Consider the following 1,015,105-nt stretch of genomic DNA (forward strand, 5'->3'; position numbering starts at 1 on the left):
GGTACCTCCTGCATCGGTTGTTGTTGAATCGAACTTGCTGAAACTGACTGAAACTGAAACTGGTTTCGGTGAAATTCTGAAGAAACCAACAGTATGGATTGACGGGACGTGAACGAGTTCTATTAGATTTTTCAATTTATCATAAACCTTCACACACGGACACAGTGATACATAACAGCTCAAATCACCCTTATACACACAAAATGGCTGCATTTCACTCTTTTATACACAGACTTATTAATACGCCACTCTCAACAGAAAATTACAACAAAGAACTTAATATCATTAAACAAATTGCACTGAACAACGGCTACAATCCGTCCATTATAGATAAAATTATAAATAAAAAACTAATCCAGACAACAGTAAACTCTATTTATCCACAACTAAATTCAGAACACGAACAATTTAAAACAATTACATACATAGGAGAACCGAGTGAAAAAGTTTCAAAACATTTGTTAAAATGTGGGTTAAAAATAGCTTTCAGAACTAACAACACAATAGGAAAATTTTTAAAAAACAATAAAACGAAATGTCTAAAATCCTAAAAATGAGGTGTCTACAGATTGAAATGCGGATCTAAAATTTACATTGGACGAACAGGTAGATCCTTCAAGAAACGCATTAACAAACATAAAAGAGCGTTTAAAAACAATAGTTTAGATTCTAATTATGCTACACACTTAAACACAGAAAATCACATTTTTGACGACAATTTTGATATTTTACATTCAGCCACAAAAATTAAAAAAAAAATGAGACATTCAAATGTATTACTTAAGGATCAATTAGGTTTAAATAGCTCTCCTTTATTGAACTTAAATTCTCACAACATTAATTAAGGTTTTATGGTCATTTTTTGGTATATATAGTAGCAGGTAGTTTGTAAATATTACATTTAATAAAGACACGGACAATGGAAATTAACGTTATTATTATTATTGTTAACATTTGTCAACCGATCGCTAATAAACGCCTCATTGATTCATACTATTTTTTCTACGTACCCTTAGTTTTTGGGCATATTTCTGCAAAACAAACAGCCTTAAAGCGATATTTTGCTCAAGCTTAAGTGGTAGAGTTGAAAAATAATGTTATTGTTGAAAAAAATAAATAAAAATAAATTGGTAAATTCCACGGAACCACGTCTCCGCCTAGTGTCGAGACAGTCGGTCGTCTTCATATCTGGCACCAGCGGTGACCTTTGTCTCCCTCCGCTTGATTCACTAACCGGCATGAAAACTCTCGTGGGGTTTGCCAAAGGCTTCGCGGGACTCCGGTTGCGGTTCAAGACACACGCCGGTTCAGTTTGGTATTTGACCGACACGTGCGATAGGGCCGCGGTCCACGACGAAAACGTCGCGACGCTCGTATCTCTAAAGTTGGGGCGGTTAAGTTGGTTAAAAAAAATGTGTCGCGTGTGGGTGAATGCCTATTCAAAATAGTTCGAAGAACAAGATTGACGCATAAATAAGAAGACATTGACCTTCGCGTAGGTGCTCGTGATGAATTAAGTACACCTCGTGGTGACTAAGTGTCTGCTGCGAATAATGACGCCATTTAGTAGTCGTGACGTTCGCTCGAGAGCATTTTTTTAACGAGGAGCAAACCGGCCAAGTAAAACCTGATCCTCGAATTTCGAATTGCGAGGTAAGTAAAAAGTGGTACCCGGTAGATTCAGTTTTTTCAGTAAATGGCCCATTACTAATTCTGGTGTCGTGCTTAGGCCCAAATGCGGCTTAGCGGCTATCTCTTGACGTAATGTTTTATTTATACCTACGTACCCGAATACGAAGTAGAAAAAACGAGCGGTTGAAAGAAAAATTTATGAATCCACTTTTACTCGTCACGGATTTCGTTTTCTGTTATTTGGAAGGTTGAAACTACAGGTCTAAATAGTCTAACTTGTAACAATCCTTGAAAAGGGATAAAAGAGTACATATAGATACTAAATACAAATTACTTTTACTCGCGAATGTTGGCAATCTACTAAGAGTTGAGAATTAAACTTATTAAACGTTTCATTTATTAATAACTAAATGAGTCAAATACTTTTTAAAAGTTGCATTCTTTTCACGAATCCCACTTAAAAAATGTGTATTAGAATACAAGTTTTTGGCGATAAACGCGAGATCATGAAGAGGTATGAATATATTACCGAATTGCAATTATAGAAACTATAAAAGAAGAAAATGAAGAGAAATAAGATATAATTTAATAACAATATATTATATAGATTCAATAAAAAATGTCGTGAGTCCGCACACGTACCACAGTTATTGTAACATCTAGCCCACATAATAAGTGGGGCCCCCATGAATTGTGATGTCACATAGGCACAGGCTAGAAAAAACCTTGAAGGTTTAGGAAAATAAAATGCGGGCCTATGTCTAGCTTCTACTCTGGGACAAATACAATTTTTATTAATTATTTCGAAAGAATGAATAGAGAGTTAATTGAAATAGAAATTTACCGCGAAAAGATTTAAACAATTATTATTATTAAAATATTTCAAAATGCTAATTATAATGTAAAATATAGTTTTTACTTTTACACGAATTGATAAATCAATTTCTACCGTTTAAACAGTTTTTTAGAATACGTTTCGGTATAGGTAGATGATTTTTATTAAATAAATGTTTGGACAATGGAAGTTCAGTGTGGCAGACAGATCTTTTTTTTTCTTGGTTTGGAGAAAATTGCGAGGTTGCCAAAGTTATACAATCAAAGAACTATTTTTCGTGAAATATGTTCCATACCTACCCAAAACCTCTTTTCATGGCTTTTTCCTAGTTTTTTAAATATTGCACATCTTTTTCACATCTTTAAGGAAAAGATTGGCAACTAAAACTATTTTAGTCAAGTTTATTTTGAAAAATAAATAATTCGTCGGTGATGCACCAGCGTACACTTTTTTGTCAGCTTTACAGCAATACTTTGTTTATTCATATTTCTATAAAAACGAATATTAAGAGAATAAAAAAAAAATACTTTTGAAAGTCTTGGTCAACTTTTACCTAATTTTTCTCTGATTTTTTAAACTCTGAATCTTTATCGTGTTCAGCTTTTGCCCACCTGCCACGTTTGTTATGCTTAGATTTTTGCATTTTTAAAACTTAATTCATTAGTTTTTGGTACCCTTGTAGCTCCAAAAACTAGAAATATTAAAGAAAAAGTTTTTTACTATAGTAGGCTTGCGTTTTTAAATTTTAAATGAGATTCTGATAGCCTGCCGAATATTTTGTGAGTAACAAGGTAGTTTATTATTGAACTGGTGGCTTTTACTTGATGAAAATGCATTTATCAAAATAAATAAGAACTAAAAGTTCAGATTTTAACGAAATTATATATTATGACATGACAATTGTTTCGACAACACCGTGTCTTTATCAAATGTCTTTGCACACTTGACACTTGTTTCGACACGGTGTTGTCGAAACAATTGTCATGTCATAATATATAATTTCGTCAAAATCTGAACTTTTAGTTCTTATTTATTTTGATTTTAGGTAATTTATTAACGAAGGAAAGGTTGATAATCACTATTTTTCCATTTTATCCTCTATAATTGACACTATTTTTAGTTTGTTGATCTTTATCAAACTTTCATTTTTGCTCATTATTAGCAGTACGCGGAGTCTGTATTTACTTACACACCATTGCTATTGTGACAGAATTACTTTTTTATGGAAACTACTATAGATACTAGAATATCGTTTTTATGTAATTGACAAAAGTAAAAGTGAATGAGGCAACGTTCTTTAACGTAGTTAATCGATAGTAATTACAGGTATGGGGCAATTTGTTTTCGCCCTCATTTTAACAAACCAGCGATATGTTTGTATTCGACTACTCACATAATAATTATGGCATCGTCATAAATGAGGGGAATAAGTCGATTAGATTTAGTAAACCCGGTTTGTTCGAAGTTTATTACAAAGCGATGTTGTTAATATGAAATGAACTAATAATTGATTCAAGCTTGGATTCAAATGTCTTGTATCGTGGAAAATTTCTAGAAAAAAAATGCATTTTGTCATATTCTTCCATCCCCGCCTTTTTAAAGAGATACTGTCTATATACAAATGTAGCAATTCATTATTTTTATTAATCATATTTGATCAAAAGTTAAAAAATGTATATTGTATTGTTAAGATGTTTGGGTAAGATCTACGTCATGTCATTTTCAAAGATCAATTTTGTATTAGAATTTGATGGAATTTCTAGTCTTTTACTTCTTAGTGGTGGATGATGTGTAACTTTCCAAAATATTTAAAAACTGTCCAAAACATTAGAAGAAAACTCACAAGTTTTTTGTTTTCTTTCGAAAGGAACAATTCCTACTACACAAGTGCAAAGAAAAGAGAAAAACTTTTTGTGGGAATTTAATTTGTCTTTGTTATTCGACCCGATAATATAAGTTATTTAATCAATGAGATGTTAGGACAAATTTCTAATTGTGCATTGTGGCGTGTGTGTACAAAGGCTTTTCAACAAAAGTAAAGTAAGAGTAATTGTTGCCTATATCAACATTTTTTCCATTTGAAAACATTTCCATTTAAAAGATGAACAGCAAATTAATAGGTATCATCTCTTCCGAGCACTTGTGAACTGCTATAGGCTCTCTCAACATAATTCCCGAACAACTAATAGTAAATTGACGATATAACTAAAAACGAAATAATTCGAGTGTCAGCGATAAATATACGTGTACAGTGTCTATTTTTATCTATGGAATTGGAACACATTCGTAGAGAACTAGCTAAGCGACCAAATGGAGATTATTTTCGAAATATAGCCTTATATATGCATACAAACAAATGGAAGATTTTCTTAGCAACGAAAACTAACTAAATTATGTATGCGTGCACTATCAGTCACTCCAAGTCCCCTTTAAAGTCACCAAGGAAATATAGAATATACTTTAGAAAAAAGTTGTATTTTCTTAAGCATTTTGGAAATTTCACGACTAATTTTTTGTTCTTCTATAACCTTATATTTTTTTGATTTTTCACAACTTTATATAATACGTGACTATTAAATTAATTACTGTTTCCATAATACTATATGCTGCAAGACTCGATATTTAAAGTTTTAACTCTAGTATCAACGCCCTTGGTTCGCAATGCCATAACAAAAGTTCAGCCTATGGCCTAATATGGCTTCCACGATGAACACAAACACAAATTTGTTTTACCGTGTGGTTTCGTAAAACCCAAAATTCGCATTCAACGTGTCAATAAATTTTATCCGTCGAGGGACTCGCATTGATTTCTAATTTCCTGGATTGGAAAGCGTTCATCGCGAAACAGATTTAGCTTTTATACGCCTTTTAACCTAAAAGAAATTTTACTGGTCAATACGGCAAAAGTCTCAGTCGTTTCATCCGATTTCACTGTCTGTTGAAGGCTCGTTAAGAAACAGTTTCATTATTGCAAGGGGATTGATCCGGTTCTTTGTTCTTTTTTTTCAGTAACGCAAAATAATAACGTATTGCAGTGTATGTTAGATAATTAGGAAAATCCATTATTTATTTCCAGACATCGCCAAGACGCTGAAGTGGGCCATTAAATACGCCTTAAATTTAGAATTTTCTAAAATTAGTCCGAATTTCTTCGATAAACAGAAGGCGTAAAAGGTATCGATTTAGTGTGTACAGGATGTTGGAAAATAACGTCGAAATAAGAAAAGCAGTTCATATTAGGCCATAGGCTGAACTTTTGTTATGGCATTGCGAACCAAGGGCGTCGATACTAGAATTAAAAATATCGAGTCATGCAGCATATAATATTATAGAAACAGTAATATCGCTATTAATTTAAAAGTCGCGTATTGTATAGAGTTGCAAAAAATGAAGAAAATTTAAGGTTATAGAAGAACAAAAAATTAGTGGTGAAATTCCCAAAATGCATAAGAAAATACAACTTTTTTCTGAAGTATATTCTATATTTCCTTGGTGATTTTAAAGAGGACTTGGAGTGACTGATAGTGGACGCATGCATAAATTAACACCAAATTGCGTAAAAAGAAATTAGTTAGTTTTCGTTGGTAAGAAAAACTTCCATTTGTTTATATGCATATTTGCAATTTGCAAATTTGCCGCCAAATTGGGTTTAAATAATCTCCAATTCCATAGACAAAAATACACACGGAATAGTTCCTGTACACGTATCTTTATCGCTGACACTCGAATTATTTCGTTTTTAGTTATATCGTTAATTTACTATCAGTTGTTCGGGAATTATGTTGAGAGAGCCTATAGCAGTTGACAAGTGCTCGGAAGAGATGTTACCTTTTAATTTGCTATTCATCCTTTCCATGGAAATGTTTTCAAATGGAAAAAATGTTGATATAGGCAACAGTTACTCTTACTTTACTTTTGTTGAAAAGCCTTTGTAGACACACGCCACAATGCACGATTAGAAATTTGTCCTAACAACTCATTTATTAAATAACTTATATTATCGGGTCGAATAACAAAGACAAATTAAATTCCCAGAAAAAGTTTTTCTCTTTTCTTTGCACTTGTTTAGTAGGAATTGTTCCTTTCGAAAGAAAACAAAAAACTAGTGAGTTTTCTTCTAATGTTTTGGACAGTTTTCGAATGATATTTTGGAAAGTTACACATTATCCACCACTCCACCACTAAGAAGTAAAAGACTAGGAATTCCATCAAATTCTAATACAAAATGACATGCCCCAAACATATAACATTAAGATAGCAATAATTTTCGAATCATTAAGAGAAGTGTATACCTTTTTGGGTTAGAAAAATTTAAAATTCGGTAATTTGTTCTCAAAAATTTAATCAATTAAAATTAAATTATTTTTTATTTATCCAAGCCGAAGTCGTAAAAAAATGGGTTGGTATTTCCACCCGAATTTCAAAATTTTATGATGCACCGTTTCCTAAATTATTGCGAAAAATAATTTTCACTGTTCGATCTTCCCCTTTCTATAGAAGATAGGCGAAGACTAATATAGGTGTTTAGAACTTGAAAAACAAAATTACAGAGAATTTTTACGGGTAATTTAATGGCTTAAATATAATATTTTCAGTACTGATATTTTATTAGAATTTTTGAACTTTGAGCAAGTAGGCTCTGGACAGTGCCACCGTAATACAGAAATGGGTCGCCAAGTTCTGATTTTGGTTGTAAAGAGGCTAGGTTTTAATTCAATCTTTTATACAAATTTCAAAAAATCATTTTTTGGTACTGTATGGCATATATATATATATATATATATATATATATATATATATATATATATATATATATATATATATATATATATATATATATATATATATATATATATATATATATATATATATATATATATATATATATGATGACACTATATTCCGGGATATCATCCGTTCGCTCGTTGAACTCCGACTGGAATCCTGCATCCGACTGGAATCCTGCAAATCTTGCATCCGACTGGAATCCTGCAGACGTTTCGCCAAAATCTCACTTGGCATCTTCAATGCTCGCGCTCCGAAAACACTTCGAACACTGGTGGCTGTAAAGGTCTCCTTCCCGTAAAGGTGTATGATATTCTCACGTATTGATTCACGGATGGAAAAATGTGATGACACTATATTCCGGGATATCATCCGTTCGCTCGTTGAACTCCGACTGGAATCCTGCATCCGACTGGAATCCTGCAAATCTTGCATCCGACTGGAATCCTGCAGACGTTTCGCCAAAATCTCACTTGGCATCTTCAATGCTCGCGCTCCGAAAACACTTCGAAGTGTTTTCGGAGCGCGAGCATTGAAGATGCCAAGTGAGATTTTGGCGAAACGTCTGCAGGATTCCAGTCGGATGCAAGATTTGCAGGATTCCAGTCGGATGCAGGATTCCAGTCGGAGTTCAACGAGCGAACGGATGATATCCCGGAATATAGTGTCATCACATTTTTCCATCCGTGAATCAATACGTGAGAATATATATATATATATATATATATATATATATATATATATATATATATATATATATATATATATATATATATATATATATATATATATATATATATATATATATATATATATATATATATATATATATATATATATATATATATATATATATATATATATATATATATATATATATATATATATATATATATATATATATATATATATATATATATATATATATATATATGCGTTTTTTTAAGCTGATCTAACGTTAGTTACTCTTTAACATTTATGTTGACATACAATTGATTTTAAAGGCTCCTAAGCCATTTTTTGGCTATTAATTAAGTTGTGTTGCAATCTTTGGATGTCCATAAAAGGATTGTTTTCTTTCAGGATATTGTTCGTAACGCAAATCTTCTCGGCTTTAATGAAACAAACTATAATATTCCATTTACTTGATAACTAACCATAATTAGAAAGCAGATTCCGCTAATATCGACGCTCCGTCTCTCAAAACTCACAAAACTCAAAACTCTCGAGCAAAATATTGAGTAGGGGAGGGTGAGGCAAGGATGCCCACCTCAAAAATTAACCAAAAAATTTTGTTTTCGTTTTTTCTTGTAATAATTATAAATTCTGGTTATTTGTACATTTTTAGCACTTTTTCGTAATACCTGGTGTAAAATAAACTGCTTAAAAATTCTAAAAAAAGCTATTCCATATTATTATAATAGAATCATAATTAATTTATTGAAAATGTAATTTTCTGCTTTCGAAAATCTTATAACAACCAATAACAAAATTTTTAATAAATAGAAAAATTGGTGCTAATGGTAACGTTTTTTTTTTTATTAAATAATTTAAAAATGTTAAAGTTAGTCAAAAATAAATCGACTCTCCCCTATGCTATATATTCTCAAAGGAAATTTCAAGTAGCTTTCATTGACATAAATCTACAGGATTTCCCATATAAAAAATCAATTTAGATGATTTGGTAATGTTTTCATAGAAAGGCACACACATTACCTAATATGTATTCTATACACATAATATAGCCAGACAGTGATTTTATTTGAATTATTGGGACTACAGATAAAGACAAAGGAAAGGCACGCGTAAGTCGTAACTCAATTTATTTATATTTGGACGTCTAGAGTTGCGCTACAGGCTGGTACAATAAAACACTATGAAAAATATCTAGAAAGTTTCTAGGAATTAAAAATCCCATTAATATACAGAAAGTTGTTACTTATCCGCATAAATAAATAAATAAAACCGCAGTCGATACTGCCTATCGAGCGTATATTGAGGAAATCGAGTCTCAGATAAAGAGCGATCCATCTAGATTTTGGACATTCGTGAAAAACAAAAAGGATGCTGCTGGCGTTCCCGATTCTATGACCCATGAGGGTTGTGAATTCAACAACCCATCCGATATCGTTAATGGTTTCGCAGATTTCTTTAAACCATCGTTTATTCCTAGATCTTTGGATAACAAGTCAAATGGCTCTCTGAATTATCAAGTCATAGATGTTCGGAATCTTGCCGAAGATGAAGTGATATCTGCTTGTAAGAAATTGAAGCCCAAGTTGAACGCAGGACCAGATCTCATACCATCACTGCTTTTAAAGGACTGCGCTTATGTACTCACCAAGCCGCTTCAGCGATTATTTAATCTCTGTCTTCAGTCCAGCCACATTCCTGAGTCGTGGAAAACTTCCAGAGTTTGCCCAGTTCATAGGAAATCAGACAAGAATGTCATCAGTAATTATAGACCCATCTCGATGATATACAACTTCCTCAAGGTATTCGAAATCCTTTTCTATAATGTTATTTACTCGGCGACGAGTCAACAGCTGTGTTCGAAACAGCACGGTTTTATAAGGGGTAGATCGACAACTACAAATTTATTTCTTATCACGCAGGATATAGCTAATGCCATCGATGACCATGCACAGCTGGATGTCATTTATGTAGATTTAACAAAAGCCTTTGACAGACTAGATCACAGCATTCTGTTAAACAAATGATCTAGAATTGGATTTTCCTCCTCTTTGCTCGAGTCGACGGAATCATACTTAACTAACCGCAGGCAGTACGTTTTCGTTACTGGTTTCAGCGAATATAATGTAACTTCGGGTGTGTCACAGGGCTCCGTCCTAGGGCCTTTATTGTTCATTCTATTTATGAATGACATTAGGCTGGACCTTTCCTTCAAATACCTTCTTTATGCGGATGACTTAAAACTGTATGCTGTCATAAATCATTTTCGTGACTGCATTCGACTGCAACAACTCTTTGAAATCGTCACCTACAGCATTGGCTCGACATATCTCGCTAAACCGGAGGTGTAATGTTTGATAAAAAGTTGTCGTTTGTCGATCACATCGAGTCAATAGTGGCAAGCTCATCTAAAACTTTAGGTTTTTTCGTCAGATGCGGTAGGGATTTTGCTTCACATAACTCGATGAAGCTTTTGTTTACTGCTTTTATTCGCTCGAAGTTAGAATATGCCTCTGCCGTCTGGTCGCCTGGTTATAGCGTTCGTTCGCAGAACTTGGAGTCCATTCAAAGGCGCTTTCTAAAATATACGTATTATAGAACTCATGGATCTTATCCTGAACAGAGTGTTCCTTAGACTGAGTTGCTGAATTTGTTTCGATGGCTCTCTGCAGACCAGGCGCGAGTGTTTGTCGCAAGTTTCGTTATACAAGCTGATTCATAATTCGGTAAATTGAGCAGCTGAATTTCATGGTTCCGCGGTTAGCATCGCGATACTCTGCTACCTTTTACCTGCCTACCGCGAGGACTAATGTCTTAACGTTATCTCCCTTATGTGCAACGTTTCCAACCGTACCAGCGATTTAGACATATTTAATTGCAGTTTGAGTAGCATTAGGCTAAAATTCTGTTGTGATTAGTCTTATTGCAATTTCGTTGCCTTCGCAGTTGAGTAATTTCCTTCATTAGTATTTTTCTTATGTTCATTTTGTTGCGGATCATCTTTTTTGCAATATTAGTGTATTTTCTTGTACTTTGTAAATAATTTTGTAATTCTGATTAAATGTAGTTGGTGTTCTCCTGCTCTATAATTGGGCTTGATCCTGTTGAGCAGTGTATGTAAATAAATAAATAAATCTTGTATATATAAAAATCTAAAATTTTAAATAATAAACGCGCCGGTACGTAAGAACAGCGCCAATTAGCTCAGCAATACCCAATTCATTCACGATTTGGAATTCCACTAACCTTACTAGCAAGATGCAATATTTAGTATGTTGTTCTCATGTTGATACGACTTACTTATGCAAATGCATGGAAGGAATTCCGAAAAAAAGCAAGGTCTGGGTAAAACTCCTTTGTCGGATATACTGCGGATATAAATAAAAGAAATCAAAAAGTCTTTTAAAGGCGGCCATCGGTAAACACAATCGGGATCGAATATCCAGGAAGCGAGTTTTATTGCACCACATAGGTTGCGCTACAATACTGCAACACCGTTCCATTTCCTATTTCCGACGTTTGAAGATTGTGCGCAGATACATATCAAGTTACCCGCAGGAAATTAAGGCTCCGTGCACTCTCAACCACATCTATCTATATATCTATAATTTTTTCCAAATCTAGACAAATTGCTTTTAACATTAAAAAAAATAAAAAACCGACTTAACGCGGTGTTTTGTCGTTTAAAACAGCATATTACTTATTAGTACATTTTAATTATAACTTGGACAAGTTACAGTTACGCAATCCGAATCGAGTATGCAGACAATTTCGATTATTCCGCTAGTCTTATCGTAATTTACATGCTATTTTCTAAATTACTTCCCGTAACGATTTTTTCATAATTTCTTAATATAAAATTAAAAACATTTTTTATTTTCTAAGGCGTGGTACTCGAGCGAAATTCACTCAATAAAAAGGGGGACGTGTAACAAATGCAGGGTTTATTAAATACTCCTTTCAGAAATATAAACAAATAGCTAGAATTTGATACAATATCATATATAACATAATAATTAATAATAAAAAATTCTATTCCATTTGCGAATTTAAATTAGATTTTCAACCTCCATGAGGGCGCAATTTGCGTTTGTCATAAAGTTCGTGAAGATATTACTTTATTTAATGTCGTATTGGTCTTTATAGTTCGTGCTTTGTGTAATGTGGATCGTTATATTAGTACATCCCTGTCTTTAATGGTAATTATTAGGGTAGTTAGTTTTTATATCTATTTCGGACACCGCAAACGCAAGATGAACGAGATCTGTTTTCTGGGTCAAGTAAACGCGAACGAAGTAGATTCTCGCCATAAACGGCGTAGCGTGGGATTTGTGTATTGCGACTACATGGTCGATAAAAATTCCAATTGTTGCTCAAGTTGACTAGATTTACAATGTTCTTTTATTGGGAAAAAACGAAAAGAAAGTCGTTCGTCGCTATTTAGTGCTTGTATGTTCAAATACATTCATTCGGTTTGTCATCTCAGTCAACCAGAATATATTCATAGGATTGTTTGCATAATAAGTCATAACAGAATAAATAAGAAGTAAAAGTTCAGATTTTCACGAAATTATATATTTTTACATGACAATTCTTTTGAATTAATCAACAAAATTAAAGATATCAAAATCCCTTCTAACGCAACACTATTGTCTTTTGATGTACAAAACTTAATTCCCAGTATTCCGCTTATGGATGTGATAGATTTAGTAGATAACCATAACTCGGAAGCAGGTTGACCCATTGGTGAAACATGGACAGATGAAGAAGTGAAGAAATAGGGAAAAAAAATAGGACAAAAAAAAGGGAATGGAGAGACCTCTTAAATACCATGTCAAATAATCGGTAAATTACTATTGCAGAAGTGGAAAAAACAAACATAGCTGGTCTTCAGCATCCCAACTGCTGACGGAAACACAGCACTTAGTCCTAACGTAAGAATAAAAAGAACTACTATTCTTAAATAGGTTTTCATTTGATTCATTTCATTTTGATCTATATGGAGATTTCACTATTTATATTTTTTATATTCTATATTATTTATAAATCAAGAGGGTACTGCAGCCCTCGAGCAACTACGGCGTCGGCACTCCTATTCAATACTGTAAAATTACACATCACATTTCGCAAAAACCTGAAAAAAAATGAAATCACTACTATTTTTCAGTAAAAAATCCGCATTAAAGTCAAGGAAGATTTTAACGAAACCTATTTTAGCAAATAGGAAACGCTTTCTATTCGGCTATTAGTTTAACATGAAAAATTCGCGCATAAACATAGTTCTGTTTTCAAATAAATTATATACTTCTTTGAAAAATTGGCATTTCGAGGCTATCAAGTTGATTGCATAAAACCGAACAACACGCCATTATTGTGCTATATATTTTTAACGTAAATAAAATCTGTTCTGGAAAATTTATTCGAACGAAATATATTTTACATAATGCGTTTTTGCTAAATTGAAGAATGACTAATTCAGCAATCAATAAATTGTACAACGGTAAACCGCGTACACACCTTTCCATAAAATGTTAAGAAGCCCTTCATTTAAAAAAATGAAAGATTATATGTAGGGAAATGTGCCACACTAGAAACGAACTCTTTGCACAAGTTGTAATTTTCATTCCCATTTTCAGTTGTAAATCGTTTGATTTAATGCGAAAAGCTTAAATTTAGATTTTAAAGCGAACGCACAGCCAATCTAATATTAAATTAATATTAATTAGATGTTATTAGATATTTTCCTCAAGTATTTCTATTAGGTAGTATAAAAACTTTTATTTTGCATCAATAACCCAAAAATATCAGTGGGGTAAATTAACCCAGAAGACAACCAGTACAAATCTTCCTCTTTTCTCAGTATAGCAGTGAGTCTTTTATCTTTATAAGTGTCTGTCCCTCTAAACCGTACTTCTCTTTAAAGCTCTCTATTGGGCTCAAACATTCCCAACCAGAGAGGAAAAAATGAGATTTAGACGGAGGAAAGAGAAAGGAATAAGAAATAAAGAGAGGCTCCTCCTAGTTAGTGATTAGTCAAATATTATGAAGACCTCAATTCTATATGGCTAAGTTTCTCATCATATTCATCTCAACAATACTCATAATGAGTATGTAAAATAGAGGAGTAAGTGAACGAGTTTGTTTTTGTAAAAAATTCTCTCATTGATTTTTCAAAGAAGCTTCCATAGGCTACTGTAATGCTATTTACGAAACTTCACAAATTTCCTACAGTAACTTTTTAAACGGAGCCTGATAAAAGCTCAAATTTATACAAAATAAATAAAATATGAATTGGTGATTTACGCTGTATGGTCTATGGAAAAGTAGAAAAGAAAAGTATATTAAGTAGGATCTTTCTCTTCTTCTTCTCTGGCATTACATTTCATCGTGAGTCTTTGCCGCGTTTACGAAATATTAATTATTTTCCTTATTTTTTGTTTAAAACATTGCTTTAATAAAATGTTTAGTATTGTTATTTATCGCTAAACACACAAATAAATAAAAGTCAATTTTCTCTTTTTTTTCAATTATTTTATTAAACCATTAAAAATAAATTTAGACGATATATAACAATTCTATCCCCTTTCCGAAAGAAAAGCCTTCAAATTTTCAAACAATCCTGGAAATACAACAACAAAAACAAAACTAATCCGCAGTAAATATCTCCAATTTTATGATGAAAATTTGATGGGTGATTTTGTCATACCCAATTGCCTTGGGTATAAGGAATCGGCATCCCATCAAGTTTTAACTCGATTGAAAAGTAAGTAAAAGTAAGTAAATATATATATATATATATATTCTCACGTATTGATTCACGGATGGAAAAATGTGATGACACTATATTCCGGGATATCATCCGTTCGCTCGTTGAACTCCGACTGGAATCCTGCATCCGACTGGAATCCTGCAAATCTTGCATCCGACTGGAATCCTGCAGACGTTTCGCCAAAATCTCACTTGGCATCTTCAATGCTCGCGCGTTTAGCCATAAGAAACAAACAAACAACATCTGCTTTGTTTCAGCACCAACATCAGACAGGCCATAAAATTGATTTCGGCACTTGCAAACAAATAGCTAATATTCCTGATTTTAGGACTAGGATTATACGAGAGGCCATCGAAATAGAAAAGTCCGGACACCTCAATACGAGAGACGACGCTCTGCATTTATCCAACACGTGGAGAACGATAATCAAACAGCAGAGCGATGCGCAGCAGCCAACGGGGACATCGCAACTACGATCGGGCGAAATTAACAACGCGACAATTCAGGGGGCGGAGCCACCTCCCCCCACGCACAAGCAGCACCGTTACCATCTCCGGCGCAGAGTATAAATACCGCACGCACCGCCGATAACCTCCCAGTGTTCGAAGTGTTTTCGGAGCGCGAGCATTGAAGATGCCAAGTGAGATTTTGGCGAAACGTCTGCAGGATTCCAGTCGGATGCAAGATTTGCAGGATTCCAGTCGGATGCAGGATTCCAGTCGGAGTTCAACGAGCGAACGGATGATATCCCGGAATATAGTGTCATCATATATATATATATATATATATATATATATATATATATATATATATATATATATATATATATATATATATATATATATATATATATATATATATATATATATATAATCTTCAACTTATCTACCCTAAAGTGTAAGGTTGAATAATGTTTACAACTCGTATACAAATTTCCTCCATCTTTTCTTATCTAGTGCCATTTCAGCTGCTTGTATTGTCCCCAGTCCTCTTTCTCTTAGTATATTCCCTATGTTCTGATCTCATGTTAGTTGCGGTATTCCTCTATTTCTTCTGCTGAATCTTCTCGATTCCCAGATCAGTTTTGTTGGTCTCTTTTTGTCTATTCTTTTTAGGTGTCCGTACCTGGTTGTACTTTCAATCTCTCCCTAATCGCGCCATTTCGGATTCTGTCTCTAATTGTGATACCTAGGACCTTTCGCAGGTGCTTCATCTCCATGCTTTGATTATTTGATTATTTGAGTTATTATTATTACTATTTAATTTTATTTAGTTAACTATACCAAGAATACAGGAAATTCCATTTTTGTGTCAAGGGATAAAATCTCATTGTATGTTCCAAGCCTTTCTACACCTAACTAAGAAAAGTGACATTGGTAAACTGCGCACGAAATTGCAGTTTTCTAAGAACTCAAACACGAGAGTAATAAATATTTTATTGGTGCACTGTTTCAAACGTTTATCCCGCTATACACCGTGAATCAGCTTATATAAATGGTTTTCTTTGTATTTTCATTTGATCGTAATTGGTGTGTATTTCTAAACAAAGTAAAATTTAGCAGCATTTTTAATTTTTCGATCATTTGAATAAAAATATTGCTAGGGTACTAATTTGAATAAAATGCGGAGAGATATGCCAGGACAAGTATAGACCAAGGAATTCCTCGGAAGTCCATTTTTGCACAGGACCTTTTAAGCTATAAAAACCGCTTAAGAGGCGGCTACACCTTAGTGGGAGTAGAAGAAAACACTGAATGCAGATCCGTGCTATGCTAATGTGGCCTATCAGAGAGACGAACCTAGAGAAAGCTCTATAATTATGGAGAGAATCAAAATAGATCATTTGTGTCGCAGTGACGGATAGGCCGATTGCTAACTCTTCCAAATTCGAATCTTAAATCTTGAAAGGTGTTCAACAAGTTCAGAGTTTATTAATTTTAAGACGGTGCCTTGCCTTGCCTTGAGAAATACGAAAATCAATTTTTTTAGAGAACAATTGTTATTAACAATAATTAAGAAGATCTTTATCTAAAAGCCGTTATAAGACTAGAATATTATTCGCACTGCAAAAATCCACTTTAATTCTAGCAACTTGTACCCTGTGAATATAACCTGCTCCCAGATTTGAAAAAAAAAGTTTAACTGACGTAATTAATAGGTAATTATAAATAGGTGAATTGAGATGACAGAAAAAGGTCTTTGAGGACAGCTAAAAAAAATTGTTATTGTCGGGAGAAATGTATTCTGTTAAAAACTACATTGTAATTATTATTGATAAAAATTAATAAATTAATAAAAATTGTAGCTAAATTTTCAGTACTTCAACAATATCCCTCGTATTTTGACTGTTTTTTGTTACTTATTAAGTACGCTAATAGCACCGAAAAACGGGATTTTATTAACGGTTGATTGTATTGACCCAATTGGTCTTAATAATTATCCAGACTATCAATCGAATTTAAATGAATGGCGATCGAGATCCTTATCGACTATTAATTAGCGATGTTTTATCAGAATTTATTGATGACATCGACGGCAACCGGGCCGTATCGTAAGCCGTTATCAATATATTTTTCCGAAAGGTAACGAATCGATAAAAAAATCGACAATGACGTGTTGTGCTTCAGTAGACAATAAATCCAAGATAAGCCCAATCTTATCTTAATGGGTAAAATTCTATGCGCTCGGTCCGCTGCTCGCGAATAGTTTAGTAAGCAAACTACTGTCGTCGGAAGGCCCATAAGGTCTAGGCATTTGTTAATAATACCGATTTTATTATTATAACAAGGTAAGTTAAACATATTTTATCAAGTGTTCGTTGCGGAACGGGAAAAATAAGGTTATCAGTTATCGAGGCAGCTTGGGTCGCATTCGGCCGACATTATCGAAATTGTTTTCCAATCCTTAAAATGTTAGAAAACAAAACATTATGACCGATACAATAACGTAGACTAGCAGTTGAAAGTTACAAAAAACATCATAAATGCCGCTAAATAGCAACTGAAGCAGTACGATGTGGTTCCTAATAAGCCACGTTTTTTTTTAATAATTAACCAACAGTACACCATATTTTGTAGACGTTCTTCTGAAAAATCTCAAAATTATGCAAATCGATCCTTCACAAAAGTGAAAAAAGCTGCTAATTTTTCGTCGGCTATTTTTACGTACACAACAATTGGCGTGGAAGTAAAGGGAAGTACCCTTTTAATAAGAAAATCTGATATAATTCAGATAAGATGTAATAAAATGCAATGAAGTAATCATAATAATATATTTGTTGCCCCGATATATAGGGAAGGGTGGGGCCAGGAGGCCCACCTCAAAAATTAATCAATTTTTTTTCATTTTTTCCTCTAATAATTATAAATTCTGGTTATTTGTATATTTTTAGTCCTTTGCGTAATACCAAGGGTAAAATGGAATGCTTAAAAAAAAACTGTTCCATATTATTATAACCGAATCATAATTAATTTATTGAAAGTATTATTTTTTGGATAATTCTATGGATTCGAAAAATAAATATCAATAACAAATTTTTTAATCTAGAGAAAAATAGTTACCAATCAGTAACGTTTTTTTTTATTAAATACTACCCCAATATTTAACTAGTTTATCTTTACAACAAATATGTGTTCTGCTGTATGTCGTACATCGAAAAACCCAAATTCTTTTACTCACTGTATCGTCTACTTCTTTGGCAAATCGCTCCCCGTTCCGTGCCTCTAAGGTTAAACGAATTTATCACATTTCTCAGAAATCAGCGTTGTCTCCTGTCCTTGCTACCTTCAATTTTCTTGGCATTATGAGTCTTAGAAACTCATATCTTCCATCTGCCATCTGTTTTTCGACCTTCCACATTTATTCTTCTTAGTAATAAATAGATTCCAAGATTTTTTAATTTATTTTTTAGAATTATTCATAATTATTTGCAATGTGTTATTTATAATATAATAGTAAACCTCCAATTTCTTCTCCCTATAATTGATTTGAATATTTTTTTTTATTTTTTTTTTGTAGAATTATTCGTAATTGTTTGTAATGTATTATTTATAATATAATAATAAAACTCACGTTTTCTTTAATATTTTTAACATTTTACATGCGTTAAAAATCCATTTTATCTTGATCTAGATCCTTTTCATTTTTAGCGGTATTGGGCGACTACGGCGTTACAGGTTGTGATAATTTCAGCAAAACTGAGGCTTCGGTTCAGTTCAAAGTTAAGGATGTTTTAAGTTCAATTTCATTATTCATAGTATTGTTTAAACAGTATCATTTTTGCAATTAGCAAATAGTAAATGCTAGTAAATTGCAACAGGTGTTTTATGTTACCGTATTCTGTTGAATATTCAATAGAAAGATTTTTTTGACGAACAAACCTACAACATGTAGTAAAATGATCAAATTGTTCCAAACAGGTGGTAATTTCCCTTATTGTCAACGTATCGATTTTGGAGTCATCCAACATCGTACACTCGTAGGAGTTCTCAAGATTTTTGCTCGGTGTATGAATTTAATGAGTTTGGATTAAATTGATTGTCAATATTTTTACATTTTTTATCACTATTATAAGAAATTTACAATTATTTTGTAGAATCCTTAGCTGACGAGATAAATTTATATTTTTTTCATTTTCATTTGACAAGGAAATTAAATTTTTGTTGTCGGCCTTCTAATTCCCATCAAAAATTGCCATCTTAAACAAGTTTCAATTTATCGTTTTGTGATTGACAATCAAATGAGAAGTTTACGTGGCATACAATAATTTCATTTAAAATTTTATCAACTGATAAGATTCTCGAAATATCCGATTACAACAATGATTAAAGATTAAATGCAATTAAAGTACGTTATATAATTGCTTGCAATTGCTACAATTATTTTCTAAATCAACAGGTGGTTCTATGAGGCCCTTATTTGTACAACCATCCTGCGTTTCATTATTTTAATTACTTATGTGGAGGGTAAGGATGCCCTGAAGGTTCACAATAAATCACCGCACAGATTTGTAACGTTTAGAGAGGCAGCAGAAACGGAGATTGTATTTCTGTAAACATCCAACTTGTACGCAAAGGTCAGATTTACTTGATTGTCGATCTCAATTCCTTTTATTGACAAGAAAAATACATACAGTATAAAAAGTTTAAAAAAAACGAATAACAGGAACAACTTGTGTATCAAATTATAAACAAAAAACTTATAATCTCTGCATATTGTGTTATCGAAGGTAAGAACGAAAAATGTCTGGACTATAGCACTGCCCATATTTGCACTCCAGTTTTTATAATGTTTTTGACTTTGCTTATAATTCCATATGTTGAAAAATACAATTGAATGCAGTGTAGGAAATGAAATATATTTCTTTCTCCAGTAGAATACATTTCTCAATAAAGGTAAGAGGGGGGTCTTTCTCTACAAAATATATAAGCGATGAAGTTTTCAAGACAAAACCTCTAAACCGACATGTTTCGATAGTACAAAACTATCGTCGTCAGGTTTTCTACTAAAACTAAAAAAAAAAGAAATACAATTTATTCGATAGCGTCTATAGAAATGTTAGACCCCCTACATCTTGAATCACTTAGTTTGGCATAGTTCAATATCTTAAGAGCTTTGATTAACAATAGATGAATATACAATTCGGTAAAATGTTTTTCCCTGAAACAATTCATAATAATAACCTACCAAAGGTTACCACAACTACCAAAAATATTGCTATTATATATATGTATATCAAATGTATATAACATAAAGTAAATTTAAAAGTAGTGTTATTTTAGAAGCACCTTGTAATTGACTCGTGAGTTATACGTGAAGTTTCTTATTGGAATTAAACTTTAAGATAAATTGGAAGCCACTTTTAAACAATGCAAATTGCTCTAATCGATCGTCATTTTTATTTAAGCTCATTTGAGAGATTAAAAGTATAAATTACAGCACGATAATAATGTATATAATTGACATGTAAAATTACAAATATATTTCATTCTTCAGAATTTTGAGGCCAGTCAGATATGCTGTACTGAACAAATAAAATCAGAATTATGACGGAATTTTTGATGTTTATGAGTTCTAAAATTAGATAACAATAATTTGATAGCACTCGTTTATGACAGTGTTGCACTGATGATTAAAATGGAGATTTTGATGTTTTCGATAATTATATTAAATAAAGAAAATAAAAAATAAAATATAGATTCTGGCAAAATAAAAACGACTTACCTAATTAAAAAGACGTGTTGCAGGTAATAATTTTAATTATAGATTTGTTTGCAGATTAAGTCATGGAATCAAATCTTTTCGATAGAGATAGGGTTGGAGTTCAGGATGCAGTGCTCTTAGAAGATTATACGAACGAAGACGCCTTTGTTGACAATCTAAACAAAAGATTCAATGCGGATGTTATTTATGTAAGTTGTCATCGATAATGCTAAAAACTATTTTCAAAATTGGAAAGAAAAATATAGTATGTAATATGTTTTGAAACTTGTGACTAAAGTGTCACCTATAAAACTTATTAAATATTTTAACCTCTCGTTGCAGAGAAAATGAATCTTTATTATTATTATTTCTTTACCAGATTAAATTTAAAAGTTTTACAAAAAAATAATATTTTGAACATATAAACATATTGCTTTTTTTGCACTAACTGCACAAATAGCTATTTTTATACATTTAATTCGCTCGTTTTTCCTTTGCCTTTTTGTCAGAGTGGGTTTTGATAAATTTGATAGATTAAGGGCATTATGACTGACGTGTAAATCCGTCTGACAAAGACTGACGTAAGCAATTATATATTTTTGTTTATGTATGCCTTATATTACAGCAATTATTATTAATTAAATTAGAATTTTTGCAACACTTGATCGTGTTTCTAGCAAAGACGATAATAAATAAAATACTAAATAACTAACATAAGATTTTGTTATTGATTTAAAATTCGTACAAAATTTTGAGAAGCATTAAGTTACATCATACACTTTATGATCTAGGCGATACTTAAAAAGATTCGCCGGTCACATAACAGTCAACATAATGTTTTTAAACACATTTTACCGAAGTCGAATCTTTATATTCTGTATAATTAATATTTTGAAAAATTTAAATTTATTTTGATTGTTTTCAGATATTCATTAATCCAGAAAATTACGGCATTCATGGAAATTAACTAAATTTGCTTAGACTATTCTATTCTATACTGCCAAGTGCTACGAACTGAGGGTCGTAAATGTAAATTAAGTGTTACAAAAACTCGTATTTAGTTACTAACTATAATATCCTGATAAACGTAAATATCATATGGTTGGCCTTATAATATTGAAATAGAATATGCATAAAATAACGACATCTTGCTCTTCTAGACTTATATTGGGCCGGTACTGGTCAGCGTAAACCCCTACAAAGAACTACCCATTTACGGCCCAAAAGATGTGAAATCCTATGAAAGGAAACATTTTTTTGAAGTTCCTCCACACGTGTAAGTTTTTTTTTTTTTTTTAATAACTGTTCACCCTATTATCCGAACACTCTTGTAGCTTTTCAGTTACGGACACAGCGTATAGGTCCCTGAGAGAAGAAAACAGAGAACAATGTATTTTAATTTCAGGTAATAAGTAAGACCACTTTCACTTTCTTTTTGATGTTGATTGTTGAATTAGGAGAATCGGGTTCCGGCAAAACCGAGGCCTCCAAAAAAGTACTCCAGTACATTGCGGAAGTAACTGAGCGCAAAGGCGAAATAGAGAAGGTCAAAGACAAACTGCTGGAATCTAATCCGGTCCTGGAAGCGTTCGGGAACGCAAAGACCAACAGAAATGACAACTCCAGTCGGTTTGGAAAATTTATGGACGTGCAGTTCAATTTTGAAGTAATCGGGTATAAATTATAAATAATAATTAACTATATCAAATAAACGAATTTAGGGAAACCCAATCGGAGGGAACATATTGAACTACCTGTTGGAAAAGTCCAGAGTTATCAGTCAATCTCCAGGGGAGAGGAACTTCCATATTTTTTACCAATTTTTAGAAGGTTCCAGCGATGAAAGACTACAAGAACTGGCGTTGAAGAAAGACGTTAACTCCTACTACTATTTATCAAATGGGGTAAGAGTGTGATAAGAAGGATAGTTTTTGCCCATATTTTATAGTACTTAGGAATGCTCTGTTGCCGTATCATTCGCAAGTGATAATTGAAAAATAGCAATTTGTATATTATATTTTATTCTGATCCTGGATAACACTCATTAAAATTTGAAGTACTTAACTCTAAACTAGAGTGGATTATTATTTTTAGCAAGAAGTTAGAAAACTAAACCATTTAAAACCGTGGTGGATATTTTGCTTTTGTATTATGACTTACAACGCTTATATTTTAGGTGAAACCCCAGACTTTTACCGTTAACGACAGCAAAGATTTCAGAGAGGTAGAGAGGGCCCTCAAGATACTGGAATTTTCCGAATCCGAACAAGAAGACATGTTCGCTATTGTTGCCGCCATTTTGCATTTGGGAAATGTCGGATTCACGGAAACCGAAGGGAAAGCGGTGATCGTAAAACCAGATTTGATTGAAACTATAGCAAAGGTAGTATAAGTTATACGAAGTATATATTCTTAGATTCTACGTAAAATTCTTAAACTTTGACAAAACATATGTACTTAAATGTCACATTTCGTAAAACTTAAAATATAAATTAAGCATGAATAAAAAATGTTATAAATGTTATGACAATAAAAAGAGGGATTCATTCTTAATCTAAAAGTAATATACGATACGGTTTTTATGTAATTGACATTAATTAGATAAGGATTTAATTGTTTGGCGATGTAACGGATGAGTTATTCGTTACTGCTGACAGCGTTTGATATGGTCAATCATGACTTTTTATGCTGAATGATGTTGCTCAGAGCCTGGTGAAATCATTCATCCCTGAGCGAACTTAGCAAGTGAACTTCTTAATGAATCGCGTTCAAACAGCATCGACATTTTAAATCCGAAGTACCTTAGGGGATCCCTGGGATCTCTAGTGTATACTTTTTATACTTGTCATCGTTTCATCTTAAATATCATCTACAGGGTGTTTGGAAATTGAGTTAGGAAACTTGGAGGAAAGATTCAATAATGGTAAAATAATGGTAGTAAGCCATCTAACAAAAATCGTAATATTTTCCGATTTATGGCTTGTCAAAAATCATTTTAGAGATCACTTTACCTAGAACATTTTTTATTTTTCCTGTATTTTATTTATTTAGACCGATATTGCAAAATAGAACTGATCGATTTAAGCAGAATCACAAATCCTCAAAAATTGCTACTCTTGTTTTAAGTCGATAAGTGTTGTCGTCTAGCCACAAATCGACTTTTGTATTCTCGGCCTCTTGGAGAAATTGCAATATATTTCCTCATTAAGCGATCCGTTAACAAAAAGAGGTCCCATAAGATTATCTCCATACATTTATAGAAATGTATGATGTTTTCATTCAATTTTTGCATGTGGGATTTCAATTTTCCACTGATGCATATTTCGAAAATTTGCAGCCTCGTTTACGGTTAATTTCCTAAGATTTCATTGCATAAAATTACTGCCAATTGCTCATCACGCTCATACAACATGAAAGGACCGAAGATCATTTTCATGCAAAACTTCCCACTTCTTGAGCAGCAAGTTTTCTCGTATTCGTTGACGGGTCAGCCTCCACATTTTGAAGTATTCTTTCTTTTCTTGCAGTGGTTCTTATATACCTTGGTTTCCCTTTATTCATATCATCACCAAGTCTTCTGTGTATGTTGATGGATGTTTCTATTGGGATAAGTCTCGATATAAAGCTGTCAGTGCTTGATCTGCATTTCCAATTGCTCTTCCGTAGCAAAAATGCATATCGCGATATTCAGTATTTGAATATTCCTGATAGGCCAACACAGTAGCAGTTGGATAATAAGCTCTTTTAATAGAAATTAATTTTTAACGGATTGTGACAATGACGTTTTCCAATTTCATTAGGTCCTGTTAGGTAAAATCAAATTTATAGATAAAATTCGATTCGAGAATAAAAAATCGATTCGTGGTTAAACGAAAACACTTATCGACTTAAATCTAGAGTAATTCTGCTTAAGGCAATCCGCTCTAATTTTCAATATCAGTCCAAATCAATAAAATACAGGAAAAATTTAAAAAATGTTCTAGGTAAAGTGTCCTCTAGTGACATATTTCTGAAACACTTTTATTTTGTAACGATGACTGCGTTAAAATTGAAATTAAAAAAAAAAGAATGTTGACAAGCTATAACTCGGAAAATATTACGATTTAGAATTTGTGTTACATGACTTACCACCATTATTTTCGAACATCCTGCATAAGCCGACGACACCAATTACTTCCGATATAACTTACTTTATTATTTTACTTAAAATTAATCCCGCAAAATTGTCTGCTATAGTTTTTAAAAATTATATTCAAGTTTCAAAGGTAAAAAGAATTTTTGATTTTGATTTTTTGATTTGGAGATCATGTTTCTGTAAGCATAAAAAAGCCTATGATGCATTAAAAGTAGTACCCTGCCACAGACCATGAAAAAATTTCTCTGTAATTCCTTGTTTTCTTTCAGTTAAATCACTGCTGTGATTTTCAGCTCTTTTTCTAAACTAAACACACGGTGATGTAATATTATGGTAACGTACTATATTCCTTTTATTTATCATTGTTTTCAAAAAAGTTGTTGCAGATGGTACGTAAAGTCAAAAGATAAATTTTTAAAAACATTTTCAATTATACAGGGTGTTTCATAAAAGTATAGCAATGCAGACATTTATTTATTTTTGCATATTACGATTCCCAAAAGAAATATTTCAATGATGCCGTGATTGTTTTTTAATTTTAGTTCTACGTTACCAACTTGTTGGGGAAAAATATTTAAAAAAAAAACATGATCCCTCTGTTGTCTTATATTAGAATGTGATATTATATGATGATATAAATACGATTTTTTTTTCCATTCTGTTTATACTTCTAACAGGCCATCGAGTTTTAAGAACCCTGTATTGTCTACTTCAACCTTTCCAGATACTTAAATGCGACGCAGAACAGCTAAAGCTTGCTCTTACACGCAGAACGATTGAAACTACGAGGGATTTGGTGACGAGTCCGCTACACAGAGAACTGGCTGTTTATGCAAGAGACGCCTTAGCCAAGGCCGTGTACGACAGACTATTCACATGGTTAGTAAGACGATTGAATAGTTCCCTGCAGGCGCAGGATTCTCGCAAGAAAGCCGTCATGGGAATTTTGGATATTTACGGCTTCGAGATTTTCGAGAAGAACAGGTAACGACCGTAAAGATATTTTTAACAATTGGAAAAATGATCCTTTTACAGCTTTGAGCAGCTGTGCATTAACTTCTGCAACGAGAAGTTGCAACAGCTTTTCATCGAGCTAACTCTAAAATCTGAACAGGACGAGTACGAAAAAGAAGGAATCCAATGGGAACACGTTCAGTACTTTGACAATAAGATTATCTGTGATTTAATTGAGGAAAAACATAAAGGTAAAAGCTATGGAAATAGCGGAACGGCCCTGATCGATCCGGACTCAGTGCACGGTATTGGGCTAAAGGAGTTGCTGACCTTCTATAGGAGGGGCGGCATTCTGGACGCCCTCTAGAGCGGCCTGGGGGCACAACGGGCCCATCTGGTGGCCTAAGTGCTTGGACGCCCGCGAGGGCGCCCCCCTTTAATACCAATACCAATACCGGCTATGGAAATAGTAAAAGTAAATCTGCTGGGGTTTTAGAGTTTAGACGTAATTCCGGACATTAATATCTGCTTCAGAACTAAAATAAAGACTTAATAATTTCAACCCATCAAAATTCCCAATATAGTATGACCCCTACCCATCCAGTTCTTTTTGTAGGGCTGATCGCATTCATGGATGAAGAATGCTTACGACCCGGCGATCCGAATGACCTCACCTTACTAGCTAAATTAAATAAACAATTGGGCTATCACAATCATTATATAAGTCACATGAAAGCCGACTCCAAACTTCAGAAAATAATGGGGCGAGACGTGAGTTTTGAGAAGCTAGCAGTATACGAATAGAACATTCGTTAATCTTCCTCAGGAATTTCGTCTGATCCACTACGCCGGCGCAGTAACGTACAACGTCAGGACATTTATCGAGAAAAACAACGATCTCCTCTTTAGAGACCTGCGGGAGGCGATGTGCAGCTCGAAGAACAGCGTCCTCCAAGCTGTGTTTTTGGAGTCCGAACAGAAGAGCAAGAAACGGCCGGATACCGCGATCACGCAATTCAAAAACTCCGTGAACAATTTGATGTTGATTCTGAGGGACAAGGAACCATCCTATATTAGGTGCATCAAACCGAACGAATTTAAAAGACCGGGTACGAAGAAATTGTTTGTGGACGATATTTATGGGAAAAACGTAATAATGGGTAAATTACAGATCTTTTCGACGTCACAAAAGTCAAGCATCAAGTGACATATCTGGGATTGATGGAAAATCTTAGAGTGAGGCGAGCGGGCTTTGCTTATAGGCGGTTATACGAACTGTTCCTTAGGAGGTACAAATCGCTGTGTAAAGAGACGTGGCCCAACTTTTACGGTTCTGCAAAGGACGGAGTTCAGCATTTAGTGTGCACACTCGGTTATGAGAGAGATGAATATCAAATGGGAAGGTCAGTGACATTATGAAAAAAAGCAAATGCTGAAAATTTTTTGCTTCCCTTGTTTGGAATAGATAATAAGTGAAGCAAGTGCTTTATGTTTATACGAATATTCGAATATTCGAATATTCGAAAAACGCAATTCATGAAACGAAAAAACACAATGTATTTTTACGCAAAACAATATCTTGATAAGTCTTTGTCGTATTCAGTCGTATACAGTATTCTCTATAGGTCTGCTTTATCATTTCATTGTTGGATTTCTAACAAGAATTGAATATATATTCCTTCGGATTTCCTGGGTATCTTGATATTTTAAAAATTTTGAAAAAACATTAATACTAACTGTTTTTTGACTCGTGATAAACGCCTGTATGGCAACCAAACAATTAAAAATTATTCTTATAGTTTCTATCCAAAGTTAACTATACCAAAAGATTCTTTCCATTTAGAATTCAGCTTGACATGTTTTTGGTTTTATTTTCATCAAATTTTGAATGATAAAGAAAAATATCAATGAATTTTTTTTTAATGTAGTTAATGAAAAAATGGAAATGCCAAAAGAGAAACAATTATATAGAAATCATCACATTTCCACAAATATTTCAGAACGAAAATATTCATCAGACACCCTCAAACCCTGTTTCGTACAGAAGACCTCTTCCAAGTAAAAAAACACGATATCGCAGCGATAATTCAGGCTGCCTGGAAAGGTCTGATGCAAAGGCGAAGGTACCTGAAGATGAAGGAGTCGGCAACCATAATCCAGAAATACGTAAGACGGCACTTAGCCAAGCGAAACGCTCTCAAACGGAGAAAAGCGGCCCAAACCATTAGACGGTAAGACATTTCATCTGTTGATTATACATTATCTATTTATCTTCGTTCGAAGGTTTATTCGTGGTTACATCACAAGAAATGATCCACCTAATGACGACAATAAAGCCTTTATTCTGGCTGCAAAGATTAATTGGTTGGAGAGGTTAGCCAAGAATCTCCCTCAAAACATTCTCCATAGAACTTGGCTCCCGTGTCCTAAAGTGTGTCAGGAAGCGTCAAAGCACCTGGAGATTATGTACGAGGCGCACATGTCAAGAACTTACAGGTAATTTGCGCGAAAACCACGAAAATAAGCGAGAATTAAGATTTTCGGTTAATATTTTAGATTGGCATTGACACCAGAAAGAAAACGACTTTTAGAATTGAAAGTTTTGGCGGAGAAGCTTTTTAAAGGCAACTATATCCATTAAAAACACGCGATATTTTAATAATGGACAAATATTTCAGATAAGAAAAAGAGTTACCAAACAAGCATATCGGAGGTGTTTATTAACGACAGAGTATCTGCTGCAAGTGCAGCCTTAAAAACTAGTTACTCTTTGCAGCTTAACGGAGACAAAGAAGTGGTGAGTTATTTTAAATATTTTTTTCTGAAAATAACATTGCAGAGGGTAATTCGTAAGTATATTCACTTATTACTGAAATAAAGATTTTCAATGAACTACAAATTTATTTATTTATTATTTAAAAAATACATTTTCCGTTCTGTTCTGCAGCCAATACTAATATATGAGCTGCAAACAAAACAAAAAAGTAAAAATAAAAATTGAAATTAAAAAAAAAAGAAATAAACGATAGTTAAATAACAATAATTTCTAGAATATAAAAAAATATGAATAATCCAATCCAATCCAATGATTTTATTTAACCTGTTATAAAGATGTGCTAACATTATATGAATACGCCCCTATTATAATAAATTGCATTGATCGATGTATCCACGCTACTTTTTTTTATACGTTATTTTGGACGCCATTGGAATTCATAATTATTAGTTGAGTGACAAGTTAACGTTTTATCACAGTTAATATATTTTTTGATACCTTGTATATTAAAAGCAGACAAAGAGCCAAAAAAGCTAACCGAGCAACAGTTTATAGTGATGATGCTTGGTTGATTAGGCAAACGTCCTCTTAGTTGTCGTCGTAAACTATGAATTTTATCTTTGACCAATAGTTCCAGTTTTGAGACCCAACAAATTTTTTTTTAAATCAAGAAGAAAGTTTTAACCAAAAGTCAGTACATAATTGTTCTTGTCAACAATATTAACTTATATGAATCATCCTGTAAATACAGTCGAACTTCGGTAAGTCGAACTGCGATTTGACACATGAAAATTTCGAGTTATCAATAAAAACTACAAATGCATGTACTTTTTTGTGAATGAACATTTATTCGTTCATTTTTAAAAATCTATGATTTTTGAACAAAAAACGAAACGTTTTCAACGAAAGCTTCAATTTTATTTAAACAATCATAGAGGGAATCAGTTGTGTATTTCAAATAGGAACTCAAGACAATCAACGAATTTTCAACCAATTCATTTGAAGGTGGTTCCTCCTCCATCGTGTCACTTTCGCAGTCATCTTCGATATTTAACTGTACCGGTTCGGATCTGCAGGACTCGATAATACCTTCATCAATAGGAAACTCTGAAGTAACAATATCCTCATCCACATGTATAAAATCGTTGATGGTGCTACCTTCTGCTATACCTCTAATGTTTGTCGAGGCTTTAAACTCGATTTCTATTTGGAGTTCGTCTTCACTCTTTTCTTTCAGGCGTTCACTTAGGAAAATCAAGGGAATCTCATCTTCTTCTTCCCATTCAGAACACTGATCAAAACCGGCTTTTTTAAAACAATTGGAAATTGTTTCAGGCTTAACATCGATATTCCATACGGTAGTTACGTCGTCAACACAGTCCATTAGTGTGTGTTATTGTTTTCTTCGAAACGTTCCATTGCGGTGATGACTGAATGTTTATTTTTCAAAATTGTAGACACTGTACTTGCCGAAATCCCATACTTCATCTTTATTTTTTGAACTTCTTTTATAACCTTGAATTTTTGATCAACAGACAAAGCTTTTAAAGTACGTTTTGATGACATATCAACAAATGCAAAAATCCAAAAATGGCTTTAATATAATGTGTAAATTGAATAGGGACAGTACTTTTCACTTAGTATTAACTAGTAAGTCATACAAGTGAACTAAGCAAGCACAGAAACTGAACTGCTTGCATAGATACGTTAAAAAGACAGGTTAAGATGGGTCGTAATTAGGGGGTTGCCCGAGAAAATTCGACTTATCGAAGTTGGCACCAAATGTTTCGTTGGAGTTATCAAGATATTCGAGTAATCAAGACAAACTAACACGCATTTCCTACTTTTGACGCTATTGTCAACCAATTTGGTTCGACTTATCAAAAATTCGAGTTATCGTAGTTCGACTTATGGAAGTTCGACTGTATATGTTGATGCATAACAGGGCCCAATATAAGAGGAAACCAATCTTCTTCGAATTCAAACCAAAACTCTTGTTTTCCAGTACGCCAGTAGTGTAATGAAATATGACCGACACGGTTATAAACCAAGAGAGAGGATTATAATAGTAACCCAGAACAATCTTCATGTTTTGGATTGTAGAAATTCCGTGAAACAAAAGCACTGCTTGCCTTTAAAGAGATTGAGATTTATAGTAACGCACGAAAGTGACAAGTTAGTACTAGTTCGTATACCCGAGGATCTTCTAAAGAAAGATAAGGTGAGAAGTTCAAAATTAGCGATTACTTACTTTTACTATTACTTATTGTTAAGTCATCGAGGACTTACAATTTATTTTATAGGGCGACCTAATTTTGGAGGTTCCTCATTTAATAGAGGCGATTACAATGATCATTGATGTCACAAAAGATCCTTCACTGCTCACAATTATTGACGAGAAATCGTAAGTAATTAAACAAACTTTAATTTACAATTAGAAATAGAATATAAAATACATAATTATCACCATTTTCACAAATTGATTTAATACACACATTGCTAATATCAAAGCACATATCATAAAAATATTTTTAATAAAACAGTGTTTGATGTAAATATGTGGATATTTTTTAAATGAAGCATCCTATATATTTTGCGTCAATATTATGAGGTTTATATTGCAATGTAATGCGACGTATCTAGTAGTCACATACAGAGGGTTTAGTTAAAAAAAATCAGATGAACGTGTTAGTTGCCAAGACTTTAGAAATTCCCTGTATGAGATAATTGACCGTGAGAATTGACAAACGTCAAAATCCAATCCGGTGGGAAATATCTCCGAAAATATCCGGAGAAAAACATGTTTTTTAAATATTTTCTGAATAAATTTAAGTCGCATCAAAATGCAAAGAAATAGATATTTTTATAAAACCCTCTGCTTAATTAAAAATACTTTCGCATTGTATAGGTCTATTTTTTGGTTGTTAGCAGATGCAGAGTATAGCAAGCCAAGCATGTTCTTGTTTAGATTAATTAGATTAAATTAAAAAAAAACGGTTTAGTATTAATGTACATACACTGGCATTTCGGTTTTTTTAATCTAATCAATCGCATTTTTAGCATCGAACATAATATGAATGGAAAGCACGGAACTATTGAGATTCAAGTGGGCAATCCTGAAAGAATTCATAAGGATAAAAGCGGTCATTTATTGATTGTAAGTATTTAATTTGAATTTTTCACCAAATTTTACTTTTTTTTTTTTACTTTTAGGTCGCATCGCCTTAAAATTGTGAAAAATTTGTTACTTTATTTTACTCTGTTTCTTTTTAAAATGTTTATTTATGGTTATATTTATTTATATTTTAAAACATGATGGAATGTGGAAAGTTATTGAATTGCAAATTATAGATATTCACAATCACCTAATAACGTGCCTTAAGCAACTAGCGCCTTTTTTATTGTAGTGCCATGGAAGTATTTACCTTTTCTATAAGGAACTTGTCTGCTTTTACATATCGATGCTTAAGATATTTCCGGACATGGAACTTAAATAAATGTCGTTTTTAACGGTTGCATTTTTTACTGAATATATTATATTTAAATCCTTACCAAAACGTATCGTGTCTTACTTAGTCATAGGTTCCAATTTCAAAGGCCCATTGTTGGACTAAATTGAAGCAAATTCTTGACATTGTTCGGCTAAGATTTAAGATCTGATAGACATATAAACATGTACCATAATCTAGATACTCATGACCAGTGAATATTAAATTAACAAAATGCCATTTCGTAAAAGTCTAATAAACCCTGGTAATCATCTGTATTAATATTTTTTACAATGGACAAAAATAATTATTTTAACAAACAAATAAAATCCATTTTTCAAGTTTGTATATCAATAAATTTTTAAGAGAGCGCCTGGAACAATATTTTCAGGATAACATTAACAAAGAAAAACAGGAGTTATTGCAGCAATATGAAAATCTGCAAAAGGAACGAGCATATGATAATAAACAGGAAGAAGAAAGGCTACAGCATATTTTAGAACGACTTGAAACAGCTAAATTCTCAGATTTGAAAACCGATTGTGATGAGTTAGAAGGTGTATATTATTATATACTTCCGTTTTCGAACATTTATATTTTGCGTGTTCTTGAATAAAATTTAATAATTAACCATATAAGCAGAATATAAAAGTGTTTTAAAGACAAGGAAATTTCAACTTCTATATAATTTATACATATAAATTTACATTTAAAGTTATTTCAGAACTATTACATAATTTATATTAACTTGATAAGTGAATTCAATTTCTATACTTACCCGATTTTTTTTTTTACAACTTTATCAATTCACGATTGTTAGTAAAGCTGCCAATTTATGTTTGCGATCTTGCTTAAAAATAATTTAATCAAATTGATAATCGTCATTTTGACTTGCTTGTTGCATTAATTATTTATTTAAAAATAAAAAAAATTGAACAAAATCACAAAATTAAGTGATACGTGGTTTTAGCTTTATTGTATAAATAAATGATCACATCATCTCAAGGGCCTTCTTCACAAAATTAATTTTACCTCTTACTCTTACCTTGCTTACTCCGTCCCCTATATGATTTACTCATCTAATTGATTCTTAGTTTGTTAAATTTAAGCAATTTAAGGAATTTTTTAGACCAGTTTTGGTTAGGAAAAATGTATCTAAAAATTAATGGTACTCTTTGTACCTTTTAATGTTGTTTTATATAGAAGAAATTCGGGGGGCAGAGGAAGAACTTAAAAAAATAAAACTTGAAATAGATACCGTCACTATACGGTCCCTGTCTGAAAATGAGGCCATTAAAATTGAGTATGCGGAAAAGGCTGCTGCTGCTGAACTTCGTTTTAAGTGCCAGATAACTGAATACAATAATAAATTAGATGCTCACCGAGCGGTCTACCACCAAAAAGGTAAGTCTAAGTATACGAAATGCATTCTTTCCTGGTCTAATTTCGTAATAATAAGTAGCGCAGGACATTCAAAATACAATTACGCAATTAAAAGCAACAAAATCCAAGGAATATGAACAAACAAAAACTCGCTTGCAGAAACAAATACTAGACGCGCAACAAGCTTTGGCAAAGGTGTCAAATGAACAGAGGTGCCTTACAACAACGTTAAATAATTTAAAAAGTAAACAGGTTGGAAAAAAAAATTCATTTATATATCCGCAAAACATAAAAATTTTTACAGAAAACTATCAAAAAGCAGAAATCGGTAAGTACACCAAATGTTATGGAATTTAAGGGTGATGCCCTATTAACGGATAACGGGGATTCGAAGGCTCATTTGTCAACTGTAGATGACATTAGCATATCCAAAATGGGTGGTGTAAGAACTAACATGTTCACAAATTCAAAGCAAATAAATACAAACAATCCAAGGTTACATAGACAAGCCCCAGATTCTACAAATCAAAGACTAGAAAACTTTCTATTCGTGTCCAATTCACAGCGAAACGCAGACAATGAATACTTGCATATGCAATGTAAAAAATCTGCAGCCCGCTCTTCTACTACTGCAACGAAAGATATATATGTGGTAGATGAAGAAACTTCCTGTACTTTTTCAGGAAAACGAAATTACAATATTAATGACATTAGTGATACTGCCACTGACAATATAATAAGAAAAATCCCTAAAATGCACAGGGGACGAAGACAACTTCAATAAAAAATTAATGTGCCATTAGCTCTAAGAGCCAGTTCAAGTTTTGGTTACTATTCTGGCAATGTTATTAGAAATGATTATAGAACTTATCCAAGCAATCAGAAGTCATTTCCTTTGTAACTAGTGCTTTATTTAATAAATTGGTTCCTACAAAGTGTTTTTCGTTTTCTTTTACAAATAGTTAACAGGTATTGTTAACATTTATAATTTTTTTGTTAACATTGAAGCATCCAGTTTTAATTTTGCTCCTACCTTAATATGTGCATCGCCTCATTGTGATAACCTTTTTGTAACAAAAATGTGTAAAAAAATACCACCCCCACCATAAAAAACATTAATCATCTCTCCACTCAGTTACCACCTCATCTGTCCTATACCTCTGTGTCACAAAGGAATCTTCCCATTTCATTTTCATCCCAGCATTATACATTTCGGCGCCGGCGTGGGCGATCATAACTCCATTATCTATGCAATACCTTTCATCTGTTGCAAACAATTTACCACCTCGCTCGTTGCACATTTCATTCATCATTTCTTGAAGTCTTACATTGCAACCAACCCCTCCCACTATAAGCACTTCTTTGGAGTTGCAATGAGCCATTGCCCTTTCGGTTGTTTCAACCAACATTGCAAATATTGTCTCCTGTAGAGAAAAACACAAGTCCGCGTCTGTATAGCCTTGTTTCAGAAGACTTTTGGTATGTTCTTCCATATAACTCAATATTCCTGTCAATAACCCGATAATTTAAAACCACAACACGTAGGTGTAGCTTAAATACTAACCTGAGAAACTAACATCCATACCTTTAACACAATAAGGCAAAGGTACATATTTCTTTCCCTTTTTGGCCAATTGTTCTATGTTATATCCCGGACTTGGATCATTAGATATTTTTAAAACCCTAGCAAAGCGATCTAAACAATTGCCCACAGCTATATCAATGGTTTCTCCAAATATTCTGTAGCGACTTCTAGCGTACGCTATAATTTGAGTATTTCCACCACTTACATATAACACTGTAGGATTTTTAGCTCCCGTTATTATCCTGCCCATTTCAATGTCTGGATAAGATTTTTGTTAAAGAAATTGCGAAGACAGATTTTGCAAAAACTATATAGAGAATGCAAAAAGGATACGTCCAATGCAATGATTTACTCCAAGCAAAGGTTTATTCCAGAGCTGTGCTACAGTTCGAGCAACTAAAGCGACTGTAGCTAACGGGGCTCCCATTCCAGGACCTTTCGTATAGCAAATTACATCGATTTTTTCCGGCGTGATTTTAGCTTGTTCCAAAGCTTCCTTCAACACGACTAAGACGTTTTGTCTATGATGAATAGCCGTCTCTTTGGGCAAAAACCCTTCGCCGGGTGGAGTTATGTAAGTTCTTCGACAATTTGATAACACCACTCCATCTTGTATGATGCCGATCCCCAATTTATTTGCGCTTCCCTCAAAGCCAATGGCAATGACCATTTTATTGAAAAATACGAGACCCAAACAATATAACCTAACCAAAAGGTAACAACACTAACATAACCTATACCTTCATTCATTATGGTTGCTAAACTCAGCAAACAATATTTTAATAGCACATAAGTACTATTACTGCAGACCATCGGTACAGAAAAAATTCGGAATTGAATGTAGTTTAAAGCATGCAACGTTTGACAAAAATATTGAAACCAATAGAAAACGAATTTTGCATTCAAAATACCACACCAAAATTTGTAGATTTGAGTATGAAAATTATTTTTACTTTTTTATATCAGAACAGCACGTTTCTTTTTTTAAAATACACTAAAATAAATGGCAATATCAAACATAATTCTTATTTGAACAAAAAGCAATGCCTTAGCTTTTTTAAAAGGAAAAACACATTTTGCTCATAATTTCTATTTTTTTTATCAAATATATCAAAATATTTTTAAACATTTTTGGCAGTAGCATAGATAAAGGAAATTGGACCGAATATTTTCGAAAAAAAAAAAGTGGATATTTGTCCTATGAACATGAATTACAATGGAACTAGGGAACTAGATCTAAACTGCAATTGGCCCGACGATAGAAAAGTGAGGCAAATTTTTCAATAGAAAATAGCATATAGAAAAAGTATAGTATGCAACACGTTCGGTAAAATTTTTAACGGACGAGTTTTTAATGAACGAAATGCCTTTTACCGCACTTGTTGCATACTATATTTTTTCTACGACCGTTAGTTTTTGGGCACATTTTCGCAAAACAACACTAATACATCCACTGACCCAAAAAATTGACAAACGTCAAAATTCAAAGCGTGGAAAATATCTCCGAAAACATCCGATGGCTCCCAAACCCGTGCGGTAAAATCCCGGAAAGGTTCGAAGTGACTCGGATCCGTGGGAAACGAAACTGACGTGGTAAAGCGACGCTTCCCGAACGCTAGATCGGTGCGTAATTAGGTATTTTACAGACGGGAGTAGAAAAAAATAATTCTTACTGAAATAAAACAATCAAACCATTTCATAAAATATTTTTAACAAATAAAATTTATGGTGTTATAATAATCTTAAAACATTCACACGTTTTCTATTTCTTAAAAGGAAAAAAACTTTCATTTAAAAAAAATTACAAATTACAAGTTACAAATTACAGACATGAAAAAAGGTTTGAAAAATGCAATTGCAGTTACAAAGTTGTTTTGGCCCAAGCGCGTACATTTATGCAAAACAGTACGAATACATTCACAGAATGGACAAACGTCAAAATATCATCGCAAAAAACTACCTAAAACATCCGAACCCGTAATTAAAGTGCCAGAAAAACGAGTGGAAAAATACTTGTGATGCTAAGGCAAGTCTAAGAACCTAAATAAGTTCAAATTTAGCAACCGCTATCTACAATATAGTCACTTTACCAATGAATTACTTTGTTTTTATAAGAAATTTGCAAGACTCAAAACACAGAAGATTGAAAAAATTATGAATAATATTATCTTGGGTCACTGGGTATGTGGGCATCGAAATATTTATTTTTAAAAATATTAATCTGTTGTAACGCCTAAATTTAGTCGGGCAGGGCTATTTTTAGAAATGCAACAAGTACATAATACGTGCACGAGCTTAATCTGACATCGAATTTAAATGTAAGTAAAAAGTTGTTTCGAATTCAAGTATCTCCTATATTAAGACCGGAGAATGCAATAAAAGAGAACCACAACAAGCTTTAAATTGCTGAATATATTTAGCGTACCTTTTGCCTCTGGTCGGCACTATACCGGGCCGTCAAAAGTATCTAAAGCCTTAAAACAACCATTTGAGTTAATATAAATTAGCTGCTGGTTAAAAATAAATGACATTTTTGCACGCACTAGCACCATCTTTAGAAAATTGAAAGCCAATCTGTGAATTATTTTTTATTGGCCTGTTCCTTTTTGGAGGTAATCGTACTTTTATAAGGAAAAATAAAAAATAGGAAATGCTTCTTCTGGAATCTAAATCTACTTACATTTTAGGCAAGTAGCATGTGGGTATTAAATGAACATGACGTAATTTTTGACTTTCCTTGTATTCATCAATTACCAATTTCAGCTTAACCGTATTTCGTTAATACTAATCAATTGCATATTTCAAATAAATTAAGCTATAACGATAATCGATACGGTATTAGTGAATGAATGAAAGCTATGGCAATATTAAATGTTTTATTAAAAACGAATAAAAAACACACACACGTAATGGTACAGCTAAAATATGTATAAAACATGTAAACAATTTAAATGTTCTTTATGACTTTTTTGAATTCCATAGTAGATTGACAATTTTCTTCCATTTTTCTTATACTAATCGTGTTATATCTATTTATTTATGTACAAGTGCATTTTCTAAACAAGAAGAAACAGAAAGAATATATTTAAAGCACCCTATTGTAACAATTTCTGAGAGTACAGCACCTCGTACACTCGCAGCCTTGAAACATTTTGTTGTCGTGACCCAGGTGAACAGTAGCATATCCCGGAGATATTTATACTGTCAAAAGAATGGATATACGACCAGAAATACAAAAAAAATGCACACGGTAAAAAATGTCATCGCGGTAAATAAAGATTAAAAACACGGTCGTGAGGACATAATCCCGAATGCCGAAGAAATTAAACAAACATTAGTATTGGAGCTTATGTTTCACCTTGGAGTACGGAAATGGAGATGATTACAAATGCAGTCCTAATTTGAAACATGATTCCATATTTCATATTTTGATTTATTTTAATCTGCCTGGTGTTCAAGTGAAGTTCATCACAATCAAAAGAACTATATAACTAATTCTTTCTAATTATTTATGTATTTTGCTGTATGAAAATTATGATTTCTGTTCCCAAAGATCTTGTCCTTTGAAAGATAGAAAAAATTGGTATAAACTATTGCTAGCACTGAATTCTGAACGCTGTCATACTTTTAAAGTATTTTTTTGTTATGTACAGAGTATAGAAGATATTTGCATTTTCGTGAATTCTTTCCTTTTGCCTGTAGTTTTACCGCTTCTGACATATTTTGAATTTTGTATATTTTTTATAGTGACACTATATACTACAACTGAGAAAAAAATACACTAATACAATTACAATATTAAGTGGTAGCGCACACTGAATTGCTACTGTTGTTTTTACTGTCGATGAGAAAGTAAAAATGATGGAAACTGAAGATGAATGCGGTAGATACCACCGATCTAAGAACTCTGTAAAAATGCACCTGGACCATCGAGCGGTGTTATTTTTTAAGGTGAGAAATTCGGCTAGACCATCTCCAGGTATAGATCGGATACGAACAACTAAAGTGTTACATTACATTACATTACATTAAATTACATACATTACATTCTATTAAATATATAACTCGTGACAAAAAATGTGCATGTTATCACTTGCCCAATTCGCGTTCTCAAGTACTTTCAAAATTACTAGTGAGGAACGTCAATAATGAGGTCGATAGTTTTGTAGTTATACTATGCTCAAAGACTCCTCTTCTAGACAAACCTAACCTTTGGTACTAGAAACAGACAATAGTGCTGATGTGTGAACAGTTTACCCGGCTCAGATTTAAGAATGGTCGACTACTCACAAATGTTTGGCTGGAAGACGAACCAAAATCTAGTATATAGTATATATTTTTGCCATATCACAAAGTCTAAAAAACAATCGGTCTTGGAAAACGACCAGAAATCTCGTTAAATTACAAAGATATTGCAAAAACCGCCAAAAATCGAACACAATGCAGGTCGGTTGGCCGCAAAAATACAAAAAGGAGGCAAATCGAAGAAAATAGATTAACAGTAAATAAAAATCATAACTATTTGGTAATGTTTAATATGCATGCATGCAGAAGTCAAAAGCATTAAAAGTTTAGGTGGTATACAAATATATAAAACATCATTTTGCATGGTCGCAGGAAATAACAACAAAATTGCAGCAGGAATTGATCTAGGAAGCTAGGAAAATTTGTTGAGATCCTCAGCCTCTTGCCTACATAAGAGGGCAGCGTCAAAATTTCACGGCCTGAATATGAAAGAAACAAAGTAGAGTAACAATTTTTTATTATTTTTCAATATAATCCCCTTCACTTCAATACACTTATTACATCTCTTTATTAACAATTCAATCCCCTTAAAAAAATATTCTTTTGGTTTGTCTGCAAAATGAGTTAAAACAGCCTCTTTTAACTCAATTTCGTCGTTAAACTGCCGTCCACGTAAGTCCCTTTTCAAATATCCAAACAAATAATAGTCGCTGGGGGCCATATCTGGACTATAGGGAGGATGATCTATCTGTTGGAACCCACACTCTAAAATGGTAGCTTGTGCAAAAGACGCACGCCTCTGGTCAGTTTTCCTCGACGTTTTACACGTATGCAGTCTCGCAATTTATGTAATAATGTTACGTAATATTTACCATTGACAGTGGTATTAGTGTCTTTAAAATATATCAAAAAAATTTCTTCACAATCCCAAAAGATCGTGGCCATCACCTTTTTTGTTGACTGGCAGACTCTGAATTTCCTTGGAGGTGTTGCGCCCTTACGACGCCACTCCATTGATTCTTTTTTATAGAGGGTAATAACAGAGAACCATAGTTTCATCTCCCGTAACAATAGTTCCTATCACAGGCTTGGGTTCCGACCCACAGAGTTCCAAAAAAGACCGCACATACTCGACACGGCGTTGTTTTTGAATGGCACAAAGGTTTTTGGGAACCCGTCTTGACCTAACCTTAGACATATCTAAATGATCATGCAGGATTCGACGAACATTTGTATCGAGAAAGCTTAGTAATTTCTGAAATTTCCTTGACCTTTAAACGTCGATCACTCAATACCACCAACACGATCGCAACAATATCTTCCGTTATGACCTCGGACTCTTGTTTAAAATGCTGTCAATAAAAAACTATTTGACGCAGACTTCAAGTTTTTTTTTCGCAGCCTACTAAGATATATATTTAAAAGAAAACAAAGTTTTATCGTGATACTGAAGCTGCATCTGTCAGGCCGGGAAATTTTGGCGCTAACCTTGGCCAGACGCGCGATTCGCCCGCATTAGGAAGCTGCAGAGGGGCGCCCCTGCAAAATGTCAAGAAAATGTCATAGGATCACGGACTAAAGTGCAGTTCATTAAAGCGATTCTCGAGGCAGTTTAAAAAACCAAATCGACGTCGTGCACGAGAAGGCGCCCGGCGCCTGCCGTTGTGTCATAGGAATGCCGTTGCCACTGTATACGGCCGTAGCACTTCTAGGAGGTTGATAAAATGCGAAGTGCAACGCGAATCGTCGGGATGCCGGATGTACCTTCCAGCTTTTATTTGCGAAAACCACGCGTTTGCCAATTTATTCGACGGAAAATCGTAAGATATATCGTTACAAAATTCCTTACCTGTGACAAATTGTTTTGAAGAAACTCACACAATTTTATTGAAGAAATTATTACAGAAATAATGTACGAATACAATAAAGAAGACGTCATTAAAAATGGGTATAATTTCGACCATAATCAGTGAACTCAATCGAAACTGGCAACGACGTAATAAAAATTGAGGCAAATTTTACAATAAAAAAAGACTGCTATTAATGAAGATTGTTGTCTTTCTCTCCGTTGCTTAAATGAGGCTGTTGACTACTTTACTAACCGATATATTTTTACTGAAATTATTTACGCAATATTATGTGTTGATCGAACAACATTTTCTTTAAATATTTGTATAAAATAAAATTTATAACAAAAATCTTTCGAAAAAGCACATACATATTGACGTACGAAGAAATTGAAAATATGCAAGTATTTCTAACGTCCTTAAAAAATATTGTTGGCCTTTTTTCAGAAGTATTATATGTAGAAGTAAATATGTACATTTTACTCTTTACTTATTCATACGGGGACAAGTTTTTAGTTTTCTGGTAAAATTTTTGTAACAACCAAATCCATAAGTTGATAATACCGCAATACTTAATAATACCTGCAATCAATCAATCATCAATCAATCAAATACATCAATACAGTTCATTTATATAATCTAATTTTTGTAGTAAATCGATGAGTCATATTATTTAAAAAGATAAATTACATCAAATAATTTGTTTAAATGCTCTATTTGCTTTGTAAGAATTTACGAGTTCAAACAATGTGTATTGAATTTCACCAGCATGAAATTACACACAAAACTGTAACCGTCAAAAATGGCCATCAAAAAAGAACAGGAAGAAAGAAGACAGTGTCGCTTTTACACGTACATAGATAAAATTACCAAACTAACAGTTTATGGCCAACAAAACAATCCCCATTACTACTGGGCTCACACTGAATGAAATATACATTTAAATTTCTATATGGAGCTCACTGCCTATATTAATTTAGATGTACACCCATTGCAAAAAAAAACGAGGTTCAATCTGTAGTAAAAAGGTCTTTTCAGTAGAGAAGCAAGCAAAATCTGTCCAATGTGATAAATGGGCATAACATTAAACTTTCTGATATGAGAGGTGACACTCATGTAAACAATAGACCATTTTATACGTTCCTCATATATACATTTTGAGGACACAACCTCGACTTATTAGGCACTTGGATTACATTGTACTGTACAAATCCATTTATAAATGCTTTAAATGCTACGATACAGATCTTTTTCACTGGTTAATTTTCTTTGTATAAGTACTTACTAACGCAATAAAAAAAACTACCCAGCATTTATATTCAGACTGTGATCTTTTACACGTCTTTTATTTCGCCAAGTATTTAGAACCCAAAGCCTAAAACGAAATATATATTTTCACTTAAGCGAATTACAAAATTTAATTAATGACGTGTGATATTATGTTATAAAACAATTTTGATTGTAATTTAATTACCCCATAAATCAATTAACTGTAAAGTTATCGATAAAACAATAAATATGTTGAGGACTTGTGTGCCAGAGGCGTAGACGGCACATTTTAGAATCAATTTGTTTGAGCTGCCAACATCACGAAGTAACTGGTGATTTGATATGACTGGTTAATTGATCTTTTTCAAATTCATTTAAACTTGCTCGTAAATTGATTTATAAACATGTCTGATTTTGCATGATTTTGTATATAGACAGTCTGATATGAATACCGTCATGCAGAAAAGCGCAAATATTTAACACGGATCTCGTTTTGGTTAGTTTGGTGAATCAAATGAAATTATTTTGTAGGCCCCCGCCGTTGTGTGTGAGAATAAAGTTTACTTGGCTCCAAAAATCCCTTCCTATTTGATTTATAAGCCTCATATCTAGACGAAGGTCCACAGGTCACAGACGTTAACAAATTGTTTATTTTTTTCTCGGTTCAACTTGTTGACTCTGATAACATTGGAATTTTAGCGCCACGATTGTTGAAATTTTATTCGAAACTGTCCAACTCGATAGATGTGATTCAATCTGCTGCATTATCGTCCACTCGCTGTTGGAAGTTGTTGGTAACTTCGGTCGCTAAATTCTCTTTTTTTTTTAAGCAAATAATAAACTAAGAAATCTAATCCGCAATCACCAATTTCCGTTTGCACCGTTAGTGCGGAGCACTATGCAACTTTCGCAAAATCGATGTGATTTGATTGTGAATACACCCTGTATAAAGTGTTCTTCACAACTTCAAAGTTAATTGCAATTTAAAATTATATTTTTTCAAATATCTTGAGTCCCCTGTATTATAGACGAAACCTTAAACTCTCTCTCGATACAGTTTATGATACTCTTCATATCAGATTATCACATCTTTAAAAGTTTTTCATAATTCACTCACAAAAGCGGAAATTTCTAGGATCTATGAGAATTTTTTGTCCACAAACGAAGTACCCTGTATATGCTGGGGCAAAGCTGCATATATGTGCCAAATATGAAGACGATTGCTTCAAATTTTGGACACTTGTCGTGTTTCATAGCAATGTCCAAAAAACAGTCAAAAATCGCGAAAAAAAGATCGATACCGGCGTCGGATCACTGTAAGCTTATGTGCCTCGTGGAGAGTTAAAAAGGAAGCAAATTTCAATTTTGTAGCTCCAGCGGTTCAAAAGTTATTCAGGAAAAACGAAAAGACGAGAACGGAGAACGTAGGACGGACAAACAGACAAAAAAATTTTTTTTTTCGACGGTGATCTTTTCTGTAGCAACGGCGATCCCATAGGACTTACCGTTACCGAGATATAAAATTTTTATATGAGCGCAGATACTTTCGAAAAATTCGATTTCATCGATTTTCGAAATTAACAAGTTTGTGAGCGATCGGATGTTTTCGGTTTATTTTAAACACTGCTAGTACTTTGACGTTTGTCAGTTCTGGTGGTCACGTCATACGTCACTTATACAGTAAATGTATTCGTGGTGGGTTTACAAAAAATCGTCGTGCATAACTCTAAAAACGAAGAAGTTGTGGCCTCTGTAATCTATAGGACTGTTAACCTTCCCTTTAGACTGTTTTATGATATGGACGGTCAAATAAATCAGATATCCTTCACACATATCCGAAACAATTTATAATCTTTGCATAAATGAAAACAACCTACAAATTTTACTTCCGGCTTGATATATAGTAGATATATAAAGTGTTTGCATTTGTTTTTTCTAGCTACCTTACATTGGCAAACAGTTGAGAAATGTCTACACATTTCATGTACATTTTTAGAATTTTATTAACATAATCAGTTGTAGAGTCAGAATAATAGCCAATATTTTATTTTTTACTGTAATTCTTTGGTTTAAGGCTTTAACAAATAAAATGATACCGAGGGTCAGTTGGGACAGAATAGGTATGGTCTGTTCAAAGATATAAGAAAGCGACCAATTGCTTTTGAACGGATAATCCAAGGATGGTCATTAACATATAATGCAACAAGATTATTACATTAATTAATATTTAATAATTAATTAATTAATAATTACCTTAATCAATAATAATAATCTTGTTGCATTGTATGTTAATGACCACCCTTGGATAATCCGTTCAAAAGCAATTGGTCACTTTCTTATATCTATTAACAGACCATATATTATTATTAGTATGACGTATTTTTTCACAACACACCCACCGCATCAACAAACGCGTATTTATAAACCAAAAATGCCTACGCAACTAACGTGTTTGCGCTTTTTTTTTTCAAAATAAATCTTAATCGTTTCCTAAATGACGAATGATGGCACTAGAGAAATTCCGATGTCAAGCTTGTTAAATTATTCGGTATTTCGGCGTATAAACATAGAAGTAAATCAAAAAGTAACCGAAACGATACGCGAAATATTTTTGGATTGTCTATACCGGAGGATCTACAAATGTGACATAGATATTTCGTTACAAAAAGAAACATAGCTTTACAATATTTTTTTAGGTAAGTAAATATTGTTTATTTATTAACCAAGAGTGCCTTACCTCAGGTAGCGACGATATTAATTCTCAGCCCACCCAGCCCGATTTATTATCTGGAACAAATAAAATGCATGAACAAATAATTTCGTGGGTCCTGATAATGCAACACAGCAAATATCTACTAGACTGTTTTATTGATAATGTCTAGACGTTAGAAGCTAATTTCATAGTGTTTATGTCAATCTAGGCTCCTAGTCTAGATAAAAGGGCAATAAATATCCCAAACATCACTATAAAAAGCAAATTATCGAATTTGTTTGATCGAAACTATATAACGACAATAATCAATGTGAAAAACAAAAAATGTCCACTCTACAATTTAGGTAAATATAAACAGCATATCAACAAAATTAGAAATATTTTTTTACCCTATGTTTACTGAAATAATAGCAAACATCGTACGTATGAAGTTTATAACATGATCCTCTTCAGAAAATTAATTAATATTATAAGAGAAGATGACAGTATGACAGTATTTTGAATTAAATATATTGACGTACGTAGGACAGTCTGGATTCAGATTATATCTATTCGCGAAGTTTAGAAAAATGCATAAGAAAGTGAATGTCGTTTGGCGACGTGCATTTGAATCTATCCAGTGGAATTTTCATGTAAAAATGGGTCCCTAGTATCGTAGAACTAAAAAATAATGTCAGCCAAACGTCAAATGGGCATATTCGGTCCGGTTGCATTTAAAATATACATAAACGATATTTACAGACCAACTTTTTCGTAAACTTTTCTACGTTTCTGGGAAAAATTCTGAAGAAATAATAAATCCAGATGGAATAAGCTACAAGAGAAAAGAAGTCCACGGATTAACGGCTATCTATTAAATTTTTGAGACTAGTATTATAACTCAAAAATTGTTGGAAAGTTTTAACCATCAGAGTTGAAAGTAGTTTTACCGCGAGAAATGAATTTGATACTAATTTTGAGAATTTCACTTAGTTTTATCGCAAGAATTTATCGCATTCTTGTAACACTGCCAAAGTTAGTCATTTATTTAGTTAATTAAATTAGTTATTTGGCAAAAAATAATATCTGATTCGTTCAGATAAGTGAAGAACAAGATTAAGATTTGTTACCAAAAAATGCAAGAAATGTATAAAATAAAATAGGTTAATTATAAATAACTATGTAGTTACTAATTGCATCATTGTCTTTTATGATTTATTTGACAAGCTTAAACACTATCAATCTACATTGACAGCAAAAATGGAGATCCAGAAGGAAAAGATTTAATACAAATTATGTAATTTTAAAACTTTAACATAACGAGAAACATTAAAGCTTAACCGATCTGTGGCTATCGAAGTTATTATCAGCCGACTGATGAAGCTCAATACGGTTGCAAGCTATATCGATAACTCGCATATAGAAAGAAGTTGTTTCATTAAATGTGACCATCGGCAATATCTGACTAAAGTAGATGTCAATAAATTCTGGAAATTGTTTTAATTCTTTTAATCATAAAATAATAAAGATAATAACTTTGCATGAAAAATTTTGCCTCCATTGGCGTGTCAATCTTAGAAGTCCCCGTTCTAAATATTGTACCTTGTAAATGACAGGGTCCTCGATAGTTTCAAATAAAATTGCTAGAGGGTGCAATTTGCAATAATGTGTCATTAAAATTTAATACGGCATAACTTTCATATCGAATTCGCAAGATTTTAAGCACCGATTTTATTTTGACATCTGTCCCAAGTGACTCAGTGAAATTATTCCTGTTTTTTTCAAAAAAACATAAACTGATGATCGTATAAAAAGTACAGTATGCAACACGTTGGTACACTTCTTTAGGCACTCGTTTATTAAACTTTCGCTTAAATCTTGAATAAACAACCCCCTGACTAAAGTGGTGTTTACCAAAATTGTTGCATAATATACAATGAAAATTGCAGTATATTAGTTAGAAGTAGACCTTTCACGTTTGTGCAATTATTTTAATCAGCAAAATATTAACCAGTCCGCACTTAAAATCCGACATGACCTTCACATGTGATTAAGTTCGAAAAATACTCTTGAATACTTGATGTACACAAAAATTCATTGACGTAATTGCAATTCATTGACACCTACTCGTGAATAGCAGCATCAGCGTCATAAGCACTAAACCAAGGAATATTCATTTTGCGCGGAGATAAGAAGTGACGTCTAAATCTCGGGCGATGATGAATGGAACGCTGCACATAAAGAAATTCCTCACCGGGAATGTAAAATGGACTGAAAATATTTGAGACTAGGCTCCAGAATCGTAAACATTTGCTGAATAAATCAAATCGCATAATGCAATCTTTGTTCTGTGACAACGAAAAATGTATGGAGAAAATTATACGATTCATCACCTCATAATATCGGCTCCATGATCTGCGCCCTTTCGTCCTTTCCGATTTGAAAAGCTTCATTTTTTTCAGAGCTTTCTCGCCGTGAAATATGTGTTTCTTATGTGAATTTTAACTGCTAAAGTTAAATCGCAACAATATAGTTACCGTACTGATCCGATACAGAAATTAATTCACCCATAATTAATATGAACAAAAATAGGGCTACATTATTAACCAAAAGAAAAAATTCTCTATTACGCTTGGGGGAGTTGTTCCTTAGATCTCAAATAATGTTTTTTCTGATCCTTTAGGAATTTAATGGTTTTTTAATAGGGATAGGATATACTATATACCTTAATGCGAGAGAGTAATAAAATGTGAACAACTTAATGTTATATATAAGTTAAGATTAATTTGCATACAATAGAAACACGAGTGTAGTGAAAGTAATTTGACAGCGGCATTAAGAAGAAGAAGTAAATAAATAGTAAATAAATAGTAGTTAGTACTTCTTATATTAAACAAAAATTTATGTGCGATTTCAACCGAGATGAAGAAGATTTGGATCTTGCGCATGGAACTGTTGGGTTCTTATAAAGACCAAAAATTTTCATCCCTCCTCTTTGTTTGAACTTAATTTCGGTTTTTATGTACCGGTTCGGCCACTATTTAAAAATAAGTTGCCCGCAGAGCCAAACATGGCATTTTAAACTAATTCTAATCGCTTTACGGTCCAAAAATTGATGGAAAATTATTGCTATTTTACAAAAATTGAAATTGAATTAACCTATACCTTAAAAAATAATAATGCACTTGTTGCATAATATACTAATATTTCTCAATAATACGCACAAATATGGAACCATGTGGAATATTTACATATTTGAATTATGTAATAAACTCGATTTTCTTTCTTTTCCCTTAACGAAAATCAGATCAAATTGTCAAACTAACGAAAACTAGCCATTTAGTTCAAAGAAGGATAAACGATTAAAGTGATTTCCCAAAGTACACTCAGCAAAAGATTTACCCTCAATAACCTAAACAGGTAGAAAATTTGAAAAATAATGTAAAACAACTTCTTATTACACTTATCTGCCAATACTATTGACGTATATGACAATGAAAAAATACTCATTGCTACCCGAAACAAAATTTACCCCACAAAATTGATATTGCCTTTTTTACTAGTTAAGCAAAGTCTATGGTTCAATTACGAACTTTTGAAAAGAACTGTTTTGAAGAAGCTAGACTACCTGGATTAAGTTTCATATACGAGCAGTGACTGCATTTTTATTATTCAGAAAGTGTAGTCACTCCCTTAACGCATACTAAATTCGTTTTTTTCAAAAATTTAGTATTTTGATAATAACTGTGAAAGTAGTTCAACAATTGACGTCGACAATCGTTGAGAACATATAAAAGTTGCATATTTTTACCGATTCAAGCCTTATTTTTGCATGGCCCATTAAGAACTGAGTATTCTTTCATATTTTTCGAGCCACGCTGTTTATAATAATAATATTTTTCGAGCCACGCTGTTTATAATAATAATAATAATAATAATAATAATAATAATAATAGTGACAATAATAAATCAACTTTTATTTTAAATAATAAGAATACATACCGTGAAAAAAAAAACAAAATAAGGAAATAAGGAACAAATTCATTTTAAAATCAGGTATTATATTTCAAGAAAAATGGTAGCACATGTGCATCATATTTTTTCTTACGCATTGTTTGCAGTAAAAAGGAAATATACAGGGCGTGTCAAAAAGTTGATGCTAAGTTCCTTTTTTTTTAAATAGAACATTTTTTAAAACCTTTTTCGAATTCCAAATTCAAAATCTCTACAAAAAAAAAATATAGATGTGTTTTTATGATGGTTTTTTCTCATGCAGCGGGGATTATTTGTACTCAAGTACTTAAAATTTTGTGTATTTACCGTACCATTTATACAAAACGTGGATTCGTCATTAAGCAATATCTGACAATCAATAAATGGATTTAAGTTGCACATTTCCATCATAGTTACACAAAACTGTAGTCTGAGGTTGGGCTCATCTTTGTTCAGGTCCTGTAATAATCTAAAATTGTACGGATAAAACGCAAAGCTGTTCCTCTGCTAACATAATTATTTGAAGCTGCCTCAGAAATTATTGTCAACTTCTAATTAAATGTTTAATCTTGTATTCGGGAACCTGGCTGCAGACGAACTTTTACTATTCTTGCCTCTATAAATTTTTTCTGAATTTTACTCGCTAAAAACACTACAAAATTTTTATTGAGTTCTCGTTTTCTCCTAATCCAATAAAAATTAAAATTTCAATTCTCTGAGTTTCATTTAGATACGCCATATGCATTTTCACAGTAATTGTGACAATTTAAGAACTTTACTGATACTAGCCACTTACCTGTTCATTTCAAAATTAAATTTGTGGTTTTTATTATTTTTCTCCTAACAAGTGAGAATTCGAGAGTGGATTTTAAAAAATTGTGTTTAAAAAAAAAGAACTTGGTGCGGACATCTTCTTTTTGACCCACCCTATATATTTTCTATTCACTGCAAAAAATGCGCAAGAAATGATTCTGATGGACGTGTGCGAGCATTTTTTTTGAGATCAATATCATATTTTAGCCGTTCACTTTATTTATAATAGCAATTAACCAATTTAAATTATAAAGTTCTACACCTCAGGAGCTACCAGGAGAAAGAAAAAATGTGTCCCGTTTTTCAAATAAGCAGGCTTTTAGGCTATAAGGATTATTAGGGAAATATAATTTTAGGATTGTTTATTCCGGTTTTTAGCAAGTGAATGTTGTTAAATTTGCCATATGCACGGTCTTTACTGACAGAAATGTAATTGTGACAATTTAAGAACTTTACTCATACTAGGTACCCACCTGTTAATTTCAAAATTAAGTTTGGGGTTTTTATTATTTTGCTTCTAAAAAATGAGAATTTGAAAATGGATTTCAAAAAAAAAAAGGAACGTGCTATGGACATTTTATTTTTGACCCACCCCGTATATTTTCGATTTGCTGCAAAAAATGCCCAATAAAAGATTCTGATGGACTTGTGCGAGCATTTTTATTGAAATACTTGATTTTCAAAATAATGTGTTCTATATTTTAGCCGTTCAATAGCAATTAACAAATTTAACTATCAAGAAAGTTCTACACCTCGGGAGATAGCAGGAGAAAGAAAAAATAAAGCCGGTTTTTCAAATAAGCGGGCTAGTAGAATAATTATTATTATATTATTATATCAATATTATTCAGATACTGAATAATATTGATTAATGACAGTATAAATAAAACTTTCTTTTAAACATAACAGTATTATTGGTAAAATACAATTTTGGGCTTTGTTATTGCTGTATTTATCAAATGAATGCCATTGTTAAATTTAATTTCTATTTTGAAGATTTTTAGAAACATTGTGACGTTGCTGGAAAACAAACCATACAAAAAATTACCGAGCTAAAGGGTCCTTCCATTTGACATGTTGACAACATGTTTTTTGTATCTCTTGCATTCTGCCCGTTTCTCATTGTTTAAGGAAACAGGCCGGTATAGTTAAGATTGGAACTGAGACTCACACAGTTATTTTTTTGTTTTAAAACATAACATAATACCAGAATAGAGTAAATTTGTGAGAGAGAAATATATGACTTTAGCACAAGCTTTTAGCATGATCGACAACCTCTGAATCCAGCATAGGAGATCAAGGTTTGATTAGAATCTTAGTAAGAGGACTACTTTTTTTTCTTGTCTTTTTATGGTCTGTTCATAGATATAAGAAAGTGACCAATTGCTTTTGAATGGGATTATCCAAGGGTGGTCATTAACATACAAGGCAAGAAGATTATTACCTAAAGTTTCGGAATTTAAATTCAAGAAAAATTGTGGTCCGTAATAGAAAACAATTTTATACCTATCTGTGTTTAATATTCTTTGGTTTGGTATACTACTCAGTTTAAGTTTATTAGTAATCATTCTTATTGCGTGCGTTGAATGGTCTGCGATTTATGCAAAATATGTGCGAGTCTAGTGCATCTCAGGAGATGCTCCCGGCCAAATGTAGAAAACACTATTCTATTGAGACTAAGGAAGTTATAAACAATGTTTATTTAACTCTCATTGAGCGTGGTGCCAGCAAGCAAGCATCTTTAAAAGAAACTGCCACATTGACGAAAATTCCAACATCAAATGTATGGAAAATTGGGAATAATCCCATTTCAGCGAGGAAAAAAAGAAGCGATGCCGACATTTTCTCGAGTGTAGATGAAAATGATCAAGATATAATCCGGCGTAAAATTTACCAGTTATGCGATGAACAAGGCGTGCCTACGTTAGATATCTTAATTAGGAGGCTTGAAAAAGATGAAATCGGTGTTAAATGTGGCAGACTACCTTATGGAATCTTTTAAAATTCGGAAATGGCGACTGGAATATCTAGAAATAATTAGGATTTACAGAGAACAAGAAAGGCCAATTATTTACCTGGATGAAACTTGGTTCGACACTTATGATACCCCGGAAAAGGGTTGGGTTGACTCAACTGATAAGTGTAAAACAAACGCGCCATCGAAAAGAGGTAAAAGAATAACTATTTTGCATGCTGGCTCTAAAGATGGTTGGATTCCACATGGACTTTCTCTGTCTGTGAAAAATATTAAAGATTCTTCTCTGGATTACCATGAAGACACCAACGCTGATTTATTTGAAAGTTGGTTTAAAAACAAACTAGTTCCAACCATCCCTCCTAATGGCGTCATTGTAATGGACAATGCAAGTTATCACAGTAGACAGTTGACTAAAACTCCTTCCTAACGACATTTATTTTCACGAAGATTATACCAAAAAGCAATTAATTGAGGTTCTACGAAGCTTGGACCTACAAAAAGAATACGTCTGTGATAATTATTCAAAGAAATCTAGGGCATACAGTTTTATGGCTTCCATCTTACCACTGTATATTTAATCCCGTTGAACATGTTTGGCACCAACTGAAATCTGCCATTCGTCGTAACAATGCTTTTCCCCGTGTTAACTCCAATGTCCTCAAACTTATAGAAACCGAAGTTTTTAACATCCCTCCGCAAAGTTGTGCAAATTCTGTTAAACATATAGAAAAAGCAGAACAATCGTATATCCATATTGCAAATAATATAGAACAAATAATAATTAGAACAGGCGATGATAGCGATAGTGATACTGATATATTATGTGAATAATTTTAAGTAATTTAAGTAGGTTATAAAAATAATTTGTAATTTTTATTTTAGATTTAAACATAAATACATGCATAAATATATAAAATATTGTTTAATATCTTTCCTAACAAAACCCCAAATAATTAAATTCTAATCAAAGTACGAGCCTGTTCGGCCATATTTCATTCTTACAGCTTGCCCGGGTCTTTCCTTAATTCGTATCAGTTAGTCACTTTCTTATATTTATGAACAGACTTTACCTACTCCAGCCCTAAAGTAAGGTTCATGTTAGTATGAATATTAAAAACACATTTATAAATAAATAATAAAATTGGCGTTTCCCATAAGCAGGTTTATACCATGAAAACTTCAATGTAACATAACTTTAAAACTTTACCAAAAACTAATAGTTAGGTAAGAATCTCAACAAATTCCAGTATAACGGGGTACCGTTTGGGGATTTATGGAATAGTACACGATTAATTATCGGTTTCCCCGTCGACAATCGTCACGACCCCACAACGGGTCCCAATCGGTGCATGCATAGCGATCGCCTCAACTCGGAAGCTTCCCAGGAACGGCAGGCGCCATCGGGAACCGTTTAAGAATGTCCTCGCCGAAGGCTTCGAAGTTGTTCACCGGGTCAGTCCTCAGTTCTCGTGCAATCGTCGAATCAATCAGTCCGAACGCGAACTGCCGGGAGCTGAAAGCTCGACACCACGCGGACCGAACGCTGCCTTTCGCATTTTCGCGCGGCAGTTTCAAAGTTTAACAATTTGTTGATTTCGTTTGGCCGGCGATTTTTTATTTGGATGCTGACACACGTAGGTCCCACACTTGATTTGTTGTTGCGTGTTTTTTTTTTTTTAAGTACGACCCCAGATAATTGAATCAGAGCAGTGTGTGTTCTTCAGCGTTTTTGTTATCCGGCGAAACCTTTTTTCCAAATTTGTTTTATGAAATTCTTTTGAAACAAAGATTTGCTATATAAACTCTATCTTAAGATTACAACTTACACAAAAAAAAATATTTAGAAGGAACAGCAACTAAAACAAATATAATTTAAATAATGTAAATTTTATCTGAACGTATAAGGTAATGGATGGAATACAATCTTTGAAGGGCACTGTATTAGAACAGGAACAAACTGGTATATATATATATATATATATATATATATATATATATATATATATATATATATATATATATATATATATATATATATATATATATATATATATATATATATATATATATATATAACGATTTGAAAAGAATATCGGCTATATTATTTATTTATTTACTTTGACATTTTTTATTTCGGTTGATATTTGTGGTACAGTTGTATGTGATCAGTTTAAATGCATATTGTAATTTTATACTCGCTACTAAAGACCCTCACACAAAATGTGCAGAAAACAAAAATTACCGGTAAGCCGATTCAATAAATATTGTTTGATCACCAAACAGTGAATTATTTATAATGATTATGTTGAAATATTTTAAATGTTGATTAATGGCGTACGTAGATATTAATTTGATAAAGACACGGTGTTGCCGAAACAATTGTCATACCATAATATATAATTTCGTGAAAATCTGAACTTTTAGTTCTCATTTATTTCGATAAATGGATTTTCATCAAGTAAAAGCCACCTCAGTTCAATTATTAATTTTAAGATTAATTAAAACTTTTTTTAAAATTTAAAGTATTGTATAAGGATAAATGAAAAATTATTTAGCACCCCACCACATCCATTTTTTGCATAAAATGTAAAGCGATTAGGGTGTGATTTGAAGTTTTTCTCGTTTAAAATCAGACAGAATCAATTTAAATTTGCACGTAAATGTTCATAGTCCGGCCTAATTCAGACAAAAGTTTTTCATGTTTTTTTCGAACCTAATTTACAAAGGCATGTCTGGTTTTGAATAGACGCTCATAACTGGCATTTTGTATGATCTGTATCTACTAACTGACCAAAACAAAAATATAAGTTACATTTTAAATATAAATTTAAAAAATAACATAAAAACCTAGTTGAAGATTTTAAGTTATTCAATCTTTTCAGTCATCTCAGTGATGAAAACAAATAAGAACCAAAAGTACAGATTTTCACTAAATTATATGTGTGTGTGTGTGTCGAAACAATTGTCATGTAAAAATATATAATTTCGTGAAAATCTGAGCTTTTAGTTTTTATTTATTTTGATAAATGAATTTTCATTAGGTAACAACCAACTCAGTTCAATCTCAGTGATGGATTACTAGCTCCTTAGCAATAGTTCCACAAACACTAATTTGATATTCAAATCAACTTTTGGTTAAACATGCCGAGTTTATTATTGTCGACAATCTGGTGAATGCGCATAGTTTGCCTCGAAGTATCTATTCAAATTTGGACTAATCAGGTTTATAATTGTGATGTGACAGCAGACGGGCACACCTATTTATTATCCTTCATGTGGCAGTTTAAAAAATCAAAAAACAAGATGACAAACTGCGTTGAGGAATAAAAATTGTAGATACAGAGAGGTTCGTAAAAAACACCCACTGCTGTAGTATTCTGCCACCCACTGCTGTAGTATTCTTGATTACTATCCGATCTCAAAAACTCAAAAACCACATTAAATAATTTCAAGTGCGCAACAACTTTTCGGAACATTTTCTTGTAAAAATATCACATTTTTATTTAACTTTTATAAGGCGAATGAAATTCAAAAGGGTCGGCCACGAAACTAGAGATATTGATAAATATCACTTTATTTCTTGTGTAATTTCCCAAAATCTCCTGTTCCAAAGTTTATTCCGTTGAATCGCCTCGCTTTCAGGAAATTCATTAGCGGCGCTAGATGACCAAGCTTGGCAGAAGTATGTCTGCTTTACTCCTAACCATCGTAGGCATCTCAGCGTTTCAACAGTGTCCAGTTTGGAGGGAAATCGCACCCTGTGCCTGCCGCCGTTCGCAAGCAAAGCTCTCTTCTATTACGTGCGACAAGATGGGCTCTTACGGCCAGGTTAGTTTTGTGCTATCCTTCCTGTTCCGACTTAATCTACCCAATTTCAGGTAGTGAATTTGTTGGGAGGTCATTTCGGACCCACCGACAGGGTCTCCCTTAAATTGTCGTCGTCGAATCTGCAGGATCTCGAATATAGAGCGTTCAAAGAATTAAATGTATCTATCGAAAACCTAAAACTAAACCACGACCACATAGGGTAAGTGAATGTCGCCTGGCTTTATTCTGCACTTCGGTATCATCTCCGATAAAACAAATAAACAATTTTTTGGAGAATTTGGTATTGACATAAATTAGAATATATTATCGGGCCACATGTACAAGCTATCTACATTGTTTTCATAACGTGGTTATTAAGTAGAATCACACGCCAATGACAAATGAATAAATAATCATTTACTTTGTGTTTGTTGTTATAAGATATAAAGCTCCTCCTATATATGTGTGCCATGTTTGCAAGTAGATTCACTGGTTTTGTATACATTTTATCAATCAAAATCAATCAGTTAGCTCAATCATACCAATCACAATAGCACGAAAAGGGAATTCGGAGCAGGAATCAATACTGAAAAACAGCCATATTATTAATACTAATTACATCATCCACTCTATATCATCCACGGCAACAGAACAAAAGAAATGAAAAAAGCAGAAATAAATGATAATACTTTTTCTTGTAGAATTTATAACCCAAACGAAAATTCTTACATATATTGTTGTTCATTGGTTAATTTTAACTGTATATGTTTTTGGCTTATTGGATGATTTGTTTTGATAGCTATAAGTGTACAAGATTTTCACTTAACACCAGTTTTCTATTTAAATGTTAAATATATTTAAACTTCTGGAAAATTTTCATATAAAAATGACCACTCAGTGGCGTCATAGGATAGCAAATCAAACATCAGATATAGGATCGAGTTGCGCGGAAATTTATATTCTGTGCTGTGCGGAAAAATCGTTAAAACCAAAACTAAAAAAAAAAGATTTATGCTACCTTCTGCCAAGGGCATCTTAATATAATGTACAGTTAATTATCATATATTTAGGGGGATGGTCAATGTTATCAATTTAGTTGAAGTTACAAAAAGTCAGTTATTAAGGTTCTACATTTTTTTTTAATAAATGCGGTTTTAAAATCTAAAACACACCAAAACTATTTTCAAGCATTTAACGGCGAGCAAAAAAAACTTGTTCTGATAATTCATTATTTTATGGTCAGATTGGTTTACACTACTTGTAAATACTAGTACTTTGACAAAATTAAATATCAAGTTATCCCCAAAAGATTAAATCTTTTAGACACCTTGGTCTTCAATCAATTGGGATATTCCAACACGTTAACCGTCAATTAGATACTAATAACTCTGGCAGATACTGCCTGCCTTAATTTGTTGAGGAGTAGTAGGTATAGTTTATCTCTAAGTATACCGTGTTGGCCTTTATCGAAGTTAACTGGGGACGCCAATAAAACTTAGCACCAGCAGGCTCTAAAGGACAGAATATTAGTTACGGACTCTGAAGTATGATTTGTCCAATAACAATATGTAATAAAATTGCAAAAAAGGTTTATTGGGTACGATACCTTTAGACATTTATATTTTAAAAAATTGAAAATATTCTGACGTTTCTCAGTTCTCTGTTCAGCATTCATCATCGCGTAAACGCAACTACACTGTTTTGTCAAAATGTTACTGTCATAGAAAAAGTATAAACTTTATTACAATTACAAACTTCTACATGATTGTCATCATGACTTACATTAATGGAACTATAAAATAATAAGTCAAGAAATTTCGGTTGTGGGCTGAATATGAATTCGCACCTTAACACGCGATATGTCACTAGTAAATCGACATCAAAACACACACGCAATTTGCCAAATAACATTTCTCGTCACAGTAATGACGCTTTTCCTTATTATTGCACAAATTCGTAACGGAGAGACGCGTAATTAAACAATTTATCAATTAAAATTTAGTGTAGGTTTTTTAATTCACTAAATACTCTCTTTGCATATAACATAATATCGGGATGTTCCAGTAACGACGTTTCCCACCCGCCATTTTATTGATCGGCAAGGCCATCCCTTATGTTTGGGTTTATTTTATTAGCAAATGTTCAAAACTGTTTTATTATCGCCTCAAGTACACTAACCAAAACATGTTGTGATGTATTAAAATCTGTCTCGCGTAAACATCGGCAATAAAAAATATATTATTTTTATTTATTTGAATCTAGTGATTAAAGTGACAAGTGGGCCACCACACGGCCATATCAGGCAACGTTGGCACCAATTTTGTAATATTTATGATGATAAACATGTCGTGGATATTATAAAATCAAAAAACAATATAATGTGGCAAACTTGGATATTTCTATAGATCTCGGTAACTATAAGCGGTACAGATGGTACATGCTCGATCGTCTTTTTTGAGAGGAACTCAATGGTTCAAACAGGAATAGGTATTTTGATTAATTTCAATAGATTTCGTATTTTTCACGTTACAAAGGGATGTTTACACATTATTGAGGTACGTTTTCGAGTAGAATGGATTTGCCTTTACAGATTTTGATTCTTCTATCAACTCGTAGCTGGCTATGAACTAATTAAATAAACTAAATAGACCAACATGGCCGTTGACAGTTCGCCAATTCCACAGGTTTCAGTTTATTTGTAGCATTTTCTTGTTTTTTCTTCTACACGAAAAATGATAGCGGCATCAATTTTTATTGTTCTTACGGCCATTATATTATCTAATAGCAATTTGCAGTTAACTAACATTTTTGAGTAAGAATTAAACAGAAATGCAGATAAAAGTTAAACATTTTGGAGAAACAAATATATATATACCAAGAGAAAAAAAATGGTTGAAGAAATTGAAAATCAATAAATAATTAAAAATCGCATGAAGAGCTTTTTTATTGAGATTATATGGGTAACTTCTAAACTATTAAAAATACAGAGTCAGTTATTTTTAAAAAAATCTTTGATTTTGATATTTGCTCCCTGGCACATTGATTTGCTGTTTTACAAAATGAAGTTATGTCAGTTTTAAAATGCACAAAAATACAGCTTGTTCTATGTAAAATTTCAATGTTGATAGGAGTAGTTCATTTTCGTAAAACAACACAAATACATTCGCTGACATGACCGTCAGAATTGACAAACGTCAAAATTTAAAACATGGGAAATATCTCCGAAAACATCCGATGGCTCCTAAATCCGTGTGGTAAAATTCCGGAAATGTCTGAAGTGACTCGGATTCATGGGAAACGAAACTGACGTGGTGGGTAATTAGGTATTTTACAGACGGGAGTAGAAAATAGTATATTATGCAACAAGTGCCGTAAACGTCATTTGACTCACGAGTTTATTTGACATGAGCGGAGTGCAGCGGAGCGAGTTTTTAATAAACGAGTGAGTTAAAAAGTTTACCGAACGTGTTGTATACTATGCTTTTTCTACGACCGTTAGGTTTTGGGTCCATTTTCGCAAAACAACACGAATACATTCACTGACATGAACGTCAGAATTTACAAACGTCAAAATTCAAAGCGTAGGAAATATCTCCGAAAACATCCGATTGCTCCCAAACCCGTGCGGTAAAATCCCGGAAATGTCCGAAGTCTCTCGGATTCATGGGAAACGAAACTGACGTGGTAAAGTGACGCTTCCCGCACGCTAGATCGGTGGGTAATTAGGTATTTTACAGGCGGGAGTAGAAAAAACGAATTACTTCCCAAGAAACTGAACTTATTTTTCAAAATTGAAAATAAATATACTTAGATCAAAGAATTTGGTTCTAACCACCACAGTCCACTCTTGATACTTTATACAAAACTTTTATCCATTTAACCGACTCTATATGTAATCGTTTACTAAAAGACTGGCCGATATTAATATGTATTAGACGAAAAATATATTGCACATGTACAAAAATTGAAAAGAATATAAAGAAAGCTTTAATGAGCAGGAAGAGGACCAAAAAACAAAGACTTTTTGATGTATTTGTATTATTTTTACTTATTATTATTAATCTATAGTGTTGTAATAACATTTATTAGTTTGGTTGGGTAACGGGAATCAAAAGCCTGAATAGTAATTTAAGCTAATTTGTTTCAATTCGACCCAAAAATCTTTGGGAAACGAAAATCAATGTTGCTTATCGGTTTTCAAAAGCTGCGTATATTATTACCTTAAAAGGTAATAACAAATTATTTAGATTCTTGGAAACCATTGATTACATTTCGCAAAATGATTCGATATTTCATTATACGCGATCGGATTTATCAAAACAGCCAACCGGTTTTTGCTGCCCGTATTGCATTACGTCCATTGTAAATTATTTTAAATAATCAGAATAATATTATTATTTATTACAACTTCCACGACTATCTAGGCGCCACGTATATCGGACCGTTTTATGGCTCGTAAAAGCGATAATTTTTTCAAAAGAGACATCAAATCCAAGTTCAAATTACTGAAAGAATGTCACCTGTTTACTGCCGTGCCCGCATCCAACGCTCAGTTTCTTGTTATCAGCAGTATCGAACACGAATCCAGTTACATTGTCCCTGCAATGCTCCACTTGTTGAGTTCCTATAACTGAATTTAATTTAACTACGCCAGTGTCAGTTTCTAATGAAAATACACACGCGCTTATTTCAATATTATCTTTTCTAAAGCTATTGTCATTTCTAAATGCATGTCTGCCAGCAAAGGCAAAACGATCACGTACAGTATGTCCTATTTTTGATAGTTTTTAGACGTATCTCACTTATTAATAAGGCCTGCGGCCTTGGTAAGATTTTAAATAAATATATGGACTTGCAGTCACGAACGCCACTGATGTTAAAGTTAAAGATGTTTGCAATGTTCTTCGCCACATTAAGAAATGAAATTCAAATATATTGTGTTTTTTTCTCATTTTCTACGCGTTGCTAATATTTAAAATAACAAAAAAAAAACAAGTTTGCAAAAGACAGAAAGACATTTTTTTTCGTATTTCCAAATAATAAGGGCCCTATTTGTGTATAATACAAAAACACTTAAATACAAAAATAAATAAAACTAGAAACGTCAGAAAAAATGTGCACTAATTATAATTAAATTGCTACATACATACGGCCAAGTATTTAAAAACTGTACATAGGTTAACAATTTATTAGAAATATTGTGATTATAAACTAAAATCAGATGCTGTTTTGAAAAAAACGTGTCCCGTGTTGTCACAGGACAGAAATTTTCCGCTTGTCAAAGCGAGCTAGATTTTGTTATATAATGTTGAACAAATTTTTGAAAATGCTACAGAAATAAAGAAGTGATGCAGATTTTCCAGTAAAAAAAACTATTTAACTATTTTCGAAATAATAATAGATTATCACTCGATTTAAGCTATATTTTATTTATAAAACCAAATTAGATCATGTATTATTCAATTCAGAATGTGTAAATGCCTTACTTACCCAAAAAAATATACTTTCTATTAACAGATAAACACATTACTGCAACACAAGAATTTCCCATTTTGGAATTTAGTTCATAGAAGGATAAACGATTAAATGCAAAACATTTTTGCAAAACAGCACAAATTTCTTCACTGAGTGACGTGTGATCAGCATAGACAAACCTCCAAAGACCATGGCTAAAATCTACCGAAAACATCCGATCGTTCGCAAACCCGAGACTCATGTGACGGAAACGCCCGAAGTGACTCGCAAGAGTGTATAGTGAATAACAGTGAAGAATAAAATGACACTTTGTGCATGTTTGATCAGTGAGAGGAGGGCATTGTAATAATAAGAACTGAGACAATAATTCAACAATACATAATTACTATTTACGATGCCCAACATTTTTTTATCATCGCAATTTTTAAAATATCCAATGTGCCAATTTTGTACCTAAATAATAATTTCTTGAACTTATGTTAAATAATCCTCAATTTTTCTGCCATTTAATAAATTAGATATTATTTTGTGCTGAAGTAATTGTCAATTTAAAAAGTAGTCTTCAAAAATAAATTGGTTCCAACGAATCGGCCCAGAAATAAGCCGAAATAACGAAGAACGCATGTCACTCGCAGCGATTTCCAATCGAGTGGACTTATTGCCATTCGACAAAGATAAAATACCGAGACCATTAAATTAGCTATTTAACCGTTCTAATTGAAACTTGATGAGGTCAAAGGTTATCTGCAATTCTCCTTTCGCTCGACACTTAATTTGTCATCACCAACATTATCAATTTATGGATCTATCTCTGCATCGTGCGCGGAAATTCGGATAGCATTTATTTGTACACAGCGAGTCTGACGTGCTCCTTTGACAAGATACGTTGTTAGTTCCAGAAACCCGAAATTTGAAAAAAATCTCACCCAAAATTGAAACTTAGCCTTTTGTTGCATGTCTTTTCTATAAAGACCTTATATAGTACACTTCATTAAAAAGGTAGAGGACGATAAACGCAACAAAATATTTTTTTAATTTTCCTACTCATTAAAAAAAAGATTCTAATAATTTATATAGATTTTATCCTCAAGATGACGCTCTTTCCCAAAATTTAGATGCGCCAGTGGCGGAGATACGCATTATAGTTTATGATTGAGGAATTTTGGAAATTAATAAAGAAATGTTCTACGTTTACCTTTCCAAACCAGTTTTGTTCACTTTTGTTTATTCCCTAAGCTGCGTAGGCCGTATAAATATTGGACAATATCAATGCGCCGCAGGCGACATTGATACTTTCATACAGAAGATGATGCTTTCCAGCGCATGATCTTTTATGCACTAACCTGTACTTTGCCCATTTTCTTTTTAAACAGCGATTTCCAAACACTTAACTTGTTATCACAAAACATTTGACTAGATCTAGGCATATTTTGAGAAAATACTGTGGTACAAATGCCGCGTCCAAACTTATTGACGATCTGTCAGCGGCCATGTTAGCAGCGGCATCGTTATTGGTCATTGGAAATTTTAAATCTAATGCATGCATGTTAAATGGGCATTCAAAAGTAGCTATATGATGTTGGCGATACCTACTAGGTTGTGCACATTTTAAAGGTTTTTTATACGACTAGTGACAGTGTTCCTTTTTATAGATTTTCCTTTTTTAATGTTGTTCCATATTTGAAGTAAATTTTAATACAAAAGTAATTAAAACAAAATTAGTTATCTCAAATATGCGATAGTTAATTGTAAAACTTTTAAAATAAATTAAAAAATAGCTAAAAATAAAATACATTAAATAGGGAGTAAAATACACAGGAATTTATGATTTTGTTTTAAAAATCAACATTTTGATTTAACGCGTTTCCCGAATAATTATATAACTATTTTTTCTTGGTTACTCCAGTTTTAACAACTCAGTATAGTATAGAGGCTAACTAAACTAACCAAAACAAGTATGTTATAAAATTACGGGTGTACAGGGCGTTACTTAAGGATGAACTTAAAAAAAAACGTTTTTATTATTAAAGTTATTGTCATTTACAGTGACTTTAACTTTAGACTAACTATATGTACCAAAACTAACCAATTTCTTTGGCCTAAAAGAATGTCTGACTTGTTGAATGGCTTATTTTTTCGCACTGGGCGGCTGAAATTCTATTTCCTGATTTGTTTACATTGAATAATATTTTTGTCAATAATAGGGTGCCCAGAGGAATTTATCAATGTAACCTAGTCAACAACTCTACCAAATCTCAACAAAATCGCCAGGTTTTTACAAAATTGGATTTAAAATTTGCGAAAAAATATTTTTTTCTCCAGAATAGGTGGACATAGTGTTGGGGCTGGAACACTTCTTAATTGCCTAGTCAAATTCGATCAAAATGTTTTGGGTAATATCTTGCAATTGTGATGTCCAATTTACCCATGGCCATGTTCAAGGAATACCAGAATACGATACTGAACGATTCGGGGAATCCCAATAAAAATATCCACTTAATTTAGTTCTCAGAATGATGCGACGGCGACGTAACGCACAATATGAATAAATAAATATAAATTTCATTTTTTTATAAAGCCTTTATGAAGGCTGCGAAAATCTAAACATTTTTTATTCTAACTTAATTGTGTTCAGTTCAAATTGTACTGTATTGTATTGTATTTATAAAATTTCACAAAAAAAAATTCACAACCCTAGTTGGACATAAAACTGTACATCACTAACCACGGAGATTTGCGCAAAATAAGAAAATTACTAAAAAAAAATTGAAGTTAAAACGCAAATAATCAAAAATTCTTATATGTGCGCTAACACAATATCCCTCCATCATTCGTCTCATCAATCGTCTAATGCTAATACAGTATATTATGCAACAAGTGTGATAAATGGCATTTGAGTCACGAGTTTGTTTGGCACGAGCGGAGCGCTGCGGAGCAAGTGTTTAATCAACTGGTAATTTCAAAATGTTGCCAAACGTCATTCAATCACATGGCCGTCAAAATAGACAAACGTCAAAAGTCAAGCCGCGCTGTAATATCCCGGAAATGTCCGAAGTGGCTCGAATTTGCAGGGAACGTAAAATGGTAAAATGACAATTCCGCACGCTAGATCAGTGTATAATTAGGTATTTTACACTTTGACTTAGCTCTGTCAAAACAATAATTGTTAGATCATTTGTATTAAATACCTACTAGATTTTTGGAATCCTAGCAATATGGCCATGTTTGTACCAAATCTGACCACAGAGCATCGTTTGAATATAAAACCATTGTACCATCATATACATCGAATGGAAAATTGCGAGCCAGCTTTCTGCAACAAAGTAAAGTAACTTCTTGGAGCCGCGGTCTGCTTTCTACGTCTAGGCACGCGACAACATTAGCATCAATCTTAAGAACGGGTAAACTCGCTGACAACAACTAATTGGATGATGACAGTTTGCAGATTAGTGGATGGCGGCGACAAGTTTTTGCGCCTTGATTTATTGCCAGATGAGTCATGTCTGAGTAGGTATGCTGAAGAACGTTACGCTTTTCTGAGAGTGAGACTTAGGGAGGGGTAATAGTAGAGCCAATGTACCGATCATAAATATGTAAATATGACTTCTTTCAAATTTAAAAATTGCCTGCTGTTGGTTTTTTTATTTGGCGTAGATAACTAGTTTAGTTAGATACATATTTTTTTATTTTCTATATGTCTGTAAAAAATATGACGGTAGAAACACCTACTATTAAGTCTTAAAAATATCATCAAGTAAGGTTTGGATTTAATTCCCCCTAAGGTAAATAAAAATTAAACAAACCGTCTGATTCCTCACCAGTCGCTATTAAAGCATCAGGGACGGACTTTTAATGGGTTTCAAAAATATAAAAATTAAATACAATATTATGTTTATTTAGGTATAATATAATCACATTAATTGTAATAGAACCTTTGAAGGCGCTTTTGTCTGACAGATTTTACTAGAATTAATCCACCCATTGGATACTATATCGTGTCACATCTTGTTCACTATTGTCAAGAAGGTGAGATCGAAAATCAAAAATATCTTTTATCGAGGATACTAGCTTAACTTAACAGCAGGTCTTGTCTTGTCAGAAAGAAGAGGCATGAAGGTCGTAATTACTTTTTCGCGGACGGTCCGCCAAAAGGCAAAACGGTATATTTTGAGACACAACATACACGTTAGCAATATATTTTTTGCTATTGCGCAGTTGAATATTAAGTATAACTTAAATTTGATTATGCTTTGATTGTCACTAACCACATATCAAAAGTTCTGAAGAAATATAACGTCAAAACCAGATTTACCACTTGTCCAAAAATCTTTCAACATCTTCGTTCCGTCAAAGTCAAAATTCGGTTTGAGATAACAAGAGTTTACAACATTCCATGCATATGCGGCAAAGAATACATTGGGAGGGACCGGACGAAAAATATCCACTAGACTCAAGGAGCACAAAAGAGCCTTAAGACTAAGATAAATAATGATAATAAAACTTATCAGCAGTTGCCGAACACAATCACGAAACCGTACATAAAATTTTATTCGATAGAACTAAAATTCTTACATGTTATCAACTCTTCTACCAACGAAAAATCCTAAAATCTATAGAAATCAATAAGCGATCATATAAATCTTAACCGCGACTCAGATCTTTATCTGTCACCAATATGAGAATCAGTCATCGGAGACGATGTTTATACCCCTCATTTAGCTCCGCCCTCCTCAAACAATATATAAACAGGTGCAGAGTAAAATGCGAACCAGTTTCAGTTAAGTTCTGAAGAAGCCAACAGGATGATTGGCGCAACGTTAACAAGTTCGACTCAACAACAACCGTTGCAGGAGCAATCCAGAAGATCCTTAAATATTATTACAATGGCCTGTGGAAGTTTCATTGAAAAAAAAAGAGTGCAAAACACCTTCGAGGCAGAATGAGTTATACAAACCCTGCACATATTAAATTTCCACAAACATTAGCTGTTCCTCATACAGAAACTTTTTCCCTACCATTTTAAAGTATGACAAGTAAATAAGAGAGAATCTCATCCAAGTTTCAGTAAATAAATATGAATAGAACCCGAAACATATAACTAAATCCCGAGAAAATCTAGCCAAGGATTCATGGGAAAACTTCTGGTTTTAAAACCGTCGCTCCATCGTTGGATCTTCAGTATTGACGCAAAAATTTTAGAAGATTGACGTAAACTTCTTCTGCTGATCCACCGTCATAGCTGGAAGCAAGCAAAAACCGCCACTAATCTGCTCAACTTAATAGTTGCGACAATTTTTAATGGTCAAAGTTTCGCACACGCCAGGAAAGCAATCGAGCGAAATACGAACGTTTCGTTCTGCCCACTGGTCAATATAGCGTACTGGTCCATCAGTTGACCTTAAATAAACAGTAAATAAAATAATAAAATTATTATCTTTCAATTTCGACACTGATTGAGACATTGGAAAATTCCATTACAACTAGGCGCCGACATTATATTGATAGACCCATCATCAATGACTGCTCCGAGCGTACATAGTAATAAAATTTCAATATTCAGCGCGTAGCGTTGTTTATTTATTAATTTCTAGATTAGTGGGTTATGCTGCACCAATTTTACAGATTCGAGATTGTTTATTAAATGAATGTACATAATAGGAAACAAACGTGAGTTCCAAAACAACCGGGAGAAATTAATATCGCTCAATAAAGCAGCGCCGACAAAAATGTCAAGAGTACGGCATATAAGCAATAACCGAAAATAATTTTTAGGTGCAGTGTTACAAATAATCTGCAGAGGGCGCTAGTTAGAGTATAATCTCGCTATTTCATATCATAACTTCTTTGTGAGTGCCGCTCCGTCACTATCTTTTGAAAATTATGATAGAGTGATGATTTTTTAAATAAAAAAGTATACTACATTTATTTTGTTAAAACACCGTTTTCGAGGTATTTGTATTTGCATACGCTCGCTTTTACAGAAAATCAGCCTCTAAAAACTGGTCCCAAATGGTTTCCTCGTCAACCGTTCGTTTGATTTTGAAGCAGCAATCACAAACTTTAATAAAATGAATAAAACTGACTTGCGAAGAAGCCAATTTTGAAATTGGGACCAGTGGACGGTTTTTTGTGGCGGTGATTTTTAATTAACATAAAAATATCTCTAACATGGTGTGTTTTATCAAAACGAATGTGGTATACTTTTTGTTACTTAGAAATCACTTTAAAAGAGTAACATAACGGTACTAAAAAAAAATTAAATAAAGACATTGTACGTATTAAGTAGCACCATTTACATATTATATGAAAAAATAGAATGTAATCGTATTCGGCATCTCGAAAAACTTCTGAATCCGAATTTTCATGTCAAAAGTCTCACTAATCTCGTTTTACTACGGCATCTTTTTGGTTCGATGTCCTTATTTTTATGACGTTAATTTAGGATTTCTTTTTTGCTCATTCGTAGGGGACCACCCTGTGAATAAAGATATTATTTAATTGTCGATCATTAATTGACCAGTCGGGCTAACCTATGAAAAAGAAATTCATCTTATTCTGTAGACAGGAACTTCTTATTATGCTGGAATTTAGGATAGTTGCCTTTTGCGTAGGTGTTTTGTTTCCACAGACATAAGCATTAATATTATTAATTTATCACCGAAACTTCCACAGGTTAGGGATAGTTTTACTGCTCTGTAAACAAGAAAGTTGATAACCGATGATTTTTGGGACGGATGGTGATATGATAATGCATTAAGGAATCGGGCCGTGTGCGTAGGTTTTCTGTAAACACAATGACCCAATGTTAGGTGTGATTTTATATTGATAAGAATATCTAAGAATAGGAGGTTATTATTAGTTTCTAATTCAATGGTAAAACGTATGATAGGATGTAAATAGAGTTTAAATGTGTAAGAAAATCATATAGAGATTCTTGACCATGAAGCCACTGAACCCAGAATTAAAACAGCTTACCTTTGCTCTTCTCTCTAATAATTTACACATTAAAGATATTAAGCGTTCCATCACGAAATACACTTCACCGTAAACATCCAATAACAATGAGGTCGAAAGCAATCCCACACTTGCCACTGTTGTCCTTACATTCAAAGCAACACTGCCACATATCAAAAGTTCTAAAGAAATATGAGGTCAAAACCAGATTTACCACCTGTTCAAAAATCTCTCAACATCATCGATCCGTCAAAAACAAAATTCCATTGGAGATGCCAGGGGTTTATAGCACTCTATGCATATGCGTCAAAAAATACATTGGAGAGACCGGGCGAAAATATCAACTAGGCTCAAAGAACATAAAAGAGCCTTACGACTAAGACAAATAAACTCATCAGCAGTTGCCGAACACAATCACAAAACGAGACAAAAAATGTTATTCGACAAAACTAAAATTCCTGCATGTAATCAATTCTTCTACCAACGAAAAATCCGAGACTATAGGAATCTATAAGCAACCTAAGAATCTAACCTAATATGAGAATCAGTCAACCGACTATATATAAGCAGGTACAGTGCAAAATGCGAGCCAGTTTCAGTTAAGTTCTGAAGAAGCCAATAGGATTATCGTCGAAACGTCAGTAAGTTTCATTCAACAAAAACCCACGCAGAAGGAATCCAGAAGTTTTGTGAAAAGTTATTGGTATTGTATTTATGCTATTCAATTTCCACATTCTTTTGAGTTCAATTAGTAGATATAGATATTTTGAAAGTTTTTCCTGTCCTGTTTGTATTAGATCATGTGGAATTATCACTTCTTAAGTTCAATACTATTGTTATTCCTATTATTATTACCTATCCGAAGAATTTAGTACCAAAGCGATTTGGTTCAGTTCACATACTTGCATGTCCAAAATTACAGCTTTCTGGATGTCAGCGAAGGTAATCCAAAATGGGCCAGACTGTCGGGCAGAGTTTTAGGAATCTCAAAAGCGAGATCTGAATGCGCGGCCGTTTTCTATTGAAATTTGGTAGAAAGATTACATGTATTTGGTAAAGCTACGTCGATGAGGAGGACTGGGTTGACTTTTCTATCCACTATCTCTATATCAGTTCGGATATCCGTCACCCGTCTGTCGGTGATAATGGTTTAAAATTGTCTTTCTCAAGCACCTTCTGTGACTGATACTTGAAGTACGGTATATGGGGAGTGTTAAGGAGTCCAAACTTATTGGACAATTTTTGGTTTTGGTTACATACTTGATTGTGTCTATGTGGGTAGTCGATATTTGCTATTATGTGCGGTATAGCTTTTGATGTTTGCTGTCACTTTCTATACTTATCATATTGGGTGCTAGAATCCCCTATGACAAATTTCATGTACTTGTTTATATTAATGACCTGCTCTTGAATAGTAAAAGGAATTCGACTAGTTAAATAACTTGTTGGAAAGTACAAACATACAAATCAGAGGAAAATCTATACATTAAAAGATGTTCAAGTTGCTTATGATTTTGTTGCATGATCCGTATAAAGAAGTACAGTACAGTTGCTTCGGTGGGCTTTAATGATTAAGCCATATTTTGCGATATTAAACATCGTGTATTCACAGCGAGACAAAAATACAATGGAGTCACCTTAATAAATTCCTTTACGGATAGGTATTTCATCAGTACTTATGAAGTTTGGATCAATTTGCAGGTCAAGAGTTGTCCGCTATTGTTTCATTATTGCTATCTTTGGATGTATTTTGTACATCTGCAAGATTGATAAGCCAAGAATGTAAGTAATACATTATCGAATGCTTTCTTGTCATTTACGAAGCAGTCTGTATATTTCCGCGGTCTCTCTAAGCCGGCCTGAGTATCACAGAATCTTCCGCATCCCTTTTGTTCCCATCATAAGATGTTATTTTCTTCGATAAATTTTATTGACGATACGAGCTGTAAGGATTTTGTATAAAATGGACAAGCACGCAACTGGTCATCCGTCTGAGCCCAAAGTATAAAACGCCGAGATATTATCTGGGTTGTCTGTATGTACACATTGTTACGCTAACGCTTTGTGTAAACCGTAGAATTTTTTATATCAGATTTTGGATTTTGTCGACACCCGGTGCTCTCGAATGCTTTAGAATGTTGAATAACTGACTGACTTCCTCTAGCTTGATGTGATCATGTTCTTCAGATTCAATGCAATCAGCGCTTCTCTTCTGCAAGGTCTCCTTAGATGGTGTAGGTTGATTAGTTTATTCCAGATATAGTTCCTAGCTTCCCATAAAAAACTTTTTTGATTGGTGTAATATACCTTCATGGTGTTTCCTCTTTTCGTGCACTTGATATATCTCTTATTATTATTATTAACATTATATACATGATTATTATTGTTATTACTATTATTATTGAACCAGTCTTTATACTTAAGGCGACGTGGTAAATTGTGGCCGCATGTTTAAGCTTAACGTAAAAACATTATACGCGTTGTGCTAGAGGCCTTATAAAAACGATGTGGTTTAGGTACGGTACTTGCCAACAGACTTATCCGCCTATCTTTCGATTCAATTCCGCCGACATCGACAACTTGAGGTGGCACGCGACGGCGCCTAGTACAAGTCGGAAGTGTATGACCCGTCGTCGCCATCGTACAGTGGCGCCATCGGTCGCCACGGTGAAATCGCGAGCCGGCCATCGCTGATCTTTCATACATGCACCCCGCGTGCATAATCACCGTGCTGTCACAGAAGACGTGCTTAAAAGCCGTAATCTTCCGGTGAATGTACCTAATAAACGGTTTAGCGATGTTTTAGTTTATTGGCGGAAAATATCAATTGCTATACACACTAACAAAAATCGAATTAAAAGAATCACAAAATAATAAGGGATAAACCGTAGCAAAAGTTTTAAATAGAAAATAATGAGTCAAAAATCGAGATCAAAATTATAATATGTTTGACTAAAGAAATATCTGGCGCAATAAAGGGCAAAGATTTGGGTGTTTTAATAATAATAAACTTAAACACTGTTAAAAAATTCCATTGAGATATTATATAAGAGTTAAGTAACTAGTAACTAAGATTTGGAAAGAATTTTCGAGGTGCTCCTAATGAATTATCAAGTGCATGGAGGTTAGAAGGTCGTGTCTAGTCGAGTTCAAGAGATATGGCTTAATGATCCATAAAATTAATAGAGAAGTGCAATAAGCAACAAAAGAAAAACAAAAGACGAATCACTAATTTGGTAAGATGTCTTTGGAAAGGATCCAATCTATATTTACATTTTACAATGCAACTCCAAAAGTGTATTGGTAAAATTGCAAGACGAATTATTCATACCTATTCTAAGTTATTAATATAAAATAGTTATTCAAAATAAATAATTCATATTTCATAAAAAATCAAAGTAATTTTAACAAGTTATTCTAGTAAAAATAAATCAGCCCTTAGGAAAGGAAGAAAAATCGCTGACTCATACATACCTTTAACTTCCAGGTTAGGAAGCATCTCTGGACATACGTCTGATTATTTTAGATGTTAGAATCACTCCTTAGAATATGTGGTCCCAATATCCAACCACCTTGTGTTAATAAGGTGACTTATTTTTTTACCAAATTGCTTTATCATTTACCAAAATTTTTTTCAGCTACCTATTAAAACGGATTTTCTAACAGAGCGACTTTAGTACATCTATCATGACTTCTGTACTGGCGTCTATTCTAATATAAAAACTTGCGCATTTCTTTTAGTTATTACTTACTTATTCTTATAAAATACCTCTCTTAAATTATTTCTCTTTTCATCTCTAATTTTAAAAGGATTTACTTACATTAAAGAAAATAAAATAAGTTACTGCATATTGTACATACTTATGAGCGATTCTAGACACCAATAATAGGTATATCTAAGTAAATCTTGTTCAACAACTAGGTCAATTTTTTTAGTGTTTTCTTTTCATTCCTCTGATCTATTTAAAATGAAATAAAAATGTAGTTAAAATGAGTATTTTTTTTTTAAATTGATCTACTAAAGTATCCGATGACATCTGAGCATGTACTAAATCGTAAAACAAATACGTCTTGCGGCTAAAAGGTATAAATTTAATATTAATAGCGGTGAACGGGATCGAAAATTATAATTGGATAAAAAGCATCAATTTTCTTCATTATTTAGCTTGTCCCGAGATAGAAATTAATTATAGCAAAATAGAAATTGTAGATTGAATGGTCTTATTTATTTTGCGAATATTTCTTACTGCATACTTATGCTGGATCAAAACTCGAAAATTCCGGATATGATGTGCTCAAATGCTCAGCATAACGTATATATAGATAATTCGTAACGATTGTTGAACTATGGTCCCGAGCAATAATTTAAAAAATGGTAAGCAGGAAGTACCAAAAAACCATCTTCGGGTTAAGCATTAACCCTTTTTCTTTATTAAATTATATCTGAATTCCTAACAATGATTTTGCCGGCTTTATGCTGATCCTCCCATGTCTCAGGAAAGAAGTGCTAAAGAATTTTAAAAGAAAACAATATTATTCTTTTTCTTAGCTCTATTATTTTTAAATAGATAACAAAATAATATATACATAGTAGGTATAGGGTCCTTTTGTTTTTATAATTATTAAAAGGTCCTTTGTTATAAATGTACTATTTTTCTTATTTGTATTCTTTATGACAAATCAACTATTCGATTTGATTTGACTGAGCTCGCAGATTTATTGACAGTTGCGGCATAAAAAATGGAACCGGATCAAAGCTTGATGGGAACTGGCATGTTAAAAAAGTGAGGCAAATTTTACAATCGAAAAGAACCATTAGTAATGGCGATTCTTGTCTTTCTCTTGCTCACTGAGATAAACGGGAGAATAAAGTGTAATTATCTGTTCGATTATTATGTTTACAGGCATAACTCTTACTGAAATATTTGCATTAATAATATGTGATAATCAAAATAATATGTTCGTGATTATACAAAACTTTATTGTTCGGAACTAGCGGTATGTACATTTTCAAAAAAAAAAAACTTAAAATACCCAAGTATTTACATATACATATACATATATTTAATATTTTTCATTTAATTTAATTTTTGCGACAACTAAATACAGAAAGGATACCAAAATGGTGATTTATTTTTTATTTAAATATGATACGCACAAATATACATTATCGTTTCATACAAATTGTACAAACAAATGACAATTTTCGTTATTACTTGCAAATACTTTTTACATAATCATATTTACATATTTTATTTATATAACAACTCACAAAGTTAACATTTATTTATAATATTAAATTAAATCATGTAATTTGCAAAAAATAAACTTTCTTTTGTCGGATATCTGCAAGGGTAACTCAATCCACCATTTTTACTCTGTAAATGAAGAACGAGTCAAAAGTTCAAACCTAAATCACTAAATAGAGTCCATTTTTTGCGCAATATGTGTATCTACTCACTTTAATGGCATTTTTAATTCTAGCGAAATTAATGAACAAGCTTTCGAAGGACTAAACAAAGTGAATTATTTGAGCTTAGCCGACACGACACTTGAAAGGGTACCTGAGAAGTTGTGGAAGAAAATGCCGGCAATAAAAACGTTGGACTTGGGAAGAACGAAAATCACGGAAATAACATTGTCCAATTTTAAAGTAAGTTTTTGCAAGTGAGGTTTCTAAAATGAATTTCTAACCAAACTAACCCTATATATTTTTTAAAACTCCTTTTGCTGTAAAGTCCTACAGCAATTTGTTACTTGGATAAGGAAAAGGTGAATTATTAAAAAAAAAACTTGCCTTGCCTCTCTTTTATAGAGAATTAAATGGAAGTACTTCTGAAGTCTGTAATTATACTAACAATATTATTTTAAAAAAATGTTTTAAACGATCAAAGATATATTTCATATTGAAACAATTTGAAGAAATATTTGCGCTATTCGTTTATATGAACATTAAAATAATGACTTATTGGGTATATGTAGTTATTAAAGTATCCATCCATCTTTGGAACATTCCAAAGCAACAAGTGCGGTAAACGGTATTTGACTCACGAGTTTATTTGACACCAGCGGAGCGAGTGTTTAATAAACGAGTGACTTAAAAAGTTTACTGAACGTGTTTTGTACTATACTTTTTCTACGACCGTTAGTTTTTGGGTACATTTTCGCAAAACTGACATGACTGTCAGAACTCACAAATGTCAAAATTCAAGGCGTGCGAAATATATCGAAAAACATCCGATTGGTGCCAAACCCGTGCGGGAAAGTCCCGGAAATGTCCGAAGTGGCTCAGATCCGTGGGAAACAAAACTGACGTGGTAAAATGACGCTTGCCGCACACTAGATCGGTGCGTAATTAGGCATTTTACAGACGGAAGCAGAAAAACAATTTTACTATGGACGTCAAACAAATTTTATACAATTATTAAATTCATATTTTTTTTACATTTCATTCTGACTTTGCGTTGTGCTTAGTTGAAGTAATTTTTAGGATCTGCCCAATTTGGAATGCTTGGTTGTGCCGGGCAATCAGATCAGTCGCTTAGACAAGGGATCCATACCGGCAAGGGTCCAACGCTTACACCTCGGTAGGAACAAACTACGACACTTGAACCACACTTTGGTGGGACTAAAAGATTTAGGGTGGCTTTTCGTCAACACTAACGAACTCGAAGATTTGGAAGATCAATTGCCCAGCGAAGCGCCGGATCTGAAGCTGATACATGCTTCTCAAAATAGGTGAATAATTTAGGACCGATTAGGAAACCAATGAATTGAACGCCGACATTTCTATTCGTCGATTTGAACGATTTTTATGTTGCCATTTTTTTTTAAAGAAGTACTAAAAATTGAAAAATTCAAATTTTTGTCTAGCCTATATCCTTGCAACGATAAATTGGAATTCTAAAATATTGAAAACAAAAATTGTACATATTTTTTTTAGAATAAAACGGCTACCGCAGCAACTGAAGAATTACCCAGCGTTAGACTCTCTATTTTTTCAACACAACGCGTTAATTTCATTAGAAGGTGCGCTAACAAAATCAAAAGAGCTGGTGAGGCTGGTTTTGGAATATAATAACATTAATATGGTAAGTTTGATCAGAAAAAAGTACAAATAGATCGGCTCATACTGAACTAAAAATTGATTTCACTTCACTTCACGTCACTTTACTGTGCACGTCTTCAAAGCTCTGCGTGAAACGTTATATAGCTAAGATTGATTGCGATGTCTAAAATTCTTAAATTGATCTTGCATAACAGGAGATACACTTATCAGTTTTGTTGTACATTTTTGTTTGCCCGCGAATCGTCCATCAATATTAAGGGTATATTTCTAATTTGCCCTAGCGGTATAATTTTACACGATTATCCTTCAAATTGATTGTGAATTTACAACTCGAAGCGTGCCCTTTAGATAACCAAAGACGATTTCCAAGAACTTGAAATGCTAGAATCGCTACTCCTGGGCCACAACCACATAACGACCCTGAACAACTCGCTCATCGGCCTCCGAAATTTGAACTTCCTCAATATGACATTCAATCGACTCACAGAATTTTCTTTCCAAGACGTCGTGGGACTCCAGGAATTGAGAAGCATGGATTTGTCATTTAATCAGATAACGAACATAATTGGACCAGCTGCAGTAAGTACCTACTAGAGTAAAAAAGCCTCTACAGTATAAAGCTGTTTTCCTTTCCAGAACCTGGTGGAATGGGATATCAAACTTACGGAACTTAAGCTAGACCACAACCTATTAGAAACTTTAAACGGGGCGCTGAGCGGGTTGCCCGAATTGCTCCGTCTGAATCTCAGCTTCAACAAGTTAAGGAGGATTTCTCCCGACGATTTTATTGGACTGGATCAACTTAGATTGCTCGACATAAGTAACAACCTGCTAACGACGTTGGAAGAGACCAGTCGAGTAATTTCAGCCGTTTTTACCAGTTGAAAAAATATCTGAACTGTCAATTTGTAGACTTTTTTACCACGACTATCCGAGCTCCGTGCAAGTCACAACAACCTGACAGTCCTAGAGAAAGATTTCCACGGGCTTCCGGTACTGTGCCACGCAGATTTATCGAGTAATCAGATCGTGGCGCTAGGTAGGGACTTGGTCACGAAAACCAGATGCAAAATTGAACACGGCGTTCACGAGGGCACCTGGGACACATTGAAAATATATCTCCAAGGTAAGTTTCGATTAAATTTATAGTCACTATATATAGTCAAATCTCCGCAAATTTTTTCGACACCCTTTAAATTAAATACTATTTCAAAACCATGAACGGTTATTGCTATAGTTTATCTGAAATTGCAGATTGGGAGGGCTAGTCTTTAGCCTGCCTGTCACTGAGACCGAAAGGTTCTATTGTAACTCCCTCCATAATCGTAAACCTTTACCTAGGTTTGTTTTCGTGACTAGACTCCGTAGGTCTTTTGCCTGTTTGCCTCTGGTATGGTTACAGATAAAACGCACTCTCGATAGACTTTTACTTCACATATGTCGCATTGTCCTCCCCTTCTTGGCAGTGTTTTCTCCCACTCCCATTAGGCTTACAAGCCGTGAATAGCCTGTCAGTTTTACAGTAGTTGGGGAATTATTCCGTCTTGCGTGTCTATTCACCATTGGCAGGAGTTATCTTTCATCCATCTTTAGATGATTCTGCAATCGGTTTAACCACCTTTAACGAGCCTTGCCGAGCTACTTCGTCTTTCGTTGCCTTAGTGCTCCGGCACCCATTTTATTCTGACTTTCTATCTAGTTTAATCCCTTATGACAATCCAAAACCAACTTGGATAGCATAAGACTTATTGCAGATCTTTTTCGTCTTTCTCTTGTATGGTGCTATAGGACGGTTAACTCTGGCCGCTAGAATGGAAATTTTAACTTGCGTCCTGGGTTCATATTGCGACTTCTATTCCTTGTTAAGTTTTTCGGGTCCCAATCCTTTATGCACCTTCCTATTGCAATTGTTGCACAAAATGTGGTCCTTTGAATGTGCAATTTTCAAGTAAACTTTTCTTCAAACTCCTAGCAACTTTGCTTGTAAAAATGTAGTCTTTCACCATCTACTACTCTCGTTTTCTTCCGGTTCACTGCTAGTTGCTCATTTTAGCCCCAGTTTTCCACGATCTTAATAGCCTCTTCGCTTCTGTTTAAGAGAATATTAGTACCACAACCATTAGATCATCTGTATCAACCAGTATGACCCATAACAGAGCGGGTTGTTAAATGTTTGTTAACGTTATTTTGACTGCCTGTTTTTTATATCCAAATTCTGAAACTCAAACAAGACCTAAAAACAAAAAAGGCCCCAAACGTTCCACTTTATTCTGTTGTCGGTTTGAGAAACTTTTATAATTGCGCTGCAAAGATTCTCAATCGCGAATAAACAATTATGTTTCAGATAATCCAATTTTATGCGACGCCGCACTACCGGAAATAATGTCCGCAATGGAAATAAACCACACCCGCATTTACGGGGTCTCGCACTGCCCGCCCCTAAGCGAACAACCGGTAACTTCAAAACCGAACGGTTTCTTGGGTTACATACCCGAAACGGACGCCCAGTTGGAAACCCAAGATCACGACTTCGACGCGAAAACCCTTACAAATGTATTAGATTCTACTAATCAATTACAACCGAAATTACATCCGGAGAGTCTGGGGGTGGCAAACGTGGAATTTCACTCCAGCCAAAAGTATTCTATCGAACATTTGGAAGGCATAACACCAGAAATGAGAATACACCACGACCAACCAATAGCATTGACACTGCAACCCCTGAATATCGCGAACAGCACATCAGATAGCAACGACCTTAGAAACTCCACAAATTTCGATCCGATAACACAAGGACAGCAGATAACGAAACTGGCTTCGGAAATAGAAGAGCTGAGAAGTCGCATCGACCAACTGAGCACTCAAAATGAACTGCTTCTCAATAAAACGATTTTAGAACAAAAAGAGCTGCTGCAACGATCGCCGAAAGAGGGCGACAGTAGAAAAACTTAGTAAAATCGCGTTCTTTTTTGAGCAACGTTAACTTATTACTAGTCATTTTAATAACTGTTAGGTTCTCGACGTCGGTTTATTTAATTAACGTTTTATTAGGAAAAACCATCACAATTCAGATATTATATATGACATCATTCAAAAAATGTTAAATATCTGGATAATGAAATGATCACTAAAGTTTGAAACAGTATCTAAAATAGTGTCACGCAGTTTTAATCTGGTTAAAAGAACCTAGTTTACATTTTCCATAAAAGCACAGAATCCCTCTTCATACATATATATGGACATGTTGTAGACAACCCAAATTTGTTATTGTTGGGTACAAGTTGTCACTGCTTGATTAGTTAGTAAAAGTCACTGTATTAAATTTATATTTCAGTTAGGTTATTAACAGATGTAATTTATTGACGAGTTTGTGATAGATGCAAAAACGGACCCGAAGAAACATGCTTTTACACTAGATATGATGCGATGAGACGTTACAAATCTCTTAAACTTCCATGCTAATTCAAACTAGTAAATCCTGTAAATTTCAGAAATAAACCTACTATTATGTTTAGCGCATCGAAAAATATTTATGTGCCATTTCTGTTAATTTGCCCAAGAGAGTACCTAATTAAACTAAAGTATGATTGAATATTTTTACTCATAAAATTTTGTTTAAACGTGAATCTTTTATTTTCCACTTCCAAATTTCCAAAGACTTTTTTTTTTACCTGCTGACTGATTATAGTTGGATTAGGTAAAAAAATTTAGAGAAAGCAGTATTTAAATACCAATTAAAGTTATTGCATTTGGAGTTTAATAGTGATTAAAATTTTATAAAATGGATTTATAAAATATACTACTATATTGTCGTACAACTATATCATACACATTCAACAAAAGTTTTCTTTAACAAAAACAAAATGACAATATACTAAAAAAGAAACGTCAAAAAAAAAATTAATTTAATTAATTGCACTTAAGGATTTTCAATAATATATTTATCATAGCAACATAGAATTGTGCCAAATAAGACACAACAAATTCCAACAATACTAGCTGAAAAAAAAACAATTGCCTTTCAACTACATTTTCGGTGACTAACAACGTACCTCTCCTGGGTAAACATTCTCCCAAAAAGAAACCAGAAATTGCGGTAAAAACGAATGTCAGTGAATTTGCAACTGGCACAGACAGTGTAAGATCAATATGTTGCAGTGCTATGAAGTACAATATTGAACCCAACTGGTTAATACCCATCGGCATTAAGTACTAAAATTATAATTGTAAATACTAAATTAATAAAATATCTAACATTTACATTTAGATTAGTAACTAAGAATTTTAGTTCTGACCAAAATTGCCGAATATTTGATTCACAATTGATATCCTTTATGCCCTTGGAGTTCCTTTTTATTATAGGATTCGTTAAACCCCATAAAGCTGAAACACAAACTAGGCAAACTGAAAGACGAAATGAATTGTTTAATAATTCAGTAGTTCTGCAAAAACTTACGTGCTTCATTTAACATTCTTCAATAGAAAACTAAAAATAAAAATAGAAAAATTAAATAATCATAGATACAAGGATAGTTCGATATATTAAATATATAAATATTTAACCATGATCACATGTTGATTTTTCCTTTACATGGTGACACAGATAAAAACATATTTTGCCTGGTAAGTTAAGCTAAATGATCACATTGATCTTCTTCTTTGCTGAACTTTGACCAATGTAAAAAAAAGGCTTCTGCTCGGAGGAGCCGTGCGTCACAAATAAGCATTCACCACTAACTATTACAACTTAAGTCAAGCGAATAACAAGAAGTTTCAACTGATTACGCAATCTGTGAGAAGCGAATTAGATACAACCTGCCATGTGCAATGCTTCCCACAGATTCACATCATGAATTATATTAACTAATTTTAACTTAACACAATCGCGATCTGGGTCTTGCTTGACTTTGAAGACTGTCTGAACTGCATCTTATAGGTAACGTCATTACTTTATATTTTTGGGTAAATCGCGAAAATCCCTGTCTTAAAGGCACGTCATGAAATTTGAAATAAAATTACCATTATGATATTTAGCACTTGTTTTTTTATTGCCAACTTGGTACCAAAAGGTTGAACAATTTTTATGCTTGCACTTAATAAAAAGTCGTGATGAAAATATTGAGATAAGACAGTTATTAATAATAGTGACAAGTGTAAATGGCTAGAACTAAATATCTGGATACTATTTACAGTGAGAAAAACGAAACTTTTAAACCAGTAAAGCCTTTAAAATAATAGTTGTGCAAACGTCGCTAAATAAGTACGTTCAGAATTAATAAAAATGTATTTCTATATCGACCATTTGTTGTTTTTCGTTGTGTTAATTATTCAGCAATTATTAATAAACCACAGAACATAGAAACTTAAAACCAAATGCCTTTTAAGGTTAAACCATAATTAAACTGAGTTTTGACTTTTGACACAATTTTATGGGCAAGTGTCAAGTAGCCATTTTGATTTTAAGAGGCGTGAATCTGCGCTTCAAAGGTTTTGTGTGTATACGACAATTTCAATTCAATTCATAAAGCTGAAGATTAAGATTGTAGTTTTTCATTTGTAGCGTAATTTTATGCCCGAATAGGGGCACTTGCTATTTTTTTGCTAAAATTGGAGGTTTGGTCTACCATCATTGTAAGAAAGACACATCGATTCTAATACCATGATTGAGCTCACCGTAAAAACACTTGATTCTCAGAATCATCAATTCACTGTTGAAGATGATGTAAGAAACACCCTACTGTTTTTATAAAAGTGATGAAATATTATTCTTGTAGATTACAGTTGAACAATTCAAAGCTCAGATTGCAGAACAGGTAAACATTCCAGCTGCAACTCAGAGAATAATATACTGCGGAAGAGTATTGCAAGATGAAGCCAAATTATCAGATTACGGTAGGTTTGGATAAAATAAAATTATGATTTTCATTCATTCATTCTTTTGATAATACTTTATTAATGCCTATGTTCACCCGAGGGTGTAGAGTACTGAACACTTGGGAGAGGTCAAAAAAAAATTCCAACAACTAACTAAATAACTAAGCTAACATTTTCACCAATTTTTGTCATGAAGTTATTGCATGACTTCTGTTGCTGTTTCAGTTAAAAGAGTTTGTACATCATTTCTTATTGTCAAAGAACTTTTGCAATCTAATATATGTATATATATATATATATATATATATATATATATATATATATATATATATATATATATATATATATATATATATATATATATATAGATTTTTATATAACTTTTGCAATTGGACTGGCAATAACTATTGGTCAGTAGTTTTTCAAAACTTCCAAGTCATACTATTTAAAAACGGGTGGTGTTTTTGAACATTTTAGGAACCCTCGGTGACACATTGAGAATTTCGTTGTCGTTTTATTTTTTTAAAGAATGTATAATCTACTATTCCATTTAACACAATTTTTAGAATATTTTTATCTTTCTGTGCAACTCTGTATCAGATTTATTTCAGTTGGCAATGTTATTTAAACTATTAATGCCACTATTACTTTATAAATTGTATTTATAGTTTGATATGACTCATCACAATAATAACGCCTTATATCTTCTACGGTGTAGTTTTATACATCTTTGGTCAAATTTATACATACAGTTTCAATTTTTATGTTAGACGTGAATGGCAAAGTAGTGCATTTAGTCCAAAGAGCACCTCCAAATGCAACTTCTAGAAATCGGCCAGATACTCCACAGCCAGAGGGTGCTAATCGAGGTAGAGGCGGTTTTGTGGGATTTGACAGGGTCGGGAATGCTGTTTATATGGGCTCCATGGACTTGCCAGATGACTTCATGGTTAATTATGGCCTTTTACCTTCCCGAGCCAGTCAAAGTTTGTCTGCAAGTAGACTCAATGTTGCCAGAAGGTATGTTTGGTTGAAGTGTCTGCTATATGCCTAAATACTTATAAACAAGACTACTAGTGTTTATATTGTCAAGTAACTGGTGTATCTTTTTTGTTAGAATGTTACGTAGGGCAGAAGGTGTTATCCGCCTATTAGAGAATCCTAGATTAACTCCAGAGCAGAATCAAACAGATGAGCCACAGGAAGAGGAGATGACCCCAATTATCGAAGCTCGCGTCATTGTTCCAAACAATGCCGACCACCCTGTTGATGAAAATGCAGTGATTGATGCTGTAGAAAATTCCATTTTAAATGTGAATGCTGACACCACGTAAGTTAATGTTGTTATGTTGTTCTCGTTTTCACTTGTTGATTCCTGGCAGAGGTTTAGATAGAACTGTTCATGACAGTATAGGCAGCAGTGTTGAAAATAATATAGAGTTTGCAAATAGAGACAACACTTTTATACCAACTGTTTTCACTTCTACTCCCGTATCTTCAACAGAAGACCTTGAACCCAGTGGCACTGCTGAAACGAGCCAAACGAGTGGGTAGGTATATTTTTCTGTTACTTCTATCATAATCACATGAAATGTTCAATAATATTTCACCAAACGTACATAAGGAGCAATTTTCTGACTGTACAGCAGCATATCTATCTTGGATACTTGCCGGAATGATGAATAACAACCTTTCATGACATGACAGCAAAAACCAAACTTTTATTACAGTTCCTGACCAAAATTTCAATTTGAGATGTCTCTAGTCAATTATTTCAGATAAATCTTTTTAGATCTAAATATGCTCAATTTTTTTGTGCAAATATTAATCAATTTGCGCCTTCCAGAAGTGCTCCATCTCAAAATCTTTCCCCTAATGCCAGAAGAAATAGAAAGTAAGTGCGCCGGACTCAACAAGAATATAAATATATTTATTTAATTTACAGTAACCGCGGTGGTACCAGATGCAGAGAAATGGCGGAGCTCATAACACAGCTTAACCAACTTCAGGCCAGATTTGCCCCATTTCTAAGCAGATATCAAAGTTTTATGCAGGAGGACCCTGAAATTTCACCAGAGGTAATTTCAAGTTGACTGCCATTCTCCTCAAAAGCTTACCAAACTATTTTTCAGAATTTGAACCAAACGCGCCTGTTGCTGAGGAGGGTATCCCAAGTCCTGCATTATTTCAGCCACGCCTATCACTTATTCAGTGACATCATGGTTAGTGTTGAGAGTCCCCCACCTAGATTGCTACGGTGTCAACCTATTTTGATTCAACAATCTGCAGTTGTACAGGCAGGAATTCCTATACAGCTTGAGGTATGTAGGGGAATAAGATTGATGCAAAAAGGTTATTATTGAATTCTCTAGGCTCAAATAAATGTCTCGCCGTACAGAGCGAGCAATGTCACTTCAGCTACACCCAATGGGCAGCCCGCTCCGACAGCACCTCCAGAAAGTGGAAATTCCACTGCTGCTCCGAATCAGAATGCCCAGCCCCAACCGCCTCAACCTCCACCTACAACCGGCCAGCCAAATCTGGGATTTGTCGGTGAGAATTTTGTTTTTCAAAATAGAAAAAACGGAATGTACTTTTTTTTTTTTTCAAAAAAGGCTAGCAAAAATGCAGTGGTCCACTTTATTATTTAATAATTTAAGAAGGATTAAAAATGTATATGGCGAACCCTTGAAGAGAAAGAGGTATTTATTACTATACCAAACTTCGAGAAGTAAATCTGTTCCGTTTGGGAATTACAATATTGATCTAAAGTTGACCTAAAGCCTTTACTTGTCATCAATCCTTTCGCTCTGGTAATAAAATTTAAATGAAGAGGAGATAAATCTATATCATTCTGTAACTGATTGATTGTAATTTAATATAATGATAGCGACCAAAATACAGCAAATGACTAAAAACAAGCAAGAAAACTAAAATAAAAGCACAGGTAAATGCGAGCAAAAAAGAGATTAATGCATTAATCCAATCTTGTTGAGAAAATTCTAAAATGATGTTTTACATATTCGGCTACCCTAAAACAACTTCTATAGATATTTGGGGTATCCCTTTTCTAGTATTTTTGGCATGAAAACGATGATGCAAAAAGCATAATTACCTAATACCAGTGTCAGTGAGCAGTTTGTTTGGTTTAGGCCTTCCTTTTATGCCTTCTGGCTCGACTATGCGAGTAATCACGACGGCACCCATAGAAATCAGAACGGTACGAGCTAACGCAGCAAGACAGCGACCGTCAAACAATGGCGGTTCGACAGCACAACAGACGGCAACTCCCGCATCTGGCAACAACGAACCTCAGCAGCAAACCCCGCCTCCTCAACAAACGCAACCGCAGCATCCATTCGGCGGCAACAACGTAGAATTTTTCATGGAATTAAATCCAGATGGTAATATTTCTTGGGCGTCACTGCCCGTACCTGTTTAGTAGTTTGGCAGTCTCTATTGAAACTGTAAACAAAAAAATATATGTACCAGTGCCTTTAAAAACTGTTCAATGTGGTACAGACAGGCTGTCCGATGAAAGCAAAGCTCAGAATATCACAAAAAGACGGACAAGAAGTAGACCAGTTCAAATTATTCCTTGCAAGCAAAACCAAATAAAGAAATAAATTAGTAGTTTTTGTATGTAGTTTAAAGGCGTCAAAACTCAGAGCAAATAAGTCGTTATGTTATGGCTAGGATTGTGGAATTGACCGTTCACATTTTTTTTGTCAGTTAACCGAAATAATTTGAAAAATACCTTGAAATTTATATTTTTTTATATTGAGCGCGAAGACAAACGCATAATAATTTATTATAAAATACATATTATTAAATAATGATAGATAACATTCTACCATTGCAAGATGTTATTTAAAGCATTTTTGGACATTAAAAAAGTGGTCAATTGACAGGTCCCAACACTAGTTATAGCACGGGTACATATCAATTGGAGAGTTAGAATAGTAGTTTTGGTTATATATATATATATATATATATATATATATATATATATATATATATATATATATATATATATATATATATATATATATATATATATATATATATATATATATATATATACATATATATACATATATACTATATTTGGATTTTCTTAGGACTAATGGCTTCAATTTATGATTTGATATGATTTGTACATGCCAAACATGTTATCTGTTGTTTAGAAGTTTTTCTACCCGGTGCAGTTTTCTCTGTTTCTGATACATAAGCCTTACTGGGTAACAACTTCCATTTTCATTGGCATTATAAATCTGTTCTAACGTCAGATCCAGCCTTTCAATAGTGCTTCTCAAAGTTTCTTTAAATGGATTGACTAATTCAGGCTGGGACGACAGTTTCTCTCCACTTATTTGGAGTAGTCGTATGCCTAAACCTTTTTTGAAACTGTTTAGCCAACCATTGCTAGCATTAGATGATGAATTTACATCAATTGCTTTTTGTAAAACCTTCGCCTTTAGCTGAAGCATCAGCCCACTCGCCGGTATATTTATTTCTCTTAAATTTAGAAACTATTTCTATAAATATCTTTCCATGTTGGAATAGCTGGACACTTTTAACGTTTTTATTTTTTCTGAACATCTAAATGGTTGTGATAATCTCTTTAGTATCGGCGCCCTTTTCTTTTTTATTGCTCATACTTGGTTATTCCATATTTTTTAGCAAGTAGTCACACAATCACCTTTACTCAAGGATTCTAGGAATTCCCCTTTTTGTTTTAAATTCAAACACTTCCTTTTTTACGGCATATTTGCCGTGTAAAAGCTTACAATTAAAAGTACTACTCCGCACTGAACCTGATAGCGTTATGTATTTCACGACGTGTGCCGCAGTTCATTGTATCGCGGTTTACCGCTGTTCACTGTATCGCGAAGCACAATGATCTCCATAAATTTGGTTTTATCCAGATTAAGTTGGAGCCCAAAAGTTTCTGCCGTTCTTATAAGTTGGTGGTATTTTCCAGCTCTGTTCTACTTCTTGCCAATAATGCGACATCGTCCGCGTATGCTAGACAATTTTGGCTTTTATGGAACAATGTGCCTTGCCTCTTGATCCTACATTTTCTTATTATTTCTTCCGGCGTCAAATTGAACAATGTTGGTGTTGTTGTTGACCTTTTCCTATACTTTGTTAAAAGTCATTGGAAATAAAAATTTCTTTTGCCTTGTCAATAGGGCTGAGGGGAAACGCAAACGGTCCTCCGCAAGAATTTTTACAATCCATCATGCAGTTGGTTAATGCTCAAATGGGCGGGCGTTTATTCCACGGTAATGGCCCAGTTCAGCAGCAGCAGCAGCCTCAGACCACTACCACTGACTCCGGCGCGTCTTCCCAGCCATCTCAAGCCGCCACAGCTGGACAAAATTCGCAAGCCCGCGGCAATACACAAACTCATCCAACGACGGCCACCCACACTATGTCGACGACAAGGCCGCACATTCACATGACGCAGCAAACGGTCCAGGGTGGATTCGATCCCTTCCTGCCTTGCTATTCTCACCATACGAGACCGTCGAGGGGGGGCTGGCCTCAGCGACCCAACCCAAACCGTCAAGAGACCGCCCCACCCCAGAACACTAATCCGGGTAAATTGATTTTTTTTTTGGTAGCCTTTCTTAAATATCGCTATTTTTTGAGTGCCCGGTTATTTTACACGCCGAAGGAAACAGTTTGTTTCTGTATTGGTCTTTAATAGACTATTTATTTAGAAATAAATCAACTATAGTGAACTCCGGTTAAGTACCCTCTAGGAACCAGAAAATAAGGGGAAGTATGCTACAAAAAAAATGTAAGTACGTGCATATTTTCATTTATTATAAAAATAGAAAACTAATAAATACTAATATAGGTACTAAAAAACGAAAGAAACTAACTTATCTATATATAAACATACAAGTAAAAACACATACTTTATTGTTTTTGAGTAGAAAGATTCGTTATTTTTGTTTGTCTATTTAAATTATCATCAACAGTTGAGAAGTTATCCAGCTCAGGAAGATACATTTCAATGTTGGTTAGATCTTGGCCGCTATTGAGCAACCAATTACTTAGGGGAACCTCCCAGTCATCATCATAATTATTTTTGTTCTTCTCGAACCACTGAACCAGAGGTAAGTCATCATCTGAATCAAACATCTTCCGATTTTATCAGACCTGCTTGTTGAAAGCAGCTTGAAATAGTGGTTGAAGTAACATGATTCCAACATTATGCAAGTAATTTTATGGAGTCTAGGATAGTGATGTTTAATATTCTACTCCCAACGCAATCGGGCTTTAGAGCACATTATGGTACAAATATGCCTCTATTAAAAGTTTGTGATGATATATTTCGGGCAAATGATGTAGGCCTGAATATCTGCTTAATATTGCTTGATTATAGCAAGGCACTTGACACGCTGGACCACCGCCTGCTCTTTGCTAAACTGAAATGCTTTGGTGTGTTGCAGTTTTGCAAAAGTTACTTTTCTGATCGGTGTCAAAGGGTATTCTTCAGAAGCAATATTTTTCTATTCTGACGTTTTAGTTTTTCATCTCAATTCTTTAAATAATTATAAAAAATTGCTGAAGTCATCTACGCTCGCTGGTTTGACTTATAAATGACAGGTAGATTTTTCACATTTTTCATGCATCTCGGTCGTTTATATTGACCAATAACAAGAAGTTTGCATTTTTCGCTTCCTGTCATATTTGCACAAACCCAAAAGGTGTACCTCAACTTTGACTGCTTCCCGCCCAAACACTTTTCTCCTCTAAATTTAAGTGGTCAAACCAACCTGTAGAACAACTAAAATCCTCACCCTGTAATCTCCTAGCTAATTCTTTGGCCTTCGATTTCAGAACTGGACCATTTACTGCAATATCGTAAATCGTAAAAGAGCTTTATCTACATCTGAACGTAAAGGATTTCTAGTTTTTTAATCCTGTGCGATTTAGTCACTGGCTTTCTTGATCTTTTCGAGATTACTCCAAATTGTAAATATTGTTGTTTTTGCCAATTTCTTTTGTCTAGCAATTTCCGCCTTACCAATGCCACTCTCAATACTTCTGATAATCTCTATCTTTTCTTTTACAGTTAAAGACTTGCTCCGATCCGTCATTTTAACGATAAACTCAAAAAATCGTTCTAGCGCACCTTTCCATGAAACAATACAGTGGAAAACTTCGCAAATGATTACTGAAAAATCCCCGATTTTTTCGGGGAACCACCGCTCACTAATCCGTTTTTTTTTAGCATACGCTCGTACTTTATAACCAGAACAATAGTGAAAATAACAGTAGAAGAAGTACGTAATATCCGTCGAAAAATTAAGTATATGTTCCCATATTATAAACGGAGTTCACTGTATTGCCAAAAACCGCATAAAAAAAAATATGAAAAAACGTTCAAAAAGTAAAAAATATTTTGTTCTTTTTAGTTAACAAAAATAGTCACTGTGATCTCTCCTTTTTTTTTGCCTTTGGAAATATGTATTAAATTCCGGATAACTTTTGTTGCTTTATAGTTCCTGCAAACAAGGGAAAATGTGTTGTCAAAAACTTAACATTAAATTTATCATCTCTCGTATTGTTGAACAACTCCAAGATTTTCTGTTCTCCTTTTAAGTAGCCCATGAAACACATAAACCTGTAAAAAATGGCTTCAATCGGACTTTGGCGTCCATGTTTTTTTTTTTTTAATTTTCCACCGTTTTTTGGATATTGCTATGATACAAAATACGTGTCCGAAATTTGAAGCTATCGAATTGAAATTTAACACGCTTGGAGCTCGGGTCCTTAACGAAGCCTATTCAACGTGGGGGAGCTGGGGAGGTCGGGAAGTATTTTTAAAAATTTAAAAACCGCATTTGTAGCGGTTCGAGAAAAAAAACACCACTCAAAAACGGTGTATACGGACGAAAAAAATCTTGAACTAGAAGACGCGCGAGATTCGGACCAAAAACTTTTATTCTTGATGATTTTTTAATAATGTACGGGGTGAGTCGGCAATTTGTTAAAAATTGAAAATTGGAATCCCCTTATAAGGATAATCGACCATACCATTCAGTTGTCAGTTTCTTTCACACTACGGTATGGTCCGTATAGACAACTAAAACTTTTTATTTAAGCCCTTCAACTATTGTACAGCGCGTTCCCGATATTCCGTGCAATATTAAAAAGCATAACAAGTGTCTTAAATTTGCAGCTTTGGTAGGGTATTAGAAATCTACACTCACATTTAAACTGCTAAACTTGTGCGCAATCGAATTTCGCAAAGTATATATTTTTTTGAAATTTAATTGAAAATTCTTTTTGGGTTAAATTATTTTCTCGAAAACTATTAACACGATGAGCAAAATTTATGAACCTTAAGAAGCGGAAGATCAGGAACTATAACTTTTATTTCAGTAATTTTTTGGATTACATACAGCAGATACAAATTAAGTTTTTCCAGAGTAAATCATTTGCAGTAAATCAAAGTTCATAAAAAATATGGACAATAGGTTTAAACAGTGTTATAGGACACTACAATTTTTGTATTTACGATTTTGATCTATCACATAAACGAGAAATTTGAAAAAATCCATATGAAAATCGCTATTTCTCCCACTCAACACGCGATTACGTCAATTACTATTACGGCGCACTGCATAGTTTCAGAAATGAATTATTTTCTCGGAAACCATTAATGTCATTGCAAAAATTCATGGACCAGAAAACGTGGGAGATTCAGAGCTATAACCTCTACTTCGAATATTTTTTAAATGATATACAGGACCTGTTGTTTTGGGGCAAAAATTCTGAAAGTCCTGAAATTTTTTCATTTTTTTGGGTAAATTATTGGTCGTAAATAAAAAACGGCTCGAAAGCTACAATGTTCTACTTACGGTTTTTATCCATCATACAGGGTGCGCGAGATATTTGAAAAAATATTATTGGAAATCGCTGCTACTGGAATGAATTTTTATATTTACCAAAGTTTGCAGTACCTTTAAAGTTCGGCGAGATATGAAAGACCCCTTATACAGGGTGGACGATTTTGTGGTCCGCAGGAACACGATAGAAAAACAATGTGTGTCTCTAAGACAAGAAGACAGTTGCCTCGCGCATCGACGAGATTGCGAAAGGAACAAAACCTACATAGGAGTTTAAACAGTTTTCTATAGACGAAATAAAATTTACATTTTGAACTACTATTTGGCGTAATAATTATCATTCATTTATCTCTTTCCAGGCCCGCAGCAAACTCAACAGACCAATCGTCCGGAAGCGGCCGCCGCCAACGGAGCGAATACCCAACAGCAACCGGGTCTTCAGAACATAATGGCAAGGATGGAGGACGTTGTGCGTAGCACCCAAGATTTTTTGGAAATGATGGCGGCCCATCGGGCAGCTGAAGAGGTCGTTCGCCTCTTCACCGAACCGGGTGGCGCTGGCCGTGCGGAAGATGGCGCGCAGCGAGAGAGTCAGGCACCAACAGGTACCCCTGCAGCCGGGCAAGGTGAAGCGGCTGCGGCGGCGCCGCCATTGCCAAACGTGGTGACGTCATTATTGGGCGGTTTAGTAAGTGGGGTAAGTGTTTTCTTCGCCATAACAAAACAAGTACATCAAGTTGCAATCTTTAATTTCAAAAAATTCGTACTCTGTTACCTTCGTGCTCTGTTACCCTCAATTATCCCAATAATGGTTTTTGATGTAAGAATTCGTTGTTTCTTAATCTTTGAACCTATCTAACACACTTTTAGCAATATATTTGCAACTTACCGACAAACCAGCTTTGCAACTTACAATGTAATTAATGAATACTTGGCTTTTTACTGTAATTAATTAACCTAGGCTAGTAAAAATGTCCTGCAGTAGATCCACTTATAATTGTTTTGAATTTAATATTGTTTCATCTTCTACAAAACTCCAGCTCCTTTCTACATTACAGTTCAATTATCAAAAAAATTGAATTTTTTGTAAGATGTTCTTATGTTGTTATCAACAAAACTCGCAAAATTGTGCTTACGCGGGTAGAATGAAATGGTCAAAGGTTCAAAAAAAGTAACTTGTAAAAATTATGCAATACTTCATAAATACAAATTAAATTAGAACAAAAAATGTTCAGATTTTCACAGTTTTTATTGCTTTATGACAGCCGTCTCGGCAACACTGTGCTTGTGCTGTCCGAACATATTTTGTAGTTGATAAAGGCCGAAACAGTTGTCATAAAGCATTAACAACTGTGAAAACTGAACATTCTTTGTTCTAATTTAATTTGAGTTGAATGCATTTTCATCTAGTAAAAGCCACCTCAGTCCGATTTACTTCAAAAATAATCAATAAATAAGCGAATAGATAAAAACTCAAACTTTAAAACTATAATATATAGCAATAAAATTATAATGAATTGTTAATTATTAAGGAACAAATGTAGCATAGAGTTTTAATTCCAACTATCATATTATCAGTATTTGTTCTGTTTTGAACAAAATTTTGATTACTTATTGCCTTAATAACTGTAAATATTTTCCATTAACCTGTGGGGGCAGTTAACATAATCATTTTGTTTTAGAACATACCAGATTCTTTAGGAGGAGTCAGTCCGACATTAGATCAATTATTACAAGTGTTTCACCAGTACGATTTTGATACCCAAGAAGACAGTCTCATTTTGAATTTAGTCATGTTACTAATCAGGAATTTGCGACTGACGTATGATATATTTCAAAACATAGAGTATGTTCATTGCATGTGACTTTTAGTGACTTGATAGTGATTAACAGCGGAAACATGACACCCCTCAACCGAAACAGAAGTTTAATTCAAGAGTTCTTTGTCAGAGACGTTTGTCAAAATGACACCAGCGAACAGGGTGTGGAGCGGGCCACTGAGAGAGTAGTAAATGACTTAAGAAGTGTCGTTAACTCTATCGTAAGTACCCGTATCTGATAACAACTTGTAGGTATAATAATAGTTTCTAGGGATCTATTCAAACGAGTAACAATATAAATTTGACGAGTTCTATAGAGAAGCTTTTGCGACATCATATACCGTTAGTGATAATTTTGGCGATAAATTTAACTACTGACGATGTCCAACCGCTGGTGAATCAATTGTGGACTGCAGCAAAACAGTTGCTCAGCCTTGTCCTGAACAGTAGTTCAAATGGACAACAAGGAGTCGAGACTGTCTTTGATGAGTTAATGGTAAGTAAATCTGTATAAGTGTTCATTTTGTTCTTGCCTTTCTTGACATTGATGTGATTGACAGTGATCACTTTGTTTATCTTAAAGTATTGCACAATTTCTTAATTTTAATACCCTAAGAACAAAGGGTACCCTAGGAAACAAGGTTATTTTAGTGATGCTGGGTTACTAAAATTTTTACAAAAAGTATCCTTTCTACCCGAAATTACATTTGTTTTTAAGCTACTTATTACCAAGAAAATTCTGGTATTAGAAAAATGATTTTTGACGCGTTTATTTGAATATTCGATTGTTGTGCTTGAATACTCAATACAAATTTTCAATATTCATAAAAATGTAAATCCGATGGAATGAATTTTTGTGTCAGACACGCACTATGACCGACATCCCCGAGGATATGAGAAATTGGACGATTTCGAATAGTAGAACTGTATTACGCACCGTAATAAACAACTTAAGTGTGCCTGCCTCAGATGTAGAACAGTTCATAGTGCGGGATTCTCCAGTTGTAACTTCAGAAGACCAGCGTCCCGACAGAGTAGAGGTAAAATGCGCGGTGATACTATGTTTATTACTTATTGGTGTTATTATTCTTATTTTTTTCAAGGCAATGGATCTGGATTACGAAGTTGAAACAAGGGAATCAATTCCCGTGGAAGAAGTGGAAACCTTACCGAACGTAGTTTGGGGGTCTGAACCTTGGCACAGGCAAACCCCAGAGGTAAACATTCACAGCATAATAATGGGAATTGTTCATTATGAGCACTTGTTTTTTAGGATTGGGTTCCAATAATTACGAGGGACGTCCAGAAACAGAGAAGGCAAAATTCCCAACCTCCTTTTAGCGATGCTTATTTATCAGGAATGCCCAGCAAAAGAAGGAAACTGATTAGCAGCTCAAAACCGTCAGGGAATCTTTCAGAAGTTATAACCGGTGAGTTTAATTTGGTTGAGGTTTTAGAAATTTATAAATTGAAAATTAGATTTCTCATTTCTGAGCTGTGCTAATATTGCTTTCAGTTTTAAGGTTGCTCTCTCTAATTCTTTAGGATATTAACATTTTCTTAAATTTGAGTTTCTTAATGGGTTTACCCTTAGTTAAGATCATTACAGATTAATTTCCAACAACTTTGGATGGGTAAGTAGTGCATTATTTTTTACAGAGAGCGTTCGTCAAGCGGTCACGACTACCGGGTTGACAACAGTGGCACCATTGGAGACCGTGGCCGTAGCTGCGGGAACGTCCACAGATATCCAAAACGCTTATAGAACTTTGCTCCGGAACAGTGTGCAAGCGAATCTGAGGGATAACGAGGACTTTACCCCCGAGAGATTTCCGAACGCGTCAAATTACTTCAATGGTACATTACCAGAGTGATTTTTATTTTTCTTTAGAAATAATAATCAAAATATATACTTCATAATAATAGTGCTTATGGTTTAAATGAGAACTGGTAAATTCATAAAAGCCCCTTTATATCAAATTTAAAATATCAACCTGGATTAAACTCTCCATTTCCATAATATTTTAAGTTTCAAGCCCAAAAGTAATATCGGGAAAGCGGAAAAACTCGGTCAGTTTTTTGATTATGTTTGTGTAACTCCAACCTAAAATTGAGGGGCGGTATAAAGGGGCTTAACGACTATATGACATAATTTAAAGGATAGGGAGTGCGGACAAAAATGAAAGAATTTGGATGTTTTTTATACGTCGCTTAGTGTCATAGCTATTATTATTAGCCTGTATCAAAATTTTATGTATAGAAATGTGATTTATAGAATATGACGGTGATTAGAGGGAGCATCATTTTATTTCAACCTATTACTTCACTAGGGAGATTGGAACAAAGGAAATTAGAATGAAATATGCTTTTGGGAATAAAATTCGTTTTTTGGATATGTACGGTGCAAACTAAATGACTTGTAAAGGGATCTAATTAACACAATAATCCAATTAGGCGTGTAACAAAAACATTAATGCACATTATTTTGGAACTTTTATTTTATGAATTACAGAAAGAGTAGGATTAAAAGCTTGAACTTTTGATACTTAAAAACTAATATATACAAATAAAGTTTCTTTCCTTGTGAACATACAAAAATTCGACCAGGCGTGAGCACCTTACAAAAGTTTCTGCCGTTTTTATTTGCTTGACTAAAAAATAGCCAATGTAATGCATCTTATAATAATTATTACTTTCAAAAAGTTACAGGTTTATTTATAACAGATAACTTTCAAATAATTCCCCAGATTATCACAAGAGATTTTGCACCCCTCGTTTGAGCATTAAACTATTGGAACTTGTCCTGTCTTTAGAAACAAATAAATAAACATACTTTAAGCTTGCAAGAAAAAATAAACCATACAGAATTCTAGGCAATGGCAAAAACAACGTGTCCGCCACAAAGTACTATTAACCCTATTAATCAGTCGAAAATCAACTTAAGACTGCTCAGAAATGAGAAAAAATATATTAAAAACTTTTGTGGTAATCATAAGGATTAATCTTTAATTACATCGAGAAGAGAGAATGATAAATAGTTGATCTATAGTTCACTAGTGGTTTCTAGCATTATGACCCGAAATGTATCATTAATTTATTATGTATTATGACAGAATTGATTAAAAGAGAAAAACCACTCAGTGCACACTGAAACTATTTAGATAACGAGTTGCTTGGAAACCAAATGAAGAATTTTCTTTCCACTTAGTGATATCAATGATCATTTATAGCAGGTAACAATGAGTAATTCTACCTTATTGATATATATCTTGCCACAGACTATTACTTGTTATAAAATTACGCCATTGGACGAATTTCACACATATAAAAACGTGGATATTACTGATCAAGGAATTTGGTGTAAAAAAAATATATTGCATTGTTTTTTGCCTGCAACCCAATCTATTTCCTCCCAGAAAAGGCCAAATCAAAATGAATTACAAATATCCTTTCAACAATTTACAAACTCTCCAATTGATCAACAACAGAAACCAACTGATAATAAACTACACCAAGTCATTGGTGCTAATAAAAAAACTAAAAAAAAAATTTCAACAAATTTGTCTAAAAACTGGAGGGTCATTGGTAGAATTTATACAATTAAAAATAGTCCAATTCAGCTGAAACAGCCACTGAATTTTCCCTCTTGATAACTACTTTGGATACCTACATTATCGTTGCGGCTGGGCCTGTGGTTGTTGCTGGGCAGGTTGAAGTTGTGGCCCGGGACCCCCAGCCAATATGTTTTGCCCTGCTGAAGGAGAACTACCTGCCGATAGCTTAGAAAAAGCCAATAATGTGTCTGGAAAGTTTGGCGGTGTGGCGGGTGTGTTGCAGGGAGTCATTACCTGGAACAGCATTTTTCAAATTGCCGGACGCACCTTTTCGCTCTGACGTTGAAACAAAATAATTCAATTTTCTACATTACAAGCAAAACTTACAACACGGTTTTACTAACCTGGCCAAAGTGATTTGCATGTGGACAATTGGGTAAGGCGGCATCTTGAAAAAATATACTTAACGCAGTCTGAAAACAAAATATATTTATACCACACGCAAATCGATGCGTAACTGTATTTACACATATAATGAACAAATTTATTGTTAGGGACATTTTCGTAATATGACGGATACAGGATGTTGGGTACATTGATAAGTAGTTTTCACTGTATGAGACCTGGGACTATTTTGGACCTATATCACTGTATATACCTGTTGTTTTTATTGTTTAAAATAAAAGGATTCAACAAAGTTAAAAAATCTTAGTGCACTTTATTAAAAGAAAATTAACGAAAAATATAATACGTAAAAAAATGCAGATCAACACACAACCATTCAAAAATAACACAATTTTAGAGTCTTCATAAATCTCAACAATATCCTATTAGGGCACTTTCAACAATTAGCGTGCCCCCAAAAAAAGCTTGCTAACAATTATCATTTCTTAAGCTTAGCTACGTTAATTTTTCCGACATTTTTTTTTAGTAATCAAGGTTAGCCCTTTTCAAAAGAATGCCGAATGCGAATAAAATTATCTCTAAAACGGGAGCGGAAATTCAAATTATTAAAAAATATTTGCAATCTTTTGTTTTAGAATGGTAAATTTTTTATCCATACACGAACAGCAAAAAAAATGTAGACACAAAAATTACAGTAAATAATAATTTAATAAAAATTCTATCACCTACTGCTTAAAGAGTCACTCAGAACAAAATATTTGCCAGCTAAATAAAACGAATTGTTCAAACATTATGACTGGCGAGATCCCCAGATATAACTTCGCTTCATTTTCATGTATGGGATCGTCGTATAATCGACTATAATCACCCTTGTAAGCAATACAAACGAAGCAAAGTAACGCATTACAAAATGAATTGTATTGTATTTACAAGCCAAATATACGACTCCGTTTTGAAAATGAAATTTATGGTTGTTTTAGTTCCAATTACAGATAAAATAATGTGTCTACAAATAATTATTGTTCGTTGGTCGATACAAACTTTACCCCGCTGTGTTATGGACAAAACAATTCGAATTCCATGAAGTGGTTCTGTTTTTGAGAAAATTTTATTTGAAATAAAATAAAACGGTGAGAATATATATGCTCACATGGGTTAAAAATATTCCCAGTCAGCTATCACCCAGCGAAAACTTTCTACCGACGTAAGATTTCCTGTATGTTGTACTAACGTTCGCAATGCATAAAGCAGGGCCGCATATTACCGCTAAACGGAATAGATCCGCAACCCGCTGGTCCGCCACCAAGTATCGTCTAATGCCAAAAAAAAATTATTACAACGAAAGGTAGGTATTATTACTCCTCGATATATTCTTACCTTCACATTACGAACATTTTAGCTTCTTAAATATGTTTCTTTTAATATTTATATAATCCAAAGTTCAAACGAAAAGTAACCGACACAAAAAATTCCGTAAAATATTTCTGGATCACAACTGTCTGCTCTACTTCAAGCACTCTGAGTGAAGACCCTAATAACCGATATAACGACAAATGATCGGCAACGTCGCTTTTGTATTTTCGTCTTAATGTTTTATCGACTGTTCAATTTTGCCGTCGAAGTGCTCAAGGTCGTCAGGTTTGCGGCCCTTATTGTTTCCGGTTGTTATGGTTGTTGCCCCGGAGACCTAAACGATGGTGCCAAATATATTTTTTGTTCTATATCTGCCTTTGGACTAGTATATATATTTAGAACTCTCTTTTTAATTTTTTATCAATTTTAAATTAACCTTCAGCGGTTTCAATATTAAACTACTAACTTAAGTTATTGGTATAAATTATGCAATAAGTTGTATAAACGAAACTTTAGCCATCAGTTTCTTGAACATGAGCGCAGCGAGTGTTTAACAAACCGATGTCTGCAAGATAAAGTTATGCACGTGTTGCCATCCTACGCTTTTTCCACGAGTCATGACAAAAATTACGTGACGGTGACGTGATAAATGCAGAACTCTATAGAAAAACCAATAAATAATGTTTTTCAATCCACTAATATTTTCTACTCTGTCGAAAAACCTATTTAATAGCCAAATGACAATAAAATACCTGTATGATGGACAAATAATATCAAAAGAAAACAATTAACGGTGCTGGCATAATAAAAAAGGAAAGATGTTTTAAAATGTTATTACCTAATGTGTCAGCCGGTACTAATAGTACCCGTATGAAAAAACGTTTCATCAGACAAAATAAATTCTCTTTCGCCAGTTTCGTCAAGCAAGTTTATTTAAAAATATCCACATTTACAAAAATAAACAAATACCTCCAAACACGGCAACTCCGCAATAATATGCCACGGGAGAGGGGAAGCAGACGTCTACGTCCGCCATTTTCAACACGTTTGTTTACAATAACAGACGGATATTTTTAATTACCTCAAATTGCCAGTGAGCCGACTGTAAAATCTGCTTCGCCTGTTCCCTGGCACATCCCGCAGCCAAAACGAATTGGTTTATCATAACTTGCTCTCTTAATGGGGCATCCATTGCAAAGCAATGAAAATATAACACACTCGCAAACACAGCTCACGACCTTTCATAGATACTTTAACCACTCTGCAGCGCAGTTGCCTGTTGTGAAAATAGCGGCTACGACTTCACGGGCGAAGTTCTTTTCGATGACTAACTAGCGCTGTCTCACTCGCGTTCATTGAATCGCGCAACGGTGATGTCATTGCAGGACAAGGAAAGCGAAGAAGTGATTACCCTTCAATGAACGAAGTGCGAAGAGAGGGAAAACCAAAATAATGCCGGTCAAAACAAACAACAGGACACTGGACCGTCTGTTTTTTCCGTTATGCAATGGAATGTTTCCGAGTCGGCGAGATTTATTGTTGTTCGGCAATGTTAAATTCCTGCGTTTGTATTATGATGCTCTCAATTATGGTTATATATCCATAAATACTCAAAAAAGAGCGACCCGAATCAATAACGTAATGGCTCATTACTTATAAAGTGCCTCTGATGTATAAAGTATTTTTTTAATTTGTTAAATCTTGATAATTTTGTATGTTATTATTATTGGATTTACGACGAATAAAACGCTATCCTGAAATTAACGATGATATCAAGTTTGTATTATTTCCATAAACAAAACAACATATTTTGGTCGTAGGTTATTACACCGAATGGAATTGATTACTGGTTCGATCATCAAATCAGAATGATACATATATTTTTTTTTCACGAAAAAAGAGATATTTTTCGACCACAAAAATCAGGGGTATTTTTTATTGCTGGAAAATAGGGAGGCAGACGGAATATTCATGAATGTCAGGCTAATGTTTAAGACTTAATTATCATCCTCAAAAAAAAAATGTTCAGCTTGTTTGTGACAACTGACGTTTGATTGAATGTTAGCAAACACGAAAAAAAGAATATTTTTCGAGGACAAAAATCAGAAATATTTTTTATTGCTGGAAAACAGGGAGGCAGACGGAATATTCATGAATGTCAGGCTAATATTTAAGACATTATTATCATCCCGAAAAAAAAAATGTTCAGCTTGTTTGTGACAACTGACGTTTGATTGAATGTTAGCATACACGAAAAAAAGAATATTTTTCGAGGACAAAAATCAGGGATATTTTTTATTGCTGTAAAACAAGGAGGGAGCGGAATATTCATGAATGTCGGGCTAGTGTTTAACGCATTATTATCATCCTCAAAAAAAATTAAAATGTTCAGCTTGTTTGTGACAACTGACATTTGATTGAATTTTAACATACACGAAAAAAAAGAATATCTTTCGAGGACAAAAATCAGGGATATTTTTTATTGGTGGAAAACAGGGAGGCGCAGACGGAATATTCATGAATGTCGGGCTAATGTTTAAGGCACTATTATCATCCCTAAAAATAATTAAGATGTTCAGCTTGTTTGTGACAACTAACGTTTGACTGAAAGTTAGCACAGGGCATCTATGATTTTACTCACATTAAGCGAGGCCATTTAAATCTTACACACAAACACGCCATGAAAAAAACGGAAATGAGTTTTTTGCATTGCGGTATCATCAGCTAATTAACAGTTGACATCCATGGAATTGTGAAATTCAATTCTGGTTGCTTTGGATCTAATAATAAAAAGCAGGAGGCAGTCACACACCTTGAGTGCTATTCTTGAAATCCGAAAGACTTGGCAGTCACAATTTTCTCCACATAGAGCTTTTATACCCATTACTTACGAAACTGATCCATTTTAAAATCACAGGAACTACTCCCTATATTCTATGAGTTTATTAACTTCGCGACAGATTGCAATAGATGCCATCAATCAGCCTATTAGGTAAATTCAAAAACTTAATTGATTACTCATTGGAAAATACTCCCTGTGCAGGTTCACTTTTTTGTCTTATTTCCTGATCGACATTAGTTTATTAGACTCAATTTTTTTTGCACTTTAATTAAACTTTCAAAAAACTACGTTTCAACTTGTATATTTACAATACTCGACACATGTTAGGGAAAAATCATAACAACTAAAATCGAGACAAAACATGTTTAATCCTAGAATGAATGACATCGAAATTTTCTCCTAAAGCTACATGAAAAAATTTTATAACTTATTTCATACCGAAACATTCAAAGTTTGCTTCGAGAAATATTACAAATGTCAGTATTTTTCCCATTCGGAACTCGAACGACCCCTTATAAAGGAACCACCTTCACACTTTGGACCTCTTTTTGGCGATGGCATCTTCTACGGCCTTCAACTGTTTCAACAACTCTTCCCTTCGGGAAGTGGCCTTCTTGGACTTTGGATCGTTAGGCGGAGGAGAGTTCGCCGGCCGCTTCTTCACTACCGGCTCCAACTTCCGCGTTTCTGCTGACTCAGGCTTCCGAACGCTGACCGGATTCTTCAAGTTCAGTTTAATTTTGTTCTTCTCCAAAGCCCCTCCCTTGAGCGCGTCCATCGCCTTCACTATTTCTGCAAAAATCGAGGAGAGTTTTAAGAACGATAATTCCGAAGGGCACGGTTTCGCTGTACCGGAAGTTTTCTTGCCACCGGGTAACGGCGATGCGCTCCTGCTAGACGAACTACTGGACTCGGACGAGTCCGATTCGCTTGAACTGCCAGAAGACGATCCCGACGAGGATCTAGAAGGCTTACGCACTTGACCTTTGACTAGAGTCAAAGCCGCGGCCACCGCTAATTTACTTCTCCTTCTGCTTCCAAATGTGTCCTCCGTGGCAGGCGCGGGTGGGTTGGCCGCCCCGGTCACGCGCATCATGCCTACGTTATCCCATATTTATATATTTATTTTCTTTATTGTCTAATGCGAGGTAACATAATCATAGAAATTTTCCAACCATCCAATCCAATCAAAGTGACAAATTAAAAGCGTTAAAAATCGAAATTAAACCTATAAAACTGTTTCCGGTTGTTTTATAGCATTTTAATGGGTAGAGTTACAATTTTATGTAAAAAACATCTTTTTTATTATTAGGAATATAAACCCAATATTTAGAATGAAACAATTAGATTAACGATATAAAAAAATTACATATTTCGCATAAAATGAAACTTTAGTACATATTTTTAGTTGTTGTACATAAAGTGATTATTTTCTATTTTTCGAGCATTAGATCGTATATTTTTGACCCACTCATTAGTTTATTACACTTAATTTATTTATTATTTATTAATTTTATTAATTTACACTTATGTCAAGTGCTGTTAAGTGCAAATATTCCCCTTAATAAAGCACAGAATACTAAATTTAAACATTTTGCAACAAAAATGTACCTCATGAAAGTACATTAAGAAAAAATTATGTAAGTTCCATTTACAAAAATGTAATTCAAGACATAAGAAATCATATTAAAAATCAGCATCTTTAGATTATTGTAGACGAGAGAACAGATGCTTATGGTCGCTGTGTTGCGAATTTATTAGTTGGTGTTTTGAATAAAAATGTTTTTTAATAAGTACAAAACAGTTGGAAAAAACTAACAGTATAGGGATTGTTCGATTTGTAAATGAACGCTTAACGGCAATTTTTGCTCCAGATATACTATCAACTGATAAAATACTTCTCTTAGTCATCGACGCAGCAGCGTATATGACCAAAGCACGGTTAAATTTGAAAAATATACATAAAAATTTGATCTACGTGACTTGCTTAGCGCATGGAATAAATAGGGTTGCGGAGAAAATTAGATGTCAGTTTCCATAAGTTAATTCTTTAATTTCGAAAGTAAAAAAATATATGTTAAAGCATCTCTTCGAGTTCAAGTCTATAGAGAAACATTGCCAAATGTTGCTTTAGCTCCTCAACTTGCAATTACTCGATAGGGAACGTGGTTAGACGTCGCCTTATTTCACGCGAATCGCTTTAATCAAATAAAAAACATTTTATGAGACTTTCCAGCTGATTCAATTAAAAAAACTAAAAATTTATATGAAAAATGTGAACTTATAGATCGAAGCTTATTTTAGTTTTTTTAAGTTGGCTTTATTAAAAAATTAGAGACCGAACAAATGCCTTTGTTAAAGTCAATTTCAATAGTAGAAGTGCGCGAACATTTGTTGAAAAAAGTTCCAAGCAGAATAGGGAAAATTATTCTTGATAAATTTAATAGTGCAACAACAAAAAATGAAGGGTTTCAAAAGTTACTAAAAATTTCAGAAATTTTATCATTACCAGAACACCTTGTATTATTTAAATTCGCGCCAATTACTTCGGTCGACGTCGAAAGGACGTTCTCCAAGTACAAAAGCACATTAAGCGATAAAAGACAAAAATTAACCATAGAAAATTGAGAACGGCATTTAATTGTCAATTGGTACAATAATAATAATAGGTCTGATTGTAAAACGAAATACTTTTTACCAAAATACTTTAATATAGGTTTGGTATAAGTATAAAGATATAAATCACTAATTTATTATTAGCTAAACTGTAAATATAATACTGTAATTTTTTTCGTTGTTTAACTGTTCTTTCCTTAAATTTTAGTAAACAATATATGTAAAAAATAAAGGGCATAAAAGTACATAGATGGTAGAAAAAAGCATATATTTGTCATATTTATACGCATATTTTAAGCGTTTTCTGTGCATAAAAATCCGAACTACAGTAATGAGCCCCTTCTCGAAAAAATTGGAGCTATGAGCTGGATTTCGCGAATTTCCTGTTTCTATTATCAATGCTCGAATTTTCATATAAACTATAGCTCCTTTGAAATAATTGGGAATTTTTAAAACAATTTTAACAATACCTTTTTTCGTTAAACAAAAGATGCCGTTTTCAAAATAGTCCCTGGTTTTTTGTTTGCCATTTCACATAATCTTGAAAACAGAATTTTATGGATCTATTTATTTAGAATCCCGTGGATTATTCAGGCTTTTATTTATTTTGTTACAAAAAATACAAATACAATACAGAAAAAAAGCAAAATTGACGTTCACAAACTATATTTTTTGCATATATTACGAATTCCGCATGCGCTATTCCGAGGATAACTGTCTAGGCCCTAAAATCCTGAACTCCGTGGCGTACTCAATTTTTTTTCTACAGTTTAACAGTCCTACAGTGTTTTGTTTTTAAGATACTGTGAAAAACAGAAAACAACGGAGAATCCCGAATTCGGTAGTGTATTTTTTAATTAAGTTTGAGTCTTGACACACAAACCAAACGCAAAATACTGATGAAACACCTTTTTTTTTTAATTCTACGATATATTACAATAACAATATTTTTTAGTAGAACAAAATTAGTATTAAAGAAAATTTTCTAAAATTTTAAAATATATGTTTCTATGCAATAACATACTTCCATTATAAAGTTCTTATAGTTTCATGAGACAGTTATCTCTCAACACTCGAATTACATCACAAGTGCTGCTTAACTTTTTATGAGTCTTTCAATTGTTTTTAGGGTTAATCTAGTTGGACTCCCAAAAAACTTTCATTTTCGGCAATTTGTATTAACCCCTGATCACCCTTGAGGTACAAGAAGTAATTTTGAATGTTTCAAAAGTTAATATTTCAGTTTTTTCAGAATTCAGGTTTACATTGGCGTATTTTAGATCTGAGGTGAATTTAACTGGTCATAATGCCTTTAGACTCTATTGTGGCTACAATTGTAGCATTAATACAAGATGGTCGAGAAAAACGGCAAACTGTAAGAATTGTTTGTAGGAGTCTATGTGCTGTACAAAATGTATATCAACGCTACGAGGAGACGGGCTTGATCAGCAAAAGATCAGGATCTGGTCGAAGAAGGATCACCAACCAAAGGGATGATCGATTTTTGGTGTCCGCAAGTTTGCGGAATAGGACAGCTTCTATTGTTTCGAAATCAATTTCAAGAGTTTAGAAATTTTAATATTAGAAGAAAAAAGCATCGAATAGCAAAATTAACTTAGACTGGAATGTTTATCAATGGAGCAATGTACTGTTTTCCGATGAATCCCGTTTTTGCCCCACTGGGTCAGATGGACGTCGGAGAGTATGGAGGAGACGCGGAGAATGATATGCCCCAGGTTGTATTGATGAAAGACTTCCAAATGGTGGCGGTTTGGTTATGATTTGGGCGGGAATCAGTTCGCACGCACAGAGTTGGTCTTTATTCAGAACGACTCTCTGACAGGTCACATGTTCACTATAGACGAAGATAGCATTTTTATGCACGATAATGCTAGACTCCACACCGCCAGAATTGTCAGTCTGGATGAGGTGGAAATTAGGCGGGTTTCATTGGCCAGCACTCAGTCCATATATGAATCCCATCGAACATGTGTGGAATAATATAGGACGACATAGTCGAAGGCATACAATGGCTCCAAGAAGTGCCCAAGAGCTAATAGAGTTGTTTATGCCGGAATGGAGGAATATCGATCAGAACATAAGGTATCTAACCAAAACTAACCAAAAAATTTGCAATTTCTTGAGTGACCTATTTTTTTTGCCCGCCAGTGTAAGTTACACTTTTCACAACATTCACTTTCTCGCCAACAGCTCACCACCCGAACCCGATCAGCTGGCAACACAGAGCTACCGTCCGTAAACTGAAAAAAATAGCTCAACACCTAAGTTCCCAAAAAAATTACCTGGCGATGGTATTCTTCGTTTAGGGGCTGGAGGATTCATCAAAGCGGCCCGTTCATTTGCCGCTTTCCTCTCGGAAACTATGACCGAGGGGGACACAGCCCTACCGCGACGTGGTCTCGACCCGCGACCGCGATGTAACGATCTAGAACGGGACCTGTACGAACTCTTGGAAGTCCCGGTACTGCTTCGGGAAGAACTGAAAAATGTCAAACTAACACTCACGCGGCCGAAATACACCGGTTTTACCTGCTAGAATACGAACTAGATCCAGAACTGTACGACCTTTTCCTGTTTCTTCGACGGCTTGGCGATTTCGACCTCATCCATGGATCTGACCATTCGTCGCCTCGGTTACTCTGTCTTTCCTCCGGAGCCCTTTGGACTATAACGTAAATACTTAGTACTATCTTTAGAGAAAAATAAAAGCAACCCCCAGTACTGCCTAGGGAACACTCGCTGTTCACAAAGTTTACCCCTTGATATTATGTCTGACCAACAAAAAAAGAAAAGCAGAAATTTGCTTGAACCCATCTATTTTAAAAGTATTTTTAATTTATGGTGCGAAAAATTTTATTGCCTATAGCTGTTCTGAAAGGGTAAATCGAGATACCAATTCGTGCAAAATTTTTGAAGTTTCCTTGATCAAATTTAACAAACTCTATCTAATCTTCATCAATTTCATTGTTATGGGTTCCAGTTAAGTACAGTATTTTGGAGTAATTTTTCTTTTCTTGTAATAGAAAGAGACATTGTTTTTCTATCAGGTTCCTGGAGACCACTATGGAACTTTCGCAAAATCGATGTAATTTTATTGTGCACATACCCTGTATAAAGTGTCTTTCAAGTCTCGCCGAACTTCAAATTTACGGCAAACTTTATTAAATATTTAAATTATTACAATTTTTTTTTGCAAATATCTCGCGCGCCCTGTATAATTGAGGAAACCTGAATCTCTCTCTCTCGACACAGTTTACGATACTGTTCAAATCAAATTATCGCATCATTAGCAGTTTTTCATTAATCCCCAATAATTTTTGGATGTTTTAGAATTTTTTGGTCATAAACGACATGGTTTTCTAGACAATACTTGTTTTCTGAAAGCATGCAGTACGTGACAATAATATAGATTGAGGGCGAGAAATTGTGATTTTCGTTTGGATTTTTTTAAATGTCTCGAACAGCGTATGTGATCGACGAACACCGTAAATACAAAAATTGTAGCTTTCGCTGTGGCCCATAATACTCGTTAAACCAATTTAATATCGAAAAGAACGATTTCCAGGATCTGTTATTTTTTTTGTCTATAATTGAAAAACCTTGTATATAATGGAAAAAATGCCCGAAATAAAAGTTATAGTCTCGGATCTTCCGCATTTCCTGGTTCACAAATTTTGCCGGTCGGGTTAACAGTTTTCGAGAAAATATTTTTTTTCTGGAAGTCAAAATATACAAAAAAAAATTTCTTTTAAATACTTTGCGAGATTTGAGTAAGTCCTTTTGCAACAGATGAAATGCGGGTGCGGATTTCTACCGTTCTGCCAAATCGATAGCTGCAAATTTAATTCACCTGTTATTTTTTGAATATACCAATATCTTGAACACCCTGTACAACATGTGAAAACCTTAAATATAAAAATTTTAACTGTTTACGCGGGCTATATCGCCATGGAAAATGAACTGACATCAGACGCACAATTTTTCAGTTAGATCCAATTTTTCAGTTTTTTTGAATTTGCGGCGTACCTTGTACCTTTTTTAAAAATTTTCAGGAATAAAATTCTATGGAGCCAAAGCTTCTGCATCTCCTCGTATAGGATTTTTTTCGGTGGCGTAAAGCGTTTTCGAGAAATCATATTTTTTTCTTAGACTCTTGCAAACGCATTTTTTTTTTTTTAAATACTTCCCGACCCCAAGCCCCCCAATTTCAATGGCCTCCGTCAGGGAACCAAGCTTCACATGTAGGCCAAAAATGAAGTCGATAGCTTCAACTTTCGGATATTTATCGCGTTTCATAGCAATGTAAAAAATCAGTCGAAAATCGAAAGAAAAAGATGGCCGAAATCTCCGATCGTCGCCATTTTCAGATATCTTGTGCACCTAGTGGACAGTAAAAAAAGGATCAAAAATTGAGCCATCTAGTTCAAACGACTCGAGAGTTATTGAATTAAAACCCGCGACAAAGAGAAAAAAAGTTATTTTTTCGATGCTGATTCGATTTGTACCAATGGCGGTTCTGTAGGACCCACCGTTTCCGAAATCTAAAAAAATTACTGGAGCGTATACTTTCGAAAAATCCGATTTTATCGATTTTTCGAAAGTAATAAAAGAATTACCCAGTATTATGGTGTTATATAAAAACTATATCCAAAATAATATAGCATTATTTTCATCAAATTTTTTTTGAAGATTATGATCCCTACCCTAACCTAACCTACAATTACACAATGTAAAGTAAAGAATACAGTTTTTAGAGTCGATATATTCCTAATATATTTTAATGTTCACGTAGTGTGCGAGGACAGAGTAAGAAATTCATAAGCTTCATGTTCTAAACAAACACATACCATAACCGCGATTTAATTGTAACCTGGCACTTACCGATAACTTCCCTTTTTGTTTTGCGTCTAGCAGTTGTAGCTACATGAACTGGGGCCGGGGCGGGTTCTTCCTCATATTTAGGATTATAATATTCAGGCGGCGGACCTCTGTGCACAGGCGGCTCCCTATAGGGCCGCGGGTGTTCCCTCCTCAGTGGAGGCGCATATTCAGGTTCATAATGCACTTGTCGCCTACCATAATACTCCTCAGCTGGCGGCCTGGCGACCGGATAATCCGGAATATGTCGAACGTATCTCGGCTCTGGCGATGGAATTCTTCCATAGTAGCCGTTCTCCTTGTCAAATTCTTCTTGTGCGATACTTAAATTCATCTTTTTTTCCTCAAAATCTATGTCTTGCTCTTTACGCTTCATGGATTTTCTCAACATTTCTTTTGCTGTCCTAAGGCCCCTTTCCCAAGCAGATTCCACAACGGGGGGTTCAACTTTTCCATAAAGTCGTTCGTCCATCATTCTTCCGACACCAAATTCGCCTGGTACCATAGGCCTTATCATTTCAAACATGGTATAATTTCCTAAAAGGATGTTTTAATGTACAAACACCTAAATTTCATAAAGCTCAAAAGCGCACCTTTGTCAGTAACTCCGGGGTGAAGGAACCTGCAACTGGCGCCCCAAGTGCACTGCCCTCGCGAAAAGAACCGACATACTGGTCGCGGTTCCGTTTCTTCTGGCCTTACATCATCTTCATCTGTCACTTCTCCTTCCTCCAAATCCTCTTTTGCTTTATCAGGCTTCTTAGACCCTCCTTCCTTCTTTTCATTATCTCTGTCGTCATTTTTATCCTTTTCTTTTGGATCTAATTCTGTACATTCGCCATCCTCTGCTTCAAAGTCTAATGGCTCTTCTCCTTCCTCTTGTCTACTTGTGTCGTTTCCTGTTAAATGTGACATTTTCTTTTCGGAACTTTCCCTCTTCAGAACGTCGCCCTTATCTGGAGCCTTTTGTTGTCCACCATCTATTTCATTTGCTGTTTTCTCTTCTTTTTCATCTTCAGTATTACCACCCAGAGAATCTTCCAAGTCAGAGACATCAGATAAATCCTCATGAGAGATATTAAGTTCTGGTCTATGTGTTAAATCATCTTTCTTTAACTCTGGTTCTTCTTTTTCATTTTCTGATTCCATGTCACCTTCAGAGACATCTTCAGCTTGGGTGTCACTCGGTTTCGTAATATTTTTGTTCTTTCTAGAAGAAGAATCCACACTGCTAATACTTGAATCAGACGTGCTTCCATCTTCTGATTTTTTCCTGGACTTCCTGGAACCTCTGGAACTTGATCGACTTGAACTTCTACTTTGAGATCTCCTAGAGCTTCTGCTACTCTGAGACTTTTTAGAACTACTGCTGCCTGACTTTATAGATTGGTTATCGTCACTGTCAGAATCTGCAAATTTCTTTGGGGATGACGTTTGATTGCCTGGTGAATTACTATGGGATTTAATAGATTGATCTTTCAAGGGGCTTATGTCAGGGCTCTGTCGTTGAACACCTAGGGTCTGTTTCGGCGAATTATTAGTTTCTTGTGCTGCGGGCGACCTGTGAGGAGACATCGAACCCTCTGATGAACTTGATCTAAAAAGTTAGCAATCCGGCTTTGAAAAAGTGTTTAAGGAATAGCATATATGTATAAAAGAGTGTAACAAATTTTCATACCTACTGCGAACCGACCTAGTGTCCGGAGATTTAGAAGATGCAGCTTGATTACGCGCAATTTCTGGGGATGCGGAGCTACTGAGTGGACTGTTCGATCTAGATCTGCTAGCGTTGGAACCTCTACTTTTCGGTTGAGAATTTATGCTAGATCTCGATCGAGACCACGTGTGACTGGGGCTCTTATTTTCACTTTCACTACTCGAAGAAGAATCTCCAGAATCCATATCGGGCATGAACTCTGCCGAGAACAACGAGTTACTAAGCGCGATCTAATATTGTGAAAATTTCACTCCAGGCTGTTGTTCTTTTCGCATTCAAAGGAATAGATAGGAATAGATATTGTCCCATAATGTATTTGGATTTTACCAAGGGGTAGGTCACTCCTCGAATAGGCAAAATTGCATTTGATTAACTTGAAAATTGCAAACAATTCGAGGAGGCTTTCATGAAATGGAAGTACTGGTACCAGATGTCAACATCCACGAAGTGCATCAAGCGTAATTGGTGAAATTTTAATATTTTTTTAAACAATTTGTAATTCGCTAAGCTAAACCCCTTGAGTTGACATGTCAACCGCCTTCATACTACCTGGATATTGGAATGTTTCGCACAAGTACAATTTTTTATTTATTTCTAAGGGTTGTTTGTACAGTTATATCCACAGATTTATTACCTAACCTTTTTGAAAATTCACTTTTGTCATTGTCTTTTGATACGAAAACATTTGATACTTGCAAATTCAAAATTACAAAAAAAAATTAGGACAGGTACAAGTTTATACAGACTATTGTGTATTAATGTTAATGTGTTAAAAACACACTTAACTGGAAACTCATCCTTTAACTTTGTTATTGAATACTTGAGTCTTTTAAAATTAAATACACTGAAAAAGGATTTGAAAGGGTTTCGAACAGGTGCTTCCAGAAATCTTCTTTTACAGGGCTCTTTATACAAATTTGGTTGTCATGTTGTAAGATAAGTATGTCGTACTGCCTTGTGACTTACCATGCCCCAATAAAGCTTTTATCGAGTTTAATACTTATTGACAAGGGAAGGGTAGGCGAGATATTTCTTGATCATATTAATTCGTCTTCTGGATCATTAGCGGCTTTTTACTGTGTGTTTCAAACAAGTTCTACGCGTCGAAACGTAAAGAGTTGTTGATGAGTAAGCATCCATCGTGATCCAATGTGTGTGATAGAGATAGTCTTTTCGAACAGATCCGAGGGTTAACGTTTTGTAAATTTAAGGAGAATAAAGAGTTCCTGTTTTGTGCTACAAGTTTGAGGGCTTGTCGCGTCCATATCCATCATACAGCGCCCTGGCCAATAGAGAAGCACAAGATGCCAAATGGGTTGTGAAATATTATAGATATTTTTTTTTCTAATTACTTGAGCGATATAAATAATAATAGTTAATAGTATAGTTTTAATAATAGACAGTTTTAGTTCTTAGTAACTGTAGGTAGTTGTTATTTTGGTCCGAATAACAGATGGAACAGATGGAGTTTAATTTTAAAGTAAATTACGTTTTTAATTTATATTTTAATAAATTTGATATGTTTATTTTTGCATTTTATTTTTTATCTTCTATTTCTAGTGTAGTTGTTAACAACGTACTAGTGAATAATTTATTGTTCTAAACTTTGGTTCCTAACTGTATTTCTTAAATTTTAAAAGAACCTATACAAAAATTTTTAACATTTGCATTTTTGAATAGGTATTTAGATAGTTATGACAGGCTTAGATAAATACAACACCATGCGAAGAGGCAATTCCCCCTTTTGAATATTCTAAAAATATCCAACAAACATATATAGCTTGCTGTTTGCGTAGATTTGCTTTTTGTAAAACCAGGTTGGAGTTTACCCGAGAACATTACTACCTCTCGGAAAGTTTACCACTCCTATTTATAATCACAGTCAATTCAAAGCAATACTTAATAAACTTATAGAATATAACTGTATAAATTTTCTGGCTCTTCTTTTTCGTGCATTGGTCAAGTTCTCTGGAAATAGCCCAATGCTGCTTTGGATGGGTAAGGACCCACACCCAAAAATGGACTTCACCACAGTGATATAACAAGCAAAAAAACAACCATTCCGAAATATACTTCAAAGACTTTTAAATAAATATAATGAGGGGATATATTTTATGCCTAAAAACCCCATATATTGGTTACATGAAAAAGGACCGCAAAATTTAAGGTTTGTTGCAAGTTATTAAAAAAGTAATTTTATGAATGAATAAATTTTACAACCCGATATTTTGCATGGAACTAAATTTTTCTAATTATATACATGCAAAATAAACTTACCACATTTAAATAATAAATCCGCATACAAAATAACTAAAAATATTACCTAAAAAAAGTTTTACCAACTAAGACAATTATTATATTGAATTAGGTACATTATTAAAATTAAAAGTTTTAATTGCGCAAGGGTGTGGTAAGAATGTAATATTAACATTATTTAGGTTTTATTAAGTGACATACCCCTCAGATTTTACACAGTAAATAGTTGAGATTATTTTTTAAATCTCCAGTAGATTTAAGCCAATAATATTTAGCTAGACCGAGCCTAATGGTGGTTCAACCTCTTTGTACAAATGTCGTTATTACTTACGATTCTTTTCAATATAATCTTGGTATAGAGTTTGTGTATCAAAAATAATTTAGCTTATAAATTTATATAAAGAAACTGTATTGCAAATTCTTTTTGTGGTAATAAATTGAACAGAACGGCAGCCTGGTTTAATAAAGCCTGTGCTCAGAGCTGTAAGTTAACAAAGTCCATGTCATTGAAAGTATAGGAGTAAAGTCGAAATAAAAACACTTGGAGTTGTTTCATTCATGGGACCGTTGCTTTTCAATCTTACCTTCCGTAAGCTGCAAACTCCATTGTAACCATAAAAACACTTTGAGAAAATTGCGTGTCGCCTGTTCTCGCCGTTATACATTTTTTTCCGATAGGGGGTTAGGTACAAAACTCTTTTATACTTTAAACTTCGATATTCGTCGGTTACTCACAACACAAACTACTGGAAGTCTTTCGCGTACTTCAAAATCGAACTATACTTAAGAATAATCGGTGTACTTCAACGGTATGCATAAACGCAAACACAATCTTAGAAGATGGAAAGAACTGTTACTTGAGCACTTATCTGACACGAACTTGCAGACCTTACCTTTTTATTTCGCTATCTGGCTGGCTCAGGAATATGCTACAAGTGTGGATTATGACACCTGCTTATTTTGGGTAAATTATTATAAAATTTCGTCCGCCTCTACTCAAAGCAAATGGCGTCACTAAAAAACTTCTTCTTGGATCTTCTGGCTAACGTTACCGAAACTATTCTACCGCTCAATTAGAAGGTTGTTAGTATCAACTGCTATTATTACTTTTTTTCTTCATCTTTCTTCGCAGAAAAAGAATAAAAAATGTCTCTAATTTGAAATTGAATGTATTAATCGTGGTGTTAAAAGTTTAACACCAGCATTAAGTTTCTAGTAATGTGGCCCTAAGCAAGTTGAAGAATGAGATTAAAGAAGAAGAAATACCTTGTCTAGCCTATTTATATTATCCATCTCTCTTTATTTTAATGTCAATTGTCAACACCTTGTAAAGTGAGCTTTAATTGGTCAATAATATGAAAAGAAAGAAATAATTTCAGCAAATATCTAGTTTGACATTTAATCAAAATTTTATGAAAATGAAAAGCAGAATACTGTGATAAGTGATATACTCTTAGAATTCGATGGCTGAAATAAGTTGGTTAGTGAACTTAGTTTCGTTAACCAGAATAAATGTAGCTCCAGTTTTGTTTCCTCTAATTATTTATAGGTACCAATCGAATGGAAAATGTTTGAGCGGATTTTCGATGATGAGCGAAAAAACTATACATCTATGCTCATTGGCTGATGTCCAGCTCAGATTCTTATGTCCAGAAGACCTAGACGAAGTGCGGGCTCTGTGTCAAGACTGGTTTCCTATAGAATATCCTTTCTATTGGTATGAAGAGATCACTTCAAGTAACAGGTGTTACAAATTATTAAAAACTTGGTTTTCATCATAATTAGATTGTACAATTTTAGCCGATTTTATTCTTTAGCGGCAATTTACAGACACCAAATCATAGGCCTTATTGTGGCAGAAATCAAATCACATTCATGTTTAAATGACGAAGATGCTGGAATATTGGCCAAATGTTTCTCAGACTGTGAAGTTGCATATATATTATCATTGGGTGTCCTTAAAGAATATCGTAGAAATGGAATTGCAACCTTACTGTTAGATTCCCTGTTAAAGAATGTGACAACCCCTGAAAGGAAAAAAGTAAAGGCTGTATTTTTACATGTGTTGACAACGAATTCAGCTGCCATTATGTTTTATGAACAAAGAAAGTAAGTTATTTCTCTACCCTAATTATATGGTACAGCTTTTTTTGTTCCGCAGAAGGTCAGTATATCCCACAATAAATGCTTACCTTCAATCCAGTTAACCTTAAAAATAAAAGATGCTCCTTATTTAGGTTAATTTATTTGTAGTTTTTAATTGTCTCTAACTTAAGTGGTTGAAGGTAAGCATTTGACCTGTTTTTGAGATTTTCGCACCATCCTTAAATCAACTAGTTTAAATTGTCCAGCACTATAACGATAACCAATTTTAAATTTGTGTAGACTGCAATTTACATTTTTAGATTTAGACTACACAATTTTCTGCCTTATTACTATTCTATCAAGGGTAAATGCAAAGATGGTTTTATGTATGTATTATACATAAATGAAGGACATCCGCCATGGACTATTTAATATCCTTTTTGTTTACAAAACATATATTAAGACTTATAATAGTGGACATATGCAAACTATTTTCCTTAATGCAGTTTACTGATTACCTGAAATTTATGTGTGGAAGGGTTTTCAAGGGTGCCAGCTTCCTACCTTGGATGCTTTTCAACATGAACAAAGCATTAGGGTGGCTGTGGAAGAATAAGCATGGACCACAAATCAATGGTCGTTAAACACTAGTCGATTTATTTTAAATAGGAAGAACTTTCTTTGTTATTTATGATTAACATAAACACAGAAAAATTTTATTTTTGTTGAATCTTATAAGATTTTTAGTGCAAGATAATTTTTGGGATTCAAGAAGCCAAAGAAAAATCAAAGGATTGTATGCATTAACAATTTGGAATTTTATTGAAAGCTTTAAATAAAAGCTTTTTGTTTATTTAAGAAAATGATCATATTGGTTGGTATGAGTAAAAAGATGATTTCTTCACAATGTGGCTCTGGCAAATTTGAAATATGCAAGACTTTCATAGCGCTGGTTGCCTGAAAAATATTGATATTTCCTTAATTAATATTTATTTTGTTAAGCATCCACTAATGTTCCTAAAGATGCTGGACCATATCAGACAGTGAAAACCATATAGCTATTAGACAATATAGTGGCCATTCAGTGCAATTTGCATTTTGTGCTCTTATTTTTTAAATAATGATCTCAACTCACGGTTTAAATTTATTAGAATCGGGGCATATTTTGCGAAAATTTTGGCATAGTTAACTAAAACCTATCGGGTTCCAATTGCAAATCCTTATCGATTGAAAGCACATTTCAAACTGATTTGCAGAAGCTCATGCGCAACATAGACACGCCTTCCATATACCTAATAGCTATAAGTTGTAAAGTTAACATTAAACTATTTAAAATTTGGGCTAGGACAAAGTTTTTAAATACAGGGTCACATGAATTTAATATAATTTAGGAAACACTTATTGCCATTCAGGTAAATAATTTCATCCTCTTTGTGGTTGTTTTTTTATTTGTGTAACTAGTGCCAAAAAATTTAATGCTTTGTGCAACATGCACATGGCGCACATTACTGTTTGTTGATCGTATTAAAATTATCAGCTTTAGCACAAACTATTGACATTTTAAATCAAAATAATTACCGAGATTCTCACTTGCAGATAATGAGATTTAAATTGATCAGAATTAAAGTAAAAGAAATGTCAGTATTAAACTCCAAAATATAAGGAATACTTGATTGTTCGTTAAAGGTATACACACTCAAATTGCAAGAAAAAATGTTCTTTAGATCACACTCAATCAATCAATGTAATATCAAAGTATTTTTCGTGCAAAAAGTAAAACTTTTGTATGTGTGAAAACTTTTTGAATTAAATCGCAAAAAAATATTTTTTGTTATCTTATAAAATTATTTATAATTATTGTGCTTTTACATCACAGTGTATACCTCAGTGGCAACCATTCTGTCAAAAAAGAGATGGTGTATTGATTTTTGCTATTTGGTTTGATCTTTATATTTTCCGCTACCAAAATAACCAAAAAATTATTTTATCATTTTGTTTTGGTTACCAAGCCAGGTTTGTGATAGTGTCTAACTTTAACTTTACATAATATTAAGGTTAATCGCAATCCATTATTTCTTGAATGTTTTGTATACCTCAAATGCCCAAAAATTATGGAAATTTTTAGATTTATTTTATTTTTAATGTGGTGTTTCTTATAACAGTTATTGTTGACTGGTTTGCTCATTAAACACTCGTTCCTTTTAAAGGAAACACCATAAACAGATTGGGTGTATGAAAATTTATCTCCAGAAATGGTATGCCAAAGAAAATTTTAAAGAATTCAATTGCAATGTTTTAAACATGTTGGGTGTGTATGAAAACTGATTTTTTTCTTATGAATAGGGTTCCTACCAAAGGTGCTACTCTGCAGATGTACAAGCTTAAACCAAACGAACTTTGCATTGTCATTGTATTAAAAGCTGGTTTTTAAATTTTCATACACCGATATTTTCCCACTAGTGCATAATTGCATGAATTGTTTCTTTTCTTTTTATTTATTTTATATAGTATGTTACAACTTTACAAATATTACAGTATTACCAGTAAATCATTTTTTTTCTTTTATCCTTCTTCAAACCTCTTGTGTGCTGCTGCTCATTTTCTTCACATCGATAGTAAGTAGTCCATACGTTTAGGTTACGAAGAATTTATTTTTTAGAAATAACCTAATAACAATTAACGAAGCTCACAAATATTTTGAATTGGTACACATTTGAAATACATTGACATATGGACATTTTTTGACTAATCCATAGAAAAATAAAGTAACTTACAGAGAGCAAAATATTTGTTCTGATCAATATGTAGAAGTGTTTCTTCTAATAATTTATCTCGATTGCTCCATATCAAAATTAGATTCATTGCGTTCTCGACCATTAGAATTATTCAAATTGAAAGAACTTGAACCTTCACCCACTGTGTTATTATCCATGTAGGAGTCTAATCGTAAATTTGAAATACGCTCCACCGTCACTTGCAAATTTTCAACTGGGTTAGGAGAATCTCTTCCGCTCGTAGGGCTCTGGGGAGTGTTTGATGGTGTTATTGGTGTTAGATTATCTGCCCTGCCCTCAATGGTGGTACGGACTCCAGAAGCTTCGGAATCTGTGTGCACTGAATGTGGTAAATCTGTACGAAGACCTGCAATACCTACAAATATTTTGAATTTGGATAAAATCTTTAAATGTGAGCACTCTTATTAACCTTTTTTCGGAATAGTTGCTAAATCCCTTTTGATCAGTCTCCTTCTTGAGGGATCATTTCTTCTCAACTGGATCATGTTCTCGAAATCTATGATGTATAGGAAGCCAGCAATTAGAAGCTCTACATTTTTTTCACCTCTTTTGTAAGACGCTTCTAATTCCTTGCTCGTGCGTTCATCATACTGCCACCATCCTAAATGTGGTATAATTTGTATAATAGAGATTTAAAATGGAATGTATTATCGATTTCTAACTATATTACGAGTTGGTTTTACAGGACCTTTACTCTTAAAACTAAACATTGTTTGTGTCGTGGTTGCGGCTTTCTCGCTCTGCTGTTGGAATGTATTATCGAAAAAAGAAGTTTACATTAACACTCGAATGAGAAGGGGTAGAGAAGTATACAAAATTGTATAAACCTACATCAATTGTGTTTTTGCTGAAAGTGGGGCCTCCCAAGCACCAGTCGACGACAACTGTTGCATGAGAAGAAAAAAAGAACTAAACTTTTTAACGATCGGTAGTGTCTTAATGTCATCGACGCACGCAGTACTCCGTGAATTGACAATATATACTTGAACACCGCAAATAATAAAAGAAATTAAACACCCCATAAACAAAAATTTGCACGAAGCAATTCTAAATAAAGAACATGGTTACCATTTCTGCCTTCGTAAAACCAACCGGCCAAACCAATAGGACCCATACCAATGGGGTCAAGTAATTGAGGCTGTTCTATAAAATCTCTGGGTATTTCTTGTCTGCATATTGCGCATTTTTTATTTTGATTCGCAAATCCTTTTACACACAAATAACAGAAAATATGGCCACATGGAAGTTGTGCTGGATGAACGCAAGGTTGCAAGCATACAGCACACTCGAATGTATCCCCTGAAAAAAACTTAATAGCAATGCTGTAATTACTAAGTGTAGACAAACCTCCAACTTTAGGTACTAATCCACTAGGAGTTACCTCGGATTCTGCCATTAATTAATGATTTTCTGTTTGGTTTAGTTCAAGTAATATGCAAATTTTATGACAAAATTTAAACATTTACAATCTCTATTGCCTCAGCTGATCACCCTTACTTTTAATTTATCTATGATGACCACAGATAATTTTCAATTCAATTCAATGATGCGTTTCACAGAATACTGTTGGGCACGACTACCAGGATCATTCGCCCAATAATTATAAATTCAATTCAATTATGCGTTTCACAAAAAAATGTTGGGCTCGATTGCTAGGATCATTCGCCCATTGCCGACTTCCGTCGAGGATTTTCGCTTCTGGTCAATGACCACCACGTACAAAGAAGAAAAATAACCAATAATTTGCTCAGCTAGCAAAAAACGACGGTGCCGACGACGATTATCACTTTAAAACATGCACTGAACACTAAAAACACTAAGTCCACACAGTGGAAACCGATATCAAACTTTTGAGGACGAATACAAGGGATTCTGTCGGGAGCGAACGGAGGTTAAAACGCCGCGTGCAATGCTCCACCACAGATAATCACCACCGTTTAAAAGTCTCTTCTACGTTTTGGTCAGGCTCCACAGTACATTTTGTCGACTCGTTCACGGTCACAAATCCAGATGGCCGAAACTTCTAGAATTGGCGAGCCGGACAACGGCGAACGGATCACTTGTAGTGTCCTAGCTAACCGCATTTGGAGTGGTCATCAACTACATTAATAATAGTTATTTTTCTTATTAATCTAAGGTTGTCATCATTTTTGTCAATATAATATAGTTGTCTATGGTTGTCATAACCAATGACCTTTCCCTACCTATGGTTAGTTTACAGGTTGAGCTCAAGTTAACCGACTAAAAACCAAAAACAAACTGATATATCTGGGGTGAGTTTATATATCTGAGCAAACTTGACGGCTCAACTTTTTGAAGATCAGATTTAGTTTCCTATATTCTATCATCTACGATCTATGTAGGATCACCTGTCTAGAGGCAACCTCTAGAAACGCATTTGTTATTAAATAACCTCAGTATTTTGTTATCAATTCAAAAATGGACTATAATGAAGAACAAACCGGCGAGTTAGAAGCATTGGAATCTATTTATTATGGAGACTTTGTTGTAATCTCTAACGCCCCAATTAAATTTTCTATACCCATAAAAACCGAGGAATATGATACGGATATTAGCTCTGGCCTGAGTTGTGATTTGGTCATAACCTATACACCAAAATATCCAGAAGAGGCTCCAATAATTGAGATAGAAAATCCAACAAACTTCGACAATGGGTACAAATCCGAGCTCCTCAAATACTTGCAAGAACAAGTGCAAGAAAATTTAGGTATGGTAATGGTTTTTACACTAGTATCTTCAGCACAAGAAAGGTTGAATGTTAAGTATGATGAAATAAAAAAAGATAGGGAAGAAAAGGAAGCCAGAAAAATAAAAGAGGAAGAAGAAGCTGAAAGAAAGCGTTTCGAAGGAACCAGGGTTACTATAGAATCATTTCTTAAATGGAAGCAACAATTTGAGGAAGAAATGGGTATCGACAAAAAAAGGGAATTAGCAGAGAAAGAAGGTCGAAAACTAACAGGAAGAGAACTCTTTATGACTGATAATACCCTGAATGAATCTGACCTTAAATTCTTAGATGAAATCGATAGGGTTAAAGTAGATGAATCACTGTTTCAAGATTTGGATGATTTGGATTTAGATGATGAAGATGATGAGGATTTTGACCCAAATAACTATAAATCTGACTCATCAGACTAATTTGTTGTATTTAGTGTTGTTATAATTCCTGTTGGAAATACACCATATTTTTTAAATTTAGTCCTTGATACTTTTCTGGTAAGATAAAAGATCCTTGATCCTTGATTATTTACAGTACTTTATTAACAAAGAAACTAATTATATCACATCAAGAAGACATTTCAAACCTAATGATCATGTCTTATCTCTCCTGATTAACTTTCTTTAAACCTAAAGATTTTAGCAAAGCTTTAGGGGAAGGGTCCCGGCCTCGGAACTCTCTAAATGTCTGACTTGCCATTTGACTGCCGCCCAAAGCCAAAAATGTATCTCGAAAGCGCCGTCCTACATCTTTCAATTTTTGCTCGTCACCTTTAGCATCGTAAAATGCGCTGTAGATATCTGCCGCCAACATTTTGGACCACAAATGTGAATAATAGGCAGCTGGCCATTCGCCAGCAAATATCTCACTGAACGACAATGGCTGAGAATCAACCTTTTGCAGAGGAATACTCATATAGTAGGGCCACAATCTCTTTTGGATATCCAACCAAAAATCATTAGTGGAGTACAACTCTAAATCTAAAGCTGAAAGGTACAGCTCGTAGGAGAGATCGATGCTGACCATATGCTTTTGTGCTCGACATAAATTTTCAGACATTAAATCAGTCAGTTTTTCACCGTTATCACAGTGTGATGAAATGCTGGCAATTACCTGCCTACAAAATCAAAATCAAATTAGTTTCAAACAATTAATGACATTTAAGAAGCATACTTATTAAATAACCAATGGGACATCACATCCCCGCACACCTCCGAAACATCCCATTCAACATTGGTCAACCCGGCTAATTCACAGCTGTTGGCTCTAGTTAACACCAGTTGCATGGCCCTACCAAACTGATTAAACAGCACCTCGATCTCTAAAAAAGCACAAAGTTTACATATTCAGGGATAAAGGGGAAAATTGAAAGTATTTATAATAACACCTTTAACTGTTAATAAAGCATCGTTATATTTGTTGAACTTTTCAAAATAAAATATAAGAGCACAAATGGGATTTGAATTTGTGATTTTGCTCCTATTTTGAATTCCCACAGTCCAGCCGAAACTGTTTGAATTAAATTTATCTTCAACTCTTGAGTAAGGATCTATATAAAAACTACCAACTGGGGCGCTACTATGAGATTCAAAGACATCATAAAACCTGGAAATACGGATAATAGAAAAATAAAAATAAACGATGATCTTCAACTAACACAACATCTTTATGCCATGTAGATACTCCACTTCTGGGTTTGATGACAATATTATACAAATTTTCACAAAGTTGCATTAAACCTTGTAATACCTTCTTTAAGGGGAAATACTTTTTTAGATTATCTTCATTATAATCAAACAGATTGGAAATTTGTTTTCTCTTCCAATATGGCACATCCCACAATTCCAGCCTACAAAATAAAATATGTCATACGGCAAATGTTGGCAAACAAAGAAACTTACTTTGCGCCTTTAAACCCCTCATTATGGGCATACTCTAACAGATTTCCCAAGTCTTCTTCTTGAGCAGGTCTAGACCTTTCATAAAGCTGTGCCATGAACTGTTTAATTTCTCCCAAGCTACGAGCCATCTTTGTCTCCAATGACATATCCACATAGGAATTGTAGCCTAATATTTTTGCAATTTCCTTTCTGAGGTACCTTATCTCATCCACATTAACACCAGTTCTTAATTCTTTTTCGTTTAAAGAGCAGCCTCGTCCTACCTGTGCATGCCAAAGATTCCATCTCATTTCACGATCAGGACAATATTCCATCAATGATTTGAAAACCAAAGGTTGCAAATTAAACTTCCAAGGTCCATTCAGAGCATTGTTCGGGTCTACAGCAATTGCTTTTTGCAAACTTGATGGAAAATGTTTAACAATATTATAATCTGTGACAACATGGACAAACTTTTTGGTTGCATAGTCAATTTTCCATTTGAAGGAGTGCCTCTCTTTAGCTAATTTTGATAAATAGTAGTTCAATGCATCTCTTTTTTTATCATCCAACCCAAGCCCATTCAATTTTCCCTCAGTGGAAAATTTCTTTAACAACCTATTTTCTTCAAATGACCTGGTCTTTTCTTGAGATAATTCATTCAACACAGCATCATATATGGGTTTACTATGAAATTTACTTGCCCTAGCCTTTTGTGCCCGCTCATGGATTGGCAAAAAACTAGATGTAGGCATCAATGTATTGTTACCTACATAATTTATTTTTTGAATCACCCAATTTATATGGCACAGAAAAGACAATAGACATACCTAGATATAAAGTCCTTGCCAAACCCCATGTAGTATACAAAGGCATTCCCAATTCTTCTAAAGGATGGAACACTTCAACAGATATATCTTGGCATGGCTGAACACTCAGATGATCTTCAATTTCTTTAATGCCTTTCTCAAAGTCCAATGTCTGTTTGGCTATTGAGGCTCTGCATTTTTCAATAGTCATATTATTAAATTCTGGAAGATGATCACCATCATAAAGAGTATTCTTATCTGTCGCTTCTTCCCCTATTTCCGGTACTCTAAAACCCATGGAGTAAGTCTAAACAATCATTCTACTTATTCCAACTTCTTACAACACGACATATCCCTGCCTAATTTTAGACGTCTTTGAAAAGTGCCTTGTAAGTAAAAGTCTTGCCATTCTTTTTTAAACTAATATCAAATAGAAACACTTAATTACTTTAGATCACATTGATACGTAAAATCTACAAGAGCAAAAGTTTAAATACTTCTTTTGAGACCACAATTTTAGAGGTTATTGCTATATTTTGATCTTCTTTCTTATCTTTACTGGCTTTCGCCAAAGCATTTGCCGTGAGAAGCAGCTATGCAATACAATGGCATTTAAATAACAAAACTTGATTTAAATTGATTCACTGCCTATGATGGGATTTCATTCTTAAAATATCTAATTTTTGTATATCTTTTTCTAAACATCAATAGGTATTATTATGATTACATTAGGTATGTAAGTAGGTAAATTCAACTTTTTCACTTGCCGCTTTATGGACAAAATACTGTAGCTAAATATTAAGTCATCTTGTGTTTGCAAGCCATTGCCACAAGAAATGTATCGTTTACTTTGAGTCAATAGAAGTTTGATTCTGGCAATTTAGCTCTAGTGCAATAAAGAAAACGTTGGAAAAGAAGATATTTTAGGAGGGCAAGAAAAAAATAAGACGATTGACTGTGTGGAAAAGTGAATTGAATTAGTTTTGGACACTGCGCGGTGGGGAACACCTGGCCCGGATAGGCGTTAGGGACTCTCCTTTCTACGAGTGCGGCAAGGTGGAGAACCATATTCATATATTTTTCGAGTGCCCTATAACAAAGGTCCCGGGTGTGGATTTATACGTAGACTTTAGAAATTTCGGACTTAACTTACCACTTTGTGTTGAAAATATGTTAAGCACCCCAAATGCGGAGATCATACATATGCTTTTTAGATTATAATAGGATAAAATTTTAAGTTAGGAGTCGAGGTCGGGGACAGCCTCTCCCTAGTAACAATACGAGGGAATTTTAAATTGTATGTATTTGATTGTTGTTTTGTCTCAGATCTCACGAGCCTGGTCCCATGGTCCGTCCTAGGCCAGGAACGCCTGTTCCAAGTTCCATAGTGCTGGAAATTGTTTGTCCTTTTGCTTTTAGATGTGACAGTCTTGCTTGTTTGTGATTTTTTTGAGCTCTGAACCTGCCTATTAACTGACCCTAGCTCCTTAGCAGCTTTAGATGCCTCTCAAATAGAAACATTAGTCTGAAAAGAATGTTTTCCTTCCCCAGGAGAACATTCTCGATTATCTGCGACAGTTCTAAATAGTGCTGGCAAATTGCCTACCAGCAGCGCCAACCCCAACAGAAGAAAAGAAGAAGAATTAGTTTTGGACGGTAACCAAAACTGAAATTGCAATTGCAGCAGTGTCTAATAAAATCGAAATAAAGTAAAAAAAAAACAAAACTAAATTTTTCTAATTAAAAATAATGGATGAAATTCAGTTACAAAAAACACAAGAAGCAGTTTTGAAGGAAACTTCTGATAGCAATCTACTAAAAGAAGTTGTACAAGGTTATGATTGGAACTTGGGCTTAAATTACGAGCAAATCTTGAAAAGTTATATGCTCAGTGGATTTCAAGCAACAAATTTTGGAAATGCCGTAAACGAGATAAACAAAATGATAGCCTGCCGTCGGCTACCTATACCGAAGGATAAATATGTAGATACAGAAGATGAATTTATAAGCACTAAAAACAATTGCACTATATTTTTGGGTTATACTTCCAATATGGTTTCTAGTGGTATCAGGGAAACAATTAAGTTCTTAGTCCAACATAAAATGGTAAATAAATTGTTGAAATAAATTTGTTTTGATGCATATTATTATTCCCTCATTGGAACTAGAGGAAATGCTTTGAAAAATAGTTTTAAAGTTTTTAGATAGACTGCATTGTAACAACAGCAGGAGGCATTGAAGAAGATTTTATAAAATGTCTAGCACCCACTTTTGTAGGAGACTTTCATTTAGATGGAAAAATGTTGCGGGAGAAGGGTATTAATCGAATAGGTAATCTTTTGGTTCCAAATGACAATTATTGCTATTTTGAAAATTGGATAATGCCAATTTTTGATAAGATGTTGAGAGAACAGAGAGAAAACGGTATGTTGTGGACTCCTAGCAAAATAATTAATAGACTAGGTGATGAAATACAGAATGAAAATAGTATTTATTATTGGGCAAATAAAAATAAAATACCTGTGTTTTGTCCTGCTTTGACTGATGGTAGTATAGGAGATATGATGTTCTTACACTCTTTTAAAAATCCAGGATTAGTTGTGGATATTCTGCATGGTAAGTGGGCATGCCATATCTACTTGAAAAACAAACATATTGATTGTAGATCTAAGAAGATTAAATTTAATGGCAATGAAGTCGGTGAATACTGGTGCTATTATACTAGGTGGAGGACTTATAAAACATCATATATGCAATGCCAACCTAATGGTGAGTGGAGTATTAGAAAACCTTACCTGTCAACCAATTAACCTAACCTAAATTTAGAGAAATGGTGCAGATTTCGCGGTATACTTAAATACTGCTTCAGACTTTGATGGTAGTGATTCAGGAGCAACACCTGATGAAGCAAAATCTTGGGGAAAAATAAGACCTAACGCCACACCTGTCAAAATTTATGCGGAAGCAACATTAGTATTCCCATTATTGGTAGCCCAAACTTTTGCAAAAGACTTTTTTGGAAGTGAAAACAATAAATAAAGAGAGCATTTGAAACCCCTTTTTTTTCAAAAGGAGCAGTAGCAGGTTAGAAACATCAGATAGTTTGGCCTGCTGCAAACAAATACTACACCATAGAAAAAATATATATTGATCAATTATACAAAAATTTTTACATTTCTGCTTTTATCCATAATTTTTTAAAATAATTCTTGTGAGAACAAAGTTTAGTTATTGGAATGTGCTATGTTCCAGGAAAGTAGAAAATATTTTAAAAAATCAATAAAAATTACCAACTTAATGTCTTAAATTTTAAATAATTCAAAACTAATGATTACAGTAACCAACTACATACATAGTACATACAGAAAGTAACTTTGAGAATCGTGGAGTTTTGTTACAGTTTTCTGAATTAAACATGGTACCTGAGGAGTGCCTAATATAACTAGTAACCACAATTTTTTTCTGTTTGTGAAAATAAAAACTTTTTTATTTAATTGCTGCAGTATGATTAAGTTAATAATGGTTTCTTATATGTTTACTCAGATTATCTTTTACAAAATGTATTAGAAGATATACAACGGTAATATTAACAAAATAAAATCTCATTTCAAAATATCCTGACCTTTGATAGCTCCAGTGCTTTTGATAGGATAATCTGCACATCCATTGGTGGGAAATTCTGAAGCAATTTTAAATTGGACGGAAAATCTCCATGCAATAATTGATTTCTTAAAATTCTGTTAATAAAAATAATATAAATTTTAATTTAATTTTAAATCTAATACATACATGATCATTGCACAACACACATAAATCAGAAAGTCAAATCTGTGTTCATCAGAAAATAATGAATCCCATAATCTCAGTACATCAGGTAAGGGAAATTCTTGAGACAATAACAGAGTTATCCACCTAAAAATTTTTCGGTCTTATAAAATTAAATGAACTAACCATAACCTTTGTACCTAAAACTATAATATTGTGGCTTTAAATCTAACTGCTGGAACTTTAACCATATATCCAAATCACTATTTTTGAGCTCTACCAGCATGCGACTCATCATTTTATTGATACCATGGTCAGTTTCATCCAGGCTTTTTATAAAAAAGTCTCTTACTTCTGACATCAAATTGGTGAAACAAAAAAAACTATCAGCTTCGGCCCATTCTGTAGAAAAGAATAAAAAACAAATGTACAATAAATTTACGTTCTAATTTTATTCACCTCTGAAACTTATATCAGGATCTGAAGCAAATGCATGGTAAATGGGGCCTATAATTTCATTCATTCCTTGCACATACCCTTGGCCAGGATTCAACTTTGCATAAAGAAACAGTATTCTTTCAACCACTTCCCAATGAGCCTCCTTTCCTTCAGTCATAGGAGCATAATCCCCTGAAGCCTTTTTAACTGAAAGGGCTATCTAAAATGTCACATTTACCGAAAAGCAAATATGTTTTGATTGTAATATATAGAGACTCTAATAAAAAAAATTAAATTCATTCCTGAATAATTAAGTGCACATTTCTACTTGAAAACAAACTCTACATAGGAATTCAAATCTTATCCCAATCTGGTTCTAAGACACACTAGCTAGTACAAATTTCATACAATTGGGGTAAATTTGATGATTCTGCAGCATACCAGAATGCCATGAAACTTTGAAAATTTTATACAGTTTAATTGAGAGAAGCCTTTCCTGTGCTGTAATGTTTATAACAAAAATTAAAAAAAATATATCTCTATTTTTCAGTTTAAGAATCTAAATTGAAAAAAAAGGCAATGAGAATGTGGTTTGGGTTTAGACCTTTTTGCCAAATAAAGGCAAAAAAATAGAAAGAAAGTTTCATGCAATTTGAAAAATTACTGGTCCTCATACTTGGTGCATTATAAAAGTTTGCAGTACCACAAGTATAACACCCAAACCATACAAATATAAATTTAACAAAAAACATCAACTTGTCACTCCCTCATGCACGTCTTTTACCTGCTACTAAAGTTGAAGGGAGGCATGTAAGAATATACTTCATTTAAAAATTGTTTAATTAAAATTTAAAGGAAAACTGAAAGAGGTACCTTTGTTATTCCCAATCCTTTCCTTTCGACATTTGCACAATTTAAAACCTTTCTCTGCACTCTAGTGTGCAATCTTTTTACATCATTGCTATTGACAATTTCATAGCATGGAAATTCAGTAGGTTGTTGAAAAAATGATATATCTGGACATAAACGCCTCACATCCTTATCTATTTGTAACAGCACCTCATTATCTTTAAAAAATGTTGACCACTCGCTATCAGGATTAGCATTCAACGGATGATCTCCTAAAGTAACATCACCATTGGGTTCATTTTCCCCTGGCATTACAATTAGTTCATCTAAAAACCTACATTTTTAACAAAGAAAACACAGCTGCGGGCATTTTACATACCTATATACTGTTTATACAAAAATCTCTTTTGATTTAAATGAGTAGTCCAGTGTAATTTTTCAAGGGGTAAGTAATTTAACAAAAGTCTCCAGCATAAAGCCCTTTTACCTTGGTCATCGGGAATGCCTGTAGAATATGTATTGGAAAATTATAATAATTGTCCTCACCTAATACCATGCAAACTGTTTACCATGAAAAGATAACTCTTTAAGGGCTTTGAGATCAATAATATCTTGTTCCAGAATATTATCAAATTCCTTTAATCTAATGAAAAATTAAAAATTTAAAGAATTTTTTGGAACTTCACTAATACTTTATTTACATCTTACCTTATCTTATAAGCCATTCTTAATAATTCTAACCATAGACAGAATCTAAACATGTCCACAGATGCAGAGAATTATTTCATTCTTGTTTATGGTCAGTTGAATGAGCCTATTGAACTATGTTAATAGAAATAAAAAGTCAAAGAATCAAACTGTAATCTGAAGAAGCAAAAGAACCCAACTTCTAATCTTAGTATTGGCGACAGAAATAAGGAAGAAGAACTTCTACTCCAAAATTAGAAGAAAAGAAGAACTTCTAATCCCTCAATCAAATAAATATCAAAAATGGCACAAGGCAAATTAAAAGTAAAAACAAGACTACCAAGTAACATCAAGAAACAGTCACAAAAGAAAGGAACAGCTGCTACAAAAAGATTGAGTAAGTTGGTCTTCACTAAGGTCGCTAAGTTTTAACTTGTACTTTTATCAGATCGTCCAAATAAACCTAAAAAACAGAAGATGCGAGAAATGCAAAAGCTGAAACAAGTGGTCACGAAAGCTCTAAATAAATCAGTCGAAGAAGAGATTCGGGCCAGGGCTGATAGTACTAGGAAAAATCTTTCAAAAGCCCAAGAAGCAGTTGCTAAATTTAATCAACAAGCAGGAACCAGCTAATCCTATGCGGAAGTTTTGTTACTAAATAAAATAATACATATGTACGTGTTGTTACCAATTTTTGATTTTTAAGAATAAATCATTTGCAACTTTTCAACATATTTTTTTTTAAATTAGCTATTTTTAGAGAATTAATCTGTTGGAATTAGACAGGAGGTTCTACAAGAAATATTCAGTGCCACTAAAAGAATTGTTTACCCCCAATTACCGATATTACCTACACAGTCTTTAAAATCTAGTGTTTTTTTTTTTTTTGGTATATTTGCCAGTTTGGTTGGTTCAAGTGTTTTTACTACATAGCTACAGCCTATAATGACATTAAAATTGATTACCTATTAATTATTCTGGTAGGTAAATATTTGGAAGTTGGGAGCACCAGATCCCATATTACAGTTTTTGTAAATGTTTAATAAACAAAATAAGTTAAGAATTACAACACTTGCAAAAAAAAGAAATATGAAAATAGGTAATGTGTTACAAAACAGGGTATATTAATTTGTGAAGACAAATGAAATTATACTAAATAATGTGATTTAGTAAAAATTTATTTTATTAGGAACATATTTATACAAAATATTCCATAGCGCAATATTGCTCAGATATGACAACATAGATTATATAAATAACTAGCTTTCTAAACAGAAGCGGACCAATAATAAATAAGCGCAATAAAATTATTAAGCTGCTCACAGTGTGCTCAGAAAATCATGTCTGTAAAACAGAATTAGTGCTGCATATAGCAATCAATAACAAGTTAATACTGCACTGAATTTTTCTATTGTTATAAAAGGAAAACACTTACACATAATTCCATATACAAAAGCCAAGTCCAATGAGACTTCTTTTTCTCTAATTTCAAAATGTAACACAGGATTTGCCAAAACATTTTCCATATAAAGGAAACAGATATTGGAAAATATTGATTCAAATGTTATACAAAAAATTTAATAGTAAAAATTTGATGCATAGATTTTGATAATCAAACATTTTTTTATGCAATAAAAATTAAAGTCTCATTAGCTTTTAAAAATTATTTTCGCAACTTCCTGTTACAAATCACTTTGTTGGCGTTGTTTTCTACGATTTGGAAGTGCACTATAAAAGCTTTTGTTAATTAAGTTTCCACAACTTTATGTTAAATGGTGCGCTTGTCAGAACACAAGACTACAAATACCGACCAACAAAAAATTACATGGTAAAACCTGGGAAATGCAAGAGATTTTATATACGTTCACTGCATTCCAAAAGTTGCTGTCTTAGTTTGTATTATATAAGGGTTATTTCTTGAATTGAAATTTAGTGAAAGTTATCCAGTAATCAATCTTTTTCTCTCATTTAACATACCCAAATTATCAGAGATTTACTATGTAATTTTATGTAATGTCAGTCATGGAAATTCAATTATTTAAAAAGAGCTAGCTATGTCTAAGTTATAAATCAGTCTGTGGTTATCTCACAATAATTATTAAGATGTGCTTCAAACTAATATTTGCAATTTTATCAAATTTATTTGGTAGAGGCACATTTTTTTTCTATTTTTCTTGAAAATATAAGCAAAAGCTTTAAAATTTTTTAATTTTTCATGTTCACAAATTGAAGAGACTCAAATGGCACTTGTAATGAAGATTACAATTTTGGGCATGGTTTTAAGCTTTTTTAAATTTTGTTGTATATAAATATGTATGCCCTACACACAGGCACTTGTAGAAGATACATGTAGTATTACAACCAATGAGTTTTTCAAAATAATTTTGCCCATTTATTTTCCACGAGTTGCTAAAAATCCATATATATTTAAAAACATTACACATTTTAGGCGTCACATCAACATAATTGAGATTTGAACAATTAAAAATTGGTGCGTTCTTAGACTTTCTGACTTATTAAAATGATATGACTCCTCAATTATTTTGTGATTCGAATAAAAAGAGTTATATGATATATATTTTTGCCATAACAAGAAAAAATATATACATAAGTTTATGAATCAGAACAATTTCTATATAAATGGTCAAAGTTACTGCAACACTTAGATTAGAAAATTCTGTGTTATTTAAAACCATAATTTTTTGTAGGTATCTATACTGGAACTTTTTCACAACTCAAGTTTCACGCAAATACTTAATTTGTCATAAAAGCAGCAGATTCTGCAGTTTTGGGATTTTAGACTTAAATTAACTTTAATAGGAAGCATTTTTGAAAGCTCAACAGTTTACAATAAACACAATTAGCTCACCTACTATTATTAAAAATTATTTAAGACGTGATATGTACCTAGGCATATTTTAATGTGTATTTGTGGAATTACTGTAGTGAATAAAGCAACTATACATAAAAAAACAATACAATCATTGCTTATAAATAATTATCACAAAAATCACATAATAAAGCGAAATTTAATATACATAGGGTGTATATTACGAATATCACGAATTAATAATTATAGTGTCACTCAAACGGGTTATGCCAAATAAGTTTTATGGTACATTTATTGTTTGATGTAATATTATTTACATGTGCTCCTATACCGCTGTATAATTCTTTGATTTTTGTATTCTTTTGCATAGTTAAAAAAACTATGTGGTACCTATTCCCGTGATGAGGATAAAATAAAATTAAAAGCAAATTTTGTTTGAGGTTTTAGCTTTAAGTATATTATCAATTTGGTGCTTTTCTTTTAAATTTAGTTTATAGATGGAAATATTTAGATGGCCGCCTTAATTAAATTAAAATAATAGTCGCTCATACATTTTGCGGTTGTACCACAGAATTATTGTTAAGGCGTTGAGGATGCTCATTATTTGAATTTTCATCAGGCGCCGGCATGTTTTGTTGGTTGTCATCAAACCCAGGATTAAGAATTATGTTCGGCACTAATTCGATGATTTCTTGCTCTTCTTCCACTAAACGAAAACATTGTATAAAATGCAGAGATACATTTGCATCCATTTAAAGTAACCAAACAATTGTACTTACCCGTTGGAGTTTTACATTCTTGATACAGCAAAATGCAAGTGCCAATCCCTAGTAGCACCAAAGTACCCATGACGACTCCCACAGCTGCTGCCCATATTCTAGTGTCAAACTGGTCCGCTCCTTTTAACAAATGTCTGGCTAAATCTTTTGAGAAGAAAACAAAGAGGAAATTGAGGGGAACACCAAAAAGATGAAGAGATAGAAGCTTTTTGCAAAGTAAATAAGCACCTAGCTTAAAGCATTTACACTTTATTCCCTAAAGACTTACAGGACAAGTTTGCACATTAAGCATTAACATATAACATACATGTATTACAGGGTCAACTATTACCTGTTTCTTTGTAACTGTCCAGTGTTACTCCATACACACTTACCGATGGGCTTCTACCTAATTGATTGGTTGCCCAAATGCGAAATTCATATGTTGTGTTGGGCCTCAAATTGTACACATCAACTTGCCGCTAAAAATGATGTTATCTAATGAATTCTATTTAATTTTTGAGGTACAACACATGCAAGAACAAACCTGAGAATTCATTCAAAGTCAAATAAATTAAATCAACAATATTTGATTACAGGCAAAAGGGTGTGGATATAATGTCTTCAAAGCACAATTTCTGCTTAAGCGATTGGGTGCATGTCAATAAGGCATATTATAATATTATATTTTCGAATACTGACAACTTTTAAGTGTAATTTGCAAATAATTTCCATAACAAAGCAAAAACCAAATTGAAGAATAATCTACCAACAGACTTACCACTACTTAACTATAATCAATATATAGTAAAGTTCAAATTACACCACTGACCTTTACTGGAATGGATCCACTCATTAACACTCATTTTCTAGGTCCCAAGTAAATAAAAGGAGGATTGAGCCATTTTATATGGGAATAATCATATTGATAGGCTTTTATGGCAGTCAAGGTAATGCCAAAGGTAAAATTTGAACTCAACTATACACAAAAATATAATATAAATCAACTAAAATAACTTTCCCAATAAAACTGGAGAGATATAAAATCTAAATCCATTAAAAATTATCAAAAAAAAAAACACAAATTTATTTCCATGCCCCACTTACAGAGTTAGGTGTAATATGATTTGGTGAAATTGGTAACCAACTGTCATTTGTATAGGCAAGTCGGTACTGTGCAGTAAAGTTAATTATTGGATATCCACCATTACCTTGTACAGTCCAAAATACCACGGCTAATACCGTACTTGTTTTTATAGTTACATTTAGGGGAAGAGGTGGTGCTATAATAATTTAATTTGTCATTCCTTACACTGTTAATACTAATGCTAATGCTAATGTTTTGCAGTTCTTGCAAAATTACTTACATCTTACTCTCACTTGAACTTTGCCTTGAATAGGAGACTCGACAACGTTGGCTCGTCTACAAGAGTAAGCGCCAGAATCTTTTATATTCACATGCATTATAAATAATGTCCCATTGCTGAAAACTTTCATTCGGGCATGGTCGTCATCTGTGCGATTTTCTTTCACCCACATAACATCTGTCAAATCGACGGGACATCGCAAAGTAACGTTTTTGCCGATGTCGACCTCTAACTTCTTCAATACTATCTGGGACCCTACAAGAAATCCCAGTTAAAGAAAATTTGGCCATTTCTGAGAAAAATTGTGGGTACCTTGAATAACAGTTAAGCACAAAAACAAGAAAATACCGTGCGGCTTTTTACACATAATTCCATATTAAAATTACACGGAGTCATAAAGGAGATTAAAGTAAAGTTATAAAATACTGTACAATTTTTATCGACATTAAATTTTGACAATTATGAACCCAGAAGCACAGAATACCACCTGCAGAAGACAACACTTTACTCTTCGTTAACGTGGGGTGTCTATAGCTCCTGGGCCATGAGGAAAAGACTGGGTCAATAATTTGGACATATCGCCGTTATCGACTTTCAAATTTGATATGGGTCGGTCGTAAGATTGGTCGGATCTGTAAATTTTATTGGAAGGGACATTAATATTTCAAGTTTGTTTTGACTGATCGGAAAATTCACCCTTCACAGTTAAACATTAGTTAAAATTTTTAAGCAAAAGAAGACATATTCTTTGAATACAAGATTAGGTACATACCAAAATTTTAACTGCTGTTGTTGAAAAATCAATTTGTGTAAATTGTATGTAAATAAAATGTAAAGGAATGTTTTGTGAAATGTGAAGTTTAAATTTATGAACCACGCTATATATAAAATACGGCGTTTAAATTAAATTTAATATTTTGTTATTTCATTATTTTTGTCTTACAATTCTCTGGACTGATAAGTAAGTATGTGTTTTATGTTGTATGTAGACAATTATGTTTTTGAATTTAGTATTTATTATATCTAGCGACATAATTAAATTTCAATTTATTTAATATAATATGTGAATAATACGTGTTTTTCACACCTGTTCAATTAAAGTGTATTTAAATTTTTTGAAAAGTCAAACCAAACACGTATTCTTAAATATTTCGTGACTTTGAGGATTATTGCCTAAATTTCTTTTCCTTTGACGTCCCTCTTTACTATCGTCCGCAAATCACCCTGTATTTATCAGTTGATTCGCGTTGTTGACTCGCTTTCATGGTCGTATTGACAGTCCTGGTGAATAGGGACATTGATTACAAAAGTTATTCAATTGCTAAAAAAACGAGTTGTGTTTAATGAAAGCCTAGTGTGACATATCGGGATTATAACATGTAGAGTTTCTTCATTCGCTTATTGTCGAAAATATTCTACTTAATTTTCGTAGCGATTTTCTTAAAAAAAGTTATTTAATTTTTGGACGATCCGAATCTGAGTATAATAGAACGTTCCATTTGGAATTCCAAAGTTGCCATTGGTTTGTGAAAAACGAGTGAAATAGGTTTATCCAGTGTGAATATAATGCCTATTTTGGATTATAGACTTGGCCTACGATAAATTAGTTTGTCTGAAATCAGACTTTATTAAAGCCGGACCTGAACTTGTGCCTCCTTGGAAGCCCTGTGGCCAAACATCCGCGACGGCGCCGGTTTTATGTCCTATTCTATCCCAGTCTTTTACGCGGACCAATCTGGTTAAATGTCAAAGGTTGAATACAGATTTCCAGAAGTGTGGAAACAAACGTACATTTGCGCCGTTAAAATGTATAAAGAGCAAAGGGGTTCGTTATTCGTTAGAGCTGTTTCAAATGTCTCTTGTAGGTGTATTGAACATGACCCTATTATTATTATACGTGGGCGGGGGTTTGGAGGGAATACTTTGTTAAAAATTAAAGTTACCGCCTTTTTTTACAAAGGAAAGGATGTTGAGGACGTTGCATAGTAGGTATTGTTGATTCATACATTTCTTAGCTTAAAAAAATCATATTTGGTATTGTGATTCATTTCACCCATAGACCGTGCCTATGCTGATAATACACCGATGAAGCGATGATGAAAAAATATTGGCATCTCGTTTTGAACCAATAAGATCTAGCGGCGTTCAACAAGCAACATGGACGCTGACGCCTCCTCAATTCGGCGGGTATTTTCGTAAAATATGTCCAGATTTTGTTAAATGATTATCATAGCCTCCCGAGGGGCGTCAATGAGGGCCACTATATCATTTAATTGCTAACACCTTACAAGTGAACAGAACCAAATTCTGCTCGGAAATAGATATTGTCAGATATTACGCTGCTGGCTTTAAAATGAAACGTAAATTACTTCAATTGCTTTTATTGAAGTTGAATTGAAGTTATTCGTGAATGAAAAAAAAGTCGTAATTTTCAAGCTGCATGATCGTAAAACTATAAGTGCCAAAGCTAAGGTAAACATATCTGACTGCTAAACAGATGAAAATAAATGGAAATGATTGGCCGAATTTCAAGCTTTCAATTTCATAGTTCCATGCTATATGTTTTCTACGGGTAAATACTGGGTAATTTTTTGCAAAACAGCACGAATACAGTCACTGAAGTGTCGCGTAATAATCAGGACTGAAAAACATCAAAATACCTGCCTAAAATCAGTTGAAAAGATTTGTATCTGTAAGTATCGCAAAACTTCCGAAGCCGCTTGGGGCCGTGGGTTAACTTAGTGTAATGACGTCTTTTAGATTGCTACTCCCCCCTCTAAAAGACGGCACTACTAAACTAAAATATCCATTTTCCTTTTTAGCGCTAATGAAAAATACATATTTCAAAACAACGTTACTGTGGAAAAAATAGTTCCAATCGAAAACAAATATTTATGATTTGCTTTGTTTTCGATATCTATAATTTTGGAACTTAACAGACGAAAAAATACTTTCGCGAGCTTCAATTGACGTAAGACCCAATTATTATTATAGCGACTGTTTATCATTCGCGGTTAACATATCGCAACAGACTACGAATATCGTTACGTTGTAACTGTGAATTGTCAAATTAATGAACTGTTAGCGAGGACGTCGATTATTGGTTCGTGTAAAGTGACAATTCGTATTGGTTGAAAAAGAGATTCGAAATGACCGCGCGTGGGCGTGTTGACTGGCACGACATTTTTTTTTTCACGGTGGCTTTAAAAATTGCTGTATTATTATAATATTAATATACATATACAAACTATATATCTAGCAGCTATACCGGGTGGCACAAGAAAGTGGGAACACTCTATAACTTTTAAACGGCTTGAGATAGCGATTTGAAATTTGGAAGGGTTAATGTAGACTGAATTTCCAATTTTTTAACAAAATGTTTTATGGGAAAAATTGTAAATGAAACTTTTATTTAATTGTTTAATGGCAAATATCATTTACTGTAATCAACTATTAATTTTTTAAGATAACCTAGTTGTTTCAAATAGCACCCTAGTAGAAACAAAAACTTTTTAAAAACGATACTTTTGTGCAACATTTTGACACCAGCATTTTCAAAATCCGTTAATAAATAAGCTCACAGGAAGGAAAAAACATAAGTAAATACATTTTGATATTATAATTCCAGAAATGTTAGGAAGTGTTGTATATAAGAAGCAAGACATTTTAAAAACATTCTATGAAAGTTTCATCCCTAAATAAATTGGTTATTAAGTAAATATCTATCACACTTATTTAATTCAAATGTGTAAATACAAAAATACAGTTCCAAAATAAATGGATGTTATGTTTTGTGTCAATGTAAAACTTGTCCTACGGTAACTCACGTTGATTTTCAAAATATTGTTGTTCTTCTGAGTTTCCGGTAAAAAGTGCTTCTAGCTTATAACGTACTTATATATACAATACTTACGGTAGTTTTTGACTGTATTCCCGTCTCTCCCCTGCTGTGTTGAGCTTGTCGGAGAGTTTTTTCTGCATTTTCAATCTTACCGACTTCACAATTAATAATGAAGAAGCAAAGCCATCTATAAAAAATGTATTTTTCTACTCGCGTCTGTAAAATACCTAATTACCCACCGACCTAGCGTGCGGGAAGTGTCACTTTACCACATCAGTTTCCTTTCCCACGAATCGACGACACGAGCGACTTCGAACATTTCCGGGATTTTACCGCACAGATTTGGGAGCAATCGGATGTTTTCGGAGATATTTCCCACGCTTTGAATTTTGACGTTTGTCAATTCTGACGGTCATGTCAGTGAATGTATTCGTGTTGTTTTACCAAAATGTACCCAAAATCTAACAGTCGTAGAAAAAGTGTAGTATGCAACACGTTCGGTAAACTCTTTAACTCACTCGTTTATTAAACACTCGCTCCGCTGCGCTCCGCTTGTGTCAAATAAACTCGTGAGCCAAATGCCGTTTACCGCACTTTTGGCACAATATACTATTACTTAACTGGTTTTTTCTTTCCGGTAAGCTTATTTTATTACGGATTTTCAAAATTTTTGTGTCAAAATGTAAAAAAAGTACCGGTTTTAAAAAATTTTTGTTCCCACTAGAGTGCTATTTGAAAAAACTAGACATCCTAAAAAATTAATAGTGTCCCATGATCAGGTGATCCGGTAAATAGTATTTATGATGGTCACAGCCTCCTAGACACAATTTCCAAAATTAAGTAAAAATTAAAAAAAAAAACAAAAAGAAAATGAAAAACAAAAACGTCCTATCCTACATAGAATGATCTCCTGAATCCAAAAATGCAAAAAAATATAGGTTGTGAGTTATTTAAAATTCGAAAGTTACTGTAGTTTCCGTTCAAACCGGAAGTGCAGCCATTGACTACATATTGTCAAAAAATTGAACATTTAGCCTATATTATCCCTTGCAAATTCCAAATCGCTAACTAAAGCAGTTTAAAAGTTATAGAGTGTTCCCAGTTTCTTTTGTCACCCGGTATATGACCATACCTAGACATCTATAGTTAACAACGGGTCCAACGTCACGAAAAATCTTACATCGAAGAATGTGTATAATAAAAAAAACAAAAATCTATCGAATGATTTAAATTTTACCTTACACGTGTATGGTGCATGATGATAAAGTTAATTTTTTGTTTTAGCAGAGGCCTACAAAACGTTTTTGATTTTCATCTTCTTAAAAAATGTAACAACAAAACTATTGAAATTGAAAGGCACTCGTGTATTAAACACTTTCCGCTCGTGCTTAAAGAAACTCGTGACTAAAGTGTCGTTTATAAAACTTGTTACACAATGTACTATTATCGTTCCATTTCATGTTGCGTGACTACTGACTTCCTATCAGCGCAGCACGGTAAAACTTTAATTTCTATTTTTATTCGATCATCAAATAAATAACCTATCACGAATCCGTCTGGTGAGATTTGAAGCTCTATAATTTAAACTTCCTGCCGATAATTATATTTATACTTCAATCTACATATTATATACTTTACTATTTTTAGCTATAGCCCGGCGGTTTTACTTTCGGACGTTTGTGAAGAATGTCGGATATTTGAAAGGAAGTGATATTGACCGTAATGTGTCGTAGGTATTTGCAACATTTTTATATATAAACGGTTAATATCACCTTGCTTAATTGGATAAAGTGACGACTTCCAGCTCGGTGAACTAAGTAATCCATATTAAAGCCCGCCAAATTCCTGACTTCGTATGGTTGCCGTCTTGTTTGTCTACCCTTATTTAGGGTGTTATCAGTTGGTTTTTTACGGGCACAACAAGTAATTATTGTAAAACGCTCGGCAGGAGCCAACTCAGGCAACTTATAAACTACCACTAAGATGGGTAACATCATTTTGAGATAGTATATTATGCAACAAGTGTGGTCACAAGTTTAATAACCGAGTGACTTATAGTATATTATGCAACAAGTGCGGCAAACGGCATTAGACTCACGAGTTTATTTGACACGAGCGGAGCGAGTTTTTAATAAACGTGTGAGTTAAAAAGTTTACCGAACGTGTTGCATACTATACTTTTTCTACGACCGTTAGTTTTTGGATTCATTTTCGCAAAACAACACGAATACATTCACTGACATGACCGTCAGAATTGACAAACGTCAAAATTCAAAGCGTGGGAAATATCTCCGAAAACATCCGATTGCTCCCAAATCCGTGCGGTAAAATCCCGGAAATGTCCGAAGTGGCTCGGATTCATGGGAAACGAACCTGGCGTGGTAAAGTGGCGCTTTCCGCACGCTAGATCGCTGGGTAATTAGATATTTTACAGACGGGAGTAGAAAAAGTTTATTTTATATTTTATAATAAGCATTCGTTGTTGATACGGTGCTTCAGTCAATCGTTTATTAAGCACTCGCTCACCTCGCTCCGAAATCAAGCTCGTTACTAAAATGGCGCATAATATACTATCATCAACTTTGCAACTTTGCTTTCTCTTTCTCTTATCACTTGAGCTACCAGTGTGCTTAACGTACGCCGCCGTGTTGGCTCCCCTTGTATATTATTAATCCTGCAAAATTCGATTAAACGACCCGTCGTAAATTCAAATTTGGAATTTTCGCCCGATCAGCAGATATTATTTCCGACTTCCGTACTCGAAGCCGGAAATGTAGGTGATACGGGGCCGATACGCCAAAGACGGTTCTGGAATTCGTAACGATTGTGTGTGTGTGTGTGGATCTGGCGGCGGCAGCAGCCCGAGCCAGGACAACATTCGTGGAGGAGTTGCCTAGAAGCGCCTACGCGAAAGTCCTTCCGTCCGCCCCCGTGAAGAATAACACCAAAAAATCGAAAAAGGGGATAATGTTTTTCCACGTTTTTCGTATCGGCTAAACGCACTGGTGATTTTCAATGTGCAGTTCGGATACGACCGTGCGTCCTTGAATTTGCAGTGATAGGGCACCGTGTTTATGGATGCATTTGCAATAATTCCTGTAAGTTGAGCGACATGATAATTTATTTAATTTGGAAACTGATCGGGCGGTTAAATGAAGGTGGCCGGAGGTGGCGGAAAAAAAGTGACAATTTGACCCCGGCTTCTACCCGGAGTGTTTTCAAGATTTGTAGTTATTAACTTACGAGCGGAATCTTACAAAAACTAAAAAGCTTGTATCTTTTGGGGACATATATGGTACTAATAATAATAATCGTCTTAATTTAGCATAAAACCGTAACAGAAAACAATTACAACATTTTAAATATACGAGCCAGTAGCAAAATAGGAAAATTTAAATAAGAATAAAAGTACAAAACTACACAAACCAAAAGTCTATGACAGCAAAAACAATTATAAAAGAAAAATCAGATTAAAATTTCAGACAATACATAAGTTTTAATTAATCTTTTAAAACCTTTATTTAAAATGGCATTTAACACATTTAACATAGTTTTTTGTTGTTTGTTGATTTGTATTTTCTGAAGTTCGGTTGGTCTATAGTTAGATATACTAAACAATGAAGTTGAACAATATTGCAGATGTGGCGTCGCCAAGCTATTGTAAAGTGGCAATTTTGTATAACTTGTTAAATTTTGCCTGCTCTAGATATGAAACCCACCTTTTGTGAGAACGTTTTCATTATATAATCACAATGTGCATCAAAATTTAATTGTGGATCTAATACAATTCCCAAATATTTTATATGTTTCCCATACTGCAAATTAACGCCATTTATATTAATATTAAAACTCTCCAGATCCAAACCACTCAATCTATGTTTTTTGCGATACAAACAGAATTTCGACTTCATGACTAATACAAGGAAAAAACAGTTTTTACGTCGATACAACGCGACATTGTTTCAAAAATCTTTTTTATATTCTTCAAGTATCAGCGGATTTTTAAATGACTTATTTATTTAAAAGATAAAGGTTAAAAACTTTTTTTATATGATATGATTTGTATAAAAGACTGCGAACTTTTCTTGATTGTTTGGATGCCCTTTGGGTGATACTTCGCCTAATATCCTCCTTTTTAAAATTTGTTATAATTAAATTGTAAGGTAAAGTTTGTTGGGTAATAAACAACAACAATAAACTATTTTAAACAATTACATACATAGGAGAACCTAGTGAAAATTTTTCAAAACATTTGTCAAAAAATAGCTTTCAGAACTAACAACACAATAGGAAAATATTTAAAAAACAATAAAACGAAATGTCCAGAATCCCAAAAATCAGGTGTCTACAGGTTGAAATGCGGATCGTGTTCTAAAATTTATATTGGACAACCATTATTGAATTTAAATTCTCAACATTAATTAAGGTTTTATGGTCATTTTTCGATATATATATATATATATATATATATATATATATATATATATATATATATATATATATATATATATATATATATATATATATATATAATGAATTCAATTAATTAATTAATAATTGACAACCAAAAACAAAGGCACAAACGTGACTTTTACTTGTGCCGGGCTTTATTTTCGTTGAAAAAAAAATTATTGCATATCCGCAATGAAAATTAATAAACAGTTAAAATAAACCTAATTAAATTACCTTTACTTTGTATAAAACTTCTGGATTCTTCCTGCGTCGGTTTTTATGTACTCGAACTAGCTAACGTTTCGCCAATCATCCTGTTGGCTTCTTCAGAGCTTGAATGAAACTGATACTGGTTAGTTCAGTTGGAAACAGTTTCAGTCAAGCTCTGAAGAAGCCAACAGGATGGCGAAACGTTAGGTAGTTCGAGTAAACAAAAACCGACGCAGGAGGAATCCAGAAATTTTATAAAAAGTATTACATTAGCCTGTGGAAGTTTCTTTGAAAAAAAAAATTAACCTTTGTTCGTTGGAAGCATGTTGTAAGGAAGATTATAAAGGAACTGTCCCTGGAAGATGGTTGTTCTAGGTATTATATATTACTTTTTATTCGTTAGAATCATTAGATTGTTAAAAATGCTAAATAATAACAATAAAAAACAAGAGTACACCGCACCTTAGTTTTTGTGATTATTCAATTAGGGACTAATGGACAATGTCGAGAAATATATGAGCAACATAATGATTGTATCTTTTCTTAACTTTTCTACTTAAGTAATGCCCTGTATAATAGTTTTCTCATGAGATGTTTTAAAACGCAAATTGAAGCCACTGGACTTCATAATTCTATTCTACTTGGGATTACCACACTGTCGAGAAATATATCAACAACATAATGATTGAAATGCTAATTTGAAAAAAAGATTAACAAAAGACATTTTGACACCCTGTATCTTGAAAAATAGGCATGGTATTATAGGAACTTTTCTACTTAAGTAACGTCATGTATAATAGTTTTCTCATAAGATGTTTTAAAACGAAAATTGAAGAAACCTCGCATTTCCAATACTGCTGGATTTTTCATAGGGTGCTATTTCTTGTTATTTTGGTATTAAAAAAATTGTTGATTATTGATTTATTGTGTAGGCTCCATGAACTCACAACTTTTTGACTACGATGCAAAATAATTGATCTAACTACTCACCTATTTAATATTATCTAGCAAGTTCTATTCACTGAAATTTTTTAATATAAAATAGAACTAGAACTGGAAGTTTGATAAATGCTATTTTTTGACAAGAAGTTAATCAGCGTGTTGGTACGCTGTAATTTTTCTATGATCGTTGTAGTGGTACAAGTTTTTTGAAAATTAATATTTCTTTGAGAAGATTTAAGTATATCAAGTTTATAAATATATATTAGAAAAATATAATAATATTCAATTTTTTATTTCTATAGACGAGCAAAAAAAAATCACTGCGCTTTCTTTGTTTTTTCTACTGTTTACTCTAAAAATATACTGAATTATACGCCGAAAGTGTCACTTTGAAATCTTCGTTAGTCACTATAGCCAGTCACTTCGGACTTTTCTGGTACTTTGGCCACAAAAAAAATTATGAAATTTTTAAATCACTAGTGTATATTTTCATTTACATAGTTTGATGCCTTTTGTCACTTCATTCTGAATTTTTAGCATAGGACTAGTCGAAATTAGAGCAAAATTTTGCACTATTTTATGAATTTAAGAATTAACTATAATAAACAAAACGCTCAAAGCGTTTGAAAATAGCACGGTTTATGCTTGCCTAATTTTAGTTCTCTGGTTATATTTATTATACGTGAAATGTTAAATGGTCAACAGTTAATCAATAAATAAAATTTTTCGCCGATCGCTTCGTGAAAGTGCCAGAGATTCTGTTTAAATTTACGTAAAACGAAAAATGCCACAAATAAAATGATGCTCCGTGAAATTTTTCTAAAATATGGTAATGGTATATATCTACAAGAATATGAAGAAGCGATTTATTGCAATCAATGTGCCAGTAACTCATACCAACAAATAGCTATTATACGTGGGTGTTGCCCAGGTAACACTAATGTTAGTCCGTTATTTTTATTTTATTCGTTTTATGCGCATATATGCAATTTTGTGGCAAAGTAAGTAATAAGTTTTCTAATAAATCTAAAGACTTGAGACCATTTTCTATTATATAGGCAGCTTAGTTGTTTTTGAATCTAAATTTGACTTTGGCAACATATCTGCCAAAAATATATATGTTTAAAAGAACACGTTTTCCTATTACCACTAAATTGTTTTGGTAAACCAAAATTGAAAATTACATTAATTCTTAATTAATTAGTTAATTAGTCTACTTTTTCAATAATTTTCAAGAAACTAATTTTAAGCTTTTTATCTTTCGATTTTACCCAACATCTATTAAAACGTTTTTCAGTCCACTATCTGCGCCACGCTGTATAACATTGTGTATTATTTCGGACTTCCGATGCTTTATAGTCCAAACAACAGAGATAAGCTGTTTTTAATATCGACAGTCGTTCCAAATCTTTGTTTGGCCTATCGATCATAATGCTGCAAATAAATGAGAGTTAAAAGGCGGATAAATTGTTGACATTGCCGTCAAAGATCGAGTTATAGCAAATGGACGAGATCTAATCATTCATGCGTCTCCCTGAGCCCGTAGAAGGGCGCTTTAAGTTGACATATGGAAGGTTCATTTCGAGAGTATTTTAATTAATTTTACAAAGATCGATATGCCCTAGGGGAAATCAATAGTTGCTATTTTAGACATTTGAAAGTTTCGCTAATAAATCTATAGGTACCATAAAAAATATTTCAATGTTTTGAATTATTGTAGTATAAAATTTCGGTAAAGTTAAGATTTATTTCCTAAAAAAATAATTTGTTCGCTTCCTTTGGTTTTTTAGTTAGTTAAAATACTATTTACCACAAAAAATAAAATTATATAGAAATGGCACCGGAAAATAAATTTATTAATAACTTGATTGCGTTGTTTACTGTTGAGCCATAAGTTTAATAAGTTTAATTTTCGCTAAAAGATGCGGATATAAATTTCAAAAGTGCATTTGTTGAAATTAAAATTTTTGAAAACTCACTAAACAAATAATAAAATGTTCCCATTTAATTTTAAAAAATAGCGTTAATTGGTGCCATATAGATAAACTATATAGTAGTAAAAATTGATGCGCCGAAGGCGGCATTGATATTTTCGTAGAGAACGGAATCATTTTCCGCGCATGCCTCGACATTTCACCCATTTTGCGCCATTTTATTTCTAAACAGCAATTTACACACACTTAACTCGTTTTCATATTTAGCATATTAATAACAAATTTTGAGAACATATTGCCGTAAAAATGCCGCGTCCAAACTTATAGACCGCCATGTTAGTTGTTGAAGGCCGCTAGGTTATTGGTTAAAAAAACAGATGTTTAAATCTCGCCCATGCGCATGTTGAATGGACCTTCAAAAAAACTTTGATTCATTATTGCTTCATGCGTTCCTGTATTATCGGCATAGGTGTCGCAGCGCCAGCCTCAATGCAGACGTCATCATGGTAACTTAAAAAAACTATTATACATTTTTTTTTATTAGATCTCCAAAATTTCGGCTGGATATCTCTAATGGTACAAAAATAAAGAGAATAGGGTGACTTACTTTATACTTACAGAAATGATATTAAAATGGAACGATTGTTAAAATATTTACTAAACTTAAACAGTCTTAAACTTGTTATTTTTTCAGAAACACTTAAACCTGTGCTAAGATGGGGATTTAATTGGACCTGGCGCGGCCTAGACTTGCTAAGTTGGCCCGCCGGGTCCTGGACCAGTCATGCTTATAAAGGAGTACCGCATACCGCTTCCCCTAACAGTCGAAGAGTACCGTATAGCTCAGCTCTATATGATAGCAGTAAGTCTCAAGTGAATGTCCTATTATACAGGGTGCGGCAGCATAACTTCCTTTTTTCAAAACTCAATAAAAACTATTGTGTGCATCGGAAAGTCTTTATTTATTTTTTATAATGTAGGTACATGTCTAAAGTTTTTATTTACATTGTTTTGAAGATCAAATCTGTTAGGTGACGTCCCTCATTCTCCATACATTGCGTAAACCGATATCTGGCGTTTGTCATGACTCTTGTTAGCATAGCTGGTGTTATGTTGGCAATTTTTTCTTCGATGTTGGTCTTCAAATCTTGTAGGGTTCTTGGACGGTTCACATAAACCAGGGATTTCAAAAAACCCCATAGAAAAAAATCACAAGGGGACAGATCGAGAGAGCGTGCCGGCCATTCCAAATCGCCTCTAATTGAGATAAGGCGCTCTGGAAAGTGTTCCCTCAAAACAGCCATCGATGCTCTTGAAGTGTGTGCTGTTGCACCGTCTTGTTGGAACCAAGTGTCCCCCAAATCCAACTCTTCTAGCCGTGGGAAAAAAAAAATCTGTAGCATGTTTACATACCGGTCCGAATTCACTGTCACTGTAACCTCATTTTCCTCAAAAAACCAGGGACCAATAATTCCAGCTGAGGAAATTGCACACCACACTGTGACTTTGGGTGAATGCAAAGGCCTTTGATGCAATTGTCGAGGGTTGGTGTCAGCCCAGTAGCGCATGTTTTGTTTGTTAACCGACCCACATAAATCAAAATGGGCTTCATCGCTAAAAAAAAACAATAGCACCCTCGGGAACGACATCAAGAAGAAGCTCACACGCGTTCATCCGAGAATTGAAGTCACGTTCTGTAAGTTCCTGCACTATCGCCATCTTATAGGGATGAAAATGAAGATCATCACGAAGAATTCTTCTCACAGAACGATCGGATAGTCCAAGGGCAGATGCGTGTTTGCGCGCAGAACGCTGTGGTGATCGCAACATTGAAGCTCTCACTGCTTCAATGTTCTCAGGTGATCTAACGGGCCGAGGGACTCCAGTTCTTCGTTTTGTCGCACTTGCAGTTTGTCTGAATGTAGTGACCCATGTAACAATTGATTTGCGGTCTGGGATGGGAGCCAACGGGGCTAAATTAAAGCGATTCCGAAATGCACGCTGTGTTGCAACAACCGAACAACCGCTTGAAAAGTAGGCCTCAACGGCAAAGGCACGCTCCTCACTATTCCAACGCATGATGGCGACTGAACCGTGTCGAGACAAAACTTTACAGTACCCCCTCTTGAACGAGACCACTAGCGCCCCACTATGACATCAACTAACTGAATGGCGCGCATTTAAAAAAAGGAAGTTATGCTGCCGCACCCTGTATTATTATATATGTTTAAAATTTGATTATATTTGACAAATTTTAAAATGTAGAAAAAAAGTCGGAATGAGAGCAGTGGCGCTGGCAGTGGCGTAGAAATTCTAATTAACGAGCCTTACAAAGATGGTCCGGGAGGTCAGGGACAATACACCAAAAAACTTTACCACGTTGGAAGTCATTTACCAGGTTTATAACCATCAGTTGAAATCTGTACTATCGGTTTAATTTTATTGTATGATTTTTCATAGGTTGGATTAAGGGCATACTACCAAAAACAGCCCTGATGGTAGAGGAAGAGGCGTGGAACGCCTACCCTTATACGAAGACGAGATACACTTGTCCATTTGTTGAGAAATTTTATCTAGAAATCGAAACGTATTATTATGGAGATAATGGGCATCAGGAGAATGTTTTCGGATTGACGGGAAGCGACTTACGTAACAGAATAGTAGGTGAGGGCTTGTTTTTTTAACGGAACAAGTATTGTTTTAAACAAGTGCTCAGTAAAAAATACGTCTTATCCAGCATCTATGTGTGCTATATACGATCAATCAAATCGCCACAAGGGGGCGTAATTGACCTGATTTGCAAAATTTTCTGATATTTACCATGGTTAGAGTAAGTACGGTTTTAAAGTTGAGATAACTTCAATTTTAGTCTTTATTGCTATTTGTTCTATCTTTAAAATACAAGTGGTTCGGCATTTTCGGAAAGAAATATCGTTAATCGTGCTATGAGAGAGACATATGAGAAAGCATCATCTGACATAATTGTAAAGAAAAGTCAAACAAGAACCCAGCAACTCATTGAAATTACCAAATAAAATGCTAACTGATTATTTTAAAATTAAATAAAAACTCCCTAAATCTCAAGTCTTTTATTGAGTAAAGCAACTTAGGTTCTCCGGTTTTTCGTTGACCAGACTTGATCGACGTAGTCAAGGATCAGCTCTATGGTGCAGACTACGTACGAGAAGAAGATCCGTTATATTACGTTTCTGAAAAATCTGGAAGAGGTCCTCTAACGGATAATTGGTTGCAAGTTTACTGGGACGAAGTAAAAGGCAAATCTCAACCTTCACCTTCTGGAAAGGCCCTCATGTGTGCATACAAACTGTGCCGCGTTGAATTTAGGTACTGGGGAATGCAAACAAAAATCGAAAAATTCATTCACGACATAGGTGAGCAATAATGAATAAACGCGGGCACACAATAAAGTGATCGTTATTGTTAGCGTTGCGAAAAACGATGTTAAGAGCACACCGACAAGCGTGGGCGTGGCAGGACGAGTGGCATGGATTAACAATGTCAGATATCAGAGAAATAGAAAGACAGACGCAGCTAGCTTTAAAAAGAAAAATGGGTCAGGTGGAAGATGAATTTGGTTAGATAAATATTGTGTTCTGTTTATTGTTATTCTACTAAACGATTTATTACTTTTCGGGCAGATGAAGATGATAACTTGAACAACAGCACCTCCAAAGAAGACCCATGTAAAACTTTAGCCGCCACTTTAGGCAGTATAGAAGTTTCAGAGGATAGTCCCCTGTTAGGAAAAAACCCAAACATTCCGAATATCCAGACTACTACCAGTTCGGATGGTGATTTGTCAGCAGATGATGAAATGGGGTTGCCCTTGAAGTATGTCGCTAATTCGTGTAGGTAAATACCGCTAATTGGTACCTTTTTAGGGTGGAAGACAAACTATGGCAACAACCTCGGAGCTTGCATTCACCGAGTTCAGCATCAGTAAAGAGTTTTGATCTCCAGGTGGCAAATTGGAGAATCGAGAGCCTTGGAAGGGATTCCGAGTCGGGATCGGACGAAGAGTTTTTCGACTGCGAAGGTGAGCTTCAAGTATATTCGAACAGATTGTTCCACTAGCCGTTTTAGATTCGTCTTCCCTTGCAAAATGGAGTTCCCTCGATCTGCTAACTGAAGAGGACTTGGAGAGTGCTTCTCCCACTATCAGCAATGACAAGAATGGTAGTGAATGAAAAATTCTTAACTCTTAATTTTTTTAACATGCGTTATGTTAGATGACAGTATATTTTCGCCGACATTCCTCCAAAGAGTTGCAAGCGAACGAGGCACCAGGAAAGTTGTTCACAGAGGTAAGGTAAATTCCTTGGATACTACGCGCTCCGATTCGCCCACCACTACGCAAGCCCCGTGCAGTACTACAGTTTTAATATTGGTTCTTCATGCGGGAAGCGTTTTGGGTAAGTGTTGCCTAATTTAGTCGAGTTTATAAACTTAATGGTTACCGTTTTAGACGCCGACGTTGATTTAGCGGCGAAAAAATCGGACGTCACGACTTTTAGAGGTGCGTTCGAATCAGTAATGCGTCAGCACTACCCCTGCCTAATTGGACATATCGCCGTGAGGCTGGTCCTGTGCCCCTCTGTTTGTACAGAGAGTTTAGGTATCTTGTCAAGGTAAAATTTGTGGTGTGCGCTGATTTTTGTAATACTTTTACTTAACTTTTCAGTCTTAGTCCCTATAGTTTTGATGTTTCACCATCTAGTGTCGAATTTCCTCAAGTAACTCACGATTCCATACCCATCGGTGCGATCCCAATACTAGCAACATCGAATAGTGACTATGACGAAGCAGTGTCAAAGACAATCAATGCGGCAAATGCGACATACCAAGGTCTGTAACTCAACATTTTCATAGGGCAGCCATGATCCGTGATTTTTAGAGTTTATAAAGTCTGACGAAGGGCAAGGATTCTCGGGACAAGTGTCATTTGTGGCTGATTCCATAGGTTCAGTACTGGGGTACGACGCGCTTTGCAGATCTAGCAAGTATTGTTCGAGACATGCCAGCGAAAATAATATTCTGGACGACTGTAAAGGTATAAGCAGGACTCTGTTCTCGATAGGGTACTGAAAGGAGACTTCAGTTCTTCTAGGTGACGATTTGTCGATCGACACCAGTTATCTTTCCGCGTTGCCGCAGCGAAGAAAATCTTCGTTGGGCGACAGTACTCAAATTAAGTTGGATTTCGAAGTGTCGGATTTCTTTCTATTCGGTAGTCCCTTGGCGTTGGTACTCGCGTATAGGAAAATTTCTGCCAACGAAAAGTCAGGTAAGTAAATTTTATTTGACTATTTCACTCAACATATCTAAAATAATGTGATTAAGGAAAGCTGGTAAGAAATACCGACTTGGAGGCATACATCAAATGGTAAATAGATCTATTGTTGTAGTGTCTATCGCTCGACCATCCTGCCTTCAAGTTTACAACATGTTTCACCCTACAGATCCGGTGGCGTCTAGACTGGAACCATTAATATCCGCTAGATTTGCCATTTTGCCTCCCATTAATGTATCACGGTACGCCAAATATCCTTTGGGAAATGGTCAGCCATACCATTTGCGTAAGTTTATTGTCGAATAGCCACATTCTCGCTTAATCGATTTCTTGCAGTGGAAACTTTACAAACCAATCCCCAAATTTTTAATGATCAAGCCCCGCCCAGGCGATTATCCGAAGTTTCTATCCAGAGTACCGTTTCCGGTTTGATAGAATCTATACCACTTCACACGATAAGCACGCGTAAGCATATATTTATGAACATTCCCGGATAGCCCTGATTACTTTATTTTTGTTTCAGTGCAGCAAAAATGGTGGGGCGGCAAACGCTTAGATTACGCCCTTTATTGTCCGGAAGGTCTTTCCAATTTTCCCACTAACGCGTTGCCGCACTTGTTTCACGCGAGCTACTGGGAAAGTTGCGACGTTATCGCCTTTATCTTGAGGCAGGTGGGCGGGATAGAAGGGGGCGGGATGTCAAGCGGAATGGAAGAGAGGGAGAGCAGTTTTCGACCGGGCCAGCCCCGGGAGAAGTGGAACAAAAAAAGGACATCCGTTAAGTTGAAAGTAAGGGTGGAGTTACAGTTAATTTAGTTTTTTTAGTGCAAAGCCGGTTTTTCTAGAATGTCGCTGCCAATCACAGAGCTAACGACATAATCACACGAGAGGGCGCTTCACAGATACTAGTTGCCCGGTTCATGTATGGTCCGCTGGATATGATAACACTTGCTGGTGAAAAGGTGGATATTCACGTAATGAAAGATCCACCTTCTGGAGAGTGGACGCTGCTGTCAACGGAAGTAACTGATAAAACCGGCAGGGTAACTTATACTATTCCAGATGAAAAGTCCCTGGGTTATGGGCTATATCCATTTAAGGTGGGTAATGTAGAAAATTATCATACTTGTTACACCGCCGTGTTCTTCTAGATGATTGTAAGAGGAGACCACACTTCTGTAGATTTTTTCCTAGCAGTTGTACCACCTAAAACCGAGTGTGTGGTCTTCAGTATTGACGGGTCTTTTACCGCTAGTATGTCAGTGACTGGAAAGGATCCTAAGGTTCGGGCCGGAGCTGTCGACGTAGTTAGGTTAGATATCATTGGTTAGTCAGCAGTTAGTCATGTTCACCTACGAGCCCTTATTGTAGGCACTGGCAAGAATTGGGCTATCTTATAATCTACATAACAGGCAGGCCGGACATGCAACATCGACGAGTGGTGTCTTGGTTGTCCCAACACAATTTTCCTCACGGCTTAGTCTCTTTTGCCGACGGCCTCTCAACCGATCCTCTGGGACACAAGGCGGCTTACCTCAACAACCTCATACAGGTCAGCAAATTTATTTGGTTATGAGTGTTGCCAAAATAGTTAATTTTACTAGAAACTACCACAAAATTTGATATACCTTACAGTAAGGAGTACTCAATATATGAGACAAAAATTTAATTTAATTTGCCCCTGAGAATGTCAAATTATATGATATTATATATGATAATAATTCAGAGTTATTGTTTTAAATCAATTTTTTGTGCCATCTCGACACTTTAGAAATCAAAACACTTCTTGTTTGGCTCAAAGACGAGCAAATTATACAAAAGATTCAATGCATTAATATGCAAATCTGCAAAGTTTAAAAAAACGTGTTTTTCAGTATTACCTGTATTAATAGTTTGTACTTTAGTTTTTTGTGTAATTATGGTTAATTATATTATTAATATTGTACCTTGCTGCAAACACTATTGTAGGTACGTCCCTTTTAAGTTCCTTAAATAAATAAATAATTGACTAGGATTAAATCGCATATTTCTTGTCCTAGACTCATGGAGTTATAGTGCACGCGGCGTACGGCAGCGCCAAAGACATTAGTGTATATACAAGTATAGGATTAAAACCCAAAGAGATATACATCGTCGGTAAAGTATCTAGGAAGCAACACAGTCTGGCGACCGTGTTGAGTGAAGGTTACGCCGCCCATCTTGCCTCACTTTTGAGTCACGGCGGGTCCAGACCTGCGCAGGGCAACGCCCGGATGGTAATACCTAGAGGATATTTTGGTTTGCCCGGACAGGCTATTAGCAGAAGGCGGAGGTATGTCGTTACATTTTTTAAATTTTTGATTTAAAAAGTAAAGGGCAGCTCTAATGATTTTAGAACTGAATTCAAATTTTCCTTCGTGCATTGGAATTCGTAAAAGTTTAAGCTCATCGTGTGACCGACAAAAATATAGCTTTATGTTCGAGAGCAGTGAATTTAACATTAAAATTAAAATAACAAAAATTGTTCTTCACGATGTCAAAACCATTTTTGCTAATAACTGCCACTAATAAAACCCTCAATTCCTCCAATCAGAGAAGTTTTGTATTTTTACTGGGAACAGGATAATAATCAGTTACTTTAATGTAGAAAAGGTTGCTCTTATTTACATCTGAAATCTATTATGTGTACAGGAAAAAAAAGCTATATACATCCATCCTTCCATCACTAAATGTCACCTGTAGGATCGAATTTTAATGAAATATGAAATATATCTAGGTTTCAAAATAAATAAGAACTAAAAGTTCAGATTTTCACGAAATTATATATTATGACATGACAATTGTTTCGACAACAGATTGCTTAATAGTATCTTTAGACCAAAATTAATTTGAATTTAATGGACAAATTTATATCTCTAAAGAAGGTTTGATTATGGGAAACCCACTTAGTCCTTTGTTAGCCGAGATTTTTATGGATAATTTGGAAAATATCATACTAGAACATCCTTTAAGTAAAAGTTTGAAGATTTATGATATATTGAATGAAAAATCTAATTTGTTTTGCACTTTCGTAATCGTTAAGTCTAAAAAATTAATAGAGTTATCCTGTTCAATCCCGATAGTGAATTTTATACGATTATGTAATGAATTAATGTAATTTAAAAAATAATTCAATTGTCTGTCCGTTCCAACAAAGCAAGCAAAGATATCATCCACCTATCTATACCACCATAAAAAACTTTTACTTAAAGGATGTTCTAGTATGATATTTTCCAAATTATCCAGAAAAATCTCAGCTAACAAAGGACTAAGTGGGTTTCCCATAATCAAACCTTCTTTAGAAATATAAATCTGTCCATTAAATTCAAAATAATTTTGGTCTAAAGATACTATTAAGCAATCTAATAAATCTTGTTTCACCTATGGGAAACAATTGTCATGTCATAATATATAATTTCGTGAAAATCTGAACTTTTAGTTCTTATTTATTTTAATAAATGGATTTTCGTCAAGTAAAAGCCACCTCAGTTCAATATCTAGGTTTCCTGATTGGTTAGTTTTGGATTATTTTACTCTCTCTACGAACAGTTTAATTTTAAACATTGACAGGTTTTTTTTTTCTATATAACAAAGGCAGTAGCAAATTTCCAGTGGAAAATCATTTATGCTATAATAAACTCCCGAGACAGGTCTCCGTAAGGTCAACTACTCTTATTTTTATTCTTATTTTAATTTTATTTTTATTTGCGATACACCAAGCCTTAGTAATACTAATTTAATAAGGGCGCCCACACTGTTGATTTTTTATTTTTGAAATATTTTGTCTAAACAAAATGGCAGCGTCCCGCTACAGTCTTTAAATATGTTATTGAGAAACAGTAAAATATCATCATCATCATAGTGAAATCCTTATTTTTAGTAATGTATAGTATTAGTATAGTATAGATATGGCCACTGTTAAGTTTCGTCTCTAGATAAACCTTACTGCTGCGCTTTTTAGGTGATTAGGTTATTACAGGTAAAACTGCTATGAAATGAATGTATTTTTGCACTTTCCCGTTTTTCCGTAGAGAAATCTGAACATAGGGATGTAGGATGTTTTTAAAATAGACATGTGTTACAAGACCAACCTAATCATTTTTAAAAGAAATAGCAACATATCCCCGGTATATGTGTTTCAGCCATGATACAGTGGGCATATCGTCTCCTGGACGAGTGAGTGCTACATCAGCGGCTACCGCAGCATTTCTCAAACGCAAGGTTTTTATGTCCCATGTATAAAAACGTGTCGGTTTTGGACTAGGGTAAATATTCCACCTCAGCCAGCCCCTCGTTGCCTTTAGTGCCGTTATTTGCTTTGAAGGGTTTTCTATGGTCTTGTGCTATTCCTTCTCTTACCGTCACAGAAATATGTCGTCGGAAGGAAGTTTTTCGCTCTTGTTATCCTGGTGTTGTTATATTGACTGTTTTACCACTCCTTTACATCTCCCCCTACATGTTTTAAGTGTTTCTTCCAGTATTTTGTGTATGCGCATGCTTGAAAATTATTTCGCTAGGTGGACATACTGATTCCTCATTACTTTCACGACGATAATTGTGTTAATTTTTCGGTCTCTGTTTTCGACGCTGTCGTACTAACTTTTCTATATCCTAGTGTAAGGGGGTCGCCTAAATATCTCAAGTCGTGTTGAATTTATTTTTGGTGATTTGTTGATTTAAACACCATTTTCAGCTCTTTTATTTTCTTTCTGTTTTAAAAAATCCATAATAGGCGCAGTTGTCCTAATATCGACCAAAGCTGCATGGTATATAACTTATGTAGTGATCTTGGTAAATTTTAATTGTAGAATTTAGTCTTTAAAAAGTACAGATTTATAAAACAACTTTCAACAATTTAATAAAATTAAAATGATAAATACATTCAATAAAATATAAGCTGGACCGCTGGGCAAGTAGACAATTTTATTGGTACTCTCAGTTTGTTTGCTTCAGCTTATATTTAACGTAAACGATATATAATGAATCAAAATTATAAAAAACAATCGCATAAATGGATATTGTTAGTGGACTGCGTTAGATATTTGTGTGTAGCACAACCTGATTTAATAGCACCAGTTCAAATCTTTAGTTGTCACTTATTTGTTGTTCGTATAGCCGTAACTGCGGGATTTTTGCGGGAAAATTTACTGCTAATAATACACGTTTCAATAAGAGTCAAGGTTTAAAAAATGTTTTCTTCTGATACTTACTCCTTTAAACTGGTAACAAATACTGCAGCAACACCTTTAATATTATGTAATTCTATGTAGAGTTGGTAATTTCTGTCTGCATGTAATAGGTCAGCGAAAAGGGCAACATCATACCCGATAGCGGCAGAGTCGCCACACGTTGAAAGGGCATTAAGCAGCAAGAAACATCATTTCAACAGGCCAGTCTTCACCATTTTGCCTGTGGGCAATGCTGATTCACATTAATTAAGCTTTTAATTATTTCTGAGCACCACCATGTTTTAATCAAAGATTTACTTCATCCTCTGGAAAAAGGCAGTATTTTATTTTACTCTTACGAAGTAAAATCAGCCAGCCAATAATCTGAAGATGGAGATGTTTGTTTATTGAATGTGTATCTTTGTTAAAGACATACATAGAAATAAATTATCTTTGTCTACAAACCATAATGTAACACAATTGTCGGTTGACTTAATTTCCACCTAAGCTTGAAACTCAAATTTTAAAACATTCTTTAGCTCGAATTTAATAGTTAAATGGAAGTAAGAATTTATTTATTTAATTTTGTCGATATAGGTGACAACGCACAGCTTTCTTGAAGTATAGACTGTTTGACTTTACTGTTTCCATTTTCAAAAAAATATTTTTACTGTTTATAAACGCTGATTTTTAATTCAGAATATGATTCAACACTACTGTCACTTGGACAATCGTGATTTTCTTAAAGTTATTAACAATTTGACGAAAAGAAAAAAAAGCTACTATTTCTGAATGAGGAATACATATATTGAAGTGTCATCCTTAGACATTCTTTATTATAAACATGTAATAACTGAATAAGTCTAGAATATAACAAAATTGCTTGGCAGATGTTATTTATTGTATGTCTATGTAAATATATGTAAAAATTAACTAGAAAACAGTGAAATATTTTAAATTCATCTAAAGTAAAATGTTCTACTTTCTTGCTTATTTACTTAAGTTCTTTGCTCTCACTCTTTAAATGTATCTGATTTATTTAATGTATTAGCGACATGTGCTGTTTCTATATTCGAAATGTTATCTATGTACCTTAACAAAAATTGTACAGGATAAGTTAAATGTTCTAGGATGTTTGATAACTTTTATACATTGTTTGAATAAATTATTCAATTAATTTTATAACAATTTTAAAACTTTTTTTATGAAAACTAAAAATTTCTCAGCAGCTCTCAAAAACCTGTAACTTTATTTTATTTTCTTGTTCTGTTTACTTTTTTTGCGCTAACCCGTCAGTGCTTTATATAATCAATAGATTACTTTACTGTAATCTTTAAGTCTTGCAATTGTTACTTAAAGTAGGTTGTGATAAATGTAAATCTTGATTATAGTATTTATATAAACTTACGTGTTTGTATATATGTATTATCAAATTAATGCAATAAATGCAATTACAGTAGTTCATTTTAGTTTAAATAAACCTGTAAGAATATATGCTTAAAAAAATAAAAATTGTGTTGAGGTTTGAAGAACTAACTCCACTAAAAATTTTCTAGACTATTTTATCTGATTTATGGAACATCACAAGATATTAGTTGATAACTTATACAATTTTAAAAAATTATAATTTATTGTAAACACATAAGACAGCAATACTAACCTGGAAGTTGTTTATTAAGATTAGTCAATAACATTTAAGACATCATTTTGGGAAATTTTCTGAATATTCAATCTCAAAGCTGCTTATAATTTAACATTAAAGCTTCGTAAAGAAACTACTGGAGATATCTGAACGTTTCAACCTATTTGACTTTTTATAAGAACTTTACTCCCTTGCTTAACAGCTCGAATTCTATAACTACAATAAATTCTTAGGGTTATACTTAAAAATACAAGAAACAGTCCCAAAACTCCTAAAATGTTTACACTATGGTGATAAATAATGCAACTCAATAAAATCGATAAAGCTTGTCGAATTGTACTGATTATCACGAAAACCAGAGGTCCAAATGTTTCTATTGTATGAAAAATAAACATTTGACCTCCAGCCGAACACAGTGACAGAAGTATAACATCTATGCTAAAACTAGGAAAATTAAACATAAAACTTACAGAATTTAAAAAGCTACCTTGTTGTACAAGAGATACAATAGTGAATATACAGGAAAAAAAATTAACGAAGCACATCATTTGTACGGGTTTAATTTCATATACTTTAAATAACTTTCCTTGCCAGTTGGAAGTAAAACTGTCAAAAACTATATATAAACATAAAAGAATTACTCCACTGACTGTGGTGACAGTGGAGTCGGCTCGATCATTGCCTGTATCTATCATAAAAAATATCATTCCAATTGACAATATTATTGCAGTAATGTATTCATAAAATTCATATTTGGTTTTTGATACTACTTTCCCCATGATCATAACGGGAATTGTTTTACTAGCTTTCGCCAACACTTGGTGAGGAAACGAAACATACTTCAAAGCTTCATACTGGCACCATGAACTCATAATATTTGAAAAGGAACAGAAAACATATTTGTACAATGGGCATTTATGTCTTTGCTGTTTAACACACATTAATATAATTGCTGCCATTGTGAATGCTAATATTCGATTCATAAACACAAGAAATTGAGAATCTTTAAAGTTACTTTTTCCATTTGTCGATTCATACTGCTGGGTCATGATTTTTTCCTGTAAAACACCCCATGTGAGATAGGATACTTGAAGCCCAGTAAAATAAAAACACAACAGAAGAAGATCTTGGAGCGCTGTACGAGGTGTGCTTGTATGGTTGCTGGCGTTAAGTAGGGGCAAATCATCTTCACCAAAGCATGTCCTTATTATTCCTCCAACTGGACCTCGACCACTTTTATTTAAATAATTGGTTTTGGTCACATACTTAAATATCAAATAACCTGGCAAAAATATAGTTGCATAGCCAAGAATATTGCGTATTCCGTGAACGATCCAGGCGATATTTTCTGGGGGAGATTCCAACCACGAAATAGTTAGAAAAAGGACATTGACTATATATAAAAGAAAAGTTGTTGTAAGCACTATGAGTAAAATAAATACGTCAGTGTTGCGAGACATATTTTTTAGTTTTTTTTTTCAAATAGAAACCACAGCGGGGTCTGCAAATTGAAACTACAAAATATCAAAAAAGTTAAAAACATAACCTCAGATCCATCGATTATTTTCTTCTTTAACTTCTATTGGCCAACTTTCCTATAATTAATTAACTCTGCTTCTTATGGGTCTTGTTCTTTTTTTAAACAACCTTTAAATTTACTAAATTTAAGCGAGACAAAAATAATTTAAAACAATCATGCCATGATACGATGATAATATATTTTTCAATAATTAAAACCAACAAACTCCCAAAAAATAAAAATTTATTTGTCCCAAAGAACTGATTAATAAGGCTTAAAAACTCTAGCAGATTTCATCAAATTAACTTTTGCTTTTGCTTCCTCATAGTTTTGACGTAATTGAGCCAGGCTCTTCATTTTGTTTTCTCTTATCTGGAAAGTGTAAAAATTCTTAAGTTCTTTCTGTTTTAACTTCTTCTCTTTTTTTTCTTTAAGTTTGACAACTACACTTTCTTTCCTGGATAAACCAGGAGTACGGCCCTTCTTTGCCACAACAGTCCATCCATCCTCATCAGTATCCTTTTTATTCTTCTTTTTATTTTCGATCTTATCATAATGCCTCATGTACTCAGTAATCTCACGAGACAGACCATCTGCATTGCAAATTGAACTATTGTAATTTTGTATCCATTCATCTATTCCTGTTTTCAAGTTTGCCTTATTAAATCCTAGGATATTTACTGTCAAAGCATTTAAAAGGGCTTCCCTGTTAATAAATACAACAAAACACATTTTAAAACCACCAACTTCGAAGTCAGATTCATCTGGAAAGTTTTGGAAGCAAACCGATTTAACTGCACCAGCAAATTGAAATAGCTTTCTCATGCGATCTTCATCGATATATGGAGGAACATTGACTATAAATAATGTTCTCCCACTGGGCTTGTCTTCATCATGTTTTTGTACTAAATGTTCTTTTACGAATAATTCATGAGAACTGTGGCAGTCTTCTGTGAGTCTCAACTGAATAACTGTAAAAGCAATTGATAGTAAATGAAATAATTGCCGCTAAATCTTTTACCTTTAAAACCATGTGTTCTTTTAGCGCACATTTTATAAAAAGTTGCATAATTAAATAATCTAAAATCGAAGATTTTTTTTCTTAAATATTTATAAAAATATTTATTTACGAGGTTACGAAGTTGAGAAAAAAAAACATTTTTAGTATCAATACCTACTACATGTAACCTCAATTCAATGATGCGTTTCACAAAAATTGTTGGGCAACATGTAACCTCAAAAATATCTTCTTCTTTGGAAACATTAGATTACTTCAGGGCAAATCGACATATATGTTTGGTAAGTCTTGGAATTATAAGTTAATATCACTGGAGGATTTTACTTTTATTTTACAAGCTGTGTACTAATGTTCTTCCAATATGTACATAAATATAAAATATGAATCTATGATTTGGCTTTGCCTACGTAATGCAGCTAATTTATGAAAATGACTTTATGATTGGATATGTGAAAAATTGTTTTATAATTATTGTTTTTTTTAAGAATTTCATGAAAATATTGACTATTCAAAACAGATTCATTTAGGTTTATTTTCAATTCTTCTCCTTTACAAATATAACTCCTCGAATGACGTCACTGTAGCGGTGGGCCCTTGCGCTAAAACGGCAAAACAGATGCAGATATAATTATTTCCTCGGTATTTTACAACTGGTTGTCATTTTTCCAATTTGCGGCTCAGTTTATTATCATTTTAAACTGTGATTTTGATTGATGTGATTTTAGTTTAAGAGCTCTTAACTTACGTGCTGATCGTATTCTGTGAATCATAAAACACCAATTTGGATGTTGCGTTTGACAGCCTTCATCGGGTTGGGTGAGAGTGCTATCGGTTTTTTTTATTTCATAAAAAAAGTTGCCAATTTGCTTCATTATTGTCAACGCTGCTGCCGTTGAAAAATTTCTTACAATAAAATAGAATTTTATACAATAGTCTGCTGCCCAACGGAATAATCAAAATCCCAGTCGTTCAAATATGGCCACCCCATCTGCCGGTGTTGGTGAGTGCAGCTTTTATTATGTTTAAGATGTGATTTTGACGTTTTTGTACACGTTTTCTTGCAGTTGTTCCCAGGAACTTTCGTCTTCTCGAAGAACTAGAAGCCGGCCAAAAGGGTGTATCAGATGGTACCATCAGTTGGGGCTTGGAGAATGATGATGATATGACTCTTACACACTGGATGGGCATGATAATTGGGCCACCTCGAAGCCCATATGAAAATAGAATGTATTCTGTTAAGATTGAATGTGGTCAGAGATATCCTGATGAACCTCCGCTAGCCAAGTTTATTTCCAGAATCAATATGAATTGCATTAACAATACTACAGGAGTGGTTAGTACTTTGTTAAAAAATATTGTTTCGCCCGAAGATAAAGAATATTTATTTAATTTTAAGCTGTGTATATGATGTAATTTAATTCATTTAGGTAGACAACAGACAGGTTCCAGTTTTAGCCAGGTGGCAGCGTGATTATACAATTAAGACAGTCCTGCAAGAACTTCGCCGTTTGATGACTTTAAAAGAGAATATGAAGTTAGCTCAGCCCCCTGAGGGCAGCTGCTTTTAGCCCAGCAGTCCCAGAAACAACCTTTTAGGCTACCATAACATTGTACGGGACAGGCGGTTTCTGAATAATGCCCCACAGAGACCGTCTGCCCACATGTTTGACACCTATGGAACATCTGCTGTGGCCCAAATTGCCTGTGACATTCTGTAAGTGATCTGGATGCTTGTTGATCAGTTGAATCTTGAACATATGTCTTTAAACTTGCTGTAATAATATAGGAAAAGTTTGCTGTAAATCAGAAATAACAACTCACTACTAATCAAGAAGCACCTGGTTTCAACTTTTGTATTATCAGAGGCTTTATAGGAAGGTAGTCTGTTTGTGTTTAGGGGCACACTGCGTTTAATTTTTAAGTTCATCATAATTTAACTCAATTTACAAGTTTTTATTTAGTAAAGAGCAAATTTTATGTAATAGGTGAGATGTGTAAGGAATATAAAGTCTGCTAAATAAACTTTTATTTTAAATTTTGAGTTTATGTCTTAGATAACATTGTTTGCCTTCTTTATTTTTTAGTATCAATTGATCTATTTTCTTATCTACAAAATCCTAATTGTTCAGGAAACAGATAGGAAATGTTAATTGACCCTATCAAATCAAGTATAAAATTAACAACAAAGACTAAAACACCTATTTTAATTTACCCATTTTTTAACTGAATAACCACATTTTGAAGGTAATCCATCTTTTTAAATGAAGAATAACCAAATTGTGCCAGTAAAATGCAGATTTCATCCTTGATGCTTTCACCACTAAGCACACTTGTTTCAGCACTTTTGCTTCATGTAAGGTTTTGAGACATCCTTCCATAGAAGCAACAGTAACTCCTCTATGATCAATACTGCACACACCTTCATCAAAACCCTTGTAATTTTTATTACAAATGTGATACCAATTACCAGATTGTCAGATTGATCCCTATTTAGGTTTTCCATAATTAACTTTTCCAGAAATTTCCGATCAAAAAAGGCACTTTGAGTGATCTTACTCAAATATGTCGCAACAACTACTAATAAAAACAGACTAAACCCTCATCTTAATTTAGCACCGACTTGTTCAAAGAAGTAGCTAACCGCTATCTACATATGTGATTTTACACATATGGAACTAATAAAAATATTTTAAAGTCACATTTTAATATGACATTTTCAAAGATATATGCTTGAATTTATTTAAACTAGTATTTTGTGATATATATTAAATCTCACTCGGTTTTGAAAAATGTGAGAAATTTGAATTTTGTGGTGCTTTAAACTTTTTTCAATTAAAATAAAAGTAAATTAAATTTTGTATGTATGTATGTATCCCTTTGCTCAACATAAACGATTTTGTCATGGAAAAATCATGTTTACAACGTCAACAGCCTTATCTAATTTAAATACATTATAGATTTGGAATCACTGGGCCCTTCTTTTCGTTTTGTTCTCATCCAGCTCTCCTTATTTTATGTTTTTGTTCTAAAATCTTGTTATATTATTGTCACTTTGAGTAGCTGCGCAAAATTATATACATGAATAAAAACTTTTAAAATTTACCAAACGAGTACCGCACCAGTTCCAAACTGCAATTTATTTGCAAGACGGCTACGCACCACCTGGAAGTCGTCCCTTAAGAGCTTAATTTATTGGGCCCGAGGAATTCCATACTCCCAGTGAAAGAATAATTTATTTCTTCCACAGAATAGAATCGCCTGGTATGGGTTTGGCGTTCAACAGGGTTTTACTCACCCAAGGACTGTTTCATCATTAGGAGTAATTCACGCGACCAAAAGTCAATGGGTGCCCTCTAGCAAACATCCGGTCAATTACAAATCCAAAATCAATGTACCAAATGGAGCAAGCATAACTTAATTATACTCAATTTCACGATTTTGCTTCAATTAAAGAAAACAATGCATATTAAATATAATGTATTTGCATGAACATAAGTTGCGAACAAAGTTTAGTAAAAATCCCAGAAAACATTTTTAAATAATAATTCACAAAAATTATGAACAGTCCTCAAAATGCCTACTATATTATTTCTTCCAAATATTTCATTATTCCCTGTTTCCACATGTGTCACTCAATTTGCAGGCGTTTAATACATAACAACAACTAAATAAATAAAGTTATTATTTTATAACAAAAATTGCCCGCAAAAATTTATTTCGCCTATTAATTTACTTTGTGTTTAATCACAAAATTTATTTGCCTTGATGAGTATTTATTCCTTTTTACTTTTCAAAAAAAATAGATTGCAAAATAACTAGTACGGATTGTTTTGCACCTTCTCCGCTCTAACCATCAAGCTCTTGTTGCCAATCTTGGTCTTTGTATTTCGCACAATTCTCGATGACGATCGCCGCCAAATGCTTGACCGGCATGGGCGGTATGGGGTCTCGGATTAAATCGTGTAATAGCGCAGGACCTCCCTCTTTCTCTACCAAATGACAGTATTTGTCGGCTAAAAATAATTATCCAATAAGTATTTGCTTTTTTCTGAAGGCAGAAAACGTACGATAAACTTTTGTTAAATTAGCTAACGCCCATACTGCCCAATGTTGGCATTCCGGGGTGTGGTAAACCTTTACCAGGTATAGAATTGGTTCAAATGACCTGTAGTTGATGTTTCTTTGCGAATTTAAATCCCATCTAGTAACAAAAGAAGATAAACGTTTTTTTTTTCACAAAACTCTTATAGTTTACCTATCAATGGCCAAAACCAACTTCCGTAACACTTCTTTTCTTGACGGCTCTTGCACTGTCCACACTTCAGGACCGTCTGATGCTATAAATAATTATCTAATCTAGTAATATACGCCATCTGTCGGGTCATTAACTAATTACAGCTTTAATGCACTTCAATAATTAAATTATAAAATTCAATAAGGCACTTACCAATATGAGCTATAACCCCAGCAGCATTATAGCTTACTTCGATTCCGTCGCATCGTGAATCGAGCAGATCGGAGAAAACTGAGAGGTATTCTGTCGTTATCAAATAATGCCGTAGTTCTCTTACTTCGGCCACATTTCCCAGGAGACCCATCATGTTCCGTAGTAACTCCTCTCTATCCGGAAACCTCTGAGGGAAGTAAAAATTTGACTATTATCAATCGACAGCGCGAGACACTTACTTCCAAGCACGAAAGGAAATACTCCATACCATTACTTTCGAGAAACTTTCGACAATTGGAAGGAGTTTCGTCAGTGACATTCCACATTGTAGACCAGGCAACTTCCAACACATCATCGCAATATCTTCTTTCAAGTCTTTCAGATATCAGCCATATCATTTTCTACAAATGTCAGAAATACTTAGAGGAGTGGTGGTGGTGTATCCAAAAAGGTACGATTATTTTAATAATAATTCCTCGCCTATATATTTTCTGCCGTTGAATTAGAACATCCGACAAAAAAAGGACGGTTATATTTAAGAATGTGATAGAGTTTAGATTTTTTCAAGTTAACAATGGTTTTATCATTTTATAATTTTTTGAGATATTTCGCGATTTTGCTACATTTTAGTAAATATCGAGGTTGCTTGTATCCAGCCCCTGGTAAGGGGGTGGGGTAGTGGTGTCCACCATTAAATACATTTTATGTAAATGTTTTTAATTTTTTAATGAGATTTGCAGTTTTCCACATGTTTCACTGTTTGAACACCTCTCATATTTTTACCCTGTTTGGAAGGAATGGTAACAAAAATCTTACATTAACGGCACCAAGTTCTCCTAGTCGAACTTTTTGGTGACCATCCACTTGACATGCCAAAGAGTTTAACAAATATATTCCTATCCTTTGAACGAAGCTTTCTGCAGTCATTCCATGCACAGAGTAAAGTAAAACATCCACCAACCTCTCATATTCAAACAACTGAAGCAAAATTCAATTATTACTCTTTGAATAGTTCTATAAATATAATCACTTACAACATCTATGGGTATTTTGAACTGACAAAGGGTAAGGCAACCGTTTCTCATCATTGTTTCGTCATTCCGGTGAATGCTCATGCCATTCAGTAAAGTGGTAATAATTCTTCGCTTAACATGAACAGCATCATGGAGTTCTCTATCGGTGCCTTTGACAATGTAGAATAATGTGGCACTGAAGAGTACAATTTGATTTAGAATTTTCTTTCCCTATTTACTAGTACACCTTTGAAAAGTTTGTGTTACATAACTTATATTTCTTTTATTACCAATCTCTTGGCATGCCAATCAAACAGTAATCTTTGTAGCAATAGCTATTGTTACACGACAGGGGTTACAATTTATTATCTACTAATTCAAAGGTGTACTATAGTCGGAAATATATCCATTTGTAATGACGTCATGCTGGTTGCCAAAAATATATGTTCGCTGACTATTACAAATTACAGGTTGCTAATGACAGGATGTTGGACAAAAATATCATGTTATATCCAAAATATCAAGGCAATGTTCGGTGCGTGGTGTAAATTTGATTTTTAAAGGTGTTCAATTATACCTACTACTATCGTTTTCTCAGCATTATTTAAAACTTTCCAAAATAATTTTCCAGCATAACCTTAAAAAATATATAAAAAAAGAATAACCATCTTCAAAATTTTGTTGTCGCCGCGGTTTGGAATATATTTAAAAAAAATATATTAAAAAATGACATAATTACAAATTGCTTTCCAAGCGGTATGCTTCTCCTAGAATACAGGGCTAATTGTAAGTTAAAATGAAAATTTATAAATTACCTTCCAGAAATTTGTATATGTCTTTCATGAAGGTGTCGATTCATTGATTCTAAAACAACATTCAATGCCTGTCCTATATATCGACATGTATCGAAGCGAAAAAAATGAAATAATTCATTTAGCACCTTTTGAAGCATTTCTGTTCTATCCAAATAGGCTAGAGCTGCTATAAGAATCTGTTCTTCATTTGCATTACCTGCAATCTAATTATAAATAAGTGACTTGAGAGTTTGGTGGAAATACCATTGTTTCTGTAGTAGAACTTACTAATTTAGCAGGAATGTCATGTCTTAAGGATGCGTCATGGGAAGTTTCATATAATCCTAAGAAATGAAATGGATTATTCACTCTTGATATGAGACCTGGTATATCTGAGCCTCTAGCACTGTCTGTTTCTGCCACTCCAGTCCCAGCCAAATTTGTTCCGGAAATATCCAAAGAAGTTAAATGTGGTAGACTCTCAACTAAAGCTGTTAAAATCACCGTTGAGTTTGGAAACTTCCTATGCTCTTCTCTACTTTGAGAAAGATCTAAGTGGGTTAAATTTTTTAATTTGCAAATGGAAGGTACCAAAATTGCAATTGAAGAAACATTGTATAATACCAAACTGCGAAGATTAACTAAATGTTCAGTGTAATTTAATGTTCCCAAGTCGGTGCAATTGCTTAAATCTAAGTGAGTCAAGTTTGTCATGGGATTTAAAAGCAATGCATAAAATGACGCCGGCAAATCTTGACAGCTTTGCAAACTAAATCTTCTTAAATTTGGGGCAAGAAATATATAATTCTGATTCCATTGACCCAGATCTCCATATATTAAGGCTGGAAAAATATCTGTGCCTTCTCCAATAGTTAATGAATATAAACTTGAACCATATTTGTGTATGTGTTGTATACAATTATGAGTCAAGTCCCTACTATGTGAAATTTCTAATTCTATCAGCTGATGTGCTAGTAACACCTCCAGGTCATGATCCATAATCTTGCTTTTCCGTAAGCGCACTCTTTTTAGTCTTGTGTTTTTGGTGTCTTTAAAAATATTTATAAAGTTAGAATCTATGCTACATAAACTGTTGGAGCGAATATTTAAAAGTCTTTCACACATTTCCACTGGTAGAGATATGCCGTTCTTCAGCTTCAGATAGCCAGAGTAACCGAAGTACTCACATATTGACATCAAATTCCTATTTATATAATTAAAACAAATATCCAACAACTTTTCTGGAGCGGAAGAGTTGCAAAAACAGCACGTCCCAATGGGTAAGATGTTTGAATGTCGACATTTATTCTGCGTCATCTTAAAAAAATGGAAAAGTGAAATTAGGGAAACCATTCATCAGAGACTTTTTACCTTTATTTAAATATTTCCAACATACTCGCCGTACTTCTTCTGCTTCTTTTTACAGACCAATTATAGAACAAAGCTCCAAATTGTATCTAATATTTCACAGTGCAAGTTCTATGAATAATCATTTCCATAACAAATACAAATTTTCCAGATGTTTTGACAAGATAGAGTTCGAGATTCTTCCTTTTTGAAGCAATTAAACGAAGAAGAAAAGGATCCACATTTTCACATTTTATTGCCGAACTAGAGTTCTTGGCAGCAAAGGTTTTTTGCATTCTGATTAAAAAATAGAAAAGAAATACTACCTTTTGGTTGATTGCGAAATAAATATAAAGCTGCAGTAATAGTGACATAATGCAAGAATGAAAAGTAAAGAAGAAGTTTTAGGTTATGATTCTTCACGTGTACTTGTTATGATTTTTATTGAGTCCAAATAAAATTTAAATTTCATCATGAAGAATAAATCAACTCGTCACAAGGAACAGAACACGTTCAAGGTAATTTTTCTTTGTTCTTTTTCCAATAAGCTGTTGCTAGTACAATTGCTATTTTAGTTCCAACCATTTTCGGAAAGAATCGCTACTGTAGACGTCAATATATTCCATAAAGTTCGCCACGAGTACGAGTCCCAATCAGATGAGACAGAAAGTTGTTTTTACCAAGCTATTCAAAAATGGGATGTTTTAAATTTAACCGAGGGTTATGACAATTTTAAAAAAGAAATTCGGGTGGAGAATCATATTACTTTGCCTCAAATATTATTATCAAAAGATCATATTATTGAAATTCTTTTAAAGCATTTGCGACTGAAAAATCCGTTATGCCTTCAACCGTTGCTGGAGTAAGTATCTGTTTTTAGTATTTTTCTTCTCCTTCGATTAAATAAAACAGTTAAATGTGTTTTTCTACTCCCTTTTCTAAAATACTCAATTATAAAATCATCTGTCATGCGGGATATTACTCAAAGGTTTGGGAGCAATTGGATGTTTTCGGTGATATTACCTATGGTTTGATTTTTGGCGTTTGTCAATTCTGAGTGCCATGTCACATTTCACTCACTGAACATATGTATGCATAGTTTTGCAAAAACATACACAAAGTTGATTCCTTGCAGCCCAAGCATGATGTTTGTGTGTAAGCTGCAGGTGAGTGCTACATGTCACAAGCGACAGTAAATTTTTTCTGTCCCATAGCAATTAGCTTTAAGCTTTTCTACTACATTAGCACCTTTTTTTTTTAAATTATGACCCTATTTTCTTGTAGGCTCGTAGTCGCAGTAGCTCAGGATTTGCAAAAAGAGTTTTATAAACACTATCCCGAGTTTTTGGAAGTGCTCATCAGCTTATTGAGTACAAAGGACACTGATCAACTGGAGTGGGCATTTCATTGTTTAGCTTATTTATTTAAATTTTTATGGAGACCATTAATTAAAAACATTAATAATGTTTTTAATTCACTTTTGCCTCTTTTGTCGGACAGTCGACCTGAATATATTAATTCATTTGCTGCTGAAAGTTTTGCTTTTATTGCCAGAAAGGTCAAAGACAAGGAAGGATTTTTGGAACATTTGTTAAAAGCTGTTACAAACAAAAAAGATGTAAGTATCCACTTTTTGCAACCCTTTTCCTCTTCCCGTCCATAAAAACAGAAAAGTGGACAAAGATAATTTCTTTTCAGGGAATCTCAGGTTGTGGAAAACTACTGTTTGAAGTTATTCATGGAGTAAATGGACAATTTCATAGTTGTGCCGAAAGTTTCTTACCATTTTATTTGCAATCGCTATGTAATGACCTGTATTCTCAAGAAACATTTTTTAATATTGTTGAAGAAATTGTATCCAATATCGCCATACACATTCATCCTCAAAAGACTGATTTGTTGTGGGAGAGCTTCATAGATATATTATCAAAACTTTTGGATGACTTTCTTGCCAACAAGAATCGCATAATTGACAATAAAATTGAATTAATTTTCAAACTAATGGATCAAACGATTAAATTTAAAGATGGCAAGTTGTTACGCGAACCCACAAAGGTTTTGCGGTTGCTAGTACAATTTTTGAGCAGTCCAAAATGGACTGACCCTGTGTTGCTGACAATAATTCAAATTTCCATAACACTGTTGCTCTCAAAGAGCATTCAATTACCACAGGAGCAAGTTTCGCAATTGCTACGGAAGCTTCTTTTGCTAGAAAATGATGAATTATTCTTATATTTTGTCGATAATATTAGTATGTGCACTTCATTTGAATTACTAGTACTTCCAAATTTTCTTAGGAAGTGTGCCGAGCGGGAATTGGAAAAAAAATTCCTGTATGCTTTAACCAAATTGGTGCTTAAAAAAGCTCCCTTATGTGCTAGCGGAATATTACTGCAGAAATGGGTAAAATATCCTCTAGATTTCAGAGAATCGAGTGAAGGGATTTTTGATTTATTTATAAAGTGGTTGAATACAAGCAATCCTATGGAGGACTTAGAAACATATTTTTGTAGCATTGTATGCGTTCCACATTTGATTTTAACATCCCTTCAAAGAAATAAGATCTTAAATTGCTTAGAGCAGACCATGCAGGCATTACTACGCACATTTGTAGAGGATGTGGTAAATATTAAAGTAAAGCTATTCATATTAAATTTGCTAGTAGAATGTGCCCTGCATTTGAAAGGTAAACCAATTTTAAAGAAACATTTTATTGACTTGGTCGATGTTTTGCTGAAGTTTTCAGCTGACATAAATTTCGTCAGTGCTCTTAAAACGCTTAGCTTATTAATATCCGTCTTAGGAGATGATGAAGAGATTGCTACTATTGATTTGTTGAAGAAGATTGATAAACAGTGTGCTCTCAATTTTAACTCGCCATATCATGAGGTAATAATAGCTCCCATTACATTTAGTTTATCAAGTTAGTGCTCATTACTTTTTTTGAAATTTTCCATTTTTGCTAATCATAAATCTATTTTCAGATGCGGCTTTTTACATCTTATATTTACACATTCTTCGAACAATTGCCTTACTTCAGGATTAAACATTCTTCTGATCCAGGCATAATTCCCGAGAAATTTAAAGTGTTTTCCCTGTGTCATGCAGTTGAGTCGATAGATCCTCAAGTCTCAACATATAGAGAGCAACTTCAGTTACTTGAGAAACTGAACTTTAACAAACCTCAAATGATAATATGTAATCAAACTGACTTCAATTTACTGCCGCTTAGATTTTTATGTGGCGTGCTATATATGAATTTCCAGTTGCTTTGGGAGCCGGTATCCAAAATTATTTCCTCGCACGCGCATGGTCTTAATATTAACCATTTTTGGGATGTTTTTGGTCAAGAATTAAAAAATGTCGTTTCTACTCTGAGAGATGGGGAAAATGTTGCAATCAGTGATATTGAGTCAGAATTTGAAACACTGAAGGAGATATTTCAAACTGCTCAGCAAATATCTACCAAACCCGACTTCATTAACTACAGATTGTTGCTCTGGAAGAGTTTGATGTTATTTCCAAATGTTGCTGAAGCTAAAACAAGAGATGTGTCTGGATTGTTATTAGATTTTGTCGTGTAAGCACTTTTTTTTACTATAAAATACAAAAACCAACAAAAATTAGGATTCTTTGAAAACAGTCTGGTTTCCAACTCCATTTATCAGTTTTTTAAACATTGATTTCAGATCTGAATATACAAAATCGAACTCCGAATTAGCCACATATTGTAGCGTCAAAGAGTACTTTAAGGAAAATGATGAGCATATTGAAGAGGCGGGTGAAAACAATCCACTTGAAAAATCTGAAGGGTTCAACAAAAAGTTGTATGGTAAAATTCTCAAGAAACCTGGACGAAAAGTTATTATTAAGTAAGTTTTTTTGGAATTTTTTTTATTACGTTCTTTTTTATTCACTACAGTCTCTTTAATTGTTTACATTGTCGTGCAAACTTACCTCAGCCACCTTACCTGTTTCTTCTTGTTCTTATGTTAATGTTCACTATTTGAAGGTTCTCATTTATCAGTGACAAAAAATGTTTGTTTCATCCAATCTAGTAAGAATTTTAAGTGGCTATGACGTGATTAATTTAAATAGAAGGCCATATTTTTTTAACTTACCAGGGGTTGTAACTTTTAATTATCTATCAAATGGTTTTACTTTATTCTTTAAAATTTGGCTTAAATAACTTAAATGCTTCTTGAGTATTCAAAAAATTAAAATTAGGTTAGTTTTTAACAAAATTCTAATTAATTACAAAACCTTGATAGTTGGATACTTTGAACATTTCTCGAACAACCTTCAAAAGTCTTTGGAAACAATATTCCGTCCCGTATAATGTGAATAACCCTGTACTTTTAACTCACATACATAATAAAATAAATAATTAAATGAGACATGTATGGATGGAAAGAGTTCCTAGTATGATGGCAAGTTACGTTAATGAAAGAAGTTAACAAAGAAATTTATTATTTACAGAGTGTTACTTCACAAACTTGCAGTATTTTCACAAATTAAAAGTCCAAAATCAATGTACCGGGAACCAGAGCTTTACAAATTATACTTTGATCTCCTCAAACACAAAAATGCGGACATCCAAAAGGTCGCATTAGACTGCATTATGACTTACCGGTTTAAATACTTAGTACCTTACAAAGACAATCTTTACAATTTAGTTGACGATAAAAATTTCAAGCACGAAATAACTAATTTCCGTATCGATCAAGACAGCGATAAAGTTTTGAGTGAGCATAGAGAAAAACTCGTGCCTGTCATTTTGCAAATAGTATTCAGCAAAATGAGCGGTAAAACTGGACTTAGAACTGGTGGTAAAGCGTCCGGTCAACTACGCAGAAATTTAATTTTGAGGTTTTTGGCGGGATGTCAAGAGAGCGAAATGTTGCACTTTCTTGAGATGTCTTTTAATTTGTATGCTAAATACCTAAAGGAAAATGACGAAGAGCTAGTTAGATCAGTGGCTGAAAATATCGATTTGGAAAAGTCTTTACCTCCAAAAAAACTGCTTAGCACTGTAAATTTGCTGAATGTGATACTGGATCAGTTTGGAGGACTAATGGGTGACAGATTATTGACGTATTTATTAAAAATAGTGTTTGTTATTGGCGCCTCAATTAAAGGGACTTATGATCACATCACAGATCTACATGTGGGATATTTGGCGATATTTAGGACTCTCCGAACATCTTGCACAAAAATTTTGGAAAGTTTTTTTCGACACTTCGACAAATATCCCTGGACAAATTGTCAAATAAATGCTGTGTTTTACACATTTGTATGGCCTTATTTGGACAAATTGAATGTTGAAGGCATACATAGTCCGACTTCTATGTTGAAATTGTTTATACAATGGGGTTCAAATCCAAAATACTTCAGTCTTTTAGTGAAATACAAGCAGTGCGACACTAGTCAATACATCTTGCCACATATTTTCAACTTGTTGGTTAATAACAAGAGTCATATTTCCGTTGTTAACGCCATTTACGAAATGATTGAATGCATGCTTCGATATGTGCCAAATGATGAAGAGCAGAATCGTAAAATAACTGTGGACAATGAATTGACAATTGACACGTCTATTTTGGAAAGAGTTAAAGTTAACGAAAAGCTTAACTATGGCAGCTGCATTTTGTTGCCACATATTCCTCTTATACTTCAAAGGGTCAAACGAAAATTAGAAAGCGGAAACAGGACGTTGAACAACAGAGAGCTTTTTATCTTATCCAGAAGTTCTGAACTTGTTTGGGAGAGTGACATAAGCAACAAGATTTTGCAGTTGCTGTTACCCGTGGTTAGAAAAAGATGTTCTGCTGACGAAGACGTCCTGTTGCAGTTTTTGACCAGTGTTTTTAATTTGATCCAAAATATTGATGCGCCTGAAACACATCTAAAGCAGCTGGTTCCGATGTTTGGGGAGGTAGTTCAAGTGTCTTGCAGGAAAATGTTAATAAAAATTTTGGAACTGATTACTAAAAAATCGCAGTGTGAGCGGTTAAGTTTGGTTTCTAATTTAGTGACAGAACTGAATGCGTGGGATATTAAATGGGTAGATCAACCTGATTTTGAAAGGCGACATCATGCTTTTAAAAAGATTCAGGAAGCTGTAGAGAATAACATGATTGACGTAAATGTAGGCACCATATTAATTTATAATTTGTTCTTTATGATAAGAAATGAAAAGGACTTGGCTTTGAGAGACAACTCGTCCCACACTCTGAAAAGCCTTTCTCCATACCTTATTAAAAAATATCAGAATAGTCAAAAGGATATTGATTATATATTAAATGATTGTCTTTTTAATCTAATTAGAAATGGCTTAAGGGCGCAAAGTACCAACGACCTTCGCAACGAAAGCATCTCACTTCTAGGTCACTTAGCCAGAGAATGTGCAGAAAGTAACTTCATTTTAAGGGATCTAAACAAATATACAAATAAGGAAGATCTAGAAGTAGACTTCTTTGAGAATTTAACTCACCTACAACTTCACAGACATGCTAGAGCGTTACTAAAATTCTGTCAAGTTACAAAAGAGGACATTGTTGTAGTAAATCCACGCACGCTCACTCAATTTCTGCTTCCTCTAGCATCACACTATTTGTGTTCCGAGAAATTTGTCGGTAAAAACAGTGTGATTGATGCTGCCATTGAAATGGTTGGTACTATATGCAGAATATTACCATGGCATCAATATGAAGGAGTACTGAAATATAGCCTGTCGAGACTCAGATATAAAGTAGAGTATCAGAAGCAGTTGGTCAAATTGGTGGTGGTGATTTTGGATGGTTTTCACTTTGATTTAAGTAAAGGTCATATTGAGGTTGGCGATAATAACTTGAAAGGCAAAAGTATTCAAGATATAGTGCCCCTTGATGATATGACTAACATTATGGTTTCTCAAGAAATTGGTGAATTATTGGAAGAAACGTTCAAAGGAGACGATGAAGAAGGGGAAGGGATAGAAGTAGAAATGGAAGACAAGGCGCAAGTTCTGAAAGTGTGTGAAAAGATTACAGTTCTTTGTAAATCCAATGCAACGAGGGTTTTAAAAACAATTAAGGTGCGTAATTATTTCGTTATTCTGTAAAACTATCAGGCAATGTGATTGTTTTAGTCTGTGTTGTTACCGCAGTTGCATAAGTCACTGGCTGAGTTAACTTATTACGACTCATCTCATAAGGTTAACAGAAAAAGGACTAGTATTGAAAGAGAGGAAGAAGATTTGATAAAAGTGCCTATTTCACTGGCAGTAGTTAAGTTGCTTCAACGCTTGCCGAAAGAAATACTTGAACTGAATCTGCCAGGGTAGGGTAGGATAATTTAAGCTGCAATGTTAATTTGAAAAAAAAAATTTTTAGCGTCTTTATGAAGATTTGCACCTTCTTAAAATCCCAGTTGGAATCTGTACGACGTGTTGCAAGGGAGACGTTACAAAAAGTCATGCTCACGTTAGGACCGAAGTATTTGAAAATGTTATTAAGTGAGATGGCGCCACTACTGAATAGAGGATTTCAGGTTCACGTATTGGTTTTTACGCTACACGGAATTTTGAATTGCTTAAAGGGATTTTATGAAGCTGGCGATATTGACGAAATTGTGTTAACAGTATTAAATGTGAGTTTGAATTTATTAATCTTATCTTCCAAAAAAAAATTTAAATTAGAAAACTTTGTATCGGTCATTATTTTTAGCTATGCATGGCTGATCTCTTCGGAGTCCTTTCTGAAGAGAAGGAAATAGTAAAAATAATGAGAAAAACTTCAGAAGCTAAATCAACTAAAAGTTTTGATACATTACAAATTTTGGGGAAATATATTACGGAGAAATGTCTGTTGGACGTGATAAAACCCATAAAAGATCTATTGGAAATAAATCACTCGTTTAAAACAGTACAAAAAGCCCAAGACGCACTAAGAAACATGGCCTTGGGCCTGGTTGATAATCAATTTATATCAGTAGAGTCGTTGTTGAAGTTCGCCTACGGGGTTTCTGCTCAAAAAATCCCGCAATTGCTACCCGTCTCTAAAAATCAGTTGACTCAAAAGCTGAAGGTCGAGAGCGGAAGGGAGGATTGTTTTATCATTCCAAAAATACCGGGAAATAGGACGGCTTTCAGGGAAGCAAATGTGAAAATGTCTTCAGATACTAACGTACATGTTATGGTCGAATTTGGTTTGCGGTTATGTTACGTCTTACTAAAGAGGGAGAAGTTGAAAGATGGTGAATATTTACCATTCTTGGATCCATTTGTGTTGATTTTTAGGGATTGTTTGGCTTCCAAGCATGTTAAGGTGTGTTTGATATATTTTCAAAAATTGTCTAGGTCAGCGAGAATGTGGTGGAAGACAAAGAAGAAAAGAACATTCCTTTTATGAACGCTCTTATTTAAAAAATGAATAAAAAAAACTATTAATTAACACGAAAGTGCAAGAGTAGGCAGAATATGAAGCTTTGGCCATGGAATAAAAACAGTTGCTTAAAATCAACTTTTGAATAAATATTCAAATTATAGTTATACAGGCAGTGTAATTTGTGTTTATTTTGAACACAAGTATGGTCTTAAAGTTGTTAAAATACTTTTTATAAATGATGAGGCAATAAATGGTTTTCCGTTGAGTGGTTGAGCTATTACAGCTGTTAATTAAAAAAAGGATCTATGACACCATTTTATATTAATACATATGTCAAAAAGTGTTAAACAAAAACTACTTAAATTAAGTTTAGCTTTAAAAAGTATATATTTTTTTGGTGCATTTGCTAGATGAATTTTACTTAAAATTTAAGGAAACAGTTAACGCCTCCGCGGTCTTCTTTTGACTACTTTAGTGATAATTTTTTTTTAACGCAAGTCTCTACAGCGAAACGTTTCCAAGATGCATTAGTTTTCATCCCTGCACATACAGCCATGCCTTAATAGTCAAATTAAATTAAAAGATCTAGTGAAAACATATCATTTTTTGAAACTTTTTTGTAGTTGTGTACTTTGACACTGCAATGTTTAACGTGGATGCTGAAATACGATATACCGTCCTTGAAAACGCACATAAAAGCAATAACTAAAAACATATTTGGAATTCTTCACAAGTACGCGTCAGCAGGTTTGAGTAAAGGCGATAATTTCGATTTGGTCGCAGCAGCATTTAAGGTAGAGTTTATTGTGTAGTAAGATACTTTTCACCCACATTGTGATAAAATCTAGGCAATGGCGGTGATTGTTCGAGATATTCAGTATTACACTGTCGACCTAACACAACTGAAGACTCTTATCATATATATCGAGCAAGATATGCACGATCACGATAAACAAGCCACAGCTTTTAATTTGCTGAAGGCGATAATAGCCAGAAAATTAGCAATTGCAGAGATACAGGCTGTCATGGGTAAAGTCGCGGAGTTAAGTATAACTTCTGATATGAACCATGTTAGGGTCCAAGCCAGGGCGGTAGCTTTTCAATTTTTGATGGAATACCCATTAGGAAATTCACTGGGCGGACATTTAGGTTTTTATATGTCGCAAATGAGTTACGAGATGCAGTATGGCAGGGAATCGGCCATTGGGATGATTCAGATGCTGATAAATTCTTTTCCATTGGTAAGTCTTTTGTGTGTGTTGTAGAATTTCTTTTAGGGTGATGCCACCAGTAGCAACTCTAAACAGTTGACAGAGTACCTTTTTAAAGTCATGGTTCATATAAACATATAGCAGAAAGCTTCGTTTCTGAGACGTAGGGGTTCACTATTTTAAAAAAATTAACATAACTCTAAGCAATTAAGTGCTGATAGGCTACGTGCTCAAGTAAAACCATAGACCTTTGTATTTTTTAAGTCGTTCAGTGGTTTCGTTTTAGAAAAAATGATAATATTTGGAAACTAATTAATTTATTTTTTACTATATAACATTGCCCTACATTGTTGCGCAATGTATATTTCTGGATACTTTTAAGAACGCGTCCTAAAATAATAACAACAAAAAAACTTTGGTTTTGTTGACAACAGCGTTTTTTTTTTATGTGATACGCTTTGGATAAATGATAAGATCATACAAGAGGTTTGGTGTTGTTTTCTTTTTTCGTTTTCCTCTTTTGGTACTTCCAAAAAAAAACTTGTTCATTTTTTGCAAGTGAAAATGAACGACTCGTTATTTATGATCTAGTAATTTCTATACAAAAATTCAGGTCACCCTTAAGAAGCAGAGCGGCTCGCTATTTGTATCTCTGGGAGCGAGACTAATAAATGACGACGTACCCGAATGTAGAAAAAAGGTGGCGGATTGTATTTCTTCAATGCTAACCAGATTACCAAAAGTCGATAGAGATTCTCTTTTCGAAATCACTACGGTCTGGCTGAAAGACAACAATGTAAGCTACATTAGGAACCTATTGTTGTTTCGCTCATTAACAGGCTTTTTTGTTTAGATAAGCCATAGGCGCTTGGCAGCACAGCTTTGTGGAATATTTGTAACGGTAGAAAAAGATTCGTTTTCCGCCAGATTGCCCTCTTTGACTCCACTTTTAATGAAGCAGTTCGGTTTGACTGATACACCTGGCAAATTTGTTAAATTAAAACAAGACAAAGACATTTCTGAAGAGGAGCAACGGGTGAAAGATCACCATCATTTCCAGGTTTTGCAATTGATCTTGAAAATTTGTGCAATTTGCCCAACTTTTCTTAAAGGCAAAGAGACTGTTGAAAAGTTAGCTTATCACGCTCAAACGTTGCTAGCTTATCCGCACGATTGGGTGCGTCTGGCTTCTGCACAGTTTCTAGGCTATGTTCTGTCAGTGTTGGACGTGGATCAGTTAGGTTCGCTGCTACTAAATAACTCGTCTGAAGAATGCGGTTACTTGTTTGGTGATCCAGAAAATTGTATTAAGAGTCTAACATTAGATTTGTGTGATCAGCTACGAGCCAAAGACGTGAGGAGTGATTTAGCAGAACAAGTTATTAAGAATCTGCTTACAATTGCCAAAGTTTTAGCAAAAGTGCCAATTAATAGTGATAAAAAAATCAACTTACTCTGGTTATCCAAACTAATAAGAAAGGTAGTTAACAGAGAAGTAATAGAAAATTCTTCCAGTATCGTCCTGAGGACGGAAGTGTTTAAGTGGATTGCTGGTATTGGAACAGCGTTAGAGTTGGTGAATATAAAGCCCATCATGAACCATTTGCTTGCGCCATTAGTAAGGGAATTGATTACTACTGACGAAAAGAATGCACCTCTGCGACAGTTGGCGAAAGAAGTAGCTAACCATCTGAAGAAGAGAATCGGTTTGGAAGAATATACAACCGCGTTGCAAAAGTTAGAGCGTAATTTATCAGCGAGAAGGGCCGAGAGAAAGCGGTCGAGGAATCAGTTAGCTGTCACAGACCCCGAGGTGTATGCGAAAAAGAAGATTAAGAGACATGAAATGAAGAAAACGTTGAAGAAAAGAAAAATGGAACAAGTTAAAGGCAAGAAAAATTTTAAACGGCGAAAAGTTGTTGATTTGGAAGATAGCTCAGAAGTAATGTAATAATGTAAAATTAGGCAAGATTTGTAATTCTTTAATATATTGTAAATAAATTTATCGTGGCATTTGTTTTAGCATCCGTCCTTAAACGCTTAACTTATTGGTAGACAAAATTTAAGTGCAATTCAGATACTATTTTCTATAATTAATAGTATATAGTCAGCGTTATAATGTGGAGAAATGAAGTAATTTGAAAACATATCAATTTTTTAAAATTGTTTGTTTTTTATTTCACGCAGTTCTCAACATCAAATTTTTCCTTTCAATATAAATAAATCGCATACATATGTGTCCTAGTTTTGGCATGGTTGTTCTGGTTGGGGCTTGTAACTGGTTGCAGAATCCCAAGGTTGCTGAGTCTGCCTCTAGGCATATGATTCGGTGATGCTTGGTTAATAGAGATCTTCTCGAAGAATTCTCAGTTTTGCAGACAGTAGGTTCTTATTCACTTTTGATATAATATATATTTGTGGTTGATTTATTTTTTAATAGAAACGCCCTGTATATTGTAAGTTGGTTCGCGTTGATATTTTAAAAATAAACAAATAAACGCGGTGTTCAAATACTAACATTAACAATTTCATTGCCAGGTGTCATTCCATGATAAAGGAGCCACCCTGTAGTTCTTTGATGCATACTGTGTGTGTATAATACTCTTTTTGTAAACGATATAATTAGCGTGCCATATTTGAGTGCAATTAAATTTACACAAGTTTGGGCAAGAGGACGTTAAGTACCTGTACTAAACAGTTCGGCGACCACCTTAAGTAATCATTATTTTCAAGAACACGTCCTTTGAATTTTGGTAACAAAAATTTCGACCGAGGCGTGTCAAAATTAAAAGTTTTGAACTTGCGACTGGTTCTCATCTTAAATTTATATATCGATTAAGACATTTACGATCGGCATTTACTTTTATGGCGTTTCTGTGAAATAATTCCGATTTTATGAAGAGGTCCGTGTGCCCAAGAATTTCTCCCTGTCTCCTCATTAACACATAAATAAACAAATATTATGAAACGCGGAATAGGAAAAAAATCTCGTTCTGGCATTCTTCTCCGTTTACATGAACATTAGTCTTGGTTAAAAGATAGCCCGGGATCCATTTATTTTCCGACATCCGATTCAAACCGGAGCCGGTATGTGCAAGTGAGACAAATTAAAAAAAAAGCTAACAATAATACCGCTTTGATCCTTCGGTAATCTAAACCAGTGGCGTAGCTAACGAACCTATATTTCGTTCTTGCTGTTTTCGAGAAACAGAGATTCGGATGTTTTCTTTTCCTAGGATTTCGTTTTTAACTTTCAATTATATTTTTGATTTGGTTGGTTCTTTTTATACAAACGTCTTATTTGTGATACCGCTAGAGAGCTTTTTCGATACTATAACAAAAATTGTTGCGTCTTAATTTTGCGTAATAATTTTTCTACTCCCGCCTGTAAAATGCCTAATTACTCACCGATCTAGCATGCGGTAAGCGCCACTTTACCACTTCAGTTTCGTTTCCCATGAATAGATGCTTCCGGAGATATTTCACACGCCTTGAATTTTGACGTTTGTCAATTCTGACGGTCATGTCAGTGAATGTATTCGTGTTGTTTTGCGAAAATGTACCCAAAAACTAACGGTCGTAGAAAAAGCATAGTATAGAACACGTTCGGTAAATTGTTTAAGTCGATCGTTTATTAAACACTCGGTCCGCTACGCTCCGCTCGTGTCAAATAAACTCGTTTACCGCCCTTGTTGCATAATATACTAATATCTATTTCTATATGTTCCATCATCAAAATAGGTTAAATATGAAATCTCAGTTTTAACTATAGACCAAATACCAAATATTTAATCTATGACTTTTACCAATATATCTGTCATTTCTAACCAACCAATAATATCATGCGACCTATAACAACCAATATGGCCGCTAACAGTTCATCAAGCTGACATTTTTTTAACTTTAAATGTAGAATTTTTACGGTAGTTCAAAAGAAATGAGTTAAGTTTATGGATATCGCTGTTTAGAAAGAAAGTGGAGTATGCAGGTGAGTGTGTGAAATTTACTGATATGACCGTCAGAATTGAAAAACGTCAAAATTCAAGGCGTGTGAAATATCTCCGAAAACATCCGATTGCTCCCAAATCCGTGCTGCATACTATACGTGTTCTACGACCGTTAGTTTTTGGGTACATTTTCGCAAAACAACACGAATACATTAACTGACATGACCGTCAGAATTGACAAACGTCAAAATTCAAGGCGTGGGAAATATCTCCGAAAACATCCGATTGCTCCCAAATCCGTGCGGTAAAATCCCGGAAATATCCGAAGTGGCTCGGATTCGTGGGAAACGAAACTGACGTTGTAAAGCGACGCTTCCCGCAGGCCAGATCGGTGCGCAATTAGGTATTTTACAGACGGGAGTAGAAAAACGGCATTTGACTCACGAGTTTATTTGACACTAGCGGAGCGAGTACTTAATGAACCAGTCACTTAAAAAGTTTACCGAACGTGTTCCATACTATACTTTTTCTACGACCGTTAGTTTTTGGGTACAGTTTCGCAAAACAACACGAATACATTGACTGACATGACCGTCATACGTCAAAATGCTCCCAAATCCGTCGGGTATAATCCCGGATGTGTCTGAAGTGGCTCGGATTCATGGGAAACGAAACTGACGTGGTGAAGTGACCCTTTGCGCACACTAGATCGGTGGGTAATTAGGTATTTTACAGAGGGGAGCAGAAAAAGTATTTTACCGACGGGACTACAAAAAAGGTTTTGTTACCTCCTTCAGCTTTGTTTATATATGCAAAGTGTTAAAGAGGAAACGCAACGTAAAATATTATAATAATTTAAAAGAATATAACATTTTAACAATTCATACTGAAGATTTTATCTCAATATTATTTTAATAAAACCCAGCACAACAAGAAACGGCGGCTTCTGTAAAGTACTTTTTGTTCGCGGCTCGTTAAAAGTGATTTTTACTTAATATCATTTAAAAATTTCCGGGAATAATTAACGGAATATTCCTCTTCTTATAATATCGTCAGAATAAACGGTCGTATCTATATTTTACGATCGTCATTAATCCAACAAACATTTCTTAACATCGTTGCCCGCTTGCGATGACTAAAACCGAAAATTACCATAATTGATAGACCCTACCTTCTAAATAATACTAAGATTACAGTTATTTTTTTCAGGGTACGTGGCCTGAGTCACGTTATTTTTTCTCACAGCTGATTTTATGAAAATTTATTCAAACGCGAGTGTGGTTTACAGCTGAATGAAACTCCAATTGGGCTTTGCCTGATTTATTTGACTTTTAAGAAGATTTAAACAAAGATGGAAGAGGCTCAACAGCTGGTAGCGTCCTAATAATGTAATATATAAAAAAACCGTATTTGACATCCTTTATAAGAAAGTGCTAGTATCCGGTAACCGGTACAGAGTGGGCACTTCATTATAGGCCTATTCCTTACTGTGAAAACTTCAGAATTTTGAAATAAGTTAAACTTCAAAGCGTTTTGTTTTAAATCAGATATTTAACACGTTCAATAATTATATAACACTACGGTTTGCTCGAGTTAGTAAGTAGTTATTGCTAGTTAACAACAAAGATAGAGATGATTCTCTCTTACTATGCAGGTGTTAGTCGAAAAGACGTCATCAACGATCGTGCTGACATCTTTAGCGGGGATGTATTTACTTAATAAATGACTTTCTTATCTAGCTGCAGCTTGTAGTTTTTCATAGAACTATATATTGCAATTTAATTGTCCACTAAGATTCAAAACATTTTTTAAAGTCCATTTCTAAATGGCGCGGAATACTAAAATAGGGAATTTGAGTAGGAAAATAAAATGGTGATGGTGTGTCATCGATATCCACTCCTTTAAAAAAATTGCAATAATTTTCACTAATCAGTGAACGAGAAAGTCACTGTTTTAGTTGTATAATCTCTCTTCACTCATATGTCACTGTTTTCATTTTTTTCTCGAGCAAGTATTACTTATCTTTTATTTTATTTGTATCTTCTTCTTTATTTTATATCATAGAGATTGTTCCAACAGTGCAGACTCGATTTATACCTCAGTAGGAAAGTAAGGTTATGTTTTCTTTTATTTAATCCCCTATATATTTCCTCCTAATTGGATTTGCCTCGTTAAATCTGTTTGCTCTTTAGACAAATGTGCGATTTGTTTTTGTAGGTTTGCCAGATTTTAAAATTTGAATAGCGGGAACCCTAATTATGCCCATTTGTTACAAAAAGCATGCAAATTTTATAAATAGCAGCTATTCAATAAATTTTGACAGTATTTTTCCAGAACAAAATGAATAAGTATTAAAAAACGAAACAAAGTTTTATTAATTGAACTGAGGTGGCTTTTACTTGATGGAAATCCATTTAACAAAATAAATAAGAACTGAAAGTTCAGATTTTCCCGAAATTATATATATTCACATGACAATTGTTTCGACAACACCGTGTCTTTATCAAATGTGGTCGAAACAATTGTCATGTGAAAATATATAATTTCGTGAAAATCTGAACTTTTAGTTCTTATTTATTTTTCAAAGTTTTCTTCTTGAAACCATAAACTAAACAAAAAATGTACTTCATGCTACAAATAAGCAAAACCTGCTATCTCATATACTTACATTCTTAAAATATTATTCGTTAATTTCATTGATAAATGGGCAGGAGCCAGGAGGTTTAATAAAAAAAAACGGAAATCTCCTAGTTGTTATTACGCCGTTCGAATCTTTCATTCATCATCTTTTATATAAATGTAATTATCTGTGTGACAACGAAAATATAATACAGGGGAACGGGGTGGTTTTCCATGAAAAATCGAAAACAAATTTTAAATCAATTGCTCCTTTAATCGTGACATAAAATTACAATAGTAAAGCGTGAGTATTCGGTTAAATTCAATCGTAGTTGAATCGCCTGCCACCGTCGAAGCGAAATCCATAAGCAGCAGCGTTCCTGGCATCGACCAAAGCCGGGTTCCGATGCTTGTAGAAAGTTCCGTGGGAATGGGCTGCTCGGGACGACCCGATCTCTTCGCCTCGAGGGTAGAACGCTTCGAACGTGCCTTTTGGGGGCAAAATCGTGGCTATTTCGGCATCTTCCGGGTCGTATGCGCGCACCCAAACCGAAATCGTCAAAATCCCGAGAGTTATTGCGCAGAACCGCATATTGTGTGCGCAGCAGACGAAAAAACGACTTCGAAACCGAAAAGTTTAGCTCGTAATTGTGCTCATTGACTATAACGTTCCGCTAAAAGCCGCCGCAAAACAATACTTTCTCTTTCGCCTTGTGCAATGTCGGGCGTAAATTGTTTTATAATAGGCGATCGAGAACGGTTGTTGATCTTTTGTTTGTTTAACTTGCGTGGTTTTTTACAACAAAATTTCAGGTACAATTTTTTTCGAGAACACTGGAAGGTAGGGGCCGTCTTCTCTGAAATTTTCGACATACCTACAATAATTAAATTTCTCAAAATTAAGTGTAACCGGTTTCAGAGTAGAGTGAAGTTGATATTATTTCAAAACTTTCATACGAACCAACAATGCTTAAGATTCGTTGGACAAACAATAAATAATAAAGAAAGCAAACAAAACTCTGCATGTTTTTTTAACCAAAAGTAAGCTTTCCATAATGTATAAAGATGATAGAGTTCAAGATTCATTAAGATTTTGCAATTATTGATATGAGACAATTTCCCCAGAGTGATAAGACCAGATGCGGCGATCTATGAACACAAAGACAAGACCTTCAAGATAACTTATGACCAAAATAACTTTTTCGCCACATAGTCAACATCTATCTTCCATGTCAAGATATGTTACTGCTTCAAGTTTATCAAAATCTTGAGGTTTATAAGAACATGTAATTAATTAGTTTAATCTCATTTAAAGAGGGAGTACTGGCAGAGAACAAATTTTTACAAGATGTTCGTTCTATTTTGCAAGCATACTGCACTATTACTGAAAGCTACAGTGGTGTTTTGGCGGCAAAGAAAAAACGTCACCAAACGGAATGGGAAACAGAATATCACTTTTGAATATTAAAAACAGTGAAGTCGGAAAACACATGCAAAATAAATCCGTTTAAATAAAATTGACTTATTTCCCATAAAGGTTTGGCTGTTGCAATTATTAAATATAATTACTTACATTACAATTAATTAATGTGTGATGTAATAAAAAATTTTGGAGTACTAATATTTCATATTGCAAAAGAGGCTGTAGAGTTTTATTGTAATTTTTTTTACATATGATTACATATATAATAGGCATATAAAAGTGCAATAGAAATTCAACGGATGGTACGTATTATCTGACACTTTGTCCGGAACTTTCGCCATATTCTCTAAATGTAAGTGTACAAAGTCAAGCATCGTGTATTTTAATTACGAGTTAAGCGTTTGGCACAAAATAAAATAAAACATGCCAATATGGAGTCTCGGTCTCGGTCTGTACGCCATTCTTAAAATTAAAAATTTTAAAATTAATTTTTTTTAAGGGCGTGGTTTACCTGATTTGTGGTCTTAGTTTGGTCTATTTTTGTGATGTACATGTATAAAATATATTATAAATTATTCTACGTTCATTTTTTATAATTTCTAAACCAACAAAGTTTGGAATGCTGATAGGGTCGATTTGTCTTTGCTTCTTATTCAAGCTGTTGACTTATTCTCTATTTTCCGAAAAACAAAAAAATGCTTAGAAATGGTCGAATTTCATTTTTAATTTGATTATGAGGTTAACTAAAATCTAAAACCTATATCTAATAATAACTATTTTACTATGTGTTGAATAGTTCCCATTCTATGGCTTGTAAAGCCCTTGGCTTGAATAATTCTTCTTCTAACACTCGAGCGAAGGAAGCATTCTTGAAAATTTTTTTTGCAAATGCAGAAAACGATTTTAGAAAGACTGTTATTATCGTTATTAATTATCTTACGTGCCCTCTTATAAGAATATATGTAGATATATAGAAATTTACAACCGAATAAATATTTCCAGTTGTGCACTCCATTTGCGAATGCATTATTATGTAAGTGTTAAATGGTATAAACATATGGCGGAGATCACTGTTTGTTGCTCATTATATTAAAACTCCATGCGCGGCATTAATTGGACTCCAAAAAATATAAAACGCAGATAATTAAGGGAATCCACCTTACCAACATTTTCTCACACGAGAGTAGATTTAATTAAAAACATACCGTCGATCTTTTCTTACTCCTTCGTTTTTAAGGACCGCGCGGCCATAGATTTTTTTATTGGTCTTTTAATATTTTGTCATTTAAATTATTTGGGAAGATCCTCGTACAAGTTTCCAATTAAGAGGCGGGTAAAGTATTGCTTAATTATTTTTAAAGCGGGTCGGACATCATAGGCGGCTCCCAATTAATCATGACAAAGAAACTGTTAAATTTTGCTGAACGAATATTTAAGTACAGATCGGTGTGTAATTGGGTATTTTACAGACGGGTGTAGAAAAAAAGTTTACCGAACGTGTTGCATACTATACTTTTTCTACGACCGTTAATTTTTGAGTACATTTTCGCAAAACAACAATACATTCACTGACATGACCGTCAGAACTGACAAAAGTCAAAATTGAAGGAAATATCTTCGAAAACATCCGATTGCTCCCAAACACGTGCTTTAAATTCCCGGAAATGTCCGAAGTGACTCGGATCCGTGGGAAACGAAACTGATGTTTTAAAATGACGCCTCCCGCACGCTAGATCGGTGCGTAATTTTACAGACGGGAGTAGAAAAATATTTTTTATATTCCCTTTTGTAAAATACATAATTATACACCAATCTAGAGTGCGGAAAGTGTCATTTTACCACGTCGGTTTCGTTTCCCACGGTCCAAGCCGCTTCGGACATTTCCGGAATATTACCGTCTTTGGGAGTAATCGGATGTTTTCGGAGATATTTCCCATGCCTTGAATTTTGATGTTTGTCAGTTCTGACGGTCATATCAGTGAATGTATTGGTGTTGTTTTGCGAAAATGTACTCAAAAACTAACGGTCGTAGAAAAAGTATAGTATGCACCACATTTGGTAAACTCGTTTATTAAACACTCGCTCCGCTGCGCTCCGCTCATGTCAAATAAACTCAGAGATCAAAAGCCGTTTACCACTCTTGTTGCATAATATACTACTACCGCACTTGTTGCATAGTATACTATATATTATGAAAGAAAATGGCATAAGTGAAAACTTGGTAAGAAAAGTGGAAAAAGTATATAAAGAATCAAAAAATAGAGTGAAGGTTTTTTTGGTCAAAAATGGTTTTCGACCGAGGTGGCCACTTAGCTTCCTGCTATAGATGCTGTAGACGTAATATATTTTGCATATAATATACAACAAAATTTCAGAAATTTATAAAAAGATTAGGACTAGATAGATCAATTCATTTTTTACTAAGTAACCCCGTTTTTGTTTCATTCATTATTTAGTTTAGATAATGAAATAAAACTGTCTCATTTATTTAAATGATTTGCGTTGATTTGCTTGCTAATTAAAGCTGATTATACTAAACGCCTCTTATACTAAGCAAGTACTACTTAAAATGATCCAAGCTCTAAACAAAGCAATATATCAATATATCAATAGCACAGAAATACACTGACAAGGGTGCATTGGCGTTTCCATCAGCGACCATGAGACGACACCCCTCGAAGGTGTTACACACTTAATTTTGTAACATGATTAATGATGTTTGAAAAACCGATTTTACATATTAAACAGTTCGTTTCAAATCGACGAGCGAAGATGTTAAGACTTTGGCAGCGCTTTCATGCCATAATGTCTTCATTTTTAAATAAGAGAAGAGGTTGAAAATCTGATTGCCGGAATGAACATTTTCATTTTGTGCTGGTAGTAACGCAAATTTGGTTTGGTTAGAAGGAAAGTCTCCACATATATTTTTTGATACGTGAAGTATCAAGAACAAAGCAGCAACATAAGATTATGTTTTTAGTTTGATTCCTGGCGCTGTCGCTTACTGTCGCCAACGCAACTCCTCGTATGATTATAGCTATGATTATTTTCTAAATGATTTAAACAAATAAAGTAGCAAGCAACCTGTAACAATATACTAATTTATGAAGTGATGCTAGCAAATGATATTGTCACCAGTATGTCGGCGTCCTTACCTGTGGTTGATACTCTCTCATATTTCAATTTGGGTGTTTGGAATGTTTATTCATCCTAGCCTAAACAGTTATAATTCTGTCATTTATAATATTTTGAGGAGCTTCCGGATTCGGTTAAGTTCTAAAGAAGCCAACAGGATGATTCGTGAAACGTTAGCAAGTTCGAGTCAACAAGAACAGGAGGAAGTTTTGTAAATAGAATTCCAGTAGCTTGTGGAAGTTTCTTGGAAAAATTAGCTATTTTGTGGTTAATCTAACTGATCGCGGATCATAATAATCAATGAAGTGATTAGATTATTCGTTTGTTTTAAGCACTTTAATATGTCCTGATAAGTTTAACCCTATGTCGCCTCGATCGCCTGCATTAGTGGAGAGACATGTGTTGCTGAAAGTGATTGGTGGAAATGTAGAGGCATAGGGTTGCCTAGTTTGGTTTACCTAGTGAGAAGAATCTTACTGCAGGTGTGTTGTTTGCTAATTAGGTTTACATGAAACTAAACAGGTTGAACAGATGAGGCCTGTGACGCCGGTAATTATTCCGAAGGGGGCGTGTGTCGCCAAAGGTAGATAAATATTCCGGCAAACACTATTTTACTGGATGATGGTGGTGGTTATTGATAGCTGATGCTGATTTCAGAGGTTTGCCAAATGACATTATATTGCAAATTGCTGAATTTGGAATTGCATCGTGTTTTTTATTTTTCTTGGTTGGCCAGGATAGAAGAGTGAAGGGAAAGCTTTCGCTGCCTAGATGACCACCAGGTGTCTGAGGTGGTGCGCTAGTAAGTATGACCGTGTCGATGCACTTAGCTGTAAGTGGTAATCTGGATTTATGCCTCAAGATAAAAGTGACACTTTAGTTTTTGTGATATATGCACGGTGGACGTTATAATAATTATCTCAAGAGGTGGGTAACATTATTTTTCTGCTCCCTAATCGAAAATATCCAATTACGCACTTTTTATGCTTACGTAGTGTGTCACTTTAAGGCGTCGGCTTCATTAAATATCGTCGCGAGTTTCGGAAGTTTCCCTTACTTTAATCGCTGGTTTGTGATCGATGTTTTCGGTAGATTTTGAAGATTGACGTTATTTTCACGTTTTTCAATTATTATTATACATAATATATAATTTTATTACATACGTTTTTATTTTATATAAAATTAATATTTTTCCTAAAAAAACTTATTTTGTTCATTCATTCATTATCATCTAATATATAATATAAATTAATCGCATGCCGCCCGTAAAGATATATTTTATGCATATCTAACGTTTGTTGAATTTTAACATTAAACGAACATAAAATTAAACGATGGGTGCGTATTTCCGAACGTAGAACCTAATTTTATATCTCAAACGGGCGGGCACCGCAACGCCCACTCTAATTTAACATTTTCATTAACCGTAACTTACCCGGCAATATTCTCTTTGACGTAACAGGCATTTAAATTTTTCATCAAACATTTTTCGTCGGGGTACCGGTAATCCATTAAAATAGTTTCCGAACGAATAAATTATTACTTTGGAGTACCAAAACGCATCGGCCCAGCGAGGGGTTATTGGAACTGATTTTAACCAGTGCCGTGACAACCGACTACACAAGTGCTAAATAAGAATAAGTAAAGTATAATTATTGTTTCGAATATATCGTTTACCTTTATCAAAATTGTAAGTTTTCGAAATACTTTTTATAATTATGTAAAGTTATCAAAACGTAAGGGTTTTTACTGCATCAGGTTTGGACAGAGCGCTATATGAAACTGAGAGACTATTGCTCGCTGGTGTCCAGTTTCATGATTATGACGTAATTTGCTGAATTCTAATTCGATGTTTTTATCATGTAGTAACTGCACGATATGCTGTCCTGATGCTAATAGGGAACTTGATTTTTTTTTATTTCTTTAATATATTTGGTTATGTATAGCAATAACGCATCGCAAATATCAAAACTCAAAACCCAATATTTAAGTTGCAATAAATATTTCTAGTTGTGACACCCGGCTGGCTATTCCTTTGATCGTGACGTCATACCGCTGCTTTCGATGGATAAGCCGACATGTCGTAGTGTTATTCTAAGGTTAGAGGATTAGAATTATATTATTTACGTTTATTTTTGGCTCTTGTAAAGATGTATAGTATTTAATCTACGCCAGTTTGTCTTTGTGCTTAATGTGCTTTACATGATAATAATGGAAGCAACTCAAAAACAATATTACAAGTCGTGCCATCATATTTGAGTACAACTCGTAAAATGCCAGATAAATTTTTTATGCGTCTAACAAAAAGCCTTCGCTTTTTGTTAACATTATGTTCAAGTGTCACTTAGGCCTTAACCGTGCAAACAGTTTTAACTCTTCGAACTTGCATCCATCCTATTGCAGTCTCCATAAGAATGGCTTCCTGATCTATGTAAAATAAAGAACACTTTAATTTATCAATGCTATACTTTAAAATCAGTATTTAGGTTTCCGCTAGTTAAAAAAAAATCCTTTTTGTTTTTTCCTTTTTTGGGTGAATAATTTACGTTTTAATTGATATACCGTTTGAATTTTAATGTTATGTTGGTTTAAAACTAGCAGCTAAACTTTCCATGAACATACTACAGGATTCAGACTAAAATTAAAATTAAAATCACCAAGACGAACGCGTTGTCATTCTCTAATGGCTTCTCTATGCTATCGTCCGGCTGGAGCGTAGTTTAATGTGCGAAATGACGTCACAAGCGGTCACAGCAAATGACAGCCGGTTTCAAAGAGGATTTGAAGTTTACAATTTGTAATTGGTTATATTTGTTACATAAAACTACGAAATTAGTTTTTTTTTGTGAACTGTGGTTCTTTTAATAGTATAAACTTACTTTTAAAAGCAATATTTTGCCTAGTTCCCTATAGTGTAATAACGTGGAGAAATTTTTAAAGTTCTGTTTTCCGCGAAGCTCTGCGTGCCCTATTATATCTTTGTCCGTTAGTAGATGTTAGGAGTTTTTTGGGTAAGTAGAAAATCTGATTCTGATGCTACGTTTCTGGAGAATTGGAGAGACATGTTTCCTGAAACGCTTGTTATTAAAGTATGAATTATTTGACAGGTATATTGATAAACAAGTGATAAAATTTAATTATTCTTAAGACTCATATATGAATTTTCTATGTTTCGTAGCTGAGGCAGCCCATTAATTAAGCTTAAGAAATTTAAGAAAGAATGAATAAATGAGTTTTAAAGATAGTTAAATTATATTTTCATCAGCTTCAGCTTCATTTTGAGATTGATTTAGACATTTTAGCTTCCTGTACAATGCCAGTAAATAGGCTTTATGTCATACAAAATACATTATAAAAAAGCCTAAAAATGTACTATTAAGTCGTTAATTAATAGAAATTTATCAATGGAAAACAATATATTACATATTGTTGCAAGTTTGTTTAATATATTGTTGTGGCTTCCAACAAGAGAGAATTAATTTTTATGTTAAACATTAAACTTATTTTGCATTTTTAAAGGAGCTCAGAAATAAGGGGTCAAATATTTTAAATATATTTTTAGAATTGCTATTGACAGTATCTTTGGAGCATGCCGTTATCGTACGTAAAAAAAAAGGAATAGGCATCTAACTTTTTGCGTCCCATCTGGTTATCGCTTTCTCGCTCTTTCTCTAGGAAAGGTTTCGGAAATATTAATTTCGTCAAACAATACTCATTGTTCGATGTTCGGTACTATAATTTTTAATTTATTTAAATATTATCCGTTTGTTGTAAGAATAATAACTCTGAAAGTAAACTTGACAATAAACGTTCAATTTTTCCCATTTGGAAAATTTTAATATAGATCTAGGCGTACACCTAAAACTCCTAACGATTGAAAATTACGTAGGTGTTTCATAATCACAGGTCCCAAATAAGCTACGGTCCCAAATAAGCACGCTTGGGAAATTTTATAGCCTCTCGTAACACTATATCTCGGTATCAAACATAAATAAAATATTACTGCCACAGAAAGCCTAATCACACACGGGATGTTGCGTTTTATGTGTACCGACATCAATATTAATCCCCCTCGCTGCGACGCATATACCTTTTGCCGTATCGCACATGGACGTAACATTTTTATTCAATAAAATTAAACCCACAAAAATTAGTTTGAGTTGTGATACCAAATTTCTTTAATATGCAGACTGTCGGCATAAATATACGACAATAGACGCGATAACACTAATGACGTCACGCTCGGTTAGAATTGAATGCAGTCAGTCATCGTCAAACGTTAACACAAATAATTGATATGGGAAATGATAAATAATCGACAGGAAGGCATCTTTGGGTTAATGTGATGAGTTTAATGTGATTTAGTGTGCTTATTATATACTTAATTACGGTTGGTTGAGGGTAATTAGGACAGTATTGCCATTTATTTTAATGTTAATAGCCCCAAAAAACCCAATAAACAGCCGCAAGGAAATAAAAATCCACTTGACCGAAAAAACAAAACACAGACTCAGAACTGTAATCTCAGAAAAATATGACAGCTCTTTTCCTTAACCCTGCTGGAAATCTAGGTCATACATGGGGTATCTTGGTGAAGAATACGTCGTCTCATGTGATCTTATTGATTCTCATTTGAAGACATATAAATTACTGATGAGGTAGAGGTTTGGGAAAAAATCCTTAAAGTGGAGAAGAGCAAAGAAAGAAGGAAAATTATTATGAACTTAGTAACACTATTCAAAAAACATTTGCCCTAGTTTTTTAAACAATTAAAATAAATGCACAACGTATATCTAAGATTTGGAAAACATGTTCAAATTCAAATATTTAACGCTGAAAATATGTCCAAATTTTGTTTAAAAGCATATTTTCCATTTAGCAATATTGAAAAATGGCGTTTTCTTGTGGTAGTTGTTTCTTTCATTAATATAAGAGAATTGATTTGTTATGAAAAAAAAAAGATTTTCAAAATTTATAGTAGAGATAGCCAAAAATTAGGTAAATACACATAGTATAGATAATGCATAATAATACATAATGAAGTTTTTGAGCTACGTTTTTGATTTTTATTTTTTTGTTAAGACAGATGTTTGCTGGGACTCCAAGATATGAATCGAAGTTTCTATTGTATTGCCCACCCAGTATTTTCTTTCACTTCTTATAGTTACAAGAATTAGTTATTTTCATCACTATTTTTTGTATACCACAATTTTTAAAATACACCAGTGGCGGGCGTACGAAATTTCACCTGCCTATTTTTTGAGACATTCATGGTGCGTCACTGATTTCTCTTAAAATAAAAATTATTCTTACAATCCCCAGTCATTTCTAAAGGAATTTATTTTGTTGATTTTTATTATTATTATTATTTGCTACTAAAGTAATTGTCTATCTGTTTTATTAAAATACTTCAAAAAATCGAAGTACGAATACGAAGTATGTAAACTCTGAGGTGTATTTTTGAAATCTTTGATTGAAAGTTGTTTGACATCAGTTTTTTAATTCAGTTCTTCATGTCTTATTAATTTCGTGTTTAAAATATACGAGCATTGTTATTTTAAAGAAGAGTGGTCGAGTTTACTAATAAGGAATTGGCAGATATGCATCACTAGGAGCAGAAATTGAAGATGCATTTTTAAATTGTATTGATGAAAATCCTTAAACTTAGTACTAGAAAAATTGGAAATAATCTGAATATCTCGCACGTCTTGGTTTGGACAATTTTACACGATTTTCTATTCATTCATATTCAACGAGTCCAAGCATTACTTCTCAGAGATTTTCCCTTGCGTGTCCAGTTTTCAATGATTTTTGGACAAAATTGCGCGTTATCTCTTGTTTGACAAGAAATGCGATTTATAGAAGACGCTGTTTTCCTGAAATGCAATCAGAAATTTCCACAATAACCATTTTGGCTGATGAAGACCTCCATGAAATTAAACATGAAGAACAGTTTTCGGTAAATATTTGGGCCGGAATTGTTGGAAATTACTTAATTGGACCCTTTTTTCTGCTAGGAAGGTTATGATTTTCGCCGTTTTTTAGAAGAGGATTTGTCAATATTGCTAGAAGAGGTACCATATTTAATTAGGAAGAGAATGTGGTTCCTGCATGACGACGCACCTGCTCACTTTAGTGTCGCAGCAAGAGAATATTTAAATCACAAATTGAATAACCGATGGGTAGGTGGCGGCGGACCTCTACCGTGACCCCTTGGATTCCCAGATTTAAATAGTTTGGACTTTTTCTTATGGGGGACTCTTAAAGGTCTAATTCATCGCACCCCAGTTAACACTGTAGAATAACTGTAAAAGTAAAAAAACAGTCCTCTAATATACTTTTTTTTCTGAAGGACACTGGTTGGTAACTAAAAATATTTTACAAAAATATTTTGTTTCCTTAACCTAACCTAACCAAACCAAACCAAATTAACCAAAATATTATTTGTTCACAGTCAGTCAGTGGCAGGTCACTGATTTTATGAAAAAAAGACATTTGCATTCATTTATGAGCAGATTTGATTTTTTTTTATCCTTCTCACGGTTTTCACTTGAAAATAAAAACTAATTTCTCTGTATGCTGTTAACGATTTTGCTATGATCATTTAGAGAAGATGTTTTTTTTTTTAAACGGAAACCGTACATCGGATTTGATGTTATTTTTAAAATATCATTGCGGCTTCTGTGACGATTAAAAGTGCGGCATATTGATTGATTATCGCAATATTTATAATAAAAAAATCGAGGAGTTACTCGACAACGAGCGTAATGCTTAGTGTATCACCCTGTAACGTGGCTAAATCGGCTGCCGAGCTTTGACCAAGGGCCATCATCGGCTCGCACACGCTCTATGGAAGAAGGTCTTTTGGGGCATGTAAGCTTATATAATCATCTTCGGCGCCAAACGCGTAACATTCTTCTTCGGGTTATCTCCAATAGTGTTAGAAAAGTGTTAACTCCAGTTTTCGTAGTTGCGCAGTAGTTCTGGTTAAAATGGTGCACGAAAATCAAATTATGGTGAGCTATTTCGAGTGCTTCTAGATTGATTTCCTTTTAGGTGGCTTTAAGTTTTTGAGTCTAGTGAATTTTTACGAAAAATATATAAATTATAATTATTTACTGTTTCTACAGATTAAACAGTGCTTATTCATTCTTTAGTTTGACTATATCATTATATAAAAATCATTAAAATAACAGATTTTAAAATTTAGTTTGAAAAATGTGATTTTTGTTATCACTTTCAGTAAAAGTTTAGTGAAACTCTTTGAATTTTTCGTTTTGTTATTCGATTTATGTGAACAAAGATAATTTTACTCGAGTTTGGCGGTTTGTTAAGTGGTTATTTCGTCCTTAATTAAAACTTTGTTCTGATGCAAGTTCCAAAACGAATAAAATTATTTTAAGAAAAAACTTTTTTTTGTGATTTTTTCCGAACCTTTTCTTGCTTGGTATTGATTTTTTTTTATTTATTTAAGTTATGTTCAAAATAATGTCGCTTCATTGGTTTTGGCCCCGTTTGGTTAGCATAGCTTAAAAAATTGCTTTGGCATTACAACGGATGTACAATGTTATGTTTTTTTCAGGAAAATTTTAAACATCAAATACCAGGTAGTATACCTTAGCTATTGCAGGTCATTCCAAATTAGAGCCACCAGTTTCTTAACATTTTTAGTAAATCTTCCTTTTTTATTTGTCAAGTACCTAGCCACCGCTGGATTAATCGTTAATTTTGATTTTGTATTTTCCTTGACAAGCTTAATGAAATTCACCCCCAAAAGAAGAACCTGTTTAAATCAGTTTAATAGCAATACATACTACATATATTACAACAAATTTAAAAGTCGCAAATTATCGGGCTCTGGGCTGGCCATTTTTTATCATTTATTCGTATTTCTGCAATATACGACATTTAAAACATTGAACTCATGCCTAAAGTAGCATAGATTTACATAATTATTATTTGATGATCAAACAACGTGCCGAAAAAGCGGCATACACATATTATTACTAAAAAAAAAACTTAAAATACATTAAAATACATTAAATTACCTAAATATGTACATTTAACAAATATTTTTTATTTCTTCAATAAAGAAAAACGTGTCATACAAATGATTAAGTCCAATTAAAAATTATCGTCACTACAAAAAAATACTTTATTTATATAACTATTTTTATGTATTTTGTTTGTAGAGAATATGCTGAGTTATAATTTATTTATAAAATATGATCCAGGAGAAGGATTAAAACTATATTAACAAATAATTTGACCCCAATTAATCCAGTCAGGTTAAAAATTGAGAAATAATTTAAAACAATATCTTATTGCACTTCATTTTACTACGAATCTCAGTTGACATCGAATTCATTGCTGTAAAATGAGTTCCAGATTTCATGATAATCTTTATTCCATTCTCTATATTATTTAACGTTTCCTATAAATAATTTGATAATTTAATTTGCAACAATAGCTGATAACCTACAAGCTCTTAGAAAATTTTCAGAAAAAAAAAACATTAAATTTTATTAACACCCGAGTAAAATTCGAAAGCAATTTTGTTAAGAACTACAACACCCATAGGGAAAAACTACTACACAACGAAAACAATATAAATGAACCAAAAAACTTGAGACAGAAAATGTTTTAATTGTGGGTTGTAAATAGCAGATTGTTTAAAAAATACACTCCAAAAACACAGCTCAAATTTCCTCTGGCCTCTGTTAGCGCAAACCGAATAAAAACGGCGTAAATAATATTTTAATCAAATAATTTCGATTACCGTCCCAAGAACTACGTGAACGCGACTTGGGAGATGTTTATCTTTTGATGTAGACCGATTTAATCTTTACGTAAAACGTTCTCGAATAAACCGCTTAAAAACCACTTACGAAGCTCAAATTCTTGGTTATTGGTCTGGCTCGCTCGAGTTAAAGGAATCCCACTTGTCATCTATTGTTCCCGGGTAGAGGTTGAGATCGTTCCATCACGCTACCATTATGTTGTCTTTGATCGTTTATTTATTGACATAGTGGCGTAAATACGTGTAATTTATTTCTACGGGGTAATCGATCATTCGGTTGAAAAATTCCGTGAGAAGATATTACCCAAAATATAGGTTACACGTAAATTCGGCAATACATTTCTAAATAGATCGCCAAGAAATTAATAGAAAATTGGTTCAGCGCTTAATAATTTCAATTACCAAATTTACCATTTTTCAAAATTGAAGCTATACTATCGCTCCCCCTATAATGTCGCCCCACTTGAATAATTTTATTTTCAGAACTGAGTATTTTGTAATATCGGGTGTTGGTTAAATTAGTTAACTGCAGAAAAAGAATTGTATATTTATATCATATATTTTTAACTATAATGTTTGCAAAATCTTCCATAGAACATTAACGTAACATTAATCTTGATCTAAAATCTTTTCAACAAGTTGGTTACGATTTTATGAAAGTTTTATAAAATGGTGTCCTATTTAAAAAAATTTCGGGCATTCTAACTACACATTTTCTAGCCTCTAGATGCGATGTAATTGTTTTGTTTTTGTTTTTTGACTCTCAATGAGCATGAAAAATACACTTTGCTATTTTACCCAACATCGCATCTCTAATAATAAAAAAAAAGCAATAAAGCTCGCTTAGTTTGGTACGTTGTGTATACTTACTAAAAATACTCTATGTAGAACCAAAACTGAAAAATTGATGTATACAGGAAATACCAAAAAGTCAGTTTTTTTAACGAATCAACTAATATCTTTCACTTTAATTGTGCGTCTCATCTTATAATTTCTAAGAACAAAATTAAGTAATATTTCCTGTACCTAAATTGAGCAGTTTCTGAAATATTTGAATTTCAAACGTTCAAATATTTTCATAAAAACCCATAATAGCAACTAAATGTTTATCCAAAAAAGATCGCACCTTCACCAAGGCAAAAATGACGAGTGGCAGTGAGTTTCGGACGGGTGTCGGTACCAATAAATATATTTCAGACACAATATAAATAAATATGAATTCATGGTTTCGTGGATTTTCTATTCCATTTCATAAAAATGCCTGTTTCAATTTTTGAATTTTATGGTAACATAAAGTTAGGGTTTTGCCGTTACATTTAAAACTCTTCTATACTTTGGTGAGATTATCATGTAATTATTATTTCATTCTTTCTGGTATTTAAGGGAGATAGCTTCGATGCAAAAGCTCCAATACTTCACTTATGAGCGCTGAATTAATCCCGATTAGAGTTTAAAAAAAATGAAATAAATTTATCGTTATGTTTTCTGGCCGGTCCGTTTACTGCAATTAAAAGTGGTGTAAATATTTATATTATTTGTACAACAAGTTCTTGGAATCCTGCCATCCATCTTGTCCATAAGGGGTAAATGAATTCAAACACTCATTTTCATTTAAAACTAAATTGCCATGTGTGCCTGAAGAGGCACTATCTGAAACATGATTTCAAACTTTTATGCAAGTAAAACTGACTTGCAAAAATAATTTATTTGGAAGAGGGCAGAGGCAGAGGTTATTTTCTTTAATTCATATTCTTACAACTCCAATGTGAGAAATGTAAGTGTGCTATGAACCTAACCTCAATAAATAATATCGTTATTAAAAAAAACGCTGTTATAACAATATTTGTTTCAGTTCGGTTGCCTTTTGTTCGACCCACTTAAACCACTCGGACCTAATAAATAAACACTCGATTATTGATTGCTCCTTTTTGTTCCAGTTAACGTTGGGCGCGCTTTTGGCATTGTCATGGAATGCATCAGCGTTTTGGTTCGGCACCGAGGAACCCAAACCCTCGTAAGCTTTTTTGTTGATTAAATTGAACACAATACGTAAATTAATTACATCCGAAATTTTTAATAAGTCGCTTTAAAAGTTTTTCTATTTACATTTTCTTATCGTGGCCTCATCAATATACGTAAACACTTTTAGATATAATTACGGGCCCTGCGGTTTTGAAAGTCACGGTGACCAGTGAAGGACGCCATAAGGTTTAACCGTAGTTTCCTGTTGAGATCGACAAAAAATGAGTAGAAACGCGTTTTTAACGGGCTCCTTTTTTTATTTTAGTAGTCCCAGAGTTCTCTATTCGCCACCCTCGTATTACCAAAACTACGCACCGCCGCCTTTGCCTTATATTCCGATGCAAGTGCCGCTACCTGCAGCGATGGCGCCCGCAGCATTGCCACCCGCGACCGTCCAGAATGTCCAACTCGTTCCCTGTTTATGTCCCGTGACGCAGGAGATCCGGGAATACAGCTACGAGGGACAAGTGGTTGACGCAAACAGGAAAATGCGTCAGTTTGCTCAATCTATCGGCGAATACGGACAGAATCCCGCATCGACGGTGGTTGCTACGCAACAGAAGCGATAAACGATTTTAGACACGCCCATATAGCTACTAGGTAACGACTATACAGGCTCCAATGCGAGACAGGCGGCTATGAGATTTTTGACCAACATTTTCCGCACACTTAACTCTATGAAAATGTAACGCTCAAATCGATCATGAAAAATTTTTGGCGTTGCTGCTATCGTTTTCATCATACTTACTCAATTTATCTACTAGCTATATGGACTCGCGAAATAAGTATTTATTAAAGTCCAGAACAGATTGATATTCTCGTAAATATTATTTTTTCATTTACATTAGTATATGGTCATAGTTTTTATTATTTATTTATAATGTTCGACTAAAATTACTAACAATAATATAACTGATCCCTTTTCTCCTTGTGTCATACACTCGTTTATTTTACATATTACGTAGATGTTCGAAGAAATCCCCCATTATTGTTGTCTATGGAAAGTATATATTTTAGGTTAAATTTCGGACGCCATTGTCGCATTATTTTTGTATTTTAAATGCATTGACTGTTTGTTAAGGAAATTCAAGAATAAAGTTTTTCGTTAGATATTACATTTATTTAATCATTAATAATAAGCGCAACCGTCTAGTTTGTAATCTGAAGTGCAATGAAACACAGAGATATTTAGTATTCGAAGCATATTTTTTTATGGTCAAGTTGCAAGTAAAGTGAAAACACGAAAATATTTTTAAAAATATATTTTTCAAAACCACCCACCCGTTCAAAGTTCAAAATCTCTCTGGTTTATTATATCGCAAATATAAATTAAATGAACATAGAAGTAGAACACTGACGTTAACTGGTGTACAGGAATTGGAGACTTTTAAAGGGAAACTCCCTTTCCTTAAAGAGATAGACAAAAGCTGATGTCGGTGTCTGCTGTATATTGTTGGAAACACCTCTTGGATATCTGTTGCCGTTTCCGATTTCTACGTTGTTTTTCTAAAATGTGCATCTTTAAAGAAGTATCTTGCGAAATATATTACAAAACACTGTATATCTTTTTGCGAGAGCGAGTGTTTAATAAACGAATGACTTAAAAAGTTTACCGAACGTGTTGCATACTATACTTTTTCTACGACCTTTAGTTTTTGGTACATTTTTCTCAAAGCAACTAGAATACATTCACTGACATGACCGTCAGAATTGACAAACGTCAAAATTCAAAGCGTGGGAAATATCTCCGAAAACATCCGATTGCTCCCAACTGCGTGCGGGAAATCCCGGAAATGTGGGGCAATATGCTAATGCGTAAAATACGTATTTAAAAGTCTTGGGTATTTTTTTTATCACAAAACTGGTGATTAATTAATTAATTAAAATGTTGGCAGAAGTCTTTCTACAGTATCACGTAAACCTGACCTGACCGAACTAGACCTGAGTCGCGGTTAAGATTGTTAGGTTGTTTATAGATTTCTATAGACTCTCGGATTTTTCGTTGGTAGAAGAAATGATTACATGCAAGAATTTTTAGTTTTATCGAATAAAATTGGATTCGGCTGATGAGTTTATTTGTCTTAGTCGTAAGGCTCGTTCGTGTTTTTGTAAAAAGTAAGTTTAGGGAAAAATATATCTAAAATCAATGTTAGGAATCAGAAACATTGCTTTCAGGGTTTGAGAAAAGTGTTCTGTTGCTACAAAAAGTCATGTCTTTGACACATCACTTTTTTAGTCGATTTCGATCAAGTTTCATCAATTTCTCTGTAGAAAGTGTTTTCGCCTATAAATCTTGCAAATAATTTACAGAAACGAATACACCGAACACAAAATTAAACAAATAACAAAATGCTTCGTTATCAAATTCACTTATAATATCCAAACTTTATAACGTCATGCAGTAATCTGAAATAGGGAACTTGAATTTTTTTAAGATCTTTAATGATCGTGACGTCATACCGCTGCTTTTCGATCGATACGGCGACATATTATAGGCCGAGAATTATATTGTTTACATTCATTTCTGGCTTGTGTGTTTGTATTTAATCTACGCCAGTTAGTATTTGTGCTTAGTGTGCTTTACATGATAATAATAGGCGCGACATAAAAACCAAAAACTAAAACTTTTTATTCGTCTACCAGAAAATAAAAGCCGTCGTTTTTTGTTAACATTATGTTGAGGCGTCACTGTAGCCTTAACCGTGCAAACATTTTAACTTATCAGTGCCAATATACTTTAAAATCAATATTTAGGTTTCCACTAGTTTTAAAATATCCTGTTTTTTTTTTTGTTGATTAATTTACATTTAATTTGATATAACATTTGAATTTTAAAAACTAGAAATCCTTTAAGCTCATTTCAATATTATATTGGCTTAAAACTGGTAGTTATATTTTTTATGAACATACCTTTTAGCTTTAACATCGCGAACTTCGACAAAAGAAAATCTTTCGGTATTTTGTATGTAAGACGTCGCCATAAAGATATCCACTAAAGGTAGATTATCAGATTACCTTTTAAAAAAGCGGCTTCGGTCATTTTCAAAACTTTCTTTTTGATACTAAACACAAGATAACAAAAGCAAGCGACAGGATCAAGACTACATTTAAAATTAAAACTACGAAGATAAACGCGTCGTTCTCTATGCTACCGTCCGGCTGGCGCGTAATCTGACGAGCGAATTGACGTCACAACCAATGACAGCATGTTTCAAAGAGGATTTAAATTTTACAATTTTTAATTGCTTATATTTGCTACACAGAACTACGAAATTATTTTTTTGTGTTTTTTTTTTAATAGTTTCAACTTAAGTTTATAAGCAATATATTTCAAATTATTTTTTTTTTCAAGTTCCCTATTGTATGACAACCTGGTGAAAATTTTAAAGTTCTGTTTCCCGCAAAGCTCTGCGCGTACGGATCGTGTCCCGAGGCGCTTGTAATTTTTCATCGCTCGTGATTAAGAGGGTCTACCACAAACTTTTACATGTTGATGAAGCTTATAACCACTCAGCACATCATTTTTCTCGTTCCATTATAATTTTTGATTAATTGAGTTTATGCGTTTTAAATTGGACGGTTCTTTTGAGCCGATGATGCCCCAGTGAGGACGCATTGGTCGGGCGATCACTCTTTTTGTTTCGCTTGCGACTCCAGAATAAATTATTGCATTGGATAACGGTGAAATATTTTCCTACATTTTTAAAAGATACTCTTAAATAGTTTTTATTTCTGCCATATACAGGGCGTTCGATATAAGCTTATATGTTAATAGTATTTTTTGGATAACAACAATTCGAATAGATTTATACAAGCAAGGTCACTCAACACGAATTAGAAACAATAGGAATAATTGAAGAGTTCGGTAGAGGTACGCAACACAAAAATTTAACATAAAAACAAGATTGCTTTCCAAAAATCGTCGCTGGGCGGGGCAAGTTCGTAGCGCGTATCACGAAGCAGATTTTTATTATAAAAGGAGACAACTTCGCGGTTTCTTGTGATAAAGGGACGCATTGTTTCTTGGAACTTTCGCAAAATCGTCGTCATTTTATTGTGAATACGCCTTGCATAAAGCGTCCTTCACATCTCTTCAAACTTCAAAGTTACGGCAAACTTCGGTAAATATTAAAATTTGTACAAATAATAGCGTTTGAATTTTTTCAAATATCTCGCCCGCCCTGTATAATTGCCGAAACCTGAAACTCTCTCTCGGCGCGGTTTACGATACCGTTCGAATCAAATTATCCCATCTTTAGCAGTTTTTCATTTATCGCCAATAATTTAACCACAAAAACGGAAATTTCAAGGAACTTTTAGATTTTCTGCCGATAATCGACACACCCTGTATTAAATTCAACCAATGTTCGAAATAGGGGTGATAGCCCACGTTTCCTGGTGTATAATTTTTTCCAATAGAGTAAGTGATTTTCAAGAAAATACTTGTTTTCTGAAACCATGCAGTACACGTCTCCATTGAAGGCGAGAAATTGTGATTTTCATTTGGATTTTTTCAAATATCTCGAACAGCGTATGTGATAGACGAAAACAGTAAATACTAAAATTTTAGCTCTCGATGTGGCTTATCACACTGTTTAAACCAATTGGCCATATTTTTCACGAATTTAGATTTACGGCTAAAAATTTAATAGCGAAAAGATCGATTTTCATGGTCTTTTAGATTTTTGTCCATAATTGAAAAACCTTGTATACAATCGAAAAAATGTCTGAAATAAAAGTCATAGCCCTGGATCTCCCGCATTTTTTGGCTCTAAAATTCTGCCGATCGGTTGAATAGTTTTTGAGAAAGTCATGTTTATCTGCAAGACAAAAAAAATATTTGGTGACATTTCACTATGCTCAATTTGTACTGTTTAGATGTGCTTACGGGCTTTTACTTCGTTGCCAAATTTGAAGCCGATGACTACATATTTGAAACACCTATTACGTTTTAGAATATAGCACAGAATATTCCGAACACCCTGTACAATATATGAAAACCTTCAATACAAAAGTTTTAGCTGTCCATACGGGCTATATAGAAATGTGTCAGAAACTGACAACGGAATCACAGCCTTCTAGTTATGGTCAATTATCAATATAAAGGGGGCTCAATTGTCAGTTTCCTGCAACTTACCGACGCACCCTGTACATTTTTAAAAAATCGTCAAGAATTAAGGTTTTTGGCCCGGATCTTGCGCGCCGTTTGGTTAAAGAATTTTTTTGATCGCATGTACCATCTTGGAGAAATGATTTTTTTCTCGGTACCCTGCAAGTGAGGTTTTTAAATTTTTAAAACTACGGAGAAACGGATAACGGAGAACGGAGAACAGAAAAAAAAATTTTTTTTTCGACGCTGATCGTTTCTGTATCAATTGCGGTCCCTAGAACCTAGCGATACCGAGATATAAGTTTCATGGCCAGGCCCGTATACTTTAAAAAAATTCGATTTCATCGATTTTTCGAAAGTAACAAGGTCATAATCTCAGTGAAATGTAATAAAAATTCTGTTCGTAATAAGATTTTTAAAGGCTTGTAAATTAGTATTAATCTTTTCATCACCCCTGACAATATTAGAGGAAACCAGGAAACATAATTGATAAGGTTATTTACTATCTTATAAACGAGAAATATTAAAACACTGCCTTCTGGAATTCTATGATTGCAAGAGACAATAGTGTAAATTCTCATTATAAGAGTGAAGGTGGATTTGGCTAATGAAAACAGAAAATTAAGACCATTAATGAATTTAATTTAGAGCCTCTCGATTTGATTCAGTTAGTTGTGGTATATCGGACTTCAAACTGTTGACTAATACTTCAGAACACTCCTTAATCAGTAGCTCTTAGAATAAATCCTAAATCACGCAGGGCTTTCCCAATGATATATTGAATCGCCCCTATATTTTTAAGAACATTAACACGTACACCACAGCATATTATCAACATTTTAGGTGAGTCCGCCTTCAAATTAACTACGTCTCAAGGAGAATTAACGACAGCAGAAATTTTCAGGTCACCAACGTATAAAAAATACCTACTGTGAGAATTTAGAAAACAAGTTCCTATATCATATAAAAATAAATCAAAGAACAAGGGACTCGGCTATTAAAGGCAATATACATGGTTCTATTTTTCAAATAATTTTTGAAAAATTCTGGAGACCGAAATGTCCAAGTTTAGCAGCCAACGTGATGAACCTTCTCAAAGGATTTGGGAAAGTCGTTATAAGCAACGCAGACATCATCACGACCATTCTCCATAGGTTCTCTGAACAAAAGGGCCAGTAGTTAAATAAGAACAAACGTTCAGATTTTCATGTAAATATATTTAAATGACAGCTGTTTCGGCAACACCGTGCCTTTATCAAATGCCGCATTTGATAAAGGCACGGTGAACAACGTTTTTTCTTATTTAACTATTTTAAATGGATTTTCATCAAGTAAAAGCCACTTCAGTACAAAAGGGCCAGGATTAGTTAGAAGGGACCTTGTAAAAACCCACTTCGGTTGCTGTTAATGTTGTCTCAATTCGAGAGAACAATAGCTCAGACTCAAAAACTTGTCCAAAACGACATAGCAGAAAAATTGGAAGGTAAATCGCAACATTACTTTTGTTCCTGTTGCCTGAATAATCTATTCTTTCGAAAAAATTCTCTCTTAATAAATAATAGGGTTTATTGGTTTGGTTGGTATGGTTGACTTAAGCTAGGAGAAGCATACAAAAATATCTAAGGGATCCCGTCGGAGAAAATATGGCGTAGGATATTTTCAATAGTCAAATAGGGGGAATGGTTCATTATAAAAGAGTTCATGGGTTCGGATACATTAACCAAATACGAAATATTCGATTTCTCACAGACACGACCAAAATAATCCAGAAATAAATTTACAATTTCTTTATCGCTTGAAGGGGAAGGCCAACATTCATCCTTTTAGATAACGATTAATAAAGACCAAAAACTTTTAGTGTCATTCTTTAAATTATCAAAAAAAACTTTCAAAACTATGGGCGTTCAATAACCAACATGCCCGCTGACAATTCGTTAGTTTGAATGTGACTTTTTGAAAGCAGGATTTTTTTCAATTCAATCCATGGTCGTTAGGTAGGAATCTTTGATACTCCTGACAATAGTGAAATTTCCTGAAACTAATTCTACGGAGCAAAGTAGTTTACTTTTACAACGTATAGGACGATACTAAAGAAGCACGTAACTTGTAGATTATTCCGTAAAATTTGGTATCACCAACCACATTTTATTACAGTATTGCGTAGCTTGTTATGTCTCAAAAATGAAAACATAAAAAGTAGTTATTTATTTAAATTGTTGTTTGTCAGTCTATGGAAGTCAACAACACTCTAACATTGTTATAAAAAACGAATTTCTCAAAAGTCGTATTAATAGAATATTAACTGTGATTCGTCAATTTAAAAAGAATTTGAGAAATACTAAACGTTTGTCGATAGCTAGATATTTCAGGAAAAAAAATTGTAAAATACCTATAAAAATTAAAAACTTGTAGATTCCGTTCCTAAATGTAATCTTTCAAAATTCCGCTCATTCCGTCTATAATGAAGAAATTTTTTTCCGGCACGCATGACGAATGTTAGAGGAGCTATTAGCCACGATCAATTAAGACGATTAAGTAACCGCAACCTATAAAAAATCAAAGACATCTCTTTCGCTCGACTGACGAGCGAAATGGCTGCAATTCGTATAGTACAAAAGTGTTATATAGAAAAAGTAAAAGTGCAAAATTAATTTTACGTAAAAGGACTACCTCTCGAAAACAGTATTTAGGCTAGTCATATAATCGCGACTTGTAACATGTCGAGAAACCGCCCGCAACGAAAATCCACCAAGTGTTTCCTGTTTTGGATATAAAAGGAGGTTGATAGCGCCGTTTCAAATCACTACCGAAATCGGTTTTGACGTAAGTGTATTTATTTATGTTTTGAGTATAAGATTTCGCGAAATCCGTTGGGAACCATGCAATTTTTGAAGTGGGTAAGTCAGCGTTCGTTCGCATCTCGACCTTTGTTTCGTTACAGTGTCGTTTTTAGTTGTTCGTGTATTTTCTGTCCATGATTTCCTGGGTTTTCGTTAAAGCTGGCGGGGGCGGAGGGTAAGTATGTAAAATGCGATCAACCTGTTTTTTTGTGTACAAGATTTAATAAAACGCTTATGTGATAATATGGATTCTTACAAGAATAAGGATCGGGACACAATATTTTGCACTGTTGCAAGAAATACATTAGCATACACTTGAATAGTACATTTAATTTACTAATTTTATTTGTGTCACAATAATTTTTGCTTTTGTATTGATTAATAGACTTTTAGGAAAATAAAGGCGATCTACATCTCCAACGTTTTCGTTGTCGGTAATTTTGTTTTTCTTAGAAAATATTTGCAAAGCATTTTTTTATATTTAAAGTATAATGGTATAGGTATAATATTTTTTAAAGTAATAGTTTACCAGTTATCAATAGAATTTTGGGAAGAGAACAAGACCAAAAGAAACAGGGATCGTTCAAAGTAATTCTACAATTCTACAACAAAAACATTAACATTAAAAAAACAACAACAACATTAAAAAAAAAACATTGAAGTAGAATATCAAGTGTGCTATATTATTAATATTATTATTTCCTTAACGTAATATTCGTAAAGGTATTGAATTACCTTTCAAATAAAACTAAATTCGTAAATACATGTTTCTATGAGTAGCCATCTGCAGGTTCTACAACAATTTTTGCTATAATTAATGTTTTTTGTATAATGATAAGCAAAACGGAATACTTGCATAATTAGTACATGTAGGTAAAAATGGTCAGCGATGTTACTCACGTCGTTTTCAATAAAAAAAACATGTATTTACAAATTATACCATTTTATTTATGCTCTCCGTAAAATAAAAAAAAAAACTAGAAAAAAACATTTAGTTGGATTTAAGGAATGTTTTTCCTTGTAATTTTAGTACATTTTTGTACGGGAATATGGATGATATAGAGACAGTTAAATATTCATTAAAACATTTTATATCAAAAATAGTTATTTGCGAAGTAGTGCAAAAAGTGTGTATTTGTATAAAGTCGCAAAGAAAATATGCGCTACATTTGCAAAAAGTATATTTGTGAGCTAGTAGCTCAAATTATTAAATGTATTTGTGCATAGTTTTATCATATGGGAATTATTGATTACCAAAAAAAAAAGGCATTAATTTTACAAAACTCCTACTAAAACAATGTAATATTGAAATACAGTAAATAAAACTAAGCACTGCTCGATTTCCTGCGTTTTTGTAGTTTTTAGTAGTTCGTACTCCAAGTAGGTTTGTTTACGACTCTGCGTTTCGTTTTTGTACTCAAGAAAGCTTATATAACGATGTGGCAAAGTTACGTAAATGGTTAATTTAAGCTCTAGTTAACACCGGTGCGTTATATAATATATGTATGTTGCCTCAGTGCGCTAGTAGGTATATTTTTTGCTCTTTATGCTTAGCGAACCAAAATTGTCCTAAAGATCGAGATAGGTAGATACGGTTACACAAAAATAAAAAACGTTTCTCGCGGTTTTGAAACTTTATGTACAGAAAAGAAGTGTCGGGGGTTTTAATTATTTTCTTTCTTTTCACAGGCACCACGAACACGTGGTAATTAAGGTTCCAGAATTTCATCACGTTCACAAACACTACGAGACGGTGTACAAAACTATACACCACGGAGGTGGTGGAGGTGGGGGTCACAGTCACGGTGGAAAGCCTTTCCATTTCGGCGGCCACAATTGAGAGCAAAATCATTTTCGGGATATGTTTTAGCACTACATTTCCAATAGGTGTTTTGTAATATTGCGTGGCAGCCGTTGAAAAAATAGTGTAGTTTATTCAACTTAAATTTTCTATGCTGCATATTCTAAAGCAAGGAACCTTTGCATCTATTTGATTTTCTGATGTATTAAAATATCATGTGCAATCTGTTAATTTAAGTTAGGTTAAGGTTACTTTGACGTTGTAATTTGTGATAATAAATGTATAACTTGGTTTAATAAGAATTTCCGTTCGTCATCCGTTATGAAGAAGTCAATCCAAAGGCAATTAATGTAGATTTTTCCTTTATTTTCATGTTATATTCATTCATTTTCTTAGAAATTGTCAATAAAGAATTCCGCGATTTAATGGGGTCGTAAGAAAGTATCTACTAGACTGAGTCCATTTTTTGAGCAATTCTTGGGAATGTAGTTGTAAGATATTGTTGATAATTATTAATTAGAATAATAGCTACAATCAATTTATTCCTGACCGTAAAATTCTTGAAGGTATTAAATTTTCTTGGTTTTATGGGTCAAATATTTAATACAAAGATTTTATACCTGTAAAAATTAGCTTTTTATGTGTTACCAATAATAGAGTCACATAAAAGGGTGTTAAGTAGCTGCTAATGGACCATTAAAAGTTCGTTAAAGTTCCGTTTGAATACCTATTTCGAACACTTTCAAAGATATTTGCATTTCCGTTTGTTCTAGGTATACGTATGTTGGTTTGAATAGAATAAAATGCAATTTAAATGGCAATTAAATTATGGAGCAGTTAAATGGTGAATTCAGCAATGCTTCTCCCAAAAATCGTAATCAAAACCACAACATTTTTCAAAAGACACATATTTTCCGCATATCATCAAATATTAAAGAAACTATTCAGTTATACAAAATATGTTTAGAATTAACGGTAGAATATAAATATGAAGAAACATTTTAGGGTCGAATAAAACAATAAAACAAAATACATTCTTACACATTTTAGGTTCGGTGGACAAGGACCTGTCAAATTTTGCATTTTTTTTTCTATCGTCAACGGTTTTCAAGATATTAACCTCCAACCCACTATCTGGACACTCTATATTATAATACAAATAAATTAGGAAAGTTTCAAACAATTTTATGATAAACTTAAGGTTAGTCATGAAATCGTTTGTTAGAAATTTCAGAAAATATAAAAAGTAAAATTTAAAACACATTATTAGAAAGGGAAACAGAAATTTTTTCATTTGCTTTTGAGATACGCCATAGATATATAAATTTTCCTATGGGCGGCATATTAAATATTTTCCTTATTAGGCAGAAATTTTGGGTAATGTATCACGCATTTATCATGTTTAGGGTCACAAAAAGCAAAATTTGAAAAATTTTGACAGTCCATTGATCGCATACACTGGTTATTAAATTTATTGTTTATTCAAAATTAAAAAGTCTAATTACATTGGAATTACTTACTAATTGCAATAGAATAAATAAGCAAATGATAATTCATTAATAAATTAATGTTTTTGATATTAATAATTACAGTCCCAATTACAATAGATGTTCAAACAAAAAGGGCTAGTATTTTTGGAGATGATGTGATTCTTTGAAATCCTTCAAGATCTAGCCGACGTAATTCTTCCTTTGTTTGCAAATTACGTTGGTAGACATGGCAGTTATATTTGGGGGTCCTACATATGTTCCTATCCAGTTTATACGAAATTTGTTTGATCGGTATTCTCGAGCTATTATCGAATTATGAGTCTTTTGGAAATCAAATATCGTTGACGTCGGCTAACTCGATGACTTCTTATTTATTTAGAAAACAAAAAAAAGATTTACCCAAAAAAATAACATTTGCAACAATATGCAATACAAGAATTCATTATTTTAATACATGTTTATTAATTATTATTAGTTGCACCGAAAAATGTGCAGAATATGTCATTACCACAAAATTCGCAAAATATTCTCCAGCAGACAATTTACTTTCAAAAAAGCTAAACAGTTAGAAAGATTGATAAAAAACATCTCTAATTACACTTAGCTGCCGTGTCTTTATCACATTTGATAAAGACACGGTGTTGTCGAAACAATTGTCATGTAAAAATATATAATTTCGTGAAAATCTGAACTTTTAGTTGTTATTTATTTTGATAAATCGATTTTCATGAAGTAAAAACCACCTCAGTTTAAAGAAAAGTATCCCTATTACTACCTACTATAAATAAAATGTGCCTCACAAAATCGATATTTGGTACAGTTTAGATCAAGTCCACTGGATTTCTGTTATTTTATGTTTTACTTATTATTTAGGAAAATAATGGCAAGCATTTGAATATGTGACTTTTCCATTCATATCATCAAATCTTTCCATGGGCGAACCGCTACGATTATTTGTAATTACAAAATTCCAATGTTGCAGTTATTCCAGATGCTGGACAACGGATGGACATATAAACAAAATAAGAAATCAATGAAGAAAAGAAAACAATAAGATTTGATTCGTTGTCACGAATCGTCGATCGTGGGAATACATTTTTACGCATAGTCACTTTCGATTTTTTTCGGAAGCAGGAAACGGGTCCCGGCAAAATCAACCGCGTAAATCGCTTTTTACCGACAATTCAGCCGATTTTATACATCTAATTACTTTGAGGCGAAAACGAAAATATGCAACGAAAACCGCAAAATATTAAGGGAATTAAACTCGGAGAAAATTTTATATATAAAACGTATTATTTGTGCGGGGTCATTCATTATTAGTCGCGATCGGCATCGGCATCCGGGGTGTCTGAGATGAGTGAGGTTTAATATTTGCCGGCCCAAACATGAAACTGGATTTTTTCTTACTGTTATTCGTCGGATACTTTGTGAGGGTTTCGCGGAGTGACGGGGGTGGCGGAAAAAAACAGTAAGCTTGCACACATTTTTTTGCACACGATTATAATTTTGGCTTTTTTAGTAAATAAACTTCGTCCTTGTTCTGTAAATATTTTTTCATTAAAATTTTCAATCGAAATTTAACGTTTGCTTTATCAAAACGGACATAACACTGCTGTAGACCCAAACATAGCTGGTGCGTCACAATACTAGCGTCTACCCTAATGTTTCTGATTACGTGAACCCAGACCTAAGCAGCAAGATTTGCCGTCGCTATTTTGTCCTAAAATATCAAGTTTTTGTTAGTTGCAAGTTTTTAGTAAATAAACTATGTCCTTGTTCTGTAAATATTTTTTCATTAAAATTTTCAATCGAAATTTTACGTTTGCTTTATCAAAACGGACATAACACTGCTGTAGACCCAAATATTGCTGGTGCGTCACAATGCTAGCGTCTTCCCTAATGTTTCTGATTACGTGAACCCAGACCTAAGCAGCAAGATTTGCCGTTGCTATTTTGTCCTAAAATATCAAGTTTTTGTTAGTTGCACAAAATTATAATTTTGGCTTTTTTAGTAAATAAACTTTGTCCTTGTTCTCTAAATATTTTTTCATTTAAATTTTAAATCGAAATTTTACGTTTGCTCTATCAAAACGGAGAAAAAATACTCTAGGTAATAATACTCCCAGCTCTCGATAATAAAAAAAATAAGGAGAAAATTACATGCCACGCTGGTTTCTCTTGTAGTATGAACTGTGACAAGAATAGGCTATTTTTGAATCAATAAGAAAAACCAAAAATTTTGAAAAAGTGCGTAGCGGTAATTAAATATGTACATGATGGTTATACTTCCACCTTTATTCCATAAACTATTGGAGATTGACTTTTTTTTTAATTTTTTTGTTTAAAAGAAAGAAAATAATATATTTTTTGTAATATCAAGAAAACTCGCGAAGATTGATAACTATTAACTAATAACGAAACGATTTTTGGGCGCAAGGGTAAAAAAAACAACACAAAAGTTAGACTAAGAGATAAATGTAATTCTGCTTCTAGCTAGATCAGAATAATAATTAGAAACAATAAATCAATATTTCCATTTATTAACTCTTAATTTGCATATTGACTGCAGCATCTTGTTATATTTAACACAAGAAATTTTAATGCAATAAACCTGTAATTGATCGGAAGTATACTAGTAGTGGTTTGTCGAAGTTGCATTCCGTTATGCGAATTAAACGTTATTATTCGAAAGAAAGACATAAATATATCATCGTCAGTATATTAATTAGATTCGGTTTTAGCGTCCACGTTAAAATCCACGTACCAATTCCCATCCACCACCACAAACACACTCACACCATTTATAAAAAGCCAAAGGAAGAGAAGAAAATTGTGATCCACAAGCACGTGCATAAGCACGGTCACGGACACAAACACGGGCATAAAAACAAACATCATCACAAGCACGATCATGATCACGGCCACAAGCATGGCCACAAACACGGCCATAAGCATGATCACAAACATAAGCACGATCATCACCACAAGCACGACAAGAAACACCATCATCATCATCACGGACATCACGGTCACAAAGATCATCACGATTGGAGCCATAATCATGGTTGGGCTCACCATAGAAGTGAATCAGAGGTGAGAGTTTTTGTTTTAATAGCGTCAAAGGGATTTTTCATGTTGCGAATTCAAATATTTTAGCCGATCGTCTTCAATCCATCTCCGAAACAGGAATACGAAACGGGTTTCGTGCCCAGCCACAACGAGGTAGATTCCGGTCCTGAGTCGGGTTTCTTCGATGACGACGGCTACTACAATTCCCACAAGTCAGTGCGCAGCGAGAGTTTTCACATAGACGAAGTGAAAAACTCGGAAGCGAATGATCCGATAGGCAAGCACTACCTCACCGGAAGTTACAAAGTGCACGAGAGTAACCCACTGGATTCGCCGAAAACTGAATACCACAAATTGTTTCAAGCCCCTTTAGCAAACATTAACTTGAAGCAATCGAATTATGGTCCAACCGCATCAGGAGATGACGATGAAAGCGAGGGCGTCGAAGAGGATTACGGTGATGCGGATGATGAAGAAGAAGACGTGGAAGATTACGACTACTCAGAGGGTCAGCAGAGCGGCAGCGCTTCTGCTAACGTCGGCAATACATTTTACGAAAACGTAAAACAGTATTTTCACAACAATTTGTAAGAGGTAACGCAGGAGACGCCATAAAAAATAGATAACCAGCGTTAAGCATCCCTTATTCACGTTGAACTGTAATTTATATCTTTTTTCTCATATTGTATATACATATCTAGATATTATTTTTGTTGGACTGCCCTGCTCTAAATGTATTTTTGGTAACGTATTTTATAAATAAAATATTTTAAATATTTTGATTGTTTCATTCTATTAATTCTTGAATTATGGAGTATTAACAAAAAAAGGTGGCAGAATACGGTAAGCTTCGCTGAAATATGCACAGCATTTTTAGATGAAAATGTGTTAATGTGGAAATACAGGATGTTGAAAAAACAACATTTGATGCGGTTTATTTTTAATTCTAATTAGTGGAAAACGATATTTCAGTGATATTTGGGATACATAATAGGAGATTTTAGTAGTTTTTATGTCAATTTTATACTTTTCAATTAGTTCACTATGGGAAAAGCGGATGACGAGTACCATAATACGAGTCTGCTCAGGACTGAACGAACTAACAAAAATTAATTTTAAGCATGCAATTTTCTTGCATTTTTTTCGTATCTCTTACGGTTTTAGAGTATACAATCATTTTAATTGCTGGAGCAAAAATAACTATCACTATTTTGATAAATTATTGAAAAACTCCTACAGTGAACTAATTGAAAAGTTAAAAATTAAAAGTAACGAATTAACAAACATTAAACAAAACAACAAACATAAAAAAAATACAAATTAAAGTTCCAAAATCCCTTATTATAAGTACCAAATGTCACCGTCAATTTGATTATTTTAAATTTAACATCCTATTTATTATTTAACAACAATTAGACTGAAAATTTTAGATATATTTCATGCGTTAGCTGATTTGTTAAGTGATCTTAAGAATACCTGTTGCGTAGTCTTCCATGCCGTTGCCCTGTGTTGGCATTTTAGCCAATTAAACTTGCAAGTTAAAATAAACGTTTATTTCACAACAAATAAAAAAATCTTTATATATAGCAAAAAAAAAATGTGTGCGAGGAGCTCATTGCAATAAATGACGATCGAATTGCGCAGCCAACTTGCGCAGCACGGTATCACAGTTGCTCAGATTCGTCGTTGCGACATGACACTGCTGTAGACTCAAACATTGCTGGTGCGTCACAATGCTAGCGTCTACCCAAATGTTTCTGATTACGTGAACCCAGACCTAAGCAGCAAGATTTGCCTTTGCTATTTTGTCCTAAAATATGAAGTTTTTGTTAGTTGCTTAGTAGACTTATGAACGGTAATTCAACATACCTTCAAAAATGAATCTTTAAGAACTCGCGGCGGTGAACCGACGTATCAGGAAAGTAAGAGTTTAGTTGAAAGTATTAACGAAAGGCAACGGTTTTAAATTATAGATCGCTTGTGCGGTAAAAACAATATAGAAATAGATTTAGAATTAGATGACGAGAGGAAGGGTTTGTACAAAATTATAATTAGCAATAAAATTAAATACAGGTTAAAGAAGCTATCGCGTGTGACGAGTTAAGGCAAGGGGTAGTGAAGAATGACTGAAATAATATTTACAAAAGGCGAATAAATAATTAGAACTAGAAAAGCTACGTTTGAATACAGATGTTAGATAGATGATTTAAAGGAGGATGTCAGTGCCAGCCGTGGCCGTGACCATGACTGTAGTAAGGTTGTCCTATGTGCAAACTTCCTGACACTTTTCCGTGGCTAAAACCATCGCCGCCTTCGCCGCCGTGACTCACAACCTCACCGTCGTCCGCCGCTTCTATTTTAATGTGCTTGGTAACAATTTTCTTGTGATGGACGTTTTTGATTTTGATGGGAACGTAAATTTTCACGTGCTTGTGTCTGCAAACACAAAAAAAAAACTTAAGACCATATTAAGGAATTTATTTTGGTGTTTGATATATTTATTCACAACTGCTTCTCCATTTTTAGAAAATCTTTTCTTGGGTTCCAGGTAATTAAAACGAGGTTATATAATATGCAGGTCCACTTTTGCAGAATCACATGTGTAAGAATAGTGCAAAATTTTTAAAAAATGAAAATAGTTTTCGCATCGCATTTTGAATTGTATAAAAATATCAATCCAAACTGTAATTCCTACATATTTTTTGATAAAACAACTATTGTATCCAGGAAATTACAGAATTTTGTCCTAAGGGAAATAAGGCTTTGGTTTTGTTCCTTTAATAATGATGTTTTTAGTTGTTAGTAATTAAAGATCAAATTCCTTTATTGAAACATATATATAATTTCAAAGTTTGACATTTTGTTTGTATTAAATTTTTAATTATGTTTATAATTTCTAAATCAGAACTTCATCAACAATAATTCTAAACAACATATGCAGTGATGGGATATAAGTTGATGTCAGTTGGTGAAAAACAGTTTTTAATGTGAGTTTAGTTATAAATAAATAATTCCAAGATTGGAAGATAAATTTTGTAAAATCATAAACATTTTTGTAAAATCAGCTGCTACTGTAAGTCAAATTAATAACAATAAAATCCATTTTTCAAACTGTTTATGATTAAAGTCCCTTTAAGCCCATAAGCCGTTTTGAAGTAGATATTGAGCGAACATAATGTCAAAAACTGCCCGTTGCTCTAATAAAGGACGTCGTTGCCCTTACAGAGTATGTAATTAAACCCAACAAAAATTAGAGTTGAAGAATATGGAAAGAAAGAAGTACACTTCTTTACATACGGCAAGGGAAGTGAGGGTGTGAATACACAATAAAATTTTTATGAAAAATTAACTTAAAAGTTATACAAGTAAAAATTAGAAAATGTTCTTCTCGATTAGATATCAACGACAATGTTGAAAAAGATTCAATAATCGTTCTGGTTATTGTCAGACGGCCAAGCATGTTCAATTCGGACATTTACATAACGTCACAAAAAATAAAAATAAAATGGTTCACAAGTAACGGAAACTTATTTTAATTTCACTAAAAAAGGACCAAAAAAAACCCAAGAACCATTTCTTACGAATATATAAAATCAAAAGGATCCAAGAACTCACAAACTAGAAATATATATATATATATATATATATATATATATATATATATATATATATATATATATATATGTATATATATATATATATATATATATATATATATATATATATATATATATATATATATATATATATATATATATATATATATATATATTCTCACGTATTGATTCACGGATGGAAAAATGTGATGACACTATACTCCGAGATATCATCCGTTCGCTCGTTGAACTCCGACTGGAATCCTGCATCCGACTGGAATCCTGCAAATCCTGCATCCGACTGGAATCCTGCAGACGTTTCGCCAAAATCTCACTTGGCATCTTCAATGCTCGCGCTTGGCATCTTCAATGCTCGCGCTCCGAAAACACTTCGAACACTCGAACTTCGAAGTGTTTTCGGAGCGCGAGCATTGAAGATGCCAAGTGAGATTTTGGCGAAACGTCTGCAGGATTCCAGTCGGATGCAGGATTTGCAGGATTCCAGTCGGATGCAGGATTCCAGTCGGAGTTCAACGAGCGAACGGATGATATCCCGGAGTATAGTGTCATCATATATATATATATATATATATATATATATATATATATATATATATATATATATATATATATATATATATATATATATATATATATATATATATATATATATATATATATATATATATATATATGTATATATAATATACTGTACTTCTACTGTACTATACTGTTTTAAGTAATATTCAAAATCAAATTACCATATAAATAATGTGAAATATGTTATTGTTTGCTTTCGTCACAAATATATATAGGGTGTTTCTAAATTTAAACTTTTTCTTTTAACACATCTAAGAATAAACGAAGCACGTGATGATACAAATAATAATAATACGTTTCTATCATTGTGCAAAGAAAATAAATTGCTTTTAAATATTGCCGCATGTCCCAGATTCGAAGGCGCGCAAATTAGAGTGGTTCTCCTACAATGTTTAATTAAGTTGTACAAATTACGAAGCGTAAAATTCTGCTCTATATAATACCTAGCTATGTGGAGAAAATTACTGGTCATTCACCCTCAAGGCACAAAAAGTTAACATGAAAGTTGTACGTAAAAGTGATTTTCTCATGACAGTAGATTTGATGATATAAATGGGTTGTTGACGCCAATAGTTTGCTAATCGAATGATAGTAATTAGTTATGTAATAACATCGAGAGAATGTTTCAACGATCCCCGCCCTTACGTCTAATTGAATTAATTAAAATGGAGTTTTTGAAAAAGCACAATCTTTGAAAGAAATTGAGATTGAAATTGATATACTTATTTATTTTTTATGTACGCATGATGATTGTGGCTTCACTTAAATTAAAAGATTTTGGAGCAATTCTAATTTGAAAAATTAGCAAAAATTCTAAAAATTCTCTTTTGATATAATCACAAATTGGAAAACCTACACTAGTAGGAAAGTCGACGATATTCGAAAATTTGTTTTTAGTTAAAGTAAATAAAGGAGAAAACCATTTCAAACCATATTTCGAAAACGTTAAAATTGATAATAAACAATAAGCTGGAATAGGCTTACAAATTCTGAACAAAATAATGAATTAAAGACATCAAATCTGATTCCAAAAAACGTTAATTTCAGCTTCTACAACCAAAAAAAAAATGGTAGGTATTATTTGAAGTAAATAATTTTAACCAAAAAAAGTTGGTTAATTAATTCAATTAAGCTAAGTTGTTAAATTTGTAATACGATATCTTCTCATTTTAAAGAGGTCCCAAGAACATAGGCTATTAAATAATCTAAATACATAATACATAATTAAGGTTCGTTGGCTTCTATCTCGAAAATTGCTGCCAAACACTAACCAAAACCAGCGTTAGGAAGTTAATTTTTTAGGGTAATTTAAAATCATGCTTTTGTCGTCTGTCAAGGTGATAGTAGCATATAAATTGTAGAAAATCCACAAAATGCTTTCTTTCTCCAAGAATTTTCTTCTATTCAGAATGTGATTCTGTTTAGTTTTGCACTATAACAAATTTGACAGCTAAGGAGTTAATATTTTTGCAAATTCCCAAGTTATAATTTTAACTTGGTTGGGTGCTTTCATGCTACTTACTCTCCTCCACCTCCATGTCCACCTGCTTGGATCAGTTCGGAGAGAGCTAGGACCAAAACAAACGCAATCTAAAACAAAATACAAAATTATAACGTATTTATTTGGTGGATGGTTAGAGTAAATGCTCACCAAAAATTTAGAGGCCATATTCGAAGTGGATTTAGCGCCTGCACACGCACCAAAATTCGACAGAGTTGTGTCGATTTAAACATTATCACTTTCAATTTATATGGTTCAGCTTTAGCGTAAATGAAAGGAAAAAGATTCGTCAAGCGGCCGGTCAAGTTTACCTACATCTCATTTGCAACGACTACGGTACGTTCACCTCATTTCTTTTTATCTAATAACGAGGAAGTGAGATAAGGCTGATCAGATGGAGGAGGTTTTCGTATTTTTTAATAAACTGCGAGTGACGTAACGTTCGCAATATATCGGGGATGGTTCGGAATCGACGACGCTAATTTCATTTTAATTATTGATTTAGCAATATGTCGTTCGGTAACGCTACTAATTGGCACGCTGAAGCGCGCTCTAATATAATCCGATCAACATCGAGCAAAAGTCGTTCGGAAATTTCTGCGAATTACTAAATAATTTTGCAGGCCATTTAATTTTAACTTTTTCTAATATGGTCCAATTCAAATCATTTTTGTTCATGTGGGTTGTTTTTAGACAAAATGCAGTACATCGGGGATATCCATATATCTATTAGATCATATAGGGGCCACAAATTAGTGCAGCGAAGGCCTCTAGCACTTTTGGAACACTCATGGCCCAAAATTACGAACAATAACCTGTAATTTACTGCACTTTCTTTCCAAACAACGATCTCCACTACCCTGAAGATTTAATAAGATTTCGCTATATTTTGAGAGAATATATGCATTTATGTTGATTGTTGAAAGCTGTAACATTTTATTGGATGAAAGTGAGATTTGAAGTAACAGGTCTTACTGATTATATTGAAATGTTTCGCGCATATGCTAGCACACTGTCTTTTCTCAATATTTGTTAATGTTGTTAATGTTATATGTATATATATGTATATATATATATATATATATATATATATATATATATATATATATATATATATATATATATATATATATATATATATATATATATATATATATATATATATATATATATATATATATATATATATATATATATATATATATATATATATATATATATATATATATATATATATATATATATATATATATATATATATATATATATATATATATATATATATATATATATATATATATATATATATATATATATATATATTTGTTCACGTATTGATTCACAGATGGAAAAATATGTTGAAAGAATATTCCGGGATATCATCCGTTTGCTTGTTGAACGACTGGAATCCTGCATCCGACTGAACAGTGTTCGAAGTGTTTTTGGAGCGCGAGCATTAAAGATGCCAAGTGAGATTTTCGCGAAATATCTGCAGGATTCCAGTCGGAGTTCAACAAGCGAACGGATATCTCGGAGTATAGTGTCATCACATTTTTCCATCCGTGAATCAATACGTGAATATATGTATATATATATATATATATATATATATATATATATATATATATATATATATATATATATATATATATAAGGTTGGTGCACTAAGAGCCTCTTAGATTTGAATATTACTAAGTTTAAATATTATAGCTTGTTCCAAAAAAAAATTAGTAAAAGACTTCGGTATCACATATGACTCAGAAATGTAGTACAATGTAGGCGAACCACAACTAATAGGTATATTCCTAGAGGGACCCAGACTATAAAAAAAAATTATTATAACCTAGTTTGCTACTCAATTGTTTCAAAAATGTATATCAGTTCTATTATTCTATTCTGTAACTGGTTAAACAGATTCGAAATATTAGTATTTTTATTAATAATATTATTATTATTACTATTATTATAATTAATGATGATAATAACAATAGTAATAATATCCATTTAACAAAATTAAATTAGAATAAAAAATGTTCAACTTTATGTCAAAATTTGTATTTGATAAAGGGACGGTGGTGTCGAATTAGCTGTCGTAGATCATTGAAAACTGTGATAACAATTTTTATTCTAATTTAATTATGATAATTATTATTATCATATGAGGACATCGGAGGCTGTTATTAACTTGTACGTGTCCTCCGCCAATGTCACCCCCGACGCCACTTTCGCAGGATATCTCAAATATCCTTTAAAATAGAGAAAAGCACTTTTCGCAGTAGTGTGGTGCCTTTTGTGAAATGAAAGATGGCGTAAAAAATGGCCGATTCTATTTTTGAAATACAGTGCATTTTATGAATGCCTTTGATCTTCTTTATTTGGATAATAAATAATTAAAAGCTAATAATTCATTTTATAACTTTTTACGCAGAGTTCAGTGCCGTATTCAGAAAAAATATACGGGGTCAGCTCAAAAAGGAGTTTTTCAAAAAAATACAATTTTATGCAGTTATTTTAGAACTAAACTCAAAGTTCTCAATAATTCAAAATACTTTTAATTAGTACGTCGTTGTAGGCTATAACGCTATGATGGATATATTGTGGCCCTCATTCCATTGCCTTTATTTCAGATATGTTTATGGTTTTATTTCAAACTAAATTTTGCCCCTCATATTCTTATTCTGGGAGGCAAAATGTTATACAGTATTCCTACAACTGTGGGAAATTTTAATATAAGGGATGGCAAAATTATTTATGTGTTATACCCCTCATGCTATTTTCGTTCCAAATTTTATATGGAGCTGTAAAATATCATTAGCAATTTACATCTAAACGAAAATGTACTTGTAGGTTATCGGATATGCGGAACTGAAAACACAGAAAAGTTTTTTATGACCTCAAAATTAACTGTAGTTTTAGTTATTATGGTTCTTATGGAATTGATTCATAGTTTATGAGAAAAAAGTACGACACTTTGGCGTAATCTCTCACTGTTATCACTATCATTATCACTATTATGTGCTTTTCCCGGATTTTTATAAGTCCATTTACTACTTTTTTCCTTACAATTTATGCCGGTCTTCATGACTAGTTTTTTCAAATGGTTCGTCTAATAGTAAAAAAATGTTTGTCAGTTTTTTATTGCCTCAATGAGATATAATTAAAGCGACACAAAATTTGGGATGGGGGATTAAAAAGGCTTTAAGAATTAGCTTTTAAAGTTTTTGTTTTTTCTTTAATTGTTATTTTATGTTATGCAACTGAGATAATGGTATTTTTTAAGGAAATTTCAATAATTTTATAAGAATGAAGTTTACTTCAATATAGTAATTAAGTATTCGGCTTGTAGCTCACAATGATAATTTATTTGATTTGTGTCAATTTAGTGTCAATTAAAATTAAACCAATTAACGAAATATGCCATAATAAATTAATTTCGAAAAAAAATACTAAAAACTTTTGATTGTGTGATTTTGACAGAAGTGTGGATATTAATTGTATAACAACAAATCCACGTTAACTTAAAACCATATTCTAACTCTGTTCGATTTATATTTCATGTTCAAGTCTAAAGCAAACAACCAAAATAACTAGATACATATACTACATTCTAGTGTCAAGAGTGCTTTTGCCTTTGAGTAGGGTGCTCCAGAGAAAGGGAAGGTTGGAAACGTGAACAAGCTCAGTAAAATCATTCGAGAAGGGTTTCCGGAAAATACAAAAAATCTAATCATTTTTATAGTTTTCTTTGAAACAAAAAAAGGGAAGGTGACCACGCATTTAAATCAATCTCACTTCTATAAATTAAAACTTTTATTACAAAAGTAAAAAACGAGTCAACAACAAAAAACGTAACGACGAAAATAACGAACTAACCTTACGTACTAATTAACAAAAACGACTAGTCGGAAGAAAAACACAGGTAACAGAGCGTATAACTTAAAGTCTTTTAGAAAAGAGAAGAACTTAATCGTAACCCTTATGACCTCCATCGTCTCCACCTCCATAGCCTTCGAAACTGCTTCCTCCTAGACCACCGAAATCGTGCCCTCCTCCGATGGAGTTTCCGTAATCTGAGTGACCACCACCTATATCTCCGCCGCCGTAACTTCCGATATCGCCTCCGTGTCCTCCTCCAATGTCACCTCCGCCGTAACCGCCAATATCGCCACCTCCATGGCTCCAGTCACCTCCTCCGTAACCTCCCAAGTCACCACCGTCGCCTCCAGAACTGAAGCCACCGTGTCCGCCAGTTTCTACGCCCCCTGATTCGTGGCCACCTCCTGTAATGGAAAATTTTAGTTCAGTTAAATGAAAATTTCTATTTCTTAGGGTTAGGGAGAGAGTTAGGGCGCCCGTTACCTGTAAAATAAATGCAATATCAGAACCTGTTTGCGATTATACCTTCAAGCGTTTGGAAGAATATATTTGCGTCACAATAATATTTACCTTGAAAGCAAAGAAGATAATAGATGTAATATGTGAAAGGTTAGTAGTGATCGTGATGGTGACCGTAGTACGTGGGAAAGCTGGCTTTTTCCAGGCCGCTTCTGATACCCTGAACGGCACCCCTTACTGCTCCTTTCATCAGGGTAGTTACTCCTTCGGCAACGGACGCAACCATGGTGCCCACGGAAGAAGCAACTAACAGTGTTTCCTTTTTTTAATTTGCAGAGTTTTCTTTGGCGCGTTGGAGGTACGGGGTATCGGAGAAAGAAGGAGATATCATGCTGTTAGGGTTCGAAATTGTAAGTGTTACTCTGGTTACTATCATATTTGACAGGATTTTAAATATTGGTATTGCCAAAACTAAGCCAAGTAGCATTTCAAGTTAAAAAATATAGTAAAACATATTTTAAAAAATTTGATAGCGGAACAAGTATTAACATAAAAAAAAAGTAGCGTCATATTGAAGAGACATTTAAAACGCCATTAACATTTAATTAACTTAACTAAAGGTTATGGACGTTAAATAGTTTATGATCCTCCCTGCGTGTTGTTGAAGTTGACATACTTATAAGCGTACTCAAAGTACGAAATTTTGTTTCTTGCAAATATTAAATAAATCCCACTTGTGCCAAACTTAATGAACTACTACATAGATCCTTCGATTTATCACCTAAAATTAGAAAAAGACCCGACAAAGAGAAAAGTTAGTTATAGACAAAAATCTTATAAGTTTTCTTTGTTAAGTAAATAAATGAGATCAAATACAAAAGTGAGCTCTACGGAAAACAAGATTATTAATAGAAGAAAAAAAAGTATCGTGCACGATCGAAATACTAATTAGGGTATATTTGGTTGTAAATGTATGTTAGAGACGTTCATTAATGTGTCGGTGCAACCCCTATCCGTTGCAGATCAAGAATCATCTACCTGAGTGCCAAAATCCGTGGTCACCTCCGACGGTGAACCCACCAGCGTGGCCTCCTTCGTCTCCGTACCCACCGTGACCTATTTCTACGTCACCGTCGCCAGAGTAACCGATAACTTTAGATCCCTCCTCTTTATCACCTCCGACGTGTTTGTACACCGTGTGAGTGTGGTGGATAGTTTTTACTTTGTACGGCACATGGATGATTACTTTTTTGTGTCTGAAATTAGAAAATTTGACGATTAAGAAAACGGACATTTAAGACGGCCCTTATTTAGTCATTACGGAATATCTATGGTTAGGGAACGTATCTGGAGAACTTGTTTTGTGTCGCTCGAACTCCAATGATGACCTTAAATATATATTACGACTGGTATGGACTTAAACATTAGGAAATATACAAAGCTGGGGTCAAGACTCGATAACATTTGTACAGGGTGTTACGAAATTAATTTAAAGAAGTAAGGAATACTTTGTAAAATAAGAATTTTGTATAGGTTTGAGTTTCCAGTAAATATTGAATAAATAAGCGAATAAATTTAGAAATGAGTGAACCGGATTAGAAAAAAATCGAATTAATGACAAAAAAAGAGTGAAGAGTGAAAAAATATTTCAGCGTAATTATATGAAACTTTGTTAATATGTATATTTCCGATTTGTTTTTAAGGATATAATTACTGTAGAAGTGATTAATAATCCAATTTTGAAGCGAAGAGAACTTAACAGTAGCCTGTTTCGCTGATAAATTGTTCTCTCAATTAAAAAAATAGAAGAGTCAGATATTTTGTCAAATATGTTGGGGAAACAAGTTTAAGTAACGTTGTTGTAGACAAAGTCGTCTAATTGAGATAGGCAGTGCTTCGGGAACTGGACAAAAAAATGGTTCGACCTATCAGAACTCTTCACGCTGGTTTTATTTTTTCTAAATAAATAAATATTGCGTATTATTTAACAAATATTCTTATCAATTTTTCAAAGAAACTTCCACAGGCTACTGTAATATTTTTTACACTTCTGGATCCCTTCTGTTGAATCAAACTTGCTGATGTTTCGCCAATGATCTTGTTGGCCTCCTCAGAGCAAAGCCGAAAGTGTTTCAGTTCTGATTTTCAGTTAAGCTCTGAAGAAGCCAACGGGATGATTGGCGAAACGTCAGCAAGTTTGATTCGTCAAAAACCGACTCAGGAGAAATCCAGAAGTTTTGTGAAAAGTAGAATTCTTATCTCGAGCTGGATCAGTCAAAACAACTTTAAAAAATCTATCACTTTACCGAGTTTAAGGAGTATCTTGGTTCATAATTCATAGTAAAAAATAGGTTAATATATCTTCCCGAAATAACCGTAGTTTTTATGAGTATAATCAATTATTCATGTATATATATGTACCATATTATAGTTTAAGTCATTAAAATTTGCGTATAAGTATCACCCTAAAAAAGTTTAAATTAATTTTGAACATATTAAGTCTATTTAAATACAGAGCATTAGAAGTACATCTTCAGAGGTAAATCCTTGCTGGTAAACTGAGATGGTAAGGTTTTGGTTTTGAATGGTTAGACATTGAATAAAAGTACTGAAAATCAGTTCAGTATTAAGGTAAGCCAGTTAAAAATAATAAAATCAGAAAAACGAACAACAATCACAAGATAGGAGCTAATGTCTTTCTCCGCTTAAGCCATTGATAAAACGCTAATTAGCCGCACAAAGAAAAGCTTTCACCGACCAGGAAAAATAGTATATCTGTAACAAATCTGTACGGAATTTCTTTCACTTTCGATTCCGTTATTTATTATCAAGGTGAATGTCTTACTCGCTTATTAAAATTGCGACTTGGCGGAATGGCCAGATGGCGTTGAACTTTAAAATGAAATAACGCATTTCACTTAGTTTATTATAATTTAGATAAAAAAATTTTTCTTTCTACTATTATATTCTGGACTCCATTTTTCAAAAAAGTCCACATATGGCTATAACTCAATAATATTCGATTTTTTAATATTCCAAAGAGGACATGCATATTTTTCGTATTTTGTTGAGTAAATCCGTTATTTAAAAATTTAAAACTTTCCACATATAACATAGTTTATCTGAGGCACTTTTTTCAAACGTTTTAAAGGAATTTTTATAATGTTAAACATAGAAAATTTGGCAAATTCATGTTATATCTCGTAAAATAGTTTGCGTAAAGCAATTTGGAATAGCTCGAAAATAAGTTCAAATCAAAATGATATTTCAACTTTTTTCTCACAAATCTGACATCTTAAGTAATGTTTATTTCGGACAGTAAAATATTTATGACATATGATTGTTTACATATGTATGAAATGTGTCTTACCCTCCTCCATGATCACCGCCGGCTCGACAAACTCCAAAGAGAGTTAGGACCAATACTGAGGCAATCTGAAAGAGCAAAGTCCATAAAATAGAATCTAAAAATATATGCAATAAGATGGAATAACAAATGTATAAAACCTCGGTATATAAAAATGTTCTAACCAAATTCCCTAGACGAACAAATGTACAACGAAAATTTTTACATTGTACATAAATAGGTAAAGGTAAATATTCTATAGAAGTAGTAGAAGTATAAGTACCAGAAATTGGATTGAATGTATAGGCTTCTAGGCTTATTAAAAGGTTTTTTTTTTAAATTTCGGTTGAATGTTTCATTTTATATTGACCTAAAATAGTAAAAATGTATTTATTGCGGGATTAATTTATCTTTGTTTTAGAACTTATTGAAAAAAAAAGATTATTTTCACACACCTTACATTTAATTGTTTGAAGGTCAATTTAATATTTGACAAGTTAGCATTTACAAAAATACAAAAACCTTTAGTAGTTTTTCAACAACAACCATTATTATCAATTGACCAGCAATGATTGGCCATACGAAAATAATTCTTTATTTTTCATTTTGCCGACAATATCCAAGTATGGTAGTCCTTTTATATCACCAATCACTTTACACTACCAATATAAAACTCACCAAAAATGTGGAAGCCATTTTGCAAAAATTTTTGCCACACTAACCAATATGTCCGAAAACGAAATGTGCCGTTCCGAACGCGTAACTCTCTATTTATATGCTACAGTTATGTGTATATCGAATGAAAGGAAAAAGATATAGACGGAGGCGGGCAAAGAAAGCAGCGGAACCAAACCAAACAAAATACAGCCGATCGTTTACCTTGAGACGGTCTGTAATCTTCCGCAAGATGCAGATTAAGGGGTCACGTACCTACGTGTGTAATTAGGAAACGCACTTAGAATACTGCTATACATAGTGCGCCAAATTAAAAATTTATTTTTATTTTGTTTTGTCGTTTAAGGTGTTTGTATAGTGTAAAAATCCACAATTATTTATTAATAAATAGGTTTATTTGAAACAATTCTCTTTTCAATTATTTTGTGCAAGCGGCAGTAGCGACTCATTGCTGGAACATTTATTTAATGCAATCTTTGTTAATACTGTGCGGAATTAGTATTGTAAAAACTAAAAAAATTAACAGGAAGATATTTTGCCTAGTTTATAATTATTTTGAAAATGCTTCTTAAGCCTATTAAAATTAGTAAAAATTTCAAAACAAAGGTTAGAAGTATATCCACGGTTTCAACAAAATAAATTAAAAATTTGCAAAAACTATAATTTTATAACTATTGAAGGTAAAGGATCAGAACAAAAATTCAACGTCTAAGTTTTCTAATAAGTTTTCCCCTTATTTGTTGCTGCTTATAATTTAAGGGCTTTTTTGCAAATTTTAATAGTTTCAACAAATGACTAGTGATTGTAAAAATTATAAACATAATTTTAATTAAATGTGGCGTTTTACTACATAATATTTTTGAGTTTGAGTCTTGTAAAATTTTAAAAATAATTCAATGGATTATCCACAGTGATCTAATAAGAAAAGTTACTCGCCTATGTCATCATCGATATCTCCGATCTTTTCTTAATTTTACCTGCCTCAGGAAATAGCTGCGATGCTCGAGACTATCTAATTATAACAATCGAGCCCAGTGCCGTACGCAGGATCCAAAAATTAGAAATATTAGAGTTTTGTAAATGAATACATTTGTGTCAAAATATGTGGCTCGCCCATTATACTTGTCGATATTTTCACATATTTCACGTAAAACACTTTAGAGCTGATTAATGTTACAGTGAAAGGAAACCCGCTTCTAGGTGGAGATGCACTTGGAAGTTACTGACAAAAAATGTATTGCCATTGCACATAATGATGAGGTTGACTATCGGAGACTTCAGACTTGTTTGCATGTAGGAAAAATAGTATATTCTTTGCGAGATAGGAGTAGAATTTTTTGTATTCTAGATGAGGTATAAAGAAAAAAGATGTACTTTCATAAATTAAATTAATTAAATTGTATTTACAATCGTTAGTAAAATATGTAGATGTTAACAAAACTGCAAAAGTACATTGCAACTAATTTATAGTGGACCTGCATTCGTGGGAACAAAGTTACTAATTGACTAAGCATGAGATGTTGTGTTAGTGTATCACCCAATTGTAATCCAGTTTTGATCCAACACATCTGTTTCACTTTTTGGTTTGGTTTCTATTCCAATCCAATTTTATTTTTGGCATGTGATAACCTATTTGTGCACGTCCAATTCGCATATTTTCTCTCAAATAGAAAAGCTGTTGGAATAAGCCCAAAATTAGTAATTCTTAAGAAAAAAGTAAACACAGCTGCAAGAGCATTAACGGAGTAATTCTTTCGTGTTCGTTATAAATGGCCGATTTTATCAAGGCTGCTTTTCATTTTATCGATGCTGATGGGGTCACTTTTATCCCCACTATATTGTCAGTGCGCGATTGAACTTATTTGGCTGTTCCGAAATCTGATGTCCTGAGATTACTGGCTTTATTTTACGCAAAATATAAGTCGGAATTCAAGATTATAAAATGTCTAGCAAACACAGTAATTACCAAGCATCGACGTTGTGGCTAACCTCGTTTCAATGAAAATGAATTTCTAAAACCTGTTAAGACTGCATTAACAACGCAGGCTCCGGAACAGAGCTAGATAATCGGAAATAAAGAAATAATAGATGACTCCTCAAGTAGAAGAAAATCACATAAACCTAGTATCGCAAAGAGTTTGGTTGAATTCTTAACATCCTGAGTCTTGCGGACCGATGTTGATATACATGGTAGACTTCTATATCTAGTTTCTGATTGCTTTGGCAACAAATTCTGCAGAAAAACGTTGAAATGGGTAAAAAAAAGAACGTGATCCTTGAATCGTCAGATATTCGAAGCAGATTTGACAACTCGGATGTTAAAAAAAAATAGGAAGAACGTCAACTTGGAATATGCAATATCAAAAAGCTGTATGCTTTAACTTTATTTCTTATTCCTTCTTATTTAACGATGAAAATTAATAAATTTATGTTAAAAAACGTAATCTTGAAATTTTTAAAATTAGTGGGTACACGCCTATGAATCTCGACCGGCAAAGAGTTGTTCAAGTTTCCGGTTACTAAAACGAATATTAGAAATCAAACCGCCTCGCCCTGTTTATTATAACAAATTCAAAATATGTTTGTTACGCCTTTCTCCGTGCAATTCGTCCATCCAAAGAGAGTACCCTTCACCTTGCAATGTTGGGAGTAGTTGCCTATTAATTTTTTTTCGTCCTGGTTTTTACTTTCTATATCGGCCCGTAATCCATTTAACGAAAGTGAGAACCGAAAATATACAAAAAAGGAAATGCGATTGTAGCTTCTGGTAGATAGCTGTTATAGGTTTAGTTCATTGCAACCTTTTGCTAATGTTTTTGCGGTGCTGCGTTTCTCAGTGCTGATCGTTTCTACATTTTGTCGGAGTGTGGCGGCTGACCTGTGCAAAATTTGGAATTCACGTTAACTATATAGTAAATTTCGTATAGGTAAGACTTCCATTTGTTAAAATGTATTACGTATTATATAAGGAGAATTATAATGGATGGTGGATTAGGTGTTCTGAAAATTTGATGTGTTCTTCGAAACCGTAACATCAATTTTAATACATGTTTTTGGTTACTTTCGCATAATATTTTCCCATCTTTAGTAATTTATTTTTTGTTCAAAACTTAGCTTCCATAAAATGGCACAGAAGTTTGTCCTGTGTTATAAAGGGTGGTTTAAAATTTTTTAATTTACCGATCGATACAAAAATTTTGAAAGTAAGTTTTTAAAAAATGTATTTATACACTGATAAATGCAAAATAAAAGCAATTTGCTAGGAAAATATGATAATTTTGACACATTCAATTTAACCAACAAATATAAAATGTTGAAAAATACAATCAGTATTCATTGTGCCGTTAGAGGAACATCCTAGTTGTTTTGGTAGTACAAAAGAAAGAACTGAGTTCCGTAGATAGGGCAGTTATATTAAAATAATCAATTTTTTCACGAAAATTATTAATTACTAATTAACTAATTAAAAAATTGACCTCTTTGACCCTTCTTATTTTAGCGATACTTCTTCAACGCAATTAGCAGCTCGTTGGAGCGATTTGCATGCTTTTTTTAAAATTAAGCTCCAAATAAAATCAGTCCGAGTATTCCAATCTTAATATAAAAGATGCTGATACTTTTTTGGAAAAGCGTCAATATCGGTGAAAATATTTCAAATCGTTAGAGCAATTACCAACTTTTCAGGATATCTCGTCTCCCATAAACGTTTAACATGCCATCCGTCGTGAATAAATCTGTATAGGGTCTGACATACTCTAAGGATATCGAGGGGAACCCCACAGCGATTTTGTCTATCTCCAACACTCTTCAATATTTTTAATGACATGCCAGACTTCCTGGCAAATCTGGGCTATCCAATAATGTACGCCGATGAGAGCAATATTATAATCAGCACTAAAAACACTAAAAAATTAGTCAATAAAATTAGCGCTGCGCTGGATATTATGCAATCGTGCTGCAGATCAAACGGGACACATTTCAATACAAGCAAATCAAACGCAGTACAATTTGGAACAAAAAAACGGCCTATGGATTACAGTAACTTAATAAAAACAGAAAATAAATAGTTACAGAATAATGACGGTACTAAATTTTTAGGACAATGTATTGATCAAAGACTTTTATGGACTGATCATAATAATAATATTCTATTGAAAATGAGGGCTTATTGTTACTTAATAAAAATTATAAGGAACAGTGTTTCAGTTGAAGTGTTAAAGTTGACATACCACGGGGTTGCTCAATCAGCTTTAATTTTCTGACATGTCTTTACGTGTACTGTCTCATTATATACACTAAAAAAAAAGAACCCGAATTGTTACCGAGACATGAGATTCACAGTCACAATACAAATTATATATAAAATAATATATTACGTTGGTATTAAATGTTTAAACAAATTGTATCGACTCGACCTTAGCTTTGCAGAATCGACATGGAATAATAAAACTAAATTAAAACTCAAGCACTTAATTGTTAAAGAATCATATTATACACTGGCCGGATTTTTCAACGACCGGAGATCTCCAGGTTTGTGATGCTCTAAAAGCTCTGTGTGGTGTTCTTTTTTTGTTGCTTTAAGTGTATGTTTGTTTGTTTTTCTTAAACGTAAATTTCAAAGTATATTTGTCCGTTACATCAGTTTGTATTGTACATCACAATGTAATATCTTTTTATTTTATATTCTTGACGACCCCATAATGTATTGTATTATTTGACTTAATAAAAGTAATTAAAAAAAATTAATAAAAGAAAAACAAATGGAGTGTAATGTTTTGGTTACAAACATCGTCTTAACATAATGTACACATACATATACATTCTTAATGTCGGTGTTGCTTGAACCTCTCATTTTAAGATTCGATTTAAGCATTTGGAAATAATTCCATATTTACCATACCATATTCTATATCGTACAAATTAATTCAGCAGTATTGAGGTCATTCCGATACCAGGAAAGGTATGATAAGCGTGTTTTCTGCGTTCAGTATTATTATATTATATTAGTTTAATTGATGTCTGCCAGTCGTGGGATAAGAAATAGCAAGTGACAGTTGATACTGAAATTATTTGTTAAAATATGTCGGCGATCCGCGATCTTATGATTCCCAAATCAAGATCAAAATATAGGCAATTTTAAAATAAAAATCAGATTGTTTTTTAACAAAAACTTCATTGCTAAGTCTGCTTTCAATTTTAATAATCATTGTTGACTCCTTCGGTAATTTCCTTGGATTCGATTTTCTATTTCCTATATTTTTACTTATTCTTTCAGAGTTACTTTTTAGAGAGATTTCTCCTGTAACGATTACAATATTTACTTTTACAGAATTTTCTTTGGTGTGTTTATGCCCACGTAAAAAATCTCTGTTTACGTTCCATTGTATTATTAATCCTATCGGGCGCATCATTCCCTCTCATAAATTTCACTTTGTGCACGGCAATCCCCAAACAAAAATCGGAAAACCACAACAGAGCTCTAATCCATATACATATTTTATCCACTAATAAGAATAACTTATTATTTAAACGCATTTCTTACTACATCACCTAAATCTCTTTTTCAATGCTTAAAATATATTAGTTAAATGCCTCCATAATCTCACAGAATCTCACAAATATTTTACCTTAACCCATTATTTTCCTATCCGCCGTATTTAACGACCAACGCATTCCACCGCTCGTTGAATATCGAACCTTTCCTGCGATAAATTTAACCTCCTTAAATATGAGCGATAACTTTTTGTAATTGAATGGGTTTTAACCCATGATATAAGTTTTTTACTGATTTATTTTAGTGATTTCTTTTGGACTCATACTCACCATGACACTGTATATATTAATTATTCGCATACACGTCTGCCTCATTTTATATTATGGAGATCATAATTTTTACATAGGCATCTATCGCAAAACTGAAAGACATCGAGGGATTACCAGTAAATTAAATTCTAATGCCCCACCTTTAAGATAACCAATAACAGAGTAAAACATAACGATCTTCTCCGGATCTTGTTAAGACGTAAATGGTTAACAATTATTTGAACTAATTGTCAAAGAAATGATCAGTCTAAACGCGTTCAGCTTTCATCGCGAACATATCAATTAATAAAAAGTGATACATTTTAGCGATGACAATTCGTAGCAGGGTTTCGAATGTACTAAAATCGGAGGCTACGCAAATACTTGAACTACAAATTGTATCCTAAGGACGAATTGAACCCAAGTAATTCAGAAAATATTGTAATTAGTGAGTTCAATTGGTAGAGCTACCCAGAAACATTAAAGATTTGTCTTTGTCTTTCCTGCGGGAAAGCGCGAGTGTGTCGCTTTTCTTGTTATAATATAGACAAATAAAATATACTTTGCATCAAAATTAATTGATTTCGTTATTTTTTGCTTGAATAATTCTAGCGCAATAAAAATAAGCAATTCAAAAAAGTGGCATAAAGGCGGATGTAGAAAAACTGAACCCGTCAATAAAGAATGCTGAAATAATATAAATGAAGTAACACATTCGTTACTGAGAAAATTGGAAAAATAAATGCATGCCAAATTTGAAAAATATCGGGAAATAAATTCGATTGCACAACATGCGGATGTTGAAATCTCAATCTTTTCGTTTACAAATTGCGAAAATTACCGCATCAATTTGATATGCAAATTTATACGGTTTTAAAACGGAAATAAAATGAAAGCGAAAAAGGAAGAATCTAGTCTCATTAGACAAGCAGCGCGGCGAAGATTACTTCCATGATACATCTGGCCTCGCACTATATGCGCTCGATCAATTAAAAAATGTTTAATCCGAAGAATTATGAAAAATAATTGGCGATTTTTGCGGTAATAATATAGTATATGAACGCTCGTATTTAGCGATGTATTAAGTTTTTAGCTTTCTTCGTTTCTAAGTGTAATAAAAGAGTGCGGCGGTGGTTAAATCGGGCCAGTTTGAGTTCGTTAATTAATGCAACATGAAGACACAGTTTTTTTTGCAGGTAAGCAGGATTTTTTTTTAAATTTTGAATAATTTTGATTATATAAGTGATTTTAGTTCAATTGGCTAGGTAATTGGGTTAATTAGCACTCCTAAATGAGTTCACTTAGCTTTCTTTTGCATAATTAGTTTTTTAAATAGAATTTATTTTGGATATAGGTTTCTGTCATTATTTCCTACACAATGGCTGCCTCGTGGATTCCTGGATTTGGGTAAGTAAGTATAAGTATTTTCCAACATATCGTATCGTGTTGAATGTTCCTTGCAAACTATTTGTCGAAACGGAAAAAAATGTGCATATCAAGACAATATTTACCTGCACTCCTGTTTTGGTGAGTAATAAAGCCAAAAAACAAATTGTTTTCAATTAATTTGAAAGATTCATTCCAAAATAATATAAAGATTTCAATCTGATTTTACCGGTTAAAATGAACCTGAATAAAGAAACAAATAAATATCCTATAACTGAAATGAAAAATTTGTTTGGGGAGAATTGATATATCCGAACTTCCAGGAATTTTTCTGAGAAAAAAGTATGTCACAAATGACAGCTAATCTGTACAGACACAGTACAAGAATGAGAATATTACACCAGTTGAAGACTCTTTCTGATGAGATTTGAGGTAAAAAAGCTTAAAAATAGGTAAAAATTTAAAATGTGACAAATTGTTACCAACTTAGTGCACATTTTAAAAGTGGTAGAGGTATACAAATTTCGTTTGGTTAAGGTACAAGCTGCAAGGCATTGGACGGCTTGTGCAAACCACAAATAAAATTTAATAAATATAACATTATAGAACATCGATTTAGCACAAAACAGCGTCAGAGTTTATTGCTTCATGTTTCAAAATCTTTAGGTCCGAGTTCACTCATAAAAGTTGAATTCTGTGCTTCAATATCCAAAATTATTCAACCAACAGAAAATATTTCATCAGATTAATAACAAAGTCCTGCTCTGTTTTTAAATCGTACTTATAATTTGTCTTTAACGAACATTGGGAAAGTAGTAAGATTAACACTTTCTTTCAAAAAAAGTTTGCTCCACCACTGTGATTTTGTTGAAATTGCATCGCACAGGACTTATTATTTTCTCTGGTGCGATTATTGTGTCATGCAAGACTAGGCGGCGATCAGAACTTGAATTATGAGTTCATTAACGCTAATTCACTTTTAAACGCAACGTGCCTTTGACTGATTCTTTCACCAGTACCGCCTTTTACTTCCGTTTTTCGTTTTTTTTTTGTTTGTCCGAATTCGAGTTCAATGCTGAAAGGTGGTATTTACATAATGACGTTCTTGTTCAAATCAAATTTTATAGCTATTAGGCTCTCATTTAGTGTAAGCATAATTTAAAAAAATGGAATTTTTTGATTTATTTATATCGAGATTTGTTTAATTATTTGATGGAATAGAACCACTTTTAGGGAAATTTATAACTGACAACTCATTCATCCATAACACGATGAGTAAATTGTTATTTTCATTTTTCATAAGTGATAAGTTTAGCTTATTTTGACGTCAATTATTGTAATATTTCTGGAGGCCGACCAAATTTTAATTACGACCGCCAAACCACTGGACTATTTTGGATTAAACGAAGAATTAGCGATGAATGGATATTTGTCCACTAGTTAAGTGCATTCAGATCTTGGGTAAACCAAAAAGGTTTGCACGTTTTGTAAAATTGAAGCACGTGAAAGCAAATTAATGGCTTTTGAAAAACTATGGATCCTCCCAAAACAAATCCTCAAATTTCATATCGCTCTTGGTACGGTTGTACTGATACATAGTTTGTATTCATACACGGTGGTCAAAAACAACATAAAAATATCTTTGGATCTAATTTAATTGGCCAACACAAGAAAAATAGTTAAATTAATTTTGTAATTGCTTAGAAAAACGGTGTTTTCTAGTGAGTTACGAACACGGATTTATTTCGGATCTAAATCGAGACGGTGTGTCTCAATTTCTGTGTGCTGTTCTGTGTTTCAATTTATTTGGGAAATGGCGAATGTTTTTTTTTTCATTTTATTATACATTACAACAAATATGGTTATAATGTAATGTAATTATATATAACAATAGTTAGCCATTTCAAGTGCAACCCTCTGGTCACTAACTGGCTGACTTAACCACGCAGCTATTATCTTTTGTGTCAGCCAATTTAGTCGGCCTTAAGAAGTATATATTATCTTACTTTTACGGTGTTGCAGAGATCGATCAGAAGAACCAAGACGCATCCGGATTTACCTCGACGATGACGAACAATTGCTTGTTCCGGAGAATTCTCGCGTGGAGTACGTCAACCCGGTGGTTAATATAGATGACATTTATTTCGATAAGCAGATAGCGTTTCCCGAAATAGGCAAGAAGGAGTTTCCGCTGCTGGACCATTTCAGCAATTACGGGGGGCTTGGGCAATATGGCAACCTCGGCAGTTACGGAGCATATCCCACGACATCTCCGTATAATCCGCTCGGGGCTAGATTGAAACTTGAGGATGTTAGGGTTACGTACGGCGGATATCAAAACGGAGTAGATGTTGGTGCGAACCCAAGCGCGGTAAGTGTTATGATCAAATTAATGGTTTAGGTTTTGGTTGCATTAGATTGGTTACTGGAATAGATTGGTTAATTTGGCGCTGAAGCAAACAATACTGGGGAAAGAAATGTAGTATATTTCCTAACAAATTGGAAAAGTGAGAGCAGAAAATAGCCTTTCCGCTAGAATTAGGGACAGTATTTTTTCCACGATCGTGAGGAAAATGCAAAAAAAAACGAACAAAAAAGGGTTAATTAGCGTTTATTCATTAGTATCATAATAACGAAACAATAAAAACCGTACTACTTATTGTTCATACAATTCGTATAGCATGGTAAAAATTATTGGCAAATTTGCGTACTATTGACAAAAAGTACAATTTTCCCACATAAGTTGCAAGCGGAAAAGTAATGTTTTCAGAAAGCCAGTAGAAAAAATAATTTCAGCACTTTCCGTTACCAGGATAAACATAAATTTGTACCTACTAATTTCCATATATGAATGGACGCAACGTTGTCGATAAATTTAAATAACTAAACTTTAAATCAAGATATATTTAAATAAGCGAGAAATAAAGTAGATTTTAAATTTTGAAATCGATTAGACCATTTGTAAACCATTTGTGATTTAGACCATATAAAGAAGCCGATCAACCGTTAGATCGTTAAGACCGTTAAGACAATTTCAAAAAAGTAAATTTATTCCAAAATGAAAATTATTAATTAAAAGAATCAATCAAGAAAAACACAAATTAACAAATGTATTATTTCGAAAGGGTGGTTTGAAAAATATTTTCCGGAATAAATATAATACCAAAAATAACAATAATTTTGTTAATTTAACATTAATTACGCCACGTTACATTCAGAACATACGGTAAAAGAGACATAGAATTTTTTTTTAATTTTTTATGAAACGATTTATGGCATCTAAATGAAATTTGGTCAACCATTTTTTATGGAGATATTTTTTTGGAAAAAAGTGGTTTCTCAAAGTGAAAAAAAATACCGGTGAGAACTATTTAAATGACAGTTACACAAACGGCTTTTAAGTTAAAATATTGTAAATTATGTTAATGAAAGTTTGTCAGGAGTAACTTTCACAACCCAAGAGGCGCTTTTCTTCGCTAAAATACCCAATAGTCTACAGACACTTTAAAGCGTTAGATTCGACATCTACTGTACGGGTCTCGATGTTTCTGGTAATTTTTAGCCATTTTGACGTCTGTCAGTTCTGAAGGTTACGTCACACGTGACTCACTGAATGTGATGGGCAACCCCGAAAACTAACGCTGACTAACTTATTCACTTACTTAGTTATTAAGCACTCGCTAGTTGGTTCCATATCAAACTCGTGACCAAAGTAGCGTTTTTCACACTGGTTGCATAATATACTATTGTGCTTTAAATTTGGTTTTGACATCTAAAACCGTAACGATAATGGAATCAATTTGTCGTTATAGCATGTCGGTTTTATTCGAGCAATTCCCGTATAATATAAAACCTATAGTGAAAATGAGATAGAGCAAACTAATAAAACACATCTTTAATTTTTAGGCGAAAGATATGCCCATAGCGATGGGAAAACTACTCAGACCTGTTTTACTACTACCGAATGGCTATATTCGTGGTGTGGATGTCGCTTCCATGTCGGGAGATATAAAACCGGTCACGGAAGAAACGACCGACGATCTGAAGTATGATTTTAGGACAAAAACGCATTCGATACGAAGATGAAGATGTTGGAAACGATAAAGACATAAGGAGTTAGGCGAGGATGAGAACAAACAATGGGCACATTCACCAGAGTCAATTTTTTGCCGTAATATAACTTACTTATCAGAAAAGAAAATATTCGGTTTGTTCCACTCAAAATATTTTAAATTGTGAAGAAAAAACTGTACTCTGCGAAGAAAGATTGTTTTGCCAAGATTATGTTGCCTTTAGTTTTGTTACGTTGACTATCATTCAACCTAACTATTATGACTCGTAAATTGCGGGCATATCAATATTGTATATTTTCAACGATAAGGATCTTCTTCGGTTAAGTAGTTCAAATTCAATTCAATACACATGCCCAACTGAATTTTCAGTAATTAATACTTCATTATGATATTTAAATATGTGAATCATTATTCAGAAAAAATAACAAGTTAGTTGTGGTACAAACCAACGTAACGGTTTTATAAAATTTCGTATTGTATATTTGGACTGCAATTCCGTAAGAAGATGACGTAGGCAAAGTTGCATTGAATTGCATTGGTTGACCATTATCTTATTTAATTACTTATTATTACTTATTTGTTTACGTCTTGGTAGTAGAAATATTTATAACGTGCTGTTATTTATGCAAAACTTAATATAAGGCACCGCAGACTCTAGAAATTCCTATTTGAAAATTAATATAATCTTGCAAAAATAAAAAATTTATAAAAAAATTTTGTATATAAAAATCTTATGAAACGTAGTACTGCTATGCTCAAATTGAGATCTGTTGAACGAGCCCAAGCCGTAGGGTCGTTTACATCGATTTGCTGGAAGCACCTGCTGGGAACTTTTATATTATGTAAATTTTATAGATATAGGCCATCCAGTGAAAATGTAGTTAATTTTTTAATGTTCAGTGTAATGAAATAATCTAAAAAGGCGGTATCGGATGCCGCCCGAACCGTAATGAGCCAAATTTTGTATGAACGGCACATCTTGTGTAGAATAAGTGCATAACTATGTAGTCTGTGATTGTTATTTAAATTCGTAGTAAATAAACTTGAAGTTTTCGATAAAACCGAACGAAGTATTTTTCGTCAGGATTTTTAAGCAAACCTCAATGTTGCATGCTTGTTAAGTTGACATAATTATCTATAAAGCATAATATTACTTAGCATTAATTGAACACCCAGTATGAATAATTGTTTAAAGTATAAAGAATAAATTCACACTTGAGCGGATGTAAAGTAAATTACAAATTAAATTGCATTTCTTGGAGATATCAACATTCAATCAGGCAGGCAACCCGGGGACCACCATCAATGAAATTTTTATAACAAAGGATTTTTATTGGTTATTATTTCTAAATAAAAAAATGTTTGGTCATAAACATCTTACAGTGCGTTATTTAACGCATTAAGCAAAGTATCCCTAAAATTCATTTTTGATGACTATATCACTACTACAGAATTTTTAAAGGGTGTTCAAATAAGAATGAATCGCTGTCACATTTCAGATTGTATTGTAGATTATAGAATTTCGGGACAAAATATTTTGTAAATCTACCAAGAGGAAAGATTTTGAAAGTTGTCAGTGGCCGGCTAGTAGGCACTGCCATATTAAAACAAACATATAAAATTCTTTTTAAAAATTGAATCATTTAGGGAGGGCTTTATCAATTGGTCATATCAGTAAGAAGCAGTTTTTCCTGTCTCTATTCGTATAGGTGAGGTGAATCACCCAGCAAAGTATTTCTTGGATAAAATAATTAAAACTTGTGAGATAACTATACCGCCCAGGCCGACAGACGCTTTCCTTTCAACGCTTTCACCGGCTTTAGATCAAATGCGTTTTCTGTTATTAAAGAGGAAAGCGCAGGTACGCAATTAACTCAAAAAATAACACACGCAGAATGCCAGTTATGAAATCATCCCGGCAGTAATAATTTATGTAACTCGCATATCTATTTTAAGTATGACAATAATTAAAAAAATATTATTAAGAAATTGTAATCGTGTTCCCGCAGATCGAGAATTCGTTTACAATGATTGTGCAATTAAAGTTTTCATATATTTCATGAAACGACCATTTAAATTCATATACGTATCCAAACAAAAAAATCTCGGATGAGAGAGATACGGAAAATTAGTCATTTTTATCCATCGAACTGCAGCGACATCTGAGCTCCGATTGATGAACTTCATCCGTGCAATTTAGCGTACTGCAACTTTCGCTGAGGCACGATGGTCCTTACTAATAGAGGGCGCTAAAAGTGCTATGAAACAGTACAGCGGGTCAAATAACGACAAATGGTGGAGGACCGCGGGTTGCTTGGCTGCTTGACTGTTGACATCTCCAGAAATGGAATGTAATTTGCGTAGGTAAGATGATCTTCTAAAGTTTTAGATTACTTTAAATAATTATTCAAACTGACTGTCCATAAATTACACCTATGAATTCGATAGATAATGATAAATATAGAAAGATTATACTATTGTTTAAATGGTTCAGATGTTGTTGATCTATTTGTCTGAACAATACTCGACTGTATTTTGAAATTGCTGGTAATCAAAGAATTTCTAAAATGAAGTTTTTTTTTCTGTGGTTAGACCAATTTTAGAGTTACCTATGTGTTTTGGATATTGAAACAATAGATAGCTGTGGATTTATTTTAGGTTGTTATTTTTGAAGCTTCCGTCAATGCACTGGCTTTATTTTTTCCAAACTTTGCAGAATTTATGTTCAAGTTCGGCTTAGTCGACTGAATGATATAAATCTTTAAGTTTTTAGAGTCTTGTGCGTATCGGAGATTTCTGCACAGATATATATGAATTTAGAGATGATCGAAGACAGCGTTATGCATTGCTTCCAGTCTGTTTCTTAGATTTCAGACCACCTGTACGATATTCGGATGATAGCTAAGTAGTAGACAGTAGATAGATACATGTACTCGAGAGCTTATAAATTCATATATTCCAGAATAGAAGAATTAACTTTTGCATATTGGTTTCAAATCAGTTTGATCAAGCTTATAAAATAAGAGAAGAGATTTTAGTAACGTATGATAATAAGTATAAAATGTAATAAGATTGATGCTCTTCAGTACAAGAGCTTTATAATGTTTTGTGACCAAATCTTGCTGATATGGTGGTATTTCTGAGTCAAGAACTTCCTCAAGATGGATTTTATCACATTCTAGGTTCAATATAATATATATTTTTAAATTTTAGCATGTAAAAAATACAGATGAGAAAAATTGTGTGGTCGATTTGTAAAGTAAAAACGCAAATCTTTAATGACCAGGTGCGGTTCGCATGCGATCTCATTAACTCTCACCGAATTTAAGAGCACATTCAACTTTTTTATTTTGCAAATTCGATCACTTTTCACGAAACGGCAGTCTTGTCGATGGACCGATGCGGAGGTGCAGCAAAGTTAAGCCGGAATTATCCATTTGCGAGGAGAAAGTGAACTCGGCGCATAAATAAGGCAATGACGGCAAACAACTCACGAAGCCTGGACGTTTATTAATGCCGATACGGTCACTATTACCGCACATCACGTACGGGATATTTTGGTTAAAAGAAAGGTCGTTAACTCAAGATGTTTGCCATTGCCGTACAGAAATTTATTTAACCACCAAATCGAAATGAAGAAATATTCGGTTTTAAATTAATATCTTCCATCTCGTATCAGACATTTGCTTAATTTTACTATAAAAAAAATGACTGAATCTTTTTTTTTGACAAGAACAAAAAAACAAACACAAAATGATGATAATGTTATTCTGCACAAATCAACTCGATATTTACCTCGATCGTAAGCGTAACCTAATTTAGTATTATACATGCTACAAATTTTAAATACGTTAATATTAAAAATTGTAACTGTTTATGGCACTTTTCTTTCTCTTTGTTTAGGTATTTAGGTATTTTTCTTAGTTGTTAGCATATTTTAATTGAAGTGATAAGTGCTCGTCGATATCTCCTGGTATGACTTGTTCAGCAGCACCTAAGTTACTAAATTGCTAACTAATTAACTTCCCCTTCCACATGATGTTGACGTAAAATGTGCAATTCTTAAGGAACAATAATAAAAATAATAATAATTAATTTGATAATAAAAAATTAAGGGAATGAAAAAGAAAAAGCTCCTTAAACCAAACAAGTACGCATTAGATAGTACATTAATTAACTACCGCGATTTCCCAATATGTATAGTTCATTTGAACAAAGTAACGACTTTCTTTTATTACCTTCTGATGACCTGGGTATCTTCCCAAACAATCTCCACACAACGGAAGTATTAATGTAAATTCTTTTATGGCTTCTTCTCATGCCAATCAATTTAAACATTTAACGTTGCAAATATCTTTGTACTCCAGCAAAATATGATTTATTTTTTACATCGTTAGAGCGTCGGTTGCAACATTTTCAGAATAGAGTTGTTTCCTGCTGCCTCAAAAACTGGCGAGATGTAAGGATTTCTCTCCTTACCTTTTGAGGTTTTCTGAGAATGTCTTTTGTAAACTGTGGTTAATAAACGAATCAAAATGTTTTGCTGCACGATGATACGGATGTGCAAATTTGATTTAAATTGTAATATTCTCATGGGTAACGAGACACCGCTTCTTGATTTTGTGGTTTGTTGGCCTTATATCAAAAGAGTTTAATATCCCATAAGTTTTCTAAACAAAACTTTGGTCATGAGTTTGTATAGGCACGAACATAGCGTATTATGCTTTTTCTACGACCATTAGTTTTTGTGTACATTTTTTGCGAATCAACACGAATATATTTAGATCAAAAAATTGTAAATATTGTTATTTAGAGGCTATACTTTAAATAAATACATATTATTATTATTATTATTATTATTTACTAAAGTTGACACTGTTAACCGGGTATTTTACAATAGAGAGTACAAAAGGTCGAATTTTAGTGTATTTACAAATTAATTAAAAGAAATCAATCGTTTTTATTGCTATATTACAGATATTACCAATAAATTTCATGCTTCTGAAGATAAATAACAATATGTTATGATTTTCGTGTTGGCCGTAAACCTATTACGACTTCCTTTGGTTCTAACGTTTCCGGCATTAATGGAGAAGCCAAATGATTGCGAACAGACAAGTTGTCTATGCACATATGGGTAACTCGGTCCATTTGTCAAACACTCCAACGGCCACTTTTACTTTTATTGATCGGCATTGTATGTTTACGCCCGTAGTAATGTTTAAGGGTAATGCGCGTGCAAAAACCATTAGCATGTTGGCGGTAGTACGTTAAAGGTGTCAATATTTGGAACGTTGGTGAATGCGGTTTTACAATTAATTGATGCATGTTTGGCAATAGTTCGTTTACCACGCCATTTTTTGATTTGTTAGTTTCACTCGAGTTGTTATACAACATATTAGTAAATTTAAATATTAAAAATATACTCTATAAAAGCTGATTTATAGGAGTGCCATGACCAACGGCAGCCTAGAAAATTATTTTTTACATTGTTTAAACGTTAACGACAAAACTCAAATACAAACAAAACAAAAAAAAAACATATTATCTATTTAATGTTTCATGCCATGTCAATTTTTGATATTTTAGTTTTAAGCAAGTTGTCCATAAGTATTCGCAAAATTTATAATCTTTTTCCGGCGTTATAGAATATATATTAGATTTATTATTCCATATAATCAATGTAATGGTTTATTTTTAGATAATAATTATCATTACTATTTCTTACTTAAACAATTATTTATCAGTTTTTTTTTTAAATCGAAATACGAGTGCGAAGTACGTAAACTCTGAGGTGTATTTTTGAAACCTTTTTAATTAGTTATTATCATTATAGTAAGCTGTGTCTGGGAGAATTATTAATTCTGCTGTTAAGGCGGTTTTTTGGTTGTTGTTTTAAACTCAGTTCTTTGAGTCATATTTAGTTGGGGTTTGCAATATCTGAGCATGGTTATTTTAAAAAAGAATGGTCGAGATTACTAATAAAGAGCTCGCAGATATGCATTTTATGTATTGTTTACATGTGAATTTACTAAACAGAATTCTCTAAATTTTTATGTACACTTAAATAGCTACGAAGGATGTTTGCGTAACATGTTTTAGTGTACAGGAACTACAGGAAATCTAAGAAAACAATTAAGCTACAAGTTGAATTTTAACTAGAACAAGCATAAGAAATACCCCTTGTCAATTACTGTCAATAGGAGGTGCTTGAACAATTTTTCAATTAGATGTTTCATGTGCGATATTAACCATCTCAAACCTATGAGTTTATAAAAACTAACGCTTTGCGCCGATTTACAAAAAAAATAGCTTACATATAAAACTACATGTAGAACTTGCATCGGACTACAGGGCTTGAAGAACAAAAACAACTCTGCATTGTTTTTCCAGACCTTAACTCCATTTTTACCTGAAAATTTAATAGGATTTCGACATATTTTGAGAAAATACTGCCGTAAAAATGCCGCACCCAAACATGGACTATCTGTCAGTGGCCATTTTGTTTGTTGAAACCCTCATGGTATTATGGGTCCTACGTCAGAATTTGTCGTTAGAGCTGCCATTGGTTAATAACGAAATTTTAAATCTCGCGCATGCGCACGTCAAATGGACCTTCTCAAAAAAAATTACCGATTTCCTTAAAAAAAATTATCAAATAGGCATTCATCAATGAAAAGATTTGATCTCTTAATTTTCTTTAGTGTGTCGTACGGTTTTCATTTAAAAATAAAAACTAATTTATCTGCATTTATCTCAAAAGTTAAGACGTTTAGAACATATGTTCATGCGAAGTTTTCTTTTTAAAATGGACCCAAAAATCTCCCCCTTATTTATTGACATTCAATTAGAAAACACCCTGTATATGTCAATTATTCTTACTTACTCAAAATAAATTCATTAATTTATATATGCATTTAATTATAAATAAAATGATATCTATTAATATATACACATTTGAATAACGTAATGATGAAATTAAATATTCACTCCACTCGGAACATTTATTGTTTTGGTTTTAATGTCAAATGCGTGATGCGATTATGAAAAAGACGACCAAGTTTTAGAAATCAGTATCGAACATGTGATTCTATTTATAAAGCTTAAAGTTTAACTTTACGTGAAAGTTATTCGGACAACATAACGCCGTTGCCTATTTGAGAGTAATGAAAACGGAATAAGATGGGAAACAAATTGGCGATTATTCTTTGTAGCTTGGGGCCACGTCCGATAAATAAACAATATTTTTTCATCAATCGTGCGGCTGTAAATTATCTACGATGTATCAGGACCGGGCCATATCATTTTGGGATTTTATAACGTTCTATCGCGTCACGTTCTCAGGAACATTCCAATATTTTAATTTGCTTTTATCACTTCGCCAGGTTATAACACATAATAAGTACATATTGCATAGTATATTTTTTTACACATGCATCTATAGAATTATTTTATAAATTATAAATATACTGTTAAGTATTCATTTAACGTGAAATGCAACTCGACCACGACAATGCAACCGTTTTCTCACAACCCGTACAATACGCGGCCCGGCAGGTAACTCCGTGGATAGCCCTAGGAAAACGTACCGCATCACGGTTTACAAAAAAAGCTAAACTAAACTGCGATATAAAAAAACTCGCATATAGAACCCCCTATAATAAACTGAAACTAACACTTAACTCTAGTGGTGTTTATGTACACTTGCATTTAGATATGAGTGTCACGTTTACTGGGCGACTTGTAAACGATCTGGAGGGTTAATCTTACTACGTCTACGAAGCACACGCGCACCGTGGTCACTTGGGACTTCATTGTCGCTGGGGTTGTTTTCACTGGGTGAGATAATGTCTTCACTTTCTGAGTCCGATCTTTCGCTATCGCTAGACCTAACTGATGTTACAGTATTACTTGATCTGTTTCTTGTTACGTTGGAAGGTGGAGTCATCGATTAGTTTTTTTTATTTGGGGCTGTCATGGAGTTTTCCCTGCTGGGGAAAGACTTGTCGGTACAATGATACTTTTTTAACTGACTTGAATGTCTTTTCCATGTGACTCCACCGACCAACTCAACCACGTAAGTTCTTCGGCCAAGTATATCTCGAACTACCCCTTGACACCACCTGCTTTTATCCGTGTTTGGACGGTAGTCCCGGGTCCATACTTTCTCCCCAATTGAAAATGACAGTTCCCCTTTCTTTTTGCGCTTAAGTTCTATTTTGTTTTATTTTTCTTTTATAATATTTTCGGTCGAAGGTAAAATTAAATCAAATCTAGTGCGTAAAAAGCGACCAAAAAGCATTTTTGCTGGACATTCTTGGGTCGTAGTGTGCGGTGTATTGCGGTATTGAAAAAGAAAAGTATCTAAAATAAGTTGTAAATCGGTCACCCCATCCGCATATCCTTTGCGTAACGCTCTTTTTGCAATTTTGACGCCTGATTCGGCCAACCCGTTCGTTTCCGGATGATATGGAGCACCCGCTTTGTGAATGATCCCCAAACTTGCCAACAAATTTTGGAATTCCTCGGACATAAAAGTCTGACCATTATCGGTGGAAACTTCTTTTGGGAGACCAAAACGAGCAAATAGAGCTCTGAAGATTTTTATGGTTTGTGCAGAAGACATGTCTGAGACCATGAAACATTCTAGCCATTTTGAAGTGGCATCTTCGATTACTAAAAATGTTTTATTTAAAAATGGTCTGAAAAAGTCAGCGTGAACACGAGTCCATGGTTCTTTAGGAGTATCCCACATAATTAAAGAAGGTTTCGCGGAGTTTTCCAAATAAAGTGCACATGTTTTGTGCACCAAACATATGAAGGCGCCAAGGCTTTCATTTTAACGATTCCGTTATGAGTTAAATGTAATTCCCCCAAAATTCTGTCATAGAAGACTGGAGGCACAATTAGACGGTAACCCCACATTAAACAACCATGTTCTACAAAAATTTCATGTTTTTTAAGAAAATAAGGTTTAAAATCTGTAGAGGGGCAAGTTTGTGGCCAACCGTTTCGAACATAAAATAGAATTTTGCTCAAAACGACATCTTTTGAGGTTTGTTCTTTAGTCTTTTGGAAATTAACTGGGAATTTTGAATTTTCGATGTAATTTAAATATGAAATTTGATCTTGTTTCCCCGAGTCGAATAGTAACGGATTGCTGGCACGGTGAATCATATTTTTAGTGTTTCCCCCTAACCGAGATAGGAAATCTGAGTAGTTTTGTTTGGTATTGACATACTTAATTTCGAAACGGAATGAAGATAGAATGTATGCCCATCTTTGTAGGCGAATTGGGAATAGGAGAGTTCGTTTTTATTTAGCAACCTTGAAGCGAACGCGATGGGTCACTCAGTTCCGTCTGTGTAGGTATGACTAATTATTCCCCCAAGACCTATACTGCTGGCATCTACCAATAATTTGATTGGCAATTTTGGGTCAAAATGGGCCATATAGCACATATACAATTAACATAAATTATACATATACCACTAAGTAGCAAAGTGCCTTAAGAGGGAAAAGAGGGAAATATCAACTAAAACCAAAATAACAATATGCAAAACAATATTCATCTCAATTTTATCATTTCGATGTGATTCAAAGCACGGAGATGAAGTACCTACGAAGGTATCACAATTAGAGACAGAATCCGAATTGACGCGATTAGAGAGAGATTGAAAGTACAACCAGTTCAACTAAGATGGTACGGACACCTAAAAAGAATGGTCAAAAAGACACCAACATAACTGATCAGGGAAGCGAGAAGATTCAGCAGAAGAAATAGCGAATATACTAGGAGAGAGAGGACTGAGGATAATGGAAGCAGCTAAAATGGCACTAGGAAAATAGTTTACAAATAAAATATTGAAATTAAAAAAATGTGAATATAAATGGATGACCATAAGAACCATATGGAAAATTGAACAAGACGGGCATTTAAAAATTTGATTATGGCCTATTTTTAATATATTTGGGACAGCGCCACATCAATTTGAAGCAGACACCATCTTCCTATTTTTATGTAATGTAATGTCACATAACAAACACTTGCATAGGGTTATTATTTTCGATGTATAGAACATTAAGTTGGCATTACTGTTCAAGATGGCGACCGATTTAACAGCTGTCAAGTGATTTATTCTCAGTTTGGTTTGGCAATTCATCATGAATAGACTCACGCCTGAACAACGCTTGAAAATAGTGCAATTTTATTTCGAAAATAATGGTTTTGTGCGGAATACGTATCGCGCACTACGTCCATTTTATCGTCGACCAAATCGTGAATGAACGTTTTCGCACCACGTTTACTCTTATTGATAACTCGCATCCCCAGAGACGCCGTACGGTGCGTACAGAAGACGCTATATGCTGCTGCAGAGCGTAGCATTGAGGAAGATCCGAATGAGTTTATCCGCCATCTAGCACAGAAATTGGATCTGTGTCCATCCACTTTATGATTTTGCGAAAGGATCTTGGCTTACGTGCTTACAAAATCCAACTCGTGCAAGAATTGAAGCCAAACTATCATCAAGTAAGGCGTAGATTGGTCGAATGGGCCCAAAACGAGATTGCCCTTGTTCCCGATTATCATAAGCGAATGGAAATGTGGAAACACCGTTACATCCAGAAAAACTGACTGTTTGGTGCGCTTTATGGGCTGGTGGAATCATTGGTCCGTGCTTCTTCAACAACGATGATGGCTAGAACGTTACAGTCAATGGTGATCGGTATAGAGCTATGATTACTAACTCTTTCATTCCTGAATTGAATAACCATGATGTCCAGGAGATGTGGTTTCATCAAGACGGCGCAACATGTCACACAGCTCGTGCCACAATCGATTTATTGAAAGACACGTTTGGTGACCGCCTAATTTCACGTTTTGGACCTGTGAATTGGCCTCCAAGATCTTGTGATTTAACACCGCTAGACTACTTTATGTGGGACTATGTAAAGTCATTGGTCTATACATTGGATATACGGCCGCAAATGTTGGAAAAAGTCATCGAAAATTGGACGTCCAGATTGGACTACATCCGCGCCAGCCGTGGCGGTCATATGCCAGAAATCATATTTAAAATATAATGCCACAAGATTATCTTTCGGATAAATAAAATTCATGTCAGTCGAATAATCCATCGTTGTTTTATTGCAACTTAAAAAAAACACCCCTTAATTTATGGGATGGCGAGGGTCGAACATTAACAACCAAAAAGTGGTGCTTTATGACAAAAAGAATCATTATCAAACTAAATCAAATAAGTTTAGCAGTCATCATATTTCTTAGTGGAAGTAAATGTAATTTAAAGATAATTTTCGCCCACAAATATATTTAAAATATATTATGGGTTATATTTCTGTTAAAAAACTATAGTCAGCGAAATCTGAAACGTTAAATTTCAAAAATCGTTAAAACTCATAATTCCATATTTGTTCGAATGTATTTTGTTAGGGTACCAGTAAAGAAGAAAAAAGGACAAGAAATAATTCGTTGTATTCACGATTTTAGTGCTGATTCTGGTTTTTTAACCAAAACATATTCACAATTTTGCTGGCATCTTTTTAGTTAGTGGGTGTTTTTCTTTGAATTAATTCTAAGCTTTTGGAGTTGAAATAACTGTTATTTTATTTTCCTTATTAACCATTTAATGCACACACATATCTTCTGGCATTTAGCATTAAGAACTAGTTCTTCGTTGCGTCTGTGGATGCAATTATTAATTAAATTTATTATACATATAATCTCTAGTCCGGTCGTGTAATGGTGTTTAGGCTGGAAAGTTACCGCAATCGGTATGTCAAAGGGTTAAGAACCAAGATATCGTAAGAAATCAAGTGAAAGGCAGCATTTTACCGTATACTTTCTTCCGATGTAACAAGTCAGACACTTACCAAGAAATCACGTGTCGTAACAGATGGGTTCAAGTGATCTCCTTTCGATTATGCAACGGCTTTTGTAAGCGAATCCGTTGTCTGCAGGTTTCACTCGGAAAGGTGTGTAGCTGAACCGCTCTTGCGGACAGAAATACGACTTCATTGTTACGCATGGTGGTAGTTTACTGTTTACAATGATTTTCTGATAAGATATTGTTTCAAGTTGAGATGCAATGAAAAAGAATAGATTACGACGCCTGTATAAAGAGATCACCAAAGCCTGCACACAATGTATTGCATAAATGATAATATACCGGGCACTCCATTCTTGTTTATATACATATATATATATATATATATATATATATATATATATATATATATATATATATATATATATATATATATATATATATATATATATATATATATATATATATATATATATATATATATATATATATATATATATACGGTGTTTTAGATACAAGCTTGCTCAAACTGGGTACAGTTCCAAAACTAAAATTTTCGGATTTTGATTTTATTTTATATCACGCAATTTAAAAATTTATAAAAAATCTACACCAACATTCTCATTGATTAATGAATTATATTTTTAACGTTAGCGGGTTTTACAAGGTAGCAAAATTATTTTAAAAAGTCAAAGTCCACCAGTAACTTGAAATACTAAAAAGGGAAAACAGCAAGAATTCAATATAACGTCCTTCAAAAAAATTAACATTGATGATGGTTTCAGAAAAACGAAACGTTGCACTTGATTTTTAACTTCAGCAAAATATAACGCTCAGAAAATTCCTATAAGATGATTGTCTTTATAATTTTTTGCCAAATTTTAAAATAGAAAAAAAAAATGAAAACTGAAAATATCAGCTTTCCCTCGAGTTTTCCGGAAACTGTAGAGATGCCTAAGTATTACAAATTCATAAATTTCATTATAAAATATGTATGGTAAGATATGCCTAAAAAAAATAAAAATACTTGCACAAAGCAACACAAAATATCACGAGAGAGCCACGCACAAAATAATAAATAACTGTATTATTCCAAATGAAAGACTATATATGTTTTATACGATATCAAAACTATTTAACATGTTACCCATTGAATTTAAGTATAAACAATTTCATAAAATAAAGAATAAATTCAAGCAGTGGCCAATAAATAATAAAATAACTTGGTTCTGTGCTTAGTACGAATTGTATAATCACGATGAGTATAGTCTCTGTCTTCTCGTTCCGTTTATATCTCTTACAGTGAAAAATCCTTAAATGTATGTGCACGAACTATTGTCGGGGAATGTTTTGTTGTAATTAATGTTGTTGGAAAAAAATTGTTAAATTATTACTTTACAAAAAAAAAAAGCATCTTTACTTTACAAAATACGAGATACGAAAACTGAATTATGCCTTTGTCGAACCGACTAATTCGGTAATTGATGTACAGCGCTTGCAGTGTTATTGGCTATTTTGGCACATTTGGTGTAGCCTTGGAAGAAAGTTTTCCTGTCGCGTTATTATTGTACGTGTGAATCGGCTCTGATGAAGATCACCCTTTCACTCTCTATGATCGCAACGTTGCCGTACACGTCAGGAAGTAGTTTTTTAAAATTTATTGCAAATTTATTTTTTTACAAGCTAGAAGGATTGCATTTCTGCAGCTATTCGCAAAATTTGATTTGATTTTAAATTGCTTAAAAGTGCTTAAAATTTTAGTTTAGTTGCTTGTAATTAAATTATTAGGCATCAATCCCAGATTTAAAAGAATTTTTTTAGGAAAACTTAACAAAATTATTTTAATGTTTCATTTAGGCCAAAGGGCAGATCTTAGACTGAGAAGATTTGCAATTTTTAGCTGTAGCACAGAAAATATTGAACGAATGAAATTATCGACAGAAAAAAAAATTATAGGCTTATGAAAAGTGATCATTGTGTTGAAGAGAAATAGGGCAAGATTTGCACGCTTGTGAAAAATATCAAAATCTTAGTGTTAAGCCAACAGAATAAAATTTATTCAGTTTTGAGAAATTTTAGAAAATCGAACTGAAAAATAAAACCTCGCACCCTTACATAAAAAAAATTGTATACACTCGAAACGAGAGAAAAAAAATATTTGACGGTTCAAAAATATTTATTTCTGCAAAAGAAATGCATTGTGGTATATAAAAGTTCATTTTATCTGAAATCGTTGCAAGTGTAACATCTAACTGCAAATGTTAGTATTGGTTTTTCAAATATCAAACGGTTTTACATGCTTTCATTTTGTAGTTTTACCTAATTAATAATAATAATAGTCTTTATTGAGAATTGAGACGCATGATATACATAATACACAATACACAATACTAAATCCTCAATAGCTGACTAAATCAACTACTCAATATTAATCCAACACAATTAATCTATATATTATACACCTTTTTGACAATACAATTTGTAACAATATAACCCGTAATAAAGAAAAATAAAATAGAAACAAAAGAAAAAGAAAGTAAGTAATAATAGAAATAAATCCGCGATTAATTAAAACACGAAAAACCCAATTAGCACTTTATCTAATAACACGCCTTTACTGTTCTTCCGAAATAGACAAGCCAAAGAAGTGTCTAAACGAATTTAAATATTAGTGAAAATAAAAGCTATGATAAAACTGAATATGATAGCATTATATTACAATACAAAATTATAATAGTTAAGATATTTGCATATACTTAAATGCTGAACTAAATACAAAAAATAAATTTGTTAATAATTTTATAAATACAAGCTAAGAGATATTATTATTCAAAATTAATAAAAGGTGACAAAACAAAACAAGACGAGAGAGAGAGAGAGAGAGAGAGATTAAAAAAATTTCTACATTGATAACAATGCTACAGACCAAAAAATACGAAGTATTTATAATAGTGGGTAAAAAATGTTTAATACTGATAATTATTTATACTTTCTAAGTTTTTTTTTTTAATTTGAGGAGTAAATAAAAGTACAAAATAGTTTTATAAGGGAATTGAAGGAAACTAATTTTGAACGAAACACTGCATCACAGCATTTGATACTAATATATAACAATATTGCAAAATGTGGCGATAAATTTAAAAATGAATATTTTCTGTACCAGAATCCATGAGCCAACGAGCCGACAACATCGCATATAGAAATGGACTTACTCTCTAGGTCAGGGACGGAAACGCGGCGGTCAAAATCTCCGTCCCCATCACCGTACTCACCATCCCCCCATCTTTTTGTACGGGGTGTCTCGTTTTCGCCGCGACTCTCGAACTTTAGCATAAGATCGTCTTTCGGTATAAAATGATGGCATTGTCGTTGAATAATCGCATTCCTCCCGAGCAACAAACATCGCCGTTTAGGCGGAAGTCGTATGCATTATGGCTTCCCAAAATTTTGTAAGTATTTTGAGTAGCATAATTAGAACATATTCGTTTGTGCTATTATTAATGCGGGTGGTTTCCTTTTTTTGCATGAAGTGTTTTTTCCTTTTAGTGAGATACAGTGCCGGTGTGCGTGTGTGAAACTGGTATACAGGGTGGTTTTTATCAAGTATTCGATAGTTTAAATTGCCATTTCTTAAAAATTTAATATAGACATTGTCAAAATTTTTAGAATTTTTTTTATCATAATTTTAATATTGATTTACATTTTTTATCAAATATCAAACGACATTTTATGATGCTAACAATTTTTTTTTAATTAACAGTGACATCCGTAAGTGCTGTAGAATGATCAGTTCTTCCAAAACGAAGCATTATTATTATGAAATTTTCATTCAATTTGGTGTAAATTTTATTTTCGTACGGGGCACCTATATTAAAATAGATTGAATCTTGTTATTTTCATCAGTTTCAGCAAAACACCTTTCCGAAAAAACTGAGTACTGAGAAGCCCATGCGGTCCGTTGTTAGATTTTTCCTTTAAGTACTTGAAGAATCGCCCTGTGAAATATCGAACACTTATTGAAAAACACCCTGTATAAAAGACGTACTGTTTTCGAAATTTCACCATGCAAAAAAGTTTTGAACTGTTTTTTGTTGTTTTGTTGTTTTTGTTGTTCTTTAATACTGAGCTTATAATTTAAATTTTTATTTTGATTTTTTTGTGTTTTGTTTGTATTAAAATTTCACTTTGTATTGATTTTAGTTGTATTTATCCTTGTTGTAGAAAAAAATTTTTCTTACTGGAAATTTTAATTACTAATTTTATTAACCATTATGACTGCATTTCTGAAGATAAATGTTGGTTGGTTAATTAAAAAAGTTACGATGATACGACGATAGAAGCACGAATATTTTAAAAATATTTGCTAACGTGTATGTAAATTTCATTGACAGTAAACAAAAAAGAATAATTTATACCATAATAAAATTAAGAATGCACCAATTTGTCACCTAGTTAATGTTTCCGAAAAGTTATTTTATAAAATGGCTTGAAATTTAAATTTTGCTTTTTGTTTCAGGTTGCTCTGTTGTTTCTATGTTGCGTAGCTTTAGCTGCAGGAACTTTTGGCGGAAAAGAACAGTAAGTTTCATTGCAATTTGTAATAAAATTAAATTGAATTAAAATTATTAGAAATAACATACAGCAAAATTAGTTTCTGATTTCTCTTTCAATTTAATTAACTTAAATTCTTCTGCAAGCTCGAGAATTCGGTAATGGAACCGTGAGATATATGTTCAGAATAACTGCCGCTTTGATTACTGTTATTATTGAATTATCAAGATTGGCTTTGCTTCACAAAAATTTTCTTTAATTCTATGTAATTAGTGCGGTACGTATTTAATTAGTGGCTTGAACGCATACCCCTTCCTTGATTTTTTTAATTGATTGATGATATTGATAAGTAACTAACATAATTATTGTTCCTAGTGTACATATTAAAGTTCACGTGCCGGCCCCGACTCAAGAAAAGAAAATCATTAAAGAGGTTGTAGTACACGACCACGGCGGAGGCGGAGGCGGTTACGGAGGCGGAGGTGGTTATGGAGGCGGTGGTGGAAGTTTCGATGATCACCACGGCGGTGGAGGAGGTGGATTCGGAGGCGGATTCGGTGGTGGATTTGGCGGCGGAGGACACAGCGACCACGGTGGTGGCGGCGGCTACGGCGGCGGCGGAGGTTTTGGAGGTGGTTTTGACGATCATCACGGAGGAGGTGGTGGTGGATATGGCGGCGGAGGCGGCGGAGGTTTTGGAGGTGGTTTAGACGACCATCACGGAGGAGGCGGTGGAGGATATGGCGGCGGAGGCGGCGGAGGTTTTGGAGGTGGTTATGATGACCACCACGGCGGAGGAGGCGGCGGCGGCGGTTATGGCGGAGGTGGAGGCCACGGTGGTGGAGGTGGTGTTTCGCACACGATTATAATAAAAGATAATGGAGGCGGTGGAGGCCACCATGGCGGTGGAGGTGGCTACGGAGGCGGCGGTGGATTCGGCGGCGGATTCGGAGGTGGACACGATCACCATCACGGCGGTGGTGGCGGAGGCGGCTACGGAGGAGGCGGTGGTTTTGGAGGCGGGTTCGGAGGTGGCGGAGGACATGGAGGAGGAAGCGTAGTGAAAATCATTAAACTGCATGGAGGTGACCCATTGCCCAGTGGGGGAGGCGGTGAGTATAAGAATAATATTAAGTGCCTTTTAGTTTTTATTAATGCTTTTGAATAAATGAAATTTTTCTTTGGTGTTAACTTTGCGTAAACAGCATCTTAATTTTAATTGATAATTCTTTCAAAAAAAGCCCAAAATTGAAGGTTTTTTATTCAAAAAGGTATGTTCTTTTTGTAATTTTACAACATTGTATGGCAACCATGCAATTTTTGCAAGTAATTTTTTGCTTAAGCACTCAAACTACGAACTTTTTTTTCCTTGAATCATTTCTTTGACTTAAAAGTTCAGAAATTTTATAAATACAAAAACTAACAGTTTCAAATTTTAGATATATAGATAGATATGTCGAATTAAAAAAAAAAAAAATATTACAAAAATTACTGGAGATTTTTAATTTATTTATTCATTCAATAGTAATTGTCAAGCCACGTGATTTAACAACTTTGAGCTTGAGCTTCTTCCATTTTCTCAAAAATATTACATATGAAACAATTTTTTGTAGGGATATGTCTTGGTTATAAAAGAAAAAAAAAGGAACTTGTTTAATAAATATACTTATGGCACCATATATGTCTACAGATTCGAGAAACGTTGTAAGAGTTTGATAATTTTATCGACTAGGAAAGATTTAATATGTTTCATCCTACATAATTCCCAACTTCCTAAATCCCTACTTTCCTAAATGGCACTTTCTCTTTGTTTACAATTATATTAAATTATTTTTCTTAAATTGTTGTTGGTGTATAAGTTACTATATTTTTTTGATAAATTCCTAAGCATTACTAAATAACAATCTTGATATACTGGTGGATCCGCCAAATATTAGAGTATTATAAAATACAATTTTAAAATTGAAATTTGGCTGTAACTGAATAATTGCATAGAGTAACAGAAGTGATAAGATAAACACATGCAAGCTAAAACTTTTCCATGTTTCACATGTAGTGAACTAAATCTAATCTCAATTTACTAGAACAATTTTCTTGCATTTTAGGTGGTTACGGTGGTGGTGGAGGACACGGAGGCGGTGGAGGATATGGGGGAGGAGGTGGATATGGAGGAGGCGGTGGATATGGAGGCGGCCATGATGACCACCACGGAGGAGGCGGAGGCGGAGGTGGAGGTTACGGAGGTGGAGGTGGATTTGACGACCACCACGGTGGAGGAGGTATATAGATTTTTTAATTGTTTTATTACTTAAAATAGATAGGTGAGTCTGATTTTAAGCGACTGATCAAAGTAGGATGTCATGCAATTCGAAAATATTTCTCCAAATTAGAGATGGTGATTTGTGATCGGGGATTGAAGTTTGTAGAAAAAGCAATCGAAAATAATTTTTGTTCTTATTTGTCATCTCAGGTTATGGAGGAGGAGGTGGTGGAGGATTTGGAGGAGGCAGTTTCGACGATCACCATGGCGGCGGCGGCGGCGGAGGTGGATACGGAGGAGGCGGTGGTTATGGAGGCGGAGGAGGATTTGGTGGAGGACACCATGATCATCACGGTGGTGGTGGGGGAGGCTACGGAGGAGGAGGAGGAGGAGGTTACGGAGGAGGCGGCGGTTATGGAGGTGGCGGAGGATACGGAGGTGGCGGAGGATATGGAGGAGGCGGCGGCCATGGAGGCGGTTGGGATCGAAAGTAATCACAAATTCAAAGTATATGTTATAAGTGTGTGCCTCATTAGTCGTAATTTAATGTTTGTGAATGTGTGTTTTGTAAATATTTGTTGATGATGTTGTTATGTAATTTTAGAATGAATAAAATATTTTTATAAGCTTTTTCTTCTTTCTTTTTGTTGCTTGTTATACATCAGCATCATAAAAATACTACAACAAAATGGTTAAAGAGACCATGCTTTCTTCTATAAAAAATATCAAAAAGCAAGTACCCAAATTACAATTACTACGTAATTTAGTATTACTCTGTGACAAAAAAAAATTAATTCTAGTTTTTGGTTAGTTTGTAGTTAGTTATTATGAATGACTATATGTAATTGTTTCAAAACTGTTTTAATATTTTTTTGTTTTTTGAGGAAGCCAGTTGTTAATTATAATTGTTGTTTTGAAACAAGGAGAGGACTACGATATTTGGCACACTTAAACACTCCACTTTTTCAAGAAAAACTCCTGTCTTATGCAAACTCTGTACATTTATAGAACTATATTTGCTTCTCGCAGGACACAATACAAAAAGTAATTAAAACGAGGGAAATAAAAGAGTTACTCGTTGATTCTTTAAAATACTGAAACTCTTTGCCTTTTCTGAATATTCGTCACTTCTTTGACTTCTCAATTTTTTAAATTAATGAATAATAGTTTCACGAGTTTCACAAACATAAAATTTGTCTGTGGTACTTGATTAGCGGGGCAGGACATTTTCAAAATATTTTGGACGAAAAACTCCTTTTTATTTGTTACTGTTTTAATTAACAATTCGCTCTCTACTTTCAATTTTCTTTTTACAATTGGGGTGAATTATTGAATATATCATTATTCAATTGTAATTAAGACTGTGATTTTAATGTAATAAGTTTGTGTTAGGTATTCTTTTTCAAGAAATCTTATACAAAGTAGTATATTAGGCAACAAATGTGACCAATGACATATTTTACTGACACTACAATACACCATTTAAAAATGATAGGTAATTAGACTATACTGTATATTATCATAAAATTAAAAAAAAAATGATCACGACTTTAAACTGATTATAAGGACCACTGTAGGATATTTTTCTGTAGGGATTTTTTGAATTTAAAATTTTGAGATCCAATTTATGGGTCAGTCAAAGACATTTCCTTGACTATATGTACACACATCATATAGACATATCTTTGACTATATGCACATACGCCTTTGGGAAATTGATAATTGAAACTGATACATTTTTGTCGTGTATATAACTAGATTTTGGTGTTGTAGTTGTGGTTTGGAGTAGAGCCAATAGATTTGCAAAAGTTATTTATTATTATTATTAAATGGGCAGAAACTCACCAATGGAAGATTCGAAATATCACAGTATTTTTATATAATACGTCACATAAGAAAATTTAATAAAAGAAGTCAATATTATATAACCAATTACGCATTGACGAGTGTTCAAAGTATCACTTTATAGTCTCAGTTTTATTACGTCAAGGGTTCGGAACGATTCGATGTTTTAGGTAGATTTTATTTATGGCATTTTGACCTTTATAAGTTCTGGTGGTTAGGTTCCACGTCACTCAGTCATTGTAATAGACCTGCTAATGAAATTTAATTAAAGTTGGTACGGATCGATTCTCCGAAAGGGTTATTAAGTAAATTACAGGTTTAAATTAAATGGAATAAGTATTTTTCATTTTCAAATCCACGTGGGCAGGCGTTTACCATATGGCATTGCCCGAAGGCTTTGTTCAGTTCCTTTATTTCCTGCGGATGAAGCTGCAGCAAAATTGCTTTCACTCGTTTCACATTACGGTTTTTAAGCCAGCAAAATAAACCTTTTCGTCATTTTCCATTCAAATTTTGAACTGACAATATTTAAATATATTAAGTATATTAAAAAATAGATGTGTACACAGTACTAGATTGCAGTAACTATGCGATGAAAGTGAACGAATTTTATGGAAAAACTTCAGTCGATCCATTTAAAAAATCAGAGAGAAGGTGTAGTTTGCCCAAGCATATACCATTTTTATGACATAATGCGGTATTTAACTTTTTATCACGGTCTAACCGCAGGTCTACTTCTCTTGAGTTTCTCTTTGTAAACCTCAACAATAGATTCGCAATTCCACAATGACTTTAAAGATCGGTACTTCGTGCAAACAAATGCTGAAAGCTAACGGATTTGTGTAGAGTTTCATCGGTGAGATGCCTCGATTATTATTAGTCCATTCTTACTTTAAAAAGTTTATTATAAACATAAATGACCGAGTAAATTTAGCCATAAAACAATTTTAGAATATTTCTAAAAAAAAAGTTATTCTACATCAAAATAATCACAATCGTCATTGGACTCGTCTCCCACATTAATAATGAATTTTGGCACTAGTCGACTTCTGTAAACATTTTCTTCTTCGATGGCATGTTCTACACATTCTTCTTCATCGCAAGTGATTAACAAAATTGAATAATGTCAGTATTTGGTAAGAAATAAATTGTAATAACCTGTATATGCCACTTCAATAAAAAAGGCACACTGACTTACATTACAAGTCAATCATCTTCCTAAGATTTTGTATTAGTTTCTTAGGAAAATATTTGAGAGCCATTCTGTTAAACCCCTATATTGGAAATCAGTTTAAGCTTTCTAATGTGTTTTTAATATAACAGATCAACCTATCTAATGGGCAAATTCAACTTGAAATGGAGCTACCTCAAGTAGGGAGTATTTTAGGGAGATTTATAAAAACACATTCATATGAATTAATATAACAGTTTAATAAAAAAAAATTCCATACCCTTAAAACACAACAGTGCGCACGCCATAGTTTTTGTCTGCTAACATCTTAAATGTGGCCCTGGGTTGTCTTACACGTGCTAAAAAGAATGGGCTTTGCAAAACTGTATATCGCTAGGCTAACTTTAGTCTAAATTTCGTCAAGTGAGATAGCCACTTGGGCGTTTTACTAAACCCTTGGTAATATATTTGACTATCTTAAGGTCCATTTTTGATATTGTATATGATTACAAAGATTTTAAATATTTTATATTTTTCCCAATAAATAGGCAACACCGCATTCAACCTCAAAAATAAAGACGCTTACAAACTAACCAAAACTATTTTTAACAACAGTTAAAATATACATAAAATTGTTACAAATATTTTTGGTAATTCTTTACGTTTGAAAGTTATGATGGTGGCGTCATATATCAGTGAATATATTCTTGTCATTGAGAGAAATGTACCCAAAAACTGATGTTAGTAGGATAATTGTAGTATGCAATATATTTATCAACCTTTTCATACACTCGCTCCACTCGTGCCAGATCAAACTTGTCACTAAAGTGACTAAAACGTATTGCATAATATACTATCGCTTTAAGAATTGAAGAACATTTTAGATATTTTTGTTGTGTGGTGTTTTTTTTTGAACAAAAGAATAAATTTATTTCGAAGAAATGTAAATCCAACATTACTTTACTTAAACCGACCTCTTTTCTGTGGTGAAATAATAATTGAAGGTGGTATACTTAATAAATATTATAAATAAAGTTTCATATATATATTTGATGTTTCCGGGATGAGAATATTTGAAGTATATATGTGTGCTGCATGCCCTTACTTGTGTTTACGTGATTACGAGTTCGAGAATAAAAATTATACAGTAATTTATACCACTTTTTCTGCGTTGTTCCTCCGAATAATTGCAATAATACTGTGCCTTTCAGTACGCTAACGTATATTATTATCAAAATAAGTGTCATTGTTGCTAAAGAGAAATTTTAGAGATCGACGTTTTATGCTAGAACCTATTTTAAGATTTTGATTTTTCGGTAAATCTACTACGTAGTAGTAGTTGCAAGAGTATTTTATGAAATATTCTCTGATTTTTCACAGCATAAATGGCGTTAAATATATATATATATATATATATATATATATATATATATATATATATATATATATATATATATATATATATATATATATATATATATATATATATATATATATATATATATATATATATATATATATATATATATATATATATATATATATATATATATATATATATATATATATATATATATATATATATATATATATACATAGTATTAATTTAAAGAATTGTAATACAACTCTATGAAACTTCAGAAATCGATGTTTTATGTTATTTTCATTTTTTTAAACAATTACAAAAATTTAAATTACTCTTAGTCCAGTAATGGATCGATGCCTATTGATTTTTTACCATCTTCATTTTTCCAATATACGTCACACCATTTTTTTTAGTCCATCCAACTCAGTCATACTAAACATATCATCTAGTTCAATTTTATGTCCAAATGCATATTTAAGAAAACACCAAAATTGGAATCGGAAATCCGCATTATTACAATTGCCATTCTACCATAGAAGTCGAGTTGTTCTTCAGTTGCGAATATGGAGCTTGTAAAAAAGGAAGACCTTAAATGTCGATTAAATAACTTTTACGCCTCACTTTCCCGCAGCATATGCTTAAATAATCTGCCAGCTAAGTACATAATTCTTTTTTCTTCATGGCACGGTATTAAGAGATATCGCTTAGCTACGTTAATATTCCTGTAAAGTTGTCTTGCATCGTAAATTTTGTTTAGAAGAATGTTGGCAGGCTCCCAAACGACTTCCTCATACTGACACATACGCCTATTAAAGAGTAGTCACAACAATTTGTTAGTTTGAAACGCCAGTAAAATTTGCTTATTTGTTACTATGACTTATCGATTGATATTGTTTATTGCCGCCAAACAAATTAATGACATTTCCCGTTACCAAAAGTGTGTTAAATTAGTCTCTAAAATCAGCCGACGAAAGCAATAAGAAAATGCGCACCAATTTTATTGTTCTCTAAGGTTATGAAGTTTATAACACTTGACCATTTCAATTGTCTGTATAAAATGAGCGCAGCTTTCGAAAATTTGAATTTCGAGTAGGGATAATACGGGAGACAATACTTTAGTCAGTGGCAGCAATCAGATATTTTCAGCAGATTTTAGTCACGGTGTTCTGACAGGTCATTCAGTATTTGTGCTTTTTTGTAAAAATATACCCAGAAACAGTAAAACTATAGCATGCAATAACCTTGATAAACTTCTTCAGTATTAGTTATTAAATACTCGCTCCACTAGAGACAAATCAAACTCGTGGATAAAATGTTGTGTGGAAAAACCAAAACTTTAACCACCAGCAAATAGCAGAAGGTGAATTTAAGTGTAAAAATAGGTATAAGGTATTAATTAAAATGGACAAACACTAATTATGTAATTTAGAGTAATTAAAAGATGATGTCCTATAAATAATAATAATAATAAGAGAGCTATTATAAATTATTGCACGAGATTTCGAAAAAATGTCTTAATGCACAGCAAAATTTTCGGACAAATTTAATTAACAATAGCAATTAATAGCGATTCAAAAACATGTTTAAATATAGTAAAGATCTACCTACCAGATTTTTAAAAAGACATTTAGGGTAAATCACTACACTCCAAAGCGAATCGTGTACGGTTTACCACCATTAAGTAAAGCACCAAAGTTAATAGTCCGCGACTTCTTCCCCATACACTTTCTATATCTTAAAATGGAAAAAATGTCGATAATTTAATTCAAATCGGCAAAAATTGTATACGATTTTTTAAAATATTCATTTCCGTCCGCCGATATTTGACGCACGTGTCTTTTAGTACGCACGCAAATGTATGTGTCATAAACGAAACGAAATCAGTATTCCAACTTCCAATTGAGCCAAATCCAAGGTTTGTCGAACAATATTTATTGAACATTTTGACAATTTCTATTAAAAAATGTTTATCACACACCAGTCCAAAAAGTTATACTGTATGTAACAATCATAACAATACCGAAAATAAAATAATTTGTATATTATTTCAATTTGCTAAAAACTCAATATATCCCACACCTCTTTCCAGACATTTAATGGTCCTTCCGTCAAATTGCCGTTATACACTCTTGATTAGATCTGTAGTCATTTCCTCGCATGCTTATTATCCTTTTCAATTAATCAATGTTTTGAAAAGGTATACATACATTATTTTCAATACCAATACAGAAAAGTTTATAAAAATGAGAGATGGATAACAGAGTTTTCAATTGCGATCAACTATTCTTAATAACAATTTTTGATTATTTCGATATTTCCAAAAATATAGATACAAAAATTCATATTATTCGATAAATTTTGTATACGGTTCAACAAATTTTATATATGATGGTTATATTTAAAGTTTTGGAAGTGCAGAACTTTTTATAAAAAATAACCTTTTCTCATAAAACTAAGAATAAAAATTTTCATTGGACTACCCTGTAACATATTTTATGTATGCACGGAAATACTTAAACCGCGGTCAAAATCGTCCGTCTCATGCAGGTACAAAAGCAGTTGGACTATAACGGTTTGTTTCGGATAGTTTACCCCACTTCAACGTCTTGCTCCGAAATTATAAATGGAGGAAAGTATAAGTTGGAATTTCACCGTATACGATAGCATTTTAATAGGGTTTCCATCATCTCATTGTGTATGGGTATACTAAACATGAAGAATATGGTGTTTATTGGGGTGAGTTGTTTTCTTTTTTGGTGTTTTAATAATAACATTGAAATGTTATCGCAAATAATAACGACGTTTTAAGGAATTGGAAGTGGAAGTGGCTGCATTATAATATATAATTTTTTTTTCGCTGGCCTTGACAATCAACCACTATTAATGTTTATTATTGATTGACAAATTTTTCGCTGCAAGGTTGGTTTTAGCCTGGAAGTAATTTTTAGCAAATTTTTTTTAACAAATTTTTTTTTGGCAATTATTTGCGGTTTAAGACAATCTTTTTTTTCAATTTTTAGGTAATCATTTAAAAACTTTTCCATTTTTAGGTATTTCTCGTCTGGGTAGTATCTCTTATTGATACCATAGCATGTGAGCCCATCCCAGATTATTATCATCAGTAAGTATCTTTCGTGCTTGTTAGGTAGTGGCGGTTGTATTCGCCAAGTTTTAATACATGATGTCTCATAATTGATGGTCATAACTTAATGAGCTAAATTACAGTATTTTGCAAAGTTAGGACAAGCGAAGTCTTATTCATTACAAAGTTTATGGAAGAAATTATGAGGGAGGGTGTATACATTCATGCGAATAGAACTTTTAAAATGTTGGGCAAAAAAAAACATTTTTACTTGAAAAATTCGAAATAGTAAACAATTTTGTAGCAGGATAGCTTGTTGGGCTAGCTTACATACTGTAATTTTTTATTGGTGTCCGATATTTTATGTTTTTTATGGCTTTATTAAAAAATAAAAGCTTTGTAAAATAATGGTCCGGCTTAGTTTTCCAAAGGGTAGTTTAAAGCTGTAATGAGAAAAAAGATGATTTATCTCTGTGTGATCCCGTCCACAAAAACAAAAATATATAATGATACAGCGTACTTAAAATAAATGGAACGAACATAAAAAAAAGCAATTTTTTTGTCAGTTAGTGTATAATGGGATGTTTTTAACTAATGGTTGCTGCATATAGTGGGCAATTTTTTCATTTTTTGAACAATCTCACCGCTAGGGGAAAATCAAAATAGTGACTAAAATTGGCGAAAGCATAGAATGAAAATGATGAGGAAACACAAAAGATAAGTAATATCGATTTCTAAACGCTCATTAAATTAAGACAATAATTACTTACTGTTAAGTTGCTGAGCTTTATACATGTAATTTGCATATTGCGTTTATTGTCCCCTTTATTCAATGCCAGAAATGTGGGTTTAAAATGTCGCCAACCTGGCACCAAAATTATCGAAAGTAATAAGTAAGTCAGCGCGCAGGTTCGAATATTCCACTTTCCCCATATATTCGATACTTACTTTTGTGGCCCATAACACAATATAAATAAAATATTTATTGTTTCACAATATGTGTGAACTCTTTTAAAATTAATTTTACATAAGATAAACGAAAGAGGTGTGAAGGAATTCAAAACGCTTGTATCGGTTGCAATTTCAAATTGTTCCTAGCAGCATGATGTTAAATATTTTCAAAATTGAACTGAGGTGGCTTTTACTTGATGAAAATCCATTTAACAAGATAAATAAGAACTAAAAGCTCAGATTTTCACAAAATTATATATATATATATATATATATATATATATATATATATATATATATATATATATATATATATATATATATATATATATTTACATGATAATTGTTTCCAAAATACAGTATCTTTATCAAATGTAATATTTACAAACTGCTACTATATATACTGAAAAATTACAATAAAACCTTAATTAATGTTGTTGTGAGAATTTAAGTTTAATAATGGAGAGGTATGTAAATCTAATTGATCGTTAAGCAATATATTTGAATGTCTCATTTTGTTAATCTCCATGGCTTCCAATGAATTTAATTTTCTACTTTGTGTGGCTGTATGTAAAATATCAAAATTATCGTCAAAAATGTGTTGTTCTGTGTTTAAGTGTGTAGCATAATTAGAATCTAGACCATTGTTTTTAAACGCTCTTTTATGTTCGTTAATGCGTTTCTTGAAGGATCCGCATTTCAACCTGTAGACACCTGATTTTTGACTTCGTGTTATTTTTTTCAAAAATTTTCCTATTGTGTTGTTAGTTCTGAAAGCTATTTTTAAACCGCATTTTGACAAATGTTTTGAAAATTTGTATGTAATCGTTTTAACTTGTTCGTGTTCTGTATTAGGTTTCGGATAGAGTTTACTGTTGTCTGGATTTGTTTTTTGGTTGTAATTTTATCGATAATGGACGGATTGTAGCCGTTGTTCAGTGGAATTTGTTTATTGATATTAAGTTCTTTGTTGTAATTTTCTTTTGGGAGTGCTGTATCAAGAAGTCTGTGTATAAAAGAGTGAAATGCAGCCATTTTGTGTGTATAAGGGTGATTTGAGCTGTTATGTATGACTGTGTCCGTGTGTGAAGGTTTATGGTAAATGGAAAAATCTAATTTGTTTTGAATTTTCGTAATAGTTAAGTCTAAAAAATTAATAGAGTTATCCTGTTCAATCTCGATAGTGAATTTTATATGATTATGGAATGAGTTAATATAATTTAAAAAAATGTCTGTTCGTTCCAACAAAGCAAGCAAAGACATCATCCACGTATCTATACCACCATAGAAAACTTTCACTTAAAGGATGTTCTTGTATGGTATTTTTCAAATTATCCAGAAAAATCTCGGCTATCTAAGGACTAAGTGGGTTTCCCATAATTAAACCTTCCTTAGAGATGTAAATCTGTTCATTAAATTCAAAATAATTTTCGTCTAAAGATACTATTAAGCAATATAATAAATCTTGTTTCACCAATGGGCTAACCTGTTTTCGAGTGAGGGTGAAATCTACTAAATCTATCACATCCATGGGTGGAATACTGGGAAATAAGTTTTTTACATCAAAGGACAATAGTGTTGCGTTAGAAGGGATTTTGATGTTTTTAATTTTGTTGATTAATTCAAAAGAATATTTTATTGCAAATTTTGGTTTAAAATCTGTGTGGAACTTTAAAATATTTACTAATTTTGTTGAAAATTTAACTGCTGGAGCCGTTATATTAGACACGACTGGTCTAACGAACATATCTTGTTTATATAATTTAACTATTAGTTGCTTATATTGCTTAACGGTCAATTAGATTCAAATACCTCTCCATTATTAAACTTGAATTCTCACAACAACATTAATTAAGGTTTTATTGTCATTTTTCGGTATATATAGTAGCAGAAAGTTTGTAAATATTACATTTGATGAAGACAAGGTGTTGTCGAAACAACTGTCATTATTTATTTTGTTAAACATTTTAATTTAATATTGATGTATATTTGACAGCCTGATTTTAAGCTCAAAATTAGCAGCATCCAAACCAAAACAACCAAAAGAAATTGGAATAGAAAAGTGTTGTTTTTTGATTGGAACCCATTCCATAACAATAACTAGCGATTGTATGAAAAAAATACAAGGGTTCTTTCCACAAATATATTGAAAAAGATTTTTAGAGCGAAATACTTCACAAAAAATACAGCAAATTAAGAATAATGAGAAAGAAATCCAGTACTATTGACTTAAATATGAGGAACAGTGGCGTTTAAGAATCCAAAAAGAAAAACTTACCTATCTACTTATTTTATACTGTTGGCATTTTCAATTTCCCTGAAAGTTTTAGACATATTTTTTGTATCGCGTTCCTTGGCCAAGGATTCAGATTTATGAGATAGCTAATTTACTAACCATAATAAAGTTTTAAGACCAAAGTATGTGTGTAATTTATTCTCATATCCGATCACTTATAATTTCGATCAAGTAATTTTCTTCCAAGAAGAAAGCATTTAGTTAGTGACCATTAATGCAGTTTAAAAAAAAAATGTTTTCAAACGATGTAATAACGTATTTTATTTTATTTAGAATAAAAATTAGGGTTACTTTTTTCTAAGTTAATATTTTCATTTTTGAAATACTACCACTGTAAAAACTCAGATGCCTTTCATTTGGTTGAAAATATATAGCATAAATATATAAAACAAATAAAAAAATTACACAACGCGGGCTAGTTCAGCAGAATATTAGCAACTAAACTAAACAAAACTGTCTATCAGCTGCAGATGGTACTGCAATTGTCTCATTTTTTCAGTGAATCCATAAACATAAATTGTTCGGTCAATACGGAGCTTTTTTATTTATATTTTTCTATATAGAAGTGAGATTCATCGTTATAGAAATAATCACAGCAATAAAAATCAGATTTAAAATCTGACTCTTTACCCTTTGACACGTTTTGTTCCATTGGTATTTTGGTATTGGTTAGTTTTGTTCCATACAGCGTCGTGATTAATTTATATTAATTGTATTTAAGAGCTATAAGATTTAGTTTCTAAGACAAAGTTGCATCATTTTAAAAACAAAAATAATTCTTGTATGTTGTCCAAAGTTACATTAATTTCTCCTTTTTTTCTTTTTAAATTATTGTTTTTTTTATAAGGGGCCATTTTTGAGATATTTTTTGGTCTAGAGTCAATGTACCAACCAATCGATTGAAAATTTTTAACATATTTTAGCATGCACCACAGGATTCATGTTCCTGTCAAGGTCAAAACCGTCTATCACACAAAGATCATCAAAGTTCCGGAGCACCATCATCATTTCCACGAAAAGGAAAAGACTTACGTAATAGAAAAACCGAAACCTGTTCCGGTCGCAGTGCCCGTGCCAGTGCACCACCACCACAAGCTGCTGGAAGAAGAAAAATTCTCTGATCTCGATCATTTTGGTGGTCACGAGCATAACATATTCAAGAAACACATCGAACCTTCGGAAAGTCCAAAAAGGAAAAGTAGGAAAAATCGAAAACATCGAAGTAGTTGATAGATTGGTTTCTTCATAGCGAAGTACTTAAATTAATAAGCAGTATTAAGTATTGTTAACTCGTTTTAGGAATTTCTGTTAGTACTATAAGAGCAAAAATATTTGACTTTTAATTATTGTAGTAATTTCTTCTAGTCTGTTTGTATTGCGTACGTGTAGAGTTTAATCATAACCTTATTTCTGTTTTCAATATATTCTGTAATTAGGAATTCTTACTTAATCTGGCGGCGGATGCTTTTTAACTCAAAGCAAGACAAAATTTTTGTCAGTATGGGTTATATTTGGAAGTTATATTATCTTTCTTTATGATTGAATAGATTTTGCGTAATTGTTTCCAAAAGTTGAATACATAGATTTGAGAGTCTGCTCTATAGAACTAGAATATTGTGTATGATGTAATGTCGCCGCTTTTATTAACAGAATGTGGAAGCATCGTTAACTTAAATAACATAACCTATACCCTTATTATATTTTTAGACTACCTGCGCTCTTCTGAGTAGTTTTGCTTAATATGTCTACTTTTTAATTCAGATGGTTTTTGTACTGTTAATTATTTTCTATTTTCCTATATCCGTATCTTGAAGAAAAATAATTATTTTCTCGAAAACCGCACTAGGTAGGCATAGGAAAGTAATAAGGAAAAATAATCGGAATGAATTATAAATTTTAAATTCAACAAAATAGAGATTATACTCTTGAATATTGTCATACGTGATTGTTAAAAGCAGCAACGTTGCATGCTTCAAAATATTTGCATTCGATAAAGAAGACTCGAAATTCCAAGTACCCAAAAAATATATATTTTCAATTTATCAATAACTATTGGAGACGATAGGCGATTTACTTGACGTATTGCCAGGTAAATTTTGAAAAAGATGAGGATGACGTATAGCAAGTATATAGTAGAAAATAGAATACCGGATATCACCATTGATCATTAACAACCAATATAGAAAAACTCAATATTTAAACATAGGAGTAAATAATTGAAACGTAGTGTTAGACTGTGCTTAGCTACGGGTTTGGTTAGTTGGTTGGTTAGGATTTCGGTACTATGCTATACTATACTATACACCACAAAAATTTAGATGTTGATTAGACCAGAAACAAAAATTATTATTATAAAATTGAAACATGTAATGTAAATTACATTTTAGGAACAATCAAATATGTTGTTGAAAATTTGTAAATAAGTTTAGATGTTGTTATTTAATATCTTTATTAAAAATTGAAATGAATTACTCGACTAAAATTTTCTCAATATTTCACATTGAGCGTATTTTACTAATATGTCCCGTAAATATCTTTTTCCACTCCTTACTCTAAAGTTTTGGATGCACGCAATATCTAACTACACAAACCTATCGACGAAAAACAAAGGCCGCCATGCCGAATTCTCAGTGCAAGCTCCTGGGTGTGTGGAAGATGGTAGGTAGTTGCGCGAGTAGCTTGGAGTGAAGCGAACTAATTGCTGGTTACTAATTTTTAGGAATCTTATTAATAATTAGACAAGAAGAATTTCTCTTAAATTACTTGTTGAATGTATTTTTCTACTCTCTTCTGTAAAATACCTGATTATACACCGATCTATCGAGCGGATAGCTTTGCCATGTGTGTCCCATGGATCCGAGCCACTTCGGACATTTCCAGGATATTATTAAACACTCGCTGCGCTCGCGCCAAATAAACTAGTGACTCAAATGTCATTTGCTACACTTATTGCATAATATACAATTATGAAAATATTGCAAATAACATGAATCCATTAAGTCTACAATACACAAAGCTTTTAACGAAATTAAAGTATGTTTATATACGTAAGTATATTTACAAAGTTTACAATAAGAATGCTAGACAAAACTTAGATGTAAAATGAAATAAAAAATAAAGGAAATTACAACTACAACAGAACAGTAGCAATGAGTAGCAATAGGGTTGTTCTAATGAATCTAAAAACAATTCCACTTGCTGAAGGTGCGAAAGTCCAGAGCCCATAGAAATTTATTAGCCAGGAAAAATACCTTTTTGCTATTGAACTTCAAAGGATAGCCAAATTGAAAAATGATCGATCTAATTTTCTGCCATCGGAATATGTTATGATACATTTAATCATTGCTGTGTCGGCTTGCAGAGCCTATTCTTTTCTGTATCATCTATTTTCAAACAACACTAGTCACACAATTTGGAATAAAGCTGGTGTTATGCTAAAATTTTTTCAAAAATTTAAGTAGTTTTTTCTTATTTTACAAATGCTAAATACTTCCAGTATTAGCATGAACTGCGTTTGGACTTTACGGACAGGCGATTAAAGATATAAAGAAAAGTTAACTTGTTTGGAAATTTTGGGATTAATAATTAATTATTTTAAAGTATGCCGGATATTAATAATTATTGTCAATGCCAATGTCCTACTATAAATTTTAGATATTTAAATGCGTATATTCAAACGGAAAGTGAATTTTTGCAGAACGCATAAGTAGAAACAGCATGTTTTAAGTGGAAATTGTTAGTTCACTTCTTCCTATTCAAGAGTTTCACTTAATTGACTCGCAGCAAGCTAAATTACACCCCACTGTCGACTGTCTTGCTTGAACAAATGCACACAACTTTGGATTAAATGATCGACTGATAATATATTCAGGTACCCACATTTGGTAATTAATAGCGTTTATTGCTGCCAATCACCGATATTGATTTTTTTTCGATAAACGGTTATACGTACATGGAAGGGGATGATGCGGAAGTTCTATATAATCCATACCGCGTTGTATGTACATCACATTGCAGAGTTTTTGGTGACTTAGTTTTGTGTGGAATAGTGCCACGGGGTTCGAAATATGGTCTATATTAAAATTATGGTAAGTTTTAAGAAGTGAACTATAAAATTAATGAAGTCTACCAAAGTATGGGTGTTCTTTTCCTAAAATATATTCAAAAATGCTTCAGTCATTCGTTTATCAAAGTTGCGATGATCTTTTTTTTTGTAATATAAGTACTATTAAAAAGCATATAAAACTTCGACGTACTGTTTTATATGGGTAGGTAACTCGATAACACTAACCAAAACTTTAAAATTCAATTATTTAGAATACTTGCTTCACAATTCCAAATATCAACATGCATTGGCAATTAACAATTGTTTATAATACGAATTTATACTAATTGCAGGTGCTTCTTCTAGGACTGATAGGTTTAGTTATAGCTGCACCAGGACATAGCCATCATCATCATCATCACGGTTACAGCCATCATCACCACCATCATAGCCATGGTTACCATCATCATCATCACCAGTAATGAGGATGATAATATGATTAATTAATTATTGTTGTTAATTATTTAGTTAATGTTAATAACTAAACAACATGTCTTCAATTCATTCTCATTTTTTAGTAGTCATTTGCATCATCATCACATACCTCACCACCACCATCACCACCATCATCACATTCCGGTCCATCATCACCATCATGACAATCATCACCATCATCACGATAATCATCATCATCATCACCACGATGATCATCACCACCATCATCACGATGATCATCATGAACATCATATTGACCACCACGATCATCATATTTAGAGACAGACAGATAGTGTGGTAGATTCTACATAGAATATCTCTACAAATAGCTAGTCACCAATAACAAAGGTGTTTAAGGTTTGAGGTATGTTCTCGTAATTTAATTATCACTTTGTGTTTCAGCTTTCTACAATCAACATCGAACAAGAAAAATCGTCCCATTGTTTTTTTTTCATATAATTAAAAGTTTTGAATTTTTACTGTTAATTGTTTTTTTTATTTATGTTTTAAATTGATTTCATTAAATGAGATCGAAAATTTTAAACATATTTATGTATATTTGTAAGTTTTTTATTAGTTACCTGAACATTTCAATACCAAAAGGTCTTATTGAAATATTTTCTTTAAGTTTTATAGTATTTTGTTAAAAGCAATCTATTTTAGTGTATTTTTTTAAATAAAATAATAACAAGCGATTGTAATTTATATATTTGCATAACCAATCCTGCCAAGAGATATTAATATAGTAATTGTATGTTTTTATTACCTACTATTTGTTTTTCCAATAGGTTACTGAAGTAATAAACTTGCCGCTAGTGTAGTGAATCAATGCCTTCGATGTGACGGCGCTCATTCTAAAGAAAAAGTGTTTTCATTAAGATTTAATAAATGGTATTGACTTAAGAAGCATGAAAGATGAAAACTAATCAAAAATTTGTAATTTCTTTCATATTAATTTTAATATAAAAGGTAAGAAATTAATTAATAGCAACGACTAAACATGATCTTCGCAGAACCGTCAAGTTAGTCGGTCTGGACCTTAAATGTCCTTTTTCTTTTATTTAATTTATTAAGATTGAGTGTCATATTAGAAGTTCTGGACAACTAAACATGTCTTTTTTATTCACATTTGGGATACGCCATGATCTATCTTCATGAAATATTTACGCACCCGCAGCGTTGCCAATCCAACTCGAAGCAGACAACAACATCGAAAATATTCAAATGAAAAAGCATGTATATTAGTACTTTTTAATAAAGGGTCCCCAAAATATTACTTTTTAAAAAAAAGTAGTAACAATAAAAACCTTTTTTTAAAGAACAACTCCATATATTTGACATCATATACTAAAAGGTCAATCATTCACCCTGTACAAGCTACTTCCCATTGATCATTCAAACAAATGTATACGCTTACCTCTTTAAAAATTTAAGTTAGCTAGCTTACTTATGCAAAAAGCTATCAAGCTTTAATGAAGCGGTCGTTTCTACAAAAAAAATATGTTTTTTCTGATGTAAGGGAAACAGATAAGGAAATATTAACAAAAGTTTCTCAAAATTTTGTACAAAACCGAAAAATGTGCTACATGGCATTTCATTTGTACTTTCAAAGTCAAATAGTATGGTGCACTATGGCTATACACCAAATTAAAAAAGAACTATTTAGTTCTCTTGAATTTCTAAAAGAACGCTCAACGTGAATTACGCTTTATAGGAGTGTTTTAATCGTTTGAATTTTTTTAGACAAATCCATGTTGCATCATGAACATTAAAATACATTTGAATTTGTTAATTTCCAAATGTGGCAGAAATTACCTAATTTTTCGGTTTTTCGACTGTTTTGGAAAACTCCTGCGATTTTCGAAACCGACGCATTCATTATAATGTGATAGATGTGATAATCCGAAACCTAGTCGTGCTGGTTACTCAATAAGCGCCTTCTAAAGTCACCGATACAATTCACCATAGACACCGACCGAATATCAAATAGTAGCTTATTGATTCTTCGTTTCTATTCATCGTAGATTCGCCTGTTATTTAATTATTCAACGAATTAGGAATTAATTTTTAGGACGAATCGAAGACGTTTACGAATACGCACAAAATAGTGTCGAATTTCGCAATTTATACAGCATGGCGACTGAACCCGAAAATATTTCGACAAAAACACCTATCGAGTTTCCTCCACCTCTTTTTTTCAGTGTTTAATTAAACAATTTGATTCTTGGAAGAAATCTCAATAGTTTTAAGAGAAGGTGGATGAAGGATTCAGGCAGTTCAGGAGTTTTTAAATGGAATTCTCAATATATTCTATGATTGAATCCTTTCTAATAAATTAATCACAGTTTCTTTGCTCTTACCAATCTTACCCCATTTAAAATACGATTTAAAATAAAGATAAACAGAAAAAAGTATATAAATGTGAATGCTGTCGAATATAAAAAAAAAAGTTTTAAACAATAATAACAACAATACAAACAATTAAATAACAAAAAAAAACAAATCTAATGGTGGAAATTTAACTATTAACTATGAAGAAATCTGTGTTACATTTTAGTTTGCCTTTCAATTCAACAATAAACAGTGAAAAGTAAATGAATGAACCTTGTTTTTAAACGACATATCATTTAAGGATCTTATTTTCCAAAGCTTAGACCACTAAGTTCATTAATATGCATGACGAATAGTTATGGTTCTAAAACTGAGCTTTGTGGCACTCTAAATCGCAGGTTTTAACAGTTGTTAAATAAGCTCAATAAGCTTCGAGAATTTCATACGTTTCCATTTTGGCTTACAAAAGACACAATCAAAGACCTTGCTCTAGGCACATAAGATAACCGAGTCAGTATTGAAATTCTTATTTTTGAAACGGGAAACCTAAACGAAATTTGGTCCAAAATATTGGGTCATAAAAGTTACTGCTAACAAAATTTTAATATTTTGATAAGAGTATATAAGCGCCGCTTATCCCACCAACACACTTCCTTATAGGGAAATATTTTTAATTTTTTGGACAAAAATTACATCTCTTCAAAAATTTGTCGTAAAAAAAAATTAACCTGAAGTTGAAGTTATTTGATTATTTAGATATCTCAGAGAATAATGAATGTTTCAGAAATAGGAAGGAAGTAAAAATATTGCAAAAAGTATTTAGCCAAACTAATTTTAATTTTGTTAATATTCTCTTTACTAAAGAAATTAGCGAAACGATTTTGAAATACCCAGTATAAAAAACATTGTAAAATATTTCATTCATGGAATAAAAGCGATTCTCAACCCTTAGAGAATCGGTGCTATAGTTTTGATGAGAAAATATGATGATCTAATCTGGCTTATCTCAGTGCAAAAGATGTTTAGGAGCAACTAAGAGCAAATTCAATTTTTCACACAATGTAGCTTTAAAATCTCAAGGTAGGTCGGGTAAAATCAACATATTGTGCTCCCAAGAATTTGACGTAGCTTCTTGTCCGTATAGTTTCATCTAGATCTTTAAATTTGGGTGTGTCGTTCATCTGAGGTAGATATCAGACTTTATTACCTAAGTTTTACCGTTAACATAATTAAAAAAAGTTCTAATAAGAGCCTTCATTATTTAATTTTGAATGGATTTCTTGTGGACGGGGGCCGGAGAGGATATTTTGAATGCAAATTAATACAGGGTGAGAAAAAGTGAAGTACAAAAATTAAATAATAAAAAGCGTGAAAGACCAATTTTTTAAAATAAATAATGCTCGCTCCCTCATGGTAAAAATTGTTAATTCGTCTATAAACGTCATTTTTGAAATAAAGCGGTTAGACTTAGATATAAGACATACCAGAAAAATATCTGGAATTTCCCAGGGAATCCAAAAAAGCAATGTTATACAAATAAGAAAGCTAGTATTTACCTTAGATAAACAAAACACCTTGTAATGGGTGTTTTTTTTCAATGTATAGAACTTTAAGTTGGCATTACTGTTCAAGATGGCGACCGATTTAACAGCTGTCAAGGGATTTATTCTCAGTTTGGTTTGGCAATTCATCATGAATAGACTCACGCCTGAACAACGCTTGCAAATAATGCAATTTTATTTCGAAAATAATGGTTCTGTGCGGAATACGTATCGCCCACTACGTCCATTTTATCGTCGACAAAATCGTCCATCAGAGCAGTTACTTCGATTAACCATGGAACGTTGTCGCACCCCGTTTACTCTTATTGATAACTCGCATCCCCAGAGACGCCGTACGGTGCGTACAGAAGAAGCTATTGCTGCTGTAGAGCGTAGCATTGAGGAAGACCCGAATGAGTCCATCCGCCATCAAGCACAGAAATTGGATCTCTGTCCATCCACTTTATGGAAGATTTTGCGGAAGGATGTTGGTTTACGTGCTTACAAAATCCAACTCGTGCAAGAATTGAAGCCAAACGATCATCAAGTAAGGCGTAGATTCCTCGAATGGGCCCAAAACGAGATTGCCGTTGTTCCCGATTTGCATAAGCGAATTTTGTTTCGCGATGAAGCGCACTTCCGGTTTCCATTTCCATTTGGAGCGAAGCTAATCCTCAAGTGTATGTCGAAACACCGTTACATCCAGAAAAACTTATTGTCTGGTGCGCTTTATAGTCCGCACTTCTTCAAAAACGATGATGGCCAGAACGTTACAGTCAATAGTGATCGGTATAGAGCTATGATTACTAACTCTTTCATTCCTGAATTGAATAACCATGACGTCCAGGAGATGTGGTTTCAACAAGACGGCGCAACATGTCACACAGCTCGTACCACAATCGATTTATTGAAAGACACGTTTGGTGACCGCCTAATTTCACGTTTTGGACCTGTGAATTGGTCTCCAAGATCTTCTGATTAACACCACTAGACTAGTTTGTGTGGGGCTATGTAAGGTCATTGGTCTATGCGAATAAGCCACAAACGCTTGACCATTTGGAAGACAACATTCGCCGTGTTATTGCCGATGTACGGCCACAAATGTTGGAAAAAATCATCGAAAATTGGACGTCCAGATTGGACTACATCCGCGCCAGATTATGGGACAAGATTATCTTTCGGATAAATAAAATTCATGTCAATCGAATAATCCATCGTTGTTTTATTGCAATTTAAAGTTCTATACATCGAAAAAAACACCCCTTATATATGCAACTTTACTATTCAACTCTTTTTTCCATCGTTCGTAGTTTCTGAGTTAAGGGGGTAGGGAACCTTATTTCGGACATCCTGTACATCAATAACAAATTGACAGAATCTAGAGGGCGTCTTCTTGTCTCTTTAACCTTCTTATTTTCGATGTATTAAATGGTTCGAGATAATATTTCTCTTTGGGCACAATATTTTGCGGAAACCGATTATATTGCATCGGCCCGTTAAACCAACAAAATCGGCAGACAATAAAATTGTCAGCTTTCTTTAATTCGAACGCACGCAATCCGGTTTATATTTCGATGGCGGCAGACGATACAAATACTTGTAAAAGTAGGTATTTCTTATTACCATATTACGGCACTCTCGCTGCATCATAATTCCCGTTTGAAATTTTCAAATCAGACATAACGACGTCTGGTTTTGAATTTTTTCCACTTTTACGTAACAACGCAACACACCGCCGAGGGTTTACTGATAAACGGAGGGTGGGGCAAATGGAGGTTCCATATAAGCTTTACTTTTCATTCGAATTTGTATCATTCGCCGTTGGATTGTTATTGTTTTGGTTGACTCGTTTTTGTGGAATAGTGCCACCGGGGTTCTAGTTAAAATGGCCTACATCAAAGTCGTTGTAAGTGCGAAAGATTTAAAAGAAAAAAAAACAGAATATCGTCAGTGTACGAAGACTACAAACGGTTTTATTAATTCATATTCATTTATTTTTCTTGTAGGTGATAGCAGTGGTTGTGATGCTTGCTTTTGCTGCTGCCGCACCAGGCTACAGCCATCATCAGTAAGTAGTTATATAAGTAAAAAATTATGAACTTCGCAAACAATTATTCGTAACAGGGGTTTTGACAAATCTCAGCACAACATTTAGGGCTAGTGGAAAAATTGCTACCGACATTAAAAACAAACGAACAAACAAGCACGGTTTCCTTTGGTTTGCATTCTTCTCACAATGGAGTGTTAAGTGTTAATTAAAAAACGACCATGTCTTCTATAAACTTTTTTTTTGTCGGATGAGGACATATTTTAAATTTAATTTAAAATGTTCACAATGGCTTAACTTTCCAATGCTGCAACTATTTCCTTAAAGTATTGGTAAATTGGTATTACGTTTTAGTAAATACCCTATAAAAACTGAAGAAGCTTCCGAATTTCTTTGTTTTTTTATACTAAATTATACCCTTTCCATCAATGTTCTATTAAAAGTTCACTAAATTTAAGTTATAAATAATAATAATAATAAATAAATATTTATAAAGTTACTTTCTATAATGAGATATGATTTGCACCAAAAGGAAAACGAATCGAAAAAATTACCCGAGATTTAAATAACTTATTTTTAGTATTCTCCTGTTAAATATTTTACTGATATTTAAAAAAATAACAAAAACTTCATAATTCCTATTTTTATGTTCTTATACATATTGTTTATCACAGAATCATCTCTGTTTGCGAAGTACGATTTATTTATTTATTATTTATTACTGCTTTAATCAGTGTTTCATAAACATTTAAAAATATTCTCAATTCACAAAAGCGAAGCAAGTGAAAACAATATTTTTTAATCACAAATCAGAGAAAAATTATTTTAAATTTCGTCAAGTTGGCAAGAGTTTAGAAAACCGCCAACAAACAGGCAACATATTGCAAGATATAATAAGACATGTTTTTTAAATATTTTCAGTATGGTAATATGAAAAAATATATACTGCGTTCCATTTAAAAAGGTATCTTTTTGTATTGCCGCGCTTTTGTGAAACACCCTGTGCAACTGAAAATATTTTGAAACTGCAAATCTTTTAATTTTAAGCGACATTTTTGAGACACTTTTTAGAGGCTTTGATCAATGATGGAGATACACTATTGCACATTTTTCCAAATTTCCGGAACGAAATTCCAAATTTGTATGATTCTTAAAACTTTGGTAATTTTCACTATGTATTCGAAAAATCATAAAGTTTTTCTAAGATGTAATAAAATCGAATATCGGTTATGACATGTTTTCCTATTTTCTTATTTTCTAATTGAAAGAATTGAGGAGACCCCAATAAATATATTGAAACTTACGACTAGGTTAGAAATTGACATACATACAAATATATGCTTATATTTGTAGTTTGCTCGAATCGTATTGCTTGGAATAATGTCGCCATCTTTTCCGCGTATCCATTAACCTTTTCAGAATTGCGATATTTCGCAGTTTTATGGATCGAGCTATTGCGTAGGTATTAAGAGAAATGAGAAATGGGGTCAAAAAACAAGTTGTTTGGGTTGCGGCTCGTTATTTACAGTCTACTAGTTAGCCATTTTTGCCTTTGTGGGAAACCCCGGAAGGCTTTGGAATTTACTTTTGGAATTTTCCATCGCAATGTTAACGCAATAATAAAATGAGCATTTGTTCGAAAATATTAGCCTGTAGTGCTTGTTTATTACGATTAAAAAGGAAATTTAATAAATACTGCACAAAATCAAAAAATGTACCGGGTGTCCCATTAAGCGTTGGCCGTATCTCCAAATGTGTGACCTATTGAAAAAAAAATTCTCAAAAGAGGAGACTAGAAATCCCTGAAAAATATTTTAAACTTCGTAGAATGGCTAGAGAAGAGGTGTTATGGATAACTCTTTAGCAAATTTGCTTTTTTTTTTTGGTTAAACAGTTTTGCCCTATTTGCTAGAATAAAATGGTCTAGAGTGCTAGTAAGATCTGCAAAATTAGCAGTATGGCTTATGGAAAAAAAATTGTATTACGAAAAGAAGCTATGCGAAATTTCTGGAAATTAGTTTCCTAAAAAGCGTGTTCTTATGGCGAGTAAGAAAATGCCATATCTACCGTGCCATATATTTTTAACTAACGAAAATGTAAAACTGCTTTGCACTACCTGTTTTAATAAAGTGGTGGGGGTGGCAGTAAGAGATGTTTTTAACTATTATTAACTTTCAGTAATAGTAAAGAGAAATAAAAGTTTAAAAAGAAAGCAAAAACCCCATCGTGCGTTTTTGATTATCACGATCCTAAAATATGATAAACGATTTGTTTACTTTGGTTCCGATATTTATAATAATACTCGAACATCATAATGTCATATGGATTAATAAGTAATAATTAAGTTACCAAGAGTTACTAATACAGAACGCTTCTGAAACGACCTACATTTTGGTAAAGTTTGGTCAAGAAGTGCAAAACATTGTTTCACAAGGTTTGAAAGATGTTAAGATGCGGTTTTCGCTAGTGTTTATTCCTCTTTGCTATTACTTCACAGATGTACTTTTGCATTTAAAATTTTTGAATAAACACGGAATGTCGTTTTAGTTTATAGACAGCGACCCCTTGCGTTTGTTTATTACGTTGGACATAGAATAAGCAAAGTACAGTTAAATACAAACGGATGTAACTTTAACCAACAGTTTATTTTAACGTATAGAGAAAAAAAACCTTGTTTTACACCATCTATAATATCAACATTTAACTTGAAAATAAACAAATGAATTCAGAGTTTAGTAAAGCTTGCTTTTCCGCAATTTAAGCTATTTTGCAAAAACATCGATATTTCTTTTCGACGTGATACAATGCATCGTTTGAATTTTCCAGCGAACATGTGAAAATTATCGTACCCCATGAAGTTCACACCGTCCACCACCATCACGTGAAGAAGATACACGTACCGGTTCACATTCCAGTAGTCAAGAAAGTTTACGTTCATCACCACGACGATCATCATCATCATGACGACTGGCACGGAGGCTGGTGGTAGATTTCACAATAAGCACATTTCCATATATGTACAATACCAATCACAATGGTAAACTAATTTTATTTGTATTCTCAAAAACTAAATGGTTTTTAATGGATTCTGCAGATGTACTTTAGCAATTTAAAAATTTATTCTTCCGCCGTATGCACCAAGTTCCGTAAAACTTTTATGTAATGACATTATTGAATATCAATGAACTATCGATGCGTTCTTGTTCGGTTGCGAACATTGCCATAGCATGTTATCAAGCAAAATATTAAAATAAATGCGCTCATTAGATAATTAAATTATCAGATTTCACTTTTTCTGGGGTTCATACGAAATTTTTGCGAGTAGTATGTAGACGATAATGTACATTGATTATGGTGAAAAGTAATTGTTTCCCATTTAGTGCCACTATAAATATATCGAACAAAAAACACTAGTCGTTAGTCAGTCTTAGTGACATGTGGTCTAGTAACAGTTTGTTATCTCTAGGAATAATGTGCACACATTTTTGTTTCAGATAAGTTCAATAACAAATACGGTTTGGAAAGTTCAAAATCGTCGTCTTCTCGGACCGAATTTTGTAGTTCCCCGTGTTTTTTATATCATTATAATAATATTTTTAGTACCCAATGTTGTTCAATGACTGTTGATTTGTTGATGTGTTATCTATAAATAAATATATTTTTTAAACTTGCAGTTTTACAATGTTGAGTGCAAAGATAAAGTAAATATTTTTGTGCCGAACAGTTGGAAAGACACATTCATGATGCGTCCAGAAGTACCTAAACTATATGATTGTGAAAATCAGCACCCCAAATAAGTTCTGAATCTGATTAATTAAACAAAATGTGTAAAAAATATAAAAAGCACTGGAGTCCTTTTCGAAAGTTGTTTCACTAAATAAATGATAAAGCTTACCTACGCTACTACTGTAGTTTCTAATTTCCGTCCAATTATCCTTCTTAAACCTTTTGACTCTTTTATACCGATTTTGGGCAGTAAAACTGTTGAAGAACGCGAAGTCAAAGTATTTATTCATTAAAAAAAAAGCGAAGTCGACTGACAGCTCATGGACTTAATTTTTGAGAAATATTTAATGGTAGATACATAGAGATATTCCCACTACCGTTCGAGATGTAGATTATTCATGAAAATGTTTAATCACACAGGTCTGCATGTCTTAATCTTAGAAATGTTATTTTATGAATATACATACATATTTATTTTTATAAAATGAAATGTGATTTGGCAACGCTGTATAGTATTAGATATCTCTGCAAAGCAATAGAGTTGGCACAGAAGCGTCAATACAGCGTTGTAACCTGTTTATGCGCAGTTTGGTTGTATTGGTTGTCTTGATACTGTGTTCGCGGCTGTTGCCTTCGTTGTTGCGCATTTCTAGTGTTCTAGAACGTATACATTTGAAAAGCAGACATTGTGTGAATAATCCAAATAACGTATGTTATATCTGTGGTAGTTATGTTGTAACCAAGCAAAGGCAAAATATAACTTCCAGCAAAAAAAATTACCTCCCTAATTTTGGTGCAAAAATTGACAACTAAGACAAGTCGTGGGCTACTCATACTGCACTCATACTCCAAAACTGGCGAAAAGGTAGGAAGAAATGTTTAAGCTATGATGTTCCTATGGTATGGCTAGAGCCTAGGAATCACAGAGATGATTGTCATTTTTGTTCGTGTAATGTTCAAGGATTCAAAAGAAAAAACAAAGAAACAAATTGTGTAGCCCAATCTGGACTCTGCTATTCGACGAATTCCTTTAATCGTCTAGGTTGCAATATGAGTTTGAAAGTGCATTTCCTGTTTTCAGACTTGAACTATTTTCCTAAAAATCTTAGAACAGTTCGCAGAACAAGCAGGAAGGTTTTATATATATAAAGGAAATGGAATGCGGATAAAAAGGCAGATGGAGAATAACGATGATGGAGGACTACTGCTGGATGTTAAAAAGGCATATGCCCTTAAAAACACATACAATTAGCGAAGAACAAGGAGCTAGGATTTACCAGGACATAATGGATATGGAACAACGATAAAAAGGCAGATGGAGCGTAACCAAAACACACAGCCGAATGTCTCTCTCTCTCTCTCTGTCTCTCTCCTTTATTTCTATTCGCCACGACTGCTAGGATCACTCGGCCACTTTCAATTATAGTTCGACACTTTATAAACCTGAGGGGTGCCTTAATTAAAAGGGACTGGACAGATCCATCACCTTCCGAGGGGAACGAAAACAACAATTAAGAACATTATTCAACAGTCTTTAACCGATAGCAAAAAACGGCCTTCCCCGCTGCCTCCTCGGCACCCTGCGGACCATCCGGGCCCGTCCCGTCTCCAACCGGCGTGAACGGGAAAAAACAGCTGGGCCGACAGCGATTAGACACTTTAAAACATTCACTAAACACTAAAAAAACTAAATCCACAGCGTAGAAACCGATTTCAAGTTTTTGAGGGACGATTACAAGGGATTCCGAAAGGAGCGAACGGAGGTTAAACCTCCACGACAAAATCCTCCAGGCGAATGTCCGGACAATGCATCTTTCTTGCAAAAAGACGAAGATTTCACTCAAAAAAGTCTGAGGAACGTTTTCTTTTTCACTTTTTTTAATTGGATTCCACCTTTTCACTTAATAAAAATAAATTATTTTAGAAATATCGTTTTGTTTTGTTTAATAATTGCAAAAAAACCTTATGTGATAAAAATAAATGCATAGAATTATGAAATCAGTCTACCAAAAAGTTTAATTTTGTAGACCTAGATTTTTTTGAGTCAAAAGCATTGTGATTTTCTCTTTAATCCTCGATTTTTTCATAAATTACCAAAGATTTCTTACTTTATATTTCAATCTCAAAATTCCTTGCTTTGAAGAGCTCAGTTATCAATTATGGATTAGAACCATGCAAGTTTACTTTCAATCCAGGAATTTATGAATATTTGCGGTTAGAAATCAATTAATTAATATGTTTCTAGAGAATGAACTCTAAGCGGCTTATGGTTTAGCTATTTATTTTATTTATTATTTATGGGAGTACAAAGTCAAATATAATGGAAAGAAAAATATTACTTGGGAGACAATGATAAATTCCTTGCCTGTTATGGAAGTAGAATATACTTTTAAAGAAATTACATCTCTTGCATTTTTTTTGAACCGTTTCCGGTAGTAAAATGCAATTTAGGTGCTAATGTTAGAAGCATTATTGTACTTGTTATACGAATCGACTCCATTTTTTTAAACACTGATAACGAAACGACGTTTCAAAAAAATTGTATAACAAAATTTTCGTTCAAACTCAAGTGAGAATTCTCCTAATTAAGACAGCTATGAAAATATTACAGATGACATTCATAGAACAAGACTTTTGCAGGAATTCCTGGGCTACAATTTTTAAACTTACCATTTTGCGACAAACCAAAATTATAATAGTAATAAAAAATAGAACCTGGCGTAACCATAACCGACTCTCCAGTTCAATTATATATACTTAAAAATGTAAATAGATATGTGAATTTAGGTCAGATTTGATTTAATACTACTGACTGATACTGACCGTAATTAGGCGGGCCTGGCGACTTCACCATATTGTAGAATATTAATTGCTTATTGCATCAATTAACAATGAGTGTTTCGATAACTCCATAAATACGAAAGTGTCTTTGGACTGCCAATCAAGATAAACTATATTAATGTAGTACTTTTAAAGGCCATTTTGGTAATAAAGCCGTTTTTACTTTTTTTAAATATTTAACGCATCCACCTTTGAGTCAAGACAGCGGATTGCAGCTATAACTGAATTGTTTTAACTTTATGGTTTTCCATAAAGAAAAAAAGAAAATCAATGGGTGACCAACATCAAGAATGAGAAAATAAATTAAGCTCTCCTTTTATAGATAATAATAATAATAAAATGGTTTATTTGAAGAAATTTGTACAAGTTCAAAACATTGGTAAAATTGGGAAAATAAAATTTAAAAAGTTGCGCTCCGAAAATATCTACAAATCAAAACCGCTATCATTTTGAGATTACAACAAACAGTTTTGAAAGAAACAACATATGGAACCTTTCAAAAAATGTTTCTAAACACTTAAAATGTATCAATAAAAATTAGAATAAAATCTGTGACACTTATCGGGCTAATCTAATTACGTATATTAGAATACAATCATATCAGCAAAATTTACATAAAACAAATAAATTCTTCGAAAACACGTTTATTTAAATAAATTTTCCATTTATGTGCGTGTTCCTATGTGGCGCCAAATTCTAATTTTTATCAATATTTGTCGATAGGTGGAAGCTATAAAGAGCACACTTTCGTTCTGAATTCGAATCATCTTCTTATAGCGCCAAATGTCTCGTAATACAATTTATTTACTTGCAACTCGTGATAAGGCAACTGAACATGTTTTTGAATACTTCATTTTATTTGGAAATACAGCAAATAACTTATGACCTTTCATTTAGTCAACAATTATTAAATGTTTTGGCCTTCCATAATGATGAAACTAGAGCTAATATACACAGAAATGTTATCGTCCCTAAAAGTAATCGAGCTATGAGTCAACAATAATATATTTATGCCCAAAATTTTATAATCTGCTTCTTATATGTGAAAGAAAATTTAAAAAAAATAAGATATTTTCTGGAGAGGCCAAAAGCTATATTCTAAAAAACTCTCCCAGATTTATTTGGTATGCTTAATCATAATTGTTTAGTTAATTCTGATTTTAATTAGGATTTCATTATTATAGCTCTTGGTCAAACAGTCATTGTAATAGTAATATTGAAATATTGTGATATCGTATATTATGCTGATCAACTGGAATAATCAAAAAATATCTAAGATGGGATTTGTGAACTCTTTTCACTGAAAAAAAAAAAAACAACTGTTGTTCATTTTATAAATATACATATTTATAGGCAGGAATAGTATAGAATAGTATATTATAGTTTATTTCACACGAGCGGAGCTGGTGTTTAATGAACGAGTGGCTTAAAAAACGAAACGAAACTGACGTGGTAAAGTGACGCTTCCCGCACGCTAGATCGGTGTGTAATTAGGCATTTTACAGACGTAAGTAGAAAATATTATATTATGCAACAAGTGCGGTAAATGGCATTCGAATGACGAGTTTACTTGACACGAGCGGAGCGAGTGTTTAATAAACGAGTTAAAAAGTTTATCGAACGTGTTGCATACTATACTTTTTCTACGACCATTAGTTTTTGGGTACATTTTCGCAAAACATGAATACATTCACTGACTTAACTGTCAGAATTGACAAACGTTAAAATTCAAACAGTGGGAAATGTCTCCGAAAACATCCGATTGCTTCCAAACCCGTGCGGTAACATCCCGGAAATGTCCGAGTTGACTCGGATTCGTGAGAAACGAAACTGACTTGATAAAGTGACGCTTTCCGCACGCTAGATCAGTGTGAAATTAGGCATTTTACAGACGGAAGTAGAAAAAGAAAAGTCCTCTATGCCGAGTTTTCTATAGTTTGCATTTGTAAATGTTTTATGTAACGGCATGCGAAATAACACACTTGAGCTGTGATCGTCGCTACTTCTTTGTTAAATGCATGTAGTCTTAAGCAATCTTACGGCGTTGTGATGCTATTATAAATGTAACTTCGGGTGGATTTAAATTAATCTGGTGTGTATCTGCCTTTTCGTCGTCATACATCAGTCTACTCTTTTTCCGGTTTAATAAAAATTACAACTTTTGGTTAGTTTACTTTGTGTTAAACAACATCTTTCTGAATGATTCACAAAAGTTGCATAAGTTGACTTTAACTTAAATGTAATAAAATCCAATATAGAGGATTTGGAGACCCAAGTAAATATTCGTTTCTCCGGACTTGCGGATAAAAACCTTGAAAGGTCCAATTTGCCGGCCACTTTACTTTCGCGTCCTCCTTTAGTAAGATTTAAAATCTCGTAAACGGAGTAAACATAAGGATTCGAGAATGAATGCCTTTTGTAGCATCGATCACCTAAACACCCAATTAAACGTAGAGAAGATTCTAATATCGCACCCGCATTTCTTCACCTTAAGAAACCACTTATTGTATAAACCAACACTCTCAATAGGATTGAAAAGGAAAGGACTCGATTATTTAAACCTGGCCCTCCAAGGACCGTCTTGAGTCAGTTTTATTCTGTACCAGCTGCCCTTTACGCAGTCCTAAGAAAATTATGATCATTTGAATTTTTTGTTGATTACAGAATATACGGTTTGTCCAGAAACGTAAGACGGAAACGCATTAAACTGATAATGGACTTCTAAACGGGTAATATATTTTAGATGTAGATATCACCTCATGTCACAAGATTGATTCGTAACAAATTAAATCGCATCGTACTGGTAAAGTGAGATATTCGTCAGTCATGATGACCGACCCAGATCGTTGGTGCCGCGTGTTATCGCAAGATTTCATCTTCATCGCTATGCTGTATCACTTCGGACGTCAAGTCGTTTAGCTATAAATTTCTTCTGTAATAACACTCGCTAAAAAACATCAGATCCGTTATCTGTTAATAAAGAGAGCAACAAAAATGTCGTAGTCAGGTGCGCGCTTGGCGCTGTTTAAAACATCCGACAACAGCTCATTATTTATCCAGAAACGGTGCGCCAAATAATATTTTGAAATCACCCCCATATCTTTTTCGTAAAACAACTACAATCTTAGCTGCTTCTGAAATTTTTACCCCACTCTATCAATGCAGCTTTTAATCCGCTTTGGGTTGGGATTGTTTCCGAACGAGTTTCATAGACGCGTATATTTAAAATTATAATATATATATAATTCATAACATTTATTTCTACAAAAATTATTTATTTATTCATGAATATCTATTTTGTCCCCATGAGATATTATACACTTGTGCCAACGGTTTTTCCAATCTACGAAGCACTTCAAAAAATCTTTTTTTTTATCTTCTTCAGCTCCTCCTTCGATGCCGTCTTTACCTCGTCAAGAGAAGCGTAACGTCGTCCTTTCATGGGCCTCTTCAGTTTAGGGAACAAGAAAAAGTCACAGGGGGCCAGATCTGGGGAATACGGTGGCTGCGGCATCATTAGTTTGTTGTTTTTGGCCAAAAAGTCGCGCACAAGCAACGATGTGTGAGCAGGGGCGTTATCGTGGTGCAAAGGCCACTTTTTGTTCTTCCACAAATCCGGGCGTTTCTGGCGGATTGCTTCGCGCAAATTGCGTATAACTTGCAGGTAATATTCCTTATTGACCGTTCTTCCCTGTGGCAAGAACTCATGATGCACCACGCCCCCGCAGTCGAAGAAAACTGTCAGCAAAACTTTCACATTCGACCGAACTTGGCGCGCTTTTTTCGGTCTTGGTTCGTGCGGCAGCTTCCATTGAGATGATTGAGCTTTGGTTTCCACGCCATAACCATAAACCCACGATTCGTCACCAGTTATGACCCTCTGGAGCAAATTTGGGTCGTCGCGGACAGAGTTTAACATCTCATTAGCAATGTTCATGCGATGCTGTTTTTGGTCACAATTGAGCAATTTTGGTACGAATTTTGCGGCGACCCGTGTCATGCCCAAATCATTGATAAAAATCGAATGGCACTAGCCAATCGATATGTTTAGGTCCTCAGCAACTTCTCTAACGGTGATTCGACGATTGGCCAATACCATTTTCTCCACTTCATTAATTTTTTCGTCTGTTGTTGAAGTGCTCGGGCGTCCGGCACGCTCTTTGTCGTTCACATCTTCTCGGCCTTCTGAGAACATTTTGTACCACCGATAAACGTTGCTTCGGTCCAAGGTAGCTTCTCCGTATGCCACAGTCAACATTCGGAATGCATCCGAGCACTTAATTTCGTTTTTCGTATAAAGGTTACTAGTTAGTATATTTTATTGTCTAGTTTACCGGGTGACACAAGAAAGTGAGAAAATGAGAATAACTTTTTAAGTGCTTGAGATAGCGATTTGAACTTTGGAAGGGTTAATATAGGCCGAATGTCCAATTTTTTGACAATATGTAGTCACTTCGCATTTGCATTTTTAGGATTGGATGGTTTTTATCATTTTTTTAAATTTTTATTTAATTTCGAAAATTGTGTCTTGGAGGCTGTGGTCATCTTAAATACTATTTACCGGGTCGCCTGATCATGGGTAAAATTGTAGTGGGAACAAAAACTTCTTTAAATCGGTACTTTTCTTGCATTTTGATAAAAACAAAATATTACTTAGGTGGCTTTGTTTCTATTCATTATTAATTGTCAAGTCAGTAATATTAAAAATGCAGAAGAAACTCTCGACAAGCTCATGCACTGGAAGTAAAAAAACAGATTAGTATTTTAAGAAAAACAAAAATCAAGGGAGAGTTTCTTCTGAGGTATAACGATTAGAATTTTTTGTTAAAAGTGTTTTATTATGGTTGAGATGCTTTTGGAATAAGGGGATATAGTCAAAAACTAACGGAAGTATTTTTTTACCCGAAACTCAGCAGAACAATAGAATGGAAATATTTTTTTTTCAAATTGTCACTTTTTGTTAGAAAATAAAACCCTAACAATGTCGGTAGAATCGATTTGAAAGTGGTATATTAACGTGTGTTACTGTAAGACAAGTTTTATATTGACCCAAAACATCACATCATCGATTATGTTGTGGATTTCTCATTTTCAATTCCAGCTTTGTAAAGAAAGAATCTGCAGGAAGGCGACGTCCTGGATAGCGTACAATGCACGGGCCTGTCGAGAGTTTTTTCTGTATTTTCCGTATATCAGAAATATATCAACTTTTTCTCCATTTGTCAATTGATTATTGTTTTCCATTATTATCCTAATCGATAAAACAAAAAAAGTGCCGGTTTTAAAAAGTTTTTGTCCCACTAGGGCGCGATTTGAAAAAACTAGGTTATTTTAAAAAATTAATAATTCATTACATATTTTGCCCAGTACAGAAAAGTTTTATTTACAATTTTCCCTATGATCAGGTGACCCGGTAAATAGTATTTATGATGGTCAGAGGCTCCTAGGCATAATGTTTAAAAATAAAAAAAAAAACAGAAAAAAATAGAAAAACCATCCCATTCTACGTAGAATGATCTTGTGAGTTCAAAAATGCAAAAAAATATAGGTTGTGTTTCCGCGCAAACCGGAAGTGCAACCATTCACCACATATTGTCAAAAAATTGGACATTCGGCCTTCCAAACCCTTCCAAATTTCAAATCGCAATCTCAAGCCGTTTAAAAGTTATAGAGTGTTCCCGCTTTCTTGTGTCACCCGGTATGAATAAAATATATGGTCACAAAAACTGAAATTCAGACTAGAACAATGGAAATGTCAAAACTATTCCGAAACAGATTCGTTCGTGGACCTTCCCGTCGTCTACACGCCCATAGTATTCAAAGTGGTACGAAGTCCCTAGTAATACATTTTTTGTATGGTTGTGGTAGAGAGTAATTGCAGTTGGTGCACGAGAAGCAGCTTATTGGCTCCCACTGCATGAATTTTTAAAAATTTTGTCTAGATTGCATTACATTGCATTCATTTATTTCCGACAGTTTTATTAATCGTTACTTCCTCTTTTGACCACAATAATATGGAGGAAGCAGGAGTTCATATATCTCTTTTGAGTTAGAAATTTCAAAATATTTAAAAGGAGGTAGACAATTTTTCTGCAAACGAAGAATGGTATAACGCATCTAAAATATTGAAGATTGATTAAAAAATTTATCATCATGTTTAAATTCATGTTTATACTATCAATTATTTTTCTAAAACATTTGAAGGGAAATCAATATTTTTTTCAACTAGCAAATGCACTATTTTATTCTTGCAGGCTTATTTTTCAAAGTCTAGAATGGTATGGTGCGTTGTCCATTGCAATTGATCTTCCTCTGTAATATAAATATAAATATTCTTTGTTTTTTTTTATATTTTTTTTAGTATTTACAAAACTTCTGGATGCCTCCTGTTTCGGTTGTTGATGAGTACAACTTGCTGACGTTTCTCCAATCATCGTGTTGGCTTCTTCAGAGTTTAACTGAAATAACAACCGACGTACGACTATTGTAATAAACAATTTCTAAATCTCTTGCTTGTTATAGTTTTGAATCGAAAATTTCGTTTCAAATAGCCAACAACGGATGTCTAATAACATCCGCGCTTCCCCGATGATCATCGTAATCGAAAAGTGAAAGTTATTTCATTTTAATCTTCAATGCGGTTATTTTTTCTAATGAAATATGACCTTCCACCGAGCGAGGCATCAGCGGCTCGAGATGAGGGCACCGGTGAAAGGGCAATGTCGTTTATAGCGTTGTGCCCACACACGAAATTTCAGAGTCGTATTATTATTTTTTAGTATATTTTTGAAAATAATTGGCAAACCTGAGCCATTTTAAGCGTGGCGAACTTAGTTTTAGGAAACACACAGAACATTTTAAAGTCAACATTACCGTCAATAAGTTGCGGGAAAACAAGTCAAACTTTATGTCGTTTTGACATAAAATATCAAGTTATAGTCATTAGATAATATAGGGGAGATAAGTATCACTAAGTTGATCTTCAGCGCAGTCTTCTTTTTTAACATCCGATCTCCACACGTCGAACTATTTTTTTCACTGTTAATTTAATGGCATCTGTGGCAACTGTTAATGGCTTCATGGCAAATTCTTAGTTATTGGTATTAATAATTAAGATATGTATGATATGTTTATCTGGTAGTGGGCAATGTCCGCGTATTACATTACAGCAATTATGGTGGGATGAGACAACCGGTTCACACAACATTTTCCTAAGCTCTTCACCAAGAATGGCACAGTGATTAAATATTAATTTAAAATTAACAAAATCTTTTTCAATACAGTTGCTAACATTCCCGGAAAATCTATAAATATACTAAAATTTTATGCATGTAGTAAGAATCCCAATCTTTAGATTTATTCGTAATAGATCAATATTCCGGATTCGACTTTCTGTCCTATGAACTGTAAAATAAAACTATAAAAATAAAAAGGCAATTAACATAAACATAAACATACTGTGGAAGTTAGGATTAAACTGCGAGATAAAGTACAAAAGTTTCCAAAAATTAAAGTCATCAGAATAGTAGTAAACACCTGCATAAACGGATCCTATGTTGCTCCTCTGTCACGAAAATAATTTAAGTTTCTCACTAACATGGTAAACTCTTGCCTTCTGGAAGGTGTGTTTCCAGATAAATGAAAAGTTGAACACATTCCTTCGTTTTAGAATATGTAATGTATAGGCAAATACAGTTTTTTTGGAAATCAATTAAGAATATTGCCTTTTAACCAATCCGGATACCTGTCTGGATATAATTGTGTAACGGCGCATTTGAGTATTACAGATTGCATTATAAAATCATTAGATTCGGATAAGTTATCCACTTTGGTGCTTCTGAACTTTGAACTACTGGTAACCATTTTAAATAATGAAATGTTTTCGGATAAAGTTAATAAAAAAAGTTATCTTGATCATCGAATGCATTATGCCGAAACCTGGTAAATCAGCTAACGAAAACAACGAGGTTCAAAACTGCGGACACGTTTATTTACAATTTACTGATGACACCCAGGTATTACATTCATTTGCTGCAGTTGGTATACAGCCCAAATATTTATTAATATATATTTAAAAGAACTAACAGAATTCTCACCACGATGATTAATCCAAATAAATCACCTGTTGAATATGCAGAATAGACGTAGCATACGCTACTTTTAATAACAGTTCACCTTACTTGACTACTAAATTAACAAATAGGACAGATCTTTACACCTTACTTTTAGTGCTCTTGTCTCGCCACCACCACATAAGACGTGTATTTTTTAAAGAAAAATTTACTACAAGATTGATAAACTTGATAGTACCATTCCTCTTTGTTTAAAAGCCTTAAAAGAATGAATTAGAATAAGAGATATTTAGCCAAAAAGCAAAATGCAACTAATTTTATTTAATTATTCATGCGAACTAGAAATAGTTGTTGTATTATGTTTTATAGGAGTTGAACTTTAAACAAATTTAATAATTGTTTATTTATTTTATTTATTTAGTTTTTTATTGTTTGTATTGGTAATTGAATATTGTCTAATAAATGTATTATGAATAATTGTAGAATCAACTTATCGACCATATAAAGCTCAATACATATTGAAAGATTTTTGCTTGTTTTTTATAAGTATTGCTGATTTATTCAAGAAAAATTCACGAAAATTTGAGTCTTAGAAACCTTAGAAATAGTAAAGAAAAATAAAGTTACTGATGGTGGTCGAAAGACGAAACCTGTCCAATCTGAAAGCGTCATCCTGAAGCTGAAAGAGAGGAGTGTTTTTGGTTTTGGGAGATAATTCTCGAATATCCGCAGTTTAACGATCCTCATATTCTTCTATAGTTTCCAAGATTCCAACTGATCGCCATAGTTGCAACTTTTGTATATATCAGATACAAGCTTTTATTTTCACCGATGCTGATAGAAACGTCAAATCCATTGCCGTTCATCTGAGGCCAACTTAGGAATGTTTTTTATTTCTTTTTTTACCTTACATTTTCCTCGCACTTACTCAGACTGCTCAAACTTCTGCATTAAATAGTGCATTGAACAATTCGTTAAACGAAGATCCTGATGAAGATGATATGTAAGATGTTGAACCGCTGAAACTTTCCGAGAAATAAATCAGCACCAAAGATTTCTACTTAAATTGCATCGTAACATCTCGTAGGCTATAAAGCAAAGACCACTGGTGAATTGCGAGAGCTGATTTGTTGGATTTGAATGTAATTTATGGGTTCTTGCTTTACGCAGTGGCGCATCATACGCGCTTTGGACATTCGAGAGAATATTATACGCTTTTCACAGTGAATCCTACGTCAAAGTACGAGAGTATAAGAAATCTAGCGCAGATAATCATAAAAGTAAAAACTCTTCTTGCATTTGACTAATTATTACGTAATAGTTCATTATTAGCTGCTTGGGAAAAAAAATAAGCACTATAAGCGGTTTTCACTCTCAAACACACTATTTCCTATATATTAATTTTAATTATCGTTTAAAATTGCACAGTTACGTTAGTTATGTTAAGGAGCACGAACATATACATTGCTAATGATCGCTAGGATCAAAAATATTCTTTAATTGACTCAGTGTTTATTTTCCTGGCAATGCAACGTTAAGCCATTGTCTGTTGTTGAACAAAGTAGTTCACGTTTCCTCTTTTCTGGTGCATTGTGATTTTTAATGACAGCTTCCAAAGAAAATGTTAATAACGGATATAGTGTTCAAATCCGGCGGGCTCGGCATTCTTGAATAATAACTTGACCTATTTCAAAAATTGTTGGTTTGAAATATTTACCCAGTTCTGAAAAATTGCTTCTGATTTATAAGTAGAAAATAATTGGAGATACTTTGCAGAGAGAAAAACACATCCAAATTTCATTTTTAAGTAATTTCTATTCAAAATCTGTTAACTCTTAAAAAAAATTGTTTTCATTTAAAATATTTGTATTTTCATGGCCCTACACATTAAAGTATTTTTGAATTCTTTTTATGTTGGTTTTTATTGTTGTTACTATACTATTTTAATTGAAAAAGATCTCGCATCCATACACTGTTTTTCCAAAAAATATAAATAATGCAGAAAATCATAATAGAAATTCAGATAAAAATGAGATTTTCTTTTGTAAAATGATTCTATTAATTGCCTACTCCTGACGGCATTATATATTTAAAATTTTCTCTTATTCGCTTAACGTTGTTTGAGTTTTTGTCTGCGTGGCTATTTTTAGGTTCATATGAAAAAGTTTTTGATACAATTTGTTCTATTCTTAGCAATTACATCTATTTAAATTATATTTAAAATTTTGTATTAATAATACGTTCAACAGGCATTGCATTTTTACACGGGAAAAAAAGTTTTGCTGCTGCTAACTACAAAATTACAATTTCATTAAATTCCAAACAAGAAAAATTATAAATATGGGACGTTTCTATTTGAAATAAAATTTTTCACAATAATTTCAATTAAAATTTTAATAATCATTATCATATTTACTTTAACAATGTTAACATAGATCAGTAAAGTAGTAAAGCATATCCTTTTAAATCAGCCAAACGGTGAGACAGATATTATATGTAATATACAGCGTGTGTTCTATTTCAAATAAAAAGCTGTTACTTATTTAGAAGAATACAAAATTTCTGTGTATACATATATGTCAATATAACATTTTAAAAGCATATATGAATCAGACAGTTTTTGTCATTAAGCCTTTTAGTATCCCCACATATAACATATATCCCATAACAACTTGAATCAGTTATATAATGAAAGCTTTGCCACATATTTTAATGTTCTTCCGTATTTCTCACAGTCTTGGTTAATTTTCGGCCAAAATTTTAATTGCGCCCCAATTGTTAAAAGAAGAATCTCTCTGAGTTGAATGTAATTAAGATTAACCGAAAAAGATTTAGTCTCGATTCTCATAATCAACGGAGAATATGTTCGTGCAATGCGATATTGCGAGAAAGTTTCAGCTATTATAACAGGCCTTTTTTAATGCCGGGTTTTCAAAACCTCCGGCGATGTTTAAATTACGCAATAAGATATTAAAATTGGCACCGAAACTTTTGGGAGTTAATATTTCAATTTTGAAAAACAAAATTTCAGCCCTGTCAATTATTACCTGTAGATAATAACTTAAAGGGGATTATACTTAATTTATAATTTATTTACATTCAATTCATATTCAAATTAGCCTTAATTTCTTAATCTTGAAAAAAATTTTGAGGTCAAATACAGAATGTATCTTTGACTGTTGCACTATGATGTGTAATCTCAGGTTATATAAAAATATATTTCCTAACCTTAAAACTAATAAATGCACTTCAAGCAATAATGTCAGAAAAATGAAACATAGGATTATTTTTTTTCTTTGTAATGGATGCTTTTTCATTTTACTAATTTTTTCCCGTTTTTAGGTCGACTTTTTAGAACTTTTCGCTATGACATTGGTCACCTGACCGACGTCAAAATGTATTGTGTATTATATACAACACTATATACTGACTATAACATTAGCATACTACTGCGATTAGTCTGTATTTGTTATATTAAAGAATGTTTCCGTGAAATTAAATTGTACACCAAGAAAATGTCAAATTTAATTAAAATTTTTAGAAAATACTTAATAGTTTGAGTTACTGCTGATCATTGGCACTATTATTTTTTTATCCTTATTCGCCAGTACACACATTTTATATAAATATTTATTATCAATTTTAAGTAAGCTCTCTCTAGTCCCTATTAATTAATGATTGCTAATATGAAAGAAAAAAAATGGACACCAAAAAAATTTTTGAACCATAATAATAAATATATATATATATATATATATATATATATATATATATATATATATATATATATATATATATATATATATATATATATATATATATATATATATATATATATATATATATATATATATATATATATATATATATATATATATATATATATATATATATATATATATATATATATATATATATATATATATATAATAAATATATAATAAACTCTATAATAATTTGGATTCCTAAATCTTCTTTTATTTGAAAAATTAAACAAACAAGTACAGAAGTAAATAAGGACTTCTCTCGCTGGGTATGGGAATATTTTCAAAATAAATTACAAAAAATTGTATATAAGGGTTCATATTTCATTTAGATTGCTAAAATCTAAGTTTATCTGTCTGCATAGGGTGGTTAATTTTTTGAAAATATAATATTCTGATCTCATTTGACTCTAGAAGCCATTAATCTTCAATTAATGTGAAATATGTATTCTCAGACTAGGTAGGAATCAGCTACCATTAATTCTGTTTTTTGTTTTGTAAAATTAAATGCATAATTCAACAAAAAAACGTGCTGACACCAAAACCAAAATTCATATAGATACAATTGATAGATATTCTGAAATTGGACGAAAAATGTATAAAGTCGCAATTTTGCAAAACAAGTGCAATATTTAATAACACAATAAATAAAAACTAAACGTTCAGATTTTCACGAAATTATATATTTTCACATGACAATTGTTTCGACAACACCGTGTCTTTATCAAATGTAATATTTACAAACTACCTGCTAAATAAAACCTTAATTAATGTTGTTGTGAGAATTTAAGTTCAATATTGGAGAAGTATTTAAATCTAATTGATCGTTAAGCAATACATTTGAAAGTCTCATTTTGTTAATCTCCATGGCTTCCAATAAATTTAATTTTCTACTTTTTGTGGCTGTATGTAAAATATAAAAAATTGTCGTCAAAAATGTGTTTAAGTGTGTAGCATAATTAGAATCTGGACTATTGTTTTTAAAGGTCTTTTATGTTCGTTAATGCGTTCGTTTATCTGTTTGTCCAATATAAATTTTAGGATTGAAGATCCGCGTTTCAACCTGTAGACAACTGATTTTTGAGATTTTGGAGATTTCGTTTTATTGCTTTTTAAAAATTTTCCTATAGTGTTGTCAGTTCTGAAAGTTATTTTTAAACCACATTTTGACAAATGTTTTGAGACTTTTTCACTGGGTTCTCCTATGTAAGTAATTGTTTTAAATTGTTCGTGTTCTGTATTAGGTTTCGGATAAATAGAGTTTACTGTTGTCTGGATTTGTTTTTTATCGATAAGTACGGATTGTAGCCGTTGTTCAGTGCAATTTGATTAATGATATTAAGTTCTTTGTTGTAATTTTCTGTTGAGAGTGGCGTATGAAGAAGTCTGTGTATAAAAGTGTGAACTGCAGCCATTTTGTGTATAAGGGTGATTTGAGCTGTTATGTATGACTGTGTCCATGTGTGAAGGTTTATGGTGAATGAAAAAATCTAATTTCTTTTGTGTTCGTAAAGACATGGTGTTGTCGAAACAATTGTCATGTCAAAATATATAATTTCTTAAAAATCTGACCTTTTAGTTCTTATTTATTTTCGTAAATGGATTTTCATCAAGTAAAAGCCACCTCAGTTCAACTTTACTAACAAGATCAAAACCCGTTTTTCCATTGATGACAGCTAATTTTGACAGACGTTTTATATTTATTTATATTTACAGCGATTACGGCTTGTGCATAAAAAATGTTGCAATTAGGGAGAGTCTAAAGGTTTCCAGTTCAATAAACTTTCATCTGAAAGCTAGTATTGGGAAAACTTGTTCAAATAAATTAATTTTTTTTACACTATATGTACGTACCCCTAAAAATAGTTCATAATTTGGTAAATCCGTTTCGAGCTGTCCACCAGTTTAGAAATAATTAAATTCCTAAACGGTTTCGCAATTGGAATCGGTTTAATTGTAAATGTTTGTAAACACATCACGCTACGTCGCACAACGTTTACCTAAATAACTGAAGTGTTGCCATCTTCTTGTATATGGCAATATTTACCATTAAAGGCCGTTTGTATTTTGTACGCGGACTACCGCATACAATGTATGTGGCGGCTTCATTTTTTTACCAAGGGTGTTGCTGCAACGATGTATTTGCTGCGTAATTTACGAGAAATTCGCAGCGACCTTAATTGCTTTGAAAGTTGACAAGTCATATCAAGATCATGGCTGTTTTGAAGAGCACGATGGCTTTTAATAGACCCTAAAAAAATGTCATAATCATAAAACGAAGTCTACGCGAAAAATACTTAGCATAATTTTTATTACTTTTTTAATTTTATTGCGATCTTTAACGTGTTAATAATTTTGACCTGAATAAATTTTAGTCAAATTTCTTGAACGTTACTTTTAATTCTATAAATGTAGAATAATTAATAATAATATACTTTTGCTGTTTCATACTCAAATGGTTATTGCTTCTAAATCGAATTGAACCACACGTTTTACAAAATCATAAACCCAATTCAAGCTATTTGATCTTAAATCTGAATAACTTTTGTTTGAAAGTGTTAAAACGCAAAAGGCTTTAACTAAATTTTTCCTTAATGATCAAATTAATACTTAATAATTAATTGTCATAAAAACCATTTATATATTATTCGAAAGTAGAATGAAAATGTTTTGATTAAATATAAATTTTGCAAAGGATATAACGCAAAAAATATACAATATTGGACAGTTTTAGCAGGTTCCATCGAAAAGTCATTCAAAAAATATTTTTAAATATTATATCGAATAAACTGCTCATCAAATAAACTCTATCAAGAAAGTTTAGTTATTAACATCAGGCAATTGAACGTTTTCAAAACAAATTCTTAAAAATCTAGGAGTAATTATTATAATTTTCAAATGGTTTTCCACACTTTGCTATTTAACAACGTCAATAGTTAATAAACATTTGATTAGTGACCGAGTTATTGTTTTAATGCAAAAATCGTTGATAATACTAAATATTTGAAAACAGCAAAGCATGTAAAAATGTAAGAATGTCAGACGTCAGGAATATTTCTCCAAAATTTAACTCTTCTTTTGAACTTCAAGTACGTTTTTTCATATTTTACGTTATAATAAAGATATTTAGATGAGGTTTTTACTGGGTAGGGTCCTTATTTGACAATCTAATAACTTCAAAAAATAACATCTATGGGTTTATTCTATTATCAGAAAATTAATCTTCCACCGTTGATATCCTAGGAAATTTTATTGCAGATATAGACATTTATTTAAGAAAACATTCTAACACCATCCCCCACTTTCTTGCCGATGCATAGCAAAGATTTGAATTTTTTGAAACGAGTTTTAAAATTCCAGATAACGATAACGCCCCGCGGTGACCATTTTCTTTTGTCCGATTTACTTAATTTCTTTTCTCAATCCAAATAATAATCCTAATAAAAATATATTAAGAAAAAGGTTTTGTGTTCTCTTTTTAAAAGTATTTTGTAATTTTAAAATATGCATAAATATTAGACGAAAACGCTTTGTTTAAAAGTGTTGTCCTGCAATAAATTTATAAAACAAAATTCTGCGTAATTTTTGTTTGATTATTTAATCTCAGTTCAAGTCACCGGATGCTGATTAGAATTTTCGTATTCCTTAAATTGGTATTTTACAATCATTGAAATGACTTAATACAAAAGAATCAGTCGCGTCAGACATTTCTATATTCACGAGATATTCTTTGATAAACATCTGCAGACACCGCTTGCTTGCCTCAGTGTATTCTGTTTACTCGGACGTTAAGAAAAGTTTAATTCGTGAAATAAAGTTTGGGAGAAACTCGTTCGCTCGCGAGAACAAATTTTGTGGCTTGATCTGAAGCGTGTCAGTTATGCCGACGTATGTCAGTGTTTTGACGCCCAGCAAATACACAAACGCTCGTAATCGATCAAATCATCTAATTTCAGTTCCTCTATACCACTTCTTACTTTCGTGTTAAAGTACTCACTTCAACACTAGCAATTCATCAATATCCAGTCAACTCGAGAGAAATTTGCGAATAAATTCATTTCACCATTACGCAATTGGTTTATTTTTGTTGTGCTTCTTTGATCGCAAATATTCATATTAAGTTAATTTTGTCATGCGATGTCTTATTTATAATAAGGATGTTCAAAGAACTAATTACTTGATTTACAGCTTTCGGTTCAAAAGTTTTATGCAAGCAAAGGTATAAAAAAATGATTTTCTGTTGTTAATTAATAAGAATTGGAGCATAGGCAGATAATTTAGGTATAAGTGCCAATATGTCGCTAAATGGTGAGCGTACTGTATTGAAAATTAGGTCGATGTAAATTATTGCATTAATAAAATTGCACTCGAAAACAAATTTATTTTTATTGCCTTTGGAATTTTACGATTGCGTCGCTGTGTCCTTGTAAACTCAGACTGGGAAGCGAATTAAAAATATAGGCGTAATATAACTGGAAGGTGATGTAAAACTCATCCGTAAAACTAAGCCAAGAAAAGTGCTCAAAAGTCGCTTTCCGTTTCGGTTTTGTTGTGCTCGTTCAGTTATTAAATTATTTTAAGAAATTTTGACAATTTGTATGTCTTCTAGCGGAAATGAGAATATGTCATTTGCACATTACTTATTTTTTTCAAGCTACGAAGTAAAATTGAAAAATTGGCGATTTCAAAAATTCCAGATACCTATTGCAACTATGAATATGTGAAGTCAGAATTTTGTTTATCTTTTTTTGTTGCTTACTTTCATTAATTACTATTAATTTTTCATCGTAGCTCAGTAACAACAGGTACCATTCAAATTCAAATATAATTTATCAATTCTCAACGTTCGATGTTCTTTTAGTTGCAAGTAGTTAACGGAAGGCACGTGGACAATGACACTCTCAATGGAATGACTAAACTTTGATTATATGATATGATATTCAAATAAATAATGTTTACTAAAAGTCTAAAAACTTTTTTTGTATTGAAGAAACAATGGCCACTCTTTGTTATTTAGAACGAAATGCCTGTGACATTTCATAACTTCGGAGGGTGATTCGTTAATAATAGGAAATTTAGAAATTGTATAATCCTGAGTTCCAAATAGTAGGATTTGGAAAAAATTCAAATGCATCTCCTTACTCATTTGTAGAGTATTTTATTTAAAACTGTGAAACCTACTCTTTTGTCTTTTGGCACATAACTAACACTCTCTGCACCCTACTAAATTATTCTAAATCAACGTTTCTATTTACCATCAAAGGCATACGACGGACATATTGATTCTCCTTTTTGTAAATCACACACTCATCATATAGTTATCTTGATATATAGCTGACAATTATTTTGATGTTCTACATTTAAAAACAAATTGTGGTGCTGAAAATAACCATTTGGTTATCATAAAAGAGCAATTTTAATATAAAACAAATTGTATCGAAATTATTTGGGTTACATCGTCATATTTTGAGCTCAGGACACTACTGCTAAAATATATCCAAATATTAATGTATCACCCTGTATAAAACTTTTGTGCATAATAAATAATTTCCAATTTTAGCAAGGCTCGGGAAGAACCTTCCGCGCAAGTACTAGTAGGCGTGGAACCAAAATCGGTTAAATTGCGAAATGAATACGTCGCCTACGCCGCTGTTGTGAATCTTTAAGTGAAAGCATTCAGTCCCACCGGCGCGGCGCGGCATAAAATGCTTGTCGTCTATTCTCGTAATCTGTAATTGCATTGACCTCATGCGTCTCGGTGGCTTGATTTCCGGTTTTCCATCAAATACCTTTGTTCTTAGGTAACGGCCAAATGGGACACTAATCAACACTATTCTTTGATTCGGTCCGATGACGATTCACCAACTTAGACATGTAATAAATATTTTAACGTGATGCCAATATCTTGACGGGCTGCAGAAATGTTGGCACTATACACAGAATAACATTTTTATACATTCAAAATTTACATTGACAAAATATCTTTTCCTATTATTGGAGTGTTTTAAGCTTTGATTTTAAGTTTTGCTAAGTTGTCGTTCTGAAGTGACACTTTCCACTAAACGTGGGTATTTAAGAGAAGGGTCGAATCCGCATATATCCGTTGCAGAGTAATATCTTTTTCTTGTGTTTCGCTGAAAATAATTACAAAGCATTTTTTACTCAAAATTATTTTACGCTTAAACATAATATTATTATATTATCAACAGAAAAATCAATTTTTGATATGGGACATCCTGGGTACTTTTTGGATCATTGAGAAGAGCTTAAAATTGCCATCCCAAAAAAACTTTTCAAATATGTTTCAACAAATCAACGGGAAAGGTGTACTCGATTATCACCACTTGCACTAGTGATCATTTTTGGTACGTTGGGACATGTATGTGTTTTTCAAAGTTCATCTAATGTTCTTGTTACTTTCGAAAATCGATGTAATCGAATTTTCGAAAGTATCTGCGCTCGTATAAAAATGTTATATCTCGGTAGCGGTAAGTCCTACGGGATCGCCGTTGGTACAGAAATGATCACCGTCGAAAAAAATTTTTTTTTTGTCTGTCCGTTCTTCGTTCTCCGTTCTCGTCTTTTGGGTTTTTCCTGAATGACTTTCGAACCGTTGGAGCAACAAAATTGAAATTTGCCTGCTTAAAAGTTTGTATTTACGGTTTTTAAGTATTGTACAGGGTGTTCGCGATATTCGGTGCAATATTAAAAAACATAATAAGTACTCCAAATTTGCAGCTACCGACTTCAGACTTGGGAGAGAAGTAGAACTCTGGAACCGCATTTAGACTCTTTAAATTGGGAGCAATAAAATAACGAGAAGTATTTTTTTTAATTTTTGATTTTTTTGTGGTTATGTTGGCATCCAGAAAAACATCTTTTCCTCCAAAGCCATTCGTCCGATCGGAAAATTTTACAACCGTGATATGTGGGAGACCCGGCGGTATAACTTTTGTTTCACGCATTTTTTCGATTATATACGATCAAGGGCTACAATTTTTGTATTTACGGTTTTCGTCTATCATATGCTGTTCGAGATATTTGAAAAAATCCAAATGAAAATCACCAATTCTCGTCCTCAATCTAGACGAGATGACAAGTAGTTTTTTGAAAAACATTTACTCCATTGGAAAAATTCAGATAGCAGGAAACTAAGGAGATCCAGGGCTACATCCTCTATTTCGAACAATGTTGGAATTATATACAGGGTACGCCGTTTCTGGACAAAAAATTCTAGTAGATCGCAGAAATTTCCGCTTTTATGGGTGAATTATGAAAAACTTTTAAAGATGCCATAATTTGATATGAACAGTATCGTAAACTGTGTCGAGAGAGAGTTTCGTCTATAATGCAGGGGACGCAAGATATTTGAAAAAATATAATTTTAAATTCCAATTACCAGTACAAATTTTAATATTTACCGAAGTGTGCCGTAATTTTGAAGTTCGACGAGATGTGCACGACACTTTATACAGGGAGCACGATAGAAAAACAATGCGTCCCTCTAGGACAAGAATCCTCGAAGCGCCTTCTTTTTAAAATAAAAAGCTGATTCGCGCTATTTGCGACGAACTTGCCCCGCCCAGCGATGATTTTTCGAAAGCAATCTTGTTGGTGTGTTTCACTTTCATATTGACGTAAAATTATAATAATGGTTCCTGCAACTCATTAAGAGTTCTTGTATCACTTTTTGGCTAATCTTCCGAAAATGTTTTTATTGCATCTGCATTCTCCTCGGCTTCCATAGAATTCCTTAATATTCCATTATGTAGTTGTTTCCAGTAATATCGAGCAAAATATCAAGTATGCTTTATTCTTGATTTTGATTTAAAAATACGCCGGATGTTTCACATAAAAAATCAACTTTTTCGTTGTAAACTAATCACTTTTAAAAATCTTATATTGAAACCATTGTGTAAAAAGTTGCTTCGGAAATGTTTTTATACAAACCCACCATTTTCCATATGAAAAGAGTTACAGCGATTTTTAAAAATGCTAATTTTTCAAAAACATCCTATAACTTGTACACCGGCATTAATTTTCGTTTCTCTTTAAAAGTATTCGATTTGGCCCACCCTGTTTATGTGCAGTTTAACTAATAGGTTGAAAAACACGAGTCTGCTGAAACTGGATCAAGGCGCGGTTTAAATGGCTTAAGATCTTAACCGATTTCGACAAGTTACCGGTGCGTGCCGCGTCTAATCAAAAAAATTTATCGTTGCAATTTACCTTTCTTCCGATTAATAATTTGCTTTTATAGATCCAGTTTTTTCGCCGATGATTTAACGCCTTCCCGTTATTAGTAGGTAAACGGGTATATAACGTAATTTTGCCTACGCGTACGTCACACGTAACGTGTGATGGTAGTTTGAAAATATGAGATAGGAATGGGTTCAGATTTAGATTGTAACATACGAGGTTTGATCAAAAAGTAAGGTGACTTTTAAGTTTAACCAAAAAATATTTATTTATTCATCAAAGTTAATGTAATCTAATTGTAAGTAATCCTCCCTCCAGATATAAGACACTTGTGCCAACGTTGTTTCCAATCCTCGAAGCACCTCTGGTAAGCTCTTTCAGGTATAGTCTTGAGTTCTTCCAGCGATTTTTTCTTTATGTCATCAATCGTTGCAAACCTCCTTCCTTTCATGGGTTACTTGAGTTTTGGGAACAGGAAAAAGTTGCAGGGGTCCATATCCGGTGAATATGGTGGCTGAGGCATGATTGTGGTTTTGATATTGACCAAAAATTTAGACAGAAGCAACTATTTTTTTTGCAAAAATTTTATGCAAATTGTTTGTTCCACTTTTTTTACAACAAAAAATCACCAAGCACAGTTTCAGTCTCACGAAAAAAAGTAACCCTGCAAACTGGCTGAAACTGTGAACATATGGGGGGGACATGTGTACCGACATAACAAAAAAATATCGAATATCGAATGTGCTTAGCCCGGCCGATTACAAAAGTCGGCTTACTTTTTGAACACACCTCGTATATCGCACCAAAAGATATGTTGAAAGTTAAGGCCCTTGCTTGCAATTCATGACATAAGCGTAATAACTGAGCGAACCAACCAAAATTAAATACAAGTTGGCCAAAACCTTGTTTATGCAGACCGGATTTAATTTTGTTATTAAGTATAATAAAAAGATAATAAGAATTCGGATTCAGTGATTAAGCATGTCAAAGCTAAGAATTACTTATAAAAACAAAAGGCTCGGTGATTATCACAAATGTTCAAATCAAAGATACCGCATCAGAGTTGGGTGAGGAGTGTCGCCTAAATGTTCATAGTTGCTATGGCAAGGTGGCAGAAAACAATTTCCAATAGGGACAATGAATCGTGTGGGACTATAATTGCAACAATATGAAAATGTTCATAATTATATTATAAATAGTTGAATTAAACAAACCTGACAATTTTAGAGAGAATAAAAAAATAAGTATACTCCATCTATGAGACATTTCTTCAGAACTGAAAACGCCACTTCCAAAAAAATTAGCAAAAGCAGGGGTAGTACAAGACTCACTTGAAATCCGCTCTGAAAACTTCCCTATAAGCGCTTATTCCCTGCGAAGTTGTAACATTTATTTATTTGTTATTTTATGAATAATTTTTAAAAAAATATTAACAAAATATTTTGTTAACGTAAATTGAGCGAAATTTCTTATTGTGTGTATTGGTAAAAAACCCCGGCGAAGCCCAGCACTGGCAACATTGTCTCAGTCCACCAAAATATTTGCATGAAGTGATATCTACCTTGCTTAGATATCTATAGTAAATAGCCATTTCCGTTATCGGCCGTTTATATCCATATTTTTAGGGGCAACCTAACGTTACACCCCTAAAGTTGTCCCTAAGTCACTCTAATTGACACCTAATCTTAAGTGCGAGTTAAATGTTCTGAAGATTCGAGTGACATTTTAATATATATTGCAATTAAAATCTATGTATGTTTTTTTTTTCGATGTATTATCTTGATGACAGAATTTCCTGTATTTTTCTTTGGAGTTTGGAGTGTTGAGTGATGAAATGTTGTAGATATGGTTGCCGGTCTATATGCAAACTACCATTTTTCCAAATATTAGCTGATGTAATTATTGCAAACCCTGACTTACTAATGTTACTACGACTACGCTGGTAGACAATGATGGTGCAAAAAAAAATGGATTACCACTGACGAAACTTTAGTGACAACTTTTTATTTATTTATGAAATACGTATCTGGAATCTGTTATTCCAAATAACAACTCCGTCTTTCCGACAACAATGAATGGTCTTTTTATAGGCTTTCAATCCTCATTACTGAAGAATAATAACTAACAAGGATGCATTCCGATGTATCTCGATAATGAGCACACCAGTTTTTGTACATATAGTTAAATGAATTGATGGAATTTATGTAAAACACCTTTTCACTTAAACTTGAACGGGAAACGTCACGACCAAGAAAGTCTTCTTTGGAGGCGCCATAAAAAGTGCGTGACTGCGCTGATGGTGAATCGCAGCTTTAATGATAGGAAACGGTTATCTATGATCTTTCGGGCTTCTCTCCGTTCAAGTTAAAGTAAAAGTGAGAGTCACTGTTCAGTAAGGGGAAGAAGCAACATCCGTTTTACTGTCATTTATTGAATCCAAGTGCTATCTGGCTTTGTAGTAGACTAAAGGAGTTCATTTCCTTTATGCGACTGTCGATGATAAACACCACAAAACACAACTAGGGAGACATTCATGAAAATCTTTCATTCATGATTAAAAATTAAAATCAAAAATCGTAGTAGGTTTTTTACATTTTGCTGTTTTTTGGGTCGATGTTTTTGATATTCGTTACATTTTCGAAAAGCACGATAAGGAATAAAAATACAGAAACTAGTAATATATTTTTTAACATCAGTTCAGAGTTATTTTCGATATGCATGTAAAATTTAGTTTTTCTACTACCTATTTCAAAATATGGTCGGGAGCCATTTCCGGTACTACTTTAGTCACGGGTTTTGGAGCGATCGAATGTTTCTTATATATATATATATATATATATATATATATATATATATATATATATATATATATATATATATATATATATATATATATATTAGTCATTTTTTTATTTGATTTGATCGAGCTTGCAAAATTCGATTTAGTGAAGGTTTTCCATAAATTTTCTTTATTTTTGATGAAATAAAGAAAAAAATTATATTTAATAAATATTTATGGTTTAACATTTTATTTGATAACTAAAATTGGTCATTTTTACTCACAGCATTACATCCCTTCATATTGCATTTAGAATTTATTTCGATTGATTTGTTTACTGTGCGTGGAAAAACTATTGATTATCATATTAATCACAATTAATTATGAAATTAACTAGTTAATAACGCATTTAAAACATAGAAGATTTTATGTGGGACATAAAAACTGTAACAGCAAGGTTTGCTGTCCAATTAATATCCATGGACAAACTCATTCAAAAGCGCTTGGTCTTTCGCGTATAGTATAGTCCGCATGACCTCGTAAAAATCGTCCGTATTGTTGGACACATCCATCCAGCAATAATAAATAAAGCGTGTCGTGAACGCATTGGCATATTGATATAATTAAACTGTCGTGATTTCCCTCACGTCGGCTTTATTAACACACATAAACCCGCCATAAAATATGTTAATTGACTTAACCTGACCAAAACTTATTTGTCTTTTCTGGTTTTTGACCGGGTGGTTTCGAGTTACTAAATATAAGAGTCGGTTGCAATGTATATATGTTGTGTGTGTTTATCTAGACGAAATATAATATAATCAAAATTATCATAATCGGGATTACACTCAAACTACGAAGAAGTATAGATGTATTTAGAACGGATGTTAGATATCTGGAAATTATTTTCAGTTTGTAAAATGCAGAGTGATTCGTATATCTTATAGGGCCGTTATTTCAAACACAAATTTTTACATCTTGAGACACTTGAATGAAAAATTTGTATAATTTGTCCGCTCAACAATATTCAAATTTTGATTCCGGCATAAAGTTATTTTTCCTTTTAGAATAAAGAATAAACATGTTTTCCGACGTTTGAACACCAACTAGCCATTATCATAGTTTTCCTTAGTACCTTGGTCCGTATATAACGTTTTCAAAAGTTCGCAGATAGAGTAAATATACATAATGTACATATATTGTAATGTAATGCACATAAAAATAAATAAAATAATTAACAAAAATATGTAATAGTCCGAATATTGCTATTTTGTAATTGCGAATGGTCTTCGATTAATAAAAAGGGCATAAAAGGTGGATAAATGAAACAGAATAATATATTTCGTTATTTAAAACACAGAAAGAGAAAAAATAATATAAGCTCACTGTCAATCACAAAGTGACTTTGTTGCGTTTTGTTTTGGGAAAATGTACCCAAAATGTTTGTAGGAAAAGTACACTTATATACTATTTGCACTTACACAAAGCGTCACTTTAAAACGTCAGTTTCATTAAGCACAGAAGCGAGTCTTCTGTCAAGTTTAACTAAAGAAGAATCAAAATTTCAATGAATCGACGATAGCATTTAAGTTTTAACGGCATTTTTTTTTCAAAATGAGAGTAACGCATTATTAGCAAAATAACTTATGGTAGTAAGGTTATTGGTTTTATTTTACTTTTAAATATTTCATAATAATAGTAAGAAATAAGAAGTTGCTAAATTTATTTTCTTAAATTAAAATTAAATTATGTCGCTGTGGGAACATCTTAATCGACTTCCGGTTTTTAATCTGAACTTACGAAATTTAATTAGGTTATTTTAAAATCCCGCATGGAGCCCCCTAATGTCACCTAATTACCGAAAGCGCCTGTATGTTAATCAGTTAATTGTTTTTACTTTTTTACTTTCACCGCGCAAACATTTTTTAAAGAGTATTTGCTCAACTAATATTAATTTTGACATGTTCCTCAAATAATGCAGCAGTATTTATCGCGTTCTGAATATTGAAACGAAAATTTTAATTTAAATTTATGTCCCAAAAAATAAGGCAATATATTCTATCGCCAATTAGTTGCCAAGCCTTTTAATTAATGATAAATTATTTTGAGATTGTAAATTTCTCTCAATTAATTTCGGTGACCGTTTATTAAGTGAGGCCTTAGTCTCAGATTCGAGGACGCAGATAATGCTAAATGTTCATTTAACAAAGAGGCTCATTCTTAATTCCATTTAATTTATATTGAATGACCTGATTCGGCCACACACAGGTATTGATCAATGCTAACAAAACCAATTGAATGTATTTTTTAGGGTGTATTAGCTTAGTGGAATGAATTTGTTAGTTGAAATAAGTTTTTTAAAGTGAAATGGATTCTATAAACATAGGTCGTGGAATGCTTCATTTCTGCAGATGGTCAAAAATTTCCACAATTTTCTATAAGAATAAGTAAAAGTAGGTGTAGGTGCTTAGGTAGGTGTAGGTCAGTACTTAAATTATAAAATAAATTAAAATCTAGACGACTATTTGCTGTTATCTCAAAAGTGAAAAAAATTGCTTGTTTAAATAAATCTAGTGATGCATAGATGTACAGGTATATCAAACATTCACCATCAAAAATTTTTCCTCATTTAAATAGAATCGAACAGTTTTCAATTTTTTAACTGTTGGCGTCCGCACAGCATGCTGATCGGGTATTTTTGGAAGAACATTATGCGCGCCACTGCTGTTACTTAAAATAAAAATGATTTTTAATTTAAGAAAAGAAATCATTTTAATGCATTTAGTTTAGAGGCTCATTTCTTTAAGGTTATGATTGAACCATTTAATTGGCGAACGATGGATAGTTGAGTTAACAATGGGAAAGAAACTGTCGACAGCTCCTCTAAGTTGTTCCATAAACATAGAACAACACAAGTTTGGGCCACTCAATGTGCTCCAGACTGTTGCCGAACGCAGTTATACGTTTTTTATTTATTAATCTTCTTTTAATTAAAGTACCTACGAATTAACTTTTATTAATTGTCCCAAATGATCTGACAAAACGGGATCACGAACTATGACACTTATCCGGTCACTAGGAAAATTGGAAATTACATTTTCCAAACAGGAATCTACTGATTTAGACTTCGTGGTAGGTTCTTTTACAAAAAAATCTAAGCCAAACGAAACGAATATATTTTTTATATATAGTATAGATATAGATATTCCTGATCTTAAAGTAGTATCCTGGGACCTCTATCAGTGTGTTGCCAACAACAACTGGTGTCGTACTTTCTATTTTCCTTTTAAAACAGAATTACACGCTTACAAATTTGGTAATTTTACAAGAAAAATTAACAAAATAATACTCGCTAAATTGGCGCGTAGCGTATCCCGCTGCCGTCTTCTCTCCCCACAGTTACTCATTTCGTCGTTCTCACTCGTCTTCTTCTTAACTTCTGACAATACACTTTACCACACAACACAACTGGGACAAGGTATTGGGCGCACCACATCAGACTAATTATTCTGCAATCTTATCTTCTTTTTCTTCTCTTTTATTCGTAAGAGCTTGTTTCTAACTGCTTTTATTTTCACTTTTTCTTAACTGTAAGGAGCAAGTCCAGTTATCGCATCTGCCAGGGGATCCTTTTGCGTTGGGTTTATTTTCTTTTACCTTTTCTGTTCTCGTTCATTCTCTCTACATGATCTCTCCAGAATCGTCTTCTTACACTTCCGAACCTTACCGCATCCTGTACTTGGAGGCATGGTCTCAATCTCCCAATACTGCCCTTCGTTTTTGACATTTCTTCAATTGTTTCTATAGAGTATGAAAGCAGTGGTCTTATAGAGTCAGACCTTGCTCTCAGTGGTCATGTACCAATTTTACCTATCACTTAAATATCGCTGCAGTATTATCTTTATGTTGATAATACCAATTTCTATACATTGACGACAGTAAACTTCAGAAAATGCATAAGTCTATTAATTTTCTCTATAAGATATTTAAATGACTACGGCACTGATCTTTTTGGTTGATAATGTAAAAATAATATATTATGTAAGAATATTGATAAATTATTCTTTAGATGTTGTTTTGGGATTAGAGGATTGAAAATGAGCTCTTAAAACAATACCTAGAAACGTACGTGGTCTAAACGAGTTAAATGTAGGTCCGCTATAAATCTAAACTACTTTTCCAAAAATGTAATTCTCGATTAATTATTGAATTAATTAAGTTAATAAATAAACTTGCGGATCCATGTGGGTTCCAAAATTATCTAAGAGATTAGCTATATTCCGATATTCCAAACGGTGAAAGTGATTTAAGCATCTGTAATTTATTTTATGAGTTAAATTATCTACGGTAAGTACTCTTCAAACTCATTGGCAATAATCAAACTACTTGGTGAAGAGAAAATGTATATAGCCATAGAAATACAAAAATTTAACTAAGTACTTATAGCGTATATAATACTCGCAAGTAATGCTATACACTCGACTAATTTGAATAGGAGGAATAATATTATGCATTTAAAATGTGGTGATTACAACAGCTACAAAGGAAGATGGAAGATGTACTACTTTAGTTACCTAATATAATTAATAACGTCTCAGTAGTTAGAGATTAATTGAAATGATTTTGGTTTTTTCTAAAAATAATCATAATAATTTCAGTATATTTGATAAATAAAAAAATCATCTGCATTGTTTCGAATTGATCGAAATTTGACAAACGCCGTATAGCAATAGTGAAGAAAAAATAAATAAATAAAATAAATAAATTTGCTGCAAACATTTCATATTTAAAGCTTTTAACCCAGTTCAACATGTCGATTTCTTACTTCCTTTATATTGGTTAACAGTATCTGCTCAAGGTGGGATGTTGTTTCTATTTTTTATATTATAAGCATTATTTTTAGAATTCGAAAATTGTACTAACTTTAAAATAAATAAATAAATAAATGGATTTTAATATTAAATTAGTGTGGAGGAGGACAAAGTTGTTTCTTTTCTTTTGAGTTTACTAGTCCACTTTGAGAGATGGAATGGAATTTTCAACCTAATAAAAATGAATATAATTCATTTTTTTAAAAAATTTAATACAACGCACGATACCATCAAAATTTCGTCTCCGCTTCGTGAATCATTCGGTGCAATCGAATCCGCGTGTTTTGTTATACGATCGCCCACTAGTAAACTTCATTTTTTATTGTCCTGTTCAGAATGCGCTTAAACGCATCTGTCGAAACGAGAAAGAGACGAACATTGCGTCAAGCAGATAAAAATGCAAAAATATCGTATTTAAAGTGAAATGGTGCCGTAACTTTCAATTTTTCTCGGGCTGATTTACATATATTTAACGTGCAAAATTGGTTTTTATGCAACGTCGCCCGTATGGACGCACATTATTTAATTTATTTTCGAGTTGAATATTTATTGCCTGCTATGTATTTGTTTAAAACTGTCATGTCAAACCTTTGTATCTTATGTTTCATAGCGCGGTACAATCAGCAGTTAATTAGTAGTGCTTTCCAAAATTATGTGGGATACATAAAAGCCATTTTTGACAAGTCAATTACATAACTGCGTATGGGTAATTTGCGTATATATATATATATATATATATATATATATATATATATATATATATATATATATATATATATATATATATATATATATATATATATATATATATATATATATATATTTTACTATAATTTAAATTGATTAAATGAGCGTGTAGCTTCTGATAAAGATACATCTTGCAGGACAATTAATATGTTATGTAGACAAATTTTTTAGAAAAGTTTCTTCTTTAGCATAATTTTGGTTTTTAGCAATAAAAACCGATCGAAGACTAGGTGCAACATTATAACGATTTCTTTTAAGAAGAGTCCAACTCCTTCTTGTACTGAACTCGATATCCCTTAATACTATAATTATAAGCTATGAATTCATTGTCATTTTTAATTTAATAAATTTTTTAAGCAATAATTTAAAAATCAGTCCAATTTTTATTGGTTTATTATAGTCAACAATATGTGTTAGGCCCTTGAAATTTTCAAGTTGGACGCAATAGAGCAAAACATCCCAACTTTTAAAATATTCTAAAATATCAATTAAAACAGCAATTGAAAATTTTTTGACTTCAATAATTTATCTCCTAAAAATCTTGTAAAACAATTTTTGGAAGGGAGTATTTATTTTAGAGCTGTCAATTGACTCTAATATCTTGGCAAAAAAATTTCTATACATTTTAGCTGCTTCCATTATCCCCGGTCTGCTTTCTCTTAGTATAGGGTGTTTTTCTTCGATGTATAGAACTTTAAGTTGCAATAAAACAACGACGGATTATTCGATTGACACCACAGAAAGTAGTCTAGTAGACTAGCGGTGTTAAATCACAAGATCTTGGAGGCCAATTCACAGGTGCAAAACGTGAAATTAGGCGGTCACCAAACGTGTCTTTCAATAAATCGATTGTGGCACGAGCTGTGTGACATGTTGCGCCGTATTGTTGAAACCACATCTCCTGGACATCATGGTTATTCAATTCAGGAATAAAAGAGTTAGTAATCATAGCTCTATACCGATCACCATTGACTGTAACGTTCTGGCCCTCATCGATTTTGAAGAAGTACGGACTAATGATTCCACCAGCCCTTAAAGCACACCAAACAGTCAGTTTTTCTGGATGTAACGGTGTTTCGACATACACTTGAGGATTAACTTCGCTCCAAATGCGGCAGTTTTGTTTGTTGACGTAGCCATTCAACCAGAAGTACGCTTCATCGCTAAACAACATTCGCTTATGAAAATCGGGAACAACGGCAATCTCGTTTTGAGCCCATTTGACGAATCTACGCCTTACTTGATGATCGTTTGGCTTCAATTCTTGCACGAGTTGGATTTTGTAAGCACGTAAACCAAGATCCTTCTGCAAAATCTTCCATAAAGTGGATGGACACAGATCCAATTCATGTGCTCCATGGCGGATGGACTCATTCGGGTCTTCCTCAATGCTACGCTCCACAGCGGCAATAGCTTCTTCTTATGTACGCACCGTACGGCATCTCTGGTGATGCGAGTTATCAATAAGATTAAACGTGGTGCGAAAACGTTCCATGGTTAATCGAATTAACTGCTCTGATGGACGATTTTGTCGACGATAAAATGGACGTAGTGCGCGATATGTATTCCGCACAGAACCATTATTTTCGAAATAAAATTGCACTATTTGCAAGCGTTGTTCAGGCGTGAGTCTATTGATGATGAATTGCCAAACCAAACTGAGAATAAATCACTTGCCAGCGGTTAAATTGGTCTCCATCTTGAACAGTCATGGCAACTTAAAGTTCTATACATGAAAAAAAAACACGAAATTCTCAATATCGCCACCAACCAACCCACAACACACAACCAACTAATCAACCAACCAAAACTAAACATGAGGTACATATAGGAAAAGTCGACGAAAGTCTTAATAGCACATCAGGATCAGACATTTCAGGACTAAATGAGCTATTTTGAGCTAACCTTAACCAACGAGTCGATACTGCAGGATTTCTCTGTTAAACGATCGTTTAGCGAAGATTGTATTTATTTCTTCAGAGTTAATTTGCTTACGTATTGCAAAATGTTGCGAACCGGGTAATAATATCGTAAAAAAACTACACCATTATATCGAAGTTACCATCGGTTTACGCAACGTACACGTAATACCCAAAAACTTCTGTTTACGATCGCAATGACTTGTAATTTTGATAATTATGTCAGTTCTCTTTTTCATCAACTGTCCGTCCTTAATTCCAACACCATAATAAACTTCGTTTAGAAAGTGAAGCTGTTAACCGAGAAGATCTTTTTAATGACTACGTAGTGTAAAATGCCGCCACCAGTTTTTTTGGAAAATTCGATCTCGTGACGAAATCGTCTGCTCACTCATACAGAGTGGCATCGAAAAGGACATGAAAATGATTTCTGTAGTAGAATCAGGACTATTTTATTGGAACCAACACACACATGGGACTGTGAGCCAGCAAATGAAGCAAAGCGAGTGAGCGAAATATATATAAAAAAAAATGAGAGTGAGAAAGAATGAAATCTTGAAATCGACAGTACTTAGAACATTTTTTTATATAAACTTTATTGATGAAAATCTGTACACAGTCCTTTGATTATAACAAATACGATAATAATTCTCACCTAGAATAAGTATGTTAAGGGTAGAATTTTAAATATTATGTAATTATGTATATATGTATATGTAAGTATCTAATTAATTTTTTAGGTCCATTTTCAAAATTGAGAGATATGCAATTAAAAGATTTAACTGTAGATAGCAGAGTATTACATAAATTCTGTTCTATGCTAGTTCTACTAAAGCCAAAGTTCCAATTATTATTTCAAGTAAGTAGTAAGTATCTGTCTTATTTGTGAACGTAAGAACTGTATTTGTTTTCTGGAGAATATTCACTATTTTATGTACTAAGTTACGATGTTCTACAAGGAATATTTCATTAAATTAAAAGTGTTATGTATTAAATAACAGAGATGCATCAAAAATAACGTGTGTATTGTAAAATTAATATTTTTTCAAATATAGTAATATAATAAGACCAAGAAATTTAAAAACACAACTTTTTGAAATTCTATATAATATATGTTTATTTTATTTGTTTTTTTTTTTATTTAAACACATTACTTTTACAATACTTAGCTTTGTTTACATTTGCCTTTATTTTAATAAAGTCATTTCTTATCCGAAATCTTATTTAATTATTCCATCAATCATCAACATTTCCATCAGTGAATCAATACGTGAAATATATACATATATATATATATATATATATATATATATATATATATATATATATATATATATATATATATATATATATATATATATATATATATATATATATAAATATATATGAATTCCAAGGTAGGTTATTTTTATGCTTTTTTGTCATTATTTATATCGATTGTTTTTTGATTGTTTTTTTCGCTACCCCCGTTAGCGCAACTTTTGCCTACCATTATTAAGAATTGCATACTAAGTGTTTATCCATTTGTTTCATTATGTCGCTTCGTTCATTTACCTTAACTGTAAAGTATTGTTTTGACTAACTATGTGGTAGACTCTAATTTTGTAAGTATTTCTCAGGATTGTTGTAATTCTGTTATATAGTTTGACCTGTTGTTTTCATTAAATTTTAGTTCACCCTTGAAGAAGTCAACAAATAAATTGACGAAATATTGAGTGTTAAAGGAAAAGAAGCTTTCTATTTTCTTTGTTTTTTTTTTTAACCACGATATCCTTTGAATTCAAATAAGTTTAGTACGGTCGATATAAGAAGAAATTCCAAGTGTTTATATATATATATATATATATATATATATATATATATATATATATATATATATATATATATATATATATATATATATATATATATATATATATATTCTCACGTATTGATTCACGGATGGAAAAATGTGATGACACTATATTCCGGGATATCATCCGTTCGCTCGTTGAACTCCGACTGGAATCCTGCAAATCCTGCATCCGACTGGAATCCTGCAGACGTTTCGCCAAAATCTCACTTGGCATCTTCAATGCTCGCGCTCCGAAAACAGTGTTCGAAGTGTTTTTTTTTCTTATTTTGTAAAGCCGTATTTTCAATAATATTTTTGTCGTACCAACTTAAAATTTTGTTTTATTTTCCTCCGTTATAAATCCGACAATGTGTACTGTGATTTTTTTTATGGACAATAATATACGAGCCTTTCCTATGTTAGCCTGTCTTATTAAGTTGATAAACTGCACGCACATCATTATTTATTTTTTAATTAATGTTTCCTGTCGACTTCTTGTACAAATCTCAATAAAGAATCGTATTTTCACTTTTCGTTTGCCATTGATATTTTGAAACTGTGTCCGTTGTAGTTTCGTTTTCTTTTTTTATTTCTCCCCGTTAATCACCTCGATGGCATAAAACAATAACAAAAAACCTAAATATAATAACATTTGTACGATCTGAAATTTAATGACAGTCACATGTATTGCGGTGGAGGCGATCGGCCTAATAATACAAATTGCAAGTCACGAACTTAAAAATAAAAACGAGTCTGCTGCCCGACGTTATGTAAGTTATTGTGTGGCCATTAAAAAAGCCAATTTGTTTAAATCATGCCTTGCGTGTTAATCCCACTGATCTTTTTAACGTTCCGCTCATAGCCGATTATCAATGCAGTTCGTTGTAGGTATCTTACTTTGGCAGGTCAACCGTACAAATTATTTTTTACTTATGTTATTTATACCCATATTTTTTTTTCGGCATTTATAGCAATTGCCTTGAAGAATACCCTAACCAAAATTATTGGGTATTACGTCAACAATATAACTTTAAAATGTAAGTTTCAATTCATATTCGGGGTTTCAGAAAAGTTCTCCACAACTAAAGCCTTGATGACGGAGACATTTAATGATTTCACAGTGTTCATTTTATGGAGCACGTGGCATTCCAGTTAAACTTTTTAAGTCATATTTAACTGGGGTACTCCAAGGTTCCGTTTTGAGACCCGTCCTTTTTCCTATATGCATAAATGATATTGGTCAGTACATAATGCCGGATTCTGGAATTGCACTGAGGACACAACGTTCAAGTTCTCTTGAAACTTCGCAAAATTATCAGCTTTGAGGTATTAAAATCAAAAAATTGGTTTATTTCAGTCGCGTTTGGTTAAAAAAGTATCGATTATGCTTGCAGGCTCTGTGCATTGATGGTGATTTAATATTTGTTCTGTGCTATAAACATATGGATCTATTTCATACAATGTCATTTTAGTCAATTAACTTTATCTATCACTAGATAGGGGATTTTTGTAAATTACTAATAAAACTAAGGTCAAACCAGTCACATAAGCTTAAAAAACTGACCTGAGTAGAATAACCTAATGAAATTTTGTTGAAGTCCTTGTCATAATGTGTTATACCTTAGGAATTATACTCAAAGTTTTTCTTTAAACAAACCTAAAGGGTTATTACATAACATAAAAATACACCCCATAAAGAAAAATTGGAGTGGCATAGGTTTCCCCGATTCGAAAAAATTGCCGATTGCAAAAATTTTCCAAAATGAAAGGGTAAGTCATTCAAATGGTTGAGAGGAAAAACTCCTGAAAACATGTTCTGCGGATCGTTCAACAATTGAACATACTGACCAGCTGATGACCTGCTAGAAATTTGAGCTGAACGGACCTAGACCGAGAATGTATTCTTGCTCAATATGAATTATGATTTTAACCGCTTCCGACATAATTGTGATCAACACTTTACTGTATTTATTCGAAATATTGCAATTTATGCATCTTGAAATACGAAGTTTGCCGAGATGGCTTTTGTTCTTTTTACGTTAGGGAAGCAATTTTTTCGGCCGTCCAGCCCTGAACCCATTGATTTTTTTAATATGACGAGTTAAGAAATTCATGGTGTCAAAAATATCCTGCACACTTGTATTTTCACTTTTAACACTTGTCTAATAATAAATAATAAATTGTCGTTAACCGTTAGAACACATGCTTCATAAGTCGCGGGCTACGCTAACCAAAACCAATGCATAAAGTGAACTGTTGATAAATATCAAAATAAAAAAATTAAAACCTCCTTATTGTACCTTTGGGCAGATATTTTTTTGCTACAAATGTATAGTTAGAATGAAGTTCCAAAGATTCGCTATCAACAACAAGATATTTTTTCTTGAAAAGCAGCAGCAGCAGAAATTTTACGATTTAAGCGTTCCGAAAATTACTGCCCAATATTATCAGTATTCTGTATATTCCACTTGAAATTTGAAAAAAGAACTTCGTTTTTCATTCTGATGTGTTAAAATAAACAATTACATTGAAAAGAAGTGATTACTCTATATCCATATGGCCGGATATCGATATTAACATTCACCTGAAGTAATCTGTGTTATAATCGATTACCATTTTCATTCTGTGGTACTTTCGTTGCCTCTTAAGTAATACATTTCTTGTCATCTTTATCGCCGTTTTATAGATGTCCGAATTAGTCAACCAAGGTGAAGTTCACATTCCACCGGTCATTAATTGGTCAATTTTTATTAATTTTGTGTTAATTTATTCGTCGACACGTTTTTGGGCTTATCGGTTAGGCAATGGCGATACAGTTTTTCGGTGATATGAACCGACCGACTTTCTTTTTAAACGAATTCGGATCTCGTTAATTGAATAACATTAAATTTAATTAGTCCCGTATACGAGTTCCACTTGCTTTCTTGATTTACGGAAACGGGCAATAAACAAGGGGTGCTCGTTTAATTACGTAACAAATTGGTTCCAGAAAGATTGAGATTCTATGCGGATAAAAATGTAAAGACAGGAACTAATGATACGAATTGTAAAACGTAAGAAATGTTGAAATTTTCGATTATAACTTGAAATATTGACATAAAACACTATCGATGTCATCTGTTCTATTGTAGCTTCGTATTTTTAACCCTCAATATATTTGTTGATCTATCAATTTTTTTCCTAACAAGCAACACAACAAAGTATCTGATTATAGATTATCAAATTTTACTGTTGTCGGGGCCGATATGGCTGTTGACTTGGGGGTTACGTCTGCCAATAATAACTGCTTTAGATTAGTTTATTTCTTAGTGGTTTGTTCGAAACTATTAGCAATACATTCTCTCTCTTATGAAACTCACCTACGCTTTCGGATGGTTTGTTGGATGGTTAATATTTTATTTGACTTATTCATGTCATCTTTTATCTACTTCTGGGATGTCTTGATTGTAGTTATTATATCTAAGTATTCATACTATTACTGATTCATTATTCATTCAATCATTATTCTTTTAACTATTTTAATACGGCCGTGTTGCTTTCATTTTAATTTGTTTTAAAAGGCTTGATTACTAAATAAATAAGCATTAACCAAAAAGAGTTTTAAAAATTGCACGTTACACTTTCTCATGAATTGCAATGGGTTAAATGTCATGATATGGAGAAAATTGTAGTAAAACTTGCTTCCTAAGTTTTACGTTATTTTTTCTAAATAAATAAGCTGTAAACACTTTGAATAACAATAAAATGCCATGAAAACTCCTAGGACATGTATTTAAATACAATTTTGTGGAAGAAGGCTGTGTTTTATTTGGCATGAACTCTTTAATAAATTGCAAGCGATTAAAAAAATATAGCGAAATACAGATCAAACAAATTTATTCTTATTTATATTGATAAAGCGGTTCTCACTTAATTTTCTATTTTTTTGTAAATGGACTGACTATTAAATAAATTAATAACTAAAACTAACCTAAAAATTTTGCAAACAAAGGTTTAACCAGAGTAACCAGATTAGAACAAAAAACTCCATATGATCTTTTAACAAAGTTAGAACAATAGGCATTTTTAGAAAACTTTTACCTAAAGCATAAGTAGATACTTGCGTAGCGGAATTCTTTTCTCCTGCATGTATAACAAGATATCTCATATATGCAATAATCCCTGCCGAACATAATCTACTAAATATTTTCATTTTTATTATTTTCTCTTTTGCTCTTTGATCTTAATGTATTAATTTTAATTTCTTGTATAACGTTAAGATTGTAGCTGCTACATTTTTAACGAACCCCTAATGGCCAATGGAAACATAAAATGCGGCACAATGGTGACTGTAAATGCTATTGTCTGCATTAAACTCATTGCAATCGTTATTACGAGCCAGCAAAACTCCCTTATCTACAAGGCGATCCGCTACTTTCACTACATCCAAACCCCTTAAACCAACGGAAGAAAACTTTGAACATAAAGAGGGCAACAAGCAATTTGGTCATTAAGGTTTGTCATTATGCACGTAAATAGACAATTACCATAACATTGTGGTTGAACAGGTTGGATACCACTATATTTAGCCCTTTTTAGTGACGATAGAATACAATATATACATATATCAAGAAGAATATGTTGTATCTGCCCGTTTTGACAATATGTGATGTTAAATTGGTTATTTGCATTATCTTTCGTATCATATAATATGATATAAGTAGTAAGATTTTTAAAATGAGCATAATTTTGTCGAAAACAAACATGTAACATTTTAGCCTCGGTTATGGTTTTCAGAATTCCCTTCTAAGAAAGCTCACCCGAAATATGTTTTCTTGTTTCTGATTAAAAACTAATGATAAATGTGTAAATTGTTTCTAAGCGCACCCTGCGAAATGGTGGAACTACTAAAGCTTTTCTTTTGCCGAAATAAAATCGAAAATTACCCATCCATCACGCACGATGAGTTAACGAATTCTTAACCTAAATTGATCGTGAGATATTTAGACAGACGTCCTAGATTACTGTGTGTTTTTATACGCGCAAAATCATTATATAACCAAAATTTCTAATAAATTACATCTAATGATTTAAACAGGTTGTTGCTATTATTTTGTAAACACCGATGTGTTTTTTATACACGGACGGACTCGTGTAGGCAGAATAAAAGGTCGGTCAACATACACAACACCTTGAAATGAAAGTCTCAAATTTAATCAATGGCTTTTCGTCATCGTAATATCAAAGTTCTCGATTTCTCAATACGGTTACTTCATCAACCGTGAAGTTTTGCAAGAATCGGTATGTATACTTTGTTCCATGCTGTTAGAATATTCTGCGTTTATTTTTAGTACGCTATTACGGTTAATTCATAGTTCAAACAGTAGCAGGTGCCAACCACGAAATCACTCGCGACTACCTGTATTGATACAACAATACAATACGATCATTTTAGTTGGAAATTTTGAGTTTTTTTAAAACTTAATAAAATTTTAAATTTAAATGTTATGATGCAAATGTTATAGCAAAGTGCTTTGTGCTGAAATAATCTCCTCATCACTGAAGTTGCTTTAAAGTTGTTATTTAAAAATTCAGGGTTAACTTAAAATAAAGTACACCTACAGTTTTTCGGAGGGTAATGAGTCTAGGTATAAGAAGTGCATGAGTGTTTAAAACCTTTATTGAATGACCCTGTGCAAAAAAACAATATTGAACTTGACCCATGAAGTGAGGTATTTTGCCTCACCGAAAATTCGATCTGAAAATTTAATTTATACCACAACCGTTCTTAAGCTAATGCAAATGTCTAAATTTTAAAAAAATGTTAATTAATTAAACTTCAACCAAATAAACTTGGGTTAATTTTTGCTGCTGAATCTAAAAATGCAAAATAAGGTGCTGCGAGGACATACTCTGTGTAATGGAGACTAATTTCAGTGTGCAGGGAGCTTTCGGAGAGCAGCGCACTTGTGTATATGAAATGTGTCCGAGAAAAATCGATAACATATAATGTGTTCTATTTAAATATACTCATGTTGCATGACCCATTCCGGCATAAAACGCGCGCCATTGCAAAAATATCTATAATGTCGATTTTAATGACAAATTCGGTAGTTATTTTTTGCATTTATTTCAAGCTGCAACAGAAAATTGGCCGGTCCTGTTCATTTTTTCAACAAATTTAGCTTTTAATTTTTATTTCACCGTTTCGTTTTCGCATTAGTTATTTTAACACCGTTGGAATAAACTCCTTCGTAAAGCTTATCTGCCCATTACAAACGGCTTTTGTTGAGCAGCTCGCATTTACAGTAAAGAATGTCAAAGATTGAATTTTTTTTTAAGTTTTACACAAAAAGAACTTACTTTATAGCTGACAGTAATATTCATAAAGGTATAAAATAAATCGTTATTACTAAATTATATTATACAACAATTTTTGTTATAATTATTATAATTATACAAAGTAAATACCCTAATCATTAGCAACTTCATAATCATTCCACTAAGTATGCACTTAAGTTACTAGTTCCAAAGTCGCGAATTCGCCAGAGTGCTGTTAGTAAACAAGATCTCAAAATATACAATACTCAACATAATGTAAGGAAATTTAAACGCTTTGTTAAAAATTAATTGATTAAAATTAAAATGAATAAAAAATTGATTAAAAATTTTAATTAATAAATACATTAAATTATTTAAAAATAATTCATTAATTAATTTTATTTATACATAATGCATATTTAATTATTTTGTTATTATTATTATTATTATTAATTAACTATATTTATTTTTGAAAAATATTTATGTATTTTGTTAAATTATTTTTTTATTTCTGAAATTTGTAATGTAATGACTCATCTAATGTGGTCAAACACGGGGTATTGAGTATAATTATCCTACAATTATTATACCAACATTTTAATTATTCACGAAATTGTTGTAGAACCTGGAGGTTTAAATAAGAAGTATTAATTATATAAACGAATTGTTTAATTTGACCGATAAAACCAAGGCAATTTAATAGCGTTTTCGAAAATAACTACCTTTAAAATTGTAATAAAATACACTCAGATTTATTTGCACTAACTTATATAACGATTTCGCTCGCATTTTGTTCATTTGTCTCTTAAAATGCTTGTTTTCTGCAGTAAAAGTAGGAATGGCATATTTAAACAATGGTTAGATCGGGTAAGTGTCGTTTATCTTTACGTTTTCGGTGAATTTACTCGGATTCACCAGAACTTCATAATTCTCGGCACGGACATAGAACCCATTGTACTTTGCAACGAAGAGGATAACTAGCTGCACTCGAAGCGTAAAGTGTTGTAGGCGATTATTGTTTAGAAACTAAAAACGAATTCAGGTGCAACTGGAGCATGAAGAATCTAGACAGCGTCTGAATCCAGAAACAAACAAGTTCACAATTTCGAGATTTTTCTTTCAATTAATTCCCCGCAATTTGTTGTTTGATCTTGATTTTGATGTGCGTTGCATGCAATCTGTCTGTACATTATATTTAAATATGCAATGTTTTTGCTCCAAATGCAAATAGGAATATTTCCAGTGAAGAAACCATTATTGTTTGTTTGTTTTTTGTTCAATAGATTTATGCTTCCAGTCCATTATTTTATTATTTTAGTAGTACTCACAGTTGAAGCATTGCGAACTATTATCTCTATATAAACACCTTATTATTCATTATTATTCAATATGGCACGTTGGAATTCACACGAATTAGAAATTTATAATAATAAGTGCAATGTTTGTACTAAAACATGTATTTGTTTTTTAGATGCTTTATTTATTGTATGATATTTTTTTGCTAAACTTGTAATTAAAGTGCTTATATTTTTTAAACTATTATGGTTAAACAATTTGTTCTATACTAGTCTATAAAGAGCACATCGCCTAATTTAGTTTTGTCAAGAACAAAAAAAAAACGCTCTTCCTAGTCAATTCTATTCATTACAAATCAACTATCTATTTCTACAAGTCTCGGATTCTGCAGTAAAATTATGACGAACAATAAGCACATTATTATGTATACTACACGGTACTGTAGTAAAATTTCGAAGTGTATATTTGTATATTAGAATGTTAACGTCTTTTGAAGCACAATATTGTGTTCTCTTAATCTAAACCCTTAAGACTCCCTGGAAAATTAAACTTATGAATATGCAGAACGAAAGAAACATACTGTGTAAATATTTTTTGTATAAACAACCATGTGTAATATATTTATATTCTTTTCAGAAGTTTGAGACCTAAAGTTGCATATGTCTATTGATGATTACGCCTAGCGTTCTAGATGTTGCGGCGTTAATATTGAATATTATGTGACTATCATATTTGACTATAAGTAATTTAAGAATATAGTAAATATGTCAATTATTTGGTACAACAAATTCATATTTACACAACATCATTTCAATCATTTGTTAAATCGTAATTACCAGCCACCCTGTACATAAATTGACTTAAATGTTAGAATTTAGAACGGAAAAAATCAGTCTTTAACGTACGGCCTCAACACGCATTTACGTAAATGTTTTCCTAATCTAATGACTTGCCGATTTCAATATTTTGATAGTATTCTGCATCCTTCGTCAATTATCGCTCGGGCGCCGTATGCGTATGTCCCCGATGATGCAAAGTGGAAACCTTGGCTGGAGTAAAGCAATACCAGACGCACTTCAAACTGACCTTGACTCGCAACAAAACACTTTCTTTCAAAGGTTTGGTTTGAAATACAATTAGATTTACTATTCTGAGGTGCCCGAGGTATCCACATCCTTGCGGAATTGCTAGAAATTAAAATGAGGCTTATGGTGATGTCATCGATAGTATTTTTTATTTGCAACGTAATTGTCTTGAATTCTTAAAAAATTAATATTCTTATTAATATTTTTTAAATAAGCTCCTATCTTTACTCCTAGCACTCGTAACTCCTCCACAGTCGTAACACTTTTTATTCAAGGTGGCAAAATACAGGTGGGAAAACAGATTTTCAAATATTTTTTTGTCAAATTAGAAAAGAACTAAATTCGCAAGAGAAAATTCCTTCACCAAGACAGTGCGCGGTGGTTTGAATTGATTGATTGTGATGAGACAAAATTCACGAATCATGAATTTTGTGTAAGGAAATTTATGTAGATACATTTTTCGTCGTTTTCACATTATTGTATTTATTGACAAAAATTATAAAAAAAAACAAAGGCAAACTGCACAAAGTTGAAATAGCACCATAAATAAAATTTCGTTTTCATTTATCTATTTTTGGATCTATTTTAATTGAACACTCTATATATATTTTTTGCCAAAACGAGAAATCTTATTACCCCGATCATGAAACTATATAAAGATTGTCGCAATAGAGGGTCGGTGGTTGATAACTTGCAAACCATTGAAGAAAATAAAAACGCAAGTGCATCAGATGAATGACAAAATTATTTTCATGTTTACCGGATCTCCCATAAATATGTAAGAAATTAAGTTCGGCTTTTTTCTTATGAAATCTCCTATATATTTCTAAATATTACATTACATTCTGATATTGGGATAAGTCAGTTTTAAGTGCTTTGTGGTCAGTGGCATCCAATATATATTTCACTTAGTTGAAATTAAAGTTGAAAATTATTCCTGTGGGTCTTTTTAAATAAGTATCTAAAATATTATGACAGACTTCAAAATATTCTAGTGATTAGACAAAGAATTAAATAAAACATAAACCATTTCATTGAATAGTGGAAGAAAATAGTAGATATTTAAAAAAAGGCACTTATTTCAGTTTATATTATCATTATTGTTTGTTTATGGAGTCTATCATTATCGTTTGGTGTATTATTTTCCTTACAATTTAAGGAATTAAGTACTTAATGGTTACTTATTACAATATAAATGACAAACTACTTGAAGCTTTTCTTCCTCCTAGTAATCATTTTGCTAGCTGACTGTTTCAGATATAAAGAAAATCTGCACATTCATTCCCTGGTCAATTGAAATCAAATAGCTAAAAACCAGCTTACCCAAATGTAAAACAACAACAAGATATAGAGAGCTACATAAAAAATATACCTTACAACCATTTTTCAAACTTGGCGATGCGTTTTTGTATTTTTTTGAAGCCTTAGAAGATAATACTACAGAACCTGTACAACCTATGTATTAAAAGTTTTTCTCTGTCGCTTATAACATTCACTAAAGGTGGACATGCAAATATAAAGCTTTTGATCGCTACTATTGATCAAACACACACAATTGTATTATAATGAAATCAGGAACTGGCCACCAGAAATGTTCTGGCTGAAATGTAAATTTCTCCCTTGTCGAAACATTTGATGCGATTGCTGAATATGGGTGTTTGGGAACAAACTAGGTACTTTGACCATGACAGATAATTGGATCGTATTCCTAGGAATTCCGTCAAAACCGCACTAGACGTTGCACTCTGATAACCGCGCACGTATTTTGCGAGAAAAAAAAGCAAACAAAAATAAAATTGCAGACCGCAACAGATAAATCGAAAAACACGACAACAAAAAACCATTAGGAAGTACCGGCGGTACCAGTATTAACGTAATCATAACCCCACTTATCGGTTCGCATTTAGTCGTACCTTAGAAAGAAAGTAAAACTGATCATCAATGTACGCTCTCCTTCGGCTTTACGCGGATGGTACTCAAAAAGAGGGGAAAGTAAAAATACCAAATATCGCCCAGTATAAAGACACTGTACGTTGATAAATTCCAACAGTAAATCGACAGCGTTTACACGCCACCAACCCCCCGCATCCAATTTGGGGCGAATATGCAGTGGCTATCCCTTTTGGTTAGTGTCGCTTTTATTTTCGTTAGTTGTCTGTGGTTAAGTGAACTCGTGACCCATTTTATCTATACGGACCGATACTGCTGGTTGTGTTAAGCGGTGGAAAAGAGGACTGTAAATTTTGGTTTGAAGATTTATCACAGGATTCGATATTTTTTTAGGGTTTTATGGATTAGATTTGATCTGATTCCACTCCTTCCAATTTTTTTTTCGTGTTGGTACCGTGATAAATTGTTTCAAGCTAAGATTGGGGTGTCACAGGGGATCGTTTTAATTCATTATTCTTCGATAAACGTGTAAAAAGAAATAAAATAACGCACAAAATTTTATCAAATTGGATGCATATTTTATCGACTTTATATTATTATATCTAATAAAAACTTGAAACAGAAAAACTGAAAAGGGTAGCAATTGATGCATCTAATAGAATCAAAGAAAAAAATGCAAAATATTATTTTCTTTGATGTAGTGAAAAAGGAAGCAGAAATAAAATGAAAATGTTTATATTAGACGATTGTTTATTTAAATAATAAATTTTATAATGAAGTATGTGTTCATACTGGCAATTGAAATTCATTAATTTTGTTGGACTATTTACGTTTTTTCTTTTTAATGAAACCGGTTTCAGTAAAAGTAAATAAGAAAAATTTCTCCTCGCGGTGATGTTTAATTATTATTTTCTGGGTGAAATTTTAAGACTACAATGGTTCACAAGGAACAATTAATAGATGTTAGTTTCTATGTTTTCAAAAGCCACAGATTGTCACACTGAGTACGTTTTTTTGTTTTTTTTTTAATTAACGCACCAAATTTTCCGTCTGACAAAAGTAACAACTATTTGAAAAACATAAAACAAAATTAATTTTATTATTATTTTATGAAGCTTAGTTAAAATTATTTTCTAGCAAATTTCATCAGCAAAGAAAAATAATTTTTTTATAAGACCAACTAATAACTCAAAGAAAATATTCTGATTTGATCTAAATGGTTCAAAAACTGGAAAAAACTTTCGCAACTTTAACACCCTGTAGATCGGTCACTAAACTACACAAGTTTATTACATTTGAAAGATCTGTCGGTAAAATCTTTTTTATTAAACATCTGATACAGCATTTTATCCCCTATATTTCGGCGATCCTCCTGATGCACACTATACTATATAGACCGCCAAAGTAGGCAATTATAGGAAACAATTTATTTCCTAGATTTATGTGTTTTTTGACTTTTAACCGTTCAATTAAAGATTACCGCCATTTCATTAGTTCCGGATGAACATCTGTTGCAATTTCACTATAGCAGAGCACCGTCGCATTTCCTGTACTACTTTGAAAGGAGTCTTACATAAGTGGGACTAATTTACGTTATTGTTATTATGTATGTGTTACACTAATTGTATAGCATCTAATTTTGTTTTCACATTTTTGTTGCAATGTGTATCGAAAAGCGTTTCATTGCTATTAATAAATAAGGATGAACGTCGTTGATAAATATTGAAATGTTTTTGACTCGCCATAGCTTAACACTTATATAAATAATACATAAAAAAGACGTGGGCACACCCACATAAACGATTGGGATTGCAATTTTTTGTTGACAGTTAAAATTATTTTCATTACAGGTGCTTGGATTCGGCTTTTTAGCCGTCCCCTCGTCGTCTGGTCCTGTTAGTCTCTCGCGCAGCAAAAGGTCTTACCATGAACCAGAAGGCTACTGGAGTAAAAAGCTAACTTGGAAAACCGAATGGGTCAAAGTCTGGAAAACGGAGAAAAAGCTTATCTGGAAACCGGATTGGAAAAAAATACAAGTTCCGATTTGGAAGGAAATTCAAGTTCCAGTATGGAAGGAAATTCAAGTACCTGACTGGAAAGTAATTTCCAAACCGGTGTGGATAGAGAAGCAAGTACCCGCATGGAAGGAGATTCAAGTTCCAGACTGGGTCGAGAAACAAGTACCCGCTTGGAAAGAAATCCAAGTTCCAGACTGGAAGGAAATTCAAGTACCCGATTGGAAGGAAATTCAAGTGCCAGACTGGAAAGAAATTCAAGTTCCTGCGTGGAAGCAAATTTGGAAACCGGTCTGGGTCGAAGTTCAAGTTCCAGCGTGGAAAGAAATCCAAGTGCCAGAATGGAAAGTCAATCACGTGCCCGTATGGGTCAAGGAGGGCATTCACGGAGAACACTATCTGGGCAAAGACGAACACGGGGCAGAGTACACTGCGCATGATTTATGGAAGAAAAAACTCATTTGGAAGCCGGTGTGGAAGAAAGTGTGGCGGACCGAAAAGAAACAGATATGGGTACCACAAAAGAAGATGGAATGGAAAGCGGAGTGGGTAAAAGTGTGGAAAACGGAGAAGAAGCAGATATGGCGTACTGAAAAGAAACAAATATGGCGCACTGAAAAGAAGCAAATTTGGAGAACCGAACAGAAACAAATATGGGTACCTAAAAAAGTACAGATTTGGAGAACGGAAAAGAAACAGATATGGGTACCCAAGAAAGAGTTAATATGGAAACAAGAGAAAGTGCAAATCTGGAGAACTGAAAAGGTACAAAAGTGGCTCACCGAAAAGAAACAAATATGGAAAGACGAATGGAAAAAAATTTGGGTGCCAATTTGGAAGACCATTGAGGTACCTGCGTGGAAGAAGATCTCAAAACCGGTGTGGGAAAAAGTGTGGGTAAAAGTGCACCACCATCACGGCTGGGATAGATGAAGACTCTGTTATCCAAGTACCTGTTCAGCTTCTTTTCTGTAAATATGATCTGTTCTACGACGCTCTGTGAGTATAAATGACTGTATGTAAATAAAAGGAAAAGCCAGTGAGTTTTTTATTACGCATCTTGTGTTGTAATTATTGTTATTTTTTTATTATTGTTATAGTGTATATTAAAAAGTATTTGTATATACTTTGCTTTATTTTACCCCGGACCTATTAAGTGAAACAAAAATTGAAAAATGCTGCATTTTTTTATCAGTGCTGTGCCACCGAACGATTTCAAGCTAGCGTTTTCTATAGAAATCCATAGAAATGAAAATACTTTTACCTTTACTCCAAACTTACATCATAAAGGCGAATAATTGAACTTTTTTTATTTACATATTTTAATCAATCTGCCAAAAAATCGGAGACATTGAAAAAGTCTATGAGAGAATGTCAGATAAGATGTGACGAAAGTGAGTCCTTCTGACGCTTAATCTTGTAATTACGTAAAGATAACGACGAAATGTATAGATTGAAATTTTTATTTTGTTGGAGGTGCGATAAAATAAAGAACACAAATAACTAGGGCTTACAGACATATGTAATTCATAAAAAAAATCCGAGGACAGGTTAAATCACTTCTAGTCTCTACAAAGCACCTAAAGTAAGTAAAAAATTTTTTGATTTAATCTATATACAATCCAAAATTAATTAAACAGTTCATTGAAATTGATTTATCCTAAATAAATATTTCTTTAGGTATAAGTATTATTTAGTTGGGGTCTCAGTTTGAAATTGACTGAAGTGGGTCTTTTATTCATGGTTTTAATACTATGATTATGAATAATAATGAATTGTACACCAAGTTTAAAAAAGTTAATATTTTAAGTGATTAAGCGGTTTTGAACTTATTTAGACACTTTGTTTAATTTGCGAACTTTTTGGATTAATTTTATCGTTGAACATACGGAACAAAATAGTAAGCAATTCACGACGTCGTAGTAGGAGCTTCATTTCCGACATACCGATGGTCCTTTTAAGTCTTCTTCTATATATACTTCCTTTTATGACATGTGAAATACGTCTCTAAGTTTATTAAGTTTGTGTATGTTATTCTGATTTACGTTGATGGTTTTATTTTCTTCAGATTTTTTAAACATGTATCTTACGGATTGTATGATATTTATCTGAAAATAACAAGACGAAAGATGCTCCACCGCCATTTTTCGAAAAACAGTTTTATGAAAAAAAAAATACAAATTACAAATTGTTCTTCTGGATTCCTCCTGCGTCGGTTTTTGCTTAGTCGGAATTGCTGACGTTTCGCCAATCATCTTGTGGGCTTCTTCAGAACTTGACTGAAATTGAACCAGCAAAAACCGACGCAGGAAGAATCCAGAAGTTTTGTAAAAAGCATTAGAGTAGCCTGTGGAAGTTTCTTTGAAAAATGTGAACGTCTTTATTGAATATAATTTTCATATCAACTTTTGTATTTTATTTATCACCTTAAAACAAAATAACTTTTTTTCCTTCGTTATTTTTTTAGTTTAATACATACTTGAACAGTTCTATCGTTTTATTTTCGCAGACTATTGCTAAGGATAGAAAAAATTACTAAATTTAAATAAATTTACTTTTATAGCAAATATCCAAAAAAGATCCCAAGAATTACAAAAGTAGCTTCTATTAGTTATATTTATATTATCGTATTTGTTCAATTTCTGGTATAGATATTTTCCGCCCGTATTTGAGCATTTCAAGTGCCGCAGCTGGCAGTAAAACAGAAATTACTTTCACCCGAGTAATTTACCGGGCTTCCTTCGTAGGAAGCGAGTTAAACGGCCTCTGCAAAATCGCAAGATCAAGGATCAGTATTTCAAAGTTGTTTTAACGTTTTTATTATTTGTTGTCGGCTGGCGCTTGTCAGCTTTCTAACAAAATTTACGAGTTAGTTCTTCGCACGTAAATTGAACATTTCAATATTTGGAATTATGCGATTATTACCCGCACATTTAGTTTATTAAAAATGTAACGACGTAATATTTATTACTTGGGGAACATATGCGATATTTGAGCCTAACTCGTCGCTTGTTTTGCCCATTGTTATGTAAATGTCCGACGCAAAAAAAACTATTCTACAATAGAGAGCTCATCCTCGCGATGAGAATTTCTGCGAGTGAAAGGATTTGTAATAGATATGCAGATAACCTAAAAATTGTGAAGATCAAGCGGAGAAATTATTACCCACGGCGACTACTCCGCAGCGCCGACTTCTAATTTGCAGGAAATCTGACGTTGCGGCATCAGTACGCAACGTTTAACGATGGCTTCGTTATAAAAATAAAAACATTCTGGGGAATATCGTATTGTCTGCCTTACGCTGCATAAAAATGGTACTTTACACGAGGTGTATAACTAACTAAACTTTTGGAAAAATCTGAAACTTTTTTTAGTATTTATTTTATTTAGAACTTAAACAAGTGGGGCTACCAAGCTCGATAACAGTGGGATGCCCAATTATATACTATTGAAGGTTAGAGGAAGTAAAAATATCTCAGATATTTCTGTAACAACGGTTATTAGTTACATTTGACCTTCCTAAAACTATTGTCCTAGAACCAAAATATTGAAAGTAAAGGTTGAAAGTAGAAACCAAAAATAATTTTTTTTCTTGCTCTCTTTAAATATTGTGGTTTTGGTTGTAGAACCATAATCACAGAGTGATTTAATGTAACAGAATGTTTTGCCATATGAAGTCAGTAGATATCCCAGTGTTATCGAGATTACATATCGCCATTACTCAGTTATTGTCCTCTTAGTACATCTTTTTATTTATGTTGCATAAAGTTTCCCAATGAAAAGTTTTGAAACTCATGCACTGCACTTTTGAGCATTTAAATTCTATTTTGAAACTTTTGCTTTAAAAACTTAGTGTTTCTAGTCCCTACTCTACAATACCCATTTATGCATGGATCAAGCGTTAGGAAAATGTCACTTTAAGCATCAGTTTCGTTACACACGGTCGCTTCACCGACAGATAAAAGAAACTTGCTTTTCTTTGCACAAGGGTGCCAAGGAACCAGGAAAAAGATATACGAGTAAATAGACCTGATGGTGAAATCCATTTATCACGAGTACATAAATTTAAGCAAGCAATTTTATGCATCAGAGAGCATTTAATGCATCATAGCCTATAAAAAAGATCACCGAAGGTTTTAGAAGCAGCTAGAACCACATCTCAGGAAATTAGCCTTACCAATTAAATTGTAAAGCAAAAATAAATGCTGCTATTATTGAAACAAGACTAACATGACAAGTATAAACAATGCTGATATAAAAAATTCAGCTGCGAATCATGTGAAATTTTTAATTCATTTGAAAAGATAACTAGAGATTAACTTATATTCTTCAATTTATTTCTTACATTTTTGAAAATATTTAGCATAATTGGTACACATATAAAAAACACAATATTTGGGATATTACAACGCTTTTCAGCACGTACAGAGAGGTACATTTTTAATGTTGTGAAAATACTTGATCTTACAATAATGTTTATACGAACATTTTTTCTTATTTCAAGCTAAGCTCCTAAGTTGAAGCAATGTAATAATGAATCACCCTGTATAAAATAATGTTAAAAATAATACATTTCATTAAGTCGTCTGGTCTGAATTCGTAGAATCACAGATTGTTGATAAGACAAATGTAGTACTTAAATTTGCTTAAATACTTGGGCCAATATTAGATATTACGTTAATAAAATCATCAACGTAGATATCAGTACCATTCGGCGATCTGATATCTATATACACTTGCTATACAAAACTGAATAGTTTTTAGGTTTCAGAAACTTTTTTATGGCGGCTAATGTTACTAATTTGAGTAGGAAATCATCAAAATAAGATTATTGACTTAGTCAACCCGCATTCTTCAAGTTCAAAAACCATATCCACAGGGAAGCACATTGCACAGTGTGAGATTTTTCGTCAATAAGTGATTTTTTTAGTTTTGAGTAGCTAACATTGATTGTTAAGAATTTTGAGTAAATAGTCTTTCCGAAATGTACTACAGAACCCATTGAATATTTTCTTTTGTTTATAGGGGTCTGGCGCATTCGCCAAAAGCAAGAATGACTGTGACTGCTTTGGAAATCCGAAGATCTTCATTTTTCACTCTCAAAGTATGAAACTGTGCTAGCTAGCATTGTTGATTATTTCTAAAACTATAACAATGATGCATTTTCTACACTTTTTACATTATATTGTCAAATTGTGTTGTGTGTGTGTATAATTGTAACAAGATAGTCGAAAGAAACAAAAAGCATGAATGAAAATTGAATAGTCAAAAGCACTGGATTCAATCTTCGTGTCCATAAATGGAGGTATTACAACCAACCCAGAAAATTGGTAACAATTATAACTGGATTTGAATTTTAAATGTTGTTTAAAATTGAAATGTGTTTTAGAAGCACTAGCTGGGTAGCTAGGAAAATTTGATTGGATATCAAAACCACTTCTGAATAAAATTTATTAACGGTTCATTCGTATCTTTTTAGAAAGTAAATAACCTTGTCTAATAATCGCTATTTAAGACTTTATCTTCAAGGAAATTCACTTATTCTCGAAGTGATCCTGGCACTATGTACCAACTACCCTACAAGAAAAACCAAGCATCTGAGTATTAACCTTAAGGCACTAACTGACAACTAAATATTAAGTGCTTTTTCTTTTGACGGATAAACCCACAAAAGACACAGCAATATGGTGGAGCGCATGATGAATTAAAACGGCTAAACGAATAGCATGAAGTACTGGAACATGTACCGAAATAATTCACTCTGATGACAAAAACATCTTAGATGAAATAAAAATTCTTTAAGTAAAAAAAATAGGTCTACCTAAGCAGATTACCTTAGAAACATAAGGAAAAAATATTCAGGAATAAAGTTGCCATATTTGACATGGAATCTGCAAAAACTAATAGCAGTTACTGTTATAAACCAGCAATCCATATTTATTCCAATTCCAATTGCGAAACTACAGGACTACAAAGGCACACTTGGGAGAAGTTTAGGAAGATAGGATACAGTGAAGAATAGGAAGTAAAAGGTAAAAGGACATAGAGGAGCCGCAATTGAGGAACATACGAGAATGAACCAATAGATGCAGTGCAGACGACTGACATATATTTTGTAGTTATTAAAGTTAAAGAAAACTCAAAACTGACGAACTGTCGTACTAATCTCGACCATAACAAAATTGACTTGTGAGGCACACTAGTAACCTTGTTCACAGCGCAATTGGTGTCTATGGTGAGATCACTACCATATCGGTAGTAGTATCTTATCAAAAATCAAACCCTATATATATCGAACAAACACAAAAAAAATGAACAATTAAATCTTGGAAAGAACATAGATCATGAACTATTTTGTGCTTCTCATTATAACATGTGCATGGGGTGTTGGTTCGTCACCCGTAATCCACGGTAAGTAAAAATTTGATGAGGAAGAGTGCCTACTAATGGAAATAATTGAAAAATAAACCAATTTTAGTAAAACTTAATTTTCGGTGATACGTACCAACGATAACTCAGAAAGAGATAATTTTTACAGCAGGCTAAAAATTCGCCAAGCTTCTTTTGTAGATATAGATATAGTAGATATAGACTTTATTTAAAAGGGAACTGCTACTACTCATTTTTATTTTGTAAACGCATTTCCAAGAACTATTTAAGCAAATGAGAAGCCTACAATATTCATAGTGCTAAATCTTAAAAAAAAGTCCGCTTTTATAATTAATAAATAATTATTTTTTAACAACGAGTTAAAAGAAATTAGGCTAACCAATATTTACATTGCTGAAAAATCAGGCGATCACCCGACCCGCATGTCCGACCGTCAAATACAAAGCGCCATTCTAACTACGAGGAGTGAGTATTTAAATGAGCGAAATTATAACGCCCCAAACACGTGACTAAAGAACCGCAAACGTCCGAAGTGGCTCTCGGCAGTGTTTAAAGAAAATATTAAGAAAGGATTTTCTTACAGCTCCGCAGAATGTACCCCTACCTTACGGATGGCCTTTCGATGGCATTGCAAATGCTACGTTAGCCACTATTATTGAAAACCTGGGCGACCCACTGATCGAGGATCCAATATCGATTAATCAAAATTCGTCAACAATCAAGTAAGAGTCAGATGTTTGTTTACGCAGCCGACACATTTTCGAATATTTACAGCGGTACGGCCGATATTCTCAATTTGACAGTTACCGGACTTCATGGAGTGGCAGCTTCATTCGTTTCCGTGTCGGTAACAACCCTGGCAATCAATCTCACCTTAAATATACCGAGTATCACTATTAGCGCCAACTACGATGCGGACTTGACCTTGGCGCAAATATTGCCTTTTTTTGGGCAGGGACAATTGAGGTACATGAAAATTTATTTACTTTTCCTCTTTGAGAAATTAATTTTTGATCTTTAACATCATAGCGGATTTTACTTAAATAAAATTGTTAAGGATTGACTGAAAATAGGATTTGAGTTTTCACTAACTATTTTTACGGATTAACTGCTGCTAGATTTGGTGCAATTAGTGCACCGAAGTTTGTCAGTTCGAATCGAAACGTTTGGAGCATATTCGAAAATGCAATAAAATTGCTGTAGAAAAAATAAAAAAATTTGAAATGTTTTTAAGTGTGGCATTCATGAAAATAGAAGGAATCTATGAGCACGGAAAAATGTACGGGGCGACTTGGGTTTTCTATTTAAGCTTCTCTAAATAATAATTTATCCTAAATGTTTCACTGCATAATTTTGGTTAGTTTCTCGACGTACACCGGGTATGTCGTGAAATGTTAAATACGTATTGGACTATTCAGTATATTATAATTAAAATACCGACGCAATTTTTAGCTTAACTCTGACAGATTCCGAACTGAACGTATATGGGAAAGCAGATCTGAGCGATGGCTTACAAATTTCAAATGCAACTGTCGGATATAAACTGGGAAATTTAGCGGTGAGTTAATCGATAAAACAATTTGGCCAGTGACTTTTTTGTTTCACGTTTGACATTTTTGACGGTGGCAGGTTTGATCTTAATTAGATGACGCAAATTTGTAACTCAATGAATGCATTTTTCCTGGAACTGACAGTTTAAGCTTTGCTTTTTATTTACGTTCAGTGTTTATTTTATTATGTAGTGTTTCTAGTAATACACTTTGATATTAGTTATTTCCAACAGAGTGTCAATTGTCAATTTCAAACGAAAATATTTAGTATTGGATTTCATGGAAAGAATCAGAACCAACTTTGAAATGAAAAAGCCTCTGTCAAGAATTTTGTTGCGTGACGTCAGCATGGTACTTGCGAAAGATTATTTTAAACTAGGTAGATAAGAAACTACAATTGAATTTTTTTGTTGATTTCAAACGTTTTTATGTTAAACCTAGAATATTTATAGTAACGGAATTAGAAGCAATCGCTTTCGAAAATTAAGCACTCCTTAAAGTAGCGATAAATATGTAAATTTGTCAACGCGTAAGTAGAAATGTTGCTTACCGCATTGTGCGATATATCTGACTCTTGACTTTAATGATAAATCTTTTTTTTACGCGGCGCACTGTGGTCGGAACGTCGCAAAAGAATTCTGCAATAAAATAAGCAATATCATAAGAAGATACCAATCCTTACTAAATCATTATACAGTTCAAAGTAAAAATAAAGACAACCATAAAAATATTAATTATTCAAGTGTATGTGTATTTGTCTTAGAATTCATGCTCATTATCAGTTCCAATCAAAACTTCAACTAACCAAAACTATTACACAGGGTGAATAAAAATTGAAACCCGATATAAATAAAATGGATTTTCTCAATCAAATAAATACAGAAAATCCATATATCGTTATTATACAGAGCAAATAATCAAATACTGTGACTTTATGAATGAATAATTATGAATAATAATAATATGAATTTATATGATTAATTTAGGCCATATGCATATTCAAAAGATTTTTTAAATGGAATTATAGGATATTCTAGAAATTTATATCACTAAATATAGATATTTACGAGGAATAAGTAAATCTTTTTTAATTTAGAATATACGAAAATTTAGGCCTAAAATTGTCTTAATTAGATTAATAAAAAAATGAAGTTATAACGCAAATAATCAATAATTCTTATTTAAGCAGTAAAAGAATACTTCTCTTATTTTCATCCGTATTACAAACGAAGCACTTTAACACTCCAGTTTAAATTAAATTCTTTTGAATGGCAAACCGAAAATTATTGTCATAAAAGTATTTTCTGTTCTTTGACGTTTTTCTGTCTTACTAGATGTTTGGAGTCCCAGTGATATAAAATTACACTTTTGTGTGGAATACTTATAAAATTGGATCAGGGCCTAATTTTGTTGTACTAATGAAAAAGCGCATACAGGTTGAAAAAAAACTAGTAATAGACGAAGGCAAATTAATAGCAAAAATTAGCGGAAGGAAATTTTTATTCATTGTAACTCGCAATTTTACAATAATTGTAACATTTAACAACAGGTATTTGTTGCCTTTTTTTTGAGGTTTTTAAATATGGCTATTATTTTTTATTTGATTATTAAATATTGGGCAGAAATTAAAAGCAATTTATATGGCGCAACTATACTTTTTGCAAATATTATTATTTCATATTTAAGAATATTACAAAAGAAACAACTTTTGTTCTTAAATCACCCTCTGCTGTTAATTTAAACTTATCAAAAACTCAAATCCATCGCTCTAATTAAGTTTTAAAAAAATTATTCATGACCAATTTACATTAAATAAAATTCAAAAGGCTATTTAATATTTTTTACAATCACACGTTAATAGGTACCGAATAGACTAATCTTTATTTTAAGCTATAACAAAAAAATAACGTTTTGGTTTAACGACTTATAGGCTTACATTAATTGTATTATCTTATGGGCTATTAAAGGATTGTAAACAAAATTCAACATTTAGTTGAAATCATATATACTTTTAGTGACTGTGGAAGTCACTATTCATGAATTTTAAATAGCTTTAGTATTCTACTAATGTAGGTATAATGGAAATGACTTCAATTGTCAAATAACTTAGTATTATGTCATAACTAGGTTCAATACACTATTGGCTCAATATCTATTGTTGACTGTATATATATAGCAATCGGCATTTGCGTTTAAATTGCGTTAATTTTATCAATTAAATCATTAAAGTATAATCGACTCTATAAAAAACAACCACACTAGGAAATCTAGTATTATCTGGACCTCTTACCTGCCTCATTCCCTCAAAATTAGGTCTTAAATTGTGCAATTTAAATGTCGTCGTGCAAAATTGAAGCCTGGCAAGGCGAAACCAATGGTTTCTTCGCTGTACGTGTACTATAAATCTTTGTCAAACGGTCCTCGTACAAAGTTGCTGTTCAAGAACTTCAGCAATTATCCTTGGACACCCACGAATCTCAATGGGAAGTTCTTACAATTCTTCAATTAATCCAAAATGTAGTTTTCTTGGGTCCTCCTGGTTTTCGTATTGAAATAACACTGTGTTTTGGCAAGTCAAACTACTTGGAATGTTAGGCGTTCCTTATTCTCATTTGTCGCCTATCCGTGGTGATTGGTTTGGCTTTTCACATATTTATTTCTACAAAAATAAGGACCATGAACCTTAATGAACATTCAAAATGTTATGTTTCAATCGACCTTTATAACAAACCCCCTTTACTTGTGCCTATTGGAAGAATACCATGATCCTTTAAACTATTCGAGTTTTGGTTAGTTAGTAGTTAGTTTAGGCAATTATTTTGGTGACATGAAATAATTAAGTCTATTGTTTTCAGTTCAACGTAGAGGGCGCCTACGACGATGAAGACTTGAGTATTTTAGTTACTCAAGTTTTAAACGATAATGTCCTTCCATTTCTGAACAATAACGAGCCGTTAATTAGTCAAATAATTTCCGATATTATCACCCCCGACCGGAATGAGAGTGCGAATAATATTCAAGACCAGATGATGAGTTCATTAGTGCAGAGGATTGTACGCAATGGATTTTATCCTGATATTTTTAATAACTCACCCGGATTGTTGCCGTATCTCGGAAAATTTTAAATGCACTGTGTTTTTGACGTAATAGAATTTTTGTTTATATCGATCTTTTTTTAATTTTCATTTCAGTTTCCCATAAAATTTACAAAAACCCAAGTGGCAGCGGAAAACTCAGGCGATAGCAAATAAATTACCACTGATGCACTGGGTAATTAATAATATAAAACTGATCGAAAATCAAAAAATCAATTGTTCCCCGGGGTTTTAAAATACACATAAATAATAAATCGAAACAATGTCCGTTTACTCTACGTTTCTAAGCATTTATTTATTTGGATTATTTGATTCTTATATTACGTCAAAGGTACGACTTAGTGCAAATCTGAAGTTAATTATGTGTGTATACCCCGAATTTAGGTATTATTTATATGGTATCCCTTTACATACAAACTGGGTCTCATTTTAAGATAAAGGAGAACCCTGCAGCGGTTAAAAATAATGAAGAAAACGTAAAGTATGACTTCAACGAAGAAATTTAATTGCTATTTTCCCGAATCAGCTAAGTTTATTTATACTTATTACTCAGTAAACGTTTTTTATGATGATAGCAATGGGTGCTCAGTTTAGAAAAAGACATGTTCAAAAAATGTTATCATTAAAAAAATTGGAAACATTCTACAGAAGTTAAAAGTTTACTAAAATTGTCGAAGAAAAAAGCAAAGTAATCTTTGTGTAATTTTAGCAATTTAGAATCAGATGCATCTCCATCAAATTTACTTACTAAATTGACTCGGTCAGATGAAAAGCAGCATTAGTCCAAAATTGTACATTTCGGTAAATCAATAAAAACTAAATAGTTTGAAAACTACTGCAGTTAGCAATTTCCCTTTCACACCAAAGTTTTAAATCAGGTCATTTTTGAATGGGACAAAAAATTGTATTTTGAAAAAAAAATCAGCTTTTGAGTTATTTTTTAAAATAAGTAATGGATTTGTACTCTTTTTCAACTGAACCAACAATAAAATTTAAAAAAATATTAGAAAATATTCAAAACAAATTGAAAAAACTTTATTTACCGCAAACACTTAATACAAACATTAAAAAAAACTAAAATACTTATTGATTCTCCTCAGCCTATATAAAAACTTCAGCTTTTCTCCTGTAATATATTGCATTACTATTTTAATATCCTCCACTTTTTTCTGATGTATCGGAATTGGTTTTCTATATGCCATTTCCGTGTGCAGGGCTGATTTTTCTTTGTTCTTCTTCAGAAGTTTGGACTTGAATGTAGTTGAACGCCGTATATATTCAGAAGTTGTCACATATCCGATTGCATTACTAAGAGAAACTGGCTATAGTTTGAAATCACACGTTGCTGTTTTCTTGCTGTCGGTACAGTGAATGGCGTAATTTTCCTTGATGACCTTATCTGTCATTTCTTCTCAAAATGCGTTGTCGCAAGGTAGAAACAAATGCCCTCGTACGTGAAAGTGGTGGTAATTTTTTTTGAATCGTTTAGTTGCCTGCAGCAGGAAATACAACTCTGTAATATCAGGAGGAACATATTTTGGTATATAATTAGACAGGAAAGAACAAACTTTGTCGGGTCTCCTTTGTGCCTGCCTTTTGTGGTATGGGTAAAAATGTATTATTTGTGGACTTGTGTAACCTTAAATCTGTCACAGCAACTCGCTTGACGGTACCATTAAGACTTGGATCCTTTCTTCTAGCATTAAGTCGTTCATATTCAGAGCAAAAAAGAATCGATGTGACTTTTAATCTTCACAATTCATTTGTCACATAATGCTCGATGTCTATTATTGTGTAAACCTTTGAAATATATTTTGGTGTCTGTCCTGCGGCAAGTAATGTAATTAGACGTTGGATATGGACGTCCGAGATACATAAACATAAACTCAGAATAACATACAAAAATTTATTACTTCTTGGTTCCTCGCCCCTAAAACGATGTCGCTGGTTTGCTTTCATTTCCATCAACACCTGAGGAAAGGTGTCTTGTTCATTGTTAGGCTGGTCGTCATACAATTTTGACATTATGACATATTGACATAAGTGGTCCATGCAATGGACTTTACACCTGTAAAATTGAATTAGTTTGCTATAGCATAAATAGAATAGCATAAATAAAATAGTGTATAAATAAAATAGTATCTAACTATCTTACTTGCATGGAGGTACAAGAGTTTTTGCCTCAACTTGCTTGCCATTCCACTTCCCACATGTTTACATGTCTTTTTCTTTTCCTAATAACATTTGGCTAAGTACCCTCGGAGCTACTTTTATTAGAAGACATTTTTAAAAGCAAAATGTGGCAAACGAATAAAGCACGAGACCGATTTAAAGCAACTCTCGTCAAAGGGAACCTTTTTCATTTGAAATAAGAAAGCTCGGGATTCTGAGAGCAAGACTAAAAACCTGGCATTATTGTGGATATAATTAGATCAAGCATACTAAAAAGGTTCAGTGCATCAAATTTCAAAAAACTGTCTGTAGTCAACGTAAAAAACCCAATTTGAAAATATGACATAAGCCAGAGATTTGAATTGGGATATCCTGTACATTATTGGACTTTCAGTTCCGCCATCAATTTCTTGTTATTGCTGTATAATATATTCTTGTAAACAATTAATAATCCATTCACGATATATTATGTTCCAATAACTATAACTATAGAACTGCCCCGTTCTGAAAACTACTCTCCCGCCTTAAGTTGCAAAAACTTCAAAAACCCACACCGTACTTTATGGCATCAATGTAAACCTTATTATAAATTTGAAAATATGTTATGGCCGTATATTCCAAATCTAGTGACCATGTTTACAATTATTTCTCGCAATAAATCTCAACATCCTCATAGCAGAAACACACCATCATTATTTCAAACACTTAAATTTTAGGCCCAGTTTATTATCAATGCGCCATCCTCTGAGGGCATCAAGCTACCCTTAAAAAAAGCTCAGCGACATGAAAAAGAAGATAGAAAAAATGAAACAGCCCTGGACATCTGAAGACTACTTATTATATAAGACATATTCTTTTTTAATCCCGGACTACCGACGCCAGCTATTAATCTAAGAACATGTTTAAGGGCATAGTAATGTGATCCTGTGTGAGTGTGTAATCCCCTTTAAATTAGTCACTGTTGACCTAAGGTGAATAAATCCATGCAGAAATGGAGAAAAAAGTCTACTTGCGGAGTAATTGGTGAACGTCTTTTCAACTCTTCCACTCTTAAGAACAGGACAGACCTGTGCTATCTTCCAACATTTAGGAGACTGAACAACCAACCTGAACATTTGTAAATTGTAGTTTCTCCCTTATTTCAGATACGTATTTCATACCAATGAAGGAGTTTCGAACTTCCTCTGCATCCATCGCAATAGTGTCTTTACAGGAAGTTTTAATGTACAACCTTTTTAAGATCACAATTTCCTAGAAACTCTACTACAGAGTTATTTTTCAAATAATTAAGCATTCCGTTGATACACTTAAGGATGTGTATATTTGTCAAATAAATCCATTATTTTACATTCGTTGCGTAGGTATACGTCTGAATCTGATATCTGCAAACATAGATCTTATCAACCTCAAGTGATTTGGAACTTTGTTATTTAAAAGGATAATCAATCAATAAGTCGCAGTATTTGTTAAAGAAATTTTTTTTTGCAAAATGTCCATCACACAAACATTCGCCGTGTCGATATTCATTTGTGGGGTTGCTACAGCACTACCGGCATACCAAAGTAAGTGTTGCAAATAAGAAAGCCTTCCTACCAATTTCGTTGATTTTTAAGCAGTGAAAACCAAAAATTAGGCATCTATTACATATCTATAGTCTATATAGGTATTAATTTAAAATGAGTTTAGATTTTTGGATTTAATTATTAAACTTACATTTTTGTTTTAATAGTATAAATGTAGCTGAGTTTATTTACTACAATATTTTACCTAATATACTCTATTTTCCTTATCTTTTAATTAATGCATATTTATAATTAGATAAGAGTGTTTGGTATTGTGGCATTCGTGCACATTTGTTTGCATTTTTTCAAATTTGAAACATAATAAAAGAGATACTTACTGGATGGGCCATTATGAACCACATAGTGGGTATTTTTGATAATATTGGAGCATATTTTTTAAAACATATGATTTCTGCAATGAAGAAAATGAATTTGATGTATCAAGTTTTGACAAATTGATTTTTTTTAATTGAATCGAGCATTTTTCTCTTGATTTTAAATGTACATAAACGGATATATTGGAGGATGTGTTTTAGCCAAATATGCCTTATATGGGACAAGTTGTTGAATTTGTGTTTTCTTAGAAATTCGTCATTATAGTCGTACTAATTTGAAAATTGCCTTCTGTTGGATTAAGTGAATAACCAAAATTGTCTAATCTGAAGCAATGAAAATCCTAGATGAAGTTACAAAATCCCCATGCATTCTCAACGTGCCACAGTGCGGTTTTGGGCTGAGGATATCATTCGGAGGACGATACTCAACGATCGATGATATATTTTATGGGATGAAATAATGGACATGTCATACAGCGAGTGAAATAGTCAAATTATTGCGTACACAATTGGGAGGGAGGCTTATCTGCAGGAATGGGGAAGTAAATTGACCACCAAGGTCGTGCGACTTGACACCGCTAGATTTTTTTTGTGAGACTATCTGAAAAGCAAAGCCTACGAAAACAATCTGCAAACCATCCAAAAATTTAAAGAAATCAGGCGAACAATTCATTATATAGCTGATGAAATGTGTTCAGCAGTAATTGAAAAGTTGAACAAAAGATTTGTCTGCTGCCAGAGAAATCGTGGTTGCCATTTGGCAAATATTGTGTTCCACGTATAATTGTACACTATCCAGCTACGCACTGCCATAAATTAAATTTAGGAATATTATGAGACTTTTATTTTATTCGAAACATATTATTGGTATTTACTATTTACATTAGTATGTAGTTATTTCAAAATTTTTATGGAAATCTCGAATTAGATATATTTGGCTAAGTCAACTGCAAATGACTATGTCCTCTATGTATATGCGTATATGAACCAGTCATCCTGTTAGGGTTGTTTTTGACGAATTTTGAAGTATTTTATTTGATATTAGTAACTATTTGTTGTATATTGTAAGTTTCAATCATAAGCTAGAAAACTGGAATTTCCTTTTTCTGTATTAATAATTTTAAATTACAGTTGATGCCGAATCTCCTGATGGGTTACTGGATGGCGTTGTCAACGCCACCCTCAACACTATAATAGGCAACCTTCCAGATCCTCTGAGTTTTGCCGATATAGTTATCAATTCTGATAACGATATACTGAGGTAATCATTTAACCATACTTCGTGTTCATTTCAATGCTTCTCCTATTCCAGCGGTTATATCAATATAACCAAGGTCGAAGTGGATGGTCTGAAGGAAATCTATGCACCGTTAGTAGACGCCGGTTTAAGTTTGGCCGTGAATTTGACATTAGCTTTGCCAACCGTCGCATTAGACGTGGAATTCGATGCCGACAGCACTTTTGTGAAGTTGCTACATTTTTATTCGCAAGATAGTTCTGTCAGGTAAAGTAGCGCTGCAAAATCCAGATTCAATTATGCAAGTTCGTTAACGATCAGTGCACTTATTTCTCCGTTATAACTAAAATTGGAAATGCTGTTTTTAGGATTACTTTAAATAATGCACAAGCTTGGATTTACGGCCAGGCTGATCTCAGCAACGGATTAAGCATTAAAGATGCCACAATTGGATACGACTCAGTTGATGATATTACCGTGAGTAGCATTGTATAGCAGCAAATGGGATAATGCAATGTTTAGATAAATTTATATCAAAATTTTTGAGTCGGAAAGTCCGTTATTCTTATAAGGTGTGTATCACTTCTTTCAGTTCGAATTCAAGAATATCCTAAACGACGATGGACTATCGCAACTTTTTAGTGATATTTTAAGCGACAATGTGGCCCGATTTCTTAACGATAATAAGGAATTCATTAGTAAAGTATTGACGGACGCATTCAGAGCCATCACCGCTGGAGATTCGCCCTCGCAAGTTGTGGATAGAGTGAGTCTCTTAATAAGCGATCGCGATGTAAACAATGTACAATAAAGTAATTAGAAAAAAAGATCTAGCTCATACCAAAACGTGCTATTTCTTCTCCTCCTTCGGAGCTTACTCCCCTACATACTCACTCCTTCCTCATATTCAGCCCATTAGTGTTTTATCGTTCTGGTGATATGAAATGCGAAAAATAGTGAGCCAGTATAAAATTTCAAATATGCTACTGTATTTACAATTCGGTGTTTTAAAACAAATTGTTCAGAGGAATATTTCATTTACTTTGTTCTTTAAAAAAATTAAAAAACCATTTTTATTAGACTCTCACTTGACAAAAGTTGGAGTAGATTCGAATATCACAAGAAAGCGGAAGCTTTCAGAAAGGCTTTGAAAAATGTTAGGCTGTAAAAATATGATATTATTGTATCTTGATCTCCTTAATTAATTATCCCATAACAAGACTAAGACAAACAAACTCATCGGCAGTTGCCGAGTCTATAGAAATCTATTGACAATCTCAGGCTACTCAGGTCTTTACCTGTCACCAATATGGGAATTAGTCATCCGAAACGGTGTTTATGCCCCTCATTTAGCTCCGCCCTCTCAAACAATATATAAGCAGGTACAGAGTAAAACGCGAGCCAGTTTCATTGAAGCTCTGAAGAAGCCAACAGGATGAAAGGTTTCGACTCAGCAAAAACTGACGCAGGAGGAATCCAGAAGTTTTGTATAAAGTTAAACTGACATGTTGTTTACCTTTAGAGCGCCACGATCAGAAAATAAATTCGGGGATAATCTGTGAAAGTACTGAAAAAGCAATAATATAATAATAATCATAATATGGTTGTTGTGTAGGTAACGACAAATTTAAATTAAAAATAGTCTCGTTAATTTTGTACATATCATAAATTCACCCTACAGAACGTGTCTTTAACAAATGATTAAAGGAATTGCTATATATTTTATATAAAATAGAAAGTCTAACCTACATAATACAAAAATTTTAAATTCAATATTAAAAACAAGCAATTCTTTTATTTTAGACATTTTTTTTATTTATTCTTGTATATATATTTATATACATATATATATTTTCTCTCATTTGTCGTATTAAATTGTTTATTGCTTCAAGGCTTACAATTTTCGGAGAAATTTTGTATTTTTTTTGTTTGAAAGCACTTAATGATGTTAAAATTATGACTTTTTGCCTTAAATCCTCATCTAGGAAATTTAATTTTTTTTATACTAATTTATTATGACATTTCCTTTTTCTCTATTTCTTGTGTTGTAAGAATATATATTTTGTAGTTCGGTTTTCTTTTTGAAAATATTTCAAACCGTTGCTTTAGAAAATAACTGCTTTATCGCAACACATTTCGACCCCCCAAACAGTTGCACAGAATAATGATTTCCGGTTTTTTGGAAAACTATTTTTAGGAAATTTTTTTGAATAATTTCCAATTTTTCAAGATCTACAGTACCCCTCCCCATCCCAAAATACCTCATTGTAAACGTGACTGCACTGTTTACTACTGCTTGTAAATATTTATTCGATCTTAATTGTGTATACTTTGTTAATCCTAAATATTTTATTTCTTCTGTCGACTTCATTGAATGGTGTTCATTGTTTATTGTTTAGTGTTAAAATTTGGCAAACCCCGTTTATTGCACGAAAATGGAATAAAAACTGATTTTTCTTCATTCACCGTAATCTGTTTAAACCACCTCAAATGTTTATGGAAGTCATTTTCCACTTGCATTTTAAGATCATCCCAAGAATCATCTTCGTATAGGAAAACTTGATCGTCCGCAAAACCAAAAATAGCCCCTGACGAGTTTACATGGTACAAATTATGCAAAGAATAAATCTTATTGGCCCTAAAACGGATCGGTGGGGGACACCATAGTAAATGTTTCTTTAAACTATAAGTATTCTTAATTTTTGTTTTCTGTATTCTTCCCGTAAGATAACTTTTAAATAGTTTTCAAGGTATTCCGCGTACGCCAGAGTTCCTGCAAGATCAGTTTATGATCAACTGTGTCAAAGGTCTTGGACAGATCGATAAACACTGCAATAACTTTTTTATTGTTTTCCAGTGACCTGTAAATTTGTGAAGTTAAAGAGGCTATTGTATTCTCTGTAGACGTACCTTGCCTTAATCGATATTACCTCAAAAATTTTTGTTATGTTACTTATAAGTGATACTTGTCGATAGTTTTCTAGATTTTTGTCGCCTTTTTTAAATAGTGGTTTTACAATAGAGATTTTACATTTTTCAGGACAGTTTTCTGTTGCAAAAATTATGTTTATTAAGTAAGATAATGGTTTGCAAATTTCGTGATGAAACGGCTGTAGTGTTTCCGTTCTGATATCAAAACCTGGTGATTTTTTCATTTACGGATGTGGTTTTTTCTAATCGGAATTGTTTTACCTTTTTCAGTTTATTAAATTTAGACTTCTGCGGATTTCAAATATTTTTTGCAAACTACTATGTCCGTTTTGTATTGTAAGGTGCACATGCACAAATAATTGGTGTCTGGCGCATTCACCATTCAATTCAATTTTTCCTTTGAATTTACTAACACTATTTCTTTCGTTGTATTAGACTGAAAATTAGCTGTAAAAAGGTGTTATAGAAAATGTTTGAGAAGTCGAATTTCCAGCGCCGAATTTGGGACATTGACGTTTGCACCAATATTTTTATCAAAATTTAAAATTACAAAATTATGAAAAAGAAATGATATTAAATAACAACATTTGGGGGTAGCGGGTCGGTGACCGGGGGATATTAAAAACTACGAGGACATTTCGAAGGCCCTTGAAAGATTGCGTCAAACACGAGTTGTCGTCGAAGTTACCATGCGCATGTTAAGAATTAAGAAAGCTCTCCTCAAAAGTGGAACTCTCTATCTACAGTTGAAATTTTTAAGAATTAAAAGAAAGAGAAAACGAATAAAAAATATTGGTCAAAATTGGTGTTACCCGATAAAATTTACAAAGCTTCCTTCAAAAGCGGTGAGGAAGATATCATAAATGTGTTTTTTTAGAATTGATGGCAAAGGAAAAAAAGTCATTAACAGAAACTATCCTAATTCTCGCGTTTATTGTAGGCAATACTGCCGTTTTGAAATTTCATTGTTTTTCACACTACTTTTCGGCTAGAAATTATCACTAGCCGTTATCAAGTGTAAACTGAGCGCTATGAACGAAGCTACATGCATTATATATATATATATATATATATATATATATATATATATATATATATATATATATATATCTTATTTAACACGTACGCTGTTCAAAATATTTGAAAAAAAAAACATATGAAAATCGCTATTACTCGCACTCGATGTAGTTTCAGAAAAGAATTATTTTCTTAAAATAATAATAATAAAACCAGGAAACTTGGAAAATTCAGGGCTATAACCTCTACTTCCAATATTTAATTATATATATATATATATATATATATATATATATATGGGTTTTTAAGGGTAAATTATTGTATTGTATTGTATTAAGTGTAAAAGATGGCACAATTGCTTTAGACAGTATCGTAAATTGAATCGGGAGCTACAATTTTTTGATTTACAGTTCATTTATATTATACAGGGTGCGCGAGATATATGAATAAAAATATTATTGTAAATCGCTATTAAGTAGTGCGTCTCGCGCAACGACGAAATTGCAAAAGCAATCTTGTTTTAATTGTATTCGAGAGTGATTAGAACATAGTCATCCTAATTAGATCATATGATAGCAATGAAATAATACCCCGAATAATGTTCTTTACACTTTTACTATATTTTGCAATCATTATAACATTTATGTTGAGATACGTAATCAATGTTATAAAATAGTGTAATAAGTATCAAGAACATTAAATTTTAATTCGAACAATAAAGTCTGTCCAGACTAGGTGGCTGCTGTGATCCCTACTATGGTGGTGCATCTTTAAGCCATGCAATGGTAATCATAATAAAAAGCTCCCTGGTAAAATCATTCTATCATGCAAATAGTGTATTTTGTACACCCCACTCTAACATACTAAATTTTGTACTGATGAAGCGTGCCCGAAATAGGACGTCAGCTTCATTCGTTAATGACTGCAACAAGTCACTTCGGACTTTTCCGGTACTTTGACCACAGGATTCGATGCGATCAGATGTTTTCGATATGTTTTAGTCACTAATTTTAGTTTTGCAAAAATATACCCTAAAACTAATAGTTGCAGAATAGAGTTTGCAACACTTCCTCAGTCACAAATTAAGTCAGACTATAATTTTTGTGAATTTTGGCAAGCTTTTCTACTCCGGTATTTTTAATAATTATCAAAAATATGATTGATCTAATTAAGGATGTTATAAGACATTGTAAGATCAATTTGTTTCATATTCCCTGCATAGGCATGACTGGTTTTGTCATCTTTGTAGTGTTGGATATTATATCTCCGAACGTAGATAATTTTTTTTTGTTTCATCAAATCTTATCAATCTCAAGTGATTTCGAATTTTCTTATTTATAAGAATAAGCAACCAGTAAGTGGCAGTATTTGACGAACAAGATTTTTTTTCCAAAATGGGCATCTTATGGACTTTGGCAGTGTCGATATTCATTTTTGGGTTTGGCAAGACAGTGCCGGCCGAACAAAGTAAGTTTTTAATACGGAAAATCGTTTCAGAAATCTTCATTAAACTCTAAAGTCTAATAAAATTTTAATCATATTAACGTTAACCATTAAACATTAACAACTCCCCAAAAATAAAATCCATATTAACTTTGTATTTAAGATGTAGATATGAAACACTTTGAATGGTTGCAGGTCCGCAGTTTAGCTTTTTGGATTTGTATTTATTTAAATTGGGAAGTTATATAGTTGACTTAACATTATAAGCGCAGTATAGTTATACATATTCTTTATTTTCTAATACATGATACTGTAATACAAATACAACACTAAATGACGAATATTTTTTTATGCTTAAAATGAAAATATTAAAAAAAAACAAGTTTCTTAAATGGGGATTGTTTTCCACACGGATCATTATAGATTATTATTCATTATTCATTCATTCTATTATTATATTGATAATCTGCAATCAAAATGTTTTAAATGAGCTACGAGGTTTGCATTATTTCTCCTAAGAAATAACAGTAGACTTGTAGGTATTTTTGGTGGGACTTGTAAATACATGTAGCTATAAGATTTTGAGGTCAACCATACCAATGTTTCTGGAACTGCTTTTTTTTTGCTGTCCACAAGAATGTTAAATTTGAAGCTAAAAAATTGAAATTCACTTTTCGTCCATAAGCAATTTTTAAGTTACTGGCACAGTTGACGAAGCATCTCCTGATGGGTTGCTGGATGGAGTTGTTAACGCCACCCTCAACACTATAATAGGCAACCTTCCAGATCCTCTGAGTTTTGCCGATATAGTTATCAATTCTGATAGCGATATACTGAGGTAACCATATAATTATATTTTAAGTGCGTTCGTTCATTGTAATGCTTCTTCTATTACAGCGGTTATATCAACATAACCAAGGTCGAAGTGGATGGTCTGAAAGAAATCTATGCACCCTTAGTAGACGCTGGTTTAAGTTTGGCCGTTAATTTGACATTAGTTTTGCCAAAGGTCACATTAGACGTAGAATTTGATGCCGACAGCACTTTTGTAAAATTATTACATTTTTGGGGGCAACATAGTTCTGTCAGGTAAATTCACTTTGAAGTCCAAATGATAATGATTAATCAGTGCACTTACTTCTTTGCTCCAAAAAAAAAACCAAATACTGTATTTAGAACTAAGGTAAATTTGGCTAGTAATTGTGGATACATAGAGAGGTTTCACTGCAGCAAATATACTTCACACTCAATGGGATGCTACAAATTTTAAAAAATGACGTTATGTTGCCTATGTTTCGCTTACTTTACAAAGCAAACAATCTCGCAGAAGTGCTTTAAGTAATTGAAATAATCAAAGCTAACAATATCATAAAAGAATAGGAAAGTTGAACATTATTATTTAGGTACTTTGTGTTTATGTATAGAAACAACGCAAACCAAATATCAAAACTGAAAACCCGATATTTAAGTTGCAAGCTGCAAGTTGTTAAAACGTTTAAACGACACTAAACGCGTTGAAATGATCGTGACGTCATACCGCTGTGAAAAGGCGACATGTAATAATGTTATTCACATGACTTCCTGGTATATATAAAATAAAGAACAGCTTAAGTTATCAATCCCAATATACTTTAAAATCAGTATTTCGATTTCTAATAGTTTAAAAAAGAATCCATTTTTTTTTTTGAAAAATTTGCATTTAATTTGATATAACATTTGAATTTTAAAAACAAAAAAAACTTTAAGCGGATTACAATATTGTATTTGTTTAAAACTAGTGGCTAAATTTTTTATGAACATACCTTTTCGCTTTAAACCTCAGCAAAAAACAGCTAATGACAGCCCAATTCAAATAGGAATTAAATAATACAATTTTTAATTGCTTATATGTGCTACATCGAACTACAAAGTTATTTTTGTTGTGGACTGTGGTTCTCTTAATAGTATAAACTTACTTTTATAAGCAATATTTTTCAAATCACAAGTTACAAATTTAAAGTTCTTTCGAAAGTACATTTCCGTTTTTCTAATAAACAATCCAGACTTCGTGGTGCGGGTCGTCACATATGCTACATGGCGTTATTTATTTGTACGAAAACCAAAAGAAGTGGTCTGCCATCGATTATAAAAAGACCTCTACGCATTATTTAAAAGCAGTCAAATCTGGAATCTGGAATGTATTTCTCTCATTCTCTCCCATTGTTGTAGTTTATATGAAACTGCCATAAATCATCTAAAACCCATTTAAGCCAAATATTGAATTCCCGTCGGATTTATCAAATTTCAAACGATTCAACCGATGTAAATAATATCTCCTCATAGAGATAAAGAACATTGCGTCCCATATTGAAAAGGATATTTCCAGCGTACCTCCAAACATGTTAAGTTTTTGTCAGACTTGTATCCAAATAAAAAAAAAACATTGCTGAAAAAGACGGAATAAGGATTACCCTTTGCGCCACTTTAATATTAACATTATATATAATAATATATATATATATATATATATATATATATATATATATATATATATATATATATATATATATATATATATATATATATATATATATATATATATATATATATATATATATATATATATATATATATATATATATATATATATATATATATATATATATATATATATATATATATATATATTATTATAAATAAAAAAAAAATAAATTTAACATAGTTAAACAATGATTGAATGGTACAATTATTTTAAAGCTAAGAAAACGTTATCTATAGATAAACATTAAAAACCTAATACGCTTGCTTCCCAATTTTCACTTTCGTGAGTGTTTGGTTGTTCTGGCTTCATTTAAAGTTCCCTAAAATATCTACATGCTTGCTGTGATTGCTAAGCGATTTTTCGCAAAATAATCTGCAAACAAATCCAAAATTAGACGTCTACCTAATTGATCATTTTGAATTGCAGTCAATTTTTGAATAATCGATAGTTAGTTCATCATGAGTTTAAAAAAAATACATATTTTGCAATAATAACATTACCTATTGAACACATCTAGTTCTACATCAATACACACGCAACCTTAAGAAATTCTTAAGATACGAAGTAAATTCCTTTATAGTAATGATGAGTATTAAAATTTTTAAGTCTTGGTCTAAGTATGATTTTCATATGTCGGTTTTTAGTTGTTAGTTATGCCAGAAAATTGGCAAGTAAGTTTACTACCAAAAAATAATCTCATCTAAAGATATCAAATAAAATGATGAACGAAATGAAATAATCAAACAAGGCAAAAGGGAACGTATGGGGCCAAAGATGTACTCATATAAATTCCTCGCTCGGTAGTTCTAGGTCTCCAGAAGCCTCGTAATGTATCAACAGTCTACGGAAAAACAACAGAAGACATTATAGACTGGATAGTATAGGTTTGAAAGAGTGCGAAAACCATTGCCATAGACTTTTAACAGAAAGTAGAGATGACATCACACAACAAACAAAAGAAAGACATTAATAATGAAATCCACAATAAGATCGATGTAAATTCAACAGTGAAAGAGAAACTAAAAAAGATTAAAAATAATAAACTAATCAAGCATTCTCCTGATAGAACTATCGAAATGTTATGTGACGTCGCCGGTGGAGAGACTTTATGGATCATCATTCAAAATCGAAGAGCAGAGTTGTATTAAACCACGAGAATCGTGCATAGGCATTTTTTTTGCTCGTAATCAGATATCGGTAAAATGTATTGCTGTGGGGAAGGAACTGCACGTGATAATTATAGGTCCTAGAAATGCCTACGATTCATTCGAAGTTGTGGGAAGCATCCTTTTTAATTTTAATAATGATTGATACATTTCCTGGCTTCTTGATATTTAAAATTACCCAGCAAGAATTTATATGAGTTCAACTTTGGTGCATTGTTTTTTTGCCTTGTTTGATTTCTTATCTAATAAATATCTTTTTCTTATTTGTCATAAGTTTCATTCCACCAGAAACTATTGCTATGAGATTTTCTCTTGTTTCGCGTTCGTACAGCTTCGAAGGCTGCATCTTTAAATTTTTCTTTGAGTTTCTTATTTATTTGTAGTCTCCCTCCATAGTTTTAGTTGTCCGTTCATTCTTTATTCTATCGCTATTGAATCAAGTTTTATTCTCATTTCTTTTTCCTCAACTCTTTTTCTTAGCTTCATAGGTAAAATGGAATTTTCCCATTAGGAATTGTATGGATGAATATTGTTTTGTTATTATAAAATCAATTACAGCTGTCTGCCCTAAAGTAGGATTTGTCCAGGTATATGTATGTATGTATGTATGTATTATGTTGAAAGAATCCGTTGAGGATTTGCATTTGGAATTCTTTACAGCTTTTTGAGTCTGTGCCGATTATCATTTGCCGCAACATCGCTGTAACTTCCTACAATTTTACTTTTTTTTTCTTCATCTGAATCGCCCGTAAAGGCGCCCGCTATTATCATCTCAGAATGCTTCTTCATCTTTTCTATTTCGGCTAAGAGATCCTCACAGAATATATTTTTCAATCCTACAGAGACGTTTGGTTCACATACTTCTATGATTGTTGGACATTTATTCTTCAATATCATGTCCATGGTCATTTTTCTTTGTCAACACCATTATATGTTATTATATATTATTATATTCGTTTCGGTACATTTTTTGTTTCGGATATAACCGCTATATCTTCACAAAGTTTCTTGATTGATTTCGAATAACAATTCCAAAAAGGATAAGAAGCACGGTGTCAACACTTGCGCCTACACAAAATTTGGGGAATTTTTAATTTTCTAGTTTTACACTGGTAAATGCACAAGTATGGATTTATGGGCAGGCTGACATTAGCAACGGATTGAGTATTAAGGATGCAACAATTGGATTTCTAAATATCGACAAACTGCAAGTAAGTTGTTTCAGTAGTTAAAAGAATTATTGAGTCGTTATTTTGAATTTCAGTTTCAATTCAGTAATATCCTAAACGATGATGAGTTCTCGGATTTGCTAAATGATCTGTTGGGAAAGGATTTTTCCGACCTCTTTAACGACAACGTCGAATATATAAGCAGAATATTGACCGATATCTTCAAAATCATTTCCGGTGGAGGTTCCTCTACGGAAGTAGCGAACGAGGTCGTTTCGTTAATATGCGCAAGAATACTGGAAACCGACTCCAGTCAATACCTGAGGAAACTGATTGGAATGCAAAATTTGATGTAACAAAATTTAAAAGTGCAACAACAAATGTAATAAAAGTATGGCTTAACGCTTAGACTTTGTCCGTTTCTGTCATGTTTTGGAAATTGGCCAAAATATTTTTTTAAATGTCTAGCTGTCAAATTTCTTTCCAATCTCTCTGACTTTATGCTTTTTTTCTGCAGTCCACAATTTTTTTTTTGCCTTTATGCCCTCTTATGTCCTCTTTCCTTCAGGCACTTACACTATTGTTTTTACTGTACTCTTTTCTTCTACTCTCTAAAGCTGTCCCACCCATTGCCTTCCCTAAAAAATAAAATAACTTAGAAAGTTGCACAGATGTAACAGAAGTATATCATCCATAAATGGGTAAAAAAGTAAATTTATATTACTTCATTGTAATTATTATGATTTTTACGAACTTATATTTTTATGAACTTAGCGCTATATAAAAATTGACGAGAAATTATATACACTGGTGTATTGTAGCAGCGCGAGCTTTGAAGATGCCAAGTGGGATCTTGGCGAAACGTTTCCAGGATTCCAGTCGGGGTTCAGCGGTCGAACGGATGATATCCTGGAATATTTTTTCCATCCGTGAATCAATACGTGAAAAAAAAAATATGTTGAAAAAATATTCGATATCATCCGTTCGCCCGCTGAACCCCGAACTGAAATCCTGCATCCGACTGGAATCCTGCAGACTAATTAGCCTTCTCAAAATTAAAATTTTATGGCATAGCAAAGGAATTAAAGGACTTTTTCTGAGCAACAAAGATCAGTTTTTCTAACAGAAAAAAATCATTTAAATAAATCTTTTACCACCGTTTTTTCATTGGTTGTCTAGGTACAAGATAAAGTTAGCCAGAATATGGAAAACGGAATATATAAATGCCTGAAAAAAGAGACAACTCCTTTTTATAAAAACAAATTTATCACTATTTATTTCTATTTTTTTGAATTTATTTCGTGATTAAATCACAATATTGAGACGAGAGGTAATGTAATTCACAGCTTATTTAAATATAGATGAATTTAAAAAATATTATTACAAAAAGCTTAAATTTGGTGATTACGAATAATTATCACACAATTATTGGGATATTTTTACTGTCGTAAGTTAACTGTTTTGGAAAAAAATTTTTTGAATACTCATTTTTGTGTTTATGTTGTAGTCAATCGTTTATCCTAAACGTCAATTAGGATTAAGTAGAAATAGAAACTGTACTGACATCTTCTCGTGGCATTCGATAACTTCAAGCGTGCATTTGATTCCCGGAACGTCTGATAAATAAACCACGAAGCCGTTTGACATTATCGTGGTTTGTCAGGGGTCTCCCTGAGTCTGTCTTATTTTCCGTATTTCTTTAGGAACGCTTTGTTTCCCGAAGTCTTGCTGATGTGAATAAAAAAATACAAGCTTTAAGAGGTTATTGTGCCAAAAATAAACTTACTGTAAATACTAGTAAAAAAAATAATGATTTTATTGCAATGATACACTACTCGAAATAGTCAAATTAATGCAAGCAATCAAATGTAAGCAATCAATGGGAGCTATCATGAATCCTATGAATACAGATTAAAACTATGTCATTAACTAATAGCATAGGAATCTGAGGCTTAGGTTTTAGATCTTGGAAAGTGATCGAGAGAGTCAAAAAATTTAGTTTTTTACTTTTGAAAGAGGCACTCGGGCTTTGACAAGTGAATCGTAATGCCTAAAGAAAAAAATATGTTCTAGAAGTTCTTCAATTGAAAATGACAAAAACAGTTTAGCAAACTGTTTAGCAAAAATGTTTTTAGTTCCTGCTGAAAATGTCAGTTTAAATTACCCAAAGCAAGTGACCTTTGTCTATTTGTAACTTGCAGAAGGAGGAGGAGGGAGCATTTAAATTTTTAAATATGCTGATTGATTTCAATTCCTTGAATCGATGGGTTTGTATTTGTTTCTTTCCTTTTACAACTCCTTTCATTTTAAATGAAAAAAAAAAACATTTTTTTTACTAACATAACTCGCATTTTTTGTAAGCAACCTTACTTCTTGTCATGAAGATTTATTCTATATGCAATAAATGATGTTATTATAATTACAATTAAAATGGTTAAGTCAAGCACTTTTGAAAGGGCGTCTATTTCCTAAAAAATGTAGCTGGTTGTCAAAACCTTTTTTTGATTAACTGCGCGTCACTACATATGCTGCAATAACAATTAAACAAATATTCAGAATTGAAAGTGAAAATAGAAAATGCCTTCAATAAAAACATTCTTGCTGATAAAAGGCGTCATAGTATTTCCGTGTTTCCCGTTTCACTTTAAGCGCCTGTATCATTTATATGGCAAATTATTTATCGCGAAACTGCTTCTCACGTAGTATTTAAAGTCAAATGAAAATCGAACGCATTCGAACATAAAGTATTGCAAAATACAATTTTATATTCCCGCGGAATGGACGCGACTTTCTTTAAATGAAAGTATAATACACCCAAACAAAATAATAACACATAAGTTAACCCCATGATTGCCGAGTCATTTTGGTGTAGGTGTGCCGATCACACGTTTAAGATTCTAAGCGAAACGTTGATGTGTCGCAACCCAGTTGTGAAATATATCTCTGAGAGAAGTAAGAGATTAAATTTTTTGACAATGATCCTAGGCCAAAATCCGATCGCGTTTGATAATTTTGTTTTTCTACTCCCGTCTGTAAAATACCTAACTAACAACCAATCTAGCACGCGGGAAGCGTCACTTTACCACGTCAGTTTCGTTTCCCACGAATCCGAGCCACATCGGATGTTTTCCACGCTTTGAATTTTGACGTTTGTCAATTCGGACAGTCATGTCAGTGAATGTATTCGTGTTTTGCGAAAATGTATAAAAATAAAAAAGTATAGTATGCAACACGTTCGGTAAACTTTTTAACTCACTCGTTTATTAAAAGCTCGCTCCGCTCGTGTCAAATAAACTCGTGAGTCAAATGCCGTTTACCGCACTTGTTGCCTTAGGGTATAGTTTGGTTATAATAAAACTTTCATTATCACTGCTTTCCTTTTGGTTATTGGTTTACTGGCGTGTTTAGCGTTTACTGGAAGTTTTATTAAAAGAAAACATCTACAGAAAATAACAAATTGGCTGCGGCAGTTTTAGAGGCATTGAGGTGAGTGTTTTCTCCCAACAAATCAATAATTCATGAGTTCCATTTTCAGTATCTTATTGTGGGATATTTTGGATATAGCGTAAACTCATACGGTCGAAATTAATTAGCCATAAAGTAGCATGACCAAAATGTACTTTGTAATACCCCAGTATGCTCTTAAGAACTATGCAAACTATGTATATGTAATACTATAACATTAAAATATGGGCTTCAATTTTATTATAAATTTTCTCATCGTTATCTAGCATTTATAGCATAATAATAAAATTTGTCAGCCTTTTTGACATTCCAATTACGAATTCTAACCAAAACTTATTTCTACGTTGCGTTAGTTCCACTGCATTGTTTAGATTTTAGATAAATCGAAAAATTTTTTTTAATTGTAAAAAATCTGAAAAAATGTTCAATTTTTCAAAGGTACTCTCTCGTTTAGGCTGTCTAACTCTGTCGGTTAGTGACTCATTTGCATTTTTTTTTGTAAATAGTCAAAAGATGTTAAGATACGAGCAGCAATAAATACTTCAAATCAAATGTTGAACTTGTTTTCACAATACACTCTCTTAACTGGATTTGAATGTTACACAAAACTTCCCTATTATTACATGAGCATTTTCGTCATCCTTGGATTGATCGTGGATACAAATTTGATTGGCCACCAAGAAATTTGGATTGCCGGACGAAGTTAATTCCTTTGCAAGACATGTGGCAGAAAATACAAGGACTCACGAGTACGCTTAGAAATAATAGTATAATAATATGTATAATAATATGTATTGATGTAGATTGTTGGCAATTCTAACATTTGATTGAATTTTTTTATTTACAAAGCACTATAACCATAATTATTATTGTCAAATATGATGTTTTTATTAATCCCCGATTCATTTAATCCTTTAAGTATTTGTAGAAAAATTATCTTGAACTTTTTCTACCGAAAATTCGACATTCTTTTAGATTTTCATTATGTTTCAACCATAACTCGACAGATAAAAAAGTATCCTCTAGGAGCAACGTCTAAATAAGTTTCAAGTTCAAAAATACCTAAAATGGTCAATTTTTATTATTATACGATAAAAACTTTAATTTAAATTTAAATTTTGAACGCCCTGTATGTCGGAAATCAGAAACAATTGTATCAGGTACATTGTACTCGATCATAGTATTTTTCGTCATGTATGTCTAGTTTAGATATTGCCATTCTTTATGAATCACCCTATAAAAAGTGTAAAATGCCAAATTGTGCTTGTCTTCAATGATTTTCCAATTGTAATTCATTTTAAATTGCTCTTTGTTAGCATCATAAAATACAGTGAATTATTAACGTTTCAGTGTAACCGCCGTTTCCAAATTCTTATGTTTTGAGAATATTTCGGATATTCCAACAAGCTGTCTGCTGAAATAGGTGCGAGGGTCGAGATTGATATGAACAGCAAAATCAGGAAGAAAAATTCCAAAGAACACGCGATAATTCTCATTAATCAGCAGTTGCGTCGCGTGAAAGCTAGTTAAAACCTTATGTGAGTTACTGCACGCGTCCAATCAACCCATCGCCGGTTTAGAACCAGCGGCGTACTAATTAGGTGGTCTATAAAACAAGACTTTTAACTGAATAAATTTCCATTGTGCAGGCAATATGATGAATTAAGAACAAACTATCGTGTCAGATTTAACAGTTAAAAAAATTTGTACGAAGTCAGTGAATTAAAGTGTCACATGATATATGTAGCATTACTAGTTCTTAAGTTATTTATTTATTTCCATTGTATACATCATGATTAATGATTTGAAACCAGCGTCTGTATAAGTAATCTAATTTCATGTAAATATAAATGCTTTAAACATCTACTTTATTTATTAGGTATAATTTCGATTTACTATCAATTAATTTATTTGGTGTCAGGTAAAATTTTTTGACTTATATTTTAAAATACATATAAGGAAATATATTAATTTCTTTAATATTGCTTGGTTCTTTTTTAAAGTGCCCTACCTGGGTTCAGAATCTCTCTTTCTGCAGCTATTCTAAAGAAAGACTCTTTCTCAATACCAGTCTATTGTCTAATGATAGGGAGGTATCAACGTATCAATCAACTCTGGAGCTTCAATAAGGTCCATGATCACTGCTTCTTTGAATTTCGCAATATTAATCTTTTTTGGCAATAGTAGTTATTAGAGTCCTTCCTAGAAATGGAGCGTAAGCAGCAATCTAATCGGAAAGATATATAAAAGCTTTATTGTAGCCGACTATTACATTGGGTTTTGTTATCTCTTTGTCTTATTGTAGTGTTATAACCTTGTTTTTCCACTTAAGTACTAGAGTTTTATCTTCATTCTGCTTTCCTAGAGTTTCCCCTTTTTTCAACTTACCCTTGACTACGTCCTGAGGATTTCCCTTCCGATGTGCTCTTAATGTTAAGTGGGTTTCTCTGTCAATAAGTATTTTGGCTAATGGTACACTTGTATAATAGTTATCTGTATACAGAGTGCGGCCACTTTCTAAAATTCCTTCTATATAATTCGTTAATGTGATACGCAAAAATATTCGCATTTTTGCAGGATTAATATTCACGCATTTTGGAACCTTATTCCTCTGCCTTTGGTCAGCGGCACCGGCAGCAATTCATTGAGCAGCAAATCTGTTTGTCTCAAGCACAAATGGATCTATGATTTCATCATCAATAAAATGGTTAAAAAACTCTACAGGAGTGTTTCCTGTAAGTTTAGCCCTGATATTGGAATCAACACCAACGTTCTGAGGGCTTACATTAAATGATAATTGTGCGAGAGGTATATTGTCATCAGGATCTTCTTCAGAGCATGATGCACTAGACGAGCTTCAATTAAATTGTCTGAAAATGCTGTATGCTCATCTTCAGAAATGATTGAGTCATTGCCCGAAATATTATCCAGCTCTTCTTCTGTTAAACACTTTTTAGAAGCCATATTTGTTCAAATCTGAAACAAAAGAGAAAGACCTGCACCAAAAAATAACAAAAATTAAATAAATAATGTAGTGCCCCCTGATGGATACGCGGTCCGAGGATGTGATTTTACGTTCTGGGACCGCATGTCCACCGGTGGGTAACGACAAAAAAAAAGGGGAAAAATATAAATAAAGGTCACTAACAAACAAAGTATAAATTTGGCTTAAAATATTAAATAACAAAAAAAGGGGAAAAATATAAATAAAAGTCACTAACAAACAAAGTATAAATTTGGTTTGAAATATTAAATAACAAAAAAAGGGGAAAAATATAAATAAAAGTCACTAACAAACAAAGCATAAATTTGGTTTGAAATATTAAATATAAAAATTATATTGAAATATTAAAATTAGAGAAGAATATATTTCAAAAAGATTTCAGAAACGATAATCGGTCGGCTGAGGCTAAACGTCAAGAATCACATAGGGGTTCGATTCTTAAGACCCTAAGAACGGCCATAAGGTGGGAATCAAAATGTCCATTTGTTTACTGGCTAGCTTTGTATAAGGACAAGGGCATATATATCTATGCCTCAGTGTATTTCAAGCGGAGACTTACGCGATATTAATGTTTGTTCTCAAAACAGGTTTATTACTCAGTGAGGGTGAGCTCGTTATATAGAATTCTGTTAATCTCGTTTGGGCACTTGCTCTGGTATGCATTAAGGGCGATGAAAGGTTCGTACATAGCGTTTACCGTTAGGGAGCAAAAGATTCATTTAATAATTTGAGTTCCTAGTACTTATCTCTCGACTTTCTGGAATATAAAAAAGAAAAGTTGCGCGGAAGGGATTACAAGGATGCATGTTACGATAAGGTAGAAGCTCAAGCTCAAATTATTAATTTTTTTCGAACCAATAAGGGGTGAATGACCGGATTTCAATTTCAATGAATTGCACGCACGCCGCTGAGTTCAATCACGCTATCCTAGGAGGTAAGAAGCAATCGATTGATAACCGCGCAACTAAAAAGAAAATTGTTTTGCAACGTCGGAATGATGTTAGATTCGTGATGTAAATAAACCGTTTAGCGTACAATTTTGGCAAACTTCCTAAGTGAATAACGGATTGCGGGTTGGGAAAATTTGAATTATATAATCCAAAAGGATGTTACGAGGCGGAATTTTTGAAATTTCATTGCAGTAAATCGACTATGCGTTTTCTAATTTTGGGTCTCAGGGATAATTAGTACTCACACATATTCTGTTCAAAAGTGGGAACCACAATTAATGATACTGATAATCTACTTGTCAAGTGTAATGGTGAAGACGATATTAAATGAAAATATCGGCTAGTTGATTTTTTGAGTATCGTCTAGAGGTAGTGCTATAATAAAAAGCCCACTGGTATGTTTCTGGTAGACAAACAGCATTCGCGACCTATGCCAAAAACTAACGCCATCTCTTGTTGTAGTCTAAGCAAAGATTTGAAAATGAATCCAGCCACTCGTAGCTATGTCTCAGCTCTATTTAGCCTGTCATCTACCAAGAAATAGAGCTAAAGTGTGACTTGTTTTGTGTAAGAGTTACCCCTAGAAAACTCTTTCTAGCGGAAATCGCCATAAAATCCTTATCTCCGATCATTTCATTATAACATTATACTAGATATTCTTTGCTACTAAATTTAGATTAAGATTTGGGAAAGTTAGCAAGTCACTGCGAAGATTTACTGCGACTCTCTCTATAGCTATAGAGTTTTATCCAAGTTCGTCTCTCCTATTATGCTTCACAGCTTCGATAGTGCCTCCACGATGTAGCTGGTTTATCCTTTCTCTGCATAATCGGAGTTCGTCTTCCATTACACTTACATGCTTCCTAAGCCTGCAGTAATCGAAGAAGCCAAAACAGTATTTTTAACAAGCTTTCTTTTGTAGCTTTACAGGTGTGCTATAAATTTGCCGATGAACCTCTGAGGAATTCCTTGATGTGTCTTTATCCTGGCATGACCGTTTACCATTTCTGGGATTCTCTTTTCATCCATTTTCCGATTGCTGATTTTAGCCACCCCACAAAAGGATTCTGGTGCAACCATGACGGATGACGAGCCTTCGCGGGCTACTTCGTTGACGCTTTCGTTACCTTTGTGGTCTTGATGCCCTTGCACCGATGATAGCGTCACTTTAAAGGTTTATGGCAATCCAAAACCAACTTGGATGTAATGTTGGTGCCCATTGGAACAGAAACTTTTATTTTCCTCTTGGGTTGATATATTTCAGCTTCTACACCTTCTTGAGTTTTGAGGCGTCTGTACACCAGATTAATTCCTCTCTTGTTGGAGGGTGATTTTTTTGCAGTCTTCTCTGAACGGAATTTGAGTTCTGTAATGTTAAATTTTTATACTAAAAACCATTTATTCTAAACAAAAGATATTTAATAATATATTGACAACATTTTCTTAAACTTGAAATAATGATTAAAATCTATATACTACATGTAACTATTGATTCAATAAGAGTTTCCACATTACAATCTGGAATATTTTTGAAACGCCACTGTATGTCTTTATTATCATATGAGAATTCTAACTTCAAAAGATAAACAAAAATTAGTCATGGAGCAATATACAACTGAACAACGTGTAAAAATTGTGCAAGCCTATTAAGAAAATGGTCGATCAAGAGAAAATGCATTTCGGACTCTACGTGAACTTTTCGGCGCGCAAAATCGACCTTCCGAGAGGACAATTTGGAATGTGGTTCAAAAATTTGAGCAAACTGGATCTGTAACTAACCTCAAAGTCCCTCAACGTGCTCGTGCAGGTCGGTCAGATCAAAATATTGCCATTGTTCGCGAAAGTGTAGCCGAAGATCCAAACACATCGATTCGTCATCGATCGCAGCAAGTGGGATTTACGTATTAAACCACACGGCGAATTTTAACAAAAGACTTGCATCTACACCCATATAAAGTCCAAATAACTCAGGAGTTGAAACCTCGAGATCATCAACAGCGCCGCGTGTTTGCAGAATGAATACGAGAACAAGGGGATCATTTTTCAACGAAAATCATCTTTTGCGATCATTTTCACGTTGGTGGCTTTGTAAACAATGCTCGTATTTGGAGATTAGAAAATCCAAGAGAGATTGTTCAAAAAGCAATGCATCCTCACTGTTTGGTGCGCATTTTGATGCGGAAGAATAATTGCCCTTTTTTTTTCGAGGATAATGCGGAGAACGCTGTTACATGATATCTGATTTTTTCTAGGAGCAGTTGGAAGGTATGGAGCCACTTGTCACACATCCAGAGAAACGGTGCAATTGCTGCGGGGCCAGTTTCCTGGTCGGATTATCTCACGTAACGGCGATATCAATTGGCAGCCGCGATCATGTGATCTTGCTTCTCTAGATTTTTTTTTGGGGTATCTAAAAAGCAGAGTGTATAGAAATATCAAGATATCAAGATATAATATTTATTGATTAATTTTTTTAACTTCGTTGTCCGAAGAATGGCGTAGAATGAAAAAAATTAACCGGATAATTCGTGTTTATTTCCCAGTAGTGGGAAATGGAAGTGCAATATAACAGGAAGTGGGGGGCGAGAGGGAATGCCTCGATGACTCACTCAAAGTAGTAAGGCCAGGAAAGAACTCAGTTTATACTATAACACATTTTGGAAATTAATTTTCTCTTATATTCTGTATTTAATCCTGGTAGAAAGGCTATTGCGAAGAAATAGTCCAATTACGTCACTGCAAATGTGGCAACTACGAATTAAAGGCACATTGATAAAGCTGCGTCTGTCAGTGGGTCATAGAATAACTCAATAATTAGTGACTGCAAGTAACACAAAGTCTACGTATGAGAATAAATTAAAATGTTTTATCAGAAACGTGACTTCAATGAGCCCACTCGATATTTATAAACACAATGCTTCGATAAATATAGTTCTTTAGTAACCAAACCATATTAAACGCATTATCTGCCAACAATAAAAATTGAACCAGTCGTTACTAATAAGCGTTGAAATAATTGTTGCAACACATCGATTTAATTACAACTCGTGGCTTATATAACAACACTTAAACGGAATTGAACTCTATTTAGGCTGACAAGAGCAAAGAAAGCTGCGGCGGGAACCCTGACAGTAAACTTTCTTTTAGTTTTATTGCATGTCCTTGCTGGACGGAATAAAAGCGACTTGTATTTCCTTATTTGTGCACGTTTGCCGTAGTTTGACAGACGATTTCATTGAACTTAAGTAATGAAATTTTTAATATATTTAGAAAAATACATCGGTTTTAACTTTGCTCATTCTGATAAAAAATGAATGAACAAATGACGAGTGAAATAAGGCAAAGACAAAACCGCGTCGAAAATAATCAACTAAACAAAAGAATATAATGAAACACGGAACAGAAGTAATTAAAAGATATTGACAAACACTCACTTGCATACGTCCTGTAGACGGAGCTAGATTTCAATAAACGAGTCAATAAAAATGTTTTCAAAATAGCACGAATGCATTTACAGTGACGTGTGATTAAAGTGTTTAATAATAATAATCTTTATTGTATAACAAGTTAACATCAATTTACAAGACAATTTTAATCTAATATCTATAAACTAAACTATTCAACTATATTTTCTCCAGTAAAATAATAGTAAAAGACTATATACATTGTAACAAAAAATTTATTATTAATTTGGTGAACTGTAAAGCACTAAGCCATAAATAGTCAATATAAACACTGAAGACGTTAAATAATCTCATCAACGGATAAAGAGGACCTTTATTCAAAAAATTATGTTTTGTCTTCACTAGGTGAGATTCAATCCTTGAATATACGTAAAAATTAAGTTAAATTAACTAATTAGCCACATTTTATATTAAAACTGAAACCGAATCAATTCCTTAGAAGGATAGAAACCATTTACATTGATTCACACAGAAGTGCTGAAGTTTCTGAAGCTTTCGTAGTATCTTTATATTTGACTTCTAAAGATTTGTGTCAAACGTAAAAATCAAATGTTTAAAAGTGTCACATCTTCTTAATAATGCCTTAGTCAGGTGATTTGAAAACCTCATTGCGAAGCATTTATCTGTATTCCGAAGTAGATGATTGAAACCACTCAAGAACCAATAGCCTATATACTATTTTAAACAAGCAAGCTAGCAAGAAAATACTAGGTAGCTAGCTAAAGGATGAACGACTATCAATCTCTACATACTGCATTCTGTTAAACAAATATGATTCTATGAATGCACAAGGCCATCGCAAAATCCTAGCATCCTCAGTTTAGAGCGCAGTACAGTACCCGATATTCTAGAAGTTTGGATACTACTGGTCTTTTGTCGTCTAAAACTTTGGCAGTGAATTATGTAAAATATGGTAAGTTACTCCGTTGTTTGTGAGTTATCAAGTGTTCTCGAACGCATCGACAGGCCTATAATTGTAGATATCCGATGCTTTTCCCTTATTTAAGATGGCGGTAATTCTGGCTTACTTCTAAACAGCTGGGAAAGTGTTTGTTGTTAGGACGAGATATGAACAATCTCGCACTGAGTCCTGAGTCGGTCTCTTCCGTACCATGCGCTACGCAGTCTACAAGGATTGCTACGCAACTTTGTAATTTTTATTGTTTATTTTGTCCTATAGGGACGCACTGTTTTTTTATCGTGTTCCTGCTTACCACTATTGAACTTTCACAAAATCGATAAAACTGTATTGTGCACACGCCCTGCATAAAGCGTCTTTCACGTATTAATGAAATTCAAAGTCAAGATAAATTTTGATAAATATAAAAAATTGTACAAGTAATAATGATTTCCAGTCATGTTATTTCAACTATCTCGCGCATCCTGAATGACAGACGAAACCTGAAACTCTCTCGATACAGTTTGTTAAACCAAATTATCCCATGTTTTAAAGTTTTTCATTTACGGCTAGCAAGTTCCCCACGGAAACGGCAATTTTCAGAGTCTATCTGAAAAATGCCGGAAATAAAGGTTATTGCCCTCAATCTCACGCATTTCCTGGTCCAAGACTTTGTTTAATAGAGTAAATGGTTTCCGAGAAAATAATATTTTTCTATAATTTTACGCCGTAATAGTCAATAGTCCGAGGAATAGTGATTTTCGTACGTATTTTTTCAAATACCTCGGGCAGCGTGAATGATAGACGAAAACCATTCATACAAATATTGTAGCTCTTGATGCGGTCTATAATACTGTTCAAACCAGTTAGCCATATTTTCTACAAAATTTCTATTTACGGCAAATAATTTACTCTGGAAAACAATCTTCAGGCTCATTTACATTTTTGTCCATAATTGAAACATCCTGTACATAATCGGAAAAATGCCTGAAATAAAAGTTATACTGATAGATCTTCCTTCCGCGTCTGCTGGTTAGAAAATTTTGCACATCGGTTTTGAGAAAACAATTTTTTTCTGGAAACTAAAATAACCCAAGAAAAAGTTTCAAAAATTTTCGAAAATTGCTATACTTGATGGCGCACAGTTTTAAAAGTTTACATGTGGGTGTGGTTTTCTACTTCTGCGATAAATTTGAAGTCTACAGCTGCAAATTTGAGACACTTGCTACATTTCAAAATATAGCACGGAATATCTTAAACACCTTGTACAATAGGTAAAAACCTCAAATACAAAAGTTGTAGCTGTAAATATCGGCTATAGAGCCATATGAAAGAAACTGACAACTGAAACACAGCCTTCTAGTTATCTGCAATACTATTTTAGGAGGACCCCGATTTTCAGCTTTTTGCGAATGCCTGACACACCCTCTACATTTTTGAAAATTATCAAGATACCTTGCGAATGCGGTTTTTAAATTTTTAAAGATACTTGCCGACCACCCTGCCCCCCCACCCCCCCAATTTTAATAGGTTCCATTAGGGGACTAAACTCTATATTTGTGCCAATTTCGAAGTCGATAGCTGCAAAGTCGCACACTTATCGTGTTTCATAGCGTACGAAAAACACGAAAATCTAAAAAAAAAATATAGATGCCAATTTCCAATCGCAGCCATTTCCTATGGGCCTATTTGTGTCGTGGCAAGTTTAAAAGGAGCAAAACTTATTCGCGTTTTTATGGAGCGTCAACGGAGAACAGAGAACGCAGAACGGAGAACAGACAAAAAATTAAAACGTTTATTTTTCGATGCTGATTTCATCGGTACCAACTTCGACGATGTACGACGCTCCGTTGCCGAGATATAGGTTTCGTTGCCAAGTGCGATTTCATCGATTTTTCGAAAGTAACAAGGAACTTTATTAATCATCGTTATCATCAACTAATAGTAATAAGGTCATTAGCAAATTCATGAACCTGACTTCAAATATTTTACAAATGTAACGGTCGGTAAGCTGCATGGAAGAAAATGTTTTTTTAAATTCCATTTGAACATTAAGCGTTTGGTTCCGCTTGCTTAGGAAATATTAGATACAATGTGTAACAAAATAAGATATTGCATTGTCTTGATATGTCGTCAACGCAGCCGTTTCAAAACAAATTAAATTAATAATTATTTCAAGCACGCGTCTCAATCGTCATCGCGGTAGTGTAATAATTGAAACAGATACTTTCTTCCTAGCCTTGCGCCTTGGCCTTGCGTTGCATCATTGCCGTCTCCTGCGAGAAGACGCAGGAAGACAGCGAAAGTGATGACCCCACCTCTTCGGCGTTGACAGCGTCGAAGAGCCCGAACCTATATAACCGCGTCAAGCACGCCGTAGTAGACCAACAAGTTTGTTGTTTTTTACTAGCAAACACCCCGCAGCACGGTGTCTAGGGGTCCTAGAGCCATGAGGGTCCACCGGAACCTAGTGGTTAGTGTTACCTTTTTGTGCTTATTTCGTTAATTCTTGGATGATTTGTGAGGGGTTTGTGTAAATCAGTGTGTTGCTATTTCGGTTAAATAGGGCTTGTTGCTAAAAGACGCAGTAGATTTTTGAACAAATTTTAATGTCTTACTTATTTTAACGCAGTGGACCGAATAAAGGAAGGAGAATTGTTTTCAATGGTAACGAAAACCACGAACTTTTGTTCTTAGTCCTGTTTATATTAATTCAGAAAAAAAAAAATTTCGTATTTTTTGACCCACCCTTCCAGTTGTTTTAGTTACCGGTTTATTATTTTATTCGTCTTTTTTTTTAAACAACCTTTTGTATTTATCGAGTTAAAAACAAAGGACATGGGTTTAACCAAAGCATGTGAACAACCTTGCACAATAAAACAATTAACTTTATTAATCATCCTTATCATCAACTAATAGTAATAATGTCATTAGAAACTCGTGAAACTGACTTCAAATATTTTACAAATGTAACGGTTGGTAAGGTATGAAAATATTTTTTAAATTCCATTTGAACATTAAGCGTTTGGTTCCAATTGCTTTGTAAATACTAATACAATGTGTCCTGTTTATATTTATTCAGAAAAAAAATCATTTTTAATTTGTTTGACCCACCTTTCGGGTTACAGGTTTATTATTTTCTTCTTTTTTTCTAACCAACCTTTTGTATTTATCGAGAATCAGTTTCGAAGTATAATCAACTGAGACGACTTTTAAAAGTCCGAAAGTTTTCAGATTAGAGGGCATATTTATAATGGTGCCGTTTTTGAAACACTTAAACTAGGAAGGTTATTCTTACAAATTTTCGATATGTGGTGACACCCAAACTTCTATGTCGCGCATAGTGATTGATAGCCCCTCCTGAAAAAAGTGAAAGATTTAATTGAAATCCCTTCTTGCTAAAATATCTGCAAATCCAACAATAGAAATTAACAAAAATCTCAGAACCAGATTTTCATTACCATTGAGGTTGAAATTAAATCAAATTAAAAATTATCCACCTATTGATACTCAAGTTGGGGAAAAATCAAGTGCATAATTTTTTTCTTTTTTTTTGAAGCGAAGATACTGTCGCGATCCTTCTTTCTGCTTAAAACAAGCTACACGCCCTGATATAAAATAATGACGAACCGAAACTGCATATATTTGGAAGTAAGAAATGTTTCACTATCATTAATGAGGCAATGATATTAAAAATATGATACCAAAAAACTTTCGGCCCTTCATTTTTATAACTTTATTTTCTCGAAAGTTTTTTGGTCACAAAGTATTAACAATTGGCCAGCAGTTGAAAATCGATGAGACGAAGGTATAGCTCTACATTTCGAATAATTATAGTGTTCATTCCTTTTTTAATAACAAGTACGTTTTTGAATTAACACTCTGTAGAGAGTATTAATATTCGGCTGTGAGGCAGTATCTGTAGTTGGTTCCCCAGTTGGTGTAGTATCTAAACGTATGAACCGAAACTAAGCTTAATAACTGACCTCATATAATGTAAATAAAAGCTCCAACAGATAGCTTATCCTCATCCGCACCTTCAAAAGCAAAAATCTGAATCATATTCTCGGTCTTTATGTATTGCACGTTATTAAACATCCTGCAAAAATATTAGAAAGAAAATTTTAAAATTTTATGTCAGCTGTCCGTTGAGTTCTGTAATAATCCATTCTACCAATGTGAAACAAAGACTGACGAGGAACAGAGGTACAGAAAATTGCTTTTGAATTTATTGCCACATCTGAAATAGTATCAGCACTCGCTCTACTGTGGTCCACTCGTGTCAAATAAAATTCGTGACTGAATGACGTTTTTACACTTGCGGCATGAAAAATGTTTAACCAGATTTTTCTTTTTATGTGCCATAACACTATAAGAAGGTTTTATAAAAAATTTGATATTAAGCGCCATAATTATGAATAAATCAAAATAAGTTTTTCTGTTCGTGGTATATGCTACACAGCTATGGATTTAAAATTGCTATTCCGTATTATTTCGCAGATTAGTTTTAATTAATGCCGTGTCAACCCAAATTCTGCGATGGAATTAGTTCCAAAAGATTTGCTTCGTAATTTGGTTTTCGGTTAGTTTATCAGCCCGGAACTATGTGCAAAACAGGCGACTGGAGAAACTGGTCGATTCTTAGAACAATCAGTTCGAAATTAACCGCAAATTATATACTATTTTAACGCTTTTACTCTGCTCGGTTACATCCTTGACATCTGCACTTTTTTCTTTTGCCACTTAATAAAAGTACACATAGATACATAAATAATTTATTATGTTACGTGTGTACAGGTCGGGCAAAGTTAAACTATTCACAATATCATTTTTCATTTGAATTGCAATTCATACCTATTTTTTTATCTTCTAGTTCTAACAAATAGATAAGGGTAACGCTTCTCTTCCAAAGTGAATGCTTCCGGAAAAATTGCTATTACATAGCGTATAAATTTCGTGAATTTCAAAATTGAAGTTACCATTGCAAGTGCCTAATAACGACGTATTGAATATATAGGAATTCCCATTTAACCGCAATCGGTACCCGCTAAAGGATTGAACAAATTGTTTATATAATGGGTGTAAATATTGATCACTTTCTTTTGATTAACGTGACTTATTTAGTTAACAAACAATTGCTTTCCCGTGGCTTCGTGTAACCGATATTTACTTTTCTCGTTATCCGCAAAAAATGTTTTATGCACACATTCGAAAGCAAAAAATGATAATTTCCCTCCACACCGTCACTCCTATCCGCCTTAACTGCGTTTATCTTCCTTGACGTACGCATTTTCTTATTTATATTTTCTCACTTCTTTGTTGTTGTTAATATTCATAAATAATAAACATCTAAGCTTTTAAGGTAGACTAGAACTAGACCCGAAACATTGGCGAACGAAAAAGCTCAGACGAATTCTGCAGGAATTTCAACTAAGTTCAGAGGAATTCCAAGAAATTATCAGCCTATCAGCATTTAAATCTCCTTAAAATCGATCGAAAATTGTTCGTATATTTTCGTAAACAGATATTTTAAAATGCACTACTTACAAATCTTCTGAATTCTTCCTTCGCGAGTAGTTGATGAATCGAACTTGATGACGTTTCGCCGATCATCCTGTTGGCTTCTTCAGTCCTTAACTGAATCCGTTCGATTCGTCAACAACATTCGCAGGTGGACTTCAGAAGCTATTTTAAATGGTTCCATCCTCATTATCAGTTTATTTCGTTTTTTTTTAATTATATAATAAATTACTCTTAATTTTTTATTTTAGTTGATAGTTTTGGTGACCCATAACAAGAGTGTGAGAAATAGAGAAATATTGAAGCTCATACCAATATCACTTAAACAAAGAAAAGTAAATCATTAGGTGCTAACCTTAAATAGAACAACAAAAGAAAATAAAAGACTGATATTGTAAATCCTGCTGGTGACTTTAACTACAGATTTGACGACGAACCCACAGAAATGTTTGTAATTGCTTAAGAATTACATGGACACTAGGTATTTATATCTAAAACGCTTTAATGCTCTTAAAAATTAATCAAAATCTGCAAATTGCGTTAAGCCCAATGAAGTCGAATAAATAATTGACCTGAGGAGTGGGGGTAAATTCATAACTGAAAATTCATACAATATATTCTACGGGCTAAATAGTTTTTGAGGAATTTCTTTCTGATATATTATTGAGTAAAATTGATAATATTACAAAAAAAGTAATTATATACAATAAATCAAATTATTAGGATTGAACGGGACACCAACACAAATTGTATACTTAAGTGGTTTCCTTCATGTTTAAAGGTATTCTGAAGAATATCTGGCATAAGAAGTTTTTTTATCAGTGTTCGGTAGACAGAAAAATTAAAATTCTAAACTTCTTTGCTTTGCTGATGCCACTAACGGTGCCTGTTGATTTTGAGCTTGAATAATGTGCCAAATTTCGTAAACTTACATGTTGTTTTTAGATTTCTAGGTATTTTAAGGTAACAAAAATTCTGCTAATGTGTGTTTTCCTTCCTTTTCCGTAATATCATCTGTGGTCATTTTTCAGACTTGGTTAGTTTTATTATTTTCGCACCCTTAGACAAACGTTAAAGTACTATCATGGTTTTAAATATATCGAAAACATATATTCGCTCCAAAAACTCGTGACTAAAGTACCGGAAATGTCTGACTCACGATTTTAAGTGACGTGATCGGTGCATAATTGAGTGTTTTCGACTAGGGAGTACAGAAAATGTATTTTTAAAATACAGAGATTTTTATATTACCGTTTTCCTACATCTAACTGCGTGTCTGCCCCAGTAAAATGTTTGTACAGGGCGTATTAGGGAAATTGGACGGTCACAGAAATTTGAAAAAAAAATTATTGAGTGTTAAAACTCGGTTTCTTGAAAACATTCTAATGGTTACAATTCAAATCTTTTTTGTTTAATGTTGTTTGCAAGGAAAGTGGTGGGGAGTGCTCAACTCAACCTTAAATAAATGGTAATATCTCAAACAAAGCTTAACGCATTTTAATAAAATTGGACTCTTTAAAAAGAATTTCCCTGGCTATGTCTGACGCTGCTATGAGTGCTTGACTTGCCACCGCACAGGGCTTTCTAACAATCTCAAAAATACAAATTTCCAAAAAAAATGTTTCATGCAATGATATTTCCTTTTTCACGTTATTGGATAGTCAAATGAGGACGTGATCTCAGTATCTATATCCTAAATTAAAATATAAATAAAACAACTCGACGCTCAAAAAAAGTTGGATTTTAGGAAAAAACACAAACTTTACGATTTGTTATTAATTGCTAATTTGCTAGAATTAAATAATTATTTAGAATGCCAAATATTTAAAATTTAAATAAAATTTTTTGCTTTTCTTTTAATTTTTTTTATAATCCAGAAAATTACCCAGTAGCTCACATTACTACGTTGTGATACGCCTGCCCATTTATAATTAATTCAATAATTAATTATGTTTAGTCAACTATCAAAAGCTAAGAAATTGTTGAAAACTATTTAAGTAACTGATATAATCATATTTCGATGACATAAATAAATATTTAAAACAAAAATTTAAAAAAATTAAAGCAATTATTGTCAAAATGCAAAAATGTCAACTACAGAGTATGTAATAAAGATAAATAATTTTTATTTTGATTTTAAATGTCATTTAGCATTTTAAACAACAAACTACCGTTTTATTTAGTCAATTTCGGATAATTACACATTAATAACTGCCCGTAAAATGGCAATTTTTTCCAAAATCCAACTTTTTTTGAGTGCTAAGTGCTTTTATTCATTTCATTAATTAGGTTAGGATCAAGAAATGGACATCCGATATTCACTGGGTTGTTGGACCCTTATTTGACTAATGACAAAAAAGGCCTTAGTTGCATTTATTCTTTTTCCGGAAAATCATTTTTTAAGCGATTATATCAGGAAACCACACTTGGTAGCAAGATAAACAATTTGCAAATAGAAATCTTCACACTTGGCTTCCAGTTATAAAACAGCAATCATTTGAATTTGTCTCAGCTTTCAAAGCATGATTGGTAATTTATTTTTTTTAAGGCAAGTTTTAAATTCCAATTCAATTTTCAGCATTTTGCTTTAGGCAATTTACTTAATATTTAATTTTAGTTACTCCTACTGGGGCACGCGGTAGATTCCTAGTTTCACTCTTTTCGACCCATATAATCGGGTTTAGTCCTTTTATTGCTGTTTTTCCTGTGGTGATCTTTAATCGAATACCTTATTCTCAATTAATTGTGCTGGTTATTATCGATCCTATATACTTATACATTCTTGTTGTTATTATTGCTTCAACTTACAGTCACGGCAAACCGAGACTATTTAACAAGAAAGAGAGAAGAGAATACTATTAGCGATTTAAAAAAAAAATTGGCAACGAACCTTTATTCAGGTGTTCAAATATCCTTTGCACCTCTCTTAGGGGTGTACATTGTTGTAAAATCTTTTATTACGGTTTGATTTCGACAAATCTTTTTATTGGATAGACCTCTCAAAAAGGCACTAAAACTAAGGGACATTCATTTTATAGGATCGTCTTAAAACAACAGCATTAATAAATATTAGTATTCGAAAGATGTTAAAAAAAAATTAAAATATAAATTAACGAGTGAATTTGACTGGCGAATAGTCGCTTTTCCATGGCAAACTTGGTTTCAGAAAGGAAACAGTATGCCGACGTCAATTAATTTTGATATTTCTGTTATGTTCATTATTAGATGAGGATTAAAAATCATTTTTAATTAAAAGTTACATCGTTGTAAAGTCTGCTTAGTTCATATAGAATCCTCTCTAATCATATTTAATTTTAAGAAAATCGTTAGTGTCATTCAACAAACATTCTAAGTAATGCTTAAGCGTGGGGCCTGCGATATTTCGAACACCCTGTATTCAAAATTAGTATAGTTAGGTTTTATGTAGTCCTGAATAAGAAATCGTTGACGCTTGATTCTTTTTAAAATCCGTAATAGTACTTCTCTCTATGTTGTTAAATAGTCTCAATTAGCTAAGACTTCAAGTTGAAGCGATAAGCAAAACAGTACATTTCTAGGAGACAAAGATTTTGCAAGGGTGTACAATTCCTAAGTGGGACACACTGTAGATATCCTTGTCACTGTAACTTTTCTATAAGTTCCATGTTGCACTCATTGCCCTCAAAGCACTCCACAACTTATTGAGGAATACAGTACCGTATGCTTTTTGTAAGTCGATGAATATAATGTGGCGTTTCCAAATTATTTGCATTATGTTTTTCAAAAGATACAGCATCCGTTATAATAACTCACGCGTCATCTCGCGGAAACACGCGCGTATTTATAAATATGTATTACGAAATTTCTCTTCGACCGACGAATATTCCCAATTAGGCAATCGAAAAACGAAAGTGAAATCCCCCGTGCCCGATAAACTTCAATGTTTATATGCGTCGTACGCCGTTTTGCTCTATAATTTCACCTTTAAATTGGAACATTAGCCGTGATCGAGCACCTAAACGACGGATAATTAATTTTAAAAGCCGTTCATGTGTGCGTGTGTGGCGGAAAAAGTTCGCGCTCTTCGCTCGCGTCTGAAGTTCATTGCCGTACTTTCTCCGGTCGGATGAAACGCGTTCCGGGACCGTTTATCTATAAATCGTGAAAACGCGTGGAATCTTTCCGACGATTTCTTCCGTATATGTGCAGCCGGTATTTTCTACATACAGTGTGTTCCACTTAAGCACCGTACACCCTTGTAAAATCTTTGTTTATGGTTCGAGTTCTCTGATAAATGCACTAAAGTCTTGTTTTGCTAATTGCTTCAACTCAAAATCTAACTAACAACTAACAAAAGAGAGAGAAGAGAGAAGTACTATTAAGGATTTTTTACAAAATAAATTGGCAAAGAATTCTTATTCAGGAGTACTTAGAACCCAACTATACCAATTTTTGTAATGTTTCGATACAGGGTGTTTGAAAAATCGTTTGTGCGCAAAATGTTTGATTACCTACTAAAACCGTATGTTTCTTATTACATCAACCTGAAGGCATGGCTAACGGAGACTAATATAATTTATGGCTCAATGTTGATAATTCTTTTTTGTTGGATAGATTTCACAGCAAGACACTAACGATTTTCTTAAAATTAAATACAATTAGAGACGATTAAATATGAACTAAACAGATTTTAGAACGCTGTTTTTTTTTTTAATTAAAAAGGATTTTTCATTCTCAAAATGTATTGAGGTCGACATATTGTTCACTTTGTAAAACCCAGTTTGCCATGGAAAAGCGAATATTCAGCAGTCAAATTCACTTGCTACCTTATATTTTAATTTTGCTTACATTATGTCTTTCGAATACTAAGAATTATTAATGCTGTTGTTTTAAGATGATTATTTTTGACATTTGTATAATTAAAATTTGTTAAATCTTAAAATCACATACAAAATAATTTTTATTTACAAGGTTTACAATATTTATTTCTTTAAACATTCAAAAACTTGGTCATTGGTCTAATTACTTTTAGGTACTCTTGAACACAAATCTGTTTTCATTTTCAATATGAAGAAATCTCTAAAAGTACTTCTCGATTTTCCGCTTCAAAAAACTGTGTCAGTTAGCCATCACTTTAGAGGATGCTAATATTAATATGTATTCATCCAAAAAGAATTATCAAAATTCAACATTCTACAGAAGTAATGCTTAGGTTGATGTAATGTATCCAAAAAAAAAAAGAAATTATAAAAATCAAACCGTAATCCAACATTTTACAACGATGTAAAGCCTTAAGCGGGGCGCAAACGATATTTCAAACACCCTGTATTGTAACATTATAAAAATTGGTACAGTTGGGTTCCAAGTACTCCTGCCAATTGCCAATTTAATTTTTTTTTTAATCCCTAATAGTACTTCTATCTTCTCTCTCCTTTGTTAAATATCACTTGGCCATGATTTTAAGTTGAAGCAATAAGCAAAACAAGGTTTTAGTGCATTTTTCAGAGACCTACATTTGTGTACATTTCTTAACTCTAGATATGCCGGGTTACCCAAACCCGACGGCCTATCAAAACTAGATTTTCAAAAATCTAGTCGCGGTTCATCTCATTTTGGAACATTCGCGAATTAACTTGTTACAGATAGAGATGCCAATTTATTTATTTTTTAATCCCTAATAGTACTTCTCTCTTCTCTCTCTTTTGTTAAATCTCACGTGGCCATGATTTTAGGTTGAAGCAATAAGCAAAACAAGGATTTAGTGCATTTTTCAGAGGCCTAACCAACAAAAAAAATCTAAATCGAACCATAAACAAAGTTTTACAAGAGTGTACATTTCTTAACTCTAGATATACAGGGTTACCCAAACCCGACGGCCTATTAAAATTAGATTTTTAAAAATCTAGTCGCGGTTCATCTCATTTTGGAACATGCGAAAATTAACTTGTTACAGATAGAGATGTTAAATAATTCTAAAAAATATGTGTTTTTATTTTTATAGACCCGAAAATTAAAAATTTTACAATAATAATAAACAGTACCCGAAAAGACTCTAAAATTTGTGAAAGTCGTTCAAAATAGCAACTTAACTGGGTTGATCATGTCGAGACAGTTTGTGAGAAATTGAACTGCGATTATTATGCTCTTATAAACCTCAAACATGCTGTAGATAACAAGGCCTTTTAAGTGCCGATGTTATTCAATAGTAAGCTATAACATAAAAGAGAATCATAAGATAAATATTTTGGTTGAAATCCTTTAGAATCATTTGGGCCGACGTTAAAAAAACATGATCTCATTAATTCGCATTTACTTACTAAAGATACTGTGTATTCTGGCGTAGATATTCGTATTACACAGTAGGAGACTTAAAGATCAGACTAGAATTAGATGTCAACTAAAATTAAATGCTTATCAAAAATCACCAGAATATGCAATAATTACCCTCAGAGTTGCGAGGGACTACCAGTCCCTCCATTTATAAGAGAAAATTGGAAACTTTTCTGGTAACACAGGCATTCTATTACTATATTTATGTTTTTTACCTTGCTTCTTTGTCCAACACATGTATTTGTATCTAGTTCAATCAAGCTTGTTATTATTATTATTATTGTTATTATTATTATTGTTATTATTAATATTATTGTTATTATTAATATTATTGTTATTATTATTATTATTATTATTATTATTATTATTACTATTAATATTATTGACACATCTACTAGAATCACACACCACGCTCCTTCTCTTAATGGAGTTCCATGTATTATGTTATTATTTTTCTAGGATTGTATAAGACATTCCACAACTTTGTATGTAAAATATAATATAGCTGCCTTAAGCAATTTTGAAAATAGAAAATTAATTTTTAGAAAATTTGACGAACATCAACTATTATGAAAATATTTAGAGTTTAACCATTTCAGGTAAAAATCAGAAATTCAAATTTTTTTTCCATTAAGTATTACATTTTACAATACCTTTGGATCAAGAATGAAACATTCCTTATATTGTAGTAATTCCATTGAAAATTCCCAAACTTATATTTATATATTTAACAAAATTTCAAAGATAGTTGAAACTCAATTATTTTTATAATCGATGCTTTTCGCACCACAGACCACATTCAGTCTTTTTTTTTAATACCTTTCCATCTCAAAATTTAGAATTTTCGTACTTGATTAGTTGGCAAATCTTCTCTCAATCTATCCGAATTACTTTATTTTATTTAATTATTAATTAATTATCTTATTTAATCCACTGACTTAATCCTGTACTTTAAGGTGCAACTCGAGTACTGGTTTTCAAGTAAAAAGTCTATTGAAAATTTATTAAATTCCGCTATTGTCTGGTGTATTAAATACCTTGTTGTACAAAAACAATCCATAATAGAAAGGTAAAAAAAAGAAGGGCAAAATACTGACAAATCTCCTACCTGAAAATTAAAAATTTTGAGGTTGTTTTTTTTTATAATAACCGTCTATGACCATCTGTTATATTTTGTGTTTCGTTTTTTTGACTTTGAAATTCGAAGAGAAATAAATAAAATCGTTCATCATCTATTTAATTAACTTATTTAATAATATTAATGAAACAAAATGTATGTGCAGTTGGTCGCTAGCTTTAAAATATTGGTAGTATAGTTATCGATAATTAATAAGTTTTGAGCAATTTCAATATCTTTCTCGTATTTTCAATAATTCTGTGCCTTTTCGTTCAAGGTTGCTCTACTGGTAACGCTACATGTTACGTGGACATGCGGTAAAGCCGTGGTCAGCAAAAACGATGTTAATGAACAAACCGCCGATATAAAACAGTAAGTTAGTTGTGGTCATACATTATTTGTGTTAAAACTCATTGTTACTAAGACGCTCACACTGAGCGTCTTAGTAACAATTCGCGAAGATTTATGAAGATAACTAACCAAAACTGTGGAGGGTAGACGGTCACAATATTTTAAGTATATTTTGGAAATTGCGGTGTTGTCAGATCTACCTGAAAACAGTAGCAACTTCAAAATTTTAAACGAATTCTAAGTAATAACCTAATGATTAAATGATTAAAAAATTTAGGAAAAAGTTTTGTGGAAAAAATGTCTGGAATGATATTTTGCATCCGAATTTTGGAACGAAAATAACAAAAGCGACTGCACATAAAAAATGTATCCACTTTGTATATTTGATTTTAAAATTATGTTTCTACCACCATTCCGTTTTTTCAGAGCTGCACAAAGAAGAGTTGGATATGACTATACTCCTGCCGGTTTAAGCGACGGCTATGACGGAGGCCCAGAGATTCCTTCAGGTTCCGGCGCAGCATTCGGTGGCGATGCTTCCGCTCATATATCACTTGACGGTGGGGGGGTAGACGTGCAACACGTAGATGTTCACCAAGTAGGTATTCACACCGATGTGCAACACATTGCCGATGTTGAACATCATTATGAACATCATGATCATTACGATCATCACGATCACCACGACGTTGTCGATCATCATGATCATCACGATCATCATGACGGTTATTGGAAGAAAAAGGTAAGTGTCCATTACTCTTCCAATTTAGAATATTAGTGTATCTCAATCTCAGGTAACGTGGAAGAAAGGTTGGAAGAAAATTTGGAAACCGGCGCAGAAGAAAATTTGGAAACCACAATGGAAAAAATACTGGAAACCGATCTGGGTTCCCACACAAAAACCGGCATGGAAAGAAATTAAAGTACCCGATTGGAAGAAGATATGGAAGCCGGTTTGGAAACAAATTCAAGTCCCCGCGTGGAAAGAAATTCAAGTGCCGGACTGGAAGAAAATTTGGAAACCGGTATGGAAACCCATTCAAGTCCCCGCGTGGAAGGAAATCCAGGTTCCCGACTGGAAAAAAATATGGAAACCCGTTTGGAAAGAAATTTCTGTGCCCGCATGGAAGGACATTCAGGTGCCGGCCTGGAAGAAATACTGGTATCCCGTTTGGGTTAAAGAAGGTATTCATGGAGACCATTATTTAGGAAAGGATCATGAAGGTAATGAATATACGGCGCACGACATCTGGAAGAAGAAAATAGTTTGGAAAGCGGCTTGGAAAAAATATTGGAAACCAGCCAAAAAGCAAATCTGGGTTAAAGATAAAAAGCTTGAGTGGAAAGCCGCATGGAAACAAATATGGAGAACGGAAAAAAAGCAGATTTGGGTAGCTGACAAGAAGTTGGTATGGAAAGAAGCGTGGAAACAGATTTGGAGAACTGAGAAAAAGCAAATTTGGGTGGCTAGTAAAAAATTGGAATGGAAAGAAGCGTGGAAACAAATTTGGAGGACAGAAAAGAAGCAGATCTGGATTCCCGATAAAAAATTGGAATGGAAAGAAGCATGGAAACAAATCTGGGTGCCCGACTGGAAACAAATTTGGGTTCCCGCGTGGAAGGAGATCTGGAAACCAGTCATTATCCAAGAATGGTTCCCTAATCCGGATCATCACGACCACCACCATGAAGAACATCATGGTTGGGATAGATCGGATCAAGTGGACGAATTGAAGTTCGGTAAAGTGCCTACAAGTAGTGTCGTTAGTAATAGAAACACTAGTGACAATACCCAGAAAAGCCAAAGCAATAAGAGTTAGTGTTTGTTGACTGCTTGAAGTGAACGTCGTACCTTATATTACTGTATATACTAGTATGTAAATAATTTTACTTTTTTATTAGACTGATCGTAGGTTGTAACTAATTCAGCGCCGTCCGCTTGGATCGAGATAGAAATCAATTTCCTAATAGATCTGTCTGTAGAGTTTTAATGCCTCTTTGTCAAGAATGCTTTCATAAATTTTGAAGTATTATGAAAGATTTGAAGCTATAATGATAAGACGTAATGACCTTTAATTATAAATTATTAGGCGACCTATTTCAAAACGAAATTAAAATAGGCATGCAGACAGTTCTATTTAAGTGGGTGACACTTAACGCTTATTCTATTTGTTGAACTACTTTGTTAAATGTCGTTATTACATATTTAAATAAAACAAAATCAACTTCGTCTTATGTTTTTAAGATTCTGTGTTATTGAAAGAATTCCCAAGAACTAAAAAACTAAGAAACACAACAAATAAACTGTAAAACGATAACAACTTTATTGAAAACAACCACAATTGTAGGCAATAAGAACACAATACACATAATAAATAAAAATAATTAAATAAAATATCACTAGAGAATAAATCACATTTTGCCGAGCCAATTTGGAGCATCTGCTATGTACTACTTTTGGGGTTTCGTATTTAGAACCGAGAGCAATGCGTAAAGTGTACAGTTGTACATGGAGATGTTCCCCAGAAGAGTGGTGCTCGAGTTAATTGGGTCTAACCGAATTTCGTTGGAACTTTTGGTATAGGCAACCATTCTCGGGTTTCTACCGGAGTCCATACCTTTTTCCAAACCGGTACGTATACCTAAAAGGTCCCAAACATTATCAGTTCAGCGTTAGTTGAAAAAATTAAGTTTGTTGGAAATGGAAATCATTGAAATCTCCAATTTTCCATTTCAAAAGTGTTAGTGCTCCACGCCATGGAAAAGTGATTTTTACTATGTGAAGTCGAAGTTGAAGGGAAAATGAAACATACGGAAATTATAATACTCGTTTCCTAATTTTGAGCAATATATAAAGAGACATTTTCCATAAACTCTTATAATGTTCAATGAACAATATGTTTTAAAAGATGATCTGGATTCTTCATTTTCAAACGAACAATTATTCCATTTCTATCGAATAGAAACTGGAATAGCAAAGACGTCATAGAAAAGTGAGTGAAATTGTACAATGGAAAAAGACGGGTTAATGGCTTTTCTCTTGTCCATTTATAGACATGTTATTGTTTAATTATTTTATTTATATAATAATTCTTACTGAAACCATTTACATATGTCAATTTCAGTTTTATTATTTGATGATGAAACAAACTAAATATTTGTAAAAAATAATTGGCCCTTTTTACAAATCTGCTGGATTCTTCCTGCGTCAGTTTTTGCTAAGCCGAAATTGCCGACGTTTAGCCAATCATCCTGTTGGCTTCTTCAGTTTCAGTCAAGCTCTGAAGAAGCCAACAGGATGATTGGCGAAACGTCAGCAATTTCGACTGAGCAAAAACCGACGCAGGAGGCACCCAGAAGTTTTGTAACAAGTATTACCCTAGCCTCTGGAAATTTCTTTGAAAAATATAATTGGTGATTTTAGCCATTCAAAATTATTAATCATACGTATTTATATATTTTACTTATATAGGGCGGTTCAATGTTGGAAATAAAGGGTAGTACGTCAACCATCAGGGATATATCACGCTACAAATATCGCGGAAAAATAAAGTTTTTAAATTTTAATATTTTTGAACGGTACTTATTAGTTTATGAATTAGCGTCATAAATTTTCATTAATCAAGTATTTTCAAAACGTAATTGCAACAAAAAAAATATAACAACATCCAACTAGACCGTTTTTCTAAAATAAATTTATTTTTCTCAACATGCGTTTATTTTTTTATGTGGAAATATGTGGAAAAAACCTGGCTATCAAAATGTTTAATAAAAAATTTTATTAAAATTTAAAAAAATTTAATTAATAAGTACTCATTCTAATAAAGTCAAAAAATATACAAATAACATAAAAAAAGAGGTTATTAATCAACTAATTATTAGAACGTAGGTATTCCACATGCACTGTTACCGCTATAAACAGTCCATTTATATCACAACCACTTAGTTCAAATAAAATAGGAATAAATGGTCTTATTATAGTTATCTGCCATTGCTGTTAATGTGTATGACAAAGAAAAGAATCCCCATATCAGCCGGTCTGCCTCCAAAGGGAATTTACCTCACAAAATTGATATTGGCGCTACAGCACCTAATCCAGTTGAGATCGTGTTTATTACATTAAAAAAAGCATCAATACCTTTTTGACTTCCCAGTGCTTGACCCAATGGGCTTTCCATTGTACTTTCGATTTCCAAACACCGTCCAAACGAGGATCTTGATGCGATATTTCTGACCTGAACATAAAATGTGCCTAGTTATTTTTAGATATAAAATATTGTTTGGAATAGATCGACTATCTCATTAAAGATTACATTTCGGTAATTTGATAAACAAAATCCTAACTGCTTTTATAAAAATATTTTGAAAATATGTTAGGGATATTGAAAGAGTTTTTCGAATGAGTTCGGACTTTCATTAAAAAACAATGTTGGTACCGCGGCACTATCTACAATATAGACGTTACAAAGAAGTAAACATTTCTTATGATAATCCCAAATTTTCAGCTTTTTATCGCCAATGCGCGTAGGGCTAGAAGGCAATATTTAGAACACGCTTCTTAAGCGTAGGTATGGTCTGTTCAGAGATATAAGAAAGCGACCAATTTCCTTTGAACGGATTATCCAAGGGTGGTCATTAACATACGATGCAACAAAATTATTACCTTAATTAATAATTAATTATTTATTCAATAATTACCTTAATTAAAAATAATAATCTTGGATAATCCGTTCAAAAGCAATTAGACACTTTCTTATATTTATGAACAGATCATACCCATCATTGATTATCATTTCTATTTATATATCTACGCAATCTATTAGCAAAGTAAATGTCCAACGAAATTTGCGCTTAGTGTGCGCTTTTGAACTTTCGAGAAACTTATAGTAATACAATGAGTAAAAAAACTGCAATGAATTGCAAGTTTGCGGAAGACTGCCGCAGGCTCTCTGTTACAAGTTGATATTACGGCTTGGCAGATTATTTAACTCCCACATCTTGCTTATTCGCTCACCGTCCGCTCAAAGTTAGCTATTACATTTCAAGTTTTTTTAAATAAAGTCATCCAAAGTATTTTTTACGCCCTTCTCTAAAATAGCTCCATTATGCATTGTTCAGGCGTGTAGAAAATTACTAGCCACTTCAGGCGTTTCCGGTATTTTGGAAACGATGGTTTATTGACGTTTATCAATTCTGATGCATCCGAAAAACTAATTTTTGTAGAAAAAGTATAGTATGCAAAAGGTTGATAAATTTCTTCTTATTAAACACAAAAATAATCAAAGCCGTGATTAAAGTAGCGTTCATTAAACTTTTAACTTAATACACTATAATAATTGTTATAGAATAATCTTTTCTATTAGGAAAATACTTTTAATAAACTTATCAATGTCATAGTGTTAGAAATGTCATAGTGTTAGAAAAGATTATGAAGCTTTCCTCATTAAACTTCATTAAATACTCGCTCCTATACCAACTCATGACTAAAGTGACTTATATAAAATTAACTTGGGAATATTTTTGGTTCAAGCAAAGATTATATTTAGTTGACGTATCATACCTATACTTTCCATCTGATGACTAGAACAGATTTAGCTGGAAACCTTCCAAGTTAAAATTAAAATAGGCGTCTACATTTAAAAAAACAAAATAAAATGATTTCTCTTCAAACTTGAATACCCTGTTGCTCAAAAGTTAAGAGGTTTAGGATTTTTTGGAACTCACATCTTGTAATCACCTAACCAATAATACACTTAAAGATCTTACTATGTTTTTCACATAAAATTTGATTTTCAACTAATATGTATATAAAAATCCACCAAAACTTATCGTAGCTAAAACTAATGTTTCAAATTCAAATTCGAAATCCAAACAATTTTTTCGTCAAAATAAGCAGCACTTTTTTAACAAAATATTGTTTATAAGAAACCCTGTATTTCACTTGTAAAACACAAAAATTTGGCGTAATAAGCAAGCTTCGTACCTACCTGGAATTGGTGTAACTGCCACAAATCTCGGGCACCAGCACGAGCAAAACTGCAAGGAAAATCAACACCTAGAAGGAAATACATTCACCACCGAGATAATGCCGCCATTTCGTAATCATTTTTTTCAATCACTTACATATATTTTCATTTTTTTTAAACGAGGGTTATTTAATCGAAGACCTTGGGAGCTTGAACCATTTTACATTAATCGAATTGTTGTCTACACTTGCAGCGCAAGAAAATAACCTGTCGTTTATATATGTAGTTTGTGAAATTTTCTTCAGATTTGCATTTTGACATTGAAAGTGTTCCAAATTTTTGCTTTCTGGGTCGAGATGGGTTTGAAACTATTTAAAATTTAAGTCTCATACTGGACTGGTGCTTTATGATCTCTTAATAAGACATTCTCTGTTTGTTAGAATAATAATAAGCGGTGCGATGCACGACGACAGAATTAAAAAATAAAATATTCACTAATCGAATTTGTTGTGAAGAAACTCTATGTACCTACACATATATTGAGTATACATTATAATTTACTCAAACACGTACCTGGATTTACAAATAAACAATAACACTATAACATAAGAAGCATTGTTAGGTACGTGGTGGGCCAAACAACTTGTACGATTTTAAAAATGTTTAGTCCACATCACATAACAGCTGTTCTGTTTGCTGTGCGTCGGCCAGATAGGTGCATAAATAAACACTAATTACTGGTGCAACGAAGTATAAAATTAATTTATGTCAATATCGACAAAGAACTAAATTATTTCAACCAGCATTGCAGAGGAAAAATTCGCAAAGTTCTTTTTTTAATATCAATAACAAATTATGTTTATTAGGTGGTCAATTAAACTTAATTTGATTTCAATTTTGTCCCTTTTATGTTCGGGATTTGCTTTCTATTGATCTATTAAAATAATTGGCGTGATTTGAATATACTTTAGTTAATTTAACCCTGTAAATTAATTATGAAAATTATATGCGCTTGGTGTTTCATTGTGATTAGCGACATATCGATATTTATTTGAAAATAGAACAAATTTTTAAAAAATTAACTTGGATTCGTAATAATACAGCATGAGTTGCCACTATAGCTGACTTCTTTATAAGTGACGTTATCCTGACAGTCAATTATTTCAATTTATTTTAAAAAATCTAGTTTTTAAAAATATGACGCTATGTATATTTGCGAGCCATTTTTTTTTTCAACATAAACAACATTTTCTTCAATTTTTTTGTATGTTCGCAGTATATTAAAAAAAATAGCAACTGTATGTTTGTTCGTGCTGCATACTGATTCATATCAACACAAGAAAACACGAACTTCATTATGAATAAGAACTTTATTTCTGCTTATTTTTCTTAGTTGAGAAGTGAAGCACCAAATAGATTTCAAATTAGTTATTCTTTCGACACATCAATACTTTCTGTATCTTTTTCTTCATCATTGCAGGATAATGTAATGGGCAATAAATCTCCCCACTTAGACGATCTTGCGCAGTGGTAAGTTGTCCTAAAATTACAAATTGGAACCAAAATTCGATACAAAAAAAAATCTTGTTCTACACACTTTCCATGTCTGGCTTTAGTAAAAATTACTTCTTGCAGTTTTCCATCTGGCACACACATTCTACAAATTGTATGTCTAGGCTTTACGAGTACAGGCTTTACAATTCTCGGCCATTCTACATCGTTAGCATTCCGTTCACCTAATGAAAAGTCAACTTGGTGGTTTGTCATGAGAATTTCAAGTCAATACCTTTCTTTAAAACCACATAGGAGTACAATTCCTTTCGAGTACTAGAGGATGCTCCCACAGGCATAGAAACATAATTAACTTCAAAGTTACAGGGTGTTCCATCGCTTAGTACATATTTAGGACACACATTATCATGTGGACACTAAAAAAATACTGTCAACATCTTCAGTTAATCTGGCTTTCTAATACTTACAGGGCTAAATATGTGTCCCTTATTGCCTTCTTTTTTAATATGCAAGATAAAATCACGTGCCTCATTTACTACCTAAAACTCTTACATTAAACAGAAACTAGTGATTTTTTAATTTTAAATACTTTAAATCCTGCAGTGGTGCCTTGTTCAATTATCACCAAATACTGGTGTGTTTTATTCCACAGATTTAAAACCGTTTCTAACCTAGCACTTGTAGATGGCAATTCAAGTAATGAATAAGCAGAAACTACCAAATCATAGCTGGCCTAAAAATGTTCATTAACATAAACACTAACATTGAATAAAATATCCAGTAGCAGAAAAAATATAAAAATACATACACTCGATGCAGGCAGGAACTGCCTAAAAAAAACTCCTTTTAGAGATATGGGTGCAGTTTTTCTGCCACCTTTTAGTAGCAATTCCGCTAAATCATTCATATCCCTGGAGATGTCAACGTGAAAATACTCGAAAATATATTTTTTCCAATATCTACTTGCTGCCCTAAGACAGTAATACAGTAACACTCTAAAACTATCTATAGCTTTGGATTTTACCATGTTACAGTTCCAACTCCAGAGCCAAAATCAAATAAACTCCTGGGATTAAACTCTGGATCTCTATCAGCTATGTCGCCAAAAATCTTAGTCAAAACCGAGTATTCTGCAGCTGACCTCCCAATAAGATACACTAAGGACAGAAATGCATCATACTTGACTGCTTTCCAGTTGTTAATTTTACACCTTAAAATATTTGATACTTTGTTATTGACCATTTGACGAAATCTATGTTCATCATTTTCATCTTTTATTGGGACTTGCTTGTGTTTGAACAATACTTTCTGATGCGCCAGTCGAGTTGCCTCTTTAATATCCTGCTCTTCCATTGGAGGAATCTTTAACTTTAAGTGTTTTTGCAAATCCAGGCTTGCTTCGACTAATGATTTTACAGGATAATCTAAAACAACAACAAATGTAGCTGCATAATTGCATTGGAAAGCAAAGACCTACCCTCCATAACATTCAGAACCGCTTTAACAAAAGATTCTGGAATGTGAACGGTTCTGGTTTTCGAAACGCCAGGATGCCTTCGTGGTTTAAACACCAAATTAGTAATATCGTTTAATACGTTTTCGTCTAAGGCGACCTTCGGTTTGGTCGAATATTTAGGGTACTGAAACATATATCAGAGCAAATAGAATAACAAATACATATGAAAAACAGCATACAGTTTTTAAACAAAGGGCACAAGTGCGCCTAATGGAACTCAAAAACATTGTTTCTAGAGAGAATTTCAAGGAACTTGAATAACCAAATTTTTTAGGTTAACTTCACAGAATGTAGATTGAAATAAATTACTATACATCTAATGCGCCATTAAACAACATTAACTTATTTTTTATTACCTCAAATATTCTTTTTAGTGTTTGTTATCTTAACAATTTTGCAGTTTTAATGATTACTTGCGAAAAATACATATTGTTTTCTGCAAACCGAAATTAATTTTCAATTCCATAGTCCACGTCCGAAACAGCTGAAAAAACGACGCCCATTTTCACATGGACGTCATAAAGTTTTGACGTCTATGTGTTTATAGCTTTGAATGTAATTTATAGAGAAAGTTGAGCAAGACATTAAGCAAACAGAAAAATTTACAATGAAGTTTGCTGAACATCTTTCAGCGCATATTACTCCGGAATGGAGAAAACAATATATAAATTACGAGGTAATTAAAAATTTTAATCTTTGGAAATCCTAATTGTAATAATGAAATACTTGCTAGTATAAAAAATATTTGTAGGAAATGAAATCCATGTTATACGCGGCTGTGGAACAAGCGCCTTCGGCAGAAGTTGTAGAACCCGATATTTTAACGCGTTATTTTGCAAAATTCGATGAGCAGTTTTTTACCTATTGCGACAAGGAGTTGACTAAAATAAATACATTTTATTCCGGTACGTAGTTATTATCACATATATTTCAATAATTATATAAAATTAAACTGCATCCTAATTTTTCCAATTTTTAAAAACAGAATCCGAAGGACAATAACTGTTAGACTAAATTTGTTTTTTACAGCTCAGTTAAGTTTTTATTAATTTTTAAAAGATCAACGGTCCGTAGAGACTTTATTTTCAAAAAAATTATATTGTACCTTACGTATACATTTGTTTTCATAGAATTTATATATAAATAGTGTAGCGGGGTTTGATGGAAAACACAACACGTCACACTCCACATTCATATTTAATCAAATTTATGTCTGGAAACAAAACAAAACGGTATATGATGAAGAATCAGTAACACAAACACTTTTTGTTATTAAAATTTCAAAATCATTTGCTAATATAAATTAATTTAGTAATATTATTATAATAGGATGACAATCATACATATCTTATATTCATCTTACATACATATATTTATTACAGAAAAGTTGGCGGAAGCGACGAGAAAATTTGCGAATTTAAAAAGCGAATTGAGTGAAGCACAGGAGGTCGAATTTGAAGGAAAGAGCAATAAAAAGTCAATAAAAAATAACATTTTAAGAAAGAGAAACGTTCCTGCAAGAAAAATGCAAGAGCTCAAACTTGCTTTCAGCGAATTTTACTTGAGTCTAATTTTGTTGCAGAATTATCAGAATTTGAATTTTACCGGCTTTCGGAAAATATTGAAAAAGCACGATAAAGTGAGTAGAAAGCGTAATAAATAAATAAACACACCAGGTAAAATATAGAGTTCATGGTCAAGTAAAAACGGTGATTCATAACGGCGCAAATTTTTAAAGTTAACCCCAAAGACCTTCTCGAACCTGCCGCAAACTTTACTAAAAAAAAGTCCCCATTGCTCAACAATGCTATTCCTACCAAAATATACAAACGTCGTAAGTTTAGATATATTAAGCTAATGACTGTTTCAAAACCTATTAAGGGCGAATGAATGCAAATTCATAAAAAAAAACTTTTGAACCTCAGTAATAGAATGTAGATGAAAAATGTAAAGTGTAAAATTTGTTATTGACGTTGACTCATAAAATGAGATGAGACTCACTGAATATACATTAAAAAATAAACTAGGGTTAATTAAATTTAAAATTACTTGAAATATTGAAGTTATATGATGTGAGAGACTTATGAGATACTCTGTATAATGTATTCTATACAATACACATGTAATATACCTAGAGTGTATTTTTGCAAAAATATAATATACAAATATGAGTAGATTTCTGTGTTACACAACTGTTAATGTTTTCGTTAGTTACTTTGTTATCAATATCAGTTGAATGTTAAAAAACTAACTGAAAGAATATGAAGAGCTTAATTACCCATATCTATGGATTAAAAAAGACAAAAATACTACTGTTACTTACCTACCATCACAAATTTGTGCGAATCTAACTCAGCAGTCTATTGTTTTTAAAATTTAAAAACATTCAAATTCAAAAAATTCAATTACATTGGTTACATTTAGGGTTTTGGAAATCATCATTATTGTAAAAATAATTATAAAAAAACCAGGAAGCTTACATTTATTTAGACGTGGTCAATTGGATGGTCAATTAAGACGTGGTCAATTGACCTGTCAATATTGACTGCTCAATTGAGAAGTGGTCGATTGACCAGTCCCAACACTATTTATATTTGTACCTCACGATACTGTGGTGTGTACAAAATGCTTTATAGGTATTTATTTGTCTTTTTTTCCCGATGGGGTGGAAAACTCTTCTAATTATCAGAATTCGAGTTCAGATTAAGTCACTAATTAATGTGAAATAATCCATATTCGTTACAGTTACTCTCATTTGATGTTGGTATGCGATGGAGGATAGAGAACGTAGAGAACTCCCATTTTTATATAAACAAAGATATCGACAGGTTGATAAGAGAAACCGAAGCTACCTTCACTCAAGACTTGGAGGGCGGCGATAGACAACGGGCCATGAAACGGTTGAGGGTGCCGCCACTGGGCGAGCAGCAGAGCCCCTGGACCACTTTCAAAGTGGGTCTCTTTTCCGGGGCATTTATGGTTTTACTTATTGCTGTCGTATTATCGGGTGAGTTAGGAAAATTTCATTTAGTTATTGTATGATTTAGAATGCTACGAGTAAAAAGTCACACGAACGCTCGTTTCCGAAAATATTACATTTACAGAGCCTCTTATTTTCTCACTTGGCAACTTTTCATAGAACTGCTGCAATTTATATTTCGTGCGTGTGCATAGACAAAGCTGATGCAATTTTTATTGCGTTGCTCAATTGTGTGCGAACGCAATTCTCTAGCAACTTCTAGGTGGCCAACATTCAGAAATGTCACTAAAATAAAGACATGCACAGAATAGAAATATTACTCGGGGCCGATCGATTCCCGTTGTTTTCGCACTCTTTGTGTTTTTGATTGCTAATAAAAGGTCCTCGCATCAAATTGATTTTTTGATCATTTTTCTACTACATTTTGATATACGCAGAAAAATTCTGAGGAAGGGGTCAATTACAACTTCTGAGAAATATCAAAAAATAGGCGTATAACTACGAATAAAATGAGTATAGCCATTTAATATAAATGTCATTGAACACCCAACACAAACGCAGATGTTGATTATACCAACTCTCACCATTAATCAAAGTTGCGTGTCGATGATATATCTTTTAAATATATAAACTTCCGGAAATATCAGAGGCCACATCAAGGTCAAGTCTGTAGTTCCAGCGGACATATTCTCTAGGATTTTTTATGACTAACAGAATCATCAATTTTTGGCATCCAATAACATCAAACTTATGGAAAATTATAAAAGAGACCAATTCCATTTTTTTTATCGTCGAAGTAACCAGCTTTAGACTTTTTAAATACACATTTTTATCATTTATTTTTAATCATTATATCAACTAAGCTCCACTAACTAATTATATTGACGTTTTAGGCCATCCAAACTGATTGGCGCTTTCCACATACATCGAGAACTTGAACTCTTATAGAAAAGATAACGCTTAATCAATCAATTTCTTCCCTGCACTATCTCGATCCTTTGGAAATCAAAACTTGCGTAAAAATTCATAATTTATAGTTAATTCCACATCAGCGTTATGACTTATTTTTAGCGATAAATCCTACTAATGCTAATAGCACTAATACTGTACACTAACAATGTACAATGGATTCTTCCAAGATACGTGAATGCAGGGTTCGGATTGATTGAGTTATGACTATTGTTTTTCTAAATTTTATATAAATCAAAAGAATCAGAAACTTTATCAGCGAAAAAAGTGCATCCGTCTTTTCGTACTAATGTATTAATAAATATAGTCATTAGATTTTTGTAAATTTTTAATTATTTATTCATTTCTGGTCAAGATAATTATGGGAATATTTTTTAAGCATTTTATAGTCTTGTTTTACTCTTTTTTTTTTCATAGAAAATTCCACAAGCTACTGTAATTCCATTTACTAAACTTCTGGATTCCTCCTGCACCGGTGGTTGTTGAGTCGAACTCACTGACGTTTCGCCAATCATTCGGCTGGCTTCTTCAGAGTTTAACTGAAACTGGCTCGCATTTTACTCTGTACCTGATTATATATTGTTTGAGGATGGCGGAACTAGACGATGGGCATAAACATCGTCTGGTTCCCATAATGGTGAAAGGTAAAGACCTCAGTCGCGGTTAAGATTATATGGTTGCTTACAGATTTCTATAGATTCTCGGATTTTTCATTTGTAGAAAAATTGATTACATGGAAGAATTGTTGTTTCATCGAATAAAATTTTACGTCCGGATTCGTGATTGTGTTCGGCAACAGCTGATGAGTTTATTTGTCTTAGTCGTAAGGCTCTTTGGTGTTCTTTGAGCCTAGTTGATATTTTTTGTCCGGTCTCTCCATTGTATCCTTTGCCGCATGTGCATGGAATGCTGTAAAGTCCTGGCATCTCAAATGGAATTTTGATATGTAGTCAGTGATGCTTTTTATGTAAGGAAGGATAACATTATCAGAAGTGGGGTTGTTTTCGGATTCATTGCTTTTAGAAGGTCGTGGTGAAGTGTATTTTGATAGAACACTTAATATCTTTAATGTGGAAATTATTAGAGAAAAGAGCAGAAGTGAGGTGTTTTAATTCTGGGTTCAGTGACCCATACAATCGTCACCGCGACTCATTTAGCCCCGCCCCCTCAAGCAATATGTAGGCAGGTACAGAGTAGACTGCGAACCAGTGTCAGTTACGCCTCGAAGAAGAAGTTCGATTCAACGGCGCAGGAGGAATCCAGAACTTTCATAGCTGGCCTTACTCGACAGTTTATTAATGTCACCATTTTTCCTACTTTGTACATAGGGTGTGTCGGTTTCAGGTGTTTTCCGAGGTCACAAAGACGATTGGCGAATAATCACAAGGTTGTACCGCGGACCGTTTCTAATTATTGAATTTCTTTTCCTCTGGGGTATTAACATTTACGGCTGGCGTTCATCCGGCGTGAATCACGTGCTGATATTCGAGATGGACCCCAGGTACATTGCAACTTCGTCATCCACCGCGTAATTCGCCTACAATAAAATAGCTTCCTTTTCTTAAATTAAAGAAACCACCTATCGGAACAGCACATAATTGAGATGGCGTCCATCTTTGGCGTGATGTGGAGCGTGTCAGTGCTCTCGTTTTTGTACTCCGATCAACTCGGGGTACCCGCTTACGTCCACCCGTTGGTACTGATCGTACTAATGGTGTTATTCATTCTCAATCCAACCAAAACGTTTCGTCACGAGGCGAGATTTTGGGCGCTCAGAGTTTTGGTGTGTAGGCGTTGACGCATGCTATAAGCTTTGTATAAATTCTATTGTGGCCAATAGGTATTTTTGATTTTTTTTTCTGTATATTTTTATTTCGTTTGTTTTCGTTTTTGTCGTTGGTGTGTTTTATAACGGGCTGCTGGCCAATACTTTGGAGTAGTGCCGGATGAATCTTCTATAATAGTTAAACCTTATGGTCGAAATGAGGTAAAAAGAGAAAGTTTATTTAAAAGGAGATTGCTATCTATATTTTAACGTTCAATATTTTTTTTATATTATAGACAAATAAATATAATTTTAACGAGGTCATTATATTGTAAAGAATTTTTCATCTGTTGAATCTGGAATATTACGCAAATTTACGATTGAGAATGAATCATTGTTATCTGTGAGTAATGATTGATGGTGATATTTTTGTATAGAACAATAAGGTTATGCCACTTCTGAATTGATACAGAAGCTAGTCTCCCTTTGCAGTACAATGAATGTACGGACCCATTTCTTTACTGTCATAAATTTGTTTCTTTGGATATCGAAGCGGCTATTCCAACCTATTGCTCAACAGTTAAAAAATTTAATGTGGACTTTTCCGAACTTGTGTTTGTTTGTTTTTTGGTGCAATGTTCGGATTCTAACATTTCCAACAACTAACAATATAATCCCTTTATCTGTTATTTTAAGTAAATTGCTTAATTTAATGATTGAATCAAGTAATAAATTTGTAGTAATAAGTAATGTATTTATTTTCATTCCCGTCAAGAAATTCGTTGATTTGTAATACTAAATATGTAACTGGAAAAAATTGGATATTTTGAAAATATTTTTCAACTTAAAATGGGCAGTTTCCTTATCGTTTACCCAAAAGAAATCGACGAATACTGCGGTGGTGCATCCTGTATACGTTTCCAATGCAAAGCAAGCAAAATAAGCAAAACAATTGTCAGAAGGATGAATTTTCGTTTTTATTTCAGGGCAAAGTGTTTTTGGCGCCATTTTTCTACGTAAACTTTGCGGACTTTTGGTTGGCCGACCAGTTAAATAGTTTGGTAACACTCTTTACCGACATGCAGTATTTTGTGTGTTTTTACGCTACCAACTCCAGCTGGTACGAAGGCACAGGTGACGTGTGTTTGCTTCTACTCAATACAAATTTTATAAATGATAATTGCACCGCCTTTTTAAGTAAACCTGCGACGAAATGAATTTGGCGATAAAATAGTAGCAAGTATCTATTCTCTCGTCTATAGAGATGTGTTGGTCTAAGGTTTTTATTATATTTGTTTTGTTCCAGCCGTCGCCAGAAACCGGTTTGGAACTGTTAATTACGGTCACTCGACTGATTTTTGTCAGGCAAAAAACTTTCATCGTATCAACAAATCAGTTGAGTAACAGGAATCTACAGTTCCAAACCGGTTTCTGGTCAGCGGGTTAAGAGTTGTCAACCTCTTTTAAATTCTCACAATTTTATTGTTTGGAGTCCGGGAAGTATTCTTTGTAAAACATGTTTATATTGTTGGCTGAAGTTGAGATTTTTCATTAAAATGACAATGGTATAAATATTATAATAATAACGAAACCAAAAACACATAAATTTAGGAAATTTTAGGTCATTGAACTCTCATATTACTACTATTAAATGACGGGTTAATTTTAAGCAAATCCTAAACTAGTTCTCTTTTCCTCCAAAACTACTACGATTAAAAATTTTATCTTGCCACATTTTTATATAAGCCAACAATGAAAGTGGCTTATTTATTTCGTTCGCACGATTACTAAATGCGACGTATTTTTACTCGAAAGTTACTGTTGACGTTTCAGATGCCAATTATTGCGTGGAAAAGTACCTTTTCCTTCGAGCCTTTATGGCGTGTTTGCCTCCATGGTTTAGGTTTGCGCAGTGCATAAGGAGGTACCGGGACACCAAAGAAACTTTCCCGCACATCATCAACGCCGCAAAGTATGCGACGTCATTTTTCGTCGTTATCTTCTCGTCATTGTATAAAAGCGTATTATGTAAGTCCAACCTCCGAACATCGACAGTATAAAAAGCTACTCGAGAGAGGAAAAATACTTTGAAGCGATGTTGTTGATAAAGCTCTATAACTCAAAAATAGTTCTAGTTATGCAGTTAATCGAGTTATTCTTATTATTTCTATTTTAAATGATACTTCATTACTTAAATTTCGTTGCGGCATTTGCTGTCATTATCACATACATAAAGGGTCTATTTAATGACAAACAAGATTTATATCACAGTTAACCAAGGGTTGCTGATGTCAGTAGTGTGTTTTGTTGCTTCAACACCCTCCGTCGCCGGGAGGTGTCTTGAGATAACATAATTACAGATTTCTAATTCGATTTTTTTAGATTTATTTTCGATGCTTATCTTCAGATCGTAGCACAGGTTAAAAAAAATTTCAGATTCATAACTGGAATATATTTTCGCTCTTGATCTACAGATGCAACAAAAATATACTACTGATGTCTAGTTAATATAATTAATTAATTAATTAATTAAACAATATTATACTGAGTGTATTTCATAGTGCGCCATGACTTCATATTATATTAATTTTCTTTAAATATATCCGATTACTAAATGTTATATTTTGGTCAGGGTGTCCACTTCATGGACTTACAATGCGTTCTTTAAGTAAAGTTAACCCAAGTACTTTTTTCACACGCTTTATATGTAACTCAAAAACTGTTGGATTTTGAAAAATGTACTGTATGAAAATGCTTTCTGTTACCGCGTGCTCAGGCGGAGTAGGATCATAGAGCGACGCAAAAAAAGGCAACGGTTAGACTGTCCCTTATTACTCTGCTTATAGCTTCACAGTCCACCGAAGGTGCGCGTGATAATTATTTTTTATTGTAGACGATTCACAAAAATCTACGTCGTCGCCATTTCTTTACTTGTGGATAGCCTCTGCTGTAATCAGTTCATTTTACGCGTACATGTGGGATATCAAATTCGATTGGGGTTTGTTCGATGGAAAGGCTGGCGATAATAGATTTTTAAGGGAGGAAATTGTGTATTCTACAACAGTAAGTACTACAAGGCGAAAAATTAGTGCTTGAGAATTTAACCAGGTTCATCTGGTGGAAGCACTATTTCGGATTAATTATTATAGAATAAAATTTTTCAGGCATTGAACATTTTTTAAGTCTTTAAATTAGTAAAAATAATCGTTTATGAGATAACTTTTATGGAAAAATTTCACTTCTTCTTATTTATACCAAATATCTTGTAATTTATATATCTTTTAGCTTTAGACAGCTAACATTATCTAATATAATTTTCCTTGTAGGGTTGTTACTATTTTGCAATAGTCGAAGACTTTGTTCTTCGTTTCGGCTGGGCAGTGCTTATTGGATTGACCGAAACTGGTTTCGTGATGGAGAATTCCGTGGTCTGCTTTTTATCTGTTCTCGAAGTGTTTCGGTAAGCCCTCTATGCTTTAAAATATTACGAAATAACCGAGAGGTAAAGCAAGTGTACACCATTAATTTCTTTTATTTTTGTAATTCTTTAGAATACCTCTGGAATTTTTCTGAAATTCTTCGACATTACTATTTAATTCTTTGAACTTCTTCTGTAATTAGTTGTAATTCCTTCGTACTGTACACCATGACTCATCTGCCGAATTCTAATTGTTTGTAATACTTCTAATCGAGAAATTAAAAGTAATATTTTAACTCATTCTATAGCAAACTTGGATAACATTGGATAAAGAGATTTATAACAACGAAATTCATCTTTTTGGTGCAGCATAACTAGAAAGTTGGGGTACAAGGAGGGACAATTACTAATTTGCATATTAATAATTTACGTAAATAAATCAGGCCAATTTGAAGCGAAAACTTTCATTAACTCTTTAGTTGTAAACTTTAAACTGTAAAAAAAAAATTACTTACTTCTAAATTTGAGTATTAAATTTATGGAAATGTTTAGTAGTTTTATTTTACATTTACTGATTACGTAATACTATCATAGTTTCAGTTTTTCTACAAATATGTTTTTGTCAGCGTTTGAAATTTTTAAATTCCAGCGCACATTTCCCACATTTAGTTGTTTGGAATTTCTAGCCCTTTGGCTTAAAACAGGTAGCGATGAATTTGGCATCTGCCCTACGCTACGCCACTGTTAAATTATCGTCAGCTTATTCCTTAACGACATATTCCTCCTCGAGTTACGTCGATAGATTGATGTTAATCAGACGTTTATTTTCCCAGGAGGTTCGTTTGGAACTTTTTCCGTTTGGAAAATGAACATTTGAATAACTGCGGCAAATTCAGGGCCGTTCGAGATATTTCCGTGGCTCCCCTGGATACTTCCGACCAGATGCTCATTGTTAGAATGATGGACGAGGAAAACGGAGTAATTAACAGAAGGAAAAAAAAGAGCAAGAGAAAAGAGGATCACCGAGTATTGCTAGAAGGAGAATCCACGGACGATATGGATAATTAGACCCTTGTTGTGAACGCATTCGGTTATTTTTAAAACTCTAGTATATACATTTGTTATGAAATAATTTTACTCGTTTAAATATTCCTTAATTATACTTTCTGTCCAACAATAAACATTATTTTTGCTAAAGTAATTTTTTGAATTTATTTTGAAATAATTTTACTTGCTTCTCCATGCATGAAATGTAGTCACTGTTTTCAGCATTTCTGTAAAAAGGAGAACTGTAGAAAAAATCTGAGTACCCACTGCATTTAACTCAAAAAAATGTCCCTATAATTTGTTTATGCGAGTTAGAAATTTTCATAAAGAAGTTATTTTTAAAACAGGCAAAAATATTTTCATCATTAAATGTTCATTAAAAATCGTATGACACGTATATCCATTTTGCTCATTCTAGTTAGAATATTTTGGGTTAACATTTTTATCTCGTTATAGCATTGCTTTAGAGTTTATTTTTTATTTGGAAACGGTAAGCATTTTGAAGAAATTGAGACAAAAATTTCTAAGTAAAATATAGAATAAAAGAAATATTTTTTATGTCATTGCTTTAGTTTATCCTTAAATGTAATTCATTCTAATCTGCTCTAATTTCATCTAATTAAGTCTAATTCGATCGCTTCAACTTTTTTTAAAAAAGATAAAAAATTGGCAGAACGTGTGTTTCTATCCGAATATTTTATTGTTCAATTTTAGTTCCTAAGTTAGTGGGCTACTCATAAAAAAATACAACTAAAGATGTATGCTTTCTAATTGAAATACCTCTTTTATGTTTCATATTTTTGAAAAGTTCATTTTCATCAAAAAAAGACAATAATAATAAAAATAGGCAGTATTTGGTTTTTTGACATGACAATTAAGAATTTTTGAGAAATATTGACTTACCTTTTAAAGACATTTCATCTTATTGTTAACGTAAAAATTGAATGTTGTCAGCCTATGCTAAAGTTAAAGTCCATTACTTTTAGAAAATGCAATGTGTACCACTACTTTCACATATATCTTATAACCAGAGTTACACGTGTCGTTAACATTAAAAAAGTAACAAACACATTATTAAGATAATGGACGGCTTTCAAGACTAACTTAACAATAAAATAACTGCCTCAGCACCTAATAACTCAGCATCTAACAACTACTGACTATAGATCCTCTCACTGAAAGAGCTGAAGTAAATAAAAAAAAATTTATATAAACATAAAATATACTCACCAAGTTATGAGGGTCGGTTCGGCTTTTAAGAAGATAAGACCACACAAACTACTATCATAAACATAAAAAACTTCATTATTTAGAAACTGATAATAATGAAATATTAAAGTCATTCAGAGAGACATGTGGCCGCTCCTTTCTTTCTTGATGGAATAAAAACTAGTCCAAAATATATTAGGTAAGCTATCATTATTTGCATATGATATAGTTCTGATATTTATCGGTTGAGTGGTTCCGCATCTGAATGTGCAAAGGAAAATGTACTGCTTCAGTGATGAGAATGACCGAGCGTTGAATATGATTAAAACAGAGGAGTATTTTTATAACCTGAGACAGTCACAGTAAATTAATAAAATTCCTGGGCATAAATTTAGATTTTAACCGATCTTGGGAAAATCGTATCTTAAGTACTCTTTTTTGTTGTGGAAACTGAGAAATTCTGTAAATAGAGAGGTTTTGTAGTCCATTTATTATGCAGATGTTAATTCCACACTATCATATGCTATGGTCGCTTAAAGTGAGAGTGTGCACATTGGAGAGTGCTCAAAAAAAATCATAAGCACCGTAATAGTAAATTATGCAACGGCATTTAAATCACGAGTTTATTTACAACGAGCGGAGCGAGTGTAATAAACGAGTGACTTAAAAAGTTTACCAAACACGTGTTGCTTACTACTTTTTCTACAACCGTTAGTTATTGGGTAGATAATTGCTAAACAACACGAATACATTCACTGACATGACCGTCAGAATTGACAAACGTCAATATTCAAGCTCCGAAAACATCCGATTGCTCCCAAACCCGTGTGGTAAAATCCCGGAAATGTCCGAAGTCGCTCGGATCCGTGGAAAAAGAAACTGACGTGGAAAAGTGACGCTTCCCGCATGTTTGATCTGTGTGTAATTAGGAGTAGAAAAGGTCTTTTTAGGAACCCTTGCTTTAATTATAAGTTTTATTGGATGTTTATATAAGATAAAATTTACAGAACTTTTTAAAGTGAGCTAAAGTTTTGAGTTATACAAGTTGCGAGTTCCGCAGCATGGGCTGAGTCGAATCATGAAAACTAGTTATGAACTGCCTATTTAAATTTATAATCACTTACCAGACTCTATTAGATTTATTACCAATAATAGCAAATTTATAAACTTAATAATAAAAGTATTATTTAGTAAAGCACAATGCACCTTGGAGTAGTTTGGGTGAAGGAAATTTTACCATATTTTTTATTTTGTATATTGTATTTTGTTGTAGGTACTTTTTGAACACCTTATGTACCTTTTTTGGTTGCCAATATTGTTAATTATGAACTGGATTAAATAAATAAATTTGTAATTTTTTATTCTCGTAAGAAACCATATGCGTAATTTGAATAACCAATTAAGACAAATAAGGATTCAAAGGTTGGCAGAGGCCCTGTCAACTCCTCGCAAACCCTTAAAAATTGTCCACGTGAAGCAATACAAGAAGCAGACGACCAATGACCCAGTAAACCTCAAGTAAATCCGCCGCCGCGTCGGTTCGGCGAATTTCGTCGGGCGTCTGGAGCTTCTTCGGGCGCAGGTCCTGCCGTGTTTCGGTCGGCAACAATTTCGACAGCGTCAGTCAATGAAAACCTGCGACACTAAACGCCGGAAGACCGGTCGCTTTTCCCTGTGACGTCACCCGGCATCGACCAATGGCATGCCCGCTTTCCTATTGAACGGTGCGAAACATGGCCGCAAACCGAAAACATATGGAGTGAAAAACGGGCAATTTGGCACGATGAAAATTGCCCTATTATGCGTTGTCATCACACTCTCGCGCTGTGAATGGGTTTTCGCCGACAGGGAGCTTTACCCCGGTGAGTGATATACGTTTTCTGACCATTTTAGGGGAAACATTTTGCCGCCATAAAAAAACGTTACGCCGATAATTTACCCAACGCGTTATCGTATGCCTACCGCGGTTTGTTTTATCGCTAACACCAATAAGTCGTTAGAACTCTTTATCTTTTATTCACGGATGATATGTGTCAGCTGCTTCCGCTTTGGTTTATTTTAACAAACGTTTTAGCGCCAAAACAAGAAAGCGCCGTGGATCTGGCGAATTATGTTTCGCGGTTCTATTTTGTAATTCACGATTTCTTCTTTATTAGTGCACTTCGTGGTAGCATGAGGAAACCTTCAATTTGAGTGCCCGATGGACCCAGAATATGCAACTGAGGGGGGTTATTGAACCGAATAATATACAGGCTGGGCGAAATTGGACAGTTTTCAAGGAAAACTCCCCTTGCCAAAAGAGGCGATTTTCATAAAAAACGCAAACGTAATAATATCATATTTTTCTAATAGTTATCAATAGCAAAAATCGATTTTTTATATGGAACTTACCTTTCTAAAAATATAGCACACATCACATTATACTCCAATCTTCTTGGAAATAGATTTCAAAAAAATCTTTAAGAAGTTGTTTTCTTTAAGGATTTTGCTCTGTGAATCAAAACCTACAACCTGCACGGTTACTAAGATCTATTTCTTCTTCGAAACTCGAGGATGTATATGGTATGTTTTTGTAAATAAAGTTTCCAGTACTTTTTGAATAATTCAAATATATATAAAACGTCCTATATGAAAAATATAAAAAAAAATTATAGGAATGTTTTATTTAAACCGCTAAACTCTGAAACGGTATATATTATAAAAATTAAATTCTAGAAGTTGACATTAGTTTTCGTCCATCTTATATAGAAACGATAGTTTCTTCTAAAAAAAAATTGTGGCCCACCCTGTACAAGGTTTTATTTATATTTTGACACAAAGAGGACAGGCGAAAACTTTTTACGTCAAAGTTCAATGTGTTTTCTCTATTTTCTTCTGAATGCACCAATAAATCAAGTGATGCGTGCAAATGAAATGAATGAAAAACTTCACTTTTTTTCACTGAAAGTCCTTTTAGATTTGTAAAAGAAAACATTGTTTATAAGTTTAGATATCGCCCTGACAGATATAAATAGTGTCACGGCAAGTAGACATTTTCTAGAAATACTATTTGTTTCAAGATCGAAATCATGAAATCATTTGCTATTTTTTACAGCATACCAGATGCAGGTTGATAATTCTTGACAAGTTTAATTGAATTTTGTAGTTTTGAACATAATTAGTTTTTAATTTTATTTTCTTCATGTTTTAACTATAAAATATTATCTTATAGATTTCTACTAACTTCCATATTTTTTGTTTTCTGATATCATTATGATAAAGACAATGTATAATTACTAGCATTTTCTAGTTGTAAGTTTAAAATATTAAATCAATAATATTATTCTAAGGATATCAGAAAACAAAAAATAATAAAAACACACCTGCAGCGCATTGCAAGAAATATAAAATTAAATTTTTATTATTATTATTGTTATTATTGCTGGTATTTATATAAAACTAGTCAAGTAATCTCTGGTTAGCGTTGCAATATTTGAAAAAGTCTAATGGCACATCTTATATTTTAAAGCTAATAACGTCAACATCGATCCACTGGGAATACCTTAATTAATACTTAGCAATCAAGGAACCTTGAACAGCCTACACCCTAATTACTGAAAGTAATGTGAAGCTGAGGAGAGGTCAGTTAAAGATCGACCATATGAATATCCGTCAGAACTTTGCATATGTTCCTCTCGAGATTTTTCTACTTCCCACTCTAAAATATCTTGCGGTCACATTGTTACCCACTATTTCAATTCACATCACACAGATACAAAAATATTTTTTTTTACAGATGAAAATCAATATAATCGCTTTGGCGAGTTGTAGGCAGTCTAAAAAGTCATTTTTTTTACTTTTTATTTTTATGAATCTTCAATTAGTCAACAACAATAAGCATAAAAGTTCCTGATATGAGTATTAACAATATTCTCATTAATATAAATCATGTAGTAGTCCTTTATCAAACATTCATTTTTTTGCCAAATTGCGCAGTATAAAGATGGAAATAGGTTTTTTTAAGGTAAATATTGCAAGTTGTTAACGGTTATCATTAGCGACCAATATTCATCAGTATATCCAAGAGATTGTGAACCTCTAACAAATTTCGCAAACCTAAAATTAGTAGCAGTTCAATAATAGCGTTATTTAATACTGCAAACGAAATTTGCCACCTTGTTATTACAAATTTACTTTCTCAATTATTATGTGGAATATATAAACGCTCAAAATCGAATGTTTTTGATACGAAGTAAAACTACATTATGTTGCAGCTGCTAATTTTTTATCACTTTATTCACTTCTTTCAGTTGTGAATAGGACGCTCTATTATACAGGACGTTGTTTAAAAGTCTCTACTACATTTAGGAGCAAATGTGTGGTTGCAAAACATATTTTTTAATTAAAACAAACTATAATCAATACTAATTTAACAAAACATGATAATGATAATGCCGACCAAAATAGAGAAAACCCGTTTTTTTCTTCCAAAACTATTTTCTTTTCTCGCTGAACGCCGATTCTATACAAATTTCAATACAACCAATTATTTACACACGCAACCCACGGGCCCGTAGATTGAGAGGCGTAAGATCAATATCCTATTTTCGGAATATAGGTACGCATTTACTTTGATAACAAATGAATTTGCAAAAAACAGTTTGCAAATCAAAATCTTTAATAACGTTTAGTGGTTACCTCAATTTTTGCTTCAGCTCGAGTTCTACGCTGCTTTCTTTTCCTCTTTCTCTGAATCTCCGAAATTTATTTTGTATGGGTTACACGTCCTCCGAAAAATTCATTAAACGCAATTTTAAGTAGAAAACAGAAAAGATCGGGTTTCAAATCGATTGGTCCAGTACTTTGGTCATTACGTACCGCTTATATATTGTTTGTTTTGTTGAAGTATGGTTTAAATTATAGATAAAGATGATCATCATACATTATACACTTCATCTTTGAGTAATCTATGCTATCCGAAAACTAGAAGATCGAAAGGAATACAGACTTTTTAGGTCGTTATTCTGTGGCTGTGGCCCTTTTAATAGTGATGGTGTGTTAATTTATTTATTTAATTGCAACACACAAACACAAATCTTATTTACATTAACCGCACGTTATCGGAAAAATAGAAAAACAAGAAACTAAGTGAAATTTACAGATAACAATAAATACAATACTTTTTCTAAATGATAATTGAATGAATTAGTGGAAATGCAACCAAAAATGTTTATTTTTTTTTTAGACTGTTCTCTAAATTACACATTCGGAATAGGGGAGAGTTAACACACAACACCATCTATTTAAATAAAATATGATACTTCCATTTGAGACATAGGGGTTACCGTTGAGCTTATGGTACTTAGAAAATAAGAACAATCAATTTCATAAAGAACTAATTTAAGAAAGAACATTAATGCAGGTATGTCAAATATGTGTGTTCCATGTTTTTTATAGTATAAAAAACGTAAAAATTCTTTTATGGTAAGGGGGGGACCAGACCAACGAAGCATACTCAAGTATACTTCAAAAGTTCGTATTTGTTGCAAATTTGAACCATCCTGGAGAGTAAGTGCTTCGAAGCCTATTTTTGTGCCTAAAGTTAGGTCCAGATCTTTAATTTCCTTTTTTGTCATTAATATTATATTATTGAATCGATAATCATTATTTAATTTAAATCATTTTTGTAAATTAAAGGATATTTCGTTTTCATGAAGTAAAAGACAGTTGACCAAGATTCGACCCCTGCAGAAAGCCTCAAAATTAGACAAATTCAGCTCTTCGTCGTTAACAACAACGTACATTATTCTCTCCTTTAATTATGATGCACCTACCTTAAGAATATCGACAGAGACACCACAACCATCCCTTTTTTTTAGAAGTACGTCGTGATCAACTCTATCAAACACTTTTGAAAAATCTATAAATATAACGTCTACTTATTTATTTGTTATTTGTGAATTCATTTATTTTATGTAAAAAGCTTGTTAAGTTGGCCTCTGTCGATCTTTTCGGCATTAATGTGTCTTGGTTTAAACGTATTACTTCTGATACATGAGAAAAGATGTACGTATACAAAATGGATTCAAAAATTTTACTTGACTCAAATGATTGCCACAGCTTTTTGACTTCTCCCACTTTTATGAATTGGGCAAAACTTTTGACATCACAAGAATAAAAATTATTTTTAATGGTCGTGGAAGCTCATCGATGCACGCTTTAGTGTGGAGAGATTTCATCTGGATTTTTTTGTTTTTCATTTTTTTAGTGGCATCTAAAATGTCTTTAACCGAGATGGAATCAATTTTTAAGATGTGATTAGTTTTAGATTTTAAAATAATCTGCAAATGTATTTGCTGCCTGAGCATTTTCATCAATCTGTTCCCCTCAAAGAACATCGAGCCAGGCAGAACTTTAGGTTCCGAGCGTGACCCTTCGCGCTACATACTGATGAATAAACGGCAATAAATCCGAAACGTTGGGGCACAAGCTAATAAATATCATTGAACTCGTCTGTAAAAGTAGTATTTCAATATATAATAGTTATAGGATGTCTCCTTCAAAATAAGAAAGGTAATATGCCTGAGTACAAGGTGTCTTACCGCCGACGGTTTACAAGATATTAACCTCCGACACCTAAAAATGTTTCTATTAGAATTTTTCTAAAAGAGTATATATACTACAGTTTCCAGCAACCAGATACCAGGACATTTTCGGTATTACATTAACTTGATCTGAAAAAATATTTCTTGCAGGGCTTAACTACGACTTAGACGCGCAACAAACCAGGCCAAGTCTGTCCAACATTGACGAGTCGACATTTTACGACAACGTTTATCAACCGAGGCCTTGGCAACGCTTGTCCATCGATGAAGACGACAGCAGCGAAAGAGCGGTACCTCGAAATGATTTGAATGCCGAAAAATTAGTTAAACTCTACAGCTTACTTAAGATAGCGAGCGATGAATTGGGCAACAGGTAAGTGTGATTCTATGAGCTTTATACAAGGCTTAACAAATTCGCCCGTCATTGTTGGGATCTCAGTAAATGTATGAGATCCGAAGTGGGTTAGTCTTGGTTAGTTACGAAAATTCCTAATGGTGTCCGAGATATCCGAAAAGAAAAATAAAATCCAGTGTCTTATGTTTTTCCTTTTTCTCTTTTAAGAGATAATTTTAAACCATTGACGCTTTGTTAAGTTCAATATTTGTTTTTACATTACCACCACCGCCCGATACAATCTTTATTTTTTCAAATGCTTTTATTTCTTCTTCTTCTTGCCGCTTCTCCATTCCGAAACCGCTGCTCTGAAAAGATCCGCAGAAGATATGTTAAACCATTCTCGCAGATTCCGCAGCCAGGATATTCTTCTTCTTCCAATTGATCTTCTGTCCACAATCTTTTACTGGATTAGCAAGTGAAGCAGCTCATACTTTAGACCTCGCATTATGTGACCCAGATAGACGATCTTTCTCCTTTTTTCTTCTTTCAACACCTCTAACTCTTTGTTCATCCTGATAAGCACTTCTGCGTTGGTCGTGTGCTCCATATTCTGTGCAATCTTCTATAGGTCCACATCTTAAATGCCTCTATTTTTCTTTCGTACGCTGGGTTAAGCGTCCAAGTTTCTACCCCATAGTACAGCACTGGAAATATATAGCACCTCAGCATGCGTACACTAAGATCTAGGCTCAGGTCGCGACTACAGAGCATCTTTTTCATTTTGACAAATGCTGCACGTGCTTTCTCTATGCGGATCTTGATTTCTGAACAGTAATCGACAAATAATTATATTCTGTAACGCGCCCTAATTATACTCCAGCCCCTGGAAAATGTCTAAACTACATTTAAAATTAATTAAATTAATTTGTAATCTAATTAAATAATTTTCAAGTAATATTGTTAAAATTGACACGTATCTATGTAAAGTATTTTGAGTCTTTTCTGTCCAATAACTTTTTTATAAATGTTAGAGAAGACTTTTTGATCATCAAATAATTTATACCGATTAATAATTAAAACGGTAAATGGTAGATGGAGTAATTAAACAATTCCATTCTCTCTGCCGTTTTCTGTTGTAAATTTTACCTCACATTCGACAATGAAAAATTGTTGTGTATAAGAAAAACTAACGTTAATTTTGATTAACAAAAACTAAAGGATTTTTGATTTCGAGGAAAAGATGAAACTCATATAGATGAGATGATATTTTTTTCAATTTTAAAATAAGCTGTGAATGTTATTGGGCTCCCCTATTGGCTTTGCCTTAATATGAGTTACCCTTCATCTCTAACATTTCCGAGATTCAATGGTGAGAATCGAATAGGAAACATCCGGTATGTGGATAAATCCTTTTATCTTTTAGGCACCACACAAATCGTTACGACAAGCTTTTGCAACGGGTTGAAGATAGGTACAAACAGCTTTTAGATACCACTGATAGGATTAATTTTTTGGACCAATACTACTTTAATTCGCCAAACGGACAAAGACTGGAAGAGGCGAGGATTTTTCCGCAAGAGGACGACTTTATATTCAACGACGAAGAAGAAAACGTAAGATTACTCTTTTATTTTGGGTTTTAAGAAAAATCGCTAGACCTAAATGTTCATTACGTTGTTTCCATGTACAAATAAACCGTTAGGGACTCGAAACGGGTAAATAAAAATTGTGCAGCATTTTCAGTATTCTCCAAATAAAAAGAACCATTTAATCCCCTTTCCTACGTCCTTGAAATGCTTCTTTACATCGTAAAAGACGAGTCGATTTTTAATATTTTCACCCGTTTTGGAAATATTTTTTTTTCAAGCAATATACAGTGGATCCGAACTTGACTATTTGTATAATCATTAATTTCTATCTTTTATAAGAAATGCAAGGGCCCAATTTATATTTGGATATTTCCACAGATAACAACGACTTTTTATAGGTTTATATGTATATGTTGAATTTATAAACATACACTTTTTTTTAATTACCGTTATTGAGTTATAGCTGCAACATACCTTTCTTTAAATAACCAAGTTGTCCCATGATACACCCGAACCCATGTCTTTGTTTTTTTATTCTATAATTTGCATTTCTGTTTGGTTTTATCTGATAAAAATGGGCTGTCATGTCCTTTTGAAAAAATAATTACAACTCCCTTTTATTTCTGGATCGTTTTTTATTCTTATGGATGTCTACCGGCACACCAACGCAACCTATTAATAGTTCATTTAAATTGATTATCTTTTTCGGAAGGATTAATAACTTATTTTAAGACAACGCGAGATTATTGTTATTTACGACCCTATCACAGAAATCCGTGCCTGTATTTATTTTTGTTTCGTGGAACAGCGGCAGCATTGCGACTCCGTAAATAACACTTTTAATCCGTAACGTATATCTCTGGAAAACACCGAGTTGACTTGATCTAGTAGGTACTGGAATTTTGAACACCAATTATTATTTAATTAATAGAAATAATAATACAATGCGTTGTTTTGTTGGCTTGGTTTGCATTTTCTCAATACCTACAAAACGTAGGTAAACGGGGCTAAATAAATCCCTTAAACTTTTTTTAAGGAGTGCCAAAATGATTGAAAAGGAAAGAAACAAAATGTTTTTTAAGCAACTTTGACTTGGATAACTAAATTGACGGTCCTATATTGACTTGTACTAATAACTAATTTTTAATTAAGGTAATAGTTTCTTTAAGTAATTTTCAGATAGTTTTAAAATCTAATGTTATGTCGGCGTAAGATAAGACGAAATTACAAGTATTTTACAGAATGCCAATTATTTACAAATATACAAGGACTTCGATATTAAATCCAAGAGGTCATAAAGAAAATGTATCCACCTCGTTGGGAATCCTAAACTGCTTCTCGTTATTTCCACAATTGCCAGGTGCGAGCTTTTCGTACTGCATTATTCATTAAATCTCGAACGTTGCAGAAGGGTGGGGATTGCAGGGAAAGCTACATAAACAGAAACATTTTTACGAAGAACAAGCAATCGCCCAAAAATTTTTATAAAACTTGTTTTTGCAGATTTCTCGGTAACTATCAACGAATTACATGTACCTAATAAAGAAAGAAATGAAAACTGTATTGCTCTAGAACCAGAACTCTTAAAGGCAATTTTACTAAATAATATACGTCGTTTTTTTGGTCTTTTGGCCACTTAAATGGGAAGGTTCTCTAAATATATAATGGATTTCAATTACCTGTGCGGCGATGTAGCAGTAATAAATTATGAGGTTTAATACACCTTAAGGACTGCATTATTGCGTATGGAAACTGTTTAGATGTCACGAATATTTTAAAAATTATTGTAACGCAGGTATCACAGAAAAAATTTCCGGATAGTAATTTGGGTAAGGTTTCACACCTATACTACGTTACATATACAAAAAAAGTAAAAAATGTCCAATTATCTATCATTAAAAACTAACCTGGTCCGCCAAACATTTTTCGGATATTAACATCTGCTAAAAGTGCCTACTTTAAAAGTCATTCACTTTGCAAATACTCTTAAGTTTCAAAATTTAAAATTATTCATATTTTATTTTTGTATTTTAATTGTTTAGAAATTTAATGAAATGTATATAAAATGAATTATCTCCAAGCATCAGCACAAATCATTGACATTATTTACTTTCTTTTCAAATAAAATATATTAATGCAGTAATTAATTTGTTTCATTTATAAATGCATCATGCCATTTAACTAACTTACCAGTTTACATTTTCGCACTTATAAATAGACAATGTTCTAATTTTTGTTGGTTTGTCATAGAAGAAAGTTGCTTTTGTTTGGCTGCGTTTTGATATTACTTGACAGTTATCCTTATCCAAAGTATTCTTTTAGTATTTGACACTCAAATCTCAAAAACACAAAAATACCAAAAAATAAATGCGCTGTTAAGCCGTACAAAAAACTGTTTAAAAAGTGTTATACTTACTTTTAATTCTTTCGAGACCATTCAATCATCCGATTGGAAGCGGATCTAATATGTGATAAGTTTGAGAACATGGACTAAATATAAGCTAAATATTTTTTCCAAAGTATTAGGATGAGCATACGGAATAATTATTTAATAATAATTTATCTTTAATTTTAATGTCTCCACAATTGAAAGTTCACATACGATCAATGCAATTGTTATATAACAATTGTGTTAATTGTACGTGTAACAATTGCATTGATTGTATGTGATCTTTCAGTGGTGGAGAAATTAAAAGTAATAAGATAAAAAGTAAATTATTTTGTGCAAAATTCATGAAGGAATTACTTAGTAGATAATAGTAGATAATTCAAAGAAGTAAAAAAGCATATAAAAAAATTATGTTAAAGGTTTGCACGAAACTACCCCGAAAATATATTTTTTGAAATATATTTTTCAAGCACTTTAGTATCAAGAGAATCGTAATACATTGCTATTACTCCCTAGCAGTGCAGTTAACAAACCAAACAAGCAATATCGGAAAATGTTCGATTTGATTTCAGGATATTTATTCAAATTTGCGTAAAATTAATTGTTGATTTTTAATCGGTCAGAATTTCGAAGATCCGAGAGAAGAAGCCGCTTTGCAAGATATGAACCCGGCAACCAGTATTCGTCGCAAACTTCCAACGCCCGCACATGGAATGCATCACGATGACCAGGACTACCATTTCAAGGTCGGCGAAGAGTTTCCTAGTACTTCCTTCAAAGACATTCCCATAGTTAAAGACCCATCTGAATTTGGAGTTTCTCCGTCTGATCCCAGATTTTTTGAGAAAACTTCGGCGATAGGAACAGGTATTATGCCCGTCTTACTTTAGACTAATGGAACTTCTCCTCGTCAATACTGTGATATAAGATTTGTGGCCCCTCAAAATATAGACAGAAAAATTGTTTGTGAAAAGTAGTGGCATTGTAAAGCTGCTTGTATCATCAAATGTATTGTGAAATCCAGTAAATGGACAAAAAACATCACATGATAAATCGGTTCTCAGGTCATCCAGCGTTGCAAATTTGATTTGCGCTTTATTTTTTTTACGATTTCTTCATGTTTTAGGTAACTTCCGAGCTTTTTCAAAAAACAACTTTCATATCCTGCGATCAGTTATTTTGCTTAGTTTTGGTTACCTACAAATCATGTGATCCATAGTTTTGGGTAGTTTTTGTTACCTACATATCATGTGATCAATAGGTTTTTTTTCGCAATGCAAACTTACCATGAATGAGTAAGGTGAGAATTTTATTATGTATTGATTTTCCCAAATCTATACCCCCAATATCTGTAGTTATTAAGAAAGTTGTATACATGTATATCAGTTCTTATTGCGATTTTCCTGGGATAGTATGTATACTGACAAATGTGGAAGACTGAACAAACAACTTAGAGCTTTCTTGTCTATCTATCAAGTTACCTTAGGAACGAAAGTAATAGTTATTGTGTTTGTTGGTTACAGTCATACTTACGCACTTAATTTGCAAAACTGTGAATAATTTCCAATTAGAAATATTTATAAGCTTGAAATCCTAAAAGCAGGAATATAATAATAGTAATTACCAGAATCAATTACATTACGGCATGTGGCAATAATTTGTCTATCGAGTCAGAGGGCGCTCGGGTAGCAACTGGATGAAAATATCCAAAGCACACAAAATAGTGTTTGTGTACCTAACCCCTACTGATAAAATATATCACATGCGTTGTCAAAGTAATGCAGTAAATAAGTAATGTACCCCTTTGCTTTTTCAAATAGCAGAACAAGCAGAACTAGTTTTTTATGAGGAGTTAGAATAGATTGTTTGAAATCGAGGTAAATGAAATTGTCAAAATTACTATATTTATTGTAACTTTGACTTTGATTTGATATATTTTAGTTTGGTTTCAATTTATTTTTTGCCAGACTAGATTGAAGTGTCAAATTGGTTCTGATTATTATAAGCGGCGAAAATACGACTTCAGATAACTATATATCAAGAAAATTTTTAAAGAACTGAATTGCTGAATATTACTGTCATATTTAGGTTTCCTTCTTTTCGAAACACTTCATATTCATTGACTGCTTTATTATATTTACCCCAAAATATTAATAAAAGATAATAAACAACAATTTGGATTTTGTCTCATCCCTCTGTAATGACTAAAAGTATTTATAAACGACCTTGACCTAGAGTAACTTTAGCATGTAGTACTTTATTATAAAATAATTGCATGCCGCTATGCAAAAATATTTTTTAATGTTGAAAAAGAAAAGCAAGACAAGCTACATCAATAAAAAAGCAAATATACAAAAATATAATTTATACATACAAGAAAAATCAAAGTTTGTTTTATAGCTATACAATTTAAGATTGTTTTTGTTTTTTCTTTCTTTGATACTTTTTCAATAGTAACTTATACCGTAACGTCTATTTTTAATATCTATTGTGAATAATTTCGTGTAAATATAATAAAGCAATTAACAAGTTTTGGAAATGTGGAAAAAAGTTGGAGCTTGATGAAAGAGGTTTTAGGTAGATTTTAAAGGCAGGCTAAAAACGAAACAAATATGGTATCAAATATAGAACTCATATTCATAGTCTAAATCTGAGATTTCGAGATCTGATAACCCCACCACAACAAGCTTCTCGTACAACGTGTATAGCCTCTACAATGGACTTCTCATAATACTAAAAAAACTAAACATACAAAGATTTAAAAGGCAACTAAAGAAACTACTGCTTAGTGAAAAATAGATTTCCGTACCTCAATCGAATTGCTCCTTCTTAATCTAGTACCTGACGATTACTATTAAAAAAATATATATTGCACTTTATATTTGCCGGTATCGCACTATGGTTGAAGCTGTTGTTTTTATGTTATCATTAAACTCGTCGGTTCTCTCCTCAAAATTACAAGATTACACGGATTTTTGTTGTATTCGTGGAGGTCGAATCGGTGCGAGAATATTCTGGGGGCATATAATATGATTAGTGATTGCTAATATTTCAGCTTTTTTGTTTATATTGTTCCCAAAATTTTCAGTTAATATCTCTGACTGGGTAAATTTGTTTCATATATATAACTAAGCAAAACTAAATATGTATTTGTACAATTTGACCCTTCAAATGGCGACTGCCATCACGCACGCAGTGCACTTTAATTTTTCCGGTACCAAAACGCAAGAAATTGTCATATCTAGGGAAAAGTTTAGAATTACTACGACCAGACCCCAATACAGGAAAGTTCATACACTGTTGACCATAGAATTTAATTCACTTGAAAATGAAAAAAAATCTCTCCTCTGTGATACTATGCTTTTTAAATTGTAAGCTAGGTAAGATTTAGTGGCTGAGACTTGAACAATTTAATTGCCTCCCAGCTCCCTTTTGCATCATTTTATAAATATATAAGATGCAAATAAATGTATTATTATAATATATAATAAATATCATTGAATGTTCGTTGTTACATTTTTAATGAGAATTTGGTATCAAAAACGGAATGGAAATCTGACATTTTCAGAATCCCTATCTCCTGACACCCATTACGTCAAACCTCCGATTCAATATCCCCAACCGAAAGCTCCGACGAACCGCTTCAATAACATTCATCCAAGGAGCGAGTCCTCCAAGGATCAGAGACCGGAAGAAGAATATCTGGCGCCTGGGTTTAGGTCCAAGATGGCAGGACACGACGTGGAGGTGGTCGCCATTAAACCAGACATATCACAGCCTGACACTACGGGGGTTTACATCATCGCTATCGTGGCAGGGATAAGCGCTGCTGCGACGGTTGGTTTAATCGCCGTCGGAATTGGTTGGTACAAGTAAGTATTGCCAAAAGTATAAATGTTAAAATTTTGCAATAGCTGAATGATAAACATGGTTCGAACGACACCTACCATGATTTTCAGATTTATATAACCGATTCAAACGATTTCGTTCTCTTTTGCTCATTTGATGGAGTTCTTTTTAATATTAATTTACAACTTAATGATAACAAATTGACAATATCGGAAAGAGGCAAAATATCACTCAAAGGATGCTTTTAGGCTAAACTTGAATTTTTTATACCAAGTTAGACAAGATAACAGTTTACATGAATATTTCAAGCAAATAGCCTAAATTATTTATTTATTAGTTCAACTTACAGGCTGATTACCCAATAACAAGTTGCAATTAGAATATGCTGAAAAAGTTTCGGTCAATTAAAGTAACTCACTTTAATTAGTAACATTTGTAATAAGTTTTGTAAAAATTTTGCAAACAATGTCGTTTGGATTAGTAAATATATCTATTTACTTTCGATTATGAGACGTTATCATTGTCATTATTGGAGATTTCAATTGATAATTAATTCTAGCGGTACTTTTGATGGTTAAATTCCTCTAGCCTTTTCAAACAGAGAACTTATTTGGAAAATTGAATTGAGGTGGCTTTTACTTGATGAAAATCCATTTATCAAAATAAATAAGAAATTGTTTCGACAACACCGTGTCTTTATCAAATGACACATTTGACTCCTCTATTATGCAGTGATAATCTTTTCAGTCGTAGACTACAATAAAGAATTTTCGGGGTCTAAACAATCAATTAAAATTCGCAGTACATTATAATAATAAATCCTCTTCGTTATCAAAAATCAATGTTTTAAAACTTTTTCTTGCAATTAGGTAAAAAATATAGTTTTAAAATCCATTTTTAAATTGATCAATTTAGGAGCTTTATGTAAAAAATAATGACGTAAGAACTGTTGTTTTTTAATCTATTAGTACCATTTAGATACTTTAAAGATCTAATGTTTTTACACAAATCGTACCGAAGTTTAGAGACTCTGGTTAAAACTCCAGTTTTACTCGAAGTTTCAAATGGGGTTTAGATTTTAGATTTGTTGTTAGATGGTCGTTTTAAACTTCTTGCTTTTTCTTTAGCAGTTATTGTATTAAAACGTATATACTTGCATTTTCTTTATGTTTTATTTTCGGCTTCGCTTGCGTTTTTTTTTTTGTTAGTGTCCTATTTATGATTTATCATAATTTTCATTATTATTATACATTCCATCATAATCCATCATAAGAATTGCTTTTTGTTTTGTTCTCCTCGCATAAAGGAAGCCTCAGAATTCTCGTGGCGGACGGTTTATAGAGAGTTAATAATTAAGAAAAGAAATTAAAAAATAAAAACGAGGCCACAAACTGAACTCAATACACCAGATATAATAACAAGTAATGGGAACGATATAGAAGAAAAAGATATAGTAAAGGCAATCCAAAAATTAAAGAACAGAAAGAGCCCGAGTCATGATAACATCACAAAGAAGGTACTTAAGTACGGCTTTAATCAAGAAGATTTTCTCTCAACATAGAATAACAGATGAAGGGAGCACTAGTGTTATGCTTCTCTTATTCAAAAAGGGAGATAAAAAAACCACTACAGAGGCATACATTTATTATGTGCGACCTTGAAGTTAACTACGAAGATAATAACGAACGGAATTAATGAATATATCACACTAGCAGTAGAGCAACAGGGATTTAGATCAGCAAGATCCTGCACAGATACCACCTTTGTAATAAGACAGATAATAGAAAAATCAATCGAATACAACGAACCAGGCTTCATGTGTTTTATTGACTTGCAGAAAGCCTACGACCGAATACATTGGAAAGATATAACACACCTTTTTTACGATCGACAAATTCCATTCAACATCATCAAAATAATTGAAAATATAAACACGGAAAATAATACACAAACAAAAATAAATGGCAAATAATGGCATTCGGCAAGGGGACTCATTAAGCCCGCTTCTTTTTAACATCGTAATGGATGCAATAATAAAACAAGTTTACAAACTAAGAGGATACAAAATAGGAAATAGGGAAGTGGAAATTCTGGCTGTGTAGATGGTCTAATCAATCGCGGTATCAAATTACTAAAATATCAAAAAATATCCCTACAGCAAAAAAAATTAAAATGAGGTTATAAACAACAAAAGTGGCGTAAAAAGGAACGCGAAAATTTAGAGATTGTAGTTTAACTGGCATTCAATCCGCCAGTTGGAGTTTAATCTGAAGATTGAAGTTGATAGTATTTGTTGCATCAGGGTTGTTCGGTGGTCTGTGGTGTTCATATTCTATGGTCTTGAGAGGTTAGAATGTGGGACTCTCGGCCTGCTATCTCGCGCGCTTATGTCTGAACCTCATGACGCAGAAAAAATAAAGGACTTGTAGTGGAGTTCTCTTTTAGTATAAAAAGCTTCCAATACGACAGTATTGTAGGTACTAGTGTTCAGTTTAAGTGAGACCTTGGCAAAAATCCCCGAAGGTATATAAGTGGCCCTAAAACGGATGATTGGTTTTTAACGTTTTGTAAGTAAACTAAAGGTATGTTAAAGATTTAAGCTGTTTTTCTATATTATGACTGATCCTTTATATTAATATTGCGGCTTATAAACTTAGTCAACCATAAAAACTAGCTAGTAAAAGCTTTATGCGTTCAACAATTAACATGGCAGCTAACAGTTCCTCGATTCGATAGTTCTCACGATTCAAATGAAAAACAGCGCTAAGTGTAAGTACTGTGTAAAAGTGAAATAAAATATCCTTAATTACACGCGATGCACCTTATAAATCTGCAGCAATGATACAAAAACGATTTTAATTTTTATTCTTCTACCGACGATTTTTGACGACAAAATGAAAGATTTTTCGAAAAGTGAACTACTCGAATCTTAAGTCGGGCTGTTCTCTCAATACGGCGGCCGCCTTCTCAGCCGTTAAATCTCTTTGCGATTGCGCTAACATCTCGTACCCGACCATAAATTTCTTCACGCTCGCGGACCTCAGCAACGGAGGGTAGTACAATCCGTGAAAAGTCCAATGCGCTTGGTTTTCTTTTAACTTCTCACCGGTAGGTGCTCCGTGCCAGCCCATGGAATACGGAAAATTACATTTAAATATATTGTCATATTTCGCCACTAATGTCTGCAAAGTTTTCGCCAAAGTTTCGATTTGCGCACCGTCCGCGTCAGTAAAACGTTGGATCTGCCTTTTCGGCAGCACCATAGTTTCGAAGGGCCAGACAGCCCAGTACGGAACTACCACTATCCACTCTTCGTTTTCGATCACTATTCGTTCTTTATTTTGCAGTTCTCTTTTCACGTAATCTTGCAGCATCGGTCTGCCGTGTTTGTCGTAGTATTTTCTTAAGTTTAGCTCCTTAATCCTTGGCTCGTTAGGTAAAAAGCTGGACGCCCATATCTGGCAATGGGGATGGGGATTCGAACAGCCCATCATGGCACCCCTGTTTTCAAACAGTTGCACCCAAACGAACCTCTTACCTAACTCTCTAGTTTGGTTTATCCACTCTCTGATAATGTCTACCACTTGCCCAAGGGACAGGTTAGTGAAATAAACATCGGAGTGCGGATGGTAACAAATAACCCTGCAAGTGCCCTTGGCGGCTCGGGTTTGGAACAAAGGATCATCGGAATGTTCGGGTTCAGGGCCCTCTTCTAAGAGAGCTGGGAAATCGTTGGTGAAGACGTACGTGGACTCGTACTTGGGGGTTTGAATTCCGGAAGCCCTAATGACTCCAGGACACAAAGGATTGCTCGGATCGAATCTCGGTACTTTTTCCACGGCAGGTTTTTCGGTTTGGCCGGTCCAAGGGCGCAACGCGCGATGTGGAGATACCAGAACCCATTCATCCTTCAACGGGTTGTATCTTAAATGCTGATGCTCTGAAATGAAAAGCATGCCCCGTGGTATCTAATTCACCGCGACAACGTTATAATATAGGCTTTTTACAATGAAGATAGACATTTGGTCAAAAAAGATAAGCGAGTCGTTCTTAGATCGTTAATAAAAAATACAACAATGGACAATCTTGGATTGAGTTTAAGGAAATAAGAAATCTTCTCAATATCTCAAGGAACTTCTGGTGTGTGCTCAGATCATGAATCTTTGCATTGGATTTCGGTCAAATGTTATGAGTGGTCAGAAAGTTTATTAACAAATACTACTCTTTTGGAAATGTTGTAAGATCTGTGAATCATACATCGACATTCACCATTGTGGTCACTAACGTAGTTGAAAAATTAATATATCAAGTTATTGATATAACTCTCTTATCTCATATGATTTATATTATCTATAAGTGTTTATTAACCCCTTAATGCCCGTTTTTTTTTAAATCAATTTCGGTACAAAAAAAAATCATTTATTTTTTTTGCAAAACTTTTTTTTATTAATAGTTTAATTGTGTATGGTAAATTTTAAAAGAAAGTATTACGCTGAGTTCCAAGTCACACTATAAGGTACAGTCTTTTTCCAGTTGGAGGAATAAAGTCAGGAAAATGTCGTTCCTTTAGTCGTAATAGTCCTATATGTTTTTGTTGCCCTGCCTTGTCGACGTTTGTACTCAGGTGATATTTTTCTATCATCTCTTCTATGAGTTTTATTCTGTATTCCAAATTATCCATCCCTCCTCCATTCTTTTTGTCCAAATCCCCCGTTTTTTAGTTACATAATCATTTCTGTTGATCTAATCTATCGACGCCTCCCATGGTGTTATTGCAATCCACAAATAATTTAGGTTTCTTTATGGGATTTTTTAGGTTATTTTCGGGATTGTGAATTGTCGAGAAGAGACAAATTTCTTTCTTGTCATGCCACTTCATTACAATGACTTTTTTCTTTGAAATGCTATAGATTTTCCTTTTTTAGTTTTTTTAGTCCCAAGGGATATCCCATATCTAGTAGAGAATCTGTTAATGACAATACGACCTGTGAAGTCATATATTTTTGGGATATTTTAGTTCCTTTTCTAGTATAAATAATAAACAAATACAAAGACCCTGTTTTGTACCAACCCAATTGTCCTTTGTAAAATAACAAACTTTCAACTAGACTTATGTCTCGTTCAGATATATAAAATGTACTAAATTTTCTATTTAGAGCTTCATAAATAGGCCAAATTTTGTTTAGTTTAGGATTCGGATGAGTATGACAGTCATGCGGTTCATTATCAGAAATATGTATTTTTTTTATGTATAAATATCGACGTATAGACATTAGTTTTGGAAATATGTCTTTAGCTATCCAGTACATTCTTCTGACTTTTTTAGTATTCCTTGAATTATATTTATATAAAAAAATATTTGCATTTTCTCTGATTTTATATTCAATAAAACATAAGACGACCTTCGTGGTTGTTTTTCTGCATAGCGATTAGATTCGGTGACCAATAAGTTTCTCAATTCATTATCAAAAAAGACTGCAAAATTATCTGCATTGACTGTACAACTTGGGACGCCAATAAACTGGAAACGTGGTGGCGCCGAATATAAGATATCTGTTTGGTGATCATCCTCGCTTTCCTACAAATCCGATTCTACATCGCTATCGCCACTTCCGCTTTGATAAATTGGCATATTCAGAATCTTCTTGGACAGACATTTGACTGAACAAATTTTTCTAAATAAATTTCTAAATATTCAACAATAAAAAAAATCTTACTGAGGTAAAGCGTAAAACTTATTCTAGCAAAATGTCTTGGGTTTTCTAATATCACTTGCATATACTATACGTCCGCACATGAAAAATGTAACTTTTAGAATGATAATGTGAGTCATAAAAATCTGGCTCCAGTCTTAACACAAGAAAACGCAAATTCCGAGAATGGCAATAATCTACCACCCAACGCGACAGATACGGACTTAAAATATTTGGAAAATTATATTTCCATATTAATCAATATTTTGAGACATATGTATAAAATTACAGTGATCGTGACGTTCATGAAGCTGCAAATTTCTGCCGGTAAACGTTGCATTAAGCGGTTAACAAATGAATTTCCCAGTCTATCGGTAAGATCTTCCTGAGCAGAAGTTTATAATCTGCTTCAATTTCATTTAACTGCTGGTGTCTTATCAAAGGAAAAAATTAAACATTGTGAGAAACCGAAAATTAAATACAATCTGGTACGAAATTTTTTTACCGATTATCGCTCGAGACTGAACTAAGTAAATAATATATCTTTTATGCAAATAATGAAGAATAAGTTATTCTTTCGTTTGGTTTATTTAAAACACTAAATAAACAAATTAGAATTAGAAACATATGCATTGTATAATGGTATGTCAACACAGGAACCAGAATTATACTGACATTAAAGAATTTATCGGCACGCCACTGTCATGAGAACATTTTGTCGAGTACTAACAGAAAACATTATCAACTAAACAAATAAATAATTTGTTATCGCAGTAGCGCTTTATCGCTATAAAATATACTTAACAACCATTAGAAGGATTTAACTGGCTTCGTCAAGCATAAGCTAACCTTAAAAAACTTACCGTTCGGATTGAATGTCATGTTATTCCCTGTTTCACGAATAGTCGTCTATCCTTTGCTAAAATTGCGACCGCGTTTCCTTATGGGCCTGTCAATAAGCTAACTTCCTAGTAGTATGGCGGCAAATATAATTCTCAAACGAACTGCAGCACTGTTTGCACGTTAGTGATTGGAAGATATTCTAATCCGTTTGCTGATAAGCAGTGGCGCGGACAATCTAGGTTAATCTTTAAAGTAACCAATCACTCTCGATCGTTTAAGTAATTTCGTAATGTGAATCGGGTTATAATTTAGCTGTCAAAATGCACGTTGTGGTTTAATTATTTATTTAAAGTAAATAAAGTGAAATTCTATTAAATTTAAAACAGTATATTCCAAATAGATAAACAAACATGTTATAGGTTAGGATCCTGGCGCTAACGAAGAAGTTACCTTCCGGGAAGAAATTTCTACTAATATCATAGTCCGTCTTATTATGCGCTCAATTCCTTCTTAGATTAAGATACTTATGCCTTTTTGTTCAAGCCGTCGCCATCGATTTTCGCTATCCTGAAAGTTAATTCTACGTTAATCAACATCAACACCATATTCAAATATTACTTCATTAAATTTATTTTACCTTTGCGTATTTAATTGAAGTTGAAATAAAGTACCGCGAAGGTTTAATTTGGCGTACCTCCAAAATATGAAACCAAGGTTTTAATGCATGCTGCAGAACTCCGTGGTATTTTTTTGCTGGTTATATTTTTAAATGGTGCTGAACTTGCCTTGTCCCGCATATCAAACCGCTTTTCGTAACTTCTTAACTTTTCGGTCGATATTAAATTTGATTTATTGTGCAAACTTAATCGCACAGCTTGTCCTAAAACTTCCTTGTACGTCAAAGCCACAGAACGAAGAAGCGCGCTAACTTTTCAAACTTATTATAAGCCGATAGAAATGAAAAACAGCGAATTTGTTTGACATATCTTGGAGGGGTATAAGTCCTTTTATTTGTGCCTCTAATTATAATAATTATATTTTTGGATTTGTTAAAAAGTGTTATCTCTTTCTTGTCTTTTGTTGTCTCGTTAATATTTTGTTAAGTTTTTATTTATAAAGTTTATAAACTGTTGTTTCAATTACAGTCTATAAGGCCAATGATATTTTTCATTCCAGTATTGATGATCTATTCTCTTTATTGTACAGTAAAACAGCAATCGACAATATATGAAGACTTTAAATGCAAAGTTACAGTGTCGCAACGGGCTTCCAATGCAGTGGACGCTATAAAAAGGTGAAGAAATATTTCTGGTACCCGACATTGTTTTACTTATTTTAATCCAACAGAGGCAAGGTGCAACATTTATAACAGATAACGCTGACGTATATGATTTATCAAACTAATAAAAAATGGCATGATATCAACCAATACCGCTGAGTAAATGCAGAACTTTTGGCACTATAGTGCCCTTTGCCAAAAGAAAAACGCACAACCTAAGAGCCAAATCTTTAGGGCGACATGAATGTCGTCACCAATATATAACAAAAAATACAAAATTTGTAACAAAAAATAATGGCTTTATATTGTCTGAAAAATCTGTAAAATCTGTAAAAACAGATCTCGATAGCAATAAAGTATATTAGGAAAAAATAATTACAGCAATATCAGATACTATTTCTCTACAAATATCGTTTTAACGCTTTAAATAACAAATTTCAGCTATTCTACCCTTAAAACCGCAGTTACAGTTTTATCTTTAATTAGGTTCAGAATTCCTAGACACAAAATAGAATCAGTGAAGTGTACAGTAACTATTGTGATTCACTCAAGCCGAAAACTTTGTCACAGTTCAAAAGAGCCTTAAAAGAGTCTCTCTTATCAGAACAGTGTGTATCAACTAGAGAACAGTAATTAGAATTAGTGCACGTTCACTCTGTATAAAATGTCCTTCGCATCTCGTGGAACTTCAAAGTTACAGCAAACATCGGTAAATATGAAAATTTGCACAAATAACAGCGTTGTCGAATAATATTTTTTCAAATATGTCGCGCCCTGTACAATTGACGAAACCTGAAAGTCTCTCTCGGCACAGTTTACGATACTGTTCAAATAAAATTACCCCATCTTTAACGGTTTTTCATTAATTAATTAATTACCCCACAAAAACGGAAATTTTTAGGATCTTTTAGATTTTTTACCCATAAACGACACACCCTGTATATGATTCAAACAATGTTCGAAGTAGATAGGTGATAGTCCTTGACCTTCCACATTTCCTGGTTCAAGAATTTTTTTAAAATAGTTTATGGTTTTCGAGAAAATTAGTTTTTTCTGAAACCATGCAGTGCACCATAATAATCAATGACGTCATCTCGTCTTGACAGCCCCCGAAATAGCGGGATATGGATTTTTTCAAATATCCCGAGCAGCTTATGTGATAGACGAAAACCGCGGTTAATAATTTACTCTGTAAAAGAACAATTTTCCAATTCTTTTAGATTTTTGCCTATAATTTGAAAACCCTGTATATAATCGAAAAAATGCTTGAAATAAATGTTATTGCACTGGATCTTCCGTGTCTGTTGGTTAAAGAATTTTGCCGGTCGGGTGAACGATTATGGTGGAAAACATATTTTTCTAGAAGCTGAAATTACCAAAAAAAAATTCAAAAATTTTTAAAAAATACTTGATAAAGTTTGATTGCACCCAATTTCTTCCGTTTAAATGTGGACACTTCTCTGCTAAATTTGAAGTTGATATGTGCAAATTTAGGACACAACACATTTCTCATTTAGCAAGGAATATCGGGAACACCCTATATAATATGTGAAAACCTTAAATACAAAAGTTCTTGCTGTCTAGGCAGGCTATATCGCAATATAAAAGAAAGTGAGATCTTTCAGCTATAACCAATTTTCAATAATAGGGGTACCCATTTTCCAGTTTTTTTGCCGCACTTTTCGGACACTTATCGTGTTTCATAGCAATGCCCAAAAGACAGTCGAAAATCGCGGAACAAAGATGGATACCGGCGTCGGATCAGGGCCATTTCTTATAAGCTTATGTGCCTCGTGTAGGGTTAAAAAGGATTTTGTAGCTCCAACAGTTCAAAAGTTATTCAGGAAAAACTAAAAGACGAGAACGGAGAACGGAGAACAGACAGGCAAAAAAAAATTTTTTTTCGACGGTGATCATTTCTGTACCAATGATGATCCCATGAGACCCACCGTTACAACAAACAAATCAATATAAGTCTATAATTCAAAGCTATTTGTTTCATTAATAATTATTAAATTTTTATATTTATGTATTCTATAGATGTTTAATTTATTTGTGTTTTGTTGATTTGTACAGGAAAATAAAGACCATTTTTTTAATTAAACGAATATAGACAGTTTAATTAATGAACTGAAATAATACAAGCACAAAATTGCTAACATTTTGCTATATCAACACGGTATAGTTATTTTCAAATATCAGAAATTGGACACCTGGTACAATTTCAAGCGTAAAATATTTTTCCTAATCGATCTTTTTAGAGCACATGTGGATAAATACGGAAACAACCCCTAGTTATCGACGCGCTTGAGGGGATAATGTGTTTTTTAGGAAAAGAAGGGCAACAATAATTGAGAGGGAAATCCCCTTTTATAAGTAAAAATAATCGTTCGGTCGACATGTGGAACTCGTTGTTGCCAGGTTTAACACCGCGGGGGTATTTGTGGAATTTGCGTCATCAAATTTTAAGGTCGATTTAAAGATGGTGAACCCCGATCGTTGAAGTCTCATCCGCCGAGAATTGACAACCCTGCGTAAAAAAAGTCATAAAACTCAGTTTTAGCACGGCTCCCGCCGTCCTTTTAGGTACTTTTCCGCACTTTCCATTTTTCAACAAAGACAGGCATAAAAATGATAGCAGTCCCTAAAACTGTGCGACATTAAAAGCCGCGCGTAATTGTTTTTGTTCAGCCTGGAATACGGAAGAGCGTTTAATGTGGCAACATTGGAATATACCTTGAGTACACACACCCAACGCATTTAGCTCGGAAATAATAGTCATTTTCCCTTATAGGTTCCACTTGAAAAACTCGAAAAAAATTACTTTGACCGATTTTGACATGAGAATCCGTAAATGTTAACACTCCAAAAATTTATAAACGAGTCAGTTGTTCAATCACAGTTTAATTATTTACATTTTCCATATGCATTGATTTGGTCAAAAATTTACTGATTTGTTGATTTTGATCCCATGAGGTAGGGTGGGTAAAAAGGAACACTCTATTTTTATCAAATTTCGCAGATGGAGGTGGTTAAAACGGCAGTAGGCAGTTAATTCCCAGATTTAATGTCTGGATCATGTATAAATCCTAAAAAAAAATCGGAAATTCTGTATTAATCATCTTGTGGTCTAAAGTTTAGACTCTAAACCATCTTTCGATGTAAATATTCCACTCTTTTGGTTTTCTTTCCATTGGTCTATTACAAGACCTTCAAGTTTGTTCCCAAAACTTGAAGCATGAAACATGAAAAATCATTTAGCCAAATAATTTTTATTTTTGCCAAATAATAATAAAATCACAACAAACTTCGTTAAACGGCAAAGTTAAAGTGCTGAGTAAGTATGCATTCTGTGATTTTTCAGCACGAACTTATTTATATTGTGTTCAAATCCTACTAAATCCTAAACCACTTTCAATTCGAACAAAGACTTAGCCATCATTAATTAATTAAACTGAGCTTCATGATACCAAATTTGGTCGTATAATTAATCATTCTTGATTTCCTATTACTTTTCTTTTCTTTTTTTTTAATTATTCTATTAAAGCTGAATATAAACTTTTTCTTATTATTATCCAGGAATAGCAATAGAATAATTATGTGTATTCTGTAAATTGTAAATTTGAGCATTATGAAATAAACAAATAAATAAATAAACAACTAAATAAATGGGATTAGGCTGTGGATTTGCATTACTGACCACAAAAATCATAGATCATAAAAATCATCAATAATTAAAATATCTTTCGATGTTTTCCTATGTCAAATTTACAACTTTTTTTATATTGGACTATCGTAAGTCAGGTAAGTTGATGGCCCATTTCTTATAAATTAAATAACTTATTTAATTCTTCATTCTTATAATTTAGGAAAATATTTTGTATTTTTGCTAGATAATAATACAAATAAAATGAAGTAGCTATATATATTAAACCAGGTTGCCCAGGAAGATTTACTTTGTTTCTGCATCATATACTGAAAAATATCGATTTTCCATAATCTCTTATTGCGTACATGACTTTTCAGTTCCGGAATCGAGGACATTTTTCTTCCTCGTTCTCTTTGAAGCCCTCTTCGATAAAATCAAACGGCATTATTACCTACTTCATGGTGTTTGTCATTAAGATACTTTCATACTCATTATTGCGTAGCCACAGTTCGTGGTCCAGTCCTATCAGTATAAATTCTGGGACATAATGACTTTTACGCATATAATAATAAATGTTAATGTTTCAAACAGTTCCCCCACTTAATTTAACTTTTGCAGAAGTTGTAAATGGACTTTATTTCTCCATTGGTTTTGCAAATATTTTATTACATTTCTGGGAGCATTCTTTCTTTTCGGCCATTACAACTTATGTAAATATTAATGTAAATATAAATTAAAAACATACACTATACTTGTATGCAAAAAGTATAGATAAAGAAACCTCAGTAATTTGCGTGCGATGTAAATTTATTGTCAAATAGTAACTGACAAAATGAGTAAATCAGTCATATTGAGGACGAGATTGTATGATTCGATTTCAAGGTTGTGGAGAATAATATATATGAAAATAATATAACATACTACTTACAAATTTTGGAAAAATACACAAGTCTCTGTGTTTGGTCCAAAATAAAAATCTCAGTATGCTGACATGAAAACGGCGTTCCTTGTTATTGAAATCATTGAAATTTCTGTGCTTGAAATGAAATGAAAATTACGTGAAATCGTTTTGGGTATGTCGAAATTGATTTTGTTATTCTTTTAAGTGTAAAGTGATCTCGATTCGTTATCATAGAATTTCATATAAATCAATACAAATCATACAAAAAAAAATTATACTTATCTTGTAACATTATTACTAATGCTGTTTTCAAAGTTAATAAAAACAAAACAATTTTTTGTTAAATTATATTTGAAAATGTGTAGCTTAGGTTATGTGATTTTTGGATCAACTCTCGAGTTGTTTCTTGGTGACAAACGCATTATGCCAATAAACGTGATGTTCGATTTAGAAATATTTTTTCATTATTTTAACGTTTACAATATCCCAAAGCTGTAGATCAGTTGCTGGACTCATCGGCCAAAGCAATATTAATCCAAATGCATTGCGACCATCATAACAAAATTATTCGATCTAGATTTAATTGAATCTCAAAATCTCCCCAGGCTTCTGTTGTACTTCGGACTTTCCAAACACCGCATTATCCCTAACGGCGTGACCCGAAATCTTCATTCGAGACTAGCACAATTAAACAATCGAATCTGAAACCGATTATGGTGAAATTGTACTTAAAAAATCTGTCCCCAAAATAACTGCTTTGGTAAACTAGTTGTGCAGGTTTGGTTGTATAAATAATCGCCAAGTAAAGATGGATGAGGTAACATAACTACTTAGGTCTTCCAAGTAGTTATTGTAAATACAAATTTATAAGCACAAACATTTTTGTTTCAAATAAGTTTCATTTTGCGCTTTTTGTATATTAATGTAATCCAAAACACAGCTTCCTCGAAAGCGTATATTAACGAGCCATTTTTACAGTATAACAACCATACTTTTTTATTTTTGGGGAGACTAATAAAATAATTAATAATAATTATTATTTATCTCGTCAGAAAAGTGATTCTATGGTTTCTAAATCCTCGTTTTAATTGGATTGAAACTTAATTTGTATATGTAATACTACTTCACAATTCAATATGGGAATCAGTGATCCGAGACAATGTTCATGTCATTCCTTTATATATAAATATTATATAAACAGAGTAGAATGAGAGCCACTTACAGTTAAGGTCTGCAAGCTATAAAAATGAAATATAGGTCCGCACTTGGCTTAGAATTTAATTATTTGGCGTTTTGTTGGGAAAGATACTATACAATATTTATTTATTTATTTATGTAAATTACAAATTATTTTTATTACCTACTTAAATTACTTAAAATTATTCACATAATATATCAGTATCACTGTCGTTATCATCGCCTGTTCTAATTATTATTTGTTCTATATTATTTGCAATATGGATATACGATTGTTCTGCTTTTTCTATATGTTTAACAGAATTTGCCCAACTTTGTGGAGAGATGTTAAAATCTTCGGTTTCTATACGTTTGAGGACATTGGAGTTAATACGGGGAAAAAAATTGTTGCGACGAATGGCAGATTTCAGTTGGTGCCAAACATGTTCAATGGGATTAAATATACAGTGGTAGGTGGAAGCCTTAAAACGGTATGCCCTCGATTTTTTGCATATTTGTCACAGACGTATTCCTTTTGTAGGTTCAAGCTTTGTAGAATCTCAATTAATTGCTTTTTGGTATAATCTTCGTGAAAATAAATGTCGTTATTATACATGTAGTTTTCGATTCTTGCTTTTGTGTCACATGAGGAAGGGGTTTTAGTCAACTGTGTACTCTGATAACTTGCATTGTGAATTACAATTACGCTATTAGGAGGAATGTTTGGAACTAGTTTGTTTTTAAACCAACTTTCAAATAAATCAGCGGTGGTGTCTTCATGGTAATCCAGAAAAAAATCTTTAATATTTTTCGCAGACAGAGAAAGTCCATTTAGAATCCAACCATCTTTAGACCCAGCATGCGAAATAGTTACTCTTTTACCTCTTTTTGATGGCGCGTTTGTTTTACACTTATCAGTTGAGTCAACCCAACCCTTTTCCGGGGTATCATAAGTATTGAACCAGGTTTCATCCAAGTAAATAATTGGCTTTTGTTGTTCTCTGTAAATTATAATTTTTTCTAGATATAGCAATCGCCATTTCCAAATTCTTCTTATCCATTAAAACTTGCCTTTTGTATTTTTTTTAAATCTAAAGCCCATGTGTTGAATAGACTTCCATAAGGTAGTTCTGCCACATTTAACACCGGTTTCATCTTTTTCAAGCCTAATAATTAAGATATCTAATGTAGGCGTGCTTTGTTCCTCGTATAACTGGTAAATTTTACGCTGATCACTTTCATTTACACTCGAGAAAATGTCAGCATCGCTTCTTCAATGGCCGTTTCTTCCAAAGATGCTTGGTTGCTGGTACCACGTTCAATGAGAGTCAAATGAACATTGTTTATAACTTCCTTAGTTTCAATAGAATAGTGTTTTCTACATTTGGGCGGGAGCATCTCCTGAGATACACTAGACTCGCACATATTTTGCATAATTCGCACACGATTCAACACACACACGAAATAAGAATGATTACTAATAAACTTAAACTAAGTAGTATACCAAACCAAAGATTATTAAACACAGGTAGGTATAAAATTATTTTACATTACGGACCTCAATTTTACCTCAATTTAAATTCGGAAATTTTAGGTAATAATCTTGTTGCATTGTATGTTAATGACCACCATTGGATAATCCCATTCAAAAGTAATTGGTCAAGTTCTTATATCTATGAACAGGTCATACCATACTTGAGTTTATTACCATCTCCCTATGTTTTCTAGTAATTTTTACACACTGTCTATCCAGCATCCAAAGTATTATCAGGTCGTTTTCTATTGTGAGCATGCACATGCGATGGCATACGTATCATTCCCCATTAAATTCCCCTCTTGTGTCGTTCTCTAATAAATCCTCCACCAGTCGCCGAAGCGCAAGCACGTATTGCGAAATATCCCACGTTAATGAGTGCTATTTCCGATATAATCTCCGAAATATCCTATTTAGAGATTTTCTGCAGAAAGCGCCAAACAGTTTAGGAATAAAGATAATTAACCGCCAAACATTAACAAAATCAATAATATTTAGCCCGTTTGGAATTAATTATTTGGACAAACGCGGCTTGGTTCAAAGACCAAAATTGTAAGGGCTTCCAACTTTGACAATTAGAAAATTAAAGCGGCACTTTATTAAAAGTAAAATTCATCTCTTTTAACGCGCAATTTCCACCTGAGACTCAATTAATCGAAAGAAACACTACAAAAGTAATTAAGTGAAAACACTGAGCGGGCAGAAAACTCGATTTTAAAAAAGGTCAAAATTAATTTTAGATATTTAACTGCAGCGAGTAGTATGCAGACAAGGTATTTTGTGAATTGGATGTTTTAATCTAACAGCGTGATTTTTGGACTAATTTTAAGATGAATAGGGAATTTGAACAAAATTTTAATTTAAAAAATATTGTTTATAAAAGTAAGTTCGGTTCACAAAAAAAAATTGTGATTCTATGTAACAAATATAAGCGAGTAAAAATTGTAAAATTTAAATCCTCTTTGAAATGCGTTGTCATTGGCTATGACCGGTTGTGACGTCAATTCGCTGGTTAGACGACGCGCCAGCCGAACGGTAGCATAGAGAAGCCATTAGAGTGCGAAAACCCGTTCATCTTGGTGGTTTTATTTTTAATTTTAGTCTTGATCCTGTCGCTTGCTTTTGTTGTGTTTAGGATCAAAAAAAAATTTTGAAAATGACCGAAGCCGATTTTTTTTAGTGGGTGTATTTATGGTGACAACTTTCGTACAAAACAGCGAAAGTTTTTTTTTGCTGAGGTGCGTGGTGTTAAATGTAATAAGCTTAAAGTTTTCTAATTTCTAAAATTCAAATGGTACATCAAATAAAACGTAAATTATTCAAGGAAAAAAAAACAAAAAAATTTTTTTGAACTAGTGAAAACCTAAATACTGATAATAAAATATTATTAATAAAACATTAATAAATTAAAGTGTTCTTTATTTTATATAGATATATATTATTATCATGTAAAGCAGAAATACAAACTGGCGTAGATTAAATACAAACACACACGAGCCAAAAATAAACGCAAATAATATAATTCTCGACCTATAACCTAAGAATAACCGATCGAAAAGCAGCGGTGTGACGCCACGATCATTCCAGGGAGTTTGGTGTCGTTTAAAAGGAATGGTCGGGTGTCACAACTTGAATTATTTATTGCAACTTAAAAATTGGGTTTTGAGTTTGGACATACCATATGTCCGCGTTATTTCTATACATAAGCAAATGTATTTAAAAAAATGTTCAAGTTTCCTATTTCAGATTACTGCATGATGTTATAAAATTAGGATATTTGAAGTTAATTTCCATAGAGAGGCATTTTGTTATTTGTTTAATTTTGTGTTCGGCGTATTCCTTTCGGTAAATTCTTTGGAATAAACCTTCCAAAGAAAGGCTAAAAACTTTAAGCAGAGAAATGAACGTAATATTAACAAAAAACCACGGAGTTTTAAGGGTTGTACTCAAACACGATGGCACGATTTGTAATATTGTGTTGCTTCCATTATTATCATGAAAAGCACACTAAGCACAAATACAAACGGGCGTAGATTAAATACAAACACACAAATAATATAATTCTCGGCCTATAACCTAAGAATAACACTATAACATGTCGCCGTATCGATCGAAAAGCAGCGGTATGACGTCACGGTTAGGGAGTTTAGTGTCGGTGAAATAGCCGGGCGTCACAACTTCAATTATTTATTGCAACTTAAATATTGGCATTTGAGTTTTGATATTTGGTAACAAATGTATTAAAGAAAAAAAAGTTCAAGTTCCCTATTAGGAACGTCCTGAACGTCACATTCTAGCTCGGTAAAGTTTTTAAAACTAAATTGGTATTATTATCATTATTATTAAAAATCACTCAAAAAGCGTAAATCAATTTGTTATCCTATTAATCGTTCTTCGAACTCAATATATCTTTATAAAGCCAGTGTTTAATTAACTAGTATTCGAAGAAGCTTATAAATGCACTTCCTACTCTGAAATACCGAATTGCGCACTAATCGAGTGTAACGTCAAAACGTCAGCTTCATAAAAAATATATCGCGAGCCACTTCGAGCGTTCCTGATACTTTAATCACGGTTTAGAAACGGTCTGACTCGCTCGTGACAAATTAAATTGGCGTTTATCAAACTTGTATATCTAATATCCCGCATGCAATGCCTTAAAATAAATAAAAAACGCCATTTTATCTTGATTCCCGAAATTATAACGAATCCGGCGCTGTGGTTAAATTTGCATAGGAAAGAAATTCATAAAGTGGATTACAAAAATTTTAAAATAACAAAGAACCTCAAAAAAGAAATTTTCACATCTGATGAAAATTAAGCGTTTTACGTAATTGCCTCCAGTTGAAAAGAATTACATTGTATATTTTAAGAAAATGGTTATTCTCATGAAGCGGTCTCCTTAAGGGTACAAAATAAATCTCTAGAGTTGGCAATATTTTTCATTACAAATATCTAACGTGATTATCCATCGGATATGTTGAGTGGTGAATAAACAGTAGTTAAAGCAGTGTTTGCGTTCCATTCGAGGGTTCCGTGTGCGTCTAGTAGAGAGATTATTTAGCACGTTTAGTTACGTATAGCTTCATAAATCCTAACTGCATTTTCTGACGTACTATGATAAATAGAATTTCGCACTGTAGAAAAAAACTGCTGATATTGAAGACAGAGTTTTTCCCGCTCAAAATAACCAGCGTCATAAACTAAGGTGCCATGTTGACAGTAAGTAAACTTTTGTTACAAATCCATTCGCCCTTAAAGATAGAAACCATATACCAAAATTTAGGGAATCAATGATTTTTAACTATAATTGAGATCGCACACACACGTCTTTTAAAAGTTAATCCTGTATAGTAACTCGGACGATTGACAGAATGATGGCTAGTTGATTTAGTTTAAACCAGTTATCACATCGTCTTCTTAGCATGCCCTATGCATAGTGCGATGGCGATTATCTCAAAGACAAGGTGGCCGAAGTAGCTAATTTTACGTTTTTTAATTACATCAAAAAGCTCTCTCTCTACTCCAGCTTTTCTGAGAACACGATCCACCCATGAAATTCGGAGCATTCTCCTAAGTGATCACATTTCGAATGCCTCTATCCTATTGATTGACGATGTTTTTAGGGTACAAGTTTCCAAGCCATAAAGTAATATCGACCATCCATAACACGGATCTTGAATGAAGAAGACTGCTTACGGAGGAAGAGTTTGAACTTAGTAAATGCTTGTCTTGCCTGTTAGATTCGGCGTTTTGTTTCTCGTTCTGAATCCCATGCACCATTTATAGCAATTTCAACAAATTTAAATGATTTCACCTGCTCTATGGATTTGTCATTAATAAACATAGTTGATTTCTTTGCTGACTGTCTGCTAATGATCATATGTTAAAAAGCCTCTGCTTTTTCCAACACTGTCTGTTTTGTTCAGCATCCTTTGTAGATGTTCGCTGTTATATGTGAATATGCTTTCTACATCTTATATTGCTTCAGGACTTCCATCAAATCCAAATATTCTCGCTAGTCATCCACTCCTGCTTCTTATGATTTCTGATCTTTGGTGCACTATCTCTCTACATCTACATCACATCTACAGTTCGCTAAAAAAATATAAAAATTGGACTAAAAATTATAAAGGTTATAAGACTTCTAATTTTACCAAGTATTAACTGGTAACTAGTTTTATTGTTTTTTAAAAGTTTCCAATAGTTTCCAAATTTTCTTGCTAGGTTCTCCTATGCATTTTATTGTTTTATAAATTTTGGGTTCGGTATTTAACATGTAATAGATTATTTTAAACTGTTTTCTAGTTATATTCTTATCTATCAAGGAGGGTTCGTAACTATTGTTAAATACTATTTGTTTTATAATATTTAATTCTTCTTCAAAATTTTCTGCGGAATGTGGTATATTTTGTGTGTGTGCGGGTCGAAAAATCTAATTTGTTCTGTAATTTAGTTATAGCTAGGTCCAGAAACTATAACTAACTTACAGAACAAATTAGATTTTTGCATTTACCATAAGCCCTCACACAATAATTCATAATAACTCAAATCACCCTCACACACACAAAAAGGCTGCCTTTTATTCTTCAGACTACGTAATATATTACTTTTCACGGAAAATGATTAAAGGATTAAATATTCTAAAAAATTCTATAAAATGTTTGAGAAAAAAGCTTGAAATAATATAACCGCGAGGACCTCGTTTCCAAGGTGGCAAGATGAAAATTGTTTTTTATTATAAATTTGATGATACTTTATATTTAGGCATCAAAGGAGACTTTTCGTACAAAATATTTTATGAAATTTTTACCAGTGGCGTCCAAAACAGATTTTAAAAGGTACGCTACGGATTCCTTTAGAAATAACAATTATTTTCGAAGTTCCCATTCAATTTTCTATTGTAAAATTAAAGTAAAATCAGTAAAAGAAGTCCTGCGAAAATTAAAATTAAATACAAGAAAAATTATTTTTTACTGTTTGATCTCTCTCTCTCTCTCTCTCTCTCTCTCTCTCTCTCTCTCTCTCTCTCTCTCTCTCTTTTTGCAGACCTGTGTTTATATGAATTTTTTGTGGGGATCACGCCGTGTAATGTCACACGTTGATTAAAAATACCTTGTATACTTTTAAATTTATGGTCTTATCCGTATCAATATAAAACCTATGAATAGAAAAATTTAGTTTTGTTATAAATATAACATTATTCTCATAAAATATTTTGAGATCGAATAAAAAGTATTTTAATTTACGAAAGATTCGATCTTGCGTGTCAGAAGTCAGGAGAAATTATTAATCAAGTTAGCAAAGTCACTAAACCGAAAAAATAAGAACGCAAGCGAAAGAAAAATACTTATATTAATCCCAATCGAAACGAAAAATATAATTTTCCATTGGTTTCAACTCCCCGGTCCGTCGCGGAGCATTTCGAGTTGTGAAACGCACCACCATCGCCACGATTAACGGCGGCGGTAGTAAAACAACAACCCCTTTGGACGGCGGACGTCTGTCGGCGTCGCGGCGACTTTACTTTGGCGCCCGCATGTTTCAAAATGTGATCGACTTTTTGAACAGTGTCAAGAGCGGTATTTTTCAACTTACCAGAGATGCGTAAGAATTTTTTTTAAGTGTTGTGTTTTATTGTTTTGAACGCATTTAACGTTTAATGTAATTAAGTACAGTTTTTTGCAGTGTTTCATCAAAAAGTCTTTAAAAATTAAAATTAGTGCAGCAACAAAGGCATAAAATTAATGTTTCAAGCGATACATTTTGCTGTTATTTATATTATATTTATGTAAAGAAAAACGTAATGATATATTTAAGTTTTATTTTATGAGGAAATGATGCTTTTCGGCATAAATTCATCTTTAAAATGTATTTTTGTAACTGAATGTTGGTCGATCTGAAAATATTAAAAATCTGCTTTCGCGAAAATATTTTCCTAGTTTTGAAAAAAATTTTGTAACAGGTGTTTCTTTTTGTTGGTGACTAAAGATTTATTTTAATATAGAAGAACAGTTGAAATAATTTTCTTGGAACAAATACCAGAAATCATTTAAATCACACAAACGGGGTTGGAAATATTCTAAAATATTAAAAAATTTTACCAAGTATTTCTTATTACAATCGTCTTGGTGTCGGTATCATAACGCTTCTACAGTATATTGATTCTTCATTTTATTTCAAATAATGTTCAATTATCATTCATAATGCATTCATAGGGGCTGACCGCACTCATTGTATGACACCGGGCGTTTCATATACAATTCTCACCATTGGGATTTGATCGACGGAAGGCGATGCAGGATAGCTCAAATTGGAAATATGGAGAAAAAACTTAAATGTCCGTCTCTCCTCGACACTTTCTTTAAAATTTCTAATTTTAGAAGTTATTAAATAATTAAGCAGTAATATTTTTCATGTGTTATTAATAACTTTTCTCCTTGTAATTATGAAGCATTATTCAGTAGATGAGCTCATTTTAATTGTTTACATTTAATTTCTAATTAGTAAACTTAACTAACTGCGCTTTGGTTATTCTGATATCGTGATAGTATTGCCTTTCTGTTTTATAATTAAATAATGTATTTCCTACCTTTTCCACTACCAGTGCAATAACTTCATTAATTCATAACTCTAGTGCATTCTTGTCATTCCTAGTGGAAAGTTGAGATCATTCTTCAAACTCAAATAAATGGACTCTTAATCAGTTCTCTTAATCGGCAGCCCAGTCTTCTAAACACAACTCTCGTTCTCAACCCCAATGTGCTCTCTTTCAGGGTTCGTACTCGAACTGGGGCTCAGTCCCAGGACATTCTTTAAATAGCTTGTTCTTCATTATTTGTTATTTCATCAATCGACTCCGGTCTACGTCCTTTCGTACCTCAATATCGCTTGGTTTAACGCCATTCATTTCGTTGCGCCCAATGAATATGTATCACTCAAGTGCTCATCTTCAGCGAGCCAAAAGCTGGTGATTATCACTAGAACTTTGCATAAGCGTGGCCGAGGTTCTCTTGAGCACGAAAAGTTTTCCGAATGTTGCTAGTAACAATTTTTGGATATTTCGAAATAATTTATCAATATTTATGATTAACTAATGGCGTTTGTTTTCAGCGAGCTTGTTTTCTATTATTTACGCTTAAAGCGATTTTAATATAGCGTGGATTATTTTTCCGGTTAAACGTTCAGTTATTGCATTATTCGGTTACGTGGTCGGACATTTACTAAATTTAAATATAATGCATTTCTAACGACATTATTTCGCCATTAATCAAGCTCCGTTCAAATCATACGAAATTTTCGAATAAATTAAAAGAGAAATATGCTCAAATTGCACGACAGCCAAGAATTTAATTAACAAATAACTTCGAAATATTCTTGGCATTCTCGCCCTAAACGGTGTTGTATCGCTAAAGTAGAAGCTAATAAATAAACAAAAACGAGTTTGTATTGTCGACGTCGAGATAGAAGGAAAAGATTTAACGTGGTTGATCCTAATAATAATCCGTTAAAAAATTGAAGTTATATTTAAGTAAGGAAAAAATTGCATTTACCGAATTTCGATTTTCTTCAATTTTTAATTTTGGTATCAATTTTACAATTTTGTGAATTTTCTAAGACAACAGATAATCAAATGTATATGTGTTAAAAGTGATCATTGTAGTGTTAAAAATCGTACCTAATCAAGTAACCTACTAACTAAGTTTTAACCTATGAGCTTAACTTTCAACGACCTCACAATAAAAGACCTACGAATCCGTTAGACGTCGAGATCCCATTTATATGACCTAAACTGCAAACCAAGTCATGAGCGAGGTGAACAGCAAAAAATCGATGAGATTCCACTCATTAGGGTGTTTTAGAGATTAAAAAGAAAGGGAAGAGGCAGCGTAGTAGTATAAAACTGATAACAATAAAACAAAGAGTCATTCAAGAATCACGTACATTTTGCGAGGATTTAAATTCAGCCACTAATATTTGTTGCCTTTCACTTTTTTAGGCGATATTTTTTTTTCTGTGCTACCTGAAAATCTGATACTTTATAGAAAATAAAAAATTATGCCGCCGGGTAAAAGGCTTTAAGTTCCATAGCTCATTTAAAATTTTATTTTCCTTGTTTTTCAGTTTCTGTTGAGTCTGTGAGTTGACTCAACAGAAACTCCAACGTAACATAAAAAATTACATTTCTATATATCATTTATTTATTAATTAAAATTTATATTCGTTCACTAAATTTTAGAGCGGTCACTGGATTACAAACATGAATAGTTTCTAAATGTTTATAATTAATTATTATTTAATTATAATTAATATTTTTTTAATAACTGACTTTTAATTTTCTGTATTTGATTCCAAAATAATTTTGGAAATTAGAAACTTGAATCATATAATAACTCAAATAAAGCGTTCTTTTGTTTATAATTAATTGCAATTTAATATAAAAATAATAAAATAAATAAAAATAATAAATCCTAACTTAGATTTAATATCAATTATTATGAACATTTATTTTCACAGCTCTATAACTTAAAAGCTTTGGTCGGAGAGAATGTACGTACGTAACTTACTTTTTGTAGCAAATTTTATGCTCTACAAAAGCCTACACGCGTTTTTTTCCGAAAAAAACTTGTTCACGTCGAAAAATCAAGTGAAAACCGAAAAATAATTTTTTTTCTGTGTAATTTAAATAGAAAAATGAATTTTTAAATGAGCTAAAATGCTATTGCACTTAAAGCCTTTTACCTGGCGCCATAATTTTTTATTAGTGTGCAGTGGCTATATAATATACAATTATTTGTTTTATTGTTTGCTTTCATACGATTGTACTGCATTTTTTGCATTTTTTAATCCAATGGGACCTATGTGATTTCTATTTGTTGCTATTACCTAGGAGTAACAAAAATTCCCGGAACGTTTTTTTAATTTTTTTTCTAATTTTAATATGGTGCATGGTGAATGCATGAAGTGAAGTTCAAAACTTCCAATGACAATTTAGCGTAGAAATTTTCTAGCTTTTGAAATAAAATAATTATAATAAAATGAAATTGTTCACCTATCGCGAAATTTGCAAGCAAGCAAGCAAGCTTACTCGCATATAAGGGCTGCAGATATAATACAAAAATATGATTAACGGTCCCCATAACTCCTCACATTTTCACGTGAGGCAGAAAAATTTCCAATTATGGTGGAAACTCGAAAAATAAAGTTGCGTGTTTTTATATTGTAAATTCTCCCTTTGTGTAAAATTAAAACCTCCATTCAGTGGTCCCCAAAAATAAAGAACAAATTCATTTTTCTACCTCGTCGCTTCTTTTACCGGCGTTCGTAGCAGAAATATTTCCTAATTTAAAATTTCGTGATACGTTAATAATAAAAATTAAATAAAAATTTTAACCAACATCTTTGTCTGAATAATCTGTAATAAAACAAACAACATGGCGTTCGGACTACACTGGGTCGCACCACTATCATCCCTCTATCTCTTAAAACGCTATCATAAAAGTGAAGCGAAAGTCACTGCACATAAACTTTGTTTATGTTAGTTGTCAACTTTGTTCCTATTGTTTTGCGACACTATTTGTCAATGTGATCAAGCAACTAATATTAGTAAACAGCGAACTGTTGTTGATACTTGGGATAAAAAGTGTTGTTATGATGTTGATTGTTGATGTTGAAATGTAGGAGAAATATATCAAAAAAAGTCAAAGATATTTAACACGTCTTTCCACATTTTTTTATTGTGTTAATGGACATGGTAGAACCCAGTTAGCGATAATAAGTGAGGAAGACATCTATGGAACATATCTGTACATAAATAAGGCAAGAATTGAAAGAGTCTCACATATATGTAAACATAATTAGTCAGTTCTTCTGTCTGCAGTGGACACATAGCCTTATAAAATTTAACTTGAGCTATGGTCAAATAGAAGAGTTTTAAGTTTACATGTTATTGTTATCAAATGCTGTAATGAGTTACTACAAGCTATTTTCATGCCGCCACGACGCGACGCAAGAATATCTCCCAGCCCTATAATCCTAGGTCGTAGTTTCACACAACAAATTATTGTTCAATTTTAGGTAAAACGAATAAACAAAACACTAATTTGAGTCTCAGCAGCATTAAAATGAAAAAAATGCCTTCCGATATAGTTGATTCTTTTCATTACAAGTTATCTTCCAATACGTGTGTGTGATTGATATCTCGGTCCTATCCTTAATAGGGCAGCCTGGTCCAAGTGTCCCCTTTCACATACTCCTGTGGTTTTTTAGAAATTGACAGCCAAAAATTTGTAAAAAACGGCAATTCACTTAAAACGTAATATTACTCTAAAGTTTTCTGATTGCTTAAATTTTGCTGATGCGTACCAACATTTTAAAACAATTTACTATCGTTAACGCACTTCAAAAATATCCGCTTTTTCTATACGACGTATGCGAACGAGCTTTATGTTTACATTTAAGTTGGTAATAACACTTTTTATGGGGTTAGAGATTTTTAAACTAAGAAAATCAAACAAAATTTTGCCTACATTTTCAGTTCAAAGGAAAGCATACAGCCGAAATAATTACTGTGGAAGTTGACCAAGATATTTTTGCTTCAAAGCATTCGACGAACTTATTTACTCTTCGGCGAAGTTCTAAGTTTGTTGATAGAGAGCCGCACATCCGTAGACGATCGATGTTGGCCTAGCCAGCATTCGGTATCAAACTTTAACATTGTTTGAATTCGAAATGTGATAAAATTTTTATAGAATTTGTCGTGTTGTAAATATTTAAACGCTTCGAGTCGGTCAGAATTTTCATAAATACCTATCAGGTGTCATTATCGCTTAATTATTTACAAGTGTGGTTGTTTTTTCATAGGTTTCGGTTGGTTTACGACTCGCAGGAAACAACCGCCTCATATGTACACTGTAAAAAATATAAAACAATTAAGCAATTAAAACAATATTTTAGAAACTGTTCAACAATAATAATAATTTAGTAGAGTTCTCTAACGATATACCGTTTTGACAAACTTTTAGGTTATGAGTTTATGATCCACCTGGTGTAAAGCGGAAGGGATCATTCTTTTCAGCACGTGCACCACAAGCCAGGGCCGTATTTAATATATTAACAGACGAAAACTGTACCATTTTTAAATATCCATCTCTCATCAGTACAAACAAAACAAAATTGAAGGTTAGGACGTGTTTTTTCTTGCTTATACGAAAATTGAATCCTCTTAAAAGCTTCATCCTTGGATGATTTTCCTTCCAATTACAATCTTTTTCTTTAAATAAACTACTTATTGCTCAATTGTAAAAGTTAAATAAAAACGTTTTATTTAAAATTGTGTTTATTCCGTTGTTTACATGACATATCCAATAATACATCTCTCTCTGTCTAACGTGCACAGTTAAAAAGAGAACAATAGCAGAACTGATCGGAACGATGAATGGGACGCAATTTAGTATCCGACAGAAAAAGTATAGTATGCAACACGTTTGGTAAACTCTTTATCTCACTCGTTTATTAAGCACTCGCTCCGCGTGTGCCATATAAACTCGTGAGTCAAATGCGGTTTACCGCACTTTCTGCATAATATTCTAATATAGATAATTGACAAATAATGGATGCTTTTCCGGTTTGCTTTTGATCAATTTGTGGGGATTGGTGAAATCGGAGTATGCCAGTGTTATGAAACAGTATTTTCTTAGCCGTCGACACTTTGGAGTTATTTCTATTCAGTCTTGTGTTTGTAATTGGTAATTACCAACTTACTGTTATTCAACTGGTTTTCAAGACTCAGTGTATTACAATTTGTCTTTCCAAATACTAACATTGTTCAATTTTGTGTGTCACTTGCGATGTCCAGCGACAAAGAGGTTGAGAGTGTGATTGATGACGTAATAATGATAAACGTTAAATTTAAATGTATCAAAGACAAATTTACCTATTGTTGCCAAAATTATAATTTTAAATATGTTTCTGTTTCTGAAATCGCCATTTGGGGAAAGTAGAGCCATAAAATTAACGCCCGAGATGACTAAAACACCGTATGCCGCTGTATGTGATAGAGTTGTGAATGGTGTCCAAGAAAGAAAAACGCGAAAAGGCCTACATGAAAATTTACCAAAGTTAAATACCGGATTATGTCGTAAAAATGGTGGAGACCTCTACATCCCCTGTCTTTCCAATCAATGAAATTAAACTCGTGACTAAAGTGGCGCCTATGAAACTTGATATGTAAGAAGATAAAGAAACATTCGTGTAGAAAATAAGCTCGTGACCAAAGTGTCGTTTATAAAACTTGTTACACGATATAGTATTTATATTTTCTTCCTACAGCTTTTATCGCTAAAGCATTGGGGAAGACTACCATGAGGTCGTACCTCTGTTTTTCATCAAATCAAAATGATACTTGTTAAACCTTCATTTAATACGATGCCACAACAATGAATAAAAATCATTTGAAAAATGCAACAACAATTTTTCATTATATTGAAGGAAGCTATACTATATAATTTAGTTTCCGCGTCGTTACAATATCTTGTTTGCTTGCTTAAGTTTTGATAAGTTTTGCAAAGAATGATACGTATTCACATTTCCCTAAAATATAAGTTATAATTCAATAAACATAGTTATGGCAAAATATAATGGATAAAAAGTGCTAACATTGGTTATACGTTTAAGAATAATAACTGACAACTCCTCTTTAATGTACATATGTATCTAGTTAAACACTCTCCAGCTAGCGTTATTCATAAGAGAAACCGCGTGATGCGCCCTCTGCCGGTTACATTTCAAAAGGCATATTATACATAAATGCGTTAACAGCTCTTTAGAAAATTACTTGTTAATAATTCATCGAAAATCGGTTTCCATTCGAGTTGAGGATTTGATTTCAGCTTAAGGTTTCTCCACTGGGATAAATCCAGTAAATTAAGAAATAGTTTCCCGAATACAAACTTCGTCTCTCTTGTTTGCCTAATCACTTCGTAATAATTAATTATCCAAAATTGCGTATCTCCTATTCCATTCGTGCCGAAAAGAGACACGGATATCGTACTCTTATCTTGCTATCGAAAGTCTAATTAGGATAGCTAATTAGTTTCGATTTTATTCAAACAACTCGTACAGCCCTCGAAGGGAGGGGACATTCGTTATGGGTATTTACCCAGATTACAATTTAAATTGGCATCAATTTATTTCCATAGTGACTGAGTTTCTGTAAAATATCTTTGAGGAGATTTGAAATGGCGTATTAATTTGAAATATAATTACGGACGTAAATAAACATGAAAAAAAAATATTTTTTCAGAAATGTTTTGTGAAAGACAGTGGCTTTGTAGTACTATAGTTTTTGAATACGTTCGTTTCGACACACCAAGTTTAATTTTGACATGAAATTTATCACTTTAAATGCGTGTGAGTCAAAGGCTAATTTAAATATCATATTAAAAAAAAGAGCAAACAAAAGAAGGAAGGACGATAAGAAACTATAATCTCAGTACTGGTACCTATACTCAAATCACGATTCAATTCAATTTGGAGAACAGTGCAACTGCAAAAGAAATAAGCCAAAAATAGTGTAAGTGGATATCTCTTTGTGGAAAGATGTTTTGCTATGAAATTTGGGATGGTATTATATGAGACAATTGTCCAATTTTTTTGATGAAAATGATATTGGCATAGAGTCGGATCATTTTTTATGGAATAGTGGGTCATGTGCCAGTCTATTTTCAAGGTCTTTGTATCTCTAATTCCAATCCTGATATTGAAGACATTGAATTGGATTGGTTTTGACATCAAACTTTCTCAATTTTTATTTTTATTTATGGAGTTTGTCTAATTAGTAATTAATTTTAACTAGTTTTGTATTTTTTACTTAGCCGAAATTATTGTAACTTAAAACTAAGTCGCTTTGCAAAATTAAAAAAAAAAACACTAAAAACTAAATTAATGTAAACAAAGTTAAAGTGTCACGTGACCCACTATTCCAAAAAAAAAACGAAATTGTGCCAAGTGGTCATTTTGAGTTATGACAATTTCTTTTTTTTTTCTTTTTTTCACCAATCATCCTATTGGCTTCTTGAGAGCTTCACTCAAACTGAAGCTCTGAAGAAGCCAACAGGATGATTGGTGAAAAAAAGAAAAAAAAAAGAAATTGTCATAACTCAAAATGACCACTTGGCACAATTTCGTTTTTTTTTTGGAATAGTGGGTCACGTGACACTTTAACTTTGTTTACATTAATTTAGTTTTTAGTGTTTTTTTTTTTAATTTTGCAAAGCGACTTAGTTTTAAGTTACAATAATTTCGGCTAAGTAAAAAATACAAAACTAGTTAAAATTAATTACTAATTAGACAAACTCCATAAATAAAAATAAAAATTGAGAAAGTTTGATGTCAAAACCAATCCAATTCAATGTCTTCAATATCAGGATTGGAATTAGAGATACAAAGACCTTGAAAATAGACTGGCACATGACCCACTATTCCATAAAAAATGATCCGACTCTATGCCAATATCATTTTCATCAAAAAAATTGGACAATTGTCTCATATAATACCATCCCAAATTTCATAGCAAAACATCTTTCCACAAAGAGATATCCACTTACACTATTTTTGGCTTATTTCTTTTGCAGTTGCACTGTTCTCCAAATTGAATTGAATCGTGATTTGAGTATAGGTACCAGTACTGAGATTATAGTTTCTTATCGTCCTTCCTTCTTTTGTTTGCTCTTTTTTTTAATATGATATTTAAATTAGCCTTTGACTCACACGCATTTAAAGTGATAAATTTCATGTCAAAATTAAACTTGGTGTGTCGAAACGAACGTATTCAAAAACTATAGTACTACAAAGCCACTGTCTTTCACAAAACATTTCTGAAAAAATATTTTTTTTTCATGTTTATTTACGTCCGTAATTATATTTCAAATTAATACGCCATTTCAAATCTCCTCAAAGATATTTTACAGAAACTCAGTCACTATGGAAATAAATTGATGCCAATTTAAATTGTAATCTGGGTAAATACCCATAACGAATGTCCCCTCCCTTCGAGGGCTGTACGAGTTGTTTGAATAAAATCGAAACTAATTAGCTATCCTAATTAGACTTTCGATAGCAAGATAAGAGTACGATATCCGTGTCTCTTTTCGGCACGAATGGAATAGGAGATACGCAATTTTGGATAATTAATTATTACGAAGTGATTAGGCAAACAAGAGAGACGAAGTTTGTATTCGGGAAACTATTTCTTAATTTACTGGATTTATCCCAGTGGAGAAACCTTAAGCTGAAATCAAATCCTCAACTCGAATGGAAACCGATTTTCGATGAATTATTAACAAGTAATTTTCTAAAGAGCTGTTAACGCATTTATGTATAATATGCCTTTTGAAATGTAACCGGCAGAGGGCGCATCACGCGGTTTCTCTTATGAATAACGCTAGCTGGAGAGTGTTTAACTAGATACATATGTACATTAAAGAGGAGTTGTCAGTTATTATTCTTAAACGTATAACCAATGTTAGCACTTTTTATCCATTATATTTTGCCATAACTATGTTTATTGAATTATAACTTATATTTTAGGGAAATGTGAATACGTATCATTCTTTGCAAAACTTATCAAAACTTAAGCAAGATTGGCGAAATGTCAGCATTTTCGACTAAGCAAAAACCGACGCAGGAGGAATCCAGAAGTTTTGTAAAAAGCAATTTCATTTTCAGTAAAAAAAACAGAAAATTGTCTCATTTAATACCATCCTAACTTTCATCGCAATATAGTTTCTCATGGATCTTATCGTTCTTCCTCATCCAGTTATTTTTTGGGTAGGTTTGAATAAGTTTCGCCATGAGTGGTGTTTGCCGATAAAAATTGTCATACAACGTACTGCATAAATCAAATCAAAGGCAAGCAAGCAATTGTTTGTTTTGTTTTGTTATATATAGAAATACCAAAATCCAGTAAATTTAAATATATCGACAATATATTATTATTATTATATATTATTATAATAATAACTTTTAGAAATTAGCTTGCTAAACACTATCGGTAACGCAAGAGGGCATCCAAATATGACCCAATGAGAAAGAAATTTGTAGACGAACATGAAAGTAGTCGCAACATTTAATTTCGGTAATAACTTAGTGCTACAATACGAATATACTGCGTGACAAAAACTGGGGATAGTTTGCATGCTTGTTAAAATACACAAAAAGTTGAAATAATGTATTTTCTTGTATTTCCATATTTCCTTTTCCATCCTTTTACTGTAGAAAATTATAAGATATTAATATGGCTTCCGTACGATATCAATCTACGACTTGATTATTTCGATTCTATGCTTAAATAAAAATTTCGTCATCAATGGACAATTTTCAGAAAAAAATAAAAAAAAAAGGAGGAATAAAGGGAAACAAGCAATAGTATATGCAGAGCACGTATTTAATTTTAGCCTTGAAATAAAAAGCTTGCACGGTCTATTTTTTCAGCTTGCAGAAGCATATGAAAAATGCGGAAGACGCCGATTATCCCTCGTACGGTATCGTGGGTCCCAACAAGGATTACGAGAAAAGGGAACGAGACGACGCCGGGGATAGAAGGCTGGCGCAGTCGGCCCAAATGTATCACTATCAGCATCAGAAGCAGCAGATAATAGCCATGGGGAGGTAATATATCACCTGTTTTGCGGCTCTAAGTGAAACGTTCTCATTGACATTTGGTACGGGGCGTGGTCCACGTAAAAAGTCTTTTGCTTCGGTTAGTTGGTTATAGGTATTTAGTTTCTATGTATATAGGGTGTTTCATTTTCTCAGGCCGGGTACAAACATTCTTATTTTACATCGAACATTCATACCGATTTGAACTGACGAGTTCAATGATATTATATATACCTGTGACGTTTTATGTGCGATTTTTTTGGTTTTTTGACACAAATAAAGACTTTCATAGAGGTAATATTTTTGATTAACTTTCACAAATTTTATATGTCAAATACAATATTGAAATTTACCCGTTCTGTAAGTTTGCTCGATTTTTTTAAAGGGTACACTCTGTACAGAAACATGGTTAAACAAAACGTAAAGATTGTGTGTATTATTATAGCCGTACAAATCAAACTAAAATTATGGATAATTAAAAAAATATATTTGTAAAATTTTGAAAACAAAGGTAATCAAAATTAAAGTAAATATTGTTTAAGGGTTGTCCTAATGTTATTTAATTTTAATTTATTAATCACCATCATTATTCACTTGCAAAACAAAATATTGTTTATAAGTTTAGATGGCATCTTGACAGATATTAATAGAATTATAATTTGAAATAAATAAATCTATAATGTGAGTTATATGGAACGTGAACAACATGAAAAAATTTGCCATTTAACTCTAACTATAAATGTGTGATACAGACGGGATATCACCTGTTTGTTTGTTGAACTCCGACTGGAATCCTTCAGACGTTTCGCCAAGATCTCACTTGGCATCTTCAATGCTCGCGCTCTGAAAACACTTCGAACACTGAAAGCTTATCGGCGATGCGTGCGGTATTTATAATTTGCGCCGGAGGAGGTAACGGTGCTGCATCTGCGGGAGGGGAGATGGCTCCGCCCCCCGAATTGTCTCGTTATTTATTTCGCCCGATCGTAGTTGCGATGTCCCGTTGGCTGCTGCGTATCGCTTGCTTATCGTTTTCCACGTATTGGATAAATGCAGAGCGTCGTCTCTCGTATTTAGATGTCCGGACTTTTCTATCTCGATGGCCTCTCGTATAATCCTGTTTATGGCCTGTCTGGTGATGGTGCTGGAATAAAGCCGATGTTATTTGTTTATTTCTTATGCCTTATCTATGTTCCTGTAGCCTGGCTGAAATTGTCCTACTGGTTTGTCCACGTACATCAAGCTGCACGACCCGCAAGCCACACTATAAACTACTTGGTTTTCCAAAGTAATTTTTTTGCTTTGAGTTTTTTAATATTGCTAATATCCCGTGTTTCCGTAGTATTCGGCCGATTCTGTCTGTTAGTCTCTTGATGTATGGCAGAACAGCGATCGATCTCTGTTGGTCTTCGTCCTGCACTCTCTCTTGCGGCTGATGTTGTTTGCTTATTGCCCTGCTGATGGTGCGCCTTTGGTATCCGTTTTGCCGAAGACAAGTACTAATTTTCTTCAGTTCATCATCTCTTTTCTTCTGCCACTGCCCGTACCTATGATGGGTGTGGCATCTTCAATGCTCGCGCTCTGTGTTCGAAGTATTTTCGGAGCGCGAGCATTGAAGATGCCAAGTGATATCTTGGTGAAACGTCTGCAGGATTCCAGACCCGTACCTATGATGGGTGTGGCATCTTCAATGCTCGCGCTCTGTGTTCGAAGTATTTTCGGAGCGCGAGCATTGAAGATGCCAAGTGATATCTTGGTGAAACGTCTGCAGGATTCCAGACCCATATATATATATATATATATATATATATATATATATATATATATATATATATATATATATATATATATATATATATATATATATATATATATATATATATATAAGTTTCCATATAACGTTTTTACCTTGCCCTTTTAATAAACTCTGTAGTCAAAATATAAATAAAAAACTTGTAATAAAGTAATAAATTAATTAATTATCCAGCGAGATCCTGAGATTCTTGATTCTGCCTCATCACCGGTCCCCTGTCAAGAAGAACCATTTGCAATTTCAATGGAGACGGCATTTCGCGATATTTAAAAACGCTTACGCTTGCCTTTTAATCAAAGCTGAAGCACACTTATAATCCTTCAAGAAAATAAGCGGTGCTAGAAAGTGAAAGGGTTGAATATTTACACGTTGCGCGTGAAGTCCGTAGAGAGTTTTTTTTTAATCGGCTGATCAAAAAACGAGAATTAATACATAATTATACAGATTGGTCCGTAATAAATACACCAAAAAGCAATCCTGAATAAAACTCGCGAAAACAATGATGTTGAGCCAAATATGCCTTGGTAAAATGTCGCTTATAAATGGCATACAGGGTGTCGAAAATAGTTCATTGGGAGGTGGACTATGAATTAGAAATGGAATGGGTAACAGAACAAGAAATAATGAATATTCCAATAACGAAAATATGCGTTAGTAAAATATTATAATAAAACATTAAATTTTAGTTTTAAATGGAAGATGTCGACGGCATTCTTCTCAAAAGCGTTCATAAATACAGGATTATTCTAAAACAAAGAGCATATTGAAAACATTTAATTCTTCCAAACTACAAAGATACAAACACGATTCTAACGTTAATGGATAGAGAAAAGTGTACAATTATGGTATGCATTCAATATGAGCACCGTGCGTTACACGACAAATGTCAAAACGGTGGCTCAATTCTTGCCACACACTAACCTGATGGTCTTTAGTTATCATTAACTCGATGTCGTAGGGTGTCAGTCATAGGAGGGATAAAACCATATTCTTCTACATAACCACACAAAATCGCAAGGAAACCTGGGGGACCACCATCGATAAAGTTGATCTTCTGCTCCTCCTCTTCCAATCCAACATCATGGAATGGTGTAATTCAAGTAACGTCAAACGTCTAGATAGAAATGAGGAGGGGCACCATCTTGCATGAAAGTGAAATCATATGAATCATCTTCAGTTTGGGGAAATAACCAGTTTTGAAGCATAACTACGTGTGTTATTCCTGTCACAGTTTTCTCTATGAAGAAAAAGGGTCCATACACCTTGGTTACTTTAGTGAATCTCTTTCATGTTTAATAACTACAGTAGGATTTACTTCGCAAAAAATATGAAAAGTGGATTCAACGGAAAAAAAACAATTGTTCAGCGAAATTGTCATGTTCCATATCATCTAACATGCTACTACAAAATTCGTATCTTTTGTTGTAGTGATCAGGACGCAATGCTTGCAATAACTGCAGTGTGTATACCGTTAGTTGAGGAATGTGGATTTGTTTGAGCTCCTTTAGTAAAGTGTACGAGCACACTCGATGTTCTCGTTCGATGTGCGAGGACGTCCCGTGCTTTTTCTTTTGCATATGCATCCATCTTCTACGAATTTTCGGATGCCCCTCGTAAATTTGCTTATGACGCGGTGGTGACGAAATGCTCGCTGAACTGCAACAATGGACTCTAGTTTTGCCAATTGTAGAACGCAGAAGGCTTCTCCTGTGATGTCGCCATTTCACTACAGACTACTAACCTGCAAATAAATCAAGAACATCAGCGCCAATGCGGCCATGATTGGAAGTTTTACCGTAGTAATAATATATATTAGTTACAATTTCTAGTTTTAGTTTGGAAGAAGTAAATGTTTGAAATCTGCTCTTTCATTTTGAATAACGCTGTATATTTGCGATTACTGGTGATAATAGAGAACAACCCAAAATTAAATTAGTACAAAAAATGTTCAGATGTTCACAGTTATTTTATCACAGCTATTTCGACAACTCCGTGGCTTTGCTTTATTAAATACAAAATGTGACAATATTCCTACATCTATATATACACTCAGGTAGTAATAGATCCTTAATTACCGATGTTTGCTATACATTTAAATTTAATTTGAAAATAACGACAATTATGAATTACTGTGTCCGCGTCTGAGTGTTTCCGATAAATAGAACAGTTTAATTTGTTCTGTAATTTAGTTATAGTCCAGAAAGTTTAAATAGTTATTTAGTCCCGTCTCTATGGTAAAACTTATACGCTTATGTATGGAGTTAATATGATTCAAGGACTGCAGTTATCTTTCCGTTGCTAGTGAAACAAGCAAAAACATCGTCTATTGTTCATGAAAATTTCTGCAAGTAGTGGACTCAGTGGGCTTCCCGTAATTAATCCTTCCTTAGCAATATAAAATTGGCCATTAAATTCAAAATAATTTTGGTGTAAACAAACTGAGTAAAAATATTGTGTATTATGTTCATTACGTCAATCGGTGGAATGCCAAGAAATAGATTTTGGACGTCAAAGGAAATTAGAATTGGCTTTTGAAGAATTGTAATGTCTTTAAGCTTGTTGATTAGTTGGAACAAATTTTTGATAACATATCTAGGTTTAGCGCCATTCTATGGGGCTGTTATAAAAGAAACTAAAGGGCCTAATTTTCACATCCTATTTGTGTAATTTAATTAACGAATATAATTTCGGAAGTTGAGAATTCATAATTATTAGTTGGTATTTTTCCCTGTTATAAAAAAGTGATAAATCTATAATTACCGTTTTGATTTGTTTTTGGTATATACATGTCTGGTTTAAAAAATTGTTTGGTTTTTTATAATATACTCTAGAGATTTTATTAAATTAGCTAATAGGAAGTATTAGTTGCATTGTAAAATGTCGTATTAGTTAAATTGTGTTGTGTTGTCGAAAAAGCTGTCATAAAGTAATAAATAATTGTGAAAATCTGAACATTTTTTGTTCTAATTTAATTATGTTAAATGGTTTTGTATCAAGTAGAAGCCACCTCAGTTCAATTCTAGAACAACCCATTGCTGTTTCTGGTATTTGTTTATAAATTTTGTGGAAATTTCTTTAAAAAACATTTACATTTTACTAAGGCATATTTTACTCAATATCTATAATATTATCTACCTATGGTAATGCTAACTTTCTACATGTAAATTGGCGTTAATTTCAACTTACTCCCGCAAAAACGTCTAAAAACAAGAACGAAGACAAGATAAATCAGCCACATGTAAATAAAGGTACATTTATAACTCGCAATCTCACATATTATACGACCTGTTCTGAAATGAAAATTCGCAGCCGTCCAAATGGGATTAAACTCGAACCTTTCGAGCTAAAAGTACACACATTCATTTGTTCAAAATTTATCGTATCGCTTTACAAATACGTATTAGGTCATTTCGTTAATGAAATGAGGACATTCAGTTGTCACAACGAAACTAATTTCGTTAATAGCGGGGAATTAAATAATGACAACTTGCAGTTGTTTTTACAGCAAGTTCCATTAAACGTAAAATGGGAACAATCAGACCATCGCACGCGATTGAAGAGCGATTTAGGAATTTACTTTTGGTAATCATCAGCAATATTTCCTGTTGCCGTAAAGTACATTTTAGAAATATCGTTGTCGTTAACTGTCGTTTTTGTTAAATATGACCTAAAATATCTGGTTTGCAAAATTTTAAACCTGCATTTTCTTTTGCTCGAAAAATATCAAGAGACAAAAGGATTGTACAGGATATCCACATGATATCATCCACTCATTTTCGAGCTACCTGGTGATTATCAAAAGTATGCATTTTGGATTAGTCCTTATAACTTTTTTCATTTTTGAAAATGTTGAACTTTTTGAACGGGACCTGCATTTTTTGAATTTTTACAGTGAATAATGCATCATTTTAAATGAGATTTTATAAATAATAAAAAGTAATAAAATGAAATATCAAATCTATGTAATATCTCAAAAACTAATGGCAATTTGATCCTTGTATTTTAACTGACAATCAAAAATAAAAAAAAATTAAAAAAAAAAACAAAATTTTAGGACAACTTTTTCATATGCATTTTTCAGAATCGGCACGTAGCTCGTAGCTCATATTCGAACTTTTCTCAAAAATCGAGTCTAGTATTAGATAGAGTATAAAAAAATGATTTTGCAAAAGCAAAATTTGTTTTTTTATAGTAAACCTTGATCGCTCCCAATGGAGAATCGGAAAGACAAAAGCATTTACAACCCAATTAAAACAAAAGTTTGGACAGTCCAATTATTGCTATAAACGTAGTGGCTAAAATAATATCCTCATTGACAAATGCCTTTATTGGCAGATTAACCTCAGTGTCAATTCTGAAGTTAATTAATTAATTAAGAGTTTTAACTTTAAGTCAGTTAGTTTTAGAAGCCTGTCTATTGACAGCGATCATAGCAAATAAAAAAACTTTGCTTTTGTGATCTTAAGAATGATAATAAATAAATCATTTGTTATGGTCTATCTAATAAGGAAAATACTAATCCCAATATCATGTCTGCGTACAGAAAACAGATAACTTTTTATATTTTCTCGAATGTCTCAGAAACTATTTACTCTGGAATCATTTTGCTGGTAGATTTAAGTTTGTTATAAAATTCCGCCCTTGTCTACACTGTATATGCCAGAAAACTGCATGACCCTAAAAAATGTATTTTTTTTTAAAAGTCGGTGATATGAGAGTCTTTGTATATTGAAAACCAGACTTCATATGAAATTTATACTTAATAAATAAAATAACATCAATTTTTCAGAAATCCTCAAGGAGGTCATGGCTCCTTATCGGATACAGATGAAGAAGAAGATGAGGAGGGGAACTACACCGTGTATGAATGCCCGGGGTTGGCTTCCGTAAGTATCGAATGATTTAGGAAGCAATGGTAATAAATATAAAATCATTTAATAAATCTGTATTGTAAGTTATAGTGAATAGCTAAATTAAAATTTTATCGATTTAATATCTGCTGGTTCATTGACTACATAATTTCCAAATTTTATTAAATTTCATATTTTCTTCATATTTAGTAAATACAGTAAATAGATGTGTCAAAGGTTCTATGCGTATCCCATAGAGAAACTGGTGATACTATGGGTTTGTTCAATATATAAATAAATATAGATAAATATATAAATAAATAAAAATAAAATATATAAATAAATATCCGCAAAAGATTGATAATAATTATTATTACACTATTGCTGTGCTAGTTTGTGCTGCTGTGCTATATTTTGACATTTTTACTGTCTTTTACATTTTCTCAAGTAATTCGTTGATGCAGTTTGATCAATATCCATTATCATTTAACTCTAATTTTAAAATAAAAACGGATATTCATAAAACTTGCAAGCTTTATACCGAAAGTTGTTGCGGTAGCTTTCTAACAAGCGTCCAAATTTGTCCAAATCAAGATATGTGCTTGGAATAAATAGGCAATAATAATTTTCTGTGGTATTTCAGATCGAGGGACCCTTGGAAGTAAAGAACCCTATGTTTGACGACGATCAGTTGACTACTCCTTCCCAAACTCCATCAAAACCGACCAATTCCAGTGATGCTAAGTAAATTTTCGCAACCCAACTAATTATTTATTTAATGTCAAGCAATGAAGATTTGAAGAAATGAAAATGATTTTTTATTTTGCCGTTTGAATCCCAAAAATTTGAAACATTTTTTGGAACAGATAATACAACATATCTGATACATATAGGTACTTGCTACATAACTTCTAAACATCATTACGACTGGATAACCTATAATGAAAGTGATACGTTTCACCTAATGTTTTAATTTTTTATAGGTTTATAAAAATAATATATGTATTTTACTTCTTTTTACATTTCTTAGCTGATAGTAAAAAGAGATTAGAAAAACGCCCATTCATGTAGATATTAGTCTAATATACATTATAAACTATTCGTGTTGAGGTCTTTGTTTATTTATTTAAATAATATATTATGGGGTTAGAAACACCCAAAGCAAAATATTTAAGAATATTATTGATAATATAAAAAACCAAATGTAATATATTGATTACTTAACTCCAGAATTGTATTTATTTAATGACATGGCTAACATATTTGAATCAAAAAAATATTGTAAAATAAATGTATTGGTTTATGACGTTCGTATTCTTTTTTACGGATAATTTAATTTAACTCTATGATACCGTGTTGTCGAATTTTTCTTATAGCAATCAAGCCAATAACGCTGCCAGTTTAAAAATACGATTGGCTAAATAAGGATTATTGGACACCTATGTATCTTCTTGAGTACCAGATTCCCCAAGCACAAATGGAACTGCCAATCATGTCAAATATTTGGAGCAATTTGGATTAGATTTAGTCTTCTAGTATGCAGTCATTAAAATGTTATAGTTAATCTTTATTTTAGTTATTATTAATTGTGTATAGAATGCACAAGATGCGAATCTACAGTAAAATAAAAATCAATTACCTACTGCATTGAAAATATATCTTTTTGGATATTTAACTTTAACTATCAGATAAAATGTCAGAATAAAAACAAAACTCAGAATCTATTCTCCCTATAAAAAATGACATCTAAATAAAATATAACTTTTATTGAAAATTTTCAAAGAAACTTTCAAAGTCTACTGTAATACTATTTACAAATCTTCTGTCAGTTTCAATTAAGCTCAGAAGAAGCCAATAGGATGATTGACGTAACATCAGCATGTTTAGTTAATCGACTCAGGAAGAATTAGGTATGGAGGTATGTAGTTTTCCCTCTAACAATAAGAAATACTTCATTGACAAATTAATGTAGTTTAGGCTAAATAAGAAAAAGATTAAATTAAGACAAATTTTATTTAATTCAATAATTAACTAACAATGGAATTCTTTAATTTTAAGATATATTAGTGTTTTCACAAGTTTTGACCATAGTTGCCAAGTTATGTATCAATGACAATTATATAAGCACACAATTGAAAAAATTTATGAAAACCAGTAGCCAACATATTTTTAATGCAGATTATGTAAGTCTATGTTTATTGCATAACATTATGTCAAAACAAATCCACAAAATATAAAATATATTAGGTTGAAACATTTACACATCACAATTTATAAAAAGGACTTTTAACAAATTAACAGGTTAAATTAAACCACCAATACTGATTCTCATTAAATAAATAAATACCTGAAGTAAATTTTAATATTTTAGATACATGGATTATGGTTATTTGTTTGTAACCCAGGAGTTGGTCAGTAACCAAACATAAATGTTATTATTAAATGAGTAAATTGTAACTTGCAGCATTTTATTGTATACTATTTTTATTTATTTATTATTTCAAAAATTAGGTGTCATCATACTTAAGTGTTAAATACATAGTTTTTTTCAATGTGCCCATCGTGTTTTATGTTGGCGACTAGACATTACAACTTGAATACAAGGTCATTGCGTCGTATTTGTAATTTTGCAATATGTTATATAAAACAGCCAAATGTATATACAACATTAAGCATATAATTTTGTAAAATTATAAAATTAATAACTTTAAACATATTAATATCACAATAGTCCACCAACTCGATAGATCCCAATTCCTTAGTGTTCTGCTTTGTTAAGCAAAAACCAATATATACCAAACAAGAAACTTGGTGGACTGTTTATAACATCTTTTTGAGTAACATACTTCTTAATTTCATCAATGGTATATTCAACCACTTCAATAATTTCATCTTCTACACCTCCACCACTTGATACTTTCATGTCATCAGTAACTTCACAATAAAAGGCAGTTTGAAGGCTTGCTTGGGTTCCCACACCAGATCGGTAGCTACCTATTAGGTTGAGTGAATTTACCTGTACATTATAACCACATTCTTCCAAAACTTCTTCCCGGGCAATTTCAGCCAGTGAAAGATTTTTGTCAACGATACCTGCACACAATTCAATAGTAATTCCGTTCTCGGGTGGATATTTTTTTAAGTCAATTTGCTGGCCCAATTGTCTGTCTTCTAGAGGAATTAAGCCAATGTAAACAGCTGGCCGAAATTGTTTAACAAGTACCAGTACATTTCTGGTAATATTGAAAATTATTATAGCTACACTATCGTGAACAGCCAACAAATCCCATGTTCTTGCTGTACCGTTCTGTGTAAAATGCATAGTGTAAGGTTTCATGTAAATTGATTTTTCCAACGGTTTAACGACCACATTTGAAATGTTATCCATATTTTACTTCTTCATGAAATTAGGCTTACCGATTTAGAAAAACAGTAATAAAATTGTAAAGTGCAAGAATACCTGCCCCTGAAAAAATTCAAATATCTACTGCAGTCAATTTCATTACCATGAAGTTATGTCATTACCATAGATCAAAAGGGAAAATCCAATATGTGATCTTCTTCGTCATTTAAAATTAAAATTAACAATTCTCAACAACTCAAATCAAATCACAATTTTTCCATGTTCTCCTTGTGTGTGAAGTGACCGAATCCTCTTAGCAGATTTGCCTAACGGAAGTAAAGATGAAGAGGAAAAGAAATATATTCACAGAAAACAATAACCACACACTTTAGTGGTCTGTGATATATTATCACTGTTTTCTATCCCAAGTTATTCTGTGATTGTTTTATAGTTTGTAATACTCGTTTTCGTTTTTTAGTTTATTTGATAGCGTCCTTAATAATTCACAGCTAAAATTTGGTAAAAGTGTGAGTGAAATTTATACCGGTTGCGAATTGTAAAAGTGAATTATAGTAATTCCGATGTCCTCAACTTAATATCGAGTAGACGCCAAAGCCCTTTGGTAGACATTATTATGACATACAAACGCAGGTAAGTTTTTGCACTACTCCTTTTATGAAATATTCTGAATTTTGCGTAAATTTGAAAGATGTGACTTCTAATTTTGAAAATTTTGTTGAGGAAGGCAAGCTTGACTTGAATAAGTAATCTCTGGTAGGTAGTTGATTAGAATCGATAATTCAAAATTTTATTGACTTCGTTTTAGGCTATTAAAAATTTGCATAAGACCTCAAGAATTTTCTTGCTCCAGTTTAAGTCACAGCTAAACTTCGCTGTGCAATATATAATAAGTAACTCCTACCACTTTCGACCACACAGTGTTATGTATCTCAAACCTAAAATCTAAATAATGAGGATGCCGCTAGAAATCTTTATTTATGATAATGTACTTAAATTAGACCAGACAGATGTTAAGCGTTGACCTTCATTTAGACGAGCCATTGAACATATTTCTATAACAGCGCCCGCCAATTTTATTTTATTTATGCCGGTTTGGTCGGCCGTTTAAATTAATATGCAGAAGTATGTTGCATAAAACGCAACGCAATGAGAAACGGAAACGTTTAATTTAAATGTATTATTTAATAGGTAGGGTCGGTTATACCAGCACATTCGTAGAGTATCAATAACTACTCAATATATTCTGAAATTGACTTAATTATAGGTTTAATTAGTTTTAGAAAAATCCCTATATTTAAAAAAACCTACAAAACATTTTCATATTGAGGAACAATGCCAGTTTTCCAATGACATGCATCTTTACATCTGCTTATTGATATTAATTTGCCCTCGTATAGTTATTAAGTTCACCTACCGCCAAGTAAGTACTGTTATAAACAGCAGATGTGATGGCCATTTCTCGAATGGCAATAATCAGTCAAGGTGATGAGAAACGTCATCATATAAATCAAAATAATGATGGCATGCGTAGTATACACAATTTTAAGTAGGTATGTAATTGAGACTAAACACGTCTTGAAGTCTTATATTTGTTTCTCGGCATATGAATTTGCATTGCTTTAAAATTTAATTTTAAACCAAATATCAATGAAAACTGATCATCATTGAAAGCAAGATAATTTAAAGTTTTATATGTACCCACTTAGAGAGAAATTTTCTTCATAAACTTAACCCTTTGCACTCGTATATATGTCCTTTCGCGAGTACTTGAAACTTGAAAATCATTAAATAAAAAGTAATGGATTACACAAATAATAAATCTTGATGATAGAGGAACACAAATAAAATCTAACATTATCATTATCACTACCATTATCATAAAATAAATTTATACACAATATAAAAAAATTACATCCTATAATGTTGCAGTGTATGGTATGGTCTGTTCATAGATATACGAAAGTGACCAATTGCTTTAGAATGGACATAAAATGCAACAAGATTATTACCTAAACTTTCGAAATTTAAATTCATGTAAAATTGTGGTCCGTAATAGAAAATAATTTTATACCTACCTGTGTTTAATATTCTTTGGTTTGGTATACTACTTAGTTTAAATTTATTAGTAATCATTCTTATTTCGTGTGTAATACAGTGTGTGTTTAAACGTGTGCGAATTATGCAAAATATATGCGAGTCTAGTGCATCTCAGGAGATGCTCCCGCTCAAATGTAGAAAACACTATTCTACTGAGGCTAAGGAAGTTATAAACAATGTTTATTTGACTCCCATTGAACGTGGTCCAGCAAGCGAGCATCTTTAGAAAAAACGGCCACATTGACGAAAATTCCAACATCAACATTTCAGAGAGGAAAAAAAGAAGCGATGCTGACATTTTCTCGAGTGTAGATGAATATAATACGGCTTAAAATTTACCAGTTATACGAGGAACAAAGCGTGACTACATTAGATATCTTAATTAGGAGGCTTGAAAAAGATGAAACCGGTGTTAAATGTGGCACAACTACGTTATGGAAGTGCATTCAACACATGGGTTTTAGATTTTAAAACATTGACAAAAGGCAAGTTTTAATGGAATCTTTTAGAATTCGGAAATGGCGACTGGAATATCTAGAAAAAATTAGGATTTACAGAGAACAACAAAGGTCAATTATTTACTTCGATCAAACCTGGTTCGACACATTGATACCCCCAAAAAGGGTTGGGTTGACTCAACTGATAAGTGTATAACAAACGCGCCACCAAAAAGAGGTAAAAGAATAACTATTTTGCATGCTGGATTCCAAATGGACTTTCTTTGTCTGCGAAAAATATTAAAGATTTTTCTCTGGATTACCATGAAGACACCACCGCTGATTTATTTGAAAGTTGGTTTAAAAACAAACTAGTTCCAAACATTCCTCCTAATAGCGTCACTGTAATGCACAATGCAAGTTATCACAGTAGACAGTAGACTAAAGCCCCTTCCTCATGTGACACAAAAGCAACCAAAAGTATACCAAAAAGCAATTAATTGAGGTTCTACAAAGCTCGAACCTACAAAAGGAATACATCTGTGATAATTATGCAAAAAATCTAGGGCCTACAGTTTTAAGGCTTCCACCTTACCACTGTATATTTAATCCCATTGAACATGTTTGGCACCAACTGAAATCTGCCATTCGTCGTAACAATGTTTTTCCCAGTGTTAAATCCAATATCCTCAAACTTATAGAAACCGAAGTTTTTAACATCCCTCCACAAAGTTGAGCAAATTCTGTTAAACATAGAAAAAGCAGAACAATCGTATATCCATATTGCAAATAATATAGAACAAATAATAATTAGAACAGGCGATGATACCCATAGTGATACTGATGTATTATGTGAATAATTTTAAGTAATTTAAGTAGGTAATAAAAATAATTTGTAATTTTATTTTAGATTTAATAGATTTGATTAATAAAAGATTAGATTAATAAAAACATGGCTAAAGTCTTTGTTTAGTTTGCATATATAGACGAATCTTGGACCTTCAGTAACAAAAGCACCTACGAATGGGGCCTTTCTGTGAATTTTACCTTTACCAATTCAAACGGTTCCGTCGATCAGGAAATTAACGGACGTACGTTAAATTACTGTTCACGGGTATTTTCCTCAAATAATTACCGAATGTCCTCGGCACGGTTAATTAATAAAAGTGCATGGCGAACGGGTTCGAGGATTGGTTAATTTTTAAATCGTTGCCATCAATTAGTTTTGTTCGTATAACGTAAGTGGTGCGCGTTTTTTACTTTCTAGTTTGGCATTCCTTTACACGTCTCGAAAGTTCAAAGTTTTGATTAATATTTTATTTGGTAAAAGTTTAAAATATAGGCCTGAAAATTCAGTATTTTATAGTTTTCTAGTTTTTCGACATCGACCGAAAGTAATTCTGTGACTAGATTCTAAGATATCATGCACTCTATCCCTAAATATCGATTTTTTTAAAACTATCTTGAGAGCTATACATTTCCTGACGACTTTTTGTGATCAGCTTGTTGTGGTGTAGTATAGTGATATACCAAAAGTTTTATCTTCTTTGCACCCATTAGAACTTCTGTCAACAACATCGAAAACGCGCGAAAACTATAACGTCGAATACGTTTTTAAATCGTTCGCCGTAGAGTTTGAGTTAGCTGTTTTAGTTAAATATTAATGCTTTGCCAATTGTAATTTTAGTTTAGGCAACCTCTTGGTACCATACGAGAATGTAGGTTATAGGTGTAATTATAAAAGGTCAACCTACCTACTCCTAGTTGTTTTGTCCATCACGAAGGGTAAATCACTCATGAAATCTGGTGTACAAGCTCTGTGAAAGTTAAGGGGATAAAAAAATATTTTTTTCTGTTTTTCTTTTTTATTTGGCTTTAATTGCATTTTGTACAAGCTCTGTGAAAGTTAAGGTGATAAAAAAATATTTTTTTCCGTTTTTCTTTTTTATTTGGCTTTAATTGTATTTTTTTATCTACAGAAAATTGCTGACTAAAACTGAAACTGAAGAAAAAAATATAAACAAAATTTTCAAAAGCAGTTTTAAGTTTTTTGCTTAATAGTTGTTTAATTACGACGGAACGCATATATTTGCCGCGTAAAAAAAAATCAAAATGGGAGAAATCTGGGAAATCTTTGTAGAATTCGTAAAATCTGAAACCGGTGAAATCCGTGAATTTATGTCTGTTCAGCACATCCATGCTCCTAAAATCGTTCATCTTTTCTAACAAAACTTCCTCGATATAAATTTCACAGTTGTTTTCTATTAATCCTCGTCTACAAGTAGCTCATTGTCTGATTCAACTGATATCTCTTGACGTGGTTTTGTCTGACATAGGTTTCTCCATAAAAACATCCGCTTTGCCTCCCTGGCTAATTCCAAGTGAGAGTTTTTAAAATATATTTTTACCAGTAAGGATTGATGAATCACGTTAACGTCATTATAGGTTAAATGTGAAAAGTGAATAGTGAATAGAGGGTAGAAAAAAATAATTATAAATAAAAAACTTTTTAAGTTCTTTAATATTACACAGTACAGCTGGTCTGATTTCACCGAACTCTGCAAAGTAAACGCCAAAATGAATTATTGTTGGACCTGCGTGTGATATATAGTGGCAGCTTTTAGGTTAGGTAGATACGTGGAAACCGTGGAATCCTGCAATATGTTTCACAAAATTATTTTAATAAATTTTATCGAATCGTAATAACTTATTTATTTCTTTACTTCGACCTACCCATATTAGAAATTTTAATATCTCAATATATGGGTTAACTCAAAAACTATTGACCTAAAATTGAATTGAAATTGTTTGAGTAAACCTCGGAGGAAATAGTTTGTCCAAATATTGTGTGATGCGCTATGCATATTATCGTCCAAACGTGTTGGTATTAAACTTTTTGTCCTTTTTAAAGTGTACAAAATATTCCAGCTCACACGAGTTTCCATCATCCATCGACGTTTATTTGCTTTGCGCAACAAAATTGACATTTTTATATTTGAAAATAAAAAAGTTGTGGCATGGGACGTTAATTGTGGGACAGCCTGTATAAAGATTTGATAATTGGCAAGGATGTAGCTATTACGACTTTGAGAAGACTTTTAACAATGTTTCTTTACAAACTCCTTCTAAAATTAGATAATACTGAATCCTTCCGTTGGCAACTGTTATCCATGAACGTGTTAATACTGTAAAACAAATTTATAGTGTTTCTTAAAAAAAAAACTGTACTTCCTGGAGAATATAGCGCCCCGATAGGGGTGAGCGTGTAGATAGAAATATGGAGAATAGGTATACTTATCGTATAAGGTTTCCTCTTTTCCGGACATCATTTTTCTCTGTACGCAAAAATTACGTTAATTACTTTTTTCCTAAATGACTCATAAAATTGCTATGCTCTGACGATAATGATAACTTGCAAGTAGTGCCGGAAACCGGCTGATAATCATAAAGCTGAACGCCCGCACCCTTGATAAGAAAATTGTAATTGTAATACCAGCATATATGGAAGGTTTATCGTCGATGTTAGCGTTAAAAGGGAAGCGCACGTCTTTCAAGTAAAAAATTGGGAGCACCTTATATACAATGTAAGTCTCTACTCTAACTTGAATTAAATCCGTTAATTCAAATAGGTTTTTTTTTAGTTGTGATTTGATAAAATAGCGTCATTTCGCAAATTTGGGACACGATAATTTTTACCATTTTTGTGGTAAACGTTTAGGGACTAATTGCATATTTTAGATATATTACGCATATTTGCACATATTTACAATAATTGACCACATAAAACTAGAAAGTTATTCCACGTATAAACTACATGTGCCTAATCAACAACGACCGTAGTAACTACTTTGAAAGTCAATTGCTCGAGGTTCAACAGACAGCTTAAACAACTTACTAACAAATTTGCTGGCATGCTTTATATCTTAATATACAATAAATGAAGTAATTTTTTTAGAGATTACCGAAAAAAAACAGACGACTGAACTTGCTTTAATAAATTTAGTCGATCAAAAAAAAACATAAAGTGTGGTGCACGCTGAGTTCGGGAGTGCGCCACATCTATCTTTTTAAAATATTTACGCAGCGTTGCGAATACCCAGCACACAGAAAATTCAAATGAAACTCCATCTATATTGTTCGAGTAACTTATGTTAGCATTTCTCAAGGCCTTAATTAAAGCTTAATATCTTTTTTATTTTATTTTGTACGGGTTAGCTAATATATCTCAATAATCAATGCATTACTTCGCTGGTAAGTTGACTTATTTTTAAAAAAAATGAAAATATTTTTAAAAAAAATGTAATGATGTCAAGAAACTGGTTGGAAATTAAGGCGTATGAAAATGAGCGCTGAAAGATGTCAGTGTTATGATGTGGCATAGTTGTTTGGCATTATTTTTAATATTAGGACAGTGATCTGCAAATATCAGAAGTACAAATAAGGAAAAGCAGGAAATCCAAAAGTTAAGTATGATTTGAGACGATTAGAACCGTAATGTCGTAGTTTAGCCACTAAAAGCACTAAAACAGAACTCGTAATAAGAATACATTAGTTGAAGCTGTCGACATACCAAACGCTTTGCGAAAACCACACTTAGTATTGGGAATGATATTATTTTTTGTACACAATTTGAAAAAAAAAAGTATATTACTCTCCATAATTTTTAATATAACCCTCAACGTGAATAACCCTTTCTATGTGGACCTCAAAACAACACGATATAATCTTTTTTTTAAATTTTTTCTGTCTCAAATGAATATTATTACATAGCATGTGCGAGTTATCTAGAACATTCATGTCATGTCATTTGCACCTGTTATCAACTGATGGACGTCCACAGGGGCAAAGACGCGTTCAGGCTGAACTCCTTTTATCATAATTATCCTACCCGAAAAAGTGACTTCCTTCGCCACAAGAAACTTATATAGTATACTAAAAGCCAAAAAAATTTGTTGAATCTGTGTATAATAAACTACCATCAAATGTTAAGGCACTGAGTAATAAAAAATTAAAAAAAAAACTGTTTCTTCTCCATCTTTTTTTTCACTATTGTATTACTAATTGTATTATTGTTAAGGCAGAAAGTAGTCAATAAAGAATATATTTATCTGTCTATTATATTACAAGAACAAAATAAAAAAAAAAACGATATTTTCCAAAATAGCCTCTTTTTTAAATATTTTTTTACAGATAAATTAAATAACTTTCGTTAATTGATGTATTTATTATTTGTGAGGCAGATGCTAATCCCCAGGATGAAAATTTGGCAAAACTCATTAATAAAAAATATGATGCGATGGAACGATAAATAATAAATAAAAAAGTTATTTTCTCGATTGCGTGAATTCACAAATAAAAATGTATGTAATTTTTGAGTGTTGGGTATATAAGAGCAAACGATAACCTCTCGGCGAAGGTCGTACCCGTTAATTAAACTTTTTTTGCACGCGTTTTAAGAAATCACCAAGTTAATGCCACGATTTGGGTCAGATTAGGCCGATTTCGTACAACGCTCCGATGCGCCGGTAATTCTTTTCCCCCAATGGCTGAAATTACCGGCGAATTATATCAACAATAACGTACACTGCCTGTCTACGGTGGTTAGTATACTACCTCCACGTTCGTTTCGTCACGAACGGTAATTATTATTGTTGGTTATTTTCTATTTTGCGTCGCGATACCGTGCGGGCCGCGTCGAGCTTTTTTATCGGTCGGAGCGGAATTTTGTAATAGTCGGAACATTGCGTTAATTCGATTTTCGACGCGTTCGAATATGAAAGTGATGATAATGAGTGACAATGAGACCGGAAAACGCAAAGGAAACTGTTTGGTACAGTGTGCCCACACCATCTCGTTTTTAGTAAGTTTTCCCTTAGCCTCTGATACTCTGATATTATATCCGTTAATGATCGTAAATATATAAACTGTTATGCTAAATAATTGCAAAATCAGTCCATGGGCCAGCAGATCTGCAAAGCTACAAAAGAAAGGCTGTAATAGGTCTACTGTCGGACCACTGCCGGCTTAAGTGGCATCTAAGGCGAATGGAACTGGAAGAATACAAGAAGAGCAAGAAACGGGACACGTGTGCTATGCCAATGTGAAGGCCTGTCTAGAGCGTAATCCGGAGGGTACGATTTACACCAAGGAGGTACTATCGAAGCTGCGGAATCTAATCACAGAGACGAACCTAGATAAAGCATTGTAGTGATAGAGACACTCACAATAAATTTGAAATTGTAAACTTTTGTATTTCTAAAATTTCACATTTACCAAACATTTTAAAGATTTAAGATAAACTTTTTTATCGAGGTATTTATAATTTTTTTGCTGACCTGTGCAAAAATATTATAACGGAACACACCATCATAAGAAACCTGCAAAATCTATTCTAATAGGGAAATTTAAATCCTCTTTGACCTGTTGTGACGTCAATTCGCTCGTAATTTTAGTCTTGATCCTGTCGCTTCCTTTTGTTATCTTGTGTTTAGTATCAAAAAGAAAGTTTTGAAATTGACCGAAGCCGATTTTTTAAAAGGCCAATCTGATAATTTACCTTCAGTGAATATGTTCATGGTGACATCCTACATACAAGACACCGAAAGTTTTTTTTTGGTGACGTTCGAGGTTTTAAAGCTAAAAGGTATGTTCATATAAAAAATTTAGCCACTAGTTTTAAACCAATATAATATTGTAATCAGCCCAAAGTTAAGGCTAAAGTGACACCTCAACATAATGTTAACAAAAAACAATCGTTTTCTGGTAAACGAATAAAAAATTTAACTAGCGCGTTACGGGTTTTACTCAAACACGATGGCACGATTTGTAATATTGTTTTTGTGTTGCTTCCACTATTATCGTGTAAAGCGCACTAAGGACAAATACAAACTGGCGTAGATTAATTATAAACACACTTTTACACGAGCCGAAAATAACAGTAAATAATATAATTCTCGTCCTATAACCTGAGAATATCACAGCGGTACGACGTCACAATCAATCCCGCTTGTTTAGTTTCTTTTTAAAGGAATGGTTATTTATTGCAAATATTGGGTTTTGAGTTTTGATTTTTGGGATGCGTTATTTCTATACATAAACAAATGTATTAAAGAAATTTAAAAAAAAAATTCAATTTCCCTATTCTCAGTACCTTTTTGTTTGTAGGCTAGTTCAGAAAAGTGTAGAGTAATAAAAATTCCTCCCAGTTCCGGTCAATTTTAAATAGACTGAGTTCTCATTTTATTTAATTAGTTAATTATAACCTCAAGAGATGACATGGCGAATAATATTGTAATTTGGTTTCTGTATGTATTATTTGTATAAAAATAAGAATATCTAATACCATGTAACTGGTGATCCACTATAAATGTTGCACCCCATCACTTTGTTATTAAAATTTATAGAAAAAGTTTAATACAAAAGTTGTAGGCTTTTTAAGTTGGAATGATATTATTTCATAATAGTAAAGGCGCTTTCACACTAATTTCAAAAATATGTAACATATAACAAATAATATCTGTAATTTTTTACATTAAAGCCAGGATTCACTTTGTCGGCCGTACATCACCATGGCGTCCCACGCCACGTCTTTCGTTTAGTTATGACAGCTGTCGCATATCAGGCTGTTATTATTGTTCAAACTATGACTAAAGATAATGTTTTCACTTGACAAATAATTCTAAATATTTTCGCTGTATATAAAAAACTAAGATAAGGTTTGACGCTTAGCATTTTGTAGACATATGTTGCCATATAACGAGCTAAACTTTGGTGTGCTAGTGCTAGTGAGGATGTTTCCAAATAACTATCTAAACTTCCAAACCATCTGGTTTGAATATTGAATTCCAGTGATTCCTAGTCTAGGCTAAGCTCGCATTGCCCACGCTTTTTTCATAATATTTTATGGATTGACGGATTGACTGTCCCGGCAGATAGATAGATAGATAAGTTATAAACGGTATCGACTGTATATTCAGGAAAATGGAGAAAACATTCAAAATCTACCCCAAGAATCCTAATAAATGGATTAGTGTTTATATATTTGTATTATCTATATATTTTTTATGTAATATGTTCGCTCACCGTATTCGCCTTTTCGTCAGTTTTTTATATAACACTTTCAAATTTTTCGTCAATTGAAAATATCATTCTTCAATATATATTATCAATTATTGGTTTCCAAAATAAATGAGGGGGGTGGGGGGTAACATTTATAACGGATCACTACATGCATAATGTCTACTTTTGCCATTTGCCATTTTCATTGTCAAATTAAAACGAAAAATTTTTGGTGTTTGCGCACTCTCAGATTGGAGTCGTTCCCCATAGTACATTTATCGTTTTCCAAATAAATTCAAATATCTACGTACGACTAATATACCAGAGCCTGTATAAAAAATTACACGTTTTGTTTACAAAATGAACCACGCTTTGACGTTGAAACGTGATTCGCGAAATTGGTTCACGTTTTCATTAAATTTCTTTTCGTTTTAATCGCACTTAATACCGTTCAGTTTTAAGATACAGTTGTCGGTACAATCTTGTCGGTCTCGCGTATGTCGATTAGGTGGTAGAATGGGCGTAGTTGCCTCTAGTGATAAGTACAATGTAAGCGGCGCTGCGCTAGAGAACAAACGGAGGTATTTTCGCAAATTTGCGAGTTTTATTGTATCTGTGAGTATTTTTTTTTTAGGCTGCGTCCTATTTTTTAAAATTTTTCGGGAAAATACATATTAGAGCAATCTGAGACCGGTGAGAATTTTTGTTTTTATCTACTCACAATTTCATTTCGGGATTCAAGAATAGAGGACGTTATGAAAGTTCAAAGAAGAAAAAATTAAAGAAAAACTTTCAATACAAACTATATTTAATAAAACAAATTCAATAATGTATTTTTTTTGCTGTTGTTGACATCGTTGAATCAAACATGAAGCTTGTGATTGTCTGAAATATTATGGATCTAAGTTAATTTTTTAAATATACTTGACTTCGAACGCAAGATTAATTTTCCCAATGGCATTTTGCTGAATTTTTTGAAATAAAAATACTTTACCCCTGTACAGAACTTATTTTTGATGACTTACCGTGTATACCGTTTGACTTAGTGACTAGTGCATCTAAGAATTTTATGTTGGCGGATCTATAAGTAAAAAAAATACCATACGTTGCGCGCTTTAGTGATGACACTGTAAAAGGCGAGTGAAAGGAATTTATATCTAGTTTTTTATCTAATTCAATCACGGTTCTGATATGTCATCAAATTTTTGCACTTTTTCTTATCTTTCTAAAATACGATGACAAATGCATATTGGAATCAACGGCAAAATTCCGTTTTCTGTTTTCCAAAGAATAGTTTTTTTGAAATGATCCGCCGCGTACCCTTTTCGTATTTATTTTCAGCAATGAATGAATGTACGATAAAATTTTGTAGGTTGTTTGCAAACATGGTATTTATCTTTTATTCGGCAAAAATTCCGTTTTCTCTTTTCCAAAGAATAGTTTTTTGAAATGGTCCGCCGCCGTATCCTTTTCGTATTTATTTTCAGCAATGAATGAATGTACGATAAAATTTTGTAGGTTGTTTGCAAACATGGTATTTGTCTTTTATTTGGCAAAAATTCCGTTTTCTCTTTTCCAAAGAATAGAATTTGCTATTTGGTATATATCTGGCGAATTTGGTTTCCCTACGAACAATATAAAAAAAAGTGCGTATTACTTTCCTCTGGCTATTTTTTGTTTTTGAAAATATTGCTGCGATATTGCAAACCATTTTCACTTTTCACAAATGATATAGAACAGTCCAGTCAAAATAAATCATGTAAAATGCAAGCGGTCATACCTGATAATGTCACAATTACAGGTCAAAAGTAGGTAATGTAGTAGTTCTTGGTGGGTTTTGGTGGTTTATAAAATCACTAACATATTTAACAGTATTCATTATTTTTTGTTAAGCTCATACTTAGTTAAATCAACAATAATTGAGGATCTGTTAACCAATTCACTGGTGACATACAGAAAATTTGCAAGTCTTCGATTTTAAAATGGCTTGGGTTGACGTCATTAAGACGATATACCTTTCCAATATGTTAACACATATACCGGATGTATCTCGGGCCTTGGGAAAACTTGCGAAAAAAAGTTATCTTTAAAATATTACTCTTGAGAGTTTATGCATGACGATAACCTTAAAGGCACTGCTACTGGGGTTGAATGTTTAATACCTGCAAATACCCTTGCAGGAATTATCGCATTTGCAAGGTATTCAAAAAGTATGGCAATGATGTCAACGCCTTCTCCAACTAATTATTGTATAGTTTATTATGCAACAAGGTTTGTTTGTTATGTATATTTGTTCTGAAACCAGTAGTTTCTGAGTACATTTTTCCAAAAGGGCACGGGGTATGTTAGAATAGGAAGTAGAAAAAAACAAACGCTGCTGACACAAAGTTTTTTCTCATAATTTCTGAAAATTTTCCTATCCAAATAGTGCTACTTAAACCCTGTTTTACCGTTGCATTTTTTTTTAATATGTTTATATTTTAAACGACCCACTACATGTTATTCCGATAACCCAAGTTGATATTCAAATAAAAGCATCATTTCTTACCAGTTGTGGCGAAATAGTTTAAACAAAAAAAAAAACGAAATTCGTTAAAAGTTATGATGTAGCTATTTTAACACGAAGGGGCAGTTCTAGAAACTTGACAATAATTTCTGGCAACTTTTCATTGCCCCGGTACATAAAATTGAGGTAAAAGCGCATATTAACGTCGCATAACAAGAAATCCTAGAGCGCACAACCAACCTCTCACATTAGAAATCTATTGGTATGAGTAAAAAGGATTTAGTCTGGGGCGTGTCTTATTTAACAAATTCAATAGTTTCATAGATTTTTCTATGATAACTTGCATAATTTTCAATTTGTGTACAATTTAGGTAATTTCTATCATAATTTTCATCAAACAACGGAAAAAGCGGAGAAACAAACGACCATTGTAAGCGTTTAATAACAGCGATATTTTTGTTCCAGTTTCATCACTTGAAGTCCAACCATGACCTGAAAATGCTGCGATACTCCGAAATACCAAGGGATATTTCTGGAGATAGTCTTGCCACGCTTAAAATCTCCGAGGTATGAAATAAATATTTACGTCAGCTTTGCGATGAGAAAATGATGAAACGCAGACGTTTGACACGTTGATTACGTACTATTACGTTAATATCGAACCTTAGGATTTATTAGCAAAAGCGTTTAATCAGCGCCAGGATTAAATTGGTGTTAATGAACAATAATGAAAAATAAGGTTTAGCGTTGTGTCAATTTAAATCTAAATCTTAACGACAATTAGATCTGTACTAAACCTAGGCTGGTTATACCTTTAGTTTTTGCCGTATCTGAGATCATAAAAGATGCAGATTTTTTCATTTTGAAAGTGACACCCTGGTGTGCAGAAATCGTTATTTATTATTTTGAGGCAAATATACAGCGAAAAAAAGTTTCACAAATCGCAAAGAAAAGACAAGACATGTTAATTCAGGTCCACCTTAAACTCGCTGTATCTATAGATCTCAAACAAAATTTGGTTAGTCTATTGGTATAGTTTGTCTAGTTTGTCTTATTTCTTGAATATTTTAGTTTTACCTCATCCTACCTAATGGACAACATAAATTTTGCAAAGTCATTGGCGGAGATACTGGAATATATGTCTACCAGTCGCACCCAATGTCATATTTTTTCAATTCGATTGAACACAGGTTGGGTGCAGACTTAGCAGGGATTATTGCGTTTTCTCCTGCTATGATATAAATCATTTTCTCTAGAATAATTTATGCAAACACGCATACTGTTAAAAAATTAACACTTAAAAAATTGAATGTATTTTAACTGACACAATAAACAAGTATTCCTGTCAAACCTCTGTAACCAAAACTACGAATTTTAAAAGACGTATAATGTACCCATTGGCGTAAAAGTTGAGGCACAAGTCACATACATACTACCCAGTATCTACGGTCCTGGCTTTCCAAAAAACAACTTTTTTTCAAATAAAATACCAAGCATATGTAGCTTATGAATTTTCAGTTGGATTGGCTTAAGAAAAACTCGAATATTCAATAAAAAATATAGGCGATTTCAACCCTATATCATTGGTAAAAAGATTTTTTTTAATTTTTAAACCTTCCTTATTGCAGAATCCCGAAGATTTCAAGATCAGCTCATACTCAAAGGACTCGAATAACCTGTCTGTAATTTTTAACCCTCGTAGTACAAAAACGGCCGACAATAAATGCAGGAAGATATCGATGCCGTCGGTGTCTAGCGGCCCGGGGCCCCCCGGAACCTACGGGTAACCTCTTTAGTTCCGTTTAAAAACTTTTTCTTTCCCGTTTCCTTCTTTATCCGAAGCACCGCCACTCTTTTCTTCCAGAAACTGTCTGGCACCCGTATCCACGCACGTCAAATCTAGCAGCTTACCTAATCACGCTTCCGCTCGGTGGTGTAGCCAGAACTATAGCTGCGCCGTTTTCGATATACTCAGGATACCACCGGAGGACTTTGCCGCGCAACTCACGCTACTGGACCTGCCGGTGTTCCTCGCCATCCAACCCGACGAACTTGCCAATTGCGGATGGATCAAAAAGAACAAGCTCAGCGTGGCGCCCAATGTGGTCGCGTTTTCACGACGCTTTAATCACGTGAGTTTTTTCTTTCGAGCTTCCTGCTCCGCGTCACGGCCCTGAACCGCACTTTTCCGTTCGCAGATCAGTTTTTGGGTGGTGCAGGAGGTACTGGCTTGTTCGAATTTAAAACAGCGCTCGGAAATGTTGACTTATTTCATAAAAATCTCCAAGAAGCTGTACGATTTCAACAATCTGCATTCGCTGTTCGCCATTATTTCAGCCTTGCAAAGTGCCTCCGTTTACAGGTAACTTTTTATACTGGTGATATATGGAGAACCGGAAATATATTTTTTAGGTCATGCGGCTTTTGAAATATTAAATTTTTGTCGTTTCTTTAAAAAAGAAAATAATAAATTTTGGGTGCAAAACTCAGTAAAAAAAATAGTTAAAATAGAATAGAATGTGAATTGTTATTAGTTAACCGTAGACCAGGATTATTGCTGTTTCACGACAGATTCTAAAGTTTTAGGACTTGCATATATGATGGTCTACTTAATATTTATTTAAACGTTTTCGAGATTCCAATCGAAATTCAACAAGCGGACATGTATGAAAATATAAAGTTTAGCCTGTTTTTGTGTGTCACATGAGAAATTTTAATTTTAAACAACCCCGTATACGAGGGAATCAATTTGACTGCAGAATTCTGTCACACATCTTCTAAAATATTTTTTAGTTCGATAGAACATACTCCAATCCCAAGTACCTAAATTTAAAAAAAAAATGCATTTTCGGTTTCTGTAAACACCTAATTCAGCGCGTGGTTAAATGAGGTCCTGCGTTCAGTTTTATTTCTTAAATAAGTATTTCTCAATAAGTAAAATTATGGAAAAAATGGACCCTCAATAGGAATAAGTAAAAATAATTTATTATGCGTTGTCATTCCTAATAAAAACCACATTAAGTGTAAAAAATGTAACACGCATTAAAAAAGCAGACGTCAAAGAATAGGTTTTGTTTTTGCATAATTTTTGAACATAAATTTGAACTATTCAAAAAAAATTCAATTCACTTTTGCACACAAATTAACAAGAAGTAATTTAGGTGGGAACTCCTTATTATTCAAATCTTAACTGTTTAAATGATAATGTTATTTTGATACTCATAGGAATAATGGAAATAATAAACTGTGTTTGGAAAATTTTGTTGTATTACAAAAAAATATTTTTGGCCAGCTCTCTAAGTCTGTATAATTAAGGAAAATTTTACCCACGAAAAAAAGTTCAAAGTATGTTCACGTGAATTTTTTATGTTAGGAACTTTTAAACTCTTACGACAAAAAAAAACTGAATATTTTTCTAATATTTTTTATTAGTATAGTTGCCCGTTATTGATCGTGTTTTGTATGGGCATCTTATCTATTCCAACGTATAAATTGCAAACCTTTCTTTTAGGTTATCTAAAACGTGGGCTTGTCTGCATAAGAAAGATAAGCAAACTTTCGACAAATTAGCGGAAGTCTTCTCGGATGCGAATAATTGGGCAAATTTACGAAGTCACATTGAAAGTCTGAAGTTGCCTTGCATACCGTATTTAGGTTAGTAAATTTGACACCACAATGAAAACCTTAATTTATGTCAAATCGTATTTTAGGACTGTATTTGACTGATCTTGTATACATCGACATGGCCCACCCACATTTGGGCGGTTTAGAATCTCAACAAAGAAGTCTAAAAATGAACAACATACTCAGAATTATTTCTAATTATCAACACTCAGACTACTCACACCTTGCGAAAATTCCTCATATTATCGACTACCTAAACTCAATTAGATATATTGAAGAGTTACAGAAGTTCGTGGAAGATGACCAGTACAAGTAAATCTTCAGCAGAATTCGTAATGAATTTTTCTATTTATCCATGTAATGTCGTCAGATTGTCCTTAAAACTTGAACCTCCGTCACCAGCGCCTAGTACATCGAGTTGTAGTTCCAAGGAATCGGTGGTGGTGGACCCCACTGCCCTAGCTTCCCTGAATCTATCGCCAGCTAAAGCTTCGTCCGGTTCGTTGAGGCTTCAGGCGGCCACAACTAGCGGAAAATTTATGCCGGGCCATCGAAAATGTCGTAGTTTGGGAACAAAGTAAGTTTCCATAATTATTTTTTATTGAATGGTTGCCACCGTGGTTTTCATTTCCATACATTTTGTCACGTTATATTTAACCTCGGTGTTCAAAGAATTTAGCTTAATTACGTTTTTTCTATTAAAACAGAATAAAGTAATTTTAAAATTCTTATTAAAATAAAAACAACGAAAAATGTAATTATGTTGAAATTGTTTTTCAGTTTAAATAATTATAACATTTTCCGGCAGATTATTAAAAACCAACTCTTTCTTTAGAATTCACTAATTGATGGTAATCTTCTCAAATAAAAATACATTTTCGTAGACATACCTTTGTAATATTAACTTGAATGTTGGTTTTATATTAACCGTTCCTGAAATATTGTTTTGCTATTCTTCGATGCATTATTATTCATATTATTGTATTGCTTTTCATACAACTATAGGCACATGTGCAATTTAAGAAGTTTTGCAATTGCAAATATTGATTCGGGTTTCAATTGCAACAATAACAGAGAAACGAAAACTAGCAACGAATTAATTAACCAGCGATGTCCATTCAAAATTAAATTCGTTTCATAGATTTCGTAGCACAAGTCTTCCTAGAAATTTCCACACATCCGGGTATCTATCCACTGTTTTACCCCGGCGGTAAGTCGTGAAAAGCGTCTTGTGCTTTTAATGTCAGTAGGTTAATATCAATAAGTTGCACACGTTAAGGAAAAAGCACGAACATTTACGATCCCTTGGGATATTAGATAGTTAGATAGATCTGCCAGTTTATAATTTCCATGCATCATTTGTTTTTACTTTTAGGTTCTGCATATGTGATTTTTTTTTCTAAATTAACATTTACGGCATGCAATTTTGCTATTCATCCATTGAGAAAACAGTCGAGTATTTTGTGTCGGTTACAATGAGACACTTTTTGTTTAGTATATTTAGCAAGATGCAACAGGTTGGCAGTTTCGACCCAAAGGATTTACCAAAGACGCTACACTTGCTGGACGATTCAGAAATCGAAGACTCGAGAATGACAGCGTTGAATCAGGCGAATTTGCCTTCTCCTACAAACGAACTGCCTTTGCAGGTGTCCCACAGCACAGAAGAGAGCACAACTCTTTTGTCAAGGTAAAAATAATCAACAATTTTACTTGTTTTGTTCTTTAAGGAATCTCTTAATATTAAACATCCCAAAATTTATATCATCAAATCTGGATATTTAGACCATTTGCCTAATTTTGTCATAAGGATGGTTATTGGTTTGGATAACAAAAAAGATTTTCTGATGATTATAATAGGAATTTCCTTCTACTGAAAGTTAGGTTCAACACTTTTTAATATGAATAACTTCTCAGATGTGCCTTTTTGAAATATAAATACTATTTTTGTATGTTTTACCATGAATTAAAGTATTTGTTTATGAACTGCAATTATCAGAATCTACCTAATTTTTTTTTATTGTATGTAACTAAAACTAACCAATCTTACAAATAAGTAACACAATAAAAACATCAATTAATTTAGAACATTATGTATTAAATTACAAACAGAATTTCTGGTTATATGTTATTTTTTGAAGCTTTGATAATAAAAGGTGTTTGTGGAAGCACAAGAATTCAGAAATAATAATATTTTTTTCAGTGGCTGCTTTTTTTGAAAATAGTGATGCAATTATTTTATTAAAACAAGTGAAACAATTGAAAACAACTGTTTAGAGAAAAAGCACTAGTGTTGATGAGGCAGTTTCTTTGTTTCATAATATTGTCTAAATTTGGTTCCTAAATATGGAACTATTGTTGGCGAACCATTTATTAAATTAGAAGATGTTATTTTTAAGTAAAAAACAATTTTGTATAGAAAACAAAAAGAAAATAATTGTAAATTGTATCAGTTCCTTTATGTTATCCAAAATATCTATTTTTAGCATCTACCAATTTTTTTTAAGATTATCGGAAGATGTTACCAGTTCAAACGAAAATCTCTGTCCGATGCAAGGTTGTGTTAGAAGGAAAACCATATTGAAAGAAGGAAGAAAACCGACGGTCGCATCATGGCAGAGGTATTGGCTTCAAATTTGGGCCAATTCTTTAATTTATTTTTCTCCAAAATCATTTAAAGGGTAAAGTGTAATTATGTTCATATTTTCGGATTTAATTGCCGAAATTCTAGGCACTTGAGATCCGATTTTAAAAGTGATCCTTGCAAAATGGTGTCACTGCTGGGATGTCAAATAGTCTGCGAAGACGCTACTACAGCGTATCAAGACACTTTTCAGCTTGTTGATCATCACAAAGGTGAGTTTGTCTAACGCATAACTGAATTTAATAACTTTCATTTTTGTAGTAATTTATTTAAATTATTTAAATATTTTAATTAGAATAATTAAAGTTTCTTTGTTTTACAGGGAACGTGTACAAATTTAGGGTAGGGAACAAGACTCAGGTTGATCGGTGGCGTCATTTTTTGGAACGGGCAGTTAATGGGGAACCGACGCCTTTACCCAATAATCTTATGTCTTTTGAGTGATATGTATGTTGATATTTAATTTATAGTCATTAAGAAATCTCATTTATTTTGTACATTGCTCGCATTTACTGTTAAACGTTTTTTTACTGTTACATTTTGTATTTTATTGAGAATTAAATACCGACGATATAGCAAGGTACTGAGTGTTTTTTTGTTGATGGAAACATGCGTTCTGGATCTTTCAGCAGTGAATGGCTTCATTACCAAAGCAGTTTTTGATTTAAAAAAAAAAAGTGAATTTAGTTGAAGACTGGCTCTAACCAGAACTTATATAATTTCTTTTTTATTTCAATATTGAAGGCTTTGGAAAATTTTGTTTCAAATTAGAACTTGCTTCACCTTATTTTTTTAATAAATAGCTTATTTCACTCTGATCATTTTTTTAAATTTGTTTTTTTGGTATTTTTCAACTTTTTTAACTAATCTGTTTTATTCTAATTTTAAAAATATTCATTTCTTAATATACATTGAGTTGCAATAAAGTAGTTGGATAATCCTCTACTTAATAATTCTGCCACAAGTATCATAGAGCATATGGTGGTTTTCAGGGTAAGCCATCCAAAAATAAGCTTCGTGCCAAATTTCAGTGCTCATAATTTGTTAAATCACTCTAATGGGTGGCAACAAGTTAAATATAACAACTCGAAAATTACCTATGGTTGACTACAGAAATATTTTGATTTATATAATTGAGGAGAATAAGTAAACAGAGACTAATGTGAATCCAATAAAAATATACCTATTGCGAATGGAGAATAACAGATTGTTAGAAATTTATGCAGTGAGCTTCTGTTACTCCATTTATATTGCTCAATGAAATAAGTATTTCTCACATTAGTTGCGACTGCCTCTTTAAAGCAAAGCAAAGGAATAAAAGGAGAAACTTACAAATTTTCAGAAGTGCTGCAAAATGTTCCAAAATTGCACTACTATCATAATAACTAAAATACAATTATTGGAACAATTTAGCACATTTGACTTGGAGATTTTATTTAAGAAAGATTTTAAATGTTGCTCCCATCTTAAGTTAAAATTTTTCTCAATATTCTTGAACATTTTTTTTGTAATACATGGAGATACAAACAATTTACAATAACGAATACAAACTGAACTTATTTATTTCCTATAAATCAACCATTATTATAAGTTAAAGTTAACAAATTCATTCATACAAATGAAAAACCATTCAAGTTTTTTAAATTGGAATTATGAGTCTTTGGTTTCAAATTATGTTCGCATTGAAAGCCACAAGTGATAACATTATGTTCCTACATATAAAAATATATACACCGCAATAAATAGGGCCTACATTCTGGAAAGCACAATGATAGGCAGATAAGGGGTAGAAGTATTTCATTGAAGATCACAATTAGATTCCTTCTGTTACATATGTATGTATATACTCCCCATACATATGTTATCCATTTTCGTCTTCACAATAGGAACCCCAAAATATACAGTTCCCAATACCACTATAACAAATCAAAAATACTGTCACAAGAAACAGTAAACTGCAAACTGTACAAGGCTTTCTCTCCAAAAAGAACCCTATCAAATACAGGACCATAAACATTACGTGTGTCTGAATAAGGGCCGGGTTCGATGGTTTGGGCATCAATAACACCGGAATAAGCCACTGGAGACAGTACATAATTTTCCTAACTTCTGCTACACTGTCACATATTTAAATTTATATGCATTTTGGCAGTTTAGCACCGTTTTGGAAGAACTAGTCACACAGCTATTAGATTTCTTCATTGTTTGATCCAAAAGACATTTCTTTTTTCTAAAAATGTGTTACTTTGGTATCATACTTTCACATATCCTGAGCCTTACCTCTAATTTTAATTTGGATTTTGCTACATCAGACTAACAGCAGAGTAACAAAATAAGATATAACCATGGAAAAAATCGTAAAAAAAAAATTACATGCTGACCCACAGTTGCCTAACTCGTAAGAAGAAGGATAGAAGAGAGGTCAGTGTTATATTAATTTACGGACACAGTTATTTACTTACAATATAAGGGCGGATAGGATTTTGAAAGTGATTTCGTTGTGATTGAACTGCTGAATTCTGAAGTTTGGTGAATCGGTTCGAAGTCATATTTCTAATAACTTTGGGTACGTTGTTTCTTAGCCAAGTCAATAATAGTTTCATTTCCAGTACACAAATTCTAATTCTCTTAAGTCGAAGACCACCAAAGACACAATCTTCGCCTGTTGACGGATACTGGGCGTATGATCTTAGTAATCTTGCCTATCTAAGTGAAAATACCAATTTTTCCCTCTGTTCTCTGCCTTTACTTCTTTTGCCGGAGTTCGTGAACCACGTTGTTCTCGTTTTGATAAAGACTCCTATTTTATTTTTCAAAAATGGATAAACCTGTCGTTTTGGCTCGTGTAATCAAAGTTTTGGGACGTACTGGATCCCAGGGGCAATGTACCCAGGTAAAAGTCGAGTTTATTGCTGAACATAACCGCCAAATTATCAGAAACGTAAAGGGGCCAGTTAGGGAGGGTGACATCCTTACGCTTCTGGAATCTGAAAGAGAAGCCCGAAGGTTGCGATAGTCGATAAGGTGAGAATATAAAATTTACATTATAAACTTTAAAAATAGTACATGCATTCAGTTAGTACTTTCATCTTTTATGCATTTAGAAATGTTTTGCTGTTTGAGAAATTAGTTTAATTGTTGCTTAATTTTTTCTTTTGTTCTAGGTGTACTTTTAAAGCAACCAAATATACAGAACGAACATCTATTCCATGTATTTGACTAAATGGTTGTTACTTCTAATTTAATATAAGACATGATTTGAAATGTTCTTGTTTTTATTTTAGAAATATTCCCCATATGTGGGGAAATGAACAAGTACACAATAGTATATTATGCAACAAGTGCGGTAAACGAGTGAGTTAAAACATGTTGCATACTATACTTTTTCTACGACCGTTTTTGTTTACATTTTCGCAAAACAGCAAGAATACATTCAGACATAACCGTCAGAATTGACAAACGTCAAAATTCAAAGCGTGGGAAATATCTCCGAAAACATCCGATTGCTCCCAAATCCCAGAAATGTCCGAAGTGGCTCTGATTCATAGGAAACGTAGCTGACAGTAAAGTGACGCTTCCCGCACGCTAGATCGGTGGGTAATTAGGTATTTTACAGACGGGAGTAGAAAAAAACATTGGTCAAATTTAAGGAACACTCATTTATATACTGCATTTATTATTTCAAATTTACACTAGTTTCTGAAATATTCTTCAATTAATGCTTCGGCTTTGGGTCGGTTTGACATTTTATAAACTTTGGCCTGAAACCTGTTTCCTTTTCCTGCACCTTTACCTTCTAGTAGGTCACATATCCTAAAAAAAACTAATAGGCATTCTATTTGTTAAATAAAATTAAATTACTTTGGCCCTAAATCAGCAACTGCCTTTTCTTCACCATATAAAACCATATTCCCTATCGCCTTTTCATCTCCAGTTGACAAAAACAAAAGTATATCCTTGTCTTCTCCAACTTCCTTAATAAAAATGTTTATGAATTCCAGATCAGCCTCCTTTTTATGCAAGAAAAAGAAGCTTGGCCTTGGTAAAGTTTTTTTTAGGTTCTCAGCTTCCAAAATTGCTAATTCTCTTAGAACATTTTGTAAATTTTTTGTTAAAGTTTTTACATTTTTTTGGAGTTTATCAACTAAATCGGTGTGATCAACTGGATTATTTCTAAAAATATGAAAATCAGAACTGATTAGTTTTTAGTTGAGTTAAAAAATGATACTTCAAAAGTGCGGTAAGCCTTTGTTCTCTTTCAATACATCCACTAAGTCGTTTAAGAACCCTATTGCCTACCAAAAAATACAAAAAAGTTTTATCCTTCCTTTTACTTTTCTCAGAATGTAATAGCTTAATCACTTGTAACTGGCTCAAATTTGAAACATGTGTACCACAACACATATTTCCTTCAATATCTTCAATCCTTACAACACGAATGTCACCCTTATGATCAGCTGGTAAACCTCTAGCACTTCTAGCCTGAAAATATAAAACCTAGAAAGATTTGGTGCAATTACTATACATAAGTACTTCTTTTAGTTGTTCTTCAGGAGTATCTTCTGTATAAATTTCAACAGTAACCTTCTTAAACTCTCTTATCAAGTTATTTACAACATTTTCAGTGTAACTAATCTGATCCTCTGAAATCTGAGCAACATCTAAAATGATTGAATAGTACTGACAAATTGAATAAAATACTTAAAACTTACCTAATTCGATATATGATACCTCTTCTCCCAGCCACCAACTTACAGTTTGTATTTTAAAGTCTCTATCAATAATTGCAGTAATCAAATGCTGCCCTGAATGTTGCTGCATATGATCAAACCTTCTTTCCCAGTCGAGTACTTGTTTAACTTCTTCTCCAATTTGTAAAGGTTTGTGGGTGTAATGAACAGCCTTGTCAGTTTTGCGAACTATTTGATTGACCGGAATATCATTTAAATAACCATAATCACAAGGCTAAAACATGTTTATTGGAATATTAGATTGTTAAACTAAACTTTTGGAGATCTGTTAACTGTCCAGAAAGATTCATAACATTTTCTCACCTGTCCTCCTCCTTCTGGAAATAAAATAGTATCTTCAAGAATGACTTCGAATCCGTCACATTTTGTTTTTTTGCCGTTTATTACTTTGTTTATTTCTGTTTTTTCGCAAGAGACCACTTTTGTTACGAACTGCAATATAAAAAGTTACAGACCATCAAAATTATATTTACCGCGGTTTAAACTACCTCTCTTAAAAACGAATCATTCTGGCACTTAAAAACCATTATTAACCATTATATTCTGAAGTTTTTGTTCAGGTTGGTTTTGTGTTATGGATTGGGCTTCTGTTGGTTTACTTTGATTGGCCACAGTGCCAGGATCATTCGGACAGTCGAATAAGACGGTTGCACTAAATTATATTAATAATTTAGTGGTCATTTATCATGAAAGACGAATAAGTTGACTTAAGCTTGTTACCTGCAAATACGAAATATCAGTTCATAGTAGTTACAAACCTTGCTTAACTAGAAGACAAATCCTATATAAATATTTTATTTACAAAATAATTAAAAGATACGAGTAAAAATAAAAACATATTTTACTTAGCAAATATTAAATAGATGATTACTAAAACACTTAAACACAGAAAAACACATTTTTGACGACAATTTTGATATATTACACACAGCCACAAAAAGTAGAAAATTAAGTTTATTGGAGATTAACAAAATGAGACATTCAAATGTATTGCTTAACGATCAATTACATTTAAATACCTCTCCTTTATTGAACATAAATTCTCGCAACAACATTAATTAAGGTTTTATGGTCATTTTTCGGTATATATAGTAGCAGGTAGTTTGTAAATAGTACATTTGATAAAGACACGGTGTTGTCGAAACAATTGTCGTCATAATATATAATTTCGTGAAAATCTGAACTTTTAGTTCTTATTTATTTTGATAAATGGATTTTCAAGTACAAGCCACCTCAGTTCAATTAATAAAAAATATTATTTATTTATTTACTTATTCCTTTTTTTTGTAGATTGAATTGGGTTTATTCTTTCTAATGCAGAGTGTAGAAATCTATGCACATATTTAAAGATATATAAATGCAAATTAAATGTGAGTTTTAAATTGAACTGTAGGTACTTTGCGACAATAAATTCATTAAATCAAAAATAAAAGACATATTAATTTATACATTCTTGATCTAAAAGTATTATGACATACCATATCTATTTTGAACCGTTTTGCAGTTAAATGCAAAAATAATAATGCAGTTTTTAAGTCATGGCGAAATAGTTTGGCAGTTCGATTGGATAGTATATATCAAACAATTTATTATATTTATTAATTTATGTTATTTTGATGTGTTACCGATTTGTGAAAAGGAGTTCACGAGAATAGCGATAAGGCTTTAAAAACTATAATCTCCTATAAACTTCACGCAAATCGTCACGTTAAATTTAACTAAAGTTTTTTGAATCCAACGACTCGAATCAGATTTTGTTAGAATATCAAGAAGATCCAAACTTGCAAACTTGAACTTTGAAAATTTGTACGAACTGGCGGGTGTAAATTTTCAAAAAAATAATTTTTATAAAAATTTATTTTAATTCCAAAATATTTCGAAAGAGCTAGAATCTATGTCACATATAAAAAAAATTGAAGGTATTTAAAAATAAAATAATGTACAGGGTGGTCCGAACATTTACAACAATAGGAAAAAAATCTTTTTTCTACTCCCGTCTGTAAAATACCTAATTACTCGATCTAGCGTGCGAGAAGCGTCACTTTACCACGTCAGTTTCGTTTCCCATGATTCCGTGCCAGTTCGGACATTTCCGGGATTTTACCGCACGGATTTGGAAGCAACCGGATGTTTTCGGAGACATTTCCCACGCTATGAATTTTGACGTTTGTCAACTCTGACAGTCATGTCAGTGAATGTATTCGTGTTGTTTTTCGAAAATGTACCCAAAAACTAACTGCCGTAGAAAAAGTATAGTTTGCAACATGCAAACGTTTTAAGTCACAAGTTTATTAGAAAACTCGTGAGCCAAATGCCATTTACCGCATTTATTGCATAATATGTTATTTCCTATTAAAAATCTCTTCTAGATTTAGATTTTAAACTTTTTTTTTGTTTAACCAATCGCATTCATGTACAATTCGGTTCTTGTTTAGAATTTATCAGGGTATCTAAATTGACGTACCACTTTTTTTACATTTCTTATTTTAATTTTTATCCTGCTGATTACGCTGTATAGAGTATATGAACGTCGCAGACCAATCTGCAATGTCACAGATATTTTATAAATAGAAATATAAATCATAGTCCCCTAGGGGCGCAACCCACTTTTTAATCAATCTTTAAACTGCAGATATTAGACACCAAAATATTACGATTCAGCTCAACATGCCTCATACAAATGTCGCTGATTTCGCTGTTATTTAAATTTTATCCTGAATTTTCTCAATGATTAGTTTTTATATTATAATAATAAAAATTGACAGGTTTTATGACACGTCAATTACGAATTTGAAACCTGTTCGGACGTTGTTCTTAGAGGGCGTTAGAATTTTCCTAAATACGAATTAAAATTTCGTGTCCTTCACAAACGTCATTTGTTTTTGGTCCAAAAATCTTGTTTTACGGTTGCAAAGATTTCACAAAAGTTTTTAGATTAGATTGCCATCGATTTGGGCATGGTTGTAGATACCATGGGAACTTGGCGCCACAATTAAACCACAATTTGCTTGAATAAAAAGACAAATCATAAATCACACATCTAGGTATAGGAAAAATGATTAAGTAACGGTATTTTGTGATTACCAGCTAGACTTCTGCAAAGCTGTAAGTAACACGCACGCTAAACTAACCGTAACACATGCAAATTTGGCAAATGTTGACTCAAGCCTATTTATAAGAAAATAGCAGCACCATAAATCTGAATGTATTGTAAAATATATTGAGGTAGACAATTCCAACACACTTACATTCACTGGCATGTCCGTCAGAATTGGCAAACGTCAAAATTCAAGCCGTGCGTTAATATCTTTGAAAACATCCGATTATTCCCAGACCCGTGCGATAATATCGGTGTATAATTACGTATTTTACAGAAAAGAGTAGAAAAATAATTTTCAAAAACGTTAATTGTCATGACAAACTCAAAACTACCAATTTTTATTAATATGCTATAAAAATTTTCTGAATCAATGAGACATCAATAAGTAACTTGCAGACGGAAATATGCGTAATAGTATATTATGCAACATGTGCGGTGAACGGCATTTGACACACGAGTTTATAATAAACGAGTGAGATAAAGAGTTTACCAAACGTGTTGCATACTATACTTTTTCTACGACCGTCACGAAAAAATCATAATTTAGCAAATTGAAAATAACAGATTGGCGGATTACTAAATTTCGTACCATTCAAACAACAAACAACTAGTGGCCATTAAACCTATTCATTTAGCGTTCCGATCGGTCTTGCTATTGTTGTCTCTTTTTAACTGTCTACGTTAGACAGAGAGAGATGTATTATTGGATATGTCATATAAACAATGTAATAAATAATTTTAAAACATTATGTTGTTTATTTAAACAAAAATACTATAATTGTAAGGAAACTCATCCAAGGATAGAGCTGTTAAGAGGATTAAATCTTTAAGATCCTATAAGCAAGAAAAAGCAGGTCCTAACCTTCAATTTTGTTTTGTTTGTACTTATGAGACATGGATATTTGAAAATCGTACAATTGGTCTTGGCAAAATGTTAATACAAACACTGCAAAAATCACTAAAGTTTATGCGAACGGTATGTAAAATTTCTGTGGTAAACCGACCAGTCCACTAGATTTTATTTGTAGCTTATAGCACCTAGTATTTAAATTGTCTGATATGTGGCATACAATTTTTCTGTGTTTTAGTTTTTGGGTATATTTTAGCAAAACAACACGAATACATTTACCGACATGACCGTCAGAGTTGACAAACGTCAAAATTCAAGCCGTGCGGTAAAATCCCCGAAAACATCCGATTGTTCCTTGACCAGTACGGTAATATCCGGGAAATGTCCGAAGTAGTTCGATTTCGTGAGACAAAAAACTCACGTGGTAAAGTAACGCTTCTCGCATTTTAGATCGCTGTATAATTGAGTATTTTACAGAAGGGAGTAGAACTAGTATATTATGCAACAAGTGCGGTAAACGGCATTTGAGTAACGAGTTTATTTGGCACGAGCGGAGCGAGTGCTTAAAAAATGACTGATTTAAAAAGTTTACTAAACCTGTTGCATACTATACTTTTTCTATGACCGTTAGTTTTGTGACACATATTTTTGCAAAACACCACTCACACTTACATTCACTGACATGACAGTCAGAATTGACAAACGTCTAAATTCAAGTCGTGCGGTAAAATCCCCGAAAACATCTGATTGCTCCCAAACCCGTGCGATAATATCCCGGAAATGTAAGAGTGGCTCGGATCCGGGGGACAAGAAACTCACATGGTGCATAATTGGGTATTTTACAGAAAGGAGTAGAAAAAAATACTTTTCAAATAGGTTAATTGTCATGTCAAACACACTTAAACTGCCAATTTTTATTACTATACTATAAACATCTTCTCAATCAATGACCGTCTCTCTTAAACCAGTTATACAATTTTGGTTTCTAGTGTCTCTAGTTTTTTATGAATCATATGTTTGAATTAAAAGTTTTAACCAGAGATCCTACTCGATCAGATCGCCATACACCAAATTTTGGGTATAGTTTGACCGCAGAGGCGATTAATTTCTCCCGTGGAGAGGGCTGGAGCGCAATACTGTCTCCATAGTTTACCACGCAATCGGTAACTCTCTTTTTATTTCGTAGGTTTCTCCATGGTTCGAGCTTTTCGGTTCAGTCGACTCGCGGGGCGCACGTCGAAAGCTTGCAGGAGACCGCTGCGTTGTCATATTTACGCTGTTGGGGACATCGCGCGTTCCAAATTCGAATCTCTTTTCCGGACGGTGTCGAACGTATTATCGTTAATATTTGGTGGATTGTTTTGTGGTTTCCCGTGAAAATGTTTTGACTCGGGCCTCCCAAAGGGTCGTGCGAAACAAGATGGAGAGTTTGAAGATTTTGCTGGGAATAGTACTTTGCGTAGCTTCAGTCAGAGGTACCGTAGCCAATTATTCCTGAAGTTATGGCGCCAATGATTTGCAACGTCCTTGTTCTAATGACCTGTGTAGACCTCGCGATCTTAAAATTTTTTGAAAATTTTGTTTCGAAAAAAAAACAAGAATAAATAAATAAATTATATAAATAAAACAAATTTAAAAAACATATGATAACACCGTCAATAACAGACCACAAAACTCATTTTTGCGTTTTAAAATAAGATGCCGATCCTGTAAGATGTGAAACGTTGGTTAATTTTAAGAAGAAATGTTCAAATAAATCCTTTTATATCTTGAGCTACAAATTGCTAAAGTTTTAATAAACAAATTTTTTTAATTATAATTTTAATCACCAAATATATTTTTTCTGAAATTTGATACGAGGGCCCTAACAGCAGAAGATTTTCATTTTTCTGTAATCGGTGTTGCCCGTACAAAACGTGGATTGTGGAATATGAAATCTGAAAACTAAAACAGGCAGAAAACCAGTAAGTTCGTCAGTTCAAGTATAATTTATTTTATTTTATTTATACTGTTGGTTTTCCTAATTATGTTAAATATTTTAATTCAAGGTGATTATATTTAACCTAGTTGAACCTTAGTTTAAAAAATCGAATCTTTTTATTTGCTTAATAAAATTTTAAAAGGAGAGAATCCTAGCAGATTCGTAAACATAACATTGTCGCGCTCTGAGATCCTTCACTTATCAATAATGCCAAGGGAGTATATATAATCTTATACCTGTTGCTATAAGAGTCTTCGTGTAAAGGGCGATGTATGGCTAGATGAGCAACTATATCTACTGGATTTTGCTACCGACCCCTCTTAGATACCGTATAAAACGTTTACACTTACCGTTACCATGATATTCAGTACAAAGATATTTAGATATGAACTATAAATTAAATTAGCCTTTTCAATACCATTGGTTAGGTGAAATTATGAGCAATAAGATAAAAAAAAATTACACAATTTTTTGCCGCACGAGGTCTTGATGCGACTTCCTGCAAATATTTAGGGTAATGTCCATCGTATATAAAACAACATATTTCTCAAGTAACTTAAAGATGAACCTATTTTAGGTAGAGTGCCCCTAGGCTTTAATTAGATATTGACACTAGACCTAATTATGTTCAACAACACGAGGCCTTTATTTCCATCGGCAACAATATATTGTATAACAAAAGTTATTCTTAATACTAACCTAAAAGAAAAATCAAAAAAAGATCCAGGAGGTATGTTATAATTTGTAAATAATCTTCTACAAGGTGGGAAGTTTTTCCAATAAAAAGTTTTTTAACTTAACTTTAAAGATTTGCAGGTCTTTATTTTATTTTGCAAGCTATTAAAAGCAGGGGCCATACGTTTCGAGGAGATCCGAAAGCCAATTTTGATTTGCAAATATAATACTACTATTACTACTTTCAAATTATGTTTAAAAACAAACAGATTTCACAAAGAAACAAAAACGGTACAGTGAAAAATATTATTTTCTCAAATAATCTCTACTACGTGTTTTTGGTTTTCCAGCAAGAGAACGTATATAACTTTTTTGAGCAATAAAAACATATGTAGCGAGGGTTGACCAACCCCAGAACCAGACACCATATGTGTTGACATTCGCCACATAGACATGAATCAGCTGTTCGATGTTTAGAACTGATTTTAATTGGCTCAGAACATAATTTTGAGGATTTATTTTTGATATTAAGTATTCCCAGGGTGAGGGTTGTTTTACATAGGTTTAGGTAGAGAGCAGACATCAGGTCTACCTGAAATTTTGAGACGAAACCATATTTGCGAACGTTGTAAATAAAGTCAATTTGGTTAATAAATAAGATAAAGAATAGGATAATAAATAAGATACTATTATCGAATTGAATTATTTAATATATTTGTAATACAATTTTTAATGTTATTTTAAAAGTCAGTATTTTGAAGAGAAACGTATTGTTTCCTATTTGTTAAGAACGGTTTCGACTAATCAAAAGAGCCACCAACGAAACCATATATTTTTTATAATTATTAAACTATACAACCTTTTACGGCTTCTGATATTCCGCTGTTTCATGTTTGTTTCATCTTTACTTTTTACAGATTTTTTCTTTTTCTTAAAATATTGAAAGTTGCGTTATTAAGGGTGTTTTTTTAGAGGTATGGAACTTTAAGTTGGTAACACTTTTTTAACTGTCAGCTGTCAAGTGATTTATGTTCAGTTTGAATAGCCTGACGCCGGAACAAATGTTGTGCAAATTTATTTTGAAAATCATGGTTCTGTTAGAATTACGTATCGCCCCCTACCGCCATTTTGTCGTCAACATAATCGTGATTCAGAGCAGAACTTAACTGTTTTGTATGGTTTATTGGATAGTGAAATAATTTAATAATTTAAAAAATAAGACGGCGGAATGTCACACACCTCGTACCACAATTGACTTATTGAAGGAAATGTTTGGTATGGTCTGTTCATAGATATAAGGAAGTGACCAATTGCTTTTGAATGGGATTATCCAAGGGTGGTCATGAACATACAATGCAACAAGATTATTACCTAAAGTTTCGGAATTTAAATTCAGGTAAAATTGTGGTCTGTAATAGCAAATAATTTTATACCTGCCCATGTTTAATATTCTTTTGTTTGGTATATTATTTAGTTTAAGTTCATTAGTAATCATTCTTATTTCTTGTGTCAAACAGTGTGTGTTGAATCGTGTGCAATTATGCAAAATATGTGCGAGTCTAGTATATCTCAGGAGATGCTCCCGCCCAAATGCAGAAAACACTATTCTAAGGACTAAGGAAGTTATAAACAATGTTTATTTGATTCTCATTGAATGTGGTGCCCATCTTTAGAAGAAACGGCCACATTGTTGAAAATTCCAACGTCAACTGTATGGAAAATTGTGAATAATCTCAGCGAGGAAAACAAGAAGCGATGCTGACATTTTCTCGAGTGTGGATGGAAGTGATCAAGATATAATACGGCGTAAAATTTACCAGTTATACGAGGAAGAAACTGTGCCTACATTAGATATCTTAATTAGGAGCCTTGAAAAAGATGAAACCGGTGTTAAATGTGGCAAAACTACCTTATATTCAACACGTGGATTTTAGATTTAAAAAAATTGACAAAAGGCAAGTTTTAATGGAATCTTTTAGAATTCGGAAATGGTGACTGGAATATCTAGAAAAAAATAGGATTTACAGGGAACAACAAAGGCCAATTATTTACGTAGATGAAACCTGGTTCGACACTTATGATACCCCGGAAAAGGGTTGGGTTTTCTCAACTGATAAGTGTAAAATAAACGCGCCATCAAAAAGAAGTAAAAGAATAACTATTTTGCATGCAAGTTGGTTTAAAAACAAACTAGTTCCAAACGTTCCTTCTAATAGCGTCATTGTAATGGACGATGCAAGTTATCACAGTAGACAGTTGACCCCTTCCTCATGTGACACAAAAGCAAAAATCCAAAACTACATCTATAATAACGACATTTATTTTCACAAAGATTATACCAAAAAGCAATTAATTGAGTTTCTACTAAGCTTGAACCTACAAAAGGAATACGTTTGTGATGATTATGCAAAAAATCTGGGGCATACATACCTTACCACTGTATATTTAATCCAATTGAACATGTTTGGCACCAACTGAAATCTGCCATTCGTCGTAACAATGTTTTTCCCAGTGTTAACTCCACTGTCCTCAAACTTATAGAAACCCAAGTTTTTTACATCCCTCCACAAAGTTGGGCAAATTCTGTTAAACATATAGAAAAAGCAGAACAATCGTATATCCATATTGCAAATAATATAGAACAAATAATAATTAGAACAGATTTAAGTAGGTAATAAAAATAATTTATAATTTTATTTTAGACATAAACATAAATACATACACAAATAAATATTGTTTAGTATCTTTCCTAACAAAACCCCAAATAATTAACACACAATAACGCGTTTTACCACAAATCGAAACTCAATTTTGGGTACTCGACAAATAATTAAATTATAAGCACAGTAGGGACCTGTTCGGCCATATTTCATTCTTACAGCTTGCCCGGATCTTTCCTTAATTCGTATCAATTAGGCACTTTCTTATATCTATGAACAGACTTTAACCGTATAGACTCTTTTCTGTGAACGGGGATCTGTGAAGTCGCTAGTCTATGCCAATAAGCCCGAAACGATTGACTACTTTGAGGACGACATCCGCGTTATTGCCGATATATGGCCACAAATGTTCGAAAAATTAATTAAAAATTGGACCTCCAGATTAGACTACGTCCGAGCCAGCAGTGGCGCTTATATGCCAGAAGATTATGTTTCAAATAAAGTTAATTTCATGTCAATTTAAAAAAATCGTCTATTAGGTTATTTGCGATATATTCATTTACATTTAGGAATTAATTTAGCAGGTGAGAGATATTATTTGCGCAATTTTAAGTAAACTTAAGTAGCACACACAGAAAATAGATTTATTTGAACTTTTTTCATTAAAATTACGTAAGGAATCTGCATCTTATACCTACAACTGTATATTTGACTAAAAAGAGTCAAGGTAAATGACAACGAACATTCATTAGTCCCGCTAATATTTATTCCATGATTTTTGTGGTCCGTATTGCGACTAGGTGAGTCAACAATCTGAATATATTTGGAGATAACGGAAATACGAAAAAATCGGACTCCGAGACGTAATAAAAAAATCGGTTCGAAAATACCCTCGTGCACTACATTTATACATGGCGCGTTTCTATGAGGAAATATTAATCGGCTTCAGCTGCTCGGGCGACGATTTTATTTTCCCACAACACGGGGCTGCCTCCGTTTGATTACTTATCCGGTCGATTTGGCCGTCAAAGGAAGTCGTTTTTGTCTTTGCTTCTAGAGTTACAGTGAGATTCCGTTCCCCAATATACATACGAAACTCGATACCCCGACGGTATTTACTAAACACCAACAACAGGTCGTTTATACGGCACTTGGTTGATGGAAACATGCTTTTTGTGTTTTTTGGTGGCACTATTTATAAATTCAATTATTAAATTTATTGATAAAATTGATACTACACTATGTGGCAAAACGACCATCAAATACAAAAAAGAGCAACTTAAGTTTTTAACAATATTTCGTTGCTTTCTAAGAACATTTTTCAACAAATGCTTATTCAAACCTGTACCAATATTTATGTATACATTTATTGAATGACGAATATTGCTAAATTTTGAAATTCGTTCGTCATGATGATGATGAAATACATAGTTAACGGAACTTCCAAAATAACAAGGTCACTAACTATTTTGACACTCCTTTTCAAAAATACACACTACCTGTAATTTATATTATGTGTCTATTTGTATCAATCGACCATTTATACTTGAGCGCGCTACGGCTTCTCTTTTCGACTAACTCGCAGCGAGCGTGGTCCTCTGCGATAAGGGCGGACATTCGAGCCGTGTACCAGAGTGGTCCCACTCTGCTCTCTGCGTAAGCTCGAGTTTTTTTTTTATCACAGACGCGGCCATTCGGCTAAGCCGGTTAAATTCAAATAAAATACAAAAAAAACTGGCTTGCAATTACACAACAAATAAATCAACAACAATATAACTGCAATAATAATAAGTATGGCATTAAATTAAAAAAAAAAGATAAGAAATATATGTCATATTCAGCCTTTCAATGGTTTACAATAAATTCAACATCGACTTCAACTATATCATTAGAAACTGTGCAAATGAATAAAAAGTTATAATCAATTTAATAGAGACCATTAGATAAAAAAAAAACAATATAAAATTTGTCCCGGGGGTTAGCGTTCGGCACCTCCTCCCCTTTTATATATATGTATCTAGACGTCTCGTTTTCCTTAAATATTTATGAGGGTGAACAAGTTTCTGTGCCCGAAACTTTCCGAGCAAACCAAGCCAGTTGCCGAGAGTCGTTTAAAAACGAATTTTAAAAGTTTTTTTCGGGCATTAAAAAGCACTTTGGGTTTTGTCTTATATTCAAATTTTTCGCTCCCATTCTGTCGTCCCGCGTCCTTGTAAGGGATCCTTTAACACGCCGAATTGGGGCAAAGGGGGACAAAAAATTATCCGCCCACATACACACTTTTCATGCTTAATTTAACCACAACATAAAAGGGTGATTTGGGGGTCTTACTGGTTCTTCTACTAACACTATAAAAAGATCAGGACTCATTTCAGACACGAACTTTAATTCATTTTAATACTGCGTATCTCTTCTTGTTTGATATTTGATATTTTTGGTTAGTTTCGATGGTTATTGAATAAACTATCATTTTTTGGCGACACTTGCAGTGAAACAGTGACGATTAGAAAGAAGCGCTGTGTTTCGAAATTCGATTTCACAAATTTCATTCATCTATTCAGCATCATTTTGTGATGTCAAATGTCAAAGTTCCGTATGTATTTTTTAAAATTAACAGATTGAATTTACAATCTGACGATTTTTAAAACTATGCCTAGTGTTTCAGATTCGGTTCTCAACATCGGGTTCTCAAAAACTGTAAGAGATACAAGCTAGCTCAAATTGGGACAAAGTTGCTCCCGATGATATTCCGTTAGAACATTGCACTAGAAATATGTTCAATAAACTAAAATTTCCGGTTGTCCATTTGATTTTTTACCAGTTAATTTCGAAATTATGATGGAAGCTGCGTTTCTTACCATATCCGAGACCCCAAAGGTTTCCGAACTATTAAAAGCATAATGTTTCACTTTCCGCAGAAAAAAAAAACACTCCCGCGACGCTGTACAAACTTAAGAACGATACGACAAACCCCATTATGTTTCGGGTGTCATTTATTCAAATCCATTTAGAGGCAAGTTGAGAAAACTTGCGGGCTTTTGAATTAAGTAGGTATTTTAATTACCTCGGAAGAAAAATTATCTCTGCTTGGAAACAGTTTCAGGTTAGCAAGCGGCTCGACAACTTGCAAAACGATAGGCCCTTTGCGTGAATTTTGAATTTGAGGCAAAATATAATTCCTGCTGAAGTCTTCTTGATAATTATTTTTGGTGGAAAAATTTTTTTTTATTAAAATTAGGGGCGTGAAGTTCACCAGAGCTCATTTGACGGCACAAAAACACGACTTCTAATATCATGATGTCAGCCGGTGGGAATTGTTAAAGTGCCCTAAACTGTTTTATATAGAATCAATGGGTATATTGTCATATACTTTTTCTACTCCCGTCTGTAAAATGCCTAATTTTACACCGATCTAGCGTGCGGGAAGCGTCATTTTACCACTTCATTTTCGTTTCACACGGATCTGAGCCACTTCGGGCATTTCCGGGATTTTAATGCACGCATTTGGGAGCAATCGGATGTTTTCATAGTATATTATGCAACAAGTGCGGTAAACGGCAATTAAAAAGTTTACCGAACGTGTTGCATACTATACTTTTTCTACGACCGTTAGTTTTTGGGTACATTTTCGCAAAACAACACGAATACATGACTGTCAGAATCGACAAACGTCAAAATTCAAAGGGTGGGAAATATCTCCGAAAACATCCGATTGCTTCCAAATCCGTGCTAACGGTCGTAGAAAACGTATAGTATGCAACACGTTCGGTAAACTTTTGAAGTCACTCGTTTATTAAAAGCTCGCTCCGCTGCGCTCCGTTCGTGTCAAATAGACTCGTGAGTCAAATGCCGTTTACCGCACTTGTTGCATAATATACCATTAGCAAATAAAAAAATTAGGTGCAAGTAGCCTATTGACCTGCTGTTATGGCTGTTTGTTAAGCCAAAATATAACCCAACAAACTGAACCAAAACGTCCATTTAGCTGGACGCAAGCAAATTATTCTAATAATTGGACTTTGATGAAAAATCCGAAACTAACGAAACGTCGAAAAAATCCAAGACGCTGGCGCCGTAAATTTAGATAACTGACGTGATTGTTCGATTCGTGTTCCGTTGTTTGAAACTTTTTTTTAAATTAGTAACTACGGAAGCTGCCATTTGGAGTGAAACGCTCGAACTCGGATAACGGGGGGAGCAAACACAATTAAAAGCGTTAAATTTGGCAAGCTCGCTCGAAAAGTTATCTCAACGCCGACGATAAATACGGGGATGATCTCGTTGCTATTTGTTTGACCCCCTCCGCGATGAATGTTACATAAATTTCACGCTTCCCTACAGGTTAAATAATTAAATAAATTCAAATATTTGAAATGAATCGCGATTTTGTTACTCTTGTCAAACCGCTCTTGAGTCTACTCACATTTTTAAGGTTTTCTATGTTCGTCACTTTGGGTTCTGGTATCATAATTTATCATCAAAGAGTTAGGAACTACACATGTATTTTTTATGGTTGAACTTTAATAAAAGTATGACTACGTATTCTATCACGTTCATTAGTGTCTATTTAAATTCTTATAAATTTCATCAAACTGAATCACAATTTCTTCCAAGAATCACGTATAGAATTGAATATTCATAATATCTTTCTAAACAAACCACTTTTAATATTCTGTGCTTTAATTTTTACTTTTGCAAAGAAAATATTTGTAATAATCTAAAATTTCAAAACGCAGGGGAGTATTACGCTCACATGCCAAGACTTTTGCTGGAAGATTATCCTCAAACTGCCTTGACAGTTGCCAAACAAACTAGCGATTTGATACCAGGTTAAAACCCATGTGTAAACGGTAAAGATCAATTGCGCACACTCCAAACATACCGAACAAGTTTCAAACTAACGCCAAAACAAACCTATTATCAACATAAATTGATGATGGTGTTTAGTGGCTGAGACCCCTGGTGGAAAAAATGTTAAACTACTTGACATTGCGTAAAAAATAGCTCGTTTGGTAGTCATCCAGTCTTCAGCATTAAAACTTTTTTTCTAGAATTAGTAGTAACATACCTAATTACCCACCGATCTAGCGTGCGGGAAGCGTCATTTTACCACGTCAGTTTCCGGGATTTTACCGCACGGATTTGGCACCAATCGAATGTTTTCAGAAATATTTCCCACGCTTTGAATTTTGAGGTTTGTCAATTCTGACAGTCATGTCAGTGAATGTATTCGTGAATGCGTGTCGTGCAACACGTTCCGTCAACTTTTTAACTCACTCGTTTATTAAACACACGCTCCGCTCGTGTCAAATAAACTTGTGAGTCAAATGCCGTTTACCGGCTAATATACCCTTCTGTAAAATACCCAATTATACAGCGGTCTAAAATGCGAGAAGCGTCACTTTACCACGTGAGTTTTTTGTCTCACGAATCCGAGCCACTTCTGACATTTCCGGGATATTACCGCACTGGTCAGGGAGCAATCGGATTTTTTCGGATATTTTACCGCACGGCTTGAATTTTGACGTTTGTCTAGAGTGTGGGAAGCGTCACTTTATCACGTCAGTTTTGTTTGCCATAAATCCGAGCCACTTCGGGCATTTCCGGGATTTTACCCCACGGATGTTTTCGGAGGTAGTTCACGGTCATGTCAGTGAATGTATTCGTGCTGTTTTGCGAAAATGTACCCAAAAACTAACGGTCGTAGAAAAAGTATAGTATGCAACACTGTTGGTAAATTTTTTAACTCGCTCGTTTACCGCACTTGTTGCATAATATACTATTATCGATCCGAAATCCAAACACAACATAACACAACATAATAATAATATTCTTCACTCTCAGAGCAATCTTCTTTAGACTTAGAGCGACCAGAAAAGTTATATTTTAGAGTGAGACAGATAAAATAGGTTAAAATAACTTAATTTAATTTTTGGACCTTAATATAAAATTTTCATATGCCCCCATTAAGTCCGGTGGATTACTACATGTATTTTTATTAGATAAAATTTGCTGGTAATCTTTTGGTGGTAGTCGCGCAATTTTTTCGAGCAAATTATCTTCGAATATTTTTGTGGATTTTGGTTTTTAAAAGGTTTTTTCAATTGTTGGCACTGCATAAATGTTTTTTGTACTCCCTACGGACGTTTTCGGGAGATATTAGCCACTGATGGTATTATTTTCACGTCACACGTCACTGAGTGAATTTGAAAAACTAATGGTTTAAAAAAAAGAATATTATGATGTACTATTATTAGTCCTTTGAAAACAAAAATGGTTTTTTACAAATTTGCGATTGTCACTATTTGCGTTGTCTGTGTTTGAAGGTAATCCTCGGCGATGCCAGTCGCTTGACACAAAGCGAGGTTTTTAACCCGCATTTATCAAAGCGTGAACGCATGCAAACAAAAAGGTTCGTTTTCTACATACTAATAGCCCGTTTTCAGTTGATATATCTAACTGTTTCTCTTTGAGCTGGGTCTTACGCCCTAGTTGTTTTGCTTTTGTAAAGATTTCGATTTTTCGAGAAGTGATTTTGGACGAAAAGTCCTATACCGACCTTTGTACCGTTTCTTTTTTCAATTACTGCTAATTACTGACCTCGACTGCCAAGTTAATTCGGCTTTTATAAAAGGGCTTTTATAGAATAACCCTGATGGATAATTTCTTAATGAAAATTTTCTTAATGGACAACCAATACAAAAAACGGCTTCTGCATTGGCCGTGAATATAGGAATTTTGAAATCCTATATACATATAAACAACATCAACCTCCACGTAAATCGATTCACTAACATTTTAATTCTACAGCTATTTTTTAGAAAGATTTAACTACAAAATGTGCGATGCTTCCCCGGACAACATCAATTTTGTAGTTTATCATTTTATTTTATTATTTAAAAAAAGCAGAATTTTAAAATCGGAGTTCTTGCGTCTGGATTAATTATAGGCCCATCCGATAGGAGACTTTCGTTCGTTACTTTCACACGTCGCGCTAAAAATACATTTCAAGCACCCCAAGTTCATTTTTAGATTGCCCGTTCGTGACCTTAAACGATTGCTTATTTGTATTTGCTTCGAGAAACAACTACGACCAAAAAAAAAAAAAACAATGAAGCGGCCACCAAAAAGTCCAGACACGAACTAATTTAAAAATTCAGGGGACATTTTTAAATATACGTCACACGTATCCTCTTCAAAAAATCGTGTCAAGAATTTCGCCGTCAATATTATTTATAAATTTATATTTTTCTACGCATTTCAATTGTTGTCTCTCTTACTCGAATATTGGATATTAATAATATATATAAAAATAGAGGCTTTATTATGCACAGTTCAATTATTGGACTGTAATTACCGCTTTGCTGTTTCGTTATTATTTAATGTTTTAAAGCATTTTTTTAAAGCATATCTGCAAGAAATCGAATTCCAAAATAAAATATATTCGGAAGCAGAATAATGCAACTTAAAAGCCACGTTAATTTTAATAAAAAACTATAACGTTCTAAGAAAAACACATGTTTTTTCTATATAATAAAAAAACAGTCTGGATTAAAGTAAAATATGCATTAAGCAGTTTCCCATAAATTGTGAAAAAATGGACTTACATTGTAGGGTCAATTTTGAGACGATTTTCTACAGTGCAAATTTTTTTTAGAAATCCCGAAAACGCCCGGTACCCCGCTACTGGTACATTGCGCATATCGACCGTGAAACTAACTCTACCATGTATCCTCGCCTCGTTCTATTCCACACCCCCCGGTCGTTATCTCCATTGTTTTCTCCTTCTGGTTGTGCGGAAGCAAATTCCAATCCGGGCTGAGAAGGAAATCTCACCCACAAAGCAGACGTCTTATTTTCGCGTTTAACGACATAGAAAACTATATTTGGAAAATATCGAATATTGAAAGATTTTTATAATATAATTTCCATAAGTTATAGAATAATACGTTCAATAAATTTAAGAACATGTACGGGGATTGTTGAATTTACTTGTTATTATTTTTAAAACGGAGAATAGCGGTTGTCATAGCAACATTCTTGGCACGCTTTGTGAAATGCAGAAATGTATGGTTCTCGTACATTGATAAGATGTGCAAATGAAAATTCAAATACTCTTTATACAGTATCATCTGTAAAGTATAAACACAAATTAAAAAATTCTTTTCCATTTTTAAGAACGTTCTTATAATGATTTTTAATTATGTTTTTGTATCATTTTCAACGCCCTGGATTTATTAAATAAATTTTATTTTGATTTATATTACCAGATATCTATATATTGTAATAGTTATGGAGTATCCTGTATGATACCTAGCGGATATCATACCGGATATATCATCATATATAATAACAATAATTATTTTTACCTAGTTTGAATTTGATATCTTCTAGCGTTCCGGACATATTACATTTGTAAATATACACCGTGCATATCTATTTCAGTGAAACATTAATGCCATGAAATAAAATAAAAATAATTAAAAATCTGACTATCGATCGATTATTTAATCCTGTATTCAGTATCCTTTCACTTTGATTAAAGTTATTGAACTGCAGTGAGTTAGGTGAAATTGATTTTTCGACCACTTAATATCGTTCACTTCAATCATATCGAAGGGACATCGACGACGTTGTTTGTTTGTTGTTTAACCACAACAAACACACATCCCCTTATTTCCTATGTCATCTTCTTGTATCAAAATCATGATAAAATAGTACAACAAAATTTCGAAAGGTAATATTTAACACAACGGCTTCATATAGAATCACATATATTTCCTTTTTCTTCTGAATCGGGGTCGGACTTGACAACGCCGCGCCAAGAACACATAAAGCGCGTAGCGGTCAGAAACTGACAAATATTTGGGTATTCACGTGACGTAACGTCTTGCGCAGAGATATTACGCCCAATGTATATATTAATCGCTTCTCTAATTCGCCATGTGCACGCTTTACGGTACGCTGATTACCTAGAAAGCGAACAAAGCGAATGCCAAATAATTGAGGGTATAATTTACATGATATAACGGATCGCGTATGAAGTAAAACGATAAAACCCCGCAACAGGATGCTTCTGGGTTCGTGCCAGGGCAGTTTCCCGGCTGATAGATCTTTCATAGAAAGTTTAATGCCAAAATTCGCTGTGCGCCCGCAGTTATTACGTCATCGATCTGTTCGCCGGTTGTTGCAACGTCGCCCTTAGTCCACCATCGAAATCACGGACCATAAAAACCAATGTTGGTAAACGTACGCGGCGGTGCCACATTGTGCTAGTAAGCGGTTCACTTTTATTTAGCAACTTGATTTAAATGACGCCACAAGATGGACGCTCCCTTTTGACAGGCACGCGCGGAACGGACAGTAATAATCAGGCAACCCGTGAGACGCCAGTAGCATAAACTACACAAACGTTCAATTAAGGTTCCGGTGACGGCCCCAAAAAGCAATTAGAAACTTCGCCAAGACTGTCTAAAACAATGGCGTCGCCGGGAACGCTGTTTATAAATTTCGCTGCGGAATTAATTTAAACAAAATTATTTACGACATTTCGACTGTCTAAAAGGACGGCAAGATGCCCGTCGCGTGCTTTCAAGATGGAAATTACGATTTCGAGATGTTCTTTAATGACGATTTTGTAATTCACGTAACAAATGCGGCGTCATAATAATCCTATTGCGCAATAGAAATTTTATATTTTTTGTTGTCCCTTTTTGAAATAAGGGGCGTTTTTTATTGCCTTTCAGAAAAACCAACCAAATTATCACACCATGATACTAACGAATAAAAATTGTTGATACTATATTACAATTAAATGTAATTAACAAGTAAATTTCATATTTTTTATAAACAATAATAAAAACGGTAATAGAAATGCGTCTCAATATTTATTAAAAATAAAATAAAAACAGAGGAGCCCATGAATTAAGCTTTCAATTATAAGAGACGTAGGTTATAATTATGATTTAGCTACTAGATATACAGAAACCTGACCTAGGGTGATAATACATGCACGAACATAAAAAATGTGGAAAGGAAATATTCAATACGCGCATGCACGGGTCATTTCAAATCTTGTTTTTAACCAATAGGATCTTGTAGTGTTCAATTTACCACTTCAGTTGATTATGATTATCATGATTATGAATATGTGCAATTTGCTTTCATAAAATCAATAATAATAATTGTTAAAAAATTCATTTTTTTTAATATTTAGGTTTCGTTTATATATTTCGAAATATAAAAAATATTGTACATTATAGGAAATTATAGGAAGAAATTTCCCTAACCGTTAGCCATTATTTCCTTAAATCAACCAAGATAACTGTGGTAATCCGTTTTTCAAATTTAGAATAGATAGAAAACGTTTGTAGTAAGGAAGTACTTGCATTCTGCCGTAGACTTCCAAAGCATCGTATTGTTATAATGCTATTTAATGTCAATTTTGTCTTTCTGTGCAAATCATTTATAGTGTGGTGCCTGTATTCACATAATTTAAATTCCCGTACTAAGACAATAATCAACAAATATAGCGCCACCTTTCTTCCATCATCCAGATATTAAGATGGATTCAAAAATACACTTCATCACACTTCACACTTCAACCACTTGCACAAAGTAGGTGTATGTTCAAAACGTCACCGATCAAATATCAAAAATTCAAATAAAAAATAATTTTGAGACAGCAGACACCAGCTGTGGCAAAGAATAGATCTCTGAAACAGATAGAAAAGTATCAACCAGACTAAAAGAAAACCAGAGATCAGTCGTACCTCGAAATTAACAGAAACAAAACACCAGATTTCGTTAGGTAAGACCAAAATACTTGCATATACTATTTAAGAAAAATTCAAGAATTTATCGAAATCATCTAACACCCTAAAGACTTGATCCGCGATACAGGGTTCTACCTGTCTTATTTTGGGCTTCGGGCATCCATTTTTTACTTGCTATTTGATAAATGCACCCCTCAGTTGCAGACAGTGATTTGACAGGTTTGATAGGTGTTTGGCGAAACACCAACGACATCGAGTCAATACCACACGCAGGAGAAATCCAGACAATTTTTAAGTCAAATACAGATTTAGATCGTAGTAAAAATATAGAGTTAAACCACAGGTGGAAAGAAGAAGCGGCAACGCCGCACCACTAAAACTTTTCCAGATTGACGGAATATTTTTAGCTCTCGGCTTAACGTCATTAATGGACTCGTCCTTTACGGTTGTGGAGCGGCAAAGTCGATTTTTTCCGGGACCTTCTAACGAAAATTAATTAAAATCGAACAGTACATCCGGCTTCGTTAGCGCTCCAAGACGACATTCCGGGAAAAGCGTTTCGACAAGTCCCGTCAAACCCTCGAGCCCGGCCGTTTCAACCCTTTCGTAAAGGCTTAAGGCTTATCGCAACTGAAAATCCCTTAACGCTACGGGTCCTTTAAGAAGATGAGAAACGTATCCGGTGTCCTTGCGACAACTATTTTGGCTGCAATTAACGAAACGATTAAGATTTCCTCCAGCCAACTCAATTTCCTTGGGCCAAGTCTGAAAACGCGAAAGCTGCGAATTAAAATACAAATTATACCCTAACGTTTGCGACCAAATTAAAAAGCGAAATTTCAATTAAGCAGTCCATGTACTCCGAGAGATGCTATAAAAACGTGGGAGTGTTTTTAAACGTAAGCAATATTTGAGTGGCGAGTCTTAAGGGGTCTAAGTCCCGGAAGACACTGACTTACAGTTTCCTTCATTTACCACATTCCCTTAGTTAATTATTCATTCTGTCTTTATTAAACAGCAATCTCCCTAGCATTTGGTAGAAGAGCTTGATGGGGTAATTCATAAATCTGAAAGAAGAAATTCTATTGTCACGGCTTACTTGGCAACGATTGCAGGGGTAGCTTTTCCGAGATATTCATTTCTCGAAATAACTTGCGAACCATGCTAGTACCATGATTGGAACTTGGAGTCAAGATTAGCAGACTATGTGAGACAAGGTGGGTGCTGGAAGAACGAACTTATAAGAAGCGGAAGTCTGAAGATTTGACCAGATCTAAGATAGCAGGGACCTTCTGGCGCGATGGCTGGTAGTTGTTTTCAGACGGCATCATTTGCTTAATTTCTTCTGCACTGAACATAATTATAAACCTGTTGTTAAAATCCTTAGTTCCATATTCAAATATGGCTTCAACCATTCAAGGGTCAAAAGAACTTAATTCCTTGTTCTGTAATTGCTTTCTTGCCGAACCTTCGAAAGAGGGGTGAAACATGCTTGTTTCCTCTTGAGAGCGTTCAACAGGGTTTACCACAGGTTACTGGCTCGTGGTTTTGTGAATGGCAATAGTCTCAATGGGTGAACAAATATCTTGACGAGGGAACTCAGATTGAACATCGTTTAAACCTAGTATCTTGGATCTTTTACTTTTTAACATTTTTATAAACAACATTGCCACTTGCTTCGACTTGTTTAAATTTCTATTGTTTGCTGAATAACGCTAAAATTTCCACTATGGTGTAGCAACTGTCGTTGTAGTGTCGTCATGGACTCTTTATTTTTTTTATAACAAGGAAGGCTCTGCAAATTATGGCTTGGCTTTATAAATGGCGTAACCGATATAAAACTCAGTTAAAATTCTCGGTCGCTCCCTATGAAATGAACGTAAATTTTTCAACTGTGTTGGTTATACGACTCGACATACGATATACCCATAGAGGGTCCTGCGTTAGTGCGTTGGGTTTTCATATCGTCCTTATTTACAACAGTGGAAAAAAAAGTTTAATACAAAAGTTGTGAGATCTGGGTTGATGCTTAGTTAAAAACTGTTTTTAAATATGGTGGTCCAAAAAAGTGTCGCTTCATTAAAAACATATTTTTTAAATGACACACCCTGTATTTTTGGCACATTTAGGTTCCTTTTGGTGTTTCCTCTTATGTGTCAAAATATTTTTTTATTTGCTTCGATATTTCATTACAAGTATAGTTTATTGTATATGTATACGAGGACTACCATTTATATTTCGAGATTTGTAATAAAAAACTATAAGCTACCAACAAATATGACTATATTGTTTCTCAAATTATTCGTCCTGATGATCAATACACTTTTGCATTCGATAAAACCAATCACCAAAGCACTTTTCCCACATCGATTCGGGCGCCTCCAAAACATCCTCCATTGCTGGTATCAAAAGTTGTTGCCCATGTAATTTATTTTTAATGTATGAGAATAAAAAGAATCATTTGGTGCTAAATCAGGACTATACGGTGGATGGCTCATCAAATCAACGTTTTTAATGCTCAAAAAGTCCTTTATTTGCAGTGATCAGCGAGAGCTAGCATTGTCGTCGTGGAGAGTGATTTGGCTTCGGCGGTTGGTTTTTCTAATTTCTTCGAAGACTGTCGGCCAACAAATGGTTGTGCACCATTCAGAATTGACTGTTTTATCTGTCACCAAAGAAACAAGTTGGAACGTGGCCAGTTTTCCTGAAAAAGCAGGCTACCGTTTGTTTCGAGATTGTGGGTCTCATTCTGAAAGACCCACACGGTCGACTGCTGCTTACTTTCAGCCATTTTTTGAGCTGATGTCAAATTGTGTGGAATCCAACGCGAACAATTTTTTTAGAGGCCACTAATGCCCAAAGATGTCTCAGTCTCATGATAAGTCACATGACGATCCTGCAAAATCATTTTCTTCACTGTATCAATGTTTTCTTGGACAACCACCGATTTTGAACGACATTCACGATATTCATCTTTAAGAAAACCAGCGATAAACAGTATTCTTAGATGGTGCTCCAAACTCCAAAAGTCGAATTAAGTTCAACGATGCATTGTTGTTGAGTTAGTCCACGTCTAAAGTGGTAAAAAATTATTACACTAAAATGCTCCCGATTAAGTTCAATTTTTAACCGTCAAATTTATTTAAATTTATGACAAAAAACACAAACAACACTCTTTCGCCAAAACCCAACTGAGTAAACTTAACCTCAAAATGTCAAACTTTCCTATAAAAACGTTAGTTGCCAGATGACTGGACTAGTTTAAGAAAATGCCGAAATATAAAAGGCATCCTCATAGTATATATATAGTTCATCCTATTAAAGATTTTTTATATTCCTGTTTATATATATTTGTTGTTACTGTTTGAGGTTTTTAACATCTTCGGTGGTCTATTTTATTTGCTATCTGTAGACAGCAAACGTGCGAGAACACACAAGAAAACGTTTAGGTAGAAATAAATCTGTAGTCTGAAGAAAACCGAACGGAATGTAAAGGCGCGTCCATTTTCCCCACGCCGAAACAAAAATAAACAAGATTAATGAGATAATTAACTCGGTGCGGCAAGTTTATCAGGGCCTTTCGGCCATTCGCGACGTCAAATTTGTAATTGGAACGCGCACACAATCTTGGAAGAAGTAATCTAACAACGAAATAAAGGTGACGAAGAATTAGGTTGCATACGAATAATAGTAGTACTTTTGAAGAATTTTGGATCTAAAAAATGCACTGCACGCTACTGATCACGAGGAGGTATAGTGAAACGTTCCATACCACGCGCCCGTGCGGTTACCCCCTGCCCGTCGGTCCGTGTTTCCGCTGATTATACCCACGCCTCCGAGGTAAAGCTGATCACGTACGACCGAACTTGTAGGGAATCCCGCCTCTAGAAAGTTCAAACGGGCGAAATATACTCAGCGATATAAATGCGGAAAGTGTCGCATTTTTATGGTTTAACTCTTTGCCTGCACCATCCACTTTTTATAACGTTTTTAAAAAACAATTCTTTAAAAAAAATGCATGTTGTATTAAAAATAGAAAAGATTTGTAGTGATAATTATAATCACTTTTTAAACCAATCAAATTGATAATACTTGTGGATGTGCTAAATCTATGACCCTTAACTCATGGACACTATAAAATTCCTGTAAAAAATAACATAATCGCACTGGCTTGATCGGGAGTGCATGTGCGGCTTTATGATAAAATGTGTGCCGAATTGGAAACACCTCAAGGCGAGACGCCGCTGTCTTCACGGGCCCCAATCTATTACGTTATTTGTAATGAATAGTGCGTCGGTTAATCATCGCGGTTAAATTCGCGCTATTCGTGGGCGTGGCCAGAAGTACGAATCACATCGCATCGTGCTTCGACTGCGGAATATCAAGACTATTGAGTTGTTGCTTGGTGGACGTCGTAAGCAAAGACCGGCATTTTATGTGTTTATCTCTGAACCTGTGAAAATATTTAAAAACAAGAGATTGTTTGGTTTTACTTATTTTAATTTGAAAATATTAAATTGCTCTAATATATGCATGGTGTTTGTATTTTTGTGGGAAACTCAAAAGTTTCTTCTTTTCTTCTTTTAATTTAAATAGAGAATTTGAACTGAGGTGGCTTTTACCTGATGAAAATCCATTTATCAAAATAAATAAGAACTAAAAGTTCAGATTTTCACGAAATTATATATTTTGGCATGACAATTGTTTCGACAACAACGTCTCTTTATCACATTTATCAATTTTTATCGAATTTGCAGTTTGTTCAAGTATTAATTAACTCAACGAAGACTTTTTTGACCTTTTAAAAAACACATACTTGGTAATTTACACAAAATATCTGACTTGTTGAGAAGTCGTCGTCTATTTTCATGTTCTATTGAAAATTCAATGCCTTTATGCGTTCTTTTTGTGTTGTGTTGTGTGTTACTTATTAACATTAGTGTTAAATAAATCATGGCCTACTTATAAAATAATTAAGACTTAACTTTACGAAGTGTGATAAAAGACACTACTGAACTGGAAATGTTTTGATCTTTCCAAAAATCCAAAATTCCAATATGGCAATATACTCGTCCCAAAAAAAGTGTCCACACAATGTCACATTTTGACAGCTGGTAATTTTACCGTTTTTCGCCAATATTTTGATAGAAGTATTTGATAGAACGTATATTTGAAGCCCGCTATCAATTTTCCTCTAAAACTTTCCACATTTAACCCTTGCAATGGGTAAAAACTTAATAACCAAGAAAATTCCAACAGTAAATAGAATAAATTAAAAACTGTTTGCAACGTTCAGACAAAAAAATTACAAAAAATAGATTTTTTTATATTTGTATTATATAATTCTAATTGTATTTAAAAAAAACTTTGTATTATTGCTTGAACATTGCCTTGTGCAGGTTTCTGTACATCTGAACACTTTTCATCAAATGTTCAAATATTTTTGATAAAATTTTGGCCAATTTATATCTGTATTGCATTTTTCAAACTCTTTTTTCATTTCATTCATTTATATTTGAGAAAAAAATCTCTTAACGACTTTGTCCTTTAAATTTTTAAATGTGAACTTTTGACCACGCCCTTTTTATTTATCAACACAGACCACTATAAAGAAATTGATCTGAAATAGCATGACAAAGGCCTGAGAAATTCGTAGTTATATTGCGTTAATTTTGAAATAAATACAATTTAGTAGAATGGTGGAATAGTGTATACGAAATATGAATAGAAATTAATCAATAGAATTTATCGGAAAATCCAAAAATTTCATAATATTCAACTTTCCACGCGTGCAAACATTATGTATATAATGAGAATGTAATACTTAAAAAGTATTAAACAATTGAACCAAATTTTGTCGCTAAGTTTTTTTGTATTTTTTACAAGTTTTGAGGTAGTGTCCTCTCACACATTTAAGCAATATTTTTTATTTCTTGGAAAAGGAAAAAAAATTAAACGTTCCTTTTGTATTTTTGTGGTAACTAAATCTATAAATAAAAATACCACAATACGGATTTGTTTTTCATTTCTAAATGATTAGCACAAGTATACATTATTGTTACTCACATAAATTCACATAACTGGATAAACAACTCTTTTCACCGCGGGACGAAATATTTTTTCTTAAATTACGATAAGCACGAAAGCATTAAGAAACGATTTCCCCGTGCAAACGTCGTTTGCTTTTTTTTTTCGCTTTTGCGACGACGCCATTTCGCCGGATGAACCCCCCCCGACTCTATAAAATCTAATATAAAACGCTGATAATTCCGGCGCGTGAAGCGAACCAAAAAAAAAAAAGAAAATAATTCGAAATAAACTTTTTAATGTAACGGTGGTCGTGGCGCCTTTTGCCCTTGTAATTTGACGGTAATTGAACGACTGGGACGGGGGGTAATTTGCCCCGTGACAAACCGGTTTCGTTACGCCAGTGGGGGGCGGGGCGGTGTTGATGTCTTGCGCTTTGTTTTATTAATTTCTTTTGTGTTGTGTGTGTCCGTTTCGTTTTTTTATCGCACTCATTCGGGATTTCTGTTGTTTCCCCCTTTTTCGCGAAAACATGCAAATTACGAGCGAAATGACGTGGCGCTTTTTTATTTTTTTGTTTTCGACCCACGCGGGCGGACGAACTATTTATACACAGTTATTTTTTATTACCCCGCACGGTACCGGTTAACCCGTTTGTTATGGGACCACGTCTTATCTCAGAACCTCTAAAACATATCAAAAGTTCTCAGAGACAAAAGTTGTTTAGAGAATTGCACAGTTGATCAAAGAACAAAAAAATGCCCTTAAATAATGTCTTAAGAAATGTTTAATAATACCAAATATGATCTCCACAACAACCCCCTGGTGGGGGTCTCCATTTTTTATTACACATTCGGATGCTCCAAAAGCATCACGCCTGATTAGTGGTTATAACGGAGAACGTAAGACTAGCGCGTATAGAAAAAATATGTTAAAACGAAAGTATAATAAGAATAAATTCGAATTAATATAATGACCTGTGTCTTTCTTGACAAATAGGATAAGTAGTTTTTTCCGATTACAGCACCATCTAAAATTAAAAAAAACAACTCGGAACAAAACGTGACGCTTGTATGGCATCTATATATATATATATATATATATATATATATATATATATATATATATATATATATATATATATATATATATATATATATATATATATATATATATATATATATATATATATATATATATATATATATATATATATATATATATATATATATATATATATATATATATCGTTGCGTATCGTCTCTTGTGTTTAGATTATTTTGGTGTGTTTGTATTTCGATACCTTCGCTGACTATTCTTTTATGTTTGTGTTCTTCTCTAGCAATTGTCCTCGTGTTGTCAAAGTCTATTGTGTGTCCAGTATTCCTTCCTTACATGTTGGGCTATTGAAGAAGTTCTTTCGTCTTTGGTTACAGCGTTGCGGTGTTCCTCTCTTCGTACCTGTATCCTTCTGTTTGTCTGGCCAATGTAGCTCTTGTCACAGTCCTTGCAGGGTATTTCATACACTCCTTGGTCCTCCAGTGGAATTTTTGTTATGGCTGATGGAATTACATTGGCAATTTTCTTGTCTGAATTGAAGATTGTTGCTATTTTGTTTTTCTTAAGGACTCTGCTTATTTTGTCTTCTTCTTTTTCTTGGGTTTTAGTGGGCCGTGGTCTTAGAGCTTTCTTTATATTGTGCTCGGAGAAGCCATTCTGTCTCAAGACCGCCTGTATAGCTTTTGTTTCTTCCTCTTTGTGGTCCTCGTCTGCCAGTGTTTCTGATCTTTCTGATTGTAATTGTGCCGGGTGGTGATGTGAATTGGCGTTCAGGTAACGGTTGGTGTGAGTCGGCTTCCTGTATACTGTTTGGCCTAGGTGTCCGGTTTCCTTTTTTATTATAGTAACGTCCAGGAACGGCAGTTGGCTGTTTTCTTCAATTTCCATTGTAAATTTGATCTTCGGATGAACTTCGTTTAGGTGTTGCAGGATTCTGTGTAGTTGTTCTATCCCGTGGTTCCAGATGATGAAAGTGTCGTCTATATATCGTAGCCATAGTTTTGGTTAGTTCAATATATATATATATATATATATATATATATATATATATATATATATATATATATATATATATATATATATATATATATATATATATATATATATATATATATATATATAATGATGACACTATATTCCGGGATATCATCCGTTCGTTCGTTGAACTCCGACTGGAATCCTGCAGACGTTTCGCCAAAATCTCACTTGGCATCTTCGATGCTCGCGCTCCGAAAACACTTCGAACACTGAGAGGTTATCGGCGGTGCGTGCGGTATTTATACTCTGCACCGGAGATGGTAACGGTGCTGCTTGTGCGTGGGGGGAGGTGGCTCCGCCCCCTGAATTGTCGCGTTGTTAATTTCGCCCGATCGTAGTTGCGAAGTCCCCGTTGGCTGCTGCGCATCGCTCTGCTGTTTGATTATCGTTCTCCACGTGTTGGATAAATGCAGAGCGTCGTCTCTCGTATTGAGGTGTCCGGACTTTTCTATTTCGATGGCCTCTCGTATAATCCTAGTCCTAAAATCAGGAATATTAGCTATTTGTTTGCAAGTGCCGAAATCAATTTTATGGCCTGTCTGATGTTGGTGCTGAAACAAAGCAGATGTTGTTTGTTTGTTTCTTATGGCTAAACGATGTTCCTCGAGCCTGGCTGAAATCCTTCTGTTGGTCTGTCCCACATACGTCAGGCTGCACGACCCGCACGCTACACTGTATACTCCTTGGTTTTCCAGAGTAATTTTTTGTTTTGGGTTCCTTAGTATAGCTCCGATGGTATGGTCAGGTTTGTATGCCGTTGATATGTCGTGTTTCCGTAATATTCGGCCGATTTTGTCAGTAACCCCCTTGATGTATGGCAGGACAGCGATCGATCTTCGTTGGGTCTCGTCCTGCACTCTCTGCTGCGGCTGTTGTTGTTTATTGATTGCCTTGCTGATGGTCCGCCTTTGGTATCCGTTTTGTCGAAGACAGGTACTAATTTTCTTCAGTTCTTTATCTCTGTTCCTCTCGTTTGTGAGCCTGAAGGACCGAGCAATTAATGTATTTGCCACTGCCTGTATCTGTGATGGGTGGTGATGAGATTTAGCGTTCAGATATCTATTAGTGTGTGTTGGTTTTCTATAGACAGTGTGTTCCAAGTGCCCAGCTTCGGTCCTTGTGATGTGCACATTTAAAAAGGGCAGACTGTTATCCTCTTCAAGTTCTATTGTAAATTGAATCCTTGGGTGAATGGAATTCAGATGATCTAGGAATTTCAAAAGCTCCTCCTTGCCAAAAGGCCATACAACAAATACGTCATCAACGTATCTTGTCCATAGTTTTGGCTTCAGATTTGCCTTCTCTATTGCTTTCTTTTCGAAGTAAATCATGAAGAGGTTGGCAATCACAGGTGAGAGAGATGATCCCATTGCTGCTCCATCTATTTGTCGGTAAATTTTCCCGTTGTACATAAAGTAAGCGTTTTTCAGGCAATGTCTTGACAGATCCATTATGTATGGCGGAAGATCTTCGTTTTCTTCTATAAGTAAGAGTGCCTCTTCTACTGGAATACTCGGGTAGAGGGATTTGACATCGAAACTTGCCATAATGTCGTCCTTGTCCATCCTGAGAGAACCTAAAATCTGAGTGAAATGTTCTGAGTTTTTAACATATGAATCTGCCTTTTCCACTATAGGCAGAAGTGCACTGGCCAGATGTTTTTCCAGCTTGCATAATGGTGAGTTAAAGGCGCTTACGATTGGACGCAGGGGAACCCCGTCCTTATGGATCTTTGGGAGTCCGTAGAATTTTGGGCAACGACTCGATTTTTCCCTCGGAATAAGTTTCTTCTTTGTATCCTCGTTTATTGATGAATCGAGAATTTTGGACTTAGTTGTTTTTTCTAAATATGTCGTGGGATCTCTAGTGACTAGTTTGTATATTGGGTCGTTCAAAATATCCTCCAATTTTGCATTATAATCCGACGTATTCATGACGACAGTGGCATTTCCTTTGTCTTCTGGCATTATTAGAATGTTTTCGTTTTTGTTTAGATTCCTTAAGGCTTGCATTTCTTCTCTGCTTAAGTTTGGTTGCGGTGGTTTTGACTGTCTTAAGACTCTGGCGACATCTTGCCTAATCAACTCCGCATCTTGTTCGTCTACGGTGGAAAGACTTGCTTCGACGTTGGAAACGATCTCTTCGACGGGTACTCTTTTTGGAGCTATTGCATAGTTAAATCCTTTATTCAGTACGCTGACTTCTGTATCGGAAAGATGGTATGCTGAAATATTATGAACTGTACTGCTTCGGTTTGTATTTGGCACTTGTCCTGATTTTTTGGAATTTGACTGAAGGATTTCTAATTTCTTCCACAGTTTTTTTGACGTAATGTCCTTGTCTTTCGCAGTGCGCCATGATGTTAATAATTCTATGCGGTCCCACAGCAACTGATGGATCTTGTTGCTCAGTTTCAGGTGGAGTCTGAAAAGTTGTAGCTCAGTCTCACTAATTTCGTACCGGGTCCGCCTGATCTGGTCTTGGAGTAGGGCCTTGCTAGATTTGTCCAGGATAGCTTGTGTCTTTCTAGTGCGTGTGTGATAAGACAACCTTGTAAATGTTGGCAGCAAGTTCTGGTTGCGGCAGTTTTTAAGAAAATTCAAGTTGCACAGCGAAATAACCTTCCTTTGTCTTAGTTTTTCATAACACTTGGTGGCTGTAAAGGTCTCCTTCCCGTAAAGGTGTATGATATTCTCACGTATTGATTCACGGATGGAAAAATGTGATGACACTATATTCCGGGATATCATCCGTTCGCTCGTTGAACTCCGACTGGAATCCTGCATCCGACTGGAATCCTGCAAATCCTGCATCCGACTGGAATCCTGCGGATACCAAAGGCGCACCATCAGCAAGGCAATCAATAAACAACAACAGCCGCAGCAGAGAGTGCAGGACGAGACCCAACGAAGATCGATCGCTGTCCTGCCATACATCAAGGGGGTTACTGACAAAATCGGCCGAATATTACGGAAACACGACATATCAACGACATACAAACCTGACCATACCATCGGAGCTATACTAAGGAACCCAAAACAAAAAATTACTCTGGAAAACCAAGGAGCATACAGTGTAGCGTGCGGATCGTGCAGCCTGACGTATGTGGGACAGACCAACAGAAGGATTTCAGCCAGGCTCGAGGAACATCGTTTAGCCATAAGAAACAAACAAACAACATCTGCTTTGTTTCAGCACCAACATCAGACAGGCCATAAAATTGATTTCGGCACTTGCAAACAAATAGCTAATATTCCTGATTTTAGGACTAGGATTATACGAGAGGCCATCGAAATAGAAAAGTCCGGACACCTCAATACCAGAGACGACGCTCTGCATTTATCCAACACGTGGAGAACGATAATCAAACAGCAGAGCGATGCGCAGCAGCCAACGGGGACGTCGCAACTACGATCGGGCGAAATTAACAACGCGACAATTCAGGGGGCGGAGCCACCTCCCCCCACGCACAAGCAGCACCGTTACCATCTCCGGCGCAGAGTATAAATACCGCACGCACCGCCGATAACCTCCCAGTGTTTGAAGTGTTTTCGGAGCGCGAGCATTGAAGATGCCAAGTGAGATTTTGGCGAAACGTCTGCAGGATTCCAGTCGGGTGCAGGATTTGCAGGATTCCAGTCGGATGCAGGATTCCAGTCGGAGTTCAACGAGCGAACGGATGATATCCCGGAATATAGTGTCATCACATTTTTCCATCCGTGAATCAATACGTGAGAATATATATATATATATATATATATATATATATATATATATATATATATATATATATATATATATATATATATATATATATATATATATATATATATATATATATATATATATATATATATATATATATATATATATATATATATATATATATATATATATATATATATATATATATATATATATATATATATATATATATATATATATATATATATATATATATATATATATATATATATATATATATATATATATATATATATATATATATATATATATATATATATATATATATATATATATATATATATATATATATATAATTGGTATATATTTGTGGTTGATTTTCTTATAGAAGAGATCGATAGACTTCGGTGCCCGTGTTGGTTGTTTAAAAATAGATATACAGGCCAATCATTACCGATCTTACTTTTGATAACTTTGATGGTCAAACTGCTCCACTGCAATGTACCCTTATAAAAAATAAAAATTGATAAAATTAAATGTTAATTAAAATGTACAGGTTATATAATAATTCCAAAGTGTTAAAAAGTGTACGCGGTGGTTAAATCTATGATTAACTACTGTATCATTGTTGGAAGTGCATGAATTAAAATCATAGTTGAATAATATGTCCTTAAGTTGGTGCTAAAAAATAAGAAAAATTTTAATTTAAAAAAACGAAAAGCAAAGAGGCGTGCACAAAATAGCAAATGTATTATTCCAAATGTTAGACTAACTAAAAAATATTTCACATATCTGCTGAATTTAAGATGAAACCAATTTAAAAAATAAAAAATAAGGTCCGGAAGTGGCTAATAAATAATAAAATAACTTCATTCTCTGTTTAATATGAGTTGTATAACGCTGGCGTATGATCTACTTTTTTATTGTTACATTTATCTCATTTCGTTTGTATATTATAATTAATACCCTTTAATAGTTAATTAATGTTTAATTATACAGTCCATAATTTAGGGCACAGCCGTTTTTCTCCTGTACTGGAAATTATTAAATCACGTTGAAGTTTAAAAAATGTATTCAGTACATACAGATTCTTCGCTCCATAGTGCATAGAATTATTAAATTAGATTCTATTAAATATTGTTGGAAATAAAATCAAGAAATGAAAAAAAAATGGCATTATAATAGGTAAATATTATAAATTAATAAATAAATAAGGTTTTCGTGTAAGGTTGTCCTGTTGAGTTGGAAATATTAGAAATAAAACATTAATTATCCGATAAGGTGGCAGCGTAACAAAGAAATTATTGAAGCTGCGAATTTATTGGTATTAAAAGAAGCTTTTTATTTTAGTATCCAAATTTCCAAAATTTTATTATAATATATAATATATAATATTATTATTATAATTTCACATTGACGTCTATTTTTGTTTGCTTAATTATTTTACCGTGAGAAATAAGGCAATAAAATTATGTCCAAACTAACAAAGTCAATGTCGTGTGAATATTCCATCATTAGCGTTGAAAAGTTCTAGCGTTTTCGAATAATCGCGTAATTGCCCTCGAAGGCATTCTCTCCCTAGTGTGGAAAGGTTGCCCCTTGTTTAAGTGCGCCTTTTATATTTCCTCAGGCCTCAGAAAGCTTTAATTTCCACTTAACGGATAGGACAAAAAAATCCCGTAATAACTGCAAATCTACTTTGGGTTTTTACACGCGTTTTTTCCCCCACTTTCGCTCCGAAGGGCCCGAAACGCCATTATCCCCAGGAAACCCTTTAGCGCGGGACAGGGGGTGGGCAAGGAATCTCAGTTTAAGAGCTTTTTTTTTCTCGCGTTGGGGTGGAGCAATTTGGTTTTAGCCGCGGTTGAAGCCGTTTTTACGGCGAGAGTGCAGTCGGTCGCACCTGAAGAAAGTATCAAATTAATAAAAACTCTACTACTTTTAGGCTCAACCAAGTAACCTCGGAAGTGTGGCGTAAAATTTTCCGCGAAAATATCTAAGAGATTTATTACTGGTGTTGAAAAATTAATTTTTCTACTCCCGTCTGTAAAATACCTAATTACACACCGATCTAGTGTGCGGGAAGCTTCACTTTACCACGTCAGTTTCGTTTCCCACGGATCCGAGCCACTTCGGACATTTCCGGCATTTTACCGCAGGGGTTTGGCAGCAATGTTCTCGGAGATATTTCCCACGCCTTGAATTTTGACGTTTGTCAATTCTGACGGTCATGTCAGTGAATGTATTCGTGTTGTTTTGCAAAAACTAATACACAGAAACATGTTATGCAATATATCAGACAATTTAAATACTACGTGCTCTAAGCTACAATTAAAATCTAGTAGACTAGCCGGTAAGTGAAGTGACATTTATAATTTAAGTTTCCCATAGAAATTTTACATACTGTTCTACTGAACATTAGTGGTTTTCTTACTCAAACGGTCTTAAAAATTTAATCCTCTTAAAAACCCTATCTTTGAATGATTTTTCTACTTAATGAACAATTGCAAAAGTTACATAAACAACCTAACGTTTTAAAATTGTGTTTAATCCGTTGTTTATATGACATATACACAGTTAAAAAGAGACACTAGATCTGAATGACAAACAAATAGGTTTAATGGCAACTAGTAAATATTTTGTTTGCATGGTACGAAATTTAGTTATCCGATTAACTGTTATTATTTTTAGTTTGTTAAATTGTGTTTTTTTCGTGACGGTCTGAGAATAAGATGTCAGTCATTATGCAAGGTTAATGAAAATTTTAAAGCACCCTGTTATCAATTTTTCTTTATATACAAATTTTTTCTAACAAAAACAATAATTAATTCTGGCTATGGAACATTTCTCCAGGATTTGTATCAACTTACTAAGCACTAAAGCCATCCTCGATAAGATATATAATTATAGCTTATATGATACATCTACAGACAAGTACGGCATATTTTGTTTTAGGACATTATTTGTTTTTTATTTTCTTTACCATAGCACTTTTTTTAGTTTTTTATGACCTTCACTTCATTTGAAAGTTCTACGTAGGTTATTACCGAATAACTTATAAAAATATAAAAATTTAAAAATAGGAACAATAACACAATATTGTAATTATTGTACAGGCATTCCGAGAAAGGCTAGCAGGACGTTTTGGATTTAAACCGATATCCTTCAGTCTTCTTATTACTGTTTTGACACTTATGTCTCTTAATAAGCGACTTATTTCCTTGATGTGTTAACTATATAGTTTTTTGGGAAATATCTTTGCAAATATGTCTCGGATATGTTTTACCTCCTTGACTAACACTTTTTTTGAATTCTCCAGTCTTAATGTATCGTTTTACTATACGAGAGAGAGTCGATTGATGGATATGCAATATTGAGTCCAAATTCTTAACAGGAACCATCTTGTTACGTGGCATCTCACTCACCGAAAACTAAAAAACACTGGAAATATTATTTTTCTCACCAATAAATTAAAACATACACAAAGCCCTCTAGCGCAAGTGATCTAGAAATAAAAAAAACTCAAACATTTTTAAAGGATAAAAATTAAATAAAAGCAGTAACAACAATTATTTATTTTTATTTTGTTCACTAAATTTATTCGGTTTTTCGATTGTTTATATTAATTAGCCTTTGAAAGCGCCATTTTATTCCCGTTGTTACAAGCGGCGTCGATAAAAAATATTTATTATTATTATAAATTACCGCGTTATTTATTATAAAATAAGGAGCGGTACATTTTCACTCAACCAACTCGGCCATTTCGAAATAATATTTAATTCATTTTTCAATTTCAATTAATGCTAGTTAGAATTATCAATTTCCATCACTTTAGACATTTAATGTGTCATTAAAATAATTAAATGCAAAGGGGATCGTATTTTGCAAAATAAATAATTTAAATTTTACAAATAAATAATGCACTTACCGTCAAAACAATCACGTCGGAAATAATTTTATAAACTTTTAACATAACATTTGTTGGATTCGACCAACACAATTTTTTTAGTGAGTCCTAAAATGTTTAAGGTGGTTTCCAAACGCGATATTCGATGGTGTTTGCCCAAGTGGTTCCTGTATCTTTTTTGCTTCCTTTTGTACAATTCTACAAGATGATTTAGGGTCAATTAGTGTTTCCTTGTAGAATTTAGGGGCCAAAAATAAATATATTTGGCCGATCTAAATTACGTGCTCATCATTGGTAAATTTCTATATATATATATATATATATATATATATATATATATATATATATATATATATATATATATATATATATATATATATATATATATATATATATATACTGCCGCGCGCAGAGCTTGTATAGTACACCTTTCTGCCGCTAGGTTGAGGATAGTACAACTTATTGCGAGTTCAACGCCACCTTCGTTTTAAATTTAACTGGTTTTGTTCAGTTGCAGTGCAATTTTTTGTGAACGCTGTTTTTTTTTGTTATTTCGTTTTTTTCGATGGCAAGTTTAAAAGAACAACGTGCAGCTTTGAAATTTTGTTTTCTGCTCGGTAAAAGTGCTGCTGAAACTGTTTCAATGTTAAAAACAGCATATAAAGACGACGCGATGGGAAAAACTCAAGTGTACCAGTGGTTTGTTCGCTTCAAAAATGGCGACACGAGTCAATTGATGACCGTCCTCGTTCTGGACGTCCATCAACTGCTCGAATCGACGGAAATATTGAAAAGATTCGAGAGTTTGTGCTCACAGACCGTCGACAGACAATTGAACAATTATTAAAGATTAGTGGGTTGTCTTGGAGCACGGTTCAGCGAATTTTAACCGAAGATTTGGGAATGAAAAGAGTTGCTGCCAAGTTTGTTCCTAGTGTTCTGACTGACATGCAAAAAGAACATCGAGTTGAAACATGACGTGCTTTGAATCAACGGATCAAGCGGATCCAGATTTTCTTTCAAAGATCATTACTGGTGACGAGTCTTGGTGCTATGGTTACGATCCAGAAACGAAGCAACAGTCCAGCCAATGGAAGACGTCACTGTCTTCCCGTCCAAAAAAATGTCGTCAGGTCAAATCAAACATCAAAACGATGCTGATTTGCTTTTTCGACATCAACGGCGTAGTTCATGCAGAGTTCGTTCCACCAGGTGAGACCGTTAATCAAGCTTTTTATCTGGAAGTTTTAAGAAGATTGCGCAACAGTATTCGACAAAAAAGACCCGATTTGTGGAGGACAGGCGACTGGTTCTTTCACCACGATAATGCACCTACACACAGCCATTTCTGCTAAGCAGTTTTTGGCTAAAAATGGCATGCTTTCTCTGCCCCATGCACCTTACTCGCCTGATCTCTCTCCGTGTGACTTCTTCTTATTTCCACGTATGAAAAGGGACATGAAAGGACAGCGATTTGATAACATTGAAGAGGTCAAAAAAAAATGAGGGATGAGCTGTCGGCTATAGCCAAAGATGAATATAAAAAATGTTTCGAACAGTGGAAGCACCGCTGGGACAAATGTATTAGTTGTAATGGAGAGTATTTTGAAGGGGATTTTCAAAACAATATATAGTTTATAAAAAATGATTCCTGTTTTTTCTTGGGAACCCCCTCGTGTGTATACTTGTAACCCATTTAAAAGGATTACAAGTATACATTCCTCGGAATTCGGATATTTTAGACCGAATAGCCTACAAAGTGTACTTTATTGACGACTATAATCATAAATACGTGAATAAAAATATAAGCCGGTCCTGCGTCCGTTTATTGCGACGGGAGAGGCCGCCTGATGACGAATCGATATTCGGTCGAATGGCGAGTATATAACGATTTTCAATCAATTAGTACTGAGGAAAAATAATCCGAAATTAACTAGAACCCTAATTTTAACAACTTACAAGATGTAATTTTATAATCCCATAAATACCCAATAAACTTTTTGTCACGTTATCGATGACGCGATTTTGGAACCGCCGATTCGATTGAAATTTAAATTTCCCGCTCGCGATTCGGTTGGTGGCACTGCTGGAAAAAACGGGAAGTTGCTAAATAGATTTCTGAATATCCTTGATCGCGTTTGAGCGATTACGAGTTTTTGGGTTGGGTAAATTTTGTGTTACTTTAAGTTTAAAATTTCATACTTGCCGAGTTTGAAGTCGAAAATTGTTTTCTTTTAAAACAGCTTGTAGTGTAGTGTGCAAGAAATATTCGCTGAGATGGTCATACTTAAGATGTTTTTGCTTTGAAATTGTGGGATCAGGTACTGTCATTCCTAAACTCTGGATATTTTTTTTTTACACATAAACCGAACGTACATAGAATTAGGGGTGGTACAACAAGAAAGGAGAAATGGACAAACAGGAGACTTATTATTAATATTGAATGTGTTTTTATATTTTTATTGAAAAATGAGCAAATAAAATCAAGATTTGAAACATTATAATGTAAGTTGCACATGTTTACCTGTTTATAATGTAAAATCTTTTTATTAAAGCAAAATATGTATATGGCGGCCACGCTGTACCGCCACTGAAACTTTTTAACAATTTTTTTTCTTAGCGGGTAGCGATGATGTCACTAATAATTCTACCTATGCCTCTAACCTACAATTGTCCGACGGCAACTTACCGTATAAACAGTCTTATAATATACGCCGTGATATAACAAGCAATTTATAACAAATCTTGTCGCGTTGTAGCTGCTAAATGTTTCGCGGTTTATTCCTACATAAATTATATTATCATATCATTTTAGTAACACGCTGCAAGTTTAATCCGAAAAAATAAAATACAAAAAATATGGAGCAAACTTTCTTATGAGTAGTATTGGTTAGGATGTAGATAGATACCACAGACAAATTTGCATCTTCAATATACATCTTTCTCTTCAAATCACTCATGGCAACACCTGCTCAGTTTAATCAAAAACCTATTATGACGTTTTCACTTCATGAAAGATTCATTATATCTGAAAACTAGCAAGCTACTGATGGCGTTTATTTTTATTTTTAATGAGTTAACTGGAGTTAACCAAAAGATACATATTTAATTTGAAGTTTTCAAAAGTTTGCTGCCTTTCGATTGGAATTCCCCAAACGTTTCAGCAAGACCTCGCTTTGAAATCGATTTAAATTGGCTGATTAGATTTGTCCAAGTGAAATTTTGACGAAACGTCTGAATGATTCCAATCGGAATTCAACAAACGGATGGATGATATTCCCGCTATGTTAAAATATAAGATCTTATTGAACTTAAGTTGTTATTTTTTATTAATACGGCTAGGGTATAAAATATAGATATAAATAAAATATAAAAAGTTCAACTAGGACTTATTATTAAGAATCGAAAATTACAAAATTTTTTAAACGTAATTTTGAATTAAATTTCAAACAATATTTTTAACAAAACTAATTAATTTAAATTGCTTTATTGTCTAAAAGGAACAATATATAATTAGAAGATAAGACAGACAGAAGACAGTTGCGTAAGTATCTCGTCTTTCGAAATTTTGAAATTTCGAAGCATAAACAGACGACGATCCCCTTCAACGATGTAGAGTTGTAAAAGAGAACGCCCGGGGTCGGAAATAAAGACAATCAAATGCCGCGGGGTAAAACGGGGGGACCAATAACAGAGGCATTATCGTGTTTACAATCGCCCGCCGTGACGTGACAACTCCGGCTTCGAGCCCGGAGGGGGTCGAGCTCCCGTATAGGACGTTGTTTTGACGGGACGGCCCGTGAAAATATACTGTCGAAATATTAATATTCCGAAAATATTTATATTCCTACTATTATGCGTGAGAGACAAGTAAGTGCTGACGATAACACACATGTGACGCGAGCCGCGAGTGTACGATGGGGTACCCAAAAAAAAAAAAAACGGAATCATTTTTTATCCCAACGGTGCTTCCACTGTTCGAAACATTTTTTATATTCATCTTTGGCTATAGCCGACAGCTCATCCCTCGTTTTTTTCTTGACCTCTTCAGTGTTGTCAAATCGCTGTTCTTTCATGTCCCTTTTCATACGTGGAAATAATAAGAAGTCACACGGAGCGAGATCAGGCGAGTAAGGTGCATGGGGCAGAGGAACCATGCCATTTTTAGCCAAAAACTGCTTAACAGAACAGTGTGTGCAGGTGCATTATCGTGGCGAAACAACCAGTCCCCTGTCCGCCACAAATCGAGTCTTTTTTGTCGAATACTGTTGCGCAATCTTCTTAAAACATCCAGATAGAGCTCGATTAACGGTCTCACCTGGTAGAACGAACTCTGCATGAACCACGCCGTTGATGTCGAAAAAGCAAATCAGCATCGTTTTGATGTTTGATTTGACCTGACGACATTTTTTTGGACGGGGAGACAGTGACGTCTTCCATTGGCTGGACTGTTGCTTCGTTTCTGGATCGTAACCATAGCACCATGACTAGTAATCTTTGAAAGAAAATCTGGATCCGTTTCAAGCTGTTGATTCAAAGCAAGACATGTTTCAACTCGATGTTCTTTTTGCATGTCAGTCAGAACACGAGGAACAAACTTGGCAGCAACTCTTTTCATTCCCAAATCTTCGGTTACAATTCGCTGAACCGTGCTCCAAGACAACCCACTAATCGTTAATAATTGTTCAATTGTCTGTCGACGGTCTGTGAGCACAAACTCTCGAATCTTTTCAATATTTTCGTCGATTCGAGCAGTTGATGTACGTCCAGAACGAGGTCGGTCATCAATTGACTCGTCATCGCATCGTCTTTATAAGCTGTTTTTAACAATGAAACAGTTTCAGCAGCACTTTTACCGAGCAGAAAACAAAATTTCACAGCTGCACGTTGTTCTTTTAAACTTGCCATCGAAAAAAACGAAATAACAAAAAAACAGCGTTAACAAAAAATGGCACTGCAAGTGAACAAAACAAGTTAAATTTAAAACGAAGCTGGCGTTGAACTGGCAATAAGTTGAACTATCAACAACCTAGCGGCAGAAAGGTGTACTATACAAGCTTTGCGCGCGGCGATTCAATTCCGGTTTTTTATGGATACCCCCTCGTATACATAAAAAATATTTTTACAAATTATTAAATATGAAATAGTAACGGCTTAATACGCGACCGAAATGCCATCGGAGTAATTTGAGTATTTTCAGGTTTTTATTTTTTTTTCTTTGTACCAGGCACCAACGCCTAACTACTTTTCGAAAAATCGATAAAATCGATTCTTTTGGAAAGTATTCTCGCTCCTTACTAAACTCGAGACCTCGTTAACTGCGGTCCCTATAGGACCACCATTGGTACAGAACTAATCAGCATAGAAAAAAAAATTTCGTTCCGATCTCCGTTCACTGTTTTTGACTTTTACATCGATAACTTCCGAACGGTTTGATATAGACGGTCCAAATTTTGCTCCTTTTAAAACGTCCACGAGTTGCACAAAAATGGCGGCGATCGATTTCCGCCTGCCATCTTTTTTTTTTTCAATTTTCGGCTCATTTTTCAACATGACTGTGAAACACGATAATTGTCCGAAATTTCGACTTCATATTTGGCAAAAAAGTGGTGTTTGGTCCCAGAACGGAACGTATTGAAAATGGGGGGGGGGGGGGGGGAATTGGGAAGTATTTTTAAAAATTTAAAAACAAAAAATGGTTATCAAAAAATCCGCAAGACCCGATGTTATAGACTTTTAATCCTGACAATTTTTAAAAATGTACAGGGTGTGGCCACGATTCGCAAAAAACTGAAAATGTTGTTCCTCTTTAAAAAAAAAATACCTTAATTAGAAGACTGCGATTCAGAAGTCAATTTGTTTTGCACCAAAATATAGGCCAAGGCTTTTGTATTTAAGGTTTTTACCTATTGTACAGGGTGTTCACGATATACCGTGCAATATTATAAAACGTAACAGGTGCCCTAAATTTCCGTCTACCGATTTCAAATTTGGCAATGAAGTAGAAGTCCAGAGCCGTATTTAATTCATTAAAGTTGGACGCGATCAAATGCCGGAAAGTATTTGTTTTTTATTTTCAATTTTTTTTTTCAGTTATTTTGGTTTCCAGAAAAAAAAATTCTGCAAAACTGTTATTCCGATCGGCATAATTCTTTAACCATCAGACGCGGAACAGTATTATAACTTTTATTTCAGGCATTTTTTCGATTATATAAAGGGTTTTTCAATTATGGACAAAAATATAAAAGATCCTTAGGATTGTCCTTTTCTAAAGTAGCCTTAGCCTTAAATCAAAATTCGTAAAAAAATAGCTAATTGGTCCAATCACATACGCTGTCACATGTCACATGGTTTCAGAAAACAAGTATTTTCGCGAAAACCATTCACTGTATTGAAAAAATTCTTATACCAGGAAACGTGGGAAATCCAGGTTTCCTTATTGTTCAATTACTTACTAAAATTATTTATTCTTTTATTATCAAACAATATTTTCGTTAATTTCTTTTATATTGTAAAATTGATAATACCTAATTTTTTATCTTCCAAAAAGTGCGAATATATTGGTTTTTGTGGGTAAATTATTGGCGATAAATGAAAAACTGTTAGACATGGGATAATTTCATTTGAACAGTATCGTAAACTGTGTCGGGAGAGAGTTGCAGTTCGTCTATAATACAGGGTATGCGAGATATTTGAAAAAATATAATTTTAAATCGCAATTACCAGTACAAATTTTAATATTTACCAAAGTTTGCCGTAACTTTGAAGTTCGATGAAAAGTGAAAGACATAGGGCACGTCCACGATTAAATTACATCGATTTTGCGAAAGTTCCATAGTGGTCAGCAGGAGTACTATAGAAAAGCAATGCGATGATTTTTCGAAAGCAATCTTGTTATGTTAAGAGTTTCGTCGAATAAGCGAAGGTGAAAAGGGACAGTGTCAGTTTTCCTATTGAGCGGTTAGATCAAACAATTCGAGATGACATGTGGTGAGCGGATGTTCTGTCCACCTTTACCACGGATGTTAAAGTGTTTGTGGCGTCATGACATGGCTCTCAATACGAAGAATGACCGAGACGCACTTAATTTGTGTAAAATGAATGATGCCGAGGTACAAAATTCGCAGCTATTAATGGCGGTTCTTACCTTTCTATTGTTCATTTATTTACATTGCGAAATGTAACAATATTTTAGTTAAATTCTTTTAACGTTGCATTCGATTGCTTTCAGGGTTTCTTTAGCTAGTTGTGTTATAATCTATTGGTTTTCTACATTATCGGCGACGTTCATTATATCTTGGACAATTTTATCATCAAGCCAAATCGCTTTCGGATTCATTACCTGACTCCACTTTTTCTGAATTTGAGAATCCAGCGTGAGCAAAGCAACCACGTTCAATATCTTTAATGAACTTTAAAAATTGGATCTTTTTTTCTTTTTCATGGCTGAAATAACACCTTCTTCTGAATGTTGGAGAATAGCCGTGGTATTGGCTGAAAGAAACACTAGCTTTATTGCAATTGCAATTAAACAGTACAAGCAGAATCTTTCGGTTTTGCGGAGTAACTTTAAATTCCCATGTTCTTAAAAGAGCGCGCATTTTTTGCCTTACAAATAGCGATCAATTTTAACGTTTCTGTCGCTGTAATATTTGCTGCTACAACAAACAAAATCGATCACGAATATACCAAGACTAAATAAAATTGGTACTATACTTGATCGATGCGTCATACGCACAGTGCTAATAAGTGCTGAAGAATTAGAAAGAATGCGGAAAACCCGGAAGATCGGTAAGGTTTCCGATTCTTCTTGTTTTTAGTTATTATCGGGAGACAATTCGTAGTAGTTAAAAGGTATTGATATACTATTTATTAATTTTATTGTATCATAGAAATGGTCAAATGCAGTCAAAAGAGTGGTCAACACGAAAAGTTTATTCTCAAACGACTAATAAATATTTAAAAGGTCAAAAATAAAATCAAATACAATTTGCTTGAAAAAAAAAGTGCAACTATCGCATAAAAATTCACTTAGTCGATATCGAGCTCAAGGGTTGCAACAAAAATGTTATCGATCGTGCTATACGCTTCAGCAAAACGCGAGTAAATGAAAAGTTAAAATTAAAAGAAAAAGGGACGTAAACCGGCTTTCCGTCGAGATTTTTTCCTTTCGTCGAAAATTGCTTTTTTTTCGTTCTACCCAATTAACATTATCGGAAAGGGGACGAACGATAGGATCTCCCCATCCGCGACGATTCCCCATTTTTTTATTCGATTCTCCTCCGAGCGTGCGGAAACGTTTTATCGAATCGAAATTTTATTAATTATTATTTGCTTATGTGATGTTTCAAATCGTGCGAGAATTTTTGTCCTCGCCACTAACGGTGTCTTCACTTTGGGTCGTTTTTTTATGTCACGGGGTGGAATTTTAGAGATAAAGGGTTTTAAAACAGTCTATAATAAATTCAAAAAATGTTATGCCGCATTAGATCAGAGTTCTTCAATTCCGTAACAATTAAAAAAAATAAAACAAAACTAGCCCACAAAGTCGTATTTAAAATCGGCCGGGTTATACGCTGCAGGGGTTATGTGCACACCATTTTGTGGGCGATACTGTGTTACTAAATGTGATTTATTCTCTATATCTAATTTGACATATTTTTTAGAATTTACAAATTAACTTAGACCCTTAAATGGTACTTTACAAAATGAAATGCTGATTATTTTTTAATAAAAAAAAAGATCGCTTAAAATACATATTTTCCAAAGAATTTATTCACTCTGCCAGGCGTATTTTAATGACTAATGTTTCTGAGTTAGAAACAAATTTCATAAAACAGTATTTTGAAATTTCGATTAACTTAAATCATTTTTCATAAAGTTTTTGCCAATGTATCTTAGTAGTCCAGTCAGAAACCGATTTGGTATTACGAACCCAACAGTTGTGCGACTCTGTAAGTCGAAGTTATTTGAAGCCGTGATATTTGATTGTTGGTTGTTGACACGATTCTGTCCACTATATAATAAGATACCTTAGTGAAACCATATGGCTTCTATGGCTTCATTCGCCGCACTACTTGCCTTAAATCCCTACAATTATGCTAATTTTCCATGTTATTAGCTGAAACGCGAAAGTAAAGGACAAACTAGACACATTTTATTAAGGTATATAAAACTGTTAGCAATCCACAAGAGAAATCACGACTATTTCGGAGACAAAAGGACACAAAATAAAAAAGCAAAGGTATTTTTCTTGATGTTCGCAATCGTTCAGGCACACAGTTTTGTTGCGTCTGCTGGTCGACATATTGCATTCCCCAGTGGCAAGACGACGCCGTTTCAAATTTAGTTCTTTTCTGATTGGAAATATTTAGGCAATAATAATATTGTTTTATATGTAATTAATAACGCATACACTTTCACTTCGAAGTAAAAGTATGGCAGTAAAAAATGTAAATGTAGATTTGTAATCCCGTCTCTGATAACATTTACAATCCAATTCAAACATATTTTCTATTTGGCTTATATGGTTGTTTCAGTTTTTGTGTTCTCTTTAATTATTGGAAAGCCAATACCTTTTTCAGCACACTATAGTTTATTATGCAACAAGTGCGGCAAACGGCATTTGACTCACGAGTTTATTTGAAACGTGCGGAGCGCAGCGGAACGAGTTTTTAATAAACGAGTGAGTTATAAAGTTTACCGAACGTGTTGTATATTATACTTTTTCTATGACCTTTAGTTTTTGGGTACATTTTCGCAAAACACGAATACATTCACTGACATGACCGTTATAATTGACAAACGTCAAAATTCAAAGCGTGGGAAACATCTCCGAAAACACCCGATTGCTCCCAAATCCGTGCGGTAAAATCCCGGAAATGTCCGAAGTGGCTCGGATTCATGGGAAACGAAACTGACGTGGTAAAGTGACGCTTTCCGCACGCTAGATCGGTGGGTAATTAGGTATTTTACAGACGGGAGTGGAAAAATACATTCACTAACATGACCGTCAGAATTGACAAACGTCAATATTCAAACCGTGCGGTAAAAATATATAATTTATTTATTTATTATTTTTTATTTATTATTTTTTATTTATTTATCTATTTATTTATTTATTATTTATTATTTATTATTTGAGGATGCCGTATCAGGAGTGTATAAATTTTTTTCTACGCCCGTGCCTTAAAGACGGACTTTTAAGGTATAAAAGTTAAATAAACAAAAGCAAATGAATACTAATAGATGATACTAAATATATAGAAATTATCAATAATTACTTAAATAAGTACGTTACCGTTTCACTCTCAGAGTCGTCATTAAGATCAATATTTTTTAAAACATAAATTTGATGCGTTCTCTTTTACTTAAAGGTGCTTTTGTCTGACAACTTTTACTGGAATCAATCCATTCTTTATATTGCATCTTGTGCATTGAACCAAGTTTCATCTAGCTAAGTGATACCTCTGTTTTTGGTTCCATACTGTTTAATTTGCTGACGGTAACTAATTCTCCGGGAACATCATTTCAGTGATTCCATTACCACTTGTTTTTTGACTCTTTTGTGGTATTTAAATCTATTTTTTTAAATAACTCTATAGACGGTTTAATCTTGTAGCTTGTTCATTATTGTCCAGACGGTGAGATTGAAAATTACTACGTTCATTATTTATTCAATAATTCACTGTAAACAACATCCAATCCAGGCAATTTCTCACAATTTGTTTCGCATCTAATGACAAGTAATTTTGACTCGACATAATGGAAAAGTTAGTAAGAACAACAAGCTTTTTCGAGACACATAACAGTCCCTGATATCAGCCGACATCTACCTGACTCGCTCCAGTCTCTTGGCCCTTTCCTATAAATAAATCGTTGGTTGTTAGGTCATAATTACTTTTTGTTAAGACCCTCAAAAGCCAGGAAGATATATTTTGAAACACACCATACTTATTTCAGAAACGGCAAATATCTTCAAATATACTATACGCGATTTAAATTGTCATTGCTATTATTGCCATTAACGACACCATTATCGCGGTTGATAGTTATAAGCTCGAGCACCGGGTGGCATTATCTATATGGAACGACAATGAAATTAAGTTGACAGTTGGCGATGTTTAGATACCACAGCGTTCGAACTTTATGTTTGTTGTTTACCTGACGAAACCGTTCGACATTTCATTCGAAATTTGTCGATTTCCGGTGTACTCCGTCCCTCCACCCCCGCATCCCGCCGCCAACCTGTAATTACTTTGGGTTATTATCTTGCCGTGTCAGGCGGATTATTCCAATATTCGGCGAAACACAATATCGTGTAATTAACGCGGTTATTCCGAGCATGTTAACAGTAATTATATATCATACAATTGATGCGAATATTTGGTGATGGATACAATTAATCGTTTACGCGGGTTACAAACATCAGTCGGTCGAACCGCAGCACAGTCTTCCCCCACTCCGATTGATTTGATTATAATTAGGGGTATCCCGTGCGCATGTAGGTGTATAACAATGTCCATTTTCTACTCAGTTGGTCATTATGCATTTAAAAAAAGAAACGGTGAACTAAAACTAACAAAGTGGTTTGAGGTGATAAATTTACCAAGGAAGGCAGTAAAATAACTGAAATATGTCGGTTATTTTTTGTGTATAGTGTGTGCGAGTCTTCAATTTAAATTTAAGTTAAAAGTGATTTAAAATTGAACGAACTCTCAGATATATCTTAGGCTACATATGACTTTTTTATGTATTTCTTTTTAGATTATTATGAAAACACATTATATTCTGTACAATTCGGTAAATAACTCTCATATAGCTTAAAAGATAAAAATGTTACAAGGGACTTGAATAGTTATTACTTGAATAGTTATTTCTACATGCGCTCTTAAATTATACATTTTCAAAAAGCGTATTCTGTAATTGTTAATACTCAAAAATTCTATTTTATAATTGTCCATAAATTATTCAGGGGTAGAGATAAATAGCAAAAATAACCTACATAATGATGATGAAAATTGTCTCAATAATTGCAAAAATGAAAACTACACAAGGCTCCGGGTTAATTTTTACTACGACCATTGTTGATTCCACAAAATTAAAAGGTAATTTTTTTTCACTTAATCGAATTACGAAAGATAGTGTCATCAGGGTTACCAAGTCTTCTCTCGGCACTTCAAAAAAGATTGTCGCTTCTAACAAAGTCACTGATTTCTTATTTTCAATAAAGAAAAAACTAAAAAATTGTCAATATCAGCTACATTACCTTAGGCGGTGCTTCTTATATTGTTGTTGGTGATAATAATATTAAACTGTGTGATTATTGGATAGGTTGTTGCTGAGTATATGCACATGGGAACCTAGTGCCGACGTCTTCAAGTGATAATATTATTTTGTTTGTCCCCCAAACTAATAACGATGAAGGATTTTTTCTCCTAATCCTAATTAATTTTAATTTGTTGATGTGAGTGGCAATCTGCAAACAAAACTGTCATAAGAGTGTACTTACAAGAAATATGCACTTAATGTGTTTTGCCACCGGTTGTATCTTGTATCTTGTATCTTGGCAGAAAAGTATATTTCGTTCATTGGGGGGGGGGGGGGGGGTTCGTGGGCTCTTGTGTTGGATAACATTTAAAAAAATGCCTTTTCTATCCGAACATTCCTCGAAACCTAGTTTCAAAAGTAAATCTTTGCATGTGAAAATTAATGTTGCCTAGTGATCACATCGAAATAAAATGAAGGAATTCAACTTTCAAGAAATTGCAATTTTTACGGCCGTTCTTGTCAACAGGGTCTAACTGTAGAAGAAATAAGTTAAGTTAGTAAAATAAGTTAGGGCAGTCCTTTGGCTAGACTACTAACCAACAAAAACTAAACTCCATCTCGAAAGTCTACCTAAAATGTATTCTACCGAGTCTTGTTTGAGAACGTGTCAGTCAGTAATTATTAATGATAATTTGTCTACAAAAATGGAGAAAAAGAACATAGAACATTTTGTAGCAGCAATTATTATATTGCAATTTAGTTTCAATTTTCTTAGACCTTGTGCATATATTTATTTTCACTTTCTGAGCTTTTTCTGGTTTAGAAATTTTCCCTCCCCAAAATATTGTTTGCCTTTGTTCATACTACTCCACAACGAAACATGCCTAATTTATCTCTCTCATAGCTTGTATAATTGAAACAAAAATACCTTAAAAGAATGAAGGTTTCGAAAAATTAAAAAATCCCTACCGAACAACCAAGCATTAAATTAGCAATATTGTGAATGCTAGCAAGGGAATGCTTAAAATGGTTAAAGTGCAAGAAGCTTCGATATCCTTCAGCTAGTTCCAAAAATATTGTTGTTTCCCTACTCATTTCCATTTTAACTGCAGATTTGTGGGAATGGCCGCTAATGTCTACGCCCAGGTCCCCTTTTCTTCATCTGTCGTTCTTGCTGAAAATATTCTCTATGCCTGTTGTGCACGGAGTAGACCATTTTCTGTTCAAAGTTTAAGCGAAGAATCAGCAGCTAATCCTAAAAATCCAACAAGACATCTGCCTTTAAAACTTCATATTAGCTGACAAAGTGTGAAATCTTCTCCGAGGTGACCAGCGTTCACCGACAGCAATAGAGAGGATTAAAGCGAGAACACGCCTCGAAAGAGTGCAACAAGCAGTTTTACTTCGGACGAAATTAATCAAATCGAGGGGTGCCCGCCGTGCAGCAATCTCGAAGTCCCGTCGACCGTGGCGTGCCCTTATCAACCCTTCAACGTATCCCCCGGCGACGAGGGGGACTCGAACAAACGACGACAATTCTCCCCAATTCCCCAAAGTCCAGCCCCGGACCTACACATTCCATTTTCGACGGCGACCCCCGATCCCCTCCGCTCTTCCCATGACTCAACCCGCGTTTTCCCGCGAGTATCGCAGAAAAGAAAAACGCGATTTTCCAAAGTTTTATGTGATTTCGTGCGCCTTCGATGGAGTGAATGTTGAGTGGAAGTACTTGGAGGAGCGGAATTGAATAAGGAGTCGGTCGGAAGTCGTCGTGGCCCCTTGAGAAAACTCACCGGGCTCAGAGCCTCCCTTCCCCGGGTCGTAGATTCTCCGTCCGTTTTTTTTCAAAATATTTGTCAGGTGAAGGGTGTGGGAAAAGGTTATTTATTTTAATTTACATGCTTTAAAAAAAGGTAGACGAAAAATGCGCGGTGCGTTTTAAGAGCACATTACGAGATATGAATGGTGAATATAGTGTCCATAGATAAAAGTCTATACGTTAGTTTAACAACACCGGCTGACCTTTTATGCATCGTGACGTCACAAGCAGTTTCCACGTGATTTCATATAGGAAAACGGTAAGTTGATAATTTTTGATATAAATGTTTTTTTTTTTTTCAAAGAAAATAATTATTTAATTAATTATTTAAGTGAAGCCCTGCGCTAAAATACGCGTTAAATATATTACCAAATAGTAAGAAGGTTTGATAAAAATTATATGAAAATTACTTATTTTGCGAATTCCGAATCTGCGTCAATATATAGCGCGTTCCATTTTAAAAAAGAAGGATATTTGGATTGAATAAAGTTGAATTAAGGTTAGAATGGCCACGGATAGAAAGGTATGTCCGCGTTTATCTAGAATTATAGTGGTACAATCGTAGATGCAGAAGTAGTTTTCTGGTAGTTATTTGCACTGTATTATTAGATGCACACTGAACATTATCTTATCCTTCCAAACGAAGTATACAGTATGTTCCATTTGCGGCGTATTTTCCTTATTAATAATACTAGAGTGTTGGAAGTTTCATTATCTATTAACAGAAATATCATAGCTATCTTGGACTTTTAGATACAGGGCGATTTTGAAAAATTTCCATTTTTAGAATGCTTTGTATCTTGGTTATAGGTTAACCTAACGAAAAGGTCAAGGCTGGAATGGATAGGATAGCTTACGTAGAAACCAGTGACGTAGTCAATTTTCTTCAGACACTGAAAAATGTTGACGATCTTTTCAAATATTTTTCATACGTATTTTTAATATACTTTTTGCGGTTAAACAATTGTGATTTTAATTTCTGTCTTTTCTTTTGGGGTCAAACAATCGTGATTTTAATTTCGGTCTTCTTTTCTTTTTGCTATAGTTCATGATAACCCAAAATATGTGAAAAATTGGATATACTGGGTGCATAATCAATGTGCGTTTTATATTCCGCGCAGAAGTTTATTTTGACAGGTTTGTATTTTAAAAATCCTACACAAAATTAAAATAAAATTAAAATAATAAGTACGTCATAGAGATTTTATATTATGTATTATATATTTTTCACAAAGCTAATAACAAGCCTAATAAAATTATTGAAAGACATACGATATATATTTTTTTATTTTATGTGTTTTTTATATTCAGATAATTTTTCACCTTTTTGATAAATTTAAAGATAACTGGGCTACAAAGAATGTTTAAAAATATAAATCTTTACAATGGGTATTCAGATAAGATATACTTCGTTTATTTTATTCGGTTTTTATTTTATTTTATTTTATTCTACACAATAGGACAACGTGTTTGCATTGTTAAAATGGATTTTCAAAATCGATCTTCCCTGAGAGCCAGATTTATTCCAATTGGTGAATACTTTGGGGTATTTAATCGTCCCTTAGAAGTATATCCAAACAAATTTCCATGAATGTCCTGCTCGTTCGGCGGTTCGTGAAACTGTGACTGAAAATCAGCAAATATCTGTTAAAAGGCGCGTATAACATTTGGTTATTAGCCGAACTTCAACATGGTCAATTTTTGAAAAAGATTTAGGCTCACATTCCTACAAAATTCAACTAACACAGCCTAGGCACCCCATTATGTTAAAAGAAGTTAAATGACAATATTTTTTGCAATTTTCAGTGACGAGGCTCATTTTCGCTTACACTGTTACGTCAATAAGCAAAATTGTCCACATCTGCGGCAACGAAAATCCTAGACAAATTCACTAAACCCCAATGCATGCACAAGGTGGGATGAAATAATGGACATGTCATAAAGCAGGTTAATTAGTAAATTTATTGGGTACGCAGTTTGGAGAGAGGCTTATCTCCTGGAATAGGGACGCAAGGCCACCAAGGTCATGCGACTTGTCGCCGCTAGATTATTTTTGCGAGGTTTTGTGTAAAGCAAAGCCTACGAAAACAATCCGCAAACTATTCAACAATTGAAAGAAGAAATTAAGCGAATAATTCGTGGCATATCTCAAGAAATTTGTTCGGTAGTAATGAAAAACTTCAACAAAAGAATTGTGTGCTGCCATAGAAGATATCTCTTATTGAAAATCTTTATTTTCTCTACAAATAGAGTCCAACTTAACCTCAAATCGTACATACGGGGTCAAGATTACCATATCTCGCACTATACATTATAATATATTTAAATTTTTCCTGTTTCGATGTCGCAAGGACTCAGAAATTGACGGACGCTGCGGATGGAAACCAAAACTAACTTAGGAGGGCAGCCGTAAGCGTCTTACCCGTATATATATTCCTTTGATGTACGACGAGAACCCGGAAAAGCGCGCTTCTATATCACTGCATCTGCGGGTGCCCGAACAACTGCGAAAATACGCGCGAGCCCGAGGGATATTCCATTTGCGGGACCACAAAGGAGAAAGGCGCCACCGAACAAAGAATATTGTCCGACATACACGCGACGTATTTGTTCTAAGTAAACCATCTCCGGGACCGTGTAAATGAGGAAAGTCTTTATCTGAAAAATTGCGCAATTTTAAACTTTTCACATCTTTCCGCCGAGCGAATCCCGGCCGAGACGAAAATTTTGCCGACAAACACGAAGCTTTTTTCAGGCGGCTGTGTGATATGTTAAATAAAACACGGAATGTCATCGTCTGTGGCGAATTGATAGTAAACTTTCGGAAAAATCGATTATCTTGGCAACACCGCATCGCTCATAGAAAAAATGATAGGTAAAGTGAGTCTCAAAGTATGGTTTTAAACACAAAAGAAAATTAATTGTGACTTTCGCACCTATGTTACCAATAAGTTATTAATACATGAGGGACAAGACAAGAAAGACTACGTGACGACTCGCAGTGTTGAATAATTTGTTTGAAAAGTTTCACTAATTTTCCGTTATGTCGCGTCGAAAGCATTTGTCATTAGATGCAAAACAATTTTCCAAGAACAAAAAGGTTTAAAAAAAAACTGATTCTTTAAAAATACGCCATGTGCAATATCCTCGAAAATAGATATTGTTAAAGTGAACCGAATGACCGAAAAAAACATAGTATTTATTCGAATATTTCTCACTGTCTCCTCAAAAATTAAATTCTTGGTCAAAAATTGATATCTAGGGTTTGACAAGCTCTCTGATCCGTAATATGCTCAAAAAAATTTCATTGACAAGGTGGCGGATGACATTATGTTAATTTGACGAAAAAAATGCCTTCTGAAAAAAATATACTGAAATTTTTCAAACTGGCCCATGTAATGTTGGAATAAGTAATAAAAATAATGAGCCATGAGGCGTGGGGGGAGAAGGATTAATTATAAGCCTTATATTGAGAAACAGCATTTAGAAAGTATTTACAAATTGTGCCTTAATTGTCACAGATTATTTAATATTTCTTAGGAATCTGGAGGGTAGTTTAAACCTTGACGTTTCTCGCTACCTCACTGATAATTGTGATAAAGACAATGCAATTCAATATATTAAATATATTTATTGTTACCAGAAAATTCGTGGACTACTTACTAATTATTACTCGGAGCCTAAGTATTACTAATTACGGTAAATTTAAGGACTACTAACTAATTCTTATTCTGAATCAGTCTCACTCAACTCAGAATCAATTTGAATGTTATCTTCATCTGAGTCAGGTAGAGAATTTATAGGGCTTCGGCTGAAAATTGTTTCAATTTTTTCTTTGGAGGCTTCCTAAGGCTAGATATATAAGGTTTGGAGGATAGAATAAGTCTATAGAAATCATATTCCATTGTTTTCACACGAGAAAACTTTCTAGAGAAATCTTCACGGTACTTCTTTATATCTTTATTTCTGGCCGGATAATTGTCCAATTATCCAATTGGTAATAGCGCATTTTCTACTACTTGTTTTCCATGTATTAATACTTTATTTACAGAAGTTGGCGTACAATACAAATCTACAATTCACCTAGATGACAGGTTCGACACGTACGAAACAGTAAATAAAGGATAGCGCATCACCATCATTATCGCTTGGACTTTCTTAACAGAACAAATTAAATTAAATTACATAAAAAATTACACTTCTGCATGTCATTATTTATTAATTAAAATTTATATTCGTTCACTGGTCACTGGATTACAAACATGAATAGTTTCTAAATGTCTATAATTAATTATTATTTAATTATAATTAATATTTTTTTAATAATTTACTTTTAGTTTTCTCTATTTGAGCCCAAAATAATTTTGAAAATTAGAAACTTGAATCAAATAATGACTCAAATAAAGCGTTCTTTTGTTTATAATTAATCGCTATTTAATGTAACAATAATAAATCCTAATTTATAAATGATTTGATATCAATTATAATAAACATCTATTTTCACAACTCTATAACTTAAAAGCTGTTGGTCAGGGAGAATGTACGCATAGGAACTTTTTGTAGCAAATTTTGTGCTCTACAAAAGCTATACGCGCGTTTTTCCCAAAAAAAAAATTCTTCATGTCGAAAAATCAAGTGAAAACCGAAAAAAAATTTGTTCTGTGTTATTTAAATAAGAAAATGAATTTTTAAATGAGCTAAGCTGCTATTGCTATAGCTATATATATATATATATATATATATATATATATATATATATATATATATATATATATATATATATATATATATATATATATATATATATATATATACAAAACGGTAGTCGTGACCGGCTAGTTGAACAACAAACTTTAGTTAATTGGGGTATCGGTCCTGATGAGGGCTCAAATAAAAGGCTTTTGTGCTACACCAAGCTTTCGAAAATGTTTATTTTCTTCTTCCAGTTTTTTTCCCTTTCTTTTTTTCCCTTTTGTTACCTCCTTTTTGCTTACACGGCACCTAATGTCTTAACTTTACAACCAACCGTCAATCGAATTGCGTTTGCTGATAATAGTGTCGTCACAATGTAATTATAATTTAGAAAAATTAGTCCCAAGCCTCTATACATTAGGTGCCTTGTAAGCAAAAAGGAGGTAACAAAAGGGAAAAAAAGAAAGGGAAAAAAACTGGACGGCTGGCGGTAGTCATATTAATAAAACCTTTCCATCATTTGCGTTTTGCGTTTGAAGTAAAATTCGTTTAAATAAAATGTAATAACAATTTCGTCTAGAAGGCTGCCCTCGGTTATAATAATTAACGGTCGTATTTGATTCTTTCTGTTATCCGGATGAGTTTGGTGTTGGCCTATAATGGCACTGTAGCAGTAAGTACTTTAACTATAAGACTTTAGTATTAAATAACTAAGAGCCGTTTTCATATTGTAGCCCCTGAAGAAGAAAATAAACATTTTCGAAAGCTTGGTGTAGCACAAAAGCCTTTTATTTGAGCCCTCATCAGGACCGATACCCCAATTAACTAAAGTTTGTTATATATATATATATATATATATATATATATATATATATATATATATATATATATATATATATATATATATATATATATATATATATATATATATATAAATAAAATTTACATTATATATATATATATATATATATATATATATATATATATATATATATATATATATATATATATATATATATATATATATATATATATATATATATATATATATATATATAATGTAAATTTTATTTTATTTATTTTTATATATTAAATGAGCTTATCGGGAACATCTACTCAATCCCACTTATTTGAAAACCGTGAATTGTTATTCCAATTTTTTTTCTCGGTTCATGTTTTAAACAAAATTTTATGTATCTCTACGCTTTCATTTATTAAATATGACATAATTTACTTTGTAGCACACTACCTAAACTGAAGTTCAAAAGTTAATAAATCGTTGTAACGTGTGAATTGCGTTATTCTATTGTATTATCTACTATAAAGATGAAAATATAAACAATTAATTAGTAATTTGTCAGAAATTGGTTTTTAATGGCAAACGAAACAGAGGACGGTTTAAGGAAATAAAAGAAGTTATGGCATCGCTGCACACATGCGATTTGTCTCGCGTTTTGGTTAGTTTGCCTTCCGAAGTTACATTTTACCTTACCGTTTCTGTAATGTTTAAAAAACGATGTCGGACTGCCGAACAGTGGAGACAAATCGGTCGCCGATTTAACACAATGGATGTCAAAAACAGCCGCTCACCTTCTATTGGAGGCCCGAACAGGCGGGGCCCTCGAAATCACGTCGAAGCATCAAAGTTTCGTTTTCCTAGAGTTTGATAAATAATTAATATAAAGGGGGAACATTCGCGGAAAAAGAATTTGACCCGGAGGGATGTATTATGGTATTGACATCAAATATTGACAAACAAAAAGAAAATGTTAAACGAAAATACGATTTTTTTGAGCTAACAATAGAATATCCGTTTTTTTGTTTGAGGTGTGGGAGAAATATTTGCCCTTCTCGCCATTACAATTCCGTATACCCAAATAATTTTTTTGCTCTTACTCCCTTTTTTCCATTGTTTTTATTACTAAATTTTTTGTTATTGAATTTTACCACTGAATTTATTTTAGTTAATTGCGATTGTTGCAACTTTTATATATTATTAAATAAAAACACCAAACATTAGTAAAGATTCTTATTCATATCATAACTACTACAAAAATTATTCATAAATTATTTATTTTTGTATACTATTATTTTATTTCTTTTCATGTTTTAAAGAATGTAATTAGTAATACATATAATCTATAACATACGATATATATAATATAGTATATAATAATTTTATATTATTATCAAAGGAAAACACCAAACATAGGTAATAAATCTTATGTTTATTATGATTATTTGAAAAATTATTTCGTCTTAAATAGATCAAATTATTTATTTTTCTATATTATTATTTTATTTTTGTTTGAAAGAATGAAATTATTGAATATAAAATGCGTACATTATTCTTTATTAATATATTATGATTATTGTTATTATTAATTGAACTGAGGTGGCTTTTAATTGATGAAAATCCATTTATCAACATAAATAAGATCTAAAAGTTCAGATTTTCACTAAATTATATATTTCCACAACACCGTGTCTTTATCAAATGTAATATTTACAAACTACCTGCTACAATATATACTGAAAAATGACCATAAAACCTTAATTAATTGTGTTGTGAGAATTCAAGTTCAATAAAGGAGAGGTATTTAAATCTAATCGATCGTTAAGCAATACCTTTGAATGTCTCATTTTGTTAATCTCCATTTCTTCCAATAAATTTTATTAAATTAAATTAATTAATGCGTTTCTTGAAGGATCTACCTGTTTGTCCAATATAAATTTTAGGACAAGATCCATATTTCAACCTGTAGACACCTGATTTTTGGGATTTTGGACATTTCGTTTAATTGTTTTTTAAATATTTTCCTATTGTGTTGTTTATTCTGAAAACTATTTTTAAACGACATTTTGACAAATGTTTTGAAACTTATTCACTAGGTTCTCCTATGGTAGAAAATTAAATGTATTGGAAGCCATGGAGATTAACAAAATGAGACATTCAAATTAACGATCAATTAGATTTAAATACATGTCCTTTATTGAACTTAAATTCTCACAACATTAATTAAGGTTTTATGGTCATTTTTCGGTATATATAGTATCAGGTAGCTTGTAAATATTACATTTGATAAAGTTGTCGAAACAATTGTCATGTCATAATATATAATTTCGTGGAAATCTGAACTTTTAGTTCTTATTTATTTTGATAAATGGATTTTCATCAAGTAAAAGCCACCTCAGTTCAATAAAGTGCGTAATAGCTCCTTGCGCTTAATTGAAACCTAAACAATATTTTACAAGGGCTTTTAAATTTCAAGAAATCCGCCTATTTACTTCAAGTTTAATTTTTTGTTACGTAATTTTACGTTGCCATTTGTTGCCATTTCATAGCCATTTTCTTCGCTCCGGCTAAGACCGAGTTCTCTTTTTTCCCAATCCAGAGGATTTTAGAAAGTAATAATAATTTCCCTTAGGTCTCAAGCGCTTAGAATGAAACGCGCTTTATGTAACAACGTTTCAACATTTTTCTCCATACAATTCCGCAGGAGCAAGAGTACGTTACGCTTAATTTAAGGTTTGAAAAGCCCCTGTGCTCGCGGAAAGGGAATAATAGATTGTTCAACTTGAACGGTGCTCCATGGACGTTCGTGCAGAGTGTTAAATTATTTACGCTACGGAATGAAGTGTAGATTTGTAAATTAATCATTGTTTGCTCCCCGTTGTGATGCCAAAGGGAATTTTTTGTTAGATATTTCGCTCAAAGACCGCTTCCCGGTGCTTTGTAAACGTCGGGCGCATCCACCACGATCAAGAATAAGTTCCTCGTAAATAATTGTGGGTCACGTTGGTGTGGGCGCTGAGAATTGTTTCTATCATGGTCTATTTTAATTTGCGCACAGATCCATTAACGTTTTTTATTTCCGCGCGGCTTCAAAACTGATCAAAAATCGAAATTTAAAGTGAGTTTGATCCAATCCAAGGTAAAAAATACACCAAATCCGAAGAAATTTTTAACAAGTTCTATAAACCACAATTAAGTAACGAATTTGTTTAGGCACGAGCCGAGCGAATGTTTGAAGAAGTTAAGAAGTTGGTATACATTCACTGATGGATTCAAGGATGGAATGAAATCTATAGAAAATGTCCGATGGCCCCGAATTCGTAGCTAAAGTACAGGAGTACAGGATGCCTGATCATTGTATGATTGGGCATTTTAGAGTAGGATGTAGGAAAACTTATTTAGCAATTAATTTTATAGAATTTGTTTTCTTTTTGTTAATATATCCTCATCAAATTGAGACATGTAAATTTTTCCTTAAGTGACGTGTTTACGCTTACGCGTGGAAAGCCCATGTTTTTCGTTATTAGTTCTTAACAGCTAGATCATTTCTTATAAACGCCTATATCAGCGCATTTAAATGGCAGAATTGTAATAGGCGGTATCTGACACTTGTCCCAAATACTACAAAATTTACTTTCTAGTTTTTTATTTACTAAAAAATGAAATTATTAGAAGCTTGAACGGTCAGAAAGTAATATCCACAATCAAAAGTCGAAAACTTCCGTATTCTACTCTACTAAGAAATCTCATGCAAAATAAAGGATGCAGGTCGATTGAAGATATAGTGGTTGCGGAATTTGAGGGAGTGGTGTGTCTGCAGTTTCAGTGAATTGTTTAGAAAAATAACCACCAGGAGTTTCACCAGAAGAAAATAATAATATTTTGTCTTTGTTGTAAAAGTAATTTTCCTCAGACACGGGATATTACACGATTTTTAAAATTTCTCTGATCTCTGATAAAAAAAATTTATATTGTCATTATTATTTCAACTTGTTTTTTTTATCTTCGAAGTAAAAATTTTTAAACCTCATGAAATAGCAATATGTATCTAAATATTCATTTTTAAACCGATGACAATGACTGAGAGCATAGCTTTTCTTAATGGCACTAACAGGTGCGAAATTCACTGGTATGACTGACCCTTAAGAGAGACCAAAGGGAGAACCGTTAGCTCAAAGAAGATTACGTATACCTTTTTCATCGCACTTCGTAGTTCCCAGTCCCCAAAGGAAGTTTTTGTTGTAAAATATTATTAATGCTTATTATAAACCTATACCCTCAGCTCTCAATTAACCTATACAACAGCACTATTTGTGGTTGGTGCTGAGAGCCAAGACAAGTTAGCTTTGAAAGACTGCGGTCTTAGGGCAAAACCCTCAACTAAATAAGAGAGTATCCACCGACCAGAGATGCTTATTTAATTAAGTGATATTTTAAGTGGGATAATATCTTATTAAACTAATTACAATTATATCCTAGATACTCAACTCCACTTAAGGAGCTACCAATTTGTTTTTAAATTTCTAATGCATTCGTAAAGGTAAAGTCGGTTCATAGATATAAGAAAGTGACTAACTGATACGAACTAAGGACCCGGCCAAGGTGTAAAAAATGAAATGAAAATGAAAATGAAATGAAATTATTTGGGGTTTTGTTAGGAAATATACTAAACAATATTTATTTATATATGTATGTATTTATGTTTAAATGTAAAATAAAATTACAAATTATTTTTATTACCTACTTTAATTACTAATTATTATTTGTTCTATATTATTTGCAATATCGATATACGATGGTTCTGCTTTTTCTATATCTTTAACAGAATTTGCCCAACTTTGTGGAGGGATGTTAAAAACTTCGGTTTCTATAAGTTTGAGGACATTGGAGTTACCACGGAAAAAAACATTGTTACGACGAATGGCAGATTTCAGTTGGTGCCAAACATGTTCAATGGGATTAAATATACAGTGGTAAGCTGGAAGCCTTAAAACTGCAGGCCCTAGATTTTTTGCATAATTATCACAGACGTATTCCTTTTGTAGGTTCAAGCTTTGTAGAACCTCAATTAATTGCTTTTTGGTATAATCTTCGTGAAAATAAGTGTCGTTATTATACAAGTAGTTTTGGATTGTTGCTTTTGTGTCACATGAGGAAGGGGTTTTAGTCAACTGTCTACTGTGATAACTTGCATTGTCCATTATAATGACGCTATTAGGAGGAATGTTTGAAACTAGTTTCTTTTTAAACCAACTTTCAAATAAATCAGCGGTGGTGTCTTCATGGTAATCCAGAGAAGAAACTTTAACATTTTTCGCAGACAGAGAAAGTCCACTTGGAATCCAACCATCTTTAGAGCCAGCATGCAAAATAGTTACTGTTTTACGTCTTTTTGATGGCGCGTTTGTTTTACACTTATCAGTTGAGGAAACCCAACCCTTTTCCTGGGTATCATAAGTGTCGAACCAGGCTTCATCCAAGTAAATAATTGGCCTTTGTTGTTCTCTGTAAAACCTAATTTTTTCTCCATATTCCGGTCGCCATTTCCGAATTCTAAAAGATTCCATTCTCGCCTTTTGTCAGTTTTTTTAAATCTAAAACCCATGTGTTGAATACACTTCCATAAGGTAGTTTTGCCACATTTAAACACCGGTTTCATCTTTTTCAAGCCTATTAATTAAGATATCTAATGTAGGGACGTTTTGTTCCTCGTATAACTGGTAAATTTTACGCTGTATTACGTCTTGATCACTTTCATCTACACTCGAGAAAATGTCAACACACGCTGTATTACATACGAAGTAAGAATGATTTCTAATAAACTTAAACTAAGTAGTATACCAAACCAAAGAATATTAAACACAGGTAGGTATAAAATTATTTTCTATTACGGACCACAATTTTACCTGAATTTAAATTCTGAAACTTTAGGTAATAATCTTGTTGCATATGAACATACCCCCACAAATGAGACTGAGTTGAACAGGGTCATAAGAAACTTGAAAAACTCAACTAGCTATCTACCTAGAACAACTAATCGATTTCACTGTCATAAAAAGCAGATCAAACCAACTCGAAATTGAATGAAAATGAGAACAATTTTTATTTTTAGAGGAACTGATATCCAACAGAATTGAAATGAAATATAATGGAAGTAAAACCATTAAGCAATGCGTAAGTAAAAGCTTGGGAAATAATTTTGCTGAGGAAAAAGGTTTCAGTGTTGTCGAAAAATCCGGATTTTTATTCCCAATCGGTTAACAAAGCGTCACGAATTCAAAAACGCGGAACGTAGACCGGGCGACAAAACAATAATAAAATCTGAAGACCCGTCGGGTCGCGGCCGACGGCTACGATGCCCGTCAGCGTTACAGAAAAACTGCGGGAAGCGTCTGGAAATGCTTCAAAGCGTTTTCCGGCAAACTGGGTCCTCCGGTCCAGGGGAGTTTTCTGTCTCGACGGCCACGAAATCCATTTGTTCGAATCGCCCGTTTGGAGCGAAAGCTTGTCCGTTCGTGCACGAACGATTATTCGAAAATTGACTGCAGCGTTCGTAGATGCTGGAAAAAAATGTTTGGTTGCGTCTCGTTTTTCGCTATGCAATGAATGAACGAAGATTTTTATTCTTACTTCCACAGTTGTAAAGGTACAAGAATATTACCTTAACTGTGCCTTTGGGCTGCTCAGTTGAATATGGGAAGGCCGTGCTTTCGATTTTCCCGACTAGAGATTTTAATTTTTTTAGGCGCCAGTCGTTTTATAACAATAATGAAAGCTTAAATTCCTTAAATTCTGTCAACTCTCAACAATAACGTTAGTCTATAAAAAATAGATCAATCAGCCAACGGTGTTGCTGTCATGATTTTTTTTCTATCTTGCTAGGAAAAGCTGACAATAGAGCAGATTAAACCCAATAAAATGTTGGTGCCCCCTAATACGTCGCCGGATTTTTGCTAGTTATTCCAAGCCATGAAAACCTGGGCAAGCAGCTCGTAATTTCATTCCGCCTTCTTCGGATCATATTTTTGAAATTTAATTAATTTTCAAGGAAAAGAAACACCAAAAAAATATACATCCTTGTAATAACACTGGGTTTCTCCCGCATTTTGGATTGACTGTCTCGCTCAGACTACAAACAGAGTGTTGTCTGGAAAGTGAGAGCTGAAGTAGTTTTAGTGAAATATTTTTTTATCGAACGTTAATAATGGAAATTGTCTGGAAAAAGGTGAGTTGTGTTAATTCCTGGTTAAGAGATTCGGGTGGAGATAGTTTATTGCTCTGAAAACTAATGAATTGACGACAGGCGATATTTGGGCTGGATGGTGAGGTTTTCTATCCACAGAACTGCTTAATCTGCTAAATCACTTGGCAAGTATAGTGTCTTTATTGTCCTTTTATTGAAATTGAGATTTGAGTGTATATTAGTTTAGGCAATTCCGAAAGGATTTTTGATTTGAAATTAGTTGATAAATCGCAGACTATTGTATTCTAACATTCTAACATTCATTATGCAAAGGTTGGCACCATTTTATTACTGTACACGCAAGCGCTAGGTATCAGTTATATTTTTATCGACAAATAATATTACCCTCAACTGTAGATTATTTTTATTATTTTATTTTTACATTTGTCTACTGTTTTATGATGTTCTGAAGGAAGATAGTGTTGTTGCTTTTCTTTTGGGAAAAGTATTTAAAAGTAACTTAGAATCGATTAAATAGTCTCAAATGATTTCCGGCTCTACGATTAGCCTTCATTGTTGTGCTCCGCGGGTAATAGATCTAATTATAAACAAATCGTCGCCTCTAATTGATTGGGTCGTGTTTGTCTGGTCACCTAGTGGACGTTCGCGTATAAATTATAATTAGCAGCCGGAGCAATAATAACGTAGTGCATAATTAAAATGGGTTTTTACTAGCTCGTTATTAAATCGATTAAAACGGAAACCCGAAACATATCGACGGAATAAAATAATAAATTGTAATTTTCCTAGTGTCCAATCAGAACGATATTTGGTGACGTATTAAGAACAGCTAAAATTAAAAAATAACTTTCAAGGAAAAACTCTACAGGATGGCCAGATAAAATAATCAACGGTAAAGAAAATTAATTACTATAGTTGTCGAAGGATGACATTAGAAAATAGTTTCCAGTTTAAGTTAATTTCTCCCGTATGGGAGACGCCGATAGCCTCTAACTGCAGAACGGAAGGAAGATTGATGAGGGTCTTAGGCTGCGCGAAAATCGAGGAATCTAACCCAGAAACGCGCAACCTCCCACTCTCGCTAAAGTAATTAGATTGATGTCCGTAAATTGAAACAAACTACGCGAGTCAGCCCTTTGCTCGGTTGGTTGTGAAAAACAATCGAATGCCTTTTCTTATCCGACCGGCTTAAAATGTATCGGGCGGTCATTATCACTTACCTGAAACGTCTTTAATCTCCCTAGTATTTAGTTACAAGCACCATACAACAGATCTACAAAGGTAGAATAAATAAATAAATAAAAACACAGAATCTGATAAACGCATATAACTTTTTGTTGCCACTTTGATGATCTAGAGCTGATTTCTTGAATTAGGCGCAGTCGTAGAAAAAATTAAATGAAGGGTCACAGGAAGCACAAAAATGTTTTTAGGAATCTATTCTATTACCCATGAATGATAGAAAAGAAAAAAAGAAGATTCCCTGCAAATTTGTTTTGTGTTTTGTGTTTATTCACCATATGTTTATTACTAAACTAATATCTAGTCAACAATTGCAATAATAATAAAAGATCTTGGCTTGGCCAATACTGGCTGGCTATTATCAATTTTATCAATTTTCCTTTTGTTTCTATGGGATTCTATCTCTTCACTTCACCAGAAACAGCATATCTCAATTTTAACTTATTTCAACTGGAACAATAGGAAGAATTGATTTCGTGTATATTCCTAACCTTGGTATTTTGTTCATTAATGGTTAAATTGTTTTTAATTGCTCTAATTTGACTTCAGTATTGAAATAGCTGAACAAAAGGAGTGTAGTGGATGACGAACAACCACAGAACAATCCAGTGCTTACTTCTGTAATAATTCTTCGTACTGCAGGTTTTTTGCTAGTGATATTTAATTGTTCACCTGCTGTGATCTGGTACCCACTATTTAAATAAACATTTAGTGTTCAAAAAACTAACTGACTAATGAAGAGAAAGTGTGTCGTTGTGAAGCTTGCAGAAATGGCTCTATTTCTAACATCTTAAATTGTTATTAAGTAAGTCGTTACTATACTTCAGTCAATGTAGTTATGCAGTTACGTCACGTATAGTGATGTCTTGTCCATATTGCTACCATTACCACAAATAACGATTTTAAAACTGATAAACATAATTCCTGTGTCAATTTACGACATTGCAATTTCTCTGACTGGACTTTACAATTTAGATCTTTGAGAATATTATTATGTAATCTCATGCACCGAATAAGAGTAGAATTAGAATGATAATTAGTTGTGAGGGCCGGGATTCGAGAGTTCACGCAAAACTCAGAATCGATATGGTTATTTACTATCTTATAAAAAAAGAAATATCAAAACACTGCCTTCTGGACTCCAGTGCATGCAAGCGATATAAATAAAAGTGGTTTGGCTACTGCCTTGGCCGTTTACCGCATCCCTCGACGCATCTCGATTGTGGTACATATCCTCTCTTTTGCATAGCTTCTTGAATTCCTGCCTTCCAGCTTTTCCGTGGTCTGCCTCTTTTTCTTCTTTGTGGTGGCCTCCCACTCATATATTTCTTTTAATATTCTGTCTTCGCTCATTCGACTCATGTCCAAACAACATTTTTCTTCAATAGTATCTAATAGTCTTTTTTCTACATTCATTCTGTTCAAAATTTCATCATTTTTTATTCCTAAAGTATCCAAATTGTCACGTATTAATTGCATATTGTTTAATTTTAAACTCATATTTGGTTTTCCTGAGGGATGGAGTTTTAAAAAAAGCTATGGAGACTCAGAGCGTCGCAATCTGTTTAAGTTCGCTTACAATTTTCTCCTTTATTTTAAAGGTTGCGTATGTATGTACTGTACTTGCTTATTTTCCTCATTTTCCAATACAACAGAGATCTTCACAAAAAAAATTGTATCAACGGGATTCATATCTTACAAGAGGCTAAGCATTTTCTTACTCAAATAAAACGAACTATCGATATTACTAGTGCTAAGTTGACAAAAAAGTTGGCACGGTTCTATTACTCAGTTCATATTGTTGAAATTGGAGGACCACAATATCGTCTTTTTGCAATCATCGTTTTTCAGCAAAATGAGATAATAGCTGCCTCTTTGGAAGTGTATTTTTTTCAGGCCGGATGAAAGAAAGACGTTCCAAAACGACTTAGCGTTATATTGACTTTCACAATCGCCACGATTCTGGATTAAGACCGATGCTCTCAGAGAACCGTTTTCGGGAATTTTACGGCGAACGTTCTCCGAATCTAAATCGCGTGCGGGGCCGGGGGAGCATCTTAAATGCAAAAATTTGCGAGTGTTTTACTCGGGTCCTGGAGCGAAAATAAATTTTAACTTTCGCTGGTCGATTTGGAGAATCAACTGGTGGCAATCGCAGAGGTGGGGGTATTCAATATTCCGGCTTCGATCTTCAGGTTCGACACTTTATTCGTGAAAACGACTGGATTTTCAACCGAAAGTTGCGAAGGTTAATTAAGACGCGATTAGCTGGATTGCGGGGTTCTTGGTTTTGGTTACGCTTTTCACTTCATTTTCCAAAAAGGTTAATTGATTGATTTTTTTCAAACTGAATGAATTTTGTTTTTTCCGCTGACTTAAACTTTGTTAACGTTAAGAAGATTTTACTAGTAAATTAAGTGAAAAATAGATGAATTGGTTAAGGCTTTCGCGGCCCGTTGATAAGCTATTATCTTCATTCGGGTTTAAAGGCCGTCGTCGATTGGAATTACTTCCTAACGTTTCGCTAGCACGAGTGGCGAGCTTCTTCAGAGGTCCTCCCATCTCCGATGTTGGACGTAGACTGGCGATTTCTCCTGCGCAGGTTGTATTTATGCCGATTGGTGGAGGGCGGGGCTTGTTCCGCTTCGGTTGGTCTCGGGATATCGATCGGTACTGCTCGGGCGTTCCTAAAACACCCACACAATTTCAACCGAAAGGAGGAGACCCTTAGACTCAACCAAATCTAGAACCCGATCCTTAGGAACGCCCGAGCAGTACCGATCGATATCCCGAGACCAACCGAAGCGGAACTAGCCCCGCCCTCCACCAATCGGCATAAATACAACCTGCGCAGGAGAAATCGTCAGTCTACGTCCAACATCGGAGATGGAAGGACCTCTGAAGAAGCTCGCCACTCGTGCTAGCGAAACGTTAGGAAGTAATTCCAATCGACGACGGCCTTTAAACCCGAATGAAGATAATAGCTTAATAGATGAATTGTGATGGAATGCTTAAAATGGATGAAAATATTGTTTTCAACGTTAAAGACACTTCAAAATGTCATTCAATAATTCCAAAAAAATTTGTACACCTTATATATGTAATCATAAAAAATATTACATTTTTGTAAATTTTAGCATATATATGAGTTTTAAAATATGTTGGGTTTTATTCGTTATATGTTTTACCAAAATATGTGATACACAAAGTAATTTCTTTGTTTTCGGATTAATAAAGAATAAAAAAAGATAGGAAAATGTGAAAAAAAGACGAAGCTAGATTTTTAAAAAAATAAGGTATATAACAAAAACCTCACTCAATAGTCCGTATGATTGCCTCTTCTTTTCAACAATTGTCCAAAGTGTCTCGGCATCTCGCGTATCAGATTATTTATAAAACCGTCACTCCACTCTTCTTGAACGGCAGTAGTTAATTTCTGAAGGGTCATAGGGAGATTTTTCTCGCTGTGACAAGATATTCCTGTACATGTTCTACGTCGTGTGAGTTTGCTGACCAGTTCATTAGTTGGATATTTCCTTTCTGAAGCTTATTTTCTACCTTTTGCGTGCGGGTCTGAGCAAGTTATAGATAAGACTAAAAGAAATAATGTATGTATATTACTGCATTAGCAGATATTCCCTTTCATCCTCACCCAATGTAGGTATATACTATGGAATTTTTTTCGACAAAAATTCCCTGTGTTTAAAATGAAATGGAACATATGCTTCTATTAACTACTTCTATTATTGCTCTCTCAATTTTATTAGGCATTCTCTATATCTAAACTTTTTTGCGAACAAAACTTCAAAAATTTTTCAAATTTTGAGAAAAATAAAAATAAATAGGTAAATTTTTAATCTTTTGAAAAAACCGTTTCCTTTATTTCGAAGTCCAAAATATTATTGAACTGTAAATAATGTTTTCAGATCGCGCCTTTTAGTTCAAATCTAAATTAGCCAAGCAAATCTAAGTTTAAATTGTTTTTCCAAACTTGCGCAGTTCATAATTTTATTTTTGTTTAAATCTGGGATTTAATAAATTATTTAAGCATTACATTTTGTCTTAACATGTAACGAATGCTATTATCTGAACAAATTATACGTAATTCGTCTCTGGAGTCTTTTCACGTTCAAGTAATATTTATTAAATTTTTTTAGTTCTCAACCTTTTGTGATATTTTCTTACTATTTCTGTATCGTAAAAATGGGTATACCTCAAAAATACTAAGTTTAGGTATAGGGAATGCCTTATAAATCTGAAAGAGCGTTAATAGGAGTGTAATATACAGCGTTTTCAATTAACAATATATAACTTATGACTATGTGATTTTCAACATATTTATGGATCACCCTGTATATTTGAAAATAATTTTACATGTTCTCTTTTATTCTCATCTATAACTTTTATATTAACGTTCTAAAGTTATAACCAATAATAAGCGAGATATATTGCTTTGACACACTATTTGGACAACCCTCAAGTTTAGTGAGGGGGTAGGCAAGACTTTTGTTAGTTTGTGTATATTGATTTTTCAAGCTATAATTTGTACAGTAGTGAGCGCGCTTTTTATACCTTTACCGTATGGTACATATTATTTTGACATTAATAATACAATACTTTATTTTCTATCGCTGGGACACCCCGTATAAGCTAGTAGTTTTTCGAATTTATTAAGTAAGGTTTTTGTTATATACCTTAATTTTTTAAAATCTAGCTTTTTTTATTCTTTATTAATCCGAAAACAAAGCAACAATTTTTTGTATCACATAAATTAAAATTTTCTAAATGATTTTAAAAATAACACCGTTAATATTTGGTAGGAACTAGTGTCATATAGGTGCTTCGGCATGATTTGCTTATTAAAAGTATTTTATATCAACTGATCCCTTTTTAAGACAACAAGTATATGCTAAAATTTATAAAAATGTAATATTTCTTATGATTACATATATAAGGTGTACAAAATTGTTTGGAATTATTGAATGACGTGTTTCATCAACCTTGAAAACAATATTTTCATCCATTTTAATCATTCCATCACAATTCATCCATTCTTTACTTAATTTACTAGTAAAATCTTCTTAACATTAACAAAGTTTAAGTCAGCGGCAAAAACAAAATTTTCTAGTAGACATAAGACAGAACAGCGAAATTTTTCTTAAAAACAAAGACTCCGTTTCTCACCTCACTTCTCTTTTCTTGGTACAGACATCTTTACGAAAAAAATATATCCTACGGCGATTAACTGTAGCTTTAAAATATTGATTAAAAAATTATCTTACTTTAAATATTACAAAATATTTAAAAAGGGTTCGAAGGGAAACATAGTCGAACATCGCCTTTCTGCTTTATTTATTTGTTAAAAGGTTATTGAGAATTTTATATTAATTTAAGCCAAAAGCTTATTTGAATTTTGCCCAGTTTGTCAAACAAAATAAAATAAATCAGTAACTTTATTAATGTTCATATTATTGGCAAAGTTTACATTAAATGTTAGTCTGCAATGCGTTTTTGAATATAACTAAAAAAGCTTCTCGATATCTGTGAAAGCCTATGCCTGTATCGTGTAGTTTGGAATGTATAGAGTTATATTTTCAATTATTTTTGCGGTATTTTCTAAATTGCTTTTACTTACTTACTGTATTTTGTATCGCTAGGACCCCCCTATAAGCGTAGTAGTCTTCCGAATTTACGCCTTGTAAGGGACAGTGACGCGTCTGTCGGAAATAAAACAATGGAAGTTGGAAGTCCTTTTAGTTTCAATAATCCGTCGGTTATTTTCAAAGTTTTATGCGCCCGCCGCCCCCTCAAGCTTACCGGCGGGCGCGAGGTCGTAAAAATCCCGCGAGATTTATCGCCCGAACCCGATGCGAACTTAAAACCCCGACGACAACAGTAAACTACGAACGGAATACCCCAAAGTACAGTCAATACCACTCGGCCGGATTAACTTGTACAAATAATTCCTTTTAGTCTTCGCGTATATTTACGGGCGATAAAACGAAAAGAGACGACCGCTCCTCCCCGAAAGCCGTCTTATTTCCTTCGGGGTGCATTTATAAAATAAATCCGGGAGACGATGCTAAACAACTCACTCGACAAGCTCGCGAGAGAAACTTTTTTAACGTACGGTCGTTCTCCCGCGGGCTCGCCGACCGTACGTTAAATAAAATCCGTACGACGTTTAAAAGTTGGGGAATTCCCGACTCCCGGCTCGCTTTCCGGGTAGAAATTTCGAATCGGAATGTTTCGTCCGCTACCGGGATAACTGCGAAAGCATGCTATAAAAATATACTCGCATTTACGAGGATAACAAACAAAAAAAGTTTTTTTTGACCGTTGCACCGCATTTCTAAACCCTGAGGAACATACCGTTCTCCGAGCTTTCCTGTTTATGGACTAGTTATCCGCTATCTCTATAACATTCCTTTTCTTTAAGCTACCGAGCTGGATTTTTTTACAAAATTGTACGAATTGTACAGTGTTTCTATTATACCTACCAAAATATTTTACAGAGTAGGCCAAATCGGGAACTTCTAGTCCTGTTCTGCAGTCTATTTCAGAACGACGCGGAGTTATAAAAACGTCATTAAGAAAGAAAATGGTTTACCGAGCGAGAAAACGAATACTTTCATCACAATATTCGTGGTCATGGCCGCTGACATACCGTCAGCATTTTCTCAAAATATATCCAGATCTCGTTAAATATTCCAAGTTAATTGTGTGGAAAATGGCGCAAAGTTCAGGTTGGTGGAGGCATACGTGAAAATTCCACTACATTATCTAATATCTATGGGGTTAATGCAAACAAATATACTTATTACTACTTATAGATTTATACTCTGTCATTGCAGTCTCATTCATTTTGCTGTAGTCCGTCATAAAAGAATAGTGAGTGGCAATATATCAGGTAAGATAGTGGTTAAAAATGAGAACAAAGCGTATATTTTTAAACCATTTAACACTACAATAACTTTTCCAAAACACTTGCTATTTTGCAAAAACTTGAATTTTCAATTTTGGACAGGCTTTCTCTAAATATTTAATATGAAATACTATTTAATATGAAATACTATTTAATATGAAATACTGAAGTTCAAAACAGACAAAATTTCCTTGCAAGTAATTTTTCAATTTTTCATGCAATTACTTAGTACGAAATTTGCATCTGGCAGTTACTGTAGCATAGCGTGTTTTCATCTAACCAAAAATCTATCATTGAAGCCTCAAGGGACATCTCCAGGTTACAGATCTACAGCGGAAAGTCTACTTAGACAGAAAGTAAAAACCATCTAGAGAACTAATATCCTGGACCAGTGAATAACCGCAAAAGTGTTAGTAAGCAGGGATTATTTTGGAGTGGAGATGACGTGTAGAAATAATTAGAACTGCAAAAGGTTACGAAGTCGGGAAATGATGAAACGATGAAGTGTAAAGAGTTGACGCAGGTAGGAGAATATATGAGCAGTTTATTTTGAAAAAAATAAATGGGTATTGATATATACTTAGTACATTTGAACATTTTTTATCACGTACATTTTGAAAATAATACAAATACTAAAAATTCTAATTTGAAAAGTGACCTTAGTCCACTTTTTATTGACGATGTCAAAAAGTGTCCAAAATGTTGAAAGCAGTGATGAAGGTAATTTAAATTACGTTTCGGTTAGTTTGCAAGTGTCCATTTAATTCTAAAAACTTTGGCAACGATTTACGTGGACGTGTGATATGTGATGAAGCAAATATGATTGTTCAAAACTATATTAACAGTTTTCCAAAATTTGAATCGGCAGAAATGCGTTAAATCAAGATCACCAGCGAGTATCAAGGAATCCATCTCATTATTTTGGCTTTTCATTCGATTTGCAGGAAGCGTTACCATTCCCAAAAGTTAATTACTTCAGTAGCATGTAACATGTATATTTTAAATTTGGGCATGAAACAAAAGCTTCAAGAGGTTTCCAAGAAGTGGCTTCATGCTTCTTCAGACACCTAAAAACCCTGAAAGGTGAAAAACACATCATTGCATATAGTGACATGTGTGGAGGACAAAACAGAAGCATCAAAATATCTTCAATGTGGTTAAAAATTCCATCGATGGGAAATGATGTGGTAATAATACACCACAAATTTTTAACATCAGGATATTCATTTTTACATAATGACAGAGATTTTGACGTTATAGAAATATTGATAAAAACAAATCAGTTATTTTATATGTCACAAGATTACTATAATAGAATTAAAAAATGTAGAAAAGGTAATACTTTCATACTAAATGAAATGAAACACGAGGATTTTATATCAACAAGACTCTTGGAAGAAGCAGTATACAAAAGATCCAAAAATACCATGTGATGTTTTTTTTTTTCTATTTTTTAAGCTATATGTAACAGACTTAAGCTCTTTCACTTTTTGTAACAAAACAAATTTTTATTTTGAAAGTGACCTTATTCCTCTTAAGGTAAGCAAGGTCATATTATACACTTAATAATAGCGACTTTTTAATAGGATATATAAAATGAAATCCCTTGAAATTTTACGTATATTTTTAATTTTGTGAAAACGCAAAACCTTAAGTATTTCAAATTAAAGATAAACGGACTTAAGTCACTTTCAAAATGAACGGCTCAAATATGGGATTAACAGAAACGGACGGTGGTGAATACGAAAATTTAAGCATGACTTAGAAAACTGTTACTGTACATTTTATGGATATAGACTCTGCGTGGGTTTGAAGTTATGAGGTATCAGGACTCATTTTGTGAAAATACCATACTATTAGCAAATTTTAACGCCGTATCATCTGTTTAACTTTGCGACGGGGCGAATTTATGCATATTATTCCGAACCAAGTAAAAGTTTGTCGCAATCTAAACAGTATAACGCTTGCAAATCAGCTTCGGGTAAATATGACTCGCGTTTGTACTTATTGAAATTCTAAATTCGCCCCAAACTTTCCCATTAGCAGATGACTCGCTCTCGGCGATAGATGTTGCGATTGCCAGTTTTGCAATTCCGCCTGCTAGATTCGTCGCGTCAGACTTCTCCGGTTTGCACACTTGAACATTTCTTTCATTTCAATTTCCCTAAACATCGAGAGCGCTGCGATCAGGACGTTTTATTAAATATATCAGCCATTTTATAGACAAGAACTTAGCAAAAATAGCTTCAATACTAGTAACCAAGCTAGTTGAAATAAAAAATACAGAACCAAATTTCATTTAAAATAGCAAATCAGAGCACAGACAGACAGAGAAAGGCATTATATTTATATATTAAAAGAATTTATGGGGAGTAATTATTAGTATAAATAAATTTGTATTTGTTATTAATTAATAAAGTGTGAGTACGAAAAATTTAATGAAATTTTATTCTAATCTTTGTATTTTCTCATTCCCTTCTAAGGCCTTTTTACCATAAATCAGGGGTAATTCGTACAGTTCTTTTTTTATCCTAGAGCCGTAATTATTATCTATTCAATTTCAAAATAATCATTGGTATAAAATGTGTTTACATTGGTTGATTAGTTTTGGCATCGGAATAGAACATTCTAAAAAATTATTTTGGGGTTAATTTTGCACCCACGAGGATTCAATATTTTTATAAAAAGATTGAAAAAAAAGCATACTTTTTAATATTCTTAAAACACAAACTTAAGTTGATACATACTCTGTATGTAGGGTACCTCGCTACCAAAATAAATAAGAACTAAAAGTTCAGATTTTCACGAAATTATATATTATGACATCACATTTGATAAAGACACGGTGTTGTCGAAACAATTGTCATGTCATAATTTATAATTTCGTGAAAATCTGAACTTTGAGTTCTTATTTATTTTGATAAATGGATTTTCATCAAGTAAAAGCCACCTCAGTTCAATCTACCTCGCTACCGCTGCATTATACAGGAAAGGAAAATAAGAATGACCCTTTCGTAACTGATATCGAGAATTGATTTACCGCTAAATTTCGCATTACTTACTTTCAATGTTGCAAAATTTTATTTTGCCGAACACAGCATTTAAAGAAATAGGAAATTAAAATTACTATACCGGATGTTACATTTAAAGTAATCACGTTAGTTGTTAGGGACTCACGAAAAACCCTGTGTTGCCCCACTTTACTTATTTGGGAGCAATCGGATGTTTTCGGAGATATTTCCCACGCTTTGAGTTTGAACGTTTGTCAATTCTGACGGCCATGTCAGTGAATGTATTCGTGTTGTTTTGCGAAAATGGGCCCAACGGTCGTAGAAAAGTATAGTATGCAACACGTTCGGTAAACTTTTTAACTCACTCGTTTATTAAAAACCCGCTCCGCTGCGCTCCGCTCGTGTCAAATAAACTCGTGAGTCAAATGCCGTTTACCGCACTTGTTGCATAATATACTATTACTTCATGCAATGTTTTTATACAATTATATTTAAATTTGTTCGATAAATGAAACTATTAATATTACGAGCCACCCTGTATAGGCATTATATAGATTCTTATTTCGTATTTTAAGAAAATATTTAAAAATTGATCATTGTCTCAAGAGAAGCATTATTTTCGTAAAAATAATAGATGGAAAAAAGTTTTAAAAGTAAATAAGCAACGCAACAGTGATGGTTTAAACATAACCTAAATTCTGAAGATGATCGCTAATAAGTTCGAAACGGTGCATCACAGACCCATACTCATATATATCGTTGAATTTGTCTTTGAAAGGACTATCGAAAAGTGCAATGAAATGTAGGGTTTTCTATTTTAAAAAAATGTTACTGTTTGCTTTACTACCATAAAAAAGGTTTCGAGAATGTAGGCTCTTCTTAAACGGGCCGCCAGGTACATATTGGTAATTCATGTAAGAGACTAAATAGTGCTGGTTTTGGTATCTATAAGAAATTTAAGAGTTTTATTGGGATATCTTGAGGTCTACATCTCAATCTGTCATATCATATGGAGTTTTGGTATTAGGTCTAGTAGGTTTTAGGGATAACTGTAGAAAAAATTTCAAGGAAATTAAACACTTTCTTCTCAATATATTTTGTAAAATCTCACATATTTAAAGCTGCATGGGGAAAATTCACAGCGAGGTTCATGGCTATCACAACTTGTTGTCGTCTAAAAAGGTGTTAAAATGGCTCGGTATTGGTCAGTAAGACTTTTTATATGTTTTCCAGAATATATTAAAACCCCAGAATTTAAGCAAGTCAAAGAAACCCTTAAGTTGCTCTTAATTGATAATAGTATATTATGCAGAAAGTGCGATAATTTTTTTATAAACGAGTGAGTTAAAAAGTTTATCGAACGTGTTGCATACTATACTTTTTCTACGACCGTTAGTTTTTGGGTTCATTTTCGCAAAACAACACGAATACATTCACTGACATGACCGTCAGAATTGAAAGCGTGGGAAATATCTCCGAAAACATCCGATTACTCCCAAATCCGTGCGGTAAAAATTCCGGAAATGTCCGAAGTTTTTAAGTGTTGATTTTGTTATAATTGAATACGTGCCTATTCTAATGTAATTCTCATGGAACGAACTGTCGTTGATTGGCATTTTCTTTTTATTGACGTATGTACGAGGTTAGCGCCAAAATTTCCCGGCCGGACATAGATGCATGTGTATCTTAGTAGGCTGCGAAAAAATAAGTAAAGTCTTGCGTCAAATAGTTTTTTAATTGACAGCACTTTAAACAAGACGTGTCCGAAAAAATGTCGCACATAACGCAAATTGAGTATAGAGCAGTCATAAAATTTTTGACAAAAGAAGGGTTAGCACCTAAAATTATTAAATAAAGGCTGGATGATGTGTACTGTCAAAGTTCTCCTTCGTATTCTGTAATGAAAGAATGGACAAAACGTTTTCGAATTTGGGAGGAGTCCCTTGAAGATGATTCAACTGCTCGATCAGTGGGGGTCATAACGGAAGATATTGTTGGGATTGTGCAAGAGGTGGCATTGAGTGATCGACGTTTAAAGGTCAAGGAAATCTCAGAAATTAATAAGCTTTCTCATACAAGTGTTCGTCGAAAGTTAGTTGAAGATGGGTTCCTAAAAACCTTTCGGCTATTCAAAAACAACACCGCGTCGAGTGTGCGCGGTCTTTTTTGGAACCGAAGCCTGTGATAGAAATTATTGTGGCGGGAGATGAAACTATGGTTCTCTATTATGACCCTTTATCGAAAAAAGAATCAATGGAGTGGCGTCGTAAGGGTGAAGCACCTCCAAGAAAATTCAGAGTCTGCCAGTCAACAAAAAAGGTGATGGCCACGATCTTTTGGGATTGTGAAGGAATTCTTTTGTTAGATTTTTGAAGAAACTGTCATTGGTATATATATTACGCAACATTATTACATAAATTGCGAGACTGCATACGTGTAAAAAGTTGAGGAAAACTGACCAGAGGCGTGCGTCTTTTGCACGATAATGCACCTGTCATTTTAGAGTGTGGGTTCCAACAGATAGATCATCTTCCGTATAGTCCAGATATGGCCCCCAGCGACTATTATTGGTTCGGATATTTGAAAAAGGACTTACGTGGACGGCGGTTTAAGGACGAAATTGAGTTAAAAGAGGCTGTTTTAGCTCATTTTGCAGACAAACCAAAGGAATAATTAATAAAGAGATGTAATAAGTGTATTGAAGTTAAGGGGGATTATATCGAAAAATAATAAAAAATTGTTACTCTACTTTGTTTCTTTATTATTCAGGCCGGGAAATTTTGGCGCTGCCCTCTATCATGACATGAGTAAATTTATTATTAGTTATTTTTCTTGATTTCTAACCACATTTTTTCCTTAGTTTTGATGTGTGTTTTATGTTTTTGTTCTGTAATCAGTGAAGATCGTTATTAACTTTTGTTGCGAAATCTGGCGCACTAAAACAACTACGCGTCAGTGTAGTTGTTCAACCTATGCAATTAACGCGGATTTTTTTGCGTGGAAACGATTTTGCCGCAAAGAAAATTGAAATTCAAATAAATTTGACGGCCGTTTTGAATGCGAACCCGCAGATTGCCTGTTACCGCCTCCGAGGGAAAAATATCTCATCTTCGCGCTCATTAAGCTTAACAAGGGCGCGGAGACGCGATTTTCTTTGCAAAGTTGCATTTCGGAATTAAAGGATCGGGAGTTTAATCTAAAGCGAAGCGTGAAACGTCTTAACGGCAAAATAAGCAATTTCGAAATATTCAAAACGCTAATAAAATAATCTCGAACGATACGAGCGGGCACGTCTCTTGCTCGTTATTTGGAGTATTACCCTTTCAGAGTAAAATTTATTCGATTTAAAAATAATAAAACAATTTGGACAATTGCAAAAACTTGAACTTTGAAGCACCGCGTTAAAGGAAACGCCGTGCTTTGTGATTTAAGGCAGAGAATCGGGCGTTCGGTATATAAAAAAATGCCTAATAAGAATCGGCGAGAGAATTGAAGGAAAACAAATCAGTGTACTGCTGTGTCTAGGGCAACAAGGCAGGTGGTTGGGAAGGAACGCGATAATGGTAGGAATTATCCTTGTTCCCTGTTCTCTCTTATTATTTTATATCATTTTTTAATAGCCATAAAGAGTTTTGGGATTGTTTAATTGTTGTTGTTTTCTAAGTAATTGGGTATCTTTTTCCCTATCCTCTCTACTAGGTTTCATAGTTCCGCTGCTCATCAAATTCGCACAAATTAACTACTACTCTACAACTTTGTCAGCATATCATTATAATCACGCTAGAATGAATTAGATTCTGTCATTTGCGTCATTCGGGTATGTCAATAGTCTTATGGATTAGTTAGAAAAATTTCTACTGTCTACTGTCTCAATAGCTAAGGAACGGTTTTTTTAGAGTATCAGGAAATATGACAGCACCAGTCATGTTATATAAAAATTTATTTTATTTACAAAGCAAAAATTTTAAGAAAGCGGATCCCTTGTAGTGAACTGAATAATATTATTTTAGATACATATGTTTCGTATGAAACTCCTAAATTAATCATCGAATTAGCAGCATTATTAATTACAAAAAAAAATGTTATAAAGGGATGGATCGGGACTGCGAATTTTTCGTTATTGCTCGGATAAGTATCCACAGCTATTTGGTCTTTTGTGATGTATTTCTTCGGTAAAATTATAGATATTTTGAATGTATTATTTAAGCTCTGAAGAAGCCAACAGGATGATTGGCGAAACGTTAGCTAGTTCGACTCAGTAAAACCGACGCAGGAGGAATCCAGAAGTTTTATAGAAAGTAACATTTTAATTGGCTGTAACTTTTTTGTTTTTAGAGATATCAAGGTAAACAAAAAAACAAAATGTTGTGTTAGTAGCCAAGTTTTTTTCCAAGTGACGTATAAAACAACACACTATCAATTTTCTGACATATAAGCCTACATCGTATTTTTTAAATGGGATATTATACATGTGTTTAATAGAATATCTTATTCCGATTACAATGATGTAACATATTTTTGCTTTTAGTCCACTCGTTTTTGACAAATCCGCAAAAATAGTAACTTTCCATATGACATATTAGTAAATAACGTTGATGGTTAAATTATCGTCCCAGTCATTATTGTTAAAATGGTTTTTCGCGAAAGCGCCGAACTCCTTCAAAACATATATTTCCAAGGCTGGCATAGAAATTTGCAGAAGAAGAACTTGAAAAACGTATGCCGGAATCATAATGTGTTAAATGAAGAATGAATGAATTAAGGCAAACATATTAGGATTCTATGAAGCACACTCAGTTTCCTCTATTGCTAGAAAATATGAAGAGGCAGGAGATTAATCCACTCAGTTTTAAAACAATATAAATATGATGCATTTAAATTTCGTAAAACTCAAAAAGGTGCAGAACAATGTCAGAGGAGGATGCAGTATTTTTGTTTTTTTTTTAAATTGAAATAATGAGAATATTAATTTTTTGAAAAACATTTTATGGACTGATGAAAGTTCGTTCACTTCAAGAGAGGGTCGTAAGAGACAAAATACGAGATATTGGTCTTTAAATAATCCTAGACAAATGCGCGAAATAAAAATTTAGTGGTACCAAGCAATGAATGTATGGTGCGGTGTCATAGATGGGCATATTTTGGGTCCGATATATATATATATATATATATATATATATATATATATATATATATATATATATATATATATATATATATATATATATATATATATATATATATATATATATATATATATATATATATATATATATATATATATATATATATATATATATATATATATATATATATATATATATATATATATATATATATATATATATAGATCAAAAGTTAACTGGAGATCATTATTTGCAACTCTTAGAGCACGAAATATATAGAAGATTTACACGTAAATATATCAGCGCTGATTATATGGCAGCAAGACGGTGCCCCTCCTCACAATGTTGCCCATGTTAAAAATTTTCTTATCATCCCAGGGGTTGGATAGGAAGTATGAATTGGCCAGCCCAGCCCCAACGTAACTTTAATGGATTTTTTCTTTTGGGGAACTCCTTGTAATAATGTCGTGGAACTTTGGCAACAAAGCCGGAAACGTTACCAAATGCAGAACATCATACAATTAGAGTGTATGAGAAATGTGTTCACTGTAGTGTGTCTTGCCATTTTTGGTGTTGCAGTCACTCACGGCGCCCTTTGAAATTATATAAAAATTTCCTGTTTGTGCCGATTTGTCAAAAACGATTGGAATTAAATATAAAGTGAGTTACATCTTTGTAATCGGAATAAGATACTCTACTAAATTATATATATCTACTAAATTATATATAATTTGTTTTATACGTCACTTGGAAAAAACTTGGCGACTAACCCTCCATTTTGTTTTTTTGTTTACCTTGACATCTCTAAAAACAAAAAAGTTACTGGAAATTAAAATGTTAAATTGAATGATCATTTGTGTAAGATACTAAATAGTGCTGTTTTTGCTATGAGAAATTTAAGAGTTTCGTTGAATATCTTAAGGTTTGTGTTATGCGGTATTTCATTCTGTCATATCATATGGAGTTTTGGTATTGGGTCTTTCTACTCAATATATTTTGTAAAATTCATGTATATAAAGCTTCATAGTCATCTAAAAAGATGTTAAAATGGCTCAGAGCATTGATCATTGATTTATATGTTTTTCCAGAAACTATTAAAACCATAGAATTTATTTATTTACTTCGGAATAAAACGGCATTATTTTACACATATATTTTTCGTATGAAGCTCCTGAATTAATAAACAAATTACCGGAATTATTAATTACAAAAAAAATGTGTATTAGGGATAGGGAGTGCGAATTTTTCTTTATTGCTCGGATAAGTATCCATAGCTATTTGGTTTCTTTGGATGTATTTCTTCGGTCAAATTATAGATATGTTCAATTTATTGTTTTCGTGTTAGTTATTTGAAATATCCATTATTATATTTAAAAAGATACATTTAAAGGCGCCATATTTTTAAATTTGTTATGATTAGATTGTAATGTTTGTTTTTTATAATGAAGACCCAATAATAATAATTAGTACAGATCAACAAGGATGGGTGGGATATGCGATCACAGAAACTGAGATTATTCATTTGTGTTACGACGATGACTGGGGGAAAGAACGGTCTATATGAATGCGAGTATGCAAGTCAACATGAATTTCGAAGCTTGAGGAGAAAATAAAATCTAACCGACACTGGAGAACATGTATGTTCGTTTCTATCCTTTCATTATTTAAAACAAAACTTGTGTTTGATGTTTCTAGTGGCACTGTTTTGTTATCCGTCGATGCGAACAAACAATGCCAGCGATCGCTCGTAGGCGCGTCAGTCAATTCGGAACCAAATCAATTATTCAGTAGATTTTTATTTCGGAACAACATAAACGAACACCAAATTGATGTTTTATTTGATTAAATGACGTGCGTGGGGTGCGTATCTATCGTTGACATTATATCCAAAGGAGAACAGACTGGTTGATTAAAGGTCTAAAAATATAAACAATCCGCTTTGATCTATATTTCAATGTGAAGCGGAAAAAAATGGGATTAGTCATTTGCTTATTTTTCATTACACTCGTCAATGTGAAAACTGCAGGGTTGAAATGTTAAACATCAGTGGCATGTAACCTTTGATCGTATATATAACCTGTTATAGAGTGAATACTCTCACGATCTAGATCATTTTAAAAAGGGAATCTTTGGAGTATAACGCTATCACGGTTTCTTTTTTCTTTTAATTCGAACCTTTTTTCAGTGGACCACACTGGCCTTTTAGTTTTTGGGGAATATAAAATAAAAAATAAATGTAGATTACAGTTACAAAAAGTAACCAGCGTAAACTATATCGGGTCTTCTTAAATTGCGTTTTGCTTTCGAAAGTCTATTTCAAAAAGTAAGTAAGTAAAAGTAAGGGTGGTGGTGTCATAATATATTAAAAATTAAATATTTTTGACGATCTGTGCGAAAAACAAATATTTCAATGCGCTGCAGTCAAACTGATCGAAGTAGATACTATTATGATTACCATAATTCAAAATGTTAATTTATTTTAGAAAAAATTTCTATTTCATTTCAAATCCAAATATGTCATAAATGGTGACTTTAATACAGATATGCTTGATGGTCTTAATGTTTATACTCGTGAATTCAAAGATATAGAGTCCTTTAATTTTTGTATTACTATATCTGCGCCCACTCTCATTTCCAAAACATCATTCACTTGCATTGACAATGTTTTAACAAATCTAGACTACAGTGAAGTTAAAGTAAAAATTGTCGATTGCCACTATTATTGTCTGAGATAAAAAAAGACAATGTAGTGAGGAAAATGCGAATTATCACGGAAAAAGCGTTATCGTCTCCCAAACAAGATTTACAGCTTTGTGATTGGTCATTTGTTATGTCATTGTAGGGTGCTGAGCAATTGTTTCACAAATTTTTTGAATTGTTTCTGGACAGATTTTTACCCTCATTTCCAGGAGAAAAAACTTAAACAAAAAAAGTCAACGAAATAAAATGGGTTAACTACGAGTTGCTGAAACAGGATTATCGACAATCTATTAAGTTGACCAAAAGTGCAAACAAGGCAACGTGGCAACAAAAAAGGAAACAAATAAGAAAAGAACGAAAGCTGACGACAAAAAAAGACGGCAAAAAAAAACGGAGTCTCTTTTAGAGTCGGTTTTATGTACCCCACAAATGAGACTGTGTTGGACAGGGCCATCAGAAACTTGAAAACCTCAAGTAGCAGGGATGTATATAGATTAGGGTGCTTCATTTTTAGGCGATATTTTTTTTTTCTCTGTGCTACCTGAAAATCTGATACTTTATAGAAAATAAAAAATTATGCCGCCGGGTAAAAGGCTTTAAGTGTAATAGCGGCTTAGCTTATTTAAAAATTCATTTTCCTATTTAAATAACACAGAATTTTTTTTTTTTCGGTTTTCACTTTATTTTTCGACGTGAAGAATTTTTTTTTTGGAAAAACGCGTGTATAGCTTTTGTAGAGCATAAAGTTTGCTACAAAAAGTTCCTATGCGTACGTTCTCCCCGACCAACAGCTTTTAAGTTATAGAGCTGTGAAAATAAATGTTCATAATAATTGATATCAAATCACTTCTAAATTCGGATTTATTATTTTTACATTAAATAGCAATTAATTATAAACAAAAGTACGCTTTATTTAAGTTATTATATGATTCAAGTTTCTAATTTCCAAAATTATTTTGCAATCAAATAGAGAAAATTAAAAGCCAATTATGAAAAAAATATTAATTATGATGAAATAATAATTAATTATAAACATTTAGAAACTATTCATGTTTGTAATCCAGTGACCGCTCTAAAATTTAGTGAACGAATATAAATTTTAATTGGTAAATAATGATATGTAGAAGTGTAATTTGTTATGTTATTTTGGAGTTTCTGTTGTGTCAATAAAAATAAATATTCGTTCACTAAATTTTAGAGTGGTCACTGGATTGCAAACATGAATAGTTTCTAAATGTCTATAAGTAATTTTTATTTAATTATAATTAATATTTTTATAATAATTGAATTCTAATTTTCTCTATTTCATTACAAAATAATTTTGGAAATTAGAAACTTGAATCATGTAATAACTCAAATAAAGCGTTCTTTTGTTTAGAAATGATTTGATGTCAACTATAATGAACATTTATTTTCTTAAAACCTGTTGGTCGGGGAGAATGTACGCATAGAAACTTTTTGTAGCAAATTTTTTGCTCTACAAAAGCTATACACGCGTTTTTCCCAAAAAAAATTTCTTCACGTCGAAAAATTAAGTGAAAACCGAAAAAAACAATTTTTTCGGTGTTATTTAAATAGGAAAATGAATTTTTAAATGAGCTGTTGCACTTAAAGCCCTTTACCCGGCGGCATAATTTTTTATTGTCTATAAAGTATCAGATTTTAAGGTAGCACAGATAAAAAAAATATCGCCTAAAAATGAAGCACCCTAATAAAGATGCATTACATGTGTTGACTTTCATTCGTAACAGGTGTTTTGAACATAATGTATTTCCTGACGCGCTAAAGTGTGCAAGGATAGTTCCCATACTGAAAAAATAACATAAAAATAATCTGTGTGTTCTCTATCATCGTGTAAACAAAACTCAATCGTCCATTAAATTCATCGGTATTAAATTGTATAACAACTGCAACTCTCAAAAACAACATACATTGTATGTTTACTTCAACAACTCATAGTGACAACTTTAAATGTATTGTTTATACATGTTTGGGCAATATATTATTATTATTATTATTATCATAATTTTACAGTTTTCATGGCACTCCAAGCTGTCACATCTTTCTATTGACAAGATGGTGACCTTTCCTGGTAGCATTGAAAGTGCCTTTAGTTCTGCATTCTAAGGATTCTCCTCACAATACTCTAATATTAGGTTCTAGATTTAACTTCTTCAAGCTTTCATGCAGAGTTTTTGGGACTACGCCTGTCGCTCCTATTAATATTGAAACTACCACTACTTTCTCCATCTTCCACATCTTCTTAATTTCATCGTCTAACGGCAAGTATTTATTTATTTTTCCTATGTATTTTGCTCTTATGTTGCCGAGGAGGGGTTCAGCGACGTCCAAAATGTAGATTATTTTCTCCTGCTTTAAGGTAAGTACAATATCTGGTATATATATTGTTTTGGGATTGGACGGTCGGTAAGAATTGTCCTTCCCCAATCCAGGCGTACCCTTTTATCTTCCCAGATTAGCGTTGGTACATAAATTTGAACCTTAGCGCCTGATGTATTATACCAGCAACCCTGTTGTCTCTCGAGGTAGGGTTTATTATTCATGTTTATTAATATTATTATTATTATTGTCATAGTCAAGATTCCACATTTTCCTCTCTTCTTTAATGCTTACTGTTTAAAAAGCAGTATGTACATAGTACATAGAGGTTAGCGGGAAACGAAGTTTTAATTAGAAAATTAGAAAATGGCCGGATACAGACGAGGAATAACTTCAAAATTTGCGGAATTGTAAACTGTATGTAAAATTGAAATGCAAATTTATACTGGGTGAGAGGGCTTCGGCTGACGCAGCGGCTTTTCTCGGCCGAATTCATCCGATAAGTTGCAGAGGCAGAAAACAAATCCGCTTGCTTCGTTTTCATTTACTCGGACGTTAAAAGGGAGTTGCAAAAAAAGCAAAACGTCGAGTACTTTTCGAATACGCTTCGTTAAACCCGCAACGCCACCTGCATCAACATAAAATATATATTTATGCTTATTTTTACATAAATATTTAAGGCAGGTGGACAGCGGGTTAAACACTTACCAAAAAGTTACCGAAAGATCTCTTGTAATACGCTGGGTGTCGAAGATAATGAATTTTAATTTTTGATTAAAATTTGAGCCTATTGTGTGTTTCTCTTGTTTACAGTGAAATCGTTTCGATATTAATTTGTTTAATTATCCACATTTCAATTGCCTCTCGCGGGTTCAGTTCAAGAAGCAAACCAATAAAAAATCAGAAAATTAGTCGACTAATTACGCGGTTACGCGAAAAATGAGATTCGAAAAACTCATAAGTCGAATTAATTATGCATATGTAATTATCTCGGGGAAAGTATACAGGCTGTTTCACAGGAAAAAAAGAGATAAGAATTTTTTGGGCGATTTGTTGAGTTAGTGCATTTCCGAAAGGAATGATTATTATTGTTAAAGAAATGTACGCCACTGAATTTTTCGAAATTTTTGTTATTTACTTTGAATAAGCTCGTGAAAGTACGAAAGTAAAAGTACTTTTTTTAAACTTTTTTACGTTAACGTTTATAAAGGGTGTTTTCTAATTGAATGTCAATAATAGTGGGCGATTTTTGAGTCCATTTTAAAAAGAAAACTTCATATAAACATACGTAATAAATGTCTTAACTTTCAGATAGAGGGTAGTAAAAATGAAATATACATTTCTTAATATCTATAATGAAATTTGGCACACATGTCCATGTATCAAGCGGCATTATTTAGTGTATGGTCTGTTCATAGATATAAGAAAGTGACTAATTGCTTTTAAAATGGGATTATCCAAGGGTGGTCATTAACATGCAATGCAACAAGATTATTACCTAAAGTTTCGGAATTTAAATTCAGATAAAATTGTGGTCCGTAATAGCAAATAATTTTATACCTATCTGTGTTTAATATTCTTTGGTTTGGTATACTACTTAGTTTAAGTTTATTAGTAATCATTCTTATTTCGTGTGTAATAGAGCGTATGTTGAATCGTGTGCGAATTATGCAAAATATATGCGAGTCAAGTGTATCTCAGGAGATGCTCCCGCCCAAATGTAGAAAACACCATTCTACTGAGACTAAGGAAGTTATAAAAAATGTTTATTTGACTCTCATTGAACGTGGCGCCAGTAAGCAAGCATCTTTAGAAGAAACGGCCACATTGACGAAAATTCCAACATCAACTGTATGGAAAATTCTGAATAATCCCATTTCAGCGATTAAAAAAAGAAGCGATGCTAATATTTTCTCGAGTGTAGATGAAAGTGATCAAGATATAATACTAATAATATAATAATAAGGCTTGAAAAAGATAAAACCAGTGTTAAATGTGGCAGATCTAGGTAATAAAAATAATTTGTAATTTTATTTTAGATTTAGACATAAATAAATAAATATTGTTTAGTATCTTTCCTAACAAAACCCCAAATAATTCAATTCTAAACAAAGTACGGACCTGTTCGGCCATATGTCATTCTAACAGCTTGCCCGGGTTTTTCCTTAATTCGTATCAGTTAGTCACTTTCTTATATCTATGAACAGACTTTACCACAATTTTTTTAAAATACACTAGTACGCCACTGAAATTTATTTTCTTGATAAAAACCTCTTCTCTGCATGGTCATAACAATATTGTTAAGATGATACCATGCAGTAATCGGTAATAGGTAATTGTCTATCTGTTTTATTAAAATATTTCAAAAAATCGAATCACGAATATGAAATAGGTAAACTCTGAGGTGTATTTTTCAAATCGGCGGAGTCCAAATAAGGCAGCCTAAAGTATATTTTGATTATAATCCTGTAATCTACCAATGGATTAAAAACAGATATTCTGTAGAAGCACTTAAAGCAAAGAAAAATACAATACTTACTTAGTACTTAGAGAACTCGGCAACGCTGAAAGAAACTCTACGCTTAAACCGAGTTGTATAAGATCTCATTGAAACGTTTGCAAAACTTTTTAATATAGTTAAAACCAAAACCTTTCAGCATTACAACCTCACCTTCAACTTCAACACAACACAAAAGTCTTGTTTTTTATTTTTGACGCAATTTATCTTGAAATAAACTCTTTCCTATCTTACGTTGCCTTAAAAAAAGTTTGGCAACGTACTTAATAAATAAAAGTTCCCTTTAAAATGACGATACTTAGAATTTAACTTTTTTTCCGGCAACTGAATCTTGTAGAAAGCTTATGGATTTGTGATATTACATGCGACACCTTGTATACGTTTGATTTCCCTATCTAGCCGCGACATTGAACCATTAAGCATAAAAAAAATTCTCGTCGCTACATAAACTTTTTTTTGAATAATTATTTGATTAATCGACCTTAACGATAGCATTTACGAATTACGGAAAAATTGCTCAGAATTTAATCTAAACCATTTCGCGTGATGGACGAGCTGGTATTGCGCCGACGTCTCGAACAGTATCAGCCAGAACCGCTGGTAAAATTGAAATCCGCACGGAGCAAAAGCGAAATCGAGAAGAGACGCATTGACGAAGACGACGCCGTTGACTTGGCCAGAACCGATTTTTTCAACGTCTTAAATGACGGGAACATTAAAAAAGCAGCGGAAAACGCTATCAGGCGGTACGGCGTTGGTACCTGCGGACCGAGAGTGTTCTTCGGTAGGTAAAGTCCATTTAAGAAGTATTCGTTCATCAGATATCCACCCTTTTAGAGGACGTATAGGAATTTAGAATTACCCCCTGCAAGTTTTAAATGGTTTATATATGTATTAAATGGGTCTTTTTTTGGGACAAGATTTCAAAAATAATCCCTGGTAACTCTAACTTCATGCGGAAGTGAGCATTAACACTTTACACACTTATGTCTTTGTTATCGTAAATTTGTGGAGAAAAAAATCTCTAGCAGCGATTTTGAAAACAGTCCCTGTTAATTCATTCTATCCTCATTAGGTATCACTTTTTTATCGTCGTCGTTTTTAGCGTCCAGCTTTCCATCCCATAGAGCAAAGTCGAGAATATGTAACATCTTTTAAGCCTCAACCTAAGTTCGATGTTGAGGTTTTTGCTGCATGCTTCATCCGAAAAAAAGCAGCTCTAGCATTTTCTATACGAATTTTGATTTCTTGACTCATATCCCAGTTGTTGTTTATGTTAGATCCCAGGTAAGTAATATTGTCTACCTGCTCAAGCGGGACTCCATACGCAATCACATACGCGTCTACTGGTTGTTTACTTACAATCATACATTTCGTCTTTGAGGTGTTCAGTTTTAGTCCATATTCGTTACATACATTGGTGAGTCTGTCGCAAAGCATGTGTAGTTCTTCCGAAGTATTGCTAGTAGAATAGCTGCTAGAGCTTTATTTCCGCTATGTTCCCGGTACGGTATGGCTAAGTTTTTGCCCTCTCTTTTATTGGCTTATACAGTCTTTTCAGACCTTCTTTTGTACTTCTCGAGACGCCTTCACGGACCTAGTCAAACCCTCTAATTACCCACTTTGTGTAGCAAAAGGATCTGACATTGTTCTTCCTACTTGCATTCGCGTTTTGGGTTCTAGAATGCACATAAATAATTCTAAAATCAGTTTCGAAGACCATGGCGAAACCCTTTCAGGTACCACCGAATTGCACCTGGATTTGGAAGCTTCCATAGCCAAGTGGCTTGGCACAGAAGAATGCGTCGTTTACTCTGACGGTTACGTCGCCATATCCAGCGTGGTAGCGGCCTTCTGCAAACGCGACGACGTTGTATTCGTCGACGAATCGACTCACGTCGCCATCCTGCAGAGCCTGATGAAACTACGCTCGACTATAGTATACTACAAGCACAATAACCCCGAGAGTTTCGACGCGCAGGCGCAGACCGCCTCCAGTAAAGCGAGAAAGTTCCTCATAGCTGAGGGAGTGTCTTGGTCTACCGGCAAGATACTCCCGTTACCTCAATTCCTCGAGGTCGCCGAGCGACACAAGATAAGAGTCTTCTTGGACGAGTCGTACTCAGTCGGCGTCCTCGGCGATGGGGGCAGAGGCGTCCGCGAGCATTTCGAGGTCGAACCGTGGAGGATCGATTTGATTTTCGGGCGTTTGGAGACGACGCTGAGCGGCGTGGGTGGATTTTGCGCAGGCTCGCTCCTAAATTGCGAATGTCAGTTTCTTTGCAGTCCCGGGCTTTTGTTTTCCGCTTCGTTGCCCGCATATTTGGCCCGCGCGTGCGCGGAAACCATAGAGACGCTCGGTGATAAACCGAAGAAGCTGCGGATGTTGTCGCGCAAGTTCCACGACTTCCTGGTGGCGAGCGGCTACGCAGTGCGGAGCGACCCGCTCAGTGCGTTTAAAGTGTTCGCTGTGGGAGACGGTAAGGAAGATGAAAACCGTTACGTGCACGAGTACTGTCAGAGGAAGGGGGTGTATTTCATCATGCGCCCGGAATCGATGATTATCAATTTGAACGTTGGCCTGTTGGATGATGAGGGGAGGTTCGAGAGGGTCAAGGACGTTTTGGGAAAGGCCTTGACTCGGGCTTTGCGGATGAAGGAGACTTTTGCCGTTTAAGGAAAGAGAAAGAGAAAAAATCGAAAAAAAAAGCAGAACAAGAGAAAAACATTTCGAAAAAAGGAAAATCAAAATAACAAAAATAATAATTTGGTCAAAATGTTTGGTTATTTTAATGGAATATTTTTATAAAATTATAGTGCCATGAAAATTGCACCCACACGCGTCTTACGGTTTAGATGTAAGCGAGAAAGTTTTAGAATTGTCGCTGAAGAAATACGGAAAACGTAAAGTATAAAAAATAGCTTTTGCGATCGAATTAAAGCCAATTGTGGGAAATTTCGAAATATTGCGAAGTGTACGAGGGAAACGGGGACTTATTAATCAGTAAAATTGCTCTATTTTATATTGTATACTTGGGAAAAGTATAATAAAAAATCGAGAGAGCAAAATCAGGTTTGATAGAAATAAAAATAAGAATTTCAGATAACAGTCAAGAGCATGCCGCCATGTCCATTAATCAGCAAGCGAGGAAAAAGTGTTTATCTTTATATTTATCTATTATTTTTATTGATACTGTTTAAATACGCCGAACAATGAGATTTTCCAAGTTTCTTGATTTTTCATAAAATAAACAATAAATTAATTAAAGAAATTAAAAAAATCCGAGTTATCAAAATTAATCTACCACTTATTAAGGTACGTAGTTTATATATCAGTCAATAAAAGGTCGGGTGTTTTTCCAAGTGTTCTTAAAATTCCAAGGTATAAATCCCATACATTTTAAACTTAAATAATTTAAGGGTGTGGGGACTTTAACAGTTTAGTGGGAGTACGCGCTTTTGGTTTACAAAGTCGCAAAAATAATAAAACACTACGTTCCTTGGCGCATTTAAGGATTTTGTTTTAAAATAATAATCAAGTACCTTTATTATAAATCGAACTTTATATTGATAAATGCACAGCAGCCGAATGACTATTTTTGAGATATAATTTGTTATATTGACTTTCGAATATTTTGTTACACTTCATATTCAAATCCTCTTTTGTTTGTATCCCATGTCTTACCTCTTCTCATTCTTCTTATGCTTATTATAAATTGCATATACTTATTTATAAATTGCATTTCTTATTATAAATTATCCTCATTTTAAATAAGGATTTAATCAATATAAATAAATATTGCTTAATTAATGTTCTTTCGTTTATTATTATTATTGTTATTGTATTTATGTATTAAAAACAAAAAAATAGATACATTGATTATTATTAAAATATATGCCTTTTTTGGGAATACTTAGTATTACAAAATTATATGATTAGAATCTAATTTGTTAGGGGTGAGTGAAATTAGGAGAAAAAGGTCTCTCTAAAGCCTATATCGGGTGGCACAAGAAAGTGAGAACACTCTATAACTTTTAAACGGCTTGTGATAGCGATTTGAAATTTGGAAGGGTTAATATTGGCTGAAAGTCCAATTTTTTGACAATATGTAGTCAATGGTTGCACTTCCGGTTTGAGCGGAAGCGACAGTAACTTTCGAATTTTAAATGACACCACAACCTATATTTTTTTGCACTTTTGAATTCAGATCATTCTACATAGGATAAGTTGGTTTTTCGCTTTTTTTTGTTTTTTAAAATTTTTATTTTTGAAAATTGTGTTTAGGACGCATTATAAATACTATATACCTGTATATGGGAAAAATTGTAAATGAAACTTGTCTTCACTTGTCTAATGGCAAATTTAATTTAATGTAATGAACTATTAATTTTTTAGAATAACCAAGTTGTTTCCAAGAGCATCCTAGTGGGAATAAATTTTTTTTTGTAGCCGGTACTTTTTTTGCAATATTGTGCAAAATCCGTTAAAAAATAAGCTCACAGCAAAAATGCATAAGAATATCTTGACAAGCTCATGCAGTGGAAAGAAAAAAAACAAATTTAAAAAAATTAAATTCAAAGGAGAGTTTCTTCTGAGATTCAACGATTAGAATTTTTTTTGAAAGTGTTTTATTATGGTAAAAAGTTGATATACTTTTGGAATACGGGGATACAGTAAAAACGAACGTAAGGATTGTATGTATACGTACCTCATAAGCTACAAACACCGGAAACTCAGAAGAAGAAGAGAATAGTTTTTTTTCTTTTCAAATCTGTCACTTTTCTTGATAATTTAACAAAATATTTTGAAAATCTGAAAATAAAACATCAACAATGTCGGTAGAATCGATTTGAAAGTGGTATATCAACTTGTTTTACTTGTAAGACAAGTTTTACATTGCTACAAAACATCAGATCATGTCAATTATTTTGTGGATATCTCCCTTTCAATTCCAGCTTTCTATAGAAAGAATGTGCAGGAAGGCGACGTCCCGGATTGCGGGCTGCATACAATCCCCTGTCGAGAGTTTTTTCTGCATTCCCCGTATATCAGAAACATATCAACTTTTTCTCCATTTGTAAATTGATTATTGTTTTCCATGAAAATCCAAATTGATAATACGACAAAATCGATAATCAGATAAAAATGTACAAACTGTCAGAATTTTCAATCATGCCGACTTGATGAATAGAAGCAAAGCCACGTAAGTAATATTTTGTTTTTATAAAAATGTATTTTTCTACTCCCGCCTGTAAAATACCTAATTACACATTGATCTAGAGTGTGGGAAGCGTCACTTCATCACGTTAGTTTCGTTTCCCACGAATCCGAGCCACTTCGGATATTTCCGCGATTTTACCGCTCGGATTTGGGAGCAATCGGATGTTTTCGGAGATATTTTCTACGCTTTGAATTTTGACGTTTGTCAATTCTGACGGTCATGTCAGCGAATGTATTCGTGTTGTTTTGCTAAAATATACCAAAAACTAACGGTAGTAGAAAAAGTATAGTATGCAACACGTTCGGTAAACTTTTGAAGTCACTCGTTTATTAAAAGCTCGCTCCGCTCGTGTCAAATAAACTCGTGAGTCAAATACCGTTTACCGCACCTTCCTGTGAGCTTATTTTTTAACGGATTTTGAAAATTTTGGTGTCAAAACGTTGTAGAAAAATTAGCGGTGCTACTTGAAAAGACTAGGTTATTATTAAACAAATAATTGTTCATTACATTAAATATTATTTGCCATTAGACAAGTAAAGAACATTTTTTCCCATGATCAGGTGACATAGTAAATAGTATTTACGATGTTCACAGCCTGCTTCCTTTATTCTCCTTCCTTTATCCAAAAATTAAAAAAAAAATATTGCGCCATTTAAAATTCGAAAGTTACTGTCGTTTCCTCTCAAACCGGAAGTGCAACCATTGACTACATATTGTCAAAAAATTGGACATTCAGCCTATATTAACCCTTCCATATTTCAAATTGCTATCTCAAGCCGTTTAAAAGTTATAGAGTGCTTCCCCACTATCTTGTGTCACCCGGTGTTTGAATATTTCTTCATGCGCCATACTTGCAAGCGTTGCTGCTCGGAAACCCGAAAAGTATTTTCGATGTTGGAATTATTTTCGTTAATTGGTCAAATTTCGAATCCCCGTTGTTTACCTTAACGACCAACGAATCGGTTGGGCAAAAATGCCGACGTTAATTATAATTAAAAAGAAGTATCCGAAAACAACGAGTCCATTACGTACCGAGCGTTTAATTCGCGAACTTTTCCCGTTGAAAAAAACTTTTAATTAAACCCCACGCGCGCTTCGGTGGGGGCTAAACTCTGACCGTAGCGTACCAAAGTAGAGTCGATATTTTTGCGAAACTCTCGCGCTGCCCTCGCTTTGTTCATTTTCGATTGTTTTATTTTTGGCACGTGCGATACCATCACGACTCTGTTTTTAAGGATGTGACTGGTGCTGCTACAAGGTGGACCAGGTATAAACTACCTTCTACAAATTGTGACATTTCTCTGACATTTGAAAACCTGTTCTTGAGTAATTTTTTTACAACATTTGTCCAAAGCCACAAAGCCTTGATAAATCATTTAGGAATACATTTTTATGATAAAGTAATTCATAATTAACTAGTTTTAAACTTGGAAACCTCTAAACCAACATTAAACTAAAATGTATCTGCAAGAAACAAGGCTTGTTCTAGTCTATCGTTATTGATATGTTGTTCGAACGTAACATTTTACAGGGTTTTCTTCGTTTTATAAAATATATGAAAAAGTCCCAATATGTTATAAGCAAAATGTATTTAAATAATTTTGTTCAACATCGATATTTTTGAAAAAATAAGTCACTTGTAAACTTTTTTAATTTGAATTTTATCGAGACAAATAATCGAAATGTTTGATTGCAAACCACTTAACGTCAGAATGTAAAACTAGTAGCATTAACTCGCTTTCGGACAAAGAGGGTATATTTTACGCAGCAAATTGGTCTCATTATTTTTGGAAATGTTTATCTTTAGGACGAACTTGTAAATTAACGGTGATATTTAGGAACATGCAGATAATACAGGAAGTTATGAAGCAGCTATGAAATTTTTTTTGAGAACGTTTAAAAAACAATATAAATAAATTTTCTGTCTAGCGAAGATGGAGTTAATTTAATTATTCTCGCTTTAGCGATCTGATAATCGTAGTCTTTAGGTTTTAAAACATATTGTTCAACTCGAATTTGATTTCCTGTATACTTTTATTTAAAATTGAGATTTTTCTGACAATTTTTGACTTTGCATTGGTGGCTTAGTGTTTCTCAATAAGATTTTTTTTGAATGTCTTTAAAGTTTTGTCAATCATTTCGTCCGTTTCTGTAAATCCTAGTTTAACATAAAGTTTTGAATCTTTTTTGGTTCTCGAAACGTTATGAAACGAATGAACGAATAAATAAACTACCTTAAGAAGCCGAAAACATATCTTAGTCTGGAAGATATTATACTGAAAAAGTGAATTTCATAACCAATAACGTAATTCTTTGGACGGCTTACTTTATTACTTTGACAGCGTTATCTTTTTTAATGCCAATGTTCTCAGTTTTACTATGTATGGAATACAAAATGTTATTTTTTTTTTTGTTCCGTGAATATGAACTTGGCGATCGTATATCGTTCAATCGTAAAAGTAAAAGATACGTGTGTTACTTCAAGCTTCCATATATGAACGGCGCAGGTGGAAGATTGCCTTCTCAATTTCGTCGCTGCGCTAGGCGACTGCTCCGCGCTACGTGCTACGCAGCTTCTTGTCCTATGCAGGCACATTGTTTTTCTATCGTGCTTCTACGGATGTATGTTATTTTCTTATGCGCACACTTTGTATGAAGTGCCTTTTATGGCCGAAATTCAACATCATGGCGAAGTTTGGTAAATATGTAAATTTGTACCAGTAATAGTGACTTTCAATAATATTTTTATTCAAATATCTCGCGCACCCTGCATAATACACATGAACTGTAAATAAAAAAATTGCTGCCCTCGATACAGTTTATGATACTGTCTAAACCAAATTATGCCAAATTTTACAGTTTTTTATTTACCCGCAAAAAAGAAAATTTTCAGGTCTTTTTGAATTTTTGCCCAAAAAACAAAAAACCCTGTATATAATTAACAAAATGTTCGAAGCAGAATTTATAGCCCTGGATCTTCCACGTTTCCTGGTCCACGAATTTTTCCCATAGAGAGAAAATAGTTCTTTTCTAAAACCATGCAACAATGGGAACGACGTCATCCCGTCTACATTGAGTTTGAGAAATAGTGATTTTTAAATGGATTTCTTTAAATACCTTGAGCAGCGTACGTGATAGACGAAAACCGTAAATACAAAAAATGTAGCTGTTGATGCAGCCTATAATACGAATTAGCCATAATTTCTACAAATTTTGACTTACGGCAATTAATTTACTCTTTAACCAGGTACATAATAAAAAAAACGCTTGAAATAAAAGTTATAGCACCGAATCTTCCGCGTCTCCTGGTTAAAGAATTTTGCCAATCGGATTCATATTTTTGGAGAAAATATTTTTATTCTGGGAGACGAAATAACATTAAAAAAAATCATTTTTTTAAAATACTTCCCGACATTCGATGGCGCCGAGTTTCAACAGTTTAAATGTGGGTGTGGACTTCTACTTGTCTGCAAAATTTGAAGTCGATAGCACAAAATAAATCGAGTACGCTGTACAATAAGTATACAAAAATATAAATAAATACAAAAGTTTTAACTGTGCATACCGGCTAAATGACCGTGTAAAAGAAACTGACTGTTGAAGCCCAGCCTTCTAGTTATAATCAATTACCATTATATTTTGCGAATACCGGCCAAACTCTGTATATTTTTACAAATTATGAAGAATAAGGGTTTGTAGAAAATTAATCTCGTGGACCACTATTTGATTGTCAAATTTGAAGTCGATAGCTTCAAATTTCGGACGCAGACAACAGACAAAAAAGTCAAAAAAAGTTTGGCAGTCCGTAGGACCAACCGTTACCGAGATCTTGTGCGGACCACTATGGAACTTTCGCAAAATCGATGTAATTTAATTATGCATGTACCCGTATAAAGTGTCTTTCAAGTCTCGCCTAACTTCAAAGTTACGACAAACATTGTTAAATATGAAAAATTTGTATGGATAATGTGGTCGAATGATATTTTTTCAAATATCTCGATCGCCCTGTATAATTGATGTAACCTGAAATTCCCTCTCGACATAGTATACGATACTGTTCAAATAAAATTATCCCCTCTTCAACGGTTTTTCATTTACCAAAAACGGAAATACACATCCTTTATATAATTCAAACTATGTTCTCACACACAATGGATCTCCCACGTTTCCAATTGTTTACCAATAGAATAAGCGGTTTTCAAGAAAATACTTGTTTTTTGAAACCATAGTAATAGTAAATGACGTCATCGCGTCTAGATTGAGGGCGAGAAATGGTGATTTTCTTTTTGATTTTTTCAAATATCTCGAACAGCGTATGTGATACAAAAATTGTTGCTCTTGATCCGCCCTATAACAGTGTTTGGACCGATTAGTAATATTTTTTACGAATTTTGATTTACAGTTAATAATTCATCCCCGAAAAACATAATTTTCACGGTATTTTAGATTTTTGCCTATAATTACCCTGTATATACTCGAAAAAATGCCTAAAATAGAAGTCATAGCCAAGGATATCTCGCGTTTTCTGGGTCTAAAATCTTGTCGATCGGTTTAATAGTTTTTGAGAAAATCATGTTTTTCTGTAAACCAAAATAATGAAAGAAAAAAAATTTTTTTTTAGATTTGATGATATTTGATTGTGCTCAATTTCTACTTTTTAGATGTGACTACGTGCTTTTTCTTCATTGCCATATTTTAAAAAAATAGCTACATATTTGAGTCACTTATGACGTTTTTGAATATAGCGCAGAATATCCCGAACCACTTGTACAACATGTGAAAACTTTAAATACAAAAGTTTTAGCCTTCCATACGGGCTATGGGCTACATAGTCATGTGAAAGAAACTGCCGACAGAATCAAAGCTCAAACTTTTAGTGAATAATGATATATAGGAAGTTCGATTTTCAGTTTTTTTTTTCGAATTACCGACGCACCCTGTACATTTTCAAAAAATCATCAAGAATAAAGGTTTTTGGTCCGGACGTTGCGCCTTCGTTTGGTTCAAGAATTTTTTCGATCGTATTTACCGTTTTGGAGAAAGGATTTTTTCTCGCTACCATGCAAATGCGGCTTTTAAATTTTTAAAAATATTTTCCGACCCCCCAGCCCCCCCAATTGCAATAGGTTCCGGGACTAAACTCTGTATTTGTGCCAATTTTGAAATCGATAAATGCAAATCTCGGACACTTATCGTGTTTCATAGCGATGTACGAAAAACGTACGAAAATCGCAAAAAAAACACAGATGCCAATTTCCAATGGCAGCCATTGCCTATGGGCTTATGTGGCTCGTGGCCAGTTTAAAAGGAGCAAAACTTCAGCTCCCTCACTCAAACCGTTCGGAAGTTATTCGCATTTTTATGGAGCGTCGACAGAGAACAGAGAACGGAGAACAGACAAAATTAATTTTTTTTTCGACGCTGATTATTTCTGTACCAAAGGGCGTATATCTTCGTGATTATTCGACGCTTTCACAGTTAAAATTTTTAAAATTTTCAATTGCCCAACGAATACATTTTCTTACACTTTGTGAGATTTCTGCGGCAATTTCGATTGAAATTTCAATACTCGTTCGACATATCCGGTCCGTGCAGACGAAACTTCAACGCAACAACCTTTCAGCAGGCGACCTCGAAGCCCCAAAATGCGACCCCGGCTTCTCATCTGCATTCCTCTTGTCCCCCGAAAGGGATACGGGATTATTAGCAAAAACACGCCGCCGGGTTAACAAATCCCTTTCGGAGGACGCTCCGGAATATATTCCGGACCTTTTCCCACAAAAACTCCTCCGGCAACCTAATTTGCGGTTTTCGGTGAATTTTTATCGTCTCCAAATAAAATTGGCGATATTACTTCTTAACGTCTACCCTGATACTCATATTAAAATGATAATAACTGTATGAATCATTATTTTTTCCACTAGTCAAATATAAAGCTATCTTTCTTTCGTTCTTCCTTTCAAAAGTTGTATGATTTGTCCGACAAATAAAAAGAAAGCAAGAAAGACACAAATGAAAGGAAGAAGAAAAGCATAAGGAGCACGAGTAATCGTCAACCATTAGAAAGCGTTGCTAAAAAAAATGTAGTGTCAGAATCTAGTGCAGATGGGATGAAAAGCTTTTGGCAAAACAGGAGAAAATTTCTTTCTCAGAGCAATTTTTTTAAACATGGTTATAGTTTAAATAAACTTGCGTGCCACTGTAAACTTTTCTTTTTTTTTTCCAGAAACTTTAATCTGACCCAAAAAACAAACATGCTATTTGGAAGATAATTTAGTATGATTTGGTATGAGTTTAAATTTGTCAATAGTGATGATCTTTTGTATGCGTAGCTATAGTTAAAGAAATGAAACGTGTTCATGCAGTAGTTATTTGATACATACTACATCGTAAAGAGCCGCTCAAGTTATCGCCTTAATCGAAAGTGGACTTCTCCAACGAGCTGTTGCTTGACGACTGGATATAACACGCGCAGCAGTTCGAAGATTATCCAATGGTATCAGGAGACTGGATCCTTTGTTAGGCGCCTTGGAACAGGCGGTTCAAGTGCAACAATTAACAGCTCCATTAAGTTCGAAGAATGGCTATTAGTCAGTGGGCAGTGAGAAGAAGACTGACTGAAAAGAACCTGACCCCAAAAACAACTGCAATTGGTCCAAAACTTACTCCAGCTCATCGACAAGCACGCCTACGCTTTGCACGGGATCATCTGAATTGGACATTATACCAATGGGGGTCTCTTCTGTTTTCTGGTTTCTGCAGGATATGGGGTGCAATTTCAATGGACGCACGCACCTTGGTCAAGGAGCAGGAGGTTTAATCGGTGCTAGGAACATCGAGGATATTTTATCAGATCACGTGGCACCATATGTCGACTACATTGGAGAAGAATTCATCCAGAAATCGGGTTTCCAGTTATGGAGTGGCCAGCAGGCAGTCCCGACCTCTATCCGATGGAACATTTATGAGCTGAAATCGAGAATTCGAACTAGACATCGTACCCCAAGCTCGATCCCAGAGCTTATTGTTGCAGTAGAGGAAGAGTTTCTTAATATTCCACAAGAAACAATAGCGAACTTGATTAGATCTAGGCCTAATCGAGTAAGAGATGTTATTAGGGCAAGAGGGGGTCACACCCATTGTTAAAAAATAAGTGTTGAGTTGCTAGTTGTCAACAACCCTATTTGTTTTTAGCAATAAAAAAAAATTAATTTCACTCGTGCAGTTATTTTACTATGCTGAACCTAAAAAGCATATTAAATTGTCTCTCAAACAGCATTTTTTTATCTGATCACTAGTTTCTAAAAAAAATGAAATTGAAGTCCAAAGTTTACAATGGGCCGAGTTCTATTTCCAGATTATAAATAATTTTCTCTAGTAAATACATTGAACAGGTATTCATAGTGGTTCCTTAAGTAGTACATTTTGCATTTCAGAGTGAAAGGACACCTTGAGCACCCACTAGTCGACCTTTAAGTTTAGGAAACGAAGCACCTTCTTTTTCTGTTATCATTTTATTGAGAAAAAAAGAAAATAATTTGTATAGAGATATAATTTAATTTATTTTCTTTATGGTAAGATATTTTTTTTGCAGTAAGTAAGCAAATTTAGCATTATAAGTTTATATATGTTGGAAAAGGCGTCATAATAAGTTTTAGTGACCAATTATTTCCCTTTATGAGAGTGCTGGACTGTTTTTATAATCGAAAATTCACAGAATCTTTGAACCGGTAATTAATTTCCTATTTTTTTATTATATTTTTATAATATTTTTGGTAACTAATATTTCCATTACAAAAAAGCAGTAGCGTAATGACAAATAAAAGGTTTTATTTTTAATGTTCAAAAGTACATTTTTTATCTTCCATATCATATTGTAATTTATGATTACGGCATCTAAATTAAATAAAAACGAGTTTCTTTCCGTATATAAGAATATGCTTTTGTGGCACATGTTTTTGCTGCAAAATTTACAAACACTAAAGTTAAAGTCATTACCATTAACTGTGCGCGACCAGCGGCTTCTGAAAACTGTTTTTTTTTTACCTCGGCGAGTTGAAAAGCTCAAACGCGAACGGCAAAGCTTTTAACAAAAATTGGATAAGTTCGAAACGAAATTTACGACGATACCGCCGCGCCTCAGATAAAAAGCGCGTTTGTTTGAGAGCGTGAAAAATGCGAAAACCGAAACCAGAGCTTTTATATTAGAGCCGAAGCGTCAAGATCCGTGGTGCGGCAACCAATAAAAAATTCTAAATTTCGCCGATGTATATATGTATATATATAATTATAAATTCCGGGGGGGGGGGGGGGGCATTTTGCATCCTGTACACTAACCAAACAATTAAACGTTCGCAACCGCACCGCACAATATGTAGCGTCATTTTACATGCCAAAAATTTGAAACGCAAAACAGCCAATCTACATACGCAAGTCGGATAGGTATTTGCGAAGCCCTCTACTGAATTGGAAATTGAGTCGCTCTCAAGTTGCTGTTGTTCAGCAAATATGCCGATTCCGAGAAAGACTTCTGGGTACATTATATTCTTTTATTATATACACTTATATACAGAAAATACCAAGAAAAGTTACGTAGTAAATAGAAAGTTCGTGTCAAAACGATATACCGAAAACATTGAATTTTCTAGAACTAAATACAGTCGAAACTCTATATAGCGAAATTGAAGGGACTGCTTTTTTTTCGTAATAAAGAGTTTTCCTTATAAAGAATTATCTACTTAGGAACATTTTATATAAATATTTAAGAACTACATTTAATGTTTCAAATAATCGGTGATTTTCTTTTGAATTTTTTTAGTATGTCAATAGGCATCTCGTTCTTTGGCTTGTATTTTCACCATTTCTTCAAGAGGGGCATCTTCCCCATGATACATAAAAAAGTTCTCTAGCAGCTTAATAAAATATAGGGCTTGTTGAATGGGTGGTGGTTGTCCCAGATCAACTTCTTCATCTTCTTCATCCTCTTGGTGCTCTTCCTCACCCTTTCTTGCTTGTTGTAATATGGCTTCCTCTGTCAAGTCTGCTGTTGCAGGTAAATCCTGATCTATCACCATAAAATATCCTGCAACTCCTCACTTGTAAACGTAATTGTTGTTTGAAATTGCTTTATCCACTGGCTTAGTGATTATCTTCCAAGTCCTGTTGGCATTCTGTCTCGGTAATAAGTCCTGCATGACGATAGGAGTATTGAATTGTTTCTGCTGTCATCTGTTTCCGAGCTTTACTAATAAAGTTGACTGCATATAGCATATTAATGAAAAATTTGTTTTCGGACTCGATCATTTCCATTAAAATGTTTTTCTTGTATCGACTCTTAAGACTTTTTATTACGTCGGGCAGTTATCTAAGAGAAGTAATATTTTCCTCCCCATTAATTTTGCATCCCATTTCCATATCTCCTCTTCAAAAATTTGCGATGTCATCCATGCAGACTTGTTTGCCTTGTAAGTGACCGGCAAATGCTTAATGTTTTTAAAACCTCTTGGGTTAGTTGATTTTCCAATTACGACTAACTTTCTTTTCTCTCTACGACTCATATTGGCAACTACTAACACTGTTATACTGTTATATGAGTTTTATCTGGCGTCATTTTGTAAAAAATATCAGTTTCGTCAGCATTAAAAATATCGTCAGCAGGGTACTTTCCTGCTAGTTTCGGCCACGTCTTCTCCGCTCAATCTTTAGTGACGTTTCTGTCGACATTATGGGCTTCGGCACTTATCTGTCCATAATTTATACCATGTGTCTATTTGAACTTCCCCAACCGTCCTTCCGGAGCATTGAAATCGATAATGCCAAGCTGTTCAGCAAACTTTTGTCTTTTTAGTTTTACGATAGGTTCAGAGAGTGGTACATTTCTAAGACATTGCTGTTGGAAATCTTCATTTTTTGGTTTTCTTAGTTATTTACTAGAACTGCCTGCCGCTTCCGTCTGAATGATTTTTTCTTTGCACCTCCAAATCGTGGATACGTATCGACTTCCCACATCACTTTTCTTTTCTCCCCGTTCTATCTCCCGAATTACAATTTTATCATCTAGAGATCAAAATTTTCGCTTACTCGCCATGCTCACTCGCCGTATTCACTCAAATTAGAACTGATTGAAACAATGGTGGGCTTTTACATTTACCGATAAATGATGTTGACGCATTTATAAGGCCTTGCATATGCAAAATATCTCATTTTATCAATATTTGTCATATATAATATATTAATAATATAATTAATTATTATGTAATTTTTTTAACAAACCTCAAATTGATAGATCTAGAAATTCAAAATAAAGTGAAAAAAATATATCAGGAAATAAATGTTCATTATAAGTCTGTGAGTTGACTCAACAGAAACTCCAAAACAACATAAAAAATTACACTTCTACATATCATTATTTATTAATTAAAATTTATATTCGTTCACTAAATTTTAGAGTGGACTTTTAATTTTCTCTATTTGATTCCAAAATAATTTGGGAAATTAGAAACTTGAATCATATAATAACTCACATAAAGCGTTCTTTTGTTTATAATTAATTGCTATTTAATGTAAAAATAATAAATCCGAAGTTAGAAATGATTTGATATCAATTATAATGAACATCTATTTTCACAACTCTATAACATAGAAGCTGTTGGTCGTTAGAATGTACGCATAGGAACTTTTTACAAAAGCTGTATACGCGTTCTTCCCAAAAACAATTTCTTCGCGTCGAAAAGTCAAGTAAAAACCGAAAAAAAAAATGTTCCTGTGTTATTTAAATAGGAAAATGAATTTTTAAATGAGCTAAGCCGCTATTGCACTTAAAGCCTTTTACCCAGCGGCATAATTTTTTATTTTCTATAAAGTATCAGATTTTCAGATAGCACAGAGAAAAAAAAATATCGCCTAAAAATGAAGCACTCTAAAATATATTTTATTCTATGCAGTTTAATAAAGTAGTTGAAAATTTATTTATATATATTTAATTATTATTATTAGTTTTATCATCTATACAGAGTCCAGAGAGAGTCGCGAATTTGATACACAAAAATGAGAAAACCGAAAGTGTCCCTTTTTCTCTTTGTTAATGTTCGGTGCATTGTATATTTTTAGATCTCGGAGAAATTATGTGTCTAGGAGTCTATGTCGAAGTTTCGTCTGTTTAAAGAACAAGAAAACGTATCTAGCAGCCATCCCTCTTCTTCCTATAACAATCTGTAGATTACGTGTCCATCGATACAAAAAGTTCGTGGCGTCGTCACCAGTAATTCAAGCATAACAGCCCGAATTTATAATGTAGGCGAAATAGGTTCGTGCGATGCTTTATTACGAAATAATGGCGATAGATAGAGCCGCGGTCCTCCATGAATATGCATACCGCGTGATTGTAGCCGAGAAACAATTTGCTTTGGTGTCGGAGGGTAGGCAATACACTTTTCAATGATACGAACCTAATTAATTCAATTGGTAAATGATTTCCATCCCGCTGGTGTTCGCATTGATCGGTTTTCCTCATTTCGTTTCAATTCGTGACGTATTGCCGCGTCCCTCAGATGGAGTCTCGATAACCTAACCGAATTCTAATATTCTCGCAGCTACGAGGCAATAACGCTGCAGAATTTTGATTTTTATATTCTGAGGTTCGGTAGACACGATGCAATTTTTTTAAATTTTTTGGTGGGTGTTTTTTTAATTGTTGTTTTTAACTTTCAGTAATTAATAAACGTAACTAAAACAAATTTTCATGGGCATTTTTTATAATAACAATAACAATATTTGGGAGACAACCATTTCATCGCCTAATTAGTTTTTCTTGAAATTTTTCTTTCTTCAACGGAGTTGAAGTTAATTTCCTTATCGCAAGTTTGTTTTTTAATAGTATATTGTGCAACAAGTGCGGTAAACGCTATTTGACTCACGAGTTTATTTGACACGAGCGGAGCGAGTGTTTAATAAACGAGTGAGTTAAAAAGTTTACCGAACGTGTTGCATACTATACTTTTTCTACGACCGTTAGTTTTCGGGTACATTTTCGCAAAATACGAATACATTCACTGACATGACTGTCAGAATTGACAAACTTCAAAATTCAAAGCGTGGGAAATATTTCCCAAAACATCCGATTGCTCCCAAACCCGTGCGGTAAAATGCCGGAAATGTCCGAAGTGGCTCGGATTCGTGGAAAACGAAACTGACGTAGTAAACCCACGCTTCCCGCACGCTAGATCGGTGTGTAATTATTATTTTACAGATGGGAGTAGAAAAACATTTTTTTCTACTCCCGTCTGTAAAATCCCTAATTACCCATCTAGCGTGCAGGAAGCGTCACTTTGCCACGTCAGTTTCGTTTTCCATGAATACAAGGCACTTCGGACATTTCCGGGATTTTACCGCACCGATTTGGGAGCAATCGGATGTTTTCGGAGATATTTCCCACGCTTTGAGTTTTGACGTTTGTCAATTCTGACAGTCATGTCAGTGAATGTATTCGTCTTGTTTTGCGAAAATGTACCCAAAAACTAACGGTGGAAGAAAAAGCATAGTATGCAAAACGTTCGGTAAACTTTTTAACTCACTCGTTTATTAAAAACTCGCTCCACTGCGCTCCGCTCGGGTCAAATAAACCCGTGAGTCAAATGCCGTTTAGCGCACTTGTTGCATAATATACTATTTTCACTTTTTTTCTTTCATAGTTTTGAGAAAAGCAACTAAATGGTATATTATGCAATAAGAGTGGTAAACGATATTTGAGTGACGAGTTTATTTGGCACGAGCAGAGCGCCAAAAACCACCAGGATTTCACTTGTCAGGTAAAACCTGATCAATAGTGACTAGAATACGAACCCAACATGAAAGATGCGCCTACTATCTGCATAGATAGAGACACCCTTTTTCGAATTTAGTGAGACCCAAAACTGCAGAACATATTATGAAAATGCTTATTGTGGAAAACCCGATAAATAAATCGATGTTAAACCTACGAGGTATGTGAAAATATAATTCTAGATTATTAAATTTAATTATTTTTTAGTAAAAATAGCTTTTTTTTCAACTTGCTAGTAAACACTATGGCAATATTTTCGTTAAAAAACTGCGTCAATTTTGCCAAGAATATTTTTTTCAAATTTAGTATTTTCCAGCTTTTTCTCTCTTTACCCATTTTCGTTCTTTAATCTATATGGAAAAGCAAAAATCCTCTGGCCATTGTCGTGTCACACTGTTGGTCCTAGTCAAATCTAGAGGTAAACAAACAGGATATCCATCTATGTTTTCGGTCTGATTTTGCTTTATTCTTCTTCTAAAGCATAGGAATGTTGTCACCATATCGATACTGGAGAATTAATAATAAAACTACGTCATTATAATGCAATTTCTTATGCTCAAATATTTATTTCTATCATATCTCTCTGAAAATAATAGTGGCAAAATCCTACTGATGTAAATTAGTAAATTAAAGAATTCCTTTCTCGTAATTTTTAGTTTCTGATGTCGTCGGGAAAACTTCACTTGTCGTCCCTGCTGGAGTCGTATCTGTACTAGACCGACCAGGCGTGCTCTGACCAGGTATTTCTACTGAGGTCGTCGTTGGTTCTTCAGTCGGTTCTTCCGTAGCTGCGCCAGTTGTAGCTGGCTCGCGAGTTGTTGGGCTCGGTACAGCTGTTGTTGTGATGCCCGAGAACTTATCATTTGCGCAGTCGACTACATCGGCGACAATAGAGGTCGCTTCGAGCGTTAGTTGATCCGCAACCCCGACTGTACAGACTGCTAGCCCCGCCTTGAACGTCGCCACGTATACTGTAGCCTCCGCAACTTCTTTGCCTATGATGGCAGGAATTTCAATTCCTGCCGCCCCAACTTTGATGCCTACCGACCCGGCGCATGCTATTTGGGTTAGTATCGATTGCTGCCTACAGTCGCTAAGCTCGGAGGTCAAGTTCGCCACGCGCTCGATGCTAGAGCTGACCGTCGATATAGTTTCGTTAATAATGCCGAGACCCTCTTCAAGTTTCTCTCCGACGCACGTGCTTACGTCTTGTAATAACTGGCGGGGCAGGGCGCTGATATCGTCTATACTATCGACCACGCACTCCGAAATATCCACGCCTGATGGAGAATAAGACTTAACTCTGTCTGTGCAATGTTACAAGTGATTGTAGGAGGTGGAAAAAAAACAGAAACACTAAACCGAAATAGTACGAGAGAATTGAGAATGGAAATTATTCTACAAAGAGAAATCTAAGTGCATAAAATTTAAATTCATACTAGCCATTTCGTTTGGCCATGCATATATACGATTAAAACCTTTTTATCAAATAACGATATAACTATTATATATATAACTATTTAACTATCGCCAATGGTTATACCAAGAAGCTTTCCATTTTCTACCCACTCACAGATTCGATGGAATGAGTCAAGTTTGATGTTTTGTTCCTTTGCCAGGGGAAGTCTATAGACTGTAAATCATCATCGAGGTTTAGGACCTCAGTTATTTTTTTAATTTGACTTATGTCAATTAAAAAATTATTCTTGAGACAAGATTCTATTCACCTTTTTCTAAGTTCTCCTGTAAAAGTCAAAACCAAACTCAAATTAAGTACGATAAAGAAAATAGCTATTGAAAAAATAATGACCCAGTTCGAAAGCTTGATTCGAAAGTTCGTTGATTTGATCGATGAAGGGCTTTGTGGCCGCTACAAGCTGCTCCTCGATACCCTGTTCGATATCTGCAGCTATGGAGACGATCTGGTCGTACAATTCCTGCAGGCCGTCGATCGCGTTCCGAATTTGTTCCTCCACGTCGTCTGCCAATTGTTTCAGGAGTGTTTCTACGTCGCTGAAAATGTCACGTGGTTCAGGCCGGCGAACTTCGGCCTGCAAATAATTAGCATATCGATGTGGTATCGATAAATATATGGTATAATTACTTGGACGAACATGACTCCAACGCACAAAGCAAAAAACAGCCTGGTCAACATCATTTCGGTTGCTGGTTCAATTCACACTGGTCGTCCGTTATCTCAACATCGGAATTATATTATTTTCAGTGTTGATGGAGTAATCCAGTAGTCTACGGTATAAATCTGACTTGATTCTAATGCGGTCAGCGTTTTAGTTGGCACTATTTAATACCACTCCAACCTGACTAAGCGATCTCAGATAATACGTACATGAGGCGGTAAATAAAATCAGGGGCTTAATATACGTGAAGTACATACTTCAATTTGGATTTGTTGGTTAGTGGTTCCATCAAAGAAGATAACAGAGCATAGGTGTGCGTTAGAAAATTAGTAAATTTAACGAGAACTTATGGCGAAAATGTTGCTTGTGAAAGTTTTCTCCTTAAAACGTTCAGTTTTTTTACGGAGATTAAACAAATCTGCTAAAACTCAGATTTTAGATCATAACTTCGTCTGGAGCCAAGGCTGCCTATTTTGAATAGAACGGAAAAATAACCTTTTAAACTTCCCATACAGCAATGGCCGCAATCGACTAGATGTGACGTCAGGGTGCGTTTAAAGTCCAACTCCTGATAATTATAATCCTCCAGCTATACGTGGCATTGTGTCGACCGTATTAACAATTAACCGTTGTAATTATAGGTCAATGATGCCCATTAATTATGCAATTTAATCGGCTGAGCGGACCGTATTAGTTGTTTATGAATATTTGAACGTGGGGCGTCCGATAACTTCGAACTGTCCATAGCCAGATACTCGGACAAATAAGGCGCTTAAGTTTAAATAAACCCAAGTATCTTTTCAATTTACAGTAATTTTTTGATATATTCTCGACTTTCTTAAATGCAAATATCTTTTTTCTACTCTCTTCTGTATTATTTTCACACTTTGGAAGGGCTACGATGCTCGTCACTAGCCATAATGAGCTTGTCGGGCATTTCTGTAACGGTTCTTAGCTAGGTAATTTACGGAAGGGAGGAGAAATATATTTCACGAAAATTTTGTGTCTTACAAATCGTACCATAAAACAAAGAGCTATCGTATTTTTTGGCTAATACTCCACCTATATCGAAACCCTGAACTGTACCTTCTTATAGACGTCCGCAGTGCTGCCCAAGAGCAATTTGTCACTGTCCTAATTAACCCTTATCCCTCTCTACTCGTATTCGGTAATGGTTAATCGCTTAAAATATGACTCGATCTCTAAAAATTTCAATATAACAATTGTATATAATAAACTTCCACGAATTGACAAATTTCTTTTCTCTTTTACTTCTAACTAATAATAATCGGCATTATTTTAATTGTTTAATTTTATTGGATGTTTAAAACAATGATTATTCAAAAAACTATCAAAGTGATGGAGGGCTAAAAAGGAGCAGACAAATTGCAACGCTAACAAAATGGGTCAAAAATTCGTTTTTATTGCACAAAATGTTTTAACCAACAGAAATTATTTACATAATTTCGAACCTTATATAAAATAAAGCATTTTTTTTATTATGTTATTAATTAATATTATTAACGTTAGGTGTTATTACGAAAAACTAAACAAAACTATAACACAGAGTCAATCAGGCTTCAAGTCCATTAAAAATGAAATGTTTCTTTTATATGTAATAAGTAATTTAGCTGCAGAAGTGTCGGCAAGATCTCGATTGGCATTACATCGCGTCGATTTAAATATTTTATATTATTTATACTATATGGCTGTATGAAATTTAATGGATGATATCCCAGAATTTTTTTAACATTCTTTCAAAAGATTATATACTTCTAAATAGATTTTGTATTTGTCTAACTTAATACAGTTTATACAGGTCAAAAATTTGCATTTCTGCTAAATATACCAAAAAACCATGTTTATATTCTATATTTGCTAAAGTAGATTTGCATTTATTGACATATTTTTACCAAATCCGTTAACTGTAAGCCGTTTTCTAAATCAATGTCACAAATACATTGTCTTACGTTTTGTTTACCCTCATAATATTCTCAGTAGCTCTTCAAAAAAAAAAATATTAGTTTCCATGAACTATTAATTGAATTAATATTTTTTTGGATAATTTCATGCGCGTTTGGTGGATAATGCAAATGGCGATTTTATAAAATAACTCCCCGTATACCATTTTTAAAATGGATATATACATTGACTAAAGAAATTTCTTCACATAAAATTTACTTTCAAAGCAGGTTTCAATGGCAGAAAGTTTAGAAACTCGATTTAATAACCACAAATTTAATAAAAAAATATTTTTACCGAAACAACACGAGATGAGAATTAAAATTTTATTTCCGCAATACACTAAACTAAACAGCTTCTCATTTGATATGCGCCGCATTGTGCATCTTGTTATTGGCACAAGTGGTTACGTCGTTTACTATGTCTGCCCCTTGCTGTGTCATACTACTAATGGTGCCCGTGGTACAGGACCCCAGGGTGGTAGCGAACGTTTGTACGGTCGATACTGCTGACGCGACTATATTGGCAACACGAAGAGGCAGTTCGGCCGTAGCTACGACGACTTTCGCTGAGACGCCAGCTACACAGACGGGAATCTCCAAGATAAACACGTCTACACAGTTTGCCAAGTCAACCACCAGATCTTCTACCTGGCCGAGAGTCGCGTTGACCTCGTTGACACTGTCGTTAAGGAAACGGAGAGCAGTGTCGACCTCGATGTTGATACAAGCCCCTATAGTACTAGACACACGATTCTCTAATGCATTGATCTGGTTTACGGCTTCATCTACGCAGTCTGAGATGTCGACACCTGCAGCGCATGTTTTACTATCAGCAAAAGTTCCAACGTATGTTGAAGATATGTAGACTCACCCAAACCTGTCGCCTCGGCAACGAGTTTGTCAATCTGTTCGATAAATCCGCCACCTATCTTGGTGACTTGACTGAACGCGTCGTTAGATATTTGTTGGGCGACGTTCAAAATGTCTCTGATTAAATTTTCGAATGTCAGCAGTGCCTCGTTGACCGCGTTCCTTACCAAATCCGTCAAAGTTTCCAATGCTACCTTGACGGGGTCGAATATGCCATCCGTAGCGTTATCAGGGTAATACGATACTTGTGGTTTGGCCTAGACGATAAGCCAATGATATTTCGCCACTGTTATAGCGTATTTTCTATTTTATTTGGATTCTATACTCACATGAACTATTATCGCGCACACACATAGCGACAGGAACACTTTTGCTGAGATCATTTTTACGAGCGATCTAGACTGATCGAGGTCAATGTTAGTAGGTGCTTTTATAGAGATGTATTTTTTCTGTTTGAAGTGCCCGAACACATTCGATCGTGATAAAGATTTAGTATAGTAGGTGATGGATACTGGGAATGCAAGTTGCATTATTTTTATCATTTACTTATTCGGCACGCGCCTCTGCGAAAGTAACACTATAACATACTCAACTATGCACTGATGAGACGTGCGTAAGATGTCACTCTAGGTTAAATACTTACTTACAAAATGTTAAAAACCAATCAGTTGTCTGTAAGTAGCTTATATCTTTTAGAGACCTCGACACCTCTTTTGTATATAAAGCTCCTAATTTGACAAATTTATATGATTTTGCACAGGTCCATCACGCTCAGGCGAAGCATTTAAATTTAAATTCGTGACATTAGAATATTGACTCTTTCGAGTCTTTTTATATTTAACTCTATTATGAGTCACTTTAAATTATCCTAGTTTTCATGCCTATAAAAGTTTATAATCATTAGCCTACTTTAATGAAAGGGTTGCACTGTGCAAATAAATATCTGATAAAAGATAGTTTGTATGCGATAAGTTTGAAGAGTTGTTTGACGGTGATAATTGTTTATTATAATTACTGTGTAACATATATGTGTTTAATTTGTTTTGTTTTAATTTAATTGGACCAAGTTAGCTGAAAATCAAAATAAACACTTAGAAATTTAACTAGTCTTCCCTGACGAATGCACTTATTGCCCAGTCCGACTAAAAGGCTTTGTTTTAAGTATTTACAAGAAAACATCAATGTCTGACTCTATTTTATAGGTATTCACAATTAAGTTTATACTCACAACATGCTTGCATGACAATATGGAGTTTAAATTGCTATAAAATACATGAAAATTGTTGCTATGGAAAACAGAAACGGCATGGTAAGGTAACTGCCAGCAAAAGTGGTGTAGTCTCTTTAAATAATGCAATGAACAAAAGAGGACCACAAGCTCCCTTGAGGAATTGCAATCCTTCTCTTTACAAAAAGGCTTCAAGATATCAGCAAATAACATATTTAGACTGTCACGGCAATGATGGTTAAACTTATTTGTAAATTAGAAACAACATCGACAATGTAGAAATAGAAAACTAAGGAGGGATAAAAACGCATAAGAGGTTTACACCTCTCGGCGAATGTATTTTGTTATAAGTTTTTTCATCAGTTTTTTGATGTGATCTTTATTTTATTTTTTATTATTAGACATTTACAATTTCGTTGTCGGTAACTTTTGACGCTTTCCATTTACTAATGATTCCGCGCAATCCCTTCTCCGATCAAACTGCGTCGAATACGGCGTCTGAAACCGTCGCAATCGTTACTGCAGCCATACTAAGCAACTAATCGTCATTCGAAGCAGCAATTTTGGCCTGAAATCTGATTAATGCCGCGGGCTGTGTGTTCGGTGGTGATTGTGGCATCGTCGCGGAACAACATGCAAGTGACGGCTTGATGAAACAAGGATTGTTCTGATTGGATAACGGAGGATGTTAGGAAGGAGAGTTGGAGAACTGCGCTTTCAAGCAGCACGCATTATGATAGCGGCAAAAAAATACATGCATATGGAACTGGATGTAAGACAGGTTGTTGGTATACCGATAGAAAATGCTGTGAGACTGACATGTGCTCTTAATCTCGTTTTAAAGAACTTAATGTAAGAAAAAATTAATACAAATTTTTATTGCTCATAAAGGAAAATGTATTTCGTATTCTACGTAACTCGGAGATGACCACACTTCAAATTATATTTAAACAGTTTGGGAAAGTCGTAAGCAGTTAATTTTGTTTTGTTGTTCGGTGAATAAAAGTGGTACTTACATTTGCATCGTTTACAATTTGTATAGGTTTTTTCATTCAAAATATTTAGCATAAGATATGTTTAGTCAGATGCATAAAAGTGAAGAATTTGTTTATAATTTTATTAGTGTAAGTGTAAGGTCTAATTTCGTTAAATTCAATTAATACGAGGTGTGTTCAAATAGTAAAGTGACTTTTAAGTCTTACCAAAAAGAATTTATTTATTTATCAAAATTGATGTACTTCAAAGTAATCCTCCCAGATATAATACTCGAACATTGGAAAAGACGTTGGTCTTTTCTAATTCTTAAAGCACTTTCTGGTATAGACTTGAGTTCTTCCAGCGATTTATTCTTTATCTCTTCAGTCGTTTCAAACCTACTTGCTTTCATGGGTTTCTTAAGTTTTCGAAACAGGAAAAAGTCGCAGGGCGCCATATCCGGTGAATATGGTGGCTAATTATGGTTTTGTTTTTGGCGTAAAAGTTGGACACAAGCAACGAAGAGTGAGTTTTATCGTGATGCAAAGTCCCAAATTCCGGACTTTTTCTTTGTTTTGCTTCTTGCAAACGGCGCAAAACTTCAAGGTAAGACCATGACCGTACGACCTTGTGGCAAAAACACAGTAAGCAAAACCTTGACATTTGATCGAACTTGACGTGTTTTTTTGCGTTCTTGGCGATTCTGGGTTCTTGCATTGGCACGATTGGGCTTTGGTTTCGAAGTCATAACCATATACACACGATTCGACATCTGTTATGACGTTTTTGAGCATATCACGATCATCGTTGACGTCGTTTAACAGCTATTGTACGAAGTTCTTTCGACGGTTCTTTTGTTCAAAGTTAAGTAGTTTCAGAACAAATGTTGCTGCTACACGTTTCATGCCTAAAACTTGGGCAAAAAATACACAGTAAGAGCCAACAGAGGTGCCGATGTCTTGAGCCACTTCTCTAATAGTGATCTGACGATTTTTCAACACCATTTGTTTCACTTCTTCATCAGTTATTGACGTGCTGGGTCGTCCAGAGCGAGGTTCGTCGTCGCCGTTGTCAAAGTTCCAAGTATTTTGCAGAGCTGTATGTACCAACATAACGAAAAAATAAGTATCGAAGATCGAATGTACGTAGCCCGTCGAATTACAATAGTCACCTTATTTTTTCAACCCAGCTCGTATGTCTGTTGGGTTGACTGGAGTAATACATTATATAAGTGAGCAAAGTAGATATGTAAAGTCCACACCTCCCATTGGTCACACAAGCGAAGTGACAAGTGGGAAAAATACATTCCTCACGTCATTTTTCTCCAGAATTTTTTTAACTTTACATACCTGTATCTGGATCGTATATTGAAGGGCAAACATATAATAGTTAAAACGTTTGATAAACCCCACTTTGTTACAAGCGGAAGGCAGCGGAGCGATTGCTTTATAAACGAGTGCTTGAAGAACGTGTCTTAAGATTGCAGCGATTGTTCTTCTCATGATTTTATTTTGATGCATTTAACTGCCGCCTGCAAACTATTAAAAATAAGTGAACGTTGTCTTTTACAAAATAATGTAGCTGTATGGTTGCTGTACATTTTTCCAAGGAAAATCACATTAAAAAAATAAAATGACATTTGTGAACCCTAGCGATCATTTTAGAAATCTAAATATTTTCGTTATCACTCTATTTATACATTTTTATGACTTTATTAAATGATTGTGATTCTTTTAGTGAAAAATTGTTCAATGAATGTAATCACCGAATTTATTTTATTTATTTACTTAACGTATTTAATGTAACGAGCAAGTAGAAAATGAACAAGATGGAACTACTATCAAAACTATAACAGTAAAACAAATCACAGTAGTCATCTTACTGTAGAGGAATTTTTGTTTTTGATTCAAAAGAGCGAAAATTGCCGATAACAAGATCAAGTTTTAAATTATTATAATTAGCACGTTGGAAAGGAATTCGAAACATTGAGTTATTACGATCTCTATGAACGATATTTAGCTCTACAGTGTTTAAAAGATCTGGGCGATAATACAATCCGAATTTTGTATAGAATTAATATAACAGCGCGAAATGTTCTTGAAGAATCAATATAAAATCCGGCGCTAATGAAATTGTAAACAATGTATTTGAGCCCCACATTTACGATAGTTTTGAAAAAAGCTGGTTAAAATCGCCTTTCTGTGGATAAAAAGTGGTGTCGAATTTCCTCAGAAAAATCGATACCCAAATTTCTCGCGTTTATCGCAAATTCATGGTTTAATTCGATTTGCCCTTACGTACCGTGCGGTGCGAAATGGGCTGGAATATGCGTGAACTCCATGCCCTTACTTATTTTATAATATAGCAAAATTGAATAGCACAAGAACGACGAGGCGGCATGGAAATTGGAGAAAACGGCTATTTCTCGTGTAGTTTTTCTTTACGTTATTACATTTATTAGGGATTTTACCTATATGGATGGGGTCAATGCCAACATTATTAGATATTTGCGAAAGACATTAATTGGATTTTAGTTTTGTGAAATTTTTTAGAACAAGAAAAGTAAAAGTTAATTCAAATTCTTCAAACACGTTCACTTAGAGCTACTGTTCAATCCAGAGAGTATAACTGCAGAAAGATGTGACAATAACATCTTTTCTCTCTATAAATCCTCGTATTATCTTTGCCGCATTTGAAATATCACCATTGGTGAATAGTATCTTTCGTGTGCTCCGTACAGTGTATGCTAGTACTAATAAGTTTTACTGTTACTGTTGCTGTTATTGTAAAGTCAGCCTAAGTAACCGGGAAAAACCAAACAACCGGCATTCTCGGAAGATCAATTGCGCTTTATATCGCTTCTTACAAAGTATTTTGTATGCAGATCGAGTATGTTGAGAATCCCGATCGAGTGGTAAACAATCTTATCTGCCATTGTTAATGGAGCGATACGATTCCGAAAATAATCTCATATTTGGCACTTTGCAGAAACGAACGAATGCGCGAATTGTGACGTCTGCAATATTCAAGCGGCGTAGTATAACCCGTTGAGATATCGCGATCACATCTCTAGTAGTATTTTTTATAATTAAGCTTCCAATAATGAGTCCAAGGTTTCTCGGTTTTATTTTTTTTTATCACCACATGAGATTTATTGTTGTTAAAGTAAAGCACGTTCTAATGCAATATCCAATATACGCTATACAGGGTCTTTTTTAATAAATATTTGAAAAAGCCAAGTATTTTTAAGAAAAAAATTCATCTAAACAGTCATCGGCAAGGGCTTTGGCATTTTTTTTAAAACTTACCAGTTGCATTTGCAATAATCTTCAAATCCCTAATCCTTCAAAAACAAACATAGTTTTCGAAACTCCCATTCATTTTGAAGTAAATTTTATCTCTTGCTATTTTTCATGGGGCTCGCCGTTTTCGAGTGAAAAACTAACTAACTAAAACTGAGGGCTAAAGTGAAGTCAATTACTGACAATTTAAATTGAATACTGAAAATTATTTTTGTGCTTTCTGGTCTTTTTTTTCTTCAAATTTCAAATGCCCTATATATCAAAAGCTCTTGCAGACTTTATTAATTCATTCAATCATTGCTTATATGAAATGTTTCCGTTGAAAATAAATACTTTACTACAAGAATAGCACCACCAAATGGCACTTATTGGAAAACATATTGTATACGCATAGCCGTAGTTTTACAGTTCAATAATGATTTATAATAATAATGCAATATCTAGTGTACATTATACAATCTTTGTAAATGGGTGTTCGATATTTCAAAGCGTCATTCCTCAAGTATTAGTAAGGAAAAAATGTCATCTTAACATCCGCCGCCAAGAGAATGGTTTGTAAGATATACTTCTAAGAAAAAAATTTTTTTATCATAAACTTGATAGGATTTTATATTCTCTTTTATCACATATAGCACTGGTCTTTCAGGAATTAAATGGAATTTTTGAATTTTTTAAAATTTTATTAGTTGGATCCGCAGTATTATTGTAGTAGTATATTTCAATTCAATTTATACTAAATCTTATCTCGAGCTTTTTTTCGTGTAGCATAAAAAAAACTAAAAACTAAATACCAAAATCATGATCCATGATCCAATTAGTTTTTGAACGTTTTTATTAAAGTACAGTTCAATTATCGACAAGTTTAAATGAAAACCATAAATTATTAGTATTCTTTTTTCAAATTTATGAAAACTGAAGGCCCGTTGTAGACCATTGTATATTGAAAATATTTTCCTTACAAATGCTGTAAGAATCGCCCAGTTAAATAGCATTTATTTCAATAATGATGATAATATTAATAATAATAATAATCAAAATAAATAAGAACTAAAAGTTCAGATTTTCACGAAATTACATGTTTTTACATGACAATTGTTAGACTTTTAAATCGACACTCAATGTGTAATTTGTAATCTTTTCTTGCCTTCGCTTTTGTTTTCGTTTTGAACCACCCAATTTTATTTTTTCTCAGTTTTCATTATTTATAACATTGACTTTAGATTCGTTTTTACCGTGCTATCGAGGGTTAAATAAAAATTATTTTTTTTACTTTTACATGTTTTTCTTTTTACACTAAGCTCTAAACACTGTTCTATTTTCTTTTTGTTTTTGTGGATAATACTTTGTATCACACGATATTGTAATACAATTTTCAATTCCAAAAAGTAAATTTAAAACCCGAATAAACATAACTGAATTGCCTTCAATTTTAACTGGAACCACAGCAACCAAGCAAAATCGCATTCAACGGACGAACAAGGTGGGTTCAAAAAGTAAGGTGACTTTTGTAATTTGGCGGGCTATATATTAACAGTTGCAACCAGTTTTCACGTTTACTTTTTTTGTGAGACAGATGCGTTAGACGTGTTTTGTGTACTCGGCGATTTTCTGCTGTCAAAACAAATCAATCAATAAAAAAAAATTGCATTAAATTTTGTGCAAGAAATAGAATACAGTACGGCATATTGTGAATCTACTTTAAGCAAAGAAAAGTTTATAAGTTGTATAAACTGTTCCAAGATGGACGAGAAGACGCTGATGAAGAACCTAGCGTCTGGACACCACAGCACGTCAATAACTGATGAAAGCGTCGAAGAAGTGAAACAAATGGTGTTGAAAAATTGTCAAATCACTATTAGAGAAGTGGCTGCTCTTTGATTATCGTAACGTCGTCAAGAGTTCTTACCACAATGTCGTACGGTCAATAAAGCAATACGAAGAAAACGTCGGGAATTGTGGGAAAACAATTCATTGATTTTGCATCACGATAATGCACCTGCTCACTCATCGTTTAACTTTTGGCCAAAAACAAAAACGGTGATTGCACATCTGATAGCAGTCACACTATTAAAATCCAATTCGCAATTTAGATTTGGAAAACTTGCGTGCACGGTATACAGATCTTGGTGTTTCGGACGTAATCCGCGCTCCCCCAATTTCCTCCCGTTTCGAATCAAACTAGACAAGTTTGCGTGGCGGTGTCAGCTGCTTCCGTATAGCATTATATTTCGGGGGAAATGTTGTGACAGTTGGACAGATAGATCCCCTTCTCCCGTATCACCCCGCGAAATACACGAGACAACTCCACGTCGTGCTACGCTCTTGCTAATACGTGACCGCATGTCTATGTGTGCGGCAAGCGGGTTTGCGACCCTCCTCCCCCATCTTAGTTTTAAATTTTAATTCTAGTTAACAAGTGTTTCCTAAGTTGAGTCTTCTTTCATCACAGCTTATAGAATACGTTAAAATAAGAGTTTTTGGAAATTTGTATGTTTTTCACAACTGAAAAATAACAGAAAATATTTTCTAATCGCTAGGCATGGGCTTATAATGGGCACCAAAATATTTTGTTTTCCAGTTTTTATCATTGCTGAGTTTCTCACTGATTCGCTGTTAAAATGACTCGTGTTTATAGTAACACTGAATTAGTGTGCCTCCCAATAACTAGGTAATTTAAGGTTCGTTCAAAGGGTTTGACTTCTACTTCCACATAGTAGAGAACTAGCTTGCTTGCTTGCTAGCGGGCACTTTTAAGTCCCAGTAGAGTCTGTAGAAGATTGAGTGAGAACCGCGACCTTTTCATATACAATCTCTCAAGATGTTTGTAGATTAAGAAATAAATTTTGCATGAGTAGAGCATACAAGTTGATTACTATGCGGACACCAACTTTTTGAAAAAAAATTAAACGTTTTTTCTTTCGCAACATTTTGCTAACTTTTTAATTTTTGTTGTTGCTGTGTACGATTAACAATTCCTGAAGAACCATTTACAGGGTAATATAATTTATATATTTAAAAAAGGTACCATTACCGTGTTACAATAAGGTTGACACTCAATATTGATGGAAATTCTTTCCAACAAGAACGCCGATAGTCGTGATATAAGAATAATATCGAAGCTTTATTGTGAACTCCTTCAAGATTGATATACAGAGAGCTGGTAGACAGGGTTGTATTCTATGTTCGCTGCTATAGTGAAACCGTATATTGGGATGTCTATATAGATGGTGTGAGTATGATATTATTCATTTAAATACCCGTTTAAAGCTGAAATTTCATTTAGTACTATGTATGTTTCTGAAGGTTAATAGAAGCTAAAAGGAAATTAAATTCAGAAATTTCTTTGCTAGTTCAACAGTCCTCAATTTAGACAATCATTAAACAAATTAATACTAGGGGTTGTATTTACCGTGCATATATAATAATTATTATTATTGTTATAATTTATAATTAATTAATTAATTATTATTATAATTAGTATTATAATTATTATAATAATTATTATAATTTACCTGTTTTTTTTTAATTAATTAATTAATTAATAATAATTAATAAAAAGCTCTACAAGAGATTGGCTTTTGGTGTTAAATGCAATGAAAAATATACATTCAATTAACCTTTTTTCATAACATTGAAAAATATTTTTACTCGTGTTGAAAAACACCACACTTATACAAATTAAAAAACAGAACAGAAAAATTAGAACATTTATTTTAAAATATTTATAAAATTACTGATTTTAATTGCAAATTGATCACAATTGATTAGGCGAAGTGACGCTTTACGTAATTTTGCTTTTGATAAATTTAGAAGGCTTTATAAAAAAAATTCATGAGAAGATAGCGTCGAAGATAAAAACAAGCTTCTTGTACACCCTCCAGATTGTACATATTTTTGTAACTTGTTTGGTAGCTTTAAAGGACAAGATTACAATAAGACGAATGACGGATTGATATATGAAAACTATAAGTTTGGTTTTAGAAAATATGTATTTTGTATTTGTAATTTTTTTATCAAAATTTTACTGATAATATTAATAACATTTGAATATTTTTACATTCGGGAAATAACACTCAATCAGTCGCTACTTGTTTATAATTAGTATTTTCAGAAACACGTCACTTGAAAGTTGATATTTATTGTTAGTAGTGTTGTTTTATTATTAGTTGCTTTAAAAATCTGTTATTCTATACTTTTTCTGGCTTCACTTCTTTTTTATAAATCTTAAAAGCGGCAATTTTTGGTGACGAGTAAATTGTAAAAGTCATTAGTGTGTAGAATAGTGGCAATTTTATTTTAATATGGTTACAGAATTTTTCAAGAAAAAGTGGTTTTCACATTTTCTTTAAAGGAAAACTTATTACTTTTACGTATTTTGGCTTTTAAATGATGTTAGTTAATACTTTCATTATTTTTTTTTAATTTTTTAAAAAATTATTTATTTAGCATAAAGCTATAACAGAAAACAATCGTATTTACATTTTAAATATACAAGTCGGTAGCAAAATAGGAAAATTTAAATAAGTATAAAAGTACAAAAGTACACAAAACAATAGTCTATAACAGCAGAAACAATTGTAAAAGAAAAATCAGATTAAAATTTCAGACAATACATAAGTTTTAATTAATCTTTTAAAAGCATTTAAATTATCACACTCCTAAATATTTTTTGGCAGCCTATTAAACTCTAAGAAACCTTTATTTAAAGTGGTATTCAACATATGTGTAGTTTTACATTTATTGACTAGGATGAAATCAGTACGGTTTCTAGTGTTATAGTCATGAACATTCTTAAAGCCGTTAACCCTATTTCCAATGTATGACGGCATCATTTTATTTTTTATCTTTAATATAAATGTAAAGGCATCAAACACATATTAACATAGTCGTCGCAGGTGTATATCTATTACATTTTAGAATTGCGCGCATTGCTCTGTTTTGTATTTTGTAAGTCCCAGTTAAAAAATCCTAAGCTAAGAATTTACAACACCTCCGTTTGCCTGTAAATATAAGCTAGAGCTTAAACAAGTGATCCCTCTTTCAGCAGATGAAGCCTTGTCAATATTTGTCAACAAAATTTTAATATAATTCGATAAGATGCCATATTTCTAATTTATATTCGAACTGTTGTTGCCGACAAAGAAGATATGCTAACCAAAAAGTACAATACAATAAAATATTTTTTTTTAATTTCTATGAGTTTAATTTCTAAGTAGAATTGTAATAATAATAACTGAAAATTGTTTGGGCTGCATTAGGAGGGTCCTTGAGGGGATGGTTTCGTAACTATTCTAACTATTTTTTTCTACTCCCGTCTGTAAAATACCTAATTACCAACCGATCTAGCGTGCGGGAAGCGTCACTTTACCACATCAGTTTCCTTTCCCATGAATCCGAGCCACTTCGGACATTTCCGAGATTTTACCGCACGCATTTGGGAGCAATCGGATGTTTTCGGATATATTTCCCACGCTTTGAATTTTGACGTTTGTCAATTCTGACGGTCATGTCATGTGAATGTATTCGTGTTGTTTTGCGAAAATGTATCCAAAAACTAACGGTCGTAGAAAAAGTATAGTATGCAACACGTTCGCTAAACTTTTTAACTCACTCGTTTATTAAATACTTGCTCCGCTCGTGTCAAATAAACCCGTGAGTCAAATGCCGTTTACCGGACTTGTTGCATAATATACTATTAACGATTTTTCCAGTGTATTTGGTAAGTACCAAATAAAAAAAACATTTAAAAAATACTAGGTTATTAGTTTGTAATTTTCCGCATTTTGTCTTTTTTTTTGCAGATTCGCTTGTATGCATCGGACGTATATTCAACTTTTACACTTGTCGCGGTATAGTATCAAAACTTGCCGACTTTTTTCAATATTCGAGCAAAAGCTCGACGCCCGACTCGTTCCGAGCGATTAGATCAAAACTTTCTCGCTCGGTGAGCGTTATTGATGATTTATGTTTATTTGGCACTCCAATTCGTCGTGTTTTTGGCCTGCGACCCGGTGAATTATTGCCCGGAAATTTTTATGCGTTTCCGGTGGTTTCGACCGAGAATATGGAAAAGTTTTCGAAGTAGAGGATTTGGACCCGTCCGCAAAAAACGAGACGCGTATTGAGTTAATGTTGTCGAAAGTTTCGACGAATGACCGGTTCCTTTTGCTCTGGGAAGAAATCGCAAAAATTGAAGAGCGCGCAGAGCCCTATTGTTCGGTGGCAAATCTTTAAGCAAGTAAGTTTGGGAAAAGTTTGTATTGTCCGCGGTTGCGGTAAGCACGTCCAAAAGATTCGGGGAGGATGTTTACTTTCCCCGACAAAGCGCAAGTCTAATTGCGAGAAAACACACAACAAAAGCCAAACTCGGCACAGGATTTTTCCGGAATTTAATTCGAAACATTCCGAAATAAATTCTGTGAAATAAAGGCTCAAATAGATTACACCATGACCTAAAACAGAATGCTTTGGTCACTTTTTATTGGATTTAAATGTCAATATAAAATAAGTTTAAAGTGTTTTTTATTCGTATAGTATTAGTGTTACATAATTACACCCATTAAAAGCAATACATTTGTTTACTATTGTTTTATTTTGTTTAATAGAACGTTCAAATTTTATAAGAAAGTTTAAAACTAAGCAAAACTAACTAAAAAAAAATACTCTACTTTCATACTTAAATGTACGAAGTTGGATCGACTAGGATTAACTTGTTTTTTATTAGATTTAAGTGGAAAGTGTTTTTTGATCGTTTGATCAAAAATAACACATTCCTAGATAGTACAGCGTAGAATTTACATTTATATGCATGACTCCCTAAAATTCTTGAATCCAGCTGATTAATAACACAGGTCTACAGTGATTTTGATGTTTGAAAGCTATTTGCCCTTTTCCCAAAAAACTCCTTTTTTGCGCTCTTTATCTTAAAAATGTTAATATACATATTTATGACAAAACTAGGTTTGTTCCATATTAGGAATGATTTTTAAATGAATTCATTTTTATTAAATTAAATATGATTTGGCAACACTGGATAATATAAGATTTCTCTGCAGAGCAACCGAGTGAGCGCGAAAATATTGTTCAAAATATGTTACAACACTTTCTTCGTCTAGGTTGCAATATGAGTTTGAAAATGCATTTTCCGTTTTCACACTTGAACTATTTTCCTGAAAATCTTGGAGCACTTAGCGAAGAACAGGGAGAGAGGTTTCACCCGGACATAACGATGATGACGGACTACTGCGGGATGTTAAAACGGGGAAAAAATCTGAGTAAAATTGTTTTTAACTAGAATCCCACTTTTTTACTTAATAAAAAATATTTTTTTTTTAGAAATATCGTTTTCCCCTTTAATATTTGCAAAAAAACCTTACGTGATACAAATTAATACATAGAATTTTTGAAATCAGCCTACCAAAATTACATAAAATCAATCAGTTATCAAAATGAAGACATCTGTCAAAAAGTTTAATATTGTTGACCTGTGTTATTATTAATTTATGAAATATATGTGTTATAATAAGTTAATATTTTTTTAATTAATTAATTACTAAAAATATAAATGAACACAACAAATATTTCTAATGTCTACATCTTAAAGCGAAAGTTTTTGCACTCCTGATCAGTGCATTACGTATTTTAGAGAATCTTTTGTACTTATTTTTCAAATGTAAATATGAACCGTTTTTTACGATATATGGAATTATTTCTTCGGATTAATTATATATTTTAAGTTGATTACTATTTAATTAATTGTTTGGTAATCGAAAAATGCTGAAAATTAATAATTATAAACAAAAATGGATAAGGCGTGAAATCGGCCTTAGGTTGAATAACAGCCTGAACCCTATTAGCAGGATTCAGAGATGAAGATATCAGTTCAGGCAGTCTCACCATATTTTTGTATTTATATTGAATACAGAAGTTATTTATGTAGTCAATTCACCGTAAATTTAACGCATTGTTTTACCCTCATGGATCTGGTGAAAAGCATTTTACGATTACCAAACAATTAATTAATTAGTAATCAACATTAAATATTTAATTAAAAATTACAAAAAAATGTTTATTCCACATTTACAATTAAAAACTAACCAAAACTAAGCTATCTTTTATTCGTAAAGTAATTCCTTGTTCCGAGACTTAGGTTAGTCACAAGGTTGATAATAAACAAATAAAATGATGTCTAGAATTTCCGCAATTTCCTTTGAACGTCTTCGATATAAAAGTGGGAGCAATCGGCTTCAAAGGCTTAAACGTTCTTGAAAACCACGCGAAAACTCTGACGTATTTTATTTTTGAATCGATATTGTGGATCGAGATTTAAACAGACCCCATAAATAAACCGAGACCAATTAACCGGAAAATTGCGCTGCCAAAAAATTTAATTTATTGTAAAATCATAATCGTAAATTTGCCGTAATGGTATGCCTGCCATATTGTTATATATGGGACAAATTGCGGTAGTTGGATATTTTGCAAATGATAATTGTCGACGCATATTTGAGGTTTTTTATCTCCCGACACATTGTTAGTTTTGAGTTAAATATGGAACATTTTCCAAATCGTTTTAAAACCTACTTCTCAATCCTCAAGAAAAAATTCTTTTACTTTTATTAGCTACGAAATTATATATAGCGATTCTGGCCTATTGCTAGTATCAGCAATCGGTTCCATAAATACGTAGGTAAGTAGAAATAACCTTCTACTACCGAGAGATGCAAGGGTTTCCCTCTCGTGTTATTACGACCAAAAATATTACACATGTATTACTTCGACATTTTAAGTTTTTCACAGTAATCACTTGGCATCTTCAGAGGCCGCGCGTCCATGTCACTCGTACGTGTCCGCACTTAAACTGAGTTACATTATTAGACTCAAAAAACTGCTATGAGAAAGCTTAGTCCTTAGCAAGATGTAGGTACTTTTTCCTCTTCTTGCCATCCTTCTTTTGTATGGTTATCGGTTCAGGAATAGCAACGTAAACTAGGGTAACCTTATCGTGGATAAGAATGTCTGGTTTATTTTCACTATTATTCTTTTGTTAACAAATATTGACCTTAACAGCATTAAAAAATCTTAGGCTAATAGATAGTCAAGTGTGGTAATCACCATACATCACAGGCATTATACCCAGAGTTTACCGACAAATAATGTTTGTCGTGTCACTGACTGAGTCTGTTCATAATCTTTGTAATGGTGCCAATTTGCGAATTCTGAAAAAAAAACTGATTCAGCATTATTATTACTTCGTCTAGTGACATGACACAAGACTTCGAGACGAATGTTGCTAGGTTTATAAATGGCACTGCAAACTAATAAAATTGAACTAAAAAAAATGTGTTGTTATAATGTGCATCGTAACAGTTAGTTGTTTTGTTAGATTGTTTGAGATGTATTTAAGTCATATTTAAAATAAATATATTATAAAATTACAATCGGTTGGTTGTAAAAATGAATTTTGACTACAATATCTCGTTTATCGCCCAAGCCATAACCACAAAAATTTTTATTTGTTGCTATCCCAAAATTACAGTTTGTTGAATTCTATGGCAGTTTGTAAACAAAACATAATCCTAGTCACAATCATATACCAGATAAATATACATAATGTTTGGCAACTTGTTTATCCAAATTAGCATTAAATATACTCCATCTATCGAACTGTTTATTTAAGTTTATTTACTCTGCGGAATCACTTCAGTGATTTGAAATAAGTGGTGGTAACATAATTTCATGCTTTTGAACTGAATTAAATACATATAACGGACAAAAGGAAATTGCTTTCTTTGGGTAAGTACTGCATTTACATTTATGGCTGGATTGATCATATGTTGTTTTATAAATAAGTAATAACTAATCTAATTTGAAATGTTCCCTTTTTTTAAGAAATAAAAACTATTGGTTAAATGAACTAAAACACATTTGTGTTGTAATACTTTTTTTCAAATTACACTTGAAAAAAATACGTATTGCTGTTTTTCTTTCAAGAAAAAATATTTTTAATGCTCAACTGTATCAATTAGATTGATAGAAATTTTGTTTTATTTAAATGCTTATAGAAAATATTGTCTGAGCACTAAATTTTAGTAAGAATATACCTGAAATGAAGTTATAAATAACGATAACACTTCGCATTCTCCCAATTAGAGAAATGGTCAAGAGAAGGACAACAATTTGTCTCAGTTTTATATCACGCTGTTGTCATTTCAGTTTATATGTTCCAATCATTTGACAGAATTGGATGTGTCATTGTTATCAGTTTGACAGTGGATGGGGCCAAATATCGATCGGCGTGAGGGTGGACTCCAGAATCATTCGCTATATCGTTCGAAGTAATTTCAATAACACCCTGTATGTTTTGGATAACTTGTGGAGTTTCCTTTTAAAATGTTAATGCCGCACACTTAGGGCCGTCACTTCAGTCGGTATCAAAGTTTCGATTAAAAATTTAAAAGAAACTTTATTATTAAAGTCTGCCGTTTGCGGCTTTTATCATCCGCCCCGCGGTGAAAACGTTTCAGAACTTACAACCATCCCTAATTAAATTTTGGAACATTCGAAACAAAAAATCGAAAAAATACGCCCGTTATGCGTACTTTCCAACTACCGACAAGTTTTGAATAATATTGTAGCCGCGTTCACCAGACCGATTCGAAAATATTAATCCCACTTTTGAATCCGCAAAGCCTTCGAAAATTTCATTTTGTCGAGTTATGTTGCGATTTTCTTTTAGCTTTTGTCGAATCGCCCCCATATGCGGAACAATAATGAACGGCGAGTAGATATCTGAACGGGTTTCTGTAACACTATTTGGCTTTTCCTTCTTTTAGTAGCATGCTTCGTATGCTAAATTATATTTGGTTAATAATTATCCACTTGTTATTCAATCTATTTGCGCAGTATCTGTCATTTCTAAGGAACTAGTAAAATTGTTTAAACATTATTTAAAAAGCTATTCGTCTCATAGAATAAAAAATTTCTACAGTATCTGGAAACCCATTCGAGATACGAAAAAAACTTTCGTACAAAAGGATCTTGGACTATCGTGGACTATTAAAATATTATAATTTTGTTGATACAGGGTGTCCCAAAAGTGTCCCACCCCCAAAACAACTTTGTTATGTTAACACCCTGTATATTTCGATATGTTAGTCCTTGGTTAAAATAAAGGTCACTTTCTTAAGAAATTCCTATTCGAATTGTGCATAGTTTGAGCAGAAATTGAGGTTACGTGTTTTTTTTTTTTTCATATTTTAATTGCCACATATAAAATTATGTTGTGACGCTACTGATCCACGTATCGCAACGAAAATTTAACTACAGACTAAGGACATGATGCTCTACTGTTCCAAAGAGGTGGTGTCGTTGTGACGAATTCAGTTAACAAAATCTCGAGATTTTCAAATGTTTAATTAGAATTTATACGGGTGTTATAAATATTTATAAAAATAAAATCTTTTTTTTGACGTATTTTTTTTGACGTTTTTCATATTTCTATTCAAAAAGTTTATAGTTGTCAATTTTGTTGTTAGTATATATTTTATTTGTATTTTAAATTGGTTATAATTTTGGTTAACTTTAATTATTTATTTTTGTTATTAGGTATTTTTAATCAAGCTAGATAATTAATTATTAAATGTTTCTTTAAATATAAATTCCGAAGTTTTATTAAATCTGTTAAAGTATAGAGTCGATTTTTTTCAAAATGTCCATGTATTAATAGACACCCTGTATTGTTAGCAATAGGTTTTATTCGCATATCTGGAGTATTATATCTTTAAAAGAAGTGGTATCATGTTTTTGCTATTTAAAAAATACCTAATGTGGTCAGTTTTAAATTCAAAAAGAATTTATGTGTTTTTCAAAAAAACTGCCACAGGCTACTGTAGTACTTTTTACAAAACTTCTGGATTCCTCCTGAGTGCGGTTTTGCAAGCTCTGAAGAAGCAAACAATCTAAGATAAAGATAAAAATATAGGGTGTTCCATTTGAAAAATCTTGAGATTTTGTTAATTGAATTCGCCAAAACGGCACCACCTATTTGGGATACCCTGTGTAAGCTTAGGCGCATCTCTCAAACTGATTGAGTAGTGCGTTATTTACTTAGTCTGTGATTAAATTTTTGTTGCAATTCCTATATCAGTAGCGTCACAACATAACTTTAGGTGGGCAATCAAAATATGAAAAAAAACACATAACCTCAATTTCTGCCTAAACTATGCCAAATTCGAATAGCAATTTCTTAAAGAAGTTACCTTTATTTTAATCAAGGATTCAAAAAATGACAAAATATACACATTTAACATAACAAAGATGACGTTTTAGGGACACTGAGACACGAATCAACAAAATTATATGATTTTAAATCTTCAGGAGAGTCCAAGAAACTTTTGTAAGAAACTTTCTTTCGTGTCTCCTACGGGTTCCCAGATCGTGCAGTGGATCCTTTTATTTGGCGCACATTATTTTAATCGATCCGCGGCGTCGCCAAATTTTCGTACGCCACTGTTCGGATGGCGTTCCGATCGTCGGGATTAAGGACGCCGTACAGCGTCGGCAAATTAATGAGCGAGTGGTAAAAATTTTATCCGTCTTAAGATCTCCTGCTGCGGAGGATTTAGCTTCGCCGTCGGATTTGGAGGAGGATTATTTTTCTCTCTCCCCTTATTGAGTTCCATGTCGCCTAACGCACTAATAAATGTTTATTTTTGAGTCCGTACTGTTCTGTGGCCACGCCCACATCGAAACGACTGAAGAGATACGGCAGGAAAATTGAAGGTTTATTAGGTACACTTACAAAGAACTTACGGCACAGGGTCGTAGAGGGAAGGGGATTATCTTTCAAAAAACAAGATTCGGAGCGTATAATTGAAATTTCCGAGAAGGTTACGTGAAAAGCTGGAAGTAGAAGAGGTTAAATTAGGGGGCAGCCTTTGAGGGTTGCTAAGTTGGGAGCTGCTTACGCGGAAATTGAGTACATACATAAGTCTCGGTGAATAGCTTGATAGGGTCATTACCTTTCGTTCCTTCGTTGCCAGGATAATGCGAAAACAACGTAACATCAGACGTTATGTCGTAGCCGTAAAGGGCGTGAAAGGAGATACGTCGATAACGACGTGTTCCAAAAATTCTGTCCAATTTTAATACAAGTTCAAGTTTTTGATCTGAATGGACCAGTTGCTTCTGTCGTTTGTTCGGTAAATTATATTTAAAAATTGTTTCTAAAAGTTAGCATTTAGATTTAGATAGATCTTGCTTTTGCTTGCTTATATTTGGAGCGTTCAGTTCTAGCGCTTGAAGCGGTAATTTTAAAATTTTGATTAATACATCATACACGTCTTACAACAACAAGCTCTCAGTTGACAATCTTCCAAATGAAATGTGGTTTAATACTTTTATTCATCAACGTGACAAATATACGTGGTTGAATCTATTTATAAAGCAGTTGTTGAATCTACGTCACATTCGGAATTTAATTTGTCATTTTTAAGCTACAACGTAATTTTTCTTCTTAACTTTAAGCGCCAACAAGTAAATTTATTTTCTTCAAAACGCGCCCAACTCCCTCGCATTTATCCGCCCCGTTCTCCTTCGGCTGGTATTTGTTCACGCCCCGAACCTCAAGTAATTTTAATCACGGAGGTATTAAAGCAGTCGCACGGATGCAACGCAAATAAGCGAAGCCTGACGTGTCGTTGCTTGTTTATTAAATTGCAAGTAAATTTATGTATCTCCGAGACGCAGGCATGCTAAACGTTCTGCGGCACTTAATTTCGGTTAGTCATGGTTTGGACGAACGACTCCGCGATGCAAGACGCCTACGTTTTAGACTTTGTTGGTTGCCGTCAGTCTTCGCGGAGGCGGTGACTTGGAGAACGTGGAATGTTGCGGAATCATTACTTTTTACTTAATACCTTTGTGTCTACCACCAACACCAGTCACTAAAACTCATTCCTCTCTTTCATCTTCTAACAAAAGTTAGAAGCCATCATATCCATGTAGAATTTGTTGACTACCGCTTTAAGTAAGTCCATACTACTCCATATGTACCAGTTCCTGAAATTCCTAAGCCACACATATCTTTCTCACCTTATATTAAAGTAATAATAACAATAATAAGAGACCTTTAATTCACTACAACAACAAGAAAATACGAAAAAACAAAAGAAACCATTTTCAAACAGACATTTAATTAATCTATATCAATAAGCATGTCAAACATCAAACATCAATTAGATACCTTCTTTATCTCGTATTATAAGTTGAAGCAAACCATACGCTGATCTTTTATAATGTTACCGAAGTATTGGAGCTTTCGTCTTTTTACCATTCAAAGAATTTCTGGTTCTTTTCCTATTCTTCTAGTGCTTCACTATTGGAAGTTGTGTCTATTTAAACGTTCGTACACATATAACAGGACAACATTTTTCATTCTGAACGCTTGACTTAAATCCTATGGAGAGACAAACCTAGATAAACCTTTGTAACTATGGAGCGAGACACAATGGATCTTTTGGGTAACAGTGTCGGATAGACTAAGTTCTAGCTAACCCAAACTATTAACCCAAACTTGAAGTATCTGCGTGCCCGTTGTAAACCATTAAGGTTTCGGTGAGCCTTTGATGCCTAGATGGACCCCTAATTATTCCTCCTCTGGTACGAACGTCCATAATGCTCTAATTAGAGAACGGAACAAGGGAAAGTTTATTTTTTCGCATATTCGTTAAACAAATGCCGACGCTAATTTCATTCAAAAATGGGTAACGGTATAGGAAAATAAATTCGATCCGACTATCCCAAATAGGAGATTGAACAAACCACGCGTGATGATTCACGCCGCCATGCGAAAAACAAATCCGACCGCGAAACCCGCCCCACCCCCGTCTACTTCGTTTATACAACGTCCGAGCTGACCGCTCGAGAAATGGAGAAATAGCAAAACCGACATTTTTCAATTTGAAAATCCGCCGATTGTTCGGTCGCCCGCCCAATGTTGACGCATCGTTTCGACGGTTGCGTTTACCCTATACCCCCACCCTCCACTGCCGAATAGTTTTTCGGCGTAAGTTCGATTTGATGTTATTATTTGATCGGTAACGGTGGGGATTTCGCAGTTTTAATTGGCGTACGTAATGGAAAATTTCTTCGGAGAGCAGCAACGAAAAAAAAATAAATCAGGCTACGCGAGGTTTTCCCAGGGTCTAGCTGTCAGGTCCGGAGCGGATACCATACGATCGTCGAACAAGGGGTATTTGACAGCGAACAGGCTCGATTTTTGACGATTTTACAATCCAGTGAGATCCTTGACGGGAAAAATGTTGCTTAAAAAAATAGTTGGATTGATATTATTTGCTAGTCAACTGCCTTTATGGATTCATCCGAGTCTTCAAGATGAAAGGCAACAGTTACCAAACAGAAACACATCTTTAATTGCTGATTTAAATCTACGTAACACCTTTACAAGAAACATTAATTAGAAATTAGTCTAAAGCTTTGGATGGAAAAATATTAATATTTTAGATTTTTTTTTAAAATTTAATAATGCCCGGAATTCTACAAAAAAAATTGCTTTGCACATTACAAATTAAATGGAAAAACATGGATTTCATGGTAAGGTGTTGTTTTTGCACCATAAACCACACACATTACAAGAACTGCTAACGCAGTCACGAATAATGCTTTTTCATATATCATTGGCCTCAGTGTTGCAGAATAAATTGTCAAATATATCAAAATGGTGCTGAGCCATAAAACCTCGTGAAAAATAGTACCGAGTCAGTGGCAGTTGTGTCCTCTTGTTTGTGTCATTTTCGAGACTACCAAAGAGTCAAAAAGTCGATCTTCGCCTGTGTGCGTGGACTAAAATTCTCTATATCTTTCGGAAGTTTATCCACAAAGGATTTTGTGTAATTTTTGCTTTAGTGAACAACTTTTGTCGAAATTTACGAAATTGAACTTTAAACATTTATTAATGTCTAATATTTTTCCAACACAATTATTCTTATAATAGCCTTGCTTTGGTGGTTTATGTAAGTTGAAGCCAATTTACGTTTACAATTTAAGTTTACAAAACTGTTTACTTAGGTGTCTTTTAATAAACATTTCTATAATCGACCGTATCTGTTTCGGACAATTTATTGAATGTTCTATTTTATTTTTCTATATAATGAAATACAATCCGACGTTAGCGATCTATCGGAAATTTCAAAATTTCGACAGCGTCACCGAAACACAAAGGAGGCCACACGATGTGTACAAGCAAAGCCCCCGAAGTCTACGTAAGTTCCGCGACATTTTCCATTAACTTAACACGGAATTAGAGCCCAACCGGCTCCCAGAGGCAAACAATAATAAAGTTTCTTAATGCCGCAGAAAGGAATAGGATTGGAGACGTAGGCTCGCAATGACATACAGACCACAAAAAAAAATTGAGATTTTTTCATACGTTTGGCAGTCCAGATCATTTTCATGTTTTTTATTATGCCTCAGAGTTTTTGAAATTCCATCACAGATAAGTAATAAACTAATCAGTGACATATCCAATGACCTAACGCCTTGGCTATTTCTATTGGAACTACTTGAATGTCATCCCCAATTTTCTAAAAATATTCCATCATGTCAAAACCTCGTCCGCTTATAAAATTCTTCGAAAATCTACCCGTAAGGAAAGAGACCTAATCAAAAAGACTCTTTTGTCTCTAGATCTTGAACTTGCTTCCATCTTGTCTCATGATTCATGACAAAGCTTTAAATCTCCGTATATCATCTACCCAGAGTCACATTCAGAAATTTGAAGAACTAACGTCAACACTGGGGAAACCTTTTCTCAACTACCAAACACTGTGATAAATGTATCATCGCACCAACTTTCGGAAACGGAAAAATCAGTTTTTTCAAAAGGTTCCAACTTTGTTCTTGCCCCACGTATTATCCCAAAAGACGAAATTATTTCAAATGTTGAGTCTATCCTAAACAACCTACCATCTCAAACAGCTAATGAAATTCGATTTGATTTGATTCGATTTGAAAAATGAATATCAGGCAAAGAATCAAGATATCATATCGTTAACTCAAAAAATATCCTACGTCATCTATGGAACGCATCCTTAAATCTATCATTAAGACTTCGTCTCTATCAGACTCCGTGAAAAATCTGTCACCCCTCATGACTCTAAAATTCCTAGTCTCCACGGACTCCCAAAGATTCACAAACCAGGATAACCCCTTCGACCTATTGTCAACACCATTGGTTCTCTAACATATTCTTTAGCAAAATATCTAGCTTCCGTATTAAAACCCTTTACAAACCTCATTAAACAAATAAAAAGCATTACATTAGATGCACAAGATATTCTGGTCAGTTTTGGTTAGTTTAGAATTAAAACACCTTACCTCTGTTCTTCTCTCTAATAATTTCCAAATTTAAGATATTAAGCGTTCCAACACAAAATAGACTTCGCCACAACCTTCCAATAGCAATGAAACCAAAAGCAATCCCACACTTGCAACTGTTGTCCTTATATTCAAAACATCACTGATCACATATCAAAAGTTCCAAAGAAATATAACATTAAAACCAGATTTACCACTTATTCCAAAATCTCTCATCTTCCGTCCATCAAGGACAAAATTCCATTTAAGATGCCAGGAGTTTACAGCATTCCATGCATATGCGGCAAAGAATACATTGGAGAGACCGGACGAAAAATATCAACTAGACTCAAAGAACGTGAAAGAGCCTTAAGACTAAGACAAATAAACTCATCAGCAGTTGCCGGACACAATCATGAAACCGAACATAAAATCTAAAATTCTTTCAAGTATTCAATTTTTCTACCAACGAAAAATCCGAGAGTCTATAGAAATCTATAAGCAATCTAATAATCTTAACCGCGACTCAGGTTTCTACCTGTCATCAATATGGGAATTAGTCTTCCGAGGCAGTATTTATGCCCCTCATTTAGCTCCGCCCCTTTCAAACAATATAAAAGCGGGTACAGAGTAAAATGCGAGCCAGTTTTAGTCAAGCTCTGAAGAAGCCAACAGGATGATTGGCGAAACGTTAGCTAGTTCGAGTTAGGGATGTTCATGTTAAAAAAATATCGGTATTATTTTCGATATCATATATCGTAATGTTCTATCGATACTTTGCGATATATCGAACATATATATAGATATTTTTAAAATATCGTAAGTAATTTCCTACCTACTCGTATTAAACTAGTTTATAATATTAAATAGGGAAGGTTGATATTATTAATATGAAACACAACATCTAGATCAACAAACAAGTCAACTTTATTTTTAAATCATGCAAATGAAATCAATGGCCATACGACCCAAAAGTGAAAGATTTATAAATCCCAGTACTTCTTCTCTAAGCTTTGCAAAAACAAAATTTTATTGACCATTTTGGCTTGCAATCTTCTTCTCTGCTGCGTAAGAACTTGTGCGGCTTTTGAGAAAAGTCGTTCAGATGAAACTGAGCTAGCCACCATGGTTAAATATTTAAATGCCACATTGTATAATGTTGGGAACTGTATTTTATAGTCTACCCACACTTCTAATGGGTTTTTGTTATATCTACTCACTGGAGTCCTCAAATAAAGCGATAACTCATCTGCAAGACTTTCATTGGTATTATTGGTTTTCCAATTCCGCTGAACCAGTTTATGGTGATCACTCCAGAGATCCGATGATAGACTGATTTTGTCTGAGTTGTCAGAGTCAGATTCCACAGTAGATTCATCCTGTTGATTCTTTTTAATCATCTCTTTAATTTTAATGACGGCATTTGCACACGCCCTGGCATCTTCAAAATGAAGTTTTTAAAATTTTGGATCTAATATTGTAGCAATGCTGATACCTGCTCGATTGCGCCCATTCGTTTATTAATTTCGGTGCGTTTTTGTACCTCCTTGATTAAAAATTCTTCAATTACTAGGTTTTTCAGTTTCGATATCATGCAGTACACTAATGGAATGATTTTGCTACTAGAGCAATATTTATCGCCAAATATTTCTTTAGTCGCTGCTTCTAGTGGTTGTAGTACGTTAAGAAGTGATGTTAATATTGACAGTGTTGCACATTTAAAAGAATACGTAAGTAGATTTTTATTATATCGGATGAAATATATCGAGTCAACAAAAACCGACGCAGGAGGAATCCAGAAGTTTTATAAAAAGTATTACATTAGCCTGTGGAAGTTTCTTCGAAAAAAAATTACTTGAGTAGAACCCATTCGAGACAAGAAACTGTTTTTTTTTAACCATTTGGCGGGTTTCCTTTTGTAATGTTATTGCAAACAACAATATCGGAAACCTCCCATTCCCCGCTGTCCCGTATTGCACCGGGCATGAGGATAATTAATTATTCGAATTGTGTATTTTACTACTTGCTGGGAGTCGTGGAGAAACGACCTCCCTCCCAGTCTCGAGTCAGGTAAAGCTATCGCTGACGCTGCATCATCAATTAAGTCTTCCGGCTACGGCAAATAATTGTTTCCAGTGACGATTTTCATTTAAAGCCGAATTGACGGGTGTAAATTACGACCGTTGCACGCGATTGAGTCGGTCGCGGTATGTGGGAAATCATTTTTGAACATTCTCTCGGGTTTAACGGACCGCGTCTCAAGCACTTTTCGACGTGCAGAATGAATTGGGTTTCCCGAAGATATTCGGTTTGTGGAAAAAAGTTGAAAACAATGAGTTATTGTTTTTAAACATATTTTTTATTATATAACTTTGACATAAGGTACACACTTAAATGATGCACTCACTATAACAAAAACTAACTGCTCTGAATATTTCTTTATTTATTTGGCAAAAAACAACTTATAAAAATTAAGTTAGTAACGAGCCTTCTAAAAAAAGTATGAATTACTTTGTGTCTTAAAAATGCGTTACTTAGTTAACAATAAAGAATTTATTAAATTATATGCAATATTTACGTCACAGCTTAAATGATGCAAAGTAATAACCGAGGTCAAACTTATCAGCTTGAAATTTACCCAGGCTTTAATTTCTTACTGCAATTGTTTTTTGTTTAGTTTTTCGTTTTCGTTCAGTAAAACGATTTTTTGTTAAATTATTATTACTCATCACAGAAATGGATACAACCAAAGAGACATAGTCAAAATGGTAAATAAATGTCCGTGAACTGTTCAGCATATCATTGAGCGTCTCTGTGACAAAAATGGGGTATAAGATCTTCAATGAATGTGAGGAAAGAAAAAAAAAGTGCTCCAAAGATGTGTGTCACGGTGGGAAGACAGTTTGGAAAAAGGTGTAACCCCGAAACAATTAGACGAGTCTTGCGACAAAATAATTTACATGGTCGAACTGCCAGAAATAAGCCTTTTATTAGTCGAAGAAATAGATGCGTGAGATTGATATTCGCTAGAGACTATATCGATGAAGTTTTGAACTTCTGGAATTCAGTAACATTTGCCGATGAGACCAAAATAAACTTATTTGGATTCGATGGAAAAATATCACTATGGAGAAAGCGTATGGAAGAATTAAAATTGAAAAGTTTAAAAGCTGCGGTAAAGTAAGTTGGAGGTGGAGTGATGTTATGGGGCTGTATGTCATCTGCAGTAGTAGGTAATATGCATTTCGTTGAAGGCAAGATGAACTAATATGTATATTTGGCTATGTTAAGACAGTATCTGGTTGCTAGTGCCCAAAAATTAAATATGTAAATAAATAAATAAAAAATAAAAAATAAATAAAAATTAGTTGAATCAATACCCAGCCGTTATCGATAATGAGGGAGGCCCGACTAAATATTAGCAGGAGTGTTTCAAATATTTTGTTTTGCATCATTTAAGCTGTGACGTTAATATTGTATATAATTTATTATTAATTTTATATTATTGTTAACTAAGTAAGGCATATTTAAGACAACAAGTAATTCACACTGTGGACGATGTCTTTGCCTGCTTTGTTGGAACGGACAGACAATTGAATTCTTTTTTAAAATACATTAACTCAATACATAATCGTATAAAATTCACTATCGAGATTGAACAGGGTAACTCTATTAATTTTTTAGACTTAACTATTACGAAAGTGCAAAACAAATTAGATTTTTCAATATATCATAAACCATCACACACGGACACAGTCATACATAACAGCTCAAATCACCCTTATACACACAAAATGGCTGCACCTAACTCTTTTAAACACAGACTTCTTAATACGCCACTCTCAACAGAAAATTACAACAAAGAACTTAATATCATTAGATAGATAGATAGATAGATTATTTATTCACAAAACCAGGTGATACAATGGATGTTTCGTCAATAAATACAAATAATAAATTACAAGTTTCATTGTAAAAACATTGTATATCATAATCTTAAGTAATGAGTAGAACGAATACGAGTATATATTTATATAACAAACATGACAAACAAGTTAATATAATTTAAAATAAACGAGAGTATACATTAGAAAAATCTCGGTAAACAATTGACGTTATTTACGATGCTCTCAGGTACGCTTCAAATTCTTTCAGGCTGTAGAAAGCATTGGCCGTCAGGAGCCTCTTGATGTGTTTTTTAAATTGATTTATAGATAAATTTTTTAAGCTTGGAGACAGCAAATTATAATAATATGGTCCCGCGTAACTTAGTGATTTTTTATAAAACATATGGTTGAGTTTTGGCTTCAGCAGATGTTCTCTATTGCGAGTATTGTAACTGTGGATATCAGTATGCTTCCTATGTGAATATTTATTTTTATGTGTGATCAAAAGTATTTTAAATAGATATATACAAGGCATTGTTAATATTTTGAGCCGTTGAAATGTCTCTTTGCATGATTGCCTCGGAGGAAGTTTAAAAATCAGCCTAAGTATTCTTTTTTGCTGTATAAACACTCTCTCAGCATCATTCGCTTGTCCCCAGTTGACAATATTGTGTGCAATGGAAGAGTAAGCTGACGCGTAGTAAAAAGCTATTAGTGCCTTCTCAAGAAATGAATCTTTAATTGTTAATATTGCGAAAAAGGTTTTATTTAGTTTATTGCAGACATTGTCAATGTCCCGGTCCCATCTCAAGGAGCTATCAATATAAGAACCAAGAAACTTCGTGGTCTTATTTATTTCCAATGGCGAACCAGCAAAACTGATCGATAAGCCAGCTAAAGGTTTAATGTACTGACCAGTAAACTCAACAACGACTGTCTTTTCTACATTCACGATCAAATGATTTTGCCTACAGAAGTTATTAAACTGTGAGACAACAAGAGATACATCATCCATCAGCACTTCTGCATCTCTTCCAGAGACAAAGACGGACGTATCGTCCGCGTACATAAAGACACGACAGTCACTGTTGAGAAATTCCGGCAAATCGTTCACATATAAAAGAAACAATAATGGACCCAAAGTTCCCCCCTGAGGCGTGCCCAAATCGCACTGAACAACGGCTACAATCCGTCCATTATAGATAAAATTATAAATAAAAAACAAATACAGACAACAGTAAACTCTATTTGTCCGAAACCAAATACAGAACACACAACAATTTAAAACAATTACATGTAGCGAAAAAGTTTCAAAACATTTGCCTAAATGTGGTTTAAAAATAGCTTTCAGAACTAACAACACAATAGGAAAATATTTAAAAAACAATAAATCGAAATATCCAAAATCCCAAAAATCAGGTGTCTACAGGTTGAAATGTGGATCTTGTCCTAAAATTTATATTGGACAAGCAGGTAGATCCCTCAAGAAACGCATTAACGAACATAAAAGACCGTTTGAAAACAATAGTCTAGATTCTAATTATGCTACACACTTAAACACAGATAAACACATTTTTGACAACAATTTTGATTAATTACACACAGCCACGAAAAGTAGAAAATTAAATTTATTGGAAGCCATGGAGATTAACAAAATGAGACATTCAAATGTATTGCTTAACGATCAATTAGATTTAAATACCTCTCCTTTATTGAACTTAAATTCTCGCAACAACATTAATTAAGGTCTTATGGTCATTTTTCGGTATATATTGTAGCAGGTAATTTGTTAATATTACATTTGATAAAGACACGGTGTTGTCCAAACAATTGTCATGTCATAATATATAATTTCGTGAACTTTTAGTTCTTATTTAATTTGATAAATGGATTTTCATCAAGTAAAAGCCACCTAGGTTCAATAATTCACACTTTTTAGAAATCTCTTTACTAACTTAATTTCAATAAGTTGTTTTTTTTTTTAAATTAATAAAGAGACATTCAGACCAGTTAGCTTTTGTTAAAACGCTGTGAGTCACTGTAGGTTGACAGATAGCCCTATGTTTTATGCCAAAAGTCAAATACGTCACAGTTAGTATCTAAGTTGACTGACCAAAGCAAATTGTCGCCTATACGTAAAGTAGGCATCGTAACTATCAACCAGTTATAACGCAAGTTCCAGGTTGAAGTGCCTCCCGACCAATTACTTCTTGTGTTTACAATTAATTTGTTTTCGCGGGTTCGCAATTCGCTAGTCCGGCAATACCGCGGGCAGAACAAAAGAACGACCCGAAAAGCCAAATTGGATTTTTTAAAACGAAAACACTTTCGAGCGGATTGTTGCGGCTTATTTTCTTCGCGCAAAAGAACGAAAAAAGCACCGCCGTAATGGGCGAGCCATTTTGAAAGTTTCACCTTTTGTACGGAAAAACGGTAATTTCCTTCTTCCACCGGCTAATTTTCGACGCGGATCTCATGGGCGTACCTGGGAGCTGGGAGCTGAACTAGGGACCTGGTATGTTTATATAGGTGACTTAAGTTTAAGAAATTATGCCATTAAAAATGACGATATAAGAATATAAAAAATATATTAAACATGGAAACATTACTTATGCATGCACTAAAAATTTATATGCTTCAAACTGTGGCGATTATTTTCTCAATATTCAAATGGCTCCCCCCGCCCCAACGCAGAAATTCGGATTCTGTTAAACACCCCATGCGGTCCCAAGATGATTATATATGACCGGAAGCAGTCTGCCGACGTAATTACGGCATTAAGACCCAAGCGAAAATTATTATTTGGCGACGAGGCAATACCATACTTTCAGGTTACGGAGTTAGGCGGCCGTTAGCGGTTTCGAATTTAATTATTTTCCCCGATTTTAGCAATTTTGTTTGCACGTCTGTTCGCATTCTTTTCGGTATATACTGCTCGTTTACAAGTATAGTAATTATTAATTGCTGATCACTTGAATTCACTGTGCTTGGGGACGTTGGACTCTATTTTCGAAACTTTAGACCACAAAACAAGGGTATAGTAAATACATCTGTCACTTCATGATAATATTAGCCGTCTTTTTTGTTGTAAAATTTGATTCGCTTTTCAAGGTCTTCTTCAAAACTCCATCGCATATTCCTCTGTTCTATTGATTTGTCATATCGCGAAGTTACAAATTACAGATGGTCTAAAATATGCTTACTCCGACAAGCTGAATTGCTTGACTCCAATCGGACTGCAGAATTCAACTGACTCATCGGCCAAATGCGCATGTGCACTAAATAATTCACGTGTAGTGGTCAATCGTACACAATCAACCAAGATGAAATTTACTCGGTCAACATTTGTCAACATTTGCATCTTGGTGGCTGCAGCGGCCCGGGCAATTTCACGATTATTATTATTGATAATTCGAAATTGCAAATGGGTAAGCGAACTGGTAATTCTGTTGTATACATTTTACGATTACGCGCTTTCATCATATATGTATAGTGTTTTTGTTTTGTAGTTATTTTTTTTATATTTCCAAATGTTTGGTGCGCATTGTTTGCAATTAACAATACTTTTATAATTAATTTACATATATACGAGGTGCGCTCAAAAAGTAAGGTGACTGTAATTGGGCGGGCTACGTACATTCAATCTTCGATATTTTTGTTGGTACACATGTCTCTAACATATGATCCCAGTTTCAGCCAGTTTTGTAATTTTTCTTTTTTTTTTGCGAGACAGAAGCGTTAGACGTGTTTTGTGTGCTCGATGATTTCCTGCTGTCAAAAAGAATTCGCATAAAATGTTGTGTCAAAAATGCAAGACCGTGCTGCTAAACACTGCTATTAATTTTGTGTACATATTCGCCGAATATGGCCTCCTGCGAGTTTTTCCTGTTCCCAAAACTCAAGAAACCCACGAAAGGAAGGAGGTTTCTAACAATTGAAGAGACAGAGAATAAATCGCTGGTAGAACTAAACTATACCTATCCAGAAAGTGCTTACCAGAACTGTTTCGAAGATTGGAAAATAATCTTGACACAACTGTTGTTGTTGAGCCGAACTTGCTAACGTTTCGCCAATCATCCTGTTGGCCTCTTTAGAGCTTAATCGCAACTGAAGGTCTGGAGAAGCCACCAGCAAATGTAAATAGTACTACAGTAGCCTGTAGACGTTTCTGATAAATAAATAAGTACTTTTTGATAAAACTTAAAAGTCACCTTACGTTTTGAACACACCTCGTATATCTACTTTTTTGCTACAGTCTGTTGATTTATAGGACAGTAATGAATTTTAAGCTGAAGTTGCCAATTTAAATTGAGTTTGCTGCTCTTTTATCATGATTTTTTTGAAACTCTTCGCCGTATTTTGGATAATAACATTCGGTTATAATTATTTCGTAATTCAATATTTGACTCGCAAATTGCAGCTACGAGATGCCACGATAATTAACGCCGAATTTTAGCGCGTACAAATGAGACCCGAGAATGCGAGATTCGTGTTCTGCACCTGCGTTCGAGTCGCGTATCTACATGCGGTAATGCTTGATTAACATCCTTCGTTCATTTTGGGTCTCGAAGTGCAGCGCGGGTTTCAAACTCGACGCCGACGTTAACACAATACAGGTTTGACATTCCCGCATTTCCGGGTTACTAATTACACGTAAGCCGACGAGATGCCGGATTTTTCGTCGATTGACACGCGGATCGCTAGTAGTGCGTGTCAGAGGATTCCGTGCCGCTGCGGTCTCGCGCGATGTCACGTGGTACAGACCTCTATTTCTATAGCCGAAATTGATTTCAAAACTTCCGTTACTTTTGAATAGCTGAATAGCATGGAAGGGGATCAAATTATGCTACCACAATCAGAGTTCTTTCGGATTTTTTTTTCATTTGTAATTAATAATCCAAGATGTGTATATTCCGGTTTTCTTATATGTTCAAATTGCCAACTAAGGGATAATGCATTCTATTTTGTTAGTAAGACTACAATAAAAGTCACTAGTCCTTGGATAAGGAATTGCCTCATTTTAGTGATATTATGATGTGATGACATTCGTAACTTGTTCCGTAAACTCTATAAGATTTCTCTCAGAAGATCTAAGCTCTACTGGTTAATAAAGTTTATTTATTTAGTTATTGTTATTTATTAAACTAGTCGCTAAAGTGGCGTTTGTCAAACTTGCATATTATATTTTTTCCTGCCATTATTATTTAGGTAGGTAAAGTCCGGCAAGGTTTTTTTTTCGATGGCGCTATAAAATTAAACTGGAATTAAAATGTTTTTCAATTATCCTTCTCCTTAGTTATACTGGATGTGCTTGGTTAAATATCTTAATGAAATGAACACTCTCGTATTTTGGATGCACGGTACGTACGCAACTAACCAAAGCTCGTTTTCAAATTACCATCATTTTGGGGTTTTGTTGTCGCGGACTTGTCAAAATTAAATTTCGTAATACACTCCCGTCGCTTGGGAATCTCGGCTTTATTATTGTAAGACTCAAACAATGATTCTTTTAACCGGGCTATACGTCTCGAAAGCAAATCGACCCTTTGTGAGGCCCGAGAACGGGTAATTTAATTAATGGCAACAGTGCATCTTTTGTGAAATGGAAATGAGTCGATTTTAATTCAGTTTACCGAAGTCGGACGATAATAATGGGCTGCGGCAATTGCTTTGCGTGGCGGGATGAAAGCGGCACGATCGTCTTAGATACTGCTACACGTTTCCTTTAATAACTCTAATTTGACTTTAACGCGGTTTTAGGTTGTGTTGAGTCTCCAGCAATGATTCCTTATTCCTTATAATCGACCTAGAAAGAATGTTTTATATAATTTACACATATTAATATCAGATCTTCTGGATTGACTGAAACTGAAAGAAGATCATCTGATAATTACTCATCACATCATCTCACACTCCTCGTTACAATCCTACAAGATCTAATATGTGGAGCTATAGTACTAGACATAGATCCAAACTCATCGTATGTAATAGCTAGAAGCTAGTATGAAGTCTGAGGTACTCCCACCTCTAGAAGTTTGGGTCTGCCTTGATAGGGAGGCAAAGGTTTTCCAAGCTACCATAACGCAGTCGAACTAAATACAACTCGAACTAAACACAAGCCACGTCCGATTTCACACCTGACATAACTATCAAGATCTATTCTATTTAAACCTCTTCGGAACATCAGTGGACATAAGCCTCTCTCGGCCTTCTGCACTCTTTTTTATCTGTTTATCCATCTGGAGTCAGCATGGTTCAGGTCATCCGCCCATCTCGTTTGAGGCCTTCCTCTTCCAACGTCTTCAGTTCATAATAATTTTGTTCCATCTGTCGTCTTTTTGTCTTGTGTTATGACTGGCAAATTTTCTCGAACCTCTCTAAGTTTCGTTTTATTTCTTGTTTCTTTTTGTATCTATTAGTTTTACACCTAATATTTGTCTTTGCATTGATTTTGTACTTTCGCTACATTGTCCATGTTTGCCTTTGTCACGGTCTATGTTTGGAATCCGTAGATAAGGTACATAATACTTTAATTTTCAGGTATTGTGGATATCTTATATTTTTTAGTTTGAAGCTCAGGTCGCTAAATGCTATCCATGAAAATTTAATTTAATTTCTTCCATTTGGCTCTTTGTTTATTTTTGGACTTTATACCAGGCACAGGTATTCATCTGCTAATATTTTTGTATTGCATTTTTAGCAATTTTGTCAAGTTCTTTCGGCATTTCCATCAGTTCTTCATTTTTACTAGTTTTCAAGGCCATATTATATGCGCGTTCAAGTATTGTTCACATATATTTATACCTTTTTGTTCCCGTTATGCCACCACGTAATAATGGAAATGTGGAGACGAAGAATTTTGAGCAGAGGAAACATTATTTCCAAAAGGCAAATCTTTGGAAGCGAAGTACGTAAAACGTAAGTTTAGAAGGAACCTGCCAAATGGAAATAAAATGTCTAATATGTTTTAAACCAGAGAAATGAAATGTTTTTATGTTGCAAAATGACCAAGTCCTACATTAAATCGTTGTTATTCAATCGATATTCGGCCTCTCTCCCCTATAAGAATTTCTGGAACTTGTCTCTTTTGAAAACTCGCAGGAACTTTGAGCGGCGGTGCGAGAACTTTAAAATTAATTTCGTCGGTAATGATTCGAACAAATCGAGATTACTTAAGGAATATTGCGAAGGAGTGAGTAAGGCCATTTGTCTCTCGGGGAGCGTGACTTGAACGGATATCGATTTCGAAGGCGAGTGGTGTGATTGAGGGCGTCTTTTTAAAGCTATGCATGAGACCAAGTAACATCCGAGTTGGCATTAAAGGAGAGAGTGAGCCACAATAACTCAAGGTGATTGATTGGATCAGAACTCTTTTGTGGAGTGGATGAACCCAGTGAAAAATCAGCCAACAAGAATTTACAGCGGATCTACAACAGAAAGGCCGTAAGAATAATGGTAGATCTACCGTAGGCTTAAGAGGCATTTAATTCTGATAAGAGTACTGCTGAGAAGAGGAGGAAACTGCCACAACACCAAGCTAGTAAGTTGTGGAGTCTGAGAGAATTAGATAAAGTTCTATAGCTATGGAGGGAGCGCAAAAGATCCTTTAGGTCGCAGCAGCAATTTGCTGACTCACCCAAAACTTGAATAGTGATCGTGATTAGTTGCCATAACATTTTTATTTTTATATGGTTGTTAGATGTTGACCACACAAAATTATATAGCACATCGATTATCGACGCCCAAACGGCCAACTCCACCCTTGGCATGCATCAAAATTCCTTCCCACGCATCTAAAAAAAGACGTCGTTTCGCTAATGGCGTCTGAGGGGTTAGAAGTCTTAACACGGCATTACATCCCAATGATCGGGGCCTTATATATTGTAGAGTCGACGTGGCGCACAAACTAGAGTCGTCTCTATGCGACCTTATCGCGGGTTAAACGCGAGCAAGGAAGTAGATCTTCACATAATATAATGGAGCTTAAATTGGTTGGTTCGGGATTTTCTTGCCGGCTGGGTTTATTCGGGCTAACGGGGCATTGAAAACGGTTTGCCGACGATAAAGGCAGGGGGCGCTTTTTGGCAAGCTTTTCGTAAAGGTTGACGCTCGAAACGCGACCTTGCTGTTAATCACCATTGCTTTAAATTTTTGTGAAAACAAATTTTTCTAAATATCATAATTTCTTGTTTTTGATCGTCTATAATTTGTTGCTCATAATTTGGCAGGCGGGTAATTCACAGCCTGGTTTTCTATTTTACTAAGGGACAGTGTTGAGTGCCTTTCAAAATATATATTATTATTTTCAAAGGCACATTATATAAGTATTAGTATATAGTATATAGCATATAGATAGAGTTAACCATACGTTATTGGTGTCTAAATTAAATGTGCTTTATTTTAGTTCATAGTTTCTAAATTGTCCGTTGTGAAAGCAAAGAGTGGGAATCAACGGGTATGATATATGGGGACATTAACGTTCTTCCAGATGTACCTCAGGTCTTACTCTCTTCAATTTATGGATTTGCCGATATTTCCAAAGCTTTCAAGGTCTTATAAATTCAATTTCCGCTGGTCGAGTATAATCCAAATATTAAAAAATATGTCATTATAAGTTTCTCTAAAAAATATTAAACAAACAGTTTTGATTTTTCTTTGAATTGAGTGCTTTTAAAAGAAGTCTTGCTTGATTGTAAGAGCTTAATCTTTCCAAGTTTAGCGTGGATTTATCACCTGTATTTAAAATTGTGTAAGACAAATTTGTATTTCCATTGACTTTTTACAAAGTATAGGATAATGTAATATAAAATATGATAAAATTAAATAGATAACTACAGCATAAAAAGCATGTTTTCCTAGATTATTTTTATGTACACTTTTGTGTTTTCCACAGTGGGAAGTTTATTATATAGTTTAACCGGTAGAGTTCTCCTAGAGCGTGCCTAAGCAACATCAAATTTAAATTGACGCCTAAAATCATATTGACCCTTTCTGGTTTCAAAGTAATCTGATATAGCATTTTTTATACAGGAACGTTAATAAATTTAGTTTAGGAAATAATGTTTTGCAACGGCTTAAATAAAATACTTTTCTTAGTATTCTCTTTCGTGTTGCGAACATCTCACCGCCCTGATATAGTAACCCCAACACACGATGGCATATGACAAGCAGAATTGTGGTATCTCAATTGCCAAAGTACATACCCATAAACTGACAGTTTCTTCAGTACCATATGGACCTGACTAGTCCACGTAGAGTGTTCATCAATAAAATCTCCCAGATATTTTGGTTTGTTTAACTGTTTTATTATTTAATTTAACAAGAATAGTCTTATTTAAATATGTCAAGCGGTATTCATTTTCATTGCCAAAAAATTCTCATTTTATTTACCGCACAGGTTGATGTTTTGGATAAAATATCTAAACTAGCATTAGCATCATATTATCAAAGAAAATCATAAATAAAAGCAGTCCCAGTATGCTTCCTTGAGGTACTCCACTGATAACTGAAGCAATCGCATAATTATTTTTTATATTGTTAAATTATTCTCTAGCAGTGAGGTAAGATTTTATCTAACAATAACCAATTCTGCGCATCCCGCACTTACAAAAAAATAATATTTAGGTATGGTCACCATATGATTAAAGGTACCCAAAGTTAATAATCATACATACATACGATTACAGATTTGTAAAGATTGCATTGTGATTTATGTTTAATTTTTAACTAAATATGGCTTAAACAGTCCATTGTTTCGTTTGCAAGAAATGTGTAATGCTCGTGATTTAGAAGGTTCTGGTAGTGTTTAACCTAGTAAGTTTAGTTATTTTAGTTCTTGTAACGATTTTCTAACCGAATTCCTTTGTTAAATTTTATATCCCTTAATAGCAATAATTTAACGTGCGATGTTGTTCATGCTCAACAGAGAAAATGCAAAGAGTATTTAAAATGCATACCAACGTTTTTTATGGTAGAGCATATCTTTATATTTCTTTCGAATATTTTAGGGTCATGAGACTCTGACCGACATTGCAAAGCTATCGCAGCATCGGCCACATAATCGCAGTTTTAATAAATCCTTGTCTTATGGTCTTATGCCCCAAAGGTAAAAAGGAATTTCTCACATTGTGGTATGTGCAAAGTCGCGTTTTCGCAGCAAAATTACCCGGCGAGCCGAGTTTAAAAATTCAACCCGGAAACTCTTTCGAGCGCAAAGAATTGCGAGTAATTTCGCGTGTTCGCTCTCGTGTTTAAATCACGGGTTTCATCAAATTAATATTCGACCGTCAGACCGCGGCGTCACAGACTTTTCTTCTGGGATGTATCTAATGCATTTTTAACGAGTAATGCGACCGTATTAATTTAAAAAGAGCATCGCCGGGTTCGCGAACACAACCATAGAGTTCGATAACTTAAAATAAGGACAGTGGTGTTTGTTAGTTAGGCCTTCTTCTCTTCTCCAAGTGCCTATGTTGGCGATCAGCATGGCTATTTTTACTTTGTTGCTGGAGATTCTGAAAAGTTCTGCTCATGTTTCCTTAAACCACGCTCGAAGGTTTGCTAACCAAGATATTCTCCTTCGACCCGGTGCTCTCGTGCTGTTAATTTTGCCTTGTAGTATTTGTTCTAATAACCCATATCTATCTGGGTTCCTCATTATGTGACCGAGATACTGAAGTTTCCGACATTTTACGGTATCAAGCAGTCCTGTTTCTTTATTCATACGTCGCAATACTTCTATGTTGGTAATTTTTTGTGTCCAAGATATTTTCAATATTCTCCTGTACAGTCATAGTTCGAACCCTTCCAGTCTCTTGGTGATTTCTTTAGTGAGTGTCCAAGTTTCTACGCCATACAGAAGGACCGAGAAAACGTAGCAAGGCAATAGTCTGAGTTTAATGTGTAAGGACAGATTGTGACTCTTAAAAAGCGAGTCCATCCTTGCCTTAACCCTCGCAATATTTTTATTTGTTCTGTGTGCCCGCCGTCAACTCTTGAAACTGCCGTTTGGTTCCAATACAAATTTATAATTATGTTTAAATCTTTAGAATTCATTCCTATCTTCTTTAGTATATCGACCACTCTATTATGTTGGACTCGGTCAAATGCTTTCTGCAAACACATCACAGCTGACGTGCCTGTATCTCTGAAAAAGCACTTGAACATGAATAGGGCCTCTGTTGTGCCAACGGCAATCACAAATCCAAAATTGATTTGGTGCAGTCTGTTCTTCACAAAATGTATATATTCTTTTGAGTTTTATCTTAAGAAAGTGTCAACTTTAAGAGATGACTTATTGTTCTAAAATCACCTCAGTTTTCGCACTTGCTTTTTTGGGGAGTGTGATGAATTCTGACTTCAACCAGTCTGCTGGAATTTCCCCCGTTGAATAGATGTTGTTAAATATTCTAGTCAACCATTTTGTTTTATCCTCGTTCAGTAGTTTTATGGAATTCAGTTGTATTTGGTCCAAACCAGCTGCCCTTCGTTGCTTCATTTCCGAGATGGCAGCTCTCACCTCATCAACCAGAATTTCTGGCCGTTCACCTTGTTAGGCCGCTATACACAATACAATGCAAATAAACCCAGAGGCCAAGTGTTGTAACTTTATTTAAGTTTGTTGGTTTGTTTGTTTGTGAAAATACGGACTACGAAACCAACGCTTGCTTATTTCTGCTCAGTAGTGAGAAAACAATTTGCTTGCTTGCTCACTGTTTTAAGTTAAGTTAAGTTACTTTTGCATTAAGTATGAAAATATCAACTTGTTTGACAGAGCATTGCCCTATTTAATTTGTAAAAAGTATTCGGTACTGGCCAATAGACTAATAAAATTCAACTTATGGAGTTGGCAGTTTAAATTTAAAAGGTTTAATCTAAAAAACTTCCTGGCAGTTTTTAAAATGAAAACGCGTAGCGACTAAGCTTAGAATAATTATTAAAAGACACTTTAGTTAACATTTCCAAAATGATGTAAAAAACGCAAACGAAAACTAAGGCGAGGTTTATAAAAAGTTATCAATATCAAAAAATATTTTAATTTGTTTTTGAGTTTCTGAAATGCTCATCAGGGAGCGCAATTTCTTCAATATTTTCGCTATCTTTCTATCTTTTTTGCTATATTATGCAGCAAAACAGTTTATGTAGATCTGTCCAATATTACCCTCCTGGGATTTGTTATTGATGGTACTATTTCACGGACACGTCAGATTGATGAGCTTTAGTAGTTATCCAGCTGATTATGCCAAGGCGACTTGATCATTCCGTGACGCCTAATAGTATGATATGGAATGGTATGGGGTATCCAGAAAAAGTTTTTGAAATCCAAAAGAAATTCTTTTTTTAGTAATACACGTCCACGACAATTTACATGAATATGTCGAAAAACGCTGATCGCCATGAATAATATCCAATTTTTATTCTACTGTGTAGAACCCATAAATACTTAGGGCTGCTTCAGCAATGAGCCCCTCTGTAAATTTACTTAATTGTTTTGCAAAACCTACTTAAACGGTTAGCAATGTGCTTACTTACTAAAAGGAATGTGAGGAGGGTACTTGAGCTTTTTTGGAAATAAATGTAGATAACAAAAAGACAATACGCATTTTAATAAACTAAGCGCTGTTAAAAATAGGCTTAAGCTAGCGTCATGCTATGAACGAGACCACCAGATAGCATTTTCTAGCGTAATAGAAAAAGCAAATACTTTTATGACAAAAAAAACACAGTATTTCTTATTTTAAGTCATGATATGGTCAAATAACCAAAACTACTCAAAACTAACCCAATTTTGAATCGAAATAAAATTACCTTCCAAAGACACAAAATTCCTCGGTAGCTGTTTCATCGAATATTATTTTAACATTAAGAATTAGGTTTATGTTTATATTTGCATATGAAATTACATTAGAAGGCATCACTGTGGAGCGCTGCGGGAAACTGTCACGAAATTTACAATAATGCGGGCTTTCTGTTGGCGTGTTCAGCTTCCCCATATAGGTTAGGAACAAATTGGCTTTTTCAATCTCGAATTCTGCTGAACCAGTTTCCTTTTCGAACATGGAGAGGGCGTATCGAGTGTGTTTCTACGACAGACACAGGGGTTTATTACTACGTTTTTTTGTATACTAAATTTTCTTCTAATTAAAACAAAAAAGCATCACAATCGTTAACGCGATTTGTCTATCTAATAAAAACCATCGCGAACACAGTGACACGTAATTTAAAGTTTAATTAAATATGAAATATCGGGATGACCCCCGTCGGGGGTGGGGGGCGATATATATCTCGCGACCTAATACGCGGGATTTTAATTAATTGACAATTTGTGTTGCGCAATAAAACTGCCAAAAACTGCTAATAATCGCGTTTTCCAGGTTGCCGGGTGCGTTTTTCGCAGAGCATCGAATTATTTATTTATTAAAATGGCTGGCGCGTTGAAAAAATCCACGGCAAGGCTTAAATTATTATGCAACGACGCATTTTAGTAAAAGCTCCGCGTTAGCAGCGTGCATAACGAGCTTTGTCGTATGTAAAAAGCGAATTTTATTTAAAAAAAATGCAAAAAAAAAGTCATGAAATAATATTAAAATTTGACGTGGTAGTTTGTTTGTTACTACTCATCCATGGTAGTAGTTAGTCTATTGTTCTTACCAAAATTTTATAGAAGGTTAAGTTCTTCTTTGTTTAAATTTGTTCCTGATGTGTTAGTTGTTAGGTTCTATGCTATTTAGTATGTAAGTTTACTTCTTCTACTCCATACTTATATATAACAAATTACGCACCCATTTTAGCCACGGGTTTTCGTTGGTCATTTTTGACAGTCACGCAGTGCGGTTTTATAAAAACGTACCCAAAAACAAATGGTCGCAGAAAAAGCATGGTATGCAACACATGGATGAACTTCTCGTCTTACTAATTTATTAAACACTCGCTCTGCTTGCTTCCGTTCGTGCCGAATTCGACCAAACTCGTGGGTAAAGTTTTCAAGTTTGGTTGGTAGGGTGTGTGCGTGAGCTATTCAAAATAACGAATACTTTCACTTACGTAGATAGAAGGTTGGAAAAAATAATTGATTTTCTCAGTTTTTTGATTCTTGATTTTTCGTACCCATTCAAACTGTGGAATTTTATTTTTTTTATTATATCAGTTAGAAGTATGAGAGTTCCATACAATATTGTTTTTCAAAAATTAGCCCACAGACGAGTGTTTTTTCTTTGAAAACCTGCTATATAGTTTGACAGTTTACTTTAGGGATTATATTTGAACCTCTAGTTATACAATTTCTAATTAATATTATTAATGTTATTGTACGACCAAAAATATAGTGCACACAGTACCTTAACCGTAGACCTTCTCAGGACCGTGGTAAAACCGATCCCACCAGATGTTTATTCTGCTTAAGTAGATCTTGCCTGAGATTGACAGTAACGAACATTTATCGAAACTTGAAATTCATTTATTCTATCTTTCTTAAAAGTTTAATCTAAATTGCAATATGCTCGTACATATAACGGAGACATTTGACTGTGATGCTTCCAGTAAGTACGTATTCATGTACCCGATTCTTGAGCTTTGACCCTGCGAGGCTGTTTTCACTAGAGAGTTCAAAGGGTAAGGGTAAATACCTCTACTCTATTAATCTTACAGGTAATTTTGAAAATAATGATTTTTGTCTTGTGTGCCTGTCGATTGACAACATTCTTCTTCTTGTATTTTTGTGTCTTAGACATAGTTCTTCGATTTGTAAACAACAACAGTCTTTTCTAAGACTACAGATTATATTCCCAGTAGATAAAGGTACGTCATAAGAATACAGATAAGTACTTATTAGAATCTTACAATTAACCATTTTTTAAAAGTTCCTGTTTTTTAACAATTTAAAATGTGGATACCGTGGAATGAAGCACATGTTCCCCTGTTAGAAGAAGACATGGAAAACAACGCAGAATTTGGAGATGAATTGGAGATGGTAGTCGAACCTAATGACAGTTTAGAAGACGAACAACCTCAGCAAATAAAAAAAAAAACGGATCCATTTGTCTCCGGATGCTAAACAAATTGTTTGAATGTTGTTTTATGAAAAATTCAGAAGGGGAAGTAGGAGCAGCAATAAAAACAAGTGGCACAGAGCATAATAAATTGCTACTTTGTACTAATTTTTTTACGTACATGTTTCAATATTGAAAACATACTGATATCCCGCTTGCTAGTGTAGGTAGAGAAATTCCTAGGTCGGTCCTGGTATGGTATTCTGGTCGAAGTATACGAATATTTAATATTCGTATTTAATATTCCTGACATCCGCGCTGGCTTTGTTTAAAGTGCTGCGTGCCTATAGGGTTGATTACTAAACAGTAATATTCCGTAGGTCTTTGGGAATTTTTATTTTGAAAGTCGCTAATATTAATAGTTATGGTTTATGGTAATCAATTTTAGTTTTTAAGTCTTGTCGCCGACTCCTTTAAACTCTTTTGAACATGGCTTGAGCGATAGTCTTCTAATCGAAAGATTAATTACACCCAGCGCGAAACTCGTGTTAAAATTTTAACGATTTTCTGTCCAAGAGCGACACCTGGTGTCCGATTTTGGAAAGAATAGCTCGAACTAAAACGAAGCGAAGTACACCGGCAGGCAATACAAATTACTTTCGGCGTACCATCAGTCAGCCACTGTCGGTACTTAAATGTGCCCCGATACGTTTATTTCTCTAATGGCGGAATAAATCACGAAGTTCGCGTTTAAACCGGTAAGCGTTTCTACGACACGCCGGATCGGGTTCACCTGGAAAGAGCATTTTTGCCGTGTCGACGCGCCTCTGCTTAATTCGAATTTTTGACACGAATTTAGTGCCTGGTCTTTATTGATATATGTTTCGCATTATCGTCTTCAAATCAACGTATAAATCGCCAACAAGTACACAACCTGATATTGCTTTCAAACGTCCCAAGGCATGATTATAGGATATAATGGTACGTTGAGCACAAAATCTCAAATTTTATAGGTAATAGTTTTTCCGTATCGTAGTAAAATTAGTTAAAAGCAGCTTTTCAGGTCGGTCATTTGCATGTGTCAATACACAACGTAATAACATGAAATAAACGTAACAATCCCATCATTAACGCTGACATACGTGCTGGTGTTTACTGTTTGTTTAGGATTGCTATAAGAACGCGGTATACTAAGAGCAATATTAATAAAGTTCCCAATTGGAAATTATATGTGCCAAATCGAATATAACAATGTGCAGAAGGAATAACAAGCCTATACGCAGCTCCCTATATGGCTTATAAATTGTGTCAGAAGAATTAAAATATCAACATATCTAAATTCTTATTACACTCGACATGGCCTCGGTAAGACCTATTTAGTTGAGTCTCCTGCGAGCCTAGTCACCTGCGGTACAATGCCATGCAGACTCAATAAAAAAGTTTAGAAAAACGTTCTTAGATGTATGCTTTTTACACAAAATTTCTGGATCCCTCCTGCGTCGGTTTTTGCTTAGTCGAAATTGCTAACGTTTCGCCACTTGTTACTCGTTAAACCTTCTCTTAATGCTTTTTGTACAATCTCAATTCTTTCCGTATAACATGAAGTAAATAAAAGCAAAACTTTTTATTAATTACTACAATCAACCCTCTCTGGATTGTAAACCGAAATTATTAGAAATTGTGTAAAAGAGAACTCTCTCTCGGCAGTCCTTTGGTTAACAAGTCTGCTATTTGATCTTTCGTATTTAGATAGTTAAATCATTAAATATGTAGATTTTGGCAAATAAAATAGTCTATATGTTTAATTCTTCTATAATTGTGTCATATTTTCTTGTTTTCTTTCCTCTGTTCTCATATTCCTTCATGTCAATTTTTAATTTTGAATCTATTGGTGATGAGCACAATTTACAATCTTCCAAATTAAATTTCTTTAAAATTTTTCTCAGATAATTTTCTTGACTAATTTCCAAAACTCCCTCTTGTCTATTACAATTTATCTCCGAGCCTAAAAAATTCTTCTTTTGCACTTGTCAATTAATTTTAAAGATGATCTTAATAATATTATGTTATCTATATACAGTAATAAGTATACAATTTCCCAATCACCAATTCTTTTCATATATAAACAATAATCAGTCTCCGATCTTTCAAATCCCAATTTCAATACATTCATCCTAATCCAATACGTCGATGCCTGTTTTAATCCACATAATTATTAAGTTTAATAATGGAGAGGTATGTAAATCTGATTGATCGTTAAGCAATACATTTGAATGTCTCATTTTGTGAATCTCCATCGCTTCCAATAAATTTAATTTTCTACTTTTTGTGGCTGTGTGTACAATATCAAAATGGTCGTCAAAAATGAGTTTTTCTGTATTTAAGTGTGTAGCATAATTAGGATCTACACTATTGTTTTTAAACGCTCTTTTATGTTCGTTAATGCGTTTCTTGGAGGATCTAACTGTTTGTCCAACATAAATTTTAGGACAAGATCCGCATTTCTAATTGTCATGTAAAAATATATAATTTCAAATTTAATTTCCTCCTTTCAAATTTAATTTCAACACTTTCTTCAAGAGGTTTAGTTGCAGACACCCACTTAGTGCTCAATAGTTATGCTTTACTGGGTAATTGCACTTCAGGCCAAGTATTGTTTTCCTCATTTGATTTGATTTCTCTGTCCATAGCGTAAATCGACAATTCTTTGTCTTTGTCTACCTTAATTACCTAAGTTACATATACTTTGTGGTATATCAACGATATATGACCTGCCATAAAATGCCATACGTATCATTATATCTTTCTGGTAATTTTGTCATCCTTTTGTTTCTTTCTTTTTCATTTCACTGTCACTTTTATTTGTCTACTTACTACATCACATTTGGCAAGGAATTCTTCTAAATCATACGCTTCCTGCATTTTTAGAAATATTATTTTTTTTTTAAATATTAATTGTCCATTTATTCCTTTCTTTTCATATCAAATAATCAAATGTCACATACCATAAGACATTATACGAGTGGTTTATATTTGTTGTCCCTATTTTTCGCTTTGTTTGTTGCCCTGCCATCCAAATTCTCACTTGCAAAGTTCTTTTTTAAACATTCTCATACTTCCTTTTCTTCTAGCAACGTTTGTATTTCTCTTTCCTGACTTTTTCGCTCCTGATACGATCTGATCCCAAAATCTCTTGTTAATTGTGATGTTAACTGATTTTTTTTCTTTCAGTGTGCTGTTCAGATTAAAGGAGTGTAAGGAAAACATTACATATTTAGTCGTTAAATGACAACATAATAATTAAAACAACACACAGTACAGAGAAACTTTACGAGTATCGGTTGAATTTTACTCCAATCAAAAAATGTTCGTTACCTTGAGGATTTCCGGCAACAGGTTGTCTCGTTTCACGAACAATAGCGCCAAAATACATCTGTCGTTTGCTAAAAATACGAAGATATAAACGGCATCAATCGAACCTAAAATCTCAGGACACTCGCGCAGTATTAAATATTTCTTTTAATCAAGTGAACGCTTTCAAATTCCGCCTTTTCGAGATCGATTTTATTTACGGATTGGTACTTTTTCACGTTCGACAGGAGATTTTCAATTATATCGGTAAGTTATTGGTCCCGATTGCGTTCCTAGGAAGCGGGCATAGACTTTCCTTTTAAAATGGATCCCTCCCTCCCTTTTTCCGGCAACCGATTGCCGTTTATGCGATCAAGTTGTGATGAGGTAATTTCGCTAATGGAATGGTTTTTGCTTCTTCGGATCATTTACTTCGTTATATTAGTTAATTAGATTGCAATTGAATTTAGGATACGAATTATCAGAGTTCAGAAGTTGAGTTTACGCATAGTAACACGTTTTTAATGACCATCAAAAAGGAATTTTATATGTTGACACGTTATACGTCGTCGAAATGTTTACAGGTCTTCTCTTAAGATTCACATCAAGTTAGTTCCATCATCAAAACGAGCTAGCCAATCATATAAAATCAAAGAAAAACCTGTTGCACGTTCTTATTCGTAACACTCGAGCCTTTTTCAAGAAACAACAATTTAAAATGTAGCAATAAATGTGATAGTTTAAGGTGGAATAAGATTTATTAGCCAGTGCTCAGGTACAAGCTATTCCGAGATGGACGAGAAGACGCCGATGACGAACCTCGCTCTGGATGCCCCAACACGTCAATGTCTGATGTAATTGTCGAAGAAGTGAAACAAACGGTGTTGAAAAATCGTCAAATCACTATTCGAGAAGTGGCTGATGAGTCGTCATCGTGGCTCGTGCCATGCAATGAAATTTTGGACATAGAACGTGTAGCAGCAAAATTTGTTCCGAAATTGCTTAATTCGGAATAAAAGGACCGTCGAACTGGTGAAGAATTATGGGTATATGGTTATGACGTCGAAACCAAGGCCCCAGTCGTCAAAATCGAAGAACGCAGAATCGCCAAGACCGAAAAAAGCACGTCAAGGTCGATCAAATTTCAAGGTTTTGCTTACCGTTTTCTTCTACATCACGAGTTCTCTTGCCACAAGGTCGTGTGGTCAGTAGAGAGTATTACTTTGAAGCTATGCGCCATTTGCGAGAAGCAATACGAAGAGAACGTCTGGAATTGTGGCAGAACAATTCGTGGATTTAGCATCAGGATAACGCCCTGCTCACTCATCGTTGCTTGTGTTTAACTTTTTAGCCAAAAGCAAAGCCACAATCATGCCTCAGCCACCATATTCACCGGATATGGTCTCCTGCGAATTTTTCCTGTTCCCAAAACTCAAGAAACCCATGAGAGGAAGCAGGTTTCGAACAATTGAGGAGGCAGAGAATAAGTCGCTGGAAGAACTTAAGTATTACCAGAACGTGCTTACCAGAAGTGCTTCGGGGATTAGAAAAAACGTTGGCACAAATGTATTATATCTGGGGGGATTGCTTTGAAGGGGACAATATTATTTTTGATAAATAGATAAATATTTTTTGATAAAAGTTAAAAGTCACCTCACTTTAAGCAAACTTGAATACTGGAATTTTTGGAATTTTAGCCTTAAGAAGATATCGAATACAATCGGAATTGACAAAATATCACGGGTGTTTCGAAAACATCCGAAATTGCTAGCGGCAGTGTTTAATGAAGCTAATGTTCTAAAGTGACACCTTGCTCCCCTTTGATCAATAGCATTGGTTTATTTTGGAGTAAGGAGTAAAAAAAGTGAATTTAAGTACTTTATATTGTATAAAATAGAAAGAAAAATTGAAAAGATTTTTTTTAATTCTTGAAAAATACGATTTATTATAATTTTATTTTTTTTACCTACGACAAATAAATTAATTTTCAATTATCCTTTACTGTTTTAAAGAAAAGATTTTCTACAAAAGATTATTTGTTGTTGCATCTTATTATAGCCTTACGTGTTAAATTTTGATATCATTTATAAATGAAATTATTGTAATTATTATTTTTGTGAAATATCTTTCCTTGTTTCTGTTCGGAAACAAAATTAGAATTTCTTTTCATTGTGAATCATTTTGTTTTTAACTTAAACAGTTAGATCTAGAAATTCACTATTTTTTGTTGGATTCAGTTTCGGTTTTGGTGAAAATAAAAGTTTAGGTTATCAGAATTTGGGCGTCATAGCTCCGCAAGTTGTGAAAGCGCCCTTCCCCGACATATATCATGAAAAAGTAATCCCCTTTTTTCTCACAAAAAAAATCTCAGTGCCTTCGGGCCTCGGGTTCGACTTCCTGCCGCTGGAGAAGTACGTGTTTCTGCAGACGAACTTCGGAATCAGACGTGGGGATAATGTGCGCTGTTTGCATTTTTCGAATATATCGCCGCGTTTCCGCCTTCAACTCCGGATTTCGACTCTAATTCTAACCGTCTGAAAATGGCCTGCGGACGTGTTTGGAATCCAAGTTTCGGCTAGTTTAGAACTTTGCCATGCTATAGCGAAAACATTCTTGACGTTATTGAATCCTTTGAGCACGGAACTCAACGGATTAAAGTGACAACTTGCACGTTACATAATATCTTAATTTCATTGGTTGTTAAACTACGCTCCCCACCCTCGCGTTGGCAGAGGAAAAAAGGCCAACGAAATAAATAAACTTTATTGTGTCACCGTTCGCCAGCTAAAGAAAACGAATGGTCCTACAGAAATAAGAAAAAAAAGTTTAGGACGACTAAATAAAGCTCTTAAAGGTATTATTTTTTTGCCGGCTTTTTTTAAGACGATTTCGTTTTATCGATCTGGTGACCTCGTCGTGAGGGACGACGGGAAATATATTAAAACTCTTTTATATTTCATTGGTTTTGGTTAGTTATATGTAATTTATATGTAATAATAATGTCCTGGACTATCGTAAGATAGTAATTTTGGACACAACAGCAGTTTGGAAACTCTAGAATTTGCTGTTTGCTTTTAAAGATGAGGAATATAGTAAATAATACTTCTCCAATTGCTGCGAACGTGTTTGTAGTAAATAGTGATGTAATATCGTCGGCACTTCTGAAGTTTATTATAATTATCAAGCGCTTTATTCGGTGAAAATGAAACAGTTTACTTAGAAAAACGACAATACCAGACAATCCAAACTTTTAGATTGGCGTTACGTTATGGCCCAATGAAAAGTTTTCAAATTACCATGCAATCTCGACTTTTATTTTTGTTACTGACAGGGAGAATGCCTCTCTCAACTTTAAATAACCGTACTACTTTCCAAAAGTTCAATTTGACGAGCGATATTTAAAAAATATACGCATACGAATAATAATAGCTTATTTCAAAGTGATAAGTTTGAGTAAAATATATACATTAAACCGAATGGTTTCAATATCAATAAAAAAAATATAAAAATTAACACATAATTGAATAAAATTATATTTTATTTATTTCGATCGATATATATTTATGGCAAAAAGACATTCCATAGCATCTAGAAGCTAACTGTAATTTTGTTTTCTTCTGGATAAATCAAAATAATATCAAATGCATTTATTGTTTCTAAGAAAAATTACATTTTTCATAACAAGAGATAGGTCATACTAGGTCGCTAAAATAAATAAAAGAAATAAAGTACATTCTTAGATACAAGTCATATTTGAAAGTATTTTCTCTATAAAATTCTCTCCACATGAATCCCTATTCTCTCTGATAAATTAGCAGTCGTATAACAAGTGCAATGGAAAAGTGAAGCAAGTTTTACAATAGAAAAAAATTACTAGTTTTGGTGATTGCTGCCTCTCTTGACACTATATCTAAATGGAAGAGTGGGGTGCTCTCATTATTTGTTTAATTCATTTGCGCACTGTAATTTGGTCATCAAACAATATTTTCTTGAAATATTTCTATAAATATAATAATAATAAATTGATATACTTCAAAATAAATTGATTTAAATATTTCTAACGCTTCGCAAAAAATTGATTCGAAAATTAATTATTCAGAAAATAGCGGATGTAATGTCGAATACTGTTATTTCAGAATAATATTTAAATACTCTTTTTAATGTTTCGTGACAACTGGACGGTGGTACTGGGTAAGGAGAACTTAAAGCCTGCCAAGGAAAAACGAAAACCCTGTATGACGGATGAGATCTTCAAGCAAATGGAAAAAATAAGACAACACAAAACAAATGAACCATGTAAATATGAGGAAGTCCAGAAAGCAATTAGCAAATAAGAAAAAATGCCTACTGAAAAGTGCATAAAATAGAAAAAAATATGATAGCTTTAACTTGCATAAGAAGATCAAAGAAATAACTGGACACCGGGGAGTACCTATTTACATACTCTTAAAGATAGCGAGAGATATATAACTGGAGATACAAAAGAGAAAATAGCGCAATGGACGAAATATATTCAACAGTTAGTCTATGACAACAGAGCATACCTAACAGTTAATGAAAAGGATAAAACAGGACCTCTGATATTTAAAGAAGGACATGTGTACAATAAAAAATTCAATGATGAGATTCCAATTTAACTAATAAAACTTATTGATTAAGATATAATTGATGTCTTAGTCGACTTGTTTAACCATATATCAGACTGACGCAATACTTGGACAATAGCTGCAGTCGACTTTCGTTGTGACCCCTAAGAAGCCAAATGCCTCAACCTGTGCGGACCATAGGACCACATCCTTGATGAGTCATACATTAAAAGTGTTTCTTAAGGTTATCCACAACCGAATTTAAGTTTAAGTAAGTTCGGTTTGGAAATGGGATGGACCTCACTGTTTGGCATGAATATATTAGTGCAAAGATGCCTCGACATCAATGATGGTATGTACCCAGGGTCTATTGACTTCGAGAAAGCGTTCGATAAGGTGTAACATGCAAAACTAATAGAAATTCTAGCAGCTTAAACATAATATCAACACTGTATTGAAATCACACAGCTAAAGCTGGGTCGAAGAATAATATAACGAAGATATTGAAATATTGAGGGGCGTATGACAGGGTTGTGTTCTATCACAATTGCTCTTCAATGCCTCAAGTGACGCCATATTCCAAGAAGCATTGGCCGATTGCATAAAAATAGATGGCGAAACTGTTAACAATTTAAGCATCGACGACTTGTAAAACCTAATGAATATGCTGTAAAAGATCAACCTTAACAAAACTAAATTTATGGTCGTTACTAAATCACCACGCATAAATATCCATTTAGTGGTAAATAACACGAACATCGAAAGAGTGGGCTCGCATAAGTACTTGGGAACATAGAAAACTTCAAACATGGATCAAACCAAAGAAATAAAAGCACGAATTGAAACTGCACGATCAGCGTTTGTCAGACTCAAAAAGTTCTATACTCACAGGGACTGGAGTTTGATACTGCTCTTGAGAATACTTCGGTGCTACGGATTCTCCACCCTTTTATGGGGTATGGAGACATGGACGCTCAAGTAGATGCAAGTCAATAAATTGCTCGCGTTTGAGCTCTGGTATTACAGAAGGATGTTGAAGATATCGTAGACAGAAAGGAACTCAAACGTTAAGGTTTAGGATGGGATGCGAGCCGAAAATTGTTGTAACAATCAAAAAGAGGAAACTTGAATACCTAGGATGTCTAATGAAGGGACCAATATGTAACTTGTTGCAACTGGCAACAGGGGAGGATCCGAGATAGACGAAGTGCCGTAAGGAGAAAATTGTCCTGGCTGAAAAATTTGAGAGGCTGATTCGACTGCAGCAGTACTGAGCTATTTAGAGTGGCTGTCAACAAGGTTAGCATTGCCACGATAATTTCCAACTTTCGATAGAAGATGCAACTCTGAGAAGAAGAATAAATTACCAAAACACTGATTTATTTACTATTTCTAAATAAAACGTTTAAATATATAATAACATCATGTCAGAAATGGTAAAATCAAATCAAAAAATTAACAAAATAAATAAGAACTAAAAGTTCAGATTTTCACCAAATTATATATTTTTACATGACAATTGTTTCGACAACACCGTGTCATTATCAAATGTGATAAAGACACGGTGTCGAAACAATTGTCATGTAAAAATATATAATTTGGTGAAAATCTGAACTTCTAGTTCTTATTTATTTGGATTTTCATCAAGTAAAAGCCACCTCAGTTCAATTTTTATTTATATACGTTTTTTCTACGCTATAACTCGATGGATTCTAATTTATTTTAAAATTGCTTTACTTACACAAAAAAGGACGCAGAGCACTCAATAAAGTAACAAACAATTCACCACCAAAAAGCCAAAATTGAGCAATAAATATAAACAGTGGCTTATTACAGATATCTGTAAACAAAATTTTTCACATAAAATCCATATTGGCGGCACTACCTGCATCTTCTAAAAGCCTTATAGACAGCATGCGACTTATTCTCAATATTTAATTATTATGTAGGATGATTCACAAAAATTTCGTGTTCTTATAATGCAAATTCAGCCTGATATCACACCGTACATCAAAAGACGTCAAAATATATTCGTAAAAGTATAAACAACTTTCTCGGCGCCTCTACGTCCCTCGCATAAAGCGACACTCTTTTTTGTTATTTTTGTTCAAAGAAATGCCCCCCCGAAATCCCATCAAGCGGCATCCGAACCGAGCGTGTTCCATATTGATATAATACAGAGGCTTCCGACTCACACGTCTGTCGCGTAACACGCAAAATTGTTTTGCTTTGATGTTTACGAATTATCGGCTCGATGGTTGACATCTTTGTACGATATTTCTCTCGTTTCTACCGCTGCTCGAGGCTATGACTGAAGATGCGGCGTTAATGTTGGGATTTACGGCAACGTAAAATAAAAAGAAAATATTTCGGAGATCGTGGTTTAGCCTTCAGCATTTTATTTTATTTGCTGCCCCGTGGTCTTATGAAATATAAACGAAATATTCCATTATCTCCAACCAAACCAATTTTAAGATGAGTGTAAATTATTGCGAACTAACGCACGCCAATTTTTAACCTTTGGTTATACATTAAACTGTGCCGCAAAATCTCCGAAAACATCCGATAATAGAAACTATTGTTAAAAATAGAATGCTCTCTTTTATATCTAAATATCAATATGGATTCATAAAAAATATTTATTGATCTTTAGAAAGCGTTCGATGTCAGTATAGATGTTTTGTTAGCGAAATTAAATAATATGGGTTTCAGAGATAGTATTTACTAGCTAATAGGAACTTATTTATTGGATAGAAAAAAAAAATCAATCAACTGATCAATGATAGTTTTAACTGGGCTGCGCATATTAAGTTTATATCAAATAAAATTTACCCAATGACCAGTACCATGAATAGAAGCCAAAATTATCTGAGTTACGGTAGTAAAATGAATATTTACAATTCTTATTTTGTATCACATATGAGATACCTAATACAACAAACTACAAAATAAATTATTAAAAATTTTATTTAAGTATAATCCTCTCACGCATACAGAAAATTTGTATAGAGAATTGGACATTTATAAAATAGACAAATTGCTTAAGCTAGAACAATGTAAATTTATGTATAAGGTTACAAATAAAATTCAAAAGCCTAACATAAAGATTATATTTAATAAAGACGTTCACATTTATGACATCAGATTCCATAACTATATTTACAATTATAAAATTGAACTGAGGGGGCTTTTACTTGATGAAAATCCATTTATCAAAATAAATAAGAACTAAAAGTTCAGATTTTCACGAAATTATATGTTATGACATGACAATTGTTTCCACAAAACCGTGTCTTTATCACATTTGATAAAGACACGGTGTTGTCGAAACAATTGTCATGTCATAATATATAATTTCGTGAAAATCTGAACTTGTAGTTCTTATTTATTTTGATTTTTACAATTATAATATCAGAACTAATATAATAATAAATATTTAGTTATTGCTGTGAAACAATACACTGTCCAAACCATGTTTAAATACAGACAAGTTCAGCGCACACACCACATCTGGGGGTAAACTGTTCCAATCATCGAAAGTCAGATGGAAATTGGTCATGCGCGAACCTATACATTTCAATGAGATACCCGTGCAGCCGACGCTGACTTAGGCAGACTAAGTATTTTGAGACGGTCATCGTGAGGTGTGTGTCTAAGTTGTTGTTGTCACTCTTTCCAGAACATCACAGTCACGCAATAGCCATGGGTTCCAGACTGGAGAAGCACACTCCAGGATGGGGCGAATATAAGTGGTGAAAAGTCTGCAAGCGATGCGAGGACTAGGATTTTTAAAAGTCTTTTTTAACAAAAATAACGCGCAGTTTGCTTTCTTTCCAATATTAGATATATGTACAGACCACGCAAAATCATTAGTTACTGTCACACCTGGGTCCATCTGAGAATCGACAGTTGACAAAAAGTTTCCATTGAAACCGCGATTGTTCTTGCCAACATGCGGCACAGAGCACTTTTGCGCATTCAGCGGCAATAGCCAAGTTGAACACCACTTGGAAATAGTGTTCAAGTCTCTCTGCAATACGTCCGCATGTGTTGAAGGATTTTCGAATAATTTAGTGTCATCAGCATAAGCGCTCGCATGGGAATCAATGCTGGAGAGCGAATCCACGGTATACACTAATATTAGCACCGGTCCCAGCACCGATCCCTGGGGAACGCCACTAGGCACGTTTCGTGGCAGCGAAAAGGGTTACCAATTCGAACTCTGAAATGTCTATGCATCATTAACGTCGTTCTCAGGAAAGTTCTATGTATGGCGGGAAAGATCTGCAGCTAATCTTGCAACATTTGTCCTGCATAACATTTGGCTATTATTGACCTGCTTGGGATAACATAAGGCTTGAATGCAAAACTCAATAACGACATGATCAGATTTGCCAATTGGGGAATTAAGCTTCAATTTGTCAAGTAAATTGGGGTGCGGGGTAATTACAACATCAAGAGTTGACGGAGCGTCGTTCTCTCGGAAGCGCGTGTGTTCTTCAACAAGTTGATTAAGATTACAATCTGACAAAAAATCTAGAAACATGTATTCCATGAAAGTGGGGACAAAGTCGTTTGCAGTAATAGGCCCAGATATTTGCTGAAAGATAATTGTTAGATAATTCCCCTTCTATTGTAGCGGGGATGAGGATTTAACGTCGTTACGCGAACTCCAATTTTGCCATTACGTCGTCAACGTCACCCAACCTCATTTTTCCCGCGAAGACTGGCACTAATGCGGTTCATACGTCAGGTGCTCTAAAAACGTTATTTCGTCGAGCGTCGACTAGGTCGAAACGCGATACGCCGCTACAATATTGCAAATCAAAGCGGCATTATGAAAGGGAATAAAAGGCAAAGCCGCTGATTTATATTTCGGTCGCGGTCGCAAATATTTTCCAAGAACGGGAGGCACAACGCAGTTCACCTCTCAGGCGCACCGGCATGTACATAAATATAGTTCGGTCGTTGCGGCAGCGACGTTTTCGTGCCGGAAAAATTTACTGCCCCGTATTTCAAGAATAGAAGTGGAAAATGCCTTAGTTTGGGTTGCCGCGGTCACCAAAGCCGCCGAATTAATCAATTTTGGATAAGAATCGAACACAGTGAGTGATTAAAGCTGTCGTCGTATCGGAAAATGAGGCAAATTTGTAACACTTTGAAATCGTAATTATAGTGGAATAAAATCCGGTAGTTCCGCGTCTACATTTTCAATTCTAAGCGGTTTCTTTTTCCTGAATCGCCGGCAAACACCTGATTTGCTCTGACGTCTACCGCAGTGGTACCGCAAATGGTCTCCTGAAAGTATGCCCCTTTATCAATAGAGAATTAATTCAACCCGACAGCGGAATAAATATGTACATCTGTTATTTAAATAAATAATTCGTCCGCGAAATAAATTCGTACCGCTAGTATCATTTGGCAAGTTCCGTGATTTCTCTCTCGAATATCTGAAAAAGTACTATATTTATTTTTCTCACTCCTGGCTCCGAGCGACATACATGGTATGGTATCGTTTTCCTGTTGTTTGGTAGAAGAACAGTGTGGTAGCTAGCGAAAAGTGATTCGCTTTTCCTTCAGCCATCGTTTTGCGGATATAGAGCCAAATTCACTTAGATGTGTGGTCAGCGATTTGGTGATTCCGTTGCTGTTCGTATTTTTGGTTCTTCTGAAGAACTGCCCACACTTACTCTGTAAGAGGATTTGTCGGCTACCTGCTGCCTACCAAGTTTTCACCCTCCAAAACATCCACCGAGGTAAAGTCTTTAACTATTTTGCTTTTGTTTCCTTTACTATTCTATTCACTCTTTAAAGTGTCAATAAATTTTCCGGCTCGCTCTCGGAATTTTGCCGCTGTCGGCTTGTACACGGAAACTTTATAGGGTCCTTGAAGCACCCGTATTCTCCTTGGAGCACCCATACTCTCCTTGGAGAACCGTACTGTCCTTGGAGCACCTGTACCCGTTTAGGAGGGCTCGTGTTTGGGAGGCTTCCGTATTGACGTATTCTCTGAGGATCCAAACTTTGAAGTTCCTGTTTTATCGTGTACCCGTTTAGGAGGGCTCGTGTTTGGGAGGCTTCCGTATTGACGTATTCTCTGAGGATCCAAACTTTGAAGTTCCTGTTTTATCGGGATATTGGAGCACATTTGAATTATTGCCTCACCACCGGCTCACTTAATAGACCTGCGCGAAGCAAGACCCCTGTGTGTTACCTATATTGCCCTTGTTAGCCTGTGGTGATCACCTAAGCTTTGATGCAAGGATACGTAGCCATCTGAAATCTTGTGTTGACTCAATAAATATTAACCAATAATTAAACCCATTGAGACATTATGAACTGAAATATAGATAATGTGATTTAATTCTTCCAGTAGCCCGATATCGAAACAGCAGAGTAAAAGCTAACAATTGTTTAATTAAATTCCTAAGATTATTTGTCAGAAACAACTGCGTCTTAAAAATGTGCCCCGCCGCTGGGATTTTGGCGAATTTCGTCGACGTTAAAAATGAGTTTCGATGGCTGCCGACGTATGGCAGATTACCTACCGAAATATAAATTGGAAAAGTTAACGGAAAACTAAAACTCTTTAGGCGAGTCATCCGTAAACTAAAGTCCCAACTTCGTTAACTGCCTTCGACTATGTTGGCGGTCCAAATATTTGCTTACAAATTGCTCAGACGACTTAATGCTTCGCAAGTCGACGTAGATGCTCGTGAAATATGTAGAAAGAACGTCGGTTGTTTCGTTTGAATGCGAGGCACAGTTAAACTAATAGTCTCCGATTTTTGAATCACTTACGATTAAGATAAGATAAAATTCTTTTATGACAATTGCGGCCGATGGTGAAAACACTTTTTTTTAATCCACTTAATAACATCTTTTTACGTTGTAGAATGCGTCAATATCAAGAATCCGTTTTTACGAATCTTACCTACTTAAACGATGAAAACCAAATGAAACTGGCGATGTTCAACAGAAAACCCCGTCTTCAGTTTTGATTATTTATTTGTTTACAAACCCCACGATTATAATAAAACCTAATTATATAGCCAGCTTTTGCAACATTTAATCATACGCATGATTATATATAAAGAAAGAAAAACAACAATTAAATTTTTTTTGTAACTTTATTAAGAGAGATGTTTCAAAAGTTATTTAAATAATTGTAGAACTTTAAAAAATAATCCAACTTTCGAGGTTTTTCTCCCCTAAAATCAACCGTTTTACAGATATTTGACAGATCGAATTTCGGAAATTTTTATACATTTCCCAGTATTTCAGAAACAAACATAAGCTTGGGAACGGCGAAAAGAAATTTGTTTGAAAATATTGTATTTTATATTGTCTCTACTTTTCTCAAAGATATTAGGATGAGGTATATAACCAAAATGCGCACCTAACCCTCATATACCATCTACTGGTTTCTCATTTTGCTTCGAGTTAAATTTCCATTAAAAGAAAATCCCGATGGCAACGAACTCGAAAAAAAATCAGTTTACGGGCACGTGTTAAGCATCCGGGTCACCGCCAGTCCAATAACAGATGACGGTGTCGTAATTAATGAGTTTCTTCCCTCTCACTTACCCCCTCCCCGTTTATTTAAAAGCGCGTCGGGCCTCCGGGTCGTTTTGTTTCGCTTTTTCCGTTACTTTATTTGACGAAATAAAAGGAAGCGCTCTCGCACTAGTTTTGCAGCGAAGGATGTTGCTGAATATTTAATGAACGCCTCACTGTTTATCAGAACAAATTAATTACGACCCTCTCGTCATCCCAAAGTGCCGGCTAAAATACAAAACAATCCCGGACATTTTTTTTAGTTTTAATTCATCGCAATTTTCAGTTGCTACTTCCTGAAGTTTGGCGCCAACTTTGTAACTGTTGACACCGTTGACTGGAAAAGTGCAAAACGGAAGATGGTGGAAATGCTTGCATAATATTATAAAACGCTTTTATTAGACTAGGCCCCGCACTACTAATTTTGTTGTTGTTTTAGTTCCAAAAAGTTCTGCTGCAATTAAATAGCCCCTTGCAGCTTTTAGGTAAATTTTTCGTTGTCCTGATCTTCAATTGGGTAACGAATGTTTTGTAACTGATTGCAAGGACACTACATTCAGACGTTCGATCCATTCCCTACATCCTTAGGTTGAATGAATTGAAGTTCCCTCCTCTTACTTGGAGGTGCTTTCATTGATTCATTTCTTGATTCCTACCAGCGTCAGAAATATCTTGCAAATGAGGCTGGAGGCCCAATTGGAGGTTGAACAAGTAGGACCGGGATTACCTTAACCAGTATTGGTTCTTCCAACACAAAGAGGACTGCTTCCCGAACCGTTTATTATATGCGGCATTGCTGTCGCATCACGGGTCTATTGAAAGTGAAGTGAATTACTACTATTCCAAGGACCTAAATTATTGTGCCATCGAGTCCTAATCACACCCGCAGCGATGCGCACGCCTTCTTATTTCATAGTGATGGTCCTTTCCAGAAGTAGCTTTCAGGCGCTTCTTGTTTTCTAATGAAGCCCAAGGTTTTCGATCTAGATAACTATGGTATATGCATATACGACTTCCGAGCCATTTGCATAAATCTTTGTTTGAGTTTCCCACCTCACCCTGAAGATGGCGGCTCTAGTCACCAAAAGTGATCGTAGTCGCGCCTCTTAGTAGTTACTCAAAGTTTCAGCCATTTAGTTGAGAGTCGTTTGATTGAATCTATGTGAGTGGTTTCGTGAAAATGGAAAAAAGAATGAGTATAGAGCTGTTACAATTTTTTTTTTTTTTGAAAGGCAATACGCCTACACAAATTAAAGTTGAGTTCAGCTCTGTGTATGGCGACCCTGTACCGTACTTGCCCACAGTGAAATTTTGAGCACCTGAATTTAAATGTGGACGTAAGAGCTTAGAAGAAAATGATGAAAGAGATAGTAGAGGTTATAGAAATGTCCGAAGAACATTTCTGTCACATTTGAAATCAAGATTTAGGCACGAGAAAGCAGTCCTTTACTCACGTTAGACCCAAAAACGTGTTCGAATGACCGTTTCCAACGCCCTGTTAGCGCAGTTTAGGCTCAATAAACACGAGTTTTAGCTCCGATTAATTACTCTAGATAAAATTTGGATACATCATTATACGCCCGAATCAAAAACTCTGTCAAAACAGTAGACTTCGGAAAAAGCAAAAAACTGTTTTTTCGGCTGGGAAAGTGATGGCGACTGTTTTTTGGGGTAGCCATTGAGTCGTCTTAATCGATTACCTTCAAAAAGGAAAAAATCTTACAGGAGCATACTACGCATCGTTACTTGACAAGCCGTGGACAGAAATTGCAGAAAACGGCCATGGCGAAAATCCAGGAATTACGATTCGAACAGCTTGACCATCCGCCTTACTCACCAGATTTAGTCCCGACTTCTTTCTGTTCCCTGATAATAATAATAATAATAATAATAATAATAATAATAATAATCATCATATTTGTTTATTTTTGCACTTCGTATTTACATTTATCTATTAGCAGTAAACCAAAAGCACAGCGCAAAAAAAGGAAACAATTCTAAAAGATCAAAAAGCCCCGTCCCTAATTTCAGAGCTACTTGTATCTTAACATATTATGATTCATACTGAATATATTAATTCATTAACATAAATACATAAAAAGGAACACACTGTACCAGTATCTTATTATTATAAATCTACTTGGGCTTAACATATTATGATTCATACTGAATATATTAATTCATTAACATAAATACATAAAAAGGAACACACTGTACCAGTATCTTATTATTATAAATCTACTTGGGCTAATAATATTTGTCTAATATTAACAGTAGGACCTCGTGGTTACTTTTGTCTAAAGCTTTTGAGTAATTCAACATTCGTTTTGCTCATATCACTCTTCCGAAGAATGTCGTCTATTATATGACGTCGCAAAATCCTGGTACTGCGAGGAGGGAAGTAACTGGTTAATATCTAATTTAATATCCATTTCGTTAGCAATAAGTATCTTCATCTTCGTTTTCCGGCAATCCAAAAATTCTAAGCTGTTTCAGTTTCCCAAGTCGTTCCATGTTGTCTAGCCTCCTTTGCAACTCACTATTTTTTTAGTATTATAATTCTATTATCATATTCCTGCAGCAGATCTGCTAATTTTTCCATTTTATCATTAATTTTGTGGGATACTATAGCTGCGACACTATTTGCCAAGGACGCAAATAAATCTTTAAAATATATTCGTTTAAATTTGCCACATCCTTAGCGATGTTTTTCAACTTAAGTTTGTGCCGTAAAAAGTTAATTACTTATTGGGTTAACTATGTGATGCGTACCTTCTAAAATTTGCGTCCAAATTTCCGATTTTTCACACAAGCGAACCATACTTCCCACCACTGAAAATGGAGCATTTTACCAGAGCTCGAGATATACGTCTACTCAGTATGAATCAAGGAGGAGGACAAAGATTTTCATCAAATGAGTAGGCAATCATCTTCGTGAACAGTTATTTTGCGGAGAAAAACCTGAGTACTATTTGGATAGGATGCAATTTCAAGGAGATTGTGTATAAAAAAAAGAGTGTGTCATTGTTAGGTCGGAAACTTTCCAAGTGACCCTTGTATTCATACAGGGAACTAATGGAACCTCAATACCAAATAATAGACTGTGACGTTACCGCTAGATAAAATATCAATGATAATTTGTAATTTAAAATTTATCTTGTTAAATAATTGATGGCGAATATCTCAGCCAAGACATCGTCAAAGTATCGGCATCGGGCTCCACGACAAACAGACCTTAATCGAACCGGGAGTTTGTTATTTTAATAACTCAAAGCATTCGCGCGCTTAAAACGAAACTTAATATTAACAGAAAGTAATATGGAAAGTTTGCGCTTCCTAACGAGGAAACTGAGCAAACAGAAATCTTGTTCAGTTCCGTTGCAAATTTCCGGCGGAGAAGACGGGAAGCACGACTGCCTGATTACATATTTATTTAATTTTACTTAAATTTCCTTTAAATGCGAAAGTAAAGGTCGAAATTTTGGAATAACGTTTAAATATTTGCTTTGTGCGGGATTGCCGAATTGGGTTTTATGAAAATGATCTCGGTTCGTTCAGTGATGTTTATTGGGTATACGAAATATGGTCCGTTTTTGTGTATCTCTGCATTATATATCTTTCTTCAGTCTTCAGTCATAGGAAAGTAGAACCTTGAAAGCTGGTTCTTTCGTAAGCTGTGATAAAAAGTCTGGGTAGGTTTGGTTAGTGTCAATATTAAAGAAAAGTAAAAAAAATTAGGAAAAATACACATAGAAAGATATTTATGTGTTTTCTTCCATAAATGTTATTTCGATTCAAGTTTTTGAGATTAACGCTCAGTACACAAGCGCAACGTTAACTTTTTATGCCCAATCTACGTAGATTTTTAACTAATTTTGTAAATGTACAAGGTTTCCAACAATATATTCTAATATTATTTGTATACAAAGCCCCGTAGAAATTGCTTTGAGGAGAACTTTGATATTCAAAAACCATTAATCTTAATCTAACCGCTATCACAAGCACACGAATTAAATCAACTTAGTCATTTAAAAGCACTACGTGTATTAGCAAAACTATAATATAGCAAAGCAATAATATGTTCAATTCAGTTCGGATCAAGTCATTGAAATCGATCTGACACCTCCTCCAGCCACCAAAAACTCGGGAACCCAACGCCTGACTACAGACTCCGCGTTTCGACAACGAATTGGAACACTCGATAGTGACCACGAGAGGGCGCTGTTGTTCTATAAAAGCGAAACGCGGTGTGACAGACGACAAAGTAGAAATAAGATAAAAAATAATTATTTAATAGATATCAAAAATAGAGGTTATATAATATATATATATATATATATATATATATATATATATATATATATATATATATATATATATATATATATATATATATATATATATATATATATATATATATATATATATATATATGGATTATACAGGGTTGCCCGTTTGAGAGGGGCCTATCCCTTATCTCGAAAACTAACGGGGTAACAAAAAAAATGAAATTCAAAAGTTATTTTCTATTAAAATGATCTTTTTTTAATTTTCCTAATTGTCACTTGTTTATATACAGGGAGGTAAAATCAAGTTACTTTTTTTTAAATAGAACACACATATGAGTATGGGTCTGTGATTCACCGAACTTATTAGCGATCATCTTCAGAATTCGGGTTATGTTTAAACCATCATTGTTGGGTTGTTTATTAACTTTTTTCTATCTATTATTTTTACGAAAACAATGCTTCTCTTTATTCAAGGACGACATTTCAAATATTTTCTTAAAATACACGACGTTGACACGTTTCGCAAAATGATACTTTTCTCAATTTCAATTATGAAGCATAGTACGGGTCCCTGATTTACCGTTACCGTACCATTATACAAAATAGACTCAACAATGCAACTTAATAAAATAAATGGAAAATGGTGGAAGCCCGAAAAAAATACGCTTAAAATATACACTGATATCTGTCAAAATAAATAAGAACTAAAAGTTCAGATTTTCACGAAAATATATATTATGACATGACAATTGTTTCGACAACACCGTGTCTTTATCAAACATTTGATAAAGACACGGTGTTGTCGAAACAATTGTCATGTCATAATATATATTTTCGTGAAAATCTGAACTTTTAGTTCTTATTTATTTTGATAAATGGATTTTCATCAAGTAAAAGCCACCTCAGTTCAATTACTGATACCTGTCAAAAAATCAGTAATATTACCACAACAGAGAACTAAAAAGGTCATAATTAATAATATCAATTTTGTGTTTGTGTCTCTCAGACAGGTTTCTATATGACAGACTATGTAGTCTATATTATTAACAATATAAATATTTTTAAAATGTTTCCCATTTACAAGAATCTTCAATTATGAATGTAAAAGAATTTATGTATTATTGGAAAATAACTACCAATTAAGTCAAAACGGTAAGTCAGAGACCCATACTATCTTCTATAATTGAAATTGAGAAAAATATCATTTTGCGAAACGTGTGTATTTTAAGAAAATATTTTAAATTTTATCATTGATTAAAGAAAAGCATTATTTTCATAAAAATAATACATGAAAAAGATTTAAAAATTAATTAGCAACCCAACAATGATGGTTTAAATATAACTCGAATTCTGAAGATGATCCCTAATAAGTTCGGAACGGTGCATCTCAGATTCATACTCATATATATCGTTGAATTTGTATTTGAAAGGACTATCCAAAAATCCAATAAAATGAAGGGTGTTCTACTTAAAAAAATGTAACTTTGTTTTACCACTGTGTGTATAAAAAAGTGACGATTAGGAAAACAAGAGACGGAGGTCATTTTAATAGAAACAACTTTCGTATTTATTTATTTTTGTAACCCTCGTAGGTACCCCTAACGTACATTGTAGCTAATAGTAGTGTGGAAAGAACTGCTACTCATACTCGACTATAAAACTGTCTCCCAACACACCCACAGAGAAGGAAATATAAAAAAAATATATTGAAACCTGTGAAAAATAAAAAAAAAACAAATTTTATTCCATAGAGCACTTAATAATTATATTAACTATAAGAACAGGGTAGTCGATTTAAATTTTTGATTATGATTCTTGCTACTAAGCTGAAGTAATTTTTCAAACGTGCTGTATGTGATAAGTCATGACATCTTTGGATTTATGTGGCACAATCTCGCTTAGACAATTTATTTTGTTAAAAACAGTTGAATTTTCTAACTTTGGTGAAATAACTTCAGAATTTTGCAGACAATTGTTTGCACACTAAAATTTGATAAAAATATTTCTTTTACGTCACTCTATACTTCTCATAGGCCACTGAGTTCGAAATATCCGTTTTAACTTGAATGGACACAGGGTGCTAACCTTATTTTTTCGAGAAATGAATGAAATGAATACATAAATGGCAGTTCGTATAATAATACCTGTCTATTTAAAAGAGAAAACGTTAATAAAACTTATTCAATTCAATGAACAAACACATCTACAACTCAAGGCGAAAAGAAATAATCTAGGAAGATAACAATAATATACTATCTTCCGGAATGTCAAATTTTGCGGGACCCGGGAGAATTTTGTACATTTTTTCTGTGCCACAAATTAAAATTATACGTAATGAAAACTTCTACAATATTTAGCCACGGCAGACTTTAATATTCACAGCGAGACTTTGGTCTACGGGACGAACAGTCTTTATCAAAATTTATGGCCCGATGTATACAATAATATGCAACGCCCGGTTTATATGTAAATTTAAATTTATGGCGCCCGGCCTTGCTATCCCTCGTGTTCCGGCAACCGGGCGATCTTAATACCGACGTTTTCCTTAATTAAAATCGTCGAAACAAAAATCACGCCTCTTGCGCCAACACGTTTTCTTCAGATTTGTGGCGATGCGTTGAACCTGTGGATGAAAAACAAATAATTTTTCAAAGAAACTTCCACAGGCTACAGTAATACTTTTTACAAAACTTCTGATTTCCTCATGCGTCGGTTTTTGCTGAGTCGAAATTGCTGACGTTTCGCCAATCATCCTGTTGGCTTCTTCAGAGCTTCACTGAAACTTGCTCGTATTTTACTCTGTACCTGCTTATATATTGTTTGAGCAGCAACCTCGACTCAGCAAGCAGCAGCAGGAGGAATGCAGAAGCAGCAGGAAAATATTGTTTTCTATTGTAAACCACCTATTTTTTATCTTATCCCTTATATCTTAGAACATGTCGAAGTCTAATCGGATTGGAAATGGAAAGTATCCTCACATTATAGAAAAAATTTTAAAAATACGCTTTTATTTTACAAAGATTTCACGGACTTCACAGACCTTCTACAGGAAATTTCACCCTTGATTTACCCCGCAATCAATTACACAACCCTTCAGCTGCTGAGAACATTAGAAGATATTTGTATTGTAGTGTTGTAAGTGAACAATGGCATAGAATATTTGTGAAAATACCGTGAAGTTGATGTAATTTTGTATACAGAGCATGTTACAGTTATTAGGAGAATCACAGGCACAGATCGATTAATTTCAAAACTTACGTAGGGACACAATTCACTACTAAGAATTCCTTTCGATAAATTTAACTATTAGTAACATAAATATATATGTAGTGAATTTTGAAATTCCGTGTCACACAGTACAGGGTGTTCGGAAATTCAGTTCGGAAACTTGGGGGAAATATTCAATGTGGTAAAATAATGGTGGTAAGTCATTTTTGAAAATTTTGTTTTTACCGCAGCGGGCATTCTCAACGGAATTCGGAATAAGCTGGTATTTTACACACAAGTCTGATTGAGTAAAGATCATCGATTCAAAATAAAAGTACTTCAGAAATCTCTCACTAGAGGGCACTTTACCTAGATTTTTTTTATTTTCCCTGTATTTTAGTTATTTAGACTGACATTGCAAAAGAGAACAGATTGCCTTAAGCAGAATCACAAATCTTCAGAAATTGTTAGTCTAGTTTTATGTCGATAAGTATTATCGTTTAGCCACGAATCGACTTTTTTATGCTCTGCCCGATTACCCCGCATTTCTAATTTACAGGTGATACTGGATATCGCGATATGCATTTCTGTTACGGAAAAGTAAGTGGAAATGCAGGCCAGCATCATTAACCTGCAGGCGACGTGCACACAGTATGCCGCAAATTAAAAATAGTGAAATATGTTTAATTTAAGTAACATAAATACATTTAACATTTTCGATAATATAAAATTATTAATAATAATCAGGAATTTAATTTTTCAAATTTTTAAAATGCCCCTTGTTATTTGTAAACATTTTCTTATACGTTTTGAAAAAATGCTGTCGAACACGACAAAATACGCATAACCTATTTCTAATGATTTCGCAACCGTTTATTATTTTTTGTCGCAGATTATTGATATCTGTTATAGGTGTTTCATACACTAAAGACTTTAAGTGCCCCCAAAAAAAGAAGTTCATCGGATTAAGGTCTGGTGAGCGAGGAGGCCAAGCTAGAGGTTCGCCCCGACCTATCTGGAGTGGAGCGCCATCTGGCATTAACTACATGTTTTGTCTTCACTGCAATGGTACCTCTTCCAGCACAGGTGGTAGTTCCTCTTGGAAAAATTGCAGATACATTTCCCCATTAAGCGATCTTATAAGGAAATGAGGTCCCAATTTTTGCATGTGGGTTTACAATGCATATTTCGAAAATTTACAATGCCATCACGACTGAATTCATATTATCAACTCTTCTGTGTAAGTTGATGATAAAATTAATATAAAAAGTCCTCTTGCTTGATCCGCATTTCCATTTGCTCTTTCGTAGCAAAAGTGCATATCGCGATATTTAGTATTTCATTATTCTTGATGGGCCATCACTGTAACAGTTGGATAATAAGCTCTTTTATTCGAAACAAATTTTTAACGGATTGTTACAATGACTTTTTCAAATTCTATTAAGTCCTGTTAGGTAAAATCACATTTACAGGTAACATTCGAGAAGAGAATAAAAAATTGATTTGTTTCTAAATGATAATACTTATCAACTTAAAGCAAGAGTAACAATTTTCGAGGATTCTTCTTAAGGCAATCTGTTCTATTTTGCAATGTGTCTAAATAAATAAAATACGGGGAAATTTAAAAAAAATGATTCTAGGTAAAGGGCCCTCTAGTGACAGATTTCTGAAAAACTTTCATTTTGTAACGATGACTTTTACTAAATCAGGGCTGTGTGCAAAATGCCAGCTCATTCCGTTCGTAAATAGATCCACTGCGTAAAAAATAAAATTAAAAAAAAAAGAATATTGACGAGCTATAACTGTTGTTAACTAACTACCATTATTTTACCACGTTGAATCTTTTCTCCACGTTTCCGAAGTCAATTTCCGAACACCCTGTATATTAAAATCTGCTAAGCGTCATTTAAATTTTCGACTGAAAAAGAAGAGATTAAAACAAAATTTTGTAAAATTTTGTAAAACATCAAATATTACCAGGTACGTTGTTTCTATTTTCTTTGTTCGAGTTTGCCCTGTTTTTTAGTTGGATGATTTATTTTATAACCTTCGTTTATTAAATATTGGCAAAATTGATGTATTATATAATTAGGTTATATTTTATGCATTAAACAACAAGCTGAACTTCAATTTTTTTATGTTTACACATACTGCGTCACCAGAACGAAATAAAATGAAAACGACCTGATCCCAGCGAAGACACGTGATCACCAGTTTGCAACACAACATACTTCACATCAAAAATTCGGTCAACTTCAAAGTTAATTTTCTCGCGAACTGCTGACTCGATTTTTAATCGTAGCTTAATTCTTCTGAAGAAACGATGTTATGAATACCATTTTTTTCTAAATTTTAATTTTACGCATGTACGGTGTGTATAAAGAAATACAAGTTTTATGCTTAATGTTTATTACAATCTGGGGGAATTCCCGTCAGCACTATTAGATGTTTATTTAAGTCAATGCATTGGCCTAGATTTTCTCAGCGTTTCCATATCTTATTCAAGCCTTTATTTCACTTATTCAATAAAATTCGGAAATTAATAGCATATGTAGCCATCCCAGTTAACTAAAAAAACTTTGAAACAAAGTCGTAAACATTAAACGAATGGAAAGTAAATAACGAGTGTTTCTTCCGTAACTCCTGAATTTAAATGGTGTTGGATCGATACTAGTCCATATTTAATGATCTCTAACTTGCTTATCCATTTGATATTATAAATGTTCTATTGTGTTAGGGCCTACGCTGCGTGGAAGCCAGTGCAAGCTCTCAATTTGCACCTCATTTAAATAATTATGTACTATTCTTGGAGTATGTGGTCCGCAATTATAAAATTCCTCTTGTAACCTGGAAACTTATTCATATAAATACGTAAAAAAGTAAAATATTGGCAAAACATCGGCATAGCAATTTTAGGGTACGTAAAAAACAGGGAACGGATTGGGGAAGACATGTAAATTTTCCACGCTTAAAAATCAATTAAATGTTTTTCGAACACGCGAAGCGTATAAGTCGTTTGTTGTTCGCTTAGGGGAGAAGGAGCGACTTCGTTTTATCGAAAAAGTTTCCTTAAGGATTTATTAAAAAGACCCAGGTATAAAATTTTCATTTCTGGATAAGGCGCGCGCAGAAAAGCCTTATAATAAAACTTTATCGCGTAAGAGGGCGTTTGCCAAAAAAAACCAGCCAGTCAAATTGATAAAGTTTCGCAGATTGTTTTTAACGAGTTTTTTCATTAAGAATTTACGACCCCGAAACCCGGCCGAAAATTGTTCCATTTTCAAAGAGAAGTGCGGAGAGAACGTCGTCTCTCCCGAGTGTTTGTTTCGGAAATTTACAAACTCGGCCCCCCGGAAAAGAGACCGAGTCTCGGGTGTATTTTCGAGTAAAGTGATGCTTTACATTCCTTTAACGTAATACTGTTCGCAAAGAGAATGGTAATGGATATTCTGAGCGGCTAGATAAGTGCGAAGTTTCTATTTACTCTCGTACCTGTTAAAGAAACCTTATTTCTACTTATTCCGACGACAGCTTTTTGTCTACTGGGCGAAGGGATAATTGACTTCGTTCGCATTTTGTGTAGCGTTTCGAAACCTCGCGGATACGGCTCTCCGCATCCAAACAATACGCCAACTTGATTAGACAACTTCCGCCAACGAAATATTAAATTGCCAATTTTCAGGCTCGCGAATAAGCGAAGATAAGCGGAACGTATTATAAAAAAAGCAATAATAAAACGGGAGTTGGGACTACGACGAATTTAAATGAGGAGATGGCATATATACTAGTCACGTGCTGTCATTTAGTATACTCATTTCAATAAAAAGAAATGACTATTTTATAAAGGTTGTTGAAAGTTATAAAGGGCTGCGAAAATAATTCACTTCCATGAATAAGCAACAGAAAGCTTTCGGAGATCAAAACCCTGCTTAAAAGTGAATTCCAAGAACCAAAAATTCTCAGTGTTCACTACATTCGGTAACAAATTCCATTATCAGCGACTGTGTTTCCTCATTGGTCTTCAACAAGAAATCGACCGATCAGGCCCCTACTCCAACTTCTACACGAAAGGGTAAAACTCTGAGAAAAAACTTCATCATACCTATAGCAATAAACAGTAAACCTAGAAAATGTCTATAATAAATAAATTCAAAGTTAATTTTCTCGCGAACTGCCAATTCAATTTGGTTATATGGATTTTTTATCAAATCTTACAATATTGTGAAAAACATTTGCATTTCGAGTTTTCGGAATATACAGAGTGTTTAAAGAATCACCAGTTTTATACCCAATGTTTGTCCCATTCCGTGGGAATTTTCGTCAACACTATTAGCCCATAGCCCCATCTTTTCCCAGCATCTCGTTTTCCTACACATGCCTTAATATCTAAGAATCTCTAAGAATAGCACAAATTATAAAATGAGATAGACTGGCGCTCACGCAGTAAGATCGGAATCCAATACATTACGGTATCACTCAGCTTGGAGAGAGTTTTTTTATACCATCTCACAGTAGTCCACTTATTTTGGCCAAAATTATTTATTAACATTTTTTATTGTGAATCAACTTCATTGTATTATATTACTTGTTACTGTGACTCCAAGGATACTTTTTATAGGTGCATTAACATGTGTATCCCTGAATGGTACACCTGCTCCTCCTAATAAACCTCTGTTAAAAGACAGAACTTGATTAAAGAAATAAACTAATATGATAATGTGAATCTAGTAGGACATTATCGAGTATCATCACTTCTATAAAATTGCGGCTTTTTATACTCGCTTTACTTATTGCCTTTGCTTGCATTTGAAACATCATTCAAGCACCAAAACACTAACGTAAATGTGTATTTACAATTTCACCTACTTCACAAATGTTCACTATCCAACTGTAAGTTATCCAATTCTAAGGAATCCAAAAAATTGTCTATTTTCGACCAGTCCCCATCTAAATCTAATTTATCCTCATCAAGGTTGTATTTATACGGATTCAATTAATCTTGCACTTCAGAAGGCAGTAGTTTTATTTTCAATTTTGATTTTCTTGTTTCAAGGGATAACGAAGATATGAAAGGGCTGCTTTTTCTGGCATGAAACTCTCCATCCTGCTTGTATATTTTATTTCTAGACTCCCAAGGTTCCTCATCTATCGCCAACATATGCTATTCAATGATTTGTTTATTATGTACAATAATTTTGTGAATTGTGACAGGCACTGGAAACCATGGATATGTTTCCATGAAAATGTGACCAGTGTCGAAACAGTACGTCTCAAATATAGATAAGTTTATTGGAAGCTGACCATTGAGTGCGATAAGAGTTATCCAGAAACGATAAATCAAACTATATAAAACACCTGTTATCTCGGTAAATTTTTAAGCATTGGAAAAAGCTTTCCTGGCCGTGTTGCCATCGTTGTGAGATCCATGACCATTGGATTTTGGCTTATCGACGTGCAAGCCTAAACGAGACCAAAATAGATTTTGGATGAGCTTTTTTTGCATCATGGAACATGCCTTATTTTCTGGACCCCTCACTTGCCAGATTTTTAATTCGATTTTGTAAGAAATGTGCACGATGCACACCATAATGAAGTGCATTTCCTTTTGTTGGTTGCAGAGTTATAGTCTTCAAAATGATTAGTAGTTAAAAATTTTGCGTCACAAATTGGGCATGCCTGACTTGAACCAGTGCTGGTAAGAATACTTAAGATTTTTCCATCATTCAAAGTCAAGTGTAAATCAAAATGTACTATAACATGAAAATTGTTGATCCAGGTTTGGTATTTTTGAAAATCTTTAATTTCATTATCTAGATTTCTCTTTCATAACATGATGCCCAGTTTCTTTGACATATTCGAGTTTCAACGGCCTGCAAAACCTCAGAGATTGTGGCATTTCATTAGTCCAGAGGATAATTCCATCTGAACTAGTTAGCCTCAAGGGAATCCTGGTGGCAGCGAAAATGCTCGCACCTTGTGTATCTCCAGAAGGCATTTTTTGTTTGTATTGGGCCCGCCCTGAGCTTCCATGAAAACCATAACTCACGACTAACGTAGCTGATGTCTTCTAGAAACGCTGAGAAAAACCCCTTCTTGCATAAGTAACATTCTTGTGATTAAGAACATCTTCCAGAGGGACTTTGGCCGTTGTCTCGGTAACAATGATTGTCGACAGTCTTTTTTAGCCCCCAAAATATGATTATAAGCTGTGCATCCAATCGGATAGCCAAGTATTGTTGTTTCGTAAATTTGTTGTCAAGTATAAAAGCAACCGCTTCTTGTGAGTGGCACTTGATCGGTTCTTTGGTAGCAAATAATAATTTTTTGATTTTTGACGCACGTGTCGGACTTCGTTTGGTTTGCTTTTTACAAAACTTCCGGATTCCTCCTACGTCGGTTTTTGATTAGCCAAATTGCTGACGATACTTTTGTTATTTGGCCTCATGGTCAAGAAACCCTAGTAGATTTTCTTAGATATTTAAACTTGATACACCCTAACATACGTTTTACCATTGAGTTGGAAGCTAATAATAATGTCATTCTTAGATATTTTTATCATTAGAAAATCAGACCTAACATTGGGTCACAGTGTTTACAAAAAAACTTACGCGCACAGACCGATAATAACCGATAATACATGGTCACATCACCATCCGATCCAAAAATCATCGGCTATCAACTCTCTTGTTTACAGAATTAATATACCTTACCTCTGCTGTTCTCTCTAATAAATACACAAACTTCCAATAGGAATGAAACCGAAAGCAATCCTACACTTGCCATTGTGGTCCTTCCTTACATTCAAAATGTCACTGACCACATATTAAAAGTTCTAAAGAAGTATAACATCAAAACTAGATTTACCACTTGTCCAAAAATCTCTCAACATTTGCGGTCCGTCAAAGACAAAATTCCATTTGAGATGCCAGGAGTTTACAACCTTCCATGTCGTCAGCAATTTCGACTAAGCAAAAACCGACGCAGGAGGAATCCAGAAGTTTTGTAAAAAGCATTACAGTAGCCTGTGAAAGTTTTTTTGAAAAATTTTGGTTTGATTTCTTTTAAATCACACGACCAATTTTTGTCTCCACTCACTTTTTAACTGAATATTGTGATTTATTTCCCGAGATAATTGTAGTGCATCTCTTCTCTGTGAGGAACTTTTTTCAGAATTAGGTAACTTTGGACGCACCACTGACACTTGTTCAAGTTGTATTGCCATTTCAACTTTAGGTTCAGCCCACTAAAAATTTTCATAACCTTACCTGAGTTGATAATCTCCATTGCAAAAAAAAATCTGGGTTATCACTATCACCAAACATCGCAGTCGAAAAACGAATGAAGCTTTTATTAAAATAAGCAAAAACTTGACTTACATTTTGTTGTCATTCTGGTGCCAGCCATAAGTTCGCTTTCCAGAATTGACTTTTAGATATTTTGGCCAAAATCTGCCGAATATATACTAATCTGCAGCGTTAAAACTAAAAGAACTTCGAACATGGTCTTTAATTGACTTAATTAAAAAACGTTTCGAACAGATAAAGGACTAGTGAACAAAGACCAGACAAATAGCGGAGGAAAACAGTTTTTAAATTATATTTGTCGTATTTGTAAAAAATGATGAACGTTACAAATGCTTTTTTATTTTATAATATTCGCGATAGCAAATTAATGATCAAAAACGGTCAGCAGCTGTTACTGATCGAACACAATGAACACAGAAGCACTCTAGAAAGTATATGTTTAATGTATCTTGGTATCTAACAAAAACTACTAACTAAATGAACCAAGTTGGCGTCTTAAAGTTACATTTTCCGCAAGCTTGATCCGTGGATAATTGGAAATTTCAGAGTAGGGATTAGAAAAACATACTTTGCAGACGCCAAACGCAATCAACCTACCGATAACCAATAAGTTGAAACTTATTGTTGTTAGATGTTTGTGTGCGTGAGCATTTTTTAGTGTTAGAAATTAATATGGAGGGTGTTCATTTGCTCCATACGTTCGTATATACACGCAGGATGAACACGAACGTTCGGGTATGAAACTCCATCAAAATATTTTGTTAGTATTTCGCCTTAATTAATTTGGCCTCGTTGCATATGCATGTATTTGGTCGGCTAGAACAGCGGCTAGTTTATGACGGCGTAGCTCCGCCTGGAAACCCCATCCAGAATTATTAAATATACGCAGGTACACGAGACCGCGTGAGCGTTCGTCAATTAAGCGTGTGATGCCAATAAAAGCGCTAAACGAAACGTTTTAACAATAATAAAGGTATTTTGTTGAAAATGAAATAAATTGTTACGTAAGGTAAGGTTTAGTTTTATCGAATAAAATTTTATGTCCGGTTTCGTGATTGTGTTCGGCAACTGCTGATGAGTTTATTTGTCTTAGTCGTAAGGCTCTTTCATGTTCTTTGAGGCTAGTTGATATTTTACGTCCGGTCTCTCCAATGATAGATAGATAGATAGATAGATTATTTATTCACAAAACCAGGTGATACAATGGATGTTTCGTCAATAAATACAAATAATAAATTACAAGTTTCATTGTAAAAACAATGTATATCATAATCTTAAGTAATGTGTAGAACGAATACGAGTATATATTTATATAACAAACATGACAAACAAGTTAATGTAATTTAAAATAAAAGAGAGTATACATTAGAAAAATCTCGGTAAACTTTTGACGTTATTTACGATGCTCTCAGGTACGATTCAAATTCTTTCAGGCTGTAGAAAGCATTGGCCGTCAGGAGCCTCTTGATGTGTTTTTTAAATTGATTTATAGATAAATTTTTTAAGCTTGGAGACAGCAAATTATAATAATATGGTCCCGCGTAACTTAGTGATTTTTTATAAAACATATGGTTGAGTTTTGGCTTCAGCAGATGTTCTCTATTGCGAGTATTGTAACTGTGGATATCAGTATGCTTCCTATGTGAATATTTATTTTTATGTGTGATCAAAAGTATTTTAAATAGGTATATACAAATCATTGTTAATATTTTGAGCTGTTGAAATGTCTCTTTGCATGATTGCCTCGGAGGAAGTTTAAAAATCAGCCTAAGTATTCTTTTTTGCAGTATAAACACTCTCTCAGCATCATTCGCTTGTCCCCAGTTGACAATATTGTGTGAAATGGAAGAGTAAGCTGACGCGTAGTAAAAAGCTATTAGTGCCTTCTCAAGAAATGAATCTTTAATTGTTAATATTGCGAAAAAGGTTTTATTTAGTTTATTGCAGACATTGTCAATGTCAAGGTCCCACCTCAAGGAGCTATCAATATAAGAACCAAGAAACTTCGTGGTCTGATTTATTTCCAATGGCGAACCAGCAAAACTGATCGATAAGCCAGCTAAAGGTTTAATGTACTGACCAGTAAACTCAACCACGACTGTCTTTTCTACATTCACGATCAAATGATTTTGTTATTAAACTCTGAGACAACAAGAGATACATCATCCATCAGCACTTCTGCATCTCTTCCAGAGACAAAGACGGACGTATCGTCCGCGTACATAAAGACACGACAGTCACTGTTGAGAAATTCCGGCAAATCGTTCAAATATAAAAGAAACAATAATGGACCCAAAGTTCCCCCCTGAGGCGTGCCCAGGCTGACGCTATAAAGGTCGGAGTACGTTCCATTTATTTTGACACTTATTTTCCTATGATTCATATACGATATGATCCAATCATTGATAGGCCCCCTGATTCCCAAGCATTCCAGCTTCTTTGCCATTATACTGAAGGTTAAGGAGTCAAAGGCGCGCGATAAATCGAAGAAAACTCCGATTCTTTATGTCTGTTGAATCCCCTTTCTTAAACACAGGAACCATTTTAGAATTTTTTAGCGCCGAGGGGAATTGCCGTAATAAACCGGAGGAATTAATAATCATAGTTAAATATGGGGCCAGGACATCGCTACATGCTTTAATAAGTCGTATAGGTATTTCGTCAATTCCCAAAGATTGTTTGTTTTTTAATGAGTGAATTAAGGACACTACTTCTCCCACGGTATACGGCATGAAAAACATACTCTTCTCCCTGATGGGTGGAAAAGTACCGGTATCGTTTTTACTGAATATAGAATTAACTTTCAATTGTACATGAGTGGCAAAAAAATGTCCGAACTCGTTCGCTATTATTTTATCGTCAGTGGCAATGGCATTATTGACACGGATTTTTATACGATTTTTAATATTTTTTTTACCCAACTTATCGTTAACTAGTTCCCACAATTTTTTATTTTTATTGTCAGAAAGATTTATTAAACCAGAAAAAAAGGCCTTCTTTTCTTCGGCAATCTGTTTGTTTACTAGATTTTTTAGCATTTTATGGTTTTTGTGTACCGTTACATTATTAGAATTTTTTCGACTCCAGTTTAAGTCTTTCAATTTACTAAAGTCGCTTTTAAGTTTTTCTGAAAATGGTATAGAAGTTTTATGTTTCGTGTTTTTATTCGGAAATTTTCTCTTGGGATGTGATACTTCAAAACACCATATCAGATATTCCCAAAAAACATCAAATAGCTCATTAATATTCGTACACCCTGTAAGAAATAAGGTTTCCTTTGAAATGTATTCTTTGCCGAATATGCATGGAATGCTGTAAACTCCTGGTATCTCAAATGGAATTTTGTTATTGACGGAACGAAGATGTTTGGACAAGTGGTAAATCTGGTTTTGACGTTATATCTTTTTAGAACTTTTGATATGTGGTCAGTGATGTTTTGAATGTAAGGAAGGACAGCAGTGGCAAGTGTGGGAGGAATCCAGAAATATTACAGTAGCCTGTGGAAGTTTCTTTGAAAAATTATATTAAATAATTTTAATAACATAAAATGAGGGGTTCTTACCCTTTCTCCTTACTAAGACCATAAGTAAGTAAGAGCATATAAATACATAAATGTATCACGCAACGCCCATATGGTGCCGTTTATAATTTGTGTGGGTTTTCTGTGATGTCATTGGTTTTCATCATCGATCTTTCAAAAAGTGCAGTATAGTGCAACGCAGGTAACATCACCCTAAGACATTGGTTATGAATTTAATCTTTCTTACTGGGTTATATATAAAACGATACCACGGAGTGTCAGTTAGTTCGATTTTCTATTAATAATGATCTACTTTCCTATACTTTGTGTGACACTGGTACCATTGTGCACTCTACGTATACTGAATTCTATCTCCATTAATTTCATCTAAACACCATTACCAGAATTAAATTGACACAGGGACTAAGGTTCACTTACATTTTACATTTCATTTTGCTTTTTTTATGCATTTGTTGAGTCATGCAATGTGTCAGAATACTACTTGTTTTGTGCCAGCAATTACGACAACCAGAATTGTAATATTCTATTCATTATATCTTTACTATCTCCTCGCCAAAATTCTGCTTTTTGGTATAAGTTTACTTAAGTAATTTTTTCAACATGTTTACACGGGAAGGACAACAGTACAATCATGTGATTATTTTTGTGAGAGTATATGCAATATTATTATCAAATAAGAAGACTGTTAGCTTTTTTGAAGACTTTTGCCATCCTTGCTGAAATTCATCGAACTGCATTTTAAATGTAATTTGGAATGTATCGAGAGGAAGACACTTTACACTGCTGCTCGAGGGAAAGTTGGTTGCCAAACGCTTTGCTACTTTCAGCAGAAAACATTAATGACCATCCAGACATGTCGAGCGAATTTTTTTAACAATTGGGTAAAAAATTCTCTTCTTCAAAATATCCCACCAAACAACGTAATAGCGCTTTAGCTAAAAAGGCACCAACGATCAGCAGCAAAAAAAGAGGTATTGCAAAAGTTGCTTAGTCAGCATGGACTTTATTTTGAACAACTAGTTGAAGTTTTAAGAAGCAAATCAAAACTTATTTCGTGGAAAATTAATTATAAAAAAACTCGGGATAATCTAAAAGTATTAAACTTCCTGTGATAGCACATATTCAAAATATTCTGATGACTAATTTTATTTAATATGTACTTATTATTTATATATCACTATACAATACAATAGAATATATTCTTCTATTTTTATTAACTAGTGACTTAAATGACGTTTGCCACACTTGTTGCATAACATAATATATTATTTTATACTCCCTTCTGTAAAATATCTAATTACCCACCGATCTAGCGTGCAGGAAGCGTCACTTTACCACGTCAGTTTCGATTCCCATGAATCCAAGCCACTTCGGACATTTCCGGGATTTTACCGCGCGGATTTGGGAGCAATCGGACGTTTTCGGGGATATTTCCCACGCTTTGAATTTTGACGTTTGTCAATTCTGACCGTCATGTCGGTGAATGTATTCGTGTTGTTTTGCGAAAATGTAACCAAATACAAATTTACAAACCGTTCTCATGAAATTTAGTGGTTTTCACAGATTTTATATTAATATCTTGCCAAGACCAAATATCCATGTCTCATCAGTAAAAACAAAACAAAATTGAAGGTTAGGACCTGCGTTTTCTTGCCTATACGATTTTAAAAATTTAATGCTCTCAAAAACTATCCTTGGATGATTTTTTCTTACAATTTTCTTCAAATACATTATTTACTGATCAATTGTAAAAGTTAAATAAACAACAAAACGTCTTAAAATTGTGTTTATTCCGTTGTTTATATGACATATCAAATAATATATCTCTGAACAATAGCAGAACCGATCGGAAAGATAAACGAATAGGTTTATTGACAATTTAGTAATTTGATACTACTGAAAGGGACTGGTGAGATTTATTGGCATTTAATAGCATTATTACAGTCATGACTATATAGTATATACAACCGATTGATACACTTCTTTAGACAGTCATTTATAAACCAGTCGTGACTAAACTGACGTTTATCAAATCTGTTGCCCAATATACTACTTACGACTTAGTTAAAATTTTTTTCGAAACGCGTTTTCGAAAATCAACAAACAATCACCGCGCTGTAAAAACGAAAACGTGTCCCGGTTTGTTTTAAACACGGGTCGGGAGGGCCCTTGTTTGTATTAAACATTATCAATCAGCGAAATATTTGCCCGACAATGGTAAATCCGATGGAAAAAATATATCGCGACGCGCGTAAACAAAAATTCTCCTCGTCGCCGATCCATTTTTTAAAGCAAATATTTATTCGGCAAAAAGCTCCTCCATTTATTTTTGCCGTCGTCCTTAATGGCGCGCCTTATGTAAGCTTAAGCGATTTTTAAAGTGTCGCCGATAACAAAACGCCAATTGAAATTTTGAAACCGGCCGTTACGATATAATATAAACATTTTAAAAGATTTGTGCGGAATGGAAACTCGATAAATATCTTACGAAACGAAAACCTTAAAAGTGGCCCAGAGAATGCGAGAATGTGGACTCAGTTGTTGACAGATAATCATCTCTAAGGTCCCAAAAGCTCGAAATAATACATTTTGAAATATGTGAATTTGAATATGAAAGGATAGCTGATGTTTTTGTTCAATTTTTGGAAATAATACAGCTACTTGTCTTAACAATTTGCAAACATCTTATTTTTGAGATCTCAAAAGCTCAGAATGATATACAATATTATTTCAGCAGTCCGGGCAGATATCGTTTCTGGAGTTGCCTGGAGTATGGATGCTTCCGGCTTACTCAAGTGATGCCAGTCTAATATTTATTTGTTTTAGTAAGATTTTCAGGGTTTTAAGTCGAATTGCAAAATATCACATGATTAATCATATTAAATTGTTGTTTTGCTTATTTGTCAGTTAGTCAGCTGAATACGCTACTACAGTAATAATTTTATATAAAAAAACTTCAAGAGTCATTTGCAGTCAAGCATTCTCCTTGATAATTGATAATTGGCTCCACCGTTTAGTTGATACTAAAAGTTTGCAACCTCTATTAATATTTAAAACATTTTTCCTTCCAATTCCTAAGTGTGAAAAATCTACCTCCTATTTCGGTAAAATTTAAAACTGCCTTAACAAAGAAAAAATTTTAAAAATGTGATAAGTGACTCTAACAGTAGGAATGTGCAACAAGATAAACACTTTCATCACGAGTTTGGCATGGCATATCAACATAAACACATTCACAGAGTGACACAATAAAGAAGGAAACCACCACCACTCCGTTGAGAGTTTGTTCATACTCAATTCACCATGGCGGCACAGTAGGGGCAATTTGTGGCTACGGTATATAACCAAACTAACCAAAACTATCTGTTTCCATTGAACTGACAAACTTGAAAATTGCTAAAATGTATCGAAAACATCTGATCGTCATCAAATAGAGTACTGTGGTTATGGAAGCTGACGTTTTAGAGCGACACTTTGTGGACACTTGCGGAGTGGAAATATTTACTACTTTATCAAATCTATCTTTCCCTGAAATTATTAAAATACCTTCCACAAATGATCAAGCTAATACATAATTGGCTACTTTTTACAAAACTTCTGGATTCCTCCTGCATCGGTTTTTGCTGATGAGTTTATTTGTCTTGTCGTAAAGCTCTTTCGTGTTCTTTGAGTCTCTCCAATGTGTTCTTTGCCGCATATGCATGGAATGCTGTAAACTCCTGGCATCCCAAATGGAATTTTGTCTTTGACGGACCGAAGATGTTGAGAGATTTTTGGACAAGTGGTAAATCTGGTTTTGACGTTATACATCTTTAGAACTTTTGATATGCGGTCAGTGATGTTTTGAATGTAAGGAAGGACCACAGTGGCAAGTGTAGGATTGCTTTCCACCTCATGGCTGTTGGAAGGTTGTGGTGGTGAAGTGAAGCTAGATATTTTGCTAAAGAATATGTTGGAGAACCAATGGTGTTGACAATAGGTCGAAGGGGTAATCATGGTTTGTGAATCTTTGGGAGTCCGTAGACACGAGGAATTTTAGAGTCATGAGGGGTAACATACTTCTGTCTGATAGAGAAGAAGCCTTAATAACAAATTTAAGGTTGCGATCCATAGATGACGTAGGATTTTTTTTAAGTTGACGATTGATCCGCCTGTAAGAATATCTTGAATCTTTTGCTGATGTTCATTTGTGTCCATGACTACCGTAGCATTTCCTTTATCTGCTTTTAGGATTACGATGTCTGGATTGGATTTTAGAGATTTTAGGGCGATGCGTTCAGGCTTTGCAATATTGGATTTAGGAGGTTTTGATTTTTAAGGATTTTGGTGGTTTCGAACCGAATTTCATTAGCTGTTTAAGATGGTTCAAATTTCTGAATGTGAATTTGAGCAGTAGATAAAAGAAGATTTAAAGCTTTGTCATGAATCATGTTTGAAAAGGTATCGAACTCGGATGGGGATGGGGACAAAATAGAAGAAATTTCAAGGTGTAGAGACAGAAGAGCCTTGCTGAATTGAATGAAAAATTGACATAATTGGATATTTTAGAGAGAAAGTGGTAAAAAGTATTTTTTACTTTTTATTTCATAGCATTTTTAAGTCTGATTTTTAAAATAAAATAAAATGTATTTTTTTCCACATTTTCTATACCTATTTTGATTTTAGCTACTTTTTTTCACGTCGACCTGCTGTAATGCGCCGACAAAATTGTACAAACGGTCGAATACATTTTATTGCGTTCTATGTTCTTCGCCAACAACACAAAATAAAAGCTTACATCCCGAGATATATCTCGTTAAACATTTTACGCGGTTTTTGTTTCGACGAAATGCTAAATTAATTATAAACGTGGCAGGAAACAATATCCATTTTGCAAAGTAAATATTTATATAAAAGGGAATGTTCGCATCCATTTCACGTCCTCCCCTTTCAGGGTATCGTGTTTCTAAACGTAAATAATAACGCCACGTACACTTGGAATGCAACGCGAAAAAGATGCCAGCGTTCAACACGTTGCATAAAAAGTCTCGACGTTGAGAGACGCGTATCCAGCTCTTCGCATTATTCTCTCGTCAAAAGCTGCGACGTCATTTTCGACGTCAAAAGGTATAAAGAAAAACATATACGGCAGTTTCCTTGAATTCGCGTTGATTGTTACTGGCCCCCTGTAAATGGAGCTTTTTTCATCTTTATTCTACGTTTATAAGGCTACATACACATAGGCATGAATGATACGTACTGCTTGATTCAGAATTACAAGTATGGTGTGACTCGAAGTATATCATCTTCATAGTAATCACGACCTTCATACCTATTTTTACCGGAAAACAACCAATAACACAGTTCTACAAAATATTTTGACAGGCTGGTTTCAAAAATTATATACATTTATTTGCATCACGTGAAGTTTTTTTGCAAATATTAAAGAGAAAAAAAACGAAATTTAAAAAAATATATATTCTGTAAAAAAAGTGGAATTCTATTGTTGCAGTACACCAGCGCTCCTTCCTGGGTAAAATATTGGTGTGACGCCAAGTGCCAGAAAATGTTTGTCACGAAATCTGGACGCTAACAATTCGGATGCATCCTTTGGAAAGTGCAAATCTCTAATTGAATCATTTAATTCGCTCTGGTTAAATACTTGGGGCTGTCTGAAATCTGATCCTGACGGTATGACGTTTTCTAGTTTTTTTGGGGCGGTTGGTCGGTACATCTGGTCCACGAGAAACTATCGCGATACCATAGGAACAAAAACCTTAAATATTTCTTCGTACCTTGTTGCCGGTTTCTTAATGCTTTAACGCAAACGAAACAAACATTATGAGGAGCCCAGGACTTGTCATGTTCGCCAATTTTTACACCAAAATATGCGTGGTATACATTTTTCACAAAAGAAGTTATAGTTTGCCTTTGCTTTACTATTGCATAACTACCACAGATATAACAAAAGTTATTTAGATGGTTCTGGAACACAAGAAATGCGCAACAACGAAAACAACAGCCGCCAACACAGTAGCACGACGACCAATACAAGCAAACTGAGCATAAGCAGGTTACAACGCTGTATTAGCGCTTCTGCGCCAAATCTGTTGCTTTCCAGAGAAATCTAATATTATCCATCACGCCTAATATAGAACATGTCATGTCAATCTAATAAACGAATCGATGTTCCGATGTTCGATCCAAATCGGATAAGAAAATTTTATACCTATCAAACAACACTTGACGTATTCGTCGAATATTAAATGTTAGTTTTGATAAACATGTTCCAAATTCCATTTAGTGTATTAATGTGGTACATAGTACAAAACTCGGGTTATCTTTTTTCCATATACTGTAACGATTTCAATTAATTAATTACAATGAGGAAAAATCTTAGATGGTTATTACATTGGATGATAAACAATTCACCCGATGTAATTTTCTAATGTCTGCATTCGAAATATCAAAGATGTCGGCAATTTATTAAGTAGCAACAAAAGTATCAAATAAGAGTATGACACACACTAAATTAATAAATTACAATAAAAAATAGTAAAGAAACACTTAACAGTTGGTCAGTTGAAATCTACCTAACGAATTAAATTAAACATTCTGTGGTTGCCTATATAAAAATATAAAATTTAATAAAGATTTTTGCTAATAACCGCAGGACCATTAATGCACACAAATAGATTTAAAACAACTGGTAAAGTTTCACTGAATAAGTACAGTCGGTTTACTTGCCGCACTTCTACGTGACAAAAACCAAATCATCGAGTAAAATGAAAACCAGAGATGATCAGAAAAGACCGCCATCCACTACTGAGTAAAATCGCAGTAGGCTGCTCATGGACAGATTGACAGATTGTTTACATGCCCAGTTTTTGTCATTTTTTGGTTGCAGGTAAAAAATTTCAGATGATATTCGATACGAAGCTCTAACTAATTTGGTTAAAACTTTGAAAATAGTTAATTATCTAGCGAATTAGAGTTAAATATTAAAAACCAGAACATTTGGAGGGGCTGAAAGAAAAGGAAGTTGCACTGGTGAGTCGTTTTCTTTTTCAATTTAGATTGATTTATTGGCGAAAATTAATCGGTCATCTCTAGTGGTGTTAGTGGGCAAAGTAATAATACCGCTTAACCATCTTTTTTTTTCATATTTTATATTTATAAACGTTGGGAGGAAACCATATTGATTAAATATGGATATTTTGACAATTCCTGTACTCCTCTCAATATTTTAGTTGCCACTTTGTATAGTATGCAGTCCCAGTTTAATAACGGACGGTTTTGTCACGGCGAAATTATTCTTAGATTATTCTGCCCGTCTGTCGTTTCCTGTCTGCCTTTTTCCCATTAACACGGCGAGGGAATTTTCGAAATTGAATCCAGAAAGGTGTGAAACTCGAAATATTCAAATTGTTACGCCGAAAGCTGGCCGAAAACCGCGATAGCGGTTTAATTAAGGCGAAAATTTAAATATTTAATTGGAACCCATCGCGAAAAATGCATCTCCGCCGATTTTAAATACGGTTTCGCGTCGTTCGGCGCTGATTGCCAATCGAAAAGAAATTTCCGCCGTTCTCCCGATTTTAAGAATAATAATAGGTAATTTTTTGATTTCAACAGGGTTTACGCCCAATTACGGATACTATAACTGGAGGAAAAAGACTATAACTGTTTAGAGAAAAAATGGAAATAAGATTAAAAAGAATTTAGAATAATTTAGATTAATAGATAATAAAGACATGACAAAGAACGCAATTAGGTAGAGAAAGAATCAATGAAATAAAATAACGATTTCAATTATTTAGAGAGCAATAATACCAAAAGTAGAAGCAAAGAAAAAGTAAAATATGTACCAATAATTTATATTTATTTATTGAATAAATGTATCAAAAATAGTTAAATTAGATAAAGGCTGACAATAAATGGAAATGAGATATTATTTAAGAGCAATTTAGGTTATACATTAGATTTAATTCTTTTAGGAGTTCAATTTAAAATTTAGAAAAAAATCTATACAAATCATCGGTACTTCTTAGGCCTCATATTTTGTCTAAATAGGAATCCCGCATCATCATTAGCGGTAATTTTTCTTATGGAAGCTATACTGGAGTAATAAACTTAAACTTTACATTAAAGTAAATCTCCTTCCATTCTCAAGTAGAGGTAATTTTCACCTGCTTTTCAAAATCATTTACGGTTCCCGCTTCTAAAGATTAATCGATTTCGAGGCAATTTCATGCCAAATTTTTTTTTCATAATTATTGTCATTTTGGTTCAATAATACCCAGTCCCAATGTACTATACCTACACATAGGTATTCTGTTTATAAATGTGTTTTCTGTTTAAAACTTCTTACCAGTCTGTAAGCATAACTTGAGGACTTTTGATTCTTATAATTTGTGCAAAGAAAATTCTTCCTTCGCTTGTTCTTAGCAATGAAAATTTGAACTAGATCGATTTTTATAAGTGGCTGACACAATCAGTGGGATATTCTGTTATGAACTGGTATTTAATTGAAAAGAAAACAGATTCTTTTTCCAGCTTATTTAGTGTTTTCGCCTAGCCGAATTTTATTAGGCAGAATTTGTTATTTTAGTTACAAATTTAAAATAAAAATGCAATTTATCAAAATATTAGGAAAGAGGTGTTGACTTAGTGATTCACCACCAAACACCATAAAGAACTTTACAGGACTACAGGACTCGCCATAATTTTTAAAATTTTTCACCAAAAAATGAAATAAAATTAAAATCTAATATCGGCCAAGGAACGTCGAAGGTTTAGCTAGTCAAAATTAGGCAACATCTTAATTGAGTTTAGATATGATGAATATTATTAAGAGTACATGATCATAAAATAAGATTTTTGTTTTGCATTTTGTTCTTAACCTTGAATAAGAGTATTCCCTGCTTCAGCAGCAAGAATTTACCATTCTCACTTTCATAGTTAAACGCTATCTTAAGGACTTTACTTTGGCCATGAATTGAGGCTTTTAGAGCAGAGAATACAGGGCGTAGGTAACTTTTCATCTATATGTACTCCTTTTTTTATATCAATATGAGGACTGATTGCTTGGCTATGCGCTTGCTCGTTTACGCCAAATACTAAAACCGTGATATCAGAAAATATACAGCATATACATACCTATTTGTTCTGACTTCACTACATATGCTCTGGTATTTGGCGATACTGTTGCCTACCATTTGTTTTTCAAATTGCATCTATAAATAAATGAATAATAATTTAAGCTTTTGTATACTGTATATTGTGTTTTTTTTTTTGGTGATGACCAAGTTAAAATTGAAATTGTTCGAATTCGTCTAGTTATTGTTGTTTGTTAAATCTAGAAATGCAAACTCGGCATGTTCGCCATTCCTCACTTAATGAAAAATATCTCTTCTCCGGCAGTAGCAGTTGTTGCGAGAAATAAGACGGCGATTCAAAAAAAAAAAGGTCGACTAAATCCTGGCTCGTTAAAAAAAAAGACCCCTTCAAAATCCGTTTCCGCTGGCACGGGGTAGACTTTTCGAACCGCCGGAAATAAATCCCAATAAAATGAAATACGAAGGCGGGGGCAGACGTCCAGGTCTTTGCGTAATAAACTTTTCTTCCCGATGGGGTTTGTGCGGTCGGTTTCGCCCGCTCCCCCCCCAACCGCGCCTTTCGGAAAACGATTTTGGCCCCAGAAAAAAATATCCTCGTCCCCCGATCCTGCGGGAATGCGTGTCAGCTAAACGGGATCCGGGATAAATGCCTCGTAAATAGTACGTATGCAGGGCTAAGACGCAGATGTAAAAAGATGGGTTCACGGATAACCGACAACGATCGTTTGCCAATATGGCGCTTCGCTTTCTATCGGCCACCGGCGTGGTGAAATGTGACGTAGATGTTTTCCCGACTGGGGGACCAATCGGCTTTTTTAATAAATCAACCCGGGAAATTTTTTTTACTGATCAAATAGAAGATAAAATATTGAATATATTATTGATCTATTAAATAGGTGAATCAATTATATATATGTAGTATGTTTGGTAGAGACCATACGTAACCAGCGTATTTAGTCCATAAGTGCATAACTGGGTAGATACTTAAAATCGAAGATTTGTCGATATTCTAGAAATCGTTTTGTCAATTTTTTCTAAATCAATACATGATATATAACAACAAATCCTGTAGACAGTGCTTAAAAGCTCTGAAATCGAGAATACGAGGGCTGCCTTTTATATTTCGGGATTTTCTTAAACCATTCCTGCCACCTGGCGACTAACGTTTTTATTTGACATTTTGAGGTTAGGTTTACTCATTTAGGTTTTGACGAATGGAACTTAATCGGGAGCATTTTCTTGCAATAATTTTTTACATTTTTAGACGTGGACTAACTCAACAACAATACATCGATGAGCCTAATTCGACTTTTGGAGTTAAAGTACCATCTAGAACTACTGTTTAGCGCTGGTTTTCAGACTTCAGCCGTCGTACTAGTTTTGTTAAGGATGAATTTCGTGAAGGTCGTCCAAAATCGGTGGTTGTCCAAGAAAACATTGATGCAGTGCGAAAACTGATTTTGCAGGATCGTCATGTGACATACCATGAGATTGGCGTATCTTAGGGCATTAGTGGGATCAACATACATACAATTTTGCATGAATATTTGGTCGTTAAAAAAATTCAGTTCAAAAAAAGGCTGGTATTGATTGGTCGAAGGAAATGTTAAAAAAATAGGATCGCGGTGCTTCCAAACACGTCTATGATGTCGTGACAGGCGATGAATATGAACCTGAAAGTAACCAGCAGTCGACTGTGTGGGTTTTTCAGAATGAGACAAAACCCACAACAGTTGGTAGCCTGTTTTTTCAGGAAAACTAGTTACGTTGCAACTGTTTCTTTGGTGAAAGGTAAAACAGTCAATTCTGAATGGTACACAACCATTTGTTTGCCGAAAGTCTTCGAAGAAATTAAAAAAACCAACCGTCGAATACGAATCACTCTCCACGACGACAATGCTAGCTCTCACCGATCAGTGCAAATAAAGAACTTTTTGAGCATTAAAAACGTCGATTTGATAAGCCATCCACCATATAGTCCGGATTTAGCAACCAATGACTTCATTTTGTTGAGAATTGAGAATAAATTTGATGGGCAACGATTTTGGACACCAGAAGAAGCGATTGCTGCGTTTAAAAAGCACGTATTGGAGGTGCCCGAATCGATGTCGGAAAAGTGCTTTGATGATTGGTTTTATCGAATGCAAAAGTGGTGGTGGTGGTGGTGGCATCAGGGTGAATATTTTGGGAAACAATAATTTCATATTTGTTGGTAGCTTATAGTTTTCTATTACAAGTCCCGAAATGTAAAAGGTAGCCTCGTACTTACAATTGTTCATCACAGTGTTGGAGAGATCCACTTATTTATAACAATACTTAAATATATTTTTCTTTGATTAAAAAAAAGTGTAAGTTTTTGATTATTTCACAAATTTTTTAGTACCTTATTGCATATCTTCATAAGACAAGGTGACCAACTTCGAGAGAGATGAATCCAGGACGACCCCCACTCCCCTAACTTAAATTCCCGTTGCACCATGTAATCATGACTGATTTATTTATAAATGTAAACACTCTTTATTCCTCTGCATTGGTACAAGGTAGGCAGAGTGCAAACTCGACTATCAAAGATAGCAGTCGCTTTTTTGTACAATTATCAAAAACTTCAAGCTATCGGACACAAACATTGATATCATTAGCTTGCCAATCTTCCAACTTTTCATTGCTTGCATATTACTTTATTAAAGATATTTCGTTAAATGGTTCATCAATGTTTTATTTTACAATAAAATAGTTTTTATTGCGGGTTGAATTTCTGAGTAATGTAGAATTGCGGCGTTGCCAATGTTTATAAATTTTCTGGGAGAAAAAATATATTGAAAAATCCGGGACAATCCAGGACGAGTAGGTTTTCCAAGACGTTGTCCGAAAAACCTGTATGGTTGGTCAACCTGTCATAAGACAACGCGGAAAGGGGTTATTAAGTCCTACAATTGTAGTATGTTCCAAAGAAATTGTGTTGTATTTACGAATATAAGCCTAGTTAGTTTTAGTTAGTTTTGTTCATATTAAAATCTGTCCGTATTCTTGAATCTAATATAATTAAATACAATTTGAAAATTCTGTTCTGAAACACTTGAGCAGTTTTAAAATCAGTTTTAACTTTTAAAAATATAGGGAACGTATATGTATATTTTTGTAATGAAAAAAAAAAAAAAGAAGCAATCTTTTTTTTCGGATTATCTCGTTTCATACATTCCTACATCAAAAATGGTCAGAATTACTTGCAGCTTTGGTGAAAATGTAAAAGCATTTTTCTGCAAAACGACTTTTTATTTAAGCTTCATAAAATAGCAACAAAGTAGCATTTCTATGCATTACGTAGCCCTGACCCTCGTCCCTCCATTAATTAGTCAATAGATTGTTTTTTCGGGTCTCAACAAATATCTAATTTTCATTTTTAAATTTAAGAATTTATGGCGGAATTAAACTATTTTGCTCAAAAAATAAGCCAAACCCCTTGGCCCATTGTTGATCACAAACCCTATATAAAATATCGAAAAATTTTTGAAATTGCAACAAAACAGATTACGAAAATAATTCAATGTAAATTTTTTAATGTATAATTTAAACAATCACTTTACTAGTAAAACTAATATATTTAATAAAACGTGTATGAAGAAATAAAAAATTCAGAAAAATAAAAAAGTAGTCAGGAAATAATCTATCAAATTTTCGTTATTTCTTAAAACGGATCGATTAAACAAATTCTTGCTTTTATTGCGTCATGCGACGAACGCTTCTCCAAAACACAAATCAGAGGTGCTACTTAGTATATAACAAATTATGTTAATGAAAACATAAATTAATTATTGGTAGATTAATTGAAATATCACACATGGTGGTTTGATATATTTAGCTTTTTTGGGAAATTAATAAAAGCTAATTAGTATTTATAAAATTTGTGAAAAGGTTAATTAGTCTTTTTAACATTTTTGTAAACTTTATTTTTGGATCGATGTTCGTAGAAATTGTTTTAATCGGCGTCGCGCATATTGGCGGCGGTGCAAAAACAAGGTTTCCGAATTTCCGAATCGATGCCTTTAAAAATCATACCCGCCAAGCCCGCTGGAACTCGGGCGTTCTTTTAATTTTACTTTAATTACCGCGGGATGTTTGCGCGCAGTTTTTTTTATCCGGTCAAAAGCGCGTCGAAAAAAAAGGGGCAACGGCTGGTGGGCAATAATTTTCGACGTATCAACGCGATTCGTTTCGTTTTACTATAAAACATCGGGAAAACAAATATATTTCGTGCGGGCTCGTTCGGTTCGCGGTTTTCGAATATTTTTGGTGTGCGCGATAAATCGCATTTATCGCTACAGTTATAAGCTCAGTTCACGCGATTACTTGTCAAACACGATAATGGTTTGTCCCGGAATACGGTCGATGTCGTTATTTAAGATGGAATGTTATAAATTTCGTATATTTTAAACGGATTTCTAAAATAACATTATCCGAAGCTATTTGCGGATTATTTTCGACGGATAATGTGTTATTTAATAATAGTTATTATTAATAATAATTTTGTAAACAAAACTTTATAAACAATAACAAATAAACCGGAAAATCAGAACAAGCTTAACCGAACGTCGACTACATCATCGGGCTGTAGGAAGACTATATGTAAAATTTGTTCATAGATATAAGAAAGTGACTAACTGATACGAATTAAGGAAAGACCCGGGCAAGCTGTAAGAATGAAATATGGCCGAACAGGTCCGTACTTTGCTTAGAATTTAATTATTTGGGGTCTTGTTAGGAAAGATACTATAGTATATTTATATATTTATGTATGTATTTATGTTTAAATTTAAAATAAAATGACAAATTATTTTTATTACCTACTTAAATTACTATTATTACTACTATATTATTATTACTATTACTATTATTATTATTCACATAATATATCAGTATCACTATCGCTATCATCGCCTCTTCTAATTATTATTTGTTCTCTATTATTTGCAATATGGATATACGATCGTTCTGCTTTTTCTATATGTTTAACAGAATTTGCCCAACTTTGTAGAGGGATGTTAAAAACTTCGGTTTCTATAAGTTTGAGGACATTAGAGTTACCACGGGGAAAAACATTGTTACTACGTATTGCAGATTTCAGTTGGTGCCAAACATGTTCAATGGAATTAAATATGCATTGGTAAGGTGGAAGCCTTAAAATTGTATGCCCTAGATTTTTTGCATAAAATTAATTGCTTTTTGGTATAATCTTCGTGAAAATAAATGTCGTTATAATACATGTAGTTTTGGATTGTTGCTTTTGTGTCACATGAGGAAGGGGTTTTAGTCAACTGTCTACTGTGATAACAATTACGTTATTAGGAAGAATGTTTGGAACTAGTTTGTTTTTAAACCAACTTTCCAATAAGTCAGCGGTGGTCTCTTCATGGTAATCCAGAGAAGAATCTTTAATACTTTTCGCAGACAGAGAAAGTCCATTTGGAATCCAACCATCTTTAGAGCCAGCATGCAAAATAGTTATTCTTTTACCTCTTTTTGATGGCGCGTTTGTTTTACACTTATCAGTTGAGTCAACCCAACCCTTTTCCGGGGTATCATAAGTGTCGAACCAGGTTTGATCCAAGTAAATAATTGGCCCTTGTTGTTCTCTGTAAATCCTAATTTTTTCATAGATATTCCAGTCGCTATGTCCGAACTCTAAAAGATTTCATTTAAACTTGCCTTTTGTCATTTTTTTTTAATCTAAAACTCATGTGTAGAATACACTTCCATAAGGTACTTCTGCCACATTTAACACCGGTTTCATCTTTTTCAAGCCTCCTAATTAAGATATCTAATGTAGGCACGCTTTGTTCCTCGTATAAATGGTAAATTTTACGCCGTATTATATCTTAATTACTTTCATCTACATTCGAGAAAATGTCCGCATCGCTTCTTTTTTTCCTGGCTGAAATGGGATTATTCACAATATTCCATACAGTTGATGTTGGAATCTTCGTCAACGTGCCCGTTTCTTCTAAAGATCCTTGCTTGCTGGCACCACGTTCAATGAGAGTCAAATAAACATTAAGCTATTATCTTCATTCGGGTTTAAAGGCCGTCGTCGATTGGAATTACTTCCTAACGTTTCGCTAGCACGAGTGGCGAGCTTCTTCAGAGGTCTACGTCCAACATCGGAGATGGAAGGACCTCTGAAGAAGCTCGCCACTCGTGCTAGCGAAACGTTAGGAAGTAATTCCAATCGACGACGGCCTTTAAACCCTAATCAAGATAATAGCTTATCAACGGGCCGCGAAAGCCTTAACCAATTTATCAAATAAACATTGTTTATAAACTTCCTTAGTCTCAATGGAATAGTGATTTCTACATTTGGGCGGGAGCATCTCTTGTGATACACTAGACTCGCACATATTTTGCATAATTCGCACACGATTCAACACACGCTGTATGTAATAATTAATTTACGTTTAAGTATTGCTATTTATCCACAGGTAGGAAAATGGGTACCCTCTACAAGTTACGATTAACTTAGCTAAAGATCTCCATTTTTGAAATTGTTCCTGTTTATATTAATACAAATTTTCCAAAATTTTGAAATTTAGAAACCTTGTATTTATTTTAAGAGCAACAGACAGTATTCAATTTCTTCTATTACCATGGTAGATCCCTCAGTTCATTTTATAAATTGTTTTTGTTTATATTTTTTTATTTTATTACCACGGTTTGTATTTATATTTTCATTTTTATTTTATAAAAAACAAAATTCAACCGGAGAGTGAGTTATGTTTTCGAAATAAATTATAATTTACATATATTTTTAGAAACAAGACTTATACAGATTTACACTATATATCGCTGTGCAGCGAAAAAATCTCAAATTTGAGGCAATTAAATTAAGAAAACAAGCTATAAACTTCCGGAAAAGTACGCTGCGTCACGGCTAATCGGAGAACGACGAAATTGTTCCAACGAAATTTATTCGGCTACCGATTTGCAACCAAAAAAAAAAAAAAAAAACGCCTGGGATTACGAGAAAGTTCTCTCAGCCAGCCGCCGCCTTTGATTTAGCATCTCTCCATCGAAATCTGCGCGATTCGTTAATTAAAGAATTCGAAAAGTTTCACCCGGCTTAATTAGTAACGAAACCTAGAAAAACGGAGTTCCTTCGTCGTCTATTCCCGAGGGAAATCGGCAGAGTTAAGAAAAAGTATGTTCTTCTACGAATTGCTTTTAAATTCATGCCTAATTAAAAATAACTTCAATCGTTTCGTAGATGCCTGATTCGCAATGGATTCACCGGAACGACGCATCTAGAAACTTTTTAGGCTAATTTTTAATACGGTTAGTTCCTACAGTGTTGAAAAAAACATTACATATATATTTTAATAACGGTCAACAGACATTTATTTACATTTGAAGCTATCACAACTCAAAATAATATAATAATAAATATGTTCTCTCATTTTCTATAATTAATCGATGATTTAATTTTTTTTACCACGTCAGTTTTGTTTTCCACGTATCCGAGTCACTTCGGACATTTCCGGGGTATTACCGCACGGGATTGGGGGCAATGGGATGTTTTAGGAGCTATTGCCCGCGCCTTGAATTTTGACGTTTGCTCACCACTGCGCTCCGCTCGTGGTGAATAAACTCTTGAGTCAAATGCCGTTTACCCCACCAGTTGCATAATATACTATTATCCGGATTTTTCAAATTCCTCTTGAAAAAGTCTTTTTCTTTTGTAAAAAGTGACTTTTAGTAAATTTACTCAAATTAGAACATTACGTAAAATAATCTAGCCAATAACATTCTACCGTATATATTGTACGTATTGTTAAGCAGGTCCCGAATTTCAATGCAAACCGGTAGCCCCAATCGTGAATTCTGATCGCGATATATTCCCGTAAGCTCTGTGATCTACGCTAAGTTATGGATCAGCGTTATTCTTAAGCCGTTTTGATAAATGGTCCAATATCGTGCGAGATTGGATCCCACGGTTTAGCATTTGTTTACAAGAAAAACGCCATCGATTTGTCCTATCTGTTAAGTTTTCAGGATGAGAATAAACATTCTGGCACAGATGCGACGAGAAGATTCGGTTCAAAAATTCTTGGGATGGTCAAAATTACGACTCCCGTCATACCGACTTTAGGGTTATAATTTTTCGGTAATAATGAAATAACTAGTTTTTTTGTGCATCGGCCTATTTTGTTGAAAAACCAAGGAAACGTAGACCACGAGTTATTCGAATTTGACAACTAAAAATACATTTTTTTGTGGTTTAAAACTTCATATTAAGTTGCGTTTGCCAATATTAAAAACTGCGAACCATTTTAAATCATAGCGTAGCAACAGTAAAACCAACAACATAGGCCTACAGCGATTTTGATGTTTGAAAGCTGTTTGCTTGCTTGTATATTTTCGGGGCCCTTTTTTCAAAACCCACTGTATTTTTGTTAAATGAATTGATTTTTATATAATTAAATATGATTTGGCAACACTGGATAACATTAATTTTCTCTGCAAAGGAACAGAGTTGGCGCAGAACGTCAATACAGCGTTGTCACCTGCTTATGCGTAGTTTGATTGTATTGGTCGTCGTGGTACTGTGTTCGCGACTATTGTCTATCTATTACTACTTTTGAAAGAATATATACCACGCTTATTTTGATGTAAATATTGCCGAAAAAGAAAAGTCCTGGGCTCCTCATATCGTATGTTCCGTTTGTGTTGAAGCATTAAGACACTGTGGTAAGGAGAGAGCGTAGGATTCACAGTGATGATTCATAATAAAAAATAAATTGTGTGTCCCATTCTTTACTTTGCTATTTGACAAGTTCCTCATGGACCAAATGTACCGATTCCTACCACCCCAAAAGAACTAGAAAACGTCATATCGTCAGAATCAGAGGAATCTAATTCCGATCCAGATGACCGAAGTGTCTAACCAGAGCGAATTAAATGATTTTCCGGCATCGCGAAAAAGAATTACTTGAATATTTTACTCAGGAAGGACCGCTAGTGTATTCTAAAAATTTTCCTGACTTAGTTTCAAAATTAGGAAATGTGCCGAATATAAAAAAGAATGGCGCCTGTTTATTGACTAAAATAAGTGTGATTTAAAAAGCATTTTATTGTACAATGGTAATAAACAGGCTTCGGTTCCCGCTGCACATTCGGTACATTTAAAAGAAATGTACGAAAATTTACGTAGAAAATAAAGTACCAAGAATATCAGCGGATGCTTTGTGGTGACCTTAAAGAATGGACCTCTAGAACAAGCTTTACACCTGGTAGCAAAAATGTAATTAGAAATAGCTTAGTTGAACCCAAAAAAGTTTTACTGCCTCCTCTTCATTTCAAACTTGGCTTGATGAAGCAGTTTGTTGAATGGACACTGTTTTAAATATTTGTGCCAAAATTTTCCAGCCATATCTGATGTCAAGATAAGAAAACGTATTTTTGTTGGGCCGCAGATAAGAACATTATGCAAAGACAAGTATTTTCAAAACACAAGGGCCAATGTCGAGAAAAGCCCCTGGGAGTAATTGATAACTTTCTTGAGAACGAAAACTATGAAAGTATTGTTCAAAATATGTTACAACACTTCCATCGTTAAGGTTGTAATATGAGTTGGAAAGTGCATTTCCTGTTTTTACATTTGAACTATTACGCTGAAAGTTTGGAGCAGTTAGCGAACAACAGGGAGAGAGGTTGCACTAGAACATTAAGGAAATTGAACGGCGATAGCAAGGCTGGATGTTTCCCACAATTAAAAACATACAGCTGAATGTCTGGACAACGCAGCTTTCTGGCAAAAGATGAAGATTTCACTCAAAAACGTCGGAGCAAAGTTTTTTTTTTTCATTTTTTTTAGTTAGGATTTTATTTTTTTACTGAATAAAAAAATAAATTGCTTTAGAAATATTGTTTTTTTTTTTAAATATTTGCAAAATACCTTACCGTGGTACAAATAAATGCATAGAATTTTTGAAATTAGCCTACCCAAATTACATAAAGTCAGTTTTCAAAATAAAACTCAGTTTGGTTAGTTTTGGTTAGTTTTGTAGACTTGTGTAATTAACAAACACACTAATTTTACAAATCAGGATAGGAAACACCGAATGTTATTGGTCGTTTTCCGTGTGTCGCTTCTGTACAGTGTTTATTCTGGGTTTTCGGTTTTCTTTCGGTTTAAATCCGGAATCGAGATCTCGCGGAAAATTCAATTTCCGCGGATTATATATTTAATTATAACTAAACGCGTTCGCTCCCACCTTGGCGGCGATGTTTATGGTAAAGTGGGCGAGAGAGCGAGTGCTTTAATTTATTTGATCTTGCCGTAAGAGTAGGTAGGTAAACTTGCGGTTCCTGCTGACCGGACGTCCGAGTCTCGAACTCTCAAACAAACCGGCTCAAACATTCCCGCGTAAACGTAGCAGTTTGACCGGGGTCGGTCGCTTTGATGGCGAGTCTCTCGGTTTACGGGATTTGTTCTACAATTTCGTTGGCAGAAAATCGTCGAATAAAATGTCCTGCTATGCGTGAGGATCGACTGATCCTTTGTATACTTTTAATTAGAAAAAAAAAGACTTCTCGTAGCGGCGTTATTTTGCTTAAGTAGCAAAGTGGGGTGGGGAATAATAAAAAAACAAAAATTCACATGAAGATAATTTTTCTACTTCCTAATCTAAAATATTGTGTGCAAAGTGTCGCTTTAAATGTTAAATTCGTTAAACACTGTCTCTGATGCTTTAGTTATGGATTTAGGAGCGATCAGATGTTAAAAAAATTACCTTCGTTTATATAGGCATTTAACGAAATGGTAATAATACAATTTTTCTACTCTCGTCTGTAATTGTACCTAATTCCACAGCGATCTAGCGTGCGGGAAGCGTCACTTTACCACGTAAGTTTCGTTTCTCACGGATCCGAGCCCCTTCGGACATTTCCGGTATTTTAGCGCATGGTAGCAATCGGATGTTTTCGGAGATTTTACCCAACGATTTGAATTTTGACGTTTGTCAATTCTGACTGTCATGTCAGTAAATGTATTCGTATTGGTTTACAAAAATGTAATCAAAAACTAATACACAGAAAAAAATTATGTAATATATCAGACAATTTAAATACTACGTGCTACAAGCTTCAATTAAAATTTAGTGTATTAGTCGGTAAGTAAAGTGGCATTTATAATTTAAGTTTCCCACAGAAATTTTACTTACCGTTCTCATGAACTTTAGTGATTTTTACATTTTTTATATTAATATTTTGCCAAGACATCAAACAAAACAAAATTGAAGGTTAGGACCTGCTTTTTCTTGCTTATAATATCTTAAAAATTGATTCCCCTTAAAAGCTCTATCACTGGATGATTTTTCTCTCAATTACAGTCTTTTTCAGCAATTATATAATTATATAACGTTTTAAAATTGTGTTTATTCCGTTGTTTATATGATATATCCAATAAAACATCTTTCTCTGTCTAACGTACATAGTTAAAAAGAGACAACAATAGCAGAACCGATCGGAACGATAAACGAATAGGTTTAATGGTAACTAGTAAATATTTTGTTTGAATGGTACGAAATTTGGTAATAATAATTTATTAAATTGTGATTTTTTCGTGACGGTCGTAGAAAAAGTATAGTATGCAACGCGTTTGGTTAACTCTTTATCTCACTCGTTTATTAAGCATTCGATCCGCTCGTGCCAAATAAATTCGTGAGTCAAATGCCTACCGCAGTTGTTGCATAATACACTATTTTGTCTCTAATAAACTCTATGGGAAAAAAAACAATCATCGTTATACTAATTGTGGTTAATATACGTGTTTTGTAGCTTTGGTTTGTTAATACTTATAGAGGTTTGGAAATGAAAATGTTATTTTATTTCGCTGTTTAAATTGTAAGAAAAATTGTTATTTTAATGATATTTCTTCTTATGTTTATGTTTTTAAATTTTTTGAAATATAGCAATTAAAAACCCAAAGAAGTAATAACGCTAAATACAAGCAACAAAATTGTAAATACAAAAACTACAATAATCCTTAATCTTCAGTTATTTTTAGGGAAAAAACTTATGGGCCACTGCTTCGGTCAAGATTTTGTACTACTGAAACAAGTGACAAGCAATTTTTGAAGTAATTGATCTACACGACTACACCGTATTTTTTTCAGAAGTACGCGGAATCGTAAAAATAAATAGCAATTAGAAATGAGCGCTGACTATAAATCACTAGAATTTGCCCATCTACGTACGTCAAAAGCGGAATGATTGATAATTACCTCAAAAACTAACTAAACAGTGGCGAGCCACTCTTTGAAATCTTAAGTACCTAAGACGCACCAATAGTTGAATTAAAAAGTAATTACGTTTTGAGAACGCGTTTGCTTTTATTTAGTGTGAATATGTTTTGTTTGATCTTTTAGCTAAAGTCAATAACGGGCGCCAATTATTTTTCGAGTATGCCACAGCAATGCCAATTAAGGATCAAAGGTAAATTACTTGTTGGTGCTGTTTATTTTTTAATTATTTAAGTTTTTAATGTCCTTCGTTTGCTTTTTTAATATTTTAGTAGGTTCTTCAATATCTATTTTTTGTGATTGCCACCGTTTTTAAAGTAAAGTAGTTGTTAAAACTGAAAATATGAGATATATTACATAAAATAAATATGCACTAGTATTCCACATGCACGAATTTGATTTATTTACGGCCATGACAACAATGGGCAATGCCAGGTGGTACTGAAATTTGTATCTCATAATAGTGTAATATGTAACAAGTACGCTAAACGGCATTTGACTCACGCGTTTATTTGACACGAGCGGAGCGAGTGCTTAATAAACAAGTTACGGACGTGTTGCATACAATACTTTTTCTACGACCTTTAGTTTTTGAGTACATTTTCGTAAAACAACACGAATACATTCATTGACTGACTGCGTTTGTCCATTATTTAGGTATGTAATAATGCCTTTACAAATCAACAATGAAAATTGAAGAACTTTGTAAAGGACTATATAGTCGCTCGCTTGCTTAAAGTGTGTTTTATTACTACATGAGAAAATAAGACAATCCAGAAAGCAATGCGTTTCGTCTTCGCATTGTCAACCGATGTTGCACTTTTTTCTAGATTTATCTAGAACGCACACAAATCGTCAACCTAGTCTAGGGGGACACGGCCAATAGTGCTATCTTTCCGCTAAATTTCCCGCCGAATGGGTTTCTCTGAGCAGAGGGGTGGGGGGGGGGGCAAATAAGTGCCTGAGATAAGAAACAACTCCCCGCCCACCCTACACTCACGACGTAGATCATATATCGCGCATAGTTCCGTTCGTCGATCCAAATTTGAGCGAAGTAAAAGGGACCGATTTTTCATGGCTTTTAGCTTTTTCTGTTTTTCACTTTGGCTCGTTGTTTTTTTGCCTCGCAGTTTCGGTTGGATCGCAAATAACTTATATTGCGGGATAGAAATGGCTATGACAAGCCAGTCAACACAGAAGAAAATGAATAGTTTTGATTGTGTCGCCAGGATAAATGTAATCCGTAATTACATATTTTATATAAATCCTATTCTGAAATGTGCGATTGTTATTATAAAATAGAAGAAACGTCAAGTTAAAAGTTGTGTTTGGTCTTCTCTTTTTATTCATTCAATCACAGCCACGAGCAATTAAATTGCAAAGTTGAAGTGAAGTTGAATGTGACACATTCAGGGGCGCTAAAAAATGTGGTGTTGAAAAATTGAAACTAATATGCGAAACTCAATTATCCTACAAAGCTTGTATTGTACTGCTTTACGGGGCCCTGCGTTGCAACACAGGGACGGAAAGTTAATACATTTTTGAAATGCTCGCTGAATTTTATTTTTTATTTTGGTTTTATTTGTGTTTATTTGTGTCTAGTTTTAACTATTTCGAAGTTATTTCAAGAAGCGGCGATAGTTTGGTGACGTCATTCCCAGTGGTGTTTGAAACAATAGAGTTGGACAAGTTCTGAAACTTATTTGAGGTTTGCTTTGCGGCTGCGACGAAGTGTCTTATATACTAAAATATCTAGAATAGCTGTTTGTTCGGTTAAGTTGGCACTCCCTTACATTTCCAATTTTTTAAAACAAAAAACAGAGAAATTCATAACCATACTTATTATTATCGGAAATACCGAAACATTAAAAGCAGTTTTTTTTTTTAATAACTTGGCCTTTCCTAATCCAAGTTTAAAATAAATTAATAAAAATAGTAAGTTTTTGCGTTTGTTTGTACTTATTCAAAAATGGTAAACGACTTTGTCAGTCAAAATACTGCAAATGCGCGCATTATTCTTTCAAAAAAATTTTGTTTCTAAACATATTTATAGTATTTACTCCCCTTGTTTTTTACTTAAAGATAAAGAGAGCTTTATTTTATTATTATTATTATTATTAGTAAAATAATAATAATAACTGTCAATAAAGAGTGTTGTGGAAATAAGTTTCGACATGAAAAATTCCAGGGCTTAAACAGTATAGTCCGTAAAATGCGTTTCTGCATCCTAAAGACTTGCTCCGCACGTGGGGAACCTCCCCAACAAACCAAGACGTAGTTGAGACACGAATAGACATACGAAAAATAGTACATTTTTAACAAGGGGAAAGAAACCTGATGGCGGAGCCTCCAAATGACAAAGCAGTAAACAAAAAGTTTTCTGAGAATGTGGTCCACCTGTTCGAACCAGGAGAGTCTCGAGTCTACATAAACTCCGAGGAATTTTACAACACTTTTCTGTTGAATAAACTCTTATTTAAATCCTGTGTTGAAAAGGCGATCATCTCAGTTTTACTTTTATTCAATATCAATTTGTTAATTTCTGCATAATGTTTCATTTGCTCAACCGTTGTCTTGGTTGCAATGCTAAGTTGCTCAGACGATGCTGCAGAAAGGGTAGAAACTGTATGGGGAAAAGACCTGGAATCAGAGACGTATTCAAATCCTAAGGTATCTCTTACTTACTTGCTTGCTTGCTTCTTACTTATTACTTACTTCCTCACTTACTTACCTACTTAGTTAGTTTCTTACTTACTTAATTACTTACGCACTTACTTACTTACTTACTTTTTAGTTTAGAAATGTACGAAATGTTGGAAGTCCATTAATGAGAGGCTGAAATATCTTGATGTCTCTTTAGGAACGCATTTAACTATGGCTTTAATTCATACCTGTGTCCAACCCCTTTGGATGGAAACCCAGACTTTTTCACCTTCTGAATATATCCACTAAACATTTTTTGCCTGAGTTTATTATTCATACCTTCTTTTATCTGATAATATGCAAATAATTTATAATTTAGTTTTCGAACACATAGGAAACGGAATTAACATATCAAATTCATAAATAATTAATCAAATAGTTTGTTGGCAAACTCTGTTATTAATTTAATACTTTTCACTTTCTTTTTCATATTTTTTATGAAATGGGTTCTATAAATTTTGATTTCCAAAATTGAAAAAAGAATTGCAACCTGCTCATCATCCTGTCGATTTGGGCAGAAGTTATTTTTCTTCGTATTTTGATTCTTTGATTCTCTACAATTCTTTTACTCCTGATTACTGCTTTTCATTTTATTACACAATCGGAATCCTGGTAGTATTTTGTCGTACAAAATTCTCCCTATTGACTGACCTACAAATAAAATATCGTTTCAGCGCCCCCCTGCCGGAGTCCCTTTTCAGCGTACCCCGCCCGACCCCCCGGCCCCCATCACCCTGGCCGACGTTTTGCTTGTTATTGGAATGGCCGGTAATTAATTTCTCTTTGGAATTCGCCTTATTGGGGTGACGTTTGACTTACGACCGCTGTCTTCCTGCTGTCTCGTACAGTGGCGTCGGGGGGCGGGGAGTTCCAATAAGCGTCATGTTCCACGTTTTTTTTTGTTAAATAACCAGCGGCGCCGACGCAAAAGGTTTCCTCAAGGGTCCTAACTAATTATTTCATGCAAAGGAGAGACAGTCACTCAGTGTTCCTCCACTAATATACGTAACATGGCCAAAGTTGACGTCACAGGCCATTACTTTTTTTTAATTTTTAAAAATAAAAATTTGCTAAAAAACATTTTGGACGAATATCAAATCTTTTTCTAAAATAAAAAAAACTCAAAAACAAAGAAAATGTTTTAAACACTATTCACAAAATTTCGAAGAGACATAAATGCTGTCAACCATATTGAAGAAAATAGTTAGAAAACTTAAAATAATGTGATAATTTTTTGACTTAAACAAATTTAGCTTTTTCTTGTGAAATTGAAAATGTTATTTAAATAATCATCCCGTCTCACAGTATATCGCTTTTGATGAACTAAAAAAAAGGGAGAAGACAATAAAACCAATATAATTATTAATATTCATTATGAATCCAGTTACAAAAAATATTGTTATTATTCTAATAATTAGTCTGTTTATTTGTTAATTCGAAATCAATAATCAAATTCAATTTCTGTGTTTCACGTTAAAATTATTAATTAATTAATTGTCTATCGTTACAGTAATTAAATTAAGAAAAATAAATGTTGTACTAAGTTAATTTGGTATCGGTTTAATATAATGCTATTATTAGTTGAATACTTGAAACGTAATTGACATGCGGGTTGAAAGGGGAGCGAAGAGGAATGTCTCCCTCCCGTCTGACCCGACAGGGCTAAAAAAAAGCCTTAATTAGTGAAACGACACCAAAAAGAACGGACTCGATAGCCGCTCGAGACTAAAAGCTTTTTACGATCCTTCACCTCTCCCCTTTTTAATGTGTCAAACCTTGGCGAGCTTTACTCAATTATGATACGTCGGTCAGCAACCACACCCAACCCCGCGATAATTTTGTCCTCGGGATAATTTTAAAAATAAATCGTATAGACCTTTCCCTATACGATTTTTCGACCTCTTTGGAGTTCTATTGAGAGATGACGGGCCAGAAAAACACGACTACAAGCCATTTCAATTAGTAACGGGCTCCCCTGGGTAAGAATCCTAACAACCGAAAGTTTGGGGGTTGTTAGGGTCTATAAGAGGATGTTTTGACCGTTCGATTTTTTTTAACCCCTGCGTATCGCTGTCGATTGACGGTCACGTGCCAACCACACAAGTGCAATTTCACTTACTATATCCTTCTGAACTGATTTCAGCTTTCAAAGTTAAAAAGTGGCACAAATTTTAACCGATTAGATTTGAGATGTAGTTTTTGTGTATGTGGATCGATCGCTATGTTTGATTTTCCCATACGTTCATTATAAGTAACAATCTGTAGTTAATGTATTTGTTATAATGTTTACGGTATTGATGTGTTAGTGGGTCTCTTGTCAATAGAGAGCCTCTGTTGTTGGTGGGAAGGTCTTCCGACCTTGCCATTAGAATTTTTTTTCATTAAGCCACAAAAGGAGTTGTCTTATTTTAGATTTGACAATTATCCTCTAATTTCGAAAATCTAAAAGGGCTTTGCTAATTTAATAAGGTTTTGGTTATGCGTCTCTGGAGTCCTATTGTTATACGCCAGTATTACCTGGAGGAGTGCTGATTAAAGCACTTTGAATTAATACATAAATGGATCCTTAAAATAATACATAGAAAATGCCTCAAATTAGTATTAGTATATAAAGCTTTTCAAAATAAATTCGAAACCTGATTGCTTGAGACAAATATTCCAGCAGATTCCGCGGTATAGTTCTCAAAATTATTTTGTTATAAAATATTTGTTAATTAATAGTAAAGTAATAATTTTTCAATTAAACTTCCACAGGCTGTCTGTATTGCCACGGCTATTTACAAATCTTTTGGGCTTTTTAGTTAATGTATTTTTTTTTACTTTTAAAGACTTGTTTTTATTAATGAAACTTTCCGACGCTTCGCCAATCACGCTGTTGACTTCTTCAAAACTAAACTGCAGTTCATGATGAACACATTCTTACAGACGGATCCTATCGTTAACTTAAAAAGTTCCTAATTAATCTTTGGAACTGAACCTGAAATCTGTTATTAAGGCTTCTTCTCTATCACAATTTGTCACCCCTCATGACTCTAAAATTCTTCGTCTCTACGGATCCCTAAGATTCGCAAACCAGGAATGCAATTTCTGCCTCTTATCGGCACCGTTGGTTATCCAAAATATTCTCTGGCAAACTATCCAGCATATTGAAACCCTTTACTAGGAAACTGATTTGTAAATATTAGTAGTAGTTGTTAATTAAATAAAAATTATGAATTAGTCATATCACAAAATATTACGGTAATTGTTCTACTTCTGTGATAATATGTTATGTTTAAAAACAAGCAATATATAGATATAACAAACACATGACACCACAAAGAAATAATAGTCTAAAATAATATTTCTAGTATTTTGCGAGTTTGCATAATGCAATAAATTGGTCGACATCATAAATTTTCCGCAACCTGCTCATTCTGTTCTAAAAGTACAAAAGCCATAGTTGCAGTGAAATGATAAACATTTAAAATGCTTAAATTAATGCTCAGCAATATATATTCATAGAAAAAAAATAAACTGAAGAGAAAAAAAAGGAAAATTATCCTATTATATTTCGTAGCTACGTCTAACCAAAAACGCTAACCAAAACTTGTCATCCAATTTCTCACAACTAATAATATACACCAGTTCCAGAATACTAATACACGATTTTAAACTAATAACATTAATATATTATTCATTACATTAATTAAAAAAAAACAACTGCGCAGGTCATTCAAACTGAACTCAGCAGGTATAGATTATCAGCAAAAGCAGAACGTGACAAAGTTCACTAACCTCACCAATATCATTTACAAAGAGATTGCAACGAATCTGAAGTGTGTAACTTATCAACGGTAGGTTTCCCATGCTGCTCTTCCTCAATAAGACTTCTAAAATAACGAGCAGCTTTGGTAAATCAACTTATAAACTCCCCTGTCATTTTTAACCCCATCTTTTATTAGCTTAAATTAAATACCCGGGTTTTTGTAATTTTGAACTCTGAATTTCATTCAATCAAAAATTAAGAGTTAAAACTGTTTTGGGTTTCAAGTAACAGTTTTTGTAAAGTGGTATCCGTAAACATTACGTATTTATAAATTATTAAGTACATAGTCTCAAATAAAGTCAGGCACTTCCTTGTCGCGTTGGTGGTTGATTTATGATACACCACGCACGACGACAAGATGAGTTCGTTAATAAACAAGATTTTATGGATAAAAAGCTGCTAAACTTTTCTTGGGTAAGGTTTCTATGTGACAAAAAAAACACTCACAATTTGTGTCTATACTGCAAAGTGTACTAATTCAATCCTAGGTCGAGGAACAGTCGACATTACTTAAAAATTCTCTCGGCGTCTCTACCCAGTCGCGGAGAGAAGGGGGAAATGTTCCTCCCCAAACGAGGGTTGAAAACTGACATCGTGGACCTCGCGTTCGTCAAGGGACCTTCGAGGTCCAGATCTTGCAGCCAAGCGGCGACGTCCTCACCCGAATCCCTCCCCAGTCTCGGAGTAAAGTTATGCTGTTGTTTACCTTAAAAAGTTTGAAAGAATCTTTTCTTTTACAAAGTTACTTCCACAGGCCACTGTAATATTTTCAAATGTTCTAAATTCCTTTTGCGTCAGTTGTAGATGAATCAGCCGCGCGGAGCCTTCCCCAATCGATCAGTCACTTTGAACTTCGTTCAGTTAAGTTCAGAAGAAGTGTGATTGGTGAAACGTCAGCAAATGCGATTCATCAACAATCGACACAGCAGGAATCCATAAGACATGAGAAATAGATGACGACAAAATATATTTTACCATCGTTGACTGCAACAACGACCAGAGGAGATTCCCTGAGCACGTCTAGTATGCCGCTGGCTTGATCTTGGTCCGCTCTGTACATTTTGCCGTTCCTCTTCCTCCTGCCTAACCGTTGCCCGAACCAAAGATCCGACGGATCTTTTTTCACCTCATCCTGATGATCGTAGTTGTTCGAGGTCGCCTGGGCTGCCGTGTTGGAATTTTGAAATCATATAATTTTTTCAATTTATTCTACACTTTTTAAATAATTAGCTGATATTCTGTAACACTGCAAAGTGGTGAATGGTTTGGTGGAAACTAACCATAGCGCATTTCTTTCATAGCTCTCGCATTTTTCTGCAGAAATAGTATAAAAATAATTTGTTAAAAACTTAAGGAACTCATTTATAAACAAAATTCTTAACTTTCTACGAAATGTAGCTTTTTCGAGATCACTCAGTTCTTTTGACTATTTAGTTACCGTGGTTCAGCGCAGCAATCTATGTCGGCTAAAAGTGCAATAACTATAAATTAACGTCTAAACACAGTTAACAGTCATTTACTTAACAAAATCAAGATTTTTTCTTAAAACCAGACATTTTGGGGCACCGTATTTAGTTTTAGTAATGCGCCTCTAGACCTATCATGATGTAATATTGGGTTTAAAGACCCTTTAGCGGCGTGATATACAGGGTGTTTCAAAACAAACGCGAAAAACTTAAGGTGGTCATTCCTTATTTAAAATAAGGGTAGTTCGTTATATAAATGTTCGGTCAAAGGTCATCGGTTAGGGAAAGTGCACACAACCAATATAGCATAAAAAAAAAGTTTTTTATCACCATATTTTGGGGGGGGGGATTGAATTAGACTACCTCTATCCTTAACTAAATTTAAGGAGAAACTTATTCAATTATGTATGCTTTTTTTATTATATATTTTTATATTTACCGTTTTAAAATTTATTTTTTTCCGTGTCATTGTATAAGCTTTCTCATTCTCCTCCATTCGTTTTAAAAAACATATATATGCAAAAAGTTTGTTGTAATACTTATTTAAAATTTTAAGACAAAAATTAAAAAAACATTATTCTTCCGCCATATGTGTATCTCCGTATATACGTATATCTCCCTAATGGTTGGTTTTGATAAAAATTACACTTTATTCTCAGATTTTTTGTTATAAGATTATTTAAGATTTTGCCATTAAATTTAAAACAGTATATACGATTTAAAAGCTTCGTTTTAAATTGAAATGTTTCTTAGTTATTGATTTAGTAAATTTAAAGTGAAATAATAAAAGTTGTAAAAAATCAGATTTTGGGTCATTATTATTTATCAGTTTGATGGTAATTATAGCTAATACTGAGTTTTTCACACTTATTTATTAATTATAACAAGTTATAAATCAATACGAACGCAAAACTATTAAATTTTTAACATTACAAATACCTACCAATCTACATTTATATAAAATTAGCGAAAACACAAAGAATTATATAGCACTAACAAAATAATAATATTGATGATAACATGATATTTTACGTAATATATGAAAATAATATAATAATACTTCAATAATAATAATTTTTTGCGTTTTGTTCTTAACGTTTTCACAATTTATTTTACAAAATTTTGAAAAACGCACATTGACGCCTTTAAAGGATTAAATTAATTTTATTTGTTCATAGCGGAACTTAGTATATTTATTTTGTGATGTGTCATCGTTCGTTGTTGAATTTTGAGTGAGTAGGTGTTCGACTCACCAAGACATAATGCAGTCAAGATCAGCAAACAGTTCACTGCGGTGACGTAACCCATCCCCGAATCAAACGCCGGACACTACTGACTATTCCCCAGAGGAGGGATGGTAATTTATATGCCCCAACACCTAGATTAGCGACACCCCAGAGTTGCTCAGACGACAACATGCCGCTTTCGATTTATCCTCCATCAATCCGTTGATAATCCCGGAACAAACAGTTTCACCGACTCAATCTCAAATAAACTTAAGGTTAAATGGAACCGTTGGTTAAGCTGCATGGGTATGTTGGAAAAAGTTATTTTCAATTGCCCGCTTGAAGTTAATAGAAAGATTTTTGTTGGTTAATTTAACCGCTATAAAAGTAGTGGTAAATTCAAATTCTTAACCTGGTAACTTTGAACGTGCAGGAAAATGACGCTTCGCACATTAGTATTCTTTCAAATATTTTTGGGTCGCAAATATTTATTATCATCAGGTTTTCGTTGATTTGCGTTGACCACACTGATTTACTTTCCGCGACATATGTTTTCGTTTCTTGTATGATTGTTGATTTCAATTTTTGGTATTGGACTTCTTCTTGCTTAGAGGAGGTCAACCATTAGGATGTTTATATTAATTCATTAATTAAACAGTTAAATAACGGAATTATGGAAAATGGCTCCTATTCTACTCTGTATCTGCTTATATAATGTTTAAAGGGTGCGGAGGTAAAGGAGAGCCATATACATTGTCTCGCATGACTGATTCCCATATGGGTGAAAGATAACCCGAGTTGCAGTTAAGATTGTTAAGTTGTTAGGTCTAGGATAGCAAGCCCACAGAGTTAACTGTTGTCCTTTCTGTCATTCACACCTTATTGACCATATATTAAAAGTTGAAATCGGACTTCAAATCTTATTCGATCCAATTAAAATTCTTGCATGTAATCAGTTCATCTGCCAGAGAAATTTCCGAGAATTCATGGAAATCTGTAAACAACTGAACAATTTGAGAATCATTGATTTATCCGAAACAATGTATATAGCAGCATATAAGTGGAATGCCATCAGTTGAATAAGCCAATAGGGTGATTAGCGCAACATCAGCAAGTTCGACTCAGCACAAACCGACGCAAGGGGAATCCAGAAGATTTGCAAATAGTATTATAGTAGCCTGTGGAAGTTTCTTTCAAAAATTAGTTAGTTTGTACATTAATAACGACGGGGTTGGAAATATAGCTTGATACAATGCGTTCCAAGCTAAGATGCTATGTAAGGTTATGAATCCTTGATAATCTTATGTATATTTGAATGAAATTCAGCACAGATTCACAGCTTTTTTATGATTTGATTTCTTCCCGCGTTTTGGTCGTCTTGCAACTAATTAAGGAATAACTGATATGATACTTTAATCAACAAAATTATTCACCCTATTTAGGGTGCGACACAGCCATACCTTTCTAAAAAAAACTACACACAATAGCGTGACTTAACTTTATTTTGAAAAATGTTTCAATAGAAGCTACATAAACTTAAACTGTAAAAAACATATTAAAAAAATAGTTTGCAGGAACAGTAATACGTAAAATCATATGTAAAGTATAAATATATTGCTACTCTTTTATGAAACACCTTATTTAATTGAAAAAAATAATAAAATATTGGTCTTTCGATTAAAATGTTTTTCAAAATATTGGTTAATATGGGAAATATAGTACTTTGCCACAATATTGCGTCACCCTGTATATATATGTTGCATTAAATAGAACAATAAACATAATCTAAATTTCAAATTAAGTATATTAGTAACAATGTCCAAATAAATGCTAAATTATAAAGACGTTTGTTTTATGTTTAAGGTTATAAGATGTTATTTCTTCATATTTCTTAATTAATTAATTAATTAAATTAATTAATTAAAAAGTTTAATGTGTTTATAAATGTTTTTAAATGTATTTCGGCGTTGTATGAAAAAGCACTACCATACAAAAGCGGTTTATTAATAGCAACCTTACAAACTAACCGAAGCTACCAACTTGAAAGAGAAACCGTGCTTTTCTGTCATCGTTAAAGTTGCGAGATTTATTAAAACGTAAAGTTTTCGCTCTACCCTCACGGCTCGCCGCGATTACAACCGTCGAAACAAACGGCTACGTATCGACAAAAAAGGGAAAAAACTGCGCCAAAAAGATTAAACCGGATTTTGCAAAATTTGCGACCGATCGACTAACAGATTAAAACAATTATAAATAACGATCGGCTTTAAGGGATTTCGCCCGTCGTCCTTGTACCTATGTTTCGTCCTTTTTAATGCCCTTAAAACCGTTTGATCCGGATCCAGTTTAAAATCCACGTAGATTCTCGGCTGAATTTGCGTGGATTTTTGAGTATACGCCCAAGCTTTCCATTTAACAGTCTCTCTATCATTCTGGCAATTTTTTTTTTAATTTTTCGCTCATATTTTTCTTTGTCCTTCACCAGTCGATTTTTGCTTTACAAATATTTATGCAGCTTATTAATTTTTTATGATATGCAATATATGATTCGAAAACTAATAGAGGAGTATAAAGAATGGGACTTGATAGTCAACATAGCAAAGACAAAGTATCTATGTGTGGGAACTCAGGACGGAAATTTGGAATTAGGCAATGGCCAAGAAATCCTTCAATGTCAGGAATATGAATATCTGGGCATCACATTCGACAACACTGGAACAGATGCAAAAGAAATAGAAAAACGAATAGTCTAAGCCAAAAAAGTAATAGGAGCTCTGAATGGTATCCTATGGAGCAAAAAAATATCCAAGAAACGGAAATTTAATATCTATGAATCAATGGTAAAAAGCACCCTTTTATATGGATCAGAGACATGGAGAATTTCCGATAGACATAAGAAAAGGGTTGAGGCTGTCAAGATGGATGCAATTAGAAGATCAATGCGCATTTCACGAAGAGAAAGAACAAGAAACGATACCATAAAACAGCGAATGGGATTAGAAGGCACAATGACGCACTTCGTACGGACACGTGGAAACAATGTCAAATACCCGATGGCCGGAAAGGATACTCCACTGGCAACCAACAGGTAGAAGAAAACGAGTTTAGGTGCCGGCCAACGTCGAAGGACGTTCTGAACCGATAGGTACATATATATATATATATATATATATATATATATATATATATATATATATATATATATATATATATATATATATATATATATATATATATATATATATACATATATATATATATATATATATATATATATATATATATATATATATATATATATATATATATATATATATATATATATATATATATATATATATATATATATATATATATATATATATATATATATATATACATATATATACATATATATATATATATATATATATATATATATATATATATATATATATATATATATATATATATATATATATATATATATATATATATATATATATATATAAATATATATATATATATATATATATATATATATATATATATATATATATATATATATATATATATATATATTAATTTTTTAAGTTGTTTCGTTTTCAGTTTTCAAAAAAACTGGACAAACGTTTTTCCAACCTAATTTATTTTACATCTTAAATTTAAATTAATGTTTTTATTGTATTTTCAGATATTTTCAAGAATACACGCATTTTTTAATATATTATAAAAAAATGTCAATTTGGACAATGCAAAGGTTTTTGGTAAGAAATAATAAAAACAACTAAATGAAAGGTTATCCTTACACTTATATATTATTTACATTTTACATTACCGAAGAAAGGTTTGGAAAATGTAACAAGCCCTAGATTTTTAATGATTTCATTTAAAAGAGCTTTTGCGCCTGAGTTGAATAAAAACGTTTCGTTCTCGAAAATTAGCTTCTAATATTATCACCAGCGATCACCAAAGGACGTATTTGCGTCTAGGGGGGTTCGTTTCTTCATACGTCCCAAACCTTTCCCTAAAAATTCACGTCCCAACCCGACGTTTCGTCGTCCACCTCCTTGAAACTCTTCCTGTATTTTTCCCTAAAATATGATGTGTCCGTCTGACTTCGTAGCTTCGGTTTGAACGGTGACTGCAGGTGACTTCTAGCCAATCTATCCCAATCGAGACCTGAAACGCCCCTTCCAAATGGCACCCGATAAAATAAAGCTCAAATCGACGCACCTGCGAACCACCTATTCTTCCTGATCTGTTTAATGCCGTCCTTCGACATACCCAGTCGATCCCACGAGTCCACCTTGCACAGCTTGTAGATGATCTTCTTTGACTCTGTGCTGACGTAATCCGGAAAATGGACGAACTCGATCCCTTTTAAGATTTTATCCAGCGTCCGGTTATGAGAAGGATCGTTCGTGCGGAATGGAGTCCTCCCTACCAGCAACTCGTAGATGAGTATTCCGAGGGCCCAGTAATCGACCGCCTTGTTATGACCTTTTCCTTGGATGACCTCGGGTGCGAGGTACTCGGGGGTACCGACAAATGTGAACGTCTTCGATCCGTTGGGTACCATCTTCGCGAACCCGAAATCGGTCAGCTTGAAGTAACCGTTCGCGGCGACCATGACGTTTTCCGGTTTCACGTCGCGACTAACGACGCCTCTTGTGTGAAGGTAATCGAGGGCTTCGACCACACAGCCGGCTATAAACTGAGCGTGACGTTCCGAGAACTTTTGGAGCTTTTGGTTTTGCAAAAGAGCGAAAAGGTCTCCTCCCAGGCACGACTCCATCAGGAAGTATATATACTTGGTGTCTTTGTACGTCCTATATAGACGTACTATGAAGTCAGACCTGGTGTTCATCTGGAAAAAATTGAGATGGAGGCGGTTCACGATGAAATAGAAGAGCGAACACCTGTATGAACCTCTCGTTCACGGCGTGATGTTCCATGTGCTCGCGAACAATCTCCGCTTTTGCCATCTTCTTTAAAGCGAACACAAGCTCTTTGCGTGTAACGTGCTGCACCAGGTCGACCCTACCGTAGCCACCGACTCCTATGGTCGCGACCGATTTCAGGTCGTCTAGGTGTATGTTTTGGAATTCCGGGGGTAATTGGACAATGGATTTCGCACGTTCGACGTCTATTTCGGTAATTCTCACGTCGCCGAAATATTTCAGAAAAGCCGACCTCGACAAGGTGAGACATTCCACCCCTAAATAAACGTGTAACGTTAGTACCGGTGCCGAATTGATATACTTATAGACCTGGTGGATCCGCGGTGACTGTGGCTTTGCGGAAATTCTCGTTTTGCAATGCAAGATCTCCGAAACACTGATGTTTTGCCAGTTTCGCGACAACACCTTCGCCGCTCTTGGACACCGTTACCGTGCCCGCCCTGATTATGTAAAATAAATCGCCATGGTCACCTGAAATTATGTATCGTTGTAAGTTAAAATTGGATTTGCACAACATTTTAATTAATTGAGAAAAATAAATATTTTATTGAAGAATTAAACCCGTTAGCAGCAGGCTTCTCGTCAAAGTATAGTCTAGATATTTAACTAAATTATGTAAGGGAAAATTAGTGAGTAAACCTTTATTTTGCTAAAATGGTTGCTTAGTATTTTGTGGCCAATGTTTAATTTTTTATAATATTTACTCAATTGTTCTGTGAAACCACTTGCTGATAATAGTAAATCATGCAACAAATGCGGTAAACGCCATTTGACTCACGAGTTTATTCGACACGAGCGGAGCGAGTGTTTAATAAACGAGTAACTTAAAAAGTTTACCGAACGTGTGGCATATTATACTTTTTCTACGACTGTACATGTTCGCAAAACAACGCGAACACATTCACTGGCATGACCGTCAGAACTGCCGAACGTCAAAATTCAAGCGTGGGAAATATCCGAGTGCTTTACCTTCCCTAATAATTTTGGTGTCCGATTTGAAAAAATGCTGAGTAACAAGATTGGCGACGACTCTAAGCGCCTCGGCACTCTTGGTGTTGATCTTTTCTACGTTCTGCAGGAACTTGAAAACTTCCTCCTCCTTCTTTAAGACGGTGTACGTCTTTATTGTCTGATATGCCCGCCTGCTCAGAACCCACACGACGCCATCTTCTGAACAGATCACCGAAGACAGCCGCTTCTCGTTATAAAGCAATGCCAGTTCTCCGAATACTCTTGTGTCTGAGAACTGATGTTTCATTCTTCCGTCGATAAAAATCTACGGATGAAAATTTAGCGACGGCGAACGCTTTCCCTACTACGTTACCTGGTAAGTGCCCTTGTAAGAAACGAATATTTCCGACCCTCCGTCGCCCTGCTTAATCAGAGTCTCTTTAGCTTTGACCTGACGTACGGTCATGGCGTTCGCTATCTTCTCCGCTACATCCTCGTTGAGAATTTTGTTGAGGAATTCGTTATCGTTCAGCGCGTTCTTGATTATCTCCATTTCCCTACACCGAGCAAAACATTATACTGGGTAGTCTTAAGTAATACGGTACCTTACTCTGGCGACTTTGGATAGCGGGGAAAATCATCCAGTTCTTCACCAGGGTGGTACTGGACTGGAGTGGCCCTAACACCTTGCCTTCTGGAGTTTCGTCTCGCTGGAAACCCTTCGCCATCTTCGTGCCTTGTTTTGTGAGTGACACGCGTGATACGGTTGCTGCCGCTGTCGCTGCAACTGCAGAACCACTTCATGTTTCAACGCAAGTATTTATTATTTTCTGTCGGTCTCATATCTATGAAGGTCGGCTATAGAATACTTCAAAATTGCGAAATCTTAAAGTCGCGTTATCGTTTTATCTCTGCGTTTTTTTTTTTTTTTTGATAGGATGTGTGTGATATTGAAACGTGAAACCCCGATTTTGAAATTTATCGATTAATTGTCACCTGCGACCAGATTTTTGTCATCCGGTCGAAGAATAAATACACTACAGAAGCGACAATGAGCTGTTTCAAAGTCGTCGGTAGATATCTTAGCAACGGTTCATAATGCGCATATTCTAAAATTATATTCATCGTATAAGTAAGAAAAGTAAGGTTATGTTTTTCGTATGGAACGCCCCATGGACAAGAAATGACATTAAATAATCTTATCACTATGGGGCATGGACAGTGATGGAAACAGCAATGGACAAGCTAGAAGCATTCAACTGATGGGAAAAGGCATTCCAGAAAAAAACAGACAGATGAGTATCAGGAAGAAGAAATCATTCGTGACTTATGCCAGTGATTTGGATTGACAAGTATGGTAAATAAATTTAGAATTGTTATAATGATAGCCAAAGTTCGTAACGCACAAGGCACATGAAGAATAACAAAAATATGGGCTCCACCCTGAAGCCGAATTTTGTTCAGTTCAAATCGGATAAAAATTTTTTTTTTTCGGAATCTTAATTGGCCTAATAGAACAGCTATTATCTGGACTGGGCATCTCACTGTCAACCCGAAAATAACTATCAAACAACGCATCGCCAAATGATCGAAACATGTCTATTATTATTATCTATTTATTTATAAAGTAGTTTCGATATAAATGTTGTAAAACCTATTGACGGTCAATGTTCCAGTGTGAAAAAGTACAGCTTCATTTTATCATTTCAAGTGATACTTGCCTCGCCATTAAGAATAGCAACGAGCGATTATCAAGGAGTAAAGAGAAAACACGGACAAGACGTAAAACACCTCCATTTGAGAGCACTCCTGTAAATTTCTGCGCAAGCCCAGCCTAGAGAAAATGTTTGTTTTTTAATGAACACTAGAGTGAGTTAGTATTTTTTTAAAAGCAAGAATGTTTCGCGTTGCTGGATGAAAAAGTATTTGGACTGGTGACTTGTTTTATGGGCGAAATAATTTGCAATGTTTATATCACAAATTACTAGGAAACCTTTTGTCGTATTATCAGTCAAAGAAGTCCGCTTGATCAGTTGTTTTAATTAAACAAATGGTGTTGAAACTTTTTAACACTGATAATTGAACAAATTATTTTTTCTACTCCCGTCTGTAGAATACCTAATTACGCACCGATCTATCTTGCGGGAAGCGTCACTTTACCACGTCAGTGTCGTCTCCCACGAACCCGAGCCACTTCGGACATTTCCGGGATTTTATCGCACGGGTTTGGACGCAATCAGATGTTTTCGAAGATATTTCCCACGCTTTGAATTTTGACGTTTGTGAACGTATTCGTGTTGTTTTGCGAAAATGTTCCCAAAAACTAACGGTCGTAGAAAAAGTATAGTATGCAACACGTTCGCTAAACTCACTCGTATATTAAACACTCGCTCCGCTCGTGTCAAATAAACTCGTGAGTCAAATGCCGGTTACCGCACTTGTTGCATAATATACTATTTTGGGGACACAATTCAATAATGTTCTCACTAAAATCTATTCGGGAATCTTTGCCAGTGTTAGTAAGCAAAATAATAACGCTTAATCATTTTTTTAAATGTTTTTTAATAATAAATAATAAATTTCCAAAAACGAATTTCGGAATTCGACTCACGAGTTTATTTGACACGAGCGGAGCGAGTGTTTAATAAACGAGGGACTTAAAAAGTTTACCGAACGTATTGCATATTATACTTTTTTTTACGACCGTTGGTTTTTGGGTACATTTTCGCAAAACAACGCGAATGCATTCCCTGATATGACCGTCAGAACTGACAAACGTCAAAATTTAAATATCAAATATCTCCGAAAACATCCGATTGCGCCCAAACCCGTGCGGTAAAATCCCAGATATGTCCGAAGTGGCTCGGATCCGTGGGAAACGAAACTGAAGTGGTAAAGTGGCTCTTTTCGCACGTGAGTGAGTGAGTAGAATACATTTATAACTAGTTTGAACAATTTGAATTAAGAAAAAAATGTGAAAATATATATGCACATAATACTTGACACTAATAATAATAAAACAAATTATTAGCAACTTCATTTTCAAGCAAAACTTTTATGAGCCTTCGAAAGGAAAAAAAAAACATGAAGTAACGTAAGAGGTAATGGTGTCATTAGCATAAAACGTTGACATCTCGCATCTCAAAAAATTAGATCCCGCTTTTATATTAACTTTTTTCCATTGGCAGGTACAATTGCAAATTTACTTTAATATCTTAATAATTTGTGAAATGCTCAAAAATAGACCGTTATTTATGTGGTTTCCAAACTAGCGAAAATTGTTTTAGTTTTTTTCCCATTTAGTTTTAATTTGTTATTTACAAACCAACAATTTCTATTTTTTCATGCTTATAATATAATAATAATAATCTTAAGTCTATTACAATCATTAACCCCGTTGAAATATTTCGGACCCAATTTGTCGTTTCTGCTTGACGTTTATTCTGGGGTTCGATTGCTCCGTAATTGACGTCGAAACGTTGACGAATTAAAGCGTGTGTTTGTCCGTTTCATTTGCGCCTATCGTCGAACCAGCAAATTTGCAAAATAAACAGCAATAGGCGCAGAAAGTGCGTACCTGGTGTTGGGTGTAGGAAAATTTAACGCCAGCAGTTTGCCGCAAGCAATTCGTCGCATAAGCGATTTGAAGTTTACAATCACTGGCGTATAGCGTGAACGATGGATTTGTATATGTCCTTCTCTTATTTTTAACACGTAATAGAAAATTAAAAAATCAAATTTAATTATAATAAAAGTGTCTTTAGCGGTGCCGCAGGATTCGCAACGTCTCTTCAACATACAAAATTGCGCGCATAGAAATCGTCCCATTGTGAACTTTTGACTTCAATTTCATATTGTTTAATGTAAGGTTCAATTGGTTAAAATTTATTATCCTTTTTAAGTTTAGCATAGTAAAATTAATGAAAACAATCTTCTTTTTCTTACTAAAAACAAATAGAGCAACATAGCAACGCAACAGTTATTTTTTAATAATCGGTATGACTCCGTCTTGCTCTAATAATATATATTGCTTCGTTAGGGATAGATAGAATCAAGTTCGCAATTGTTTCTTGTAGGATGTTGAGCCACTCATCCTCTACTGCAACAATAAGCTCTGGGATCGAGGTTGGGTTACGAAGTCTAGCTCGAATTCTCGGTTTTAGCTCATCCCATAAATGTTCAATTAGATTGCTGCATGCAATCTTGCACCATCCTTGTGATGTGCGGCTTAGCATTATCTTCTTCTCCCATGTAGTCGACATATGGTACCACGTGATCTGATAAAATGTCCTCGATGTATCTAGTACCTGTTAAACCTCCTGCTCCTTAACCATGCCCACCTACGAAGGAAAACAGGGTCGGTTCGTGCCTCCATAGAAATTGCACCCCATATCATGCAGAAAATCCTACATAAGGGCTCCGCCCTTTATTGCAAAATTCTGCAAACCGCTCTTCCGGTCTTCAGTACACTTTTTTGTCGGTCACTACCAAAAAGGCATATTCTGGTCTCATCTGGTCCAATGTCCAATTTAGATGATCTCGTGCAAAGCGTAGGCATGCTTGTCGATAAGCTGGAGTTTTTGCACCAACTACAGTTTTTGGGATCAAGTTAATTTCCTTCAGTCTTCTTCTCACTGTTCGCTGTCCAAGAGACGTTGTAATTCACCTTCTGCCTATTCCAAGGCACCTAGCAAAGGATCCAGTCTCCTCGTACCATCGTACCATTTAAGTCAATAACAAGTTTGTTAATAATTTTTCAAAGAAACTTCCATAGGCTACTGCACTACGTTCCACTTCTGGATTCCTCCTGCGTCGGTTTTTGTTGAATCAAACTTATGTTCGGTGACGGTGCTTATGTTCCTCAGTTAGTTCCGCCCCCGTCAAACAGTATATATGCAGGTACAGAGTAAAATGCGACCCAGTTTCAATTAACCTCTGAAGAAGCCAACAGGACGATTGGCGAAACATCAGCAAGTTTGATTGAAAAGTAAGTTTGTTACTATCACTTTAACTACTGCATGAACACGTTTCATTCCTTTAACCGTAGCTAAGCATAGAAAAGATCAACACTATTGACAAATTTAACCTCATACTAAAGCATATTAATTTGTCTTCTAAATAGCATGTTTATTTTTTGGGTCAGATGAATAGGTTTCTAGAAAAAAAAAACTAAAATCAAAAATGTACTGTGGGCCGATTTCTATGCACGCAAGTTTATATTAACGATGTTCAAATGTCCTTAAAAAAAAAGTAACTCTTTTCCCTTTGCTGATGATTTGAAGTTCTTCATAAGAGTGGAGCTTGATGTGAAAAAATGCCATGCTATTAACTCCAGTAGGAGCAACAATTCCAATTATTAATTATGTATATACAGCATAAACAATGGTCTTGGACTTGGACGTTATTCTGGAGAGCCAGTTGATTTTTATACCCGAGATCGCGAACATCATAGCCTTTGCAGATGTAGGATTGTGTCAAACGATGCACTGGAGAATTATGTACATATTCAGAATATACAAGAGTGCAACCGTAATTCTTTGATTGCTTATAGTTCCTTGGAATTTTTTGGAATTCTTCGCGCAATTTCTTCACATTGTTAGAAATTGCATAATTTATATTTTTTTAAATAATTTGTCACACCTTTTATACTAAATTATAAAGTTATTAGATAATCCAATTTTAAAAAGGCAAATACCTACTCAAATTTTGCTAAGGACTTTTAAACCATAGGGCTTTCTGTTAGGGTGTCGCTTTTAATTAAGAAAATACTACGATTTCGTAGCCGCCGTTGTTTTTCCCTCGTCCCACCCCTATCCGATCCGCAAAACGGACCAACGAGACAATCGATAACATATATATTGTACGCCGGGCAAAACCCGGAATTACAACGACACACATCCAGTTAATGAAAGGGAGCACCGCCATGTATCGGCAAAATTTGCATCCGTACTCCGACAATTGGGCTCCGGGGTTTGAATTTTCTCTGATTACGTGTCTCCAGTGACAATTTGGGATCCTTCCATTAGGACGGCGGTATTATTTCACCACCCTACGGGCCGGAACTCGATTGGCTAATGACGGTGCTGGTGGGGCCTCGGGTCTCGATTTTTTTTTGTTTTCGTCCGCGTTTCATACCTCTTTAGATAACCGGATAGCCACTTATGAATCACCACTCGTGAAATTGTAATTGCCATGCCAATTTCGACATGCTTGATGTAATTTAAAGACTGAACTAATTTTGCTTTAATAAGTTTCATTCAACATCCGGTCTCGTTTATCAATGGGAATACGAAGAACCTCAAACTAACCAAAACTATATATTCAAGTGTCATTAGCCCGATTGCCCAAGATCATCCTCGACGAATAAGTTGAAAAAGAAAGTAAGCTCTGAGGCACAACTGCACCAGGCCAATTTTATCCTGCTTCTCTGTTGTAATTCTACAGCTAGCGACTAGTTTTTGATTATTATGAGTTGGCGTTTTCTTCGATATATCTGAATTGAACGGAAGTTCAGTTTTGGCTAGTTTTAGTTAGAGTTGTTGTCTCGTTTAATTCTCTTGTATGATGATGTCTGGCGTGTGGGCTTCTTGTATTTGAACTTTTTTCTTGCGTCCCTTGACAGCAATTTCCATTTGAATGTTGTCGATGCGCAAAAGATCGCTATATTCACTATTAGTCACTTATCTGTTTCCTTTATATTTCTTAATCAAGTCTAGGCAATGAACAAATAACTAAACAAATTAACTTAAACAAATTGTTTATATTATATTATGCAACAAGTGCGGTAAACGGCATTTGACTCAAATATCTCCGAAAACATCCGATTGCTCCCCAACCTGTGTGCTAAAATCCCGGAAATATCCGAAGTGGCCCGGATCCGTGCGAAACGATACTGACGTGGTAAAGTGACGCTTCCCGCACACTAGATCGGTGGGCAATTAGGCATTTTACAGACGGGAGTAGAAAAAGTCCTTTAATGAATGGAATTTGGTATGGTGAAGGTGACTTTCATTCTGATCATCTGCTGAAGGTCGATTTGACATAATAATAAATAAAATAAAAGTAATACATTAGCATGTTCGAATATGTTTCTTGTGTGGTTTCTTATTCTTTAATGGACTTGCTTAGAATACACTAAGGATATGTATGATATGTTTTTCCTAAGTATTTTAATATCTGGGATTTACTAGTCCAATATACGATATGCTAATTTTCTTGTTTGAAATTTTATTCCTGGTTAGATTAGATTGTATTTACTTCATGCATTCAACAACAAATCCAGGCTTGTCAAAATTAGTGACGTTTTTATCACAGTTGCAGATAAAATGTGTAATGTATATATGAAAGCCACGTGGTAGTATATTTATTTAGTCTTTTGTCAAGCGAAATTTATTTGTTTTCGAATTTTTTATGTAACCCAAAAAGCAGTTATGGTCTTTGGGAAGCAACTCACACCGCAACGGTTGGAGTCTAAAATTGACAATTGTAGGAAATCTCTATCTCTTGTTAGAATGTTATTTTCATTTATTTAAAAAAAAAACTAGTGCAGCCTGTATAACTTGTGCATTGCTGACGTTGTCGAGCAAGAAACGTCAGTAACACAAAGTTAGTACTCGATGCAGAAGAAATCCACAACGAGTGAACCTAAAAGATATAGATTATTTTTAATATATTTCTAGTCAACAATGTGTAATGAGGGGAAAGTTTATGTTAGGTCTACAGTGATTTTAATATTTGAAAGCTGTTATTTGTTTATTTTTGGGGAATCTTATTTATATCACGTCATTTTTTTATAGCGCTCTATATCTTATAAATGTTATTTTATTTACCTATGACATGAATATGTTTGTTCCATGTTATTGATTGATTTTTAAGTAAAAGCAACCTATAAATTATTTTGTGAAAAATGTATACCATGCTTATTTTGCTGTAAAAATTGCCGACAAACACAAATCCTGGGCTCCTCATGTTGTGTGTTTCGATTGCGAAGAAGCATTAAGGAACTGGCAAAAACTTAGGAAGAAATGTTTCAGCTTTGGTGTTCCTACGGTATGGCGAGAGCATCGGTATCACAGGGATGATTGTTATTTTTGTTAGTGTAATGTTGAAAGATTCAACATAAAAAATAAACAGATTGTGTATTCCAATCTTGATTCTGCTATTCGACCAGTTCCTCATGATCTAGGTTGAACTATCAGTTTGAAAGTGCATTTTCTGTTCGCACACTTGAAAATGTTGGAGCAGTTAGCGAAGAATAGGGAGAGACGTTTAATCAGATCATTAAGGAAATGGAACGGCGATACCAAGACAGATGGACTACTGCTGGATGTTGAAACAGGATATGCCCTTAAAAACATATAACTTTGCTTTCTGGCAAAAAGATGAAGATTTCACTCAAAAAAGTCTAAGTAAAGTTTTTTTCACTTTTTTTAAATAGGATTCAACTTTTTACCGAATAAAAAAAATGTTTTAGAATTTTTTTTCTTTAATATTTGCAAGAAAACCTTACATAATACAAATAAATGCATAGAATGTTTGAAATAACCTTACCAAAATTATATAAAATCAAAGTCTTCGCAAAAGAAAACTTATTATCTTGTGACTTTCCTCTGGACTGCAGACACGCTGACCTGCTATATGCATTGTTTTTATGGACTGATCTTATAAGACATTTATTCAGACAATTGCTTCACACAACCGTTCCCCTAAGTGTTGAATGAAAATATGCCCCCAAAAAACGTACCAATTGAATTGAGATACTGTCCTGTGTTTATTACAATTTAGAAATATATTAATATCATCGCCGCCGCTGGAGAAGGTCCATAAAAATTGTAATTTATTTTATGTAATGGATTTTGTTTTTTGTATTTACATGTAAAATTTGTTTTATATGAAAATGCCTTATCTGAATTGATTCTTATATCATTTCGTTATCATAATTGTAAAAGTTAAAAAAAATGTGTTCTTTTATAGCCGCCATATGCCTTCGGATGTGACAAATTTTGTGACGAAAGACCCGCCGTTTCGTTTGATTTGCTTAATTCGGCTTCGATATTCGCGTTTTCATTTCATGCTCGTCGCGAAAAAGTCGTTCCCGGTTCGCTCGGCCACCGGCAATTCCATTTTCAATTAACTTCATTTATATTTAAATTCGTTTTAAATCTACCGCTCCGTCGCGACGCGCTCCGTCCGGCTCGTTTGAATTACTTCGAAACTACCCTATCGTTCATTTTCGGTTCCAGCGGATAGAGTCCGGCTTTTATTGTATTATTGTCAATTTGCATCGCAGTGACGCGAAGGCTCGTTGCAAATAGAAATTAAGTAAATTGAGTTTCGTAAATGTATCGGTTACGTCGGTCGCTTTTCGTTGCTGCTTTAAGGGCCGTTTAATTCGGTTACGTTATTTTATTTTGTCGCGGGCGCTAATGGAAAATGCGCCCCGGAAGAGTCCGGAAACAAAGCACTCCTTCTATTCCTGACGTGCTGTTCATTCCAAGACAAAAGTTCGTACAGACTCGTAGCTTTGGATTAAGCGTACAACAGGGATATTGGAAACTATAACAGAATGTGGTTAGATTGGAAAAGGTTAATAACGTGCTGTTGAAACTAAAATTTCCCATCAGTCCGGAAGATTTTACAAATTTAAAAAAAAATCACTTAAATAGAACCTAATATAAGAAAACAATAATTATAAAGAACGTTCAAATAAATGATAATAATTTTCCAAACACAGATAACACCTTGTCACTGTCCAATTTAAGTAAGCAATTTTTGCAATAACGAATAACGAAAGCTACAGTCTCTAACTTTTGCAAGTGGTAAGTTGTCCACAGCGTCTTCAGCATCGTGCTCCAAGATGTTGAGGTGACGCACAGAATTAATTAAGTATCTTATCGTTCTGGCACCTCTTAATATACTATTCGGAAAATGTTCCTCGCCTTTCTTCGTCAGCAGCGTTGGGCAACTTCAAAATTTGCACCGGTGAAATTTGTTGTTTTCTCAGGATAAAATTAGCAGCGCAGCTAACAATACGTTATTTATTTTTCTTAATTGTAATGTTTCTTTTCTGATTTAAACAATGTAGAATTATATTTTCTCGCTCCGCTCGTGTCAAATAAACGCGTGAGTCAAATGCCGTTTACCGCACTTGTTACGTTTTGAAACTTTTTTATAATTTAACCATCTTCGTATGATTTCTAATATCCCCATGATAGACATCCTTATCTTGGACAGACTGTATAGAAAGGACATTTTGTGCGTGTTGAGACAACAAAATACACTCTCAAAAAAAATCATTAATTTTATTTACTACTAATACAGCGTCAACGCTAAAATGGTTGCTTTCAGAGACCAATGCCCAGATTACTTTATCTTTGTAAAATTGACACTTTTTCAGCGGTTCAAGAAGAAGAACAGATGTACAGTGCGTTTAATTAAATTGAAGTAATTTTACGAAAAAAAAAATATTCTTTATAAAAACCAGATATTAACTTTTTTTGGGTCATATACGACCGTTGTTTACTGAAAATTATTGCCAAACCAACACAGTCTTGCAATGGTGCGAATGGATAGAAACTTGCATAAAGAATTCCCAGTGCTGGGAAATGAGAAGAGGGAGAGAAATAATAGTTATTCCATTTAATAAAGGGCGAGTCCTTATAGGACTGAAGTCACCAGATGTATATAGAGAAAATTTATAATTTTCCAAGGAAACAAAATATCTCAGCGTCTTATTTAGCCAGTTGCTTTCTAGAAAATCTCACATTCAATTTAAGACACTAAAAGGAATTCCTCATAAATCCATTTGCCTAATTTACAACAGACTTACTAAATTATGAAAGAAAGAAATGAAGATCATGGTAGGTTTATAAAAACATTTTGTGTCAAGAAGAAGAGGAAGCAGCCACTCAAGTATACCAATACGAAGGCCTGTCGAGAGTGCGTTTGGATCCTAGGACTTCCAGCTACAACAGCTGTAGAATCTAATCAGGGAGGGAAATTTAGATAAACCTCTATAAATATGGAGGGTGTCATAATAGGTCTTCGAGTCCCAGTAATTGTAACTGTAATTTGTAATCTGTCACTGTCAATGTATATACAGATACAAATATTTTCTCTTTCACATGGAGCGCCCTCTATTGGAAAAAACTAAAAATTATCATGGTAGGTTTATAAAAACATTTTGTGTCAAGAAGAAGAGGAAGCGGCCACTCAAGTATACCAATACGAAGGCCTATCGAGAGTGCATTTGGGTCCTAGGACTTCCAGCTACAACAGCTGTGGAACCTAACCAGGGAGGGAAATTTAGATAAACTTCTATAAATATGGAGGGTGTCATAATAGGTCTTCGAGTCCCAGTTATTGTAACTTTAATTTGTAATCTGTCACTGTCAATGTATATACAGATACAAATATTTTCTCTTTCACATGGAGCGCCCTATATTGAAAAAAACTAAAAATTATCATGGTAGGTTTATAAAAACATTTTATGTCAAGAAGAAGAGGAAGCAGCCACTCAAGTATACCAATACGAAGGCCTATCGAGACTGCGATTTGATCCTAGGACATCGACCTACGACAACAGGGAGGAAAATTTAGATAAAGCTCTATAAATATGGAAGGTATCGTAATAGGTCTTCTGAGTCCCATTAATTGTAACTGTAATTTGTAATCTGTCACTGTCATTGTATATACAGATACAAATATTTTCTATTCCACATGGAGCGCCCTCTATTGGAAAAAACAAGAAATTATTTTCTTTTTGCATATTTTTCAGTATTTTGTAAGGTTTATCATCTATGAAGATGGAAAATTCGAGTTTCCCATAGTGTTAGGAAAACGAAAAATTTCGAGTACAATCTACCAAGAGTTATGGTTAAATTTTCAAATTAATCCTGAAGTTAGCAAACTTGACCCTTTAACAGTCGTCACTAGAGTGCTTAATAAACGCTCTATATTTTAGAAGAGGACGGGACTTAAACGGTAGTCGAAATATAGCTGCGATAAATTTCCAAAGTGATTTAAAACGGCAAACTTTGTATTACTTTAGCTGCCGACCGAAATGGCGAACGTAACATTTTAAATGGGATTTATAAAACTCCAGCTGAAACGAAAATATGGGTGTACCAGCTGAGGAGTTTTAATACGGACAAATGCAAAATGCCTGGTCGCTATCTCCGCGGTTAAAATAACGTGCGATGAAACTGCGGGACAGTGTATTAATATATATTTATGGCGTGCAGATTGGACCATGAATAAGTAATCGCAAATGTGATTGCTTTTTTTTTATAAACACGTCAAGATGAACGTTGTTTCGCAAAAAAGGCATTTGGTGTTAAATACGCTTTGATTCAAAAATATCTGAAAATTAAATCCAATCACCAAAGTACTGTGCGTTCAATTTTTCTTGATAACATTTTAATTGGCTGCAACTTTTTTGTTTATAGAGATATCAAAGTAAATAAAAAATGAAATATAGGCTTAGTAGCCAAGTTTTTTTCCAAGTGTATGTTATATATCTATCATATATAATCAGCGCTTATATATTTGGGGGTAACTCTTTTACATATTGTTCTATTTGGTGCCCTAAGAGTTAAAAATAATGATCGCCAATTAACTTTTGATATATAAATATCGGACTCAAAATATGCCTATCTATGACACCACGCCATATATTAATTGATTGGTACCCCTGGGTTTTCATTTCGTGTATTTGTCTAGGATTATTTAAAGACCAATATCGCGTATTTTATCTATTACAACCCTTTCTCGTAGTGAAGGCAGTTTCATCAGTTCATAAAAAGTTTTTCAAAAAGTTATTATTATCATTATGTATATTTAAAAAATCCAAAGAAAACTACATCCTCCTTTGACATTGTTCTGCACTTAGTTTTTGAGTTTTACAAAATTTAAATGAATTTAAATAAATATTTATATTCTTTTAGAACCGAGTGGATTGATCCCCGAGAAATACATGCCTCTTCATATACTTTACTAATAGAGGAACCCGGATGGGCTTCATAGAATCCTAATATATATTGGCCTTATTTTCTTCATTTAAAACATTATGATTCCGGCATATCTTATTAGCATTTAATAGGTCACTTAGAAAAAAATTTTGCTTCTAACCGAAATTTGCTTTTTTGTTAAACATTGATATCTCTAAAAACAAAAAAGTTGCACCCAATTAAAATGTTGTCAAGATAAATTGAACGCACGGTGCATTAATCGGATAGACGATGTGTAAAATACTAAGTTTACATATAAAATTACACCACAATAAAACGTGCGTGGTCTCCAAAAGAAACTGGTCGTCGTCGAATAGTTGTTTGTATGTCAATTTTGGTTTTATTGCAAGATTCTAGAGTTAAAGTCCGTTTAATCCGCTTGGGCGGTTGTGATCTCTTCATGCAGCACTTTTATAGAGGAGATTTTCTTGTCAAGTGGCGCTACGGGTGCTGAGAACTGTGGTCTGTTCCATATTATATCCAATCTGTTCGCATTACTGACTGCTATTTGCTGAGTTAGACATAATGACGCTCCCTTCTTCACTTCTTACATTTTAAGATAATGTAAATCCACAAGAATATGTCAAAAATGCTGAGGTGAATGATTAATATAAATGGCAGTCAGGAGCTATCATTCATCCTTTTTCCAGGCTCGCTTCAACTCAGAATAATTATATAATTTATGTATCAAACTTGTGTTTGTTTTATAAAATTTAAGTGAATATTATTAATATTATCATTGTTATTATAAAACAAACGCGCACTATAATTGATAATTTTTCGTGTGGACTTAACAAAATTTGCCGGGAAAAAACCCGAAAAAAACATTTCGGTGTGGAAACATTTACGAGAGAAGCGTAGTAAATTTTAGTTCGGCCCATGAAAACGCCGAACCTCATCGATTCTCTTATCGGCCCGAACCATCTGGAAGTTATTGAGACCGGCAGTTTGGAATTTCGATTGCGTGGACGACTTCCTAAATATTGTTTTAACGATACATTCGTCAGAACGAATGGGTGTTCGTCTAGAGTTTTAACCATTAGCGAGTATATTACCGACGAACGCGAGGAAAGTTGACCTATATTTTCTATACTTTTACGCAGACAATTTTGCGTCTAGATAAGACAAAAGCAATAAAAAGCCGCTCGAAATTATTTATTTTATTGTCGTTGAGAAATATGCAGCGATCGCGTGACTTTATTTCGAGATAGGAAAAATAAAAGGGTTTTTACGGTCGGGCGGTGGGGACTATTCTATAATGTAGTTTCAAAAATCTTATCTCTATGCAAAATTTTATATAGGGCATAGTTTAGTTCAGGGCACATGCCGGATTATTTAGTGGCGCGGGACGATAGTATTTTTAAAAAATAGATTAAAATGGTTGTCATTCAATGACGATGAAAATTTTTGAAATGTGTTTTCCGGTCCTACGTTTCAATTGGTAATAAAAAACATATTTTTGCCAATGCTAGATGAAAAAACTGTACGTATGGTATGGTAAAAAATTATTTTGACCTGTTGAAACTAAACAACCATTTAATTAAATTTCAATAGAACTAATTTTACAAAAGGAGTCTAATTTCCTTTCATTTCCATAACCGTAATTTTTTTTTCATTGAAAAAAAAATGGTTCCACACTTTTTTGTTAAAAATATTGTGCTTTGATTGGAATTAATAATTTCGATGCAATTTTCCATTTCCTGCCCTGTCAAATTTCAAAGTCTGATAGAAAATGAATTAAATAGTAATTTACTACTATCACGTTTTTGAAACCTCTCGACACTTTTGCACTTAAATCAAAGAATACATTTTTTCACACATTTCAAAGCTTAGAGAATATAGAATATATAGAATAGAGAAGTCGTTTTTAAAAAGGAACAAAAGGCATTCATATGAAGGGTAGGAACTAAAATTAATCTTTCCCATTTAAGGCGGTGACGTGCTATATAAGAATAGTGATGAAAACCTGGTCAAAATGTTAAAAAAACGGTGCTGCCACCATATATAAAATTGTTTTCATTTTACATAAAGGTACCAATTAATTAAATAAACCATGAATATATGAAATGGTCCTAATTCCTTGGAGGTAGAAACTATACTAACCAACAATGGAAATGAAAATGAGAATAGCATTTCAAAGTATAAAATGGCACGAGAAATCTTAATGCACATTGTTTTGTAATGGGCCATACTAAGTTGCTAAGTTGCTGCGGTGGGGATAACCATTAATTTATCAATTTGGTCAGAATATAACATTAGCCCCTTTCTTTGTGTTGTATTTGATAGTGAAAATTTTAAAGTTTTAAGATAAAGTATTTTTCTCATATTAGAAAACAAAGATAACAGTGTACCCACATGTCACAAATGGAACTTTGTAAGTACGACAGGATGTTACTGATTTTTTTTTAACTATTTATTAACGCACACACAAAGTGCTTTACTTCTTTTTAGTGCAATTTCTTTGGTATTCCAAGTGATGCAGGTGAAGTATGTTAGTATTTATTTATATTATTAATATTTGTCATAGGAACAGCATTGATATGGCTATGACTCCTTAGTGCAGGCACATTTTAACTGTTGCCGCACTCCCTATAATTGTTGCGTAACGGTTGCAGATAGTGAACGCATACAAAAAAAATCCTGTCTCCGACTAATACACGGAATTAGAAAATCGGAGAGAATTAATCACAAAATTAAGGAAACTGGCCCGCCCTGTATACAACATAGAAGGATTATACCGCAAAATTCTTAATTTAAGGTCTCTACCATATCTTTATAATAAAATAGGTTTCACAATTGATCCACAATTTTAATAGACAATAATGGTTTCCCTAATCATCATTCCAAATTTAACGAGCGTTTATTTTCATTTACAATATCGAACTTCGTACTATTCCATCCTATCATTGCATTAGTAAAAAGTAAAATTAGTTAATAATATTCACATATTCTTTATTTCTGCGCCGGTTATTGCATCGAACTTGCTAACGTTTCGCCAACCAGCCTGTTGGCTTCTTCAAAGCTTAACTAAAACTGGTTCGCATTCTAAAAGAGGGCCATGAACATTGTCTCGGACGAATTGATGCCCATATTGATGACTCGCTGTTAAGACCGTTTGGTTGCTTATATATTACTATAGATTCTACATTTACACAGTTAGATGCAAGAATTTTAGTTTCCTCCAATAAGATTTGATGCACGGTTTCATGATTGTGTTCAGCAACTGCTGATGAGTTTATTTGTAATAGTCTTAAGGCTCTTTCATATTCTTTGAAACGAAATTTTATCCCAGACAGATCGAATATATTGAGAGATTTTTGGACAAATGGTAAATCCAGTTTTGACGTTATATTTTTTAAGAACTTTTTCTATGTGGTCAGTGATGTTTTGAATGTAACACACACAACACACAACAGTGGCAACTGTCAGGTAGCTTTCGAATTCATTGTCTTTGGGAGGTTATGGTGAAGCGTATTTTGTGACAAACCTCTTAACATCTCTAAAGAGGAAATTATTAGAGAGAAGAGCAGATGTAGGGTGTTTTAATTCTGGGTTCACTGGCTCGGGCTGAGATAGTTTTAGGGCTCTGTAAACAAGAGAGTTGATAATCGATATTTTTCTGGCCGGGTGGTTATGTAACAATGATTTAAGGTATCGGTCCGTGTGCCTAGGATTTCTGTAAATAAAGAATAGGAGATTATTATTACTTTATAGTTCAATAGTCTGTACCTTTCACCAATATGAGAATCAGTCATCCGAGACAATGTTCATACCCCTCATTTAGCTCCGCCCCCTCAATCAATCTATAAGCAGATATAGAGAATGCGAATCAGTTAAGCTGTGAAGAGGCAAAAAACCGACCCAGGACGGATCCGAAAGTTTTGTAAATAGTATTACAAAATCCTGTGGAAGTTTCTTTGAAATTTATACTTAACATAATCAGTATTTATTTGTTTCTTGTCAATGTCAACTACCTTGTCTTTCTAAGAGATGTTCAATTTATATAACTATATAAATTTGAAATAATTTATTGTTATTCTTCTGTACAAAAAACAAGTCAATTGCTAGGTTTTTTATCAATAAAGTGTTTCACTGTTACTTCATATTACTTTTACTAATAAGAGAAACCATGTCCACTTGATCAAATTTACTAATAAATGAATGAGGATTTCTAAAACAATTTTTGTCTAAGGGACACCAGGGTACCTACCATCAATGACAGCCAAAATAAAAAATATTTGTGAAATATTGGGCACACCCTAATCTCGAAAGTTAAGATGTTTAGTACATATTCTTCTTAGACCCAAAAATAATTCTCTTATATATTAACACATATTGGTCGGTTGTTATTTCCGACCAAAAAAAAGAGGAGGGATACCAAAAATCAAAATCAGTCGGGCGTGGGCCAACCCCCAGGGACCCCAGGGGCTAATATTAAAACACAATTTCCACATGACCGACGGCCGCATAAATAACTGGCGGTACACTCCGGCCCGAATTTACGAATATAAATCACATTTACGGGTTTACATGTTAATAATTTATACACCCTTTACCGAATTTATATGTATCCGGATGCATATTTAAATTGATATTTGATACTTATTTCCTCTCCCCGTTCCGAATTACCGTTTTCGGTGATTGGTTGTTTCGATTCGTCGGAAAATGCATTGCGGTTTGCTTCAAAATGTTGGGCCGTTCCACCGTCCCGGCAACGTATTTGTTTTTCCACGAGCTGGACGGCCTCATACCGCCATTTTGTTAAAATTATCTATTCATCTAATAAACTCAATCAATTAATCAATCAAATCGTTTATTTCATACAAATACTAAAATGCACAGGAAATGTACACCGTGTGCCAAATAAAACGATTCAACCAACCAAAAAGTTTCGTACAAAAGTTTCCTGGATTCTCCTGAAGATTGAAAATATTATAATTTTGCTGACACAGGTTGTTATTTTAAACGAAACACAAAACTGTACATTTCACATTACAGACTGTACAATAGTTGAAATAAAGGTCACTCCCTTAAGAAATTCCTATTCGAATCTGGCATAGCTTAGGCAGAAATTGAGGTTATATGTTTTTTTTTTCATATTTTGATTTCTCCATATAAAACGGTGTTGTTACGCTACTGACCTAAGTGTTGCAACGAAAATTTAACCACAGACTAAGAAGATGATGCATGCAATCAGTTTGACAGATGCGCCTCAGCTTATACAGGGTGTCCCAAATAGGTGGTGCCGTTTTGGGGAATTCAATTAACAAAATCTCAAGATTTTCGAATGGAACACACTATATTTTTATTCAGATATCAATTCTAGAACAAAAAATAAGGTTAGTAATTTATCTTATATTTCAATTTTACTTACTTTTTGAGACATTCTAAGTTTAAGATAACCCAACAGATAAATTCTTGTTGAATTTAAAGCTGTCCACATTAGGTCGCTTATTGGCAATATTCGGTATTTTTTAAATAGCAACGACATGGTACTACTTCTTTTAAAAATACAATACTCCATACTTTTTAAATAAAAATATGAAAAGCAACAAAAAGAAACAGAAATGTCAAAGTTTGTTAATACCTTAATGTGCCAAAAAAAGAAGATTGTGATGTTATAGTCAACTATATTTTTAAATATTTTGATATTTCTTTGTTGTTTTGATGCCAGATGAAACGAACATCTTAAGAGAAACATTTTTAATTAAACTTTATGCATCGAATTAACGAACTCTTTTTAATTCAGTTTTTGTTTTATACATTTATTTATTCAAATTTCTTACTTTGCTTAGTTAGCCTATAAATTTTAATTATTTACTTATGTGATTCGGTATTTCAAGCTAGACAATTAACTATGAAATGTTTCTTTAAATATGAATTCTAAATATTTATTAAATCTGTTAGATGTTCTATTTAAAATAACAAAGTTGTTGCCGGGGGGGGGGGGGACTTTTGGGGCACCTTGTAACAACAAAATTATAATATTTTAAATCAAGACGATGGTCCAAGAAATTTTTGTACAAAACTTTTTTTTGTATCTTCTACGGGTTTCCAGATGGTATAGTGCGTTTTATTTGGCACACGGTGTACACCGTAATTCAAAAATACTTTCCAGTTGCTACGTACGTATCTGTAACGTGCAGCAAAACAAATTTTATTTTCGCGTTATCCTGCGAATATTAACTACGATAAGAAGCGTCACTCAAAGTTGCAGAGGTGGAACAGAACTCTTAAATAAAGCAATGTCGCGTGCCATCTCGCATATTTACGAGAACGTTTTGTTATGCGACATTCGAGCTATTTCGTGAGCGACTGATACAAGAGGGAATGTAATTTGTACAACCATTTTTTTTTGTTGAAATAAGATAGCATAGGGTATTTTAAATATTGTTTTCCCACTCCCGTCTGTAAAATACCTAATTACACACCGATTTAGCGTGCGGGAAGCGTCACTTTACCACTTCAGTTTCCTTTCCCACGAATCCGAGCCACTTCGGACATTTCCGGGATTTTACCGCACGGATTTAGGAGCGATCGGATGTTTTCGGAGTTATTTCCCACGCGTTGAATTTTGACGTTTGTGGATTCGGACGGTCATGTCAGTGAATGTGTTTGTGTTGTTTTACGAAAATGTACCCAAAAACTAACGGTCGTAGAAAAAGTATAGTATGCAACATGTTCGTTTATTAAAAACTCGCTCCGCTGCACTCCGCTGCGCTCCTCTGCGCTCCGCTCGTGTCAAATAAATTCGTGAGTCAAATGCCGTTTACCGAACTTGTTCCATAATATACTAGTAATGTATACATTACAACGCTAATATTATATATTTATTGAAATATATGAAATGGAATCCAACCCAAAAACATCATCTAGAAAATAAAAAGAAATAAATGTTTGGTTTTGGTTAGTTTTGTTTACCTTTGCATATTTCTTGTTATTTGGCCAGGATCCAATCTAATTTTGATCCCCAATGTTTCAAAATTTGTATTTCTAAACTTCAAACTATTTCGTGAGCGACTGATATAAAGGAGAATATAATTATTTGTTAGTTTACTAAACTGAATTTTTCTTTTGTAAATTAAAAAAATTATATTTTAAAATTGTTGAAGGCATACACGATAATTTTCTTAATAAATGTTAATAGAAGATATAAAACACTGTTCAAAAACGTGTCCTAGGGGATAAAAAGCAATTAAATTTTAATGTTATAAATATATTGGAGATTTATTATTATCTTCAATTTAAAAATTCAACATACAAGAGCGACCGATACAAGAGGAAATTTCGTGGTAGTTAGTTATATACACTATGAAATGCACATTTAAAATCTATAAATGCAGCAAAAACCTTTCATCTTTTAAGCCTCAAATGAACGTGTATGATAGAAGCCAAAATAAAAAAAGTATTTCTACAGCCTCTCGGGTCCCGAAAACTAGACTCGGATTCATAACACCATTTTAAAAGTCTAGAAAGTAAAATTTTAGTAAAACGTTTCAAGGGACAATAATTTAGGAGGGCTATATGGGCCTATAATTTTTGGATCTCCGCGGATCCCTTTTTTATGTAGCATAGAAAATAATACGTTGCCCCAAGAAGTTGGTATTACGGAGGAAGTATATATTCGCACCCCAATATATAAAACTACAATATATTCAATATATCGAATTTTAAAATTTGAATTAAAAAATGTTCCTTTGTAAAGTTTGAAGTTTAAAACTTCAACATACGTCTTAAGAACGACTGATACAAAAATGAATAAAATTTGTTCTTAGTTTACTCAACCAATTTTTTTGTATTAAAATAGGACAATATATATGTTAAATACTGTTTAACTCATAAAACTACAATGTTAATATGACACTATCTTCTTAGGATTAAATAAAAAATCAAAATGCTGTCTAATTTAAAAACGTGAACAAGAAAATAAAAATCAATAAATATAAATATAAATCTCAATTTAAGTTATCAAAAATATTCAACACGCTTTTTGTCAGGATGTGTAAATAAATCTAATTTTGGTCCAAAATCTATAAAAAAGTGAAATAATGAAATTTGAAGTTTAGATTCAACAACAGCGTAACATAGCTTACAATTTTAATACGTATCCTCTTTACAGTCAATAGACAAGATGACTTATAACAGACTTATCTTTCAAGCATTGCTCTTTGGGTTGGTCTACTGATACACCAAAATGCCAAAATATTTACAAATTTTATTTCAAAAGCCTGGAAAAAAGAGACTTGTCTGTGAAATTAAAAAGTTTAATGTCATAATTTTGATTAGCACTTGCTAGGTTTAATCTTCTTCATTTTAATATTATGCCTATTGAATGCTGCTTTCAGGTTGGTCATGTTTCCTTTTGGAAAGAAAAGTGCTAGCAAAAATTATAGTTTAATATCGAACAAGTTTCTAAAAACGCTACTTTAGTTACGCGTTTGTTTTGAAACAAGTGCTTAATACACGAAAAAGTTTATCAACATGTTGCATACAACACTTTTTCCAGAACCATTACTTTCCAGTGACTAAACTACCGGAAACACCCGATGTGACTCAAAGCTGGTGTCTTAAAGTAGCACTTTGAGCACGCCTGATTAGCGTATAATGCATTAATAATTTAAAATTCCTCCCTTGTTTTGAATACTTTCCTGAAAAAACTAAGCTAAGTAACTAAAATATTGCAAGCCTCAGTCACAATTAAAATGTAAGCTAGTACAGAGTCTCTTCTTACAGGATGTTGGGAAAGGTGAAGAAATATATTATATAGGGATAAACAGAGACATCTCTAACGTTTTAAAGTCCTGCAACCTCAGAAACACGTAAGATATGTTATTTTCTGCACGAGCCCCTAACGCCAATTGCAAAAACGCGACGGACATTGTATTTTTATCAGACGGGGGACGTCGAGCGGCAAGAAAAATTTAATATATCCCCTGAAATTCCTTTCCACATTTTCCCATGGAAACGTACGAGAATAATATATATCGCCGGCGTGTCTACGTGTGTTTGATCATTGTCGGCGTTTTTCCCGTCGAACAAATAAAAAAAACAACCGGGCGAAAATCTTTTCATATAATTTCGCGCGAGCAAATATTTGCCCTGACGCGATCGCGTCGATTTTCTTTTGTTTTGCAGTTTGCCTGGCGATTGATGCGACACGCGGCTTATTCCGAGTTTTGGTTAGTTTAGTTAGAAAGAATCGATTCTGATTTGAGATTGATCTTGATTTTTTTAAGTTACAATTCGAGGAGCCTTAAAGCAAGTATAATAGAAAAAATGACCAAGGAACAAATTCGATTTTTTGATTAGAAATTCATAATTCATAAAATTTTTTTGTTTAAACGACTTTTATATACTTTTTTTTTTCGTTTTATAATGGTTTATCCGCTGGGACGTCCAAAAGTTATAACAATCATGATGAACTTGTTCTATCTAGTGTTCAAGCTCTCTTGAGGGCGTTTTGTAGATTTGATTCTTAAGAGTCAGGGGAAAAAACTAGTGGATTTAGGTCTGGCGATGTGGATGGCCATTTTCTCCATTCGTAATATTTAAAAAGACTTGAAACTATCTAGCTTGATGTGGATCACCGACATGCTTATACTAATCGAGTAGAGCAAATTTTTAGACCTCACAGCTAGTGAACCAATAGGGATAGAGAAAAAATTGTTTACGTAAAAGTGGTCTAGTGTTGATAGCCCACATTCACTATTAAAAAAATATAAACTGTATTAGAAATAAAGAAATATCCCTTAAACAACCGGTATATGCTTTGTATTTGTATGTGCAAACAAATTTCGGTTACATTTACAGAGAAAACTAAAACATCCGCCGGGGCAAATTGAATTGAAAATAAATTGTCGGATACACAACTTGCTATGGTTTTGTTTTTAACATTATTAGGTATTATTATTAAATTAAAGACGGTCGTAGAGTCTGAGAAGTACTCAATTCGGGAGCGGAAAGGGAAAAATAATTGTTACTTTTTATTAGATACAAAATAAATACATTTACAATGACAGTATGAAATATATAAAATTTATGTTTGATATATTAGATTCAGAATCCAAAAACTCAAAAAGTTAACTAAAAAATATATTCATTTAAGTTTGATTGCTAAATTTTGAAATGTTTGAATGTGTTGGAGTTTTCAAATTATATTTTTTGTTTGTTGGTACTATTACATTTTCATCCATTTTATGAAGTTATTTTTATACAGGTTACTATTGTTTTTTCACTTTTTTTACTTTAGAGTGATAAAATTTCGTTGCGCAATTAAAAAAATTCAAGGGCGCAGACACGAAAAATAAATGACAAAACTGTACTAACGCGTTTCGAAGCAATTTTTTTCACCTGCCACGAATTTTAGGAATTGAACAAAAAAACTATTTACCCCCAGAAATTCCTGTTTCCAAGCAAACGCCAATCGAACGAAATTCCAACAATCTTGACGCGGAAGGAATTTCCGGAACAACGCTCTCCATTACGTGCCGAAATTCCGATCCGTTATTCTTATTGGCGACCTGGACCCTTCTGCCCAAGGGACGACGGCTTCAACCCCCAGCCGTTCGGCAAAGAAAACGAGCAATTACCACGCAGTCTGCCAAATACCAACGCGTCATTTTGCGGCTTCCTTGACCGCCGCTCCTTGACGGACCAAGAGAGGCAGAATTTTCAATTATCTACGGGTCCCTGATGTAGGAAACGTATGATTCGTCACGATACCCTTTTTCTCCCACCCCACACCATCCCTACAACACTTTTTCGAAGTTACAACTTGTTGCCAATCAGTTTCGATATTGATTTTTTCTTTAGTTTTTGGCGCGTCTGAATTTCTTCAAAGAGCAAAAACGACGTATTGAGTGGGATAGAGAGAGAGATTTTTATCGGATGATGAATTGTTGACATTGCCTAATGCTCCAGAAAGTGATGAGGAACCATTAATGGATAGTGGAAGTGAGTGTGGGCCTTCCTCGAGTGACGAAAGAGCAGAGTCGTGCCTTCTCCTGGTCAATTACCAAATAACTTGTCCAATATTGGATGGACTGGCGGGATAAACTTGAAACAAATTCCGTTCTCAGGATTACGAGTGGATGTATCAGACCACTCACCTTATGGGTTATATATATAGTAAAATGTATGGATTTCATTATCCCGGAAAAAAATCTGTCCCTTGATGAGTCAATGGTTTTATGCTGAGGACGATTACTCTTTCGTATATACATTAAAAATAAGAAGCTTAAATTTGGTGTAAAATTGTATATCCTTTGCGAACCGGTTTAGTTTTAAAAGTAAGAATTTACACTGCAAGCACGCAAATCTATCTAGGCCTGGGACATAGAGCGCTTATAGATAATTTCTACCATAGTTTTTCCCTTGCCAAAGAGCATCTGCTAAGAAACACCTTTGTTACTTGTACTCTAAGAAAAGACAGAAAAAAAAATCTAAAAGTAGTTGTATAGGTAAAGCTCAAGAGGGGGAAGTGCTTACGAAATGCTCAGAAAACATAATGACTGGAAAGTGGAGAGATAAGAGAGTGTTTTGTTTATTTCTACTGAGTTTGACGGTACTTTGGAACAAGAGAATCGAAGAGGCGAAAGAAAAGACAAGCCAAAGGCTTTGCTTTCTTATTATTCCTCTGAAAAAAAAAACTCTAAAATGGTACAAAAAGCTGTTTGGGCACTTTTTGTCCAATGCAACATTAAATAGTTTTCTATTATTTAATAAATATTCTTCCAAGGAAAAATTCGATTACTACAGTTTTCGGCAAACTTTTAAAAAAGAACATCTTTCCTTGAAGTTCGATAAAGATGATAAATGAAAGCAAATATGAAAAAGATGCAGACTGTGCTACAGCCAGAAACGTGCTTTTCTGTACCTCCTGTCCAGAAAAACCTGGACTTTGCCTAGGAGAGTGCTTCAAAAAATTTCACAAATCCGTGCGGTAAAATCCCGGAAATGTCTGAAATGGCTCGAATTCATGGGAAACGAAACTTGCGTGGTAAAGTGACGCTTCCCGCACGCTAGATCGGAATGTAATTAGGTATTTTGCAGACTGTAGTAGAAAAATATTTTTAAATAGTCTTTCGGAATCTTTTATCACCAAAAACTTTTCGGTTTTAGAGGGTGTTCATAAAATTTTTACCGGCAGCGAACGTGTTGAATAAAACCTATTTTCGAAAAATATGTGTTTTTATTTGTTTTTACGTGATTATCTAAACTTTGTTATATTATACAGCAACACATTTCTGGTTTAGACACTTATGACGTATCCACCCTAATCATGGTTCGACCTAGAACCCCGTTAGAAACACTACTGTCATAGAATAAAACGCTCGGATTTAGATTTTTTTTATATATAATTGAAATAAAATTTAAATATAGGTTGTTTCACTCTAATAGTTGAATGATGAAGTGGAATATCTCAAATTATTAAGTATGTAAAATATTTGAAATTAATTGTTTTTCTGGCTTCATAAAGAATAAATGTTATAGAACTACTTTTATTTGGCTCCTACTTGTTTTGGTATCGGAATCCAGTCGAATCAGTAAGCCCATTGAAATTTGGATATCAAAATAGCTTCGACATGAGATCCAGGTGAAGCAGATTTTAAGGACTCACAGAATGAGGTTAAATTGTAAAAATAAGTATTTTTTAACAGAACACGTGAATTTAGTAACAATACTATCATTATATCAGCGCAAGTAGTTGAGTCTAAGAGTAGTTATTAAAAATTGACTTTTATATTGAAAATATATGATTAAATATTATGAGGTGTTGTAAGTTTTGGAATCCAACACATCAAATCCACAAAATTTTAAATCTTGTTGATGTTAGTATTTTGTTTTTGTGAAACGTCATGACATAGTATATATAGTATATAGTAAATCTAATGCATTTCACAAGTATGTTGAACTAAGCATTTAATCTTTGTAGAAGCCAGATTCCAATTCCAAAAGAGTGACCTATCGCTACTGTCCCTCGCTGCTTCAAATTCCAACCTCATAATGTTGACTAATCAACACGGTTCGAATACTAATACGTTGGTATTTCCATGCATTGGAAAAAATAAAACAGCTCTCATCTCATTATGATAAACCCGTATTGTATGCCTTTAACAAGCAGAGTGGCTGCTAGATTAAAGCTGTCCGGTTTGAAAACATTTCTCGGTCTGCTCTGTTAAATTGAACGAACAGTCGACACGCGCATTCTCTGGTTCATTGAAACGACCGTGCTTAATAATGCAAATCATACCGGGCATGGATACAATTGAATACATGCGATTGTGTGTGTCCGTCACAATTGACAACTATTCGGCAATCAGTTGCATACAGTGTATATGCATTCGAGGCAATCGGTTTTTGCGTATTTTTCAATTAGGTTTGTATTATTAGCCTCCGTTTGTGATGAAGAGAAATTTGTACCGAGGTATAGTCTCCAAGAATTACGTGAGAGTAATAAAAGCAGATTACATTACGTGTGCAAAAAATATTTACCTTTTTGAGATACTCGCAAGCTAGCAATAAATACATACGCAGGGGAGAGACAGGGAGAGATGCAAGAGAAGGAGGGGAAAGATACGGAGAGGGGAAAAACAAGCAAGGGCAAAGACAGAGACAAGAGGGAGACTGATGTAGGGTAGAGACAGACATAGGGGACAAATGCGACAGAGAGATAGAGAGGGGAGAAATAGACAGCGTCAAAAACAGACACAGGAGGGAGATCGACATGGGAGGAAGACAGACATGGAGAGACAGGCGGAGACAAAGGACAGACAGATGAGTCAAATCGACAGAACAGCTGGTCCTGCAGACACGTAATTCAAGATGGCTGCCCCTCATTTCATTAATTTGCAGTAAATATAATTTGTAGTACCTGCCGGGCTTCTTTAAATACAGTTTCAAGATTCTGTTCTAATTATATTCCATTATTCTAAAATTATTGTAAATGATTATCAATCGATTTGAGGCGTTCCATCGAAAGCTTGGCGTAGTGAGAAAAGAGTAGCTATATGAGAAAAACAGGGTCAGTGTATATCCCGCAAAATTAACCATCAGAAAAATCTACTTACCCTATACGTGGCCGCGTTTTTTCCAATGCTGTGCTCAAAGAATATCCACAGGCACGATAGCGATAGTCCAACTTAATATTTTGCAGCGACCGCAAATGCGCTGCACAACATAAATATAACCCCCAATAATCATAATGGCGATAATTATGATAAGAAAAAAAAGGGGAAATTATAAAAACTTAAAAGACCCACAAATCACTTGCTAAACCTTAATCTTCTTGCAATGAGGTATTTGAAAGTCAAATTGTCAATATTCATTTAGTCTTATAATTCTGAAAGTGGTTTTATTATTTGTATTTGCTTTTTTTGTTATTGTGAAGATTTGTGGTTTGTAAATTTGAACTTAAAATACATAAATAGTATATTATACAACAAGTGTAGTAAACGGCATTTGAGTCAAGTCTGACTTAAAAAGTATACCAAATGTGTTGCAAACTACATCTTTTCTACGACCGACAGAATTGACAAACGTCAAAATTCAAGCCTTACACGTATGACGTATCACGATTTGCCCAGATCACTGTTAGAGACACTAATAACGTAGAATAAAACAATGCTTTGATGAAGTGGAATAACTTAAATTATTAAGTATATAATAGTATAGTAAGCAACAAGTGCTGTAAACGGCATTTGACTCACGAGTTTATTTGACACAAGCGGAGCGCAGTCTTTAATAATCGAGCGAATTAAAAAGTTTACCGAACGTGTTGCCTACTACACTGACATGACCGTCAGAATTTTATATATATTTTTCTATAGTTCCCTCTGATTGGGTTTGACTGGTTGGATATAAATATATTCATTTATATTTGTACATCCAATTATTTATTTATTTATTCAACACTGTTTTATGCATTTTTTTCTTCTTTCCTAATTATGTTATCAAGTAGTTTTAGTCTTCGTATAATTTTGCACATCTCTTACTAACTACTGACTACGGGTCCATTTTAAAAAGAAAAATTCATATGGACATATATCCTAAACCTCTCAACTTTTGAGATACATTGTGTTAAAGTTTTCAAAAATAAATAGTATATTAGGCAACAAGTACGGTAAACGGTATTATATAGTATATGTAATTAGGTATTTTATAGAAGGGAGTAGAAAATAGTATATTATGCAACAAGTGCGGTAAACGGCATTTGACTCACGAGTTTATTTGACCCGAGCGGGGCGCAGCGGAGCGAGTGTTTAATATACGACTGACTTAAAAAGTTTACCGAAGGTGTTGCATACTATACTTTTTCTACGACCGTTAGTTTTTGGGAACATTTTCGCAAATCAAGACGAATACATTCAGTAACATGATGGTCAAAATTGACAAACGTCAAAATTCAAGGCGTGGGAAATATGTGGGAAAACATCCGATCGCTCCCAAGCCCGTGCCGTAATATCCCGAAAATATCCGAAGTGGCTCGGATCCATGAGAAAAGAAACTGACACGGAAAATGACATTTTCCGTACGCTAGGTGTGTGTATAATTGGTATGTTACAGAAGGGAGTAGAAAATAGTATATTATGCAACAAATACGGTACACGGCATTTGTCTCACGAGTTTATTCGACACGAGCGGAGCGAGTGTTTAATATACGACTGACTTAAAAAGTTTACCGAACGTGTTGCATACTATACTTATTCTACGACCGTTAGTTTTAGGGTATATTTTCGAAAAACAACACGCATACATTCACTGTGCGGTTACAATCCCAGAAATGTCCGAAGTGGCTCGGATCCGTGGGAAACGAAACTGACGTGGTAAAGTGACGCTTCCCGCACGCTAGATCGGCTTATAATTAGGTATTTTACAGACGGGAATAGAAGAAAAAGTATTACAGTAGTGGCAGTTTCAGTCTCAAAATTTTATTTTCAAATGGGATATTATTTACGCCTGGTTCAATTTCAAATTACACGAAACAGTCCAAAACTTTATACTAAAAAGACACAAGACACGTTAGAACATTGTTTTGGTTGATGTAATGGAAAATATAGAGATAAAATAAAAGAATTTTAAAACATAATACAAGAGGAGAAAAAGAAAAATTATAATATATACACTCAATATTCTCTACAAAATATATTTATCCTATGAAGAAAAAAATATGACAGTAAAAAAAATGTTGGATGTCATGCTTTTCGAATTTCTGCTCCATATTGACCAATTTTTCCGAACGGGTTTTTGTTGAATTGGGCAATCGATGTAGTTGTTGTGCCCGATTGATATTTCGTCGTCAGTTGTGACTCAATTTAACTGTAAGTGAAAGCCGAACAATAGCCACGTAAAACCATCCGTTAGGCGGACTTTTCCGTGAAATCGAACTGTTTTGTATTACTTAAAAGTGTTCTTATGTGTTCGCATTCCGAACCGCTCGTAACTCACTACCCTCTGGGGAAACTCCAGAGTAATATTGATTTAGCTGGATTCACTTATCGATAAATGGATTTGGATACCTGAGTCCCGGTTAAATTTTAATTATCCCGAAGCGATTTTTCTTCGGTAAATTCATTCGCCCGCTCGTCTCGGGGAATAAAAATTTTGGCTGACATTTTAAGATTACTTCGCAAACTTGTAATTTTTTTTCCAAGCGCCTTGCGAATTTTGAGTTAATCCAGCGAAATGCATAAACGAAGCGGGAAGAAAGAAAGGAACAATAGACACCATATGGTTTCAGACAGTGTTAAATGAATTTTATCGACTTGTATTCCCCCCCATAAATCAAAGGATCCACTGTGTTCGCGTATATCAGCTCGCGTTTCCCTTAACAAGATTTCGCCTTATCTGACAAGATATACAATGTCTGATTAATGAAACGAAAACAGTACATTGGCTGCAAACTTTAATGGCCAATACGAGACACAACGGCTTTGCTAACATGTATATATTTTTAATTGGATTATGGCAATTTTCAATAATTAAAATAATAATATTAAGAGATTTTTAAATTAAATTCAACAAAAACGTCTTCTTCTGCTTTACCCAAAACTACAGCTAAACAATTCTTATGCCATATAAATTGAAAATTGCTGACTACACTTCTCTGAATAATATAATATGCAATTCGCAATACAAAAATATACGATAAAAAATGTGACAATAATAAAGAAAAATTAAAGAAAAAGAATAAAGAAGAAGTGTATCCCAACACAATCCAAATCTCATTGACTTCATAATGGCAAGAAAGCTACAATTTTATGAGGTCAGTGGAAACAGCTCAAAGCTAATATATATTTTTTTATCAAATGGAACCTTGGACACTGTTTATGGTGGTGGGACCTCTGATAGTGCTCTTACCTTTGCTGTTAATATATTAGTAATATTAACAAAGCAAATAAAAATAAAAAATATCTTCCTGCCAATGATAGAACAAAAGTTTTATAAATATATCGAACATCGAAATAGGAGTTCATACACCCAAGAGAAAAAAAAACACAATAATTATAAAATTGAGCATATAGAATTCTTTGGGAGTTTACTTTGATCCAAAACTCTCATTTGAAGCTCACATTAACGTGGCTTCCAAAAAAACCGTATCAATGATGATATGTTGATATATTTTGCATTGCAGAGAAGGTTAATAAGCATAATATAGGGGTCATCATATAGATCTGCTTTAAAAAACACGAAAACTGGGAGTCTTAACAATAACTTGCAAGTATATATGCGAATGCTTAGTTTACAAAAAAGAACTTATAGGTAATTATTGGGGAAATCTAGGTATAGCGTAAACAAATAGAACAAATAGAACTAAAGATTATTTAAACAGTGGGATAAAGTATAATAATTTTTAAAAATATCGCCATTTAATGTAAAATTTATGTCCTATGATGAAAATGCTTTGTATTTGTTAAGACCAACTATTTAATTTCAGGAAAAAGATCTGTCAAGCTCAGCCGAACCATACAGAGGTGTCAAAATGACCTCTGGTTTTCTGTTCAAAAAAACAATTTTGTTTTAAACGTACTGGGGACTTTTAGTAGTTACAACATTTTGACAATGCAGTGCACTGTGAAAATTAGCATTATACAAATATTATATATACATCATAGTAATTGAGAATTGACTTCCGAATTCCACTTTTGTAGTCCTCCAAAAGTTTTGGTTTCTTTCTATTAAACCGCCTATTATTCTCAAGTATTTATCAAAAATTCGTTAAATATTTATTTAGTATTGATTGTAATTGCATAAAAATCTTTATTATAGCAGAAGATCAGCTTACCGTATTCACAATGCACTTAGTAGATGTAAACTCATTCTTGATTCGATGTTTCGGGTTTGGTGTTGGTTAACGCACTGTTTAAAATGATTATTGACTTGAAATTTAGTTTTGAATATATTTTTTTACTCCTAATGTGAATTAGTACTTTATAGATGTACGATTGGATCTGTGTCCATCCACTTTATGGAAGATTTTGCTGAAGGATCTTGGTTTACGTGCTTACAAAATCCAACTCGTGCAAGAATTGAAGATCATCAAGTAAGGAGTAGATTCTTCAAAAACGATGATGACCAGAACGTTACAGTCAATGGTGATCGGTATAGAGTTATGATTACTAACTCTTTTATTCCTGAATTGAATAACCATGATGTCCAGGAGATGTGATTTCAACAAGACGGCGCAACATGTCACACAGCTCGTGCCACAATCGATTTATTGAAAGACACGTTTGGTGACCGCCTAATTTCACGTTTTGGACCTGTGAATTGGCCTTCAAGATCTTGCAATTTAACACCGCTAGACTACTTTCTGTGGGGCTATGTAAAGTTATTAGACTATGCGGATAAGCCACAAACGCTTGACCATTTGGAAGACAACATTCGCTGTGTTATTGCCGATATACGGCCACAAATGTTCGAAAAAGTCATCGAAAATTGGACGTCCAGATTGGACTACATTAGCACCAGCCGTGGCGGTCATATGCCAGAAATCATATATAATATGTAATGCCACAAGATTGTCTTTCGGATAAATAAAATTCATGTCAATCGAATAATCCATCGTTGTTTTATTGCAACTTGAAGTTCTATACATCGAAAAAAAAACACCCCTTAGATATTATTACGTAATTGGTCACGTTATTCTTCAATCTATACAAAGCTCTGTATACTTTTCTTTCAATTGGCTTAGCAGTGTCATTAGATATTAACCTATGTTTCTGTTTAGCGAGTATCTATTCAACCATTCTTACAGCAGCTTCACCCTTCTTTCTGGCAAAAATCTTTATTACCCCATCATTTTCTGATGATATCCTATGTTCCTTTGTCTGGTATTTCTAGTAATGTTCCTGCTTTGCACCTCAGTTCATCTCAGTCATTCCTGGTTTAACTAAATTCTAACACCGGTAGTAAAGTTCCGTCGTTATTATTTCACGTTGGTCGATGTTGGTTAAACCAGAATGACGTCAGTGGCCGGTCCAAATAGCGAAATTAGACTGCCATTATCTTTTCAATGTCGGACGCTTACAAAGGGAAATTAATTAACTCTATAAGTAATTCGAGTTGTTGTACGTTACCCCGGGAAACGGAATGCTGCTGCCCCTAACCTTTGTTAACTGAAACAATATTTAACATGTCGTCGTTTGAAACGACGTGAAAATGGCGCTCATTTAAATGTAGTTACGCTAAACCGAGTGCGAAAGTAAAATCAGCGTTTTCAATTCCAGAAATTCTCGGAGTCCAAAGGTTCGAGCAACAGCCGACCTACACGGAGGTGAACCCGGGCCAGGACGCCATCTTGGCATGCAAGGTCCACAACAAGAGAGGCTCGTGCTCGTGGCAAAAGGACAATAAGGTGAGCGCTTCACAAACTGGGAGTTTATCGGTTAAAAAAAAATCTTAAAAAAAAAAAATTATAATAACTAACGCAATTTTTTACGTCGAGCTCGAGCGTAATTAATTAGGAGCAGCCTGATGTTTATCCTTATTAAACGCGTACAATTATTTTTCATTTATCTTTCCTAATGGTTCGGACGGCGTCATTAAATTTTATTAAATACTTAATTTCGCCTACCTGAGGGTAATTTGTGTTTCGTGTTGCGTAATTTTTTTCTGGCTCCGGGAGAGATTTGCTTTAAACGAGACCACTCTCGAAAGTTGCGGTTTTAATTCGGTGGTTGAAATATATTTTTGAACCCGTAGCGCGTCTGCCAGAGTCCAGCCGTAGTATCACCAGGAATGCATTACCTGCTGACCAAAATGGAAACGGAATCACCATCCACACCATCGTGACCGTATAAAAAGTGTCACTCTTTTTTCAACAGTTATAATCTCCAACATGTGATGCGGACAAAATTAATCTCATAATGATTGAGCTCGTCTTCGCCCTCCAACCGACGCATATCAATCTACCCTTTCTAAGAAACTACTGATTTTAGAAAAATAAGTTTATTCAAAAGTTTTATGGTTTACGTTAGATTTTAAAATTATTTACTTTTTATATATACAGGATGTCCGATACGTGCTGGACTGACATCAGTTTAAAAATTTTAAATGAAACACCCTATATATTTTGATAGTTTTAGAATTCTTGCCAAAAATAAAGAAACTATATAAACTATACTAGCTATAAAAACTATATAAAAATATAGAAACTATTTCTTCAAATTTTGTGTAGCTTAGACAGAAATTATATATATTTTTTATGCAAAATTATGTTCTTGGTAAACATGGTCCTCCGTGGCTGGCTGTAATGGCTATTTGTTTATATACAGAGTGTTTTAAATTAAAAGCTTTTTTTTAATTTCAACTTGCAGTGTTCAATTTTTTTTTAAAGTAAAATATTTATATCTATCTATATATCTATAATTTGGTATATATCTCCTGCACCTAAATCTAATGGTATTCGAAATATTGACACCTAATTATTTTAAAGAATTTAAAAAAATCATATCATTTTTATTTTTTAAATAATTTAAAGGATTTTTGCAATGGGTGAAGGGCCTTTTTTATAGTTAAGGTAATACAGAGATTTATAAGTTTACGAAATTAAAACGTCATCATTTTTTATATCGTGAACGATGTAAAGTAATATGTATAATTACGATAGAAGTTTAAAAATTGAAAACAATATATATGTAACAAATGATAGGTATTTTAACCCGCTTTAAGAGAAAATGTCAAAAACATGGGCGTCTCATTTAAGAAAAATGAATACTTAGTTGAAATTTTAAAAAAAATTCCTTTAGTTTAAGACACCCTGTATAATTTTAAAATACCTAGTCATCACAGATCGTTAGGAGAAAATCTTCTTAAAATGTGTTTAAAATTTGATCAAGTAGTCGAGTATATCACGTATTTACTAAGAACATAATTTTTAATAAAAAATATATACAATCTCAAATAATTACGTCTGAAGGATACTAAAAATGTCAAAAAAAATATATGGTGGTCCGCTTAAAATTTTAAAACTAATGTTGGTCCAGCACTTATCGGACACCGTGTATATACAAAAATTAAATAACTTTAAAATTTAATTTAAGCCATAAAACTTATTTTTTCTGAAAACAGTAGTTCCTGAGTGCCTACTCGGTAAGTAAATAACTTATTTAACAAAAAAGAAAGTAATTCATCAATCAATCAATCAATATGGCTTTAGGTCGAACCATAGCACAGAAACTTTCCTTTTAAACGCTACTAACAACATCGTTGACGCACACGACGATAAATTTAACGTACTTAGTTTTCCAAGATTACAGTAGAGGTTTCGGCCTAATTCAGAACTATTAAAATAGTCGAAAACTGCAAACGATATTTGACAACTCAACACCTGGCTATCGTAACGTTAATAAACGAGTACCACAAAGAAGTATATTAGGGCCTAGAGCTGAGTTTTATACCACATTGTAATATTGCAGCTGACAGAAAAATTTATATTTCATTTTCCAATTAATAAAGCTGCATGGTTGAAATAATATTATGTTAACCTCAACCGCACCCTTTGGTTCCGAATGAAGATAAAATCAACGTATTGTCTTTGGAAAATAACCCTACCCCCCATAACTTAATTTTTAAAATTTAATTGAACAGGAAATCTCTTTCATTAACCAACAGTGTTAACAGTAGTATTTTTCATAGTAACAGTGACATTCGCAACAGCTACTATAAATTAAGACAAAGCACAAAAATCTCTAAATAAGGTTAAGATTTTGCGACGTGATGATGCCGAACCGTCTGAACTATGCAGTTTAGTCTATAGTCTATAGTCTATATTGCAGATGATCCAGAGCAACTTGTTTGGAACTGAAAATCAATTTTCTTAAAAAAAGTACGCAACGACTCTTTGGCACAAACAATGTTTAAATCTATCAATACTTTCTTATGCAGTTCTTCTAGGGTTAAAAAACCCTTCACTTTATAAGCGTCGTAGATTATTCGCCTGATCAGATCTGCGTGTTGCTCTTTAAAAACTCACTTTCCCACTTTCCTCTTGACTATCCCATTTGCAACAATTTTTCTTACAGTTGACTTTGGAACTTTGGTTATATCACTTGTTTTTATTGCTGCTCCTACTTCCCTTTTGCGAATTTCTTATAAAATCGTAAATATTCAAAGCAATTTGTTTAACATCCAAAGATAATTGGGTACGTTCGTTTATTTGCTGAAGTTGTTCGACTTCTAAGTTGTCATTAGATTCGACTACCATCTCCACTTCGTCTTCAAATTCTACGTTGTAGTCCATGTCCATGTTGCCTACGTTGTTGTCCACGGTCTCCACATTTTAAAATGTTAAAAAAAAGGAACAGGAAAATGTAAGATTCTAATAAATATTTATCTTTATTCTTATGACGTACCTTTCTTTATCTACCGCTAATATAATCTACAGTCTTAAAAAAGACTGTTGTTGTTTACAAATCGAAGAACTATGTAAAGACACAAAAATACAAGAAGAACGTTGTTAATCGACACGCACTCAAGACAAAAATGATTATTTTCAAACTTATCTGTGAGATAAATAGAGTACAGGCATTTACCCTTATATTTTGAACTAACTCTTCAGTGAAAACAGCCTCACAGGGTCAAAGCTCGAGAATCAGGCACATAAATGCGTACTTACTGGAAAAATCACAGTCAAATAAATACGTCTTTAATATATACGAACACATCGCAGTTTAGATTAAACTCTGTATCATCTGATGTTAAAATAGACGGTTCTACTTATTCGAAAATACCCAAAGCCTACTTAATGCAGAATAAACATCTGTTGTAAAATACTTAAAACGTCAACGCAATAAATGCACAATATTTGTGGTCGTACAATACTTGAAAACTGGTCAAGCAGCGGACTGCGCATATACTTGTTGGGTTACGACTGTTATTATTACTTATTGATATACTATTACTGCAAACCACAATTAAATTAAAATTATCGGACAATCCGTGTAAGTGTCCCCCGTCCCAACTATCATTACCATCCCACATTCCAATCCTAATCCATTACGAATCAAAATGAATATTTATCAGGGCGGAATAGAATACAATTTACGATCCAATAAAATGGAGAACCTAAATTGCCTCCACTCGGTCCGATATTATTGACTATCGAAATATTCGACGCTTGCGTTGCAAGTAATAAATAATTTCCCACCGGCAAGACAATTAGCAAAATTAGCCGCGCCCGGGGGGTAAAAAAGGGGGAAAACGGACCAATTCGCGGCAGATATGTAAATTCGGACGCCGAGGTTGCGCTCGTGCCAAATTGGCCTCCAAATTGCCCCCACCCCGTCGACTTCCGAACTTTCGTTTTGTTTGCATAAGCGGAAGATATAATTGCTGGTTATACATTCACCGACAAAATAAATTATCCACCAAATTTTTAATAAATTCTCTTCTCATTTACGTATTTCTTGAAATTCTAAATCTGATTTTAATTACTAATATAATAATGGGGATTGATTAAATCAAGAAATTATTTTTGATTCCTGTTGGTCTATCTTTGTATTTAAAGCAGTAGCACTTGTTTTTTAAGGAATCTGACAACCTCGATAAATATATTGAAGTACATTAAAATCTTAAGAAAAGGCGTACTACAAATAACGCTAAATTTGTTTGTTGACACGTTAATTTCGATAAAATTTATTTAAAAAAATATTCTTTCGTTTCATATTTATTAGTAAACAAGAGATGCTTCGTCAGTGGACTAGTCTAAATTATTTTTTACCAACTAAATCTAATTAAGAACTAATTACAGGGTTCTATTATGTTATTATGTTAATTAGTATACCGTCTTAAACGTCGTTTACAGGTTTCCAAGCTCAGAGCAAATAGATCAAGATTCGGAAACGCGTTCTCTATTCTGTTATAAGTACGGGCGCATCTGATAAATGGAGAGTTAGAAAAGTAAATTGAATGAAGTCTAGATACATACGCCTGTTTCGAAGAATCTAGGGATTACAATTAAAGCATATTTTTCCAAAATTCAATCAAATTGTTTTCAACTTTATATAGAAATAATAGATCAAAATTTGTTCTACGATTTTCTAAAGAAATAGAAACGAAAGTTTTCACTATAACTAAAAAAATATCCAGCCGTTCGATATATTTAAAATACTTTGGATTCCAGACTGGCGTAGCATATTCCAACACGGATCTGACATGACTGTAAAAAAGTATTATTAAAGATTTTTTATTATTAAACCCATTAGTTATGCGTAAAATAACTCGTTAGAGCCTTTTGAACTATGTTTTCTACGTGCCTCTGAAAAAGAAGTCTCAAACCCAATGTAATACCCAGCTCCAGTCCAAAAAGTTCAGTTTGTAGTTACCTAGGTAGAGATCACTTTTAATTTGCAATTGTGGTAATTTTTTGTAAACAAAACAGTTCTCAAAATTAGACAAATCTCTCTGCAACAATACATAGTCTGTCGCCGAGTGAACCGATTTTGAAATTTTTAGATCATCTGCGTACTATGTGCTATGTAAAAAGCACTGGCCCACATCATATAGGCAAATAGCAAACAGATTGAGATACATTATATTTGTACTCACCCGAACAAGTAATTCTTAAAAAGGGAGAGCAAAACACCGTGCACGACGAAATTCTCCAGCTTCACGGCAAGAGGGTGGTGTATTTTATCAAAAATGTGGGAGAAATCGGTATAAACGACCCAAGTCTCGAACATATTGTTACTCGCTGACTGAACAAACGGTACCAAAATACGTCCCTTAACAATAAAAAATTGTTCAGCAACAAGTCACTCAAACAACTTGCTTAAGTGGCTTAAGAGAGAGGTCGGTCTGTAATTAGCTACATTACTCTTATCACCGGATTTCAAAATTCTCACGACTTGGACAATTTTCTTATTTCTATTTACCAGTTAAGATGGATTGATTGTATAGCAAAAAGAGGGGCTCATTTTAAAAATATCTAAAGAAAACTATCTGGTCCAGGTCCCTTTTGGGAATTCACAGAGCATAAAGAAGAAGCTTGAGGTTCACAGGGACCAACAAGGTTGTTCGGAGCATAAGAGGTGTTTAGGATCATTCTTTGTGTCAAACTTTTTGTGTTTTTTTTTTGTTCCGAATAAGCGACCAAAAATATTTTGCATCTTGCTTATTTAATAAAATAATAAGCGAATCGAATATAAACTCCTGTTCAAAATTAGACCACCACATAATTGTTGTAATTATGTCTTTGTTTTTGCACTCTTTGGTCAGTTTAGCGTTGACAAAGATAATTAACCTATATTTCACCCGAAAACATTCAATTTTTAATTAAAGTCATACAAAATAAGCCGTCAGGTTGAAAAGCTTTAAAATTGTGAAAATCTACTCAACATGACAAAAAAAGTCTAATTTATAAGAAATCAATGAACTTTAATATACGTCCTACTTGTACAACTGCTTGCATTTGTAGGGCTGCGCTTGCTATTGAATTTTGGATGGTTGTTCAAAGATGCCTTATTGGATTGTCTGGGCTGTTGATTTCATTGAAGTAATCCAAAACATTTCTTGCATTGTGGAGCATTGAGCAAGAAGTCTCTTGTAAATGGTGCAAACAGCGTTACGTGATATAGAATAACCTTTTTTAGGTAAAATTCTGTATTCAGCTCTGCGAGTGCCTCAGAACCTTTCTCACCTTCGGAGAGATAGTAAAGTCATTTTTATTCAGGTGTACGCCATATTTTGTTACTATCGTCTGGAGAACTTTGGCTTACTCGAGTAGCAGTAACAGGCTTTCTAGTAGCCAGCCCAACTTCTTTTAACTTTTTTCTGGTGCGAATGTCAGAAATCTTGACATTTTTCTAGCAGTTTCAATTGGTACATTTTTGTTTCATAATACTTAGTGTCAAAGAAAGTTCTTACGTATTCGTCATTGTTTAAATGACTTACTCGACTCTTCCTTTGGTAATGATGTTTTTAAACATTGACCTAGTGCATTAATGCACGCAAAAGAATAACCAACACTCAAACAGCAATTTCAAGTAATACACTTACCAACCTGAAAATTATGTGATCGAACTTTTTTAATTTAATTAAAGATCATGCAGTTATGAGAACAGTACGAAAACAACTGCTTGACGTAAACCAACCAAGATTGGTTTGGTTTTGTTTTGCCTAGAGAGGAAATTAGAAATGAATACTTAAGAGGGATTGGTTGGTTTTTAGGTACGGGAACAGGTGCAGGCTTTAGTTTCATCATTTGGAAAAGGAAATTTTGAAAAACGGGAGGCACCAAATTACGAGGTTTAATTACGTTACTCGAAAGAACGAAAGGTTGTAAATCATAGTTGTTTCAAAAGAGTTCAATTTATTTTCATATTTAAGATTAATGGAGAACGTTAATGGGCTAGAAACGATTAAAATGTTTTAACCAATTTTCGCCTGCATCAATATGCAATTCGGGTCGAGTGGCGCCTGACCGGAGGGGGTAATTAGCAATTTCCAGCTAAGAGGCTCGATTGGGGCCGTGAGATATTAATGCATGCCCCAAGAGCGAAGTTTTATTAGCAGCGTGTTTGGGAGCGGTTATCCGTAGACACGTGGTGCTTCTATCTTAAATTTTAGAACTTCCTCTTCAGAAATCGTCTTTAACTGCATCCCACCGCACACTACTTAAACGAAAATCGTTAATTTTAGCCTTTAAAAAAAAGATTTTGCTGCTTTTAGCTTAGTTAATTTTTATCACGACTTAACAAGTTAATAACGAACTGGGTCAAATATCACACTTCACACCTTCTTCTATAAAGCTACTCCTCCAGCAGGAAATTTAAAATGATTGCATGGAAATAAAGTTGGCCATTTGAAATGATTGTTTCATGTATATTCAGAAAAAAGCTGCGCATGGTATTCTTGCTTACTTAAGAAATACCAATTCAAATTGGGCTGAGTAACAGGGTATGCAAACAGCAAGACCAGTAGAAACTCGAATCATATCCACCCCCACGGTCTCAGCCGACTCTGAGACTTAGGCTCACTAGGCTTGATGTAAAGGAGTGCTCGGATCAGGAAGCACAATGAGACTGCCTTCACTAATAGATGCAGAAAAATATTAATTTTTGTTTCATCAGTGAATATCACAATTTGACCAAAACTCTATAGTTTTTGAACACAATTTTTTGGAAAATCAAATCAAAATGGCAAAAATAGGGAAAACATTGAACCTACGGATGGAGTAATTAGTTGCACAAAATATGCAACGGATTTTGGGATACATTTTGGTACGTTTTTCGGTTTAAGCCGTGTATCACATGAAAGTATACAAAAAGGGTACAAAAATTTTAAATTTTTATTTGCAAGTCGTTAGGTACTTTCAAAAAAATTAAAAACAACTTTCTTTAGTCCTGTTGCAAGTTATTTCTAGCGGTGTTGTTTGCGGCCCATGCTTAGATAAAATGGATGAGGATAGAATTCAGAAAATTCCAGGATCACATAAATTATGTTAAACTAGAAGTATTATTTCACAGTCTTAAACCTCTTAACTAGTAAGTAAGAGTAAACTTAGAGTTCATGATCTGAATTTAAAGTTTTGCACTACACCTCACTTTAAGATCATAACCTAATCTCATAACTCTACATGTAAATTTTTTCATCCTAAATGATAAACGGCACCTTATGGGGTTAAGCGATACCTTACTTAGTTATGCTCTTACGTCTTACTATTTACTCTTAATCTCTGTCTTTATGTTATTCGCTTTGTACGCTTCTTCTGTTTTCTTTGTCGCGGTTTGTACATTGACCGTCTTGATTATGGTTTTTACAAACAGGACCTCCAGAACGGGACTATTTGTTTTTGGATTATCTGTGACTTGTCTACATCGTTGAAATTAGACAGTGATTTTCCGGGTAGTTAAAGAAGACACATTTTCATTAATTTTTAAATAAATTATTATTCATGCACGGTTTCAGACACCTTTATAATCTACACAACAGCATGCAACGAAAATAAAAATATGAATATTGCATGGCGACCGATAATATCCCTATTTTTAAAGTCGCCAGGATTTGGTATCGCCGTTATTATTCATTCCCACGCCAAAAGATTCAGCAGCACACACATTTATTTATACCGATTGGGGTTCTCTCTCGAGCCTCAGTTTCGTACGAGTAAATTATATATCAATTCAATAATGCTCTGTTTTGGAAACACGGCTACAAATTTTGGAGTTTGCTAAATTATTTGGCTTTGTTATTAGCAAATTGTACGTAAAGTTTATTTTAATCCAGTTGCGCATATTAAACGTGTATGCTATTTCATTTTGTTCTGGTCGTTTATTGTTATGGTAAATTAAAAATAACATATTTGTGTCTGCTAGTTGTTAATTCATTTGCATACAAATTCAAATTCGTGTTGCATACTATACTTTTTCTAGGACTGTTAGTTTTTGGATACATTTTCCCAAAACAACACAAATACATTCACTGACATGACCGTCAGAATTGAAAAACGTCAAAATTTAAGGCGTGCGAAATATCTCCGAAAACATCCGATTGCTCCCAAACCCCTGCGGTAAAATTCCGGAAATGTCCGAAGTGTCTCGGGTCTGTGAGAAACGAAACTGACGTGGTAAAATGAAACTCACTTTCGAAAACGCTGGTGCCACTAAATTGGAAATGAAGGCCTCCATACCAATTTCATTTCTTCTATAAAACAAACAAAATTAAAAACGGGGAGTTTCTTATTATGGTTCTACATTTTCTATATTTGAACGCATTACCAGTTGTCAAGAAAATGTTCCCTGTAACAAATGAGGGAAATCTATTTTCCTAACTAATGCAATAACGATTTTTTGGATATCGTTTATTGTCACTTTAAAATATAAATTAGATCTAAATCATGTTTAGTCTTAGTAAGTTTTGTCCGATTGTTTATGCTAGCCAGATATTTAGCTTTGTTCTTGACGTGTGGATATTGGCTTGTAGGTAACAATCACTAATAAACCAACGAAAAATCCGAGAGTCTATAGAAATCTATAAACAACCTAACAATCTTAACCGCGACTCAGATCTCTACCTGCACCAATTTGGGAATCAGTCATCCGAGACGGTGTTTATACCTCATGAGCGCACCCCTCAAACAATATATAAGCAAGTAGAGAGTAAAATACGAGCCAGTTTCAGTCAAGCTCTGAAGAAGCCAATAGGATGATTGGCGAAACGTCAGCAATTTCGACTCAATACAAATACCGCAAAATTAATCAACAGATGGCAGAGGCGCAAAAAAAAAAAAATTAACAGATCACCTATTTAAAAATGTCTTTAAAAAAATGCAAACAATTCAAACCATAATTTTTGAGGGAGTTATTGTATCAGCTACTAGGGATTAATTTATGTAATAATGGTAAAATAATTGTATTATTATTATAATTCCGCGAGTATATTTTAAACAACGATGTTTGAGCAGGAGGCTAACGAATTTGAGGCGCTGTCAGTGGTTCAATTTAATTCGTTAACGTGCCTATTTCAATTAAATAGTTCGTTAGTGACAGGGAGCTTCAAATTTGATGGCCACTTCATTAGCAAATTACTCGATGTTATTATAAGGAAGCAAAACTACGTATTCGACGCACTCCTAGTCCGATAATTGAATTGCTATTAATTTAAATTCCGGTGGTAGCACACTTGTAATCGAAGAGAAAAAACTTTTTTGGGCGGAATGTTATTAAGAAATATAACATATTGAATACTAAATTTCAATTTATTTGTTGCCATATACAATTTTAAAAGTTATACGTAAAAACTAAACGTAAGAGGCAGTGGGACACCAAAGAACTTTAACCAGCTGTAACTTGGACATTTTTTGCCAATGTTGAATTTTAATTTCACACAAGAAATGGTCAAAACTGGCGAAGTGCAAATGGGAGTTTGTAAAATAGGCAGTTATTCAAGCTAGAGACGGATCAAAGCATTAGTAATAAAATAACTTTATTTAACGTATATCATTGTGAAAGTCCAAATTTAGTAAATGTCGACATCCACCAAAAGATCTCATTTATTACCATTTATTTACTACAAATAGTTTTGTAAAAAAAAATTGCTATGGATATAAAGTATCACCGGGGCAAACATTATAATATGCTTCCTGTTGAAATCAAAGACGTATGCCCAAAAAACATTAAAAATCTTTACTGACAACAAATATTTTTTATAACCTGTCTGAAAATGAAAATCATACGAACAATAGATAAAAGTAAAAGAGTTTGTATTCTGTGACACACTTCGGCACTTTGTTGGTCAATTCGAGTAATTTTTTTTTATTTACTCTTTATATATATATATATATATATATATATATATATATATATATATATATATATATATATATATATATATATATATATATATATATATATATATATATATATATATATATATATATATATATATATATATATATATATATATATATATATATATATATATATATATTTATTTATTTATTTATTTATTTATTTTTGTAATTTTTAAAAATTTTTGGGTGCTATGTTTTCTGATGAAACTTTCCTTTGTAATACTCCCCATCTAAAATGTAAAAAAAATGGAGAATCTGTTTGATTTTGTGAATTGAATGCATCTAAATAGCAAAAATAAACTCAAACTCTGTAGAGAATAAATTTATTACAGTTATAACAGCTTCTAATCAAAACCTAAAAATTAAAAAAAAAAAGATAATTGAACTGAGGTGGCTTTTACTTGGTGAAAATCCATTTATCAAAATAAATAAGAACTAAAAGTTCAGATTTTCACGAAATTATATATTTTGACATGACAATTGTTTATCCGAAACCTAATACAGGACACGAACAATTTAAAACAATTACATACATAGGAGAACCTAGTGAAAAAGTTTCAAAACATTTGTCAAAATGTGGTTTAAAAATAACTTTCAGAATTAACAACCCAATAGGAAAATATTTAAAAAACAATAAAGCGAAATGTTCAAAATTTATATTAGACAAACAGGTAGATCCTCCAAGAAACGCATTAACGAACATAAAAGAGCGTTTAGAAATAATAGTCTGGATTCTAATTATGCTACACACTTAAACACAGAAAAACACATTTTTGACGACAATTTTGATATTTTACATACAGCCACAAAAAGTACAAAATTAAATTTATTGGAAGCAATGGGGATTAACAAAATGAGGCATTCAAATGTATTACAAATTCTCACAACAACATTAATTAAGGTTTTATGGTCATTTTTCCGTATATATAGTAGCAGGTAGTTTGTAAATATTACATTTGATGAAGACAAGGTGTTGTCGAAACAACTGTCATGTCAAAATATATAATTTCGTAAAAATCTGAACTTTTAGTTCTTATTTAATTTTTTTTAAAATTTTTTCATAAAAAATTCATAAAACTCTTTTATTGTACCGCTGGTGATGACCATTTGTTTTACATGTTATGCCTTGCTTCGGTTTTAACGTTTTCTGTTTTTGTTTAGTTCAAGTTTCAATATAAACACGAATATATTTTATTATTGCTTATATAACCGAATATCTTGGCAGTTCTGAATAAACATTTTAATTTGTCATAACAAAATTTCGAATATTTTTGTTACATCCTATTCGTATGCCAGGCTATTAAATTGGCATCGTTTTTATTTTGCGATGTTTTACTCTTCCGCACCATTCAGAATTGGAATAAGATCAAACATTGTGACGTAGATTGTCGAGTCGGTTCTTAACGTTTACCCCTACCCCTCGCAACCGCAAAAACCGAAATTTGTTACTGTCTAGGTCGCTCAGTCGAAGTAAGCTTCGTGCGGCCATCTGCGCCATATAGATATCGCCATATTACCCACAGACAAGCAATTGATCGGGTTCGTAAAACACACACACAAGTCCCCGAACGTCGAGTAACAAATCTAGTTTCGTTGTCGTCGAAATCCGGTCCTTTCGAACAGGCCGCTAACTGGACGACATGTCCGAGAATCAGGAGAGGGAAAATGTCGACTTATATATACAGTACGGGCGATTCTGGCGCTATGAAGGATACACTATCACGCTTAACGTTTCCGTATGTTAAAGAAGTGTCTTGAGAAAAAGCAGACCTGAAGCGTAGCATGAAGAAATAGGATGTATTTATGAAATAGCTTGTGAATATTGTGAGTGTTATTTTGGAGAGAAAAAAGTCCACTAAACAGAAAAAACCTGCGAGATAGCGAGCAATTGAGATTTGGGATAGCAGTTTTGTGAAAGCAACGCAGCATCAAATGGCCTCATAGTGAACCATGGCAGCTTTAGAGGACAAGTTCATGGTTGATTGTACAAAACTCGGCCCTGGATGAAGAATTGAACTTTGTATATAAATGAGAATTTGAAAAGTTTACACTTCATAAATGGCAGTGACGCATCTATCTGAAACTTTTGTAACTACAAATTGGAAGTTCTTTTAGTTTGGGAAATTTATACTTCTTGAAACTTGAACTTTTATATCAATTCAATTCAAATAAATATCAATTTTCTTTTCTTTCTTCGGATAAGCAAGTCTGTAGCGAAACAAATTATGACAGGTGGCGGTTTCTATATTTGTATTTGCTACGGAGAGTTGAATTATAATTTGATAGAGGGCGCCCCCCAGGATTAAACGATTATCGTATCGAGCTACAGCGGATAACGCCGGACACGGAAATAGTTGTGGGCCGGCATCTCACCCAGTAGTTCTTATTTTTCTAGATCTTGTGTAATTTGAGATGTTTTTCATATCGAGAGAACCTGTGGCCGGTTATATCGCCGTATTGTGTCAGTACACTTTACCGGACGTTTGCCTGCTCTTTTGTTAAGGTAGGCCGGATATTTTTTGTGCGGCAAATGCCACTTATCGTTTTTTAAACTTATTGTCTTAAAGTTTCCAAACGCTGATTGCGCGTTTTTGTGCAGGCCAACCCACATACTCCCTCAAAAAACGGATCGACCCCGTTTCGATGCAAATCTAATCGACAGTATCCACGTCTGGTATAACTATGGAAAGCAAAACTGTTTGTTTATACCAACCATTATGAGAACCATTTTTTATTTCAAATTATGTTTTACTACTACACCAAAAAGGTATTTTTCTCACTCCTTATTTGTTTACATCGTTGTACTAAAAATAACTACTTCCATCCACTAGTCTAGAGAGTCACTTTGTTTTCAAAATTTAACTGCCATTTGTAATAATGCAGGCGGCGCAATTGGTGGATGTTCTGCCGATGATAATTATTGTTTGACCATCAGTTGAAGGTCTGTGTGATAGTTTGTTTTAATAAAGCGAAGACAGCAATAACAGGAAAACTTCGAACGAAAATATGACGAAAACAAGTGAAGTATGCAACTCACAGCTTATGTGATGCAGTCGCTATAACAAAAACTAACTGGTCTGTATCCTATCTATTTGGCAAAACACGACTTATTGAGGTTAAGTTAGTAAAGAGCCTTCTAAATAAGTGTGAATTACCTTTTGTCCTAAATACGCCTTAGTTAACAATAAAGAATTAATTAAATTATATGCAATATTAACGCCACAGCTTAAATGATGCAAAAATAATAACCAGGGTCAAAACTTATCAGTTTGGAATTTACTTTATTTTATTTTACTTTATTTATTACTGCAATTGTGTTATGTTTAGTTTGACATTTCTAAATTCGTTTTCGTTCAGTAAAACGATTTTTTTTTAATGGGTAGTCGGACTACAATTTCTGAGATAAATTGAATTATTGCTCATCACAGAAATGGATAAAGCCAAGGAGACATAGCCAAAATGGTAAATAAATGTCCCCCAACTGTTCAGCATATTATTGAGCGTTACTGTAACGAAAATAGAGTCGAGAATAAGTCAAGATTAGCTCCAAATGAGATCTTCAATGAACGTGAAGAAAGATGGATTGTAAGAGAGGATCGAACTATCCAAAAGAAAAGTACTCCAAAGATGTGTGTCGAGGTGGAAAGACAGTTTGGAAAATACTGCGAAAAAATATTTTGCATGGTCGATTTTCCAGAAATAAGAGCATATCGATAAAGATTTCAACTTTTGGGATTCAGTAATATTTGCTGATGAAACCAAAATAAACTTTTTTGGATCCAATGGAAAAATATCAGTGTGGAGAAAGCCTAAGGATGAATTAAAATTGAAAAATTTAAAAGCTACGGTAAATCACGGTGGAGGTGGAGTGATGTTATGGAGCTGTATGTCATCTGCAGTAGTAGGTAATATGCTGGTTGCTAGTGCCCAAAAATTAAATATGGCTCACAATTATCGGTTCTATCATTGATGATTTAAAATGTGACGTTAATATTGCATATAATTTAATTAATTCTATATTGTAAACTAAGAAAGGCATGTTTAGGTCAAAAAGTAATTCACACTTTTTTAGAAGGCTCTTTACTAAATTAATTTCAATAAAAGACATTCAGACCATTTATTTGTTGTTATAGGGACTGCATCATTTAAGCTGTGAATCACTGTATGTGTAGGAGGACAACCTGATGATCTGAGACTGAGAAATATCATACAACAGTTTACCAGGAATATTCATATCTTGGAGGTAAACCGAAGTTGTAGACTGAGATGAAAGGCAAGAAAGCAATTGGAACTTTAAATCTCGTGCTCGTGGATACAATGATTCTCCAAATCGATGTCAGAACTTAATGTCAATAGATTGGAATGATCCAGATATATGGCGAATGGGAACCGGAAAGCGTAGAAGGATACATCCATACATATAGGCATCTCCACAAAATGGTCCGCACTGTATACACAACCCCACCGTTATATTTGACAAATATACACCATTTTAAGCGTTCCTTCTTACTAAAAGCCGGCAAACTTCACGGTCGATTCGGGATGGATTATTCCAATACTTTTCCGTTCCCGAGGTTAACGGTTCTTATCTTTCGCGTGCCACTGACATTCGTTACTCGCCTGGAAAATGTTACGATAATAATGATTGTCATTAGTTTCCGATCGGGCCACGCCTCTTATCGCCGCAGTATTATGGTTTTTCACGTTTGCCACTGCCGGGATAAACGCTTCTCGGGGTTATTTTATTATCGAATGCGGGTTTTGTTCCCGTTATTACGCTCTCGTCGTTTCGAGGTTATGTTCGATCTCATTCGAGGACGAGCTAAGCGTTACGAGATCAGGTTATGGGCTAGTGTACGCCGCATCACTCGGTATGCATTGAGTTTCCTTCCTATGCGTCCATAATTGTGGATGTGTAACGGATAAAATAGGCCAAATACGTACGTAAACAAACTTCATCGAACGATGACCTACGTGGGATAAACCATCATAAAGAATTCAGCGAGGTTCGAAGTACACAAATTAGAAATAGATAAATACAATAGACATTTTCTATGTGCTTCTCAACATTAAATAGGTCACAAAATCGATTTTGACACTAAGAAACAAGTGTGAGAAGTTTTGTTCATTCCAAAACGCACGACAACTGAAAATTACTTAGTTTTACTAACTTAAATTTACTATTGCTCAGTTTTCTGAGGATATTATTTTCAGATTTCAGATCTGGGTTTTGGAGGGGCTAGATTTAAAACAATTCTCCTCGTAGTCCTTTGACATGGTCTTTAATGTCTTCTCCAGTTTTGGTTCCACTTCTTCAAAACATTCTCCCTGCGCTGCGACGCACAGATCGTCAGGGTACACAAAGTGCGTTGTGTTATCGGATGTTGGTTGGTCATTTGTGTACATGTTAAGTGACATAGGCCCCGGGACGCTTCCCTATTCGAGGCCATTTTTTTGATTCTTCCATCAACTCTATCTGCCCTCTAAGGATTTTCTTATTTTTACCGGTTGGTAGTCGTTGGTAGTTTTGTAGATTTTGGTGAGCAACCAGAGCTGTTAGTGCTTTTTTTCGAACCCCTCTTCAATATGCTCAGTGAGGGCAAGCACTTGATTGGTGCAGGATTTGTGCGGTCTGAAGCCAGCCTGTTGAGTTTACAGTATTTCCAATGATATTCAGAATTAACCTTTCGTAGAGTTGAAAGAGATGACATAGGAAAGAGCTCTTTGGCGAGTCGGCGTCTTTTCCTGGTTTCAGAAGAACTATAAATTTCGATTTTCTCTGTGGCTTAGGTATTGTGTAGCTTTAGCACGAAATTAGCATTGTTGCGTAGAATATAAATAAAACATGCAGGAGGATATCCGCGCGCTATTTAAATTAATTTTGTCTAAGCTTTGAAGATACCAATTGAGATATTTTCATTCAATTTTTAATAGTAAATACATTTAATAACCTTTTCCTTCTTTACTTTGTCCTTTTTTAAAATTTAGACTGTAGCACTAGAAACATAGAATAGCGTATCTCTTTTTTTCGACTGTTTAGGAATTTAAGGAACTTAAATCTGCAAGTTTTTGTGCATCATTTATACCAAGCTTTTAGATCTGATTACTAACACGGTCTACTGCGATTATGTGAAATCTGGGGTTTCCATGAGATCCCAAATGATTGAAATCCACCATTCTGATCAGAAGCAAGAAAGGCCAAAAAATACCATTTCTAAAATCTGAAACGTCTCATCTGATGGAATAGAAAAAACAAGAAACAACAGTGTTTCGGCTAGTTCTAAAATTCACTTAGCTAACAGTCACGAACGAACACACTGTAAGAGTTTTTATCAAATGTTAAATGCCTATTAACGATTAATTAAATTAAGTAATTAATTTAGTACTGCACTAAATTAATCTAACCAGACCGATTGAGAACCAATAATTACTTCGTTAATTTTGTGAAAATTTTCAGTTTCGCTAATACATTTTCATAAGTGTTTGTGCTATTTTGAACATATTGTTCATCCAGTGGTGCTTGGCCTACTGTCACGATTAATTAAAAAAATATATTTTAATGACAATTCGTCGACACGGATTGTTCTCTTTTCTCCGATCGTGCAAAATACTTTTCATACTGTCTACTTTAATTATTTCATGATGTCAATTTAAAATTTTATTATTTTGTTGTAAACTAAATTCTAGAGAGATATTTTGAGTGTTTGTTATTCTTAATATAAGAAAAAATGCCAAAAAAAACGATGCCGAAAATTAAACCTGAACTAATCAAACCGTAATAACAAAACTACATTGTAAAGCAATAAATTCATAAAAGGCATACGAAAATGCGGACTTCACTTCAAAGACGAAACATCTTGAGTCCAAGCACTAATATATATGTAGAGCGGACACGGTAACATAGCAAAAAGACTTCTTATTTGGAAAATAAAACTCCACAGTTTTTTGTACAACTATTACGACCTTCGATTTGTTGCTGACGGGGTTCGTGAATTTGTTGCGAGTTTCGGACATATCGTTTAATTAAAGTTATTGATGTGTAGAAAGATTTATTTAGCATATTGATTTTGACTTTGCTTTTGGGTGTTTGAGAATTTAAACTTCTGATGCTTGTTGGATTAATTCATTTCTGTTACTTTGCTACTTTCTAGTTCAGGAGACTCTTAATTCATAAGATTCAATGCCAAGTCGATAATGGAAACTTTCTAGAAGTCAGTCTTGACTGGATTGTATTATTTATTATTTAAATTATCACAGATAAGTAAGCTAAACCAGATACTTCTTTTTCAAATAATTCAAAATGTGATAATACTAAGGTACTGAACCTGTCATCGTTAAAAGGCTTGTGGTCTGAGGATTGGATGGTTCTTACATGCAACTACTTAGGAAGTCAAGGCTACTCTCTAACACCAGCTCCAACATGCAATCGCCAACAACCAGGTGTTGAAATCGTAGAACGTCGACCCGGAAGAAGGGAAGAACAAGGCAGAAGAAATTAAAAAAAAACTGGAGTAAAGATCTGTTTAACCAAAGATAGAATACCAGAAAATAATAGCAAACTTACCCACGATGTCGTTTGGAGTTTTCGAGGTTTTGTCAACTAAAATCCGACTAAAACGTCGATTGCTAAAAATAATCAGCTAGACTGGTGGCTGTGGATTTAAACTGCCCAAGACAAACTCAATATATCATATCAAAGTTAAAACATGAATTATATTTAGGATAGACTAGATTCAATATTGATAGGTATCAGACCACGGAATATTTTAGATCGTCTTACCAAAAAACACTCAGTTAATATTTCCATAGACAACCAAGTAGTATTATTTTTTAATTTTTTAAAAGAAATAAACATTTATTATTTGTTTTGTCGGAATCAAAAATAGTTTTGAAATACAGCCGTAATTAATGATATAAAAGTTAATTGTCAAGAACATAGTGGAAAAGAATATAGTTATAGTTAAAAAGTTAAATGTAAAACCTGATATTTGTAATATTTGCTAACAAATGCCTCATTCATTCATTCATCCGTCTATTCGGTCGCGTTTTATTTCCCGCCTCTACGAAACAATTTCGCCGTCTCACTCCCACCGCGACTACTACCGAATGTAAATTTCACCCCATCGCGCCGCCTTATTAATCACTTTATATAACAAATTAACGGCGTCGCACGCTTGATAACAAAAGCAATTACAGTATATTGTTATATGGTAATTAGTACGCGAAACTTTCGTCGGGAAATGACAGATGCTCGAAAATTTTACGCCCCGCATACGAATTTGCCTCGTCTTCAATATTACTTAAAAGTTTCGTTCAAAATACAAAGACCTCTTACGCGCAACAGCGCGAACTAAAAACGCGACATACAGCATACAAACTTTTAAGTCTCCATACATCCACTTTAAGTTTGTTTTTGCTCCATGACTTAATTTTTTCGTTGTATCTTGCAGTTTTCTTCCACAATTATGTCGACAATATTTTGATAGAAAATATTATTTTTTTCAAATTAATCAATTGGTGGTACCTAAAATTATTTTCTACTCCCGTCTGTAAAATGCCCAATTACACACCGATCTAGCATGCGAGAAGCGTCACTTTACCACGTCAGTTTCGTTTTCCACAGATCCGAGCCACTTCGGGCATTTCCGAGATTTTACCGCACGGGTTTGGGAGCAATCGGATGTTTTCGGAGATATTTCCCACGCTTTGAATTTTGAAGTTTGTCAATTCTGACGGTCATGTCGGTGAATGTATTCTTGTTGTTTTGCGAAAATATACCCAAAAACTAACAGTCGTAGAAAAAGTATAATATGCAACACGTTCGGTACACTGCGACACTACGACTGTCAGTTTTTTCAGTACATTTCAGTACATTTTTGCAAAACAGCACGGGTACATTCAATGACATGACCGTCAAAATTGAAGTGGGATTGATTATCTATGCACTTCGTAGCCTGTAGATGCCAACGACTTTTTTTTCCACCATGGCTACATCTTTTCCTATTATCAATTATATCTGGTTTCTTTCACATAGCCTGTATCCTAGTGTTCTTCAGCAGCTTTTCGGGCTGAGTTTTCTGTTAAAACTCCTGTTCGAGAAACGAGCATGTTATGAAACTTTTCCAATTCTCTGTACTCTTAAGGCATACTAAGGTGTTAAATTCGTTTCTATCCAAATTTGCATTTTCCGGCATATACTGTTTCGAATATCTTTCAGCTGTTTTCCTCATATCATATCATTTACGTGTTTGTTTTCTCTCTACTCGACTCGAGGTATCTGCCTGCTGCCTCGAAGCAGCTCTGTATCGAGAGTCTTATCCAAGTAAGCGGGAGTGCATGACATCCAGCTCTAAGCAAAAATGCTACGGATACCCAGGCGGCATTGAGGGTTTTGAAATCTCCAATAGCCTCAGAAGCTGCCAGAAATCTCTATATATTATTATACGGAGACGGATATTTAGGCCCTCAATAGAATATCCTCCTAGGAAATGCGCACCTGACACTTTGTTAAGCATGAGCAGGGAAACCTGCAAATCTAACCTGAAACATAACATCCACAAAATTGGCCTTTCGAACGACGATGATGATGAGCAAATAGCGGAGCATATTATTGATGCCCGACTGTAGGAAGGATGAGATACTTAAATCTATGTTCTGACATTCTGTAACATGAAAGTCCACGATACGAGGGCTGAAGTTGATTAAATTGGGAGTGTGCCGCCATAGGGTCGATTTATCCAAGCGGAAGGCGTTAGGATGGTAGCACACAATAATCTAAAACCTATGGCAGAATTTGGACTTGTTATCCTGTTCACGTGTAAACGGTAAACTTCAGCATTTGGATGGTAGTATCAATAATGTAGTATCCACCTCCTATAATTTTAGTACTTCAAGAGAATATGTTATTGCGCATATATGAGCAATCAATGCATCGAATAAGTTTACAAACAGTTGTTTGATGAATGAACTTTTCGTTCTTGCAAATCTAATTTGCAATTAAAGTTGTCCTTTAGTTTCCCTTTAATTTTCCCATGCATTGGTGGAATAATCATTACAGGTGCGCACTGTACGTGCTTAACCCTGGGTATGTGTACTAAATTGTTCATTTACTATAACTGTTATTAACTTCAGTGGCAATTAGAAAATTTTAAAAATTCAGTCATGACTAGTCGGAAACTTTTAAAAATTCGATTTGCGAGGTTTCTTCGGGCAAGATATAAGGACAATATTTAAACAGACGTAATCGAGTGAATTATTCGACCAGACAGCGAGACATTTTAACACGATATCCCGGCGAGCTTAATTCCCTGTGTACGTTTGAGCACTAAAACCGTGATCCAATTATCCGCGGAAAGGAGCTCCGAACTTCATTAAAATTAGAGAACACCCCCCCACCTCCATCCATTTCATTCGTCGGTCCTTCCAAGTCCGTATCGGTTTCGGGAATATTTTGGTGCAGATGTTTCTTTGCTATGCGGTCTTGGTTGTACTTTCAAAATCACTGTTTTCACCGTAACTGTTACAGATCAGTAATGGAGTGACAGTGACAGTTAAGAAGATGCAAGGTGTTAAACCTTATTTATTATATATATTAATTACCTTTTTAAACACTAAAATTTGACACCATAAGTGTAGAACAAATGTTTTTTTAATAAAAAATCTTCTTTTAAACACACGATAAACATGTAAATTTCAGCCCCCGCATTTGGAAATTCCTTTCCTTCATTTTAGTAGTTTGGAGGTTTAGGCTATCGCATAATAAAATTTTTCGTTAGCGATATATTATTCCAGTTCTAATTACATTAAGCTCTTCTGAGCGTATATACATCTAAATAATGATTTCTTAATAACATTCATTTTTTATTTATTTCCTAATCCAAAAAATTCTTTCTTATTAAATAACCGCCTTGTCAATTTTATAACATTTATTATATAATATTTAAGAAATTATTTAATCATCCATTTAAATATAAGACCAACTGAAAATATTATTTAATATTCATAATACCGAAAATCAAAAATTAATAAGGAAAAACCACAAAATTTAGACGATTTAAAATTTAGAATTAGATCCCAAGTAAGGCAAGTTTATAAAAATATTCTGAGCAACGCTTTAAAACCGATTAGCATATTGTCAAGAAGTTGATGGAGGAAATTTTCAACATCTAATAAAATAACTTCTTGATATCTCGTTTTGTCAGATAAAAATTTCAATTATTATACATCGATCTAGCGTGCGGGAAGCGTCCCTTTACCACGTCAGTTTTGTTTCCCACGGATCCGAGCCACTTCGGACATTTCCGGGATTTTACCGCACGGGTTTCGGAGCAATGGGATGTTTTCGGAGATGTTTCCCACGCTTTGAATTTTGACGTTTGTCATTTCTGACGGACATGTCAGTGAATGTATTCGTGTTGTTTTGCGACCATGTAGCCAAAAACTAACTGTCGTAGAAAAAGTATAGTATGCAACACGTTCGGTAAACTTTTTAAGACACTCGTTCATTAAACACTCGCTCACGCTGGGTGACAAATAAACTCGTGGATGAAATGCCGTTCACCGCACTTGTATAATATATTACACTGGTACTAGATACTTAGCTGGTCATTTTTCAAATTAAATTCCTGCTGTGGACATATACTTTTTTGACTCAGTCTGTATATTTTCTGTTAACTGCATTAAATGTGCAAAAAAAAATTATTATGGGCGTCTGCGTTTGTTCCATGTTTAGCAATTCACTGTATATTAAACAAGTAAATAATTTGATGTCCAGAATACGAATTACTTACTCGTATGTAATTTCCGATAATAATTTAATTTTCTTTGGTTAGCTACACCGTGGATTAGGTCTTTCGAGATTAACTTGAACAAGGTGAAGAAGAAAAAATGTTTTTATCATAATTTTAATACTGATCCAAATTTTCGTATCAACCCATAGAATAACTAAAAACTAATAACTTGTAAAACCAAAAAAAATATTTTACAACCGGGAAAGGATGAATGAAAATGAATTCCTCCTGCGTTGATAAATCGAACTTGCTGACATTTCGCCAATCATTTTGTTGGTTTTTTCAGACCTTAACCGAAACTGGCTCGATGTTTGATTGATTGATTCCCATATTGGTAAAAGGTAAAGACCCCAGTCGCGGTTAAAATTGTATATACGCAGGTACAGGTACAACTGAGGTAAGAGTAATCCAGAACATTTGTAAATAATATTACAGTAGCTGAAAAACTGTTGTTTCGCATCTCACCATCGGTCTTGGCTTGAATGCGGTTGTGTTCTGCAAAAAAGTATAAATATTGCCTTGCCTCCATATTTGTATACTTAACTGCCGCTGTTTGGAGATTCATCTCCCTAGCCCCGCATCGTAAATTGAATACATGTACGTAACGAAGTAATAAATTGCGCTGTAGCTGATGTCGGTTAGTGTCATTCTGTGACAAGATACGGATACGCACCTAGAGAGTTATATTGCTGAGAAATCCGACACACGTACGGCAATTTATTGGTATGTGCGCGATGGCAAATACACTTGCTTTGTGATTCATGACGGCGATAACCAAATTTACCGATTCCAATACTGGACACGTGAAAAAGGTAGAGGCGAACATATCATTTACGAAAAGCTTGTGCCCTGCTGTTTCGCTTCATTTTTTGTTTTCACGTTTTCTACATAAATTTTGGAACTGATGATAGTTTGTGCAACAAAATGCATAAGTAAATCGATTTACGAATTTTTTTTTTCAGTGCCAGCTTTAAACAAAAAACACAAATATATTTTTCTTACTTAACGTTTGTTTAGTACTCTCTAATCCAAATAAATAATCAAACTACGTAGACTGAATACGTTAATAATAAAGTGTTTTTCTTTAAAATTATCCTAAACATTTTGTTTCAAAATGTTTACTTAAAGTTGATACGATTTCAAACGTTTAGAACAAAACAGAAATTAAATTGATTGATTTTTTTTTTACTTTTTATAAAACTTCTGGATTCCTTCTGCGTCGGTTTTTGTTGAGTCGAACTAATTAACGTTTCGCCGATCATCCTTTACCACTTTCCTTTTTTCATATTCAATACTAGCGCGTCTGAAGAGATTGTCTAATTGATATACGTTTACTTGGCCTTGTAAAGGCTTACTGCCTAAAATGTATTTTTTCCGCCCCACCCACACCAATTAATTCTACTTTTCTTTTCTTTTAATTTACTGACACCACAATAAAGTTTGTGAATTTATTTTCTCAGTTGTCAGGTAAAAATTGGACAATATCATTTTGTCCTGGCCAACTAATGGGAAAAAAATGGAAAACTAGTATTATTTTAGAAAAATTGAAATCAAAATTTAAAAATAAGGTGTTCAATTTTAAAATATGTAAATTTTATTTATCGCGCTTTTTTCAGCCCGCCTGTATACTTTAAAATAATTTTAAATTGTGCAGCCTAACAATCTCTGTCTTTGCCTATACCGTTTTGTCATAACTTTTGAAAATAATGAGATAATGAACTTTACTCTATGGTTGACTCACCCTGTATATTAAACGTGTGTATAATAATATAATAATAAATATTTTTTTTTGTTGTTAACTACACTGTGGTACGCAGGTTTTCCGAGATAATTTTAATACGAATATAGATTTTCTTTTCCACCAACCAAAAGGTAGAGGCGGACATATTATTTACGTTGCTTTGTATACAGTGTGGTTCTTTTTTTGTTTCAATTTTTATCTCTATGATTAATTATTATTCCATTTCCTAGTATTACTTAGTTACGTTTATCCTACGTGCTCGACTAACCTCTTTTCGATACTTTTGAATACTTTTTTTTATTTATTAATTAACTTTTATTAATTTTAGAATCTTGAAAGAAAAAAATTATATAAAAATAACGAGTTAAAGTTCTATTGTAACTCTTTATAGGGAACTTGAACAAAATTTTAATTTGAAAAATATTGCTTATAAAAGTAACTTTATACTATCAAAAGAACCACATTTCACAAAAAAAATAATTCCGTACTTCTATATAACAAATATAAGCAGTTAAAAGTTGTAAAAATTAAATCCACTTTTGAAACGCGTTGTCATTGGCTGTGACCGGTTGTGACGTCAATTCGCTCGTACGATTACGCGCCAGGCGGATGGTAGCATATAAAGCATAATAGAGAACGACGACATGTTTGTTTTGTTTTTTTTTAATTTTAATTTTAGTCTCGATCCCGTCGCTTGCTTTTGTTATCTTGTGTTTAGTATGAAAGAAAAAAGTTTTGAAAATAACTGAAGCCGATTTTTTATAACTTCAATCTGATAATTTACCTTAAGTGGATATGTTTATTGTTACATCTTACATATAAAACACAGAAAGTTTTTCTTTTGCTGAGGTGCGCAGTGTTAAAACCAGAAGGTATGTTCACAGAAAATTTAGCCCCTAAATTTAAACCAATATAATATTGTAATCAGCGTGAAGTTTCCTAGTTTTTAAAATTCACATAGTATATCAAATAATATGTAAATTATTCAACACAAAAAAAAACAAAAATGATTTTTTTAAGCTAGTGGAGACCTAAATACTGATTTTAAAGTATATTTACATTGATAACTTAAAGTGTCCTTTATTTTATATAGCCATTCCTACGGAGACTACAGTACGCGGTGCGGGTACAAGCTCGAAGAGTTAAGAATGTTTCCACGGTTAAGGCTAAAGTAACACCTGAACATAATGTTAACAAAAATCGGCTTTTATTTTCCAGTTTGCGAATAAAAAGTTCATCTGGCGTTTTACTGTAATATTCGCGTAGATTAAATACAATCACACTCTGCACGAACCAAAAATAAACGTAAATAATATAATTCTCATCGATCGAGAAACAGCGGTATGACGTCACAACTTGAATTATTTATTGCAACTTAAATATTGCGTTTTGAGTTTTCATATTTGGTAAGCGTTATTTCTATACATAAACAAATGTATTAGAGAAATAAAAAAAATGTTCAAGGTTCCCTATCATCATTTAGGATTGGTGAATTTATGAAATAGAGTTTTATTTGCAATATTGTTAAAAAAAATAGCAGTTGCGGGAAACAAATCAATGCTATCAGCAAAAATCCTATCCCTGTTTCCCAACTCTTTATAATTTAAATGATTATGAATTTCTCCCAGTTCTAGTAGCCAGTTGACTTTTTTAGTATGTTATATATATATATATATATATATATATATATATATATATATATATATATATATATATATATATATATATATATATATATATATATATATATATATATATATATATATATATATATATATATAAATTAAAATACCTCTTTATCGGATTATCCTGACTCAGGCACTTTAGAAGACTAATTATTAGTTGTCCATTTTACGTCACATAAGGGCTTCAATAATTTGTAGCACCCGGTATAAGCGCAGCAGGGCAGCATCGAATAAACAACCTGCGGCGTACAATTGGAAAATTCGCGCGAAAATCGTGAATTCTCGCGGCCATTTCGAATTTTAACGACGACCGTATTTCAGCGACAACATTTACACGTCGTCGCGCAATTTTTTTTCCTGGAAAAACGAGGCGAATTGTTCGCCGGTGACCCGGAAAACTCATCCAACTACGGCCAATCGCAAGGCAGGTCATATTGTTGAGTATTTAAAACAACCCGAGGTCGTCAAACATAACGATGAAATTAAATTAGCTTCTACGTATAAAATTTAACGTAATTACGCAACACGTGTGATAAACTTCACATTAGTCACGAATTTAATCCTTTCAGTATTGACGACGGCTATATAAGACATAGACTGCTGTCATCTATAGCCGCCAGAAAATATATTTGCTTCCTATTGCTTCTCGCAAACGGCCTCAAGGTAATACGCTTTTTTGACCCTACGACCTTGCTTGACATTTGATCGAACTTGACGTGTTTTTTTCCTTCCTGATTGACGTCGTTTGACAGCAGTTTCGGGACAAATTTTGCTGTTACACGTTTTATGCCCAAACATTCGGAAAAAATTGCATGGAACAGCGAGGTTCGTCATCGGCGTCTTCTCGGCCATCTTGGAACAGCTTGAACCACTGAAATACATTTTTTTTTTTCAAAGTAGATTCACCATATGCCGTTTTTAACACACAAAATTTTATGCAAATTATTTGCTCCATTTTTTTGACAGCAGAAAATCTCTGAGCACACAAAACACGTCTGACGCTTCTGTCTCACAAAAAAAGTAAGCTAGCAAACTGGCTGAAACAAAAAAAAATATCGAAGATCGAATGTACTTAGCCAGCCCAATTTCAAAAGTCACCTTATTTTTTGAACACACCTCGTATATCATATTTGTTTCCGAGACTGAGCCGTTACTCTACTGTAACCAATTCCCTACTGTTTTTCAATCGCAACGCCTTCTCTCGATGGGTGTTAAAAGGCCCGTTCCGTAATAAGGCTGTTCCTTCTCTTCCGGGTTTTCTTTTTTGGTCGCAGACAGAGAGCTAAAAATCTTATATTCGTATTTGTCATCTAGTGGATTATAAAATGGGTGATAATAATTATAACTAAAATAGGTGCATATAAATGTTTTTAGAATATTTCAACAATATTCCATAAAATAGTTTAATTTTATTTTTTGAGTTCCTCCATATTTTAGGGTTCTCAGGCTTTCTAACCTTGTTCAAACCTTGTATAGTGTACAGTGTACTTTGTATTTTTATGTTGGATTTATACAACAATACAAACAATACTGCGTACATTTTTTAAAATAATTTTGTGTTATCAGATTAAAATTTCATTTCTTTGTAGTAAATCTGTTAAATTTAGTTATGACACAGGAATCGAGTACTTGTTGCACTCAGCACAGCAGTAGAGCAAATATATACAGACTCCTGTGAAATAGTTTACATGGGGGATTCCGAAAAAATGAGATATTTTAAATATCTCTGTCCCCGCCAAAATTCTGAAAGGGTTTGCGGAGAAATTATAAACTACGATCGTAATTAAGCGTCATATTTCCCGAAGCTTCAGTAAAGTGTACCCCCCACCAGGCGACGTGAATTAATTAGAAAGCGTACAAGTAACACTGGAAATTAATCCGTCGCAGTAATCCGAAACGTATCGCGACGAAAAAATTGATTTTGTGATTAATGACTGTTTGAAATATGGCAACGTACAAAATCTATTTTTGATTTATTGCCATTTGAAATGGATTTTTCGCTAGCCGCTGGAAAAAAAAGACCGTCTAATGGATATCTGATGTTTAATTGCCGTCCGTATTTGACAATTTTCGCTACGTACGCTAAAATTACTTTTAGATAACACACAAAAATTCCTGCATTGATCTTTGACCGCCTCCACATTTTCGCGCAAAATTATAGGCCAGTATTAATAACTTCTTCAAAGGCTTTTCCATCATGACGGCGAGAGGTGAATCATATAGTTCTCAAGAGAGTGGTGGAGTTGGGTAACACGTTTTTTATAATATTTGTTGAATGTTTTATTTACGCCGTTGACCTTCAATTACCGTGTTCACTGGATCGTCAATAAATCATAACGCCTTGGATATAATTAACAACTACTGCATTCTAATTTGCAAAAAACATACACCCTAACTACTTTATTGGGAGGTCAAAATGTCAAATAATATTTTTGTATAAACGCCAAAATGTGATATCAGTTGCGAAGCTATAGTGCAAAAATGTAATTTTATATGTTGAAATAAATTTTCTTCACAAAGATTTTCTGAAGAGCTTAACTTATTTAGCTGCAGTGTAGCAGAAATTAAACTTTGTGCTGCGTTAGTAACAGTTGTTTAATAATGTAAAATTTTGTTAATATTAGCGTGTTTTTTCATATTTAATTAAGAGTATTAAAAAATAGCCTTGTCGAACCACATTTGAGGTATCTTATCTCTTGTTGGGCAAGTGCCAGTAAATTTTACTAGACAAAGGACTACTTAAGTCCAGAACCGAAATAAATCACAATTAGGATGAACATAACTGCAATACCAGATTATACTTAATCGTGAATCAAAGAAGATGTACAATGAAAGGAAGAAACACTTAGGAAGCACGAATTAACATTCCTATTAACTTAATGTAAATATTTATTGTGAGACTTCGTTGGCGTATTAAATAAATAAATTGAATAAAAGTAAATAAATAGGACACTACTAGCAGGACAGTTATATTATTATAACTATATAAAAATAATCATATCCCCTAAAGAAAGCGCTACTCCACTACTTCCGACACAAATTGAACTACACAAAACCCTAGAAAACGACAAAAAAATAAGCTATAATAGCGACAATAAGGAGCCATCAATTCTTATTACCGAGCTTGTGACAAATATTTTTAGCAAACCGCCAAATTGAATGATATATTGCAACGCAACGGGTTAGAAGTTTCGAGCTGCCAATTTCCTTAATTGATGTATAGTTTACCGGCTTTTCCAATAAAAGGTCCGTTCCTTTAATGGGCACCGAGAGGAGATAAATATGTAATGGCGATCGATGAGCAAACACTGGTTTTTCTTGTTGTTTTTCAGAAGCGTGTGAGAAACGAAAGTAGTTTTTCGCTAGCTCGTCCATTTTCGCATTTTTCTTTTACAGGAGCGCCATTTTGTAAGCAATTGAAGGAAAATTAGGCTCCGTCTGCTTCTCGCAGTTACCCTTATCATCGTATACACCAAAATAACGAACTCACAATTCGACAAATTGTCATAAAAATAGGCAATGGGCAAAATGTATTGGGACTGACTTAACAGCAGATAAAACTGAATCCACATTTTGTCAATTTTTAAATGTTAACGATAAGGTAAAACGCCATAAAATAAATTACCACTGTACAGTATAGTAGATGACTTAAAAATCATGTACGAGAGAACTTGTTGAGTTACCACCGTTGTCAAGTTCTGCCAGAAATTACTATACTTTGGTTTTTAAACAGTTGGAACGTATGTAGTAATAAAACTTCTTTAAAGAAGTAAAATATGGCCTATACTACATTATGAAAATATTTTTAGCATCACTCATTGGAATGGTAAATGACATAAGCTATAATCAGGAACAGAAGAATGCGTTTGACACTTCGAGTGACAATTTATTATTTGCCAAATTGAAATATTTCAGATTCTCAAATAATTCTTTACATCTTATAAAACGTCGCGTTGACATTACAAAAAGTAGAACAACCAACTTTTTGGTACAAATTTCCGAGTTTAAGCCGGTTAACCTGCTGACGATTCTAAAGTTCACCTGCCATTCAATAGCTGATCCATTAAAGTTCACCAAAAACTTAACTCAGATCTTAACAATTTCAATTTATTTTAGAAAAAATGTTATTATCAATAAAAATTAGCCTTTCAGAGATCATTTACATATGTGTCAATAAAGATTTGAAATAGTTTTACCAGTCAAATAAACAAAATTAAATATATCTACCAACATTAGATTAATCAAATCTAAATGACTTACAGAACAAAATCCGTTTCACAATAATCAAATTAAATTCTTAAATTGACATGAACTTTTTTTCATTTTGTAATATGTTCAAACAACCATAGATACTTCACCATCGATAGCGGTTTTGGGTCTCTTTTTTCTCTCGTTCCCCCAAATTAGGTTATTAATGACAATATACTCTTAAAATATCAATTTTTTTTCCATATTTGGTTTTTATATTTCTTTTGAAAGGAAGCTTATTGTAGTTTGCACAGACATACATTTTTTTCTCAACTATTAGTCTTGCAATATACTCGTGCGCTTCTAGGCTTTCCGGCTATGGATATGATCTTCCCATGAAGACTTCTTTTAAACAGTGTTTGTAACAGTCATGATGATCCTTTTTGATACAATTAAAGTGAATTATTATCATATTGTTATTTCTTAGTCAACAAACATCTCATCTTTCGTCTTGCGTTAGGCAAAGTTTAAATCCTTCAAGATTTTCCATAGCAGATTTATACTTGTTGAGCCAAACGCCATTAAAATTCTTTCTAGGGTGGTGGGTATTTCCATTTTAAAATACATAAGGTGAAATATTCTTCGAATCGCTACCGCAACATCAACGATTTTGTCGAGGTTTTATTTGATCTGCCGCTTTTCTTTCTACTTACATATAATATTTCGTTTACAGTTTGCGTTTACTTTTTTGCTCGGATTAAGTTTTGCGACAGCATCGGATGACTTCGAATGTATGTATGCGACGTATTATAAACAGGTCGTAATAGCTTCCATTACGCAAAAGTTTTGTTATTTAATACTAGGAAAGAAAATTCGACTTCCGGTTCACTACGGGGATGCCTGAAATTGCAACGAAAGTTTTGAATCACAAAGCGCTTACGTGCATTTCAGTCAACGTGCGTGCATCGAGGTCGGAAAATTGCTTGCGAACCGAGCTTTCATGAGACCTGATACATGACCGTTGACAGTTGGGTAAACCCATGAAACGACGTCACCCTTGCGAGCTACAAGCTGCGGCATAAAGGGAGCGGCATCGATATGTATGCGGATATAATAATTTATTGATGTTAACAACCCTACGGTTTTACACAAGTCAGCAAAAAATATTGAGAAAAATCTACATATATGTATAATTACAAAAGCACCGCGATATACCACAGAAAACGCTAAACATTATTAAAATTGGTAAAAAAGTCATCAAATGAGTAATAGGCCCCATCCACAACAAGTGATTTGACCTTAATAGAGAATTGTCTCTCCGGAAGCTCTCTGACGCTGAGAGGCAATAGATTGAAGAATTTAGGTCCACAATAGTTCTTATAATTTCTAGTCTTTGCAATTCTTGAGTAGTTAATCAATATATCATTTCTGTTTCTGGTGAGATGTTGGCAACCATTAATATGAAGGGGATATTGATCCTGGTTACTTTTAGTATATTTTAATGCCGAATAGATATAATAACATGGAACAGTTAATATTTGGAGATCTTTAAACTTTGCTCTTACGTCATCCCTATAATTCAACTGCGTCATCGCCCCGATGGGTCGTCTCTGTGTCGAAAAAACTCTTTCGATATGTGAGGAGTGACCCCAAACTAAAATTGCGTAGCTAAATAATCCCTGAAAGAGTGAAAAATATGTAATTCTGACTATAGTTTGAGAGACCTCGCCGACCAAACCGAGCAACAAACCACCACCACCCTGGAGAGCTTCTCACAAAGACCAATAATATGCTGCTCGAGCGTCAATTTCGGATCAAGCAGAACCCCAAGACAGTTCACATGTAATGGGTTGTTAAAAGTTGACTCGCGTAAAGAAAATATAATTTGTTGAGTTTTTGATTCATTGAGGTTAAGTTTGTTAGCACGGAACCACTTACTATCCCTGCACTGGGCCCCCTCCATCCTGTGCACTAAGACATTATCAGAATGACTTCGATAAGAAAAGGTAGTATCATCAGCGAACAATGTACAAACTATGTGAGCAACATGCTCATGGAGCTCGTTTATATAGATCAAGAATAGAAGAGAGCCCATAATGGATCCTTGGGGTACTCCATGTTCAATAACTCTAATATTTGTGATGATTTTCCATTCAGGACCACGATTTGCCTCCTGTTGGAAAGATGACTTTGAAGGAATCCAACCGATGAGGGATCCACACCATACCTCAGCAATTTACTCAGAAGAGCAGGATGCCGGACACAGTCAAACGCTTTCGAAAGATCGCATAGGACTGTGCCGGAGTACTATCTGCCTTCAAAAGCTGCGTAAACCTAAGAACTCTACTAATCGCTCCACAAGTCGATCTACCACGTCTAAACCCAAACTGGGCCGGAGACAACAAACGGTTGTCCTCGAAGTAAGCTGCTGATGAGAATATAGAATCTTTTCGAGAATTTTACCGATTGTGGGGATAATAGATATTGGACGATAATTAATTATATCATTTACATCGACCTTCTTGAAAACTGGAATGACTCTGGACAACTTCAAGGAGTTAGGAAAAATACCTGTTCATCAGCTAATGAAAATACCCAGTAAATGAAAATTTGATCCACTCTTGCGTTTCCTATTGACGACCTACCTGCCTTAGAAGTGTTATTGCTTTTATTTATGTAGGACGAGTTAGCAGACTTTTTACTTAATTTTATTTTCGCCCTGTAAGCAGCCCTATGAGATTTTATTAGATTTAATTATTATTTATATATCGAGAAATTTAGGATTTTGCTTTTTGAAATCCTGAAGAAAATTTAACTGATCCCGCATCTCTCGTAATTCGTTGGTATACCATTCCATATTTAATTTGGTATTTTTAATTAGTTTATTCTTGAGGGGAAAAGCGCAGTTAATTTCGCTTATGAGTAATCAAGAAATGTACTGAATTTTTGTTCAATGTCTATATTCGTGTAGGATACAAAAGACTAATTACGTTTACTAATGCCCGAATATAGATCGTTTAAACCAACCTGAGTTATAGGCCTATGGCGGATAGTCTGCACCCTGTCAGTTGAATTTGTTGGGCAATAAATCTTACACGTAACTGCACAGTGGCCAGAAAAACGAGTATCAATGACATCTACCTCATTCTCATAATCAAAATGTATAAAAATGTTATCCAAACAGTTCTGCTGTTGGGACATCAAGACCTTCAAGGCCGTGGGAGAGCGTGAAATCCAAGAAGTGACGCTTGTTCATTTTGTCTTTTTTAATTTTTAACATTTTCTTGGAAATGGATATTAAATATTGTATCGGCATTTTATTTGTATTTATTATGTCACAAATACGTAAATATCTAACCAACTCATTTTAATTGAAAGTACGTCAATTATAAGTAGCATTTCTCCGTCGATCTCGAAATTGATTTTGTTTTTGGTTATCCAATACCAATAAATAGTTCGACATGCTGTTTATTGTTTGATTACCAAATTAATATGCAAAGTGCAGGTAAAATGGAAAGAAAGGCATGCGTACCGAAATGGTGTCTTGGATCCGTAGTGAACAGCTAAAATATAGAATAAGAAGAACGCTCGTAATTTTTTTCTTGCACTTTTTTGCAGTAAATAGAAAATATACAGGTTTCCCTCTTCCTTTTCTTAAATGAAACATTTTTTTATTCCATTTTCAAATTTTATGAGCAAATGAATAAAAAAACGTCAAAAAAATATTTTATTAGGTGTTGAAAATGCCCCAATATGGTAATAAAAATCTTTCCAAAACATTACTCAGACTATTTTCATTAATTTTCCTTATTTCGTATCTAATTATAAATTTTATATCATCAACATTTCTGGTTTACCCTTATATACCTTATATACCCTTATATATTTTAAATATCCCCAGAGACAAAAATCGAGCCGAGTAACATCCTGAGATCTTGCAGGCCATTCTGTTGATTCCATTCTACCCATACACTGTCCGGGAAATTTCGTATTTAAATACTCACGCATTTGTCCAGTATAAAATCTGTCTATATCAAGCTAATTTGGATTTGGGAAAGAAATTGCGGGAGTAGGAATTAAGTGATTTTGAAGAAATTGTAAGATTTTGATCGAATACATAAGGTCCAATAATTTTGTTAATCAAAATCCCAGTCCAAACATTTATCTTTTTGTGGATGTTGTGTATGCATAATGTTACAAGCAGGTAGGGTGGTGTTGATCAGAGAATAAATTCAAAGTTTTGCTTTCAGGGATGCAGTAGTAATATTTCATTAGAATGACAAAGAATATGGCAAAGAACTTGGAAAAATTGGTGGCTATCAAGAAAACAGAAAGGCTCAAAGGACAGAATGGTGCAATGATACAGTATGAAAGCTGGTTACTTTTAGCAATTTCCATAACCCTGCGGCTTTACGATATAGAGAAAAATTTATCCAGACAAAAATTATCTCCTTTTATCCAGCAGCCCCTACTACGACCACTTTCAATTTGGTTAATATGACTTTCCGCGTCCCCCAAAGAGAAAAAAATGTTATTTGCATAAAAAACTATTCTTGGAATTGACCGTGGTTAATTGACTAGTCAATTGACCGCTTGTTAATTGACCGATTTTTAATTGACTAGTCAAAAGATGTTCCAAATAACATCTTGCATTTGTAGAGTGTTCTCTATCATTATGTAATAATATATACGAATACGATACTTAGCGATTCGGGGAATCCTAATAATATTTTCGACTAAATTTGGTTTTTAAAATTTAAATAATAAAATTGAATCATAAAAATTAAAAATTTGACACGTCAATTCCACAACCATATAAAAAACGATAGCTTGGTGTGATTTACAATTGATTGGTCTGCCTATTTTTAAAAGTCTGTGAATTAACTGTAACTTATGTCAGCCCATTCTCCGAGTAATTCGAATGAAGATCAGGCACATTAATGTCTCTAATTAGTCTCGTGTCGCTGGCTACAGAAGACTCCCGATCCCTACTAAAATATGCGGAATCACACGTTAAATTAATTTTAAATTGCAGATCTAGAGTTGTCTTAGATTAGCAGCACGTCTCACGCAGATTGACGCGTTGATGAATTAAATAGACTGAGTTAATCGCAGTGGCTTCTATTATTAAAGAAGCTTTAAAGTAAATCTGAAAGAATACACCAAAATTTGTGACTAAGAAGAAGAAAAAACAAGGCTATTCAACAACATAATCGGTATTTTATCGACTTTCTCTTTAATTTTTTTTTGACCAAATCGGCTTCTCGAGGCTTAACTGCCAAATCTCAACCTTCTATCACTCCAAATTTTGTGACTTGCCCTTAGGTGATAAATAAATATTTTTTTTGATGTGATTCAAAATAATTTTTTGAAAGTATGAACAGTGAAATTATCTCTAACTGCGACGTATAAACATGACTACTAAAGAACGAAAATAAACTAAAACATTTATTGAAACAATTTAAATATTTTACACTGACATTTTCAATAAAGGAGGACAATTATCAATAATTTCAGTGATCAGGTTTATGCTAAAATCATCACACTTTAGGGTGAATGTGAGTCACAATCAGAATAGAAGAGCAGTATGAGGTGAAAGTGTTAAATTGCTCAAATTAAGCAATCTACTTACTATGCCCAAAATGTCGTTTGACTCATAAAATATATAGCCAACCATTTAGGAATTAAGATAGTTTTTCGCGACTTGTCTTTGCAATTTTTTATTAGGTTTCCAATTAAAAAAATAAAATGCAAAACATTGCATGTCGGAAAAAATATATTTTAGAAAAATAATTTAGCTGCGTACTGTCAAACATTTGTATTTTGTATCAATTATTTTTTAAACGATTACAATTCAAAAACAATTTATTAATAAACATTATAAACACGGCAAGATTGCAACGAATTTCTGTTTGCGCGCCCGTACATAAGATGTTTTGAATTAAAACTTTTATTATTAAACAATGAAATAATAAGCAATAGTAAGAAACTCCTTTTTTTTTATTTATTACATTTTATTTATTACATTTGTTTATCTCGTTGTGCATTGCTTTATAGTTTGTTGTTTTGTTTGGAAACTGTGAGAAGTTCTTTTCCATGTCATATCTTGAGGTAAAATTTGTAGAGTAGTATAATTCAATCCTCTCCGCTCATTAAAAAAATTTGCAGAAAATGTGTTTTATAATATTAATAATACCCTAATATTTTATTGTTCTATCTATTTTCGTTATTGAGATCTAGAGTTTATACAGTGTGTCCTACTTAAGAAGTATACATCATTGTAAAATCTTTGATTACTGTTTGATTTTGATAATTTTTTTTGTTGAATAGGTCTCTTAAAAATGCACTAAAACCTTGTTTCTTATTACATCAACCTGAAGTCATGGCTAATAGAGACTAATTTTTGATGTCAAATATCGAGAAGGGCTATTAGGGATTTCTTTAAGCATACTTTAAGCAGGACTACATAAAACCTAAATATACTAATTTCCGTGAAGTTCGAATACAGGCTGCTCGAAATATCGCGGTCACCTGGCTTAAGTATTTGAATGTGTGTTTGTGGCTCAATTTTGATCATAATTTTGGTGATAATTTTTGTTGGATAGATTTCACTGAAAGACGCTAACAATTTTCTTAAAATTAAATATGATTAGAGAGGATTGCATATGAACTAAACAGAATTTACAACGCTGATTTTTTTTAATTAAAGATTAACCCTAGACTTTATTTCAGAATATGTAGGGTATACGAAAAAAACTTAAATAAAAAAGTCATCTGGTTTGAAATGAAGTTTTATTTTATTATATTTTTGCATTTACGGGGCACTGAATGTTGCCTGGATAAACACAGTTACATTTTTTCTAATGGAAAATCCTATAAATTATTACATTTTTGGATTCTACTCAAGATTCTAGGAAAATTTCAAATATGTCTATTGGTTTTTGACATATTTAAGATTTTATCTCATATATGTAATTTGCAGGTCCTAAGAAAAATACCAATTTTTCCTAGAAGGAAATCTTTATTTTTTAATTCTGGTTTAATACCTTGTTGACAAGAACCTACTTTAATAGAATTTGATAACTAATAATACGGGGTGTTCAAAAGGTAAGATTAAATACTAAATTAAGGAAACTTCCAAAAATCATTTTTTTAAATGCAAACCCCCAAATTTCATAATTAAAAAATAAAGGTAAGTTTGTATAAGGTTGTCTATGTTCAAAATGTTTAGTTTCCGAAAGATTGACAAATTAATATTCTTATATGACGATTCAGTATTTAATCTTACTTTTTGATCACCCTGTGTTATTTGTTATCAAATATTATAAAAATTTATTAAAGTACTTTTTGAACACCCTTTGTTATTTGTTATCAAAATATTATAAAAATTTATTAAAGTAGGTTCTTGTCAACAAGGTATTAAACCCAAATTAAAAAAAAATCCTTTTAGGAAAAATTCGTATTTTTTTGAACGCCTGCAAATGACATATTTGAGATAAAAACTGAAATATATCAAAACCCATTAGACATAGGTATAGAACATTATACGCGAAATTTTCCTCGAAACTTGAGTAAAATCCAAAAATGCAATAATATACACGATGTTCCATTTGTAATAAATGAAGTTGTGATTACCAACGCAAGTGCCCTGCATATGCAACAATATGATAAAATAAAGCTTAGTTTCAGACTAGATGGCTTTTGTATTTAAGATTTTTCAGTACACCCTGTATATTCTGAGATAAGGTATAGGTTTACGTTCTATTGGCCACCTCGTACAGCGGAGTCGATAGCGGTTTATTTGTAAATATTATGATTTATTTTTGCGAATACTACTATTTCAATTAATCAAATCCGGTCCCATTTTGCAAAAAGAAAAAATACATTTTTTAAATATTATTATTATAAGGAAATTTATTAAATTTTAAAATTATACGTTTTAGATTATTTTAAAAACAAATTAAATAGATCATTTCGTTTTAAAGCGATTTCCGTTTATAGAAAATTTTTGGTCGCCCGGTACACCTTTTTTCACTCCGTCAGTCGCGTCGACTGAACCCCCCGGCAATGATAAATGCACCAGTGCCGTCGCTCATCCGTTTTCTCGCGACATTTGTTTAGCCCCGCAAATTTACGGCCCATAGACGTCATGCCCGTAAATTATTTTCTCACTTATTTAATTACATCGTTTTTACCGAGCTCGGTAAATAAATTGCGCGTGCCGCAACCGCCCGCCCCGCGTCACCCTCGTTCGGACTGCGGCGGGGCCTTTTTTTGCCGGGGCGTCGAAAATTGCCTTTGTAACTTTTTTTTTCTATTGTTGCTGGCCGCGGATAAAAGCTTCGCTTTCGGGTTGTTTATTTAAATTTTGTTTTTTGCGTCGCGTTTCGGCAAAAACGGTCCGTGCCGTTGTTTACTTTAGTCAAATTAATAATATTTTATTATAGGCGCGGGGATACTACAAGGCATGACCGACGACCGACGGAATTATATTCTTTAGTTAAATTACACAAACAAGAGATGCCCATTAGACCAGTCGTGTCTTATGTAACAGCTCCAGCAGTTAAACTCTCAAGAAAATAGTAAATATTTTAAAGTCCAAACAGATTTTAAACCAAAATTTGCAATAAAAATTTCTTTTGAATTAATCAACAAAATTAAAGATATCAAAATCCCCTCTAACGCAATACTATTGTCTTTTGATGTACAAAACTTATTTCCCAGTATTCCACCTACGGATCTGAGAGATTTAGTAGATTTCACCCTAACTCACCCTAACAGGTTAACCCATTGGTGAAACAAGATTTATTAGATTGCTTAATAGTATCTTTAGACCAAAATTATTTTGAATTTAATGGACAGATCTTCATCTTTAAGGGAGGTTTGATTATGGGAAACCCACTTACTCCTTTGTTGGTCGAGATTTTTATGGATAATTTGGAAAATATCATACTAGAACATCCTTTAAGTAAAAGTTTTGTATGGTGGTATAGATACGTTGCTTTGTTGGAACGGACAGGCAATTGAATTCTTTTGTAAATTACATTAACTCATTACAAAATCGTATAAAATTCACTATCGAGATTGAACAGGATAACTCTATTAATTTTTTTGACTTAACCATTACGAAAACGCAAAAAAAACTAGATTTTTCCATTTATGATAAACCTTCACACATGGACACAGTCAAACAGGTCAAATCACCCTTATACACACAAAATGGCTGCATTTTACTCTTTTATACACAGACTTCTTAATACGCCACTCTCAACAGAAAATTACAACAAAGAACTTAATATCATTAAACAAATTGCACTGAACAACGGCTACAGACCGTCCATTATAGATAAAATTATAAATAAAAAACAAATCCAGACAACAGTAAACTCTATCCCAAACCTAATACAGAACACGAACAATTTAAAATAATTTCAATAGGAGAACCCAGAAACATTTGTCAAAATATGGTTTGGAAATAGCTTTCAGAACTAACAACACAACAGGAAAATTTAAAAAAAAATTAAAACGAAATGTCCGAAATCTCAAAAATCAGGTATATTGGACAAACAGGTAGATCCTTCAAGAATCGCATTAACGAACATAAAAGAGAGTTTAAAAACAATAGTCTAGATTCTAATAATGCTACACACTTAACCACAGAAAAACCTTTTTTTGACGACAATTTTGGTATTTTACATACAGCCACAAAAAGTAAAATTAAATTTTCGAAGTCATAGAGATTAACAAAATGAGACATTCAAATGTATTGCTTAACGATCAATTAAATTTAAATACCTCTCCTTTATTGACCTTAAATTCTCAGATTATTGTCATTTTTCGGTATATATAGTAGCGGGTAGTTTGTAAACATTACATTTGACAAAGAAACGGTGTTGTCGAAACAATTGTCATGTAAAAATATATAATTTCGTGAAAATCTGAACTTTTAGTTCTTATTTATTTTGATAAATGGATTTTCATCAAGTAAAAGCCACCTCAGTTCAATCTACGAAAGAGAATTATTTTGTGCCCCAATAAATCTAATAAAAACAACAACTAACCAAAACTAACGGGTTTTTAGAAACTTTAAATGTATACTAATGGCATAATAGGACGAACGGCAGGTCACATATTTAAATATATGTTACGGGCGTTGTGGAAAATCGGCAATGGGGGAAAGTCACTATGGAAAATATTGCGCATTTAACGACACTGCTAAACTAAACTAAACTAACTAATATAAATGATCACTGTCCAGATATTTGCTAAGATTGCCCACTTGTTGCCCATTGTCCACTATGCCTGAAAGTTATATAAATAAAGATTATAATAACCATTACTTATAAGTAACTTTTTGAGTTGATACCTTAATTGTTTTAGAGAAGAGGATTTTAATGGGTTTGGTGCCATTAAAAAGTTTTAAAATCGTATTAACTAAAACTTACACTCTTTGATAAGAAATGAATGAAGAGATAGTGAGTTCAGTTGCCCAGCTAAAAGTTTCAAGTTGTCCTACAGCTCGAAGTAGAAAAAGATAAAATATTCAGAATAATAGCGTACTATTCAAGAAGTTTTATAAACGACATTTTAGTCACGAGTTGGTTTGGCACGAGCTAAGCCCAGCGCAGGAGTTTCCATTAAAAGTTATCCCATAGGAAGTTGGAACAGTTCTTCTGCACTTAAAATGTTTAAATTACAAAAACGGGTTATTCGTTTTATGTGAACGTTGCATACAGGGATCACTGCAAATTATGGTAGAACCTAAATAAACACAGAAGTTCAATAAACTGTGCACCTATGATGCCATTAAAAACAACCGTTGCTTTTAAATTTGCAACATAAACATTTCTCTAAAACATTGTTTTTACTCTATGAATGATTTTTTTCAATTATTTACCTTTTAGTGAGGTTTTGGTATATATTTTAACCTGAATTAAAAATTGTTTTAAAATTGATAGCACATTCCATTGTTTCCATCATTAAATTACAACAGTCATTGCATAGTATAAACACGTGGTATCGTAGCATCTCTTTACCTTTCAATCCGTCCAATTGCTATGCAGTTCCATTCTTTGTAGAAAAGGAGATTATTAATTTTAAATACGTCATGACATTACTCATTTTGAGCCACTGTGTGAGCCACTTTGGAGATTTTACCACACGGGTTTGGGAGTAATCGGATGTGTTCGGAGATATTTCCCACGCCTTGAAGTTTGTCAATTCTGACCGACATGTCAGTAAATATATTCGTCTTGTTTTGCGAAAATGTACCCAAAAACTAAAGGTCGTAGAAAAAGTATAGTATGCAACACGTTCGGTAAATTTTTTATGTCACTCGTTTATAAGGTCGTGAGTCAAATGCCGCACTTGTTGCATAATATACTAATTCTTTTTCCAAAGATTAAGTCAAGACACCCTATGACATTTTATTCGCCGCTTTATAGGATTTACCATACATATAACGCATGTCATGTGCAGCTGTTATAAAGTATTTGGTTAAGGATTTGTCATTGTTGTTATTTGTGAACTTTGCATTTATAATAATATTTTCTTCTTTTTTGAAGTATAAATATATATAATTAACAATGTAATATATATATTCTTACCTCTCCATCTCAGGGTCATGAAAAAGAAACGCATTAATTAATTAAATTCGTAATTTAATAGTAAGGTAAGACAATGCCTAGGCTAGCTCATTAACAACCGAGAAAAATTAATAAAGTAGAAAAGAAAAAATATATATATATACTAAACCAAAGCCAGGTTGGAAGGCGGTGAAGGGCACCTCGGTCAGTCCCGGAAGGTGGTAGGTAGGCGCCACGTGATTCGAAAAAGGTAGACTTATCAACCCGAGGTTCCAACCCGTAAAGGAAATAAACAAGTGAATCACGAACAATAATTTATTTCCTTCAACCTGGTGGTAGGTGTGAGTGTCAAATCTCACCTTCAAGTTTTGGCGGTGCAAAAGAATGTAAGACACTATAATTTAAGGCTATAAGTTCCGCAAACCGTTCTTGAAGAGAACAGGCCACTTAAGCTACCCAAACCTCAAGATGTCCCGAACGTTACACAGCTGTCTGTCACTATCCCGGGAACCAAGCCAAGATGGAATGGTGGCTCAATGAGACAGCCGCAGGTGGGCAGTCTCAGTTAACCCAGCAAAGTCCGTCCGGAAAGCCTGCTGCTCGATAGGGGAAACTCCGCAACTAAACATGTACCCAAGAGACAGCATACACTGCAAGACACCAAGTCTGGTCTGGTATTCCGGTGAAAGAAGAAACCACGTGGAAGGTTTGCGGGAAACGGAGCAACAATACGTACAATACTAATTAGGAAAAAAAAAACCCTAAAATAAAATCGGCATAAATTGAGGAACACTGATTAGGTGGCGAAATGGTTCCAAAAGGTAACTTACCTCGATTCGAGGGTTTTCTGGAAATGTGGGGCAATGACAATTCTTTTCAAAATCCCTCGCTGAGGAAGATTCCCATTCCAAACTCCAAATAGATCCAAAAGTATGGGAAATCATAAATTAGTGACCAATTTACATATCCCCCTCTTATTGGGGTAGCACTACCGGCTCAAAAAGAAATCGGTCACACAAAAGAAAATCTGCCACAACCCCAAGCTTCAAAAGCCAGCGTACAAAATGCCGGACGATTCAGACAACCAGTTTTATTAAAAGGCTAAACGGGCACAAAAAATTAGAGGGAAAACGCCACTCTTGCCAACCTAGTCGACGGTACGCCGCCAGTAGAAAGAACAACCGAACTATATCTGTGGTGATGGCCGTATGGCCCGTGCCAAAGAATCGAGGTTGCGTCAACGAGATCGAATTACCCGAACGCTATCTATGGTGGCGACCGGACGGCCAGTCACAGAAAATCGAGGAAGAATAGGTTAAGAAACAAAACAATGTTTACCAGGCTCGCCAAGGAATACCGAAGCAATGAAAAGCAAATGCGGTCCCTAGTCTCATAGAGTGACAGATGGTAATGGTTATGACTCCTTCTAATGCGCAACTAATACTCTGTTTTTTGCATTAGTATCTCTCAGTAAACCGGTGTCACTTAAGAGAAAACCAAGCGAACAAGGGGCCACGCACACAGCCGTTGCAGCATAAAATATTTATGGTTCGGCAACACAATCGGCCGGGGAGTACAAGTCCGAAACTAAAGGAACCGAGTCTACAAAAGAACGTGTGTTCAAATTGCAAAATCGATATGAACCTAATAAACAAGAATTTTAATTGTTAAGAAGCACTCGCCAAACAGCAAAAGGTGAAGGAAATGGACAGTAAAATTAATTCTACAAGGTACTAATAAAATAAACCCGTTACTTCGCAAATGTGCCAGCACTCTCACTTTAAAAATGCTAAATTTTACCATTGAAATATGAAACCGTCACACTCCCCCGTTCCTCCATCAGAGGTGAACACCGATCGACACATGGACTTCCACCAGAACAGCAAAATAGCGTACAACTTGCCGAAACGCCCGAAAAAAAAAAACTTAAATATTAGTAAAAGAGCAGCAATATCACCCGAAATCTCGATGAAGCCCGAAGAAAAAAACAAGAACTTACAACTAGTGAAACAGCAGTATCGCGCGCACTCTTGTTGCGCTCGACACTACCTAGTGGAGCCTGCGCATCCACTAATACCAATTGAATAATTTTGACAGGTTAATCCCTAACCCACTACTGTCGCACATCAGACACTACCACATCTAAGGCGGGCCACTTGAATACCAGTAGCCGAGACCTCCCATAAATTGACTGGCTCGCCGAAGCTACCATTCGGGCCAATCTCGAGCCCCCCAATACTAAGCTCCACGCCAAAGACATCCATCGCACTCACCAACACATACCTGCGAGACGCAGCAGTGAAACCGCACGACACCCATTGGGCCAGAGAGCCGTAGAAGAAGCCGAAAAAAAAAAAAAATTTTAAAAGAGGTTAGCTATACCCAAGTGATCCCCAACAACAGCGCAACGACGAATCCACCGGAAGCAGAAGGGAAAACCTCTAGACTAGAGTGGTAACACTAGGCCGTCGGTAATCTATATACTGCGATGTTAAGTCGACCTAGTAGGCTAAAATTGCACAGGTTACTACAGCGGTAAACAAGTCTCGTGTATTAGCCCTCACAACAGCCCACAGGATTACACCTCCACCACCAAGCGAAACCGACGCACGCGGCCGCGCAAGATCAACCTGGCATAACAAGACCAAAGACACTAATCGGGAAAGAAAAGGTGAGAGCTCGCAGGAGCCCTACCTTGTTGGTGATAACTCTCCAACACTCTCAATATGATTTAGTATATAAAAAAAGCTTACCAAATCTGTCAAAAGAATAACAGACTGGTGAGGCATCGATGTACGGCCTTCAAACAGCAACTGAAAAGTTTAGAGACAGAAAATTCATAAACTTCAGTGCTTATTAATAAGTAAGTAACCCACCTCTAACCCACGAAAACAACTGTCTGAAGAATAGATTGTAAATCCAAACCAGTTGTTCACCAAAACTAAATCAATCGTCATCAGAAGCAAAATAAGTAGGTTTTAAATCTTTAACATGCCAAACACCCGACGACCTACCCTGACTGTTCGTCAACTCATACGTCCAACCTCCTATTCTACGCTTAACCGTGAAGGGGCCTATAAATTTTGGACAAAGTTTAGCATTGAGGTTTTTCGACGCGTCGGAGAGAATTTTATTTTTCCTCCAAACCCGATCTCCGACCTGATAGTGAACTGGTCTCCTACGCAAATTGTATATTTTACGGGATCGGTCCGCCATTCTAGCTATACGGGCTTTGACATCCTCAAAAAGTTTTCTATAACCTATTACGCGTGCTTTCATCTCGGTCTGTACTTCAACTCGATCATCATTACCATTGTTAAACATATAACGATACTCGGTACCATCTCCGACATACTCTCGTCCAAAATTGACAAAGTATGGGGTATAACCTGTGGTTTCACTTCGAGAAGTTCTTATAGCGCATCCAATTGCAGCAAGATTTTTGTCCCATTCTTTGTGATTCTCTCCCAAATAGATGGAAACCATGGTTTTCACAATCTTGTTGTACCGCTCAACAGGGTCCGCCTGCGCGTGGTAATATGCGGTATACGAGATTTTCACATGATATCTGGAACACAAGGCTTTAAATTCCTTGCTTCTCATTTGTTTGCCATTGTCGCAAATGAGGAACTGAGGCACTCCATACACCAGAAATATTTGCTCTTCCACGAAACGACACAGGGCGCTTGAAGTAGCGCTCCGTAATGGACACAGAGCAACGAACTTGCTGAAGTAATCGCATACTGTAAGGAGGTAGGAGTAACCCTTCTTGCTTCTAGGATATGGTCCCATAAAGTCAAGGCTTATCATTTGCCATGGGCGGTTTATCTCAGGTCGTGTACCCATATGACCTGCTGAGGCCTTTTGCTCCGGCTTGTGTTGGGCACAAATGCGACAACTACGAACATACTTCCTTACATCTGCTCTCATCTTCGGCCAAAAATATTTATTATGAATTTTCCAATAAGTCTTATAAGTTCCAACATGACCGGAAACGGGCTCGTCATGATACTTCCTAAGGATTTTATTTCGGTGATCCTTGGGTACTACAATCTTCCAATAGTCAGACTGCGCAGTAAGTTCTGGAATCGGACACTTTACATATTTATATACAATATTATTCTCCACACGCCATTGAGGAAATTGCTCCGGACGGCTCTCAATATTACTTATCATCTTCCTATACCACGCATCAGTACTACTGCCAAAATCAAGGACTTGCTCAGGGCTCGTACTAACAACTTCCACGTTGATCGGGACACTTCTCGAAAGAAAATCCGGAACGACATTATCTTTCCCTTTTCGGTGTACGATGTCAAAATCATAGGGTTGCAAACGAAGAGCCCATCTGGCCAATCTTCCGGTTGGGTCTTTCAGATTATTAAGCCAAATGAGTGAAGCATGGTCCGTGACAATAGTAAAATGGCTCCCTTCAAGATAATTGCGCAGTTTTTCGACAGCCCAAATGACACCTAAACACTCACGCTCAGTAGTGGAATAATTACGCTCCTGTTTTGTCAACGAACGTGACAAGAAGCAGATTACCTTTTCTCCGTCGCCCGATTCTTGGGTCAGAACAGCGCCAAGTCCATAAGCAGAAGCGTCGGTCTGAAGGACAAATGGTTTCGAGAAATCTGGACACGTTAATATGGGAGCTGAGGCAAGTGCATTTTTAATATGATTAAAGGCAGCCTCGCAATTGCTATCCCAGACGAAAGAGGCATTCTTGTGGGTCAATTTGGTTTACGGCGCGATCAGGGTGGAAAAATCTGGCACAAATCTTCGGTACCAACCAGCCATACCTAGAAATCTCCTAATCTCTGTAATGTTCTTGGGCGGAGGAACCGTCATTATGGCTTCAACTTTTCTGACATCTACATGAAGACCTTTAGAGTCAACTACAAATCCTAAATAATTAAGGGAAGGCATACAAAACTTACACTTCCCAGGGCTTAATGTTAAACCTGCTTTCATTAGGCGATCAAATACCTTACCCAAAATGATTAAATGCGTTTCAAAGTCGGGAGAAATTATTATAATATCGTCCAGATACACCAAAACATACTGTTCTAAATCTGAGCCGAGGACGGCATCGATAAGTCTCTGCCAAGTTGCCGGTGCGTTAGTAAGCCCGAACGGCATTCGCTTGAACTGAAAAAGTCCCCGTTGTGGTACTGTAAATGCGGTATACTCGCGACACTCCTTCTTCACTCCCACTTGCCAAAATGCCGACTTAATGTCCATGGAACTTAAATATCTGGCTCCACGCAGCCTGTCTAAAATTGATGAAACGTATGGTAAAGGGTATGCGTCTTTCTTAGTAACCTTATTAAGTGCCCTGTAGTCTACACAAAATCGATAGGCGTTGTCCTCTTTGGGCACAAGAAGTACTGGTGAAGACCAAGCGCTCTTAGAAGGCTCGATGACGTCCATTTCAAGCATTTTCTTAACTTCTTCATCAAGGATCTTCTGCTTGAAGGGTGAAACGGGATAATATCGCTGTTTAATGGGCTTAACGTTCTCCTCTAAGACAATCTCATGAGTCGCCACTGTAGTATACCCCAGACCTTTGCTCATTCTTTCAAATTTTTCATCCACTAAAGAGTTCAATCTTTCTCGTTGGTCCTCAGTCAAAGTGCTCTCGTCCGTAATACCACAAACCTCCACCCATAGGGTATTCTCCAAAACGCCACTCGTTCCTTTTCAAATTCGGTACTACATCCATTGAAATCCAAAAATCGGTTCCCAAAATTAAGTTATTTGATAGCTCCGGTACCACTAAAACATCTATAATAGACACCCTCCCCATCAGGGACATTGGCGTCTTTACGGATCCAACACTCCGACAAGTATTTCCGTTCGCAACAGAGCACAACGTTTTCCGAGAGGTATCCAACTTCAAACCTAAATGCATCAATGTCATATAACCTGACTTCCCAACTAAAGTGGCACTACTCCCAGAGTCTAACAAACCCAGAATGGGATGTCCCAAAACGGTAACCTCTATATGCGGTCTCTGATCCTGATTTGAATGGGATATTACGTAATCAATCAATGCTCGCTTCTGAAGAAAAGCAGAAGTGTGTACATTATCGGTCGTCGAAACATTCACAGGGGACACTAACCGACCACTTAATTCCCCTGAGTCTCGTTTTTTGAGCACTCTGGACAGTTTCTAATAGTATAGCCTGGCTGCTTGCATCGAAAACAAAGTAAGCGACGTGATTGACGACAACTGGATCGTCTGTGACCCGTCTGGCCGCAATTCCAACACTCAATTGGTCTCCTTGGGAAATCACAGCGAGGCTGCGCTCTAGGACTTTGGACTGCCGTCTCCACCGCTCTGACCTGAACAGGACGATTTGCAGTTTGCCGACGATACGCCAAATGAGGTTCCTGCACTAGACGAGGATGCGCAGGTGGAGGACAGTATTGTTGTGCGCGCCAGTGTATCTCCTCGGCAGCTCTTCCCCTTTCCAAAAGACTCTCGATGGTGGCGATTTCTTGAAAGCTCAAGGCTACCTGTAAGTGTGGTAATAGATTTCTTCTAATAATGTTAACTTGCTCGCTCTCGGATGGCTTGCTAGAAGACAATTTCATAAAAAGATTTTGCATCCTTGTAACATATAATAACAATCGTTCATCTTGACCCTGAGTACGTCTCTTAATATCGTCCAACAAATCTTCGTCGTAGTTCAGAGGCAGAAATGCATCGCGGAGCTTTTGTCTTAAATCGGGCCAGTCAAGGAACGACCGCCTTCGGGGCGTATACCAATCTCGTGCATCTCCTCTCAAGATTTCGTAAGCTGAATGGAACAACTGATCTTCAGTCACTCCTCTTGACTCCGCCAAATGCTCTATATCTTCAATAAATGAAGTGACACTGCCACTACCATTAAAGAAAACGTTCCATTTGTGTATTGGTACGAATGATCCTGAGGATCGAGGCACATCTCTCTCATTAGACAAGCCTGCATGAGACGGTGCACCAATGTGACTCACTGGGTTTGTAATTAACGATATGCTGCCATTTGGCCTAGAAGTACTGTTTCCTCCGGATTGAGAGCACGTTTGGATCATTGGTACCGCGCTTGAGTCAGGATTAGTCGCAAATGATACTCGACGAGTACTAGAAGTTGCCTCCTCAGTCATAAAAGGAATCGGACAAATTGTAAATGCGGCCAACCGATCGGCCAACTGGGTACAGGCTCGACGGTTGATTGTTTGAGCTAAATTCTGCAATTCAAATTCCGTTATTCGCCTCCTTGCATCTCCAAACGAGTTCCCTGTAAGGTTGGAATCTACATCATTATTAAGCGATCGTGATAATCCAGAGTCTACCGGCCTCTCCAAAGTAGGATTATGATCAGGTGCTGCACCTCCCAGATCTATCAAATTACCCACAGGAGCATCCATTCTCTCCGGATGAATAAATTCATTTTGTGTGCACATTGCTCCAACACTAGTCTGGCAAAGGCTGGCGATGTGATTCGCGTCCTGCAAGGCGTCAAAACACCCACTCAATAAAAACATCAGGTTTTGTTTCTTTGATTTCAAGTCCTGACCCTCAGCTACCACTCTGTGCAATCTGCTTTTGACATGCATTAGCCTGCTGTAAATTTTCTTGAATTCATTCTCTCTATTCTCCGCATCAAACTCTTGAATAAGGCCCACCAATTCATCCAACTTAGATGCACATATGCCCAATTCAGAAGATGGCTCAAAATGGATGTTAATATCCTCCCGAATGTTCCGCTGAAATGCTTCCCGCAACTGAGCTCTCTTTTCATCCACTGTAGACCCCACATCACAACCTCTAGCAGCTAACTCCCAAGTCAATTCATCACTCCTAAGCCGATTAATCTCCATTTAAAATTTAAATAATTAAATTCCCCACCCCTTCCTGGTATAAGGAAAATAGAAAAAGAAAAACGGGAGAACGATAGCGCAATAGAAGCAACCAAATAATGGACCAACACAATACCACCCGCACACAACTCGCGATGCACTAGGCCACCTGTGGCTGATCAAAGAAGCCGCAAATTGAAAATAATAATAATAGTAATAATCAAATAAGATCCGTGAAAAATAAACTGAAAACGTGGCAAAGTATACAGAACTATCGGTAATTACTTCCAAAAGCTTTTAAATAAATTTCCAAATCACAGAAGAGGTCGGAGGATTGCAATCACACTGCTCCCTCAATTTTGAAGTCACCGTTATAACCACCAGCCAAGTACTAGAATTTTGTGAAATTTGACACCTCCAAAAAAAATTCTTAACAATAATAGTTTTCCAATGCAAACATAAATACAACTTTACCGATATTGAATATACAAAAATTCCGCAGTGCTCCGATTTGAAAAAAAAATAGCAACAGTTATACTCCACAAGTAAAGGGATATATACCAAAAAATGTATCCACCTGGTATGGATATCGTTCAAATATCACACAATCAAAAATTAATAAATAACAATATATCGCAACTGTATATGTAGAACACTAATTAATTAAACCGCAAAAATGAAATGCATTGCATAGTAAAACGGCAATATATACAAACTTGTTATAAAAGAACCACCGAAACTTGAAGAGAATCAAATATTTTGAACACTCAGAAAAAAATATTCAGTTGGGCGCCAGTTTCTTACCTCTCCATCTCAGGGTCGTGAAAAAGAAACGCATTAATTAATTAAATTCGTAATTTAATAGTAAGGTAAGACAATGCCTAGGCTAGCTCATTAACAACCGAGAAAAATTAATAAAGTAGAAAAGAAAAAATATATATATATACTAAACCAAAGCCAGGTTGGAAGGCGGTGAAGGGCACCTCGGTCAGTCCCGGAAGGTGGTAGGTAGGCGCCACGTGATTCGAAAAAGGTAGACTTATCAACCCGAGGTTCCAACCCGTAAAGGAAATAAACAAGTGAATCACGAACAATAATTTATTTCCTTCAACCTGGTGGTAGGTGTGAGTGTCAAATCTCACCTTCAAGTTTTGGCGGTGCAAAAGAATGTAAGACACTATAATTTAAGGCTATAAGTTCCGCAAACCGTTCTTGAAGAGAACAGGCCACTTAAGCTACCCAAACCTCAAGATGTCCCGAACGTTACACAGCTGTCTGTCACTATCCCGGGAACCAAGCCAAGATGGAATGGTGGCTCAATGAGACAGCCGCAGGTGGGCAGTCTCAGTTAACCCAGCAAAGTCCGTCCGGAAAGCCTGCTGCTCGATAGGGGAAACTCCGCAACTAAACATGTACCCAAGAGACAGCATACACTGCAAGACACCAAGTCTGGTCTGGTATTCCGGTGAAAGAAGAAACCACGTGGAAGGTTTGCGGGAAACGGAGCAACAATACGTACAATACTAATTAGGAAAAAAAAAACCCTAAAATAAAATCGGCATAAATTGAGGAACACTGATTAGGTGGCGAAATGGTTCCAAAAGGTAACTTACCTCGATTCGAGGGTTTTCTGGAAATGTGGGGCAATGACAATTCTTTTCAAAATCCCTCGCTGAGGAAGATTCCCATTCCAAACTCCAAATAGATCCAAAAGTATGGGAAATCATAAATTAGTGACCAATTTACATATCCCCCTCTTATTGGGGTAGTACTACCGGCTCAAAAAGAAATCGGTCACACAAAAGAAAATCTGCCACAACCCCAAGCTTCAAAAGCCAGCGTACAAAATGCCGGACGATTCAGACAACCAGTTTTATTAAAAGGCTAAACGGGGACAAAAAATTAGAGGGAAAACGCCACTCTTGCCAACCTAGTCGACGGTACGCCGCCAGTAGAAAGAACAACCGAACTATATCTGTGGTGATGGCCGTATGGCCCGTGCCAAAGAATCGAGGTTGCGTCAACGAGATCGAATTACCCGAACGCTATCTATGGTGGCGACCGGACGGCCAGTCACAGAAAATCGAGGAAGAATAGGTTAAGAAACAAAACAATGTTTACCAGGCTCGCCAAGGAATACCGAAGCAATGAAAAGCAAATGCGGTCCCTAGTCTCATAGAGTGACAGATGGTAATGGTTATGACTCCTTCTAATGCGCAACTAATTCTGTTTTTTGCATTAGTATCTCTCAGTAAACCGGTGTCACTTAAGAGAAAACCAAGCGAACAAGGGCCCGCGCACACAGCCGTTGCAGCATAAAATATTTATGGTTCGGCAACACAATCGGCCGGGGAGTACAAGTCCGAAACTAAAGGAACCGAGTCTACAAAAGAACGTGTGTTCAAATTGCAAAATCGATATGAACCTAATAAACAAGAATTTTAATTGTTAAGAAGCACTCGCCAAACAGCAAAAGGTGAAGGAAATGGACAGTACAATTAATTCTACAAGGTACTAATAAAATAAACCCGTTACTTCGCAAATGTGCCAGCACTCTCACTTTAAAAATGCTAAATTTTACCATTGAAATATGAAACCGTCACAATATATATATATATATATATATATATATATATATATATATATATATATATATATATATATATATATATATATATATATATATATATATATATATATATATATATATATATATATATATATATATATATATATATATATATATATATATATATATATATATATATATATATATATATAAAAGAAGAGAATATCTAAACAAATATTAACCTGCGACAATATTTTTGTCGCAACGGAAAGTAATAAAGTATTCGATTCTATTCAAAAACGAATAAACTGTAATCTATGGCGTTTAACTGTCCATAGTCGTCCACATTGGGGACCCCGTCTCAATCTCGACGAAACAAAGGAGACTAAACGAATTCTCGGGAAACGAATTTTACCGAAATTTATTCCTGCGATACCCGATCGAGCGCCGCGTCGCAGACATAAAACTTGAAATATTTGTTTTAATCTTTTAAGGAAATGCCTTATTTACGTCCTGCTTACCATATTATTCGAAAGATAAATTTCATTAATATTGCATTCTCGGAAAAACATTACCGGGCGGTTAGCTTTTACGGCGGCGGTCGGAGTGAAATTTTAATTTGGCTTCTTCTCGAAACCGCCCGGATAAACTTTAAAGTTTTATTATGGGGTAAGAATAAATAACGGCGACGCTGGAATGATAGCCGCCAGACGGGACTGTGTGGCCGGGAGCGGTAAGAAGAAATTTGTAATGAAAGTCGACGGGTTTGCCTCTTTTAAAAATGTTCCACAACTTGCTGCTCCTCGCTGATGCAGATTATGAAGTGTATAAATTACATACTCACATTGCTTTTGTAGCTGATTTTGATTTGATCTCATATTTATGTATGACAATATTTAAAATATGAGATCAACAGTTTCTTTTTTCAATTACAACCAATAACTGTTAGATTTAAAAACCATGTTTGTAAGTTATTCAACGGCCCATAGTTTGAATGAGAAACTTATGTAAGAGTAAAATTATATCTCTAAACGTCAACTAGCTGAGTGAGCCTCTTCTCGTTCTCCCACAGTGCATTGAGAAAAGATTGCAAACAATGACTAAATTTCCAAGACCCATTAAAGCTCCATTTGGATTGTCATCAGCATAAAATACTTAGAAGCGAAGCTAAACAATATTTAAACGGAAAACTTAGTTTTAGATCAGTTACTAATAGCCGCGAAACTAACGCGAACAAATAACACACCGCCATCCGGAACAGTACTATTTGAACGATCCTTCTTAAATGGGTCGAAAAGTGTTGAGTTACGAAACGGTTTTTGTGAAACCTTTAAAAAGATTAAAGATTTAAAGATTATCTCTTGATAATTGCTTAGATGTGGGCCTCCAAATTATACACATAATTATCCACCGATCTAGCGTGCGGGAAGCGTCACTTTACCACGTGAGTTTCTTGTGCCAAATAAACTCCTGACTAAAATGCCCTTTATCACACTAGTTGCATAATATACTATTATTACTATTATATTTACACACACACACGCACATTTATTAGTTATTTGATTAAAGTATGTTTTGTATTTTGTAACACGTAGTCAAATATTGATTCTTATGACGCTGCCTTGTAATTAATGAAATGTTTGTAATTAATTTAATTTATATTTATTTTTATTTAAGTGTTTTGTAACTTGTGAATGCTTTGTTAAGCAGACAGCTATGCAGCAATTCGCTAAATTAAAAATAAACAAGCTTCTATTATTTTTTATTCCATTCTTCCATCATTCTTAAATCTTTAGTTTATTTTTATCATTTTCCAATAGATTGTTTTTTTTTTAATAATTTGTGTTGGTCATTGTTCTGCTGCCACTGCTTTAATCCTCATTTATAGAGCTACTGATAGAGAGAAAGATATATTTGAAAGTGAGTCAGATGGTCAGTAGCTAATAACAGCTGTGACATCTTCTAAGACTGATACTCAACATGTACAAATTATTCTATATATAAGGCGTGGATCAGTTATACGGGATGGTTTATAAATCGCGAAAATTAAAAGGTATATCTATATTTTTAAATTGCACACTCTTTACATTTTTGTATATTATGGCTGCTCCAAGAAGTTATTTTAAACAACATGCTTTTTTATGGTCTTTTATATTTATATATATATAATATATTATAACATAACCAAATGTATTAAATACTTAATTAATTTTAATAGGGAGTTTTCTATTCTTACGTACTTTTTTCTTTGATTTTTACCACTTTTATATAGTTACATTATGGGTCTTCTTGTCACTAATGGTGACTTTTTGACAAGTTGTTAGCGTATAATTTGCGCAATACGTTTTTCTCTCAATTTCTCTCTGTTTAATTCTAAGAGTAAAAATCGTTGAGCACTCTTTAAATTATTTTTCAATTTAAAAGGCACTGATTACACAGTCGAATTAAACTTTATAACAAACCCAACGGCGACTATTCCTGGACGTTCATTTTTGCAAGCTGACACTGCCCGCCGGTGGATTAATAAGAGCACGGACACGTCTGGATTTAATTAAATTTGAAATTAATTAATCTATTTAATAATTAAAAAATTACCAACGAACATGATAAAACTTAAAATTGGGATTACTCGTTTTACTTTCCGCTTGAAATATAAAATTGCCGGCCCGAAGAAAAAAACGAATCGATTCGTCTTATCGAACTACGCGGTAGACCGGAAAAATTATCATAGTCTTTCAGCTAATGGTGCCACAAAAAACCCTTTGGGTGGGGCCGGTTGTGGGAGCGCGGGGGTCAATTGACCAAATGGATGTGACGCTCTGTCCGGGACGTTAGTCGGGTTTGAATAATAACGGTCTGAGCTATCATGGTCCGATCTTAAAAAGTTACCCTTACCGGGATACGGCTTATCCGACTTGACGCGTGAAATATTGATCGAGGGGGGTGGGAGGCATACGGAAAACTCCTTAAACCTTGTCGGAATAAAAACTGTAATAGTCCTGAGACGCGTTGGCAGAAGGAAATAAACTCTTCAACGGAGGCTAAAAATAATTTTAGTTGAATCTACTAGATGGTATGCCCTAATTGAAAACCGTCAGACGCAAAAACTGTAGAATAAGACCTAGTACCAGCTATTTCGTTTGAACGCATACGGCACCCCACAACTGACACCAAGATGGTCGCCCTTTCATTTCATACATAAATGAAGAAAAAACCTGTTGCGAAGGACTGTGCGTCTGAATACCCTAATTAAATAATGAAAATTACGTTGGAATACGGTCGATACCCCACACTTCACACCACCGGCATCGTTCCCTGATCCCTTTTCTTTTGTCGTGTTATTCGGAGAACGCGAAAATTTAAACATTTGTCAACTTCCTAAACGATCTGGACCCTGTCTCCGACCATATGAACTCGAGTTGTTTCCCGAAAGTTGCCGGTAGACTCTGGGACCTATAAAATTGGGACACGGCTCAATAGATAACAATAATATTTAATGAAACAACGTTGTATAAATTATTGGCAATATGTGCATAATCGATAGGACTTTGTAAATAGTTTTACAGTCATGTTAATTGCTATTTTTAGACTTCCTTTGGGCAACCCAAGTGATTTTAGTTGTTTTAAAAACGTAATTGCAATTTGGGATTATGTTTTTAATATACAGCAAAAATGTCGTCGTTTTTTAAAACTAGTAAAACTAGAGAAACATCAATAACAAAATATATATGGTCGCAGAAATGACAACACGAGTCGACTATCCGGGTTGGTGCTTGGGGTTTAAATGGAAGGCAACTTTAAGAAATGAGGAGGTTCAGACAATCCGTAAGCCAATCGAAACCCGCGGATAGCCAAAAATGGCTGCTGGTAGTTTTAATGCTGCATCCTCAAACAGCCAGACGTTTGCTGTGTTAGTTAGGGTTCTTATATACCCTCAGATATATCTGATTCATACGGTGAATTACTGATAGATTCCTTTAATTTGATTAGTTTTGATCAATTTAATCACGTATCCATTGACAATGCAGGTATTCTTGGACGTGGTGTTTAGTAATTTTAAAAATATTACTGTAACCAGGTCTCCTGGTCCTTTCAAAAGGGAAAGAGTAACTCAACACAAATGCATTGATATTGCTTGTGATACATATGTATGATATTGATACAAAAACACACTAGAATCCAGTGAACTTGCCAAAGTCTGTGACACCTTAGAACAGTACTTATAATACAGTGTTTATGAGTCAGACACATCTCCTGCAAAAATTCCGTTGCTGAATACGCCATTTGACACAGAATCTCTGTTGCTACAGCTATTTTTAATATTTAATAAAAGTTTATCAGAAAGGCACTTCCTGACTATTTGGAAATATGCCAAAGTAGTGATTGTTTATAAGAGTGGCAGTAAGATTGATATCATAAATTACCGACCCATATCAATTCTTTCTATTCCAGGCAAAATGCTTGAGGCAATTATAACAGTCACTGTATGTTCAGAATGTGTCTGAGGCATTAGATAATAGGATGTAAATGGATGCTGTGTACACCGATTTCTCCAACGCATTCGATAAAGTACATCATGCTACAATATTTTACAAAACTCTTCAGTTATACATAAGTTCTAGGACACAGTTTGTTGAGTTAGACGGAACTAAATCTAAATATATTGATATCACGACTGGCATACCTCAGTGGGGCCTATTATGTTTTTTTTGTTCTTGGTGGAAACGGGTAAATGTTTTCGTTTTGCAACATTTATGCCATATGCTGATGACTAAAGGTGTCAGGAGTATCGATGACTGTCGCAAGTTTCAGTAAATTAAAAAAGGATGCAGATTTTGATTATAAATTCAATTAAAGAAGTAAAGCATATCAGGGATCTTGGAGTAACTATACACACAAAACTGAGTTTTGAAATTCATATTGAAAACATAGTGGAAAAGGCTTACAGACACATGGGTTTTATTTCAAGGTTTAGCGAAGAATTTAAAGATACCAAGTTGTTGGTTGTACTCTATAACGCCTATGTGCGGTTCTATCTTGAGTTTGGTAGTGTGATATGGAATCCCGAATTTCATAGGTATGTAAACAGAATTGAAAGCATTCAAAAATGTTTATTTTTCTAATAAACTTTAGATGTAACCACAATTTAATAAGTGTATCGTATGAATCAAGCCTTAACTTCTCTTATATATTGAAATTATCTGTTAGGTGAATAATATATTATATATATATATATATATATATATATATATATATATATATATATATATATATATATATATATATATATATATATATATATATATATATATATATATATATATATATATATATATATATATATATATATATATATATATATATATATATATATATATATGGAAAAATGTGATGACACTATATTCCGGGATATCATCCGTTCGCTCGTTGAACTCCGACTGGAATCCTGCATCCGACTGGAATCCTGCAGACGTTTCGCCAAAATCTCACTTGGCATCTTCAATGCTCGCGCTCCGAAAACACTTCGAAGTGTTTTCGGAGCGCGAGCATTGAAGATGCCAAGTGAGATTTTGGCGAAACGTCTGCAGGATTCCAGTCGGAAGCAGGATTCCAGTCGGAGTTCAACGAGCGAACGGATGATATCCCGGAATATAGTGTCATCATATATATATATATATATATATATATATATATATATATATATATATATATATATATATATATATATATTTCTACATTCTTCTTTTTTTTGGGTTTAGAACTAGTCTTGCTTACTTAAGATAAATATACTTAGTTTTAGTGTACCTTTGTAAATTGACATGTTCATCATATTAGTTATAATAAATAAATAAATTATTTGAGACATCTTACTTTGAAGTTTACAGTTTAATTTTAAAAAGTATTCTTGCAAGGAAAACTTGATATGAGAAAGGTATAATTATCTTATTTTATACAGAAATGAAAATATATCTTATATTGCCATGGCATTTCATATGAAACAAAATAGTCCTTAAACCTCGCCTTAAACTAATCCGAATTGTTTTGGCATTCTGGGAAGTTTCTCTTAAAGTGTTTCTATACGTTTCTGAGCAAACGAACTTGCTATCATAGTTTTCCAGAAATTTTAAAACAATTTAGAATATAGTACAGGCGCACCGGCAAGTAATTGTCGAAAAAACTAGAGCAAGTTACTTACAAGTGGACACGAAGCTTTATTTACTATAAATTAAATCAAAATATGTTCCGCAACATATTAAAAATACTAAGAAAACTATATTCATTTATGATACTATTTTTAAGAGAAAAGATATTGAGATATGAGAATATACCTTTGACAAGAGCAATTTTCATCAAAATATTATCTGTTGTGAAAGGTGCCTCCAATTTAAAGGAACTTTAAAGTTGTTTTCATTCATTTTTTCCTGATGTTTAAAAAGTATAGTTTTACTATTTTCTTTAAAATGTTCAATATTTTTTGCAGCAACTTATTAGCCTTATTAGATTTTTTTTGTGTCAATTGACTGGTCAATTGATGGACATCACAAATGCATAATAATTTGTTATAAAATACATATTGTTATTAAATAATGATAGATAATACTCTTAAATTGCAAAATGTTATTTAAAACATTTTTTGACTAGTCAATTAAAAAGTGGTCAATTGACCACGGTGAATTAACCAGCTCTAACACTACTTCTATATATACCACTAATTTAGATGCTCTTGTTAAATTGCAAAAAAATTGGGTAAGTTTTGGTTAGCTTGTTGTTATTAAATAATGACAGATAATACTCTTCAATTGTAAGATGTTATTTCAAACAGTTTTTGGCTAGTCAATTAAAAAGTGGTCAATTGACCACGGTGAATTAACCAGCTCTAACACTAGTTGTACATATAACACTAATTTAGATCCTCTTATTAAATTGCAAAAAAATTGGGTTAGTTTTGGTTAGTTATCATCATAGTTATCATAGTTATAGTCATCGTATCTTGAAAATTGTTTAAAAGCTTATAAATCAATGCAATATGAATTAAAAAGAAGTAATTGCTACTTTACTAAAGATAATAACTTTATTAGTTGGTTCCCCTCTCCAGAAAAACAGGTGTAGAGGTCATCTTAAATCTCAGTCATATCATTTTTAAAGGCAAGAATAGGAAAGTTTTGCAATATCACTTCTATATTTTCAAGAATTTCTCGGAAAATTATAAAAAGCGACCACATTTTCAATAACACTCGATAGAACTAAATTATTCACCAGACAAATACTCCTCAACGAAATTTTCATGCAGTCCGGCAGACGAACTGACCCCGGAATAGTCCACGATCACGTACAAACCGCGCAAAATTCCCCCGGAATCATCGGTATGAAATATATCGGAGCTAGCGAGAGAGAAAGCGTTTTAAGATTCGACACACGCGAACCGTAAGTTATAAATAGGAGCCAATATCTTCTTAAAGTATTTACCGGCGCTCGTATTCGAAAAATAAAGAATCCGTTTAACCGGAACCGGAAAGGAATTTACGTACCCCGAGTGTATATTAAATTAAAAATGTTTACCGCTCCGTCGGATTCGACAAATTTATTCGTACCACGCTTTTTGTTCTCTTGTGGGTGGCGTTTTTAGTTGTCAGGAGCGAACCATCATGTTGTTCTAAGCCCTCGCACTTTTCGCCATATGTAATAGAATTTTCATAGAGTCACGAAAAAAACTAAAAACTAATTCTTCTTGGAATCTTTTAAAGCACTTTATTTGGGAAGATCTTACTTTCAAACAGAAGTCAGTATGTTGCATGCTGTGGTTTTGCCTTTCCGGGCCTCTGCTGAGGTCTGGTGTGCCTCAGGGATCAATTATTGGCTTTTTGCTTTCATTAACCATAGTTAAAGGGACCTTGATGTGCGATATCTTATATATGCTCAATTACTAAATCAATAGTATTACCGTAAAGCGACCTACATACACTGCTACTTAATAGTATCTTGCAAAACAAAATTGACCGTCCAGTGCTATTGGAACAACTAGCGTTACGTGTACCGCCTAATGCCTCTCGAGATAGCGATACATTTTACAAATTGTCAAAGTTGTTTTTGTTAGAATTATTTCAAATAAATTAAAATTAATTAGGAAATGCAACATATCCGTCTGGATTAGTGGGTACAAATTTTGTATTGTTAATTCGTTTCTCTAATACAAACTGATACACAGCTATACAATTCCTCTCTAAACTCCTATTAAAATCCCCATCTTAGTGTCCACATATTTGCCATGCAACAGTGAGGTGGTTCCTATTAGGGCTTTTTTATGTTTATTGGAAGGTCATTGCCATTGTTAAAATAATGAGACGGATCTGTGAATATTCTGATGACTAGATAGTTCTTGGTGTTAATCTGACACTCTTTTTACTCAAACTTGGTCAATAAATAGCAAAAAAGTTTTAAATTTGAGCCAATACTTTTTGATGCAGCTACGTGATACTTGTTTTTCTCGATTATTTCTAATATTGTATAATTTGTTAATTAATTGTCGCCATCTTAATCCTCACGACTCGATTTTGCAATCGGTTTCAGCCAATGGGAATGTATCCGCACAAATACGAGTGGGCGTCTCAGAATCAGCAAAATGGCGACTGTTCAATATGGATCAGATCGGCCCAGCTCGAGTTCGACGACGGCAGCTGGGAATGTCAAGTAACCGCCAGCGATTTTCACACACAGGACGCCCTCACGAGCCACCCTGTGCGATTAGTCGTACGAGGTAAGTCGATCCTACCGGCTGCGCCACCGATATTGATCTGCGCGTGCAAACAAATCCATCTTAGATAAATTTAAAGGAATTATTCTGTTGAAAAGAGTTTCATGAGAGGCGAGGGGTTCACAGTAATATTATTTATAAATGAAACTGTTTGGGAAAAATATCTTTGCCTTGAGTTAATGTTAAAATCCGTGCATTAAATGTCACTTTAAAATATCGGGTTTATTAAACACTTTTGTGTTTAATTTTCAATTTTTATCTTTACTATTTAAGTAAATTATGCGTTTTATAAGGCGAAATTTCTAAAAAATATATTCGCCATTTTCCCGTTAATCAATAGGGTGAGGACTGGGTAGGTCGTCGTTCCTTTAAATCTGCTACTTTTATCCCCTATTAACTCTGCCCCCGAAAATTCTCCAACTATTTCATCTAACGGAATGCCGGCATCGCTCTCGCCCACTCTTCGGGGGGTGTCGAAGAACATTCTCCCCCGCATACTTCCCCAATTACGCGCCCCTTTCCTTGATAAAATATTAATAGTCTTACGTTGGAGCAGAAAAAAAAAAGTGGGGCACCTAAGATTCTACATTTTTTCTCCTACGTTCCTTCTCTGAAAATATGCAGTCTCCCATTGGACGAAGTACATAAAAATTTGAAGGGCGTACTAGATAAGGATAGCTTAAAAAAGTCTCAGAATACTCGCTTTCTTTTCAAATCAAATCAAATTACTAGTATATTTTCTAAAATTGAACTGAGGTGGCTTTTACTTGATGAAAATCCATTTATCAAAATAAATAAGAACTGAAAGTTCAGATTTTCACGAAATTATATTTTATGACATGACAATTGTTTCAACAACACCGTGTCTTTAACAAATGTGATTGTGTGTGTTGTCGTAACAATTGTCATGTCATAATATATAATTTCGTGAAAATCTGAACTTTCACTTCTTATTTATTTTGAGTATATTTTCTAACTTGTGCGATAAAGATTTTAAAAGTGGACTGACTACAGAATAGCAAGAAAGTTTACCTAAAAAAGGGTAACCTCGTTTATTGTAGATAAATAGCAATATTTTCAATTGAGTCACAAAAATTAAAATTAAATTAAAAGTAAAGCATAAAAAAATATATTTTTCCTAGTTAGCGCGGACAGCGTTCCGTACGAGCGAGCAGAGACAAAGCATGGCCCGACGAAAACGTATTCTCTGCTCTCTACGTGCCTCGATTTAAGCCCGTCCCTATTAGTTGCCGGCGCCCCTCCAGACGAGCATATTTTGTTTATATTTACGTAACACGTAAGACGTAAAGCGTAAATAGGGTTCGTTTTAAAGCGAGCTACGCTGAGCAGGCACGTCTCTCGTATGAATTTGTGGGCTAAATTGCACCGAAGAATCGTAAAAAAGCTTTGTTAGATCCTAGGTGTTCGGCGATGTCTGCTACGTTGGAGGAGTTATTTTGACTTTCGCCTTTCAGCTTTTTACAATTCTATTTTGCCATTTTGTTCGATTTAAGACTCGCCGTCATTGACAACAGACTGCGTTTTAGAGCAAAAGTTCAATCCTGGTTAACCATGCTGTTATGATGTAAATATATGCAGCTTTGACTTTTGAGTGCTGCTTGTTATCTCTAGTAAATCTTCCGCTCTATACCTTCAAATTTATGAAAATCGCGCATTCCATTTGTACCTAGTTTTGCTTTTAGAAGAGACCCGTAATTTTGGGGTTTGACTCTACAGACAAGCAAGAAGCAGTATACAAATTTTTGTGTTTTTCCCGACCACCTGTCGAATCAAATTCAAGAAGAACCACATAAGTGAAGATGATTTTGTCGGCGATTTATTTTCGCCAGTTTAGGGCGAATAGTGACGTCATGTATCCTTGTCAAACAAGTTCCAGACGCATTATATATTAGTAGAATTATGCCGAATAATAATGTGCCCATTTACGGTTGGCCGGAATCTGGTGATCGCATTTATTTATAGGTTAGTTAAGAACAACGGACTCTTGGTTTTTTGTATTAATAAGATCTAAAAGTGTAAATCGAAATATTGCTAAATAACCGTCAAGGGAGCCGCTATAAACTTGAAATATATAATGAAATGTCCATGTCCATGGAGTGCAACAAATATAATCCGTTATGGCAGCATACATATTTTTCCGAAAGCAGGTAGATCCCTGCTTAAAATTAAGTAATTATATTTATTCAAAAACGTTAATGTTTTTTTTTTATTTACATTATTTGCTTTGAAAAAGACTGAGACTCATGAACCACCCTGTGTGATAGGTTGTAAGAGGTATGTCGGTTCTATCGGCTGCGCCACTCATATTAATCTGCCCGTGCAAACAAATCCACCTTAGAGTTTCATGAGGGCGAGGGGTTAAATTTTAAGCCATAGTTGTTATATATATACTTAGCTGTATAGTTGCTATAGAAATTCGAATTTAAAGTAATCCAGCTTACAGGCAATATGGCACAGAAATTTTGTTTATAAATTAAACTGTTCGGGAACAGCATGTTTGCCTTGAGCTGATGTGAAATCTTTATATTTATATTTTTAGATATAGAGCGCTATACAAAAATGACGTGATATAGCAAAAATATTTCGATTTTTGGAAAAATATCCCCAAAACTATAGAAATAAGTAAAGAGCTTTCAACATCAAATGTACTTTACAAATTTGCTTTAAAAAATTACGAACTTGCGTTTAACAGGATTTTTCGTATTAAACCTGGCACACCATGCTTCTTAGAAAATTTACGCTCCATTTGCGTCAAAAATTTTGAGGCTGAAATAAGTCACTTCATAGTCAAGAACCATAAATAGATTTTACCAACCTAAATTAACCAAATTTTTTATGATTTTTCTGCAATAGAAATTTGTCTTTCGCGAGGAAAGCACTAATATACCAACTAAAAAATTCAATCATCACAGAGATGTTTCGAGGTAGCTATCTAACCATTCTCTCTTGCTATGAGCCGAAATAATTAATTACAGTGAGTTAAGCAAAAGAGAGGTCAGAACTTATCGTCGGACGATTTCGAGTCATGTAGCAGAGTCAATGGCATGGTTAGTTTGACTTCGCATGATGATGCCACCTAACGGTGGCGGACGGAACCCGGTAAATTTCAACCGCAGTGGTCCTTAGGGGAGTGTCGGCCACAATATAATCGCAAAAGTGCTATCGGCGGGAACGTTTCATTAAAATCGGCAGCAGACCTACCGCCGTCTCCCTCCCACCCCCGATTACCACGCGGATAATATATCGCCAGCAATTTAAACGCGGGAGTTGCAGATAATGGAGCGGTAAAATAGAATGTATTAATCTAGAGACGCGTTTAATAGGGAACACTTGCCCCGAGATGTTACGGGGGTGTATTAAATCGCTCCCGAGTACCTGTAGTAGGGTAGACCGTCGTTACTTATTGCCGACTCTTCCGACACGAGGAACGCCTGAACGAAGTCTCGGGATGTACCGGGTGTTTCGCAAGAAAATGCCTTTCCGAAGAGATTTTCGTTTAGGTCGTCCTAGCAGTTTGCATTGCTTTCATTATGAGTGGTCATAAAGATAACTATTTCAATTGGTATATAAATAGAGTAAATGAAAGGAATATATATAAGGAATAATTTAATTATTAATTAATTAATAATAACTTTGAGATGCTCTGCATGATGTATCGTTCGTATAACAAGTTTTACATCCTATATTGCGTAACCCATCAAAAATGGCATTGTTGACTCATTGACATATACAACAAAATTTATTTTTTACTTAGTGATTTTCTAAATAAATAATATTAATTGTTTTCTTCAAAAACAAGTTGCAGATAGCATAGACATACATATCGACATAGGCATGTTAGCAAGAATTAATTAGAATTTTGTATGGCATCCGAATTTGTACTAAAACCCACGGTGATCGATTGGACAACAAAAATTTCCATCTGTGTAGGCCAAAATTTGTTAGGCTAAGTGTCAACGTAAACCACTATATATGCCCTCACAAATTTTTCAAATTCATTGTACTTTTGATATATTTTTTTTGAAAGTATTATCTAATTTCTGAAATAATTTCTTATTATTATTATTATTATTATTATTATTATTATTATTATAGTAGTTCTAGCTTGCTGGTATCCTCTGGAGTGCCGCAGGACTCGAATCTCGGGCCTCTGCTGTTCATAGTTTACATCAAAGATTTGCCTTATTACGCTCCACACGGATGATACAATTCTCTTATCCCGAGCTGGAAACCATTAGAACTTAGAAAGTATTGTTAGAGTGGCCAACAAGACTCCAAGTCCTTGCGGTTAAACAAAAATAAAACGGTCCATCTTATTTTCTCTTGTAGCAAGGTGCACAATTTAAATAGTGTTCCAGTTAAGGTTCTTGGAGTCTGGATCGATCGTTCTCTTTCTTGCTTATTTCGGATTGTCTTATTCCCACTTAGCGGACGTTATCTTTTTATGGGGTGGTTCCGTGCATGCTTGCAAGGCTTTTCTTATGCAAAAAAGAGCGATATTTGTGATTGCGAATGCAAAACCTCGAGATAATCATCTTCCGCTCTTCTCAAAGCTTAATATTTCACCATTTATTTACCATACAGTCACTAGCATACATGACCTAAAGAACGTTATGCCTAAGCACTGCGATCGCCACAATCACTACACCAGATGATCTGAATTAATTGTCCAGAGCCATTTTCGGCCGCGCTCATCCGATTAAAAAAAAATTGAACATTACCTAATTATTACAATGTTCTACCAACTGTTATCAAGGACTTGTCATTGTATACTGCAGATGAGTATATCCGCGTGTCTCCACAATACTAATTAATACTAATTGGAATTTTTGTAGCCTACAGGTCAAAAATCTTATCCGATTCTATGTACTACAAGCTCACCAGTACAACATTCCTCATACATGAATCGCTAGGTGACACCAAGACAAATAATTGATATCAACACTTTTCCTAAAAAATACCTAATTTTTGAGCTGCAGGGTAATTAAAATTTAAAAAAAAAATAACGTGTTGTATCATAACTTTTTGGTAAAAGCACAAAATTACTGTGTAGATGGTAGGTGTCAATCAAATTAATAAAACATTTTTTTTTGTATGCAGGGTTGATCGGTTTAACGTAGCATTAAGAGGTCAAAGACTATAAAAATTAACTGCAATTAACGTACGTTATACAAGGCCGAGTGACTAAGGAATTTTATCAACATTATATGTTTCTTCTAAAAGGTATTAAATTCAACCTAAGCATAATTAATTATATTCCGAAAACCTAATCTTTTAACTTCTTCTTCTTTTTTGGGGTTGGCGCTGCTATTAGCCAATTTGCCAGCCCTAGATAATCGAGACTGTTCTCCTGGGGAAGTTTACTTTTCAGACTTCTGTTTCTATTTAAGAGGCATATAAAGCTACCGAGGAGATAGGGTCTGTTAGTAGGCAGGCTCAGAGCACACAAAAACTACAGACAAACAGGCAAGACTGTCACATCTAAAAAAAAAAACAATTTCTAGCACTATGGATCTCGGGACGGGCGTTCCTGGCCTAGGATGGACCATGCGACCAGCCTCGTCAGATCTGAGACAAAACAAGAGATTCAAATAAATATAATTTAAAATTCCCTATTATTGTTACTAGGGAGAGGCTGTCCGACTACGACTCCTAACTTAAAGTTTTATGCTATTAAAATCTAAAAAGCATATGACCATTTGTATGATCTCCGCACTCGGGGTGCTTAACATATTTTCACAAAGTGCGTAATTCCTAAAGTTTACGCATAAATCCACACCCGGGACTTTTGTTATAGGGCATTCAAAAAATATATGATTAAGGTTCTCAACCCCGCCGCACTCGCAGAAAGGAGAGTCCGTCACCCCTATCCGGGCCAGGTGTTCTCCCACCGCGCAATGTCCAGTTCTCATTCTATTCTATTGTAGTTATATAGCGTCTGTCTATGTAGGCAAGCTCAGAAAACCATCTTCTATTAGGAAAATTAACTTGTATTAACTTTCTATATCTTGTACCTTTTTCTTGTATTGAGTTTTTCCACCGTTCTCGAAAACTATTAGTAATATCTCTAGGAATTGTATTCTTCACGTCATGTATGTCCAGTTTAATATTCAAGGGGATGTTTAGGCCTTTTCCTATTTTAGCCAGAGTATCCACTTTTTCAATTCAATACCCGAGTGCCCCGGTATCCAGGCCATCGTAACATCCACTCCCATACTTTTAGCCCTCTCGCACCTGCAGCGTTATGTAGTCCATTTTAGTGTCGGTATTTTCATTTGAAATTTTAGAAAAATAATAACTTTTGTAAAGGATCTTTGTAGAGCAACTCTTAGACCCTCTTTTATTGCTATCATTTCTGCTGTGGCAATACACATTTCTTTGTAAAGTTTTGCCGAAAATTTATAATTAATTTTTGGTATATAAACACCAAATCCAACTTGATTTTGATAAACTTGATAATTTCGTAAGTGGAGCCACATCGAGTAGCGGCACAGCCCCCTAACCCCACAGCATGCATACTGCATTTCGTTTATGGCTATTTTCGGGCCGAACGATACGGTCGGGGGGCAGAGCGGTGGGAGAATCGATCGGCCATACATTACATCGACCTGCCCCAATCTGCCTTATATTTTAAAATAAACATCCGGCTTATCCGGCGTGTAAATAACAAAAGTTGTCGGATGAAAAGTGCACACCCCAGACCCATAAATCGGGTTTCGGACTCACTCGTTTCCCCCCCGGGCGACGTCAAACTCGGTGCCCCCACCCCGTTTTTTCCCCGTCTATTTCAGTGCTTTTAGTGTCTCCGACAGGCACGGGATGTGTGTATATGCCGCTTCTCTATATATATGCGCCTAGCACATCGATAAATCTCGTTATTGCTCGGATGTATCCGCAAAATTCGGATCTCGTTGCCAGATATCTACTTTTGATGTTTTTTTTTTCATATCGTGTCGCCGAAACGTGTATTTCGTTACGTTAACTCGGTTCGATGGGGCTTTTATTTTGCTCCGATATATAGAGCAGTTCGTCCCTGTCGCGCTACTGCATGCGACTGGGTCAAAGGGGTGGGGAGAAATTATTCTGCAGTACACAGACCGACTTCCCAAACCTATGGCCAATTAGTATATATTCGAAATCATGAAATATGATAACTACGTCATAATGATGATGCCAGCAAATACGACAAGAATACGCTTGGTGTCATTGCTAACGTAATCAAGTTTCATGAATAACTGTATATGGAGATTGGATAAAGATAAATCGTTAAAAAGTGGGTTGAATCCAAAGATATCTGTTTTAAAAATGTCTGAGTCATTGCAGCGTTGCCACCCGAACCAAGCAGCGACTTATGATTATTGTTACATTTTTACATTCTGTGAAAAAATCTAAAACTCTCTAAGTAACATAGGGCTATTTTGGATATAAAAATTACTCTTTAGAAAATTTACCCTACCTACCCTACCCTTACTTTGAACGGATTTGTGGTTAAAAGCCATAAACTAGAATAAAGCAATTTAAGCCAGTATGAATTCTTTTGCTAGTTATATTTTATGAAGATGAAATTTATGAAGAAATATTTAGTTATTTAGATTTGGCGAATTCATATTCAAACCAAGATTCACTAATATAACAAGTAAAGTGGGGGTTTCTGTAATCCAAAAGTTTCTTTTGTTAAATATTTCTTTTCTTGGAAAGAAAAATTTGTCAATTGTCTTTGTCTTTAAAATTAAAATTGGATCTATTACCGTATATTTTAAACCTTTTCCGATATTCCTTTAAACTTATTTTCATTGATGATATTATATATGAATATAAAATAAGTTTAATAAATCGTTGTTTAAATATGAATAAAATATATTGCTTGATAAAATGGCCTAATTCTAGTTTTTGCGTTTAACTCCAAAACGGTTCAAAATAGGTATGGTATGTTATATGTACTTTTAGATCAAGAAATACATTAACATACAATTAATTTAACATTTATATATTTTGTAAAATATGCATAATTTAGTAAGCACCCTGTATGCGAAAACTTAAATTTTATGTGGTAATAGCATCCCATTTGACAAGCCGTCAACAAAAATTCACATTAATTTTCTAAAAAATAATCGTTATCTTCAAAGTACCTCAGAGAGCTCCAACATATGTACATAATTTTTTAAAGGAATCCATAATAATAATATACAAAGCAATTCCCGTTATAAAATGAGTGTTCGTATCTGGTTCAAGCAGATGCGGCAAAGCTTCGATGTCCCAAATATTTCAAAAATAGGAATCATAGCCTCCTAATTTTTAAATGCCACTCTTCCATTCTTCATATAGCTGTAACACACCATTAGATTGGTGAACCCTGTAGATTGTATCACAATTTTTCGTCATTTTCATTTTCAAAACGCTCTTAATCAAAAGAAAGAACACGCCTTACAAAGCATAGAAAACAGAGTCATAGATAAATCTGATTCTAAATAATCTTCTACACTGTTGAGACCCTGGGGCAGAGAATACAGTAAGTACAGTAAGACTATTCTCAAAATTTTAAAATTCAGCCTCCCAGACAATTTAAATTGTGAATTATTAATTATAATTATGAAATAATTAAGCATATTTGCAGTGCAGTGCAGTGCAGTGTTACATGAAACAAACGAAAGTGATACATTTTAATATATCAAAGTTAACCATTGATTTAAGACATCTAAGCAGAAAAGTTATGTAATAGTAAAGGCCGACGGCACCGAAATTAAAAAATAAATTCTTCCCGAAATTTTTCATTCGTTTGGACTCGCCGAGTTAGGTCAGACAGTCGTGATTACGCCAAGTTGAAAGGTGCCCCTCGTACGCCTCATATAAAACATTTTCTTATTAACAAATCATAAGGAACGCAACCAACGGTCCTCGAAAGATGACACAGCGACAACAAGCGGCTTAGTAGTTCTTTCCGAAAACCAAATTAAGACTAACACAAAATATCCTGTTTAAATGGCGTTCACGAAACTACGATGTTATTTATATTACACTAGTTTTTAAAAAATCAGTACAAATAAGTGACTTAGCTTTGACGTAGGTGTGATTAGCTGGCCGATTGTTCAGCACAACAACCAGACGACATTTTAGTAACACTTAGAAGACCATAGAAGCTAAAAATCATCTTCAGTAGTCTTTTTACCACCAGTGTGTGGTAGTTTTTATTCCCCTTCATCGCCCACCTCCCACACGTTCGCACAAAAAAGACAATTCCGTGTGAGTTTCGCGGTGACAAAATGGGTAGATAGGGTCACCAAATTACACGTAAGCCAAACAAATGTCTGAATACGCTTAAAGCCGGCATATCTCCGCATCTAACCGAACACGAGCCTCGATATACCGCCTCCGCCTCCACCGCCGCCACCGCCGCACTGAATTATAGCCGGGGCAAGCAGTTTATCCTCTCATTCACTGAGCTGAACTTTCAGGTCGGATCGGATCACATACAAAAGGAAAACTGCAGCTCTATTACGGGACAATATTCGACAAGGTTTTTACGTCTCTCGGTTTAAACTGACCGTTTGTAAAGGAGGGGGCGGGGCAGGCAATTTTTATTCCGACGAGCGATGTTTTTTTTTTAATATGTGTAAAGCTAAATCGTTCTGCTTGCGAGGCTCGATACCCACAACCGATTGACCCGAACGAAATGCGATCTCCAATAAAACGATTAAATCTCCGATCCAATTTGTTTCTTTTTTTTAACTTTGAGTAGTACGGTGCAAGACAGCAGATGTTTTTCTTTTAACTTGGGATATATTCCGCCTATGGATGGATTTTCATTTCAATTGTGTAATTTTCAAAACACGTATTGATTGAAACATTTACCTGTGTATTGGTATATTATACATATAACACCACTAATACTATATAAACAATGCCGCTGTTACCATAAATTAATTTTAATGATTTTTAAAACTCCATTCAGCTCAAACTGCGTATTCTACTAATTAGGATTATTAGAATTATATATTAATGCTTATGCGTATGTGTTGAATTCGCTTAACAATAAGACTTGTCATTTCAAATATCGGCTTCAGCCAACAAAAACTGCGGATAGATATGGCATTTTTTCAGATATTATTTGGTCAAAATAAGCCTATACCCCCTTGAGTTTTAAAGAAAAAAAGGAGTATTTTACTGCTCATAAGTTATCTATTAGCTATGTCAGTAAAACTAGTGCAGTTGATATTGCTCCTAATAACACTTGTTTTAATTATACCCTTTGATCATGGCATATACTTTGATGGAACCCTTGAGCTCTACAATTAATCTACCCTGCGCGGTCTATTACTAATTCTATTATTACCAGTATGTTGAATTATTTTTTTCTACTCCCGTCTGTAAAATACATAATTACACACCGATCTAGCGTTCGGAAAGCGTCTCTTTACCACGCCAGTTTCGTTTCCCACCAATCCTAGCCACTTCGGACATTTAAGGGATTTTTTCTACTCCCGCCTGTAAAATACCTAATTATCCAGCGATCTAGCGTGCGGGAAGCGTCACTTTACCACGTCAGTCAGTTTCGTTTCCCATGAATCCGAGCCACTTCGGCCATTTCCGGGATTTTACCGCACGGATTTGAATTTTGATGTTTGTCAATTCTGACGGTCATATCAGTGAATGTATCCGTGTTTTGCGAAAATATACCCAAAAACTAACGGTCGTAGAAAAATTATAGTATGCAACACGTTCGGGAAACTTTTTTACTCACTCGTTTATTAAAAACTCGCTCCGCTGTGCTCCGCTCGTGTCAAATAAACTCGTGAGTCAAATGCCGTTTACCGCACTTGTTGCATAATATACTATTATCGCACGGATTTGGGAGCAATCGGATGTTTTCGGAGATATTTCCCACGCTTTGAATTTTGACGTTTGATAATTCTGACGGCCATGTCAGTGAATGTATTCTTGTTGTTTTGCGAAAATGTAGACAAAAACGAACGGTCGTAGAAAAAGTATAGTATGCAACACGTTCGGTAAACTTTTTAAGTCACTTGTTTATTGAACACTCGCTCCGCTGCGCTCCGCTTATGTCAAATATAATATAATATATGTATAATATACTATTGAAGTCGTTATTATGTTACCTATAACGAGAAATATTGTTCCTATTTGCCTATTTTTTTTTTTCCCCGTGGCCGTATCACCATCCAGGTAACATTTGAGAGGTATGCGCCGCTCAGCTACAGCCGGAGCGGGAGTGGGTAAATTCACGATTTAAGTACCAACTTATAAAGAGTATTTTTTTTTTATAGGGCGCTAGGTGATTTCTTTACTTATATACCCCTAAAAACACTGACATCACCAAAACTAATTCGCACTGGTGACATTAGCTACGGTTATTACAAAAAAAAAGGAACAAAAACACTCCATGACATTCAGTTATTCGATTTAATGTCGAAATGGGGGGAAGAGTTATCCGCCGCACTGGGATCGGTATACAAGATCGCAATATGTAATTACATTAAACAACTTTACACGTTTTATTTTCCTACAGCGTAAATAATCTCTTGAGAGTATAGACGAGTATAAAAAGAGGGTAACCCCTTAACGACAAAAAAAAAAGGAACCGTCAATAACCTCTTTTCAACTCATCGTTCAGGTAATATCTTAGATGTACAAACAAAGTTATAGAATTCGCAATAAAACTTAAGTTGGGCACTACACCAGTCCTTTTTGTCGAATCGTTTTATTTCCTTTTAAGTGTATGCGAAAATAAAAAAAACAAATTCCACTACGTGGTACTTATCTGGAGTACGGACGTCGGTGTAGAACTCTCAGGTTAATTCCGAAGATTCCCGAAACTAAGGCGTTTGCTCTTCCCAATTTTCCGGATGTTCTAGGCGTACTATTATAATATCAACCAATACATGGCCTTTTCCGGATAAATAGCAACCTTCTGTTTCTCGTATCCGTCCGGGACCACAAAAAGCAAATTGCCAAAAAAAAAGAAAAACGCCTAAGAATGGAAAAGAAAAAAAAATCAAGAAGTGATACGAATTGATAAAGATTCTACAACTACAATTTTATTTTATATTGGTTTTTGATTTCAAGTAATTTATCTTATTTATCTCAAGAGTTTAAATTTTGAAAGTAAATCATTATGCTTTTACTGTAAAGGAAATTGACCTTTTTTTTTCCTTTATAAATGAGTTAAAATAAATTGTCCAAAAAAAAAACGATCAGAACAACTACCGAGAACTACGCACACAATAAAAAGAGAACTTACCTCGTATCAGCACAAAAAACAAACCCAAAACACGAGACGTTTCTCTACAAAACCCAATATCTATTCAAGATAAGCTTTGGAACTTCTTAAAACAACCAGAGTACCACAAAAGTCGCCAAAGCGGGATGCAAAGTGAAAAATCCGTAAAACGCCAGAATAACTTTTCTGTTCACTAAGCAACCTAGTTATGACTCGTGCAAAATTTTAAGAGCGATCACCGCGGTCACGGCTTATCGCGCTGCCTTTTTTTTCCTCGGTGCGTCGTTCCTTTTTTTCCACGCTTTCGTATTTTGCCATCAACATGAGTTTACCGGGTGTCTCAAATTTCAAACGTAACAATTAAAAAGACAACTAACAATATATTTATTGCTTCTAACCCAAATTAAGACAACGATGTCTTGCACCTAAGTTTTTTAACAACATGTTCTCATTAAAAGGCACTGACCCTTCTTCAACTCACACTGTATTAATTAGTATTACTCGTAGTCTTACTCGTCGTTGTTGTAACTAAACATATTCTACTGAATTTTCATTTAATTATGTTGGAGCTTTCGAGTTTTTTCAATACGCTGTCATTAAAGTATCGATCTTATTGAGTGACTTATTACTATTTCTAACTATTATTACTCTTCCTCCTATTTTGACTATTGAGTCTACTATAAAGTAGTCATGATCTAATGCTATTACTCTTACTTTTAAAATTACTATTCTAGGCTTTTCTCTTTATTTGCGCGGCTTATATTAAAAGCTCTCATGAAGGAATTACGAGACCTAATCCTATTACTAATTAATATTATTCTTACTTTAAATATTCAAAAAATGTTTTCTTTATTTTTAGAATATTTCAAAAACGATCTCATTAAATCATTGATTTCATTGCTTCGATTATTACCGTTACTCTTAATCTGACTATTGCTTTTACCGATTCGATCCCCTAAACTGTTACTAATATTATTACTCCTAATTTTATTCTCACTATTCTAAGAATTTCAATTAATTTTTACAGAGCTAAGGTTACTATTACTTATGAGAAATATTATCAATTATGATTATTAATTATTATTAATAATACTATTAGGATTACTACAAGAATTTTTCATTTGTTTTTGAATTTTTTGAGACAAGCTCTTCAACCTACATTACATTAGATAGCCGATTAATATTACTAAGTACTACTATCGCTATTTAAGGAATTTTTGCCTTAAGTACGATTAATTTAATAATCGCTTTCGTCCAGCATCAGAAATATTAGAGTTTTTGCCGGTACTTCAGAGCACGCATTAGGCAGGACCCCCATCAACACTCGCGCCGTTGTAAGTCCCGGGGATGGCGCGCGATAGAGCTTGAAACTTTGACTATCCGGGTCGGAACTTTGCGCCGCTGTCACATGCATTTAATTAAAAGTTATAAATTAAATTCCGTTATATGAGTATTTGATGTCTCCTCCTCCTCCACCCCCCGACCAGCGGGCCATTTGTCGTTGCGGAATGGCGCTTCGAAATTTAAATAGGTTATTGCTGGCGAAACGAACTTTGATTGCCGGTCACGACCATAGAGAAAACTGATAAAAGAAGGTAGATTCCCTGTGGTAGATGTCGAAACCGCATTCACCAGCGCCGCCATGAGCTGCTGGACGCACTAATTTTCCGGCATTAGGTGGCGGAACAGTTATGGTCTGTTCATAGATATAAGAAAGTGACCAATTGCTTTTGCTTTTGGTGGTCATTAACATACAATGCAACAAGATTGTTACCTTAATTAATAATTAATAACCACGTTCTTATATCTATGAACAGGGAATAGGAATAAAACTGTAATGCCTCTCAATTAATTTCGCTTTATTTCGAAAATGAAAAATATAAAACGCAACAAAAAGCAAAATAATAATAGGTGACAGTGGGTACCCTTGTTTGCCTTATGTTATGACTCTTGTACTGCACCCAGTAAACGACTCTGAAATTTTATATAATTCGAGCCAAATCAGAACAAGAAACGTTGTAAAAAGGTTATTTGGAGTGTCGAAAACCGGTTTCTCTTGTTTGGTGAAAGGGTTAGGAACTAAATTAGAAACTAGTTTCGTGATAGTAGTGGCTTGTGCGGTTTTTCACAATATAGGAATTGATTTTGGAGAGAATCTCGAAGAAGTTTGGATAGAGGAAAGAGATGAAAAGAGATGAAAATATATGTAAGTTTACAAGTAAGGGGAAATGCTCAAGGTTATGGAGTTCGTCGTGTCTTGATTGCGCGTCAGTTTACAGAATGAAATACTTCAATTATATTATGCTATTATACATATATAACTATAATCTCACCTATTGTTTACATAACTATAATCAAACCTATATCAAATAACTATGATCTAACTTTATTACTAAAATATATGGCACATTAACAATTAGGCATTAGGATTTTTAATAAAAGTTGAAATAATTCCTCCTGTTTTATTGAAAACTCCACTTCCGCTATTTGCTTCTTAATTTTCGCCTTTTTTCTTTTTTCAAAAGCTTCTTGTTTGTTTATTTCAGTAATATCTATTAAATGTTGCCTTTCTAATTTGGCATCAACAATCCTCTCTTTATAAAGATCATTAAAGTCGCCACTAGATTTAGCAACAACTTTTTCTTTTTGCTTATTTAATATTTTACGAGAAATAGAATCGCTGCTTGAAGGTATCTGGCGCATTCAAAGTATGCTTTTGAGATTTGTCAGATAATAACTAAGTTTTATATACTATTTCCATATTTAAAATTATTTGACGTGGTATAGTGATATTTACCTTTTCTGTGGTACGATCTGCATTAAAGTCGTCTGTAACACGGGCCCATGCCGCATTCTTTTTCTCAATTGTTGATGCATCTGTTCATTTATCTTCAATGATATGATATTTTTTTTCAAATTTGGACCAATACTGCTTTATCTTCTCCAGTATAAGGAACTACCATAACTGTACAAAAATTGAAATTGCGAAAAAATTTAAAATGATCGTTCTAGAACGATTAAGGTCGATTAACTGATTTTGTTTAGGAATTTTTCGACGTATTAGGTATTATGACCTTAACGAAATGAGGGACATGAAGACCCATATATTTCAACGTAGCCAAAAAAAATGTAAAGAAAGTTGAATTGCTGAAATCGGTTGCTTATAAGTAGTCAATAGGATGGAGCCATAACCAAAAAACAAAATGATGGTGCAGTGAATCTCGATTATAACTACAAAGTTTTCCATCCTTTTGTTTCTATTCTTCTGGTGCCACTCCTATCGGGATCATGGCTGACGTCACTGTTGACTACTATTCTAAATAATTCACTGAAACTGGATATCTTCCGTCGATCTACATTTCTTCTACCACTTATCTTGCCCTGCATGAAATTTGAGTATCTGCAATTTATTATTTCATATTAATTAATAACAAATTATAAATTATTTAGTTAAATGTAGATTTGCGTTGTATAGGCTAACAAAAAATAAATAAGTAGCTGTTTATTATAACTTGTATGTTTATTTAGTTGACTACGTTAAATTTTAATGCAAACACAATCCAATTTCAACGCAAAACATCTAATACCGTTTCAGAGTTACAGGATTTGTTGGCAAAAAATGCTTTATGTTTCTTGTTATGGAAAATTTTGTATTTCTTTGAAACCATTAAAAAGAAAAGAAGCACGGAAGAAGGAAATATAAAAAAGCGTTCAATAAAACTCAATTTTGCAAAATACCCCTATCATAGTATCAAAATAAAATTATTTATTTAATAAATATAAATTTTAATAGGGTTTAAGGTTATTAATAATGAAATTTTCTAAAACTTTTGTATTTATAATTTTCTGTTGGAATTAATATTTACACAGCTAGGAGCATTTTAAAAAATCTCTGTAAATCAGTTTATGTGAAATATCTTTTGGCGGCTGTCTTCATATATGAATCATATCTCCTCTTCCTCTTTTTAGATAACGGTCGCAAGACATCCCATAAATAGAAGTGTTAATGTTTTTTTTTCTTTACCACATTCCTTAATGTGCACTAGTTAGTTGGGTTGTGGTTATGGTTTAAAATTGCCCATGTATCACGATATACCCAGCGTTTTCCTGGGAAACTTACAGGAAAAACGCGGTACCAGAGAAATGGCAAAGCAAGTTGCGGCGCCTCATAGCAAAGTGTGGAATATTTTAAGTGAACTTTATCCGTATCACGCGTAGTGACGGATGAAGCAACTTATACTCACATATGGGCTTTCGAGAATCCCCGCGCTATATGGCGAAGCAATTTTCAAGACAGATTTTATTTAAATGTTCGTCGTACGATTATTGGTTTTTTTATACTACCTTTTAGTCTACCTGACCGAAAGCTGTCTAAAATTTTTGCAGCATAGTTTGCTTGAGCTTCTCGAGAATGTGCCCCGTTGTGCGATTTTGTCCAAGTCATTTTAGACTCGAAATACGGGACTACTTAAGTAACGAATAGATTCATAGGCCGTAATGGACCAACAGGTGGCCTCCGAGGTGACCCCGCCTTGATCCGTGCGATTTTTACCAATAGGAATAAATGAAAAAAATTGTCGAATACAAATGAAGTGAACATATTGAGAACGCAAGTGAAATAATTCGGGGAAAGCGCTCCCTTCGAATCCAAATTTTGAACAGTTTCTTTAGGTTTTACATTTGAATGATGATTTTGTATGTTCATTATTTTTGAGATTTACCGCACTTTTTATTAGAATTTTAGCCTGTTTTTCGTATTCAATATAGTGACTTATTTTCTTTGTTTTTTAATTTTAGAGAAAATGTTATTTGAGAAATTTGATTTCTCATGTTAAAGAGAAAACATAAATAACAACTTCTATATAGATTAAAATGCAGAATTTATGTACACAAATTGTAACTCAATTCGTTCAAATTATAATGGTACCCTGATTATTGTCATTTAATTCGTCACCCCTTTTTTATTAGTTTTCTCTATGCTGTTTTTTTTTCGACGGCGGCTACGCGCGCCGCTGTACGCGGGGGGCCTTCTCTCGTCTGGAAATTTCCATCGCACGATGCATTATGTAAATCCGCCAGTTATTTAGAGTTATTCGCTGTTTCCTAACTTTTATTGCGGGGCTTTCAAGTGCGTTCACGGTTGGCTGTCGATTTTCTTCCCCGTTCGCCCCTCTACCCCAGCCATTGGTTTTCCGCGCGAACTTTTGCGACAGGAATACCAATTTCGGCGTCTATTATTGGACTCTATCACCTTCAGCTGTAGGGATAGGGTAGGTTCATTTATAATTTTGTTTATAAATTTGACTTTTAACCTGACGAAAAATCTACAGAGTGTCCTATTTCAAAAACGTGAAGTTGTTAATTTTTGTCGCCTTAACGACGGTCATTTGTTTCTATTGATATGTGCGGAAGATATAATAGAGAAAAAATTATACAACTTTTATACCTAGTCCTTTTAATAAACTCTGAAGTTGGTTTTCAAAATTTAAATGAAAAACCTGTAATTTGGAACTCACCAACTTACATTGGTTCTGCGTCAGCAATAATTAAACTTGTTTTTAATTATTTTATTGCAATTTTCGTTTTCGTTTCTTTCGATTTTATCGTCCATTGTTATGTCGCACATTGTCGATTTTGCCTCTTTCTTACCTCTTTATCACTTTCTTTTTATTACCCTGCGTTGTAATGGCAATATGATAAGCGGTTTTGTTTTTAATTTCATTTTTTTTTCTTATAATACCGCTTTCTGTAAAGCCTTTGGAAACAGGTACAGGGTTTTTCCCAAAATGTTTATGTGATATTTCAATATAGAAAAATGTGAAACGGAATTTTTTTATCAGTTATCGCGATTAAAATTTCGTGAATTGTAAGGCAAAACACCATGGCAATGGATGGATTTTAATGGAATTTTTTTTTTTACGTTTATAATGAGTTATGTACGCTGTGAACTGATTAACCTTCTGGTAAATATTTTCTTTGCTTTCTTAACTGAAGCAAAACATGTTTTTACGTCGTGCCGTTTAACAGCTTCAAAACTGATATAACTTTTGGGTTGGGGTTTCACTTTGTTGCCATGGACACTAAATAATCAACCGATCAAAGCCTCTACGTTTTACTGATATTTGATGAAGAGAACAATTGGCATTGTCGAAGAATAAATTTATTATTTGATTTTCCAACACAAATTTTTGTGGAATTTTCTTACTTACTTCAAAAAGAAATTTTTTGACCTCTAGCGATATTTAGGTACTAGTGATAATCTCTTTCCGTCAGATAACTTATCCAAAAACTAACTTTTGTTTCGTGTATTGCTTTTTGCGTTCGTTGTCGTTCTCTAACCGATCAACTTTCTTAATTTTTCGAAATGTATCTGTATTTTGTAAAATGTAGAGAACAAAGTAATTACAAGAAATAATCTCGAAATTTAGATTTCAATATGTCACTTAATTTTTAAATACCACAAAATTTAGGTTGTTGTAAAAAACTGCTAAGATTTCAACTTCTTTGAAAATTAAATTTGCAATAGTAAATAATAAGCATTACCTATATTCTCAAAAAACAACTAATGTAAATTAAGTAATCAATGAAATCTTAAATAATTCAAGAGAAACAATTGATCGATTAATTACTAATTACTTTTACAAAATTTGTAACTTTTTAAAAAATTATCTAATTTAGTTAAAATTTGAAAATAATTGAAAATTATCATAATTTGGTTAAAATTATGCCAAGATTTTTGGATTTGGTGCTACATTTGCAAATAGGACTTGTGTCTGAAAATCTAAAGCGGTCAGGGGAATTTCGTTTGATATTTGCAGACCTTCAAATCAATTTAGTAAACTCGCCTGTATTATTGCATTTTTAGTTAGCAAGTTCTTTTTGGGAATACTGAAAATTTATTTCTTCGAAAAATGTCAATCATCAATTTCTCCAATGACTAATAACATATTAAGTATCGGCTACTATTTAAATGTACGTGTATTAGTTTCAATGATTCACTGACTACCAGTGGAGCCACGCCTGAAATGTGTAACCTCAGTCAAATTTGCCTCTTGATTACTCTATCTGTATTAATAATTAGTTTATGGATATTATATATAGATCAACAAAAAAGAAAAATATTATCATTGTTTGCTGGTTTATGTGATATTGTTGTTGCAATAAGTGGTGAAAAAAGCGATTTTGATTTGGTATTTGACCGAAATAGCCAAGAGAAGGCTACTATTTGACCCAGAACTTACCGCAACAAAATCTCGAGCTTTTGCATTATTTACGAGTCAACATTAAAACGTTTTTTGTTTTTTTCATTTATAAATATGTAAATTAAGTTTCGTTTGCTGCCGGCCGCGAATCGGAATTTAAATAAATGCCCCTTTTATCACAAGAGCCTCGCGTGCGCGCATATCATGCCTGAACCTAATATGGCACCGTCGTCGGCCAGTCGTTGCGATAAAAAAACGGAAATATTGCGGCGTTTTGATTTTCTTTTAAGTGTTACAAAGCGTCCTTATCTAAGCGGCCTGCGGCGAAATGTCGACGCCTTATCGTATGGTAAAGTAAAATGGCAGAGAAAAGTGCATCGGAAAATTACACAATTTTCACGATGTTTGCCGTTCTTAAGGGTGACAGAAGCTGTAAACTCGTATTATTAGATCGCATTATTGTAGCAATTAATTTCAATTCATTTAGTATTTATTATTTAATTTCAGTTTAGCAAAGAATAGAAATCGCAACAACCAGTTTATAGTTTTGGTTATATTTAGAAATAATGGATTTTTTTTTTATTTTACAACATAGTTAATTAATGACTCCTTTAAGAAGGCGTGAAGGCAAAACTATTTTTATATACTTCATTGACATTTTCTACAGTGCGCTCAAACAGCAATAAATATTTTTGTATACCAAATATTGACACTAATAATTTTCCATTTTCTGTAATGCTTTTTACAAAACTTCTGCATTCCTCCTGCGTCGGTTTTTGCTTAGTCAGTTTCAGTCAAGCCCTGAAGAAGCCAACAGGATGATTGGCGAAACGTAAGCAAGTTCGACTGAGCAAAAACCGAGGCAGGAGGAATCCAGAAGTTTTGTAAAAAGCATTGTTTATCATAATTTTGGCGAATTCGACATTTATCAAAATGGTTTTATATTTGTTCACTTGTAAGCCGTTGAATGAATTGAATGGACATTGAACAATAATTTTTATATTAGGTAAATTTAATATAAAATATTTCGCACCAAAAAATGTCTTTTCGATCATCCTTCAAACAGCCTCTAAGGAATTAAGGTATGCGCGTTTAGGATTTTAAAGTAAAACACTGGTAAAAAGCGTTTTGAGGTTTGGGATAGAAATAGAGTTTTAGGAAATTTTCTGTCATGGTTAGTTTTGGTTAGTTTACTGTAACAACGAGAACGAGACTTAAAACCAAGGATGCGCTGTTGTCAGATTTGTGAAAGATTACGATGTTGCGAACAGGACGCAATGAGCATAAACGCCGTTGTCGCACTTCAGAAAGTGATAACATTTTCGTTTTCTGTCATCCTTTTATTTATTTTTAAAAATTTTCACAAACAATTTTAAAATGAGTATGTAGGTTGGAAATAATTTGCTAATATTATTATTAATTAGTATATAACAGGATAATTTTTATTATGACTACTTTTTAAAATTAGTTTCATGCCATGGAAGTTGTCGCCAAAGCGTTTAAAGTATCAAAGTTTTATTTTTTATATTATGTCATTCTTAGATTCAACTATTAAAATAAGAATAAGGTTTTTGGAACCTGAATCTTAAAATTTTTCAAATAATTTGAGAAGTATTTAAACTACGCCAGAATGTGACAATGGACCATATTTTATTTCCCAATTCCCATATCCATAGTGGTCAAAAATTAATCCAGATCTGATTATATATTTATTATCTTGATTAATTTAAATGAAACAGTGTATTCTGCAACTTATCAGGGAATGTACTTTCCAATTACCAATCGAACAGTGTTAGGGTGTCGAAATTATAGTTTTTGGGCGCCATTTTGTATTTCTAAATGAAAGTTTTATTGCATCTCCTTGCGTTGTGGAATTTGAAAATGTCCGATACCACAGGTCTACAACATTAAGCTTCTTGCCAGATGTTTTTGTTATGAAGGCTGATTTCAAAATTTTTATGAATTTATCTGTATCACGTAAGATTTTTGCTGATATTAAAGAAAAAAAACGATATTTCTATAATAATTTATTTTTTGTTCGGTAAAAAATTGGAATCCTAGTTAAAAAAAGTAAAAAAGACTTTACTCAGACTTTTTTAAGTGAAATCTTCGTCTTTATGTCGGAAAGCTGCGTTGTCCGAACATTCGGCTGTGTGTTTTTAAGGGCATATCCCGTTTTAACATCCAGGAGAAGTCAGCCATCATCGTTATGCTCCCTATGCCTTTGTATCGCCGGACCATTTCCTTAATGTACTGGTGAAACCTCACTCCCTGAGCTTCGCTAACTGCTCCAAGATTTTCAGAAAATAGTTCAAGTGTGAAAACAGGAAATGCACTTTCAAACTCATATTACAACCTAGACGATGAAATTGTTATATATTTTGTATAAAACTGTCGTAGTTTTCGTCCTTAAAGTTCTCAAGAAACTTATCAATTACTTCTTTATATGAAACCCATGCGACATTGGTCATTGTGTTTTGAAAATCCTTGTATTTGAATAATGTTCTTATCTGGGGCCCAAAAAAATACCAAGTTTGATATGAAGATATTTTGAGGTCAACTAAGCTACCTCTTAATACATTTTTGCTACTAGGTGTAAGGCTTGTTCTAGAGGGACATTCGATTCATCCATTCCCATCTACAACCAAACTACTCATAAACAGGTTACAACGCTGTATTCACACTTCTGATCCTGATAACTCTAATATCCAGTGTTGCCAAAACACATTTAATTTCATAAAACCTGGTATGTATATTAATAAAATAAGATTTAACAAAATTATGTAAATAAGCAAACAACTTTCAAACATCAAAATCACTGTAGACCTGTGTAATATATTTTAGAGTTTTAGTTTTACCCAAAAGCATTCGCAATTAATTTGATCCCAGTTTTTATGATTGGAGAATTTAATCAAGATTGTTCATGGGCTTGTCGAGTTCAGGTTTAAAGACTTCCCGAAAGAAATGATCCCAAGAAAGGGTAATTAAAAAGTCTAAGGAAAGCGGAAGTGACAAAAACAATACAAAGAAGATTGCTTTCGAAAAATCGTCACTGGGTGGGACAAGTTCGTAGCGCGTAACGCGAAGCAGCTTTTAATTATAAAAGGAAGGAGCTTCGCGGTTTCGTGTGTTAAAGTTACGCATTGTTTTTTTATCGTGCTATTGCGTACCACTATGGAACTTTCGCAAAATCGATGTAATTTAATTGCGCATGCACCCTGTATAAAACGTTCTTCACATTTCGTCGAACCTCAAAGTTACAGCAAACACCGGTAAATATTAAAATTTGCACAAATAATAGTGTTGTCGAACGATATTTTTTCAAATATCTCCCGCCCTGTATAATTGACGAAACTCTCTCACGACACGGTTTACAATATTGTTGAAATAAAATAATCCCATCTTTAACGGTTTTTTATTTACAATAATTTACCCCCAAAAACGGAAAATTTTAGGATTTTTTATATTTTTTGCCCATAAACGACACACCCTGTATATGATACAATTATTGTTCGAAGTCGAGGTTATAGAACTAAATTTTCCACTTTTCCTGGTTCAAGAATTATATGAAAATAGTAAATGGTTTTCGAGAAAATAAGTTTTTTGTGAAACCATGCAGCGCGCCGTAATATTCAATGGCTTCATCGCGTCTTGACAGCCCCCGAAATAACGATTTCAATATGGATTTTTTCAAATATCCCGAGCAGCGAATGTGAAAACCGCAAATACAAAAATTGTAGCTCTTGATGCGGCCTATCACTCCGTTCGAACCAATTAGTCATATTTTTTACGATTTTTGATTTGCGGCTAATAATTAACTCCGTAAAAGAACAAATTTCTAGGTCTTTTAAATTTGTGCCCATAATTTGAAAACCCTGTATATAATCGAAAAAATGCCCGAAATAAATGCTATTGCACTGGATCCTTCTACGTCTGCCGGTTAAAGAATTTTACCAATCGGATTAACGATTATGGAGAAAAACATATTTTTCTGGAAGCTAAAATTAATAACAAAAAAATTCAAAGATTTTTTTTTTCCGTTTAAAAGTGGACACGGACATTTAATTCTCTGCTAAATTTGAAGTTGATATCTGCAAATTTAGGACACTTAACTTATGTCTCATTTATCACGGAATATCGGGAACACCATGTACAATAGGTGAAAACCTTAAATACAAAAATTTTTGCTGTCTATGCGGGCTATATCGCAGTATAAAAGAAAGTGAGATCTGAATAGTCTTTCAGTTATTGCCAATTTTCAATAAGAGGGGGACCCAATTTTCAGTTTTTTTGAATTCCCGGCGCATCCTGGACATTTTTCAAAAATTGTCAAAAACAAAGGTTTCTTCTTCTTTCTGCTTTTTCTGGTTCAAGAATTGTTTGGTCTCGTAAGCAGTTTTTGAAAAACGATGTTTTTTGTAGACCCTTGCACGCGCGATTTTTAATTTTTTTAGAATACTTCCCGACCCCCCAGCCCCCTCACTTTCAATAGGTTCCAAAGTCGGGGCAAAGTCGATTGCTTCAAATTTGGGACACTTATCGTGTTTCATAGCACGGTCCAAAAAACAGTCAAAAAGGAGGCAAATTTCAATTTTGTTTCTCCAACGGTTCGAAAGTTATTCAGGAAAAACCACAAGACGAGAACGGTGAACGGGCAGACAAAAAATTTTTTACTTTTCGACGGTGATCATTTCCGTACCCCATCCCGTAGGACCTACCGTCACCGAGATATAAAATTTTGATGTCTCTAAAGGCCGTAGTCATGATCAGATGTCCCAGAGAATTGCAAACATTAGTCAAACCTATATTTTAAGAATTCTTAAAAAATACAATTTTTGTTTTGCCACCAAGAAATACCAACCAAATTGCGACGCGCCGCTATTAAGGGATCGACCTAACGAACTTAATGTAGGACCAAGCACAAGCTAATGACGTAAACAAAAGCATTACCACCCTAGCCTCCTCCCGCGCCGCGGGATGCCGTGATTAATAGTCCGGCCGTCGTCCCGTTAAAACACGAAACGGATTATTTATCGGGGGCGGCGGCGGCGGCAGGACTTTTTCAAATAAAATATGTCCGGTTGGCGTGACGAGCGACGACTCATTTAACCGAGAGTCGGTCGCCTTGTCTCTGCTCCTGCGGAAACCTGCGGAAATTTATACACGTATTCGTGACGCGTCGGCCCATACGCGTTGTTTACGAAGGGGCTTGGGGGGGTGGGTCGAAACGTCACCGCGGCGGCCGAGATAACGCGATCTTTTGGCGCCCCGCCCCCCCTCCTCGCGCCGCCCACTTGATTTATGGTAATTTTTTTTCGAGCTGTCGTTTCCCGGATTAGTGCGTCGCGGCGGAGAATAATGAGTGGAGGAAGAAGTGACCGGGGAGGAGGAGAACACGTGACATGACTGGAAATTTTCGCTGACGTAAAGACGAAACAGAGTGCGATATAAGCCACAGATACATTCGTCTTCTTCTTCCTTACTCTTTTGACATTCGTCGAGAATTAAAATATTCGTTACTAACCGCCGACACTAAAACATGACTTGGTAATTTTTGCTGAAACGCGAACTTAAAATACATTTTTTCTACCACCGTCTGTAAAATATCTAGTTACCCACCGATCTAGCGTGCGGGAAGCGTCACTTTATTTCCCACGCTTTGAATTTTGATGTTTGTCAATTCTGACGGTCATGTCAGTGAATGTATTCGTGTTGTTTTGCGAAATCGAACGGTCGTAGAAAAAGTATAGTATGCAACACGTTCGGTAAACTTTTTAACTCTCTCGTTTATTAAAAGCTCGCTCCGCTCGCGTCAAATATATATATATATATATATATATATATATATATATATATATATATATATATATATATATATATATATATATATATATATATATATATATATATATATATATATATATATATATATATATATATATATATATATATATATATATATATATATATATATATATATATATATATATATAAACAATTAATGTGATTCTTCTACATATTTATTAACGTTTCGATCGTAATTTCGTTATTTTTCAAAATATTCTTATTTTGTATAGGTGACATATATAATAATTAATGACATTTGACGTTGTGTTAATATATTAAAAATAAAAATAATTTGTTAGCGAATATTTTATACGGATTGGAATGGCATGCAAAACAGGTACGGATGTTTATTAGTATTATATATATATATATATATATATATATATATATATATATATATATATATATATATATATATATATATATATATATATATATATATATATATATATATATATATATATATATATATATAATTAGGTATTTTACAGAAGGAAGTAGAAAAATTAAATAATAGCAAAAGCATTACAAAAAGGACACTTAAAAACAACAAAAACATTTAATTTATTAAAACACATAAACAAATAAACCAAAGAAAACTAAATTAATTAGTGAATACTAATACTGAATTAATTCGCACCAACGAAACGAACTTTGAATGTGTTAATCCTCTCAGATCGGTTCTAAAATGAAACCGAAACGAATATATTGTGTAAACTTTGTTGGGACGCGCTCGGGTGGTCGAGCTTTAAAGAAATCAACCCGAACGCGCCATCGTCAAAATCGCCAAATCCGAAATCAATTTCCTACGAAATCCCCACTACACACGTTCATTCTCGACGGTCCTCGAAAACTTGTTTCCAAATAATCCCCGGACGAATGTCTCCGCCATCGCCGTTTTCGACATCGTCATCGAAGAAATATCCACTCCGCTCCCCACCTCCCCACGGACGAAACGAAATTAGTGAATCCCATTGTGTCCGTTTGTGACAATCAGATTGAGAAAATTCTTTGTTTTGGGGAAAATTTACCGGTCGTGCCGGACGAAAACTGTTTTGTCTTCTTCTTCTTCGAGTGGCACGAAAGTTTAGATAGAGAATTTACGAACACAAAGCTCCCAGGTCCGCACCGCTGGCGCTTAAAGTTTCTGGCGTGTTCATTACTTCGACAACTTCGGCCTTCTGTCCTCACATCATCGCTCTAGTTTTGTACAATATCGTTCGGGAGGCTTTTTTTAACGTTATTGTCTAAAGTGGCGGTAATGGAATGCGGGAAGGGGAAGAGATTTTTGCTGCGTGACGTTGTCTGCAACGTTAAAATGCAGCAACCATACGCCAGTGATCTCCACTGCCCTCCCATGCTCCTTGGTGTTTTTAGAAGAACTACAAACAAGCTTTGCATTTCAATATATAAATTATTATCGGAGTTTTTTATGATAGGACAAATCAGGAAACCGACCCACGGTGGGCCAGGGAGAGCCCAATGAACGTTTTCCTTATCATAGCGATTTAAGTCGTCTTGTTACCGTGGAAACGTCAACAATGATTTTGTATCGTTTGTTGTCAGTATCATTTTGAGAATGTCTTATTTTTACAAGTTTCCGTGTGAAATGGGGAGGGGATTTTTTTAAACAAATTAGCTTTTGACAAAATTCAAAATGCAGAAAGCCCGTAAAAGTAAGTTTTGGGACTAATTTTATGCTATGTAACTTAGTCTAAAAGGCAATTACCCTAAAAAAATTCTACATTCTTTTGAGTCATATTAAAAAAATATCCCAAAAACGTATTTATTTAGCAATATGTTAAAATTTTAGCATAATTTAGGGATGCTGTTGATGCTATGTATTAAAGTAACGTGTTGTGGTGTTACGTGTAAGATAAAAATTTTGCTCCCACCTGCTCCATTTCATAAAATTTTTTAAAGAACTTACCGGGTGGAAAAAAAAACGGAGAAAAATGTTTTTCGTTATAAGTTTTGACCTATTAATATATAAATTTGTTTCTCTTTTTTATAGAGCGATATTGTAACTTAAGTTTGATTTATATAAGACATTGTTATTATTTTTGGCATTTTAATGATGAGAGATATTGTCATAACTTTTGTTTACTATGCGTCATGCTCTTTTGACACTAAGACAAACTATAAATTAACACCTTGAATGAACGCTCTTATTGCAAAGCAATGGTTTAACTTTTTCAGAGCTATGACTAATGCAAAAATTGGAACAAGAACAGAGCAAAGTGTTTAACTGAATGATACTTTAGATGTATAAATATCCTGTTGTTGTTTTATTTCGTTTCTTTCAAGCAAACAAACTTAAATATTTTAAAAAATCCTATAACAATATTTTGTTTTAATCTATGTTAAATAAATAACTTTTTTTGTTAAATTGTTACTTTTGGGACACCCTGGATTATTATTTTTTTATTTACTTAAATATAATTATTTCAAAATAAATTTTGTTGAGTGTTATTAAACCGTTATAATGTATTTATTTAATTAAAAACTGTTTGTAAATACAGAGTTTTTTTGTGAACACCTTGTTTTATTATTGATGTGTTTTTATTAATATTAAGTAAAATTTATTGGCATTACAAAAAAATTGAATTAGTCAAACACCTAGGGTTTCCCTGGCCCGCTGTGCGACCAATGTACAATACAAATCCATAGACATCCAATGGAACAAACGAAAATTTACGAAACTATTATTTTCGCAACTTTAAAATAAATATTAACAATATCTACTATCCAAAATTTCAGTGGAGAATAAAAAATCAATGGTATTAAAAGAGTTACATATTTTTATTTTTGAAATGAGTATAGGAAATTGTCCAAAAAAAAAATCCGAGACTACAAACAGTAACCTACAAACAAGGAAGGAAAAAGGCTCTAACTAAAGTACTATTCCATCGAGTGCAGTACATCACAAGATATTTCTTCAACATTTTTTTTAATGCATAAATGATGATATCCGTAAAATGGTATTTTTATAATTACACATAAAGTCAGGGACAATTAATCTCTATATACAGTGTGTCCAATTTAAGAACGGATATCGAAAACAATAGGAGGTACAGCATCGGTTCAATTAGAAAAGTTTTAAATATTTTAAGACAAACGTAGATCTCCTCTTAAAATGATTCTGGCATGAACAGTTTCCGAGAAATTCGAGAAAATATTAAAATTTCTAATTTTGCCTGCAAAGCATATAGACGAACTAAAACTAACCAAATCTAAGCAAACATGAGCCTGTGCAACAATCTGAATTTTGTGGCTACTAAAATTTCATGATACATCTGCATCACATCAACATCACCCGCGGAACAACCAAGAAGATGCTTAAGAATCTTAAGTTACTCGTGTGCCTTATTAGACTTATTAGTGACGGCAACGTTCTCGTAACTTAAACTGACATTAATTTACGCCGCAAAACTTGACGGAATTTAACTCCCAGCTGCGTTCCCCCCAAACATCACCTGAGCGGTTGCGTTTTTTTTCTCACGCCTCGGTTCGAAGTCGCGTAGAATTTGATTTTCCCCCCTCACCACCACCTTTCCCCGCGGGACTCGGCTCCCGACGACTCCTCGGGCCCCCTTCCGAAAACCGAAACAAACTTTCAAACTCGTGTGACAAATTGCTTAAATTTGAACACACGGCAAAGTATGTGTGGAACGTCTTTAACTGCGTCGCAATTTGAATAACGCCGGAGCTGTCCGGATTCCGGGCATAAATCTAATAGAATAAGAGAGTTTCGCAAAGTAGCTATAAATAGTGACGCGGCACGTCGGGGGCCACGAATTTATTCGCGCGTATCTAATATTGATAGACGCGTTAAAATTTCGTCTCTTTTGCGCGACTGTCGGATGTTAATCTGTGCAAATAATAATTTGTTTTTTTTTACTTTGCTGATTTCCTTAAAAATGTTATTTATTTTATTTGTTAAAGTGATAGTAGGTTGTCATAAGGGTCTGGTGGCGTTATGTCATAAAGATGAACGTTTTCCGCAATTTCTCTGTTACCACTGCATACTGGTGGTAAAAATTGTAAACAAGATTAGAGCTCAAGCGTTACAAAGAAGATTATTCAAAACCTTGGCCGATGAAGTTGAGTGTCAATACGGGGACCTACTCATTCACCGATGGTTAAGTAAAGGACCGAGTACTGAGACGTTTTAATGATGTCCTATTTGGCATAGTTCAATTTTTTAAACAACGCGATGGACCGACTCCGGAACTAGAAAATTCGATCTGGCTTTGAGATTTCGTTTTTCTCGTGGACATTACAGAGAAATTAAACGATCTTAATTTGCAGCTTCAAGGGAGAGACAAAGATCTAACGGAAATGATTTCTGATATAAAAGCATTTATCAAAAAGCTGGAGTTTTGGGAGAAAAACCTAATTAACAGCATTTTCCGATACTTTCAGAAAAGATATCTCAATATCATGTAGAAATACTTTCTACCCTGAAGGATAACTTCAAAAATCGTTTTAAGGATTTCAATTAAATGGAAATTGATATCCAACAGTTTGCAATTTGTGTTATGCAGACATCGCTGCAACAGAAATAGAAGTAATTGAATTTCAAAACGATTTAGCCTTAAGATCGTTAGTCTCGACTAGCAAATGTATCTGGCATATTGAAAGAGGATGATTCAAACCTGATAATATGAATTAGGGGAGACAAAGGTATAAAACAATCACTGGATGAGAAATGTGGAGGCTGACCTGTCAACGAATACGAGAAAACTTGCTGCTCAGGAGCGAATTGCTTGCTCTACAGTTTGGGAAAATTGAAGAAAATGATCTTCGGTCCTTTCATATTCAAACGGTTCAGGCACTGTATGAGGATGGTGAGCAATTGAGACTAATTTCATTTTGTTTACTGGCCTGTCTGCATTCAGTTGGAACGTCGTTCAAAATTTTGGAAATATGAAGGAAAACATCAGCTGCTTTTCCATAATTATATGGGCAGGGATTATAGGAGATAATCTTTTACGACTTCATTTCTTTAACGGATCGCTTTATAAGAAAATGTATTTGGAATTTCTTCATGAGGAACTACCACCTTTGGCGAAAGAGGTACGCTTACAATTTAGACAAAACATACGGTTGATGCAAGATGGCACTATCCTACCCTATTTTACATTTCGCATGTATGTATTTAAATCAGGCATTTGAACATCGATGGATAGGTCGAGGCGGGCCTCTAGCTTGCCCGCTTCACTCGCCAGACCTTAATCCCATAGATTTCTTTTTTTGGGACACTTAAAGTTTTTTAGTGAATGAAACACCTATAACAGATATCAGTTACTTAGTTAGAAATAGGTATTTTTTCGTGTTCGGCAGCATTTTTGAAATGTATAAAAAAATGTTTAGAAATGAACGGTGGGTATTTTGGAAATAAATTGTAGTCAGATTTACGTGTAAATACGTGTACCTAAATGAATTTTAACAAGCTCTAACTCTGATTCCGAATTTTTTTTTGCATGACACCCTGTATAATTGAAAGAACTGCCCAAGTCCGCCTGCCCCCTTTGCCCCGTGGCACACTTCACGTCTTTCAGGGTTTCGGTAAAACATCCGTAGAACAGACGGAAGGCCAATTTATCACGGTTGTTTTATTTCAACACCCCGAAAGGCGCGGCGACGCCCCGCTTTCCCCCGACTATGGAACGCGGAAAACCGACTTTGTTAAATAGGTACAGGATGTGATAGAACACGTATTTTATTGGATGCTGTTTCCTGTAAATGGCGCTGCCGGGGCAAAATGCGACGAGACGGCGGGGGCCGCCCATTTTTTACCGCGACGGGATAAATTTACTTAGTACGTTTGTTTGTTTTTCGGGTCGAGGGGGCGGGGAGCAGTCGCCATAAATCAGCGTTTTCGAGATGATCGCTTTCGTTTTATCGCCGCTTTTATTTTAGTTGCCTCAATCATTTTTGGCGATTTTCTTTTATTTGGTTATTATAATTATTATTTTCAGTTAATTCATTTAAATAATTCATTAAGCTAAACGCAAAAAGTAAAGCCTGTGATATTTTGTCTTTGTCTTGTAGATAAAATGAAAGGTTAATTTTTCAAAGAAACTTTTTGCGTTCGTTTCGACGTAGAATCTCTTTTTAGCAAAGTTCCTATTCCTAAAACTCCCAACATCATTTCTGATATATTAAAGTCCAAGAATCTGAAAGCAAACCTTCTCACCTTAATTGAAAAATGCTTGTCTGGAACATATTTTTCTTATAACGGTGAAATTTATGGAAGTCTTTGAGAAGAAAGCTCTCGACACCCTTCATCCAAAACCACTTTTGTTATTTGGCCTCACGGTCAAGAACCCCTAGTAGATTTTCGTTTTACCATTGAATTGGAAACTAATAATAACCTTCCGTTCTTAGATATTCTTATCAATAGAAAATCAGACCTGACATTAAGTCATTGTGTTTACAGAAGACCTACGCACAAGATCGATACCTTAATGCATGGTCACATCACCATCCGGGCCAAGAGCGAGATAACTTACTAATACTGATAACAGAGCTAAAGAAATTATCTACTACCTTATTTTTGTTGATTTTCGAAGAAGTTATAGCCATAGCTTAGATAGTTTGGTGGATAATTGCTTCAGTTTTATTATCCGAAACCGTATAGCTACTGGACATGAAGAAAAAGCCTGGCCCTTGATGGAATATCTAACATCTGATTAAAGAGATGTCAATCTATTTTTTTTATCAAGCTTTCCACGGTTTACTTGTTGAATAATTAGAGCAGAAAGGTAATATCAGTTTCGAACTCAGTCAGCTGAAGTACCTGTATTATTATCAAATAACTTCCACAAAAGTGGACGAAGTGTGGACACTGTTCAATGTGTACTCCAGGAAGATTTTTAAAGAATAGGAGGAGAAACTTGGAAGATTACAGGCACTTCCAAATTCGATACATGGGGCCTCTAAAAGTAAATGTCAACAACACAAAATGGATGATTTTGCATGATGATGATGCAGGAAAAATAGGCATAGATCAGACCCAACTTTTATTAATTTGCAGACCACTCTAAATTTTATTAACTATTTTTAATACAACTTCATTTGTTCATTTTCTAGATCATGTCCCGAATATTCGGATGAACTATAATTGTTGATGTCCAGAAAAATAGTAAGGAGCTCTACTATGTTTTCTAGCATGTTATCAGTTTCCCACATTCTTGTTACTATTTCATTCACATGATCAACCCACTCGCTCCATTTTTGACAAACCATTGTTTTTATTCCATCTTGGTCATTTTATCTGGATCACCGAAGAGGGAAATTCTGTCCAAGAAAAAATTTCCCGCATTGCAATATCTCGCTAAGCGTTCACTTCTTGAAAGCTTATGTTATGCCAGAGAAAGCTCTAAGAAAAAAAATTGAAATTTTTAAGTTTTGGTTAGTTTTGGTTGGTTTGTTGGTCCGTTTTGTTCTGTGATTGTGAAACGTGGACTTTGAAGGCGTCCACAGTAAATAAGTTTAAAGCGTTTGAATTGTAGTTTTACTGCCAAATGCTGAAGATTTTATGGTTTAGTATACCTTCAACGAAGAAGTACTCACTATGAACAACTTAAACGAGAAAAACACAAGATCAGGAAACGTTCAAGGGAACTCAAAAGTTCAAATAAATTGCAATGATAATTTCCATTAAATTTCGTATTTCAGTTTTTAATTTGCATACAATAGAAAAAGTTTGATGAAGGAAAGTAATGTGGAAAATGAAGAATAATAAATATAATTATAAGTATACTAAAGAATATACAAGTATTTAAAAACTTACATGGAAGTAAAAATAATATAAAAATAGATAAATTTTTTAAAAGTCTACTATTTATAATACATTTGTACATGTTAGTCATCATGTTCCAAGTAGTCAGATGAACTGTAGGCGTTGGAGTCCAGTACAGTACTATCTTATTTTCTAGCGACAACATGCTAGAAAATAGCTTACTACATTGTTTCATCTATTTCAGTCAAATGTTCGACGAATATTTTTCACAATCTGTCTTCATTAATATATTTGTTTCCTCTTGCAAGAGGGTTTCGACGTCTCTCATTTTAAAAGACTTCTTATTACTTCGTCGACAACAAATTTCGCAAAATAAGGTTAGTTCAGCATCCCCTTTTGCAATAAAATTTAAAACATAGAACAACTTCCGAAACTATTTGATGTCACTCTTAGTGCTAAGGTCTTTGAATATTGTCAATTCCAAATCGCCAAGAATAGGCAGATTTTGTCAAACCCTCATTACAGTGACGATCATAAGGGTCACACACTGTCAAAGGAGTTACCCAGTCATATTTTTATGCAGAACGAAAGTGGTCGTAGTCTGTGGTCAGATAACAAGAGAAATTTTAGTGTTGCAAATAACTTTCATTAATTTGCCAGTACGGGGAGACGAAAATCTTATATCCTTGCTTGTGAAAAGTGTTAAGCAATCCACCACGCTCTACGGCTTCAAAGCTTTTTACTTGAAGACCATACTGAACTTATATTGCTGACATTCCGTGAATCATGTTGATAGTCGAAATTTCAACAATGTAGAGTCAACACCTGACAGAGAAAACTAATTTATACGTTTATTCTCGAATTTCGAGAACTTGTAGAAGCAACCAAAATATATTTTAAACAATTGGCACGAGTAGAATTATGTAGATCACGATTTAAACGCAACGCTGTTACTTTAAGCTAGTTCTCATAGAGCGCTTACCATTTTCCTCGCTCCGGTGGCCCCGGAATCCTATCTTAATGGAAAATAATAATTCCAGACTTCGTAATACTCCCGGGTAGGTAGCTACTCGCGTCCGCAGCCTCCGAGCAGGGTATTTTATTTTCCTTTCAGGCACTTTATCAGCCGCTGTTCATATAATTCCATTCAGCCGTGATATACGGCGGACAGGGATCACGGAGGGTATCTGCATGTACAACCCCCGCAACCAGCCAAATACCCTCTCGCCTCGGTTACAATATGTTGCCGGATTTATATTCGCCTCCTTCCCCACCGCCCATCGTACGTGTTTGCGTCGAAACCGAATCGTATTTGTACCTAATGGTATACTAAAAAATTAACAATTTTCCTTCAACAAAAATATAGTATTGTTTATTATTATTAAAATTAACGAGACTGAAGGACACATTACTTTCTCATCTTTAATGATAATACTAAAATTTAAAACATTTTCAATAATTTCCCGCTAAATGAGAAGTATTATCAAGAAGAGTGTTTAGATTAAATTCTCAAAGAAGCAACTACACGATAACAAACAAAGAACATAATATTAAAAAGAAAACCAGCAATAGCTAAAATAAAGCAAGGCTAATATTACTTATTCTTGTGGTCCCTTTAATGATATCTACCTTTTCGGGAAACTATAGCGCCTGCGAAATATCATTCTACTTTGACCTAATATCGGAATATCGGAATCTTGGCAACACAGCATTAAGCTCATAATATGCAATGGCAACTTTGGACAAGGATCACGAACAATACAACACTTTTCGCTTTTACACCGAAGCCACAGTTAAGAAGACAGAAAAAATACAGTGTTGCCACTATCATTTTTTAAATTCCCTTAACCATGCGTACAAATTTACGGCAGTGATACTGAAAAGAACTAAATAACTGTTGGGTGGGTTTTGATACCGCTATTTGTTTTTTTTGTTTTTTTTTCTTTTGCAATTTATATTTACAATTAAATTTTAGCTAAATCTTTTTGAATACGTTTTCATCTTTAAATTATTTAATGCGTTGCTTAACCAAGTGGATTTAGTTTTCGGCGCCCTCTTCTTCTATCGCCTTCTCTATTTCTTACTTTAGTTCTCACTTCTTTTCTTCTTCACGAACTTTCCACTTTATTCGTCTTTCCTCTGAAAGTCCAACAGCGATTATATTCTTCTCAGCTTACGTAATTACCCAAGAGGGTATATTGCTCATACATTTCATCATTTGTTCGTCTTTCCGAAAATCTTACGTTTATATGTCTCCAACGTTCGTTCTTAGTTTGAATTTATTATCCTGTATGTTAAAAACAATGTTCAACTTTTAACTTAACTATTGCTTACACCTTTACCTTCTTTAAATATGGTACTGTGGTGCTTATATTTGCAGCCCATTTACGGTCATAACTTTAAAATTTCTTTCTAGTCTCTCCGGCTGTCTGTTTTAACTCGCAAATTCTGGAGTTGGTGCTCTAGCAGCTCTTTTCTTATCTTAGTCTTAGTAAAAGGAAAAAAAAAATTGATAGCTCCGCTTGCTTCCCGTCGCATATTCCCCTCAAAATCTTTCCATGTTTACATGTTTGTTTTATTTCATCTATTATTATCTTTACTTTTAGTGACAATTCTTGTTATTCTTGGTATTTACCTTTTAGTACAACTTAATATTGAATTTATCATGCTGCATATTTGCAAAGTCCAACAAAGATATATTGATGATGATGAAAATAACAGAAACATCAAAATTTATTACCGTCGGCATACTGTTTCCCTCGTAAAACCCTAGTGTGCCATGGAAAAGCGAATATTCGACAGTCAAATTCACTCGCTAACTTATATTTTAATTATGGAATACTAAATTTTACTAATCTTGTTGTTTTAAAATGATACAAAAAAAAAGTGCTTTAAAAAGTCCTTTTTATCATTATTTTTGAAATTTGTATAATTAAAATTTGTAAGATTTTAAAATCATATGCAAAATGACCGTTGTTTATAATGTTTAATTTTTTAAAACGTTCAAAAACTTTGATCATTAGGTAGTCCTGAATACGAATCTCGTGCATTATCAATTTGAAAAAATCTCTAAAAGTACTTCTCTACTGTCCGCTTCAAAAAACTCCTCTCTGCCTTTTGCAAAATAGTCCCAGTTGGCCATGACTTTAAGTTGAAGCAATAAGCAAAACATTTTGCAGAGATCTACCCAACAAAAGAAAAAGAAAATCGATCCATAAACAAAGATTTCACAAGAATTTATAGTTATTAAGTTGGAACATGTTTTTTTATCTTAAAAGGACAATCGACTGTAACTATATTAAACGGTTTATCTATTACTCTTCCATCATACGAAACAGAGTATAACAGTGTTCGAATTAAATGCGAATTAAGCAATTAACTTGGGGTTTGACTGTGGGGCGCAGCAACGTAATAACCCCTACGCCGCATTAGCGCAAAAACCCGATAAAACCGGGAACAAAAAATAAAGAAAACTTTCGCACTCATCCGAGCGAGCGGAGTGGAAAAATTATGAAAATTTTCGTCGTAACCGCCGCGGGGTGTATTGTCGTTCGTACGAAACTTTTCAGATCCGAGATCCGAGAAGTTGTTGTTCGAAATTCAGTTCTTTGTTGCCTCCGGGGGCAAACAAAGTGATTTATATTTCTCCATCTTTTGTTAATATCCCGCGACAAGTTTTCGGTACCGGACAATGTCGCCGTCCCCGCGGTGGGGCGCAGGTGGAGTGAGGCGGGATCTTCCGGCATTAAAAAGGGTGAACTTTCCGCAAACCGAAAGTTTAAAGTAGTTACACGCGGTGAATTTATGTGGGCGATTCCGTCTAAATATCTTGTGAATACTTTGCGGAAATAATAAGGTATCTTGCGGGATCGGGGCTTCGAGTTTGGGGCTCCGTGGGAACCCGAGACACCAGTTGTAATTTCCAGCTCGGAAACGTCCCTGAAACTTGCCAAACCGCTGATCATGTATTTTTCCAGACGAATATAATATTCCGTTTGGTTTACTGTTGTGCGGACAATTTTTCTTACCTATTTCCTGTTTTTGAGTTAGAAACCAAACTTATGAATCTTAAATTTAATACCTCCCAAATCTCAGGGCAACCTCCCAAATCTCAGGGTTGACGTTAAAAAAAAAAACAAAATGTTTCACGGGAGAATTGCCTTGTGTGTCTAGCATCCGTGATCCCAAAGGGGATTCGTACCAAATAATATAGAAAAGCAAATGGCTATACGAGTTATTCAACTAATTTTTTGTCTACGCGCTGCGTTACGAGGTAGAGTGAGATGGTAAAAAAAGGACACGTTCGGGGACCTTTGGTTTAATAAAGCCGGAAAAGGACTATATTTATCACAGCTGAGTAATAATAATAAACAATAAGTTTGAATAAAGAGAAAGCACTTTCGATCGAACAGAGGAAACAAAAAATTACGGCAGCATTTAGTGCACGAAATGCGACAGATTTATTCCACTGCCACCGTGTACACCAGAACTCCATAAGTATTGTTCGGGGTCGTAGACGACACGTGGTTCAGGAGAAAACGTGCGCTCGCCATCAAAGCACTATAGGAAAAGTAAGAACACGAAGATGGAGGAAAAGAAGGGAAAAAACCTGCCGAGGTTAAATAACCACTTAAATAAGAGCCAATTACGTGGAATACGTTACCTCCAATCCGGAGGGTTCTTTGAAGGAAAAACGTGATTGAATGTAACGTGCTTCAACAAAATCCCAAAGTTAACTAGGAGACCAAATACAGGCGCCACAATTTGGTCAGTCACAATCAGGTCGATAATTTATTATTTCGCAGGAAATACCGATCCTCAACAAGAGCAGATTTCTTCCCTGGAAAACCAAAAGCACGAAAATTTCTGCTCGTCCGCTATACACGCGCCATCTGATAAGGGACAACACTTCGTCGACCCTTTTTGTGAACTCAATACGTCCCATGCATACCAGACAAAAAATTACGAGAGCCACCAGTATAATATATTAACGAAATATCGGACGGCACCTGGAAACAATGTCGGAACTTCATGTGGAGTGAGGGGAGTGATTTGGAACGATAGATGATGATTTTATTTACTAATCCACCGCTTTTGTTATAGATTTGATGACCTTCTAGGGACACATAGATACAGTAGCAGGTAGCCCTTCACTGACCCTAGAACGATAGCAAAGACATACACATAAAGCCCTATCTGGAGATAAAAGGTTAACTCGGAGCTAAATACTATAGACAACAAATCACGGAGAACCCTTGTAGTTTAGAAAGACCCAAAGAAGAACGGTATGATCTGTTCATAGATATAAGAAAGTGACCAATTGCTTTTGAATGGGATTATCGAAGGGTGGTGTAGGTCGGAATTTAAATTCAGGTAAAATTGTGGTCCGTAATAGAAAATAATTTTATACCTACCTGTGTTTAATATTCTTTGGTTTGGTGTACTACTTAGTTTAAGTTTATTAGTAATCATTCTTATTTCGTATGTTGAATCGTGTGCGAATTATACAAAATATGTGCGAGTCTAGTGTATCTCAGGAGATGCTCCCGCCCAAATGTAGAAAACACTATTCTATTGAGACTGATTGACTCTCATTGAACGTGGTGCCAGCAAGCAAGCATCTTTAGAAGAAACGGCCACATTGACGAAAATTCCAACATCAACGGTATCGAAAATTGTGAATAATCTAATCCCATTTCTGCGAGGAAAAAAAGAAGCGATGCTGACATTTTCTCGATTGTAGATAAAAGTGATCAAGATATAATACGGCGTAAAATTTACGAGGAACAAAACGTGCCTACATTATATATCTTAATTAGGACGCTTGAAAAAGATGAAACCGATGTTAAATGTGGTATAACTACCCTATGTAAGTGTATTCAACGCATGGGTTTTAGATTAAAAAAAATTGACAAAAGGCAAGGAATCTTTTAGAATTCAGAACAACCGTATATTCATATTGCAAATAAAATAGAACAAATAATAATTAGAACAGGCGATGATAGTGATAGTGATACGGATGTATTATGTGAATAATTTTAAGTAATTTAAGTAGGTATTAAAAAAAATTTGTAATATTATTTTTGATTTAAACATAAATACATACATAAATAAATAAATATTGTTTAGTATATTTCCTAACAAAACCCGAAACAATTAAATTCTAAGCAAAGTACGGACCTGTCGGCCATATTTCATTCTTACAGCTTGCCCGGGTCTGTCCTCAATTCGTATCAGTTAGTCACTTTCGTATATCTATAAACAGACTTTCCTTCTACGGGAACCCTGTCCGATTGGTTCTAAATTTGCCCCGCAGATTCATGATTTAATTTTTTTTATATTTGGCGGCGTTTTCCCCTTCTTTTTTGTATTGGTGCTTTTCTGTCGCGAAATGAGGGTACAGTAAAAAAAAAATATGCCTTAAACAAACCACAAAACTCAAAAAACAATGTTATTATCTATACCACAGCATTCTAAGGAAAAAAAAATATTGGGCTGTTCTTTTACCTTTTCCATAAGTTTAAGGATAACCTAGTAACTAAATGCAATATTTTAAAAAATGAACTATATCTTAAAAAGCAATAGGGTTCTGCAAATATTATCAGCTATATGTTTAGTTTTATCAGCAATGGTGCTTAGCTTCCAAACGAGAGCTACCAGCGTGAGCGGTACTTAAAGAGGGAAACCGGGAGTTCAAAGGACAAGTCAGGGTTAGAATTGGAATATAATAAATTATTCAAGCCAAAAATTTACTGAAAGTAAAAAAAAATATATGGATATCCAAAATAAATTCAGCCAAAATAATATGCACAACCAAAAAAATGAAATAGAGACCTGAACAGTGATAGAAATTTATCGTATTAAAATAGAAGCACAGAATTTTTCATCAACGAAAAGAAAACCAAAAACAGTAAAATAGAAGAGCAAGTGGTTTCTAAAAATTATAAAAATTCACCTTTTATATTGTTTTTTAAAAGAATTTACATTTAATTTTTTGTTATTTCGCTTAATGAGCGCAACCTATAAGTTGGAAAAAACGGTCTTTGAAAAACGTTGTTTATTAATTAAAGTAATTGAATATTAATTACTTATCTATTTTATCTAATACCCATCAATCAGACAAAATTAAAATATAAAATTTTACTATTAGACAACAAACTGAATACTTATTGTCAGTAACATATTAAAAAGCCACTTTTTGAATTCATTGCATTGCTAACCGGATATATTTTAAGGGATTTTAATAAAATGTTCAATTTTTTAAATCTAATTCATAAAAATCGGAAAATAAGAAAATATACAAATACGCTTGTTTATGACATATTCGACCAAAAAATTATTACTGTTTATAAAAAAACATTACAGTTAAGTTTAAGTTAAAGGGTCGAAACAAACAAGCCTGCATTATATTTTGTCACCCTGCGGTGCAAAAATCTACGGGAATTCGGAACATTTTAAAATCACCGCGGTCGAACGCTTTAACAAACTTTCATTAAAGCACGCAGCAATACCGTTATCTCTTTTTGTTAAAAGTTTGGCAAAGTGACCCAATAAAAGGGGGAAACAGACCGTTTCCCGGAGCGGACATTATCAAAGGGGTTCTTCTGGACCCGAATTAACATGCTCCAAAGGATGCTAAATAAAACGGGATAAACAATTTGCGAATAGCCTCGCGTGAAAATAAGTTGGAGAGTTTGTCGGACGCCGGGGTTAAAACCATTCGCGTTCGGATAAAAGGGGCACTTTTTTAAAATTATATCGAATCAAAACAAAATCGCGTTTTTGCATCGGACCGGATTTAAAATTGCGGCTCGCTGTTTTTGTTTAGTCGCGGCCTTGTGATTGGCCGCGTCTATTGATTTTTGGACTAGGTCCCAGCTCCGCAGTGCCCGCAATCCGATTTGGTAATTTTTGAACCAATAAAATATTCGATGGTACGTTTTGCCTTTTAATGCGTTTCCGGATGCCCGCGTTTTGAATTTTATGTTAATTTTCGATAGGATTATCGTATTTTTCCGGGAACAGTGTTGCTTTTTCGCTGTTTATTTTCCCGGAAAATATGTAAGTATCTAATTGAAATGCGTAGTTTAATTACATCGGGTGTTAAGTTATACGACCAGCACGTATTGAAGTTTATTTAGTTGCCTATTGAAAGTCCATCGCATGGTTGAAAGAGTTTTTCTGTATTTTTACATTTTATTTATTTATACTTATACTTATAAAAGACTCGGTCTATGAGATGCATGGCTTTGCATTGTAATATTGCCACGCATCTCCTGGCCTAAACATAACAAAAAGGATTGAATTTGTTGCAAAACTGGGTCGCTGGGTGCTTGCAAATTAGTTACCCGCAGTGCTCAGAGTCCTGGAGCGATGGGGGGGTTCACGAATAAGAAAGAAAATATAGCAATATTTAACCTTAAGGCGGCAGGAAGTAGCAGACCTTCCAGTCTCTCAGATGGTTTGAGGAACCCGATGTTTTGCGATAAAAAGAGAATAATGACGATGAAATCCACTATTAAATTTAAATTGGCACAATCGATAAAAGGTGGTCGCGAAGGTACTCCGCAAGATTTAATCGCTTTCCTCACAACGACCTGACGACCAGTTTAATACGAAACTTCCAAAATACACAACAAAAATCAAATTCTCTTAGGTGATCACCACAGACTAACAAGGGCAATATAACTAACTATTAATAACTCGACAACGATCGTATTCAATATTACAAGTACCCCCCCAAATAATTATATATAAATTTTCAAAGCATTCGTACCCAAATTTTCCGAGAGTAAAACTACATGATTATTGAATCTCCGTTTCGATATAACAAAAACTATCGATTAAATGACCGAGCGTAAGATAACGGAAAAAAAAAATCTGGCTTCGCGCAGTTCTATTAAGTGAGCTGGTGGTGAGGCAATGATTTAAATGACTTCCAATATCCCGATAACACAGGAACTTTGAAGTTTGGATCCTCCAAAACACCAGCCCTCTTAAAGGGGGTACGCGTGCTCCAAAGACAGTAAAGTGCTCCAAGGAGAGTATGGGTACTCCAAGAAGAATACGGGTGCTCCAAGGAGAATACAGGTGATGCAAGGAGAGTACGGGTGCTCCAACGATAGTACAGTGCTCTTGAGAGTAAGAAGCTTGGTAGGCAACAGGTAGACGTCAAACCCTCTTACTGAGTAAGTGTGGGCAGTTCTCCACAAGAACCAAAAATACGAACAGCAACGGAATCACCAAATCACTGACCACACATCTAACTGAATTTAACTCTATATCCGCAAATCGGCTGAAGAAAAAGTCTGTAGGTTAATCACTTTTGGCTAGCTACCACACTGTTCTTCTACCAAACAACAGGAAAACGATACCACGAATGTCGCTCGGAACCAGGAGTGGGAAAGATACATAGAGTACTTTCTCAAATATTCGAGAGAGAAACCACGGAACTTGGTGCATAAGGCTATACGCCCAATGATACTAGCGGTACGAATTTATTTCGCGAACGAATTATTTATTTAAAGAACAGATGTCGGATTGAATTAATTGTCTATTGATAAAAGGGCATACTTTAGCCTGATAACACTGCCGTAGACGTCAGAGCAAATCAGGTGTTTGCCGGTGAGGCAGGAAAAAAAGAAATAGGTCAGAATTAAAAATAAGACGTGGAACTAGCGGATCGTATTCCACTATAATAACAATTCTAAAATGTTACAATACCGTGAAGCCATTTTCTAGTATAACTTTGGAGGGTCACATTGTATTGTTATGTTTCCTAAAATATGCATCTGAAAGTAACCTCAGTTATTAGTTAGGATATAAAATGCTAATAGATGGAAATCCTCCGAGTATTGGCTAGAAGTGGGGGACCAGAGGAAAGCATCTATAAATAAAAATAAAATGGTTTTGTGGAATTTATCCCCGAGGCATCCATTTCAGTGTTTCCAGGAAATTATGCTTGTTTCCTTTATAATTGATAGTAGTTGTTCGAGTAGTGCAACATAAAAATTCAACAATTTGTTTTACAATTTTTCAAGGATGTCGCGAATGGTGTCAGTTGTGGGGTTAGTTCAGAATCTTCACGTCCAAAAATAAAACTTTATTGCGAGAAATAAATGATATAGTACAATAATGATTAACAGATTTCTTATGCACAAATTTATTTATTTTCAAAACACAACTAGTTTCAGATCTTCGCAAAAGTGTGAACTACCATCGACCATCAATCATCAGCCGATATACTAAATGTTGAAGGTTATTGTTTATAAAAAAAATACGTGTGCGGTTGTTTTTAAAAATATGCTAAAAATAAATTTGAAAAATTATACCTTTTGGCTGCTTTGCATTTAAAGTTGATTAGTTCAATATAGAGGCCGTGCCTATGCTGACAGTGCAGGAACTCGTTAACTATGTAAATTTTTTTTGAGAATGTCCGTTCAACATGAGCATGTGCGACATTTAAAATTTCGTCTTTAACCAATGGCAGCTCTAATGACAAATTCTGATGTAGGATCCATCAGACCTTGCGGGTTTCAACAAGCAACCTGGCCGCTGACACATTGTCAATGTTTGGATAACGGCATTTATACGGCAGTATATTGTAAATTTTCAGGAAAAAAAAGGAGTTAAGGACTGGAAAGGCAGTGCAGAATGGCAGCATCCCCGTCGGCGTCACTATAATTCTGAAATTAATTTAGCATTTTTGTTCTTCAAGCCCTGTAATTCTTGTACACTAAAACATATTACCCAAACATCCTCAGTAGTTATTTAAGTGTACCTAAAAATGTAGGGAACTCTGTTTAGTAAATTCTCATGCAAATATTTGTGTAAGTCTATTTTCCAGTTTGTTAAATCTTAAATATATAGCCACCACTTCTTCTGGAAGATACTAATAAGTCCTTATATTTGCCACAATTGCTGTAATTTCGTGAAAGAACAAAGTATTGAAAGCACAAATGATACAAGTTTCTGAGTACAGTAATGGCGATATTGACACTATATTATATGGGTTGAACACTGGAATAGAACTAAAAAAGGACGGCATAAATAGTGTCAGAGGTGGGGTTAAAAAAGGTTTGTGTTAACGCCCAATCAAATAATAACATAAAATAAAATAATCAGTTGCAATCCTTGAGGCGCATAACCAATTTTAATACAGGGGCGTCGTATTCTACCGAGATGCTTAACTACGTCTTCATTCTAAATCCCCACACACAGACCGGATAAATAGTACCAAATACTCCCAGCCGTGCGGACGTAAAACCCGTAATAAAAGTAAACGGATATAACGTCGGTAAAATCCACTGCAACAAAACAAAATATTCGGGAATAACGATAGATAAACCGACCGCAAGCCATAAGAAAAATTCCAAAGCACTCGGAGAGATTTCGAAATCATCTTGGGCGGTTTTCGTTTGTAAAGAACGTTCCTTTTAGGAAGATAACTTTATTAGACGAAACTCGTTCCGCCTGCTTTAGAGACATGTACGAGGGCGCCTTCGAAAGTACGCGCCTCTGGAGTTGTGGATAATAATAATAAAAAGTCACTGCGTTCTACAAAAGCGGGGCGCTGCGCCCTGCCCAGTCAATTGAAAATAAAAACCGTGCAGTGATATGTCATTTTTTCTATATATCTCAGTAACAAATGTTCATTTTTTGTTATATAGTTAAGCATTTTTTTTAATTAGTTATCAAAAAGCCCGGTAAGACGTTTTGACATCTTTGTTTCCTTTATTGAGAAATGCAACAAAAGTAATTAAATCTCGATAATAAATTCCCAATGCAAAAATGTTTGCACAAGCAAATAAATAAATAAAATATAATGTAAAATTAAGTGCCTCTAGTATTCTACTATCAAAATGGTTTAACCGACGATATCACTATCTCTCGCCCATCAATCTCACCGGATCAGATTTAACATCATCAATCTTTTATAGCGGATAAATTTTGAAAGAGGTTTTTAGACATTCGGATTTTTTTTACCTTCGTCGATGGGTACGGTCCATAAAATATGAGCACGAGCAAATTCTTTGAAAAATAAATTCGCAGACCCAAATATCCGTTTGCATATAATTTGATTACATCTTGTAAGTCCGTTTTGAACCATGTTTGTTTTATATTGTACGTTAAAATTCAAGACTACGCACTTAATCCCAAATTAAAATAAGCGTGGCTACACGAAAAAACAACACTTAAAATTGAACAAAGTAAAAGTTGTTCAACACATCAGCTTTACAAGGTTTTGGTTCTATTATTGCGTGGTTAAAATGTGATTGTAAGTAGTTGCTTGGTGTAATATGAATATGTTTTCTTTTTTTCTTTCTTTTTTGTCTTTTAATTTCGAATTATTTATTGTTTCCACCTACCAAGTTAGCCTTTTACGGTAATTGTTTATTTATTCTCATTTGAAATTTTGTTATGTAAGAAAAGAAATTCTATTCTATTCTACTCTGCTCTATAGGGACACTTACATATTCGAAATTTTAGTAAAAGTTAAAAATATGCTTATAATGTGCGGGTTAAATCTCTCACGCAAAAGTTCTTTCTACTCTGTGTGTGTCCCTTTAAAACACTAGATTTATTAAACATAGTTTTGTAAGTTTAGTTTATTGGGTTGTTAAGTTATGTGTTATCTATAGTACGCTACAGAAAGTCATTTAATAAACACTCGTTCTACTGGCTTTTGCTTAGACAAACTCGTAGGAAGTTTATAAAATTTGTCGCATAATATACTGTTATGAGCCCTTCAACTATCATGCTCCGCGTTTCCGTCACATTTTTAATTGTTTAAAATTTTACCCAAAAATTACTTCATTAAGTCGCACGTGATTGATGATAATGCCAGCATGGATGAGATTGTCGGTAAAATGATCGATAATATAAAACGAGAATAAACAACATCGGGACTAATAATTAAAATATATATTTTTTCTATCAAAATAAGTGAATTAATAATAAAACAAGTTCGAAGAATGTTGCTTTTTTTTATTGTTGGGATATGTGGGGATCTATTATACTAATTTATTAATGCACAGCCTCGAAAGTGATATAAAAAGTAAAATTTTTTTTTTAATCGATTGCTTGCATATTACAACATTTAATATAATCTTTATTCTATTTTATAATTGAATAATACAGCTTTTAACCCTATTCTCATATATGAAATGTAGTGTTGGGACTGGCCAATTGACACTTCTTAATTAACTGGTCAAATTCGATCAAAATGTTTTAAATAACAATTGTAAAGTGTTATCTATCAATGTTTAATAATAATATGTATTTTATAATAAATTATTTTGCGTTTGTGATGTCCAATTTACCTATAATCGCTTTTCAAGGAATACCCGAACACGATACTTAACAATTCGGGGAATCGCAATAAAAATATCCACTTCATTTAGTTCCATTTTAAAATTATTTCAGTCAATTGACTGGTCTATTAACACAATATGCAACAAGTGCGGTAAACTGCATTTGACTCAAGAGTTTATTTGACACGAGCGAAGCGAGTTTTTAATAAACGAGTGAGTTAAAAAGTTTACCGAATATGTTGCATACTATACTTTTTCTACGACCGTTCGATTTCGCAAAACAACACGAATATATTCATTAACATGACCGTCAGAATTGACAAACGTCAATATTCAAGGCGTGGGAAATATCTCCGAAAACAGCCGATTGCTCTCAAATCCGTGCGATAAAATTCCGGAAATGTCCGAAGTGGTTCGGATTCATGGAAAAAGAAACTCACGTGGTAAAGTGACGCTTCCCGCACGCTAGATCGGTGGGTAATTAGGTAATTAGGTTAGACGGGAGTAGAAAAAAAATGTTGACAGTGAATTCCGCAACTCTAACAATATGCAAGTAATTTTAAAAACTAACCATATTCCGTACCGTGATGAATAATCTATAACAAAATATAAAAAAAAATAAAAAAGAATTGAGGACTACGATGAACATGGCCACCGCCGGGAACGGGCCGAACCGACGTCGAGGCGGCATTAAATTAATTACGTAACAAAGTTAGCGCCAAAAGTGAACGGGGGTGTTTGTCGGGGTAAAGAAGATACACAACCACTTAGCCGAACTTGCGAAGTGCCAATTTCGCTGACGTAATAGAATCGGACACACGAGAAAAGCCGAGAAACGAAAATTGACTTAAAAGGTTCTCTCGGATGAGGAATGGGGAGGCGCGAACTTTAAATCAAATTCCGGGAGGGGAAACCCGCCGACGGCTTCAATTGTAATCGCTCACCGGTCAAAGTTAAGTCACTAATTATCACTACTATCCAAATAACAAAAAGAAGTCCGTAAAACGTCCTCAGGATATCTAACGGAACACAGCGTATATCCTAGGGATATTTCAGCTAAGGGACATCCTTAAGACGTCTCAAGGATATACGATGTTACTAATTGGAAAGTCCACAGCATATCAGATACGTATATCCGTAGGACTGAGGATATTCAGTTATACTAGTTGAGACGACTGTGAGGATATATGATCTTATATAGAAATGCCAGTGGACCTTACTTAATTATTAGGTTATTTCCAAGAGCCTATGAGAAATATTGGAAAGGTAATATCCAGTAGTCCAATTACCACAAAAAAATAACTGAAATGAAAGCACTGAAAGCAGTAAAAACAGCACATAAAATACTCAAAATAGACGCCAAGTCGCCATATACCTCATACCGCCAATAAAAACAAGGCTGAAAAAGTGGTGGCCGACGAGACGGAGGAGAAGCCGACGAGAATCGAGCGAGTCCGGCACGGCACGATCGCGAGTAGTTGCGTCATTGGTTGCCGCCACACGATCGCGAGTAGTTGCGTCATTGGTTGCCGCCAAACAGTGTTGTCAAATGGGAACTTATAAACAAATATATTATTTTTACTTTTTTGTATTTTTTTTTACTTAGATAAATCTGTATTTTCTGTGGTATTTTTATTAAAATAGCGTTTCTTGTCTCATTCGTGTACAAAAATAAGAAAAACAATTTTTTTATCGTATTTTTAGTTTTCTGGAAGGGTACGATAAGCAACATTGTGAACAAATATTTGCTGAGGCATTCCGTTGAAACTAAATAAAAAAGTAAAATTTAGCTCTTGGCTGGTATACATATTATACATATCATGCAAATGAAAGGCAAATTGCGTTTAAATTAAAATAAATTAAAAGATTTCAATTGATATTCGCAGTTAAAAAAAACCGTTTAATCTACAACAGACATGACGCACCAAACTAACGTTTACCAGATAATTCGATTTATTTGCACAGTGCGTCCCTTCCGTTGAACTAGGCAAATGATTATAAAGATTTATGGGCATGACAACTGGACTATTAGCCCCAATGAACAATTTATTACTAGGAATTTTCTTATCAAAGTTAGGTATTAGTTGTTTACATATATTGGAATTTTGAAGGATTATATTAGGATTAATTTTAAAATTCCAGTCAAAATTAAAAGATCTGAGTATTTAAATTCATTGCCACAAATACCTAAACTAAATAAAATGTATAGTAATATACTAAAATTTATTACATCAAAAAGCCCAGTGTATATCGAAGAAACTACAGTATTGCTAATGAGTCCATATAAATTTTCACTACCTAACTATATTTCGGAATTGCTTTAAATGTTGCTTGCCTTTTTGGATTCGTAACGTTCTTTAATTTGCTCCTAGTTCGTGAATTATAGGGTTACATTGACGGCCTTATGCAAGACTCCAAAAAATCCCACCTTTGCTTATAAATATTCCTGCCTATTGCCTATTTCCCTGACCGATTAACAAAAGTTAACTTGGGTTATCTGAGTAGTTCATTTCGGAAGCAAAGTTTAATCTGACCAAGGTAAGCTAAAATTAAAGCCAATTTAAAGCACTTGTTAAAATAAAAACGTCTGATTTAAACGAATAATCATTGTTACTTTTTTTTTAATTTTTATACAATCACAACTCAGGATATTTGACCAACTGAAAAAAAGAATAACTTTATCGAATGCTTATCGAGAAAATAGTTAGATTAATAAATCTTTTGGAAAGTGTTACTGTAAGCTGGGACATTATCAAGAATTGATGCCCAAATTTCACGACATTTTGAAGAAAGAAAAAGGAAATTTAAATTGAATACCATATGGATAGTTAAGCCGGAAGCTCGTGGTCAAATGCGAAGCAAAGTTCTTCCTCCTCTGCAAATTCCAATTAACTAGGACCCCGGATATAATTACATAAACCGCATTTTGTTCCGGGCGTGACCTAATTAGAAAATTAGCGATACTAGCCAGCGTACAGTTGAGATTTCTTTCACTATTGGACCTAATTTCGAGACATTAACAATAGACCCCCAATCGCATTCCTTTTAATCCCTTTAATACAAAATTCTATCAAAGGTTACTTTCAGGATTGGTAGCAGCGTACAAATTTCTTCAAGTGTTCTCGTTTAATGTCATTTGCTTCTCTCCTCAGTTTACTTTCTTTTATTATTTTTTTAGTTCTCCATAGTTCGGTTATAAATCCATGTTTAGTTAGTTTTTACTTAGCGGATTAGCTAATGCTGCTGTTGGTTTGTTATAGGATGTTGCTATATCGATAGTTGACGGAGTTCGTTTTAATTTAGCCAACTTTATTCCGGCATATCTATCCTCCCCCTTTGAAAGAGCGCTTTAGCACAAAATAACAAAGAATATCATCGTCAAAATCATCAATTTACACAGCGTTCTCCACTATTATTTAAGTAAAACTCTTTTGAACGCATGGCTTTCACAGTTCAAAAGAAATCTAACATTTTTTTTCACAAATATACATTATAACATTTATTTTTTATATTAACAACCTATAAAATATAAATTTATTAGGTATATACTATGTTAAAACACTAGCACTAGACCGTACTGATCCCAGAGCTCATCGGTACGACAGTGACTGACCGCTCCTGGAATAACAGTTCTTCCAACCTAAAATCTAATATTTTATAATTTTCAAGAATGATTATTTTCTTGGAAGGTGGTTTGTGCTTTGATCGATGTTTCTCTCTTTGGAATAACTATTATGGAAGACTATTATTTTTGTTGTGTATTAGGTGACTATCGACTATATATTCTATTCTAGACTCTCTTGTAGTAGCGAGTTACAGGCAACTTTCTCTAATCGAATGTAACCAAGTTGCTGTACTAACTATAAGTTGCCCCATATTTGAGTATTTCAACATCGTAAAATTTTTTCCAATTGTTATTTGCTAACACCGTTCTTCTCTCTTGACCCCTCCTTCTTATAGTAGGTTTAGACAATATTCTTTGGTTTTCAGAGCGACCCCCTAGACCAAACATTTTTATAATACTGCTAGAGTCATTTTAAAAACTAAGTTTTTTTATAGTTTCAACTTAGAGATCACTATATTAATGACCTTAAGAAAGTAGTTTTATTAACTCAATATGTATATTTTCATCTGCTGTGATAAACGGCCAACATGGGCAAAACAGATCCAATAGGAACGAACGAAAAGACTAATATCTCGGAGAGTACGTACACGTAAGAGCACAAAAATGGTAGCGGCAACCGCGATGCTTACTCCGTCAGGGAGATTTTTATATAAAAGCCAACGTTTTGGATGGTAACAAAGGAGTCCGGAGAATTTTATTGCCAGGCATCGACGTTTCGTTTAATTTATCGCCGCTTTCGCTTATTTTATTGTCGTGTCTCCCCTCACACAGCAACTTCCTTCGTAGTTAACCTTTCGAGGCGAATGTATAGATTTAAAGATAAAATGCAAATCGTAAATCTTTATCCTAAACGCGGACGTAGCAAATTCTAAAAAAGAAGCATAGTTTTAGTAACGAAAATATTCTGTTAACTTAAAATGAAATCGAACATCGCCCTTTTGCAACAAATTAATAATAATTGTATAAAAAATTTAAAACGGTCCTAGAATTTTGATTTTTTTTTTACTAAATCGGCCATCGGGCGGTGCAGGGGGTGTAATTCTTGTAAATCTTGAATTTTAAAATTTTATATATATTATATATATATATATATATATATATATATATATATATATATATATATATATATATATATATATATATATATATATATATATATATATATATATATATATATATATATATATATATATATATATATATATATATATATATATATATATATATATATATATATATATATATATATATATATATATATATATATATATATATATATATATATTCTCACGTATTGATTCACGGATGGAAAAATGTGATGACACTATATTCCGGGATATCATCCGTTCGCTCGTTGAACTCCGACTGGAATCCTGCATCCGACTGGAATCCTGCAAATCCTGCATCCGACTGGAATCCTGCAGACGTTTCGCCAAAATCTCACTTGGCATCTTCAATGCTCGCGCTCCGAAAACACTTCGAACACTGGGAGGTTATCGGCGGTGCGTGCGGTATTTATACTCTGCGCCGGAGATGGTAACGGTGCTGCTTGTGCGTGGGGGGAGGTGGCTCCGCCCAATGAATTGTCGCGTTGTTAATTTCGCCCGATCGTAGTTGCGATGTCCCCGTTGACGATCGGGCGAAATTAACATTTTATATATATATATATATATATATATATATATATATATATATATATATATATATATATATATATATATATATATATATATATATATATATATATATATATATATATATATATATATATATATATATATATATATATATATATATATATATATATATATATATATATATGATTACACTATATTCCGGGATATCATCCGTTCGCTTGTTAAATCCTGCATCCGACTGGAATCCTGCAGACGTTTCACCAAAATCTCAGTCTAGAGGGATCTATAAGCCACCTAATAATCTCGACTCAGGTCTCTACCTGTTACCAACATCCGAGACGGTGTTTATGCCCCTCATTAGGCCCCGCCCCCCTTAAACAACATAAAAGCAGGCACAGAGTAAAATACGAGCCAGTTGCAGTCAAGCTCTGAAGAAGCCAACAGGATGATTGCCGAAACGTTAGCTAGTTCGAGGCAACAAAAACCAACGCAGGAGGAATCGAGAAGTTTTCTAAAAAGCAAATTTGTTTTTCATAACTACAGTTCTGCCGACTTAAGTTACAATTAAAACTGAGTCAGTTGTTGACGCTAAAATTAAGCTTCAAATTCCATTTTGATACGAAGCGTATATTCGCCTGAAAAACCTAACGTTTTATTTATGACCGATGATGATACAAGCGGTACAATAGCGACAAAATTGTTTTCGTCAAAGCTACAGCCATCTTCCAGTTGAATTATTTTCCGTTACTTCGAATGGTTTTCGAGAAAAAAAAAAATAGAAAATGTCGGGCGTGTCGCATATCTATAAGCATCGTTTTCAACATGCTAAAGTTTTAATTTTCTTCGCGACTTCGGCGGTACGCTTGATATTCCGTGTCTGCGAAACTGCGGCCAGCTGGTCGAACACGATTTCCTTGAGCGACTGTTAAATTAATGACGCGATAGTGTAAAATTTCAGACGGGAAAGAAGAATAAAGTAACGTGATTAATGTCCGACGAAAGTTTGTGTTTGTCGCCGGCCGTTTCGCACTTATTTTCTCAGTTCCTTTATGAAGGGGGACGTTGCAAATAAACGACAGACAAAAAAAGTGGGGCCGAGCTGTATAATAAATTGCTATTTCGTCTCTATGCGCGGGAGGCGTTTTAAAGCTAGTGGAAATTGCTAAGCGTTGAGGCGAAAGCCTAGAAGTTTGTTGCTTTTCTTTTTGCCGCGAATTTTTTTCTCATATTGCACGATGTTTTTTAAATATTTTTTTGAAAATTTTGTAACACCGTAATGAGTATCATCCGATATTATAAGAAATAAAAAATACAGACATCTGGAAGGTATAGACAATCTTCAGGTCCTAATTTGTGTATATCATTTTACAAATGACACTACATATCAAATTATTAATTTAATTTTAAGGATAAAATGCAAACAAAAGTGAGATGAAAAGGAAGAAGAGAAAGTAATGAATAGGATATAATGTATTCATTTTATTTTATACAAAAAATTACAAAAGTTATAAAGTCTAAGGAGTTGAAAAGACAATGGTGTGCAACAATCCAAATTAAATGATATAAACGACGATTAAATGAAAATATTATTTGGCAGACAGTTTTTTTTTAAACAATTTAAAGCCTGAAATTATATTATATTAATTTGTAGTAAAAAATATAATATGGTGTGTGTGATTTTTTTAAATTGGCCTCTTGCATGACATTTGTCATGGTCTGAGCTACTCTGCATCTCTTACAGTTTCCAGAAATTAAGAAACGCGAAGTAAAATGTTTGTTTTAAATTATATTATCTCATATACTTCTTCCAGTAAGTAATATCTTAGCTAAAATTTAGTCATATTATTTTTCAATTTAGTGTAATAAATAAGAAAATAAATGTTTTGAGATTACTTATTTTTTTTATTAGCAAGCTTTGGCGACTTTCTTGTTCTTTTTAGTAATTAGTTTCCTTTATTTTCAAATTGTAAGCAATTACTATTAAGTTCTTTTTTATATATTAGTGATTCTTATAAAGGGACTAATAGTTATTTTATTTGCCTTTCAAAAGCATCCAATTTTTTCGCCAGGTAATCCCGATTTTATTTAATATTTTTTATAGTCAAGTATTACCAACGCCAAAATCCCATAAATATCTAAAAGTTACCAGAAACTTCCATAGCTCTTAAACCTATAACAAAAGTATCAAAAACGTAGAGTAGAGAGTAAAAGGAAGAATAATATTTCATAATATATTTGTAATTCCCCGTCTATATAGAAAACCGTCAAATTTATTGTATTGTACCTATATCCAAGAGTTTCGTATGATTTTTTTTGAGTATTCGATTCCATCACTTATGCATTACAAAGACATTAAATCGCGTGACTCTGCATTATTCTATATATCGCTCTCATTTTCAAATCCCGAGCCTCGCCTCGTGTTGGAACAAATCTTTACGCTCGTGGCGAAGGAAACTAAAGAGAGGTGACGCTAATCCGGACGTCTCGCAAACCGAGAAGCTGTAAATCAAATAACTTTACTTCAGAGTCAATGTCGTCACCGGAAACTACGTCGAAACAAACCAAAACGTCTGAGGTATAAAAATATATAAGCTCGCACAGGTTAAAAAACGGAATATTAGGATAGCAGATGTCCATAGATCTTTTGGTCTGGTTTTAAAGAATAAAATAAATAACGCAGTGTTTCATGGCTAAGTACTTATATCCCTATCGGATTAAAACGTTGCACGATTTCTGGTTCTAAATCTACACACCCTTTCCTATCTCTCCAAACCTCCAAATCTCCCGAACTTTTTCATCAATTCACCCTTTGGAGGTTTTGGGTGATCTCGTTTTCTTCTTCCAATTTAAGATCATAACCTTCGTCGTACCGTGTGGGGTACAAATGTACCCCAACAACTCAATTTTTCTTTTGAAAACTTTAAACAAGGGTTGCGCAATTTTATTTATTGTCATTTAGTATTTACAGATTCATTTTCTGTATGTTTTAGTTATGACGTGCATCAAAAAGTCAACAAAAAAAAATTTTTAGTGTGGGGTACACTTGTACACCGTGTGATATGCCAAGATACTCATTTTGATTATTCATGGCCATGTGCAATACAGTAGATATCAGCTGGTATCAGACATTTTTGGTTTTTTGAAATCATAACGCTAGCGTGAAATGTTACACAATGTCTGATAAAATAAATATTCGCAATCCAAGTAAATTAACCGATTTAGGGTTTGAACAATTACCGAATGATGATCTCGATGATGCTGACATAGAACTCTGTGATAGTGAAGATAGTGATGATGTTCCGGAAATGATAGAGTCTGAAGATGAAATAATAGCAGTGTAATAGAGACTGACGATAGTGAGGAAATCTTAGAAGAGGTAGTTTATTTTATCGAACCAAAGATAGCAGAAAATGGTATAAAATACCACTTAGACAAAAACGACCAACAGTTGCAAATATAATTAGGAAAAAGCCTGGACTAATTCAACACAGTATCAATATTGCTTCAAAACTTGATTCATTTGGACTGTTTCTGACAGGCAAAATTGAATTATTGAAAATTTTGGCGACAACAGATAGTTGACAATTCATAAACTATAAATATGCAACCATACTTGCGAAAAATTAATAATATAGCGGAAAAGAATCAAGACGAAAGAGTCGTCTTAGATCGAGGAACCGGATATGGCACAACCTCAGATAATTTCTTTACAAGTTTGTCCCTAGCAGATAATCTCTTAGAGAAACAAATGACTTAATAAAACAAAAGGTGCTGTAGACACTACCGATAAAATGGTAAAAGAATATTCAGCTCGTCGGATTAGTAATAGATGGCCGAATGCAATTTTTGAACAGCTATTAGACGTCGCGGCACTAAATTCCTTTATTTTATGTAGTGCAAAATTTCCAAATGAAAAATTAAAAAGCAAAGACAGCAGAAGAAAAATTTTTTTCGACTTAGGAGAGTCATTGATGAGGGAAAATGTCTTAAGAAGATTTAAAACAGAAGCAAGAATTCCTAACAGTGTCAAATCATATGTACTAAAAATGTTTCCAGAATTGGAAAAGCACTGTGAAATCCATTCCGAAGAACCTGATCGACCTTTTTCTGGACGATGTTATTTGTGCAATAGAAAGAAAGATCGCAAGTCTAGGCAACAATATTGCGACTGCAGAAAATATACATGCACTGACTATAGTGTAAAACAGATAATTTGGAGATTATGTATGAAAAAACGTAAGAATTAATATGGTAGAGTAGTTCGTCTAACTCTTTTTTTAACATTTTTCAGAATTGTTGATTTCGTTCAACTTTTTCAATAAATATAATATGAATTATACGTATTTTATTTACATTAACTATTTAATTTTGTTGTGACAGTGTATATCTACGAGAATTGTCGCATAAAATATTACAAAGCGTTCAAATTAGAGTGGGGTACAATTGTACATTCATCATTGAGTATATGACGAGGAAACTGATGGCAGAATATTCGAAGTTGGGAACTCAAAGTAAACACATCTAAAACTGAATATCTAGTAGTCGGAGGACCCTTTTTAAACATACAACTCGAAAATAGTATAATTAAAAGTTGCAGGGAGCAAAAGTACTTAGGAAGCTATATTTGTGAAGACGGAACACTGAAAAAGGTATTAACAACAGAATTACACAAGGTCGTATCGCGATTCAAAAACTGAACTCCATTTTGTCGTCAAGAAAACATCCCAAGGACAACAAAAATTAACATTTACAAAGCTATTATTGAACCCATCACCGCATATGGATGAGAAAATTAGCAAATTATATCTAGAATGAAAGAAAGTCTTAAAGCTGTAGAAATGGAATTTTTGAGACGAGCATCCTGAATATCCTGATGGGAACATACTTAGAATAAAGTACAGACAACTAATATGGCATGGTCACATAAAGAGAATGGACAGAAATAGACAGAAATCTTGGACAGAAGGAATTCAAGATGCCATGAGAAAGAGAGAAATGAACGAAGAGGATTGCCACACTAGAGAAAACTGGAGAATGAACTGCGGGAAGCGACAAGGCTATAGATCTTCTCTGGCATTCAATGTTGTTGGTAGTCTCTGGATGTGGATGTAATGTAGATGATAATGTCGTGTTTCACTTCCAGCCAATACCTTATCGTGTCGTTTGGTATTCTACCTCTTCTAGATTAGCGATGTGGCTTATTGTGTTCTGTTTTTTTTTATTTCAGAGGACGTATGTATATCCTTTCTTGTCTTATGGATCATGTTTCCAGGTGTTTAACGAATTTTATAAATAAGTTTTCAATAATTATATGGATGATGCCCGACAATTTTGTGTAAGACCTTTGTACCATGTATAAGGATTTTACTACCTTTACTATTTCTCGTATAAAGTATTACTGTTATATCTGTTAAAATGTTAAATCTGGTATCAGCAGTCATGAAAAAGATTTTTATAAATTCTGCCTACAAAGGGCGGCGAATTGCGACATGTAATATTTCCCGCTTTATCTGAATAAAGAGCATCTATTGTGACAGAAAATTGAACAACTTTCAGACGAGTCAAGCGCCGATAGTATCGACGAGACAACATCTGGCATTACTTCGCATTTAATTCCGCAAACGTCTACGTTCTCTTCTCCCTCCCAGAATTCGATCGCGCTAGAAACACTGAAACCGACACCTGCCGTAGCAGCAGACCGAATTTCAGCACATTTCATGAATATATGCGGTCGTATGGAAACGTGTCTCAAACAACTTCCTCGCGGGGGAGTTTTGCAGATGAGTTTTTAGTACGCGATGGGGTAACGCAAATCTGAAATGGTTTCGCAGATATTATTAGAAAGTTTTCGAAAGACCCTCGATGATGCAATGTAGTTCAGATAAAATAATAAGTGCAAATTGATGTGTTTTGTGAGCGAGTGTGAGTGAGTCTCAATATAGAACCTTGCGGAACCCCAGACTACGAACTTCAACGTTTGATGATTGTCACTTCCCTTATATAATTCCCAAGGGATCGTAACATCTTCTATACTGAATGTTTCAAATTCGACTTTCACCGTTCGGCTCTCGGAAACGGTAAGGGATACAAGACAAATTGATGTGTGTTGTGAGCGATTGTGAGTGGGTCTCAATATATAAACTTGCGGAATCCTAGACTAAGAACTTCAATGCTCTTATATAATTCTGAAGGGATCTTAACATCTTTGAACTGAGGTGGCTTTTACTTGACGAATATAATGGACGGATTGTAGCCGTTGTTCAGTGCAATTCGTTTAATGATATTAAGTTCTTGTTATTGTTGTTATTTTCTGTTGAGAGTGGCGTATTAAGAAGTCTGTGTATAAAAGAGTGAAATGCAGCCATTTTGTGTGCATAAGGGTGATTTGAGCTGTCATGTATGACTGTGTGTGAAGGTATATGATAAATGTAAAAATCAAATTTATTTTGCGTTTTCGAAATAATTAAGTCTAAAAAATTAATAGAGTTATTCTGTTCAATCTTGATAGTGAATTTTATACGATTATGTAATGAGTTAATGTAATTTAAAAAAGAATTCAATTGTCTGTCCGTTCCAACAAAGCAAGCAAAGACATCATCCACGTATCTATACCACCATAGAAAACTTTTACTTAAAGGATGTTCTTGCATGATATTTTCCAAATTATCCAGAAAAATCTCGGCTATCTAAGAACTAAGTGGGTTTCCCATAATCAAACCTTCCTTAGAGATGTAAATCTGTCCATTAAATTCAAAATAATTTTGGTCTAAAGATACTATTAAGCAATCTAATAAATCTTGTTTCACCAATGGGTTAACCTGTTTCCGAGTTAGGGTGAAATCTACTAAATCTATCACATCCATAAGTGGAATACTGGGAAATAAGTTTTGTACATCTTTTATACTGAATGTTTCAAAATCGACTTCAACCGTTCGGTCCTCGGAAAAAATTACATATCAGTGAGCCTGACAGTTATTCCTTCAGAACTTAGAACTACTCTAGAGCTTGGGAGATTAAGAAATTGGACATAAAATAACGCAAAAGATTAATAGAAAGGAAATACATCGCACATTGAAACATCAGTGTTGAATTTCGTCATTATTATGGCCACTGTGAAATTAAGAAACATACTGAGACATGAATTTAAAACATTCTTCCTTCTGAAATAATAATTAAACTCATTAAGAGCTAAAATTACTACGAGTCTCAGAAATGGGTCCACCATATTGACGATTCTGCAGGCAACGCCCAAGATAAGCCTGCCGTGCAGACACTCCAGACTTAGAAGACCTCTTCCTCCCTAATCTCGTGGATCCCTTGATTCGGGAAACGGATGAGCCACGGATTCCCCCACTAATATTAATTTAAATCTTTGATGCTGTATGTGATTATTTAAACTTTTGGAATTCATTCTTTTTTTTTCAATTTTGTGTAAATTATATGTTTCTAAAAATGGACCAACCTCGGTAGTATTACTCTCCAGAATTCGAACAAGATACTTTTTTCATCTTTACCTTTTCTTTAGGAGTCAACAAACAAAATATTTGAAAATTGATTGAAAATCGGAGATCCTACAATGACATTTTCATTAATATTTGTCATTTTTTGGACGACCATGCTCACATCATTAAAAAGGTAATAAAAGACGCTATTAATTCAAGTTGACAAAAGGTCAGTTGTCTGACATGATTTTTGAATTCCGAAAAATTTTAATCTCAAAATAAGCTGGCGCAAAAAATTAATCATCGGAATTTTCAGTTTTTCCGCATCATTACCGGAAGAAACAGAGAAACGCGCGTATGGGTGAACTTGGCTTGGCATTTCTGTCGAAAGCCATCAAGCTATCCAATAAACAAATATGCAAAAGTTATGAAGCCGCCGATGGACTATAATTCGAGTGCTCGACAATTGAAGATCGATAGTCGGAGTCCCGGATTTTCCTTGATTACAAAATCAATCGCCCCGATCCGGCCGGCATTTATTGTCGTTATTCCGGTGATTATCCGCTGTTAATTTTTTTTAAGCCGGCTAGCGCAGAAAGATTACTCCAGCATTTTTTCGTTATACCGGGTGTATATGAATTGTATATAAAACTGTTCAAATAGAAGGTTTTATCATTATCTGAAAATGGAGTTTAGGGTGCTCTTATTTATTAATAATAATAATAATAATATTAATTAATAATTGCGGTCATTATAACAATCGTATATTTGTAGTTGTCAAATGGATGTTAGCACTTTTGTTAATTTTCATTTTGTTTTAAAATTACACAAAAATATATATGTTCAAATCAAGTTATATTAGACCACAAAAGTATAAAAAAAAATAGAAGAAAAAACACTGCCAGGGCATGCGCATAAATAAAATCATCCCATTGGCCCGTTAGTCAGAGCTGACTGAGAAAAATTCTCGAACACAATTTTAAAAATATCTGGATGAATCAGAAAACTGTTAGCTAGCTAGTAAGGTATTAAGCAATTAAAACGAAAGCGCAGCCAAACAACACCTGATTTTGGTCATACATGACGTTTTTATATAATAATAAATTTCCCATGACAAATACCAACAACCATATGTGATTAAAAAGTGTCAACACGAACATTTTTGGATCAGATCTTAGCCAGTCATATTGTTCTTAATTTTTCTTACCTTTCCTTTACCTTTCCCTTATCCCTTTATCGTAAAAAAAGTAAGAAAAATACATATACACATGTTACAATGTAATAAAATCAAATGTGTAAAACATAAAATACCGTGCTTAAATTAGCAATTATAATTGTAATAATAATTTAAAATTTCAAGATAGACAACAATTAAATAAACTCTTAGCAAACACATAATAAATATAAACATCAAAGTCAAATTATTCATCAAAATTATATCACATGCTAAGGTGTGGAAATATTGATGTATTAATTATTTGACTCATATAATATTTATACATATTTTAGATTCTTGATAAACATCCACATTGTGAACGAAATGCTGAACAAAACAACAAAATTGATATTATTAAACAACACAACCTCAACCCAAGAATGACTCAAGCATTATATAGAGTCCACGATTAAAATATGCAACAAATGTATTTAAAAATCATTTAAATTTCAAAAAAAATGCTCGCATACGTCCATGATAAAAATTTTTTGGCGCCTACTTTGCAGTTGATAGAAAATCTACATTTAAAAATATACATTTTCAAATTAATGAGCAAAAGAATAAAAAACCTGTCAAAAGGTGATTTTATTAGGTATTTACTTCTTGACTATATGCGTAAAGGTTAAAAAACTCGTTCAAAATATTACTACTAATTTTTGTTAATATTCATTAAGTCAACTAAATTTTGTAATTTTTCGTTATACATTTTTAAAATTAAATATCCCCAGAGAAGCATGTCCATTAAAATAAAATCTTTTAATTTTATAGGCCATTCTATTGATCCCTTCCTACCAATTCACTATCCGGGAAACACCGAAATTTAAATATTCACGCACTTGCCGAGCAAAATACCTAAAATTTTGATTATTTATCGTACAATTTAAACAAAACGTCGCCTTGTCACCAAACCACATCTGACAATGAAAAAAGGGGATTTAAGTTCCACATTTCCATCATAGCCGCACCAAAAAGGAAGTCTGCCGTAGGGGTCATCTTCGTTCAGCTCTTGTAATCTTGTACAGATGTTACTTTCCTTCTGTTAATGCAATCATGGCTGTTCGTTGGCAACATCATCATTTGCAGCTACTTCAAAAGATGGGGATTATCCTTAATTTCTAGTAAAATTTTCATATCATTATTATTATTGTTATATAAAATAAGAATGTTGTATTCATTTGTGAGAAATTTTCAAAAAGTCCGGTTGCTAATGAAATATTACTATCATCATATTTTGATCAGCACTCCGAGATGCGTTTCAACTCCATCATAAAAATTTAAAAAAATTTTTTCATTTGAAGATCTGACCCATTATCTTCTAGGCTATCATCTATCATCACTAGACTCGTCCCACACATAATTAATTAATTATGGTACTAGTCGATGTCTGTAAATATTTTCTTCTTCGATGACATGGTCAACAATTTTTTTTTCAACTAGAAGCAGATATTTTTTCTTCTTCACTTCCAATTAATTCTATTGCCCCATTCAGTGAAAAATCGATTCTTACTTTAAAATTTTTATTCTAAATATAAATGAAGAAGTAAATTTAGCTATAAAACAATGTTAGAATATTTATAAAAAAAAGTTATTTTACACCAAAATTGTCACTATTATCGATGACATCTTCTACGCATTTTTTCCAACTTGCCCCAGAACTAAATTTCGGCGAGTTGTTGTTTCTTCGTAAATTGGGTTTAAGCTGTCCTCATATCAGTTCTCCCCAAATGTCGATTTCAGAAACAAACAAAAATTTTCCTACTCTTAAAATACAACAATCCGCAATGCACAGTTCTTATCGGCTATTATTTAAATACAGTCCGGACTTGTGGTACGTCCCTTCCAACAGGCGTGTTTATTCTAAACTAAAGATTACGTGACAGATTCACTTCTTCTTCTTCGCTCTTTACAAACAGTTGGGCACGACCACTATGGCCATTCGCCCATTTCCGACATCCGTCGAGGAATTTCTTCTTTTGGTCACAGACCAAAAAAACTACTTCCAACATTTATTCTGAGCTTCCAATATAGGACTTTGACCGATAACAAAGACAGATTGACTTAATAAGTGAATACACAATAGTTTGTTAGGGTTTACACAGGATCACAATTTGTACCTTAGGTAAATAAATTTTAGTAATCAAATAAGTACTGAAGGTTTATAACAGACGGATTAAAAGCATAAATTGTTACAATTTTTGTATACATGTAATATTACGCCTAACAATTTCTAAATCAGCTTGCACGCCTATGGCGGCAACCGTTCTCGATGATTTATTGCTTTCTGCCTTTAAAAGAGAGATTATGCTATAGAAATAGGGGTTTCCTGTTAAAACAATCCAATTACGACCAAAACGAACTCTTTAAAAATTTGCCAAATCATTTTCATAAAATATTGCGCTCCGAACCCGAAAAAAAAATTGCCCAAAAAAAAACATTTTCAAGACACGTTTAACTTTCCAAATGCCCATTACGGCAACGTTATCATTCGCCCTGGGAATTTCTCCGGTGGCCCGGATTTGATGACGTTACGATTCAAAAGAGCACTCGATCAGATGCGGCAAACTTATAAAACGTATTGGCGCGTCTGCACGGCCAATTTTCCGGAAAATATGGCCCGACCCAATTTCGATTCGTGCCCGTGCCCTTTCAATCAAGTTGTCTAGGCGGCACCGCCGCGAACGACAAACGAACATCGCGGATCCGCGAAGTTTGCGGTTTGTAAATTACTCGAACAGATGCGATGATTACCACCAGATAATGGAATAATGCGGGTGGGCCGGGTTGCGAATATAACCTGCGGGACCGACTGCCGAATATCGATTTTCGGTAGGCATTGGGCTTTCGTTGAATACTCAAAACGGGAATAGAGAAATTGTGAACTCTTTTTAAAGATATCTAAAAGAAAAAAAATTAGTTCGCTCTTTCAGAAAAGTATGTTGGAAAATTTGATCTTATTTTCATTTTTTGACCTCCTCCTATGTATGAAAGAAAAGTTTTCCATAGCTCCCTGAGCTGGGGATTTTACATTTTTCAAAGGTTGGAAGCGACATATTTTCTTAGAAGAAGTTGTGCAGTATCACGCAACGAAATAAAACGAAAAAAAAACAACATCAGTAGAAACGGAGACAAGCACTCTTCAAGTGCGACAGATATATAGAACGAATAAGAAGACAAAGGGGAAGCACAGAATCTAGAAAGAAGAACGACGAAAAAATAATATTCTATGGACAGCGTGTTCTGGGACAGAACTGCAATAAACTCGCTTAGAAAATTTGAAATAAAATAGATATTTGTATTGTGTTATGTTATTATATATTGCCTTTTTACGGAAGTTAGTATTTGATCAATCAATACAGAAGATTCTTCCTATTAAGCTCCAAGGCTTTGTGAACAGGTTAAACATTTAAAAGCTCATACTTTATGGGCCGAAAAGCGAGAAAGAAACTGTAATTAAATGAAAATGAGATTGCTATGTCAAAATCATGAATACCAATTTTCATTTCGAAAATGTCAATACTAAAGAAAAACTTCTTTCTTTTCTCTTTTATTGTGGGCATCAAGAGACATTTTCAGGAGCACGTCAACCAGTGGTGAAACTGACATTTAAAAAATAAAAGTGCTTTTCCGTCTTTATTATCAGATGCGCAGTTCTACTGACTATTAATTTTTGATAACACAAATCTAGTTAGCTTGGATGCTTGGAATAAGTTATAGTTTACAATTACCCTTTGTTCGCTTAAAATAAGTTGTTATTTAGCTGTTTTTTATTTTAGTTGATGCTGTGACATGTAGCACTTCTAATTACTTAATAACTAAATCACTTTAGGAAAGAACGGCGCATCTGGTAAGAAAAACGCAAGAAGTTACTTTTATACAGAAATTATTAGATTATCCAAAGCAGATATTTACCAAAAAAATGACGGACGCCACTGGTAGAAATTCAAAAATGTCTAAAATCGTTTCGTAGATGATATAAAACATAAGGTTTTGACCTGATAAGTTTACCACTCAGCATGTAAAAAGTTAAGGCGTTTATAAGTGGCATATTATGCAACAAGTGCGGTAAACGGCATTTGACTCACGAGTTTATTTGACACGAGCGGAGCGAGTGTTTAATAAACGAGTGAGTCAAAAAGTTTACCGAACGTGTTGCACACTATACTTTTTCTTCGACGGTTAGTTTTTGGGTAAATTTTCGCAAAACACGAATACATTCACTGACATGACTGTCAGAATTGACAAACGTCAAAATTCAAAGCGTGGGAAATCTCTCCGAAAACATCCGATTGCTCCCAAACCCGTGCGGTAAAATCCCGGAAATGTCCGAAGTGGCTCGGATTCGTGGGAAACGAAACTGACGTGGTAAAGCGACGCTTCCCGCACGCTAGATCGGTGCGTAATTAGGTATTTTACAGACGGGAGTAGAAAAATATTTTTTCATTTAGTATTGACATACCATTACACACCCAGTATAACAAAGTTTTTAAATATAAACTTTATCCAGTCGCGTCTTCAGGAACGCTTTTGGGATGTGATTGATTTAAAAAAATGCAACGCCACTGTCTAAACAAAATATATTTTGTTGAAACTTATTTTCTTATTATAATATTAAGGTTTCACATTTGTTACTTTTTTTTTATAACTATTAGAAATTTTTCGGCAGAACGGCCTGTGTTTGCGCAGCGCTGCCAAATAAACAATTAGATTGAATTAGTTGAAGGGTGAAGGACAGAACAAATAACTTCGCCCCTTGGGAAAACGTCCGACTCCGTCGGGATTTTTAAGGGAAACCGTTCCCCAAACGCCGAGGAAATTAGCGGCGAGGGATAAGTGCACTGAATTCGTGTAATTGCTTAAATTAACACCGGTTTAATCTGATTAATTATACATACACACTTCCTGGACGCGACCGGACGGGAAATTAGGGGGAACGAGGGGAGGGAGAGTTGTAGGTGCGCGAAGAAATTTGTGTTTGTTTGGGGTTGAACGCGGTTGAAATTTTGGGGTAACCGACTGGGTCATTCTACAGCAGTTCCACCCTCCGTCCGCGTTGACTTTTTAACTTAAATAATTATTATTAAATAAAGAGTCCTTTGTTTTGACCCTCCTGTTTACTATCACAAAGTTGTAAAATTGGCAGTCATTTGTTAATTATTTACGGTCGAGTTGTTGGAAAAAACTTCCACCCACCTTTTAGGTTTCTCCTGTCCCGGAAATCGGCTCTGTGTTGCTGGACACTGAAATTCTCTTTTTTTTTCATAGTTGCTTTATACGTTCCTGTATTATCGGCATAAGCAAAGCCTCTATAACAATATAATAATAATAATATAAAAGAATATAAAATATATACACAATATAACATACCGAGGCCAACAACAGGTTTAATTTTACAAAATGTCCTTACCTTAATGCAACGAAGTCTCAGTTTAAAATCAAGCCGTAAATAATCGTCACCAAAGAATTACGGAATATTCTTAAGAAAAACAATAGTATATTAAGCAACAAGTACGGTAAACAGTAAAAATGATTTGAATCACGAGTTTATTTGATACGAGCGGAGCGACTGTTTAACAAACGAGTGACTTAAAAAGTTTACCGAACGTGTTGCATACTATACTTTTTCTACGCCCCTTAGTTTTTTGGGTACGTTTTCACAAAACAACGCGAATACATTCAGTAACATGACGGTCATAATTGACAAACGTCAAAATTCAAAGCTTCGGAAATATGTGCGAAAACGTCCGATTGCTCCCAAAGCCGTGCGGTAAAATCCCGGAAATGTCCGAAGTGCCTCGAATCCGTGGCGTGGTAAAGTGACGCTTCCCGCACGCTAGATCGGTGGGTAATTAGGCATTTTACAGACGGGAGTAGAAAAAATAAATAAAACGTATTTGTGTTAATATTTACCTCTCTGTTTTCTTTTTTATTATTGTACAAACGCAAAATATAATTGTCTTAAGAAATTGAAAAATAATCGAAGTTGGTCTTCAGTGAAATCGTTCAGTAATTAAGTTTAGTAAAATTAATTTAAGGCATGCCTAATGTTTGCAGAATAAAAAATTAGTTAGAATAATTTTCTCATAATAAACATTGCCAAAAAATTGAAAAAAATATAATAAATAATATGTTTCTTTTTGTTTCTCTCCCCATTTTTGACTTTTTTTCGTAAAAAATAATAAAATCGCTTACACTGTTTTTTATTATTATTGCTGCGAAGGACGAAAACAGCCCAGCGTTTCCCATTAACCAGACGAAAGCTCGTGGTGCGTTTGGCCGATGCCAATTTAACGAAATTTATTGTTCTGCCGCATAACTGGAAAAATAGAAAACCCGGAAAAGACAAACAGCAGACAAAAGAAAAACTCCGACTGTTGGCGAACCGTGTTCTGGGCCTGTTAATTCCGATCATTTCTGCGGACTCGTGAAAGACAAGTCACGCGGAAGTTTCTAAGGGAGGAGATTCCTTCCCGATACTATATAGTAGTTTGGGAAACTGCTCGAAGTTGGGACACTATCGACGACGAAGGTTGCCTCCGCAGACTTCCGCTGATTGGTTCAAACTCGAACCAACTTTAGCTTTGATTTAAAGGCATGCTTGTCAGTTTACTTTGGATAATAGTTATTTTTATATAACATTCAGCAAAGATGATAAATAAAATATATAATAAATAACAAATATACAAAATACAAACCAGGCATTTCCGGCAATTTAGTCGCGGGTCTGGAAACGATTGAATGTTTTCGGGTCATTTTAGCAACGGATGGTATTTTGACTTCGATCAATTCTGATGGTAACGCGACACGGCAAAAACTAATGGTCGTAGAAAACGCTTATTTAGCACTAAAATGGTGTTTATCAAACTTGTTACATTAAATACTATTATATAACTATTAGCTATATGATTGGTACGCAGTTAAAAACTTCTAAACAACAATCAACAACAATCAAGCTTTCGATTGGCCAAAAAAACGAGTCGTAAAATATTCATTCCGACTCGTCTCAGTCAAATTCAAACTGCGACGACATACACAAACGGAATTTTTTACCATACAGCTCGCGTAATTTTTCATCATCCACACACAACGACGAGTTAAGGCCCGGGGATTTTCCCCCAATTCGCCGCCCTTATTGTATAAAACCGAGCGGGGATGAAAAAAATGCTTATTCCGGGCTTATTAAAGATGTACGCCGTGAGCAATGTGTTCGCGACATCCGGCCGATCCCGATTGGCTCTGTCAATAAATAAATAAATACCGATGGTTGGGGCTCAGAGAAATCTTATAACTTCGGCGGTTTGACAGACGTAATACTAAAATGGTCAATAAATCGCACACATCGATCATCATAGAAATTAATTTAAAAAAAAATGGATTTCTTCCATAAACTCTTTATTATGAAATTTATTGTTTAGTTGAAGCAATTATTGCAAATTTTGACAATGGAAAATTTTAATCCTAATGCTTATTGAATAAATTAATTCTTGCGGTTATTCAAACAAAAATGACAAATTATTTTTTTAAGTCACATGCAGTTATGGTGCAGTGTAGTACGTTAGAAATACCAAAGCGCACGTCGCAGAATTAACATAACTCTGCATTATGAGAGAGCTGTAAACGTCAATTTAGTTCATATAACCCTAGGATAGTATTGCATGCAGATAACAGATAACCAGGTGTAAAGTATGCGTGTGTCATGAAGATGTCCGTGATCTGAAGAAAATTATCGAAACATCTCTTCTCCAATGTTGATCGTCCTTCTTTTAATGCGTTTCTAAATTTTCATCGAAGAAATCAGAAAAATCTATTAAATTACTAGTATTTTATAAAAAAAATTTCAACTATGATCGTGTTTGATATATTGTGGGGGCCGCCACTGTCGGAGATCCCTTGCTGATTCTAATATTCTCTGCACATTGCAGTCTCTTGATTGACGAGCATGTTTATAGGAAGAAACTTTGTAATATTTAGTCCCTTATTTTGTGCAATGGCAAGGTAGAATCACGTTACTCACTATGCCTAGCATATAACTGAAAGTCCAGATGCATGATATGCACTTTCTCGAAAATTTAGGTATGATCTGTTCGTAAATATAAGAAAGTGACCAATTGCTTTTGAACGGATTATGCAAAGGTGATCATTAACATACAATGCAACAAGATTATTATTATTAATTAGGGTAATTATTAATTATGGTAATAATCTTGTTGCATTGTTTGTTAATGACCACGCTTGGATAATCCATTCAAAAGCGATTGGTCACTTTCTTATATCTATGAACAGATCATCGCTTCAAGTTTCTCACTGGGTGCAATAGTGGCACATCCACGAAATAATAGTTTCGAGAAAATCAGTGATTTAGGAAAATAAAAACTGAAATAAACTCTCCTACTTATTACAAATTGTATAGTGGTATGTCTTTGTAATTAATTATATATTGATTGATGTTATCTTTTTGAAACAACCAAACTAACCAAAACTGAAATATTGACTTAACTCATATCAACTCCTCTACTTATTACAAAATTTATAGTGATATGTCTTTATAATTATATATTGATTTCTATTATTTCTCTTTTTAAAACAAATAATATCTTTTGACGTTCTTTTTGAAATGTTTTTAAATTTTGTGCCGTTATTGATTTTTTTTGCACACATCAATTTCAAAAATTAAATTGCAATATTTTGATTAAAAAAATTCTCAATAGATCAAAGTTTTAACGTGATTTTATTATAAAAATATAATTCTGCAGGTTTATTTTCGAGATAGGTGTATAGTAGTAACTTAAAATTAATATAAATATATATATTAACTTTGGTACGTAAATGATAACTGCAAAAACATCGAAATCTTAAATAAAAGAAACAACTATCAGATTAATAGTCTTTTAACACAAAAACAGTAAAAAACAATGGACCTATAGTGTTTGGTAGAGAGCTACTGTTGTTAAAATTATTAAAAACAAGAATTATCATGGCAGTAAACAAAATCTAAGCTTTTCTACAGTAAAAGCAACCTGGAAAATAAACAAGAAGGACTAATTTCAAAGTAACTGAAAAACCGTGATATTTCAGTCTTTGCCACCTCCCTGACTGTGACATTTTTTTACTTACATTACTTTTTAGTCAATCCATTAAGTCATTAAACTTTTTCTTTGGAATTGGTATAACGTCTAGATAAGCACGGTGTAGATTCACATTTCCAAAAGATTTTTCTTTGCGTAATGCTTACGTTTCTGTAGTCAGTTTCACTCAAAGATGTTTTATATAAAATCTGTGAGGAGTGTCTTTTTCTACTGTGAAAACACAAGCGTCATTTATTTTAACAGTATCGCCTGAACTTCCCAATGAAAGTTAAAAGAAGTTTGAGTTACTAGTTTTTTCAAATCATCGTAACTCATTTTTATGACTTTATAAGAAGTTCCCGTGTTCTTTGCGCTTTTTACCAAAGTCCGTACTCTGCGGCGATCACAGACACTGGGTTATGTGCCGGTTTTGCGCGTAAGATCGTCAAAAAGGCGAGAAATTCAATAGTGACTCTAACTCTCTCTAGCAGAACTGAAATAAGATGGCTATGTGCCAGTATTGTCCCGTTCTAAAATACAAATGTGCGAGCTTTATGATACAATTAACTAAAAATAGCTATTTTTTGTCATTTGTATCAAATCGATTGGTTCGGAAGAAAGGTCTAAAGTTCTAGGGTTCGGAAGAAAGGTCAGTCTTCGTGTCGAGTGTCTTAGTTCCTTTCATTATACTGCACAAAGTCTCTAAACTTATGCAAAAAATGAAGTATAGAGGAATAACTCGAAGGAGTATAATTAATGAGTCTGTAAATAAAAAAATTAAAAAAAAAGGGTAGAAAATTCAATTTAAAGGTAAATTTGATTTAAATATTTGAAAGTTCGAAAATTTTGGATTTTTGGAAATTTTAGTGTTCTTGACGCCCCTCCCTTACAAAAATTCAAAAAAAATTGAAAAAAAAAATTATTAAAAAGGTTTGACGATATAGAATTTTCCATGGGGGCAATTTAAATTTTAAACAAAAATTTTAAGGTTTCTATATGATTTCTATTTAATTGTCATTAGGCAAATTCTATAGGTCGGACATTTGTCTTTTTTTAAAATAGAATTTTTATTCAAAAAATTTACAGTTTTTTTAAATTTTAGGAGGGAAAACCTAGGGTAGCAAAAAAAAATTTTTTTGAATAGAAAAGTTATAGAGAAATTTTAAAAAATTTGTACTGTCCTGGGCCCCCCCTGAACAATTGAAGGATCCGTTGTTCTCTCATCTCGCATATTCAACAGCAGAGTTTAGGTGTAGTATTCGCTGATGAAAACTGAAAACGGATTTGGCGGTCCAGTTGTTGAAGCTTAATTTTAAATTCATGATATTGTTGTGTAAAAAACTCATCCCCTTAAAGAATTCAGCTTTACATTAATATTATTTCATGGGAATCTCCCTCACGCAAAGGTATACGCCTCAATCTATTCCAGCGGGTCGAGAAGAAAACTGCAATCGTAAATCACTACCAAAGTAACGCCAGCACGTGAACCTGAACAGGTAAGAATCAATTTGTACTTGTCGCTTTTACTATACTTTCGAAAAAAAAATCGCAATTTCCCTCGTTAAACCGCCGCAAGGCTTAATTAATTCCAAGTTGTTGCCGATTTTAGAACAACTTCCGTCGGATCGCATGCCAGCGGCTGGTAATCGCCGCCCCTCTGGCTTGTTGACCTAATTGGCTACTTAAAAACGCCACTTACGCGCCTATCTCGAATCTGATTAGGATTGGATTTCGGGAATGACAGGAAATTTACATGTTAAATGCCCCCTCGACCGCACCTCAGCGCCTGGTCTTTATTTTAAGGCGGCCGAGGATACAGTATTTTCCGTGATATTTGGTTTTAACTTAAACGACTTCCATAAAAGCAACGGTGCTTCGACCATAAAATACCCTAGATTATGTTAACGACTCTTAAAAAAATGGATGATTTTTGAAGCGTGTGGGACAGAATTAGGTAGTGTCAAGAACTGCAAACATAGTTTCACGATTAATGTCGACGATAATAAAGGGCATTTCAAACTCGATGGTCAATTAAAAGTATCTAGAGAACCGAGAGAGATATTAAGTTCCATCCTCATACCACAAACATTTCTTCGACAACATTCAAAGCGCATGTCCGTTCAATTGTTTTATGCGATTTATGGGACTGGTGAGAACTGACAGAGAAATTAGCACATTTGGGAGTTGATCGATTGATTTCATTTGACCTTGTGCTATTGCTGGCATCTTATTACTGCCAAATGATGTTGTAATTTAAATAAATATCAAAGATGATGGATAAACCATCCACCAAGTTTTACCCAGTTATTTATTTACATCGACAACCCTGTGGGGGTTTTAGCTGACCTGTTAACACGCCTCCATCTATTGGTGTTTCTCGCAACCTCCATTCAGTGATCAATGCTTAAAGTTTTCTAACTCGGCTTGCCCATTAGAATATACTTACGCTTACGATATAAGTGATTTCTAAAAGGTCTTCCAGACCTTTGTTCATTTTTATCCTCTCTGTTCCTACTGCGTTTTCTTGATCTTATAAGGTCCTGTACGACCTTATAATCTGTTTTTGCGTCAATTTGGGTATTTATTTCTTGTGATCTATTCCTGTCATATATTGTTGTTGTTGCTCTGAGTATTTCTAAATGGTAGTTTAATATTCTGACCAATTCTATGGTATGGTATTTAATTTTGTTTACATTTCCTCATTGCCTAATTTGCTTTCTGCTTTTCCCAATCAAAACTACATCGTCTGCAAAAGCCAACAATAGATCTGGACCGTCTTCTACGGTCAATGTCTATATTCCAAAGGCTGCGCGATGTTGCCAAAGCGGCAGATTTCACTTTTCCTTAAGCAAGTACGTTTTATATTTTCGGGTTCGCGGTGTACCGGGTTGGAAGGCTTCCGCCAGAACGATTTACCAAAAAAAAAAAAAAATAAATAAAATAAATGCACGAAATCCGATTATGAAAATTGATAGTATACGTTTATCATACACGGGGGGCGATAGCGCTGTAATATTTGAGTTCCGGAGCGTATGACGTGGGCCGCAATAACTAATTTCCAGTCGACTAATCGAATTAATTCTTCGCTACTCTCCTGTCAACAAATGGCCTAGCCGGGGAAGGCGGGGTGGGGTAGATTTACGGCCGTTTAACAATCACCGCGTAAACAAATCGATTAGCATTTTGCGCGGTGCACGATCGCATTATTTTCGTGCATGTTTACTTTTGCGTACTACAAGTCTGTTAACGTTTGCTGTTTAACAGGTACAATGCCGCATAAAAGTTTCGACACATTTATTTTGTTCTCATTAATACAATAAACAAATCAATGATAGCGTTATTTAAAACATTTACAACAAAATTCATTCTCATAATAAAATATCTAAAAAAAGCAAGAATTCTTCAGTTACGTGATCAAACTTGCGCAGTCCATACCAGTAACTTATATCAGGTTTGAAGCACTTGAAGGCTATCCTTATTCTTATTAGTTCCAGCTTGCTGCTACAGCTGGCGTATTACCTTTCTGAAACGACGTTTCAAATAACTTATTTCTTAGATTATATATATTTTAGTAATGATCCCTAACCTAAACGCATACATTGATATTTATGATTGTTGTATGGCTAAGTTGCGTTGCATTTGAAGCTCGTTCAATTACATTATCAACTAGCTGGATGTTTTCCATTTAAAAACGGGAAGATATATCTTCATATCTCATAATATCTTCGCGGCATCTTGCGGAAGTTTATAAAGGTTAATTTTGAAGGATATATTCTGAAAGACATATAACCAAAACCGGCATTGACCGCTATAAGACACGAAAATGATTTTTTTTCAAAAATTTGTAGTGTCTCTCACAAATTAAGATATAAATTAAACAAAAAATAATCAAAAGTAACGTCATTCGATAAAGGTAATGCGCCAACTATAAACGATTGCGTAATAAGAGGACTCGAGGAAGTGAAAGACTGTCTTATAACTTGAGCTTGACATCTTTGCTAAATCATTTGCACCGCATTTAGCGGTTTGTCAATTCTGACCATATATATTTTCGTAGGATAATCTTCGCGCATGCGTCAACATTTCACGCACTAACCTGCACTATGCGCCATTCTCTTTATAAACTGCGATATCTACACACTCAACGACTTTTTGCCTAACGACATACTTTGAGAAAATACTGTCGAAAAAACATCCACATCCACAAATTATTCACGATCTGTCAACGGCCATATTGATTGTTAAATGCCGGAAGTCCATTGAATAAAATTTTAAACTTCGCGTATGCGCATGTTGAATGTGCTTTCTCGAAAAAAAAATGTTGTTGCTTGATAAGTTCCTACATTATCGGCATAGGCCCCTCCATATCTCTAATAGGTGTCTGATTAAGACGGTCACCCCACACTAACGACCATAAAAAATAATAAGAATTATTGTGTGAGGTTATGTCATTCAGATCAATAAAAACATGTCTTTGGATGAACCAAGTCTTCTAATAGCCATTGCAATCCTTGCCGATTGACAATTGACATTAGGAACCACGGTCTGTGCACTTATTGGCGGGATCTTTGTCACCTTTCTTGCTGCCGTTCAGCTAACCAGCGTTACCTTACCAGCTCACTAACATAAATTTCACTTAAATACTGGAATAAAGTCAACACCATTTTAGCCGATAAACTTTCGGCAGAGGACGATGAGATTTTTACATTTTTTTATTTAATTTGAAACTAATGAATGTGATATGTTGATCGTCAAAATAAAACAACTTAAATTGTACATGCATAATAATACCAACAAAACGTCGTTAACACGGTTTGACGATGAATTCCTCAATAGGCGGTGACATCGTAACAGAATTACGTCTGGATATTAGCATGCAAATTCACTGTTTGGGCCAAATTGGGGTATTAATGGATATGCATAAGGATTAGTCCCGGTCAAGGGTCAGTCGGTCTAATAGGAAGTCCTCGGACAGGCGCCACATCTGATGTCCGTTGTTATTTCCTATTACAATCCAAACTAATTGATTCCCAATACAATCGATTTTAATGCCATAATGCGTTCAATCGGACCATGACTTTTAGGGATACGTTTCAGGTTTTTAACTAAATATAATTAGACTTCAGATATTCATAACAAAACTGTAACGTCCAAAACTCTAAAAACTTGTTTGCTAGTACATGTCGATGAGTGCTATTTAAATAACCTAACTTATATCAAAATCTGCGCCTTGCAACTTGACTAGTGGTAACCAATAAGCTTTGTTTTCCGTGTCGTAACTATTTTTTTCTACTCCCGTCTGTAAAACAACTAATTACACAACGATCTAGCGTGCGGGAAGCGTCACTTTACTGCGTCAGTTTCGTTTCCCACGAATCCGAGCCACTTCGGACATTTCCGGGATTTTACCGCATGGGTTTGGGAGCTACAAGATGTTTTCGGAGATATTTCCCACCCTTTGAATATTGACGTTTGTCAGTTCTGTCAATTTTGCCAAAATGCAAGCAAAACCTAACGGTCGTAGAAAAAGTATAGTATGCAACACGTTCAGGAAACTTTTTAAGTCGCTCGTTTATTAAACACTCGCTCCGCTCGTGTGAAATAAACTCATGAGTCAAATTCCGTTTACCGCACTTGTTGCGAGCCTTTTCCAGCACTTTGTTTAAGGTATAGAGAAACATTTATTCAAGTATTCGAATATTTCGAGAAAAAAAAAGCATGTAGCTTTAGACAACATATGCTAAAGAGAAACAACTCATAATCACTAGCAATAAAATTATTTATGTGTGGTCTGTTAGTATATAAAACGTTATTTTCGTTTCAGTCCCCCCTCAGAGACCACGGATAGAATTCAACGGAACTCAGATACTGCCGGGCCACAATCTCACCACACTTCACGGCGAAGTGGCGATCATAAAGTGCGTTTCCCATTATGGCAATCCGCCTCCGATCCTGAAATGGTTTCTGGGTAAGCAGTAACAATGTCAATAAAATACACACACAGGCCTTCCTCCTTCTAACTTGCAATCGAAATATTCGCGATCGCAATAAAACAAACGTTTTCGATTTAGAGGCAAACCTGTTAACGGCGTCTGCAACCAATTGAAATAAGCCTCTCTCAACTCGGCGGCATCAGTTGTGAGATATTGTCGTATTTTGTCTGCATTCGACCCTAAAAGGAAACTTTTTATGACACGTTGAAACAAACGCCACTGACAAACACGAAAAAAGCGATTATGACTATGGTTTAGTGTGATGTATAAACCCTACAGTAACACTTAGATAACCTCGCCTTAGCAAGAAAACTACGTAACTACATTTTGTCTTAAGAAAACTGGGAAAATAAATAAATAAATAACTTGAAATATATGCATATCTGAATATAAAAATGGTGCAAAAATTATTACAAAACGAAATTAGTGATCATCGACCCCTTGTTGTAATTGAATTGTGAATCATGAGCAAATTTTTAGATAGGTAGGAAAAAAGGGCCACACCAACAATGGAATAGCTTTTTTTATATACAACAGAAAAAAAACAGTCATGTTATCTTAAAGGAGGTGCCTATTAAATATTTTTTATACATTAATTTATGTTGTTTTGAGTTTGACTTTAGTTTATTTGGAACATAATAAAGTTTGTATATATTAAAACGAAAAAATCCTTTAAACTTGTTTGTCTTGTTACTTTCGAAAATCGATTAAAATGGAATTTTTCGAAAGTATCTGCGCTCGTATAAAAATTTTATATCTCGGTAACGGTAGGGTCCTATGGGATCACCGTCCAAAAAAAAAAATATTTTTTTTGTCTGTTTATCCGTTCTCCGTTCTCCGTTCTCGTCTTTTGGTTTTTCCTGAATAACTTTTGAACCGTTGGAGCTACAAAATTAAAATCTGCCTCCTTTTTAACCCTCCACGAAGCAGAAAAAGCAGAAGATACGGCTCTATAAATTTTTATTCCTGAAAATTTTTCAAAAATATACATACATACAATATTCAAAAAAACTGAAAAATTATTATTGAAAATTGGTTATAACTGAAAGGCTATGATTCAGATCTCACTTTCTTTTATATTATATATAGCCCGCATAGACAGCAAAAACGCTTTTGTATTTAAGGTTTTCACCTATTGTACAGGGTGTTCCCGATATTCCGTGCTAAATGAGAAATGTGTTAAGTGTCCTAAATTTGCAGATATCAACGTCAAATTTAGCAGAGAAGTAAAAGTCCGTGTCCACATTTAAACGGTTGAAATTGGGCGCAATCAAATTTTTGGTAATTTTAGCTTCTAGAAAAATATGTTTTCCTCCATAATCGTTCATCCGATTGGCAAAATTCTTTAACCGGCAAACGCAGAAGACCAGTGCATAACATTTATTTCAGGCATTTTTTCGATTTTATACAGGGTTTTTAAATTATAGGCAAAAATCAGGGCCGTTCCGAATACTCCCAATCTTGCCCATGGCAAGGCAGGGCACTCGGTGAGCAGATGATACGGGGTCTCCTCCCCTTCCGTGCACCACCTACACTCCGGGTCGTCTCCAATGCCTAGCAAGCAAAGATGCCTCCTAAGCTTGCAATGTCCTGTGTAGGCCCCTGTTAGTGCTCTACACTCCCTTCTGGTCAGTCTAAGCAACTCCCTGGTCCGAGGAAAGGCGGGCCCATCCATCATAAGCTTCGCCTGCCTCATTCCCGGAGCAATTCTCCAGCCCCCCGCGGCCCGGTCTCTGGCCCAGGCTTCGAGAGCTCCCTGCTCACACACGGGGCGATCCCCAAGCGGGGCTCTGGCCCTATATGCCTATGCCAGGAGCCCTCTCTTGCTAAGGCGTCCGCTGCCTCATTGCCCCGGATACCGGTGTGACCCGGGACCCAGACCAACGTGACCTTTCTCTCCTCAGCCACCCTCCTCAGTACCCCTTTGCACTCATTTATCAACAAGGAGCGCGTACTCACTGACTTCAGCGCCATGAGTGCAGCCCTACTATTCGAGCAGAAGAAGACTCTCCTGCTTCCGTGGTTGAGCCGAAGCACCTCTCTGGCCGCCATCAATAAAGCGAAAATTTCTGCCTGAAACATAGTGCAGTACTGACCCAGAGGAACCGACAAGCTTGATCCCGTGGTCTCGCAGTACGCTCCAGCTCCGGCCAGATCTCCCATTCTGGACCCGTCCGTGTACCAGACAAGTCCATCCCAGGAGCCGACTCTGCCTTCTCTCCAATCTTCCCTTGATGGAAAAAGAAAGGTCAATTTGTCAAAGAAGGTCATCTCGGGGATCATGACGTCACTCGGTATGCCCATGACCCCGCGATCCCCGCGACAGCCCTCTAAAATGTCGTACGGACCCCGATTGAAGGTTCCCTCCCTCCAGAGCCCGCAGCTCGCCAGCCTCACAGCTGTCCTGGCCGCCTCCATCTGCACCCGATCCGCCAGAGAGGGCAACCCCACCAGAGACTCTAGGGCCCTCGTGGGCGCCGTTCTCATGGCGCCCGTTATGCAGAGTCAAGCCAATCTCTGCAGTTTGTCAAGAACTAGCCTTGCTCCCGCTCTTTTGGTCCACGGCCACCATGCCACTGCCCCATGCGTGAGCATAGGCACCACCATGGTACCGTAGATCCACTGCATAATCTTCGGCCCCAGGCCTCAAGTGCCCCCTACCGCTCTCTGGCACGCCGAACCAGGAAACGTTGTTTTCTTACTGAAACCATTGCTTTACGCTTCTTGTAATGGCCAAAAGCATTTACCTAACATACTTTATAATAATAAAATAAGAAATGTGGGACAAATAATTTGAAGCTACTAAGGACACTCTTAAATTTTTAAATAAATCTTCTCAGTGTCGATCATTTTCCGTAAGTGATTTTAATTATAATTAAGAATTCATATAACTGAAAACTGATCCAACAAAAATTCAGTATGTTGGCATATTATTGCACAATAGAGTTTGACCCGATGACGAATTTAAAATTTCGACTAAATCTGAGCTATGTATAATAAAAAGTTCGATAGCAAAATTTATTTTATTATGTTATTAATACATAATAAAAATAAACCTATATTTTGCAGCTCAGAAGAATTATTATTATTTTTTATTTTCTGCAAACATTTTCGCTCTTCCCTTCATATTTTCAGAAAGCCACTAACAGAAATAATCTGTGAGAGACTTTTATAGTGAACAGAAACAGGGGCGGTCTTGCCATTCCTTTTCAGGTTCTTAGATAGAGCTATGAGAACTTGACAATTATGTTCAATCATATAGAAATATAGTGAGCAATTTTAAACATATGACTTTTTTAAAGAAATTAGACTTTGTTTATTGAATAACAAATTGCCGATTTTTTACTGCAGCATTTATTTATTTTTATGGTATAATTTATGAGTAACATTGTTAATATGACTGTACAGTAATTAAGAATAGCTATGAATATACATTCGTTTGTGCATGCGCAAATTTGCCTGGTAGTAAATATTAATTAATAATTACTGAAAAACCATTTAAATTTCTTGTTTATCTTGGGCCGTCGTTTCCCTTCTTTCGTACTCTTCAATACCATTTTTGCCTGTAGACTGTAAGCTATAGTAAATTAAACTGGAATTGAAATTTACGACCCAACGTTTCGAACTGATTGATCTAACCGCAACAATGAGGCAACCGATAATGGTTCTTCTTATCCTATTAAAGTTTTACTACTTGCTTTATATTTTATGTTTTTCATTTCCAGCACAACAAAGGACACACCAATGTCAATAATTAGTTTCTTCAATTTTTTTTGATATTTATAATTGAAAACTAGTGTACTAAATAATAAATAGAAAACTTTGAAATATTTTATCCAGATTATCCTCAACAACGAACAGGCATAAAGGATTCGTTCTTAATCACCACAGTTCACACGTTCGAAGCGGCCATGAAATAAATGCTCAATTTTCCTCTCTAAAAAAAGAAAATCCTCCTTTATAATATTCCAAATATTCGGTGGGGAGGACGAGGGAGACTGCGGCGAAGAAACCACTCACAAAGGTATAAGATTTTATATAAGGAACCCCGAGTAAGGTTTTTTTTCCCGGCAACGTCATTAATAATACTTCATTAGCCCCCCAATTCGTTCCGGGGGATATAATGGGGACCAGCTTGATTTATTGAATTTCATTCCGTTTGTTTTACGTTTTCGCTCCGCCTTTTTTTATTATTATACACCGGGGTGAATTTTTCGACCCGTTTAATTAGCGACCCATTGTTTCGCGACCGAAAAGGGAAATAAAATGTCGCGAGCGACCCAGAATTGAGCGCCGATCTTGCCCGTGCAGCAATTAATTTCTTAATTGAAGCTGTAGCCGTAGCGTTAGTATTAAAAAAGTAAACTGAAAAAGGAGTCATTAAACTCTAAGGGAGGAGAAGAATTTATGCCCAAGGAAATTTTAAAGAACAAAAAGTCATGGATGACAGACCAAACATTACAACTGATGGATGAAAGTCGTAAAAACAAAAACCAAGAAGAGTATAGAGGCTTAACTAAGATAATTGAAATTAACATTAAACAAGTAAAAGAGAAATGGCTCAACGAGCAATTTTTGCCCATAAACGACACACCGTGTATATAATGCAAACAATGTACAAAATAGAGGTGATATCCCTGGATCTCTCACGTCTCCTGGTATATAAATGTTTCCAATAGAATCAACGGTTCGCGAGAAAATACCCGTTTTCTGAAGCCTCGCAGTACGTCGTAAGTGACGTTATGGCGTCTAAATTGAGGGCGAGCAATGGTGATTTTCATTTTGATTTTCTGCAAATATTTCGAACAGCGTATGCGTTAGACGAACACCGCAAATTCAAACATTGTAGCTCTTGATGCGGCCTATGACACTGTTTGAACCGATCAACCATATTTTTTACAGTTTTTGATTTGCGGTTAATAATTTACTCTCGAAAAGAACAATTTTCAAAGCCTTTTAGATTTTTGCCTATAATTTAAAAACCCTGTATATAATCGAAAAAATGCTTGAAATAAATGTTATAGCACTGGATTATGGAGAAAAACATGTTCTTCTGGAAGTCAAAATAACAAAAAAGTCGGTAGCTGCAAATTTAGAGCACTTATTACGTTTTTTAATATTGCCCGGAATTTCGCGAACATCCTGTACAATAGGTGAAAACCTTAAGTTCAAAAGCTTTAGCTGTGTATGCGAGATTAATTGCCATGTAATAGAAATAGATATCTGAAACACAGTCATTTAGTTATCGCCAATTTTATATAATAGGGGGACCCCTTTTTTGAGTTTTTTTTTTTCATTTGCGGCGCAGTCTGCACATTTCACAAGAATAAATGTTTATGCAGCCAAATCTTCCACGTGTTCTCGTTCAAGAATTACAACAGTTAAATAAACAGTTTTAGTTAGTTAGTTTTCGAGAAATGATCTTTTCCTTAGTCCCTTGCAAAGGCAGTTTTTAATTTTTTTAAAATACTTCCTGACCCCCAACCCCCACAATTTCAACAGGTTCCGTTAGGAGATCAAACGTTATTTGCCTTCCAAATTTGAAGTCGATGGCGTCAAATTTCGGACACATCGTGTCGCATAACAAAGTTTAAAAAAACAGTCGAAAATCGAAAAAAAAAAGATGGACGCCGAAGCTTGAACGCAGCCATTTTCACGTATCTTATGCACCCCGTGGACGATTAAAAAGGAGGAAAATTTCTTTTCGTTACTGGTTCCATCTGTACCAACGGGTACGCTGTACGATGCACCGTTATCAATATCTCAAGTTTAGTGAGGAGCGCGTATAGTCTCGAAAAGAATCGATTTTTCGAAAGTAACAAGGCACGTGATGAACAACATATATTGAAGTCGTAAAATCCTACAAGATTGGCTTAAATCAACGTACGAAGCGTTGCTCAAGCAAAGCTCGCAAATGCGAAGATCATCGCGCTATATGTATGACATATGAGCCACGCTGCAAAAATCATCATTATGATTATTTTGTAATCGCATTAAAAATAAATGTGAAGAAAACTGGTACTAGGGAAGCTATCCTAGCTCTCTCCATAATCGCCGAGAGGTACCTGAAGGTCCAAAAAAAGTTGTATGTATATTTTGTAGACTATAAGAAAGCGTTTGATATTATTAAACAACAAAAATTAACGAACACTTTACAAGAGATCCAAGAACCACCAAGGTTGTGTTCGACTGAAAAAGGGTAACATCAATATAGAGTGAGGAGTTCGCCAAGGCTGTCTTTTAACGTATACGCGGATTAGATCATTGCTGCAAGACCGACTAGAAGGCGCAAAAGTTAACGGCATAATCATCAATAAAATCAGGACGACACTGTCATTATGGTCGAATCGGAAGAACACCTACAAATATTGATGGACAAACTGACCAAGGATAGTGTTAGATGGGATTTAGAGATAAACACCACAAAAACAAAAACAACGGTTTTTGGACGCACCAAAGATAATGTCAATACGCAGACAAATTCTCAATGCCGAAATTCTTTAAAATGTTAAGAGTTACATATATCTGGGCAGAGAAATTAATAGCCATCTAGACGACTCAAGAGAAATCAGAAGAAGAATTGAGATCGCAAGGGTCGGATTCTTCTGTACGCATGCGAAACATGGACATTAAAACAAGAAGGTTTGAAAAGACTTAACGTGTTTGAACTGTGGATGTACAGAAGAATGGTTCGAATCAGTTGTACCTCAAGAAGAAGTTCTAATGAGAGTGAACTCCCATCCGCTGACTGGTCTCATTAAAATTAGAAAAACTTACTATCTTGGATACATAATGCGCTTTGACCAGTATGAACAATTGCCGCTAATCTTGGAAGGCAAAATTAAAGGTAAGAGAAGTATAGGCAGAAAAAAGAAATCTTGCCTCAGAAACATCGGAGGCTGGACACACACCCGTGGTAACACACTACTTCATCAAACCGACAATAGACTTTGCAATATTGGTCGCCAGCCTCGTGAGAGAAGGCACACAGGAGGAAACTCTGGGGAAATGTTTTGGACATTTCAAATGCAGAAAATTGATACGAAGCTAACATTCCTTCCATAATATAACATAATATGTCCCATGGATTTTGAAGGGCCCGGCAAGGCAGAGTCTGTTCGATTTGATTTTATTTTTACCAGAGGTTCTCGATGTCTTTTGTTAAGAATTTCAACAGGACCTCTCTCGCCCCATAGGGAAATTATTTATTTGCAGTCTACGGGACCCCGAGAGAGTCTCGGTTTGCACCACTAAGAATGGCGAAAAGAGTAAGAGACTCAACTTGGTCTCACTAAGAGCTATAACTGTCAGTGAGCATTACCCCTGTAATGCTTACACAAGCTAAAATGTGAAGTGAACTAAAGTTTGGCTAGTATTGCCTTATTTTCACTGGATTTACTCCAAATGTAAGAATGAATTTTAGAAAATATTCAGAAAATTAAAGTCTAATTTATCTTTTTAAATCACTGACATTTTCTAATCAAATCCACCACAGACATTCGCAAAAGCAACAATCCTCTAAGAATGTATTTTCTCTTATCTGATTCCTTTATTGTTAAATAATTTCATTTTGTTTATTTTGACTAGTCGATATTAACACATTTAAATTAAAATGTAGTTCTTAGAGTCACAACAAATTTTTCCTACAAATTTTTTGAACTTACTCGGTCGATTCATGCTTTTCTTTTGCCTTTTCTTTTGCCAGTTTCTAGTTTCTTAAACATTTATCAGTTATAACACAGTAGAATTAAATCTTACATAGTTTTTTTAAAACTATGAGTTCTGTAAAAACCTCGGTAAAAACTAAAATATTTTGGTTGAAAACGAAAACGGCGGTGAGGGGGTAAACAATTTAAAATTTTAAAATAAAATTTTAATAAAACGGTCAATAAATGGTCTCTATTCGTCAAAAATAAATAAATAAATACAGAATTAAATAGAGAAACCCAAAATTAAAAATGAGAAAATAATAACAATATTAGAAGGAAAAATAACACATAGGAAAAATTAAATTAAGGCGAAGTTTACTGAATCCCTACGTGGCGTCTGAATTTAACGAAAACTAAAAAAAATATATTATTTTTTATTTTATTTTTCTTACCATTTTCTGTTTTGCCTCACTTTTGCTATCTACAATTTTTTAAAACAAATATTAGCTGGCATTTTTCATGGATTTTTATAGTCGGAACGACCAAGGTGGCTAATGAACTGATGGCACAATACTAATTAATCTTTTAAATGCTGTCAAATCAAAGTTTTATTGGTAGTACAGTACTAAATTATTGGTAAGTACAGTAATAAATAAATTGAAGTGAATTAAAAAAGTAAAGTGTCAAGGATAGACGAGGCTTGCAAATTAAAAGAAAAATGAAAACGCTTAAGACCTCTTTTTCTAGACAACTTTTTGTCTGGGCTAGATTAATAATAAAAATGGAAAATAAAACAGAGAAAATGTTTACGATAAAAATTTAAGAAAATATTACGCAAATCGATAATTTTGCTGGTATATTTGTATGCAGCGCCAGTGCACAATTTTCTCGCAACCAGGTATTTTGTTTCAATTATTTCACCTTATCGAACCAAATCTTTCACTCCTGTTCTATCCCCCGGCAATTTTCCGTAACGTAGGGGGCCTTATTAAATGCAAATCGGCCTTAAAGTTTTACATAATTGCATAAAACATTCCATTCAGGTTTTAAAAATACAAGTTCCGATCGAACGATTCATTCAAGTAGAGACACCTGTCGGGGCTTGGTTTGCACGGGCTTTATGCATAAAAGATGAGCGATTATCCCACAGGACGACCGAAAGTTTGAATCCGAATCCTACTGCATACGTTCCGGATTCGTCTGTTAGACGATCATGTTGTTTTAGTTTACGAAATTACCGATGCGTGTAATGTCCCATTCCAATTATTTGTTTAGTTCCGAAACCCGTTGCAATTATAAAATAACTACAAAAATTATTAATTATTGAAAATTATAATTCCGACTAGAATCGCCACTGCACGTCACATCATTTATAAATATATCAAAGATTGTTAAAAATTTTGAGATACGGTATACGCTATACAAAATTGAAGGTTTTCAAAAAAGTTTCTTTTGAAAAATTAGTTTCATATTACAATAGATTATTAATAAAAATGAATAATCACATAATGAAAACAGTCCTCCTGAATACCTTAAACTATCTGCCTTGTCAACATTTAATATAAATTAAAATTTTTCGAACATTTACGGGATATTAGCGCACTGATTTGGAAGTAATAATTTGTAATAATTGTTTGTTTGTATATTTATTCTTCGAATAAAGTCGATTATTATTATTTTTATTATTAAATGCCGTGTGTTTTAGCTTTAACTTTTTAACATTAAAACTTTTAACTTTTAAAACTTTAAAACATAGATATTTATTTTTAGAATAATGTGATTTGCTTAGTTTGCAAGAACATTTTTTGAATCCTTGTCTTCAGAATTTTTAAAAAAATCTTAAACAAATTATTTTATTCTTTGGAATATTAATTACTTCATTACTTTAGCAATCAGCCATTTTATTGAACTGAGGTGGCTTTTACTTGATGAAAATCCATTTATCAAAATAAATAAGAACTAAAAGTTCAGATTTTCACGAAATTATATATTATGACACGACAATTGTTTCGACAACACCGTGTCTTTATCATGATGATAAAGACACGGTGTTGTCGAAACAATTGTCATGTCATAATATATAATTTAGTGAAAATATGAACTTTTAGTTCTTATTTATTTTCAGTCATTTTATCCCTCTAAAACCATCGATTTAACAATTCATGTATGGGTAATTTGGTAAACTTCATTGGAGATATCTACTATGGTTCCTAAGATATTTTTGTCCACATCCTCTACATCAGAATCATCAGAATATATTGCCAACCAAAACGAACAAGTTTCTGCTGCGAAATTCGCGCATTCCATTGTATTGTACTTCTAGTTCGTAGGATAGTATTATGCCGCCTTCAGTGTTATTTATTTATTTGTGGGCCACCTATGACATTATTTGGATTTTTTGGTTTTTTTTGGCGAAGGACCTGCAGATCAAGCTAACCAAAAGTAACTGTAACTAACTATATTCAGATATATCACATATCACTGTTTTGATGTTATGGAAATATTCCTTTCTTTACTACAATTTCTCTCCTTTGTAAAACTTTTCTAGTTCTTCATAATAATTGTTTTTTTGTCAAGTCGCCACTCATTTTCAATTGAAATAATTTTCACGAATATTGTACAGAGCAATTAAATGCTTAATTTCAACAACAACAGGCAATTCGCCTGACAAGCCTTCGTTCGTATTACAATACAACGAATATAACCAGCCAGAATTCAAAGCAATCGCGCACATTTGAATTTTGAGAATAAGTCTAATCAGCAACAGACGTATTATTATACAGTCAGATTGTGCGATTCTCAATTATTTAATTATTTTTATTTATTATTGTTATTGAAAAAGCCTAGGCATATTATAATATGACTGATTTTACAATACGACTACGACATATATAATGAACTCAGAAATCGAACAAAATATGCTACAATCTTGGTTATACGAGGGCAGCGCCAAAATTTCCCGGCCTGAATATGAAAGAAACAAAGTAGGGTAACAATTTTTTATTATTTTTCAATATAATCCCCCTTAACTTCAATACACTTATTACATCTCTTTATTAACCACTCAATCCCTTTAAAAAAATATTCTTTTGGTTTGTCTGCAAAATGAACTAAAACAGCCTCTTTTAACTCAACTTCGACGTTAAACCGCCTTCCACGTAGGTCCTTTTTCAAATATCCAAACAAATAATAGTCGGAGGGGCCATATCTGGGCTATAGGGAGGATGATCTATTTATTGGAACCCACACACTAAAATGGCAGCTGACAGTGTTAGTTTCTTTAAAATCTATCAAAAGAATTCCTTCAACAGCCCAAAAGATCGTGGTCATCACCTTTTTTGTTGACTGGCAGACTCTGAATTTTCTTAGAGGTGCTTCATCCTTACGACGCCACTGCATTGATTCTTTTTTCGATAGAGGGTCATAATAGAGAACCATAGTTTCTCGTCGCAATAGTTTGTATCACAGGCTTCGGTTCCGACCCACAGAGTTCTAAAAAAGACCGCGCACACTTGACACGGCGTTTTTTTTTTATAGCCGAAAGGTTTTTGGGAACCCATCTAGCACTAACATTATGCATACCTAAATGATCATGCAGGATTTGACGGACACTTGTATCAGAAAGCTTAGTAATTTCTGAGATTTCCTTGACGTTTAAACGTCGATCACTCAATACCACCTCTTTCACAATGGCAACAATATCTTCCGTTATGACCTTCTTATGATCTTCAAGGGACTCCTGCCAGAGTCGAAAACTTTTTACCCATTCTTTCATTACAGAATACGAAGAAGAACTTTGACTTCTTTAATAATTTTATACTCTATACTCAATTTGCGTTATTTGCGACATTTTTTCGGACACGTCTTGTTTAAAATGATGTCAATAAAAAACTATTTGACGCAAGACTTCAATTTTTTTTTCGCAGCCTACTAAAATATATATTTAAAAGAAGACAAAGTTTTATAGTAATACTGGAGTTGCATCTATGTCAGGCCGGGAAATTTTAGCGCTAACCTCGTAACTGTTTGCTGTCATAATGCATATTCTTGCAATTATCTTGTATTTTGTATAATTTTTCCCTCATCGTTGTTGTTAACAACAATAGTTTAACAAATCATTTTTTGGGATATGAATTTATTTGATTAGTAATTAGCATTCCTTTGTGGTGTTAGTAATAAAAATAATAAGTCAATTTTTTTCATATTTGAACTTATGAAGCTCTCGATCGTCGATCAAGAGATTCAGTCATTAAATTAATATATTAATAAATAATGCCTTTATTTCAATTTTATCAAATCTTATAACAAAATAATAAGTGAGTAGGTGGTGAGATCCAACGCAATGCTATTCTGTTTAACCACATGTATATGGAACATTCGATTCGATTCGAAATGCTGTTAACTGAGAACAAAAGATAACTGTTTAAACGATTACAATGCACAGCTTGTAAGTATGTAACCAAAAAATTAAACTAGTTGTACTCTGGCTCCAATCTGACAGGTATTTGCGAAGAGTCGTTTTAAACGAGGATACCGATGGTCTGATAGATAGAGAGTTATAAATGATTACAGCATTATCAATATATTAACACATTGTGAGGATGTTTGAACCCTTAATCCTATTATTAAAATTATATGTGTTAAGCAGGATATATGGCATATTTTTTTTTCTAAGCTAACGTTAACTAAAACAAAACTAAACAAGATTTTTGAAATTTATTACGATCCGTCTTGACGACACTACGCCACAATAACCCAGAGATAAGAGAATGAGTGAGACATACAGTCTTGGCCTGACATCTTGTCCTGGTAGATTATATATATATATATATATATATATATATATATATATATATATATATATATATATATATATATATATATATATATATATATATATATATATATATATATATATGATGACACTATATTCCGGGATATCATCCGTTCGCTCGTTGAACTCCGACTGGAATCCTGCATCCGACTGGAATCCTGCAAATCTTGCATCCGACTGGAATCCTGCAGACGTTTCGCCAAAATCTCACTTGGCATCTTCAATGCTCGCGTTCCGAAAACACTTCGAACACTTATATATATATATATATATATATATATATATATATATATATATATATATATATATATATAAACTTTAGTTTAAAATCACATTTTTCCAACAGCATTGCCACATGGTTTCGCAATCTGAAGCACGTATCAAATAGAACCCCTTAATTTTCCGCACACCAATTTGCAAATATTTTAGTTAAATAGCCCACTCAATTAAATTTTATTATATGGTGTCATTTACACCCTGTGTAAAATAATATTTGCGGAACTGATAAAACGCCAAGAATTGACTGCAACGCCAACTTTATCTGCGAATGTAAAAGATCGATTTCTTTTCAGACCAGCACGAGATAACTCCGAAGCGTCAGACAAACACTACCGAGTTGGACAACCCGAGAACTTGGTTGGCAGTTTCAGTTTTGGAACAAACGATATCTAAAGACAATCACGGAAGTATGCTACGATGCGTCGCAGTGCACGAATCATATTCGACGAAGTCGAGCAGCATCGAAGTCAGACTGGACGTGATGTGTAAGTTGAAACCGAAATTTAAGTCAACTTTTAAATATCGAATGCCATTATACATATTAAAATTATTGTATATTAAACGAAGGAAGAGAGAACCCGATAATATTGTACGGCAACAAACATTTAAAAACTGCGAATGTCAGCAGAAATATCCTTACTTTAGATAAACCTCTACTCATTTGTTAACAAATAACTTTAATTCGGTATTCCAGTATGGGCAAAAAAGAATCAAATATTAACCAAAACTAACCGAAACCTAATTTTTAGTAGTAGTTTAATTAAAGTTCAAATTTATATGATAATCCACAAAACGGTAAACGATAAAGTAAATCTAAATGTCGGACTATGCTGAAAGAAATACTTATATCGCCTACAAAAATGTTTTTTAAATCATTTATTTCGTTTTTTTTTTAATATAATTCCCACGGTAATCGATTCTGGATTCCTGTTGATAAATGTTGATCTATTGCAAATCATCCCGTTGACTTCTTCAGAGCTTTGTAAGATTTGTAAATGTCATTAAAAAAGCAAAAGAAATTGTGTGGCCCACTATGAAAGAAGCAAGACTCTTCCAAATAATAATCGCCTCCAAACGTCGACTATATTTTTTACAAAAAATAAAATTTAGGCATGATACTCATAATCTGAATTTAAGACATGCACACCAATTATCACCACCATTACACAGCACGGCAAAATGTGAACGATCATTAAAGTGACTAACTGATGAAATATGGCCGAACAGGTCCGTACCTTAGGATTTAATTATTTGGGGTTTTGTTAGGAAAGATACTAAACAATATTTATTTATTTATGTATGTATTTATGTTTAAATCTAAAATAAAATGACAAATTATTTTTATTACCTACTTAAATTACTTAAAATTATTGACATAATATATCATTATCGCTATGGCTATCATCGCCTGTTCTAATTATTATTTGTGCTATATTATTTGCAATATGGATATACGATGTTCTGCTTTTTCTATATGTTTAACAGAATTTGCCCAACTTTGTGGCGGGATGTTAAAAACTTCGGTTTCTATAAGTTTGAGGACATTGGAGTTAACACGGGGAAAAATATTGTTACGACGAATGGCAGATTTCAGTTAGTGCCAAACATGTTCAATGGGATTAAATGTACAGTGGTAAGGTGGAAGTCTTAAAACTGTATGCCCTAGATTTTTTGCATAATTATCACAGACGTATTCCTTTTGTAGGTTCAAGCTTTGCAGAACCTCAATTAATTGCTTGTTGGTATAATCTTCGTGAAAATAAATGTGGTTATTATACATGTAGTTTTGGATTGTTGCTTTTGTGTCACATGAGGAAGGGGTTTTAGTCACCTGTGATAACTTTGTCCATTACAATTACGCTATTAGGAGGAATGTTTGGAACTAGTTTGTTTTTAAACCAACTTTCAAATAAATCAGCGGTGGTGTCTTCAAGGGAATCCAGAGAAGAATCTTTAACATTTTTCGCAAATAGAGAAAGTCCCTTTGGAATTCAATCATCTTTATAGCCAGCATCCAAAATAGTTATTCTTTTTGATGGCGCGTTTGCTTTACACTTGTCAGTTGAGTCAACCCAACCCTTTTCCGGGGTATCAAGTGTCGAACCAGGTTTCATCCAAGTAAATAATTGCCCTTTGTTGTTCTCTGCAAATCCAAATTTTTTCTAGATTTTCCAGTCGCCAATTTCCGAATTATAAAAGATTCCATTAAAACTTGCCTTTTGTAATTTTTTTTAAATCTAAAACCCATATGTTGAATACACTTCCATAAGGTAGCTCTGCCACATTTAACACCGGTTTCATCTTTTTCAAGCCTCCTAAAATTATTTTCTATTACAATTACAATTACAATTTTACCTGAACTTAAATTCCGAAACTTTAGGTAATAATCTTGTTGCATTGTATGTTAATGACCACCCATTCTCATATCTATGAACAGCGTAGCTTAATACACCACAGGTCATCACTTTTACAGAGTATGTTTTTCTTTTTTCTATTTCAATTTTCTGCTTTTTATAAGCCCATTTGTTTAGCATAGGGCCAAGTTAGAATAGGAAAATGTTATTATTAATATTATTATTACTTTCGAAAAATCGATTAAATCAATTTTTTCGAAAATATACTCTCTCGGCAATGGTTGGTCCTAGGGTCAGAGTGTCGAAAAAAAACTTTTTTTTCTGTTCTACGTTCTCTGTCTTCTGTTCTCTGTTTCTCCGCCTACGGAATTTTAATTTCGCCCCTTTTAAACAGTCTGTAAGACACATAGGTAAATCAAAAATGGCCGCAATCAGACAACGGCGTCCATATAAGTGTCCGAAATTTGAATCTATCGAATTGAAATTTTGCGTAGATCCCTAACGGAACCTATTGAAATTGGGTGGGGTTGGGGGGCCGGGAAGTATTTTAAAAAAATAATAAAAATCGTGTTTGCAGTTTTCCGAGAAAAAAATCAATTCTCAAAAACCGATCGAAAAAATGTGTGAATGAGAAGATCCGGTCGATTAAGTTCGGAAAATCTTTATTCTTTATAATTTTCAAAAATGTACTAGAAGGCTGTGTTTCAGTTGCCAGTTTCTTTCACATAGTCATATAGCTCACATGAATAACTAAAAATTTGGTATTTAAGGTTTTCACCTATTGTACAGGGTGTTCAATATATTCCGTGCTATATCAAGAAATGTAACGAGTGTCTTAAATTTGCAGTTATCGACTTCGAATTTAGCACGGAGGTCGAAATCCACACCCACATATAAACTATTGAATCTGGGCGCCATCAATTATCGCCAAGTATTTTTTTTTTAATTTTGAAAAACATTTTTTGGGTTATTTTGATTTCAATAAAAAAATTATTTTCTTAAAACCTATTAAACCGATCGTCAAAATTCCTGAGCTAGAAACTGTGGAATATCCTGTACTACAACTCTCATTCCGAGCATTTCTTCGATTATTTACAGACAATGACGCGATGACGTCATTTACTGTTTCAATGTACTGCATGACTTCAGAAAGCAAGTATTTTCTCGAAAACCGTTGGAAAAATTTATATACCAAGAAACGTGGGAGGACCAGTTCTATTTCGTATATTGTTTGAACTATATACAGGGTGTGTCGCATATGGGCAAAAATTGTAAAAGATCCTAAAAATTTCCGTTTTCGTGGGTAAATTATTAGTTGTAAATGAAAAACTGTAAAACATAAGATGATTCGATGTAAATTGTGTCGACAGAGAGAGTTTCAGGTTTCGTTTATAATGTATGCATGAAATAAAAAAATGCTGGGCGCTACGCACTCAAAAAATATGAATACTACAATACTACAGATGTTTAAGATAGGCCGTTCAAACGATTAGCACCCAATGGTTCTTAGCCTAACACAGGGTTACAATTTTCTTTGTCGGGAAACCTCTAATGCTCAAAAACTTGTTTTAGAGCGTTTCTTAACAACTTTCTTCGGATTTCCGGCTTCAACCGTGAGAGATCCGACTTGTCAGCTAACTCCTATGTTTCTTGCCTTATTGCCGTGCCTCTTTGACTCTTTTTGACCTCTCTTTATTCACTAAGGTTGGCACATGTGAGTGTGATGTTCAAGCGTCGAAAAGTTCAAACGAATGCAGATTTTTTGGTTATTGTTTTGATTGGCTAAGGCTAAAAGTACGACGTAAAATTACGTCAATATAATTTCTAGATGACAAATTTAAACTCAGATGCTTCAGATCCCTTCTCCTTAATATTCTTCCTGTAATTTTTATGTAAATCCATAAATTTGAAATACTACATTTCTTCTTAATCGGTTTGTAACTGGGAAATTGAAGGCAATATTAAAAATTTCGACAAAATATTTTATTTGTATTCAAACTTCAAATGAAAATTCACTAGTCGGGTAAAAGTTGAACTCATTTTATTGGACAATTCTAAAGCAAGCTAATAAACCCATAACTAATTACTGTGCATATGATATTTTTTCTAAGTGGCACTCATCCAGATAATTCGTGTCTTCTATTCAGTATTAGTTCGTTGACAAGCAAGTGACAAAATTTTAAAAACACCCAAACAAGCATGCGTAGCAAAGTAGATAAATCGAAAAATTTGCGAATCAATTTCTAAGTTAACGGATATAAAAAATATTTTGTAAATGAAATTCAGTTTTCCTCAATATAAATGTTATTATTAAGCCGAAAGCGGCGTCGATCATTTATCGGCAGAAAAAAGAAACGACGCCATCGGGAAAAACTTTTAAACCGGAAACTTCTTATGCAACAATTTCGGTGTAATCTTCGGCTGACGCGAAGAAAAGTGCAGAAAACGTCGAAAACTTTCGTTCGCGTTGCCCTCCGGAGAATTACGAGCTAATTGAAAAGTTTTTCCGGTGGTTGGCATTTATGAAGACGTAAAATATCGCGACTTCAAATAAGTACAGTTTCGAACGTTTTGGCAATTCGCAATTCGGCTTGCGTCCCAGGTGTTTTCGTTTTTCGCTACTTTGTTGAAAGCAAAAATTCTCATTCAAAGGAGTATTAGGCGCTCATGTTCACTTTGCAGTGCCCTTTAAACATAGAGCTATAGATATTTCAATCGATTGGTATGAACTGCAATAATGAAAAGTCCTTTACATTATTTCAGTTTTGGTTAGTATAATCAAAATTGAGGTGACTGTAATTATATTTCAAATCAGATATATGGCATCTGAGGTACTTCGTTGGTCAGATATTGGTCCACTCCTGGTTAAGGTCTTTACGAATGCTTTACCAACTGCCTTGTTCTATTGTTTGCCGACGCCCTTAAAATAACCCATTTATAATTCGATCTCCTGATGATTGTGACTAACTGCGACATGATCTCAATAATCTTCTTGAGTGGGGCAATAAAAATGTCATGGATCTTTATCCCTTTAATCGTAAAGACCGTTAAGGGATCTTGTAACCTCAACATGGGATAGTTTCAAATCCAGAAATTCTTTATATAACCTGCATTAGGACTACCGGAGCAACTGGCGGTTTTCACCTCTCGTGCTGACTACGGGTTTATAGTATATTATGCAACAAGTGTGGTAAACAGCATCTGAGTCACGAGTTTTTTCTGATTCTCCCTTCTTTCAAGTAGACTTATTTACTTCACATTTCCAGTCAATATTTGTTATGTTTGTTTTAGTTATTTATTTCTTAAGTATTATTATTATTATTTCCAAATTAAGTGGAGTTATTTTGTTGGTAATAATTTTTTTTATCAGTTTCAAAGTCGGAGGTTAATTCCTCCATAGTTATTTGCATCAGTTTTCTCCCTCTTTTTAAAAAGTGGTGTCATTATGCTTATCCTCCAGTCTTCCGGTATTTGTGATCTTCGTATTAACTTCTTTATAAACGCTGTTATTTCTCTAATTAGCTTGGGACCGCCGGACTTCAATAATTCATTCTCTATTTCATCTTTGCCAGCTGATCTTCCGTTTTTTAATTTCTTAAGTTCTTCTTCCACTTCTTCACTATTTATTTCTAGTATCTCATCTGTTACTATATCTGGAGTTTCTAGTGTTAAATTCTCTGCCGTATTGTACAATTGTTTCGATACAAGTTTAGTTACCTCTATCAATTATTTTAATTCTCGTGGCTGTCCACGTACTACGACACATACCTTTTGAGAATTTTTCCCTATGTTCTGTTTTCTTTTTCCTTGCCAGTGTGCGAATTCTTTTATATTCTTCATAGTGTTCTCCTGTTTTTGTAGACTTATATTTGAGATAGGCTCTCGTTTTTTCTTGACATTTTAGTTTTACCTCGTCACAAAGCCAAGGTGTACTTTTTATTCTATTTGATGTTCCAGCGGATTTATGTTCCCCCAGTGCTTCTTATGCTTCATTTTTGATATTTTCTCGAATCTTCCTCCAGCTATTTTCTGTATCTTCTTCTTCTATTACTGAGTTTTCGTTTATTTTGTTGTCCAATCTTGTTTGATTTTATGTTAGTGTTTTGATGTTTGTTTATTCTCATTTTTATTTTCCCTAAAACAAGATTGTGGTCACCTCCCACGTTAGCAGAACATAAACATCTTATATGTAGTATTTGTGTGTAATGCATTTCCCTATCTGTTGTATTTTGGAATGTATATTCATGTTGTTCTTTGGGTCTAAAAAAGGTATTCTTTATTCCTAATTCGTTTTGTGAACAGAAGTTTACTAAAGATTCCCCTGGTATTATTGCATTCCTTGCACGTGCATTAATTAAAGTCACCTAATATGATAATTATCTCTCTTTTGAGAAGTAGTGACCAATTGTTGATCGATTGATGATAATATTTTTCATTCCAGTGACTTCTTTTATATTGGTTTGTAAACGGTCGCTAAGAAGGACTAGGCCACCCTCTACGCATTACACTCGTTTTCACGACTAATTCTCCACGTCGCCTTTTCCCTTTTTTGCTACGCCTCCCTTTGTCTCCATCAAGACTAACAAACGACCCGTCGTCGTTTCCTGTCGTCTTCTTTTTTTTTGCCATCACTTCCGTACTAGGAGTTATTGGACCACCCTGATAAAATACGTCCCGGTTCGTGTACGGTTGCGGCTCGATTAAACAAAATTTGGTTCCATAGGCTCCGACAGAATCGGGCGAGAAAAAAAAAAGCGGACAGCGACAATTGATTGATCGATGAACCGACCGAGAGCCCATGAAAAGCGGAATAAATGGACAAAAATCGTCTATCGATTTTTGATATCGTTATCCTGGGGCCCTGTATACGATTCGGTAAAAATTAATGAACAAAGTTTGCACGCTTTGTACGGATCCGAAGTCAATTTCAACGTTTGGGGAATAAATAGTCGCTCGAAAACCAATTTCCAGTAGATACGTTAGTGGGTTCTGCAACTTCGGGTTTTGAACCGGTCAATTTACAGTAGACGGCATGATAGTGTTCTGCAACGCTGCAATGAAAGCCGACTATTTTGGAATCATTGGAAAAAAATTTAAAAATTTTTTTTCTTCATCATGATACTGGTAGTAGGCGCTTGAATTCGACGTATTTAATTCCTCCTGTAGTGTATATTTTTAGTGTGCAATATATGCTTCAACGTATATAACATCCATCCCTTCACTCCCCCCAGTGTATGATAAATTTATTAGACGTGTTAAAACGGCATTCGTTATTTTTCTTGATTTTTACATAAATTGTCACAATTATTAAAGTGGTGAATCAAAGAGTCCCAAAACTAATAAAAAAATGAATACAAATGAATAAATAATAATATCACAACACAAAACTTTATATATTAAAAAAAAAACGAACAAAAATATAAAAAAATAAATTAAATTTGTAACAACAAATTTTTTTCTCAAAATGTTGACGTCTTTGTATGTCGAATGATACCCGTGTGGGCGAAACACGTGTAATATTTTACAAATAATAATTTTTGAGGCATCAACTTCGAAGTTTAATTGAATCCTTACAGATGTGCTTACTATAAGAGGTATGCAAAGGCCAAAGACCATATAGAATTGACCGATATTTATGCCAAGAAAGCAAAACGCAACTTTAGATAATCTACAAAGATAAAAAATTTCGTAATTCAAATATGACGGACAGACTGGGTTATTAATAATGTTATGATTACTCAAATAATAATTCATAATTATATAGTACAATGACCAGAAGAGCATGTTCTTCATATAATCTTTCTTAGTTTTTCGTTAAGTGATATCACTAAAATTATTTTTCAAAATTTGCCCTTAGATATTTAAAAAAGATTAATAAGATAAAAAGAAAAATTAAAAAAATTGCCGATATGAACAGCACTAGTAAATAAAAATATTAAATTTAATTAGTGTCACCAAAATTTATTCCCAAAGTCGAAGTATCGGCTATAAAAGGTATTAAATAATTTAGCTAGTGTCACAGAAGTAGTACTTGGTATAGTAGCTATTTTAAAAGGCAGTTCTATCTTGACTTAGTATATTTAAAATGCTAATATCTCTAGAATTAGCTTGTAGTTCGATTTTATCCAATATTATTGTTCCATATCAATAATGCAATTCGATTGGCCCAGCTCATTTTTACACAATTTTCCAGACGTCACAATATTCAATACGAGATGTTATTCTAACCAAATCAATAAAAATAAGTTCACAAAATTTAATAAAAAAGACTAACGCGTCCCACGCGAATTGCGAGACATAAATTCTTATATTATAAAATGGGCGCCATTTTTTGAAATCGATTGTCTAAGGGTAATATTTTCATAAAAATTACAGCTATATTTATGCACATAGGTTAGATTGTTGATTACTGCTTATGATTTTTTTGGATTGGGACAAATTTGTTGGAATGCTTAAAAAATTATAAAAATATATTTATAAAAATAAGTATACTTTTACATTAATGATGTTATTTTTTTTAACATATTTAAAACAATTAAATACTCATTGATTGTTTTGTAATTCTGTTTCTACTCGCTGCTTTTTTCGTTAAGATGCTTTCCGTGTCATCTCCTCCTAATTTTGACAAGTTTAAAACGTTTACTGGTCTCGGTAGCGCCACCTTCTTATTGCTATTTTTTTAAATTAATAAATATCTCTTATTACTATAATTATGATTAATATGATATTACAAAAAAAGAAGGTTTAAAATTTAGCTTTTGCTGACAGACTGATAGATTTGTATTAAATGAATAGTGTGAATAGAGTCTCGTTTCCAAATTCGGTAATATCGCCCAGACCACACTCAAAAAATTGGGGTGATTTTTTTTACCGCGATAGTGCGACACTTCTCGTTGTAATTAACGTTAATTCCGTTCAAATGAACCCCGGGCCGATAACTAATAACGGTCCTGGTTTTCATTTCGACAATTTAATTAAATCCTTATATTCGGGCAACATAAATCATGACGTGGCCGCTCAGTTTGTCGAAATGTCCCCGAATTAATACGGTTGCGGATCGGCGTTTATTTTGTTGGTATATAATTCAGCGGCGCCCCAATTTGCGTTTCTGCCAATTTTTTTAACCACACAATGTTCAATAAACCAAAAAACTAACGAGTTTTCAGATGTTTCTTCTATAATAACCACATGTATATGCAATATATAGATCCCTGTGGGACACCCGCTATGACTGGTAAGGCTGATGCTTTTTTTCATGATCAACAACCTGTGAACTACCTGATATTAGTTGGAGCCAATTCATTACTACATATGTTGACTTTTTTTCCTAAATCCAAATCGGGATTTTGAGAGAAGATTGCAATTTTCCAAGAACGATACTATTTCAATAGGTTTAGATAGAGATGGCACTATGGATATTAGCCTATAGTTGTTTGGATCACTATCCGCAAAAGAAAATATTTATTAACAATAACTGAAGGAGGGAAAGCTATAGATATAAGAAAGTGACTAACTGATATGAATTAAGGAAAGACCCGGGCAAACTATTAGAATGAAATATTGCCGAACAGGTCCGTATTTTGCTTAGAATTTAATTATTTGGGGTTTTAGTTAGGAAAGGTACTAAACAATCTATATTTATTAATGTATGCATTTATGTTTAAATCTAAAATAAAATTACAAATTATTTTTATTACCTACTTAAATTACTTAAAATTATTCACATAATATATCAGTATCACTATCGCTATCACCGCATGTTCTAATTATTGTTTGCTATATGTTATTTGCAATATGGATATACGATTGTTCTGCTTTTTCTATATGTTTAACAGAATTTGCCCAACTTTGTGGAGGAATGTTAAAAACTTCGATTTCTATAACTTTGAGGACATTGGAGTTGACACGGGGAAAAACATTGTTACGACGAATGGCAGTTGGTGCCAAAAGATGCTTGCTTGCTGGCACCACGTTCAATGAAAGTCAAATAAGCATTGTTTTTAACTTCCTTAATCTTAATAGAATAGTGGTTTCTACATTTGGGTGGGAGCATCTCCTGAGATACACTAGACTGGCACATATTTTGCATAATTCGCACACGACTCCACACACACTGTATTAGAGACGAAATAAGAATGATTACTAATAAACTTAAACTAAGTAGTATACCAAATGAAGGAATATTAAACACAGGTAGGTATAAAATGATTTTTTATTACAGACCACAATTTTACCCGAATTTAAATTTCGAAACTTTAGGTAATGATCTTGTTGCATTGTAGATAATCCCATTTAAAAGCAATTGGTCACTTATATCTATGAACAGACCATACCTGCACGTATCTGCTTTAAAATTTCATTAATAAGACCAAACATATGTTTGACCGTACTGTTACTTAAATCACTAATAATTTTACTTCACTTCACCTCACTTCTTCTGTACTTACTGGACTCAGGAACATTGAGACATCATTATGTGTATATTTGGTTGTCGCATTGGATGGATGTAAGTTAGTGGTGAGTTATATTGTGCTGACGTAAACGAAGAGTTTTAATTTTATCATTTGTACTCTTTACAATGCGCCATATTACTTTCGATTTATTCGCACTATTCTTAATTTTGTCAGAGTAAAATTTAATTTTGGTTAGTTGGTTGGTTAAGTATGTTAGAGATTTCCATGGTTTTGTTTTCATTGTTAAATGTATAAAGAAAGTCTAGCATAACTTTGTGAGATTTTAACTCGTTGGTGAACGATTTTTAATGTTTATTTTTTATGTGAACTGTTTTCGCCTTTTTTAGAAAGAAGAAGGATTCTGAGGAAAACATTAAATGATATGTTAATGACCCGGCTGTCCAATTTGCATAACTATACATTTATTTATTAAAGTACATGACTGATGTCTTGTTGTTTTTATGGCTTTGTTGGTAGGTGTAAGTATTAGCAATTGTCGAATGATCCGACATATAGGTGTCCTACAAGCAATATTTACAGTGTTCCACTCTATTTTTAATACAATTATCTATCAGCTATTCCTACCAGGTTCGATATTCTAGTTGCTTCTCTAATTCCAAATGAATAGCCATAGGACTGTACCATCTAAGAGAACTCTAAGGGTCCCCGCTCATTTGAGAGAATGTATAAAAAATCGTTTATTATGCTTTAGAAGTAAGTCTAGAGCTTTTGTAAAGTTTTCAAAGAATATGTCTAACTGAGGACCTGGAGACCTGTATACACAGAGTATTGTGACGCTTGGATTATGGATTTCAAGGGCAGTTACTTCAAAACTTTTTCACATTTTTTAATTTAAATCAGAACATCTCCCCCTTCAGCTGTTGTACGGCAGAATTTATTTGCGATATTGTTATCAATATGTAATGACAGATTCTTTAAATTTTTCTTGAAACTCTTTAAATTTGTATTTACAACTCCATAACCTTTTTAATTCATACCATAATTTTATAGCGAGATTGAATAATCTGTTTGTACTGTACATTCATCCCAAGGCAGCAACACTTTACCTTCTTGCATCAACCTATCCTATCCCGGTGTCTCATCCAGCTCGTTAATAGTAGCCAGGATCTCCGAGCAGTTTCTCCTTCCCCTTTCATGATGGCTGCTTAATATAAAAAGCTGAGAACATTTTTTACAAAACTTCTGGATTCCTCCTGCGTTGGTTTTTGCTGAGTCGAACTTGATGACGTTTCGCCAATCATCCTGTTGGCTTCTGCAGAGTTTGACTGAAACCAGTGTCAATCAAGCCAACAGGATGATTCACACTGTCGAAATGTCACCAAGTTGGAATCAGCTAAAACCGACGCAGGAGGAATCCACAAGTTTTGTAAAAAGTATTACAGTAGCCTGTGCAAGTTTCTTTGAAACAAAAAATGCTGTGAACACTTTTATGAAGTAGTCGTTCACGGTTGTGCAAATACTTGTTCCACGAGTAATCTTTTGGTTGCCCAAGTAACGTCCTTCTCACTAATCAAATTTCCATTCGATACAATCTGGTTAATTACCACTCTAATTTTGCAAAGAAACTGCCACAAACTACTGTTGTATATCGGAAAGTGTACTTTTGAGTTTCTATATCTTTGTTTTAAACATTTAAAGAAAAAATACTGGCCATTGAAAAAGGAATACATCGATGGGGTTCCGTTAAAGGTACTGCCAATTCTAGTTTTAATTTTCGAATGATCCTTCGAAGGGGTTAAAACGGAGGTTTGAAGTTGTCGCGCGTCCTGGCACAAGTTCAAACAAAGCAGACACGATAAAATGTAATTTCTCTCTTTTCGCTTTCTTGTCGCTTTTATCCGCCAGTTCTTTTTTTTTCTGGCAATTGAAACGCTATAAAAAAAAGGCCGGGAAACTTTTTGTACCCGCCATTAAGACGGGAAGAAAGTTTCGTCGTACGGAACGAGGCGATTTGCATTTTTAGCGGTTCGCATCCGGGATCGCATGAAAATTAGACGTTCCATTTCGTTCCTTCGGTTTCTCGAAGCTCGGTTTTTATAAAGTCCGGAGGAGAGTTGTTTCAGAACGAGGAGGGGAACTGATTATCGCGAAACCCTTTTATGCAAGTGTGTCCGCCGTTTCAAAGGCCTTTTGCTCGAGGCACTATACTCTATCCGATTAGAATAGGGAGTAATGACATTTTTAAAAGTATGACAATAAATTCAGAACACTCTGTTGAATTCTACGTAATCAAGAATCATTTTATATAAAATTGAACGTTTCCCCTGTTTTATATTTTAGGTCCTACATACAATCGAATATTATGCATTTGTTCAAATCACAGATCACAGGAATAAATATTAAAATGCACAAAAATTGTGTGCCAATAAAATGCAACAGACGTTAAAAAAACATCGATATACATTCAATTTTAAAATCCGCTACACCATGTTTTTTCAAATATTTTTTTATGACGTATTTTCAATATCAACGGCAAGAGACAATTCCCTATATTGGATATTTTTAAAAATACGGTCCCTTTTCGGTTCTCGTTTGTCTATTTTATTATTCTATATTTTTAGGTTTAATAATATTCATATACTAATAAATGCATTGCAAGTCTTATAACTAATATATAACTAAAAATTATAGTTAACTTATAAAAATGTATGTAATGGCAAACATTAAAGTACGCATATAACGTAGACTAAAAGACATTCCATTAGCAATCTAAAATTCCTTTCATCTCCATCGAAGCGATTTTGCCACCAACTTCATCCCTTAACGACTTGTGAGACTTCGGACTTAGCCACAAATTGTTAGGTACACAACTTACCTCGAAATCATAGAGAAAATCCCGTTATTTCACTTACGTACTTTAAACGGAGTTTAATGTGCACAAACGGCGCTTAACGGCATTTCCCTGTAACACGTGCGAGATAGTTAAGCCGCTCTGTTATATATCGCGGAAAGAAAAGTTTGAGCCTAACTGGAGAGAGGTTATAGTCTGTTCATTAGCTACAGAGAGCAACAAAATGTTCAACAACTCAAAAACGGTATAACTGAAAAACTACAAATAATTTTGTGCGGAAATGTTATTTAAGTATGAAAAAATATTATTAATTAATTAATATATTTTTAAAAATTTGCAGGCAAAGAGGCTACAGAGCACAAATATCTCGAAAACTTTTTGTATTTGTTACCTGGGAAGCCGAAAACCGGCAATAAATTATATTAAAGAAATCTATCTCTAGGTATTTTATGCAATATTGAATTGATAATCGGCAATAAATAACGCTATTAGGTAGATTTGAAAATGATGTTCAATGTTAATTCGTCTTTTTCTTTTCGCGATTCGATACTTTAAATTGTATCCTCGACTGTACCTATTATCGGCCAAATTTGGTTTCAGGCCGGATTAGTAGAGAAGAAAGGAACAAATACTAACAAAAACTGACCAAAAATTATACTCTGGTGTGCCCTACTCGAAAATCAAATATGATGAAAATTTAGAAGTAGGTACTTCTCAGGGTAGTGTCCTTGTGTCCCCAATTTTTCTCGTTCCAGAATATATTTCCAAAGGCTTAGTTCCATATCGAGTAAATGTTGTCCAACTATGCTCGCTGACATGCAAATTATGCTTTCTGAATTAACAGAATGCGCATTTTTTTTTTCAAAAAAGTCGTAGACCTTTCACCAATCATCCTGTAAGTTTAACTGAAACTGGTTTGTATTCTACTCTATACAGGCTTATTGTTTCAGGAGGGCGGAACTAAACGAGGGACATGATTGACTATTCCCATATTGGTGAAAGATAAAAACCTGAGTCACGGTTAAGATTGTTTAGTTGTTTAGAGATTTCTATGGATTTTCGGATTTTTCTTTGAATTTTAGTTTCAAGATTTAATTTTCGGTTTCATGATTATGTTCGGCAACTACTGACTGAGTTTATTTGCAGTAGTCTTAAGGCACTTTCATGTTCTTTGAGCCTAGTTGATATTGCTGCATTTGCATAGAATACTGTAAACTCTTGGTGTCTAGAACGCAATTTTGTTTTTTCTTGGATCAAAGAGAGAAAAGATTTTTTGACAAGAGGTAAATCTGGTTTGAACATTATATTTCTAATGCGTGGCCAGTAATGGTTCGAATGTAAAGAAGGACCACAGCTTTAAGAGTGCGATTGCTTTAGAACTCATCAACGTGGAAATTATTTAATGCTGGGGTTAGTGATATGGGAGATACTTTTAAGGCTCTGTTAAAAAGAGTATAAACTCTCTCGATGGCTTTTGGATCCGATGGTGATGCTACAATACATGAAAATATCAGTCTGTGTGCGTAGGTTGTCTGTAAACTGAATGACCGAATTTTAGACCTGATTTTATATTAATAAAAATATCTATGAATCTGAGATTAGTAGAGTGTATAGAGTTAACAAGCCGAGAAATTCTTGAGAAATTGAGAAATTAGTACAAAGTAAGAATTTATTACGTTCTATTTCATTAGAAATTCATCTAGAAAATATTAAATGTAATAATAATAAAGTATCAGCCACTTAAAAAATGCCCACTATCGCTAATGTCGTCACTAATCGGTCCCGATAAATATTTTCTTCTTTTATTACTCGTTTTTCATAGTTAGGCCCTCTTTGTACTGATATTTTAGCTACCTCTTGACGGATTACGTTCATGGTGCTATCACTAAATTTTGATACAGTGTACAAAGGAGTAAAGAGGAAAATATAAATAAATTTGTCGTATTAGTATTGACATAAATCATGATGTTTTATTTCACTTTAGTGTCAAGTTTTATTTCTTTATATTTTTTCTTAATGCAGAATAAACATCTGTTCGGATAGGTTTTGCCATGGTCCTGCGAGGTAATGTAAAATACTTAAAACTTCAAAACAAAAAATTTACAATATTTTTGGTGGTGCAATACCACATGCTACAAAAATTCGCACGTTCAACCAATTTTCCATCTATCGTAGTTTCATTGTTCTCTCACTGACTTCTAGGAGTTCCATATAAAAGGATGCCGATATTTCCGGCACCTCCGCGCGTATTCGTCAAAGTTCGTCCGCCTTTATCGAGATTGTTCGAACGTTTTCTCATCGCACGAGGGTCAATTAATCGCAAAACCGACTAGAGCAGCGCCAAATGTATCGGAAAGTGCATATCGAACGCGAAATGCGGTTCAAATGTACGGCACGATTTACACAAAGAGTGCTTAATTCGGCGAAACAATCGTAATCGATCGATCCGGGGGTTTTTAAACCGGCGGCGGCTGCGGGTCGGACCCGTAAACATCCATCTCTGCAGTTGCACCGTCGGCAATTTCTCTAGTTCGCTGCAACGCGCAGCCGAGCGTCTTTTTTTTTCGTCTAGTTCTTCGAATCGGCGCATCAATCACAGATAGACGTTCTCTGACGCGCGAAAATTTTACCGATATCGCCCTAACGGTATACGGGACTGTTCTTTTGATGTCGGTCCCCCGGGGAGATATGTAAAAGGGCTTTCGATATGTTTGCCCCGATCAGCGATTTACGTCTGCCTACATCCGGGCGCGGGATTTTTAATATCCGACCGATATATATTAAATTTCAACCCCCGAGATTTGTCGATACTGATTTATGACCTTTTCGACCGAGAAAAGGGGCGGTAGCCTTCAAGACGCATAGGAGATCGATTACTTAGAAGGGAAACTAAATTTGCGATTGATAATAAGTTGAATTTATTAAACGGAACCCTTCCAGGTAACCCAATATTTTGTTATTTCAAAAAATATATATTCCTGTATTCTTTTTTTCTCACTCGAAGTCAGCTACTGGAGCACGAGCGTGCAAATTCAATTTTGGCGCTGCCCATCGAGGGCCTCTTTTAACTCAGCTTCGTCGTTAAACCGTCGTCCACGTAAGTCCTTTTTCAAATATCTAAACAAATAATAATCGCTGGGGGCCATATCTGGACTATAGGGAGGATGATCTATCTGTTGGAACCCACACTAAAATGGCAGCTTGTGCAACACCAGCAGTATGGACAGGTGCATTATCGTGCAAAAGATGAACGCTTCTGGTCAGTTTTCCTCGACGTTTTACACGTATGCAGTCTCGCAATTTATGTAATAATGTTTCGTAATATCTACCATTGACGGTGCTATTAGTTTCTTCAAAATCTATTAAAAGAATTCCTTCACAATCCCAAAAGATGGTGGCCATCACCTTTTTTGTTGACTGGCAGACTCTGAATTTTCTTGGAGGTGCGTCACCCTTACGACGACACTCCCTTGATTCTTTTTTCGATGGAGGGTCATAATAGGCTTCGGTTACGACCCACAGAGTTCCAAAAAAGACCGCGCACACTCGATACGGCGTTGTTTTTGAATAGCCGAAAGGATTTTAGGAAAACAGCTTGCACTAACCTTATGCATACCTAAATGATCATGCTGGATTCGACGAACATTTGTATCAGAAAGCTTAGTAATTTCTGAGATTTCCTTGACCTTTAAACAAGGTCGATCACTCAATGCCACCTCTTCCACAATCGCAACAATATCTTCCGTTATGACCTCCACTGGTCGACCCGTTCTTGAATCATCTTCAAGGGACTTTTGCCCATTCTTTCACTACAGAATACGAAGAAGAACTTTGACCGTACACACCATCCAGCCTTTCTTTAATAATTGTAGGTGCTAACCCTTCTTTTGTCAAAAACTTTATGACTGCTCTATACTCAATTTGCGTTATTTGCGACATTTTTTCGGACACGTCTATTTGACGCAAACTTCGCAGCCTACTAAGATATATATTTAAAAAAAGACAAAGTTTTATCGTGATACTGGAGCTGCATCTGCGTCAGGCCGGGAAATTTGTATCAAACTTATGGAAATGAATCTGCAATGTCTTTATTTATAAATTTCGCAGTTTTTTACATATTTTGTTGAAACCGTAATTGTATAATTGCCATTTTTTTCAAGAAAATTTTGTAAATGAAAAGGGCATACCAGCAGAGAAAGACTGTGCTATACCCTGGTTAAGGTCACTACGGATAGAAAAATGATTTCGATATGATTCATTTTTTTCTTATACGGGTGACATTTGTAATGTCAATTAAATTTTTCAGATTCTCGGTTTTTGCAAAACTTTTTTAAATTATACTTATTAATAGTTTTATACTAAAAGAACTCTAATATTTGTAGATTTTAGCATTTTGGCTTACGTTCCTATTGCAGTCGTCCCCGAGACGCGACTGGTTGGTATCCCGACTTCAGACATAGAAGACTTAAAGGACACGGTCGCCATTCGTTGCGTGGTCAGCGCGAACCCGAAGGCTTCAGTAGTGTGGCGTAGAGAAGGTCAGACGCAGCCTGCCAGTTTGCAGGAACTACTCCAATTCAGTCCAGCGATAAGGCAGCACTCGGGATTGTACACGTGCCATGCCAGGAACAAGGCGGGCGACTCTCAACCAGTTCGGGTCCAAGTGGACGTAAAATGTGAGTCTTTCAATATACATTCTTCATATAGTGCAGTAAATGAGAATAAATCATCACGTTCTAAGAGAAATGATCTAAGAAAAGTTTTTAGTAAATATGTTTATCATCGTATAGTAATTTTTTAATATTATCATTATGAACCGTCTGGATTTTCAAAGACAATTGACAGATTAAATCGTGACCCACTTTTGGCTGCCAAGTAGTTCCTTGATTTCGGTCTTAACAACTGCAAGCTTTTGCGAAATTACCTCACGGACAGAATCTGTAAAACTCACCTTTCAGCAAAGGCACATGAGACTCAAAAGTTCTTAATTAATGATAACTACAATAGATGCCAAGAATATCTATTAGAGAAGGTTAAATGTAGAGACGATGCTCATAATTTTTAATTAATTACTTAATTTTTGCATTATAAAGCTTAAGATTTAACTGCTATAAAACTCAAGAACTCTGCTCGTAACTCGACAGGTAGCTTCTTATTCTTCTCTATTATCGCCTACATAATGACCTCAACGGCACATTTCTTTAATGTGCTGTGGCCCAGTATTATTCTTGTCCTAGTTTTCCTTTTTCTCGGTTTTAAACCGGCAATGTGACGAGTGACAGTATCACAAACCTCTGGAGTTGGGATATGAGGTAGTCGCTGTTTTATCCTTATTATGCCGCTGATGCAGATAATGAGTGGTTACTTGATCTTCTCTCCACATATGCTTGGTCTTTCTCGTCTATTTACTTATTTATTGTTGCTTAAGCCCGATCCTGATATTGTTAGTAGTTTATTATATGGAAATATATGGAAAATAAAGAAAAATACATATCAATAAATTTATAAATAAATATTTTTTCTTCTCCGTGGCCTCAAATGAAAATCATAACGGGAAACTGCAGTAATATCTAATAACTAATATCCAGCATTTCATTTTTGTGGATTAGTGGGAACGGGAGAGAATATAGGCCCGGGCCTTTTTCCTTCCAGGACAGCAAGATTTATCGAGTTTTATCGCATGAAATCCGAAAGTGCAGCTCTAAATGACAACGTCCGTCGAACGGAATCATTAAAAACGAATTTCCATTTCCAGCGACGGCCGTCGATTAAGGGAAAAGGCTCGAAAGCGAAAATATGGCTTCGCCTTTTCCATCTTCCGGATATTAACGTTCGGTTTATGACGTAATGAAGCAGTGACGCGCCCCTGAAATAATCGACCGTCAACAAATTCGCCGAGTAAACTAAAATCTAAAGGTCGCCGCCATTAATTCGGAATACGTAGCGTAGTTAGTGTTAGCGTTCCATATTTATGCCTTCGGGGGAAGGGTAGAAGTTAATAATTTACACACATCGGAAACGAAGGCTGTCTTGGTGAATATCACCTAAGATAACCAAATACTGTATTAGCCAAATCAAACAACAAAGCAGGGTCAAGCTAATTGAAATACGTCTCTTTGTATTTTATTATACTCATTGATGATCAATTGATATTCTAGCTTTGAAGTGAAGGGAATCAGGGCAATAGGCGTAAAGAACTCCAATTTTACTGCCCATCGGACGGTCTAAATTTTTCATATGAACTATTAATATAACTCACAGAGGATATTATCTCTCCACCACTCTTATATATAATTTTCGATGTCTATGAGTAGATAAAAACAGGCAGCATGGGCCCAAACTCTTGAGGGTACTACTTGTCGTTGATGAAAAAAGAAATTGTGCAATAAAATCAATGCAATTCAAGCCAAAACTGTAGGAATCGCATTAATTATTGGTGGGTCACCCTGTACTCCTTTTGCATACCTTTAAGTTATTGTAGAAAACCATATATTTCACTAGCTTTCATTTTGTTGAAATAAATGTTTATTTAAAGAAACGCAGGTTTTCAAAAGGCTGCAAAAAACAAACAAAAAAGATACACTAGAAGGTCTTGGAGTCAAGTCACACGATCGAGGTGGGTGGTTTCGAAAACTCTCACCTAGCAGGGCAATTATTTCTGCTGAAGGAACCAAAAATTTTCTAAATGTTCGTTGTTTCCAATCGCGGCCATAGGAAGTCGGTGGGCATTGCTCAATAAAAAACTCCATTAACGGTGACCGCATTCCCTTCTTCGTCTTCAAAAAGGAATGAGCAGATCAGATTTCTCCGGATTCTCTTGTTATATGCTTCCAACAATATAAAACAAAAATGGCGACTCTTTCTAATCCAGCCTTTTTCTTGAGTCGCCCTTCAGTAGGAATGATTTACTATTACCTCTATAGTAGGTATCGTTGTAGGATTCTGTGCCATTAAGATTAGAGGGGAATTCGTTAGTCTTGTCGCCACCCGTTGGCGCGCTCCTGAACTCGTAAAATGGTGTGCTTTACGATCGGTATCAGATTGACCGTAAAACGTTCATTTAAATAAGTGATTTCGCTGCAAAAACAGAATTTTAACGGTTTACATTATTTCATTTAAAACCGCGTAGGGTAATTTACGGTGCTGCCGTGGGGCTGAATTTTACCGCGGTAAGCGAGTTTTGCGCTGTTGGTCTACTTTTACAGCGAAATTTATTAATTGACAGTACGCAATTTTCAAGCAAAAGAACATCATATTGGCAGCTGTTAACGTTATCGTTATATAAAACGTGTGTTAGTGAATAGGTCATAAAATGAGAGGAAATACTATATAATAGAAATGCGTGGGGTCTCGGCGGGGCAATACGCCCGTAATTGGATTGCTGGGGGGCTGTTATTTTATATTTGCCGAATTTACGATTCTGTGCGAGACGACCGGCATTTTAATTTGTCCCGGGTAATCCGTTTTCAGAGTCACGTAAATACGTCCCTGCGCAAAAAATCTCGAATTTTATTGTAATTTTTTAGAAGTTTCTAGAGCAATTGCGATTCCTTGCTTTAGTTCGGCCTCTGAAGGGTTTTGCATTTGATTTACTTTTATATGGCATAAGGAGGGGATCGGAATGAGGTTGCAATACAAAAGATTTAGCCATTTGATATGTAGTCGTATAGATGCCGCTAAATTATGCAACATCCAGAAACGTCTGTCATTCTATATGTCTTTTAATAAAAGGAAAGATTAAAGATAAGAAAAGACCCGGAAGAAAAATATAAAGCAGTAGTGTAAGCATAGAATAAGATAAATTTTAGAACAGCCGTCAATGAAGTGTTGGTAGCCAATGTCAGATCATTTGTTCTAAGTTTCAAATTCATGATGATAATTATTAGACTTAACATAAAACATAAAATAAAGTTACAACGAACATAATTAAACCAACATGTTCGAACAAGCCAGTTAACACGTCGATAAAAGCTAAAAGATTAATAAAAAAGAAAGTGAGCGGATAAAAATGAAGACAGACTGAGCCTAACTAACCAAAACTAACCTAAAAAACTTGCCTTTATTTGAATACGAATAGTACGAAAGACATTATTTAATAAATCTCTTTCCGTGCCAAGTCTTTGTATTCCTCTACTGAAAGAAATAGTGCAATCAAAGCAAGGAATTCATTTAAAAATATTGGTGGGTCTGTGTACGTATTATACTATTGAGGCACCAAATGGAACGTTCGAACACAAAGTGTTCCCTATCCAAATTACGAAATTGTTTCTTGACTATTAAAGCCATAAATTGTTCCCTCGAGGCAAGTTTACCACAACTATGCCCGAGTGAGATGCTCCTTGCTAGTTCAATTAGAAGAACCGCTTAATTCCGGTTTATAAGAGCGACAAACATGTCGCGATTTGTTGCTTGGTTTATGTTTATGGCATAACGTCGAGATTACATCGAAAAAAAACATAGTGTTACTTACAAGCGGTAAAGCGACATCTTTACAGGCTGTAAGAAGAAATGTGTAGAAAAATAATGAAATTAATGAATGAATTAGTGTTTCGCAGGGAAACGTCTACTTTCAGGTCTCTATTAAAGATAACTCAATATTCCTAGATTGTTAAAAAATATATTTTTTTCAACACGGTCACCATTTTACAGACGTACAAAAGCACGAAAGTAAATGAAAAATATCTCTTTATGAGCAATCAACCCAGAAAGAAACGCTTCACGGTCCATACTGGTCAGAACTATCACACAATTAAAAAATATTATTGTAAACTCTTACCGATCTTTTTCTCTACACGAAGCCGAAGTGCAAACAAAACATAGAAACACTTACGTTCATAGAATTAAAATAAACAGCAACAGTTATCGACGGTAGCAAATGTAACAATTTCAGTAACAACGCTTCCTTAGCGCGAAACCGATACAAGGCAGAGTGGCATCCAATTTATCGGGTTTGTTGTCGTGCAAACGTAACTGCAAAGTAACTCGAGTAATTAAAAGCAAGCAACGTGATTATCCAGTTTCACAGATATTCGAGGAAATGTTTTGTTCGATTATACACTGGCAATCTGACAGGTATCCCTTTAATGGATTGTTATTTAGGTTCTTTTGTCGCGTTGTTCAGCGCACTCGTCAGGCTAATGAGTTCCATAATATTTCCAAGTATCTTTTAAGGTCAAATCAGTAATTATAAACTTATTTGTCACTTATTATCACCTTTACTACCAATAAAAATGGTCTACTGTTGGTCCTCTTCTCTTTGTCATGTCGGCTGGTTGTGCCTCCAGTTTTTAGAAAGAAGAGTAGAGTGTATTAAAGATCCACAGAAAATTTATTATCTGCTTAAACGTTATATTTTTGCCCCATCAAAATCAAATTTATCGCCTTGATCACATCACTATTTTTAACTAGAAGCATTTAAGGCGATAAACTCCTATCCTGTCTGACTGATGATCGTTAGCATCTCAATCGGAAATTAAGAAAAAATAATTTCAGAAAAGGACTAACTTCTTGTTAACAATTTCTCAAAAATAAAGTTCAGAACGTTCTAGACAAAATCCAACTGCTTTCATTATACAGAGCGTGCATAATCTGTGTGACACAACTACGTTCCAGGTAAATTATGATTTTTTTACTGAACCATCGGTTAGTTTCTGACAACATATTTAAAATGAGGCAAAATTTAGAGAGTGGTAGAGTGTGGTTTATTCACTTGCTAACCTTAATTACGTCGGTGTCAAAAGGGAGGGTGTAGTCAATACGACAGAAGGAAGGGTGATCAAATTAGCCCTTATAATTAGAGAAAATTGCTAATCTGTAAACTTGGCTCCTCGGGAACCGTGCGTAAACTAATATGGCCGAGATACTTCACCTCTCATTACGGACGTTAAGTCATTACCGGAGCTCAAAGTTAGGAAGTAATCGAAGTCGAATGCGGAATTTGAATTCCGGGGTTGTTTGGTTAGGACCGCCGGATGGTCGGTTTATAGTTCTGACGTTTGGAAGGGATGGGGTTTCACGTCGAAAGGTTATGTCGGCACTGGGTGCTATGATTAATAATATTTGTCCACTCAATAGACCCTAAAATTGTTCGAAGATTCATTTCGGCCCAAATTTTCAAAATGTTTTACCAGGAAACAAATTGAAATTGTGCTAAAGTTTTTGGATGGGTGGATATGGATGCATATGAGCCACATAACACAAAGCAGAATATCTATATTGATGGCGGTACTCAAAACATAGGAACTTATGGTTTTGTATCTTTTGTTTTGTCTGCAGGATTCCGGTCGTAGTTCAACAAGCGAACGGATGATATCCCGGAATATTTTTTCAACATATATATATATATATATATATATATATATATATATATATATATATATATATATATATATATATATATATATATATATATATATATATATATATATATATATATATATATATATATATATATATATATATATATATATATATATATATATATATATATATATATATATATATATATATATATATATATATATATATATATATATATATATATATATATATATATATATATATATATATATATATATATATATATATATATATATATATATATATATATATATATATATATATATATATATATATATATATATATATATATATATATATATATATATATATATATATATATGCTTGGTGGTGCTGCTTGTGCGGGAGGGGAGGTGGCTCCGCCCCCCGAATTGTCGCGTTGTTAATTTCGCCCGATCGTAGTTGCGATGTCCCCGTTGGCTGCTGCGTATCGCTCTGCTGTTTGATTATCATTCTCCACGTATTGGATAAATGCAGAGCGTCGTCTCTCGTATTCAGGTATCCGGACTTTTCTATCTCGATGGCCTCTCGTATAATCCTAGTCTTAAAATCAGGAATTTATTTATTTGCAAGTACCGAAATCAATTTTATGGCCTGTCTGATGTTGGTGCTGAAACAAAGCAGGTGTTGTTTGTTTGTTTCTTATGGCTAAACGATGTTCCTCGAGCCTGGCTGAATTCCTTCTGTTGGTCTGTCCCACATACGTCAGGCTGCACGATCCGCATGCTACACTGTATACTCCTTGGTTTTCCAGAGTACTTTTTTGTTTTGGGTTTCTTAGTATTGCTCCGATGGTATGATCAGGTTTGTATGCCGTTGATATGTCGTGTTTCCGTAATATTCGGCCGATTTTGTCAGTAACCCCTTTGATGTATGGCAGGACAGCGATTGATCTTCGTTGGGTCTCGTCCTGCACTCTCTGCTGCGGCTATTGTTGTTTACCGATTGCATTGCTGATGATGCGCCTTTGGTATCCGTTTTGTCGAAGACAGGTACTAATTTTTTTCAGTTCTTCATCTCTGTTCGTCTCGTTTGTGAGCCTGAAGGACCGAGCAATTAATGTATTTGCCACTGCCTGCATCTGTGATGGGTGGTGATGAGATTTAGCGTTCAGATATCTATTAGTGTGTGTTGGTTTTCTATTGACAGTGTGTTCCAAATGTCCGTCTTCGGTCCTTGCGGTGTGCACATCTCACAATTTCAGATGATCTAGGAATTTCAAAAGCTCCTCCTTGCCAAAAGGCCATACAACAAATACGTCATCAACGTATCTTGTCCATAGTTTTGGCTTCAGATTTGCCTTCTCTATTGCTTTCTTTTCGAAGTAAATCATGAAGAGGTTGGCAATCACAGGTGAGAGAGATGATCCCATTGCTGCTCCATCTATTTGTCGGTAAATTTTCCCGTTGTACATAAAGTAAGCATTTTTCAGGCAATGTCTTGACAGATATATTAAGTACGGCGGAAGATCTTCGTTTTCTTCTATAAGCAAGAGTGCCTCTTCGACTGGAATGCTCGGATAGAGAGATTTGACATCGAAACTTGCCATAATGTCGTCCTTGTCCATCCTGAGAGAACCCAAAATCTGAGTGGTTCCCGGAATATAGTGTCATCACATTTTTCAATCCGTGAATCAATACGTGAAAAAAAAAAAAAAAAAAAAAAAAAAAAAAATATATATATATATATATATATATATATATATATATATATATATATATATATATATATATATATATATATATATATATATATATATATATATATATATATATATATATATATATATATATATATATATATATATATATATATATATATATATATATATATATTGAAGATTTGCTTATGTAACTTGATTTACTTGTTTGCATTTCTTTATTTATTTATTTTCTTGCATTGTACGGGTTTGTTAATCTTTTTTTATTCTTCTTCTTCTTATATTATAGTTTAGAATAACATTTGACTTAATAATTAAAAATTGTGGTGAATTGTTCGATGTATAAAGTATTTTGTCTGTTCGAAATACTGAAACAATTCTTTTCTTTTAAAACGTGGGATAACAAAACTATTATTTATATTTATAAGTAAAAGGTATTTATGAAGTTCTTGGCGTTAATTCTTATGGATGTTCTGTTGTACTATAGCTTACATAGAAGAAGTATAAAGCATTTAAAATTAAAGGTTTTCTAAAATATATTCATAGACTTATGATCTGCTGTTCGACGGTTTAGATATAAAAATGGCGCCAAAACTCACATTGTATTATGCGATGTAATATGTTCCCGGTTTATCTAAAGTTCAGTTATGCGAAACTAAAGTTGTTCATTAACGAAAATTTTTGAAATAGTTAGGATCGATCGTATTCCGTTAAGAGTATAACATGTACGAAAGGCTTAACGAGCGACAAACTTTACGTATAGAAAGTTTTCGAAAATTTCCGCGAGGCGGACGTCAATTTTCCGAAAAGTTTGTTAGCGCAAAAACCGCCATTCCGCTAAAATATACAGGCCGCGTCAGTCAATTCGGAAAATTAACCGCGGATTCCCATGTCGCGCCAAAATTTATTATTTGTCGCTAGCGTCTTGGGCGCGAAAGAAGTTTCGTTTGAAACTCCGCACGTCTGATTAAAACTTCCGCTACTTCCTGCCTAGATGTGGCGCACGAATTTTCACGTACCATTGCTGCAGTTTCCAATTATCATTATACGTGTTATTATTACGTAACGAACTAAGAAGAATTTTCACGAAATAAATAGCTGTGGAAAAAAAACTCGCTCGTTGGTCCTTACCGCCGTCAACCACGTGACGTCCAAATTCCGTGAACATTGTAACGTTAAAATGACTTCCGAATATATGCAATTACCCGACGAATACAATATACTTATATTTATCTTAAACCTTCTTCAAGCTTCTTTCTTTCAATATATTTTCAATGTCTTAGTCCCATGTTTGTTGCGGTCTTCCTGTGTTGCTTCAAGCTTCAAGATATTTTGAATTGATCTATCGTTGTCAGTTGCCCGTACCAACGTTGTTGACATATCTCTATGTTTCAGCACTGGTTGTTGTCTTTATATAAGTTTTTTTGGATTTTGTCTCTTCTTGTGTTACCCAGGACCCTTCGTAGCTCTGGATCTTGATTTTTGCTTTCTTGGTCAGCTTGTAGATGGTTATTTTTGTTTTAATCGATATCTCTTTCTTTTCTGTGAAGGTTGATTTTAAAGATTCGGTGCACTTTCAATTCTCCCGTATCAGGTGTTTGTATCCCACAAGAAACCCGGATATTCTTGTGTTTGTTTTTATTATTACATCGTCCATAACTCGGTTAAATAGCAGTTGACCCAAAGTGCGATCCTGTCTAACACCCTCGATTACTGGGAAGTAAGCCGATTGCATGTAATCAGTTTTTGATATGATCTTATTTTCGTCAAATTGTCTTTTTAAATTTTGCGTAAGTAAAAATTGACATACAGAAACTGTTGATTTATGTATACTATTTTCATTGCACGAAGCGCTTAATGTAAACAACTTTTGAATTTAAATTTTTTATATATAACAAATTCTTAAAAACCCTTAAAATATAACTTTCAAAGTTTTACACCAGTCGAACTTGATACTACTAAAACTAGAACTGAAAATGAAATGTAGATCATTTAAAATTTGTGATGCGCTATCACTTGGATATAGCTTAGCCTGCTATCTCAGAATCTTTATAAATGTTTCTTTAAGCTCTTTACAAAATTACTTCTACAAAAGTTTGCTATGCCAATTTAAATCGGCGCTCCCTTCCTCCTCAGATCCGCCGAAGGTAGTAAGCGTAGGTAGAGAACGCGTGAAGACGGCAACCCTGTTCTCCCCTACCACTTTCGAGTGCCTGGGCGAAGGTAACCCGCCGCCTACTTACCAGTGGATTTTAAAGAAAACGACGCCTGCGCCTGACGTCATCATCGGACGCGAAGCTAAGCTCCACATTAACAACATCACCTACGAGTATCAGGGCGAATGGAGGTGTAAAGTAACCAACATTATCAAAGGGGAGGAGAGGAGCGAAATCAGCGAGCCTATCATCCTGCAAGTGCACGGTAAGGTCGAGATCTGACGTCGTTCGAGTCTACAGCATTGTTTTTGTTGTTAAAGGCGCTCCCCAAGTGTTGAGACAGTTAGTAACGCCAGAAGTACTCGTGGAGAGCGGACACCCCGTGGATATGAGCATGGTCGTGTGCGCAGATCCTCGACCGAGAACCGTCGCTTGGGAGTGGGGATCGCTGAGACTCGAGGCTGGATCTGAAATGGGTCTGTAACCTATGGTGTAACGTTAATAATGGATTTAAGAATAATCAGCTTGATAAAGATTAACTAACTAACCAAAACTTTAATTAAACATCGATTTTGCTAGGAATTTGACCGTTAGATAAAATTCCACTCCAGGTTAGATAAACTCGTGTTTATTTGATTTTTATACAAGTGCCTTAAGAACAAAAAGTCGTTCAGCATAAAAGCTAGGACATTGAGAGATGGTTTATTAGTTTTCATTTAATTTTCAATTTCTGCAGGGAAGTACAAAGTCGATGACGTCTCTCAAGAAGATAGGGAAGACTGTTACATCACCACCCTTCATATAAGAGAGGCGTCGGCTACTGATTCTAGAGCGTACTACTTAGTCGTCGAGAACGATAGAGGTACAGATAGGCATGCCGTGCAATTGTATGTGAAAGGTAAGGATGGTACGTAGATTTTTTTTGAGTTTTTGAATTTTTGTATGGTATGTATCCTACATATTTTGTTTATTGATAATATAATAAGTAAATAAAAATAAAAACAGTTATGGAGTTGATATGTCTGCGAAAGTGACATAGAAAAGTTCTTTTTAAATTCCAAAATATAAAATTTGGAAACTTCTATTTTGAATAACAAAGATTCTGGTGCCACATAGATCATTATTGGGCGCGGGGTACCTTTTTAGCTTAATTTCTTCTGAATTCTCAATTTTTTGGTTTAGTAATATATTTTATTTTTCTTCTGGATTTTATGTTCATATGTGTATTTCTGTACTTGTAGCAGCCGCCATTTTTTATTCCGCTTAGCTTTTTTGTTTCAAATTTATCTATCTCCCTGTTTTTAGAAATGTGACCATATCAATAACTGCGTTTTATTGATTTTTATATTTTTGTAAAAGTTTAAATGTTATTATCATTATTGTTATATCGTCGTGACTAATAGTTAGGAAATCGACCAAGAGCAATTGCTGGATGTTTTCCTATTCCCATCGTTAGGTTAAACAATCTTTACTGTGTGATATAAAAATGTTGCATTTTGTTTGGACAAGAATCTTATTGATTTATTTATTTGGCAAGTCCATTAATTTTATTTTATCGTAATATTTTAAATGAAACATTAAATTCACCTCCTTCAAATTCGAAAAATTGGTTAAATTTGGAATTTCGGTACTCCCGTAAAATTAAAAACCATCCAGCTTTATACGCTGTTTCCAGCAAAAGAATTCGAAAATTTTTAAAGTAATTAATCTGTCTAAGAAATTAATCAAAACTGTTTATACTGTAACGTATGAATTTACAATAAACAAAAATGGTACGACCTGTAAAATATTAGAAATAACAAAATTCGTTTACCCTGCAGTAATAATTTTAAGTTGGGATGTTTTTTATCCATATCAAATACAAAATGGTTTCAGAAATATCGAATTAAAGATATCCCTGCTATTTGACATTTGAACAGGCTAACAGCTGTAATCACAGTGACAGGAATTTATTTTGCCCAAATTGTATCTTAATGTTGTTGTAACAGTAATTGGGACAGTATGACGCACTGCTTCTAAGGCCAGTTTATGTCCAAATTTAATCAGCTCAAGCAAATTCGAACTGTAGCCCAATATAATCAATAGTCAATTTGACGTAGAGTAGAAAGAAGAAACACAAATAAGAAGAATGAAGAAGTGTTAAAAATTCTAGTCTGCTTTAAACTTATTTTATACTCCAACTTTTTTTTGAGAAATGAGAGGTTTCCTTTTCTTAGCGAAATAAAAACAGCCCCCGATTCTAACCAACAAATCCCGCTCGCATTACCAGAATGCACAACCCGGGATCAGATTAAAAGCTCCCACTTTCCTTTGGAAATATTCCGATATATATTCAAAAAGTACGTTTTATCTCGATTCCGCTCAAAGTCGGTTGCCGGCGTTAAATAATAAGGTCTCTCGACTTGGAACGGAATAATATTCACCCAGTCAGAAATTAAAATGGAAACGTCTACCGCACTCTTACTCGAATATAGCGGTAGCGACCTTTAGCGAAATTGAAAAATTCAATCTTAGGTACTACGGCGATCCTATATTTTTAATTTTAAAATGTCCCACCGGCTGTCAGTCGACATTTCCCGATGCAGACGCGAACTTCCATTATACTGATTGCGCCCGACCAAGTAAAATAAGAAATCTAAAATATGATAAGAAAGTTTTTTGATTCTATTTATCCCCGATCGTTGAAGGAAGTACAATCGCACGGCAATTACGAGAGAGTAGTAAAATATTAACAACTAACCTAAATACAGGGTTATTATTTTCGATGTATAGAACTTTAAGTTGGCATTACTGTTCAAGATAGAGATCGACAGCTGTCAAGTGATTTATTCTCAGTTTGGTTTGGCAATTCATCATGAATAGACTCACGCCTGAACAACGTTTGCAAATAGTGCAATTTTATTTCGAAAATGATGGTTCTGTGCGGAATACGTATCGCGCACTACGTTTATACGTATGGGACTAAAACGAGATTGCCGTTGTTCCCGATTTTCATAAGCGAATTTTGTTTAGCGACGAAGCGCACTTCTGGTTGAATGGCTACGTCAACAAACAAAACTGCCGCATTTGGAGAGAAGCTAATCCTCAAGTGTATGTCGAAACACCGTTACATCCAGAAAAACTGACTGTTTGGTGCGCTTTATGGGCTGGTGGAATCATTGGTCCGTACTTCTTCAAAAACAATGATGGCCAGAACGTTACAGTCAATGGTGATCGGTATAGAGCTATGATTACTAACTCTTTCATTCCTGAATTGAATAACCATGATGTCCAGGAGATGTGGTTTCAACAAGACGGCGGAACATGTCACACAGCTCGTGCCACAATCGATTTATTGAAAGACACGTTTGGTGACCGCCTAATTTCACGTTTTGGACCTGTGAATTGGCCTCCAAGATCTTGTGATTTAACACCGCTAGACTACTTTCTGTGGAGCTATGTTAAGTCATTGGTCTATGCGGATAAGCCACAATCGCTTGACCATGTGGAAGACAACATTCGTCGTGTTATTACCGATATACGGCCACAAATGTTGGAAAAAGTCATCGAAAATAGGACGTCCAGATTGGACTACATCCGCGCCAGCCGTGGCGGTCATATGCCAGAAATCATATTTAAAATGTAATGCCACAAGGTTATCTTTCGTATAAATAAAATTCATGTCAATCGAATAATCCATCGTTGTTTTATTGCAACTTAAAGTTCTATACATCGAAAAAGAACACCCCTTATAACAGAGCCGGATGCAAAGGTTTTCCTGATTAATGCAATTTAATATATCACTAAATGGATGATGGTCAATTTTTTCTGCGATATTATTGTAGTAAAACTTTTAAAATTTCAATCAATAATTGCTTGAAGATTGTATTAAATTGTATTTGCCAATTTAATACATCCAACAGGTGTCTGAGGAATCATGGGCAAATAAACTAGGTAAAATAATAATAATAATAATACATTAATTATGCAGTAAAAACAAATTAAAACAAAAACTTATCTTTTAAATAAAACAATACGATAACGATTTATTTATTTATCTATTTATTTACGGTTGAACCAATTTACAGAACTTTACATTCATTAAAGGCAAAGAAACAGAAAGAAAGCAGTATAACAGCTAGAGTCCAGAACAAAATATAACTATAACAATAGATAGAATTAAGTGGTAGCACTCAAACGGAACACATCAGAACGAAATGAGTGGAGATTGCCTCCAAAAGGATCAGGCTTTAGATAGTATGCGGAACATTGTATGATACTTAAAAGAGCTGGACAATAATACCTACAATTCAGAATCTTAAAGAGAAAAACTAAATCACTCTGAAATCTTCAGGTTTGAAGAGTGTCAACATTGAAGGCCATAGATATAATAGTGTAGTTAGCCTGATAAGCATTTTTGAAGCCAAAGATCTTAAAAATAGTTTCTGCTTCGATGGCATGAAGACCATATCACCGATGCATACTCCTGTTTAGAGCGAACCAAAGATATATAAAGGAGTTTAGAGCAATGTGGAGTAAGTTGGCCACTATTGCGTACAACAAACCCAAGAACTCGCATAGACCTGTTTACCACTTCCGCAAAATGTGTCACAAAACTTAGTTTAGAATCGAAGAAAGTACCCAAGTCTCAATCTCGACTCCATCAATGCTATATCGGCTGTGAACCACATTCAGCGAACGACTAAAGCTAATACGACAGCATTTTTTGACATTGAACGCAAGATTATTAATCTTAGACCACATGCAAACACTGTCCACGTCCCGTTGAAGCAGCAGAGCATTCTCGCGCGATCCAACACTCCTAAATATCTTCAAATCATCCGCAAACAAAACACACTACGACTCCGAAACTACACTAACAATATCATTTATAAACTAGTTAAATAGAATGGGTCCAATGTGAGAGCCTTGGGGGACTGTCGAAAAAATATCAATTATACCTTTTAATACAAACCAACTGACCAGACCAGACAGTAAACGCTGAATCCACTGCACCAGCCCAGCTCCCAGGCCCATAGCTCTAAGCTTAGAGACAAGATGCACATCACCCGCCCGATCAAACGCCTTCGAGAAATTAGTGTAGACGCAATCCACCGCACCAAGCCCCTCAAAGTCGTTCAATAAAAATTATTGGTAGTTGAATAAATTTGTTATGGTAGATCTACCCTGTACAAATCCATGCTGTTGTTCAGCCACAAAATAACTTATTTAGAGTTTAGGAACCACCAACTGTATGCAAACCCCTCTATAATTAGCGAAAACGCTCTTATCACCATTCTTGTGAATCGGTACCAAATAGCTAACCTTCCAAAAGTCAGGAAAAATATCTGACGACGCAATTCTTAATGAAGATTAATGGAATCCCGTCCGGCCCATGCGGAAGTCCAGCCTATAAGTTCATAATACTCTCATATGTATGTAGATATGTAGATGGCGCTGCGCGAATAGTCACACAATTCCGTGCGCTCCCTAAATAAAAGTAAATTTTAATGGTTTATCATAAAATATTTTTCTTACAGTGTCTTAATTCTTTAAGTTTAGTGCCTTTGGAAATGTTTAAAGATTTTCAATTGCATGCCTATTTTAATCTACGCTTGAATATGTAGCAGGAGCTAATCAAATTTTCAATATTAAAAGAGAAATGTTTTAAAAACTTTCCGGCCATGTGTCACTGTACAGTTAGTAGTACAGTGCCGTAAATTCAAACTCACTCTAAATGAAACTTTATTATATAGATAAGGAAAGCAATTCTTTTTAATTATGGTATAATAAGAAGATACCATATGCAACTTAAATCTGTTTTGCATATTAAGCTTGCAAATCTATAAGAAATAAGTAACCTTACTTATGAGTCAAGACAAGTGAAAAAACTTCACGGCAGTGATTTAACGGAGCTAAAATCAAGAAGTTTGATTTCTCGTGATAATCAATTGTCTGTGGGAGTAAATTAGTTTTATAAGAAACATACTTCCCAAATCAAAGTTTACACTCTAGATACACGCCCAGGTCTTTAGAAGCATCGCAAAATTGCAATAGTAATAAGTAATAAGTAATAAGTTATATCGGAGTGAAACATTCGTTAATTCATCGATGGTTACTGTCATCAAAAGACGTAGTTATATAAATTGGTGTGTTCTGCATATAAATGACCGATGAAATTGGCAGTATCGTGGGACAGTATGGGTCTCAGGATATTGCCTTGAAGTACTCAGGTACGCTTCGATCACAAGCAAAGAGACTAAATCTAGACTCGTCAGCCCCGTGGTTAATCATATTTATACTAAGTCGGATTCATTATAACCTTAGGAACTACAATCCTCAAAAGAAATTTTTTTAAACTCAATCGTTGTGGCTTCTTTATTCACACGTTGCTCAGTACTGTTTTGCAAAAACGTATCCAAAATACAACATATGCCAACACTCCGATAACTCGATCGCTCCGCTCATGTCAAATCTAAAAAAAATTCTACAATGCCTTGTGTCAAACTTGTTGCATAATATATACTATTTCAACTCATATTTTGGAAGGCTTTACGGCCTCCCGGGAAACGTCCTCCGTTTTTAGTGTGATTTCCACTTCGAAAGTGACTTTTTTCGCTTCTGTTTTTAAAACGCCGACATTCATTTCTTTTGTCGTTCGTCGTGTCGTTTTACTTTATCATCTCGCGAGGCCGTCGCTTTTATTCGCAAAATAAAAGTTATTCGCAGTCGCGTCGAGACGCGTAAACTTTTGCTTTCCTTTCGAGCGATGTGTTTCCAGGGGCAAGATTGAGCGTTGTCGCAAGTAAATGGACCGAAAACGGATTTAAATCTATTCCCCGGTCGCCGAGATAGATTCGAATAAAGGCAATTAAGCGACCCTTATTATTTAAGGGCGGATAAATAGAGCGAGTTGTTTTCCTGCCGAAAATCGACCGGGTTGCAGGAGACGAATCATAGATATTTGGTTAGAGGTACTAGCAAGGTCAAACCTCAAGTGCGACGAAGTTAATTAGTTAGTTTTAAGTTTCCACGGTATATACGCTTGCTGATTGAAGTCGTACAATGTCAACACGAAAAAATAATAAGATCTCATCAATCTTCGTTACACTGGAGATTTAACCAAATGAGCAATGAAATTTTTGGTTATCCGCGCAACTAAACATTTAAATCTTTATAAGTTAACCTTTAGCAGTGTCAGTTCAATTAAACAATAATTTAAAGAAAAAAGATGTATTATTATATTGATTGAATGAACAGTATAAAATTAAAACATACTCCTATATGTCGTTAACAGGAAGTGAAATTGTGTTAAATACAAATTAGAGTAGAAAAGGTATTAAAACCATTTAAACGCTTTTTAATAAATAATAATAATAATATTAAATTAATTAATCATCGCAATGCATTTGTGCTAATTTGTGGTTTCAAATCTGACTGTGCCTAGAAAACCCAGAACAATACAATCTAATAATGACAACGTATCTGCAACCTATTACATCATAGAATATACAGCTTAGTTTAGGCACTATTTAACATTTGACAAACCGTTGTCGGCAATATTACTCGGTAAATTCAATTATGTGCTAACGGCACCATTTCATTATATGCGTTACTATTTCCAACGTCCTCATGGCGCATACCTACTCGTAATACTTGTTTCAGAACCGCTGCAGATGGGTACCTTGGTGAGCGTCGCCGGGGCCTTGCTCGTTGTGTTTCTAATTCTGATATGTTCCTGCATATACGCGATACGTACCGAGAAGTGTTGTTTTTCAAGTGAGTATTCACACGTTGTCGTTTTTTTTTGTGTTATCACATTTTACTGAAAATGCGGATAAGCTTAGGTGCCTACGAAAATATCTTGTTTGTTCTAAATTTTTGTAAAAAATTTAACGAACTTCTTCCCAGGGAAAGAAATCGCAAACGTTCTAAAGTTGGTAAAATAAGTCTCTTCTAATTGAGAATTTCAAATTTCTGAGATATGCTGTGTTCTAACTGAGTCCTATCCATCATTCCATGAAACTAAGTTTTCATGAGTTTTAAATATCAGCAATCAATAGTCGATTAAATGTATTCATATTTAATGAACCTCTCAGGTTTATATATGGCTTATATATCCTACTGTCGCTCCATCTAAGTATGAAGATGTGAAGAAATAAAAGTATAATCTAGCTTTTGCACTAAACAAAAACAAAACACGAACTTGTGTCGAATAAAAAAAAAGCAACTTTTACCATACTTTTCAAATACTGGCGTGTTTTGCAAACAATTCATCTTGCTCTTTGCGGGCCTCTTTTGACACAAGACTAGGAGACACGGTTCTTGTCTTGTCTTTCGACTTGTATTTGGGTTTGTTAATTTCGATATGAATTTTTTGCCAAACTGGTGAGTAAGGATAGTATAATTAAAGTTTTTTATAGACAATGAACGAATAAAATAATAAATTTAATATTTTTTACATTCATTTATATTTTATATTATATTTATTTATATTTTTTATATTTATATATTACTGGCGAGGCAAAAGCTACAGTTCATATTAAAAGCATCGCAGTATATCCCTATATATCTAAAACTCATAAAATTCTTTTCTCTGGAAAATATTCAAAAACGACATAAGTAAGAGACAACGTAGTTCGCGTAATCAATTTTTTTTGTCCTTTTAAGTTCTAAAACACATGAATTTGACTTTGCGTTTGGTGAAAAACCAGCTTAAAGGACAAAAATTTCAGCTCATCAATTTCCCAATGTATCTCCTTCTTAACACTTCGTATTGGGCTTTAACTGAGATTTTTTAACAGAAACAGAGAGCTTAAGATTTACGCAAAAAAAAAAAAAACATGAGATACGAAAAGCGAATGTTGTGCGAACAGGCAAAAGTACACGCCTTTTATATACCGTCCGACGTTATCAACCTACATCGTTGAAACAGACACGTAAAAAGGGCATTTTCAGACCGATGTGTCGCGATAAAGGAGGTGTTAATATACTTCCGAGACGTAAGCCCGTCCGACGTTGTTGCAGTTTTTTATCGCCCAATAAAACGGAGGGATAGCGATATTTATTATTTACAAGGAGAAAAAAGGGCCACGTCATTCGAACGCCTTCGGGTTGTTTTTCTCTGCCGTCTATAAAAAAAGAGACGGATTTCGCACCCTCCGTGTATAGAAAAAATAAGAATCCACTTTTAAACATGGCCGCCGTGAAATCACGGGAACGTCAGAAGTAATGTGGACGGCCGGAAAGAAGCAGACAAATCGCAATGTTGGCAGAAATTGTAGTAAATCTTTTTAGCTACACCAGAAACTAAAGTTTAAGAAGCTCTAAAAGGACTATAAAAATAGCAGAAATCCTAGAATAAAGGCTACACGAATTGTTCACGAGTACATTGTAGCCAAAACCAACATTTGTAGTCCAGCTTCAATAATTACTGATTTGAAACACATGATCTTTGTGTTAACTTACCCTCATAATGAAGGAAATGTAAATTAGCTACGTTTTTAATGAGTTTATGAGTTTAATGAGTTTATAAAAATGACGAATACAGAATTTTGCATATCTTGCAGTAGATGAGTACAGCCGGTTTTAGAGTTGATATCAATCAATTAATTATTTTCTAAAGTAATACATGCCCAGTAAATAATATCTACCTACCCCAGGTTCGATAATATTAGACCATAATACAATTTTAATCTAATCTCCGTGGTGAGGATGTTTTTGAGCATCTCAAACATCCACATTCTTAAGACTGATTTATTTATTAATGACGTCACGTGGTCATCTTACCTTAAATTAACAACCTTAAATACAACAACTTCCACATGAAGTAACCAGGCTATATAAAAATTACAGTTATTGGGGACACTAGTGCCAATCATTAGGAGCTCAAGATAACCAACGTATTATGTTTAAATCTTGTGACATTCAACATTTACATTATCATTATATAGTGAATCTGTACGTCGTCGACGTATTTATAAGGCCGGCAATATTTAAGACACATATAAAACTCTGCCGTATAGCTAAATATAAAGAACAATAACTGAGCCAACACACTCCCTCCTTAGTATAAAGAAAATACCATTCTCTCGAACCGACCCTCCAACTAACTCTCAAAGAAATGTACTGCTGAATTGCTGTGCCAAAAATACTGCAATTTCTTAACAACTACTGGATTGTACATGTATTTTCTCCAATGTCTTTTTGCTTCAACAAATCACCAGATACGCACGAAAAAGCGTATGGGATAAGATTAAGTGGAGAGTATACTACCATTTGGAAGTAAGTACTGATTAAGTTGTGGATATATCACCTCTAATATTTTCAACATCGAACACAATATACTACAACGTTAGATTTATTACATATAATAGAAGTTGCAGTAGAAGATGTTGATGTTGATTTATTAATAAGGCTAATTATATAAAATTCTCCGCTTCTTAAGAGAAGAAGAATTTTGTAAGCTCATATTTAAAGTCCGTCATCCCCTTAGCCTAAATTATCGACAGCTGTCGATGGCGTCGAATTACACACCAATTATTATGCCGTGCTATCTCCCGAAGCTTCTGAGAAACAGCCGGCTAAATCAAAAGTTACGAAGACGCCTCTCTCCTACTGCTCCGCCTGCCGTTTAATTAAATGGGGATACAAATAAGAAGATGATGGGATTATCCATTACGGCAGCTCCCAAAATGGGAATCCGGCATGGTAATCTTGTCCGGAAGAACAGCGGAGCTACTGTGTTAAAGCGGATTATCAGCCGCCGCTAGAAAGACTTAATAATAACTTTCCAGTTATACAACACAAAAGGTTTTGCGTGGTTGTGGCGCGGGCGGGGGGAGAGAGGAACGGGAGACAGATTGAGGGAGACCGCAATACGTCGTTTGTTATCCGATGTTTGTTGCCGTTCTGAAAATTCCCCCCCCCCCCCCCACGGGCCCCAAGAATTTTGGCAGTTTTCTGGAAGCACGTAACACAAATACACCGTCCAAAAAAAAAGCATTTTATATTAGTAAAAAAATGTTTGGAATAATTTTAGTTAAACTATACATTCAAAATTTATAGTCTTATTGCAGCGTGTGTAACCTTCGGCCACGTGATGCTTAAATTGTCTGTTTGTTTTTTCGAAATTTTTGTTGCTTTTTTATTTTATTTTCTTGCAGTTTTGTGTTATGCCGAGCATCCAATATAAGGATGGGATGTGAAACATGTGAATATCTAAAACCATAGGAGATACAGAAGAATTTTACGAGAACTTTAAATTTATCCGTAAAATGATTCCAGGGTGAACCGTTTGTGTGAAATTCGAGAAAATCTAAAATGTTGGAATTTCTATCTTCGTCTGTAAACTCTAAAAGAGAGAGAGTTTATTTTCGAGAAATTTTCATTCGTACTGGAAGTTAAACTGTTGGACTGTCAAGACTTTTAGCTTACGTGGACTTTTGTTTTTCCAAATGTCCGCTGAGAGCGATCATGACACTATAAAAAAATCAAATTTTACTTTTGTGAACCTAAGCATTTTTTTATGCTCTGAAAAACCAATGAAACAATTCTGTCTCCCTTCTCATCATTCATACCTTCTTAAGAAAGTATTCTAATAACGCACTAATCACAATTATCATGCTTGACTACCATTAATTTCATATTTGCAAAGAAATGAGATATAATAAAAATCCCATTTATGTAAAATTTGAAATTTTCGAAAAAAAAATTAGGCTGAAATTTAAAAGCAATAAATGAGTCTAATTTCTTTTCGCGGAGTAAAACTAGAGGTTGAAGGAGAAAATGGGCGGCGAGCTCGGAAGAGCTTTAAAGTGGACTGTAGGCTTTAAGAATTTAGAAATAATACCGATCGCCAAACGGGCCGCTAAAGAAGTTTGAGGTCTCACCTTAAGCGCACGCCTCCGTCTCCTCAGCAGGCCTGGTGTAAGTTCTGCTACTCAATTCGCAGAACTGACCGGGTGTTACGCCACGGACAACATAAACGCACAACGAGAATCTTAAGAATTAAGGTTCCCTTCGCGGAAAACGCGCTACAGATCTCGCTGCTGCCGCACACGGAATGATAACTGCACACCCGATCGGCTTGACGCAAAAAAAAACTTTAACGGCCATACCGCGGTAAAAAATGTTCCAGCAACTTAAATTTTTATTTGAGTACGCACAAAATTATTTGTCCCAAAAACCCGACTAAACATAAGAAAACTTTCTCTCTTTGCAAATTACCAAAAAATAAAATAATTAAAAAAATTATATATATACAAGGACAGACGTGTGATCTGTCCAGAGTCAAAAAACTAAATTGAATTGAATTAAATTTAATTAAAATTAAATTAAAAAATAAAATTGGCACAAAGATATTATTAATAGCTAGACACCCTCAATAGACCGACATATTGAAGAAGCATAAGTAAAATATACTCATAACAATTGAAATGACAATAATTACGGCGATCCAAAAGAATTTAGTGGATAAATAGGGAAAATAGAAAAAATTAAAAAATATTTAAATAGAGATAACAAAACATGGCAGCAATTTACATTAATCTAACAAAAAAGGGCACAAACTAATTTAATTTAAGATTAATTGATAGAAAAGGATTTCTTGCCTCGAAATATCCAAGCATTGTATAAATGCAATCCGAATAATGGGGAAGAGGAATGCAGATGTCAGTGAACCCACAAATGTCATACTTTAATTTTGAGTTTTTCCCAAAAAAAAAATTCTTTTGTCGTTAATAATTGAAGCTGTTTATGCGTTGTCATTATTGCTCTTTCCGAGTGGGCGTGTTTTTTTTTAAGCTAAATGATTCCCTCACGAAAATAACCCTCTAACGACCGTCCACTTTCTCGGGAATCGCTGTAATTGTTAGTTAAGTACAAAAACAACGTACACGAATCGCTCATTAGGAAAGCATTCAAAATAAATTGTCCTTCTTGCTTGTACGTTTTTGAACCGTCCCCAACTGAAGGGGAACGTGGTGCAATCGGGGTGGGGGATAGATGTGATGCCCGATTAGGAAAATTGGGCGGTGTTTTTGGTCGTTAGAGTACGTGAATAACAAATTTGTTTGGTTTCTGTTTTATTGATTAGTTGTGTGCTTACGTAGGTAGGTGCAAGCGCGGCAACATGGTAAATAAGCACCACTGCGGTGAATATTTTCGTAAACTATTTGAATATTTTCCTTTCCACTGTTTTTTTTTTTTTTCGATTTAATTTTACTTTAATTATTTCAGGAAAGGGAGATTTCAAACCATCGGACATCGATGGGTAAGTTATTTTTATTTATTTATTCTAAAACGCAACGTAACCCAAGCAAATTTTCCAATGTTTGCGCACTATCCGTAAATACCAGGACAATTTTGTACGACTATACCCAATAGAAAAGCCTCAACCACGGAGCTACCAGATATATAAAGATCTACGCTAATCATACACTTTTGACACCAACATCAAACATTTTTCAATATGGTCGAATCATTTCAAACCTTGCCATCAACCAATAATAACTTCGTGCCCCCAGCATGAATTCGACAGTTCTCAGTTTTGCGTGCTAGTTTTCAGTTAAAAAACCGGATAAGTCTGTGGAAATCAAAGTTTAAAAAGATGGCGTAAAGTAGAGGTTACTGTATGAAATTTGGGTTTATGCGCCGCAGATCGTTCGCTCTTTTACGAAAATGTTATACAATCAATCTGGACCGCTTATGGTATATGGCCTCATTGAACTGAGGTGGCTTTTACTTGATGAATAAGAACTAAAAGTTCAGATTTTCACGAAATTATGTATTATGACATGACAATTGTTTCGACAATTACATTAATTCATTGCATAATCGTATAAAATTCACTATCGAGATTGAACAGGATAACTCTATTAATTTTTTAGACTTAATTATTACGAAAGCGCAAAACAAATTAGATTTTTCAATGTATCATAAACCTTCACACACGGACACAGTCATACATAACAGCTCAAATCACCCTTATACACACAAAATGGCTGCATTTAACTCTTTTATACACAGACTTCTTAATACGCCACAATATCATTAAACAAATTGCACTGAACAACGGATACAATCCGTCCATTATAGATACAATTATAAATAAAAAACAAATACAGACAACAGTAAACTCTATTTATCCGAAACCTAATACCGAACACGAACAATTTAAAACAATTAGATACATAGGAGAACCTAGTGAAAAAGTTTCAAAACATTTGTCAAAATGTGGTTTAAAAATAGCTTTCAGAACGAACAACACAATAGGAAAATATTTAAAGAAACAATAAAACGAAATGTCCAAAATCCCAAAAATCAGGTGTCTACAGGTTAAAATGTGGATTTAAAAACAATAGCTTCGATTCTAATTATGCTACACACTTAAACACAGAAAAACACATTTTTGACGACAATTTTGATGTTTTACATACAGCCACAAAAAGTAGAAAATTAAATTTATTGGAAGCCATGGAGATTAACAAAATGAGACATTCAAATGTATTGCTTAACGATCAATTAGATTTATATACCTCTCCTTTATTGAACTTAAATTCTCACAACAACATTAATTAAGGTTTTATGGTCATTTTTCGGTATATATAGTAGCAGGTAGTTTGTATATTTTGATAAAGACACGGTGTTGTCGAAACAATTGTCGTGTAATAATATATAATTTCGTGAAAATCTCAATATTAATTTCATAAAGGCCTGAACTCATACATTATATATAATTTTAAAGAAATATTTATTTATAGTATATTATGCAACAAGTGCGGTAAACGGCATTTGACTAACGTATTTATTTGACACGAGCGGAGCGCAGCGGAGCGAGTTTTTAATAAACGAGTGAGTTAAACAGTTTACCGAACGTGTTGCATACTATACTTTTTCTACGACCGTTAATTTTTGGGTACATTTTCGCAAAACAACACGAATACATTCACTGTCAGAAGTGACAAACGTCAAAATTCAAAGCGTGAGAAATATCTCCGAAAACATCCGATTGCTCCCAAATCCTTGCGGTAAAATCCCGGAAATGTCCGAATTGACTCGGATTCATGGGAAACAAAACTGACGGGGTAAAGGGACGCTTCCCGCATGCTAGATCAGTGGGTAATTCGGTATTTTACAGACGGGAGTAGAAAAAATATATATTTCAATAAATATATTGAAATAAATATTTTATTAGGCGCAGTGTTTAACTAAACGCTTCGAAAAAGATTGAGGTTACGAAGCATGTCTTTCAAAGTTCGCGAGATGATTTCGTAGATGGCCAATGAAGAAATGAATTTCAAGGCTTATTTTGGACCCTTGCTCAGTGATATTAAGGTGAAATATCGCCAACAGGCGACGCCATTCGGCCTTTATGCGGCCCTCACCGAACTTTCCTTTACGGCCCGAATGGTTTAATATGAGCAACACGTGATACAAAACGCCATTGTCCTTGCACCGTCTCGAGACTAACTTTATAAATAAAGTTTAATATTTAAAATGCCCAGTGACGCGCCGGGAGCAATGCCGTCGTGTTTCAAGGCGCCTGGTTTAATTTCGGCACCCACAAGATGGTCGTTATGGCAATTTTCGTTCATATTTTTACTGGCATATCGTTGGAATCTGTAGAGCATGAACCAACTTAGAAGTGGCCACACGCGTCGTAAACTACTTATGACCTGCTTCACTTTATGGCTGTTTCCGTGGCACAAAATGCAGTGGCGTACTTAGGCCCTTTCAATAAGGGTCAAAACATTACAAAGCATTTATGGGATTTAACAATATTCAAAAACCATAAAAAAAAGCTTCGAGTGACATTCAGGTACCAACTAATTCTGAAATCAAAACATAAATATATTTCTAGACATAATCACATTCCTAAAATGAAAGACTAGCAAAAAATTCTCGATATCTTTCGACTCACTGGACTCGTTTCAGCATATTTAACACAGTTTTGACTTGTTTAGAGCTCTTCTAAAAAATTTGTATTGATTAATTAACGAATTTTCAAAAACATTTCATTACAAGATTGTCATAAAGAAAACCCATAAAGAAGTGAAACTACCAATAACCATTTAAATATTAATAACCTAGTTGATACTCGATTCTGTAATTGGGACCCCGTTAATTAAGGAAACTGAAACTGATAGTGTGACGTTCAACAACCAACTGGGCCGCTGACAGATTGTTACTTGTACAGTTGGACAATTTGCAGTATAATTGTGGCATTTTTTAAAATTTGCATCTAATGCTAAGCTAAGACATACTGATCATTTTTGATTACGTCACTGTACATGTTGTAACTCGACAACTTCACAATGTGGTAATTTCTTTTCTGGTTAGATTCAACTCATGAAACCAGAGTTTAACCGGAGGATCCTCGTGGAAGCTGGCACAAATTTTACCCTTGTAAGATCCCCTTCTTCTCCATCTTAGAGAGCCAGAAATCCATACATTATTTTTAACAACTCTAAAAATATCAGTAAAGTGGGCTTTTAATTTGAATGGGTTCTTCTCTCTAGCTTGGTTGTCCAGTCTATCCACAACTTCATTATTTCTAATACCAGAATAGTTAGGAACTCAACAAAGCGAATGCACTGTTTCAAGATTAGGCTCGAATTTTTACCTATGGTAAGGATAATCGTAACAGTTTATTACACAAATATCAGGGACTTCTTGGCTAACTGTCTAATTTTCGAAACTAATTCTATTCTAAAAAATTAGAAAAAGCACACAAAAAAAAGTGATTAAAATCTCAAATGTGATAGGTTAAAATATTTACTTGTCTTACTAAAATGTTAAATCGGGCCTCTTTATGTTATGTTATGTTCAGAAGGCCTCTAATTTTAGTCTGTGGCCGTTTTGCGCCTTACCTACTGACGTCATAATGACGTTAATCCGTGTGATTTTATTTAACATGTGTAGCGGAGAAGGCGTTCCGATACGTGCCGACCCTGAATTAGGGCACCGATCCCTTGTCACTACTGCGAACATGGGACCGACACGTGTTACCCCATTGTACCCCTTCGCGAAGGGGAGAGAGGCAGTTTTATCTCTATACGCTACTCTTCCGTCCCGATACGGGAATTTGTTTTATGTGCAAGGATGGGCACTAAAAGTTTTCTCTTATATAGTCGGAATATCCTCGAGAAATGGGCACAACGGAACCGTCGATGTGGAAATGAACTTTCCGACGTTTCGCATTGCTTTCGATAAACACTTAATATTTCACACCAGGCTTATCGCGACTTACACCGTCGTTTGTACGTCTCGCAGTGGGTACAGTTTTTGTCCTTCCAACCCACAGTCCGATTCAGTGGAGTACGATTTTGATGTTTTAGTATTGAAATATTTGTATTTAATTGAGGTTCTGGAATGTGGTCTACCGAAATAGAATATTTGGAACTATGCAAAGTTGTTCTATACTATATTTTATAACATTTTTGCATGCACTGCTCTATCCTGATTAGTTTTACTTAATACTTTTCTATGCGTATATTTCCTATCGTTTGTCAAAATATTAATGATTTTTCCTTTTTTTTCTCCAAAATATGACACCCTTAAAATGTTAATTTCGCTGTTATTTGAAATCATATGTTTATCGACAAAACTAACAAATAACAAAATTTCTTTAAAATGCCGTATGATAGTGGTATACTAAAATTTCGGAAATATGTTATCGTAATAATTTTTTTCTACTCCCGTCTGTAAAATACCTAATGACCTACCGATCTAGCGTGCGGGAAGCGTCACTTTACCACGTCAGTTTCTTGTCCCCCCGTATCCGAGTGACTTCGGACATTTCTGGGATATTCCCGCACGGGTTTGGGAGCATTCAGATGTTTTCGGAGATATTTCCCACGGTTTGAATTTTGACGTTTGTCAATTCTGTCAGTGAAAGTATTCGTGTTGTTTTGCGAAAATGTACCGAAAAACTAACGGTCGTAGAAAAAGTATAGTATGCAACACTTTCGGTAAACTTTTTAACTCACTCGTTTATTAAAAACTCGCTCCGCTCGTGTCAAATAAACTCGTGAGTCAAATGCCGTTTACCGCACTTGTTGCATAATATAGTATTACTCCATCAAAACCGTTTTAACCGTGGCATGTCAACTTCGTAGTAATGCCGCTAGAGTGCGTTTTCTGACAAAATAACAAAAAAATGCAAAAATCTCTAAACAATTACATGTAACATTATAATTTTTTTTCATAAAAATGTTGTTGTTGTTTAGTGAAAACGCATCCTGATACCTAATTCCTAGCCTATAAAATCGAAGAAAGAAATAACGTTTTAGAAAAACACAATTATACCGGTATTTATTCTTATCTATTTGTTTTTATTTTCCATACATCCGGAAAAAAGTGATATACAAAAGTTTCTGAAATAAAGCTTTGCTTTAAAAAGTATATATTTTTTTGTTACATTTACTAAGCGGATGTTATATTACTAGAAATTTTAGATATCGGTTACTCCCCTTCGCGACCATCTTGGAAATTTGATCGGTTTTCTTTTGGCAATTTTGGTAATCAATTTTTTTTAACAATATTAAATGTTGTTTATGATTAAGAATGATCTTGATGCTTTCCATGAATTTAAGCTCTTAAGGGCCAAAATTAAATCAGATCTTAATAATTTTGTGTGCTGAGTGTGAGATGAAAACTGATCCAAACAAATTTTTGGCGTTTAATTAATAATAAAAAGGGTTCAACTAACATTTCAGATTGGATGTTCTACAATGATAAATTATTAGAAAGTCCTGCTGACATTTTAAATGTTTTTGCTGATTTCTTCGCTAAGTCTTACTCTGCTAACTCTTCTCTTTAACATTTAGTAATAGCGATAATATGCAAGTTCTTCATTTTACATCTTAAGCAAACAAAAAATAAGATGACGTCGGGACTGTGCAAGTGTCCTCTACCACTTACAGTTCTACTGAATACGTGACTTAAGTCTTGCACTGTGCCTGATATCTGGAAGTTATGCAAAGTTAGACCTATTTACAAAAAAAAGTGACCATTTAGATATCAGTAATTTTCGTCTCATTCCATTACTTTGCAATTTTTCCAAGGTTTTTGAAACAGTATAACATCAAAGCAACATGGTTTTATGAAACGGCGGTCCACCATCACTAATCTGGCAACTATCACCCAAGCTATAGCTGAAAATCTAGACTTGCGATCTCAAACTGATGTTGTCTATATCGATTTTTCGAAGGCGTTTGACAGACTTTACCTCTAATCAGTTCGTTTTCATCTGATCTTATCTTATCACCTTGTTATACTTGGTGGACTCAAGCTTGTAGAATATGTCGCAACATCCGGTGTTCCTCAAGGCAGCAATTTAGGCCCCCTTCTATTTAATATGTTTATTAATGACATTGTGGAAAGTGTTGATGTTAATCGCTTGTTATACGCTGACGATCTAAAGTTGCTCTGCAAAATTGGTAGTATTCAGGACTGCATCAAATGTAATGTCGTGACGTATTCACTTAAAAGTAATATTATCAGATATGATTACCAATCAATGACATCGTACTTCAGCGTCCAGCTACTTTTGACCCTAAACTTTCTTTCATTCCACATATTGACTGCGCTGTGTCTGCCTCGAATAAAATGTACGAGTTTATAGCACGGAACTTTCGAGACTTAACAGATTTAGAAATTTTAAAGAGTCCGGTTCACCAAGTCCAAGCTGAAATCTGTACAACGACAATTCTTGATAATTATTCATAATCAGGTTGTTGATCCGGCCCTCTTATCAAAATTGAATTTTGGTGTTTCCAGGGTTATCTCAAGAGTAGATCAAACCTTTAACCTTTCTACGCCTCGTACGAATATTTTAAAAATTGTCCTTTCCACAGAATGTGCGATCTGTACAACTCTGCAAGTTTCCAGTTTGATATATTTTCTTCTTCTGTGCGTGACGTTAAAACATGTTATTTTTGTTTTATTTTATTTTGTATTAGCATTTTGCTGCCTTCTGCATTTTTTTTTAATTTGTTACTTATGTCCCTGTTCTGTAGAAATTAATCAAACTCCTTAGGGAACAATTTATTGAATTAACGCCACTAACCGAAAATCTCATTTTGGAGACATCAAAGATTGGACATCATTTTTTTTTTCACGAATAAGAATACAACATCCATCAAAATACCGCGGTCTCGAAAATTAAAAAGAAAGATTCACCATTTAGAAAATTAAAATCGTCTTCCCATACCGAAGAATTATCATTGTCGCGAAAGGTCATTATTTTTTCATCGAAAACCGAACGAAATTAAAGGAATAAAAAAATCGCGAAATTGCGCCAGATTAAATGTAAATTTTTCCGATATGGACGGAACACGGCGATTAATCGAAAACCGAAAAATTAGCGGCATTACATTAATAATATTTGAATAGTTCCGAATAAATGAATAAGAGATGGACGTTTTTCCGATTCCGGGGGAAAATTTAGTAGTCGGACACGGTGAGGTCGGACGACTCTCGCTTAATATTAACATTAAGCACCCGAGTCGAAATTTATGCCGTTTTCCGACTTCAATAATTGCTTTGTCGCGTATTGAGGGGAGTGCGGGGGCGAACAATTCGGGACCCCGTTTTAACGAACCTTTTAGGTCGAGTAACGAATAGCAACGGACGACGGCTTTAATTGCCAGTCCATCGAATTTTTTGATAGGTTGTTTTCCTGCGCGTCTTCGATTGCGTCATTTTCCGGTTTTCCTTTAAGAGTTGAAGACATTTTATTTGACAAATGATCGTTATCGTAACGCCATGCAAAATCTCAGGACCCCTTTATTTAAAACTAACCAAAACTATCCTGCCTTAACTTATCCTATAGAACGAGGCGGCTTTCGCAAAAGTGTCCTAGCTTTGGTGAATCAAAACATAATAACTATCAGCCATTTTCATGTTTGAGGAACATAATAAAAGTTTTTTATTACAAAACTTTATACTTTTTGAATAGGAGTGCATGTATATTACTTCCTATTTTCTATGGTAATAGTGTACGCTTATCAGAAATATATAGTTCTACAGTAAAACCGCCTCAATCCCGAAAAGTCTGGACGGCCGTTAAGATGCTTAACATTTTTGAATTAAAATTCCAAAATTGATATAGATAGCAAAACCTAAAAAGTTTTTATTGCCACTTTTTTTTTCAGTTAAGACTATGACGCTTTCCGATTTGCCATGCGATGTTTGACCTTGACGTATCAACGATTTGTTATGGTTTTCTGTATACCTATTTTTAACGCTTTTCATATCATTTCATATTTTCTAGGAAAAGGCAATCAAACTCCAAAACTTTTCTATATCAATATCAATTCCAAAAAACGGTTTTTGTGTTTCTGTTCACTATACAGATTAAAATTATTTATTTAAATATAAATTTTAAATTCGTAAAATAATCAAGAATATAAGACACTGTGATGATTAAGTACAGACAGGAATCTATACCTTGATTTTTTTTTCGGAAATCGAAAGTTAAAATGAGGAATTTGGATGTTGTAGAAGACTTATGAGTTACCCTACACAATGGGACTACTTTTATTGCTTCCAGCACTTTGATACAATCAATTTTTGTATTTATGATTTAAAATTAGTAGTGAGCTACCGGTATAAAACATAAGACAATAGTTGAACGTCAAATTCTGCTACAAACTTAAATAACACTAAATCCCAGTTTTTAATGAACTTTATTGTTATAAAACTGTGTAAATTTTCTTTAAAAAATAAAATAATTAGAGGTAAAAATAATTGAAAATAAGCAAAGAACTATTATTAGTTCTGCTTTTTCTTGTACCATGTCATTTAGCTGTGGCTTTTTTTGAGGAATTTGCAACGATAATCTTTGATTTGCGAAGCTCCGCAACAGATTTTTTTATAATAAAATGTTGCTTAAAACGCCACAAAAAATATCAAAAATTGGGATGATGTAGGAATCAATAAGATTCTTACTTCCCTTACAGTTTCTACGTGATTAGCTTCATAACCTACAACCTTATAATCTAAAAGTGAAGTAAAATATTAGAAAATAATACACATTTAAAGAAGTATACATAATATACTAATTCTTAGAGCGGCACGTTATATAGCATTCAGAAAAGATACCAAAGTATACCTTGAATCGGGAAATCTTGTTTCTGCCAAGTTCCGCATTTTTATATCTTTAAAGATACGTGAGGCGTTCCTCCAAAGGATCTCTGACTAGTTCCGACCGTTCCCCACCAACCATTTCGATGCGGGAGAAAAGCAGCTCCGGCAATCGTGCGAAATCAATACCCGACCTCAATTATTACGTAACACCTATATCAATGATTTGCTAATTACATCCGATATTTCGGGAAGTTATCGTATCCTCTGGCATGCCGAAGGCCCATCACGATGCGAACCGAGTGGCTTTTCGGCGATTTACGCCCGCTCGAAGGCGATATTTATCTCGCCTCTAATGGCCGATAATATCTGGGAATTTCGCTTTATCCGATTAATTGGGTAACGTGGATATATCAAATTAGGGAACCCCAGTAGATCCGGATTTTCTGCTGCCGCTCGTGGTAGCTCCTAGTTCCGTTTTTGGGCCAGTTTCCCAATCTTATTTTCGTGCTTATTTGCAAAGATGTATCCAAAAACTAATGGTCGTAGAAATGATACTCTGCCAACGCGCTGACGAACTTCTTCAGACACTCGTTGAATACTAATTTTGCACTAATAATAAATTCATGAAGTAACTGATGAATGTCTTCATTTAGTTCATGTCGAAGCTTTATACTGGAAACTAGCACGCTCAAAATGTTATTTACCAGTTCAACCAACTCACGGTGTGTAGGGGTTACTGCTTTTCTTGTTTTGGAACAGTGTTTACCCATAATAGTCCTTATTTAGTTGTTAGGCCTCAGTTTGTTCTACAGAAATCTAAAATCATACAAGAATTAGAAAAAGAAATACTCTGTTGTCCGTATTATTGATGCAACCATTTTTTACTAGCTAACATCGAAAAAAGTTGGTGGGTCAGGCTTTGACCAGACAATAAAATAAAGAAGACTTAAAATTGGTTAAAAAACAGTTTAAAAAGAACCTTCAAGAGTTTAAACAGTTTTTGAGGATGCCAGACCAAAGTATTGTTATAATCCTGAGTCATGTGACTTCAGATAGAGAAAAGGATCACAAATTTTCGAGATGCGATAAATGTAGGAGATAAACATCCTATAAATCTAAGATTATTAATTTAATAAATAATGACTTCAGGTATATAATATGTAATAACATAACATTGCTTCTTGATTTATTTCAGCACTTGACATTGATAAATTGATGCAAAAATTGGACAAAGTTAAGTTAGGTATTAATTAATTAAATTTTCTATTTCGTGGATAAATTTATGAAGAACTTGAATTTGTTTGCGACACTATAGTACTCGTCCAATTTGTTCTCAGGTCAATTTCAGGAAAAATTATCAACTAGCTCGTGACTAAAGCACGGTATAAGAGAGCACTCTGAATGCTGCAAAGGACACTTTTTGCACGCACGAGTGCTGCCAACATAAAAATGATAAAATAATTAAATGTTTACAGTTCCCAATTTAACTGTACATAAAAACCCGGATTTACGAGATTTTTGGCTACATGCATGTTTCAGTCAAAAGGTGGACATCGAAAAATCCGCCCATAACCACCACGTGGCGAACAGCCAACCCCCTCAAACGGCCCTAGGTCCGGGCGGTATACCGGCCGATGCCATTTACACGACCGGTCCGAGGGGCGCCGGACATCCCGACGCCATGAAGGTACGTCTGGCTGCCATGGTTCTTCAACCGCCCACTAGAGTGTAGCACTGCACGATGCTGACAGAACGACGCGACGGTGGCAACGTTCTCCACCACACAATCGTGGGGGGGATAGATTGCGACGTTGCCGTACCGTCGCGTCGTTCCGGAGGCCGGAACGCCACTGTAATCGAATACAGATGTTAACTGTTTCCGACCCCGCGAGGCGTTTGCTTGTAGCCGAGGTATTTTCGATTTTTTTTCGGATTGTTATAAAATTTTGAGTGTAATGTTTTAATCTAAACCTTACATAAAATTTATTTACGTTAAAAAAAAAAGAGTTTTTTTTGAGAGCCTGTTTTGCGGTTTGTATTAAAAAACTGTTTTATTTGTTTAAATCCTCATTTAAAATTATTTTTTAGTAAAATATTGGAAATACCCCGAAAATTCTAAGCGTTTAATGTGTCCCGGTTGCAGTTGGCACCCTGTCGATCACTGGCCGTTGATTTATATGTCACGTGTGCACATTTTACCAAAGCGACCAATCCTAAGACTTTTATTTTTTATATTATGTCATTTAGTGTTATTTTATTTTTGTAAATTCCCAACCGAATCTCTTAGCGTAGGATTTAAACGTTTAATTGATTACTTAGTTAGGTAGTTCTCTCTCGCACACGCGTATTTACCGAAACTGTGAATTTTCCGTTTTGCTTGTGCGTTTTTTCTTTACACGACGGAGAGTTTTCGACGTTTCCTAGTTTTCAGTTACCACGGACAATAATACGAAACGGAAAACTCTTCGTCGAAACCTAAAGGTTCGCGATCCAATTCCAGAACTTGATTGGAAACCGACTTAAATGTACATAACGAACGTAGCCATGTTAAAAGGTCGCACCACCAGACGCACTTTGTACATAGAGCACCTGCACTCTTTGTTAACACGCTCGCCTGTAGCTAAGAAATGTTTTTTTTTTCCGTTGACGCTATTTGGACTCCCTAGGGCCGAGAATAAACACTATACAGAAGCTACGAAACGATTCGGGACAAGTGCCATGCCGATATGTTACTGTATGTTTTCAATTTACAAATGAAGAAAATATTTTTCTGCTTTTACATTTAATAATAATAATAATAATAATAATAATAATAATAATAATAATAATAATAATAAGTTTGATTTGCCAAAATTCTAACACAAAATTCACTGACACTTAGAGGAAACAAGGCAAAAAAGAATAGTATCAACTGATTAAGTCGATTTATCCCTTATCCTTTACCTGTTTATGCTTCAAGTATTATTAACGCAAACAATAAACAGTATGTTTGAAATAGCGAATGTTTAGAACTTTAAAATCAGAGGGAAATTGATTATACATGAACATTATAGGTAAACGAACTCTCGAATAATTAAATCTTAGGAGGAGAAGAAATATATCCTGAAAATTGAAGATTAAGCTTATTAGGATTATGAGTTAATAACAAGTAAGTGAAATTTCCTTCTATTTTCCATGGTAAGCCATTTGGCTTCTTTCGATTTGTAGGAAAGTCTCAGCATGACTGTTGTACCCAGTCTATTATATTAATATCAATACTGTCTAAACACGGGCCATACTCTACATAATCATAGTCAACGTGACTTAAAAGCAAGGAGTTTGCAAGTCTAATTTTTTGGTTCGTTAGTTAGGAACACATAGTATGTGTGGATGATCATCGCGCTGCATTAAAGACAAACGGGCATGTAATCCGTATACAGATGCTCTGAGCAATGCTGAAGACAGCTTCCAAGATGACATAAAAACTAAAACGCAAAGGACCTAAAATATATCCCTGAGGGACACCACAGGGGAAATCCCCTACAGACGCCACACAACTCCTCGTCTCTACGTACTGCTGTCTTTTGTTTAGAAAATCTTGTATAAATTGGACAGCTGCTTCAGAAAATCCGTCAAAGTAGAGAATAACTAACACCAATTTAGGATTTAATTTATCAACAGCTTTGGAGAGGTCCAATAGCACTAAAGAGGTGATTTTCGCAGATCAGAAACTATAGAAACGTATAGGAAAATCAAAGTTTTGGTGACTTTCATCATACACCGTTGCTTAGCAGGATAGGTATTTTCTGATTTTTAATTATGTATAGCAAACGCGATTTCATCGGTGTTTGATAAACCTAACCTACCAGTAAGTAAAGAGTTGTTGCTTAAAAGTTTTAATCTCTCCCGAAGGTTAGTTTCGCTATTGGCATCGCTACTGTATTGTGTGTATTCTGTGACGGAAAGGGTCCAGGTAGCCACGACGGATAAACGAAAACTTGGTTGTTTGTTCGTTGCCGATAAACTCTGTACATACACCGAACTTACACTGACACTTTCTTTCCACACAGACCACCACCCCAGTACTGAGCACTTTCTCAAACCACCTCACTTGATTTTAATAATAAAGCGTCGAGATCGTCAGAGTCGGATATCTGCTGCAGCCGAATAGGGTTAGACCGTAGTAGCAGCAGCGGGAAAATGTCGTCACATAGTTTTCGATTAGCAATATTTTTTCTGTTCTGGAAACGCCTATTGTAACGATGTTATGTATAGAGCTGTGGCCGAACTTTGTACGCTCCTTTGGCTGCAAACGCGTGTGGTTTCGCGGCGAGTAATAAAATTGGAGCAAGTTTTCAAATAGTCGGGGTGTTGGACTTAAAAAAAAGATTAAAAACAAAACAAGTCTCCCATATTTAAAAAGACTTGGTTTCATAAAACTATAAAGGTCCCAAGAAATTCGCAAATCGAGGACATCAAAATTATTATTCTCCAAATGTTACACATTTTTCGCCACACGACATCATCAGATTTTAAAAACAAAGCTAAATGGGATCCAACAAATGCTTTGCAGAATCCTGCGGTTAATCAATAACATGAGATATTTATTTACCGTTTTACCATAAAATTCTAGATTTTTAGAAAGTTCGCATTTGCTGACCATGTCATACATTTTTCTTCCAACTCTCCCTGTTCCCATTTACAAAGAAATTAGCATTCGATCGGACAAATTGCTTTCAGTAACGATAATCCAATTCGTTCGATTGATAAATTGTTGATTTTACTTCCCAGACAATATTTCTATTTCTTTCAAAACTACAAATTTATTTACCGCGTTTAAAACAAACAAAACGCCGAAGCCATTTCCAATGATAGTTAAGGTATATTTTACTAAAGCATGGGTATATTTATTGAACTGTAAAAAATTATACTTTGGTTTATACCTGAGAGGAATATTTTAATCAGAATTCCTAAGACCAAATCTGCCTGCCGTACTTCTTTGTTATCCACTGGTCATAAGTTTTCCAATAATAAATATGTGAACATTTTACATTAGTGCCCTTGTAGATTTGTTATGAGTTTTTATATTTCTATTACAACTTTTTTTAGGGTGCGCATTTGAGTTGACGTCTTTGTCACTTCTTATGTAGATGATGCCCGTGTGGTCGAATCACGTGAACGTTTTGAGTTTTCGGATTTTAACTTGTGAGTATAGTTTGCGATTGATTCTCTACCATACACCGCATTGAAGTTAATGCGGAATTGCGTAAACTTTTCACTTCGGTTATGAATGTTTACTGTTTGCGATTTTATTCTCTAGTTTATCCGCATTGCGATCGAAGTCATTTTGAAGTTTTCATATAAAACGGACATTTTTCATCATGGCCAAACTCAATCATACCAAAAAGGTTGTTGTGCTTCTAAAGTCGAGGTACAAGTGAATTAGTTTCCCAGTCATGTAAATATTCTGATTAAAATTAAAATTAAATTAAATTAAATTAAAATCTACATTCCATAATCCTCTCGATATACGGGGGACATATATAAAGTTTAGAATCCTGGGTCCAGAAAACATTAAGATTTATCCCAAATCGTTTAGGTTCTATATAACTCCTTGCTCATTTACAGGGTGTTTTATTTAAAAATTTAAAACTTATTAAAAGTTAGTTTTATACGCCCTACTAGATTCTAGCTACTACCAGAAGCATACGACAGGGGCAAGTGGTTGGTTGACCTTAAGAATTTTTTTGATTCTCCAATACTGTATATGTAAATAACATACTCTTTCTTTGTAGGGATAAAATCGTGATTATCTGAGAAGCCTAATGGTAAACATAAATTACTGTTTCGATTTGTGAGTTTTTCGCCATAAGATGGCTTCCATTACATATTTAACCATAATCCTTGTTAACAAAAATGCGTAATGTTGTTTATTGAAATTTCTTCCAAAAAATAGATGTGTTCAACATTTATAAACCGATGTGGAAAGAACCATTTTGTTTCAAACTTAATGAAATAGCAATTTTAACAACACGGAAATATGAAAAAAATGTTATTTGAACTAAATCTTAATATGACATATATTTTGTGCAGTTTGGCACACTGCACTGCAAAAGAATCTAGTGCTGCTGAATTCTTGACTTCTTGTACAACTTTCCTTTGTTGAATGCTGTGCTATGTATACAAACTCAATATTTTATTTTTAACTTTATACCTTATACCATACATTTGTATATTCATCTTTATGTGAACGCCTCGACATCCGGCGCCTAGACGTTTCTGTTTGACACACGTATAAAACAAAAAGAACCGGTTTTCAGCCAAAGTCAGCACTCGAAACCGCTTCGCACCAAAACTAACACCCCGTGCCTAAACTAACGTCAGCTGTAAATATATATAGCATCGTCCCCCTACCACACACACACTCAACGGTAGAAGTAGTGTAGACGAAAACCTCTTCGGATACGATTACCGCAGCTTTGGTCGTTATTCGATGCCACAATCGCTGGCATCGGATACGAATAAGTCGGATGGGTACCGCAGCAGGTCCTTAGGGTCCAGAAAGAATGAGCCGGGACACAGGGGCAGGCCGAAGCCGCTTCAGATGGAACACGAGAAGTACTACGATCACGTGTTCCCTAAAAAGAGAACCGACGGTGTGAGCGGTAGATACGTTTATCAGCGGAGTAGTTTAGACCACGCGGAATTGTAAATAACGATGCTTTACCAGACCACGAACTCGCGATACCGTCAAGGATAATCCTACGGGTGAAAAAAATTATGCCCGCTATCATTGCGCCTTTCTAGTGTGTTTTATTATTTGTATAAATTTCAAAGTACATTTAATTACCATTTTTGATTTTACTGCCAGTCGGTAAAACATTATTTTTAAACAATGTGTTTTTGAATAAAAATCAAAAAGTTTTTCGACAACTAACGCTCTAATAGTTTATCTCATATTTATTCAACATTCAATTTATTCAATAGTTTGTTTCATCTAGAAATTTTAGGCACAATGTGTGGAATAAAAATAGTTATCGTTCATTTTTACATTCTTCTCTTTTTTTATGTTGGTACTTTTTGTATTTGAACATGTTTTTTGAAAATGTCTACTGTTTAATCAATCAAATAATTAGAACAATTCAAGGCACCAATATTGATTGTTTTTAGTTCACTAAACGCCTCTGAACTATAGTTCTATCATTAACATACCCTCCGCCCGAGCTATTGTTCAAGGTGTGACATTCGGCTACCGGATTTCCAGGTCCATTGGTCCCTCTACAGAACGCGTCTTTTCAAGTATTTAAAATTTGCATCATTTGGTTATTTTAAGGGTTTAGAAAGACTTTTCCTTTCGAGAATTAAACCTAACTCAAGAAATTTATTCTAATCTAAACCCTGTGTCAATTCAAATCAATTTGATACATAAAATGACGGTTATATTTGTCGATAGCAATCCAAAAACTTGTTTTGGTAGTTATATATTTATTAGTTATATATTTATTATCTCAAAAAGTTTTTTTTTCAATTCATTCATTATTTCATTTTAAAATATGGAAGACTTGGTACAATGCAAACAATTTTTGGGTATAAAACAAACTCTTTTGTAGATGGCCCCAATTTGCAATAGACTAAGTCAATATGTTCTCCGCATGCGCAGCTTTAAATTTGAACACTGTAAAAAATATATAAGAAAAGCATAATATTCATTGAAATAAGCAAATTAGCACATGTAACGCTAGACAAATAGTCCTCCGGCGGTATCGTTAGTTCGTCTTGCCCTGTATAATTGCCCGCCGTTCCCAACTAACGGTTTTATATTTGTAAGACACCTTTGGGTGTATTTAAATAGCTAACTGGTTTCATGGTGATTTGAGATCCACAAGTCGCTGGGTGTTACTAATACTTTTCTCGATATTGCTACAAATGTTAACCACAAATGTGTGTACATAATAACTAAAATGACTGTTTAAGAACGCATGATCTCTCGCTGAAACCCTCGAAAATCAACCGGCTTGGGTTTTTTATATTGATAGCGTTAATTAATGATATTCGTCTCTCCGTTTTCCGACTTTTTCTTACTCTGATTTCGAAAACTAAAGTGTAGAATCGGAGAAGCGAAAGCGTTTAGGCAACATGTAGACGATTTTCTCATTATATGTGATGTTACAATAATAAACGTTAATAAACGGTTAACATAGGCTTTACGTGTAAAAAAAAATTAAAACCATTAAAATTGTGCGAAACGTATGTACTGTTCGAAGGGACGTGTCATTTCTTTTTGCTGTGTATTTTATTTAAAAAATATTTTATATGAAGAGGACTTTATATAGACTAATCTGTTGTTCCAATATATCGATTTATCATTTTTACTGTAAAATAAAATCTAGACGAAGTGTACTGTATATGTATATTAAATTATTATTAAAACATTGGCGGCGTGTTTTATTCTTTATCCCGGAGCGCGACGATCCAGCCAGGTACGAAAATAACTTTTCGAAGGGCATATCAAGATAGAGGATACATACATTAAATATAGGGATTTTTTAAATAATATTTATCATTATAAACTATTGATTAAGCAATTGAAAGATTATGAGTGTTCAATAAAAAATAATCGATTATTGCTTTGATAAAAGTATATTTTTAGATAAAGGTTTATTTCCAAATGTTTTAAATTTATAATTATTGAATATGATGCAAATTTATCGCAAGGGGAATGTCATGAATAACGTGTTGTTAAATGAATCATGTTGAATATTTGTGTGTGTAATACGGGGTACTCAGTTCAGGTACGAACACATGTCCTAAACAACCTAACTTTGAAGATGAAGTTTTGAAAAAACCAAAAACAATTTTTTGTACGGTAGACTCGCGATTTGTTCACTATATGGAATATTTCTAAAACTGACTAAGAAACTGTTGTCATTAGTAAACCGACTTTACTAACAATGGAGAAAACGTTATATGTACTAATAAAAATGTACTTTATTGTTTTATCCTTATCGAAAAATGAGGTAAATTTGTTAGTGTTTTTTGTCTCATAACCTTTTTTGTTGTTAATTGATTTGATCGCAGATTGAGTTGTCCCACGTTCTTCAATACTTTAATTTCTTGCCGTCCTTGATCTTGACCAATTTTTGTCTCTTGCGCTGTGGTCTTCAGGCTCTTTATCCGGCAAAATATCTTCATTCCAGTCGTCTACATCCATGGTGTTAATGTTAACTTCGGGATTGAGAGCTTGCAGCGACTCGAAAATTCCTGATCTTACTGTATCGATTTCCTTATTTCTTATTCGACTTCTTAGAACACTTAAATAAATTTCGTTGTTGATTGTGTCGACATTTTTCTATAACTTCAGGCTCTAAGTTTTTGCATACGAGGGTCAAATTCGCAACAGCGTCTTTCAAAGAGTGAGATTTCAAGTATGAACAGTAGAAAAACATTGTACTACAATTTAAAATACTTTTCTATTACTAAAATTATCTCCGGAATAAATATCATATGAAACTATTCTTTAAAAATTGCGGCTGTCATCCAAAGCAGCTTTGGAATTTCGATAATGAACGGGACAGCTGGAGCTGTTTTATATTCGCGAAGTCCTGTTTTTCCAGCTTTCAATATAAACCAGTTTCGTTGGCGTTGTAAATCTGATCTTTATACAGTTGAAGAGCTTTCATTTTTTCTTCCAGATTTCTTTTGAAGGGACCAAAATGCTCATTCTGTAATGACAATTTTTCGCATCAAACCTTTAAGTAACGTATTCCATATTTTATATTTTTATATTTTTGCAACCAGCCGCTGCTTCTATGGAAGATTCTTTGTATTCGTTATGGAGTAGCAAGGGAAGATTCTTCCCTCTTTGTTTTCGACGCCACTTTGAATGTCTTAAGATTTCTTTTTTCCTAGTCCGATAAAAGTTAACCCTTTTCAAATATTTACCATTCTCTTCCGAATAGCGCATATGGTAGATTTATCAGCACCATATTCTTTGGATAAAACAGTGCCATACACCTTTTTTAAGTCTTCTAATATCTTGGCTAATATCACTTAGACTTAGATGTTTTCTATTTTTTGCCATACCTCCCTCGCGAAACGACCTGATACAATCACAATTCGCAAAAAACTGCTTTTATCCAGTTTTACATAAAAGAAAACAAAACGTTTAAATCCGTTTTCCTCCATTGACGTGTTTGTTCCTTTGGGTTCATTATTTCGAGAGTTAGTTTGTTCACTCTACAGAATACATTAACAAAAATTTGTGTTTACTATTTAGAGCAGTTCACTGTACAGCATGTTCACTATACCGCGAGTCTACTGTATTACCTAACAAACGATTCTGCTTCAAATTTGGCAAAGCTCTGTTAGTCAGTGTCGCGAAATGAAAAGATAATAAAATAGTCAATAATTCAAGTGGCGTAATGTTTATTTCTTAAAAAATATGTGATACCAAATTTGGTAAGGTAGAAATTAGAAATTGTGTTTGGCACCTGAAAAGGTGCCAAACACTATAGATATATAGAACCATTGCTTACTAGATAATATAAAAATTGATTTTTTTCTCAAAATTTTACGACCCTGTATTTTAAGAGTTAAGACTTTTAGGACAAACGTTCATATATAATTCTTAAAATGAGCTCCATAATTTTTCAGATTTAAACCAACCCATCTTGGATATGGCCAACGTAAGGCGACGCACTGTATATAAGGTATTGATATAGTTGGTAAACATGGAGATTTTTCTTCTTGCTTTTAACATTTTTATTTAAAAAGAATTACCACGTAAAAAGTATATCTTTAAAACGGAAATTTTGAAACCAAATGTAATAAAAAGATGTACCTACTCTGGGGTATTTTACTAGAGAGGTAAGAGCCAAGTTAGGATACTGATTTTTTCTTTGAAATTGATTGAACCACATCTATTTCATTTTATATAAAAACCACGTATATTCGTCGTTGCGATGAAAGAGGTGAAGCCCAATGAAGTCTTTTGTTGGAGCATATATAACATGCTATACAACATATTTTGGCAGTCACAGTAACACTGTTTGTCATCAATTCTGCGTTTAAAAGTTGCTCATCATAACATACGATTTTAAAATTGCTTTGCAGTAAAAAACAACTGCCATCAAACTTTAGCGGTACCCGCCAACAAGAGCTCTCTTAGACATAATTGATATTCATATTAATTTCCCTATATTTGATACATATTACTCTATCTATCTATCAACTTCTTTCGTTGACCCTAGGTTCAAGGTATCAGGTGTTCACAAAAATTGAAACCATTGCCTTCTTTTAACTTTCAATATTGTTTTCGATCAAGAAAACATTTTTTTGTCACTTAATTCGAAATAACACCAACAATTAATCCAAATCATCATCTATTTTAATCGCTCAGAGCTAGCTAGTTTATAGAAAACATGCAGCAAACATGAATTTTTACGTAACAATTGCAAATGAAACTACGTTTTTATCTATTTTATATATTTTTCTTTGATAAATTTTTATATCTTAATGTAACAATTCTATTAATTTTCTCACGAACGAACACCATATGGAACATGTAAAACGCGGTATTTTTAATCTTAAACAAACCGTTCGGTAAAGTAAAACAACTGAGATGCAGCTGGTACGCGAAAAACCTTTCAACAGGCGGAAGTATTTCCTAAAAATCGCCTATTGATGTATTATCGACGCGATCCAAAAGACCGATACGCGCAAAACGAAAAAAAGAACAGACGACAAGGTTCTGCTTTTATCGCATCCTTATCGCTGGCCAAAAATTTGTTTTAGATAAACGTATCAAACGCGTATCACTCCAGACTCGTGCAGATGGTGCGAGTAACGCAGTCATGGCCGCGTGTATAGTAAGTTATAGCGGATAATGCATTGCCAAACATAACCTATTAAACTTGATCACAGAGGAGGACTTCAGACACTTCTTCTTATAGTTCTATGCCATCTGGTCCTACCGCGGAGAAGTGGCCCATGTGGAAGGTTGTTTTAGCGTGGAGCGCGGCTGCTCTGTGGGTATTCTATTTTATTATAACAATGTGCTTTTTATCGAAGCAGCTCGAAAATAGCTTTCGGAGCGTTCATTGATAAAGGGCACAAGTATGTTATTAAGTAAACTGTTGCTTTGATGGAAATAGATTTTTTTTCTTTCAGTGTTATTTCATAAAAAAGGTTATGTTGTGATTACGAACATTCAGTTGAAGATCGCAGCTAGACAAATTCATACTTAACACAAAAGGAATATTTTTTTTACCCGAATTGCAATCTTTTGACTGTTTAATTAAAAATAGCATTTTCAATTCCACCTAATCTTGGATAGAATTCGTGAATCATCTGACATATCTAATGCTAATCAATATCAATCGAGATTATATTTTCATAGAGACCATCAATTGGCCTTATAAATTAAATAATTGACTGATTTATATTGTTTTTCCAATAAAATGGGATTTTATTCAATTTTATTTTGCGTGATCATGGCAGTGGCTCTCTCGACGGCAAACTTTTATTTACGCCTTTTTTTCCAGAGCCGCCTTGATTTTATTGATATTTATATTAATATGGGTTGTCATTCCCATAACGTTCTGGTTATCCATACAGATTCAACGATACATGATGTTTATACCACGTGAGTACGAAACTAGCACTTAATTAGATGTAATACATACTGGTTCTTGGACTATGAAACTTTTAAAATACCCAATGCGGCTTTCAATATTACATTCAATATTGAAATGGTTTTTTGTTCAATGGGTTGAAAATCCAATACGGCCACCATTAGAAAAATCAACATTACCCATTTGGGTTGAATCGACCTATAATTTCACTTTTAACTTTCACAATAAGCTTGTCAGAAAAATTGTGAGCGCCTAAAACATATTTTTTGTTTATTTTCAAAATATATGTCTAAATTTTTTATCCCTTGCAAAGAAATTGTATTTATTTATTTATTTCTTTATATATTTACCAAAACGCTTTAAATTTTTGACTCACAACGAAAACAAAAGTTAATAATTGAGAATAATAAATGAATGTAAAAAAATATTGAGCGGTTTTGTTGGATTATTGAACAGATCTAACTACCACGCTCTTATATGTTTTATTACTCCCTCATCAAACGGAACTTACATTAACGGTATTTTGAGAGGTGGTTTTGCATCCATGGTTTCTGTGTAGGGAACGACCCTCCCGATCCCGTATTCGACCAGCCCGAATACTACGGCATCGAAGGTGTCTACAACTTCTACATAAGCGTGAAAGACTACGATGACAACAACACCATAACTTCCATCGGTGCCTGGCTTGTCCTCCACCAAGATGACATGAACATGTCCAACTCCTCCAACAACGTGGCAGATATTATCAAAAACTCGGACAAAGACATTTTGCTGTACTTGCACGGCGTAGCCGCCAACAGGGCCCAACCCGTCAAACAATATGGCGTCCTTCGGCAACATTTCTTAATCATCGCGATCGATCACAGAGGTAATACCTGATGACATCATTTGTGGGAACACATGTTATCATTCTATGCAACATGTTCCTTAAGAACCTGGGATTTTTTATTCTTTAATTTCTTCTTCTCCTTGATAGCTTATTTCATTGTCTAAGTATCTAGATGATTCCACTCTTTAAAACAAAGCCTAATCACAGACTTCCCTGTCTCCAAACATTTATCTTCACTTTCTGCCCTTTTTGCCGCCTCTACCAATTTCGCTGTAACTTTTAGCTAACTTTTAAATGAACGACTGAATTTGTCTTTTTAACTCTTCCTATTGCAGAGAAGTATGTCTCCATTTTCAGACACATAGCGAGTTTTGCATCCTCGTAACAAGCTCTCCTCCATCCAGTGCGCTTAAGACTTGCAGTGCTCTTGCAAATTTTCAGGTGGTGGTCTCCTTGGTATACATTACTTTATGACATTCTCCAGGTTATGGTGACTCTGGCACCAATGTAGTATTATCGGAAGCTGCAGTCATCAACGACCACGTCCAAATCTACGACTGGGTGAGAAGTCTCAACCCCAAGAACGACCTCTACTACTGGGGTCACTCTCTAGGTTCCGCCTTGTCTTGTCACACGGTGCGAGCGTTGAAGGAACAAAGGAACGCAGTACCAAAAGGACTCATTTTGGAATCTGCATTCTCGACTATGGCTGACGTTATCGTCACCACTTCGATCGGAAAGGTACATGGGTTCAATCACGACTAATAAGTTTGATGTCAACCGTTTGTTTTAGCTTTTCAAGTGGTTGGCGTGGTTCGACGCGACTATTTTGAGGCCTCTCGACAACAACGGGTTCCATTTCAGGTCTACGTCTAATATTCTGTCGGTAGACTGTCCCGTGATGCAACTGCACGCCGAAGACGATAACGTAGTCCCCTACGATTTGGGAGAAAAGGTCTGGCGAACTGGTTGCGGGGGATAATTTCTGACTCAATGATATTTTCAGTTGCACGAAGTGGCCGCGAAGGAAAGAAATTTATCTCAGCAAGGAAACGCAACTTTCCACGGGTTCGCGGCGGAAAAGGGCTATGGACACGTGTGGTGCACCAGTGATCCCGCCGTACCAACCTATATTTCGTAGGTATCACCCTAAGAGCATATAATTGGTGTCTTGCTGTAAAATTCGCAAAAATTAACTGCGATTTATCGTGATTTATGTTTGTTGATGCTTTATTAACGATTTTTTAAAGATTTGCAAAGAAATTACCTAGACAATGCAAATTAAATAGGATTATTGATAACTTATTGATAAATTGTCCATAATCCCACTCAAACTACCATTGACATGATAAATCATCAGGTGGATTTAGAAATACCACACCCATGTTGCGATGACAATAGTGTTGTCGCACTTTCTAAGTTCTTAGTAAGCCATCAATGAAATACCATTATATATAACAGAAAATCGTTGGCGTTTAATTTTTTTCACATCATCACGAGCCAGAATAAAATTAAAATTTTCGTGCGGTTTGATTTTTTAGAAATTAATACAATACCAATTTTTTACAGGGAATTTGTGCAGACTTGTCGAGAGTTTTGGAACAACAAAAGCAGCTAGAGCCCCATACCTAAAATTTATAGAGTTGGAGCGAGTGTGTGAATGTGTAACTTATTAAATATTTTATTAAAAAAATAAATAATTTTATAAGATTTTCTTTAATAAAAGCCTTTCCCCGATACCCCAACAACAGGAAATTGAAAGTTATAAAACCTGCAATGGCAAAATGGGTAGAGTGAAAATAGTATTGCGTCGCTCGGGCCAGGCAAATCGGTACATTTGAACTACCCCGTATGCCTGACATATAATCTGATTTATATCCCATTATATCTACGAGAGCTAGCAACTTCGGGAAAACGAGAATTTAAGGTAGGCCAGATTTTAGATATGCTATCTCTCTCACTCTCCCTATCCGGCGGTAGTGGTTGCGTCCGCGCATCGTGCCTGTTTTTTTAAAATCATTTTGAGAAGGTTCCTTATTTATTATTATTTTAATTGAACTTTTTGACAAATGAATCTATTATTGCCAGATATTTTTATTGTTGTTTAAGCTGTGCCAAACGCTAATTTTGAATTAAAAAAAAAATTTTTCAAAATATTTTTGTATGGCTGAAATTTTTATATGATGTTATTTGTATATCTAAAAGCCTAAAACCAATTTGCCAAACAGTAAGTCAATTGCTAAACCTTCCGCCAGACCGATCTAAAAGTGAAAAATGGTGTTTTTTCATTTTGCTTGGTGTAGAAATAGTTGTCAAATAAATTTCAGAGAAAGGACCAAGACCATTAAATTAATTAAGACAATGATCAACCTCAAATATGAAAATAAAATAAAAATGGACGGTTACGGGAAAATTAGGTTAGATTTTTTAATCCATAATTGTATCACAAGAACGGAGGCAACTTGATAATCATCATCTACATCAATGTTGTCATAGTAAAGTTATTATCTGTAATAGAATGAAAAATGTCATAATCTTTCAGCAAAGAAATTTATTACTATTTTATTTTTAATTTTTGCCTTCAAACTAACCAAAACTAACCAAAACTAACCAAAACTAATAACGGTAATTGCTCTCCAATAAACCAGACAAAGCCATATTTATTGTCGTTTATGCTCCAGCCGGAAGCTTAAGGTGATACAGACGTTGGGTTTTTAAAAGGAGCATTTCTCAAAAACTTTGTGACTTAACGAACTCGTAGTAAATGCTGATGCAATTCAGCTTTACATGGTGGGAGACTTGATGGGTCAAAATTACGGATGGAACGGATAGAACCGAACGTCATTGATGTTGCAAGAATCATGAGCTCCGTAAATATGACAAATAAATTTTTCTAAGATTTTAAATGTCTCGTCCAGCGATTCTTAATGATTTGCTATAATATTTTGACAGGCTGACTGATACTGTTCTGATTTGATTGCTCTAACAGTTCGAAGGTCGAAGTTTACCTTTCCGGAAAAAAAGCATGGTAGAGCTTTCAATAAAGAATTCCCTAGAATTTCGTACACTTTGAATAACTTTATAACCTTCAACCATGTATGAATAGCACTCATTGAAGTTCACATAAATTATGAATGACGACATTTCGTCACCAGTCAATAAAAAAATAACAAGAGCTTCTTGAAAACAAATATTTTTAAATTCAGCTACAAAATTATGTGCACGAATTTTATTGATTGATTCATCCCGACGTGAACGACGGTGTAAAATATTGATCGAAGACGATATCGACAGGTATCATCAGTCATTGTAGCACAATTTCGTTAAAGACATTGGTATAACATAACAGCAATCGATACACCAATATGACTAAATTGACAAACAGCGGCTGTCGTCTATCTCGCATGCCCAACTAACGGGTGACAGTGTGTACTGTTCCAACATGCCCAATCACTTTTAACTTTTAAATCGGTCTGGCTAAAGGTTCAACAATTGAATTATTGTTTAGCAAATGATTTTGAGTTTTTAGATATACAAATAACATCATATAAAAATTTCAGCCCTACTAGAATATTTTGAATTTTTTTTTAAATTCAAAATTGGCGTTTGCCACAGCTTAAACATAAATAAAGATATCTAGCGATAATGGATTCATTTGTCTAATTGAAACAATAACAAAAAGAAATCTTCTTAAAATGATTTAAAAAAGTGATATTTTACCTGTAGAGGTACGATGCGCATTGATGAATGAGACCACTAACGCCACCCAGATAGCCCTTGTGACGTCCGAGAGAGTGAGAGAGATAGCATACCTAAAAAGCGGCCTACCTGAAATTCTCTCTCGAAAACGTTGTTAGCTCTTAGACTACAACATATATGGAGGTAGAGGAGAAGAATATGGACGTTTAGGGACATATGGAGGTATAATGCCGTACTAAGTGGTTCAAATGTGCCTGTCTGGCTAGAATAGATTCAAACACATATGAATTAAGTTTTCAAATATAAAATCATTTTTTTATTTTTCTTGCTACAAATACATACGAATTGTAAAACAGCAACATTATTCGGTTTTTGCCTTCCTGCGCTTTCGCAGGACTAGCCTCAACATAAGCCTCCACATTTTAACCAACGAGTAGAAGAAGGCAAACACGACCAACGAAACGATCCCGATGACATCCAAGAGGTAATACTGCCAGAGGGGTATGCGTAGCGCGGGGTTTTGAAGGTGCCACGCCCCTTTGTTCCTGATTACGTACTCGGTCCACCAGACGGCCTTTTCCAAAGAAGGAAAATCCAAGTCTTTAAATATCTCCCCGACTTCCTTTGCCTTGTCGCGGTACCTAAACAAACCGACTCGTTAACCGCCACTGGACCACCCATAACGTCCTCACTTCGATTCGGTCATTATTTTAGTCACCGCTTCCGTCAGGGTTTTTTCGTTGAGGGCGCTTCTCGCGATCTCTATACCGTAACCAAGCAGGTTCATCCTGCGGGCGTTCATGAAATGATCGCCGAAGAACGGCACACTTATCGACGGTACCCCGTGTACCACCGCTTCTTGAAGCGATTGCAATCCTCCGTGGTTTATGAACAGCTTCAAATTTGGGTGCCCTAAAAGCGAAAATCGATACCTGATTCAGGATGAAAATCGACGCTTACTCAGAATATCCTGCTGCGGTACCCAGCCGGTTTCGACCCTGACGTTCGGCGGGATCTTCGTAAACTCGTGCTTGATCCTCCACAAAACTTTGTACGGAAGTTTGGCAAAGGTTTCCATAATCTCCAACTTCGTCTTGTCGTCTACCAGATCGGCCGGGATGATACTTCCGAAACTGAAGAATATCGCCCCATGCTTCGCATCGTCTAAGAACTCGGCGAGTTCCTACAAAACAAGGTTGACAGAACCTTTGGAAGTTGAAGATAAAAGAACTTCGAACTTCTTGTGTCTTTACGTTACTTAATTACTGAAAACTACACTAATTGTGACAATTACTGCGCCTATATCCTCATTTGAGGTATTCATTTGTGAGATGAGTAGATGAATGTAGCCAATCATGAAGCGGTCTACCAAGGACACCAATGCTGATGTGCTTTACTAATAGGTACCAAATTATGAGCACTTCCATGCTTGGGTTGCTAAATCCGTTGTTACTATTTCTTTAAATTTTCGCCTTTTCTACTGAATTCTCTGTGGACAATACAATACAATGTTCTTCGTGTCGCATATTTAGAAGAAGCTTTGTTTCTTCAATATACCACTCTCCCTCCACTCTTAAAGTCGTTCCTTACTTGAAAACTGTTCGGATGTTAAATTCTTCCGCTATTCATCTGATCTTTTCTGATCTTGTATATACGAAATCGTAAAGAGTGAAAGAGTGTCTTTATCGTGTGGAAGGTGTATTAATCCTGTTTGAAAACTGGTTATATGGTTAACCATTATGAAGTAAACTTATTTTAATATTATTCATTTCCAGAGATCTCTGGTGTGCAAATTCTCATTGCTCTGTGTTTGTCTTCAATAAACACTTCTACTACTCTTTAGCAGAATGACAACTACAAACAGCAGATAGGATTTTCTCTCTATCTCAATGCTTAATTTCACTGCATGAAATTATGTGAATTATTGGGTTCATTCCAGATTATCAAAGTATCGCGAACATATTGAAGTCAGATTTATAGCATTTCTTATTCATTTCCTGAAAAAGTGAAGAACCCTTCGGCAAATCATTATACTGGATATAAATTTTGTGTTTAAGATAAAAATAAGAGTTATTCAGACCGCACCTCAAATGGCAACGAAGTCCTTTCTGAAAACGTTGTGCCTTCCCTCAATCTAGCCTCGCCCATGTCTTTCTGAGATATTGACTTATAGTTTCTACATCGAAGCTAATAATTTTATCATATCCTCAATGATATCTACAAGATATTTTGAGTTCTTAATGAACGAAGTATTGAAGTCCTTAGTCGAGACTTTAATGGCTGACCGTACTCAGCTCGGTCACAAGATTAAACTTGTATATGACCATGGTAGTCTTCATTATTAGTTTAGTTTACAGATGATACAATAGTGGTAATAGAAGATCTAAGTTCTTTTAATTTCAAAGATACCTTTGGCAGTGGTTTCTCCTCGGATATCTGAAGACCGTTCCAGAACGTAATAGTGTTGGGCATCAACGCCCTCACCGAATGAAACAGGGGGTTAGTGGTAACGAATAGCATGCTCATGTTTTTCTGTAGCTCAGTATATGGCGGCAGATCTTCGCCGAAAAATTTCTTCATCCTCGAGTGCGCTTCGGGATAAAATTGGAACCTCAGCAGCAGCCGGTAGGCGTAGTTGTAAAATGCGCTGGAAAACCTCTCGGAAAAGCTTAGATGGGCGGGATCTTGGACTCGGAGGTTGTGATCGGGCACGGCTATCGGATGGATGGAATTTCCGGCCGCTATATGGAAGGGAAGTGAAGCGTCCAAAGAAGTTATTCCTAAAAAATAACAGGAGATCAAAGACATTAAATCGAGTTAGATCCAGCCTTTTCAAACAAAGCGGTTTCACTTGGCCTGTAATAACTCATATCTTGCTGATAGTTGTACATTTTCTCGGTCGTAACGTGAAGGATGGGAACGGAGCTAAAAGTTAACAATATGGAAAATAGAGTTAAAGCTAAAGAAGTAAGTTCGTTGATCAAAAATCTTTCCAATTACCAATGTTATTATTATTAACTAGTTTTGATGTTGGAGGTTGAGATAAAATTACTAAGGACAAGGAAGCGGAAAAAGAACTGAAATGAATGTATGTATAAATATGAATACTTTAAAAAGGCACCTTAATATCTAGTCATTTACTTTAAAAACTCTGATTTATACACTCACAATAAATACGTATAGACTATATCCCCACCACAAAAAATGATTGTATGTGTATTAAATAAACATAGTATCCGATTAAGTATATTAGAATAGCAACCTTTCGAAGGTGCACCTGCTGTTGACTATATCTCCAAACTGTAACAGTGTATACCGTTGGGTATATTGGTCGCATAGAGAGAAAAAACGTTTCCCACAGGAGCAAAATAACTATAAGCCACTCGATTTAGCAGAAAAGTATGTTATAAAGCATGCAGAATTATAGATAACTGTGATATTCTCATCGAAACCAAAATTAATATTTTTGGATCAGAGAGTGAGAAGAAAAACAAATACAGCAATCAAACTTGAGCTGTGTCCAACAATTAATCATGCTGCCGACAATGTCCTAATTTCAGTAAGAGCGCCAGCACCTAGTGTAGGTAATTTTACTTTTTTAAATGGCATTATTGATTAACATTACCGTTGGAGACATACTGAGACAATATTAGAACGCAAGTTTGCGCAGAATTAACTTTAATTTCCTTCTCAATGACCGACCGGGTCATTTTTTAACTACTTACATCATTACCGATGATTATAGTCACTCATCGTTATCGACCTGGTAGGTAGTAGCGTAGTTTGTGCGGGTGTCGGTGCCAGTGGGTTTACTAATTTCGAGCTACCGCAAGGACTGGGTAACTTTTTTCTTTTGTAGTACGTACCGATATAAGGAACTTGAAATTTCCAACTGAACGCTATAGTCGTGGCCAATTGCGCTTCCGTTATGAGCAAATCGAAATGGTTGTCTTGGTTGTTAAGCAAATTTTGACCCTCCGCACTCGAGAGCTGAGCCTCCATACACTCGAAGTTGGCGTTGGTAATCGCCGTTGCTACGGTAACGGAACTCACGGCCTCATCGCAGGCCATCCCTGGGAAAACAAAATGGTCGCGTAAAAGTCGAGCCACACGATGTCACATTACTGCAATATTATGACGAAAAAAACATTTGTTTTACGATATATATAGAATACTTACTACTAGTTAGCACAGGGCGAATCAAATTTTATACCCAGTAAAAACAAAATTGCAATATATTATAAAATATAATAATAATAAAGAGAGCTCTTTTGTAAACTTTTAAATACCAAAGTAAAAAGTAATCTACTAACTGCGATGTATATCTGTCAAAACACTAAAAATTTATAAATACCAATTTATTATAATTTAAATTTTAAATTTAAATTTGATCACTGTGTGGCGCAAGAGGAGTACAATTTTCCTTAATTTCGATAAATCATTTCAGCTGTTATCGGAAATTCAGAGAATAAATATACAAAACCTATAATTTTACCACCCGAAGGTAGCTAAAAATTTGTGACGAGGATTAAATATATTTAGTACTTATAACGTGGTAAAGTACAGTGTGGTAAATTCAACTTTCAAATAAATATGGGGCAGCTCGAATTGGATTCCGACAATAGACATACTGGCTGCCATCATTATTATGATTTAATTTTGTTAGTCCTCAGGTGACTTACTCGTGATGTTGTATCTCTCTCTAATATCGATGCAGTAGCCGATATCTATCTCTCTCAAGTTCTTCAGCGTCGAGTTCCTTGCGGGATGAGTCGTGATCAAAGTGATATTGTGTCCTCGCTTAGCCAGTTCAATCCAAAGGGGCCTTAAGGCTATCTGGTGGCTCAGCTGCGGCTGAGGAGCCACGGCCAAAATATCGGCCGCCTGGCACGAATTGTAGAAACATAGCAAAGCGACCGTGAACCAATGTAACCACATGTTCGTAATGTCGTTCACTAGTGACGATTTTGTTTGAAGGTATCTCGAGTGGCCAGATAAGATCATGGTGTCGTCATGCGCGCAGTATAGTTGGTTTCCATCTTTTTTTCGAGATTTTCCACTACTTTTGGACCTTGCTATGAAACACGATAAGTGTCCGAAATTTGAAGCTATCGACTTCATATATTGAAAATGGGGGGGCTGGGGGGTCGGGAAGTATTCTGAAAAAATAAAAAATCGCGTGTGCAAGGGTCTACAAAAAACATCATTTTCCAAAAACTGTTTAGGAGACCAAAAAAATTCTTGAAACAGGAGACGCAGAAGATACGGCTCTATAAACTTTTATTTTTGACAATTTTTCAAAAATATACAGGGTGTGCCGCAAATTCAAAAAACTGAAAAATAGGTCCCCCTATTATAGAAAATTCGTTATAACTGAAAGACTGTAAATAAGATTTCGTTTATATTGTGATATAGCCCCCATAGACAGAAAAAACTTTTGTATTTAAGGTTTTCACCTATTGTACAGGGTGTTCCCGATATTCCGTGCTAAATTAAAAATAACACATTTTTAATTTAGCACGTGTCCTAAATTTGCAGATATCAACTTCAAATTTAGCAGAGAATTAAAAGACCGTGTCCACATTGAAACAGTATAAATTAGCGCAATACAATTTTACCAAGTATTTTTTAAAAATGTTTCAATTTTTTTTTTTTTTTGGTAATTTTAGATTTCAGAAAAATATGTTTCCCTCCATAGTCGTTCTTCCGATTGGCAAAATTCTTTAACCGGCAGACGCAAAAAATCCAGTGCATAACATTTATTTCGTGCATTTTTTTGATTATATACAGGGTTTTGAAATTATAGGCAAAAATCTAAAAGACCTAGAAAATTGTTTTTTAGAGAGTAAATTATTAGCCGCAAATCAAAAATCGTAAAAAATATGGCTCATTGATTCAAACGCTGTCATAGGCCGCATCAAGACCTACAATTTTTGTATGTGCAGTGCAAAAATCCATATTGAAATCGTTATTTCGGGCACTGTCAACACGCGATGACGTCATTGATTTTCAGAAAAAACTTATTTTTTCGAAAACCATTTACTATTTTCAAAAAATTCTTAAACCAGGAAGCGAAGAATGATTATATCATATACAGGGTGAGTCGTTTATGGGCAAAAAATCTAAAATATCCTAAAAATTTCCGTTTTTGTGGGTAAATTATTGGTGATAAATGAAAAACCGTTAAAGATGGGATAATTTTATTTGAACAGTATCGTAAAGCGTGTCGTGAGAGACTTTCAGGTTTCGTCAATTATACGGGACTCGCAATTTTAATATTTACCGATGTTTGCTGTAACTTTGAAGTTCGACGAGATGTGAAGGACATTTTATACAGGGTGTATGCACAATTATATTACATCGATTTTCCGAAAGCTCCATAGTGGTCCGCAGGGGCACGTTAGAAAAACAATGCGTCCCTTTACCACACGAAACCGCGAAGCTCCTTCCTTTAATAATAAAAAGCTGCTTCACGCTATGAACTTGCCACGCCCAGAAGACGCAGAGGAAATGACACCATAAACTTTTATTCTTGACAATTTTTCAAAAATATACAGGGTGCGCCGCAAATCCAAATGAACTGAAAAATGGTTCCCCCGATTATTGAAAATTGGCAATAATTTCAAATCTGTGTTTTAGATAAATTAAAAACCGTTAAAGATGGAATAATTTTATTTGAACAGTATCCTAAACCGTGTGGTGAGAGAGTTTCAGGTTTCGTTAATTATACAGGGCGCTAGAAATTTGCTAAAATATCATTCGACAACGCTGTTATTTGTGCAAATTTTAATATTTACCGATGTTTGTTGAAACTTTGAAGTTCGACGATATGTGAACGACATTTTATACAGGATGCATGCACAATTAAACTACATCGAGTTTGCGAATGTTCCATAGTGGCCCGCAGGAGCACAATATAAAAACAATGCCTCCCTTTCTCACACGAAACCGTGAAGTTATTTCCATTTATAATTAAAAGCTGCTTCGCGCTATGCGCTGCAAACTTGCCCCGCCCAGCGACGATTTTTCGAAAGAAATCTTGTTACTAATGCAGCATTTTAAAAACCGGTGTCACGATAAACAGGTAATTTTTGTAAATGCAGTTTTGTGTCATGATAAATCGAATGACAAAGTGACATTTAAAAGGGTTTCGAAAACTAAAGAAAAATTTAGTTAGTTTTTCTTTCAGCATAAAATTATAACATTAGGAGATTTTCATATAAAAAAAAATATTTTTATTGTTTTTTTTTCCTTCAAATACAAATGAATACACAACAATGGATTTATAAGAAAAAATTATTTTATTTAAAATTAATTAAAAAATAGTTTTGGTTAGTTTTGGTTAGTTTAACAATATAATGATGGTTAAAGTAGAATAAGATTGTCTGCTAGTTTCGGAAATATTTATAAAACTCGTCGAAATTTATTCTGTTAAAAACCTAAAAATCGGATGATTTTAAAGCAACAATTCCATTTTTACTGTCTGCAACATGGTGTGCTTAGATTTGTCTTCAAAACACTATCATCAGCTTCATTTTCTAAATATTTTTTCCCGCAATAAGACAGCTACTACAATCATCAATTTATATTAAATATATAACTTCCCTGTTTTCTGAGATAAAGTAGGCCGCAATGTTTGAAATTCCGAGAGATTTTTTATTGGTAGTCCGTTGTTTTTAATTTGCATAGCCTTTTTAAGTCTACTCCGAGAAAAAAATTAATAATCAGTGAATAAAAAGATACTTGACCAAGCGGTTTTAGTAGAATGATGTGTGCGAAGTGAGTCAGCAAAACGCTCGTAACAATTTGGAATAACGACCTCCTCAAGTAAACATTGACAAATAATTAGCGATAATAATTGCCGTTATCATAATTATTGTGTTATAATCGTAAGAACAACTAAATATCGAACAGTAGTTTCCAAAACCGAATTAAATACTTATATTCACAATTTAAAATAATACAACATATATGAATAATACTATTGCAGTCAGTGGGTTAGTAATCAAAACTACCAAATAAGTCATATTGTGAACTGACTGTGCAATTCCCCTTTGCTAAATTAAAAAAAACAACAACAAAAAAAAACTAAAATAAAACGCAACTTACAACATGGCCGATGCCAAAATCCTTTGAATATTTTTCGTGAAACTGGCCAACAATGCATGGCAGCACCAGAATAATAACTAATAAGCAGGGCCTTCTTCGTATTTCTGAAAGCAATAGAAAACACTCAATATTGAATATTTGCTAACAATTCACAAAAGATATACTATTTCAAATAATGTACCTAAATCTCCTAATTTTGATTTGTACATTTTTTTACATTTTCAAATTGGCTATATTAAAAATATGGGCCAAGTCAAGAATAATCTCCTGATCGTCGGCACTACTTGTAAGAAATAGACGAAAACTAATGTTGTCAAATTATGATATCGTCGGTAATTACTTTACCTTGAGTTTAATCTCTCGAAAAATCAACGGCAAATTACTTAGTAATTACTTAGTGATATTCTTGCCAGCTAATTTGATGCCTTTTGCCTCCGTGATGACGTCATAGGATTATTTTGAAAGGGTCCTATTTCTTGTAACTTGTTTATTGACCTTACCTTCTCAAACTGACCAAAAATAAGAAGTCGTTTTCTCTAAGGATTTTGGTCGATGTACAAATTGCTTGCTGTCTACATTCTTGGTGGATTAAAAAAAATAATAAAACAAAAAAAAGATATGCCGATGAATCAGGAACTTGAGAACAAACTATGAAAACAATTCTGAGAAAGCACGAGATTTAAAATCTAACCAATGTATTTAAATACGCCTAGATCTCATTAAATGTTCTAGGAACACGAGTTAAGTGTGTGAAAATCGCTATTTGAGCCAAGGTACAATTAGTGAGTGTACAAAACTGTATTACAAATCAACAATTTGGCAGAACGCAGTTATTGGCGTACTCGGATCACGTCGTCCAAACCCAAGTGCCAACTTTCTTTACTTTAAATGCGCAAAAAATCGAAAATAAGGAAATTTTTTCGTGAATTTACATTTCATAGAGTAGCAAAAGTGTTACAACAATTCTTTACAATAATGAAAGGGTAGCAAATATCTATGTGAGGTTTTTACTGTTACTTTTTTTGTTTGAACTTATCTCCAAAAACCGGCAGTTTTCGTCTCTTTTAGAAAGGGAAGTTGCTTTGAAAAAGGGCACACCGATGACCGGAAATTTCGGCAGACGTCGACATAACCGACCGAGTTTCAATGTAACTGTTTTTTTTACCCTGCCTTTCAATCAAACAGGGTATAACCGCGTTAAACATCACTCAATCAGTTTAGGTAAACAGTTAAACAATGACGACCCAAAACCGGCGATAAGAACGATACAAAACAAAACCGTAGGGCCCAACGGACAAGCAGATCGCTATACGACATGATCATCAAAGAGTTGTTTATAATTACGTCGTTCTTGTTGGCTGAGTGCCTGTGCGCGAGGATCTTGGCTATTGCCTCGCATCCGAGTTACAGCCACAACTTATTTTTCCGGCCAATATGGAAAAAACTTGCAGACAAAGGTCACGATCTCACCGTACTTACCACTGACCCGATGGAAAGTACTTACCCCCGCATCAGAGAAATAGACCTCCACTACGTCTACGAAAAGTAAGCAATAGAAAAAAAGGCTAGTAATGGGAATTGTTGTCTTTGTCTTGCGAGTTTAAACGAATGGGGCGTGTCCGCTGTTTGATTATTTTAATACGCATTATTATTTGATGGTCAAATAATATTTTATTTAAATATTTTAAGAATATCTGACGTTGGGCAGTTTTAAAAAAATGTATTAACCTAGATATTTTATGTCTTGAAAAGAGGAAAGAACTAAATCAAACGATAAAGAATACCAAAATACCTATTTATTTTTTATTTCCAAACAATACGCACCAATATATACGTAGGTCGGCGCTCTTATCTTTAAGTGGTCTATACTCTCCCATTTTGGCTGTTTGGGCAAGTTAAGCAAATAATTCTAATTCTGTTGGTATTTAGTCTGGCTTTATAGAAAAAAATGTTTGTTTTAATTTAATTGGTCGGTAGTAAGAGTTTTAATTCAATAATGGTGAATTACAGTAATGCAAAAATGGCTGATATACAACAATGCAAACGGAAATTCCGTGGAAGGTTCCCTTTATACACAAGCGCATTCTATACGTATGCCTCTTCATAACAGCTTGTTTGCCAGGCGTCAATAAAGCCTGCATCTCGAAGTTTCGAAAAAAAAAAAGAATTTGCTGTGGTAAATATTCTGGAAGGGCGACCGGAGACGAGTAGTATTAAAATTGAAGCATAATTAAGTACTGCTGCATTAAAGATATTAAAAGTGCAACAGTTAGATTCATACCAAGTGTAGAGGACTCAAGCTCGTTTACCAAGAGATTTCGGACCGAAAATGTTTTTTTCCTAATTGAAAATAGTTTCCAATGAGCCCGTCGGCAGAAATTTATTTTTTCCACGTCATTACATATTGTTATGAATGATAGGGGAGTCTAATTCTCTCCACTTATTTACAAACAATGAAAAAAATATGAGGAAAAAGCTTCATTAATATTTTAATGTTCTATGTATTTCTGTATTTAAAATAAAAAATGAAAAAATTAAAAAAAAAATAACGAACCCTTTATTTTAAACAAGAATTTGTCTGTTCTCTTAAGTTTTTTGTATTTGTGTTGAAGGATCCTGTATAATAAGTGGTTGAATAAAATAGAATAGAAATTTAAATAAGTTACACACCAATAACGGGCAAGTCAATAATGCAAATAACAAAACATTGGGAGTTACTGGGAAATAGCTATAGTTTTTATGTTATAGATAGAAGTAATTAATAACTACACAAAATAGGTTCACATGCATGCAACTGAACAGTTAAACATTTTTTTTCAGGAACCATAATACAAGAAGTCATTTCAGAGTAGCTCGAAGTATTCATTAGTGTCCTGAAAAGCCTTCTGATTTAAGCAAAACACATTTCATTTTCATTTAAAATTGTTTTAAAGGTACATTTTTTGAGATTAGACGGGAGAACACTATATAAATCTTAACATTTTATTAGTTTACGAAAGCGTCAGTCTGGGAAAAGACTTCTATAGAAATAAAATCCCATGAGATTAGTGTTTACTTACTTTACTACAGGAGATAGTAAACTATTGTTTTTTTTTTATTTATTAAGTACTAAATTGTGTTTATTTAAGTTATTATTTATTTATTAAACATAATCACATAATGTAATATCCAATAGATGCGAATGTTTTACTTATCCAAAAAGAATCTTTTGTTGGTATAATTTACCAATTTAAAATATATAACGAATAAAATTTTTAACAGGTATCCTATAAACACAGGTTTGTCGCTATCAAAAACACTCAAAAGTCAAAATTCATTTTTTCAAAGAAACTATTCAACAAAGTAGCCGTCACAAACGCTTTAAACAAGATCTTATTACATTTTTCTGTACTGTAATACTTTTTATAAAACTACTGAATTCCTCCTGCGTCGGTTTTTATTGAGTCGAACTAGCTAACGTTTCGCCAATCATCCTGTTGGCTTCTTCAGAGCTTGACTGAAACTGGCTCGCATTTTACTCTGTACCTGCTTTTACATTGTTTGAGGGGGGCCGAGCTAAATGAGGGCATAAACACCGTCTCGGATGCCTGATTCCCATATTGGTGACAGGTTAAGATTGTTAGATTGCTTATAAATTTCTATAGACTCTCGGATTTTTCTTTGGTAGAAGAATTGATTACATGCAAGAATTTTAGCTTTATCGAATAAAATTTTATGTTCGTTATTGTGTTCGGTAGTTGTTCTTATTATTTGAGCCTAGTTGATATTTTTCGTCCGGTCTCTTCAATGGATTCTTTGCCGCATATGCATGGAATTCTGTAAACTCTTGGCATCTCAAATGGAATTTTGTCTTTGACGGATCGAAGATATTGAGAGATTTTTGGACAAGATATGTGGTCAGTAATGTTTTGAATATAAGGAAGGACAACAGTGGTTTCTGTTTCATTGCTATTGGAAGGTTGTGGTGAAGGGTATTTTGTGATGGAACGCTTAATATCTTTAATGTCGAAATTATAGAGAAGAGCAGAGGTAAGTTGTTTTAATACTGTTGCGACTCTGTAAACAAGAGAGGTGATAATCGATGATTTTTGGGCCGGATGGTGATGTGACAATGCATTAAGGTATCGTTCTGTATCCGTAGGTTTTCTGTAAACACAATGACCCAATTTTAGGTCTGATTTTCTATTTATAAGAACCTATTTCAATGGTAAAACTTATGTTAGGATGTAAAGAGTATAAATGTCTAAGAAAATCTACTAGGGTTTTCTGACCATAAGCCCAAATAACAAAAGTAATATCGACGTAGGCTTCCATAAATATATTCGCGATAACTGGTGATAGGGGAGAACTCCCGACGTTTGTTCAAAAATTTGACCGTTAAAAGAAAAATATGTTAAAAATAAGCATTTTTCACTTAAGGTGAGAAGATTAGGTTCCAGATTCTCGGATTTTAATATATCTGAAATGATAGTGAGAATTTTAGGAATAGGAACTATAGAGGGATTCTACGTCGAAACTAACCAGAATATCTTGTGTATCTAATGTAATGCTTTTTATTTGTTCAATGAAGTGAAAGGCATTAAGTACGAAACTGTCAGTTTTCCCTCTTAAGGTTGTTTATAAGAAAGCCAGATATTTTGCTAGAGAATATGTTGGAGAACTAATGGTGCTGACAATAGGCCGAAATTACCCCTTCGGCCTGGTTTGTCAATCTTTGGGAGTCCGTAGAGACGAGGAATTTTAAAATCATGAGGGGTGACAGTTTTTTTCACGGTATCTGATGGAGAAGAATCCTTAATGATAGATTTAAGGTTGCGTTATGAATTGACGATATGATCCATCTGTAAGAATATTTTAAATCTTTCTGATTTGTGTTCATGACCACCGTAGCAATTTTCTTTACCTGCTTACGATGTCCTTTACCTGGATTACGATGTCTTGATTAGATTTTAAAGATATTAGGGCAATGCATTCATGCGTTGCAATATTAGGTTTCAAATCGAATTTAATTAGCTGTTTAAGATGGTAGTTTGTTAGGATGGACTCGACATTTGAAATGATTTCCTCTTTTGGGATAATACGTGGGGCAAGGATAAATAACTAATTTTTCCGTTTCCGAAAGTTGGTGCGATGATACACTTATCACAGTATTTGGTAGTTGACAAGAATTTGATGGTTTCCCTAGTGTTGACGGTAGTTTTTCAAATATCTGAATGTGATTCTGGGTAGAAGATAAACGGAGATTAAGTATCGAACTCGGATGGAGACAAGATGGAAGCAATTTCAAGATGCAGAGACAGAAAAGTCTTATTGATTAGGTCCATTTCCTGACAGGTATGATGAATTCTTTGTCGAAGTAAAGCGAAACTAGATTTTCGAAAAGTTTTATAAGCGCACGAGGTTTTAACATGATGGGATATTTTAAAAAAATTGGGAATAACGTTATGGTCTCTACAACGTAACAAAAAGAGTAATCTTACCAGTTTCAGTCAGTGATCTAACTTTCTGCATTTGCGCTTCATATCCTCTCCATACCAACTGTCCAAAAATCTCTCAACGTCTTCGATTCGTCAAAGACAAAATTCCATTTGAGATGCTAGGAGTTTACAGCATTCCATGCATATGCGGCAAAAAATACATTTTAGAGACCGGATAAAAAACACCAATTAGGCTCAAAGAACATGAAAGAGCACTAAGACTAAGACAAACAAACTTATCAGCAGTTGCCGAACACAATCACGAAACCGGACATAAAATTTTATTCGATGAAACTAAAATTCTTGCATGTAATCCATTCTTCTACTACTATTAAAGTATATGACAAAGAAAACAATTTCCGATTCCAAGCAGAGTCCGCTGTGGCGCTACCAAGTTAGTTTTATCTATTTTAGAAAGTCACAGATCAGGAGTCTCGACTGGAAATCCGCAAGATGGCTCACGATCTTGCAGACATACTTCAGGATGTTCAAAGAGGTCGCGGAAGCCGAGCTCGATCATCCGGAAGTCCAGAGTTTGCTGAAAAATAAGAGCGAAAGTTTCGACTTGGTTATATGCGAGTTACACATGCCCGTCATGTTCGGTTTCGCTCACCGATTCGGCTGCCCGCTGATTGGGATTTCGTCGACCGACGTGCTTACCGATCAACACTCCGCCCTCGGTAAGCTTGCTTACCGTTTTTCTATTTAAACGACGCAAACATTGCCAGAATTATTCGCGCGCCGTTGATAGTTGGGTTTGCCGTTTGCATCGGCTATACAAACATTTTTTTAAACTAACGCGAAATGCAAAAATATGATTTTTTCGTTTGTAATTAAACTTTTGTCAAAGCGGAATTTGCGGAATAAAGGGCATTTTTGATTAGTTTTCGAAAAGCGCTTTTGCATGAAAACGGGATTAAAATCTGAAAACATGAAAACAACATGACGAACAAATATTGGGAATTTAATATCTGGGTTTTTACGCACTCGTTAATAACCACCACTAAGCCTCCGTGAAAAAAGTACCGAAACCGCTTGCACAGCCAAACTATTTAAATTTAAAAATGAAATAACAGTTTCATTGAAAAAATTGGATTCAAATAACACTCTTTATAATAATGCAATATCGAAGGGTGTATACAGCAATGTATACAGATTGTCCCAGTGGGAACTTGATCTCCTATGTAACTACCAAAGATTTGAAAACTTGAAATAATGCTAAAATCGGTATGCCCAAAAAAACTAAACTTTCTCCCATGCATAGTTTAGAAAATCATAGAAACTTTCACAACAATCTGGATCTGTGAAAGAGAAACTCAACTACAGAAAATATTAATCATTCCAAAAAGTATTGTTATGAGACATTCTACATAAAATATGTCTAGAAATTTGAGAGGATTTGAAAAATGAGATAGTCCCGGGTCCTCTCAGTAAGAACACCTATTACCACTTTTCTTGAAGAGATAAAGCAAACAACATTAAACAAAACAGATTTCAATTTATCTCTGTTTTCAAATAGTTATAGTGAATATTAGAAATTTTTAAACATTAAAATCAAGGTTTGTTAATTTCCGTTGCAATAAACAACCATTTATCCTGATCCTTATTATTAAAATTAATCTATTGTTTTTGGAGATTAAATATAACAAATATCAAAAGGATTAACAACATCTCTAGAAATTTACTCATATAATACTTCAATTTTAGTTAGTTTTGGATCGTTAAAAAAATGTACTTTGCGTACGCATTAGGTAAATTTCTGTGCCTTATTTTTTGACGTTTATTCGTACGACGTGATATTTCTGCCTTTGCCTTCATTCACCCCGTCAAAAAGATTTTTTTCAAAACTCGAAGCCTGTCCTCTGTGTAGGAGATCTGGAATCAAAAGCAAGACAAAACCCATTTCCGATATAAGCGGAATTTTTAATAATTTTATTTTTAGCATAACACATCGACGAAGTTGCAAATAATTGCCTAATAGTATCTTTTAAATATTCGGCGTACTTTTCTTTAAATTAAAATGCCGATAAAGTAGACTGATATCCAAAAAGCGTTGATAAAATTCTGAGTTTAAAATCAATATCTATTAATTAGGCTTCAACATTACAATAACTTTTTAACAAAAAAATGTCATAGAATTTTGCAATTTTTTTAAAATTTCATTGTTAAAAGGTTGACATTAAATACCCAAAGCATTAACAATAAGTAACATTAAGTAACAATAATAATATTATTCGCCTTCGCATTCGTTTTCGATGCAATAGAATAATCAAACCAAGAATATTTTTTACTTAAAAAGGATTCCTATTTTCTGATATGGAGTCAAAGAAGGCTAATCTCTTATACAGGATGAAAATATATAAACAGAATAACTCTTTTTTTTACAAAACTTCTGGATTCCTCCTGCGTCGGTTTTTCCGGAGTCGAAATTGCTGACGTTTCGCTGTTGGCTTCTTCAGAGCTTGACTGAAACTGGCTCGCATTTTACTCTGTACCAGTTTATGTATAGTTTGAGGGGGGCCCTAATGAGGCGTATAAACACAGTCTCGGATGACTGATTCCCATATTGGTGACAGATAGAGACCTGAGTCGCGGTTAAGATTGTTAGGTTGTTTATAGATTTCTATAGACTCTCGGATTTTTCGTTGGTAGAAGAGCTGATTACATGCAAGAATTTTAGTTTTATTGAATAAAATTTTATGTCGGGTTTCATGAGTGTGTTAGACAACAGCTGATGAGTTTATTTATCTTAGTCGTAAGGCTCTTTCGTGTTCTTTGAGCCTAGTTGATATTTTTCGTCCGGTCTCTCCAATGTATTCTTTGCCGCATATGCATGGAATGCTGTAAACTCCTGGCATCTCAAATGCAATTTTGTCTTTGATAGATCGAAGTTAATTTGAAAGAATAACTCGTCATGATGTATTGAAAGCCCCTTCTAGATTCATTCAAGGTTCGAACTAATACCGAAGCGACACTTCTTTAGTTCAAAAATTTAGAATTTAATTTTTTCCGTCGTTTCAAAATTATCGTAATTTATATAGTCGTTTTGACTACTAAGAATTGCCCCCATTATTTTTAATTATTTATGATTAAACTTCAACCAAAAATATAGCGCTTTTAGAACCGACCTCGTGATAACTTTGCCTACTATTTATTACTCCCAAATCGCAGTCACTTATAGAACACCCTACCGAGCAGACCCTTACCCGTAACCATTCCAGTACGGCCCTAGGAATTTATCCACCTACACTAACAAGCGGGATATAAGCATGTTTTCAATCTTTTTCGCCGAGCAATTCTTGAAACGTGTATTTAAAAAAACATAGTACAAAGTAACAATTTATTATGTTCTATGTCACTTGTTTTTATTACTGCTCCTACTTTCCCTTCTGAATTTCTTATAAAATTGTAAACATTCCAAATAATTTGTTTAGCATCCTAACACAAATGGATAACAGGAGAACATCTGCTTCATTCCACGGTCTCCACATTTTAAAGTGTTAAAAACAGAAACCTTCAAAAAAATCTTTAATTGTAAGATTCGCATAAATAATTATCTGTATTCTTATGACGTACCTTTATCTACCGCCAATATAAGCTACAGTTTTAAAAAAAGACTGTTGTTTACAAATCGAAGAACAATGTGGAAGACACAAAAATACAAGAAGAAGAATGTTGTTAATCGACAAGCACATAATGATTATTTTCAAACTTAGCTGTTAGATAAATAGAGTACAGGTACTTACCCTTACCCCTTGAACTATCCAGTGAAAACAGCCTCGCAGGGTCAAAGCCCGAGAATCAGGTTCATAAATACGCACTTAGTGGAAGGATCACAATCAAATATATAATACGTAATATATACGAACGTATCTGTGGGGATGGGTTTTACCATGGTCCTGCGAGGGTACTGTACAGGTACTGTAAAATACTTAAAACATCCAAGCACACCAGTGCGTCTTGTGTGCAGTAATAACCTAACTTGTTCCGAGTACATTTTTAGGCAACCCCACACACCCGCTGACCTTTACGGACGCATTTATGCCAATCAGAGACTTGACATTTCCCAGTCGCACAGATGCCGCGTTCTGGATGGTCTACAACTATATTAGGTAATATTTTTAACGTTGCATGCGTCTTTATCCTCACCCTGCGGCGGCAAAATCAAAATAAAGTTCCGGAGTTAACAGTATCGTAAATCTCCAAGTCGCTATCGCTAATATTTCAGGAGTTGTAAGGAGGACTATTTCCTGCTGGGTAACCTGGTGGAGAGAGAGAAAATGCAGCAGTACTTCGGAAGCGACGTCCCACCTCCACTTACGTTGCTCAGAAACATCAGCCTCGTGTTCCTTAACACCCACCCATTATTCGACTCCAGACCGCTTAGTCCGAAATTCGTCAGGATAGGGGGTGGTATACCAACAAGGTACCCGAAACCCCTGCCTTACGTACGTCGGAGACTTCACGTCGAACCGCTCGCCCACTAACGTCCACTTTCCAGGAAATGTCGACTTTCTTAGACGACAATCCGCAGGGAGTTATATACTTCAGCCTGGGTACCACCATAATGATAGAACAGTACCCCGAACACTTTTTGAACGTTACACTGGAAACTTTTAAAGACCTCCCTTACGCCGTCTTGTGGAAGTTCGACCACCACATTCCCGGGCTACCAAAAAACGTAAGAATTTTTCAATGGGTGCCGCAACGCGATCTGCTGGGTAAGTCTGGACGTCGTCTTGGCCGCCGTACTAAGAAAACGTCTCTTTCCAGCTCACAGAAACGTGAAAGTATTTCTGACTCAAGGCGGTGTACACTCTATCGAAGAAGCTATCCACGCTGGGGTGCCTATGGTCGGAATACCTTTCGTCAGCGATCAAGCGCGGAACGTAGACAACGCCGTCTCCAAAGGTATCGCGTTGTGTCTCGATAAGAACACGATCACCAAGCGTACACTCACACGAGCCATAATGGAAGTGGTCGGAAATAAACAGTAATGGGTGAAGATAAACTTGGACAATCTGAAATTATTGCTAATACGTTTTCTAGATATAGGGAAAGGATCGACGCTATATCGAGGCTAATACGGGATGCTCCAATGGACGTGCTCGAGAAGGTGGTATGGTGGACGGAATTCGTGCTGAGGAACCCCCAAGTGGGAAGCATTTTGCAGAATGGAAACCTGGATGTGCCGCTCTACCAGTACTTCTTCTTGGATGTTCTGGCGGTTTTGGTTTGCATCTTGATGGGGTTGATAATCCTTACTCGTTGGATGATTTTCACGTTTCTACGCGTCGTGCGACTATTAACGTCGTGGCTGGTCAAAAAGAAGGTGGAGTAGCTGTTCAGTGTATCGTTCAATAAATATACTATTCCTTTTATATTGATTTTTTTTATTGCCATCTGTTCAGTTTTCGTTTTATTATTTTTCGACTTCTTATGAATTTATATATATAAACCTATAGCTTATCGATTGGCCGCGAGTACAGCACCAAGAAGTTATTCTTCTTCCTTTCCTCGCGGTATTAAATTCTTGAACTTAACTGGCCATCTATACCTGCCAGCGCCCTTAGGCGCATGCTCCACTAAAAATCACGGTGAAGCGCTAAATCGGTCGCTCTCATCGTGTGGTTCAAAAAGTGCCGTTGAACGCATCAGGTCATACGCGTGGTGATAAACAAATTTCCTCACCACTCGAGGCACAGAGGACGCAGCACGGGCCGGCCCCTCCGGAAGGAAGACCAAAAGCGAGGTAGGGTCAGTTAAGTAATCAAAAATCTTTTGATCCTGTCTCGAGTAATTTTTGCGACTTCTTGCTGTGCCAGCTGCGGCCAAAGTCCGTTTCCGCGCGGACAAAACATTTTTGGTCCTTACGAGCCCAATTAAAAAGAACTAACTTTTATCTTATTATTGTGCAATCAATATTCTCAATTTGAAATTCACGATTACGTGCTATGCTTTGCGAAAAATCTGTTTATTCCTTTACTTTTTTGTGTATGAAGGCCATTAGCATCGACACAAAAAGATCAGTACGTTTTTTTTTATATATACAGATTCGCATTTGATTTCAATCGACTGGATCTCGGTTTCAAACATTGTTTCGTTTTAACGTTCAATATCGGAACGGCCAGAGTTTCAGGCGTATTTATTTACTTTTTTGTCGAATTTCTTTCGGTCTAGTTGAAACTCGGAACAGTTTGGTTTTCATTTTTTTATTATCATTATTATTATTTGAGTAATATCGCTTTTCTCTCTGAATCTGCGTAGTGTTCGATAGGTTTTTATAATGGCAAAATCTTTAGGTCAGAATAAAGCCACTCGAGGTTTTTTTATAAGTCGTTTGACTGAAATTTATAATTGTTCTCAGACCTGTCTCACTGATTCAACTAAGTTAAATCAATTTAAAGCTCGTTACGAAGGAATTGAAGACATTAGAAATAATTTTGAAGCTCATCATCATGCAATCATTGAGTCACAACAGATGACTGACAAGTCTCTGGAGGATGAAGACGAAATTCGTCGAGAATTTGACGACAAATATTTCGTGATAAAATCTATATATATGGATTTGTTTCCTACAGCGGCTCAAAGTCCTGTTGTCCCATCAAACCAAACAATTTTTAATGCTACCACTAACCAAAAAGTATATGAGGTTGATGTACCAATTTTCAGGGGCGATTACCGAGATTGGCCGACATTCATTGACTTATATGATAGTTTAATTCATAATGACGCGAGCATGCCGGCGATTCAAAAATTCGGTTTTTTGGTAAAACATTGCGAGGGTGAACCCCTCAACTTATTAAAAACGTTGCGCATGACTGAGAGCAACTACCCCGTTGCTTATCAGGCATTGCGTGATAGATACCAGGACAAAAGGTTAATGGCCACTGAATTTTGGAACAACATACACAACGCTCCTAAAATGTCATCAGACGATCATTTAGTTTTGCGACGTTTAATTGACACATTTCAAGAAAACTTGGCGGCATTGAAAATTTTGGGGTTTCCCACTGTCGAGTGGAATTTTATTCTTCTCAATTTGCTTTTATCAAAAATTGATGTGCATTCAGCTAAGTCATTTGAGCTTGCGCACAGCAGTGTAGAGCTTCCTTCATACGACGATTTAATCAAATTTTTAGATAAAAATTGCAAGGCATTATCGTCCTTTGCACTTTCAAGTCCAGAAGACACCATTCGAACAAAATCAGTCAGAAACAAAAGCGAACGCAGTTTTAAATCTAAATTAAATCCTAAAGGTTTCTTAACGCAGGATAGTCCAAAATGTACATTAGGATGTCAGAGTAGACGCTCGTTGATTAAATGTTCAGTTTTCAAATCGAAAACGCCTCGTTATCGTTACACCATCGTCAAGCAACATCGCTTGTGCACATTATGCCTCAATTTGCGGTGCAGCGCTAAAAAATGTTCGAGCAATACAGCTTGCCAATTTTGTCAAAGTCGGACACACCATACTTTGCTCCACTGGTGAGCCGATTCTCCTTCCAAAGGCAATTCGCCACAGACACCACATGACTCATCATGCGAACTTCCTCACTCCGTTGCATCTTCTGCATCGGTAGAGCTAAACTCACCTAAATCATATGCCTCTTCTTCGGCGAATATAACCGACTCAACCTTACTCGCTACCGCCCTCGTACAAGTGGCTGACAGACATGGCAACCTACACACTTGCCGAGCGCTGCTGGATAGCACGAGTCAGGTTAAACTGCATCACTGAGAAGTGTTTTCGAAGATTGGGTTTGAAAAGCTACGGTGGAAGTGTTGAAATTCAAGGGATCGGTGATACATCAGTTGCTACATCGAGAGGCTACACTACTTTCGAACTAAGCGTGCCTGGTTTGAATCAACCTTTCGTGGCAGTCTATTCAGTCATATTACCGTCCATTTGCGTTAACATGCCTATTGTTTCAGTAGAACACAATAGCTGGGATCATTTGTCTCATATTAAGTTAGCCGATCCAAGTTTCAAGACTCCTAGTGGAATCGACATTTTACTAGGTGCCTTCATATTTCCGTTACTCATGTTGGATGGCAAGATTATGCAATCTTCACATGATCCCATTGCCTTAAACACCATTTACGGCTGGATTATCATGGGAAATGTCAAATCATCTGGCAACTCTCGTTTACATCCACGCCATAGCTTCTTTACTTTATCAGATTCTCTTGAGAGAGCCTTGTCCAAATTCTGGCAACTTGAAGAGGTTCCTCATACTGAACCTATGTCTGAGTCTGACAAGTTATGTGAGCGATTTTTTAACACTACTCACTATCGGGAATTGTCTGGGAGATTTATAGTATCTCTTCCCTTCAAAGCAGACGAGCCTGTTTTTTCGAGTTCTAGGGATATTGCTCTGAAATAGTTCTATTCTCTAGAGCGACGGCTCTTAAAAGATGTTGATCTCTATGAAAAATACTCTGCTGTCATTCGTGAGTATCTAGACTCCAAACATATGGAAGTTGTTGCTCCTCCTGAAATTTCGAGTGATACTCAAAAAATGTATTATCTACCCCACCATTCGGTTACGAAAGCTAGTGACCAAAGCGTGCGCGTAGTATTCAATGCGTCTTGTCCTACTCCACAAGGATCACTCAATCAATTTCTTCTGTCAGGTCCTAAACTCCAAAAAGACATCACCGCAATTTGCCTTAACTTCAGAAAATTTCCATTAGCATTTTCTTGTGACATCAAAGCCATGTATCGTATGATTGTACTAGACGCCAAGCATAGGGATTATCAGAGGCTAGTATGGAGATTTTCTCCCGAGCAGCCTATCCAAAATTATCGTCTTACCCGCATTACATTTGAAATCGCATCATCTCCTTATTTGGCACTTCGAGTCATTTTGCAACTGGCACGAGAAGGCTCAGAAGCATATCCGAACGCTTCAAGAGTTCTGCAGTCCGACATATTTGTCGACGACATCTGCACAGGAGCTTACACCTTGGAGGAAGCATTGACTCTTAAAGCAGAGCTTGTTGAGTTATTAAATTCCGCAGGTTTTGAGCTGCGGAAGTGCTCAAGTTATGATCTCAACTTTCTTAACACAATTCCGTCAAATATTCGACAAATTTCTGTTTCACTAGACACTGACACTGACTGTTTTCACAAAGTCCTTGGTCTCCAATGGGACCCAGTGAACGATGTCTTTTCATATCAGGTCAATCAAACCGACGATTCTTGTACGAAAAGATCAATTCTCTCTACCATTGCTCGTACGTTTGACCCAATCGGCTTGATATCACCTTGCATATTTCTTGCAAAGCATCTAATGCAATTGATGTGGGCAGAGGGTGTAGATTGGGATGATACTCCAACCCAAGGTCTTGTCGATCGATGGCTGACATACAAAAGTCAGTCACCCTTGATTTCCCAGATAAAAATTCCTAGGTACATCTTGACACCAAATCTTCAGTCTCTACAACTCCATGTTTTCGGCGATGCTTCGGAAATTGGTTTCGGCGCATGCGCGTATTTTAGAGTCGCCGATTCAACTGGCAGTGTATTTTCCACGCTAGTGACAGCCAAGACCAAAGTTGCGCCACTAAAAAGGATCTCCCTTCCTCGCCTCGAGCTATCAGCTTCAGTTTTGGTCGCTGATTTAATTTCTTTCATCAAAATCAGTTATTCTGATGTTGGTTTTGAATCCATTTTCGCATGGTCTGACTCCATGGTAGCTCTCGGTTGGATAAGAGCGCCTCCATATAAATGGAAAACCTATATCGCAAATCGCGTATCTCACATTCAAAATATTCTTCCTCCATCTTCTTGGAGATTTGTCCCAACACAACTCAACCCAGGTGATATTGCATCACGTGGTATGTTGCCGGAAGAGCTATTGAACAACTCTATGTGGTGGAACGGCCCAGAGTGGCTACGTCGTTCGTCTGACCAATGGCCGAACAATCCAACTCCGACTCTCGACTCTCCAGATATTCGTAAAGAGGAATCTAAAAGGTATGTTTATTCGACTTTTCCACAAAAATTCTTTCCTTTCTCGGATTTATTGGACAGATTTTCTTCTCTTCCGAAAATTCTTCGTACTATCACTTATGTTTTGCGTTTCATAGATCTGAAAATAAAACGTCAGTCTGTTGATACATCAGTGATGAATGAAACTGAATTACATAACTCATTACTCGTCTTTGTTCGAATCGTTCAACAGCAATGTTTTCGACAGGAATTTGATCTTGTTTCCAAAGGTCTACCTTGCTCCAAACTTATGCGCAAGTTGTGTCTTGTAATTGATACTCAGGGTATTCTCAGGGTAGGCGGAAGGCTAATTACGTCCATGCTTCCCTATGAGCAAAAACACCCTGCCCTCTTACCATCAAACCATAAACTGACTGATATGATAGTCTGGTATTATCACAATAAATACCTGCATCCAGGTTTTCAAACTTTGTCCTATTTGTTGTTACAACATTTTTGGATTATTGCTTCCAAACGAGTCATCAGGAGGAATTTGTCTCAATGTTACCGCTGTTTTCGAGCAAACCCTAAACCGTACATTCCCCGTATGGGCAATCTGCCCTCTTATCGCATCACACAACTCAAGCCACTTCAGTGTGTTGGTGTCGATATGGCAGGTCCTTTTCAAATTACCATGGCAAAGCTACGAGGTGCTAAGACTCTAAAAGCATATCTTTGTCTTTTCATCTGCTGTTCAGTTCGTGCTATCCACCTTGAGTTCCTCCTCCCCGTGGCTCACAACCCGGGGTGGGTCTTAGCCGACTTGACGATGCGCCTCCATTGTTGTCTGTCGTTCATTAGGTCTAGTGCGTTATCGACTTCCATTATTTTTAGGTCCTTCTCGATGTTATCCCTCCAGCGAAGGCGAGGCCGACCTAGTGGTCTTTTTCCTTCGGGTGCCTCTTCCCATGCTAGCTTGGCTATTCGGTTGTCTGGAAGTCTTTTCACATGTCCGGCCCATTGTAGCCTTCTCGCTTTTATTTCGTTGATGATATTGGGGTCTTTGTATAGTTCATATAGCTCCCTGTTCTTGCGTATACGATATCTACCGGTTGTTATATCAGTGACCGGCCCATAGATTTTTCTCAGTACTCTCCGTTCAAAAACCCTGATCCGCTCTTCGTTGGCCACTGTAAGTGTCCAAGTCTCGCATCCATACATTATTACGGGTCTTATTATGGTTTTATATATGGATAGTTTAGTCGTGCGTGTGAGATTTTTTGATTTAAGAAGGTCATGTAGCGCTGATAAACATCTATTACCAGCTTGTATTCTACAATTTATCTCTTCTGACCCATCAGCGTTTTCTGAGAGTGTTGTTCCTAGATATTTGAACTTTTTCACCCGCTCAAAGTTATAGTCACCCATTGTGATGTTTTGTCCTACTCTATCTCTCCTTTGGTTGTTTCTAGTTGTGTACATATATTTAGTTTTCCCTTCGTTGATCTTCAATACCATATTTAGTGCCTGTTTCTCGAAGTTGGTGAAGGTCTCCTTGACGTTAAGTCTACTACTACCAATCACATCTACATCGTCTGCAAATGCTAGCAGTAGCTTTGGGCCATTATTGCGAAACATTTTCATTGGAGCCTTTATCTCCGCTTTTCTAACCACGTATTCTAAGGAGATGTTGAATAGCAAAGGTGAAATGGCATCGCCCTGCTTGAGGCCGTTGTTGACTTCAAAAATATTTGAGAGTTCTTGCCCGATCCTGACCTTGTTCTTCGCTCCATTAATACAAATTTGTGTTAGGCGTATCAGTTTTTTGGGGAAACCGAGTTCCTCCATAGCTTCCCAAAGTTTTACCCTGCAAACGTTATCGTAAGCTTGTTTGAAGTCCACAAACAGTTGATGTAATTCTTTATTAAATTCCCAGCACTTCTCCATTATTTGCTTAATGGTGAACACCTGATCTATAGTTGACTGGTCTTTTCTGAATCCACACTGATATTCGCCCACTATTTCGTTGGCGTATGGCTTAAGTCTGTCGAGGAGTATGTTGGCTAAGATTTTATATGCGGTGTTCAGCAAAGCTATTCCGCGGTAGTTACCACATATCATTTTGTCCCCTTTTTTGTGTATCGGTACAATTACCCCTTCTTGCCATTCGTTTGGTATTACTTCTGTTCGCCATATTATCTCCATGAGTTTGTGCATAGCCGAGTGCAGTGTTTCTCCCCCCTGCTTCCAACATTCGCTTGGGATCATGTCGCTTCCTGGCGCCTTATTGTTTTTGAGTCTGTAAATCGCTTGTTTGACTTCATCATAGTTAGGAGTATTGTCTGTGACTTCGGCTGTCTGGAATATTTTAGTTTCTGTGTTTTCTATGCTTTCGGTGTTGAGCAGTTCATGGAAATATTCTCTCCATGTGTTTAGGATTTCTGCTTTATTAGTTATGAGTTGGCCATCTTGATGCTTTAGAGAGTTTGTGGTTCTTGGTTGGTAGCCTTTTTTAAAATCTAATATTCCTTTGAAGTAGGTCCTAGCGTTGTTGTTGCGTCTGTTTTCCTCAATTTCCTTCACCTTTTGTATTTGGAGTTCTTTTTTCTTCTTCTTCATAAGCCTTCTTGCTATTGATCTCGTTCGCTTATATTCGTTTATGGTTTCTTCTGTGGTATTTTGCAGCATTATTTGTCTGGACATTTTCCTGTTCTCGATCGCCCCCTTACACTCTTCGTCAAACCATTGTTTCCTTTTCTGTTTGGGCCGCAGGCCTAAGACGTTCTCGTTTGCATTATTCACCGTTTCTTTCAGTTTATTCCAAAATATGTTAGTGTCCTCCTCAATAGCCATTTGATTAATTTGGTTGGTTATCGTCTCTGTGTATCTTGTTCTTGTCTCTTCTTCTTTTAATATTTCTACGTTCCATGTTTTTGTTGGGTTACCCTTTGTGCTCTTGCTACTAGATATTCTAGCTCTAATCTTAGAACTCACCAGTATATGGTCTGTATCTGCATCCGCCCCACGAAGACTTTTAACATCTAAGCAATTACTACTGTGTCTGGAGTCTATTAGTACATGGTCTATTTGGTTTCGTGTTCTACCATCATTAGATATCCATGTCTGTTTGTGTATGTTTTTATGTTCAAAGTAGGTTGACTTGATAAGGAGGTTATATGTTGTGGCGAAGTCTATTAGCCTTAGTCCGTTGTCGTTGCTTTCATCATGGAGGCTATGGCATCCAATGGTCGGCTTAAATGCATTTTCCTTACCGATTTTAGCGTTAAGGTCTCCTAGGATCATCAGCATGTCATGTCTTGGTACTTTATCCACAATATTTGCCAGCTGTTCATAAAACGTATCTTTTGTCTCTTCATCCTTCTCTTCTGTCGGGGCATGCACCGATATCAAGGTGTAATTATACCAGCGGCCTTTTAGCCTGATCCAACAGAGTCGCTCATTGATTGGGCAAAAATCTATAATGGACTGCACCAATTGTTCCTTTACAACGAATCCCGTTCCATATTCATGTCTATCCTGTTCATTGCCACTGTAGAAAACCACTGATTTGCTGATTTTAACGTTTCCGTTTCCAGTCCATCTAACCTCCTGAACCGCTGTAATATCTAGTCCCCGTGATTCTAGTGTCTTGATAGCATGGGTTGATGCCCCAGGGCGGTACCAGCTGAGGATATTCCATGTTCCTATATTCATATCCTGTTTTCTTAGCCATTGTCGTTTCCTTTTATCCAATCTATTCCGAGGCTTATCGTCCGTTTTCGTAGCAAGGTCTTTTTCCGAGGTGAGGTTGCTAGCCTCAACCCTCCTCCTTTATCCGGGCTTGGGACCGGCAGTGACAATTGTGAGCTACTCAGTCCACCCACAACTGCCCCAGGCGGAGTTAGTGAGTGAGTTAGTTTCGGATTTATCAACTGATGCATTTTTAGCCGCATTGCGACGCATGATTGCGCGCCGAGGAAAACCTTCTGCTCTCCACAGCGACTGCGGAACGAATTTTATTTCTGCGTCAAAATACATAGCCAATATCATGTCCGATGCAGCTAGAGAAGAGCAGATCTCTTGGTCATTTAATCCTCCCTCTAGTCCGCACTTCGGTGGCTTGTGGGAAGCCGGCGTCAAAAGCGTCAAAAAACACCTAGTCCGTGTAGTAGGTGACCGCATCATGACCTACGAAGAACTCAATACAGTTTTGGTTCAAATAGAATCAATTGTTAACTCTAGACCCATATGCGCTGTCAGTAACGATCCCAATGACGTGAGCTGTATTACACCAGGCCATTTATTGATGTTGGCTCCAGTATCGACACTCCCTGACCCTGATATGACTTCTTCAAACATGTCGAGACTAAACCGTTGGCAGCTAATCTTGCAAATGCAGCAGCACTTCTGGCGTCGATGGCATAATGAATATCTCACAAGCCTCAATCAACGTAATAAATGGTGTGACAATCGCCCCAATCTTGATGTGGGCACACTGGTGGTCGTAAAGGAGGAAAACACTCCAGTTCTTGACTGGCGTCTTGCGCGTATAGCCGAGGTCTACCCTGACCCTGATGGCATTGTCAGAGTGGTCAAGGTTCATACTGCAACTGGTGTCTTTAAGAGACCTGTTGTAAAACTCTGCCCTCTACCAAATCAATAGCGTGGTAGGCACATTTTTCGCTTAAAGCATACAAGATGTTAGCACTTCTATTAGTAATATTTATTAGTATAATTCTGAATTTTCATTTTTTTTAACCTATAAACTGTAGGTAAACATGGGTATAATTTTTTCGGAACCGCTTTTTTGTTTTTTTTTGGGAAAATACCTACTGCATTTTGGTGGGCGGTATGTTCAGTTTTCGTTTTATTATTTTTCGACTTCTTATGAATTTATATATAAACCTATAGCTTATCGATTGGCCGCGAGTACAGCACCAAGAAGTTATTCTTCTTCCTTTCCTCGCGGTATTAAATTCTTGAACTTAACTGGCCATCTATACCTGCCAGCGCCCTTAGGCGCATGCTCCACTAAAAATCACGGTGAAGCGCTAAATCGGTCGCTCTCATCGTGTGGTTCAAAAAGTGCCGTTGAACGCATCAGGTCATACGCGTGGTGATAAACAAATTTCCTCACCACTCGAGGCACAGAGGACGCAGCACGGGCCGGCCCCTCCGGAAGGAAGACCAAAAGCGAGGTAGGGTCAGTTAAGTAATCAAAAATCTTTTGATCCTGTCTCGAGTAATTTTTGCGACTTCTTGCTGTGCCAGCTGCGGCCAAAGTCCGTTTCCGCGCGGACAAAACACCATCTGTGACGTAGGAGACCAAAGTTGATCACATTGCCGTAACTTGCGAAATGAGTACAGTTTTTAAATCCAGACTTTTTTAGTTTAATAATAAATAATTGGAACAGGTGTCTCAGTTCCAGTACTTTGGTTGCGAAGTAGGATATGACAGAGATAATGATATCTCTCAAAAACTACGTAAATTTGAATATATATGTGGAACAATCCAAAGAACATTAAAGAATAAAACAAGGAAAGACACCAGAATAAAATTCTACAAAACTATGGCAACTCCAGTACTCCTATACGGTTGCGAAAGCTGGGTACCAACAAAAGCAGAATATAGCAGAATACAAGCGGCCGAAATGAAATTTTTAAGAGGGGTGAAAGGTTGCACACGACTAGATAGATTTAGAAATGAAGATATCAGAAACGAATTACAAATATTTGCAATGACAGATAAAATAAAAGAATATAGACGCAACTGGAAACAACATGTAGATAGAATGCCTGATGACAGAATCCCGAAAATAATAACAAACTACCAGCCAATAGGCAGAAGAAGTGTAGGTCGACCCCGCCGACGCTGGAGGGATGTATGAAGCCGGAACAGACTATAAGTCTAAACCGTGAAGAGTAGAAGAAGAAGAAGATAATAAATAATAATAATAAATATAAAGTTAGTGATTGTAGGATGCAGCCAGTTTTGGTTGATTTGGATGATCAACATCGTATATAATAACTATTATAATAACAAAAACGTTTAACGTTTGCATATAGTAAACTTAATATCCTTGGTTTTAAAAGTAAAGAAAGTAACCTATTTACTCACTACTGACATCTTATGAATTTTACAATTACACACCGATCTAGCGTGCGGGAAGCGTCACTTTACCACATCAGTTTCGTTTCCCACAGATCCGAACCACTTCGGACATTTCCGGGATTCTACCGCAAGGGGTTTGGGAGCAATTGGATGTTTTAGGGGATATTTCGCACTCCAATATTTAATTAATACATTACGCGGGTGTCATAAAAAATAGGATGATGGTGATAGTTGATGGCAAGATATCAGCTCAAGCGCCATTTAATTTTGGAGGCAACGTCTCACAATAAACGGAATAAAAAATCAAATCAGTACCCCATATTAAAAATTTCAGATGACTAACTTTTATGCACTAGAGCTAAAATCAACATGGTAGTATTAAAACTTATCAACCTGAAAAATATAGGCATCTGATTAATGTTGATTTAATTTTTAGTTATTATATTGATTGAATTGAAGTGACATTTGTACTCTTACTGGTTATGCATTCGTCAATTTATTTATTCCAAAGTTCAACTTAAATTTCAATAGTTTTTCTAATAACGCAAAAATTTTGCTTGGTTTCTTTAGATGTTACACCATTTCTTGTAAAATTGGCAGTTATGATAGTGAGGGAAAAGTAATTAAGTAATTGTATTAATATATTGATTGATATTGACATTTTTACAGTTGCTTTCATGAATGTGTTGAAAAGCATGCTAAAGGTGATCAAGAGATGTGGGACTAAGAACTATAAATTTCCATAATGCAAGATAAAAGTTCAAGGAAAAAAAGAGGATTTAATGCAACGAATGTTGATGACATCATAAGTAAATCCTTTAAAATATAAAGCATTATTTAAATTTATAATAATAATATTAATAATAATTTCATTGTATTCAATTGTTATCTAACATTACGTTAGCCAAAATTTTATTAGCTAATATTTATCAGTAGTGGACTAATCGCTAAGTAAAATAACGTTTATAATTTAAGTTTCCCCAATATCTTGGCAAGACCAATTGTACGATTTTCAATTATCCATGTCTCATCGGAACAAACAACATAAAATTGAAGGTTATGACCTGCGTTATCTTGCTTATAGGATCTTAAAAATGTAATCCTCTTAAAAGCTCTATCCTTGGATGATTTTTCTTCCAATTACAGTCTTTTCCTTTGAATAAACTACTTAACGATCATATTTAAAAGTTAAGTAAAGAACATAACGTTTTAAAATTGTGTTTTTTTACTGGAGTCTGTAAAACACCTAATTACACACCGATTTAGCGTGCGGGAAGCGTCGCTTTACCCCTTCAGTTTAGTTTCCCACGGATCCGAGCCACTTCGGACATTTCCAGCATTTTACCGCACGGGTTTGGGAGCAATCGGATGTGTTCGGAGATATTTCCCACACCTTGAATTTTGACATTTGTCAATTCTGACGATCATGTCATGTCGTGTTGTTTTGGGAAAATGTGCCCAAAAACTAAAGGTCGTGAAAAAAGTATATTATGCAACACGTTCGGTAAACTTTGTAACTCACTCGTTTATTAAACACTCGCTCCGCTCGTGTCAAATGAACTGGTGACTCAAACGCCGTTTACCGCACTTGTATAATATATTATTATTCCATTGTTTATATGACATATCCAATAATACATCTCTCTCTATCTAACGCACACAGTTAAAAAGAGACAACAATAGCAGAACCGATCCGAACAATCAATAAACGAATAGGTTTAATGGCAACTGGTAAATCATCTACATAAAATCACCCAACTTTCCCACTTTCTTCGACAAAGCCGAAACCTATAAACAGCATTTATCTGAGCTGTTCTAAAAAATACATAAACAACCCAAGGTATTAATAACAAACAAGATGCTTTAGTCGAGACGTCTGGTCTGCTTTGACAAGTAATGATTTATCTTCCATAACGGATATATAGCACTAAATCGTAGCATTTTTTGAAGTGGCAGATTTACGTGCATTAAGTGATTTAAATCTACTAGAAAGGAAAAATTAAAAAAAAAAGGGGGGCAACAGTCCGGATCTACCACTCCTTTCTCTAGAAAGGCGCAATGAGACCAACATTTCTTGTAGCACAACGTCAAGGTTCCTACAAATAGTCGCGTGAGAGGACACCCGGTATAATAGTTACTAATTTCACACCTTTAAGATCGGTTAATTAAGCGGTTAGTTTCAAACTATTACAAAGCTTATAGTACCCTAGCAGTCCGCTGGTTTTTCATATAGCGCGATGGGTTTCCATTACGGGTGTTTTTACCTATCTATCGCGCTCGTAGCACCACCACAAGGCTAAAATCGCTAATAGCGCTTGTATCGTTTTGCAAAGGTACTCAATTCGTACTTATCAAAGTCGTATGGACGAAGCCCGTTTCGTTTTTTCCAATTCTCCGTAAACGTTTATCTTTCGAGTGTTCCGTAAAATCGTTTGTGTGTGTGTGTGTGCGCGATGTTGTATATCTTAAACCAAAGATGCAAACACAATCGGCGGTTCTATAATACGATCCGAATAGAAAAGAACAATAGTCGCTCCACTCCTGCGATACGTCCGCGGTCCATCCTGCTACCTTTGTGTTTGGAAGAGTCCCCGCTTCCCGTACGTTTCGGGTAATCGGCGGTACGACATCAGAGAGATGTCGAAGAGACAGTGGTTCGTGTTGCTGTGCATATTCGTGCTGTACTTGTTGGTCGGGGCTTCGATATTTTTTTACGTCGAGTCCAAGGAGGAATTCAATAAGAACAGGAAAGAGAGGGCGGAAAAGAAACGCCTAGAAGGTATAGAAACTATTTTTTGGAAGCAATGTATAGGGTAGTTTCCCAAACTCATTGGCAAGATCAGATTCTATCCAGCGAATTAAATAATAGCCGATATTTAATTTAATTTAATTTTTAATCTTTAATTTATCAGGTCGTGACGAGAGGTTTGTTATAACTCACCAAAAGATATAAGTCATTGACAATACATATTTTAATTATTTTTTCCGAATTTAACTTAAACTTAAAACAGAACTTTTAGTTGTAGGTATAGAAACTATTTTTTGGAAGCAATGTATATTTAATTTATCTTCAATTTAAGTAATTTATCAGGTCGTGACGAGAAGTTTGTTATAAGTCGCTAAAAGATATAAGTCATTGACAATACATATTTTAATTTTTTTTTACAATTTGGTTAGTTTAACTTAAAATAGAACTTTTAGTTGTCTGAAATACTTATAGAGGACCACTTTAGAGCACTAATCACAACAAATTACAGCGCACTCGTTCTCTTTGTGCCTCCATTTTGCAAATCCATTTTACGAACGAAACCCCTCAATTGGCAAGGGTACAAACGGTAACTAAAAGCACAGCTTTTCTAAACTAACAAAAACTAAACTGTCTTGAAGATTTACGTATTTCCAGCACCGTAGGCAAAGAGGTGCATGAAAAACACGCTATAGTATTCTTAATTGTTATCTTAATTCAAAATGTCAAAAACCCTATTGAATATCTTCCGATAAAATTTCCATTAAATTTTAACAGCACTATATTTTTCCTAACGTTTTCATATAAAACTATCTTTGTTATAGGGGGTTTCAATGAAGTGAGGCTATGAAAAGCAATTTAAGGATATTTAAAAAAAAATTCACGTACCACAAAATAATCCTTTAAATTTCGTAGGGGACCTACTTGATGCTATTGATTTATTAGAGCGTATTTACAACGCAAACTACTATATTTTTACATGAAAATATTCAGAAAGATTTGAATTTCGAAAATTAATTTAAAAAAAAATAACGTTGATAATAATAATAAAACTAAAATAATTATTAATCTCATAATATTTTAGAAGTTTGAACGAATTTTTCAAATTTCAAAATTTTGAATAAAAAAATGGCTTACAATAAATTTTTCAAATAATTAAAAACTTTATCCAGTCCGTGATTTGTTTTCACTGCAATAGGCTCAGGTCTGACGTAGAGTAACGAGACATCCGACTTTATAGGAACTAAAATTCGATATAATTCAACTGATTCGGAACATTTGGTTCATAAATATTCGCTCAATAAAATATACCACGGCCGTGAAAAAAAAGGTAATAACACGAATATCTTTGTCCATTTAAATTATTCAATTTGCAGTTTCTAGTTTATTGGCAAAAGCGATTATAATTTTTTATGCTTCGGTTAGGAAACCGCATTTCTTTTAAACGAATCTGCGCTACATCCAGAAATCCGATATAGTGAGAAGCAAGCAGCCTTAGTCCGTTGAGAGATATTAGCAATTCGATTCAAATTCGATACGTTTTGCTATATACGTCGCGTGTGCTGTCGTCCTCGTTCTTCTTACATTTTAGTGTAGTCCGCTTGTGAGTTAGGCGGACCTTGTTTAACTGCGACTACTAAAGAAAACTGACAATGGAACCTGGTATTTGTACACGGTGACCAATTTGCAACCTCAATTTACATGGCTTTCTCGGATCCCAATTGAAAAGTTAGGCAAAAACATTTTTTAAACCGCACTTATTCACAATACAACATTCAATGAATGAAAATCTAAGTTTGACACACCTGCTTTTTGCTAGTCTCTACTGTAAAATACCAATATGCACTCATCAGAGAGTGCGAAAAATGCGACTTTAAGACATTAGCTTCATTAAACGTTTTGGTGCTTTAGTCCCGTATCGTGAGCGATGGAAGTTATCGGTAGATTTTAAACCCTAGTGTTATTTTGACCCTTGCCAATTCTGATCAGGTCACAACTCACTCAGTCATATATAGCTAGTGTTCGTAGAAAAAGCATAGTATGCAACACGTTGATAAACTTATTCAGTCACTCGTTTATTAAGCATTTGCTCAGCTGCGCTCAACCTTAACAGTTGATCATGTTTATACTACAAAATCTGCTAAAATTGCTTCGTAATCAAAATACAAAGTTCTATGAAATATTTTTTATTATTCATTATTTATTTTATAAATATTTGTTTTGTTTTTTTGAAATTCCCAAACAAGTCAGAGGAAATTTGATTTCTTTCTTTTTTTTGTAAGACTTTTGTACAATTTTGGTGGAAAAAAATAAAAATTTCAGTAGCCACAGTCCGATAATGAAAATCTTAACAAATCTGACAACGTCTTGTATGCAAAATTAGTGTTTTGGCAAACTGGACGGCAGATGATGTGGGACACCCACGAAATTGCCTAAAATTCTTTACCGATATTGGGTTTTCAAACACTGGTCATTTCGGTTCTTTGCGTCAGTAGAGTTGGATTTATTTTTTATCGCTTCCCGATATACATTGTGAAAAGCGTCGAAGTATTTCCATTTTTTGTTAAAGAACTTGGATATAAATAATTGGCTACTATTCACGTTAAAGTCATTTGTTCTTTCTGCCTTTCTGGTCAAATTTTTCTAGTATATCCGAATACGCCGGCAAAAAGTGTGCGTCCCAAAAAATAAGACGATTAGCATCGACAAAAGTTGGACAAACAAATGTAATTTGCCAATTTGAGTTTAATAAAATTAGCGCGGACGCAGCAGCATTTACGGACGCCATAAGTGTCCTAATTGATTTGTTCTTACGTAATGGGCGATAACGACTTGAACTAACGGCGACGAAACAAACAAAACCGTGGCTCGATAAATATTGGCTCGTTAGGATATAATACCGCGTCACAATGACAATAATTTTCTGGACGTTTGCAAAAAAAGCAAAAAAAACAATTACTCATGACCCAAATACTTTTTACTTCACAAGAGAATAAAATTATAAAATTCAATTGATTTTCAAATTTTGGTCGTTGACCAAGAACGGTCCCTAAGATTTTCTCGTCCTCAAAAACAAATTCTAGAGGACCTCAGATATGTTGAACTTTTATGTTATCGAGCTCTTACTTAAAACACATCTGGCTAGTCTAAAACTCACTTTGTGAAGTTCTGGTGTGCTTTTTATGCCGAACCCCAAAAATTATTTTATTTAATTGCTTTATTCTTGGCGATTTATTTGACGATTGAACTCTCATTAGGTGTAGTCTAAAGAAGACTTTATAAAATTAAGATAACAGCTTGCAGGCATCATTCATATTTCAAAGGAAATGAATTCACAGATTGCTTAGTCGGAACGAATTATTAATTATTTCAGATATTTTTTAACCTATTAACTATTCCTAATAAACTATTCCCAGTTCTGGTGGTATATTTGTGCTTACAAATCTGCTCTACTTAAAAAAAGTTGATTTAATTGTATTGTGCTTCTTGGAGACTTGGATATAGCGGATAACAGCGAACAAAGCCAGGTTGCAGCAGAGAATAATCAGCTTCATAAAATTGCAGAAGTAAATTTGTTATACAATTTGCAACTATGGAAGCGAGTTGGTTACGCAGACCTGAAAAATATCATAGTGGAAATCTCTTGAAAATAATACATCTGTTTTACAAAAACCACTTCAAAAAGCGCCTTGTTCATAACATTATAGAATCAAAATAAGCAATAACTTGTCACATTCTTTTCCTTTTCCTCATAAGAAACTTACTAACTATGAAAATTATGTTCATGACAAGACCAGAGCTCAGAAAGATTCCCCACAAGACGCCACTGAAACACCTAGCTCAGCTCGCCCAACAAACAAAAATTAACTCTTAAATCATTTTTTGAATTAATGAACATAATCTAAAATGATTATGCTTAAGTCTGTGAAATCCCGATGGCTTTTTTATAAATAGCGAATTTATGATTTCAGGTCTGCTGATCGAGCACTTCCAGGGGAACTACTCGGCCCGAATGGACCTGTTTCTGAGCCTGAGCGAATATTGCGGCAAACCGTTCACGGCCTCGTACAACGATGATCCTATCGTGGACAAATGGGACTTTTATCATTCGTTATTTTTCGTAATAACGGTCGTGAGTACTATCGGTAAGAATTGCTATCGGCATGTTTCACGTTTTATCTGGCGCGTGATCTGATATTGCAATGTATGTTGGTTGGATATGTCTCTAGAGGTGATAAGGCAAACGACCCCATCATCCAAGTCTCGAATTCTGTCGTAGTTTAAATTTGCGTCAACTAGATGTTTTGTTGACGATTTCAAAACCACGAAAACAGTAGATACTGATCGACTCGAAACTACTAATTAATGCCAAAGCAAAATACTTAACCACGAGTGAAATTGATTAATTAGTTGCCTAATCAAAATAGGGTCATCGAAATATTCGTAATCTCCGAGCCAGAGTACTCGTAAGCGATAGCGTTGAATGACATCCAAACCAGCTGAAACAAGCTTCTCATTACCATGCTCTAAAACCATTTCTTTTTTCTTCTTTCTTGAAGCCACTGATGATAAATATGTATATCTATAAATCGTTGAAGCGTATTTTCTTTTCACTTAAATGTCAAGAAATACATTGTTTACTGTTACCTAAAGGTCATACCTACGTCAATTGTATGATAACGATATATTTTTGTAAATACCACGCGAGTTATGTCTATAATTACGGCGTCGACGATAAGGGGAACGCATAGCAATACTTTAACAACACTTATCATTCTAGGATATGGAAATTTGGCACCCACCACGATGTTTACCCGAATATTTATGATATTCTATGGTCTGATAGGTATCCCGATGAACGGCATAGTGATCTTCACGCTCGGAGAGTTTTTCGGCAACTCGGTGAGCCTAAACCAACTCCCACTAACAGGCGCGTGATAACACGAACTCTTTTCCAGTTCACCAAGTTGTACCAGCGATGGAAAAAGACCAGACTGGACTACGACACTGCCAAACTGGGTCTCGTAGGTCAGGTTGTACTCTACTTAGTACCGGGGTTTACGTTCTTCGTGTTTCTTCCGTCGACCATCATGACCGTGTTCGAAGGCTGGGAGTACGACGTGTCGGTGTATTATGCCTTCGTGTCTCTCAGCACCATCGGCTTTGGGGACTACGTAGCAGGTACCGTATTATCCGTAAATCACAGAAACGAAACCCAAGAGGCGATTCTCTTACAAGGTGTCAACGATGTGAACCACTTCGGACCGTATTACAAAATCTACCAGCTGTTCCTCCTCGTCTGGATCATTTTCGGGATGGGATACCTCGCGATGATACTGAGCTTCATCTCGCGAGGCATGCGGAGCAAAAAAATCCAGCAGATCGAGCATATGCTTAGCGAAAACATAAAACCGAAGAAGATCCGCGAAGAGCTCCGCTCTATACTTCACGAGTTGTTGTTTTTGAAAGTAAAGCCGATCTACAAGGACGAAGCGGAAGTAGTACCGCCGCATACCATCGGCAGGAGTCAGAGCTGCCCGGACCTGGAGCTCTATTCGAAACACTCTCCTTCCGCGGTTAGAAAACGCGCAATGTCCGAATGCTACAGGTCAGCAGCTTCGGTCAAGGTGCAATCGGATACGGACCTGGACCGTATAGACAAGGAACGGACGTTCGGGTCAGTCAATCGGTTCCTTGACCAGACAGGCTTGCTGTTCAAAGTGGTGAACGCGCTCAGCGCGGAATCCCTGGAGGAGGTCGGCAATGCCGCCATCAATCGCAACTTCGAACTGAGTAAGCCCTTTCTCATTCGTCGTGTTCAAAAATCGATCTTGAGTCTCGGTGCTTTCTCATTGATTCAATTCATCTCAGCTTCTAATGAGTAAAATCTCTTTTTTATCTGTTCTCTTTTCTAACTAGAACATTCTAAGGGTCCAGATTGGAATGTTCAGAGTTCACCCCTTTTGATTACCGGGTTGCGCAGAAGCGTGTTGAAAATGACCGAAAATACCAGTTAAACGGGAGCAGTGTCCCATATTTAAAGCTGCATGATACAACATTCTTGATGGTGTGATTCCGTAGATAATATTAAGAAATTATGTCTGCAATCGCTTTCTTTTACAGGATGTTGGAATTTACAAAAAAAAGCTGCTTCTTCTTCTTCTTCTTCTTTGTCAAAATTGGATAGAGAATACAGAGAAACGCAATGTGAAAATATTTTAATTGAAAAAATGGTACGCCACTGCTTTTAGTATTTCTCGACTTTGCGTAGTGTGTGATATATTTTCTAAATTTTTATTTAATTGGTAGTTATACTTTGAAATATATATTTTTTATTTTGTATTACTTTGTGGTTTGTTGATATGCATATAAATGCTTTTTTGTTTTTTCTATGCATCGGGGGCCTCTGCCAAACAACTAACAAAATACATAAAGCAATTTCAATTGAAAATGACAAAATAACCATTTCGAGCACTCAGTATATCCACATAAAACGATTGCCGACCTACATTGATAAACACAATCTTCTTAAAATCATACACGTAACAGGATCTAATGATTGTCAAGAAACGCCAGGCCTACGGCATTGAAGTTTAACAGGAAGGGAGAGTCTTGGGAATAGTAATATTATGCGACAAATGTGGTAAACGGCATTTGAGTCACGAATTTATTTGGCACGAGCGGAGCGCAGCGTAGGGCAGCGGAGCGACTATTTAATAAACAAGTGACTTAAAAAGTTTACCAAACGTGTTGCATACTATACTATTTCTATGCCCGTTAGTTTTTCGGAAAATTTTTACAAAACAACACGTATAAATCTCCGAAAACATCCGATTGCTCAAAGTCGAACGGTAATATACCGGAAATGCCCGAAGCGGCTCGGATCCGTATTCCTTTCAATATTTTTAATGACAATGATTTTCGAAAACATTTGTTGAACAAATTTATTCATTTTGATTTATATCGTAGTATCTCATATTGCTCCATAGCGGATAATTTATAGATATAATAGTAAAAAACTATAAGTAAATATCAACTTCTGACGTAAACCTCTTTATTTTTGAGCTCCGGGTCATTGTTGGAGCAAATTTGACAAATTAGACTTACTTTTACGAGAAGCACTTTTTTCGCATAAGGCCACCTACGACGTTTGACCACTTAGGCATGATGTTTCGAATGTTTGTATAGAAAAAGATATGGCAAAAAAGTTATTTTTTTCTCAAGACCCTTATGACAGTTCAAAAAGTAACACGTTTGTGACATATTAACGAAACACCTTGAATATTTTGTTACTGGCAGCTGTCAAAACGACATTTTTCACTTTTTACAAGTTGCATATATATCTCGGAAACGGCTTGAAATATAGATTTTGTCCAAGAATATGCTTTTGCAAAAGAAAAAACTTTTCTAGTGTGAAGTCAAAAAAGTTTCAGCCTTACAGGGTAAAAATATTTTTAAAAAAAACTACAAGGGTTTTCAAGGTTAGTCAAGGTTCAAAGTAAAGTATTCGGATTCTCCATTATAGTTTGCAGAAATGAGAATGAGCCTTCTATTTGTCCAAGCACCTTCATTAAACCCATCTTTTATAGCATTACCCATGTAGTGCTTCTTCAAACTTGGCAATATATCGAGTTTGACTCTTAAGGTAACTGTTTAAATTAATTGCCATCAAGACAGTACTTTACCACATTCTTACCACATTCTTACACATTCTTACAGGCGCCACTGCGGTCGAAGAAAAACCCCCGCCGGATCCCATCTCGATGAAGCCGAAGAGAAGACGCGCTATCAGCGACATCAGACCCCCGAAGATTTTCTCACTAGGCATCACTAACGACAACACTTGGTACGGCGCAGACGCAGACCACGCCATCATGGAGTACCGCAAGCGCTACGGTACCAACTACACCCCGGAGGTACGCAAGGTGGATCGTCAGAATATGTTCAAACGTATTCGAAGGCGTTTGATGTCGAGGGACGAGACGAGCTCTGACGTGGAGAAGCAGGACATTACAAGACGCAGGATGTCAGCCCCGTCGACCCAGCAGGACAACATACTCGAACAGACGTCCATCGCCGACTTCATTAGAGCGTTGTCGGTGGTGACGTCTTCTGAGGCGTTGATACCACGCGAAAATAATGAAGAAACGATGTCGCCCAAGAGTCGCAGGCAAGGCATCATCGCCAACATACGTAGGAGACCGTCTATGATCAGCGAGGTGCACCCCGTGCCCGAGCAACTGAGTCGCAGGAGGTTTTCGTTAAGGCCTCCCGACGAAGACGTCGGAAGGAAGAAGGAGGCGATTCGCAAGATATCGTTTTTCGACAGACGGAACTCGTTGCTTCTCGAACCATCGATACCACCGACGGTGGAAGAACACCAACCTTACACGCAACAACCTCCTCAACCACCGCAGAGGTTCGGCGAAAGCTGTTTGTACAGGAGCACGCGAGGTACGAGAAGCGGAAGAACGATTTCGCCGCCCCCTTACGAGGAAGCGACTTCTCAGGCGGAGACGTCGCAACGGAGGAAGTTTTCCGTGAGAACTATACGCGAGAGTTAAGTTTATCCATCTGAAGAGGACATCGCAACTCACGATTCGAAATTTCATCGTATATAGACTCGCCGTTAAATTTATCGATCCATTATACCTCTTTCGGGTATGGTGGAGTAAGCTGGTTAGGAGAATAGTTGAGCAGTGCAAGATGAGAGTGTCATCTTAGACTAAAGTCCAACTGTTGGTATTTATTCAGGGTCTAGCGTGTTGAGGACCGTATAAAAAATGATAGCTCTGCACCTTATTCTCAGTTCCGCTCTATAATGATTGACAATGGAAGTTTGAATTACCAGTCCCGATCTTAATCGATCTTAACGTCATGTAAGTTTAAATACTGGATATGCGCGCAAGTGGTGGACGTTTATAAACCAAAAACATTAAATCGATAGAAATCTTGTAAATTTTGACAATTTTTTAGGTGAAGTTTATGTGTGACGTTTCACATTTCTGAAAATCTTTTCGCTTTGCATCAAACAAAACTGCTATTATGGGATTAGTTGTATCCTAGAAAATCGCCAAAAATTGCAAGTACGGCTTTATCTTGTGTAGTATAATGTCATCGATGCGATTGCTGTGATTGTGAAGAACTCATTGCGGAGTGACGGAAGTTCTCATAGCCAAGCTCCAGGTTGCGATTTATTAGATTAGTCTTCGATTTTCGTTGTAGAAAAAGTTAAAAAAAGTCTGGCGCAAGCTTGGAGTATTATTTTAATTGTAAAAACTAAATAAATTTTGATTAAAATTAGGGACAGATTTTTTCGTTGATCATTTTCATCATATGCCGGACGATTTGTTTAAAAATTGCAGAAGGTAAACTGTGTTGTTCAAATACAATAAGAATCTATTAAATAGGGGTTTTCTATTAAATGAAACTACTCATCAGCGCCGCCACATGGCCGAGTTAGCGAGTCGTTTAACCCTGACCGGACTGAAGCTTATAGTAGTCAAAGTACAATCCCTTCCTCTCGAGTAGCTCCGTATGGGTGCCCGTCTCGGCGATTTTTCCCTCTTTGAGGACGCATATCAAATCAGCCGCTTGGATAGTCGTCAATCTGTGAGCTATCGTGATACACGTCCGTCCTTGTCTAGCATTATCCAGGGCTTCCTGCACAATCTATAACAAATGTAAAAAAGTGCGGGAAAATTAAATACTAACAAAACAAAAAATTAAAAACATTCATAAATTTAATTTAGAGGGAAAATTCTACCAAAGAGTGGAATTTTCTTAACATGGAAATGGTAAAATTCTTCGAACATCGAAAATAATAAACATAAGAAAATGAAAAGCCAAGAGCGATAAATTGCCAAAGAAAACTTCTAAGTAAAATTCTGGCGATAGCTGAACATTTTTCAAGAAAAAAAATTATGCGTTTTGGTTTTTAGTTTTTATGATTAAATTAAAAAGGATTAAGTGTAACATAAAGATAAGTTTTTCGGCAAAAACTTTTGTTTTTTATTTGTTATTGTTGTTAAAAACGGGAACAATTTATAACAACAAAAAGCAAGTATACTGCCTGAAGTTGCATAAACGAAACAAAGCGATATCTAAATGCATACAGTGCGATTAAATTATACTGGGATAAGCAGGTTATTGGCATGTAACTCGCTAGTAAAAAAATCAAAACTTTGAGAATAAAGAATTTTCACGGAAACCAAATTCTTCTAGAAGACGGGAATGCGAATCAAATAGATATAGAAAAAAGTAAAAACATGCGCAAAGGAAAAAAGAAAATTAAAAAAACAAGGTGTAATAAATAACCGAGGGAATGTGGTGCACAATGGTAAAAATCCTGCAAAAACATGAACTGCCTAAAGTGTAAGAAAACATTATTCTTAAACTCGTGGAAAATCTCTTGCAAAACCCACTCAAAAAATGTACTACCTTCTCGCTTTCGTTATCTAACGCTGACGTGGCCTCGTCGAGAAGCAAAATCCTCGGATTCCTCAGCAACGCTCTCGCTATAGCAATCCTCTGCTTCTGACCTCCGGAAAGCTGCGTGCCTTTTGAACCCAGACGCGTTTCATAGCCCTGCAAGGCCGTATTACTTCTTGACTTGCAATAATTACAGACTTACCAGCGGGAGACTGGCGACAAAGTTATGAATGTTGGCCGCCTTCGCCGCCAACTCAATCTCCTTCTTCCTCACGCTCCGATTCCGCACGCCGTAACCGATATTCTCCGCTATCGTTCTGTCGAAAAGATTGGGTTCCTGCGACACGATACCCAGATGGAACCTAAGCGATTCCAAAGTCACGTGTTTGATGTCGTCCCTGTCTACCAATACGTCGCCGTATGTGGGATCGTAAAACCTCTCCAGAAGCTGGATAATTGTAGACTTTCCGCATCCGCTAGCTCCTACTAAAGCTACTGTTTTTCCTTCCATTATCGACAGGTCAATACCATCAAGCACCTGCACTGAGGGTCTAGTAGGGTAAGAAAAATGAACCTTTGAAAATTCCACGCACCCCTTGTCCTAAAATCTAGCGAGGTCAACTGGGGATACCCTCTCTCTACCGCACAGCTTACCCATTCCGCTTTGTCTGCCTCTGGTTCGTTTCGGACTTCTGGTATACGTTTGATTAGGTGGAAAATCCTCGCTGCGGCGGTTAAACCCTTTTGCATATTCGAAGAAAAGGTGAGCGCGTTCCCTATCGACCATGATCCCGATATAATAACCTCCAGAACCCTGAAACGTTCACATAGTATAGGCCCGCCTAAATGTTATCTTCACCAAGTACTTGAAAATGGTCGCGCTGTCGACGTGAGCAACCACGACGAGCCTGGACCCATAAGTGAGTCCGGCTGCGTAGGTGAACATCAGACTGCGTGCGCATCCCATGATAAATCCGCGCAGGTGGCATCTCTTGAACCCCATCTTAATACAGATTGAGAGCTCTACGTTGTAGGCGTCGCAAAATATGTGTTCGCAGCCAAGAGATTTCACCGTTTTGATGTTTTCAATGGCCTCAACTGCAACCTGAACACTTGCATCGACAAAAGCTGTAACAACATGGCTACGCTTACCTTTGCGGACTTCTCGAGCAACTTTTGGGTCTTGGTGGAGTCCGATTGGATCGACTTTCGCTCATAGTACATCGAGAAAAGTATCAGGGGATAGAACGCCAGGACGACCAGGGTCAACCTCCACTCGAGATACATGCCGAAGATGATGGAAAGAGCCAAAGTAGACAGGGAGTTTATTATTATACCAATCCTCGAACCTCCAGCCTGAGGGAACCATTTAATACTGTTGTTTCCTTCACCCGAGATTTACTTACTCCTTGAACGCTAGCCGCATCTCCGGAGAGTTGGGCGCACAACGCTCCTACTCCGTTCTCTTTCCTATCGAACCACGCCATTTCTTGTTTGAGCATCGCCTCGAACGTCCAGTTCCGCAAGCGGTACGTTAAGATTTCTCCCGCGTATCCGAAAGCGAAAAACTAAAGCATTTGATGTTATTAGGGTTGCAAATACAATGCATGTGCTACCGAGATTCGAAAGCGTAAACTACATGGGTGTCTAGAACTCTAAAACTGCCATTGACCTTCTTTAATAAACCATAAGTGCATCGCACCTGTAGGAACATAGATATTCCGGTGGCTATCCCAAGATAGAGAAAATATAAGCAAAATTGATTGGCCTGCCACCTAAGCAGCTCGTCATCCACGACAACAAGCACCTAAAACAAACGTAGTGGTCCCACCACCGCATATTTTGAGGCAGTAACTCACTCCCAGTATGTCCCCGAAAACTAAACCATATATGGGTAAGGATGCACCGTTCAAAACCGACGCCAGACAACCAGCTGAAAGGGCCAACCATTCGCGGGAGTTTGTCTTTAAGATTTTGGTAATAACCTGGAAGGAGCTCAGCTCTTCAGTTTCTTCCTGCAAATATTCCAAGCTAACTTCTGTGATGGGGAAAAACAATATAGTACCATACCTCGACAACTTCGGTATCCGCGTCGTCTGAATCACTGCCGTAGCCACTGTGAGAACTGAAGGTCATGCTCTTAACTCTGGAGGATTTCCTTGTTTGGACCTCATTGATTTTGTCGTCTTGGAGTTTGAAAATAGATAAAGCAATTGGTAAGTAGTGGTTGGGAAAATTATTACCTTCTCTATTTAATTCGGTATACCCTTGGGAGTTGATCATTTTAGAATACGCCCCCTTAGCCTCCATCATTTGCTGATGGGAACCTTCTTCCACGACGCGACCTTGATCGAAAACTATAATTCTGTCGGCGTTCCTGATGGTCGACAACCGATGAGCCACCACAATTTTAGTGCACGTGTAGTCGATCTAGAATCATGCTTCACCTCAATATTATTACTCTTTAATGTCTCTAAAAACGCATACCGAATCCAGAGCCATTTGTACTTCGGCCTCGTTCTCGGTATCGAGAGCGGATGTGGCTTCGTCGAGAAGCAATAAACTAGGGTGTTTGATAAGAGCTCTGGCTATGGCGATGCGCTGCTTCTGACCTCCGGAGAGTTGCGCCCCTCTTTCGCCGATAAGGGTCTGGTAGCCGTTAGGCAAATTTTGAATGAACCTATGGGCGTTCGCCTTCTTCGCAGCCCGTACGATTTCTTCGGTGCTGGCGTTGAGTTTACCGTAACGTATGTTCTCGGCTATCGTTGTAGCGAACAGCGACGGCTCTTGACTAACCACTCCTACGTTTTTTCGCAGGTGACTCAAGTTAACTTGTTTCAAATTCACACCGTCTATTAAGATCTGGAAAAGGTGCCATCTCCAAAATTGTTAGTATATCAAACAGATAAATTGGGGCGACCAGATCCCGAATAGTCGGTCCAAAACCAAAATCCAGCACCTATTTCCCCGCACCGCAGTCGTTGCTATTAAGAATCGGAATCCACGGTGGATTTCATTTCTCGTCGTTTATTTTGTGCAGTTAGATACTGGGTGCGTGCAAAAGTGAGCCAATTTAATTTTGTGGGTTTCGTGGATCGGTTCAATCATACCCATCTGTTAGCCGCAGCGCTGATGTCTGTATTGCAAGACTATGTATGTATATATATATATATATATATATATATATATATATATATATATATATATATATATATATATATATATAGTTCAATTAATATAACATGGTGGTTAGTGGTCTCCTTAAATAGGATAACTGAGTATGTGTGCATGTGTTGGAGGATATTTATTAGTAAATTTAATTAGTTAAGGTCTGGCGAACATTTTAGGCAAATATTAAAACGGATTCTTGTAACGATCTTGCAATTTTTTTTGTAGAACAATCATTTTAATATGAAAAGCTAATTTTTTTAAAACTACGATAAATGACTTACGCATCCCGAACTCGGATCGTAGAACCTTTGGAGTAGCTGGATAATGGTAGATTTGCCGGAACCCGAGTGACCCACCAGAGCGATCGTCTCCCCAAACTTAATTTGCAGATTAACGCCTCTCAGCACCTGTATTTCTGACCTCGAGGGGTACCTGAACCCGACGTTGCGCAGCACCACATCAGACTTGAAGTTGGGTTTCTTGCCAGCGTTTTCTTTCTTATGAATGAGCGGCTTACTATCCAAGATGGAGAACACCTTGACGGCTGCCCCCCGAGCCATACCGAACACTTCCAGGAACGGAGCGATGTTACCAAAGTTCCAGGTGGCTATCAACGTAGCGAAGAATACCTTCAAGACTTCGGTGCAGGCGAGAAAATGTGGCTGAACTTAAAACTCACCCCTATCATGTTACCGGGAGTATATACCCGCTGCTCAATCGGTATTGCGCGTTCTTCGATCACCAGTCCGATACCATACCAAAAGGCAAGCGCGTAACACGAGTATGTCAAGAACCAAATGAAACCCTGATTGATGGCGTTAAACAGACACTTCTTCATGTTATTGTCTTTGGCTAAAACGAGAGCATATCGCGGTTGATATTGATTAAACGCACCGCCTTTCCCACTTACCTTCTTTCACGTATGTTTCGTATCTTTTGCACTCTCTCTCTTGCCCCTCAAACGCCACTACTGTTCTAATAGAGCTGAGTACCTCCTCGGCAACAGAACCCGCCCCACTGTAAGCTTGCATCTCTTGTTTACAGTATTTAGCGGACAGCTGGCATGTCGCACATTATTCGAGTACGCCTCTGTATTATAAATCTACTTACCCAACTTATCACGCCCATCACTAAAAGCTGAATGGGAAACGCCGCTAAACAGACCAAAGCCAGTTTCCAGCCCTTGATCAGAGCCCATATAAGACCCGAAGCGAAAGTGGAGAAGAAGAAGAGGCACGTGCCGACTTTGTCACCGATGCCTTCTTCGATTTTGGGAATGTTGCTGCGGAGAATACGCGTTACGCGACCAGTCTGCTATAGCGGTGCTACGACCTTACTCCGTAATTACGCTGGCGAAGTCGCCCGTTTGATTCTGGTCGTACCAGCCGATGTCCTGGTTCAGCGTCTTCTCCAGAAATTCTTTGCGCATTTTGAACGTCTGCCAAAGCAGGACGAATGTATGAGATAAAATTACAAAAAAACGAATTTCTAATTTCGAAAAACTATCTTCATCCGCAGGTTAGATCAACATCAACAGTTAGGAGAGTTCTCCCAAAGCCTACCCTTTAGTTCGACCCAGACGAAAACGTACCCTGGATAAACTCTCCCGTTTCATACGCCCGGCATTCCAATCGTGGTTTCCTACGTCTGCTGCCAATTTGGCATATGGGTTTTAGGGTAATTCGCTGGCGGATCAGGTTTTCATTGCCTATGAGTAGTTTCGTTCCATTCCTTGATTGCAGGCTTTGGCAAGGGAGTTAGAGACCCCACTAAGAACGTTCTGGTTCGATCATACCCCTTAAAAAGTTTTCGCAGGCTACTTTGTCGGCGCTTTTGTATCTTGATAGATTTCTTGCCTTGGTATGTATAATAGCGCTGTGATTGATTATGACCCAAAACTTGTCCAATGGAAAGGAAATTTTCATTTTCATTCTATATTCGTGGATTCCGACTCCTATTGTGTTCTTATTAGAGGACCATTCTTCCAATCTTCTCTGATGGGGATGTGTATGTGTATCATCGTGTTTGTTGTAATGATCAATTTGGATATTATCAATAGCAATAAATTTAAGGAACCCAATCGCATGTTACCAAAATGTATTTCTGGTGTGTTTTATTACCTGTCTGATAATTGATTGATGATGATGTTAACTTTGGGAACCACAAATCTGTTCCAAGATAAAAAAATAATATATTGACCTGCCTAAGAGAACTGTATGAGAATGCCATCCCCGTAATGTAAGTGGCGACGATAATGGCAAGGGCGTACCAGTCGATGTCCTGGTTCAGCGTCTTCTCCAGAAATTCTTTGCGCATTTTGAACGTCTGCCAAAGCAAGACGAATGTATAAAATAAAATTACAAAAAAGGGAATTGGCGTTTTTCAAACATGTCGGGCTAAAAAAACTATAATTGTCCGCCGGTTACATCAACGTTGTTGTTATCAATGACAGATAGGAGAGGTCTCCCGTTTCATACGCCCTTCTTGGCAAAATTTCCATTCATTGTTTCCTTCCGGCATTCCAATCGTTGCTTCCTAGGTCTGCTGATTGGCAGCTTTGGCAAGAGAGTTAGACACCCCACTAAGAATTTTCTGGTTCGATCATGCCTCTTAAAGAATTTTTGCAAGCTATTTTGTGGGCGCTTTTGTATCTTAATAGATTTCTTGCCTTGCTACTTATAGTAGCGCTGTGATCGATTACGATCGACAACTTGTCCAATTAAAAGGAAATTTTCATTTTCATTCTGCGTTCGTAGATTCCGACTCCTATTGTGTCTTTATTAGGGGACCATTCTTCCAGTCGTCTCTGATGGGGATGTGTAGCTCATCGTGTTTGTTGTAATGATCAATAGCAATAAATTTAAGGAACTCACTCGCATGTTACCAAAATGTATTTCTGGTGTGTTTCATCATGATTGATTAATGATGATGTTAATTTTGGGGACCACAAACCTGTTCCAAGATAAAAAAAATAATGTACTGACCTGCCTAAGAGAACTGTATGAGAATGCCACCCCCGTAATGTAAGTGGCGACGATAATGGCAAGGGCTGCAGCGCAGGTACGGATGGAAAAGTCCAGAATACCGTCGTACAAGTATTCGACAGCTCTCTCTCGGTTTGCGTCTGTAGCGTTGAATTCAATGCTAGTAAAATAGTTCACCATAATTCCAGAAGCGTCCCCGAACAAGATCATCATGTACGGTTGCAAAATTCCGCACACTACTGATCCCAATGTGCCGATTAGTATTAATATTTTGTCCAATGGTGTGGCGAATGTGTACTAAAAACTAGGCGTTGTTACTACTATCAATATACAAAGTCAACAGTGTCTGTAAACTTGCGACCAACTTTTAATGGTAAGTTACCGACGACGTCATCGTAACTTACCAGTTTATAGTATGGCACCATGTCGTCTTTCGTTTTTTCATCGTTTCTAAAAGTTAAATTTCTATAAAAGTTTTTTATCACAAAAGTTTTATCTCAGTGGATCCCGAAGATAGATCATAGATATCATTTATAGAAGTATTTCAATTTTGCATGTGTAGTATCGAAGGAAAACTTAATATTGGATTAATCGGTACCAAAGAAAAAAATGATCGCATCCCAAATTACTTACGGTTTGGTTTGTTGTTTGGATGTTTCATTTTTATCTCGTGCCATTCTGAGGCTTTATCTGCAGTGTTTATTTTTCACCAGATATGCAGCATTCGGTTTATTTTCACGTATGAACAAAATCTGTGTCTGTTAATAGTGGAACATCTTAAACAATTGGCGCTTCATTTATACTTAATTGCAGAAATGCATGCGATTCGAGATGTTTATTGACGCGGTCAGTGGCGCGTTCTTCTATTCTTTAACATAAGTGTTATTTTTGCAGTTTTATTTAATTGTGTCCTTGCTGCCCGATATTCAACAATATCGGATGCATGCAGCGGAACAAATGATTTCTGGTGATTACGAGCCGCCCATGATTTTACTACCAATTTATTCCCTTATGGACTATGGTGATTACTAATAAACATTTTGTTATGGTCGCGCTCGCATAACAGTTTATTAAAACACATTTATTGTTTTTATAATAATTGAGTTTTATTAAAATTTATTGAGCAAAGGCTCGATTAAATAATTTACCCTTGAACCAGAAGATCGTAAAATAAAAATCCTGTCCATATTACAACTTTTATTTTCCTTAACGGTAGCTTTAATTACAAATTCATCGGCAAAATAATTGATCCCCGCAATATTTTAATACTTTTTGTTCGAAAACATTGACAGGGGCATCTGGTTCCAATATTACTAAATTTAAACACTTTGTGACTCAAAATTGAAAATGATTGTGGCACTTCAAACTTTTCTTTTTAAAATAACCTTAAACCTTTTTTTTTGTAAATATCTCGTTCGCCCACAATGGGCTCAAAATTCAGTTATCAAACAGACCTATATCATTATTTATAAATTCCTTATTCGATGACGGCAAAAATGTTATGAAATTGTTACTATTGTTCCGATGTATATTTATTATTATTGACACAATAATTTTATTCGTTCGTTTATTTTAAAAGGAAAACTAATTGGAAACGCTACAGTAGGTTTGTTATGAGATCGTTACCATATAGATTTAGTGGGTTAGTTCGCAAAAGAGTAGTACCGAAAATCAAAGGCAAATTATTATTACTCTTCAGAGAAAAGGTCATTTCTATCAAAATATTGTAGAAATGATTAGTAGTTGCAAGAAAGCCGTATTAACGAGGCACAACTCTTTGGCATGGTTCCAAGAAAGAAGCCTCTCCTACCTGAAGCGAATCGGAAAAGCCGTTTGTAATTTGCGAGGCATTATCTTACTTCGAACGTCCAATAATGAAAGTTTTTTATTATATTGAGATGAGTCCAAGATTTTGATGGGAAACATTTTATTTGGCATCCTCCAAATGACTCACGCTACACTAGGGAAACGGTGATATTTGGAGGTGGGTGATCCACTTTACAGAATAACGGATACCATGACTACATTAACATACCGGAAAACGTCATTCAATAATATGCAGAAGAAAATTTATTACTACTTTTAAAATTCAAGCACAACGAGGTTCAATGCCTAACTACAGAATAATCTTATAGATGATTTACAGTGGCCACCTTGTAGCCCAAACATTAACCCAATAGAAAATTTCTGCGCTTGCAGACTTCTAAAACAATCCATGCCTAGGAGGTGTTTAAAAGAATGCAATGAATACCGAACTAAATAGAGAGAAAACCTGGAAATGCTGACTAAAAATACTTTTGCGATTAATTTGCCGCTTAAAATTATTCTTCAAACTTGATTAAGCAAAGATTTATTAATCTAAATCTCTTCAGCAACGTCTTAGTACCAAAAATTAAAATTACCGTGTGCTACAGTTTCTAATCAGAATGAGTTTTTCTCAAAAAAGTTCTTCTGGTGTGAAGTTAAAAAGATCAAAAAAATATTTTTTCAAGCCAAAAGACGCAACTCGTTGCTTCTTGACAATCGATACCACTCCCTGTTGTGCAAAAGGGGTACGGGAGGCCGGAGAACTGTTTTGCCGCCTCCTTACTAGCAAGCGACGACTCAGAGGAAGTTTTTGGTAAGGCCTCTATACACGAGAGTTAAGTTTATCCATGTGAAGGGTTGATGGCAAACGACAATTCGAAATTTCGCTGTATAAAGTCTCACCCGTAGTTATCAAAAGCAAATATTTCTATCCAGGGTAGTGAAATAGGGTAAAGTAAGTAAATAAAGTTGACGGCAGTGTTATCCTAAACTAACATAACTACTGGTATTTATGGACCCTGGAAGTTCGAAGTACTAGTTTCAAGCATAATCAAACGTCGCGTCTTCTTCATAGTTCAGAGAAACAGTGTCAATGCTAGAACCCCGCGGAAGTGTTAGACATTAAACCGACACTTATAGAAATCTTGTAATTTTTGACATTTATGTGGTTTTTCACTTTTTTGAAAATCTTTTTTCAAAAAAACGTCCACAAAGTTTCTGGATTCCTCCTGGGTGGGTTTTTGTTCAGTTGAACTTGCTAACGTTTCGCCAATCATCCTGTTGGCTTCTTCAGAGCTTGACTGAAACTGGCTCGCATTTTACTCTGTACCTGTTTGTAGCGGATGATGGGCATAAACATCGTCTCGGATGACTAATTCTCATATTGGTGACAGGGAAAGAACTGAGTCGCGGTTAAGATTGTTAGGTCACTTATAGATTTCTATACGCTCGGATTTTTCGTTGGCAGAAGAATTGATTCCATGTAATAATTTTAGTTTTACAGAATAAAATTGTATGTCGGTTTCGTGACAGTGATCAGCAACTGCTGATGAGTTTATTTGTTTTACTACTTTATTTGTCTTACTTACTGTCTAAGACAGACACACTCTAAGACAAATAAACTCATCAGCAGATGCGGAACACAATCACGAGACCGGACATAATTTTTTTTTCATAAAACTAAAATTCTTACATGTAATCAATTCCCCTGCCCACGAAAAATCCGAGAGTCTATAGATATCTATAGAAAGCTACAACCGCGACCCAGGTCTTGACTTGTCACCAATATGGGAATCAGTTATCCGAGATGATGGTTATACCCCTCATTTAGCTCCGCCCCTCTCAAACAATATATAAGCAGTAACAGAGTAAAATGCGAGCCAGTTTCAGTTAAGTTCTGAGGAAGCCAACAGGATGATTAGCGAAACGTTAGCAAGTTCAACTCACCGAAACCGACGCAGGAGGAATCCGAAAATAGACAAAAAATACAAGTTGGGTTAATGTCATTCATTCGATTACTGTGGTTGTGAAGAATTTATTTCGGCGTAACAGAAGGCAATCCCCAAGTTGCGAATAAATAGGTTAATTTTAGATTATAGAAAACATTTATAAGGTCTGGCTTAAGGTGTTTTTTAATTGTCAAAAGTAAATAAATTTGGATTCAAACTTTGCGGCATATTTCCTTCGTAGATGGTTCTTAATCCAATATCAATCATTTTTATCATATACGTCAACTTCCTTAAAAACTAAAGGGCGGTAAACTATTTTAAAGAAAACGTTGCTCAATTACAATTAAATTAATCTATTAAAAATAATGAGGGTTTTCTCTTAAATACAACTACCGAGTCATCAGCGCCACATGGCGAGTTAGCGAGTTGTTTAACCCTGACCGGATTGAAGCTTATAGTATTCAAAGTACAATCCCTTCCTCTCCAGTAGCTCCGTATGGGTGCCCGTCTCGGCGATTTTTCCCTCTTTGAGGACGCATATCAAATCAGCCGCTTGGATAGTCGTCAATCTGTGAGCTATCGTGATACACGTCCGTCCTTGTCTAGCATTATCTAGGGCTTCCTGCACAATCTATAACAACGTAACATATCACAAAAAAGTGCGAAAAAAAAAACAAAAAATTAAAAACATTCATAAACATTCTTAATATGAAAGCAGTAGACTCGAATTTCATACAAAACAGTTTAAAATCTGTTTCCGGATAGCTGAAAACTTTTCAAGAAAGCAATTGACGCGAATATTTGAAATATACATGCAAAAAGGAAAATTTGAAAAAATATAGAAAAACTGCATGCCTCGATACTGTAAGGATTGTAATTTTATCGGCATCAACTTTTGTTTGTTTTGCTCACAAATGCAAAAAATCTAACCTTTGCGAAATCAAAATTCTTCGGAATATGGGAATGCTGAGTAGCAAAAATTCGATACTTCTGAAAAAATGAGAATGAAAAAATAGAGATAAACTTTTAATGTTTAAAACCCGCGTGTGACAATAGCCAATATCCTGCGAAAACGTGACATGTCTGGACAACAAAATGAGGAATGTGAAAAAAGAAAAAAATCTGAGTTTAAGAAAACAAGGGAAAACAATATATGAAAAATTTAAATTCCTAGAAAGCGTTTAGCTCAAAAAATGTATAACCTTTTCGCTTTCGTTATCCAACGCTGAGGTGGCCTCGTCGAGAAGCAAAATTCTCGAATTCCTCAGCAACGCTCTCGAAGTGATAAATTATCAAATAGATATAGGAAAAAGTAAAAACATGCGCAAAGGAAAAAAGGAAATTAAAAAAACAAGGTGTAATAAATAACCGAGGGAATGTGGTGCACAATGGTAAAAATCCTGCAAAAACATGAACTGCTTAAAGTGTAAGAAAACATTATTCTTAAATTCGTGGAAAATCTCTTGCAAAACCCACTCAAAAAATGTACTACCTTCTCGCTTTCGTTATCTAACGCTGACGTGGCCTCGTCGAGAAGCAAAATCCTCGGATTCCTCAGCAACGCTCTCGCTATAGCAATCCTCTGCTTCTGACCTCCGGAAAGCTGCGTGCCTTTTGTACCCAGACGCGTTTCATAGCCCTGCAAGGCCGTATTACTTCTCGACTTGCAATAATTACAGACTTACCAGCGGGAGACTGGCGACAAAGTTATGAATGTTGGCCGCCTTCGCCGCCAACTCAATCTCCTTCTTCCTCACGCTCCGATCCCGCACGCCGTAACCGATATTGTCCGCGATCGTCCTGTCGAAAAGATTAGGTTCCTGCGACACGATACCCAGATGGAGCCTAAGCGATTCCAAAGTCACGTGTTTGATGTCGTCCCTGTCTACTAACACATCGCCATATGTAGGATCGTAAAACCTCTCCAGAAGCTGGATAATTGTAGATTTTCCACATCCGCTACCTCCTACCAACGCTACTGTTTTTCCTTCCATTATCGACAGGTCGATACCATCTAGGACCTGCACCGACGGTCTAGTAGGATACGAAAACTGAACCTTGGAAAATTCCACTCGTCCCTGGTCCTGGAAATCTAAGGAGGTTAACTGGGATCCCCCCCTCTCTGTCGTACGACTTACCCATTCCGCTTTGCCTGCGTCTGGTTCGTTTCGGACTTCCGGTATTCGCTTAATCAAGTTGAAAATCCTCGCTGCAGCTGTTAAACCCTTCTGCATATTCGAAGAGTACGTGAGGACGTTACCTATCGACCATGAGCTCGTGATTATCACCTCGAGAACCCTGAAACGTTCGCTCAGTATAGGCTTGCCTAAATAACATCTACACGTGGTACTTGAATACTGTCGCGCTGTCGACGTGAGCAACCACCATGAGACTGGCTCCGTAAGTGAACCCGGCTGCGTAGGCAAACATCATCAAGCTGCGCGCGCATCCCAGGATAAATCCCCGCACGTGACATCTCTTGAAACCCATTTTGATGCAGATTGAGAGCTCCTCATTATAAGAATCGCAGAAAATATGCTCGCAGCCAAGTGATTTCACCGTTCTGATGTTCTCGATAGCCTCGACTGCAATCTGAGCGATCTGCGTCTACAAAGTTCTAACGAGCATGCCTACGCTTACCTTGGCGGACTTCTCGAGCAACTTTTGGGTCTTGGTGGCGTCCGATTGGATCGACTTTCGCTCGTAGTACATCGAGAAGAGTACCATAGGGTAGAACGCGAGGGCGACCAGGGTCAACCTCCAGTCGAGGTACATACCGAAGGCCAAGGATAGAGCCAAAGTAGACAGGGAGTTTATTATTATCCCAATCCTCGATCCTGCTGCCTGACGTATGTATTTCATAAGTACTGTTGATTCATTTGTTGACATTTACTTACTCCTTGAACGCTAGCGGCATCTCCAGAGAGTTGGGCGCACAACGCTCCTACTCCGTTCTCTTTCCTGTCGAACCACGCCATTTCTTGTTTGAGCATGGCCTCGAACGTCCAGTTCCGCAAGCGGTAAGTTAAGATTTCACCCGCGTATCCAAAAGCGAAAAACTGAAGCATTTGATGTGATTCGCGATAATAATCAAGAACTTAAAGAGTATCATAGTATGGTCTGTTCATAGACATAAGAAAGTGACCAATTGCTTTTGAATGGGATTTTCCAAGGATGGTCATTAACATACAATACCCGTGGTTAATATTCCTTCATTTGGTATACTACTTAGTTTAAGTTTATGAGTAATCATTCTTATTTCGTGTGTAAAATAGCGTGTGTTGAATCGTGTGCGAATTATGCAAAATATGTGCGAGACTAGTGTATCTCAGCAGATGCTCCCGTCTAAATGTAGAAGACACTTCTATTGAGACTAAGGAAGTTATAAACAGTGTTTATTTGACTCTCATTGAACGTGGTGCCAGCAAGCAAGCATCTTTAGAAGAAACGGCCACATTGACGAAAATTCCAACATCAACTGTATGGAAAATTGTGAATAATCCCATTTCAGAGAGGAAAATAAAGAAGCAAATCTTTCAGAATTCTGAAATGACCACTGGAATATCTAGAAAAAAATAGGATTTACAGAGAACAACAAAGGCCAATTATTTACTTGGATGAAACCTAGTTCGACACTTATGATACCCCGGAAAAGGGTTGGGTTGACTCAACTGATAAGTGTAAAACAAACGCGCCATCAAAAAGAAATAAAAAAATAACTATTTTGCATGCTGGCTCTAAAGATGGTTGGATTCCAAATGGAGTTTCTCTGTAGTGTTAGCTCCAGTGTGCTCAAACTCATAGACGCAGAGGTTTTTAGTATCCCTCCACAAAGTTGGTCAAATTCTGTTAAACATATAGAAAAAGCAGAACAATAGTATATCCATATCGCAAATAATATAAAACAAATAATAATTAGAACAGTCGATGATAGCGATAGTGATACTGATACTGATGAATGTGATACTATGTGAATAATTATAGGTAACTTAAGTAGGTAATAAAAATAATTTCTAATTTTATTTTAGATTTAAACATAAACACATACACAAATAAATAAATATTGTTTAGTATGTTTCCTAACAAAACCCCAAATAATTAAATTCTAAGCAAAGTACGGAATTGTTCGGCCATATTTCATTCTTACAGCTTGCCCGAGTCTTTCCTTACTTTATATCAGTTAGTCACTTTCTTATATCTATGGACAGACTTTACCTGTATAAACATAGCTATTCCGATGGCAATCCCGAGATATAGAAAGTACAAGCAAAACTGATTGGACTGCTCCCTGAGCAGCTCGTCGTCCAAGATAACCAGCACCTAAAAAAAAACGTGGTGATCGCAAAGTCACGTGATTTATGCTAATGACTCACCCCGACTATGTCACCGAAAATTAATCCGTACAAGGGTAAGGATGCACCGTTTAAGACCGACGCTAGACAACCCGTTAAAAAGGCCAACCATTCGCGGGAATTTACTTTTAAGATTTTCATTATAACCCAGAACGAGCTCATCTCCTCGGTTTCCTCCTGCAAAATGTACCAAAGCTAGCATCCAGGATAGGGAAAGAGAACATGCTACCATACGTCTTCAAATTCAGTACTCGCATCGTCCGAATCGCTGTCATAGCCACTATGAGAGCTGAACGTCATGCTCTTTACTCTGGAGCATTTTCTCTTTTGGACGTCATTGATTTTGTTGTCTTCGGGTTTAAAAGCAGATATGGCAATTGTCACGTAGTGGTTTAAGTAAAAGTAATTACCTTCTCTATTTAATTCCGTATAGCCTTGAGAGTTGATCATATTACAATACGCCCCCTTGGCCTCCATCAGTTGCTGATGGGAACCTTCTTCCACGACGCGACCTTGATCGAAAACTATAATTCTGTCGGCGTTCCTGATGGTCGATAACCGATGAGCCACCACAATTTTAGTGCACGTGTAGTCGATCTACAATCATGCTTCACCTCAATATCATTATTTCTAACTTCTCTAAAAACGCTTACTGAATCCAGAGCCATTTGTACTTCGGCCTCGTTCTCGGTATCGAGTGCTGATGTGGCTTCGTCGAGAAGCAGTAAACTGGGATGTTTGATAAGAGCTCTGGCTATGGCGATGCGTTGCTTCTGACCTCCGGAGAGTTGCGCTCCTCTTTCGCCGATTAGAGTCTGGTAACCGTTAGGCAAATTTTGAATAAACTTGTGTGCGTTCGCCTTCTTAGCAGCCGACACGATTTCTTCAGTGGTGGCGTTGAGTTTGCCGTACCGTATATTCTCGGCTATTGTCGTTGCGAACAGTGACGGCTCCTGACTTACCACTCCTAGGTTTTTCCGCAGGTGCGCCAGGTTGACGTGTTTTAAGTTCACGCCATCTATTAATATCTGAAGCAGATCCCATCACCAAAATTGTCAGCACACCAAACAGATAAAGGCGGAAGCAAGTTTTAATTTGCATTTAAAAATATTTTGAGGCAACAGATCTCGAATAGTCAATCCAAATGAGGCCCAAATCCGCGACTACATACCACTTTCCCCTCACCGCAACCGTTGCTATCATGAAGCGGAATCCACGGAGGATTTTATTTCTGGAGCGTTCAAAAATGAGCAAATTAAATTAAGCGTGTTTCGTGGATCTGCTTGAATTACTGTAATTATGCCGCAGTGCTGATTTGGAAAGAGGTATAAGCAGAACTAAATTTTAATTTTGATTTAAATCCCAAACAATCACTTTGGTCACCATAATCTCTCAAGCCTTAACAATTCGTTAACTAAGGAAAGCCAACTCTAGCAAATAAGGATCTAGAGCATATGAGTAAAGCGCGTAAAGAACATACAATGACTTACGCATCCCGAACTAGGATCGTAGAACCTTTGAAGTAGCTGGACGATGGTAGATTTGCCGGAACCCGAGTGTCCCACCAGAGCGATCGTCTCCCCAAATTTAATTTCGAGATTAACGCCTCTCAACACCTGCACATCTGACCTCGAGGGATACTTGAACCCGACGTTGCGCAGCACCACATTAGACTTGAAATTGGGTTTCTTCCCCGCATTTCCTTTCTTATGAATAAGCGGCTTACTATCCAAGATGGAGAACACCTTATGGGCTGCCCCTCGAGCCATACCGAACACCTCGAGGAAAGGAGCGATGTTGCCAAAGTTCCAGGTGGCTATCAAAGTAGCGAAGAATACCTTGAAGACTTCGATGCAGACGCGAGGATGTGGACCACCTTAAAACTCACCCCTATCATGTTACCGGGGGTATAGACCCGCTCTTCGATCGGTATGGCGCGTTCTTCGATCACCAGTCCGACGCCATACCAAAAGGCAAGCGCGTAACAAGAGTACGTCAGGAACCAAATGAAGCCCTGATTGATCGCATTGAAGAAACACTTCTTCATGTTGTTGTCTTTAGCTTAAACGAGAACATGGATCTCATGATATCAGTCAGAGGCATGACCCTCATGTGTACCTTGTTTTACGTATGTTTCGTATCGTTTGCACTCTCTTTCTTGGCCGTCGAAAGCCACAACTGTTCTTATAGAGCTAAGTACCTCTTCGGCAACTGAACCCGCGCCACTATAGGCTTGCATCTCTTGTTTACAGTATTTAGCCGACAGCTAGAGGGTGGTAAACTATTCGAGCACGCCTCTCGCTTATTGTTATACTTACCCAACTTATCACGCCCATTACCAGAAGTTGGATGGGGAACGTCGCTAGAGTGACCAGAGCGAGTTTCCACCCCTTAATCAAAGCCCATACAAGACCCGAAGCGAAAGTAAAAAAGAAAAAGAGGCATGTGCCGAGTTTCTCGCCCATGCCTTCTTCGATTTTAGGAATGTTGCTAGGGAAAATACGAGTGACGCAACAAGTCTACCATAGCGGTACCATGATCTTACTCCGTAATTACGCTGGCGAAGTCGCCCGTTTGATTCTGGTCGTACCAGCCCATGTCTTGATTCAACGTCTTCTCCAGAAAATCTCTACGCATTTTGAACGTCTGCCAGAACAGGGCGAAAGGTTAAGGGATCGTAAAATGGAAAAGAATAAATGGAATCAGTCAAAATTCATAAATGTATGAAATAAAATTACACATAATCTAATTGGAATTTTGGAAGGCATTGATTGGTCTGACTATCATAGTAACAACAAGTTTCAAAAGACCGTTTCCTTCTCCTTCGTTCTTTTATCTCAGATATTCCAACTACTTGTCCATTGGAATTGGAATTCAATCTACATTGGTAAATTCCAATTTCTACTCTTTCTTGAGTTTCCGATCAGTCGGTTTATAAGATTATATTGCTGTCTTTATTGGGAAACTATTTTTCCAGTCTTTTCAATAACATTAACATTGGAGAACCCAGTCTAATGTTGCCAAAATGAATTTATGATGAATCACATGTCTAGTGATCCATTAATATCGACTATGGTGTTCAATGTCAGAACAAAAAAATCTATTTTAAAATAAAAATTATGTCGATAGGCAAGTACTGACCTGTCTTAGAGAACTGTATGAGAATGCTACCCCCGTGATGTACGTGGCGATGATAATGGCGAAGGCTGCAGCGCAAGTACAGATGGAAAAGTCGAAAATGCCATCGTACAAGTATTCGACAGCTCTCTCCCGGTCTGCGTCTGTGGCATTAAATTCGATGCTAGTAAAATAGTTTACTACAATCCCAGAAGCGTCCCCGAACAAAATCATCATGTACGGTTGCAAGATTCCGCACACTGCTGATCCCAAAGTGCCGATTAGTATTAATATTTTGTCCAATGGTGTGGCGAATGTGTACTAAAAACTAGGCGTTGTTGCTGCTATCGATATCCAAATTGAAAAGTGTCTGTCCACTTGCGATCAACTTTTAAGAGTAAATTATCAGCGAGGTCATCGCAACTTACCAGTTTATAGTATGGCACCATGTCATTTTTCGTTTTCTCATCTTTTCTAAAAATTTAAAAGCTTTTATATAGTCAAAGTTGTCTTTCGGTGTATCAAGGACATTTACAAGTGAAACTTGCGAACCTGATAGTAGAAAGAAGTGTGCAATTAAAAAAACAGTATCATGATAAAAATATTTCTTTTAATCATTCTTGATACACTTAAAGAAGTAAATTCAATTTCGAATCTGGTGTATTGTCGAAAGAAAACTTAATGTTTGCTGTAGGGTGGATTATTCTGGTAATTCAAAATGTTAATCAGTACCACGAAAAAAATTATCGCATCTCAAGTCACTGACCTACCATATTTACTTACGTTTTCGCTTGTTGTTTAGATTTTCCAATTTTTTCTCGTGCCATTGTTTGTGTTTTCGCCAAAATACGCAGCCTTCACTTCATTTTTGCATATGAACAAAATCTGGATGTGTTAATAGTGGCACATCTTAAACAATTGGCGCCTAATTTATACTTAATTGCAGAAGTGCGTCCGATTCGAGATATTTGTTGATGGTGTCAGAGGCGGGTTAATTCCATTGTTTAACACAATTTTGTTATGTTTTCTGTTTTAATTTCTTCTATTCTTGATGGCCGGTAATTAACAATATCGAATGTACACGGATATATTGTTTAAATTAATAAATCGGTAAAATCCTGAAATAACATTATTGCCAGTGATCATGCCCCGCCCATGATTTTACTACCAATTTATTCGCTTAAGGAAATCTATTTGTGCGCACTATGGTGATTACCAATAAACGTTCTGTAAGGGTCGCATAACCAAAACGGTTTATTAAAACACATTTACTGCTTTTTATAATAATTGATTCTTATTAAAATTTATTGAGCAACCACCAAATTAAATAATTTACCCTTGAACCGGAAGCCTCTAAAATAAAAATCCTATCTATATTGCAACTTTTATTTTAGTTCAAACTATATGCATATATTTTATAAATATTTTATGAATATTTTGATAAATTTTGTTCGTAAACATTTTAAATACGATGTTAGTTATTTTAAGAAATTCAAAAAAGTAATTAGTTAAACCTATTTTCAAGTTGTGCTTTAATATGTATTTCGACAATTTTTCTTTAAATGTTTCCTTTAGAACATTTTTTCCTCCACTTATCGACACAGCAGGCTTTTTTAATATTCCTAGAATGAATACGTATTTAACATTAAAAATATGATTTACTCCTAAAATAATTAATAAATACTTTTCGTTTTCAATTTTTTATATTAGTAGTGAACAATCTTCGCGTCTCAAAAATTAACGTTATTATCAAGGAATCCACCATTTTGTGAAGAAACTCGAATATAAGAGGTAAGATTAATTTTTCGAAGAAACTTCCACAGGCCATTGTAATACTTTTTATAAAACTTGTGGATTACTCCTGCGTCGGTTTTTGTTGACCCGAACTAGCTAGCTAGATAGCTAGCAGGAGGAATCAAGAAGTTTTATATAAAGTATAAGAAGTAAGAGTAACAAACATCTGACCCGTCTCTCCGTGCATCATTTAAAGGCTTTTAAAATGCTTCCTTAAATAATCTGCAAAATATAGGTGATCTAGCTTTTTTAATCCATAACGTAACACGCTTGAATCTTAGGTACTTATTTTTCTCTCAAAACCCTTAGACGTTATATCTGGGGTGCCACAAGCCCTCGCGCCTTTGGTCATTATAAATGTCACACAGGCTCTTAATATAGACCTTATATATGTGTGTTAAGCCCTATAACCTTTCACATCCATACCAAAGCAACTAGTGCTATATGCGCAGCAATTCACCGTAATAATTGCCGCATTAATTGTTTAATTTATAGAACTGCTAGAGTAAACAATCAACACTGTCTGATTGACGTTTTTGCATCGTTTTTGCAACATTATCTTGAACCAAGTCTTTAATAATTCCAAGTATAAAACTATTTCTGTCTATTCTATTTCTATTTCTTTGTACTCCTTAAGAGTATTAGTACTATTACTCTCTTTTTATATCTGATCTCTTTAACCCGATAAGCAGATTAGACAGTTTAGACAGGTTAGGTGACAGGATGACACTTCTTACTGATCATCAATTTTTGTCTTATATTGTAAATTGCTAAAAACATTAGTTTTTATTCTTCATTATTGTCTTTTGTTTTTGTAATGATGGTGAATTGTAATTGTAAACTTAATATAACTTGGACAGTAACTTTTATTTTTAGTTTTACAAAGAAAAATCATAATAACATTTTATATTGAGAAAGGAGGTCGCCATCGATTCGAGAATAAATGTAAAAACCGTCCCAAAAAATATTCTTTCAAATAAATTGGCTAGCCCAGTGTAACATCACTCCGGTATTTATTAAGTGGAAAAAATTATTTTAATTTTATTTTTATTTTTGTTTCGATATTACCATATATTCGTCTGTAAATAGATACTTTATGTTGACCAATAATGCCTATATTATTCTAATAATTATTTTTAATTTAACTAACCTCGTAACTTCAATAATCGCTGGAATAAAAGAATATTTGACATTTGTAATTTTTTTTAGAATACTATATAGATTTGCAAAAACCTAAAATTGGGATTAACTTGTCCCTGTAGAAATATCTGACCCTTTCTCCGCAATCGAAGTACCGCGTCGCGAATCAAGAT

The 1,015,105-nt window shown here is 34.2% G+C and overlaps 56 protein-coding genes across 83 annotated transcripts; 28 read left to right on the forward strand and 28 right to left on the reverse strand.

The window, feature by feature from the left end:
* Positions 1-1,308: 1,308 nt before the first annotated feature.
* Positions 1,309-32,290, forward strand: LOC132698357 (unconventional myosin IC-like). 2 transcript variants are annotated; one of them, XM_060664368.1, is made up of 20 exons: positions 1,309-1,653; positions 20,991-21,124; positions 22,076-22,191; positions 22,250-22,320; positions 22,373-22,581; positions 22,637-22,819; positions 23,092-23,298; positions 25,775-26,034; positions 26,086-26,255; positions 26,621-26,775; positions 26,831-27,113; positions 27,176-27,407; positions 28,005-28,235; positions 28,288-28,500; positions 28,561-28,628; positions 28,683-28,801; positions 30,786-31,001; positions 31,084-31,184; positions 31,841-31,937; positions 31,994-32,290. In XM_060664368.1, exons 2-20 carry the CDS (start codon positions 20,999-21,001, stop codon positions 32,006-32,008), a joined length of 3,072 nt encoding a protein of 1,023 aa, XP_060520351.1. In that variant the 5' UTR covers positions 1,309-1,653; positions 20,991-20,998; the 3' UTR covers positions 32,009-32,290. The 2 variants fall into 2 exon arrangements, with proteins under 2 accessions (XP_060520351.1, XP_060520350.1); XM_060664367.1 differs by lacking the exon at positions 1,309-1,653 and adding an exon at positions 17,405-17,502.
* A 1,968-nt stretch (positions 32,291-34,258) lies between these two features.
* On the reverse strand, positions 34,259-36,216 carry LOC132698026 (tRNA N6-adenosine threonylcarbamoyltransferase). Its single transcript, XM_060663859.1, has 3 exons — positions 35,570-36,216; positions 35,216-35,494; positions 34,259-35,158 (listed from the first exon to the last, which is right to left on the reverse strand). Exons 1-3 carry the CDS (start codon positions 35,904-35,906, stop codon positions 34,767-34,769), a joined length of 1,008 nt encoding a protein of 335 aa, XP_060519842.1. The 5' UTR covers positions 35,907-36,216; the 3' UTR covers positions 34,259-34,766.
* Positions 36,217-53,513: 17,297 nt separating this feature from the next.
* On the forward strand, positions 53,514-78,331 carry LOC132698024 (leucine-rich repeat protein SHOC-2). Its single transcript, XM_060663856.1, has 10 exons — positions 53,514-53,707; positions 55,716-55,901; positions 55,952-56,100; positions 73,794-73,962; positions 74,800-75,047; positions 75,253-75,400; positions 75,727-75,957; positions 76,015-76,236; positions 76,291-76,504; positions 77,723-78,331. Exons 2-10 carry the CDS (start codon positions 55,737-55,739, stop codon positions 78,328-78,330), a joined length of 2,154 nt encoding a protein of 717 aa, XP_060519839.1. The 5' UTR covers positions 53,514-53,707; positions 55,716-55,736; the 3' UTR covers position 78,331.
* A 960-nt stretch (positions 78,332-79,291) lies between these two features.
* On the reverse strand, positions 79,292-80,369 carry LOC132698025 (transmembrane protein 234 homolog). Its single transcript, XM_060663858.1, has 4 exons — positions 79,835-80,369; positions 79,640-79,782; positions 79,427-79,590; positions 79,292-79,373 (listed from the first exon to the last, which is right to left on the reverse strand). The coding sequence occupies exons 1-4, from the start codon at positions 79,848-79,850 to the stop codon at positions 79,298-79,300; spliced, it is 399 nt and encodes a 132-aa protein (XP_060519841.1). The 5' UTR covers positions 79,851-80,369; the 3' UTR covers positions 79,292-79,297.
* A 449-nt stretch (positions 80,370-80,818) lies between these two features.
* Positions 80,819-93,868, forward strand: LOC132697831 (large proline-rich protein bag6-B). Of its 3 annotated transcripts, XM_060663508.1 has the most exons (19): positions 80,819-81,100; positions 81,153-81,270; positions 82,023-82,272; positions 82,370-82,582; positions 82,635-82,802; positions 83,099-83,146; positions 83,198-83,330; positions 83,385-83,573; positions 83,625-83,805; positions 84,405-84,656; positions 86,448-86,858; positions 90,485-90,822; positions 91,808-91,947; positions 91,998-92,166; positions 92,217-92,441; positions 92,809-92,985; positions 93,049-93,162; positions 93,219-93,375; positions 93,605-93,868. In XM_060663508.1, the coding sequence occupies exons 1-19, from the start codon at positions 81,038-81,040 to the stop codon at positions 93,817-93,819; spliced, it is 3,561 nt and encodes a 1,186-aa protein (XP_060519491.1). In that variant the 5' UTR covers positions 80,819-81,037; the 3' UTR covers positions 93,820-93,868. The 3 variants fall into 3 exon arrangements, with proteins under 3 accessions (XP_060519491.1, XP_060519492.1, XP_060519494.1); XM_060663509.1 differs by lacking the exon at positions 83,099-83,146; XM_060663511.1 differs by lacking the exons at positions 82,635-82,802; positions 83,099-83,146.
* Positions 93,869-94,400: 532 nt separating this feature from the next.
* On the reverse strand, positions 94,401-98,995 carry LOC132697832 (UBA-like domain-containing protein 2). Its single transcript, XM_060663512.1, has 3 exons — positions 98,339-98,995; positions 95,904-95,972; positions 94,401-95,793 (listed from the first exon to the last, which is right to left on the reverse strand). Exons 1-3 carry the CDS (start codon positions 98,447-98,449, stop codon positions 95,617-95,619), a joined length of 357 nt encoding a protein of 118 aa, XP_060519495.1. The 5' UTR covers positions 98,450-98,995; the 3' UTR covers positions 94,401-95,616.
* A 1,435-nt stretch (positions 98,996-100,430) lies between these two features.
* Positions 100,431-112,610, reverse strand: LOC132698063 (zinc finger CCCH domain-containing protein 18). Of its 4 annotated transcripts, none has more exons than XM_060663915.1 (9): positions 112,481-112,592; positions 112,172-112,419; positions 109,293-109,530; positions 108,208-109,211; positions 107,618-108,151; positions 105,266-105,401; positions 105,019-105,200; positions 100,952-101,197; positions 100,431-100,891 (listed from the first exon to the last, which is right to left on the reverse strand). In XM_060663915.1, exons 3-9 carry the CDS (start codon positions 109,523-109,525, stop codon positions 100,629-100,631), a joined length of 2,598 nt encoding a protein of 865 aa, XP_060519898.1. In that variant the 5' UTR covers positions 109,526-109,530; positions 112,172-112,419; positions 112,481-112,592; the 3' UTR covers positions 100,431-100,628. The 4 variants fall into 4 exon arrangements, with proteins under 4 accessions (XP_060519898.1, XP_060519897.1, XP_060519895.1 ...); XM_060663914.1 differs by having other exon boundaries at positions 105,019-105,215; XM_060663912.1 differs by having other exon boundaries at positions 100,431-101,197; positions 105,019-105,215.
* A 419-nt stretch (positions 112,611-113,029) lies between these two features.
* LOC132697811 (N-alpha-acetyltransferase 60) lies at positions 113,030-116,220 on the forward strand. The gene is made up of 5 exons (XM_060663471.1): positions 113,030-113,067; positions 113,137-113,331; positions 113,388-113,696; positions 113,993-114,103; positions 114,184-116,220. The coding sequence occupies exons 1-5, from the start codon at positions 113,051-113,053 to the stop codon at positions 114,314-114,316; spliced, it is 765 nt and encodes a 254-aa protein (XP_060519454.1). The 5' UTR covers positions 113,030-113,050; the 3' UTR covers positions 114,317-116,220.
* An 84-nt stretch (positions 116,221-116,304) lies between these two features.
* LOC132697810 (E3 ubiquitin-protein ligase rnf146) lies at positions 116,305-117,994 on the reverse strand. Its single transcript, XM_060663469.1, has 4 exons — positions 117,815-117,994; positions 117,536-117,766; positions 116,877-117,068; positions 116,305-116,822 (listed from the first exon to the last, which is right to left on the reverse strand). Exons 1-4 carry the CDS (start codon positions 117,861-117,863, stop codon positions 116,500-116,502), a joined length of 795 nt encoding a protein of 264 aa, XP_060519452.1. The 5' UTR covers positions 117,864-117,994; the 3' UTR covers positions 116,305-116,499.
* A 470-nt stretch (positions 117,995-118,464) lies between these two features.
* On the forward strand, positions 118,465-119,766 carry LOC132697812 (RWD domain-containing protein 1). Its single transcript, XM_060663472.1, has one exon. It carries the CDS (start codon positions 118,907-118,909, stop codon positions 119,624-119,626), a length of 720 nt encoding a protein of 239 aa, XP_060519455.1. The 5' UTR covers positions 118,465-118,906; the 3' UTR covers positions 119,627-119,766.
* On the reverse strand, positions 119,725-122,435 carry LOC132697809 (uncharacterized). Its single transcript, XM_060663468.1, has 7 exons — positions 122,238-122,435; positions 121,918-122,183; positions 121,109-121,856; positions 120,865-121,056; positions 120,595-120,812; positions 120,381-120,528; positions 119,725-120,324 (listed from the first exon to the last, which is right to left on the reverse strand). Exons 1-7 carry the CDS (start codon positions 122,303-122,305, stop codon positions 119,808-119,810), a joined length of 2,157 nt encoding a protein of 718 aa, XP_060519451.1. The 5' UTR covers positions 122,306-122,435; the 3' UTR covers positions 119,725-119,807.
* A 397-nt stretch (positions 122,436-122,832) lies between these two features.
* Positions 122,833-124,937, forward strand: LOC132698350 (probable deoxyhypusine synthase). The gene is made up of 5 exons (XM_060664355.1): positions 122,833-122,952; positions 123,223-124,002; positions 124,101-124,512; positions 124,562-124,665; positions 124,723-124,937. The coding sequence occupies exons 2-5, from the start codon at positions 123,646-123,648 to the stop codon at positions 124,933-124,935; spliced, it is 1,086 nt and encodes a 361-aa protein (XP_060520338.1). The 5' UTR covers positions 122,833-122,952; positions 123,223-123,645; the 3' UTR covers positions 124,936-124,937.
* A 137-nt stretch (positions 124,938-125,074) lies between these two features.
* LOC132698349 (TBC1 domain family member 13) lies at positions 125,075-127,930 on the reverse strand. The gene is made up of 8 exons (XM_060664354.1): positions 127,657-127,930; positions 127,518-127,591; positions 127,328-127,453; positions 126,973-127,274; positions 126,121-126,319; positions 125,862-126,063; positions 125,686-125,808; positions 125,075-125,633 (listed from the first exon to the last, which is right to left on the reverse strand). Exons 1-8 carry the CDS (start codon positions 127,707-127,709, stop codon positions 125,504-125,506), a joined length of 1,209 nt encoding a protein of 402 aa, XP_060520337.1. The 5' UTR covers positions 127,710-127,930; the 3' UTR covers positions 125,075-125,503.
* Positions 127,931-128,802: 872 nt separating this feature from the next.
* On the reverse strand, positions 128,803-136,653 carry LOC132698718 (cell adhesion molecule DSCAM). Of its 3 annotated transcripts, none has more exons than XM_060664927.1 (6): positions 136,504-136,653; positions 132,591-132,845; positions 132,331-132,506; positions 131,576-131,705; positions 131,245-131,388; positions 128,803-131,171 (listed from the first exon to the last, which is right to left on the reverse strand). In XM_060664927.1, the coding sequence occupies exons 2-6, from the start codon at positions 132,760-132,762 to the stop codon at positions 131,011-131,013; spliced, it is 783 nt and encodes a 260-aa protein (XP_060520910.1). In that variant the 5' UTR covers positions 132,763-132,845; positions 136,504-136,653; the 3' UTR covers positions 128,803-131,010. The 3 variants fall into 3 exon arrangements, with proteins under 3 accessions (XP_060520910.1, XP_060520909.1, XP_060520908.1); XM_060664926.1 differs by lacking the exon at positions 136,504-136,653 and adding an exon at positions 132,903-133,078 and having other exon boundaries at positions 131,245-131,364; XM_060664925.1 differs by lacking the exon at positions 136,504-136,653 and adding an exon at positions 132,903-133,078.
* A 2,373-nt stretch (positions 136,654-139,026) lies between these two features.
* Positions 139,027-155,792, forward strand: LOC132698716 (protein retinal degeneration B). Its single transcript, XM_060664924.1, has 22 exons — positions 139,027-139,529; positions 144,664-144,831; positions 146,235-146,367; positions 146,430-146,633; positions 147,104-147,361; positions 147,415-147,564; positions 147,629-147,821; positions 147,872-148,026; positions 148,074-148,166; positions 148,220-148,402; positions 148,456-148,618; positions 148,672-148,835; positions 148,885-149,040; positions 149,089-149,274; positions 149,396-149,566; positions 149,617-149,745; positions 149,804-150,069; positions 150,126-150,380; positions 150,432-150,592; positions 150,652-150,832; positions 151,320-151,591; positions 154,598-155,792. Exons 2-22 carry the CDS (start codon positions 144,754-144,756, stop codon positions 154,731-154,733), a joined length of 3,687 nt encoding a protein of 1,228 aa, XP_060520907.1. The 5' UTR covers positions 139,027-139,529; positions 144,664-144,753; the 3' UTR covers positions 154,734-155,792.
* LOC132698419 (uncharacterized) lies at positions 144,936-146,195 on the reverse strand. The gene is made up of 2 exons (XM_060664461.1): positions 145,636-146,195; positions 144,936-145,583 (listed from the first exon to the last, which is right to left on the reverse strand). Exons 1-2 carry the CDS (start codon positions 146,046-146,048, stop codon positions 144,971-144,973), a joined length of 1,026 nt encoding a protein of 341 aa, XP_060520444.1. The 5' UTR covers positions 146,049-146,195; the 3' UTR covers positions 144,936-144,970.
* A 281-nt stretch (positions 155,793-156,073) lies between the features above and the next one.
* LOC132698675 (adenosine 3'-phospho 5'-phosphosulfate transporter 1) lies at positions 156,074-157,551 on the reverse strand (the record flags this gene model as incomplete). The annotated part of the gene is made up of 2 exons (XM_060664867.1): positions 156,074-157,341; positions 157,391-157,551. Coding segments are annotated over 2 exons (1,239 nt in total), but the record flags the coding sequence as incomplete, so codon positions are not given.
* Positions 157,552-157,627: 76 nt separating this feature from the next.
* On the reverse strand, positions 157,628-159,234 carry LOC132698719 (ribosomal RNA-processing protein 7 homolog A). The gene is made up of 2 exons (XM_060664928.1): positions 158,649-159,234; positions 157,628-158,598 (listed from the first exon to the last, which is right to left on the reverse strand). The coding sequence occupies exons 1-2, from the start codon at positions 158,677-158,679 to the stop codon at positions 157,892-157,894; spliced, it is 738 nt and encodes a 245-aa protein (XP_060520911.1). The 5' UTR covers positions 158,680-159,234; the 3' UTR covers positions 157,628-157,891.
* Positions 159,235-159,416: 182 nt separating this feature from the next.
* On the forward strand, positions 159,417-160,680 carry LOC132698720 (ubiquitin-conjugating enzyme E2 variant 2). Its single transcript, XM_060664930.1, has 3 exons — positions 159,417-159,645; positions 159,710-159,978; positions 160,073-160,680. Exons 1-3 carry the CDS (start codon positions 159,621-159,623, stop codon positions 160,211-160,213), a joined length of 435 nt encoding a protein of 144 aa, XP_060520913.1. The 5' UTR covers positions 159,417-159,620; the 3' UTR covers positions 160,214-160,680.
* Positions 160,681-162,119: 1,439 nt separating this feature from the next.
* On the reverse strand, positions 162,120-166,431 carry LOC132697735 (protein zer-1 homolog). 2 transcript variants are annotated; one of them, XM_060663324.1, is made up of 10 exons: positions 166,296-166,431; positions 165,188-166,216; positions 164,921-165,123; positions 164,127-164,301; positions 163,909-164,070; positions 163,332-163,493; positions 163,093-163,279; positions 162,901-162,982; positions 162,713-162,846; positions 162,120-162,658 (listed from the first exon to the last, which is right to left on the reverse strand). In XM_060663324.1, exons 2-10 carry the CDS (start codon positions 166,214-166,216, stop codon positions 162,492-162,494), a joined length of 2,301 nt encoding a protein of 766 aa, XP_060519307.1. In that variant the 5' UTR covers positions 166,296-166,431; the 3' UTR covers positions 162,120-162,491. The 2 variants fall into 2 exon arrangements, with proteins under 2 accessions (XP_060519307.1, XP_060519306.1); XM_060663323.1 differs by having other exon boundaries at positions 166,271-166,425.
* An 84-nt stretch (positions 166,432-166,515) lies between these two features.
* LOC132697734 (small subunit processome component 20 homolog) lies at positions 166,516-177,886 on the forward strand. Its single transcript, XM_060663322.1, has 14 exons — positions 166,516-166,764; positions 166,822-167,108; positions 167,531-167,864; positions 167,945-169,135; positions 169,231-169,826; positions 169,936-170,118; positions 170,726-173,321; positions 173,376-173,566; positions 173,620-173,875; positions 173,953-174,552; positions 175,236-175,406; positions 175,461-175,853; positions 176,437-176,619; positions 176,677-177,886. The coding sequence occupies exons 1-14, from the start codon at positions 166,720-166,722 to the stop codon at positions 177,772-177,774; spliced, it is 8,124 nt and encodes a 2,707-aa protein (XP_060519305.1). The 5' UTR covers positions 166,516-166,719; the 3' UTR covers positions 177,775-177,886.
* Positions 177,887-182,660: 4,774 nt separating this feature from the next.
* On the reverse strand, positions 182,661-183,207 carry LOC132698518 (uncharacterized). Its single transcript, XM_060664634.1, has one exon. It carries the CDS (start codon positions 182,979-182,981, stop codon positions 182,712-182,714), a length of 270 nt encoding a protein of 89 aa, XP_060520617.1. The 5' UTR covers positions 182,982-183,207; the 3' UTR covers positions 182,661-182,711.
* Positions 183,208-193,865: 10,658 nt separating this feature from the next.
* On the forward strand, positions 193,866-198,826 carry LOC132698458 (uncharacterized). The gene is made up of 3 exons (XM_060664512.1): positions 193,866-193,963; positions 197,685-197,761; positions 198,035-198,826. Exons 1-3 carry the CDS (start codon positions 193,940-193,942, stop codon positions 198,336-198,338), a joined length of 405 nt encoding a protein of 134 aa, XP_060520495.1. The 5' UTR covers positions 193,866-193,939; the 3' UTR covers positions 198,339-198,826.
* Positions 198,827-205,500: 6,674 nt separating this feature from the next.
* LOC132698526 (transcription factor Maf-like) lies at positions 205,501-207,803 on the forward strand. Its single transcript, XM_060664649.1, has 3 exons — positions 205,501-205,776; positions 205,833-205,894; positions 207,409-207,803. The coding sequence occupies exons 1-3, from the start codon at positions 205,759-205,761 to the stop codon at positions 207,557-207,559; spliced, it is 231 nt and encodes a 76-aa protein (XP_060520632.1). The 5' UTR covers positions 205,501-205,758; the 3' UTR covers positions 207,560-207,803.
* A 5,680-nt stretch (positions 207,804-213,483) lies between these two features.
* LOC132698438 (uncharacterized) lies at positions 213,484-218,004 on the reverse strand. The gene is made up of 4 exons (XM_060664486.1): positions 217,930-218,004; positions 217,801-217,868; positions 213,952-214,518; positions 213,484-213,892 (listed from the first exon to the last, which is right to left on the reverse strand). Exons 1-3 carry the CDS (start codon positions 217,945-217,947, stop codon positions 214,302-214,304), a joined length of 303 nt encoding a protein of 100 aa, XP_060520469.1. The 5' UTR covers positions 217,948-218,004; the 3' UTR covers positions 213,484-213,892; positions 213,952-214,301.
* A 3,613-nt stretch (positions 218,005-221,617) lies between these two features.
* LOC132698405 (uncharacterized) lies at positions 221,618-226,193 on the reverse strand. The gene is made up of 4 exons (XM_060664444.1): positions 226,139-226,193; positions 225,485-225,549; positions 223,153-223,370; positions 221,618-222,059 (listed from the first exon to the last, which is right to left on the reverse strand). Exons 1-4 carry the CDS (start codon positions 226,154-226,156, stop codon positions 221,743-221,745), a joined length of 618 nt encoding a protein of 205 aa, XP_060520427.1. The 5' UTR covers positions 226,157-226,193; the 3' UTR covers positions 221,618-221,742.
* A 26,222-nt stretch (positions 226,194-252,415) lies between these two features.
* Positions 252,416-256,610, forward strand: LOC132698333 (uncharacterized). The gene is made up of 5 exons (XM_060664334.1): positions 252,416-252,691; positions 253,759-253,820; positions 254,169-254,905; positions 255,899-256,072; positions 256,264-256,610. Exons 1-5 carry the CDS (start codon positions 252,674-252,676, stop codon positions 256,545-256,547), a joined length of 1,275 nt encoding a protein of 424 aa, XP_060520317.1. The 5' UTR covers positions 252,416-252,673; the 3' UTR covers positions 256,548-256,610.
* A 6,454-nt stretch (positions 256,611-263,064) lies between these two features.
* On the forward strand, positions 263,065-269,226 carry LOC132698317 (uncharacterized). The gene is made up of 3 exons (XM_060664312.1): positions 263,065-263,171; positions 263,486-263,556; positions 267,688-269,226. The coding sequence occupies exons 1-3, from the start codon at positions 263,133-263,135 to the stop codon at positions 267,992-267,994; spliced, it is 417 nt and encodes a 138-aa protein (XP_060520295.1). The 5' UTR covers positions 263,065-263,132; the 3' UTR covers positions 267,995-269,226.
* A 7,754-nt stretch (positions 269,227-276,980) lies between these two features.
* On the forward strand, positions 276,981-280,890 carry LOC132698073 (histidine-rich glycoprotein-like). The gene is made up of 4 exons (XM_060663926.1): positions 276,981-277,082; positions 277,183-277,244; positions 280,050-280,260; positions 280,718-280,890. Exons 1-3 carry the CDS (start codon positions 277,062-277,064, stop codon positions 280,210-280,212), a joined length of 246 nt encoding a protein of 81 aa, XP_060519909.1. The 5' UTR covers positions 276,981-277,061; the 3' UTR covers positions 280,213-280,260; positions 280,718-280,890.
* A 45,733-nt stretch (positions 280,891-326,623) lies between these two features.
* Positions 326,624-329,657, forward strand: LOC132698077 (golgin subfamily A member 6-like protein 22). Its single transcript, XM_060663930.1, has 2 exons — positions 326,624-326,781; positions 328,397-329,657. Exons 1-2 carry the CDS (start codon positions 326,761-326,763, stop codon positions 329,492-329,494), a joined length of 1,119 nt encoding a protein of 372 aa, XP_060519913.1. The 5' UTR covers positions 326,624-326,760; the 3' UTR covers positions 329,495-329,657.
* A 5,198-nt stretch (positions 329,658-334,855) lies between these two features.
* Positions 334,856-339,663, forward strand: LOC132698362 (uncharacterized). The gene is made up of 5 exons (XM_060664372.1): positions 334,856-334,972; positions 335,535-335,673; positions 335,726-335,917; positions 336,404-336,509; positions 339,357-339,663. Exons 1-5 carry the CDS (start codon positions 334,906-334,908, stop codon positions 339,624-339,626), a joined length of 774 nt encoding a protein of 257 aa, XP_060520355.1. The 5' UTR covers positions 334,856-334,905; the 3' UTR covers positions 339,627-339,663.
* Positions 339,664-343,219: 3,556 nt separating this feature from the next.
* Positions 343,220-345,738, forward strand: LOC132698485 (uncharacterized). Its single transcript, XM_060664585.1, has 5 exons — positions 343,220-343,330; positions 344,797-344,926; positions 344,978-345,169; positions 345,271-345,379; positions 345,495-345,738. Exons 1-5 carry the CDS (start codon positions 343,258-343,260, stop codon positions 345,711-345,713), a joined length of 723 nt encoding a protein of 240 aa, XP_060520568.1. The 5' UTR covers positions 343,220-343,257; the 3' UTR covers positions 345,714-345,738.
* Positions 345,739-350,198: 4,460 nt separating this feature from the next.
* On the forward strand, positions 350,199-355,904 carry LOC132698067 (uncharacterized). Of its 2 annotated transcripts, none has more exons than XM_060663920.1 (5): positions 350,199-350,317; positions 351,002-351,131; positions 351,191-351,382; positions 355,083-355,191; positions 355,245-355,904. In XM_060663920.1, exons 1-5 carry the CDS (start codon positions 350,245-350,247, stop codon positions 355,503-355,505), a joined length of 765 nt encoding a protein of 254 aa, XP_060519903.1. In that variant the 5' UTR covers positions 350,199-350,244; the 3' UTR covers positions 355,506-355,904. The 2 variants fall into 2 exon arrangements, with proteins under 2 accessions (XP_060519903.1, XP_060519902.1); XM_060663919.1 differs by having other exon boundaries at positions 350,990-351,131; positions 355,245-355,806.
* Positions 355,905-369,241: 13,337 nt separating this feature from the next.
* On the forward strand, positions 369,242-382,453 carry LOC132697937 (uncharacterized). Its single transcript, XM_060663714.1, has 4 exons — positions 369,242-369,403; positions 380,154-380,248; positions 380,654-380,969; positions 381,022-382,453. Exons 1-4 carry the CDS (start codon positions 369,380-369,382, stop codon positions 382,045-382,047), a joined length of 1,461 nt encoding a protein of 486 aa, XP_060519697.1. The 5' UTR covers positions 369,242-369,379; the 3' UTR covers positions 382,048-382,453.
* Positions 382,454-382,540: 87 nt separating this feature from the next.
* On the reverse strand, positions 382,541-386,526 carry LOC132697938 (uncharacterized). Its single transcript, XM_060663715.1, has 4 exons — positions 386,351-386,526; positions 386,215-386,282; positions 384,366-384,462; positions 382,541-382,869 (listed from the first exon to the last, which is right to left on the reverse strand). The coding sequence occupies exons 1-4, from the start codon at positions 386,360-386,362 to the stop codon at positions 382,780-382,782; spliced, it is 267 nt and encodes an 88-aa protein (XP_060519698.1). The 5' UTR covers positions 386,363-386,526; the 3' UTR covers positions 382,541-382,779.
* A 1,018-nt stretch (positions 386,527-387,544) lies between these two features.
* LOC132698167 (methyltransferase-like protein 17, mitochondrial) lies at positions 387,545-389,716 on the reverse strand. 2 transcript variants are annotated; one of them, XM_060664096.1, is made up of 9 exons: positions 389,578-389,716; positions 389,183-389,345; positions 388,730-389,129; positions 388,514-388,676; positions 388,295-388,438; positions 388,173-388,244; positions 387,980-388,121; positions 387,791-387,929; positions 387,545-387,733 (listed from the first exon to the last, which is right to left on the reverse strand). In XM_060664096.1, exons 2-9 carry the CDS (start codon positions 389,187-389,189, stop codon positions 387,622-387,624), a joined length of 1,179 nt encoding a protein of 392 aa, XP_060520079.1. In that variant the 5' UTR covers positions 389,190-389,345; positions 389,578-389,716; the 3' UTR covers positions 387,545-387,621. The 2 variants fall into 2 exon arrangements, with proteins under 2 accessions (XP_060520079.1, XP_060520078.1); XM_060664095.1 differs by lacking the exon at positions 389,578-389,716 and adding an exon at positions 389,401-389,496.
* Positions 389,710-399,540, forward strand: LOC132698166 (solute carrier family 53 member 1-like). 2 transcript variants are annotated; one of them, XM_060664093.1, is made up of 11 exons: positions 389,710-389,897; positions 389,973-390,126; positions 390,604-390,860; positions 391,967-392,228; positions 394,515-394,671; positions 394,743-394,953; positions 395,922-396,069; positions 396,769-396,963; positions 397,829-397,998; positions 398,262-398,395; positions 399,187-399,540. In XM_060664093.1, the coding sequence occupies exons 1-11, from the start codon at positions 389,829-389,831 to the stop codon at positions 399,419-399,421; spliced, it is 1,992 nt and encodes a 663-aa protein (XP_060520076.1). In that variant the 5' UTR covers positions 389,710-389,828; the 3' UTR covers positions 399,422-399,540. The 2 variants fall into 2 exon arrangements, with proteins under 2 accessions (XP_060520076.1, XP_060520077.1); XM_060664094.1 differs by having other exon boundaries at positions 389,770-389,897; positions 389,955-390,126.
* Positions 399,541-402,223: 2,683 nt separating this feature from the next.
* On the forward strand, positions 402,224-455,057 carry LOC132698191 (uncharacterized). The gene is made up of 8 exons (XM_060664126.1): positions 402,224-402,471; positions 407,344-407,566; positions 408,954-409,143; positions 412,132-412,375; positions 415,077-415,380; positions 446,924-447,100; positions 453,694-453,790; positions 454,398-455,057. The coding sequence occupies exons 1-8, from the start codon at positions 402,312-402,314 to the stop codon at positions 454,500-454,502; spliced, it is 1,500 nt and encodes a 499-aa protein (XP_060520109.1). The 5' UTR covers positions 402,224-402,311; the 3' UTR covers positions 454,503-455,057.
* LOC132698087 (probable galactose-1-phosphate uridylyltransferase) lies at positions 416,765-422,071 on the reverse strand. Its single transcript, XM_060663948.1, has 2 exons — positions 421,914-422,071; positions 416,765-419,297 (listed from the first exon to the last, which is right to left on the reverse strand). The coding sequence occupies exons 1-2, from the start codon at positions 421,930-421,932 to the stop codon at positions 418,276-418,278; spliced, it is 1,041 nt and encodes a 346-aa protein (XP_060519931.1). The 5' UTR covers positions 421,933-422,071; the 3' UTR covers positions 416,765-418,275.
* A 690-nt stretch (positions 455,058-455,747) lies between the features above and the next one.
* LOC132698192 (uridine diphosphate glucose pyrophosphatase NUDT14-like) lies at positions 455,748-457,271 on the reverse strand. Its single transcript, XM_060664127.1, has one exon. It carries the CDS (start codon positions 457,140-457,142, stop codon positions 456,513-456,515), a length of 630 nt encoding a protein of 209 aa, XP_060520110.1. The 5' UTR covers positions 457,143-457,271; the 3' UTR covers positions 455,748-456,512.
* A 238-nt stretch (positions 457,272-457,509) lies between these two features.
* On the forward strand, positions 457,510-477,067 carry LOC132697969 (ras-specific guanine nucleotide-releasing factor RalGPS1). 8 transcript variants are annotated; one of them, XM_060663773.1, is made up of 13 exons: positions 457,510-457,748; positions 470,682-470,783; positions 471,845-471,999; positions 472,081-472,348; positions 472,415-472,578; positions 473,728-473,870; positions 473,927-474,152; positions 474,211-474,417; positions 474,982-475,050; positions 475,336-475,530; positions 476,327-476,521; positions 476,572-476,696; positions 476,807-477,067. In XM_060663773.1, the coding sequence occupies exons 2-13, from the start codon at positions 470,715-470,717 to the stop codon at positions 476,926-476,928; spliced, it is 1,938 nt and encodes a 645-aa protein (XP_060519756.1). In that variant the 5' UTR covers positions 457,510-457,748; positions 470,682-470,714; the 3' UTR covers positions 476,929-477,067. The 8 variants fall into 8 exon arrangements, with proteins under 8 accessions (XP_060519756.1, XP_060519757.1, XP_060519751.1 ...); XM_060663774.1 differs by lacking the exon at positions 457,510-457,748 and adding an exon at positions 462,988-463,236; XM_060663768.1 differs by lacking the exon at positions 457,510-457,748 and adding an exon at positions 464,940-465,512.
* A 963-nt stretch (positions 477,068-478,030) lies between these two features.
* Positions 478,031-478,811, reverse strand: LOC132697970 (bladder cancer-associated protein). Its single transcript, XM_060663775.1, has 2 exons — positions 478,765-478,811; positions 478,031-478,714 (listed from the first exon to the last, which is right to left on the reverse strand). The coding sequence occupies exon 2, from the start codon at positions 478,577-478,579 to the stop codon at positions 478,346-478,348; it is 234 nt and encodes a 77-aa protein (XP_060519758.1). The 5' UTR covers positions 478,580-478,714; positions 478,765-478,811; the 3' UTR covers positions 478,031-478,345.
* A 406-nt stretch (positions 478,812-479,217) lies between these two features.
* On the forward strand, positions 479,218-479,748 carry LOC132698296 (small ribosomal subunit protein eS28). Its single transcript, XM_060664287.1, has 2 exons — positions 479,218-479,508; positions 479,649-479,748. Exon 1 carries the CDS (start codon positions 479,303-479,305, stop codon positions 479,498-479,500), a length of 198 nt encoding a protein of 65 aa, XP_060520270.1. The 5' UTR covers positions 479,218-479,302; the 3' UTR covers positions 479,501-479,508; positions 479,649-479,748.
* Positions 479,749-480,129: 381 nt separating this feature from the next.
* On the reverse strand, positions 480,130-481,844 carry LOC132698044 (alanyl-tRNA editing protein Aarsd1-B). Its single transcript, XM_060663882.1, has 7 exons — positions 481,724-481,844; positions 481,539-481,667; positions 481,197-481,449; positions 481,018-481,145; positions 480,713-480,966; positions 480,346-480,657; positions 480,130-480,297 (listed from the first exon to the last, which is right to left on the reverse strand). Exons 1-7 carry the CDS (start codon positions 481,760-481,762, stop codon positions 480,177-480,179), a joined length of 1,236 nt encoding a protein of 411 aa, XP_060519865.1. The 5' UTR covers positions 481,763-481,844; the 3' UTR covers positions 480,130-480,176.
* A 4,603-nt stretch (positions 481,845-486,447) lies between these two features.
* On the forward strand, positions 486,448-943,040 carry LOC132698043 (hemicentin-2). 4 transcript variants are annotated; one of them, XM_060663877.1, is made up of 13 exons: positions 486,448-486,660; positions 735,479-735,606; positions 796,515-796,701; positions 871,873-872,016; positions 885,097-885,288; positions 902,838-903,098; positions 912,578-912,862; positions 912,918-913,073; positions 913,334-913,504; positions 920,242-920,355; positions 925,816-925,849; positions 936,208-936,355; positions 941,048-943,040. In XM_060663877.1, exons 1-13 carry the CDS (start codon positions 486,606-486,608, stop codon positions 941,357-941,359), a joined length of 2,187 nt encoding a protein of 728 aa, XP_060519860.1. In that variant the 5' UTR covers positions 486,448-486,605; the 3' UTR covers positions 941,360-943,040. The 4 variants fall into 4 exon arrangements, with proteins under 4 accessions (XP_060519860.1, XP_060519861.1, XP_060519863.1 ...); XM_060663878.1 differs by having other exon boundaries at positions 913,334-913,495; XM_060663880.1 differs by having other exon boundaries at positions 938,718-941,185.
* On the forward strand, positions 568,173-571,467 carry LOC132698582 (serine palmitoyltransferase 1-like). Its single transcript, XM_060664761.1, has 2 exons — positions 568,173-568,439; positions 569,395-571,467. The coding sequence occupies exons 1-2, from the start codon at positions 568,202-568,204 to the stop codon at positions 570,330-570,332; spliced, it is 1,176 nt and encodes a 391-aa protein (XP_060520744.1). The 5' UTR covers positions 568,173-568,201; the 3' UTR covers positions 570,333-571,467.
* Positions 586,247-587,981, reverse strand: LOC132698315 (uncharacterized). Its single transcript, XM_060664310.1, has 3 exons — positions 587,802-587,981; positions 587,508-587,748; positions 586,247-586,977 (listed from the first exon to the last, which is right to left on the reverse strand). Exons 1-3 carry the CDS (start codon positions 587,853-587,855, stop codon positions 586,325-586,327), a joined length of 948 nt encoding a protein of 315 aa, XP_060520293.1. The 5' UTR covers positions 587,856-587,981; the 3' UTR covers positions 586,247-586,324.
* LOC132698214 (uncharacterized) lies at positions 589,248-591,096 on the reverse strand. Its single transcript, XM_060664165.1, has 3 exons — positions 590,999-591,096; positions 590,671-590,926; positions 589,248-590,608 (listed from the first exon to the last, which is right to left on the reverse strand). The coding sequence occupies exons 1-3, from the start codon at positions 591,050-591,052 to the stop codon at positions 590,157-590,159; spliced, it is 762 nt and encodes a 253-aa protein (XP_060520148.1). The 5' UTR covers positions 591,053-591,096; the 3' UTR covers positions 589,248-590,156.
* On the reverse strand, positions 694,579-696,939 carry LOC132698708 (PBAN-type neuropeptides-like). Its single transcript, XM_060664908.1, has 3 exons — positions 696,878-696,939; positions 695,134-695,322; positions 694,579-694,864 (listed from the first exon to the last, which is right to left on the reverse strand). Exons 1-3 carry the CDS (start codon positions 696,930-696,932, stop codon positions 694,665-694,667), a joined length of 444 nt encoding a protein of 147 aa, XP_060520891.1. The 5' UTR covers positions 696,933-696,939; the 3' UTR covers positions 694,579-694,664.
* On the reverse strand, positions 700,588-703,685 carry LOC132697975 (cGMP-dependent protein kinase, isozyme 1-like). Its single transcript, XM_060663780.1, has 7 exons — positions 703,355-703,685; positions 703,118-703,301; positions 702,763-703,069; positions 702,103-702,264; positions 701,752-702,050; positions 701,066-701,699; positions 700,588-701,011 (listed from the first exon to the last, which is right to left on the reverse strand). Exons 1-7 carry the CDS (start codon positions 703,546-703,548, stop codon positions 700,857-700,859), a joined length of 1,935 nt encoding a protein of 644 aa, XP_060519763.1. The 5' UTR covers positions 703,549-703,685; the 3' UTR covers positions 700,588-700,856.
* A 3,384-nt stretch (positions 943,041-946,424) lies between the features above and the next one.
* On the forward strand, positions 946,425-949,775 carry LOC132698304 (lysophosphatidylserine lipase ABHD12-like). The gene is made up of 8 exons (XM_060664295.1): positions 946,425-946,514; positions 946,570-946,673; positions 947,190-947,290; positions 947,839-948,147; positions 948,593-948,849; positions 948,902-949,063; positions 949,115-949,245; positions 949,678-949,775. Exons 1-8 carry the CDS (start codon positions 946,500-946,502, stop codon positions 949,724-949,726), a joined length of 1,128 nt encoding a protein of 375 aa, XP_060520278.1. The 5' UTR covers positions 946,425-946,499; the 3' UTR covers positions 949,727-949,775.
* A 2,361-nt stretch (positions 949,776-952,136) lies between these two features.
* On the reverse strand, positions 952,137-960,236 carry LOC132698387 (UDP-glucosyltransferase 2-like). Of its 2 annotated transcripts, none has more exons than XM_060664407.1 (8): positions 960,098-960,236; positions 959,917-960,020; positions 956,490-956,882; positions 955,674-955,880; positions 954,217-954,587; positions 952,768-952,990; positions 952,500-952,719; positions 952,137-952,448 (listed from the first exon to the last, which is right to left on the reverse strand). In XM_060664407.1, the coding sequence occupies exons 2-8, from the start codon at positions 959,972-959,974 to the stop codon at positions 952,169-952,171; spliced, it is 1,752 nt and encodes a 583-aa protein (XP_060520390.1). In that variant the 5' UTR covers positions 959,975-960,020; positions 960,098-960,236; the 3' UTR covers positions 952,137-952,168. The 2 variants fall into 2 exon arrangements, with proteins under 2 accessions (XP_060520390.1, XP_060520391.1); XM_060664408.1 differs by having other exon boundaries at positions 956,490-956,966.
* Positions 960,237-960,882: 646 nt separating this feature from the next.
* On the forward strand, positions 960,883-970,742 carry LOC132697956 (UDP-glucosyltransferase 2-like). The gene is made up of 8 exons (XM_060663747.1): positions 960,883-961,137; positions 961,201-961,461; positions 965,808-966,073; positions 969,397-969,505; positions 969,622-969,841; positions 969,895-970,114; positions 970,167-970,386; positions 970,443-970,742. The coding sequence occupies exons 2-8, from the start codon at positions 961,232-961,234 to the stop codon at positions 970,732-970,734; spliced, it is 1,557 nt and encodes a 518-aa protein (XP_060519730.1). The 5' UTR covers positions 960,883-961,137; positions 961,201-961,231; the 3' UTR covers positions 970,735-970,742.
* A 13,055-nt stretch (positions 970,743-983,797) lies between these two features.
* On the forward strand, positions 983,798-993,221 carry LOC132698599 (open rectifier potassium channel protein 1). The gene is made up of 6 exons (XM_060664790.1): positions 983,798-984,221; positions 988,160-988,333; positions 988,969-989,090; positions 989,147-989,369; positions 989,427-989,981; positions 991,908-993,221. Exons 1-6 carry the CDS (start codon positions 984,080-984,082, stop codon positions 992,750-992,752), a joined length of 2,061 nt encoding a protein of 686 aa, XP_060520773.1. The 5' UTR covers positions 983,798-984,079; the 3' UTR covers positions 992,753-993,221.
* A 198-nt stretch (positions 993,222-993,419) lies between these two features.
* LOC132698597 (ATP-dependent translocase ABCB1-like) lies at positions 993,420-1,001,564 on the reverse strand. 4 transcript variants are annotated; one of them, XM_060664788.1, is made up of 21 exons: positions 1,001,408-1,001,564; positions 1,001,179-1,001,224; positions 1,000,775-1,000,934; positions 999,990-1,000,115; positions 999,128-999,228; positions 998,901-999,072; positions 998,701-998,848; positions 998,470-998,642; positions 998,072-998,419; positions 997,107-997,481; positions 996,863-997,049; positions 996,690-996,805; positions 996,479-996,634; positions 996,322-996,426; positions 996,026-996,187; positions 995,772-995,975; positions 995,486-995,724; positions 995,274-995,433; positions 994,822-995,220; positions 994,629-994,775; positions 993,420-993,860 (listed from the first exon to the last, which is right to left on the reverse strand). In XM_060664788.1, the coding sequence occupies exons 1-21, from the start codon at positions 1,001,433-1,001,435 to the stop codon at positions 993,660-993,662; spliced, it is 3,753 nt and encodes a 1,250-aa protein (XP_060520771.1). In that variant the 5' UTR covers positions 1,001,436-1,001,564; the 3' UTR covers positions 993,420-993,659. The 4 variants fall into 4 exon arrangements, with proteins under 4 accessions (XP_060520771.1, XP_060520769.1, XP_060520770.1 ...); XM_060664786.1 differs by having other exon boundaries at positions 1,000,775-1,001,071; XM_060664787.1 differs by lacking the exon at positions 999,990-1,000,115 and having other exon boundaries at positions 1,000,775-1,001,071.
* Positions 1,001,565-1,004,555: 2,991 nt separating this feature from the next.
* LOC132698600 (ATP-dependent translocase ABCB1-like) lies at positions 1,004,556-1,012,914 on the reverse strand. Of its 2 annotated transcripts, none has more exons than XM_060664791.1 (20): positions 1,012,782-1,012,914; positions 1,012,427-1,012,472; positions 1,012,023-1,012,319; positions 1,011,427-1,011,527; positions 1,011,200-1,011,371; positions 1,011,000-1,011,147; positions 1,010,770-1,010,942; positions 1,010,372-1,010,719; positions 1,009,535-1,009,909; positions 1,009,292-1,009,478; positions 1,009,116-1,009,231; positions 1,008,903-1,009,058; positions 1,008,745-1,008,849; positions 1,007,427-1,007,588; positions 1,007,170-1,007,373; positions 1,006,880-1,007,121; positions 1,006,668-1,006,827; positions 1,006,215-1,006,613; positions 1,006,022-1,006,168; positions 1,004,556-1,005,160 (listed from the first exon to the last, which is right to left on the reverse strand). In XM_060664791.1, the coding sequence occupies exons 1-20, from the start codon at positions 1,012,823-1,012,825 to the stop codon at positions 1,004,960-1,004,962; spliced, it is 3,783 nt and encodes a 1,260-aa protein (XP_060520774.1). In that variant the 5' UTR covers positions 1,012,826-1,012,914; the 3' UTR covers positions 1,004,556-1,004,959. The 2 variants fall into 2 exon arrangements, with proteins under 2 accessions (XP_060520774.1, XP_060520775.1); XM_060664792.1 differs by having other exon boundaries at positions 1,012,023-1,012,326; positions 1,012,782-1,012,832.
* Positions 1,012,915-1,015,105: the final 2,191 nt, after the last annotated feature.

The sequence above is a fragment of the Cylas formicarius genome, unplaced genomic scaffold, assembly GCF_029955315.1.
Source record: "Cylas formicarius isolate icCylForm1 unplaced genomic scaffold, icCylForm1.1 PGA_scaffold_2__14_contigs__length_35257938, whole genome shotgun sequence".
NCBI classification, from domain to species: domain Eukaryota; kingdom Metazoa; phylum Arthropoda; class Insecta; order Coleoptera; family Brentidae; genus Cylas; species Cylas formicarius.

What these genes read in the sequence shown, in the direction of transcription:
- LOC132698191 (XM_060664126.1), top strand. Translation starts at nt 402,312, where the DNA reads ATGCCCGCTTTCCTATTGAACGGTGCGAAACATGGCCGCAAACCGAAA. An exon ending in CGACAGGGAGCTTTACCCCG is followed by an intron (nt 402,472 to 407,343) that starts GTGAGTGATATA and finishes TATTTCTTGCAG; the next exon opens with GGCTTAACTACGACTTAGAC. An exon ending in GTCGGAATTGGTTGGTACAA is followed by an intron (nt 415,381 to 446,923) that starts GTAAGTATTGCC and finishes CTATTTTTTCAG; the next exon opens with CTTGCAGAAGCATATGAAAA.
- LOC132698719 (XM_060664928.1), bottom strand. Translation starts at nt 158,679, where the DNA reads ATGTGCGCTAAAAGAACACATGGTTTTAAAG. An exon ending in AAGAACACATGGTTTTAAAG is followed by an intron (nt 158,599 to 158,648) that starts GTAAAAGATTTA and finishes TTGCTTTTACAG; the next exon opens with TTATTCAGTTGAGACTCACA.
- LOC132698599 (XM_060664790.1), top strand. Translation starts at nt 984,080, where the DNA reads ATGTCGAAGAGACAGTGGTTCGTGTTGCTGTGCATATTCGTGCTGTAC. An exon ending in GGAAAAGAAACGCCTAGAAG is followed by an intron (nt 984,222 to 988,159) that starts GTATAGAAACTA and finishes TTATGATTTCAG; the next exon opens with GTCTGCTGATCGAGCACTTC. An exon ending in GAGAGTTTTTCGGCAACTCG is followed by an intron (nt 989,091 to 989,146) that starts GTGAGCCTAAAC and finishes ACTCTTTTCCAG; the next exon opens with TTCACCAAGTTGTACCAGCG.
- LOC132698067 (XM_060663919.1), top strand. Translation starts at nt 350,245, where the DNA reads ATGGGCATCTTATGGACTTTGGCAGTGTCGATATTCATTTTTGGGTTT. An exon ending in GACAGTGCCGGCCGAACAAA is followed by an intron (nt 350,318 to 350,989) that starts GTAAGTTTTTAA and finishes GCAATTTTTAAG; the next exon opens with TTACTGGCACAGTTGACGAA. An exon ending in TAAATATCGACAAACTGCAA is followed by an intron (nt 355,192 to 355,244) that starts GTAAGTTGTTTC and finishes TTTGAATTTCAG; the next exon opens with TTTCAATTCAGTAATATCCT.
- LOC132698333 (XM_060664334.1), top strand. An exon ending in ATTGCCCAGTGGGGGAGGCG is followed by an intron (nt 254,906 to 255,898) that starts GTGAGTATAAGA and finishes CTTGCATTTTAG; the next exon opens with GTGGTTACGGTGGTGGTGGA. An exon ending in CGACCACCACGGTGGAGGAG is followed by an intron (nt 256,073 to 256,263) that starts GTATATAGATTT and finishes TTGTCATCTCAG; the next exon opens with GTTATGGAGGAGGAGGTGGT.
- LOC132698362 (XM_060664372.1), top strand. Translation starts at nt 334,906, where the DNA reads ATGAACTATTTTGTGCTTCTCATTATAACATGTGCATGGGGTGTTGGT. An exon ending in CAAAATTCGTCAACAATCAA is followed by an intron (nt 335,674 to 335,725) that starts GTAAGAGTCAGA and finishes GAATATTTACAG; the next exon opens with CGGTACGGCCGATATTCTCA. An exon ending in ATAAACTGGGAAATTTAGCG is followed by an intron (nt 336,510 to 339,356) that starts GTGAGTTAATCG and finishes TATTGTTTTCAG; the next exon opens with TTCAACGTAGAGGGCGCCTA.
- LOC132698720 (XM_060664930.1), top strand. Translation starts at nt 159,621, where the DNA reads ATGGCCACCCCATCTGCCGGTGTTG. An exon ending in CACCCCATCTGCCGGTGTTG is followed by an intron (nt 159,646 to 159,709) that starts GTGAGTGCAGCT and finishes GTTTTCTTGCAG; the next exon opens with TTGTTCCCAGGAACTTTCGT. An exon ending in TTAACAATACTACAGGAGTG is followed by an intron (nt 159,979 to 160,072) that starts GTTAGTACTTTG and finishes TAATTCATTTAG; the next exon opens with GTAGACAACAGACAGGTTCC.
- LOC132698073 (XM_060663926.1), top strand. Translation starts at nt 277,062, where the DNA reads ATGGCCTACATCAAAGTCGTT. An exon ending in TGGCCTACATCAAAGTCGTT is followed by an intron (nt 277,083 to 277,182) that starts GTAAGTGCGAAA and finishes TTTTTCTTGTAG; the next exon opens with GTGATAGCAGTGGTTGTGAT. An exon ending in CCAGGCTACAGCCATCATCA is followed by an intron (nt 277,245 to 280,049) that starts GTAAGTAGTTAT and finishes TGAATTTTCCAG; the next exon opens with CGAACATGTGAAAATTATCG.
- LOC132697970 (XM_060663775.1), bottom strand. Translation starts at nt 478,579, where the DNA reads ATGTACTGTCTCCAGTGGCTTATTCCGGTGTTATTGATGCCCAAACCA.
- LOC132697831 (XM_060663508.1), top strand. Translation starts at nt 81,038, where the DNA reads ATGATTGAGCTCACCGTAAAAACACTTGATTCTCAGAATCATCAATTC. An exon ending in AATTCACTGTTGAAGATGAT is followed by an intron (nt 81,101 to 81,152) that starts GTAAGAAACACC and finishes TTATTCTTGTAG; the next exon opens with ATTACAGTTGAACAATTCAA. An exon ending in CATGGAATTAAATCCAGATG is followed by an intron (nt 84,657 to 86,447) that starts GTAATATTTCTT and finishes CCTTGTCAATAG; the next exon opens with GGCTGAGGGGAAACGCAAAC.
- LOC132698526 (XM_060664649.1), top strand. An exon ending in AAAGCTGGCGGGGGCGGAGG is followed by an intron (nt 205,895 to 207,408) that starts GTAAGTATGTAA and finishes TTCTTTTCACAG; the next exon opens with GCACCACGAACACGTGGTAA.
- LOC132697809 (XM_060663468.1), bottom strand. Translation starts at nt 122,305, where the DNA reads ATGGCAAGACTTTTACTTACAAGGCACTTTTCAAAGACGTCTAAAATT. An exon ending in ACATGGCATAAAGATGTTGT is followed by an intron (nt 120,813 to 120,864) that starts GTTAGTTGAAGA and finishes CCGTATTTCCAG; the next exon opens with GTTTTATGATGTCTTTGAAT. An exon ending in TGCTTTATTAACAGTTAAAG is followed by an intron (nt 120,529 to 120,594) that starts GTGTTATTATAA and finishes GTGCTTTTTTAG; the next exon opens with AGATCGAGGTGCTGTTTAAT.
- LOC132698405 (XM_060664444.1), bottom strand. An exon ending in GGCGGTGATCATGGAGGAGG is followed by an intron (nt 223,371 to 225,484) that starts GTAAGACACATT and finishes TTCTAATTTCAG; the next exon opens with ACACAAAAAAGTAATCATCC. An exon ending in CCACGGATTTTGGCACTCAG is followed by an intron (nt 222,060 to 223,152) that starts GTAGATGATTCT and finishes TTTCCATTACAG; the next exon opens with GAGGTGGCCACGAATCAGGG.
- LOC132698026 (XM_060663859.1), bottom strand. Translation starts at nt 35,906, where the DNA reads ATGGTCATTGCCATTGGCTTTGAGGGAAGCGCAAATAAATTGGGGATC. An exon ending in AGTAAATCATTGCATTGGAC is followed by an intron (nt 35,495 to 35,569) that starts GTATCCTTTTTG and finishes AATCTTATCCAG; the next exon opens with ACATTGAAATGGGCAGGATA. An exon ending in TATGGATGTTAGTTTCTCAG is followed by an intron (nt 35,159 to 35,215) that starts GTTAGTATTTAA and finishes GGTTATTGACAG; the next exon opens with GAATATTGAGTTATATGGAA.
- LOC132697975 (XM_060663780.1), bottom strand. Translation starts at nt 703,548, where the DNA reads ATGAAGTGGTTCTGCAGTTGCAGCGACAGCGGCAGCAACCGTATCACG. An exon ending in AGTCACCGCGGATCCACCAG is followed by an intron (nt 702,051 to 702,102) that starts GTCTATAAGTAT and finishes ACGTTTATTTAG; the next exon opens with GGGTGGAATGTCTCACCTTG. An exon ending in TGAACGAGAGGTTCATACAG is followed by an intron (nt 701,700 to 701,751) that starts GTGTTCGCTCTT and finishes AATTTTTTCCAG; the next exon opens with ATGAACACCAGGTCTGACTT.
- LOC132697937 (XM_060663714.1), top strand. Translation starts at nt 369,380, where the DNA reads ATGAGGGTCCACCGGAACCTAGTG. An exon ending in CAAACCGCCGATATAAAACA is followed by an intron (nt 380,249 to 380,653) that starts GTAAGTTAGTTG and finishes CCGTTTTTTCAG; the next exon opens with AGCTGCACAAAGAAGAGTTG. An exon ending in ACGGTTATTGGAAGAAAAAG is followed by an intron (nt 380,970 to 381,021) that starts GTAAGTGTCCAT and finishes TCTCAATCTCAG; the next exon opens with GTAACGTGGAAGAAAGGTTG.
- LOC132698718 (XM_060664925.1), bottom strand. Translation starts at nt 132,957, where the DNA reads ATGTGTAAAAAGCCGCACGGTATTTTCTTGTTTTTGTGCTTAACTGTT. An exon ending in AGTTCAAGTGAGAGTAAGAT is followed by an intron (nt 132,507 to 132,590) that starts GTAAGTAATTTT and finishes AAATTATTATAG; the next exon opens with CACCACCTCTTCCCCTAAAT. An exon ending in GGACAGTTACAAAGAAACAG is followed by an intron (nt 131,389 to 131,575) that starts GTAATAGTTGAC and finishes TCTTCTCAAAAG; the next exon opens with ATTTAGCCAGACATTTGTTA.
- LOC132698387 (XM_060664407.1), bottom strand. Translation starts at nt 959,974, where the DNA reads ATGCATTGTTGGCCAGTTTCACGAAAAATATTCAAAGGATTTTGGCAT. An exon ending in ATTTTGGCATCGGCCATGTT is followed by an intron (nt 956,883 to 959,916) that starts GTAAGTTGCGTT and finishes CGTGTTTCATAG; the next exon opens with CAAGGTCCAAAAGTAGTGGA. An exon ending in ACCGCAGCAGGATATTCTGA is followed by an intron (nt 952,720 to 952,767) that starts GTAAGCGTCGAT and finishes TTTCGCTTTTAG; the next exon opens with GGCACCCAAATTTGAAGCTG.
- LOC132698192 (XM_060664127.1), bottom strand. Translation starts at nt 457,142, where the DNA reads ATGGATAACATTTCAAATGTGGTCGTTAAACCGTTGGAAAAATCAATT.
- LOC132697832 (XM_060663512.1), bottom strand. Translation starts at nt 98,449, where the DNA reads ATGGATGCCCCATTAAGAGAGCAAGTTATGATAAACCAATTCGTTTTG. An exon ending in CGGCTCACTGGCAATTTGAG is followed by an intron (nt 95,973 to 98,338) that starts GTAATTAAAAAT and finishes TTTTGTTTTCAG; the next exon opens with ACTGCGTTAAGTATATTTTT. An exon ending in ATGCAAATCACTTTGGCCAG is followed by an intron (nt 95,794 to 95,903) that starts GTTAGTAAAACC and finishes ATGCTGTTCCAG; the next exon opens with GTAATGACTCCCTGCAACAC.
- LOC132698315 (XM_060664310.1), bottom strand. Translation starts at nt 587,855, where the DNA reads ATGATGTTGACCAGGCTGTTTTTTGCTTTGTGCGTTGGAGTCATGTTC. An exon ending in TTGGAGTCATGTTCGTCCAA is followed by an intron (nt 587,749 to 587,801) that starts GTAATTATACCA and finishes AATTATTTGCAG; the next exon opens with GCCGAAGTTCGCCGGCCTGA. An exon ending in GAATCAAGCTTTCGAACTGG is followed by an intron (nt 586,978 to 587,507) that starts GTCATTATTTTT and finishes ATTCTCCATCAG; the next exon opens with GCGTGGATATTTCGGAGTGC.
- LOC132698043 (XM_060663877.1), top strand. Translation starts at nt 486,606, where the DNA reads ATGGAGAGTTTGAAGATTTTGCTGGGAATAGTACTTTGCGTAGCTTCA. An exon ending in GATCCTGAAATGGTTTCTGG is followed by an intron (nt 872,017 to 885,096) that starts GTAAGCAGTAAC and finishes ATTTCTTTTCAG; the next exon opens with ACCAGCACGAGATAACTCCG. An exon ending in TATCATCCTGCAAGTGCACG is followed by an intron (nt 912,863 to 912,917) that starts GTAAGGTCGAGA and finishes TTGTTGTTAAAG; the next exon opens with GCGCTCCCCAAGTGTTGAGA.
- LOC132698350 (XM_060664355.1), top strand. Translation starts at nt 123,646, where the DNA reads ATGGATGAAATTCAGTTACAAAAAACACAAGAAGCAGTTTTGAAGGAA. An exon ending in TCTTAGTCCAACATAAAATG is followed by an intron (nt 124,003 to 124,100) that starts GTAAATAAATTG and finishes TAAAGTTTTTAG; the next exon opens with ATAGACTGCATTGTAACAAC. An exon ending in TATGCAATGCCAACCTAATG is followed by an intron (nt 124,666 to 124,722) that starts GTGAGTGGAGTA and finishes ACCTAAATTTAG; the next exon opens with AGAAATGGTGCAGATTTCGC.
- LOC132698296 (XM_060664287.1), top strand. Translation starts at nt 479,303, where the DNA reads ATGGATAAACCTGTCGTTTTGGCTCGTGTAATCAAAGTTTTGGGACGT.
- LOC132698304 (XM_060664295.1), top strand. An exon ending in GCGTGGAGCGCGGCTGCTCT is followed by an intron (nt 946,674 to 947,189) that starts GTGGGTATTCTA and finishes CTTTTTTTCCAG; the next exon opens with AGCCGCCTTGATTTTATTGA. An exon ending in ATACATGATGTTTATACCAC is followed by an intron (nt 947,291 to 947,838) that starts GTGAGTACGAAA and finishes GTTTCTGTGTAG; the next exon opens with GGAACGACCCTCCCGATCCC.
- LOC132698582 (XM_060664761.1), top strand. Translation starts at nt 568,202, where the DNA reads ATGGACGAGCTGGTATTGCGCCGACGTCTCGAACAGTATCAGCCAGAA. An exon ending in CGGACCGAGAGTGTTCTTCG is followed by an intron (nt 568,440 to 569,394) that starts GTAGGTAAAGTC and finishes AAACCCTTTCAG; the next exon opens with GTACCACCGAATTGCACCTG.
- LOC132697969 (XM_060663767.1), top strand. Translation starts at nt 468,227, where the DNA reads ATGGGCGTAGTTGCCTCTAGTGATAAGTACAATGTAAGCGGCGCTGCG. An exon ending in TTGCGAGTTTTATTGTATCT is followed by an intron (nt 468,326 to 470,681) that starts GTGAGTATTTTT and finishes TTTTTGTTCCAG; the next exon opens with TTTCATCACTTGAAGTCCAA. An exon ending in TTTCACGACGCTTTAATCAC is followed by an intron (nt 472,349 to 472,414) that starts GTGAGTTTTTTC and finishes TTCCGTTCGCAG; the next exon opens with ATCAGTTTTTGGGTGGTGCA.
- LOC132698438 (XM_060664486.1), bottom strand. An exon ending in GGACATGGAGGTGGAGGAGA is followed by an intron (nt 214,519 to 217,800) that starts GTAAGTAGCATG and finishes TTGTGTTTGCAG; the next exon opens with ACACAAGCACGTGAAAATTT.
- LOC132697735 (XM_060663324.1), bottom strand. Translation starts at nt 166,216, where the DNA reads ATGACGCAGAATAAATGTCGACATTCAAACATCTTACCCATTGGGACG. An exon ending in ATTTCCTTTCGTGCTTGGAA is followed by an intron (nt 163,280 to 163,331) that starts GTAAGTGTCTCG and finishes TACTTCCCTCAG; the next exon opens with AGGTTTCCGGATAGAGAGGA. An exon ending in TGGGGTTATAGCTCATATTG is followed by an intron (nt 162,983 to 163,092) that starts GTAAGTGCCTTA and finishes AATTATTTATAG; the next exon opens with CATCAGACGGTCCTGAAGTG.
- LOC132698317 (XM_060664312.1), top strand. Translation starts at nt 263,133, where the DNA reads ATGGGTATACTAAACATGAAGAATATGGTGTTTATTGGG. An exon ending in AGAATATGGTGTTTATTGGG is followed by an intron (nt 263,172 to 263,485) that starts GTGAGTTGTTTT and finishes TTCCATTTTTAG; the next exon opens with GTATTTCTCGTCTGGGTAGT. An exon ending in ATCCCAGATTATTATCATCA is followed by an intron (nt 263,557 to 267,687) that starts GTAAGTATCTTT and finishes AACATATTTTAG; the next exon opens with CATGCACCACAGGATTCATG.
- LOC132697810 (XM_060663469.1), bottom strand. Translation starts at nt 117,863, where the DNA reads ATGGCAGAATCCGAGGTAACTCCTAGTGGATTAGTACCTAAAGTTGGA. An exon ending in GTTTTACGAAGGCAGAAATG is followed by an intron (nt 117,069 to 117,535) that starts GTAACCATGTTC and finishes TACCACATTTAG; the next exon opens with GATGGTGGCAGTATGATGAA. An exon ending in AGCAACTATTCCGAAAAAAG is followed by an intron (nt 116,823 to 116,876) that starts GTTAATAAGAGT and finishes AAATATTTGTAG; the next exon opens with GTATTGCAGGTCTTCGTACA.
- LOC132698025 (XM_060663858.1), bottom strand. An exon ending in TCTTAGTTACTAATCTAAAT is followed by an intron (nt 79,591 to 79,639) that starts GTAAATGTTAGA and finishes TTATAATTTTAG; the next exon opens with TACTTAATGCCGATGGGTAT. An exon ending in TGTTTACCCAGGAGAGGTAC is followed by an intron (nt 79,374 to 79,426) that starts GTTGTTAGTCAC and finishes TTTTTCAGCTAG; the next exon opens with TATTGTTGGAATTTGTTGTG.
- LOC132698419 (XM_060664461.1), bottom strand. Translation starts at nt 146,048, where the DNA reads ATGCGTTGGAATAGTGAGGAGCGTGCCTTTGCCGTTGAGGCCTACTTT. An exon ending in TTCAATTCTCGGATGAACGC is followed by an intron (nt 145,584 to 145,635) that starts GTGTGAGCTTCT and finishes GTTTTTTTTTAG; the next exon opens with CGATGAAGCCCATTTTGATT.
- LOC132698518 (XM_060664634.1), bottom strand. Translation starts at nt 182,981, where the DNA reads ATGCGGTTCTGCGCAATAACTCTCGGGATTTTGACGATTTCGGTTTGG.
- LOC132698044 (XM_060663882.1), bottom strand. Translation starts at nt 481,762, where the DNA reads ATGGTTTTTAAGTGCCAGAATGATTCGTTTTTAAGAGAG. An exon ending in ATGATTCGTTTTTAAGAGAG is followed by an intron (nt 481,668 to 481,723) that starts GTAGTTTAAACC and finishes TTTATATTGCAG; the next exon opens with TTCGTAACAAAAGTGGTCTC. An exon ending in GGTATCATATATCGAATTAG is followed by an intron (nt 481,146 to 481,196) that starts GTAAGTTTTAAG and finishes CAATCATTTTAG; the next exon opens with ATGTTGCTCAGATTTCAGAG.
- LOC132697956 (XM_060663747.1), top strand. Translation starts at nt 961,232, where the DNA reads ATGATCATCAAAGAGTTGTTTATAATTACGTCGTTCTTGTTGGCTGAG. An exon ending in ACCCGAAACCCCTGCCTTAC is followed by an intron (nt 969,842 to 969,894) that starts GTACGTCGGAGA and finishes TCCACTTTCCAG; the next exon opens with GAAATGTCGACTTTCTTAGA. An exon ending in GAAGTGGTCGGAAATAAACA is followed by an intron (nt 970,387 to 970,442) that starts GTAATGGGTGAA and finishes TACGTTTTCTAG; the next exon opens with ATATAGGGAAAGGATCGACG.
- LOC132698063 (XM_060663913.1), bottom strand. Translation starts at nt 109,525, where the DNA reads ATGCCCGATATGGATTCTGGAGATTCTTCTTCGAGTAGTGAAAGTGAA. An exon ending in ACTAGGTCGGTTCGCAGTAG is followed by an intron (nt 109,212 to 109,292) that starts GTATGAAAATTT and finishes CTAACTTTTTAG; the next exon opens with ATCAAGTTCATCAGAGGGTT. An exon ending in AACAAAAAGGGAAGTTATCG is followed by an intron (nt 105,402 to 107,617) that starts GTAAGTGCCAGG and finishes TTTACGTTATAG; the next exon opens with TCCAAAGGGCTCCGGAGGAA.
- LOC132698349 (XM_060664354.1), bottom strand. Translation starts at nt 127,709, where the DNA reads ATGTTTAGATTCTGTCTATGGTTAGAATTATTAAGAATGGCTTATAAG. An exon ending in TCCTGATATAAGTTTCAGAG is followed by an intron (nt 126,064 to 126,120) that starts GTGAATAAAATT and finishes TCTTTTCTACAG; the next exon opens with AATGGGCCGAAGCTGATAGT. An exon ending in CCACAATATTATAGTTTTAG is followed by an intron (nt 125,809 to 125,861) that starts GTACAAAGGTTA and finishes AAAAATTTTTAG; the next exon opens with GTGGATAACTCTGTTATTGT.
- LOC132698214 (XM_060664165.1), bottom strand. Translation starts at nt 591,052, where the DNA reads ATGATCTCAGCAAAAGTGTTCCTGTCGCTATGTGTGTGCGCGATAATA. An exon ending in TGTGCGCGATAATAGTTCAT is followed by an intron (nt 590,927 to 590,998) that starts GTGAGTATAGAA and finishes CTTATCGTCTAG; the next exon opens with GCCAAACCACAAGTATCGTA. An exon ending in TGCCGAGGCGACAGGTTTGG is followed by an intron (nt 590,609 to 590,670) that starts GTGAGTCTACAT and finishes CATGCGCTGCAG; the next exon opens with GTGTCGACATCTCAGACTGC.
- LOC132697811 (XM_060663471.1), top strand. An exon ending in GAGATCACTTCAAGTAACAG is followed by an intron (nt 113,332 to 113,387) that starts GTGTTACAAATT and finishes GTACAATTTTAG; the next exon opens with CCGATTTTATTCTTTAGCGG. An exon ending in CATCCGCCATGGACTATTTA is followed by an intron (nt 114,104 to 114,183) that starts ATATCCTTTTTG and finishes AATGCAGTTTAC; the next exon opens with TGATTACCTGAAATTTATGT.
- LOC132698024 (XM_060663856.1), top strand. Translation starts at nt 55,737, where the DNA reads ATGACCAAGCTTGGCAGAAGTATGTCTGCTTTACTCCTAACCATCGTA. An exon ending in CTAAACCACGACCACATAGG is followed by an intron (nt 56,101 to 73,793) that starts GTAAGTGAATGT and finishes TTTTAATTCTAG; the next exon opens with CGAAATTAATGAACAAGCTT. An exon ending in ATACATGCTTCTCAAAATAG is followed by an intron (nt 75,048 to 75,252) that starts GTGAATAATTTA and finishes TATTTTTTTTAG; the next exon opens with AATAAAACGGCTACCGCAGC.
- LOC132698167 (XM_060664095.1), bottom strand. Translation starts at nt 389,448, where the DNA reads ATGTTTTTGAGTTCCATTAGGCGCACTTGTGCCCTTTGTTTAAAAACT. An exon ending in GCACCACTGCAGGATTTAAA is followed by an intron (nt 388,245 to 388,294) that starts GTATTTAAAATT and finishes TAAGAGTTTTAG; the next exon opens with GTAGTAAATGAGGCACGTGA. An exon ending in ACTAAAGCCAGACATGGAAA is followed by an intron (nt 387,734 to 387,790) that starts GTGTGTAGAACA and finishes TTGTAATTTTAG; the next exon opens with GACAACTTACCACTGCGCAA.
- LOC132698600 (XM_060664791.1), bottom strand. Translation starts at nt 1,012,825, where the DNA reads ATGGCACGAGAAAAAATTGGAAAATCTAAACAACAAGCGAAAAC. An exon ending in CGAAACATACGTAAAACAAG is followed by an intron (nt 1,010,943 to 1,010,999) that starts GTACACATGAGG and finishes TTCTCGTTTAAG; the next exon opens with CTAAAGACAACAACATGAAG. An exon ending in TTTTCGGTGACATAGTCGGG is followed by an intron (nt 1,008,850 to 1,008,902) that starts GTGAGTCATTAG and finishes GTTTTTTTTTAG; the next exon opens with GTGCTGGTTATCTTGGACGA.
- LOC132697812 (XM_060663472.1), top strand. Translation starts at nt 118,907, where the DNA reads ATGGACTATAATGAAGAACAAACCGGCGAGTTAGAAGCATTGGAATCT.
- LOC132698597 (XM_060664786.1), bottom strand. Translation starts at nt 1,001,451, where the DNA reads ATGGCACGAGATAAAAATGAAACATCCAAACAACAAACCAAACC. An exon ending in TGGTGCCATACTATAAACTG is followed by an intron (nt 1,001,072 to 1,001,178) that starts GTAAGTTACGAT and finishes CCTAGTTTTTAG; the next exon opens with TACACATTCGCCACACCATT. An exon ending in GACAGCGCGACCATTTTCAA is followed by an intron (nt 995,434 to 995,485) that starts GTACTTGGTGAA and finishes TGAACGTTTCAG; the next exon opens with GGTTCTGGAGGTTATTATAT.
- LOC132697734 (XM_060663322.1), top strand. Translation starts at nt 166,720, where the DNA reads ATGAAGAATAAATCAACTCGTCACAAGGAACAGAACACGTTCAAG. An exon ending in GGACGAAAAGTTATTATTAA is followed by an intron (nt 170,119 to 170,725) that starts GTAAGTTTTTTT and finishes TATTATTTACAG; the next exon opens with AGTGTTACTTCACAAACTTG. An exon ending in TGATAAATTCTTTTCCATTG is followed by an intron (nt 175,854 to 176,436) that starts GTAAGTCTTTTG and finishes ACAAAAATTCAG; the next exon opens with GTCACCCTTAAGAAGCAGAG.
- LOC132698357 (XM_060664368.1), top strand. Translation starts at nt 20,999, where the DNA reads ATGGAATCAAATCTTTTCGATAGAGATAGGGTTGGAGTTCAGGATGCA. An exon ending in TTTGAAGTTCCTCCACACGT is followed by an intron (nt 22,192 to 22,249) that starts GTAAGTTTTTTT and finishes ACACTCTTGTAG; the next exon opens with CTTTTCAGTTACGGACACAG. An exon ending in TTAACGGAGACAAAGAAGTG is followed by an intron (nt 28,802 to 30,785) that starts GTGAGTTATTTT and finishes CTTGTTTTCCAG; the next exon opens with TACGCCAGTAGTGTAATGAA.
- LOC132698716 (XM_060664924.1), top strand. Translation starts at nt 144,754, where the DNA reads ATGCTTATAAAGGAGTACCGCATACCGCTTCCCCTAACAGTCGAAGAG. An exon ending in AGAGTTTTTCGACTGCGAAG is followed by an intron (nt 148,027 to 148,073) that starts GTGAGCTTCAAG and finishes TAGCCGTTTTAG; the next exon opens with ATTCGTCTTCCCTTGCAAAA. An exon ending in ACTTCACACGATAAGCACGC is followed by an intron (nt 149,746 to 149,803) that starts GTAAGCATATAT and finishes TTTTTGTTTCAG; the next exon opens with TGCAGCAAAAATGGTGGGGC.
- LOC132698166 (XM_060664093.1), top strand. Translation starts at nt 389,829, where the DNA reads ATGAAGTTTGCTGAACATCTTTCAGCGCATATTACTCCGGAATGGAGA. An exon ending in AACAATATATAAATTACGAG is followed by an intron (nt 389,898 to 389,972) that starts GTAATTAAAAAT and finishes AAATATTTGTAG; the next exon opens with GAAATGAAATCCATGTTATA. An exon ending in CAGCTGGTACGAAGGCACAG is followed by an intron (nt 396,070 to 396,768) that starts GTGACGTGTGTT and finishes TTGACGTTTCAG; the next exon opens with ATGCCAATTATTGCGTGGAA.
- LOC132698485 (XM_060664585.1), top strand. Translation starts at nt 343,258, where the DNA reads ATGTCCATCACACAAACATTCGCCGTGTCGATATTCATTTGTGGGGTT. An exon ending in TCTGATAACGATATACTGAG is followed by an intron (nt 344,927 to 344,977) that starts GTAATCATTTAA and finishes CTCCTATTCCAG; the next exon opens with CGGTTATATCAATATAACCA. An exon ending in TCGCAAGATAGTTCTGTCAG is followed by an intron (nt 345,170 to 345,270) that starts GTAAAGTAGCGC and finishes TGCTGTTTTTAG; the next exon opens with GATTACTTTAAATAATGCAC.
- LOC132698708 (XM_060664908.1), bottom strand. Translation starts at nt 696,932, where the DNA reads ATGGGTTACGTCACCGCAGTGAACTGTTTGCTGATCTTGACTGCATTA. An exon ending in CTTGACTGCATTATGTCTTG is followed by an intron (nt 695,323 to 696,877) that starts GTGAGTCGAACA and finishes CCAACACGGCAG; the next exon opens with CCCAGGCGACCTCGAACAAC. An exon ending in CGTTGTTGCAGTCAACGATG is followed by an intron (nt 694,865 to 695,133) that starts GTAAAATATATT and finishes AAACTTTTTAAG; the next exon opens with GTAAACAACAGCATAACTTT.
- LOC132697938 (XM_060663715.1), bottom strand. An exon ending in GGCAGTTACACCAATTCCAG is followed by an intron (nt 384,463 to 386,214) that starts GTAGGTACGAAG and finishes TTTTATGTTCAG; the next exon opens with GTCAGAAATATCGCATCAAG. An exon ending in AGCACTGGGAAGTCAAAAAG is followed by an intron (nt 382,870 to 384,365) that starts GTATTGATGCTT and finishes GGGACCTTTTAG; the next exon opens with GTATACGTACCGGTTTGGAA.
- LOC132698077 (XM_060663930.1), top strand. Translation starts at nt 326,761, where the DNA reads ATGCAGTGGCTATCCCTTTTG. An exon ending in TGCAGTGGCTATCCCTTTTG is followed by an intron (nt 326,782 to 328,396) that starts GTTAGTGTCGCT and finishes TTTTCATTACAG; the next exon opens with GTGCTTGGATTCGGCTTTTT.
- LOC132698458 (XM_060664512.1), top strand. Translation starts at nt 193,940, where the DNA reads ATGGTGCACGAAAATCAAATTATG. An exon ending in TGCACGAAAATCAAATTATG is followed by an intron (nt 193,964 to 197,684) that starts GTGAGCTATTTC and finishes TTTTTGTTCCAG; the next exon opens with TTAACGTTGGGCGCGCTTTT. An exon ending in ACCGAGGAACCCAAACCCTC is followed by an intron (nt 197,762 to 198,034) that starts GTAAGCTTTTTT and finishes TTTTTATTTTAG; the next exon opens with TAGTCCCAGAGTTCTCTATT.